This window comes from Asterias amurensis, chromosome 4 (genome assembly GCF_032118995.1).
Source record: "Asterias amurensis chromosome 4, ASM3211899v1".
Taxonomy (NCBI): Eukaryota; Metazoa; Echinodermata; class Asteroidea; order Forcipulatida; family Asteriidae; genus Asterias; species Asterias amurensis.
In genome coordinates, this window is record NC_092651.1 from 21,619,501 (window position 1) to 22,760,860 (window position 1,141,360).

Consider the following 1,141,360-nt stretch of genomic DNA (forward strand, 5'->3'; position numbering starts at 1 on the left):
AAATGTCAAAATGTACGTTCACGCTAGAATGTTTGGTGCAACCACAGGATGTGTTATCATGGAGCTGTGTTACATGGGTGTGTGTGAAAGTTATTCAATAAGTTGCCGTTTTAAAGATATCCTTGAATATATCAATTTATAATAAAGTTGATGTCAATTATAAATGTTCAAAAAAATATATTATTTCTATTTAATGCAACTTGAATACTGTGTTTTGCATTTAAAGGCAGTGGACACTATTGGTATTTAATCAAAATAATTGTTAACATAAAACCTTTCTTGGTAACGAGTACTGAGGAGCTGTTAATAGTATAACACATTGTGAGAAAAGGCTCCCTCTGAGATGATATAGTTTTCGAGAAAGAAGTAATTTTCCACGAATTTGATTTCGAGACCTCAGATTTAGAATTTGAGGTCTCGAAATCAAGCATCTGAAAGCACACAACTTCGTGTGACAAGGGTGTTTTTTTATCCATTATTATCTCGCAACTTCTACGACCGATGGAGCTCAAATTTTCACAGGTTTGTTGTTTTATGCATATGTTGAGATACACCAAGTGAGAAGACTGGTCTTTGACAATTACCAAGAGTGTCCAGTGTCTTTAACCAAGCTCAGATAAAGGCATCAGGGCTTAGTTTGTCTGATTTCTTAACGGGTCTGTAATACGTTTGCTTTGTGTAACTCTTAAAATGTTTCAAGACTTTCAATAAAACCAACATAAAAATGGTTTTTTTTGTATAGATATCACCGAAAGAATGTCCACAAAGGAAGATTTCCTATATATATAGGAACAAGGGCTGACACATAATCTTAGAAGCGTTACCGATAACGCTTGTTATATTTAAAATCTGGGGATAAAACGTGATAATTTTTTTTCATACCCTCAGTATTTCGAAGTAAAAAGTCTCTGAAAAAGCATTAATATATTATCAAAGATGCTTAGACTTCTTACCAAGATGTTTTTTATTGACATTAAATCTCAAAGTAATAACCAAACGTTATTTATTTATTTAGAGTTAATCATTGTGTTGAAGTGACATGTCACATGTCACTAATCAGATCAGTTTAACCTCGGCTTTATCCCAGTAGATGGATTTGTGCCCATATCGGTTCACACTCGCCACTCGAATCCAGAATAACAATATTAATTTGAGCAGAGGGAGAGGAGGCGGGTTGGGGGGGGGGGGGGGTAGGGGGGGCAGACACAGTTCTACACTTTTGTTAAGGTATCTGCCTATCTTGCAAAATGTCCCCGTTCGAAAATATTTACAACAATCAAATCGAATATCCAATGGTAAACAGTTTCCGAAATGTTTGAATGAACAAGAAAAAGTAGATTGTTCGTTTACTTGGAGCGTGTTTACGACGTTGGACTGTTATGACTTCCTGTTGAATTGCATTTCATCCGTAAAACACGGCATTAAACCCTCACAATTTAACCTTAATTGGTATTTTAAGTGAAGCGATACGACTAAAAATGGCCCCCTTATTCTCCCGCCGAATAAATGGGCGAATCTGTCCCGTCAAACAAAGCGGTTGCCCGTCATTAACTTTCTTGAAGGGGACAAGCGACTCTTTAAAGTAACACCCAGGTAATTGGCCCTTCATACACGTGGATTAGGCTGAAGATGATTCCATGTGCTCACAATAGAGGGCCAATTGTCATGCAACTACCCCAGCCCTCGTTATAATGTTCTTTTCTCCCTTTACGAAGACAGCAAAATGAGCAACGGGGTTTAGGGGAGTGTGTAGTCGTCCCGACGCGCCGGGCCACCCAGTGCTTTCTCCCCGCTCTGTCTTTTCACCCTGCCGCCCAGTGACTAGCGGAATTCTTTTCATCATGAAGCGATAGATCCCTCCAAAACATGCCATTAATCCCGGATTTGATGCCCACACGGTGAAAGCAACGCTTTGTTCGCGTCTGTATCGCCCGTAAACAAATTTGATAACAAAAACGGAAAACAGCGATTTAAAAGCTTCAAAAGGAGTAACGCTAAACTATTACAAAAACTGACACGGGGAAAACTGGCCCGTCAGTATACACAGTATTCAATACGGGGAGACTGAGCTAAAAGAGCGGCCGGGAGGTTTAGACGTGGGTTTAATGAAAACGGAGTCCGTTAGATCAAACGTTTTTCGAAGAAGTAATCTTTTGATCCGACCATGATAAATAAGCCTAGATTTGGCTCATTAGATTCACTGGAGTAAAGTAGAATTTAGTTGTGCATCAGGCTCCAATCAGTTAAAACAGGTTTATAGTAACTCTGTGTCTATGGGCAGAATTGAGATATCAGCAAACGGTTAAATGCATGCACTGGACACTATTGGTAATAGTCAAAGACCAGTATTCTCACTTGGTGTATCCAAACATAATTTTGAATAACAAATCTGTACAAATTTTGACCCGGGGTCATCAAAGTTGCAAGAGAAAAATGAAAGAAAAACGCCCTTGTTGCCCAAATTAACTTTGTGTGCTTTAGTATTCTGTTATTTGAGTGAGAAATTACCTCCGATCTCAAGAACCATATGTTACTTCAGAGGGAGCCGTTTCTCGCAATGTTTTATAATATCAACAGCTCTCCATTGCTCGTTACCAAGTAACTTTTTGGCCACCAATTAATTTGAATAGTGTCCATACCTTCAAAGACTACCGTACCAACTAACACACTCACGCATAGAAACTCATAATAGACTGGGTCTGGGTCCCAGAGGCCGTGACCATTTCTGGGTCACTGTGACCCGGAACTTCTAACATTGATCCTCGGTTGGGAAACCATGCCACATTTTTTGTATTCGTACTGACATAATTTCCCCAAAAGGGAGGGGTTACACTTTAGTGTACGGCCATAATATTGTTATTTGTCAACGTAATGCTGAGTTACAGGGAGACATATAAAGAAATAACAATAACAGTCACTGTGAAGGTTTTAGCTGTTGGTGTCTAGTTGTTGAGAAAACAGCAACACACTGTCTCAGTATTTCCATCAAGATCAAAATCCACGTTTAGCTGCTCTCTAAATGTAAAAAGAGTGAAAAAACAACTCTTTACATTTCGAGCTGTCCCTCATACGGCTATTCAAAAAGAGTGGTGGGTGTATTCACTCTTTTAGAGGGGTTTCACTCCAGGACAGAGTGAGAAATCACTCAAAAAGATGCAAACTTCAATCTAAAAGAGTGGAAGACCACTCGAAAAAGAGTTGTCCTTCATTAATATGGCTCTTCAAATAGTGCTGTTTCACCTAAACCTAAATCGTTGAATTATTGAAAACATTTCAGGATTGTTTCCACGTTTTTTTTCTTGAGACTTTAATTCACAGGTTTGTTATTTGATGTACATGTCGAGTCACATTATAAAGTGTGGATGCTTGTCTTTAGCAATTGCCAATGTGACACATGTGAAGAGTGAGGGGGTATGGGAAAGATTTTTAGGCAACCGCAAGACCCCCCTCCTCACCCGTTCAACTAAAATACTCTGTACTTGCAAATAACAAACTTTCAGTCAGCAATCGTGCACTTGCGGCTCGGTGCTATTTGTTTCCATCAGAGTGTTCGTAATAACCCAGATTACAGCAAAAGTGTCCCTCTAGGTCAAGCCGCATCACTTTATACTTCAGTCGGCTTAATTATTATCACAACCAAGACTTTGATAAAGCCACATTTTCAAGAGTTTTTCAAATCCCGTCTCCGATCAAACGGCCCAAGGGTGGGGATTATTGGACAAAATATCCATATACTCCTTTCGGCCTAGTCCCAATTTGTTTTCCACCAAATTGAGCAACACACGAGCAATTAAGCGCGCTTTCAAATCCTTCAAATCGCTTATTTGGTCGGCCTTGCATTGTTTGTTGGTGATCTTTTAGGGTAGCCGTCTGCGCCTTCCAGACACCGCGGCGAAGCCGAAGAGTGGTCGGGAGATAAAGTTGTCAAACCCCGGCTCTTTGTGGATGGTCGTGAGGAGCGACCGGGGTTTACCGTACGGGTTGTAAGAGGCGAGTTGGGCACTCCCTGAGAATCCTCCTCCTTTGGTTGGAGGAGATTAATTTCATCCGTTCCACGAAATACTTAGTGCTAGGTCAAATAAATAAGTAGGGTTTGAAACTTTGCATGGTGGAACCATTTTTTTTTCATGGAGCTGCTCAATCTGCCTGATTTAGGATAACCCAATTGTCTTTTAAAATTTAATTGAATGGAGGGCCAATTATTAATAATATATTAACATTTGACGATTTGAAACAAAAATATATTGTATGCCTACGATTACAATAGCCTTGATCATTGGTTATTGGCCAACATTGGTAATTGGCCAGTAATTGGCCAACATTGGTAATTGGCCAACATTGGTAATTGGCCAACATTGGTAATTGTCAACATTTGTAATTTATATTCGGACAACACTGTTAATTGTCAACTTTGGTAATTGGTAATTGGCCACCATTGTTAATTGGTCAACGTTGGTAATTGTCAAAGACCAGCTCCCTGATCGGGTAGTCTGACACATTCACATGAACACGCCTAGTAACAAACCGATGAAAATTTTACCTCAATCAGTCAATGGAGTCACGAGAAAATAGTGAAAATGTCATCACTGTTTTTACTATTTTAAAACTTACTGTGAGAGCAAAACTGTGACTCATTTCTAATAAACTATGTCATTTCAGGCAAAGATATTTCAAGAGGAGTTTTTCACCATGAGCACCTATACACCATGGACGTTTTCAGTAAATCTAAGGTAAACGTTTGTATTTTCAATCGTACCAATATTGTGAACATTTGAACGTTTCAAGTTTGTTGGGTGTTTAAACGGTGAAACGTCTCTCGGTTATCTGAAAGACAACGAGACTATAGAAGAGATAACTCGACCTATTCTCAAAAACGCTCCTTTTCTGATTTTGGTTTTCTCGTCACGGTCGAAATGTTTTGTTAAATTGATTTCTCGAAATCAATTACCAATTAGACCACCAAGATTAGAGGCAGTTTGAATCCTATATTTGGAGATCGATAAGCGTGGACGTACAGGAGAAATAGTGGAAATTTTTTCAATACGAGTGTAAGACTCGTTTCAGAGCCACTCATATACGCCTGCAACTGCAACAGTGGACCTCAAATTGTTGTCCATCCTTTGTTTATATTCTTACCTTTTTTGCAACAGCTCCAACTGGTTTTGTACATGTTTTCCAACTGTGGACCTTTCCAGAATCGTGGACTCTATTGCTCTCTTTTGTTATAGGTCCCCGGTTTGATTGTGTATACCTACTCACCTTTACCCAAGTACGACATGAAGTAACGAGAGTGTTTCTAATAATGTTGCCCAACTTCTCAATTGCTTTACTTAAAGGCAGTGGACACCATTTGTAATTACTCAAAATAACTATTAGCATAAAACCTTTCTTGGTGACAAGTAATGGGGAGAGGTTGGTGGTATAAAACATTGTGAGAAACGGCTCCCTCTGAAGTGCCATAGTTTTGGAGAAAGAAGTAATTTTCCACGAATTTGATTTCGAGACCTCAAGTTTAGAACTTGAGGTCTCGAAATCAACCATCTTAACGCACACAACTTCGTGTGACAAGGGTGTTTTCTTCTTTCATTATTATCTCGCAACTTTGATGACCGATTGAGCTCAAATTTTCACAGGTTTGTTATTTTATGCATATGTTGAGATACACCAACTGTGAAGGCTAGTGTTTGACAATTACCAATAGTGTCCACTGCCTTTAAAGGGAAGGTATACGTTTGGCAATAACTCGTAACATGAATGGCAATAACAACTATTCGATAAAAGCCCACAGCAGTTTTCGATAGTGTAAATCATTTTGAGGATCATTACACTTCGAAGTTATGTGGTTATGTTTTTATGTCCCGAAATTTGATTCTTTTCGCAGAAGCGTTATCGCCAGTTGTTTATTCCTATCAGGGATTATTGTTCTTGCATTGAGTTGACATAATATTTTTTCAATCCGGATCTTCAGTGATATCTATGCGACCACCTTTTGAAATGTAATGTTCACATATTAGTTTTATTGTATACATCTACACTTTGTTTTGTGTATGATTAAAACAATCGAATGGTTCGCTCGCCCAACCAGAAAGGTCTAGGCTTTAAGGTAATGTATTTAAGTCGGACGTGCCTTTTTCTTCTCTAATATGATGTCGTGGCCGAGCGGTTAAGAGCACTGAACTCAAACTCTGGTGTTTCTGATCACCAGAGTATGGGTTCGAATCCCCAGCCGTGACACTTGTGTCCTTAAGCAAAACACTTAACCATTGCTTCGTCCTTCGGATGGGACGTAAACCGTTGATCCCATGTGTTGTGTAACGCATGTAAAAGAACCCAGTGCACTTATCGAAAATACAAATGCAGTTGTATTTAAAAGAATAACCACATAATATTGTTTGCATTCTTTGGTTTACGTTGGAATTTGAAGGAGTAATCAGTCCCCAAACAAACACCCTGATTTCTGATTAAATAATCCGGTAAGGCGTCATTGTTTGGTGGTCCACAGCGATTCCAGTAATTTATATGATCCTACAAAATGACAAAAACACTTTCTTCGTTCCTCAGTTAAGTGGTTTGTCTTACTATTTCATGTCAAAACCAAACAAATCTCACCACCAATCAACTCAAAGAAACAGTTGCGCGTCTTACCAAGACAGCAAACTTGATGGCCCTCCATTTTTGTTACCCCCTAACTTTATGGGTGGGTTCCGGTATAGAGACGCGGTAAAGAGACATCGCTCAGGGTCATCCTTCGTTGGTTATAACTCCTCTGGGAATCCCGTTAGTGCTAAGTCCCGATTGGACGTGATGGTGCACCTGTTACTTAGCGAGCCGACACCGGGCGATGGGGCGCTTCGCCTACCCCCGCTCCAGCCCGTCGTCGCGTTGCTGGCCTCGTCGAGAGACCCGCCGCCGAGTGTCTCGCCGTGATGATCGCAGTTGGTGGTTTTGTTTTGTTTCTGTTGGTCAAAACAGCAATCCCTGGTATTGGCCAGATTTTATGGTCATTATTAAACTGATACTCATAATAGGTCCGATGAGTGAGATATGTCTGTATTTCGGTGATAGATGTGTTTACTTCTAATGTAGTTTCGGATCCTCATCAATTGCATTGCTTATCTTGAAGACGTTTAGAGCAAACTGATCGAAACGTTAAGTTGTCAACAACCTGTTTTTTTCAGAGCCAACACTACTCAAAAGAGATTTATACATGTTTCTACAGCAAACCTCGCCCGACTGCCTTTTTCTCGATAGAAGTAAAGGTCGTTCCTGTTTTACTGAAATCATATTGCAGATGAAAAGCGTCCAGTACTAGTGAAGACTATTGCAACACAGCCAGGAGCGTCATCGAAGTATTTTGCGGCGAGTTCAGTTTAAATATTTCGTCGTGATTTTGTTTTTGTTCATTAAAACAAACAAACAAAAAAGTCCTTAATAACACGGGAAATATCTTTCACTATTATTGTGCTGATTTATAGCACTGTTGGTGTATACACTGATAAAATCGAAACTGTTTTTATAATTAAACTAATACTTCGAGACAAATCCAAGTAGAAGTGGGAAATCACACTTTTGTTTTATACGTTGTGGTGTAAATTTGAGATAAATAACATGCAGTAAACCGCTCAGTGAAAAGTTATCAAATGAGTCATTCACACTTCGCAGCTTTAAGTACATTTTAACGATACATCGCAGACCGCGTGAGCGCAAAGTCCCAACGGGCAAATACTTAACATCTAACGGTTTGAACACTCGGCCGTTAGCTACGTTCAAAAGGCGGAACCCTAACATCCAAGAGTTTTCCTCTTGAATTATTCCTCTCTCTAAAATATTGGTTTATAATCCTCAATCCGTGTTTGAAAGAGGAAGTTTTTTTTTCTTCTACTAGTTCCATGACCTGGCCTGCTTGTTTTGCGAAGTGCCAAGTATGGGTCTGGACTTTCCCAACCTTAGCTGAACCCGTCGTGGGCTCTGAGTATCTACACACCCCGCCTCTAATCGTAAGTCTCGAGTAGTTGTCAGAATGACTCAACGAAGAACGAGGAGGAAAAACGAATCTATTGCAGCTCTAAAAAAGAAAGTGTATGGCTTTTTATAGTCAAACACAACTCACAGATATCGGATTTCTGCGAGGCAGACAGTAAGTCCTACAGTGAAGCTCAACAGATTGTTAGAACGGAAGAAATAGCAGTGATGTCAGGAGTCGAACGAAATCAATAAATGTTGGTGAAACTCAAGCTCGTCAAACAATTTCTTTTTTTTTACCCAACTGCATTATCGCGGCTCATGAACTTCGAACTTTATTGAAGGTAAGAAGTTATTTCAAAATGGATCTCCACTTCGTGGACTTGGAATAATGTCTTCGTGTTCACTTAAGGGTGGGACAGATAAATCGTTCACAGACTGAGTGTGAGTTTGAGTAATTTTTACTCGAATATCAAGCCGAGTACTATGGGTGGCTGAGTAGTACTCGAGGGGAGGAGTAGCTGATTTACCGAGAGGAGTATTTTGCTGGCCGAGTATACGAGTATGAGTACCATCACGTTACTTGTATACATGTAATAGGCCTATTTGAGTATACGATTCAAGTACGAGTACCATCAAAACTGTATTCGGGTAGTACTCAAGTATACGAGTACTAACAGTACCATCAAGTATGGGTACCGAGTGTGAGTATAGGCCTACCCTAAACATAAATACTTTAATAGTACTCGGAGTACGAGTACCAACAAAAACGGAACTCGACAAAACAGTACTCGAGTAGCACTCGAGTAACGAGAACGATACCATCAAAAAAGTAGTAAAGTATACGAGTAGGGCCTACTACACAGTTCAGTCGTGTTTCAGTCATGTAAGATCGCTGTAACTTGGGAAGGTTGATTTGGAATGGGCGGCATGTTCTCGCTGTAGGGCCTATACGCGTCTTAAACTTACTCATGTCTCCCCCTGATTTCAATATTGATTTGTAAAGTAACATGTTGAAATGTCATCAATTTGTAGTACACAGAAGCCTGTAAGCAGAGAAACACAATACATGATTTCCTGTTATTTGAATTCTTGGTGTAACATAATTGTTAACTTGAAGACTTCCTGAAATCATTGTTTTCCAATTTTTATTTATTAAGCTAGATATCAACAAAATAAAATAGGGCAATGTTGCTCAATTGGTAGAGCACCATGGTCCATCGAGTACAATATTATTTACGTTGGTTAATACACACTTTTTAATAGAATCCTATAGCAACTTATGATTGTATAAAGAAATGTGGGTATGATTTGAGGTTTAATGCTCTAAAATTTGAATTTGAGATTGGCATGTATTTCTAGTAGTAGGAATTTTTTTTCATGCGTGGATGTACTCGCTCCGGTTTTTCGGCATATCTTAAAAACCAAAATGAAATGATCACATATTAAAGGCATTGGTAAATACTCAAAATAATTATTAGCATAAAACCTTACTTGGTAATGAGTAATGGGGAAAGGTTGAGAGTATAAAACATTTTGAGAAACGGCTCCCTCTGAAGTAACGTAGTTTTCGAGAAAGAAGGAATTTTCAGCGAATTTGATTTCGAGGGCTCAGATTTAGAATTTGAGGTCTCGAAATGAAGCATCTGAAAGCACACAACTTCGTGTGACAAGGGTGTTTTTTCTGTCATTATTATCTCGCAACTTCGACCACCAATTGAGCTCAAAGGTGAGAAGACTGGTCTTTGACAATTACCAATAGTGTCCAGTGTCTTTAAGATTTATTGTACATGCATGTATTACAGGATGAAAACGTTGAACGGTTCCACAAAAAAACACGTATATGGCCTATACTTTGCCTTTACACAATAGGTTGCTGTTTTTGTTTATACGTTAATTGTTGAACCAGAACAGACAAAAACTCCCAAACCTTTTTTTTTGGTGGTAGTTGCACTTGGGTTCTGGAGTAGGCGATTCTGAATAAAATCAACAAACAAACATCCAACAAACTGGATATTGCATAAATACAAACCTTAAATCTTGTTTAAAAAGTATTAAAATAACACCACTTAAACCCAACAACTTAATCAGCCATTTTTACATTCTTCATTGTTCACTTACCGAAGACGTTATCGTGGTTTTACATCAAACGTCTCAATCAACGAAACAGTCCCAACTCGTCACTCGTCGGGTCAGCGATGAAAAACCCCAAAAGTCACTTTGGCGCGTCAACGTGATTTTTTGGCGGGAAATGCAGACAGTGGAATCGGGTTTCTGCTAAACGGTCTCATTTCAAGTGGTTTGGTTTGGATCTTTCACTGATCATGTGATATCTGTCATCAGTCAAGTAGATTGCGTCTCGAAATGAAGGCTACTTGTATTTCCAGTTGGGTGATTGTTTACTTGTTGATGATGGTTGGACACGAAACTAGCGTTTTTTTAATCTGAACTGAGAGAAGTTTTGATAGAAAGTTGCGCTTGTACCAACTGATTAACCGTTTAATACCGACTGGATATATTCCAATCTTTTATTAACTTTTGTTGAAGTAGATGATATACGAAGTGTGCCCTTCTATAAAGGCAAGATGAAAACCTGGTGGGATAGGAAAGTTGGTCCGTAATCGCGCTTTCGTCTGGGGTCTGAAGTTGTATTTATGTAAATATTGGAGCCGTCATCGCTGCCATCTGTGTGACACAAGTGTACACGGTCTTTATAATATTACTTAAGGCATGTGTTTGTGAACTTCATAAAATGTGAAGTTTGCTATCAAAGGGGCTATGATTTGGAAATGTGTGCGGTAACACCATGTAATGACTATCTCTAAATGAGTTGGGTGGTTCTGAAAAGAACCGTTGGTTTCAACTTTACGTTTCGATCAGTATGCTCTGATCGTCGTCTGGAGAAAGCTGGACTCTGATGCTGAAGACGATCATAGCATACTGATCAAAACGTCGAGTTGAAACCAACGGTTCTTTTCAGAACCACCCTAACTCATTTAGAGATAGTCATTACATGGTGTTACCGCAAACCTTTCCATATCGTATTTCCACCATGCAAAGTTTCAAATAATACTTAATGGCTATGACTTTGTCTCCTAACTCCATAACACACACTGCTGAGTTTCAGCCTAGCCGTAGCCACATCTCGCAAACAGTCGGACCAAGGTTTCAAGGTAAGAAAATATTAAGACCAAGCTAACCCCCCCGCCCCATGGTTGTCACCTAACTGATTCCTCTCTATACCGACAAATTAGTGTCACTCCCATGAAGGCTAAATAGTCAACAAGCGTGTATGGATAACACTTAAAATGGCCGTCATTATACACCGATGTCTAACCTGTCAGACTGTTAACATTATTTATCCAGCTGGAATCACAACTTTTTTGTTCGAAGGGAATGGATTTTGCATACCTTTGCACAAATACTGTGGATTCATCTAAGGACAATGCTAATTGGGCCCAGTGTTGGACCCATTGATGTTCTTGATGTGCTTTTCACGTCTTAAGACGCGCTCTTGTCTCGTCTTAAGATGCTCTTTTCTTGTCTTAAGATGCCTCTAGTGGTGGTTTCATGGATGAAATCATCAACAATCCATGACCGATCATTTATATTAAAGTGAAGGTATTGGCCTACGTTTGGTAATTACTCCTTAACTTAATGGCAAACAAAAAGTTTGTTTAAAAGCCTACAGCAATTTTTGATATTATAAAGCATTTTGAAAACAAACATTTCTCAAAATGCCCCTTTCTTATTTTGTCTTAAGATGCCGATAGTACAACAACATTTGAAGAACATTTCACTTCGAAGTAATGTGGTTATGATAAAATACATCATTTTTTTTTTGCAACACAATTTACATCTGAAAAGCGTTACTGCGCCGGGCCACGCTTCTCAGACTGTGTATTCCTAGGGATTATTCTTCTTGCGTTGACATTTTCACCCCGTCGGCGTTAAAGGCAGTGGACACTATTGGTAATTACTCAAAATAATTATCGTCATAAAACCTTTCTTGATTACGAGTAATGGGGAGAGGTTGATAGTATAAAACATTGTGAGAAACGGCTCCCTCTGAAGTGATGTAGTTTTCGAGAAAGAAGTAATTTTTCACGAATTTGATTTCGAGACCTCAAGTTTAGAATTTGAGGTCTCGAAATCAAGCATCAGAAAGCACACAACTTCGTGTAACAAGGGTGTTTTTTCTTTCATTATTATCTCGCAACTTCGACGACCGATTGAGCTCAAATTGTCACAGGTTTGTTATTTTATGCATATGTTGAGATACACTAACTGTGAAAACTAGTCTTTGACAATTACCAATAGTGTCCACTGTCATTAAATATCTCAAACCTGACACCACCTTTTGAAGCGAGTACGTTTTGTTGTATACTTCCACATTTTTAAAGGAATACTTTGCCTTAAACTGCTAAAGATAAATACAAGTAAAGCGAAATCATACGTGCTGCATGAAGTATAGGGTGACTCAAACACCGTCTGTGTTTAGCGACATTTTCTTTTGGAAAATACTGTGGATTAAAAAAATGTAATTGTCAAAAACTAGTCTTCACAGTTGGTGTATCTCAACATATGCATAAAATAACAAACCTGTGAAAATTTGAGCTCAATCGGTCGTCGAAGTTGAGAGATATTAATGAAAGAAAAAACACCCTTGTCGCACCATGGTCACACCACACGAAGTTGTGTGCGTTCAGATGCTTGGTTTCGAGACCTCAAATTCTAAACTTGAGGTCTTGAAATCAAATTTGTGGAAAATTACTTCTTTCTCTAAACCTACATCACTTCAGAGGGAGCCGTTTCTCACAATGTTTTATACTATCAACCTCTCCCCATTACTCGTTACCAAGTAAGGTTTTATGCTAATAATTATTTTGAGTAATTACCAATAGTGTCCACTGCCTTTAATTGGCCCTGTGTTTGGCCCATTGATCGTCTTGATGTGCTTACATTTGGTTGCAACATTTTCTTTTGGGAAACCATTTTCAGCTCACAGTCTTACCACAGTATTTATCAAAATCTCAAGTGCTCTTATTAATTTGAGTGGGTTATTTTTTGCTTACTAAGCAGTTCTCGGAACTGGCCGATACATTCGTGGTATACTAAGGGACGTGACTTGCCGGTAGTCTTTGTGGGTGTTCGACATGGCCCGACACACCAGCACTGCGCTGTGGAGCACGTTAGTAAATCTTTAGTTTGAAAGTTAACCGTTATTATGAAGTGTCGGGAGATTTGGGGCATGGCAGTCTTTGAGTGTCAAAGGTCAACATTGCGGCAGTCTTTGAGTGTCAAAGGTCAACATTGCGAGTAGGGCATTCACGCCTTCAACTGATCCTCTGCCCACGGGACTCATTATCCTGATCCCAAACACTATGTTTCACTTGAACATGAGTTATTACATCTCAGTGGTAACATTAATTTAAAAAAAGAAAAGAGGTTCTAAAAAAAAAGTTGTCTTGCTGGTGGAGGTTTCGTAAACGTCCCTCATGGGGGATGTTGGCCCCGGGAAGGAGATGCGATGAACGGTAGACCAGCAAGGTTACCCGTGTCCCGTGGGGGCACTATACACCATCGTAAACCGGTAAACACTCTGGTGATTTACGCTGCGAGCTTGCGATGGATTTTTCTCATGCTCGCTTCACGAAAATGTTTACGAGGCTCAAAGAACAATTCGGGAAAATGATATCAAAACTTGGGGTGAATTTATCCTCCGGTGGAACCGAGTTGGAAGTGTTGGTCTCCGATGGCCGATTGTTGAATAATTGAGTATTTCACGCGGTATTTTTGTACGGTAATTGCCCCTATGTTTTATGCCCGGTTTATTGACGATGAGTTATACGGTCGTTGCTGGCCACTTTGGTGTTAATGTTTAATGGTGACGGGTTGGGGTTAGAAGAGAGTTGCTTGAACTTGACCTTTGACCCACACTCTGCAGGAGCTTTCGAGGACTGTTGGTTTCGATGTTGATCGCGCGAGGTTAATGACGTTTCAATGTGTGGCCAACATTGGAGTCTGGAAAGCATGACGTCATGTGCAGAACTGTATTTGGTTCCCCCTTAAAAGTGTCCAGAGCCTTTAGGGGGGGGGGGGCGATTACAGTATTGGTAATTACTCAATAATAGTTAGCATAAAAACTAACTTGGTATCAAGCAATGGGGAGCTGTTGGTAGTATAAAACATTGTGAAAGCGGCTCCCTCTAAAGTAACGTAGTTTTAGAGAAGGAAGTAATTTCTCATTTAAATATTTCAATTGATTTCGAGACTTCATCTTGGGGTCTCGAATTCAAGCATCTGAAAGGACACAACTTGTGCGACGAGGGTGTTTTTCTTCCATTATTCTCTCGCAACTTCGACGACCAATTGAGCCCAAAATGCCATAGGTTTGTTATTGTGTGCATATGATGGGATACACCAAGTGGGAATTGTCTTTGACAATTACCAAATGTGACCAGTGCCATTAAAATGTAAAGGAACGGAATTGTCACTCTCTTGTCCGAGTGGTGTCAGTTTCGCTCTTTTGAGAGTGAAATTCATTCTGTGTCTCTCTTTTTGAGTAAAATTGGAACGAACAAGAGATGTCTGCCATGGCTCTTTGCAGTGGTATGGTAGACAAATCTCAGTTGGTGGCTAGGGGAGGGGTGTCAAAGGAGCGGGTGGCAAAAGGAGGGGGCAAGGGTTCTGAGCGTTAGGTCCCAGCGTGGTAACGCCACTGTGCGGCATGGAGCCGTATTTTCTTTGTAACACACGATCGTCATTAAACTTGACCAAATTTCACAAAGCCTGTAAGCACTAAACGTGCTTAGCACAGAAAAGTATGACATTGGTAATTGTGTATCTCAAGATATGCATAAATTAACATACCTGTGAAAATTTGAGCGCAACAGGTGGTCGAAGTTTCGAGATAATAATAGAAACAACACCCTTGTCACACGAAGTTATGTGCTTTTAGATGGTTGATTTCGAGACCTCATATTCTAAATCTGAGGTCTCGAAATCAAATTTGCGAAAAATTACTTCTTTCTCGAAACAACGTCACTTCAGAGGGAGCCGTTTCTCCCAATGTTTTATACTATCAAGCTCTCCCCATTACTATTACCAAGTAAGGTTTTATGCTAATAATTATTTTGAGTAATTACCAAGAGTGTCCACTGCCTTTAACAGAGTAACGTTACCATACCAAGGTGCTAAATTTCACACGTGACTATCGTTGAAACAGAAGGAACCACTTTGAGGCTTGATCATGAGATTTTATACACGAGACTGAGTTGTGGTCAAAACGAAGCTCAGACGCATCTGATCCCAAAACCCACGGTGTGCTGTAACAGCCATGGGAGGAGGTGCCTTCCTCAACGGTGCAACCATGAGAGTAATAAAACCCACCGTGCAGCAACAATCCCACCTTATCTCCTTACACCTCCTTCACATCTTCACCGCTTAAGATAACCAGTCGTAAAAAAACAGCAAGTCGCGAAAACGCAGTAAAAAATACCCGCCTTGCAACCCCTAATCACGTATCAATCACCCACTCGTCTGCTAATATGATTTCCTCCGATGGCTCTGGCCACCAACATTTCATTTAACAACCTGCCGAGTGACTGACCATCAGCCTCCCCCCTAACCAGCTCGTCCATGGCGCACCACATAAATTACATCAATTTTCACTTGTCCGGACGAGAGATAAAGAAATCCAACTGAAATTGAAAAATCCCGCAATAAAACTGAACACCTCTTACAAGGTTGGGATTTAATTATTGGTTGGAACAGGGAGCTGAGTGAAAGCGTGAGAGGAGAAACAATAAACGATAATGTGTAGTTCAGACAGTGCGTAAAGAGAGTGATTTCATGAGTCGGGGTTGAAGCCATATTCAATTACCCCTCCCTCTGCTCCGCCCCCTCTAAAGTCACAGACTCGTGTGGGAAAGTCCTTCTGGTCGATTTGCTGTAAAGGCACTGGACACCTTTGGTAATATTGTCAAAAAAAAACAAATCTGTCAACATTTGGACTCGTTTGATCATCAAAGTTGCAAGAGAATAATGAAAGAAGAACCCTTGTTCAGCAAATTTGTGTGCTTTCAGATGTCCGAGAAGGGCTTCAGGTCTGAAGTCTTTTAATATTTGAGTGGGGAAGTCTGACCCATAGATGTTTTGAAGAATGTCCTTGGGGGATTTCACAAAGGGTTAAGACTAGTCTTGTTTCGAGTTAGGTTACTAGTCCTAACTTAAGAGTTAGAACGAGTTATAACTTGGGACTAGCCTTACGTTTTTAATATCTCATAGAACTAGTCCTAGGCAAGGACTAATCCTAGGACTAGTCCCAACGTTCTTTGTAAAATCGACCCCTGGTATAGGACTAGTCCCAACGTTCTTTGTGAAATCGACCCCTGGTATTTGAAAGTGACAGATGTTGACCACGTGCTTTATCAATGTTACCTTGTTTCACGAGAGCCTTGGCTTGCCTTGGGATGATTTCTCCACATCCGAGCAGTTTTCCCCCCAAGAAATATTGGACAGATGTTACTCAGAGCACCGTGAAAAAGGTCTCATCAACAACTACATTAAACACGAGCGAACCATTCGTCACGTCTTACGGCTTAGAGACACTACGTGATTCACCTTTTAAATAGCTCCCACCGAGATGCAAACATGACGTCTACAAGTGGTTGATGAGGCGAGAACTGCCCCATAAAACAAAAAAGATGAGGACACGATAGAGTTGTCTCAAGGCTTCGAGATATTCACTGATCCTCATAAAACCACAGCGGGCTGCTTTTATGTTTAGACCCAATATGTAGATTGTCAACAAAGAGGAAAACACAAAATTATTTTGAATTCTTCTTACCGTGTTTCTCCTGAACGAAATGATACAGGATTGACGAGAACTGCCCGTAAAATAATAAGATGAGAACAATAAGAATTGTCTCAAGGTTTCGAGATATTCACTGATCCTCATAAAACCACTGCGGTCTGCTTTTAAGTTTAGACCCAATTTTTATGTATATTCTCGAAGAGGAAAACTCAATTAATGCGAGTTCTTCTCATTGTGTTTCTCCCGAACGAAATGATGCAGGGATTTACCATTTCATGTCTGGGCTCTGCAAGAGTTGGAAGAGAGTAACCAGACGTTTCGCTATACCCTTTTATATCAAGCTTTTGGCCATGACATGAATCCCTACTGTGATGAAGATGTACGTTATATTTTTTATCTGTATCAGTTGTCAAGTTTTTGAGGAAAAACACAGAGCAATGTTTTCAGGATGAGTCGAGCTAATCCGTTGTAGGCCTACATGCTAAAATAATGTTGGTATCACTGAGAGAATTTTTTTCTAGAAAATTGTTTTACTCATTTCTCGAATGTATACAGCACATCCACACCCATGATGAGTTTCCCCCCTCATCAAGTAATATTTTAAAGGGACACGTTGCCTTGGATCGGACGAGTTTGTCTATAAAAAGCGTTTGAAACCGTTTGTTATGAAATAGCAAGATGTTTTAAAAGTAGAATACAATGATCCACACAAGTATCACTCAAAATTTCACGGTTTTCATTCTACGTCGCGAACTAACACGGTTGACTCCCATAAATGGCCGACCGTGTTAGTCGACGAGGTAAAAAGAAAACCGTGCAATTTCGAGGCATATTTTTTGTAGATCATTGTATTCTACTTTTGCAACATCTTTCTAACCATATCGATTTTATAACAAACGGTTAAAGAACGCTATTCAAGGACCAACTCGACCGATCCAAGGCAACGTGTTCCTTTAACGGAAGCTTTCTATATCATCATTATCTTTAACTTTTAATTTTACTGTAAATCTAAGAACATTTTGTGTTTTTTTTGTTTTGTTTTTAATTCATAACAGCACATAGTGCGTGATTTAGCAGCATAAACTAAATTTTGACTCTACAAAGTGGCGGGCTGATATCCGCCGATTGTCCGTCAGATACCCCCTATCTCACAAATTACTGAACACTGTGTGTATTGCGAACGAACAACCTTTGACAAGGATAAAGAGTCAGAAATACATACCAAACAATAATATTTTTAAAGATTTGAATGCAAAGTGCCTTTCTAAACCCGAACTTTTTAAAGATCAACACTCTACAGCTTGGTTTTCGAATGGTTATCGTTTAGTTGCCATATTTCATCAGTTGCTCATAACTAGCTTGGTGTATACGCTATTGTCTGTGAAAAATAGATTCGCACCCAGTTATTAATATCTCTTGGGACTCATTGATTCAAGATATATTACAAGTACATATGATGGAGATGAAAGAAAATATACAGGTAGTTTTCCTACGTTGCGAGATTCAAATAAAATCATGGGGAGAACAGAGGAGCGATAGTTCAAGGCTCAGATTTTACATTGGACCACAGGCCCTGGGCTAGTGATTTTAGCGTCGGGCCAGTAAAAGTCAGAACTGAACAAATCGGGTGGTCTCGTATATTTCAATTCACTGTGTATAGTTGTAATAATAATATTTACTAAAAAGAAAAAGAGGTAACCAATTCCTGTCTTAAAATAGGCAACTATACGTTTTTTCCTTTTTGAAATAATCCTCCAATAGGGAACATGTGCTTAACTTCGTTATTGATAACGATGTTGCCATAAGGCACACTTATTGAATACGTTTTCGGAGTTGATTCCCGACACTATATTTCCCCTGGTTAATGTTTGATTGTGATGCTCATCTCAAGATCAAAATAGTCATGTTTGATGGAATAAATAGAATTTAGAGAAGACTCAAACATTGTGGAATTATTAAGTGTAATATGAACTTACGTATTTTGTATACGGTTTCAGAAATAGAATCGGAACCACACAAAATGAGCCAAATCCTCGAGTTATTTTTCCTTAAGATTCTTCGAGCCTTCACTTTCCAGTTTAAACAGTTATACATAATTTACATCTTCGCGTTCTTCAAACAAGTGTTTGTTGTATTTTCTTTATAATAAATTCATTCATGAGAACAAATCAGTGAAAGTTTGATATTTTGTTTTCTGTATTTATTTGCAAATATCGTGCCCAGGGTAAACTTCATATTTATCTTCCTCGGGTTTGAAATGTAACACACAACAACAAACGATTAAAGACAGTGGACACTATTGGTAATTGTCAAAGACTAGTTTTCACAGTTAGTGTATCTCAACATATGCATAAAATAACAAACCTGTGAAAATTTGAGCTCAATCGGTCGTCGAAGTTGCGAGATAATAATGACAGAAAAAACACCCTTGTCTCACGAAGTTGTGTGCTTTCTGATGCTTGATTTCGAGACCTCAAATTCTAAACTTGAGGTCTCGAAATCAAATTCGTGAAAAATTACTTCTTTCTCGAAAACTACATCACTTTAGAGGGAGCTGTTTCTCACAATGTTTCATACCATCAACCTCTCCCCATTACTCGCAATCAAGAAAGGTTATATGACGATTATTATTTTGAGTAATTACCAATAGTGTCCACTGCCTTTAAATTACAGTTTATGTGAAATTGATTCCAACTTGAAAGGTTTTCTTGTTCACATTCACTCATCGTTTTATTCAAGACTTTCTCATAAGTTATTGGCAGGTGCAAATTAATTGCCGATGACGTCTTAGCTATATAAGGCCTTGTCTCACGAGGCAACTTTTACAGGCAACTTGGAGGCAACTGTACGTTAGTGCATGCTGCATGACACGTTGGCCAAACTTTTCGAACAGTGTCTTACGATCAGCAAGAAACATGTATGAACATTGAAATTTGAATGCATTTTCTTCCTGGAGATTGACTGTTATTGGTTGGTTGCCTGTTTTTCGCCTCGTGTGGCACTTTGAGCGGTTTGTGTACTGGAAATACATAATAGGTACAGTTTGCAATATTATTGTGACCATACTCATAAGTTCATAACTATAATATACAATATTTACAAAGTATAATGATCTTCGGCAATGAGTAGTTGGAGCAAGATACCTGCAGACCAATCTTAACATTATAATTCACATACAACCCTGAACGAAAATATCTTAACACGTAATAATTTGGCACAAACATAAATCGAAAAGAATAAGTTAACTGTTCTTACATAATTTGTACAATCCCCATTAACTCGACAAGGCGGAAGGGTTCGCAATTATCATTTGAATATTAAGGGCAGCCATGTTGTCATGAAGCTTTAAATGGACGTAAACCAAAGTGAGGCTGAGTAGAAAAAATAGTCTGGTGCCATCCAATAGTATTGAGTTATTAAGACCGTGCATGCAGGGAACCGCACGGCGATGAAAGTGGCACGATATAAATTGACACTTTGGTTATATCTTGCTAAAAATTAATAACCGTTATCTCTTGAATCTGTGAAATTATAAGCTCGCTGTCACAAATTTACGCCAAGAACTTTCCTTTTAAACAAGCAAATGTTTTCCCAAATAAACACAGCTTGCAGGCATGTGTGCCTCGTATTTGGAAGGGCAAGGGCACCAAGGCGTTTTCTCCTCTATTAGAGGGCATGCCCTATACGAGGAAAATGTAAGTTTCTATACTGAAGCATTTCAAAAGCACCAAGGTAATGGATGACCAGGGGGCATTGAGGCAGTCGCATTCATTGGCTCCGTGGAGTACCTTTGGCCTGAGCTTGAGACGTATTGTAATATCTAGTACGAGAATCTCACTTGATACAATTGTTACGACTCGTTACCGAGAAACTTACTTAAGTTCAAAAATTGCAAATTAGCTGATACAAGTGATTCGTAATGGTCGAAAAAAAAAGAAAAAAGTCAATACAAAATAACAACTTAAAGACAGTTTTTGGAGTGCTGAAGTTAGGCGAGGGTAGCACCATGTGTAGGGGATATCTTGTCCTCTTCATTTGTATATTTCTTTATATAACTTCAATGGCGATCTGCGTCCATTATATCCACTGCGAATGATCATCACCAACAAAACAGTAGAACGAAGATGCGAATTTTCACCGATCCACTCCTCTAGTGTTGTGGCCGTAAGGTCGAGCAAAAACACCCACGACGTTGCCGGTCAATTCGCGGTGTAGTGTTACCGTGTCTAGTTCAACGGGGAAGCAATGACTATAAGTAGCGTGCGAAGCATAGAGCTATATAGCTCTATGGTGCGGAGTTATTTTTCTAGGCCGTGTTTAGCGTTGTAGTTCCAGGGCCCAGACGTGTTGTGGCCAGCCGGTTCTGCCCCGTGAACGCCTGGCTTCGATAGCGTGTTGTGGCTCGGTCTGAAAGAATAAATAAAGAGGATCATAAGTATAACATATTTCAAACAGAAATTTGGAAAACCTGCCATTAAACCGAGATTATCAATACAAATATACAATTAAAACCTTTAAATGGTTGTTTGTACCGAAATAAACACAACATGTCTCAAAAGATTTGTTGTACAAAACGATTGATCAGATTTTTTGCCGCTATAGTTATTATTAAGTCGCAAACTGGTACTATGTTACCCGCTGTGTTAGTGGGAAAACTGCTTATGCTTAGAAGAAGAAAAAATTCAGTGAAGCAGCTTCTATGAAACTTTGACCCCTGATTTGCAACAAGTTGCAAGATTCGACCCTAAACTGTACAATACATAAAAACATATGTCGTTTGTTGGAGAAGCGGGCTTAAAAATAATTTGTATGTTCTGTAGTGACATCTCAAGTTAAGTGAAAGACACTGGCCATCGACACCTAATTGGAAAGGACCAGTATTCTCAAATGGTGTGTCCCAACACATCACACCTATGAGTATTGTGGGTCAATTGGTCATCGAAGTTTTAACAAAATAAGAAAGACAAAAATACCCTTGTTTCACAAATTTGTGTGCTTCCATACAGATGCATGTAAAAAGGCTTCAGGCCTGAAGTTTTGTATAATTGAGCGAGAAATTACCCCTCTCTCAACACTACGTTTCTTCGGAGGGAGACGTTTCTCACAATGTTTTATACTATCAACAGCTCTCCATTGCTAGTTACCAAGTACGTTTTTATGCTAACAATTATTTTGTCCAGTGTCCAGTGCATTTAATGACAGACGTATTTCATGCAAAGTACACATCATAAGCTTAAATTAAGTCATTGTTATGGTTGATTCTTCTGTCAACATCTCCATAAAAGTTTTAATCCAAACCTTCCCTTTTCAAGACCAAGCCAGATAAACACAAACCACTCACATGTTCTGTTAATTAAACGTTTGATATAATTTGTGAAGCCAATTTAATTAGTCACATGCAAAAAGAGACACAATGACAAGTAAGAGGAACTCACAATACAAAATCCCATGCACACCGTATAACCATCCGTACATGTGAACGTGGGGAACAGAATGAAGCTATAGAGAGGGTGGGACTTTTACTTCAAGTTCGTGCAAAGACTATTACTTCATAGAGACCAACCTCCTTCCCCCAAATTTCCACTTATCAATTCTAATTTCCCGAGTTGTCACTTTCACAAACGTGCAAATATGAATTCATAACAAATGGAACATGCTATATCATTATGTACCTGTTTTCTTGTGATTTATAAAGGAGGATCTTGATGTGAATACGGAATGTTAAACATCCAGTTTTTGCAGTGTAATACACTGCAGAAACTTGTGTTAAAATTGACACCATGTATGGGCTTTGTCACATAATCATAGACACACAAGAGAGAATCAATATTAACATCACAGAGTGTTAAAATGTCCTGGGCCCAATTCAATAGAACTGCTTAAGCACATTGCTAAGCATGAAACTTCGGCATTGATAAAAACAGGATTACCAACCAAAGGTCCATGTGATATTCAGGACGAGCAAACAACAGCTGAATACCTATCACAAGCAATATGCAACACATGGAAATTTGGTCGGTAATCCTGTTTTCATGAAGGAAGAAAGGTCATGCTAAGCCAATTTGTGTGCTTAGCAGCTCTATGAAATTGTGCCCAATTGTGTTGACAGAAATAAGTGTTATTACAACATACTAGGGTGTATTATAATTAAAAATCCCTGAATAATGAAGTCAAAAATAAGCTGCATCTGAAATCATATACAAACGCAACAGCGGATTTCACTTTTTACAACCTGAAAATAGAAAAGGTCGTTCTTTACACAACATATTTAATGCTCAAATATTAATAGGTTTCTTATGTGTATTAGTTTTTGATCACACACAAACACTGTCTGTAGCCTGTGTCAGCTCTACCAACACGTACACCTTAAACTATTGGTGTTTTACTGGCGTTTGTTGTAAAGTATATTCATGAAGAAATATTCTTTGTAATTTAAAAGGATTTACGTAAATTATTGAAGTACAATCACTTGAAGGAAAACTGTTCGGTTTATGTTCTTGAAGTGTCTACAGATTGGTTTTCATGATTTTCAGAATCTGAATGTCGTCTGCAATACCGACCCGTACATAATTTGTATGTTGTTGACCAAACAAAATATGGAAATACATAGTAGGCCTTCTTGAAAGGTCGTTTTATAAGTTTGTGTTCGATACACGTCTCATGGTAGTTTTATTATCCTGGTTGTCAGACATTCTCTTCTTTCTTTCTAGACAGTCTCAAGAGTTGATGACGAAACATGTTTTTGTCTCCACTTCAGAAGTCCTCAGAGTGTTTATTATTCTAGTTGTATAACAGCGATCTTCAGACGAGAGGAAATTATTTCCCGCGTTATTATGAATTCACTCTATGCACGTAGCGAGGAAACACCGACAGAATGTTGTTGAGAGTTTATGGTTATGGTGTAAACATACCATTTACACCGATTATCCATCATACAACGATCAATCATAACAAAGATACAAGCCCAACCTTTCTGATATTAGCTGTTTAGGCCAATGTTTTTGAGAGGGAAATGGGCTATTATTAAAGGCAGTGGACACTATTGGTAATTACTCAAAATAATTATTAGCATAAAACCTTTCTTGGTGACAAGTAATGGGGAGAGGTTGGTGGTATAAAACATTGTGAGAAACAGCTCCCTCTGAAGTGCCATAGTTTTGGAGAAAGAAGTTGTTTTCCACGAATTTGATTTCGAGACCTCAAGTTTAGAACTTGTAAACTTGAGGTCTCGAAATCAACCATCTAAACGCACAGAACTTCGTATGAAAAAGGTGTTTGTTTCTTTCATTATTATCTCGCAAGTTCGACAACCGATTGAGCTCAAATTTTCACAGGTTTGTTATTTTATGCATATGTTGAGATACATTAACTCTGAAGGCTTGTCTTTGACAATTACCAATAGTGTCCACTACCGTTAAGTCAATAAAAGAAGATATCCCTTTTGGCTAGACTATTATGTCAATGCTCCACTGGCTGTGTTATGGCCGAGTCGGTTAGTACGAATACAGTCTCGTACCACCATAATTTGCATCAATGTATGCCGCTATATTTTATGTTCAGCCACATTAATATGAGATAAATGGATATTCGAGAGACAACTCGACCAATAATGGCCAATCACTACCAATGGCTGGCTATGTACTACAGTCTGGCTGTTGCAGTGCGCAAATGTTTCACTGTTGTTGGTCAATGACTGCGTTATGGCTGATGTCATTTAAAATGAATACAGCTTCGTTATAACTTTTGTTCAGCCACATTATAGTCAGATACCGGTAAATGGACATTCGAAAGACAACTCGACCAGTAATGGCCAATCACTAACAATGACTACGTCATCTGGCAAGACTGCAGTATGCCAATGCTCCACCGCTAATGAATTCTTAGCCAATCACTGCGTTTTGGCTGAGCTAGTTAATATGATTCTCAAAGCACCATATTCGAATGTACTAACAATAAATGAGATTATTCTTTTTGGAATAGAGGGACCAAAATCATCCAAAATGAGGTTTGTCAACATTCCATGATTGGCTCGACACCCCTCTTTCGGTTTTCATTCCTAAATTGATTTGTGTGCTTCTAACTCAAATATCTCTAGACCAACACAATATCGAGGTTTATTATTTTTGTCACTATCGTAACCACAATAGGCAATACCGGGCATGCCAATTCTAACCAAAAATACCAGCTGCAACTCTCCCCTTGCCTTTCGCTGACAGAAATACACCCTGAACTTGTACCCATTTTGCCAAGGTCTCTGTAAACACCATAAACAAAAGCAGCAGCAGAAGAATTAAAAGACGAACAGGTTCCGTTTACCGTCACCTCTGGTCGACCTCTTGTTTGTTATCCCGCGGCAGGTAAAAGAAGTCTCGGTCCAAGACAATAGTGTAAAAGACGGGACAAGACAAAGTCCCCCGCACACGGTAGCTGTATATAAGCTTAGGGTCAGACCTGTCAGTTTAGGTGCACAGGCCGGGGAAATTTAAAGGCAACATGTGCTTCCGAGTGGCCCTGCAATAAATATTATACCGTGGACTGGGAACACACCGGCTGTGTGTTTGGATACGACCGCGTGGTTTATCCTGCAACCCTGGAAGGTAAACTGTAAACATGCATCTTTTTTTTTTTACCGCTGCTAATGTTGTTTAACATCACATAGCAAGGCATGCAGGTTTCAGTAGGTGACAAATGAGAATATTTTGTCCGATACCAAATTTTACACACAAATTGAGCTCAAACTAACATGTTTACATAGTCGTCATTATATAGCTAATTTGTCATTCTGTAACTTACAATTCTGTAACGTATCAAACCGGATACATAACAAACCTTGTAACATTCGGTGCTTGGGCTGCTATATATAGAACTCGAGACTAATTAAATAATGGACGGACAAAAGATATTTGACAAAGATATTGCGACATCCATGGTCATAATTTCATCGAAACAAACGAAAGACTTCCTCTATCAAATAGAAGGGACAGTAGGGCCTACAAAAGAATCGGGATTGTTTAGAATGCAGGTGTACCCCACTACTTTTGATGATTCGGCTGTTCATGGAGGAAGAAATTCTTCCTCCATGGGCTGTTTAAGTTGTATTGATGTATGTTGTCATTGGGCTGTGACGATTGGGTTGTAACCGTGGTCCAGTGAATATACTTCAGGACGTGCAATCAAAAGGTTTCGGGTTCAAATCCAACCAAGCTAACATAATAAGTTTATCTAACAATAACAAACAAACATGTCAACTAAAAATAAGTAGAATATGTTCAAAATTGTTGTTGGTAAGTTGTTTGCAATTACGTATATCTGTTCGGCAGATAGGCGATGAGATTGTCTCTTTGTTGATAGAAGATCCACCATTGCAATTAGGAACATCTCAATATCAAAAGTCTAACATCAAATGAGGACACAATGGATCACACAAGCAGCCCATTGTGGAGTAGTCTTTTATATAAAGCGTACAGCATCTCACACAGCACGGACACATAAATACATGTACTTTACTTGGATCTTGCTTGCCATAAAAATTAACTGTTTGCTGAATCTGAGAATTTAATAGTTAACATCTTTAAGATCCAATAATCAGTCGCACTGGGGAAAAACAAAATCATAAAAAGTTTTCAACAAAATCAAATGAGCCGTTGATTTTAAATGATTTTTAAAAACCCAAGAGAATACTTTACATTTAAAGTATTCCTTACACATTATATTATCAAAGTTTAAAATTCAATGTTATTATTGACTTTATTGTTTTGTTCCGAACCGAATATATCAGGTTTTAAACCAAGCTTAATTATTGATCACGAGAGTAAAATGTTTCAACTAAACTTGGTCTTCATTTCTATACGTTTTCGAAGAAGAAAAAAATCGCATTATAGTTTGCGAGTTGTTTTTCAAGTCATTGGTCATGCTACGCGTTTCTACATGGGCTACATCTGACTCTGAGCCTTCCAAAATACCCGTCACTATTCGTCCATGGAAAGATTCCGTTGTTGTTGTTGGTTCTTTTGAAGAATAAGTGAAAGTTTGGGATTCTTTGAAACGTCATTTAAACCGTCACCGCCTCTCTTACTAGTTTCATTCTTCATTATGTAACACCAATAACAAATGGCGTGAGATGACGCATCTATATTCCATGAAGGGTGTCGTTGTAGAAACTGATGATGTCGAACAAAGATTGGCCAAGGATTCGTCAAGAAATCAATGCTAATTGGTCATCGAGCAAGGACTTGCTCTATGGTCTGAATGTGGAATGAGTTTGATAAAAAAATATTTGACAAAAGGGCCACCGCAGATATTGTCTATGATTGACTCTTTCGGTGTACCTCATTGTTGTGTTGTTGTTTTAATCTCATTCTTTGTAATTGTGTCGGCCTTATTGTAAAAATGTAATCTTGCTGTATTTTGCATATCTCTTATTTTAGCTTAATGTTTATATTTAATAAATATATAAACAAATCTGCACAGATGTTTTCGATTTTTTATTTTTATGTAAGACGCTTTTATTGAAAATTAAATGATTATTGTTATTATTGTTTTTATTATTATTATGACCCCTGAAAAAAGGTAGACTATTAAACAACGGCACCGCCATTTTGGAATTCAAAAATCTACCTCTTTTTGTGTCTTTGAAACTAAAATCTGAGACGATGCTATAGCAAAATATTTGTTTATCCTGAAAAGCTCATGACAATTGTGTGAGGTGTGACAATCTCCATGTATCATCAAAGGCACAGTTCCCCAAAATGTTCCCCGATAATCAGCCCTACTATCATAAAAAGACACTTAATTAGTAAATTAGTAAGTAGGTATAACTGATTATGAAAACATATTTCAAATACACTGGACACTATTGGTAATTGTCAAAGACCAGTCTTCTCACTTGGTGTATCTCAACATATGCCTAAAATAACAAACCTGTGAAAAATTGAGCTCAATTGGTCGTCGAAGTTGCGAGATAATAATGAAAGAAAAAACACCCTTGTCACACAAAATTGTGTTACTTAAGATGCTTGATTTAGATACCTCAAAATCTAAACTTGAGGTCTCGAAATCAAATTCGTGGAAAATTACTTCTTTCTAGAAAACTACGTTATTTCAGAGGGAGCCGTTTATCACAATTTTGTTAAACTATCCAAATACTACATTTCAAAATCGAACATTTATTAGATCTGTTCGATAGTTATTTTTGTGTGGTTTTCATTGTTTGTGCAAGGAGAAATTGTAGATCTTGTTATCAAAGTCAGCTTGCTATGATATACAAACCATGGCCAGTAAATTTATCTGAATATATTTTCTCTCTAGATAGGCCTACAGTTTAAAAGATCTATGATTAATTTTTATTTCATTTTGTTAAAGCTGTGTGAAGTCACCTGGTGAAGTGGAACCCAAATTTACTCGGTTTGTACAGTCGAGGGTGAAGGACAAGACACCCGGCGTCATATGTTCATAGGGGACACGAAAATTACGCAGTCTAATCCCGACATCTGGTTTGACTTCAAAATAGAAAACTCAAATTTCTTGAGACGTCTCTCTTTTCCTTCTTATCTGTTCTATGTCAAAATGATGATTTCTCCAGCACTAACTTGAACTCTGACTAGTCGAACTAGGACTTCCAGTGAGTTTGTAGATTTTTTAGAAGCATCTACAGAGACTTGGCAAAGGTTGATGTTTATCCTGATGTAGTATTTGGGAAAACGTGTTCAATACTTGCGGCTGTCTGTGTAATAATTAGCGTGATTTGCCACAACACCTCGTGGGTCATTGTCTCACCAAAGCACGGGTCTGGGTCTTCACCCGTCGCGGTGATAAAAAAAAGTACGGTCATGACTTCGTCATACGTCGCATCAACTCGTATGGTTTTAAGTAGTGTTGACAGATAATTATTCTGTTCTAATTTGTTCAATCATCTTTGTTCCCACTCAAGTCACTTGTGGGCGTCTGACGAATACAACATCTTTATCTGATTCTGCACATCTTTAATCAACTCACGAAAGTATTGCTCACAAGGAGAACACAATCTTCGTCTTGAACCTATCCCAGTTTAGCCAAATTTGTGCTGCAAAGGGATCCACTACTCAAGACTCAAGATAAGAAGTTAGAAATAACACCCATCATCGTGCTCATAGAAATAAAATTAGAAATCATCATCTTGCTTATTTGCATTTCCACTATCATGAGTACATTATTTTGTTTGTGCCGACTTAGCACTGGACACTATAGGTACCTGTTCAAAATAATTGTTAGCATAAAAACGTATTTGGTAAAAAGCAATGGAGAGCTGTTGGTAGTATAAAACATTTGTGAGAAACGGCTCCCTCTGAGCAACTTAGTTTGGGGGTAAGAGGCAATTTCTTACTGATTTTTTAAGAGGCTTAAGGCCTGAAGTCTTTTATATTGTTTTAAGGAATCTTAAAGCACACCAAATTGTGCAAAAATGAGGTTTTTCTTTCATTACTCTCTTGCAACTTTGATGACCAATTTAGTCCAAATGTTTAAAGAATTGTTATTATGTGCATTTGTTGGGATGTGTCTGGTGCCTTTAAATATTATTTATTGATTTTCTTTTTTGAATAGTTTTAGTTTCAAACAAGGCTACACTTACATGATGATAAATAGGCCCAAGATATTCTTGCTGATATTTAATTTTAATGATTGATACCGTCTCGAGATACCATTTCCAAAGCAAATTTCGAAAGGCAAAATGATAGTAAATTTTAAAGGAGTGGACACTATTGGTAATTACTCAAAACAATTTTGTGAAGTGACGTAGTTTCCGAGAAGGAATATTTTTCCGCGAATTTGATTTCGAGACCTCAAGTTTAGATCTTGAGGTCTCGAAATCAACCATCTAAACGCACACAACTTCGTGTGACAAGGGTGTTTTTTCTTTCATTATTATCTCGCCAGTTCGATGACCGATTGAGCTCGAGTTTTCACAGGTTTGTTATTTTTTGCATATTTTGAGATACACCAACTGTGAAGGCTAGTCTTTGACAATTACCAATAGTGTCCACTGCTTTTAATCTTTCAATACCACACACATCTTCGTTTATATTTGTTTAACTGGCGTTAGCTGTTCGTAAGTTTTCATTGGACCGAGCTCCTGCATGTCCCTTTTCAGTTATGGATACGTTACGCAAGGACAAAGTTGAGGTTTCAGTCGCCAGCTTTCTTGTTGTTATGACCACCATGCATTTACCGGAATTCAATATTGCTTTTTGCTCAGGGGCCAATTTCACTAATTTAGTCTTCCTAGGACTGTACCTAAGAATGATCTCAACTGCAAATCAATCGTATAATTATTAATATCGAAGTCTTATATAGCCAGGGGTCGAAATTAAGTGTATTTCCATGGTAGTCAGCAGGGCTAGTGACCAATAATTTTTAGTAGCCCTGATTAGATTTTGGTAGCCCGAAAGACACATTATGTCTCGCGTCACGGCTCAAACTTTACAATACACCAATAACATAGTTCTTTATTGTTTGTGATGATGATTTTTGCATTATTTTTCCACTAGCCCGTCGGGCTATCAAACTGGAAAAATGAGTAGCCCGGCTGTAAATCTGGTAGTCCCGGGCTAGCGGGCTAGTGGCAATTTCGACCCCTGTATAGCGCACGTATCTACCAAACAAGGTACTCAAGGCGCCGAGTATATACAAACTTTCAGAAAGATAGGTTATTACAATTGATGAATTTTGAGACCCAATTATTTAGTACATGTAAGTGTGATGTCACAATACACATATTTACGGTAATACTGAATTTGTGTTACGATGAGTTGTGTTGATTTGTGAAATCGAGACCAGGGCTGATGATATTATTGGTTGAAAGGGGACATTGGAAGTAGGGTTCGAAACTCGAGCACAGCTGGCGAGCGCTTCACTCAATCATGTTTACTTGTCATTTTTGAAGAAACCAAAAAAAGTACTCTCGTCTTGTTAATTAAACTTGGACATGGTTTTGCACATCTATCATGTCCATAGTGTATAAAGGCGAGTATAGATAATAATACATACTTAAATATTATTTGAACATAACTTTATCCTCTTTGTGCATGATTAACATCTAGTTAGAAAGAAGGTGCAACACACATAATAATTAAGAGCGAAAAATCGGAGCTAGAATGGCTATAGTTGCGATAACGAAACCCTACTCCCGACGGCCGCGAGCCCGGCCGTCGGGAGGAGGGTTACGTTTTCGCAACTAAAATGGCTGAGGCTTGCTTACCGTTTCACGGTCTACAGCTTTCTTCCTTCTTTCACGGTCCTCCATCTTCATAAGTTCTGCCTTGAAGTTGGCCGCGTCCACCGGTCCAATTCCATCGTCTTTGGAGAGGACCTCGGACAAGTATGCAATGTAACTCGTAGCTAGTCTCAGAGTCTTAATCTTGGACAGTTTGGTATCTGCCGGCACATTTGGAATACATTCTCGTAAATCAGAAAAGGCAGAGTTTATGCTAAGCGTCCGCCGTCGCTCCTTACGGTTGCTGTTGGTAGCGCACCGTCGCTTACCGAAGCGTCGCGGGCCAGGCATGCCTGGGGGAGTGCTCCGCTCGTCGCATGAGTTCCCGGGACCGGACTGGCAGTCCAAGTTAGGGCTGTTGCAATTACCCGTGATCTGTTCTTGGCACGTGTGTGAGCATGGCGAGTAAGACTGGACAGGACTACCGTACTCGTGCGGCATTTCACCGGTAGCTGCCACGGCAGGGCTGAGGAGGAGTCCGTGGAAGTACCCCTGGTCGTTCTCCGGGATGGACGGACATCTACCGTGCCCGTTATGACGGTACATGTTATGCTCGTCTTGCGACCGTTGCAAGCTCACAGGCACGGGTGGGTATTCACTCAGTATACTCATAGTTACGATGCTTTCCACAAACTCGGGCCAACTTCTCTCTTTTTATACTGAAGCAGTTACCTCGCCTTCTAAGAAGAGAAAAAAGTCCTCCTGATGACTTTCCCCAGAAATATGCTTTGCAGAATAGTAGTGAAATTTAATACTGTAGTGGCCACTCACACTCATAGATGAAAAAGTCACTCTTCAACAACTCACCTATAGTCGCAATCTGATACGCGTATAATACCAGCGCAGTCGTTGCGTCCAATTAAGCCAACCCGGCAAGTCGGCAATCTACAGAAGGGTCAAACAGCTTGTCTGTCTTGATTTGTGTGATGTTATGTGCAAACGATAACAAAAAACAAAGCCCTTGTCAGGTATAGAAATATCAAGAAGAGGCGAACAGGAGAGAGCTGCAACTTCTCCGTAAAAAGAGAACCCGGAGTAGCGAAACTTTCCGAACACCCTTGTGCGACGGAGGCACTGGAGGCTTTGATCAAGACGTTGGATTGTTATCAAGCTAAATTAAGTCCTCTCTGTGGTGGATGATGACACTTTGGTGTGTGGAGACAGAGTTGGTTAATTCCAGGTTTGATAATCTCAGTAATCAGTTCTGGTCATGTGACTTCGAAGAGTGCTCACCTGAGATGATGTGGTGCCTCATTTGGAATTAAACCCCTCCCCTTTAAGGGTCGGTGACGGGTTGGACCGCCCCAGGGAACCAGGGAACCCACGACTCGTCAGCAGTCGACTGCGATCCGTATGCCGAGTCATGTACATACCCCTCGCACTTCTGCTTACTCTAGTGCCGTATCTCCCATTACAGTCAATGTTATGGTAAGTTATGCACCCTTGTACAACCAACAACCATGGTACAAGCAAGTGTTTATAAACTTAACACGCACCAAGTGAGTCGCATGCAAAACGGAGTCCTATACGCTGGTGCTCTGCTGTCTCGTTTCGTGGCCGATAGCCCCGCCGTGAACCATGGACCGACCCTGGGCTTGAATGTGGATAGTAGTTGCATGCAAAAGTTTTGTTGTAATTGTTCAGATGCGAAAATACAACGAGAAACCATATTCTTTTGATCTTATTTCGATGGTATTGAACTATTTTTTTGCTAAATTAGGGCTAACTTCATGGACCCAAATAAAATGACCTCTTTTTGCGCTTCTTTGGGAAAACGGATCGAGTTTCGAAAGACGGTGTTTCTGGACTGCATCTTTGCTCAGTATTCCTACCTCCATGCTCAGACCGAGGACAAAACAAAAAGGGGAATCAAAAGGCCTCCATATGGGGAATTGTAAAGATGGGGATGACCCACAAGCAATAATGTGTACACAGTCAATGGGAGGAAGTTAAAACCTACAGTCTATGGTGTCCGCATGGTGCTTTATTTTGAGAATGTGTGCACCATTTAATGTCTGAAACTCAAATTTATTATAAAATTTGAAAGTTGTCAAACACATTTTTATGCATTTGTTTTACTGTATTAAAGGAAATCTTTCTTATACTCTACCTGTATCAGTAGGCCTAACCGGTGGTGAGGTTTGAAAGTTTACTTTTCATTGCTATATAAGGAGTTGGTGTTCTACAGAGCCTAGAGATGAATGGCTTTGAACAGAGCAATGCCGTAAGACTGGTCGGTTTCTTGGTTATAAGATAAAGACCCCGTCAAAATGTGTCCAAATTACTCGAAAGCCAAGGCCCCTAATTGTTATATAGAGCAATGGGTATTAAAGGCAGTGGACACTATTAGCTTAAAACCTTACTTGGTAACGAGTAATGGGGAAAGGTTGATAGTATAAAACATCGTGAGAAACGGCTCCCTCTGTAGTCTTGGTGCAAGACGTTTCTCGTTTCCTTTTCACGCACACCGCGGCCAATTCACCGACAGCGCGCGCGCCGGCTCACCTGACTTTAGTTCACTCACCGCCCCGCAGTGAGTGGACTATAAGTCAGGTGAGTCGGTGCGCGCGCTGTAGGTGAATTGGCCGCGGTGTGCGTGAAAAGGAAACGAGAAACGTCTTGCACCAAGACTACACCCTCTGAAGTGAAGTAGTTTTCACGAAAGAAGTAATTTCCACGAATTTGATTTCGAGACCTCAGATTTAGAATTTGACGTCTTGAAATCAAGCATCTGAAAGCACACAACTTCGTGTGACAAGGGTGTTTTTTCTTTCATAGTTATCTCGCAACTTCGACGACCAATTGAGCTCAAATTTTCACAGGTTTGTTATTTTATGCACATGTACACACCAAGTGAGAAGACTGGTCTTTGACAATTACCATTAGTGTCTATTGTCTTTAAAGAGATACCCAAATTCACTCGGCGAAGTAGTCCTGTTATGGGGCGATTTCATCCCTCCCCATCATAAGCATGCAGGACAGTTCTTTTCAGAACTAAGTAAGTCTCTTGAATTCAGAAGTCTACTCTAATCAAAATAGCAGGACAAGTTGTCGAAAAACAAATTTACACAAGTTACACATGTACTTACTCGGTTATCGCAAATTTAATATACAAGCACCAGATAAACACGAACCCCAGGCACCCCCCTCACGATGGACGCAACCACGGAGGGCAAAATACCAAGTATTCAGTACACGAGACCGCAAGCTGGCGACAGACAACAATTACGCTGTGTCCCAAAGGAGCAATTATGGCATCATCGCTTGTCTTTAAGACCGTCTTGTTTAGATAAACTGAAAGGTGTAGAGACAGAGAAAGTGAAGAGGGTTGCTGCTGGGAAAAGGAAGGGTCTAAAGACGACAGACTAACGGATGTTAAACCGTTAATGTCTTGTCTTTGTGTCTGAAGATCTTGATATCTTTATGTGGCTGGTTGTCCTTGTCGGGTTTCCTGGCCACATCAGTGGTCTTCATCATAGAGTATATAATATGGTTCCTGACTATTTTTGTCTTCTGCCCTCCTTTTCTTAACTACCAATGAGTGAATGATTAAAGTGTTAAACTTTATTAGAGCTGAACAGGTTTCATGCATAATACTCATAGACACCTATGTAGAAACTGTTTTGGTTTTGGGAAAAGTTACACTCATGTTATGGAATAGCAATTGAATTTCCGTTCAGTGAAAACAAAATTGTGTCGGTCTATGTCGTAACTCTGTGCACGTGCAAATATGTGTTATTTCGATCGCTGCAATAGAAATAATGCGACGGCAATTTGCAGTGGGTTTTCAAATGTCTTTTCCTCGAATTGTACAGGGACATTTTTGTCTGGAGGATTTGTAATAATTATGATGAAATTAAGAATCAGTGAGCTTTCAGATGGAAATATTTCTCAATTTGTTTTTTATTCGACATTAACTTTGCTTGGCTTTCTGTAAGTTGCTGTTTGGATACCGAAATTCTTCCCAGTGAATTTCAATGGCGTTTTGATGTTACAGTAGGTTGATTAAAATGAACATCAATCGGTACTATAACGATAGGCCCATTCGAGACCTATAGACCTTTATCATGCAGCCGCCATCTTGGTCATATTCCTCGTATCGAATAACAACAAGGAATGGTAGAATAATCTGCGCATCATCCAGCCATTGACTTGCAGCCACACATTGAACTTTGGCTGGTGACGTCTTTGTTGTGTTTGTGTGATTTCATCCTCCTACTTCTCATGGTCCAGTTTCATGAATCCAATTAGCAAGTACACATTTACTCGGCAGTAAAAGTCCACAAAGAAAGAATGGACGTACTGACGTCATTATATTGACGTCATCATGCCGCCATCTTAGATGCAAAACGAAGACAAAACGATGGAAAACGCTCGGTCGTGCAAATGTACATTACATGCTCGGCGCACAGAATAGGTCAACGAGCAGTTTTCGTTCGGCCTCCAGCCGACGGAGGGCGCCCTACTAGAAAGAATGACGTCATGTGAAATGTAATATATTTTACTGATATTTTCTGCGAGCAAGTCGTATTGACCCCAAAATTTCCGAGAATATTTTCGCCAGTAATTCCAATAAATGTCAAGACCGTTTGAGCCTCATGTGCAGAATTCGTGATATAGGCCTACGACAAAATTCCCGACGTGCGCGGAAGTTGTGAAATATAACGCCAATGTTCACGACCAACACGACTTGTGAAAAAAAAATCCGCAAACCTAACGAGACGTGAATTTGATGTGTATTATATCAACACAAGGCAATGATGTTGGGTTCAAATCCCACCCAGGTAATATGCCTGTGACATTTTCTCTCTCATAATTCTCTGGAAAGTACTGAGCAGTGCTCACACACATCGGTGTATTGGTATACCTAATAGTATTCTAGGTAAACCAAATAACATTCTTTTGTCCCTACGCAATTTTAACACTAGTTCAGTTTAGTTTATTACCTTTATTGCACAAAGTTACATCAAAATGTTGTACAAAAGGAAAACCCCGAACAGGCACGCAAAACAAACAGACAGAGGCAACAGCAAAATGCAAAAATAACTATAAGACATCAAACTGTAATTTATTCATGATATCGCCATTAACTCCAAGCACCCAAAACGTCCCACATGACCGTCATAATATAGAAGCGGGGATTCTGAGTGCCACGTCTGTCATCTGAATGACTGTCAAATGTCAGACATTTTGAAGGGACATAATGTAATACGTGGATAACCTTGTTGGGTATCCTGTAGCCCGGACGTGATTGGTTGTGGGTTTCTTCAACTAGCAATCATTCAGGATAATTTTTATCATAAATCTGTAAAGTTCCATTAGGCACAGCTTGGAGGAAGGGATACAGCGGGGGCTCGATACCCCGAGGTTAGAATACCGGCCACAAACCCCCTTGCCCCCGGGCTAGGGAGTTGAGATGTTTTGGCCCGTGGGTTTGGTAACATACTTTTGAGCTGTGTTAACAGGTTGTCGAGTACAAATAAAGTGATTTATAGTACAGATAAAGTCATTTATAAAGGATTAACACATTCGAACACTTCCCAAAACCAAATGTATACTTCCCCTTTAATATTGTTCGTCTTCACATGTTTCTTCAGGTTGCATGATGATTTCTTATAGTTTGATAAATGACGAGCTGCATTTCTTAATGCTTTCCCGAGGTGAAACGATGTCAAATTACATCACATTGTTTTATCGCCACCTTGATGAAAAGTAACTTGCAATTTTAGGAATCCTTTAGACCGTGGTCTGTGTTTCTAACATTCTTTATGTCTACCCCCCCCCCCCCAAAAAAAACATCCACAGTTAAAATTTCAATATAAAAGGTCGTCTTTTGCTGCGTTAAATTCAGCTTAAAGGAACACGTTGCCTTGGATCGGACGAGTTGGTCTATAAAAAGCGTTTGTAACCGTTTTTTTAATAAAATGCCTATTATGGTTGGAAAGATGTTTTAAAAGTAGAATACAATGATCCACACAAATTTGCCTCGAAATTGCGTGGTTTTCCTTTTACTGTGCGAACTAACACGGTCGGCCATTTATGGGAGTCAACAATTTGACTTCCATAAATGGACAAATTTGACTCCCATAAATGGCCGACCGTGTTAGTCGACGAGGTAAAAGGAAAACCGTGCAATTTCGAGACATGTTTGTGTGGATCATTGTATTATACGTTTACAACATCTTTCTACCCATATGCATTTTATAACAAACGGTTACAAATGCTTGTCAAAGACCAACTCGACCGATCCAAGGCAACGTGTTCATTTAATTGCTTGAATTTTCAACAAAAAATCGATTGTAAAGACAATTGGCATAATACTACTTTTTGTTATAATGTGTTTTTCTGCAGATTTTAAGGCCGCAGAAATCAAACTCGATTTGTAAAGTCATATGGAAATTCATCTGCAGCCAATCATCATTTGCGTCTGTCCCTTTTCTTGCTAGGTGACCGCCAACAAACATTGTACAAGAGCCAAGATCGTAAATCTTCAGATTATGACAAGTTGGCATGGCGGGTCAGACAGCACCAGACGATATGTAAGTCATCGTTTCCTCTTTATAGAGGCAGCCTACAAAACAAAAACCACCTCCCAATTTTCTCTCCTATAGTTTTTTTCCCTTAAGCCTTAATTCTTTTAAATATTTTGCTTAGTCAGGTCTTACTCCGTTGGTCAGTCTAACAAATATTTATTGGTGAATTTCGGATTGGAAATCTTGACAGAACCCAAGCGTATGGTTGTCGGCCCTCTATTGAGCAAGAAACGGGCACAATTTCATCACCTGGTGATATTGTCTCTAAAATTGTCAATCTTAAAAAGGCACTGGAAACTCTTGGTAAAGAAGTATCGTAGTTTTTGAGACAGGGGTTATTCTCATTTACAATAGATATTAAAAGACTTCAGGCCTGAATCCGTGTTTTACAGGCATCTGAAGCACGTACATTTTGTGCAACAAGCTTGTTTTTTTTTATAATAGATGTAAAATTTGCATCTGGGATAAAGAATATTAATTTTGGTTTTTACCCATACACCGATGTGTGTTGGCACTGTAAACTCAGTACTTTCCCGAGTCCTGTGAAAAAAATATCACAGGCATATTACTCGGGTGGGATTCGAACCCAGGTTGTTTTTTTCGTTCAGTATTCTCTTGCAAATTCGATGACCAATTGAGTAACAATTTGCACTTGTTATAAACTTGTATGATACAAACTATGTTGGGATGCACAAAGTAAGAAGACAGGTCTTTGTGTCCAGTGCCTTTAAATGAAATAAACCAATATTGAAGGGAATGGTACCGACAATATTGAGGCACAACTTTAAAGGGAAGGTATACACGTTTGGTTATTACTCAAAACAAACAAATATTAACTTAAAAACTGACTTGGTAATGAGCGTTGGAGAGCTGTTGATAGTTTAAAACATGTGAGAAACGGCTCCATCTGAAGTAACGTAGTTTTTGAGAAAGAGGTAATTTCTCACTAAAATATTAAAATATTTCTAGCTTGAAGTCTTTTATTCCTTTCTGAAATCATACAAATTCGTCCAACGAGGGTGTTTTTTCTTTCATCATTTTCAAATTCGTCCAACAAGTGTTTTTTTTCTCATCATTTTCTCGCAACTTCGATGACCAATTGAGCCCAAATTTTCACAGGCTTGTTATTTTATGCTTATGATGAGATACACCGAATGAGAACACTGGTATTTGACAATTACCAAACGTGTACAGTGTCTTTAAGAGGATGAAATGGTCGAAATATAAAAAAGTATTTTTTTGGTGTACTTTAAGCTTTAATCCCATCTACAGTAAAAGTGTGTTTTGTCTCACAGGTTAATCTACAAGTTTCCCTCAACGAGGTTTTTATGTGTCCGGTTTGATCTCTGGCTGGCTGACCCATGTAAAATAAAACAGACGCAAACTCCAGGATTCAGGACAGCTTTTCAGAATTAATTTGCTGAAAATTTGACACTTTTAACTGATGTGGTGCGAGTGGATAAATCCCCCAAGCAATGACGACAAGTAAGTCAGAGAATTAGATTTGTTTTACATAAGATCATAAGAAAAATTATAAAAAACATGTCTTTGTAAAGGGCATTCTAGTTTAGGTTTTCTGGTGCTTGTCTGTTTTATCTAAACATTCCCTTTTCACAGCCATAGGGGGGGGGGGGGGGGGGGGGCACGGGCACGGGCACATGGGCACGTGCCCCACACCCAATGATGTGTGTAACCCCCCCCCCCCCCCCGCCCAATCTAGGATCTACACTAATGAGACTTGTTTTAATTTCAGGCAGAGAGTGTTAATTTTGTTTTAAAATTCAGGTCAGAAATTTCGTCATCCTTTGATTTTTTTTCTTTCGTTAAACTGAACACTATCTAGAGCGCTAAAAGGGCTTGTGTAAAGGAACATTGCATACGAATTGGCGAAAAATGCCCCCCCCCCCCCATCCAGAAGAAAATGGCCCGCCCCTTGTGCCTCCTGAAATGTAAACGGTTTGACAGTTTCGGCAATGGCAAGGAGTCGGACCCTCGGTTATCAAAGGTTATTTCGATTTTTAAGGATGAAAAGGAAAATTATAATGAAGACAATCGTGTTCTAAAACAAATAACCCTTGATATTTTTCGCATTATACCAGCATTTTGAATGTGCGTACTTTGTTTCGCAAACAAACAGTTTTGATGGGCAAATACAAGGTTGCAACAACTTAACAGCTCAAGCTTCCTCAGCGTGGTTTTTCACAAATTTGTTAGACCAGCCCCACTGCAGCAGCACTACCGAAACTGCCCAAATAGGAATGTGAGGTTTTTTTTAACGATAGTGATTAACGATACAACGCGACCGACCTTTCCACCAAGTCTGAAGCTCGCCCTGGCTGGTCGCCGAGGCTCAAGGCCTCGTGGGTGTTTAGCTCGAAGCTCGCGGTGGGTACCGCACGCACGAGGCGCTCCAAGTCCCACGTCCATACCACGTTGAAATAATAGTAAAACAGTGGTTGGGGTGGATTTTGTTTACTGCGGCTCTTGGACCTTAATCCTTGACAATAATTCATCCAAAGTGAGACAAGTGATTCTCAGTGAGAGATACTTTAAGTTTTTATAGCTCCATGCTTTGAGGTGATAAGTCAAACAATGGCACTGGTCAACCAGGCCCCTTGTTCTTTGGTGGTCTTTTTGTACCCTTTCCCCAAATTCCTTGTTCTCTACGCCTACATATTGTTCAGTCATTTTCGGCTTTCCAGCTGTTGATTTGTTTACCAATGAACACATCTTGGACGGGGTTATTATTTTAGAAAGACTGTGAATATTTACTGGTACGTTGGCCTACCACGCATAATATACCACTTGAATTGTAACACGGCCGCATAGCAAGGTGGAACGTCGGTGGACCATGGGCGGACCAGGATTATTCCTCCATGGGTGGACTCACTTTGAGTTGCCCCGACCCCTTCCCACACCCTTCTCACCCTCCTACCCCCACCCATCAACTAACTACCCGCATGCATTGTAGGTTTACATAGATCTAAACCACCAAGTGTTGTCGTTCGAGTCTGGATTACGGACCTTCTTGGGCCAAACATTTCGTCTCGAGTTATTACGGAAAACTTCTTTCGGCGCCTTGAATTTTATAAAATATTTTTATTATTATATATTATAATATTGCTTCTTTTTTCAGACTTTTCTAATTTGTCAATCGGCGCATATGTATTCTTTACATTGATATGAAATAAAAATCTACCTAGTTTGGTTCAACAAATCCGATGTCACTTCTTTCATCCGTTTTGTCCCAAATCTCCATGATAAAATATGGATTGAACACCACCACCTTTTTAGCACAATAAGCGCATGCAATCAACATTAAAGGCCACGTAAGAAACTTAATTGAGATCGAAGATTACGTTTTGAATCATTTAATTTTTAAAACCAATAAAATCAAGAAATAGTTCACTTTACCCCTGGTATGCCTATACACATACATGCCATATTATTTGTCATGTGGATGTCATTCACAAACAAAAAATCAAATTATGTACTTGAAAGTTCATGGTCATTGGGTCAAATATTGTCCCATGAGTACCAATCGACACTCCATGTAGACTGGGACTCCCGGAGAACTCCAACACTCAACCAGTCCCCCGCCACACTTCGCCCGTCACCACCTCAAGGGAACGGTGGCTGGGGATGACCGAACTCCCAACATGTCAAGTTACTTCATTCCCGCGGCGGTTCGTGTCATGATTGGTCTTATTGTTAGAATAATTAATTGGTAAAGAAAAGAATCGAATATTGTCATTTTTTTTCAATTATACTTTCTGATTGGTGGATTTTTGAGGTGTTTTGCCACTCATTTCTACATGTCCAATAAATGTATTTATCCAAAGTACGCCAATAGAGGGCACTGTTCATAAAGCCCACAGATGAGAAGGTCGATGTCTCGCTTATTATCGCTTGTATAATCCTTCCTCGATGCTAATCATAGCTGCATGCTCGATGGCATGGCGTAATGCATGGAGGAATAAAATTAAACTGTATTCCTCCATGCGTAATGCAATACTTGATATGACGATGAAGAGTTTTGTTTTGAAGTTGTAGACAATTAAGAAAAATGTGTAGAACGAAAGCACCACAAAAAATTAGGAGGGCCCGTCCGGGAATTGAACCCGGGACCTCTCGCACCCGAAGCGAGAATCATACCGCTAGACCAACGAGCCAACATCTCCATTGAGGCATTTATTGCAATATAATTGCTGGCTTAAATATCGTCTGAGACTTTGGGTAAATTTGTGAATTTTGAGAGTTTGCTAGGCTATAGGGTCCTATAAAACTCCCTGGTGTATAATCACGCTTAAATCTCCGTATTTTCGTCACCAAACATACCTATCAGTCATTAAAATATAGTCAATCAATTATCGATTATGTTGACAAGGCAGTGTGTGTCCTAGCAACAGTACAGAGTGGTGACATGCCATGAATTGCTGCGCGCATTGTTATTATTGATGGCGTCCAATGTTTTCGTTTTTCAGTGACAACAACCAGCTAACGACGTTACAAAGTGTTCACGAAAAAAGGTATCGTTGAACAACACAGAAATTTCAACCTTAGTGATATACTATTACTTACTATAACTATATTGTATTTCGTTGCAGTGTATTATCTGTCTTTTGCTTTGTGTTTTTATCGTTAGTGAAAAAATAAAACATCGGTCGGTGCGACTCGTTTTTTAACGTTGCATGTCGGAAATAGACGGATAACAACTATACTGTACTGTACTCCATTTTTTCGAATTATTTTCATTATCGGTCGTTAATTAGTTGTACGACCGATACTGAGAAGAAAAAAAAAGAAGACAAAAGGAGAATGGAAAAGTTTCCGTATGGCGCCACTACTTTTTCATTCGATATGAAATAATATATCCTGGTGTCATGTGTTTTCAGTAGGATAACAGGAAAATTGTTCACAATCAAAAACTAAATATTTTTTTTTCAAATCATCTATCCAATTTTTTAACAATAACACTTTCACTTCATGGTGTGTTGAAATTTTTAAAGTTTTGGTTTTACGCTGCGAGAGACAGTCCGCCATTATTATTAACAGTGCCTTGTGCATGCACGACATTGGAGCAACGTCATATGTTTTCACACCTTTCATTGGTTGGTATTTTATTGAATATTCAGAAGCTAGTATGGCGGGCAAAGTAAATCAAAAATATTATTCAATTAGTACTTAACAAATTTAATTACATTTTTGTCCTAAGGCATTATGGCTACTATATTAGAATCCAGACCAGAGATATCATAAGGCATGAAAGTAAAACACCCCACCCCCCTTGATGCACTCACACTTCATAACAATCCGTTTTCCCCCATTTCAGACCAGTAATGTTTGGTTTCAGGAGATAAGAAACCAATCTATGATATTTTCTCTTAAATGTAGACTTAATATTTATTACGCTTATCGGAATTTATAACAGTTATGCAGTAAATAAATAAAAAAAATTGTTGTCATTTTCACTTAAAATATTTTAATATTTTCCCCACATTTGCGCACCATAGAATCCCAAATAGTAACCACCTCACGTGATCAATCTAGTGACTAAAGCAGAATGAAACTCAATCTAGCAGATAGTAATTTTGTTTTGAACTTTCGAGGTTGGATGATGTTTCTTTGACTCACTTGAATGTTGGCATAATAATGCACTAGTGATTAGTACCAAAAATCAATCATTTTATAAATGTTTGAGCATAACCAACGATTGGAAACTTTATTCTCAGCATGATTAAGCCTGATAAAAATACAGACCGTGAGTAAACTGCATAGCTTCTGTCACCGGTGCAGCTTGCACAATTTAGCGGTAAACGGGAATCAAAGTTGGGGACCGAAAACATATGAGGGTCGATAACATATGACGCTACGATAGTATCTAATTTACCTCAATGAGATATCCCTTTTTGTAAAAATGAGTGAAAAAGTGGTGGCGCCATACGGAAAGTTATCCAAGAGGATACCTACACTACAGCGACAGCACCACAGTTCCTGGGTCTAGATAACAACGTAATTTATGAATGGACTCGAATCCAAATATTGAAATATTAAAATTATTAAATTAATTAAAGGGTCTGGGTATTTTTTGTAGGACAAAAACACAATGTCCACAGATTTACATTACACTTACACAGTTTGAAGATAATGATGGTAGAAAGCTTCCATGAAATTATCACTTGATAAGGTGCTGTAGTATTTGAGAAATGAGTAAAATAATGTCATGAAAATAATTTTCGTCTCAGTAATCATGAGACGAAAATTATTTTAGCATGTAAAAACGTATTTTCATGATATTGTTCCAGAAACTACCCACAGGGGAGCCTTATACTTTTATAGTTTCTAGAAGTACCGGTAACCATAGTTAGGCCTAATATAAAGCTTGGGCCTGCGGTCCAGTGTTTATTTCAAGCCCTGTGAGCGATCAAGTGCACTGTCAAATGACTGTACTCAAGCTTTACTTTGTCATTGTTTCTTCATTATTTGGATATACTGTAAAACCAGAAGGTCCCGTTACATAACTTACAAGAAAAGCAATCTGTAAAAGTGTTACTCTCTTCACCTTGAGTGCTATACAAGACTGGAAAGTTGCTATGTTTATTATTTATTATTTTTCTCATTCTCTAGGCCTAAAACAATTTTTTTTTTTTTTAAACATCTAAAGCCTTTTTATCTTTTTCAGATAACCAACCATGAATAATGAGCCTTATCCTGAGTACGATGAAACGTATGGCGGCCAACCCCTGAAACTAAACAAACTGCCCTCGCTTGAGCAAAATGGTGTCGATGAACACAAGTCCAAGAAGCGAAAGAAGAAACGCAAGAAGTCACCGAGGAAAGCAGCTGCAGCAACTCAGACGATAATCCCCAAAAGGATTGACTATGTCTTGGTTTACGCCAAGGTAGGCATCAATAAAAAATTGTCCTATCCCCCCCCAAAAAAAAAAAAATGAAAATAAATAAATAAATAAAGAAAAAAAGAAAGAAAATATAACATTTAATCCGTTTATCTTTTTTTAACACATCCAACAGCACAAACAACTAGTACCAATCACAGGATGAAGAGAAACAATGAGAAGAAATAATAACTTTAAAATTATGACTTTTCATGTCATATTTGAGTTATCATTACCGCCAACAAATTTACCAGTGACCGCTTAATCACCCTTTTAGCCCCCAAACAACATGTCATATAAACTAAGGGAACCATTGATGGCAGTTCGGCTCTTCTATGGAAAAGCCCATTTCAATTTTGTTTAAATTTTTTTTTTTACAATACAACAATAAGATAATTATTTATGGGTAAAAACCAAAATTAATATTCTTTATCCTTGTAAATTTAACATCTGTTAAAGATAATTTCTTGGTAAATTGATGGCGCTTTCCACATTTCATAGTTTCAAAGGCAGACTATGCACAGATGTGAATATAACATCTCCTATCTTGGCCTTTTTTAACACTACTGTCACATTTTTTTGAGTTGGGCTCTTTTTGCTAAGGAAGGGGCGAGTAGCACTGACAAACATTGAGCATCTTCTTGTACTCTTCTTCTTGTTTACTAGAGTGCGACTCGAACCATCAACGACCTTCGGATCAGCGTGGTGGCACTCTGGCACCCCTGAACAAAGATATTGAGAAAGTAGGGAGATCGCTAACATAGGGCTATATAGCTCAGTTGTTTGAGCGCCGGCTGGTAAATTCGGAGGTCATTGGGTCGAGTCACGCTCTAGTCAATTTTCTTTGTTCAATCCCAAATCATTTAAAATTTACCTACTCAGTTTCCCTTGTATTTCATAATATTTCAGGCCTGTTTGCTTTGTTTTTGAAAGGGCAAGGGCACCAAGACATTTCTTCTTGGTAAAGGGCATCCTACAAGGAAATTGTAAAATTCTACTGGAGAATTTCAAGGGCACCAAGGCAATGACCAGGTGCATTGAAGCAATCACCTTTGTTGCCTTTGTGAAGAATCAGGCTTGATATTTGATATCTGTCTTTATTATTTTATAAAGGAGGATGATGCCGACTATGAAGATACAGATGATATTGAGGATTGCCAGAGAAGGGCGGAGTTAAGAAAGAGGTTCAATAAGGCAGCTAAGGAGACGGAGGGTCTTGAGATACGAGAGAAGGACATGGTAGATAAGGTGTACGTCCTCATCCACTGTCCGTTCTCAAGAATGTGTCATCAGGCTGAGTCGGTCAATTTGGAGATGCCACTGGAGGGAGTAAGTAAAAAACGAAAATCTTAGAAGTGAGGATATGTTAGACGAGGGATGAGATTTTGAACCAGTGTCTCAGACTTTTTCAGTGATTGCTCAATTAGGGTTCACTCACACACAAGCTAGAGGCAGGCAGATACACACAAATTGCTCATGGGATAAGCGCAAATTGCAGGCGATATGCAAAAACAAATTACGATTAAAAGTTTTATAGTTTATTACTTTCTGGTTGGTTTCAGATCAAATTAACAAAATTCAGCAAGATACAACCATTTATAATGCCTAGAATGGACATAAGGGCATTTAAAACCAAAGAAAAACACAAAGTAGAAAACATTATGAAGATCTTTTGCTAAACCTCAAATTTGGGGACAAAATGCCCCACAGTGTTTTATAATCCTGGTGAGAATGATAATAAATAACATAATATTGGATATAAATAGCGCCTTATTTATACATTGAAGTTGCCCTTTCAGGATTGATAAAGATCAAGAAATTTATTTGAAGAAGTGAGGTCTTGAAAGGGGCGTGAGATAAAAAATGGTTGTACATATCTTAATTTATTTGTGTTTGTCATTTCTTGTGTTATCTTTGTCTACACCAGGCTGCGATTCCCAAGAACCCACAGAAAGGATGTATGCATAAAATCAACTCCTTGTTTGTCACAGAAGATGAAGGTAAAACATTCAACTTTTTTTTGTGCAATCTGTTGCCAGAGAGCAAGGGAAGGTACACAGTGGGTAATTACTTAAAACAAATATTAACTTAAAACTGACTTGGTAACGAGCATTGGGGAGCTGTTGGTAGTATAAAACATTGTGGAAAACGACTCCCTCTGAAGTAACATAGTTTTTGAGAAAGAGGTAATTTCTCACTAAAATAATAAAAGACACTCTAGCTAGAAGTCTTTTATTTCTGTCGGAAAGCACACAAATTCGTCAAACAAGGGTGTTTTTTATTTCATCATTTTCTCGCAACTCTGATGACCAATTGAGCTCAAATTTTCACAGGCTTGTTATTTTATGCTTATGATGGAATACACCAAGTGAGGGCACTGGTTTTTGACAATTGCCAAACGTGTACCTTCCCTTTAATGTGGTTGGTTATTAATTGTTTGTATACGTCCAATAAATATTTACAAAAGGCAAAAAAGCATTGTGGACTTTTTTATGTCTTGGGGAAACAAGATGCTGTAATCTTCTCCTGATATGAAATCCTGCTCTTTGATCTACTTGTCTAGTGCTGAAGACACTGTTTCCAGTTCTTCTTTTTTAAAGTATACTCCACTCCAGGGTTTACCAAATGGTTGGAATACTATCATTTTGTTTTGACAGTGCAAAAAGGTTGTGAAATAGCACACTATAGGCACAAGTTTGAAAATTTCAAACATTGAATCTCGCATAAAGTAGCTCGGATGAACAAACACAACAAGTACGCACCAAGTTACAGCATTTTGTATGGAGCATTTTCATGCGAGGTATGAAGTTTTAGCCAAATCGAGTCCATTTTTGCACTGGTGCAACGATTTCAACACGTGTAATATAAGCGTCAAACTTCTTTCTTTACATAGATAACGGATATCTGCAAATAAATTGATTTTATTCAATCCAGGAACATTCATTACAGAATTGGTTTTTGCTAACAAAACAGTTGCTGGCAGTGTAAGCACTTTATGTAATCCAGCATATACATAAAATGACAAACCTTTAGGTTTGAGATCGATTGACCATCTGGGTCATGAGAGAATGGTGAAAAACCGATTACAAATTTTGCATTGCATCGATGCCAAATAAAAATGAATTAAACGCTCACTGAGCGATGAAATCCAAACGCGAAGTTAGGTTATTTATTTCTCATCAAATATGACATTTCAGACAGAAATGTTTCAAGGGATGTTTTCAACAATCATCATTAGACCGTGTAAGATTTATGTGAATCTGTGATCTTCACAATTTTTGTTTCTTACCAATTCTGTAACGTTCCTTTAACTGGTATTACTAGTCAACCACAGCAGGAACAAATTCTAAGCTTAAGCTTAAACCAGTAAACCCGGTTTGGATACTAATCACTATTGGTTTTATTTCTTCTTGATGTGTAGTGGATTTTATCAGCGCGCCTTTCTGCGTAGCAAAGAGGGCGGTATTCCAAGGTATTGATGAACCAGATAAATTCTTCTCTCCTGCGCTACGGTCACTCCTTGTAAGTAGCTGTGTAAAACTTTAATTTTAAATTTTCATGTCAAATTGGTCATAAATTAGAGTTGCTTCTGTGAAATTTTTCTTTTAAAATAACAAAATCTTCAAGTAGAATTGACAATTGTAAACTCCACCAATTGCAGATTCTTTCTGTGTGGGGAACTGATTTTTTTAATCAATTAATTCTACTTGTATATTCAGAATCTGGTAACACCATTTGTACATACATCTACTTTGCTGTGTAAAGTTGATCCTTGAGAGCTTGTCTCAATATATGTATTCTTCTGCCGTGGCATAGAATAAACAAAAGGGCAAGTTCTTAAAGAATGAATCTACACAGCTAAGTAGATAAATACACACATGGTTACCCTACTCTGAATATTCATTTATTCATTTATACCTCACTATACATACCTAAAAACCCGTATCTATTCTACTTCTTATTACACTTTCTTTGAGACTGTATTTTTCATGGACAGAGACATTTCATACAAAATGTTAGCGGCTACAGAATTCTTAAAAGTCAATTTCATCTGTTGGAATTATGAGACCCATATATTAATTTTGGTTTTTTACCCATACACCGATGTGTGTTAGCACTGTATACACAGTACTTTCCCGAATCCTGTGAAAAAATATAACAGGCATGTTACTCGGGTGGGATTCGAACCCACAACCCTTGCAATTCTAGAGCAGTGTCTTACCAACTAGACTACCGAAGTTGCCTGGTAGCTATCGGCAGTTCGAATCCTATGTTTCGGCAGCGGGTACCGCAACGATATAATAGACGTTAAATTTGCATCGGGTATAAAGAATATTAATTTTGGTTTTTACCCATACACCGATGTGTGTTAGCACTGTATACTCAGTACTTGAGACCCATATATTTACATAGCACTATCCAATGGTTTTCAAGGTGCTGCGGAACAATCTGCAGTCAAACAAATCCCTTCTCTTCATGATAAGTGTGAATGGATTCTTTTACATTCATTGCACAACTTACAGAAGGATGAAGCAATAATGGTTAAGTGTTGTTTAGTGTCAAGACCAGGGCCCAATTTCATAGCGCTGCTTAACGGTAAGCAAATTTGCGTGCTTACTGTAGCAGAAAAATTGGCTTAAGCCTTAGCGTATTTTACAGGTTAGCAGAAAAACTGGGCGGCCATATTGCGTGTTTACCGTGGATTTACATTGTGACGTCATTTATTTTCGTGCGATAAGCACCGGAAGGTTAGCATGCCTTTTCGTGCGCTTAATACGGTAAGCAGCGCTATGAAACAGAAATAGCACAGTAAGCACTAAATATGCCGCTAAGCAGCGCTATGAAATTGGGCCCAGTACTATTCTTAAAGCTTAAATTTGCATCGGGGATGAAGAATATCATTTGGTTTTACCTATACCCTGATATGAGTGAGTCCTGTGAAAACAATCCACAGGCATACCACTCAGGTGGGATTGGAAGCCTCGACCTTTGCCATCCTAGACCCCTAGACCACTTGTCTTTACCACCAGGGCCAATTACCAATTTGGTTGGTAATCCTGTTTTTATCAAGGAAGAAAATTTCATGCTAAGCAAATTTTTGTGCTTAGCAGCTCTATGAAATTGGGCCCTGACCAATGATTGAAATGTATATTTTAGCAACTGGTATTGCAATAATTTAGTGGATGTTAAATTTGCATTAGGGATAAATAATAAGACTTTTTATTTTACACAAACACCAATGTGTGTAAGTACTGGATGAGTTCGCAGTTACTGTCAGCACTAAGGTGTATGCATATTTATCACTAAGCTCTCTAATAATTTCGAGAGGACAGTTCAGCTCTTTCTGTTAATTCTTTTAGGCCTCTTGTTGCTGCTTGGCAGTAGTGCACAGCTAATAGAAACGCCACTATGACAAGTGTACTCAATGAATAAGAAAGTAGAGCATTGTATTTTCTTTGACACAAGAAGCCAAATTTCCATTGAATTTTTATTATTTTCATTTCAACTAAAGCAAAGGATACGCTACTCAATATTCAACACTTTCCCAACTCCTATGAGAAAAACCACATGAGTTGAAGTTTCTGATGAGGAGATACAGAGAGTGTGTTTCTAAACTTGTTTACAGATTATATTTATTTTGGTGGTATTTCTTGACTCGTTTCTATCCAGGTTCATAATATTTTGATCAACATTGATGTCAGGGAGAAGGGAGATACGGAAAAAGACTACAAAGATTCCATGAGGAGAAAGGGTAAGTTGATTCTTGATTATATTAACAATCTTCACCATCTTTCTTCATAATATGATGATAATAGTAACAGTAATAATGATTCACAGTTCTTATATAGCGCTTTATCACTCCCAAAGGCGTCTTGAGAAAGCGCTTATTTTTTGTGTGTACAGGGTATGCAGAGACTTTTTGTTCCAATCGTAAGACCCATTTTTGTACATAGCACCATGTAACAGTTTGCTAGGTGCTGTGCCAACCATACCAGAAAACACCAGAGCGAACTCATTATTTTTCCACTAAGTGCACGTGGGTTTTTCTATGTGCATTACACACACCGGCTTTACATTGCATCCAAAGAACACAGAAATAGTGTCATGCTTTAAGATTCACGTGTCAATTCTGGGACTCTGACTCAACCCTGTGTCTGTTTGAAAATTCTATACTGGATGTACACCTTTCCTGAACAAAAAAAAACGGTACATGTTTCTTCCTTTGGATCTACAAATATCTTCATCAAATTGAAGCCACTAAGTTTGAAAGAGAGAAAGTTTCCTTTTCTTAAAATACTGTTTTGTTTCTTACTTCCTTGGAGCTTGTCGTTAATAAATGCTCTTTCATCTCCTAGCTAATTTTATTGATCAGTCACGGTTAGAACATAAACAAGGTACACAACTTTTGTTTGTTTGTTCACCTGTTTATATCATTTTTAAATTTCGGTTAATTTTTTGAAGTTTTTATTATGAGTCTTTGAACAAGTTTCATTGAAAAAACTAGTTGTTATCATGTTATGTTGATGAAGAGAAGAATTAATAAATTTTCCCAATTTTTTTTATTCAAGAATGGCATTTCAGGTCTGATACTTCATGGAGTCTGTTGCCCCTGGTCGTCGCCATGGTGCCCCTTAAAATGTTTTAGAAATTTACCGTTTTCTCATAGAGGTGCCCTTTACTAAGAAGAAAATGCCTTGGTGCCCTCGCCTTTAAAAACAAATTATCAGGCCTTGAATTTCTTTGTTAAATTGAAATATAATAATAATCTTGTTAGTTGCCAAGTTGGCATAATCCTAATATAATTATTTTACCTAATTGTTGTTTTGCTATTTTTGTTGTTGTTTAACTCTAACCTATAATATGATTCTAGAAAAGATTCTAGATTCTTAAAATGAACCTTTGAAATAATAAATCCAAGTTTCTAAGCTCCAGAGTTTGTGGTGTGTTACACCCTCTACACTCTGAATATCTTGAGCAAGGTGTTTTTCTGATGTCAACTTACTCCTACCCAACTACTAAGCATCAGATTTTTCCCAAGTTTAGTTGCTTTGGTTTTGTATTTAAGTTGTTGTTGTTCTAGTTTCTTTATAACTGTTGTCTCTGAAGAAGCACAGTGTAGCAATCATTTTAAACAGCTCCTTGAGCTCCAATTTCCACGATATTTCTGTTGATGTTTTTACTGACAAGATTTGATTAAAAAAATGAATAATATTAGCACTTCTGTTATTATTTTTTTCGTAATTATCGAACCCAAACTTTGGCCCCAACTAATTTTTCTGTTTCATGTTATTTCTGTTGGCATTTTTACTGACAAAATTTTATTTAAAAATGAACAATTTTAGCAATAGCTTGGCGTTCTGTGATGCTTATATACAGAAATGAATGGTTTCTAAAGGGTTAAAGACCCTGGACACTATTGGTGATTGTCAAAGACTAGTCTTCTCACTAGGTGTATGCATAAAATAACAAACCTGCACCTATATGCATAAAATAACAAACCTGTGAAAATTTGAGTGTGAAAATTTGAGCTCAATTGCTCAATGAAGTTGCAAGAAAATGATGGAAGAAAAAGCACCCTTGTTTGTACAAAATAGTGTGCTTTCAGATATATTTTAGTGAGAAATTACCTCTTTCTCAAAAACTACGCTACTTCAGAGGGAGCCGTTTCTCACAATGTTTTATACTATCAACAGCTCTCCATTGATTGTTACCAAGTAAGGTTTTGTGCTAATATATATTTTGAGTAATTACCAAACCCGGACAGTGCCTTAATTTCTGATTCTTTTCTTGAAGGTCTCCCCTTCATGCTGATGAAGAAGGTGTTCACTGATGCCTTTATCATGCATGAAGAATCAGTGTACGAACTCGTTGAAGATGACGACACTAGAGAGATACAAAGATCACTCAGCAAAGAGAGAGGAGATTTTGATGCTAAAGCTGACCCAAGAGAGGTGAGATATGCTTTATTATGTGAGGCGGAATGTAGAAAGTCTTGGAGGGTTCGAACCTGCTACCGAGTACAGTGGACTCTCCTTAAAATTAGGTCAACCCATTACTCTACGTTCAACCGGACTGGCCCGGTTTCCTTGTATTATCCGAACCTCGTATTAAACACTACACACTATTGACTACTTGCACGCACGTCACACGCGGCGACTGTGCCACGCTCACCATTTTGGTGGTCGATAGGTTTACATGTAAACGCCTTGTCGTCTAAAATGTGCACTTCACTGTACAACGCTCAGTGACATTAACCACCAAAATGGCGCATCCAAGATTATTATGATGCTGACGTCAGGTGAATTGGGTCAATAAGATTCATTGATAAATGTCACCATAGTGCATGCACTGCTTATGTTTATAGGCTAGAAAGGAGCGGTTTACTTCCTCCACAGATCTTACGCGCATACTGTACACAAAAACATCAATCATATATTGTTGTTTTTTCCTTTCACAAATTAGTTTTAGAAATTTAGCATTATGTATAATTTGAAATGGAAATCATAGCAAAGTGATGTCAAACTTGCCAGTCATGTGACCATATGATGTGAGAAATTGGGTATGGCATAGCACCTGCCTTTACTTTTGGGTTGAACAAGTACAAATTTACTAGAGCGGAACTTGAAGCTGCAACCTCCGGATAAACAGGGCTTCGCTCTACCAACTGAGCTATTTAGCTTGATGTTGGCGATTTCCATATTTTTGGTAAATGCATTTGTTCGAGGGTGCCAGTGACAAAAGCCATTCAACCTGTCACTTCTGTTTAGAAAGTGATCAAACACAAAATTATGATTCGACCTGGGAAGCACTAAGAGGATGCACATTTTTTTTATATACCAAATGTCAAGTAATAAACCACAAGGGGTCTGACTGGATAAAGTTTTTAATAATTTGGTGCTGAACAAAAGAAAATTGAGAAGAGCATGACATGATCCTGCGACCTTTTTGTTTTTTATGCAAGTCGCCAGACACACAAGGCCTGCGGGCCACTTCAAGGTGTGGGCTATAACTACTTTTCCAGAGGCTGTTGCCATCTACTCCTGGGGCTGAAACAGGGTTACCCCCTTCACAGTCCATATACGGGGTAGGCTTTGGTATCATCCATCAGAAGCCTGGCTGATAAAGCAGAAAGTACGACCTCCCCAACTTCCGGAATTAACGCAATCTTGAATTTATTTACAGGCCTTGCACAGGACATGGTGTAAAAGTTTTAAATTCCAACCTCTATGGAAGATCAGAAACTACTTTGGGGAGAAGATTGCATTTTACTTTGCCTGGGCCGGTGAGATGGCGTCATTACTATGGTTACCGGTTCTCATGGGATTAGCGATATGGGGATACGGATTGTATCTGAGGTAAGATTAATTGAGGATTATAATGGTGGTCAAGAAATATGATGATTAACATGCATTCTATACTCAGTCTGACTCGAGGATCAGAAAATAAACAATTAATTACTGCCAACATCTTGGGGGCCATCTGATGCACCTAGCCAAGCTTATGGCAGTAAATTCATAAACCTTTTACATACCAATCAACTCTGTATAATCACACTACAACCATACATGGCTACTAGTATTGATTTTTGTGCTTTATTTTTTTCAGTAAAAAATGCCTGGAAAAATCCCAACGTGAAACAGGAGTTAAGTTTTGTTTTGCAAATGTATGTCAACATGAGACACGTTGAAAAATTTCCACTCTGGACATGACTTTCCCCACAACCACTTTTCTTTGAATGGAAGTAGATTAACTCTTGCGGCCATGTGCAGCCGCTACAGACATTTGGTTCAAGCCGCTTGTGGCTGCTATGTTCATTTTGGTACAAGCCGTTTTTGGCCGCTATGTTCATTTTGGTACAAGCTGTTTGTGGCCGCTATAGGCATTTTGGTCCAAGCAGCTACTGACCACTATGGGCGTTTTGGTTCAAGCCGCTTTTGGCCCCTATGTTCATTTTGATACAAGCAGTATTTGGCCGCTGTGGGCATTTGGGTCCAAGCTGTTTGTGTCCGCTATGGCCATTTTGGTACAAACTGCATGCGACCACATATGGCATTTCGGTACAAAACATGTGGCCACTATGGTCTCAAAAGGGTTAAATTTTATGAAATTACTGATATTGTAATGCTCACTTTGTCTTTTGACTTTCTGATCCATCCACCAGTATCACAGACTACATGGACGTTATTGAGAGACGAGATGAGATTACGCGGCAGATAGAACTCCTCATCGATGAACTCAGAGATAACATCACCCTGTACAATCGAACGGAGGACATCGCACTCTTTCAAAATCTCACCATGAAGCAGGAAGATTCGGTCTTTTCAAAGTAAGTATTGAAACAAGACGAAGACAGTTAGGGTGTGTCGTGGCTGAGCAATATAGTTTACCGGACCCAAACTCTGGTGTTGTCAACAGCGACAAAGAGCACCGAAATCATGCCCTGGTGTTTTTAGTCTGCAGAGTGTGGGTTTGAGTCCTGGTCATGACACTTGTGTCCCTGAACTATAATTGCTTCTCTCCACCCATGGGTTAATGGGTACCTACGAGGGCAGAGATGGTTCTTGTGATTGATTTAGCTTAGCAGCCCATACTTGTTGCACAGGCTGTATACTCCCAAGGGAGCTGAGATGGTTTAAGGAAGTAATTAAATGGCCCAGTGACAAGGGGTAATGATGTTGGAGCGCTTTGAGAAACCCTTCAGGTGTGAAAAGAGCGTAATAAAACTGACTTTTATTATGAAAGTCATAACCATGATTGCTGAAATGTTGGGAAAACTCCTAGTTGATGATACCCATGCCTACATCCTTACGTACTGTGAAGGGGGTAACCCTGTTTCACGCCCAGCAGTAGTTGGACGATAGAAATGTAAACATTCAATTTCACTTGAAGAACACTTCAGCAAGGTGCAATCAGTTGTATTTAATCGGTTTTCTACCAACTTAAAAGTAACTCTTGTTCAAGAGCAAGTAGTTGAAATAATTAATGTGAAGTTTTATTCAATGTTTAAAGGGAAGGTACACGTTTGGTCATTGTCAAAGACCAGTCTTCTCACTTGGTGAATCTCAACATAAGCCTAAAATAACAAGCCTGTGAAAATTTGAGCTAATTTGGTCATCGAAATTGAGAGAAAATTTTGAGAGAAAAAACACCCTTGTTGGACGAATTTGTGTGCTTTCAGATAGGAATAAAGACTTCTAGCTAGAAGTCTTTTATTATTTTAGTGAGAAATTACCTCTTTCTCAAAATCTATGCTACTTCAGAGGGAGCCATTTCTCACAATGTTTTATACTATCAACAGCTCTCCAATGATTGTTACCAAGTAAGATTTTAAGTTAACATTTGTTTTGAGTAATTACCAAACATGTACCTTCCCTTTAATGAAGTATCGATTGTAGTTTTGTTATTACCGTTTGATTGTTTTTTCTTCTCTTAGCATTGCTGATACATCCCTGGAGTTATTGAGTGTATTCCAGAATTCCTTTGACTCTGAAGTCACTCCTTACTTTGCTCTCATCATTTGTCTTTGGGGTAAGTGTCTGGTCTAAACCAGGTTTCCATTGGACTTTTTCTTACGCTGCCACGTCGAAAGTTAGTTTAGCTGGCTGTGGTGTAATTTTACAGTGCAATCCAACCTGGACTTATACTCCGCGACAATTGCATAGTGTTTTACAGAGTGTGGGTTCGAATCCCCAGCCGTGAAGCTTGTGTACTTAACCATTGCTTTGTCATTTGGATGGGATGTAAAGCAGTTGGTCCCATGTGTTGTGTAACGCATGTAAAAGAATCCAGTGCAATTATCGAAAAGAGAAGGGGTTCGCCCTGGTGTTCCTGGCTGTGGCTGCTGTATGCGCTGTGCTGTATGCGCCGTAGCACCTTGTAAACCCATATAAGGTGCTAAATAATTGGGTTTCAGAATTCATCACTGCAATGACCTATCTTTCTGAAAGTTTGTATATATTCCGCGCTTTGAGTACCTTGTTTGTTTGGTAGATATGTGTGCTGCATAAGACTTTGACATCATTATACTGCGTGGTTGCGGTAGGTTCACAGCCTGGAGCTGTTCCCACTGATCTTTTAAGCGGCTGTGATAAGTTACCGTGGCTGCGAACATGTCTAAGACGTTTATTTATCTCCTGACAGGTACACTGTTTCAGGAGTCTTGGAAGAGGAAGCATGCTCGTCTAGCCTATGAATGGGATGTGGACACCTATCATTTCTCAGAGCCTGATCGACCAGAATTCTACGGCACGAAAGAACGAGATGTAATTATACTGTTTTCAAATTCTATAAATTCTATAATTATATTCTTTACATCCTGTCTGTACTTGTTTATGCCTCTGAAGAAGGTCCGGTTTGGATCAAAAGCTAAGGCCATCTACCCCAATGACATGATATTTTTGCAACTCAGTATGGTTTCTGATTTTTTTAGAAAATTAAACAAAATCTGAAAATTTTGATTAAACAGCCTGTACTGTCTATTAAAGACTACCTGATGCGCATTATTATGTAGGTCCGCCCTTGTTCTCAATAACATCTTCCTACTGTTTCCCAAGGTCTAAATATCGTGCTTGTTAAAATATATTTCCGTCATTAAAGGTTTTGCAAAAAATAGTTTAAAGGTAGTGGACACTATAGGTAATTACTCAAAATAACTATTAGCATAAAACTTTTCTTGGTGACGGGTAATGGGGAGAGGTTGATGGTAAAAAACATTGTGAGAAACGGCTCCCTCTGAAGTGACCTAGTTTTCGAGAGAGAAGTAATTTTCCACGAATTTGATTTTGAGACCTCAAGTTTAGAATTTGAGGTCTCGAAATCAAGCATATGAAAGCACACAACTTCGTGTGACAAGGGTGTTCTTTTCTTTCATAGTTATCTTGCAACTCCAATGACCAATCAAGCTCAAATTTTCACAGGCTTGTTATTTTATGCATATGTTGAGATACACCAAGTGAGAAAACCAATAGTGTCCACTGTCTTTAAATGACTGAAGATCCGATTCTGTCAGAGTCTTTCTCTGTGGCTGAAATAAATGTTTACAGTTTTTGTTTTGAACATTCTTATGTTGTGAAACAATCGTATCATTCATCCGCCAAATAACTAAAAGCATAGTGGGGAAATGTCCTTTTCTTCATTGGCCCCAAAGCTCTGGAATGATCTGCCACAACATCTCAGGAACTCCATCTCCATTTCTCAGTTTCTTCTTAGTCGTACTTGCGCCTTGTATCCTTGGGGGAAAAGCCGCTTTAGCAAATTCTTTGTTATTATTAGTAGTAGTAAAGATAAGATGAACTATTTATTTAAGTTGTTTATGTTTAGCCAATTGATGTTTTGTTTTAGAGACAGATTTTATTCAATATTTAGAAAGCAGGAATGATCTAGAGAGAATGACATTTAATTTTCTTCCTGTATCTTCAAGTTATTTGACCAGTGTTACTATTTTCCCTCAGGATCCCGTGTCCTCCCTACCGGACTGGTACTATCCATTCCATAAACAATTCTTGAAGTTCATGGCATCTTTCGGCATCCTGGTGTTCATGGTAAGATACTTTTGGCTGGACTCACGTGACCTTCATATAGGGGTAAAGTGACAGAGTGGTGAAATCTCATTACATTCTATGGGAAGCGTATGTCATGAACTTTAATAAAGAGGCTATACAAGACCTTCAGATGACCCTACAGTGCACCTCATTGTGCTTAAAGACACTGGACACTTTCAGAACAGAAAAAAAGTTCACAGATTTACAAATAACCTACAGGGTTTGCAGAAGGTAATGGTGAAAGACTTCTCTTGAAAACCTATCTGAAAACCTTTCTGTTTGTTCAAGCGCCTCAGTACGTGGACTTTATAAAGCAATATATTATTGTTATATTATTTATAAAGTCGTTTGCTTTCTCACCAGGCCCTGTTGGTCATCAGTAGTGTGGTAGGTGTGATCGTCTACAGAGTAATCTCAGCAGCGTTACTATCAGAATCATCCAGTGTACTAAGATTACTGGTATCAACAGTTGTAGCGACACTGCTTAACTCCATCTCTATCATGATCCTAGGCAGAGTAAGTTTAGAGTTCTAAGTAGGATTTGAAACGTTGCATGGTGGAAATATGATATGGAAAGGTTTGCGATAACATCATGTCATGACTATTTCTAATGAGTCAGATATGCTCTGATCGTCTTCTGGAGAAAGCTTTAGAGTTTTAGTAGATGATAAATTTGCATCGGGGCCAAAGAATACTAGTTTTGTTCACCCTTACACCGAGGTGTGTTAGCACTGTATACTCACATGGACACAAAAACAGACATATTCACGGGAAAAGGGACTAGAAACAACAACACGCATACAAACAATCGGATGGTAACGAGTAAATATTGATGAGGTATATTTATTGAGGCAAAAAGTGGCCATCTGCTTTTCTGGTATCAGTATACTAAAAAGAATGCCTCTAGAAACCGGGCAATCTCGGGTGTCTACTTGGCAAGACACTGCTCTAGAATTGCAAAGGTCGTGGGTTAGAATCCCACCCTAGGTAAATATGTCGTGATTTTTTTCTTAGAACTTGGGAAAGCACCGAGTATACAGTGCTAACACACATTCTTTATAGTTTTACTTTGAAAAATCAGGCTGACGACTTGTGTTAAAATTCTTAACTTGTCTTGTACCTGTGTGAATGCGGGTTCAAATCCCACCACAGACCATCTCAACGTGATCACTGTGTAAGCTTGGGCGATATCGATTTATTTTATCCACGATATATCGCCGACAATATATCGCGATATTCGATATAATCGCGATTAATGAAATTTGACATCATCAGTCTTCAAACTCCAAGTGAAAGTTGTAGAAGAGACAGTCATAGCATAGGAGAGGTGTTCTAATGACCTATTCTTCTGGAGTGACTCCAAACCTATGGGGTGCAAGATGTCTCAGCAAGAAAATACATCGCGATATTTAATCGATATTGCGATATATCGATATTTCGATTAAAACCAAATCCATCCGATATGGAAATTGTTTCCAAATTAATATCGCGATATTCGATAATATCGTGATATCGCCCAAGCTTATCACTGTGTTCAAGTTTTAAGACTGCAGGACTTGCAATCACAAAGTTTTTGGTTCGAATCATACTAAACTATCCGCTGATTTTACAATGACTAGAATAAGTATTGTCTTGTAGGTTTTGAATCGGAATTTCTTGATGTGTGCAACTTATAATCATAGAAGGTTAACCAATGTTTGTATGAGAGTGATTGGCTGTTGTCAACTTGGTCTTTACATCCTATTGTGGGATTTTGCCAAGTTCCCTAGACGAGAAGATCATCTCAACAAATAAATAAACTTGTTGAGTGGTTTTTCATTCTGTGACGTTTCATTCTAAACACTGCTTTATTGTTGATAAACAAGTAACAAACAACAAGGGGAAACTGCTTTGCGTAAGTTTTAATGTTGAAGTTCTGTTGAGTTACCTGATAATATAAATTGTTTCATTGTATTTTTCAGATATATGACTTCATCGCCTATAAATTAACAGATTGGGGTGAGCTATAACCATTACCATTATTAATTATTTGTTCTTAAATTAATTTTAATATACTGTGCAAGTCTTGTGCAGGTTCAATCATTCGGGACCACTTTTGTCCCACTAAGATTGCTTGAATGCATGAGACTCGCACAGTCAATAAAGCGTCTCATTGTTTAAGGAAAAAGCGTCTTCCTGTAATTTTCTATGTGTTGACACAAGCGAACATGGTTAAAGCCATTATACACTTTCGGAACCGAAAAAAAATCAAAAAAATCACAGATTTACAAATAACTTACAGGGTTTGCAGAAGGTATTGCTTCATTCTGTCTTCAATTACTTTTTTATTGTTCACTTTCGTTAAATATGAAGATAATTTTGGCCTACTGTAGACACTTACATGGTGTGACACGATTCAGCCAAAACGGAACACACAGCTCCCGAATGAAAGCTGTCCTTAGTTACTTATTCTGGATTCACCTTCTTTAAAAATGAAGATAATCTTAGCCTTCTGTAGACACTTTCTCATTGATGATCAATCGTAATTTTCCATTTGATCATCGAGGAATTAACTTTTTATTTTTATTTTCAATATTTTGTTTCTTCCAGAGAACCATCGGACGCAGAGCCAGTATGACGACGCACTGATCATCAAGCTATTTGCCTTTCAGTTTGTCAATAGCTATGCATCTCTGTTCTATATTGCATTTTTCAGAGGCGTAAGTATATTCAATCTCACACTCACACTTATTTCCATACTTCATGAAAACAGTCAATTCAATTCAATTCAATTCAAAAAACTTTAATCATCCTTTGCAGGCAATTACAATAGCGGACCAGCTCCATATAAAAATACTAAGAGAAATATACAATTATACAATAATTTAAAAATATAAAGATTACTTGATAAAATGACAAGGCAGATTATGTACAAATGGTTGAAACCACAGCAATTTAAACAAAAGCCATAACAATAATTTATAAAGAAATAACCAATAAATAATGCTATTTTACAAGGCAGAGATTGTATTAATTAAGTATGGATGTATCATCTAGAAGTCGAGTCTTGTGTTGAGATGCCCGAGGACGGACAAACAATAAACAGGAACAAGAACATACGGACAGACAAGTAGAACAAATGCATTTATCTGGACCAACAGATGATTGTGATACCATGTCTTTTAATGTTTTTACCTAATGGATGTGCATTATTGTACTTTTTATCTACCCGAGAAATGAATTAAGTATAAATATAAAATATTAATCAAATCTAATTTGCAAAAGGCTTATTCACCCAAATTTAATAAGCCTCAGACTAGGAGATTTTAATATGCTAATCTTTCTTCGTGACCTTTGACCTTTGACAGTTGACCCTGGAGGGTGGTATCTTGTACATGGGTGAAGGATATGAAGATAGCTGTGGAGATAATAATAACTGCATGGCTCTACTCTCTCTGCAAGTCTTTGTTCTCATGATCATCAAACCGTTTCCCAAATTCCTCAAAGATGTTATCATACCGTAAGTAAACTGAGCTAAGATGTTATAAATCAAGGACTTGAACAAACTCAAGAAACTGTAGGACAAATAAATATAGTTCACTGTAAACAATCTAGGCATGGTGTCACAAAGCACTTAGATTCATCTTAAGATAAAGTGATTTATTTTGTGACATCACAAATTAATACACATCTTATGAACGAACCAAACTCTATGTGAAATTGAACGGTGGTTTATTTGGTTTAACATTCAGGTTGTATGACTGATGATAAAACATGAAGCAACATTTTTGTTGAGTCTGAATATTGATGTAACGGGCGTTAATTTCAAATAAAATTTAATGTGCCAGGGGTTAGATTGAATTACTTTTTGGTTGCAATTGGCGGGAATCCTATTTTTCTTGTAGGTTCCTTACTCGGTACTTCCTTAACCCAGTCCTGTAAATACCTGGGGTCTCCACCAAGTTTGCTTTTAGGAGACTCCCACCACTTCATACAGTGTATATAGAGTAGAGTACCATAATGTGTATCATTGGGTAAGCAAACTGATTGAGTGGAAATAAACCTACCTAAACTGAACTATATAAACATTATTTTGAGATAAGAAAACTCTGGATGTTGTCTTCTCCCAGGTGGCTGATGAAAAAATTCAAGAAGTGTTGTTGTTGTGGTAAGAACAAAGTGAGTGACATAGAAGCAAGTGAGCTGGAGAAAGCGGACTTCTTGAAGAGGGAAGGAGCTAAGCCACAGTTGGGTAACTTCACTCTGGGAGAGTTCACAGAGAAGACCATTCAGTATGGATTCCTTATGGTATGTATATGTTGAGTCTCAACATACATCAGGGTAGCCTGTTGTTAAAATGCATGATTTGTGTTCCTTTTTCGCACTAGAAAGCCAAGTCATGCCTAAAGCCAAGTGTTTAGGAGTCCAAAGTTCCCCAAATATGCTTGGTTGTTAGCAAGATTTGTATGGTTGATTTCTTTATGTAACGTCAGTGTGGTTCCCACTTTACTCTGGCAAAGTGTGTGGGAACCCAAGTTTCCCCCAAAATGAATGCTCGTGGGCGAGATGTACATTTGCCTATAGCTTTGTCTTCAGCCTGGCATCTACTTCTGAATTTTTTTTTAATATCTGAGGTGTAAGTTTCAAGATGCACATAATTTCTAAGCAGATATTTTCTCTTTTTGTCACAAGACAGTTCTCAGTTCTTTTGCATGAAGTGCAAGTTTCACCAAGTCAATCAGGAAGATTGTGCCATTTGAAATCCACTTTTATTAAAAACAAAGCATCATCACTTCGTCAAGTAATAAACAGTAGCCAGTAGGATTTGAATCTTTGCTTGGTGGGTGTATCGAGGAAACATTTGCGGTAGCAACATTTTAAAATCTCTTTTGAGTAGTGTTGGTTCCGAGAAGAACTGGTTGTTGACAACTCAGCGTTTGATCAATCCGCTCTAATTTTCTTCTGAAGCTGATCAAAGCATACTGAACGAAGCGTTGAGTTGTCAACCACTGGTTCCTTTCAGAACTAACACTACTCAAAAGGTTCACACAAAGTGCCACCGCAAACCTCATCTGAAAGAGTAACCATTCAACTTTGTATAAACTTATTATCTGTGTTTTATATCAAGCTCTTTCCTTCTCTGTCTCCAGCTGTTTTCATGTGCTCTACCCCTGGCTCCACTCATTGCTATCCTAGTACTGTTAGTGGATATCAGAGTGGATGCAAGACGTATGTTGTGGATGAACAGACGACCCATAGCATTTATATCGGGTGGAATCGGTGAGTATGTATACATATTCAAACCGGGGACCTTTTAAACAAAAGAGGACAATAGGGTCCACGGTTCAGGAAAGGTCCAGGTTTGCAAAACGTGTACAAGACCAATGGGACCTGTTGCAAAAAAGTTAAAGTATAAACAAAAGAGGGACTATAGCTATTTTATGAAGCATGTTAGTCTTATCCAATAAACTCTTTTGGGTCGTTCTTTTTCATATTTTCCAGGAATGTGGTACAGCATTCTAGACTTCCTCAACTTTGCTGGAGTCGTAACCAACGCTTTCCTGATTGCGTTTACTGCTCAGTGGTCCAAGGATTTCTCTATTTATGATAAACTCTGGGTAGTCATTGCCTTTGAGGTGAGTATTCAACAAAGCTATTTGTTTTCTTACTTTCTTAAAATGCCCTCAAGGTTCACCGGGCTTTGCCTTCAATATTATTATCAAGGCTACTGTTTCACTATTTTTCAAAAATGTCGTTTTATTCATTGTTAATATTTTCTCTCCTAAACCAATTATGTCTCAAGTTTAAAAGATTGTAATTTGTTCTTCTTTTTAAATTGTGTATTTTCTGTATATTTTCCTGTACGTCGACCTTTGGATGCCATGGAAAATTTGTTTTTTAAAACCATTAATGAATTAACAAAGATATGTAAAAAAAGCTGTGTGTGTTATGGTTAATAGGCTGTATCCAAAATGGTGGCCACAGCCACAGCTACTGCTGGACCGCTATGTCATGCATTAAATAATAGGATGTTCTTCGCAACATGCTAGAAAGTACCTGCTATTTCAGATACGGCCTTGTCCTGCTTTATTTTGGTTTACATACAAAACATTTCATGCGTATGATGACATGACACTGTGTTTGGGGCGCTCTCACACAGAGGTCAAAAGAAGGAAGCTCTCTGGCCGATCCAGTGTACAGCTTGTGAACATTTCCATTATTTTACTTCTTAGGCTATACGGTGGCATGATGCATCAGGGCCCATAGTCACATAGACCTGGAGTGCGTTTTGGCCACCCCAACCAAAGGCTGTTTCTGACGTCATAACCAAAACGGTAACCGAGCTCACAACTCGGTTATCGTTCAGTCTGAACAGCAGAACCAACGACCAACAACCGAAACAGTTTTTGGTTTGGGTCGCCAAAACGCACTTCTGCTACATATAGACCTACCTTTAAGAACAGTTTGGGGTTGGTGGTGTGTTATGTGGGATGTCATAAATCTAGTGATGATTTGTATCTGAAACTAAGATTCCTTTCTCTTTCCAGCATTTTGTGTTGTCAGTCAAGTTCTTTATTGCTTACGTCATACCTGATGTACCGTCTGATATATCACTATCAATGAGGAGGGTAAGTACAATCACTTTGTCATTCTATCATATCAGAAAAGCCATCCATTGAAAAGTGAGCCGACTGACGTGTGTTTTGAACTCACTAGGGACTTGCAATTTAATTAGTTGAGGTTTGCGGTATCTGAATGTGTAAATCTCTATTTTGAGTAGTGTTGGTTCTGAAAAAAAAAATGATGGTTGACAACTCATTGTTTCGATAATAACATGTATGCTCCAGTGTATCATCTTCAGGAGATGAGTTGTCAAACCACCAGTTTTTTTTCAGAGCCAACACTACTCAAAAGAGATTTACACATGGTGCTACCAGTTTCAAATCCTACTATGAGTTAAAGACAGTGGACACTATTGGTAATTGTCAAAGACTAGCCTTCACAGTTGGAGTATCTCAACATATGCATAAAATAACTAACCTGTGAAAATTTGAGCTCAATCGGTCGTCGAAGTTGCGAGATAATATTGAAAAAAAAACACCCTTGTCACACGAAGTTGTGTGCTTTTTGATGGTTGATTTCGAGACCTAAACTTGAGGTCTCAAAATCAAATCCGTGGAAAATTACTTCTTTCTCGAAAACTATGTCACTTCAGAGGGAGCCTTTTCTCACAATGTTTTATACTACCAATCTCTTCCCATTACTTGTTACCAAGTAAGGTTTTATGCTAATAATTATTTTGAGTAATTACCAATAGTGTCCACTGCCTTTAAGATAAAATGTTTAATTGTAGTGAGCTCTTGGGGATCTAGGCATCAGAGTGAATGTGTAAGATCTTAAAATTGACATAAACTCACCTGGGCTCAAAACCATGGCTCTACTTACCACCAAATTCTGTTTTTGCTTACTGGGCTGGCGCTGAATTTCTGCACTAGCATGTAAGCAAAGAATGCCAGAAGAATGCCGAAGAGTAGCGTGGAATACGCACGTGCACAAGCAAGAACTCCTTGCTTACCCGTGAGATTCACTTAAAGCCATTGGACACTTTCGGAACAGAAAAAAAATAAAAGTTCACAGATTTGCATATAACTTTCAGGGTTTACAGAAGGTAATGGTGAAAGACTTCCCTTGAAATATTATTCCATGAAATGCTTTATTGTTTGAGAAAACATTAAAACAATATCAATTCTCGCTATTGAGAATTTCAGATTTATTTTAAACACATGTCATGACACGGCGAAACATGCGGAAACAAGGGTGGGTTTTCCCGTTATGTTTTCCCGACTCCGATTGAGCCTAAATTTTCACAGGTTTGTTAGTTTATATATAAGTTGTGATACCCTAAGTATGGGCCTTGGATAATACTGTTTACCGAAAGCGTCCAATGGCTTTAAAGTAAGCACAGAATTCACTGCTTCTGATTCTTTGCTTACGGTAAACATAAAATAACACTGATATAAACACAAAAGAAGCATGCACTAAGTTAAAATGTTTTTGCACAAGTATTGAGTTGGAAATTTGTTTTTAGTGTAAACATGATTCAACCCTAGCAGAGACTTTCTCAAAGGCTAAATATATTCAAATAAAAAGTAGGAAATTATAGATGCTGTCTGAATGATTAATAACATTTTTTTTGTTTTTTCTCCCTTTTTCTCAAAATTAACAAACTCCACCTATTTTAATACACTCCTTGCCTACATTCCAAATACCCCATCTTCTTTTCCTCACCAATTCTCTTTCCTTTATACCCTTTAATGTCTCAATCTTTTCACATCTCTTCTATTTCCCATTTTTCTTCTTTTTGAAATCTCGGTTATCTTCCAATCTTTTCCTTCTGCTCTTGACTCTACCCTATCCCATCCCCCTATTTCCCCTATTTCCCCTACTCTGCCCACCCTTCCCGACCAACAGCAACGCTACCAAATCTCCCAGATCATGGAGAACGCATCAAACCAAGGACCCGTGAAAAGTAAGGACGGTACCCCAGTCAAACTGGCGCCCGATTTCAAAGCCTATAACTTTGTTGATTGTGATGTTGACAAGCAACTAGGGTGTGATAATAACTCGGCCGATAGTGGCCAACTAGGCAATGGCGTAGTGGAGAAGAAGCGTAGCCTGGAGGAACACAACTCTGACGACCAAGTCGCTCTGGACACCTATGTGCCAAAGTACGCAATCATTTTACTGGGAAAATAGAATTAGAATTAGCTGCTGCAAACTTAATTAATAAAAGGACCTATGGTATAAATGCAAACAATAGTTGGCCTGACGTTTTGAGACTGACTGGGTCCAGCGCAAACGTCAGGCCAGGCCATTTTTTGAAATATTTTCCTGTGAATAAAAACTGTTTGTGGGTGTACTTGTCTTGCAAGTAATAGAAAATCTAATTCATCAGAGAATTTTTAAAAAAATGTTCGTGCTCAATCCCGAGTTCAACTTCTTATTTGAAGAAAGTCACTTTTTCTCTTTGAGGAAATTAAAATACTGAAGAAAACAAATAACAGAATTTGTTGTTTATTTTTTAATTCAAAGTTTGTGTGCAAAAAATCTTCACGGCTTGATTTTGTTCATATGTATGATTTGCTGTGCAGTGATCTGTTTAAAAATCTTAGTATTGCAGTGATCATGATTAATAAACAGTTTATGGATAGTTTACTATTATGACTTTAACTTGGGGTGAAAAGGCAACTAACAGTGCTATCATTCTTATTTTGAAATGCATTGATCTTTGTAAGCCAAAGTTGAATTATGATAGAGTGAGAGCAGTTTGTACTTGAAGTATTTTGTTAATTGAGAACTGCTCATCTTTTTTGAGAACTTTGTGCAAAGGTGTTTTTTCCACTGACACCCCAACACTGTATTGAAATAGTGTGCTGTTTTTTGTATGTTCTCCTCATTTATATAACAGGATGACATACTTTGACTATATAGAAACATTTTGAATGATATTGACATTTGGTTATAATAGCCCTTGCATCGGCCACCATCGCTGAGGTCAAACAACAGAACGATATGTCGCTGTACCTGGCACTAAAAACTCTTAGTCGAAAAGAGATCTTCATTAGCCCTAACATCTGATGTTGATTTCAAGGCCCGTGAATAATGTCAGATACCCTGGCCCTTTGTACTTGTCGGTTGGTGCCAGATGTACATTTGACTTTGCATGACACAATACTACCACTGTGTTAAGCGACAGTCTGGAGTGCGTTTTGGCGACCCCAGCCTAATACTGTTTCGGTTGTTGGTCATTGGTTCTGATGTTCAGACTGAACGATAACTGAGTTGTGAGCTCGGTTACCGTTTTGGTTATGATGTCAGAAACAGTTTTTGGTTGGGGTCGCTAAATCGCTAAAAGAGCTTGTGGCCTGGAATGCAACTTAAGGGGTCTAGGTGCAGACAACATTATAGAATATCATAAAAACCTGGTAATCTTGCTTAGCAAAAAAACAGGTTACCGGCCAACATTCCATACATTTTACCTTGTTGCGACTGGTACCCTACTTGTTTTTTGCTTAGCAATAATATTTGCTAAGCAGCATTTTCTGCCAAACGGCTTTATGAAAATGAGCCCTGGTTGGGGTTTTCTGATATTTGTATTATTTTTATCCTAACTAATCCTCTCTAACTTCGTTTTACTTCCCAACAGATTAAGCTACGCACCGGATGGTAACACCTACTTAGATCAATCAACAAAATTTCCCGAAACCAAGAAGAAAAAGAAGAAGAAGTTGAAGAAACACTCATCAGAGGAGATCCCAGATGACAATATTGTATCACCTCACGCCCAATTAGTGTCCCCACCGGAACCAGACTACATGGCGTACAATAATAATGCAGGGAGTGGTTACGCGAATTACCCAAGTGCAGATGCTGTGTACCCACCTCTGTCGTATAGTTTAGATTACGCGCCGCAAGTCCCCAATCCAGTGTATCCACCTCCAACCAATAGCCACCAGAATGCATTCTTCTAAAGTCCCATTAACTGGAAACAATCCCTCTGCTGCCCCTTCCCAGGTTGTATTGTGAGTTGGGTGTGATCCCTGCGTATACACACAGCCATGTTTATGGAGCAGACCGAGGAATTCTCTTTGTTTTCCCATTGTTTGGACATTTTTTTCAAAATCTACCGAGGACTGTCCCTGGTGTGACTTTTTCCCGGATCCCTTTTGTTTAAGTCCTCGGATATCAATAGCAGACATGCCCACGTATACACAGTTTTATAACACATCAGTGTATGGGTAAATCCGATAAAATAACTACAACTTTAAACAAATATTGTCATACTTGTTGTTGTACAGCTAGCTGTTGTTTTAATTCCTCGACGTTCACTATTTTTTAAAGCGTTAGAATGGGAACGGAATAATTTTTGTTACAATCCCCCCCCCCCTTGATAGAAGTCAGACACGTTTGTCGAAATAACCATGTGTGGAAATTGAAATGTTTCACAAAATTTGTTATCATTCCGTTAGAAATGTCAAGACTACAAAATATTTAGAAACATGTCAATAAGGAAATTAAGAAATAATATGAAATATTTGTCATCGATGTGTTCTTTGATATTTAGTTTTTCTAAGTATGATTTTTATATTTTGATTTACAAATGAAGACGGGTATTTTCGAAACCTGTTACCTGTAGATTAATTAACTGTTCTCTTCTATTTATTTCTTTTGTATATACTAATTAATCATTGGTCTGTATTTGTACATTTTGTAGAGTTTTTAAAGATGTAAAGTTTAGAGGCTGAATTTAAGGACTTATAAGATGACTTTGAGATATCTTGGCAGTATGAAATAATGCCGTTTCAGGAACTTTAATCTATTTATTGATGTACTATCATAAAAGTTTCTTATAGTTTTGAGGTTTGGGTTTTGGGTTCCTCTTGCAGTACTTGTTTTAGGAATATATTACACTTTGATGACGTGCCTTTTAATTGTAAATAAAAGTTGTTAGATTGTATATGTAAATTAATGAGAAGATGATAGAATCTTTCAATCTTGTTAATTCTAGGGTTGTGTAGCATACTATCTAAAGTCAGTGTCATGTATACTTTTACATGCCCCCTAAAAAAACAAAAAACTAAAAACACAACTTGATGTTATGTACATGATGTACATACAGCCAGGCAGTGAGAACAATTTATATAAAGTTTACTCATATTTTGGCATTTCGGCAGAACATAACTGTTTTAGAACATAGGGGTGTCGAAAACATTTTGGTGTTGGAACATAGGGTATTTTGAACATAGGGGTGTCAGAACATGGGGTAGGTTGAACATAAGGTGATCGGAACATAGGGGTGTCGGAATATGAGGGTGTCGGAACATAGGGTAGTTTGAACTTTGGGTTATCGGAACATAGGGAAGTGTCGGAATATAGAGCTGTCCTCTTTGTCTTTAAGCTCCAAGATCTTCAGACATATCCTACTTGATCCTGACTAATCTTTAGTCATGTGTTAATAGTGCTGTGTGCAATATGTCTTTTTTAATATATTTCATTACATTTATGTGGCATTCTGTAAACAATTATCAAACTGTTTTGTATCTTTTTCTTCAGCTGATGCAAGACTTAAACTTGTGTGTGTGAAACTGTTAGAACAGTATTTAATACGGTCCTTTTGAAACTTAATTTTGTTATAATCATTTGTCTTAGAAATAGACAGGGGGTTGCTTGAAACCTTTTCATGCCTAGTGTCTAAAGGCCATGCCATACGAGGCAATTTACTGGCAACGAGTTCCAGGCAATCTCCAAGAAGAGAACCCATGCGCATTGGCATGTTCACATTCTCTGGGCTTGTAACGTATCGTTTGGAAAAAAGGCTTGTGCGTTACCAAAGTGATCCAGTAGTATGCACTGCAGTTGGTTGCCTCCAACAAGTTGCCTGTAAAAATTACCTCGAGTGACAAGGCCTTAAAGACACTGGACACTATTGGTAGTTGTCAAAGACCAGTCTTCTCACTTGGTGTATCTCAACATATGCATGAAACAACAAACCTGTGAAAATTTGAGGTGTATTGGTCGTTGAAGTTGCGAGATAATGAAAGACCCTTGTCACCTGAAGTTGTGTGCTTTCAGATGCTTGATTTTGAGATCTCAAAACCTAATTCTGAAGTCTCAAAATCCACTTCGTAGAAAATTGCTTCTTTCTCGAAAATTAAGTCACTTCAGAGGGAGCCGTTTCTCACAGTGTTTTATACAATTAACCTATCCCCATTACTCGTTACCAAGTAAGGTTTTATGCCAATAATTATTTTGAGTAATTACCAATAGTATCCACTGCCCTTAACTGCTTACATTTATATTACTGGTACTATTGTATTTTTAATGACAGTCACCCCACAATGTTCTAGAGACCCATAGTTTTGTTACCTTTGAAAGATAAATTCTAGATGTCCGTTGGTTAATTGTCATTCAAAGTTTTATTCATTCCAGTTTTATTTCTATGTTCTGTGTGCTACTGTTGTACAAATTTAATCTCTCAATATTTAATTTGACATCAATTTGGTTAACCTTGAAGAAAATTGTTATGAACTGGGCCCAAGTTCATAAAGCCTTTAAGCACAAATATGATAGCATGAAATTTCTTCCTCAGTAAAAACAGGATTACCAACCAAAGTTCCACGTGATTTTCAAAGCAAGCATTAGCTGGAATGCCAGTAATAAGCAACATGCAACACATTTTGGTTGTTATCTTGTTTTTATCAAGGAAGAAATTTCATGCTAAGCAAGTTATTGTTTAATGAAATTGGGCCCTGGGCCTAATTTCATGAAGCATGTAAGCACAAGAACTTGCTAAGCAGATACATAATAGTATTGCTTAGCAGAAACAAGTTACCAGCCAAAATTTTACAGCCACTCTTTTTTTGCTTAGCAAAGAAATTTGTCAAACAGAACTGTCACCTGCCACTACCCTATGTTATCTTTCAGAAGATACGTTAATATTTAACTTTATACCATGGCTTGATGATGATCAACCAAGTTACTTTGTTGTTTGTGTGCTCATGAGGTTGTAGCGTCCAGCAAGATGTATTCTTATTCCTTAATACCGGTACTTCAAGGTTGAAGACCTAAATATCTTTTTATATTGTTTCTAATGTAATACGTGTTTATTACATAAATTATTCTTGTACTAGCTGAAAATGAGCCAGAATAAAAGTTTTTATCAGATTAAGAACTCACTTATCGGTTTGGTTTCATGGCAAAGTGGGACAGATTAAAACTGCAGGAAGTTGTAGCGAAATTCCACTAACAGCTGTCAACATGCCTTAAAAAATTGGCGCTTTCATTAAAGGCAATGGACACTTTTCTTTTGGTAATTATTTGTACTCAAAATATATACAGTATAAGCGTAAAGACCAACTTGGTAGTAGTGAGCAATGGAGAGCTGTTAATAGTGTTAAACATTTTGAAAAACATCTCCCTCTGCAGTAACATAGTTTTTGAGAAAGGTCATTCCTCACTAAAATATTTGAAGCCTTTTGTCAGGCATCTAAAAGCACACACAATTGTGCAACAAGGTTTTTTCTTCTTTCATTATTCTCTTGCAACTTCAATGACCTAGAGTCCAAAATGTTCACAGATTTGTTCTTTTATGCACATGGTGAGATACACCATGGAGGAAAAAATTACACCAAGTGAGAGTCTTTGACCATTTACCAAAGGTGTCCAGGCCTTTAAGAGACTTGCTATTCCCCTTTGTGGTAGGTGGAATGTCAACTGTGAATAGCGACATTCTATTTACCTTTGTTAGGGCGAGTCAAAACCACCGAAGTGTAAGTTTAGTTAACTTCTTTTATGCACACCCAAGAGCACATTATTCATTTGCTGTATGTTCCTTCAACACGACCATATAAAACACATGGAGACAACAGATATTCTCTCACTCGTCTCCAGCTTGATAGATAGAAGACGCATCTAAGGGTCGTCCAACGTGCGCCGCCTGTGTATAGACAAAGGCCAAAGGAAAAACGGGGAAAGGATCTCCATATAGGTAAGGGAAACTTCGGCTTAGGAACCACCCCTTGGCCATAACCAAAAGTGAACATTTTTCAAATTACTGGCCAATCAGTAGGCTGGATAAAAAAAGGCCAGAAATTGGTCGCGAGGTCGTAATTTTTTACCAGTAGTCTACCACCGGCCACGCCCCCTATTTTATTAAAAACCGCTGCTGCAAGTATCCACGAAACTGTAAGATTAATAAATTTGCTGTTAGGTCCAACCATGTTTAATGTTTCGGGAAAAGATTTGTAGATTTTGTAGGAAGTTTTAACACCAGTGGATAGAATTTATTCAAAGATTTGAAGAGCATCCATGGCTCATCCCGATACGATACGATCCCACTAGTCGCGTGTTCTTAGTTGGCTATTGTTTACATCACGTGATCGATCACATGATCTTTCGTTTTCAACTTCAACTTTCTCAGTATGCTGTTTTGCTGCAGGGGACGTAATCCATGATAAGCTCTAAAGAAGGTAAAATACAACTTTGTGTGGTTGACAGGATTTATGATAAATTAGTTGAAAATATTGACAAGTTGATGGCATTTACGTCATGTCAGGAATAATTAAAGCTGTGTTTAGAGTAACAAACAAACAAAGGAGGCAGGATTAAATTTGAAACAAATTAAATTAGTTTTTATGCGCCCGGTAACCGGACACACATTGTTCCATTGTGCCATGGAGGAAGAACATGGATAACTTTCCGTATGGCGCCACCACTTTTTCACTCTTTTTTACAAAAAGGGATATCTCATTGAGGTAAATTAGGTACTATATTATTTCATATCGAATGAAAAAGTGGTGGCGCCATACGGAAACTTTTCCCATCGATCGTTAAACGGTTCTACTTCTAGCTCTATGTTTATTTAATCTTTAATATTTGATTAATAAGTTATTTTGTTTATTTATTTTTCACTTTTCTTGCATTCTGGATTTTCTCTTTATAGCTTCCTAGGGCTAGGCTTATGTTTCATGTTTAATGTTATTTGAGTTACATGTATGATGTTTGAATGTGGATTTGTGCAGCTTTATATGTTTTCAATAAAAGATGACAGAACAATTCAAGCAAAAGCGATACCAAATGGGCGGGTAAGAGGGTTTTAGAGGTGAATTGGATCGAATTACATATTAAAAATATGGTTTGACTGGTATTGTAATGGGCCATATTTTTGACCGCGCGAGGGCGCTCTCAATCACTTCCGGGGGTATATTCATTCATACCCAAAACAGTTATTAAAGATTGGAACACATTACCACCACAGACATCTAATCCGTCACGGACAATAAGACTGTTAAAGGAGCCGTTATAATCCACCTCTAAAGCAAATTGAAACTACGGCGCAACACTAGTGACAGAACGCCTATTAATCTGTGCAGGGCGAATCGCGTATACCCCCGGAAGTGATAAAAGTACTATTTATAGCGCCCTCGCGCGGTCAAAAATAAGGCGCATTAAGTCAAAGAAGGACTGCATTTACCAAGGTACAAATTCCCGCTTGAAATTGACTCATTTTTATTGACTTCCCCAGAATTAAACAAGAACAATGTTAGCGCTAGCATTGATGCTGTTGTGTGCAGTGAGTACGCAGGCATTGGACAATGGCCTAGCAAGGACACCTCCTATGGGATGGTTGATCTGGGAACGATTCAGATGCAATGTTGACTGTGATAAAGACCCCAAGAATTGTGTCAGGTAAGTGCCATCAGAAAACTTGAAGGTCGTAACTTGAAAAATTAAACTTGAGTGTGATCCCTGGCAACACGGTAGTCAACAGTTTGCATGGCTTCTTACTGGCACCCCTAACAAAGATAGTGACAAAATAGGAAGACCACCAACGTAGGGCCAGAAAGCTCAGTTGGTGGAGCACTGCTGCATTAATCAGGAGGTCGATGGTTCAAATCATGCTCAAATAAAAGTTTTCTTTTATCAACCCGAATCAAAACATGTGGATTACAGTTACACAATACATTATCTCAGGAGGACTTCCCACATATATTTTTGGCTTGGTAAGTGTTGTCTTTAAAGGCACTGGGCACTGTTGGTAATTACTCAAAACAATTTTTATCATAAAAAAACTGTTGATCTAGTATAAAACATTGTGAGAAACAGTAGTTTTTGAGAAAGAGGTAATTCCTCCTTCAAATATTAAAAGACTTCAGGCCTGAAGCCCTTTCATAAGCATCTGAAAGCACACTCATTTGTGCATCAAGGGTGTTTTTTCCCTTTCATTATTCTCTCACAACCTGGATGACCAACTGAGTCAAAATTTTCAGAGATTTATTACTTGATGCATAGTAAAGTAAAAAACTATGCATATGTTGAGATACACCAAGTTAGAAGACTGGTCTTTGATAATTACCAAAGGTGTCCAGTGCCCTCTAAACAATATAATATCTAGGAGGACTTCCCACTTAAATTTGTGGCTTGCTTAGTGTTTCTTTAAACCTTTGCACTCTTGTGAACATTTTATGGAACTATTTCTTTATTCTCAGTGAGACCCTGATGAAGGAAATGGCACAGCATATAATAACGGATGGGTACAAGGATGCTGGGTACGAGTACGTCAATTTGGATGATTGTTGGATGTCGAAAGAACGTGATTCTCAAGGAAGACTTCAAGGAGATCCAGTACGCTTCCCGAGTGGAATCAAAGCTTTGGCTGATTATGTAAGTCGAGATAGTCATATCTTCTTCAAAGGGTTTCAGTACTTTTTCTATGACACAAAACACAAACCTCTACAGATTTTTGTATTTAACTTTTTTTTATAGATAATTATAGTACAAGGTTTCCCTTAAAATATAACTTGCCTAGGTGCTGTTGTTTTTTTAGAAATGAGCAAAACAATTTCACAAAAACTATTTTTCGTTTCAGTCAGACGAAAATTATTTTAGCATATAAAATGGATTTACGCGGCTCTCCTAAAAACATTTCACCTTTTTTCTCAAAAACTTGACGACTTATGAAGCTAAAACTTCTGCAGGTAAATTATATTAAATACATCTTCATTCACAGGCAAAAAACTTAATCTACACAATCAAAACCCTCTGTACGGTGCAATTGACCAATGTTTTAAAAACCATTTATAAATACCTCGGACAGTTTCGCTATTCCTATTGGTGGAGAGCGCATCGCGTAGGTGTGTACAAACCTTTGTTTATGACCAGTAAAAAGTGTTAACTCATGGGCGTGACACGCGAGCTTGCACCTGTGACACCTGTTCTTTTGAGACAGTTGCTTCATTCCTATTGGTCGAGAGCAACGGCTAACAGTTGTGCCATATCACGCGATACGCGCGACGCGCACAGCATTCCCTTTATAAGGATTTGTTTACCCGAGCGCGGCGTAGGGCCTTACCATTTCATAGCTGGAGGGGTGTTGTGTTGAAAGAAATCATTGAATAATTATAGTTTTTGCATTTATTTTACATTTTGACCAAAAAGTGTTGATGTTTTTGACCGAAAAGGTAATGAATGGGAATCAAAGTGTGGTGAATCTGTTTTCAACTAGTGGTTTAAACCCGCCGAGGCCTGGTTTTTGATAATTTACCTCGACTTAATCTCGGTAAAATTATCAAGAACCAGGCCTCATTGGGATTAAACCACTAGTTGAAAACCTCTTCACCACACATTGATTCCCTTAATCAATGCGTATTTCTTGACCCCTCTAAGTTTGTCTCTCAGAGTAGATTTTTAGACATTAGATATTTCTTTCTGCTCAATCTGACTTTTTGTTTTGAAATACTTCACAGATGCACAGCGGAGGTTTGAAGCTTGGAATCTATGAAGATTACGGAACTCAGACCTGTGGTTTATACCCAGGGAGTCTTGGTTACTTGGAGCTAGATGCAAAGACGTTTGCAGAGTGGGGTATTGATATGTTGAAGATGGATGGATGCCATTCAAATGTCTCAACCATGAAGAAAGGTACCTTACCCATACATTGATGATTTATGTATCTAGCATCTCAGCCCTTCCATGTTTCCATTTTATATACCTGGGTTGAGAGAAGCAATTATGGTTAATAATGATAATAATAACGACCAGTTTTTATATAGCGCTTTTCACACCCTAAGGGTGCTCAAAGCGCTTCCAACATTATTACCCCTGGTCACTGAGCCTTATTCATTCCTTAAACCATCTCAGCTCCCTGGGGAGTATATAGCCTGTGCAACTAATATGTGCTATTCGGCTAAAACAATCACAAGAACCATCTCTGCCCTCACTGGTACCCATTTACCCATGGGTGGACAGAGGCAAATTATAGTTAAGTGCCTTGCTCTGAAAGACGCGAGTTCCATGACTGGGAATTAAACCCACATTCTGATTATTTAGCCTTCAATGGTATGATATCTTCCTATACTTTAGTCGGATTTCCGATTTTTACACCATGAATACTATTTGAACAAGTATGTCAGCCCTCGTCGAACAACAAATGTTCCTACTTTTTTCCAAGGAAAAATTATCATGCCTGTCTGCATCAGAATTTAAGTTTATGAATTTGAGTAAAGATACATTACCAACAACTCAAAGTTTGATCAGTAGGCCTATGCTCTGATCGTTGTTTTCAGGAGGATGCTTGACTCTATTGCTGGATGATGCTTTTAAAGGAACACGTTGCCTTGGATGGGACGAGTTGGTCTATAATAAGCATTTGTAACCGTTTTTTACAAATGCATATGGTTGGAAAGATGTCTTAAAAGTATAATACAATATACCACACAAGTTTGCCTCGAAATAGCGTGGTTTTTCTTTTACTGTGCGAACTAACACGGTCGGCCATTTATGGGAGTCAAAAATTTGACTCCCATAAATGGCCGACCGTGTTAGTCGACAAGGTAAAAGGAAAACCGTGCAATTTCGAGGCATGTTTGTGTGGATCATTGTATTCTACTTTTACAACATCTTTCTACCCATATGCATTTTATAACAAACAGGTAAAAAAACTTTTCAAAGACCAACTCGACCTGATCCAAGGCAACGTGTTCCTTTAAGTACTGTCTTGGAGATTAACTGGTAGTTTAATCATTGAATCTATAAAAAGAGCTGTTCCAAATTTTTTGGTCAAATTGGCAAAAGTTTTGCCCTAGCATCTTTAAGACATTACTGATGTGACTGGTTGCTACTGCAGGTTATCCTGAGATGACAAAATACCTTAACGCTACCGGCCGACCAATCCTCTTCTCCTGCAGCTGGCCTGACTATGAACGCGGACGTGGAATTAAGGTATGAACAATAATTATTTTATTATAATAATAAAGACAGTGGCTTATAAACCTCTCAAATCCGCTACTCTGCGATGTTCATGGCACTCAAACATTCAGTATTTATTCTGCAAAGTAATGATTTACAAGGTGTTGTGGCCCAGTAAGCAGCAGATGAAACAAGGAACACCGGCGCAAAATAATTTGTGCTTGTTTGGTGCTTAGTGAACGTTTTGTGCTTAAAGGCAGTGGATACTATTGGTAATTACTCAAAATAATTGTTTGCACAACAACTTACTTGGTAACGAGCAATTGAGAGCTGTTGATAGTATAAAACATTCTGAGAAAAGGCTCCCTCTGAAGAAACATAGTTTTGAGAAAGAAGTAATTTTCCACGAATTTGATTTTGAGACCTCAGAATTAGATTTTGAGGTCTCGAAATCAAGCATCTGAAAGCACACTTGGAAATAAATGTACTGAACTGAACTGAACACAACTTCGTGTGACAAGGGTGTTTTTTCTTTCCTTATTATCTCGTATCTTTGACAACCAATTTAATTCAAATTTTCACAGGTTTGTTATTTTGTGCATATATTGAGATACACAAAGTGGGAAGACTGGTCTTTTTTTACCAATGGTGTCCAGTGTCTTTAAGCAGCTTTATGAAATTGGACGTAGGTCTTATCAGTCTGTGTCATTCAATATCTTAGATAAACTACACTCTTGTAGCTGAGAATTGTAACATCTGGAGAAACTACAACGATATTCAAGATTCTTGGACTTCCATTCTCGGAATCATTGATTATTACGCATCACAACAAGACGTATTGGTCAAAGCTGCAGGACCGGGTCACTTCAATGATCCTGATATGGTAGGAAAATGTCTTTGTTAACATCTTAAAAAAATCTGTCATGGTTTTAACAGTGTTGCCAGTCCTGCTACTATTTCTTTGTAACATTTTCCCCCCGTTTTGTTGTTATTTAAAACTTGTTGCCTCCTCCATTACTTTTTATCCTGAGTTATAAAAGTACTGTCAATGACTGGGAAACTTCTTTTTTAAATTAAAAAAAAAAACCTTTCTACCATACAATTCAGTTTCATTACTGCGCCACCCTGTACTCTATTTTATGTCTACATGCAACTCATTAGGAGGCACCAAGTTACCCCATCCATCCAGTTGGATTGATTCTCATGTGTCCAACAACCCTTTCCAACTGACATGGAAAACTTTAACATACTTGATTGTTATACCTCGGTAACAAATTGTGAAGTTTGATTGGTCGAGTACCAATAACGTGCTGTGCAGTGCAACAAATCGCATGTACCACGGCTGCACAGCGCAGCGGGTAACATGAGTGATGTTAACGGGTGTACATCACCTTGATCGTTCTCAGCGTTGGTGGATTTCCAGCGCTTAGTACGAAAGGGCCGCGTATTCATGGGAACAGTAAAGAATGGTTTCTTATTTGAACAACTGTTCGTCTGCTTTTGCATATTCGTCGTAATTAATGTTTGAAGATGACCACAGACATTTGAGAAGAGGAATAATCATGTTACCAAGGTATAACAAAACAATTGTTGCACGCTGTGATTTGGGTTCCATGGGTTTTGTACACCCTCGGGAAAAAATGGCACCCTCGGCTTTGCCTCGGGTGCCATTTTCCCCCTCAGGTGTACAAAATGCCATGGACCCCGTCACAGCGTGCAACAATTATATAATGACAGGCAGGTTCAAGAGTCAATGTAACAACAAGTTTTATGTTTTCAAGAAAAAAATTGATCAATGGATTAAGCCAGAAATTGCTCAGATAGCACCACAGAGCATCTAGAATCAAACATAATTTCTGGCCCAGTGTATGTATCTTTGTACATTTAAGTAATTTATCTAGCAATAGTTTTGATTAATGTGGTCTTTTCATTCCTCAGCTGATTGTAGGTGACTTCTCATTGAGCATAGATCAAGCTAAAACACAGTTTGCCATGTGGGCTATCATGGCTGCTCCACTGCTCATGTCTAATGACCTTCGAACTATTGATCCCGGTTACCGTGCCATCCTACAAAATAAAGAAGTCATTAAGGTCAACCAAGATCCTCTGGGGATGATGGGAAAGCGTGTCTTAAAGGTAAGTGCCATGTCATCATTTAAGGGGTTTGGGTTCTTTGTGTGCATCACAAAACAGAAATGATGGTAGAAAGGCTTCCCTTTATATATTTCTTGCTGAGGTTCTGTAGTTTTTGAGAAAGGAGTAAACAGTTTCCAAAATATACTTTTCTTTTCAGTGAGACGAAATATATTTTAGCATGTACAACAGATTATTGCTATAAGATTGTCACATTTCTTCTCAAAAACTTGATGACTAATGAGGCCGAAAGACTTACAGGCAAATTATATTACATACGTCTTCATTTACAGTGAGTAGGGATTCATGTCATGGCCAAAATCTACAAAAGGTTTCATAAAACCCTTTAAGGGCCTTGTCTCATGAGGCAATTTTTACAGGCAACCTGGACGCAACCAACTTCAGCGCATGCTGCAGGACCACTTTGGTAGCACAGTAGTAATTTTTCAAACAACATCTTATGATCCAAAGAAAAATATTTGAACATTTATAAGTGCATGCCTGAAACTGGTTGCCTGTAAATTGCCTCATGTGATCTGAGGAAACTTTGAGGCAACCTTGATGAAGAAAAGTCTTATATTTCAATTTTGCCTTATTTTCTCAACCGGTAGTAAGGCACTGTCTTGTGTTAACTAAGTTAGGGGAAATGCCACTTACTCTTGGGCTGAAACAGTATTGCCCCCTTCACAGTTCATAAGATGGAGACATGGGTATCATCCACTTGGAGCCTGGCTGTTAGAGCAGAATGCACTACCTTCCAAACTTTTTATGAAGCAATTTTGGTTAAGTGCCTTGCTCAAATTATTTTGCAACTGTTAAATCCTATTATTAATGGATACTATTGGCCAAATGACCAGGGGTCGATTTCACAAAGAGTTAGGACTCGTCTTATCTCGAGTTAGGGCGAGTAACTCGTCCTAACTTAGGATTAATCTTAAGGTCTGCATGCTACAGTGCAGGGTTGGGACTCGTCCTAAGTCCTAAGATTAGTCCCAAGTTAGGAAGAGCTTGGTGAAATCGACCGCAGGGCACTGATGTAAAGGGCATTGAGACGTTGTGAAATGTGCTACATAAGAACTGCCCTACAGTTCATACCTATTCGTTTAGCCTTTGCGATGATTCGATAACCTTCTTTTCAGTTGGCAGATGGTCTGGAGGTCTGGACACGGCCTCTGCAAGACAAATCGTACGCCATGGTGATAATGAGTCGAAGCACCCGGCAACCAGTCCATTTGAACACCACCCTAGCTGTACTTGGATTCACGCAGAGTGCAGGTTTTAATATAACAGAGTTATGGGAAGGTAAAGCACTGGGACATTTCAATCCAAATGACTTGTTACCTTTTGTTATCAATCCGAATGGAGCTGAAATCGTTCGATTGACGCCATGATTTCAGTCATTAGTAATGACAGTTAGTTAATAATAATACTGGAGTCTTTCTTTCTAATGGTCGTATAACACAGGCATGGAACTTTTCAGCTAATCAGCTCCTTTTCTTTTCAAAACAGTGCCATAGAAAATTGAAAAACACTGTACAAAATTTAAGTGTGATCGGCCATTTCCTTTTTTTTTATAGAAAGTTTAATGTCTCATGATAACACATGTGTCTACCAATACGGTACCCATGGTGCTTGAACTAAAACAAACATTTTAACACAGGTTTTTATCAAATTTTTGAATTATGCAACTAATTTCTGAAGCATCTTATAAAGGTTTACAAGTTGCTGTGGTGGATTTAGCAGCCACTGCCAGAATTATTGGGGCAAACCCTTCTGTTAACGATAAGTGTAACTGAGTTCTTTTATCCTACAGCGGAACGTTCCAAAGACAGAGCAATAATGGTTTAAAGTGCTTGCTTACTGACACAAGGTGTCAAAGCTGGGAATAAAACCCAAACTCTGCTGATAAGTCTTGTTTGGGCAACAGTATTTAATTAATGCCTGACTGCTGCTAAAAACCTGCTATCAGTCCATGAATACTTCCATCAATAAATCAGTCATTTGAAAATTAATGAACAATGTTAAATCAAAGGTGTATTCTAAGAATAATTTGGTTATTTGGTATTTCGAGCAGGGGAGGCCAATAATTCAAACTTTGAGATCAAAAAATAAAAATAAAAATAATAATTTGAATCAAACCATTCACTTAGTTATTTGATTTTATTATTTACTTTGATTACAAGGTAAAACTTATCCAGTCATTTCAGTAGAAACCTTTTGTAAAATTGTTTACAATTTTTACTTTTATAAGTGTGTTTTTCAATAATGAAATTGAACTTCAAGTTTCATAAAATTAAGCACAATATTAGTTTTACTCTTATTTCATTTACTTCTGGAAACAAATTGAAATAACTGGGAAAAAATGATTGGTAATCACAATCAATGAATTGTTGTTTTGGGGATAAAAAAAAAAACCCGGTTGTAACAACGCAAAAGAACCTAGTATTTTGGTTAAGTTTTTTTTTATGATGAGTGAATCACTGAAAAAAAAATGAAACCTAACTTGTTTTTGAGATGAGCTGAGGCCTTAAAACCTTTCCAATTGTATAATTCACAACAAACAAAGAGAGAAGTCTCTGGAATTACAATACAATCTACTCTGCGGCAGTGGAATATTAAGTAAAACAAGTTCTCTGTACACATGGTGTTACTGCAAACCAAATATTGATGGAGTAGGTATTAAGTTTACACTAATACCGGAATTCTGCAATCTTTCAGATATTTGACAACTTTTGGATTGTTTTCTTTATGTTTTATAAATAATTTTCTTTACTAAAAAAAGTTGTATAAACTATAAACAAATCAAAGAGATTTAACTTTAACTAAGTAGATACCAACTTTATTATGAGAGAATGTTCTTATGTTTCAATGAACATGTGTGAACTAGTTAATTGATTAAGTGCCTGAAAATAAACACTTTTGTACTATTGGATAAACTAGTTTGAAAATCAGTGTTTTTCTTTTAATATTTCAATTTAAAAATTACATAACAAAAAAAACCTTTATTTATCTATCTTTAAGTTCGTCTCTCAAAGTTGTCTTGACATTTGCCACGACCATCAAGAAACAACCGGTATTTTATAGTCATCAACAAAATCACTTTGGGTAGAAAGAAAAACATTGTTTTGAAACCATACATGAGATAAAAACCACAATAAACGTTTTTCAAGTTAACTATGGTTTGGATAAAATTATATAAAAAAATTAACAAAACTGAATAAATGCAAAACATTAGCAAACTAGCGAAATTTAAGTCAAATTCAGGCTCGACCTAAATTACTTCAACTACTGACATACAAGTTATACAACAAAACTCCGCTTTCTGGTACAGCAAAATTATTAAACTATGTTTTTGAATTAAATTTGCTTGTCGTATTTTTACAAAATTCAAAACTTATCAAATGCAAAATTACAAAAATTTAGTCAAATTCAAACTTAAATTACTTTAACTACTGAAGTACAAATTATACAACAAAACCCCACTTTCTGGTACAGTAAAATTATAATATTTGATTGTATCAAATACTCCAATAAATTTACCATGATCTAATGCGTCCTCAAACTCAAATCCAGGGTCAAAGGTAAAACCCAGCTCTTTCAGAGAAATGTTAACCGTTTTAGGTTTGGATCCTTTATTTAGAAACAGCAGGGCGTATTCTTCATAGCCAGCTAGTGTCCGAACCCATATTTCAACCGTAGAGTTGCGCTGGATGTATAGAAAAATGAAAGAAGGTAAGTGGATCTAATAGTTGTGGATAAGACACTGCTCTAGAACTGCAAAGGTTGCGGGTTCGAATCCCACCTGAGTAATATGCCTGTGATTGGCTTTAGCTGTGTCTGGATTGAGGAGCTTGGCTATGGCTGTGTCTGGATTGGATAGCTTTTGGCTATGGCCATGATGGCTGTGTCTGGATTGAGGAGCTTGGCTATGGCTGTGTCTGGATTGGATAGCTTTTGGCACTGGCTGTGTGTAGTTTGAGTGGTTTTGATAACCACTACTGTAATGGTGTCCATAATGGCTATATGCCCAGGTTAAAAAAAAAATTATTAAATATTTCCAGAGCAGCCAACAGTAACATTAATAGCCCTGCACAGGCAAGGCTTCACGCAATAGCAGCTGTAGCCAGAGCCATAAGCCATTGATCCCAACATTTTTAGCAGTGTCCATGTTGATGCTGCACATGATCACCATTAATATGGATTGAAAACAGGGCACCAGTGAATTAAAGCAATGAAAGTATCAGTTTCTTACAGCACAGTGAATGATCAAGATGGCTGCTGGGGAAAATCTTTGAGAGTCAACTTGGAGACAAAGTGGAGTCAGTATTGTCACGAGAGTACTTTCTTTGAATCACAGGTAAAATGCTCATCTTAAATCCGCATGAAATGTGTTTTGATTTAGTTTTGATCAACTTCCTTTCAAAGATTTGTTTAATTCTTTAACGGCAACAAGCAGCTTATACCCAAACGCCCATAGTGGCCGCACCAAGGTTTGACCTAATTCCATTCACATAAAGATGTCAAAGTAAAGGTGGTGTCCAGGTGTCCTTTCTCTTTGGTCCAATGTAGTTTGTTAACATTATAAGTATCCCAATTTCTAAACACAAAACTAAGTTTTCTGTTTCAAGTTATTTATGTTTACATTTTTACTGACAAAATTTGGTTAACAGTAGTTGTAAGCATTGTCTAGGCATTTTGTGATAGTTATACATAAATGAATGGTCTCCATAAAGGGTTTAAGGAACTCCTTTGAAATTTCTCATCTCGATCTTTAGGTTGCCAATTAAAGAGCATAAAACTACAAAAGTAACAGTGCTAACATCACTGGCTAACACAAATCGGTGGTTGGGTAAAAACCAAATTTAATGTTCTTTATCCCCGATGCAAAATTTAACATCTCTTAATCTTTATTAGATCCCGAAAAGGGTTATTCAAAATTCAATTCATAAGCTGTGACTTGTAGTTCCAAAAATACGGTACTTTATTTTATTTTCTGATCCTCATTTGTTTGTAGATAAACCAAAGTCAGGACCTTCCATGGAGCTTTGTTTAACTACTGTCGTATAAATACAGCATGAGAGCTCCAGTCGCAGGTGCGGTGAAGTTGTAGACCTGGTAAGGACCTATATGACCAATCTCCTTATGATTTAAGACGTCTCGTAACTCGTACCCAATGTACGTTAGTCCGAGATCTTTGAATCTTAGCGAAATAGTTTGAGGTTTTGTGTCGGTGTTGAGGATCACCACGGCCCATTCTCCGTTCTGGAAATTAAGTGCCCTCAGCCAGACTTGGACGAACTTTCCAAACTGTAAACACCAAGAAACAAATGAAGGGCCTGGTAAGTCAACTTCCTCTGCAAGATTGGGGATTCGGATTTGAGAATCGCTGTAAGATGCTCGATAAGACAATAAGGAGTTGAGAGTGGGGAAGGTCATAAGTGAACTCTCCTATACAATTATTTTTCATTCTGTTTTATTTTTCATAACAAGCTTTGCAACAAAATAAATTTATTCCCAGTGTTCAAACATCATAAACATCAGAAACTTAAGAAATCACAATTATGAATCAATAAAAAAAACAGTCTTTACAACTTTAATTTATTTTTAATGTTTTATCCATACACTGATGTATGTAAAATCACTTTCCCAATTCCTGTGAAGAAATTACACAGGTATTTTATCGGGTGGTATTCAAACTTTGCCATTAAAGAGCAGATGTAATACCACTAGACCACTGAGTTTAAATCCTATATTGTAATTTTGATAGCTCATGTTGTATTGCTCATTGTTTGAAAAAAAGATTAGTGTTTTTTTTCTTCAAATATTGTTTATTCTAGTGGTAAGTAAGTGCCTTGAGGCTAATTGGCATAAGGCACTATATAAATTCTCTTTTATTATTATTATTATCTACATGATCTATTTTTATATTTATTTTTTCCCAGGGAACCGTGTGGTCATCAATCACTTCACAAAGTCCATTGGTTTTAGACTCAATTAAGTTGCAAAAACCAGAAGTTCCAGTAACTGATCTATCAATTAGTCTTATTACCGTCTACTGGATAATTATACCAATATGAGATTCTACATAATTCTTCTAAAGTGTCATGAGTTAATAGGTAGGATAAGCGTAGAACATGAGTGCCCCATTGGCAGGGGCTGTGAAGTTGTATGATAACCGAATCCCAAGTTGCCCAATGTCCGTGTGGGTCAAGACCTCTCGTATGAAGTACCCCATATTGAAGGTGAACCCCAGATCACTGAATTTGAGAGACACCGTTTGGGGCTTTGTGTCTCGGTTGAGAATGACAACTCCCCATTCTTGCCAAAGAGTTAGAGGCCGAAGCCAGACGTCAACGGTTGTTCCAAACTGTGTGCAAATCAAGCAAGAGGCAGGTTTACCTACTTATTCAATCCGCTTCAAGGACAACTGGAATTTTGAACCTAGTTGGGAAACCGGCTCAGCCAACTGAGCATAGTCAAAAGTAATTAAGCCCAGTTTATGTTTTAACTGGTTTCAACAAAAGGAAAACTGGAACTTCAAACCTATTTGGTGAACCTGAGCTTAATCCAGTTGAACATCAGAACATTATCAAAAGTAGTTTTTCAACTTTGACCCCAAAAAATTTCTACGGAAAAGGGAAGAATAGAACACTGGCAGGACCCCACAGACCCGATCCTTAAGGTTGTGCGTGTGCAGGATTTGGTGTGTGTGTGTTTTGGTGAATGAAAGATGAGTGACAAGATTTTGAATGCAGCTAGCTTGAATTGTAGTACCTTCCAAAAAGATTAAAATAAACATTTTCCCAATCCATCGTTCTCACCATACGCGTGTGACCTAGGGGGAAGTGACAACTGACTTGCCAAATTTGGGCAAACCAGCGGAGGAAAATCGAGCACAGCAAGAAGAAAACAAAATGTGCAGAGAAAGCATAACAGACTCTTGACTCGATATTATAAATTTGTACTTATTTTTTAATTATTACTTTTATCTGTGAACAATTTCGGGTAAAACAATCCCTCTGCCCAAAAGAAATCCCCATACCCTCATATACACCTCATGTTCTGTTGGTATACCATGACTAAGCACCCCAGGTATGCAAATTATTCAAAATAATCGTAAAATCTGATGATTAAAATGTAAAAATTTTCTTCATTCTCTTTCTTGGACGTCTTCCTTTATAGGGAGAAGATTCACGACGATGAATTTAACTACTGTTATAAGCGTGATACATGAGCGCCCCCAACGCAGGCACAGTGAAATTCAGCTCTTGATGCCTGTCCACATGACCGACTTCCTTATGAGTCAATATCTCCCGTAGTTCGTAACCCATCATGTAAGAAAAACCTAACTGGCTCAGCTTAAGAGTGACTGTTTGGATCTTGGTGTCCTGGTTGAGGAACACAATCGCCCAGTCTTCAGAATATTGAAGAGGTCGCAGCCAGACTTCTACACTCCCGAACTGTGGGGGGAAACCAAGGAGTTGAAGCCGGTGGTAAGTGTGATAACAAGTCGCTTGTGTAACTTTTTGTTGTTGGTTCAGTTTCTATTTTGAAATGCTGGAAGCAATGTCCATTTATAATGCTGGAAGTAGTGTCAATCTAGAAAATACTGTCTAGCAAATTTCTTTGCTAAGCAAAAAATGAGTGGGGCACCATGACAGTTGCATTAATGTAAACTTTACACATAATTTTGGCCAGACCAGTGTCTGTTTAGCAAGATTTGTCTGTGCTCAGCAAGTTGTTATGCTTACAGACTTTATAAAATTGGGCCCTGGTCATTTTTGGTAGCCGATAGACCCCTGGCATTGGCTGCCATCACTAATTTCACACATGGAAACATGCACATGTGTACGCACGGTGCACATTTCTCAGCCATTAATTGGTCTTTATTTACCCCAGGGTGCTGGTTGGGTCTTGTGATTTCATATGGTTTATTTCTTGGCCCTGGTGGTTTATATGCAAGCTGCCAAGTATGACGGCTTTGTTTATAAACCTCCCATGAAACTAACATGATACTATCATGGGATCATGGCGGGATTTAGAACGGGTTGTTTAGAGTGGTTTGCGTAATGTCTTTATCTGATACTTGACCACCCTGCTTCCACGATGGTTAGTCAAACTGGGTGCTTTCAAAGAGTAAACCAGAAAATAGACCTTGGTACCTCAACACTGTTATTTAAAATTTGAAGAAAAAACCCACTTCGCTTACAGAATGATAGTTGATTTACAAATATATTTCTGACACTATTCTATCTCTTGATAGAATTTGAACTGCCTCTAGCTATACTGAGCAATCTCAAGAGTCTAGTTGGTTTGACACTGCTCTAGGTTTGTTATTTTGTTATTTTGTGCATATGTTGAGATACACCAAGTGAGAAGACTGGTCTTTTACAATTACCGAAGGTGTCCAGTGTCTTTAAGGTTGTGCGTGTGCAGGATTTGGTGTGTGTGTGTTTTGTGAGTGGAAAATGCATGACAAGATTTGGAATGCTTGAGTTGAACCAAAAAAAGGAAAGGTGGAATTTCTGAGTTACACTTCGAACCCAATTCGAGGTCCAATTTTATCTTTCCACTTACAAGGTACAAGTACTTTCAAAAATTTCCAATGGAGGGGAGAGTGATTGGGTCAACTGCCCTCTCAAATTTAGGCAAAACAGTGGAGAAACTTGGACTCGGCAAGAAGAAAACGAAATGGACAGAGAAACAAGCATTTATTTTTACTGGATATTAGAAATGTGTTTGTGTGTTTTAACCACAGAGCTATATAATGGTTTTAACCTATGTATATTTCAGGCAAATCGACCCCCCCCCCTTATCCAAGAGATTTACCTACGCCCAATTGCTTCTAATGTTGTGTAAATATACTGAGACCACAAGCACCACAGATATGTAAATTATTTATGATAATCGTAAATTCTGACGATTAATAATAAATTGTCTTCATTCTCTTTCTTGGACGTCTTCCTTTATAGGGAGAAGATTCTCGATGATGAATTTAACTACTGTCATAAGCGTAATACATGAGCGCCCCCAACGCAGGCACAGTGAAATTCAGCTCTTGATGCCTGTCCACATGACCGACTTCCTTATGAGTCAAGATCTCTCGTAGTTCGTATCCCATCATGTAAGAAAAACCCAACTGGCTCAGCTTAAGAGTGACTGTTTGGATCTTGGTGTCCTGGTTGAGGAACACTATCGCCCACTCTTCATAATATTGAAGAGGTCGCAGCCAGACTTCTACACTCCCGAACTGTGGATGGAAAATCAAGGAGACGAAGCCGGTGGTAAGTGTGATAACAAGTCGCTCATGTAACTTTTTGTTGTTCAGTTCCTATTTTGACATGTTGGAAGCAAGTCGCTTGTGTAACTTTTTGTTGTTGTTCAGTTTCTATTTTGAAATGCTGGAAGCAATGTCCATCTAGAATGCTGGAAGTAGTGTCAATCTAGAAAATACTGTCTAGCAAATTTCTTTGCTAAGCAAAAAATGAGTGGGGCACCATGACAGTTATAGCAAGATTTTTCTGTGCTCAGCAAGTTTCTATGCTTACAGACTTTACAAATTGGGTGCTTTCACAGAGTAAACATGAGAATAGACCTTGGTACCTCTTTGCTTACATACTGATAGTTGATTTAAAGGAACACGTTGCCTTGGATTGGACGAGTTGGTCAAAACAAAAGCGTTTGTAACCGTTTTTTATAAAATGCATATGGTTGGAAAGATGTTTTAAAAGTAGAATACAATGATCCACACAAGTTTGCCTCGAAATTGCGTGGTTTTCCTTCTACTGTGCGAACTAACATGGTCGGCCATTTATGGGAGTCAAAATTTTGACCCCCATAAATGGCCGACGTGTTAGTCGACAAGGTAAAAGGAAAACCACGCAATTTTGAGGCATGTTTGTGTGGATCATTGTATTCTACTTTTACAACATCTTTCTACCCATATGCATTTTATAAAAAACGGTTACAAACGCTTTTCAAAGACCAACTCGACCGATCCAAGGCAACGTGTTCCTTTAAATATACATTTCTGACACTTATTCTCTTGATAGAATTTGAACTGCCTCTAGCTACCGCGCAATCTCAGTGGTCTAGTTAGTATGACACTGCTCTAGAATTGCAAAGGTCGTGAGTTTGAATCCCACCCGAGTAATATACCTGTGATTTTTTTTCACAGAACTCTGATAAAAACCAAAATAAATATTCTTTATCCCCGATGCAAATTGAATATCTTTTAATCTTTTGTTATTTCTCAACAGGAAGTTAATTCACAAGATAAGCATAAAGCTGGATAGCTCACGGTGCAGGGGCTGTGAAGTTGTACGGTAATTCAACTCCAAGTTGCCCAATGTCCATGTTGATCAAGACCTCTCTAATGATCAAGTACCCCATCCCAAACGTGAACCCAAGACCTCTGAGTTTGAGAGACACCGTTCTATGCTTTGTGTCTTGGTTGAGAATGACAACGCCCCATTATTGCAAATAATGAGACAGAGGCTTAAAGCCAAACATCAACAGAAGTACTAAACTGTGATCAAACCAGGGGAGAATCTATTGGTAAGTTGACATCTGTTTCTCAGAATCCTAGAGAAGACTTTTTATTCTCTCTCTCCCCCCCCCCCCCCCCCCCCCTTAGTCATCATAACCATGGCCTTCCTAACATCCATTGAGCTCAAGTCAAAATGATTTTTGTTGGCTATTCATCTTGGCTATTCATGGTTTATTTTGTCAAAAAAGAAACAACAAATCCTGGTGATTCAAAGAGACTCTTTGTTCTCTTGGCTTTGTTAAGAGACTCTTTGTTCTCTTGGCTTTGTTAAGAGACTCTTTGTTCTCTTGGCTTTGTTAAGACATGGTTTTCTTAGTGCCTCTCAAAAACAAAATAATTCCAGCTATTCCGAGAATGATAATCTCATCAGTGAGAAAGGGAAAAATGTAAGATCTCTGGCATTTAATTGGCTACATGTAACTGCTTATCATAATTGAAATGACAGTTGCATGCATTTGTGCCTTGTTAAAGTTGGCAATACTTTTGTGACATAAACAAATTAAATTTTTCTCAACAAATATTCTTGTCAATTGTACAAATGAGTTACGCTGCAAAATGAGTTGCTGATGAGTGCTTTGATGAGAAGTGGCATGAGTTATGAAAGATGAGAAGTTTGATGTAAAATGAAAATTAGTAGTTTGAATTTATCAGGAGGGACTGACAGACGCTTGGTAGTGACAAAGAAAACATGTTAGAAAGAACTGGCTGCTGGCATTGGGCATTGGCAGCAATATTGAATAAGTCTAACTTAGTTTGTTATTAAGGTTCGTCGATAACGTTATGGATATTTAAACTGGTTCCAACATGTAGATGTGGTAGACAGTGGGAAGACAAAGTAAATGGTGAAATCAAAAAATAAAGACTTGACTATCAAATTAGCATGGGTGTATTAAGTCAAACTCAGTTTAACTTGGTTTTCGATGTCGTCATTCAAGATGCAAAAATTTCAGAGATACAAGATCCTTGATCCAAAGATACAAGATCTTTGATCCCTGATCCATAGTTACAAGATCATTGATCCTTGATTTCGGAAAAAGATTTTTGAACCACAAATACAAAATCCTTGATCCCGAGATTCAAGATCCTTGATCCAAAGATCAAAGATGCATACAAAAACACAACTTCAAGTCATCATAAATTAAAAAGTACATTTTTTATTACTGAACCAACACCAAATTTAAAGGCATTTATCAAATTGGAATGTGACAGAAGGAATGAACACTCACTAAACCTAGACTGACGGAATGAAAACTAACCAATCTAAAAATTAAACATATAATAGACCACTGTACTGCTGGTATTACAGTTTGCTTACTGCAAGAATAAGTACTGTAACTGTGTACTGAATTTCAGACAATTGAGCAGAGACACACAATGGCCTCCCATTTTTCTGCAAAATGGTAAACAACCTGTGACGTCATCAGTACTAAGATCTATGAAGAGTAATACTCTAAAATAAAACCTGTACATAAACAAGATTTACATAGTTACTGGTATAAAACTTAGATAATTCTATTGTTGGTTTTTTGTTAATATTTTCCCCAGATACAGACAACAACAGAAATGTTGTTTACCATTTTCTTAGATGTGGGATCCGTGGTAATCGAGCCATTTTGAATTCCAAACAATCTCTCATTTTGAAAAAAGATGATGAGAGGAAAGAAAGCTTAACATCTAAGATGTGTGCTTTTATTATCTGATCTCATTCGATATCAGACTTTCCTCCATTTTTGAAGCTTTGGATCCCGTGGATAATAATAAACACGGGAGTACACCCATGTTAACTGTTTAACAATACGTGGTTGTACCTGCAAGTTTACAAGCTATACATTTTGTAGTGTTCCCATATCTGTCACTAAGGATATTGAAGGATTTCATTCAGCACTTTTGCATCTAGCAAATATTTTGACTGAATGTCAATATTGGGTAGCATATGATGATTTTTGAATAGCAACTAATATAATTTACGTAGCAATTTTCTATGCTACAAGAGAACTGTTGTTACCTGAATTGTATGTGTAGTGTATGTGGTTTTATTCCTTGAAGGAACATCATAAGTCACATCATTTTTATTTCATTCTTCTTTCAAAGATAATCATTAATTTTTGAGCAGTTTTCTTTCTAAATTAAGGCACTTCTGGATTATATAACGCCCAATGGGAACAGCTTAGTGCCATGTGGGCCTATGAGCATCCCATGTCCTGATAAAAATCTCCCAAATCTACTGTTTAACAAATATTTGTCTAAACATTAACGATAGCGTAAACTATTATTTCCAAAAATCTCCAAAAAGGAGCTAGTAAAAAACAGATTTTAAAGTCATCATGTTGATGACGACTCGCCTTTCAACAACATGGCAGCACCCAAAACTATTCTTTATTAATTGTAATTAAACTTTAATTAAAAGAAATAAAAACATTTCATTTAGTAGACAAATCTGTTGCTGCTTAGTCTCCAAATGTGTATTAATTCTATAGTATTTGAGGGAAACTTAATTCTAGTTCTTCTGATGGTTGCTCAAAGAGCCCCCGAACAGACTTTCCTCCACATACTGCATGTCTTTAAAACACGCATTCTATTTTTATTTGCTATTTCTTTCCTTTCTCTTTGTGGCGTGTCATGGCCGAGTGGTTTAGAGCACACGTAAAATTGGGGAGGTAGTGCTTTCTGCTCTACCGGCCAGGTTTCGGACTGATGATACCCAAGCCTACATCCGTATGGACTGTAAAAGGGGTAACCCTGTTTCAGCCCTAGGAGTAGCTGGCAACGGCCTCTGGAAAAAAATAATTGTAGCCCACACCTTGAAGTGGCCTTCAGGCCTTGTGTGTCTGGCGACGTGCATAAAAAAGAGAGAAAAAAAGGTTTAAAACCTCCCAAAGACTTTGTACACACATTCCTTCACCGTCTTTAGAATCCTTTTTTCCTGTTCCTTTCTCAGTAGGTAGTGAATATCACATCACAATGGTCAACAGGCAACAATGAAATAATACATATTCTATAAAAACTGATATATTTTTCTAAATAACCACATTATTTTGAAGTGAAATACTTCTCAAAATGCTTTATACTATCGAAACCTGATGTACTTTTAACCCATAGAGCTATATATGTTGACTAGAGCGCTAACTTGCTCTGCACTTTGAAGCCACCCTGGGCGCAGACATGTTTGATGTGTTGCGTGAATTCGGAATTTTAAGAGAAAAAAGTAAACGCGCCCTTTAATCATGGCGCACAGGGTGCTCGCAGTTTGTGCGCTGATCAGCAGATTGTGCGTTTACATTTGCTGCATTCTTTGCTTCGATGACACACAAAAAAGAACAAACGCACTATCATGCAAATAGCCGTACAATTGCCGTACAAAATTTCAAGCTTTTGTATTGGTTTGTACATAAACATGGATGCGCCCACACGGCTTCAAAACCTTGGTGCGTGTATAACGGGGTGTTAGCGCTCTAGTCAATATATATAGCTCTATGTTTTAACCAAAGTGTTTTATTGCTACCCTTAACTTTAACAGTGATTACCAATCATATACCTTCCCTTAAAAAAACTAATTAACTAATTAAATTAATTAGCTTTTGCCGAGTTGTTTAAGTAGATTCAGAGAGTTGTGAGAATTGACTTATTGACTCGGGTATGCATAGTACATAAGAACTCCAACTGCAGGCACATTGTAGTTGTAGCTAGTGCTGATGTTGCGATGTCCAATCTGTGTGTTGGTCAGTACTTCTCGCATCTCATACCCAGTCGAAGACTGGAACATTAGTTGTTTTAGTGACATTGGAACTGTAACTGGTTTGGTGGCGCTGTTTAGGAGCACAAAGGCCCACTCATCTGACACAGCTAGGGGTCGTACCCACACTGCAACTGTCGTTCCGAGCTAGTTGTAGGAAGTAAAATGGAATGGGAAGCCCAGGCTAGTTTTGTTGCTTAGTTGAGACTGGGCCAAATTTCAAAGAGCTTTTTGTAAAGCACAAAAAGTAGCTAAGCACAACTAAGTCATGCTTACCAGAATAAGGTTACCAGCCAAAATAATGCCACATGTACAATCTGTGACTGGTTCCCTGTGTATTTGTGCCAAGCAAATGGCTGGTAAACCAGTTTCTGTTTTAAAAGTGAGATTTTTCTGTGCATAGCATATTTTTATGCTCACAGGCTTTATGAAATCGGGCCCAGATTGGTCAAGTTTATTGACGCAACACCACATAGTTAATTCTTACTTTCTAAAAAAAGAAATTGAAAACATTTTTCAAATAATTTGTGCCTTTGCAATTTTCACCATAATGGTAATAAATTCATCTTGTCTAATTTAAAAATAACCAAAAATAATATTTATTTTATTTAGGAGGTTCTAACAGTATTATTTCTCTCATTACTTCTCCAAGTTCTGACTCACTTTAATTCCAAAGGCGAGACACCCTGAAATTTTTTCAAAACCTTCCTTTATTTTTAAAAATTTCACAGCAACTATTATATTGGCATGCATTTTTTAAAGCAGTGTTAAAGCAGTGTTAGAGAGCTTCATTAATGCATTTAAGTTAAGTTCAGTTTCTGCAGAACAGATGCATTTGCCAGGCACAGCAAAACTTTGTAGTGTTTTTTCCCCCTTCAATTTCTATGCAACAGCTGAGAAAACACTTAACCAAGGAAATCAGCTGATCATCTGAAAGTGTCATGTGTCCGATTGTAACAATATTTTGTTTGTAATTCACAGCTGTTTTATAAGAATAATTTCCATACAATAATAATTTAAAATGCCAAGGATGTTTGTTCCATTGTGTTCAAATTGGAGCATCGATAGGTATCTTTAATAACAAAGTAATTTTCAAAATTAACCGAGTGTGTGTTTGAGTAATTTGCAGAATTAACCATTAATTTGTTTGTGTGTGAATCTGTGAAACTTACTTCCATTTTATAAAGTGATCTGTTAAATTCTGGCTTGTATGTAAATCGTGCTTAGACTTTGTATTTAAAAGGGGCATTGTTATTGTTATATGTTTATCTCATGTTTTATCACTTAATGTCGTAAGAATCAGAATTTACTTCAATTATGTGATACCCCCTCTGTTTCAATCCTTACCAATCTATGCTCTGACCTAATCAAAGTTGCAATAGAAATCATTTCTGACACAATTTTGTCCAGGTCAAACCTTAAATTTACACAGATTGAATAGAGTACTCATCTGTTGTCTAACCTTCCCACCCCACTTCTGTCCCTCTGCTTCATTATACATATCTGTTTTATAACTCAGTATACGAATTTTGTATTAATATATCAAGGAAATTATAATACAAACCACAGCCATTATTGAAACCACATCTTAGGCTTCAACTTGTGGGGTGTCGTGGCCGAGCGGTTAAGAGCTCCGAATTCAAGCTCTGCTGATTCTGTTCAGCAGAGTTTGAGTTTGAATCCCGGTCGTGACACTTGTGTCCCTGAGCAAGACACTTAACTATTATTGCTTCTCTCCACCCAGGGGTAAATGGGTACCTGTGAGGGCAGAGTTGGTCCTTGTGATTGATTTAGCCGAGTAGCGCATTTGTTGCACGAGGCTGTATACTCCCCAGGGAGCTGAGATGGTTTAAGGAGTGAATTAAGTCCCAGTGACCAGGGGTAATATCTTGAAGCGCTTTGAGACACCCGTTCAGGAGTGAAAAAGCGCTATATCAAAACTCAATATTGATATTATTATATTAACTCCAGCATCATCATCCTGTTTTTAAAAAGTGGTATCCCTTATTAGATTAAAATTACGGGGCATAAAAAACTGTTTAACTTTTTACTTAATCATATTACTTTGAAATGAAATATTTCTCAAAATGCTTTATACTATTGAAAGCTGCTCTAGCTTTGTCTAGGCTTCTAACCAACGTGTTAGCTAGCGAGCCGTGCACGCCGTGTTAGCACGGCCAGTTGGGCTGAAAACACGGGCAAAAATTTGATGCACGGCTTGGGTGAAGCCGTGCTGTCTAATAATTTCAGTGAAAATTACTGAACTTCTTTTATTATTTTGTTGTTGTTGAACAGTTTAAAAACAGCAGTGAGTAAAATTAGATTTGGTTTTACCAGATTTCCTTCTTCTTTTTGAATCAAAATTTCAACGACGCAACCATAAAACAATCGCTCGAAGTTGCCTCGAAAACGCTGACCACATTGCGACCACACAAAACACAAGGCACAAACCACACATTACACAACGCACGTGCAAATTACATTACACAACGCAAGCGAGACACGCAGACTTCGTTTCAACAGTCAGTCGTCGTCATCGACCGTCATCAGCAGGCAACATGAACTCCATGCACGCGTGGTATGATAGAGGCAAATTCACACGCGTTTTCGTTCAGATTATTTTAGGTACCAATCTCATCTCCACGATCCTACAAACCATCGCGCACTGGACTTTTCTACTATGACGTCAGTATCAGTAACTGAGTGACACGCGGCGCAGTAAACCTTTTACCGCATACATTCTGCAGTTGCTTTGTAGATTGGTTCCGCAGTTTTTCCCAACTCGACGGCGGCAAACATGACGATCTTTTTTCCTTCTAGAAATTCAAGGGCACATCGTGTGTTCGTTGTAGAGTTTGTTTGAAACATCGAGACTTTTTTGGATTTCAATGTTTGCATCTCTTGGGTGTTAATGCAGTTGACAAAACGATGTTTATTTTCCGCTCAAAAGATTAAAAACTGGTTCATGTTTCTTTACAAATCTCAAATCGGTTTTGCTGTAGACCTCCCAAATTTATTTTTCAATCCATGGTACGTTTTTTGCCCAGTGGAACTACTTAAATGGCACTGTCTTTCGTAACTGTTTGTTCTTTATTCTCCGCAGACTGTTTACAAATTGCCTTTGACCCAGTTTCAACAATTAAACAACCTATAAGACTTAAACTTTATGAAATTTAAACAAATACTAAGGAAAATATTAATTACCATAATCAGTCAGTTTAAATTAAGCAAACAATTATGGTACATGTAAATCACTCTTGGCATTTTGATTGGCTGCAAATACTTGTGTGAATCATTATTTTACATTAACTAATTGATTTGTTTAAAATAAATACAAAAACTATTATCAGCTTCTTGACCTTAGGCCTATAGTTCTGAAATCGAATGGACAAGAATGGATAGAAAATTTACATTAGTAAATGATAACTCTTAATTTCTTCAATACCTCTTCATTTTTTTTAGTCTTTAAGCAAAAATTTGTATCAAGAGTAACACATGCCCAAAAATATTTTGTTGACAGCAAACTTGTACTGCATTATTTGTATCGCTTTTAAATCATTTCAGGCTAAATGGGTCCAAGCTCCATGGTCCAAGTAACTTAGCAGTGCTTTGAACTTGCCTAAATATTGACCCACAGAAACATTTTATACAGTTTAATAATGTATAGTGGACGTTGATCACGTTTACAATTTTCGAGTTGAAAACAAAACAAAAATTAAGTCAATATAGTTTACTTGTAACAGAAATAGATACCACAAATGCATCAGAAACCACCAGAGAGCACCTTCAGTAGCCAGAGCTTCCAGGGCCCTTAAGGGGGGGGGGGGAGAGACAGACTTGGCGCTGCGCGCTCGTGTTGTGTGCTACGCACAATGTTTTTATTTTTTGTAGTGATTTTAGGTTGCACTCCCACTTTTTCAGTTTGCACTCCCACTTTCCAAATTCCTGGCTAAGACACTGCTTCTAACCAAGGGTTGTTATTTCCATTAATTGCACGAGTGATTACCAAAGGTAAACCTTCCCTTTAAGCTGCCCGTAGATAAAGCGCTGTATACACATTATAAGTTATCACACAAGCGCGAGTGGAATACGGAAAAATATAGCGCTTCTGCGTCCCATATCCAACGAGGCCGAGTTGGATATGGAACGCAGACGCGCTATATTTTTTCGTATTTCCACGAGCGCGCGTGTGATAACGTATTTATCTTCAAGCAAACTTGGTGCGTGACATAGAACACACAAGACGCATGTAGTGATATTAGCTGTGCAATATAGGTTTTTATCACCACTCCATTCTGCGAATCTGATTGGAGGATTAGCGTGTACTTGAAGATAATGGTGTCATATTGTATATAGATACATGTATTCAGAACAAATTTACAGACATTTAGAGGTCAATAAAATTAATTTACTGCATTTCATTACTTTCATTTATTTCAACAAGCACAGCTCATTAATTGCCTGTATAAATATCCATTTACTATTGTATTTAAAGATATTCAGAACAAATTTCCAGACATTTAGAGGTCAAATAATTGTATTTATTCATTTCCATAGACATAGATCATTATTTACTCATGGAGAAAGGGCTGTATAAGGGCTGTATGCATAACGGCTGTACTTGTCCCGATGCAAATTTCCATCTATAAAGGCTGTATAAGTATTAATCTATTATTGTATTGAGATGTTCAGAACAAATTTCCAGACATTCAGAGGTCGACAATCAATTGTATTTATTCGTTTCCATAAGCATAGATCATTAACACCCCATCGGCTGGCATTGTGTAATTATGAACTTCACCCGGAGTCCAATATCCGATAAACTTATGATTGATGATATCTCTCATCTGATACCCATAACCATACATCAAGCCAAGTTGTTCCAATTTGAGGGAGACGGTCTGAGATTGTGAATCTTGGTTCAGGAATAAGATTGCATAGCCCTCCCAGAAGTCAAGATGTTTTAACCACACCTCTGTCTTAGGTTTCAACTGTTTGGAAATAAAAGGACAAAGGTGGGGCCTAAATGACTAGTACTAAGAGATAAAGGAACTATTGGTGGGGCCCAAATGACTTAATTTTAGAGGTACAGTGTAAGGGGCCTAATAAAGGACTGCTTTTGGAGGTAAAATGGCTAAACATTTTTGAGGACTTTAGAAAGGTATAAGTGAACTCATGAGACATTTAAGCAGTGTTGGATTTTAAAATATTATTCCAAGCATGACTTCTTAAAGTGATTGTGTCTCCAGCTCATTTGTCTTTTTTTGTTTCATTTTTAGCAGCTCAATTTTGCAATGGGGGCAATTTTGAAATTGGAATTGAATTCAAACAGATTTGTTAAACTTTTGTGTCGTGAGGGGTTTACTATTTTTACAATAACTGTATAATTTATTTTACAGCAATGTTTAAAGATTGACAAGGATTTTTTTGTTTGGGGTTTAAGGGGGTGTTTAAGCAGGAAAACTTTATGAATGGAGTACGAGACTTTAATGTGAAAGGGTTTAATTGCTGGATGTGAACTTGTGTGGATGTGGATGAAAAACCAATCATTTTTTAATGATGTGTGGTGTGCGGTTTGCGGTTAAATGTATGATTAAGATTTTATGATGTGAAATGAATGATTTGATTTGATTTGACGGATTTTGTATATTGACAATGTTGAGTCTCTGGCCAGTTTGTTGCTGCTGGCTTTTGCGTTTTCCCCATATTTCTACTAACTTTGTTGTTCCGAGATTGCCCGGTAGCTAGAGGCAGTTCAAATCCTATGTTTTAGCAGCAGGTCTTGCACTGATATAAAAGATGTTAAATTTGCATTTGGGATAAAGAATTTTTAATTTTTTTTTTTTTTTTTGCAAGTTAACCATCTGTTGTAATTTTGTACTGTATTGATTCCATAAAACTGAATCCTGTAAAATAGTTAACCATTTTAGATTGAATAACTCATTTTAAATTTAAGGAGTTTATAATGGACCGTCTTAAAAGAGTTTAGCACTAGATGTTTATCAAGTAATGGGAAAATGCAGATGCAAGGCACAAAGTTTTGAAGCATTTCTAAAAATGAGTCAAAGGTCATACACTATGAGACCCTCCAATGTTCATCTTGCTACACTTAAATCAAATATTTAAAAAAAATCCCTTTTTGAATGTTAAAAAGCAAACTCAAAACAACAAACTATACAGAGAAATGAGAATATGATTGAAGTGACAATCTGGAATGACCCATGATAAAAAAAAATTAAAAAAATTAACTTACCTCCAACATTTTCTTTCCCATCTTGCCAGCTGGATCTTGGTTAATCCGGATGACTTCCTTGTTCAGTAAGATGTCTCTGTAGACAGGTTGGATATTGCGTAGATCGTTGGACATCAAGAGAGGAGCGGCGAAGATGGCCCACATAGCCATCTGAGCGTTAGACTGGTTCACATTCAACCCTTTGTTGCCAATAATTAACTGTAAGTAACATCAGTAAATATACTTTGTTTGTAAAATCAAAGAATAGAGATATGTTGCATTTAACTACTTGAGGTTGAGGCTACTTGAGGTTGAGGCTTAGGCTACTTGAGGTACGACTTGAGGGACTGGTTGAGGTACGATTGCAGGTTGAGGCCTAGCCTACTTGAGGTACTACTTGAGTTTGAGGCTTAGGCTACTTGAGGTACGACTTGAGGGACTGGTTGAGGTACGACTGCAGGTTGAGGCCTAGCCTACTTGAGGTACTACTTGAGTTTGAGGCTTAGGCTACTTGAGGTCTGACTTGAGGGACTGGTTGAGGTACGACTTCAGGTTGAGGCCTAACCTACTTGAGGTACTACTTGAGGTTGAGGCTTAGAAAGTTGAAACTTGCTGGTCACTGCACCAGGAGGGAATTTTGAAACTTTTTTTTGTCGGAAAATTTCAAACATGAAGCCGTCACTTGGAAAAACCTACAAATTACTGGTAAATGCCAATGATAAGGCTCTAATTTGTTTTCAGTTACTGATGTACTAAAACCTGAACCTTGTTTTCCAGGGAAAATGCTGTAAGGTTTTAAGGCTACATAGCACATTAATCTGGAGGTCACATGTTAAAAACCTGTGCTATCATCTCTTTGTTCACCCCAAAATTTCATTATAAATGTACCCAGTTAGTTTTCCCTCGTGGTTTATGACTTGTGAGATTTAAAGGATTTGGGTACCTTTACAAAATGTCCATAGATTTACATTAAACTTACAGGGTTTGAAGATAATGATAGTGGAAAGCTTCCCTTCAAATTTTACTTACTGAGGTGCTGTAGTTTTTGAGAAATGAGTAAAACAATGTCATGAAAATACGTTTGTAAATTATTAAAATAATTTTCGTCTCATGAGACGAAAACTATTTTCATGACATTGTTTTACTCATTTCCCAAAAACTACAGCACCTCAGCACGCAATATTTTCAGGGAAGCTTTCTACTATCATCATCTTCAAACTGGGTAAGTTTAGTGTAAATCTGCGGACATTGTGTTTTTTGTCCTACAAAAGTTACATAGACCCTTTAATACTCACCATATCTGGATCGTTGAAGTGTCCAGGACCAGCCACCGGGACAAGTGTCTTCTGATTGTCACCATAATACTTAATGATGCCTGTTACTGAATCCCAAGAGTCCTGAATGTCGTCGTAGTTACGCCAGATGTTACAGTTATCAGCCACTGAAGTGTAATTGATCTGAAATAAACCAATCAATCAAAACAATTTATATAGCTAAGTAGGATTTTTAACTAGACAAAGAATCTATTGCATAGAAAATGCTCTTGACTTGAGTACAAATGGGTTTTCAGTCTCTTTTTGAAAATTTTCACTTTTGGTGAAGTTTTAATGTCCATAGAGAGATCATATAAACATCAAAGAATCAAAGAAATTGAAATCAAAGAATTTTCCAGGACTCGAATTTCAGGGGGAAATGTACAAGACCACAGGGTCTGTAGCTCAAAATGTTTACAGAAACAACTTTCTTTTCACAAGCTCAGAATCAAAATGAGAAACAAAATAATCAATCACAAACTGTTTTGGTTTGAACAAACACTTGAGAAGATCAATCTCATTTGTCTTATGGGTAAGTATTCTTTGATATTCAACAGAATTAAAAGATATTTATCAAATTTTAGGTAAAACTTTTATCACAAAATCGTCAGATTTGTCCAGTTGTGAGTGAGTTTAGCAGCTTTATGAAATTTGGGTCAGGGCTTTCTTCCTTACAGGTATATGTGAAGCTCGTTCATAGTCTGGCCAGCTGCAGGAAAAGAGAATTGGACGGCCGGTAGCGTTCAAGTATTTAGTCATCTCTGGGTATCCTGGAGGAATTACAAAGAATTGGTTGAAATTTAAAAAAGGGAAGAAAAAGTTGTGATTGCTAACTGACGAAAAATTATCTGTGGTACAGACGATGGTAGAAAAAAAAAGTAAAACTTACAAAATAAACCCACACATTTTTGAGAATGACTCCGCTAACGTCAAATCATGAGACAATCAAGTTTTTTGTTTTTTTTGCCCTCATACCAATGTGTACTAAGTCCTGAATTACATGTATGAAAAAGCTAGTGCCATACGGCAGCTCAGGACTGTATTATACTTGCAAGGGAGCTGAGAAAGATTAAAGGAATGTTTTTGGCCCAAGGTCCAGGGTACTAATTATGTAATGTGCATTGAGACCTTATTATGAATTGCGCTACATAAGAACTAACTAGTTATTATTATAATTATTCAGATACAACACTACCCAAAGGAGATTTACACCAAGTGCATCCGCAAACCTCACCTCAAGATTTGAAAAACTATCGGATAATTTTGAATCTCCAAGGAAAGTGTTACCTGTCTTCATGGTTGATACATTAGAATAACATCCATCGAGTTTCAGACTGTCCACACCCCAGCTGGCAAACGTCTGGGCATCAAGCTCAAGATGATTCAAGCTGCCTGGGTATCCACCACATGTCTTGGTTCCGTAATCACCGTAGATACCAAACTTAAGACCTCTGCTGTGGACCTGAACAAGATGAAGAGGAAATGATTAAGAATTCTCTTGGCCTGATACTTCAAGGAGGCAACGCAGGCGATTGCTTCCATGCCCCTTGGTCATTGCCTTGGTGCCCTTGAAAGCTTCAGGAGAAATTTACAATTTCCTCAAAGGGTACCCTTTACCAAGAAGAAAATGCCTTGGTTTCCTTGCACTTTAAAGAACAAAGCATAGAGACCTTATATAGATACTTTGAATCCTTTAAAATCCATCTCTTACATTGACTACTGATCCAAATCTGGAGGCATCCTTAACAAGAATTTTACTCGGACTCTGATGGAATTAGTTTGCCTAACCTTAAAATGTAAACTCAGTTCTTGGTAATAACAGTGTCAATATATCTACTTTGCTGTGAAGATATGTTCCTAGAGAACTTGTCTTGCTATTTATTCTACTGTCGCAGAGTAACTCTTGTAGTTTGGGAGACTAAATGTTCAGAAAAGAACCGCCTGCTTATGGGGTGAGTTTTTGATTGGTCTCAACCTTTTGCCAGCTTCAGTCATTGTTCTTTGTCTTCTCCCCATTGAGTTCTTGCCTAGTACAGTGACTAGTACAGTGATTAAGTTCGCTATTCTGAGAGTCCTTGGCTTCAACAACTGGAAATACTCAATGAAATTATCTACATCTGTTGACTTACATAATCAGCCAGAGCTTTGATTCCACTCGGGAAGCGTACTGGGTCTGACTGAAGTCTTCCTTGAGCATCACGTTGTTTATTACTCCAGCAGTCATCTATGTTGATGTACTCATATCCAGCATCTTTGTAACCATCTTCAACCAAACGATCTGCCATTTGCTTCACAAGCTTTTCACTGTCAAATATTTAAGAAAAAAGATAAACAAAGTGAAGTCTCTACTTTAAAAATAAAAAAACATTTTTTCTTAAAGCAGAACTTTTTTTTTATCAACTCATGACTAGCAAAATGACATTGAAATGTCAAAACAAAATTAAAGTAATGAAAAATCCTGAGAATAAAATTACTGGAATTTTATAAACTATTAGTTAAAAACTTAAAATTGGTTTACACATTATATGTTATTATTTCGATAGACCGTTTTCTTACTCCTATAAAATGTACTTTAAAATGTTCTTGAAGGTTTTGTTTGTTCTATGCAATTTTTATGGCAATATTAACCCCGGTAACTAGAGTGCTGCTCTCCTTTTTTCTTTATTTATTAATTTGGTGTTACTTGTATGACCCAAAACATTTTTTTTAAAGGAGTACATGTCTGAATAAACAATAAAAGGAACTGATGGAGGCATTCCTTTGGAAAATAAATAAATAAAAAGCTGGTCAAATCAAGGGGTGGGTAGATTCTATTTTATTTACATGAAAGATTTAAGCAGGTGTTATAATGGTAAATCAAAGTTAGGTTTAGATTGTGCTCCCATTTGTTGTTGGAATAACATATTGATATGAAGTACAAAGTCCAGGCAGATTAGTTATCTTATCTTTTAGTTGATGCACTTCTAGATCTTGATAACCAGTAAGCAGATAAGGTAGCACGAAGGGAGGATATACCTCTGGTAATTACTAAAAAAAATTATGACCATCAAACTTTACTTATTACTTGGTATTACAGAAGCACTGCAGCTGTTGATAATGTAACATTTTGGGGAAAAAATTCCCTTCAAAGGAACGTGGTTTCGGAGAGAGGGATTAAAATCGATCCAAGCACAGATTTTTCGCCTGCGTGGACATAAACAGCTCCAGATTTCCATGTGAAATTGGTCCATAATTATAGGTAATTTATATTGGAATTGTGGGAAGGGTAGGAGGTTTGTAAACCACCCTTTTCCTTCCTACCGTGCCCTATGGTAGTTCAGCAAAATCAGTCACGGGGTAATCGAGTTAAGGTCTTTGGATGTAATGAAAGAGAGACAAGAAATATAAAAAAATGACACAACAAATGTGGTTGTAAAATAACTACCTGACACAATTGTAGGGATCATTCTTGCAGTCGGTATTGCAACGGAATCGTTCCCATGTCATCCATCCCATAGGAGGCGTCCTTCCGAGGCCATTGTCCAATGCCTGGGTACTCACTGCACACAACATCAACAGAGCAACTGCCAACATGTTGACTTGTATCTGTAAACAAAAGAAAGTGTCAAAATGCATTCTCCTGAAGACGAGCAGAGTATACTGTTCGAAACGTCGAGACCCAACTGGCTCTTTTCAGAGCCAACACTCGCCCTACTAAGAGATTTACACATGGTTGTACCCGCAAGTTAACTATTTATTCATAGTTTCTTCTTATTTCTCCACACCATGCAAAGCTTCAAACACATACTGTCAAAATGATGTTGGCAGGCTAGGTTGTGCCTACATACAGCTAAGGACTTTGGTTTATTTTTGACAAAAATCAACAAGAAGCAAAGCAAGTTACAATTGTAAACAACCTATATATTTATAATTACAAATTACAAAACTCAATTTCCTTCAAAAATACAAATGCGAGCAATGCAGTCTGCAATAACACACTTCCCAAATTAGGAAGGGTTAAAATCATACAGCTTTTTATTTTATTTTATTTTTTAGCACTCATGTTTTGATGTGTAAACCAACCGAAAACAAACAAAACAAACAATCGTACACCGAACAGAGGCGGGACACAAAAAAACGAGTTCAGTAAATAAAACGGCAGTAAACACCGAAAATCAAATCGAATCAAATCAATCATAAATAAATACCGTTTGTTTGCCGACGCAATACTGAAAATATCAAGCCACACATATATATACTTGCTTTCCCCTGGCTGAGCAAATGGAGGCAATTCCCTTCAGTAGAGAAGTAAATTTCCCGTCAAAATACTTGCCTTTTATGTACCCCCGTCTGCTTGTTGTGAAGATCGCAGCTATAGCTAGCTAGCTCTCGAGAGGTCATGGACAAACTATTCAGCTAGCAGTAACACGTGACTTTGGTCTTGTGTTTATCACGTGGTCAGTCATATGACACAAACCCAGTACTCTTTAACGGACAGACTCCCAGACGTATGTAACGCATAATTAATGTACCCAATGATGGCAATCTGTCCATCTACCAGAAAATCAACATGACAACGCGGGCATTGAAGCGTGCACTTACTGCGATGAACCATCCTTTCTCCATGGATGAACGGATAAGGCTGAAAACATCAAGTTTCAGTTTCTTTTTATGAGATGTGTTTATTAACCAGCTTTATAAACAGCCAAGGCAAGTTACAGTCTGACACTGTGTGTGAGACTGTGAGTCACTGAGCTGAGACTGAGAGTGAGAGTGTCATGTTTTTGCTAACTTTTGTCCATGAACATGATGGAGCTCTATGGTTTTATTAACCTAATGGCATGCACTGCAAGTTCCTAATTTTATTTGATTGCACTGCGATTTGCAGTCGCACTGCTGCACATGATGCACAATGACAAATGCATTACAAAAACACCGTCTGTCATTTGTATTGTATTGTATGCATGGGTTTTGTTGTAAGATGAGTGCCCGTCTGTATCCTTGCCGATTAGTTGCGATAACAGAACCCTCCGCCCGACTGCCGAGGAGGCTGGAGGGTTACGAACATGATCTTAGAATTGGTGGTAAAAATGGGGCAAATCTGGTGATAGTTGCGAAGCCGGAGGGGTTATATGAGCTATTTTTTAATCGTACAGGGTGAAATGGTCAAACACGTACAATTTCGACAGCTAGTCAACAGATTTGCTCCATTTTTACCACTTTCAAAAATCCTGACGCAAATTCTAGGCACACAAACTTAATCATCAATGTCTACTGAATCCTTTCATCTCAAAACACCATTGAGAAAACAATTTGAAGAAAAAGGACAAAAACTTACCAGATCCCGGAGCAAAACAGTCAGGAGGGTTATTTTAATCGCAACTACTTGCCGATAGGACAGGGGAACACCAAGAATCCAAGGTTTTTTAAAATGCTATACTGATTTTCTTATATATTTATGTAAATACTTAGATATTTATGCATCTAGTTAAAATCCTGCCACCATGTTTGCATTCTTTATGAAATAAATTAACAAAATTGTTGTGATATAATTTGGAATTTAATTAACGATTTACTCAAAAAAGAGAAATTTCTTATATTAATTAGAATAAGTGAAAAAGTGGTGGCAGGATATGGAAATCTTTCCGAAAATATTGATGTGAATATTCAAGATTTGTGAATACTACAGGAATATATATGTCCGATGCTGCTAGACCCAGTAACTTTGACGCTGTCTCCCTTTTTGCTTTGGTCTTACTACTACTAGTACTGGTCAATGATCTCGAACTGGTCGAATGACTTTACTAACCAATAGTTTAAAGATAAAATTTTTTAAAAAGGACAACTGCATGCGGTTGTTAAAATTTTGAGACAAAATTAGCTGCAGATGTCAAAAAGGACTCGAGTACAGTGCCCCTTAAAAACACTGGAACTATTGGTAATTGTCAAAGACTAGTCCTCCACTTGGTGTATCTCAACATATGCATAAAATAACAAACCTGTAAAAGTTTGAGCTCAATTGGTTGTCGAAGTTGCGAGATAATAATGAAAGAAAAAACACCCTTGTCACACAAAGTTGTATGCTTTCAGATGCTTGATTCAAAATCAAATTACTTCTTTCTCAAAAACTACTTCTTTCTCAAAAACTACATTACTTCAGAGGGAGCCGTTTCTCACAATGTTTTAGAATTATCAACCTCTCCCCATTACTCAATACAAATAAGGTTTCATGCTAATAATTATTTTGAGTATTACCAATAGTGTCCACTGCCTTTAACCCAGTTACTGGGTCTAGTTCAATGCCGCCATATAAAACATATCATTTAAGTGTTCAAAAAGTCAAACACTAACAAAGACAACAACAGGCCCCCACACTTGTCTTGCTTTTATTAATTAAGACCAGAATCTTTTTGTGAGCAATTGAGACTCGTCTTGAATTGACAAATAACCGATTCACTTTTTGCCTTCCAGATCGAATATGTTTCAGGAACCACTTCTGATGTTTGTAGCTTTTGCTTTGCTCTGCACCAGCATCAGTAACGCATTGGACAATGGACTTGCAAGAACACCACCTATGGGCTGGCTGACGTGGGAACGATTTCACTGCAATCAAAATTGTAAAAAGAATCCAAAGACTTGTATCAGGTAGTTATAATTTAAACTATGTGCAATATTCATTTTGTTTCACTGTATTTAAAGGTAAAATATTTTGATTGACCTAGAAAACTCTACTGTAAGGACAGTGGAAAAACAGCAATGCTAACATTTCCTTTCTGATTTCCTTTTCCCAAAAATGAAATTGGTGGACAAGAGGTGAAGGGCATCAAACTCGAGCTCTGTTGTTTCTGAACAGAGTGTGGGTTGAGTCCCAGCCGTGGCACTTATTATCCAGATATTCTAGTAAGATTGTAGTAGGATTGGAAGTGCAGGTAAAAGAACCCAGAACACTTATCGAGGAAGAGTATGGGTTCACCCCTGCGTTTCTGGTTCACATAGCAAGCCCCTTGTTTCCAGGTTTCCTCCGGCTTGCAAGTTACAGTGATTAAGTTCACTTATGAGGCTTTCTTGGTTTCTTCATTTTATCACTTGCTGATAAATACATAATTTAATGAATGGACACTCACAGCCGTTGTGGTGCCACCTTGGCTAGTTTTGTCATGTTGGGTGGGCTTTTCAAATCATGTCCAGTTGGTCTCTTTGTGACCATGCACATTTCCCAGGTCGAGTCTGGGGACCTTTTTTATGCAAATTGGCAAGGCACCTTTCCTCAACCAACCAGGTGCAGTTATGTAAAACAAAATAATCAGCACGCTGCATCTGAGCTTGAACCTCACTTTGTTTCAGCTTTCAACCGCGTCAACAGCAAGTGACCAGTAATACAGTAATAATGTAGTAATACAATATTACAAGTTTTCTTTTTCACTTTTTTACTGAATTTCATTATAAATCTCCATTGTTATACAGCGAGATACGGATACCGATGTAGGCATGAGTATCATCCACTTGGAGCCTGGCTAGTAGAACAGAATGCACTACCTTCCCAACTGTTTACGAAGCAATTATGGTTAATTAACACAAGTGACAACCAGGGAACCATTATAAACCTCCATTTTTATACGTTGAGAATTTAATGATGGAGATGGATGGCTGATCGGATTAAAAATTCTCTTTTTAACTTGTTTACTGAATTTCATTATAAAATCTCTGTTTTTAAACAGTGAGAATTTAATGATGGACATGGCAGATCGGATGGCAGCGGATGGATACAGGGATGCTGGGTACGAGTACGTCAATCTGGATGATTGTTGGAGCGCTAAGGAACGTGACACAGAGGGCAGGCTTCAAGGAGATCTAGAACGCTTCCCCAGTGGAATGAAAGCTCTCGCTGATTATGTAAGATTATGTCAAGCGTGTGATTTTGCAGGGTTTTCACAAAATCTTTTTGAACCTCTCCGAATCCCTGGTTGGCACTTGTGTCACTGAACCATAATTGTTTCGTAAAAAGTTGGGAAGGTAGTGCATTCTGCTTTACCAACTAGGCTCCAAGTGGCTGATACCCATGCCTACATTCTTACGAACTGTGAAGGGGGTAACCCGGTTTCAGCCCCAGGAGTAGGCAGCAACATGCCCTTGGTGACAGTGGGCTTCTGGGTCAACAGCCCATATCAGTTAAGTGTAGCCCTCACCTTGAAGTCGCCATCAGGGCCCAACTTCATGGCTCTGCTTACTGTAAGCACAGAATCTGCGCTTACGGAAGCAGGGAATTCTGTGCTTACGGCAAGCGTATTTCACGGGTGAGCGGCGAATTTGGGCTTCTGCGCGTGCGTACTCCACATTACTAGGCATTCTACGCTTACAAGGCTAGCGCAGAAATTCGGCGCTTGCACGTGAGCGGGGGAATCACAGAACTAAGTGTACAGTGCTAATTTGTTTAAGGGTAAACACAAGTTATGTTGTTTATCCCAAATGCTAAAAAAACAAATAACATCTATTTAATTTAGACTTTGAAATAAATGTAAATGCTTTTCTTGACTTTCAGATCCACAGCAGAGGTTTGAAGTTTGGTATCTATGGTGATTACGGGACCAAGACTTGTTCTGGTTTTCCAGGAAGTTGGGGTCATTTTGAGCTGGATGCGCAGACATTTGCTGACTGGGGCGTGGACATGCTCAAGTTAGACAGCTGCAGCTCTAATATAACTACATATAGTAAAGGTAAAAACAACAGTTGATCACATCTTAATGTTATTCATTGCTCTAAATTTGGATAAAACATGTGTAGGAAAGAAACAATAAACAAAAAGTAGTATCGCACCAAAATCACATGGAACCTACAGCTTTACTTCTCATTCTTCCGAAGGATGAAGCACTAATGGTTAAATTTCTAGCTTAAGAAAGACGGGTACTCAAACCCACACTCTGCTGATCAGAAACATCAGAGCTTGAATCCAGTGCACTTTGCTGTTCGGCCACAACACGCCAGAATAGAACGATATACTTTGCCTCAATAATGCTTAAAGGCAGTGGACACTATTGGTAATTACTCAACATAATTATTAGCGTAAAACCTTTCTTGGTAACGAGTAATGGGGAGAGGTTGATAGTATAAAACATTGTGAGAAACAGCTCCCTCTGAAGTAGCGTAGTTTTTGAGAAAGAAGTAATTTTCCATGAATTTGATTTCAAGACCTCAGATTTAGAATTTGAGGTCTCGAAATAAAGCATCTGAAAGCACACAACTTCGTGTGACAAGGGTGTTTTTTCTTTTATTGTTATCTCGCAACCTCAACGACCGATTGAGCTCAAATTTTCACAGGTTTGTTATTTTATGCATACGTTGAGATACACCAACTGTGAAGGCTAGTCTTTGACAACTAACAATAGTGTCCAGTGTCTTTAAGGCTGTGTTGATTATTATTACAAAGATTGAATATTTGATTTTGGTGTGCTTTGTTTCTATACAGGCTACCCAGAGATGACCAGAGCATTGAATGCGACTGGTAGACCCATTCTATTCAACTGTAAATGGCCAAATGAATTACGACACTACGGCATGAAGGTAACGAGAACTAACAGAATTTTATTACTAAACATGATGAAAATGCATTAAGTTAATTTTTTTGTTAAAGGGAAGGTACACGTTTGGTAATAACTCAAAACAAATATTAACTTAAAAACTGACTTGGTAACAAGCATTGTAGAGCTGTTGATCGTATAAAACATCGTGAGAAAGGGCTCCCTCTGAAATTTTGAGAAAGGGGTAATTTCTCATTAAAATAATAAAAGACTTCTAGCCAGGTAAGTCTTTTATTCCTATCTGAAAGCACACAAATTCGTCCAGTTGGGGCGTTTTTTCTCTCATCATTTTCTCGCAACTTCGATGACCAATTTATTCTCAAATTTTCACAGGTTTGTTATTTTATGCTTATGTTGGGATACACCAAGTAAGAAGACTGGTCTTTGACAATTACAAAACGTGTACCTTCCCTTAAAGTATTCAAGTTACTTATCTCCTAAAATTGATTTAAACTTCTTAGACAGAGTGGTACGGTACTTTTTTTAAAACTGAATAGAACAATTTAACAATCACTCCTTATGTCTCACACTCTTCAGTCTCCTGACAATGACTAGAGCAAGCTAGTCCAAATGTTGACAGCAAATAAGAAGTCACTTCGCACAGTGAAGTTAGCAGCGAAATGTCCCCTCCATCCACTTAGCGAAAGTGGTAGTCCCAGCTGATTCCTGCTGTCGCCCAGGTAGTAGTTAATAAGTATGAAATTTCTTTTTTAGTACTTAGTAGCCTTCTGAATTTTGAAATCTACTCCGCGGAAAAGGAATTTTAAAAAAAGACCTTGTTCTCAAAGAACCAAATCTACACAGTAGAAAGTAGATATTTCACGGAGAAACAATTAGAATCTAACTTTTGCTCCATGGATACACCCATGGTTTTAACGCAAACCAAATATATATTTGTATATGTACTATATGTACATTGATACCACACCATGCAATGCTTCAAAAACTATACGCTCTTTTTTTGAAACTACAGATAAACTACACTCTGATTGCCGAGTACTGTAACACATGGAGAGCTTATATGGATATACACGAGACGTGGGCGTCCGTTCTTTCTATAATTGATTACTTTATACTGAGTCAAGATGCAATGATACCTGTTTCAAGACCAGGCAGTTTCAATGACCCAGACATGGTAAGTCAATATAAGAAAGCTTCATCAATAAAATATTTGCCATACTTCATTGTTTTCATCAAAAGGCTTCAATTTTTTTTTAAAGCAATTCTATAAAAAAAATTAAGAAAGCATAAAGGATCTTAAGAAGTCAACATTTACTGTTTTCTAGCATGTGTGGCGGCATTAAGTGTGCGCCACAGCACTTTGTAAACAGTTACAAGGTGCTGCAAGTGTAAACATAAATGTACAATGGTTCTTGTAATTCCAAACACAGCTCCTCTGCATACATGTAGAATTTATTTTGAGCACTTCGAGATGCCATTCCAGTGTGAAAAGTGCTATATAAATGCTTTATAAGAACTGCGTATAATTACTACTATTATAATAATTAATTGATTTGTTGTTCACAGCTTGTTGTTGGAGACAATGGTCTGACAGTCAACCAGTCCCAGGCCCATTTTGCAATGTGGTCAATCTTGGCTGCTCCGCTGTTAATGGCAAATGATCTTCGGAATATCTCGACTCAGTCTCGAGAGATTTTACTCAACAAGGAAGTGATAGCTGTCAATCAAGACCCTCTTGGTGCAATGGGAAAACTTGTACTCAGGGTAAGAAAATCAAACATTAATTTCTATATGCATCTTCTGATCAGCAAATATTTTCTTTCAACGGATTAAAAAAAAAACATTATTTGAGTTTACTTAGGGCAAAGTTCAATGATGTTTGATATATTACACATGAGTTTGTACCCTCAGTTGTTTTGATCTCGCTAAATTTGTGTACAAAATTGTGAATTGACTGAATTGATGTTTAGTATCGGGATACAAAGTATTATTTGCTTTTACCCATTCTATGATGTGTGTAAAACACTATTTACTCCACTTCCTGATTCCTGTGGAAAAAAATCCAAAGCCATATAACTCGTGTGGGATTCTAACTGTTATCGTTGCCATTCTAGCGCTTCTGTCTTGCCAATAAACCACTGAGCTTGTCAGAAATAGTTAGCGATATGTGTAGTTTGAATCCTTTATTCTAGCAGTGTTAAGGCCGAGTCACACTGCAGCGATAACGAAAATGATAACGATCACGACGCAAAGAGAACGCATTTTATTGGTTGAATTGCTCCACGCAGAATATGCACACACTCATTCAACCAATAGAATGTGTTCTCTTTGCATCGTGATCGTTTTGGTTTTGTTATCGCTGCAGTGTGACTCTGCCTTAAGCACCTTCCTGAGTTCTGGGAAAGAAAATCTCAAGGCATTTGATTGAATTACATCACGTTCAAAATCACAAAAAATCACAAAAATTATTTTGAAATTCTATCTGCAGAACTTTTTAATCAATATGTAAGGTTGACAGATGAAAATGTAAAATTTCTAAATGAATAATTCAGAAGAGGGTTCCTTTTTAAAGTAAAATTTGAATATAAGAATAATGCTGACACAAATTTAAATGAGGTACAATTATTTCCTTTTCATTCATTTCACAGTTGATAAATAAATGTTTTGAAGTTCTATCTTCTTTAGAACTAAAAAGAAGTTAGACAGATAAATCATTGCAAAACTGTAAAATTTCTAATTGAAAAGTTCAGAGGAGGGTACATTTCTAAAGTTTGATTTGATTGTGAAGAATCCTGTGGACACAAATGTAAATTAGCTCCAATTATTTCCTTTTCGTTCATTCCACTTCAGATTGGATCAGCAGTTGATGTGTGGGTGAAGCCGCTCTCTGAGAAACAACAATCAGCCATTGTGTTTCTAAACCGGTTACCATCACCTACAACGGTGTCCGTCTCTTTACAACAACTGGCTGTGAAATGCTTTGATAAGTGCTTCCTGCGGGATATTATACAACACACTGATATCGGTTACAGGGAGACAGGGAAACCGTATGACTACTGGATACCGGGTACTGGGGCTTTGATGTTTCATGTGCAACCTTGATATCACTGATAGAAATCGACGAGACCCAAACCTATCAAAATTTGGGATATTTCTATCCTTGCTATTAAAGATGTGTAGAGATGGCAAAACTGATACACCTTCCAAGTGTAGAGAGGTGTGCGGATTTATCAGTGTGAATTGCCCCCCCCCTTTTTTCGGAACATGAATCATAGCCTACTCTAACCATGTTGCATCCAAAAACATTACAGGTACATGTTTATAAATAGTTACGGCAAGGAAGAGTAGATCCCCATATCTTCTAAAAGCCAACTTTTCAAGTTGCTTTTAAGGGAATTGTAGATTTGTGTGTGTCCCTCTGCAAAAAAAACCAAAAATAATACATTTTCTCTCAAGTTTGATCGTCTTGTGTAAAGATGAATCAGGTAAAAAGATTATAAAGTGCAGACAGATCTAACTTGGAATGTGTATCAGTTTTGCCATCTCTACAGATGTTCATTTCATCATTCAATTCAGAAACTGTATTAGAGTTAAAGGCTTGAACTGAGCCTTTTTGTTGTTCAAACATTTTCCAGTCTATGAGAGGGGTGGGAGGGCATCCCTCATCAGACTCCCCCCCCCCCCACCCCCTGCATCACTGCGTGACAGGCGGCACTAACAGGCCACTGACATTATTTCTTTCATATTCATCCCCCCAAGAATGAAATCAAAACTTTCCTGGCTACCTCAACCCAATTTCAAAAAGCTTGTAAAGCATAAAAACTTGCTAAGCACATCAAAATCTGGTCTAACAGAAACTGGTCCCCTGCTAAAATCCCATAAAAAATTACACTGTTGCAACTGGTGCCCCACTCATTTTTTGCTCAGCAAAGAAAATTTGCTTAGCATTCTTTTCTGCTTAACAACTTTATGAAATTGGGCCATAAACGATATACATTCCAGGATCTTTCATCAACATTCTTTTATTAGAGTAAATAAATTGTATGTCTATAAATGATCACTGATGTTTTTTAACAGGGTACTTCTATGCAAGTCACTTTTTAGAGTTGTATTCCAGTGGCTTTCCAAACTTACCAAATCGTCTAGATAAATTGTTAAAGTGTAAATTTCTTTTTTTGGTAAGTAAGAATGCTTGTTATTTTTGTTAAGAAAAATAAATAGTTAGAGCCTAGAGAGCGGCAGATAAATTTGGAGGTATCATAGAGATCCAATGCAGTGAAGCACTTTGGATTAAACAAAATATTACAAAGCTTTTTTGGGGGCACATTTCAATAAAAATGTTGAACTTAAAACCTATGTATATTTTGGCGAGAAATAAATAATTATTTTATAAGTGTATTTTAAATTATTTCTGTGTGTGTAAGATGTGATTGATTGACTCTGTTTTTGAAGTGCATTCCGCATCTTCATCTGAATTTTCTTATTAATCTTTGCAAAGCGCAAATCCTGACCCTAACCTAGCCCTATATAGGACTCTTCATTGTGATGTTCACTACAAAAGGCTGCCAGGGCTAACCCTACTCCTAGAACTATGCGGTTTCGTTACGGGAGACGATAGCGGAACGAAACCGCATAGTTCTAGGAGTAGGCTAACCCTAACCCAGTCCTGACCCTAACCCCAACCCTATATGACCCTATAGGCTATTGCTCTATAGGCCTAAGCCCCAAGCCTAATTCCAAGCCAATTCCAGGCCTGTATGCCGAGTTTTAGAAAAGGCAAGGGCACCTATTGTAGATTTCTACTATGGAGCATTTCAACACCAAGGCAATGAACAGGGGGCACGGAGGTAATCGCCTCTGTTGGTTGCATCTGGATCTAGATCGATACTGCAATCAATCTCACAATGTAGGGATGTATAGGTTGCAGGTGTGTGGTGGTGAGGACTCTAATTATTATAATGCGCTCTACTTTTGATATTTAACAGGTTTGTGATGAATCGGGCCTGCAATTCTACAATGTTCAAAAGAAAAATTTGCAATATAATAGGAGAGGCGTTGAAGTTGAACTTATGATATACCCCGCCTCAAGTGTTGATAAAAAAAGACAGCGCAATCTCCAGGAAATAACTTTTAAGTTCATTGCCCCTTTTCAAAGTTCGTTGCTCCTCCTGTATAAACTTTGTTTTCATTGAGGTAAACTTGGCCAAAAGGTGGCGCCCTTCCTATATTTTTTTAGACAATATACATGGCGGAGTTCGTACATACGGTAACTTTGTTGAGGATCGTTGGAAAAAACAGGTTAGCAAACATAGAAGATGATTTTATTTCAGGTATTGCTGTGCAGGGGTCGTTAGGAAAAACATTGCTATCGACTCAAATATTTTGTTTAGTAACTTTATGCCACACAAGTCTGAATGTTTTGAGAAATAGTCGAGTCCGGTTGCCTGTCCATGCCCATGATGATGCCACTCACACTGTCAGTGTCACCATGCCACTGGGGCACTGGTCATACACTCAGATCAGGTGCTCAGTGTCCAGTGACACTAGTAGACACAGACTGCACTGATGACATGACTGACTACTGCCGAGTCGAGTGCTGGTGTCGTGCCAAAAAGTGCCTGCTACTACACTAAAAGGATAACTTTCCGTATGGCGCCACCACTTTTTTACTCATTTTTACAAAAAAAAAAGCAAAAGGGATTGAGGTAAATTAGATACTATATTATTATTTCATATCGTATGAAAAAGTGGTGGCGCTATACCGAAATTTTTCCGTGGTGACTGCTCACAAGCAGCAATGATGAGTCTTTTTTACTTGCACTTTGTTTGTACAAACGTACTCCTAGAACTATGTGGTTTCGTTCCGCTATCGTCTCCCGTAACCTCAAATAGGTTTACATCCCTCACGCCAATAACGAGTCTGCTTTTTTTCTGATTCTTTTATAAAGTTTTAATTTTGTTAACGCAAATCTCTTTTCTTTTTTAATCTCGCCAAAATTAGGCTCAATGTGACGATTTTATTTTTTAGCAGTGGACACTTTATGACATGACACCGGTGTCAAAGAGGTCCTAGGGAATTTGTCCTCCGGAGATTCAGTTACCATACAGGAAATTAGGGAGCTTTCGATTCGGGACAGGAGGAGGGAGGGAACTGTAAGGAAGCGGAAAAATCGACTTCCCACAATGTTTACTGATCTGAGCATGGCCATTTTGGATTGACCCCGATCATGCATATTAAATCATCACGACCTCTTTGGTTGGCCCTATGTTGGCCAATAAGAGGCTTCCAATGCAATGGTCAATTTATGTATCTGCTCCACCCACATCCCGGCCAAAGTTCAACAATTTACAAACTCTATTATTTCCTTGAATCCTTGAAGATTTCATTTTAGAACATAAATATGAAAACCTAACATTTGTCTTACTTTCTTAATTGAATTTTCAAGCGAAAAGTCATCAACTGTAAGGTGGATCACTGTTGACCCTTCCGGCTGCTGAATTGAAAGATTGAAATGAAAGACTCTGGGAGTGATGTGTCTCCGTGTGGGAAGCAGAAGGTTGTCAACATCGCCCGTGTGTCTGCTCCCACTAAGGAAGAGTTCCTTACCAACTACTTCCAGAAAGGTATAAACATGTTAATAAATAAAGTGGCCTTGAAATAACCCGTGGCACGCATTAAAGGAACACGTTGCCTTGGATCGGTCGAGTTGGTCTTTGTGTAACCGTTTGTTATGAAATGCACATGGGTAAAAAGATGTTGTAAAAGTAGAATACAATGATCCACACAAACATGCCTCGAAATTGCACAGTTTTCCTTTTACCTCGTCGACTAACACGGTCGGCCATTTATGGGAGTCAAAATTTTGACTCCCATAATTGGCCGACCGACTTGGTTCGCACAGTAAAAGGCAAACCTCGCAATTTCGAGGCAAACTTGTGTGGATCATTGTATTCTACTTTTAAAACATCTTTCTAACCATATGCATTTTATAAAAAATGGTTACAAACGTTTTTTATAGACCAACTCGTCCGATCCAGGGCAACGTGTTGCTTTATCTTAGCACCCACAGCAATTGCAGTGGTGCCCTGTGTTTTTTCTGTGGGGCCCTGTGCAAGGTTCCTATACACATTTTCATTTACCTCATAGTGGTGCACCTTACCAGAGGGAAATTGCTGTGCCGTCTCAAAAGTGAAGGTTCATGGCCTTGAGGATGATCTGAACATACTTCACAAATCTTTTCTCTTGAAATCTTAACCATGATTTACCAACATTTTTTTTTTTAAAGAGTTTGCTGTTTAGTTCAGCTGAAAGTGTGACAAAGTTCTTCCCTATTTTTTAATTTCTTTCTCCAATAACAAAAAACAGGCCTGGAATCACACAGGCCTAGAATCACACAGAGGCTACTGTGCTGTTGCCCCGATGCCTATTCATAAAGTTCGAATAGACCTTACAGGCATTACACTTTTCCTACATTAGTCTGATTTTCGCTTCTTCTAGTGTTCTAAAGCTTTCACCATGTACATGTAGGTCAGCCCTTCTACTCAATAAAATCATCGTTCTTTTTTTTCCAAGGGCTAAATATTATGCCTGACCTTAAAATTTGTCAATAGAAAAGGCTTGGCTCGGCTTGGTCATATTTAGATCATCAAGCGGGTTGTTTGGGTACCATGATGGATGCCTCTGCTGTCGGGGATCGCCACTGTTCTCTGTCCTCTGTCCTACGTGCAGGACAGCAATGTTTTGACCTGTCCAGTCTCGGATGCCAGACCAAGACTTCCTTTGTCCTCCTCTCCCTCACTTGCCCCTTAAAGGCAGTGGACACTATTGGTAATTACTCAAAATAATTATTAGCATAAAACCTTAATTGGTAAGTAGTAGTAGAGAGAGGTTGATAGTATAAAACCTTGTGAGAAACGGCTCCCTCTGAAGTGATGTAGTTTTCGATAAAGAAGTAATTTTCCGCGAATTTGATTTCGAGACCTCAAGTTTAGAACTTGAGGTCTCGAAATCAAGCATCTGAAAGTAAACAACTTCGTGTGACAAGGGTGTTTTTTTCTTTCATAGTTATCTCGCAACTTCGACAACCAATTGAGCTCAAATTTTAACAGGTTTGTTATGTTATGTACATGTTGAGATACACCAAATGAGAAGACTGGATTTTGACAATTACCAATAGTGTCCACTGCCTTTAAATAAAAAGACTCTGCTCTTTCTCAAAGACGAACTTCCTGGCCTAAAAACGCCTAATACATGTTTTGTGCTTGACAGATACTCCAGTGATAATCACTGATGTTGCAAGCGATTGGCCAGCGGCGTCCTGGAGCCTTGAGTCCATCAAAGAGAGAGCTGGTCATAATAAAGCTTTCATCAGACAGAACACCAGTAAACAGGATTATAAGGTAACAGACAATAAGCCATTTGCGAGTTAGATTTTAATAATGTCCGGTACAATGACTTGATTAGTTAGTTACAATGCACCGCTTACATTTGAATACCTCAGACTATCGAGATAGTTGCTACGCCACGTAGTTTCGTAAGAGATGGTGAAAACCCATACACAGTTCTGATAGGATGTGTATTGCACAATGGTACCAGGGTTTACTTATCCTGGAGGTTGCTATACAAAAGCTAGCCCCTAATTACGTGGCGTAGCAACTGTCTCGATAGTCTGAGGATTTCAAATGTAAGCGTTGCATTGTAACCAAGCGAGTCATTGTACCAGACATTATTCAAATCTGACTCGCAACTGGCTTATTAGTATAAATGGTTTATTGCTTTAATTGCAACTGGAATAATGGTCAAGTGTCTTGTTGGAGGACACAAGTGTCACGACTTGAGCTCAAACCCACACTTGCTGAACAGAAACACGAGAGCTTGAGTCTGGTACTCTTATCCGCTCGACCATGACACCCCTTAATAAATGGTTTTTTATTTTTGCTAAAACAAAATGGGCATTTCTGTTATTTTTTTCCCCCATTCCCATGGAGAATTTAACTCACCTATAGGTAAAGAATTTCAGAAAACCTATCAAACTTTCACGCTGAGTTTGATTTGGAACGACCTTGATAAAGGGCAAAAGTTTCAGCCCCTCAAAAAAATAGTAAAATAAATAATATATGCCGTGACTTTTTGTTATCAGCCCTCACTTAAAATGGTTTTTATTAACGAATGATGTTTGATACAAGTCTTTAATTCAAATACAGATCGGCAAAGCATACAACATACGGGAGAGTTCATTAGGAGATTACATCAGTGATTTGGAAGTAGGAAACGCCCGATCCCGGAATTCTTACCTGGCTGTGCAGAACATCAAGAGTACATTCCCAGAGCTGGAGGTTGTTCATTTATTCATTTTTCATTTTCTATTTAAAGACACTGGACACTATTGGTAATTGTCAAAGACCAGTCATCTCACATGCTGTATCTCATTATATGCATAAAGTAACAAACCTGTGGAAGTTTGAGCTCAATTGGTTGTCGAAGTTGCGAGATAATAATGAGAGAAAAAACACCCTTGTCACACAAAGTTGTGTGCTTTCAGATGCTTGATTTCGAGACCTCAAAATCTAATTTTGAGGTCTTGAAATCAAATTTGTGGAAAATTACTTCTTTCTCGAAAACTATGTCATTTCAGAGGGAGCCATTTCTCACAATGTTTTATACTAACAACAGCTCCCCTTTACTCGTTACCAAGTAAGGTTTTATGCTAATAATTATTTTGAGTAATTACCAATAGTGTCCACTGCCTTTAAAGGGTTTGGTACCTTTTTTAGATCAACTTTTAGGCCAAGAAATAAATCCTTACTCACTGCATGAAGATGTATATAATTATAATTTACCTGTAGAAGTTTCAGCTTCATTAGTTTTCACTAGGTTTTTTTAGAAAATAAGATTAAATCACCGTTTTTTCAGGAGAGTCGCGTAAAAAAAAGAGTGTACATTTTGGTCTCAAAAATCTTTTAGTGAATATGCATGAAAGCAGATAATGCGCCTATAATTAAGGTCTGCAATTATATACCCTTTCAAATTATAAATCACATACACCATGTCCATGACCAGATAACTTGTCGATTCACGAATCCATCACCTTTTTCACTGGTCAATATTTCAAATGAAATAGGGATGTTTTTCAACACTGGAGTAGCCAGTCTGACCACTTTGAGTGAATTTTGACTTGTCCCCTCTGATGTTTTAACTGTTGGCCAGCAGACCGGTGTTAAGAGAGATGGCTGAAATGTTGTACATGCCAGCTTCTGAGCCGGAAGTAGCCAAACCTTGTGGAGACAGCGGATATGCATGTATGTGACATATACTGACTTACCAACAGAATTAGGACTGTTGGTTGCTCTACTCTAAGCACACTCTCAAGTATGGCAGCCGGCCAAAAAGGCATGCCTCATAGAGCAACTGGTCCCCTATCTGTCTTCATTTAGCTTGTAACAAGTTTAACTGGGTGACTGCAGAAAATAATTCTAAAGATTATTTGAAGGGATTCACATCAAAATAGTTGCAGTTGTAGATTACTGATAAAGACTGTTTGACCCCCTACCCACATTCTTTCCCCAGGATGATGTTCCAATGCCAGACTACATCGGCAAGATACACATGGGCCCTTACTTATGGATAGCAGTCAATGGACACTATGGTAAGACACAGCCAAGACTTCATGAGTTATTTAAAAAACTTAGGCTAGTTCTAAGTTAGGACGAGTAACTCGAGATAAGACTAGTCCACCTTTTGTGAAACCACCCCAGAACGCCCCTATAAATAGACCAACATGTCTCACATTTTTGGTTCAATTATGAACTCAGTCTGCAGCAGTGAAGTTAAAGGCAGTGGATACTATTGGTAATTGTCAAAGACTAGCCTTCACAGTTAGTGTATCTCAACATATGCATAATATAACAAACCTGTGAAAATTTGAGCTCAATCGGTCATCGAACTTGCGAGATAATAATGAAAGAAAAAAACACCCTTGTCACACGAAGTTGTGTGCGTTTAGATGGTTGATTTCGAGACCTCAAGTTCTAAATCTGAGGTCTCGAAATCAAATTCATGGAAAATTACTTCTTTCTCGAAAACTATGGCACTTCAGAGGGAGCCGTTTCTCACAATGTTTTATACCATCAACCTCTCCCCATTACCGGTCACCAAGAAATGTTTTATGCTAATAATTATTTTGAGTAATTACTAATAGTGTCCACTGTCTTTAATAGCAGGAAGTCCCCTTGATCCACTAAAATTATAATCTACACAGTAATACACATGTTGTTACTGCAAACCAAATAATGCATTATTTCTATTTGTGTTCAGAATATTGCCACTTCGATCCAGACGATGGACTCTTGGTGATCCTGACCGGGCACAAGAGAGTCCGTCTGTATGGGTGCAGCCCCGCTCCCCTCTACCCTAACCCACTGGGGTCAAAGGGGCGTACCATACAGGCCCAGGTCAACTGTAATGAACCGGACCTGGAGGAGCATCCATGTTTTGAGGTGTCGACGTGTCACTGTGGAGAGGTTAACCCTGGAGAAATGTGAGTGAAATCTTGTGACTTTGGGGTTGAACAAAGATAAATTGACTAGAGTGGGACTCGAACCAACGACCTCCGGATTAATGTACCAGCTGAGCCATCTAGCCCTATGTTGACAGTCTCCCCCTTTTTTTGTCTAAACCTTTCCTTTGTGCACTGTGACGTTAACTACTGTTTATATGCCAATAGGCTAGATTCCAATCCGACACTTAAACCAACATTCGCAATATGGCATACACGTTTATTGTGTGCAATTCTTATTTATCCAAATTAATACGTCCCACATACATTGTAGGTGGCTTGTTTACTCATTAATTTCAAAACATAGTATTATCAGATCAATTTACATTTTATAAAATATAACCCCTTGCACAATGCTGAATGCAAGGGGGGGGGCTCTCATTTTTTGTTTGAACATTTTGACTCCCAAAATGGGGTCCCCTTGTCAGTGCGCTGCACATTGTAAAATGGGTCAACAACGCCATCTATGGGTTTTTGATACATGTCTTAATTTCAGGTTATATATTCCTGCTTTCTGGTGGCATCAAGTGACATCAGTTGAAACATCTATTTCTGTGAACTTCTTCTTTGGTGATGCCGGTGAGAACAACTTCATCACAAAAGCCATGGTAAGAAACAAAAATTTCTATCTTTGATGTGGCATAAAGGAACGCGTTGCCTTTGGAGTCTACATGTACTTCTAAAACATCTTTCAAGCATATTCATTTTCATATTAATTTTGGTGATGTGCAGTGAGTTTTGTCTCCGTCTTTTTTTTTAATGTTTTTTATTTTATTGTGTACTTTGAAACTGCTTTATTGTACCTAAGTTGCATTATTTTTTACAGTATTATGGCGTTCATGCACCTTTTTTGTCAATAAGGCTTTGATTTCTATTTTGCTTATTTTCACTAGTGGACTTTTTCTTTTAAAACTATTTTTTACTATTATGCGCCCTCAAACAGGTTGGTCAATATATTCAATAAATTATTACTAGTATTTATTTATAACAAAAATACCTTTTATAGCCCAAAGTGCCCAACTCGAGGACAATGTGTATTTGGGGGTAATGGGTCTTTGACGTTGCACAGTCAGAGTATGTTATGGGAAATGTACTTGGCTAAGTATAGGGCTATAGATTTGAACTGTAGTTTTGAAAGTACAAATCAGCGATGGCCCTACAATCCAATATCTTTCTCATGACATAGTCTGTCTGTGTGCCAAATGACATGCTTGTATCCCCAAAGGTGCAGTCCCATCACTTTACTCATTACTGAATACCAAACACATTTTGTTTTCATCGTATCTTCAAAACCCAGTTTGAGTTTGAGTTATATTTAACACCGTATTAATAAACCCTCTTTTCGCCATTCTTTGGCCCGTTTCAGATGCTCTTCACACAAGCTACTTATTGAAATAGGAAGATATATTGGGTTAGAGTCAAGCCAAAGAATTTACCCGCATTGTCACCATGATGTTGAAACAGAAATCCATTTTCTGCTAGATTGCCCAATATACAAAGACCTTAGGAATAATGTTGGTTTATGTTATTAATCAAGACAACAACTTTGAAATTCTTGGTAGGGAAGATAGATTCAAGTTTTTTAAAGACCATCCTGATGAAGCTATCATTAATGAATTGCAAAATATGTCTTTTTATTTACCGTTTTAAAAGGAAATCTAACGGTGTGATTAGGCTTTACCAATATATGTTTTTGTTCAAAGTTAACACTCCGTTCCGTATGACTTCTTCATTAATTGTTATTTATTATTATACTGATGCTACCCTCCCCAGGGTTATGGGGTCTGTTCCAGTTTTGGAACAAAGTGAAATACAATACAAAACAATGATCTTATAGTTCTAAGCAAACTTCTATGTTCTACTCTTCTTTCTTTTTCACTTAAGAGCATCACAAAGTGGGATGCCTTCTCCCACTGGCTCTTCAACATCAGTGAGCAGAACTGGGGCAATAACACCCTTTTTTGGTTTCACTCTTTAGACAATGCCATTACTCAATGTATCCCGAAAGTAACATCAAAACGACCTTCATTTTCTGTTCTTTTTTAAATTTTTTATTTTAAGAGCATCTCAAAGTGGGATTCCTTCTCTCACTTGCTCCTCGACATCATTGAGCATAACCAGGTCTATGACAACATTTGTTCGTTTCACTTTTTACACCATGCCATTACTTGATGTCCTTTAAGTCCTTTAAAGTGCCTTTAAGTGCTACAACAACATTCCTTGTTTCAAAGTACTCATCTTAAGTTACATCAGAACTACCTTCATACTCTGTTTTTTTGTTCTTCTCTTTTTCTCTCAAGAGCATCACAAAGTGGGATGCCTTCTCCCACTGGCTCCTCAACATCATTGAGCAGAACCGAAGCTTTGACAGCCTCCAATTAGTCCTCGCCCATCTCCCCGATTCCTTAGCCTCGTTCCTCTTCAAGGAATGGAAGGACAAAGCCTCCCGGGAACAGATCGAGATCCTCGTCCAACTCGTTATGGACTACCTCCAGTTGGACTCCTTACCCACGGATGAAGACAGGACGAGTAAAAATCCACCTCCGATTAAGATCAGGGGACTGCTGTGGAGGAAGTAGTGCTGAATATGCATGAATGGACTCATGAATATGAATGAGATAAATTTTGTGACCGCCTCCTCTTAAGATCAGGGGGTTGCTGTGGAGGAAGTAAAGATGAATAATGCAAGAATGGACTCGTGCATTTTAATGAGATCAGTTTTGTGACCGCCTCCTCTTAAGATCAGGGGCTTGCTGTGGAGGAAGTAAAGATGAATAATGCATTGAACATAGTCATGATTATGAATGAGGAGAAGATGAGAGACACAGGGATTTGTCTTACAGGCCTAATGATTTTATCGGATAAAAAAGGTGTGACGAAAGCTTTTCTTTTTATCTGTGTTTTATGATTAGTCTGAGCTGATGTACTGTCAGCCTGCATTTTTGATCATTTGCATGCAGCATACATGGGCATAATGTTGTGTACATCATGAAGCGTTGTTTATTCATGTTAATGTACATTGACTGCAAATCATTGTGTAAAATTAATGCAACGTCAACCAAGTCAACCAACGTACATCTGGCCATATCCGGCCTAGCTGGTATCTGGCGTTGTTCGCGAGCCTCGAGGTGTGAAATCAGATGTTCTGGCTAGGTCGATGCATGGTGGACAAGGTTGGTAATGGTGTCTGCATGGAGGGATTATAAGGAGCTGCGCCCTACACCTTGTGATTATGCTATCCGATAATTATTCATATTTCACTCAAATGCCTCCAATATTTGTATAAAAAGGAACCTATTGATGACTTGAAATTAGAGCTACAGTCTTGCAACTTTAAACTTGTTTTTGAAAGTCAAAGACAAATTTTACTGTAAAGTTTGATATACAATTCTCATAATTGAAAATGTCTCCGTTTTGTGAGATAGAACTCCTCGAGAGTAAACAGTTAAAAAGGAAGTAAAAGTGAGGAGCAGCAAGCATACATTGTGTTGCAGTTTGTTTATATTTTTACCAAGTGTGGTTGAGCTAATAAGTGATACATTTGGGGTACCTAGCTTTATTCATATTGTCATAGTTTTCACTTTAACTAACCACACAGGAGAAAACAGACACTTTTTAAAACGGCAGTTTTAAAATTATTTTATTGTTGAAAATCAAAACTGGTAACATTGTTGGACAGCTGAAATCTGAAATTACATGTAAGTTTGTGGATTTGTTTATTTAGTATCCTGTGCATTGCCATATTGAGTTTACATGTTCATCAGTTTTACTTGTATCATAGTATTGTATACTTCCTATTTTTAAGTGGAGACCTACTTCAATCTTTATGAGTTAACTCATGCGGCCTTTCCAGACTCTCTTTGTTCTCTAGTCTTGGTGCAAGAAGTTTTTGTTGAGTTAGTAAAACCATAAAACCATTTGCTGCACACATTGCAACTTGTTTGATGTGCAGTGTGGAGCAGGGAATCGTGATAATTGAGTGATAATGAACAACAACGTCTTGCACCAAGACTACTTAGTATCCAGCCTGTAGCCTGACCAGTGTGACCAATTGTAAACAATATAGCAACAAAGAAGCAAAATTTTACAATTTTGTATGGGAAATGCAATAAAGTGGCCTTTGTCTTCAAAAGTAAGCCAAAATAAACTGAAACTGAGTAATTTGAAAACAAAAGGGTAAATTTAAAGTTCCGCTACAAACCATCTCTTCAACAACCCATGGTTCCCAGATTTTTCAAACCAGCAACAGTAAAAACAATATTTTGTCTGGGGAAAAAAATGTTAATAAATCAGCCCTTCTGTGAATGATATTTTGCAACAAAAATCGACAGAAGCTCGTGTAAATTAGAAGTTTAAGATCATGTAAATTATATAAATTCCCTGCAATTATTATACTTGTTTTAAAGTTATTCCAGAACGAAATAAAACGTACATTATTAATACATAAAAAAAAAGTCTGAAGTTGTGGAATATTATTTTGTGAGTATATTTTTGGGGCTCTGAAACAATTAAATTTTAATTTACATTGTAAAAGCTCTGGAAGTAATTCAGAACTATCCTGATTGCCTCGCACCCGTACTGCCGCAAATAATCCTAAAGACAACAATAAACCGCAGACCGGTGTCAGATGCATGCACCAAACCTACGTAAATGCAGCATGAATATTCACGTATTTTATGATTGCAGCGAATACGCAACGGCCGAACATTTCCCATGTCATTCATGACATGCACTTAGCTTGTAAAGAATGGCGAACGTGTTTTGTCAACCAAGGGTGTTTAATTTACTGCAAGAACGGTTTTGCACGGGGCGGACACAACTGCATGTGCAAATATGTCCGCCCGGACACATTTGCATCATGCAGCAGCGTCCGGGCGGACACGATTGCGTATGCAAAACCGTCCGGCGGACATTATTGCATACGCAATAATGCACTCCGCATAGTATTACATAAAGGACATAATTGCACGCGACACCGGCTACCTCAGTGGCTACGACTGTTGCTGGGGTGTTGCTGAGGACATCCCATACTTCAACACACAATGATGCAGCGAACCAGATGTAGCCACAGACAGTGTCTGTCAGACACTAACTCAGACACGGCTTTACAATTTTACAATTCCACCACAAAACACAAAAGCCTTTGATTATACATTGTTATGCAGATTCGGTCTAGGAAACCAAGCAACCAGACTATCACCATTAAGAAATCGTACGTAAAACGCAACTGCGTACAGAGTAATTGAATAACGGGATTCAAGATGGAACCTGGGCATTCCTGCAAGAAGCACAACTTCTACCTCCATGATCCGACCGACTACTTCTAAGCCGGGACTGTTTAATCTGCTGAATGTATGTACACTTTTCATAACATTCCTCTCAAGAAAATTAGTAGCTAAAACAATGTTTATTGACAGTTTAAAAAGAAAACCAGACCAACGCATGGCGGGAACTCAAGTGCACTCTTGCCCAAAAGGAACAGAAGTCACTAGGCCTAAAGCGTTGTCAGGATCTTCTTCCGGTTTCTGCGCCGAATTTTAAAACAACTAAAATTGACCTATTTGTTGGCTTGTTTTTTCATGACATTAGTACTTTGTGTTCTTTAAGTTCAAATGTCCCGGTCATACTTTCCTCCAATCTATTCCGGACTGATTAGGATATAGGCTCTGTAATTAGAATTTAAAGGGACATAAAGTGGCAGTCAGATATGGTTGGGAATCACGTCACTACATCCAAGATACTGGTACACATGCTACCCAGACTCCTTCTATGACTTGCCTTTAAGATGCAACTCAGATGCATTTGCGACGTGCTTATTAATAGACGATTCTTTAGGAGCTGTTTGTTCACAACATTACTAATTACAGCCCTAGATGATTATTTTTCACGGGGCTCGCGGGAGGGTCGGTGTATAAAAACGAATGCTTTATCCCCGTTTATATGTATGCTTTATCCCCGATGCAAACGTTCCACTTGATTCGAGATATTAATTTTAAAACTTATTGTTGAATAAGCAAAACATTTGGCACTTTTAAGGCTTGGTACAAATTTTTAACACCCTGCAAATTATTATAATAACCACACCATACCATAAAAACCACGCTGGAGTAGTCGGTCCAGTTTTTAACTTGGAAACCCTGCCTTCCTATCCTTTCTATCTATCACTTGAAACTTGTGGAAGCATTATATATATACACTGGGGACGCTGGTTTTATTTTGTAAGCAGAAGTGGGCCAAAAAAACAAACTGCTAGTTTCAACTCAATAAAATTAGTATAATGTTGTTTCTTCTTAAAAGATAGGCCCTACCGGGTACTAATTAATTCTTATAAATATATTTTTTAAATATTTGAGTTATGACACAACTTTATTTCCCAATTCTCATATTTGTGCAAACTTATAATTTAAACAGCTAGAGTCCGAAGATGACTTCTTGTGACAGCAGTATACTTTCAGAGTGTTACTCAATAAGGTGTTGAGACATTACACATATACTACTCATTATAAGGCTTTACTAATTGAGGCCTTACTCAATATATATTTGGATATATTTCTCATAAGTTGCTTAGAAGCATCCTGTTTTATTTTAAGCTTCACCGATGAGAGAAAATTACTTGTGATTTTTAAAAAACTATTGACTTTATAAACTTTGGCTATGTTTGGCTGTAGTTCCCAACTTCCAATACCCACACTCGGAACTCTTTGTTTTATTGCGGTCTATAAGCACAAAGCGGCTTCTTATAATGAATGCGTTTCTGAATCAAAACACACGGTAAATGCCGGATAAGTTTCGCGCGTAAAAAGGTCCCCCCCTTTCACTACTATTGGTCAGGTCATGTTTCTGACCCAACCAGATTGGTTGAATATTTGCCCTCAGTATGGACATCGCGTGCCGGACCAACGGGTCTGACAAAAGTCTTAGCTGGACACGTTTGGTAATTATTACTCAAACTTATATAGCGAGCAACGAGGAGCTGTTGATTTTAAAACATTGTGTGAGAAACGACTTCTTCTGAGATTATTTAGTTTTCTAGAAAGAGGCATGTTCTCACTAAAATGAATCTGAGAAAGACTGCAAGCCTGAAGCCTTTTTTCAGACATCTGAAAGCACACATGGTGTGCAACAAATGCGTTTTTTCTTTCATTATTTTCTTGCAACTTTGATGACCAATTGAGCCCAAAATGTTCACAGATTTGTTTCTGTATCCATTGTTGAGATACATAGAACTAAAATACTGGTTTTTGACATTACCAAACGTGTCCAGTGCCTTTAACAGCATTTTTACCATTGATATGGCGGGTGCCATTTTAACAAACATGTTTTTTTGCCATTGTGATTACTTATAATTTTTATTATTGATTGGACAAAACAAAAACAACGTGACTGTGTAAATAACATTAATTTTTCATTGGTATGATTAAATTTTTTAATTGGTAATCTGAATATTTTGTTGTTGAAATATTTGTTGCTGTATTAATATTCTCCAAAAATACTAAATTATCAGAGTTTAAATAAGACTCCTTGCAATGTTTCATATTTTAGATTTGTATGTTTTTATATTTAATGTAATTTTCTTCTTGTGCCTTGGAGTTGCCATGTTAACCATCTTAAAATTATGTAATTTTGTATGTAAAATTTGATGCAATTTTGGCTATAGCAAAACGTTTTTCATTAAGTTGTCAAGTCATAAAGGCATGGTATACTTTTGGTAACTTTTGGTGTATCCATATCCCATTACATAAAAAAACACAAAAAAACACACACTGTGTTGGCTAAATTAGTCATCGAATTTTAAAGAAAATATTGAGAAAAACACCCTTGTTTGCATAAAAATTATCTGCTGCTAGATACCTGAGAGAGGTGTCTTCATCACTGATGCCTTATACAAAAGCTTATTCTCAACTTTTTTGTGACAAAAATACTGCAATACTTCAAAAGGTTTCGTTAAACAATGTTTTTTAATGTTAACATCTCTTCACCAGTGCTCTTTTAGTTTATAACCAAAGTTATACCATCCCTTTAAGTTTCTGAACTAATACATGTTGATGGGCAAGATATAATGGCACGGGGGCCGATTCCGCAAAGATCTAAAATTGATCGTGACTGCAAATCAATCGTAGTTGCTTAGTAAAGTGTGATGTCACAATACAAATCACTCTGGTGATACTGAAAATTGGTCTTGCGATGAACTTTATTGCTTTGTGAAATCGGCCCCAGGACTCAAGTTTTGATGGCCGAGTCACAGAATGTGGGTCCAGTTTACTATTGTAATGGTGAGGACTGAAGCAAACTCTATAGTCAGCAGGCCCACAACCAGGAATTATTGTTTGAGGGGTATGACATTTTTTGGGGCGGCGGAAGGGAGTAGATTTTTTTTAAATTCAAGCAATTTTGCACCATTTTATGTTATGTTTTGTGTTTACTTATTTAAGTACTATTATTTTTCGGAGGGGGGGGGGGAGGTTGGACAGACCCCAGTTATGGGTCTGGTTGACAGAATGTAAAGAAGCGGTTGTGTAATCGGCCAATCATCTTGTCACTTGACTCAAGTTCTGATGGTCGATTCACAGATTTCGCAAAGACTTAGGACTACATGTAGTCCCAACTTAGGACTAGTCACAGGAGATATACAAAAGGCAGTGGACACTATTGGTAATTACTCAAAATAATTATCAGTATAAAACCTCACTTGGTAACGAGTAATGGTGCGAGGTTGATAGTATAAAACATTGTGAGAAACGGCTTCCTCTAAAGTGACGTAGTTTTCGAGAAAAAAAAGTCATTTTTCACGAATTTGATTTCGAGACATCAAGTTTAGAATTTGAGGTCTCGAATTCAAGCATCTGAAAGCACACAACTTCGTGTGACAAGGATGTTGTTTTTTTCTTTCAAAGTTATCTCGCAAATTCGACAACCAATTTAGCTCAAATTTCACCGGTTTGTTATTTATGCATATGTTGAGATACATCAAGTGAGAAGACTGGTCTTTGACAATTACCAATAGTATCCAGTGTCTTTAAGGCTATTCCTAAGTTAGGGCGACTAACGCGTCCCAACTCGAAAACAGACTATTGTCTTAACACTCTGCGAAATCCACCCCAGATCCATTTTCATTTTAAGCAAATATTGACACTGTGGACTCAAGTTCTGATGTCAGAGTCATAGAATGTGGGTCCAGATTCATTGTCATAAGTATGTGGTAAACTTTCACGACACCAATCTTAAAGGCGTTGGTGGCCAAGTTATCTTTGCACTAGACTCAAGTTCTGATGGCTGAGTCATAGAATGTGGGTCCAGAATGTGGGTTCGGATCCATTTTGGATAGTTAGGCCTTGAGCAAACTTATGATTACATAAACGCGTTGTTGGTCAAGTTATCTTGGCACTGGACTCAAGTTCTTATGGCCGAGTCATAGAATGTGGATCCAGAATGTGTGGGTCCAGATCCATTGCCATCGTTCTCTTGTGAACTTTCACGACATAAATCTCAAAGGCGTTATTGGTCAAGTTGTCTTGGCACTGGACTCAAGTTCTGATGGCAGAGTCATAGAATGTGGGTCCAGAATGTGTGGGTCCAGATCCATTTTCATAGTTAGGCCTGTGGTAAACTTTGATGACATAATTCTTAAAAACGGATTGTAATATTACTTGCCAAGTTATTTTGGCTCAAGGTGGTACAAAGAGTTACAAAGGGTTAATAAAGACACTGGACACTATTGGTAATATTGTCAAAGACCAGTCTTCTCAATTGGTGTATCTCAACATATGCATAAAATAACAAAACTGTGAAAATTTGAGCTCAATTGGTCGTCGAAGTTGCGAGTAAAAATGATAGAAAAAACACCCTTGTCACACGAAGTTGTGTGCGTTCAGGTGCTTGATTTCGAGACCTCAAATTCTAAACCTGAGGTCTCGAAATCAAATTCGTGGAAAATTACTTCTTTCTCTAAAACTACGTTACTTCAGTGGGAGCCGTTTCTTACAATGTTTTATACTATCAACAGCTCCCCATTACTCGTTACCAAGTAAGGTTTTATGCTAATAATTATTTTGAGTAGTTACCAATAGTGTCCACTACCTTTAAAACTAGCGTTAAGTTTTTAGTAACTACTAAAGAGTTATAGGACTAGTCCTAGGTTAGGACTGCACTTATTTAAAAAAAAAAAGTTAAACCTATTTTACACTGTCAAAGATAACATAAAATGTTGTTACTCCTTTTTAATCAGATGACTTTACTTTTCAAAGACTTGTCACTCACCGCACTATTTTAATGAGTCGACATTAAAACTTGTTTGTTTTTTAGGAGCAACAAGTGGAAGCAGGCTGTTAAGTTGGTTATGCGTAAACGGGTTATATTTTTTGTTTTGTTTTAAAGGCAATGGATACTATTGGTAATTGTCAAAGACTAGCCTTCATAGTTGGTGTATTTCAACATATACATTAAATAACAAACCTGTGAAAATTTGAGCTCAATCGGTCATCGAGTTTGCGAGATATGAATGAAAGAAAAAACACCCTTGTCACACGAAGGTGTATGCGTTTAGATGGTTGATTTCGAGACCTCAAGTTCTAAATCTGAGGTCTCGAAATCAAATTCGTGGAAAATTACTTATAATGTATATCGGAAACTATGGCACTTCAGAGGGTGCCGTTTCTCACAATGTTTTATACCATCAACCTCTCCCTTTTACTTGTCACCAAGAAAGGTTTTATGCTAATAACTATTTTGAGTAATTACCAATAGTGTCCACTGCCTTTAATATGCCATTACTTAGTAAGTAAACTGCAAGTTGGCACACTAAGTCCAAGATCTGCAGGTCTGCTTGTTGTTGTCAATTTGCCTCATCACCGGCACCCTATGGCGTTTCCATCGTGTTTGCTTATGCTACATTGGACTTATGTTTAAGTACATCGTCGCCACGCTGATGATTATTATAAGTCTTCATAATGAATAACTGATGCCTTATCATATTTACTATCAATTCCAAGTCATATACTCCCCATCACACCAACTCCTGCAGTGAATGATGTTAACCACAATGGATATCCATGCAGAAGTTCAATTTGGACTCACAAATGACTCTATATCATGTTCAGTCGTCTTTTTGGACAACACACTCTTTCGAGGACAACATTGATGTATAATAATTATGAGCTTCTTCATCTAAGGAGATTTGAATGAGGCAATGGTGCTTGTGAATCAATACCCACTGTGTGGGGAAACAGCACTGTCTCTCCCAAGCTCCTCTACTTGCCTGGTTTGCTGCTCATAAGGCTACCTCTTTCTTCTGATGACGCTATACCGCTCATAAGATGCTACATCTATCTTCATGATCATGATAAAAATGATGATTGTGCAATGGTGCTCACGGTGAAAATATAGAACACCAAGATTGCCCGGCCAGAGGTTAATTGAATCCTATAATTTCGCAGTGAGTAGGCCTATACCGCAATAATTAATAATGAAATATTTTGTGCTATTAAATGCCATACATTTGGCAACCTAAATCCTCAAAAATTCTTTATAATTAATGTTACATGGAAATTTGAAGATTTGGAAAGGTGAGAGTTTTTAAATTTATTAAAGCTATATGCCTCTTTTATAAATTCGAATAATATTATTGTAATACTATTAAATATAGTTTCCAAAATTTTATTTTTTAAAAATGTTTTTGTGGTTGAGATTTTAAGGATAATTTTTACATGAGGAGGCCTCTCTTTTTCAATGATAAAATGCTATTCACTTTAGGGCGTTCATATTGAGTGGCGTAAAAATAATCCCCTACCGTCGTCGTCGTCGTGATCGTCGTCGTCGTCGCTATAATGCTCCAGTTTTTGCGCCAATTTGTATTAGCCAGGGCTGCGTTCATATTGATGCCAGGTCATCTTTTCGCTTTATACTTGTTTTACATCATTTTTGTAGATCCGTGCGCAGTAGAACAAATTAATGAGTGCTATCTCAAGTTGAGACTAGAACACTGCTCACTCACGTTACACTGCTGGTTGATAAGACACTTAGGTATAGGAACACAGCCAACATTAGTTGATGGATACTTGGTCACTCTTTTTCACCAACTATGATTGTTTAGTTAAAGGCAGTGGACACTATTGGTAATTACTCAAAATAATTATTGGCATAAAACCATACTTGGTATAGGAGTACTCAGTAATGGGGAGAGGTTGATGGTATAAAACATTGTGAGAAACGGCTCCCTCTGAAGTGACGTAGTTTTGGAGAAAGAAGTAATTTTCCACGAAATTGATTTGGAGACCTCAAGTTTAGAACTTGAGGTCTTGAAATCAAGCATCTGAAAGCACACAACTTCGTGTGACAAGGGTGTTTTTTTTCTTTCCTAGTTATCTCGCAACTCCGACGACCGATCGCTCTCAAATTTTCACAGGTTTGTTATTTTATGCATATGTTGAGATACAACAAGTGAGAAGACTGGATTTTGACCATTACCAATAGTGTCACTGTCTTTAAGATAGATCTGCTGTTACAAGAAGTCATGTTATACCTTCACTTCTTCCCCCCATGTTCATATCTTGTTATAGTTGTTTGATATGTTTATACCAAACTTTCCCCCACTTACTCCGGAGAAGTAGACCTACATGCCCAGTGTATCAACCTGTTTCAAAGCTACTCACACCCCTGTTTATTGGCAAACATTAAAACCATCTCAGGAATATCTTCGGAGTCCAGGTATTTAAGATCCACAATAACAAAGATTAATTGAATCAAATGTAACCAATTGCATCTGGGATATTAAAAACAGTGTGTACATTTTGAGACGCAACCTTGAAATTAGCCTAAAAACTTGTAATAAGTCCATGGTTAATTTACTAGCAAGTTTATTTTGGATCGGATCCTACAAATACAGTTTTAAATTTGTAATTGTCTAAACTACAGTCCAGAAACCCATCTTACCAAAAATTATCATCATCATCGTAAAACACAAACCAATATACCCATCGATCGCACAAAATATTTTGTTTGTTTTGAAAGTTCCCATATAGTTTCATTTTTAGAAAGTTTCCCAAATTGGTGAATCCGCTTCGAACATTTTTCTCTTGCCTTTTTTTCATAGCTTTTTTTAAAAGAACCCCCAGAACTGTTCGTTTCTTTTCTGAATTTTGAATTAAATTGTTGTCGGCGGTGGCAGTGTTCCCCCCTGCCTGTGCTCTTTTATGAGCAATGCCTAACCTCCATGACCCTGCAAATATTACACACCCATGTTCCTACTATTGCTTCAAACACAACTTCCAAACAATGCCTTTTAAATATTTTATGTTATCCATTGATATCGAGTTGTTGACTGTCCCATTCAAATGTCTGATAGGATGAAAGGCTCACAAGGCGTTACACACATTAAACATGTTACGCACCAATAAACACAGGAGGGCGTTTGTTATGTTTATACCCGCCGGAAAATCAACAGCTTTAGATGGTAATCAACAAGATTAAAAAGAATAGTACACAATTGTTGTTAATATAAAAATTATGCTTTATATTTTACCGTATAAAATATATTTTAATCAAACAACAGAAATATTATTTGTATTGTATGTCAATTTGTTTCAACCACGTTTAAATGAATGTTGTTAAAATAGTAGTTTACTGAACAAGGCATACGAGCACACGTTAATTGATTGGTTGAATTTGTGTACCAAAGTACTAGGCAACTAGACAGTGCATGACAACAGTTGTAATATCTGTCACAAAATACAAGCGATATCGTCAAAAATATTACAATAACATCAATTTGACTTGAGAGTTTACGCTTTCATCATGACGAACGTATCCTTTAGGACTATTTTATTGGAGTAAATGGACTGTGAGATGTTGGTGAATTGAGATTTTAGACTGAACGAGCTGGGTGAAATACCCGGTTTATTTTTCATTTCCCACCTGTTCTACAGCACACGACGAGTGAGGATCGTACGGGGGGCATAGCGCCACAGACAAGCCGTGTTGTCAACGTTGTGTGCGGGGGTTGTCCTTTCATTCATGTGTGTGGAGCCGTCCATGTGATGTGCAACAAGTGTTTTCAAGATGTATGAGATAAATACCGCAAATGTGCGGTCATCAACAGAAATGGAGAGTAAGTTTACATTAAATAATTATTATTATTATATTTATAAATAATAGTAAACATTTGATTTTGAAACAAGTCTAGCTTGCTAGACTCTCGACCGTCTTTTTTTATCTTTTCTTTGCCCATTTTACAAAATTTGACATTTGCATAATTTAAAAAATGAGGAAAGAGCTCCTGCCACTATATAAAACTCATCAAGTTTTGATTTTATTTAGTTTATAACTATGTATTTATCTGCTGACAATTATTTGCATCCATTGATGATGTCAATAAAAATTGGTTCTATTTGTTCTGTTTAGTACTTGCTTTAAATAACTGCATGCCTCGAAATATTCCATTACGCCCTGTAGAATTATAAGGTTAGTTTCACTATTGTCCCCCAGGTGCATACAAATATGAAGGGCAAAAAATTTAATATTATTAGGGTTTTGATGACGAGCAACTAGCCAGCTTGGGTTAGGTGACTTGGAATTGGTGACTTGACCGTTTACTACACATGTCAATGTCACTGGCGCATGATGTCTAATGCATGCATTTCATCTTGAACTTTCTCTTCATCGACTGGAAATGTCCGGCTGCTGTCTACTGCAAGACAATCCTAATCTCTTCGTCTGCTGCAGTTTGCTGGAGGCCTTAAAGACTGTTTTCCAGTGGCTGCATTTTGGAGGGGCAATTGCCTGTTCTAAAATCTCTTTCAACTGCCATCAAAGTAGATGAATCTCTCAGTATCGAACTGTGTCTCCGGACATAGATGTGTTGGACAATTGTACACCAACATGCATCTTAAAACTGGACTTGTTGCTGGCAGCCCTACAAGGAAGGAAGCCTGCCAAAGTTGTTCACGTGTTGGTGGATATTTGTCTACCTGGACAATCCAAGCAACAGCCACTGTTATTGATACACCAGTCATCTTGAACATCTATCCGCCAATACATGCGATAGCAGATGTGTGTGTGAGAATCTTAAACGCAACATTCAATCAAAAAGTGGTTTGCGCCATGGAGCTATTACAGCTCCGTGTTCGCACAAAGGCCCTGTACTACATCATGTGGACAGCAAAGCACCTCTCGTTTGCTTAGTCTGCTGGCACCTGGACTCCAAATCACTTCGTTCCCCACTGCGAAAAGTTGAAGTAATTACCGAGTACAGACATTCACGGAAGTTGTGGCGTCAACTCCTAAACCTCGCGAAGAGCACAAAGCAACTGAAGCCCCTGTTCTATCATTGCACCACTCACACATTCCTACTGTAACCGCTGACATCTTTCCTGTCAAACTCTCCCCTGATAATCAACCTGGACTATGTTTTGATGAGGAGGGTTCTACTGTACTAACCTCTACGCCAAAGCTTCCTTCACAAGTACCGGCACCATTTGTTGTCCTCTCCCCTAAACTCTCACATGGCCACTGAAACCTCTTGCATCTCTCTCGTCGATCTCTCTCCTGATCAACCTGAACCATTCACCCTAAGTGGTCTGGCTGACAAGTTAGGGTGTTGAAAAACTTCCCTATTTAATTTGATCGTTAGCTGGTGAAAAAGCTAATAGAGTCTGAGGAGGGAAATGGCAAGGAGCTGTGAGGGGTCGGAGCTCCGCTAGCCCCCACGACACTCTCCTACAAAGTCCTTTGACTCTTTGCTGTACTCGAGGAAGACCTAGGCCCCAACCCAGGTGGGAAAGGGCCCTGCCGCCCCTTTCGTTCATGCTTTTTATAATTGGCCAAGTCTTCCGAGCAAGGTGGGGACTGGTCCTGCAGGCCAGTCACTTAACACTTTAAGAGTAAACCTATCATTCTAGGCTTATACCTAAGTATCCTTTTGTGTAGCATTTAATTTATTGTTTTGTGTATTCTTTACGCAGATCCCAAATTTGACTTGGGCCCACGCAAAACAAACAACAACCATCCGTCGGTCAGCATTAGTAAAGAGGACATAGCGTCCGTCATTAAGCTCAAACCTCCAGCCAAGAAAACATGGGAACCAGACGTGAAGACGATGATCTCAACAAAGAAGTGGCTCAGCACCTACGGGTTGAAGAAGAACCGCTTGACGATGGATCAGATCTTGGCTACCATTGGTTTCAAACACAGTGATGGTAAGTCAAGGACCTACGTGTATTTTCATAGGCCCCTGTACCTGCTGAAGCAGAAAATACTGCTTTAATATCAAAAGTTGTTGTGTAGATACCCCGTCACAGAATGTCAATACATATTCTAATCTAACTCGCACATGCATAAAATGTGCTAGTTAGATTTGAAGAATGTATGGGTACATTGGCTTGCTTAGTCACAAGTTACTGTTTACATTTGAATTCCTCAGACTACAGAGACAGTTGCTATGTGACATGATACAGGGCTAGCTTTGGTATAGCAACCTCCAGATGAGCAGACACTGGTACCATTGTGCCGCATAATGTACATCCATTCAGAATTTGGTATGGGTGTTCACCGTCTCATACGTAACTACGCAAAAGCTTGCCCTGATCACGTGACACGGCAACTGTCTCCGTAGTCTGAGGAATTCAAACTTAAGTGGTGACTTGTGATCAAGCACGTCATTGTACCAGACAACATTCAAATCTGAAACGCAAATGACTTCTTAGCTTGCAATGGGTTTGCAAGTAGTTTGCCATACCATTTTCTTCTAGGCGGTTTCGACTGAGGCCCCATAGGACTCCTTGCAGCTGCCAGGTCATGTTTAGGAATCAGGCGGGCATTGAGGTTTCTTTCTTTTATCTCAAGCTAAAACCTGGTGACAGCGTTTCGCATCATCAATTGATCTCAAATAAATTCGCGTTGATGCCTGGCCAGTGTCCGGCAGGGAGTCACACACATCAAGTTTAAACACAGTTTATCACACATAGGTCCAGTGCCTACCAGACACCGGCTGATAAATGGGCCAAGAGTTTAATTTCCATCAGTCACAGCAGCGTGCTTGACACCTTTAATTGCCTATCGCGCCATCTTTCCCCACCTGATCTCTGCTTTGATGATGATTTAGGTATAAGATGGGGGTTGGGGTCTGAGGACTTACTTGTAATTGAAGGGATCCAAAGACAGCTATTGAAAGTTTAAAGGAACACGTTGCCCTGGATCGGTCAAGTTGGTCTTTGGAAAGCGCTATGTAACCGTTTATTATAAAATCGGTATGGTTAGAAAGATGTTGTAAAAGTAGAATACAATGATAATAATAATAATAATAATAATAATAATAATAATAATAATAATAATAATAATAATAAGACTTGTAATGCGCACATATCCACCCTGCTGGGTGTTCAAGGCGCATGATCTACACAAATATGCCTCGAAATTGTACGGTTTTCGTTTTACCCTGTCGACAAACACGGTCGGCCATTTATGGGGGTCAAAAATTTGACTCCCATAAATGGCCAACCGTGTTCGTTGGCGACGTAAAATGAAAACCGTGCAATTTTGAGTGATACTTGTGCGGATCATTATATTCTACTTTTAAAACATCTTTCTAACAATATGCATTTCATAACAAAATGGTTTTAAACACTTTTCATAGACCAACTCGTCCGATCCAAGGCAACGTGTTCCTTTAATGTACCATAGGATCTATCTTCTCTCCGTGAATGTTGATGTTTTATTTGAAACCTCTGACCTAACCTGCACAATTAATCTGATGGAGATTGTGCAGGCGATAATGATTACAGAAAACTACATTAGAACCAGGAAATACAGCCATACACAACATAGCCTACAATGCCAACCATTGCATTCTTAAAGCGTCACTCCAAAATCAGTACCCCAGACAAGTTTTCTTGTCTTTTCTCAAAATATGTATTTATAAATTTTATTATGAATTGAAAAACCCATTAAAAAACGTGGGATTCGACCAGGTAGGCCTATCGGGTTTGCTTTACTAGTCCCTATCCTACAACCATGTTCCACATTCCCAAACACAAATATATTCATAAATAATAACCCAACGGCTGACTACTGACAATGCAGATTTTAAGCTCTCTCCGGGCAATACATGTCATGAGTTCATGCATTCAAAAAAGATGTGATCAAATATCAAAGCATTTAAAAGGACTGGTAGCCCCGGGTGAATTTGTACAGATCACATTACATTGAAAGAAACTCTCAATTCAAACTTTTGAAAGAAGAACCTCCACCACCACACACCCTGTGTGGTAATACATTCTGCAGAGTATAAAGAAAATCCAAACATTACATCAGGGGTAAGCACTAAATTACAATTGAGTGCTGAATGTTCGCCAGACCGACTCCGTTTAATGGCCTGGGCCCAATTTTTTATAAAGCCTGTATAGCTTAAAATCTTGCTAAGGGACCCTTGCTAAATTTTTCTTGTGTGAAAGAGGCTATAGGTTTTGTAATGTCTGGTGACACATTGTCCGATTGTCTGCAACCAGCAATCTTGCACTGTCATTACAACAAGACCCCACTGTGGATTCTCAGGATTAATGTATACATGTACATGGGAATCCGATCCCGTATTAACTAAACTGATTAAGCGCCATGGTAACGGTGTACACAGGTCCAGTCTGCTCTGCTGTGAATGGCTGAACAAAAATACTATGTTCACCCGTATACTGTGTTTTTTAAACAAAAATAATGTATATTTTATAACCAGCTGAATGCACTGGACACTGTTGATAATCACTCAAAATAAATGTTAGTATAGAAACTTACTTGGTAATGAGCAATGGAGAGCTGTTGATAGTATAAAACATTGTCTTCCAACGTTGATGACCAATTGAGTTAAAATTTTCACAGGTTTGTTATTTTGTGCATAATGTTGAGATACACCAAAGGTGTCCAGTGTCTTTAATTCAGTACTTTCTTGGGTTTTGAATTTAAAAAAGCTGCTCCAATAATTTCGGTCCAACTAAAGTGCTAGTACAATTCATTTTCCTTTCTGGAATTACATGACTAACACGGCTACCCACCTTCTTTTAAATACCAATAATATTTTGTAAATTTGTGCTCCTTTAAACGTTGACTTCACCAGAGAATTTTTTTCCACGACTATAAACAATTTAATGACAGGCATCCACATTTGTTTTTTTGGATAAACATTGTGCAAGTTTCAGTTCTACAGCAAGCTTTATCGGTGTGAAGTTAAGCATAATAATTCCTAGCTGAATGTTTGTGAAACACCTAAGCTGTTACTGTAGCAACCATGCCCTTCTACCAGGGCGGCGGTAAATCAGAGGTGATAAGATACAATACATTCACCCAATGGCGTCATCTAAGTATTGAATTGTTACATCAATAATCAGTCGTTACCAGGTGCACGCTACAATGTCTGCACTTGTGTCCCTTTGTGTCAATACAGTGTTCAATTACGCCAACTTCCCTCTTTGGAAGGTTGATATGTCATGATTTATTAACCCGACTCATTCATCAGTGATTAAACGACGATTGTTGATGATTGTTGTTGACAAAGTCAACAAGTAGTAGTTACATGTAAAGCCATTGGACACTTTCGGTAACAGTGTTGTTCAAAGGCCCACACTTCGTGTATAACAACTAATATATAAAATAACAAACCTGTTAAGATTTAGGCTTTCGCCATTACCTTCTGTAAACCCTGTAAGTTATTTGTAAATCTGTGAACTTTTGTTTTGTTTTCTGTTCCGAAAGGGTATACTGGCTTGAACATGAACTTTATATTTTAGAATAATCTAACCAATTTACAAATAGGCCTATTGAATGATGTGGTTGCATTATCACAGAATTTAATCATGAGGTGAAATTTTGGCTATTTTATGATTTGGTAATCCGAATTTCACTATGCTTTATTTGGCGACCACAAAAAAAATGTTTACAATCCTCTTCAACAGTCATGTTCCTACTCAGCAAAAGTTTCATGCAGGTGAACCAATAAACGAGGCGTTAAAGAAAAAAATAAAATAACAATTATGCGAGACAAGTAGCCCTGGTTTTGCTAACAAAACAGTTGCTGGCAGTGTAAAGCACTTTATGTAATCCACCATATATACATAAACTGACAAACCTGTAGAAGTTTGAGATCGATCGGCCGTCTGGGTCACGAGAGAATTAGTGAAAAACTGATAACAAATTTTGCCATGCATCGATGCCAAAATAAAAATGAATAAAACGCTCACTGAGCGATAAACTCCAAACACGAAGTTAGATTATTTATTTCTCATCAAATATGACATTTCAGACAGACATATTTCGAGGGATGTTTTCTACTATCATCATCATTAGACCGTGTAAGTTTTATGTAAATCTGTTATCTTCACGATTTTTGTTTCTTACCAATTCTGTAACGTTCCTTTAAATGATCACAAGAAATGCAGACTGTAAGAAAATGCTGAGCCCTGCGTATTACAGTATAAAAAAAAACCCATAGATTATTATTCTTCTATTTCATATTATATTTATAATGAGGAAAATCTGTTTCCCAGATGTTTCACATCAGGTACACTACTAATAATAATTAGGCTTAGAGAGCAGAGTAAACAGTAACCACACAAGCACAGAGTGCTTTACAAGAAAGAAATGGAAACAAATTGAAATTTATCTTACAATAAGAATGTCAAGTTGTTTTTTATGCACTTTCTGTAAAAGTGAAGTAATTTTTAAAATTTAGTTTAATGCATTTTTATAAAATGCAAGGGTCCCAATGGTTGAAATTCCTTGTAGAATCCAGTAAATTATTTACTAGAAATTCAGTGCGCTGAGCTTTGCATATTACACAGTAATACAAATACAAATCACAACCATAGATTACTTTCTATTTTCATAATGAGGAAATTTGTTTCCCAAATATGTCACCTCATTTAGTACGACCAATAATTATAATAGAGCAGAGATAACGAAATACACTACGCATGTAACAAAATTACGCTTACCAGAACAAGGTTACCAGCCAAACTACCATTTCACACGTACAATTTCTGAGTGGTATCCTGCTCATTTCTGCTTAGCAACAAATATTTGTTTGGCAATATTTTGTGCTTAAAATCTTCTTTATGAAATTGGTTCTGGATAAGGATTATAAATAATGATGTTAATTGTAATTATTTGTTTCAGATTATGACAGAGCTTTGAAGAAACCAGTGTGTTCAAGATACGGTGAAGGACTGTTCACAAGATATCCCACAAGGAATGGAAAAGTTTACAATGTCAATGTGAGTGATTTGTTTTGAATTTTATCACTGTGGCACAGGTTATGTTTACAAAAACTTTCCTAGACAAAATATTTTATAAAAAATAAACAAACAAAATTAAGTTTGGAGATATCGTCTAATATCACAAGGCAGGACGGCACTTCAAGGTGTATTTTTAAAAATTATTTGGGCTGTTCACCCAAACCAGCTGTCACCAGACACATTGCAACCTACTGCTTGGGTTTAAACCTTACACAGCTCGTAAGAAAGTACATGTTAACATGGGTTTCATCCACTAGCAGCTTGGCTGGTAGAGCAGAATCCCAACTTTTTATGAATTAATTATGGTCGGGTGCCTTGCTCAAGGACAAAAGTGTCACGACCAGGATTTGAACCCACACTCTGCTGCTGTCAAACACCAGTGCTTGGGTCCGGTGAACAAGACCACTCGACCATGACACACCACCGTCAAAAAAAGACACCCGCGAGACATTTATAGGCGTATAAAAAAACATTACGCTAATGAAGCTTCAAGACTGAGTATCCTATAAATTAAAGGAACACGTTGCCTTGGTTCGGTCGTGTTGGTCTTTGAAAAGCATTTGTAACCATTTGTTATATAATGCATGATTAGAAAGATATTTTAAAAGTAGAATATAAAGATCCACACAAGTATCACTCGAAATTGCGTGGTTTTCCTTCTACCTCGTCGACTAACACGGTCGGCCATTTATGGGACTCAAATTTTTGACTCCCATAAATAGCCGACCGTGTTAGTTCACAAAGTAAAAGGAAAACCACGCAATTTCGAGGCAAACTTGTGTGGATCATTGTATTCTACTTTTACAACATCTTTCTAACCATGCATTTCATAACAAACGGTTACAAACGCTTTTGAAAGACCAATTTGACCGATCTAAGGCAACGTGTTCCTTTTAATCCACTCAACATTATCAATTCAGCTTCATGCATTATGTTTCACTTGCTATAATAAGCTGATTATTAAGGAATAGGAGTTGTCATGGTAACATTTTTAAGGGGATGCTTCATTAAGAGCACTTTCCTTCATAAATTGGAGGACAGCAGTCACAACAGTGTTAAAAATACCCCCACAGAGAGAAATTCACAAAAATGTACATGTCGGGATTAAATGACCAGGGCCCAATTTAATAGAGCTCCTTTTGCAGAAAATATTGCTAAAAATTGTATGCTTATTAGCAGAAATGAGCAGGATGCCAGTCAAAAATTGTTCATGTGACATGGTATTTTGCCTATAACCCTGTTCTGGTAAGCATGTTGTACTTTACTTAGCTACAATGTACCTGTAGTGCTTTTTAAAATAACAGCTATAAAATTAGGCCCTGTCTTTCTAAAACACAGTGAAAGCTTAAATTGTTTATTACAATATGTTACGTAAAAGAAGAGTAATTGCAAAAAACTGTGAACATATTTTTGTTTGTTACAACTGCAGTACAATTAGTTAATTGTAACAACAAAAGAAAGACCTCACAAATGTGTTTTTTCTTTTTTCATGTTGTACAATGAAATGTTCAAACATATCAATTACAATGTCTTAAAAACAAAATATTGTGCTTAATTTCACTCTTTCACAATTTCTTGTTTAATTATTTTTATTTTAGTCCTTGTGGAACATCCCTCTCTATAGAATTTAAAACACCATTCTGAAAATTAAAAGACTCAGCTAGCGTCAAAACATCAGACCATTTACTGTTTTTTTTTAGTTTGGACTAACGCCCCCCAATAATCAGATCTGAAGTTCTTTTGCTCTAAGCCCACTTATTTTTTTGTTTTGTCTCTCATCCAAATAGGTAAAAGTCGGAAAGGAGAAAATCAAGCAACTCGAGAACAGTCTTCTAGCGGCCATCAATCTGTACAAACGTCGTATAGAATGGTTGACTAGTGAAGCAAGGAGGTTGTTTGGTGTCATTGAGGACCACTGTGTGACCATAGTACTGGACATCAAGACAACGTCTCCGATGTTATTTGACCATTGTCGTAACGCTATCATCAGGGTACTAGATGAGCAGGTGTCTCAGATTGCCAAGTTTAATTTGATCAGGTGAGATGTTTGAGTTTGCTAGAATGTACTCGGCCCTTCCCATGGCAAAACGGCCTGAAGCCTGCAGTTAATAATACGTCCTGCAAATGCGAATCAAATATTGACGTCACATATTTTCAAAGAGTAATTCGTAGCCGTTGAAATGTACCCAACTCTTGGGAACCATGTGCTGCGAAAACGTTCTTACTGTTCTTACATTCCTAGAAAGTAAGAAACCAAGCTTAACTAAAAAAACTTCATATTGAGAAAAGCAAGTACAGAGATTTAGCTGTTTTGCAATGAAAAAAACATTTTTTTTTTTTTATTCAGAAATGATCAACAACATTTGTAAGTCAGGCTGTTTTACCATGGAAGGGCCGCACTGTGATAACAGTTACAACCTACAGTTGCATAACATGGTGTGCCTCGGAAAAAGGGCATAACGTTCTATGTATTCCCTTCATTCAAGTACACAAAGCTCTTCTTGTCCCATTAAAGGGAGGGTACACGTTTGGTAATTGTCAAAGACTAGTCTTCTCACTTGGTGTATCCCATCATAACCATAAAATAACAAGCCTGTGAAAATTTGGGCTCAATTGGTCATCAAAGTTGCGAGAAAATGATGACAGAAAAAACACCCTTGTTGGACGAATTTGTGTGCTTTCAGATAAGAATAAAAAAACTTCTAGCTAGAAGTCTTTTATTATTTTAGTGAGAAAAATTACCTCTTTCTCAAAAACTCATCCTAACCTAAGACTAATCTTAGGACTTAAGACGAGTCCCAACCCTGCACTGTAATATGCAGACCTTAAGATTAATCCTAAGTTAGGAAGAGTTACTCGTCCTAACTCGAGATAAGACGAGTCCTAACTCTTTGTGAAATCGACAGCTGCTTAACAGATTTATGAAACTGGGGTCTGACTAAAATTTTTACATTTTTTCCCCAGGGCTGCACAAGACATGGTGATGTTCCAACCTCACGCCGTACCAGTGTCTAGAGACAGTCTACAGAATGCAATGGACTGGTTACGAAACCTAGACAGTGTAGCAGCTACCACAAAGACCAGCGCATGTGAAGGTGTCAGAAAAGCATTCGAAGATAAAAATGTAAGCATCGTGAGCTTTTATAAAGGTTTCCCAAAACGACACTCTCCCCATGCACGTAAGCTAGCGTGTCAGGCTGTTATGCGCGAACTGTGTGTGGATACGCCCAAATTTCGACCAAAAATAAAAAATTATAAATGCGAGAAAAAACCAATAGATTTCTCCAAAGTGCAAAATAGTAGAGCTTTTAAAACCAAGATAAACGCCCATTAATTGTATTGTTGTAAAATCAGATTTATTCAAGTCATTTCTCAACCTTCAAGTCATTTTTGCACAAGTCAAGTCAAGTTGCAAATCTTTTCCCCTCATGTCAAGTCAAGTCACAAGTAGTTTTTCCCAAGTGAAGTCAAGTCGCAAGTCAGCGAAATTGGTGAAAACTTGAGTTTGACTCGAGTCCAAGTCACCGACTCAAATCAGCGCCTGCGTCAAACATGCTGGAATGCATATTGGGAATTAAAAATTTGCGGCTAGTGTTGAAGTTGCATCTATTTGAGGCACGACTTGTCGAGTGGTAATTATTTCACTAGTCGCCCATGCCCAGATCAGAGCATACTACTTGAAAAAAAGAGTTAACAACTGCTTATTTATTTCAGAACCTGAACTGATTGTACTCCCACCATGCAAAGTTTCAAATCCTACTCAATGTTGCACTGATTCTGCACTATTGGGTACGGCCAGTACCTGTGATCTTCTATTTATTATTATTTTTTTAAATATTTTTTTATTTAGTTTTTTATTTGCAATGCTCAAGTTTACACAAACTGTATGCAACAATACAACATACAAGCACAAATGACATACCAAGGAAAAACAAAGAGGGGAAAAAAACAGACAATCCGGTAACCTGGGATCTTATTTAATTTTTTAAATTTATTTATTATTACTACTCAAGAATTCATTGTATCTTTACTACTTGTCTTCCCCTGCAGATAGAGGCAGTCTACCTGTTCTCTGAAGGAACTTCAGCTAACTGTAATATGGAATTGATGCTACAGAAAGTCAGAGATGCGCCGATCCCAATAAACGTTGTTGCTTTCAATAACACCGATTCCACAACTATTAAATTCCTGAAAGATGTATCAAGGCTGACTGGTGGAAGGTAATAATTACGTATTATTTTGCTTTGAATTTATATTCTAATGATATTGATTTTGAAATGTTTTTTCGCACAAATTAAAAGCATTTCATAGTGCCACATAAATACTTATTGTGTATGCTATTGGTACCGTAATGTACTTAAGTGATTAGAATTAAAAAACTTTCTTGTATTGAATAAGTAAACTTGACTCATGTTTTTGAAAATACCCCCCCCCCCCAAAAGAAGAAAAAAGCAAAATAAAAGCTTTTTATTGAAGACACTGGACACTATTGGTAATTGTCAAAGACTAGCCTTCACAGTTGGTTATCTCAACATATGCATAAAATAACAAACCTGTGAAAATTTGAGCTCAATCGGTCGTCGAAGTTGCGAGATAATAATGAAAGAAGAAAACACCCTTGTCACACGAAGTTGTGTGCTTTTAGATGCTCGATTTCGAGACCTCAAATTCTAAATCTGATGTCTTGAAATCAAATTCGTGGAAAATTACTTTTTTCTCGAAAACTACATTACTTCAGAGGGAGCTGTTTCTCACAATGTTTTCTACTATCAACCTCTCCCCATTACTCATTACCAAGTAAGGTTTTATGCTAATAATTATTTTGAGTAATTACCAATAGTGTCCACTGCCTTTAATTACTCAAAATAGTTGTTGGCATAAAAACTTACTTGGTAACAATTGCAGCGGAGAACTTTTTAAAGTATAAAACATTGTGAGAAACTGCTCCCCCTGAAGTAGCATGGTTTTGACAAGGCGATAATTTCTCACTCAAACTATAAAAAACTTCTAGCCTGAAGCCTTTTTTAGGCATCTGAATCCACACAAATTTCTTTCATCATTCTCTTGCAACAGTGATGACCAATTGACTCCAAATGTTCACAGATTTGTTACTATTATAAGTTATCACACAAGAGCGAGTGGAATACGGAAAAATATAGCGCTTCTGCATCCGGATATTGGACGCAGACGCGCTAAATTTTGTTCGTATTCCACGAGCGCGAGTGTTATAGCAAATTTATCTTCCAGTCTCACTCAACGCGCAAAGTTAAAAATTTCAGAACGTTATTTCGCGACGAACAGCATGCACGCACACAAAGTTTAGAATGTAATTTTTGCACTGTCCGTATACAGAGCGTGACGCATTGACACTCACAATACACACTGTGTAATAAAAACAGAGGAAGTAGGATATAAAACAGAGGAACTAGTATGTTTTTATCCCCCTAGTAGTTCGAGCATCTGATTGGTGGATTAGCGTGTACTGGAAGATAAATGCAATTATTAGGATACACCAAGTGAGAATACTGGTCTTTGACAGTTACCAAATGTGTCTAGTGTCTTTAAACAATCATCTACACTCATAAACTAATCTGAGTTGATGGCTTTGAATGACCCGTTATTTAGCTGTACCTCGTTATAGTTTACAACAATTAATTATCTTTTCACTCATCAAGGTTCCATGCGTTTGCATTCAACAAGCTTGATTCTGACGTCAGTGGTACAAGTGGCTTCTCCATGGACAATAAAATCTTGATGGGTGGCGTACCCCCAGGGGCGGGCGCCAGGGAAGACGTGGTGGCCATGTTTACTGAACTTGAAGATGCTCGACATGTTCTGTCCGACGTTCAAGTGCTGATGGATAACGCTATGCCTGATGGGAAAGCAGATACCGGTAATGAGATAGCAATTATTTTAAATGAGAATGTTGGTTTTAATTATCTGATTGCTGTTAAAGGGAAAGTATATGTTTGGTAATTGCTATTAAAATTAAAAACTTTTGGTTGACGCATACAGCAGCGTTCGATCACAAAGCATTTTGAAGAACATTTCACTTTGTAGTAACCTGTTATGTAAACAGATGTAAGTTTTCATAAACCAGAATTTACATCTAAGAAGCCTTACTGTCAGTAAGGCTTCTCAGATTGTGTGATCCAAATCGTGATTATTTTTCATGCTTGGACATTTGCTCCGGATTTTCGGTGATGTCTCAAAATTATGATCACCTTTTGAAATGAAATGTTCACACGTTATAGTTTTATTGTATACTTAGGATTAAAACAATTGGACAGTTCTAAAAACCAAAGGTGTCCAGTGCCTTTAAAGAGGCGTCATTGGGTTGGGGGATTGAGGGAGTGAGTCCAATTTCAAGTGATGTGATTAACCTAGAAGTGGTGTGGGGATATTTATAATCAAACTTGGACTTTGTGGTGTACAGAACTATGTTGAACATTGCCGATAGATTCAATTACTTAGTATTGACTTACATCAAAGCATGAGTCTGTTCACCGTTCATGTCAGATAAGAAATACAATCAGAGTCAACTTTGACAAATGTTGAGGTTAAAGTCACCTGGAAGTGGTATTTTTTCAAAATAAAGCTTTTGCCACTTATATATGTGTTTTGATGAGTGGAATGTGAATAAACAGTTAACTAAGGTTTTAAAAAATCAGTTCTTATGTTATTTACAAATTTAAGAGTAGACCCCGACCCACAGGGCGCTGTTCGTGACGCCAATCGAGGCAGACTTTGCCTGTAATGCATAGAGTAAACACAATTGCAAAGTACATGTACGGACCAAGTCGTGAGTTTGTACGTTTCAAAAAAAGATTTTTTTGTTTTTTTTTCCGGCAATGCCGACCAGGTGTATTGCTGCTGAATGCAGAAAAACACTTTTTGAAACGTACCAACTCACGACTTGGGCGTACATGTACTTTGCACGTGTGTTTACTATAAGCATTGCAGGCAAAGTCTGCCTCGATTGACGTCACAAAAGGGGTAGGCGGAGTCAGCCCCCCAAACAACTTTATATATTTTTTAAACATATAAATCGTGACAAACAATTACTAAAAAAATTGTTTTATTGTTCGTAAGCATATACTCTTATGTTTGAAAGAAAAAAAATTTGTATTTCCAGGTGACTTTAAGTTTTGAGCTTAAGCTCCATGGCTGCTCAATTGAACTTGTTTGTGTTTTTTCCCCATGAATTAAAGTTTTGCTACCACACACTATTTTTTGCCCGTTTTGAAATTTTTATATAATAAAAAGAATGTATGCTTTGCCATACTTACAAATTTATAGCTGAGGATTTTTCCTTACGATCTAGCCAATCTAATGTGCAATTTAGTAGATTGAAAGTTACTTTGATGTCAATACTAAGTATTTGAATCTATCGATAATGTTCAATGTAGTTCTCTTCACCATAAAGTCCAACATTGACTCTGAAAGTTGTTGTTAGTAAACATAAGCTAGAGTGAATACTCTCTTTAACTGTTTCTCTTACTTTTTATCTTGTCTGATCACAAATCATCAACTCATATACAGACTGAGGAAGCTGCAGAAACTTAAGATGTTTTTTGGTCTTTACCTTTACTCTAACTTTCTTTTCTGATCGCAGCGCGTCAATCCATACAGAATGGCGAAGTAGCAGAAACTGGAGAGCGCAGTGAGCAGTACATGAGCTCAAAGGAGTGGATATACAAGCATGGATTGAGATCTCGTAAGCTGGATTTGTATGATGCGCTAAGCGTCTGTGCCTTCAAGCATTGTGATGGAGTCGTAGATGTGAAGAGACCACCTGACGATGAGTATACTGATGCGGTAAGATGGTCCAGAATGTCTTAAATTTCTTTTAAGGAGAATGGATGAGAAAGTGTAGATTCGTGGATAGAATGTGCATGCCAAAGCAAGTACATTGTAGTCACAAATCTACACTTTAACTCTATTTTGTGACTAAAACTAATTCCCCCAAAATTTGTTCTTTGCCAAATGACGCTTGGCCACATTTCTGTTGCGCAAAATTTATAGCATATTTATAGCGTTTTGATAAGTTTACAATTATGTTTTTAGTTTAGTAAGTTATTTAACTGGAACTTGTTTTTGGTAATTGAAAGATAACATGTTTTTAGCTGTGTTCCGTACATCATGTTATCTTTCAGTTTGGAAAGACAGTCATTTCAAGTTGAACTTTCACTTTGTGACAGAACACCATCTACTATTTTGTAGAACCAAATTTTTGACTCCACAAAATGGTGGGCCGTATGTTTTGCGGGTTGCATTTCAGAAGGAAAATTTGGGGCATAAAGTTGTTCAATAATTACAAATCAAAGTATGGTGGATGTGGGTGGGTCAGACAATTTCAACAAATTAATTTTGTTTTAACATTGACTTTTCTGAATGGCCCCTAAGTGTACAAAACAGTTCCCATAGTAGTACGTTTCAAAACTCACTCTGTTTTTCTTGACTTCTTTTAGGCATCAAGGAACAAGTTGGTGAATGCCAAGTATTGTGATAAGTTCTGCCATGTTAACTGGAAGGATGGATCCCTGAAGCATGTTCACGTCACTGCCGATATCCATCGTAATTATGAGAGGAAAATGAACGTAGCTCTACAAGATTTTCAGAGAAGGTAAGCTGTTAATTAACAGCTAAGGTTGGGACTAAGTTCTGTAGCCATGGCCCAATTTCATAAAGCCTGTAAGCACAAAAACATGCTAAGCACAGAAAGGTATTGCTTAAGAGAAAATTTATATTGTTGTGCCTGGTGCCCTGCTTGATTTTTGCGACACTTTCTCCAGCTTCAAAACTAACTTGAAATCTCACTTGTTCAGAACCGACAATTTCCTTTAAGGTGGCCAGACTTGCACTTTGTGAGAAAGGCACATCAACAGTCATCATGAAGCTTGGTTCATATTTCATGCAAATGCAAAGCCAATCTGACGTCACAGGGCTGCTTTAGCAGCAAATGTTTTGCAGGAGTTGAGAACAAGTCAACTGATGCAAATTATTCAGTGCAAACTTGTGGCGTAAAAATTTGTATCACATTCGCATTCACTGAAAGTATGAACCAGGCTTAACAGGAAGCTGCCTCTTCACTCTAAAGCAATTATTCTTTGAAGTAAAAAGAAATTAAGACTGTTATGAAGGGTGTCTCATGAATTTCTTAATCATTACGAATGTGAAACTGCAGTTAAGGAACTTATAGCACTGAGCTGACGACATATTTTGTATGTTTTGGTCAGCATCCTCTTGAAGAAAGTCCGAGCATACTGATCAAAACATTGAGTTGTCAACCACTTGTTCTCTTCAGAACCAACACTACTAGAACCAACACTACTCAGAAGAGATTTACACATGGTGCTACTGTTGAAGTGTTCTGGCCGAGCGGTTAAGAGCACCGAATTCAAACTCTGGTGTTTCTGATCAGCAGAGTGTGAGTTCGAATCCCCAGCCGTGACACTTGTGTCCTTAAGAAAGACACTTAACCATTGCTTCGTCCTTCGGATGGGACGTAAAGCCGTTGGTCCCATGTGCTGTGTAACGCATGTAAAAGAACCCAGTGCACTTATCGAAAAGAGAAGGGGTTCGCCCCGGTGTTCCTGGCTGTGGCTGCTGTATGCGCTGTAGCACCTTGTAAACCCTTATAAGGTGCTAAATAATTGGGTCTCGGAATTCATCACTGCAATTACCTATCTTTCTGAAAGTTTGTATATACTCAGCGCCTTGGTACCTTGTTTGGTAGAAACGTGCGCTATATAAGACTTCGATAGTATTATATTATTTATTTACTGCAAACCTCACCTGATTATACTCCACCATGCAAGTTTCAAATTCTACTGCTCAAAACTTAGTTGGATTGTGAGTAACCTTTGACATTGTATGTTTGTTTTGTATTTAGAGTGGACTGGCTGCAACAAGGTAGTAGAGAATTATTCGGAACCATCATCGAGAATGAAGTCTATATTCTGATTGATACGTCAAACTCTATGGAGAATCATCTGGGACTCGTTAAAGAGAAACTTTTCAAACTGATGCAGGTTTGTAGAGATATGTTTGGGGTTAAAAGCATTTTACAAAAATGCTTCTAAGAATGTTTTCTCTTGTGTATTTCTTTGTTGATTTTATCAAGTTGTTTTTATGAGCTTGCATTCATATACAAAATTCCCATTTTATGAAAAAAATCAATGGGATTTCATGGGATCCGATTGAAAATTTGAATGGGATTAATGGGATTCAATGGGATTGGTGTGAAATTTGGGACATATTCAATGGGATCCAATGGGATTGACAGGGGATCCCATTGAACCACATTGAATCCTATTAAAACAATGGGATCCCATTGAATCCCATACAAAAAATCAATGGGACTCAATGGGATTCCATGGGATTGGTATGGAATATGGGACATGTTCAATGGGATCGACAGGGGATCCCATTGAACCACATTGAATCCCATTGAATCCCATTAAAACAATGGGATCCCATTGAATCCCATTAAAACAGTGGGATCCCATTGAATCCCATTCAAACAATGGGATCCCGTTGAATCCCATTCAAACAATGGGATCCCGTTGAATCCCATTCAAACAATGGGATTCCATTGAATCCCATTCAAAATATCAATGGGACTCAGTGGGATTCAATGGGATTGGTATGGAATATGGGACATGTTCAATGGGATCGACAGGGGATCCCATTGAACCCAATTGAATCCCATTGAATCCCATTAAAACAATGGGATCCCATTGAATCCCATTCTAAATATCAATGGGACTCAGTGGGATTCTATGGGATTGGTATGGAATATGGGACATATTCAATGGGATTCAGTGGGATTGACAGGGGATCCCATTGAACCACATTGAATCCCATTAAAACAATGGGATCCCATTAAATTCCATACAAAATATCAATGGGACTCAATGGGATTCTATGGGATTGGTATGGAATTTGGGACATATTCAATGGGATTCAATGGGATCGACAGGGAATCCCATTGAATCCCATTAAAACAATGGGATCCCATCGAATCCCGTTCAAAATATCAATGGGACTCAGTGGGATTCCATGGGATTGGTATGGAATTTGGGACATATTCAATGGGACCAATGGGATCGACAGGGGATCCCATTGAACCCAATTGAATCCCATTGAATCCTATTAAAACAATGGGATCCCATTGAATTCCATACAAAATATCAATGGGACTCAATTGGATTCAATGGGAATTTTTTCCTGGGAAGACACTTCAGATGGGATATAAGGCTGTTGGTTTTGTGTGTTGTGTATAAAGCATGCAAAAGAACCCAGTTAAACTTCTCTAAAAGAGAAGGGGTTTCTGGCAGTAGCTGCTACATGCACTGCATTACAAGGTGGGACATAAATGGGTCTCATTCAAAATTTTCAAAAAGCTGTCTTAAAACAATGATAATCAGCACTATGCTATCGCTTTGGTATCCCATTGAAATACTCAAATTTTGTTTGCTCTTTGTTAACTTTGTTCCAAAGTTAGGAATATTGATCAGGGCCCAATTTTATCAGTCTGACTCTGCTTACTGTAAGCAAATAATTGGCGCTTGCGGAAGCAGGGAGCGCTTTGTTACTAGACATTAATTGCTGAAAAAGCTAGCACAGAAATTTGGCGCTTGCCCTGCAAGCAGAGAATGGTGATCGTAAGCATAAAATTTGGCGGTAAGCAGAGCCATGAAATTGGGCCCTGATAAAATATTGTTGTGTAGATTTTCTTTTTGACATCATTCATGGAAAGGAAATTATTGGGGAGAATCAAACAAGAATTTAAACAATTTTGACTCAAGTTTGTTTTGATGAATTTATCTTCCTCTTCAGGAACAACTTCGTCATAAGTCCCGCTTCAACCTGGTTAAGTTCGGAAGTCGCAGTACATCGTGGAGAGACCGTATGGTAGAAGTGACTGAGAATAGCTTACAGAGTGCATGGCAATGGGTCCGAAACCTGACCATTAGTGGATCCACTAATACATTAGCTGCTCTCAAGGCTGCATTGGGTGATGTCAACACACAGGCTGTGTATCTGCTTACTGATGGTAGACCGGATCATGTGAGTAAAGTTATTCCAAAAAGCAATATCTTTGGTTTTATTAAACGGACTTGTGCCTTGGATCGGGGGAGTTTGTCTATGAAAAGCAATTGAAACTGTTTGACATTAAATGCATTATATGGTTAGAAAGATGTTTTAAAAGTAAGATATACTGATCCACACAAATATGCCTCGAAATTGCACGGTTTTCCTTTTACTTTGCGAACTAATACTGTCGGCCTATTTATGGAGTCAAGTTTTTGACTCCACAAAATGGCGTGCCGTGTTAGTTCACAACGTAAAAGGAAAACTGAGGCATATTTTGTGTGGATCATTTTATTCTACTTTTATAACATCTTTCTAACCATATGCATTTAATAACAAACAGTTCCAAACGCTGTTTATAGACCAACGCGCCCGCTCCAAGGCAATGTGTCCCTTTAATCTTGAACTGCAAATACCATGAGTGCCATTAGAAACTGGGACTGCACTAAACCATTTGCAAGATACATTTGATTATTGTCTGGCAAAATAACTTACTTTAGTCACAAGAAGTAAGACACAGTATGCTTGTGTACAGTGCAATGTCCACGGTTCTGTTTTGAAAGTTTCCAGAGAACCAATGCTCTAGATAGAATCGTTAGTTTATTCTAGAGAACAGGTCCAATGTAAAAAGGCCATAGCGTACTGTCCTGAACCTAGGAACAACCAGGAGGTTTGAGGAGCCAGAATGAAGCGGGTAGTTGCCCTGTTTTATCCTGAGCAAATCCTTCATGTAATCAGGTGCTAGGTCACGAAGTGATATGTACATGTATACTAAAGTCATTATCTTAAAATCAAGCCTCCTTTGGACTGGAAGCCAGTGGCCAAACGTGAGAGTTCAGGTTGTGTTCATATACTTCTTAACATTTCCAAGAACCCTTGCTGCATCAGTCAATACCCTCTGCAAATGTAGTATGGACACATCCAATAAACCAAACTCCATTTAACAGTGGTTTACAAATTACAAAAAGTAAAGATGTTCATTTTACCAATTTCAATATGGATGAAAAATGGAGAACAAACTCATAAATTGTTCAGAGACGTCTCACCACTAACGGTTCCATCAGACTGCCAACGTGTCACATATGGTTTTCTACTGGAAAATTTCTTAGTTACTGCAATGAACATCTTTACTGAAGTTTTAATGGACATTTCTAACAAGTTAATTCAAAAATGTGGAGCTTGACACTCTCACTAAAATGTTACTGCAATTTATAGTGTGCTCTAACCTTAAAGATCATTGCAAATGTATATTTTTTTGATGGTTTTATTTTTATCTAAATTTTTGTATAACTATATATTCATTCCATTTTCTTCTTGATACCATTACAGCCACCAAAAACCATCCTAGCCCAAGTGCAGTTACAGAAAGCCATTCCAATTCACACCATCTCATTCAACTGTAACGACCGCGAGGCCAATGACTTTCTCGCGCATCTTGCGTCAGACTCCGGAGGGCGCTATCACTACTACTCAGACGATCTCTTAGGGGTGTCAACGGAGTCTGCGGGCCCTCAGCCGTACCAGAGTGAAGATGTGAGGTTACTGAAGGAAGAGATGAAGAAAGGGCAGGATGATATTAAGAAGTTGGCCGACCTGAGGGCTCAGTGTGCCCTGCTGGACTGGGGGAACTCTAGGAGTGGCGATATTGGTTGCGGACGTGATCACGGAATTAGGTAAAGATACGGGCTCCAATTTGAGGATTTTAATCAAATCTATCAGACTTCAGGACTTGTAGCTCAGAATCTGTCAGATATAATATTTAGGATTATCGGTGCTAGCCTGCCATCACTTGAATCAATCTATTGTGACAGAATGTGTAAACGCACTAGGTCTATAATGCGGGACGAATTTCACCCAGCAGCTGATTATTTCAGATTCCTCCCTTCTAACTGTCGTCTTAAGCATTTTAAAGGTAGTAAGCGGTTCATAGATAGTTTTTATCCTCATGCTGTTCATGCTTTTAATGATAACTATATTATATTTGTATATATTTTTATTTTTGTATTTTCTTCGTAATGTTTTTAAATGTATTTTGTGATTGTTAAATCTAGAGAGCGCGAGGTACACTACAATTTCCGCTGTTTTAGGTTTTTAACTTTTTAACGTTGGCTGAATAAATAATTTTAATTCTAATTCTAATTCTTCTATTTTTCATACGTTAGTCTGTTTTCCGAATACGTTTTGAAAAAATCTGAAAAATTGCAATTAAATAGCCTGAAATGTATATTACGCCATGTGTACATGTAGGTCAGCCCCTCCAAGGACCCACTATCATGCCTAATCTTTACTGGAATAGGATTTTATCTACTAGACCAAAATCAAAATGAAAAGAGACTAGAACCAAAATGAGCACCAGTTTTATCATCTAAACTGTTTCATTTGAACAAAACAATAAGACAAAGTTTATCTCTTCTGGTTTTGGGTAATACTGAGCAGGATTGAAAACATTTGTGAGACTGAAACTCAACATTTGAACATAATTCCTTTGAGACAAAGATCTTGATTTGAAAAAACTCAAAATCACTGGACTTTTCTTATCTTGAGCTTACTTTGAAAAAAATCGCTGCTAACCGGTGAAATACACTCGGTTTGTAATGGGCCATATTTTGGACACTGTGAGGGCGCTCTCAATCACTTCCAAGGGGATATTCATTCATACCCAAAACAGTTAAACACTGGAACACATTACCACCAAAGACATCTAATCCATCATGGACAATAAGACTTCTAAAGCAACTTCAAACTACGGCGCAACTAAAGTAACAGAACGCTGAGTAAAACTGTGCAGGACTTATTGCGTTTACCCCCAGAAGTGATAAAAAATACTATTGAGAGCGCCCTCACTCGGTCAAAAATTTGGCGCATTGTCCCTGTGACTTTTCTTTTCTAATGAGATAATGACATGCAAGGTGTCTTTTGTGATAATTTGGGATTCTATTTGAAATTGATTTTTTTTCACAGTAAGCGTCCTTCATCAGCTACAGGTCTACGTTCCGCCTCTCAGATCTTAAGCCGCGATTCGGTAAGCCCCGCCCCACCGCGTAACACCAGACCAATGAGTGCCCACGCATTCCACACCCCGTCTGTGCGACGCCCGATGTCATCACTGAGTATGAGTTCAACTACTCATGAGAGGTGCAAACCGAGGTCTAGGACATCTACCTATCCACCACGTCCAGTCTCGGCAAACTCCAGGAAAAATAAACCCAATGTAACATGTAAGTCAAGTGCAAATAAAAATTACTGCCATTTTGAAATTCAGTTATTTTTTTAGACATCTCTGTTGTGTAATGGCACTGCCGTCGATTTCACAAAACTCTTCCTAACTTAAGACTAATCTTAGGACTTAGGACGAGTCCCAACCCTGCACTGTAGCATGCAGACCTTAATATTAATAGGACAAGTTACTCATCCTATCTCGAGGTAAGACAAGTCCTAACTCTTTGTGAAATCGACCCCTGGACACATTTGGTAAATACTCAAAATGTGAATTGCCATAAAATCTTACTTGGTAATATGCAATGCTGAGCTTTTGATAGTAAAAAAATTGTGACAAACAACTCCCACTGAAGAAAAGTAGTTTTGAGAAAGAGGAAATTTCTCACTAAAATATTTGAATCTTATAAAGACTTCAGGCTTGGAAAGCCTTTCTCAGGATTCAAAACATAACAAGTTTTTTTTTTTTTTTCATTATAAAGTTTGATAACAAATTGAGCCCCAAATTACCAAGTTTGGATACACCAAGTGAGAATACTGGTCTTTGACAATTACCAAATAGTGTCCAGTGTCTTTAAACAATGCTGGCTATTCGTTGTTCTCATGTAATTGTACTCATCTGTCCTGTCCAATGTTTGTCTAGTCTTTTGTCTCAATGGCGTCTGTCTTGCCCTAGGGCGGGCAATCTTACAAGAAACTTTAGAAACACTTTCATCATCTTATATCTAACTAAGAAAGGTTTGCGATAATGCTATGTGAAAATCTCTTTTTGAGAAGGGTTGGTTCTGAAAAGAACCGGTGGTTAGGGACTCTTTTTCAGAATCAACAACCAGAGATTTTCACACGGTGTTACCACAAACCTCTCTTAGTTATATTTCCACCATCCAAAGTTTCAAATCCATCTTATATCTATAATGATGTTCTTTTACTGTGTTTCCTTCAGATCACAATAAGACAAGTTGGTTAAGATTGAAAGGAAGTCTGGATGGATGGGTTGTTCCAGAGACGAGGAGTATGCTTCAAAAACAACAACAGAGGTTCAATATGGCACTTAATGGTAAGAACAATTACAACAAGTAATGTCACTTTAACCACTAAGTACAGAAAAGTATTGCTTAACAGGGACAGGTTACCAGCAAAAATGTTAAAACATTTTTGTGACATGGTGCTCCACTTAATTTTTGCTTAGAAAAGAATTTGTCAAGTGGTATTTTCTGATTAATAGCTTTATGAAATTGGGCCTTGTTTTTCTGAAATGTTTCTGTTCCTAGAGGCAGGATTATATTGTTCTGGAGAATATCGTTTTCAGATGCTTTTTTTTGTGAAAATTTGAGATGGTATGCTTGAATTTTGGACTTGCCTCCCATATGCCGAATAAAATTATGAACAATGGTGGCAGCCTATCGATCTCTTGTAGTCCTCCTTAGTATAAAAAAGGGACAGAGGTTTGGAATAGAAAATGACTTAAGAACCCCAGCGAAAAAAGAAATTTCTACTCTTGAGTTTAAGTGTGTGCAGGTGTGTTATTATTCTGGTGTTTCTGAGGGTACAATGTGTACAAAAGTGCAAAAAAAAGTTGTCCATGCATATACATCATCCAGAAACAACTGCTTAATTTTTTGTTTTTATACCGAAAGGTTTGTCCTAGCTCAAATTCAAATTTGGAGGCTCTTAGTTGGAAATGTATAAATAGTACATGAGCACTTTCTTTCTTTATTGATTTGGAGTTCAAACAACAATAGACCCTTCCCATGAAATATGTAAATTGCACATAGCGCTTGCGCACTAACGTTTTGGTTGGCAAAATGAGGGTTTTGTACACGGCTAATGGGTGCGTGACGCAGACGCGATTGCGCGTCTGCTTAGTGCACAACTCTTTGGTGTTTGCCAACCAACAGGGTCTGTACGCATGCATTAATGTAATTAGCATGTTTTCATGGGAAGGGTTCATTGACTGGAGTGGGTTTTGAACCATGCAATGATCTCTGGATTAACATCCTGGTGCTCCACCAACTGAGCTGTATAGTGCTATGTTGGAGGCCTCCCTATGTTGTCAGTATATTGTTCTGGGGTGCCAGTCAGAATTAGCCACGCAATTGTAAACTGCCAGGGATCACACCCAAGTTTATGATACAACCTTGGAAGTGGCAGCCAGGGGATCATGTTAAGGGGATGCAACTTTTAGTTAACTTTCTTTATTGTTTATCAACAGGTATGGAAAAAGAGTCGCAGAGGGCAAAATCACCCAAAAAGAAGAAGATTGTTGAGTAAGTTAACTATCAAGTTGGATCTTCCTAAAAAAACGAGGGGGAAAGCAAATTAATTTTTTACATTTTTAGTGAGGATACCAACTTTTGAACCTAATTTTGTTTTATTTAGGATATTACACAGTGAGGTATTATTATTCAATTGAACATTTTTGGACTTTTCAGGTCCTGAGTTTGCTAGCTCGATTTGTAAACTACTTGCCATGGGCCTGTGGTCCAGTGTTAAAATCGAACCCTGAATTACATGTTGTAAAATAAGGGAATCAATGTGTGGTGAAGAGGTTTTCAACTAGTGGTTTAATCCCAACGAGGCCTGGTTCTTGATAACTTTACCGAGACAAAGTCGAGGTAAATTATCAAGAACCAGGCCTCGGCGGGTTTAAACCATTAGTTGAAAACCGATTCAACACACTTTGATTCCCATTCATAAATACCTTTTCGGTCAAAAAACATAAACACTTTTGGTCAAAAAGTAAAATAAATACAAATAAATAATCATTGTTCAATGATCACAACACCCCTCCAGCTATGAAATGGTAAGGCCCAGTCAAGGCCCTCGGTTAAACAACTCCTTTTAAGGGAATGCTGTGCGCGTCGCGCGTATCGGGTGATGTGGCACAACTGTCCCGCCCGTTGCTCTCGACCAATAGGAATGAAGAAACTGTCTTATAAGCACAGGTGCAAGCTCGCGTAACACGCCCATGTTTCAACACTTTTTACTGGTCATAAACAAAGGTTTATACACACCCACGTGACGTGCTCTCCACCAATAGGAATAGCGAAACTGTCTGAGGTATTTATGAATGTGCTTTATAAGATCTAGTTGTTATCATGATCAGTTATTATCTAAACAGTGTCAAACCCTCTCAGCTAAATGGCATCATTTAAACAACTCCCATTAGACATTAGTGCCACCAGTCTTTTATAATTCCAGTGATTGTTGAGTAAAAAATGATTCCCCCCTCCTTCTTTTTCAGTCCCAAGACGATGTCATCAAAACGTTGGTTACAGAAACATGGTCTGAAAGCTTGTAAACTGACTATCTATGATGCCCTTGGTAAGACTGCCGTGAAACAACGCTCCAAGTATGTCCCGATCCTAGACAAGCACGTCATCTCACAGGTCTTCAATGATGTAAGTTGTCACTAGGACTAGTTGTTACTATTTGGTTTTAAATCACGCACAATCAGATCCTTGTCATTTGATTGCTGGAGCATTTGTTTGGTGGAGCATCAATTCAATTGAACATATATTTGGTTGGCATGAGTACCATGTGTGTACCTACTTGCTTGGTAGATTATGTTCTTTTGAGAACTTGTCTTACTTTATATTCTACTACCACAAAAGCAGGAAAGTTCTTTTCAGAACTAAAAAGTCTCCTGAATTCTGAAAAACCTACTCGTACATGTAGTAGAGTATAAAACAAGACAAGTTCTCAAAAGAACATAATCTACCTAGCAAGTAGACACACTCCGCGGTAGTACGGTTAATTCAGTCCTATATTAAGCTAAAGTAGTAGTCCCAGCCTATTTTCTATACCATCCGCCTGGGTAGTAGTTAATATGCAGGACAGTTCTTTTCAGAACTGAGAAGTCTCCCGAACCCCCGAACTATCTACCCAGTGGTAGTAGAATATAGAAAGACAGTTCTCTAAGAACAAACTCTACCTGGCAAGTAAATACACACATGGTGTTACCGTAAACAAAATATATATTAATACCTCACCATGCAATGTCTCAAATCCCATAAATTCAATTCAAGTTTCAAATCACTTTGACATTTACTTCTATAATGCAAAATATACATACTAGTACTATTGAAGAAACACGTTGCCTTGGATCGGTCGAGTTGGTCTTTGAAAAGCGTTCTGTTACCGTTTGTTGTAAAATGTATATGGGTAGAAAGATGTTGTAAAAGTAGAATACAATGATCTACACAAATATGCCTCGAAATTGCGTGGTTTTCTTTTTACCTCGTCGACTAACACGGTCGGCCATTTATGGGAGTCAAATTTTTTACTCCCATAAATGGCCGACCGTGTTAGTCGACGAGGTAGAAGGAAAACCACGCAATTTTGAGGCATGTTTGTGTGGATCATTGTATTCTACTTTTACAACATCTTTCTACCCATATGCATTTCATAACAAACGTTTTCAAATGCTTTTTATAGACCAACTCGTCCGATCCCAGGCAACGTGTTCCTTTAAAAAGGTATATTGAACAAAGATGTATACAGAGCTGCTGAAATTTTTTATGAGACACAACGAAATAGAGGCAAAAATGGAGGCATATTCAAAATACCAAGTCTTGTATAAAAACGCCTTAACAAAGAACATAGAGGACTTCTGAACAGAACTAAATTTACAGCAAAAATGTACAGACAGGTGCAAAACAGGACAAAGCAAACAAAGCAAATGCTACGGAAAGGGTATTTCACAGGTTGGTAGGGAATTTTGGCTTGTGAGCTTGCGTACTTCACATTACTAGGCATTCTTTCGCTTTAACAGCTAGCGCAAAAATTGTGTGCTTGCCCTGCAAGTGGAGAATGGTGATCGTAAACACACAATTCAGCGGTAAGCAGAGCCATGAAATGGACCCTTCCCATGAAATATGCTAATTACATTCACGCATGCGTACAGACCCTGTTGGTTGGCAAACGCCATAGAGTTGTGCACTAAGCAGACGCGCAATCGCGCGTCTGCGTCGCGCAATCGCGTCTGCGTCACGCACCCATTAGCCGTGTACAAAACAGCGCGATGTTCCCTCATTTTGCCAACCAAAACGTTAGTGCGCACGCGCTATGTGCAATTTACATATTTCATGGGGAGGGTCTATTGGGCTCAGGGCAGCAGAGACCAAAACCTCCTTGAGAGCGTGGCCTTGGTGTAATTCCGGGCTGATTGTGAAATATTAAAAAAAAGTTTGATCTACCCTATAAAGAGTTTACTATTTTGTTCTTCCTACAGATTCTACCTTTAGCCCACGTAACAGACAACAGACAAGAGATCAGTCTAGTCAATCCTACTGGTATCGATCTAGAGTCCTATGATGAGAAACTGCAAGAGGCTATTCAGAAATACACAAGAAGACTTAATAGGATCGTATGGGAAGCTTTAACACCAGAGGAGCAGGAGCAGTAAGTCACTTTAAAGGGTTTTGATACCTTCTGTATATCAATTGTTTGGCCATGACATGAATCCCCACTCACTGTGAATGAAGATGTATGTAATACAATTTATCTGAAGAAGTTTCGGCTTCATTAGTCGTCAAGTTTTTAAGGAAAAAGTAAAAAAGCGATGTTTTCAGAAGATTTGCATTAATACCAGTACTGATATATACGTTGTAGATGCTAAAATAACTTTCGTCTCCTGAGACTTGGCTAGTTTGCTTTTCTGAGAGTCCTTGGCTTCACAACCAGAGGAACAGGAGCAGTAAGTCTCTTTATCACTTTGACGTCAGACAATATTTTTGAGAAAATGGAATTAGGTGTTGCAAACTGCTTACCAACCAAAAGGACCTATGGTATAAATGCAAAAAAATAGTTAATGGCCTGACGTTTCGACCTAAGCAGGGTCTTAGCAGAATTTGAGATAGACTCCGCTACTGTAGGGTCAAAATATCAGGCCATTTTTGAAACATAATGTGCACAATATTTTTTGCGTCAGGCACTTCTTTGATGCAAGATCTTTTTTATAAACTGTAGACATTTAATACATTTCCACACAGTTTCAAAATGTCCTCTTTTGGTTTGGTCGGTTAATGTTTATATGTGCTCGCCATGAAACGATTCATTTCTCCTGTGCAGAAAGGGACAGAGGATATTGGAATTTATGTTTCAAGTCTCCCATTTTTCTTGGATTATTGTGTAATCCCGATTAATTCTTGATGGTTTTCCTCCTACATCTAATACTGAAATTTCCTTCCTTGTATTCTTTCCATTGGGTTCTTGGCTAGTACAGTGATTAAGTTCACTTTTCTGAGAGTCCTTGGCTTCACAACCAGAGTAAATGAAATAAAATGGAGCAAAATAAATAAAAGTGATCAGTAGTATTCAGTTCCAACTCAAAGTATTGCAGCTGAAAAAAGCGGTGATATTCTTTTTGTTGAAAAATGTTCAACTCTTGCGTTTGAACTTTCAGATTTGACTCTCATGGACCAATCTCCTTCCTTGACAATCGTAAAGACTGCTTGGACGTGTTGGACCGGCTCGGTTGGCCGATCTCTCAAAAGGACATTATCCTCCTGGAGGACGAGATCGAGACGGGCAACAGATACCTGAGACACAGTCATGCCATCCAAAGAGCAGTGCGTCAGAAGATATCAGAATCTGGAGCATCTACTGCGAGGAGTCTTGGGGATGAGGAACCAACCCCAAGGAAGGAATACATCAAGCCATCCAGACGCAAGGTGTCCTACGAGGATACGTCAGAGCGGAGTAAGAGCGAGCGGAGTGAAGATGAAGATGATGATAGTAGGAGGTCTGAAGATGGAGGAGAGTCTAGTGGGAATGAGGAGGACGAGGATGAGGAGGAGGAGCTGAGGAATGTACGAGAAGACACTGATGAAGATGGAGACGATTACTCCAGTGATCATGAGGTAGATTATGAAACACGCATGAGGGACTTAATCATTTGAAATAAAAAATGTCTCATTTGGGATGCGTTTTGGCGGTCGTAACCAATAGCTGTTACAGTTGAACTTGCCATCTGGCCAACTGGCCAGTGACCAAAACAGTTATTGGTTACGGCCGCCTAAACGCAACCCTGGTTGGGGTCATGGTTGTATGTTTTAAAGAGAAGGGGTACGGTTGGTTATCACTTTTAAAACTAACAGCAATAAAAACTATTCGTTAGAAGCCTACTGCAGCTTTTAATAGTGTCAAGCATTTTGAAAAACATTTCACATTGAGGTAATGTTGAAGGTAATGATAATCGTTTTTTGTTTAATTTTAAAGGAGCATGTACTAACAGGTGTGGTTTTCTTCCTACTAAAGGCCAAGATATAGTCGGTCGCGCGATGGTCGCGCGATGGTCGTGCGATGGTCGTGCGATGGTCGTGCGATGGTCGGCTGATGGAAATCTTGCCGCTCAATCATAAAAAGACAAAGCTTTAGGCCTCAGCGATGACTATAAACTGTTTTTTTTAGGATTGCGTGTCAAGATTTCCATCACGTGACCGACTATAAACCAGCCTTAAGAGGGAGGGTATACTGTCGGTAATTACTTACGAAAATTAGTGCATTATTGATTTAGCATCAGGGAGGATATACCTTTGACCATAAATACTCCAAAAATTAGTGACCATAAAAACTTACTTGGTAGGAAGCACTGCAGCTGTTTTTTTTTATATGTTAAGAAACAATTCCTTTCAAAGGAACGTGGTTTGAGAGAGAGGGATTTTTAAACATTTCAACCTGAGAAATATTTTTGCATGAAATCTTTCTCAGGTTATGTAATCCAAGGACATCAAGAAGGCACATTGTATAAAAACAATTGTCATTAACATAAGTTGTGTAAAAAAAGTTGACCCAGTCTTTCAAATGGATCCTAAACAATCAAAGCAATTCAGATACGTTTATAAATACGTTCAATTCACCATGCTTTCTCTTTTGTAAATGGATCAACAGCAGGTAGAAACAAGGAACGTCGCAGCGACACGTATAAAAACAATTGTCATTAACATAAGTTGTGTAAAAAAAGTTGACCTCGCCTTTCAAATGGATCATAAAACGATCAAATAAATTCAGATACGTTTATAAACACGTTCAATTCACCATGCTTTCTCTTTTGTAAATGGGTCAACAGCAGGTAGAAACAAGGAACGTCGCAGCGACACGTTGTATAAAAACAATTGTCATTGGCATAAGTTGTGTACAAAAAGTTGACCCAGTCTTTCAAATGGATCCTAAACGATCAAAGCAATTCAGATACGTTTATAAATATGTTCAATTCACCATGCTTTCTATTTTGTGAATGGGTCAACAGCAGGTAGAAACAAGGAACGTCGCAGCGACACGTTGTATAAAAACAATTGTCATTGGCATAAGTTGTGTACAAAAAGTTGACCCAGTCTTTCAAATGGATCCTAAACAATCAAAGCAATTCAGATACGTTTATAAATACGTTCAATTCACCATGCTTTCTCTTTTGTAAATGGGTCAACAGCAGGTAGAAACAAGGAACGTCGCAGCGACACGCTGTATAAAAACAATTGTCATTGGCATAAGGTGTGTACAAAAAGTTGACCCAGTCTTTCAAATGGATCTAAACAATCAAAGCAATTCAGATACGTTTATAAATACGTTCAATTCACCATGCTTTCTCTTTTGTAAATGGGTCAACAGCAGGTAGAAACAAGGAACGTCGCAGCGACACGTATAAAAACAATTGTCATTAACATAAGTTGTGTAAAAAAAGTTGACCTCGTCTTTCAAATGGATCATAAAACGATCAAATAAATTCAGATACGTTTATAAATACGTTCAATTCACCATGCTTTCTCTTTTGTAAATGGGTCAACAGCAGGTAGAAACAAGGAACGTCGCAGCGACACGTTGTATAAAAACAATTGTCATTGGCATAAGTTGTGTACAAAAAGTTGACCCAGTCTTTCAAATGGATCTAAACAATCAAAGCAATTCAGATACGTTTATAAATATGTTCAATTCACCATGTTTTCTATTTTGTAAATGGGTCAACAGCAGGTAGAGACAAGGAACGTCACAAGGACTCATTGTATGCAAAAAATCATCATTAACATTAACGAGTGTTTAAATAATAAGGCAAATTCCAACTAAGAGAATAGCTATTTGACATTGGAATGTAAATATAGAGCCATTTTCGCTGGACTGTCTGCTTTGTGCTTGGTTGACTTATAAACTCCATGTAAAAGGAGGGTGAAACATAGCAGTTACATAGGGACTCATCTATATTAAAATGAAGTGACTTGGTTTGTCGCGTGAATGACCAACAGAAGTTAAACACATAATATAAATGCAATAAACTTGAAGGAAAAGCATATGCCGCAAATTGATGAATTGCTGAAAACTAATTCCTTTAGAGGTTTTCTTGGAAGGTCTTTAGCAAAGCGGTTAGCGATCGTTCTGGATCATTAAACGAACGAAATGAATCTACCATGAGACTATACCTGCATTAATGAAGTCACACTTAATCCTTTTTGGATTTTGAATATTATCTTGAGTTAGACAGCCAGGTGCCTGCAACGGGTTGTCTACTTTTTTATAAAAACTGAGAGTCAACTTGACGTCTCCTCAGAAGAATTTGAAGTCTTTGTGACTGAAGAATTCAAATAAGCTGTTTTGAGATAGGGTGGACAGAATATTTTCACTGAAGTCTTAACAGATAACTTGCTTCCAGGCAGGTGGCTTTAGCCTTAAAGGAACACGTTGCCTTGGATCGGACGAGTTGGTCTATTAAAAGCGTTTGAAACTGTTTGTTATGAAATGCATATGGTTAGAAAGATGTTTTAAAAGTAGAATATAATGATCCACACAAGTATCACTCGAAATTGCATGATTTTCCTTTTACGTCGCGAACTATCACGGTCGGCCATTTATGGGAGTCAAAATTTTGACTCCCATAAATGGTCGACCGTGTTAGTCGACAGGGTAAAAAAGAAAACCGTGCAATTTCGAGGCATATTTGTGTAGATCATCGTATTCTACTTTTACAATATCTTTCTAACCATATACATTTTATAACAAACGGTTACAGAACGATTTTCAAAGACCAACTCGACAGATCCAAGGCAACGTGTTCCTTTAAGGAAAGTACATTTTTCAAGATGGAGGTGTTAAACAACACAGTGATGACTGTTTGTAAAGGATTAATATATAATGGGTCTTCAGTAAATTGGAACTTTTAACAGAAGCTTTTTTCTTTTTCAATATGTTTAATCTTATTAAAAAGTAACTTTTTAGGTTCCAGCAAAGTTTTATGTGTTATAGAGTATTAATATCGTAAGTTTTCTTAGAGCATTTTTTTTTAAAGTGGTGAACTGCGCAATAATTAAGAGTTTTTCAGATAAATATAGTGTGGTGGTAATGTACATTTTTGTCTTAAAGGAAAACGTTGCCTTGGATCGGTCGAGTTGGTCTTTGAAAATCGTTCTGTAACCGTTTGTTGTAAAATTTATATGGTTAGAAAGATATTGTAAAAGTAGAATACAATGATCTACACATATATGCCTCGAAATTGCGTGGTTTTCTTTTTACCCTGTCGACTAACACGGTCGGCCATTTATGGGAGTCAAAATTTTGACTCCCATAAATGGCCGACCGTGATAGTTCGCGACGTAAAAGGAAAACCGTGCAGTTTCGAGTGATACTTGTGTGGATCATTATATTCTACTTTTAAAACATCTTTCTAACCATATGCATTTTATAACAAACGGTTTCAAACGCTTTTAATAGACCAACTCGTCCGATCCAAGGCAACGTGTTCCTTTAACACTAAAGAGGCTTTCATTCTGTTTGGCAAAGCTTCAGTCTTTTTTGCAATAATCTACATTTTGAGGCAGCATTTTAACATTTTTTTTTCTCAGCATTAGTGTTAATGTTTGTTCTTCTTCATTTTTCATTTCAATTTCTATGCAATATTTTTATCGCTTCAGCACAATGATGTAAAGTTTGTATTTTCTTTTTTAAATAACATCGCATAACTTCAAAGTAAGCTGACTGTATTAAACTTATCGAAATACCATCGTTGTAGATATTTTGCCCACCTAGTATTCACACTATGATGATGTTTAAAAAAAAAAAAAAATATAGAATATTTGTATCAGATGTTATCAGTAGATAATAACTATTTTGTAATCAGTTTAAACAATATCGGCAATTTTGAAACTAAGCAAAAACGAGCTAGATAGCAGTCTAAAACTATGTGGAATTTGGGCTGTTAATCTTTTTGCATGGTATGCAGAACATTGTAGGCAGAAATTCATTTCTGATTTGATATAAATCTTTGGCTGAATTTTCATGTTTATGTTTCTCACAAGGTTTTCTTTTGTAAAAAGTTGCAATAACTTTATTTATGTTTTAAATTATGTTCAAAATACTAGATTTGTTTGTGTTTTTGTGCTTTGTTTTGTGGCAATAAATCCCCAAATATGCAACAAAACTTTTGTTCCTGTGATTATTCAAATTAAAAAGTGGTTGTAGCCTACTCAAAAGACCTTTCAGCAAAAGCCAAAAGTCGACACTCTATCACCTTTGGTTTATTTTAAACCATTCCTTCATGATTTACAACAATTTCCACCTTCGATTTATTGAAATGGTTCGGCACGATCTGGAAAGAAAAAACAAATTCTGAGCGAGAAGCATCAAATCCTGAAACTTATCTTTGAAGACAGAGTTTCTTCTGGATTTGTGTCAAGTTTTCCTTTGTTGTTGCCCACCGCTAAACCACTTTTTAATTTGATTCTAAAATTGGAACAATTGAATAAATTTGTTCAGTATCTGTAACAGTAACATGAGCCTATCTGTCTGATTACAGATCATAAAACCTAAAGTGGTCGTGAAAGGTGGATCAAGCACAAAGGCAAAACAGAAGCACAAATCACCAACGAGAACGACATCGTCGAAGATTGGGCAACAATTCAAAGTTAGATTAGCTGTCAGGTCAAAGGTCATCGCCAGAAGTAGCGTGAATGGGCTATTTTACCCAGGTAAGTTTATCCTTATACTCTGATATTACAGTTTACTTATTGAATCTCATGAATTTGTGGGTCGTTTTTGAGGAAGAAAGTAATGTTTTACTTTTGGAAAGATGTTTCCAAAGTCGAATAAAATAATCCACACAAATATACCTTGAAACTGTCTGGTTTTCTTTTTACTACTTTGTAAAATTTGCACAATCCGCTACACCGCCCTCGTGTAGAACCAAATGTTTCTCCACAAAATGTAAAAGGTAAACCACTCGATTTTAAGGTATACTTAAAATTTGTTATTTAATTCAAAACTTATTCATTTCATAACAAACATTTATAGTCCATAGCCCCCAGTCCAACCACAACGCTTCCCTTTAAAGGCAGTGGACACTATTGGTAATTGTCAAAGACGCCTTCACAGTTGGAGTATCTCAACATTACGCATAAAATAAACCTGTGAAAATTTGAGCTCAATCAGTTGTCGAAGTTGCGAGATAATAATGAAAGAAAAAACACCCTTGTCATACAAAGTTGTGTGCTTTTTGATGCTTGATTTCGGGACCTCAAGTTCTAAACTTGAGGTCTCGAAATCAAATCCGTGGAAAATTACTTCTTTCTCGAAAACTACGCCACTTCAGAGAGAGCCTTTTCTCACAGTGTTTTATACTACCAATCTCTCCCCATTACTTGTTACCAAGTAAGGTTTTATGTTAATAATTATTTTGAGTAATTACCAACAGTGTCCACTGCCTTTAAGTTTATACTCTGTTGTTGCTGACAGTAAAAAATGGAAAAAAAATTTGTGCTTCTTGAGATAAATGCGGATAGTAATTGTTCAGCAACTACAATGAGACATTTTATCACACTGCAGCCATGTGCCGTTACTTTAAACACTGCAATACTTGGGAATTTTTGTCATGTAAGGGCCCCAGGTTATTTCATCAGTCACTACACATGCTCTGAATGGCAAAGAACAACGAGTGATAGCAAAGAAAACAAGTGATAGCAAAGAAAACGTTGTGGAACTTCCCCCATGCTTGAAAGCAAATCTTTCAGGTATAATTACGGTGTAAATACGTCTTAATGGAACTGGGTCCCACCATTGACAGCTATTACAAAAAGCACTGTGTACCTTTGACATGTGGAGTCCTTGTTTAAAACCCAGGTGTGTTTTAATGCCTTGGGAGCATCCTGCCTCTGTGCGGGAACCATTAATATTTAACCTGTAGAGGGAGTATTGGGACGTGTTGATGATTGGCAACCCAAAAAACGGACTCTGTAGAGAGATTGAAAAATCTTCTGTGTTCTTCTGTATCTTGCCCTGGAAATATTCTTTAAAGGCACAGTACACCTTTGGTAAATATCAAAGACCAGTTTTCTCACTTGGTGAATCCCAACATCTATTTGTGCATAAAATAAAATAAAAAATCAGTGCAAATTTGGACTCAATTAGTTATCAAATTTACATGAGAACAATGAAGAAATAACAACACCCTTGTGCTTTCAGATGCCTGTTAAAGGCAGTGGACACTATTGGTAATTACTCAAAATAATTATTAGCATAAAACCTTACTTGGTAACGAGTAATGGGGAGAGGTTGATAGTATAAAACATTGTGAAAAACGGTTCCCTCTGAAGTAACGTAGTTTTCGAGAAAGAAGTAACTTTCAACGAATTTGATTTCGAGATGTCAGATTCAAAATTTGAGGTCCCGAAATCAAGCATCTGAGCACACAACCTCGTGTGACAAGGGTGTTTTTTCTTCCACTAATATCTCGCAACTTCAACGACCAATTAAGCTCAAATTTTCACAGGTTTGTTATTTTATGCATATGTTGAGATACACCAACTGTGAAGACTAGTCTTTGACAATTACCAATAGTGTCCACTGTCTTTAAGGCTTCTTTGAATTTTTGAGTGAGAAAATAATTACCTCTTTCTCGAAAACTCAATTACTTCAGAGGGAGCCGTTTCTCTCAATGTTCTTTATAATTTTAACAGCTCTCCATTGCTCAATACCAAGTTAGTTTTTATGCTAATTAATTATTTTGAGTAATAACCAATTGTGTCCATGGGCCGATTTCACGAAACTTTACGCAACTGTGTAAGTCCACTTGCGCAATGCTTATGGTGTAAGTTGCGCCATAAACGTTGTGCAAGTGGACTTACGCAGTTGTGTAAAGTTTCGTGAAATCGGCTGCAGACCCTTTAAGGTTTGGTAAAGGGGTGAGGGGAAATAAAGTAGTGAGGATAAAATTTCCTGGGATGGGAAGAGATGAGTTGAGCAAACATGTTGAGTAGTTTGGGCTTTGCTGCACTTTTATTGACTAATGACCTGCATTTGGAGGTGGCGTGTGACGTGTATGGGAAGTGGGCAATGACGAAGTGCACTATTGTGAATAGTAGACAGGGATGGAAAGGGTGGGGGGGGGGAGGGGTTGAGAAATGCATCAGGGTCTTTGATGAATGGGGTGAAGGAGCTGGAACTGTGTGGTTATTCTTGCACGAAGCATGCTGTAGAATTTAAAGAGGAGGGGGGGGGGGAGAGGATTATTTCATGGTGCACCTGTGGTGTAGGAAAGTTTACTGCCTTCCAGGTTTTGGTTACTATTCGGTTTAAGTTTAAGTTTACTCAATATTGTTATTTGTTTGCTTAGAACTGCTACTGGCTGGTCCAGGTTTGGGGGATGGACTTTTTAGTGTTTTTGTATAATTGTATTGCTGTTTTTGAATTTCTTAGGTTTGTTAATGATTAATTACTTAGATTAGTGTTTTTTATCCTTTGCTTTTTAAATTGTTTCTCTGTGAAGCGCTTTGAGCGTCTATTAGGCGGACTTTGGCGCTATATAGACGATGTGACCTATGTTTACATTCAAACCGCCCTCTGTTGACAAAACACTATATACGTCATGTTTCGCCGGGCACTGAGTTGCGTAGTCGTTGTAAGATTGCGTACACTTTCTAGCTGGCTGCCAAAACACAAAGGTTTTGCCCGGCGGTGTGCGTGCGATTCATGTCATGGTTTTCGTGTGACGTCAGAGGTCACATCGTCTATAAGTTTTCGTTATTATTATTATTATTTTGAAGGTGTTTGTTCTTTTCATTTATAAATGACACACATTAAAGGTGATGGGATCCAGGTTTCAGCCAGGGTTTGATGAAAGGGCGTCTGACATTTGCTGGAAATAAAAAAAACTGGGTTTCCAAATTGTTCACTTTCAATACAATGAAATGTAAGTGACAGATATAACACGGTGTGAAAATTAAACACCCAGGCACCCCTCTGGCTAACACATGGATGGGATTTGGATGGTGATATAAGAGTATGACAGGAATGGCCGTTACAAGTTTTTTTAAAGGCAATTTATAAGCATAGTGTATGATGAGTTATTTTATAATTTGTGTTTACCAACATTGATTAGCAGTGAGTTCTCGGTACTTTTTAGAATTCTGAGGGAAAAAATCCTCAGGTAAATCACTCGGGCGAGATTCAAACCCAGGACTTTAGCGTTTCTAGAACAGATGTCGCTTTGCAATGAAAAGGTTGTGGGTTCAAATCCCAACTCAGTTGTTTTCCTTGGGATTTTGTTTCACAAAACTCTGGAAAGTACCGAGTGTACAGTGCTTGCTCACATCAGAGGGATGGGTAAAAACAAATTATGTTCTTTATCCCGATGCAAAACGACCATCTATCAAATCGTCACAGTACCCACTGCTAACATATAGGAATTGAACTGCCTCTAGACTCGGCTAGCTCTGCGGTCTAGTGGTAAGACATCTGCTGCTGCAATGCAAAGGTCGTGGGTTCCAATCCCATCCAAGTGATTTGCCTGTGGTTTTCTGTCACAGAACTTGGGAAAGTACCGAGTACATGTATACAATGATTAACACACATCGGTGTAACAAACACCAGTTTAGGGGTAAAAACAAATGGTGTTCTTTATCCCCGATGCAAAAATAATATCTATTAAATGAATTTATTTTGATGCTTTGTTTTTGATACCAGGTACAGTAGTAAAGACAACGGATGCCCGCCATGTTGAGATCCGCTTCTCATCTGATAATAGTAAAGAAGTCATCCCAAGTCGTTTTGTAATTGAGACTCAGGGTGCCAGACCATCTCCTTTGTTGAGGGTAAGATTCACAATCATTTTTAGAATAATTTTATACTTCAAAAACTATGAAACATTTCATTTGAACAGCCAAGTCTTTGTTTTCTTGAAAGTTTGAGCTGAGATTATGTTGTTTGACTTGTGTTTTAAATATAAACAGCAATGCAGGGCAATTTTTCCTTTTTGTAAGAAATAAACCTTTCTGCAAATTTTTTCTTCATATTGGTTCAGAGTCTGTCAACAAAAAGTGCAAAAAGTTCATCTCATTTCAGAGTGACTGTAGAGTCAAACAGACTGCGTGGGAAACCTTTCGGTCAAATTTTAGTTTTTTATTTTAATTGGTACTTTAACTCAGGGGTTACCGAAAACCAATTCGACGGGGACAATTTGGATTGATCAATCGGTTTATTTCGGTTCAGGCCGCAGGGTTGTTCCAGAAAACGTGTTTTTGTTAGCCGTATTTTTCACCCCCTCAGGTATGCAAAGTGCAAAGTTGCGCAGATTGCTAATTATCTCGGACCCTATTATATCCTGGAAAGTTGAGTTTGTAATTGAATGGTCAATCTCAATCCAGTGTTTTTCTCTGTGGGTCTCCCCGGAAACACCTTAAATGTTTCGTATAGAATTTCTGCACTAAACAGAAATTGTTAACAGACCTGTGAGAGTTTGACCCGAGGTGTATATTACAGATGGAGTAATGTCATTTCATTTTCTATAGAGTATATAGACTACCCTGAAACCATTATACGGGGCCGCAATGTTGCTGCCCTTTTATGCAACAAAAGATATATGCAGAGGGTAAAAACTGCTTTTGTACTGTCCACCGACAACAAGGAAATCCTCCCTGAGGAGGAAAGAGAAAAATATCAGGACTTCCTGTAAGTTGGTCGTCCAGAGTCCAAAATAGGAACTGCTTTTGATGGTTGTTTGTACGCTGAGGTGATTGCCTGCGTACAATCGCAACAATCCCCTCTGAAAGTCCACTCCCAAAGATGACGTCCCGCCAAACCACGTCAACACTCAGAGTGCGTTGAGCTTGTATTTTGTTAAGAGAGTCGTGTTACAGTTGCTGCCCTATTGATTGGCTATTGATGGTTTTGGGGGGGCGGACAGTGGGCCCGCTATTGTACACAGCTTTTATCGCCACTCCGTTAAATACTTCTGCAAAGAACCATCTATAGGAAATATGGCCGTAGATGGAAAGAAAAAGAAAAAAAGCTGCACCGGGTAAAGTGTCAATATGTACCTTCTTCCCCGAGCGCCTAATCCAAAGAAGTTTGACATTTGTGCAGTGGCGAGACAGAGTGTGTTTTAAACAGTTGGCGTTGGTTTACTTGTTCTAGGAGGGAATGCTCTTTGGTCCACGATATTTCTGACCTGAAGAATTGAAAGTAGGATTTTTTTTTTTTTTTCCATTATGGAATTTGATACTTGGCACTTAACTGATGTCTGAGAGGGTAGAGTGGTTTGGCTGCCAGCTTGACATGTGTGGGGAATTTAAAGTTGAGAACAACTCATTTAAAAAGAAAAACTAGGCCAGAGATACTTTTTCTTCAAATTGCAAGATAAACACCAACTGGCCATTGTTTGCTTTCTATTTTGAGGCTGAAGTGGCCTTTACAAATCAGAAATCTAGAGATACCCTTTCATCAAATCAAACAAAAACTGTTTGTATTTTAAAAAGGGAAACTTTTTTTTACAAGGCATGTTACAGAGAGTGGTACGAAATCTAATTTTTTCTGGGAATTGTAAAAATATCCAGAGGTAAATTTGTCTTTCAGAAAGGGAAGGTATATGTTTGGTAACACTCCTCAAATTAGTGGCATTACAAACTTACTTTGTTAGAAGCCTACAGCAGGTTTCGACAGTAACAGTATTTTGAGAATCATTTCACTTTGAAGTTATGTGGTTATGGAAATTGAATTTAAGAATCACTGCATCCTGCCTGGACTAAACCGCTGCTGATTTAAAGGAGACAATTCTAAAAAAAGCAACAACACTTTGTTATAAAGAAAAAGTGTGCAAAACAAGTCAAACTAGACATGATTGCATTTGTGCACAAATGCAGAGCTGTTTCGTTAATAAAATTTTCAAATTGTCCCTCTCAATTTGAAATTCTCTTTGCATCAAAGCAGTTATGACAGTCCAGCCTATTTAAAAATTTTTGATTATACCAAGTTCAGATAGCAATTTATGACTAAAAGGTGCAAAAATTTAAAAAATCATAAAAAATTATGTGATGACGTCATCATGACGTCGTTTCACAATTCACAAGAACTTGTCAATATCCAACAACCTACCAAGTTTCAACATAATCGCATAATTACTTCGGGAGTTATATTAGTTCAAAAAGTGCACCTTTAAGGCCGCGTCACGTGACCCCCAATGACGTCATTGATCTGAAACTTCACACATATGATGGCTGCCTGACAGTTAACATGTGTGTAAAATTTGAAGTGATTACAAAAACTTTCACCACACACATCTTCAAAAAGTCCATTTTGACGAGTTTTCAACCTGCCGCTAGAGGGCGCCGTTGCATTTTGTGACGTCATTGGTATTTTTTTGAACTGCCCACCCTTGCCACGCACAAACATCGTTCAAAGCAACTTCATATCTTTTGCCAATTTTGAATTAGAGGGCCACTTCCGGTTTCGACCGGAAGTAGAGGTCATATGAGGTCACGCACACGAAACAAAATGAAGACCTTATTTATTCCTCCCCAATCCCGCAAACAGAAACCTACGGTCTCTTGTGGCTGATTTGTTATAAATTTTCAAACATTTAAAATACAACACCTTTAAGATGACGTCACGTGACTTCTGATTATGTCATAATGACATCCTTGTTTCGCAATGATCATTGCACCAATACCTTTCATCCCTGAAAATTTCATTGCAATTGCTCTTTGGGAACATTGCAAATCAGCACTTATATGAAATTTTTCTGAAGATGACAAATAAAAAAAATAAAAATAATAATAATAATAAAAAAAACTTTAACAAAAACAAGAGCTGTTTCGCTGCGCTTCGCTACGAAACAGCTAATTAATAATAATAATAATAAGACTTGTAATGCCCACATATCCACCCTGCTGGGTGTTCAAGGCGCAGTAAAACTAAAAACAAAACACAAACAAAACACAACACAAAGAAAAACACACACAACAAAATTAGTCATTGAAAACCTGTGACATAAGATAAGTTTTGAGAAGAAACTTGAATTTTGCGGTACAAAGACAAGATCGAAGATTAAGTGGTAGAGAGTTCCAGATGCGTGGCGCGGCTGAAGAAAAAGACCTGTCACCCCATGAGTGTCGAGACTTGGGTTCAATGAGGAGAAGCATAGAACTTGATCGAAGATTCCTTGATGGAGTGTAAACTTGAAGCAGTTCAGAAATATAGTGGGGAGCCTTGCCATTTAGAGCTTTGTGGACAATGAGCATCAGCTTGAAGATGATTCGTTGAGAGATAGGGAGCCAGTGTACATGTAGTTGTTTCAGAATGGGGGTGAAAGAACAGGATTTTCTAGACAGTGTCACAATGCGGGCAGCAGTATTTTGGAGCTGTTGAAGTCGGGAAATCTGGTTGTTAGGAAGACTGTAGAGAAGAGCATTGGCGTTGTCAAGACCAGAAGTAACAAATGCGTGAATGACCTTTTCAGTGGCACTTTCGTCCAAGTACTTGTGAATCTTACCTATATTCCTGATGTGATATGATGATAAACGAACAATGTTGTTGATGTGGGGCTGAAATGTCATCGATAAATCAAAAATATACCCCTAAGTTCCGAGCTTTCAGCGAGGGAGCTATCAAATAGATCAAATAGTTGATCAAATAGTAAACATAAAAAATTAAAAAATAAAACCCTGAAGTTGCACAAGTTTTTAATCAAAAGATTTCTATCAAATGGAAACATAACAGAATACCTTATGTTGGCAGACTCCCTGTTTTATCAGTATCTTTGATTGGGTGGTGGGGTGGGGGGGGGGGGTACTGTCGGATGCCAGAACCTAAGCTGCCTTATAGCCATGGATAACACCCAGGTTACAATACACCTTATAAGTTATCTTTGTCAAAAAAAAACTGGAAATATAAAAAGAGATTTGTAGAATTATGACTCACTATTTCTTATTATATTTTTAGACTGGTGATTTTGTCTTGGTGTGTTGCGTTGCTGCTGGCCATGAGGTCTGGATGCCCGGTATCCTTCAATTCGGACCCAAAGATGAAAGCAGACAAGCCAAATACTACACAGTTATAACTTATGATCATAGAACGGTGAGTACCAGCTACATCAGGGACCTTTTTGGAACCTTAGCTTGTGCTCTGGCTCCTGCTCGAACTCCATCATCAATTTTGGAGAAATGTGCATTTTGCACAGTGTTTCCAACATCACACAAGGCCTGGCGACGGAGCCAAAGTAGAGGTTTCGGAAAAAGTCCCTTACTCCATAATACATGTAACTGTTGTTATTCTTTCATGAGAGTATGGAAATTAATATGTTCTTGAATTGAATTGACTTTGCAGCCCCAAAAAGAAAGAAGTCTTTCAAATTCTGGCTTCTTTTTCAGACATGTCATTTAAAGGAACATTACAGAATTGGTTTTGCTACAAAACATTTGCTGGCAGTGTAAGCACTTAATGTAATCCACCACATACATAAACTGACAAACCTGGAGAAGTTAAAGAGCGATCAGCCAACTGGGTCACGAGAAAATAGTGAAAAACTGATTACACATTTTGCACGACATCATCAAATGAATAAAACGCATACACTCCAAATGCGAAACTAGATAAGTTATTTCTCATCAAATATGACAATTCAGACAGAAATATTTCGAGGGATGTGTTCTTCTCTCATCATCATTAGACCGTGTAAGTTTTATGTAAATCTGCGATCTTCACGATTTGTGGTTCTTACCAATTCTGTAACGTTTCTTTAAAAGAAATATCAATGTTTCCCTTAATTTGCAGTGCTGTATAAGGTGGCTTTAATTGCATGCTTTATTGAAATGTTTGCCTATAAATAAACGTAACATTGACAAAAACTAATCAAGGACCCTACCTTTAAGGAAAGGTTAAAATCAAGCTTGGTCGTAATATTTTAGATCAAGGTTACAAGGATAAAACTTGCTGTGAAGAGATATAAATCAACGATATAAATCAACGTTACATTGACAAAAACTAATCTAGGACCCTACCTTTAAAGGCAGTGGACACTATTGATAATTACTCAAAATAATTATCATCATTAAAACCTTTCTTGATTACGAGTAATGGGGAGAGGTTGATAGTATAAAACATTGTGAGAAACAGCTCCCTCTGAAGTGACGTAGTTTTTGAGAAAGAAGTAATTTTCCACAAATTTGATTTTGAGACGTCAAGTTTAGAATTTGAGGTCTCGAAATCAAGCATCAGTAAGCACACAACTTCGTGTGACAAGGGTGTTTTTCTTTCATTATTATCTCGCAAATTCGACGACCGATTGAGCTCAAATTTTCACAGGTTTGTGATTTTATGCATATGTTGAGATACACTAAGTGAGAAGACTGGTCTTTGACAAATATACAAATAGTGACTGCTTCGAGTGCTATGGTTAAAACTAAGACTCCCAAGGTGATCCCCGGAGCGTTTCTATTTTCCCGAGGCGAAGCCGAGGGAAAATAGAACGCTCCGGGGATCACCGAGGGAGTCATAGTTTTTAACCATTGCATGAGTAAAAGCAGTCAATATTTGTTTTATAACACCCCAAACATTTCTAAATACTGTACTATTATTATTAAGTTACAGACCTGAATGCTATAATCCACGGACGACGCGAATACAGATTGCAAACACTTTTACTTACTGTGTTGCATGTAGGGTTGTGCAATCCGAAATGGTTACAGACTATTAATTTATCATCCTCGTACACGCAACGGACGTCTGGGTACTGCACGCCGTGTGCTAGTCTGTCGGACTAGCGCACGGCGCCGTGTGCTAGTCTTCGGACTAGCGCATGGCAAACCAACGCACTATCACACGGCCGTCGACTAGCAAAACTATGACATGTCATGTGACGCGCTCTAAACCAATGAGCAGGCAGAATACTTGCAAGGGGTGTTATAATTACCAATAGTGTCCACTGTCTTTAAAGAAGGTTAAAATCAAGCTTGGTCATAAAAGTTTAGATCAAGGTTACAAGGATAAACCTTGTTGTGAAGAGATTTACTGAAAAAAAATGTCTTTCTTTGTTTCAGATGAATGTTCCAAGGAAAGGGTTACTGAAGATTGCTAATGCTCGTTATAACTTCATGGTGCGTTATATCTGGTCACTACGCAAATCAGCAAGAGTTCCTAGTGCAGTTTGGTTGGTGTCTGGGTAAGATAGCAAATGTCTTATATATTAACTTAAAAACTGACTTGGTAACAAGCATTGGAGAGCTGTTTATAGTATTAAACATTGTTGGAAACGACTCCCTCTGAAGTAAAGTAGTTTTTGAGAAAGAGGTAATTTCTCACTAAAATAATAAAAGACTTCTAGCTAGAAGTATTTTATTTCTATCTGATAGCACACAAATTCGTCCAACAAGGGTGTTTTTCCTTTCATAATTTTCTCTCAATTTTGATGACCGATTGAGCCAAAATGTTCACAGGTTTGTTATTTTGTGCATATGTTGAGATACACCAAGTGAGAACACTGGTCTTTGACAATTACCAAACGTGTACAGTGCCTTTAAAGACACTAAACACTATTGATCTGGAGTGGGAATGTCCACTCAGGAATAATAATCTGTTTGGAATACACAATCTGAGAATGGTTTCACGCAGAAACGTTTCTCAGATTGAAATGTTTTTTTCTTTCTGGAACCTCTAAAACCACATTCCTTTTGAAGGGAATTATTTCTCAAAATACTACACATTATCAACAGGTGCAGTGCTTCTTACCAAGTAAGTTTGTATGGTCATTATTTTTTGTAGTAATTACCTTCCCTTTAAACAATGATAATACATCCATCCAAACCCCCCCCCCCCCCCCCAAACCCAGGAAACACACTTTGTTGTTTAGTAAAATGGGAATCCACTTTTTCACAAGATTTTTCTTTGATATCTTGCAGTAAAAATGAAGACACGGAGCAGGTTGTCGAGGACCTGGAAGATGATTCTAGTTTACAACTCTCCTTGCTGCAAAGGGCTCCCTCTTGTGAGCAGGAAGCACAGACCTATGTACCAGACACCGTCAGCACGGAAGTGGTAAGTAATCAGAGTTTTTAATTTCTAATCAACTAAAATGAGTAAATCATTTTCAACAGCAACAGTTTGGTGTTAGGCCAAAGCGGTATAGAGCATCAAATATAAGTTCTGGTGGTTAAGTCATCATTGAGCGTGGGTTCAGGTCCCAGTCAGGACACTTGTGCCCTTGAGCAAGATTTTTTTATATATATATATATTTTTTTATGCAAGTCGCCAGACACACAGAGGCCGTTGCCACCTACTCCTAGGGCTTAAACAGGGTTTCCCCTTTTACAGTCCATACGGATGTAGGCTTGGGTATCATCAGTCGAAAGCCTGGCCGGTAGAGCAGAAAGCACTACCTCCCCAATTTTACAAAGCAAGTGTCACGACCGGGATTCGAACCCACACTCTGCTGATCAAACACCAGAGCTTGAATCTGGTGCTCTTAACCGCTCGGCCATGACACGCCAGATGCTTTACTATAATTATTTGTTAACTATTGGCTTGGAAATAAGAAATAGACAAATGCGGAAAGACAGTTGGATGTATTTTAGTATCATCTGTGTTTGTGATTTTATTTGGTCATGCTTTCTGTCAACCAACGGAGTTCAGAAAATACATTTTTGTTTGACCACCTTGTAAAACCTTTAACTTACAATTACTCGTATAGGCCTATCCCAAACCATTCTGATACACATTTTAAAATATGAATTCAAAGACAAAATAAGCGGACGCAAACTGAGCATACCAACATTTTACACACCAACATACTTGCTTATGGGTCGGTCTGTACATTCAAATGTGATCAGTCTTTGACCAATCAAAAGGCACAGAATCTATGAGGTATTTATTAGTTTCCGATCCAGTTGTAGCCAAAGCCGCCAATTAAGACATGGCCTTACTCTAGATGCAACTCATTAAAAACAGAAATTGATACCATTATCCATAAGAAATTTAAGGAGACTATTTTAACGGAAGGGATTTCTTTTCAGTATCTTTCCTTCATTCTTGTCAATGACAAGGTTGAAGTGTTGAAATTCCAGCCCAGATTACCTTCTCTAAAGTGCCATTTGTAGATCTGCTGTCACCATATCTCATTTTATAACTGCTCTCTCCTTGATGCGCCACCTGAAACTAAAATTTCTGGTTCACTCGTACTATCCATGTATCAAGTATTCATATAACCATCTAACCTCATTTACCAAAATGATAGGAAATTACTTCCAAATTCAGCAATCAAGATAAATTTTCATCTCGTCGCAGTTTCGGCCTAAGGAGATAAGAAAAGCCTGTTCTGATAAATACTTAAATAAATCTGAAACATTCAGCATTAAAGCCTTTGACGATAATACCTCATAAATCCCCATATGGTCAGACTGAACAGGGAAAGCCATCCTCTGTAAAACCCCTTCTTGTATTGCGTGATGTCCCATGTGATCAAGGAGGTACAATAAGATGTTAGTGCGTCGTTGACTGTATCATGTTAACCACCTCTGGGAGTAGACCAGGATTGGTTTTCATCTCTCAGATCTTTATCTTTTAAGTCTGTCTTGAGCTTTGAATGAATGCCAGAAATAGAGGAGTCCGGGTGTGGTTCTTGTTATGCAGTGACAAGACTTGGTTTCTGTGCTTGCATTTTGATCTCTCTGGAGAAACTTGTTCTCCGGGATGGCTGAGACGATTGTTAAGTTTCATCTCAACTTAAGAATAAAAACCTCAACCATACAGCTTAACTAAAACTAAAAAACACAGATTAACTTACAATTGAAAATTCATAAGCACAACTCCACTTACAAATGAAAGCTCATAAACGCAGCTAAACTTACAAATAAAAAGCTCATAATTATAAACAACAAAACTTGAAAAGGAAACTCATAAACACAACTAAACCTTAAGGAAAATTACATAATTCTTTTTTGCTAACAAAACAGTTGGTGACAGTGTGAGCAATTGTTGTAATCCCTGATATACATAAACTAAAAAGAAGAAGTTTGAGATAGATTGGCCATCTGGCTAATGAGAATAAGAATGAAAAACTTACATTTTGCATGACATTGATTTAATTTTCTTTTTTAAATAAAGCGCTCACTGAGCGATAAACTCCAAATGGGAAATTAGTTTTATTTATTTCTCATCAAATATGACATTTCAGACAGAAATATTTCAAAGGATGTTTTCTACTCTCATCATCATTAGACAGTGTAAGTTTTATGTAAATCTGTTATCTTAGACAATTTTTATTCTTACCAATTCTCTAATTCCTTTAAAGACCCTGAAAGAAAACTAAAAAACACAACTAAACTTTGAATAAAAATTCAAAATACAACTTACCTTTTAGGCACTAAATGAAAACTAACTCAAAAACACAACTTAACGTACACATGAAAACTCATAAACACATGTTATCTCCGCATGAAAACGAAACATAGTACAAATGAAACTCAAGAAAATGTTATGTCGAGATTTGTTCTGGGTGAGGCCATCAACGTAATTGGGTCAACACATCTAAGTATGTACAATTTTTTTTAAAATTTCATCATACTTTTGGGGTACCTGTGAGGAAAGAGTTTGTTCCTGTTATAACTTGGTGTACTGCCCATTTGGCAACATAAGCTGTGTAATCCTTAAAGGAACTGTACACGTTTGGTAATTGTCAAAGACCAGTGTTCTCACTTGGTGTATCCCATCATAAGCATAAAATAACAAACCTGTGAAAATTTGGGCTCAATAGGTCATCGAAGTTGCGAGAACATTATGAAAGAAAAAACACCCTTGTTGGACGAATTTATGTGCTTTCAGATAGGAATAAAAGAGTTCTAGCTAGAGAAGTCTTTTATTATTTTAGTGAGAAATAACCTCTTTCTCAAAAACTACGTTACTTCAGAGGGAGTTGTTTCCCACAATGTTTGATACTACCAACAGCTCCCCAATGCTCGTTACCAAGTAATTTTTTAAGTTAATATTTGTTTTGAGTAATTACCAAACGTGTACCTTCCCTTTAAGGAGCTGAAATGGTTTTAACAATGTTTAATGGAAGGAAGATAATGGCCAAGTAACCATGTAAGAGGGTAATAATAACTCAAGCGAAATGGTCAATTCTGACATAATAGTCGCTATTATTATTATTTATGATCATTCAGAGTCGTCTCTAAAAGGAAGGTTTACGTTTGGTCATTAGCCTACTCTTAAAATGAATGGCAATAGTGACCAATAGTTAGAAGCCTAAGCAGCAGCTTTCGATAGTATAAAGCAATCTGAGAAATATTTTACTTCAAAGTAAATGTGGTTTTGTAAAAATATAACAGTTTTCACACTTCTAGCTAGAAGTCTTTTATTATTTTAGTGAGAAATTACCTCTTTCTCATAAACTACGTTACTTCAGAGGGAGTCGTTTCTCATAATGTTTTATACTACCAACAGCTCCCCAATGCTCGTTACCAAGTCATTTTTTACGTTAATATTTGTTTTGAGTAATTACCAAACGTGTACCTTCCCTTTAAGAAGATGAACCGATATATATATATATATTTGTTGCACAAGGCTGTATGGTCCCCAGGGAGCATGCGATGTATAAAAACTTAATATAATATAGTATAATAAACTATGTTCTTATAAGTAAACAATAACATTAAAACACAAACTTTTAGCAAAAACACATGATTTTGTGCAAAAACAAGTTCATGCCTCACCGTCATCCATTTGTTTGGAGTGAGTTTTGCAAGAATGTTTTTTATTTTTTATTTTTATGTTTTACTTTCTTTACCTGAACTTTTGTCACTTTTTTAATATGTACTTGAGCACCTCTCAGCCGCACAGCGTTTATTATACCTTCTAGCATCTACTCCAGGGATAATAAGTCTGTTACTTGAGATTAATGTTTCTTATTTTTTTATATCAACAGCAAGCCGACGACACGGCCCCAGAAGATCTTGGTGAGAAGTTGAGCTCTCTACAAGAACAGATTGCTCACCATCACGATGAGCATCTTAAGACACAACAGGTAAGGATCGGAAACCCCCAAGGGACGTCCCTTTACAAGTTCACCTCAAAGACTTACAGATGTTTGGTCAAAATATAGCATCTTATCTTACATTTAAAGCCATTGGACCCTTTCGGTACAGAAAAAAAACAAAAGTTCACAGATTTACGAATAACTTACAGGGTTTACAGAAGGTAATGGGGAAAGACTTCTCTTGAAATATTAGTCCATGAAATGCTTTACTTTTTGAGAAAACGGTAAAACAATATAAATTCTCGTTAACGAGAATTACAGATTTGTTATAAACACATGTCATGACACGGCGAAACACGCGAAAACAGGATGGGTTTTCCAGTTATTTTCTCCCGACTCCGTTGTCCGATTGAGCCTAAATTTCCACAGGATTGTTATTTTATATATAAGTTGTGATACACGAAGTGTGGGACTTGGACAATACTGTTTACCGAAAGTGTATAATGGCTTTAAATGAGAAGGGAAACAAACCGAGGGGAGAAAATGTCAAGTGAAATGAATCGGGAATGGAAGGGTGAAGGGTGGTAAACTAATATTCAGAGTTGTTTAAATTACACATTTTTGTCAAAATATTTTTTTTTGTAGGGGAGGTTGTTGTTCAGCGGTATTTTTACAGAATTGTTTGGTAGGGCTGCAGTGTTCATGTTTTGTTTGATCAACCATAATACATGAAATAACAAGTCTGTTCACATTTCGGCTTGACCAATTGTGGAGTCAGGAGAAAATTGTATACAAATATTGAGTGGCTCAGAGTGGAATGGGGGATATTATCGCAAGGTAAAATTTGGACAATTCCATTTCACGAGACAAGGCCGAGTGAAATGGAAAAGTCAAAATTTTACCGAGCGATAATATTCCTCATACCACAAATTAAAGCCATTCGATATTTGTTTTATATAACTGACATAAAGATCCTTGTCATTTGATGTATTTTAAAAGTATAACATTATGAAAAATCACACAAATTACTGACAACAAAAAATCATATAGCGCCGTACACCACGAATTAAAGCCACTCAATATTTGTTTTTTATAACTGACATAAAGATCCTTGTCATTTGATGTATTTTAAAAGTATAACATTATAAAAAATCACACAAATTACTGCAACCAAAAATCATATAGCGCCGCGTAGCGGCAACAATGCACAAATCGGATCACAACCTTTTGCACAGGTGCTCCTTGGTTTTAGCAGCAGTGGGCAGGGCTGTACTGCTCAAAAACATTATTGGAAACAAGGATGATCCTAACTGTTGAATGGGAAATGCTATTCCCCATGGGCGAATAGGTCTTTTTGATCGTCGGTGCGGATGGGAGTAGTAGTGAATGTCACCTGAAGTAAGTTCCACCAATCAAATGAAGGATCTATGTGTCAGTTATATAATAACAAATAAACACCACATTTTCCAGCTTTAAACGCATTGTCCTCAAGTTGCGTTTTAATTCCGGGTTGTTAAAACCAAAATTGGCTGTTGCGTTTTTATACAGGATTGGCAGAGCTGATAAAAAAGTCACAGACAGTGTTCATGTTTCTTGTGATCAACCGTAACACATAGAAAAACAAACCTTTGAAAATTTGGTCTTAATCCATTGTGGAGTTGAGACAACATTGCGCAATACATTGTCTTTAATTTTGGTTGTTAAAACCAAGTTGAGCTCTTCCACATTTTTCTTTAGGTTTTCAGATACAGTTTTCTAATTTTTACATTACATAATCAGGAAGCGTTCAGACTAACATAAAATAAAATAATAGTACCTTCCATTTACCATTGAGCTTTTACATTTTTCTTGAATTTGACTTTTAATTTCACAGAATTTTTTTTTTTTAAATAACAAATGGTTCTACTTTGCACTTTCATAATCAGTGAGCTTACCGTCTGAACTTTAATATTTGTCATCCTTACCAATCCTGTATAACACTTTATAGATTCGGTCCATAGTTTGCAAAATAACAAAAAAATAATGAAAGAGAGAGAGAGAGAGAGAGAGAGAGAGAGAGAGAGAGAGATGAAACTTGACCTGTCAACTGATATATTTAGTAAATTATCTGGTTGATGTTCAATTTGTGACATCTTTTGATTTACATTCTCAAACTCATGAAGAATTGAGAAACCTGGATACTGATTTACTCCCTGCCCTAGAAACTGTCAATTTTATCATTGATCATTCATGCTGACTTCATTATTGGAATAATGTAGCGCAAAATGTGGGTTGATGGTTAAGAGGAAACCTATTTTGGTCTAGACATTGACTACTACAATTCCAATTCTTTGTGCTATATTATGTTCAGATGTTAAGTGTCATTACGGGTTTTTGCTTGCAATGCAGGTTTTTTCATACTGAAGTATAAAACTTTGGGGAGACTGACTGGGTAATTTTTAAAATTCAATTTGAGGTAATCAAAGTTCTATGTTGCATCCACTTTCCCTGTAATGCCCCTTCCCAGGTTGTATCGTAAACTTGGGTGTGATCCCTGGCTACATGGCAATTACAGGTTAAATGGCTTCTGACTGGCCCCTCAAAGAAAATAAGGAGACTGCCAACGTTAGGGCTAGATGGCTCAGTTGGTATAGCGCTGGCGTTGTGAGCTGGAGGCCACATGTCCAAATCTCATTCTTGTAATGTTTTCAACTTAAGTCGCCGATAAAGTCGTATGGACTCAGCTAATTTCTTACTGTTCCATATCAACGTTTTTGTTTTATTGGTACAAAATATAAAAATAACCAGTTTTTATATAGCACTTTTTACACCTGAAGGGCGTCTCAAAGCGCTTCTTACATTTTTACCCCGGGTCACTGGGCCTTAATTCATTCTTTTAACCATCTCAGCTCCCTGGGGAGTATACAGCCTGTGCAATTTTAGTATGCTCTGAATCAATCATAAGAACCATCTCTGCCCTCACTACCCATTTACCCCTGGGTGGAGAGAAGTAATTATAGTTAAGTGTCTTGCTCAGGGACACAAGTGTCACGACCGGGATTCGAACCCGTTATCAGGGTAGCTACTGATTTTGCTTGTATGGCTGCAGGTTCTGTTTTGCAATACCTTTATTGAAAATCACATGGACTTGATTACACTGCATGCACACCAAACTCCCTGAGTAGGCTTGGATTGTTTATGAGGCTCGTTGGCTCTTATTAGACACTTGTACAGCAGTCCCATTTTCTCATTTCAGCTGAGATGACCTAACTGTCACGCTAAGTTACAACACTTAACAAAATCAATCTAGTTAGACTTCTCATAGATCCTTTGTTTTTCCCCAATGCAAACTTTTATTTTTATTTTATATAAATAGAAACGTCTTATCTTTAGGGTAACTCGAGAAGCTCTCGGCTGCATTTGTTTTTTTCCCGCTGAAAGGCCGTAAATTGGTTTCCCTGACAAGACTGTTTATCTTTCAACGCTATCTTAACTACATGAACATGGAAGTGTTACCTTTGTCATTTGATACCTCCTCCTTGTTAAGATTGAAAGACAACGAAAAGTGTCCAAACTCAGACAGGAGAAGACCTGTCATCTTTTGGTAAGGGATACCCAAACCTTTATCAAAAGTCCAGAAATCGGGATTGATGAATCATCGCGGAGTAAAAAATCTCGTCTTAATGTACACAAATAACAGATAGGATGTATTCCCTGGTTGGCATTGTAGAGTTGGCAGAGTGTCCAAATTGTAGCAAGTGTTAAAGCCATTATACACTTTCGGTACAGAAAAAAAAAAAAAAAGTTCACAGATTTACAAATAATTTACAGGGTGTACAGAAGGTTATGGTGAAAGACTTCTCTTGAAATATTAGTCCATGACATGCTTTACTTTTTGAGAAAACATTAAAACAATATCAATTCTCGATAGCAAGAATTACAAATTTATTTTAAACACATGTCATGACACGGCGAAACGTGCGGAAACAAGGGAGGGTTTTCCCGTTATTTTCTCCCGACTCCGATGACCGATTGAGCCTAAATTTTCACAGGTTTGTTATTTTATATATAAGTTGTGATACACGAAGTGTGGGCCTTGGACAATACTTTTTACCGAAAGTGTCCAATGGCTTTAACGCAAGATTTTTTTATTAAAGGAACACGTTGCCTTGGATCGGACGAGTTGGTCTATAAAAAAGCGTTTGTAACTGTTTGTTATAAAATGCATATGATTGGAAAGATAATTTAAAAGTAGAATACAATGATCCACACAAGTTTGCCTCGAAATTGCGTGGTTTTCCTTTTACTGTGCGAACTGACACAGTCGGCCATTTATGGGAGTCAAAAATTTGACTCCCATAAATGGCCGACCGTGTTAGTCGACGAGGTAAAAGGAAAACTGTGCAATTTCGAGACATGTTTGTGTGGATCATTGTATTCTACTTTTACAGCATCTTTCTACCCATATGCATATTATAACAAACGCTTTTCAAAGACCAACTCGACCGATCCAAGGCAACGTGTTCCTTTAAGGCTATGTCAGCCTCCATCTTCCCGATGGACAGCCATCGGTATTCAGTACAGATCAACAACAACCCATATCAGATGTGCCCCTTTTCATCAGCTGTTTACCCTATATCATATCGGTTCTTGAAACTAACTCTAAACCAGGAGTCAAAGCTGGTAATTGTGGATGGATTAGAACTAGTGTGGAAGCACTTTAGTCTGTTTGGGTGAAATCGTCGTTCAAGGATGAGCTTGGCACTGTTATGAATCTTTGGTCTCCATCTATCAAATCGCCGCTCATAACTACAAGGTCCTTATCCATGTAGCAATGTATGGATTTTGTAAAACTGCTTTTGTATACTATTTTAGCTCTTGGTAGATGGGGTTTTATTGATCAAGAGTGGTTGGCAAAGAATTTGTTTTGCAAAAAGAAACATTATTTTTTTCAAGTAAAACATAACTGTTGCTATTGATTCATTTTTGTCCTTCAAATTAATTCAAATTTTTCATGTAAGGGCCTTTTGATAGTATGAAAATGCCATTACATGTAGTGACCTTATAGTTATGAGCAGACAAAAAGATTGAAAAACATTGCAAACTGAGTGAGGTATCTGAGTTTTTCTGTTCATTTAGATTCACTAATTATTGTAGTTGTGATAAGCAAAGAGTGTTACGAGATGATCTTAATGTCCGAGTAGGGGAATACTGGTGAACCAGTTTAGTTGGCAATGGGAGCCAATGCAATTTCATTAGTACTGGGGTCGATTTCACAAAGAGTTAGGACGAGTAACTGGTCCTAACTCAAGATAAGACTAGTCCTAACTCTTTGTGAAATCCACCCCAGGTATACTAATTTCCATTAGTACTGGTGTACTAATGACAGATTGTTAAAATTACTAAGATTTGACTTGTTTTGTTTTAAATCAAGCCCTGCTGTAGCAAAACAATGTTTAAGAACATAATCCATGCATTCATTACCTGGGAAATGTTATTCCTGTTGAACTTAAGCCAAGTTTTCTAGGTTGGTTCTAGTCATAACATGTATTCCCTTGAGGTTGTTAGCAGACCATGGATTCCAATCATTTATTTGAATAGCTATAGTCAATAAGTTGTAAAACCAACAGGGACATATCTGTATTCCACTATAATCTGGCATGCATCATTTAACAGACTGGGAAAAACATTGCTACATACATTGTTTATAAGATGTTAAATTTGCATCGGGATAAAGAATACTCATTCTAGTTTTACCCATAAACACCGATGTGTCAGCACTGTATACTCAGTACTTTCCCGAGTTCTGTGAACCATACAAAGTCACAGGCATATTGGGTTCGCATCCCACCCAAGTAAAATGCCTGCGATTCTGTCCACAGAGCTTGAGAAACTTTTGAGTATGTGCATTGTAGTGGTGTAAAACCAATGATAATAATAATGATTATAATAAAAAGGTTTTTTTCTGTATAAATCACAGCACTGTGACAAGCTTAAAACCTGATTATATACATAGAACATTTCTGAAAAAGAATTATCTAACATAAAAAAAAATGCAAAGTTGAAAATAAGTTTGTCTTTAAAGGGAAGGCATACGTTTGGTAATCACTCTTAAAGTTGTAAAAGCCTACAGCAACTTACTTTCTGTCCCTTTCCCTTTAAGTTACTTTTCTCTTCCTTTTTTATAGCACCTTGAGCACCTTTGGTTGATTTGTTCTCTTGTTATAATTATTATTATTTACAAATTAAATCATGCTCCACTCCTTGAATAACCGAGATGTTTAAATTCTCCTTCAGGGATTACGAGAGGAACTTAAAGAGAGTTTCCATCAGCAGAAGCTTCTCGACGAACATCAAAACGAGCTCTTGAAGAAACACGACGATCTCCTCACCAAGCACACTGAGCTCCAACGAGAGCATGATGAAGTGTCAAGAAAGCACGGTAAACTACAGAAGAAACACGCTAAGCTGAAAGGCAAGCACGGACAGCTGAAAGATGATCACGGAACCTTGGAGAGTCAACGGAAAGAACTGGATGAGAGGTAAGACCTCCTATAATAATAGTATATAAAAATGTTATTTAAACTGAGTTCTTATAAAGCGCTTTAACACACTCGATGGGCGTTTCAAAACACTAAGTGTTTTCTTAAAGACATTGGACACTATTGGTAATTGTCAAAAAATAGTCTTCACAGTTGGTGTATCTCAACATATGCATAAAATAACAAAGCTGTGAAAATTTGAGCTCAATCGGTCATCAAAACTGCGAGATATTAATGAAAGAAAAAACACCCTTGTCGCACCATGGTCACCCAAGTTGTGTGCTTTCAGATGCTTGATTTCGAGACCTCAAATTCTAAACTTGAGGTCTCAAAATCAAATTTGTGGAAAATTACTTCTTTCTCGAAAACTATGTCACTTCAGAGGGAGCTGTTTCGCACAATGTTTTATACTATCAACCTCTCCCCATTACTCATTACCAAGTAAAGTTTTATGCTTATAAATAATTGTTTGAGTAGTTACTTATAGTGTCCACTGCCTTTAATAATACTAGGTTATACTACTTCTTATATAGCGCTATATCACACCCCAAGGGGGCAGATCAAAGCACTAACAAAACAGTTGCTGGCAGTGTAAAGCACTTTATGTAATCCACCATATACATAAACTGACAAACCTGTAGAAGTTTGAGATCGATCGGCCATCTGGGTCACGAGTGAATAGTGAAAAACCGATTACAAATTTTGCATTGCATCGGTGCCAAAACAAAAATTAATAAAACGCTCACTGAGCGATAAACTCCAAACGCGAAGTTAGATTATTTATACTCTCATCATCATTAGACCGTGTAAGTTTTATGTAAATCTGTGATCTTCACGATTTTAGTTTCTTACCAATTCTGTAACGTTCCTTTACAACATACGTAGAACCATGTTATGGTGTACAATGTGCTGTGGTGCAAAATGGCGCCAATAAAACCAGGAACACATGGGCCTTTAGCCCTCTTCTCTTTATGATAAGTGCATTGGGTTCTTTCATGTCCATGAATTGAACAACATTCACATGACCTACAGCATTAAGTCCAACCTGAAGAACACAGCAATTATGGTTCAGTGTCTTGCTTAGGGACACGGCCAGGACTCGAACCCACACTCTATCAATCGCAAACACCAGAGCTTGAGTTTGGTGTTCTTATCCCCCCTAAGCCACCACACGCAACAGATCTAGTCATCTAAAAGGAATTTGTTATCGAATGGGTTGGGGTTACATGTGGTTAAATGGCACTTGATAGCATTGATTGATGTCAGTCAATTTCCTTTGATAAAGGAGGATGATCGTGGTCAATGATGCCTTTTATTAGTATCTGCAGGCAATAAGAAACTATTCCATTGGGACAATGAATTATTCTGTAAACCTTCTAAATGCATCGTTCATCTTTACTCGGTCGTCATCATTGATCATTCCCATTTTGTTACTTCGCTGTGACTTTACTTTAGATCCAGTAAGTTAACTTTAAGCATACCGGATCCAGTCCACCCTATCTCACAAAGGCCATTGAAAATAAGTCTGATACAAATGTGGAAAAGATCTTTTTTTGTTTTTGCCACCGTCTTTAAAACATAAACTATGAATGTGATAATATTTTCACATTGTTAGTTAATAATACCAAAATTTATCCGAGTAGGATACAATCTGGGAATTGAAAGCTAGACAAAAGGAAAACAAACAACATTTAAAAATTTCATCTTAAATTTTTTCTTCTTGTAGCCTCTTACCAAGAGTGGCTTTAAGCCTTTTTCAGGGCGTACTTGCATGAAAAAAAAAAACCCCTAAAATCATAAAATAATCATAAAATATGAAAATTTTTCATGAATATGAATATGAAAATTTTTCTAAAGGTATAAATGTGTACCTATTTGCAGAAGTATTAAGCCACCAATTTTTTTGTATTATATAGATTATATACAATAAAACTACCCTGTGAAAAATTCATTTTAAATGGTGGCTTCATTGTTGAGATGTTGCTGAAAAATCCTACATATAGCAGTGTGTCCACACAGAAAGAATACACATTCTAAGAAACGTTTCATCTATCAAATTGAAGAAATGTTTTTCAATCCCTCCCTCTAAAACCACATACCTTATTCCAGTTTCTGCTGTTTCTTCCCACTTTTAATTGTCATTTTTTGTTATCATACACTTCTCACTCAGCGCTTAGAAAGCTGGTTAGGGTTAGGGTTAAGGTTTCTTGACTGACCACCTTTGTCGTGTACTTGTTGAACATTATCCTTCATCTATGAGATGTATAATGTCGTCCTCATTAACGCATGCCTTGATTATCAAACAAAGATTTCGTGTTCAGACACACGCATGACAGATTAACCATCTTAGACTTCGGCAGGAGATCAAACCATCTTAGACGTCGGCAGGAGTTACACGTATATCATCCTCATTATAAAACATCCACCTGCCTCGTTATAGACTTGACACGGGCCCTAATTTCATGGCACTACTAATCGTAGAATGCTGTGCTTCCATCGTCCCCCAAAGCACGTACTTGAACGGACCATAAGCGTAAAATTCCACAGTAAACCGAGCTCTGACATGTGACCTTATCAGGTGATAATACCAATGGAAACACCTTCTCAATCCCCTCACACGTTCCACACACTCCCCCTACCCTGTACTCTTTTCTTTTGCAAATCTATTTGGGTTAATTAATCAACAAGCTCTAGACCAAAATTAAAAATTATGTATAGCGTGCCCGCCTGCTTTTTTTTCAGAGGCTGCCGCTTTCTTTGTTCTTTTCTCTCTATATACTTATTATTTTGGGTTATGAAAAAAGGATTTATTTTAACGATGTCAGCAATTTTGTTTTTTAAATAGCCCGGCCGTTTGTATTTAAAAATGTGTTGGGCGGCCACTTAAAAGAAGAAGAAGAAAAAAAAAAACCAAAAACTTGTTCCTTAAAAAAAAAAAAAAAGGGAGGACGCTTAACGTGTTTATTTTATTTGGGGGCTTAGTGTCATTGATGGTAGTGGAAACGCTGCCCATTTGAGATGGGAAGTTGGTATTTTGCAAACCTCTAAGGAGACTACACTTCTCTGCTACTACTGAATTGGACGATCATTTTTAATTCATGAAGATAGTGTTAATGTTTGCTGAAGTGCTAAGAGAGGGTTAAGATGGGTTGATAAACGAAAATGCAATTAAGGGGGCCGCTGCGCATCTGTCATGTTAGCAGTTTTTTCCAGTGGTTGTAATTTTGTTAAAGTACCTGGCACCCGTCTTATTTTGGCTCACAAGAATTCATCAGTCAAAAATCTCAATTCAACTTATTTATCCATTATGTGAAACTATTTATAAAAACCTTCACACAAATATGTCACAATTAGGCATTTATTTACACAAAAGTAAAGGAGAAAGCCATAAAAAATGGACGAGTTTATAAGTTCAAACAATTATCTGATAAACACCACTTGTAAAACTATGGAGGGCACTGGATTGGAAGGAGGTTTTTAAACCTGTTTATTTCAAGGCCTAGTTGTCAACAGCATTTTAAACCAAAGAACCTGTCTCTTAGCTTCACTACCAAAACATGTACAGAGAAATATGGGAAGACGAAGCTCAAGCTACATGTATATAGATACAATATGGAAAGGTTTGCGGTAACACCATGTAAATGAGTTGGGGTGGTTCTAAAAATAACCGTTGGTTCCAATCTATTGAAACCAACAGTCTTTTCAGAACCACCCCAAACAACTCATTTACAGATAGTCCTTACATGGTGTTATCGAAAATCTTTCCATATCGTATTTCCACCATGCAAAGTTTCAAATCCTACTATTACATGTAGATGTAATTGCTAGGGACATTGGGGTGCTTCCAGCTGATCTCCCCTAACTTAATGAGGGATAGACAAGGATGGGCATTTCTCAACATGATTCCGACATCGGTCGACTAGAGAGAGAGAGAGAGTTGTCAAATCCTACCTGGGCCAAATTTCTTGGAGCTGCTTAAGAACAAAAAGTACTTCAGCATAACAAAATTGTGCTTACCAAAATACTTTTACCAGCCAAACTGCAAAGTCACAATTTGTGACTGGTACTTATACATGTATTGTGCTTATTTCTGCTAAAGCAGCAAGTTCCTTTACAGCACAAATTTCTGGCTAAGCAGCTCTATGAAATTGGGCCCTGATCAATTTTGGGTTACAATTAAAGTAGTATAGTGGGTGTGTGCTGTTGGCAATAATACAATAAATAACTTCAATAACTTTTATTTTCATCTATTCTTTGTAGGTTGCTTGATGTTTCAAGTAAACACGGAACCTTAGAAAGTGAATTCGGTACACTGAAAGTGAAACAAGATGAGCTGGAAAAACAGCTTGAAGAAAAGATGAGACAGGAGGAATTGGGGAAACTTCAAGATCAGACTAAAGGTAAGGAAACAAAAGAAGAATACATCTGAAAGAGAAATAGATATAAATAAAGGGAGGGTATACTCCCTGTTGTTAACTGTTGTTAACTACTCCAACAATTATGACATTAGAAACTTACTTGGTAAAGAGCAATGGAGAGCTGTTGATATTATAAAACATTGTTAGAAATGACCCCCGTTTTTAAGAAATGTAGTTTTTACCAAAAATATTAATAATAATAACAAAAATATTGAAGTCTTATATAGCGCACGTATCTACCAAACAAGGTACTCAAGGCGCTGAGTATATACAAACTTTCAGAAAGATAGGTTATTGCAGTGATAAATTTTGAGACCCGATTATTTAGCACCTTATAAGGGTTTACAAGTTGCTACAGCTCATACAGCAGCCACAGCCAGGAACACCGGGGGAACCCCTTCTCTTTTCGAAAAGTGCACTGGGTTCTGTCACATGCGTTACACAACACATTGGACCAACGGCTTTATGTCCCATCCGAAAGACGAAGCAATGGTTTAGTGTCTTGCTTAAGGACACGAGTGTCACGGCTGGGGATTCGAACCCACACTCTGCTGATCAGAAACACCAGAGTTTGAATTCGATGCTCTTAACCGCTCGGCCACGACACTTCCAAAATATTGAATCTGAGGAAGGCTTCATTTATAACAAAGCACCCAATTCTATGCAACAAGGTTTTTTTTCTTCTTTTATTATTTTCTTGCAAATTTGATGACCAATTTAGCCTCAATTTTCACATGCTTGTTATTTCATGCATAAGTTTGGACACACCGAGTGAGGTTTGCGGGTATACACATGAATATCTCTTTTTGAGTAGATTTGGTTCTGAAAAGAACCAGTGGTTAATCAGTCCATCAGTCTGCTCTCATCTTCTTCATCAGGAGAAGTATACATTGCCTTATCTACTTTATAACACAGGTGTTCAAAGTAATTTATTGCATGACAAAAATCCTTTACATTTCAAAATCATCAATGAGTACAAATAAATCATATAAACTGACTGATGTGGAATTTTCCCCTTCAACAGATACAGTGGATGGCACAGTACAAGATGGAGACAGTGAAGGAAATGAAGATGCCCAAGACATAGTGGAGGAACGCGAGGAGGAAATCGTCTCGGAAGAAGCAGACGAAGATAAACCAGATAATGACGAGGGCAGTCTTAAGGAGGATGAAGAGGAGATTGAAGAGGATGAAGTTAATCTTGGGAGGAGAATTGATATAGGAGATGAAGTCATCGCTCAGTCACCGGAGGATGGTTGGTTTTATAGAGGTAAGTAGAAATAAGAGTAACTTGGACAATAAACTGAAATTCTGTTGCAACAGTTCAAAGGAAATATACGTTTGGTAATCACTCATTAAAATTAACGGCAATAAAAACATTTGGTTTATAAGAGCCTACAGCAGCTTTTGAAAGTAAAAAGCTTTTTTGTTGTTATAAAACATTTTGAGAATCGTTTCACTCAATAGTATCAGGTTGTATGCCCCAAAATTTGAATCTGAAAAGCATTACTAGATAGCAAGAGAATAAGGCGACCAGCTTTGCGCGTTCACAAGTCATAGATTTCCATACAGTAAGCACCGAAAGGTTAGCATACCTTGTCATCTGCTTATGGTGAGTAGTGCTATGAAATGGAAACTCGCTGATGAGTAATCACAGTATTGGCCTCACCCCAATAAACTTGACTTAAAAAAATAAATGTTGCATCATGTGCACAGCCGTTAATTTCACCAAACTCTTCCTAACTTAGGATTAATCTTAGGACTTGAGACGAGTTAAGTTCCGTACCAATAGACATTAGGACGTATTGAACCCATCCTAAGTTAGGATGTGTTACTCATCCTAATGATCGAGACAGGATCAATCCTAGCGTTTCGTGAAATTGGCCAATGGTCATTTATTAAAACGACTTGGATTACTTTTCGTAAAACAGTTAACATTTATCATCATCATTTGGCATAAACTTAAGTTCGTGGCCGCCTCATTCTCAAGTTGTAATGGGGGCACACTCCTTGAGTCGCCGCCATAACCTGGTCTCTTTCAATCACTGCCCTTCTCATCAGCTCTCCTACACTTCTACCACTCCTCTTTATCACATTGTCTATCTAGCGTGGCTGAGGGCGACCTCTGCCTCTAATATTTAATTATTTAGTCCCATAAGGTTTTTGAAAAAAACTTCTGCTATTTTTAAATTTTATTTATTGTATCGGTCTTCGGAGACCAATTTTACAAAGGCTCAAGTTGAAAGAGTTAGGCAGGTCTATGATTGTGATTATTGTCATGCACCCTTCGTAACTGTCGCCAGTGTTCATTTGAAGAGCTGTAGGCACTCCCTCTTTGTCTCCTCTGACAACTCATTACCTGCTTTGAACTTCTCGCTTCATCAAATATTGAAAAACTGAATAATTAGTTGTCATATTAGAAACTTAGTCGGCGTAACAACTCCCAAAGGGATAGAACTTGTGATAATTTGATTAGGATTCCTATGAAAGAAAGTGCTTAAATATAATGCAGTGAATTATTTACTTGAAATAACAAGTAATAAACTACAAGGGAGACCACAGATAGTTCGATTGAGAACTTTTCACACTGTATCAAGTGAAGTTCCCTCACAAATGCAGCATGGCGACGCTGTTGTTTTACGTAACTGCATTTGATTGGTTGAATAAGGGAGCCCCACCCATTGCAAAAGGACACCCAGGGAAAACCCTGAAAAAAATGTGCAAGGTCATAAAAAGACTAACTGGACAGGGTTTAGCAAGCCCACCCAACATGACAGAACTAGCCAACAAGGCACCACAACAGTTGTACATGTAGGTGTCCAAGTCCAATGAATATTGTATTTTATCTGTGAGTGATAAAATGACAAATACAGACCTGGGGAGGGGGGCAAGTTTTTTACCCCACGTTCACCCCAGCACAGGTCCCTACTCCAAGCGATCCCGGCTGAACATTTCAAGATTACCCCAGGGTTTTACCCTTAGCCCAGAGCAGGGGTGGCTATTCCCCGATGTATGCTCATTTGCAGGGATAGATTAGTGGTAAAGGGATCCAAGTGTAAAAGGGCCGGCCGATTGCCCCCAGGGTTTGCCCAGGGGAATGGAGTAGTGTGAAAAGGGCTGGCCTGTTTTATCCTGAGGTCATTGCTTCAAGTCCTACTCTTGTTCAACCTAAATTGGTTATTTATTTTGAAAATCAGAGCACGTTTGCATCTTAAGAAGCTAAGTGGTAGAAGAGACAAGGGCATGTTTTTTGGCCTAGATATTTCCTCGGAAATTGAGATTAAATTTTTAAATTGCAATTTTTACGGCTTTAAGAAAGTTACAAGCTCTCAAATTCACACCATAGGTTGAAGTTAATATGCTTTTCAATTTACTCTGTACAAAATTTGAATTTTTCTGTGAAGGTGTTATTCGCAGCACGCTTTCCTTTTACATCTCAGGCTAGTCAGTCTTTTCACACACGGTTTCAAATTTTGCAAGTTTGTGGCGTGACAAAACAATATTTGCCCTCCAGCCTAAAACGCCAACAAGGAATTATTTCGTTCTTAAACTCTTATTTCGTTCTTAGACTCTGAAAAATGTTTGCCATTTAGCATTCATGACAGGCTATTCCGTCAGGACTCAAAGCGCCGTCCAAGCGTGAATAAACTCTCCGACCAATGCAATCTAACGGCTCGGGGATTTTGTTGATAACGGACACGTTAGAGAGTGACTGACTTCTTCACCCTCCCGTTAGTCACTTTGCTCCCCGATGATTTCGTCGCTAGACACTTTCGGATCTCAGTCTTGTTATTTTATTTAAACCCCACAAACGATGTCATGAAATATTAATGTCATTCTCACACGTTGCTGACAGTTTTGCCTTTAAAGTTAAACCGTCCTTATTATCGCACGTTCAATTATTGATTTGGTCCGGTGAGTTGGGAACAAATTAGTAATTTTCTAACATAACGCAAAACTTAGAGGTCGCCTGGTTTTAGACAGGCAGCCGCTTGTGCCACAAATAAACCAACACAAACCCAAGAATTGTGTATGTCTGTTTTAATGGTGTCCTAATAGGGAAGAAGTTCAATTATTGATTTGGTTCGGTGAGTTAGGAACAAATTAGCAATTTTCTAACATAAGGCACAACTTAGAGATGCTGTACATGGTACTTTTTTGCAAGGAAATATTCTGCGCAGAATTGTAAGAGATATTGTGTGGATAGAACAGAGGCTAATGTTCTCTTTATCTGTACCAAAACATTTATGATCAGAATTTCATTCAATCAAATTGTTTTAAAACAAAATTTGAGAAGATGAGATGAGAGTCACTGCTGACAAAAAGTCGTAAACTGGATTTAGGTTTTAAACTATGACTTTTTCACATTTTGATCACCCTTGGACAAGTAGATCAAAGAGTCTGACTCTTTTAGTTTTGAGAAAACTAAAGCAAATTGATAGATATTAAAAAAAATCAATTCAGATAAAAGACTGAAATATTTCATCTCTGATAGATGCAGCTAGAAAAGAATTGAGCTCTATGACTAAACCAGTTAACAAGGTCAATTTAATGAACCTGTTTTCGCCAATAGACTATGAAACTTTTGTTTACAAAAACAGCAACCTGATTCATTCCAGTGCCTTTTTGGCAGGCATGATACTACACTGGTCATACGGGACATTATTTTCACTACCTGTCAAACTTTCCACACAAATTCAAGAATTATAAAAATAAGAGCCAAATATTTACCCCCCTTTCTTCATATTAAAAGTCGATACAAAATCAATCTCCATTTAAGATTTGATATTTTTTGTTCATTGAGATTTGTAAAAATCCTGCCTGCAGGAAACTCAGTCTCTGTGGGTCTATTGTAAACATGTGATGTCGCAAGATACATAGTCTATAGACCATTCAACTCCTGGAATCAGGGCCCAAGTCTGCGCTAACAGCTCACAGAATTGTGTGCCTTACATGGTGCCATAAGCGCTGATTTCCGCGGTAAGCAGCGCCATGAAATCGGGTCCACATGTTTACAGAAGAGCCACTAAGCCTGGAGTTAGTTTTGCAGAGCTGTAACCAATAACTGTTTCGGTCACTGACCAGTTTGGGCAATTCAACCGGAAAAATTATTTTTCACAACTGCGACAACACACCCCTGGACTATCTGCAAGCACACTGTACAAAGCCCAATGAAACAAAAACATCAAATCTTGCTTGGTTTGATTTTTTATTACATTTTTGAAACATAACTTTTTCGGCAGTAATTTTGTCACAAAATCTTAAGCAAAACAGATTTGTAGACTTGTTTTACATTGCTTGGTGTGTATTTTAACATTGTTACACATTGGGCACCACACATTAAAGAGCAAAGTATATCTTTGGTTTTTTTAACCGTTCCATGTTTTAATCCTATATAAATTTAGATGTATACAGTTATTTTAGCATGTGAACATTTCATTTCAAAAGGTGGTCCAGTTTTTGAGATAACTCCGAAGATCTTGAGCAAATAGTGTGTCCACTCAATAAGAACTATCCATAATGGGAATACGCAATCTGAGAAACATTACCCAACAGTAACGTTCTTCAGATTCAAATTGTTGGGTATAAAAACTGATATCTTTTTACATAGCAATATTACTTTGAAGTGAAATATTTCTTGATACTTTCTTCAAAAGCCTCTAGGCTTCTGAACAAAAGTTTTTATTGTCATTAACTTGAAGAGTGATTACCATCACTAGTGGTCAAGTGGTTTTCCGACCTAAGTCTTGTAACAGTACCACAAGGATTGTGATTTTATTTTGTGTTAGTTTATTTTTCATTAACTCCCTAATCACCTCATTATGGTAAGATCATATTGAATTGAATCTATTGCAATTTTCATTGACCAGGTACTGTTGAATCGAAGAGCGAAGATTCTGAATACTACGTAGCGGATAGTAACAACACTCTACAGAAGGTTTCTAATAAATATATCTTGACTGACAAAGACGATGGGAACAGAGCCATAAAGGTATGCACAACAAGTTGTTTCTTTTTTTTTCTTTCTCTATTTTATTAATTTCATTTATTAATTATGGTTGTGAACTTAATCAATGAACTAACCAAGAACCCAATAGAGAGAAGACAAGGGCCCAATTTCATAGAGCTGCTAAGCACAAACATTTGCTTAGCATGAAATTTCTTCCTTTATAAAAACAGGTTTACCAACCAAATTTCCATGTGATTTTCAGGATAAGCAAACAAAAGCTGAATACCAGTAACAAGCACTATGCAACAAACATAAATTTGGCTAGTAATCCTGTTTTTATTGAGGAAGAAATTTCATGCTTAGACAATTTTTGTGCTAAGCAGCTCTATGAAATTGGGCCAAGGAAGGAAGTTTCAGTTGTTTTAAAGATGTAGGAGTAAACCATAGGTTATTAATATTATTATTATTATTATTATTGTTATTACTATTATTAAATCTCAAAAGTCGAGTCCCATAGTTTTATGACTCTGTGCTTGCGATCACCTTCTCAAACAGGGCTTATTTTCATAGAGCTGTTAAGCAGAAGATACTGATTAGCAATATTCTTTGCTTAGCAAAAAATGATTGGGGCACCAGTTGCAACAATGTTAAACATACTGAAATTCTGCTGGTAACGAAGTTTCTGTTAAAGGAACATTACTGAGTTGGTTTGCTACAAAACTCTTGCTGGCAGTGTAAGCACTTAATGTAATCCACCACATGAATGAACTGACAAACCTGGAGAAGTTTGAGAGCGATCAGCCAACTGGGTCACGCGAAAATAGTGAAAAAATGATTACACATTTGCATGACATTGATGGGAAAAAGAAAGAAAAGAAAAAACGCTCACTGAGTGATAAACTCCAAACACGAAACTAGATAAGTTATTTCTCATCAAATATGACATTTCAGACAGAAATGTTTCAAGGGATGTTCTCTTCTATCATCATAAATAGGCCGTGTAAGTTTGATGTAAATCTGTGATCTTCACGATTTTGTTTCTCACCAATTCTGTAACGTTCCTTTAGAGCAAGACTTTTCTGTGCTTGGCAAGTTTTCATGCTCATGTCTTTATGAAACTGGGCCCAGGGCATGCTCCTAATTTCTTGGTTATCTGTACAAGCGAAGATTACTTGTAATGTGGAGTAGGCCTACGCACGCGCTCAAGCATAAATGTCCATGTTCTGTGAAATACATTTGATGCAAGCTCGGATTTTTCAGTTTCTGTTAGCACCAATTCTTTGCCTATCAGATATGCATTATTGGGCCCCCAGCTAGCAACTGAAAACCCATACGACACAGGGCCCCCTGCATGTGCTCCCATGTAAAACACCAGGGCCCAATTTCATAGAGCTGCTAAGCACAAACAATTTGCTTAGCATGAAATTTCTTCTCTGATGAAAACAATCTTCATTTGTTGCATAGTGCTTGTTACTGGCATTCACCTGTTGTTTGCTAATATCCAGAAAGTCACGTGGAAAATTGGCTGGTAATCCTGTTTTTATCAAGGCAAAGATTTCGTGCTAAGCAAATTTTTGTGCTTAGCAGCTCTATGAAATTGGGCCCTGTTTTGCCCCTCAACACAGGAAAAACATGCATAGGGAAAAAATCCTGGTTTGACCACTTCAATTACCCATTGTTTAAGATTCTTTACTTGATATTTGATTAAAACCAAATAAAAAAATCACAGCCCACCGGCCAAGTTAGATACAAGTTAGATTCTTACAAACATATTACTTGAAGGAACTGCTAGTTCTGGCCAGGCGAGAGAGACAGGTCTGCTCTGCCCATCTTCTTTTGCCAACTTGATTCTACCACACACAGCCAGACTCTTTTTAAAGGGTGTATGTTACTTTTGTAGGACAAACAAACACAATGTCCACAGATTTACACTAAACTTACACAGTTTGAAGATAATGATAGTAGAAAGCTTCCCTGAAAATATTACTTGCTGAGGTGCTGTAGTTTTTGGGAAATGAGTAAAACAATGTCATTAAAATAATTTTAAGCATTTACAAACGTATTTCACATTGTTTTACTCATTTCTCAAAAACTACAGCACCTAAGTAAGTAAGATTTGAAGGGAAGCTTTCCACTATCATTATCTTCAAACCCTGTAAGTTTAATGTAAATCTATGGACATTTTGAAAAGGTACACTGTACCCAAATCCTTTAAGACAAGCAGAGCTCAATATCCAAAAATAAAGCCTTGTCTCAGACCCCAACACCCACAACCCCTCTCCCCCTCCAATATATTTAAATAAATAAAAAAGGGTAAAATGAAAGTTCTTCCCCCAATGTAAATTTAAATTCTATTATATAGGTGTAGAGACCAGTGTTGGTATGGACAAAATGGCGTTGTAGACAGGATTGAGTATTCGATATTTTACTATTTATATACAATGTTGATATTTTTAAACTGTCCATGCCGTGTCTCAACATAGGTAATACAATGTTATCATCAATTTCACTTATTCCATTTGAACCATTCTAACTGTTTCAGGCTGGTAACAATGTCATCGCTCTTCATCCCAGTCAACCCTACCGTTACGGCCCGGCCACCGTCTCCAAGAATCTTCAAGATCTATGGTGCCAGGTAGAATTCTATGATGAGGAGGTTGCCGATATACCAAGGGAGGAGATGTACTTCATTACCCCAGAGTGTCATGCGGAGGTGAAGGAAGCCATCTTAGTGGGAGAGGATCGATGGGTGGGGCATGCTGCCGTTACCCGCAATGATAACGATGGGGTCTATTACTTAGGTAAGAGAACATCCTTCGTCAGGACATTACAAACCCAATTTATTAATTGACTGCTTCACCTTTTACCCATACAATTTCTTTTAACACTTCGATCTTAGTTATTAAAATGCACCTGTTTTATATATTATATATTATGTTTATTGACCAAACCAACAGCGGAGGAGCCGCCAATTACAGGAAAGGATAAAAAACAATTGGAAATAGTCATAAAGCCTATATAAAAACAATCTGATATGTACAAAGTTAACAAGTAAAATAGAATCATCTTAGGAAAGAAAATTAGAGCATACATTGAAGATTAAATAAAATAAAATAGGGAACAGAAACAGACCACCGTGATTGACTGTGAAAATATATTAAAAATATATTTTAAAAGCAAAAGCCTACATTTAATTATAAAATAGAATAAACAATAAAAGACAAAGGAAATAAATTTAAAAACAAATAAAAATATAAACAAATCGATGTAAACAATACCGAATAAAATAAAACAAAACACTGTAAATATACATTACTTACTGGAAGAGGATATGGCGCGCAAAACCTGACCACGAAAGGAATTAAGAGAAGTGGCTCCGAACACATCACAAGAACCATGGATACTATTATTTGTGGAGGAAATCCTTGTATGAGGGCACCCAGGCAATAGCACCAAGGCAATAGCCAAGGGTCACCGAGGCAATAGCGCAGGGGCACAGAGGCAATAGCTAAGGGGCACCGAGGCAGTATCCAATGGTCAATCATGCAAATGAGCACTGATTAGCCAAGGGGCAGTAAGGCAATAGCAAAGGGGCAGCAAGGCAACAATCATGACGCACTAAGGCAATAGAGCCAAGGGCAGCAAGGCAATAGCCAAGGGGCTCAGTGGCAGCCAAGGATCACCTAGGCAACAACCAATGCAGTAGCCTAGGGGCACAGAGGCAATTACCATTAGCCAAGGGGTATCAAAGCAATAACCAAAGGGCAGCGAGGCAATTAGCCAAGAGGCATGACTGCAATCGGAGTTCATTGCCCCATGAAGTACAAGGCCTGTTTAATGTGTTGGTCGGTATGGTGCAATGTCGGTGAAATTTAACTATCATTTTAGTGGTTACATCATTCATTTGTTAATGAGACAAACAGCTAATTATCACAATAAGGTTTGTTGACATTCACGACCACATGCTGTGAATCACTAGCATGAGTGCACTGAACTTTTCATTTTATTCTGTATTTGTTTGTCGGTATGTGATTATTTAAAACACAAATATTCAAATGGACTTGATTTAAAAACAACAAGAAAGATATGAGCTTCACTAACACTAACGTGATATCGTACTATAAGATGTAAACTTTAAAAGCACTGGACACTTTTGTTAATTAGTCCAAATTATTGTTAGCATAAAAACTTACTTGTTAGCGATCAATGGAGAGCTGTTGATTGAATAAAGCATTTTGAAAAACAGCTCCCTGTGAAGAAATGTGATTTTTGAGAAAAGTGGTAGTTTCTCACGTAAATATCAAAAGACTTTTGGCCTGGAGCACTTTTCAGGCATCTGAAAGCACACAAATTTGTGCATCGAGGGTGTTTTTTCTTTCATTATTCTCTTGCAACTTCAATGAACAATTGAGCAGAAGTTTGCACAGACCCTTTGCTTTGTATGCTTACAGTATGTTGGGATACACTAAGTGATAAGACTGGTCTTTGATAGTTACCAACTGGTCCAGTGCCCAGTGAGAAACAAACACAATAAATATAAGCAAGGTTAAAAAGCTTTTGCCTAGAAAAATATTTGCTAAAGTGGCTTTTAAAATTACCTTAAAGGATGTTTGTGCCATCCTTACTACATCTTAGTTTGAAAACAGAGGTCTTAAATGTATGCAAGATTCCTTCAAAACAAAAAATATTCCCAAAGGTGGGGAGAATCTCCACAGGGACAAATTAAAATGTAGGCCAATTCTATTTTAATAAAAGAAAAATTTTCCAAATTGGATAATTAAATTTGACACCAGGTTTGAAAAATTGCTTCCAATTGATTAAATTTTGTGGCAGATTTGATTTGGGGTAATTTTTAAAACGGGGGTTTGTAGTTGAGTTTTTTTTTTATAGATCGGATGAGCTAAATCTTGAAGATTGAATTGGTGTAATTGGCATGAGACCACTGGCTTTTTTAATTTGAGTCATTTATGGACTAGAGCCAGCGGGTTCGGCTGTATAAATATGTTTTACATAATGGTGTACTATCACTATCATCAGTTTCCCCCGCCCACCCCTAACGCCCACCCCTAACGCCCCCTGACTTGGGAAAGGAGAAGGCAGACAACTAAAAGTACATGTACGTCTGCTGAATTTGGTACAAAGAGTTTGTAGGATTGAGATCTAGGGCTAGATATTCAATCAATATTTCAACTTGTTACCGAAGGAGGTCAAGGTTGTTTTGTATTCTTCCAGTGAAATGCAACAAATGTAAAGAGGGTTTTAATTTTCATGCAAATTGCGAAAGGTGAAGCGAATTTCCTTTGGGTCACAATAAACCTTATCCATGGCATCATTTGAGTTGGGCACCCTTGGCCAGACGGGGTCAAAGAAGGCAACTCATTGGCTGATCCTGTGTAGCGCGCAAACTTAGCTGCGCATGTTTCTTATTTTGTTGTCATAGTTATACCTCTAAAGATGGTGGCTTGATAACCCCATCGCATAAGGTCTTTAGGAACCTCAGTGGTTACTGTTTGTTTGCCTGAGGCGATTTGCTTTCTATTTGCTTTCATGTGCAGTATGAAGCGGGTTTATTGCAAAAAAAATTTCAATCAAAAAGGTCAATAACAAACTTTGTAACTAAAAACTAGTGACAGAAATAAAGGGCGTGAAAAAGGACAACACAATAGTAACAAATAGAGTTTACTTTCAAGAATGAAAGGGACTTTGATGCTTGTTTTAATACGTCTTAAAACTGACTGTGGCCGGACTATGTTGTGTGCAATGCGATGTGCACAATGCAAATTACAAGCCAAGCAAATGACATATGTACCTAATACTGCATTACCAGTAAAACTAATGCTATCTGCTCAGCCTGTCTTTTCATTTTAAAGAATTGCGCACTACGCACTCATATAACAAGCACATTTATATTTATTTAATATTTGATGTAATCCTTTAAATCTAAACTTTTCAATTTTCTTTCTTATAGCCACTATTAAGAGTCGCATCAACCAAGGGCGTTACTTCGTTGTTGAGTGGCCGGATGACAGAGTAAGTCAACAGCATTGTAAACACATCTTTGGAGCTTTCTCAAGACGTCAACGTTTTGCTCTTGGAGACCACGTCTTGGCCATGGCAAGCGTCGCTAAAATGACTTACTTACCGGGAAAGATCTCTGGAGTCGACAGCAATCATTTGGTGGTAGAGTTCTCTGATGGAACAAGGTAAACACAAAAATCATTCATTACCATGGTAATCAATCAATTCATTTTATTTATTCTAGTTGTGAAGCCAAGGACTCTCAGAAAAAGTGAACTTAATCACTGCACTAGCCGAGATATTCTCCCTAGTTAAGTCTATTTGTTGGGCCTTGAAAAAACTGAAAAGTTGTGAAAAAAAATGCCTGAAAAGTATAAGACTTTTTGGGGTTGAACAAATAATTGACTAGAGTGGGATTCGAACCAACGACCTCCGGATTAACGTGCCGGCGCTTCACCAACTGAGCTATCTAGCCCTATATTGGCAGTGTCCCTATTTTGTCAAAATCTTTGTTCGGGGAGTGCCAGTCAGAAGCCATACAACCGTTAACTGCCATGTAGCCAGGGATCACACCCAAATTACGATACAACCTGGGAAGCGGCAGCCAGGGGATCACCTTAAGGGGATGCAAATTTTTGTTTCAGTTAACAATACAAACCACAAAGGAAACTGACTGGGTAAATTTTTAAATGATTTTTTGGGGTTGAACAAATAATTGACTAGAGTGGGATTCGAACCAATGACCTTTCGGATTAATGTACGGTTATAATACCCTACAAAATGTGTATGTAGGTCATTCCTATTTCTACTTTTGCGCAAATACCAAATATCATGCCTGAGAGAAGACAAAGAGGGAAGTTTCAGTTTTAGATGCGGGAGGAAAAACCCAAGAGAATTATTGCAGATAAGGCACACGCAGTCAGGTAGGGACTCAAAACCCAATCCACATAATGTAGTGGCCCCTGTGGCTACGAAAGATACCACTACGCCAACCTGACAGCCCCCAAATCAGATTTCTAGCATGAGGAATAAACTGTGGTATGAAGCAGGGGTCGATTTCACAAAGAGTAAGGACTCGTCTTATCTCGAGTTAGGACGAGTAACTCGTCCTAGCTTAGGATTTATCCAAAGGTCTACATGCTACAGTGCAGGGTTGGGAGTCGTCCTAAGTCCTCAAATTAGTCTTAAGTTAGGAAGAGTTTTGTGAAATCGACAGACGGTCTTGTTTTATTAATTTGAGAGTTTACCCACCCTTCAAGAAAGTCAAATTTGACAAGCAGCTGAGAAATTTTCCAATGTTTGTCCATCATTGCTGATAAAGTTTTTTTCACAAACTCTAGGATTAATCCTTTAACTCAGCATGGGTTCAATGGGTCCTACTGTCTATAAGTATTGAAATTAACTTGTCCTAAGATTAATCTTAAGTTAGGAAGAGTTTGGTGAAATCGGCGGCTGGTGTTTTTATAGTCACTGTTTTCAACACTTGCTATTGAATCTCAAGATGTAAATCGTACTGCCATGCCGGCTCACTTGTTTGCTCAAGAAAAATTACAAAAAGTTATCCACCATATTCTGTCAACAGCAATTTACTTCAGTAAATATAAGTAAATAATATTTTCCATTTCTGCATTTATCGCTGTATGCTTATCCTAGGCCTGTATAAATATCAAGTCAGACTGTAGTAACAAGTTGAACAAAGTAAGACCATCATTGAGCAAGTAAAATCAAATCATTACTTTTCATTACAAGTAAATTCTTATGAGCTTTTAAAACATAGGGAAGCAGCACTAATTTTTTGTCTATCAGTACACTTCAAATACGCTAAAAAATTATGTGTGTTCTATAGTCCCATTTTTGGGGGACCGATTACAATCAACCCCTTTTTTGAACTGTGTACTTGCAGAATCAATCAAGGCAAACTATCAAAATCCTTTTATATGAAGATATACTATAGTAGTAAACTTGTGGGTACAAGAGGCCGTCCGAATCCTTTGCAGGCCTGATACTTCACAAAGGCAACGAAGGAATTGCCCCTTGCCCCTTGCCCCCTGGTCATTGCCTTGGTACCCTTGAAATGCTCAAGTAGAAATTTAGAATTTCATCCTAGGACGCCCTTTATCAAGGAGAAAATGCTTTGGTACCCTTGCCCTTTCAAAAAGGAAGTAAAACAGGCATGCCTAAGTAGTAGCAGCGGGGAACCACACTGATTTGATGTTAGTTTTGCATCGGGGATACAAAAAATAATTTGTTGTTACCCTTGTTCTGATTGTTCTTATTCAGCTCGAACGACGTGGACCCCGTGCAATGCTTCTGGTTGTCTGAAGTCTACTACGAAAGCAGCCGGCTCTATCACATTCAGAAAAACCCAGAGTTAGCACCCGACCAACCACAGTTACTACAGCCAGTACCCCCAAGATCAAGACCAACATCAGGATCTAGCTCTGGCTCAAGGTCATCCTTGGGGTCAAAGGTTAAGAAAAGGTCAAGTTCGCCATCAGCAAGTGTTTCGAGCAGAGCATCAAGCAAGGTAAAGTCGGTCTTTTCGGATGATGACGGATGGTAGTGTCCTTCTAAGTGGTCTTTCAATCACAGCGTGCCTGCAAGGTAACAATCCGAGTTCTTAAAAAGGGGCTCCAAGGTAAAATTCAGTTTGGTGATGCACTTCTCACCGTAGAAGGGAAAAATATAAGTCCTTTACCTCAAGTAAAAACAGTAAAATGTCATTTTATTTGATACTCATCCATAAAGAAAGTTGCAATGCTATGGAACGCCACATAGAGTCTGTACATTGAAAAAAAAATTCTGTGGTAGTCAAAAAAACAAAATCACCTTCTGTTTTGAATGAATATCGTCACAATTCAGGAATGTAGGCCTACTATGAAGTAGGCCTATTCTTTACAAAATTTACAGACCATAAAATATTTGAAATGTGACATCATCAAATGTTTTATTGATATTGACGTGGCATTTTACACCATTTAATCATAAAGTAAGAGACTTCAATTTTGTTTTCATCTTCATAAAGACTCTCTCTGCTGTCAAAAAAATTGATCACAAAATTGAATTTGACATAGGAATTGGCTAGAAACCAGTGGTGTATAAGGGCAATGTCACACGAGGCAATTATCAAGCAACCAAGAAGAAAAGGCAGTCACATTTTGAAGTTTCAAAGCTTGAAAAAAAAACACTCCAAAATTGTCCCATAGCACCCACTGCAGTTGGTTACCTTCAAGTTGCCTGCACAAATTGCCTTGTGTGACACAGCCGTAATTCTTTATTTTTATAGTTTTTTTATCATGATATGATCTTTAAAGAAATCTTTGGTTTGTTTTCCTGTCTGATGTGCTAGGCATTATTTTAAGTACCAATAAACAGGGTATGTTAATTCAATCTTGGATGATTCTGAACATTCTATTTGTGTGGATCTTTGGCAACATAGACTGAGAAATTTTCAAAGGAAACCTTTGTGACTTAGAAAATAGAAAATACTTTTGTTTGAACAGCAAAAAAAGAAAGAAGGCTTGCCAAGTATTATTTGCTACTTAATTGGCAACCTGTAGCTGCCAGTCAACCTTGTAACGATTTTTTTGAGTGAAATTGAAGATGCAGCTTTCTCGATTCCAATGATTGATTCAGAAGATTTGTGTAACCGTTAAGTGTCAATTCTAGAATTATTAATAGTTAATTCCACAGACTGACTGCAGAACTCTCTCTACGCAAACTGTAATAAGAGTTCTGGGAGAAAATTAGGTTTAATATTTATGGAATATTCACACAATATATCTTTAGTAATGATTAGAATGTGTAGGTAAGGAAACTCAATATCTGTGGCTGACAGATCGATCTTCATTTGCAAGCTGGAAAGAAACTCTGATTAGGAATAACTTTAAAATGGATTGAAACTGAATCTTGAAATGTGTCTGAATGGTTGATGAGCTTATAATGCAATAAGTCCACACAGCTACGAAACACTTTTTTCAGTGTCAACTTTATGCAATGTGTATATATATATAAAGAAAATTAATTTTTCATCTGTTACATGTGTAAAATATTGATCTAAGGCCATGTCTGAACTAACGGCTGTGGCTACGTCTGGATTGCTGCATGCATTGTGGTGTAGGACGCCTAAGCAACAGCCGCGAGCCAAGTTAGTTTTTCTAATGACTCTTCTTACAATTGATGGCAGTAAAAACTTTTTGGTAAGAAGACTACACCAGCTTTTGATAGTATAAAGCATTTTCACTTTGAAGTTTTTTGGTTGTGTAAAAAGTAAATATTAGTTTTCAAGCCCCAAAATTTGAATCTAAGAAGCCTTACCGCCATAATGCTACAAAGATTGTGAACTCCTGTTACGAGTAGATCTTGTGTCATTCCCCTCCCCAACCCAATATCATGTTTGTGGTGATAGATTGTAAATATTTATTCAGTACTTGATTTGTAAAGTTTGTATGATAGAATTGATGAAAGTTTTGAATTGCGATATTTTGAGAAGGTATAACTTTTGTATATTAACGTGAAAAAGGGCTTTCATGTTAACTTAAAAGAAAATGAGTTTGATGTTATGTATAGAATGTCTTGACGACTAGGTAAATAGTTTTACATGCATCAAGATGCAACTTGTTGTCTTGTAGAAAGGATGGAATTTGAGAGAGTATTTCCAAAGCACGGCGATGGATTTTAAAAAAATCAATTCCTCCAGATAACTGGGAATGTATGATTTAAGAAGTGAACAGAGGCGTGCTTTATGACGATTGAATATACATCTTTGAGGGCTTTCAGAAACCAAGCACTGTCCCAGGTGAGGTGACATTTTAGAGTCAAGATTGAAATTTGACTTGCAGCTCCACGTCCTGATCGGTATATCTCATGATAATGTCCTGTTGCAAGTCTCGTCCTTCTAGTGTAGAGTTGCAACTTAAAGGCACTGGACACTATTGGTTATAAATCAAAATAAATTGTTAGCACAAAAACTGAGTTGGTTGCGAGCAATGGAGAGCTGTTGATACATGTAGTTTAAAGCATTGGGAGAAATGGCTCCCTCTGAAGTAATGTCGTTTTTGAGAAAGAAGTAATTTCTCACCCAAATAATGAAAGACTTCAGCTGAAGCCTTTCATTATAGGCAACTGGAAGTACACACATTTGTGAAACAATGTATCTTGCAACTTCGATGACCATTGAGTCCAAATTTACACAGCTTTGTTATTTTATACATATGTTGGGATATACCAAGTGAGAAAACTGGTCTTTGACAATATTACCAAATGTGTCCATTGCCTTTAAAAGTGGAAATATCGCTGTGTTACAGCAAATGTGTGTTTGACTTGTATTTGATTTCATACAATTTAACATATGGTGTTTTGCTTGCAATTGTAGATGAATTGAATCATTGATGAGCAACAGAAGCCAGTGGCAGTTGAGTAACCATGCTTTTTGTGTTTGGTGGATTTTTAAAATTGTTTATTTATCAACCTATTCAGCTGTTTCAGCAGAAAAAAAAATTGCTTAAATATGTGCTACTACGTTGCAAAGATAACCAGGGGTGGATTTCACAAAGAGTTAGGACTAGTCTTATCTTGACTTAGGACGAGTTACTCGTCCTAACTTAAGACTAGCTGTGCGTTTTTGATTTCTCTTAGGACTAGTCCTAAGTTAGGACTAGTCCTAACTCTTTGTGAAATCGACCCCAGGCTACCAGTCACAGATTGTTCTTGTGACATGGCATTTTGTCTTGAAACAATAATAAGTATTATTTTGTGTATATTGTTTCTCATTTGTGGGGGCAAGAAAGATAAAGACAAATCAAGGAGTTCAGTTGTATACACTCTATGAACAGATAAGTCATTCAGTATGTTTTGTAGAAATGCTAAGCATGTCAGTGGGTTGTAAGCGTGTCACAGGGTTGGTCACATTCGTCAGTGTTGAACGCATCTTTGACAGTGATTTTGGGTGTCACAATGGATTTGTATTATTGCGTCACTCATCGGGTTACAGAAACAAGGTTACTTACGTTTTGCTTTGCTTACAGTTTGCAGCGTTTTTGAAATAGAAATTGCACATCAACTTTACATGATTTATAAAATAGGGCCCCTGCGTAACATGCCAGTGGTAACAGTGAAACATGACTCATAATGTGTCTGTTTAAGGGAAAAGGGAAATAGTTATGTTTTGATGTTTGCTCTCATTCTATGGTCACCGTATAAGTAACAGTAAGTCTGTTGTGGTGTAAATATGTACATGAAGATTGCTGTGAAACCATAGCGCAATGCAATAAATATTGGCTGTTCCAAGTGCCTATAAGAAATACTCCTATTTGTAGCTTCTGTTTTTTGTCAGCCTTTTGGTTTTAACAACTGCATTTAAATAAAACCTTACATTTTTACAAAATGTCCTAAGTAGATGTAGTTGTAGCTACAGCCTCGTATACTTTCCAAATTTTGCTTAAAAATATGTACCAAGGCTATAACTTTGTATACTTTCCAAATTTTGCTTGAAAATGTGTACAAGGCTATAACCTTGTATACTTTCCAAATTTTGCCTGAAAATGTGTACAAGGCTATTACCTTGTATACTTATCAAATTTTGCATGAAAATGTGTACAAGGCTATAACCTTGTATACTTATCATATTTTGCTTGACAATGTGTACAAGGCTATAACCTTGTATACTTATCAAATTTTGCTTGAAAATGTGTACAAGGCTATAACCTTGTATACTTTCCAAATTTTGCCTGAAAATGTGTACAAGGCTATAACCTTGTATACTTATCATATTTTGCTTGACAATGTGTACAAGGCTATAACCTTGTATACTTAACAAAGTTTGCTTGAAAATGTGTACAAGGCTATAATCTTGTATACTTTACAAATTTTGCCTGCAAATGTGTACAAGGCTATAACCTTGTAAACTTATCAAATTTTGCCTGAAAATGTGTACAAGGCTATAACCTTGTATACTTATCAAATGTTGCTTGAAAATGTGTACAAGGCTATATAACCTTGTATACTTTCCAAATTTTGCCTGAAAATGTGTACAAGGCTATAACCTTGTATACTTTCCAAATTTTGCCTGAAAATGTGTACAAGGCTATAACCTTGTATACTTTCCAAATTTTGCCTGAAAATGTGTACAAGGCTATAACCTTGTATACTTTCCAAATTTTGCCTGAAAATGTGTACAAGGCTATAACCTTGTATACTTTCCAAATTTTGCCTGAAAATGTGTACAAGGCTATAACCTTGTATACTTTCCAAATTTTGCCTGAAAATGTGTACAAGGCTATAACCTTGTATACTTTCCAAATTTTGCCTGAAAATGTGTACAAGGCTATATAACCTTGTATACTTTCCAAATTTTGCCTGAAAATGTGTACAAGGCTTTAACCTTGTATACTTTCCAAATTTTGCCTGAAAATGTGTACAAGGCTATAACCTTGTATACTTTCCAAATTTTGCTTGCAAATGTGTACAAGGCTATTACCTTGAATACTTTCCAAATTTTTCCTGCAAATGTGTACAAGGCTATAACCTTGTATACTTATCAAATTTTGCCTGAAAATGTGTACAAGGCTATAACCTTGTATACTTATCAAATTTTGCTTGAAAATGTGTACAAGGCTATAACCTTGTATACTTTCCAAACTTTGCCTGAAAATGTGTACAAGGCTATTACCTTGAATACTTTCCAAATTTTGCCTGAAAATGTGTACAAGGCTTTAACCTTGTATACTTTCCAAATTTTGCCTGAAAATGTGTACAAGGCTATAACCTTGTATACTTTCCAAATTTTGCTTGCAAATGTGTACAAGGCTATTACCTTGAATACTTTCCAAATTTTTCCTGAAAATGTGTACAAGGCTATAACCTTGTATACTTTCCAAATTTTGCCTGAAAATGTGTACAAGGCTATAACCTTGTATACTTTCCAAATTTTGCCTGAAAATGTGTACAAGGCTTTAACCTTGTATACTTTCCAAATTTTGCCTGAAAATGTGTACAAGGCTATAACCTTGTATACTTTCCAAATTTTGCTTGCAAATGTGTACAAGGCTATTACCTTGAATACTTTCCAAATTTTTCCTGCAAATGTGTACAAGGCTATAACCTTGTATACTTATCAAATTTTGCCTGAAAATGTGTACAAGGCTATAACCTTGTATACTTTACAAATTTTGCCTGAAAATGTGTACAAGGCTATAACCTTGTATACTTTCCAAATTTTGCCTGAAAATGTGTACAAGGCTATAACCTTGTATACTTTCCAAATTTTGCCTGAAAATGTGTACAAGGCTATTACCTTGAATACTTTCCAAATTTTTCCTGCAAATGTGTACAAGGCTATAACCTTGTATACTTATCAAATTTTGCCTGAAAATGTGTACAAGGCTATAACCTTGTATACTTATCAAATTTTGCTTGAAAATGTGTACAAGGCTATAACCTTGTATACTTTCTAAATTTTGCCTGAAAATGTGTACAAGGCTATAACCTTGTATACTTTCCAAATTTTGCCTGCAAATGTGTACAAGGCTATTACCTTGAATACTTTCCAAATTTTTCCTGCAAATGTGTACAAGGCTATAACCTTGTATACTTAACAAAGTTTGCTTGAAAATGTGTACAAGGCTATAACCTTGTATACTTATCATATTTTGCTTGACAATGTGTACAAGGCTATAGCCTTGTATACTTTACAAATTTGGCTTGAAAATGGTACAAGGCTATAACCTTGTAAACTTGGCAAATTTTGCCTGCAAATGTGTACAAGGCTATAACCTTGTATACTTTCCAAATTTTGCCTGAAAATTTGTACAAGGCTATAGCCTTGTATACTTTACAAATTTTGCTTGAAAATGGTACAAGGCTATAACCTTGTAAACTTATCAAATTTTGCCTGCAAATGTGTACAAGGCTATAACCTTGTATACTTATCAAATTTTGCCTGCAAATGTGTACAAGGCTATAACCTTGTATACTTTCCAAATTTTGCCTGAAAATGTGTACAAGGCTATAACCTTGTATACTTTCCAAATTTTGCCTGAAAATGTGTACAAGGCTATAACCTTGTATACTTTCCAAATTTTGCCTGAAAATGTGTACAAGGCTATAACCTTGTATACTTTCCAAATTTTGCCTGAAAATGTGTACAAGGCTATAACCTTGTATACTTTCCAAATTTTGCCTGAAAATGTGTACAAGGCTATAACCTTGTATACTTTACAAATTTTGTCTGAAAATGTGTACAAGGCTATAACCTTGTATACTTTCCAAATTTTGCCTGAAAATGTGTACAAGGCTATAACCTTGTATACTTTCCAAATTTTGCCTGAAAATGTGTACAAGGCTATAACCTTGTATACTTTCCAAATTTTGCTTGCAAATGTGTACAAGGCTATTACCTTGAATACTTTCCAAATTTTTCCTGCAAATGTGTACAAGGCTATAACCTTGTATACTTATCAAATTTTGCTTGAAAATGTGTACAAGGCTATAAACCTTGTATACTTTCCAAATTTTGCCTGAAAATGTGTACAAGGCTATAACCTTGTATACTTTCCAAATTTTGCCTGCAAATGTGTACAAGGCTATTACCTTGAATACTTTCCAAATTTTTCCTGCAAATGTGTACAAGGCTATAACCTTGTATACTTTCCAAATTTTGCCTGAAAATGTGTACAAGGCTATAACCTTGTATACTTTCCAAATTTTGCTTGCAAATGTGTACAAGGCTATTACCTTGAATACTTTCCAAATTTTTCCTGAAAATGTGTACAAGGCTATAACCTTGTATACTTATCAAATTTTGCTTGACAATGTGTACAAGGCCTATAACCTTGTATACTTAACAAAGTTTGCTTGAAAATGTGTACAAGGCTATAACCTTGTATACTTATCATATTTTGCTTGACAATGTGTACAAGGCTATAGCCTTGTATACTTTACAAATTTGGCTTGAAAATGGTACAAGGCTATAACCTTGTAAACTTGGCAAATTTTGCCTGCAAATGTGTACAAGGCTATAACCTTGTATACTTATCAAATTTTGCTTGAAAATGTGTACAAGGCTATAACCTTGTATACTTTCCAAACTTTGCCTGAAAATGTGTACAAGGCTATAACCTTGTATACTTTCCAAATTTTGCCTGAAAATGTGTACAAGGCTATAACCTTGTATACTTTCCAAATTTTGCCTGAAAATGTGTACAAGGCTATAACCTTGTATACTTTCCAAATTTTGCCTGAAAATGTGTACAAGGCTATAACCTTGTATACTTTCCAAATTTTGCCTGAAAATGTGTACAAGGCTATAACCTTGTATACTTTCCAAATTTTGCCTGAAAATGTGTACAAGGCTTTAACCTTGTATACTTTCCAAATTTTGCCTGAAAATGTGTACAAGGCTATAACCTTGTATACTTTCCAAATTTTGCTTGCAAATGTGTACAAGGCTATTACCTTGAATACTTTCCAAATTTTTCCTGCAAATGTGTACAAGGCTATAACCTTGTATACTTATCAAATTTTGCCTGAAAATGTGTACAAGGCTATAACCTTGTATACTTATCAAATTTTGCTTGAAAATGTGTACAAGGCTATAACCTTGTATACTTTCCAAACTTTGCCTGAAAATGTGTACAAGGCTATAACCTTGTATACTTTCCAAATTTTGCCTGAAAATGTGTACAAGGCTATAACCTTGTATACTTTCCAAATTTTGCCTGCAAATGTGTACAAGGCTATTACCTTGAATACTTTCCAAATTTTTCCTGCAAATGTGTACAAGGCTATAACCTTGTATACTTATCAAATTTTGCCTGAAAATGTGTACAAGGCTATAACCTTGTATACTTTCCAAATTTTGCCTGAAAATGCGTACAAGGCTATAACCTTGTATACTTATCAAATTTTGCCTGAAAATGTGTACAAGGCTATAAACCTTGTATACTTTCCAAATTTTGCCTGAAAATGTGTACAAGGCTATAACCTTGTATACTTTCCAAATTTTGCTTGACAATGTGTACAAGGCCTATAACCTTGTATACTTAACAAAGTTTGCTTGAAAATGTGTACAAGGCTATAACCTTGTATACTTTCCAAATTTTGCCTGAAAATGTGTACAAGGCTATAACCTTGTATACTTATCATATTTTGCTTGACAATGTGTACAAGGCTATAGCCTTGTATACTTTACAAATTTTGCTTGAAAATGGTACAAGGCTATAACCTTGTAAACTTATCAAATTTTGCCTGCAAATGTGTACAAGGCTATAACCTTGTATACTTATCAAATTTTGCCTGAAAATGTGTACAAGGCTATAACCTTGTATACTTAACAAAATTTGCCTGCAAATGTGTACAAGGCTATAACCTTGTATACTTTCCAAATTTTGCCTAAAAATGTGTACAAGGCTATAACCTTGTATACTTTCCAAATTTTGCCTGAAAATGTGTACAAGGCTATAACCTTGTATACTTTTTAAATTTTGCCTGAAAATGTGTACAAGGCTATAACCTTGTATACTTTCCAAATTTTGCCTGAAAATGTGTACAAGGCTATAACCTTGTATACTTTCCAAATTTTGCCTGAAAATGTGTACAAGGCTATAACCTTGTATACTTTACAAATTTTGCCTGAAAATGTGTACAAGGCTATAACCTTGTATACTTTCCAAATTTTGCCTGAAAATGTGTACAAGGCTATAACCTTGTATACTTTCCAAATTTTGCCTGAAAATGTGTACAAGGCTATAACCTTGTATACTTTCCAAATTTTGCTTGCAAATGTGTACAAGGCTATTACCTTGAATACTTTCCAAATTTTTCCTGCAAATGTGTACAAGGCTATAACCTTGTATACTTATCAAATTTTGCCTGAAAATGTGTACAAGGCTATAACCTTGTATACTTATCAAATTTTGCTTGAAAATGTGTACAAGGCTATAACCTTGTATACTTTCCAAATTTTGCCTGAAAATGTGTACAAGGCTATAACCTTGTATACTTTCCAAATTTTGCCTGCAAATGTGTACAAGGCTATTACCTTGAATACTTTCCAAATTTTTCCTGCAAATGTGTACAAGGCTATAACCTTGTATACTTATCAAATTTTGCTTGACAATGTGTACAAGGCCTATAACCTTGTATACTTAACAAAGTTTGCTTGAAAATGTGTACAAGGCTATAACCTTGTATACTTATCATATTTTGCTTGACAATGTGTACAAGGCTATAGCCTTGTATACTTTACAAATTTGGCTTGAAAATGGTACAAGGCTATAACCTTGTAAACTTATCATATTTTGCTTGACAATGTGTACAAGGCTATAACCTTGTATACTTAACAAAGTTTGCTTGAAAATGTGTACAAGGCTATAATCTTGTATACTTTACAAATTTTGCCTGCAAATGTGTACAAGGCTATAACCTTGTAAACTTATCAAATTTTGCCTGAAAATGTGTACAAGGCTATAACCTTGTATACTTTCCAAATGTTGCTTGAAAATGTGTACAAGGCTATATAACCTTGTATACTTTCCAAATTTTGCCTGAAAATGTGTACAAGGCTATAACCTTGTATACTTTCCAAATTTTGCCTGAAAATGTGTACAAGGCTATAACCTTGTATACTTTCCAAATTTTGCCTGAAAATGTGTACAAGGCTATAACCTTGTATACTTTCCAAATTTTGCCTGAAAATGTGTACAAGGCTATAACCTTGTATACTTTCCAAATTTTGCCTGAAAATGTGTACAAGGCTATAACCTTGTATACTTTCCAAATTTTGCCTGAAAATGTGTACAAGGCTATAACCTTGTATACTTTCCAAATTTTGCCTGAAAATGTGTACAAGGCTATAACCTTGTATACTTTCCAAATTTTGCCTGAAAATGTGTACAAGGCTTTAACCTTGTATACTTTCCAAATTTTGCCTGAAAATGTGTACAAGGCTATAACCTTGTATACTTTCCAAATTTTGCTTGCAAATGTGTACAAGGCTATTACCTTGAATACTTTCCAAATTTTTCCTGCAAATGTGTACAAGGCTATAACCTTGTATACTTATCAAATTTTGCCTGAAAATGTGTACAAGGCTATAACCTTGTATACTTATCAAATTTTGCTTGAAAATGTGTACAAGGCTATAACCTTGTATACTTTCCAAATTGTGCCTGCAAATGTGTACAAGGCTATTACCTTGAATACTTTCCAAATTTTTCCTGCAAATGTGTACAAGGCTATGACCTTGTATACTTATCAAATTTTGCTTGACAATGTGTACAAGGCTATAACCTTGTATACTTATCAAATTTTGCCTGAAAATGTGTACAAGTCTATAACCTTGTATACTTATCAAATTTTGCTTGAAAATGTGTACAAGGCTATAACCTTGTATACTTTCCAAATTGTGCCTGCAAATGTGTACAAGGCTATTACCTTGAATACTTTCCAAATTTTTCCTGCAAATGTGTACAAGGCTATGACCTTGTATACTTATCAAATTTTGCCTGCAAATGTGTACAAGGCTATAACCTTGTATACTTATCAAATTTTGCCTGAAAATGTGTACAAGGCTATAACCTTGTATACTTAACAAAATTTGCCTGCAAATGTGTACAAGGCTATAACCTTGTATACTTTCCAAATTTTGCCTGAAAATGTGTACAAGGCTATAACCTTGTATACTTTCCAAATTTTGCCTGAAAATGTGTACAAGGCTATAACCTTGTATACTTTCCAAATTTTGCCTGAAAATGTGTACAAGGCTATAACCTTGTATACTTTCCAAATTTTGCCTGAAAATGTGTACAAGGCTATAACCTTGTATACTTTCCAAATTTTGCCTGAAAATGTGTACAAGGCTATAACCTTGTATACTTTACAAATTTTGTCTGAAAATGTGTACAAGGCTATAACCTTGTATACTTTCCAAATTTTGCCTGAAAATGTGTACAAGGCTATAACCTTGTATACTTTCCAAATTTTGCCTGAAAATGTGTACAAGGCTATAACCTTGTATACTTTCCAAATTTTGCTTGCAAATGTGTACAAGGCTATTACCTTGAATACTTTCCAAATTTTTCCTGCAAATGTGTACAAGGCTATAACCTTGTATACTTATCAAATTTTGCCTGAAAATGTGTACAAGGCTATAACCTTGTATACTTATCAAATTTTGCTTGAAAATGTGTACAAGGCTATAAACCTTGTATACTTTCCAAATTTTGCCTGAAAATGTGTACAAGGCTATAACCTTGTATACTTTCCAAATTTTGCCTGCAAATGTGTACAAGGCTATAACCTTGTATACTTTCCAAATTTTGCCTGAAAATGTGTACAAGGCTATAACCTTGTATACTTTCCAAATTTTGCCTGAAAATGTGTACAAGGCTATAACCTTGTATACTTTCCAAATTTTGCCTGAAAATGTGTACAAGGCTATAACCTTGTATACTTTACAAATTTTGTCTGAAAATGTGTACAAGGCTATAACCTTGTATACTTTCCAAATTTTGCCTGAAAATGTGTACAAGGCTATAACCTTGTATACTTTCCAAATTTTGCCTGAAAATGTGTACAAGGCTATAACCTTGTATACTTTCCAAATTTTGCTTGCAAATGTGTACAAGGCTATTACCTTGAATACTTTCCAAATTTTTCCTGCAAATGTGTACAAGGCTATAACCTTGTATACTTATCAAATTTTGCCTGAAAATGTGTACAAGGCTATAACCTTGTATACTTATCAAATTTTGCTTGAAAATGTGTACAAGGCTATAAACCTTGTATACTTTCCAAATTTTGCCTGAAAATGTGTACAAGGCTATAACCTTGTATACTTTCCAAATTTTGCCTGCAAATGTGTACAAGGCTATTACCTTGAATACTTTCCAAATTTTTCCTGCAAATGTGTACAAGGCTATAACCTTGTATACTTATCAAATTTTGCCTGAAAATGTGTACAAGGCTATAACCTTGTATACTTATCAAATTTTGCTTGAAAATGTGTACAAGGCTATAAACCTTGTATACTTTCCAAATTTTGCCTGAAAATGTGTACAAGGCTATAACCTTGTATACTTTCCAAATTTTGCCTGCAAATGTGTACAAGGCTATAACCTTGTATACTTTCCAAATTTTGCCTGCAAATGTGTACAAGGATTATTACCTTGAATACTTTCCAAATTTTTCCTGCAAATGTGTACAAGGCTATAACCTTGTATACTTATCAAATTTTGCTTGACAATGTGTACAAGGCCTATAACCTTGTATACTTAACAAAGTTTGCTTGAAAATGTGTACAAGGCTATAACCTTGTATACTTATCATATTTTGCTTGACAATGTGTACAAGGCTATAAGCCTTGTATACTTTACAAATTTGGCTTGAAAATGGTACAAGGCTATAACCTTGTAAACTTGGCAAATTTTGCCTGCAAATGTGTACAAGGCTATAACCTTGTATACTTATCAAATTTTGCTTGAAAATGTGTACAAGGCTATATAACCTTGTATACTTTCCAAATTTTGCCTGAAATTTTGTACAAGGCCTTGTATGCTTATCAAATGTTGCTTGAAAATGTGTACAAGGCTATATAACCTTGTATACTTTCCAAATTTTGCTTGAAAATGTGACAAGGCTATAGCCTTGTATGCTTATCAAATTTTGCCTGAAAATTTGTACAAGGCTATTACCTTGTATACTTTCCAAATTTTGCCTGCAAATGTGTACAAGGCTATTACCTTGTATACTTTCCAAATTTTGCTTGAAAATGTGTACAACGCTATAGCCTTGTATACTTATCAAGTTTTGCTTGAAAGTGTGTACAAGGCTATAACCTTGTATAATCCCAAATTTTGCCTGAAAATGTGTACACCTTGTATACTTAACAAAGTTTGCCTGAAATTGTGCCTTGTATACTCAGATAAAATGACACAGGTAAGCCTTGCTCACTCACTCAACCACTCACTCACCCACTAGGTCACCCAGTACATGCTGACTGGATTGTGGCTTTTCCAAGTAAGTTGGTCTTGCATGGGGGTGGCCGGTTCGTCTGTTGATTCTACACTTGTGTCCTTTTGCAGCATCCACGTGATGTGCTGTGCGACATTGATCTTCCATGTCTCCTGTGTTCTTGAGTTGGTTTCCAGTGAATGACCCCCAGGTGTGTCTCAAACTCTGGGTGCCTGTAACCATGGCATGCTGTAACAGTGGCCTGCTGTTTTGTCCAGAATGGGCTGAATTGGATAAAATGACAAAGAGTTAGCCTCCTGTTAAAAATAGGCTGAAATTTGATAAAATGACAAGGGCTAAGCTTTGCTGATATGTCAGGAATGAGCTGAAATTAGATAAAATGACAAGGGCTAAGCCTTGCTGTTTTGTCAAGAAAGGGCTGAAATTGGATAAGGGCTGAAGAAAGGGCTGAAATTGGATTTGATATGTCAGGAATGAGCTGAAATTAGATAAAATGACAAGGGCTAAGCCTTGCTGATATGTCAGGAATGAGCTGAAATTGGATAAAATGACAAGGGCTAAGCCTTGCTGACGTGTCCAGAATGAGCTGAAACTAGATAAAATGACAAGGGCTAAGCCTTGCTGATGTGTCTAGAATGAGCTGAAATTTGATAAAATGACAAGGGCTAAGCCTTGCTGTTTTGTCAGGAATGGGCTGAATTGGATAAAATAACAAGGGTTAAGCCTTGCTGATATGTCAGGAATGAGCTAAAATTGGATAAAATGACAAGGGCTAAGCCTTGCTGTTTTGTCAAGAATGAGCTGAAATTAGATAAAATGACAAGGGCTATAAGCCTTGCTGTTTTGTCAAGAATGAGCTGAAATTAGATAAAATGACAAGGGCTATAAGCCTTGCTGTTTTGTCAAGAATGAGCTGAAATTAGATAAAATGACAAGGGCTAAGCCTTGCTGTTTTGTCAAGAATGAGCTTAAATTAGATAAAATAACAAGGGTTAAGCCTTGCTGATATGTCAGGAATGAGCTGAAATTGGATAAAATGACAAGGGCTAAGCCTTGTTGTTTTGTCAAGAATGGGCTGAAATTAGATAAAATGACAAGGGCTAAGCCTTGCTGTTTTGTCAAGAATGAGCTGAAATTAGATAAATGACAAGGGCTAAGCCTTGCTGATGTGTCCAGAATGAGCTGAAATTAGATAAATGACAAGGGCTAAGCCTTGCTGTTTTGTCAAGAATGAGCTGAAATTAGATAAAACTACAAGGGCTAAGCTTTGCTGCTATGTCAGGAATGAGCTATAATTGGATGAAATGACAAGGGCTAAGCCTTGCTGATATGTCAGGAATGAGCTGAAATTAGATAAATGACAAGGGCTAAGCCTTGCTGATGTGTCCAGAATGAGCTGAAATTAGATAAATGACAAGGGCTAAGCCTTGCTGTTTTGTCAAGAATGAGCTGAAATTAGATAAAACTTTAAGGGCTAAGCCTTGCTGCTATGTCAGGAATGAGCTGAAATTGAATGAAATGACAAGGGCTAAGCCTTGCTGATATGTCAGGAATGAGCTGAAACTAGATAAATGAAAAGGGCTAAGCCTTGCTGATGTGTCCAGAATGAGCTGAAATTAGATGACAAGGGCTAAGCCTTGCTGTTTTGTCAAGAATGAGCTGGAATTAGATAAAACTACAAGGGCTAAGCCTTGCTGCTATGTCAGGAATGAGCTGAAATTGGATGAAATGACAAGGGCTAAGCCTTGCTGATTTGTCAGGAATGAGCTGAAATTAGATAAAATGACAAGGGCTATAAGCCTTGCTGATGTGTCTAGAATGAGCTGAAATTTGATAAAATAACAAGGGCTAAGCCTTGCTGATATGTCAAGAATGAGCTGAAATTTGATAAAATGACAAGGGCTAAGCCTTGCTGATGTGTCTAGAATGAGCTGAAATTTGATAAAATGACAAGGGCTAAGCCTTGCTGATGTGTCTAGAATGAGCTGAAATTTGATAAAATGACAAGGGCTAAGCCTTGCTGATATGTCAAGAATGAGCTGAAATTTGATAAAATGACAAGGGCTAAACCTTGCTGATGTGTCAAGAATGAGCTGAAATTGGATAAAAAGACAAGGGCTAAGCCTTGCTGATTTGTCAAGAATGGGTTAAAATTTGATAAAAATGACAAGTGGTAAGCCTTGCTGTTTTGTCAAAATGGGCTGAAATTTGATAAAAATGACAAGGGGTAAGCCATTGCTGTTAGGTGAAAAAAAAGCTGAATGGAATCTATTTAAATGACAAGGGGTTAGCCTGGCTGTTTTTTTTAAATGGGCTAAAATTTACAAGGGGATAAAATAACAAGAGTTAAGCTTGCCTTTTTAAAAAAAATGGGCTGTACAAGAACATTAATGACAAGGGCTAAGCCTTGCTCACTCACTCACCCACTAGGTCGCCCAGTACATGCCGGCTTGAGTATGGCTTTTCCAAGTTGGTCTAGCATAAGGGTGGCCAGTTCGTCTGTTGATTCTGTACTGGTGTCCATTTGCAGTCCCCTGGTGTAAGAAATGTTGTATCTTTCTTGTCTCCTTGCTGTTTTGTAAAAAATGGGCTGAAATTTTATAAAATCACAAGCCCTGCTGATTTGTTAAGAATGAGCTAAAATAAGAATGAGATAAAATAACAAGTTGAATGCCTTGTTGTTTTGTAAAAAATGGAACTGGAAATTGATCAAATCACAAGGGGTAAGCCCTCCTGTTTTGTCAAAAACTTGTTTTTAAATTGAATAAAATGACGAGGGGTATATAAGCATGGCTGTTTTGAACAAAATGGGCTGAAATTGGATTAGGGCTTGCCACTTACCGCCCCCCCTTTCAAGGAACAAACAATACAATCTAATCATTTAACTATGAGTGTTACTTTTCTTTGAATTCTTATGAAATTGAGGAAAAATTAAGGGAAATCATTCATTAAAATTAAAACAAACTTCTCAGCATAAAAAAGGTCATCATACCTAAGTTTGACTCTGACGACATTTAATCCACAATGAAGTTACAACAGGTATGCCTTGACTTTCATCAGTAGTTGACGGCGAGTTCGTTTCTGCATTGAAATGAAAAGAAAACAAACAAAAAACATGTTTACATCAGTACCAAGAAATAGGTTCACAGAGATAATAACATTGTAATACTCATTTTATCTCTCAGTCTTAAAGACACTGGACGCTGGACACTATTGGTAATTGTCAAAGACTAGTCTTCACAGTTGGTGTATCTCAACATAATGCATAAAATAACAAACCTGTGAAAATTTGAGCTCAATCGGTCGTCGAAGTTGCGAGATATTAATGAAAGAAAAAACACCCTTGTCGCACCATGGTCACACGAAGTTTTGTGCTTTCAGTTGCTTGATTTTGAGAGCTCAAATTCCAAGTCTAAGGTCTCGAAATCAAATTCGTGGAAAATTACTTTTTTTCTCGAAAACTACGTCACTTCAGAGGGAGCTGTTTCTCACAATGTTTTATACTATCAACCTCTCCCCATTACTCGTAATCAAAACAGGTTTTATGATAATAATTGTTTTGAGTAATTACCAATAGTGACCACTGCCTTTAAGACTTATTTTTTTGGGACAATAATCTTGACAACTATGTTAACTCTTAATACTCTTAACTTACTTAAAACCTTGGCCATGCCGACCCAAGGAAAAAAACGTTTAAAGTGTGATTATTAACTCGGATTTCGCGTCAGTTGACCCTTTTCTGGGTTATTTTGACGCATTTCCTGGACCTATCTCCACGAAATGAGTAATATCCCAATCAGAATCAGGTGAAAGCTGTCAGCTTGTGTAAAGTCTTTTCAAAGAATCGGTACATTATGTGCTCTTGAAAATTCATAAGAATCAAGGTAGTTAAAAGCATAACACTTTAGCAAAAAGCACTGATAATACACATTGGGGCTTCATTTTCCCCAAAGTATTAATTATATTTAACAGGTTGATCACAGTTTAAAAATACCAAAGGGGTTCGACTGGTACAGCCCCTTTTGGCTAAGATGAAAACATTGTCATTCATGGAGCACCCTCCGCGTCAACCATTGGTCGATATCTGCGCATGCACAGTAACAATCTAGTGAGAAAGCGGCGAGTTCATAGTCAGCGTCTGAACTTTTGTCGGTAACTTTTGGTCAGAGACGTATAAAACTATTAACAATTCAATTCACTTTGACACTAAGAAGATGAGAACAAAATTGGGCGGTCACATTGGGCGTTAACCATGGATTTGCATTGTGACGTCATCTATTTTCGTGCTGTAAAATCACCGGAAGGTCAGCATGTCTTTTCGTGTGCTTATACAGTTAGCAGCGCTATGAAATAGAAATCGCACATCGGCCGGAAGCAGCGCTATAAAATTGGGCCAAGATCATTAAATTTCGTTTCAAATGATTGGTTTTTTTTTCAACCGTCATGGAGGTAGAAAAGAGAGTAATTATATTGCAACATGTTAGAATTCACTTCTCAAGTTAATAAGATCAAAGATCATTCAAATTCATTTAAGGGCTCAAAACAAATATTAACTTTAAAACTGACTTGGTAACGAGTATTGAAGAAAGTAAAAGATTAGGGACTTTCAACTCTACTTTGAGTAAAGTTTGTACTAATGTCAATCAAAGAGAGTGACCAAAAAGTAACTTTCACTCACAAAAGAGCGAAACTGACACCACTCGGACCAGAGAGTGAAGTTTCTTTACATTAAGTACAACCAACATCTGTGCTTCTCACCAAGTAATTATTTTAGTTTCGGTCATTAATTTTGTTTGTAGTAACTACCGATCTATGGTCGTACCTAATAAGATCATTAATACGTAATGTAATATTAAACATGCATCAGAACATGAAGTGTGGCCACACTGTTTCCATTCCAGAACCTTAGACCGATAAGAGAAGAAGTAAAACAAGATTCTGATAAGTTGATCTGGGGCGGGGGGGGGGGGGGGGGCAACTCAACGACACCTTGATGGTTCGAAGGAATGGAAATGAGCTAATAACAGATCAGACCAGGTTGCAATAACCCTCATTAAACTATTTATGTGACGTCACTCTATTGTTGAAAGTGTAGATTATTTCTACGAATCTAACACTTAACTGTAGATTCGTAACATAATCTACAGTTGGGTGTATTTTCATTACAATAGTTCAACTTGAAAATTACTGGCTTTCCAAACTGAAAGATAGGATGAAGTGCAACAAAATATTTGCTAGCTAAATATATGTTATCTTTCAATTTACAAAAACTTGTTCCAGTTTAAAAAAATCACTTTAGTAACACAATGTATTGTTAGCTGAGCAAACGTTGCAAGCACTAAAGAATGCCTCTATATGTTGTAAAATATTTATAAAATGTGACCAACCGTCGTTTGTTCACGTATACGAAATTAGATTGACTAACTAGTGTTGTTACTATTGATAAACCCAATTCATTGAAACTGTTATATAACCAATGGGGAAATAGTTTAAAGCCATTGGACACTTTCGGTAAACAGTATTGTCCAAAGGCCCACACAACTTATATATAAAATAACAAACCTGTGAGAATTTAGGCTCAATCGGTCATCGGAGTCAGGAGTAAATAACCGGGAAAACCCACCCTTGTTTCCGCACGTGTCGCCGTGTCATGACATGTGTTTACTATAAATCCGTAAATCTCGATGTCGAGAATTGATACTGTTTTAATGTTTTCTCAAAAAGTAAAGCATTTCATGAAATAATATTTCAAGAGAAGTCTTTTACCAATACCTTCTTTAAACCCTGTAAGTTATTTGTAAATCTGTGAACTTTTATTTGTTTGTCTGTTCCGAAAGTGTATAATGGCTTTAAGTCAGAGAATAGACTCTAAAGTGTAGATTCGTGATAACAATGTACTCGCCTTCGGCTCGTACACTCTATTCACGAATCTACACTTTCTCGTCTATTCTCCTCAACCTAACACCACAAGAGACTAAAGACAATCCGAACACAATCCTCATGCATGAATCATCCCTCAGACTCAAAGAAGCTAGATGAAAATAAACCCAAGACCATACTACTTCGGAGGGAATCATTTCTTAAAATAGTTTAAACCATCAACAGCTGCGCTTCTCACCAACAAGTTTGTTTCGGTCATTAACTTTTGGAGTAATTACCGCTCATTATCTAAAGATCATAAAATATAACATAAGATTAAAAATGTATTGCAACTTGAAGTGTGACCACACTGTTTCTCTTTCAGAATCTTAGACCGATAATGGAAGAAGTAAAACAAGATGCTAGTAAGGTGATCAGGGTGTACTCGATTGCACTTTGATGGTTCCAAGGAACGGAAATGAGCTAATAACAGATCGGACCAGGTTGCAATAACCCTCACTAACACCATGAGATACTAAACACAATCCTAATGACCCCCTCATCAAAAACCGATTTATATCAACTCAATCATTACGGCCGAGAGTGTTAAAGGCACCGGACACCTTTATGAAATTGTCACTTGGTGTATCCCAACATATGCAAAATATAACAAACCTGTGAACATCTGGACTCAATTGGTCACCGAAAATGTACGAGAATAATGACATAAAAACACCCTTGTTTCACAAGTATGTGTGCTTTCAGAACTCTTTTATTATTTGAGTGAGAAATTATTTCTTTTTCAAAAACTATGTTACTTCAGAGGGAGCCGTTTCTCTCAACATTTTATACTATCAACAGTTATCCATTTTATGCTAACAATGATTACCAACAGTGTGCAGTGCCTTAAACATCTATATGAATGATTTACCACTATAATGAGAACATGAGATTTCAAAGCTAATCAAGTTTTGATGACATGCGTCTCTCTCTCAATCTCTTTAACACGATATCAATTATTTATAGGAACAAAGTAACCATGACGGCCTCACAGTGCGAAACTTCCTTCAGAAAATGCAATAAATTTGTTCGTCAACCTCAGGGGTCCCACCAACCTGTTTTTTCCCCACTTTTGTAGTTCAGAAAATCAATGCAGCTACAAACCACAGCTCGTCCTTGGCTCAGTGTTATTGCTATACCATACTCTTGATGGTCAAAAGGTGCTTCTTCAAATTGATACACATTTTTAATTTGAAGGCATTGGACCCATTTGTTTTCAAAAACCAGCATTCTCACTTGATGTATCCTAACATGCATAAAATACCAACATTGTGAACATTTGGACCCAACTGCTAACAATAACGTAGAGTAATAATTAGAAGAACAAAATCCAATCAACACATAAATGTTTTACTTAAAGCTCATGCAGTTCTTCCTTTTTTTTAAAAGTTAGTCTTTATAGGGGACACTATTGGTAATTATTCAAAACAATTATTAGCATAAAACCTCACTTGGTAAAGAGTAATGGGGAGCTGTTGATAGTATAAAAACATTGTGAGAAATGGCTCCCTATGAAGTTACGTAGTTTTCGAGAAAGAGGTAATTTTCCACGAATTTGATTTCGAGATCTCAGAATTAGATTTTGAGGTCTCGAAATCAAGCATCTAAAAGCACACAACTTCGTGAGAGAATTGTTTTTTTTTTTTTTTTTTCATTTATTATCTTGCAACTTCGACGAACAAATTGAGCTCAACACAGGTTTCTTATTGTATGCATATGTTGAGATACTCCAAGTGAGAAGACGGGTCTTTGACAATTACCAATAGTGTCTAGCTTCTTTAAGTGCTATCATTAAGTTTTTTCTGTCCATCTATTACTACGAGACTTACACGGCCATCCTTATTATATATATATATATTTGAAAGAAATGTATTTCGTTTTTGCCAAACAAAATGCTACGATCAATGAACTCCACTTTCCAGGAACTCCCAAAATATGTAAAAGTAATTTAATGAAATCCTAACAATTTGCACTAATGACAAAATAGTCCCAAGCAGACCAATTATGACGCGTTCTTTTTCTTATTATATTAAGGCTTGTGAACATACAATAGGATACCTAATAAAACATTAAATATAATTAGTTTGTTTTTACTTTGACACCGATGTGTAATAAGCACTGTACAGTCGGGGGATTTGAACCCACGACCTTTGAAATAAATTAAAGGCACTGGACACTTTGGATAATTACTCAAAGTAATTTTTAGCATAAAAGCTAACTTGACAACGAGCAATGGAGAGCTGTTGATAGTATACAAAATTTTGTGAGACACGGCTCCCTCTGAAGTAACGTGGTTTTAAAAAAGAAAGAGGTAATTTCTCACTCAAAAAAACAAAAATTACTTCAGGCCCGAAGCCTTTTATTAGGCATCTGAAAGCACACAAACTTGTGCCAACAAGGGTGTTTTTCTTTCATTAATCTTTTGCAACTTCGATGACCGATTGAGCCCAATCTAGTGAATATGTTGGGATACACCAAGTGAGAAGACTGGTCTTTGAAAACACAGACACAAGAAAACTTGCAGTGTTTGAAGTTAACTGGATCCCACTTTAGATTTCTCCTAAGGTCTTACTTTTACTTATTCAAAGCATCAAGAAAAACCCCAAAACAAAACAAAACAATTAGAACAATTTGATATCAGCTTGTCAAGAATGTTTATTTTAACCACAGACTGGCCAATAACGAAAAGAAGGTCAACAATATTAACTGCATTGATAACTTTCCAATTTTACATTTTTCTACAACAAACAAACAGTTTCACACAAAATATATTGTAATTTCGAAATCGATGAATGTTGTTGTATAGGCCTAACAGTAACTTTCCTGTACAACATGTTGCTTAAAAAAAAGGTACGGCGAATTTTTGATTAAAAAAAAAGATTAATGCATATAGTGGTATTTTAAACTTGCTTATTTTACAATTTGTCGCGACAAAACCCAACTTAACACAAACATTTTGTAAATAATGCATTTAGCCTACTGGGCTACTATAGTAAAGTTCTCATTTTGTATTTTGTCACACAAAAAACCAACCTATCAGGAACTATTTTGGTACTTAATTTTTCAATGAAGTTACAGTACCCCTGTTTCATCAATACATCATAGAACTGCATTTAAAAACATGTCTAGTATTTCTTCTTGGCACGCATTCCGAAGACATTAGAGGAATAAAATAATGAAACAGATGTGGCACACCATGCTGTGAAGTTGAAAACCCACGCGGGATGTTACCTCAAACACCACGGTCAACTGTTTCTCTCATTCAATGAACTCAAAACCGAAGTCTATGGGTTCAGGGATTTCTTGGCCATGTTGTAAATTGTGTCTCCTCGATTAGGAAGCAGATGCGAGAGGCCGCTTGCTGGGGAGTTTTAAAAACAATCAATTCAGAGAAGGAGGAGGGGGAATATAAATTGACTATTGTCATCTTCATTTAATATTCGTATAGCGTTTGTAGTGAGAGCATCATTGCATATGTCAGTAAGATTTGTAACTTTGCACGGTAAAATGACGATATAGAAAGGTTTGCAGAACACCATGTAATGAAAATCTCTAAATGAGTTGGGGGTGATTCTTCAGATGTCAATACTCTCCTTTGAATCAAATTATGGTTAAGAATTAAAATCAATACAGATTGTTGTTTTTTTTTGACTGGGGAGGGACACTTTTTGAAGTCGTCAAACTTAAACTGTCGTCACATTCCCTGATCCTGTTAATGTAGTTTTAATGATAGTGTTAAGAGGAGTCAGGCTAATTGTATACAAACTTCGTGCTCAAAGAAGTAACTTCTTAATCATAACTACTTTAACCTAAATACCAGAACTGTTTGTGTGTGAATAATTAAATACTAAACATTTCGAGATGGTATGCACAGCTTATGTTGTAACAGCATTAAGCTGTCTATGTTGTTTAAATCATGTACAGACTTGCTTAGTGTAAGGTAGACGGATTTAACAGGTGCTGATTATACGCTGTACTTTAAGGCGTGGTTTGACCGAAGAGCAAGTTGAACGATCTGCTATATTATGATGTGCCTTTAGGGCGTGGTCGGACGAAGAGCAAGTGCAACGTTCTATACACTGCAGAACTGCTAACATTTGCATCATATGCAATCAGGAAGAGTTTGTACAACAACCAGGAAGATAATTAAAATTACAATCAACGTGAACAATACAAACAAGTTATGATTGTTAAATTTGTTCCCCAGAACATTGACAGATTGGTTTATTCCCAAGGAACGCTTCGCAGAGTCAGGGAGAGTTGGCAGAGAAAGTAAAATATTATATACGCTGTACTTTAGGGCGTTGTTTAACCGAAGAAAAATATCAATGTTCTTTACGCTGTTCAGGGCGTGGCCTAACCAAAAAGAAAGTTCAAGTGTTCTATACACTGTATCTAAGGGCGTGGTCTGACAAAAGAGAAAGTTCAATATTCCTATACGCTGTACTTTAGGGGAGGTCTATAGCCAAAGAGAAAAATACACAGTTATCAAGGGCGTGGTCTAACCAAAGAGCAAGTTCAACTCTCTATGGTCTGTCACCAAAAGGTGGCATGATTGCCTGACACCACCACGCTCAGATTTCACGACGATCTACGTCAGTAACGTGAAACTCTTGCGCACAGTACAGGTTGAGGCTAGACATCTACTATTTCAATGATTTGAAAGACACAATAAAACACTGAGTTATTCAGTGCGGTGCTCATGCTTTGGGTTGAAAGCCCGGTCACACAGGCCTCGATAACGAGAACAAAAACGAGAACGAAAACGAGAACGAAAACGAGCACCATAACGAAAACCATTAACAATGCATGCCATCGATTGGTTGAACAAGCGTGCGCGTATTCTGCGTGGAACAATTCAACCAATAGATTGCATTCTCTTTGCGGCGTCGGGGTCGTTATCGTTTTCGTTGCCACTACAGTGTGACTCGGCCTTTAAACACTCGACTGTTAACTTCCACCACTAAGCACACTGAAGGTTAAATCATTCCATCATTACCACTTCAATTCTGAAATGCATAACAGGCTGAACATCCTTAAACAAAAACAACCCTCTGTCTCCATCAGTAACTGTACAAAGTGATCAAAATAATTCCACTCGTAGAAGCACGCGACGAAAATCGATAGTTTTATTATAAGACAAGGGGAGGGGGTGGGGGTTACTTATCAAAGTATGGCCAATTAAAACAACGTTTGCCCTTGCATTCCTCTTAAACAAACCCCTTGTCAGCGTTCTTGTTAGTGTCTGCCTATAAAGATTATCAGACGAGTGGAGGCAAAAACAAACACATCTGCGTGTAGGTAAAAAGAAAATAGTTTTCAAAACAATTTAAGTGACTACATTAAAAGCTTGTACAATGTAACATTTTATTCAATATGTTATTTCATTTTATTTAATTTGCAACTAAATTATCAAACTTTGATAAGTCCAGAGTGCAAATAGGAACACAACGGGTATGAACGTGCCCCCGTAGGCCCCCTTCCAAGGTACACCACATAGACAAAACTATATTGCTGCGAATAATCGGGATACATTTAAGAAATGCCTTTTGCATTCTCCCAGTTTTTTGCTCATAATAAACTACTCGATCCTATTAAAAGCGAATCAACCTAAAGTGCAAACACATAACTTAAAGGCAGTGGACACTATTGGTAATTACTCAAAATAATTATTAGCAAAAAACCTCACTTGGTAACAAGTTAAAACATTGTGAGAAACGGCTCCCTCTTAAGTGGAGAAGTTTTCGAGAAAGAAGTAATTTTCCACCAATTTGATTTCGAGACCTCAAGTTTAGCATTTGAGGTCTCGAAATCAAGCATCTGAGCACACAACTTCGTGTGACAAAGGTGTTTTTTTCTTTCATAGTTATCTCGCAACTCCGACAACCACTCAAGCTCAATTTTCACAGGTTTGTTATTTTATGCATATGTTGAGATACACCAAGTGAGAAGACTGGTCTTTGACATTTACCAATAGTGTCCACTGGCTTTAACAAAAGAATATTGAGAATAATCCACATTGCAATTAAGCAGATCATGCAAAATTGCAGCTTATCTTTAACAATCTAGCTGGACACAAACAAACGAGCGTTGACCCCCCCCCCCCCCCCCCTCCAGTATATGACAGAATAAAACAGGTGATATCCGAGACTAAAAATGCTCACGAAGATGTCATCATTTTTGAAGCCATACCCCACCCGTCCGCAAACTCTCATCGCCCCGTTGAATTCCTTGCAGCTGGCCCAGTCGCGTTGCATCGACACCGTACAAATAAAGAATTCAAACTGCGCGTGGGACGGGCGTGTGGGTAGGTGGACAGTTTTTAATTGAAGGAGTCTGGCTTGAGCGCAACTGTAATTTATTGTTTTAAATTCTTCCGCTCCAGAATATTGTAACTTTATCTACTGAATGGTGATAGGGCTGGTTGTATACGTGTCCTTCTTCTCTGACAACTTAATTAGCTGCACGGAAGGAGATGTTCTTGTTTTATTTTATGGCATTGATGAATGCGACGTCACTAAAATATTTATGCAGCAAGAAGAGCCCGGCAGCCGATTTCACGAAACGTTTGGATTAATCCTATATCGAGTTAGGACGAGTAACTCGCCCTAACTTATAGTGGGTTCAAGGCGTTATACGCCTTTTGATACGGAATTTCACTCGTCCTAAGTTAGGAAATTAATCGTAGGTTAGGAAGAGTTTGGTGAAATCGACGGCAGAATGGGATGGAGATATTTGTTCCATTGGCCTCATGGATATAAGACATATGAAGCTCTACAGGCGGGAACAAGATTACAAGTCTCTAACCTTACATTGAAATGGTATAACATGCCATTGGGTGACAGCAAACCAAATACATGTTGATAACTAACCACGCAATGCCTCAAATCCCATGCACACTATAGACTGAACTACGAGAGAGCGAGTTTTACCAAACACATTCTCCTCGCATTCGCTATCCACACCTCTGACCTTCCAGGTTTGAGATATCCAATTTTGAATTTTCCCGGTACACCCCAATTCACCATCTCTTATAAATTGTGATTCATATTTTGTTCACAGTTTTATGTTCCCTACTTAACCTGTTAAGGTTGTAAGGTCTACTAATAATGCACTTGACCATGTTTTACTGAACATATCAATTCTTTCCTTTGTGAGATCAAATGATTTCATTTTGTTACTTAAGTTGACTTGTAATCTGACCACTTAAAGAGTTCTCCAAATGAATCAAACTCCCTCTTACTCAATAATTTAAACCAACTGGTTACTGGTGGTTTCGAGTATCGATACTCCTTAAAGGTATGGTAATATATTGTTTTTTTGTCAGCGTAATGCTGATTTTATAGGCAAGAAATTCACCTGTAAAAGTTTCAGCTCTAAACAGAAAAACAGTTCACAGGAGCGTATAATCCGTTCGCGTTTTACAGCGACTATGAGAGGTACAACCGACACTATGGCCGCACCACAAACGTACACCAAGGACATTTGTTGACATGCATTTAATGATTTCTAAGCAACAGGGGAATTTCAATAATTTTGCAGGATATTTGGCAGGGAACAATTATTTCGCATTTCAGATGAAACAATTTCGCAGGATGCTTATACTAACATCACCATCATTATAACGAGGGTTGCTTTCGAAGAGAAGTTACATTTCCCACCACAAAGTATCACCCTAACTGCAATTGCATTGACACATTAAATAATAGCTCACATCTATTTTAATACCAAAAGTAGAATATAAAAAAAACAAAAGCAACGATAGGAAGAGAAAACACGGAGAAAACATGAAGCGTGTGGAACACAATACCTTTCACACCATGAAAAAGAATTGCATGCACTTTTAAACATTTATCACGACTTATAAACATATTTAATCGAATTGAATTGTAAAAACGAGAGAGAGAGAGAACAAATATGATGCCCAAAATCTAGAGATGAAAGCTTCTCTAATGTGTAATTCTATAAACTCGACTCACAAAGGTTATAGTTTCCATCGTCGCCTCTAGTCTGCCTCAGGTTCGATTCTGTCCTTACGGTAAATGTCAACAAACAAAGCCCTCGAACAAATATTCCCGCCTTTTTTACATTGCAAAATATCGATTCTGGCCACCTTAAAACAATGTTTTGCCAAATACTTCTCCACCTGCAAGGTATTTAAATACTGTTGATACACCAAACATTTGTTCATTTTTGTGTTTGTTTTGAGAAGTGCTTCGGTAGGAGGACAATTCAAATAGACAAGTTCAAGATAACTTGAAAGTCGTCAGACATTGTAGGTTGTTCAACTTGACTTAATGAAATTTACTTAAATGCACTGGATACCTTATGACAACTCTTTGAAATTTGTTGCTAAATCGGGAATCGAAGTTGCAAGCACATAATGAAGGAAAAATACACTTGTTGCATATTGTTTGCTTTGAGACGACTCAGAAAGGCTTCAGACGACCTGAACCACTTTAGTGAGAAATTACATCTTTCTCAAAACTGCGTTACTTTCAACAACTCTACATTGCTTGATGCATGGAGCATTTCAAAACTTGCCCTACGCCTTTAATGATACCAAGCAGTCTTCAAGACAAACGCGTTCCTCGATAAGTTATGCTGGTTCAACAAGTCTAGATTTTATTCACAAATTGTGAAACCTGTGAAAATGTCATCGGACATCTTTTGAATAACATTAAATGATCACAATTGTTTTAGGAGATGAGACTAATAAGAAGTCGGCACTGCCGGCACTGTTGATGCGTTCTTGCTTAAGGCCTACCGCATAAAACACCTTCGCACAAATCCAGTTAATCTGAACCTAAATCTGAATTATATAGTCGGCAAAACATCCCAAATGGAAACATCACACCATTTTGTGTGTGTAGAGAAGACAATGTAGAAAAATCAGTGTTAGGCGTGGGAGGAGAACCGCTGTATAGGGAAAACCCTAGACTTGATTCAAGTCCCATCGTGTGAGAGGTCCAGCATATCACCCCAACTTACTATAAAACAGCACGTAGCATACAGTACAGTGCGCGCTCGCTGTTAAAGGCAGTGGACACTATTGGTAATTGTCATAGACTAGCCCTCACAGTTAGTGTATCTCAACATATGCATAAAATAACAAACCTGTGAAAATTTGAGCTCAATTGGTCGTCGAACTTGCGAGATAATAATGAAGAAAAAACACCCTTGTCACACGAAGTTGTGTGCGTTTAGATGGTTGATTTCGAGACCTCAAGTTCTAAACTTGAGGTCTTGAAATCAAGTTCGTGGAAAATTACTTCTTTCTCGAAAACTATGGTACTTCACAGGGAGCCGTTTCTCACAATGTTTTATACCATCAACCTCTCCCATTACTCGTTACCAAGGAAGGTTTTGTGCTAATAATTATTTTGAGTAATTACCAATAGTGTCCACTGCCTTTAAAATGTGGTATCGAGAATGCGGAACAGGTTGTGGAACAGGTTGGGGAATGCAGAGCATCACAAAACAGTAGTTTCCTGTGGGGATGGCACGGGATCGGGACTTGAGTCAAGTCTAGGAAAACCCACGCAGTCAGATAGGGACTGAACAACCCAATCAACATGCAAGGCTCCAGTCCGGGCTCGAACCGTGGTCCACAGAGATGAAAGATAGGGACAGAATCCACTGAACAAACCCGACGGCCCCTGTTCATTTTTAAAATGTATTAGACGCAACAAAGAGAGGATTTCAAAAGTGAATTTCGGATCGCCCGGTCTCTAATCATACTTCCTGCGAATACGGAGCAAGACGTCACATGGATGCTTCCGCAGTGAATGTTTTGCATGAGTTGAACACAGTTCAACTGTTTGGAATCATTCGTTGCAAGTTTGTGACGTCGCAAGAAGTATGAACCCGGGCTTTTAGAGCTCATGATGTACATCCATTTCCCGAGAATCGATATATACGTGCAACCTGGGAATTGGCTTCGAACTGCGTCATAGACCTTTCCATAAACACCCATTGCGCTAGCGCTAACTGTTGATTGAGGTGCATGCTGGTTTGGATAGGGTTCAAACTTGAGTGCTTTACCTAGACAAGCGCGCGAGGTCTGTGTTTTTTTTGCGCAATATTGAAAGTGGTTCATTGACCAACCATGTAAGGAATTTGATGAAAACTCCCGCGTGCAGCACGCGATATTTAAGCGTCATGCACAGTTGTGCGTTTGGAAAGAGGAAGATTTATTAGCCCGTCAATATGATCGACTTAACATTGTGTGACGTCAAGTAAGAACTCTGTCACGTGACTTTGCAGACACCAGGTACGTCAGGGATGCACCCTGACGTACCTCAATAATCCATGTATTTTTTTAACCTACTATTAATGCTTGCAATGTGTAACAATGTTTTGTATTTGAGATTTAATTTCTCTTTTAATACTTCAAGTCACCTGGAAGTGGTATTTTTTCAAAATAAAGCTTTTGTCACTAATATATGTGTTTTGATGAGTGGAATGTGAATAAACAGTTAACTAAGGTTTTAAAAAATCAGTTCTTATGTTATTTACAAATTTAAGAGTAGACCCCGACCCGAGAGGGCGCTGTTCGTGACGTCAATCGAGGCAGACTTTGCCTGTAATGCGTAGAGTAAACACAATTGCAAAGTACATGTGCGGACCAAGTCGTGAGTTTGTACGTTTCAAAAACATTTTTTTTTGTTTTTTTTTCCGGTAATGCCGACCAGGTGTATTGCTGCTGAATGCAGAAAAACACTTTTTGAAATGTACCAACTCACGACTTGGCCGTACATGTACTTTGCACGTCTGTTTACTATACGCATTGCAGGCAAAGTCTGCCTCGATTGACGTCACAAAAGGGGTAGGCGGAGTCAGCCCCCCAAACAACTTTATATATTTTTTAAACACATAAATCGTGACAAACAATTACTAAAAAAATTGTTTTATTGTTCGTAAGCATATACTCTTATGTTTCAAAGAAAAAAAAATCTATTTCCAGGTGACTTTCAGGATTTCTATTGATTAAGTTTGTTGTTGAATGTTTTTAAGAATGTTTACTCCCGTTGTTATAATTCCGTATTTTTTTATGTTTTAGTTTGTCTATTTTTCCATGTTCAGCGCCCTAGAGCATGTTTACACATGATTAGGGCGCTATACAAGTTTTGGTATTATTATTATTATTACCCCACTAAATAGGAAGAAAACAGAGCGTCTGCCTCATTGAGATTTTGTAGGACCTCAAAATAATCTATTCCAACCAGATTTGAGAGAGAGCCCAAGAAACGGGATACAGTTTAACAAAAATATTTGTGCCCGATTGTGACATGGGGGTTGTTGACTTCCAACTTGAGGTATTTTAGATGACAGAGGCCCCTCTAATAAATGGTCCTATTTGCCAAGAGGTGATAGGGACACTTTTCAAGATTGATGCTCTGACGTTCAGAAAGGAGAATAATTCGACGGGCCCTGGTGAACTCCCGATTTTAAATTGAACAGAGGATAACAGTTCAAGAGTCAATGACCCACCTCCCCTTTTATTCTTAAAGCTGTGAGACTTCCAAGTATTTGTTGTGTATTACATACATATTTAAGCATTTCGCACTGTATACAATGCGAGTTTTACTTAGTTGATGGGGTGGACCCTTAGCGATATTGACGACTTTTTTTCCTGCTTTTCTTGCGCGGCAATTTTGTTTCTGCACTACGACATTGCCACTGTCGTAGTGCTTTTTAATGTGAATTTGTTTTCTTCTAAACCGATTCAAACAGGGGAATCCTTAAAAACAAAATCAGAATTTTTTTTAGGATGGCATTTCAAAGAATAAAAATTCATGCGGGCGACGAGCCCGATCAGCATTCAGCATTTTCACTGTATGCTATAAGAGTTTATTTAGTGTGGATGGAAGACCCTTGGCGATATTGACGACTTATTCCTAAACTTTTCTAGCAGTTCAGGCATGCAGGCGAGCCCCTCTCAGCGTCTTAGAGACACAAGTTGAGTATCCTTCCTTTCAACTGATACAAAGCGGGTCCTTTCAACTTATATTATCTTGAATCTGTCCTTGCCTAAGGAGACCCCGGATGCCGAGATGCTACTCCCCGGATGCGGGCCGAGTACATCAGTCGACCCTCCCTGGATGCATCAAATCTCTCCCCGCCAATTTGCCGCTTTGTATCACTCAGTAAATCTTCGAGGGATAGAATAATGTCTGCGTGATCATCCCAGTTACTCCCTCCAGGGGGTATACGTCTTGTCTTTGTGGAGTTATTCACCTCCTTCAGGCCACCTTGTCTTTGGACGGACTTAAAGGAATCTGTAATTGAGGGTTACTGACCTTTTTCTGAGAATATATATATTTGTTATCTCCACCCAGAGGGACTGGTGTATAGTTTTGTCAGCTTCCTATTATCTGTTTAAAAACTTGTCACGCATGAAATAAGACTTTTCTTTGTTTAACTTCATGTAATGTCTTGTTGAATCAGCAAGAGATGTCGCATACAAGCTCTCTCTGTCAACACATCACTTGTTTAAACTGTTTACATTGCATCAACCGCCTGTCTAAACTGTACATAATCAAATTCTCCGAATTGTACCAATCTTCCTTAAAGACGTTGACATGCATTTCAAGACATCTTTTCTAGATTGTGGATATTTTTATGCTTGATCAAGAGGCACTTTTTATAGCTTTGTCAGCTTCGTGTTAGCCTTTTTGTGGTGGTGGTCCGTATTGTGGGTCTTGTCCTTTGTTGGTTTAATTGTTTGTTTGTTTGCTTGTTTGTTTGGATAGTTTTTAGGTATCTGAAATCTCACAAATTTGTGCAACAAGGGTGTTTTTGCTTTCACTTTTCTCTTGCAACTTCTATGACCTAATAGAGCACATATTTCAACAAATTTGTTATTTTATGCAAATACGTCAAGTGAGAATACTGCTGTCGATTTCACAAAGAGTTAGGACTCGTCTTATCTCGAGTTAGGACGAGTAACTCGTCCTAACTTAGGATTAATCTTAAGGTCTGCATGCTACAGTGCAGGGTTGGGACTCGTCCTAAGTCCTAAGATTAGTCTTAAGTTAGGAAGAGTTTTGTGAAATCGACGGCTGGTCTTTGACAATTACCAAATAAAAGGTGTCCAGTGCCTTCACAAGCTGACGAGTACATGTCGGAAATGAACGACGAGACAGTGACCTGTCCTGTGCGTGGGCTATATAGTCTAATCGATACACTACGACCATGATCGGGTACAGGTGTGCTAAAGCACGATCCTCCAGGGTCAATCTATTGCATAAAACCCCACCAATGTTTCATGCAAAACCCATGTAATAAATCCACACTTACACATCATCATCATATATTAAGTGCAAAGTTAGCCATTTTGGTTTTACACCGGGGTGTGTCAGCGCTGTATACTCAGTACTTTTCCGAGTCAAGTGAACAACAAATATCACAGGCATATTACTCGGGTGGGATCCGAACCCATGACCATTGCAATTCTAGTGTCTTACCATTTAAGACTTCCGGGATTTCCCGGTAGCCAGAGGCAGAACGAATCCTAAAAGGGGAAAATTGTGTGGTTTTCTACCTAAGTAGTCAGACCAGAAAGGTTCTGGGAAGGGAAGGTATATATACGTTTGGAAATCACTTAAATTATCACTTAATCAAATGAATGACACTATAAACTGTTGAGTGGAAGCCTACAACAGCCTCCGAGAGTTATGATAAAGCATTAAAGGCAGTGGACACTATTGGTAATTACTCAAATAATTATTAGCATAAAACCTTACTTGGTGACAAGTAATAGGGAGAGGTTGATGGTATAATCAATTTTTTTTTAAAAATGTTTCCTCTGAAGTGATATATAGTTTTCGAGAAAGAAGTAATTTTCTACGAATTTGATTTCGAGACCTCAAGTTTAGAATTTGAGGTCTCAAAATCAACCGTCTAAACGCACACAACTTCGTGAGACGAGGGTATTTTTTCTTCCATAATTATCTCGCAAGTTCGATGACCGATTGAGCTCAAATTCTCACAGGTTTGTTATTTTATGCATATGTTGAGCTACACCAACTGTGATGGCTAGTCTTTGACAATTACCAATAGTGTCCACTGCCTTTAAATGAGAACCATTTCACTTCAGAGTAATGTGGTTACGTAAAAATATATAGGTTTTAAGTCACACAAGCTGAATGTGAGAAGCGTTCCTTCTCTGGATGTCAACCCCCCCCCCCCCCATTTTTTGTTGTCCTGTTTTGTTGTCTTCTCTCCAGAAGACGATCAGAGCATACTGATCGAAACGTCGAGTTAAACCAACGGTTCTTTTCAGAACCACCTCAACTCATTTAGAGATCATTACATGGTGTTACCGCAAACTCTTCTATATATTGTCCTGCACTGTTTCACAATTTTTGATACTTTTATGAGTTGATCATCAATCATTATTTATCGTTACATATGAAAGTATCATCGATAGTTACCTATAAGAGTTTTATTCATTTTTTATTAACTTATTATATATTAATTTGTTAAGCCAATCATTACGTTGTACAGAGGACAACTCCTTATTGTATTTAGTGTCCTGTCTTTGTCCGTTTGATATTGTTTTGAAGTAATCCAGTTTTCTAGAGAAATGTACCAATGCTATGCTTCACCTTGTTTCCTACATGTTGACATAAAAGTGTTTTTGTTTACAGTCAAGTTTGGCCTTCAACAAAACTAATTATAATCGTACTAACTGTAAACATGTTGTATTGATTTTGTGCCAACTGTTTAAAATTGTCCTCATACAACATATATTTACTGTCATTGACGATGTCAATATGAAATAAATGTCTCATTGAATTGAATTGAAGTATTTATGGAAATATAAACTAAACAAATAAATTAACAAACTCTTGATGTCAAAGCAGAAACTTCAATTTGACGAGCACGTTTATTTCATTCAACCGCTCCTACAATGTATAAACACATTAGCTACAGCCGTTGCAGAAATATAAATCACGGGGTAAAATATTAAAATAATGCTATCAAGCACGTTGACAGCTTTTGCAAAGTGTTTTCTGCAAATTACTGACATCATAAATTTAAGCTGCTTTCCCAGGGCTGAGGCCGAGCTATTGTAATTTTTCACTCAGGTTGTTTTAATGACTGCTTATACGTCATAGCTTAGTGTCCTTTAATTTGATGTTATTTTACTGGACTAGAATACTTTTATATAGGATTTGAGGCAACGCTTAGTGAGGTATCAATATATATATTTGAACAATATTTATTTGATATATCAATTATAATAGTTTTGCGTTTAGGCGCTTTAGAGTTATTAACATCCACAATATATCGACACAAAATACAGACGACAGTAGAACAGAAGGCCTTCGAACTCAATGTGAATTATTTTGAAAGAAAGCCATAAACGAGTTATATATGTGAACTAATTATTGTTTTTCTTCTTCTGAAGACGAGCAGAGTTTATAGTTTATTCTTAGACGTTATCAATATTATTTGAGATGTTCGTTTGATTTATAATAAAGAGTGACTTGTAATAATTTTGTATCTGTGTCGATTTCCACCGTTTTATTGTTTTGAATATTTCTTTTATGTCAACATCGAAAAAAGGTTCCCGCATCCTTCGTTATATGCCTAAAACAAATTCGCTCTGAAAACTGAACTACAGTATTTTTGTACCATTGCACTTTAAAAAACGTTGCGGGGTAAAATGTACATACGATCAATTTAATAACCTGCATGGACTGCACGGTCCTCGACCGCTAAAATGCTTTTTAAATGCAGTGTTTACTTGCGGCGAGAACGTAAAAAAAAAAGATATACTTGAACAAGGTTGCTTGATTCCGAGCTTGATTTCTACTTCAATATGCTGTAATTGGTAACAATGTGACATGGTCCGTGATGTAAAGAGGCACGTAAAGAGGCACTTAAAGGCACATAGACACTATGGTAATTACTCAAAATAATTGTAGATATAAATCTTGCACAAGTAATGGAGAGCTGTTTATAGTATAAAAACTTTGTGAGGAACGGCTCCCCCTGAAGTAACGTAGTTTTTCAGAAAGTGGTAATTTCTCACTTAAAAATTAAAAGACTTCAGCCCTAGAGCCTTTTAGACATCTGAGAGCACACAAATTTGTGCAACAATGTTTTTTTTTCCATTATTCTTTTGCAACTTCGATCACCAATTGGGTCAAAATTTTCACAGATTTTTCTATAACAAGTGAGAATACTGGTCCAGTGCCTTTAACGTATGCCAAACAACAAATAGCAGTTAACTATTTATTAAGAGCCTTCATGACTGACTTGGGATTTCAATTTACCAAATTTGATGTGATTATTGAGCAAAAAATCTGAACCTCGCAGATGAAGTTCTTTGAAAACAAAACTGAAAGGGGTTTCTTCCCCATTCAATTAATATAAAGTACAAAAGGGCTTCATATTTCATTTTAGCTAAAGTCACGAAGTCTTATTGCTGACAGTGGTTTACCGAACACAAGTAAGTCGCTTGGGATCTTTTGAAAAAAAATGTTTCAATTTTCCGTCCAAAGAGTTTTTAAGTGTCCATCATTAAAAGTGGCTTCTTGAATCGGGACAAATATACAACTTGCCTTTTTGAGATAATGATGGAACCTATTGACGTGTACTCTTTGGTTTGGGTTTTGACAAAGACACTTATCAAATGATAGTAGTGTGTGGTTTTTGTGTATAGTTCTAATTTAGTTTTCAAATAGTTAAAGCATTGGTGTCCTCGTGTTAAAGTCCCCACTTCCTTCCAGTAGGCATTGAGATATGGTTGACGCTCTTGTAGTGCACTGTTTGGTTTAAATGTATACAGACAACTTTAATACCCAAATCTAACAGTGCCATTGTAATGGATCTATATTTTGAAATTGACTATTGGAAGTTAATGAAAATAGGTTGCTCGTATTAAAAATACATAAAAGTTAAGAAAGTATGATCGCAAATGCTCCTTTCTCGAAGAACGGAGAAATAGCAATACGTACATAGCATCTCATTTAGAAGGATTTGTCTCACCAGATTTGTAATACGCCACAGTACATTAATTTGAGTCGGTTGGTGAATGACACTAATACAGTACATCTATCAGCCGCTCATCAATATATCTCACAGCTAGCTACGCGATCATTGGTCGGTCCTTCCCTCTAGTTCAGAGACGGAAAAGGCCCTCTCTTGGTGAGAAAGAGCCAGTCGTGTTTATCCCGTACGTTTTTTCCCTCTTGCTTAACGCGGCCTTGGGATGAGCGGGGGATGTTGCCGGCTTGCGATAGATGGAAATTTGCCGTGTGGAATGCATCCTTCGACTGTGCTTGCAGCGGGACACCGAGCTACTAAATGACATGGCGGATAAGCCAACAGATTAGCACCACTCTAGGGGGATGGAATAAGAGTTACTACTGGCGTATCAAGACTCCTTAGCTCGTGCATAATTCCGACCCATTTACCGGAGACATATCTCTTCGTATTCTTCCTACTCAGTGTGTATATGACTTCAGGAGGATTGTTCACCCGTGTGTGTTTTCTTGGGGGCTGTATGCTGATTGCAGTACTATACGGACAGGTATACATTAGATACCAACAAAACAGTAAGACTATATATCGCTGTATATAAAACAGTGGAGTCAAATTGCACTTGTATATTGCACCTGTGTTTGATAGCATTCAACATTGATGGTATGCATGTATTGACATCAGTTTTAATATTACCGGTCTACATGTCGGAACGATGGGAGCGCAATGATGTTGTGGTGTACGTGTAAAACCATTGCCCGCTAGCATTACACTGTCTAACTGTGTATAGCCAGTCAATGCCACTATAACCGTCGTTGTATAACTAACATCAAACAAGGCGTTGATCCGTCACTCCACAAATAAGCCAGCGCAATCGACTAATCAGCCGAACCAAGTTGGACCTCGCTATATATATATCTAAAAAGTTAGCTTCACTACACGCCAGTTCAACCCACATGGGAACAGTGTCCTCCTGTCATGGCGTTGTATCAAGCTCAGTCCTGACTTCCATCAAGCGAACAACCATGAGATCCGAATGGATGTGACACGGCAACTCGTGACTCTTACAATTCAATTAAAGATTTCGTTTAATCTCATCATCGCGTGGTTGAACTAAAGGTAGTGTATCCACACAACGCTAACAAACTTCATATCATATACCGGTAGTGCACTCCACGGAACCAGACTATAAGTTGATACCTTTTCGACACCTTGGTCTCATCGCTCCTGATTTTGTTTCAGCGGAGAAAAGGAAAAACACAAATTTCTTGATTTGAAAACAAAAACCCAAACAACATTCGAAAATGTGTAGCTATATGAGAGGTAAGTCCACCCCGAAGGAGATTTCACCTGAGGATGATGAAAGCCAGGGGTTTCACCTCTCACCATCGATGCTCACAGCACCAAATGAGGTATCAACAGCCTCAATGGTGTCTGTTGCTGGTGAGGCTGAGTCGGACGAGCCTTTAAGAAGGAGATTAGATCTGAGGAGTCTCAGTGAAGGAGTTGCAGCACTCGTCTTCCCATCGGTAGGTAACACATTTTCGTTTTTATTCAAATTGACTTTTTATTAACAGAACTTAACAGTAAACCTTTCCAAGTGTAAAGCATTATATTATTATAATCCTGCATTGTGGAGGGGTCATGACCTAGTGTCTTTGCATTATTGATTATTGGTATTATCGACTATTACAAAATATCCATTATTGATTACTGTGGTTGCCTCTTTCGTACAATTGTGTCCACTTGTGTTTAAATTATCTCAAGTCTTCCCAGGGGTAAAATAAAAGGGGTATATCATACTCCCTACAGTGTGGCGGAGTCACGACCGAGTGTTATTTGACATTATTGAATAGATGTTATCGATAATTACTCTATATCTCATTGATTATTGACTGTTACTAAATCCCTCACTGACTACTGTACGATATTGTCCATCATTGTTATGTTTAAATTATTTCAAGTAGGGTTACACATTTCACAGCGTGGTACCTCTTGAATCCGCTTCGTATTGAGCTGTTCTAGGGAACACTGACCTCTTTGAGGTCATACCCAGCTGGGACATCTTTATATCATTACAGCAGGTCATATGTGGCATACACCACTATGACATCACCGTGCAACCCACTGTGACCTCATATTATGTGTACCCGACTATGATATCTTAATTTCATACCAGGTCATTTGTACCATACTATGACCTCTTCATCTTACCCCACCATGACCTATTCATATCAAGGGATTTAGTGAACCCTACTATGACCTCCTCATATCATACCAGTAGTTCATAATGTGCACCCAAGTATGACCTCTTTATATCAAGTGTACCCCACCATGACCTCTTCATATCATACTATTAGGTCATAGTGTACCTCACCATGACCTCTTGAAATAATACTGGTATGTACATAAAGTATGACCACTTCATGACCTCTTGAAATAATACTGGTATGTACCTAAAGTATGACCACTTCATACTGGTAGGTCATATCTGTACCTTATAAGGTCATATCTGTACCTTATAAGTATGATCTCTCTGTATCATGTGTATTCACACTACGACCTCGTCATATTTCATAGAAGTAGGTCATATAATCATGTGTCCCACTACGACCTCTTCAAACCATTATGACCTCTTCACATCATACCGGTAGATCAAGTATGACCTCATCATATCACGGGGCTCATTTCACTCGACGTCAAACCCTGTCTGATAATGATTAATTCATTGCAAACTAATTTCTTATGCAACTTTCATATTTTTTTTGAACGACTCTAGGTCGATAAAATTACTTTCCTCAGGGGTCAGGTTGATCCGAAGATCGTGTAAATCTCAACCCTTTAACCTTTCGCAGATCCTATGAAGCCTTCCTTTTCATGTTGTAGTTAAAACCACTTTGTTAAATTAATAATACAATGGTATAATTTCTAACACTCATCTAACACTCATAATGTATGCATACATTATGAGTGTTAATAATTATAGCATGTACATGTACCAGTTCTTTCTCATAGACAAAAGGTCGGTGTTTACCTGCAATCATCCCAAGGTTTTCTTGCCTGCCCATATCTTCTTGTTACTGTTTTGTTATGTTTGTCCTTCCTGGGGCATCTCAACACGAGCCTCGGCTTCTAGATGAAGCCTCCATACTTAATTTATATATTCTCTGTCGTGTTAAAGGCAGTGGACACTATTGGTAATTACTCAAAATAATTATTAGCGTATAACCTTACTTGGTAACGAGTAATGGGGAGCTGTTGATAGTATACAACATTGTGAGAAACGGCTCCCTCTGAAGTAACGTAGTTTTCAAGAGAGAAGTAATTTCCACAAATTTTCAGATTTAGAATTTGAGGTCTCGAAATCAAGCATCTGAAAGCACACAATACAACTTCGAGTGACAAGGGTGTTTTTCTTTCTTTCATTATTATCTCGCAACTTCGACGACCGATTGAGCTCAAATTTGCACAGGTTTATTATATTATGCATATGTTGAGATACACAAAGTGAAAAGACTGGTCTTTGACAATTACCAATAGTGTCCAGTGTCTTAAACCATCAGGCATCTCAACACAAGCTCTGGCTTCTAGATGATGCCTCCATACTTAATTTTTGAATTGAAAAAAAAGAAAGAAGGTTCCTTGGTTAGTTAGTCGGTCGGATTACGCTCGGACTCTTCAATTCAATACAGTGACCGCACACAGCGTATAGTAGAATTTATAGATGGTGCTGGAAAATACACCCGTGCCCCAAGGGTAGGCACAGCATGTTTGGTCCGCTGTTAATTATGTCATATTTTCGGCATGACAATTGCCGGTGAAGCACGTAGCTCAGGCTGAACGGGTAGTACATTGACAGACAGACGAAAAAAGTGATTTCTCTGTTTGGGTAAATAATGCGGTGTTAAGATGTTCAGGCATTGGACACGTTTGGTAATTTGTCAAAGACCAGTATTCTCACTTGGTGTATCCCGACATATGCATAAAACAACAGATCTGTAAAAAAAAATTGCTCAATTAGTCATTGGAGTTGCAAAGGAATAATGCATTACTTTGTGTGCTTTCAGATGCACAATAAAAGGCTTCGGCTGCAGTCTTTTATTAGTTGAGTGAGAAATTACCTCTTTTCCAAAAACTACGTTTCTTCCGAGGGAGCCGTTTCTCACAATGTGTTGTACTATCACCATCTCTCATTGCTTGTTACAAAGCACATTATGCTAACAATTTTTTTAAGTAATTACAAATAGTGTCCCTTTTTAAGATGTCAAATAACAAGTTGTAGAATGTCAGATGGGTATATTAAGATAGGGTTCACTACACACGCGACGTAAAAGCCTATAACCTCGTTCACCTTCATAGCCCATCGCGTGGCCGGCTACTATAATAAAGATTATTATTAAAATATCATTGGAAGGCTGTCGCTGCAGCGGTGTACGCTCTTTGTCAGCATAACTGTAAATGGCCGCACGTCAAAATCACCGTCTACGTGTCACAATGCACTTTGGACGGAAAACCTCACCGTAATAACGCATTTTAAGGGTACACTCTGACTTGCCTAATTCGTTATGGAATTGCACTTACGAGACATGTGGCATCATTTTACAACACACAGCTTAAAATACAAATAATGTGGGAAAGATGGTAGTAACGCGCTGAGCGTGAATTCGTAATGAAGTTTGGCCCGGGCCAGACGGTGTGGCTATTTACCATATAAAGCAATGAAGCCCAGTTTTGTGGTATGGCGGACCCTTAACTCGTCTAATTCTTAGCGTATTCCGAGTATTCGGCCCCTCACCATCACGCAACAAAAAAAAAGGCGGGAATTCACCCGCACGGCGCGGGAAATAAAAAAGAAGCGAAAAGTAGACAGGATGCCTCGAGGAAATGGCTACATAGAGTGTGACTATACTATCGGGTTACACCAGTCATCCGGGTTACAACGTGTGTAACCTGTAATCACCACCCTTTCATTTATCTCGGGCAAAGCACACCGGCTCAAGTCGGCTTGTTTACCCACAATTTCCACCTTTCTTCACTTCTGCATCCTCAAAAGAAAGAAAAAATACAGACGAAGTCCTTCCTGTATTTACTCTGAGACGCTCATTCCTGTGTATACCTTCTTTGCTATCCAGCACGCATATCGATGCCTCTTGCATATTTACTCGCCGTCGTGAAATGCCAGACGGTTCAGGTACTCAGACCTTTCTCTCAACATTGGCCCGACTGGAGAGTCTCAAATACGGGGCTTGAATTCTAAAACTTGCCTGTTAAATTCTTGAATTTGATATAGTTTCTCTCCCATTTGGAACAAAGTATCATCAATTATACCGTGAATTATAGGTACTTTGTGCTCGTATTTCCAGGCTAATTTTCTTGTTTAAATAATTCTTGAGTTAAAAAGCTGATCAGTTCTCTATTTTGGTGGTTGTGCATGCTTATTTTAAAGAGTGGTTCTTAAACCGCCATAATGAACCCTTCTGCAGATGCAAATCTCCTCCAAACACTGTGTAGAAGTACAGGCCCACACCGTTGATATGACACACCGGCTGGTTTGAAAACCGCAATGCAACTTTCTGCAGATGCAAATCTCTTCAAAACACTGTATTATATTACACCAATGGTATGACAATATTTACTGATGAAATTAGTATTGTTTAAATCATTATTGATTTCTATAGCCGACCAGTTCTCTATTTTGGCGATGGTGCAACTTTCTGCCGATACAAATCTCTTCAAAACACTGCATTATACACTATTGATATGACAACTGATGAAAAATGTAGACTGAAATTAATGAATGTGGGTCAAGTGCAAAGCAGGCATACATAATGTGAGTTAAAACTGTTGGACTGCCCTCTCTCCTACAGTCAAGTAGGTCAATAGAGGGGCTTTAATGCAGTAATTCTTAACACGAGCTTAAGAACACATCAATAACAAGGCAATAATGAATGCAATACACAAACGCTGCAGCTTTAAAGGGAAGGTACACGTTTGGCAATTACTCACAACAAATAATAACTTTAAAACTGACTTGGTAACGAGAATTGGAGGGCTGTTGATAGTATACAACATCGTGAGAAACGGCTCCCTTTAAGTAGCATAGATTTTGAGAAAGAGGTTATTTCTCACTAAAATAATAAAAGACTTCTAGCCATAAGTCTTTTATTCCTGTCTGAAAGCACACACCTGGGTGTGACGAGGGTGTTGTTTCTCTCATCATTTTCTCGTAACTTCGATGACCAATTTAGCTCAAATTTCCACAGGCTTGTTATTTCATGCTTATGTTGGGATACATCAAGTGAGAAGACTGGTCTTTGCTTGACAATTACCAAACGTGTACCTTTCCTTTAAAGGGTATATGTAATATGGTAGTGCTGAGAAAATAGTCGCAGACAGTGCTCATGTTCTGTGATATTATCCATACCAACCCGTGAACATTTGTCCTTAAAGGCAGTGGACACTATTGGTAATTACTCAAAATAATTATTAGCATAAAACCTTTCTTGGTAACGAGTTATGGGGAGAGATTGATGGTATAAAACATTGTGAGAAACGGCTTCCTATGAAGTGCCATAGTTTTCGAGAAAGAAGTAATTTTCAACGAATTTGATTTCAAGACCTCAAGTTTAGAACGTGAGGTCTCGAAATCAAGCATCTGAAAGGACACAACTTCGTGTAACAAGGGTGTATTTTTCCATTAGTATCTCGCAACTTCGACGACCGATTGAGCTCAAATTTTCACAGGAGTGTTATTTTATGCACATGTTGAGATACGCCAAGTGAGAAGACTGGTCTTTGACAATTACCAATAATGTCCATTGTCTTTAATCCATCGTGTGAGTCAGAAGAAAATTGTGAAAAACCATGCACAATATTTTCAGCGTGAAAATACATTGTCCTTCATTTTTGGCTCTAACAACATATAATCAACGTTTAGGGTTTTCAGATACATTTTTCTTGACTATGACTTCATTCCAGAGAGAGTTAACACACCCTAAAATGGTTCTAGTATGATCTTCATGATCAGTCAACTTTCGAAGTTAAATTTTAAATGAAGATGTTTGTTACACCATCCTTTCCTTCGTTTAAAGACCAACACATGTCACCGTTGCAAGTCTCGCGCGTATTCGAACACATTTATGCGTCACTTTGGTGCCATGTGCATTGGTGCAACGTGTTCCTTTAATCGGGTCGCTCAATGTTCGAATAGGCGCGACACTTGCACATTCTATTGCCATCAAGTCCAAATGTTCTGACTCTCTTCAGCTATTTCCACCCCAGAGAAGAAAAATACTCATGTGTTACAACAAGGAGTGACAATCAAACCAATAACCATAGCGAAACATGTCGCTTGTAACTAATCGAATTATCCATCAATCACACGAGTCAAGGCAATAACGCAACTGCCAAAAGAAAATAACACACACGTGCTTTTAAAATTAACGGAAATTATATTGGCAATTGGAGCAAATACACAACGCCTAATCCTTAACGAGCAAACCATACGGTCTTTTAAATAACTCTAATCTTTACCAAAAAATATTCGAGGACTTCGTGATAGGCTTGTTATGCACTGAGTGTGTATTGGGTACTTATCTAATAATTCAAAGTGTGTGGAAAAAAGACAGACATGGCTTACAGACAATCATGATATAAAGTGTAAAAACAAAACAAAAAACTTTGACTTACTTGATTTAAGGGTTAATGTTTGAATCGGACAGGAACTAAAAATAAAATACGCAAATTGACATAGGGAAGATTCCTTCATCAACACATCAGTCTAGATCAACAAAACAAAAATCATTTTTGTTGTTTTCTCACGTTTTTGAGGGAAACAATCCAAACGTTGCCTTGTTAAGCGCCTACTAAGAATAAGCAACACTTTGAATGGTGCTAAAATTTACAGACAGAATACACATTGTCTAGTTCTGCATATTCGGTCTAAATGGTTATAATTACATTGATGGATCATTTTTTGTTATATCCAACGCAAAACCACTATTGTACATTTTGACGTAGTATTTAGTTTCAAACGGTATACAGTATCTTTGATAAGAGTGTTTTAAAGCTACGTAATGAAGTTTACTGATAACATAAGAGGTCCACATAACGTAGGGACTTAAAACACTCTATGGACTGACACATATCCACACAGTGTTTTTTGAGGAATGCTTTTTCCTTAAGTGTACCGAACAAAGGGAATGTCCACAGAGTTACGGCAACACAGAGATTTGTTTGTGTGTGCGAGGGGTGGGGGCGAGGGTAAGGATACGAGGTTCTTATCTTTACCCAAGCGACCCTAGCACGATTGTTGACTAGATACCAGCGAAATTCAAACTCCTTCCCAGGACACTAAGCTACCCACTAAAGAGCCCCCGGGCCGTCCTCAAACTTTTTGTTGTGGAAGATGAAGACATAGATATAACGCTGAAGATGCTCGTGATTACCTCGGTGTGTTACTTGCGACCCCATCTGTGGCTGCCAAAGAATAATGGATGGGGCATTTTTTTTTCTCTTCTTGTGTAGGTTCAAGTCATCGGGCGTGGGATGGAATTTAGTTGAGGATTTTGTTGGTTGGAGGGAACGCTGGAGGCCGTAGTCCTCATAATGTGAAGGGGTCAAGGGGATAAATCTCTAGAGAGAAAACGAGTGGGGGAGATGGCAACTCGCTTTAATGAGCTCAGAGGTTGTTGTTATTTCTGAATCAATGAAGAACTGCAAAACGTGTACATGTTTACACCTTTAAAGATGATGCAGTAATTTGTCAAACAAGATTATTGAAATAAGTTTTCGATATTCAGTACATCTTCAAATATGGCTTAGAGGTAAACATTCATAGAGTCCTTTATAAACAGAAAATGGTGCTTCAAAATATTGTGCTTAGCAAGTAAGCAGGATGCAGGTAAAATATTCCATACATGACACATTCTATTTTGGCTGGTAACCTTTTTTTCTGGTAGGCATAGTGTTGTTCTGCTTAGCTTTTTTGTGCTTAACCATCGGCTCTGAAATAAGGCACTGGTCGATTAATTGATTGATTGGTTGATTGAATTTATTCGGATACAAATATACAGAAAGCTCATGGCAAAAAAACCTAAAGTCAGTGTTAGCCTTCTTTATGTGTTTCCCTGGTTGGTAAATAACCTTTTTGAAAATTATTTAATTATCAATTATAAAGTATTCAACATTAATCAGATGCTTCTTGTTAAAAGACTAAACACCTAAACCATCGACAACAAAAATGTAAATTCTGGTAAATTAAAATTCGTGTCAATAGGTGTTGATCCAGAATCTCTTATTTGAAGCTCTCTGAGTTTTTTCTTTTAATCGCATAAGGCACGCCGATAAAAAAGAAAATCTTATTTGGTACCAAATCGGTTTCGGTATCTTCAGAGACCAAGGATTACTAGGGCCTGTGATGGAAATCTTCACAGCCGCAGCTAACCGTTCCACAGAAAACGAAATGTGATTGGACACCCAATGTAAACATATGACGTCAGGGCGAAAGTAAGCCAATTATAGCATGGCTTTGATTTCTCCCGAGAAAAGGCCAATCGATGGGATAGAAATAGAAGAATAATTCCTGCAGGTTTTGAGTAAACTTTTTGTCTTCTTCATTTGACAAAGGTCTTTGACCGCCACAACAGAAAGAGTTTGTACTCGTAGACCATCAGCCTCCCAGTCAGAAAGAAGAAGCTTGCCAAGTTTTTCAGGTTCATAACCTCGCGCAATACGAAGATCTAATAATATTAAAAGATAAACACTCAAATTGGGTCACCGAAATGCCCTGCCTGCAGAACTGAACAATGATTTGAACTTGTGCCCCGGGCACGGTGGTTTGGTACATAACGCTGACCCTGTATAAGCAATTTGCAAGCCCCTCCAATCAGAAAGATGTTGTCTTTAGCGGACTTTCTTATTCCGAGGTGGAAAATATTCACGACAATCAGTATACGAGAGCCTTAAAGTGGTAGTCGATAGCACGTAGGGAGATAGAGTCAAGTCAAGTTTCGCTCTTCTCTGTTCAGCAGATAAGAAATGTATCAAATATTCAACTGTATGAATAGAGGATATCACATCAGGCTGTTGAAGTACGTATGAATGAACTACTAGGTTAATAATGTGCATCAAACCCGCGCTTTAAAAGCTTCAAGTTCCTGTCAAAATAGTTGGTACGGTGTTTTTTTAGAATGCGAAATAACAAGTTATTGATAACAACGCGGGTTCATTATTCAGAAAAAGCAGGACAGTTTTTTCTCACCAGCCCTGGGTTTTGGTCACAAATGGATAACACATATATCTGCAAGATGGGTGTACTATTTTAAAGATGGACTGAATTACCGAAGTAATTACAGAACAGATGTAAACAATATAATGATAATGGTGTGGGATGGTGTTGTCAATTTGTGCTGATGTAGCTAATCTAACACATACATTCTAAAACAAGGGACAGTGAAACGGGGACGAGGTGGTATGGTAGGGGATTGACCACTGTAGACATTGACCCGATTTATCAAAAAGACAAACTCCACTAAAGGTTGACAATATGACGTCAACACTCCGCTCTCACACCCAAGTAACACCAACACAAACTGTCTATCTTGACGCGCAGTGGCGCGGCGATACCATGGAACTCCCTTTGGTATACAAATGCACTTTGCCGGAACTGGGAGAACAAACTTGTAAAGTGCGCACCTGGCCCATACGGTTGCTCCAATTGCATCTACACGAATTCTCAAACCTCAGTGTGTTTATTTGCAAGTTTGGAATTCTCAAAGGCCGACATACAAAAAAAAACCTTGCACCTGCTAGCCGTCATGTGGGACCGTCGGCAGGCGACGGGGTAGCTCATACCGGGGGTTTAAAGTCGTTTCACCGGCCTGGGAAAGAGGCAGATGGTCCGGGGACCGAAACCTCGTCGATTGGGGGGGGGGATGTCAGTAATGGGATGGTTTAGAAACTGAAGTTTAATTAATACGTGCTTTGAGATCTAACTGACATCCTCAGCTGATGATGGAGCTGTCTCCAATCCCATTTTAGACGAGAAGGGGGATCGTTTGTCACGTTTTGATGTCGGCAGTTTTTGACAATCACGCCACGCTAAGGGGCGTGTGGTTGACTTAAAGACAAAGCATAGACGAGAACTACCACAATCAACAGTTATTGTAATCAAGAAAAATTAAATTGATTTACGGATTTGATGCTCCAGTCAGAACAAGCATCCTTCACTATGTCCAAAGTCATTCTGTGTTTGTTGAAAAAATAAGACGAATTTACAGATATAATTGCTCTTAAACTGCTACCTATAAATTCGAAACCTAACACAGCAGCACTTGCTTCATAACAACTGCAGTTCAAGTCAGAATCTTAAACGCAACGGTGAAAAACATTTTGGCCACGCAGCAAGGCTATATTGCAACGATATTTATTTCTAAGTGGTGTGTGACGTCACGTCCACTCTTTTCGGCACCAGCACAAACCCTTCAGGGGTTAGAAAATTTGGTCCCCCATCAGAAAAAAAAGTAAGATTTCACAGTCTCGATAAGAATAAAGGAACCATGCCTCCGGTCATTCCAATACAGCGTGTACTCAGAATATTGCTTCGTGTATTAATTTTCGAGATGACTTGTTACAATAAACACTTATACCACAGGGGCTGTGCGCGGGACATTCCTCCCTTGTGTGTTATGGCGATTGGGCTATTTACTTTTTCCCGCGTAAAAAAAAATGTGAATAAAATGAGCGTTGTCGTCTGCGAGGTTTGGTTCACTGTAACCTCTACGCGATATCTTTCCAATCAAACATTATTGCGAATGTGTATAGTCAGCTCATTTTGAGGTGAACATTTCTACATCTGTTTTTCTTGGGGTGTCCCATTAAATCAAACTAATGAAACGCCACGCGACAACGAGGCGCCATCTACCAATATGAAGTCAGTTTGGGTTATTGGGTGCTCTCCATAAAAATTAGTTTCCTCATCGTAAAAAAATGTATACAATTTGTTGAAAAGTTAATACCGCCGTAACAATTTGGTGTGGGGTGATTGCGTCATTGATGGCTGTAAACATTTTGGCGTTTGGATTAAAATTCATGTGACGTAACACTTTGAATGAAATGTTTGTATGGATTGACGTCATGAATGCAGTAATATTTCACTCAACGACATGCCATTATTCAATTAGATTTATAAAAATTGTATTGTAGTTCTATAAAGTGGGTTAAACAGTAGGACGTAAAGATGATCGTTCCAAATTTTCAAAAACTTTTTGAGAACATTTGGAAGGCACAATTCTGTAAGGTCAAGATTTGATTAATATATAATTAATTGTACTTCGAGGCTGAAGTGTCCTTTTAAAGCCATTGGACACATTCTGATTAGAACAACAATTAAAAGTTCACAGATTTACAAATAACTTACAGGGTTTACAGAAAGTAATGGTGAAAGACTTCCCTTAAAATATTATTCCACGAAATGCTTTACTTTTTTGAGAAAGCATTAAAACAATTATAAATTCTCGATATCGAGAATGATGGATTTATTTTAAACATATGTAATGACACGGCGAAACATGCGCAAACAAGGGTGGGTTTTCCCGTTATTTTCTCCTGACTCCGATGACCGATTGAGCCTAAATTTTCCCAGGTTTGTTATTTTATATATAAGTTGTGATACACGAAGTGCATGTGGACCTTTGGACAATACTGTTTACCGTTATTGTGCGATTACTTTAAAGGCGTGGTATACATTTTTTTTTCTGAACCGTGTGATTGGCTTATCGATACGGGTGTAGATACATACAAAAACTGTAACATTTTCATTCCAAAAAGTGGCAGCTTTTTTGAGATATCGCCGAAACTCTTGAATACACATCTGAGAAATTTGTCTGCAAGAAACTGTTCTCAGACTGTCTCTCAAAATGCTATACATTATAAACAGCTGCAGTGCTTCTTACCAAGTAAGTTTTTATGGTAATTTATTTTTGAAGTAATTACCAAAGGTAACCCCCCCTTTAAGAACAAGACAAATGAAAGGATACACTCTTTTCCCAGGTCATGTTGTATTTCACACAGTCGTCTACAAAGATGTTTTTCCTTCTCGAACCTAAACGATTCTCCGGTTTATTTACCGGACAACTCACGCAGTCTTTTCCAGCGTCATTGACAAAAGGAGTCAAGGTACTAGACCTCGGGCCAAAGTAATGAATTTCTGTGCAGCAGAGATGGGTGTCTATAGCGTAATAATAATAATGAAAACAGCTAACGGGGGATTGGAGTAAACAGCATGAAATACAACCAAAGCATTGCTGCCCTGCAACCGGTACATTTAATTAACAGCTTGACTCTCGATCAAGATGGGCTTCGTATAAGTACTATTTATAGCGGTATATTAAGTTTAACGAGGCGTGGAGGATGGAAATGAACCATATTAAAGGAAAGGTACACGTTTGGTAATTGCCAAAGACCAGTCTTCTCACTAGGTGTATCCCAACATAAGCATAAAATACAAGCCTGTGAACATTTGAGCTAAATTGGTCATCGAAGTTGCGAGAAAATGATGAAAGAAAAAACACCCTTGTTGGACGAAGTTGTGTGCTTTCAAGTCTTTTATTATTTTAGTGAGAAATTACCCCTTTCTCAAAATCCATGCTACTTCAGAGGGAGCCGTTTCTCACAATGTTTTATCCTATCAACAGCTCTCCAATGCTCGTTACCAAGTCAATTTTTAAGTTTTTGAGTAATTACCAAACGTGTACCTTCCCTTTAAAGACTGTTTTTTTTTTTTTTTTGAAAATAAAATGTTAATTATCTAATTAATGTTCGTTACTGTTTCCTGTGTTGATTATTGGAACGAGGAATAACCCTCAGCAACCGTCTTGATCATAAACTTAAGACAGTCAGAGTGCTGTCTTTATAGTTTCACCACAAGAAAAATGATGAATTTTTAGTACTCATTTTGAAGTAAACATTTACACAGTGGGAAGCACAACCATTTTGAACCTGCACAGCTATACATAGAGCAGTTAGAAGTAAATTAAGAATTAATAAAATGTCTGACTTCAATAAACAAACATTAAACTTACTCTGAATGGATGTAGAGAATAATATAAACTAAATGTTTTATTGATGACGTCAGAGAATAACCTCATTACGACAAAATATAAATATACTCTAAGTAATATTTCTATATCTTGAGTTCCTTTTATTTTGCCCTCTTTCCTCCTTTGTAACCCTAACCTTGAGTAACTTTTTCTAGAGCCATGTTATTAGCAACTCGCCATTAAAACCAAAAACGAAAATTCCTGAAGAAAAACCCTCACATTTCAACGAAGACTCTAGACTACCTTCAATAACGGCACAAACACACGCACATTATTGGTTATGTTGTTAAATGCAAACGACTGTAAATCACATTCGAGAGGTTAGGAATGCCCACATAGATCCAACTGAATGTCATGGTATGTCTCAAAGAGACATTATTGATAACATTTCATTTCAAATATACTTCCTCGAGGTACACGTAGTCTCTATTGGGATATGTCTCATTTAAATCTCAGACAGTAACCCCACCCATAAAGTCTCTTTTTGAAACTTCTTCAACATGCATCAAGATGCTTCAATTTGGTTTCTCTTATTTTGTTTTACTCGGAAGCTAATTAATTAAGTTGGTGCACAATTTGTCTTCAAAGAAATTGAGAATTCCATTCAGTTTTGCCAACAATAGCAATGTTGTTCCTGGTGTTACCTTGAGGACCAAAGAGAGACCGTTGATACTCTCAAGACAAGGGGTGACCTCACCCTAACTGACCATCTCCACTGAGACTGGTCATCCATCCATCCCTCTGGACTTTAGGAGTCAGGTGTGCCTGGCAGTCTTTCCTTAATTACCAAAAGAGAGACCGTTTTAACGGTCTAAATACTTTTAAGACAGAGGATGAATTCACTCTAACTGACCATCTCCACTGAGACTGGTCATCCATCCATCCCCTGGACTTTAGGAACCAGGTGTTACTGGCAGTCAACCCTTGATGACCAAAGAGAGACCGTCAATACTCTCAAGACAAGGGGATGACTTCAACCTAACTAACCATCTCCTCTGAGATCTTTCATCCATCCATCCTTGGCCCTCCGGACTTTAGGAACCAGGTGTTTCTGGAAGTCATCCCTTGATGACCAAAGAGAGACCGTCAATACTCTCAAGACAGAGGATGAATTCAACCTAACTAACCATCTCCACTGAGACTGGTCATCTATCCATTCTCCGGACTTCAGGAACCAGGTGCTACTGGCAGTCATCCCAGGATGACCAAAGAGAGACCGTCAATACTCTCAAGACAAGGGGATGACTTCAACCTAACTAACCATCTCCACTGAGACTGGTCATCTATCCATCCCTCTGGACTTTAGAAACCAGATGTTACTGGCAGTGAACCCTTGATGACCAAAGAGAGACCATTAATACTCCCCAGACAGGAGATGATCTCAACCTAACTGACCATCTCCTTTCAATCCCTCTGGCCTCCAGGAACCTGGTGTTGAGGGCAGTCACCTCTGGGTGACTGGACCGTGACATATTCACCAGTCTCTCGTTCATGGTCGGGACACTCCAATCAAGAACACCAATCAGGCAATTACATGGATCACTCCACAATGTAAAAAAACACTTGACTTGATTCAATCCTAATTAATAAGACTATAAATTGTTTTTTGTTTGTGTGGACATTCCGTATTTGTGTGTATGTTTTCTCCACACGGTCAGTACTTTTTGTATGGTATTACAAATGCAAATAAGTGGTAATTAATAGTGGTCAGCTTCTTTTTAATAAGTTGCGTGCGATGATATGATAGTTAGAAATTTTAATATGGGATTCCGTTTTGATTATTAATTTGCAAGATTTATTAGTTTCACTTCATATCACGCGATTATTGCGTTTCTTAATGATTAATCACAGTCTACGTGTAGTCAGGGAATCTTAAAGAAATACATTAAGGCGTGAAAACTTTGTTTAAAATTTCACTACAGTTTTAGAGTGTGTAATGTATAGTATATAAATGTTTACCTTTTTATGAGCTAGGTCTTGAAGGGCACATCCTTTTTTGATGACATTTTTATTGCCTTTGCCCTTCCCTGGATGACCTGTGTCTGTTGTTATTGTATTGTCCGTAGAATAAAAATAAATAAATAAATAAATAAAAATAAGTAAACTTAAAATGTGATTATTAAAATGAAATTAACACAACAATAAAACATAAAAATATAGGCCTATACGACAAGATTAAAATGAATAAAGAACCAAAGCCCTTCTTGTCTGCCCTAATCAATGGCTCATGAGTAATATTATGAAGGAAAAAAAATGAGGGGAAAAAAGAAGATGGCGAATTTTTCTTTGTAAAGTGATCACAGTAGCACCAGCCATCCCGGAACAAAACTCACAATTGTCAAAAGAATTACGACCTAGAATTTAATTAAATTATGCAACTTGATATGCAGGCAGTGCATCTATATAAACCTCGGATCGATAGTTACAAAAATAGCACTATTCCCGCCGGTTTTTCCCGCCAAAGAAATTTGACCTGTCATCGTGAATCATGTAACAAAGTCATAATGTAATTTACTTTTTTATGGGGAACGTTTGTTTATCAAGTTCATAAATTGGATTTCCAATGTTGTTATTGGTTTGTTTGTTTGTCACCCACTTCGTCGCATGATTTAGCGTGTTTTTTTTTTTTTTTTTCGCAGTTACTCCCACACCAATAAAAACATTGGAAATCCCATTTAGGAATTTGAAAAAATAAATGCATACCTAATAAGAAAAGCTCAATTACACTATGATACTTGCGATAGATGCAAAGTTTGTTTTGATGATTAAATAAATAAATAATTGGATTGTGAATGGTTAATTTGATTGAATTAGGGAAACCTGAACGCCTTCCCTGTACGTTAACCCTATTTTGACTACAGTAAATTAATCAATTTTCAGTCTGATTAAATCTATCTGACTCGGTTGGCAAGATTCAAAATTTATAACTATAAATAACTTACCTGTACAAGTAAAGAGAAAACTAATACACAATAGTTTGCGGTAGGCAAATATATGTCAGTTTTGTCTTTTTCGTCATCTTTTAAATGAGGTTAGAGGTTTTGTAATGTGTTAAAAATCAGGTTGATTTTCTTACGATGCAAAAACTATTGCAACGAATTTTTACATTTACTGAACTCATTTTTCATATGACATCTAGGTTACTCTAATTCATGTTCAGGTCGGACTACTTCATTACGTCATCAACGCATTAGTTTTCAAGTAATTGTTTAAAAAAAAAACGTTGTAGGGGAGATGGCCTCAGCTTTTGATCCAAACTATACCTTCTTCAAAGGAATTCAAACATGTTAAATATATTATATAGATAATTCATTATTCACGAAGTTATTTTCTTTTATGAAAAAGTATATAGTTATTTATATGATATGCAAAGTAAATTTTTCACGAAGTGAACCATTTTTAGAATGAACAGGAAGCAATAACTTACTCTTTTTGTGGGTGGACAGAGTAGAGTTTATAGACTGGATCAATTACAACCCAATAGAACGCCAACTCAATAAAGCTTTATTGCTAAACATAAAAACTTTGATAGCCAAACTAATAAACAATCATAAACATTCCTCGCCAGGTCTTCTCTTAATCCTTTGAAAGTCAAAACCAATAAAATAAAACCACAAACAAACAAATGCTTTCACTGAATTATAAATAAACAAGTATTTTCCACCGAGCTTTAACCGCAAGTTTTTTCTCCCCCTATAATCTTTTGAAAGTCCACCGAGCCACGAGGAAAACATAAATATTTTCACCGAGCTATATTCCTCTTTGTAATGGCAAATAAATCATAATAATATCATGATTTATAACAACAGGTGCAAGTGAATGTAATGAGCACCAGACGTTTTGAGATATATCTGACTATGTAAATGGTATTAGTTATCATATCTGTATGAGACTGGTAACCTTTACGTCTAAGCTGCTGTTATAATTGGTTTCATGGGTTTCTATGCTCAACACCTATAGCTGCTAAGATAATATATATAGGGAGCCACTCACATGGCGTGTTCACCCGTGGGCCACTTTTCACATATTTTGTGCTTGAAAACACAAAACATTGTTTACTGTTAGTGTCCTTTCTTTTATTCATTAGAGTGTTTGTAGATGTGGCTGTATGTATATGTGTATGCTCTGAAATGGTTCCCCTGGAGCAATTTAAGTACATAACCATCTATGCTTTTGTAAGTGTGATGTATTCCTAACTTATTGTTGTAAAGGCCGAAATGAATTTCCCGTTTTGTAAAACGTGAATTTGAAATTCAATCTGACTTTAACAACTACCTGCTAAGCAAAACTGAGTAGGATACCGTACACAGATGTTACATGTGACATAAAAGGTTTTGCTTGTAACCTTATTCTGGTAAGCAGGCTTTGTCCTGCTTTGCTGCCTTTGTTATGCTCTATGAACTTGGCCCAAGGTGGCGTCGTTTTGGCCGGGAACAGTTTCTTCTCGGAAAACTAGAAACTAAGTCAAGCGACAGTATCCTGAGTGTCATTGGCTCAATATCAATTTCTACAAGAGACTAAGGTGTAACTGTTTCTGCATTTCAAGATACAAGAAACTATCCCAGAACAAAACCTCCCCATATGACATCTGGCACTGGCGCGGCACAGCTGACTTGTCACAGTCAGCCAACAACAGAGTGTGATGGTGTATGTGTATGTTTAACAGTTTTATAAAGTTGACCCCAGACGTGATGAAACTTTAAAAATGTCAACTACTTCCATGTGCGTGATAACTACGCTCCAATATAGGGGCCACTGGTCTGGATGGATGGTATGTTGATATCATCGACACCGTTACCAACATGGCCACCAGACTAAGACTGCTGGTGTCTGGTAACACTTGTCCATATTTGATGGCCAACATTATAAATTTGTAAATGGTATATCGGGTGATGTATTACTTCATCAGCAGGTGCATGTGACACCAGACTAAAGAGTGATACAGGGTACTAGAGTTTTTTGTCTGTGTATGGTGCTAGCCGCTATTTCTAGTCCTAACTTAGTCCTATTTGCTGTGATTTACTCTCTATGAGGTTACTCTCTATGATTCAAGAAATATTTTTAATACACAACTTATGAATCGAAGTAGTTTTGTAGCCTACAAAAAAGAAAGAGTTTGTTCTACACCGCTACAGCGATTAATGCATTCGTTGTACATTTAAATACATTAAAGTGCTGTTTGAAGCTTTGCATGGTTAGGATAAAATGAGCTGTAAAACTAGCAAATTAACGAGAACAACCGTGTGTAGATGTGCTTGGGGAAGAGTGTTGTCTCTGAAAAGAGCCGTTGTTGTCTTATAAGATAAGATTTCTTCAAATTTAAAACTGTGAGCTGTTATTTTAAAGCCATTGGACACTTTCTGAACAGAACAAAAACTAAAAGTTCACAGATTTACAAATAACTTACAGGGTTTACAGAAAGTAATGGTGAAAGACTTCCCTTTCAATATTATTCCATGAAATGCTTTACTTTTTGAAAACATATTAAAACAATTATCGATTCTCGATGTCGAGAATAACATATTTATTTTAAACACATGTCATGACACGGCGAAACGTGCGGAAACAAGGGTGGGTTTTCCCGTTATTTTCTCCCGACTCTGATGACACGAAGTGTGGGCCTTTGGACAATACTGTTTACCGATGTTGTGCGGTTGTTTTAAAAAAGGAAAACTACAAGAAAAAAGTTAAACACCACCAAAAACAAGTAATATCTGTTAAAAGTGAGTAACACTGATCCTTGCATCGACCGCCATCTCCGAGGTCAAACGAGCACACGTGAACAACGGTAGCCAATGGTATGCCTTCATTTACCTCGGTAAGGGCACTGTTTTGGGGCTTGTGACGTCACAAGATGGTTTATTGGGAGGGAGGCTGGAATATCGAAAGAAGATTTATTTTGAGTATAGAATTTTTGTCAAACTTATCTTGCAAATAACAATATTTGCTCAAGACTCTGCTAGGTCGAAACATCAGGGCCCAACTTCATGAAGCCTGTGAGCACAAAATCTTGCTTAGCATGAAATTTCTTCCTTGATAAAAACAAGATAACCAACCAAATTGCCACGTGATTTTCAGGATAAGCAAACAGTAGCTGAATACCAGTATCAAGCAATTTGCAACAAATGGAAATCTGATTGGTAATCCTGTATTATGGAGGAAGAAAGTTCATGCTAAGCAAATGTTTTTTGTGCTTTCTACAGGCTTTATGAAATTATGCCCAGGGCATTAAATTATGTTTGCATTGGTAACATTATGTCATTTTTGATGGTATAGATTGCAACAGCTAATTATATTTTCTCTTTTGTAAACTTGCACACGAGTTACGCCTAAGATACGAAAGAAAGGAATCTCCTAATCAACAAGGGAACTTAATTTGTGCTTAAAAGAACAAGACAAAGGAAGATGTGTACGTCAGGATTGCGGTTTGCTCGTATGTACGATACCTTAATTTTCCACAAGCAGTCAATACTCACTGCGCGACAAGAATCTGCAGGGAAAAGTACTATTGATTTTCCCTTGAACAGTGGGAAGTATGTCATTGCACAAAGCGGGTTAGATTTCACACACCCGCCTATATTTAGTTACTGGAGGTGTTTCTGTGAAGGGAAAAAGAAGATTTAAAAGGGTTCAGATGAGGCCAACCTGAGCAAGGGGGTTTCATTGTGAGGCGTTTATTCCCCCAAATCGTTATTTTGGTTGGGGCTGTGTACTCTTGGTACTATCTAAATGTCGTTAGGTTAAAGGTCTGAATGCTATAGCTTCGCTACGCGGCAGCTGTATCTCAAACAAGGTATATTAGAGTAAATGTGAATAATCGGAAGTGACACTGTATATAATTTGATTTTGTTTTCTTCTGGGAATATATTTTTTATGTGATCAATCAGGAACAAATGTACACGGGGTAGACAAGAAATGGAGATGCCGCTGAGGTAACTTCATCGCGAGTGTTGTTTTTGTTTTGTTTTTAAAATGGGACACTTATTTGATATCCTTCTTGGAACAAGTCCAGCCGGGAATGATTTTCAACAACTAATTTGGGTAGGGATCTACATCTGTCGGCATCCTTTTCATCTGAAGGAAGCTTTCCAGAGTATACTTCTCCGTTTCTGATGTACTCATCACAAGCTTGGATTAGGAACCCCATCAATCATTCCATTCATCCTAAATCCCCCAAGCGAATTCATAGAACTGCGTGAGCGTCGAAATTCAAAATGGCCGCCGTGTTATACAGTAATGCCCTTTGGGTGTTCCATGTAATAGGTTGGGTCCGTGTTCGGGTGGACTATAAATATACTGAAGAATTGGCTAGTTCAAGTTTCGCTGTCAGTTCAGTTTAACAACTCTAATCTTATTCTGCAATTATCTTATCGTATAATGATGACGACAATACACATCTAGAGAGTGAACACTGATTTAAACTTTTATGATTTACGATTTTTCCTATAACTAGACGACAGGCTTCCAATAACCAAATGAATAACTCAAAGTAATGCACCTCCACGACATTGTTTTTTGAGTGGTCTCTTATACTTTAAACCAGCAAACTCTGAAAGTATAGTCGAAGTCCAACTCACAAGACAATAGAAGACGTGTCTCGCTAGCACGGTAGACAACTGTACTGCGGATCTATACTAATTCGAAAGACTACATTAAAGTACTAAAAGTGCATATGACAAAAAAGTAGACAAGATTAAGTGAGGTGAGACGGATGTGACATGGAGCATCTTGGCTTTTTGAAATGTGCCTCTCCATCTCATTTGAATAGCTAGACCTCCTTTTTGTTTGACCCCATCAGTGCAACCTTCCAAAGGCTAATTTATGACGTCAATTATAAAAGGTGCGTTTATAGGCAGTGAGGTGCCCCAAAATTGCAACAGTGTATACAGTAAGAGAAGAAAGTTGAATCAATCTCCCCTATCCCTATCCATTACTTGGTCAAGTTGTATCCGTGCAACGTGCTTGATCATCGTAAGTAAGGATTATCGTTAGGGGAGGATGGTCAGATTGATGAACGGATTAGGGTTGGATTCTGTAGGATAATGGAGCGGTCTCTACGAACATGCATTTGTTGTTTACATTCTCCCTTTTATTAGGGGTTGAGTAGTACAGTAGCCCTAAAAATATGTCACTATTTGGCATTGCCACTCTTTAAACTGGTAAAATTCAAAATATAGACGGTGTAATCGTCACAAGGAAGAGTAAGTTTTACTTTAAGTTACTGCCATGATGGTTACTATCTCTAGGAACATGCATTTGTTGTTTACATTCTCCCTTTTATTAGGGGTTGTGAATAGTACGGTAGCCTTGAAATCGGCCACTCTTTCACCATGTATCGTTCAAGACGGTACGAAGAAAGAACAAGTTTTATCTGATATCAGTTACTGTCATGATGGAGTGGTCTCAACGAACATGCATTTGTTGTTTACATTCTCTCTTTTATTAGGGGTTGTGTATAGTACGGTAGCCCTTAATTCTGTCACTTTTGGGCATAAATGCCACTATTTGACCTGATAGTTCAAATTACATACGTTACATTAATCTACCAAGGAAGAATAAGTTTTATATCAGATAAGTTACTTCGTAACTTTCTCTACGAACATGCAGTCGTTGTTTCCCTTCTCCATTTTATTATGGTTTGTGCATAGTCAGTAGCCCTGAAAATCAGCCACTCTTTGGCCATGTATCGTTCGAGACGGTACGAAAAAATAACAGGTTTATCTGAAGTTACTTTCAAAATGGTACCTTCCCATACATGCATTTGTTGTTTACCTTTCTCTTTTATTCGGGTTTGCTTATAGTACGGTAACACTGAAATTTTGTCACTCTATGACTTGGAATCGTTCAAAATATAGATGGTCATTCACACCAGAAAGAAGAATAAGTTTTTATCTAAAATAAGTTACTGATGGTTACTCATTAATGATCAAATTATTAGAGGGTACCGTAATCCACGAATGAAGACAGAAAAATGTGTCTGAGATAATTTACTGCGTTGATGGCTTTCTCTGAGATAAGTTACTGCCATGATGGAAACTTGAGAGGAGTTAAGACATCAAGAGTATTAGCCATACTTATTGAAAAGGTGTAATTAGAAACTCTATATAGAAGTTCTCTTAAAATAGCCCGGGGCTTTGTTATCTTTTGACAAAATACCTGAATGTTTTTTTGTATTTAGGGACAAGGAGTAACTTCAGTGGAGACGCTTTGACGTATACAATGTCACGTTCACTTCATTTTCTTGCGAATCAACCGCCAAAAAAGGCAACTTAGGAATAAGTGACTGTTTCTGTTTGGTCGATGTGTGACACTTATTTGATTAAAGGTCGGTGACTTCCAATGAAGGCACGTTTTTATTCCTGCTAGTCGAGATAGCTGATTGGTCGATAGCGTTTGGTCGGTCGAACTTTTGATTGGATTATCAACTTATTTTTATTCGAAAGGCGACCTTTTGATTAGTAGATGGATAACTTTGATTTGTCCAATGAGTGACACTAATTTGATCGAAGGTGGGTGACTTCAGGTGAAGGCAAGTTTTCATTCCTGCTGATCAAGTAAGCTGATTGGTTGATAGCTTTGGGTCAGTCGAACGGCAACTTTTGATTGGATTATTAACTAAGTACATTCAAAATGCGACCTTTTCATTGGTACATGGATGACTTTGGTTTGTCCAATGGTCAAGTTCGGAACGATCGAATGATGATTTGAGGTTTAGCTTTCCAAAAAATAAAAATAAAGTTACCTCGGAATGGCCGAGGGGCGACTTTGAATTGATGGGGAAGACGATCTTTAATTGACCGCTGAGTTGAGGGCTTTCCTTACGGTGTGGTTCAACTCGACTGTCATGGGTCCTGCTATAATTGAACGGTCAGTACACTCGGTTATAAGGGTCAAGGGAAAAGCTTTTAGGAAACCATTCAAAGGACGCAGCGAGGAATTTGGCTATTCTTACTTATGAAACTCAACCAGAAGAAGGTAAACACTCCAGCCATGATAGATATTTTTAGAGAATCATCATCGGTTTGGTTGGACCTTGCTCTGACTCCAAAGTCGCCTCGAAAAGGTATTTGAAAACTTCTTTACATCAAATAACAAAAAGACGAAAATAGAACCAGTGAGAAAAGTCGATAAATTTAATTGGTTGGACCCATGAACCCCATTTTGTCATCTAAAAAAAAAGGAGAAATACAAATGTTGTTTGATCTTTCATGTCCTGTTCATTTCAAATTCCTGTTCAGGTCAGAGGCTCGTATTTCATGGCTATACTCAAAATACAAATTTGTAGCCATCTTATTTGTTTTCGGTCTTGATCCCATCTATCCAAATCAAGCCAATCAAATTAAGGTGGAATGGTACATAGCCAGGTCCCATTTTGGGATGACCAGTATGTATAAATTTTCATTTTGGTCATTGGATATCCACATAAGCTTGTACAGCGAATTTCAATGTTTATTTTTCGATATAGTTGACTTGGACATTGACATAGGTTTATACAGTGAATGTCTATATTGTGCATCGACATTAGAAATTAGATATGCACTGTACAAACCTATGTGAATGTCAAATGTCCAATACAAACTAACTTAATACTGTCATCTTTTTGGGTAAGGTTTCTAGCTTGCACAAACAAGAACAAAATATGAAAATGTCACATTCCGAAATGTCCACAAAGTGATACTTTATAACACAAACGACAACAAAGATCACAACTTGAAGTTAGGTCGTCCTTCTTGACGGTAAAATCCATCTACACTGGAGGTATTTTATCTTAATACGTAAGAAAACATTGGCAATCTTAGACAGTAAAGCAATGTTCAACCTCGTCCAACTCTTCTTACCAGAAAATAATGACCACTATCTTGCTCTAACTTCCACACGTGCACCCAGCATGGGTTTAGGACACCCAGCTGCGCATCCCGCGTTTATTTTCAAGTCTCGCAAATTAAAGCGGTAAAATGCATGACCCTGCGATGACCTCTTGGTGTCATCACGCGAGGTGCATGTTGTCAATATAGAAGTTATTTTATGGATATAGCACAGCCTTCAACTCAGGTACTAAAAACATCTTTACGAGTGGAGAACCTTCATGAGTATTTCGAAGCGATGGTTTCGAAGTGGAACTGAGAACATGAGGATGTTTAATTTTAATCAACTGAACCATGGAACAAAGATACACTGTTACTGATTAAAGTTGATGGTCTCAAAGTTTAATCTCTAACATTTTTCTTAAAATGAGCATCATCCAAGTAAACATTTCGTATGCTCAGAACTACAAGGCGATTAATGGCAAATTCATATCAGTAATGATAAACAGTTCTTTAAATGAAAAATGCATTAAAATTTGGGGGAAAAAAAGAAGTCAAAAATCAAAACTTAGAAAACGAAAACAAATAATTTGATGACCACTCTTGATCATTGAACCCCGTTGACCAGGAACTTCAAAATATCTACAAGCAGTTTGACAAAAAAACAATACAAATTGCACGGAGAACCTATACTTCTAAGAAGACGATTTATCCTAACTTTCTCTACATTACAACTTAACCTACGATTTCTACTTCCACGAATATGTTCTCACTTTCCCTTCGTATACACAACTTAAATTACACTTTAAAATCCCCAAATGATCGTAAACATCAAAGAAATCTATGTCAAAATCACGAAGTACTATTTTGGCATGAGGCAATTGACGTGAAGTAGCCTGCTACCGGTCATTACACCTCGTTCGAGGGTAACCCAATCCACGTGGCAGCTGACCATTTTCAAAAGCAACCGCTTTTATCCAACCCGCGCATTTAACCCGGGGTGGGTCCCTGTTTTTGCGGAAAACCAACAACCCACTCAAGCGCGTAACCGAAAACTTTCCGATTTAGCAAGATCGTGATCAAACTCGTAGTTTCTCGTCAGGCGGACCAACGCGTTTCACGGTCTCCCTGTTAAATAGAGCTTACCACTGGGATGGGAAGTGCCTACAGGGAGCTTTTAACCATCATCCCGTGCTCAGGGGGTAAGCGATACTGTGTGCTACACTACACTCAGAGACTGGCAAGAAAAGACGAAGAAGAAGAAAAAAATAGACTCTGAAAAAATTCTCGAGCGAACCCGAGAGAATGTCAACACTACGCATGAGTCCAAGGGCGTCTCACTTTCCAAAGTTAAGGGCCTCTCTATGTGGGTGGAGAGTACAGTCGGGTACGGAATCATCTTCTTAAGAGTTTGATGAAGACAGCTGTAAGAGCTGAGGTAGAGGAGTTCCTTGATTCTTCTCATCCTTGATCACTCAGGATGTAAGAAGCCCATTACAGCAATGGGTGGTGGGGGGGGGGGGGGGTTGAGTGAGTGAACAATTTTGATTGAATTGTGGTTTAAAGGAAAACGTTGCCTTGGATCGGACGAGTTGGTCTATAAAGAGCGTTTGTAACCGTTTGTTGTGAAATGCATATGGTTGGAAAGATGCTTTAAAAGTAGAACACAATGATTCACGCGAATTTGCCTCGAAATTGCGTGGTTTTTCTTTTACTTTGCGAACTAACATTTATGGAAGTCAAAATATTGCCTCCCATAAATGGCGACCGTGTCAGTCGACGAGGTAAAAGGAAAACCGTGTAATTTCGAGGCATGTTTGTGTGGATCATTGTATTCTACTTTTAAAACATATTTCTACCCATATGCATTTGATAACAAACGGTTACAAACGCTTCCCAAAGACCAACTCGACCGATCCAAGGCAACGTGTTCCTTTAATGTAAAGCAGGATGAAACAACAGCATGCTTCAGCTTTGTGCTGTATACACCAACGTCGTTTTGTGTAGCATAATTTACTTTTTGTATTTCTTTTGCTAATTTGCATAAACATCAAAAGAAAGCTTATACATGTCTTTGTTTAAGATGTTTACTGTCCCGTTCAGGGGCTCCAATCTTCGCGCCTTCGAACATCCTCAGACGGAGATTGAGCACAAGAAATTATGCAAAAGAGAAACCCCAAACAAACAAACAAACAAACAAACAAACAAACAAACAAACAAACAAACAAAGTTCACTAAATGGGGACATTTGTGATTTTTGAGAACGAATTAATTGATAAAGTACCTGAAAATAAACATTTTGAAAACAAAACAATGTGTTGACTAACAAAGCTTGATACCGTTTGATTTCATTAGCATTTATCCAAGTTATTTTACAACGTGTAGTTTACGTCACATCCAGACAAGACAATGAATTTACTACTTGGGACAGATTAATGCTCTATTATTCGTACATTCTTTCATTCAATGTCACGTCGATCATTGTTTACTTCAATTCAGTCTCGCCAAGTTGTCATATAAAATCGACCCATGATCAACTGAAACAAAGTGACCACTCGGACAACATATCCAGAATGAGGATCATCCACAAAGTACTTTATAACGGGTAGGGGCCAGTGGGGTAACATAGGGGCGGGGCTAAGAGCCATTTCCCCAGACAAATGAGGTTGAAAAATAAATCTCAAGTGAATGGTCCCAAACATCAACAATACCTACCAGTTAAAGTGTGTCTCAGCCCCCGCTAGGTCCTCCCAAATGAAGATGTGTGGTTAGGACACTGATTAAGGTCATGAATGTCAAAATGTGTTCATGCTTATTTCTTTGGCTGGTGAGTTACCCGTCATCAGAGCTGTTTAGATACCCATTATACATTGTAGCTATCATACATTGTAGCTCTTCTGGGCCCAATTTCATAGAGCTGCTAAGCAAAAAAATTTGCTTAGCATGAAATTTCTTCCTTGATAAAAACAGGATTACCAACCAAATTTCCATTTGTGGCATATTGCTTGTTACTGGTATTCAGGTGTTGTTTGCTTAATATCCTGAAAATCAAGTGGAAATTTGGTTGGTAATCTTGTTTTTATCAAGGAAGAAAATGTCATGCTAAGCAAGTTTGTGTGCTTAGCAGCTCTATATAATTGGGCCCTGAAGCTAAACAAGTTCTCAAACCGGACACAATCTACCTGGCAAGTAGACACACCCCTTTAAACGCAAACCAAATATAAAGCTCTTATACGGTTACCGTTTCATGTATAGAAATGTGAAGTCGATCCGTTATATTCAGTGGTTTCTCAAAGGTGAATGATTCATGTGAGACCTTTCCATTTCCTAAAACCACCGACAAAAAAAAAAGGGAATCGATGCCCTTAAGCGAGATCATTAGCCACTTCGGAGTATCACAGCGACAGGAAATCATGTGCACAGATTTGCCAACAACTCGACAGGAAAAAACAGGGGGGAGAATGTGACAGAAATCGTGGCGATCACACATTAGTCACATACAAGTTAAAACACAAAATCCTGAAAGACATTCTGACGCTTATCAGAAAAAAATAAACTCTGATTGCTTGGTGGGGTAACGATGTATGCATTAGTGTTAGACAGATGGCCAGATAATTACAGCGTTTGTATGTATCGTCTTATGAAACGCAATTAGTGTGGTGGACAGAAGCGCCACTGAACCAGCACCCCAGGTGAAGCGATAAAGGCACAATCCGCCGACATCCTTAAAAAGGCAAGTGCCAAAGTGAATCCTCTCATCTCAACACGTGACTATGTTTACGTCTTAGTGGCGATTCTTAAAGTGGTACACCTTAAAGACACCGGACACGTCTTGTAAATTGTCAAAGACCATTTTTTTCACTTAGTGTATCCCAACATATGCATAAAATAGCAAACCTGTGAAAACTTGAACTCAATTGGTCACCGAAGTTGCAAAAGAGTAATGGAAGAAAAAAACACCCTTGTCGCACAAAGCTGTGTGCTTTCAGCTGAATTCAATTCAATTCAATTCAAATATTTTAGTGAGAAATTACTTCTTTCTCAGAAATACGTTACTACAGATGGAGCCGTTTCTCGCAATGTTTTGTTTAAATATCCTATCAACAGCTCTCCAGTAAGCTGTTGAGTAAGCTTTTACGCTAGCAATTATTTTGAGTAATCACCAATAGTGTCCAGTGCCTTTAAGCGAACCGATTTTGGGTTTAAATAGAAACAATGTCCTACCTTATTTGATTGGATGAGACAACTCTCTTTAACATGGCGGAGGAAAGTGACCTGCTCTTTACGTTCCCAAGAATTTGACGCCATTGCTGACGTTCATTGTATGTAACGCCCTGTGAAAAATAAAAGTAAATGTGTTTCGTCAACAAATGTTTACGTGTCTCTAATGGGTCACAATTAAAATTATTTGGTACATTTAAACTTAGTGGTTTGTGGTTTAATAGACCTTATCGCAAAGTACTCGAGACACGCGCTTGAAGCGGTGAATGAGGTGCATGCTGGTACATCTAGCGGTCAAGTTTGATCGTTAGCTAGACCAGCATGCACCTCATTAAATGTTTGCGCTTGCGCAACTTGCGAAAAGGTGAATGAGACATGAGATAAAGATGATATCTACGGTTAATAGGTTTGACTTATTCTTCACCAATAGTTGGTGCGTTCGTTTAGCTTCCCTGGGTCGACCCCGGTGTATGACGGTTTTTTTCCCCATGACGTTCGTCCTGGAAAAAGAAAACGCCACACACCGGGGTCGACCCAGGGAAGCTTAACGAACGCACCCAGTATAAACAGAAGTATGTATAGCTGAGGTCAGCTCCGGTAGCTCTATTTATCTTCACCAAAGAGTTGTTAACTTGGCGTTGTTGTTACTGTTTTTGTCGTTGTTGTATTTGTTGTTGTTTTTTTCGTTGCTGTTGTTTTTAACCTTGGCGCTGTTTTTGTCGTTGTTGTTTTTGACGTTGCTATGTTGTTGTTTATGTTGTTGTTTTTTTCGTTGCTGTTGTTTTTAACCTTGGCGCTGTTTTTTGTCGTTGTTGTTTTTGACGTTGCTATGTTGTTGTTTATGTTGTTGTTTATGTTGTTGTTGTTGTTGTTGTTGTTGTTGTTGTTGTTGTCGTTGCTGCTGCTGTTAATGTTGTTGTTGTTGTTGTTGTTGTTGTTGTTGTTGTTGTTGTTGTTTTTGTTTTTGTTGTTGTTTATGAAAGATTAGTACAAATGTGAGAAACCTGTATTGAAGCAAGGCGAGGATTACATATTGTTGTTTAATATTTTCTTAGGACGACAGTGGTTTTATTAATACTTTCAGGAAGCAAAACGGTTTCAATAAATCCCCATTCTTAAATATAAGGTGTTAAGCGGGCACTGTAATTAATAAACAGCAACAGCAGTATATATCAGCAGTAGCAAAAAACAATAAAAACAACATCAACAACAACAACAACGACAACAACAACAACGACATCAACAACAGCATCATTAAAAACATCAACAACAACAACAACAACATAACCAGAAGGCAATCTAGACCCTTCTTATAGGAGCTCTTGATGATAGTCTTCAAGAGTCTTCAATATACCCAAGAAGATAAGGTCGATGTCGTCTGTATTCAAGTTCGAAGCACTTTGGGCTGTTCCATCGATCTTACACATTGTGTGTTGCCCATCAGGGGAAGGAAAGCTACAGCTAGCAGCCAGAGTAGGAATTCAACCGACTAGCAATTCAATCTGAAGGTGGTATCACACCGATCGTCACTTACCCGCCAAACTAGACGAACCAAATCGTATTATAACGTGTGGCGTAGCAATATCTGCGAATATTGTGATAACCGATTTAAAGATTGGGGAGTTTTTTTGCGACCAGTAAAGTTAACGGGGTATGATTAAAGCTACATCGCCGTGGTAATGGTCAGGAACTGTAAAAATAAAATATCTGTGATTGGCGGGTGAGGTCTGGGGTTTGCATATATAGCTGTGGTCACAGGGACTGAAGTGTCTAAAATTGACAGGAAGCAAACAAAGTGGATGGTCAGAGTCCACCAAAAATTGCTAGTGACAGTAGGGTGTGAAAAGTAAGAGAACTGTAAAAAGGTCTGTATGTGTCAAGTTGTGCTGTTTGTGGGGGTACAGATTCTTTCGTGTTAGTTTAAGTTACTCATGTGCATTTTTAGCTTATGGAAGGAATAAGCAAGATTGATAACACAACCAACCAGATCGGTTATTGGTCAATGATGTACTGGGCCCAATTTCATAAAGCCTGCTAAGTACAAGTATTGCTTAACAGAAATAGGTTATCAACCAAAATTATATTATGTTTACATTGTCGTGAGCGGATACCGATTTTTGGATACAATGACAAGAAAGTGCGCCATAACAATTTAAGACTGCATTAAACTTAATGTGAACAGCAGAGAAATGATGTCTTTAACAAGAGGGGATTACACTTGTTTTTTTTTTGCATCGACAACCCCCCCATCTTCTTTACCCCACGCCCCTTCCCTCTCGCGAGATTGAGAGGGCCAGATACCTACACACAGTTACATTTATATGTTTTTTAGCGTACTGTTATTGGTTGGGCATAACTTGATTAGGTGTTTGCTTTTTAACCGGTTGTATTTTTTTCCCAACAAATCTCACGGGACTGTCTTGTGTCAATCCATTTTTTTTCCTTTTTGGTTTTGTGTTCACTTTTGTCACGATCGCCTTAAGGGTATTATAAAGAAATTACTAAATGGTTGTTGATACTAGGCAAGCTGTTTTAGCTATTCAAGGAGAAGTTACTGCCAGTCAAATGCCGAGAGGAGAAACATATATTTTCCCAGCTGAACATTAATCAAATTCTCCCTTCAGGACTTTGTCTTACTCCTTTAGAGTCTTGAATCATTTCTCTCGTTCTAATGCAATATTTCAGATGTAGGTTCACTGGAAATGGGGCTCCTTAATCACCACCCAACGATATTAAGGGCATTATAACTTGACACCGACTGACTAAAAATATCGCTCAGCACTTTAACATTACTGGAAATCATCAGGCAATAACTTCGCGCCAAAAATATAACTTCCCGCCAAATATATCTGTAAGAGCTTCTAGGTCGATAGATAAGTTAAGGTCGTCCTGTGATTGGTTGATGCGTTGCATTCCTGCTGGTGAACGCACGTTGGTTCATCATTCAGGGTTCGACGTAAGTTCTGATTATCCCCCACTACGGTGACGGCGGGAAATGGACAAATTATCTCAAACAAATGGCGCCAAATTGAAGATAGAAATCGCCGAGTGTAATCATCAAGAGTGGACTTCCAAACAAACAGAGAAACAGAAAACTGTCGAACAAAAGGACATCTCAAGGATTACTGATTTCATAATTGAATCGATTTCTAAAATTGATCTACACGAGGGGAGCTTGGGATCACCATAAGACCGTTAAACCAATCAGCGTTTATATTTGTAACAGAAGATTACCACGTGACGGTCAGTCAATATACAGTCTCCTGTTGAAGGCCTGTTGACGTAATCACGATGACGTCATTCAATTTTCTTACAATCTTCCCTGAATAAGCAAACACATAAATACCGTATACTTTTTAATTGTATTCCCAAGATTGGTTTATTGGCGGGTATTGACTGGGGACCGAGTTGACTGTACATTTAACGGTATACACTCCCCCGCAAAATGTGAATGACTGGAACTGGATCTCAAAGATCATGGAGAAGACAGGAAAAAAATCACAAAACAAACACAGAATGAATCTTAGCTTCATCTGGTGTAAAAAACCTTGCATTAAGTGTTTCAGCTTCATTCGTCACTCTTGTATTTCACAAATTTCGATGGGCGAAGAAAGTTTATCCAACGGAGAATGATCGCAACCGCCCTACATTCAAACGGAGCCAACAGCATTGCGCACGCCAGATACCTTCTCTATAAACACTATAGTTTAAACTTTTCCCACAAGCTTTTTCCTTATCTTCACCAAGTAAGAGCAACTATAAATATAAATATTAACAGTAAACTTGCGGGTACAACCATGGGTAAAAACATGGGTTTCGAACAGTATACTCTGCAGGAGAATACTGTTCGGAACGTCGGGACCAAACCGGCTCTTTTCAGAGCCACCACTCCTTCAAAAGAGTTTTTAACATGGGTTTCGAACAGTATACTCTGCAGGAGAATACTGTTCGGAACGTCGGGACCAAACCGGCTCTTTTCAGAGCCACCACTCCTTCAAAAGAGTTTTTACCCATGGTTGTACCCGCAAGTTTACTATCTATATTGATATTTATAGTCGCTCTTATTCTCCACACCATGCAAAGCTTCCAACACCATCTTCACCAAGTGGTATTTCATCCGTTTACTCCATATAAAAAAATAGTCCATCTGATCTAAAGAAACATCGCCGGCATGTTGCTAAAGCACATGTAACACCTGCGACGTAATGTGATTGTGCGGGGAATATCTAAGAAACATAAAGGGTGTGAACTGGGGATACCAAGATTCAAATAGAGTTGGTTTACTAAAGATATCAACGCTGGAGCCCCTGTATGCATGCACACCTAATTCCCCATGGGATGACCTTGTTTAAACAGCTTCTTTTTCTCCCTCCTTTCCCTTAAATTAAACCATTGATCGAGGGCTGCATTTTGCTTACAAGTTAAGACAAAATTAAAGATCACGTGACTACAGAAAGAAGTGGCAGTGTGGATTTGGTGGGATGAGAGGAAAAAAACCTAATTAAGATGAAACAGAAATGTTATTATTATATTTATATCTAATGAGTAAGGTAGATGGCCTTAGTTTTCGATCCAAATCGGACCCTCTTCAGAGGCATAAAACAAGTACAAACAAATACATATCCATTTATAGAAAAACGAGGGGAAAGGGATTAAGGGAAGGGTCCCGAAAGAAGCGGGAAAATTACAGCCAATCAAAGTCTCTATTTCAGAAACAATTGGTGAATATGAGCCAATAGGAGTAAACGAAAGGATGGATTACTGGACCATAAAAGTGGTAAATGCATTGTTCGATAACAATGCCGGGAAATATGAAAGGGTAGGATTAGAGAGCAAGTTGCATCATGACGCAACTAACAATGGTCAATTAATGAATAGCATATTTATATATATATATATGTATTTTTTCTACTGTGTTTAAAACTAGTAGGGAGATGGCCAATAGCTTTAGATCCAAAACGGACATTCGTCAGAGGCAAAATCAATTACGAACATAAACATATATATTTGTATTTATTAGAGGAGCAAAGCATTAAACGGATATATAATTATAATAAAATTAACAGGGGAGAGTGCCTTTCAGGCCTTAGCTTTCGATCCAAACCGGACCTTCGTCAGAGGCAATTATATAGATATATATTATTTGAGCTGGATTTATACATATTGTTGGACACAATCCTCCTTTGCAGTATTTGATTCAATGTCAAAGTTAAAGCATATTTAGGATTTGAGACATTGCATGGTGAGGTATCATAATATTTGGTTTGTGGTAACACCATGTGTGTATCTACTTGCCAGGTAGAGTTTGTTCTTAAGAGAACTGCCTTGCTATATTCTACTACCGCGGAGTAGATTTATCGGATTGTTCGGGAGTCCACTCAGTTCTGAAAAAACACCCATATTGAAACTACTATTAAACTATGTTGGGTTTTATAAGAGATGGGTTATATAGGTTGGGTTTATCACAAACCAAGCAACTTATAAAGGAGCACTGACAGGAGTTTATGAATGTTGATGCCTCATCTCAAGGGAGAGGCGTGGAATCGGGGAGGTTTTTTTCTTAGGGCCGCTGGAAATTGCTTGCCGAGTTTTGAATGCTTTATAATGATGTATTCTGTCAGATATATTTGTGACACAGGAATCTTGGGTGAAAGGGAACTCTGATACCGGGCTGGAAGGTACAGCTATTTTTAAGAAACTGGAGAATTCAGAAATGCATTTTAGTTCACTGCCCACGTTCTTGAGATGTTTTTGATTGTTTGTTAGCATGTTTTCCATGCTCTATCTATTGACTCAAACAGTTCTTCAAACCCTGGAAACCTTTTCTGAGGTATTCGTTCCTTTGTGTGTGTTGGCGGTGGATATTAATTTCAATGTTACAAAAATCAAGATTTTGTTTTCTTCTTGCGATTTATATTGATTTTGTTCCCCGGCTTTTCACTAACGGTCAGTTAAACTTTAAACACAAGCAGCGAAAACACGAGGTTTAGTGAAAGAAAAGATGATACCGTTGACTGAAAACAACCAAAATAGATACCGTTCAAGAATACGTTGGAAATGTCATGTTTTAACAGCCAGCAAAACCGCAAACCTACGTTCTACAAACATTTCTTGAAAACGCATTGTTGACATAAATCTTGACTTTCTCGCGTTCTAGGGGTGTGTGGCACGATGATCCACAGTTCCAAATGCTATAATATATTTTCGAAAAAGAAACAAAAATCCGGCAGAGACAAAAAGAAACACCGTAAAGCACAGCTCGTCTATCGTTTTCCCGGGTATCACATTTCGGAGGGAATTGGTGAGGTATCTTTCTGAATCTTGAATCAGCGTTCGATTTAAGGCGGGGTAGAGTTTCAGATAACTTGCGCAGGGCTGCGTACTTCTTGTTCAAATCACATGTTAAGCCCTACTGTATAGCATACGTCATACGAGCCCGCCTTGTCCCGTATTATAAATGGCACATCTTTCTTGATGACTGCATATCTGGGCTATGCAAAGTTCTTAGTGCGGGAAGTCAACAATTGTTCATTGAATTTCGTCTAGGGCGAATCTTTTCGACAAAAGAGCAAGATGGAAAAGATACCGTTTGAACATGATCCCTGTCTGTGCGTTTCATTGATACGATTATAGCTGCAGTATAAGAGTGCATAACTCGCATGGCAGAAACGGTAGATGCTGACTATATAAAACGCACCAGCAGCCATACACTATCAGAATGGTTGTTTTATTCACCAAGTTTCTTCCTTTAAGATTTGTCCATCTCAAAAATCCAGGGTTCATTAATTGATTATATTTATGTCTGCTCAAATGCACACCATTAAACGGTCAAACATAATAAGAATGTTTTCAGAACAAGTCTCTTACTCTAAGATTTGTCCATCTCAAAAATGTTAAGGTTGATTAATTTATAATATTTTAAAATAAAGACTGAGCTTTTTCGTCTAACTCCTATGCACACCGTTAAACAGTCATACATTATCAGAATGTTTGCTTTTACCAAGTCTCTTGCTTTAAGATTTGTCAATCTCAAAATTCAAAGATTAATAAATTGATTAGATTTACAGTCAAAGGCAAAGCTTTTATGTCTACTCCAATGCACACAAATAAACAGTCAAACATTATCAGAATGTTTTGTGTTACCAAGTCTCCCCTTTAAGATTTGTGCATCTCAAAAAATCAAAGGTTGATTAATTTACAATATTTATAAATTAAACATGAGCTTTTATGTACTCCTCAATGCACACCATTAAACAGTCAAACATTTTTAGTATGTTTTTAGAACAAGTTTACAATATTTTCTAAATAAATACTGAGCTTTTATGTCAACTCAAATGAACTCCATTAAACAGTCAAACGTTATCAGAATGCCTTTTTTACCGAGTCTCTCCCTTTAAGATTTCTTCATCTCAAAAAATCAAAGGTTGATTAATTTACAATATTTATAAATAAAACATGAGCTTTTATGTCCTCCTCAATGCACACCATTAAACAGTCAAACATTTTTAGTATGTTTTTAGAGCAAGTTTCTCACTCAAAAATCAAAGGTTGATTAATTTACAATATTTTCTAAATAAATACTGAGCTTTTATGTCGACTCAAATGAACTCCATTAAACAGTCAAACATTATCAGAATGTTTTTAGAACAAGTTTCTTATCCTCAAAAATCAAAGGTTGATGAATTGACAATATTTATAAATAAATAAGCTTTTATGTCTATTTCAATGCACACCAATAAATATTCAAACATCAGAATGTTTTCCTTGAAGATTTGTCCATTAAAAAAAAAAAAAAAAGGTTTATTAATTTACAATATTTATAAATAAAGACTGAGTATTTATGTCTACTCCAAAACGCACCATTAAACAGTCAAACATTATCATGTTTTTGTTTTAAACCAAGTCTCCTCCTTTATGATTTGTCCAACTAAAAAAATCAAAGGTTGATTAAGTGATTTCATGTATAACTACAGACAGAGCTTCAATGTCTACTCCAATGCACACCATGAAACTGTTATACATTATCAGAATGCTCCTTTAAAAAAGAGTCTCTTCCTATTAGATTTTCCCCTCTCAAAAATCAAAGGTTGATTATTAATTTACAATATTATGTCTACTCCAATGCACACAATTAAACAGTAAAACATTATTTAGAACGTTTTTAGAACAAGTCTCTCCCTTTAAGATTTGTGATAAAAAAACAAAAACAAAGGTTGATTAAGTGAAAACATTTATATTTAAAGACAGAGTTTCTATGTCTACTCAAACGCACACAATTAAATTGATAAAATTATAGATTTTACGGTAAACATTTACCTCCATGATAAATTGTGACTGACAATTCCAGTTAATTGATTTCCCCACTCTTCTGATATCATTTTCTGATAATAACAACACCACATGACCAAACACTTCCTATACAAACGTCAAGCTAAGAATTACTTTCTTTGGTTAAAAGCTATTGTGGCCGGCAACACGATCCCGGTGGCAAATTCAGTTACAGATAAGTACACGATATGTCAATTTACAAAGTCTTGTATCCCTCCAGTAAAACTTGCCTCTTGTTCTTATCACTGCTAAAGGCCCCTGGCCTGTCAAAACCCTTAGCGTTTCTCCCTCCTTAAGGAGTACCTCTGGATCCGAACCGTAAGTAACGCTCGTCAAATTAGATTACACACCGGCAAATTCACCGTCAAGTTTCAAAAGATCTCTCCCCCTCCTCAGATTTGTTCACGGTTTGCCTGAGCTGCAAACGTCACATGGGTCAGGTGGTTTTTCTTTTCCTTATCCGACTCAAACGCAGGGTGTTAATTCATTAGAATCAAGTGGCCGGTCAGGCGAATGGGGAATCTGGTCCCAAAGGAAAACTGACCGTTAAAATGGAAAAAAAAAATAGAAGAAGCTACAGCTCCCTCACTGACTCATCACAATCAGCGAGGGGTAGGAAAGGATTTAGTCAGTAACACCAATACCCAATAGCTTGATGAAGGGAAGAAACCTCCATTACTTCTAAACCTTAATTGTTTTTTCCCCTAAGGCTGGTGATATTATTAACACACAATTACGTATAAGAAAATGTTACGGGCCACCAAAGACCAAGGCTCTACATACACCAATATTGAGCATGGAGATAGTTACAGTTAAAATGTAGTTCACCGAGAAAATCACCAACTTAAAAGAATTTGTCGCTGAGAGTTTTAATCAAAGGATAGATCTCTGAAGAAGGATTTGCCAAGTTTGGTTTTTCAAACCAAGAATAGGGCAGAAAAATTCAATCTTGTGTGTCCGTACCATTTAATCACACTCGGTGTTGCACTCGGCACAATGTCATCATCCAATACGAATATAACATCTTCAGACATTATTTCTTTAAGAAACTGGAATATTGTTTAAATGCTGCGTGGTTTACCCCTTAGCCCCACTCTTTAATGTTTTAGATACAAGACCCATTTTAAGTTTACGATTAAACACACTATCGTGTATCTCAACACAATGCATAAAAATACACATTTGCGGAAATGTTGGCTCAAAATTGATTATCGAAGTCTTTTTAAATATTTCGGGGAGAAATTACCGTTTCATCAACATAGCTCTCCTTTGCTCGTTACCAAATAAGTGTTTTTGAACAATATATGTTGTGTGTAAATACCAAAAATGTCTTTAAAATTCATAAATTTTGTTCGATATAATCACCACATCCGAAATGTTCTTCATTATAGTCTTTTTAACAGCTCAATCCTATAGACCTTATACATTGACGTCATACAGCCGCCATCTTAGATTTAAACCAATGATGAAACAAAGGGAAAATGCACAGGTGTGTAACTCGCGGCGCACAGTATCGGCAAACGAGCAACTAACCTTTTGACCTCTAAGCGAGGGCGCCAAACTCAAATGACGTCATGCGCACCATGTCTATATATTACAGAAGCTTTCTTACCAAAATCTAGATGGACCTCCCTCATCTGATGATGTGAAAGATGAAAGCACTTTTCACATCATTCCGTGTGAATGGTTCGCTTCATGTAACGATGCCATGTCTGATTTAAATTCAAATAAACATCTGCCCTGGGAGAACTTAAACTATTGACAAAGAACCGTTGAAATGTGCACCTTTACATTATTCAAGGCTAATATTAATTTTAATTTTAATGCAGTTAGGTCAGTTACTCATGCAATGACGAAGAAGAAGAACAGAGAATTTTGTTTATGCACTTAGGCCTACAGTCACTTTAATTGCAAAGTGGGGCGGCTTAAGTTAGACAGGTACAATGCAATAAATGAAATTGTATTTATTAATCTTTTAATTGAATTTCAGAAGAGGTTTTTTCAAGATCAGAGCATTTCTTTTTAGTTTCGGTATTTGAAGAGTGAAGAAAGGTATAGAATTGTTTGTGTGTGACATCCCATCATTGAAGCCATTGGACACTTTCGGTAAACAGTATTGTCCAAGGCCCACACTTCGTGTATCACAACTTATATATAAAATAACAAACCTGTGAAAATTTAGGCTCAATCGGTCATCGGAGTCGGGAGAAAATAACGGGAAAACCCACTCTTGTTTCCGCACGTTTCGCCGTGTAATGACATGTGTTTAAAATAAATCCGTAATTCTTGCTAACGAGAATATATATTGTTTTACCGTTTTCTCAAAAAGTAAAGCATTTCATGAAATAATATTTCAAGAGAAGTCTTCCACCATTAGCTTCTGTAAACCCTGTAAGTTATTTGTAAATCTGTGAACTTTTTTTTTCTGTACCGAAAGTGTCCAATGGCTGTAAGGCTGCGTTCTGTGCCGCAAAATTAAAAACTATACTTTTAAAACATAAGTCTTCTCTAGGTACACTTTCAATTTGTACGCTCAAAAGGAGCCTTCTGATCAATATGGCCTTTTGTTTTAAGAGACATTTTTGAAAAGAAAGGCTCTCATCGTTTAGCTTACTTTTCATCGCTCATGGATATTCCGTCTAATGATTTTCAAGTAAGATCAACATTGGATACTTTGTGGTTAATGGTTGGATTTTAACCCATGCTCTAGTTACATGTACTGCAGAAACAATTGAATGATGGGTTTGACAAAGGGTAGGATTACAGAGTAATACAGAGTCTAACACTAAGTGCTAAAGTTGATCTTGATTATTCTTTAGACTGTGGTTTCAGTCCACTTTCCGTAAGTATACAGGAATTTTTAAGAAGCACATCTATCGACTTTCGATATTAAGAATCGAAAAATAAATTAGGCTGGCCCATTGTTTGCATCATCTCAGTTATAATGAAAGCGCTTAGGGAACCTGACTATATTGTCATGGTGGATTGCAACCCTCCCTGTAGTCTTTCTTCGTGTCGTATTCACAGCCTACCAAGTGTTCTTCATCGATCCTAACGCACTTTTTATCTTATGGCGCATTCTGTTTTTTTTATTAAAATCTTACTATTTGTTGAAATAAGTCGGTGCCCAGACGAGCTATACTGCCTTACTATTAGATGAAATGAGTCAGTGCATAGACGACCACTGGGGTAAAGATACTGGGTATGTTTGGCAATTGTCAAAGACCAGTATTACAAACAAAATGGGAACTTTGGGCTAAATTGGTCATCGAAGCTGCAAGAGAATAATTCAAGAAAAAACACCCTTGTTGCATTTCTTTGGGTGCTTTCAGATGCATAATAAAAGGCTTCAGTTGAAGCCTTTTAATATTTGAGTGAGAAACTACCTCCTTCTAAAAAAAACCTGTTTTACTTCAGAGGTAGCCGTTTCTCAAAATACTTTATATCAACAGCTCTCTATCGCTCGTTACCAAGTCATTTTTTATGCTAACCATTATTTTGAGTAATGACAGATTAGTGTCCAATGCCTTTAAATAAACACAAAACTACAAACTAATTCAACAACCAATGAAGAAAGCAATATCAAAAACAAACACATAGTCTTGTTAACAACACACTGCAACAAATATTGACCACAGTCTTCTGTAATATAACTATGCACGGACTGTTTCAAATGCAAGTACCAGCATTTGAGTCAAATCTTGTCTTTTTATAAGGGGAAATGACGTAATTGGTGATTTTTGTTTGTTTGTTTGTTTGTCGAGGTGTTTGGGATTGATTTCTTATTTAGAAAAGGATGACGATTGCAACCTATCAATCAGACAGACCTTGTTGTATTAGAAGTCACACATTTCCAACAATGGTTGGCCGACCAAAATGGTTGCGATTTCACTGTGGATACTTAGGAATAATGTGTACTTCCAGTCAAGTAAGGTTTTTAAATTTGGAAGCGTACTTTTTGTTTATGATGTAATCAACCTGAAGTTAAAACATATCACAGTACAATCGTGGCCTTGTGTACATATGGACCACTCGAGGCTTTACCTTTGACTTTCATATTAAAGACACCGGACACTATCGGTAATTTTCAAAGACCAGTCTTCTCACTTGGTGTATCTCAACATACACATACACTAAAAAACCTGTGAAAATTTGAGCTCCACCGGTCGTCGAAGTTGCGAGATAGTAATGTAAGAAAAAAAACCCATTGTCACACGAAGTTGTGTGCTTTCAGATGCTTGATTTCGAGACCTCAAATTCTAAATCTAAGGTCTCGAAATCATTTCTCACAATGTTTTATACTATCAACAGCTCCCCATTACTCGTTACCAAGTAAGGTTTTATGCTAATAATTATTTTGAGTAATTATCAATATTGTCCAGTGCCTTTAAAGGGAAGGTACACGTTTGGTAATTACTCAAAACAAATATTAACTTAAAAACTGGCTCGGTAACGAGCATTGGAGAGCTGTTGATAATATAAAACATTGTAGGAAACCTCTGAAGTAACGTAGTTTTTGAGAAAGAGGTAATTTCTCACTAAAATAATAAAAAGACTTCTAGCTAGAAGTCTTTTATTTTTATCTGAAAGCACACAAATTCGTCCAACAAGGGTGTTTTTTCATCATTTTCTCGCAACTTCGATGACCAACGAGCCTAAATTTTCACAGGCTTGTTATTTTATGGTTATGATGGGATACACCAAGTGAGAAGACTGGTCTTTGACAATTACCAAACGTGTACCCTCCCTTTAAACATCGATTGATTTATAAATTCATTTTGATCCAAAGGTGTTTCCTACTAGGAGCAGAATGTCACATCATTCCAATAACAAGATCAAGGGATGCTGAGAAACCTCAACATCGAGGCCAGACCACAATTATTTCTCTGAGGCTAAATTTAAGTGTTTCCTCTGACTGCTACAAGGTTGCATTCAATTTACTGTAAAAAAGTAATCTATGTGATGGTGGGAGGAGAAAATGTAATCGGTTTTTTGTTTGTTTTGCAGATGTCCCTTGTCCGCCAAACATTACGGCGAGTGGTATGTACGCAAGGTAGACCGGACACCGATGCATTAGTGTAAGTTCAAATTATTTGTCAATAATGGTGTTTTTTCCCCTCCTTCTTATGAAGAATGTTTTAACACCATGCACTGCAACAACTGGGGTGTTAACATTGACACCGTGTGTGTTGTAACAATAGATACTGAACAGAGAGTCGAAGTTAACATCATTAGGGTGTTAAAAAATAACACAAATGTATACAAAGAAGTTTGTGCTATTTTAATAACCAATGGTGTACATGTATTCTTTTGTTGGTATCTATAGTGTAACAACAACCATGTTTTTAATTTAACACCCCAGTTTTTGCAGTGTGTCGTCTTAATAACTTTAGACCAAAACTTGAAGTTATTAAGACCTTTGCAAAAACAGAAAAAGAGGAGGAAGACGAAGGAGAAGAAGAAGAAAAAAAAAAAAGGAAAAAAAAAAATCTTGCGTCAGTTAATAGACAAAGTTTCGGGATCATTTTGACACGTAATCAAGTTCATAATGACCCAGAAATAAGTCGGGCCCCTGTGACCTGGATCCGGGTCAAATCAAAGTGATATAATTTCCCAAAACCGCAGTACTTCGAAGTGAAAAGTTTTTTTCAATTCGCATTATATGCTAACCAAATCTGCTGAACACAGCACATTGTAAACAATTACACCGTGCTTTATAAAAAGATTATGTCTCATAATTCAAACGTAGTTCAGCATAAGTCTTGCAAAAAATACTAATCTTGCCCCCGCCTCTGGAACTCTCTGCCTCAAAGTCTAAGAGAAACACATGACATTTCTCACTTCCAAAACTCCCTTAAAACACATCTTTTCAGACTGGCCTTTGAACACTTCAGAGATTTTCTTTTATTGACCTGGACCGGCGCCTTTGAATGTTTTTTACAGAGAAAGTGCGCCTTACAAATGCTGTGTTTTATTATTATTGATATTTATTAAATGTTGGAGCGCCTTGAGCGTTACCGAGTGACGAATAAGAGGCCACTATTATTACCATAACTAATTTCCAGAGTCATTACCATAAATGATAAAGACCCTTTTCATTCTATAACTGATTTGATATAGAAAGGTTTGCGGTAACATCATGTAATGACTATCTCTTATGAGTTGGGGTGGTTCTGAAAAGAAACCGTTGGTTTCAACTCGACGTTTCGATCAGTATGCTCTGATCGTCTTCTGGAGAAAGAGCATACTGATCGAAACGTCGAGTTGAATCCAACGGTTTCTTTTCAGAACCACCCCAACTCATGAGAGATAGTCATTAAGTGGTGTTACCTTAAACCTTTCTATATCGTATTTCCACCATGCACAGTTTCAAATCCTACATATAACTGATTTGAATTGGTTTCTCTTTACAGAAGATCCTTAGGATTACACGACTTCTTAGTAGGTGATGATGAGGAAGAGTATGAACCATTTGATGAAGGTTATGTTTGCAAGATGTCACATAGAGCAGCTTCAATGTTAGGTGAGAGACCAACATCTTAAAGATTAACTTCTCAACCTTCTTGAGATATTTGTGGTAGTGTGCATGCTATTTTTTAAATTTATTTATTTTGTTGGTTTTCCCCAGGGATAAAACTGTCTTGCTATGTCAAACATACATTATCATAGAAATACAAGTGTTTCTCATGGCAAAATGTTAAACATGTTAAACTGAGTTAAAGGCAGTGGACACTATTGGTAACTACTCAAAATAATTATACGCTTAAAACCTTACTTGGTTACGAGTAATGTGGAGAGGTTGATAGTATAAACTTCAAGTCTTGTATTTTAACGTGATATTATCTCGGCCATTTTAAGACTTAAATAAATTACTTCCAATCTTGGTTTCTCTCTTTAACACAACTTAAAGAAAGGTTTTTGACATTACAGATGCTATTGGTATTGCGTGAGTTCAACTTGACATGAAAGATGCCATGTGAATTCATCAACAGTTGAACATTTGTGGCGTGGTATACATTACATTACACCATTAAAGGCATTTGACACTATTGAAAATTACTCAAAATAAGTGTTAGCACAAAAAAAATTACTTGAAAGGAGAAACGGAGAGCTGTTGATAGTATACATCATTGTGAGAAACGGCTCCCTCCGAAGTGACGTAGTTTCTGAGAAAGAGGTAAACTCTCACTCAAATATTAAAAGCCTTCAGGCCTGAAGCCTTTTATTTGTGCAATAATGGTGTGCAACAATGGTATTTTTTCTTCTTTAAGTATTCTCTTGCAACTTCAAATTGGGTCAAACTTTACACAGATTTGTTTTTCTATGCGTATGTTGCGATACACCAAGTGAAAATACCGGTCTTTGACAATTACCAAAGGTGTCCAGTGACTTTTAAAGAAACACACTATATAGCTTTGAATACTTCGATGACCAATTGAGTCAACATTTTCACAGACTTGTTATTTTATGCAAATGTTGCAAAACACCAAGTGAGAATACCGGTCTTTGACAATGACCGAAGGTGTCCACTGCCTTTAAAGAAACACACTGTAGTCAGACAGAGTTTTGAATTCTTGTGCCAACCAGCGTTGGTCTTTGCCACTCAGTCTTTGGACTCTACCACAAAAAAAAAAAAAATACGCATGAATCCGTGTTGTCAGTTTTACAACGCGTACGACCAGCCGTGGGCAGCATGGTGTCGCACTGCCCCGTATAATTTGGCGCCTACGCGGTGTGGGGAAGACTTCTCGTAGAGTTCCCAAAGAACGTACGGAATGTATCACCACTGAGATGGCACGAGCGAAGGAGATTTTATAACATATAAGATTTGTTGGTATTTTTTAGTACAAAGATGCTGAGGGCAGACATCGTGAAGATATCAAGGTCAATTACTCGTGACTATAGCGACCAGTAAATATTGTGACTCTTTCAAAGAATGACCTCATATATCAAACTCATTTGATAACTTTGTTTTTATATAAATTTTGAGGACTAGTTCGCTCCGGACATCTTTGAAAATCATTATTTTGCTCAAATTTCCTTTCGGGTATAAAGAAAAACAAGGGTCATAACTGGATAAATTTTCTCGTGATTTAAATAAAACAAACTATCTTACTGCGTTCAACGAAACTCTATCTTACACATTCGTCCTTAGGTAAGCATATCAAAGGAACACGTTGCCTTGGATCGGTCGAGTTGGTCTTTGAAAAGCGTTTGTAACCGTTTGTTATAAAATGCATATGGGTAGAAAGATGTTGTAAAAGTAGAATACAATGATCCACACAAACATGCCTCGAAATGCACGGTTTTCCTTTGACCTCGTCGACTAACACGGTCGGCCATTTATGGGAGTCAAATTTGTGACTCCCATAAATGGCCGACCGTGTAGTTCGCACAGTAAAAAAAAAAACACGCAATTTCGAGGCAAATTTGTGTGGATCATTGTATTCTACCTTTAAAACATCTTTCCAGCCATATGCATTTTATAAAAAAACGGTTACACACGCGTTTTATAGACCAACTCGTCCGATCCAAGGCAACGTGTTCCTTTAAGCTGTTGCAAACTTCCAATCAAAATGAACTATGGTATAAACTAAATAAGTAATAAATGGCTTGACGTTTCGACCCCAGCAGAGTCTTCCTCTGAGGCATTAATCTTTACTAAACGAGATGGAAACATAGAAACCATCCCCTACCGTTGCGTTACACCTAAACATTTGAAACTTCCAAATACTTCAACTCTTTTCAAAATGAGATCAGAAATATTTCTCCGAAATCCGGATGAGAAACATGTATGAAAAAAGTAATACTTCTAAGTGACCCTTATGAATATGTCTTGGAAAGCGTGCAGTTTAGCTCCGAACCCCATCCCAGGAGAATCGCAAAATATAGATCACTCTGAAATCTGACCTCAAATCGTTAAAAAAAAAGACCGCGAAAAAGGGGCGGACATATCAATTTGATCGAATTAGACAACGCCAGTGGAGACCTGCAAATCTCATCTTCCTTTTTCATTGTATAAATCATAACTCGAGCATTTCTAGCATCTAGTGACGTCAGAGCGAGGAGAAATTGGAGCCTACGGATTCTTTGCATTTAAAATAAACTCGTGTCCGTAACTCTATGTGTGCTATTTACAGTCGTTGTAAACCCAAGCCTTACCTTCTTCTTAGTATCGATCGAGGAATGTATGTTAATATGATTTAAAACCAGGACCGATGGAATCGTAACCCGAACAGTTATCGGAATCTCTCCTTTTATACGATGGGGTTTTCCTGCATTCGATCGAGTTAGCACACTTCATTTAGTCTGCCCCAAACCCGGAACATACCGGCATAGCCTATGGTAAAATCCCACTTTGTTTGCCATTAGCCCATTGAATAGTTTTCATTCAAGTGATAAAATGCCAGAGGGTGATGATTTCAATATTGCCTGACAGACTTTTTTTGCATGGGCTTCAACGCCCTATCTATGGTTTATCATCTTTCGGTTGCACGCGTGACAGGACGGTTAAACTGCACCGGTGAAAGGCGAAATCATCTCACGTGCAAAGTTCTAAAAAAAACGCGGGAAAGTGTCTTTTCTTTTCGTGCGGGGAGGCACGCGTTCAACATGAATGCGTTTGCATTTGATTCTCGAGTTAGTTTGAAAACCTTAAGCTGTATATGGACTGAATATAGATTGGTTTGTCCAAACACTTAGGCTATTGCTTTTTAGACTGCTGAAGCAATAACATGCCTTTGCATAATTTGTTGATTTGTGGTCAGAGTGTCACCGTGGAAACTGGTTTTCGGTGGAGATAATGGCGTGCATTTTATACAAAAAGTAATCCCAATAAATCTCCTGGTAGACGTTGTTACGTGTCTGTAAGTATCAGCTAGAAATATACAGCAACATTTTACTCTTGAAGTTTTTTTGCAACCTCTTTCAAGACATTTAGAATCCAAATTATTATCGTGGCATAGTGACGATAATAGTTATTATGTAAAACAATGTGTGATGGGGGAAGGCTCAACTACCTTAACACAACGCCTACACCTGGAATTGTAAAGTGTCACAATTTACACTACGGGGTATCAAGTCATCTACCACGGTGTTTATAATGTTGATATAGATGACCGAGAAAATAAGACCTTTTATTTTTAAAGGCAAGGGACACTAATGATAATTGTTTGCATACAAACGTATTTAGTTACGAGCAAGAAAGCTTTTTGATAATTTAAACCATTGTGAGAAACGGCTCCCTCTGCAGTAATGTAGTTTTTGAGAAAGAGTTAATTTCTTACTCAAATATTAAAAAGACTTCAGGCTGAAGCCTTTTTAGTAATCTGAAAGATTACAAATCTGTGCACCAAGGATGTTTTTTTCTTTTATTATTCCCATGCAACACTGCGCTGACCAATCGAGTTAAAATTTTCACAGATTTGTTATTTTATGCATACGTCTGGATCGTGAGTAGACTGGTCTTTGACAATTACCAAATGTGTCCAGTTCCTTTAAGACACTGACTCTTATTATCCCACTTCTCAATCAATACTACCCCGACCCATGAAGATGGGTAGACTAAGGACACGATAATGAACATAAGACTAAGAGCATTATCTCGCTCTTTTTATAACGCCATGGGGATAAGAAAAGCAGCGACTTTTAGAATTCAATTAAACGCCCAGGCTTGACTGAAAATGATTTTCTCTTTCCTCAGTCATTTTCTCTTTTCGATCGAAACAATTCCTCAGATGGAGCATCAAGGACGTGGGAGACGTGACCGGATGAGGGAGCAATGTGTATTGAGTTTGGGACCCTAATCTTAAGACGTCTCTAAACTAAGACGTCTTAAATCAGACATTTCTATTGAAACTTGAAGGTGCACGGAGCGCGAAGACCACTTGAGCAAAGAAGTTCAACTCATTTGGGGTGTTTTGAACTTGGTCTATATGTGATTTCCGTTAAGGTTGCATTTTGAACGGCAGTGGAAGTCCGTGAAGTAGTATATGAACACTTTCGTCTGCATTGAGCAACAAGCAACGCGATGTGTCATAGCAAAGGAAGAATGTATGTTTGGTGGTTATTTTGTAAACATGTGACGTCACAGGTCACATCGTCTATATACACGTCACAGGTCACATCGTCTATATACACGTCGCAGGTCACATCGTCTATATACACGTCACAGGTCACATCGTCTATATACACGCATTGACATTTCCACTGTTTGATTTCAAAGGCTTGTTGGTTCTTCCTTAATACATTTGTGGATACAGTAATACAGTGGATTGGTCTCTATTGAAGAAAACTAATTTTTCTAATTTCTTTTAGAGTAATTTCAGTATCCCCAAACTCGTATCTACACAATTCCTAAAAAAGTTAATCACAAAATGCGATATAGTCCGAATTGAATTAAGGCTCCACTTCACATCTAGCCTTGGGTTTTAATCAAGAGAGAATCTCCAATCACTCAAAAACAGAACCTAATATTATCTGCCTTTACGATCTAGACCTCCATGAGATATCCCCAACAGACATCGCAATAAATGTGTCTAGTCATCTAAATTATTAATTACAATTTTTTGTAACATTGATGATTGTGTTCTAACAGCAGAGAAACTCAGACCCGAAACGATTAACTTGAGCTCGGGCATTAGTGCAGATATACGCAAGCATAAAGTACAATGCAATTAGTGGGGTTCTTGGGCAAGGCTATTTTAATCAGGCTTGTTGTGAATGATTAAAAGCAGTCAGTGTTTTTTTTTTGCTTTGTGTATATGCAACATTCTGGATTAAAGCCCGGTTCATATACTTCCTGCGATTGCAAATGCGATACGAGTTCTGACGTCACCAATTTGCAACGAAGAATGCACATAAGTTGAAATGTGCTCAACTCCTGCGAAACATTCGCAGGGAAAGCAGGGCTGTGACGTCAAAAATTCGTCGCATTCACAGGAAGTATGAACCGGGCTTTGTCGTGATAGAACTGCACCTCATCCAAACATTCCAACTTTAACATCATTGAAGGTCAGTATTGTCTGAAGCTCTGAAGACGAGCAGGGCCCAATTTCATAGAGCTGCTTAAGCACTAGAACTGCTAACCCTGGCAAACCCCTGGGAAATTGATATTTCCTTTTGGCTACCCCTGCTTGGGAGGAGGATTCAGTGAAGTAAAACCCCGGGGTAAGCATCAATCTGAAACGAACTTTGGCGGTCTTACACACATGCCAACTTACGGGGTACTTTTAACACAAGAACAATGCCACACCACAATATGTTGTTGTTCTAGTGGTAGGCTACCCCACAGAGAATTTCTTCAGAAGAGGGAGGAAATAGTTACAATGGAAGTACGCCACTTACCTGATCCGTGTATTGGGTGTGCACAGGGCTTACAAGTCTACATGAGCTTCCTAGGAAGTGGCTCTGTAAAGCGAGAAAGGTCTGCAATAAATGAATAAAGAGCAAAAATTGCTTAACAATATAAAGTTGTAATAAATAACCCAAGAAGTTTCGGGTGAAATTTAAAGATGTAAATGACTGCATGTTTCTAACCCAGCTGTAAGCCTTTAATGTACGCATACTAAATATTTCAAGGATTTGTCTATTTACGTCTCTTGTCTAAAACATGTTTTTACAATAAAGTAACCCAGAGGGTCTAAAATATTAAAAAATGAATCTTAATTATTGTTTAATTTGTCTGAATGACCATACCCTTATTCAGAAAAGAAAGCCCGAAGGGTACTACAAATCAGAACGATTAGATTTAATTCTTCAGAACTTCTTTGTACAACTTCAAAGGAAAGGGGTCATGAAAATGCATGGCTTATTAAAGCTCTTCCCGTTTGTGATCGATGGTATAGAATGCTCAAGGACACAATATCCATCGTCTATTTTAATTAAAACAGCAATATTTTCAGGACGAAATGTAAAATATCGAAAAACTGTAACATTATTAGATGAAGCATGGGCTAAAGGAGGTTGGTGGGTCAATACGAAACACCTGTGTTGAAGGTGGGGGCATCTTTTGTTTCATCCACAAGGACAAAGTGTGTCAGAAGTTTGCTTTTGACTTCTCGGCACAGTGCCAACCGGCAAGGGTAATCGACTAAATGGCTATATTCTTGCCTTTCAAATGATCAAAGTCAACGTATCCAGACCGAGGCCAGGAGGGCAAAAGTGTGGTATCTTTTTTGGTGACACATTGACAGTTATCACTCTTGCCTACAGGAACCTGACAAACATTTATCACTTAGAATTGTTTTAAGAGCTAAGGGTAATGTCAACCTCTCGTATCTGAGTCGTCAGCAGCTGCTTTAGCAAAATGTGCTTCAGGAAACATAAATGTGTCAATCATAAAACTAGTCCTCTTGAAGTTCACTGACTGTTCATCTTTCTCTTTGTGAAATTAATACAAATTAACAGGTGCTTGGAAACTGAAATACAAAAATGAACAAAGTAATAACAGGCAATGGACACTTGGTAATTTTCAAAGACCAGTTTTCCTACTTGGTGTATCCCACCTTATGCATTACATACCAAATCTGTGAAAAGTTGGACTCAAAAGTTTATATCGAAATTTCAAGAGAATGCCCTTGTTGCACAAATTTGTTTGCTTTGGGATGCCTATAAAAAAGGCCCGCATCTGTTTTATCATTGTGTGAAACATTACCTCTTTCTCAAAAATTACGTTACTTCAGAGGGAGCCGTTTCTCGCAATGTCTTATACTATCAACAGCTCTCCACTGCTCGCTACCAAATAAGTTTTTATGCTGAAGTTTAGTTTGAGAAATAACAAATAGTGTCCAGTACATTTAAACCATGATATGTTTCTTTTATTTGCTATAGGTTTAGAATACCGGAAATTGATGGACAGTTATGGGGAGGAGTTTTTCTGTCTTTGTTTCGAGCGGTACGGGGCTGTCGTTGGAGCTTTAGGTGGGACTTTGGCGGAATTCTACGGCAACATTGACGGGTTTTATGAACATATTTTAGGTCAAGGAGTTATCAATGAAGAACAGTTACAGGTATGTAATCAATCTACACAATGCATTTTCACTTTATTTTGTTGTTACATTTATACAAAAACACATTTCAAATTGAGTCATAAAAGTGGCTTTTTATAAAGCGCTCATTTCCGCCACTCAATAGTGAATTTCAACATTCAGAGTTCTCCTGTAAGGTTTGTGGATCTTGAACCATTTTCTTCACATAGAACCATGAAGTGTTTTACAAGGTGCTTAGGCACAATTTGCAGCTATTAATCCGACCAGGAAAACTGGGACGAACCCATTCTCTTTAAGACTGATCTTTTACGTGCATTAAAACATGGAACCAACGGCCTAACGTCCCATCCGAAGGACACAGTCATAATGGTTGAGTGTCTGGCTTTTTAGGACACCAGTGTCACGACCGGGACTCAAACCCACACTTTGCTCACCAGAAACATCAGGGGCCAATTTCATAGAGCTGCTAAGCACCAAAATTTGCTTAGCATGACATTTTTGCCTTGATAAAAACAGGATTACCAACCAATTTTCCACGTGGTTTTCAGGATAAGCAAACAACAGCCGAAAATCAGTAACAAGCAATATGCAACAAATGAAACATTTGGTTGGTAATCCTGTTTTCATCAAGGAAAATTGTTCATGCTCAGCAATTTTTTTGTGCTTAGCAGCTCTATGAAATTGGGCTCAGATCGTGAGTCCGGTCCTGTTATCCGCTCGGCTGCGACACACCACAAGTAATTTTAACAAGTTCTTTAACGCAATGTAGAAGAACCGTCTCAATGCGCTTTATAAACAAAATAAAAAGATTACAACAAGAAAGTTCCCTGTAAATAAAAGACACAGGCAACTTGAGTGGCAGTATGCCATGGATGGAATTGATGATGCGGGTTCATTGAGTTTGCCAATAGAAGTGCATGACCCATGTGGCATTCAGAGCAGTTGTCATCCATTCAGAACGATGGAGGCACAGAGAACCAAATCCGTCAACTTCAGGTTGAGTGAAGAGACGAGATGGTTTAAATCATCTTAAGACGTGACTAGAAAAGTCTGACAAGATCACGCGAGACTGGCGTCCCGTTAAACTGCTTTTTATTAAATTTGTATTTAACAAGAGATTTTGAAAGACACACAGAAGACAGTTATAACCAGAGTCTTTCAATGAATTAATGTTAAAGCTTTGATTCACAATTATCTGCTTTAGTAACAGAACGGTCTTAGAAGTTGTACTTTTTTTAAGTGTAGTTGGTTTTGTTGCTTTTGTTTGGTGATGTTAGGTAGGAACTGTACTTGTGGGGTGTTTTGACATTGTGGGTTGCAATGTTTTGAACAGGAAATATTAAAGAAAATTGAAAATATCTGGATAATGGACAACATCTGTGGAAAGCCCCTAATATCACTCTACTAAACATGTCTGGGTAGGTTTCACAAATAAAAGAGATATCACTAGTCTTATCTCGAGATAGGACGAGTTACTCGGACGAGTTACTCGGACGAGTTACTCGTCCGAGTTACTCTAGGACTATAGCCTTAACCTTTTGAATAATTACTAAATAGTCCTAGGACGAGTCCTATGTTATGACTATCTTTGTGCAATTGATCCCAGGTCTTATATGATGTGTCTATTTTGATTGTGCTGATATTTTCCCGTCATTTTGTCTTAAAGGGGCAAACTCCTTCCTATCGATGTTCAATCGAAGCGGATGGTAAATTGTTATTACACTACTACACCAGCAGCCATAGCCTGGAGCTAAGCATGTTGGGACAGATTCGTATGGCCTCAATCCTGCTCTTTAATACATTCGTTGAAGTTGAACTCGTAAAACAACGAGGCCACGGTTGCGACCATTGCGTCTACGGGATTCAACCCCTGTTGGAAGACCAGAAGAACGGCACCAAACACCTCCAAAATGGAACAATGGACAGGATGCTCTCGTCGAAACATATAGACTCTAAGATCACCGTATCCGTCTTCTGTGCTGCTTTTCCGTTTCATATAATGTTTAATCGACAGTTAGTGATCCTTCAACTTGGAGATACAGTCATGAGAATGATGTCATCACGTGCCTCGAACAATGGGCTCAACTTTAACTCGTATTTTACGGTACTAGCCCCTCTTATTGAGCCAGTTAACTTTGATGGGATGCTGGGCCAAATAAACAAATCCTTCATATTGCAACCAACGGGGATTGGCATGACCGCAAAAGCATCTAAAGATGGAAAAACATTGGTAAGTTTTTGTGTTATTAATTTGTGTTCCATGTCTACTCTGGTCTTTTCAAATATCAATGAAACGTTCAATCAAGGCTACCTCCTAATGAAAAGAAACGGCGATGTAAGAGAGACATAAGAAAGGAAAACAAAAAATGCCCGACATGATGTCTGTCTCACGACAATGAGAAATGTACGAAGAATCTAAAGATGATTGACGTATGTCAACCGCGTTTAATTCAAGAGTGCTGGGGAAAGTTCTTGCAAAAAAATACTTCCAACTAATTTCTAGCTCTCTGCTGTATTTCTTTAACATGACCTGCCGTTTCAGATTAAGCAAAAATATACAACATAGTAAAGAATCATAATTAACAATAGTTAATGGCCTGGCGTTTCGACACTAGCAGAGTCTTTCTCTGCTTGGGTCGAAACGTCAGGCCTTGAACGTTTTTTTTGCATTTATACCATCGGTCCATTTGGTTGGAGTAGATTTGTTTGCAACAGCTAATTCTATTTTCTTATGCACTGTTAAGTTAACTTTAACGTATTGTTCATGATATGATATACCAACAAATTGCTAAGCAACATTCTCCCTCACTGCTCAAAGGCATACTTTATCTTCTTCATGATGACATCATTGGTGAGGATGCAACCGCTAGAAACAAGGGTAACGTTCTTCCGTATTGCGGAAGAAGCTAATCCACAATCACTCAATGCCACATAATTGTAAAGTTTTCTTGGGACTAATCTTTAAGGAGCTTGTGATGACAGACCGGTGAGGGGGATAAGTCTTGAGGGTACACTGCATACTTAACATTGTAGGGTGACCCTGTTATCAGTCACACAAATAACAACTTGATCTTGGGATGGGAATAATCAGTGATTATCTATAATTGTACGGTTTATGCTAAAGGTAGGGTCATTGGCAAGCACTCCAAAATTAATAACCATAAATAGTAATTTCGATTAAGCCTTAGACTGATGTGTGTTGGCACTGTATACTCAGTACTTTCCCGAGTTCTGTGGAAACAAACCACAGGCATAATTACTGGGATTCGAACCCACGACCTTTACAATTCTAGAGCAGTGTCTTACCAGCTAGACCACCGAGATTGCCCGGTTGCTCTGACAAGTATAAGTTGGCGAGAAGCACTGCAGCTGTTGATAGCATACATTTCAAAGGACTACCTTCAAAGTAATATGGTTTGGACTATTTTTTTTACTATTTTGTTTAAACCCCAAACGCTTGAATCTGAGAAACGATTCAAACATTATTTGTTCTATTTAAAAAAAAATCTTGAAGATTTATGAGTTAGGAGGAGGTTTTTTGGATGATTGTCAAAAGTGGGGTTTGTGGAACAACGGTCTTGGGCAGTGGACTTAATTTCTGCAATTAACAGAATGTGGGTTTGAATCCTGACCTGGTCTGTCGCATCACTTTTGTTCTTGAGCAAGGCACTTTATCATGATTGCTTCTCTCCACATAGGAGTAAAACTAGGAACCGTCCAGAAATGGGGAGTAACCTGCGATGGACTGCCTCTCCAGGGGGGAAGTAGAAATATTCTCTGTCGTTTAATGCCAAGGAAACTGGATATAAACACCGGACCGGTGAGCCATACTGGCTCGGGACAGACATTTCTTCTGGCCATTTTCTTTTTAAATTGTGGTTACTCTATCGAAGAGTGTAGAGTAATTCACAGAGGAGGTTTAAGCTGATAATCAAAAAGTCAATAAAGACAGGTGTGTGTTATTGACTTGCAAAACAGTAAGAATGCAAAAAGATCGAGGCCATCTAGATGCATATTAGTACACGGTTTACCTGTCTAGTTTGTAAGTCAAGGCTAGAGCTTTAGTGGAAAAGCAAAACCGTAAATAAAGTGTTTCCGAAGTTGTAATACGATCACAAGGTTTGAGCCAAATGCATTCAGTGTGAGTGCAAGACAGTGGATGATTCGGCCGCCGCTGATGCGTTTTTCTCTCTCCATAAAATGCAAAGTAAACGACGTTGCTGAACAATAATTGGTCGATATGTTGAGAAAACACTTGCAAGTCAAACCTATATAGACTTGAACAAACTCAAGCTTGTACAGGTCCGTAGTTTAATAGCCTATAGGTTGTTTAAGGCCCCTTTCGTCAATAGAGCTTGTAGGCCTATAGCATTTGTACTCAATGTACTTATATGCATTTTACATTTTAGGCCATGCAAGAACATCATTTGATTTACCAGCTTACAGCCACAACCTCTTTGAAAAGCTGATGTCAATTTCGACGCTGCTAGACCCTGGATTGTTAAATTTGAATAGCTATATATTTATTTTAATCGCATGACGCAAATGAACACCTTCTTACATAAAGTGAAACTAAGGAGCTTTCAATTTCGCGCAAAATAGAACAACGCGACGTTTAAATCGGGGCCACTTAGGCCATTTGCCGAAAAATTACCAGAAAACCCCCCATAAAAAGCCAAGTTTGTCATGATCACAAAATGCAAGTTTTACAGATATAAGTTTACAGACATAAGCCTGGGCTAGATAACACAAAGCATACAATAAGATTCATCTTTTAAGATGAATCTTATTGTATGTTTTGTGCTATCTTAACTTTCCAATATCACCAGCGATTTGCATTATGAAGTCACACTTTGCTAAGCAATGAAGATTGATCGCTCGTCAACTCTTTGTGACATTGACCATGGATGGTTAATGAAGAATTCCTTTAAAATATTCTTATACCCTTTTCACACGACAACATATTTAGCAAGGGCCCCAGTGCTTCATTTTAGCATGGTTGCGAAATTACCTTTCGTGTGAAAGGACAGCATGGATGAAGGATGGCAAATTTGAGAAGATTTCACAAGGGACCTTGGCCATCCAAACATTGCTGTCCTTTCCCAAGAAATGAAATTTGTACATCTTCACAACTCTGCTGAAATTAAGCAATGGACCCCCGCTAAATAACTGTCGTGTGAAACGGGGTGAGGTCTACATAAGTTTGCACAATTTATCAAGGAGGTTTGTCAACATGAAAGTTAATCCGAACCGTTGCAATGTTTACACCCCAAGAGGATAAAGTTGGACCTTATTAACTTTTCAAAACTTATTTGTTTGAATTTCCTTAAACGCCCGAAGCGACAAAATGAAATGACTCAAAGCAGTGTCTTATTATGGCAAGTATTAAAGTCAATAGGTAGTGTGTGTGATATCTCCACCTAGTGTTGACTTTAATATACCGTATTAAATCAAGTATCACTTTATATGAGGACCTAGTCGTTCACTGAACTTTGCGCTGTTGATGGGGGATAAAAATTCACTAAGATGACATAACATGTCTGTATGGAATTCTAGCCTATTATATCCTTGACTTGCAAAGCGTTTTTGTTTTACTTCTACATTTGTCCGTGTATCTATATTTTGTTTGAGAATCCATAAACTTGTCACAAGTTAATAAGGAATGAACAGTAATTAGTCGTAGTGGATGCTAAGTTATTTAGGGATTAAAACCTAACATGTTGAGATACAGCCCATGTAAGATTTGCGGTAAAACCAAAACATAGGTGTCGTTGTGCTCTCGTAAAAGCCGGGTCAGAAATGGCCCGGATTCCTGGTCTCATGTGCCTGACCCGTTTGTGAGTCAAGTTGACCCGGGAACTGGTTGAAACACTGGTATTTGTAGTTCGCAATTATACGTCGGTTCAACTCCATGTCTTGGTCACTTTGACACAGGATTCCGGGTCACACTGAACTGAGCTAAGCTCTCCAGGACCCGGAGCCCGGAACGTGGGTAAATTCTTACCCGAGAGTGTTGTTCTTTAGAGTGTATGGCTTATATGGATTGTAGTGGCTCTGAAATTACCATTGGTTGAACTACACGACGTTTCGATTAGATTGCTCTGGTCATCTTCAGGAGAACTCCTTAAACTGATGACAGCATCAAAACGTTAAATAGCAGGTCCTACACCACCAGTTCTTTCTAGCACCGAAAACTAATAATGATGTATTTTTTCCTGCATATGGTGTTACCACAAACCGCACTAACGGGTGTTTTTATAGGCGATGCTTTTGTCAATCGAGGCGACAAACTTCCATAACTTTCTTGTATCTACACACCTCACCGTTCCTTTCTCAACACCAAAGAAACACATCGAATCTACGAGATAGAAATCCACCAACACATCCAAACAATTCCTTCCATTTCAAAATTCCTCATCTGTGTTTGGAAGTTCAAGGTCTAGACTGGAATGGTCTAGGGTCCACTATCATATTTCATGTATCTATATGCCAGGTATACACACGCACACACTGAGGGAAATCTACGTCAGGGAATTTTTCATTTAATGTGGTGGAGCTCGGAGTCTCAGTGTGAAATCAGACGGCTATCGCCAGGTGCAATGCTCGTGAGAACGATACCAGTTAAAATTGAGCGGGAAAAAGTAAATTACATTTTCACTGCACGTGGTTTTATTACCGTGCTTCAAAACCAATACTTAGACTGTGTGAGTCTTGCTAATGTTGAAGTTTAGGTTATACTCGTGCCTTTCCAAAAAAGCAATATCTGAAAGTTTGACCTTGACAAAGTCCAGGGAGATCAGGGTGGTTTCGATAAAAAGCTTCGCTAGCTTATTGTATAGGAATTAATTTTGCAAACCAAACGAATGCCTTGGATGTTTACTCCTATCTACCCTTTTTGTAGAGTTGTGTTCCTTTGGTTTAAATGCAAGTACATCTTCGGTTCTTGGAACCGCCCGATTGTTTAAATCTCATATATAAACAACAAAACTATTACCTTTCACAATTTCATTTGAAAAGATTGTAGCGTTAGTTGAGATATACCCAAAAGTCCTGAGCGGTTATGTCCACGCATGAACACTATAACCCTACAAAAATTGAGAAACATTTTATGCAGATGTCAACCATCGATTCTTTTCAGAACCAACACAAAAGAAAAGAGGTCTTACACCCAACTAAAACCACACACTGGACACTATTGGTAACTGTCAAAGACCAGTCTTCTCACTTAGTGTATCTCAGCATATGCATAAAATAACAAACCTGTGAAAATTTGAGCTCAATTGGTCGTCGAAGTTGCGAGATTCACACTATCCACAAACAATTTCTTCTCTACAATCTCCTGAATGTCCTATCAATGTTTAAGATGTAACTTGAATTCTAAGCTCAACCTCCCAACCCAATCTAACAAAAAGAATAAGGATGAGCTATCCAGCTCACTGCCAATTTTGTGGCATAGATGGATGGTCATAGCCCGAGATACCGCTATATCTTCAGCTACCTCAAGTGTTCAAACGCTTATGTGGTGTAGCCTTGCACGGATCGCCTGAAGGCACGGTATCGTCATTCATTACCAAGGCCATATAATAACTCATATCACCCCGGGCATGACTGACTTAAATAGCGGGCATTCTTCTAACGCCATGTTAGTTAAATGTGTTTTGTGTTACTCTCCCATGATGGAGTTGAAATGGTTTATTAGGTTGGTGGATGGAAGTAGGTGGATAGTATTTGAATAATTGTTTTAGGTATGTATTTTTTTGAGAACAGTTTTTTTTATTAATTTTAAAGTTACAAGGATTCTCTTTCGGTAAAATATGTGGATGGTGCCATGTTGGTTAAATGTATTTTGTGCTACTCGTCTATAATATATTGAAAATGGTTTATTAGGTTGTTGTATGGAAGTTTTTGGCTTGTAGTGTTTTCAGTGTGCCCTTGTTGGAAACAGTTTTGACATTAACTAAACATTTTTTTATGATTCTTTCGGCATAATGGGTGGATATTGAAATTAAAGGTTGGTGAATGGAAATATTATGTGGCTATAGGTCTTCGTTTGAAGTATTTTCTGTCAGCATGTGCTGGTTTGAAAACAGTTTTGATAATAAGTTGACAGTTTAGAGGATTCAACAGTTGACGGTAGAAACCCGTCAAAATTAGATTTGACTGGGGTAATTTTTTATAGAGCTGCTTAAGCAAAAAATATTGCTAAACACTATTAAGCTAAGCAGAAATCAGCAGTAAACCAGCCACAAAATGTACATGTGACAAGGTAGTTTGGCTGGTAACCCTATACTGGGAACCGTAAAGTTGTTGTGCTTAACTACTTTGTGTGCATAAGCGACTCAGTGAAACGTGGGCAAAGGCAATAAAGGAATAACACCTTTCGCTTTTGGGGCACTAACCAGTAACACAAACCGCCTAAGCTGATTATAGTATAAGTCTCAATGTATGTTAATAAATAGTTATTTTCATAAGCTTGGATGGGTGGGGGAGATGAGAGTGACAATGACCTTGGATTTAATAATCACTTTACGTCAGTCACTTATCTCCTCTCATCATAAAGGGTATATAAGATTGCCGTTCATAAGATGTATGATACCTCTACCTGGTAGGGCGTATGTGTATATGTCTAAAGAAGACGCATCCAACGATATATTAAAATCTCGTAATCACAAGTGAGCGATATTCGAGACGATCGGTTTAAGGGGGAAATTATAACGTGTATCTATGTTTTTACTTCCGTCTCAGTTTACATCTTGAAATTCACCCCTCTCTGATTTCCATCTTTAAGATCCAAACTGGGCTCTTATAATACTTTCTTCAAGATGTTATTGTTGACCATGCATTGGAATGAACTGTGTATGTTCTTTCTTCCTCCATGGTTCAGCCAACAATGCACTAGACGGACGGGTCTAATCTTGGGGTCGAATTTCACTCAAACAGGCTATCTCGTTTTGGTGGGAAAAACTTTTGGAATATTGAATTGTTTACGAGTGTTTGTATAAGGTTGCGTTGCTTTATGATAAAAAAAAATTCTCAGGGTCTGCAGGTTGATAATTAGGTTGGCTCAGTAGTTTCTTCTCTGCCATCGAACTCTGTGGACCCCGGTTCAAATTCCTGGGCTCGATTTCACAAAGAGTTAACATTGATCTTAACTGTGAATCACTCTTAATTGCTAAAGCAAGGTGTGATGTCACAAAACAACTCACTCATGATAGTGACAACTCATCTTAAAGATGCTATGTCAGATTTTTGGCCGATTTGAGCCAACAATTTTGATTCAAAATTCAATAGGTATTTTGATGGGGGTCGAGAAAGTTACAAGCTTTCATTTGAGCCATTGCTCGAAAAAGTCCGCCAGTTGTTAGTAGCAGTGAAATAAAGTGCTCAAATTAGTTTTTGTCGGAATCCCGACAATATATCACGTGACCAATTCTTATGTGTTTTATAAGAAACGTTTTAAATTGTTGTCATGGTTCCTGACCATTAAAAGTAAAAGTTAAACTTTTTTTCGTTAGAGCGGGTGATACTCTTTGAAATGCCATTCACTCAAACAAATCTATTTTTTAAATGTTTGGGGCCAAAAATCTGACATAGCATCTTTAAGATGAGTCTTATTGCTTTCTGAAATAGAGCCCTGCTAGACTAAGCTTCCTATCTGAATTGGGTTTTCAATCCATGACCGACTGCGTGGGTTTTCCCTCTTTGAGGTTTTCATCCCACGTCTAAAACTAAAACGTCTGGATTGTATTCTTTAAACAAGCTGTTGTGATGTTTCAATAGGATGGTTTACCGACTGTTCCTGTTCAGATTCACATTCAACGGGAATCTATTCCTTGGGTGGGCGGGATCTGAGTGGAATCAGTTCTTATTTATGACACTGCACAAAGACTAGTTTTCTCACTTGGTGTATCTGATCAATTATGCACAAAATAACAAACCAGTGGAAATTTGAGCTCAATTGGTCGTCGAAGTTGCGAGGTAATAATGGAAGAAAACACCCTTGTCACTCGAAGCTGTGTGCTTTCAGACGCGTGAGGTCTCGAAATCAATTCAAATATTTTACTGGGAAATGACTTCAGAGGGAGCCGTTTCTCATAATGTTTTATACTATCAACAGCTCTCCATTGCTCGCTACCAAGTAAGGTTTTATGCTAACAATTATTTTGAGTAATTACCAATAGTGTCCAATGCACTTAATGGCATAGGATCCCTTTAAATTCTTCGATAAGCCCACGAGATGTTGTAAAATCACCCTAACAATCATAACTGACAACCTTTGATATTGAGAGTAATTACTTAATGCATTTACAGGGAAATATAATTAGAAACATCATTCTCCGTCTTGACTCTGACTAACGAAACGCAATCACTTTAATCATCCACTGGTGGGTATTACGATAATTAAATGAGAGGGATTTGTCAAAGTCAAAACGGGATGAGGGCAAGAGCTTGATAATAAATCATGTTTTGTGTTGATGTCATTGGACACTGTTTGTATTTGTCAAAGATCAGCCTTCCCACTTGGTGTATCACAACATGTGCATAAAATAAAAAACCTGCGACAACTTTAAAATACAAGAGAAAAAGGAAAGAAAAACACCAGTGTTGCACAAACAAAAGGCTTCGGGCCTTAAGTCTTTATTAATTTAAGTGATAGATTACCTCTTCCACAAAAACTACTACTTTCTCGAAAACTGTGTTACTTCAAAAGGAGCCGTTTCTCACGATGTTTTATACTATCAACAGCTCTCCATTGCTCATTACTAAGTATGTTTTTATACTAACTATTACTTTGAGTAATTACCAAATAGTGCATTTAAATCGCAACTAATATGTTGACTAGAGATATTTACATTTATTGACGATTATAGATGTCCTAGCCAAGGTTTTCTCGATTGATACAATAATGATTAATGCACGAGGTTGAAGAGGGTCAAGGGTGTGTATAAATGCATCGGAATTTAATAACAAAAAAACTCATCTTGACATTTACAGAAACCTAGATTTTGACATTTCAAGGATCGAACATAATTTCAATTTCGGTCTAGATTGTTATAATAGTTATTAGAAGACGCCAGGTTCCTCTGCAAGATCTTTCTGCAGCAATAAGGAGCACTTCAGATGCAGACAGTTTGCACTGAAGTATCATTTTCTTTAAAAAGCTCATCTTAATACTATTGGGTCAGACTTGACCTAGATTACGGGTCGTGAAAGGCCTATTCAATTTATGTAGCTCAATGTTTGCCCGGATTCTGTGTTAAACTGATCGAAACTGTGTCAAACTTACCCTAAATGTGTCAAGCTTACCCAAATTGTGTCAAATTGTGTCAATGACCCTTATTGTGTCGAACTGACCCAAACCGTGTCAAGACGAAACGGATCTCATGAGATAAAGCTGTTAAGCAGAAAATACCGGCTTGCAAATATATTTGCTAAGCCAAAAATTGAGTCGGGCACCAGCAACAACAACGAACCCTGATTCTGCTATAAAGCAAACTAGTCTGTATATATTAAGTTTTTTTGTGTTATGTTCACAATGTTCGCAATTGCCTCTGTATTTATCATTGGAAGTAAAAAATAAAGTTTATTTGTAGATGACATGCCGTTCCAAAAAAATAAAATTAAATTAATCTAGGCCAAGTGCACTGTGTTGAGATCACAGGAATGAAAAGTAGTCGGGCAGGAAGGGAGAGGTACATAAATAAGATGGTGTTGCATCAGAAGAATCCAATGCTACGTGAAGGCAGGGAATTCTGCAGAGTTAGTTTGGCTGTCCCGTTGAATGAATTCCTGAAAGAATGGAAAGAATTTTTCAGTTTTGATCGAGGTACGTTATCACCACGTGCCGCATACTGTCAAGGATTTCAAACCCTAGGAGACCACAACGGGTCAAAGCATCCGGTTTAAGACGCTGCTATACAGAAGCTCGTCTTCAACTTTGACTTTTAAAATACATCCTTGTTCTCATGTTGCAACGTTTCCACTCAGTATAAATGCTTGATTGTAACAAGTTGCATTGTGTATTTGTGTTCATTGTCAATATTTGTCAGTTAGGCTAGGGTTTCTATTTTGAATATTTTTATTTACCAGGCGTGTCATCACAAACCTCGACTCTCTCTGGCAAGTTTGGACAGACCAAACATCATTTTTTTCTCTTTAAAGAATGGTTATGATTATCTTGAAGAGAAATCTCTTGAAGAGATAAGAGCTTGTTAAATAGGTTCAGTTGTCTTATTGTGTATCACTAAGAAGTCGGCAAATAATCTGAACATTAAGTTTAACATTGAGTTGCGTGTGGGTGTGCCGCTAGAGACACAATGTCTTTGAGACAACGCGCTTGTATTAACTTCGTGCATCCTGTTGTCTTAAGACGATTGGGGACGATCTTTATAAGAAGCTTGCAGATTAAATTAACCAGAACTTATTTAAAGTGTGTCTCTATAAATAATATTTAAGATGGATAAAACAATATTCGATAATGTTAAAAATAACACCTTATTATTTCTAAGTATTCAATTGTTTCTGGAGATACTTCTGTTTCGATTTGTTGCTTGGTTTACTATGCTTGGTGTTCATAGTGATTTAAGGCCCAGTCCCACTGCAGCGATAACGAGAACGATAACGATAACGACGCCAAGAGAATGCATTCTATTGGTTGAATGAGCGTGTGCGTCTTCTGCGTAGAGCAATTCAACCAATAGAACGCGTTCTCTTTGCGTCATGATCGTTATCTTTCTCGTTATCGCTGCAGTGTGACCGGGCATTAAGATTACCTTTGTTGCTCATGTTGCTAATGGGGTTTGTTCTTCTATGTTTTCTCTCTCAATTTTCTGTTGTATTTTTTTTTTATACAGGGCCCCCAGACAGAACAGTGTTTTTTTTTGTATTAATAATACTAAATAATAATATATAGAAGAGTTTGCGGTAACACCATGTAATAACTATCTCTAAATGAGTTGGGGTGGTTCTGAAAAGAACCGTAGGTTTAACTCGACGTTTCGATCAGTATGCTCTGATCGTCTTCAGAAGACGATCAGAGCATACTGATCGAAAGTTAAACCTACGGTTCTTTTCAGGACCACCCCAACTCATTTAGAGATAGTTATTACATGGTGTTACCGCAAACTCTTCTATATCTTATTTCCACCATGCAAAGTTTCAAATCCTACTTAAATAATAATAATAATAATAGTTGGTATGACACTGCTCTGGAATTACAAGGGTCGTGCGTTCGGAACCCACCAGAGTAATATGCCAGTGATTTCCCCCCACAGAACCCGTTTGAAAGTACCGAGTACAGTGCTAACACACATCGGTGTATATGGGTGAAACAAAAATGAATATTCTTTATCCCCGATGAAAATTCAACATCTAACAGTTATACCAAAAGGTAGTTTACTTGAACAGGAGTATTATATTTTCAGTTGTACATTCAAATTATTCACAGGATGGTCTGAGGGGCAAAAAAATCTAGATCAGTTGACAAAAGCTGAATGTCAGAAATAGTAACCTTGTTCTTTGTTTGATTTATTAATACCTCTCCACAGGCAAACACAGTCAGGGGCCAGATGATCCACATACCCGAAAGTGACACAATCTTATTCCTCGGATCACCCAAAGTAGGCAACCTAGAAGAGCTGACAGGAAGGGGATTATATCTCTCAGACATCCCAATTCACGATGCTACCCGAGACCTCATCCTCGTCGGAGAACAAAACAAAGCCCAAGACGGCCTTAAGAAACGCATGGACAAACTCAATGCTAAGATCTTGCAGGCTAGCAACCAGGTTGCCGTGGAGAAGAAGAAGAATGTGGACCTGTTAAACCTGATCTTCCCCGCGGAGGTGGCTGCCAAACTATGGGCGGGAGAGGTACTGGCACCAAGCACAATGGACCATGTCACCATGCTGTTTTCTGACATTGTTGGCTTTACGGCTATCTGCTCGAACTGCACGCCATTTACCGTTATCAATATGCTGAACAGTCTATATACGCAGTTTGATGATTTCTGTGGGATCTTGGACATTTACAAGGTATATATCTAATACTCGACTGACTTCTGACGGATAACTCTGTCTTTTTAAAGTAGCCATTTATCACAAAATCAAAATTAATCTCTTCCTGGTGTATATACAGAACCAAAGGGTTGATACAATTTACCCTTTTGTCCATGATTATAGACCCTGCAACCTATGGCATCACACGTACAAAATGGTTACAGAGCCCGGACTTCCTGAAGGCACAATTTGTACACAGCCAAAAAGAAAAAAACATCAAACCTTGCCTTTCATTGGTTTTGCACTGGAAAAAAAGGGATCAGATCTCAAGTCTTGTACAACTGTAAAAATGTATAACTCTTCAATTTAATGTAAAACCGAATTTTGGCCAAACGAAAAGAGAAGTATCTTTCCTGCTATGAAATGTCCTGAATATACAAGGTCATTCTTTCCGTAAAAAATAAGAGAGACTTTAAAATGGTCGGTAATGGTTGGATTTAACAATTAGTTAAGTTTCCATTTAGGTTTGATATTCCTTGATAACCTTATCACGACATCTTCCTTAATACAAAGTGACAGAAACGAAGTCGCTAGAGTGGCATAGTACAGGGTCTAAATAATTAACTCTATCGTGCATCTGGTATATGATGAATATTACATGCTGCGCATCACAAACTAGTTGTGCGTTTCAAAAACAACTGAAACTGTTTGCCTGTCATCACAAGTCTTTCACATGTCCATCTCAATTCGGTGCCTTGCTGTTCTGACGCACAGAATAAACACGTCTTTGTCATATTGTGATTTACTGGTAAAGCTAGATCAGTATTTACACTACATTTGTATCAACAATTCCCGGGGAGACGAGTTCATATACATCTAGGTATCTTGAGAGATACAGAGCGTAACTATACCGTCTTCAATCACGCATCCTCGGTACCAAAGGCCTCCCTTGAACCATTGCCCTCTTTTGTTTTGAACTTTGGGAAAATCATGATTGCAAAGGATGGTGATCATTATCGATTTACTTCTCTTTGTATTTGATCTATTTAACCGAATTAGCAACCTGATAAAGTTTTTAGTTCCTTGCGGCGTCGCTTTGATTAAAAATTTCAGCCGAAGTATCTTAAACCTGAGCAGCCGTAGAATTAAGGGCAAATTAAAAAACGCGGGAAAAAAACAACGTGGACGAAGACGATTCCCTGCCAGCGAAAACAAATCATTTAACTGTTAATATTATCCCAGCCGAAGGGGGGTTGTCGTAGGTCGATAGGACTGACTTAGGATGCCACAGAAGAAGAGAGGGAAATAAAATAAAGCTAAAGGCAAAGCGGGGTTGGTATTATATATCAAGGGACACCTGTATCTATTAAGATCCAGTGCGTTGCGATGTACAGTGGGGACTTTGCGCGGGAAACAACATTTTGAGCGGGGGAAAAAAACCTTTGCGAGGCTAAAGGCTGTAGCATTGATTTTCGTTGCACGACGGATGGTAACTCGGCACCGCGCCGTGTTACAACAGCTGTCACGCCTGCAGCCGTTAGGGGGAAAAAAAAGACAGTGAAAATCCCATATACCCTATCTCAGATTGACTATGTCTCAATATCACAAGCGTTGACAGAGAACGAGATTTTGGTTTTGGGGCTGGAAGTCGAACGCCTCACGCGCTTGCTTCTTTAATAATGACATGACTCTGACTGTCTTATTGCATTGCGAGATGTAAGTCTGGTCCTCCTGCTGCCATGATAAGTGTTTACTGTGACTGATGTTTTACTGCGCAACAATCTTAAAGATTGTTTTCATTGAGCGTGTAGAGAGAGATGTCAAATGGAAATTAAGGACAGGTTGACAGGTCAGAAGAATGTACAGGATAACAATATCAACACGAAGACTGATGAGTCAATATTTAGAATTGCACAAGATTTATCTAATTCCCGAGGCTAATGGGACGTTAAGTTGACAGTGACCCATCAGATGGAGATACCAAATATTTAGAAGTAATTTCTTTAAGTACGTGATATTAAATAGACGCACGATCGATCACAGGATAACCAAACGACAGATGTTTGTGCGTACACAATGGGTAGAGATAAATTGATATGATTAATATGATACTATTCTTTCGCTAAACACTTGACGAGTTACCCTTATCCTAAACTCTCCATGCGAGATCAGGAGTTAAACCGTATTTTTATAAACTGCACGACAGCCGAACATACGGGAAGGAGGTTGCAAATCGTCGCGTGAACGGAAGAAGAGCTTAAAGGCTCTACACTCTAAAAACTTAAGAGTTGAATCCAACACTTGCATTGGTTCGGTGAGTGACTACACTTTGAAAGTGTTGGATCCAGCGTTGTGTATGTTAAAATCTAGCATTTTAAATGTTTGATCCAACGCAAAAAGGGTTAATTCAACAATTTAAGTGTTACGTCAACCTGATCCAACAATTCAAAGGAAAAAGGTTGAAGTAACACTTAAATTGTTGAATTAACCCTTTTTGCGTTGGATCAAACATTTAAAATGCTAGATTTAACATACACAACGCTGGATCCAACACTTTCAAAGTGTAGTCACTCACCGAACTAATGCAAGTGTTGGATTCAACTCTTTAGTTTTTAGAGTGTACCCCTTTCCAAACACACATTAAATACTTGTTTCATTAATAACGGATTCAAAGCAATTTACACAGAGGCTCCTTACACGAAAAATACTGTTACAGTTTTTTGGCAAGATTTACCCCAAAGACACAATTTCCATTTCTCATGCTGAATAAAATCACCTTTAATGACTTATGATTGGCAGAAAACAAATCAAACTTTCACTTTTATCCTTCATAATTTGGCACAAAACTTGTTCTTTCTTTTGTAACTTTTGTTCTCACTTCATTCTATACGGCCACACGACGAATATATATCTGCTATTCAAGTTAGAAGAACAAAGCTCAAGCCATTTTTTGTTAACTACTTTAAGTTTTTGATCCAACTTTTTAATAGGTGGAAACCATAGGCGACGCCTATTGCGTCGCTGGTGGTCTGAACCAAGTCTCGGATACACACGCACAACGGGTTTCCAAAATGGCGCTGAAAATGATGGAAGCGGCTAGAACTGTGATGTCACATGACGGAACTCCACTTAAGGTACTTATAATGTTTTTCATCTCGACCTATTTATTTTATATCCCACGATGAAGTAGTTTTCTTCACTCAAGAGTTATATTTATTACATGTAATAATTATTTGCAAACCTTTAACTGGATTCGGATTTAGTAACTCAAGAAGTTGGACCTTTTTTTCTTTTTTAATGATACCTCATTTTCCGTGAGTGAGTTTGGTTAGCTCTTAGAACATGTAGTTTTATCCACTCAAGGGTTCTCATTTTTACATGAAGTGTTGACAAAAACCTTAGCTATGGATTTGGATTTAGTGTGTCAAGAAGTTTGAAGTTTTCAAACTGATACCTCATTTTCCTTTCTTGAGTTTGGTTACTTCTTTCAATACGTAGTTTTTTTACTCAAGTGGATTCTAAAACTATTGACAAACCTTTAACTATGGATTCGGATGTAGTGTTCGTATTTCAAGAGGTTTGAAGTTTTCAAAATTATACCCCATTTCCTTTGGTGAGTTTGCTAAAGTTCCTTCAACTAGTGTTTTCACTCAAGTGGATTCTTTATTACATAAAGTATTGACAAACCTTTAACTATGGATTCTAATGTAGTACACGTATCTCAAGAGGTTTTGAAGGTGTTTTTTTCTCAAAATGATACCCCATTTCCCGTTGGTGAGTTTGGTCAGTTCTTTCAACACGCCGCTACAAATGTTAACAACCAAATGACAACATACCTCGGGGGCTATTTACTAACGAGGGATACCATTACGTCCTTATTGACAGACAATAAGATATTAAACTCGTCTCGTTTTCCGTTGTTTTTGTCCGTTCACAGTAAAAGTCAAGTCCAAAATGAGATCCTGTATTTCAACAAGAGAACTCATGGTAAAGCACGCGCGCTGATCGGTTGTGCGTCTCCATCCATTATGAAAATGGAAAATTGAATAGAGAGACAACCGCCGCCGAGATACGACACTCGTGCATTTAAAGGCAGTGGACACTTTTGGTAATTGTCAAAGACCAGTCTTCTCACTTGGTCAATCTCAACATATGCATAAAATAACAAACCTGTGAAAATTTGAGCTCAATTGGTCGTCGAAGTTGCGAGATTATAATGAAAGAAGCAAAAACCCTTGTCACACGAAATTGTGTGTTTATAGATGGTTGATTTCGAGACCTCAAGTTCTAAATCTGAGGTCTCGAAATCAAATTCTTGGAAAATTACTTCTTTCTCAAAAAGTATGTCACTTCAGAGGGAGCCGTTTCTCACAATGTTTTATACCATCAACCTCTCCCCATTACTCGTCACCAAGTAAGGTTTTATGATGATAATAATTTTGAGTAATTACCAATAGTGTCCACTGCCTTTAAGACCCTTTCTATACCCGCCAAGTAGCGTGTAAGTGGCGGACGGAAACACACAATCCCCTATCGGCGACTCTGCTATTTAATTAGCGTATCATCGGTGAGATACTGCCGTGAAATGCTTTCCACTTCAACGTCGTACTTGATATCCCGAATTAACCTGTTGGAGATCCTCATCCCGTGTCGAGTTGTTGTAGAACAACTTGAGAAAAATATAACCCAAAACCGTCCGTCAAGTACCCAGTCAGACAATTAGTGCGGATGCGTTTACAAGTGTTGGCAAAGTTGATTACATTTACGGTCCTACTTGATTTCGTTAATGTCTGTTAGAGTCTGTCCGAATAATATCTAAATTACATTAGGCTTTCTGTTCCTGGCGTGGAATACAGGAGGTAATTAGGATCTGATTTGTGATCTTTGGGAATAAGTGATCATGGGAGCTTGTTCATTTAATTGATTATTCACTGTGATCGATAAAACGCCACCGGCCTATGTAATGATGTTGAAGTCAGTATCACACCACGTCTGAGTCTACCATATCCATTAAAGACGTTTTGATCATGCAAGGTTTGAGATAACACCATGTGAACATCTCTTATGAATAGTAAATGGTGTTTGAAGCTTTGCATGGTGTGGAGAATACGAGTAACTATAAACAAACATGTGAATAGAAAAATTGAGGGTACAACCATGAGTAAAATCTCTTTTGAGGGAGTGGTGGCTCTGAAAAGAGCCGGTTTGGTCTCGACGTTTCGAACAGTATACTTAGCAGTATACTCTCCCGATGACAGTATACTCTGCTCGTCTTCAGCAGAGCACTGTTCGAAACGTTGAGACCACACCCGCTCTTTTCAGCGAGCCACCACTCCTTCAAAAGAGTTTTTACCCGTGGTTGTACCCGCAAGTCTACTATTCATATTTATTATTATAGTTACTCTTTTGAATAGTGTTAGTTCTACTGAAAAGAACCAGTGATTGACAATTCACCACTCAGAACTCAGAACCAACTTTACTCAAAAGAGATTTACAAATGGTGCATACCGCAAACCTCAACTGATCACCGTGCAACGTGGTTTTAACGTCACTGCCATCCGAGCACCAGCCTAAACTCAGTATCAGACCAAAACACAATGTTCGATTGATTCAAACATAGTTTTAAATAAAATGTCACGGTGTGGCCATCATGATTTTACTCCGTTCCAACTCATTGTAACCAAACTGAGGCTGGACGAAATAATAGTCTGGTGCCATGTTTGCGTATTGAATGTTAGCATTCATTACTGTTGGAAACAGAGAACATAATCATACCATACCATCATGGTATAGATAATTTCTTGATCGTGTTTTCTTTCTTTTTTACTCTTTCTACTTTCAGATGAGAATAGGATTACATACGGGGGCAATCGTAGCTGGTATTGTTGGCAAGCAGATGCCTCGATATTGTCTCTTCGGTAACAATGTGACATTAGCGAACAAATTCGAATCACACAGCGAGCCTCTCAAAATCAACATCAGTCCTACAACACACGAGTATGTATTTAATCAATTACTACCTGAATATGTCATTAAAAGCAGTGGACAATGTTGGTGATTACTCAAAATAATTATTAGCATAAAACCTCACTTGGTAACGAGTAATGGGGAGAGGTTGGTGGTATAAAACATTGTGAGAAACGGCTTCCTCTGAAGTGGAGTAGTTTTCGAGAAAGAGGTAATTTTACACGAATTTGATTTCGAGACCTCAGATTTAGAATTTGAGGTCTCGAAATCAAGCATCTGAAAGCACACAACTTCGTGTGGCAAGGGTGTTTTTTCTTTCATTATTATCTTACAACTTCGATGACCAATTGAGTTCAAATTTTCACAGGTTTGTTATTTTATGCATATGTTGAGATACAGCAAGTGGGAAGACTGGTCTTTGACAATTACCAATAGTGTCCAATGTCTTTAAGATAATATTAACGAGCATTGGTAATTCACTGCTGTTTGTGAGAGATTAAGTTGCAGGTATAATATACAGGATTAAAAAGGTTGAAGGATTTTTTTGTAATTTTTTTATCTTTAAGCTTATTGATTATAAAGTTCGTACTAGAACCAGTTATACTGTGCAATATTACCCTCTGAAATGAAGTCAAATCCTTAAAAAGCTGTATCTGAATACAAATAATGTTTTGCAATACTTCTGCTATAAATAACAAAGAAAGAACAATGCGAGCAGACTGTACTGCGAACGCGAAGGCAGTGTGTGCTTTTGGTAATTTCTAAAGACCAGTATCGTCAATTGGTGTATTTCAAGTATGCATGAAATAACTATTAAGTAAAAATTTGGGCTCAATCGGTCATCAAAGTTGCAAGAAAATCTGAACAGAAAACACCCTTGTTGCACAGAATTGTATGCTCTCAGATGCCTGAGAAAGGCTTCATCATCCCTGACGCCTTCCTAAGAAAAATTGTTTTAAAAAAATTACTTCTTTCACTACATTCCCTCAAAGGATGTCGTTTTTAACATTGTTAAGTTATCAACCACTCCCCTTCTAAGAAACTTATGTTATGTAATTTATGTTCGGGGAGTATATACCAAAGGTTTAATCTCCCTTTAAAATACGTCAAGTGCCGTCATACAATATTCAAAGGAAACATTGGAGATCAGATTGCTTTCCACATTATTGCAAAAACGCAAATCGGATAGTTTGATAGTTTGACATTTAAGATAACATGATATCGTCAAACTGACAAAATACATATCTTGTTAAAAAAGCACATCTCAATGCACGAGAGATTAATTCTAAAATTGTTAGAAACTTGATATTCACTCACATAATTTATAAGCACAATAAAGAGGGTCACATATCACACTCCAAATGTGAAAACAACTTGCAGTACCATCAAATTAAATTGCCCCTCAAGCTTGACAAAATCTCATGCATTTTCATCGTCTGCACAACGTGGGACCAGTGTACATATACAGCATTATAGCAAATGGTCCTTTGTGTATTATTCCTAGGGCATATTTCACACACTCCACACTGTGTGTCAGTAATCACTGACAGCTATGGGGTCGAAATGAAGAATACAAGAAACTACTCCTGTGGATTGGTTGTGGTTCCTTCAAATGCAATAGTTCCAGCTGATCGGGAAGAGTGTTTCTTAAAGTGTGCTGAACAAATTGACCGGCCCGGGGGTTATTATTGTAAAAGGATTACCAAATACTCTAACTAAGGGCACTGTATATTGATGGTTCTAAATCAAGAAAATCCTTAAGGTATAACTGGTGGTCAGAAGGGGTGAAAATAGGAACTTGGTCAAAATAAAGCATTGTCGTGAATGGATGTATTTGATTAGTTTATACATTGGTTCACCATTGGCTGTCAATGTATATTTCTGTGTCTGCCTTTTCATAATCTGCATCTGCATCTGCATCTATTAAGTACTGTACACACGCCTGGTATACCGTACAGATAAATGTCATAATTTCCATAATGTAATATCCAAAGAACTTGCAACAACTAATTTCTCCAGAAGACGATCAGAGCATACTGATCGAAACGTCGAGTTGAAACCTAATTTTTGTTTTAGAACCGTTCAAACTCATATAGAGATTATCATTACATGGTGGTACCGCAAAGCTTACTATATAAAACCCAACTGATCAATAAGTCAACACTTTAGTTTTAATGTTTTCAAATGAATTCTAATGAATATATATTGTTTTTCTTTTTGTCCAGACTCCTTGAGAAATCGGGAAGATTTTCTTTCATTCCGAGGGCCCGAGAGACGCTTCCAGCGGGCTTCCCGGAGACTACTCCCGGGACGTGTTACTTCCTAGACGGCTACTCACCCGACCCCGAGAGCGAGATTGACCAGAAACTTTGGTGATCGCGCAATTGCTTAAAACAAAAAAAAATGTAAAAACTAAAAAAGAAATTAAGAATAAAAAAAAAATAAAAAAAATACAAGTAATATTTAATCAATTGGAATCTTTGAGATAAGGCACAACATTATGTTCCAAGCTTAATGAAGTTATACCCTGTATATACCTTTATCATGGTGTGGCCATATTGATTTTACTCCATTTCAACCCATTGTAACCAAACTGAGGCTGGACGAAATAATAGTATGGTGCCATGTTTGCGCAATGAATGTAAGCATTCATTACTATTTTTTGAAACAGGGAACATGACTTAGATGGTGCCAGCGTTTAAAATGTCCACTGGCTTCCATAATTAGTTCTAGCTTCTTATGAGACAGTTCGTTCTGAAAGCGCCGCAAGAAAAATTTCAATAAATATAAAAAAAAAACACTCTCAATTTGGTCAAAGGGTGCCCTCATTGTACTTAATTGTGCAAACCCATTGTTACAAACCTTATTATTTCAAATACAGAAGCAGAAATCCAGAGTTGTGCATTGGAAACTAATGCTGTGCTTTATCCTAAAGCTATTCCACTGTACTTCACGCTCCTTTAGGTAGAAATTATAGTTTCAGAACATTTCCAGTGAATAAAGAGGATTAAAACATGTTTGATGGCCTGATCAAAGTATCGACAAAGGGGAATAATACGTTCTTTACTTTAATATTTTCAAGATAAACATTTACACAGTTCAAACTAATTATAAGTGTGACGGGGAAAAAGGGTTCCTAGGTTATGACCGCGTCCGCAATGAAAGATTGAATTATATGATATTTCTGTATATAATTTTCATCAAGTATAAAATTAAAAACACGGACATGCGAAATTGAACGACAGACATAACTGACATTACCTGACTTGATGACGTCAACTCGACCTGACAATTGGACATACTATCTCCTCACTGACCTTCAAAAGCTGTTATAACAATAACGTGAATGTCATTCATGTCACTTGAAAAAAGACTTCAATATATGATTCATGATCACGTGCTAGCTTTATGGCAGCCGTCAATTTTACCAAACTCTTCCTAACTAAGGATTAATCTTAAGATTTAGGACGAGTTAAGTTCCGTGTCCATAGACGTTTGGACGCATTGAACCAATAGGACGAGTTACTCGTCCTAACTCGATATAGGATTCATCCATAAGGTTCGTGCAATCGGCTGCAGTGTACACAAAAGAACGTGCCTCATCAGTTTAGCTCAAAGCGAACCCGGAAGATTAATATTATCTCTGAAAATACTGTGTTGATTTAAAATAGATTAATTTTCATTTGGATAAAAGGAAGAGTTATACTCCATTAGGTTTCCCACAACAGACGCAAACTTAATAATAGATGAGTCTATATCAGGCTTGACGTGAAGATACATTTTGAAGTTTATTATATCAATACAAATCCATCAATTTCGTTTTATTTAAATTGCTTTGAATGTTAGTATCATCATTTTTAAGAGATTGAGCAGTTTAGTAGCGTTTAAACACAAATCTGTCATGTTGAAAACGGAACTCCAAATTATGGTTTAAAAACCGAGCATTTTCAGTTTTGTACAGCCGTCTGTCTAGACGAAACCATGAATGTATTCCTCTTTAATGCAATGACACCTGAAAACAGGTGCTATGTACATAAATAGGCTCGTAAATGTTCACAAAATATGTAATAGACCTTGAAGAACGTTGCATGCCTTTACCATGCAGTCTCACCACACGAAGCTATTATGGATCTTATTGGCCGCCAAAGGAGACGAAACTAAATCAAATTTGATGTTTATCAGCTACACACACATCCAACTTAAAGGCCTTGGATGAATTTAACTTGGAAACCTTCACAATAATTTGATCAGAAGAAGATTATCTTCCACGAATTCTCAGACACACAATTCGATTTTCAATTTTGGGAACACTCAACTGACATAATTACATAAGGACAAGTTAACGGTGTGTGCGTAAAAGCACCGTAAAGAGAGAGTAGCATTGCTGCACAGGCTAATCGTAAAACTATCAAAAAGTGGATTAAATTCATTTATTTTCCATTTTCTTCAATTGGCTAGCCTTACAAGTTGGTCAAGACAGATTTCCACTCAAGCCCTGTGTCTTAAAATAAAATATAAAAAACTATACAAAAATGTGTTAACAATAATTACTCTATTATCATCTGATACACATTTCCAACTGCAAGTTGTCTTGTGAGAAATTGATGTAATTTATGTGCATTTTTCTTAAGTGTCTGCACGTTTTTTTAGTAGGAACAATCCCATGATGGCACATATTTATTTGAACAATTCTCTTTAAATATGATGCTAGACACTCCCTTTAAACTTCTTCCTTCGATATGAAGCTGACGGCTTTTCCTTTAAGCCTTTTGGACAGCAATTATTCAATAAAGAGTCTCAAATTTCCACAATGCCCCGAAGTTCTTGCGAGTTGACTAAGGTTAATTACCGCCATTTTGAATTTTCTGCGTTTTTTTTCGCAAGAGCGAACAACTTGGTTAAGACAGGCCACAAACGAGGTCAACAACTATTAGCAGACGATAATTGCACATGGCTCTTAAAAACGCTTTTCCCATTGTCATATTTTGATTTCAATTGATCCCTTTATGTGGTCTGATTCACAAGGTTTTCCTTTCTTTCTTAAACTAAATTGATGACGCCATCGCCTCACAGCGAGAAGTGTTGTCAATCACAACTAATAACCATCAATAATTGATTTAGTTTCATAGAGATAAACCTCAAACACTCATTAAAACTCACAATGTAATCGTAAAATGGTGTTAATGCTCGCGTTTCTCAGAATAAAATTAATTGACGGTCTTTACTCCAGAGGCAATATCGCATTATTACAAATCGTGAAATAATCTGCGCTTTTACCGAAAACATACTTTTATCATTTATTTATGTGATTTTTTTATTTAAGGGTTTGCTTGATTTTGTTTGACATACCCTAAAGAAAGAACCATCATTTGGTTTTGAGGCCGTGTGTATCAAATAAGAAAAGATAGCGACAAACAATAGTGACATACACATACAAAAATACAGACAAGAAACCAACCATGAGACAGCAACTACTTCATACTGACAAGACGCACGCCACACAGATAGACAAAAACAAACAAACGGACCGACAAATAGTGTAGTGGTGTTTGGGGTGGCGTTTTACCATGAGGCGATTTTAAATATATTAGTCAATAATGAGGGAGTAAATGTTTACAGTGTTTAAAACAGGCATGATATTCGACCATTGGGAAAAAAGAGAAATATTTTATCGAGTACAAGTTCTGATCTACACACCAAGGTTGGCTTGACTTTTCATGCCATTCAATCACATTTTTTTCTGACTTTCCAAGGCGAAAAAAAAAAAAAACAAAAAAAAACAAATAGCAAATCGGAAATCAGACTGAGTTAGGGAAGAATATCACCCTGTTTTAAAGAAAACACGTATACTGGAATTAAATAAATATTGCCATGGTCATGAAACACAATCAATGTGCAACCATAAGATCGAACTAATTCTTCATCGGGTATTGTGATGACTTTGACAACATGACAACGGAGACAACTCCCTGACGAACAAGGAGCATCTTACACCTTTAGCAGATAAACAAATTTAAACCCAATTCTAGAACATCAACAGCAACGAAACAAAAGGTTCACATTGAAGTTATGACGTCAAAACAAAGCAGTCAACAAACCTCAGAATTCTTTTCAACCTGAACGACTTTGATTGAAGGTCTGCGAGGCGAATATTGAGGGACAGAATTTTGAATTTGATTGAAAAGAAGAACGTGCTTAATTGGCTTTTTATAAACGAAAAAGAGGAGACTAGTCTAATCCTTTACGCCTGGAGTTCCTTCATACCTGTGAATTTATAAAATGATAAATGGCTGGGAGACCATCTTTGCCAGTAGGATGAAAGACAAAATGCTGATTGAATTAACCGAATGTACTGTTATTAAGAATGGATTCCAGAGTGCGTTTTTTGTTTCTTGTTGCAAAAAGGCGGTTTCTTTGAGAAGGTTATTGTCGCTACCTTATGGAAACCAAGGACAAACCAAAAAGGGAAATTAAAATCACCCCATATGGGAATTATAAAGACTGGTTGCCCAATAAGGAAGTTTGTGTACAAAGTCTATGGGAACTGTTAAATGCAGGGACAAAGGAAAGAACAAAAGAAATGCTCCACAAGGATGCATTTTTTTTATGTATGAATAATGAAGTATAAACAATTTTGAGACTAGCTGGTTATGCCGTGGAGTGGACTTTTTACAATGATGTTGGTTATCATATTATAGTATTAAACAAAAGTAACATCTGTATCATTTTAGATGATTGTAGACAGAGTTAAAGATGTGCAAAATTTGTTCTGATCGAAGAGTGTTTATTTCCTTGAGAATTTCCGTGAGAAGCTTTGAAGGAATAGCAGGAAGGACCAAAATGTAAAAGACTGACGATTTTAGGACTTCATTGACAAAACAACTCCCCAACATAAAATGAAACAGAGCACACAAGTAGAAACATTTCTACCTCCTTGTTTGTTTCTGTATTGGCAAATAGAGGTACATTGACTGACTCATTCTCAGATGAGGCTTTGCATGCCGTATGGTAAAAGAGCAACAGAATAAACGAAGCGAAAAGAGACATTATACATCATTGATGATTGATTGTCAGCAAATGTGAATGCATTCAATGGTCTGGGAAACACTAAATTAGTATTATGGAATCAAAAAAAGTAAAATTTGAAGTTGATCAAATTGGTAATTGTCACATGCTTTAATAATGATCCTCAATCTACAAAACACCGATAGCAAATGGTCAAATTTTATGGAAATTATTCGAATGTTGTCGCCTCAAACATCCCCAAACAATTATTTTAGAAACCATTTCATCAGAATTTACCCAGAGAGGGTCACGTGGACCTGTACGCCAAAAGGTCAAAGTTGACTTCCGGTTTTCCGTTTTTGTGATCGCCTGGCATTATCAAACGGTACCACTGACTCAATCTGGGTCAGTTCTGATGCGGTTTTGTTTAGTTCTCTCTCCAATAATGTATAAGAAGTCAGCCTATAAATGTAAATATATAGCTTCTATATTTGTAAATGAATGCCAGGATATAATGGTGATTATGTATGGAAATATAAACATTACTCCTCCTCAAGTTATGACGTAGTTAGACACTCAGATTATAGCTCGTGTATTTAAATTGTACAGATTGAGAATGCCCAATTAGTGTTTAAAGGGACACGTTGCCTTGGATCGGGCGAGTTGGTCTATAAAAAGTGTTTGTGGGTGCGTTCGTTTAGCTTCCCTGGGTCGACCCCGGTGTGTGGTTTTTTTTTCACAGGACGAAGGCAGATAATTACCCACGTTCGTCCGAGAAAAAAACCCGCCACACACCGCGGTCGACCCAGGGAAGCTAAACGAACGCACCCATCATAAACCGTTTGTTATAAAATGCATATAGGTAGAAAGATGTTTGAAAAGTATACTGATCCACACAAACATGCCTCGGAATCGCACTGTTTTCCTTTTTACGTCGGGCACTCTAATTTTGGTGGCCGACCGTTATAGTTTGCAAAGTAAAAGAAAAACTAAGCAATGTCGAGCCATATTTGTGTGGATCGTTATATTCTGAAATTTAAAACATCTTTCTAACCATATGCGTGCTGTTACAAACGGTTATCTGTCCATATACCAACTTTTCCCGATCTAAGGCAACCGGTCCCTTTAAATAACGGGCATTTTATGGACGACTTATGTTCTTTGTAAATTTGATCTTCGCCTATGCAAGACTGTAACAAAGTTTGATGTGGTATATTTATTATAGAGTGGAATCAATTTATCCAAAGTGTTATCCAGACACCAAAGCTCACCGATATTTCGCTGTTGAAGACAATTTCATTAGTGTTTGTTATTTTTCTCTCAGTATAGTCTGAATTGACATTTTGGAGTTCCAAATTATAACACTCTGAAGAAAAAAAAACCCGCGTCGGAATAGACCCCGGATTTCAGGTCTCAGGAGGCCTGACGCTTTCTGGGTCAGTATCACGCAGAACTGCGTCAAATAGATCCGGAAATGGGTCAAACGGAGGCAGAATTCGAGTCTGCCAGACCCAGAACTTATAATTCAAACCAGGTTGTGCAAGAATGTGCCAGGACACCGTTTGAGAACAAACCCAATTAATTTGTCAGTCATAGACTTTAGATTTGCGGTCAAGGTACAAACACTTTGCATACAGATATTTGAAATCTTGAAGTTGGTTCTTAATGGTTTATTCACATCAAACATTCTGGGGTACTTTAAAAACACAAATTGTTCTTAAAATTGCTATACTGTGAATATTTTCATGAAAATGTTGATACTCCCTGGCCAATATTAACCAGGACCCCGGGTCAGAAATGAACCGGTCCTAGGTCAGAAATTACCCGGATGCTGGGTACCACGGGCCTAACAAGGGCTTGCCATTTCCAAGTGTGGCTGAACTGGACAGTGGTTTTCAAACACATGGAATTTTAATTCTGACACAGACTCTTGTTCAAACTGACCAAGAAAAATACCAAGCTCAGTTTGGATAACGATCCGGTTCAATTCTGACCCGGAAGTTTTTAGAGTGTTCTTGTGACTTGAAAAGTTCAGAGGTCAGAAGTTATTTCACAAATTGTGTTAAGGAATGTGAAACAAAGGTTGTCCCTTTAACACATCGAGAGTCACACTTTAGATTTCGGTGACATGAAAGAAACACTTGATATCTCCAACTTAATTTCCAAGGATTGTTTTATTCAATGGAGAAAGCATTTATTGGACCGACCCACAGTAGACCGAACGGACAAAAGGACAATGGGATATCTTTTTAACTTTATACCAAAATTGTATAACTTTGTCTTCCCCTTTTAACTCTTATGGTAGCTTTTAGTTTATAAAATAATGTTAAAGTGTATTAGACAACGAAAAAAATAGTAGCAGTTTTTATCAATATTGTATTGTCAAAGGGGTTGTAGTGGCTTTTTATCTAAAGAGGTTTTGTTTTTTTACTTCACACTCGATATCGTGTTCATTTTAATGAGTTCATTTATGGTATTTTCTTTGCATTCGAAGGGTTTTGAAATTCCTTACATTTTGACATAGAACCACACTTTCGGAAGTGACTAACAAGGCTTTTTTACATTCTTGATTTGCATGCTTTTAAATTACATTCCTGAACCACTAGATCTTTTATCGGCCATTTTGGGTGAATTTTGGGCTACATGATAATGGTTGGAGAAAAGAAAATTACATTAACAATTAAATTTAGTTTTGATCAAAAGCTTTGCTAAGTGCTGTTCTGTTCCCTAAATGAATTATCTTGCTCATAACAGGTCTGATATACACGTCAAACCGGAGAAGCTTTTTTGTGATGTAATTGCATTGATCAAATAGTTATCAATCAGTTAAATAATAGAACAAAAGGTTATGGGCGTGGGAATGATGAATGGGCGGGAGAACCGAATGCATTAATAGTACTGATGAAAACCAAGGCTGTTTTCGAATTTGCGGCTACGGCTCTACGTCTATGGCTAAGGCTACGAAGCGCACGCTGCCGCAGCGATCAAGCCGTAGACGATAGCCAAAGCCACTAATTCTAACACGGCACTACCATACAACGGTTTCAACTAACAACGTTATGGTGTTCGAAAGAAAAGAAGAAAAAAGATCAGTGTTAAGCCTGGTTCATCTGACGTCCTAAATGAGGTCCGGGCTACATCTAGGTACACGTTTGGGGCTACATTTAGGTCAGGCTACATTTAGGTGCCGCACATACGTCACAGGGCTGTTTTTGTAGCGAATGTTAAGGAGGAGTTCAAGTGAACTGAAGCTACTTATTAATAGGTGAAAAAGAAACGAGAACAACCAGTTTTGTCTGAAGGAATTAATGGGTAAGAAGTGTATCTGAATGAGATCTTTTAAGATAAAACTCTTAGAAACAAAACATCCAAGACTTTTACCGATAAAATCAATCAGTGATGGGTCTCAGTTTCCACTCTCACATGCAACACTTAACTGAAAAGTGCAACCACTTAATGATTTCTTTCGGACGTAATAACTTCTGTTCTACATATCCAGATGTGTTACTGAATGCAATTGAGTTGTGTTTTTTTCAATAGATATCCTAAGCCTTTCTTATAACGCCGTATTACCCCCCAACCATTCTGAGATATTTGGATTGATCGTAAATATTATAAGATTTTCTGCGTCCTTAAGCGTGTACTTACAAGCTTTAGATTACAACTGCTACAGAAATCCACATCAAGACTTGATGCTGTGTATTAAATCCTAAGTCAGACTGTAAATAGGTATGCGTTGAAGCCATTAGGATGCTGACAACACTTTAAGGGTATAAAAATATGTACTATTTCCTAACAAAAAACACAATGTCCACAGATATACATTAAACTTACACAGTTTGAAGACTATGATAGTAGAAAGCTTCCCTTGAAATTTTACTAACCGAGGTGCTGTAGTTTTTGAGAAATGAGTAAAAGAAATAATTTTCGTCTCAGTTTTAGCATGTAAAAACGTATTAACCAGTTATGCTATGGTTTTGATATAATATCAAAAATGGTTAAGGGGATTTTACATGCTAAAATCATTTTGGTTTCATGAGACGAAAATGATTTTGTGACTTGTTTTACTCATTTCTCAAAAACTACACAACCTTAGTTAGTAATATTTAAAGGAAAGCTTTCCACTATCATTCTCTTCAAACCCTGTAAGTTTAATGTAAATCTGTGGACATTTTGAAAAAGTAAAAGACTTTAAAGACAGTGGATTCGATATAGAAAGGTGTAACCGGGTGAAACCAGGAATTATTTCATAATTATTATTAATACTTAGATTATACCTCTTACCCCTTTAAAGATGACTTCATTTATTATAATGTAAAGTCAAATTGTAATAAACATTGAACGAATGCAAAAAAAACAAAAGGGAAATAGCGTCTTCGTTTTGTGTTAATGAATTACGCTTGCCTTACGGCGCATTAAGCGTGTACAGTCAAAATGTTTATACGTTAAGCTTATGGCATGGTAAAAAGGAAGCATTCATATTTGCGTGGTTGGCAGTTGTTATGAGACGCGCGGAAGCCTCTAATTTAATAACAGGTCGCCTGTCAGAGAAAACTATACTAGAAATCATCTATAGACGCAACGGAATTGAACAGAATGCAGGGCCACACTAGCAAGGTGATTCAAGGTCATGAAGAACCAAAATTGACATTTCAGTAAAGAGTCGCTTTTAGGTGTGCATTGCAGCAGAGATAATTCTAATACCAAGTTATTTTCTGTACTAAAATACTGTATCATACCACTGCTCGGGATCCCAGGTACGAATAACATTTTTGAATGGATGTTACGTTTTCTGTGTTTTAGTTATTGGGTTTATACAATACAGCTCAATAAAGACGCTAGTTTATTTGAGTTGCTTTACCATTACGTTAATATTAACACTGTGTGGAAAATGATGGTAGCACAATAAATGACCACGAGTGAGCATTGTAGAAGATGCCCTGCTACAACATTAAACACTCTAAGACACTCTGGGTCTTTCAATATCCACGGCTCAGAGTTGACCAGGACTCAGGTTATCATAACACCTGATCCATTTCCGGTCAGCCTAATCCATTACCGGGTCAGCTTGAGCCATTTCTGTGTCAGGCTGGGTCAGAAGCTGATTAAGACTCATTCAAATATAGTATTTGCAAACCTTACATCAAAATTTGAGACCTGACCACAGTTGCATGTATGTTACAACTGAACAGAGCTGCCAACATTTTCAATTTGCACTTGGGGATATTTTGTACACCAATCAGGGAGACATTTTGTTCATCAGAGCTTGGAAATATTTGTTTATTTTCAGGGAACTTTCTGCAGAATCGGGAAGAGTTGGTAGCACTGACTGGAGCTAGCTATATGAACTTAACTGTGAATGAAAAATTAAAAAACCCAAAATGCATTCACTGTGTAAATGCCAACAGCTTAAATGCTCATAGTTTTAACCACGACATTTTACAAATACGGGAGAAAAACAATAAGACTAAAAATAGAAGAAGAAAAATCAAAGCCAAGTACAAGGCCATCTTTTATGAAACAACGTAAACACGTCTCAGTTAAAAATCCCAGACCATTAGCCACTCCGATTGAGTAAGCTTTATTCCCTACTTTTTATTTTCTTTTTTACATCAGGTTAAACAAAAAAGAAAATTGTTTCCCAGCGGTCATTACAATTAAATAATAAAATACAGAAAATGGTAATCACGGAAGAAACTTAGCAAAGGGATTAAAAGAATTAACGCCGTTTTTACATTCAAACGTTAGAACAGGCAACAAAAGAACAGTCACGGCATAGTAAAATATAACAAAACAGGACTGTATCTATTGGCTTATCCGTCTGTATTTATTTTTCATTTTTATAGAAATGTCTGAAAGTTTCTTTACATTTTGATGGGATCATAAAATATCAATCTTGGCTTGAAGGGAAATGATTATTATCTAAGACAAAACGATATGAAGCTTTTTTGAATCTTAAATGCCTCAGAAGATTTCAAATTATTGTAAGTGTCATAACGATATTTCTCGGAGCGATCCAGATCAAAATAGGTTTTGATTCACAGGTAACAAAATATTTTATTCATTTATTTATAATTGCTTGGCTTACTTGAGAAATAAGATTTTCACAGCCTTAAGGAGGTTTAGAATTGAGTTACATTTTTTTTACAATACTAAGAAGGGTTAAAGCCAGTGGACACTTTTGATAAATGTCAAAGACCAGTCTTCTCACTTGGTGAATCTCAACATATGCATAAAATAACAAATCTGTGAAAATTTGAGCTCGATTGGTCATCGGATTTGCGATCACTATGAAAGAAAAAAAAACACCATTGTCACACGAAGTTGTGTGCGTTAAGATGGTTGATTTCGAGACCTCAAATTCTAAACTTGAGGTCTCAAAATCAAATTCCCGGAAAATTACTTCTTTCTCGAAAACTACTCCACTTCAGAGGGAGCCGTTTCTCACAATGTTTTATACTACCAACCTCTCCCCATTACTCGCCACCAAGTAAGGTTTTATGCTAATAATTATTTTGAGTAATTACCAATAGTGTCTACTGCCTTTAAAGATGTATATTTAAAAATAGACAAAATGAAGACATTTAAAAAATACGCCGTTACAGTAATTTCGATGGATCTTTGTCGCCAACAGAAGATCATGGAAAGATTACACGACAAAATATAAATGAATAATTTGAAATCTGATAATATTTTGCCGCAAGGGATCGGCTGATTTACAAGTCATTTGAAATAAAGGCACTGGACACCTTCGGTAATCGCTCAAAATATATATGAGCATAAAAACTTACTTGGTAACGAGCAATGGAGATCTGTTGATAGTATAAAACATTGTGAGAAACGGCTCCCTCTGAAGTAACGTAGCGAAAGAGGTAGTGTCGCACTTAAATATTGGAAGCCGAGGGAGGTTTCAGGCCTGAAGTCTTTCTAAGGCGTCTGAAAGCACACCAACTTTTGCAAAAAGGGTGATTTTTTCCCCCAACATAAACATCATATTCTTGCAACTTCGATGACCAATTGAGTCAAAATCTTCACGGATATGTTAATAATGCATGGGATAAACCAAGTGAGAACACAGGCCTTTATTATTATTATTATTTATTATTATAATTATTATTATTATTATTATTATTATTATTATTATTATTATTATTATTATTATTATTATTGTTATTGTTATTGTTATTGTTATTGTTATTGTTATTGTTATTGTTATTGTTATTGTTATTGTTATTGTTATTGTTGCTGCTGCTGCTGCTGCTGCTGCTGCTGCTGCTGCTGCTGTTGTTGTTATTATTATTATTATTTATTCGGCCAAGATTTCAACAAACAGTACAAGATACAATATTACCGTACTAAAGAAATTTAACAGTATAAGAAACAACGAATGTAAACTTTAAAAAAACATGTGACACCTAGAACAATTGTAAACCAATAATGAATTGAAACAGAACACTGGCAAATCAAGCAAGACAATTACACAGACAGAACAAGTCCATTCTAAGATGGCCAGGGGTGGATTTCACAAAGGTAGTCCTACCTTAGGACTAGTCCTAGGCGATGCTAAGAGATAGCACCAGTCCTAAGTTAGGACCAGTAACTCTTCATCCTAACTTAGGACCAGTCCTTTCTCTTAGTATTGTCTTGGACTAGTCCTAAGTTAGGACTTCCTTTGTGAAATCCACCCCAGGATTAATAAAAGTGAACCTAACCACTGTGACCTAAAAGCCTTTGACATTAACTTAGGTGTCCACTGCCTTTAAGGAAGGTAAGGATGCGAATCGTATGTCATTCTTCTGATTTGTTGGAATAGTATAAGAGATAGCATTACATCAGATATTCAAAGCATGCAGATGCAACACTTCTGCAATTCATTTCCTAGCACTCCGTCACATAACAAATCTAATATCGTTACTCCACATGTATGTTTCTTTTTTAAATCTAGGCATCGTGATTTAATTTGATTTGAATGACGTCAGAAGACGTTCTGTCGTCACTGACCAATCACGTTATGACAACCAGAAGACCGGTTTCACTCAACACGTTATTTCTAAAACACTTTAAGTTTCTGGACTCTAAATCATCGCTCTGTACAATTTACAACTCGTGTGACAGCGGGCAAATTGAAAAACCACAAATTGTATGTCTGTATTTTATTGAACCAGTTGCTAAAGATGACAAGAAGTCAAGTCGGGTTATACTTTGTGGAAACTATGTTACTAGGCCGTGGGAAAAACCATCTGGTAAGTCTGTCCAATGATTTCAGTTTGTCTTGACAGACGAGGTAAAGAAAAACAAGTGTCGCTTTGTATTTCTTTGGATTAGTGACAATCTGTAAAAAGTACAGCTACAATTCACCACGTGGAATGAACAAAGTTCTTACAGATATCCAAACCTTACAAAGTACTGTATCAGATACATATTTCAAAGTAAAACACCACTATAGGTATTTGTCTCCTTTCATTATATCTAGTATGATTTATGGTCAGTCGAAAATTATAGATATTTCATAGTAAAAAATATTCGATCGGTTGAAAATGAAGCATGGAGATTAACTAAACCATGAAAAGTATTGCTATCTAGGCTGCTGCCTTCATTGCTATGCAGGGGACGATAACAGAGTAGCCAAGACACAATTTAAGACAGTACACTCGACGACAATCAACCGTCTTGAGAGGCCTCTAAGGACCCCGAGGAGTGGTTCATAATTGTAGCCTTAATATGGGCGCCAAACTGCTCCATATACCCCTGGTCTTTTAAGACTTATAAGTCGCAGCCAAAGACAATCTTCTTGTGGTTGAACATTTTTTTCATTAATGTTACGTTTTTGAATCGTTCGGGATTATGTTGGGATCACTAGCTAAGGTATGTGTCCGCCATGTTGGCTCTTGCTGACGTCATGTATAAAGACCTATTGATGGAGTGGTATAGATATGAAATTATTTCATAGTACGCACCAGTAGTTTTGTAATATTCTCCCAGGAACATGTGGTAAAGAATTAGGTTTTCAAGGTTTATAGGAATGACTCATTTCAACATAGGAAAAACTCCGCACTGTAGTTTTTTGGTGATAAGAAAAACAGAAACTTAGTACTAACATACACTGCAAAAACCGGGGTGTTAAATTCGACACCAGGGGTGTTGTCAGTGTCACATATAGATTACAAAAGAAACATCCAAATGAACATCTAATGTTATTAAAATAACACTAAGGTAATTGTGTTTGGGAAATAAGTGAAATGTTTGAATTGAATTTGAAATGTTGATTCTATTCGGTATAGCCATATTGCGGGATTGTTTAAAATCTAAAAGCTGACAGCGCTCTAATGAAGGAGTGATCTTACACAAACATGAAGGACAAGAGTTTTAAAAACTGCCGGTTGAAATTTTAAAGACAATCTATTACAGGGTTTTCAAATGTCCAAAAAACTTCAGCTTTAATCGGTCTCTTGTGACCCGTACATTACGCCCATAATGATACACCACACCAGCACACAAGGCAAATATTTCATTATTACAACGGTAGATTGGGATCAGTAATTTTCTTATCAGTGTTCAAGAAAATATCAATTTAATCTTCACGCATGACCGATCACACCATGAACCGAGTTCAAGAAAAAACCGCATTTACAAGTTTGCAATGGAATTTAAAATAGCACAACATGAATTCCTTATTGGAAGATGCATGCTTGCTTACGTTTTAAATCTGAGAATTGTTCACCAGAAATATAAAACGTCTATTATCTACGGCTGAGTGAGCACACATTAAATAAACACCCATTACGTGTCAATGAACCGTGAACTCATGAGCTGCAACATTTACTCTGCATCAATCTATCAATGTTATTGCGCAAAATACTAATAGCCAATGACTTCATGTAACATATAATCATCGTGAATAAAAAACACATTTTGGTTTCACGATGGGTGTTCTGACAGCCAGTGTACTGCACTGGGCCTATGGGAAAGTTGACATTTTGTGTCGTAATTTCCACATAAAACCAAGAGTAATGGAAGTAAAAGCTGAGATGTGCTCCCTTTCAACTTATCAAAAGTTGATAGGAATTAGACAGTGCTATCTCCATAAAGTATAAGATTTTATGTTTTCTTCCATTAGGCAGTGTAACAAATCGTGCCTGCAAAAAAGTCCAGGCTCTGTGACTCTTTTGTAAACATGTGATGGCACAGGTCACATCGTCTATAAAAAATACTGATCTGAAAAAGCATCCCGTCAAACTGATAGCATCAGAGAGCATGTGTAACCATCTTCTTGTTGATCAAGTCAGAGTTTGTTACAAGCGGAAGTTACACAGTGCAATCACAACATCCATTCCACATTTATTCCTCATACATGTTTGAACACGCTGATAACACAAGACGTGCACCGGAAATATATTCAGATTTTGTGAATTCAACCTCGTCCCCACAAGTCAAAGACTAACAAACTTGATTGTTGATTCGAGCGGAATTCACTTCACACCGATTTCACCTTTCATTTTTGGCGCCAAACAAACATATTCCATTTGATTCATGGTCAGCGATGCAGTCAAGATGAAACAAAAAACCCAAGCCTCGTTCAAACAAATTTATGTCTTGTGTCAAATGCTTTGATAGGTATTTATCTTCACCCTTAAAGACACTGTCAAAATCATTCAAATACCTGCAGGCATGACACGACACCGTCAACTAAACTAAAGGAATGTAACACGTAAATATGTGCACACATTTTGTACACGTGTATGAAGTATGAATGTCAAAACAGAACCGTTTGAATTTCAATTCTGCGGCGGCGAGGCTGGGCTAGACGTCTTTGAGACAGATGCAGGGTTTTGATCTGTGTTCACTGTGTATTATTTAAGTGTTAGAGAGCATTTTACTCTTCGTGTAACTTCCTATTGACAACGTCCCTAGAGAAAAGAAAAAAACAAGTGACCTATATTTTGGGGTCATTTGTGAAGCATCTGGATGGTCAAAACTAGTTTAAGGCACTGGTCATGTTTGGTAATTGTCGAAGCCCTTTATTCTCACTTGGTGTATCCCAACATATGCATAAAATAACTAATCTGTGAAAATTTTGACTCAATTAGTAATCAAAGTTGAAGAGAATAATTAATGAATAACAACCTTTTTGCACAACGGGTGTGCGCTCTCAGATTCCTAAAAGGGGCCTCAAACCTTAAGTTTTAATTATTTCGTGAAAAATACCTCTTTCTCAATAACTATAATACTGCTTCCGAGGGAGCCGTTTTTTCACAATGGTGTAAACTATCAATAGCTCTCCCCTGCTCGTACCAAGTAAGTTTTTTTTGTTACAATTATTTTTTAGTAATTACCAAAACCGCCAGTGCCTTTAATGAAATTAATGTTATTTCCCCCCTTCACAGTTCACTTGTAATTACACAATCATGTAAATATAATTATCACGCAAATGATGAAGCAATTTTGTAGCTCCTGCTAAAAGTACAGGGTCGTTTGTTACCAAACAATGACTTCTTCTGTCATTGTGACGATACCGTCAAAAACTAATGACATAGCTATTGATCGGTACGAGCATTTAATGGCAGGTAGAAGGGCTTCCAACACTACTTTGTTTATTTTAACATTTATGAAAAAAAAATGTTACCGGTAGCCATTAACGATCGGAACTTATTGTTCAATTTCACCTTGAAGTAAATATTTAATTTAATTACATTACGAAAAACATATAATTAGCCTTGGGTGTCTTTTGAATTTTCAGCAACGCTTTCGACAATTTATTGTAAGAGTCTTGACAACTAACCATCGTTTCAGAAAACTCGGGAAGGCAAGGGACTAAAGGGTTAACGGAAATATATTTTAGTAGTTTTCTGTTTCAAACGAGCATGTTTAAAGGGTTTTGGTACCTTTTGTGGATCAATTTTCACAATTGAAATGTTTTCACTGGTTTCAAACATTTTGACTCAAAACTCAAAATGTATAGTTTCACTCATTTCTTAAGTTAAGAACTATCGCTTCAAGCAAAAGTACTTCAAGGGACACCGTGACGTCTTTATACCAATCAAAACCATGTGCACATTTTGTGATACTTTGTATCTTCAATCTCGCCAATGTTGTACACAAGACGTAACGTACTTCTGGTTATTTTACAGTCTAGTGCACTCGTTTGAACCTCATTTGAGCGCCAAAGTTCGTCACAATTACAAAGGGAGAATCGGATTGAAGTCCATTTAGCCCTATCGCTTTCAGTTTCTTGTCAATCCAAGGCGGAGAGAAGCACTTAATGAACACTAATGATTCCACTGATCGTTTCTACGTCTGATCTGCATGACATTTGATACATCATTCTGTATTTTAGACAATAATGACATTTGGGTGTTCATTATCAATATAAAGTTATTGGACAAATTTGAATAACCCATTGAACATGATTCCTCTCGAATGACATTGATGAATACTCACAGGGAGCGCGCCTAGAACCAAGAACTGCGTCATTCTGACAAACACAAATGTTGATTTTCGTCAGTCAATTAATCTCAAAGACCTTGCATATAAAGTGACCACTTCGGATAACCACACACGGACAAATTGACACCAAATGATCACTTAATTCAAAGTAGTTTACAATGAAACCCCTTCTGGAACATCTTTCAACGAGACCTTTAATCGTCAGACAAGTACTGAACAGAATAAAGGGAGTCTTGAAGACATCTTACTTTTCCTGGAAATCATAATAGGATGCTATTTCTTTTTTAAATACTCTCCTAGGGTTTTGGTTTGTTTCACGTCTTTTATGACATCACTCAACGAGACATTCAAACAGACGAGGAGGGCCGGGGAGGGCAAGGGGCAAATTACTGAACAGAAACAGAGACTCTTGCAGATATTTCTACCTTTCTTGGAAATCATGATGGGATGGTTGGATGCTTATCCCTTTTGAATATCAATTGTATACAGCCAACTTCTAAAAATTTGTTTATCTTTCTTCTTTCCCAAGTAAGAGTTACTTAACAGAAGGAAATATAGGATTTCAAAGCTTCTTGAAGGCATCTACTTTTCCTAGAAACCATCATGTGATGGTTGAACACGACTAGTGAATCTTGACAAGGCGTCAAAATGGTTGGCAAACACCACACAACTGATGTTTATCCCTGCTGAATATCAATAGTAGCCACTTTATATTACTTTGTTTTATTTATCTTTTTTGCCTGAATAAATAAAAAACACCTTTTCTTAAAACCACAAGTTTGTTGGCATGCTTCAATTTTTGTCAGCAAGCAAATCGTCAAGCGCATCTATATTTATACCTAAGCATATATTCAGCCAGATGGTCCTACCGCACTGCCATCAAACACCCTCTGGTATTATAAGGCTGACTTTAGAGATGTTTTTTTCCCTTCTCCTCCTTCAAACCTAGAGGAATGTTTGCGATGGAAGATAAAAAAATGATTTTGACTTGATATCCATTTTCCATCAGGCGCAAGAATCTTGGGATGACGAGAGAGTGACGGTACTGTGGGGGATATTTCAATTGACCGCGGGAGACTGATGGGGGAAATAACCGCTGTTCGTTTTTTTTTTTTTTGTGTTTTTGTTTTTTTGATCACAACTTCTATCACATTTAATGTGATTGAGCGCCTTGTGCAAACACGGGATGGGAGTCAAGACAAAAATCGCATCGCAGCTGACTTGTCATTAAAGGCACAACAGCCGATTTCACGAAACGCTAGGATTAATCCTATCTCGAGTTAAGACGAGTAACTCGTCCTAACTGAGGATTGGTTCATTGCGTCCTAACGTCTTCGGATACGGAACTTAAATCGTCCTTAGCCCTAAATTAATCCCAAGTTTAGGAAGAGTTTGGTGAAATCGAAGGCTTGACAAGTTTGGTAAATGTTTAAGACCAGTATTCTCACTTGGTGTATCTTTATGCACAAAATAACAACTAGGTCATCGAAGCTAAAAGAAAATAATCAAAGAAAAAAACACCCTTCTCGCACAACTTTGTATGCGTGCGTGCTCTCAGATGCCCAATAAAAGGCTTCAGGACAGAAGTATTTTATTATTTGAGTGAGAAATTACCTCTTTCGCAAGGGAACCGTTTCTCAAAATAGCGTGTTAAATCAACATCCCTCCATTGCTCGTTACCAGTTATAAGTATGTGTATGCTAACTTCCCCTTTGAGTATTCACCAAACGTGTCCAGTGTTTTTAAGGATGTTGTGTTATTGAATAAAGTGTGACGCCCCCAAGGTTGTCTTTTCAATAATTGAAATCACCATAAACTCATCATATCGACAAACACGCAATCAGCCAGACACAAAAACATAACGAGATTCGATTTCATTTCGCGAAACAAACACAACAACACAAACCATCATGTTTTGACATTACTGCTCCGTTGCTCATATTCCTACTTCCAAAGTTGTTTTAAGGATTTACCATCCCAACCTTCTTCTAATAAGGTGACCGATAATCAGAAGAAACAAAATTAAAGAGTCCAAAATCGTTGACGACATTTTCATAGTTGACGGAGCAGTCATAACTTCTCTCTTGTTGCGAGGCATCGGCCAAGGTTGGTATGATACAAAACTCAGTAGGGCATTATGTGTTGGCCATTGATGCACGCAGTAACAGCATGAAGTCATTACGTAGTGTGCAACCAAACAGATCAAAGTTATATTAATATTGGTATCACATAGTGACACGTAATCCAATCCATACTTCTTTCCATTTCTAAAAATAAAAATCTCAAAAGGTGGAGCACATTTATCAATTTTGTTTTCGAATTTGTCAAAATTCCATGATTAGTTCACTCAACTGGATCTAGAGAATGAACTATTTTGTTGTGTATCTCTAAGTATGCCAAAATTATATGTTTAAATAATATGTGTGTAATGTATAGTAGTACTTAGCCTTAATACACACCAATATGTTGCAAATTAAAAAAAAAATCTTTCTAAAATAACACAAATCTTTATTTTGCACGTAAGCTTGGTACGTGCGTTCATTATGGGACTTAGGCTCCGTATTTCAGTTTCAGGAAATGGCAACAGTTAAGTTCCCGCTCAAATCTGTCAACATATTTATGACAAACTTCGACCTCGTGTACTTGTCCTATGTGATCGATCCCCAAAATGACATTTTTGAAAAGTGTGTGATCTGTGACTCGCTTATGATGCCTCAAAATCTATATAAAACTTATTCCTTCACCTTTCCTTTGACGTCAACAAAGTGCCGCCCTTAAAGTTCAGTGTGAAATTTACAGGAAGAATTCTAGAAGACCCGTGAACTGATGACGGTATTAACAGAAACAAGAGTGTGAAGTCGGACTAGTTAAGAGGAAGTGCATTTTAGTCTTGATGCTTGACAGTCTGACCTAACGTGAGCGTATTGCTTGATGAGCCACACGGTCTGGTTTCAGCCGCGTCATTGGCCTTTCATGCTCCACATACCGTAGGTATTAAGATAGGAGGAAAGCTGATGTACACATAATGAACGCGTTATGCACCGATGGTCATGTATGGATCGGATGAGTGGGTTGATGTACGGACAAGGTGTACCACGCTATTTATGTGATTACCAGCCGTGGTTTACAGGAATCTTAGAATGTGCGAAATTGATGAGTGTTCTGTGATGCTTTTCAAATTAAAGTTAACACGGCTGTTTTTTTTTTTTTTTTTTTTTTTTTGGGGGGGGGGGGGGGGGGCGGACTATAACTAAAACTAATTAGCGCTTAATTCATGCTTAACAGAAACAAAATGTATTGTTAACTTTGTTAGATACAAAATAGGGCCTACCAGTATTCAACAATCAATCAAACAATCAATTAATCGACTAATCAAAGGTCATTTGTAGTGCGCCAAAATCAAAAGCTTTTTTCTAAGTTCTAAGTACTACATTTGTTTTAATAAAAAACAAATAAAAATACACCTGCAACACATTCTTTTAAAATCTTTCCCAAATCTGCACTCTGCATAACTCCCCAACAATTCCACCTCCCATCCCCACCATATACAGTTGCTTCAAGGTCTAACACAAGATCCTCTATAAACACAGTTTTCTGCACATTTCTCGTTGTTTTTGTCTTTCAACCTTTGTGTACAACCAGTCAGTGTCAACAGTCAACTAGGGCGATTTAACAATGACCTGCCTCGTAAATCCAAGGATTTCTATCGAACAGCCAGTGGCCACCAGAATGACAACAAAGTGGAAGTGCAAGCTTTATAAAACATGGTACAAAACAAAAGACAAAGAAAAAGTACGACTTGTGACTGGCGTTTGAATCAATCAAACTGACGAGATGTTAAAGGGACACGTTGCCTTGGATCGGGCGAGTTGGTCAATAAAAATTGTTTGAAATCGTTTGTTATGAAGTTGCCTTGGATCGGGCGAGTTGGTCTATGAAAAGTGTTTGAAATCGTTTGTTATGAAATGCATGTGGTTAGAAAAATGTTATAAAAGTTTATATAATGATCCACAAAAATATGCCTCGTAATTGCGTGTTTTTTCTATTATTTTGCGAACTAGCACGGTCGGCCATTTTGTGGAGTCAATGACTCCACAAAATGACGTGCTGTGTTAGTTCAAGACGTATAACGAAAATCGTGCAATTTCGAGGCATTGTCTGGATCATTATATTCTACTTTTAAAACATCTTTCCAACCATATGCATTTCATAGCAAACAGTTTCAAACACCTTTCATCGACCAACTCACCCGATCCAAGGCAACGTTTCCCTTTAACCATGCTTTAACATGTCTATAGATGAAATGAATTTGAATGTAGCAAACTATAGAACACTAGCACGAGAGAACACTGTACATTATCCAGTATTAAAGGAACACGTTGCCTTGGATCGGTCGAGTTGGTATCTGAAAAGCGTTTGTAACCGTTTTTATAAAATGCATATGGGTAGAAAGATGTTGTAAAAGTAGAATACAATGATCCACACAAACATGCCTCTAAATTGCACAGTTTTCCTTTTACCTCGTCGACTAACACGGTCGGCCATTTATGGGAGTAAAATTTTTGACTCCCATAAATGGCCGACCGTGTTAGTTCGCACAGTAGAAGGAAAACCACGCAATTTCGAGGCAAACTTGTGTGGATCGTTGTATTCTACTTTTAAAACATCTTTCCAACCATATGCATTTTATAAAAAAAAGGTTACAGACGCTTTTTATAGACCAACTCGTCCGATCCAAGGCAACGTGTTCCTTTAAGTGATAAACATGTACCACAGCTGCAGTTCGAACAAAAAAGGTCTCTGACACAAAACAATACAATAACACACTGACTGACAAGCTGAGTGTCTATTGTTGCTATGGTTATCAACAACTTTTTACCCGGACACAAAATAAACATGTCTTACAATCGATAGAGTGACACAGTTAATCACTGGGGACCGATGCATCAAAGTACCAGTCTACGAAACACCCCTCAACTCTTCATTGTAAGTTGCACCTGATAGCCGCTAACGCTGAGAGACTATTGACTGATGCTGGGAATCCTTTCTTGCTAAAAAGTTCCTTTCAGTTTATTTTAGCAAACTTTGCCGGAGGGATGGAATAATGAAAATAGTCAGTTTTGTATCAGAATGCACTGATGGCTAGTCACCTCTGGAAGTTTGTAAAAGCGTTCACTGGAACATTTGGGAAAAATTGCAAATATCGTTTCGATTCGGAGAGAATCATCTGATACAAACGACAGCCTCGAGGGTCAATTTAAAACATAATCAAGAAATATTGAGGACACGGCTAAAATTGTTACCTTTGGATAATGTTCTGATTACAAAAAGGAAAAACATAGCAATATTAAAATAGGGTCTGAATATATTGTTACTGTTTTTTTTTTTTTTGAAAACAGTTGGCGATTTCCGCATATGCAAATAAGTTGCACTGACCTTATTTGTTTTAATAGAATATATGTAGAAAACTCTTGCCAAAATGCTTGCCTATACATACAATTATTAGATTATGCACAACTAGATTTAAGATGGTGAAACGTGTCAATTAAGATACATTGATTAGATAGGTACTACGTCATAATTATGAGATGTCAGTCATCTTTGGGACTTTAACACTCTTTCTCTCTCAGTATCCCTTTAACGCCTCGACAGATGTACATCTTCTTTTTGGGATTATGAAAGTAGCCTTCAGAAATAGAGCAGTTAGATCACCTAACACTGAATGATTCACTGAAATCAGCAACCCTACCACATTATGCCCAATGTGTCGGATTTACAGATTCAAGAGGATTTAAGGCGCGAAATGCCGGTGGAGGAAACCACTAATTTGAACGACACTAATATCAGTTTCCGTCATTGAGGCTCGTAGCCTCCTACTCGTGGCGGTAGCGCAGGTTAGACTTTGAAGTCGGAGGGAAATTGTTGGAATAATTTCGGAGGGGAAATGTTCAAAATGTATTTGTTTGCCTTGTCGGAACGTTGTGTCGTGCACCAAAGATACCACAAGTGGCGTAGCAACGTTTCTTCAAATGCACAGCTACACGCGACTAATACAGCACAACAAATTATTAAAACAGTCAACATTTGTCTTAGGAACAACATTGAGATGATTGGCACTCCTTGACTTCAATCTGTGCCTGTCAAAATAAATTTCAATTTTGTCACAAATAAGATCACGTGTTGTTAAAACTCATCAAATAAAATCATCTGCCAGACAAGTTCGAATATGAAAACATGATCAAGGTAGACTAAAAAAACACGGTTAACAAAAGCAGTATGTTAAAGTTGTCCTCAAAGCTACATGTCAAAAATATTCAATAAAGGTTGACAATGAGTAGGCGTTTTGAATGACACCCACTAATTAAATTCAACAAATTGGAAACCTCCAATCGCCTGTGACCTACTGATCTATTTGTGTAATCCTCCAACGATCCAGCCATCCATCACACTACAACATCCGCCTTTCCACTAATAAGCTTCAGACATTATTTGAACTTGAGAAGTGACATATTTTCCCTGTCCACATTTTCCCAACCCAGCCGAGCTCGACGTGAGTAAGAGCACCATGCCCTTGACGTAGTAACCCTGACGTCGTATTGAGTGAGCTTGAGTCATAATAGGATATACAAATGTAGACCTAGAATTTCAATGCTACTTCAATGCTAACCGTTGTGCAACAGAAAATAATATATACAAATCTTATAGAAAATCACATCTTTGGAATTGAATTCAAAGCTGTTTGGAGGAATTCGACCGTGAGACAATTCAGTCGCTTGTTCTATATATAGACAAAGTATGAGCCCATGTTGAATATCCACACACTAGATGTTTTTTCAATATTTAGCACCAAATGGAATAACCAGTTGAAATTCAACCAAAGTGATGATTGGGATTCATTGGAATGGGTTCTGTTACTCGAGGTTTACTTATTGAGAAAACGGCACCAAGAAATCAAGGTAATTTCCATTAAGATTACTGATTGAATCCATCTAGCGAGGTGACAGCGGGTACCAACTCCATCTCTGGCCGTACTGAGGACAGGAAGTTTAAAAAAAAACCTATCTGCAGGTGATTTACAGACATTTAAATTTGTAGACATACTTTTTTGAATGTTACTCAACGTGGGCAAGGCCCAATTTCATAGAGCTGCTTAAGCACAAAAGTTTGCTTAAGCCCAAAAATCCTTGCTTAGTAAAATCAGATTACCGGCCAAGAATTCACTCAATTGTTATTCTAAGTAAACAACAGCTAAATACCAGTCACAAGCAATGTATATGTCATGACATTTTGGCCATTAACGTGTCTATAAAATATGCGAGCTATGTTTGTGCTTAAGCAAATTGTTTGCTTAAGCAGCTCTATGAAATTGGCCCCTGTTCAGACAACAAATGTCAAAGGATGCTTACTACCATTGCCATGTTTATGACAAGTAGGCTTTCGGTGGTCAGTTGTAGAGGTCTCGTTCAATCTCTAGGACCCCGGTTCACATTACACACTATAGGAGGGTACTGTATACATTGATTGATGTTTAGTCCCTACCTCTGGCTCGTGGAGTTTCCCTGGAGGGAGTAATTCTATAGGGGTTCACTCCCCACATCTAAAACTGGAACTTCCTTCTTTGTCTTCTCTCATATGGCTATTGGAAATGTACAGCGATTGAGTTCGCTTTTTGTGAGTCCTTGGCTTCACAACCAGAATAAATGTCATGAAGTTAAGTCAAAATTACACAATTCGGGGTCACTGAAAGTGTCAGACCCTATCCCTTTAACCACAAGACTCGAAGGTGGACATTCCCCACGCATAGTGGCACATTAATAACCATGGTTGTATATTTATACTTGCATATTCACTGCCAGTTAACCACGTCATTTCCCATTGATGTTAACAGTGACATTTTCCACTCCCACCGAGATACAACACACTTATCGCTATTTCCAAACACGAGTAGATGGGTTAGAGTTTTAATATAACCAGCAATAATTACAACTTACTCCAATCCACTTCAATCCAGGAATATCTCTTCGTGACACAACAATTCCAAATTAGACTCTGTCCTGAAGGGTTTCAACTATTCCCTAAATCAATGTTTCACGTGGCCTTATTTACCACTTAAATCATGTTGTATAAAGAGTTGATGGAATGCCAATATAGAAATGAGCTCGTGACATTTGAAAAGCTCTTGTGAAAATGCAACCCTTAAAGGAACACGTTGCCTTGGATCGGACGAGTTGGTCAAAACAAAAGCGTTTGTAACCGTTTTTTATATACTGCATATGGTTGGAAAGATGTTTTAAAAGTAGAATACAATGATCCACACAAGTTTGCCTCGAAATTGCGTGGTTTTCCTTCTACTGTGCGAACTAACACGGTCGGCCATTTATGGGAGTCAAAATTTTGACCCCCTTAAATGGCCGACGTGTTAGTCGACGAGGTAAAAGGAAAACCACGCAATTTTGAGGCATGTTTGTGTAGATCATTGTATTCTACTTTTACAACATCTTTCTACCCATATGCATTTTATAAAAAACGGTTACAAACGCTTTTCAAAGACCAACTCGACCGATCCAAGGCAACGTGTTCCTTTAAGTGCTCCGCATAGTATCAATAGGTGTATAAGTCTAGTAAAAATAGAGTTCTCGATTAACAGTTAAGCTATTATTTAAGATCTACAATACAAACATTATTCACTTAACGTGTTTATCAGCGTCTTCAGTTTTTTTCCAAATTGATATCCCGAAAAAACATGGGCTGAGCCATCTACCAATTACATTAAATTTCTAATAGGAATAGAATCCTTATAAAGAACTAGTAATCAATTAAACCTTACAATTGAACTGTTGTGATCTACACTACACAAACATGATTCACCTAACGTTTTCATCAATGTGTTTAAACTCACTCCAAATTGACATCTCGAAAAATATTGTGGAGATATGCAGTCAAATTTATTTCTTCTGAAAGGAAGCTGTACAAGAAAAAAAGGATTTGGGATGGAAATAACCAAAGTGTATAGAATCCTAAAACAACTACACAATTTATTCTTCTAACGTCTTCATCAACGTCTTTTTTTATTTTTTTTCAAATTGATATTCCGGAAAAAAGGGATTTGAAATGGAAATGTCACAGAGAGCGATGGATAGTTTGACTGATAAACGTGTGGGATGCAAGACGGCGTACGACGTTAAGACGATCGACTACTAAACCATGGAGATATGCAGTAATGATACCTTGGCATTGGAGTAGGTATTTAGGGGTAGGATTATCGCAGCCCTCCCTTGGCATGTTAAACTCCCCCCCCCCCCCCCTAGTCTCAGCCGGGACTCAGGCGGGGATGGAAATACCTCTTGGCTCCATCGAGGAGATGAACAAAACCATGGCGCCCAGGAATATCCATCTCAATGCAGAATCAAATCGATTCCCTAGTTCTATTCCTAGATTATACTGCAGTCCAGAGACCTCCTTATTCTACCCTTTTCATATAAACCTACTTTCCCGTCGATGAACTCCTCAAGAATCTGGGGACTGTTGTCTCTAGATTTTTCTCTCTCAAAACGTTGTTAAAGGAAAAATCTTACCTTGTTTCAGCATATCCGCTTTGATTGATATTATTTTATATCTCCCCAGAAACTGCACATCTATTGAACAAAGGTAAAACAATAATCAAAAAGTGCAAAGAAAATACTACAAAATGTTGTTACAGAGATGGAGAAGGCTATATACTGAAGAAGAAATTGATAAACAATATTCTGCTAGTTGATGCATGCAAGCTGCTATTCTCCCGGATAACGTGAATAGGACACTTTAAATACTGCTGGGTCAAGAATTAACCCGGATTCTTGACTCATTATTCTAAGTCAGTAATCTGTGTCAACAATTTCCAAGACGTGTGAAAAACTAATGCAGAATACAATTTGTTCAACTAGTTTCGGGTCAGCCTGACACACAAACGGGTCAGGGTTCTGGCAGCCGAGTGTCTTTAGAGAGCTTATATAGGATCTTTAAAATTACTGGAAGGTTTCACAACAGCCTCCAATAAATTCGAAGAGTGTCTTGACCATGGGATTATACTGTATTCACTGTATATACTCAGACAAAGGGACTTTATCTTTTTGTGATTATTTGGGTCGATTCAACCTCTGAAATAAAGTTTCCCGCACCGGTAAACCATTCAGTGTAACATGAAATATAAACTATACAGAACACCATTTACTGAGTTATCAGATACATTATCAAAACCTGCACAATTTCAATAAATATTTAAAGATGCTATTTAAGATTTTTTGGCCGATTTGACCCAAAAATTGTGATTTAAAATTCAATAGGCATTTTGATGGGGGTCGAGAAAGTTACAAGCTTTCATTTGAGCCAATGCTCGAAAAAGTCCGCCAATTATTAGTAGCAGTGAAACAAAGTGCTCAAAATTAGTTTTTGAGTCGGGATCCCGACAAAATATCACGTGACCAATTCTCATGTGTTTTATAAGAAACGTTTTAAATTTTTTGTCATGGTTCCTGACCATTAAAAGTAAAAGTTAAACTTGTTTTCGTTAGAGCGGGTGATACTCTTTGAAATACCATTCACTCAAAAAAACATATTTTTTAATGTTTGGGGCCAAAAATCTGACATAGCATCTTTAAATGTTTATATTCATGTTGTAGTTTATTCTTAACAGGCCAAGATTTACGTCTTTAAGTTCTCGCTTCAGGACAAGATTTGTTGGTGTACATGTGCGAACAAAGTATTCAAATGGCCAGAATAAAACATATTCACAACCCTGCGTGCCTGGTTCTTCTCAAATTGCAGAATGTTGACTCATTTATGCCAAACCTATGGGGGACATGACATTGCTAAATAGCATTCAATTTTACGGAGTTTATGAACTACTTTTTACCAGCTTTAAAACACGTTAAAATAACTGACTTTATTAGGGATTATTTGTTTTTCACAAATTTGAAATTCGCTCAAGTTCACTTCAAGGAAGTCATCCTGCAAATCTCGTTTATAATATAATCAAATTATTTTCAAGTAGCATCAAAGACTCTCTTGCTTCAGATTGAGTTTGTCTCTTTTGCTTATAATATTGTGAGCGGCTCGAAATTCCAGAAATATTTGGGTTTTTCTGACAAATATATACACATGTTCACACGCACGTGACCAGTACATCTGTTACTGCAATCTAGAAATTCAGGCAAACCGTCTTGTCATTGACCGTGTCTCAGACCCATCTAAGATGACATTGGTTTATTATTGTATACGGCGGACTGAGACAGTATACACTCCGACAGCTAGATCATCCTAGACTATAAAGCAGTGTGTAGAAAGAACGTTCTAAGGACGTCTTGAAACAACATTTGTTTCTATTGCAAATTCTTCTCTACGTCCAAACTGACCTTCGTCTCATGCCAAGGTGTCCAATTCAAATCTCAAGAATTGCTCCATTATTATTTTCAAGACCAAGGTGTTCAATTTAAATCTTTAAAAGGTTGCTTTATTATAATGTAATCTGCTGTAGTAGAATACAAAGCAAGATAGTAAATCTACCTGGCAAGTAGATACACACATGGTGTTACCGTCAACCAAATTATATCGATACCTCATCATGCAATGCCTCAAATTTTCCTTTGAGTTAACTTTGAATGCATGTGTGGACACTCAAAGCTTTATTTTAAGGGGTTGTTTTGACTTTTTGTTTTGTCTATATTTTTTTGGCGGGAATGGCGAAGCTTGGTGAATTCAAACTTCTTAAGGACAGTCTGTAATGGTTTCTCTTAGATCACATCACTCGTCAATCTCATAGCAGGCGTGTTTTGCATCCCCTTGTACCATCCCTATGATATGGTCTTCCACAGTGCTAGAATTCTTGCCGGTAATTTCATCTTTTTATGGATGGCGGCAACTGCCTCGCGTGTAATGTCCAGGAGCAATTGCAGCGCCTATCTCATCCAATCCGAACCCAGTGCTATTTTTAGCCTGCTGCGACATCAAACGAAAGACAGCACGGCCGTGTGCACTTTTCCCATCCACGGCTTGATACGAAAGTTAAGGAGAGAGAGTCTTTTCATCACCGAATACGGTCACGAGAGGGAGCCCTAGCCCATTTGTAACATCACCAACCCAACACAGCGGTATAGTCGTAAGTGAAGGCAGCGAATTACTGCTTTGCTCATTCCCGTGTTTAATACAGGGACAGCTTCCCGCCGAAATAAGTTTCGGTAAGAAAACAGGATTTGGCTTCGATTTCGGGGGGATATTGCGAGAAAGAAAAGCCTTCGCGTAAAGCTCGCTTGATTGAAGGCATTGGTTTCTTGGCCGTGAATGCGTCTCTCAGCCCGCTCGAAAAATCGAGGAAAAAAAAGGTGATCCTTGGAGAAATTGTTTGCGATTATTGCCTGATAAAGCCGCAGTGACGGAGTGATCGAATTGTGACGACGTAAGACTAAAGATAGAGCCATGGTAAGTTTGTGTTTAATTTCATGTAAAGGAGTGTCATTTATCTGTGTAATGTGTTACCAATTTTATCAAAATATGCAATCACCTCATTTTAAGAATCGCACTGCCAGTATGTATATAGCAACTTGATTATTTCGGCCCAGAAACATAACAGTATAAGTGGTAACCTATACACCTCATAGTACCTAATGAAAAGACATGGATTATCTCGAATAATACATGAAAATGGAACAGACAATTGCTTTCGAGTGTGTATATCTGTTGACCGTAACACACGAGGCTGGGTTTAGAGCACGAACTACATGCTATTGATACCCGACATGTTCCGGGCATCTCCAGAACGGACTTAATGTATGGGGCCGTTGACGTGTGTCAGCTATACGGCATGTAAAATAGCTTTCAGCCCGCCGAACCACTATGGTACATCAACTCTTATGAGCTAAACTCCCAGGTTGGAGTGTGCTCCCCGCGAATAACAAACGAATAGCTATCTCTACCCTCTCTCTCTCTTTCCATGGAAGATAAAAAACATCAAAGGAAAAAGGAGAGTTGAGGGTATACGGTAATTGTAGTCGCGGGTAAACTGTTGAAAAAGGCGCAATCCGCCGACTCCTTGAGTATATATTGAAGAGTCAAATCATTTTTGCACGCTTTTTAGCTTCAAGTTTCGGCGGTATTTCCGAACGTCCTTGTGGTGCTCTGAGAGGTAGCAATGCTTGATTTCATTTTTGAGTCACACGACTAAAAATAGACCACTTTGTGTGGATGGATAAAGGGCCGCTGGGATAGCAAAATGATGGTGTATATGTAGCATAAATGTATATGTTAATTAATAGAAGTATTCTCTAGTATATCATTGTGTATAAATTATTCGACCCTTTCTGCAAGAAGAAAACAAAAAATCTTCGAGCTATTCAAATGTTTACATTGTCTGATTCATTCACTTAAAACTCCGTGTTTACATAAAGATATCTTTTTTGATGGTTCGTTATACCAATCTAAAACTCAGGAAAAGTTTCCTTCCCAACAGCTTCATTCTGTGTGGTAAAATAATCATCAGTGTCAACAACAAAAAATAGTTAATTTCACTTTCTAAAAATCGTCAAACAGTTCGAAAAGCATTGACCCCTTGTTCTGTTTTTGTTATTCCTCCACACCCCTCTTTACTGCACAGTATGGTTTCGTCAACCATGCCTTGGAGCTACTGGTGCTTCGCAAGTTCGGTCAGGAACAGTGGGAGGCCATTAAGTAAGTCTCGGTTCCATTCCTTCCATATTATATTCCCTGTTTTTGAATACCAGCTCCCCGTGATGTAGTACACTGACATTTTCATGTCCTTTTTATAAAGCTTGCGGACCGGGCCACATCAAACTAGAAGTTTATGCTAATTTGTGAAGTAGGCATGATGCGGATTAGCATAATTTTACGCATGGGTGTTGCTTCTTAGCTTCTCGATGACAGGTAAAAATGGCCGCTCTTAAAGTACTTGAGGCGTATGACCAAGGAGTCGTATACTAGAAATAAGTACAGCGACCTTAGCAGTATTGGTAAAAGCAAGAGATGCTGATAAGAAAATGGTTCGATTTGTAATTTATCTTCACGCATTAGAGAAGGGACTGTGTGCTACTTGGTATTTCCTTCCCATCGTATCTTACTTTGTCTTTATATCTGTATTTGAATAAATCAAATTTAGATCAACAGAAATTGTCATAATGTTAGCATTGACACGATCCATTGGTTTAGACCTTTCTTGATCGCGATAAATAACTGCTGTTAACTGCAAACATCCAGACGCTGAAATTTTTGTTTGAGCTGCTACTGCTGGGCTGCATGATAATGCTGGTGTTGATATTTTTGCTGCTGCTTCGGGCTGATTTTGCTCATTGATGCTGTTTGTGCTGCTGCTGTGATGTTCGACTTCTCATGTTGCTGATGTTGCTGCTGTTTAATAGGCTGCATTGCTATTTGCTGCCTGGTTATTACTGCACATGTTGCTGCTTCTGCTGCTTCTGAGCTGCGATTCTTCATGTTGCTACTCGTGCTGCTGCAGTAGTATTCGTGCCCTTACATGCTGTTTGTGGTGCTGCTGAGTTGCAATTGATCATGTTGCTGTTGTTGCTGACGGGCTGCTATTGATCCTGCTGCTGCTACCGTGATGCTATTTGTCACATTGCTTTTGGTGCTGCTGCTGTCTGGCTGCTAATTGAACATTTTCGTGCCTAGTGTTGCTTCTGCCGCACTGCTGTTGCAAAGCTATTTGCTGACGTGTTGCTGTTGCTCCTGGTGTTGCTGCCGCGCTGATGCGCTTCTGTTGTTGATTTCGTGTTCGTTGTTGCTGCTGTCTCACTGCTGCCGAAATGCTGTTGCTGGTAATCAACCAATCAATACAACATGCCGTCGTGCTACAGTTGCTCCTGTTTTGCTGTTGCTGCTGCCGACAATACTGTCAGGAGTTTTTTCTTATGGCAGTTACATTGTTCAGTACTATAATGTATGGTCTTAAGCTGTGTAAGAAACATTATTATGAGTTGATATTAATAAAACGTACTCGCCATAGTACTTCTCCACTCCCTATAGGTTTTAAACTGAGCAATAAACAGGCTTTTTTCAAACGCATGACTGAGCTCATTTCATTAAGTAGCACAAACCCATTAAACTGTTTCAGTACTTCCCTTATTGATCACAGCGGATATGAAATATAATATTGCGTTCTTTATGACCCCCTCGAGATTCAATGTAACTCGACATTTCGTTTTCATTATGCGAAATATTTAGATAAAGATATCAAATTATTTGAATAATCATTTTATGAGACGCAATGAAATAGACGCAAATATGGAGACATATCCACAATACAAAGTCTTTACACCAACACAGAAATAAAGGGTGCGTTCAATTAGCTTCCCACGGTCGACCCCGCTGTGCGGCGTTTTTTTTTTCCAGGACTAACGTGGGTAATTATCTGCACACGTTCGTCCTAGGAAAAAAAAAACCGTCACACCGGGGTCGACCTAGGGAAGCTAAACGAACGCAGGGACGAAACAGAGCACCTGATAAACAAAGCAATTGCTACCAAAACAAGCTAGGGCGGAGCAAGAATGTTCATCATATTGACTAGGAACTCAAAAAGGATGAACAAGAGAAGAAGCTACTCAAGACAATAAGAGACAAGATATTTCTTTTAAGAGTTCTTAAAGCAACCCACAGACGACCCTGCCCTTTGATACTATTCCAAAGACGAGGTCCGCAGAATCCCAGGGTGTTCAGAGAGTAGGTGGTGCGTATAAATGGAAGAAAAACATTGAGGTTTGATCTGATGTTATGACTTAAATGAATGATTGCAGAAAAATAGGAGGAAAAAACTGTACAAATAGAATGATAACCCATTATTACTTGAATTGAAATGTTGCACATAACATGACGTCACTTAGAATGTTTGAAATCGAAAAGAGAATTGATCTATGACATTGGATTTAAATTCAATCTTGTGGCTAGAAACTAGAAAGTCAATAGGTGAAAGATAAAAAACTATATATCCCATTTTGAATAGATTTGATGATGCACTTTACATGACGTCATTCAGAACATTTTAAATTTAAAAGAGCATTGAGCCATGATATTGAGTTTTAGATTCACCTTGCGTCTAGAAACTCACAGAGGTGAAGGTTTTGCACTTTACATGAGGTCACTCATAAATAAACGCTTACATTATTTATAATGTTTGAAATCGAAAAGAGCATTGAACCACATGACATTAAATTTAATGTAAATTTAAATCCATGTTGTGGCTAGAAACTCGAAAAAGCTACTCAACATTTAGGCCTAACCCATTAGGGACCTATATTACATTAATTAGATGTTGCGCATTACGTGACGTCATTTACAATATTTAAAATCGAAAGAAGCATTGAACCGTGCCACTGCATTTAACAGATTTATCTCGTGGCTTCCAAAGGAATAGCCAAGAAAAAAAAAAGACAAGAATGAGAAAATGATGAAGACACCAAGCCACGTTTCCGCTTATTACATACAGTCATGTAAGCGAGCAAATCATACACGGTCTAATAGAGTTCCAGCGTACATGTGCATAGTTCATTGAAGGTTCTTTAGTCTGTAATTGCAATGGGCATGTTGCCCCGGGCCGGCCTAGAACACCACACACACTAGCGAGTCCCTCGGGCACAAACTGCCATGAATTGAATGATTCATTTAGGGGGAAATAAAAAAATAAAATTGAAGGGGAGATGTTATTGGCGTATGGAAGTGGAAACGGTGTCTGGTTTCCGTGAGATATTTTAAACCACAGGATTGGTTTTTCTTGACATGGAATGCCATGAAGAAATTGCATTACCTATAGTTGAGGGAAATACATTCCATCGATTTAGGAAGATGATGTTAAAGATGATGTTTAAGACGATGTTAGATTCCTGTGAGATAGTCAAACCCATTTACCAGAATAACATTGATGTAGGATCAATAACTAGGAGTACGTACTTGATCGATTGATGTAAATCACACAGGAAACGTCCTGCCAAGTAATGATTACTGAAATAAGGAAATCTAACCATAAACCGTGCATCTCGTTTACAGTGACAGAGGTACCCTCTTAGCACTTTATCAAAGGACTGGACACTAATCAGATGTTCACTAGACACTACTCAGATGTTACCATAAAACCTGGTTACGAGGAACGTAGAATTTGTAAATAGTTTAAAACATGGTGAGTAACGGCTTCGTCTGAAGTCACGTTGTTTTCCAGAAAGATATATAACTTTTCATTTTAATAATATTAAAAAAAAACAATTATCAGGCAGCTGAAAACACTCACATTTGTGAAACAAGGGTGTTTTGGGTGTCGTAATTTTCTTGCAACTTCGATAATACCAATTCAATCAAAATGTACACATGTTTGTTAGTTTATACATATGTTGGGATACAACTTGTGTGAGAATACTAGTGTTTGAAACATACCAAAGGTGTCAAGGGATGGGTTTCACAAAGAGTTAAGACTAGTCTTATCTCGAGTTAGGATGATTTACTCGTTCTAACTTAGGACTAGCTATATGTTTTTAATATCTCCTATCGGACTAGTCCTAAGTTATAGGACTAGTTTGAACTCTTTGTGAAATCGACCCCTGTGCCTTTAACATCATCTCTTTGATTGAACATGCACATCCATAAATGCACGACACAAAAAAACCCAGATACACCAAAAGGTATCTCACTTCACACACAGCATACCTCCATAATAAGGGCACCCAGCAGTTTGAAGTATTTTTTCAACAGCATCGCCAGAAATTGACATGTTTTGCTAACATTCAACGGGGGGTCAATAATGTGGGACAGTGTGTTATCACCAGAACACTCAGTCGACCCATATTCACCGCTGGGGGCACAGTTCGTGTGTAATGTACGACACCTCCAGCTTTAGTGAAACATATAATAAAAAATTAATTACAACTCAAAGGACCCAATTCAAAAACATGCCTTTCTTCATATTTTTCAAGGGTAACTTTTATTTACACTGACCCGATTCTGCCTACGTCAAAGGTCTATTGTGGCAATATGTAAACCCCCATAATTATATTTATTTATGCCCAGTCATAAGTCAGTTTTCCTATTACTGTCTGTATCTATATTGTATCTACACATTTATTTATTCTACCAAAGAGTCGGTGCGCCGCGGTGCAACACACTCATTGATCAACGTCATATAGCCGCATTGTGTTTGGGTTTGTAATGTAATTTCGATTGAGAAATAAACAGGCCATGAATATAGTATTTTATACAACATTATTCAATTATGCATACGCTTGACAGAAATGGAACAAAAAAAAAAGCTCTTTAAGTTCGCATCTGGAAAAATATTTACTTCCCTGGTAAAGTGTGCCAGCGTCCGACAAGCTCATTTATAGCGATTACTGACTTTCGTTTCCCTAAAAACACAGTCTTATTCTCCACAATTGCACCTGGCAAACAATTTTCTAATGTTTCAATGGCGGCCAAGTGACGCACACAAGAAGAGAGCGTAGAGAGAGAGAGATAGATAGCCCGCTGGAGGGAACAGTTGCCCATGCCGGGGCATTTAACTCTTCGAAATTAAACACACACTCAAGATGGCCCGCGGCTTTAAAGAGTTGTAAATTGTGGCGGCTAGCGAGCATTGGAAATCGCGTTCAAGTCACCGGTAAAAAAAAGAAAAACTTGTTTTTTTCCCCGGCTGCTGGAGATGAAGAGCCTGATTGCTGTATTGCAATTTACGTGGGCAGGTTAAAGACACTGGACAGTATTGGTAATTGTCAAAGACCAGTCTTCTCACTTGGTGTATCACAACATATGCACAAAATAACAAACCTGAAAAAGTTTGAGCTCAATCGGTCATCGAAGTTGCGAGATATTAATGAAAGAAAAAAACACCTTTGTCGATTTCAAGACCTCAAATTCTAAATCGGAGGTTTTTGAAATCAAATTTGTGAAAATTTACTTCTTTCTCGAAAACTAGGTCACTTCAGAGGGAGCCGATTCTCACAATGTTGTATACTACCAACCTCTCCCCATTACTCGTTACCAAGTAAGGTTGTATGCTAATACTTACTTTGAGTAATTACCAATAGTGTCCACTGCCTTTAAGACAGGCTGAAAGCAGTAAATGCAGCTTGGGAAATAAATCGATCGATTCTACGGAGGATCGGGTTCATCTTTCAAGAGGATTCCAACATGGAATACAGTTTAAGTGAATAGAGAGAGATCTAGGGACGCGCATGGGGAAACAGGACAGGTAGATGTGGAAAACCAGTCAAGGACGAGTAACATAATAAAATGTGTCTGTGTTATTCTTGATTTTAAGGGTTGGATTTTTAAATGTGCATGGTGGATGTATAGAAAGGTCTGCGGTAGCAACATGTGAATATCTCTTTTAGGTATAGTGTACTGGAAGAGTCGTTAAAGGCGTGGACAATATTACTCAAAATAATTGTTAGCATAACAATCTACTTGGTTACGAGCAGTTGGGAGCTGTTGATAGTATAATATATTGGGAGAAACGGCTCCCTCTGAAATAACGTAGGTTTTGCGAAAGAGGTTATTTGTCACTAAAATATGAAAAGATTTAAGGTCTGAAGCCCTTTTTGGAGATCTGAAAGTACACCATTTTGAGCAACCAGGTTTTTTGTCTCTTCTTTCATTATATTCTTGCAACTTGGATAGCCAATTTAGTCCAAATTTTCACGAGCTTGTTATTTAATACATGTGTTGGGATACAGCAAGTGAGAATACTGGTCTTCGACAATTACAAAACGTGTCCAGTACCTTAAACCAGCGTGTTTTTTTTTAACCAACACTACTCAAGAGAGATATCCACACGCTGTTATCGTAAACCTCTCTTAGCCTTGATATCACCATTTCTAGATTGAAAAACATAAATTATCCGTGGTTAAATGTAAACAGACCATAAAGGTAACAGTGAACGACTCATTACTCAATGTTAAGTAAACAAACGAGGAACATTCGATCAGAGGTTACGTGTGTCTGTTCACGTGCGCCTGGAGTATGCACTTAGAAGCAGTCAGTCAGTCATAAAAAGGCATTGGACACCTTTGGTAATTGTCAACAACCATCATTCTCACTTGGTGTATCTCAACTTTGGCATAAAACAAAAAACAATGAAATTTTGGGTTCAATTGGTCATCGAAGATGAAAGAGAACAATGCAAGAAAAAAAAACCTTGTTGCACACATTTCTATCCTTTCAGATGTAAAACAAGGCTTCAGGCCTGAAGTATTTTAATATTGAGTGAGAAATTACCTCTTTCTCAAAAACTACTTTATTTCAAAGGGAGCCGTTTCTCACAAAGTTTTATATTGTCAAAAGAAACCATGTAGGTTTCTATGCAACATTTATCTGGATTATTTACCAATAGTGTCCAGTGCCTTTAACGGCTCTTTTAGAAATATAATCACAGGGAGAGTACAAGTCAGTTAAAGGCAGTGGACACTATTGGTAATGGTCAAAGACTAGCCTTCACAGTTGGTGTATCTCAACATATGAATAAAATAACTAACCTGTGAAAATGTGAGCTCAATCGGTCATCAAAGTTGCGAGATAATAATGAAAGAAGAAAACACCCCAGTCACATGAAGTTGTGTGCGTTTAGATGGTTGATTTCGAGACCTCAAGTTCTAAACTTGAGGTCTCGAAATCAAATTAGTGGAAAGCTACTTCTATCTCGAAAACTACTCCACTTCAGAGGGAGCCGTTTCTCATAATGTTTTATACCACCAACCTCTCCCCATTACTCTTTACCAAGTGAGGTTTAATGCTAATAATTATTTTGAGTAATTACCAATAGTGTCCACTGCCTTTAAGTCCTTGGTGCATGTGCATAGCTACTGGCATATCCCATACCAATCACTTATACCTTTAAGCAATGGATGTGATGATATATCATTATAATGGCAATGAAACTGCTACTTATGGTCTTATTGGATCGATACCTGCCATGACATATCTAACCTCTTTCACTAACAAAGTACGGTAGCATTAAAGTCTACAATCATTCTTCGGTTAGTCAACCTTCTCCTTGTAGAAGAATTTGAAACAAGCTCAGCTCAACATTAAAGGGTTTGGGTATTTTTGTACGAAAAAAGACACACAGCCCAAAGATTTTAATTAAGCTTACACGGTTTTAATTTAAAGATGGTAGAAAGCTTCCCTTAAATACTGAGGTGCTATAGTTTTTAAGCACTGTCACGAACAAAGTTCGTCTCAGGAAACGAAAACTATTTTAGCCTGTAAAACCTGTTAACGCGACTCTCCTGAGCATTGCTTTGTGATTTCACCTTTTTCTCAAAGACTTGACGACTAATGAAGCTGAAACTTCTACAGTCATTAAACAAAAATACATCTTCCTCCATTCAGAGTGAAAATGGATTCATGTCATTCACCAACGTGATCTACAAAAGGTATCAAAACCCTTTACAGGGAAGGTGAACGTTTAGTTACCACTCTTAAAATTAATGACAATAAAACTTACTTGGTTTAGAAGTATAGCAAAATCCGACGGTACAAAAAACATACGTCATACTATGTTTCTCCAAGTGTACGTTCCAACTACGGGTTATTATTCCTGCGTGGACATAACCGCTCCGGATTTTCGGTGATATCTCGCGACAACCTTAAGAAACGAAATTTTCACAGGTTAGTTTATTGTATCAGTTAGAGAACAATCGAATGGTATAAACAATTAAATGTATACTTGCACTCTAAGGCTTAAAGGAACACGTTGCCTTGGTTGGAAAGATGTCTTAAAAGTAGAATACAATGATACACACAGGTTTGCGTGATTTTCCTTTTACTGTGCGAACTAACACGGTCGGCCATTTATGGGAGTCAAACAATTTGACTACCATAAATGGCCGACCGTGTTAGTCGACGAGGTAAGAGGAAAACCGTGCAATTGCGAGGCATGTTTGTGTGGACAATTGTATTCTACTTTTACAACATCTTTCTACCCATATGCATTTTATAACAAACGGTTACAAACGCTTTTCAAAGACCAACTCGACCGATTCAAGGCAACGTGTTCCTTTAGAGATGGGAAACAGACGAAACCAGAAGAGATTGAAAAATGATTTCTTTACAGTTCAACATTGGGGGGTGTGCTTTGATTAAGTTAACCTTCTGCTACACTAAAGTCTGAAAAAGCTATTTGCTAATAAAGGGACAAGCTTATATTACTACAACCATTTCCACATCCACAGTACTTATTAAGCAGCATGCAGCTTTAGACTCCAGCTTCTCCAGAAGACGATCAGAGCATGCTAATCGGAACGTCGAGTTGAAACTGACGTTTTTTTTCAGAACCACCTCAACTCATTTAGAGAAAGTCATTACATGGTGTTACCGCAAACCTTTCCATATCGTATTTCCACCATGAAAAGTTTAAAATCATACTGATACATTACAGTTAGTTAATTTGTCGATTAAAAATGTTACATGACTTATCTCTGTTCACGGGTTTATTTATTTGTTAATTTTTGCCCACTGAGTGTTCAAAGAAACGTACACATTCCCTTAAAATGTACAATTTTTTCATGTTTAACACATTTTATTTTATGTTGCGAATCATACAATATTCATCGACGTTGGAAAAGTTCGACTGTAATATCAAAATACGCGAACCGTCAAAGTCCACATACTCATTCTCAATTCGTTCTCTCTATACAGCACAAACAAACCATAAATCCAAGCAAACATGTATTATTGCCCGGCAGATTTTGTAGGATTTGGAAAGTTATCAAGTCTGTATTCCTTCGTGATCCTGTGTAAATAAGTCTGAGAAATGAATCGCCTTAAAGCCTTCAATCACAGAGCAAGCAGTCTAAGGAAGAAAGAGTAAAATAGTCCGCGGTAAATCAAGAGGATGCTTCATAAATTCCCGAGCGTTCAACTTCAGAAGATACTTTCCTTAACGTGAACAAAATTCTGAAGCGTGATGTTGGCACAGTTTGATGAGCAAAAGTTCCAAGGCCCTCAAGGCCTTCTTGTGAGAAGTTTCAGCTTTAATTTCTTGTCTCTAGTTATCTGGACTAGCTTCTTCTCGTTTTCATCCTTCACCTTCTTGAGTTTCTTGTTGGCAATTGGAGGGGAACAAATTATTGTCGATCAGAATAAAAGAGATACGAGGCTGTCAGATTAAGCCCATGTTTGGAGAAGACAGCATAGACGGACAGACTACTATATCACAGTAAAGCAAAACAAAAACACAGACTGACTTAAAGTGATTTAGTTCAATTGATTGCTTGGTTGATGATTGACTTATTGATTGACTGACTGACTGATATTGTTCAATATGTATTGTAATGTCTCTCTGTGTTTGATAATTAATTCGTCGTGAAATACCATCTGAATGTATTATTTGTTCAAGGGAAACGCAACATATTACTTAGCAGTCGATCATAAGTCTATAAAGAAATTTTCCTTTCTTCAATTATTATCTGATATAAATTCCCTTTGACCATTTGCACCACGCTACAAATTTCACTAGATTAAGGCAATAGAACCATCCAAAGCAACGTCAATACCATACATGAATCTGTAATACGATGGGAGGGGTCAGCTGTTATGGCAATTAGAGCAGTAATGATCACATCCGTCCAGAGAGAGAGTTAATCTTGAAAACTCTGGAGGGATGAAGCTTTCCTTGCTCATTATTTACCAAGATGAGAAAAAGAGTCTCAGATCAAGAAAATCATCGGCTGTATTGAGAGTTTGATATGCTACCTACTGACCTCAGTGGTGTCTAAATATAGGCTGATTCTAACACTGAGATGATTGCCATATGGTACGGTAATGTTCGGATGTTTTCCTCCTCTGCATTTTTTTTTTTTTTCATTAACAAATAATCGCAGGCGGAAGATCCTTCCAACGGAAGGGTGAGCGAGGTAATCGGCAATAAATAACACAATGGCTGAAAACAATTCGCACGGATACAAAACAGAGTGTCCATAGATTTTTTTTTTTTTTAAGTCAACAGAACATCATCTTGGTTCAATAAATCCAAACAACGGCAGCCTTCGCTCTGAATAAAAGAAGCAAATTGTTGTTTACTTCTTCCATGAGAGTCTGATAATTTCCCACACAACGTCAAAACAAACTATTTTCGTAAACAACAGACCACTTTACCTTTCGTACAAAATCAATCAGCTACGTATTTTGACAACCTCAGTAGTATACGTTACCACATTATTGAGAACACAATCCTTGCTTTCTAATAAATAAAACTCAATCCTCTTTTTTCTCCTCGAAATTGTTCCTCTATTGCACTGAATCGATAAGTATCAGGTGGCATTTTTATATATCCTCTTCACCGCATGACCCAATGTAAATATTAAAAAGGAGAAACAATCTCCCTTCCATCTGCCAAAGGGAAACCGATCCTGCGATTTCTGATTTGATAGCAATCATGAATAACTTCTCTGCGTTACATTTTAGTGTTCTAGACCCCATGATGTTGATACCATCATGGCAGGCGGTAGGAACTGCATAGCATTAAAGGGTGGCTGCAGTTTTTTTTGTATTCATTTAAACGATTAAACATGACTTTTTAAATCTGAAATATATATATATATATTTTTGTTGTAATAAATGCGCAAGTATTTTAAAAATAGTTTTAGGGGAACCCACCCCGCCCCTAAAAGGGAGCCTTCATTTGCCTAAACGTGACGTCATGTCGGTAACTCGAGCCGCCGGGCCCCCTGGCTGGGTGCATACAGAGACGTGTGCACTGTGTGGCCTGGTACCTAGGCGTGTGTAGTTAGGGACCAGACTCTTTTTGCCGACGATCATTATGTTTGAATTCCCGACGTGACGTCGATGGTAGGGGGCGGTAACAATCCACAAAGGGGGGGCATGACTTATTCGCTAATAACGCATGTCAGATATGTCGGGAATAAACAAAACACATTTTATTGATGTTCAATACATTATCAGAAATAAATGACAGCAAAGTTAACTGTTTTATTTGAATTCACTGCAGCATCCCTTTAAAGACACTGAACACCTTTGTAATTGTCAAACACCAAATTCTCATTTGGTTTATCCTAACATATGGGATACAATTTGGACTCAAAAAACAGAACCCTTGCTGCACAAATTGGTGTGCTTTTATGTGCCTTAAAAGGCAACAGGACCGAAGTATTTTATCAGATTCAAATATTTCAATGAAAAATTGCCTCTTTCTCTAAAAAACTAAGTTACTTCAGAGGGAGCAGTTTCTCACCAAGTTTTATACTATCAACAGCTCTCCGTTGCTCGTTCAAAAATAATGCCAATATTTGTTTTGTAGTAATTACCAGTTGTGTCCAGTGTCTTTAAACAGCATCGTTATAGCCGACAAAATAGTCGTATACAATGTTGTGCGATCAACCATAATATTCATGAAATAAACCTGTGAAAAAATGGGCTGAAACCATTCCGTGGGTCAGAAGCGAAAACCATTGAAGTTTTCATCATCAACAAATAACGTTAATAACGTTAATAACCTTGGTTGTAACAATCACGTGTTGCGTTTGTTTCTCCCGGATGCGATTTCGTTTTAGAGAGAAATCTGTCACTTATAATAGTTCTAGTATGAGCTTCATAATCAGTAAGCTTTCAGACTCAAATTAAACAAAGACGTGTTTTACCCTTACCAAATAATTATGAATAAATACCTTTAATGTATTCACATGTCCCTATTCATTCAATGGTTTATTAAAATTCTATTCAATTCGCTGCCAGCAGCAGAACTACATGAACAGTTACATAGTTAAAAATTTGGAGTAAAACATTACATTACTATTTAAAATTGCCTAAATCTTACACAGAAAAACTGAGAGGGAGAAGTACTGTACACTCCTATAGGGAGGAGAACAGCAACTTAAAATTAATTAATTAAACATATGAGTAAAACATTACAATCAAAACTAAAATGGTTTTAGTGAATGGTATCAATGTTTGGATGGTTTCTATGTTTACCTTAAACCCACATTCCTGACTTGCCCATCAACCCACTTAGCCTATCCAAATACATCTCAATACAATAAGCTCAACAATCTAGACGGAACTTTCACTGGCTCTCCTTGGCCTTAAATTGATTTCATGTATGCATTTTCTATGTAAAATAAAGGTTCAGATTTCTAATTGTTTCAACAATCTACAAGTTTGCTCATTGGAGTACAAGCTGACCAAGTTCAGTTGGGTTTCAACGTGTGTTCGTTTGCTGAGCAACAAATTTATTAAAACGTAAAACACTATTACGTCACAATTTAATAATTTTGTGAATATCTTGAAGCGTGTGAATTTTCAGGTTGAATTAATTTTGAAAGTTGGAATTTCCACAGTTATTTTTTTTTTAACGAAATGTTTTTTGTTTATCTACAGCATATTGTAATGTCGTTGTTAATTTTGTCTGTCTTGTCCTTGTTTCTTCTTCGCTGTTTGTTTGTCTGTATAATATGCTAAATTATACACGCCTCGGCTTACTCCAAGCCTCGGCTTACTCCAAGCGTCGGCTTACCCTAACAGCATCATGCTCTCTCCTCTCTTTCACATATTTAATTCTTATTTTTAATCGTTTATTATTTGCTCTAACATAATTGCGTATACTTATATAATGCGCTTTAGATTTTGTATGTACTGATCAGTTCTCATTGATAATTGACTTGAATTGAATTAAGTGGAATTGAATCACATTGAATCAAATTGAATATCTCTAGTTTATACATTTTTTAGAGACACCGAAATGTTACTGGTCGTATTTGTTGTTCTGCCACTTTGTTCTTCCTCCGTGCTAATCAATTGTTCAATCAAACTACTCAAGAAAAAAAAACAGTCGGGTCACAAATCAGAATCCCAAAACACACTAATTTCAGCAGTCAGGGTACGAGACAGGATGCTCCAGCTTGAATCACAAGCCCTCTCAAAACGTCGGCATTTAGCTTATGCAGGCTCTACCTGACCGTTGAAACTCACATGAAATCACACGTTTTCATTGAACTGATGTATCCAAAAGCCAGAGCCCATCAAGCCAAAGCCCGCAGTTTCGATAAGCGCCACAATGCGACTAATTACCCCAAATAAACCGCCACCGTAAACTTTGCTATGGTAATTCCCGACTGCAGACAAAAACAAATACCGTGTGATAAGAAGCCATTGATGAGTGTTTATTTCCTATGGATGACTTATTTATGGCGATGGTATTTCAGATGTAAATACTTGACGGCCCAACACCATATTCATTTCTAGACAGTGGCTCCTCTAAGATGAATAACAGACATACTCAATAATTTAGTCTGTGTATAGTAAGCTGAATATATCTAAGTTGTCTGGACAAGTATTGAGGTGTTACATGTAAATCTATCTAATCATGAACCCTGCTTTGTTTGATTGAATTTATCAATGTGTGAAACTACTTGCAAATCTTGCTCAAATTGACCTTTAACTGAGTTTGAAACTAAAACTTGGTGTGGAATATTGTCACTGTTAAAACGGATTACATAGACGTTGAGGTCACTGTTACTATATCGTTAATACATACATTACTGTCACAGTTCTAAGCGTTAACACACAAACGTTACTAGTCATTAGCATCTAAACACACCTTACCGTCAGTGTCATTAGCGTTCAGTAATTAGCGCTGACAAAGAAGTTGTTTGTCATTCGTTATTGTCACTGTCATTAGCGCTTACACAATTGACACAGCTTACACGTTACAAACAGTAATAAGCGTTGGCACAACGTAATATTGTCACAGTTTTAACTGTCGACACAGACGTTATTGTCATATCTATTAGCGTTGACACATCCGACACTGTCATTGGCATTTACGAAAAAGGTGACACAGACGTTATTGTCAATGTCATTAGCGCTAACGTAAAAGCAGAAGGTGTTTAAACTCGAGTTTAATCTGTTATACAGACAACGTGATAATTTTCTCGTGATAATAATACGTGATAATACAGTTCTCGGTAGTTAAAAACACTATTGACATTAGACAGGAACTGAACTTGTTCTAGACTTGTGGACAAGTCGTTAAATCGGCCCCCACGCGCTGAGATAGTGCTCTCGCGAGATCACTGCTCTCGCGCGAACTGTCTAATCGTGTTCCAATGTTGATCCACACGTAGATAACGCGTGTTAATGCAACAAAACAAACCATTATCTGTAGTGTAAAATGTAGAATTTGTTATTGGCTTCACGTTTGACCATAGCAGCAGATTTTTTCCTATTCAACAACACAACACAAACTTACAAGAAAATTTGTGCAAACAGAAGCAGTCGGGTGGAATAAAAGTAAATGGGAAAGGCACAGCTAGAACACATTGTGATTTGAACCTGAATACCCCATTAACGTTTACGTATAACAGCCGGCATTGACTGTGTAGTTGTCAATTTTCATTGTCTTTTTCACGCACAAAAAAGAAGGCCACAGATTTATACTCGTGTAAATTATGATTGTTTCAATCTAAATTATTTTCCCTTGTAAAGTCCTGATTACTTTCTCCCGAGCATTTAATTACATCAAGTACAAGGTCACCACGCGCCATTCCAGCCTAAATAAATAAAACGACTTTTAACGAAGTTACCGTTGTATTCATTTCCTTCGCGTAGTTGTTCAATCGATCCCTTCATAATCACGGACATCAGGTCCCACCGTCCAAGAATATATCCCTTAATCAAAAAAGCAAGCCCCAGTGAGAAATCCCGGACGCGGCCAGCCAAGCCAGCCACATGCCAGACCCATCAATGGAAATTGATGACACCGGGATTTCAATCTGTCATCATAAGATAGTTTAAGGTCAGAAGTAAAAAGAAGCGAATTCCTGGGTTTCTGTTTATGTTTTTGTGTTTCAAACTGGAACCCGGCTCTAATGTACGTCAAAGCTCGACGGTAGATGGTAGTGCGGACTGAGATCATCTTTCGTTCCGTTACCAGCAATGGGGGACCTAGTTTTGTTTGGGTGGATATTGACGTTTGTGCACACGTCATGATGAAGTTGAGAGGGTTGGAGACATTGAAGGAGATTGAACGTGTATGATCGCACTCTTTATCATTTGTGTGTTCTATTTCCACATGATCGGATGAGCTCATATTGACTGGTTCTTCTTCATTGCTATTTGGTATACCATTTTCCTCGCCTGACAGCAATGGAAGCATCTCTGTTGGCTTAAAGGTACTGGACACCTTTGGTAATTGTAAAAGACCAGTGTTCTCACTTGGTGTATCCAAACATAACATCCATGAAACAACAAATCTGTGAACATTTTGACTCAATTGGTAACCGAAGTTGCAAGAGATTAATGAAAGAAAAATTATTTGAGAGAGAAATTACCCCTGTCTCAAAAACTATAGTTACTTCAGAGGTACCCGTTTCTCAAAATGTTTTATACAGCTCTCCATTGCTTGTTACCAAGTAAGTTTAGTATGCTAACACTTAAAGACCAGTATTCTCACTTGGTGTATCCCAACATCACACGCATAAAATAACAAATCTGTGAACATTTTTACGTAAATGGTCATCGAGGTTGGAAAAGAATAACGAAAGAAAATTAGTTTAGTGAGAAATTACCTCTTTCTCAAAAACTATGCTACATCAGAGGGAGCCGTTTCTCACAATGTTTTTTACCATCAACAACTCTCCATTGCTCGTTACCAAGTAAGTTTTCAAGATGACACTTATTGTGAGTAACTACCAATAGTGTCTAGTGCCTTTAAATTTTATAGGGGATGACTTGTGGCACTCGTATCTTCTTTACATCCACTACTCAATCTTATTTGACAGCGAGGAAAATGAGGTGCTGTGGATGATTTAGCAGAGTGTGGTGTGTTTTCATTAGGTGGCATGTAGTGTTCAGTATAAACGTGACATGTGCTGAAAATAGGTTTGAATAAATTGGAACTACAAACGAGGCACATTCCATGTATAAATCTAAACCATTGGAACATCTCTTAAAATAACTTTTTTGTTTTAAAGCCGTGTCGTCTGTCAATAAGTGAGACTGGACACCGCGATGGAATTTGTCAGTTTGAGTCCTCCCTAAACCTCATTCGGGTGTTGAATTTCATTGGTTAACTAAGATAGTTTTGTGGTAACACCATGTGAATATCTTATTTGAGAAAGGTTGGTTCTGAAAAAGAACCAGTTATTAACGTCTCAACGTTTAGCATCATGCAGTACGTTCTGAAGTTTATTGGCAAAAATGTTGAAGAGTGGTCCGTTATCAATTAAATGTTTTCAGTAGAGTGATTTAATTTCAAGATAAAACAAATGTATTTTTCTTGTTGATAATTATTGACCAATGGCTTCATAAAATGTGCTTTGTATATAGTGTGCTCATTCAAAATTGGAAGTCAAAAGGGCAAGAGTATGTACTCATCCCACGTTTACAACACTGCAAAGTCTTTTTGTTTGTTTGTTTGTTTGTTTGTTTGTTTGTTTGTTTGTTTGTTTGTTTGTTTATTCATTTATTTATTTGATTGCCATACATACATATTTATGCACCGTTTCTTGAATCGAAACTTATCAATACATGGTTAAAGGCAGTGGACACTATTGGTAATTACTCAAAATAATTATTATCATAAAACCTTTCTTGATTATACGTATATGGGGAGAGGTTGATAGTGTACAACATTCTGAAGTGCCATAGTTTTCGAGAAAGAAGTATTTTTCCACGAATTTGATTTCGAGACCTCAGATTTAGAATTTGAGGTTTCGAAATCAAGCATCTGAAAGCACACAACTTATTGTGACCAAAGTGCGCCAAGGGTGTTTTTTCTTTCATTAATATCTCGCAACTTCGACGACCGATTGAGCTCAAATTTTCACAGGTTTGTTATTTTATGCATATGTTGATGATACACCTTGTTAGAAGACTGGTCTTTGACAAGATAGTGTCCAGTGTCTTAACTAAAAAATACGAAGAGCAAGTTTGTCATATAATAATAACAGCGTGAATGAGGGTGTCATCATGTGAGGAATGGCCTCCTGTAATGGAACATCCAGAATTGCTTAAATGTGATAAACTAGTTAGTCAGATGTGATATACATTATTAGCTGTATTTAATTTCAAACATGTTTTGAATAGCGATGGATATCCTTTCCACATGGTTGGGATTGAAATTAGTTTACAAAAGGTTGAAATGGCGCTGCGAACATTAATGTCAGTCAGTGATGTTTGAAGCTTTGCATGTTGTAAAGGAACATAATAAACTATGAGTAATACAGTAGACTTGCGGGTATACAACCAGGTAAAATTTATCTCTTTTGATGGAGTGTTGGCTGTGAAAAGCCAGGGATGCAAACTGCCGCAGAATCCGAATAAATTCACATCTTTACTTCTTTTGTGAGTCAAGCTGACCCATTTCTGGGTCAACACGACACTTTTCCGGGTCAGGTTAATCCGGAAACGGGTCAGGCCCGAAATCCAGGTCACTTCTGACCTGGTTGTGACCTGGTTGCTTTTAGAGTGAACAGATAATGCTGGAGAGTATGTTGAACTGGTTATAGCAGTCCAATGCATTGCCACTGTGATCCGTTCACCGATGCGTCGCAAGCAATCACCATCTTTAGTAGGGTCATTCCTCATAAGAGTCACAATATCCACGATTGGTATTCAGTTTGCTCGTGTGATTACCAACGGTTCAGTGAAGAGATCAAAGGGACTCATACGGTACCCGGAAACCTTTGTATTAATAATACACGAAGAAGGAGGTCAGACTTCATCGTGCCTGAATCAATCACAGAGAGGCCCATGTTGATGCCGACAGAGTAACTAGTCAAACTAGAGTACTGGAATACATGAATAACGCCCCTTTTGAAACGGTAAAGACAGTTACACAATGACTTCATAACTTTCACATCCTTTGCATAAGACCAGTTACAAATTTTAGATCACAATGGTGTTATAACCGCACTTATACAAAGTTAAAGGGGATGCACCCATAAGATAAACGTGGATTCTGACATGAGGCCAAAGAGCTTACTAAACACACATAACCTTTAAAGGCAGTGGACACTATTGGTAATTTCTCAAAATAATTATTAGCATAAAACCTTACTTGGTAACGAGTAATGGGGAGCTGTTGTTAGTATAAAACAGAAACGGCTGCCTCTGAAGTAACGTAGTTTTTGAAAAAGGAGTAATTTTCCACGAATTTGATTTCGATACCTCAGATTTAGAATTTGAGGTATCGAAATCAATCATCTGAACGCACACAACTTCGTGAGACAAGGGTGTTTTTTTCTTTCATTATTATCTCGCAACTTCGACGACCAATTGAGCTCAAATTTTCACAGGTTTGTTATTTTATGAATATGTTGAGATACACCGCGTCCATTCCTTTAAGGAACTAAACACAATTTGTGATTTTCAAAGACTATTATTCTCACATGGTGTATCCCAACATATACATAACATAACAACTTTGTGAAAATTTGGTCCCAGTTGGTCATCGAGGTAGCAAGAAAATAATAAAGAAAAAGTACCCTTATTTCACTTCAGGGGGAGCCGTTTCTTACAAAATGTTAAACTATCAACAGCTCTCCATTGCTTCTTACCAAGTTAGACTTAAAGCTAACAATCATTTGGAGTAATTACCAATACCACACATGACCTTAAATGCCAGTCTCACTTATTTAATTTCCACATTTCTGCAGTATGGGAAACTTCATAAAAGGCAGTAAAAAAATTGCTTATAAAATGAGGTCTCCCATCCCCTGTATCGATTTGATACAAATAGCTGCAGGCATTTCAGCTATGGCATATAAAGCACAAAGAGATAAAATATTATATCTTCAGCTGTCACGTGACCTTGATGACGCGCCAACCTTCACCTGACTTGAAAAGGTCAGCACACTTCTCGACAGGGAGACTACCAGCTGAGAGGTATCAACGTGCCATGCATCAACTTCTTGAGATGCCACCACGCATCTTAAGACTGTTACACGCGTAGTAACGAAATTGACAACATACCTGGGCGGTTGCCAAAATAGCATCACACTGCTAATAACAGAAGCTGCATTTAAAGGGGAAGTGTAATCCGAGTTTATACAAATCATTTACACAACTTTGTTTATTCTCTTTCTGAATAAGGTTATTATTCTCCCCCCCCCCCAAAAAAAAAAAAAAAAAAAAAAAACATCCCACAACACGTTTCGTCAAAGAGGAGATGGTACTAATTTTACCTTCACATTTGAAATTAAAAACTGGTTGAAGCTAAAACTGTTTACGACTCTCCTCTTAAACAGCCTTAAACAGCTACATATTGATAGTAATCGAAAAGTTGACTCCATGAAAAAACGGAGTCGATGGTGGCGTATCACCTACATGGTGAGGACAGATACTTAGCATTTTTATGGGGCACACAGGATCGTGTATTGTTTGGTTATGGTGTATACAGAAACATTTACCCAAACCTAATAGTGTCATTATAATTGTGCCCACCATTACCTAAAATTAGCTTATGATGTAGTGATATCACAGCATTGGGAACCAGAAAGTTTCCAATGTTCTGCACTATTTTATGACAAGTATCCTAAAGATGTTTTGTTACAAAATGTCAACTCGCTGACAGCTTCTTGTTTTATAATATTTGTAATATTAAATCTCTGTCCCCTCGGTGTTTTTCTGACATTACGTGACAAACGACTTCTTCGTCAATTTTCCAGCTCAACAAACGTACACAAAACACCACTTAGAGAATTCTCAGGTTGCATTAAAAAACTTCAAATGTTCAAATTTTTATTGAAGTATATGTGCACTTATCTTACGATTTTTTTGTTTGTGTTCGCCCTACACTTGTGTCTCTAGCGCAGAATCTTGCCGTAAAAGGTAAACCCCCCGCTGTTTATGAATGTGTAAGTTTAAGTAAATCGTAGGAAAGAGCCGCGAGGATTCTGAACGTGCTGAACTGCGGCATACCAGCGGTGAGTGCTACACGCCCCTCGGGGCACCTCCCCATCAAGGGACTCATCCTCAGTGGGGTGCAGAGCGCTCCTAGTACTCTACGGGGTCGGCACAAAACCCATTTGAGATTGATACTTGTATATATATGGTCATCCGACGGGAGCTTCTATTTTTACACAAATTTACATCTTTAAGAGGAAGTATTTTTTTAGTTTTACTTTGTCTCAGATGGTCTAAGGGGCTGATGGGGAAATGCTTTCAATATTATACAAGGTTTGGATAAAGGAGTTGCATTGAAGCAGAGGAATCGATTTGCGAATACGTTTTTTTGTTATTATAGAGCGTTGAGACAAACTGGTGTTCCCACACACTAACGAATTAACCTAGAACCGTCTCATTTAGCTATGACTTATGTAATATTACATCCTGAATTTCATGAATGTTTTGGGTCTACATACATCTTTTTGTGCTTTCTCCTTCCTTATGCATATTTCCTCTTAAAACAATATATATTTTGGCTAACGCTGATCACTTTGCCTGCCTATATCTGTCTCTTCCTTTTATCGCGACAGACAAATCACCATCCATCCATCACAAAGTCAAATAAACTATTCCACACTGCGACTGATGTTTTAATACCCATTAACCAATGCACTGAATGTCCAGGCAAATGTAAGGTTACAAAATAACTACATTACAAGGAGAGAAAAAAAATAATGGCCTATCGCACCGCTACACCGCAGGTCATCTCAAGAAAGTAAACCCAAATGATCATCTTCGCTATCCGTGATTTGTTTTTGCTCGATTCTCAGAGACACCAAACATATAAATTAATTTTCTTAATGCCCGTCGTCTTTCTTAATGCTGTGCCTTCAGGGGGGCTAGCGAACTGGTTTGTCCAGTAATATGCCGTGGAGAATTCTCAAAGCTACTCGCCGAGCTAGAGAGAGAGAGAGCGAGTAGGGGAGAAGCGGAAACCGAGAGAGCATGAGCTACGCCGCGTAAGACTTAGCTTTTACCCGGTAATTATTAACAAACCCCCGGGTACTCTTAGCATGGTCTTAGCTACAAATACCTGCCCCCCCCCCCCCGTCTCAGTGATGTGTAATGTATCCTCAGCAATAAATCTACATGTATTGCCGATAGGAGAGCTTCGTATAGCAAAAGGCATGCAGCGGTGTGTAATTAATATGAACCATTTTTAAAGGCTGCAGGAATTTTGATTTGTTATTAACATACTAATTTGTTGCTGTGGTGTTTTCGTTCATAAAAGGAGCAAACGGGACTTTGCCAGAAATGCTATGTTATTGAATGATACGGTTGGTGCCTGGTGAAATATCGAATAGCAACTTACAGAGTGGGCAATCAATACACATGTTTCAAGTGGTCAAATTGGTATGTAAATTGTATAACAAGGATGTTAGAGTATGCTAGAGAGCTTCCCCGAAGTACAGGACCGGGGACAGATCTGGTCAACTGCTTCCTTACTTAACAAGCTGTGTCACCAGGGCACCTTTAAAGGCAGTGGACACTATTGGTAATCACTAAAAATAATTATAATCATAAAACCTTACTTGGTGACGAGTAATGGGGAGAGGTTGATAGTATAAAACATTGTGAGAAACAGCCCATCTGAAGTGACTTATTTTTTGAGAAAGAAGTAACTTTCCACGAATTTGATTTCGAGACCTCCGATTTAGAATATGAGGTCTCGAAATTAAGCATCTGAAAGCACACAACTTCGTGTGACAATGGTGCGACAAGGGTCTTTTTTTTCTTTCGTTAATATTCTCGCAACTTCGACGACCGATTGAGCTCAAATTTGGTATGCATATATTATGTTGAGATACACCAAATGACTCGTCTTTGACAATTATCAATAGTGTCCAATGTCTTTAAAGGGGTGTGCAAGAAATCAACCATCAAAACATCGTCTTCGGGAAAGTCGTGTAAAACAAAAACTAGCGGGCCACCAATGTAAGCTTTTGATGCACATTCCAAGGATCATGCATATTCATTAGCATATTTGTGGCGTCATATTAGAGCAATTATTATTAGATGTATCCTTAGTTTATATTGTCTGCAAACATTGTAGATAGAGCAGCAATTAGAAGTCACGGGTGCCATATCAAGTACCCCCTGGAGGGGGAATATGCTAATTCAAGACAAATTTACAAGAAACTCTCTCCAGCCAACTGGAAGAATGGTCTTCCGTTCGGAAGCAATCATCCGTTGTGATATGAAGTGCAAACGTAAGAAACCCATGACAAGCAAAACTGAACAGAATGAACATAATCAGAAGGTGGGTGCTTATTGAATGGTGCTTTACACGGAATCCCTAAATAAAACCTAAATCAACTAAAATCATACTATGCTACCGCGTCTGCTAACCTGCTTCGAGAAAACATTTCTGTGACTATGGAGCAGAGCTGAAAACATTAGCAGTTTGCAGTCAGCGAGCGATATTTTGGCATAACGATTTCGGAGATTTTGCAAAACAATTAAGGAGATACCGCAAAGACAATCATGGAGATAATGTACAACAATCAATGGATATCTAGAGTTGCATCAACACAACGGGAAACACCTGTCCATTATCACTGAGAGAGGTCTGTGGTAGTATAACACACAATTTTAATATCTCTTTATGAATAGTGATGGTTCTGAAAAGAACTGGTGGAGAACGACTCGACATTTCGATCAGTATGCTCTTGTGGTCTTCAGGAGAATGCCATAATCTGGGATATTTTCAATAGTTCTCAATAGATCATATAAAGATTGTTTGATTTTCTTCTGCAAATCCAGAGAAAGAGACAGTTGGCATGCTCTTTAGAGATTTGTGTGCAAAGCGCAGTAGCCTCTGGGCTACCCGAACCATGACATGACGCGTATTCACAGCCCGTCGCACTGAGTCACGCCGCGGCGTTTCCCCATCATCACAACTCCACAGTGAGTTCTTTATCGATGAGCACATCCATCCATCATACACACCTGAAGATTTGCACCACAGGAAGAAGAAGACGAAGAAGAAGAGGAAGAAGAAGTCCCCGTCCCCTTCTCTCTATAAGACTCCCGGGGTTTTCAATCAATGCCAAGATATTACCCAAGGAGAGCGTCATCATAGATGCGGACTAATCAAGTCTACCTCAATCACCAGACGCTGTGCTATGCTATAGACTGGACTGGCATTCATAACAGCTCAACCAAGATGCACTACTGGAATAATGTGTAAACAGAGCGCCAGACTGCTGCAATTATAATTAGAGCTCTTGGGGGAAGGGGGGGGGGTCGAGTAGAGTACAAAACAAAGTTCATCTACATTTACAATCACACCACGAGATATTGGAATGACCTTTTATTAGGAAAGAGGGTCAAGTGATTAAACCGGGGGTTTATTCTGGCCTATACTCGTTTGAATTCCAATTTGCCTTTCAGCAATTTTGTTGGGTTACATCGGGTCAGGAACAAACATCTAAACCCTGCACCTTTCACGATATCTCCTTGACTATATTACAAAATCTTACTCTTGTATTTTTTGTATAAAAACTGCATATTTTAAATTACACACAAACATCAACATTTTAAACTTGTATTAATATAAATACATAACATAATAACAATTCCATGGCAGTCAGTTTTAAGTTACTAGTGCAGACAATCGTCACTTGACAGTGCAAACATTTGAGTCCGTGAGGTTCAGACGCACGGCAGTAATTTAATGCCCTTGACATTTCACTTCATTATTCGGTGCTTAAGAAACGACTTGAATAGAGTCTAAATTTATGACGATGCCTTGATATCATGATCCTCGCATTGTGTTTATAAAAGATCAGTATTTACACGCCTGACTACTACTTTTAGGCCTTTGAAGAGAGCGCTGAGTAGATTATTGTACAGAATTGAATGGGGTCCTTGATTGAACACTTAATCAATGCAGAGACCACCATTGAACTGCTAAGTCAACATTGTTACCAAAATACATGTATGATTCACTAATAGAAAAACTGCCAGTCAAAAATAGTTCAACCTTCTGCCCTGCTTTCTTGCCCGTTCTCACCTTGCGAGACGCATGCGCATAGCAAAGGTAATGTTTGACCCAATCCAGTGATTGTTTTAAATCATCAGGTCACTATGATCCATCGACAAACGAGCTGTATCAAAATATGATATTAGCGAGGTTTAGCTGCACGTTACGCGAGTAACGTGAACGTTAACGTCAACAAATTGTGTTTTTTCTGGGTGACGTCGCCACTTTCGGCTTATTGCATGCTCATGTAATATGACGTCTGCAGGCACGTACGTACCTGACGTGAAAAATGGTAACTTCACGTATGCTAAAAACGTGAGATTTTAACGCCAACATTTTCTGACGTTCACGTTCACGTTCACGTTCACGTTCACGCGGAACGTGCAACTAAACCTCCCTATAAGTAGTTTACAACCAAATGTGAAAAGGTTTAAAGATTTATCCACGGACTTACACAATCACATGACGTCATCACACAAATGTCAGTGGAGTAGAAATAAAAACAGTCTGGTCCCCATAACATCAACAAAATAGTGCATTAACTTTACTGGCATAGCTTTGAATCTGATGGATTACAAGTACGTGTGTCTCAATCGAACCTTTCTTATATCTACTTCGTACCTTACAGGAAAGAGGCAGCTGTGGAGGTAGATGGCCATTTCCTAACTCGTATGGTGTACGATGACATGAAGACGTATGACTTGGTGACCGCTGCTGTTAATGTCCTAGGTAATGTATATTTAATGCCCATTTTGAATCACCATGCGGTTGGCAGACCATCATGCGCTGTACATACACCAACTAAGTTTCTTTTTGTTAAAGGATTTGGGTACCTTTTCAAAATGTCCATAGATTTACATTAAACTTACAGGGTTTGAAGATAATGATAGTGGAAAGCTTCCCTTCAAATATTACTTACCGAGGTGCTGTACTTTTTGAGAAATGAGTAAAACAATGTAATGAAAATACGTTTGTAAATGATTAAAATAATTTTCGTCTCATGAGACGAAAATTATTTTCATGACATTGTTTTACTCATTTCCCAAAAACTACAGCACCTCAGCAGGTAATATTTTCAGGGAAGCTTTCTACTATCATTATCTTCAAACTGTGTAAGTTTAGTGTAAATCTGTTGACATTGGTTTTTTGTCCTACCAAAATTACATAGACCCTTTAAGGTCGTGCAGAGAGTATAGTGTTTTTGAGGTTACCCCCCCCCCCCACCCGAAAAAATAATAGATTTGATCCACATTTTCCTTTCGAAATATATGCACATTATTTAAATATCAAAATTTAAAGGTCGTACTTGGCTACTAATCCCTGCAAGTGTTGTAGCCATTGTGGGCGGTGCTGGCCTGCCCAGAACTAACACGTTTCGCCCAGCACTCTGAGCAAAATACACTGTGATTCCCCAAGATTGCACAGGTTTCAGCAATGATGACGCCATATCTAAACATAAATAATTTTGCTGCTTGCAGTTTATGGACTAATAAATTTGATTTAGAGCGCACCACTAAATTTGGTGTATGCTTCAACACGAGTCCCTGACCAACCCCCTCCCCGCGCTACTCACCGTGTGAACGCAACACGCCGGACACACTGGATATCTCCTGTATTTTCTCAACAGATGATTTTATTACATTTAAATGGTTTATCTGTCCCTCGGGTTGCACGAAGGAGATATTACAATTGACTGGCGCAGTTGCTTCATTGGCATTTGAAAGATATGATGTGCACAACTCGCTTAAAGACACTGGGCACTAATGGTTATTGTCAAACACCAGTCTCCTCACTTGGTGTATCTCAACATATTATGCATAAAATAACAAACCTGTGGAAATTTGAGCTCAATTGGTCGTCAAAGTTGCGAGATAATATTGAAAGAAAGAAAAAGTCATGTCACACGAAGTTGTGTGCTTTCAGATGCTTGATTTCGAGACCTCAAAACCTAATTTGGAGGTCTCGAAATCAAAATCTTGGAAAATTACTTGTTTCTCGAAAACTATACGCTACTTCAGAGAGAGCCGTTTCTCCTAATTTTTTATACTATCAACAGCTTCCCATTACTTCTTACCAAGTAAGGTTTCATGCTTATACATACTCTGAGTAATTACCAATAGTGCCACTGGCTTTAAACAAACAACGATCACAACAATATTCTGAGTATGCAGGTTTCTTAAATTCATAACCCATATAATGGGGATCGCGGTAAATGTCAACCCGCTAATTGATTTGTATCACAAATAACTTTTAGATCACTATTTAAATAAAACCCTTTTTCAAACATGATGTATTTTCCTTGCATGATCTTGCTCTATATTTTCCCTCACCGCCTCAAGCATGGGCAAAATTTCTTAAAGCCTGGACGTAAGCATAACAATTTGTTAAGAACAGAAAGTGCTTGCTTAACAGAAACTGGTTGGCAGCCACAACTCCGTTAAGTTTATATTATTGCAACTGGTGCCCCTCTCAGTAGGTTAATGACATTGGATGGGTCTAATTTAATGCATCTCCTTTAAAGGCAGTGGACACTATTGGTAATTGTCAAACACTAGCCTTCACAGTTGGTGTATCTCAACATATGCATAAAATAACAAACCTGTGAAAATTTGAGCTCAATCGGTCATCGAAGTTGCGAGATAATAATGAAAGAAAAATAACCCTTGTCACACGAAGTTGTGTGCGTTTAGATGGTTGATTTCGAGACCTCAAGTTCTAAATCTGAGGTCTCGAAATCAAATTCGTGGAAAATTACTTCCTTCTCGAAAACTACATTTCTTCAGAGGGAGCCGTTTCTCACAATGTTTTATACCATCAACCTCTCTCCTTTACTTGTTACCAAATAAGGTTTTATGCCAATAATTATTTTGAGTAATTACCAATAGTGTCCACTGCCTTTAAACTGTGGAATGATGTGCTTCCTGCGTCCGGTAAAACACATAATTCTATGGATCGTAAGAACAGATTTCCATAGCAAGCAGTGCCATAAAATTGGGTTTACATAAATCTGTTATGCAGAAAATTCTGCTTAGCAATTCTTTTTTACTAAGCAAGAAATGACCGGGCACCTGTCGAAATAATGGTAACTGTATAGTTTTTTTCTGGCTGGTAACCTACTTTTTTTTACTTTTTTTCTTTCTTTTTCTTTCTTTTTAGAAGGATATAGGTTGAATGTTTGAAGTGGGTTTCTTTTGTTTGCTGGACCATTTTGGTCTACTGGTTGAGGTTTGGCTTATAAAGTGGCTGTACACAATACTGTATCATTTAAAACCTTATAGAGCAGTCTGCTTAGCAATTTTGTTTTACTAAGCACGAAATGACCGGGTACAAGTAATGGTATCTGTGTGGTTTTCTCACTTGTAATCAAACCTGTTTTGGCAAGTTTTTGCTCTTTGCACTAGAAAATTAGGCCATGGTCACTTAATTGTGTTTGTTTGTTAATGATGTAGGTTGGATGTTTTAAATGGGTTTCTTTTGTTTGCTGGACCATTTTGACTTACTGGTTGAAGCCTGGCTTTTAAAGTGGCTGTACACAATACTGTGCCGTTTTAACCCTTGAGTGGGTAAATATTGGAGGCTGGATCGCCATCTTTATCAACACAATTGTTCACATGGGTTGTTTGCTTCGGTTCTTGCCTTGCTTTATAAATAGTAGGGAGGCTGAGTGAGACTAAACTCAGACTTATATTAATATGACTCGAACCGGACTCGAACCGACCCAAGGGTTTGTTACGATCAATCAATAAACACATTTATTTCTGTTGTATCAATAAAAAGCAAATACTGGATTATTTCTCTGATAATATTATGTCAAGAAATAACGTTTAAATGGTCAATTGGAAGGAAATACAAGTCAGTTTTACACGCCCGATGCTTCGCACTAGGTGATTGATATTACCTTTCCATACATTTTGTAGACCTTAGTAATGTGACATCAAGCAACGGACATTTATTTAATGACAATAACAAACATTATAATTTTTTTATTTTGTTTTACATGTTTATTTATTTATCGCAATTCTCTTAAAATTTTTGTTTAAAATTTTACTTAGGTCCAATTGTTTTGTTTCATTAGCTATTATTTTCATAGGGTGTAATTATTAAATTGATATTCAAACAAATCGGGGGATGAAAACAGTATAGCCAAAGTTTCCCAAGGATCAAAGGGATATGACAAAAAACCTTTCTTCAATTTACAATTTTAGGGAAAAGCCAAGTCAGCAGGTCTTGATCATTCTTTGGTCAAAACAAGGAATGTACATACATAGGAAATGCATTGAGAATTCCGTGCTTATACAAAATACCGGCATTATAGAAGTCTTAAAACCCTTCAGTCCATAAACAAAAATCAAATTCCTCCAGAAAAAAATAGATTGACACGTACGGAGTATAGATTCTAGAACACACTGACAGACAAATCCATTAAACATGCTTAAATAATACCACTCTTCATAAGCCAATTGAAGACCAAATTGGATCAAAAATGGTTCTTCTCCAATCCTCTAGGCCGCAGTGACCCGGATAAAAATGGATTGAATACTTCGCCCAAGGATACAGGAAAAAATAACCTATTGTGACCATTTTGAACCACGGCAATTCGGTTAAATATGACCCGGGGATGAAGGGTGTTCACACGTGCAGTTAAAAGTGTACTTTGTGGTCAAAGTTCACAAATCTTCACCCAAAACAATTTAAAAGTAGAACAAAGTTGTATAGGATATTTATAAACCTGAGTATTTATAATTCCTTTTCCTTATAAACAGAAAATTGAGCCACGCAGTCTGTGAGATTAAATCGCGCTATCGAAGCTATAATGCTCGCTGACTTGAGCAGGTTATCTCATTGCTGTTTTTTTATTTATTTCACTGAACATGTAACGCAAGAAATGGCTCGAAAATAATTAAATTTATTCATTAGTCGGATTCCTAAAAGGCGAACTGTATAGATTAAATCAGTTAAAAGTTCATCGTAGCAAAAGCCTCTTAAATCATGACTGAATTCCCCTGACCATCGAGTAGTTTGTTGATGTGCTTAAGACTCAACACTTGTCCGGTTTGGTCCTATTCCAATGACCAAGTCAATGTAACGACGGGCCCTAACGGACCTGTCCACGTTTTTATGGGGGAGTTTCAAAGTAGCCAGGTAATACAACACGTCTAGGTACCACACTGCCCACCTTTATCTAATACCATACATGCATTATTGCGTTTAGTAAGGAGGTCCAATTTTATAAACATTAGTGTCATTAGGGAGTTCCAAGGGGGGGGGGGGGTGGGAGCAACACGTCTAGGTACCCGATCCCCACCAAAGTCACGTACATTTTAATGCGTTTTAGTACATAATCCCACAAGAACCAATACATACAACATATCCAGGTACCACACTGCCCACCTTCATGACATTAATATTTATACCCGAACTCCACAAAAAACGAATCTAAATTTAAACTAAGTCATTACCAAACGTCAATTAAAAACACGAACCACTTCTAACTCGACCCAGAAATCACCGCATTTTGCCAGATAGATTTTCAGGTGACGTGATGATGCAATTTCCCCGTTCATTTGACACGTAAAGAAACTATTCCTAAGTGTACGGTCTTTCTTCGGTTGCTTCAACCTTCAAACTTAACTCACATCGAAACACTGAAGATTCTGACTCTATACGAAGACACACTTTTGCTGCTCATCAAGTTATATGGTAATATATATTTAAACTTTTTCTGTGACGTCACTCAAATTCAGGGTATGTGAATGCGTGACCGACTGCAATACTGAGAGCTATGCTGATGGCTTCTCTATGTCCGCATGTTGTGCTCTTCAAGATCGTACACCAAATAAATGATAAGTTTAGTATAGTTTAGCATTATGAATATTGCTCACATGAGTCATGCTACGAATCGACACTTTTTATTGAGGAATCCTATGAGTTGAAACTGTTACATAACCAATGGCTTTGATGGGGGAAAGTTCAAGTCCGAGATTATACTCAAAAGTATAGATTCGTTACTACAATGTAATCGCCTTCGGTTAGTCGCACATTCTTCCCACGAATCTACACTTCCAAGTCCATCTACCTTACCTTAACGTAAACATACACCCTCAATGACTGTCACTTTCATCGCCTAATTTTAATTTACAATCCAACCAGACGTGTCTTACGTTTTGTCGCGGTATACCTTTCTGTATCACTCAACTTACTGTTGCTTATCTCGTACCTATCAAGGACAGCACTAATTCAGTGACTGTTTCATCCAATGACTATATGCCTGATTTAACTATACGATTGAAAAGAGGAAGGGTATACCGGTAGGGAAACACAAACATAAACTAATGACAAGAGGATGGTTCGGGGCTAAGTGCACTTTCAACTTTTAGATGACCTATGGATGGAAATGTCTAGTTCTCCTCCTGAGCACTGAGATATTTCGTACGGTACGAAAATCACTGGAGATTTCCAGTACCAACTTTTAATGACAAATGCCATACAACCCTCCGTAAACAACGCAATACAATTGTGAGTATTGTAATATAATGTAAAAACAAAAAATACATTACTCGAGACAAGATGCTGGTTCGGCGCTGCACTATCAACTCTATGACCTCCCCTTGTTGATATCACTAGTGGAGATATCTACCCCCCCCCCCCCCGTGCATTCTGAGGTCCCCTACATTCGGTATAAAAATCAGTGCTGAACTAACAAACAGATTTCTAGTGTCCAATACTCATAACAAATGCTGTATGCCCCTCCCTTCACAACGCAATAAAAATGATAAGTTATTGTAATATGCCAGGATTTAAAAAGAAAACTTGAGTTTTGCGAAACAGAATCTTGTTTTACGTAATCCTACCTCCCAACCTCTTGTTGAGGCACACAGCCATCTGAACTACGGTAATTGAGAAGAATACTACTAAATCTAGACATGGAGACAGAGTACATGAAACGTCAAGTCTGATATTCGAGCATGTATGGCTATACGGATGACCCAAAGCTTTTTAATACGAACAAATCTGGAAGGCATGCACTGAGTATATGAAACGCCAAGTCTGATATTGGCGCGTGTGTGGCTACACCAATAAATCCAACACTATACAAATCTAAATGCAACATCTTTATGCAACATTTTATTCAGCAAAATCAAACTGTCCATACACCTTTCCAGCTAGAGCCAACAACTACCAACAGCTGTATACATGACAAACTAATGACATACTGAACCAATAGTTGGCGGGTTTTGTGTTACTGTCGTGTTCACGTACAAAGGATACCATAACGTGAACGGTCCCTTTCCTTGTCAGTAGAGTGATAGTTCGTAATAATAATGGGCACTTATTCGTCAAAGTCATAGTGTGCAATATGTAATCATTACGTATCACCGTGTGCAATAAGCAATCAATATGTAATCATTACGTAGCACAGAGGCACACCTGCATGTCATTTGTCACTTAAGCATTCCTTACATTTATGGTAACTCGAATGTGACTTTGATCTTTAATAACACATGTCTTATACTGCCTTCGTGTCAGGGTTTTATGTAAGACACTGGACACTTTTGGTAATTGTCAAAGACCGATCTTCTCACTTGCTGTACCTCAACATATGCATAAAATAACAAACCTGTGCAAATTTGAGCTCAATCGGTCATCGATTCGAAGTTGCGAGATAAAATGAAAGAAGAAAACACCCTTGTCACACGAAGTTGTGTGCTTTCAGATGCTTGATTTCGACACCTCAAGTTCTAAATCTGAGGTCTCGAAATCAAGTTAGGGAAAATTACTTCTTTCTCGAAAAGTACTCCACTTCAGAGGGAGCCGTTTCTTACAATGTTTTATACTACAAACCTCTCCCCATTACTAGTTACCAAGTAAGGTTTATGCTAATTATTATTTTGAGTAATTACCAATAGTGTCCAATGCCTTTAAGCCAATCCGATCTAACCAATGCTACCAAAACAAAGCTGTTTTTGTTTTGTAAACATTCCATTTTGTGTGCACAATGTTCAACCTACATGATATCAATCGTCCAATACAATTATAGTTAAAAATAATGTCCAGAAAAATACTTTAAGTTCTCCCTTGTCTGTCTTATCTGTTTGGCGCCCAATTCAGCATATATATTTCAATGGTCGTCTGCTGAAGTGTTACAGTTGGGATAATAAATTATGCACAATATTGCCCCCACTGGAACAGTTCATTCATATCACTCAAATAAAGGAGTTGCACCATCTCATTCCCTCGTGCTGCAAACGATTTCGGGCATCATCTGACAGTTCCTCATTTATATACCCGTCTTCAAGACGTGTTCTAAGGAGGAGGTATTGGGAGGGAGGAGGATAAATATAGCAGGCGTTGATTGAGAGCGACGTGGGGGTCGATCTCGGGTCTTACCCAGGCGTGATGCTAAACTCTCTTGTGCCTGTCACTTCTTTCCCCCTCATGATTTTTGTATGTCCCTCACGGGGATGCGTCGCCGCTCTTATGGACTTCAAACGTTCGCTAAAGTGCTTGGTGTAAAGTGCACTATTGAAATAAGACAAGTTTTTTTTATATCCTGTATGCGAGCTTATGGCCTTGGGTTGTTTTATTAGTGTTTTGGAGGGATAATTTACAGTATGAATTCTTAAGGCGTGTTGGTGCGGGGAGTTTTAAAGATGTCTTCTCACCAAATAGTGAGTTGTTCAAGTATTGTGTCACACTACTCGATTATCTATGGCAATTATTAAGTGTATACTGACTATTGTTACAAAATGCTGACAGATGGGGTTAATTCACGACCCCAATTAAACACTGTTGTACACACCCCTTGCATAACTATGAATCACACTCTCAAACACGGCTGCACTTAGGCAAAATGGGGCGGACTATTGAACTTTATGCACATGACGTCATTTGAGTAGGGCGCCCTCGCCGTGAGATCGAAAGAAGGTTGCTCATTGACCCATTCTGTGCGCCGTCCGGACGCGGCTGCGCGTGTCTATTGACTCACCTCTAAATATAGAAGTGTGTTGACGTCAGTGCATAAGAGTCATTGATCTCTAATACAATAGATATAAAAGATAAGGTCCAGTTGTATTGTTACAACTTAAACAACCTCTAAGGATTACACATATGACATTGGACGCCGTCTTTGATGACAAAATAAATGGAAAGTTGCACGCGTTAACACGCTGCACCTATCTCTCAGCAAATGCTAGCCTTTACGTTTGCACGTTCCACCATGGATGGCGGCCAATTGAAGGGGTCTGTATCGTTCGCATTGTTTTGGGAATCCTTGCGAGAAATACTAAGGTCAAGACAAATTATTAGTCTGATCACAATCCCACGGAAACCTAGACTTGACTCAAGTCCCAATCCCGTGCCATCCCCAGAAAACTAGTGTTTTGTGTTGCTCTGCATTTCTCTCATAGGGACCTCTCACACGAGAATGGGACTTGAATCAAGTCTAATGGAAACTTGAAGGTGGTTTATTTGTCGATGCAGGAATCAAGTGCCTCGGCACTTCATACGTTTTCCCGCTAGTATGAACTATTATTAATACATCTGGATACAACAGCTTGCCTAGCTCGAAATAAAGTACTAGACATTATTGTTGATAATTACAACAGCGCTATTTTGGAGTCACGCCATGCTAAAAGCATACACGGAAAACATCTAGTATGCGGTACAACAAGAATGTCCCAAACAGTAACCTAGTTATTTTGACCCTTTAACGACACCATAAACACCTTCAGTAATTGTCAAAGGCCAGTATACTCTCACTTAGGTGTATGCCAACATATGCATAAAATAACAAACCTGTGAAATCTTGCAAGAGAATAATGAAAGATAAAACACCACTGTTGCATTACGTTATGTGCTTGCAGATGCATAATAAAAGGCTTCAGCTAAAGTATTTTATAAGTTGAGTAAGAATACATCTTTCTCAAAAACTACGTTACTTCAGAGAGAGAGCAGTTTCTCACAATGTTTTGTACTTTCAACTACTCTCCAATGCTCGTTTCAATGCTAACAATTATTTTGAGTAATAACCAGTGTCTAGTGCCTTTACATCTTTGTGGCTTAATTATTACCACTTGTCAACTGACTCTCTTCCAGGAAGATGAGCCGCTGATGACGTAGATATATCGGTAAGGGATTTCCGTGAACAAACATGGCGACTGTTTCTGCCGCTGTTTCTTAAGTGTCCTATTCTCTCCAGGGGAAGGAGAATGTGATCAGTATGCGAGCGAGTCTTTACCGGTGTCTACTGCCGGTGGTTAAGCAGCTGGATGCATCGCTAGCAACCTGAACAAGTAATGGCAGGAGTCTAAGATATGCACTGTTGTCATAAATATCATTTTCAGTTTGAAGATGATGTTCTTGCATGACTTTCCTTCAAGGTGTAAAGCATGCCGTTTTAGTTCATGTGTGCAGTGGAAATGAACCAGTCTTCGATTTCACCAAACTCTTCCTTACTTAGGATCAATCTTAGGACTTTAGGAGGAGTTAAGTTTCGTGGCAAAAGACGTAAGGACGAATTGAGCCCATCCTAGAGTTAGGACGGGTTACTCATCCTAACTCGAAATAGGATTAATCCTAGCGATTCATGAAATCACCTGCAGGGTCGATTTTACAAAGACAGTCCTAACTTAGGACTAGTCCTAGGAGTTATAAAAACGCAGGGCTCGTCCTAACTCCAGATTAAACTAGTCTTAACTCTTTGAGATATCCACCCATTATGCAAGATTCGTGCAGTTTATACTCGTCTATAAAGGACGTGTTCAGTAAACAAAATACCTATATTTCATGAAAAAGGCTTGTACCATCAACAGGTTATATAAATACCTTGGGTCGGGTTGACAATTTGTTCCACTCTTGAAATAACGCAGGTCAAAGAGAAACTGTTTTAAAAGTTACTTTCATTTCCCCTAACTAAAAGTATTCTGGAGAATATGTAAACAGTTATTGACAGAACGTCTTACTGTTTGAACTTAAGACCACGCAAGCTATTGAATCAATTCCAAGCAAAGCAATGTTTACACCTTCACTTTAACAATATTAACATATTATTCAGCTTCTTTACGTGTAACACAACCCAAAAGATGGACATTTCCCGAGTGCAACTGGAAAAACTGCCTTTGGATTAGAAAGTAACGTCGATATCAATCAAAGAAGGGTACACGATGCAGAACAGGCAACTAAAAAAAAAGGTGAACGGACGATCGAGGGACAAAGACTGTCAGCAAACACTTGTCCGGGAGTCTCACACACACACCAAAGCCCTCGTTTTACATCGCGGTAGTGTAAACTAGGCCGTGCCCCACAAACATTCCACACGAAACATAATGCCAACCAATATTGATCAGGCTCGGGAGATGATGTGCTATTTGGCCAAGAGGTGTTTTATCGATGACAGAAAAAATCAAACAAGGGTGATGATAGACTTAGATGGAAATGTATGCGTAGAGGTGTCCCATTTCAGAAAGAAAGGAGTTAATACACGAAGGAAGACTATCTTTCAGGTTAATTAACCGGCAGTCTTCTCAGCTAATCTGAAAGGTAGTTCTCAGAAAACCGCGCAAGTGTATCCTACAGCCCGTCCCACCGTTTTACATAATCGATGATTGTCTACTAGCATAACCAGAGAACCGTGTTGCCCCCTTTGTCTGTGACAGATCGTTTTACACCATTTCAAAAAGATACGATTGAAACTGAAGATTTTTCCCCGTGAGCCCTAAACAGGTCAATCGTTACAAAGGTCTTGATCCCACATCGATCCTAAAATTGCAGCGGTCACTTTGATGAAAAATCCAAAACGTGCCTTTACAAGGTCGGGAGAAAGAGAGTCTGCTTAAAATTTTGGAATTTTGACCAAATCCACAAGTCATACACAATTTCCTGCGGTATTAAATTTACTTATTTAGTTGCAAGGATTGATATAATGCAAACAAAAAGCTATAATGGCCTGCAGTTTCGACCCTAGCAGCGTTTTTCTCGCAGACTAAAACATGACAACATAACAAACATGGTCAGGTTAAAAAGTGTAACACTTAACACACAACTACCATTGTAATTACTATTTTACTCTTTTTATTCTATTCTTTTTAACACTATTTGTTAATGACAGGATAGAGAGGGCAAATCTTTTTGGATCAAAATTGTTTTAATTCTTTTTTTTTTATGACAGTTTTTTTCATATTTTCATTTTTACCTGTCTCGCGTACGGCGTCTGCTTAATGTATTTTTGTATATTTGCTAATTTTTGTAATGTCCGAGGAAGGAAAATGAAATAACTAACTGAGAGGACCTAACCTTCTATACTTTTTACCTGTTCATGGTTGTCGTGTTGTCATTTAGCCTTCAAGAAAGACTCTGCTAGGGTCGAAACGTCGCGACGTTTCGACCCGGGCCATTAACTATTTACTGCATTTATGCCATCGTTCCATTCGGTTGGAAAGTTGTTTGCAGCAGCCAATTATATTTTTCTCAGGATGGAATTAAAAATATTAAATTTAATATTTAATTGTTCTCAACGCCCACGGGAAGCCAAGACAGAGGGTGTAATAATACGGAATATGCAATAAATCTTCCGGATGTGTTAATGACTGTAGATGAATGTTCAGACCTCGATATAGAGGAGGAAGTCACCATCGAGTTGACGACTTACCGTCTCAAGTAAATGGACTCGATTTCCTCCATGACTTATACCTAACCTCCTCAACACCTGCTGACCAGTTAAGAAACAATAATACAAGAATAACCGAGCTCTACATCTTGGCTTAATAGGACACTTCTACATGTAATCTGCTTCCTTCCTTGGGAAATATCTCATTCCTAGAAACCATGATAACCCATTCTTCAAAAAGCAATGCTATCTTCTCTGTAGGCAGGTGGTATCTCCATTTGAACCATTTCTATTGAGTGAACGCGCACAAGTTAACCTGTTTCCGACGCTGTGTTATACAATGCGTCTCCATTCTATGAATTCAGCTGCGGCTGTATTAGTGGAACTGTTAGCGTTTTCTAATTCCCATGTGGCCTTCTTTGAGTAGCTGAATACAGTGAAGCAAAACCCCTCAGAAACCATTAATATGAATAGTTAAGGCCATTAACGCGAGACCAAGGTACGGGGCTTTTCAAAATTGATCAAGCAAGGATAAATTGTTATTTAGATACTTGCAATTGGCGCCTGTACCAATGGCAGGGCTGCAAACCTTTTGCAGCTTGCAATCAGGGAGACTTTAAACAGCAGTCACTGAGATATTTAGAATTGCTTTCACTTTAAGAGGGGAAAAGTTTCTACAATCAGAGAGATTTCCAATTGGGTTAATCAGAACAGGGAAAGATTGGTTTACTTTCAGGGAACTCTTTCTGCAGAATCAGGGAGAGTTTGCAGCTGTGTAATGTAGGCCCAATTGGTGCTTCTTTGTAAACTAGGGGGAAAAACAACGTCTGGTACCCAAAGTTCACTAAGGTGATGAACAACATCACAGACCGGTACGCTACCAAAATGATTTGTCCATAGACGCAAATACAAATCTGGTTTTCAATTGGATGGTACTGCTAAATAAGTTGACTAGCATTCTGAGCAGATCAACGAAGTTTTTTTTTGTCGAACATTTCTCTCTAAAAAGATACCGGGAAAATTTAAACCATTACCGACTACCAAGTGCCATGGGCCTGACCAGTTTCCGGGTCTGACCCGTTGAATCCGGGTAAATTCTTACCCTGGATTGTTTAGAATGTTACTGGGCTGTTCAGTGTCTCACAACTGCATCTGTAACATAAATACCATTTTTTTTTCTCGGTTATCCAAGTAAACTTGAAAACTGAAGCTCGGCTCTAGGATGAATTCTCCTATCCTTGTACATTCGACCCCCAGGAATACAATAAGAAGTATAGCAAACTCTAACGTAAAGTGGGACACTTTTCACTGCAAAAATAAAATAGACCCTCACCATCTCTCAACACAATACGACTTAGTAAATAAAATATTACAATCTCGACATCTTTCTCTGTAACCGAAGTCAGTATTTGGAGTACGGTTTAAGGTTAAATTTCCAAAGGGACCGCGGTAGCTCTTGCGAGCAACCGTAAATTTACTCAAGTACACGGTCCTGTTATGGGCCGTTGCTGATGTTTGCCAGGTGAAGATGCCTTCAACATGATCAGCAAACAAACATCAGAGGGTACAAGAAAATTAAAAACCTAAGTTGTTTCTTTCTTGGGGGAGCGTACATTAACCTAATTTAAATGTAAAGCTACGTGACTTTTGGTTGATTTGGCGTGCCACGTGACCGACATGGTAAGGGATAACTGGAATGAAAGAGTCAAAAACGTGTGCAAATGGGTTTTTTTATCTAGCCGGTAATACCTGATCGTGCCGGGTTCAAACCACTAGAGCCGGCCTGGACCGAAAATTGTTTCTAGTTCCTGGACGTTAAAAAACCTTCGAATACACCGAACAATGGCGAAGAGGAATCACGGCAAAGAAAAAGACAGGAAGCACAGCGAAGAAGAACAAAAAGTGTGAAAGAAACTGCGTCTCAATGACAAAACTTCAAATAGATATATCTTATTCTAAAGCTAGGGAAAGGTATCCTGAAATCTGGGTCGAATACATTTGCATGGGTTGAATGCAGGTAAGATAACACTGGATAAATGTAACTTGCAAGTTTCTAGTCAGGCATTCTCATGAAGACGATCAGAGCATACTGATCGAAACGTCGAGTTAAAAACCACCTCAACGTGTACAGGGGTGGATTTCACAAAGGTCGAAAAGGTAGTCCTAAACTTAGGACTAGTCCTAGTCAATGCTAGGACCAGTCCTAAGTTAGGATGGGTTACTGGTCCTAACTTAGGACCAGTCCTATCTCTTAGCATTGCTTAGGACTAGTCCTAAGTTAGGACTACCTTTGTGAAATCCACTTCGGGCAACTTAGAGGCAACCAACTGCAGTGCATGCATGCTGCAGGACCACTTGGGTAGCACAAGATTAATTCTTCGAACAATGTCTTACGATCCCTCAGAACAATTGTGTGAATAAACAAATGTGAATGCATTTTCTTCTTGGAGATTGGATAAAACTAGTAACCTGAAAATTAAATTGACGCGTGTGGCATGGGCCTTAGTGCTCACATAAAAATTGCACTACTAAACGAAATATTATCTTACGACTCTGACATCAATTTTGAACTTTCTGTAGCAGAAACAAGTCAGCTCACTACTTCCCAAACCAATCATGATACATCCTTGATGTCTGGATAGGTAAACAAAATCTTCTTGGATTTATTCCAAGGGTCCATTAACTAATTGTTGGGAGTATTTTACAAAATGTTGAGTTGGATACCGCATGTAATTTGGTATTTCGTGGTAAATAAATTGTAACTTGAGCACCTCATCACCGTCTTCTTTCCCAACAGCTTTCTTCAGGCACGAGAGTATTTTAAAGACATTGGACACTTTCGGTAAACAGTATTGTCCAAGGCCCACACTTCGTGTATCACATTTTCTTTATACAATAACAAACACCTGAAAATTAAGGCTCAATCGGTCATCGGAGTCGGGAGAAATGAACGGGAACACCCACCCTTGTTTCCGCACGTTTCACCGTGTTCCGACATGTGTTTAAAATAAATCCGTAATTCTCGATATCGAGAATGTTTTAATGTTTTCTCAACAGTATTTCAAGAGAAGTATAATAATATTTCAAGAGAAGTCTTTCACTATTACCTTCTGTAAACCCTGTAAGTTATTTGTAAATCTGTGAACTTTTAAATTTGTCTCTGTACCGAAAGTGTCCCATGGCTTTAATAACATTATTATTATATATTTAATAATGAAATCAAGGATGCTTCATAAAGTGAGCTTAATCACTTTACCTCGCAGGCCTGAGAAAACCTGGACACAATGGTGCTGGCTACGTGGACCAGAAAACCCGGGTATAACCCCCATACTCCCTCAAAGTGTTATGGGTTATTTTAAGTTATGGTTAAGTTTCTTGCTCGAAGACACACATGGCACGAACGGGACTCGAACCCACTGATTCTGCTGATCAGAAACACCTAGAGCTTGAGTCTATGTGCTCTTAAAGCTCGAAAACGTCACACATTTTCTTTAGTCACTGCTTCGGATTTTCCGATATATTGAAATTTAGAGTAGAATAATAAACTACGTTTATTGCAAATTGGAATACATGGTGCTTGTATTGTATTTTGATTTTTGGGGTTGAACAAAGAATTGACTAGAGTGGGATTCGAACCAACGATACTTATGTCCTTTTTTTTCGTCCATTTGTGTTTTGACAGGAGTCAGTGCAACTGATTTGTTGGAGGCATTCGGGCGGATGTTCTTCGACTTCTGCCAAGAATCAGGCTACGATACTATCTTGACGGTTCTCGGTTCCAACACCCGGGACTTTCTGCAGAATCTGGATGCTCTCCACGATCACTTGGCGTCCATCTATCCCGGGATGAGGGCTCCTTCATTCAGGTGCAGTAAGCGAGAGAGCGACGGTGCCCTCGTGCTTCATTACTACTCAGAGAGACCAGGACTAGAGAGGATCGTAGTGGGTCTGGTCAAGTCAGTTTCAGAGAAGCTCCACAAGGGTGAGGTTGACGTGGAGATCATCAAGACCAAAGGAGATGACTGCGACCACGTGCAGTTTGCCATCATTGAAAAGAGCGAGGCTGAAGATGAGTCAGCCGTTCGCCAGGACTATGGTCACATGGGACTACTGTCCAAAGAACCTAGCATAAGTCCAGCAACTTTCTGCCGTATCTTCCCCTTTCATATAATGTTTGATGAGAACATGGTGATCCATCAGTGTGGAAACTCGGTTGTCCGTTTGATACCCACGTTAGGGTCAGACCGTTGCGTCATCACGAACGCCTTCAACCTCGTACGCCCTCACATGGACTTTGCGTTCAAGTCGATCCTCAGTCATCTCAACACCATCTTTGTCCTCCGGAGTAAGCAGGGGCTAGAGGGTGTGAGTGACGCGGTGGCACACCACAGACTCAAGCTTAAAGGACAAATGCTTTACGTCTCGGGCTCCAACGAGATCCTCTTCCTCTGCTCGCCCAATGTGGTCAATCTTGACGATCTGCGCAGGCGTGAGATGTTCCTGAGTGACATACCGCTTCACGACGCAACGCGAGATCTCGTACTGGAGTCTGAGAAGTTTGAAGCTGAGTACAAGTTGACACAGAAGCTCGAGATCCTAACGGACAAGCTTCAGATGACATACAGAGAGTTGGAGTTGGAGAAGAGTAAGACAGACAGGTAGGGAGTAGAAACTAGAACCAGAATGCTTTATTATTAAGCTAATGACAAAGAAAGACAGGTAGGGAGTAGAAGCTAGAACCAGAATGCTTTATTATTAAGCTAATGACAAAGAAAGACAGGTAGGGAGTAGAAGCTAGAACCAGAATGCTTTATTATTAAGCTAATGACAAAGAAAGACAGGTAGGGAGTAGAAGCTAGAACCAGAATGCATTTATTAATGCCAAAGTAACCAATACAGAGATGTAGAGAGTGGATCCTAAAAACCTAGAAGTATCCTAATTACCAATTCAAATTGCCCTGTCTGACATTGCCCTTATACGCTCTGTCTCCGTATTGCAAGTATTCGAATGGAGGAAAGGCAAGAAGAGACAAAACTGTTAAGGTCCTTGAAATTACTTCACCTGACAGATGCGAATCAATAAATACAACACTAAAAAACAGTATCCTCCAAATTAACCTGCATACAGGAAGAGACTTTATAGGGCCATGTCACACGAGTCAATTTACAGGCGACCAGTTCCAGGCAATCTCCAAGAAGAAAAGGCATGCACATTTGTATGTTCACTTTTTTTGTCCTGGCCATCGTAAGACATTGTTTGGAAAATGAAGCATGTGCTACCATAGTGGTCCTGTAGCATGCAGTTGGTTGCCTCCAAGTTGCACGCATACGTTGCATGGCCCTTTAAAGCTATGGTGACTTTATCACTTTCAAACAAAGGGATTCGTTAACACCTTTTCCCTGAAAGAAACAGCATTTCCAATTAAAATGTTTCCTTATGTAAGAACTGATCTAAAGGCAGCCTTCTTAATTCGCAGATTACTCTATTCAGTTCTCCCGCCATCGGTCGCCCAGGAATTGCGCCACCGACGGCCAGTCCCAGCCAAGAAACACGAGAAGGTGACCATTATGTTCAGTGGAATCGCGGGATTTGCTGATTTCTGTCATCGCAAGTCCGGGGACGCCATGAAGATTGTCAACCTGCTGAATATGGTGTACACCAAGTATGACACACTGACTGATAAAAACCCAAATGTATACAAGGTAAAACATTATATTGATCGTTGTTTAAAATCAACACCTTTTTTTATAGGTCAATGGCGAAGGCTGAATGAGTGCAAATAAGTGGCTGCTGTAGCGGCTGTGGCTTGCTCGTAACGTCATCACGTGTTCAAGCATAGAATACCCACAGCAACACCTTTAGCAACAGCCGTAGCCGCAGTCTTTGTGGCTTGATCATGACGTCATTATGCGTTGAGCCTAATGATGGCCAAAGCAATACACTTAGCACCAGCCGTAGCCGTAGTCTTTGTGGCTTAATCGTGACGTAATGTGTTGATCCTTTGGATACCCGAAGTAACACCATTAGCAACAGCCGTAGCCGCAGTCGCTGTGGCTTGATTGAGACGTCAACATGTGTCGAGCCTTAGTATACCCACAGCAATACTCTTCGCAACAGCTGGACCCGCACCCATTACGGCTTGGTAGTGACGTAATCGTGCGTTTAGGCTTTGGATGCACACGAAAAGCACCCTTAACAACAGCCGTAGTCATAGCCGCGAAATTGCTGCATTTTCTCAGCGCTTCTCTTAATTCATGTGTAAACCACACAGTTCTCGAAGTTCCCTCTCACCAGTTACGACAAACCAAAATAATCTTAAGAGGCCGATCAAAATAGGATTAATTTGCAACCCAGTTACCAAATAAAGTCACAGTTTTAAAATGCACGTAATTGTGTCAGCTGGCTGTTGGTATCCCATGGTCTCGAATCCACATGTTACCATTTCGGATTTAAGGCACCAGTCTATAAAGACATTCTAAAAACTAAAGAACATTCTATATATTTCCCGCCTTCGTGCACCACCAAGCTAATCTGCCGCCCAGTACTTAAGAAGCATGCAGCATCAGAGTCCAGCATTCTCCAGAAGACGATCAGAGCATACTGATCGAAACGTCGAGTAAAACCAATGGTTCTTTTCAGAACCACCCCAACTCATTTAGAGATAGTCATTACATGGTGTTACCGCAATTTCTTCTATATAAAGAACATTCCTCAGGGACAAACTTGATTCGAAAAATCCGAGTTGAATTGAAGGCTATTTCACTTATCAACAACTAATGCCACTAGCGTTTTATTCCAGGATATTTACCTTTATCATCACAAACACACACAAAAAACATTTGTTATTTTCAAAATACACCGAGCTCAAAATCTCATAAAAATGCTTTATGCTCGCCGTTTTTTCTATCCATTTTGATCTCCATTAAGTGTTCGTTTTGACCGTCAAGCTTTCAATATTAAGTCAATACCTTTATGCCACTATACAGTCAACCCTGTATAGAACCCAAGTCATTGACACTGTAATATAAGCACGCTGAACAGAAAGGCTTGAACAAATAGCAAGGGATTGTTCTCAAGCTGCGAAGAAGACACATCCAAAACAAAAAAGGAGTAAGTCCCATTGATTGAAATCAGTGTTGTCCTGATGGTATAAAACACCATGTGTATTGAGAGAACCCGTAAAGCTGCCTAGAGCGATACTGCAGTTCAGCCCGGCGCATGCAAGATACAATCCTTTTTAGATATATTTGAATCGCTCCGGGGTCATCGTCCTCAGAAGTTAGTTGAAGATTGATAACAAACTGAGATATTGCTTTAATCATTGGTTCATTGCCCTGAATCCCCTGTGGTTTTAATGGCAAAGATATGACAGGGTATCCACCAGCAACAATCCGCAAGGCACTGCGGGGGGAGAAATACACCCGTTAACCCCTAACTACGGGACCCGTGCTGACACGGCTCTGATAGGGCTTATTTCTTGCAGTCAAGCGAGATGTATTTATAAAGTCCCTCCACGTCCAACCGAGAAAACATGACTTCTCTCATCATAGGTCGCTACATGAAATTACTCCTGCACTGGTGGGTTCCTCTGTCTCAAGGATGTTTTCATGCTGTCCTATTCTTAATGCACAAATAATTGGACATTCGGAGTTCGCAATTGACAGGGGGAGACAGTTTTCCACACTCGACATGACAGGGAAATTAGAACACTGCCTAAAGCAAACAACCAATTAAAAAAAAGAGAAGACTGCTTGACATTTTAAAAACAAAAGAGATAATGAGCTTGATCACCTGAGGAGAACGAGGAGATAGTCTTCGGTCATACTTCGTAAAATCAATATTAATTACATGAGGTATGGATTGAAGTTTGAGAAGGGAGAAAATAATTAATATAAGAAAAATAATAAAATTTGACATCAAATTATACGAGAGAAACTATGGAGACATTGTGTCAAAGTCCCTAGATACGTTTGTTGTTTTCCCAAGTGTATGCTTAAAACCTCATCTTAAGTTTCTTGTGTAATCTTAACTACCACTCAAACCCATGCTTGCATTTTAAGCTTCACCTTCGTGATTCTACACAAAACACAGTGGGGAGTGAATGTTGTGAAGGGGGGGTTCTTTTGTGGTTTTCAGTTTTCGTTTCCGAACAATTTATTTACAAACAAATAACGACGGGGTTCTTTTGGGGTTTTCAGTTTTCGTTTCCGAACAATTTATTTACAAACAAATAACGACTTAATAAATAAATTTTCTAAGAAACACAGCCAAATACTCACGTAATTTTGTTTACGTTTCGTCTAGTTTCACTAGTCATCCTCAGAACGAGGCACCACCAGTCGGCAAAAATATTGAACGCGAAATGCGACTATGACCACGCAGGAATAATGATCCATTACAAAACACAACCTGAGAAGCGTTTATGCAGTAATGCTTTCGAGATTCAATTTTGCGGCATAACAGCTTGTTTGTTTGTGTACATAACCAAATAATATCAAAGTGAACTGTTTCTAAAAAATACCTTATCCTATCAAAAGCTGCTGTTTGCTTCCAACCAAAAATTCAGTAATTTGTTTAAGAGTGATTGCCAAACGTGAAATCTGTTTAACCATTTGACACTAAACTTACATGCACTAGGAAGAAAACTATAAAAAAATATCACACTTGCGGGTACAACCATAGCTAAATCTCTTTTGTGTGAGTGTTGGCTCTGAGGAAAGCCTGTGGGATCTCGACGTTTCGAACAATAAACCCTTCTCGTCTTTCTCCTAAACTTTACTATTTGTGTATAGTTTCTTCCTGTTGTTCTCCACGCTATGCAAAGCTTCAAATGATATGCACTAAAATTAAAGATCATCTCTCACAAACAACTCTGCACGCTTAGATTACTACCTAATACTAGGTAAAGTCTACCACCAGCATGGATGGCACTTGGACACCTTTGGTAATTGTCAAAGACCAGTCCTCTTACTTGGTGTATCTCAACATATGCAAAAAAACAAACAAACCTGTATGTGAACGTTTGAACTCAATTTGGTCGTCGATGTTGTATACTATCAACCTATCCCCATTACTCGTTACCAAGTAAGGTTTTATGCTAACAATTATTTTGAGTAATTACCAATAGTGTCCAGTGCTTTTAAACATATCTGGGATTAAAAGGTTATACTTCCATCAACTGCATCCAACCCAGCAACGAAACACATTGAACGTGTTTGTAGAAATTCATTTGCATGTACTGCCCGTGGCTGCTATTAGTCTAACCAAACCCAAAGGCCGATTGTATAACCTTCCTTTCTCTGCCTTCAAGCTCAGAGCGATAGAAAAAACACCAAATCTAGGTCAAAAAGATTACAGGTCCTTGGACATTTTCTTGCCGTGGAATTAATTTCATTTCAGCATCACGAGAATTCTCTTTTCTTTATCCGATTTTTCTAAACGGATGGCGCTTTTAACCGGAGCCGTGAAAAGTCTCACCCGGCGATGGTTATTGTTTGTGTTATTAGTCTTTTGTTGAAGCCGTCCAAGCCAAAAACCTTTTTTTTCCCAATTTTAACAGAAGTTTATTTATTGTGAGTGATAGATCTGTGACGGAAAGACTCTCTTATTGTCCAAGGAGAGCAGCTTGATAATAAACGTTAGACAAAATGAAAATTTCTTCACCAAAAAAGAAAGAAATTATTCCAATTTGCGAAGGACAATATTGAGCATCTGAGGTAATGCACTTTTTAAAATGTATCATTAATTTAAAGGCAGTGGACACTATTGGTAACTACTCATAATAATTATTAGCATAAAACCTTACTTGGTAACGAGTAATGGGGAGAGGTTGATGGTATGAAACATTGTGAGAAACAGCTCCCTCTGAAGTGACCTAGTTTTGGACGAATTTGATTTCGAGACCTCAAGTTTAGAACTTGAGGTCTCGAAATCAAGCACCTGAAAGCACACAACTTCGTGTGACAAGGGTGTTTTTTTCTTTCATAGTTATCTCGCAACTCCGACGACCGATCGCGCTCAAATTTTCGCAGGTTTGTTATTGTATGCATATGTTGAGATACACCAAGTGAGAAGACTGGTCTTTGACAAATACCATTTGTGTCCACTGGCTTTAAAGGGTATAGAAAAAAATGGATGCGTGTCATTTTGTCTGCACATTTTATCAAAATAATGACGGTTTTAAAAACTGTTTAATTCTATGCTGTTTTAAGAGTGCATTAAGTCTTTAGCGTTTTGTTTTGTGACCGACAGCCGACCTTGAAATGGGTAAAACAGGCAGGTGCTTGGCAAACACTTAACATGGCCCCTTGGAATTGACGTTGACCACAACATTATGGAGTCTGGTAGCCATACTTTTGTTTACACCACCCATTATGCAAGTTGCATGTGCAGATATATTGATTTCAGTTATAAATTGATGACGTCACTTTATTTACATATGTTACACCAATGATTGCAGTTATCAATTGATGACGTCACTTTAAAAAAAATACATATGTTACACCAATGATTGCAGTTATTAATTGATGACGTCACTCATTTTATACATATTTTGACATTTTGACATACAGGTAGAAACGGTTGGAGACAAGTACATGGCTGTGAGTGGCTTACCCGAACCATGTGACACGCATGCGGGTTGCATTGCCAGAATGGCTTTACAGATGATGAAATTAGCTCTGGAGATCGAAGTGGACGGACAGAATATAGTGGTGAGATATAAAAACCAATCGATATATCGATGACAAGGCAAACTATTCGTCAAATCAATTTATTTGTAGTTGGGAATATTTATTGACTCCTAATATAAAAAAAAAATGATAAGACAACAACTTACTTCTAGAAAAGAAACTTCTGAAGGCCCCCGAAAGACTTCTTTTTTTCTTATTGATATATCGTTGAAACCTACTTGATTAATCCAAACCAATGCATTTATTGATCTATCCTTTTAGATATCATAATGTTTCAGTTATCATTTCTTTGATGTTTATCATATTTATTGGAAGAAATTATTAAACGCTTTATTTGGGAAGATTGATTGGCTGTATGTATATTATTAAAACAAATTATAAAAAAAAAAAACGATTTGTGGGGCAACTAGAAAGACTGACTTGTTTTGTCTCAATGGCTAATTCCAGAATAAACACATAGTCTGTTTTTAGAACCAAATGAATAAATCATATGGACTCTCGTTGCATTTGCAGCACTTTTAAACTTAATAACAAAATATACTAATATTTAGACTGGGTGTACACACTAAAACGGGTTGTCCCTCGTGAGATCTTTTCTCTCCTCTTCAGAATTGTAAATATCAAATTTCCTCGTTTCTTACTCTGAAATATGATAATTTCGCTAAATCGAAAAAAGGTTGGAGTAACAGTGCAAACAATGGTCGGTATGGACTCCAACTCCTAAGGGATTGAGTTTCATTTATCATATCACTGCCTGATACTCAACACACGGCTACAATCAATAATGGTCCAAAGCAAGATGTAGGCTGGTGTGTTTTCATTCAACACAGCCATTCCCTGGCAATATTTTTCTTTCCGAAAAAGGCAAGCTATGAGCTTGGTAAGACGTTATTATTGTCTCTTTTTTTAGCGAGGGGAAAGCTGCTTCGAAATGGATCAATATTTTGGATGGAAAAAAGGGTGGTGTACCTTTTTAGAAGATTTGTAGAAGTATTTGAACGTTTTTTTTGCAATTTAGTAAGATTGCAATGTTGGCAGCCATCTTTGTTTTTCGGTTAACGCTAAAGTAACTTCTATGGGTTAATGTCATGCTAAGAACGCGTTGTTTGCTATGCGCTATACAATCTCTTGCACACAATGCCATTTGTTGACCTCAGCATCGGCTCCAATTGCAATAAGTGATTTTTTACAGCAGAAAACAAGTTGATCGCGAGTGTTTTCACCATTACACTTTCAAACATAAGGTGGAACAAAACTTCAAGTTTGTATAAGCCCTCAAGGGAAACTTATATTGGTAACTCTATTTCATTATTGTAAAATTAGCAATGAAACAATTATTAGAGCAGGATTCGAACGTGCGACCACAAGGTGAAAGTGGGGCGCGCTACGATCATACCCTAGCTAGCCCTATGGCGGCAGTCTTAAATATATATCTTTGTTTTAAACACAACTTGTGCATTCTGTACGTGTATTTGGTGATCCTAATTCCCTGGTACCCCTCTCTCCACAGATCACTATTGGTATCCATAGCGGCGAGGTCGTGACGGGTGTCATTGGTACCCGAATGCCAAGGTACTGCCTGTTTGGAAACACGGTTAACTTGACCAGCAGGACGGAGACAACAGGCAAAACTGGAACAATCAATGTCTCTGAGTTCGCATACAGGTTAGAGCAATTGAATGTTACTTTTTACTTCAATTAAATGCACTGCCACTGGACACTGGTGATTGTCAAAGACCAGTGTTCTCACTCAGTAACCCAACATGCATAACATAACAAATCTGGGAAGATTTTGACTCAACTGTTCGTCGAAGTTGCAAGAGAACAATGTATAAACACCCTTCTTGCACAAATTAGTGTGCTTTCAGATACCAAATATAAGGCTTCAGGCCTGAATTCTTTTAATATTTTAGAAAGAAAATACCTCTTTACGTTACTTCAGAGGGAGCTGTTTCTAACAAATTTGTTTACTATCAACATCTCTTCATTGCTCGTTTTAAGTAAGTTTTTATGCTAACAATTATATTACCAATAGTGTTCGGTGCCTTTAAAGTCATTGGACACTTTCGGTAAACAGTTTTGTCCAAGGCCCACACTTCGTGTACCACAACTTATCAAATAACAAACCTGTGAAAATTTAGGCTCAATCGGTCATCGGAGTCGGGAGAAAATAACGGGAAAACCAACCCTTGTTTCCCCACGTTTCGCCGTGTCATGACATGTGTTTAAAATAAATCCGTAATTCTCGCTATCAATAATTGATATTGTTTTAATGTTTTCTCAAAGAGTAAAGCATTTCATGGAATAATATTTCAAGTCTTTCACCATTACCTTCTGTAAACCCTGTAAATTATTTGTAAATCTGTGAACTTTTAGTTTTTTGTCTGTACCGAAAGTGTATGATGGCTTTACTGAGCCCACATGTACATTTCAGGATATTTAATCATAATTTCCACATTTTCAAAGGGCATAACAAATCGGAAATCAGACTAAAGAATGAAGAATAATATGTTGTCATGAATGATCTTATTCATTCATGTAGTCAAGGTTCGCAAACAATCGGCAGCCTATGGAAATTCAAATTAGCTATTTCTACAATCACACAACTTTTGATTTGCAAACAGAGCAACACATTAAACGCAACCTATGCCCATCGTTTCACGGATGAGAGTTGGCTCCGTTGCCCTTTGGTCATTGCCTCGGTGCCCCTCTTAATGTTCCAATATAAATTTACACTTTCTTCTTTTAGGGTGCTGTTTACCAAAGTGAAAACGTCATTGTCCTTGTCCGGAAGCACCAGGCTTGCAAAGAACCTGACGCATTGTTGATTGATTCCATCCAATACAATGTTTGTTTGTGTATTTTTTTATATTTTTTATACCTATATATGGGTGTTCGTTTCTTTGAGGAAAAAGCAGGCTCATAATATTTCGATATGTTATAAACGAATGATTATTTTCACTTTTAAATACGCAACATTCTATACATGTTTTGCAGTTAGAATACCTCAAACACTAGAAACTATTATGCATGGAACTGCGTGTGACGAACGGCGGCATTCAAATAAATAAAAAAAAAATATTCAAGAAATGGATCAAATTTCGCTACAGAGATCGATTGAGCATTAAGTTTCATCTCAGTGCGAAAAAAACAAAAACAAGATTCCGCGATTTCTGCGTGTCGTATTCTGTGAGCAAACACCTTGATTTTAAACCCTCTCATACCGTCCACGCTCAACCTGTTCCATTCATTCCTCTGAGGTAAAAATAGTGCTCTTTTGAAGTCTGGAGCACAGTGTTTGGTAAGACTTTCTCGCCCACGGCGTGCAGGGTTAAAAAACATAATTTTATAAAGACTTGTGGATCGGGTATCACTGCAGCGATTGATCATTTAATAAGCATAGAATTCAATGAACTTTTTTTCAATAGCGGATGTGGCGATGCTCAAGTACGTGACAACGCTACCTCTCTAGAGCGCGAAGGCATTGATGCAGTGAAGCTCCATTTGCTCGCCATATATCAACACAGTGTCAAAAGATGTTTTGCTCACGATGGTTTTTTAGGTCTGTGGCATTGAAGCCAAAGAAAATGCTGCAAAAGTTTTGTTAAACCTGTCGTGAGACACCCACTTTTTCTTCTCCCACCATACAACGAATCAAAACAACAGAGGGTGACCATAAACACTAAACAAAACCAATTCAAATTGCAGTCACTGCGGTGTAAACAATCCACAATGAGAAAAATATAGACCTGCAATGATGGAAATTGTGTTGCCAAATAGAAGAAAAAGCTAAATGTTTTTAAATTTGTATTAAGGATCAGGAACAGTCATCCTCTTAAAGTAAATTTAAGTCTGCTTAGACCAACAATCCAAATACTTAAGACAATGAAACAAGTATTTGTATACTGGCGGCCAGAGTACTCATGTCATACTGTAGAAAAGTGGCGCGCACTTCTTCGTCAAACCCTATAACCATGTCTGCATAAAATAACGCTGAAACTCCACCCAAATCTTTTTCAATTGAGTCTCTTCACACCGACTTCATCCATCCATTTGCTTGATTTAGACCAGACTTAATCTCAACTTGCCCCGGGTGCTTTCACAACGAGACACGCTGAAGGACTCCAACCAGCCGTGGTCTTCAACCGCTTTCACACCACGTGGGATTGTTTCTGCATGGTTGGAAATTCCCGCCAATCTGGTTTTACTGCGGGAGGTTCGCGCCAAAATTATATATGCCCTCACCGCACGGAGCTAACCTGAATGACGTTTTTGTACATTGTTTTAGCGACTGTGGTTGACTGAATGAGAACTGAGAGTCCTAAGGTCCCAGAGGGGACAGTTTGTATTGCCAGACAATGATCTGAGAGTAGTTTTTATATTCCGTTCTTACAAGACTAAGGTAAGGAGGGGTGTTTTGTACACGGAGGTAAATACACAAACAGCGAGGTTCGTCAATATTTACGGTAGTGTTACCTGTCTAGTCAATTTGTCAGGGATCTATCTGATGAGGATTTAAAACTTTCAATATCCAAGAGGAAAGTATAATCAGCATTACACATAGAGAGAGAGACTTTCCTTGTTTTGATCTCCGACGTGTGTGAAATCCAGATTGCAGATTATTACGCAGACTCCGTGATATTCAAAATTACAATTTAGATTAAGAGATAAGTTATTCTATAAAGGTTATGTCGGTATGAAGGCTGTGTGCTAGCTACCCACGTTGTCAGAAATACCAGAAGTAAACAAGTCATAAATTATTTAATCGAATATTGGAATCGAATATACTTCGAGTTGAAGTGGTTTCAATTTATTTGAACAGCCCTACCAAGTTCTGATTAAAAAAAAAAAAAAAAAAAAAAAAAAAAAAAATTATCATTTATTGGCCTGTTATGATTAAAACTGGATGATTTTCAAGGTTGTTTTGGTAATTCATTTGAGTCTAAATTGAATCTACACGAGATTTGACTTTACTTTAGAGGAAAGAAAAGCAATGATGTATCAGATTGATTTAGCGCTGGATAAATTATCATCAAGTCCCGACCACAAACTACTCAGATCTAACAGGCAGTGCGTTAAGATCACTGCATGTAACTCTACACTATAGGGTACTTATGTCCCAAGATCTCACTCATGCTAAGTGACAAGTAGAAGACGTAAAATCCATCTCAAAAGAAAAAAGCAAAAATCGCTAGCTTAAGAGTTGTAGAAAAATCACACGGACTTTGCATTAAAGGGTCATCCATCATTGAATTCGAGAATCATATCATTCTTTAAGAAAACAAAACAAAAAACAACAACATCGTTAGCTTAAGGATTGTAGAAAAATCACACGGGGTTTGCTCTAAAGGGCCATTCATTCTTGAATTCGGGAATTGTATTCTTCATCTTTCATAAAGAAACAATGTGTATTTACATCACAGTGGGTGTAGGCCTTTTTTTTTTTGGAAGATTTATTTCACATTGGATTGTTTTTTATTGGCAATTTACACTTAGCTTTGAATAAGATTTTGTTGACTTAAAGTGAAGTTCCTTTTAAAAACGGCGTTGACGTTTAAAAAATGCATGAACATGTTTTGATGCGAAGAATAGCAAAAATAAAAAATTGTTTGTTCTTAATACGAGAGTTTTTTTTTTAGCACAGTTCCAAAAAACAACTAGCCTACGCAAATCTAAAACAATATTTACTTTTCAGCTATAACATCTTGGTATTCTTTAACCGCACATCTCCTTTAATCCAAAAAATGGGCATAGGCATATTTACTCAATTTCTGGATATAATTATAACATGCACGCAAAACACTTAGTGATTTACTAATTAAATTATATTCACATTGCGGGTATGCCAGACGGATGCTGAACTAAACATAATTATTGCTACATGGGATTTCCTCTCGCAGGCCTATACCTTGTGGCTAGAATTTATTCCACAGTGTAGAACCAATCGCATGGTAGAGTTATCATTTACATACACTTATAGTTCATTAGAAATACACATAGAGACCCAAGTGCATGTTGACAAATTGACATGGGGGGGAGGCTCTGGATCTGCATATAAGTATACTCAACACTCTAATATAAATAAGAGCCAAACGAGATCAGAGAACGTATACACGGTTTGCGGTAACACCATGTGGGTATCTACTTGCCAGGTAGAGTTTGTTCTTAAAGTTTGTTCTTAAATAACTGTCTTGCTTTATTCTACTACCGCGGAGTAGATGTTCGGGGGTTCGGGAGACTTCTCGGTTCTGAAAAGAACTGTCCTGCTAATTTTTATTACCTGGGCGGATGGTACAGAAAATAGGATGAGACAACTACTTTAGCTTATAGGATCATGATTAAATTGTACTACCGCGGAGCCAGTTCTTAAATTGTTTCAGTTTTAGATGTGATGGGAGGAATACCCCAGCGAATGATTACAGTGAAAACCCACGCAGTCAGGTAGGGACTGAAAACCCAATCCACATAGTGCCCCTGGTGGGATTCGAACCGGGATCCAAGACGAGGAAGGCGAGGAAAGGTACCACTACACCAACCTGACCGCTTACTCGGACCCTGACCGGGAGGGGGCCCTGACCGGGATGGGGCCGGACTTGACTTAATTTCTTAGAGGGCAAGGCCATTTCGTTTTGCAAAGGGCACTTCCAGTTCACAGGGCACCAAGGCCAGAACCAGGGGCAATGAATTTCACGCTTTGGACGTTCTTGAATTCAATCTTACATGATACCATGACTGGTCTCGAATGCCATGACTTGGTTAGGGACAAAGGCTTGAATTAAGGAATAGGCTTTTTACAATGGATTCTCGAAACAACTCAAACTCATTTGTAAACATGTTCATGTGACATCGCCTATTACATCACATTGCCGGACGTGCACTCCAAGGCAAGCGCATTGCTTCAAATCAACTGATAATAGGGGCACGTTGCCACCTACCCTTGGGCTGAAACAGGGTTACCCCCTCCACAGTCAGTAAAGAGGCATGGGTATCCACTAGAAACTTGGCTGGTAGAGCAGAATGCACTACCTTCCCAAGTTTAGCAAATCATTCCAATTATTATATAGAAATGTTTGCGGTAACACTATGTAATGACTATCTCTAATGAGTTGGGGTGGTTCTGAAAAGAACCGTTGGTTTCAACTCGACGTTTCGATCAGTATGCTCTGATCGTATTTCCACAATGCAAAGTTTCAAATCCTACTTATTCCAATTATTGTTACGGAACAGAGTCATGACACACCAGGCATGTTTGCCAACAATGTCAGCACACTACATTCTGGTGTGAGCGATCAGTTTTACGGAGAGTAGAGTATCCTAAATGGATTTACATTTCCTATTATAGAGTCTCCGAAACGGCAACGATGCTTATCGCTTTCAAAGCTCCTCAAAATTAATTTAAAATCTTGTTTCGCTTTGAGAGGGTGCAATGTCCGGCACTATATGGGTTGGTGACATGTAATGACATTTTTCTTCCCCCAGTTTTTACACCGATGAATGTGCATTCGAAGCAACTGTTTCCCTTCATTGCATTCATGTTATAGCAATGTAATAATGTAACAGCGGCTACAGTGACCTTCATTTGATAATGGTTTCTTGACATATTAAGGAGTGCGGACGTCCTGAATGATAAACTATTGATTTTGGTATCTAGTACGAATCCAACACTTGGACATTACTCAGTGAGATGCAACACTGAGTAAAAACAAACACATCTTAATCAAAATGCTACTATTTTAGTGAGATGCTAGATTGAATACAAATTTGGACTCAATTGGTCATTGAAGTTGCAAGATAACAATGACAGAAAATGCACATCACTGCACAATAAAAGGCTTCAGACTTGAAGTCTTTTAATATTTGTGTGAGAAATCACCCCTTTCCATGATACTTCAGAGGGAGCCGTTTCTCAAAATGTGTTATGCTATCAACAAATCTCCATTGCTCATTACAAAATAAGTTTTGAAACTTACAATTATTTTGAGTAATTACCATTATTGTCCAGCGCCTTTAAAGCCATTATCCACTTTTGGTACAGAAAGAAGAAAAAAGTTCACAGATTTACAAATAATTTACAGGGTTTACAGAAGGTAATGGTGAAAGACTTATCTTGAGATATTATTCCATGAAATGCTTTACTTTTTGAGAAAACATTCAAACAATTATCAATTCTCGATAGTGAGAATTACGGATTTATTTTAAACACATGTCACGACACGGCGAAACGTGCGGAAACAAGGGTGGGTTTTCCCGTTATTTTCTCCCGACTCCGATGACCGATTGAGCCTAAATTTGAACAGGTTTGTTATTCTTTATATAAGTTGTGGTACACGAAGTGTGAGCCTTGGGCAATATTGTTTACCGAAAGTGTCCAATGGCTTTAACGTTCAATAACAGTTGCTGCTCTCATACACAATAACTGAATAACTGAATTGAAAACTGTTTGTACACGTACTGTACAGCTACATTGATTGACCATGACCTTGAGTTTACTATCAATTGACGCCTATAGTTCTGAAAATAGAACGGGCCAGGATAAGTGCACTTGGGAAAACGCTGACCAATGCAGTGAAGGGAAATAATGACATCATTGCCATAACAAACATTTAATTGTGCATGCATGAAGACATCAACTTACTCACATGTACAAGCAACGTTTCTTAAAGCGAGACCCCAAGCTTTAATCGCCACAAATCGTGCACACATCCTTTTTACTTTCTTGTGTATAATGTGAACTGTATATAATGTGAAAAACGATCAGTTTTGGCTTTAGAGAAGGGAATCTACCCTAAAAGATTCAAGTACTTGAGCGAATTCGTTATTGACGACAATGCTATTTAAAGGAACACGTTGCCTTGGAACGGAATACTCCCATAAATAACCGATCGTGTTAGTTCGCGACGTAAATGGAAAACCACTTGTGTGGATCATTATATTCTACTTTTAAAACATTTTTCTAACCATATGCATTTTCATAACAAACGGTTTCAAACGCTTTTTATAGACCAACTCGTCCGATCCAAGGCAACGTGTTCCTTTAACTCTCTCCCTTTTCTATGTCACTGAAACAAAAATGAAGTTGTAGTTTTTATCATCACTTGTACTTGTCACAAGAATCAAGCGAGCGAAATTGTATATCTACAATATTTGTCTGTCAGGGACCGGTAAATAATGTATGGTGCCTCCGAAATGGTACCCGAGGGAACGGTGATAAAAGGTAGCCAATTCGGCTACGGAAATCATTGTGTTATATCCAGACGTGTTTTGATTGTTAAGTTCATCTTATGGGTTTGGAAATGAGTCGAGCGATCATATTTTCCAGGAAGAATTCTGTACGACACAACGGTATGATTGATATGATTAGTGTAATACGCGTCACATGTCATCCGTTATTTCACCATGTATATCTATGGCCGCAACGCTCCAAAATTCTAATACATGGCAACAATAGGCCCGTCCAATATGGATCACAATGGACGCCTCGCAGCGTCGTTTCCAAAACAATCGTTCCCCGTCCGTTTGTAAAAATGAGACGTCTTATTACAGCGGACAAGGTTGGTGTTTACATGGAGTCATCACGTTGTGCAGAAGTTATTCATTTTGATTTTGGGATGGGCGCGAGTTTCCCTGTTTATTTGTTTTATTGTGAACAAGATTCAAATAACAGGGATTTATGTGTGAGCGACATTTTAACTGCGATGATACTTTGCTATGTTCAGCAGCCTGAGCTGACCACACCACACCAGTCGCCCCTTTTAATTAACTTGATAAATGTACTTTTATCCAACAGCCTGATACAACCACACCCAATACGCCCTACTGGATGGGTGCCATATTTGTTTTGTAACAAGGGTTATTTTCTTTGACCCTAATACTCAGGTGACTGGTGGAACCACACCAAGTACTCCATATTGAATGGTTTCCACCCTTTGATTAAAACTGTATTTATTTACTCTTCCACCCTACTCAGGTGCCTGATGGAGCCACAGAACCACGACCCGACGTTTCATTTTGAATACAGGGGGCCAATCGTCATGAAGGGCAAGAAGGAACCAATGCAGTGCTGGTACCTGACGGAGGCAACCGACGGGGAGATCCAATCAGAACAATAGAGGCTTTTCTTTGAAGGAGAGAACAATAGGGGATCATTCTTTGAAGGAGAGAACAGTACAGGTTTATATTACTTTAAGGAGAACCAAAACCAAAAGCCTAAAACCCAACACTAAAGCAACCCTTCAATAATGCTCAGGGAGTGGTCTTACAAAGGGAGTGGCCTCACAAGAGAGTGGTCTTGGAGGGGAGTGGCCTTACAATACATTACATAATGATCACCATTTTAATCATTACAACCGCAACCATCTCCATATCAACCATCACCATCCTACAATCACCACCATAATCATAACCATCTTTACCATCATCATTATCTAAATCATCACAATCTTAATCATCACCATCTTATCATCACCATCTTAACCATCATCATCAACATCTTAATCATCACCATCTTATCATCGCCATCTTAACCATCATCATCAACATCTTAATCATCACCATCTCAATCATCACCATCTTAATCATCACCATCTTAACAACCACCACGATCTTAATCATAACCATCATCACCATCACCACCATCTTTACCATCATCACCATCTTAATCATCACCATCTTAATAATCACCATCTTATCATCACCATCCTAATCATCACCATCACCATCTTTACCATCATCCCCATCTTAATCATCACCATCTTAACAACCATCACGATCTTAATCATATTACCATCATCACCATCACCACCATCTTTACCATCATCACCATCTTAATCATCACCATCTTAAACATCATCACCATCTTAATCATCACCATCTTAATCATCACCATCTTAACCATCGCCATCTTAATCATCACCGTCTCAAACATCATCATCTTAATCATCACCATCCAAGCCTACATCCGTATGGACTGTAAAAGGGGTAACCCTGTTTCAGCCCGAGGAGTAGGTGGCAACGGCCTCTGGAATAAAACAATTGTAGCCCAAACCTTGAAGTGGCCTTCAGGCCTTGTGTGTCTGGCGACTTGCATAAAAAAAAACATCACCATCTTAATCATCACCATCTCAATCATCATCACCATCACCACCATCTTAACAACCATCACCATCTTAATCGTAACCATCATCACCATCTTAATCACCAGCGCTTAAAAACCTTGTATCAAGCGATGAATAAATGCATGTTATTACATTATTGTTAATCATCACCATCTTAAAGGCAGTGGACACTATTGGTAATTGTTAAAGACTTGCCTTCATAGTTGGTGTATCTCAACATAAACATAAAATAACAAACCTGTGAAAAATTGAGCTCAATCGGTCATCGAACTTGCGAGATATGAATGAAATGAAAAAAACACCCTTGTCACACGAAGGTGTGTGCGTTTAGATGGTTGATTTCGAGAGCTCAAGTTCTAAATCTGAGGTCTCGAAATCAAATTCGTGGAAAATTACTTCTTTCTCGAAAACTATGTCACTTCAGAGAGTGCCGTTTCTCACAATGTTTTATACCATCAACCTCTCCCCATTACTCATCACCAAGAAAGGTTTTATGCTAATAATTATTTTGAGTAATTACCAATAGTGTCCACTGCCTTTAATCATCACCATCTCAATCATCATCATCTTAATAATCACCACCTTAACAACAATCACCATCTTAATCATAACCATCATCACCATCTTAATCATCAGCGCTTAGAAACCTTGTATTTAGCGCTATATAAATGCATGTTATTACTATTATTGTTAATCATCACCATCTTAACCATCATAACCATCTTAGTCATCACCATCACCATCATTACCATCATCACAATCATAATTATCACTATCTTAATCATCACCATCTTATCATCACCATCTTCATCATCACCATCGCCATCTTTACCATCACCCCCATCTTAATCATCACAATTATCATCACCATCTTAACCATCATCACCATAAACCCTTTCATCATCACCACCATCATTTCTCTTCATCACCATCATACTGATGTCAATTGTCAACAATGAGAAACACTTTTGCCTTAATCAAATTTAAGAAGGACATGTTAGATTTCGGAGACCTTGCACTTCTCCATCAATACAAATTCCGATACAAACACAAATAATTATTTATATTTAAAGAAATGATATTCTCAAACGACGGTAATCAATTCATTGGTCTGGTTTCGAATCTCTATCAATGGTACCATTACCAAACCTCATAATTGAAATCAACACCAAAAAGGGCCAGTCTACTTCGCTGTTAGCATCCAATACGTTAAAATTATACATGCACAGCTGTGTTACTTCATCACAAAGTTGTTTGGCTTTAAGGCATTGGACACATGTGGTAATTGTCAAAGACCTGTACTCTCACTTGGTGTATTCCAATGCAAAACATAACAAATCTGTAAAAAATTGGGCTCTTTTTGTCATCGAAAGTGTAATTGATAGTAGTGAAAGTGTTGCACAAATCTGTGTGCTGCCCAGATGCCTGCTTCAGGCTCAAAATTACGTTATTTTAGAGGGAACCGTTTCTAACAATGTATTTACTATCAACAGCTCCCCATTTGTATGCTAAAATCTATTTTGGGTAATTACCAATAGTGTCCAATACGGTATAAAGTAGCATATATCTATACTGTGTGGTATCCCATGTTGTTATTCAAGTGAGTGGTCTATGGCGATACAAGCAACATGCAAGAAACTCCCAGATCAAATTACGGCATTTCATACTTGAAGAGTCATTCCCTTGTCGAGTTTATCTAACAGCCTTTATCAAAGCCAATTGTAAGTCTAACACCTACGTATGGTGAACGTGATTCAGAAGCAATAGCACAGAGTCAGTGTGAGCCTACATAGGCACAGGCGTCACGCTAGAAGACAAAACGTATCCGTGCGTATGAAATTCATTTTTTTTTTTCACAATCCCATCAGGGGAGAAAATGAGATGAGTGCCCGTCAAATGTCAATGGAATCCCCCAGGGCGAGTCTTGGTGATGAGGCCAGCCTCGATGGATGATGGCTTGTTAATCAGAATTATAAGATTTAGAGGGACGAGTGACGAGTTGGCTCTATTGGAGATTAATGGCAGGTGGTTTGTTATGGTTGGGAAGCCGTCGGGATGTCAGTTGTAAGGAGTGGTCTTACAAGGGAGGGGTCTTACTCAAAGGGGAGTGGTCTTACAAGGGAGTGGTCTTACAAGGGAGACTTCTAGGAAGTGGTCAAAGGAGTGGTCTTACAAGGGGATTGGTCTTCAAAGGGTCCGTCTTACAAGGGGAGTGGTCTTACCAAGGGGAGTGGTCTTACAAGAGAGTGGTCTTACAAGGGAGTGGTCTTACAAGGGAGACTTCCAGGGAGTGGTCAAGGGAGTGGTCTTACAAGGGGATTGGTCTTCAAAGGGTCCGTCTTACAAGGGGAGTGGTCTTACCAAGGGGAGTGGTCTTACAAGAGAGTGGTCTTACAAGGGAGTGGTCATACAAGGGAGACTTCCAGGGAGTGGTCAAGGGAGTGGTCTTACAAGGGGATTGGTCTTCAAAGGGTCCGTCTTACAAGGGGAGTGGTCTTACCAAGGGGAGTGGTCTTACAAGAGAGTGGTCTTACAAGGGAGTGGTCTTACAAGGGAGACTTCCAGGGAGTGGTCAAGGGAGTGGTCTTACAAGGGAGTGGTTTTAATACAATGAAGACTTCTAGGGAGTGGTCAAGGGAGTTGTTTTATAAGGAGAGTGGTCTTACGATGAAGTGGTCTTACGAGGGAGTGGTCTTACAAGGGAGTGGTCTTACAAGAGAGTGGTCTTACCAGAGAGTGGTCTTACCAGGGAGTGGTCTTACAAGAGAGTGGTCTAACAAGGGAGTGGTCTTACAATAAAAGTGGTTTAATAGAGAGAAGGAGTAGGAGTGTTCTTGCAGGGGTAGTGGGCTTTTGCAAACCAATTTACAAGTACTTTACACAATAGAGAATAATACAAGGTTGCTTTTGTTCTAGTGGTACCCCAAATCAGACTTCTTCAGAAAACAAACATCAGATCAGCACTGGCAGAACCCCATAGCTGTTTCCTTTAAGGGTGTGTGATTTTCGAACAAAGTGGTCCTAGAATAGACTGCGAGGGGTGTATTCTCATGGGGGTTTGTCTTACAGAGATAGCGGTCTTTATAGAAGGGGTGGTCTTGGTGAGTGGTTTTGCAAGGAGAATCAACTTGCACACGGAGTGGTCTTAAAATGGGAGTGTTTTTTTTAAGAAAGTGGATCAGTTCATATAAAGAACAAAAAACTACTTCCAGTTATAAAACGAGTATATTTAGTTTGTTCGAAAGATAATTATTTGTTAAGGTTAATTTCATGAGAACAAAAATAGGTATGTACGGGGGAATATTTATGAATTATATTTTGGGTTTATTCTCAAGTTGAGGTGCAAAGACATCATCAAAATATCATGAGGTAACGTTATGGTCCTGTTAAAGCGGCTGAAGTTGTCATGGAATAAACAAAACTAACAAATGAAATATTGCTGAGGATGATCAGTTGGCTTTTTAATTTGTTAAATTTAATTAACATTGAATCATGTAACATCAAAATGAGTGGGGACTAACCCTGACTCCGAATAAAACTAAATTAAAGTTGACAAATAAAAATATATATATAAAAGTGTACAGTCTAACGATTTGATAATAACTTTGAAAATACATTATTAAAGGATGTTCCCAGAAAGAGGTTCAACTATTGGAAAAGAAATACTGTTTTATATTTTAATTATACAATAATAATAATGTTCGCTTTAACAAAGGCTTTGAGTAAAACAAACAAAAACTTCAAGTACTTAAAGTACTAATGTACAAAAATGTGAACTATTTATTATAAATGTAAAAAGTGTATGAATTTTCCAAAATATTGTCACAATAGAACAGAGTATATTGTTAAAATCAATAAATGTAGTCAGAAAATAGCATATTATAATGTTAATAACAATGAAAATACATTCACTGTTTTATATTACAAGGGAGATTGTATCATAAGAGAAATGACGCACGAAATGTGTTTAGTTCTGGTGGGTGTTTGCTAACCCAAAATGACACCTTGCCAAACTACCGACTAGCACATACACTAAACAGTTTCCAGGCAAATTGCTTAAAGACAGTGGACACTATTAGTAGTTTTCAGTCTTCCTACTTGGGGTATGTCATGTATAAGATAAGAAACCTGTGAAAATTTGAGCTCAATCGGTCATCGAAGTTGCGAGATAATAATGAAAGAAAAAACCCTTGTCACACGAAGTTGTGTGCTTTCAGGTGCTTGATTTCGAGCACCCACATTCTAAATATGAGGTTATCGAAATCAAATTCGTGGAAAATTACTTCTTTCTCGAAAACTACGCTAATTCAGAGAAGCCGTTTCTCACAATGTTTTGTACCATCAACAGCTCTCCCTTACCTACATTTTATACTAACACTTGTTTTGAGTAATTACCAATAGTGTCCACTGCCTTTATAACCAAATTAGCGGTAAGCAATCTGCTTAGCAGCTAGACTTCATTTAGTCTCTCATGTGTTGAATGTATGCATCTCTGGAGGGAGCCGGACAGTATTTTTTGACGAGAGTGTATGAATTCATATCTTAACATTATAGAGAATATCTTGTATATATATATAACACAGTGACCGATTGTTATTTATTGTAAAAAATAAAATACTATCTCAGCGGTATGTACTTTGATTGTTACAGAAATCCTTTTGTAAATAATAAAGACTCTTCAAATTTATTTATTAATTATCGGAATAGTTTTTCTTCACATATAAAAGAAAATAAAAACCCAGAAACCTAATTTCCTTGACCTCGTTTTCAATTTATCTGTTTGTCCCATCTCCAAAGTGTTTACGTTTGTAATAAAGATGCCTCGAAAAATATCTGCATAACCTCTGCTATTTGCTAACAAATGCACGGAGGTATAGGAAGAGTCTTAGATTAATTGGAGACGTTGAAATGATATGTCCCCATCTTAGAGGTACGAGACATAGGGGTACGTGGTGGCGATTGATGGGTAACAGACAAAAATCTTGCTTAATTTCAACAAAGACTCATAAAAAACCCAAATGAATACAATTATGGTAACTAGGCCCCCCTACCTATCAGGCCTTGAAATAATCCACGGAACCCACATCAACAGGGGCCAATTTCATAGAGCTGCTTAAGCAAAGAATTTGCTTAAGCGCGAAAATATCTTGCTTATTTTACACATGTTACTGGCCAAAAATTCATGCCATATACATTGCTTGTGACTGGTATTTAGCTGTTGTTTACTTAGCATAACAATTGAGTGGAGTCTTGGCTGGTAGTCTGATTTTACTAAGCAAGGATTTTTTTGCTTAAGCAAAATTATTTGCTTAAGCAGCTCTATGAAATTGGGCCCAGACCACCATTGATATCAATATAACCATTCCAAGGCTGGAAGAAGAAAATAGTCTGGTTCCTATTTGCATAATGACTATTAGCATTCGTTATTGACAAGGAACAAGACCAAGATGGAGGCAGCATGATAAAGATCTTTTACCGTGGTGCCCTGTGCTCTTGCCGCGGTGCCCTTTGTTTGCAAAGTTCCAATATATTGGTGCACGTAGACATTTTCCTAATAGAAGGGCCCCTTATGAGAGGAACATTGCTGTGCCCCTGAGAGCGAAGGTCTAGGCCTGATGAATTGAACCTAAGGGGTGTGGGTCTTTGACTTAGAGGAACCACGAATTTAAGATAACAATAGTCCTGAAAACCCCCCACATATACTACATTGGAAGTTGCAGAATGAAAGCTCTTACGCAATGAGTTTCATGCATGTTAAACTGTGGGAGCTGCACTTAAAACAGGAAAGGGAACTTCAAGAAAGTTTAAAATAATTACTTCAACTTCTGTAATTGTGTTGTTATTATGTCGTCGTGTACAAAAGTTTGTTTTGTTTGGTTTGCTGTATTTTCTTTTCTTTTTCTTAGTCCGCCGCCCCCCCACCTTTTCTGGTAGGGGTGAGAAGTCATCCAGTATAAAAAAAAACCCTCAAAATAATAACTTGTTTGATGTTCACGGTGGATAATTATTTTCAAGTGCCATCCAGGATGGCAAGTCATCACTTTCTATTCCGTGTCAAAATTAATTCCACTGTCAGAGATAAGCTATCAACAGAAAGGGGGAAGTCCTTACACATTGTTTATAATCATCGAATTTAAAGTCCATTAAAGTCAGACTCAGACCTTGACACTTTGGGGGAGATGTTATCATTACATTTATTTCTTAACGAGACCCTTTGGTCTTTCCTCCTTCTTATTAAACGTCTCCCAGTACGAAGCATCTTCTGGCAATAACGGCTCCGCTGAGGAAACCAGTTCCGGGAACTTTAACTCCTTAAAGACAGTCGGAGGAACAGTGATGTCATCCGACACCTGTAACGAATTGGAAATAAATAAATGATGTCAGAGAGTCGGAAGACGGTGTTGGTCCAGAGGAAGAAACGCATGCAGGAAGTGTTTCCACCACGAAGGATGTGATAGCGATTATAGAATCAGGCATAGCATGTTTGCTTTGTTTTTGAAAGGACGAGGAAACCAAGGAAACTGTAAATTCCTACAGGAGCATTTCAAGGGCACCGAGGCAATGAACCTTGGGCATGGAGGCAATCGCCGTCGTTGCCTCCGCGGAGCATCGGGCAGGCAAACCTTAAAGCTAAGCCAAGGCCTGTATGCTTCGTTTTTGAAAGGGCGAGGGCACCAAGACATTTTGTCCTAGGCAAAGGGCACTCTATGAGAAAATTGTAAACTTCTACTGGAGCTTTTCATGGGCACCAAGGCAAAGACCAGGGGGCATGGAGGTTAAGTTAAAGTTTCCTCTGTGAAGTATCAGGTCTGTAGAATGTTAGAATGTAGAATGTTAGCGAGGAGGGGACTAAATCTGTTATACAGGCTAAAGAATTTAGCATGCAGAACGGCCTTTCCTATGATAGGTCAGAGACAATATTTAACGAAGATGGAAAATTATGACTGTGTTATTTAGTGTTATGTTTTGGAGATGTTATCAATGTTTTAACATGTAAATTAATTTTCCATTTTATCTTTTTTAAATGGACAATAAACTAATTGAATTGAGTTGAATTGAGAAGTAAAATACGTTCAGGAGGGGATATAGAAGTAGAACGATATTCAGAATGTGATGGCGGAGTGGTTAAGAGCATCGAATTCAGGTTTTTTGGTCAAATATTTGGTCAACTGAATGTCATTGGAGTGCTTGGGTCATTGGAGTGTGGGTTCGGGTCCTCGTCTTGACAATTGTGTCCTTGAGCAAGATCCTTTACTATAATTGCTTCTCTTCACCCATAGGGTTACATACGAGGGTAGAGGTTGTAGAGGTTGATCTGTTTTATCAAGGAAGACATTTAATGCTAAGGAAATTGTTGTGCTTAGCAGCTCTATGAAATGGGGCCCAGGGCACTAATGTAAAGCGCAATGAGACGTTATTATTACAATTATTATGAGCAGAGTTTGATTCTCAGGAAGGAAGCGTTGGTAGATTACCATCTAATTATTTTTGACATGGAATACAAATGCATCAGGTTACAGAATGAAGACGTTACAATTAGGGAATTCGGTATGAGAAAAATAACCTCCAAAGAGAAAATTGGAAAAGATAGCATCTCACCAAGATGAGGAAAAGATAAACCAGGATGCTGAAGACGAAGGGTGAGGAAAGAGAGGCATTTGGATCTCAATAATTTATGAGGGTGTGTCGTTAGATATTCAGGAAATGGGAGAAGGCGGCTATGGAAATACTCCAGATAGGACATGATAATTAGTAAACGGTAATCAAGACTGTAAGGTTCTGAGAAGAAGGGAAGATTTGACGTCAAACTTAGACAGAATGATGTGGCGGTGTTTTTAAGAAAGGCTGAGCAATCATCAAGAAATGTATGAAGCCCGTACAGTGTATTGTTATTGGGAGCAGATGAAATAGAGACCTCAGTAACTAAACAAAATTATTTGAAGAAGACAATTCTTCAATCCGGGTCACGTGGAGCCTGACCCATTTCAGATATGGGTAAAGACTTAAAGCGAGTTTGTAGAGTGTTTTGGCGTACAGAGACGCGTGACATATAATGTAAATCGGTCAATCTGTCAAGCGTGAAGCCTTTCTCAGATTCAAATCTAGGTTTGAAATTACCCCCTTAATATCTTAAACTACAATACTTCAAATGTTGTCGTTTATAACAACGTTTTAAAATATCAACAGCTCAGGAGCGCTTCTTTACCAAAGTAAGTTTTGTTTATGGTCATCACTTTATTGATCACCAAAGGTACAAACCCCCTTTGAGGACAAGCAACGACGATGTGTTTAAAACTAAGAAGCTTACGTCCACGTGAAACAAAAAATAAGTCTACAGAACTGAAATCTGATCAGTTAAAGAGTTTGACGACACCTAATCCATGTATCGGCCTCAGCCCTAGTGGGGTTGGAACCGAAGTCCCTCGGGGTTGGGGCTAAGTCACATAGTGGAGAGTACAAACATTCAAACTTGTAAGGACCAGCCGGTGGCTTTGTTGGAAAGATACATGGGAAAGCCGAACTTGTGGAGAATTTAGACTGAGACGTGACATGTAAATCAGTTTATTTTAAAGTAGTGAAGTTGACTCCACCAATTTTGAGTCCGTCTTTGTGTTGAATCTGATCTTACGAAAATCCTTTTTTTTTAAAACATATATAAACAGTTTCACGAACAAAAATTCGAAATGTTTTAAAAAGGGTACAGTGCTGTTTTCTTTTACAAAATCAGAGCTGCATATTCACTTGGGCATGGAAATAACTAATATTCCATGCCGTTTCCCTCAACAAAACAAACCCGTATAGACAATCTTAAAACCAGTATCATGGAGAAAATGAAGCTAAGGAGAATTGAGTGTTGCTCTGTAGGACACAATGTGCAACTCAGAATGATAAAAAGTGCACCAGATACATCCAAAGTATGATCAAGCCACACAAGCACACGGGCAATTAAAATGTTCTTACCCATCAGCATTGGCCCAATTTGATAGAGCATAAAAGCAGCAAATACTGCTAGTAGACACATTTCTGCTAAAAGCATAAACGAACAGGATACCAGTCACATATTTAGCATGCAACACGGTAGTTTGTCTAGTAACCTAATTCTGGTAAGCATAATTTTGTTATGCTGAGCTGCTTTTTGTGCTGAAATTGTGAAATTGGGCCCATCCATCTAAAGTTTGATTATACATGATGAATTTTAAGTCAAGAGTTTTATTCCCGGAGTGTAATATCTTGCAAAGTCAAGACTGACTGATCTAGAAATACAAATCTTGTACAAGACGTTACTCCAGATTTGGTCCAATCTTGTGCAACGGGTACTTAAAATCCCTTCCAGCTTGGGACCACTGGGCACACTTTCTTTAAAATCGAACAGCAGGACACCAACCTCTTTAAAAAGTTGATTGAAAATCTCACTGGCACCAAGAAGACCTAGATTCACCCAAATTCCCACATCCTGTTACAAGACATTTTCGTAATATTTCTGATTAAATGGGGGCGACAAAGGATGGGGCGATATGTCCACTTGGTGCCTCCTTCATCACTTGCTTCTTTAACATGCCTAGCATGTAAGCCTCGAGGTGCCCGTTTGGTTTTGACAGTACACGTAAATCCAAATCTTTGCCAACAGACAATATCTGGAGATAATGGCAACCTTAAAAGCATTGTACCCTTAGTTTTGGGGAGCCTTTCGATTGTTTAACCTATACATTAACTAACCTGTGTGAAAATCTCATTTCAAAAAGTGGTCATCAAAATTTCTGATATATCGCCGAAAATCCGGAGCGAGTATGCCCACAAGGGAGGAATTATCCTTACGTTGGGGCAAAAACACTGATATCTTTTTACATAACCAAACTCTTTCGAAGTGAAATGTTTCTCAACATGATTCATACTATCGGAAGCTTGCTGTAGGCTTCTAAATAAACCAAGAGTTTGTAATTGACAATAAGAGTGATTGCCAAACGTTATACATTCCCTTTAAAGGCAGTGGACACTGTTGGTAATTACTCAAAATAATAATTGGCATAAAACCTTTCTTGGTGACGAGTAATGGGGAGAGGTTAATGGTAAAAAACATTGTGAGAAACGGCTCCCTCTGAAGTGCCATAGTTTTCGAGAAAGAATTTTCCACGACTTTGATTTCGAGACCTCAGATTTAGAACTTGAGGTCTCGAAATCAACCATCTAAATGCACACAACTTCGTGTGACAAGGGTGGTTTTTTCTTTCATTATTATCTCGCAAGTTCGATGACCGAGTTAGCTCAAATGTTCACAGGTTTGTTATTTTATGCATATGTTGAGATACACCGACTGTGAAGGCTATTCTTTGACAATTACCAATAGTGTCCACTGCCTTTAAATGCACTGTCTACGTTTGGTAATTACGAAAGAATACATATTAGCTGACAAACGTATTTGGGAACGAGCACAGAGCTGTTGATAACACATTGTGAGAAACGGTTCCCTCTGAAGTAATGTAGTGTTTGAGAAAGAGGTAATTTGTCACTCCAAAATTAGACTTCAAGCGAAGCCTTTGATTTTGACCTACTGAAAGCACACAAATTTGTACAACAAATGTGTTTTTTCTTTCGTCATTTTCTTGCAACTTCGATGACCAATTTAGTAACAATTTTCACAGGTTTGTTATTTTTTGGATATGTTGGGATACACCAATAAAGAATACTGGTCTATGACGATTACTGAGAACGAATATCTTCCCTTTAAGTTAATCTGATTCCAAGACAAAGATCACGACGAGACATATAAAGAGATTAAAGCCATTATACACTTTCGGTAAACAGTATTGTCCAAGTCCCACACTTCGTGTATCACAACTTATATATAAAATAACAATCCTGTGGAAATTTAGGCTCAATCGGACATCGGAGTCGGGAGAAAATAACGGGAAAACCCACTCCTGTTTTCGCGCGTTTCGCCGTGTCATGACATGTGTTTATAACAAATCCGTAATTCTCGTTAACGAGAATTTATATTGTTTTACCGTTTTCTCAAAAAGTGAAGCATTTCATGGACTAATATTTCAAGAGATGTCTTTCACCATTACCTTCTGTAAACCCTGTAAATTATTTGTAAATCTGTGAACTTTTTTTTTTTTTTTCTGTACCGAAAGGGTCCAATGGCTTTAAAACATGAATTATCTTAAAACTCAATTTGAAGACGGGTTTTATACTTGGGATATCCCCCTTGTGGTGGGATATTTTAAGCATTGCTTCAGGATGCTTGTGGTTATTGCCAGATTTTGTTGAGAGGATGAGCTTCTTAGAGCAGCGGTTGATAAAGTAAACCGTCTTAAAGTTGAGGCACTGGTGAAGTACGGTTTGTTTTTGCCTGTTTACTTCAAAGTAGAAAGTATAATACCGGTCAGTCCCGTTGGTCTTGTTGGTTTACTGGGCCCAACTTCATGGCTCTGCTTACCGTAAGCACATAACCGGCGCTTACGGAAGCAGGGAGTTCTGTGCTTACGACAAGCGTATTACACGGGTTAGCGGCGAATTTTGGCTTCTGTGCGTGCGTACTCCACGTTTTGTTACTAGGCATTCTACGCTTACAAGGCTAGCGTAGAAATTCGGCGCTTGCACGTAAGCGGGGAATCGTGATCGTAAGCGCAGAATTCGGCGGTAAGCAGAGCCATGAAATTCGGCCCGGCTCTTGATTGGCAAATGTCGTGGGTTTGAACCCCAGCCGAGTTATATGCCTGGGATTTTTTTCTCATTCATGCGCACATTGGTGTAAATGTTGGTAAAACAAAATAATAAATGTTCATCCGGTAAACTATCGGGAATAACACTTTCAAAACAAATCGCGTCAGAAATGATCAAAATCCGGATCGTGTAATAGTCCCGCCCTGACCTACTACAGGGTCACTGTGACCAGGATTCTGTGTAAAATTGACCTAGAAATGAGTCAGACTGACGTAGAGTCCGAGTAAAAATTCCATTGTTTTAGCCACTTTCTGTGTCCACCTAGTTGCAGCATATATTTTGCAGCTTATGCGTGACAAAGTCCTATGACACGCAATACAGTTCACCAGACAGGATAGTCTCATTACCTCGTTACAATCAACCTTGTACCCCTTCTTATTATCAGCGAAATTTGATCATATATAATAATATTTACATCTGAAAACAATCGGGAATACTAAGTCATCCGTAATGAAACATACCCTCATTAAAGGATCATAATTACACAATATTAATTAGTGGCTGCTCTATCTCTAATTAAGAATACTAACAGGTCTATTAAAAAAGATACTCTAATACGTTCTATTGTTTTGGAGGAAAAACAACTTTGGTAATGGGGTAATTAATTAAATATTCACAAATTGCATTTGCAGACTTCTGACGTCGGAACCTCTTGCTGAAAAACAGCCTCAAGGAATGACAACAAAAGACAAAATTCCATTAACCCAGACAAAAGGGATATTAAAATAAAATAATAAAAGGACGTAAAATTTCAGCAAAGTGAACAGTTTATGGCGTCATAATAAATTTGCAGCTAATGGGTTTGTATGTAGGAGTGCTTCTTTTGGGCAAATGAATAGCGACAAAAATAAATATATCAAACCAAGAATTGTGTGTGTTGCTGCTGCTATTAATAATGTTGGTATTTTATTGTTGTTGCTATTTCTGTTGTTGTTGTTGTTGTTGTTGTTGTTGTTGTAGTTGTTGTTTCATTTTTCTTACCTTTTTGTTTTTATAACCCCTTTAAAGATCAAACTGTTTCAAAAGTAATGATTTTGGGGTTGAACAAAGAATTGACTAGAGTGGGAATTGACTAGAGTTCGAATCCCACTCTAGTCAATTCTTTGTTCAACCCCAAAATCATTTCAAAATTTACCCAGTCAGTTTCCCTTGTGGTTTATATTGATGTTTCAAAAGTAATCTACGAAAACAAAGTTATCTTTAATAAATACAAATCCTAATGAAAACCATTCAAAGTTGTTCATGAATAGAGCCTCTTACAAATGCCCACACAAACATAATACACAGGCCAAGTGCAATAAAACAAATAAACAAATTTACAGCCTTGACAATAAAAGTAATTCACAATGCGACTGCTGGAGCTACTGTTTGTTGCCAACAGTCGGAGCATCTTGGAACACAACAACGAACATTCATTCCCTCTCGAATGGGAGTATTCATGACCTTCAGAGAATACTACATACTTTTCCTCTACATTTAATTAATGTAAAATGTAAAATTAAATTACACTATGATAATGAAGCTGTGGCTGTTCCCCGTGACATTCATTCACACTATAATTAAGAACTTGATAGACACAATCGGAGGGAAGTGGTTCATGCATTTTGCCTATTGGTGGACAATGGGACAAATAAGCCTTTTGCTTTTAAGCTCAATTCGTACATCCAGCTCAGATAAATGAAAAGATTTCATTTACAAAACAGGCTTTGTTTTTGAAATTTTTCAAAAATGGTTTGTCTGTTTGTTGGATTTGGAGTATAGCTTTTGGATAGTCTATCTTAAAATTATCGTAAACATTTATGTTTGACCTAGTCGAAAGATCATTTGTTTGCATAAAGCATCTACTTTTCTCTCAAAAACACAAAAATGAGGCGACACAAAATAACTGTCTTATGATTAAGAGATATCATGATATTAATTTGATACAACGACAGAAAGTGTCTGGCACACTATATTACACAGACCTGCATATTTTCTTTTTGAATATTTTTCATTATCGAGTGATTCATTAAACATTCACGTCATGGTCGCGTATTTATGATATTTATTGGTTACTTTTTAATTTTCTTATTGTTACCATTATTTGGGACGTATGGCACTCAGCTACTCCGCTCATACAAGAGGTTTCAGGTTTATAGGATTTGAGGCATTGCATGGTGAGGTATCAATATATATTTGGTTTGCAGTAACACCATGTGTGTGTATCTACTTGCCAGGTAGAGTTTGTTCTTTAGAGAACTGTCTTTCTTTATTCTTCTATACCGTAGAGTAGCTTTATCGGATGTTCGGGAGACTTCTAAGTTCTGAAAAGAACTGTCCTGCTTTTTAACTACTACACGGACAAGGTTATCGAACATTGGCTGGGACTACTACTTTAGCTTATAGGATCGTAATTATCTATACTGCCGCAGAGTCAGTTATTGAATTGGTCTCAACGTTTCGACTAGCTCCCCCTAGTCATCGTCAAGAGAATTGGGCATAGGTTTATTACAATCAAGGTCGTTACCATTACCTCTGATTGCTACAGTGTTCTACCTCCCTAATTTGAAGTAACTATTAATTTGTCTCTTTGAGTTTACATCCACACTAATGTTAATTGCAATTACTACTAAGCGAAGCTTCCTGTGTAATACAATCAACCTTACTTGGGTCCAAATTTGAAAAGGGGACAATTAATGACAAAACTCCCGGTCGGTTTATGTCATATTACATTTCCATTAGTTTCGACAACGAAGAACACATTGTCAGCCAAAAGGCAGCCAAGACTGAGTTTATAATGAACATGGGTTCAAAAATGGATGTTACTTTCCGGTAAGTGCAAATTCAACAAAATCTACCCGTAAATCTACCCGTAAATATTAAATACTAATAATAGTGGCTTCTTGTAGAGCGCCCAGGCATGGCGCTCATGGCGAAGTGTCAAATAGAATGAACATTAATAGATATGAGCACATAACATATTGATATGTTAAAATAGATATACTGCTCGTATACAGTTGGTCTATTGTGAATCAACTGAAATAATGATGAGGTAAAACCCACTCGATTCATCCAAACGGGATGTTGTTTGACAGTGGAAAAAAAAAAAGGACGAAGACCCCAAGAAGGTCTAGGAGCAGGCCTGGAATTGAACCTTTGAGAGGGCAAGGCCATTTTCAATTTGCATATAGGACCTTTTGGTAAAGGGAACCCTGTGAGGATATTGTTTCAAGGGCACCAAGGCATTTAGAAAACTGGGGGCAGGAAGCAATCGCCTTCGTTTCCTTCGTGAAGTACCAGGCCTCACGGTTCCATTACTAGAGGAAATCTTAAAGTATGTGGGAAACTTTTGAAGGGGCACCAAGGCCAAGACCAGTGGCAACATAGGCCATGCCCCACCTCCCACGTGTTCTCTTTGTAATTCCAGGCCAATGGGGGCCACGTACCTAAGATCAAGTGACTAACTCTGCCTGTGTGCCAAATTTCATATAACTGCTTAGCAGAAAATACTGCTTAACAAATTAATTTGCTGAGCAACAAATATGTGGGACATCAGTCACAACAATGCTATCTTTATGGAATGATACCTGGTAACTTGTTTTTGCTAAGTATCATTTTCCTGTGCTTAGCAGGTTTTTGGCTATTTTTGTATTTTTGCCCCGAACAATCCAGGGTGCTTACGTGGCCGAGCGGTCAAGAGCACCGAATTCAAACTCTGGTGTTTCCGATCAGCAGAGTGTGGGTTCGAATCCCCAGCCGTGACCCTTGTGTCCTGAAGCAAGACACTTAGCCATTGCTTCGTCCTTCGAACCGGACGTAAAGCCGTTCGGGTCCCATGTGTTGTGTAACGCATTGCACTTATCGAAAAGAGAAGGGGTTCGCCCCGGTGTTCCTGGCTGTGGCTGCTGTATGCGTCGTAGCAACTTGTAAAGCCTTATAAGGTGCTACATAATTGGGTCTCAGAATTCATCACTGCAATAACCTATCTGTCTGAGAGTTTGTATAATACTCAGCGCTTTGAGTACCTTGTTTGGTGGATACGTGCGCTATAAGACTTCGATATTATTATGTTATTACATTCTGTGAACTTACTCCCTCGATCATGAATTACCACAACTAATAAAAACGGAGGTTGGAATAAATTGATAATGAATATTCCAGATGAAGGTAGGGAGCATTGGTCTTTCTCAAAGTCGGCATTGGCTGACTGATCGATCATATCTTAATGACTTTTCTGAATTAGTTTTTAGATACAATTCAGTTGATTTTGTTCCATTGTCACTTCCGGGTAAATTATCATCTTCACCTCCCATGGCAGCTGTGTAGTCCCCTTGCGAACACAATTAAAAACCATCCCCCTTGAGACGGGCGGGTGTTAATAATGTCATCAAGATCGTTAATTGTTAAAGTAACATTGTATCTTGTATCAACAGCTTGAAATGTGTTATTAACAAAAACACAACAGGACATGAAACTCATCAATACACGACACCTGCCGGAACATCAGAAGACATGTCGACCTTTGACCTCCCCCACGAGGGCATTGTCATCATCATTTATCATCTTTGCACCAATTACAATCCCAAATCTTATCTATTGTCCGACCACATTTTGTTGTGTTGTGTTAATGAATAGATGTCATTTACAGATTGTTAAATCCACCTGCGACCACCATCATCACTGTATAAAGATGACATTGACAAGACGACCATGCCCGGGGAATATTATGTATAGCGGTCTGAACTGATCAAGAGCAATATAAGCCTGCTACCTCGGTATATACACAGCAATCCATAACGATGCCAGTATCTAATTGCCCATAAAAAAACAGCTGGTTTTCAAAGAGGGGCACTTCCAAAGGAATTTCATAATGCAGTGTTTTGTCAATCTCATCGGTGACGCCACATATGTTTCAATGATTAAAAATAGTATAGCCTTTAACTAAGCTTGTATATTAACGGTGGGGAGATATTACAAATTTGGCGTTGGTTTTCTCGACCAGCAGCAGGACGAGTGACTATTTTTTTTTTTTCTATTCCAAAGGCACTTGACACTATTGGTATTTACCCAAAACAATTAATACATAAACACTTAATTGGTAACGAGCAACGGGGACGGTATAACACATTGTGAGAAACGGCTCCCTCTGAAGCAAAGCGTACTTTTAGAGAAAAGTGTAATATTTCTCACTCAAATATTAAAAAACTTCAGGCCTGCCTGCAGCCTTTTTTGTGTCTGAAAGTACACAAATTTGTGCACCAATGGTGTTTCTTTCTCTAGTATTTAAATGACCAATAATGAGTTCAAATTTCCACAGATGTTACTGTATGCATATGTTACTGTATGCATATGTTGAGATACACCAAGTGAGAATACTGGTCTTTGACAACAACCAAACGTGTACAGTGCCTCGAAGTGTAGATAGGCAGAGAGAGGTAGCCCGACCTTGACAAATTAAGAGCGCTTTTTAACTCCCCCTCCCCCTCTCTCTCTCTTCCCATCCTAACTAAAGGACTAATTAAAAAAGAGGAGGTCATCCTCTGTGCACATTATTGCCGCATATAATTGCTGAAATCAAAAAGCTTTTAAGATTGGACATTTTCAAGCTATTGTTGTTTAGAGATGCACTCATCTCAGACACGCGATTCATTAAAGCCGTTACATTCAAACAACAAATTGCCAGACAGAAATGACATTGTGCATGGTAGGTAATGTTTTGTTTTTGTTCTGCGTCATTTAATTTTATTTCATATAAGACAATGTATAAGACGACTTTGAAAATTCTCCGGGCGTCTACCCTCCGGAACTTGATAATATCTGCTGGTATCTTTCCTTTTCGAGTCTAATGAAACTGGCAAAAAAGATTGAAATATAAGCGACGACTTTTAACAACCTCAAAGAAAGACTTAAGATGATAGTACATTAATTGCATTAATTCAAGGACAGAGTTGCAAATGCTATTGGTTGTAAAATCAGCATCAGTGTTTCCTTCACACTGCAAACAATCCGTTGAAAACAATATATCTCAACAAAACAACATGGTTAACTCAATCTCCCGTCCACCCCCCCCCCTCCAACACACAAACAAACAATCTTAATAAAGTATTTGGTGGGTTGGTTAACTCCACCCCCTCCCTCCCAGAACCAATGCATGTTACTTGATGGTTCCTGCGCACCCTTTCCAGAATCAGTGCATTATAGATTTAATGTTGACTGTTTACGCCTACCCCCCCCCCCCCCAGAAGTGCATTTGATGGTTCACATCCCCTCCCTCCCAGAACCAATGCATGTTACTTGATGGTTCCTGCGCACACCTTCCAGAATCAGCGCATTATGTATTTGATGTTGACTGTTTACGCCCACCCCCCCCCTCCCCCCAAGAAATGCATTTTGTGGTTCACATCCCCTCCCTCCAAGAACCAATGCATGTTACTTGATGGTTCCTGCGCACACTTCAGTGCATTATGTATTTGATGTTGACTGTTTACGCCCATCCCCCCTCCCCCCAAAGAAATGCATTTGATGGTTCACATCCCCTCCAAGGTATTTATTTGATTGTTCAAGACCATCCCTCAAAGAATCAATTAACTTTGGATTTAATGGTGTCCCCCCCCCCCTCTATATCAGAGTCAATGTTATGTATTGGATGGTTCACACCCACATTCTCCCAGAATCGAAGCATTATGTACTTGATAGCTACCCCTCCCACAGTCAATCAATATGTGTTTTATGAATCTCCAAGAAACATACTGAAGGTAGTCCAAAGATATCTCTAACTGGTAAACAACAAACATAGAGCACCAACCATGGTCTAACACTGCCAAACAAAGTCTCCTTACGCTCATCAATCTCCAAGCATACCAGCATAGTTTTATAACACAAAATCAAGATTATAACCACAGAGTACAACCACAGAGAACAGTTCAACTATCTATTGCCCATTAATTGGATGTTCAGTATGAATACAATATATTTTGTGGTGAAGGTAAAGTGCGCCCTCAGTGTTATTGACTTCAGCACTTCTTTAATCTCAACCACTGAGGGCAGCAGATCTAAGTAGAGGATGGATGAAATTACAGATATATGCACGAAGATAACATTACTGTTGAGCCTAGGTTTCGAAAAGAGCCACAGGCTAATCATGATTGCATCACTATTTAATATAAAAGAAAAGCGATCATTTTAAAGTATATTAAAATCTTACTTTTCCCACTTTCCCAAACTCTAGTGCGATTACCAGGGCAAATGGTAAACATTATGATACGATAGGTTTTTTTTGTAAACAATATGATAGCATTATAAGATCAAAAGTATCATGGATGATGAATACAATCTTTAGAGTTGGGAAAAACGGCTATTAAGCAGATTTAAAGGCATCAGATATTACGCAATCATAGGCAGGCAAAATAATTTAAACACAACTTTAACGCAACAGTCCTAAGTTCTGCTGTAAAGCTCAGAAAGATGCCCAACTCTGTCCGGTTTGGGACTGCTGTTACAAAAAACAATTGCTTATCACTGAAACAGACTCATACCAATCGTACCCAAGTCCAAACACTTGGGGTAGGCTTTGGCGGTCGTAACCAATAACTATTTCAGTTGAGTTGGTCATTGGTTAATCGCTGGCCAACTGACCGGAAAAGTTATTGGTCACAACCATCAAATCGCACCCTTGGTTTATCATAGAGTGGAGCATTTTGGAGGATTATGGGAGGGTCTCTCGACAAAGACACTCAGGGGTTAGGGTTAATCATTAGTGTATCCCCTTTGGCTAAAGGGGGAAGCGGGGTTAATTTGCCAAACACTGTACACAGATAAAACCATTTAATCTTATTTCCAAAACAAGGTAAAACAAACTTTTTTGCTGTCTCTTTCAAACTTTATTTTTTCATGCTGTACACAAACTTGTTGTGCTCTATTTTATCCAAATACGGGAGAGCAGTTGCCCCCTGCCCCCCTGGAACCCTTGGGTGATACCACTATAGACGGTATGCACATGACCTCATTAACCATCATCTTTGATGAAATGTGCACGCGTGCAAGGCTGTTATTGGCTGAGAGGTATACCCGAGCACATTTCCATTTTTAATCACCAAATAAGAACATGGAAAAATGTAATCCAGAGGGCCCTCTCCAGACTGGGCACTGGGTGGTCTGTGGAGGAGGCAGAAGTGGCAGCTCAAGACCGGTCTATTTGGAAGCTTCTCACCAGACAGGCAGCCGGTGCAGAAATGCTTTGTGCAATCCATGTAAAGGGCAAACAAAAAATTCAGGACTCACCCCATGTGGTTTCTTGAGGGCGACACAAACAAAATGAAGATCGTCCAACTTAGATTCGTGATAAGCCCATGTGGTATCGAGTTTGCCGTCAAGATAAAACTCTGTATCCGTTGTGACAACTCCTTGCTGTAGAGCGAGTGTCTTTGGATGGAATTCAATCCTCTGCAGATTAAACCCTAAACCGATTCCGATGGCTTTGATGTAACTTTCTTTCAAGCACTGAAATGATAAAAATAAAATGATACAAATAATTTGGGCATTTATCACAACTATTAAAGACACTGGACACTATTGGTAATTGTCAAAGACCACTCTTCTCAAAATAACAAACCTGTGAAAATTTGAACCCAATCGGTCATCGAAGTTGCAAGAGAATAGTGGAAGAAGAAAAAAACCTTGTCGCACAAGTTGTGTGCTTTCAAGATGTTTGATCTCCAGACCTCAAAATCTAATTCTGAGGTCTCGAATTCAACCTCAAAAATTTTAGTGAGAAAATACTTCTTTTTTAAAAACTATGTGATTTTAGAGGGAGCCGCTTTTTACAATGTATTCAACAGCTCTCCAATGATCGTTAACAAGTAAGTTTTTATGCTAACATTTATTTTGAGTAATTACCAATAGTATCCACTGCTCAGTTCCTTGAATCATACAATTGGTGTAATGTGACCCATACAGTGCCCAATTCTCTAGAACTCCTTAAAGCCCTTGGACACTTTCGGTAAACAGTATTGTCCAAGGCCCACACTTTGTGTATGACAACTTATATGTAAAATATCAAACCTGTGAAAATTTAGGCTCAATTGGTCATCGGAGTCAGGAGAAAATATCAAGAACCCACCCTTGTTTCCGCACGTTTCGCCGTGTCATGACATGTGTTTAAAGTAAATCCGTAATTCTCGAAGACGAGAATTGATTTTTTTTTTTTAATGTTTTCTCAAAAAGTAGAGCATTTCATGGAATAATATTTCAAGAGAAGTCTTTCACCATTACCTTCTGTAAACCCTGTAAGTTATTTGTAAATCTGTGAACTTTTAATTTGTTTTCTGTTCCGAAAGTGTCTAATGGCTTTAAAGCAGAAACTATAACTAAACACATTTCTGCATGCACGCAGCATGTAATTGTGCATTCATATTGGCCAAAAACTAATCACGCTCATGCATTACATTTCCCCTAAAAAAAGGGCTAAGCAACAAGTTGCTCGAAACTAGTCAAAAATGGTACATTATGATTTGTAATTTTGACTGGTAACCCATTTCTGGTAAGCACAATTGTTTTGTACTCTAATGTTTTTGCTACTCTAGCTTTTTAAAATTGGGTCTAACCTCGCAAGTCACAACTCTAATCACTTACCCAGAATCTGTAAAACATTTCTAGTTGTTTCCACTCTGTGCCTTCTGCCTTCACAACGGTCCATTCATGGGGAGTAAACTGCTTTGTCATGATACGGAAAAACTCTGGAATATCTGGTGTTCCTTTGGATGTATAAAATAAAAAGTAAATCAAGATATTTTGTTAGAAAGGTGCAGAAGTGACGATTAAACAATGAAATCTCTGTACTTGCTCTTTAGGCCTAATAATTTTAGGACTTTTTTTTCAATTTCGAGGCATGTTAGTTGATCATTGTACTCTACTTTCAAATTATCTATCTAACCATTATGCATTTCATAACAAACGGTTTCAAACAATTTCAAAGAATGTTTTCCTTTAAAATCCTGCTTCTGTACTCACCTCTGCTTTCAACCTTCATAACATCAATGCCACATGAGAACTCTGGCTCGGCAGCCAACACAGTAAAGTCTCCCTGGTGTGATGCATTGAAGTTAAAATTAGGGAAGAATTCTGGATCTGCAATGAATTCATTGCACAGGTAAGGTTTGCCTTTCTCGGTCCGGGCTAGACTGATGTCTTTCCATGGGAAATTTAGGGTATCTGTAATCACTTTCCGTAACAACAGTCTCCCAGCCTAGAAAAAAATCAAACAATTTAAAACAACATTTTGAATAAGAGGGTAACATTTTGTAAGGTATGGTTCCCCACAGTTGGATAACTTTCCGTATGGAGCCACCACTTTTCCACTCTTTTTTTAACAAAAAGGGATATATCTCATTGAGGTAAATTAGATACTATATTATTTCATATCAAATGAAAAAGTGGTGGCGCCATACGGAAACTTTTCCACACAGTTTAATGAGCAGAAAGTGTTCAATCCATCGGCCAGACACACTTTTCCCAAAACGCACTCATGCGCACGTATTAATGTGTATATCGTGCAAGATACAGTTGATACGTCACGAAAATATTTACAACTGTGCTTATAAATCATAAATGACATTTAATCTCACCATGGAAGCTTTTCCATCTTTTGTGAATACAAACTGTCCAATCCTTTCCTTTTCTTCCTGTTGAATACACCTTGATGCGAGAGTCCATTCAGCCTGGGTTGGATTCCAGGCACCGAATCGGAAGGCCCAACGTACACTCCCCATTTTATGAATTAATTAATACTTAAAAAGAAGAAGCAGAAGCAGAATTCTCCGTGGATCCTTGTCCGTTTGTTTTGCTTTTAAGCTAGAAGACCAGAGGGTGTCACTGTCAGCATGGTCAGGGGACCAGGAAGCTAATTAGGCCAAATGTGTGCCGTTGAAGATGAATCCCCACTTGAGGGTTGTGACTGGAATGTCAACTATCACGCAGTCCGTTCGATGAATTTAAGTCCCGCCACGCCCACACCGTCCGAATACACCAAAACAGTTTTACGGCAACAACGCACACTTGTCCTTGACACTGTTGCCAACAGTGTTGGTTTCCTTTCTCTGCCCAACGTAAATTTGAGTCTGTGCAATGCAGTCTGAGAACAACTTGCTGCCTGGACTAGGCTTGGGGACACTATACACCGTTGTAGGAGACACTCACATACTAGTTCTAGGAATGTGACAACAAAACGATTTGACTAATCTAAAAATCCGGTTCAGAGCACACAAACATCCGTGTTTGTTTCGACGGGCGCAGACATCTTTGTTATTAGAAAACAGCGCCACCTGTTGAATTGAAAGGGATTGAGGTCAGTTAGCAATTGAGGGCGCTCTTTAGGTCTTCGGTAAAAATTGTAGTAAAAACAAAAATTATTTTAGTCATAGCCGTTGTGTTTATTAAGTAAGAATACTTTTGTTGGTGAGGATTACTGGGTCATCATTGAGCAAAATTGAGCCAGATAATTGTCAAGTGAAATTAGTAAAAGATATTCATCCAGAAAATATTTATGGTTCCTAGACTTATGATTTTTGTTATACTGTACGTGACTTTAGTTGAATGAGTCGTCATTTCCTTGGAGATAGTAGGCCTTCTATGTTGGATATGTACCTTTTATTTATTAATTTAGTTATTTATTTATTCATTTCCAGTACATACAAAGCAAACAGTACATACAAAGAATAGGCAATGAAAATATGACTATACAGAGAACAAGCCTGCGGATAACCAAAAAGCGAAAAATAATCACTATCTAAAGGCGATCCAGACAATAAAAATAACAAAGGCACAAAAGGGCACAAGGACAAAACGACAAAATAATTGCACATCAAATATCATATCAAATATAAATATATATAAAAACTACAGAAAATTCATGAAATTTTGTATTAAATAATAAAATAATATAGATCAACCAGAAGACCACGCATCCTCGCTCCTTTCAAAAAAGTGATTGTCTTTCTAGACAATTAAAGACTAAAACCAAACCCCAACGAGGACAAAGGAGAAATTTAAAAAACCTGCCTGCTCCAACGGAATTTTGGGTATTTCTACTGCATGGAAAGTGTAGGGACGAATATAAAAAAAACAAAATAACATTGTTTAGGTTTTCTCGGTCAAATTCGGCAAATTAGCCTTCAATTTCATTTTCATAAGTTCGAATTAAAGCGGTTTTGCCTCTCCAGTTGGTACTGCGTTTCAAATTCAGAATTCGGCCATTCAATTTCGTTTTGAGTTGAGACAAATTCCTTTAGCACTCTTTTCAATTAATAGCGTATCGTCATTCTTCTTCGAGACACACACGCCTCAAGATGCGACTGCGAATTTTAATGCTGCTTTGATGATTGTAATTATTGAATGATTATTTTGTTAAATCGAATGACGCAACATTACATTTGACTAATCTTAAAGGGTCTATGTAACTTTTGTAGGACAAAAAACACAATATCCACAGATTTTCACTTAACTTACACAGTTTGAAGATAATGATAGCAGAAAGCTTCCCTGAAAATATTACGTGCTGAGGTGCTGTAGTTTTGGAGAAATGAGTAAAACAATTTATTTATTTTACAAACGTATTTTCATGACATTGTTTTACTCATTTCTCAAAAACTACAGCACCTCAGTAAGTATTATTTGAAGGGAAGCTTTCCACTATCATTATCTTCAAACCCTGTAAGTTTAATGTAAATCTATGGACATTTTGAAAAGGTACCCAAATCCTTTCAGTAGCAATTGATTTCGCGCGAAATAGAATAACTTGACGGCTAAATTGGCTGCTCATTTTGCGAAATTGGCCGAGAAAACCTATATTGTACGGTTGTATTTTGAGGATATGTTTACTATGCCTCGGATTAATCTGACAGCGTCATACTCTCTTTAACATATGTTGGTTTGCATAGATTAACTGTTTTCCCTTCATCATATTAGTTTGGCTAACTTGATGAGTTGCATCAAACTTCAGTCAGCTGTGGGATAACGTGACTGGTATGCAAAAATGTTGATTTGAGTCGAAGATTTGAATAGTTTTTCTCGGCCACCTCCTTTTATATATACTGGTTGCTTTATTGATTGGGAGGTTGGGAAACTCACACCTGTGTATCGCTGAGTAAGTATTGAACAAAGGGTCAAATTGACTGAAGACTTTCAGGTAAATCGATCACGCAACATGGTCAGTGGTGATCTCAGTGTTAATTTAGCACAAGACGTGATGAAACACAAACAATGGAAAACACTATGGGTGGACTGACGTAGGTCAAACCAAATAGAGCAAGTAAAAAGTAAGCTACGCGATCACAAAATTGAACTTTTCAATAGCATAGTTTTGCCTTAGAACGGCCATAGAAATATTACCTTTTATAGGCACTGGAGTTGACGTAAATACTCGAAATAATGTTAGCATAAAAACTTCTTTGTAGCGAGCAATGGAGAGCTGTTGGAGGTAGAAAACGAGTGGAGAAACGGTTCCCTAAGTATCGTACTTGAAAAGAGTTCATTTCTCAAGTATTGTTTGAAGCTTTGCGTGCGGTGTGGAGAAATAAGAAGAAACTATAAATAAATAATGAACTTGCGGGTACAACCATGTGTAAATCTCTTGGCGTGTTGGCTCTGAAAAGAGCCAGTTTGGTCTCAACGTTTTGAACAGTACACTTTACTCGTCTTTGGTAAATTCTGACTCAAAATAATGATACTTCGGGCTTGCAGTCTTTATTTATCTGAAAGCACAACAGATTGTGCACCAATGCTGTTTGTTCTTCTATTATTCTTTTGCATGACCAAACTTTGATGACCAAGAGAGTCCAAACATTTCAAAGATTAATGCATAACATGTTGGGATACACCAAGTGAGAATACTCGTCTCCGACATTTATCAGTGGTGTCGAGCCGTCGATTTCACCAAACTCTTCCTTTTATAACTTAGGATTCATCTTAAAGGCAGTGGACACTATTGGTAATTACTCAAAATAACTATTGTCATAAAACCTTTCTTGATTACGTAATGGGGAGATATTGATGGTATAAAACATTGTGAGAAACGGCTTCCTCTGAAGTGCCATAGTTTTCGAGAAAGAAGTAATTTTCCACTTGATTTCGAGACCTCAGATTTAGAACTTGAGGTCTCGAAATCAACCATCTAAACGCACAGAACTTCGTGTGACAAGGGTTATTTTTATTTCATTATTATCTCGCAACTTCGATGACCGATTGAGCTCATTTCACAGGTTTGTTATTTTATGCATATGCTGAGATACACCAACTGTGAAGGCTAGTCTTTGACAATTACCAATAGTGTCCACTGCCTTTAAGACTTCGGACGAGTTCAGTTCCGAAGTCGAAGTCGCATGACGCATTGAACCAATACTAAGTTAGAACGGGTTACTCGTTCTTACTCGAGATAGAATCAATCCTAGCGTTTCGTAAAACCAGCTGCAGTGCCTTGAAGAGCCCTGGCGTTTTATAGATACAACCGTTTGCCGCAATGACACACAATGTCGTCATGGCCATTGCATAGATGCACATTAACTCTGGTCATAAAACAATGCAATGCCAATACACAGTTGTTTTCATTTCGTATGCCCAACTGGCTGAGAAAAATAGAACAGTAAGTACCCTTTTCATGAACGAGATACTTTTCTGTTCTCCTTTAATTCTCCATTATTCTCTCGAAGGACCAACAAAGGAAATAAATCACACACATCGTTGATTTTTATAAGAATTCCTCCCACGTATAGGCTTAACATCTTTCCGCTGGATGTTCATCCTTTATTACGCGGAAGGATAAAATTAAATTATGCTGGTTTTGCGGCGGCATAACAAAAGCCTCTTCCTCCCTATGGATGTGCAGTTACCAATGCACGAGGGGGCTCAAAAGAACATCTTGAAGGTAGGTCTGAAGACCTTTATCATGTTGTCTCCATCTTGGTCGTGTTCCTTGTATCGAATAACCATAATGAATGCTAATAATCATTATGCAAATAGGAACCAGACTATTTTTGTTCCTCCATCCTCGGTTTGGTTAAATTGACACTAATGGAAATGGGCTTTTGAAAAATCCTCCAAAATCCTCCGAAACCCTCAAAAATTCGTTCAGCAAAGTCTTGGGGAATGTTTAGGGAGAGATATCAAAAACGTATACAGCTAGTCTAAGTTAGGACTAGTATTAGTAACTCGTCCTAACTCGAGATAAGATTAGTCCTAACTCTTTGTGAAATCCACCCAGGGCCCAATAAAGCATGTAAGCATAACAAAATCGCTAAGCTTAGAAATATATTGCTCATCAGAATACCAGCCAACATACTGATTCAGTTTACAATGCTGCGACTGAAAGGCCTACCCCACTCATTTCTTGCTTAGCCAAAGTATGGGAAAAATTATCAAATGGACACATTTATTTCCACAAATCTGTGGACATTTTGGACTCAATTGGTCATCGAAGTTAGAGATCATTGAAAAAAAGGCGACCTTCTTGTTGCACAAAATAATGTGTGTGCTTTCAGATGTCAATATGAAGGCTGCAGGCCTGAAGTATTTTAATATTTGAGTGTCGTGAGAAGTTACTTCTTTCTCCAAAACTATGTTACAAAGAGAGAGGCCGTTTCTCACAATATTTTGTACTTTCAACAGTACCATTGCTTGTTACAAAGTAAACACATTTTGCTATCAATTATTTTGGGTCTAACAAGTGTCCAGTGCCTGCAACAGCTTTATGAAGATCTCAGGTGCTACCTAAGATCTAGACTTGGTGAGCAGATCGAACTACAACAAGACAGGTTCTTGGTAATACATCTGCTCGGATCAGTGTTGCAAGATAAAAAGAAGAAGAAAAAAAAATACTTAAGTTCTCTGCCAAGGGCTTTCTCATCATCCAGCCATCCTTGAAAGAATTTATGTCTCGGAATTATTGCCATTTTGATGTGGATTTTTCAGGAAATGACTAGGAGCTAGTTTCCTGACCGGGGCCCTTCCTCCCTGCCGTGGATCGGGAGGCTGGAGCGGCTAATAACAGCGCCGTCTATACCCCTCGAGTTTCCGCACTTCGTTATTATTACTCCTTCAGGTGGGCTCGGTAAAACCATAGAACGCACCGATAATGCGGACTTAATTCTATTTTTATGGGGCTAGGCTTTTAAATTACTGAATAATCTCATTTATCATTGCGCGGTACAACATTATATAGAAATATAGATAACCAGTGTATATTGGTGTATACATTTATATAGTGATTTGCATTCCCTTGAAGCATGGAGGTAGAACTTGAAGCTAGTATTTTTTTCTTGTGTGGCGAAGAAGGCATGTTCCTTAAAGCCACTGGACACTATTAGTAGTTGTCAAAGACTAGTCTTTACAGTTGGCAGGTGTATCTCAACATATGCATACAATAACAAACATGTGAAAATTTGAGCTTAATTGGTCGCAAAAGTTGGGAGATAATAATGAAAGAAGAAAAAAAAACCCTTGTCACACGAAGTTGTGTGCTTTCAGATGCTTGATTAAAATAAATTTCGTTGAAAATTACTTCTTTCTCGAAAACTACATTACTTCAGAGGGAGCCGTTTGTCACAATGCTTAATACTGGCAACCTCTCCCCATTACACGTAACCAAGTCATGTTTTAGGCTAATAGTTATTTTGAGTAACTACCAATAGTGTCCACTGCCTTGGAAGACACTGGACACCTATGTAACATTGTGAAACACTAATGATCGTGTTCCGAAAAGGAACCAGACATGTACGTTTACTCGGTTGTTTAACTTCATTTAGGCTGGCTATATACCGTGTGAACTTTGTTAAAGTGTGACCTTGTGCATTCTTTGAGTATTCTGGCAGGCACAATACTGCACAGATCTGGGAAAGTTGAACATTTGTGTCATAATTTCCACATAAATCCACGAATTATGAAAGTAAAATCTGGACAAGTTTTTAGATGTGCCCCCTTTCATCATATCAAAAGTTGATAAGAATTAGACAGTTCAATCTCCGTAAAATAAAAGATTTTATGTTTTCTTCCATTAGGCTGTGTACAAATCGTGCCTGCAGTAACTCCAGGCTCTGTGGCTCTTTTGTAAACATGTGATGTCACAGGTCACATCGTCTAAACGCAGATGCAAAAGATGACAATTATACGAGCTTTGCCTACAAGTACGTTTATAATCCATCCTATATATGAAGCTGAATACGGAGTTCACAAATTGAAGAATGAAGATTGAAGATTGACAGATATAAATGATAAACTTTAAAGCCATTGGACACTTTCGGTAAACACTGTTGTCCAAGGCCCACACTTTGTGTACCACAACTTATATATAAAATAACAAACCTGTGAAAACCAATTTAGGGTCAATCGGTCATCGGAGTCGGGAGAAAATAACGGGAAAACCAACCCTTGTTTCCCCACGTTTCGCCGTGTGTTTAAAATAAATCCGTAATTCTGGCTATCGAGAATTGATATTGTTTTAATGTTTTCTCAAAAAGTAAAGCATTTCATGGAATAATATTTCAAGAGAAGTCTTTCACCATTACTTTCTGTAAACCATGTAAATTATTTGTAAATCTGTGAACTAATATTTTGTTCTGTACCGAAAAGTGTATAATGGCTTTAAACACAATGGCAACATCTTGGTCCGGAATAAAGCAACAGCCTTTGTTCCCCAGCCTATGGAAAGACATGTAAAATGACAGACATACACAAAAAACAAGACGGGTGTATATAAGACAGAAAATAAGGCCGTTGTTATACTATTCCCATTCTGTACACAATTACATCCAGGAAGGCTACGAGCATGTCGATACCATGGCGACCAAAATAACGATTAATTGTGTTCTGAAAGGAATCTAATTATATGGTAAGATCTCTTAGAGTGACTGGTTTCTTGTGATCACCTGTTACTTAGAACTAGTCTTAACAATTGGACCATCCTAGGGGAAATGTAAAAAAACAAAAACAAAAACAAAAAAACCCGTGATGAATGAAAAGATAGGAGCAAACAAGCAGAAGTTATTCCTTTAAAGACAGTGGACACCTTTCGTAATATTGTCAAAGACCATGCTTCTCACTTGGTGTTTCTCAATATAAAGTACAGTTTTGCATGAAATAAAAATAAGCAAATTAACGACTACAACAGTAAAATATTAAATTAATTATGCCTTAATAATAAAAAATAATAAAAAATGTCAACCAATAAACAACATAAAACATAGCTTAGGCCCTAGTTTGAAAGAAAAAGAACAAAAAAATGCAACAGAAACCAAACCTAAATTAAATTGCATTACAATAAAACATCTATCACAATAAAGTGCAGCTCATGAAATGTACAATATAACGACCCCCAAAAAAGTCATTAAACAAAACTTGTGAACAAAAAACAAGATGAAACTTGAAATAAATAAAATAAATTACTAAATAAAACATTAACTAACTACACTAAAATGGACTAGTATTTTACATACTAGTAGAGTAAAACAAAAATGAATAAAAAAGTCTAATGAATAAAATTAATAAAAAAATTTTAAACGACAGTGATGAATACAAATGGCCCTAAATAAAACTAAACTGAAATAAAAACACCATACAGTAAAATAAAATGACAAATCAGTATATTTTGAAAATTAGTCTAAAAAATGTCTGCTTGATTAGGAACGAATGACCCCCATCTGCACCCGTCGACCCTTCTACAAAAAAACGGCTGTTTAAATAGTCGATAATATTTGTTACATTCTTTTTAATAAAATATTCAAGGGTGCACCCCGCTAAGGGAGAGAAAATGGAGCCTCCAACTTTTTTAATTCTGAATTTGAGAGCCACTACATGAAAAGGGTACAAGAGTGTAAAACATTTCCCCCAAATTTGACCTGGGGTTATTGAGTTCAAACTCGAAATATGCCTTTAAAAACCTTGGCCCTAAAATTGGTCGTATAGCCGACAGGTGTGGGCCATAAACTTCAAGACAGAAGTGGTCAATTCCACCCCCTCCCCCCATACATACACACACCGGATCCCCTTTTGTTAAAGTCCTTGGTTTGATTGCGTAGACATGCCCACACACTCTAACAACAGGTACATCAGTAAGCCATTGTTTTGTTTTCTAAATTGTAGTATTTTTTTTGGAACTGTAGTCGGATTTGTGTTTTTTAATCGAAATTATGTTAATAATACCTCTCTCTCAACTTTATAGAAAAGGAATGTATATAGATCCACCGCCAAGCATTTGTTGTGATTATCTTTTTGTCTGCATTGTGTATTTACTTTCTCTCCCATTCTCTCTTTATCTTTTGTTCTCTTGTGTTTTGATTTGAAAATGAAGGTCAGTCATTACCTCTTCATCAAACATCATAATGAGGTCAACTCTTGACCCCTAAAGGAAGGTCAGCGTTTGGTTATCTCTTAAAATGAATGGTAAACAAATTATTGGATACCTACAACAGATATAAAATATAATGTTAATACAAAAAGCGTTACTCTAATTATACTTCTGAGAGGCGTTAGTGACAGTAATACTTCTCGGATCCGATTTGTTAAGCCATAAAAACTGACACCTTTGTCCAAAACTTTGAAGTGAAAGGATTGTCAAAATTCCTTAGTTAATTAACCTAGTTGATGTTTATTGCTATTGATGTAGTGATTACCAACCTCCCTTTAAGTTATTGAAGCTAAATATTGTGTGCAGTTGTTACCCTTATGATTATCAACAAGTCAAATGTATATAGGATTTGAGGCATTGCATGGTGAGGTATCAATATATAATATTTTGTTTGCGGTAACACCATGTGTGTATCTACTTGCAAGGTAGAGTTTGTTCTTAGAGAACTGTCTTGCTTTAATTCTGCTACCGCGGAGTAGATTGTTCGGGTGTTCGGGAGACTTCTCAGTTCTGAAAAGAACTGTCCTGCTATATAACTATCACTTTAACCCTAGTCTTGGTGCAAGACGTTTCTCGTTTCCTTTTCACACACACCGCGGCCAATTCACCGACAGCGCGCGCAACGACTCACCTGAGTGGACTTATAAGTCAGGTGAGTCGTTGCGCGCGGTGTCGGTGAATTGGCCGCGGTGTGCGTGATATAAGGAAAAGAGAAACGTCTTGCACCAAGACTACTATAACCCGGGCGGATGGTATAGAAAAGGGCTGGGAAGTTTAGCTTATTATGATCGGAATACACTTTCGGAACAGAAAAAAAAAAAGTTCACAGATTTACAAATAACTTACAGTGTTTTAAGAAGGTAATGATAAAAGACTTCTCTTGAAATATTGTTCCATGAAATGCTTTACTTTTTGAGAAAACATTGAAACAATTACCAATTCTCGACATCGAGAATTACGGATTTATAGTAAACACCTGTCATGACACGGCGAAACGTGCGGAAACAAGAGTGGGTTTTCCCGTTATTTTCTCCAGACTCTGATGACCGATTGGGCCTAAATTTTCACAGTTTTGTTATTTTATGTATAAGTTGTGACACGAAGTGTGGGCCTTTGGACAATACTGTTTACCGAAAGTGTTCAATGGCTTTAACTGTACTACCACGGGAGTCAGTTCTTAAATATTGGTCTCTGATTGTCAAAATGCTTTATACTATAATCGAAAGCTGATGTACTTCTAACCTAGTTGATGTTTATTGTCATTGATTTTAGGAGTGATTACAAAATGAATACATTCACTTTAAGTTCCCGAGCTCAAAATTGTGTGTAGTGAGTGTTACCCTAGCCTTGCTCAAGGCAGTCGCATTATTCGCTCCGAAAAGACGCAGCTGTAAACCCACCCGCCGTATACCCTGTGCATGGTGTGTGCGATCACACCGAATGACCCACCCGTATACACACTGTCACATCGCACGAATACTGTTCACACAAGTCATCGCACTCGTACACCACTAACCGCATGCGGAGGCCGTCAGGCCGACAGCTGTCGGCCTGACGGCCTCCGCATGCGGATAGTGTACGGGGGCATCGTGTCGTGCGATGTTACGCACAGTGAATACGGGTGGGTTTTACGCACAGTGAATACGGTGGGTTTTTATACAGCGGCGGTCTTTTTTCGGAGTGAATAATTCGACTGCCTTGAGCAAGGCTAGGGTTACCCAGGCCTATATGATGACCAACAACTGCCTATAATAGAAGTAGGGCCTTATAATAAAAACCACTGTAATCAAAAAAATGTCATATCGATCACTTTGTGCATGTTTTGTCCATTGTTTATATTCGACTGTACACTGCAAGTCAGTTTGTATGTGTTGTCTTTACAGTAAAGAACAATGATAGTTTCTGCTGAAATCTCCACATACTGACATGAACATAATCTGTAGGGAAAACAAATCTCAATTCAAGATTTCTAAATTACAATTTTTGTGACTGTACAAAGAATCACAAAAAAATATTGTCCACTGCAATTGAAGTGTCAATAGACCTTGTTACTGTTCTTGACATAAGAGTAACCTTGTACTTTGAAGGCAGTGAACACTATTGGTAATTACTCAAACTAATTATCATCATACAACCTCATTTGGTAACCAGTAATGGGGAAAGGTTGATAGTATAAAACATTGTGAGAAACGGCTCCCTCTGAAGTGACGCAGTTTTCGAGAAAGAAGTAATTTTCCACGAATTTGATTTCGAGACCTCAAGTTTAGAATTTGAGGTCTCGAAATCAAGCATCTGAACACACAACTTCGTGTGACAAGTGTGTTCTTTTCTTCCATAGTTATCTCGCAACTTCGACGACCAATCAAGCTCAAATTTTCACAAGTTTGTTATTTTATGCATATGTTGAGATACATCAAGTAAGAAGACTGGTCTTTGACAATTACCAATAGTGTCCATTGTCTTTAAAGGGCCTGTCTGTCAGGCAAGATACATAAACTCAAGAGTTATAAAATTCAACGCACTGAAAACTATGGTAATTACACAAAATAATTGTTAGCATTAAACTTACTTAGTAACAAGCAATGGAGAGCTGTTAATAGTATAATAAATTCTGAGAAACGGAATGGGTAATTTTCCACTAAAATATTTGAATTGATTTCGAGACCTTATAACTTGATTATGAGGGTCTTAAAATCAAGCATCTGAAAGCTCACAACTTCGTGCGACAAGGGTGTTTTTTCTTCCATTCTCGCAGCTTCGACGACCAATTGAGTGCAAATTTTCACAGTTTTGTTATTTTCTGCATTTTGACAATATCAAAGGTGCCCTGTGTCTTTAATAGCTGAAAAGGTCATCAAAATATTTTTACGTATTTATTTGAACTTATTTCCTCATCTGAGGATCTGAATATATAAAAAAAAACTAAAGAAATCTTTGACTCATATGTTAAAAAAATATATATTATTGAGAAGCTAGCTGTTTTTGCAGTATATGACCCCGGGGAATTGTACACAAAGCTATTGGGTGCAGTGTTCACACAGCTGAACAGGTTGGTCGGAGTTTCCCAAATAACTGGAAGATGTACTGATGGTGTGCATTGGTATGATGATGGATTTACACAAAAAGGGCGAAGATATTTTTGATTAACAAATAGTTCAATAGATGGAAATTTGCATCGGGGATAACGAATATTTATTTTGGTTTTAACCATTTACACCGATGTGCGTGCACTGTTTATTTATAGTACTTTCCCGAGCTCTGTGAAAACAAATCACAGACATAATTACTTGAGTGGGCTCAAACCCACGACCGTTGCAATTCTAGGGCAGTGTCATACAAACTGAATAAAATATTAAATTAGCTAATATGTGATTTGTGGCAATGAGCCGCAGCTAGGGCTGTCTATCCGAAGTTTGTGGAGTTCTTTAGATAAATTTAGACATGAATTTTCAAAATTGGGTGGGCAAGGCCTTTTTTTTCATTTTGCATTGGAAATAATGTTTAAAATCTTAAAGTCTGTCCGGATCTTCTGAAGGGGGCAGGGCACCAAGGCCAAGAACAGGGGCAAAAGAGGCTTCCATGGCATTCGTGTTATTTTATTAGGGCTTATTTATTTATTCTTGGTTCTATCAATGACCTTCGGTCCAACGTTCAACCCTTCATCAGTCAATGAATTTATACAGAATCTGCTCAACCCCACGTTCGCTAGTGCTATTACATTGGAGTCTATTCAAGTGCACTCATATTGAGTAGAACACTTGACTTTGAGATTAAAGGCACTTGACACGTTTGGTAATTGTCAAAAACATGTATTGTATCTTGGTGTATCCCATCATAAGCATAAAATAACAAACTTGTAAAAATGGGGACTCAATTGATCATCGAAGTTGCACGAGAGTAATGAAAAAGGACCCCGTTGGACAAATTGGTGTGATATTTTCAGATGCCTACACTCAGCGTTACGAGCAACTATAAATATAAATGTTAATAGTAAACTTGTAGGTACAATCAGTTGTGGGTACAACCATGGGTAAAAACTCTTTTGAAGGAGTGGTGGCTCTGAAAAGAGCCGGTTGGGTCTCGACGTTTCGAACAGTATACTCTGCTCGTCTTCAGGAGAAAGAGTAGAACGAGCAGAGTATACTGTTCGAAACGTCGAGACGAAACCGGCTCTTTTCAGAGCCACCACTCCTTCAAAAGAGTTTTTACCCATGGTTGTACCCGCAAGTTTACTATTAATATTTATGTTTATAGTTGCTCTTATTCTCCACACCATGCAAAGCTTCAAACACCATTTACTCAGCGTTACTTCAGAGGGAGCCGTTTCCCTCAACTCAATGTTTTATACTATGACCAACTCCCCATTGCTCGTTGTCAAGTAAGATGTATGCTAGCATAATTTTTTAGAAATGCCCAATTGTGTCCAGTGTCTTTAACCTTCCCTCGATTTCGAATATATGTGTTTGCTTTGTTATACATAAACTTGGCAGTAGTATTTTGTATAAATGACCTTCCAAAATGGCACAATAAGTCACAAACACTTAATCATTACTCAATGATTGTGTATGATAAATTTTCTAGCCCAATTGGTAAACGTTTTGTCAAAATAGTGTTCTTGTGTTCTCAATTTGGGCAACCCGTTCACCGGCTTGGTCGACACCAGGCCACCCCCATCCCTCCTCCCCGCCCCACGGCACGCAACCCCCGGGGTTAAACCAACATGTCATGATGGAACACAAACACATCTTTTTTAATAAACTGTACACGTGCGTAAACGCACACCTGTTGGTTTATGCATGGTTCATGATGGTCTTCTGTTGATATTTGCTTTTCCACTGCAATAATATTATAGTAAAGTAATTCCCATGGTAGTAATAATTGGCGATATTTCCTGCGTTTAACAACCACGTGCTACGGTGGTTGTCCAATTTATCATCCCCTAACCCTTTCCCGCTCCTTTTTCATCACAACAACCCAAAACGAAACACGCCAAATTGCACAATTATGATAACGAAACGTCAAAAAAACATTGGCCACAGAACTCCACAACGCCAGCGATGTGCAGCAATTGATTACGTTGCTTTCAATATGTCAGTCCCGGTCTGACCAATCATCGATCGCCTCGTCCTGACAAATAAACGTAGCCTACTCATTCATGAACGCCTAATAATAAAAAAAGAGCGCAAGTGACTTTCCACTTTCCAATCGCTGTCGTCTGCTACTACTGAACTTCAAACCAAAAGTGTATCCTCTCCCGTCGCCTACTCGACACGATTAAGCCATGGTCTTCATTGATAAGAAAGAGTGCTCGAGTTAGGCTGCGCCTCCATCAAGTTGGCAATAAGGCGACGGTAGGTTCGCATCGGTTCTATATGCCTGCAGGGACTTTGACGTGTTTTTTTCCCCTTCTAGACAGAGTGCGACGTAATCGATGGTGGGGTGCCTTACCAACTGGAGTTAGTTCACGTGAAATCTCATCTACGTTTTGCACATGAGTCTGTTTGCGTTCTCTCTCACGTTCACATCGTATAGACAGAATTGTATTTTTAGTAAACGAGACTTCATGATCTATCCACGTGGGCTGTGGCACTGACAGCGTGGTCGAAACCAAACCGTTTGACGGTAATTATTGTGATATTGCACGGGGGCGAAGTGCTGGCTGATTTACTCGACAGTTTTAACTCACTGTAGTGTAGTGGTTGGTCACGGGTGGCTGTGCTAAAGAACATCGTGTCGTAAACTCATCGAGCAAAAGTTTCACAGGAAATAAATGTTAAACTCTGAACGACATCTTAACGGTAAGTCACTCTAACATTGTATTAACCCTCACCATCAATCGAAAGCCATTGTATCTTTATCTTGCTGTAAGAAATTTAAATTCATCGGCAACAAAAGGATGCTTTTTAAGAAATCAATAGAGTATTATTCCTTCATTTAATAGACTCGTTGTACTGCATTGTACTTCGTATACATCTCCCTGCCCATTCACATCGATGGTCACTTTGTCCGTCAAAGAAATGATCGTACAGTGAATATTACTACATAAACAATAACTGACATACATACTGAGGGATATACTGACTACATAAACACATTGTATATCGTTCAAGCAATAGAATTAAACGATCAAAATTATGGTAAAAAAAAATTGCTCGCTTATTTAGTTGATGGGAAAGTCACAAGACTGCATAGAACAAGACTGCATAGAACTTGTCACGCTACGCTACGGAGCCAATTCACATGAAATAAAACCCCAGGAAAAGTCATGGTGATTTTTAACCCCACCCACCACCGACCTCACACCATTTTTTTTCTTCTTCATTTTGATTCAATTTTCCTGGAGATAATTACCACTCAATATGCTATTACCCACGGGTTAATCTGGCTTTTAATAATACCCTTAAACATAGCTATTGGAGGCTTCGACCATGCCCGTACTCATTGCAATTTACATGCAACAATCAATGTTGCCATTTACAATTTTTAACAACGCAATGCGACTTAAGCTGATCTTTTCAGAATTTCGACAAAATGTATCTCATTTATAGTCCTTGAGACAAAGCCCGAAACAAATACATCTTTGTCATTTACTCATTGTATTTGATTTGAGGCAAATTCTTCGAGCTTCAAATAGCTTATTATCAGTAGACAGCTTGCAGTTTGCCCTGGGCATAGGGAATAGTTTTCCGTGGCCGGATGTGGGTGCAACCATGTGCAACCATGTGCAACTGCCCCATGTTGGAACAATGAACTGCCCATTGGTCTTAACAGTTGTTCGTTTTACGGCTTTTACGGGCAGCGCCCCCCCCCCCCCTCCTGGTTAGATCCGTCGCCCACATGGCGAAGGCACTTCACCTTTGTATGATTTGAGCATGGAGGCTCCATGGTTTGAGCACTATAGAGCGAGTAATGGTTTGAGCATTCTACCCCCATGGTTCAAGCAATATCTTTCCCTTCTTGGTATTTCCAACTAAATCTTGCAACAATTTGCTCAGCAATGCATCATACTTGTTTGCCGATTGTCAAAATGACGCCACAGTGGGGTCTGGTTCAGATGACAGATTTTCAAAGTGACTTCACTACAGATTAATAGATATAATATTATCTCATTATTAGAGATTCCGTTCAATAACATCACGGCCTGTTCGTATTATTTTTAGGTTAGGGCCCATTTGACTGTAAGGGCTTCTAGAATCTACAAATGTTTTTTCGAAGATTTCAAAAATAAACTTGCTCAGCATGCGGTCGTTGTGAGTTATGAAGTATGAGGCACCTGTTGAAACGCATTAGAGTAGGTTAGGGAGGTGACAACAACTAAACAAATAAATCAATTAAAATTGAGAAATCTCAACTGACGGATAAATAAAGTTTAACGAAACTTGCAGATAGCTTGTCGATTAAGTTTAGTTGAATAAGCGAGTGGTCAAATTGGCTGTCCATTACTTTGACGGTGAATGACTTGAATTTATGACTAACTCAATAGTGATAGCATGTATGGGATATCATGATGTATATAGACAATCGATACATTGAGGCTCTCTGCTTGCAGTCAGTGCTTGCGGATATTTTTCTTTATTTAAAATACTATGTTATACATTGAACTGTGTGGAATGTCTATGATTTAAACTTAAAGGGTAATTTGTGGCAGTGTATTTAGGACAGGGTAATTTCGTCAGTCATTCGGAAGTACAAGTATAGACTAGCTGTCTGTGCAGTTTTATCTCTGTTGAAAATGCTATTTTAGACTGAGTGGAAATGCTATGACAAACTTAAAGAGACATAAATATGGCAAAATATTTAGGACATGATAAAACACACTATTCTGTACGAACGAATTACGTACGAATTACACATTCGTACGTTACGGTTTCCTAATGCGTATTTCCGGAACACTACGTTGTAATCATTGGCAGTCAGTAATCCGCACTGATAACTAATCAGTACGTACGAATACGTTACGTATGCCTAATTCACGTTTGTAATAGTAATCCGTACGTATATGAAATAATATCCGTACGTACGATTAACTCAGTTCGTACGGACGGAAAAGGTTTATTTTGTTCCCATGTCATAATACACTTTCATTATAAATTACCTCATCGGTATTATATTATTGTCATTCCTTTTGAACATGTGGGTTCGTTCGTTTACATATTCCGCGTCCCGTAAATGCCGTAAACGAATGGTGAAGATTTTAAGCTGTCGATCAAACAAACCTTTGTATATAGGATTTGAGGCAGTGCATGTTGAGGTATCAATAATTTTGGCTTTCGGCATGGAGGAAGCAACACCATGTGTGTGTCAATATATACTTGCCAGGTAGATTTTGTTCTGATATAGAACTGTGTCTTGATGCTACCGCGGAGTAGATTTTCGGATTTTGGGGAGACTTCTCATTTTTTAACTACATACCTTATTGCATAAAAATGCACACCGTTGCTTCAAAATAACACAACATTTAATCTTTAAAGTTACATAACAGCTGTGTCGAAACGATTTCATATAACATATTGTACTCAGTCAACTAAGTTATTTTGTAGTAGTAACTTTGACGTACATATTTGCATGCCTTCAAAGCATGATGTGTTCTACCTTTACAGGAACACGTTGCCTTGGATCGGGTGAGTTGGTCCATGAAAAGTGTCTGTAACCGTTTGTTATAAAATGCATACGGTTAGAAAGATGTTTTAAAAGATGAATATAATGATCCACGCAATTTACTGCGTGGTTTTCCTTTTATCTTGCGAACTAAAACGGTAAGCCATGTGGAAAATGGCGTGCGTGTTAGTTCACGTATAATATAAGGAAAACCGTGCAATGTCGAGGCATTTTTGTGTGGCTCATTATATTCTACTTTTAAAACAACTTTCCAACTATATGCTTTTTATAACAAACGGTTTTCAAACACTTTTCATAGATTAACTCGCCCGATCCAAGGCAACGTGTCCCACTAATATCATTGGAAGTTCTCTGTATTAAAGACACTGGACACTATTGGTAATTGTCAAAGACCAGTCTTCTCACTTGGTCAATTTCAACATGCATAAAATAACAATTGGTCGTCGAAGTTGCGAGATAACTATGAAAGAAAAAAACACCCTTGTCACACGAAGTTGTGTGCTTTCAGATGCTTGATTTCGGTGAGGTCTTGAAATCAAACTCGTGGAAAATTACTTCTTTCTCGCAAACTACGTCACATCAGAGGGAGCCGTTTCTCACAATGTTTTATACCATCAACCTCTCCCCATTACTCGTTACCAAGTAAGGTTTTATGCTAACAATTATTTTGAGTAATTACCAATAGTGTCCACTGCCTTTAAGCGAGTACCATGCCTTTAAGCGAAGCTTGAATGTTTCCATAAACATCAGGTCATTACGTAGTTTTTGCATTTATGGTTCGTTTGCTTTGTAAGCAGTTTGCATCAGGTGTTTCTATGGTGGTTTGTTTTTCATGAAGGGGGAAAGTCTGTTTTTCCATGAAAACGTGTATTCTTTCGGCTGTGCGCAACACAACATGCACGCTAGCTCCAAAATATTATCTTAACAATTTATACATTTAAATCCAACTTTTCAAAGTCAACCCCACATAATAGAACCAGGACTGAATGATTTCATGGCATTGTACAAGTTCAACCATGGGGACAAGGACATGTCTTCCATTGTTATACAACCTACCACTACCATTTAAGACATCGTGCAAAATGAGTGGTTGCGTTTGTAAGCAAAACATATATAACGTTTTGTGTGAACAACAACATTGATCTCATTGCAGCTTATCTTAAAAACATGGAACTCAAAGAAGAACTGACTTTTGACGGATGACTTATTATTTCCTTTTTACACGAATATTACCCAGTGATTTTGTTTAATCGTTTATCAATATTGTGACAGAAGTATTAGGAAAACAAAAAGGGGGGTTAATTTTGTGCTCCCGGTCGTAAACATGTACCCCTGACCTTTCAAATCTACTGGACGTTTTCTCCGGAGACACAAAAGGAATTAGACAATCAGAACCAATTGTTAGGAATATTTGTTAAGAAAGATTCCATGAAAATATGTCTCGACCGATATCAAAATTTCCTGAAGAGGTAAAAGATGCAGATATTTATCGCAAGTCATTCACCCAGTTTGGCACCTCTTGCCTAAGATAAATAAACGGTCGAGCACAGGGGAAATAAACGCTATCCGCTTCTATCAGACTTTGATTGATTGGTATATATATGTACCCACAATGTGGATTTGGACATTTTTTTTTGCAAAATATTGAGACAAACTCTTCAAGAAAGCAGGACCTTGACCCGATCGGAGCCTTACTGTTTTGGGCACATGTTTCCTACTCAACAACATTGACCCTACTAACCCTGTTCGCCATACCCCTCAGCTCCAAACACAAAACCCAGCACAGCTTGACTCCAGTTCGGTTTACTCAAATTTCATTACACACAAACATGATAGTATATAAAAGGTTTTGGTCCCTGTAGACTGCTAAGAGACCTTTCCACGAGTCTCGGTGAAATTATGACAATGATATCAACTCTGAAATATGGTAGTTTGGATGGTGCCACGGGGGCATTGCTCAGCGGTGTACGTCGGGTAATATTCTACACCAGATTGTCCACATCGTTAGTTGACATGGAAGTATAAACCCTATGGTATGACCCGTGTATCTCACCCAAACCTAGAGGTGAAATCTTACCCTTGCATACTGTGCGACCATCAAATCATTGGGGAGCTTCGTGAAGCCAAGTTGGTTAGAATAACAGACGTTAATATTACAGGCGGGTAAATCAATATTTTTATCAAATCTGAAAAAAATCATGTTTGCCTTCAGTGCGTGTATCTTGAATTACTCAGGGAATGAAATAATAGTAGAACATGTGGTTACAGACGGCTTGAAACATAGATTTCTATGCTGCTTCGATCATTCAGCCAACGGATGCAACAAACAAACGAACAGATTTACTCTTCAAAACGTCAGGACTACGCTGGTGTCAGATGCAATTGTGTCCGCCATGCAATACTGTCCGCTCCGTAATCCCCTGCATGCAATCGTGACCGGGGCTATGCAAAAACCGCCCGGTGGACCACATGTCTGTACATCGTATGTGCGCGCGTAAGCGAGCGTGCATGCGCTTAAACCTACGTATTACGCAGCATGAATATTCACGTATTTTATGATTGCAGCGAACACCCAACGGCCGAACATTTCCCATGTCATTCATGACATGCACTTAGCTTGTAACAAAAAAAAGGCACATGTGTTCCGTCGACCAAGGGCGTTTAATTTACTGCAAGGACGGTTTTGCACGGGGGCGGACACAACTGCATATGCATGAATATGCATGAATCCCAAGTTAAATGTTGTTAACAAATATATCATTAGGGTCATGCTACACCAGACAATTTGCAGTAGTACCAGTTCCAAGCAAATATCAAAGGCGATAATTCCATTTGATTGTTCACATATTTATTATTATTTTAGCAGGCACTGCAAGTGTAGTTTCTTGCCTCGTGTGACAAGGCCGTTTCAAACTCCGCAATCAACACGTGTGCAACGCACCATTAAGGGTCCAGGCTCTGTTTAAGCCTTTTTCCTGGTGCCCTCCTCGTATCACCCTTTGTTCTTTTTTCTTGTACGTTTTATGATTATTTATTGTGATATTTGGAAATAAAAAGCAAATAAACAAACCACTTTCGTAAGATTCGAGGCTTGAGTCGAGAGCATGTCAGCGATATTTCCGGGACAAAATGTGCTCCCCCAGGTGATTGGTATCATCGTCCGGTGGACCACATGCCTGCTCCCCCAGGTGATTGGTATCATCGTTTTATCTTGTGGTGCGAGTGTCGTCGTGTGGAATTCACCAACCACCTCACCTCAAAATATTATCAACACAGTCATATTACAGGATGAAATAAACACCGACATTTAATCATCATCATTATTGGGTTAAGGTATGCTGACTGAAGCATGAAGTTTCTACCTCAATAATAATAACGAAGTCTTATATAGCGCACGTATCTATCAAACAAGGTACTCAATGCGCTGAGTATATACAAACGTTCAGAAAGATTATTGCATTGATAAATTTTGAGACCCTACTAGTTAGCACCTTATAATGGTTTACAAGGTGCTACGGCGCATACAGCAGCCACAGCCAGGAACACCGGGGCGAACCCCGTCTCTTTTCGATATGTGCACTGGGTTCTTTTACATGCGTTACACAACACATGGGACCAACGGCTTTACGTCCCATCCGAAGGACGAAGCAATGGTTAAGTGTCTTGCTTAAGGACACAAGTGTCACGGCTTGGGATTCGAACCCACACTCTGCTGATCAGAAACACCAGAGTTTGAATTCGGTGATCTTAACCGCTCGGCCACGTCACTTTCAATGACTGGAGAAACATCGGCAGTTTCATCCTTAAAAAGTGTGCATAAATTTGCATTTGATTAATGAGCAAACAAGCTTATAATGCCACTGTCATTGAAGACGTTAAGAGCATACTGATCGAAACGTTGTGTCGTTAACCACAATGGCCCAAAATGATCTACTTAGCAAGGAATCTGCGCTTGCGGAAGCAGGGAATTCTGTGCTTACGCAAGCGTATTTCACGGGTTAGCGGCGAGTTTTGGCGTGTGCACTTGAGCACTCCTAGATATTCTACGCTAGACATTACACAGCTAGCGCAGAAATTCGGCGATTGCACGTAAGCGGAGAATGGTGATCATAAGCGAAGAATTTAGCGGTAAGCAGAGCCATAAAATTGGGCCCTTTTCTTTTTTAAAGCAAACATTACTCAAAAAGAGACATTCATATGGCTCTTGTATAGTAACTGTCTTGTAGATAAACAGGGGGAGAGGTTGGCGGAGCTTTTTTTTGGGGGGGGGGGGGTGCAGAATGTGTAGCCTAACTCTCCTTTTGGGTATCTGTAATCTGTCCTTACTCTATGCTGTAATTAGGCAAGGTTTGCGGTAGCACCATGTGAATATCTCTTTTGAGTATTGTAGTTTCTGAAAAACACCAGATCTTGCGAAATAACCACCGGTTCTTTCCAGAACCAAAGCAACTCACAATAGATATAAAGCTAAACCCATTAACACTATTCAAAGTAATTAGTTTTCAATTAGTTTTTAGATGTATATTGTTGTTAAGACGTGTACGAGCCTTGTGTGTTACACAACTAGATCAGAAGTCCGTGTTGTACGTTTTTATTTTACATAAAGACAAAAATGACAGATGTAGAATTAGAATTGAATAATTTGATTCCCCATAAAGAAACCACAGTATGACTTGTTTACGCCAAACAAGAAGACTTCATATGATTTCCTGTATTCCTCCTAATGATTGACTCGCCGTATCTCGCTACTATTTATATCAATATTGCTTACTATATTGAACAATAAAGCAACCTTGTGATGAATTACATAAATCTATAATTGTATACGACTTCTTTTAATGTATTGAAGCACGCAAATTAGGGCCCTGAGTTTTCATGGAAACTGAGCAACGAATCCTCTGTTTAAGTAGTCTGTCCGACCCAAAGTCTGAAAACATCTGTGTCGTACTTCCTTTTTAAAAAACAGCTGACCAACTTCCACCAACTTACCCTGGAGCTTTTCCCCTCTTTGTCATCTGTTTTTTTTTTTTTTCGTAACAAAGATGCAACGCAGTTGTAGACACACCCCTCTCCCAGTTGTTTTGTTTCGTTCAATACCATGCCTGATCCCCGTGTATTACATGTAACTCTTAAAATTAATAGCAATACAAATAAGACTCCCTGAGCTCCTCCTTGAGACACTGCGCTCCTTCTCATGCATGCTGGATCGGAACATTTGGACAAAAATCACTCGGGCATGCTCGAGCTTCTATCATGGCGCTCGACTTGATGAAAACAACAGAAGTGCAATAGCTTTTGAGAGTAAAAAGCATGCTTACAGATATTCGAAATGAGTGTGGTTTACGGAAAATACTTCAGTTGTTATCCCTAAAGTTTAAAACTGAGAAACGTACTGCCAGATACGTTTCTCATAATGTGTAGGCCTACTCTGATCACGAAGTAATCTTCCTTGGTGGAAATAACCACTCTAGAAATCCATCCTTTGAAATTAATTTGTCATCAAGTTAGTATTATTGTATATTATTTATCTTTTATTATCATAATCGGCTGGCTAAATAAACTCAAATGTTCACTTTCATTTGAAGCATGCTACCGTCGACCCAAGTCCGTGATACTTCCAAGGTTTGTGTACTTTTCAGAAGTCAATCTAAAAATGAAAGCGTGTCAAGCGGTAAAACATTTCCAGCTGTTTCCAACCATTATTTGTTTCACGTGAACTTAAAAGGCAGTGGACACTATTGGTAATTACTCAAACTAATTATGAGCATAAAAGCTTATTTGGTAACGAGTAATCGAGAGCTGTTGATAGCATAAAACATTGTGTGAAACGGCTCCCTATGAAGTGACGTAGTTTTCGAGAAAGAAGTAATTTTCCACGAATTTAATTTCGAGCACTACAACTTCGTGTGACAATGGGGTTTTTCCTCCATTATTATCTACAACTTCGATGACTATTTGTGCTCAGATTTTCACAGGTTTGTTATTTTGTGCCAATAGTATTAAGTGTCTTTAAGATATCAACCTCGTTCCCTCCAATGGTTTACATTAGAACCACATGGAGTATCGACATTGTAATATTTGTCTTTCCAGCCGAGCTTAACGATATGCTTTATTTATTATTAATAGTGTCCAGTGTCGTTAACATATCAACCTCGTTCCCTCCAATGGTTTACATTAGAACCACATGGAGTACCGACATTTTAATATTTGTCTTTCCAGCCGAGCGGAACGATATGCTTTATTTATTACCAATAGTGTCCAGTGTCTTTAAGATATCAACCTCGTTCCCTCCAATGGTTTACATTAGAACCACATGGAATATTTATCTATCCAGCCAAGCGTAACGATATGCTTTATTTAGCAATATCAAACACCACTTTGGTTGGAATAGTACCGTGTAATATGCAGTAATAGATCTCATGAGAGTTCCGATTTGCACAGGGGAACGCACTTTTAAGGTTAAGGTTTTTTTATTTGATTAACAAAAATAATATGAGGAGTAAAGGTTGAACATGAGTTGACAATTATCCATTCATGTGGTTTGCGATCGATGCCTGGCATCAATGAATTTCTCTTACGAAAACAACACACCACACGTGTCATAGATCAATAGTCACGAACGGTACGAGTCACAATAGTCTAGGCAAAGTGAAAATGTCCTTATATCCTATCCTAACTATTTTTGCTGGAATTAATTTGTTAAAAAAATTATATTTTTGTAACATGTGAATTTATGTGTTATTTTAATCACAGATAAAGATAATTATTTATTTGTTTACACATTGGTGCATGGATAAACATCATAATAGTACAAATGTACAACTCCGAAATTATACATTTACAAAAAAATTCCATGAAAATAGACTATTTCTGATCCACTGTGATAAATGTAACGCGAGACACATTTGAACCATCTTAATGTGGTTTTTTACACTAACAAGATACCCGATTATATGGTAGTCTTTGACTGCAAGTCAGCCAAGAAGATCCACTGTGATAAATGTAACGCGAGACACATTTGAACCATCTTAATGTGGTTTTTACACAAACAAGGTACCCGATTCTATGGTAGTCTTTGACTGCAAGTCAGCTAAGAAGATCCACTGTGATAAATGTAACGCGAGACACATTTGAACCATCTTAATGTGGTTTTTTACACTAACAAGATACCCGATTATATGGTAGTCTTTGACTGCAAGTCATCCAAGAAGATCCACTGTGATAAATGTAACGCGAGACACATTTGAACCATCTTAATGTGGTTTTTACACAAACAAGGTACCCGATTCTATGGTAGTCTTTGACTGCAAGTCAGCCAAGAAGATCCACTGTGATAAATGTAACGCGAGACACATTTGAACCATCTTAATGTGGTTTTTACACAAACAAGGTACCCGATTCTATGGTAGTCTTTGACTGCAAGTCAGCCAAGAAGATCCACTGTGATAAATGTAACGCGAGACACATTTGAACCATCTTAATGTGGTTTTTTACACTAACAAGGTACCCGATTCATGGTAGTCTTTGACTGCAAGTCAGCCAAGAAGATCCACTGTGATAAATGTAACGCGAGACACATTTGAACCATCTTAATGTGGTTTTTACACAAACAAGGTACCCGATTATATGGTAGTCTTTGACTGCAAGTCAGCCAAGAAGATCCACTGTGATAAATGTAACGCGAGACACATTTGAACCATCTTAATGTGTTTTTTTACACTAACAAGATACCCGATTCTATGGTAGTCTTTGACTGCAAGTCAGCCAAGAAGAGAAAAATGATGTGTTAGGAAATATCCGATAATCTGCGACTCATATAGGCACAGCTGTCGTGCAGAGGATCGGAAATACAATTATATGTCAGCTGAGATGGCATAAGATCAATCGCTCAATAAAATCAGTTAAAGTTACATCTCGGCAAAATACATATTATGTTTGAAATTTGCATTGCAGTGTCGAGTCTCTTGTGCATTTAGTAAATAGTTTGATGTTGTAGCTAATATTTTTATGTTATTAATGTGTATATTATATACGTTGCTATTATGATTAAAGGCAGTGGACACCTTTTGTAATTGTCAAAGACCATTCTCATTCTTAACATGTGCATACAATAACACATCTTAGAAAATTTGGACTAAATTGGTCATAAAAGTTGCAAGAGAATAATGAAAGAAACAACAACAAAGTTGCACAAGTTGGTGTGCTTTCAGATGCCTGCTACTGGACACTTTTGGTTAAATTGTCAAAAACCTTTCTCATTTGGTGAATCCTTACATGTGCATAAAATAACAAACCTGGGAAAAGTTGGACTGAATTTGTCATTAAAGTTGCAAGAGAATAATGAAAGAAAAAACAACAAAGTTACACACATTGGTGTGCTTTAAGATGCCTAATAAAGGCTTTGGATCTAAAGCATATGTAAAGATACAGCAAGTGAGAAGACTGGTCTTTAACAATTACCAATAGTGTCCAGTGTCTTAAAGGCCCACACAGTTATGGTAAAAACAAGTAACTTATTTACATAAGACTGTCACTCCAACCAAACTTTCTCTTTACAATGATTGTAAAAGGCTGAACACAATTTGTGTCACAACGATAAAACTGCTCGTAAAGACAAATACAATCGTACATCAACTTAAAAATACACAAATCATCATTATTATAATGTATTGATGTGTTTTAAAAAATTATTATAATTTATGCATATATATTGCGGTCATTCCATTGAGTGTACACAAGCGAAAAACAATCATGAAATAAAAACAATACAATTAAAGAAACATGTGATATTGACAAGAAGAAAAAGATCATGCTGCTCCAATAAGCAGCTCATACATGTAGAAATAGTCAATGGCTGTCAATCATTTCAATATATCATGACAAACCCTACGGGGGTAATACTCATAAAAATGATATTTCCCCCCTTCTCTCTACTTCTAAATGACGATCAATTACTGCCCCCACGGCCGTCTACTTGGCCATGATGACCACACAAAAATCCATCTTCTGTGCTATAAAAACTTAAACATGTCAGAACATGGTTTATATATTGAATAAATATCCAATTCGCGGCTGCTCATTGCTATATTGACACCTTGTGAGACCTTGCTCTATCCCCCTTTGATAAATAGAAGAACCTTGCATAATTAATTTCTGTGGCACGATGCTAAATAATATACTGGTATGATCGCTGTGTGAGGCGCATGTATGAAAAGCCAGCACGCTAGGCGTCAAACAGTTATTGATATGAAAATTGCTCGACTGAACATTTTGTTGGGTAAAATGTTCAAATATACACACGGTGTGTTTCAGATTATTCGTGAGAAAATCAGATCGTTAAATGTCGTCATGATAGCATTGACAATAATGTCACAAGTGACGTCATATGATTACGATACTGTCACAGAGCCTAGATGATCCTTCAGGCAAGATGTTTGTAAACATATCAACGGAAAAACATTCAATCTTTGGAGATTACTCTGTCTGATTTATATCAGTTTTTATGAAGAAAGAGTGGGGGGTGGGGTAGGCCTACATATAACACCTTGTTCAGCAGTTACATTTGTAACGCTTGAATTGGTGTGGACATTATATCACGAAAAGTTGAAATTTCCCCAATGACAAGTGTGGCTACTTGCCTGCCTGAAAAAGTCATGGAATGTACAAGGCCGACATTTTTGTAACTAGGGTGTTACAGAGTGTAGTGGGTGGGGGGGGGGGGGGGGGGGGGGTCAGTCATGTATGACATGCACTTTCCCCGGTTTAATTATCCGTAAAGATATTAAACAAACACTTAGCTTGTATCGTATAAGGATGGGAAAGTGGTTGCAGATGACTTTGTTCCCCTCTCAGTCATGGAATATTAAATCGTCATGATGGTATTGAAAAAGGGGGTGGGGCTTGGAGCACATTTATTGTATGCACTCTTGCCGGTCAATTATGTTGAAAATGATGAATACCGCATGGTGGGAAAGTGGATTTATACAGGAAGTGTTTCAGTAAAACTCGTCCACTTTAAAAAGTCCAGGATCACAGTTGACCAAGGTTCAACTTCCCGGGTCCGGGTAATTTCTGACCTGGGTCTTTTGAAAGTGAAAAAATTACACATGTTTCATCACAGCAAATATCGGCGTCCTCCCAAAGTATTCCGCTGGCCAAATGCCAGTTAAAATACATTATGAGACCAGTCAGAATTCACTCCGAGTGGTCCAGTTAGCTAGTTTGGTGTTGACAAGAATCCCGTCTATATAAAATAAAGACTTCAATGCACAGGACACCTTTGGTAATTGTCAAAGACCAGTCTTTTCAGTTGGTGTATCCCAACATATGCATTAAAAAACTGTGCAAATTTGAACTCAATTGGTCGTCGAAGTTGTGGAAGAAAAAACACCTTTGTCACACAAGTTGTGTGCTTTTCAGATGCTTGAATTTGAGACCTCAGTTGAGGCCTCGAATTAAACTTAAATATTTTAGTGACAAACTTATTCTTTCTCAAACACTTCGTTGGGCCTACTTCAGAGGGAGCCGTTTCCAACAATGTTTTATAACAACTCTCTATTGCTCGTTACCAATTAAGTTTCTAAGCTAACAATCATTTTGAGTAATTACCAATTATGCGCAGTACCTTTAATGGAAAAGCTAGTTGAACAGTTAAATGAATATCAAATAGTCCCGATGACCAGTCACTACAACACGTGCAGTGCAAACCGTAAATATATTTAGCAAATGATGTGTTTTGTTATTACGGTTTAACAGTCATTTAAATAAAACAGGCAGTCGATTACCAATGAATATTTGATCTGGCTAAAACCCACCTGTAATTTCTCACCACTCCCTTTGTCATAGCTAACTCATTACCTAGATTAATAATTATGCCTGACATAATCTCAGATCAATGCCCAATTTCATATCGTCGCTTAAGCGGAAAATATTAATAAATAATTGCCCGCTAAGCACGAATTTGCACGATACCAGTCACAGTTTGTATGACACGATAGTTCGGCTGGTAATTTAATTCTGGTAAGCATAATTTGTTCGTATTGGGCTACGTTTTGTCATCAAAGACACTGGACACCTTTGGTGATTGTCGAAGACCAGTCTTTCCCTCGGTGTATCTCAACAAATGTATAAAATAACAAAGCTGTACAAGCTTGAGCCCAATTGGTCGTCGAAGTTGCGAGATAATAATGGAAGAAAAACACCCTTGTCACACGAAGTCGTGTGCTTTCAGATGCTTGATTTCGAGACCTCAAAATCTAATTTTACTCATTACTCGTTACCAATATATTAAGGTTTTATGCTAATAATTATTTTGAGTAATTACCAATAGTGTCCACTGCCTTTAAGAGGAAAATGTTGCTTAACAATTGCCTGCTAAGAAAACATTTGCAGGATACCGGTCACAAGTTGTACATGTGACATGAAACGTTGGCTGTCTACCTAATTATGGTAAAAGAATGATTTTGTTGTGATAGGCTACTTTGTTTGCTTATGCAGCTGTATGATACCGGGCCCTGGATCCCACTTCATAAGACTGCTTAAAGCGCAAAAAAACATGCTTAGCACAGCACAATTATGCAGAATAATTACCAGCCAAAGTGCAATGTCACGAGTAAAGTTGACTGGTGTCCTGCTTTTCGTTGCTGAGCAGAAACATGTTCAGCACAATAGTCTGCTTAAGCAGCAGCTCTACGAAACCCGGCCCAGGTCTTATAGCTACTTCAAGACAACCGTCGTCGGCTTCTACAGTCAAATCAATATGCTTAAATATTTGAACATTCGGTGTTTGCTGTGCTGATCGCTCTGACATTATTCAAATGGTATAACTAATGCATAGTCATGGCTGTAAACTTCTTAAGTCTATACAAGTGACTGTGGATCGAAAGTGATTAAGACGAATTGTCAGGAACTATTGAAGGTAGAGTTCATGTTAGGAGGAAGCCCTCTATAATTCTATAGTGATTGAAAGCGAACAATCGGTCCAATCTTCGAGCATAAACGAGAACGTAGACTTTAATCAAAGTCATTTAATATAAACTTCTTCTATTCAATTAAAAAAAAAACTATTATGAAGGGTATCGTGGAATCATACATAACACTGCTCTTGAATGGTGTCTGAAGATTGGGAACAAGATCAAAACGATCAACTTCATGTAATTCTCTTGAACCCAAATTTGAATCTCTCCTAGAGCTAAAACATGAAACATAGACGGGTACCTTTTCTCATACGATCTAAAACTTCTGGGTCAAAGTTGACAATGATGCCGGGTCACAGGGGTCATTGCTGAGTCAGGTTGTCCCGGAAACTGGTTTGATTTTTTTTTGCATTTTGACTCTTTTCTGCGTCAGTTTGACTCATGAATGATTCAGGCCCTTAGGAATAAAGAAATACACAGGGTTAGGTAGGACCGGTTGTTGTTGTTGTTGTTGTTGTTGTTGTTGTTGTTGTTGTTGTTGTTGTTGTTGTTGTTGTTGTTGTTGTTGTTGTTGTTGTTGTTGTTGTTGTTGTTGTTGTTGTTAGAGTGTGCTACCTGAATATTTCGCCTTTGATTTTGAATGTATCTTCACACAGGTTTCTTTTATCGTTTTAGTTTTCGTACTGCTTTTAGTACAATAGCGGAAGAGTATTATTAACTTAAAGTTGCAGTCCAAAAAAACATATTTTATCTGGGATACTGATCCCCTTCCAATTTCAAATGGAGGTGGGGCTTCGGAATCATCAAGTGGTAGTTGTTTATTAGCACATTGCCATAGTAGCAGTTTCCTTTTGTATCGAAAATCGGGTAAATGACCAGCAACAGTGCGTGTAACGCTTTGCAATAATGGAAAGCCATTGACAAGCCATAACTGTCAAGCGAATAACTAAACGTCGTCCAATCTTAACACCCTCCCCCTCCCCGCCCAAGCCAGATTCGCAACGATTTTGTTCTCGTTCATTCGATTTAAAGTGAATGAGAGAGACTACATCTCGTTGTAGAATGTATGCAAATTAATAGTCCCTCTATTTAAGGAGCGAAAATAACCCCTTTTCGTGTTGGAAGCTGCCCAGAATTGGTTATTTTGTGTGTGCACAAACTCAAGGTCAAGGTGACGCGTAATTAAGGTATGGGGCATGAACGTGCTCCGAAACACTGTTAAACCAACACATTGCTTGTCACTCTATATCAGTTCACAAATCGTTTTTCATACCTTTTGGTGAAAGACTGTTTTGGATGATGAAGACGTGTGACATATCGCGTATCCATTTATCATTTATCACTTCGTTTGAGCTCCTGTTTTTGTACGTTGGTTTCGATCAATTATATGAATAGTTCACAGACGAGCAAAACAGGAACATAGGCCACATGTAATACTAAGCTGTGTGCATTCTCACTTTCTCTAAAGTGATTCGAAATATTAGTCTTGTTTTTATGATAAGGAAAAATGAGAAGGAAATTATTTTATATGCTGTAATTTTGTTCGCATCAGTTTTTATCAAAGTATCTGACACAATAAATACGTGAGTAAAATCTGCATTGAAAACAAAAACGAAAAAACGACAACCCGCTTCATAAGTCAATAAAGAAACCAACGAAACAATCAATTAAAAATGTCCTTCAAATAGCCGAACGCATAATTCTGTTTTTTGTATATATTATGTTAAACAAAACCTCTTGTTTTTTAATTTTGACCGCAAGAAATTTACTTTAATCACAATACAGCTGACCCGAACAACAAAAGAATACCAAATTGTTCCCTGTCCGTTAATTGGTGGTGAAATAATAATAATTAAGGCGACAACACACGAAGTATTTTCTGTGTCACTTCTCCGTGTGTTGTTTGCCTGTACTCGATGCCTCCTCGAATACATCAAAAATCATCGCTCGTCATGCATCTTCTTGTTTGGCGCCAAATTAAATTCCGGCGCGAAACGGGGAAAAAAAGAAAGAAACTGATCAAGTTATTAAAGGCCACCCGTTCCACCTAATGCAATATTGCTGCGATCAAGGATAGAAGCAAACATGTCTTCGGTCGTGTTTGGTGTGATGATGCGTTTACATAAGCACTGCATCCCCGTTGGTGTTTGGCTGCGACTGTGACAATGTTACACTTCTCAATATCAAACTCGCAGCAGACATGTTCATGGACAAGTTGAATTGTTTGGAGGCGAGAAACGCCCTTAAGAAAATAATGCGTTTTTTCCTGTTTCATGTATCAGGTGTTGTACATACACGTGAACCCAAATGGTGAGGTTTAACCTTCAAATCAATCAATAATTTGTTTTTTGTCCGCAAACTTTACCGAGGGTCATAGAATTATAAGACATATTCACGAGCACTTTAGAGGGTCTGCGTGACAAAGTTAAGTTTGCTGATGCACTTGGAATCTAATATAGATATTGCCATTGTGAAAGTAAATTTTCAAAGTCTCTATCTAGACCTCAAGTTAAAATGGAGTAAAATGTAATTTTATTTTATACTCTTTGTAAATGAGTGAAATTTGAATCATGGCGGCACTGGATATCAACAAAATATGGGTGTGTACCATATTTTTGTGTAGTCACTAAAGGTACCAGTATACAATTGTTGCACGCTGTGACGGGGTCCATGGCGTTTTGCGTCCCGATGGGAAATTGCACCCGATGCGACGCCGAGGGTGCCATTTCCCCTTGAGGGTGTACAAAACCCATGGACCCCAGTCACAGCGTGCAACAATTGTTTTGTTATACCTTTGTTTGATTGTTATTCCTCTTCTCGAAGTTCTGTTGTCATCTTCAAACATTATTACGACGGACTATTCATTGTTTAATAAGCAGACGAACTAGAAACAATTCACTCGAACCCGCGGTTGTTTCCTACACAGCGCTGGAAATCGACCAACGCTGGGAACGATCAAGATGATGTACACCGGTGTACATCACTTTTCATATTACCCGGCCCGTCGAGCCATGTAAGACGCGTTTTTGTTGCGCGTCACATGATTGGTTCTCGACCAATCAAACTTCACTGTTTGTTACGGAGGTATAACAATTTAGGCTGTTTTAATTAAATATTATCAACATTCCGAAATGAACTAGAACATTGTATTTCCTGTACAGTATAATAATAACAACGAAGTCTTATTTATAGTACACGTATCTACCAAACACGGTACTCAATGCGTTGAGTATGTGCAAACTTTCAGAAAGATAGGTTATTGCAGTGATGAATTCTGAGACCCAATTATGTAGCACCTTATAAGGGTTTACAAGGTGTACGCGCATACAGCAGCCACAGCCAGGAACACCGGGGCCAACGGCTCTGCGTCCCATCCGAAGGATGACATGAACCTTGGTGTTTTTGTTTTATGTTGACAAAACTCGCACTGAAAGGGTATAAAAGAAAAAGGACTAAACTAATGGCATTAACACCATTTTAACGCGGGGTTGGGACACTAATTAATTTTCCGCTTTCAGAAGTATTCTATCTAATGGAGAGAGGGAGTACATCATACAACTGAATTTAACCTTGGATCTTCTCTTTAAAAAATGATCTAGAAAATCTTCAGAAACCTCAAAACACCTAACTGGTAAAAGAAATATAATTCTCTTATAATTACGTAGGCGTAGGGGGGAGAGTTTTATGCCACACTTGCCGCCTAACGACGTTGGCGTGGGGAAAACAAAGGACAAACAATGGCCCAAACTGTCGTTCTCATATTTTATCGAATTAACATGATTTTTTTTTTTACATTAATAATAAAATTGACCTAGATGTACCCACGTCGGTTTTAAGGCACAACTTCACACTTCCCACCCACCTGGATTTGGTACCGTTGTTTTGCTTCGCTTAACTGGGCCTTGCCCCTGTTCTTAAGTGGTATTACGGAAATTATTATTCCGCTTATTTGCATATTAGTGACGTGGACATAAGAGCTATCAACCCACGCTCAGGGAAGTCGGGTAAAAAAAACGTCAAAAGCATAGAAAATTAATAAAATAAAACTCAGGTAAAGTAATAACTGTTTCATATTTCAACATCTGTAAATTAGTTAACGCAATGTTTACCTCGGTCAGTCGTCGTTGTGGTGCTCTGTTTCCATGGTTATGTTAAATCAAGAAGACAACAAATATAATTAAAATGTAAAAACATGAATGAGAATGGGGCCTTCCCTTTTTTGATTACTTTTATTAGAGTCTGTTTGTTTTCCTGAAAAAAGTGAAATGTCACACAGACAACATTGACATAAAAAATTGATAAAAGTCATATGCATTAAGGCATTGAGGCATTGAATGATTCTGTATTTTAATGGATTTTGCTTGAAGCACGGGTGTACATTTTGTGTATGTTTAACAATTGGGAAGAAGTCTTATTGCAAGATTGCAATATTGAATAAAGTTCGCCTACTTAAAGGCAGTGGACACGTTTTACTCAAAATAATTATAAGCATAAAACCTCACTTGGTGACGAGTAATGGGGAGAGGTATGATGGTATAAAACATTGTGAGAAACGGCTCCCTCTGAAGTGACATAGTTTTCGAGAAAGAAGTAATTTTCCACGAATTTGATTTCGAGACCTCAGATTTAGAATTTGAGGACTCGAAATCAACCATCTAAACGCATACAACTGCGTGTGACAGTTTTTTTTCCTTCTTCTTTCATTATTATCTCGCAACTTCGACGACCAATTGAGCTCAAATTTTCACAGGTTTGTTATTTTATGCATATGTTGAGATACACCAAGTGAGAACACTGGGCTTTGACAATTACCAATAGTGTCCAGTGTCTTTTAACATTGTTTTATATGTCATTATGAATAAACCATTTAAACTTTGGTTAATATTTCCTCTGCCGACTCGGGTACTCCCTGGCACTTTTTGTTAGCATTGACTATCGATTCATGGTAAAGTTACTGACGTTCAGATTCTAGGCAAACTCTTTTCGTACACCCGAGCTCACAGTGTAAACACATGTCGGCTTCTGATTGGCTGAAAGACTTATGAGTCAAGCCAATTAAAGTTGGAGCTGTTTAATTTAGTTGCATTACATTGGTGATTATTTGAGACTAAGTCATTCATGCGTCGGCAACAAGTTGAGATTATGGCTTGATTTCTGAATGGAAATTAATCTAAGGGCCGCGGGCGATTGTTTTATTGGTTTTTTTATCCGCGACATGAAGTGTATAGTACATTTACCGTGACGCCATAGAAAAGTACATATCAACCTTCATTGGGTTTTCTTAACAATTATATATAATTACAGATTGCAAGTTGAATAATACTAGAGTTGCTTCAATCGGTGCTTCGAAACATGTACAGTGAGATATACTGCCTTAAGGCGAGATGGTTGAGGTTATCAAATGTTGGTTATTGCGCACTTGTTGATGAGGTATATCACTGTATATCACTGTATATCATGGCCAACTCAAACACACGCAATCTGTTAGGACTAATAACTGTGGTTGTCATACTCGTATTACTGGAATTCAATACGCCTATAGTCTACAGAAGTCATTAAACTCAATACTATACAACTTGGTATTGTTGTAAATGCGAAGATGGAGATGAACGTAAGTAAAAAAAAAAGTGACAACAAAAATGGTTAATTACAAATATAATACGATGAGAAGGAGGTTGAAATGATGCCCTTTTCAAGTTAGTTGGCTCAGCTGGGGTAAACAATTAAACTGTTGAGTTTAAAACAAAACTCGTTCTCAAAGCGTTCGCTCCCGCCACAGTGGTCACACTGGCCAATCATTGGTAGCAAGGGATAATTTTTACTCCGTAATAAAGTGTCTTGCACCAAAAACTGGACACAATAAACTTTAATCGATTGATGAATTATAAAGGCAGTAACGTGTCAACTCAAAATCCTTTATGTTTGTACTAAGAAATGGATTGTAAAAATAATAATGGTAAATTTAATATTAATCTTTTTCCATTATATTGTAATTTTTGTTAAATGTACATCAAGAGAAATATTATTTCCTTTTTTAAATTAAAATCACCCAGCATTTTTCGGCAAACCAAAACAGCCTATATCATTTGTCATGTATATTAGAATAAATGCGAAAGCGATTTTGCATCTTCCATTGGAACAATTATTCAAATTTCCTTTTAAAGACATGCACAATCTCGATTTGATTTAGCAGAGTAGGCGTAACTAAAGACGAAAAGCTGCTGAGAATTTAAAATGCTGTTTAAGATGTGTGTTCAATCGAATGGTGTGTTTTTAATCGCAATACACAAAAGAACAATTTTGCTTCATTGAACGTGTGTTTTGAGAAGCTCTCAATTTCGCGCGAAATACAATAACGTGGCGTTTTAATTGGCCATTTGTTTGGCGAAAATGACCTTGGGAAAAAAAACATATAAGGGAAACACATTTGAAGAGTTGGATAGGAAAAAGGTTAGGGATATGTTTTTTGTTGTCAGGGATTTTGTCGGTGTCATTTCGAATCCAACATTTTTGAGCAACGGTGAATTTATTATTATTATTATTTTTTTTTATGGGGTGGGGGAGGAGTGGGGCGATGTGAGATGTTATCAAATTTTCTGAGGTTAATTAATTATTGTATTTTTACTTTTATAGATTCACGGTAAGACAAAACTTGACGACAGCCGTAAAGTTGATGTCCCAAATGTTGACGAAAGATTGTTTTTATAAAGAGTCTTTTTTCTCTGATCGAATTCTGGCAGATGATGCAGTTACAAACCGAAAAACATTCAAAAAAAGTTCCATATGCGCCAGACAATCGGCAACATATTGTATGTATTATGCAAAAGTGTTTGTTTATGTCTTATGGACGTGAAACAGTGGCGGGATCCAGACAAACAGTAAATTTGTAGTTTTAATTGATTAACTAGACTTATCAAATGCAGATTGTTTCGCGTGCAACACCTTAAAAGAAAGCTTACTGTCTCGATTCCATAACAACATATATATTTGAAAATTAAATTTACAACTTTGATGTCAAATTGAAAAGAAAAAAAGGGATTATATAAACACAAGCACAATCTAAACCTGGTAATATTTCAACACTGGGAAAGGGTATTTGACTTTGCATCGTGGTGAGTAGACAACGAAAACTGTTGTGCCTCTCCATAATTCTACAAACAAACATGTTAGGAACCGTTCGTGGCTGTAGGCCACATTTTTTCACTACAAACTCTCTCATTATTCTGGGGTACAAAAACAGCCCTTAACTCGCCGTTTCGGTTATTTAATAATAGCAGTGTTCATAAACGGGAATGTTATAAGGCAAAAGTGTGCCGAGCAATTGTATTGCTTGGGGTATTTTTGCTTCATTTTGGACTTTTTTCTAAACATTTATTTACTAGCCGTACCCTGACGGATACGGACGGAAGCTTATTGCTGCCATCCATATGCAAAATAATAATGTCTGTCGTATCTTGTACGTACACGACACGTTGCGATTTATCGTGTACTTCATGTGTGCACACGAAAAGACAGAGTTGTTATTTTATAAATTTGGCAGCAATTACGTAGCAATGACCCTCTGGAATAAACTTGATTTTTATTAAACCGGGAAAATAACTGCCGTCTTCATTTTACTTGTTAAAGACAGTGGACACTATTGGTAATTGTCAAAGACCAGTCTTCTCACTTGCTGTATCTCAACATGCATAAACTAACAAACCTGTGAAAATTTGAACTCAATCGGTCATTGAAGTTGCGAGATACATTGTGTAATAATGAAAGAAAATAATACCCTTGTTGTGTGCTTTCAGATGCTTGATTTTGAGACCTCAAATTCTAAATCTGAGGTCTCGAAATCAAATTCGTGGAAAATTACTTCTTTCTCGAAAACTACGTCACTTCAGAGGGAGCTGGTTTTCACAATGTTTTATACTATCAACCTCTCTCCATTACTCGTAACCACGTAAGGTTTTATTATAAAAATTACTTTATTAAGTAATTACCAATAGTGTCCACTGCCTTTAAACACGTTTTTACTCATCAGCTCCATATTCAAATTTGCTCATGAATATTCAACAACTGACTGTCTCATACCTTTGTTGGCACGATTTAAACAATGTTTAGGCCCACACATTCCTAAATAAAGTATTTGACACCTTTTTTTGCTTGTATTGTATGGTTTCACCTCTTTGGACCCCAGTTCGAAACCCACCTCAGACCCGCAGAGCCTTGCATGTGGGTTGGTTTTTATTTTAAGTCCCTACCTGACTGCGTGGGTTTTTGACCATTAATTTGTGAATTTCCACCCACATCTAAAACTGAATACTTCTTCACGTTTCTTAAAAAAAAAAATCACCATCCCGTTATAATATCATATTGAAGAGCAGGAAACAAGTAGTCATATTGTCACAGTGGGTGGTTATAACGCAGTCACACCTCCATTGAAGGTAAACCTTGGTTATTTTGACACTGTTAGACAATACATCTTTAGCTTGAACGATTCGTCGCATCTTTATTGGCTTTATAAACCGAGGGCACTTCTGGCCCTGTTTTGTATTTTCTCTGTAATTGAATCAAATCTTGATGTTCCACGTGGGACGCGAAATTGCTTCTTTTGTTTGTGGGTGGAAGGTGGGGGAGGGTGGGGGGGGGGTGGATATTCACGAAGGGTCAAGGTGGGGTTAAGGTATTCCCATTACAATCTTAACAAGGTTGGCCTATGTCACATCAATCAATAAACTCATGGATATGGCAATTTTCCAAAACAATCAGGCAGAGATAGCCAGAACAACTCAGTCAAATGTTGTATATGTCGATTCATTTTCCAAATATTCTAGTTATAAAACAGTCAATTTAAATTCAATATTAGTTGTATAATATTTTCGCAATAGTAAGTTCAGGTGTTCTTTTCGTAAATTTAAGTGCATTACAAATGCACCTAATTTAGTAAATTTTTCTTCTTTTTTTCCCATTTGTTTCCCTTTCTTTTTTCTTAAATTAATTTTGTATACATTTTTGTAATTTCATTTTAACATAATTTATATCAGGTATCCTATAGAGTCAGCAAAAATGTTTTTCAGTGAGCCTGGCATCACGAATACATCTCAAAACTGAAACACAATAACATAAGACATACAGTCATCGTTTTTAATCGAATCTGTCTCAACATACTACCGAAAAAGTCTCAGTCAATCCAATCCTGAACCTGTTTTTTAATTCGCCAGATTCTTCAATTATAGAAACTTGGTCAAACTTCCTATTAAGAAGCTATGAAGAAGGATGTTTTGATTTCCAGTTAAGCTGGCTTTAAGACGTAAGAAGATACTTTATGTGCCAAAGTTTCGTTAAGGGTATATGTACTTTTTCCTAACAAAAAACACAACGTCCACAGATTTACATTAAACTTACACAGTTTGGAGATTATGATAGTAGAAGGCTTCCCTTGAAGTTTTACTTACTGGGGTGCTGTAGTTTTTGAGAAATGAGTAAAAGTAATAATTTTCGTCTCAGTTTTAGCATGTAAAAACGTATTAACCAGTTATGCTATGGTTTTGGTATAATATCATAACTGGTTAAGGGGATTTTACATGCTAAAATAATTTTGGTCTCATGAGACCAAAATTATTTTGTGACTTGTTTTACTCATTTCTCAAAAACTACACAACCTTAGTTGGTAATATTTGAAGGAAAGCTTTCCACTATCATTATCTTCAAACCCTGTAAGTTTAATGTAAATCTATGGACATTTTTTCCGGAGGCACATCAATGCTAGAATCAGACGCGGCGATTTTGTTGTGCATTCAAAATTATTCAAACCTTTTGCAAGTGTCTGGGAGGCTGAGGCATTGACGGATGAAACTTCCCGTTCAGTTTGTCAGGGGAAATTGGAGGGTCCTTCTATTGAAGCTCAAACATGAAAAGAAAGCTAGACGTATCATCAGTACTATATCAAAACTTGTTTTTCATTGATCTAATTTTTAAGACACAAGACCATAATATTGTAAAACAGCTGTTGATGTCTGTATTCTGTTTAAAGATCTTTATATAAAATAAATAAACCACAATAGATATACAAGTTCAGGTGGAAGGAATGAAGAGTTGCCTGTAAGACAGAATTGTGTAGAGGGCCATCTCGGAAGAGAAGTATTTTGAAAACTGAATATGAATCTGAATAATATAGTCGGCAAAGCATCCTCATGAAAACATCACATCAACTTTTTTGGAAAAAGAAGACAACTTTGACATTTCAATTTAAGACGTGGGAGTTAAACCTAAAGGAGGGAAAACCCACGCAGTCAGGTAGGGACTGAAAACATCCTTATCCTTCATGCAAGGCTTCGGTCCAGGTATTAAACCAGGCCGTCGATTTCACAAAGAGTTAGGACTCGTGTTGTCTCGAGTTGGGACGAGTAACTCTTCCTAACTTAGGATTAATCTTAAGGTCTGCATGCTACAGTGCAGGGTTGGGACTCGTCTTAAGTCCTAAGATTAGTCTTACATTTGGAAGAGTTTTGTGAAAGGCAGGGACCAAAACCACTGAGCCAACCTATTTGCACCGAGTCCAACTTCTTATGAATGTTTCTCAAGAATGTTTTTTTTAAGAAACTGTTATTTCCTGATGTATATTGAGTAGGCTAGGCCTTCAGACAGAATCAAAACAAAGTAAGACAATTAAACTACATGACCGTATATAAACAATATTCCAGATGCGTTGAGGTTCGGAATACATAACATAAAGCACTTAACTCTCTTTGAAAGTGGACGCGTAAAGATACACGTTTGGTAATTACTCAAAAGAAGTATTACCTTAAAACCTTACTTGGTAGCGAGTAATGGAAAGCTGTTGATAGTATAAAACATTGTGAGAAACGGCTCCCTCTGAAGTAGCATAGATCTCTGAAGTAGCATAGATTTTAAGAAAGAGGTTATTTCTCACTAAAATAACAAAAGACTTCTTTTCTGAAAGCACAACAATTCGTGCAACAAGGGTGTTTTTTCTTTCATAATTGTTTTCTCGCAACTTCGATGACCAATTGAGCTCAAATTTTAACATGCTCGTTATTTTATGCTTATGTTGGGATACACCAAGTAAGAAGACTGGTCTTTGACATTTTACCAAACGTGTTGAGTGCCTTTAATTGACAAGGCATGACATTTTCATCATTTAATTTAACGCGCTCGTCAAAAACCACATCACTCCCGTGTTATTCAGCCGGTATAAAATGACGTCACTTCCGCTTTATTATAACGTAATTTCAATCACTTCAAGTGTCCACTACTCAATCTTGCGAACCGGAAGAGTCCTTTAATTTTCTCCCTTGGATTGTTGAGAACAAGGTTGAGAAAAAAAAGGTTGAGTCTACTTTTAGCTCCGTCCCTGACTTTTCGTCTCTCTCTCCTCGACCGCGGTGGATAATTGATTCGTTGAATTAGCCGAGACAAACGAGATTGTCAGCTTTGATTGTGTGGTTTTGCGTCTTCTTTGATTACTGGCAAGTTGTGCGTTCACGGTCATAGCGTAATATTTGATCTGAGTGTTGTTCTGCGTACCTCTGGTGGGAGGGTTATGCAATCTTGTTGGTGTTTATTGCGAAAGCGGCTGATTGAGATTTGTATAATCGTGGAAGGAGGAATTTTACTTCCTCCGTGGTTTGATTGAGTGTTGTTTTTTTCCCGATGAATGTTCCCCCTTTCCTGTGGCCATAATTTGTGTCCACTTTCAAAAAATGGTGCATCACAAAACAGAATTTGGCATTGAAACGGTATATGTTTATAAAGGCAATAAATTGGTTTCAAAATCTAACTTTTACAATCCAAAGCCCTTTGAGAGCAATTTAGCAAGCGTCCCTTGCTAGTATGAAGCATGGTTGTAAAAGTTAACCTCGTGTGAAAGGAAAAACTATTATTTTACTTTTCAGGTTCCATTGTAAAATATTGTCAAACATAGCACCATTTTACAACCATGTTAAAAATAAGCAAGCAGATAAAGTGCTGTCGTGTGAATATGGCTCAACAGTTCCAGCATCCCGATGTATACACGCTCCCTTTAAGTACAATCTGCGGAGACTGCAGGATCAACAAGATGGGTTTATTTTTGTCTCGCATGATGTAGGGGTCAGTTAACTTCACGGGACTTCATTTTGTGACAGCTTCAAACAAACTCGGTTCTCAGTCAAAGGCTAAGGACAATCTTCTCCTGTAATTTGTAACCTTGGGTTCAATTCCGTAATGCTTCGGTTAGCTGTGGTTTACCTAGGGTCATGAACCCGTTGAGTTAAAGGGTGTTCGTATGTAGTCGTACCTAGTGTAGATCAAGTTTTTGACCATAACATGAATCCCTACTTACTGTGAATGAAGATGTAATATACTTTACCCGTAAAAGTTTCAGCTTCAGGTTTTTGAGAAGAAAAAAAAAGTGAAAATCACAGAGAATCGCGTACGCCGTTTTGTACATGCTAACAATATTCATGAAATTGTTTGCTTTCTACAATCATTTTCTAAAAAAAAAAAACGTGTAAGTTTAATGTAAACATGTGGACGTTTGTGTTTTGTGTACTACAAAAAGTACCCAAACCTCTTTAAAGGCAGTGGACACTATTGGTAATTGTCAAAGACTAGCCTTCACAGTTGGTGTATCTCAACATATGCATAAAATAACAAACCTGTGAAAATTTGAGCTCAATCGGTCATCATAATGAAAGAAGAAAACACCCTTGTCACACGAAGTTGTGTGCGTTTAGACGGTTGATTTCGATACCTGAGGTCTCGAAATCAAATTCGTGGAAAATTACTTCTTTCGCGAAAACTATGTTACTTCAGAGGGAGCCGTTTCTCACAATGTTTTATACCATCAACCTCTCCCCATTACTCGTCACCAAGAAAGGTTTTATGCGAATAATCATTGTGAGTAAATACCAATAGTGTTCACTGCCTTTAAGGGAAGCTGAAGCATCATTGACCGCTGAAGAAGTCGGGGGGGGGGTAGGTTGCCCTCAGCCCCTAAACTAGGTGAACCAACTCACAGGTGCAACTGGTTATCATAACTTGATATTGTAACGCGGAGAAATATGAGCTTTATAGTTTCACTTTATAAAAAACACTGCAAAGACGCCCGCTGTCAGCACATACCGACATGTTTATATGGTCATTGTCATCAACAACTTGTTCATTATCGTAAACCACATCGTACACACAGGTCAGGTCATATGCCATAGTACCCTATGCTGGACCATACCACACGTCTCAGTGGGGGTTTCAATCAACAGGAGTCAGTGGTTTTGGTTAAATAAAAGGGACAGAAACTCTGCAAGCATTATTTGCGTCAAACTAGGCATGTGTCAAAATTATGGTATATTCCACATGACAAGTTAACACACTAAAGCAAACCATATATAGATTTAACCAATTTAAAACTTAAAATTAAGCAAACAAACAATCCTAATTTAACCAAGGATATTCCGAGATTGGGCAGATGTTGTTGGGTATTCTAAACGATTTTACAACCTTATGGGAGGTTCTGCAGTTCATGGAATATAATTACAACAAACTGTGCCGAATTTAGAAACCTTTCTTCTTTCAACTCAAACACTGATAAAACAGTATTCCTGAATTGAGATTCACACACAAATCAACACAGTCAGATATTCGACAATTCCAGTTCGGTAGAGCGGGTATTTTAATCAACGAGTCAAAATCTTTCTTGTTCTGTTGCGGTTTTAACAAGAAGGAGTTAAAGAGTTTTGAAGAGCAAAGCCATTCCGTTGTGGATCCGAAGGTATAGAGGTGGAAATGATTTGGTAGGAAGGGATAATTGATGGATTGGGTGAGTGTAAGTGCATCAGGTTGAAGGAGACGACATGGATGGATGGATGACTGGCCTTAAGGAATCAAAGAGGCGGTATAGTGTAAAAAGGGAACTGATGCACCGGTGGGTTTCTGGCTAAGAGATATAGTCCACTATGAGTCAATGAAACGGCTGTGTAGTCTGTTGTTGACAACAAAATGTTAGTATTTTTGTGCACAGCCCAGTTATGGATACCATGTTTTGTTGGTTTCAATTTTAAAAAACGTAGTCCAATATTATTGTCTAATAACGTCACACTTCAAATGTCGTATGTTTTGTACGTTGAAGTGAAGCTCCATCCTGAACGCGACACATCTGATTAAAAAGGCATTGAATTTGAATTTTTAACAGACGCGCAGAATACCCCTTTTGAATGTACAGACCTAATTGCTGCGTGATATCCATTGATAGAATATTGAAATTTCGCCCTAAAAAACGGTATTAAAACATACAATGGCATTACATAGGGTTAGAGCATTTTAATAATTTTCTCATTGAAAAATTGGCGCGTCGTAAAGCTGAACTTGACCTTGAAGATCTTCATTGAGAAATAAATTTGTTATTTAATTATTAACTCATTTACACGAAGAACACAAGTTGAAATGGGGCTGTCAAGGTTATGCAAAAGTATATAAATAACAGCTGACATCGAAGTTTGTGTATACCCAGACCCCTGCCAACGATAGAAAAATATGATTATATAATTATTAGAAAAAGAAACCTTGCCCTTCAGAATATTGTTTGTTCTTTCTTACGCAAGAAACAGAAACAATCAAGTGTTTTCAATGACGCTGTTCAACCATGCAGTGAAAAGAATTCAAATAACACAAATTAACAATTCGGCTCTCCCCGTATCAATCAAGTATATAGCAAGCGGGAGAGTTTACCTTACGGCATATATTATATCGTCAGTTCCAATGCTCCCCAACGCAAGAACATCATGAAGCCTTGGGGCGTCGATAACGCTCAAGCACAAATATCATTCTGGTATAATTTGCCTTGTTTTATTTGTAGCCTCGAGTAGTTGATATTCAGGAGAGGTCGCGCATGGATATGTTAGGTTTTTCCAGACAGAAATGGAGCCCGAAGGCCTCGCCATAACCCCCCCCCCTTTAAGGTATTTTTGATTTTGAGCACTGATGTAGGAAAGAGGAGGACATTCGACAAGTGAAGCCAGAAACTTGATTATATAAAACCTCCTGGAACTGAGGCGTAGACGTAGTGCATCTTGCAAGTCAAACACCCACACAAAACAATTTTCTTTAATCAAAATCAGTTTGGTCTAAAAGCCTCCCTGTATGCCATGAACTATTAATGTTCTGGGATGATTTACTCTATACAGCATGGCGGCAATAGTCGCGCCAAGAAGAGGCGCAAGTGAACATCCACCATTATGCCAACTTCTGCCCTGTCGTCTGTAAAATCAATTCCCGACTTTTCCTCAAGTCTTCACCTTTTTTTTATTTCTCCTCCTGCCGCTTCATTGGCAACAAGATGGTGACGTCATCGTTAATGAAGTTAGACGTTGGGGCTAGTCATTTTTTCATATGATCGGGCCTGAGGGGGACGCACGATCAAAGGACAAGCCAAGAGCCACTGCGAAGATGGTGGTAATTCTTAACGGTTGCAGGATCAAAAAGTTAAGAAAAAAACGTTGACACAAAACTAAGACGCTCGATGTGATGAGGGTAGAGAGAAGAATGAAGATGATGAGTTTATCTTAAGATTGACAAATCATGCAGTTAATATGACCGTGGATAATTTAGATCTTTTAATGTGATTACAGTTTTAAATCGCTATAGGCGTAAGTCAGCGTGTGTATACTCAGCACCATCAACAGGAAGCGATAAAACCATATTTGTCATGTAATACATCTGCCGAGTGGATCGTGTGGTGAAGGTGGATTGTGGAAGTTCTTTAAAGGCATTTGACACTATTGGTAATTACTCAAAATAAATGTTGGCATAAAAACTTACTCGGTAACGAGCAATTGAGAGCTGTTGGTAGAATGAAACATTGTGAGAAACAGCTACCTTAGTTTTTGAGAAAGAGAACATTTTTTTACTCAAAGTTAAAAGACGTCAGGCCTGAAGCCCTTTTTAGGCAGCATCTGAAGGCACACTGCACTTTGCCGTACTCCCAGAACACTGTCTTTCCACCAAGTCGGGGCCACGTGCCGGGCCCCCACTGCAGCCGGACGAGAGCCACGCAGCCCTCCTCGGTCGTACTTTAATATTTCAACACGAATTTATGTGCAACAAGGGTGTTTATTCGTTCACTGTTCATTCTTGATTCTCTTTGTTATATAGTTCTCTTGCAACTTCAACGAGCAATTGAGTCCAAATTTTCGCGGATTTTTTATTTCAATTCATAGATTAGTGAGAATACCAAAGGTATCCAGTGCCTTTAAGGGGAAAAGGTTAAGGGTCACAATCATTATAATTGAGAGGAAGGCACTACTTTCTGTTTGAATTATGTTTTGTTTACATATACTATAGAGTGCGTGTTTGTTAATTTTAAAGTGCTCTCCCTTATCAGTGGTTCGTTGGCATAATGCCAAATCAAATACAAGAAGACAAATCAAAATTCTGTCCAACACGTCCTGCTGGCTATAGTTCTATTCCTGAAGTCTCATCGCTACGTTGAGTCCTTTATACTCGCTTCAAGCCCAAAGCTTATGCCAACGTTGAAAGAAAATCTTATACTGACAGACTATAAAAAAATATAAAAATAAAAATTGCCTTGTTTGATATGTCACCGAAGGGCACATTCTTATCTGGACCCCCCTCCCACCACCTGTGAGGTCACAAAATCAAATCATAAAACGCGTGATTCCATAGTAGAATTCACATAAAATCACTGTAAACAAATCATTCAGCATACGCATTATTGTTAGTTATTCCAGTTGTGCCAGTTATTCCATTTTCCCAATAAATTACCAATAAATACAGTTATTTTCTCATTGTGATGCCATGATTCGCTTCACTTGTTTTCTAAAACTTAGGCCTACATTTTCCCGGAGTTTCGCTGTCAACTGTATAGGCCTAATGTTATCCAGCTTTACCAACTGAAACAAGTGAACGTGCCAAAAAGTCACATTGCGAGATCACTGACCTCGTCAGGGAAAATCTGCCGAAGAAAAGACGAGTTTGACGGCATCTGACTAATTGTAACGTCTACGGCTACACAGCGATGACTAACCCATAGCCATAGCCCCAAGAAGCAAATGCTCTTTGATATTGAGTCGTTGCTTAGTTTTACTTCGATCTTGTACCATGTTCTCCAACCGGGTTTAATAAGGTGATGAATTGAAAGGGGAGCGGCGGAAATGCCACGAGCGTCTTGTCTACTGAGACTAACCATGTACTAACCATGTGACTTATTCACCTTCTGTACTGGCAAAGTGAAAACCAAGTAACATTGTGGATTCTGAGTGTACAAAGCTGCCGGGCTCTTTCGTTTGGTTTTGTACTCCTCAAAGTAATACTTTATCAATTTGATGATTGACAATGATTTTCAGCAGGGGTAAGAAATGACTAAAGTGTTTTGCTTTTCAGCCACTGTGGAACATTTTATTCTGCGTCTTGTGTCTACTGAGACTAACCATGACCTCTTCACTTTCTATTGTTTAGTGAAAAGGATGTTGGCAAAGTGAATTCCGGGTAACACTGCGGATTGAGAGGTATACACTTCTGCCGGGATTCTTTCGTTTGTTTTTGCCCTCCGATTTCTCAAAATAATACTTTAGTCTTCAAGGTTTGCAATAAGTTACAAAACGAACCGAGCTGCTAGGTATGGATGGCCGAATGTTAACAAAACATCCAATCGTGTTCACAGAAGTTTTAACCAAATACAACACTTTTTGAAAACTGTCCATTATTAAATAGAGTATCTCCCTCGATTGGTTCATTATTACAAACTTTGGCTATCTGCTCTGCATTGATGGCTTTCCATAGTTTTCCAACCTCAGTTGACAAAAAGTCGGGCTGTGACGTCGTAATAGAAAAGGAATATGAACTTGTGGTATTCCATGACTACGTGTGTAATTATGTCTGCCTTTGTCGTAACTGTAGAGGGTTTATTTAGTGTGTAGTATCATGTTTACAAAAGACAAGCGAAAAGCAAAGAGCCAGAGATTGCGTCCGGCAGCCGATTTCACGAAACGCACGATTAATCTTATCTCAAGTTAGGACGATTATGGGTCAATGCATCCTATAACGCCCATGTACACTGAACTTTTAAGTTAAAACTCGTCCTAACTCCTACTCCTAAGTTTTGGAAGAGTTAGTTGAAATCGACGGATGGACGTTCACATCAGGACTCCCTTCGTTTGAAAGCGTTCACCTTTGCAGTCGACCACGAAAATCATTCTTTGCATTTTGGTAAATCATTGATCTAAACGACCGAAGGAAATGTAAACCGCTTAGTTTGACCGTTCCAGCTTGATGTTAGCATAACGTACAACTCGATATACCTCAGCTAAGAACCGGAGTGTGTTCTGGCTTATTCTTGAAGCAGTGTGTAACGATGGGTATAGCATACGATACGAAGAGTGTGCCCTAGTACAAAGGAGCCATGTAATAAGGCCAGGGTTTTGCAACACTAGTGAGAAGACTGGTCTTTGACAATTACCAAGGGTGTCCAGTGCCTTTAAGGCAAGAAAATAAGCTGAACACATGAAAACGTGCTAACTAGAATAGGGTTACTAGCCAAACAAACAATTCCACATAGATCATCTGTGACTGGCATAACGTAGGAAGTGTGGACATGAGAACAAAATACGTCATCATAAGGCAGGGTTTTGCAACACTATGTGGACTAAAACACATCCACACAATGTTTTCCTCAGAGTTAAAGGGAAGGTACACGTTTGGTAATTGTCAAAGACCAGTCTTCTCACTTGGTGCATCCCATCATAACCATAAAATAACAAACCTGTGGAAATTTGGGCTCAATTAGTCATCGAAGTTGCAAGAAAATGATGAAAGAAAAAACACCCTTGTTGGTGTGCTTTTAGATAAGAATAAAAGACTTCTTGCTGGATGGAAGTCTTTTATTATTTTAGTGAGAAATTACCTCTTTCTCAATAACTACGTTACTTCAGAGGGAGTCGTTTCCCACAATGTTTTATACTATCAACAGCTTTCCAATGCTTGTTACCAAGACAGTTTTTAAGTTAATAATTGTTTTGAGTAATACCCAAACGTGTACCTTCCCTTTAAAGAATATGATTTTCAAAGTCTACAGAATAAAATAACAGCCTATATCCACAAAGTATATATGCAACACAGAGTTGTGTGTGGTTATACGAAGTGTGGACCCGAAAACAAAAGTGGTCCACATTAGGCAGGGTTTTAAACACTTTGTGGACTTTCATGCCCACACAATGTTCTCACCAGTGTTGAAGAGTTATTAATGTCCTTCTGATATACATAATAAAGGAATATCCACAGAGGGCATGAACCACAGAGTTGTGTGTTTTTGTCACGTCTACATTGGGCTGGATACCCAGACTCTTGGAGGGGTCCACATTGGACGTGAAGTTAGACTGTTGGGAGGCATTTCAAGACTGAGTATTATGACCTTCGCTCACCCTGTGATGCCATACTTGGGTCAGCTGTCTGGTTGTAAAAAAAAAAAAAAAAAAAAATAACGTACATTTTAATATTGATGGGGTGTGGTTGATTGGTAATACATGTACTTGTTGCACAGGCGTACACTTCTCAGCGAGGTGCCGTTTTGGGGTGGCTTAACAAAAGACCTTTGGATTGTTGTTGAGGTGATGTATTGGTCTCCATCGTGGCTCAACAATTTAGTCAACTAACAAACACCCAAATCAATAAACTGACACCAACTTCTATCACCAAGGTGGCCTCGACAGGTATTAAGTGATCAATCGAATGGTAAATCATTGATTTCCCGTGTGTTTTCTATAACAAAATCGTTTCCCGAAAGGGGCCGTTCTCTGTGTCCTGTGTTTGTTAACCGTGCTTGGCTGTTAGTGTCAATGAGAGAATAAATATATTTGCCAACAACTCGGACAACATCGATGATCGAGCGTGGGAAGCCACTTCACAGCAGTTGATGGTCGATGTAGAATTGAGACGGTCGTGTGTGTAAAAACAAACCAACAAGATACCTTCAAGATGGGTGAAGTAATTGATGATATCAAGCTGGTTGGCGAAGAAGATGAGGATGCGGTCCCGATCAAAGATGGATACCAATCGGAGAAATCGAGCGGGATTTCCGAAGGAACCGACCAAGATGAGCTTGCGATGGACGGGGCAATCAACGAAGCCTTCAGCGAGGTGTTCGGGGAGGAGACGGCTATACCAGACCCGAGAGATTCACCTGAAATAACGGTGGATTTAGAGCCTCTTCAACCCCTTAGAAAGTCCACTCTGAACGGGTCTGTTGAGAGTCTGTTGGAGAAGTCTGGATTGGGCGAGCACGCGGAGAAGTTTGAATCTAACGGGTACGAGAGCATGCGAACCTTGAGTCTGGCTAGCAAAGAAGACCTGATTGAGAGCGGTTTGAAACGGGGACATGCTAGCCTCGTGGTCCATATGACGGCTGGGAGGAAGATGAGGATGGATCACGAGAATTCAGAGGAGTGAGTATTGAATTAAATCACCAGTTGGGAAGAACTTTTAGCGAACTTAAAAGCGAACAGAAGGCACTTTGCAGTCTAACTTGGAGTTACCAACCAAACATTACTAAAACAAAATCATTAACACTGCGCTGCATTCAGTACACAGTAGAAGAGGTAGACAGAAATTTTATAAACAGTGCAGCAATTTGATCGAAATGTTAGTGATGTGTGACATATTTCTTCATGAAGGAAAGTACGGGTGAATGTTGTTTGGAAACTTCCTAAATGTTTACAATTTATCAGTTTATTATAGTCTCACATACTTTTGGTTGTTTACGATTCTGTTTTGTTTGTGTGTGTAAACAAAATTGGCTTTTAGAAAGACTCAGTTTGGGTCACATTTGAGCTAATTTTCTGGAAAGTGTTGACATTTTGAATAGTGATAATAATATTACTGTTGGCAAGCAAAACTACCCTGTTTCAGGCAAAACAAAAGTGAAATCAAACATCACCAAATATTCTGTGGTTATTAAAGGGTATATGTACTTTTCCTAACACAAAACACAATGTCCACAGATTTACATTAAACTTATACACAGTTTGAAGATTATGATAGTAGAAAGCTTCCCTTGAAATTTTACATACTGAGGTGCTGTGGTTTTTGAGAAATGAGTAAAAGTAATAATTTTCGTCTCAGTTTTAGCATGTAAAAACTAATTAACCAGTTATGCTATGGTTTTGGTATAATATCATAACTGGTTAAGGGGATTTTACATGCTGAAATAATTTTGGTCTCATGAGACCAAAATTATTTTGTGACTTGTTTTACTCATTTCTCAAAAACTACACAGCCTTAGTAACATTTGAAGGGAAGCTTTCCACTATCATTATCTTCAAACCCTGTGAGTTTAATGTAAATCTGTGGACATTTTGAAAAAGTACCCAAATCCTTTAAGTAAGCTTTACAGGTATATTTTCCCTAATAATGCAAGTACAACCAATAATAATAACGGAATACAACAGTCTTTAAATAGGGCATTCACCTATCAATAAGGTTCTCCAGTCGCTGGAACAAACATAAAGGAGCACTCGAGGGAGTTAATAAAAAGGAATTACTATGGGAGAACGTCATCATAGCACCCACCAGGGAATGCACAGTGAAGTAATTTGCTGGCAAATCATACCACAAACACCGTGGTGTAGAGAGGGGAAAAATACTAAAAATCGCAAAATATAAGATTTGAAAATCACGGGGGTGCTAATTCCTTTAACTGATAATTTCAAAGAACTTGATTCAAATGTTGACAAGAACAAATATTATTTCCTTAAAGATAAAAACACAACTGTTAAACTGACTAAAAGTGGAATATTCCTTTCATCTCATAGAATATAGGCTACCTGTTAAATCTCAGTGGAATCATCTTTGTAGGAGTATTTAATATCATGACCGTTGCAGAGTGGTTTAGAGCACCGGATTCAAGCTCTGGTGTTTTTGATCAGCAGACTGTTGGTTCGAGTCCTGGTCGTGACACCTGTGTCAAGACGCGTTACATGATTGCTTCTTCCTTCGGACGGGACTCTAAGCCGTTGGTCCCGTTTGTTGTGTATCGCACGTATACGAACCCAGTGCACTTATCGCAAAGAGAAGGGGTTCGCCCCGGTATTACTGGTTTGATTTGCTGCATATTGCGCCACAACACCTTGTAAACATCACATGGTGCTATGTCAAAGGAGTAGGTAGGAGTAGGTATACTCAAACGTATAGCCACACATACCTGCGCCACAACACCTTGTAAACATCACATGGTACTATAATAATAATAAGACTTGTAATGCGCACATATCCACCCTGCTGGGTGTTCAAGGCGCAGTAAAACCAAAAACAAAACAAAAACAAAACACAACACAAAGAAAAACAGACACAACAAAATTAGTCATTGAAAACCTGTGACATAAGATAAGTTTTGAGAAGAGACTTGAATTTTGCAGTACAAAGACAAGATCGAAGATTAAGTGGTAGAGAGTTCCAGATGCGTGGCGCGGCTGAAAAAAAGACCTGTCACCCCATGAGTGTCGAGACTTGGGTTCAATGAGGAGAAGCATAGAACTTGATCGAAGATTCCTTGATGGAGTGTAAACTTGAAGCAGTTCAGAAATATAGTGGGGAGCCTTGCCATTAAGAGCTTGGTGGACAATGAGCATCAGCTTGAAGATGATTCGTTGAGAGATAGGGAGCCAGTGTAGTTGTTTCAGAATGGGGGTGATAGAACAGGATTTTCTAGACAGTGTCACAATGCGGGCAGCAGTATTTTGGAGCCGTTGAAGTCGGGAAATCTGGTCAAAGGAGTAGATAGGAGTAGGTATACTCAAACGTATAGCTACACATACCTGCGCCACAACACCTTGTAAACATCACATGGTGCTATGTCAAAGGAGTAGGTAGGAGTAGGTATACTCAAACGTATAGCTACACATACCTGCGCCACAACACCTTGTAAACATCACATGGTGCTATGTCAAAGGAGTAGGTAGGAGTAGGTATACTCAAACGTATAGCCACACATACCTGCGCCACAACACCTTGTAAACATCACATGGTGCTATGTCAAAGGAGTAGGTAGGAGTAGGTATACTCAAACGTATAGCCACACATACCTGCGCCACAACACCTTGTAAACATCACATGGTGCTATGTCAAAGGAGTAGGTAGGAGTAGGTATACTCAAACGTATAGCCACACATACCTGCGCCACAACACCTTGTAAACATCACATGGTGCTATGTCAAAGGAGTAGGTAGGAGTAGGTATACTCAAACGTATAGCCACACATACCTGCGCCACAACACCTTGTAAACATCACATGGTGCTATGTCAAAGGAGTAGGTAGGAGTAGGTATACTCAAACGTATAGCCACACATACCTGCGCCACAACACCTTGTAAACATCACATGGTGCTATGTCAAAGGAGTAGGTAGGAGTAGGTATACTCAAACGTATAGCCAAACATACCTTCGCTAATAAATAGTGAATATGATAGGAGTAGGTATACTCAAACGTACAGCCAAACATACCTTCGCTAATAAATAGTGAATACTGAAGCGCCTTCAGCGTCACTGAGTTACAGATGTAAGCGCTATATAAACCAATATTATTTATATAATATCAAAATCTGTTTTACTTAATGGTTAAAAACAGTCGCCTGTAAGATGGCCAGATGAGCTAGGGAGCAGTTTGACCCGACCTGCTTTAAATCCCGACCTGCCTCCCACGATGTCAACACAAAGACCTGGATACCTGACTTTCACTTTAGCCCATCTTCAACCTTTAAATATATTTTTTTTTCAGGGAAGAAAAAATATAGATCATCAAATTAATGAAGCTTTATTAAAAGCAAATCTCGGGTAGTCAAAGGAAAGCTTTCTAGTGTAAAAACTCAGCAGTCGTCAAGCCTTAACCTTCAACATTTAGAATCGGAATAGGTAGACACTTAACAGACGAAATTACTACATATTTTTGTTTTGAAATCAACAACTGCGGATAAAATGGATATAAATCATACAGCATTTTCCAATTCGCAGCTACAACGGAGCATGTCACGGAAAACATTTAAAAATAATTTCAGAAAAAAGGAATGTTGTGAAAATGAGCTGAGAGGGACTCCACTAAAAATTAAATTAACTCATGAAGACCATCGGATAATACAAATCGAAACGTCGAGAAATGAACCATCTGGCCCTTTTTACAGCACTACAGCTCGTGAGTCAGCGCAAAAAAAAACCTTACAGATTCAATGTTGTTTTCCATAAAGTTTCAAATCAAACTTAATAAGAATTTTTAAATAATTTACAGTTATGTATAGATATCGCGTGGGCGACACGCTAATATACATTACCGGTTTCATAGAAAAAAATGAAGGACTTACTAGTTAATTCCTTAAAATTGTGAAACTTTCGCCGCCACGCTGGTGCGCGACAACACAGGTTCCTATAATTGCACCCAGTTACAATTAATTAACAACATTTTGCCATAAGAAAGTACAGTTACTTGCCCAATGGCATACGTCATTGATTTTTTCTCTAGCCAACAAGTGTGTAAGTATGAGTTCCGACGTCAATGAATTTGGGACTAAAACTAAATCGATAATGAACTGTTTGTGGCGTGGCCACGTAGGTGTTCCGTTGGCGTCACAGGCCTTGACGCCATTTTGTTTATTAAGTGTTGTAAATAAAGTCACTAACACACGGAGTGATGTCTGGGCAACCAATAAGGGAAGCGGGCTGGTTTAAAGGCAGCGTATACTTTTGGTAACTGCCAAACACTATTATTTTTTACATGGTGTAGTCCTATAATATACAATTTTGTGAATATATTATTTGTTCTCAGTTGGTCATCGAGGTTTCAAAAGATATTGAAAGAAAAGAAAACACTCAGCTGAGGTTACCTGGAATGTTGTGCTTTCAGATGCCTGAAAGACTTCAGGCATGAAACCCTCAACATTTTAGGGTGGAAAGTTAATCATTTTCTCTAAAACTCAACACTTCCAATGGGTTGTTTCTAGCAATGGTTTACGGCCACAGATCCACACAGTCAACACCCCAAAGCTGGGTACACGGACATCACTTAAACATTCCTTAACCAATTCATCTCTGACATGATTTTACATGTTATTGAGGCACTAGGATAACACAGGGAGACTGTTCGTCGGAGAATAGGGATAAACTCTGTATAAGGCACAGTTATACCTATCTATCTTGTCTTTGCCTTCTACTTTTCTCACATAACCTCCTTTTTGTTAGGCCTGCCTCATTTATTACCATTTCTCCTACTTCCCACACTTGATCTTGTCCTTTAGCCGCTTCCTAGATTGGGCCCAGGTCTTTTATCAACAATGATTCAGACAGATACCTGCCACTCAGATCCAGTGATTCCATTGGGTACAATGATATCATTGGATAAACGTGCAGTGACATGAGCTTTCCATAGATGCCCAAACAGTTCACTCCTGTCACGTCCGCCATGGAAGTTTACTGCGTACCTCTATAAAGTGAAATGAATGTAGGTCAAAGGTGCATGTACACGCCTGCTGGAGGCCGGTCTCTGGCACTATTAAAGAGCTTCGAAGTGTGATGTTAGATGTTCAGGCAAGCCCCTTCCCTCCACTCCACCACGCTTTCAAAATATCTTGCTCTATTCATTGTATTTCCACTCGACTGTCTATACTCTTGCCCATGCGGGTTGCGTTGTCATTAGACTTCGAAAAAAAGACTCTAATAGGTTCGAAACGTCAGGCCATTACTATTATTTTTGCAATGTTCTATTATATCAACATTTCCCCAGTGCCCGTTACCATGTAAGTTTCAACTTGTGGAGTAGTTACATAAAGTAGGGCAATGGCGGGCTACACCATGCATTTAACAGTACTTGTCTTAAATATCATCTGTGTATGGCACGGTTCGAATCCCCACCTTGGTGGCTTGGTGCGTCATTCATACCTGGGTATTCGGGTTGGCTTCTAGTTTTGAATAGTACAGCCAGATAAAACAAATGAGTGAATGAATGTTAATTAAGTCAACAGGAAATCAAACAGGGTTTCTTGGGTTTATTTGACGTCATGACGTAAGTTTTTACGTCACTACTATGTCAAGAGGGACTAGGCTTTGGGAAACAAGGTAGTAACACGAATATTGTTAGGTAGTGGTTTGTTCGTCACTACTGTGACGTCACATGTGACGTAGCGCAGTATGTTGTTTATGATCTTCCCGCCAATGGATCTCGGCACAGCTCCCACAAGTTTTTATTTACACCAAGCTGGCAACAGCCGATCTCTCTCACCCAAACATTGGTTTAACGTCTATGATTATGAATTGTACACATCAATAAATTGTGATTCAGTTACCTAGACGACAATACCTGTTCCAGTCATTGTGAAACCACTTGAGTACATGACGTAATTCACCTTCCCTATGCAGTGATTTTGTTCCCGTCAATGAAACTTGTCAAATTCTTACAAAGGGATATAAACACCAAGTTGGCATTAGTATTGTATTGCCTATGAATTGTACAAATCAAGAAATTATGATTCAGTATGCTATATAGACGACAATACTCATTCTATGTATTGTACGGTCAAATCAGCGTTTAGCTTTGGGGGATTCGAACTCACAACCTTGTGATTGGAAGTCATGAAGTCCAACCACTGGATCACTGTGACAATAAAGGTTCTTACACGGTGCGTAGAATGACAAAATACAACCCGAAGTGTATTTTTTGTATTTGAATATTCATAAGCAAAATTTGCATTTAAACTTCTGGGTCAATTAAACGAAGCCCATTAGAGGGGTTAGTTAAGCTACAAGTTTTCTCTAAAAGCAAGACGTGTTCCGAAACATGAAATAGCAACCGACTTCAAAACTTTCCTTCCAATCAGTCATCGGACATGAAACAGCCGCTGGCTTAACAGATTTTGAAAGTTTCCGGTTGTTCGGGTTCTAGGCACGTGGGACCATCCAGCCAGGGTCGTCAGAAATGGGGGAGGGGTGGCAGCAGAGTGACGCATGAGCAGACGTGCCCCTTTAGATTGAACCCCAGTCATCGCGCGCCAAATCGTTCCGACGGCTTGTATACACTTTGCCTTTTTGTTTTACCGTTAATATAAACTATTGTTGTAATGCGCCTTTTGTGTTAATATTTGCTTGACAATAATATCACTGCAATATTTCACAGATAAAGCGGGAATAAACATGGTCAGTCGTAATCTGATGTAGTATTTGTTCCTGAATCAAAGTCCAATGTCATCATGGCGTTTGGGGGCAATAACCAAGTACTGTGCGATGGTGTTGCTATTTAGCACTATTTAATCTGGCTCTGTGGTTTATGACTGAGCAAGTCAGTCCTCAACACTTCACTGGAGAGGATTTTGTGAAGTTTACAGAATTTCAAACTTGTTCTTCCAATATTCCAGGACCTCTAATCAGACCGGTGACATTGTGGAAGATAACTCTGCAGATGATTTAGACATGGACAAATCAAAGAAGGTAACACTTAAACTTTGTTTAATGATTGCAAAACTTTATTGCACAAACTGTTTTTCTTTTGCACTAACTGATGAGGGTGACACAAAGCTGGTCGATGAAGATACAAAAATAAATCTATTACATTTGTTTTCTGTTTGGGATAAGGTAATGATAGGGGATTATTTTCACAACTGTAGCATGTAATTGCTACACAGAGAGGACTTGACAAAACGTCCTCGCGGTCGAGTATCTCCTAAAAATTCATCGTAAACAGAGCGCTATGATCATGTTTATTTGGAACAGCGCTACACAAGCACTGTATATGAATATTAACAACCCATGTCGACCTGTCAGACCATAGACCTATAAAACTTGCAAAACATTATTTTACAGTTGTGTGTAAATCTAAAGTCAATAAGGATGGGGCGTGAATGACTTTGACAGCACCATCATTAATTTATCCTAACCCATCTCTGAACTATAGAAGTGTTTACAATAAACACATGAGGATTTTATTACCTAAAGGGTTTGAGTACTTTTTTGTACCGTAACGACACAAAACAAACACAAAGTCCACCGATTCACATTAATCTTACACGGTTTGAAGGTAATAATAATATTAAAATGCAGGGTAGACATTCACGGTTGAATGTCCGTATCTAATACCAAAAAGGCAACATTTATATTCGCTGTACAAACATAGTGTGAATGTCCAATATCGAATATCCATGTACAAGTTGGACATTCACTGTACAACCCGGTTGAATGTCCGACATCCAAAACCGAAAAAGCAATATTGATATTCGCTGTACAAACCTATGGGAATGTCCAATATACAATACCGAAAAAGGCATCATTGATATTTTGCTGTACAAACCTATGGCAATGTCCAATATCCAATATCGATGTACAGGGTAGACATTCATTGTACAATCCTATTTGAACGTCCAATAACCATCATCTAAATACCAAAGTAGACATTCACTGTACAAACCTTTGCGAATGTCCAATGTCCAATATCAAACTAACTTAACCGTCATTCCTATAAGTAACTACCAATCCGGTTCCTTTTTCGTTAACAGCTTAATGGGAATGGATATGAGGTGGTTGGTGTTGAAACAGTAACTACCAGTAATCCAGCTGTAGAAAGAGGGAACTGGGGTCGTCAACTTGATTACATTTTATCCTGTATTGGATATGCTGTTGGACTTGGAAATATTTGGCGCTTCCCCTATCTCTGTTACAGAAATGGTGGTGGTAAGTTTGAGTTCTTTGAACTTTGTACTCTTCATTTCATTCCTTGAGGTTTTTCATCAGAATTAAGAAAGAGGTAAACAAAAAATTCAAAATTTGGCGACCCGTACCTCTGTTATCAGACATGGTGGTTGTAAGTTTGTATTTGTTGAACTACCTCTTTATGTCTTCCCAAGTTGTATAATTGTAAACCATCTATTTATTACTTGAAATTTCTCAACATAACAATCAACCCGGCCCTCACTCAGAACCAACACTCACTCAAAAGACAATTGTTACATGGTTGTACCCGCAAGTTTACTGTTGTTAAAAGTATATTCTTATTCTTCACATAATGGAAAGCTTCAAAAGTCACATTCTCAAGAGAAGTGAAAACTTGTATAAAGGGAAGAGTGGAATCATGCATGTTGCCGCTGGCAAGTAAATCATGATATGGGATGATGTGTGATCACGAACAACTTTTTTATTGTATTCGATATAAGTTATGCGTAATCATGTAGTGACATTGTCAACTTATGGCCTGACAATTTACGTGCACAGAATTTTGAAGTTCATTCTCGAAGTTTGATGCTGTTAAATCGAAACAGCATTCTTAACTCGCACAATGAACGGGAATCAAACAAAATGGGATTTACACCATTTCAACGTGAGGTTTAGATACTTGTAACTTTACCATACTGCCATGAGGACTCTGTTATGGTTTTCAAGACTCCGGAGGTCACATTATACATTCGTATTATCCCTCAATGTTTTAAAAGGAAGGTACACGTTTGGTAATTGTCAAAGACCAGTCTTCTCATTTGGTGTTTCCCATCATAACCATAAAATAACAAGCCTGTGAAAATTTGGGCTCAATTGGTCATCGAAGTTGCGAGAAAATGATGAAAGAAAAAACACCATAGTGATGGACGAATTGGTGTGCTTTCAGATAAGAATAAAAGACGTCTTTATTTATTTTAGTGAAAAATTACCTATTTTTCAAAACACCATAGTGATGGACGAATTGGTGTGCTTTCAGATACGACAAAATACGTCTTTATTTATTTTAGTGAAAAAATTGCCTATTTCTCAAAAACTACGTTTCTTCAGAGGGAGTCGTTTCCCATAATGTTCTATACTATCAACAGCTTTTCAATGTTCATTACCAAGTCAGTTTTTAAGTTACAATTTGTTTTGAGTATTAATTACCAAACGTCAACATTCCCTTTAAATAGATTTATCAGGAGAACCCATTAAAACTTTAGTGTCAGTTGAAGCCGCTATTTTACGTATAGTGGTGAAATATCGCTGAAAAATATTGTTTCATCCACAAATTGAAATTATAATAGTGAACATCTTTACTGAATACTCAGTTTATTGGAAATAGAACGGATCACAAAACTAAACTTGACATTGAAGCGCCCCTATAAAGTGTTGTTCTCAAATAGTATTTTTTTTCTCTACAGGCGTGTTTCTTATCCCCTTTATAAATATGCTGTTCTTGGCTTGGATACCAACTAAAAAGTACTGTTCTTATATATCATTATTTGTTGATGTGTTTTTCTACAGGTGTGTTTCTCATCCCGTATATAATTATGCTGTTCTTGGCTGGCATGCCACTGTTCTTCCTCGAGACGGCGTTTGGCCAGTATGCCAGCCAGGGTCCAGTCACAATATGGAAAGCTTGTCCGCTCTTCACAGGTAAACACTTGTTTCCCCTCAGTGGACTTATTTTTTTTTCTTCTATTCATTCATTATTGTTGCTCATCTAGTTGCCCTCCTGATCATGTTCTGTTAGTTGTTTTTGTCAAATTACTGTTTTTTTATTCAATACTTACTGTGTTCAATATTATCTTGATTGGTTCTTTGCGATATTGCTGTTTGATGTACTAGTATTTGGTGAGATAAATAACAATAATAAACGAACAAATATTTCAGTTCACTCCTGCATTTTGACTGACGCACACATTCTTCTTCGAAATGTATAGACCCAATTGATATTCATTGATGTCATTATTTCAAATTTCGCTCTATGAAATAAAATGGCATTTTACGCTATTTTCACGCGAGGCTGAGTGAGGTAATTATCAACACAAACAAGTTCATAAGGACCCTCTATAGCAAAAAATGATCGCATCACAAAACTAAATTTGACCTTGGAGTCCCTCTTTAAAGGGAAGGTATACGTTTGAAAATGGCTCTTGCAATTTATTAGTGACATTAAAATGTTACTTGGTTAGAAGAACAGCAGCTTTTGATAGTATAAAGCATTTTGAGAATTTGTTCACATCAAAGAATTGTGGTTCTGGACACATTTCATTTTCCCCCCTAAAACTTAAAAGTGAGAAACGTCCCTGTCAGGTACGTTTCTCAGCGTGTGTGTTCCATTTGCGTTAAATTTTTCCTGCGTTGACATACCGGCTCCAGATTTTCGGTAATATCTCAAAAACGAGACCCATTTGAAAGAAATTGTTGCTGATTATTGTAAATACTTACAAATTAATATAAGGTTAAAAAACGAACGTTTTCAAAAACAACGGTATGCTTTGCTCCCAAATCAACCTGCATTAATGATAATGGCAATGATATTTGCGTCTTTAATCTCCAGCCCCACAAAAAAAAAATAATAATAATAAATAAACAAATAAATACACAAGTGAACAATTAATTTGAATAAAGAAAGAACATTTCTTCATGATAATAAAGTAAACCGATTAAAAATCGTGTACACATTTGTTGTTAAAAAAAAGTCATTAATTTTAAAGGAGAAAGCCTACATAATATCGATCGAAGCTATGAGCGACAGGTAAACCAAACAGCAAAGCGACTACAATGAAACCATACAAAATTAATTATGCAGTCTACACCCGCTACCGCTATTGAAAATTACATTACTCACACTCCACGATTCCTTTTTATTCCTTCCATATTTAATGACCTTTAATTTACACCAAACCCGTGTCCTTTTAGTCATTTTTTTTATATATACTATGTTTGGACACCGCTGCTAGATCTATTTTTAACTCCTTGCTTATGATAATACAATTTGATGATCTCACGTTATTGTTGTTTTCACGTCAAGCTTTCTTACAAAATTATGGCATTTGATGTATAGATTTAAAGGTATTGTACACGGTTGGTAATGATAACAAAAACATATTGTTTGAAAGCTTAGGGATTTTTAAGTTCATAAAAGAACCAATTTATGTGAAATACCTCCCTCGGAAATTAAGTCTTAGTCTAAAAAACAAAATGCAACAGCTGATTTCGGTTGTAACAATGCTGAAAATTTTGCAGAAACGTTTCTCAGATTGAATGTTTGAATCTCTCTCTCTCTCTCTCAACCAGATTCCTTTGTAGGGAATTGTTTCTAAAAAAATGTTGCGGCTGCAGTGCAGTTCCTCTTCCCAAGTTAGTTTTTATGGTCATTAATTTTTGGAGTAATTTAACCAAAAGGTATGCCCTTTAAAAATTGATTTTAAACTATGTCACTGTACTCCTTATGCCCTGTGTCACATATGATACATATCTGACATATCCTATTATCTATCGGTGTGTAGCTATGCAGAAAATGATTTGACTTCCACCAAATAGTATAATTATTAATTTGAATCCTTCTCTAGAATGTTTCCGCTTGCTAGAGGCCCCTAACAATGACCCGCTATTTTATCTAAAAGGTTTCCCACTTTCATCTCAGTGTAATTGGACATTTTTTTCCTTAACTTGTCTTGTTTTGTCTTTTTCTCTAAAGCACGTAATTTTCTAATAAACATCTTTTATCACATCTGTATTACTTCAGGCAATGAAGTAATAAATTGGGTGCAATTTATTATGAATGCTTTTTGTATCATAATTAGATTTAGTGACGGGGGTTCATTGTGTGTTTCACAATGAGAATGTTTTTAGAAATGTATAACAGCTGGCCTTGATCTAAAATAGTACAACTCACATTAGTTATTGGAATTAGACATATAAGTTTGAGATTTAATATCTTTGTTTAAAGAACGCCATACAATTAAACTGCAATTTATTATGAATGTTTGTTTCATACTTAGATTTAGTGACGGAGGTTCATTGTGTGTTTCACAATGAGAATGTTCCTAGAAATGTATAACAGCTGGCCTTGATCTAAAATAGTACAACTCACATTAGTTATTGGAATTAGACATATAAGTTTGAGATTTAATATCTTTGTTTAAAGAACGCCATACAATTAAACTGCAATTTATTATGAATGTTTGTTTCATACTTAGATTTAGTGACGGAGGTTCATTGTGTGTTTCACAATGAGAATGTTCCTAGAAATGTATAACAGCTGGCCTTGATCTAAAATAGTACAACTCACATTAGTTATTGGAATTAGACATATAAGTTTGAGATTTAATATCTTTGTTTAAAGAACGCCATACAATTAAACTGAATGTTATTTGAGTTTTGCCCTTTCAAACCCTTACAGCTTCTAGTCCTTTTGCTATCAGGTGACCCCAATCCACCAATATCCTCCTCTAATATGTCACACTTCACCAAAGGTTTGCATGCTTAAAGGCAGTGGACACTATTAGTAATTACTCAAAATAATTATTATCATAAAACCTTACTTGGTATTACGAGTTATGGGGAGTTGTTTTCTAGTATAAAACATTGTGAGAAACGGCTTCCTCTGAAGTGACGTAGTTTTCGAGAAAGAAGTAATATTTCATGAATTTGATTTCGAGACCTCAGATTTAGATTTTGAGGTCTCGAAATCAAGCATCAAAAAGCACACAACTTCGTGTGACAAGGATGTTTTTTCTTTCATTATTATCTCGCAACTTCGATGACCGATTGAGCTCAAATTTTCACAGGTTTGTTGTTTTATGTGCGAAGGCTGGTCTTTGACAACTACCAATAGTGTCCAGTGTCTTTAACCCAGTGCTAAACAATTGTTATATTGGGCCTTAAACCAATCAGAGGTAATAATTGTTCATACATTGGGCCTACCCCTTGCTGAATCATTCACTTCGATAACGAAGAGTACAAGATTTGGGAGGGGTCAAAGTTACCTACTCTATTGCTCCTTGCTTTCAATTCCTCATCAAGTGGGATTCGAACCTGAGACCCGCGCATTATAGACCAGTTGTCTCAACCCGTATAGCGTTCTCACACAAAGAAGCAAGACATTACTAGAGTCTAGCTCTGAGTTAAGTTCATAACTGTGGACTGAGTTTTGCGTTATTCCTAAAGCCCGGTTCATACTTCCTGCGAATGGGAATGCGAAGCGAATTTGACGTGAATGTGACGTCACAACTATCCTTTCGCAGAGATATTCGCAAGTGAGTTGCCCAGAGCTGAACTGCTTCGAATATTCGTTGCGATTTTTGTGACGTCAACATTCGCTTCGCATTCGCATTCGCAGGAAGTATGAACTGGGCTTAACGCAGCCAACAAACGTCTCAAATTGATCCTATCCAGTGTCCATCTAGATAATACCGCTTAAAAGAATTCTGCTAAGCAAAAGTTAGCAGGATACCTGTCAAAAATGGTACACATTTGAAACGTATTTTTAGTTGGTAACCTTACTCTGGTAAGTATGATTTATCTTCTACTGAGCTGCTTTCTCCTGCTGAAGCAGCTCTTTGAAATCGGGCCCATAAGACCTTTCTTTTCTTTGTCTTATCTAGTGCTCTTTTTAAAACAAAACCGAAGAATGGAATCCGATCTTCATGATATCCCTGATACACATTTTCAATAAAGGCCATCTATTCATGTTTCCCTTCACTAGGAATCGGCTGGGCCATGGTCATCATTTCAGGAATGGTAGTCGTCTATTACAACATCATCATGGCGTGGACAGCTTTCTTCATATTCAACTCTTTCACCCTGGAGTTACCTTGGAAGACATGCGACAATGAGTGGAACTCAGACGACTGTGGCTATGCATTGCCGCCAAATGGTACTATGATGAATGGCACGTGGATCAATCAGACGATGGTGGGAGTCATGAATATTAGTGTGCCAGAAATCAAGAGAATAACACCGGCACAGGAATACTGGAGGTGAAGTTTCTTTTCTGTTTCTAAAGAGTTTGGATACTACTACACAACATTAGAATGCCACAGATTTACATTAAAGACAGCAAAGATCCGTCTTCTCACATGGTGTATCTCAACATATGCACAAAGTAACAAACCTGTTTAAATTTGAACCCAATTGGTCGTCAAAGTTGCGAGATAATAATGGAAGCAAAAAAATACACTTGTCACACTAAGATGTGTGCTTTCAGATGTTGATTTCGAGACCTCACGCAAGAGGTCTCGAAATCAATTCAAATATTTTACTGAGGAATAACTTATTAATTCTCAAAAACTATACGTTTCTTTAGAGGAAGCCGTTTCTCACAATGTTTAACACTCCAACATCTCCCATTGCTCGTTACCAAGTAAGTTTTTATGCTAACAATTATTTTGAGTACTTGCCAGTAGTGTCTAGTGCATTTTATTGAGGGTGTACACTCTAAGTAAATACTCAAATTAATTACTATTCAAACTTCCTTGGTAAAGAGCTCTGGAAACTGTTGATATTATAGATAATTATTAGAAACGACACCCTTTGAATTAGTGTGGTTTTAGAGCAGGTGATAATTTTTCACTGACAAATTTGAATCTGAGAAAGGCTGCAGGCATAAAACCTTTTTTTTAGGCTTAGGAAAGCACACGTGCAACAATGGGTTTTGTTTTCTTTCATTATTCTCTTGCAACTTTTGTGACCAATTTATCCCAAATGTTCACAGGTTTGTTATTTTATAATTATGTTGGGAAACACCAAGTGAGGATACTGGGCTTTGTCAGTTACCAAAAATATCCCCTGCCTTTAAAGCACTTAACAATCAGTATTTCCCCGAATCCTGCGATTACAAAACCACAGGTGGAATTTTTATGTCAATAGATTATGTCTCTCCCAATGTTTTATTTGTCTTCATTTAGCATCTGTGCTTCGAGCTAAAAAGAAACCAATTAAAATCACAAAGCACATCATCAGTTTGCTGTTATCTGAGTCAACTGATGTTACATGTCAACATCTGGGCCCAATTTTAAAGAGCTGCTAAGCACAACAATTTGCTCAGCACAAAATTTGTGCCTTGATAAAACTAGGATTACCAACCAAATTTCCACGTGATTTTCAGGATAAGCAAACAACAGCTGAATGCCAGTAACAAGCAATATGCAACAAATGGAAATTTAGTTGGTAATCCTGTTTTTATCAAGGAAGAAATATCGTGCTAAGCTAATTCCCGTGCTTAGCAGCTCTATGAAATTGGGCCCAGTTGTGACTTTATAGTCGAACTGAAGCAAGTCGCAGACAGTGTCAACAACTCTTAGATGATATCAACCACGGACAAATAATATGGGCTCACAGATTGAAGGACAAATTTAATGCTCACGTTCATCGGTGCATAGGTGGATTGTGAGTCAAGGGAAAGATGGACAATAATTCAATTTATGTATTCATGTATGATGACTCTAAAAAAAAAAAAAGGGCTCATGAATAGCGTTCGTGATATTATTGTCAAAGACCAGCGTCCGCACCTGATGTGACCGCATATATACAATTAAATTACAAAACATGCGAATCTAGCTCACTCCGGTTTTGAATGCTCTTCATTGGCCTCCCTGCTCAATATCGCATTGAATTTAAATTACTTTTGCGTGATGTTTTCATACTTGACAAGGCTCCGCTCCTCAGTATAATTGTCAACTAATCACCCGTAACATTCCTTTAAGATGTATTAATATCATCCACTTTTACGTTACTTGTTGTTCCTCAAGCTCAAAACTCTTGGGTAACAATCTGCTTCTTAAAATCCGCAATAGTTTAAACTCAAGCACTCGTCGGGATCACGACAAAAAATAGTTAAGAAAAATCAAACATTTCTCATTGTTTTTAAACATCGAGTTTGATTCTCGCGAGATCAAAATCATTTTCTTTTAGTCATTTCTCAGGGAAATGGGTAAATCATTTTAGGGAAGTTTGAAAAAGGGAAACTGAGAAACCCAATAAAACGTGAGAACCCAACCCAACGTGGGATTTGAACCAGGGTTCACTGAGGTGAAGTTTGAATGAACCCATAGATAGGAACTAAGAACAGGCACAAAGCGTGCGAACCAAAGCTAAGGTGAGATTTGAGCCAAGAATCACTATTAAGGTGAAATTTGAATAGGGAAAGTTGAATAGGGAAACTTGAATAGGGAAATTTAAATAGGGAAATTTGAATAGGGAAATTTGAATAGGGAAATTTGAATAGGGAACTTTGAATAGGGAAATTTGAATAGGGAAATTTGAATAGGAAAATTTGAAAAGGGAAATTTGAATAGGGAAATTTGAATAGGGAAATTTGAATAGGGAAACTTAGAATCAATTAAAACGTACACGAGAACCCAGCCCAAGGTGGGAATCAAACCAGGGCTCACTGAGGTGAAATTTAAACAGGGAACCGAGCAATTAGACAGGAAAAGGAAACCCAATTAAAACGTGAACCCAGTCTGATGAGGTGGGATTCGATTCAGGGATGAATGTGAACCCCCGCCCCCCCCCCGAAAAAAACCTTGGTTCACTGATAAGAACTAATCCACCTGTTTGCAGATGAATTTTACCAGGTAAAGACATAGATAGTGGCAGCAATACAATCGTTCAGACACCACATTTATCAATTAAACAAATATAGTTTTAGTTGTAACTTGCAGATATCAAAGTGGCGCCCTCAATGAAACCGGGATTTCTCGTAATGTCTCAAGGCCATCAGAATTTGTTAAATTGATCAGCATATCTGACTGTATTTGTGTAACAGAATTCCAAGACACAGAACACACAATCCAACGAAGGTCCAAAATCCAATATCGATGAATACGGTGGATATTCAGTGTACAAACCTACGGGAATGTCCAATATCCAATACCTATGTACAAGGTAGACATTCACTGTACAAACCTACGGGAACGTCCAATATCCAATATCGATGTGCAAGGTAGACATTTACTGTACAAACCTACGGGAGTTACCAAAATCCAATATCGAGGTTTTAGGATAGACATTCACAGTACAAACCTACGGGAATGTCCAATATCCAATATCGATGTACAAGGTATACATTCACTGTAAAAACCTACGGTAATTACCAATATCCAATATCGATGTGCAAGGTAGATATTCACTGTACAAACCTATGGGAATGTCCAATATCTAAAATCCAATATCGATATACAAAGGTAGACATTCATTGTACAAACATACGGGAATGTCCAATATCCAGTAGGGGCCTATCCAATATTGATGTACGGGGTAGACAATCCCAGTACAAACCTACGAGAATGTTCAATATCCAATATCGATGTACATGGTACAAACCTACAGAAATGTCTATTATCAAATATGGATGAACAAGAGAGACATTCACTGTATAAGAACACGGAGATGTCCAATATGCAATATTGATGTACACGGTAGACATTCACTGTATTTGTACAAACCTACGGAAATGTTAGATATGGATGTACAATATAGACATTCACTGTACAAGAACACGGAGATGTCCAATATGCAATATTGATGTACAAGTAGACGAGTATCGATGTACAAGTAAAATCTAAAAAGCAACATCGATATTTGCTGTACAAGCCTTTATGTGAAAGTCTATGAGGTTACATGTAGTTTTGGGATCAGCTGATAGAGTTGTGACAGTTTTGTAGTAATACAACATTGATTGACAAAACACATGTGTATTGGCTTTGCTAATTGATTAAGTGCCTTCATGCCTTTACTCATATTTCCTCTCGCTTGACAACTTGATTGGTTCCGATCGTTCAGTGCGTGGTACTGCAATTAGAGAAACAGTGAAAAAACACTATTCATCAATGTGGATTGGGTTTTTTATTGTTTTTATATAAAGAATAAACACTACAACAGGAATGTTTACCAACAACAGCATTAAAGAGTGGCTGAATACGACCTGGGAACCAAAATGTTGACTTAAATATTATGTTTAATTGAAACAAAGCAAGTCCATGGGTGCAATTCTTGGAATTAAAGAACCCAATCGAAATCGTCCCCAGTCGACAATCTACTGAATTTGCCTAAATACCATGATGAGGATCTTTTCAGAACCAACCCAACTCAAAAGATATTCAATTTCACACATGGTGATACCGCAAACCTCACCTTTACTCCCACTTTGTAAAGTTTCAAATTCTACATGATAAGCTGTAAACCCAGCATCATTACTGAATACATAGCTAAATACCTGACCTATGTCATTTTGGGTTTTGTAATCAAGGAGAGCCTGTTATTATTTGAACAAATATTTCAGCAAATTGCTTGATATAAAATGTACCACTTGTTACCACTTCAACAAGGGAGGTGGGTCAAGGGTTTTACGTGGGGCTACCGTCCCTAAGTAGACTTGTGGACAAGTCGTTAAATCGGCCCCACGCGCTGAGATAGTGCTCTCGCGAGATCACTGTCTCGCGCGAACTGATGATGGCTCCCCGATTTCGACTCCTCGTTAATGAGGAGTCGAAATCGGGGAGCCATCAGTTCGCGAGAGCAGTGATCTCGCGAGAGCACTATCTCAGCGCGTGGGGCCGATTTAACGACTTGTCCACAAGTCTATCCCAAAGCTGCCAGGCTTACCCACCACACAACACCAAACCCTGGTTATGCCACTTAGCTGGACTTAAATAATGATACGCGTTAAATTTTAGAATCTTATCCTGATTTCTCAAAAATATTGTGGAGAAAATGTTATGGGTTAAAACTCAAATTTGGGTCTTACTTTCTTCATGGTCAAAATATTCCAACGAGTAATCTAAAATATTTGATATTGTTTACTTCTATATGAATACTTTAATATGTTAATCTTTGTGCATTGTTGTTGAATATTCCTCATAGTATAATTATTTTGTTTTGATCTTTCAGTAAAGTTGTTTTGGACGAGAGTGACGGTATTCATAACTTGGGACCAATCAGATGGGAAATGGCATTGTGCCTCCTCCTAGCCTGGTTTGTTGTCTTCCTCTGTATCTGCAAAGGTGTCAAGTCATCAGGAAAGGTACAGGCTATTTAAACTTCGGTTCTAACAATGTCATAGTATTCGTGTCCTAATTTTAATGAGCTGTATACAGATAAGCACAAAAATAAGCGAAACACAACACGATTGTGCTTACCAAAAAGGGTGTTTTTTCTTCCATTATTCACTCGCAAATTCGACGATCAGTTGAGTTCAAATTTTGTTATTGCATGCATGTTGGGATACACCGAGTGAGAAGACTGGGCTATGACAAATACCAAAGGTGTCCTGTGCCTTTAAGTGCTCTCACCAAGGGGTCATTTGTCAGTTTTAGCTAAAACAGACATTTCTGAAACATTCAGAACCCATAGGCCTATACGTAATGTTTGCCGGTCTCCGAATACAGAGACCAATTGGAACAAAACAAATATTAGCAGACTACGACTCTAACACAACACAACCCTAAAATGATTTGTTAAATATTAACGAAGAGTATTGGATTCAGGGCAGATTTACTCATCTTTTCTTGAAACATTAGACTCGGGGAAAATACCCTGTTATCGGTTTTCGGTTACTTCACAATGACTGCAGAGGTATACTTTGTAGTCTAGTATCCTTCTTTTTTTGTTGACTCTAAGGGCCCCAATTCCACTCGGTAATTCTCTAGTTCAATAGTTATGCACTCGAATATTTAGGGTAGGATGAGGTTAATGGTATTAGAAGCTTGGAAACCTTTTGTAGGTCAGTATTCTCTTTTGGTGTATCCCAACATGCATAAGATAACAAACCTGTGAAAAAAATAGGACTCATTTGGAAAGAGATTAATGGAAGAAGAAAAAATTCCTTGTCATTCTCGAAATCAAATTTGTGGAAAATTACTTTTTTTTTCTTCTCGAAAACTATACGGTACTTCAAAGGGAGCTGTTTCTCACAATGTTTTACCAACAGCTCTCTTTGCTCGTTACCAAGTAAATTATGCTTACAACCAATAGTGCCCAGTACCTTTAAGTTAAACACTGTGCATCACAATGTAAAAACAACCCATATTATGGTTTAAATAGCAACAAAATGCAACCATTCAGAAAATATTCAAATTTTGTTTTACAACTCTGCTTCGGCCAATAATTCTGTCATTCTATGACATTCTGACTGCGTGCCACACTCCAAGCTGGTTTCATCAAGGGACAATTTCCCCAAATAATCCCCTATATCTGCCCTACTATTTTTAGCTCGGCATCTATGCTGTAATAAAACTACACTCGACGCCAGTGTCGATCTTATTCGCTCTTAATGCTGCACTTTGAAAATGGGCATAATTTGATTTTGTTCAAAATCAGTTACATGTATGCTACCAAGCAGATGTTTGACACTGTTTTGTCGCCAATCTATCACCTATTTGAATAATAGTATCACACCGTGGCAATTTCAGTGATGTGTTGACGCTTTCATGATTGACTGACTGTGCTATGATGTTTTAAAGGGGCACGGTGCCCAGCATTGGTGCCCTTTTGGCGCATTTTTGTATGAAGTTAAAGATGGTTGGAAAGATGTATTTAAAGAAGATTAAAATGATCCACACGAATATGCCTAACAATTGAGGGGGTTTTCCTTTTTTTTTTCTTTTTTTTTTTTTAACTAAACACGGTCGGCCATTTTGTGGAGTAGCATTTATGATCGGGATTTCGTGTTACAGGTTATTTCTCTAAAGCTTAAATAATTTACTTAGATCAAACTTTAATATTTCTAGATTTTGCATTTATACCAGAGTTTGTTGTTAAAGTTATTCTTATTTGTTTATTCACTATTATTATTTTTTTATTTTTTTTATTTATAATTTTGCCATAATTGTCAACATGTTTTTACAGGAGTGTTTTTCCAATATTTGTTACGTAACAAAATGAGGAGATTCCCTCTTTGTTACCCTAATGGCCTACAAAAAAAAGGCAGAATGTTTTGACGATTGTGTTTTTTTCTTGTTTTACAAAGCTGTTTACGTGTAATAATTTATTGTACAAAAGAGACATTATCATCTACATTGTGGAATATACTGATGACATTTATGAATCACATTTTAATCGAATCATAAGGAGTCAACAACAAAAAAACTATTAAGATTCCGTCAAGATAGTCACGGAGCGATAATCATCAACAAACCATGAGATGAAAACACATCACTCAGAAAAAACACATCAGGCAACAAAACAAAAACAAGCTATCCCGTTGTAATTTCTCTCGCAAGTCAAAATGTGCCCAACCAGGCGTTTTTCAGGGTGATCTGAGCAGGAATATTTGCTCACTTGTTTCTCAAACGATAGAGCAGGGGTAATTTAATCAACTAGCAGGTCCCCTCTCATCTTAAGACTATTTGTTGGGAAGCTGGAGAGAAGAAATAAGGAGGAGGAGGGAAAACATGTTCATCACGTCTAGCGTGATGTTGACACGGTTCAGTGTCCTTAGATATAGAGAGACGCAAGAATTGTTGTCTCAAGTGACTGGAAAACATTTCTCAGACAAGATAGACAAAGGGGGTTGTAGTGAACAGGAAGAGCTCTGGAAGGAGGGGGTGGCTAGGTACTGAGGTGGAAGACTCTTATAGAGACAAAGATAGAGTTGAAGAGTGGAACTTAGATTTGGAATGAAAGAGAAGGAGGTTCCTTCAGTGGGATGAGGTATTATTAGTTATTTAATTCGCAGGGAATAAGATTTGAGGGTGTAAAGAGGATCAAATAATGACAGTTCTTGGTCAGATTAGGGATGCGGATGGATTTTGATTCAGTAAAAAATAGAAATGCCTTGATCCGGAAATACCTCAGCTTTTAGTAATCCTTACTGGTTCACCATTTAAAGTTGTATTGTACGAGGTTCGCGGAAAGAGTTGCTTGTCGTTTTTCGGTTGTTTTTCTTTGAACGAGGAAGACTTGACAGATCATGTTAAAAATTTAATTAAAAATTTTACATACGGGACGCGATGAAATAAGAAAGTTATAATTAACTTATCATGTTGTTAATGTTAAAGTCATTACTGTAATTAACATGAATGAGCGTAGATCATAATAATGACTTGTGCTCAATTTAAAAGTAATGTCTATGAGCTAAATGACATGTATTTCCCCCCAAACAAATGCGATATTTAAATAGTATCTTTCTCATAATCATAAGATCTGTGTAAATTATGACTTGTAGAACCTACTGAGTCATGGTTAGAAGCAACAATGTTGCCTGGTGTGTTCGTTTGTGAACTTCGCCAAGGTGACTCGGCAAACTTTGACAAGGGAATATAAACGCCAAGCTGGCAACAGCCAATCTTTCTCATAACACATATTAACGTGTATTATAGTTATGAATTGTACAAATCAAGAAACTGGTTCAGTAACTTGTTGACAATACTTGTTCTAGTCATTGTGAAAGCAGTGGTCAGCTTGGGGATTCGAACCCACAACCTTGTGATTGTAAGTTCTGCAGTCTTACCACTGGACACGGTGACCATGTTTCTCTTCAACGCACCTTTAACCTTTAGTGTCATTTCGTTTTCAACAGGAGTAAAGTGGGATGTGTCCTACAATTTCAATAAATGATGTGCTCTCTTTATTTTCAGGTTGTTTATTTCACAGCAACATTTCCGTACATCATTCTGGTGTGCTTACTTGTCCGCGGACTTACGCTAGAGGGCGCTAGTAAGGGAATTGGTTACTATATGAATGCTGACTGGGAACGCTTGAAAACTTCGAAGGTAAATATATCATTATCAAGATGAAAAGTATGTCACACAAAGTTTTTTTTTTTGCGCATCCATGTTAACTTGTCTTTACTTTCTTTTTTTCATTGTAAAGACACTGTCTGTTCTCTTAACGTCCCTTCTCTTTCCATTTGATAGTACTGTTGTCTCCACTTTTTGCCAACCTTTTTTTATAATGAGCTTGGCCTTACGTCCTCACTTAAGGATTCTGCCGAGTAACCAACGTAAACGTAAACGTAAACGAGATGTTTTTTTATGAGACGTGTAACTTGGTGGCACAATTAAAAAAAAAACTATTAACATTACGGAGGAAACATTAATTGAATTGAATAACGACCGAGATTCACAGTGACGTGACCCTGCGGTAGACGGAACATCTTTGACCATTAAGGAGTTGTAGAGCGTGAGAGAGTATAGAGTCGAGGACTTCAGGAAAGTGTGTCTCACACCTACGCGCAATAGTGGAAAGATTGCACCTCTCAAATAAGTCACGGTGGAAGATTTCATACCTTAAGGCAACTATCTCCATCACTCTCTACTCAAATAAACACGATTGGACACGTTAGAGTGTGTTAAGTAGGCTCGAAATATGTTGACATAATCTCAGTTCAAAATTGATATGTCCATTAAATCTTCTCTTTTTTTTCCCTTCTTCTTTTTTGGGATGTTTTTGTTCAGATATGGAATGACGCTGCATCCCAGATCTTCTATTCGTTGGGCCCGGCGTGGGGAGGAATTCTGACCTTCTCGAGTTATAATAAATTTCATCATAATTGTTTCAGGTATGTACCTAGAGGAAAAGTTCATTTATTGAATTGAATTGAATTGAATTGAATGGTTTATTCGTCAAGTATATAAAAATACATGAAATTTACAATCTTATTGTACAGCAACATATAAAATATTAAAATGTAAAATTGCACAAGAATTACCACAATACTACATAAAACAATAACCTTAATGTAAGTAAAAATCATTAAAGTTAATATAAAAAACAAAAAAAACAAAACAAAAAACAAACAAACAAACAAACAAACAAACAAACAAACAAACAAACAAACAAACAAACAAATAAACAAACTAACAAACAGTCAAACGCTAAAGCATGATTGGGTAGTGGACCCCCTCCCCAAATTAAAGAGGCCAAATTGCACAGGAGATGCCAGAAAATCAAATAAAACAATAATAAACAATTAAGGCAGTACATAGGGCTGGATGCATTGCAGTTATCTAATAAAATCACAGTTCAAATTATGGATAGCAATAGGTAAAAATGAGTTCTTGGACCTGTTAGTCTTAAGGCTTAGTTGACGGATCCTACCAGATTTGTTGTGAACAATCAGTGGGTAAAGGGAATGTGTGTTGTCAGACAAAATACAGTGGAACTTACTCATAAGTCTATTCTTAACTAATTCCTGAAGACCGTCATTATCTGAACCAATAATCCTACTGGCTTGTTTGGTAATGCGAACTAGTTTTTGCCTATTAAAAACTGAAAGTGAATTAAACCAAGTGATTGCACAAAAGGTCAACAAGGATAAAATAGTACTCTGATAAAATAGATTAAGAGTAAAGTGTAATGTCAATGGAAAGGAATATAGACTGTGTCAATAGTTTACCTCTTGGCTGATTTGTTCAATTGAATAGTCCAATTTTAAAAAAAGTACATGAAAGTGTAGGTGCAGACTTGTAGGAATTTTTTTTTTTTTTTCAAATTAGAACATTTTTGTTTTTAATACTTTTCAAGACCTTTTAGGGCAACTGAATTTGTATCACCAGGGCCCAATTTCATAGAGCTGCTAAACACAAAAAAATAATTGCTTAACATGATTTTGTTTTGCCTTGATAAAGACATATTACCAACCAAATTTCCATGTGATTTTCAGGTATAGGCAAACAACAGCTGAATACCAGTAATAAGCAATAAGCAACAAATGGAAATTTGGTTGGTAATCATGTTTTTATCAAGGAAGAGGCTTCAAACTAAGCAAACTTTTTTACTTATATAGCAGCTCTATGAAATTGGGCCCTGCAAACCAAAGTTAGGTTATCTCTCTGATTTCAGATAATTTTACTATGAATTTTGCATTTTTACCCTTGCTAGGGATGCAATAATGGTTCCACTCATCAACTGCAGCACCAGCATCTTTGCTGGTTTTGTTGTTTTTGCAACACTTGGCTTCATGTCGGAAAAGACGGGGATGGATATTGAAGATGTGGCAATACAAGGTAAGAATTTACACTTAATTATAATTTGGGTTGTAATTACAATTTGCAAAAAAAATGGTGTTTTAAGTGCTTGGCTGTCCAATTTAATTTGGGTCAGTTGGTGGTTTCAGAAGAGCTGACACAAAAAGTCAATGTAGTTTTAGCTTAAAAAAGAAAATTACGATTATTCAGGACAATCAACTTGTGGTTGATTTAAATATTGTTTGCTCTTTTAAAGTAAATTACAGATGTTTTTTTTTGCTGGCAGTGTAAGCACTTTATGTAATCCACCATATACATTAGCTGACAAACCTGTAGAAGTTTGAGATCGATCAGCCATCTGGGTCACGAGAAAATAGAGAAACAAGATACACATTTTGCATTATATCAATGCAAAACAAAAAATTATATAAACACTCACTGAGCGATAAACTCCAAACAGGAACATAGTTTTATTAATTTCTCATCAAATATGACATTTCAGACAAATATTTCAAGGGATGTTTTATACTATCATCATCATTAGACCATGTTAGTTTGATGTAAATCTGTGATCTTCACGATTGTTTTCTTATCAATTATGTAATGTTCCTTTTACACAAATATGTTTGCTTGTTTGTTTGTTTATTAAGGTCCTGGCCTAGTATTCGTCACATACCCAGAAGCCATTGCACAAATGCCATTGGCTCCTCTCTGGTCCGTCCTCTTCTTCTTCATGCTCTTCCTAGTTGGATTGGATACACAGGTAAGCCAATCAGAATACAGGATATGCATCACATGGTCTTTATGGATCAATGAAATAAGCTTCAACTTTTTTTTTGAAATGATAGCATTCCATTGGCCAGAAGATTTAACCAATCGTTGGATTGGATACACATGTAAGCCAATCAGAATACAGGATATGCATCACATGGTCTTTATGGACCAATGAAATAAGCTTTTATTTTGTGTGTGCGATGATAGCGTTCCATTGGCCAGAAGATTTAACCAATCGTTTGATTGGATACACATGTAAGCCAATCAGAATAGAGAATATGCATCATGAGGTCTTTTTCATTGACCAATGAAATAGTTATAAACTTATTATTTGCGATGAAAGCGTTCTAATGGCCAAAAGTTATAACTATGGCAATGATTGAGTTTTGCACACACAAAGTCTAAAACCTGTCAACTATGGGTATAGGCATACCCAGAGTTTTTGGAGACTTTTACAGAGTGGAAAGAAAAGTTTCACTACAATTCTCATTGTGGATCACCACAATGTGATTCTTCTTTAGAGAAGACAATACTATGACAACAATAGGAAGTCCCTATAGACGATGTGACCTGTGACATCACATGTTTACAAAAGAGCCACCAAGCCTGGGACTTCTTGCAGGCATGATTTGTACACAGCCTAATGGAAGAAAACATAAAATCTTACTTGTTATGGAGATTGCAATGTCCAATTTTTTCAAATTTTGATATGATGAAAGGGGCCACATCTCAAAACTTTTCCAGCTTTTACTTTACCAACTCTTGGATTTATGTGGAAAGTATGATACAAAATGTCAACTTTCTCATAAGACCAGTGCAGTATCTTGCCTGCCAGACTAGCCAAAGAATGTACAAGGTTACACTTATTGTAAACAAAGTTCACATGGTCTACTCTTAATGCAAAAGTGGGGGTGTTTCTTTGTTCACCCCAAAAGTAAATCCAATTTGTTTATTACTTGATATTGTAAAAACCACCCAACATTCACTCTAATAATAAATAAATCCAAGGTATTTCAAAGACACTCAATCTTATTGCCTCTCACGTCATAACCTTGGTTTCATTAAGTTACTGTGGAATGGAAGTGCATCAATTTTAATGCTCTTTCATATTTTACATGAACTCAATCTGACAAACCTTTACACGCATCTGAAGCCAAGCATAATGTTCATGCCGCTAATCAAGTGAACAGAGGGAGATGCTAGATGGTTTACAATAAATATTTAAACACCGTCTCCGTAGATAGATCCTTGATAAATTACACTAAAGCCAAATGTGACTCCATTCATGGTTGTAGCACAAAGTCAAACCTCTACAATAGCTGAATTGAGCACAGGTAAAACTGGGTTAATAAAATATGGTCTGTCCTTAGGAGAGTGAAATAAAATTAGAAGTTTGGGAAATTATGGATAAAGAACAATATGGAGAGAGAGATTCCTCCTCAGATACTTCAGAATTAGAGTAATTTATTCTTGGATTGCTGTTTTTACTTTAAAAGGATCTCAGACTATACAGTGAATTAGGTTGAATGAATGTTTTTCCTGATGAAGAATTTGAAGCTTTGCATGGTGTTTGTTAAATATTATCATAATTCGATCAGGTGATATACTATTTATCTTCCTATACAAGTAATTGATAATTTGCTAACCCCAAGCAACTATAAATTTAACATCTTCTTGAATTTTTTTTAACATCTTCTTAAAACGTTTAGCGATCCACTTCATCATTTATCTCGAATTAAAGGCAGTGGACACTATTGGTAATTACTCAAAATAATTATCATCATAAAAGCTTTCTTGATTACAAGTAATGGGGAGAGGTTGATAGTATAAAAAATTGTTAGAAACAGCTCCCTCTGAAGTGACGTAGTTTTCGAGACCTCAAGTTTAGAATTTGAGGTCTCGAAATCAAGCATCTGAAAGCACACAACTTTGTGTGACAAGGGTGTTTTTTCTTTCATTATTGTCTCGCAAACTCGACGACCGATTGAGCTCAAATTTTCACAGGTTTGTTATTTTATGCATATGTTGAGATGCACCAACTGTGAAGACTAATCTTTGACAATTACCAATAGTGTCCACTGTCTTTAAAGTCAGGCTGAGATAACGATCCAAGCTGACATGAAGTGGTCATGGGTTTAGTTCATTAAGACTTATAGTGAGCTGTCCTTGTTATCTTCCTCTGTCCACAAAACATCATTTTTTTATCACCTGTAATGGACTTTGTTTACAGTCAGAATTTCATCACCTGCAATGGCTCCTGACAACCCTTTCTCCCCTGCTGAAGAATTTATTTTCCTACAAATGAATTCCAATTCTCACCTACCGCAGGGACGAGCAGTTAATTAAAGCAGCATTCTGAATTTGATTGTTTATTTATCCACCGTTTTGGTTCTGACATTGTGCAATCTATAATTTCCTCCTTGCTCCCCTGTTCCAACAAAGAAAGAATTTGCCCACATGTCCACTGACACTATGCTGATATACTCTTCCCGTGTTCTAATTCGGTATGACTGAAATAACACCTTACTGATTTGCCCACATTTCCTCTGACACTAGTATTTTCTTTCTTGTTCTAGTTTGGTATGACTGAAATAACACCTTACTGATTTTCCCACCGTGTCCACTGACACTAGTATTTTCTTTCTTGTTCTAGTTTGGTATGACTGAAATAACACCTTACTGATTTTCCCACCGTGTCCACTGACACTAGTATTTTCTTTCTTGTTCTAGTTTGGTATGACAGAGACCGTCATCAGTGGAATTATTGACCAGTTTCCAGACAAGTTGCGTAAAAGGAAAACACTTTTTTCTTTTTGCGTGTGTTGTCTGTTCTTCCTCCTTGGTCTACCTCTTGTCACGAGGGTAAGATTTATTTTGTAGTTTTATACAAAGCATTCAGTGATCTTGTGTAAAAAAAACTATCTTGCCTTCTAAGGTGGAATTGATTTAAGGAGGGGATAAATTGCAATCTATATAACAAACTATTCAGTTCAGTTTTTAAATCTTGTCTAAAAGTCTAAAATGATAAATCTGGTTTCAGATTTCAATTGAAAAGAAAATGTAATAGATTCCCAGCACTCACACGTAAGGAAATATCATTGGTTGTTTTGATTACTTACAATGAATTTTCCTGGTAAGTTTGCTGCCACCTAGTGTCCCAAAGGTCCCCCATTGTAAAAATTTTGAATAAGTTTACCTGAAAGTAATTTGAAAGTTTGCACACGATTTTATATATCAACTTGTTTTGCTTTGCTTTGTAGGGTGGTATTTATGTGTTTGAGTTAATCAACTGGTACAGTGCTTGGTTATCTTTGATGATTGTCGGCATGACGGAGTGTATCGCAATCGCATACTTCTATGGTAAGTCTATCAAAAATGCATTAAAGGCAGTGGACACTATTGGTAATTACTCAAAATAATTATTGGCATAAAACCTTACGTGGTGACGAGTAATGGGGAGATATTGATGGTATAAAACATTGTGAGAAACGGCTCCCTCTGAAGTGACATAGTTTTCGAGAAAGAAGTAATTTTCCACGAATTTGATTTTGAGACCTCAGATTTAGAATTTGAGGTCTCGAAATCAAGCATCTGAAAGCACACAACTTCGTGTGACAAGGGTGTTTTTTCTTTCATCTCGCAACTCCAACAACAAATCAAGCTCAAATTTTCACAGGTTTGTTATTTTATGCATGAGTTGAGATACACCAAGTGAAAAGACTGGTCTTTGACAATTACCAAGAGTGTCCAGTGTCTTTAAAGGCACTGGACACTATTGGTGATTACTCAAAATAATTATTAGCATAAAACCTTACTACTTGGTAAAAAGCAATGGAGAGCTGCTGTTAGTATATCACTTTGTGAGAAATGGCCCCCCTCTGAACATAGAGAAAGAAATCTGAAGTAACGTACTTTTTGAGAAAGAAGTCATACTTGAAAAAAAATGAATTAATTTCGAGACCTCGTCTCGAAATCAAGCATCTGAAAGTGTGACAAGGGTATTTATCTTCCAATGTATTTTGTGTTATGTTTTATTACAAACTGGAACACATCCCTTTTTTTTTGTTATGCTTACAATTGTTTTGAGTAATTACCAATAGTGTCCACTGCCTTTAATAGTCTGATATGTAACTAGATTGAAGCCCTGAACCCACCTCAATTACTTTCTCCGTAATTTTTCTTGAAATAACTGCCCCTGGTCTATTTTCTTGATTTGTCTTTGTCGATTTTACTTTTTGGTTTTGGCTTTCTCGATTTCACTTTCCTGATTTGGTGATCTCAATTTAACTTTTACAAATTTTAGAAACTTGATTTGAATCGTTCTCTCAATGTTATTTCCTTGAGTTGGATGTCTCTATTTTTCTTTTTTTGATTTGAGTTGCAGTTCTTGATTTTGCTTTCTCAATTTTAATTTCTTCAATTGACTGTCCAATTTTACTTTTTTTTATACAGGTGTAAAACGGTTCTTAGCTGATATCAACCAAATGCTTGGTTATGACATCATTATTTGGTGGTGGTATTGCTTCTGTTGGCTCTTTATGACGCCAGCCATCATTATTGTAAGTAATTGAGCATGTCTGCTGAGCGAAATTGTGTTATGCTTAGATGAGGTACTTGTTGTACTTATCATACTTAAAAAGGTTTTGGGGTCGATTTCACAAAGAGTTAGAACTAGTCCTAACTTAGGACTAGTCCCATGATTATTAAAAACCTAAGGCATAGTCCTAAGTTAAACTCATCCTAACTCGAATTAAGATAAGTCCTAACTCGAATTAAGATAAGTCTTAACTCTTTGTGAACCCCGCCACTGAACACATTTGGTAATTGTCAAAGACCTGTATTGTCACTTGGTGTATCTCAACATTATGCATATAAAATAACAAATCTGTTCGTTCATTCATTCATTCATTCATTCATTCATTCAATGTTGACTCAGTTTGTCATCAAATATGCAAGAGAATAATGGAAAAAACACCCTTATTGTACAATTTTTTGTGCTTTCATAAAAAGGCTTTAGCTCATTCCCCCATTAATACATCTGGGTGAAGAGAAGCAGTTATGGTTAAGAGCCAAGTACATAGTTATCATGATACTGGGAATTGACACAAACTCCATTATACACTCCCTAAAGAAGATATTGTCTTTAAATTGCTGAAAAATAATGAACAAAAGAATATTTGGTAACCCCCCCTATTGTTTGTCTTTCCCTCCCCCTCCACCCCCACTCTCGTGATAAGGTCCAGTTACGTCTGGCTATATATCTCTCTTTACTTATATAGAACACAGAGATGATTTCATGTTTAACATTCTTAATTTCTCATCCACAGTTCATCATAGTGTTTGGCATCTGGGAGTATGTCCCGGTATTCTACGGCACATACAAATACCCAGCGTGGGCTGAAGCAATAGGTTGGCTCATGGCCTTCATTGCACCGGCCATGATACCACTCTTTATGGTCTTCAATTACTTCTTCATGTCAGAGGGAGACACCGTTCCACAGGTAAGCCTTCTACAGAGGGTAGTGTTTAAAACCCCGCGATGCCCCACCCATGTCAGATTTACACGAATGTCCTCCTAATAGTCTGCAGCCAGTATAGACAGTTGTTCCGGAAACGTGGATAGCTCATTTGTTACATGTTCATTATTTCACACTTTTTAACCTTCCAACCTTCCAAGCAGTTAAGAAACACATCTTTGAATTTTTGTTTACAAATATTAAATCTCATTATATCACTCTCTGGCAGACAGGAGGCAGGAAAGTACAGCAGGCCGAACCTATTTTAAGTCAAATCAAGGAAGTATTACAGGGGGTTATTTAAACTACTATTCCACTAATCCTATACCGTGGGAATAGGCCTATATATTGGTCCTCTGTTGGGGAAACTTTGACACATACTACTGTACACCCTAAATTATCACCGACTTGATGAGCATGCATTTAAGTTACACACTGCCCTCTATAGACAGTTTGCTGTCTATAGAGGGACAGTTTGCTGTCTATTAATCTACCTACCTGCAATGGCCCTATAAATTGCCATATAAATACCTGTCTGCCCAAATTCCATGCTTGTTTCATCCAAGACACAATCCCATCACATGATAGTAATAGATAGCTGTCCCTGACTGATTTAATTCACAAACTTCTTAAAGGCACTTGGCACTATTATTGGTAAATATATGCTGGCATAACAAATTCCTTGGTAACGAGCAATTGTGAGTTGTTGATAGTATAAAACATTGTGAGAAACTGCTCCCTCTGTGTTAACATAGTTGTTGAGAAAGAGGTAATTTCTCACTCAAATCAGTAAAAGACTTTTCAGACAGCTGGGAGCACAGACATTTTTTTTGTGCAACAAAGGTGTTTATTTAATTAGTTATTCTCTTGCAACGTTGATGACCAATTGAGTCCAAAATTCCACAGATTTATTATTTTATGCATGATGTGGAATACACCAAGTGAGAATACTGGTCTTTGACAATTACCAAAGGTTTCCATTGCTTTTAAGTCAAGCTTATTTTGTTGTCATCCATTCCTTTCTTGGTTCCAAATCATTGATAACACTTCAATTGCTTTCTCCTTTTCTCTTTGCCCTCAACAGAGACTTTCCTCTTTAATCAGACCGACGAGTGAATGGGAGTCCATCCGCGCCCACAACGAGAGCCCAGAAAACAACGACGGTCATCTCGCATTGACCAAGATTGAATCAAATCTCACAATGAATGGAAATACTAAACCAGGTCAAGCGGTATGAAAACTGATCAATGGTCATAAAGGGTCACGACAGTGGAACAAGTAAAAGAGGAGTAGTTTAACTTGCAGTTGTTTATAACCGGGCCTCAAATTCATAAAACTGTTCAGCAGAAAATTCTGCTAAGCAAATTGTCTAACTAAGCAAGAAATGATCGAGGTACCAGTTGAGGCGATGGTAGCTGTCTGGTTTTCAGGCTGGTAACCCTTTGTTTACTAAGCAAACGTTTTTCTTTTATGCTAAACAAGTTTGAAATGGAGTTTGAAATGGTTTGGGGGTTTATTTGTTTGATTTATGGTTTGAAGGATTGGTTTTATAAACTAAAAACACATGCATTATACCGTTAGGTGTGTGTTGTTGTCTTTTTGGTTGTTTTTGTCTCTTTTGAAAGTTTGTTGACCTGCAATACTCCAAGACATTATTTGTAAAATACTTTTGTGTACATTGGAAGGAGCTGCAAGGAACTGACAATGGTCTTAAGAATATAATTGTGACAGTATAAAGGAATACAAGAAAACTGAAATAAGCAGTGCCAAGTTCATGCAAAGATGGTATATAAGATGTCTGTACCAGAAGTCTTAAGTTTCAATAATTTATCAGAGTGTAAGAGGAGACACAATATATTCTATTTAAAGGAACACGTTGCCTTGGATCGGACGAGTTGGTCTTTGAAAAGCGTTTGTAACTGTTTGTCGGGAAATGCAAATGGTTAGATAGATAACTTAAAAGTAGAATTATAATGATCCATGCAAGTATTACTAGAAATTGCATGGTTTTCCTTTTACCTCGTTGACTCACACGGTCGGCCATTTATGATTTTTGACTACCATAAATGGCCAATCGTGTTAGTTCACAAAGTAAAGGGATAACCACGCAATTTCGGGGCAAATTTGTGTGGATCATTGAATTGTACTTTTAAAACATCTTTCTAACCATATGCATTTTTATAACAAAGACCAACTCCACTGATCCAAGGCATTGTGTTCCTTTAAGACAAGCTTGAATGAAAACTGCAACAAGTGAACATTTCTGAAACTCATTTAAACAAGTTCAATCAATAAGGAAATTGAATCGACATGAGTGTAGAAAACAAACCAATTTTAGCGAAAATCACTGTCCAAAAACCCTTCTCCTGTGCTTTTCATAACGATTTGCGACAAGAACTTCAATGTTTAAATTTGGTGTAAACCACCAAGTTACATTTTAAAAGTTTGTTTATTTTAAATGCAGCACCTACATGTGTTTACTCTACAAATAATTAAACGTGTAACAAAAGTTTTCAAGGGACTTGGAAGTTGTACATTTTAAATTGATACAGTTCTGTTTTATGTTCTCTCTCCAAAAGCTAAGTAAAATTACACACAAAAGAGTTATAAAATAGATACGGAGAAGGCTAGACTGGGAAAAAAAATTTACCCAAAGGTTCAGGATAAAAATATTTCTAAAAGGCACAGACACCCAATACATTTTTCGTAGATAGGTTCACTTCCATATTTTCCCACTCATTAAGTCTTTTAAAACATAACTGCATTCTGGATTGTCCAGATGCACATCCCAATCTATGCATACGATACATTGCAGCTGATATTTGACATGGTGTTACCATGGTGACTGTATCTAAAACAATGGTTTTGATAAATCCAGATGGCAGGTTTGTCTATGATAACTGCGTTGCTTCCAAAACCCTTAACTGTAGCTGTGGCTACTGTTGCTGTGTTTATAATCAGGACCCACAAAATTTGTAGATCTGAATTGAAGAAAATTTGTGTGTGAAATAAGCAATTGTGCCAAAACATCATCGACACAATAGTTAACTAATATGAGTCAGTTTCTCACAATGAATGTGTAACACCCAAGTATTATACACTAAGTGTAAGACTAAAGTGTTACATGACTCAAGTATTAAACACTAAGTGTAGCACTCAAGTGTTAAACAACAAGTGTTGGACACTGTGTAAGACTCGAGTGTTAAACACCAAGTACAAGACCCAAGTGTTTAACACTAAATGTAACACCATTGGTGTTAGACACTCAGTGTTACACTCAAGTGTAACACTCGAGTGTTATACACTGAGTGTAAGACCCAAGTGTAACACTCGAGTGTTAGACACCGAGTGTAAGACTCAAGTGTAACACTCGAGTGTTGGACACTGAGTGTAAGACCCAAGTGTAACACTCGAGTGTTAGACACCAAGTGTAAGACTCAAGTGTTAGACACAAATTACAAAAACCAAGTTTTTTAGACAACGAAATGTAAGACTCATATTAGACACCAAGTGCTAGTCCGATAATAAGCAAGTCAATCATTCAAATCACTATCATTACCACAGACTACTCTCTAAATAATGTAAAGGAGTGAAAAACACAAATTTCTACACGTTGAGTTGTCCCTCATATGGCTCTTTGAAAAGAGTGGTGGTTATTTCACTCTTTTAGAGGGGTTTCACTCCAGGACAGAGTGAAAAATCACTCAAAAGGATGCAAACTTCAATCTTAAAGAGTGGAAGACCACTCAAAAAATAGTTGTCCCTCATATGGCTCTTCAAAGAGTGCTTTTTTACTTTTTTGCATTTAGAGAGTAGTTTCATAACTCACTCAGGTCAGGTTACAACCTGGACAATATAGAAACCATTTTCTCTGGCATTGGGTATCAGGTTTATCAAATAGATTTATAAATGGAAACATTTTATTGCTTTCACAATATTGTGGGTTCAACTATCACTCCATTGACATGCTGCTATTTATACCCGTCCCTTTTATAAAACAAGACGATGATTAGAGGAAAAGCTTTATTGGTATGGAGTGACTACAACAGCTTAAGTTATTTTATAAAACCAGGGTCTTCATTTTTATGAGGGTTGCAAAGTAGGTAGGCCTAAAACAATGACATAAAAAACATGTCATCACTTTGAACTCTTGTAGAGTCTTTGTTCCTGATCCTGAACGATTGTTGAATGAATTTGATAGAAGGTGCGGACTTACTCATCACAATACAACATTTAGAAAAATGGCACTTTCCAGTAAAAAAGAAAAACAAGAATGAACATCAACATTATGTTTAATATTTGTATCTGAAATGGATTTTCTCTGAACAAACCTAACATTTAACAACAGTTTTTATAAGTCTCTGAAATTGACCAAGAATTCAGGTAAATAGTTGTTCTGCATCTGAAAATTAATAATCCAGTCGACTTCAGGAAAAAAAATAATAATATTGTACTAATATGTTCTAAACATTTCTGCTAAAGAAAAACATTAAACAGAAAGAAATGTGTAAGGGAGTCAAAAGTATTTATGAATCTATGTAAAGGATTCAATTGTACAAAGCAATAGTTACATTTTGAAAATAAAGGGTGTATAAATGTCTTGTGTGTATGGTAGTGCGCTGTAAAGAATATTACATTATGGTAAACAAATTCTTTTTAATAACAATTAATTACTGCCGCCATTATGCAGGTTGGCATAAATATGACCATTTAATCCCGATTTGAATAATACTGTTTCGAACTGGTCAGTAAACCCTGAATGATAAGTGATTAGATTCAAACAATCAGGATGGGTTGTGATATTTTGTATTTTTCTTTTTTTAGAATAAGATTCAAATCATTATGGGCATAGGATTCGAACTGCCTCTACCTACCGGGCAATCTCGGTAGTCTAGTTGGTAAGGATTGTGGGTTCGAATCCCACGCGAGTAATCCTGTGATATTTGTTCACAGGACTTGGGAAAGTACTGAGTAGGCCTACACAGTGCTAACACACATCAGTGTACGAGTAAAAAAATAAAATTAATCATGGACTTTATTCTTCTAATAAGGGATATGCTCATCAGATTGTGATCTAATTTCAAGAAGTCTTAAGAAAATCCCAGATGCATTCCTCAATAAACAGAGTTTAAAGCGAATACAAACATTTGGTCAAAAGCCTACAGCAGCTTTTGATGTACAAAACCTAATGAGAAACCTGGGATGAGAGTCTTTACTCACAAAACGGTCTGAAACTGCACATGTAGGATACAATGTATATTGAAATTATGGCTTGATCACCTTTTGGTTACCCCTGGAGTTATAGATTCCACTGAGCTTTTACGATTCTCAGCATTAGAGAAGTAGATCAAAGAGCATGATTTTGTTATAATATGGAAAAAGTAAAGGCTGAATTTCTTCACCAGGCTGACTTAAAAAGTCTGAATTCAGATAAAAGTCTGACAAATCTCATCCCTGGAAACCTTTCACTTCAAAGTAGTGTGTTTAAAATATCAAAAAAAGAAGATAAGTTGTTATTACCCAAAACCTGAGAAGAGTTACTGTCAGTAAGTTGGTTCTCCAAGGTATGCAATATTTTTCTACTAGATTTATTCCCCGTTTATATAACTGGAATACGTATGTGTGTGTGGGTATGGGTGGTTTGTGTGAGAACATGTTATGGTGTATGTGCCAGGTAGGTTGTTCTCGTAATCAGATAATTATAAGAGATTTGTGTAATGGTAGATATAGTGTAATTGTGTGTCCAGGAGTGGGGAAGAATTCATTTTAGTTGCTATTTAAGGTTGGGCAGAAAAAAACTCAACATCGAGTCGTTATGATAAAAAGACCTACACCCTTGGATGATCCCAACATTTAAAAATATTTGTGTATGATGAAATGAGAAGTTCACTTTGTGTTGCGTTGAATTCAATGAAACACTGAAATGCATCTGAAATGCGTCTGTCACCATCTTGGTCATGTTCCCTGTTTCCATAACAGTAATGAATGCTAACTTCATTGCGCAAACATGGCACCATACTATTTTTACGCCCGGCCTCAGTTTGGTTACAATGAGTTGAAATGAAGTAAAATCAAGATGGCCACACCGTAATAAAGGACTATCGGCAGATTCAGTTTAACTCCCCTTCATGACAAATTTGACTGTCTGTGTAAAAAGCAAAAGTGTCAGAAATCACAAAACAACAGGATTGAATTTCAATAATGCCTTCATTTCAAAAAGAATATTCTTTAAAGCGAGGGGAAAAATACTGATTCTTTGGATACAATAAAACAAGTCTCATTCAGCTAACAAAACTTTGTAAGAAATTAATAAAATCCTTGTGACTTTCTGAAATGAATTCTTTCCTCACAGAATTGACCTAAATCAGATAATAATGTAAAATAATGTACATTAACAAATATATTATTGCTTTTGTTTCATGACAACAATCATGTTAAACAAAGATGAGAAATAATGGTAACTGTGTAAAAAAAAAAGTCACACCTTGAATGAGTTGTAGTTCCTTAAATAATGAGTTATCTTATTTCATGTAGGTAGAGACAGTTTGTTTACAGAACTACTAAATAATAAATAATTTAAGTAATGGTTTGACTCACTATATATAGCCACCTTGGTTTAAACTGCAAGCAAACACATTTTATGTAGTCTATGTGTATATAAACAAATAAATCTATGCCATATATGAACATGAAATTTGTGTGTTTTTGTGAGTTTATTAAGAGTATTATTTGTGAATTATCAAATATTGTTCCACGAGGCCTTCTTCAGGCAACTTACACCCTCAATTATAATATGGTCACTCATCACCAAACTATTTGGTCTCAGATAGGCCCAGGTAGGCCTAGCCCACTTTTAAAGAGGGCCAACAGTCTAACAAGGCGGGCGATAGGCCAAAGCGGCTGTTGTTGGTCCTGTGTACAGTCGACTATGAAACTATGGTCAACAATAATGGGGGGGGGGGGGGGCAAACCGCGGCACCAATTTTTTTTTTACAGAGGGCACTGCTGGAAAATTGAAACTGCAAGAACTTCCATTCAAGTCTCATGAAAATCGTGACTAACTCAAACTCTTAATCAGTTATTCAAACAAATGAAATCTCATCTGCAATAATTCTTCATTAAATACCAGAGACAATTGTTCAACACGTCTTTAGATTGAGGCATACATCACATCTTTTTAAGGACTTAAGAGATGGTGTCAAGTACCACACCCAAAACCGACATGGCAGACCTTCTAGTTGTAATCCAAGATGGCACTGGTTCAAATGCCACATCATTCACTCATTCTTCACATCAATTTAAGATTACAAGCATGTTATTTGGCCCTTGGAAAATACATGTACATGTAGTAGGGTATTTGTTGTTAAGTACTAAGACTGACCTACATGTACATGTGATACGCTTTTGTATTATTAGACTTGTCCCAGGCTGTTTATAGCCTCCTCTCTGAGCTGTTAATGGCTGTTTTAACATCGGTCTCATCAGTCACCATGGTCTCATCACAGTCAGTAATGCGACTGTGATGAGGCCGATGTTAAAAGAGGGCCATTTCAGCTCAACAAGGTGGGCTAGGATGTTTACTAACAATGTTGCTGGGATTTTTTCGAAGGAAAGAAACATCGGTTATAGGTATCAGATAAAATTTTGAAGAATATCAAGTATTTAAGAACCACAGGCAAAGAATTCATGTTTGAAATTCTACAACACGTTTTTTTTTATTAATCAAGGAATGTAATTTCTTTACAAAATCTTATACAAAATGTTCAATTTTAAACATTCAAAGACCTCTGCAAAGCTACCCTGTGATTAAGCTTTGTCCTCATAATTTTCATTATGAATGAAATTAATAAATAAACCTTTCCTATTGAGATCCCAAAACCTTCTGGATCCATACAGAGAGAATTGCGAAATGGGCACCATTTAAACAAGCATGTAAACACAGAGAAGCTTTCATTGCTGAATTAAAAAAACAAAACAAAAAACAGGTTACCAGCCAAAATTAAATAGTTTAATTAAGTTGACATTGTTGTGACTGGTGTGTCCCACATAATTCAAATGGCTCACCAAAGAAGTTTTTCAAGCAGTATTTTCTGTTTAACAGCTTTATGAACTTGAGGTATTGAGGGACCACTTCTCTTTGGCCACTGGAAAAAAATTTTTATCAAAAATTAGCCCAACCCATCTTACAGTCTAGTCTAGCACCCAGACACTATGTGCGCACACCATAGAGTTAAAACTCTATGGCACACACGCAGTCATAAGGACCGAAACTGGCTTATAACAGTAAGTTGTCGGAACTCTCTGACTGGCTCAGAATAGTGTGGTACCTTTTCCAAATCTGTGTTCTGTCATGGTTGTGCTCATTTGAAAGTCTGGGTTTTAGATAAACACAAATGTACAGAACTTTTGATGAATCAACTGCAAAAAGCACAGCTCGGTTACCAAAAACTCTTGATCAATTGAAATGCCTTCATGCAACTACAGTTCATTAGAAGAAAAGACACCCAGACAGTTCCCCAAAACATCCAGCCAAGTCAATACACTGTGTTTTCCCTTGTTCAAGTTCCGCAAAGTTTCACGCCTGGTTTTGAGGGTCACACAAATTTCACTTTTCAACCACATCTTCACACTCTGTTTACAAAATGTGACATAAAACTCAGAGTAACTTTATGTACAAGCACCAAGTACATGTATGTATCCTAATAATAACATACACTTCAAAGTTGTCACCTTAAAAAAAAAAAAGTTCAATCTGATTGCTTATTTTAAAGCTCCTTTACATCATAAGGTATTTTTGCGATAAATATGTATGGTCACTGCAAGGATGTGGAATCGAATAAACTAAATGAACTGCATTTCACTATTCCAACTCTAATTTCAATCACTACCAAAATAACATTAAGATACAATTTGTTTCTCGGAGCACCACAAACCATGTTACTTTATCATCTTGCTCTGTATACCATGCAATATAACAATTGTTTAAATACACCAAAAGCTGATAACATTTCTGACAATCTTCCGAAACCTTTCTCCAATCTTTAAGATTCCATGTATTCCTTATACAATAAACTCTATAGGAAGAACCATTCAAAGATTCTGTATATTAATCTCAGTAAATAAATCAAGTAGAATGCAACTTGTAATCTAGCCTCACTATTTTCAAAATTTTACACAGAAGTAGTTGAGAAAGTTTTTTTTTTTATTACAGCTTAAAGGAAGTTTTTTTTTATTTCTATACAAAAAAAAGAAGAAGACAATACCAAGAGTCTTTAGAACAAGAGACAGCAAAAGAAACTATACAATTAAGCAGTTAAATTTACAACATATATGATAAGGGACGGCCAATGTGCTTTATGAACCATGGATAAGGAGTCAAATAAAATATGCAAACTAGATAACCTATTTGGTTAGGGGATTATAGCTCAAAAACCATAAACAATTTGAAACCACAAGAACAACTTTTAGTTGCTGTCACACCAAGGATGACTGTCAACTGATGACAGAATCTGTCAAAAAAAAAAAATGCATGGCTGTCCGCAAAAGCAAATAAGGCAACCATGTAGGTAAAAATTGTGAGAAACTCATAAGATGAAATTTCTGTAGTTTAATGCATTTCTTGAAAAGAGAATCCTTTCAAATTTCACTTGAAAGTTTAAAGCAAAGACAGATGCTTAATAAAACTTTAATTTTCTGTAGCTGACTCAATATCCAGTGGTTCAATGCACTTTCTGATTGTCTTTTTTCTTCTTCAATATTTGTATCGATGGCAGGACGGTTTAAAAAAGTTGATCTCTCAGACATGAATCACATCCCAAATAGAGTTTCTCCGAAACTAGAAACTGGATGTTTGATTTCAGACAGAATGAGAGTCGTTGGTTAATCTGTGCGATTACACAGGAAGAACCAGATGGTGGTTGCTTAGTTGCCATCGATTGTTAACGAGGGGACGGTAGGCCTGCAAGGCTGCGACTTAAGACATCTATCTGTCTTGTCGCAGAAAATGCCTGTTTCCAGAACATAATATCAATTTATATACAAACATTGATACACACACAAAAAAACACAACGAACAAACCCTCAATGAAATAGCTTTTACACTGTGTTGATACATAATTCAAAAATAATTCTCAAATTAATTCTGATATAATGGATTCATATATTTGGTAACTTTGATTTTGTGAATTACAGAATCTTTGTTAGGTATTCTGAGATTGTTCACAATATTTTTAAAATTGTCTATAATTGTAATTCAAATCGACCTCCGGCCAGACTGCCTTTGTAAATGAGTTCAAAATTATTGGATAATGTCACCAACACAAATACAGGAATTTCATGAGGAACCCTGTACACAAGTGTAAATACAGCTACTATAAAAGCCCTTACTCTATTGGGGGATCTAAGCCTGATTATTTACCAAATACTGCATATATTTTACTCCAAGTAACATCCAATTACTCATAAGATAGATGAACAATAGGAATAGCCCATACCCACGTCACAATGCGCATGATCGACACGCAAAAGATTCTGGTTGGAAACCGAGTTCAAGCAAAGGGTGTGTTCGTTTAGCTTCCCTGGGTCGACTCCGGTCTGCCCCCGGTGTGTTCGAATAGCTTTGACGTCAGTCCAGGGGCTCACCCGGGTCAGCCCCCAGTGCCCTGCTTGTGGAGTGGGTCACTTTGGGGCTGGCCCCAGCTGCATGACCTCAATACGAGAGCAGTGCGTGATCGTTCGATTAGCTCTTGTCAGGGGCTCGCCCGAGTGAGCACTGCGGGGTCGACCCAGGGAAGCTTATCGAACGCACCCAAAGTGGTTCCCAAGATGTATTGATGTGTAATTCTAACAGGGCGCTTGTGCATATATGGGCTACTGATTAGGGACAACAAGTAAACAGGTAGTAAACAAGTAAACAAGTATTTCAGTATCTTCAAAATGACGAATATACTCAACAAGGAATTATACGTATAAAGTCATTCTGAAGTTTGTGAATTTTGTAAGCTGCAATAAATCTGAGATATAAAAAATATAATTGTTATAACCTTTTAACATCTACATCTTACAACTAGAAATTGAGAAGAAAAAAGTTACTAAAGATCTGAGGTAAAATTACATCTTTCCAAAACCTGTACACATTCCAATAAATCCAACCCTTACCCAACTCTTCCTCCAATGGCAGGCAAGTTGCGCAAAATGTTTCAACTTTTACGGCCACAGAGATAAACATCTTTCAAATTCACCAACTTACAATTTCAGGTCATTTCCAACTCCATGTTGCTTTTTGAGATAATTTTCTTCTTTTTTAGAGCATTTTTATATAATTGAATGAATTCAACCATTTAACACAGAGCATTTCATGCAAGCTTTATAAAGTTGTCAAGTAAATTTGTTTACTTATGAATATGTAAATAGCAATATGAGTAAAACCAAAATGAATATTCATTCTTTATCACCGATGCAAATTTCCATCTATTAAAGCAATATTCTTGGCACTCAATTTCAAGATGTTCTTCAAACCAGAATTCATGGCACATGTTTAAACAAAAGCAAAATGTTTTCAGTCAAAACCCTGAAACACAATGATTTTTTTTTGCAAAATTGTAAATTAATATAAAACAACTAATCCATCTTAAAAGTTATAAAGCTATGAATATTAATGCACATGCTTCTATTTTAAATAAATTTATTAACCAAGCTTTTTTAAAGCCAAAAATCATACTTGTAAAACCAAATTTCACTTAGTAAGCTGCCCATTCACTTTCAATATACTGCAGCATGCAAAGAATAATATTCAAATGTGATAAGAGCTCCGAGTTCTGTGCGCATTGATATTGAACTGTTATAAAGAGGTGGCTAGTCCAGGCGATCTTTTTCTAAAGAGAGTCGACTTGACTTCAAAACGAGGGGAGCTCTTCAAAAAGAGCTGGGAATCGAACTGTAATTGCTTCTGTACATGTATGCTGAAAGCATAATAAGAACTACAACTTATTGGCTATTGGATATTATTGGCTATGTGACACAGCAACCAAAAGTATTTCTAATAAAACTTCAAAACTACTTTAAATATATTCTTCTAGAAATAAAATATACATACTTTTTTTTCCAACTACTTTCGTGCGAAGATTCTAAAAACAAACTTAAAAAGATGAACTACCAGCATTCAACTACATTTCAGGTTTTCTCAAGATAAATCTAATAACTTAGAAATTGTGGAGATAAAACAAACTGTACCATTTGGTACTTTAAACAAATATTCACAGCAATCAAAACTTAAACACATATTCAACAATTGCAGCTCAGCTTACTAACAAAATAGTCTTTAAAGGTGATTGTAGAAAAAGTAAAACACAAAATGCATAATTTATAATTTAACCATAATAATTATTGGGTTTTTGGGTTCTGATTTGCTTGTTTCAATATTCAACACAAGTTGATGCAGCATTCGCACACAAATCATAATACATTTAAGACTTTCAAATTGAAACAAACGTAGCTCAAACAAAAGTAGAAATCAGAGTACCTGTTTAACAGCACCATACATAAAATTGAAATTTACTTTGCAGGGGAATAAAAACTAAAGGGTAAGGTTGCCACATCTCATGTTATAGTTATCACTTTTCTTTGATTGACCCTCAAATGAAGTTCACACTTCAAGAAGTTGCATATTGTGATGCAAATAATAACGCCACTTCTTGCGAGATTCATAAAGAAACCTTTCCAAACTGTTACCATGAATTAAAATCACAACGTTTAGCATGAACCATACTTATTCTGTCAAGTTTTTTTAGAATCAGTTTCATCAATACCGTTGTAAATTAAAGTCGAGGCCTAGAAAGTAATAATGAACTTATTCAGTCAAGAACGAAAGGGAAAAACAACTGAATATCAGCTTTTCACTGTCTAATTATCTTCCTTGGCAATATGGACTGATTATTCCAAGACCATTGAAGCTCCTAAACGCTTTTAATAAAATACGAACAACCATCATTGCTCAATTTCACCAATTCCTTCCAAGTCATTTATCAATCTTTCCGCACGTCAACTTCACTGTTCCAAGGTTCTCCTTTTCAAACAGATCAAAACTCTTTCATGATGTGTTGCTTGGTTACCAGGTTGCCGTAGCAACCACACTGCCAGCCAAGTATCTAGGTAACGAGATATTTAGAACCTCTGGCTATAAATAAAAACACATTCGGATGTTGATCTTGGGGATCAAAAGAAATGGCAGTAGTTGACGGTGGTGTAAATTGAATCACAGAGTCTATTATAGTCTACTTCCTGGTTGATTGTGGCGTTGTGTTCGAGCTCACTCCCAGAGTGCTCTCTTTGTCCGTTAACACCGCTAAGATGACCTGATAGGTCAATCTTATTTGACTGACCGTTCTCTTGACCGTTATCCGTTTCCATTCTAGAACTTTGATCGTGCTCACACTCCATCGGTCTTAAATCGTGCAAAGAGACAATCTCACTTGCCTGTAATGTCCTAGGGGTGGTTTCTTGTGGGCGGGGTAGTAGGTTCATGCAAGGAGTGGGCGTGTCTTGGGTGCCATTGCTGCAGTTGGGATGATGTTGTGGGGCGGGGAAATCTACAGATAAACCGTTGTGAGATGGAGAATCTGTAAGGAGAGCCAATAAAGACGTGTGATGAGAATGTTGTGTTGTAAGACTGAATGTCATGTAGCATTCTAACAATTATGAAAGTGTTTGTTTTGTACAGGGATCATTTCATCCAAGCACAGGCTTGATTCAGCTAGAGCGGAAAAACAAATCAATTAATATAGTTATATGAAAGGTGCATGAGATGAGGTGCATGAAAGGACAGGTATTTCAATAGTCAATACAAGAAGGACTACACAGCCAATATCATTTGCTACAGTGAACATTATGACCAGACATTTGCTAGTTACCTCAGTTAGGACAATTGCAATGATAAACAAAGTCGTAAACAGAGGTGGTTGGATGAAAAACCTCAACATTTTACGCGAGGGGAACTCCAACTGCAGCAATGTATACCGACACAACAATTACAACTCCCTTCAGATGATTGAGTGCTGCAAAAAGAAAGAGAGAGGGAGACTTTCCATCTTTAGGGATCATGAAGAAATCCATGGCAATTTTTAACCCTGTGCAGCAGAAGTACCACTGATCATCATTCTTTTGTCAAGGCTTTCGTGGCTTGGACAGCTTCGTAGAGCCGCAGTCTCAAGCGACTGGAAGGGAAGACCACACAACGAGCGGCGAAGCCAAGATGGCTCTTTTCCAACTTGTTTGCAGTTTCTTATGTGTTTCTTTAAATCTTGACTTATGCTACCTTAGGCATGCAACTGTAACTTCACCAAAAAAGAGGAAACTACCAAATGTCAATGATTTTGTATACTATTTTTCAATTTTGAATGGTAAAACTGAGATTAAAAAAAGAGGAAATCAGCTGATCCGAGGAAAAGTTGCATGCCTGCTACCTAGAAGGGTAGCTAAATGCCAAACCAATCAGAAGCGAAAGGGGTCAGCGGGTTAGCGTACATTAACGCACATTTCATAATATGAATTATTCATCGACAAAACTGCAAAACAAGTTAGGACAGGCCATCGTGTCTTTGCCACTCGCGTTGGTGGTCTCCCGTTCCAGTTGCTTGGGACTGCAGCTCTACGAAGCTGTCCAATCCACGAAGGCCTTGACAAAAAGGCTACTGACCATTGGCCCAAGTACACACCTGACCCTTGCAATAAAACATGTGACCGTTGACTCTGACAACCATTGACATGATGACCATTGAATTGACTATGATGACCATTGAGTTGACTATGATGACCATTGAGTTGACTGTGATGACCATTGACTCCGATGACCATTGACTCTGCTGACCATTGAACAGACAAGGCTGATCCTCTGATCCTCTTAGAGGTAATGTCCCATAAGAGCTCGACACTTCGCAGATTTCAGCTGCTTGGGAATGTAACAATGAGTGAGATAGTCCCCTGATTCTGACCTCGCTTGACCTTTGCTAGGACCACTTCTAGCCATATTAGGAGGATCCAAAGACCCCTGCTGACCAATATAAGACTGTTGACCATTGCTAGATTGGCTAGATTGATGGCTAATGTTGGCTTCTTGACCATTAGTGAGTTGTTGATCCATGCAAGACTGCTGGCCGTTCTGAGACTGTTGACCATTGCTACCATTGTGGGACTGTTGACCATTGCTACCATTGTGGAACTGTTGACCATTGTATGGCTGTTGTTGACCATTGTTGGACTGTTCACCAAATCCTAGTTGTTGACCAACACACAGTTCTTGACCAGAGCGGGATACTTGACCAAAGCTTGACTGTTGACCACTACTCCAGGACTCTTGACCACAGGGGGCTTTGTAACTTTCTTCAACAGAGCCGAGATTCATTTCCATGTCTGGTGGCAAAGACGATGTGATAAAAATTTACAGATAAAATTCAGGATTTGATGCACGAAAACAAACTTTCCTCATATTATGTGTCTTCGAAAAGAATCCGCCTTAACATTTGATAATTAATTTTACTGACATTCAATACTGTGTACTTGTCCTGCTACTTTGAAAACCAAGGATCGTCTCAGCATGTCTTTATAAACGTAACTTTCTTTAAAAACCTGTGAACTTCTCTCCAATTGCCCAACAGTTTGCCCTTACAAAACAAAGGGCATCCTGTGCTAACGATCAAATTCTCTTTAAGGTTATGTATAGGGGCAGAGAGGATACCCAAAAGGCAAGGAGGCGATTAAGTGTACTTCTGATATAAAGTACATCCCCTGAAACAACTTCATAAAAGTAGAATACAAATCTCTCTACTCTCTTACTTTTAAATTCATACCATTTCTAACAAGGCTGTGCTAAAGAGTAAATTTAAGGCATTATATTTTCTTTAAATTTCATTGTTACCTGAATCAATGAATAGTTTTTTAAACAATTATTTAATCTAATAAGGTTTGTAGTAAGTAATATACATGTAGTAACCTACATAAACTTCTTTGAAAATAAAACAAGGCTTCTGAAGATGAACAGAGCATTTTTAAAGACGCTGGACACCTTTGGTTATTGTCAAAGACCAGTCTTCTCACTTGGTGTGTCTCAACATATATCCACAAAATGACAAACCTGTGAAAATTTGAACTCAATTGGTTGTCAAAGTTGCGAGATAATAATGGAGGAAAAAACACCCTTGTAACACAACGTTATGTGCTTTCAGATGCTTGATTTCGCGACCTCAATATCTAATTCTGAGGTCTCAAAATCAAATTCAAATATTTTCGTGGAAAATTACTTCTTTCTTGAAAACTACGATGCTTCAGAAGGAGCCGTTTCTCACATTGATTTATACTATCAACAGCTCTTGATTGCTTGTTACCACGTAAGTTGTTATACTAACAGTTACTTTAAGTAATTACCAATACATAGTGTCCAGTGCCTTAAAGGTTTGCCCTTAACAATTTCAGTGACTAGTCAGCAAAACCAGTTGTCTTGTTATTTCAGTGATCCATCAGCTTGTTCCCTATTCCATATTTCAAATTAATTATTGAGGCTTCAGAATACCGAACTTTCAGCTGCATTACTTGGGGAACAATGTTACTGGTCTTGTGTTTTTTTTTAAACTCAAACTAACCAGCGAACCACTGATTTTGTGCTCATGAATCGAGACTAAAGTGGAGTTGAATCAACACTTGTTCTTTTCAGAACCACCACGATTCTTAAGAGAAAATTACGCACAATATGCATCTGCAGACCTTACGAATTCAATTTCCATCAAGCAAAGTTTCAAATCCATCTTTACAGGTATTAATTTCACAATTTGTATTCATCATTATTTTTAGATAGACCATACATAATATGTCACAAATCACAGCCAAACGCCATCATTTAACACATAAGGAAGATACCCTTTAAGTTCAAGGGACATCAAGGGTTATTTTGTTCACTCAGCGTTTCGACAACACCAACACTTGTTTTTGGTTAGTGCCAAACTTCTTCAATCATGTATCAGTTAATCACAGAGTATTTGGCTGTCAGAGCTGGTGTTGCCAAGAGTCGACACAAATGTATCCAATTGTCATTTAATAACAAGTGTTTATTATCACTCAATAAAATTTGTTGAGTTGGTGTGCCAAGAGTCGACACAAATGTATCCAATTGTCATTTAATAACAAGTGTTTATTATCACTCAATAAAATTTGTTTTATTTTCTCAGCTCCCTGGGGAGCATACATGTACATAACCACTACCCTCACACAGGTACCCATTTATACCTCTGGGTGAGGCGAAGCAATTATGGTAAATCACAGTGGTTAAGACCCATAGGACACTAGTGTCATGACTGGAGTTCGGACACACAACCTGGGCTCAATTTACGGAAGCATGGAATTCTGTGCTTACGACAAGCGTATTTCTTGGGTAAGCAGCAATTTTTGGCTTCTGTGCATGCATACTCCATGTTACTAGGCATTCTACGCTTACAAGGCTAGCGCAGAAATTTTGCGCTGGCACGTTAGCGGGGAATCGTGATCGTAAAATTCGGCGGAAGCAGAGCCATGAAATTGGGCCCTGATGACTAACCCACCAAAACTTTTATTCAATACGCACCCCTCAATCATGACAACCTACATGTACAATGATGACCTACATGCAAAAAGCTACAATATATGACTAGAGTACACTCCTTTCATTAACCAACCAGAGATCATAGGTTTGAACAAGCACTTTTGTTCCGTCATGCAGGCTAAAAAAAAACCTTATTGCACATACGTAGATTGAGATACATGTACATGTAAGATGAAACAACTTGACAACGTTTGGGCACTAGATGGCAGCAGCAAACACACCAGGGCTTGATTTCACAAACTGGTCTGGAAATTACAGACTTGTGGCACAGCGAACATTGAAGTCCAGTGAGACGAGAAGATGTCCATCACTAGATTGGATTGTCACAGGTGACTTCCTGCAGTGCATCCAAGTATAAGACCTTAGTATTCCTCAATCATGCTTCGTTTTTAAAAGGTCAAAGGGCACCAAGGCCCTTTCTCCTTGGTTAAAGGCACCCTATGAGGAAATTTTAATGTCTACGGGAGCATTTCAAGGGCATGAAGGTATTGGCCAGGGGGCATGGAGGAAATCACCTTCATTGCCTCCAAAAAGTATCAGGCCTGCATCATCCTTAAGTCAGTATCGACGTCCAAGTATTCAGTTAAACCAAACTGATGCATTTTGCATCAAATGTTTAAAAAAACAATGGATATCGCCACCCATCCTCAAGCGAAGACGCATTTGCCGTGTCAGCCGTTGAACATTTCCCCTCCATTTGATGATCTTCCTCTTTTCCGTCTCTTGAATCTTTCCCATTGTTAATGTCTTCCATTTCTATGGCAACGCTATCCTCAATGTCCATTTTATCAGCTGCGGTGGTTGCTACCAACTCTTTCATTGGGGTTATATCCTTCGGAACAGTCCATCGGCGAGCTTGTTTGGATTAAAAGTCGAGTGTAAAGGCTGTTTGACTTTCTTTTTTTAAAGGTTTCAATGACACAACATGCACCATACCAAAAAGTGTCGCACAGCAAACTCGGATTGTTATTATTAACAAACACACAAGCAAACAGAAAAAAGGGAAAAAGGGTGAAAAAAATGGAGCTACGTAACTGTTGCATTTAAAACTGCAAGTAACTGATACAATCAGTAATCAGTAGCCTCCATTTTTCAAATAAAAGAAAACAAGTTTTTAGCTGAGGAAATTAAATTAAGGAAGCATGTATTGTCAGTGAACAAAGAGAGAGTTCATGAAAGTTTGGTTTACTTTGCACTAAGAGATTTTCCAGAGTTCCGTTCAAACGTATTACGGGCAGATGCACGTGGAAACAATGCTGCGTGTGTTTACACCCAAACTAAACAGTACACTCCTATCAAATCTGCCATACCTCGAAAAAGCTTATTGCATTGGATATTATAAAGCAAAAACAAAACAAACAAAACTTAGTTTAGTCAGCTTTAGATCACACAGCAATAAGAAAATAAAACCATTTTCAATTCGAAACTTCCAAAATCAAGTTCAGAATGCCCACCAGTTTAAACAAAATTCTGGTAAAAAAAACCTGTTTTCCATGGATTGAACGGGCATACAAGTCTGCAGTGTAGTTAAAAAAGCACCAAGGCGACAAGTTTTTGGCCTAAGGCGCTCCTGTTGCCTCTATGAAGAAACGAGGATAGGGTAAGCAGCTCCTGGCCTCATTCTTAAAGAGGCTTATTCTTAAAGAGGTCCTCATATCACTCATTCAGTGACGCTCAAGGCACTTCAACATTCAGTATTTTCCAGCAAGGTATTGTAGAGCAATGTTTTGAAGTTGGAGACTACTCCACCACCATGTTATCGTGTACGATGTGCTGTAGCTCAATATGCAGCCAATAAAACCAGGGCAGATCCCTTCTCTTTTCAATAAGCGCACTGGGGGTTCTTTTACATGCACTGCACAACACACAGGACCAGCGGTTTTATGTCCCACCAAAAGGATGCAGCATTAATGGTTATTGGTTTCTTGCCATAAGGACACAAGTACTGTATCTTTTTGCCAGAGTGTCTGGTTTACCACAAGGCACAATACAACATTATTACCCAAAAGCCTCATTCGAAATTAACATTTTACAGTAAAGTTAGGGGTACATTGAAGTACTTAGGGGTACAATGACGTACTTAGGGGTACATTACAGACTTGAAAAGTCTCAAACATGCAAGAAAAATCTTGGAACCTTACTCTCTGTTCCGTTGAGGTCTTCTTGAAACGCAGATGCACCATTTTCCGTCCTGGCTTTTTTCAAGTCCCCATTGGTAGAATCCTCTGTGCCTCGTTTCCTACCTAGATGACCGGATGAGAACCCATTAGTGGAGCGTGGGACGCCATCTACCTGCTGGATGTAATGGGCGCATAGCTCATGACTACAGGATAAGGCAAGATCCTTCGGCAGATGTCCATTGTTGTTAGTTGTTCTATTGAGTGAATAACACAAATTTGTTTGATACTTTAACTGTAATTATAATATTATTATTACAAATTTTGCTTCCGTAAAATTTTCAGGTTTTCTTTTGTTGATGAACTTTGTCAGATAACAATAACAGTGACCAGATGTTGCCTGACTGGTTTGGCCAGGTTATCCGAATGCCATCCTACAGGCTACCCAATGCCAGCAAGGATGCCCACCATTGCGCTGGAAGGCGCCAATTCAGGACGATGCCAACATTCCATTTCACAAGGCAGAGCATTTTAGCTAGAAATAGACATGAAAGGGGACGAAGGAGGCCAAGGGACACCCAGTCCTAAGCATCAAAATAAGTAAGTAAAAACTTGTTAGCATAAAAATGCCTTTTCAATAGAAATCCTTTTCTGTAAAGGAGTTCTGGTGTTAATTAAGACGGGATACTTAGGCCGCGTTCGAATTGATAGCTACAGATACAGCTACAGCTATGATTCCATATCATTATGCCTGGAAGTGTAGAAGGCTTTTTAAGTTCTAGCGACACACTTTAGTGATAGCTATGTTCGTAGCCGTAGCTCAGCTGTAGTCGACGCTCCGGATCCGCGATAAAATACCCACTGGTTGTTTGCAGTTCAGCAACATAAGCTAAACCCAAGAGAAAGTAGCTGTCATGGTTTGTATGACAGCCTTTATAACATGCCTGGAAAAACACAGAGTACAAGACCTCTGTTGCCCCTGGTCTTGGCCTTGGTGCCCCTTCAAAAGTTTCCCATACACTTTAAGATGTTCCAACGGAAATTTGTGCCTTTTGCAAAAGAAATATGACCCAGGCATCTTAAAGATGAACATCCATGCCTGTCATGGTCAACATTGCCAAAAAAACCACTCAATCAGACAAACTAGCCAAAGAACATTTTTTATTATCAGATCTAACACAACAGTTCTTGCATGAAATTAAAGATCTTATGGCACACTTACAATCAAAAGCAACTAAAATGAGATGTTACCTGAAAATTGCCCCATTAGCTTTGAGTATCCCGAGGCATTCTATGCCCCCACACCTGGCCGCTTTGTGAGTTGGTGTTTCACCAAGGTAATCCTGAAACAATAGATCATTAAGACACAATAGTCAATTGTTTGAAGTGGTAATAATTATAAAACAATAGAAATATATACAGCACTGACCTTACTTTAAAATAACCTCAAGCACTTTAAATTTATAAATTTACCTAAGAATAGACTAGAATACAAAAATACTAGTACAAACAACTTAAACGTCGGTTATACGTCGCCTATAACCTAAATCAAAGCATAAATTCAAAAGTAGGGCTAGGCCTATCAAAGAATGACATAAAGTGATACCTATTTTTATAATACATAGAACTTTACAAAAGCAAAGTAAGCTTAAATATATATTTCAAATATCTAAAATTGTAAAACTGCAGTGAAAGTGAAGTAAGTGCAATTATATAGTTCTAGAGAAAAACTACTAAAATTTAAAAACTGTAGTGAAAGTGGATGGCATGAAACAATTATACACTTTATGTTTGAACTTTAACCCAGCAGTGGGGATGACACACTTGATTGATCATAGGAGATAAATCACCATCACCACAAAACCATCACCGATCTCTCTGCACCTGTACCTACTTGATGACTACTAAAGACTTAACGTTCAAAAGTGCAACAAATGGTTGGGAGTTATAAAAGGGGAGTAAGATCACTAATCAAGGACATCCCCACCCCAAGAGAGACGATGACAGACTGCTATAACGGAATCTGCTCTCATTCAGTGTGTCACTGCAACATCAGAAAATACATAAACAATGACAGAGGTGTGTAGGGGAAGTTGTCAATTCATGGGATTAAACAAAGTATGCACACCGCACAGGATACACACGCAGGGGTCGAAATTAAGTGTATTTCCATGGTAGTCAGCAGGGCTAGTGACCAATAATTTTTAGTAGCCCTGATTAGATTTTGGTAGCCCGAAAGACACATTATGTCTCGCGTCACGGCTCAAACTTTACAGTACACCAATAACATAGTTCTTTATTGTTTGTGATGATGATTTTTGCATTATTTTTCCACTAGCCCGTCGGGCTATCAAACTGGAAAAATCAGTAGCCCGGCTGTAAATCTGGTAGTCCCGGGCTAGCGGCAATTTCGACCCCTGACACGGCGTCCATGCCAGGCGAGTGTGAATGCTGAAATCATCATTATGAGTAATCACACAAGAACAGGGCTACATTTCGTAGAAAAAGCACAAAAAGTAGCTAAGCATAACACAATCAAGCTTAGCAGCCAAACTACCATGTAACAAGTACAACTTGAGACCGATTGGGCCTCTATGAGATTGGGCCTTGGAGTGTTACGCAATAAGAAAGCACAGGGTTTTAAACACTGAAAAAGATGTGTCAATTAAATGTAAACAGGAGAAAGAAAAGGCATTCAAAAGTAGATGACAACAACAAAACAAGAAAATAATGATCAGTTAATTCTGTGACTAGTACAAATGTAACTCAATAGAAATCAACAAGCCATTGTCTTTGATAAACAATCTCTAAATTATCACACAAATAAGTCAGAATTATAGTGAATGTTTACAAGAAATAAATGGGGATAGTGATAATGACAGCGTCCTACGCACCGATCCTGTTTACAATTTTGGGAGCAAAAACGTACACAAAATAATTTACCTCCATTCCAAAATGGCAAAAATGGTTAGCGATCGCATACATTCCATGTCTTGTCAATAACAGTCAACATAATCCCCTGCTGTTCTCCTTACCTGAGCGTTTACACTGGCCCCTGATCGGATTAACCACATCAGGCAATGCGGCTGATTACCAAAAGCAGCAACATGAGCTGGAGTTTGATGGAAACGTTGGGTTGCAACATCAAAGTTCACTCCAGCAGTGACCAGCAACTGCAAGCATCCCAACTGTTGGAGAAACAAACACAAAAAACTAAACTTTAATATGGAACAACATAAAATGAAGGATAAAGCAAAAAAGATGTGATAAGTTGCCCCAGTCTGATGCAAAGCCACTGGCACTAGTGTAGTTGTGCAACGTTACTGAGTTTGTTTCTCCATTTTTCATCCATACATTGTTGGTTAAATGAACATCTTTACTGGAATAACAAATGTAATCATACCTAGAATCTAGAAAGAAAGTAACCTGCTGGACAACCACTACTACCAGTGCCTACCACTGGTAGTAGTGAAATAAAGCAAATCATACCCAAAGTCTAGAAAGAAAGTAACCTGCTGGACAACCACTACTACCAGTGCCTACCACTGGTAGTAGTGAAATAAAGCAAATCATACCCAAAGTCTAGAAAGAAAGTAACCTGCTGGACAACCACTACTACCAGTGCCTACCACTGGCATGGCGTGTCGTGGCCAGGCGCTTTGAAAGTGCACTGAACTTCAAGCTCTGATGTTTCTGATCAGCAGAGTGTTGTTTTTGTTTTGGTCATGGTTTTGACACTTTGTTGCAAAAGCACCATAAAATAGGTCATATAGTTCACAACCTCTGCTTCAAGCCTGGTTAGCAATCGGGCCAGCAAAGATTTTTGGCCATCATTACCAACAAATTGATTAGAGTTAATATATAAGTCTAAACTTTTATTGAACTACAAGAAGTGCCTTGTAATTTACTCTGATGTTGCCATGATGATTATCAAAATTTGTATTTTCGTCATGACAACAAATAAAATTAAAAGTAAGAATTTCTTACACAAAATTAAATACTGATTTAATTATTGTTGTTTCTTTTTCCCCCCAAGCTATTTAGCACCTTTTAGAGCTGCGGAGATTCTGTCCCCCCCTGACTTCTTCTCTGATGATAATGATAGCGCCCTCGTTTGAATCATCGATTCCCCCATCATGGCATATTATGTATTAAATAAAGTGATGGAATCGGATTTCCCAAAGATACCGGCTTTATAGCGTAATACTTAAAACCAGCAGAGGGAAAATGTCTGTACAGGAATGCAACTTTTTCACTTACCAAGTTGTGAAAAAAGCTATGTCTCACTGGCCCTTTATTTATTTGTACTTTCATTCAGTTTCACTTTATGAAAAGTTAGTGTATGGCGCCCCTTTTTCATTTGATATGAAATAATATAAGTATCATATTAATTACCTCAAACTCAGTGAGATATCCCTTTTTGTAAAAATGAGTGAAAAAGTGGTGGCGCCATACGGAAATTTATCCTGACCTAACTAACTTCAAGTTCAGTTAAATTTCAATTCAGTTTCAGTTCAATTTCAATTAAAATTAAAAGTCCGAGTAGGGTACTGTAACTGTACTTCATGAATGAATCATTGAATTGATTTGAATGAAAAAGCAGTCAGATTATCAGAACCACAAAAATGTTGCAAAAATTAAAGTTACTTATACTTTTCCAATTATATTAGCATGATTAGGCCTACATTTGATTCTACACTGGTCTAAAAATAAAATAACAAAAACAGAGTGGATGAACAGGACGAAGTAAAACATAAAAATAAATACAAATTCTCACATGGATATGCCTGACAATTATTGACATGACTCAGTCAGTCTGTGCACATGGTGCAGTCTCACTCTCTCACTCTCTCAGCCCTTCATTTATGGAAATTTGAAAGCTTCTTTGTTTTGTTGGTCTTATTAATTAAGTTGATTGATTGGTTGGTTGTATTAACTTCGGACATATTGTATTACCTTGCCGTGATACGCCGACCAGTGTGCCGGAGTCCAACCGTAGAATTGGTCTTCCGTGTACAGATCATACTCCCCATGCGCAAGCAATGCAGACAAAGCACCCGTGTCACCGTCACGACATGCACGGTGAACAGGAAACCGAATTCGGAGATGGTCTTCACTAGATTTGTCCCAAAATCCCAGGGCTGGAGACTGCTCCATCATTCGTCTAATGCCCTCCAAGGCAAGCTTCTGGAATTTAGAGAGATTCGTTAACGAAATGGAATCATTTTGAGCCTCCAGCTTGACGGGGAATATACAAACAGAGACAACAAAGTCGCAGTCACATTTTCGGCCGTGCAACTAACTTTGGAGAGGGGACACAATGGCGCCTTTTCCCCATTCAATTCATTTAGTCTGGTTCTGCTTATGACGTCAATGAAATTATTTTTGTTCAGGTCCTTACAAAGTCTGGGTACCATACTGAGGGACCGTGAAAAAAAAAATATCAATACAAACAAAACAAAACAAACAGATGCATGCGTTTTACCTCCATGGTTATTCTGAGTATAGTCTACTAAATAAAAACAAGTTCATTGTAAATAACGGACAAAGGGAAAAATGCAGTTCCTTATCGTGTTATCAGTAATTCAAAGCGTGTGTGGGTTTCAAAGAGTGTAACGGTTTATTGTTGTTTATAACTGTGGCTATCACTATCACTATCACTATCAGCATATAACTGTTCTTTGTGCATGCACTGCATAGTACTAGTAGGCCTAATAAAACTGTCAATTAAGTTTCTGGTAAAATTGTATCATTGTCTGAGGCGCACACATGATTTCATGCGTGGCGGCAAAATCGGGGGCGGGGGCAAAGACGTATATTATAGGGATTCATATTATAATGGGGAAATTTTGATGTATGGAAGGCATTATTTCACTGTTTTTCTGAATTTGTTTCCACATCCTCTCGTGAGGAATCTAGCAGATGTATGATCACAGCCGGCCGCACACGCACACTGACGGTCGAGCAAGGCATGCTGGGAAGAAAACAATGTTGAGCTAGCTGCATTATTAACTGCATGCATGCATAAATCATGAAATGCATGATTGCTGTATCAGCTGGCTTCATATAAAACACAAACAAAAGGAAGACCACAATGACAGCGATTTTGAGGTGGTTGATTGTTGGTTGCTTTTGTTTAATTGACGGAAAGGGTAAGTATGTTATTGACGAGGAAAGTCTAAGTATGAGCTAGATTTATATAAACATTTGATCGATCCTTAATCATGTTAATTTCAGGAAGACTGCACTTCAACAAGAGGCGACTTGTGCAGACAAACAAATTCAATTCAAGGTCATCAAGATGGCATTCATTGTTTGCAAGTTTGCAAAAGTTGCTCATTGATGATGACAGTGCATCAGCATACACTCAGCGGTCATGTCATTATTATAGAGGGCGCCTTTTCACAAGAAATTCAACAGTTCCCCTCTGGATGAAACCCTGGCACTGGGGAGCTGTACTTTTTTCTCGAAATTTTGACATTATCGGTCAAAAGACCGATAATTTCGACATTTTGACATTATTGGTTGAATGTCAAAATTTTGAAAAAAGGAGTACAGCGCCCCAGTTACTGGGCCTAGGTGGTTTGTGCAGGATATAGGTCCCTCATGCTTCGTCAAAATAAACCAGTTTATGGGTACGACTAAGAGACAATCAATGAGCCACCCGCCTTAAAATACAAATCTGTGTCCAACTAAATACAGTTACTATAGTAGTGCCCTCGGCCCCCCTTACATATATTGGAGTAGTCAGCAGGATTCGAACCTGCGCGGGGAAACCCCAATAGATTGGAACCGCGGTTTGGAACTCAAGATATCCCCACTGTTTTAACTCTTGGTACCAGCTTATCGTTTGACTTTGACTAAATTTGTATATCTTCTTGCAGGGGACCATGATAACAGCCGACCCAACGTTCTATTTCTAGTTGTTGATGACTTGGCTCCAGTCCTTAGTTCTTATGATGGTAGAGCACTTACTCCTAATATTGACCAACTAGCGAGTCAGTCAATTAGGTTCACTCATGCCTACTCACAGGTAGGTCATTGTTGAGTTCCACTTTAGATTTTTTGCTAGTACATTGATTAAGTTCGCTTTTCTGGGAGTCCTTTTAGCATCACAACCAATTAAGGAATGAAATTAAATGAAGGAACTCATCTTTAAGATTAGTTTTTTCCTTGGCGTTATATCCTGACTTACGGACATTGTCGAGTATTACGTAGAAGTAGAAACCCCAATGGTGTTCTTAATCAGTGCTATCTACTAGGTAGGTATATTTTTTGTTTGTAAAAATGATTCTTGTTACTAACCTATGATTGGATGAACAGGCTTTTAGTGTTTTCTCTTTTGTTCATCCTAGCCATGTTATATAGATTGGATCGTCTTTACTGTGCTTGTTTAATTCCCTCCTTCCTCTCTTCCCCAATCCTCTCTCGTTCTACATATTCCTCATCCCTCGTCCCACCTCATAATTGTCTACTGTACCGTATCTCTATAGGCCTACTCTATGTCCAGATTATTTTTTGTTGGCATTTGTTATTTTATTTATTTATTTATTTATTTATTTATTTATTTATTATTTTTTTTCCTCAAAACCTCAAAAAAATGGGGAAGATAAAAAGATTTATAAACATATTACATCAAGTATACAGTAATGCAATATAAGGGACATAAACACGTAAATAAAGAAACAGGATAACCCTGATACTCTCACATGACCCCTAGACCATATTGAAAAAGTATGACACAAAAGGAATGTCAGACCGATCTGAGTAGCCGACCGAGAGTGTCAAGATCATCATATTCAAGAAACTTTGTTATACAAAGAATCTTTCATATTGACTGTCCTGGATGTTCAACATTTCTTACTTTGTGTCATGTTTGTTATTAGAATGTTTTGGTCGAATAAATAATAATAACAATCATCATTGCTCTGAATTGCAGCAACCGGTATGTGCTCCATCCAGAGTTTCATTTCTGACGGGTCGACGCCCTGATTCAACCAAGGTATACTACAATCATGGGTTGTATTGGCGTACTAATGTAGGTAACTTCACAACGTTGCCGCAGTACATGAAAGAAGCTGGGTACTTCACAGCCAGCATTGGCAAGGTGTTTCATAATGGTTAGTATAGCATCAAAGGCACTGGGGTCAACATCACAAATGATTAGGACTAGGCCTAACTACAAGGACTAGTCCTAAGAGATATTAAAAACCTAAGGCTAGTCCTAACTCGAGATAAAGCCTGCTTCCCTAATTTAAACTTGTGTCAAATTTAAAACCCAAGTGGATCAGATCTTCACTGATAAAAACTTGGACAATACTTTGCATTTATTCATGTGTCTTTATATTTTTATTTAATCTCAGGACCTGTCTGTGGTAAGCATAATGATTCTCCTTACAGTTGGTCTGTACTGCCGTACCATGCACCAACTTTAAAGTTTGATTACGATCCGGTAAGTTTCTCACTCGATCTTGACCTTTTTATATACATCGTGACCACATCAGTTCTTTTCAGAGCCAACACAGCAAGTTTACTATTATACACATACTGACTGGCAATAAGGAAACTAGTGTACATCTATTCTCCCTCTTCTGGTCACACACCTCGGTCTTAAATGTGAAATAAGAACAGAAATCTGGAAAAGATAGGAAGTTCTGTAGTTGCTGTTCACGGTTCACCGTCAAGAGAGGGCTGAAACCAGGCACTATTCATGCTATTCCCGCAAAACATGCGCGTGCGATCACTAGAATATACTAGTTCACCCCACGTGAAAGTGTTTCAGCCAACCAGAATACAGAACAAAGCAAGAGGTGCGTTATAATTATTTATAGTTGATTCTAATTATTCACAACATGCAAAGCTTTCATTTTCTGTCTTTTTGTTGTATAGGTTTGTCCAGGCTCGGATGGGAAGTTACATTTCAACCTGTTGTGTCCAGTGAACATCTCCACTCAACCTCTAGGCTCCTTACCCGATATTCAGAATACGGATCACATCTTAGAGATCCTTCAGAACATCTCAAGGAAGAATGACATATCATCTTCGGATGATCAACCGTTCTTTCTTGCAATGGGTTTTCATAAACCGCACATCTCACTGAGGTTATTTACATTGCTGTAATAGTGCAAGTGACTTGTCAAACTTTATAATTGTATCAAGCTTGAAGGCACTGGATACCTTTGGTAAATGTTGAAGACCAATATTCTTATTTGGTGTACCGCAAGATATGCATAAAATAACAAATCTTTGAAAATTTGAACTCGGTTGGTCATTGAAGTTGCGAGAGAATAATGAAAGAAAAAACACCACCCTTGTACAGTATTCCTCTAACTAGCCTTTTTTAAAAGCCTTTCTCAGACTAAAATATTTTGGTAAGAATTGTAATGCTTTCTTAAGAAGTAGAGGGAGTCTTTTTTCAAAATGTATAATACTATCAACCGCTCTGTGATCTTTTACAAAGTAAGTTTTTATGCCAATATATATTTTGAATTTAATTCAAATTACAGCAAGTGTCGAGTCAGCTGAAAACAGTGTTCATGTCTGATCTTTGATTCTCTCCTTCTTAGGTACCCAGAAGAATACCTAGGATTGTACCCACTAGAGTCTATCAACATCGCTCCCAATGCCTTCTACTCCAAGACGCAACCTCCAGTAGCTTGGAATCCTTTCATGGATATAAGAAGAAGAGAAGACATAGCTGCCCTACAGATGTCATTCCCATACGGCCCCGTCCCTGAGAAGTACCATGTAAGTTGTGTAACATTCAAACAAGCGTAAACAATTGCGTAACCTCGTTCCCAGTGGTGTATGATCTTGCCGCGCCATTTTCTTATTGTTCCCAGAATGCATTGCTCGATCATTACTTGAAAGTATCCAAATGTATGGGATATTTAAATTAGACTTGTGGTTGCGCACCTCCATTCCGTACTTACCAACTGAAAGTACGGAGTATACATCAGTGTATGGGTAAAATCAAATAATATTCTTTATCCTCGATGCAAATTTAACATGTTATAAAAAGTTTGTTTGTTATTATTGCATGTTTTCAACAGCGGTTGCCAAACAGTTGTCAAGAAAAGTTACAACGTTCTCTCCCCTCCCAAGTCGCACCCCCTCCTCAACAAGGTATACTGATTTACATTTTCTAATGACAATTTCTGCTTGGATTCTTGACTGTTCACAGTATCTCATCAGGCAATCCTACTACGCAGCCACTACGTTTATGGACTATGAACTCGGACGTGTACTTGCAGGATTAGAGGAAGCTGGATTTGCTGAAAATACGATTATTACTTTCATTTCAGATCACGGTGAGTCTACTTTCTATTCTTTTGCATGTAAAAATAATTTAAGGAAGTGTAACTTTTTTTAAAGTATTATGTAAACTGAAGTTCGTCACTTTAAATGTAAAAAGAAATTGGGGAGTTTTTATGAACAAACCACGTTGATTTCCAAGCTCAAAACATGAAACTGTTAGTAACTCATCCAACACCCGGTTAAGTGTGGTAGGCACATACATGTATTCATCCATTCATACATTTAGGTTAGGTTGTAGTCATTATTCATCTAATCCCAGTTAAGTGACTATAGGCACATATTTCCAAAGTACAAACCAAAAAAGCATTAGAAATATTCATTATATTATATAAACACGGGATAAGAGAAAAATCAAAAGGTCCTCATTGGGATTTGAACCCAAGAAGACCTTGACACTAAGGGCAGATGCTTTTACCAACTTACATCATTTGTCAGACATGACGTGCAAAACACTAATTCAGGAACATTTCTGATAAATCTATCAAAATACATGTTGAATTTGTTTGCTTTGGTTTATTCTTGGTGTGTAGGATGGCAACTTGGTGAACATCAAGAGTGGTCGAAGTTCAGTAACTATGCCACAGCAACCAATGTCCCCGTGATGATTCACATCCCAGGAGTGACCGACCCAGTCAGAAATAACGGTCAGCGGTCAATCAAGTTTGCTCTAAAAGATCCCTTCCAGTTGGTCAAGAAACATCCCAGCATTAAGGACAAGCCTGTGAGCAAGGGGCTAGTGAACGATGCTTTAGTAGAACTTGTTGACTTATTTCCAACTGTGGTCGACTTAGTGGGTCTACCTGTTCCGCCCCTATGCCCGAAGGGGATTACGCTGGATACATGCGTGGAGGGCGTCAGTCTTTCCCCACTCATTACGGACTCTGTTAAGGGTCCCAAGAACGGGAGACCAGGGATTGGAACTTGGAAGAAAGCAGCGTTCACTCAGTACCCTCGACCTTCGGATAACCCCCGTGCCGACAGTGATCAACCTGCATTAGTTAATATCACCATTATGGGGTATTCCATGATCAACCACATTTATCACTACACAGAATGGATTGGCTTTAATAACGTTACGTGTGAAGGGAATTGGTCCGATGTCCATGCTAGGGAACTCTATGTTCTACTATCGGATCCATTGGAGGATAACAACGTGGCGGATGTACCAAGTTATAGCACTATTGTGCAGGTGCTGTCCAAGTTATTGCAAAATGGATGGAGATATGCTTTACCTGCGTACATTAAACAATAGTATTGGTTTATTTTCAGATGCTATCTAAAAATACTTTATTTTTAGGTGTTATATTGTGCAAGTGCTATCCAAGGAATTGCAAAATGGATGGAGATATACTTTACCTGCGTATGTTAAACAATAGTATTGGTTTATTTTTGTTCGTGCAAACTCTAGACAAAATCCATTTTAAAGCCATTGGACCCTTTCGGTACAGAAAAAAAAAAAAGGTCACAGATTTACAAATAACTTACAGGGTTTACAGAAGGTAGTGGTGAAAGACATCTCTTGAAATATTCTTCCATGAAACGCTTTACTTTTTGAGAAAACAGTAAAACAATATCAATTCTCGATAGCGAGAATTACGGATTTTAATTCAAACACATGTCATGACACGGCGAAACGCGCGGATACAAGGGTGGGTTTTCCCGTTAGTTTCTCCCGACTCCGATGACCGATTGAGCCTAAATTTTCACAGGTTTGTTGTTTGATATAGAAGTTGTGATACACGAAGTGTGGGCCTTGGACAATACTGTTTACCGAAAGGGTCCAATGGCTTTAAGACAAGTAATTGCATGATATGTATTGTAATACAAGTTATGTGTAAATGCTACACAAGTCAATAAGTTTGAATGTGGACGAAAGGTGCATTAATTAAAAGCCAACTGTAAAATTTGTTTTAAAGCTAGTTATAAATTCCCTTGTTTTTGAATATACTATTGGTTAACAGGCCTGTATGCTTCGTTTTTGAAAGGGCAAGGGCACCCTATGAGGAAATTGTAAATGTCTACTGGAGCATTTTAAGGGCACCAAGGCAATGGCAAGGGGCAACGGAGGCAATCCCCTCCGTTACCTCCGTGAAGTATCAGGCCTGGGTTAATTTCTATTTGTGCGCACAACTCTTGACAAAAGTTTAAGAAAAGTACAGTCTTTGCAAGATATGTAATGTACTCTAAAGTTTTTTTGTTTTGTTATACAAGTCAAATGGTTTTAATTTTACTGTGGACAAAAGGTGCATCAATAGTAGGCCAACATTTAAAAATTACGATTTTGTATTGGGTTGGTTTTTTTTTCTAGTTATTGAATATTTATCATGAAGGATGTGTTTTTGTAATATTTTTTATACAATAAAGGCCTTACAAATAGTTAAAGGTACATTGTACATGTAGGGTCATCAATTGATTTCTGTCAACGCAATGCTAACTTATAGGCGAAACTATGCAATTAAAGTTACTTGTTGAAACAACAGAAAATAACTTGTATCGTTATTGTGAACAAATCCACCCGTGTTTGGAATGGTAACAGCGGCAACGAATCATGTTCATGTTGAGGGCAGCATTCAAATATGAAGGCTTTCTTAAAGGCACTGGACATTATTGGTAAATACTCATAACAATGTTAGCATAAAAACTTACTTGATAACAAACAATGGAGAGCTGGTGATAGTATAAAACATTGTGAGAAACAGCTCCCTCTAAAAAGTAACATAACATTTGAGAAAGATAATAAAATACTTAAAGCCTTTTATTTGGCCTCTGAAAACACACAGATTTTTACAACACAGGTTTAAATGATTTGGCTTTCATTATTCTAAATTGCAAATTTTCACAGGTTTATTTTTCGCATTAGGTTGGGATACACCAAGTTAAAATATTGCGTCTTTGACATTCACTGAGTAAAGGTGTCCAGTGCCTTTAAAACACACACGTACCAATCTCCAAAGGTTGCCTCATAAAATTACCCTGGTTTAGTGTTTGTTGGTAAAGGCTGCAGCCAGGGATGACAGCAGGGCCAATCTCACAAAGCCTGGAAACAAACTAAGCTGCTAAGCAAAATATTATCTTGCTTAGCAAACGCAGATTATCAGCCAACACTCCATAAAGTTTACATTGTTGCGACTGGTGCCCCACTCGTTTTTTGCATAGCAAAGAGATTCGTTAAGCATTGTTTTCTGCTAAAACAGCTTCATGAAATTGGGCCCAGGTACCTACCAACTGTATCACTGGCTGCAACATTTACAAACAGACACCAAATAAGTCTCAAACAATCGTGTAACAACTTGACAGGGATTTATTTAAATTAATCAGAAACTCTGGAGATGCAGACAAAATGAACCTTTAACAAAACTGATTGTTTTGTAGAGTATGAAGAGTAAAATAAATAATCAATTGCCACATTTTGTGAGGAAGTCTTTAGTTTTCAAATCAAACCGTATTGTTTATTTATACCTATTCACATTATAAATTTTGATTATTCCCATACACGTATGTGTGTAAGCACTGTACACTCAGTATTTACCCGAGGACTGTGAAAACAATAACAGGCATATTACTCATGGGGGGGGGGATTCGAATCCACAACCTTTGCAAATCATATTATGTTGACCTTCCTGGTCCCCCTTCAAAACTATCTTGTATAATAAGAAAACAAGAAGTAGGATTTGAAACTTTGAATGGTGGGAGCATAGTCAGATGAGGTTTGTGTTGGCACCATGTGTAGTAAATCTCCTTTGAGTAGAGTTAGTTCTGACATCATGATGGGTGGTTAACAACTCATCATTTCGATCAGTATGAGACGATCAGAGCAAACAACAAAACAATAAGAGTCTACAGAGCACCATGTATGGTTGTGTTTTGACTTGGCAGATAACAGTGAGAAAACAAAGACCAAGAACTTGGGACATTTGTTGGTCGATCATTTTTGGATTTTACAAATAAATAGGACATTTTGCATTCTAATTTTGCAGTACAACAAGATCTTCAAGGTGTGTGTTGAATTGAAACCCATGACCTTTGTAATTCTAGAGCTGGAACAGATGTCTTTACCACTAGGCCACCAAAATTGCATGGTAGCTAGAGGAAGTTACAATTCTATACTTCAACATCTAACAATCTTCTGCTTTTAATGGCAAGCGGGTAGTAATATGCTATCAATAAATTGGGTTGCTGTTCCAAAGCTACATTGTAGAATAGGGATGGAAAGTTATAGCACCATCCAGACTTCATGATCAATAAAGTGTACACAAGAGAAAATAAAGAAAGTTTGCAGATGTTTCAAACTTTCAGATTAAACAATTTCAAATGTCCCCAAAAAACTAAGTTCATGTGAAATGGTTCGAGAAAGTTTGCAGATGTTTCAAACTTTCAGATTTAACAATTTTAAATGTTCCAAAACAACCAAGGACCAAGTTCATGTGAAATGACGGTTCTCAATACATGTACATCAGAATCAGTACACAACTTACTGACCAAAACTGTAAACACATTTAAAAGTAAGATTGAAGCTACATTCCAGAGGTCTCAGCTCTACCATCAGACAGTGCCAAAGGACTGGAGCTGTCAACCCACTGATGTTGGAAAGTGAAAAAACACATTTCAGCTAGCAAATGTTTTGTCATCATTGATAGCGATTGTCATTATCTGCACTTGTCTCTTGTTGCATCAAAGGAGTTGCTGAAAAGGCGGCTTGTGCCCACCTCACAGTCAGCCTGAGTTACCCATCTTACGCCTTCAGCGTTCTATAATGTGTGATTGATCACCACCCATCTACACCCTGGGTTTACCTAGCCATCTGCTTGTGTCATCATCTTGTTTTTGGAACTTCATCTGGCTTGAGGGTTTGATCGATTCCTTGTCTTGGTGTGTCATCAAGTGGAGATTGGGTGTAGCCGTTCTGGAAGAGGAAGCTCTTCTTACAGGCTTCAAATGTCATGAACATCAACCCTGCATAGGGAACAACCTATGGAGAAAATAAGACAAAATTAATGATTAATTTGCTTCGATAAGTTTAGCAAACATTTGGTGAAAACTAGTTTGAGAAGGATATCAGAAACAACACTCCATCCTGTGCTTTTTACTGATTATGTAATATCCACTTTCTGCAAAACCCTTGTCTTTTAAATAATAATTCTAGCTTAAACTGGAAACTCATAACCACATGAGACAAAACTTTTTCTAACTTTTAAGGATTGTGATAAAGAAATATCACACAGTTTGTCAAATCTTTGTCAAGGTTGATAAATGCATTTTACAAATTACTTTAGTTAGAACTATATCAATAAACATTAGCGCCAAAATCCACCTAAAAAATGCGCTCACAGCTTAACAGAGTAATGTAAAACAAGAAGAAGCCAATTATTGACGCTAAATATAAAACAATTGTAAACATAAACAGGAATTTAATTAAACCCTAAAAATATATTAAATTGAAACTACTACAGACAGATGTCAGAAAGTTAAACTTTCATTATCAGACGAAAATTCAATCATCATTTTAAGTCGTCAATTTTTATTAATACAATAAAAATGCAAACAAATATATTCCACTTAAAGTTAAATTTAAACGAAATTACTTTGCAATAAAAAAGTACATTACAATAAATTATTTATTTTAATATAATTATCTTTATAGAAGCCAAAACCAGTTTTGGCCTAGGTTGTCTACCTTTTTGCCATAATGGTGTGCCCCTGCAAGATCAGCATTGGCCGAGTAAAGGTTTTCTATACCATTGAAATGGTGTGCAGCTACAAAGCCAGTACTGACCTAATAATAGAACTTTCAAAAAAAGTGTTGGCCCAGAAAGGATTTTTTTTTACAATTTTGTTTTTGCCAAAATGGTGTGCAGCAGCCACAAAACCAGTATTGACGTCGATTACACCCGGCCTGCAACTGTTGCGCACAATGTATACCGGGTCAAACTTTTCAGGCATTTTGCGAAGTAGATAGACATTCAAAAACAATGACCACTTCAGATTCTGTTAAAGGCATTATTAGTCAAACGTTAAGTGGTATTTTGCATTCATATCTTAAAAGAAACCACCCACTGTAATCAAACTCAAGTTCATACATGGAGGTAGAAATAACTTATGACCCGTGCTGTCACGTAAAGTAATCGCGCAAGCATGCATGTGCTATCGCTATCGATTCTACAAAATGATTATTACCCCTGTCCCTCCGGATACCACCCTAACCAGTGACCCCACATTACATTTAGCAACATTTTGTAAAATACTAGAATTATCCTCATCTAGCGGGGTGTCGCGCGAAGCGCCGCATCCTGCTAGATAGGACTAGAACCATGAAAGATAAGCAACAGAAGTTTGAAAGTAATATGAGATTCGACTGGTAGCCAGTGTAGTGACTTCAGTACTGGTGTAATGTGAGTGTGTTTCCTGGTAACTGAGACAATACGAGCAATTTGCATTTAGTATTTTTTGTAGTTTAGATAGTTGAGTTTGAGGTAAGTGAAAAAGAAGACCATTACCAACATCCAATCTTGTACAGTATACTTTGAGAAAATACAAAAACAAAATAGTAAAAATTTTAAATAGAAAACATTCATGTACCTTACAAAGATTTGCTGTGTTACCCCTCCATAGCCCTTTGTTACCATACATATCAGTCGTCTTGCGAAAAGCTTGTACCATCCCCCTGAACGGATGGATGTCCACGCCCCCTCCATTCTTCATCACAGCACTTTGGGCCTGAAAATTAATAAGGAAAAACAAAACATATATAATTTTAAAACAAAACTTTGAATTTGCTTCTTTAGTAGTGGAGTCTCATGTTGTGTTCAGGCCTTGTTGTCACATGAGAGAGTTTTACCAGCAAATTGGAAACAACCAACTGCAAGGAACACGGTGTGGAGTTTTTACAGTGTCTGTTCGTGGTAAGCCTAGCACCACAAACAGAACAGTAGTACAACATACATTTTTTCTACATCACTACAGCCCACAAGCCTGAGCAAACATGCATACAAGGTTGTTATAAACACAAGGTTTAACCGTTACTCTTCCACGATAAGTTTTCCCGAGTTTTTTTACGAGCACTAAAAATCCCAGAAAAGGGGACTACGTTGTAATGTCCAATCCTAAAGACAAAGTGATTTTAAATGATAAAGTACCTTGCTGAAGGACGCAAGTGCCACGCCCAGGACTCGAACCCACACTCTACTGCAGATCAGGAACACCAGAATCTGGCACGAACTCTACACAATACTTTTGTGGAAATTTACATGTGAATATTTGTACTTCTTGGAACTGGGTCATAGCATCTAGTGCTTTTTTGAGACAGCCTTTCAATCGATTGAAAATAAATGCACTGCCAGACACACTGGGCAAACACCTTCTCAAGAGCGATATTAGTGTGCACTGGGGTCTTTAACAGGCATTGATTGTACACACAGGACCTTGGGTTTTGCGTCCCGTCCGAAAGTTGAAGCAATAAAATGTTGAAGTGTCTTGCTTAGGAACACAACACGACCAGGACTCGAACCCACAACCAGCCAACCAGAGCTTGAGTTCAGTGCTCTTAGTCGCTTGGTCACGACACACTGATGTAAATTGACAAACTTGTGTTTATAATTTACACAAAAAATAAAAATAAAAATAATGGTCTTTCTTGATGCCTTCGAGAAAGACCCTGCTGGGGACCAAATGTCAGGCCCTTAATTTTTTTTCCACAGTTATACCATAGGACCTTTTGGTTGGTAGACGTTGTATGCAACAGCTAAATCTGTTTCATCGTTAACACTTTACCTGAAGCTTTTTCCTGATGGTGTCAAATGGGAAGGATAACGTCTGTGCAAATGCTGCTGCTAGGCAACCGGTACAGAAATGATGCAGAGGGCTCAGCATGTAACGTGGTGTTTCCCATAAGGAGTCAATAATCTCGTAAAATAAGAAAGTACCTGCACTGAAAGGTACAGCACCTGAGGAGGAATTGAAAAAAAATTCTATTCTTAAAAGATCATCATCTATTTACCTATATCATGGTAACTTATCATTAATAATTGATATGACCATTATAGAATACAAGTTATATTTACATTGCAGCCCTATGCTTTTATAATTCTGAAATCTTGTTCATCCCCTTTTCATCAATTGCAATCATTGTAACCCTCAATACTCTTTGCAGTTTGAGTAAGCAGTGATAATTTTCATTATGGGGGGGGGGGGGGGGGGCAGAGCAAAAACATAACTTAGAAAGGCCCATTCCATTAGGCACTAATGCACAAGACACATTTGGTAAACACTTAAAATATACAATGCATACTGTACATAGGCCTATAACAAGCAATGGAGAGACGTTAATAGTAATAAGATTGTTAGAAACCTCTTCCCAAGTCTGAAGTAATGTTATTTTTGAGAAAGAGTTAGTTTCTCACTGAAGTGATTGAATCTGAAAGCTTCAGGCCTGAAGCCCTTCTAATGGCATTTGTGCGAAAAGGTTTTTTTTCCTCTCAATATCGCTCAACTTCGATGACCATTTGAAATCAAATTTTCCCAGCTTCGTCATTTTATGCATTGTAGGATACGCCAAGTGAGAAGACTTTTCTTTGACAACAACCAAACTAGTTAAGTGCCTTTAATGTTCGAAACCATTCATTTGTCTACTTAAAGAAAGAAAATCTCTTTTGAGGGCAAGAATTCCAGGGGTGGGTCCTGCCCCCTTCTGGTTATTCCAAGAACCAGGGTGTTATCATATCAACTAAGGTTATAAATACTAGGCCTATACAACTTTTTTCAATTAATTTAACAAAGGTTTTATGTTGTTTGAGAACTAAATATTGTGAATAAACTCCATCAAAGACCATCAAGCAATACAGTACCATTATAAACAAAATATAAAAAACTCAACAATTTAAATAACACAAGCAGAAATTTTCTATCGCAACAAGCAACACATCCCTTACACAACGCGAAACACATCTCCGACCAATCAATGCGCGTCTACCAGTTCCATCATTTTGAGAGTCAAATATCGTGGGCCTGTTTGAGCACGATTTTGACTCCCAAGATCATGATGAATGGGCAGAATAGCCTATAGGCGCTGCCTACTTCTTCAGAACTTTGAAAAAAATATGAGGATCATTCCACTATCGTCGTCTCTTACGGGAGACGATAGCGGAACGAACGTCATAGATCTAGAACTACAGGAGATTTGTTCCGCTATCGTCCCTATAGGAGTAGGTGATTCTTGTTGTTCAACAAGCAAGAAGGGGTCTGTAAATGACAGATTTGAGGATGAAGAAGAAGAACCCAACCTAGGAGTGAAACGAAGAGACCCTTGTAGAAAGCTAGCAGTCCTTCCTCCTTCAAGATTAACCTAAACGCGTGCAGGATTCCTTTATATCGCCTCCTCCTTCTATCTGTAGTCTGCACAATCATTCGTGTTTTAACCATGTCTGTTGGGTACGTCACTACAGTTGCAACCATTCCACCAAGACTCCCGGCTAGCAATGCCTTTGGTGGATTCATTCGCCCATCCTTATCTGCAAGCTTTGTTTTAATTTTATAAAATGCAGAATACTGTATCGTGCTGAACGGTGAAAGTCGAAGACATCCTAGAACGTTCCCCTTCCAGAATGCTCTCAAACCCTGGGTCTTGTATAAGTTCACAAAGGTCTTGAAGAGACCTTGCTGGGTTTCCTGAACTCCGACTTGCGAGAGGATTTTCACCACATCGAGGGGCGCCGTGAGGGTTCGGCTGGTCACGCCCGCTACGGTTGTGCAGGAGAATGTCTGCAGGTATGTGAGCCTGTTGTCCCTTGTGGCACTTCCCATGTCAACACACTATTGTTGGAAGAACTTACACAGTTATATACAAAGAAGTAAACACTTTAATCGGTGAAGACAAAAGGAGTTTTGGTTCAAGTTTTCGGCGAGCTACGAGTGGCCATGTTTTAGACGTCTGCTGTCATGCTTGGTTTTTGCTATAATGACCGCACTACACTGCGGATTAATATAATGCTACAAGTAGGCTTATTGTAACCCATGTTTGCTAAAATAATTCAAAAAAGAAAAGCATCATGGAATTTATGAACATTTTTTATAGATCGAAAAGGTCAAAAATAGATCAAAAAATTCTAAATGTCTGTGTTTTTCAAGGAAATTCCGAACTATTTAACTTTGCATAATATCTTGTTAACCGCCGGAACAGTAATGCACTCTGGGAAATTCGAGCCATAGATTCAAGATGGCGGCGCCCACTGTGTCAGTTTCGCAAGGAGGCGTAGTGAAGGTAAGCATGATCATTTGGTATCTGTTCTTGATTAAAGTAATTGTGCATGTTAAACATTACTTCGTTTGAAAAAGGACGTGACGGTGAAAATTTACATGCACACATCACAGTGCAGGCTGCAGTATTTATGGTGGCTGGAGTGTGATCTCATGATTGGGGGAGGAGGAAGTGATACATACTGACAGTGACACTGACAGCTGTTTCTTGTTTGTTTTTGTTTCTGGGGTGCGGTTAGCATAGCCAGTAGTTAGCTGTTGTTGTTTGTTGGATAACTTTCCGTATGGCGCCACCACTTTTGGCAACAACACAGTCAACATATCATTTAAACCACACCGTGACCCTGTCCTGTACCCTAATTCTAAATTTGGTTGACTTGTGTTTTTTGGGGGTCATATTCATAAAATAAATAAAATTATTGCGCTTTTTCAACTCTGCGTATCCATTGGGCTATTTAAAGTTGTGCTTTAATTTAAGTTTGCTAGATCTAGAAAGAAATAGCACATCCACATCGCCACATCCAACTTGGCCATGTCCTTCTCGTTGGCTGGGATGCATGTTGCCCATATGACATGAGTTGCAGTTCTAACCTGAAGTTATAAAGCAATTATCATGAATCCCCATGATCACATTTGTATGTATTCCACTCCCACTTGTGTTATAAGTTACTAGTTTAAATAAATGTACTCAATAGTTTATAATGAGTGAGTAGTTCAACACACATTTTATGATTTTAGTATGTCCTGTTTTATCAATCAGTATTGGTTAATGTCAGCTGCAAATTTGATTTTATAAAAATAAAAATAAATCATTTTTATATATATTTAATATTTTTGTTTTATAGCCACTTAATCGTCTTCTTCAAGATCCATCAAAGCAGTACGTTGGATTCCTATTGGGGACAGTCAAGGAGGGACTGACAACCATACTTCAGTGCTCGGCTATTGATAACAACTTTCCAGACAACGGTGATAGGATAGGACCAGCAGAAACAAACATTCAACTGAAATCACTGCAATGTCAACTTCCTGTTGGTAAGTTGGTTAATTCCAAAAGAACCATTTTTAGGCTATTAACTACAGTTAAGAATTCTGTAAAATTTCTGGTTATAAAACCAATGATGCCTCGTTATATCAGTTAACTTAAAACTCACTGCAGCTCACAAGATGCTGAGGATACTCGTTAACAAGGGTGCTTGCTATGTGAACCAAATACATCAGGATTAACCTCTACTCTTCCATTATGAGCGTTCCAGGCTCTTTTATGAACTGCCAACCCTAATTCTTACCATAATTATTTTATGGAACTTACAGAGCTATCAAGGTCACATCCGAAGGCTATAGGAACTTCTGATAATTAACAAGTTTTAACCCAATTTGTTGTTTCTCTTTTAAAGGACTCAGTGTGATTGGACTTTATTTTGTGTCAGATGATGAACCATCCAACTCAAACACTGCCTCTAAAGATTCTCACCAAATAATAGATGAAGCAGTGAAGGTGAATATTATAGATTGTGAATTAATAGCTCGGGCCTGGAATTACATCTTTGATGAAGCAAGGTCATTTTTATTGTGCATTTTAAAGGAACACGCTGCCTTGGATCGGTCGTGTTGGTCTTTGAAAAGCGTTTGTAACCATTTGTTATAAAATGCATATGGGTAGAAAGATGTTGTACAAGTAGAATACAATGATCCACACAAACATGCCTCGAAATTGCACGGTTTACATTTTACTTCGTCAACTAACACGGTCGGCCATTTATGGGAGTCAGTTTTTTAGTTGGCAAAGTACAAGGAAAACCACGCGATTTCGAGGCAAATTTGTGTGGATCATTGTGTTCTACTTTTAAAACATCTTTCCAACCATGCATTTTATAAGAAATGGTTATAAACACTTTTCATAGACCAACTCGTCCGATCCAAGGCAACGTGTTCCTATAAGGTACTTCACTGGTTAACATAATAAAGTTCATAGGAAGGTTTTGAAGGAGAACAAAGACCAAGACCAGGGCTGGCAACAAAAGCCATGGCCTCTGTGCACTCAGTGCAATGTTACAGGCACACTGGCTGGAGAGTGGCCGAATGATCCAACAGTAAACCACAAGAGAAATTGTCTTGGTGAATGTTATTTTTTGGTTTTGGTTGAACAAAGAAAACTTGACTGGAGTTGCACTTAAAGGCACTGGACACTATTGGTAATTACTCAAAATAATCGTTAGAATAAAAACTTACTTGGTAACAAGCAATGGAGAGCTGTTGATTGTACAAAACATTGTGAGAAACGGCTCCCTCTGTAGTAACAAAGTTTACGAGAAATAAGTACTTTTCCACTAAAGTTTTTTTTCTTACATTATTATTTCGCAACTTCGATGACCAATTGAGTTCAAATTTTCACAGGTTTGTAGTGTTGTGCATAATGATGAGATACACCAAGTGAGAAGGCTGGTCTTAGACAATTACCAAAGTTGTCCGGTGTCTTTAAAACCTGCAACCTCCAGATTAAAGTGCTGAGGCTCTGCCAACTGAGCTATGTAGCCTAATGTTGATGGTTACTCTGCTTTATCAATGTCTCTCCTCATGGCCTAGGGGTACAAGTTAGAAGCCATATATAACAATCTATTAACTTGTCTTATTTTTCACAGACTACCTTGGGCGTGGACAGTTTGATTATTGCTCATATCCACAATGGAGATTCAGCTTTAACTGAAGATCATTTCTATCTCTACAATGTGAACTCTTCCAAAGCTGCACAATGTGATGTGAAGGTTGACAGCGACTCTGCAACGCAGGAAATGGACTTGATTACATTTAGAGTGCAGGCAAACTTGGACCTGAACATCACATACTATGATGATCATGGTAAATGTAATCAGCTATTTTTATGACTTTTGGGGGTTGAACAAAGAATTGACTACATGTAGAGTGGGATTCGAACCAACCCGATTAACGTGCAGGTGCGCTACCAACTGAGCTATCTAGCCCTATATTGGCGGTCTCCCTATTTTGTCAATACCTTTGTTCGGGGTGCAAGTAAGAAGCCATCAACCGTTACAACCGTGCAACTGAGTAGCCAGGGGTCACACACAAATTACAATACAACCTGGGAAGCGGCGTAAAATAGGGAGACCGCCAATATAGGGCTAGATAGCTCAGTTGGTAGAGCGCAGGCACCTTAATCCAGAGGGTGTGGTTCGAATTTAACTCTACTCAATTCCTTGTTCAACCCAGAAAAATCATTCAAAATATTACCCAGTCAGTTTCCCTTGTGGTTTATTGATTTGCTGTGAAATAAAATCCTTTATTTGTTAATTTTAAGGGGATGCTTCATGGTCAAATTCAGTTTTGTGATGCACTCATTTTCCAACAGATAATAGTACTTATGAAATTAAAAGTCTCCAACCTCACCCTAACATGGTCTAACACGCCATTTTATTTGATTATCTTTTAGACCAGACTTTTAAACAAATTGGTTTGGTACATTCCAAAAAGGAATTCAAGAACACACTAAAATCATTCTCTGCAAAAAATGTATTATACAAACCATAATATTTAATGAGGGTAGGGTAGATGGCCTTAGCTTTCGATCCAAACTGGACCCTCTTCAGAGGCATAAACAAGTACAAACAAATACATATCCATTTATAGAAAAGGAAGAGGGGAAAGGGATTAAGGGAAGGATCCAGAAAAAACAAGGCAAAATTATAGCCAATCAAAGTTTCTATTTTAGAAACAATTAGTGGCTATGAACCAATAGGAGTAAAGTGGTGAGGACAAAGGATGTTTAGTATGAAAGGATGGATTACTGGACCATAAAAGTGGTAAATGCCTTGTATGTATAACAATAGACTGTGCAAGTCTAGCGCGCACCGGAGCGAGAAAACACGACAACTGAAGAACTTTATTTTTTTAATGAATCAAATCTTTGCTTTAATTTATTCTTAATGCTGAATCTCAACAACAAAAATACCCTATAGAGCTTGTTTAAATTAGTTTTAGCTTTTTAAACAAACACACAAATATCGGTTAAAGTCTATGTATAGACAAAAGTAAAACTCTGGGACAAGGATGTTTGTTTGATCTTAAATTTTTTGAAATCCCTTTTGTAAATGTACGCCCGAATGTGAAATCTACTCACACCTGGTTTATACGCGGACGCACGATGGTCGTAAGGGCGTTAGATAAACGCGTGACGCATTTTAAAGAGGAAGCCGATGCCTAAGCGACCAATGAAAAGGCTTTCCACCCCGCGCGGCCAAAACAAGCGTCTCGTAAGTTTCGTGATCGGAGATGGGCACAAATTCCTAATTTTTTACAAGTAACCTGACCTGAGGTCAAGTTTAAATATCGGTTTTTCTTCGTTATTATGTTGACCTTATTTTTACTTTTATATATGTTGTTAATTAGTATTACATTTTTAACAACATATGTCATTTTTATGGTCATAAACTATATTAAACTAAAGTAATGGACGAAACAAAATCTCCCCAACGTAAAACTCCATAAGGTTGGGACCACAATGGTCCCGGAAGTTCAAATCTGCGCGAGACTTGCACAGTCTGTATATAGATACTTGACTTCGTCAAACATTTTTTTATACAAAAAATTTGAAGGGTATGAAACACTGCCATTTTATACAATTTTTTAGCGGTAAGAGACTTTCCCATTTTCCCCCATTTACATAAGGACTCTAACAACTGGAAATTAAGTTGACCAAAAACATAAACTTACATCAGAGACCCTCTTTGAAAAAGTGTTGGATGATGTGCTAATTGTTTTTTTCTATATTTGTCACCTTGGATTTTTACTTCACAAATGTAGCCATTTGTATTACTTTTTTTTCATCTTCCTTTCTACATTAAAATTGTAACAAAATTTTAAGGATTTGTCCCATTTGACCATTTTACATCTCTTTAAACAAATGTGACACGTTTTATTTTTCTAGGAGTGCAAGAATCTTTAACTCAGAAGTTCAACAGTCTCAACAACAAGGTCCAATCATTTACAACCTTATATCATGTCCAAAAGAGCAATGTTCTGATTGGTCAGGGCGACAGTGACATCACACCAGGGCCCCTGAACAGGGATAGTGAAGCAGACGATATTAGTCAGCATATCAAAGAGGAGGACGATGGATTTAGCACTCTACCAGTCAAAGGAGGGAAGAAACCGAAAAAGGACAACAAGAATTCTAATGAGGTTGGATATACTTGTCTCTTTAAAGCCATTTTAAACTGTATCATGATCCTTGTGAAATACAGCCCAGGGGAGGCCATTCACATCAACCAATATTGACCCCTTGCATGCATGTCACACGCGGCGACTGTGCCACCCTTACAATTTTGGTGGTCAATAGATTTACGTGTACGGTAAACACTGGGTCGCCTAAAATGCGCACTTCACTGAATAACGCACAGTTACATTGCCCACCAGTATGGCGGTTCCAAGACTTTCTGATGATGGCGTCATGTGAATTGGGTCAATATGACCAAAGAGCATCGCTAGAGATACAATGTCTTTTTTTTGGGGGGGGGGCAATCTTGGGGATTAGAGAAGTGTGAAAAGGGTTTCTAGACTCCTTGTCAGGTTTAAATGATCAAAGTACAAATACAGGGGAGCAATGATTGTTGAACTCTGAGTAACTAATTGAATATTGTTTTATTCTTGTATTTGAACAAGGTTGTAGATGTGCAGGTGTTGTTCAGACTCAGCATTGATGAAGACAAAGAAGACTCACTTGGATTGGTTCCTGTTTTACATTATCAGTTATGTGAGTTGACTTTTAATAATAATAACAATAACTAAGGGAATAAAAGGGTAGCGACGAGTTCTTACACGGCAGTTTAAAGCCGGCAGGGTCGAATTGCCGTGTGATAAAGTGACCGGCAACGACACTGCAAGGTTTTAAACGGACGTTTATTCCCATTTATAAATGCCCTTTTATTAAAAAACGTTAAAAAAATACAATTACAGACACTTTGACAGTTGAAAATTTGAGGTTTTAAATATTTTTTGAAAAAATTTTGTGAAGAGTCTGAAATAGATTACACGCTTGCGCTTAGAAGTAGATTACGCGCTGTTACTAATAGCTATGAATTGCGTTTCGCGTGATAATCTTGCGCGCCTGACACGCGGAATCTAGCCGGTTATAAACAGCTCCAGCTGGTCATTATCAACCATTAAAACACACCCACGTGACGCGCTCTCCACCAATAGGAGTAGCGAAACTGTCTGGGGTATTTATGAATGTTCTATATAACACTATATGTTTTTTTAAAGTTTTGATTACACTAAAAACTTCAAAAGATGTAGTGGTTCCTCCTCATTTCTTTTTGATGATTAACAAAAATACCAAACTGCTTTTTCTCTCATGTAGTTGATGATGGTTGTAAACGTTCCAGTATGAGGCTTCCCATTGATGTTCCGGTAATGGTTCATAAAAACACACCAACTAAAACCCTAGGGAAGGTCTTCTCTGATGCAATATGCCGCCAACTGCGTGCAATGGAACAATGCTTGAAGGAGTATTATAAGGTACAAGTATAATAGATGTAAAATTTGCATCAGGGATAAAGAATATTAATCTTGGTTTGACCCTTGCACCGATGTGTGTTAGAACCCTATACTCAGTACTTTTCCGAGATCTGGGAAAGAAATCACAGGCATATTACTCGGGTGGGATTCGAACCTGCGACCTTTGCAATTCTAGAGCAGTGTCTTACAAACTAGACCACCGAAACTTTCTAACCCACATTGGTGCTCGGTGCAAAGGTAAAACCAAAATTAATAATGTACAAGTAGTTGGTGCTCCTGCATGAGATGCATGAGAGTCTTATTATATTCATTTCTGTATATTATTTGCATAGTCCTGAAGACTGTGTTGTCCAATGTATAGCAAGCTTTTCTGAGCGATTTTGGACATCCACTGAGAAATTTCAGAAGTTATTCTTGAGGGCTTGGAACTTTGAAATTCCAAACAAGTTGCCACAAAACAAGGCATTGCTCAATGTCTCATGCTTGTATCATTTTTATGTCTCATTGATATTTGTTGCTTTTTATTTTCAGGAAATTGGTTTGAGTGTCCCAAGGCCATACCACTTTAAGTTGCCTCACGTTCCGTATCTCTTTACCATTGTTTATCCAGTAGACTTGCCAGACGATAAACTAGGTAAGTTCACTGTACTCTGAATAAATACATGTAACATGTCACACGAGGCATAGATCGAGGCTTTCTCTAAGGATGGGACTTAAAGCCATGTGTTGTGTATTGATGTAAAAGAACCCAGTGCACTTATCGAAAAGAGAAGGGGTTCACCCCGGTGTTCCTGGCTGTTGCTGCTGTATGCGCCGTAGCACCTTGTAAACCCTTATAAGGTGCTACATACGTAATTGGGTCTTAGAACCTATCTTTCTGAAAATTTGTATATTTACTCAGCGCCTTGAGTACCTTGTTTGGTAGATACGTACATATGCTATATAAGACTTTGATACTATTAGTATTATTATAAGGAGAGAATCCATTCACATTTCAATGTTTACATACTGTTCTCAGGGATTGCAAGATGTTGTTCTTAGAATTACTCATGTGCTACGAAAGTGGTCCTGTAGCATGCACTGCAGTTGGTTGCCTCCATGCAAAGTTGCCTCTTGTGATAAAGGACCAAATAGTACACAAGCCTGTTGCCAGTGTTTTATGTACTTATGATTTTAACATTGAAAGTATCTGTGTCCATTCTGATATACAAATTGTATGTGACTTGCTTCTCATTTTGGAGTGAGCAAAGACAAAAGTACTTGAGTGGGATTTGCACCTGCAACCTACAGGTTAATGTGCCAGCGCTCTACCAATCTGGCCTGAATTTTTGCATTTTTGGTTGTCAAACTGTTTGTATCTTAATGACCCTGGACACTATTGGCAATTGTCTTCTCACTTGGTGTATCTCAACATATGCATAAAATAACCAACCTGTGAAAATTTCAGCTCAATTGGTCGTCCAAGTTGCGAGATAACTATGAAAGAAAAGAACACCCTTGTCACACGAAGTTGTGTGCTTTCAGATGCGTGGTTTTGAGACCTTAAACTCTAAATCTGAGGTCTCAAATTCAAATTCGTGGAAAATTACTTCTTTCTCGAAAAACTACTTCACTTCAGAGGGAGCCGTTTCTCACAATGTTTTATACTATCATCCTCTCCCCATTACTTGTTACCAAGTTAGGTTTTATGCTAATAATTATTCTGAGTAAATACCAATAGTGTCCACTGCCTTTAATCTAGACAGCAATGATACCTTAGATTTAATGTTACTATATTTTCATAATTTCTTCATTTTAGAAAATGTCATCTAAACTGACAATTATTTGGGTCAAAATCAATCATTGTCTGTTGGTAACGTTACCTTAACTTAAATAAATTTCTTCTTTTATTACAGAAACCAAGAGGAGAGAGCTCCACAGTCAATTCCTTCTTCCATTGGACAGGCCGATATTCAGGAGAGCTAATGCATATTCATATCCTGGGAGCGGGAAAGACGGTGGTTATCTTATCAATACACACATTGGTCTGGCGCCCTCGGGAGGTAGGTCTTATCTAGCCCAAATGTCATAGAGTTGAGTAGGAATTGAAATTTTGCCTGGTGACAGTATGAATAAGAGAGTTTTGCAGTAACACCTTGGGAAAGTCTCTTTTGAGTACTGTTGGTTCTGAAAAGAGCATACGTGTACTAATCAAAACGTTAAGTTAACAACTACCGGTTCTTTTAAGAACCATCACTACTCAAAAGAAATGTTCACATGGTGTTACCACAAACCTCTTCTATTCATGCTAAAAAAAATTATGCTAAGCAAACCAATTAAATGGATTATAGTTACATATGCTACATGAGAAATGTATTTAAGAAGGTAACCCTTTTATAGTACAAATAGTTTTGTTTCTGCATAGCTGGTTTTTGTGGTTAAGCATGTTAATCAGCTCTAACAAAAATTAGTCCCTGTTCTTTGGTTAAAGGTTGGTTTATAGATTGGTAAATTTTTCAAAAATTATTATCATAAAAACTTACTTGGTGAGAAGCACTGCAGCGAATGATAGTATAAACTATTTTGAGAAAGGATTCCCTTGAAAGTAATATGGTTAGGATGACTTTTCGCCCCAAAACTATTGAATCTGAGAATGAACAGTTTGATATGTATGTGAAAATACTTTGGTAGTTCTTTTGCTGTTTGTCAGTAAGTTGACACTGTATTCAGCTTTTAGTGGAGGTACATGTAGGTCAGATCTCCTGACGATGACTAGAGCAAGCTAGTCGAAACATTGAGACCAATTTCAAGAACTGACTCTGCGGTAGTGCAGTTAACTACGATCCTATAAGCTAAAGTAGTAGTCCCAGCCAAGTTTCCATACCTTCCGCCTAGGTAGTAGTTGATAACAAGCAGGACAGTTCTTTTCAGAACTGAGAAGTCTCCCGAACATCCGATAAACTACTCCGCGGTAGTAGAATAAAGAAAGACAGTTCTCTAAAGAACAAACTCTACCTGGCAAGTAGATACACATATTGTGTTGCCACAAATCAAATATGTATTGATACATGTACCTCACCATGCAATGCCTCAAATCCTATATAGGTCAGATCTTGCAGTCATTTACGGCCACTATGCGCATATTGGTACATGTACGTGCCTTTTTCGCCAAAGGGCTTAATCTGATCTCCAAAGGGCTTAATCTTTACTATGAATGGTATAATTACTCTGTGGTAAGCACTGCCAATTATTCATAATCAAAAATACGGATGGTTGTACGTTGGCTACAACAACCATGGTTATACATACGTACGTAGGCCTACTCAACACCAAGATACTTATTATGTCATCAGACAAACGTCAGTTTTGAACAATAGAGGGCACTATTTACACTATCGTTTTTTGTTTATAGTTGAGAACGGTCACCCATCCCTCGTTCAAGGGAGCTACACGTACCACCACTACATGCAAGATCACTTCAACGATGATAAATGGGGATGTGCGTACCGTTCCCTCCAGACCTTGAGCTCATGGTTCAGGCATCAAGGCTACACCCAGACTCCTGTACCCACCCATCGAGAAATTCAACAGGCTTTGGTGGATGTTGGGGATAAGAAATCCTCATTTGTTGGATCAAAGCAGTGGATCGGATCATTTGAAGTCAGCACGGTGTTGAATCAACTGTTTGGGGTGTGTAGGATTTTAAACTTGGGAGTAAATTAAGAAGAGGTTTGCGGTAGCACCATGTGAAAATCTCTTTTGAATAATGATGGTTCTGAAAAGAATTGATTTTGGGCAAGCAACCTTTTTGGGGCCTGTGGCGTCATATACCAGGGGGTCCATAGACACAAAGTAACCCTTCACATGAAAAATTCATGATTCATGACAACCCAACATTATTTTGCAGGTCACATGTAAACTGATGTATGTGAGTTCAGGAGCAGACATGGCAGAGAAAGGAAGGGAGTTGTCGATTCATTTCCAGACACAAGGCACACCTGTCATGATAGGTAAGAGGATTCCACATCAACATTGTCTTTGTATTAACTCTCGGTTCTTAAACTGTATAATTGCTTCTCTCCTACCAGGGGTTACAATGAGGGCAGAAATGGTTAATTGGGTTTAATTTAGCTCAGTAACGCATATTTGTTGCACAGTCCCTACACTCCCAGGGGAGCTGAGATGGTTTAAGGAATGAATTATAGACACTGGACACCTTTGGTAATTACCAAAGACGTCTCACTTGGTATATCTCAACATATGCACAAAAAACCTGCAAAATTTCTAACTCGATTGGTCGTCAAAGTTGCGAGATGATAATGGAAGAAAAAACACCCATGTCACACAAAGTTGTGTGCTTTCAGATTCTTGATTTCGAGACCTCCAAATCTAATTCTGAGGGTCTCAAGATCAAATTCAAATATTTTAGTGGAAAATTACTTCTTTCTCAAAAACTATGTTACTTCAAAAGGGAGCCGTTTCTCACGATGTTTTATACTATCAACAGCTCTCCATTGCTTGTTACTAAGTTATTTTTGCAGCAACAACTATTTTGAGTAATTACCAATTGTGTCCAACGGGTGCCTTAAATGGCCCAGTGACCAGCCCCCGATTTCACGAAGCGTTGCGACGCGTCTTAAGTGCAAGTTGCGACCGGTTACACGTCGTAAGTTGCGAACTCGACGCAGCCGCGACGTGTCTTATAGGTCTGCGACGCATCGCAAACCCTACGATGCGTCACTACTTGCGATGAGTTTCGTGAAATCGGGGGCAGGTGTAATAATGTTGGAAGCACTTTGAGACACTCTTCGGGTGTGTAAAGCGCTATTAAATGTGCATGTAAGTAACCGATTGTTAGTGTTTATAAAAGTGATTTCTTTATCTCATTCTTGTTTTTGATTTGCAGGAGGCGGTGTGTTGGCTCATACCATCCTTGGAGTTGACTTCAGTGAGTCTTCTGGGGCTGTCAAGTTTCTTATTTTAGATCCTCATTATACCGGCAGTGAAGACTTGAAAGTCATTCAAGACAAGGTGAGGTCTTCTAAGGTTTTTAATAATCAAATTGCCAACTGAATTTGAACAATGAACAATGATTTGATCACAAAGGCGATGCTAATGAACATTGGGTTTTCAACTTGGTTTTGTAGACATTTCAAAGGTACAGCCAATCAAATTGCTGGTGTTAAAAAAAAAATCGATTCATTTGAAATGGAAATGCGTCAAAATACTTTTAATTTTCACACGCGCATACTAAGCGCCATACAAGCACCCTCAACAGTTAGGGTCACCCTTGGTAGCCAATCAGCCAATCATTGTTTCTCAGGTCATCCCTACCAGGGATTAGTGACGATAGGTTTCGATACAGCGCCCTGCCCGTGGTAGCAAGGCTGGTGCATCAGAATAGTAGCCTTACATACATAACATATGGGTTTCTCCAACACCAATATGCCGGCCAATGCAAGAGTTCAATTGCGTCCTTTAACAAGATTATTGGGTTTTTTTTTTACAGGGCTGGTGTGGATGGAAAGGAGTTGACTTCTGGGACCAGACTGCATACTATAACATGTGCTTACCTCAAAGATCGAACGAGATTTGATTTGTCTGGACGGCGCCTCAGTCAGACTTGAGTTTTTATTTCCGAGACACTCTCAAAATGTCTAGTTTATTTAGACTTAAGGTTGTGTTATAGATTGGTTATTGTCAATGTAATATGCAAAGTTATACAAAATTACAATGCAATTATTTAGCGAGGGGACTGCGTATACCAATTGTTACTTTGACCGCAGCATTTGAGAAAAAAACTCCAACCCTCAAATCTGAGAAATCTGAGACACGATTCATGCATGAATTCCGTTGTCAGATTCTAATGTTTTGGAGTAAAAAACTATGCATAGTCACTTTTTGAAGGGAATCTTTTTCTGAAATTAATGTATACTATCAACAGCAATAGGTGGCTTCTTAATAATTAAGTTTGTACGGCCATTAATAAGGGGACAAAACGGACATTAATTGCTTGTATTACCAGTCTATGACTCTTCCTTTAAAGACACTGGACACTATTGGTAATTGTCAAAGACCAGTCTTTTCACTTGGTGGATCTCAACATATGCATAAAATAACAAAGCTGTGAAAATTTGAACTCAATTGGTTGATGAAGTTGGGAGTTAATAATGGAAGAAAAAACACCCTTGTCGCGTGAAGTTTGTGCTCTCAGCTGCTTGATTTTGGGACCTCAAAATCTAGAATTTAAAATCAGATTTAAACTTTTTAGTGGTAAATTACTTCATTCTCAAAAACTACTTTACTTCAGATGGAGCAGTTTCTCACAATGTTTTATACTATCAACAGCTCTCCATTGCTTGTTACCGCGGAAGTTTTTATGCTAACAATTATTTTGAGTAATTAACAATAGTGTCCAGTCATTGCCTTTAAATAGAATATCAATAAAAGCCAAAAAAACTTTGGACAGATGTAGAAGGAACTAAAATTTTAACTTGCCATCAGTATAATCTTATTAAGTAAAAATCAAGAAAATTGGTTTGTTATTTGAGAGGATGGTCATAGAGATTGTGATACGTAAGCCAAAAAGAATGCCAATTAAATGAGCAGAAATGTGCAGGATACCAGTCAACAATTGTACACGTGACATGGTAGCTTGGGTGATAACTTTATTCTGGTAAGCAATTTTTTGTTTGTGCTAAGCTACTTTTTGTGCTTAAGAAGCTCCTATGAAATTGGGGCTCATTTGTTAAAGATGTAGATGCTTGTCTGTTAAATTGTATTAAAAATTATGCTTAAAATTTTGTTAAGCCGAATTTGCAGAATATACTGTATAGCCTTTTTATTTGCAAAGTAACCATTTTCTGCTAAGCCACATATCTCTGTGCTTAGCAAGATGTGCTAATGTAGACGTCATGATATTGGGTCCCACACTTAAAGGAACGTTACAGAATTGGTAAGAAACAAAAACCGTGAAGATCACAGATTTACATAAAACTTACACGGTCTAACGATGATGATAGTTGAAAATAGGACTAGTTGAAAATATCCCTTGAAATTTTGCTGTCTGAAATGTCATATTTAATGAGAAATAAATAATTTAACTTAGCTTGGAGTTTATCGCTCAGTGACTGTTTTATTCATTTTGATTTTGGCAGCGATGCAATGCAAAACTTGTAATCGGTTTTTCACTATTCTCTTGTGACCCAGATGGCCGATCGATCTCATATTTCTACAGGTTGGTCAGTTTATGTATATGGTGGATTACATAAAGCGCTTAACACTGTCAGCAAATGTTTTGTTAGCAAAACCCAATTCGGTAATGTTCCTTTAAGACTGACAAATAAAGCCTCAAAACCAACCACTCATTTTTTACATGTTACAGTTTTGTTGAAATGTTTATTTCATAATTACAAGTTGATGCCTACATACATGAGATAGTATAGATATTTAATCGTCTATAAAACCTCCTTCACATACACTGGGATAAATACCTTCAAACACTCTCCACTTATTTGTTAAGATGATCTTCCCAACAAGGGAACTCGACACAGCTCCCAAAAGGGGATATAAACGCCAAGCTGGCAACAGCCAATCTCTCTCACCCAAACATTAGTTTTATGTCTATGATTATGAATTGCACAAATCGAGATATTGTGATTCAGTAACTAGACAATACTCATGGCTAGTCATTTTGAAATCTGTGGTTAGCCTAGCCGATTTCGAACCCACAACCTTGTGATTGGAAGTCGTGCTGTCTAACCACTTGAACACATTGAAGGTCTCATCAGTGGAATCAAAGAAAAAATTACTTTACAAAAAATGTTTTACTTTTTACACAGATGCTTCACCAAATCAAATACTGATTGAATCCTTCAACTGAATTAAAATAAAATAATACAAAAAGTTTGATTTTTATGTGATCTGGGTAGCTCTCTCTCCCTATTAAATACATAAATTTCAAATGGGTTAATTTCTAGGGCCCGATATTACAAAGCAATAAAATACATCGTAAGACAAATTGTCAGTATCACCATAGTGATTTGTATTGTGACATGACACTTAACTAAAGCAACTACGATTGATTTGCAGTTAAGATCAATTTTCTCCTGACGATGACTAGAGCAAGCTAGTCGAATTGTTGAGACCAATTCAGAACTGACACCGCGGCAGTACAGTTAAGTACGATCCTATAAGCTCAAGTAGTAGTCCAGTCTAATTTCTATACCATCCGCCCTGGTAATAGTTAAAAAGCAGGACAGGTCTTTTCAGAACTGAGAAGTCTCCCGAACCTCCGTTTATCTACGCCGCGGCAGTAGAATAAAGCAAGACAGTTCCCTAAGAACAACTCTACCTGGGAAGTAGATACACACATGGTGTTACCGCAATCCAAATAAACATCAATCTTAGGTCTTCATGAAATCAGACCCAGCTAAAAAATCTGCACTAATCCAATTCACCTGCACCCAAACTACCACAGATTTCTGCACTTATAGCGCTTTGTAAAGTGTGTGATTCTTGGGTTGCAGGTCGAAGATGAGATTTGACATTAATGTAAACTTTCTTGAAAATGATCTGCAGGCATGACTTTCTCCTTGTTTACAGACCTTAAATCTCATAGTTGTTACAATTCAGGAGGTTTACACTCTACACATCAACAGAAATACAAAGCAACTGGTTGGGACACAATGTGGACAATTTCTTGCTCCTTTTGGTAACGGTTTCACTTCTTCCATAAAAACTTGGAAGGCTCAAAAGATTTTGTAACAAAATCCTGAAATCAGAACACATTCTGAGAGATCACAAGCCTGGCAAGTGCAGAAATCTGTGTTGGCAGTAAATGGGCCCTTGCAATAATCTCTTGCACATTTGGGTCCCTAGATGGTATGTAGTGTATTATTTGACTCCCAAAATGGCAGGCAGGGCGGGCAGTAGCGGCAGGTGAAGTTGGTGCAATGGATCACTTAAAAGTATTGAGAAAAACTGAAGGCAACAAATGCATTAATTCCACACAATGTAGTCATTTAGAATTGAGATAAAGCGTTAATGGTTACTAGCTTTGCAAGTTAAGAAACCATGCTTCATAGACTACTTCCAAATTTCTTGGTATGTGTGCGTCGGCCATGGATTGAGTACAGCTGGACTATTTCATGACAAATTAGGTCGCTAAATAGACTAGCATGCACCCCGACCCACGGCTACAAACACATTCGCGCCGAGTGTTTGCCAAGAAGTCTATGTTGACAGACAAATAGATGAAAGTCTTAAGTTTGCTAAAATATGAAAGCATAAGGGAAAAACAAGTCTCAAATAAAGTATGTCGCTTAAACTTAACAAAAAATGTAGTTCAACCCAAATTTATTTATTGTTTACCCAGTCAGTTTCCCTTGTGGTTTATTACTTGAAATTTGATACCAAAAAAGGCCAATCCCCTTGAGTCCCATCACCCTGGCTGCTGCTTCCCCTTTTGTATCGTAAACTTAAGTGTCTTCCTGGCAACATGGCACTTAACAGTTGTATAGGTTCTGCCTGGCACCCCAAATAAAGGTATTGACAAAATAGGGAGACCACCAACATGTAGAACTACTCAGTTGGTTGAGCGCCAGCACTTTAAACCAGTGGTTATTGGTTAAAATCCCACTCTATATTTTTATACATTTCAACTGAATTTTAAATTGGATTTCTCCATCATGATGTTGAAACAAAACTGTGGCAGTATCAAAAGCAGTAACTGCAGCTTGGAGACGAAACAAAAACAGAAAACAAAATCAGTAATCAAGCAAAGCAGTAAAAAAAACTTTAAAACGACTAGAAGAAAATTTATGCAGTGATTTAGACAATCACAATGCTTACAAAGATGCTACACAAACTTGTACAGATTCCCTCTTCATATACACTGAACCCGGTTTGGAAATCCTCCCTCCTGACCTCTGACCTCATTGAGTGTTGTTCCTAATAAGTAGCTGTTCAATATTTTAATCAAGATCAAGATCATTAATTTTTGCTCAAATTATCTCAAAATGAATGTCATTTCATTTTCATGGCAAAACTTTGCAGCAATGTCGTAATATTGGCAAAAATGTTTACAAAAGACAGATAGATCGGTCGCAGTCCTGTTGCTTTCACATGTCCGATTCTGAACTTTCTGGAATTCATTCTATCGCTTCAGGCCTCAAATCAAATCTTGACTTTCAAGTAAAAGCGAGGGTATAGACGATGTGACCTATGTTTACATTCAACCCGCCCTCTGTTGACAAAACACTGTATGTATATGTCATGTTTCACCAGGCAAAAAGATGCGTAGTCATGGTAAGATTGCATACACTTTTTAGCTGGCTGCCAAAACACAAAGATTTTGTCCGGCGGTATGCGCGAGAATCATGTTATGGTTTTTCGAGTGACGTCAGAGGTCACATCGTCTATATTTTTGGTAATTACTTCAAAAGTTAATGACGTAAACACTTTGTTTGGTAAGAAGCACTGCAGCTATTCATAATGTACATCATTGAGAAACAATTCCCTTCCATTCTCAGTATTCCAGAAACTTATTCTTCTTCCCGCATGGACATAATCCACTCCAGATTTTCAGGGATACATGTACACATTAAACTAAGACAAAAACAAAAGGTATAACCTCCAAACTTTGATGATTTTTTGCCCTTTCAAATATTATAAATTAAATAAGGCAACAAAAAACCATTGCCTTAAAAAAACTTCCTCCAATACGCTTTCCTTTAGTTTTTTTTTCAAGTATCTGTGGACGTGGACATTATTCTCTGCAGCTAAATCTTGCGCACTATCAACGCGCACTGTTTCAATACTACACGGTGATAAACTCCCACACATAAATAAAACACAAGGCTTTATATAATACATAATAAAACAGTTCTTTTTGAAAAACGAGGACCATACATCAAAAGTACCCCCTTGGATAGTAAGTGACTAGCGCCCTCCTTGTTCAACCACTGACTGACCTCCGACATGTGGACCGTAGAAAATATTGATTCTCACCATTATGGTGACTAGGGTCTAACCCTAGTGCATCAATAAGAAAGAGGTCGTTTCTCCTTTTTGAGCGACACAAACTCTCTTGAGATGAGACTAAGACATTCTCTTGATGATACTAAGAATGTCTTTTTTACTCCTTGTGTAAAGGAAGATGTGCTGACTTTCAGGACAGGGTTAATGAAGTGGTCTAAGGAGCGAGGCGGGCGAGTTAGAGACCAATCTCTTATACTTTTATGGGGATGATTATGAGACGGGTCAAAGGTCGTTTAACCAGCTTTGTTCAACTATCGCCGAGACTTTCTTCTCATATTCTCGTCTGTTCTCTTGATAGAGTTGAGCTGCCAGGCTGTTTGCGGGACTATTAGGGTTGGGCTCGTCGAGTAGCGACTGGGGAGGAAAAAAATTCAACAGATGTCAGACAAAATTTGTCTATAAGAGTAATAAACATCAACTACTGAACTGGGCCTAACTTCATAGATGCTTTAAGCACGAGTAACATATCCAACACTAAACTGGGCCTAATTTCATAAAGCCTATGAGCACAACAACTTGCTCAGCACAGAAAAATGCCTACCAGTTTCAAAATACCAGCCAACATTCCACAAAGTTTAAATTGTTTCAACTGGTGCCCCACTTGTTTTTTCTTAGCAAAGAAATTTGTTAAGCAGTTATTTCTGTTAGAAAGCTTATGAAATTGGGCCCATGTTTAACAGCAAGGAACTAGCAATACCAACCAATTCTGTCCAAACCATCATTGAGGAAAGTTTGCAACTAATTCTGTCCCCAGTTAAGCCCAGTTCATGCGAATGCGAAACGAATGCTAACGTCACAAAATGGCAACAAATAATTCACAGCAGTTGAGTTGTGTTCAAAACAGCCATGTGACGTCAAAATACACTTCGCATTCGCAGGAAGTATGTATGAACCAGGTTTTAAAACACAAATAAATACATTTTAAATTTGAGTAGAAAGCTTACCTGTATAGAGGTTAATATTGCAGACACATCATACGTAGGACTCCAGCGATTCTGTAGAATATCCAGACAGATTCCACCATCGGCATATACTGCAATAGAATCAAGTAAAATCAGTCATAAAGAGATTCGATTCTCAAATTTATCAAAATCTATGGCCAAACGGCTAGTGTCCAATATTAGAGGACAATAACTTGACAGACACTTTGCATCTTGAGTGTGTTTTGCATTTTGGGGTATTCTGTGGCTTATTTTTCAGTATAGCAAAATAGTACATGAATCAACGGATTTGGAAGAGACATCTGGTCTACACTGTAGTCTATTTTGATGAAAAACATACCCAGGGGTGCGTTTTTATGATCGTAACCATAAACTGTTTTGGTTGAACTTGCCTTTTGTTGATGACTGGCCATTAACCAAAACAGTAACTGGTTAAGACATGTAAGACGCAAAAATGCAAAAATGCGAAAACACAACCCTGGTCTACCAAGACGAGGCTACCATTTTAACAGATTACATTTGGGATTTTAGAGCAAGAAAGTAAACTGTACTACCTAGGTTGTGCTAACTTCTGGGACACTGCGAGTTTGTGTTCCTAAAACTACACACAAAATCTTAATTTGTCACTACAATGTACATGTGTTTGTCTTGTGGTTAAGAAATGCAATGAGTCTTACCATTTGGGTGAAACATCCTCGACACAAATCTGACTGTTGGAGGTTTGTTGGGGTATTCTTCTGTGAATTCAATCGTCAACTTAAAAGTACCTGCAAATAATCAACAATACCAAACAGATTTGGGTTAACAATCGCATTACCCACAACTGCAAATCACCAAGCTATAAAAACATTAGGCCTACCACAACATGTTTTAAAAGTATAATACATAAAGAGCAAAATGAAAACATTTGAAAAACAGTCAAATTAACAATATATGTTTTTTCCCTAAAAGTAATTGAACATGTAATATAAGGAGTAGCAATAGTACATGTAGGCCTAATACTATATATACATATTTGAATACATCCAATCCTAAATTGTAAAACTCAAGTCCAATTATGGAAGGGTATTTTATAAGGAACTAGGCAGAACTAAAAAAAAAATATTTATAACTTTGTATCTATTCATGGTTGTGAAACACATACAAATCACTACAATTGCCAAAAGTCAAATGGAGAGAAAACAAAGAACTTCCTTCTTTGTATTTAGTTTTAGATGTGGGAGGAAAACCCAGATAATTATTCCAGGGGAAACTCCCACAATTGAGTGGAGACTGAAAACCCAATCCAAAGTGCCTTTGGCAGGATTCGAACCAAGGTCCTAGAGGTGGAAGGAGAGGACTAGCCAAATGGATGGCATTGGAAATTAGGGGGAAAGAGTAGAAAGGAAAGTACAAAAACAAAACAAAAACATGATGACAAAAAGTACTAAATGCAGGAAGTTGCCTTGCTCGATTTTTGCAGGAAGCACTAAGGGCTTATTTTCAAAGACTGCTTTTCTCTAAACAAACTTTGACAGACGATTGTTTAAAGACGAAAAACACAAGATTATCAAACCTTTCACATATGCCACGGATAATGCATTAAAAATTTACATGCAAAAACGTGGCTGAGGGGTTGGGGTGGGGGTATATTTGGAAACTGTTAACGTGTAAAAAGTGGGAGAGGAGGATTCCTTAATATGATACAGGAGTGTACCACATTATGTTACAACACCATACACAAACAAACAGGAGTCTGGGAAAAGTATACAATGTGTGTCACAAAAATTACCAACACCACATGAATACCAAAGACATGAAAGATGGCAATGCACTCAATTCTGGCTTTATATTACCAGCAGCAAGTGCTACTAAATTTTAGAGGTTATTACATGTGTACATGTAATTTGTATACCAACTTCAAATAAACTGAATAGAGTCAACCTTGTTATAAAAAGCACTGTTATAAAGAGGGTATAATGTATAATAAGCATAAGTCCTGAATCTTATTTCCGTTTCTTTGTTTTGCTGTCCTCTTATAACAATGTTCCTGTTATAAACAGGTAATTTGACCAGTCCTAGCGATCTTATATAGTCCTAGCGATCTTTGTACTGAGAGTTGATATCGGAATATGATATGATTAAAACAACACTCATGAATTGAATCAGACTTGAAACAAGAAAAACCTTAAGTTACTTACCATCTTCGAAGGGTGTTTCTGCTGGCCTGTTAACAAAACACAAAATTTAAAAAAACTATGTCACAAGTTGTCAATTGATGAAAGCCACAGTTATAAATAGGCAAGCAAGCCTTTACAGATAATCAAACAAATGGCAGAATGACAACCATTGTACACACAAAACCATTGAGATACAAATTTTAGACAGAACTTACAATATATTTAACTTAAAATAAAACTGTAGTTTTTCCGCTACAAGTTACAACTCAATCTAGCCTTTGATTACAAGTAAATGTACATGTCGCAGGGACTTGAACAATGCCTTTTCAATGATCTGGGCATTTCAGAATCAGACAAACAAATAGGGGTACAAAAAAAAACAGAAGCATAAACAAATGTAAAAATGGTTCAAAGGCTCATTTTACACACAAATTAAAATACACATTGAGAATGCACATAAAGGATTAAGAACATTCTTTTCAAGTTGATAGTAACAGAGACAAATTTGAGGGAGGAAATCAACAAGGCTACATGTCGTGAACATTATGTAGCTCAAAACATTCATTTAAAACCCTTTATTTTTACAAGACCAGAATCAAAAAGAGATTAAACTTACTACACATTTTTATTCAGTGTATACAGTTTTCATTTGAATATGACATATTACAGACGGTTTGGGAAAGTGTTCTCCTACATGGTATACTGAACAGAGTTTACACCTTTTTGTCAGATTAAAAACCAAACATTTCAAGTTTTACTTAGCCAATACACAATGAGGTATTATTGACATTAAATTGAAACACATAAGACACACAAGACCGCAGGACTTGTTTTGGTCGTGACATGACTCATGAGTTTACTGGCCCGACACTAAAATCACTGGCGTCGGACCTGCGGTCCAGTATAAATTGCAAGCCCTGCTGTGAAACTAACAAGTTAGAAAAGTCGCCAAAACAGTCTAAGAGACTACAAAAACAAATCAGTATTAATTATTGCAGACATAACATACCAGATATGAGGCAGAGGGTATGTGTGTCCCCCCCCCACCCCACAAAAAAAGATTTTCAAAGCTTTACACACTTCTTCATCTTTTGAACTACCCCCACTCCCTCCTTAAAATCAAATCAATCCTCTTAAGAATTCCCAAGTTTCTAAGAACACAATGAAGAAACATGAGATAGAGGGTACACCATGCCACATATTGAGCATTTAATTGCAGGCCCGGTACTTCAAGGAGGCAACGGAGGTGATTGCCTCCATGTCCCCTGGTCATTGCCTTGGTGCCCTTGAAATGCTCCAGTACAAATTTGCAGTTTCATCATAGGGTGCCCTTTACCAAGACGAAAATGTCTTGGTACCCTTGCCCTTTCAAAAACGAAGCATACAGCCCTGTAATAGAAAGGCTTTACTAATGTTAGGCTGTACAAATAAAACCATGCAACCAGTTGTACTCTAAGTTAGAGTTGTGCTCTATCTTGATTTGAAAAGGCACTCATTTTGAACTTACCCAAATATGACAGCATTCCATAACATGATATTATTTTCTGAGGGAGCTCCACTCACACCCGCCGGAGGATCTTCTTGTAATCTAAAATGAAAAAATAAATTATACAAACAAAACAGGCATTAGACCAAAAGAAGAGCTGATAGGATGATTGGAGTTCAAGTCAGCACGAGTACGAATTGACCTATTCGAGCAAGAGTACAAGAAGTCGGAATAAGCGTGTCATGCATGTCGGACACTTGTAGGCATTGAGAAAGGAAGAGAAGGAGTTTGAATGAACTGGTTATTAAAGACCCTCTTGCCACGGTCGTAAAACAGCTGTGGATAAACAGCATCTAGATGCAGTCTTAATCTTATTCCACAGAGACCGACCGCAAGACACTTGTGGCAGTGCATTGTGGGTAAAAGAGCACTGCGCGGTTTAACAATAACACCTGTGTCAAAATTGCCGCGTATAACATAGAAGATTTCTTTATGGTTCGGATTTGAGTGATTTTTTTTTTTAAACGATTTATCTGAAGAGGATTTGAATGCAAGTTTAGTTGGCAACCATAAGTAGCGTTTCCTAAGACGAAGGATGTCATTACTGTGTTTGTAACAAAGCGACAATGGCACAAACAATCACTTGCGACGACAACCATATTTACAAATAACTTACAGGGTTTACAGAAGGTAATGGTGAAAGACTCCCCTTGAAATATTATTCCATGAAATGCTTTACTTTTTGAGAAAACATTAAAACAATTATCAATTCTCGATACCAAGAATTACGGATTTATTTTAAACACATGTCATGACACTGCGAAATATGCAGAAACAAGGGTGGGTTTCCCGTTACTTTCTCTCGACTTTGATGCGATGACCGATTGAGCCTAAATTTTCACAGGTTTGTTATTTTATATTTTGTGATACACGGAGTGTGGGCCTTGGACAATACTGTTTACCGGAAGGGTCCAATGGCTTCAATGGACATTATTTTCCTCCTTTGCCTTGGATGTTTTCCCCCTTTACAAGTCAATAACAGGTTTGTTATTTTATGTAAGTTGTGATACAAGAAGTGTGGGGCCTTTGGACAATACTGTTTACCGATGTTCTGCAATTGCTTTGAAGGGGTACAGTTAATAAAATAAACTAATTTGTAAAACAAATTGTACAAAATCAAAAGGCAACTCCAGTGCAGTTGCCAGTTGGTTGTGATGGTTGATTCATGGTATGATGGTTGGATTGGAGAGGTAGTTCATTTTTCTTTTATTATTAAATACAAATTTGTTTATTGATTAACTCAGCCTTATCTTGGTAAATTACCCTTCAATAAATTATGTTTCTTACTCTTAGTATTATAATTACACATTGAAAACGTATCATCTAAATTCCTAAAATAGTGGGTGGATAAAACTGCACACTCATTGAAATGACGGTCTGACGCCATGTTGAACACATATCAATGACATAAATAATGTAGGTCAACAAAAAGTCCCATGCATTTACATGCGAAGGGAAATTCCGGCGAGTTCTCGGAATAAAACTTGGCACACTTACTTTCTGAAGTCTCTCATTAAACGTCTCCTAGCCGGAGTAGACATACTGTTGGTATACTAACACTAACAATGAACTAATTCTTTACTCACAAATAATTTCAATTCAACATAAAAACGTAGAAATTGTCGGGATATTCAAGGTGAATCTGCCAATATCCCGACGTGAACTGCACTTGTGTTGTCAAAGCTGACGTCACATGATTTATCAGCGACGTCATAGTTTTGCACTGCGCCCTCTCTTGTTCGATTTTTTTTTTATAATAGTAAAAGTCCTCTCGCGCAGTGCTAGGCTACTATACTCCAACGTGTATCTTCTACCACTCTCTGTTTGAAAGTTGTTAGACAAGCTTAAAGAAGTTGATATCTTGGTTCTTACTAATTTCAGGCTTTCTCCGTTAGTTTAGATTTATCAGATATTGTTTAAGATTTCTGTATATCTTTTTTTTTTTTTTCGTTTTTTTAACCAGAGGGGTCTCCACATCGTCATAATGCTGTCGGGATACTTTAGCCTGCATTTGCTTTATTTTGTATAATAATAATCATGTTTTGGTGTGGTGGAAAACATTAATTGGATAAGCATGTGATCTCGTGGCGCAATGGTAGCGCGTCTGACTCCAGATCAGAAGGTTGCGTGTTCGAATCACGTTGGGATCAATCAATAAATTATTGTTAACTTTAGTAAGAAATAAATCCATGAGAAACTTAATTTGAAAAAGTTGAATTCGGTTTTCATTGGTCTCGTGGCGCAATGGTAGCGCGTCTGGATCAATAAATTAATTATTATTAACTTTAGTAGAGACCAACATAATGTTAAATTTAACAAGTTGAGTTTGGTTGTCATTGGTCCCGTGGCGCAATGGTAGCGCGTCTGACTCCAGATCAGAAGGTTACGTGTTCGAACCACGTCGGGATCAATCAATAAATTGTTGTTAAGTTTAGTAAGAAATCAATTCATGAGAAACTTAATTTGAAAAAGTTGAATTCTGTTTTCATTGATCCCTTGGCGCAATGGTAGCGCGTCTGACTCCAGATCAGAAGGTTGCGTGTTCGAATCACGTTGGGATCAATAAATTAATTATTATTAACTTTAGTAGAGACCAACATAATGTTAAATTTAACAAGTTGAATTTGGTTTTCATTGGTCCCGTGGCGCGATGGTAGCGCGTCTGACTCCAGATCAGAAGGTTACGTGTTCGAATCACGTCGGGATCAATAAATTATTATTAACTTTAGTAGAGACCAACATAATGTTAAATTTAACAAGTTGAATTTGGTTTTCATTGGTCCTGTGGCGCAATGGTAGCGCGTCTGACTCCAGATCAGAAGGTTACGTGTTCGAATCACGTCGGGATCAATAAATTAATTATTATTAACTTTAGTAGAGACCAACATAATGTTAAATTTAACAAGTTGAATTTGGTTTTCATTGGTCCTGTGGCGCAATGGTAGCGCGTCTGACTCCAGATCAGAAGGTTACGTGTTCGAATCACGTCGGGATCAATAAATTAATTATTATTAACTTTAGTAGAGACCAACATAATGTTAAATTTAACAAGTTGAATTTGGTTTTCATTGGTCTTGTGGCGCAATGGTAGCGCGTCTGACTCCAGATCAGAAGGTTACGTGTTCGAATCACGTCGGGATCAATAAATTAATTATTATTAACTAGCAGAGACCAACATAATGTTAAATTTAACAAGTTGAATTTGGTTTTCATTGGTCCTTTGGCGCAATGGTAGCGCGTCTGACTCCAGATCAGAAGGTTGCGTGTTCGAATCACGTCGGGATCAATAAATTATTATTAAATTTAGTAGAGAGCAACAGAATGTTAAATTACAAAAATTGGATTTGGTTTTCATTGATCCCGTGGCGCAATGGTAGCGCGTCTGACTCCAGATCAGAAGGTTGCGTGTTCGAATCACGTTGGGATCAATAAATTAATTATTATTAACTTTAGTAGAGACCAACATAATGTTAAATTTAACAAGTTGAATTTGGTTTTCATTGGTCCCGTGGCGCGATGGTAGCGCGTCTGACTCCAGATCAGAAGGTTACGTGTTCGAATCACGTCGGGATCAATAAATTATTATTAACTTTAGTAGAGACCAACATAATGTTAAATTTAACAAGTTGAATTTGGTTTTCATTGGTCCTGTGGCGCAATGGTAGCGCGTCTGACTCCAGATCAGAAGGTTACGTGTTCGAATCACGTCGGGATCAATAAATTCATTATTATTAACTTTAGTAGAGACCAACATAATGTTAAATTTAACAAGTTGAATTTGGTTTTCATTGGTCCTGTGGCGCAATGGTAGCGCGTCTGACTCCAGATCAGAAGGTTACGTGTTCGAATCACGTCGGGATCAATAAATTAATTATTATTAACTTTAGTAGAGACCAACATAATGTTAAATTTAACAAGTGAATTTGGTTTTCATTGGTCTTGTGGCGCAATGGTAGCGCGTCTGACTCCAGATCAGAAGGTTACGTGTTCGAATCACGTCGGGATCAATAAATTAATTATTATTAACTTTAGTAGAGACCAACATAATGTTAAATTTAACAAGTTGAATTTGGTTTTCATTGGTCCTGTGGCGCAATGGTAGCGCGTCTGACTCCAGATCAGAAGGTTGCGTGTTCGAATCACGTCGGGATCAATAAATTAATTATTATTAACTTTAGTAGAGACCAACATAATGTTAAATTTAACAAGTTGAATTTGGTTTTCATTGGTCCTGTGGCGCAATGGTAGCGCGTCTGACTCCAGATCAGAAGGTTACGTGTTCGAATCACGTCGGGATCAATAAATTAATTATTATTAACTTTAGTAGAGACCAACATAATGTTAAATTTAACAAGTGAATTTGGTTTTCATTGGTCTTGTGGCGCAATGGTAGCGCGTCTGACTCCAGATCAGAAGGTTACGTGTTCGAATCACGTCGGGATCAATAAATTAATTATTATTAACTTTAGTAGAGACCAACATAATGTTAAATTTAACAAGTTGAATTTGGTTTTCATTGGTCCTGTGGCGCAATGGTAGCGCGTCTGACTCCAGATCAGAAGGTTGCGTGTTCGAATCACGTCGGGATCAATAAATTATTATTAAATTTAGTAGAGAGCAACAGAATGTTAAATTACAAAAATTGGATTTGGTTTTCATTGATCCCGTGGCGCAATGGTAGCGCGTCTGACTCCAGATCAGAAGGTTACGTGTTCGAATCACGTCGGGATCGAAGCATGTGAAGTAAGTTTTTTTCAGCTTTTCAGCTTAAAGATGCCACTTTGTTTTTGTTTTTTGAGATGACATTTTAGATGTTTTTTTTTGTGGGATAATTATTGACTTGTTAAAGGGGGAAAACATCCAAGACAAAGCGAAAGATTATGTCGATTGAAGCTGGATTAAGAATATTGGCGAATGACTGAACATTTTTTATTATTTTGTTTGAAAAAGAAAACAAACATACATTAAATAATGACAAAAGAAAGCAATTTACAACAGCACTATTACAGCAGGTCCCGTGGCGCAATGGTAGCGCGTCTGACTCCAGATCAGAAGGTTACGTGTTCGAATCACGTCGGGATCAAGTGCATGAATGTTTATTTTTCCAACTAATACAATAGATTCCATGGAAGATTATCTTTTTGTGGACATTATTTTGATAGGGCTCCTCACTGACTTGTCAAAGGAAACAAATCCTCGGCATTTGACTTGTCAAAGGGAACAAATCCTCGATTGAAGCTGGCTTAAGACCGTCCTGGGCAAGATTAGTGTTGATTGACTGAAATCGAGAAAAATATCTGTTGTTTTTTGCATAATAGAAAAATAAAGTAAAGAAAAAAAAGATATGGAAAACAAAAAAATAATTGGCCTAGTAATAAAGACTTCATAAAACAGGTCCCGTGGCGCAATGGTAGCGCGTCTGACTCCAGATCAGAAGGTTACGTGTTCGAATCACGTCGGGATCAACCTTTTCTAGCTCTCAATAAGGGAGCATTTTTGTATTTGTTATTAAAAACAATAGGACACGGTTGAATACAAATAGTTCCAATCATAACAGACAGCTTGAGACGATTTCAAAGAGCTGCTTAAAGCCAAAAAGGTGTCATAGTCTAGACCAGATTAAAAAAAAACCAACTTCGAGCGGCATTTTTGAGTAAAAGTTGGTAACATACCCGATTTAACTAATTTGGGGGTGCTGAATCCGAAAATGATGGATACCAAGGCTAATTTTTAGTCCTTCACCCTGAAAAATCAAATTTAAAACAATACAGAAAACCTAGCAGACGACGGACTTCTCACGTGAAAAATAGTCAGGTTCTGCTGTGGTTCCATATTGATGCTGTCGGGATACCATACAGGGCAGGTACCCGGGTGTTGGTCAGATATTCGTAACAAGCTTTTGATTGTACTGGGTAGATCTGCAATCAAATTGCACTTTCAGAGGGACCAACAAGTGCTTTCAATGTCATTTTGAAAGTATTTGAGTTAGTGTTGTTTCTAATAAAGAGTTATTTATTATTTGAACATAATTTCTCTGTTGTTAAAAGCACAAACCGTTGATTATTTTCTCTTATAATGTAGACCTATATACACTACTTAAACAGGTAGGCCTACCAGGTGTAGTCTATACTCAACAATGATACTTCATGGCTTGAAATTATCTTACCAGTCCAAGAAAAAGAAAAAAAAAATCGATTACAATTCTCCCTCGTTTTAAAAAGTATTCTCCACAATCTAACTGTTGTAGGCTAACAATTTAAAAAAAATCCAGTTTGTTTGTTTGTTGGCAGTTTAACGCATTGTTCGTGTTTGTACACATGGACAAATTTCACACAAGAAGACGATAGTAAGATTCAGAAACAAAGGACAACAAAATATGTGTCCCCTCCATGTATATAAATTATAAACAAATATTTGGGCTCCCATCCCTGTCCTAAGAGACATTTCTATAAAAGAAAATACAGAATTAATAGTACACAACACATTGCAATTCGATTGAATAATGACTTGCTAAAAAACACAAATCATCATGCAGATGGACTAGCATTCAGGAAACTGATAAGCAAACATATAGTTTTACAAACATGTTATTTCCTTTGGGGAGATACAGTTACATGACATTACAAAAAATGCCTCTATGGAATCGACGCTTCAAAGCATTCTATTCAATCTGATATTTCCCAAAATCCAATTGTGTTTTTCCTAAAGTTAACCTGATTTTATGTTAGATTATGACAGAAGTATACCGGAGAAGGTATCCTTGTAGTACTGAAACATTACTGAAACACAAACAATAGCTTGGTGCAAGGAGGCATCTTCTTTTCAGTGTATGTCATCCTTTCCAGCATCCACTTAAACCCTATACTATAAAACATGTACAGAGTCATCGAAATCAAAAATTGCAAATCACATTGCAAAGAAGTCCACTGGGTATTAGACATTTTTACGATTAGGTCCATTTCTAACTTACTATTTTCCTTTCTGGGGGGTTTAAGACTTTTCTTGAAGTTAGTTTTAAAAGTTTAAACTCCTGTTGTTCTTCCCAAATAAAATATTGCTGGAAAAGCAAAGTAAGAGTCTGGTGTACTTGCCCAAAATTAAAACAGTCTTTTGACTTAAGCTTTTTTGTTTAGCAAAACAATTTGCCTCAGTTTGTACTCCAAACTATGATTGCTAATATCGAAGATACGCACACCTTTCATGAATGATTCATTGCTGGGAACCGTCCTAGCTGACATACAAAAATAAAGTATGAGTCTATACTTGTGGATTGAGCGGTAATAATGAATACAGAGATATTTGTTTTCTCCTTGTTCTTCACAGCCAGCTGAAAAGAGAGGGGTGGATTGTTTTATCAATGGAGGGGGTACATATTTTGTTGTCGTTTGTTTCGGAATCTTACTATCGTCTTAATTCTTTTGTGCAATTTGTCCGTGTGTACAAACACGACTAACAATGCGTTATACTGCCAACAAACAAACAAACTGGAATTTATTTTTTCAATTGTTAGCCTACAACAGTTAGATTGGTTCGTCAACTGTGGAGAATACTTTCTAAAACGGGGGAGGATTTTAATCGAAAAATGAGTTACTTTAAAATCCTCTCAAATCAAATTTTTTGACTGGTAAGATAATTTCAAGTTCAAGCCATGAGTGTGAACACTAAAAGCTAACCTATTCAAAAACAGGGAGCACTGAAAAGTTGATATACAATACAATTTTCTGTATGATTGTTGAGTCTAGACTACACCTGGTAGGCCTGCCTGTTTAAGTAGTGTAGGCCTACATAATAAGAGACAATAATCAACGGTTTGTGCTTTTAACAACAGAGAAATTATGTTCAAATAATAAATAACTCTTTATTAGAAAAAACACGAACTCAAATACTTTCAAAATGACATTGGAAGCACCTGTTGGTCCCTCTGAAAGTGCAATTTGGTTGTATATCTATCCAGAGTACAATCAAAAGTTTGTTACGGATACCTGACCTGCACCCGGGTACCTGCCCTGTATGGTATCCTGACAACATCAATATGGAACCACAGCAGAACCTGACTATTTTTTTCACGTGAGAAGTCCGTCGTCTGCTAGGTTTTCTGTATTGTTTTAAATTTGATTTTTCAGGGTGAAGGACTAAAAATTAGCCTTGGTATCCACCATTTTCGGATTCAGCACCCCCAAATTAGTTAAATCAGGTATGTTACCAACTTTTACTAAAAAATGCCGCTCACTTCCTTAACTAGAGCCCTTTTTGGTCTAGACTATCACAAATAGCACAGAAGGCATGGCATTTTGGCTGTAAACCTTGTAAACAATAGTTTTGTATTTATAGCTAATTTCACGCATTTTTCTAATGTTAAAGGAACACGTTGCCTTGGATCGGTCGAGTTGGTCTTTGAAAAGCGTTTGTATCCGTTTTTTATAAAATGCATATGGGTAGAAAGATGTTGTAAAAGTAGAATACAATGATCCACACAAACATGCCTCGAAATTGCGTGGTTTTCCTTTTACCTCGTCGACTAACACGTCGGCCATTTATGGGGGTCAAAATTTTGACTCCCATAAATGGCCGACCATGTTAGTTCGCACAGTAGAAGGAAAACCACGCAATTTCGAGGCAAACTTGTGTTGATCATTGTATTCTACTTTTAAAACACCTTTCCAACCATATGCATTTTATAAAAAACGGTTACAAACGCTTTTGTTTTGACCAACTCGTCCGATCCAAGGCAACGTGTTCCTTTAACCTTCATCGCAAAATGACACCAAGGCCCAATTTGGGGGTTCGAATCACATCTGGAAGAGCAACAAAAATCGATTTGCTTGCTCCAAGTATTTCTGCAATGTATTTTTTTCCAACCTTACACCGAACCTTAAAATTCTCTACCGCAAACCAACTGCACTGAACGTTAGTTAAAGCCAAGTCGCTTGCCGGTGTGGCAGGAGACTCTGTCGTATAGGTTCTGTTCCCCTAACGGGAAAGAATTGGGCTGAGGTAGATGATTCAATAGAGGGCGCTATAAGAAGAAGTTTGTACACAGTTTGCCATAAAGGGGGACCGAATCTCGGGGGGTACAGAATCTCCTGCCACACACCGGTGCCGGAGATTATGTCCACCTTTACGGAGAACTGTGTACAAACTATTTCTGATATCGCCCTCTTTTGAAACGTCGTCCTTCAGCCAACGTTAAAGACACTGGACACTATTGGTAATTGTCAATGGATCTCAACATATGCATAAAATAACACACCTGTGAAAATTTGAGCTCAATCGATCGTCGAAGTTGCGAGATATTAATGAAAAAAAAAAAAAAACCTTGTCGCACCATTTTCCCATGAAGGTGTGTGCTTTCAGCAGATGCTTGATTTCGAGACCTCAAGTTCTAAATCTGAGGTCTCGAAATCAAATTCGTGGAAAATTACTTATTTTTCGAAAACTACGTCACTTCAGAGGGAGCTGTTTCTCACAATGTTTTATACTATCAACTTCTCCCCATTACTCGTAATCAAGAAAGGTTTTATGATAATAATTATTTTGAGTGATTACCAATAGTGTCCAGTGCCTGTAAGCCAACGAGACAGACTCTCCGGAGGACACCAGCGGAAAATGACATACCGAAAAAGGTTACAAGAGAAAGAGGGTTAGGCAATGAACATTATTTTGTTTCAAGAAAACTGAGCGTGGAAGTTTGATTCTTTTCTGTCAGTAAGTCATTCCACGAATTTTGCTTCAATCTAGCAACACAAATGTAATAGCTATGCCAAACATTTTGCGAACGTTAGGAGCCATTTTTTGAATACGGTAAATATTAGTAACTGGAAATTCAAAGCACCTGTGTTGAAAAAGCACCTGTGTGTGTCTGATGGTAGAAGGGAGAAAAGCTTAATAGTAGTGTAAGGGCCTGCGCTCTTCTCCCGAGCACTCGATAAAGACCTGGAATCGTTTCGAATGCGATTACACTTTAATCGGTACTATAGCCCCCAGGGCTGCAGCTAAAACAGTGTGTGGAATGTTCGATTGAAAGTAGCTACTTTATTGGCGGGAATTAAGGTTACATCTGAGTCTAATGTAATATTCACATCACTTCTGCCTTCGCCATCGGGTTAGTTGGTATTACGTGCACAGCGTTTGCTTATTAGTAGCACAGCACTCAATGGGAGAGAGGTTAATTCATTATTCAATAACAAAATATTGACTGTTTCGAGAGCTGTGGTTAAAACAACGACTCCTGAGGTGATCCCCTGGCGCGTTTTTCCCCCCAGAGGCGAACTATGGCCTAGTGAGTTAAGTTGTAAACCTTTGTTTTCTATAGACGTCTAAAAATGTGTTGTTGCTTTGGGTACAGTATAATGGTTGCTACGGGTATGTATACTACATGGGTTGCTATGAGTGTGGTAGGCCTACATTAGTTGCTAGTGGTACTACATAGGTTGCTATGGGTGTGGTACATTGGTTGCTATGGGTATATACTACCTTAGTTGCTATGGGCTATATTGGTTGCTTCACGGGTACCATGGGTATGGTACATTGGTTGCTACGGGTATGTATACTACATGGGTTGCTATGAGTGTGGTAGGCCTACATTAGTTGCTAGTGGTACTACATTGGTTGCTATGGGTGTGGTACATTGGTTGCTATGGGTATATACTACATTAGTTGCTATGGGCTATATTGGTTGCTTCACGGGTACCATGGGTATGGTACATTGGTTGCTACGGGTATGTATACTACATGGGTTGCTATGAGTGTGGTAGGCCTACATTAGTTGCTGGTGGTACTACATTGGTTGCTATGGGTATGGTACATTGGTTGCTACGGTATGTATTATACATTGGTTACTATGGGTATGGTACATTGCTTGGGACGATAATAGTTATTGGCTCATCGGTTGCTTCATTTGTATGTACTCTGGTTGATACTCTACTATTATATACTAAGCTTTTATAAAGATAGTACATCATGTTACGCGCTCTAAACCAATCAAAAGGCAGAACAGTGGAAGGGGTGTTTCACTCATCTCTGTTAACAAACTTTCAAATGCACCTCACCACGCCTATACACGGCGTGAGTAACAAAGGTTGAGACTTGTGATTATTTTTGTATGTTCAAATAGTTCTTGATCAGTGTAATTATACCTGCATGCTTTGTTATCCGTAGATATAGTAAATTTTGAATGAATGAATTAAAATGATTTTAAAATGTCAACTTTGTTGTCTTTAACCACCGACACAACGCGCAGTATGCTACTCCACCATAAAGTGTCACATAAGCCTATAGTCCTTGTGTTTTTAATATGCTGAAGTTCGCACAAACTCCCTTGGCCATTTTCCCGTCAGCTCCATCCAGCCACTCCCTATCGCTTTTGTATGAAAAAATTCTGTTAAATATTAATATTCAGCATATTTTTTCGATCATGCAATCCGATCTTGTCGATTTGTCCAACTACGCTGGTTTGCAGTTTTCTGATATTATAGTTTCTTGAATATTTTGACACTGAACAAAATTTCACAGCACTATAAAAATGCCACCCTAATTTTGTCCGTGGTTAAAGGCACTGGACACGTTTTGCAGTTACTCAAAATATATTTCGGCATAAAAACCTACTTGGCAACGACCAACATATAGAGCTGTTGATGAGTATACAACATTGTGAGAAACGACTTCATCTGAAGTATCGTAGTTTTTGAGAAAGAGGTAACTTCTCACTAAAATGTTTTAAAACTGAGAAAGACTTAAGGCCTGAAACCTTTTTCGGGCATCTGAAAGCACACTGCATAGGCAAGGGTGTGTTTTCCCCGTTATTTTTTTGCAACTTCGATGACCAATTGGGCCCAAGTTTTTACAGATTTGGGATACACCAAGTGAGAATAATGGGCCCAATTTCATATAGCTCTGCTTACCGTAAGCACAGAATCGGCGCTTACGGATGCATGGAATTCTGTGCTTACGGCAAGCGTATATATGTCACGGGTTAGCGGCGAATTTTGGCTTCTGCGCGTGCGTACTCCACGTTACTAGGCATTCTACGCTTACAAGGCTAGCGCAGAAATTCGGCGCTTGCACGTAAGCGGGGAATCGTGATCGTAAGCGTATAATTTGGCGCTAAGCAGAGTCATGAAATTGGGCCCTGGTCTAAGGTGTCCACAGTGCCTTTAAAGAAAATTAACATACACTGAATTATTATACAAAGCAGAGCCAGCGATCCGTATCCCATTAGTATTTTAACGGTTTTGACTATGATTAGAAATGTGGGTAATGGACCGTATCTGTCGCTCATTAAACCCAAATGACGTACGAGAAGTACACAACGTGAATACTGCTGAGACTACGAATCCAGCCGTTACGTAGTCTTGGTGCAAGGCGTTTTTGTTAACGGCACTGCTGGACACCTTTGTGTAACTGCAAAGACCAGTATTCTCACTTGGATGTGTTCCAACATAATTATGCATGCAAAGCCAAATTTGTGACAATTTGGACTAAATTGGTCATCGAAGTTGCACGAGAACAACGAAAGAAAAAACACCCTTGTTGCACAATGTGTATGCTTTTAGATGCATAATAAAAGGCTTCATCAGTCATGAATTCTGTTTTTTTTTTTACTTGAGTGAGAAACTATCTCTTTCTCGAAAACTACGTCTTCAAAGCATGTTCAGAGGGAGCCGTTTCTCAAAATATTTTATATTCTGAGCCGCTCTTCATTGCTCGTAATACCGAGTAAGTTTTTATGCTAACAATTATTTGGTATAATTACCAATACATGTATACATGTAGTGTCCAGTGCCTTTAAGTTGGTAAAGCCATTTTGCCATTACGCGCAGCGCGGAGCGGGGCGGTTGCGATAGTTGAGTAATAATGGAAAACGTCTTGCACCAAGACTACTAACCATTATGTGGCACGTGGTTATGGCTTATGGCTCATTAAGCCGTAGCCAGATTAAATGGGAAGTCTCTCAGACAACCTTGGCTAATTTGAAAGGTCAATACTGTACATCAATGTATAAATTAATAAATGAAAAAAAATGTATATTGGCCTTAGTGGATTTTGGTTCGGCGTGAGTCAGGAGAGTTCTTGGCTAGATATATCAGGCCCCTATAGTGTTCATCACCTGGTGTATGGTTGCGAAAAAAAGGAAAACAAAAAACATGATATGAAATTACAAATTAGATACGTTATTCTTTTCATGTTCACTGCTTGCGAAATAAGGTTCTGTTAGTTACATGATTACAAGCCAAAGAAATCAATAATAATACGTACAATATATTTGCATGGAAGTTTGGTAAATAATCACAAAACAGGACAACATTTTGGCATAGAGAGCTTTTGTTTCGTACTTATATAAACATACACTACAACAAACAGACACACAAATAGAATACAAAAACACTGACCAACATATAATCATGTAGAAACTAAAGACAACACATAATCTAGAATTAGGCCTATGTTATAAATTTCATTTTATTACTAAGAATTATGGAACTGAGCTTTACAATTCTACATTAGTGTGTAATAGAAAGAGCTTTCTTGATTTTCCTCTTCTAACCTCTTTTTTTCATACCATCCGGAATACCTCTAATAACAAAGAGTCGGTCGAGCTCACTTTATAACTTGTTGTTTTTGTTCTTTCCGAACGCCCCAATTCGTAATTGGGCGGTTGCTCTTGTTTTTCTTACTCCTAGGCCAACTACATGTACATCCTTCGACTCTACTTCTATAAGTTATTATAATGCTATGCTGCTTTGTTTGTATTCTTGTGTATGTTTTTGTATGCATTCAGCGGCCCTCAGGAAGAGCAGTTCATTGAAAACTGATGGGGGCTACCCTGGATATATAATAGCAAATAAATAAATAAATAAATAAATAAATAAATAACATCAAATAAATAGGCCGTAAATAAACAAAAGAACACAACACCGTACGTGACTAAAGATATCAAATAACTAGAATGAGGTAAATAAATGGATTATAAAACGACATTTCTTTTCACTATACCTCATTTCTTGTCTACTTCATTTTTCAGTACACTAAATTATTCCAATTGACATGTTCCGTAAGGCACAGAGTAAAAAATGTTAACATAATCAGCCAAAATCACATGCCCTCGGTGTGTTGACCATTCCCTTCTCAAACAGTGATTGAGGAATCTTGCCATATGTAGTCCCCACAGTTTAGCCGTGACACTTTGGGTCGATTCTCTAGGTTTGTGTGATGTGCAGTAACTGAAGCAGTCCTCTAACTGACAGTTTATCCTGCCTCTCGTTGCCATGGGGACCTGGGATGTGCTCCTAGAGCGTCTCTGAGACTGTTTTCAAGGTGTGCCGTGTAGATCACGATCCAAAGGTCAGGTGCATTGTTTCTCAGGTCATTATTAGATTAGACTTGTGGACAAGTCGTTAAATGCTCGTCGCGGCGACAGCTTATCGGCAAATGGTAACTGGGTGCGGGGTGGGCAGGTGGGGTTGCAGGAGAGGAAACCTCCACACTCAGAACCCTCACCCAACCCTCTCTTACGGCCCTTCCCCCTCACAAGTGAGATCGACAAAAAGCACACAAAGAATGTTTTGGTACATTAAGCCTCCCTAAGTATGTATTTGTCCCTCGCCGACCCCCCCCCCCCCCAATAAAAAAGGGGAACAAATGTATTAATCTGCCACAGCTTATTGGCTCAGCTACGACTATACTCTCGCAAGATTGTTGTTCTCGAGATACTACTGCTCCCGCGAGACTTTCGCGGCTACACATTTGACATGGACATGCAAGCTTAACGTGATATGCAGCCTTCGTTTCGACAGCTTTCAAGAATTAATTCCCCAACCTTTTTGCTTTACTGCAATTGGTTAGTGCACAGAGCAACAAGTAATTGCGATTTATGCGTTTCATAAAACTCCGTACATTAGCACAACCCTCTCCAGAAACGAAGATCCAAAGGGCAGAACAAAAAAGCTTTCCGTCTTCTCCGATCTCTTGGCATGGCGAATTGAATACAAAGATTTCTACCAATTGCCTGTTCTCATGATAGCTCTATAGCATTCAGACGTAGACCTATAAGTCTTATTACAATGGATAGTAACAGTTAAAGAATCGAGTAATAGAAAAGGATAGTTATGTCTAACCGACGTAACTATCATAATGCATCTCTAAGTAACTCCGTCTTGAAGATTTAGAATTATCTAATACTCCTTTATGGTGTCAAGACATGAATTATTATATCTTATCATAATGGATACGAAAGTTACAGTTAAAGAAGGGGATGCTAGAAAACCAATTATTATGTCTTGTTTATCATAAAGGATACAAAAGTTATTAATAAAAATGAATAATAGAAACTATGTCTAATCATGGTCTAATAGACGAACTTATCATAATGCATTTCTGAGTACTCTTCGAAGACCGATAATTATTTAACTTTACTCCTCTCAGACACAATGTCTTGTCATAATGGATACAAAATTTACAATTAAAGAAAGGAATAATAGAAAATGACAGTTAAAGCTAATCGAAGCACTTATCATAATGCATTTCTAAGTATCTCCGTCTTGAAGATTGTGAATTATGTAATACTCCTCGTACCAGGTCAGGTAAGACTAATAGGCACTGCCCTAGACAGGCCTGGATGGTGATTATCACACACAGTAAGTGTCAAGTCATTAGCATAAACAGATAACAAAATTCGTCTTCTCCAAGGGCCGCTCAGATCATCGTTGATGACTGACTCTCACATTTTTTAGTCACGAATAAATTAATCTTAGCACCGAAAAATTTAATCTAAAGCACGACCAGACAACATTCCAAGGTCGAAACCATTTCCCGCCCATTGTAAAAGAGAAACTTATCTGAGGGTCGAACTCCCGCGTCTCCGCTAACGCCTGTGTTTAAAGCAAGTGGACACTATTGGTAATTGTCAAAGACCAGTCTTCTCACTTGCTGTATCTCAACATAATTTGTATGCATTGATAACAAACCTGTGAAAATATGAGCTCGATTGGTCGTCGGAGTTGCGAGATAACTATGAAAGAAAAAAACACCATTGTCACACGAAGTTGTGTGCTTTCAGATGCTTGATTTCGGGACCTCAAATTCTAAACTTGAGGTCTCGAAATCAAATTCGTGGAAAACTACTTTTTTCTCGAAAACTACTCCACTTCAGAGGGAGCCGTTTCTCACAATGTTTTATACTATACCAACCTCTCCCCATTAATCGTTACCAAGTAAGGTTTTATGCTAATAATTATTTTGAGTAATTACCAATAGTGCCCACTGCCTTTAATTTGAGACGTTGTGTATCTTTTCTCTATTGACATCATAAGTCACATGTATGATAAGTTGATATAAAATAAATGACGACATGACAAGTGACATGTCTAGTTATATCTTGCAAATCTTACAGCACCACTAACGGCTGGGTTTAACTTAAGATTTTGTGTATATTTTCCATTGACAAAAGTCACAGTAATGATCAGTTGAAAAACATGACGACAGGACTTGTGGCATGTCTACTGATCCCTTGTAATTAATTCTTACAGCAACTTGGGTGAAGTCATTCCTCAACGTTCAGCGTGAGACAATTTCCACCAAAGATATAGTTTCAAAATAATCCACTATCATTTTTTTTACAAATCCTCCACGATATAAGTGATGTCAGGACTTGAGGCATGTCTAATACTGCCTTGTAATTCATACAGCAACTTGAATTAAAGTTATTCCTCAACATCCATTGCGAGTCAATTCCACTAATGAACATTTTCAAAATAATCCACAATCACACAAGCATTTTCAAAATAATCCACACTCGTTTTCGCTTTCCACGATATAAATGATGTCAGGACTTGTGGCATGTCTAATGATGCCTTTAATAATTATTACAGCAACTTGAGTACATTTATTCCTAAGCGTTCATTATAAGTCATTTCTCACCAATTAAATGTTCAATTTTCAAAATGATCCACAATCGTTTTACAAATCCTCCACGATATAAATGATGTCAGGACTTGTGGCATGTCTAATGATGCCTTGTTATTCTTACAGCAACTTGAGTTAAAGTTATTCCTCAGCATCCATTGCGAGTCAATTCCACTAATGAAAAATTCTTTAAATATTCCAAAATCTTTTTACAAAAAGCTTCCACGACTGAAATCTTACTTCATTATAAGATGCTGCTCATCGATTTCTACTTCTCCATCTCGATCAAATTAAAGAGTATCAGGTTCCAGTTTTTCCCTCATTTGCATTTTTTATTTGTATCCTCTCGGTTTACGAGAAAACTGACCTCCGTAATATTCCCGAGTTGAAAATCAAACGAGGGTCCCTTATTAGCTCTACAAGAAGAGGGGACATAAATAATATTGAAATTCACCTTCTAGCCTGTGCTGCAGTAGTGTAGCTCTACTATCTTAGCTCTCGACAAAATGCAGAACTCACTACTTCACGATGTAGACCCCCATCCATAATGCAAATCACGCGCGCATGGCCTCGGCGCATTGATGCATGTGTTATGTACCATCTCGGATTGGGTGTGACCAGCGCGGCGGCACTGTACGAAACGGCGACTCACACGCAAACACGACGCTCGGGCCATCATCGCTTGAAAATAATGTTCCAATAAATACCGCTCTCTATATATGTGTTTTAATAATAAACATATAACGTTGACTGATTGTAAACGTGTAGGGAGTTCATGCTGTTGTGAGTAAGGTTCCACCGGAGGGATTTTTCCTGTGTGTGTGATTTTGGTTTTCTGTGACTGTGAAGACTGATCGTCTATTCTAAGGGACCACTGTGAGGAAATTCTCTCTACACTATGGCAGGTATGAAAATTCGCATATTATTATCATAGTCTGAATCACCTTTAGTATATACTACAAAAGCTGTGATAATTCCATGGTCGGTTGAGCTTTTATTATAATGCTTTTATGATGCGGGTGGGTTTGTGCATTCGGCAGCAGAGCTCTGTGTTTTGTTGGTTTCCCTGTTTAATCCCTATCTGACCCCTGGGTTTTGTTGTTGTTCAGACACGTTTGAGGGTTAACTTTGATCGATAAACAAACCATGAACAAACCAACCCGTGTATGATTGTCCCAATATCAATGAATGGATAATGTTTATGTCTGTATATAGTGCACCAGACATGCACAAAAGAATCACCTTTGATCGGTCCAACGCAAGCTTGCTAGACCTAGACCTACAGAATTATTAAGATTTCTGGTAAGGTATTTAACTCTATCCACACACAAATCTTATTGACATTTGTACCTGCCATGACGTAGGCCTACATAATGCATTATGCTACCCGAACAGGCTGTCTAGATGTCATTTATGAACTGACATGAGTTCTCCGTTTATTATACCTCAAATATTTTGAATAATATAATAAAGAGGTAACCCAACAAGTTAACACATGTTTCTAGAAATAAGCCCCCAAAACAACGACAGGTACTTGCTTGGTAATTGGTCGTCTTCACGGATATTTTTTACATCAATTATGTGGCTCGCTTTCCTGTGGACGAACCCTCATTTTCCACGGCTCTAATTCTATCAATACATTTTACAGTGAATGCGTCTTATTAGTTTCTCATCTAATCTATTTGTACTACCTCACTACTTAATTTATATACAATTATCGTCTGCGAGGAAATATTCCTTGCCCTGAGGCCATGAAGATGTTTGAGGTATGGGAGCTGGCGATGGGACATGCCTCCTCGCAAGATAAGGGCTTGGATGTAGGGAAAAGAACGTCGATGGTTGTAGGGTTGGCCTGCTAAAATATTTAGTACTTTATTATAATTGTGTAGAGATGGAGGACGCGATGTACATGTATTTCTAAGGTCGCATATCGTATAGACAATCATTTGGAGAAAATTCACCAACATGTTTATTGCTGACCAAGCAATTCAGGTTGTGTTATTTGAGCTATTTTAAAATTAAGATGGCGTACCTTGTGATAAGTCAATACAGCTGAGAATTCATTCATGTGACTTGAAGGCGGATGTCCGGAAGCCGGAAAGAGAGAAGTGAACATAAACAATAAATGTCTAGTTTAGGATTCCATTGGGACACTCCCTTTGGGACAAATTTACTCAAGCAATTAATATTGAAATGTCAATCCAAAAATAGGCTTGTCCTGAGGGGGAATCGAACCAGGGCCCAATTTCATAGAGCTGCTTAAGAAAATACTGCTTAAGCCTTGCTTAGCAATAATGAGCCTGTCACAATTGTACATGTGGCATGGTATTCCAGAGGAAAACTCCATTGGAGAATTTTACTCGAGCAATCAATGGAGCTGTTAAACCAAAATGGCTGGTCTCCGGAGGGAATCGAACCAGGGCCCAATTTAATAGAGCTGCTTTAGAAAATACTGCTTAAACAATCCCTGCTAATGAACAACGAGCCTGTCACAAATTGCACATGACATGGTATTCCAGAGGGAAACCCCTACCTACATGGAAGAACTTTACTCAATCAATGAATTGAAATGTCAATACACACATTGGGAGGGAATCCACACATAAGGAGGGAATCGAACCAGGGACCAATTCCATATATAGAGCTGCCAAGCAGATATACTGCTTAATAACGCCTTGCTTAGCAATAATGAGCCTGACACAAATTGAACATGTGGCATGGTATTCCAGAGGAAAACCCCTACGGCAATTAATTGAAATGTCAATTGGTTGGTCCTTTAGAGGGAACCGAACCAGGGCCCAACTTCATAGAGTTGCTTTAGCAGAAAACACTGCTAAAAAATCCTTGCTTAGCAATTATGAGCAGGACGCCTGTCACAAATTGTGCATGTGACATGGTATTTTGGCTGGTAACCTTATTCTGGTTAATAGCATAATTTAGTTTTGCTTAGCGTTGTGATTAGACTCATAATGTTATGCATATAAACCAAAGGACACACTTTGGATGCTGAGTTTACTAACAAGAAATACCGTAATAAAATATATATTAAGTTGTTGGTATAACAATAAGGAATTTTTGATTTGATGCAAACAACCGATAACCTGCCGCGAACCTTTAGACCCATGGTGTTTGCCAATTTTGCTTATTCTTTTTGGATGTATTAATGACATTGATTAGTCCTTCAAGTCGAACATAATGGTTAGATTAGTCAGGTGTCAGTATCCTCAGTGTAATCGAACTAACCTACTTACTAAAATAACAAATAAGTTGACTGAAAGACATGAACACTATTGGTAATTGTCAAAGACCAGTCTTCTCACTTGGTGTATCTCAACATAATATGCACAAAGCAACAAATCTGTGAACATTTGAACTCAGTTGGTTGTAGTTGCGAAATAATGATGGCAGAAAAAAAAAAACAGGAAGTAGTGTGCTTTCAGGTTGATTTCGAGACCTCACGTGTTTTTTCAACTATCAACAACTCTCCATTGCTCGTTACCAAGTAAGTTTTTATGCGAACAATTATTTTGAGTAATTACCAATGGTGTCCTTTGTCTTTTAAATGGATGGCATTTTATACGATTGGCAATAACAAACAATATAGGCCTAGATAGTGGCAACTTTCGGTCGTATAAAGCATTATGCGAATCACTTCACTTTGAAGTGATATGGTTTTTGATATGGTGATAAAAGTTTTTATTCCCCACAATTTGAATCTGAGAAGCGTTACCGGCAGTAACGTGCAGGTTTTGTATTCCAGTCACGGGTTATTCTTCCTATACGTGTACATAATTGGTCAGAATTTTCTGCGATACCTAAACAAAAATGCGACCTCAAAAATTAGTCAACCCTGTACATTCACAAGTGTTCTTTTTTATTACGGATAAAAACAATCAAACGGCCCCCAAAAACAAAGGTTTAATTTGCAAACCTTTCCTTCGGTAACAATTATGAATGTATAGACCTGCGCCAGGAGGATATTTTTGGAGTAAATGTTGATCAAATCAAGTGGAGCCATTTGCTGAATGACTTGCTTTCGTAGCACATTGAGTATTCTAAGTCGAGGTCAGTGTTCAGTATTTTGTTCGCCAATGGGTTGTGCATAAGAGGTTACTTTGGCGACAAAAAACCCTTTCTAACATGTAAGTTGCTAAATCATGAAATGTATAACGCCTTCATCAGGAGGAAAATTTGAGAAAATGTTGATCAAATCAAGAGAGTATTTCACAAACAGAAATGCATTTGCAGCGCGTTGAGGTTTCTAAGTCGAGGTCAGTTATTCAGTATTTGATCCCAAGGGTTGTGCGTAAAAAGGTTACATAGCGCAAAATACAACTTTAAATGTAAGTTGTTACTTCGAGTGTGTCTGTTTTCAAAACCCACGGAGTAGTGAGGTGTAGTTCGGGGGTGGGGGTGGGGTGTGTGGGAGGGTGTTTCCTTGTTCCTCTGTGAAGGTGCGGGTTGGGGGTTGGGAGGGGGGGGGGCTCCACTAGGCCCAGCCTTCATCCATGCTTCATATAACATGAAGGCCAGGTCATCTCTTACCGTAAAGTACTGGTATTCAACATAAACAGATGAGAAATATCTGATTATGATTCACCATTACCTTGTTTAGTTTAATGGCCGGGTGAGCCATTAGGCGAGACAGAGTAATGGACATATTTGCATAAAGATAAGAAAGATTACCTTATATGGAATTACAGTTGTTTTGCAATGGACGTCACTGGTTAAGTGTATGATTAATCCTTTGTTTTCTGAAAATATCATCTTAAGATAAAACTTCCATGTTGAAGAAATATTTATATTATTTTTTGAAAATACTCATCACCAATTAACTTATATGGAGTTACATTTTTGTTTTGCAATGGTTTGTCATTGGTTAAAGTGTAGGATTAAGTCCATTATTTTCTTAAAATATCATATTTGATAACTCTGCAATGTTGAACAAATATTTACACATGTTTTACTAAAAACTTGTTCACTATCCCATGTAGGCATGCATAGATAATGACAATTAACTTACATGGAATTACATCTTCTTTTTTGGTACGTCTTTGGTTTAAGTGTATGATTATTCATTTTCTGATGACTCTCGATGACTTTTCAATGTTGAACAAATATTTACACAAGTTTTAGAAAACGTTTTTCACTTACCCTTGTTTTATAAGCATACAAACAAGAACATTTAACTTATATGGACATACAGCAGCTTCTTTCAGCAATGGTGACGTCATTGGTTTAAGTGTAGGATTAATTTTTTTTTTTTTTTTTTTAAAACACATTTTCACTATCCCGTGTAGGCATACAGATTAGAACAATTGACTTGTATGGAATTATAGTCTTTTTGGAAACAGTACTTGGTTTAAGGACAGGATTCATTCTTATTTTCTGAAAATATTTGATAACTCTTCAACATTATACAAATAGGCCTAGTTACACAAGTTTTAGAAAAACATTTTTTTTTGAGCCCATGTATGCCCACTGATGCGACATTATCACAATTCTTAATCAAATTGCTCAGCCACTGGCGATTTTGATAAAAGCTGATTTAATCATAATTTTCTCCAAAAGTGACAGCTTTTCTGATGGGAACATTGATCTAGTAATTGGTCAGGTATCAGCTTTACAAGTGGTTACTTTCCGATCGAGTTGGCAGTTTGTATTTCACTTAAACATGTCTTGGCATTTTCTTCAGAAACATCACCTGAAATTTGTCCTCCAGAGGAAATACATAAAGGCTAAGGCTTGGAACGTTTCGATTAGAACGTTTCTCAAACTCAAATTTGGGGCATACAGAGTGATGTCTTTACACCTCATTACTTCGAATGAAATGTTCCTCGAAACGAAAATGGATGTTGTTCTATTTTTGTTTGTTTTATTTTATTTTTATTTATTTATTTTTATTTATTTATTTATTTATTTATTTATTTTTTTTTTTTTTGGGGGGGGGTCGTCTTTCAATGCTTTTTGATAGTGACCTGCAGCTTATCCCACAAACCGCTAGGATTTATCCTATCTCGAGTTAGGACGAGCAACTCGTCCTAACTTAGAATGGGTTCAATGCGTTTTAACGTCTATGAATACAGAACTGAACTCGTCCGGGTCCTAAGATTAATCGTAGGCTAGGAAGAGTTTGGTGAAATATGTGAAATCGACGGCAGTGTCACGAAGTCTTGTTTTCTTCCACTTTCAATTAAATTTGTAGATTTATTGTACATAATATTTATAGGATTAAACCAATATAATCGTACGGTTTCAAAAACCAAAAAAAGAAAACGAAAAAAGAAGAAGTTTGCCTAACCATTGGTCCAGTGTATGATTGTTAGTGCACGTAAATGAACCAAGAACACTTATTATGGAAGAGAAGGGGGGGGGGGGTTAAACCCCGGTGGTTCTTGTTCACACAGCAAGCACCCTTGTTTACAGGTTTACTCAGACTTGCTGACTATACAGTGATTAAGTTCACTTATGAGACATCCTTGGTTTTATTATCAGAAATATATAATAATTTAGGAATTTGACATCTAATGAGCTTTCCAGGCAGGCACTAATATTGTCACTTTGAGCCGAGTTGTTACCATCACGTCTGGTTACCATGGTGTTTCTATTTCAACCAATCACAGATCGGGTATCATCGTCCATTGAGATGCCTCATTGAATTGGAATTCATCGGGCAAAATGCCAAGTTTAAATGCCATCCACAATTTTGTGTGAGACGCTATTTACCGGCGAATTCGTGTCATGAAATGCAAGATTCTTTCCTAATAGTATTATTTGAAAAGTACAATACACATTCCATTCCCTTAGTCCCCCAGTCGATCAGCTGTTACATATTCATCTTTTTGCTTCCCCACAGTCTCTCCCGAAAATTCAGCCCCGTGATGGTAAAGCAATTATTAATAAAGTAAGGGTCACATGGCATCAGGTCATAGGTCAATGCATCTGCCAGATAGACTGTGTCATCTTTAGCAATCCAAGGGGAAGGAAATCAACTGATCAACATAATACTGTATAACAATCTTGATCAACTTGTACCTGCCATACTTTCTTAAACATGTATTTTTTATCTTTGAAGGCACTGGACACGTTTAGTAATTACTAAAAAATAATTACCATAACAACTTGATAACGAGCAACGGAGAGCTGTTGATTTGAAACATTGTGAGAATTTATGACTCCCCCTGAAGTAATGTAGTTTTTGAAAAATAAATTTCTCACTAAATTCTTGAACTTAGAAAGACTTCAGGCCTGAAGCATTTCTAAGGCATCTGAAAGCACACCAAATTTGTGCAATAGGTTTTTTTCTTTTCTTACAATTTCTTTGACCAATTGAGCCAAAATTTCCACTGCTTTGTTTTTAGATTGTTACTTTATTACAAAACGTGTCGTCGCCTTTAATTTGACAGGCCACTAGTAAAAGCTGAACATCAATTCGGCCTTAAAAAGGTTGCCATAGTAACCAAGGATATCAATATCGAATAAATGATGTTTGATCGTCTGCATCAATAAATAAATGATTTACATTTTGTATCTCTCGTGGATAGACTGTGTGTTCTTTCGGAGTGCTTTATTTAAAGGCCCTGGACACGTTTGTTATTTCCAAAGACCAGTAATCTCACTTGTTGTATCCCAACATAATGCATAAAATAACAAAACATTTTGGTCATCGAAATTTCAAGAGAATAATTAAAGAAAAAACACCCTTGTTGCATTGCTTTGGTGCTTTCAGATGCATAATAAAAGGCTTCAGCTGAAGTCTTTTAATATTTGAGTGAGAAATCACCTCTTTCTCAAAAACTACGTTACTTCAAAGGGAGCCGTTTCCCACAATGTTTATACTAACAACAGCTCTTTACCAAGTAAATTTTTATGCTAACAATCATTTTTAGGATTTACCAATAGTGTCCTGTGCCTTTAAAGACTATCCCCATGAATGCAAAGAATATCCCCATGAGGGCAACAGGGATAAACAACACTCCATCGCATCTATCCACACAGCTCGACTTGATCTGTGATTATTTATAAACAGTTACTGGTAAATGTCGAGGTTGAGACAATTATGGTTTCAGATTTTGCCGTGGCAAAAACAGCACCCTGTATAATATTGTTATTCACTTTTCCAAGGCTGTTATTAAATATCAACGTGTCCATAATATTATTATGGGTCGAGACAGTATCTATAGCGTTTGAGACATAAGCCCCCAGGGCTGGATTTCATGAAGTGCTAAGATTCATCTCAAGATGCGTTGTCAGTATATCACCATAGTGACCTGTAATGTGTCATCACACTCAGCTCAGCAGTTAGCATTGATTCGCAATTGAAATCAATCTTAGCTCTTTAGTGAAATCGAGCTAACAGAAGCCGAGATAAATGTTTATTGAATTGAGTTCAATTGAGCTGATGCTTATGAAGAACGTCTTAGCACAATGGGTCACACACACAGGTTGGTCATGTCAATATTCAACATGTCTAGCCCAGTTCAATATGAATAATGGGTACGCAGATATTGTGCTTTGGACACTCAGTCTATTATTTTTTACATCCCTGTTGTGGATCTACTTTTGTTGTCTCAACATCCTCCTTGACACTTTGTAGGCTACGCACAATTCCTCGTGGAGCAATTTCCCCTGGATACCTCTTGTTTCTCTTTTTTTACGAATGTGTGAAAGAAGATATTGTGTTTGAGCACACAAATTCTATTTATTGTTTTATACATGCCTTTGGAGACATATTAATTTGTATCTCCCTTTCCCCGTATTAACATCCTCCCGTATACTTTGTATGCTTTGTACACACGATTCAACATGTCAAACCAAATTCAAAAGCACCCGAATTGTTGTTGGTTATCTCCCTGTGAATACATCTGTTGTTATCTTCTTTTCCCTGTACATTCTCCTTTATACTTTTGTAGGTTACGCACAATTCCTTGTTGAGCAATTTCCCCTTATGAATACCTTTTTGTTTTCCCGGTTTTTTTTAAATTAATTTGTGGAAGCAGTTATTGTGTTTAGCATTCTTTGTTTACATCCATGTGCGAGACATCGTTTGTTATCTCCTTTTCATCCGTATAGAACATGCTCCCAATTTATACACAAAATTCCCTGCGAGGCAATTTTTTCCTTTTTGTTTGTCCTTGGTCTACATCGCAAATATTAAAACACAGTACCTAAAAACATTGAAAGGGGTTCACTCACACAAAATACATGTTAAAATGAAGCTTGTAACATGCACTAGAGTAAAAAAATCACTCTTTGAAGAGCCATTATGAGGGGCAACTCTTTGGTCTTCCACTCTTTTTGATTGACGTTTGCATCCTTTTTTTTCACTCTGTCCTGGAGTGAAACCCCTCTAAAAGAGTGAAATGACCACCACTCTTTTTAAAGAGCCATTTGAGGGACCACTCGAAATGTAAAGAGTGGTGTTTTCACTCTTTTACATTAGAAAGTAAGCCCCTATACCTGCGCTTGCCAAATTTCCGTGTGCATCAGATCTGTCCTTTGTCTCAACCGTGCAATATTCAGCCTGCAGATAGGCATGACAATAAACCCATTAACTCTACCATTTCAAGGTTTTTCGTTTTGTGTACAATAAACATAAATTTTCTACTCAAATACCCTGTTTACACATACCCTGTTTATCCTTCCACAATATCAGTACTACCCAATGAAAAGAAGCACTTGCCAGCAGAAAGTTATTGAGATAGTAAAACATAAAAATACACATTAAGCCATGGAGGTGAGTAATAGACCAGACTTTAAAGAGCGGACGTAGAGTATTTCTAACAAATACTGTGAAATTACAATTATATGTCAATAACAACCGATTATGCAACTGTTTAAATGAAAAAAGAAAAAAAAACAAAACAGCTAGTGGCCTGAACGTTTCTACCCTTTAGCAGAGTTTTTATGGAAGGCTAAATGCCAACAGTAGCCTTCGAGAAAGATTCTGCTAAGGTCGTAAGGCCTTATAAATGTTTGTGCATTTAATATACGATAGGGCCCTTTTGTTTGTAAGCAGTTTGCAATCTAATTGTAATTTTAATTTTTTTAAATGATGACACGCTATTGGTAATTACTCAAAATAATTATTAGCGTAAAACCTTACTTGGTAACGAGTGATGGGGAGAGGTTGATAGTATAACAAACTGTGAGAAACGGCTCCTTCTAAAGTAACGTAGTTTTTGAGAAAGAAGTAATTTTCCACGAATTTGATTTTTGAGACCTCGGATTTAGAATTTGAGGTCTCGAAATCAAGCATCTGAAAGCACACAATTGCGTTTGTGACAAGGGTGTTTTTTCTTCCATTATTATCTCGCAACTTCGACGACCGAATGAGCTCAAATTTTCCCAATTTGTTATGTTATGCATATCGTTGAGATACACCGAGTGGGAAGACTGGTCTTTGACAATTACCAAATTGTGTCCAGTGTCTTAAACACCCGCGCCGTCGTCATCAGTACAAATCATCTGATAATTCACCTTTGATTGGACAGTCTTGTAACAATTACATGATTGGACAATTGTGGTTACATAACAGATGCTGCCCCTTTCACAAAACTATGACCCCCCTTCAACAGGATACATTATAGATAGTGGCTATTCGTGATATTATTTGTTGATGAATGAACCTGATTTGATAAACATAATATATTATTCGATTCAACCCTCTACAATTTTCAAAGAGAAAACCGGGTTAAAAAGGGGGGAAGGGGGGGGGGCGGGTTAGCTAACAACAATTGCCTTTGAAATTGTCTTTTGTACGGGGTTTCTTATTTTATTACATTTAAGCAGTTACAATATTTTACAGTTTCTCAAAAATGGTAACAAATTTGTTAAATAGGAATATGCCCCTGTCCTGTGTGTGATTTATAAGTATATAATTTGACAACTAATTAGTTGATAATTACAATAATTATCTTCTTGGCTTACATTGAATAAGAGCTAAGAAACATATTAAAATCATTGTAGATAGTATTCCAGCAACGAATATTCATAATACAAGAACTATTAACATGTAACGGCAAAAAAACTCCAATTTCGCTCAACAAATTTGCTAGCCTGCCCGAGTGCAAACAACTGTTGGCCAAAAGCTAACTCAAAAAGTCTCATTCTCGACGTACACAGTCTGTATAGATACAAATCTATAGCCTCCAATGATTATCAATGCGTGTAAGATGAACTCTTCCCAACCCCTTCACTCAGTGGCTCATCCTCTATTTTCTACTTGAGCATTTCCCAGTCCCCTGACCAAAACAAAAAAATCCACACGACTCAGTTTTGTATTCCGCATAAATAGAGAGAGGGGTGATGCATGTGTGCATAAAACAAACGGCATTATGCGAACACGAGCAACAAATGATCGCCGCATAATATCGGTGCGTAACGGCAAAAGGTGACTAATGGAGCAGACTGCGTTGCTGTAAGCCCGCAGCTAGCAGGGCACGTCTTGGAGTTATATATTGACATTCGCATTATTTTTTTCCCCTCTCTTTCTTGCTTGAGTTAAAGACTACGTCAATCAGAATTCTACCGACAGAGGGCGGTTTGTGAGCTCCTTGTCGGCGCAGCACGCTGCTCCTTGTTTTGTCCAGACTCACCCATCTTCGCCCCCTTGCAATGTTTGTGTGTGTCATGATGTAAAGTGAACGTGTGCCGTTTTCGAACCGTCCGATTGTTATAACCCTCCATATAATTTAAAGATAAAATACAATTAACCTGTGCAAAATGTCTTTATGGTCGCATTGAGATATCGGCGAAACTCCGGAGTGGTTATGTCCAAGCAGGAAGAATAATCCGTGGACAAAATCTGAGAACAGTTTCTACAGTAAAGCTTCTCAGATTCAATTTTTGGGGATAATAACTGAAAAATTTATTTGTGTCCATAACCATATAACTTCGATTTGCGGTGGTGAACACCAATTGCAGATTTTACTTCGCCCCACACCTTTTAGTTTTTTTTGTTTTTTTGTTTTTTTTATATTTTAAATAATGTAAAAGTAGGCCTACTTAGCCCAATATTGTAGAATCTAAACCCCCTTTAATACAATGTTTCCGTCCTTGACTGACGTGTTTCTTAAAAATAATGAGTGTAATAAACAAAACATCTTATACGCAGATGTTTTGCTCGTACCTTATCTGTTTTATTTTGCATCATTCAACAATTTTAAACATTGCGTGGTATAGAACACTTAACTTTAAACCTTAAAGCGACTGTTTGTCTTGTAAGAGATGTATTAATGCAAGACATTTGATTGTTACTTATTTATTTCATTATGCGTCTGTTTTAATGTGTTTTTATGGGGGAAGGGCGGCAAATTTATAAAGAACATGAATAACACTAACACATTGAAGTGTCAAGTTATATAAGGGTTTAAAGGAAAGTTTACGTCATTGGTATACTAGCTGTATTATTCGCGGAGATGTGGGTATGTTTGGTAGGATTTAATATCAAAGCCTTTACCGTGCCGAAAAAAAACGAGATCAAATTATAGAGTAAGCTGTCAGCTAGACCCTGTGAAAGCTCACACGTTCGACCGACTATCGCTTCAAAATTATAATTGCATTTTTTATTCACAAAATAATACATGGCAAAACGACTTTTCAATGGATACTTAGAATGTACCTTCAGTTAAAGGCAGTGGACACTATTGGTAATTGTCAAACACTAGCCTTCACAGTTGGTGTATCTCAACATATGCATAAAAAACAAACCTGTGAAAATTTGAGCTCAATCGGTCATCGAAGTTGCGAGATAATACTGAAAGAAGAAAACACCCTTGTCACACGAAGTTGTGTACGTTTAGATGGTTGATTTCGAGACCTCAAGTTCTAAATTTGAGGTCTCGAAATCAAATTCGTGGAAAATTACTTCTTTCTCGAAAACTATGGCACCTCAGAGGGAGCTGTTTCTCACAAGGTTTCATACGACCAACCTCCCCCCATTACTCGTCACCAAGAAATGTTTTATGCTAATAATTATTTTGAGTAATATACCAATAGTGTCTACTGCCTTTAACAACTTTTGTTGTAACTAGAAGTATGTTCTATCTGTATACGCATGATGTATTCTACCTTTTTAAAGTAAGTTTTGAAATGGGTTTCTTTCTACTTCCTGCTGTAACTTCACAGAAAGAGAAATCAAACTGGATTTGTCTACTTGTTGTTATTGTTAGTTTCCAGGAGATGGTGCTGGGAACGGTTGATTTTATGTGACAATTTTCCCCTTTTTTAAGTAAAAAAAAATCCTCATCAGAACCACGACCCTAAATTATGTAGCCTACTTTTAAATGTATTGACAAACTACAAATATCCTTGTTTCTATAAAATAAAACAACATTTTGAAAGGGGGTCACGAAAGACACTTGCCAAAGTCGTACACCGATACATGGGTCAAAACCTTTAATACCCCATGCATTATTTACAGGGTGTGTATCAACACTGGCACACGAAGCTGCAGATAAAAACAGGATGACATCACATTAATTAATAAAGATTATTTTTAACCCTCTTGTTTTGCAAACAATTTTGTAAACCAAAAATAATGTGCGCATCCCTTGATAATGGCATGTCAATGTTAATGATGACATTGGTTGATAAAGATGAGTGATGAACATTATTATTGCAATTTGAGTTCTATCCCCACTGCTCACTATAATTATACACTTGGCCTTTGATAACGCATTGGAGCATTGAAAACTACGAAGGAATCTGACGCCTTCACACTGCTGGGCTCAATTTCATGGAGCTATTGCTTAACATTTCGCTCTGCATAAAAAATAAGCAAGATACCAATAACAGATAGTACACGCGGCATGGTATTTTTAACTGGTAACCTTATTATCTGGTAAGCAAGATGTTATGGAAAGGTTTGCGGTAACACCATGTGATAACTATCTCAAATCACCAAAGCAAATCTTAAAAGGAACACGTTGCCTTGGATCGGTCGAGTTGGTCTTTGAAAAGCGTTCTGTAACCGTTTGTTATAAAATGCATATGGGTAGATAGATGTTGTAAAAGTAGAATACAATGATCCACACAAATATGCCTCGAAATTGCGTGGTTTTCTTTTTACCTCGTCGACTAACACGGTCGGCCATTTATGAGAGTCAAATTTTTGACTCCCATAAATGGCCGACCGTGTTAGTTCGCGACGTAAAAGGAAAACCGTGCAATTTTGAGTGATACTTGTTTGGATCATTGTATTCTACTTTTAAAACATCTTTCCAGCCATATGCATTTTATAAAAAAGGGTTACAGACGCTTTTTATAGACCAAATCGTCCGATCCAAGGCAACGTGTTCCTTTAAACGCCTCATCGGTATTCAGAACGAGGCTGTCAAACTTGTTCTCACTGTTAACTGTTGGAGAGCTCATGGATCTCCCTTACTCGCTAAACTACACTGGCTTCCCATGGAGAAACGATTCAAAACTGTAATATATGTTTTTTAATGTTTGAATGGCATTGCTCCACCTTTAACTCACACTCTGCTGCTGAACTTTGGAACAATCTACCAATTAATGTCCGTAAATATTCTTGTGTTGTTACTTTTAAGTAAAAACTTAAAACTTATCTCTTTCCTAAATAGTAGATTAATGATTTGATTCTTGTTAGTTTTATTTTATCCTTTTCTTTGTTATGCGCTTGGATCATGTTTTGGAAAAGCGCAATATAAATACCTTTTATTATTATGTTATTAAAACAAGTTGGGTGGTTCTGTAAAGAACCGTTGGTTTCAACTCGACGTTTCGATCAGACGCTCTGACATTGTTGTGCTTCAGCGCCTTTGAAATTTGGCTGTGAGCTTGGAAGGTCTAATAAATAAAGTCAACTAGGAAATTCCACCCCATGCTTAGAAACTCAGTAAGCGTACTAACATGTCTAATTAAAATTCATGTGGCATAGTTCTTTGACCTTAATAACAGAGTATATTCATGGTACATGCTGGGAATGCAAGGTGGCGAATCTTCGCATTTATTTTTCATTAGTAGTCTAATCACGCAACGAAATAAACCCTGACTCGACCACAAGAGGGCGCTATTAGACTCGGTGTCAAGATAGACTTCAAGAAAAGATGTTGTTGTAGTTGCATGCCTGAGGTGATAACTTTGTGACTTTCATAGTTTCTGAAAATACAACCACAACACTAAAAGGTAAAAGCTCACAATTGGCGACATTTTCCACATTATGTGTTCTTAGTGTAAACTTAAATAACTTTTGTACTTAGATAAATATGTTTATATCTTAAAGATGCTATGTCAGATTTTTGGCCGATTTGACTCAAAAATCTTGATTTAAAATTCAACAGGTATTTTGATGGGGGTCAAGAAAGTTAAAAGCTTTCATTTGAGCCATTGCTCGAAAAAGTCCGCCAATTATTTTAGTAGCAGTGAAATATTGCTCAAAATTAGTTTTTTGTAGGGATCACGTGACCAATCATTATGTGTTTTATAAGAAACTTTTTAAATTTTTGTCATGGTTCCTGACCATTAAAAGTAAAAGTTTTTTCGTTAGAGCGAGTGATACTCTTTGAAATACCATTCACTAAAAAAAAAATCTATTTTTTAATGTTTGGGGGCCAAAAATCTGACATAGCATCTTTAATGCTTAACAGTTCTAACAATTAGTGTAAATCATGTTCACACAGGGTTCGATTTCACAGCCTAAGTTGTTAGTTTAACCATGATGGTTAGTGAATGACATCACACTTTACTTAGCAACTACGATTGATCTGCAATTTGCAATTGCAAATCAATCTTAGCGAAATTGTTGATATTTTTCTTAATTATCTCCTCTTGCCGGCCCAGTTTTTTGTTTTGTGTTTAATTCGTCCATGGTTTTGTTCCGTAAGGTATTTTATATTGTCTGTTAAAAATGTTTACACGTGTTGTCTCATAGAATTTTCTATTTGTTTTATTATAATGAATGTTTTGTAACTGCAGGGCATCTTTGAAAGACAGTAATCCGCTGAAAGGTTTCCCCCCAGGAAACCAATACATAAGTAAATCATAAATAAATATATCAAATCAATGGCATAACCGCCGGCAACTTTACCTCAACAGGTGTCAAAGTAAGGAAGGCAAAAAAAACGTGAACATTGCATAAAACTTGCAAATTGTTTTGTGTACGATATTAAATACTCCAAAGACAATGCACAGTTAAAATTAATAGTTACGCTAAACCTTTTGCAAAACGCACACCGACAATGAAACAAAATGGCCGACGCAATGAAAATCCATAATGATCAGCCATCACTTCTGTACACCACTATTAGTCTAGCTCCTTAAACACAGCAATGATTAACGGTGATACTTTTGAGGGAACCAGTCTATAACCCTTGGTTTGGAGATGTGCGTTTTGCTGCATGAATCGTGTAAAAAGGTCTTCAAATGAAAATGTTAACTTATAAAGCATAGTAAAAATGCCTCTTAGAGTATATAGAGAAAAAAGCAATTCCCATTAAACAATGTATTATGAATCATTACAGTTTCAGCCTCAATAAGATTTGACCTTTGACCGGAAAGGAACCATTGATTATCTCAATCCACCTCGACTATGAGAGACAATTATTAAAGTCGGAAATCAGTCCTTTCCGCTCTTGTATTAGACAAGTACGCAAGATAGGTGGACTATATATTTCTAGTTTGGAACTATACCCAAAAGGGACCGCCGATAATGAGTGCAAACTATCACCAAATACAACATACAGCAAGGCCCAAGAAGTGGCTTCCATTTGGAAATGTTGTGGTACAGATACCAAAGATAATGGAATATATGCGGATATTTACTGTCAAACATTTTCGGATACTTAGAGGCAAAACAGGTGAGTACCGCTAACAGTATTTATTTGTATTGACTTGTAAACAAAAATCTTCATAAGATAAGAGGATATACAACAAAGAGTATGCCCTTTGATTAGTACCCAATTTCAAAGAGCTGCTTAAAGACAATGGACACTATTGGTAATTGTCAAATACCAGTCTTTTCACTTGCTGTATCTCAGCATGCATAAAATAACAAACCTGTGAAAATTTCAGCTCAATTGGTCGTCTAAGTTGCGAGATAATAATAAAAGAAGAAAAAAACCTTGTCACACGAATTTGTGTGCTTTCTGATGCTTGATTTCGAGCCCTCAAGTTCTAAATCTGAGGTACCGAAATCAAATTCGTGGAAAATAACTTCTTTCTCGAAAACTACGTTACTTCAAAGGGAGCCGTTTCTCACAATGATTGTATTATCAACCTCTTCCCATTACTCGTCACCAAGAAAGGTTTTATGCTTTAAATTATTTTGGGTAATTACCAATAGTGTCCACTGCCTTTAAGAAATAAAAACGTCTTGAGTCTATCACAAATACCATGGTTGACATAGTCTACATAAGTTCTTAAAGGTACTGATAAATGTTCGTATAAAGGGAGGTGATACTTTTGAAGGAACCAGTCTATAACCCTTGGTTTGGAAATGTACGTTTTGCTGCATGAATCGTGTAAAAATGTCATAAAATGAAAATATGTTAACTAGGGGGTTTGACAATGGTTCTGAAGGTAGAAGTCATTTTGGACGCTAAATCCCCTTTCACACGAGAACAATTTTACAAGGGTTCCTTGCTAAATTGTAGCATGGTTGTAAGATTTTACAAAATGCACCTCGTGTGAAAGGAAAATAATTTTTGGAGTGTCCAGGGTCCCTTGTCAAATTTTGTCCAACATTGCTACATTTTGTCGGAAGTCCGGACCTACGAAAAGCTTGATTTTACCAATGAAGTATTTAAAAATCCCCATTTGTCTCACTATTCAAGAGATGGGCATGGAAAGATCTGAAGTTTTCCTGAAGACAATCAGAGCATACTAATCGAAACGTAGAGTTGTCAAGAGAAATTCACATAATGCTACTGCAAACCTCACCTTATTATACTCTCACCATGCAACGTTTCAAGTCCTACTTTAAAGGTTTGTAAACCTGAAGAAGTATGACATTTCACTTATTTCCACTTAATATACGTTTAAACCTATATCGAGAATAACGGATTTATTTAAACACATGTCATGACACGGCGAAACGTGCGGAAACAAGGGTGGGTTTTCCCGTTATTTTTTCCCGACTCCGATGACCGATTGAGCCTAAATTTTCACAGGTTTGTTATTTTATATATAATTTGTGATACACTAAGTGTGGGCCTTTGGACAATACTGTTCACCGATGTTGTGCGATTGCTTTAAGCTGCGCGTAACACTAATAGTTTGTTCATAGAAACACAATTTACATCACAAGGACTACTTCCCACCACGTAATATCCATTTTCCATCCTATCCCCTCACCCTCTTGTCCATTATCCAACCGCAATTCAAACTCAGAGTCAATTTAATGTTTTCCACTTTGTGAATATTCTTGTTTTTCTTGGCCATCCCTTCTCCCTCTTTGTTTACATCTCACCTATGAGCGGTCTATTTATAGGACCAGGTGCCTGAAGATCCTCCATCTGAAACAACGCACCAGAAAGTGTGGTCAGAATACATTATGTCAGGTATAGCAAGTTTAGGCAGTATCCCAATTGGCGGCTGTAGATACGGCTATGAATTTGGCTAAGGGTGTGACAATAAGGATGTACTATAATTCAACACGTGGTGACGTAGAAATTTAGCCGTAGCCGTAGCAAGCAGCCATTTCAGACAAGGTTTTGGACACATGGAAGTGCCAGAGCTGAGTTCTTGGGCCTTATCCAAATTAGCGGCTACGGTTACAGCTACGACTGTTTCTAAGGACAATGCATGATAACTTAGGAAGTCTAGCCGTAGCCGTAGCCGTAGTTGTAGCTGTAGCCGCCAATTCAGACCAGGCCTTTCTTTTATTCACAAAGGCCTAATTATGAGAACTTGTCCGGTTGTGCTATGATTAATCATACTGCTGGTGGGGAAGAGATACCAGGCTGACAGGAACGTCTGTAACCCTACCTCTAACTGAAAATTAACCGGTAAAACCGAAAATTAGTCGTAGCCATAGGGGAGCCGTAGCCGTAGCTGTAGCCGCCAATTCAGACACAGAACTTTGAATTAATCATACTGCTGGGAAAGGAGATACCTGGTTGGATAGGGATGTCTGGGACTTTGCTTCAAAACAGTAAATTTATTAACCGGTACTGTTAGTAACTGTTTGCCAATCAAGTCAACTTGTAGGTGTTAATCTAACGGGACAGATTTCATCTAATTGCCATTGAGTGTGTCTTTACTGGCCGGACTCTCTCATTAAAATCAAATCACTCACGACATGTTATTTACATCATGTGTTATCGCAACTCGTCTATCCACACGACCCAAAGACTCCCTCGACCATACACTGGGGTTAAAGACATTGTGTGGTTTAGACATTAATTTAGCAATAAATAAATAAATAAATAAATAAATAAATAAATAAATAAATACAATACAATAACATCCACTGCATTCACGACAAATAAAATATGGTGATTTAAGGTTTTTAAATCAATACTATTAGTTTTGGAACCGTTCGTTTGTTTTAGTCATACATAAATGTAGATATATACATAAATACTTACCAGTGGAAACTTACTTTCAAAAGTCAGTAGCTATTTTGAGATTGCCGAAAATCTTGAACTGTAACGTCCTCGCAAGAATAATAATCCGTAAATGGAATACACAATTTGCTGAGAAGCATTTCATGCAGAGATAACCAAAGGTATCACATACATTTCTCTTGAATCCTCAGCAATGTCCGGTCAAACCTTGAGTAGACATAGTGAACGTTTATACCACAAAACGCCACTTTGATTTTTCTATAGAAAATGTGATCTATTTCAACAGTTATTTTTCAACAATGTTTCCTGAAAACCATCATTTTTTAAATTCTGCCTTTCCAAAGAGCACTGTAGTCCTACTCCTTTAAACACCACACCTATGAGCTAGGATCCTTGACTATACCTCATCAGACTTTGATCTAAATTACTCTCGACAAAATGCTTAACCAAATAAACAATTTCACGAATCTTGAACAGACCGCCGCCTCAAAGCCTGTGTATTCAGCGGTTACAGCTGCAACAACCCATAGTCAGTATTTCTAGAGGTCGTTGGTTCAAATCCCTTGCTCATAAACATGTCTTTTTTCGCCCACATAGTCTGTAGAGATTATAATTGGATAACAAAAAAGTCTGGTAGTCTACCTCTGCTGTTATTTTGACAAAGACATGTTTCTGCTCGCGGCAACTCATAACTCGGCATCCTAGGCCAGGCTCACACCTAAGGAGTGCGTAGAGCTGTCAAAAGATTGGCTGAAACTAATTAACTTACGATTACTTTTACCCCAAAAATGCCTCAAAACACATCGCAGTCATCATGCAACATGCAAGCATGTCTTCAATGTTAGTTTTGGAATTCAAGTTCTTTCATGTCAAAAGCGTGAATCTAATTAATCAAACTTGTATTACTTTGAATGAACACAACAGCCTCAAAACCTATTGCATTCATCGTGCAACATAAAAGCATTTCGCCCAAGTCAGTTTTAGTGTCCGAGTTCATTCATGTCAGCAAATGCTTGAATAAAATTAATTAACAACGATTACGATTATTACTTTGAACAAATAAGCCTCTAAACCAATTGAAGTCATCGTGCATCTTTAAAGCATTTCCCCGAAGTCGTTTTTGGAAATCCAAGTTCCTTTATGTCAAACACATGAGTTAATTAGTGGAGAAGACAGCTTTTTTATCTTGCAACGTTTGTCTATAAATTAACATGTTCCTATGCTTTTCACCTGGTGCGGTAATCCGGTGGCGTTCGCATACGAGTTTACCACAGGGGAAATTACTTGCAGCCGTCATATTATGAATTGAAAATGTTCTCATAATTGAAGTGTAGATATCAGGCAATTCACCCAGATCAAATCGAGCAGAAAACTACGACCAAAATCATCGGGAGTAATAAACACCTCTCCTCCCCTCTGCTGACGGAGAGTCGAGAGCGAACGCCGAGATCGCAAGATGCGATTTGCCTTCCCTTCCTCAAATATAAAGCAGTAATATAATTTCCCATTTCCTAAGCCAAGTGAAGCAATCTTTAATTGTAATTCGTGCACTGATGTCTAGCCGCTGGGATGGGGCGAACTGACGTGGACGCACAGCGTGCTGGCTGTATGGTTGGTCTGATTTTGAGTGTGTGGTGAATGCTGCGGTTGGTATCTCCGGTAGCTAGTCAACCAATACACATCAGTTTAACTGCGTATATTCATGGAGCTATAACTGGATTGATCGTGCAATATCCTCCCTACGACAACTAAACTCAAGAAGGGATACCATTACAGCACCATCACCATCCCAAATCGGAACAAAAATGTTTCTGTCTCATCGTTACTTCACATCTGGTGGTGTTTTTCTCAATCCGTGTCCGTCGCTGGCCCAATCGAGGAATAACGACACAAGGGAATCTGACGGCAGTTTGGATTCATACGAAGCCGTAACGATAGAAGAGAAAAGACGGCCGAAGGATAGAGACAAGGGCGTTAAGAGACGGGAGCTTGAGGCGCAAGAGGATAGCAGAAGACACAAACAAGGCATGGAGGAGGTTTTATATGAAGATGTTTTTAAAGACGATGATGGATGGGCATGATAAGGAGAATGGTAATGGAGTATCGTAAGAATGAGGAGAGTGATGACAGATGCTGACGAGAGGATGCAAATGTCATGGATGGGGATATTATTTCCATGACAACCTAATGTTACCGTTGATTTAGTTGTCATGGCAGCCATGGTCACAACAATGGTGTGGCCCTGATGAATGTTGCGATGGTGATGTAACGATCAAAGTTGTATATTGATCTCGACGCGCTAATGTGATGTCGATTAGTGATGTTTGTCTTATTATGGCGATTGTCGACATGCAAACAATGTCGATCATAATGATGAATATGATGATGATGATGATGATTTCATTTATTAGAATATATGACAAAGCATGTCGACTTTAAAGCCACCGTAACAACATTGGACTTGGTGTTCATGGTAACTACAGTGAAGAATATGTGGATCACATTGCTGTTAATGATGAAAATTTCGAATTATTGTCGATCAAAATGATAATCACCGTTAAAGAAATGAAAAGCAAGTTCGGTAACAATAGTGCTGTCTTTAATATTAATTATAGGTGCGATGCTAATAGGTATTAATAATCTACGCATGACGGAGCTGACTCGGTGTCGACCATTATGGCATCGATCATAATGAGTAACATTTTGATCGTGTCGACTACTACAAGTCAAGAAAAATAACTGTCAAAAACCAGCCTATTTTACATCCATTCAAAACCATTGCATTCTGTTTTGTCACCTAAAGGCAGTGGTAATTACTCAAAATAACTATTAGCATAAAACCTTACTTGGTAACTATAAATCATTTGTGAGAAACGGCTCCCCTGAAGTGCCATAGTTTTCGAGAAAGAAGTAATTTTTCACGAATTTGATTTCGAGACCTCAAATTTAGAAATTGAGGTCTCAAATTTAGAATTTGAGGTCTCGAAATCAAGCATCTAAACGCACACAACTTCGTGTGACAAGGTTGTTTTTTCTTTCATTATTTTCTCGCAACTTCGACGACCAATTGAGCTCAAATTTTCACAGGTTTGTTATTTTATGCAATGGTTAAAAAACACCAAGTAAAACGACTGGTATTTGACAATTACCAATAGTGTCCAGTGTCCTTTTTAAAACCATTGCATTACTAATTGTCACTTAAAGGCAAAGTATAGCTTTGGTTTTCGGAATCGTTCGATGGTTTTAATTCTATATGATGATATATAACATTAAACTAACTTGTGAAAGTTTCATTTCAAATCGTGGAGGCGTTTTTGAGATATCGCCGAAATATAGAGCTGTTTTATCCATGTAGGAAGAATAATCCCTAAATAAGAACAGACACACACAATCTGAGAAGCGTTACTGACAGTTATGCTTCCCAGCTTCAATTTTTGGGGCTTACAAAATGATATCATTTTCCTCTAACCACATAACATCAAGGTGAAATAATTCTCAAAATGCTTTTTACAATCGAAAGCTGCTCTAGTCTTCTAAACCAGATATTATTTTTTGTAATTTAAAATTTTAAGTGTGTGATGACTACTAAAGGTATACCTTCCCTTTACTGTTTGTGTAGTATTAAAACTTGAACAGGACATTCACCAGAAACCATTAAATAAAACACACCAGTCTACTTCACCGCGATCAATATTCGCGCACGTTGAAAGTCAAGAGCAGAATGTTGTTTCTTTAAAGGAACACATTGCCTTGGATCGGACGAGTTGGTCTATAAAAAGCATTTGTAACCGTTTGTTATCAAATGCATGTGGTTAGAAAGATGTTTTAAAAGTAGAATACAATGATCCACACAAATTTGCCTCGAAATTGCGTGGTTTTCCTTTTACTTTGCGATCTAACGCATTTTTGGGAGTCAAACAATTTGACTACCATAAATGGCTGACCGTGTAAGTCGACGAGGTAAAAGGAAAACTGTGCAATTTCGAGGCATGTTTGTGTAGATCATTGTATTCTACTTTTACAACATCTTTGTACTCATATGCATTTCATAACAAACGGTTACAAACGCTTTTCGACCAACTCGAACCGATCCAAGGCAACGTGTTCCTTTAATACCAGTTTTCAATCAACATTAATTTTATCTCGGGTAATATGCAATACCCGGGGATGCATCACTGGGTTCCGTATTTTAATTTTCTCATGTCGGTTATGAATGTTTACACTTGACTCGTTACAGCATACTTTGTTGTCAGTATCTACGCAGGGCGTCCCTTTCATTACCTAGTGGCAGTCTGAGCCATGATCTTGATAGAGTTTTATTGCAAACAGAAAATCCCCAATTCGTGACTGAGAAAAATAGAGATCGTGTTATATCCGGTTTTGTTGTTATATCTTAATGCATGTCCACCAGCGCCAGTGGCAATAAAGGTTGTTTAACAAAACACAGAAGTATACAATAAAACTTGTAGTATATTAAAAGGGAAGTTGTTCTACGTAAATAAATTATTTAAAGTATAGAATATATTTAGGTTACAAGCGAAGGTGTGCAATAATCTGACATCTCCAGTGATTCGGAAACACATAATCAACTCTATAGTATTTGACAGCACAGTAAATTATTAGAATTGTAGGTCTGTCGTAATTTAAAATTATACTGATGTTCTGTTTGTTAACTTTGAGCAACAGTTTGTTGTTAGTGGGTCGACCATCTTGTATGTTATTCTTATGTATATCGTGGCAAGACTGTGGCTTGTAGCATTCAGTCTGGTCCCTTAATTTAGCTGAGAACAGTATCGTTGTATTACCGATTCCAGGTTATCAGACAATTACAAGCGTATGATTCGGTGAGTTTGGGGGGGCGTTACCAGACTTGTTTTCGATGGGGGGGGGGAGCAAGTGGGGGAAAAGAGATTGTTTGGTGCAGCCATGTATCAAACCATGCACCCGTTACTTTGTGTAGTTTCGGTCGCATTTGGGGAAAGGGCGAGGGACAAGAATTCTCATCGGGGGGGGGGGGGGGCTGCTGCATGCCCGCCCCTCTATTTACGCCATTTCCATTGAATGAGATATTTCCTTGGTGTGTGCAAAATCCCATGTTTGTATCATCATAGGAACACTCCAATCACAAAACAGGGCCCAATTTTATACAGATGCTTAGCACAAAAATTTGCTTAGCATGAAATTTCTTCCTTGTTAAAAACAGGATAATCAACCAAATTTCTAGTTGTTGCATATTGCTTGTTACTGGTATTCAGCTGTTGTTTGCTTATCCTGAAAATCACATTAAAATTTGGTTGGTAATCCTGTTTTTATCATAGGAGGAAATTGCATGCTTGTGCTAAGCAGCTCTGTGAAATTCGGCCCTGCCATACACACATTTCGATTATTACTTTGTTTGTAATAAAATGTTGTATTGTTATTTGTATTTTTTTTTACAGAAGGAGGATGTTGCGACTGTGCATTATGCCGTTGTCTGAAGCGAGTACCGTATGGGACCTTATTCGCCATCTTGCTACTAGCTGGTGGTTTGGCTCTACTGACTTACGAGACGCTAACTATTCGATATGTTGCTCAAGAGATGTTCATTAAAGCTCAAGTTAATGTAAATAGCGTTCTCTACGAAGGGTAAGGAATCAAATCTCTTTTGAAAGTATGTTACGTTATTGTTGAAGAAAATATTCGTTTCCACTGTGGCTTTCTGGTTTTGTTGTTTACTTTTAATTCCGATGTAAATAGCTGTTAACATTTTGTTTAGACCAGGGGCTTGTTTAGATGACATAAACAAATGGATGACTCACGTCAAGATTTACTGTCTGAAAATTTAAAATAAAAAATGACAACAATTATCAATAAAATCTTTACATATTCGCTTTGTCTTTTGACTTTTCCATAAATTTTGTTTGAAAGATAATAGGACAATTTATGAACCCTAGATATTTATGACGTAATTAAGTTCTGTCTTCGTGTTAGTCATGCTTCGTATAGCAGTAACACATTATTGAGTGTAGAAGAACAAGTATCTTTTAAATGCAAAACGCTGTTGAATAATTGATCTTGTTTTATTTCGTTCGGGAACATTAATTTAAACTTTCGAAAACTCTTGAGAATTTAAAATCACAAGGATTAGGCCTATACTGCACCACAAAGTTAAGGGATACACAAATGGAAACTCAATCAATAGCATTATGTACTATTTAGACATAGCCATTTGCGTTGGGTATTAACCAGGTCAGCCCAACAACTTTGTTTACCAACTAAATACTAAACAGACTTGCAAACGGAAGACAATACTTCAAATACGTGCTGAAAGTGCTGGACGCTCGCGAGAATATTGAAGTCTCATGAGAAGACTTCGGGTTTCAAAAGTTGTCCCGGGTAATTTGACGAGAGCTCTCGGCCTCTCAAGCTCAGGAAGTGATTCATGGTAAAATTTCCTTTTTAATTCTGGGTTTAAGAGCAAGTTGCATAAAATGATATATAAATAAATAACAACCATATCAGTATTCTTTTAAAGGAACCTAACAGATTGGTTTTTGCTAACAAAACAGTTGCTTCCTGTGTAATATCCACGTACATAACTTACAAACCTGTCGGAGTTTGAGACCGATCGGCCACTTTGGCCACAAGAAAAAAAGGGAAAAAACGATTACGCATTTTGCTTGACATCGATTCATCAAAAATTACATTTTAGACAGAAATGTTTCAAGGGATGTGTTCTACTATCATCATCATTAGACCGTGTAAGTTTTATGGAAATCTGTGATCTTAGACGATTTTTTTTCTTATGAACATTGTAATGTTTCTGTAACGATGTAAAACCGCCTGAGGGATTTGCTTCTGAAACGTGTGTGTTGAAATGTCAAAACAAAAAAGGAATATTTTATAATTCTATAAAATTAAAATGTACGGAAATAATTGCATTGTCTGAAAATGCTCTGATTGTTAGAAGGTCTGACGTGACATCATGGACAAGGTCATGCAGGTCGAGATTTTCACCTCAATTTAAATAAATAAAATCAAGTTGAAAGGCTGAGATCTATTTTAGTATTTTGCTTTTGAAGGAAATTATTATAAGTAAAAACCTTCATGTTGGGTTTTGTCGAAAAAGAATGATATTCTAGTTGTGAGAAGAGTGGCATAAACATTGCAGTTGCAGTGTGTGCCAACCTAGTCAAATATTACACATTTTATTTAGTTGCATAGACTATGGCGAATGTCCAATATTGAAGCAGAAAGTAGGCGTTCACTGCACAAACCTATTATGGGAACGTCCAATGTCCAATCGAAATATAAATTATACAATCACTTCACAAACCCATGGCAATGTGCAATATCGAAATTATTATATCAAAATATTTGCTTTACAAACCTATGTGAATGTCAAATGTCTTATATCCAATATCGAAATAAAAAACAGCCATTCGCTTTAAAAACCTACAATGTAGTTGAATGTTGAATGTCCAATATCAAAATAGAAGCTATAATAGGCCTATCGTTCACTGCACAAACCTATGTAACTGTCCAATGTCGAATATCAAACTAACTACTCTCATAGCGTAATATTACGGTAACTCAATGTTGGTAAAGAGAAACACTTGATATACATATATTCAGCCAGGGTCTTGTGTAGTATGATAATTCAATTGCTTTAGAAATGTGAGCAGTCTAAGGACAAGAGAGGAGCGAAAGCATGAGGCTGTTTATGAGTAAGACGAGGCTTGTAGAAAACAGTCTCTATGACATGATGCTATACGATATACGTAAAAACTACAGTACACATTGTTGAGCTAAACTCTAATAGGTTATTGGATCAATGTCCGGTGAAATCCTTTCCTCTCTTCTTTTGGATATCTACCCATGAAATTGGATTAACGGAATCTCGTTATGGGATTAGCTTTACGGTGGCCATTTGCTCTCGTCGTGTCTTTTGGCGTCAAAGAATCTGAAGGGGCTATCGGAACAATCTTGTTGGGAAATAGTATATGCGAAAATGGCGGGAAATTATTATCAAAATAGCGAGAGTATATTGAATGAAATCCAAGCGCTATGCCAGCATTTGTGATAAAAATGTTTCAGAAATTAGAATCAAATGTTTGTTTGAGAATTCAGGTGCTGTTCTAAGGATTTGATGGCGACATTTGCGAAATAAACTAGGTTCTGAAGGGGCTATCGCGGAACAATCTTGTTGGCAAATAGTAAGCGAAAAATGGCGGGAAATTATTATCAAATTAGTGAGAGTATATTGAATGGAGTCCAAGCTCTATATGCCAGCATTTCTAATCAAAATGTCCGAGATACTAGTAACAAATGTTTGTTTGAGATAGGCTGGAATTCAAGTGCTGTTCTTGGGTTTTTGATCGAGATAATTTGCGAAATAGGCTTGATTTTTGTAAAGGAGCTATCGGAACAATCTTGTTGGGAAATAGTATGCGACATATATGGCGGGGAATTATTATCAAAATAGCGAGACTAGATTGAATGGAATCCAAGAGCTATGCCAGCATTCGTGATCAAAGCATTTGGGACATTAGGCCTAAACTATTAGAGGAAATTTGTTTGTGACTGACTGAAATTCAAGTGCTGTTCTAAGATTTTTGAGTGAAACATTTATTGGAACGTCTTATGGAAAACAAAAATAATTATTGCATTCTTATTAGAAAAACAACCTAGCTAAGACGTTCATTAGGTCTTAAAACATTTAAAATAAAGAAGATTTTAATGGTGTTTTATCATTTGTACTAATTGATGACAAGATATTATAATAATAATTTATATTGTAAACATTATGTTTACAATAGCTTAAACAAAATTCCGGAAAAGCTTATACATCAACATTTTACATTTTGTCTGACTTTATGCTGACCAACTTTCTTTGCCTATAGTGTAAGCAACTCTTGGACCCTGTTCTCACCCCGTCCGTCTTAGCTCTCTGACTCTCAATGTTTACTATAAATATTTCTCATCATTTTCCTGCCCAGGACTGGAACTTTATTCTGGGTGCTGATCTCAGCTGTAGCCGTCATGGGTATATTTGGGTTTCTACTCCTGGTCTTTGCGTGTCTCACTAGTGGACCATCTGGCCAGAATACATGTGGACAAGAACGCACCAGGTGCATTGGCATGTGCAGCACCGATATTGTAAGTTTGCACCATTTTCAAAAGATCATTTTGTGAATACCTTTTCCCCTAGTCTGTATCTGGTCGACAGCGTCTTTGCACTGTATTGTTTTCCCTTTTCGTTTGGCGTCTTGTATCCTTTGGCAATTTGGTGATTTATAATTACAGTTATAATTATTGTTTGTTTGTTAGCTTATCAATAGTTTTGTTGAAGGTCTTTAAATGGGACCCGATTTGATGGCCACTTTCAATTATATAACTTGTAACCTCTGGTATACAAAATACAGTGACCATTCCAGCGCCTTTCTGACGGGCAAGATACTACAGTGGTGGTCATATGGGAAATTTAACATTTTGTGTCATAAATTCCACATAAATTCTCGAGTTCATAAAAACAACTGCTTAGTTTTAAGATGTGCCCCTTTCTTTGTATGACAAATATTATCCCTGGCGGCCTTACACTTTCGTATCATACTACAGTGTACAGCAGAGGAAGAGTCCTATATAGGGCTACACAAACCAGATTTTAAGTTTTATTCCATTGAGCTGTTGTACAAATTGTTCCTGCAGGAAGTCCAAACTCCCTGTTGCTGTTTTGTAAACATGTGATGTCACAGATAACTTGGTCTATAAGTATAAGGCTGTCAGGCTTTAACGCATCACTCTATAAACCTCCCATAATACCTTTAAATCCGCCCTAAATCCGACGCGCTTATTAAGAGTGGATGCTCTACCAGTTGTGCTCTATCATGCTGGCATGATTGCTTCATGGACGTTTTATAATCGAGTTGGAAGTGACGGAAGATGGTCGGATCAGATAAACATGATAGCAAACGACAAAGAGGTATAGGGCCTACTGCAAAAACCTGCCTATAAAAAAACTGTTTTTTTTAATACTGACCAAAAACTCGAACCCACATGGAATCACCAGGGCATCACAAGATGATGGGAACGAGGTTTAAGTGAGACATTGCTGAACCGTTTTGGCACTTTTCAAAAACCTTTGCAAAACTGAATTTGCAGTTTGTCTCTTTGAGTATCTCCTTGACGATTATTCCATGACAGAAAAGCCCAAACAATACTCGTAATAGAATTATACTGGCCCTACAACATGTTAAGGAGCTGCGTCAATGACATGTACTGCAAAATATCACCTAGCCACCTTTGACAGACTTGAACGCCCAAAGCTTTGGTAAATGTCAAAGACCAGTATACTCACTTCATGGTGCATGGAGGAAGAAAATGTGTTTTTTCCCCCTCCATACTTGGTGTATCCAACTTATACGTAAAATATTACAAATCTGTGAAAATTGGGACTCAATTGGTCACCGAAGGGATTGGGCAATAAATAACTTCAAGAAAAAACTCCCATGATGGAATTGTGACTGAAAAATGACACATCATGTGTAGGTGAAAAATTACCTCTTTCTTGAAAAATTACATTATACTTGAAAGCTGTCGTTTATGTAAAGTATCAGCAGATCTCCAATGCTTTTCTACCAAGTAAAGTTATATGGTAATTATTTTGACGAGACAAAGTATACATTGCAGTACCTTACTCATGTGTTACCATAAACCGTTAATTGTTTTTATTAGAACTGCACTTTACGAGTTCACAGAGCCAGACGGAATATATAAATCCACGATATGTTTATTGTTACAAGTAACTGTCATCATTCTAATAATAAACCCTTATGACATAATATGCCATTAATATTATGCCATAATGTAGGTTATCACGCAAGAAAAAAATCATAATTTTGCAGAATATATAATTTTTTTTTTCGAAGAATCAATAGGGAGCGATCCCACAATGAGTAAAACAATAATAAGCCAAAGGGGGAAATCACGGAGTCATGACGGCACACTGGCGGGGTGCCAATCGCACCAAGGCCCGGCGGTCTGGTCTGGAAAGATCACGGTCACAGATGCTGCTCTAGGCAGGAGTAGGTTGGGGGATCGTGATCGTGTCTAGGAAATGATTATACCCTGCTAAAAGACATCAGTTTGTAGAAGCATGGAGTGAATTCAGCTTGTAGAAATGAGCATTTATGACGTGCCTGGATAGTGTACAATAGAATAGAGAGACCTTCGTGACCTATATCTAAAAGGATTTAATGAATTACTGACAACAAGATTTATTTGATTTTTTTCGTAAAATGGTATCCCTCCAAGGGTGTTTCAGTAACAAACTTAAAAAGAGAAGAGTGTTCTTTAAGACACTGTTCAGTATTGGTTATTGTCAAAGACCAGTCATCTCACTTGGTGTATCTCAACATATTCATAAAATAACAAACATGTGCAAATTTGAGCTCAATTGATCGTCGGAGTTGCGAGATAAAGAAAAAAAAAAAAAAAAAAAAAAAAAAACATTGTCTCACGAAGTTGCGTGCGTTTAGATGGTTGATTTCGAGACCTCAAGTTCTAAATCTGAGGTCTCAAAATCAAACTCGGGAAAAATTACTTCTTTCTCGAAAACTGTGGAACTTCAGAGGGAGCCGTTTCTCACAATGTTTTATACTATAATACTCTCCCCATTACTCGTCACCAAGTAAGGTTTTATGCCAATAACTACTTGGAGTAGTTACTAAATAGTGTCCACTGCCTTTAAAGGGCAGGTAACTATGTGTTTGGTAATCACTTCTAAAATGTATGGCTTTACACATTTTTTTTGCTAGGAACCTACAACATCATTCGGAATTATAGTCTAAAGCATTTTGATGCCCCGAAATTTGAATCTGAGAAGCGGTACTGCAGTGACGCTTTTCAGATCGTGTATTCCTATTATTATTGTTTATTATTATTATTATTTATTCGGCATAAAAACACATACAGAGTACAAACATATAAAGAACAAAACAAAAGCCAGTGACATATGCCTGGAATTAAAAACTGTAGCCCGAAGGCCATCAATTCCAATATCCTTGGCCATATATTAAAAATCTAAAATTATTTACAATAAATCTATAAAGACATTAAGAACATTAAGAGAAAAACAGAAAGAAAATTAAAAGCAGGGACGCAGAATGAGTAAAAATGCAAAATACCCCCAATTAGGGATTGTTTTCCTGCAGAGAGCCAAGCTTTGCTCCAGATTGTTTGGTGATTATCTCAAAAACTCGACCACACCTTTTGAAATAAATGTTTCATAGATTAGTTTTATGATAGGCCTATACTATAGAATTAAAACAACCGAACGGTTTCAAAAACCAAATGTATACTTTACCTTTAAGGTAGGGTTATCACTGTGATTTAAATTAAAACGATTTAAATTCAATACAAATTGTACATTATGTTGCAAAACTGTGTGTGTGACTTTGTAAATTTCATCTACTCGTGCCGCTTCTGAAATTCTGTAATTCTGCTGATACTTGTGTTTAAATAAAATGATATGTATTTTTTCAATAATGACCTGTCCCAGTTTGCCTGATTTAAATAGAATTAGCACCACATTTTTGTACACTGCCATGCCACTCCTTTCATATCATCTTCATTTGACACATGCCTCAAACTTTCCATTCCTCTCATTATCGTGTTCATATTTCACCTTTCAATGGTTCCATTTTCTCTATCTGTATGTAGTTAATCATGGTCACCTATGGAGTGTGTGCAATCTGGATCGCACTGACTGTGGTGCTTGCCATGCCATTTACATTCATGCTGATGGTACGTTCATACTGCAAGACTGTCACACCTACGTCATGTATCGATCTCTCTCATTATGGTGAGTATAAAACCTCTTTTCACACGACAGCAAGTTAGCAGGGGTCGCCTGCTTAATTTTTGCATGGGTGTGAAATTGTATAAGATGCACTTCGTTTGAAAGGACAAAAATGTTTGGACTGTCCAAGGTCCCTCGTGAACTTCTTTTCAAGTAGTCCATACTTCATGGACAGTATAAACATTATTGTCCTTTTCACACGAGGTGCATTGGTAAAAATTCGCAACTAGGTCAAATTAAAAACAAGGGGCTGTTGTGAAATTGCTGTCGTGTGAGGTCTTTAAGATGTGTATTCAGATAGTTTCTACAACTTGTGATTAGAATACATGTGCATATCCACAGACCTCGAACGACACCCCCAGCAATTGCTGAGGTGCCCTAGTGCTTCTGCTGTCGGGTGCCCTGTGCAAGGTTCCGATGTAAAATTAAATTTTCCTCATATAAGTGCCCCTTTACCAGAGTAACATTACTGTGCCGCTTCAAGAGCGAGGTTCAAGGCCCGTACTCAGGGTGCCAGACCAGAACGAAGATATGGTCGTGCTACACTCGGAACAAAAATGGCGCCCAGCAACCACGTGGCCGAAGCACCCCCCCCCCCCCCAAAAAAAAAAATACACCGCTCTGGTTCGAGGCTTGGTACATGCGCACATCATTATGTTTCTCACACATTCACATTGGTGTTTAAAACCAAAACTCGAAGGGTAATTTATAGTCTGATGCCCCTTTTGTTAAAACATGAGAATCGTTAAATTTTTCTATGGTTTCAGTGAGAACATTTCCCTTCACAGGCTGATTATGAGTCTCGTCTGACTTCTCTAGTTTATGCCAAACGGTTGAGGTTGAAAAATACACACATCACTAGACGACTGTTTGATGTGTGATATATTATTAAACGTTTATCTAAACTAATCGCCTTCCTTTTAAACAATGTTATAACCTTGTTTAATGAACAAGATATGGTTAGTTCAGGATGTATGACGTATGAGCACACTTAACTTGACTTCCGTTTCAATCGATTTGTATTAAGCTGGAACATTACACTACTCAGAGAAGTGATGTTGAATTAATCGAAACCACTCAATCTTTATTCGAAAACACTCAATCTCTATTTGCTTCAGCCAACTTGAATATACCTCAGTCGATCCAACTGGAAAATCATTCTTGACATCCGTGTCTTAGAAATCGAGACAACCGGCCTACATCTCTCGCAGCGTCTTGAGACGTTTCCAATCGATCGCCAAGGAATTTCCAAAAGATTCTTCAAGAGAGAAGAACCCGGGATAAGAACGAGGTTAACTGAGGTTGAGGACATATTCCCCATCCTCTTCCTCCTCTCAAACTAAATATATAACCGAGATGCAATCCAGCACACTGGTATTTACACATAAAACACACCAGCGATCCATGCAGCACACTATAATCTGATTTTCATCGTCATTGTAACTCTTCAATTTCCCCAAGGATGTTCTCTCTCCCCCCCCCAATCCAACTGGCCTGAAGTCAAATTGAGGAAGATTCATGGTGTATATGACAGAGCATCTTGAAGATGTGATAGATATATCTGTTCATTATCTTGACCCTGTGGTCGTGATGTTCTCCCGAGGTAACTGTGATCAGTCGGGCTGAGATGTCTTGACTTAACACAGTCTGCTTTGACTGTACGAGAAAACACCCCATCGATTAAAGGATTCGGGTACTTTTTCAAAATGTCCACAGATTTACATTAAACTTACAGGGTTTGAAGATAATGATAGTGGAAAGCTTCCCCTCGAATACTACTAACAAGGTTGGGTAGTTTTTGAGAAAAGAGTAAAACAAGTCACAAAATCATTTTGATCTCATGAGACCAAAATTATTTTAGCATGTAAAATCCCCTTAACCAGTTATGATATTATACCATAACCATAGCATAACTGGTTAACACGTTTTTACATGCTAAAACGGAGACGAAAATTATTACTTTTACTCATTTCTCAAAACTACAGCACCTCAGTAAGTAACATTTCAAGGGAAGCTTTCTACTATTATAATCTTCAAACTGTGTAAGTTTAATTTAAATCTGTGGACATTGTGTTTTTTGTTAGGAAAAAGTACACACTACCCTTTAATGTGAGGTGCGACAATTTTCTATAAAAAAACATTGTCTAACAGATGTTAAATTTGCACCTATAAAACCCTTACATCTAAGGTACTTAGTATACAGTGCTAACACACATCGGTGTAAGGGCAAAACCAATACTTCAAAACACTGTCTTTATTATTTCAAACGCAGACGTTCGCAAGCAGCAGCTATAGCAATGCCAGCGGTCAGAAAAAAAACCTGTAAAAATATTGCTCTAATGTAATTTTCAAAGGTATTATACAGTATTGTAGAGCTGCCAAAATAGTTGCAGGCAGGGTTAATGTTTAGTGTGATCAAACATAAAGATGATATAACAAACTTGTGAAAATTTGGGCTCACACAGGGGAAATTACTGATAGACCATGAATTAAAGGCAGTGGACACTATTGGTAATTACTCAAAATATTTACTAGCATAAAACCGTACTTGGTTACGAGTAATGGGGAGAGGTTGATAGTATAAAACATGGTGAGAAACGGCTCCCTCTGAAGTAACGTAGTTTTTGAGAAAGAAGTAATTTTTCACGAATTTGATTTTGAGACCTCAGGTTAAGAACTTGAGGTCTCGAAATCAACCATCTAAACGCACACAACTTCGTGTGACAAGGGTGTTTTTGTCTTTCATTATTACCAAGTTCGATGACTGATTGAGCTTAAATTTTCACAGGTTTGTTATTTTATGCATATGTTGAGATACACCAACTTTGAAGGCTAGTCTTTGACAATTGCTAATAGTGTCCACTGCCTTTAATGTTCAGCATCCACGTTTTTCTTAAATTTGGTTTAACAACCAAACTCAGCTGTTGCATTTGTTGAGGTTCATGGTACAGTTTTGTCGAATATGACTTTATTTCAGAGGGAAATATTTCTCAGGAATAGTGGCTGTAAATGAACTTCATCTCAAGCATTTTTTTCCCTACAAATCGTGTATAAAACTTTTGACTTGTAATTTGATTGTTTGTTGGATTGATCGATTGATTGATTGATTGACTGATTGATTAATTGTGCGTGTTGGACTGTTTTGAATCTTCAAAGCAAACACTTTATTCTTACACAAAATATACATAATTAACAAAAAATTAAAAACTAACAAATTACATTAATAGATTGATTGATTGTTTGATTGATTGATTGATTGATTGATTTTATTTGATTGGCACTCAGGTTTGACAGCTAAGGTGGCGAAGACTTCCGCTACCAGCAATGTTACCGACCTGAGTGTCTGCGGAGCCAGTCTGACGGGCTTTTGCGACAAGGTAAGACGGTGTACTGTTTTAATAGTGACTTGGGGGTTAAAGGCATTGGAAACACTTGATAATTGTCAAAGACCAGTCACTTGGTGTATTTCAACATATGCTTAAAATAACAGTTCTGTGAAAGTTTGAGCTCAATTAGTCCTCGAAGTTGCGAGAGAACAATGAAAGAAGAAAAAGCTTTGTTCACACAAGTTTTGCTTTCAGATGCTTTGAATTCGACACCTCAGCTAAGGTCTCGAATTCGAATTCAATTAAATAATTTTAGTGAGAAATAACAGCTCTCCATTTCTCGAACCAAGTATGTTTTATGCTAACATTTATTTTGAGTAAGTCCCTTTTAAAAGGCCTGTTAACGTTCGGCATTGAAATTGAAGCTTTGTAATGCATTTAAGAAACATTTTACTTCGAAGTACTGAGGTTATGAAAAAATATATCAGTGTCTATTCACGATAATTCGAATATAAGAAGCGTTACCGCGTTCGGTGATACCTAAATTAGGTTAATTAAATTGTATACTCAACTACGTTTTGTATGGATTAAAACAATCGAGCGGCCCAACAAACCAAAGATGCAATGCTTTTAACACACAGGTGACATAATCCATTCAAGAAACAGATTGTGCTTAGAATGCAGCTGGCCAAACATTGTGTGCTTTACGTAATTATTGGTAGCGTTGTATGGAATGCATTGATCGAATACTGATCACTTCCTAGAAAGGTGTGGATTATCGATAATGGTATCGATTCAGTCTGATAACCAAATGCATGTATCAATATCATTGATCGCAAGAGCGCTTTACAAATCCATTGTCTTCTCATCATTTTGACACCTCTCGTATAAAAAGCATTGGACACTATTGGTAATTACTCAAAATAATAGTTTACAGACTTACTTGGTAACGAGTAATGGAAAGCTGTTAAAACATAGTATAAAACATTGTGAGAAACGGCTCCCTCTGAAGTAACGTAGTTTTTGAGAAAGAGGTAGTTTCCCACTCAAATATTAGTACAGGCAACATTTATTTAAATACTGACTCAACAATATTAATAGACTTGATTCAAGTCCCATTCTCGTGTGAGAGGTCCCTAAGCTATTACCTCAACTTACTATATAACAACACGTAGCATACACAGTACAGTGCGCACTCGCCGTCAAAATGTGGTCCCGAGAATGCGGAACAGGTTTTTTTTCTGGGGATGGCACGGGATTGGGACTTGAGTCAAGTCTACAATATTAAAGGACTTCAGGCATTAAGCTATTTTAAGCATCTGAAAGCACACAAATTTGTGGCTCTTTTTAGTCATCTGAAAGCGCACATATTTGTGCAACAAGAGTGTTTTTACTTTCATTAATATCTCGCAACTTCGATGACCAATTGAGTACAAAATGTTCACAGATTTGTTATTTTATACATTTGTTGGGATACACCATGCCAAATGAGAATACTGGTCTTTGACAATAACCGAAGGTGTCCATGCCTTTAAAAGACAGACGGTAAAAAAAACGTGATTTAATAAAAGGAATTAAACAGTCCAGCCTCGAACTGTCTGTAGTATCGCAGTGGTTGCTGTGGCAACCGTATAGTCTGAATGTAATTGTATTTCTAAGAGTGTTATTTATACGCCAGGTGAGGTATCTACGATGCATGACACCTCAAAATACTAACATGAATTTAAAATTTATAGTATGGCAGGTTGTATTTCTGATTTAGATTTAAAGCATTCCTGATGGCTGTGATGTTATTTCAAACAACAATTTATTTTGTTTAAAGACAGTGGACACTATTGGTAATTATCAAAGACCAGTTTTCTCACTTGCTGTATCTAAACAAATGCATACAATAACAAACCGAGTTAATAACAGTTCCGAGATAATAATCAAAGAAAAAAACACCCTTGTCACACGAAGTTGTGTTCTTTCAGATGCTTGATTTCGAGACCTCAATTTCTAAATCTTAGCTCTCGAAATCAAATTCGTGGAAAATGCCTTCCTCCTCGAAAAGTACTCAACTTCAGAGGGAGCCGTTTCTCACAATGTTTTATACCATCAACAGCTCCCCATTACTCATTACCAAGTAAGGTTTTATGCTAATAATTACCAATAGTGTCCACTGCCTTTAAATAAAAGAAGTAGGCGTGCAAGTCGGGTTTGAAAATGTGCATGGTGGAGATACCATCTGCAGAGCACAATGTAGGCATTATGATAACACTTCAGCAAGGTTTGCACATGAGTAGGATTTGAAGTAATATCGTGTAGGCTACATAATTTGAAACTTCACATGTTGAAGATAAAATCTAGTGCTCACTCTCGCAGGTGTTTCAAAAACGAAGTATAAAGAACTTCATTTCCTCATTTTGGTATAATTAAAATTATGAAAATTTGTACAAAACGATGTCGTCAGAAATAATGTGAGGCCTACTTACAGATTAATGCTCAATAACAAACGAATTTAATAACTTTTGAAAACTGCTTACCAATCAAGATTATCTATGATTTAATTGGAAAAAAAAATGGATAAAAAACATATAAATATACATGTATTTGGTCAAGCAAAGCCTTTCTTAAAGGAACACGTTGCCTTGGATCGGACGAGTTGGTCAAAACAAAAGCGTTTGTAACCGTTTTTTATATAATGCATATGGTTGGAAAGATGTTTTAAAAGTAGAATACAATGATCCACACAAGTTTGCCTCGAAATTGCGTGGTTTTCCTTCTACTGTGCGAACTAACACCGTCGGCCATTTATGGGAGTCAAAATTTTGACCCCCATAAATGGCCGACGTGTTAGTCGACGAGGTAAAAGGAAAACCACGCAATTTCGAGGCATGTTTGTGTGGATCATTGTATTCTACTTTTACAACATCTTTCTACCCATATGCATTTTATAAAAAACGGTTACAAACGCTTTTCAAAGACCAACTCGACCGATCCAAGGCAACGTGTTCCTTTAAAAGGCAGTGGACATATTGGTAATTACTCAAAACAATTGTTAGCATAAAACCTTTCTTGGTGACGAGTAATGGGGAGAGGTTGATGGTATAAAACATCGTGAGAAACAGCTCCCTCTGAAGTGTCATAGTTTCCGAGAAAGAAGTAATTTTCCACGAATTTGAATTCGAGACCTCAGGTTTAGAACTTGAGGTCATGAAATCAACCATCTCAACGCACACAACTTCGTGTGACAAGGGTGTTTTTCTTTCATTATTATCTCGGAACTTTGCGACCGACTGAGCTCAAATTTTCACAGGTTTGTTATTTTATGCATATGTTGAGATACACCAACTGTGCAGGCTAGTCTTTGACAATTACCAATAGTGTCCACTGCCTTTAAACGCCCTTTTAGCCGCTGAGAAAGACTCTCATATTATGGTCGAAAAACGAGGCTATTAACAATTATTATTTTTGCAAATAATAATTTATGTACATATAAATGTCATCGACAAAAATGATGTACAATAATTTGTAAACACATTTCCCCCACTGATGACGTACAACTCCTTTAAGCATTCGTATCAAACCAGAACATTAAATAATCTCTCTGCATATTGTTATTCTTTCCGGTATATAATATTTTCCTTTACACATTCCAGATTCAATCAAGTCAAAATTCTTCCCATCTCTCCATCTGGTTATTCAATGTCGTCATGTAGACTTAAGCATGCTGGTAAACCGGATTCAATATAAATGAAAATCCTATTTGAAAAGCGAACTGGAAACCAGCAATGTTGATTCAGTCCCTCGTCCTTTTGAAAGCCCCCAACCATCTTGGCATCTGAAATTAATTTCAGGCCGACTCGTGTATCTCTGGGATGAGAATTTTTGTTTGGAGTCATACTTATTGTGCACGATTTACTTGTTCACCATTCGTCACTTTATTTAGCAAGGATGCTCAGCACATAAACTACAGATTGGGGTTGGGAGATATACAGGTGTATAATATATTATTCAGTGTTTACTTGTTCACTATTTGTCAGTATTTAGCAATGTTTGACATGCCCAGCACATAAACTACGAATTGAGGTGTGGTTATATACAGGTGTATAATTTAATAATTGTGTTTCTCTTCCCTGTTTGAAGGATGTTGAAACGGAAATTCAATTTGTACATGGTTTAATGTACCAAGAAAAACATTATTATTGTAGGATTGCTCAAGGTTGCACACCTTTTAGCATCTTATCTGAGGACCAATTTATTTTCCTTATGAGTTCTCTTGATAAATTAATTGTGAATTGCGTTGCCAAGTAAATATTCTCTGCTTAGGTTAAAGGGAAAAAACAAGTACGGTTTGAAATTTGTTCATGCTAACCCCTATCTAGCCTCCGAGGAAGACTATTCTAGGATCGAAACACGTCCGATCATCGACTGTTATTTTGCATTTATACCTGGCCATCGACTGTTATTTTGCATTTATACCCGGCCATCGACTGTTATTTTGCATTTATACCATTGGTCATTTTGGTTGGTGAGCAATTTGCAACATATACTTTCATTATCTCAGTTTTTGTAAATTGCTTGTTGTAACCATTCCCCAATGATTTGGGGTTTGTTTCATTTTGGGAACAAAATAAATACAATACCAATTAAGTCAAATTCTTCTTATATTTTGAATTCAGAATGGCTCTATTTGGCTGTCGTCTTTCCTCGCCATGACTGCATGTATTCTCATTGTCATTGCCTTGGTAAGTACATTATATCAAATATACTATAATGTTCTGCAAAATGTCAAACTTAGTATGAGTGCATTCACTCGGAAAGAACACTATTATTAAATATTAATGTTTTTTCTTGCAAAACAAAATAATCAAAGGGAGATAAGATCTTTTAATGGTGATAAACCAAAGCAAATAATCGTCACTTAAAGTTGCGTGATAACGAGGTGTAGAATTGATTATAAGCCATTTTATGATATAGTTAAAAAACGTTTAAAGATTATTTCAGCTAAACTGAAACAGACACAACAGCACATACAAACACCAAAAGAAAAAAAAAAAAAGAAAAAAAAGGCTTAAAAACAATTTTGAGCCCAAAACAAAATCCCTGAAATTCTGTTTTTAAATAACGATTTTTGGTATGTATAGTAAAGGAAATATATAAAAATAACATCAAAACTACTACTTATCATTTTTTTTTAACACTAATATTTGATTTGGTTTGCAGATTCACTTCTTGATGGCCCTATCCGCCAACCACACATACCAGAAGATGCTGTCCGGTGACCAACCCACTCGCACCAAGTACGGCAACGACTACCGCCGAGCTTACGGCGATGCCGACATACCCCTCCAAGAACCCCTCAACATTCACGACGAAAGCACACGATTCTGAAGCGAGGCTTGGAGACAAAGAATTGACGTGGTTCGCATGGCAACTGTCTCGTCTGGATCTGACAACTATTAGAAAAAGATACCTGGGTTCAATTAAAGTCAAGGTACCAGACTGAAGTAAAAGGGGAAATGTGTGTGAATGAAATTTAAGTGAGTTATTGATCAACGGGTTTTTAGACACTGAGCTCTGAAGTCAAAACTTTTATGGTGGGGTAGTTTTGATGGACGAGATGCCGTGAAGTTTTAAACTGTCGTGACAAGACGAATTGCCCAAAACCATCGCATCTAAGCCTTATAAAGATCTTTGATCTACTCCTTCATTTAGTAGTTTTGACGAGTTTTTCTCAATATTTTGAGAGAAACGGTCAAACATCGTCGTTCAATTTTTGGAGATGTAGTCTGGTCGATATAGGTATCATAGTAGAGAGTAGGATATAGTTGTACACAGAATGGTTAGTCAGTTAGATTTGATACTAAAGGTAAACATGCCATGTCAAATTTTGGTCTCCATACAAAAATAAACATCACTGAAAACATCACAAGTGAAAAAGAAAAAAGTAAAAAAAAAATAAACCGCCATGGCATTAGCGAAAAAGAAAAAATGCACAAGAGCTTTCAGTTTATAATTATAATTGATTAATGTTGTGTGTAGTTATATTGGAATATATGTATATTGGAATACTGTGTATGTTGGGACATAAGTCGCACAAAAAAAGTAAAAAGTAAAACAACAAATCAAGTGCCCTTTTATACGTCGATAAAATTCAGAAACAGGACAACTTGTACACGTGGAGCTAATGGGTAAATTGCCAAGCGTGCATCATGTTCAAAAAATAAAACAACAACACAAATTAAGCGATATTGCCTTAAATTACAGGCTACTGCAGAAAACATACGCTTGTAAACATACGCTACGAAGAAATCTTCAGTCAGTCATTGTTGTTGGATAGTTTCAGTATGCTGTCAATGAAAATGGTAATTATTGTGCACTCGTGTAGTCGGTTTTTACCTGAGATTTTCTAAGCTCTTTCACACATTATGGTAACAAAATGTTCAATGATAATATGTACACGTTGTCGTAGATGCATTTAACGTTTGCGTGTTGACTGCTTTTTTGGTTCTGTGCAATATGAAGTAGGGCCTAACCCTAAAACTAGCGGTGATGTTCTGTGAAAATAGCCGATATTTTCATGTTTTCGAAGTTTGTAAATTTTACCTATAATAGTTGTAGATAATGTAACCAAAGTATAGCGTATCGTGATATATAGCTCAGGTAGTGTTATAGTAAAGTATACCCGTAGTATATTTAAAGGTAATTTTGCAACGAAGTTCACGTACCATTCGCTTGTGCGTCATTTCATTCTTTGTACAGAATAATAACCACGGGTGTTTTCAAAACCGCGGAGTAAAACTCAGGTTCTTCATTTTAAAACGGCAGTTATTTTTGAATCCGTGTGCGCTTACCCACGTGGCTGATGATACTGCGGCATGGCGCCCCGAAACGGCGGTTTCGAAAACGCCCTTTTAGATGTTTAACGATTATTATTATTATAATGAGTGTCGTGCAATGATGGTGCTTGATCTATGTGTTGTTTAGTGGTGGTTTAAACAGTAGAGAATGGTTTGAAAATGTGGAATTTTACACTCTTTAAAAACTTCCGGGTCACTGAATTCTGGGCTGTGGGACCTGACCCATTCTGAATCAGGCTGACCCGCATGTGAATCAGGCTAACCTGCCAACAGAGTTTACAAAATCAGTACCCAACTCAGATTTTGGGGTCAGTCCCGAGTCATTTTGACACATATTTCAGGGTCATATTGACCCAGATATTGGTCAGGTCCTACGGGACCCGGGTCCGGTATCCCTGGTCAACTATTTTGACACGGGAGTTTTATTTTTCAGAGTGCAATCGCAGATAACAGAAGGGCTTGTTTGTTTACACCATCAAAAACGTGTAGGCATTCACAATTATTCAGACATTTTTATAAATTGTCACGTTTTTTATTTGTACTATTTCACACTCTTTCTTTGAATCAATTATTTATTAATAAGAGATACATTTATGATTTTCTTATACAACTATTGGGAAGGTTGTTTTTGTTCATGGGCCAAAACCTTTCCAAATTTTTCACAAGTATAAAACAAACCCAAATCATAATTCAAAGACCCCCCCCCCTACAAAACACATAAAAGGAGACCCCCTCCCCCAACAAACAGCCAAACAAAGGAATACAAAAAAGACAAGGAAAAAAGACAAGCTCTCGACACGTTTTATCAACAATTCAATTCGTAGATTTTGTACAAAAAGTGGGCTTATAACAACTTTGCTAAATTTCGTCTTTTCAATCACCTTTAAAAAAGTTCAGGCTTAAAACATAAATATTGGTCATCTTTGACAGCTGCAACACTGTCTATGAGTGCCTTCGAAGACCGGAAGTTGCAAAAATACACACACTTTTGTAGGTATATTTTTCGGTTTTCTACGGCACTGAATTTTAGAGGGGAAGGGGTGAAAATCGGCTGAGAAGTTGTACTTCTGATGACTCTATTTTGTTCAATTTAAATTAACTATAGACTCATTCATTGAAATTAAATACAAACAACCGTTTCAAATATCAAACCCCCTTCGGCTGCACCCTTTAAAAACGTAAAAATTTTATGACATAAACGCTGCATAATCAAATAAATCTGTCATAAATGGTTTGTTTTTGTCGATGTTTAATTCTTTTTAACTTAGTTTATTTATTTTATAATTATGTATGAACTTGTATATTTTTGTTTAACTGAAATAGACAATTCGTGCCAGAATGTTTTAAAGCCAATAAAGGGAAGGAACATCATTCATCAATTATATATATTTAAAAAAAAAAATGTTTTGTCAGAAAATCATTATAAATGATTTGTCTGATGTGGTCAACAAACACAGAATGTGCCATGTGCCAAGGTTTTTATTTTTGAAGCGTACAAAACAAAAATTGTATTTGTTTTATTTTCCTCTCACTGTTATGTAATGAGTAAATCGAAAATAAAATTAGGAAAGTCACGCAATGTTCATTATTCAAGCTGTAAGAGTATAATGGTCTTTATTAAGACACAGTAATGCTGTTCCTTCCCTTAAAATATTGAAACAAAAATCATCTCTTCTACCATAGACTTACTCTATGCTTCTACCAAGTGGTGTAGCCAGACGGGTGTCGGGGATCGCTCTCCGGTCGGGTGGAGGGGTGGGTGGGGATATGGTTTTTACGACACTATACTTTGTAAGATAAGGTGGGATGCATCTAGGGGACACTGCAAATTAGGAGTGGGGCACAAACCCCCAAGCCCAAGGGTGCATCTGGGGGGGGGGGGGGCACTTGGGAACTGTTGGTGGGGTTGAGGGTGGGGCACACAACACAAGGCTCCTACATGGCAACGCCCCCCCCCACCGCTGCTGCTGCTGGTGGAAGAGTTTGAACACAACCTACATCGAAACCTTTCAGTTAAAACGAGGCCAATTGTAATTTATTTCACTGTACATTATAATATGACAAAGCATGTCAGAGTTATGTTTATACTAAATTATACCTTGCTTTTTATATAATTTACATTTATACTTGAACAAACAAAACATGTTTCCTTATCTCTGTATATGTACAATTAAATGTAATAAATAAGAGGAAAAGATTACAAGTTTGTCTCTTGAAATGTGAACACGTGAGTCATGTGACATCCCTAAACTTAAAAGCACTGGACACTTTTTGGTAACGACTCAAAACAAATAGTTAGCATAAACATTTACTTGGAGACAAGCTATGGATAGCTGTTGATGTATAGTATAAAATATTTTGAGAAACGGCTCTCTCTGGAGTACATAGTTTTTGGGAAAGAGATACATAATAGTACATGTAAAGTTCGAATTCAAATATTTGAATTTGAAAAAAACTTCATGCCTAATGTCTTTTTCAAGCATCTGAAAGCACACAGTTTGTGCAACAAGGGTGTTTTTTCTTTCATTATTTATTTACTTGATTTTCTTTAAATTTTCACAGATTTGTTATTTTATGCATATATGTTGGGATACACCAAGTAAGAAGACTGGTTGACAGTTACCAAAGGTGTCCACTGCCTATACAAACAACCCCAATTTAGAGGCTTCATTAGCTGCTGTTCCAAGGACAGCTACAGAAATACAACAGAAAATTGGAGTTACCGACAGCATAGGGACGGCAAAACAGGCTGAATGGAGGTGGGCTGGACTTACTTCCCAAGAACACACACAGATGAAAATTAAGACTAATGGAGTGGCAACCAAGGACGGGTAACAAGAGAAGAGGCAAACAAAGAAGACGGAGGGATGATATTAGATCTTATGAAGGAACAGTAGGGACAAGGAACATCAAGGAATAGAGAGATGAATGAGGTTTTATGAGGTCTACATCTTGAGTAAACACAGCCCCGAAGGCACTGGACATGTTTTGTAACTACTCAAAGTATTCGTAAGCATAAACATGTACCTGGTAACAGGCAATAGAGAGCTGTTGATAGTATAAAACATTGTGAGAAACGGCTCCCTCTGAAAAAAACGTAGTTTTTGAGAAAGAGGTAATTTCTCACAAAAATATTTGTGAATCTGCTTCAGTCCTGAAGCCTCTCTCAGGTATCTAAACATTATGGATTTCTTTTATTATGTACAACACGATGACCAAGTGAGTAAAAAGGTTCACAGATGTCACAGATTTGTTGTTTTATGCATATTCTGGAAACACCAAATGTGTCCAGTGCCTTTAATAATGATAAAGACTATAAAGCGAGGTACAATGCAACAACACTAAATACTGATAACATCAACAAATTTACAAATAAATAGTTACAAGTGGAAAGGACAGACAAACAGACCATTTTTGTCGTAAAAGTGAACATTTTTGACAAAATGACAGAGTGGGTAAAAATAGTATAGGTTTTTCTCGGTCAATTTCCAATTTAATTTTCATGCAGTCGAATTAAAGCTATTTTGCCCCAAAATGAAATTGAATGACTAAACGCACGCCTCAAAAAAACTCCTGCAAATTATTATGCAGCTTCAATGAATTGTTTAATTGAATGATTATTTTGTTAAATCGAATGACGTAAAAGTACATTTTGACAAGTCTTAAAAAGAAATTGAATGACCCTTTTCAGTAGCATTCGATTTCGTGCAAAATAGAACAGGCTGGTGGTTAAATTGGCTGCGCATTTTCCGAAATTGACCGAAAAAACCTATAATAAATGAATAAATAGTTGTATTAAATATTCTCGGGAAAAACACATCAAATTCTTATATCACACACAAAAGATATTCAACACGCTGGCAATAGCAACAGTCAAAATTGGCAACTAAAGAGGGTACATGTTGTAGAAGCACCAATTTTCCAGGTGGAATTATATCTACATATACAATATGTAATAGTTGTACACTTGTTTTTTAAAAACAAAGTCAACAGATTAGATTTTGCCAAGTCTACCAGTCATCAAATGGATCCTCAGTATTGTCAGAAACTTGTCCCAAACTGGAAATAGAAAGAACAAAAAAATAGATAAATGAAAACAATAAAATAAAAAAAATATATAAATAAATAAATAAATAAATAAATGTCAAGGTCAAAATCACCGATGTTCTCTAATAATCTTCAAGTTTTCTGAAGATAAATTATTTCTAAAACGTAAAAGGTGATGCATGGTCAAATGCAAAAAAAAAAAGTAGTAATAAAAATATAAAAAAATAATAATAATAAAAAAATAAATATATATATATAATATATATCAAATTTTGCTCACCTGTTGGGTTCAACTTCAGCTTCTATTTCAAAAGCAAAGTTAGATCCACTTTCTGACTTCGGGCTGTGGTATGAAACCTAAAATATAAAAATCAACATATCTTTTAGGAGCCGGTCAAAGTTGTCCATATTTTCCCAGTTGTCATACCTTAAGTACCACAAGGATAAATGTAAGAAAAATGATTGATATATTATATACAGTATTATTATTTGTTACTTCAAAACATAGTTAGTGGCCTGACGTTTTGACCCAAGCAGAGGACACCTGTTTGTGTTGACATTTAGCCTTCGAGACAGACTCTGCTGGGGTCGAAACGTCAGGTAAATACCTTGGTTTTTTGCATCCTTTTGGTTGTCATTTTGCACTCAGAAAATTTTACATATTTGTTATTTTCTTCTAATCCACTTCTTAAAAAAACATTATACTAAGAAGATGACAAAAGCAAAAATGTTGAGAGACCAATGTTGGGGAGAGAAACAGGTTTATACGGAAGCGTTAAAAAGAAGTCATAATAATAATTATGAATTAGCATAAGTAATAACTATGACTTAAATATCAAAATTAAGAATCAGCATACATCACAACATCATAACATGTGCTGTTTTCCCATGAAGTAGACATTTTAGTCAGTTGAAACTCTCACTAGAGACTTTTATCATATCTTTGTTGATAATTCTGCCTACAAATCAGTATTAAGTTGAAAAAAAAACAATCTATGACCCAGATCGCAATTTCATGAAAATTTAGAATCAGCATACATCATAACATCATAACATGTGCTGTTTTCCCATGAAGTAGACATTTTAGTCAGTTGAAACTCTCACTAGTGACTTTTATCATATCTTTCTTGATAATTCTGCCTACAAATCAGCATTAAGTTGACAAAAAACAATCTATGACCCAGATCGCAATTTCATGAAGGGAACAAACAAGCCAAACAAGTTACTTACCGGTTTCTGTGGAGTGTCTTGTTTCTGTTTCTTTTCTTGAACCATCTTCATATATTTCTGCATCACTGGATCAATAGTAACACTCTCATCTTTGCTTTCTTCAACTGGAGGTTCTTCTTTCTCAGGAGCTTGTTTCTCTTCTTCTTTGACATTGGGCGGTTCTTGTTGGTCTTGCTGTTTTTGGAACACAAAATAGCAGCAACAGAAAGGAAGATATTAGTAAATTGTCACAACTTACAACACCAAGTAGTAAACCTACTACATGTAGATAGCTCAGTTGGTAGAGCACCAGGGGCCAATTTCATAGAGCTGATTGAGCTGAACAAAATGCTTTAAACATTTGCTGATAAGCAAAAACAAGCAGGATACCAGCCACAGATAAGGCTGGTAACCTTAATCTTGGGAGCATAATTTTGTTAAATGCTTAGCTAATTGTTGTGCCTAAGCAGCCTTATGAAAATGGGCCATGGTTGAAGGATCATATATTACTTTGCTTATAAAATAAATACAACATCATCAAACTAAAGATCACATTAAACTTTTAAAACACCAAACAAATTATTCCTGGTCATCTTACTACTTGCTATTCTAAAACAACTTGTTTCTTATAATATGTACTTAACACATAATTGCACAGAATAAAATGTCACATAAAATATTATGATTTATCACAGAATTTCAAATAATGCTAAACAAAATTAGTTTTGGCTATCATGTGCTTTGTGGAAAATAAAGTAAAACATTTAATTTCTCAAATGATCCAACAAATAGTGTTCAGGTAGTACACATACAATATAAAGAGAAAACCACAGAAAAGTTCTAAAACTATTTCGTTGACGATCACAACCACTTAAAATATAAATATCAAACAATATATTGCAGGGAAAAATAAATATATATATTACACACAATATCACATCAAACGTTCAGCAAAACAAAGGCTCTTACATGAACATCAAAAACAAATAAATAATGTGGAAATTAATACATCACTTATAGGAATTATGAAGAAATCAGAAATCTGTGTGCAGAAAAACCTAAAACTGTACAGGTTCACTTAAAAACACCAGTGAAACTGTAAACAGATTCAGCCATAATGAAACCATTACAAAGTAATGAATATATTCGGAAGAAAAACATCATCACGTTAAGCTCAGCAAAAGACTTAACCCTGCGACTAGTAAGGCGGCAGTAGCGGAAGGCACATCTCTGTGTTATTATCATAGCTCGGTCAAATACGGTCATACTACCAAGTAATCATATGTAGAACCCCCCGACCCCCCCCTCCCTTCCCCTTTGAGATAGTTTAGTCATCCATGGGGTTGACGTCACTGACAGGTCACCAAGACCCTTTGAAGTTTGCAACGACTGACAAACAGGTTTTATATGAAACCCCAAAGTCACGTTTTAAGGCACTGGGCACTAACGGTAATCACTCAAAAATAATTTTTAGCATAAAACTTACTGGTAATGGTATTAACAATTAATGGAGAGCTGTTGATGGTATGAAACATTGTGAGAAATGGCTCAGATGAAGTACATGTAACATAGTTTTTGAAAAAGAAGTAATTTCTCACTAAAGTATTTGAATTTGATTTTGAGACCCCAGAATTAGATTTTGAGGTTTCGAAAGCAAGCATCTGAAAGCACACAACTTCGTGTAACAAGGGTGTTTTTTCTTTCATTATTATCTCGCAACTTCAAAGACCAATTGAGTTCAAATTTTCACAGGTTTGTTTTTGTGTGTATATGTTCAGATACACCAAGTGAGAAGACTGGTCTTTGACATTTACCAAAGGTGTCACGTGTCTTTTAAAAGCAATGACTGACAACCGGGTTTTGAATGGTACCCCTATCTCATATTTAAGATGTCCTTACCTGTTTCTGTAATTGCATCAACATTGCATTTTCTCTTTCCCTAGCTTCGTCTTCCTTTTTCTGGCGTTCTTCGTTTTGTTTCCTTCGTTTTTCTTCCCACTCCCTCTGTAACCTATCCTCTTCTTCATTCTGTAGCCTTTCCTCTTCTGCCTTCTGTAGCCTAGCCTTCTCTTCATTCTGCAGCCTTTGGTCTTCTGCCTTCTGTAGCCTAGCCTTCTCTTCATTCTGTAGCCTTACATCTTCTTCTCTCTGTTGCCTTGCCTTCCCTTCCTTCTGTTGCCTCTCTCCCACTTCCTTCTGAAGCCTTTCTGTTTCTTCCTTCTGCAGTCTATCCCTCCCTTCCTTCTGTTGCCTAGCCTTATCTTCATTCTGTATCCTTTCCTTCTCGTCCTGCTGTTGTCTAAAATCTTCTTCCATCTGTTGTCTGGCCGTCTCTTCATTCTGCAGCCTAGCATTCTCTTCCATCCTCATCATATATTCCTCCTCACTTAAGTCTTGCTCAGCTCCTTGTGCAAAAAAATATTATTTACTTGAACAGTTGAATATAGTACTGCTTGAATAGGAGGTACACCTTAGGTAATTAATCCAAAATTGACTGACCATAAAAACTTACTTAGTAAGAAGCACTGTGGCTGTTGATTATATATTTATTTCTCATTTCTTTGTATTGTTCATTTTTGATTGCTTGTAGTTATTGTTGTAAAGCGTTGTGGTACCTTTTTTGTGTAAGAACGCTATATAAATGCTTAGATTATTATTATTATTATAATTTGCTTAAAAAACAATGCCCTTCAAAGGGATATCGTTTACAAGAGGGGGATTCAAAAACATTTCAATCTGAGCTCAGATTGTGTGTTCCAATTACGGATTGTACTTCCTATGTAGACATAACCGCTCCAGATTTTCAGCGACATTTGGATCAGGGGGAACCACACTCTCGATGAAAAACATGGGCCATACAAGCTCCAAAAATGCCCATGACCAACTAGCCTAAACCACGCATACAACACCCTCAAGATAACCAAGCATGGGTTTAAAAGGCAGTTGAGCATTGGATATAGTTGCCAGTCTAACAAAGCTCCTAGCTCAGGAGTGAAACCAAACTCACACAATGTGTCAGTAACATCTACATGTTTTTTGGATTGAAAAAAAAAAAACACCCTGACAAAATTGACAAGAGCGGGAATTGAACCTGTTTCCTATGTATAAAATGTACGATGCTCTGCCAACTGAGATGCCTAGCCATTATGTTGATTATATCTCCCTAACAATTGTTGTTAGTATCTATGTTTGGGGTGCCAGTAAGAAGCCATTCAGCCTGTAACAGTTTTGTGGTTTATTGATTGACAATTTGATCTTTATTCACAAATCAAAGATTTACTTCTAAACTTCTCACCATAAATTCATCAGGGACCAAAAACTGTAGGTCCGTCGTGTTGTGCAATGAATAGTTATAGTCGGTGGCAGGATGGTCGGGTGATGGAAATCTTGATGCATGATCATAAAAAGACACAGGTTTTAAGCCTCAGCGATGATTATAAACTGCGTTTTTTTTAAATATCAAACGTCAAGATTTCCATCTCCCGACCATCGTGTGTCTGACTATAAACCCGCCTTTAGAAGAGCCGGTTTGGTCTCTATACTTCTTCCTCTTCTTCTTATATTTCTTCTCCTTCTTATTGTTATACATACCTTCTTGGACAGCATCCGCAGGCTTATCAATCAACTGAGTTATACTCTCGCTATCAGCGAATCTTTCTTTAGTTGTAAAGACATAGTTAGTCGCTGGCGGTAGGATGGAGGCGAGGGTCTCACTGCGCCGCGGTCGCCGATTCGAGACCATCGTCGGCGATTCAAAATGATTTGAGAGGTCCATGGTTTGATGAGGGGAACTTCTCCTTGAACTTGAACCTGCCGGAGAATAATTCCCCTTCAGACCCCTGTTGAAAAATAAAATATGTTCAGACACTAATTACAAGGGCCTAATTTTACAGAATTGCTTACAGGGACACGTTGCCTTGGATTGGGCAGGTTGGTCAGTGTGAACTAACACGGCACGCCAAAAATGGCAGACCGTGTTAGTTTGCAAAGTAAAAATGAAAACCACACAATTTCGAGGCATATTTTGTGTGGATCTTTATAGTACTTTGAAAACATCTTTCTAACCATATGCACTTTATAATACTTTAATGAAACTTAAACTTAAATAACCTGCCAGATCCAAGGCATCGTGTCCCTTTAATCACAAAAAGTAGCTAAGCATAACATAAACGTAAAATGAGTAGGCCTCATAATTCAAACGTAGTCCAACATACCTTGCAGGAAAATACTGTATGAGCGCTATATAAGAAGCAACTTTTATTATTATTTATGAATCTTACAGATATAACCTACATCCTCAAGGGGTCGGTTTCTTCATGTCCGCCTTGACCATCTGTTGAATTAGTCTGTATCGATAACCTCTGGAATTCAGCCAGCTCATCCACTGGACGAAAGTTCCTCTGGCTCTTAGTTCCATCAATAATAGGTGACGGCTGCACGTCTTGGTTTTTGATTGATCCCTTGTCGGTACTCACTGTAAATCACAACATGGGATATTTAGAATCAAGTAAGACAATATTTCCTTCATGAAGGTTAATTTTTATTTATACACACATACTAATCTTTTCCATGTTATCTTCATTGATATTTAAGTAGGATTTGAAACTTTGCATGGTGGAAATACGATATGGAAAGGTTTTGCGGTAACACCATGGAAGGACTATCTCTAAATGAGTTGGGGTGGTTCTGAAAAGAACCGTTGGTTTCAACTTGACGTTTCAGTCAGTATGCTCTAATCCTCTTCTGGAGAAAAATTAATAAATTCTCCAGAAATTTGAGAAATAGTTTTTCTCCAGAAGATAACGTCGAGTTGAAACCAACGGTTCTTTTCAGAACCACCCAAACCCTCAGGCATGCAATTCTTCTGCCTTTCCGCGGATTTCCGCGTTAAAAACAAAAATGATCTGCCCAAAAAATAAAAAACCGTGGTGAATCCGCTGTTTTATTGTTTTTTCAACAACCTCAAAAACAATCACGCGATCTCAAATACAATGCATTGTGTAACGCATTGTAGATCTGGCCTATGCCCACTGCATTAATAGCTTAGTGTACGGTCGAAAAAACAGTGGAACGCACCCAGTATTGAGTGGTATGGTTTGCAAGAAGAAAATCAACTACATGTACAGCGCGCAGGCAAGGACAAGTTACACTCACTGACCATTGAAAGGTGTCAAAGCATCAGGAATTGGTTAAGTTGAGAAAAACTAACTTTCATTTCCCAAGTAAGTAAGAAATTTGCATAAAATTATTCCCCCCCCCCACCAAAAAAAAAAAAATAAAAATAAAATCTGATTTAAATAACGGTAATATTGTTTTCATCGGGGCGCAGTTGCATTTTCTAGGGTACCATTATGGATCTCTCTCATGTCCCTGGCGTTTTGGCTGCCTTGCTCTGCGCATGCATTGTTTTTTTGTGCCTTCGAAAATCTCCCCCCTTTTTTTTCTCATCGGGAAATTGCATGCCTGATTAATATATAGTGTTCACAATCGAAATCCCATTCACAACATCACGCAAGGAGTCTATATTGTTTAAATCCTACAAAAAAATAGAAATACAATAAAACCAAGCTATTAAAAATTTAAACCAAAATGTGGTAGCGTTTTTGAAATATCGCCAAAAATTGGGAGCGGTTATGTACATGCAGGAAGAATAATCCATAATTGAAAACACACAATCTGAGGAATACTGTTTGGGAATGAAATGTTTCTTACTTTGAATTGTTCTTTAATCTCTCTCTAAAACCATGATCCTTTGAAGGGAATTTCACAACAAGCTGTGTATTATCAACAGCTAACCAAGTAAAATTTTACGGTCATTAATTTGTTGAGTAATTACCAAAGGTACATCCTCCCACCAAGTTTGAAGTAAGATTTAGTTTTTGGTTAAAAAAAAAAAAAATTCCAAACCCAAACCTATACTATATTTTGAAAAAAAAAAACCAAAAATTATAATGCAGAAGTCAAAATGTTTTGCAACAACAACAAAAACCAAATATCTCTGTGGGCACTAACGCAGCGAAACAAAAAAAAGAAACATGTCACCAACTACATGTAATCAAAATTTTCATTACAAGAGATGAGACACAGACTCAAATAGTCCTCATTGGAATTTGAAGACGTTTGCCAATCCGGGCAGATGGTCTACCAGAAGAACTATGAGGCACAGCGGTATACTCCCCTAGGTTTCCCTAAGAGCCACATTTTCATTACCATAATTAAAGACGCTGGACACTATTGGTAATTGTCAAAGACTAGTCTTCTCTCTTAGTGTATCTCAACATACATAAAATAACAAACCTGTAAAAATTTGAGCTCAGTCGGTCGCGAAGTTCCGAGATAATAATGAAAGAAAAAACACCCTTGTCACACGCAATTGTGTGCTTTCATCAGATGCTTGATTTCGAAACCTCAAATTCTAAATCTGAGGTCTCGAAATCAAATTCGTGGAAAATTACTTCAGAGGGAGCCGTTTCTCACAGTGTATTATACTATCAACAGCTCCCCATTACTCGTTACCAAGTAGGGTTTTATGCTAATAATCCATTTGAGTAAATGACCAATAGTGTACACTGCCTTTAATTACCATAATACATTAGAAACAGGCGACACTAAGAAGCCAAAGCGCCTACCTTGTTTACTGAGCATAGAAAGACTTGCCGACTCCCTTGCAGCGGGTTTCCTGTCTGCTCTATATTGGCTGGATCTTTTGACGGGGCTTACAGGTAAGGCTGACATGTCGCTTGTACGGAGCTGGAAATTCTGATAGTTATGCTCAAGAGACTAACAACAAGAAAGAAAAAAAAGGAATAAAATTACAATTTTGCACAAACAGAATTTGAAATTGAGGACCTTCTATGAGGGATAAACACTCCTGCTGAGTGTTTTCGCGACCCTAACCAAAAACAAGAGTTTTGAGTTGTTTATAAATAATAATAATAATATTCAAAACTTATATTGCGCCACTTACATACAAAATGATCAAAGGCGCAGAACACATGTTAAAAAGCACAGAGTGGAAGAAAAAAGACAAAGAAAAAAGACTGGTCACCAGGCCACTGCCCTTTTTTTTAACTTAACCATACCTCCGCCTCTCTCTCAAGCTGTTGAAATCTCGCCTTTGTTTCCTCCAGAAACGCTAATGAGGTATTCGGGGACACCTTAGACTGATCATCATCGGCGATCATGATTGGTTGACTGCCTCTCTCATCAGCCAATAGTATCTGTTGTTCTAAATCTGCTTGGTGAAGCAGACTGTCATTGTAAGCACCGTCTGGTTCAAGAGCATCATAAGGTCTGGAAAGAGACAATGAAAATAAGAGTCGGAGATAACAAGCTTGGCGCAGATTTGTCAGAGGAATCCATAGCCACAATTATAAGGAAAGATACCATAAGAGTCACCTGTGAAAGCAACAACAGTCACTGTATTTTCATTATGAACATAACATCCACCCATAGCGAGGTGACAGAGAGTACATGTACCAATATTAATAAAATTAATAATTTGAGGGGCTAATCATCCTTACTGGCAGTTAAGAGCTCAATTGCAAAGGACGCAGCTACAACAAGTTCGAGAAGCAGGCATGCAAGGGAACCTTTGGCTGCCAGCCACATTAACCCATTATGACCACGGAGCACAGACAAGATCGAAAGTGTTTGATTTTTCCCGAGGGAGGAAAACCGGATGGTCTGGAAAACCCTCGTGGCACAGCAGAAAACCAAAGCACAACTCAACTCACATATGGCCCTGGCAGGAATCGAACTGGGGTCACCTTGGTGAGAGGCGGGCGCTTTACGCACAAGCCAACCATGCCACTCACAATGGCATCCCTAGTTACCAAATAAGTACCCCACCTTTAAGTATCTGGACTAGGTACTTTTATATTACACGCGGTAGAGTGGAAAAAAAGTCAAAAACATCATGAGTATTTTTTTACTGCAAGGTATGCGGAGCTATGCTTACGTCAAACGTAATTCACAAGATGGCAGCGATTTTGGCTTGTGCGCATGCGTACTCCACGTTACTAGGCATTCTACGCTTACATGTACGCAGCTAGTGCAGAAATTCAGCGCTGCACTTGCACGTAAGCGAAGAATGGTGATCGTAAGCGCAGAATTTGGCGGTAAGCAGAGCCATGAAATTGGGCCCTGGTCTTTTACATTGCAGGAAAATAGTTTTAAAAAAACACTGGCACAGTAATTACCTTTGAGGACTTGTCCTTGGAGCTGGTTTACGGTATATCTCATTACTCAAAGCCATTTGAGTCTGTCTCAAGATGTTTCTAAGATCAGCAATCTGATTGTTCATTTCCTTCATCTGATTTCCTTGCTCTTCTAATCTTCTCCTAAGTTCAGTGCTTCGTTCCACCTGTAACCCAAAGAGTTTTTCAAACGTTATTTGATTTCACAAATGCTTTTGTCATGAGATGACCTCAGTCTTCTCGGTCATCTAAGATCCCAAGCGGAAGTCTCAGTTACTGCTTTTCTTGGGTTATCCTTGGTTATCTTGAGAAAGTGTTCTTTTGGTTTATTCTACTAAGTTTATGATTTCCAATACATTCCAGTCTCGTCTGCGTTGCAACTCTTCTCAATCTCAGTCGTACAGGGCCATTTGTTCACTTTCAATTGCTTTTTTTTTAAACATACAAAAATTATCTGAAAAATAAAATTGTCTGTCGGGAAGTTATGTCCTGTGGCAAACAGTCGTCTTATATAAAAGTAATAATAATAATAGCAATAATTTGGGAGGCTAATCATCCTTACTCACAGCTAAGAGCTTAATTGTGAAGGACGCTGCTACAACGTGTTCGAGAAGCAGACATGTAAGGGCGCCTTTGGCAGCCAGCCACATCACTCCATTATGACCACGGAGCACAGCCAGAGATCAAAGGTGTTAGATTTTTCCCGAGGGAAGAAAACCGGATGGTCTGGAAAACCCTCGTGGCACAGCAGAGAACCAACGCACAACTCAACTCACATACGGCCCTGGTATCCAACCAGGGTCACTTTGGTGAGAGGCGAGCGCTTTAAGCACAAGCCAACCATGCCCCCCACCCCCCCCCCCCCCCCTCTCGTTTTGGGTACAATAATTTTGAAGCCAGAGGTCGTGTTCGGTATAGCCAGTTGCTCAGTATTGTGGTGTTCTACTGTACCTCTTCCTTTGCCGTTGACCGGTACTGCGCCTCCTTGTGCTGGAATAAGTTCCTCTCCTGCTCCAGTTGGTTTTGAACTCGATGAAGCTCTGCTTGTAGCGTCACAACCTGGGGAGAAGGTTGTGTCATCTTTTCTGACACACCTCTTATTGTTTCCTCGTAACCTGAAATGATGCAAGGCAGCCAACTTGGTTAATGATTTTCAAGAATACTAAAAAAAAAATATAAAAAAAATGAATGGAATTTTAATAATAAAAATAAAAATAAAAATAATATAACATCAAAGTCTTATACAGCGCACGTATCTGCCAACAAAGTATATACAAACTTTAAAAAAAGATGGGTTATTGCAATGATGAATTCTGAGACCCTAGGGTTTACAAGTTGCTATGGCGCATTTTAGCAGCAACAGCCAGGAACACCAAGGCGAACCCCTTCTCTTTTTGATAAGTGCAATGGGTTCTTTTACATGCGTTACACAACACATGGGACCAACGGCTTTACGTCCCATCCGAAGGATAAAGCAATGGTTAAAGACAGTGGACACTATTGGTAATTGTCAAAGACTGGTCTTCACAGTTGGTGTATCTCAACATATGCATAAAATAAAAAACCTGTGAAAATTTGAGCTCAATCGGTTGTCGAAGTTGAGAGATAATAATGAACAAATAAAAACCACCCTTGTCACACAAAGTTGTGTGCTTTCTGATGCTTGATTTTGAGACCTCAAATTCTAAACTTGAGGTCTTGAAATCAAATTCGTGGAAAATTACTTCTTTCTCGAAAACTTAGTCACTTCAGAGGGAGCTGTTTATCAACCTCTAACCATTACTCGTAATCAAGGTTTTATGATGATAATTATTTTGAGTAATTACCAATAGTGTCCACTGCCTTTAAGTGTTTTGCTGAAGGACACAAGTGTCACAGCTGGGGATTCAAACCCACACTCTGCTGATCAGAAACACCAGAGTTTGAATTTGGAACTCTTAACCGCTCGGCCACGACACTTCCACAGCGAAATCAAAAATAGGGGCCATCAAGAATAGTCAATGGTAATTTGACCCACCCACCTACCCCACATTTTGATATTTAATTAATATTGCATGGCTTCATAATATAATATTTACACTGAAGAACAAAGTAATGCCTCAAATGAATCAGATATTTCAGATCAAAATCTCCAGCGTCAGTAGTTTTCAATGGCCTTTCCTGGCTCAGACAAACAACTTTGTAGTTTAGTCAGGAATGTTGAAAATTTTGCCAGCCTGGCCAGCTTTTGAAAGCATTGACTATTCTGAACGCCCTAACTTTCAAATTATACACTTCTAAAATTAGACATCCTGGGCAACTTCTGATTCATCTGAGGCATTGCTTTGGTCTTCAGTGTATAGATTATGAAGCAATTTAAAACAATTTTGGAAAAAGGAAACAAACAAAAAACGTTAATAAATGTTAATGTGGACTATTTTGAATGACCCCTTATGGAGCTCTGTAGAGTGCCTATTTCTATTGACTGCAGCATGGCGTAAAGTAAACACAGACTACCATGGTAAGCAGAGCCATGAAATTGGCACATGCTCAAGAACATGGGGGGGGGGTCGAGGGTTTGAATCCCACCAGAGTTGCAGGCCTGTGGTTTTTTCCCCCACAGCAATCAGCAAGCAGTGAATATACAGTGTTAATGATTGGCGGCATATTGCGCCACGGCACCTTGTAAACCATAACCTGGTGCTATGTAAAGGAATAAATTGGTCTCATACTTCAATAAAGTAGACCTCGTAGGAAAACACTGAATGCTATAAAGCGCCTTCAGCATTACTGAGATACAGATATGACCCCAATATAAGAAGCCACGATTATTATTTTGTATCAAACATCAGTAAAAAAACAAAATAATACTCCTGCACATCAAATATGTTTAAATCAGATAATATAATAGCCACTAAATTCAGCCACTAAACCTACCTGTATTTCACTGAATGAATTCCAAATGAACAGGAGCCACACCTAAGATTGTGCCAACTTATCTCAACACACACTTCAACTAACCAGCACAAACGCTACTGTAAGGTAGCATATTGCAGTTACATATTCGCATCTTACTGCGTAACCTTCAAAATGATTTGCAAATTGTCATCCAACCAGCCCAACTGTTTCCCAGCCCAACCACTCAAACTCAATGGTTTCTTGGTGCAGTGCATGTAGTGTTTCTTTGGCTTGCCTACTTCAATAACCAAATTACAGCGTTTGATAATGAGATGAAATCTCTTCTTTTTTCCCGAGATGAAGTAAAATAACGTTAAATAACTAATGAGACACAGGAGTCTCATGAAATGAAAAACATCAAACTCAACTGAGAAACCTTTCATCTAAACGGGGAAAAAAAGTAATACGTGCTTATCAAGGCAAAATCTACCTTTTCTTTTTAAAAGACAATAAACACCTTTGGTAATTGTCTTCTCACTCGGTGTATTTCAACATTATGCACAAATTAACAAACCTGTGAAAATTTGAACTCAATTGGTCGTCAAAGTTGCGAGATAATAATAAAAAAACTCCCTTGTCACACGAAGTTGTGTGCTTTAAGGTGCTTGGTATGATTTACTGAGAAATAACTTTTTTTCTCAAAAACTACGTTACTTCAGAGGGAGCCGTTTCTCACAATGTTTTTTTATACTATCGACAGCTCCCCATTACTTGTTATCAAGGAAGTTTTTATGCTAACAATCACATGAGGCATTTTTTACTGGAATCTTGGAGGCAACCAACTGCAGTGCATACTGCAGGACCACTTTGGTAGCTCATTTAGTAACTTTCCAAACAATGTCTTACAATCCCCAAGAAAAATAGGTGAACCTTCAAATGTGAATGTCTTTCCTTCTTGGAGATTGCCTGGACCAGTTCGTCTGTAAATTGCCTCGTATGACATGGGCCTTGAATCGCTCAACAGTCTACATCCTATATAAATGTAGATCTATACAAAACAACTAACCTACATGTATGGACATTTTGGTAGTAAGGTGGTACTGGTCGTGTTTTTGAGATTTTGAAACAGATGAAACAGATGTACTTACGTGTTCGTTCTTTCTTCTGCTCATGAAGTAGCTCATTGAGTCTCCTGTAAAAATGAAAGCAAAAATCTCTTTAAGATTTTTTATTTTCTCAAAATTCCAAACCGAGATTTCATCCTTGGTTTTAGCCATGGACCCCAACTGTTGGGTTGTCTCACGGGCCAAGGTTTTATGATTCAGGGAGCATGATTATGGTAATTTCTCAAAAGAGAAAAACGAATTCAGTTGCTTTGTTTTTCTGGCTTTGTTAAGTCATGGTTTCTTTGTGCCAGCGATACTCTCAAAAACAAAATAGTTCCAGCAAACTCATGAAAATATTCCTGTCCAGGTGGAAGTGAAAAAAATGGAAAAGTGTCAGGGGGGAAGGTTGGAGACCAAGTATTCTGATGATCTGTACCTTTTATCCCTATCCAGATCATGTTTAAGTACAGCATTGTCTTCTTTGATTGACTGATAGTCAACCATATCCCTCAGTCGTTCCGTTAATACTTCATTCCTTTTACTGACAGCTACGGACTCAAACCTAGCCTGCTGGTATAAAACCTGAAGAAGAAAAAATATCTTCTTTAACCATTAATCATCATCATTCATTCATTTTTTCATTTTTTCATTCATTTTTATTAAAAAACCAACTGGCAGCACGAAGCTGAATAATGTGGCATTACAAGATAACTATATTGATAAAAATAGCACCACCGCGGGGTACAAAGGAACATTATATAAGAAGACGACAATAAGTAAAAATAAATATTAGATAAACCACTAAAAGACACTTAAAAAAATGCACAGGGTGTTGGGGGGAACCCTCTTATACACTGAAACCCCACTATGGAATAAACCAGCTAAAAAAGAGAAACCCTGGCAGTTAAAAACTGAACATATGACAAAAACAATGATAGCAAAAAAGGGAAAAACAAATTTGATAAAACAGTAAAGATTTACAAACAATTACAAGATGTGGGAGACCCTTATTTATGAGGGCATACTAAAGCATTGAAAATAAAATTTACAGCCCACAAGCACACCAATAATAATAATTACACCAATAGTAATAATAACAATAATAATAATAACAATAATAATAATAATAATAATAATAATAATAATAATAATAATAGTAATAAAACAGCACTTCTGGATCATAGATCCCTCGATGCACTGTGAAGAAAAAAAACAACCTATTTTTACAAAGAAACTACATAAAAAAAAGCAGGTCAGTTGTATACCAAGATTATAAATGTACTAAAACACTAACTAAAACACTAAAACTTACTGAAGAAAAAATGGCTCAAAGAGTAAGAACCACATTAATAAGACATGACTTATATCATCCAGAACGGTTGCCATGATTAGGGCTTCGGGGCAGGATTTATTTGTCCCTCATGCATGTTTCGTAACAACAACACACATTTCTTATACAACGCTCTATATCGCCTGAGGGCATCTCAAAGGGCTCATTAAATTTTCTACAAGGTTTACAAAGTGGATTTATGTTCGAAATGTAAGACCAATTTACTTACGTAGCACCAATGTAATGGTTTACAAGGTGCGTAGTGCACAACACGTTAAAATGTACACGCCAAGTACCACTGCCATGTTTCTGTCTACTGCCCTATCGCTAGATTACGTGCCATGCTTGGCGTGCTTTTTATTTTTTTACGCATTGCAGACACTGCATTACGCGTGATGAACACATTGATTTATGGCAATTAATTTGAAGGATTTGTACCCCAAGCATAGACGTCATCACTCTTTGCAAAGAGCCAAGATTCCAGTTGTTGCTTCCTACTAGTATTTAGGTTAGGGTTAGGGTTAGGATAAGGGATGCCTTGTTATTTACTTTAATTAAAAGAGTACGAGAGGCCATTATTTTTTTTTATTAAAGGAACTGGACGCCTTTGGTAATTGTCAAAGACAAGTATTCACGCTTGTTGTAAACATATGCATAAAATAACAAATCTGTGAAAAGATGGCATCAACTGGTTGTCGAAGTTGCAAGAGAATAGTGACATTTAAACATCTTTGTTGCACAAGTTGTGTGCTTTCAGATGCCAAATACAATGCTTCAGGTCTGAAGTCTTTTGATTATTCAAGCGACAAATTACCTCTTTCTCAAATACTACGTAACTTCAGAGGAGAGAGCGTTTTTCACAATGTTTTATACTATCAAACTCTCCATTGCTCATTACCAAGTAAGTTTTTAATGCTTAACAACTATTTTGAGTAATTATCAATAGTGTCTAGTGCCTTTTAAAAGTTACACAAATATTGAAAATCAATCTGGAAAAAAAAATTAAAAATAAATTTTGTAAAGAATTAATGAGTGTACCTCAAGCTCTGCAACTCTGCTCTTTCTTTCTTGTAACTCTTCTTTGAGACTACTCTGTAACTCACTCTCACGTTCTAAGTGACTTTTTCCCTCTGAAAAAATATTAACAAGTGCAATGATCCCATCATGGTTTTTGTTAAAAACAATTAACCTAGAGGTGCACATAAACAAGTGCAGCCGTGCAAACAAAATAAAGTAGGAACATCTGATTGAGAACAACGGCTGACCTACATGTACACATGAAATAGGCTTTAGCCGTGTTCGCACTGGATTAATATTTTGGGTAACTTAACCATGACGCTGGGTAACATTCCGATGGGTTAACTTTCCCACCGTCCGCACTTGGATTTATTTGACTCGGGTAAACTAACTGAGACCGTGGGTAAACTAACCGAGCTGGCCCCCTGCGTAACATTGAGTAGTTTGATAATCACGAAAATCGTATTCTTCCATGACAAAACATGTCAGCTTCTTCGGGTCACGGACGGATGGGAGATTTAACCGAGTCGTCGCGTTCGCATTGGACTTTCTGGCTCAGTTGAACTGACCTGGTCAATCTTCCTGGGCACTTTCGGCTCGGTTACACTACCCATTTGAGTCGGGTAAACTACCTGGGAGGAAAAATTCCTGGGCTGTTCGCATTGGACTTAAAATGGGTAAGTTACCCATTGGCTCGGTTAGTTTATCCAAATTAAGTCCAATGCGAACAGGGCTTTTGATAGACTTTTCAGGCTCTTTAGTCACGATGTTTCTGATCATGCCTGGCTGTCATGCAGGCTCATTGGTTTATTGGCCAAGACATCTGTTCTAAAATGCAGAAATTGTGGGTTCAAATTTGAGCAGTTTGTCAGATTCCCTCACATCCCCCCCCCCTCCCAACGCCATATGACTTAGAATGTGTCAACGCTTTTATATTGTCATGATTACACAATAAGTGAACAAACCGGTTTAACCATCACGTTGGCAACTGTATACAAATAAAATGTCCTCATTAATTTAAGAGCCTAATTCCAAACTCTATTTCCAATCTCTTTCTAAAAGTTTAAGAATGATAAAAAGATGTATACCTCTTAGTCTAGCCTCTCTTCTCTCAATGTCTTGTAACCTCTCGGAGAGTTTCACCTGTTGTTCTGCATCGTTTCTGCAACAGATTAAAACAAGAAAATGTAACTTTCATAATTCATCAGTCACGCCACAAACTGACATAATGGTGCACCACAGCCAAATTTTTTTTTATTTGTAAAAAACTCAGTTGAAGTTGAAATTTATCAAATTGCTGTTTTGGAAACCCTATTTTATAACAAGAGATTTACTAATGGAAATGAAACTGACTTCTTCATCAGTACAGAACTTTCAGAAATGTTATCAATCTTGCTACTGTTTTGATAAGTTGTTAAATCCTAAACACATTATGTCACATACGTCAATGCTAGTAGACGTTACCTACGGCTTAATGTCTCATCTGAAAAAGTTATATTAGCAAAGTATCTTACTCAAGGACACAAGTGCCTCAGACTCAAACCCACACTCAGCTGATCAGAAATACCAGGGGCCAATTTCATAGAGCTGCTTAAGCAAAAAAATTGCTTAAGCACGAAAATAGCTCACTTATTTTACACATGTTACTGGCCAAAATGTCATGCCATACACATTGCTTGTGATTGGTATTTAGCTGTTGTTTACTTAGCATAACAATTGAGGGGAGTCTTTGCCGGTAATCTGATTTTACTAGGCAAGGATTTTCTTGCTTAAGCAAAATTTTGTGCTTCAGCTCTATGACATTGGGCCCAGAGCTTGAGATTGGTGTTCTTAACCATTTGGCCATGACACATCACAAGTAGCAACTTGGACAACTTTTAATTTCAGTGACCAGCACAGACTACTCATCGATCTTATAACAACTTACTGTCTAATTTGTGTCTTGTATTTCTTCTCATACGTCTCTTCAATCGTCGCCAACGATGCCTCTCTAATCTTCAGACTTTCCTCAATATCTTTCCTCCGTCCTTCCTCAAGCATCATAGCTCTAAAAGAAATGAGTAAGTTCCGAGTTTTACAATAAATGAGCTAGATGTTTAGCCTTCGCTAGACTAGGGTCAAAACATCAGGCCATTAACTAGTTTTTGCATCGATACCATAGGTCATTTTGATTGGTAAGCAGTTTTTCTCAGAAAACAAAAAAGAAGAAAAAAAAACAACAACCAAATAACATGAAAGTTAAAAACAAACCACTAACCTTATATTTTTTTTTACTAGATTGAGGTTTGAACCTGTGACCTCCAAATTAACATGCACCTGATGCTGGTGCTTTCCCAACTAAGCTATCTGGGGTGGATTTCACAAAGAGTTAGGACTAGTCTTATCTCGAGTTAGGACGAGTTACTCATCCTAACTTAAGACTATCCATGCAATTTGTATGTCTCCTATTAGGACAAGTCCTAACTCTTTGTGAAATCGACCCCAGTCCCGATGATGGATAGCTCAGTTGATGGAGCACCAGGAACATTAATCCGAAAGTTGTAGGTACAAATGACATTTCGGAAGACTTACTTGTTCGCCCCCAAAATTTAATATAGTTTACCGTACAGTTCCCCCCAGTGATTTATTACCTGTTATTTAATTCAATTGTTAATTCTACCACTGTTTCCTATTTCTTTATTTACCTCTTGTTCAGATCAGCTTCTCGTTTCAACTCAGCTTCTTTCTTCTTCAACGTCTGCAACTCATCCAGAAGACTCTGTCTCTGAGAATACGTCTCTCGCTCCACCATCTGAAGAGAAAATCATCAGAGTAATACGCTTGTGATGTTTGTCACAGAACTCGGGAAAGTACTTGAGCAAAAAGTTCTTAGTCACGTCAGTGTAAGAGGGCGTGCGCTTAAATTATCCTTCTCGTTTTCGTTTTCGGGGCCTGTGTGACTGGGCCTTTAACCAGTTAACACCAGGACCCTTTAGCAGTTTTTCCCCCTTACAGCCCGACAGGATTATTTTAGTAAAATTGCTGCAATCATTTTTCTTCGAAATTACCGTTATTACAACTGAAGAAACCATGACTTTTAAAACATGGCCACGGAAACAAAAGGTTCAGTATGAAGCACCGAGATTTGTCGCTCTCTTTGAAGCACATTAAACAGCCAAAACCTTGACCGTAAGACATGACTGCCAATAAGGCCCATGGCTACGAACCAAGGCTGGAATCTCAGTCAACTCGAACCCCAGGACAATGGCAGAATTTCACATTTTTCCCCCACCACCATCTGTCCTGTTTGTTTGGGTGAAACAAAGGCCTGAAGGGTGGTGGTTGGAAAAACGGGTTAAATTCAGGTGAATTTTATCAAGTAATTCCCATCCCACTAACCTCCTGATGTTTTTGAAGTCTCTCTACAGTGCTTCTTTCTCTCTCTTGGAGTGCTTCTCCTTTGGCTTGATACGTCTTCTCCATCTAACATATTTATTATCAGACAATAAAATAATCTCAATGAACATTTGATAACCTTGTTTTGTAATGGAATTTGATGCATTGCATGGTGAAGTATCAATGTAAACTTGGTTTGTGGTAACATCATCCTGACGATGACGGGAGCAAGCTAGTCAAAACGTTGAGACCAATTCAAGAACTGACTCTGCGGTAGTGCAGTTAATTGCGATCCTATAAGCTAAAGTAGTAGTCCCAGCCAATTTCCTACACCTTCCGCCCTGGTAATAGGTATAAAGTACTGTAGGACAGTTCTTTTCAGAACTGAGAAGTCTCCCGAAACAATCCGATAAATCTACTCCACGATAGGAGAATAAAAAAAGACAGTTCTATAAGAACAAACTCTACCTGGCAAGTAGAAACACACATAGTATTACTGCAAACCAAATAATATATCATCTATTTTCTAGGTAGATTTATTTTCTAGGTAGAGGTTTTCCCAAGTGTGTTTAGAATGAGAGACCTTTGCACCTTTATATGTGAGCTTCATACACAAAAAAGTTGCTTTCTCTTATCTATTTCTATTAAGGTCTAATTGAATTGAAGAACTTGTTGATCACAAACCTCTTTTCTTTCCTTTGCCATTTCCCGTTGATATTTCTCTCGTTCTTGAAGCTCGATTCGTTTCCCCTCACTCTCCTTAAAGCGAATAATCTACAAAGAACATTCACAAAGTGAAAATGTAAAAAATAAAGACAGAAACAACTTCAAGCTGATCAATCTACAATAAATGGAAACAATTAGGGCTTTGTTTCTACTTCACTTGAATTTTATCCAGAGGAAAGTCTTGTTACTATTTCTGGTTTGATTGAAGGACAATTCTCACACCTTTTCATATTGGGTTGAACAATGACAAAATTGACTGTAATGGATTTGAACCTGTGACCACCAAACTAACATGCAAGCGCTCTACCACCTGAGCTATGCTGTCCTAATGTAGCCAGTCTGCCTATTTTATCAATATCTTCGTTCAGGATGCCAGTCAGAAGCCATTCAACCTGTTACTGCTGTAAAGCCACAGATTACACCCAGGGAAGCAGCAGAAGAGGGATCACCTTGAGGTCAGTTTCCTGTGTTGTTTATTACATCAGAAAATAGAATTAGCTGCTGCAAACTGCTAACCAACCAAAAGGATGTTTTGACCCAAGCAGAGTCTTCTCGAAGGGTAAATGACAACACAACAAACATCGACAGGTATGTAAGTGTAACAGAAGCAGTCAAATGGAAATACATGAATAGGGAGTGAGTGGCAGAAAGCACCAGAAAAGCAAGAACGTCAGGCCACTAACTATTTTTTATTTTTGTTTACTTGACAATGAAATTTACTCACTTCAGTTGTTACGTCCAGTTTGGCTTGAGCTTCCATCTTACGTTGTAGTGATAACAGTTTAGCTTGAAGACCGTGAGTAGTACCCTCATGATATCCATCCGCATTGTCAAATAGTTCATCTACCGCAGTTAGTTTCTTCTCTGTCAAAATCAATCACATTCAGCATGTATTACTCTTTGAAGCCCTTTTCACATTACTCTGTTCTCTGGGGTTGCCCCCCTGGGGAATAACAGCTTACCATTTCACACTATGGTTGCTTTACTATGCCAAAGGACCATACTGGGCATCCATTGGTCAAGCACATTGCAAATGCAGAGGTTGCCCAAAGAACCAATCTTGCCACCATTGAACACCTAGTTCACCACCGCAGCAAAGAGAGCACTAAATATGGTTTTATACTGCAGAGGCAAACCCCCTGGCACCTGGTTGGTCAAGATCTAGAGACTGCAAGAGGACATCTTGGGATCGTGCAACTGGCACCAAGCCAGGTTGATAGACTCTGGACCCTAGCTACAAACCGTGGACATAGGTGGCGTGTCATGGCCGAGCGGTTAAGAGCAGTTAAGAGCATCGGATTCAAGCTCTGGTGTTTGATCAGCAGAGTGTGGGTTCGAAAAATCGGTCGTGACACTTGCTACGTAAAATAGGGAAGGCAGTGCTTTCTGCTCTGCCGGCCAGACTTCAGATTGATGATACCCAAGCCAACATCCGTATGGACTGTAAAAGGGGTAACCCTGTTTCAGCCCTAGGAGTAGGTGGCAACGGCCTCTGGAAAAAAAAAAATTGTAGCCCACACCTTGAAGTGGCCTTCAGGCCTTGTGTGTCTGGCAAATTGCATAAAAAAAAAGAAAAAAAAAAGAAAAAGAAAAAAAGGAGATCAGCGCAGCGGACCCCAGCTGTCTATGCGGTATGAGAGTGAGTGAGTTGGTGAAAATATTTCATCATAATCAAAGTTACTTGTTTGAATGAGATTAACACAGAGGCATTTTGTGTCATCTTACTCTTTGATGGAATTAAGAATAATTATTATTATTTTATTTTTTTTAAATAAAATGCTAGATAATTTTGTTTACCAATAGAGTTGACATGTGATGGCGCATTATCAACTTGGATGCCAACATCATGTGATCGTCCTTGAGTAGAAATCAGCTCACACAAAAGCTGCCACAGAAGACCTGGCAAGAAAGACCATTAATAAAGAATGTTACTCAAGAAAATGAAGGATAAAAAATGGATTTCTCTTATAGCTCATACTGACATCCGAACATAAGTATCAGAAGAAAGACCACCGATATGGAAAGTTTCTCTAAAAACCAGACATATTTCCAAAATGTGTAAAATAAATAATAAATAAATACAAAAATTAACATGCGATTTTCTAATCAGACAAACAAAACACAAAGATTTGTAGTTTTTTAAAGTTTCACCACAGTTTTCAATGAGAAATTAAAAAGTATCATGTGCAGCATTACCTTTGGGTTGATATCCACGCATATTCTCAGTCTGCCAACAAAATTGGAAAAATAAAAAAAGATTACAAAATTTAGCATGCAATGTTTTATAGCACCAGAAAAAATCATGGTCGATTGAATGCTTCTTGTGATTCTTTTCATTGTCGAGTCATGTGTGTTGGTGAGTCAGCCACAAAACTGAGAACTCTCCACTTTCAGAATCAAATGTTGCTCAACTCCTTTTATTTTCTTATATTTACATGTGGAAGTGTCATGGCCGAGGGGTCACCAGAGTGGTGGTTTGAATCCCCAGCCGTGACACTTGGGTCCTTAAGCAAGACACTTAACCATTGCTTCATCCTTCGGATGGGACGTAAAGCCGTTGGTCCCATGTGTTGTGTAACGCATGTAAAAGAACCCAGTGCACTTATCGAAAAGAGAAGGGGATCGCCCCGGTGTTCCTGGCTGTGGCTGCTGTATGCGCAGTAGCATCTTGTAAACCAATACATGGTGTGCTAAGGATTAGGTCTCATAATTGCAAAATCTTCGTCCCATTCGATCCACTTGCAGTTAAAATAATTAGCGCTTTGTATCCTTTGGAAAAGGCGCGTTATAAATACGTTTATTATTATTATTATTATTATTTATTATTATTATTTGCTATGGAAACTTACCACATTTCTAAATAACTTGGATTCTGGATAAATTCCCAACATCTGAAGTAACTCTCTGACAGTAAACATCTGAAAGAAGAGAATTGGTTTCAGTTACAGCAAAAATGTTCAATTCGTGTATAAATCTTCATCAACACATTTTAAATTGTATTTGGCCAGTGGAAGTCAAGTTTCTATGTTTTTAACGTGGACAAATAAATAAATCTAATCTAATCTAAATAAACCTCTACAAGTTTCCCCAAATTGTAAGTGTTATTCTGTGTCTAATGCAAATGCATGTCTTTAGGGACCATTGCCTACAAGCTCTGCTTCTAAAATGGATTCCTCTGCTGTATCATATTTATTTTCATCTTGATATATCTTTACTGTATTGTATTCTTTAAACTGATCGCTCTTGAGTGATAATGTCTTTTATTTGTTGATACTGTGGAAAATAAAATGAACCTTGAACCTTGACTGGGAACAAAACTTTATTCTGACCACACCCAAACATGCCTGTGGTGCACTAAACCACTTGGCCTCAAGCATGACAAGTCCTGCCACACTTCAAATGACCTCTGAATTGAATGAACCTTAGGTAACTACAGTGAAAACTGTAACACTACAGACGGCTAGACCGCCGGTATAGGCAATCGCCAGTGAGTTCAACAAACTGTGTGAAGAAACTTCCTTTGTATTGTATTGTATTGTATTGTTGTGCATGATCTAGCAGACCAAATGCCGAGTTCAGTGAGTGAGCACTGAATAAGTCGACTCTTGGAGATTGAATAAATCAGTCTGTTTATATTGAATTGTTTATTTCCTGTCTGTGTTTGGCTGCAGAGCAAGCAAGGACCCGTTGGCAGTACATTACAATACCTTATCTTTAGATGTTTCACTTTCGGGTAAAAACACAGCCAGACTGTACTCATATTGACAGCGTCTGAGATGGTCAGCTACTAGACTATTAGACGCTCGTTGCATCAACGATCCTTCCTCATCTTTTGGTGAATCTGATGCTAAGGCAGATGATGGTGGTTTTTGGCTCAGACTGGAGAACCGGAGTTGACTCACAAGCTGTGTCCTCAGTTGAGACTAAAAAATAATGGAAGAAATAATTGTTGGGCTCAGTTTCTATGTAAACAACAGCAATTTGTCAAATGTGAAAATTCCTGAAATTGGCTTACAGGCCTTGGTCCCCCCCCCCCCACTTATTCTCAAAATGGAACCTCCCAGACATTCACATTCAATCTTGGGGTTTTAGGACTACAGACTCTGTGCATCACCAGAAATACAAAACTACAGGTTTGGATACAGTGTGGACTATCTCTTTCTCCCTTTAGTGACTTATTTCCTTCTTTAAACAATTTTGCGAAAATCCTCTGAAAAATCACAATTTGCCTGAGCAGGGCTTGAACTTGGGGGAAAAATCCTCCTGCAGGGCTTTGTAGCTCAAAACTTTAACTGGACCAGAGAAATTGTTATGAGACTGGATTCAAGATGAGAGCACTATCTACACAGTTTCACATTAGAGCAGTTTTTGGAAAAAGCACTTAAAGGATTTGGGTACCTTTTCAAAATGTCCATAGATTTACATTAAACTTACAGGGTTTGAAGATAATGATAGTGGAAAGCATCCTTCAAATATAACTTACTGAGGTACTGTAGTGTTTGAGAAATGAGTAAAACAATGTCATGAAAATACGTTTGTAATGCTTAAAATAATTTTCGTCTCATGAGACAAAAATTATTTTCATGACATTGTTTTACTCATTTCCCCCAAACTACAGCACCTCAGCACGTAATATTTTCAGGGAAGCTTTCTACTATCATTATCTTCAAACTGTGTAAGTTTAGTGTAAGTCTGTGGACATTGTGTTTTTTGTCCTACAAAAGTTACACACACCCTTTAATAAAAAACAAATCTCATTTATCTTTAACTGGGTACTAGTAATACATTAATTATTGAAAAACACAAGACCATCAGACTTGTACTGTCGTTGTTGCATGGTCAGAAGTTTACTTTTCTGATGCCGTCCCATATACCGAGCCCTGCTGAACAACGAAAGGAGAACTTCAAATACTGATAGATTGAATAATTGATGAGTTTGTTTTCGATACCTTGAGGGAGTCCACCAGACCTTTTTGTCGGAATGAATGATACAATTTGGCTTTCAATTCATCGGCCGTCATACTGCTTCGTTCCTCTTGAAGCTCAGCCATCGCTCACTGCCTGCAAAAAATGGATGAACTTACAATGAAAATAAGAAGCTGCAGTAGGGCATACACAAAAATTATATAAAACAAATTAGACCCAGTAACTGGGGTGCTGTACTCCATTTTTTTTTTTTTTCATTATCGGTCATACCTTTTTTTCTTCTTCAAAGATTTGACATTGTCAGTCATATTATTAGTACTATCGATAGGCCTAATGACAAAAGTTCGAAAAAAGGAGTTGACAACACCCCAGTTACTGGGTCTAAGAAAATATCAATGTTGTTGCCATCATGGCCATGGTCTCAGTTGCCCTTGGGAAGAATTTTGGTGTCCTGCACCGCTTTTGTATTCGTTATGAAATAAAATACTATAATCTAATAAATCCTTTTATTACACAACTCAATCCTTTTTGTAAAAAGTCTGTGAAAAAGTAGTGGCGGGATAAGGCAACTGGAAGATTAAAGCATTGAGCATACGGTGTATTGAGAAGTAAAAAAAACGTGCGATGTGGCAGAAAAACAACAGTGAGTACCAAGCAGAAAATGTCCTTTTTTAACGATGTTTTTTAATTTCACTCAACAAAAAGGCCATACAATCATCATGAATGTATATTGAGTGTGTGGTGAAAGTTTTTTGGAGGTGACGTACAAAGGAAATTTTAGTTAATGATGGCGAACGGTCGTAAAACCTTTATCTATCAACGCCGATTTTAAAAACGTATATCGTTAAGGAGGTCCAAAATATTAGACCCCTATAAGGCTTACGGGGGAGGCTTTAGTTTCTAGAAGAACCTACGATCTCGCCACCAACACCAACAGTTCTGGCCTGTTTTTTTTTTCTGGATGTATGTACATGTTATTGTATGGGGTAACCCTTCTTCTCAGGTAAGACAGAAATTAAGTGGTTTTGGAGTTAATTAACTGCGGATAAATTGGTGGCGACGTGCTGAAGATTATCCGAACCTTGCCCTGTCCTTGTCAAAATAAAATTCAAAATCAAATTAAGCCCTATATTATTTATGTAACTTACTAATCAGATTGAAAATGAAAAAAAATTGAAAGATAAAATTTCAGGGATGTTGTTATGTATTAATTGTAGATTGACATCAGAATAAACGGCAATAAACAAAGCAAGGTTAATTTGTAGATACCTATGAATAAACATAACTATGTAGTAATACAATTTGTCTTACAATTGATACAGTTTTTACATACCTTCTTGCGAACGCTTTCCTTTTTAGTTCTTTGCGCGTGTGTTTTCAAAAAAAATTGTGTTTATCAACATGTGGTATAGTAACCATTTTATCATACAATAGTCGATAGCACATTAAATGTTAGTAAAGGAGACCAATCTATACAGTTCATCCAGCTAAACTGCAGAGGGCGCTGTTTACAACTTTGATTCGTGGCTAGCTAGCTGGAAATGAAGAAGCCGGTAAGTTGACGATGGTGGGTGGGTTCGGAAAACATGTTTATTTCATCGAGAAATCAGCTCATGAAAAGTTATGATGGAGAATAGAAAGATATAATCATAAAAAAGTTTTTAAAATTATGAAACTTGTGCTTTTAAATTAGATTTTACATGTTGATGATCACTTGAAAAGTTGAGTTCGCCAGCTGCACTCCTGCAGGGGGAGTGCAGTCAACACCTCATCTCCATCTCCATCTCTCATCTCCATTGGTTCAGTCAGCAAAATATCCTGCCGGATACATCTACGCTAACTTGCGCACTGCGTGTGGAAATAGACTACTACATATATTTGTTGTTGCTTACATGTCCCTTGAATTTAGCTAGAGTTGCGCTGTTCACAGCAGCCGACGAGAGTGAGTTCCAGAGTTTAACAGTTGATACGAAGAATGAATCTTTGAAGGCCCGGGCTTTATGGCTGACTTGAGTGAATTTTTGGTTGTTTCCCCTTGTATCCCTGGTGTTGGGCTGAACATAGTTGTGAAGTGGAATGTCAACCAAACCATTTTTCATCTTGTAGAGCATACATAATTTCTGTTGATTTCTTCTGTTCTGTAGTGTGTCCCATCCCAGTTTAGTAACAGTTCCCGTATCCCTTTTGTAGTTTCCTGTGCAAAACCTCGCTGCTTGGCGCTGGACTCTTTCAATTGAGTTTATGTTCTCTTCACACAGCAGACCACTGACTCATTATCAGTGACTGATTCTGGCTCTGGGTGGCACCATGGCATGGGCCATGGGGATAACTTTCTGTATGGCGCCACCACTTTTAGGTAGAAATCTATTTCTGAAACGTCTGAGGGGAGACTGCAGATTAAGAAGATTGTTCTCAAAATCTACGGTTCTGATATTAAGGCTCATTTTTTGGTCTAATTTGCAATGACCCTACACATCCTCTCGCTGCTGTGGACCGTGGGGAGAATGGAGGGTTACGATTTCAACCGTAGAGTCTAGTAGTCTAGCCTAGAGAGGATGAAGGGTCATGATTATTGCAACTAGTTTGATCTCTATTCACATCCTTTACCTACTTCACATATTGACAAATCCCTTTTTTTTCCTTCATTTCAGCAGTTCGTTTGTAGGACCATGACTTGGACTGACTCGTGAGCCTTCCCAGGCAGTAGGCCTAAGTAAAACAGTATGTCTAACAAACAGTCGACCCCGTCTAACCGGCCTGCTGGCCGGGGGCGAGGCGGCAAGGGACGAGGCAGAGGTGCAGGTAACTCCTCCGGCAATCACGTCAACCAATGGACTCAAGGGGATCCAAGCACGAGGGCGTGGGGTAAACCGGGACAGGGACGGGGAGGTAACCAAGGTAACGCAACTGGTTCTCAAGGTAACCAGTGGATGCAAGGCGATGCGGGAAAGAGAGCATGGGATAAACCAGGAGAACAAGCACGAAAGAAAAAGGCTGCAGCGGAACAAGGTTTGATTCCATTTACATTATTTACTTGTGTTTATGTAAGCAATTTGTTATCCCTCCACACCCCTTCCCTTCGCTGGTACCTACACATCCTTGTTCCAACCCATGAGATGATGAATCTCATTGATGACATTTTTTTTTATACCCGGGTCGTGTTCACAAAGAGTTCGAAGAGAGAGAAAAAGTAAATAATTAGTGAATAAAATTAGAATTAATACAGGGATATCTGTGGAAAAAGGGAGAAGGCAAAGACTAAAAGTTGTTTAGTCATTTCCTTCTTGGATGTTTAGACATTGGGGTTGAATGGTCTGGAGGCGCCTTATCCACAGTTTCTCCCAACTCAGACGAAAAGTCTCTCTGTGGTTAGCACCTCAATGCTCTGTCTTTTATTTTTAGATAATAATAAGAACAATTAAAGACATTTGTAAAGCATCTTGTTACGCAAAAGCCTCTAGGCACAAAGAGAACAATGAAATATATACAACGAGTGAAAGATAGATTATAAGTAAGCAGATTACAGATAAGCAGCTTCAAACAAATGAGTTTTATTTAACAGAGACTTAAAACAGTGTAAAGAACTAGCCAAGATTCTTCTCATACACCATTTTATCCGTCTGTGTAATCTTCCTCTCATTTTGATCAGCCAAACCAACCAAACCAGCGCCGACAGCTGAAGAACGATTCCGCGAAGCATCTTCCCAGATCCACGATTCCGTTCAGCGACACATGGATCAAGGAGACCTTGAGATGGAGGAGTCCTCATCAGAAGATGAGATGGATGACACTGAGATTCTTCAGAGCACCTTCAGGATGTACACAAACCAATATGGTAAGACTCACGTATCCGATGATTTCATATTCACTACCTACATGTACTGATAGACACACAAGGCTTGTAGGCCACTTCAAGGTGTGGCCTACAATCACTTTTTTTCCAGGGGTCGTTCCCACATCTACTCCTGGGGCTGAAACAGGGTTACCCTCTTGGCAGTCCATAATGGATGTAGCCTTGGGAATCATCTAGAAGCCTGGCTGGTCCTGGCAGAGCAGAAAGCACTACCTCCCCAACTTATGGGAAAACAAAAGGTCTCCATAGGGGAGGGAATAAAGACTGGGGTTGTTCCACAAGCAATTTTGTGTACAAAGTATAGGGGAGGTTCTTAACCACAGGGACAAATGAAATAACAAAATTTGTCTCTGCTGGGATGGAACAAATTCATTGTGTGCACCCTCCAAGCTGTGTTCCACAAAATTCTACAAAAATGCCTACCACTTTTGGTCCTGTATTTCATCTTTGAGAGGGTTGGGCTATTTTCAGTTTTCAAAGGGCACTACATTTATAATCTTAATGTCCATGGGAAAATTCTGAAGGGGGAAAACTGCTATTTACATCCGTGCAACAATTACATGATTTCCACAAACTGTTGCATGAGTAGTGCACAAATACAACAAAGATCCACTGCGTTATTAAACTAAACCCAATACACTGAAATGTTGCACATAATACTGAAGTACAATGTATGTGGAACGTTAAAGTTAACTTAAACTGTTTTGTTGTATTACATTGTAACTGTAGCATTGATCATTAGTGACCACAATTCAGTATTTTTACTGCAAGTGTCTTTTAATCACTAATGATGAAGTAAATAAACAAATCATAAACTTAGCTGCTATGCTCACCAAGAGTAGAGAGGGTTTTATTGTAACACTGACCAATCAACAATTCCCTTCTGGCTTTTGTTTTCTTGTCCCATTTTACAGGTGATAATTCCACTGAGTTAGAGAAGACAAGTCAATACTTGGTTGAGTCTTGTCGGTCAGGAGCTAATGTCTGCCTCGTCTGTATTGGCAAAGTCAAACGGCTGGATGCGGTGAGCACTCTGCCTTGTTTTATTTTTATTTTATTTGTTAAGTTTATTTCTTGCAAGGTGTTTATTTTAGCCCAAGTGTTTGTAATGTCATGCAGTCGTAAATTGAAAGTGGCATATGAATTTAATCACTTTGAAAGACACAAAGGTAGTCAGATCATATACTGACCACCTCTGTTACTATTGGTCCGCTGGCCAAATGCATGTTAAAACACTTGAGGACTTTTCCAATTGTACGTGATGCCTAGTTCAGTGTTGAAAAGCATCCTTATCTCCTGAATTATGGACCAGTGAAACAGCTGATGGACAAGTAAAACAACAAGCTAATTGGTCCTCCTGGCCAGTTACTGAAAACTTTAAGGGCAAACACTGTAAACCACAAAACGACTAAAGTGTTTGGTTTCCTACCATGCCTACACTTACAGATCTGGACTTGCAGCAAATGCTATTGCGTACTTCACTTACCATGTGTCCAGAAATGGGCCAAAGAGGGCGCTTTACAGATGCAGAATGACGATACTTCAACTAAAAAGAGTTCAGTGTGGTCATGGTAAGTCAGATTCAAGGATTACTTCTTGTTATTTTAACTTAAAGGAACATTACAGAATTGGTTTTACTTGCAAAAAAGTTGCTGGCAGTGTAATCACTTTATGTAATCTACCAAATACATAAACTGACAAACCTGTAGAAGTTTGAGATTGATCAGCCATCTGGATGGGTCACCAACCAGAGAATAGTGAAAAACCGATTACACATTTTACATTGCATCGATGGCAAACCAAAAATGAATAAAACGCTCACTGAGTGATTAACTCCAAACACGAAATAGGATTATTTATTTCTCATCAAATATGAAATTTCAGACAGAAATATTTCAAAGGATGTTTTCTACTATCATCATCATTAGACAGTTTAAGTTTAATGTAAATCTGTGATCTTCATGATTTTTGTTCCTTACCAATTCTGTATATTTCCTTTAAGGTAGGGTCATACTTTGGTAATGACTCTGACCCGTGGTGCTTGGGGTAAGCATCTGAATGGCTAACAAAAGTATGTCTACAAGTTTGATTCTCCAAATTTCAATTTTCCGTGTCTGTCTGTGAACGCCCCAGCCAGAAATACAGTTGTTACTCACACCACTTTGATATACGTGGATGGGTTTGACGCTGTTTTCTCAACAAGTAAACACTGTAATCAGCTGAAGCTTTCACAGGTGACTCTTGGAATCACCCCTAACTTCTCTTCATCTGTGGATTCTTCTACTTGTTTCTTTTTACCAGAATTCCCCTGAAGACGATCAGAGCATACTAATCGAAACATTGAGTTATCAACTACCAAAAAGAGATTTGCTACCGCAAACTGCACCTAAGTATTTGTTTCTCATAAAAACTTTGTTTACCGTAATTTTCGGATTATAAACCGCGCGGCGTATAAACCGCACTTCCTCAAAATATATAAAAAAATATTTAGGTGTCGGCGTATATGCCGCGCGGCGTATAAACCGCGACCAAAATAAAAATAAAAAACATGAAAAAACTAACCTCAAAACACGGAAGTGAAGTACGCAAACCTGCCGCGCGTTACGGGTGATTTTTTTATCTCACACTATCAGTCCTGAGTTATACTTTGTTTCCATCAACAACCCTTTTCAAGAATTTGCGATTTGATGATCGGTTGTGTTTACCATGTTTTGTGAACTTCTTTAGGAACAAACTGTCCGTGAATCAAAGATCGGTCGACAACGCACATCGAGAAATAGTTGAACTTTGCCCTGCATCGCATCGCCCTCTGTAGACAAAAGTTGTCCACGTTTGATTAGACTGGGCCCCGAGCCTCGAAGCGTGGGTCAGACGTTCCAGCTATTTGTTGTACAATGGGCAGCCGCTCTACTCGATCCGTCCGAAGTCGAGCCAAGATTTTATGAATTGAACTATCACCGGCCAATCAACAACGGCCAATCATCAAACGGCCAATCACCGCATGCGTACACACAAAGGGGCCGTGCTTGTTTGCGGTCCTCTTTGTGGCGATGTGCAGTGACAGGCGTTCGGCACATCAGTCAGTCTTAGTTGCCGCAATGTGGGAGTTGCGTCGTAATTGCGTAGAAATGTATTGAAGTTTACACTATTGATCGTAATTGAAATGATCTATTATAGGATAGTATTCTTTTTGTAAGCTGGCAGCACCCCCTTTGCGGGACCACATTATTGTTTGTGTTGGATAATTATTGATGAAAGTTACAACTGAAAATACGTTTATTATTGTGATACTGAAAAAACCCAATAACAGTTTTAAAAATTGACAAAGTTAAATCCTACTTTATTTGTAGGTAAGTGAGATCGTGTTGCAATAAAAATTAACTTCAGACAGTGCGTTGACTATCGTTTCAACATAGGATTCGTCTGCAGAAACAGTGATAAAGAAACAGTGCGAAGATTTATATCCAAGGAATCCTTTGCCTTCCGTTTTGTTTAAATAGAAAATAGACAAACCAAAACCAAACAGTCCTTTTCAGGGCTACATGTACCACAACACAAACGAGAGTTGTCTATGACTGTTGTTTCTGTTTACAATGTTTAAAGGAACATTTTTTAAACATGTAAACAGCTCCTAAAAAAATTCCTTTATAAAATATAAACGAAATAATAATGGGGACGGCTAAAGTTGTTCCCTCACTTTTATTGTATAGCGGTTGAAACAAAATACGCTACCTTATTGTTTGCGTAATCATAAGGACAGGGGATTCACTTTTATTAAAGATCGGAGTAGACGGGAAATAAGGTTGAAATGGGTCTTTCAATAAGAAAAGTGGTTGTTTCTCCCTCCCTTTTATTGTAGTCCCACAACGAGGATCCACAACAGATATTGCAACGACGGACGGGCGGACGGATGTAGCGTGTGTGTAGTAATGTATCCTGCAGCGTGCACATTATGCACATGTACACATGCGAGTTCGTAAAGCTAGCAATCTGTTAATTGCGCTGCTCAATCTCGAAATTGCACAACCGATGTTGGGGGGCACCGTATTGAGCGATGTTCGCCGACGGGTTGCGCTACGCCATCATATTTGCGCCGCCTGGAAATAAAATTCCCAATGTTACTGGACTCAACAATCAGGCGGTTTGAAAACGTTTTGTTTGACCCCCGGCGCGGCATAGTTCTTTGCGTACGTCCATTCACCATTCTGTTGTTGAGGTGTGCGTGGTTGACCTGAAGAAACCGCTGGCCGGCTGACACGACGAGTGTAGCCTGGATGTCTGACGTCAGTATATAAAGATCGTGGGATAAATAGACAGGGGACGAGTCTATTTCGCTGAGACACGAGTATAGCTTGAATGTCTGACGTCAGCATGTAGAGATCGCTAGGATAAATAGACGGGCACCAGTCTAGTCTAACCCGAGTTGCGCTGAGAGGGGGAGCTGAGGGCGGTTGATAAACGTTTTACAAAGGAAACACGGATCGGAATACAATTGTGGTGGGATTTTCAACAGGATTTTGTCATCACACAGGCAGGTTTTTGTTCTCGTTGAAGAAAAAAAACATTATTATTAAAATAGTTTACGAACGATCTTTCTTTTAAAAAATGCCGTTTTTTCTCTTAAATATTTATACGTCGGCTTACAAGCCGCCCGGAGAATAAACCGCAGGAGTTCAAAAAAATGTCAAAATCAACATATAAACCGCGGTTTATAATCCGAAAATTACGGTATTTCTGATCCACCCCCACAGTCCGAAGTGTCGTTACGAGCAACCCATCTTTGCGATTCCCAAGCGATATTCCTGTTTCTGTGCTAAGGTCATCGACCCTCCATTCCACCCGTGGCTGAGTCCGCACACTTGTGGTCAAACATGTGAGCGCCCTCTCAGACCGGAATGCGGACATAAATGTCTCCTACTTTGTCATCCTGGTAAGTGATTCAAGTCCACTCTCAAATAAAAACAAAGAAGTGTTCTCAATTAATTTTGAAATGATAGATGATGGTGTGGAGACATGTATAGTAAGATGTATAGTAAATAGTTGTTCCATTTTTGGGGTTGAGCAAAGAAAACATGACTATTAGCAGATTTAAACCTGGTACTTCTCCATATTGTTGTTTCAAACTTATCTCAGCTGCCCAGGTTTCAATTCATTTAATGTCTGCTGTTGGAGCCAAGGACTCTCTTGAAAGTAAATTTAATAACTTTACTAGCCAAGGACCTAATGGAGAGAAGACAAGGAAGGAAGTTTCAGTTTTAGATGTTGAAGGAAAACCCTAGAGAATTATTCCAGGGAACACCCATGCTATTAGGTAGGGACTGAAATCTAACCCACATAGTGCCCCCAGTGGTATTCGAATCGGGGTCCCAGAGTTTGAAAGTGAGGACAGATACCACCGCACCAACCTTACCGCCACAAAATTCTGATTGTATGGCTCAACATATTGTGTATCTTGCTCAGTTTCTTATTACATTATTTCTGTTTGTCATCAGGGCCGTGTCCCCCTTGTCCGAAGATGGTACGTTCAGCGTGCCACTGTCAGCGTCAACAGCCACAGCCGAGACGTTGTAGCAGTAAGACGTGGTCATGTGGTCAAACATGCGGCAAGGTATTGTCATGTGGACAACATTCATGTCAACAACCGTGCCATGAAGGTAAATAGCTGATGTGGCTCAACCTGCCTATATCCGTACTATAAGAAAACTTTCTAAATCTTTCAAAATTCCATGCTATACAATTTAAAAAAGATAATTTCTGTTTGAATAAAGGTAATTTAATCATACTTTTTAAAATCTAAATATAAAAGGGATGTTTTTACAAAGTGGCAACTGTGTGAAAAATTTAAAGTACTAAAACCTTAGACTGGTCCATTGTCTTTATCCTTAAAGGATAAGGACAGGCACTGGCCGTACAAACCAAATGGTTTCATTGGATGAACATAATGGTACATCTATCAGACTGATACTACACAATTTACACACAAAAACAATGTTTCAACCAAGGACTTTATAACAACAGGGTTCTAGTAAAATGACAAAGAGAGTCCTTGCTTCGCCACAACCAATGGGGACGGCTCTTACGAAAACAATAGTACAACATGGCTTTTCTTGATTTCAGGATTTTCTCAAAATTGCTTTTCAAGAGTCTTCCAACTTTCTTGACAAAAGTAAAGCAGGACAGTTCTTTTCAGAACTGAGAAGTCTCCCGAACCTCCGATTTTCTACTCCACGGCAGTAGAATAAAGCAAGACAGTTCCCTAAGAACAACTCTACCTGGCAAGTAGATACACACATGGTGTTACCGCAAACCAAATATATATTGATACCCCACCATGCAATGCCTCAAATCCTATAAAAGTAGAGCAGTCACCAAAATGAGAAAGAAATACTCTACATTGTGTCAAAACCTGTAGTTTTGTTTTTCAGGTGATGCACAGACTCTGTGTACATCCTAGAGTGTAACCTCTGGGAAGGGGGAAGGGGGAATCCACTTCTGGATCCATTTTCAGAAGTTATTATAAAGCTAATAGGTGGTCCTCGTGCGTGTCATGATGTGGAAAAATCATATCAATCTTGTCATGACTAGCACACAACCAAATATTGATATCGTCACTTTTTTTCATATGCAAGTTCTACATATTCGCATTTTCATTAGGTGTATGTAAGCCGTGCCTAAGAACGAGTAAACAACCATGTCATTGCGGTAAGCTTCGATCAGTGCGTCCGTGTGCCACGCCCCAATGGCAGTGTGATAGCGTCTGTAATAAACAACTATCATGTGGACATCATAGGTGTGAGGTCGTGTGTCACTCGGGACTTTGTGGAGACTGTCCAAGATCTGGGAAGAGATTCTGTCCGTGTGGTAAAACAAGTAAGTAATCAATCTTCTGACGATGACTAGATTCCTTTCTTCCCCACAAGTAGTAGTTCAAAAGCAGGACAGCTCTATTCAGAGCTGAGAATCTCACGCATTCCTTAAAAGAACTACTCCATGGTAGTAAAGCAAGACAAGTTCTCAAAATAACATAATTTACCCAACAAGCAAATTATGCACATGGTGTTACCGCAAACCAAATAATACATTCTAAATTATGATCTTGTAATAACAAATGGTAACTGAACTGGCAAAACTATTGTGATTATAGATCTTTCTATTGTTGATAAAAAAAACGTTGTTTGGCTGGCATGGGCGGCCGAATGTTAGCAAAACATTCAACTGTGTTAACAGGGCCCGGTTTTACGGCTCCGCTTATTGCCGAGTGCTTTGCTAGCGATCACCATTCTTCGCTTCCATTCTTCGCTAACAGGGCAAGTTCAAAATTTGTTTACTAGCTGTGTAAGCAAGAATGGCTTGCCTAGTAACGTGGAGTCAAGCAAACATTCTCTGCAAACCAGTGAAAAAGCTGCCGAAGTAAGGGCCGAATTCCCTTACTTCTGTAAGCACCGGTTATTTGCTTATTGTAAGCAGAGCCTTGAAATTTAGCCTCGATGTTGTGACCAAATTCAACACTAAATAAAATGAAATGGCCACATTTTATATTGGCAGGTTTTCAGATTCCATGCACTGAGAATATTCCAACCTGTGGTGATACATGCGACAAACTTCTAGAATGTGGACTTCATAAATGTACAAGAAGATGCCACTCAGGACCATGTGAAACAGTAAGAACTAAATGTTTTTAAGTATCTGTAGGGTTGTTTGGCCGACTTGTGAATTTGTCTGTCTGTCTGTTGGGGTGCCTATCTGGTTGTCTGTAGAGCTGGTTGGTTGTCCATATTGCTTGTGAATTTGTGTATCTTAAAAGGTTTGATGCCTGTCACAAAGCATACAAATTACTTGCTAAGCACAGAAAAATCTTGCTTAAAAACAGAAACTGGCCAAAATTCCATAAAGTGTACACTGTTGCAACTGGTGCCCCATTTATGTTTTGCTTACCAAAAACATTTGCTAAGCAGTATTTTCCGTTTAAGAGCTTTAGGAAATTGGGCCCTGACGTCATCATCATCGATAAATCTTGGAAGTATGATTTCTGTGTGGTAATGTTTTAGGCGAACAAGCGGTTAGTTACGCAATATACTTTCACATGCCTCTGTATTTGAACGACCTGTAAAAGTTTTTTTGTCCTGGAGCGTTTAAAGGGAAGGTACACGTTTGGTAATTACTCAAAACAAATATTAACTTAAAAACTGACTTGGTAACGAGCATTGGAGAGCTGTTGATAGTATAAAACATTGTGAGAAACAGCTCCCTCTGAAGTAGCATAGATTTTGAAATAGAGGTAATTTCTCACTAAAATAATGAAAGACTTCTAGCTAGAAGTCTTTTATTCCTATCCGAAAGCACACACATTCGTCCAACAAGGGTGTTTTTTCTTTCATCATTTTCTCCGACGACCAATTGAGCTCAAATTTTCACAGGTTGGTTATTTTATGCATATGTTGAGATACACCAAGTGAGAACACTGGTCTTTGACAGTTACCAATAGTGTACCTTCCCTGTAAGCATTGTACATGGGACCAAAGTGGTCCAAACAACTTTTGAACATTTGCAAGACTTGCACGGTCTATAATAGCAGAGAAGACTGTGTCTAGGCAGTAGCCGTATGTTACCCCAGTACAATGGATCCATACCTTGGATATTATGACTTATTATGATTTTATATTTTACTCGTAGTGTCGGCAGCTGAGTGTTAAGAAATGTCGCTGTGGACAGAGAGAGAAGTCAATACTATGCTGTAAGGAGTATCTGTGTGATACGAAATGTCAACAGATGAAAGATTGTCAACGTCATCAATGCAAGAGGAAGGTAAATTTACTCTACTGAAATAAATTAGTTTGTCTACTTCCACAGGTTCGAAGGTCGAAAATCAAGTTCACAGCACTTAAGTTTCTCCATGTAGTGTGTACAATGCATTTCATGAACAATAATGTATACAGCGATGGCAAACATAACTTTCACTGTGCTTTCGCCATGTTTTTTACACATTATTGGAAGGAAATTATCATTGCAAAGGAGTTCATTAGTAGTGTAGACATTATTGGTAATTTACAAAGGTATGATCTGATTTATTCAGTCACTTGTTAACATTTTGTTTTGGTTTGAAGTAATGATGCAGTTGAACAAGTTGTGCTCACAACTTTCCAGGCAACACAAATGCAATCTTTGTACAAAAAAGTTTTCAAATTTAGTCGATATGTCTTTTAATACATGTACAAGCCCAAAGCTTCAATTTAGTCACAGCAATTAAACAAATGTGTAAATAGATCAAAAGATGGTTTCATCCTCAACATAATAAACCACAATTGTAACACAAACAAATCATGACAATGAAAGTTATATCATTTTGATTTCTAGAAACTTCAATAGTCTGGTACTTTTTTCCCTGTGCTGTGAGTAAATACCTTTTGTGTAGTTGTGCCAAGGGCTAATGGGGTGATGAATGCAGAACTTCCAAAAGATTTGTTTTTTCAATTTCTAGTGTTGTGATGGTTCCTGTCCAGCCTGTGAGCAACTCTGCAACCGACCTCTTCCATGCAAGAACCACAGGTGCCCTTCTCAGTGTCATACAGGTCAGTTGGTAATTAACCTACATGACATGACTGGACCATTCTCCCTCATCAAATTCGTTCTGTAGAATCACTTGAAGTTTTCAAGAAACATATTGATTCTTTCCTGTTCAATCGCCGATTGCTAAGGACCAACTGGCTTTCCGTTATTGGTGCCTTTGTTTATTCCTTTTGTAAGAGCGCTCTAATGGCTGTTTACTATGATTGAACATGAATAAGCAGATTATGTTTTCATGGTTTAGCAAGAATCGTCATCTTTATTTGACTTTGGTTCAATCCTGCGTTGGTGTAACTTTCTGTAGAGAGCTTGATACTTTTGTAGTATCATGTCTCTATAGCCTTGGGTAATATTTTATTGGAAAGTGCGCTTTATACGTTTGTATCATCATATTATTAAAGGAACACGTTGCCTTGGATTGGACGATTTGGTCTATAAAAAGCGTTTGAAACCGTTTGTTATGAAATGCATATGTTTAGAAAGATGTTTTTAAAGTAGAATATGATGATCCACACAGTATCACTCAAAATTGCACGGTTTTCCTTTTACGTCGCGAACTAACACGGTCAGCAATTTATGGGAGTCCAAAATTTGACTCCCATGAATGGCCGACCGTGTTAGTCGACGAGGTAAAAAGAAAACCATGCAATTTCGAGGCATATTTGTGTAGATCATTGTATTCTACTTTTACAACATCTTTCTACCCCTATGCATTTTATAACAAACGGTTACAGAACGCTTTTCAAAGACCAACTCGACCGATCCAAGGCAACGTGTTCCTTTAATACAATTGTTATCATGTTACAGTCACTTCCTTGTTCTCATTGTTGTAGGTTTGTGTTATCCATGTCAAGAAACCATTGATGTCAAATGTTTCTGTGAATCCACGTGTAATACTGTGCCTTGTGGTCGTGAGAAATTCACCAAACCACCAAGATGTAATCAACCTTGCAAGTAAGTGGACAATTTCATAATCACTTCCTTAATGTTAATTTTTGCATCACGGATAAAGAATATAATTTGTTTGTTTACCCTTGCACCATTACACAGTTGTGTCGATTAAGCACTGACTCAGTAATTTTCCCAAGTTCTGTGAAAAAAAAATCCACTGGCAAATCATTTCGGTAGGATTTGAACCCATGACTTTTGACTTTTGTATTTTTTCGGATTTAGAATCCCTCCTAATTGTCACCATGCTGCACGTGATCGTCATCGATGTCACTTCAACCGATGTCAACCATGTCAACAAGCATGTGACAAGCCACTACCTCAATGCAGTCACCGCTGTCCATGGCAGTGTCATACTGCAGTCCTTATCAAACAGGTCGAGAACAAGGTTAGACCAGAACACAACTTCATAATCTTCTCGGAACTACCACTGCTCAAAAGAGATTTACAAAATGGTGCAACTGCAAACCTCTCTTGATAATACTCTCAACATGCCGAGTTTCAAATCCTACTCATTCTAATCACTGGCAAGAGAGGAAATATTGAATAAGCCCAATGGAATTTTAAAACTTAATAGAAAAAATCCACAGGCAAACCCGACCTAGCCAGGTCCCTAGAAGCAGTTCAAATCCTGTGTGATAGCAGCGAAACTTTTTTCCCTATTACGTTGAATGTATTTTTAAATATCTCTCTGATTGTTGTACAAAATATTCCTGATGGCCAGATGCAAATGTTGGCAGCTCTGTATATGATGAAATATTTGACGGTGTAGTAGTAGTGTTCACTTAAACAGTCAAAAGAAACTGATTATGAAATGGTTTTTATATGCATGTATGGTTGTACCCGCAGGTTTACTATTTATAGTTAGTTCTTATCTTCTGAAATGGTTTGCTTTATACCACAGGGAGCTAGAGCTGCCCCGTGGGAGCCCAAACCACAGGCACATTTAACACTGGTTGATAAGCCATGTCCACCCTGCCAGGTTCCTATACCAACAATGTGTGTTGGGAAACATGAGGTAAGTCAATCGCATAATGAAACAAGATGTAATAGTAATGATACTGTGTCGGCATACCCAGAGCTGTGGGGACTGCTACACAATGAAATGAAGGTCCTTTCAACATTTTCTTTGTAAAACTTGGTTCACACAATGTGATTCTTTAGAAAAGGGAATTATAGAACAACAACTGGAAGTCCCCAAATCTTTGTATGTTTGTGTGCAAAAGAATGTGTGTACACTTATAATGCGCTATGTCTGTCCTCAAAGACACATCATACTTAGTGAACACTCTTCGTTTTCATGGACCTCGTCTATGGAATGGACTCAGGCAGTGTGTGAAATCAAAGTCCTTTGTTGGCCAACTTAAAGCCGCTTTCAAGAATCATCTTTTATTAACCGTGTGGTTGTATCACTAGTATAATGTTTCATATGTCCTTCTGATGTCTACTACAGTTTATGTCCACTCCGTTTGTTTGTTCATTTTTGGTTTCATTGTTTCGTTTTGTTTTGTCTTTTGTATTTTGTCTTCCTTGTTCAATATTGTTTACTTAAGTATATTTTTTGTTTGTGTTTAAGGCATTCCGTTTATAAGCTTCGGCTTCCTGTGTAATGCCTCCACATATAAGTTTTGTATCAAGTGGTTTTTATTCTTTTCTAAAGTGATTATCCTTGGTGGAAATAAATGTTGATGAATTGATATTGAATTGAATTGAAAGATGCTCCTGGCTTCAAATTTGACGGAGCTTGTTAAGAATGATTTTATGAGACTAGGCAACCATCCACCTTGCAATGAGTTCAAGGTGAGGTAGTACACATTGCTGTCAGACCATTGAAGAAACACCGAGGCATTACGATGAACGTACTCGGTTCTTTTTCTTGTATTACATGGGACCAACAGCTTTACATCCCAATCAAAGGACAAAGTAACAATAGTCAAGTGTCTTGCCTAAGGACACATGACTAGGACTTGAACCCACACTCTGCTGATTAGAAATGCAAAAGCATTTTTTATTTTTTTATTTCAATCAAGCTTGTGTTATATCTTGTAAAGTTTTAATATCTCGATTTAGAAGTGCTCTGGATTTACTAAGCAAAAGTAGTAGTCCCGGATGATTGTTTACCCTTTGCCTGGGTAGTACATGCAGTTAACAAACAGGACAGTTCTTTTAAGAACTGAGAAGTCTCCCGCATTCCCAAAAAATCCTCTGCGATAGTAGATTATGTAGATATGTACATGGTGTTAAAGCCATTATACACTTTCGGTACAGAAAGAAGAAAAACAATTCACAGATTTACAAATAATTTACAGGGTTTACAGAAGGTAACGGTGAAAGACTTCTCTTGAAATATTGTTCCATGCAATGCTTTGCTTTTTGAGAAAACATTAAAACAATATAAATTCTCGATAGCGAGAATTACGGATTTATTTTAAACACATGTCATGACACAGCGAAACGCGCGGAAACAAGAGTGGGTTTTCCCGTTATTTTCTCCCGACTCTGATGACCAATTGAGTCTGAATTTTCACAGGTTTGTTATGTTATATATAAAATGTGATACACGAAGTGTGGGACTTGGACAATACTGTTTACCAAAAGTGTATAATGACTTTAAGCCAAACCGTTAATATTTGATGATTGTTTTAACTCGTTTTCAGACTCATACTTTAAGATTCAGTTAGTTCCTTTCACTCATCTCATGTGCTACAAGTACAAGAATCGATGCATTTACTTGTCTCCAAGTGTTTATCAGTTTCTTCATCTAACTAGATATGATGGTCTTTTTGTTATTTAGATGCAAGATGTCCCCTGTGCCTTGATAGGACCATTCTCCTGTAAGAAGCAATGCGGACGTATGTTAGCATGTACAAATCATCACTGTACGCTAGAATGTCATCTGGTGACTGGTGCTGCAGATGACTCTATGGTAAGATACAGCACGGCTACCAACAAACCCTGGCTGTGGCTTGAGAACTTTATTGTGGTAGCGACCATCTCCTTTATCTCTCGTTTGAATCACCTGCCCTTTTTGAGACAACAGCTCGGACGTAGGCTCCGGTTTGGGCTTTGTCCATCAGATTGAAGACTGTAAAGAAAGCAAACATCTTCTAAATAACTTATGGAGCCTAAGACTAAGCCCAAGCCGGAAGTTCAAAGAAAAGATCCACATTAACCGAACCAACACTTTAAGGCGAAAAAGTTGGACCCCTGACGGTAGAAGTGAATCATTAGTCCTTGTAGTCTGGGAATATGATGGCAATTATGATAGTATGATTGAAAGTCTATTTTTGCACAAGTTTGGAACCAAACAATGAAAAGGTTTTCTGATTTTATAAGCACTCACTCACAAACTTGAAAACATTTTCTTGTTGTAGTTCGGGAAGGAATGTGAGCCGTGTGATAAAGAATGCAGTAAACCAAGACCCAAAGGATGTGTACATTCATGTATCAGGCCGTGCCACACCGGATCCTGTCCTGCATGTAAGAAGAGTATACGTCAACGATGCCATTGTAAGATAATGATGTTACATATTGACTGCCGGTAAGTATGATGAAGTTGAACTATCTTGCTTACTGACGTAGGTTTAGTGCTGGACGTTTAACCCCCATGTTTTGATATCTAGTTAACAGATTTAGAGTATCATCGCAATGGCGAAACTAATTGGGGCATGTGTCCACCAATTGATGTCCATTCTGTGAACAAAATCCACAGGCATATTACTCGGGGTGGGATTCAAACCCACAAACTTTGCCATTCTAGAGCCAGGTTCAAGCACCTCCACAGTGATTTGCATGGTGAAATCACACTTTGCTGGGCATTTAAGAGTGATTTACAGCTCATTTAAGATCGGTCTTAGCTTTTTCTGAAACTGGCCGTAAATGTCTTATACCAGTAATAATAATATTTAAAATTTATATTGCTCCCCTTACAAACAAAATGATCAAAGGCTCAGAACACATTTTAAAAAGCACAGAGTAGAAGAAAAAGACAAGAAAAAGACTGGTAACCAGGCCAGTGCCGAATAGTCCTAGACCAACGAATGATAATTATTTGTTATTCTCTATCAGTCAATGGACGTCTGCTAACGATGATGAGAAAGCTGACTTAGTGTCATGTAAAGGACCATGTACCAAACAACTACCATGTTCTCATCTATGTAACAAGAGCTGCCATCCTGGAGACTGCTCAAAATCTGAAGATTGTATTCACAAAGTCTCCATCAGATGCTCATGTAGGAGGAGGAAGAAGGTAATGAAGGGATCACTATGGTAGCACATAAGTAATTTTTTTTTTTTTTTTCTCGAATAATGTCATATCATCAACAAGATAAATGCCCGAACATTGAAATGTGAATGGCTTTTCTTCTTGGAGATTGCCTGGAATCGGTTGTCTGTAATTTGCCTTGTGTGACATGACCCTAAGACTTTCAGTCATTGTTTTTTGTTTGTTTTGTGTAGGATTTCCCCTGTAAAGATGTGCGAGAAGGCAATGCTAAGGTGAAGTGTGATACATCTTGTAAGCAAGCTATGGAGAAACAGGAGCAGAGAAAGGAAGAGGAGAAACTGAAGAAAGAAGAGGAAGATAAAGCTCAGCAACAGGTGATTTACTTTTAAGTCATACTCCTGGGAAAAGTAAAATTATCCGCCCCTTCCTCTTATCATCCTCTAAATTAGGAAATAGTATTACGTGTACAGTAGCTCTTGCAAATTGCTAACCAACCAAAATTAACTACTCCAGCCTCTATAATGCTCTCTAAAACTGAAACTTCCTTCCTTGTATTCTATCCATTGGGTTCTTGGCTAGTACAGTGATTAAATTTGCTTTGCCGAGAGTCCTTGGCATCACAACAAGAATAAATGAAATAAAATTAAATGAAAAGTCACATTGTATGCCAACTCTTGGGAACACATACACACACACTATACGTTATATAGTTTTGGCTGCCAATTCCTAGGTTGTATTGTAAGCTTTGGTGTGATTGCAGGCTATTCGGGGCTTCGGACTGGCACCCCGTATACAAGTATTGAAAAAATAAGGCGACTGCCGACAGAGGGCTAGATGTTGGTTCAAATCCCACTTTCGGCAATATTTCATTGCTCAATCCAAACCATCAAATAATTTTAGTCATTTTTTTATTGTGTTATGACAGCCGTAATTTATCAAAACTTGGAGTTAGTGAGTCAGTTTAAGATAAAAAACAAATCTTTAATACTTCAAATTATTTTTGTTGCTCGTTTTTTTTTTTTCAACAGCGGGACCAGGACGAGTACGAGCGCCTGATGAACGCAAAGGGGAAAAAGCGTCGAGGGCGACGTAAAACGGACGAAGTTGTTGAACTTCGCTTCTGGCAGGAAAAGAAATTCCAGATCATCTTATTGTCTGCTGCCATTGTTCTAGCTGCTCTGTCATACGTAATTTTCTTTGCTTAATTACATTCCAGAGAACAATTCATGCAGTTATGTAAATTTCATTTTATCTTTATCTAATAGTAAAATATGGATAAGGGACCCAGAAATAATTTGTTCTTTGTAAGAATTATATGTTAATGCCATAAAAACAATGGCGCTTCATCCTGTTTTGGTTTATGGGTTTTTGGTGGGGGTTAATCAACTTAAAGATGAAGATGGAAAATGTTGGTTCCTTTTTTTTTGGGGGGGGGGGGGTGGCAGTGTCCTTTTGTCAGTACCTTGTAATGGTATATTAAAATATAAAAATAAAATAGGCATGAATGGAGCATCTCAACAGTCCGGAGAGTAGAAACATTCAAATTGGATTAATTAACTCTTTCATTCACTGACCAGTCGCTAGCGACCAGTTTAAAGCCATTGGACCCTTTCGGTACAGGGAAAGAAAAAAAAAGTTCACAGATATACAAATAATAAAGAAAAAAAAAAAAAAAATTCACAGGTTTGTGATTTATATAAAAGTTGTGATACACGAAGTGTGGGCCTTGGACAATACTGTTTACCGAAAGGGTCCAATGGCTTTAAACCCTTCAGACAAACAGTTGTAAAACAAAATAGAAAGATTATACATGTATGACTACATGTACAGTTCTCAAAATGGGAAAGAGGACTCTTGAAAGTGCTATTGTGGCAAATTTTTGGGGAGGTCGCCGTTCGCAAACAAAACCGAGTAAACAATATATTTGTCCATAATATGGATCATATTATGATCAATTTATTACAAAAAAAATGGAAGGCTCAAGTGTTCCAGCATCTGTACAAGGACCAGTTCATTGGACTGCGGGAGCATTTAAGATGCCAACCCACTTAGTCTATAGTGTTGAAATGTTCCCATGGTTCGGCACAATGTCACAGTCCAGCAGAGTTGGGGTCCACTGGATTTCAGGCTATGCTTTGGTTAACATTCCTGTGCCCAAACATGCCTGACATTTAAGATGCTCACAACTTATCACAAGTGTTTTCTGACAAAAACTAGAACAGGATAAAAGTCAAATTCTTAAGATTGTCACTTATTTATTAAGTGTTTTCTAAACACAATTTTGGAAACCTTGGCCCTTGTCCACCTTAACCACAATCTTATGTCACCCTAATCCTAACTGTTAAGACTTCTCAATTCTCCACAATCAGGCCCTTTGATATGAGGATTTATTAGGGTTAGGGATACATGTACGTGTAATTTACCACAATAACTCCACTCACACAATCATTAAACAAACACATCTAACTTTTCATATTGTTCAATTTTTTATTGTTTTTTTTCTTTCTCTTTGGACAAAAACATGTCACAAGGAATCTTTGTCAATTTATAAAAAAGTAAGACAAACGTCTCAGGACTATGTACAACTTTTACTTTAAAAACAAAATGTTGTATGAAATGAGAACTAAGGTCCCATTAATAAGTTTCTTAAAATAATTTGGTAATGGTTTGTAGTATGTAGCCAGATAGGTCATTCAATTCAATATATTGTCAAGTATAACCAAGTTCACACTTTTAACCCCTTACAGATTATTTGTTTCTGTACAATAATCACCATACACACAGACATTGCTTATATTGTTTGAGTTTTGTTCGACACATCGTTGTCTTTTAAAAGTGTCTGAATAAATAATATACAGAACAGAATTTTCGTTTTGTTTTAGAAGCATACTATGAACATGGAAAATATCAATGTAGGTCACGACCTTTAATTTGACGTTTTTGGTTAGTTGGAAGTAGGTGTGGCCCTTTGCAGCCGCTACGGGCCTCTAAAGGTTTAAGGAATGGGCAAGTTTTTAGACGATGGTAGGCTCACAAATCACTGATCCTTTTCTTTAGTTCTCAATAATGAGAAACAATTTACAAGCACCGGTGAGTTGGATTCCAACAATCCTCTCAAAAGTCTTCCTAGTGAAAATGTGCACTGTACTCTTCCAAATGGTTTTTGAAGGAACAAAACATTTTTAAAAATGACAATAAATGGCTGCACAATAGCAATACAGAGGTCGATTTCACAGAGTCCTAGGAGATATTAAAAACCTAAGTCTAGTCCCAAGTTAGGACGAGTAACTCATCCTCTAACTCAAGATAAGACTAGTCCTAACTCTTTGTGAAATCCACCCAGGTCCTCTTGAAACCCTCGTGATAAATGGTGATAAAATTTCATAGAATCAAACAACTTTTACAATAATTCCTTTCCTTTTTCTGATATGAACAAATTTTGGAAGGACTATTCCACGTTGATATTTCCAAACTACCACAAGCAAAGGATTTCTTGGTAAAAGCACCATGTCAGGTTTTCAATTGTATTACAAACTGGGACCAAGTGACGGTTTTATGTCAGTGAAACCAACATGACCAATAACATGAGTTACACAAGGTCTATAAAAAGTCAATACAACAAAACTGGAAGTGTTTTGTGTTTGTTTTAATGGTGAAACAAAAACACTATACAAGGGAATGCCATAAACAATTATGTATTGTTACAAATTTACTGTTGCAATAAAAAAGCAGTGTTCCTGATGTTTTGTAAAATAGTCAAATTCACATGGAAGTGTAGTTCACAAAGATACTGATGTCAATGTGAAAACGTTTTTCATAAGATGGAATTGATTCTTTTTAGATCCCTGTTTAAGATTTAGTTTAAGATGTAAACCCATATTTGTTTTGTCCAGTCTCAAACATCAATGGCAGTTTTAATGCAAGAATAAGAGATAGAATATGTATTATGGAGTTAGGCAAAGAATAAGTATGGACAAAATGGCTGATACTAAGGGTCCAGAATGAAGCAATGCTTCTAAAGGTATGGGTCCCCGACTCCTAAACATCTACATGTATTGAGCCGAGCTGTATTGGCAAAACTTTGAAATTGCACCAAGGCATATTTGAAATTTCAATAAACACTAGGAAAATGTGATTGATATCAGGGGCCGACTTTCACATTCATGGTGTAGACTTATTATTATTTATAGAATTTTCAGGCTTGTTAAAAAACAATTTTGCTGAGGGCAAACAAATCGGAGAGCAGATTAAACAGAACTGAACAGCATGCCTGGTGATTTTAACAAAGAGGAAATTAAAGTTGATCGATCTGTTGGATGTGGAGTACAATACCATTAGACATTACCTTAAAAAAAAACATCCTATAAAATATCACCCTATAAAAGGTCAAACACTGTACCCCTTGTATATATTTTCTTTAATTGTTTAAACTAAGTTCTTTTATATTTACAAGTTCTCCAGAAATAACCTCAGTTCAAGTTTTCTGATAATACTGTACATTAGGTTGATTTTCCTTCCAAGTAAGAAAGACCCATTTTAATAGCTACCTTAATGAAGTACAAGACACTTTGAATATATCGTTAAATTATTATGAGGAATTCATAGTATTCAGTTATAAAAGGTATTATTCAGGATTGGTGGGGATGACAAAATAAATGCAGACAGTGTTCATGTTTTGTTAGCCCACCTTGTCCACCTGTTGTGGCTCTCTTTTAATATTGGTCTTATCCGATGTTAAAAGAGATCCTTAACAGCACACCAAGGTGTGATCAACCGTTGACATGATAGACCAAAACTATGGAAATTTAGTCTTAATCCCTTGTGTGACTCGGAGGGGAAAATGAAAAAAAAAACTATATACCATGTTTTAGCATTAAAACAACATTGTCCCCAACTTAAGTTGTAACAACCGAAACCAGCTGTTACAATTTTAAAAAAAGTTTTCAGATATATCCCAGAGTATGACCTCGTTTCAGAGGGAAATATTTCACAGAAAAAGATTGGATCTTGTTTGAACTTCATAATCAGGGCCCAATTTCACGGCTCTGCTTAACGTAAGCACAGAATTGGCGCTTACGGCAAGCGTATTTCACAGGTTAGCGGCGAATTTTTGCTTCTGCGCGTGCCTACTCCACGTTACTAGGCATTCTACGCTTACAAGGCTAGCGCAGAAATTCGGCGCTTGCGCGTAAGCGGGGAATCGTGATCGTAAGTGCAGAATTTGGCGGTAAGCAGAGCCATGAAATTGGGCCCAGTAAGCTTACCGAACATAACTAAACACTCATCCTTACCAATCATGTATAATACCTTTAACCCAACAATATTCTCATTGACTCCTACACAGGAGTTTGTCACAAATTTACATGGTGGATTTCATTGACCATTTTCAATTATTTGCATTGTACAAAGTCATTTGACACCAAAGGGTTTCTGGCGATGTCAGCCTCAGTTTTATTTTAAGATTTATTTGAACTACGATTTTACCATATGTTTTTACAAATGGCATGGTTAGAAATTTATTTAAGATGTCTCGGGGGTCTTCCAGTTCATAGGTGGCTGAGATCATTACCAAGATTGTCAGGGAATTCATAACATTGTTTATCAATCGGAGGTAAAGTTTCTTACAGCTTGTTAAAATTTAATTATTTATCATGAAAGTCCTATGTTGAAATTAAAACGTAAATTGATTTAACATTCTATGAATGTCATGTTTAGTCATTTTGTTGAAGTCATTTTAGTCACTACAGCATCTTGCGAATTTATTCAATAATAGCCCCCAAAAAGTGATTGATATTGATTTCAAAATAGTTTGTTCAGTTTAGAAGACTCAACTACACACATCCAAAAGGGTGGATTGCAGTTTAACCATGGATTATCCAATATGGTTAAGTAAATCACACAAATAATAAAATGCAACAAAACTAAATCAAAGAAAACAGGTGTCGAAAACGTCTTGAAAATAGCATGACATCTTTGCATTTGTGTTGGATTGCGACGAACTGGGAGTCAACCGAAATATAGTGCTATTTGGTCAGATTTAAATAAACTCCTGGCTTATTAAACACTAACCAGTCAATATAAACAATTCAACTAACACACATATAATAATATAATAAATCAAGTCAACGTTGAATGGTTATGTAACTTGAAAATCCTCTCATTTGTCCGTAGTGGAATAAATATTTACACATAAAAACAAAGTCAAGTAATGAGTCTTTAAAAAGAAAAGACGAAAAAAAAGCTTCACTTATTTATACAGATCCCACATATCGAACTCGGTCATTTCATATCTATGCATTCACTCTATTTCCCACAGCTATAGTTCCCCTTGCTTCAAAATAGTCGTCACCAGATACAAGATAAAAATAAATTTGATTTCCCGCAATCTTTTATCGATATAACCTCACACTCTCGCGCTCTACCTCAAATCTTAAATCGTAATGTTTTAATATATACAAATGGAATTAATTTGGCAGCAAAGTTTGTCATCTTCAAAATACTTCGGCACAACTTCATAAAGCAGCTTACTGGAAGAAATGTTTCCAGCTATACCCCGTTCACACATAGACGCCACTTCTACTACCATGGAAAAGTGGATGAGAGCATGACCAATCGCGGACCAATGGTGGGCCAAACGTGGGCGGATCTTCATGGACGTGGTTTGGTCAGGTGGGATTTCCTAGGTCAGGAAGCTGCAAGCTCTTCCCATGCTTATTTTGAACATGTTCAAAATAAGCGTAGCTAGCTCGTGGTCACGTAAAGCCGGGCAAAGTCGTAATGGGAATGGCATTTGCATACAAGTTGCGTGGTAGCATCATGGCGAGATATCTGTGGTTGTAGTAAAAACGCAGCACCGTCGGCAACCATTTCGAAGTAGAAAACCGCTTGGTCGGCATTGGTCTTCGTGTTATCGCCAATAATCGTAGTGGCAGTGAGTCAGAAACACTTTTTACGCAGTAAAGTTGGGCGGAGTCTTCAGTTTGCCAAATTGCTGGATCTTCATAAGGTCGTAGTGCTGTGTGAACGGGGTATTAGCAAACATCAGCATGGAGTCGGAAACAATAGTGTGCTGTTTTTTTCTTCAATAGATTAGACTTACGCTAAGCAACTCTATGAAATTGGGCCAAGTGGACTACACTGTGCTTAATAAACAACCTACTAAAGAGGTCCCCAGGAAGAACCAAGTTATGAAATGTGCAAATCCCTAACCCTTAAACCCAACCTCCTTGGAAACTATAAAAGAAACAAAGTCTTATAATTAACTATCAATAATTACTAATATTATCATAGGTCAAATAATGAAACATAATTTCAGTTTCCGGTTGGCCTCTTAACTTCCTAAAATTGTCCTAATTAATCAAAAGAAGGTAGGAAGTGAATCGAGAACAAACACTCCACTTTATCAAGTCCATATTTATATGTTTATTTGCATAGAATGGTGTTCAGAAGAGGTCTCGGTTTTCGATGGGGATTTATATGAATCAAGGGTAGTATTCTATGCACCGTTTGCTCAGCAAGCACCACCCTACACAGCTTCCTATTGGTATGTCAAGAACCCGTCCAAATACTTTGTTGGCACCATTTCTCATTGCAAGGGAAGATCCCTTATTGGTTAGAAGTGTCCAAGTTTTGTCCTTCATAATCCACAGAAAAATATCCTGTGCATATTTAAATAAAACTCTGAAGTTAAAAATAAAAAAGAAGACAACTTATTTCATCTATCGTATCCTTATTTTCTCAAGATACTAATAAGTTAAGATCCTCACTTAAAAAGGAAGAAGAATAGAACATAGTTCTTCAAACTTGTTCTTGTCTCACATTTAGACCACATGGGCTTTTGAATAGATGATTTCTATTCAGTCATCTTGCATTCCTCCAAATCAATGTACAAGTAAATAATAAACAGATGCTGGAAGGTCAAATGGTCAGTGCCCATTTTGTATAAAACGCCATAACAGCTTATCATTGTTTGTGTAGACAGGACACAAGTCAAACTAGGCCCCCCAACAACTACAAATTGACAGCGATAATGTAGCCTTCCCTTAAAGACAGTACGTTTGAATGCAATACTTTGTTATAATATCCCTGATAGCAGCTTGGTTTTGTGAATGGTGCTCAACTACATCCAACCACCTCAACGATATTCTTGGGTATTTCACAGAATTTGTAGACGAGTCTCTGTCCGTCCACCTTAGCCAGGATGCCTCTCTGGTAGTAGTACCTGTAACAAGTAGACAAACCATCACATATCAATGGAAATCACAATGTATTCCGATGCAATGGCAGTAGTAAACAAAAAAAGTAGAGTCTGTCCCAGCCATCAGGCTAGTGTTGTTTCGTTCCTATTTTACAATCCAGTTTTTGTTGGCATTAAACAACTGAAAATGGATTGTCAATATTGCCATAAAGATTTGTATTGTATAAAGACTTTGCCAGCAAATTATACTGGTTCACACTGGAGACAACTACAAACACTGCATGCAAAAAGGAACTCTTTAAAGTACAACAGACATTTTTCTTACACTATCTCAGGCCTTGAGGTACACTCAAACATCCGCCTCTGTTGCCCCTTCAAAAAGTTTCCACAGATTTTAAGATTTAACTAGGAGTGCCCTTTTCAAAATGAAAATGGCATTGCACTCTCAAAGCTGAAAATCCAGGCCTGCCTTCTTACTGTCCTAGGGATTATTTGGAAATTTAGATGTGAATACTTGGTCTTCTTGGAGATTGCCTGGAACTGGTTGCCTGTAAAATTGCCTCATGTGACATTACCCTAAGATCAATCTGAACTCTTTGTGAAATTGTCCCTCTGGATGCTGGAATATTTGAAAAGACTCACCTCAAAGCCCTTCCCATCGTTTCGTAGTTCATATCGGGCTTGTTCTTGTGTTGACCCCACAGCTTAGACACAGCCTTGGAGTCTACTAACTTAAAGATGCCATCTTCCCTGTTGGTCCATTTGATAAACTTTGGACATGTGTCTGAGTTTTGAAGAAGGTCCAGAAGGAATTCCCACAAGTAGGTTGTGTGACCTAAAAAAATAAATCATCAGACATTACAAAAAGTATTTTAACATTTGACATGCCCAAACTTACCCAAGCAAACATTATAAAAGCTAAAAGAGAAAAAGAAAAAGTCTTTTGGACGTGTTTTCATTTTTCTACGCACATCTAAGATAACCAGGTGGTAAGATTTGTGGTAGCACCATGTGTAAATCTCTTTTGAGTAGTGTTTAAGACGCCAAGTGTCAAATATAAAAACTTAATTTGATCGAATACTTACTATCTCTTGATTTTCTTTTTGAACTTGATGTCTGATCATCTGGAGTTCTTGACTTTGATTTACGACCTTGAATAACAAATAAAATATCAAAATTAATGCAAGGGTTACGAAAGAGTTGCTTCAAAAATTAGTATAGTGAAGCAACAAATTTAAAAGAAATATCTGATAACATTATTTGCATGTTTTGTCAGATAGCTGCATTGGATTGCTGTTTTTTCAGTCCTTATACATTTCAACTTTATTTACTTTCAACCTAAGTCATTTGTCTTTAACTTTCAATAAATAATTAGTATTCATAGTTCTATTTAACATTCACTATCTGTGGCTAAATTACAATAACATAAAGAATTCATAGAAATGACTAGAACTTGCACACATTATACTAAATAAAGTGATGATAAGAGTTGGGTTTCACAATCAAATTTTACAAACCCCCAAATGAAGCATTCACACATCATTATTTACATTTATAAACATACTCAATATGAAAGCACAGGGACAAAATAGCAAAATTGCACAAATAGCAGTTACATAAAAACACACTAAAGATTGTTAAAATGCCACTTGACATCCATCTCCTCAAAATGAAAAAAAAAAAAAAAAAATTCTCATAAAGAAAGACAGGATTGTTCCACTCTGTAATACAACACACGTTGCCTCTGATACCATCGAATCAATAACAAGCATTTATAGATTGTCTAATGATAATATTCATACATGAACATGGCTACAATAGGAGCAGACTAAAGAGACGATTGCTGGTGGCCCGCTCACCAGTTCTCACTTTCCATGCTCATAGCTGAGAAGAGAAAAGGAGCAAAGAGTGCAGCCATTCCATTGCAAAACATCCTAACTCGAAAAATGATGTTTAGAGAAAAAGCAAACCCCCCAGAGATGAGCTGCTTTGTTATAAAATGGGATAAAGTGTTTAAAAAAAAAAAGACAGAGATAGGACATGATCAAAACAGTAGGCCCCTATTTCTTACAAACTATTACTTTAAAATGAGACAAGGTAAAATTATATTGCAATACCAGCTACATATACAATGTAAAATAATGCACAATGAACACAAAACTAACAAGAATCTATAGTAAATGGTTAATTTAGAAATGAACGTAAAAATGTTTTAATGAATTGCACCTCATTACGACTTACTTTTGGGACTTGTCTTTTTGCTATAATTATGTACGTTGTCCGGATTGTATGGTGCCTGGAAGTCACCCATGGAATCACTCTCAAGCTCAATCTCATAGTCGGGTTCTGGGCTGACCATTATTGAGGGATCATCTTTGGGAAGATGGACAAAACAAAACAAAGTTTTAAAATTGAAAATGTTTGAATTTATTTTTAATGAGCAAACTAAAAGCTTTCTGTTAGTTCAAAACCATTACCAGCAAATGTACATTTTCAAAAGTACATCATAAATGTTAATAGAAATCAGTCCCCAGGGCTCAAATTTTACACTGGACCACCGGCCTGGGGTCAATGATTTCAGTGTCGGGCAAGTAAACTGGTAAACTCAAGAGAGGATAAGTTTGGCGGTCTTGTTTTTTCCCTTTCGATTCAACATTTTGTATTAAAAGATTATGTTCAAGTGTTGAGTTTGAGTCTCACAATTGTTTGTTTATCCTGCTAAGTATCATCCATAAAACAGAACAGATACATCTTCATTTTAATAGTGTTTTGTTCAAATAAAACTGTGTTTTAATTTTTTTTTATTTTAGTCTTTTCTCATTTTGATTATTGTCTTGTAAATAAAATACCGGTCCAGTAAAGATTCACCAAGTTCAGCAGGCTTGTGGATCCCCCCACCTGAACTTGAGCTCTGAATCCCGATGGACCATTTCATAAAAAAATTAGTTCATAGAATATTTACCTGTAGGTTGGAAGGAACTGGCAAGAATGGAATAACTCTCGTGAGCATCTGGAAAAATAATCAAGATTCCCACTTGTTAAAAGTTCACATCAATTCTTTTAACCCCAACGTCCCTTGGGTGTTCTAGGATTTTTCCTTCCTTTACTTAAAAGTCCAACACTTTATGGTAACTCAACACTGGGACTGTCTGACTCTTGGTTATGGTGGAGTACCTAGGGATAAGATTCTGAATAAATGAAGAAGTCTGAAACTTGTTTGTCATGAAAGGTGAAGTACATCAACAGGATTTTTCCTTCCCTGCAAGTTATGTTCACTAGCCCACATGTAATAATGCACACAAATTTCAAACAGTAAACAAAAACACAAAAATTTTTTTTATTTCTTCAATTCAAGCAATCATGTAGATTTTGATGGGTTTGGGGTTGTAACAGGCTTCACAACAACATGGAACATTGCCCTAGTGTTGAATTCTTAACTTTGTTTGCCGTTGTGTTTCTAGTCGCTTGGGGGTACTTGTTGAGGTGGGGTTTTTTTTAGGGGGGGGGGGGGATGGATGGAAAGGGGAGTGAATGGATAATATGGGGTTACCTGTGTGTATTAATTCAGCCTCTTTGTCTGATGCTACCCCACTATCAGCTGGACTTGGTGGAAGGGAACCTTTAATGGAACGGAACATAAAGAAATAAATTCAGTGAGATGAATGATAAATATTAAAATTAGTTTTTACCCATACACTGAGTGTTAGCAGCTGTATACCGGTACTCAGTACTTTTTTGAGTCCTGTGAAAACTTTTACAGGCATGTTACTCGGGTGAGTATTGAACCCATGACCCTTGCAATTCTAGATCAATATTTTAATTAGTTTTTAGCCATACACCGATGTGTAATTAAGCACTTTATATACTTTCCGGATTGTGTAAAAAAAAAAAAAATCAGTATTGTTCTGTGGTTTGAATCAAAGAAAGAGCGTCAAACAGCACTCAGCAACTTGTGGTTTTTACAAATTACAACATGACAAACGTTGTATCACATCTTGATAGAAATGTGTACAATATACATGTAGTGGCTACCAACAGATTAGTAACAGTAGCAGTAGATTAGCAATTAATGATTTCTCCAGCTGTAGCCTAAATCCTATCTTTATAATAAAAGCAATAACAAGCAGACATGAAACAAACCAAACTAATAATGACATGGGGTTAGACTACAAAAATACTCGGATATCAAACAGTTATGAGCTTTGATAAGTTATGGCGCGTAAAGGGTGATTTACTGGGATCCTTCCTCACTTTTTAATAACAAAATGGAAGGAGGAAGATACTCAGTTTAACAGAATCGAACAAAATCTATTAGATCATGTATGGCTGTATGGTACATGGATTTTGATGGGTTTACATGTTTAGGATGTGAGAGTTAATAATGAAACTTCTAAATAAAATATTTGTATAGTCATTTACCTGTACTGGAGCATCTTTGTGTCCTTGTGGATTTACTCTGCAAAATAAACGTTTTCTCTTCTCCACTCGTTGTTGGTGAAATATCGAGGAGAGCGTGGGCAGCCATCATGTCCCTTCCGCTGCCTGAACTTTCTGTGTCACACGCATGAGCTAAACACACAAACAGAAAAAGACCTTCAATTTCCACATTTCATTTTCAAGATACTGGTTTGTAATCAAATTATCATATTTAGACTCTTTGACAAAATAAATGCTTAAGTAGACCGAATGCTTCTTCAACATTTTCACAGTACTAACTTTTTGTAGCACCAAAATAAAAATACTTTCAACTGTATGTTTACATTTCGCTCGATAATGATTTTAACTAGTAACTTTTTATCAGGGGTCGAAATTAAGTGTATTTCCATGGTAGTCAGCAGGGCTAGTGACCAATAATTTTTAGTAGCCCTGATTAGATTTTGGTAGCCCGAAAGACACATTATGTCTCGCGTCACGGCTCAAACTTTACAATACACCAATAACATAGTTCTTTATTGTTTGTGATGATGATCTTTGCATTATTTTTCCACTAGCCCGTCGGGCTATCAAACTGGAAAAATGAGTAGCCCGGCTGTAAATCTGGTAGTCCCGGGCTAGCGGGCTAGTGGCAATTTCGACCCCTGCTTTTTATGCAAGCTCTTTGCTCTGTTAACTGACAAGTTGGTCAACATTTTTTTCAACAAAAATATGTTTCCCAATTTCTAGAATCGACTGTACATTCATTTCGGCACATCCTGTTCATTTTTTTTTTTTTTTTTTTTTTTTTCACACTGAGATGTTAACGCGGAAGGATACGACTTTATGTTTTCTATAAACAATCAATCTAAGTCACCAGAAGCCGCTACCATCAAAACAACCAGTAAGCTATGCTCAGGAAGTTATACAGCATGCCAATTGAGGTGCCTTAAATCACATCCTGTATGGCTAGGATATACTGCTGCTTTCACAAAACGTCATCCACTAACCAAACAATAACAGACAACCTTGCTAAAATACAAATGCCATGGCCCTGAATATTAGGTCTTTAAAAAGAGAACAAAAATTAATTATTCAAGAAATAATCTCCATCTACGTGTCCGTCAGACCTCGTCTCTTGAATCCTTAAATGTCAGCCATGTCAAAAACCCATTTCGTTTGTAATTTACATTTCTACTATTGTTCTTCATCTTCTGTTCAATATTTTATTCATTCTTTACCTTTTGTAAATCAGTTAATCAAGATGTTAGTGTACAGTGCTTTGTACGCTTTACTAAATGTTAATTTTGTTAAATTATTATCATGCCGTATCAAATATTCAGATTTACACAAATTATTTAAAGGCAGTGGACACTATTGGTAATTACCCAAAATAATTATTACCATAAAACCTTTCTTAGTGACGAGTAATGAGGAGAGGCTGATGGTATAAAACATTGTGAGAAACGGCTCCCTCTGAAGTGCCATAGTTTTCGAGAAAGAAGTAATTTTCCACGAATTTGATTTCGAGACCTCAAGTTTAGAACTTGAGGTCTCGAAATCAACCATCTAAACGTACAGAACTTCGTGTGACAAGGGTGTTTTTTCTTTCATTATTATCTCGCAAGTTCGATGACCGATTGAGCTCAAATTTTCACAGGTTTGTTATTGTATGCATATGTTGAGATACACCAACTGTGAAGGCTAGTCTTTGACAATTACCAATAGTGTCCACTGGCTTTAACTGCATGAACACACCATGAAGGGTTCACACCAGGTCCACACAATTTGTTTTAAGTCCATGCCAAAGCACACTGAATAGTAACAGGGTCTTCATTCAGAATGGTTTCTACTTGGTGTTAATCTTGGTTTTAAAGTCAGAATGTGCAATCTGGAACATTCATAGTTTTCTCTTGATACACATGTAGACCTTTATCACGCCGTCACCATCGTGAACATTGTTCCCTGTTTCCAATAACAGTATTGAATGCTAACATTCATTGCACAAACATGGTACCAGACTATTATTTCGTTCAGCCTCAGTTTGGTAACAATGAGTTGGAATGGAGTAAAATCAAGATGACCACACCATGATAAAATGGGGGGGGGGGGGGGGGGCTACCAACTGAGATGTGCACATAATCTGCACTTCAAACACACCCGACAGCCCAATGAGTTAGCCATGGGGAGAAACCCTGACATGTATGTTCTCAATTATTAAAATACAATGTAGCTATAAATTTCAACTTAGAATGTTGATCAAGTGCAGTACCGTAAATTTGATATGTAGACCAATGTAGATTACCCTGTACTACAGATCTGTTTTTAATAAACCCTATGTAGTGTACAATGAAGTGTAGATGTACCATTCACCATTCAAATTTATGAGGCATGATAATATGATTATAATGAACTACACTAAATGGATGTTCCTAGCATTGCAACACATGATGTTGCGCTAGTTTTGAAGAATCAAGTTCAGTTTGGAGAAATAATTCTCCTGCCAGTGTATTATGTTTATTGATTTCCACTTTATCCACTTGAAATTAAAACTAACAACGTAGAGGCCTTTGCAGTACTATTCCTTACAAAACAAAACACATGTACATGAGAAACAGTGAGCAGAGCAGGTGAAATCAATACACACAGCATCTTCAAGTAGACCATTACTGTAATGAAAGGCCATTGCATCTATAGGCCATTGCATAGGCCTTTAGAACTAATAGGATATCCTGTATGCCTTACAGCAGGGTGATTATTGACCCGAAAATTGGTCAATATAAGGTCCCTTTATATTGCCTTGTTGACACTCACTTCTCACTGCATGGCCTCATACATGAATACCAGGCCTTATTGATGAATACCAATATCAACAGTCCATTGATGAGGTATTTGGACATGACCTTAATAGTCCAATTGGCTAACACTGCATTATCCAGTGGTTTTTGAATTAACATAACAATGAATAATTCATGTATTGAAAAAAAAATCACTCTTAAAAAGTGCAAGAAGCTTTCCCTTGTTAAAATTTAAATATTAGGCTAAGAGCTACATGTATCTTTAGAGGGGGTATTCAAAGTTCATGGAACAAAAGTTTTAGGTGCAACTGTGTGCAATTCTCTTTCTTCAAATTCTCTAGGTTTTAACAAAGTTTATGGTAGTTAAAATCATCAATAAGGAAAATAAATTTTGCCATAAAATATTATCATTTTGCAAAAAAATAAAAAAAAAAGTGGACAGGATTGACAAAAAAATGTTTCTACAAAATGCATTCTCATCTCATCCCAAGATTTAACAAAATATTTTAACTTTATATTATTAAAATCGTTTTTTATTTTTATTAAAAAAGTTTTTATTTTCAAGAACTTGTTATTTCAAAATCCAAAAATTGTAAAAAATTAAATTTTAATGATTTGAATTGAAGAAAAAGAAAACAACAACCAGAAAAAGATAGAAATTGTCGTCTAACGAGTAGGTCTACGACTACTGAGATTGAGAAGTTAAAGTCCACATTATTATAGACCATGGACAACACGGTGTTTTAACTGTAAAATTTTTAGTTAAGTTTTGCTGCAAAACATGTTCTCTAGGTTTTATTTGTAAGTGATTAAGGGCCTATTGCCATTGAAGATAAAAGTCAACTTATTAAAATGTGTAGTCTTAATGTTTTTGACAGTGGTTAAAATGTGAAATATCTTGTCACAAGTCTGACGACAATGGAAGAAATTTGATACTGATTATGGTGACTTGCTTTAGAACCCTCAGCCGGACTGCTACCATCAGGAAGATGGAGGGTCATGATTATCACAGCTGACATAAAATGTATTTTTGTAAATGACTGGTACAAAACGAAATCAGGAAAAATTACGGTACATCCAATCTCTGTTTTTTAACGTCGCTTTTGCCATCCACCTCTAGGAGAACGATTGCCTAGTGCGAGTGATTGAGTTTGAATCTGAATGTTAATCATTCAGTCGGCAACACATCCTATGGAAAAGTTTTCGTATCACGCCAACTACTTTTCATTCAGTATGAAATAATACAGTATTCTAATTTACCTCAATGAGACACCCCTTTTTGTAAAAATGAGTGAGAAGGTGGTGGCAGGATACGGAAAGTTATCCCATCTTATTCCTCGAAGGCAGTGAATGAAATATCACGTCGCACTAACTTGAAGATATTCCTTATTTTTTTAACTGTCTCAAGTTGAGAAGAAAACAGAAAGTGTAATGAAAGCAAGACATGCAGCAGTCGGGTTCAACTCAAGATTCCATCAGTCCAGAAAATGAAACGGGTGAATGAAAGACAGAGAAGAAAACATTGACTGAAACCGACTGCCCAATCATCAAATCAAGCATGGTCTGTTGTTTTGTTTTGCCAGCTAGGGGTACGATACGAATTGCACATGAGAGGGACACTCGTGCAAAAAAACAAACACTCAACAGATAGACGACTTCGCAATTCCGCAATTGAACCGCAGCAGTTTATTTGTTAACGAGTATCCGACCAAACACCATAATCATGTCAAGAATTGAAGCGCAGACGTCCACGTTACCAACATAACTGGGATACATAACTGTAAACAACTCAAGAAAGGATACAAAGAGGACTATCGTTTCCAAATTTGCAACCCACACAAAAATCCAGGCCACGCACTTTCAACTGTTTTGTTGTTCGTGTATGTAACGTACATGACTACGAACGGCTTGTCCGTGCGTACATACGACACCCACACATCCACTTCCTGGTTTTCCAGTCCGGAAGAGAATTGCTTCGCGGGTAATTCAACACGGTAGCGATTTTCAAACTGGACAAAAATCCCCCAAATCACGGTTTGAGGAGAGTATACAAGTGACACAACAGCACTGCACCATTACGGTTTCTTACCAGCTTGAAGGAGCAAGTCTAGATCCTTTCTTACGTCTGAAGCCATCGTGTAAAAATTCACAACATTGAGGTTTTTTAACGCGCTGTATAAATCTCCGTATGGTTAGCGCACACACTGTAGATACCCTAAAAACATGCGGCGATCCTAACAACTAGATTAGATATCACTACGCGCTGTGATCTGCCCGGAAGTGAAGGACTACTTGCATCGATTTAGCAGCGGCGCGCGGTCGTATCGTTGTAGTAAGCGGCATTTCGGATAGGTGTCGATAAACATTGCACTACTTACAAACGGGATGTTATGGAGGTAGAAAAGTCTGCACGAGTTCACAGTGCGGAAAAGGGATCCCACTATTCCCCTGATAATGGAAAACGATGAATGTATTACCGCTAGGCCTTCATTCAATGTTTTTTTTCTTCTAGCGACCCAGCTAGAAACCGTGTAGCCATTGAGTTCAATGCGCGTTGGGTTCAACCGCGGCGGGCGGCGCAGCATGCTGTCGACCAAACCGCGAGTTGAAGACTTATTTACAAGACGGCGGTCTACAAACTCACCGCAAATGTAGACAAAATGAAAATCTAGTACGTAGTACGAGGTGGTACGACTATATATAAAAAAAGAAGGAAAGGAAAAAAAAACAAAAAAACAAAAAAACAAAAAATCCTCTTATTTTGAGAACCTTTTAGCCAAGAAAGACGGCCGAAACTTCACGGGCCTTTAACTATTAATTTAGCTTTTGTGTAAGGTTACCTCAAGAGATCTTTTTCTGGCCGACCCACTATCCTAGCTCTCAAAATTTGCAGGGCCCTGATTTGTTTCGGGTAACGAATTTTACGACTGAAGATTCTGCTCCATCGGTCGTCAACAAATGCTTCATTTTTTTCCCAAGTAATCAGTCCTTAATTTATGTGGGAGAAAAGGCAAAGGAGAGTAGGACTAATATCAGGAAGAAACGGCCAAGCAACGGCTACATTAATTTAAGAAATTCTGTCATGTTTTGTTTTTCCACAAGAAAAGTGGTTGTTAATGTTGAGATCGATGCGTAAACTTGTTCTCACACACACTAAATTTGAATTGTGATTTATTTACGACGGTCTACGACTCGCACATTAATTCACTGACGTATTTCTGATTCAGTTGAGATCCGCAAGTTGTACAAATTTTGTTTAGCAATGACCTGAATCGGTCGCAAATAATAATATCCATTCAATATGACACACATTCCATGACTAAGGCCGTGTCCGAAACGGCGACTTTTGCTACAGCTACGGCTAGATCGGGCGCGTCTGCCTATTCTTCAACACTGGAAGACGCGCTGATCTAGACGTAGCTATAGCCGAAGTCGTCGTTTCGGACACACTCATACCATAGAGTAAGGACAGAGTACTCTATGCTCATACTCAGAAAGATGGGGCCAGTGACCTTATACACATCCGGTATTCTCCGATTCCCGCATCAGGTGCCTTTGTGGCCCGGATATATGGCGGGGAAAACAATTGTGGAAGTTTCCACTTTTCATGTTTATCCATGGGTTCACAGATCGGAATGCCAAAACATATACCTGGAGAAACACCTAAACCGGAGTCTGTCACGTCATCACTAAATATTACGTACGTGCGAGTGCAACTGCAGACCCCTTCACTTTTCGCTCGCACCGGGAATTACCCCCTTGATTCTGTAACAATCATATAGTTGGGTCAGTAACAGTAAGATAAGAGTAGAATAATGTAAAACTAAACCGACCACGGACGTGTGATTAAAATGATATATTTTTTGTACTTGGGGGGGGGGGGTGTATTTGTCTCGTCGATGGGCACTGAAAAGTGAAAAGAGTTGTCCCGGGGCGGCCGCCCCGGTAACGCACCCAAAGCAGCACTTACGGCTCCGAGTGTAATACCATGAGTGTTACACACTAACAGCGCCCTCTCTTGATTGATTCGTTAAATAAAAACACCCAATCGCTTGAAGGACAGGCAAAACAAAACAAGAAATGTACATCGTTATTGAATTTGTTATCAAAGTGTTCTGAATGAAGAGTCCAAGGTTTTTTATACAAATAAGTTTCTTCACAAACAAAATACCTTTAAAACCTTTTATGTTCACAATAAATGTAGTATAAGTAATGCATGCAAAGTCATCAGAACATAAAACTCCCTCCCTTGATGAAGCATAAGCTACTGATATTAGCTCTCTTGAGTTTGCAAATGACTCTGATGCAACAAAGTGAACTGAAAAAATGCAAAATATGAGTTTGATTCTGATGAAGAAAAATTAATAAGTAAACATATAGAAGAGTTATTTCAAAATGGTTCACCATTGGTTCTTTACCACAACCAGTACCGCAGCAAAATAGACAAAAAAAAAAACATTACCGGTATTTTTTGCTGAGTAGTGTCATGAGCGCCGCTTGAGGCAGATACTGTGCTTTAAAGTTTGCATTTATTGTGCTACATGAATGAGCCTATTATTTGTCCTTGTACATTCAGCCCCATGGACCTGGGACATTGCAAAACTCTGTTTGCGATTATTTGGTCATGGTCCCGTGAATCTGTTGTCAAACCATAGCTACTGGGAAGCAAATAAACTCCAGTGCATGACGTTCAGTCGTCCTTTGTGAATTAACAATACAACATATTCGTGTTTACGATCAACAGGTCCTGTCGAGAAAAACCTCATAACTTTTAAACGACTCTACCTCAGCAATGCATGGTTTGCAGAGGCGGTTTGCAGTGTCAAAACAAGCCATTTCCATTTGGGGGATGGGCTAGGTGCGGGCAAATACACACACAAAAATAAATAAATAAAAAGCAATTGTTTTATTTTTAATAGATGCTAAATAATATTTATTTTGGTTTCACCCTAACACCACGGTGTTGTGTGTTAGCGCTGTATATTCAATACTTTCTTGAGTTCTGTGAAAAATAAAAGCACAGGCAAATTACTCCGTTGGGACTCTAACCCACGACCATTACATTTCTAGACCAACTAGACCACCAAGATTACTCTAGGTAGCTAGATGCTATGTTTGTGCATGTGTGTGTATTGAATCACCCATTTGTGTGCCTTTAAGAATCTCATTCAGAGCGGGAGGGGGGGGGGGGTGTCTGAGCTAGCTTAGTCTGAGCATGGTCTGAGCGTGGGAAAATGGGGTGGGCTCCCCCGTCCCCAAGTTAGGCCAATGATGATTTCTCCCCTTCTCTCAACTCAACTCAACTCAACATTTAATTCAATTTTTTTTTTACGAGACTCTATCAGACGAAACAGTAAAGTAAATGATGTTGTTTGGTGTATATCTTGGTTCATGAAGCAGGCCTATAGGTTGAGAATAACACGCAGCAAATAAGCCATAACCCATAAACCTTCCACTCAACAGCACACAGTGGCAATGTTTGCTGGTCCTGAGAAAAAAATACATTCCTTAGAAAGTCAGAGTTAACTTTTCCATATGAATGGAGTTCAAAGAATGGACACAATGCAACATGTTTGGCTATTGTGTTTTTCCAGTAGACTGTATCTTAGTGCTTGCCCAGTGTAAACCTCTACATGTTCTTAATGGTGAAATGGGTACCCTGAATAGGCTCATAGGATCAGCTAGTTGCTCGGTCTGAGGTCTGAGCACTAAACAGCACTGGCAAGCCCTATGCTGCACATGGAATTTTGTATAGATCATAAATCTATATTCTTTTACAATATTCATTTTACTGAGAAAAAAAGGAGGAATCACTACTATGGTGAAGTCATATCTGCTGTATTTCTTTCTTTAAAACTATTAAGGTACATGTAGTGTCTTGGTTAAGAAAATTATTTTTAAAAAGTTAGTGACTTGACTTTTTGACCCTAACAGAGCCTTTCTGGAAGGCTTTTAATTTAAAACATGAATTCATGAAAACAGAAAGTACATTATAATCAACATGTTTCTGTTTCCCCACTTTTCCCCAAGTTGATGCTTGTTCTTGTTGATGAGCAACCAGAAATCACCTTTCACCTCTTGGTCATACATGTATGAACACAGGGACCAATTATGAAGTAAAATGCAAAAAAAACAATAAATGCATTTCCTTTTATGAACATAAAATAATCAGAAAAATTACAGTTCCGAAAATTTGTGCTTGAAGTTGATGGGCGAGATCACTCGCCATGAGAAACATATGAAAAGCAGAATGGTAACAGTCTATCTCAAAAGCAGAATGCCTATGAGCCAAACATTTATTTTTGTTAGCATGAATGCCACATTGAAGAGAAGGTCAACTTCGAGGCAGTGGCCTCCAGCAAGACGTCTATGAATCATGAGGGGCAGGACCAGGGTACAAGGAGAGAGGTGCAGCCCCTTTAATCTTTGAATAGGTAGATATTTGTACCTTCTCAAGGTCAAATGCTATCCCATGGGTGTGAAACATCACAAATACTGTTCATATTATATTCCTGGAATTACAAGTTTTCCTTTAAAGCTTTTAAGTGGCTATTTATTTCTCATCGTCCATCACCATACAATCCAGACATATTCTGTTGAATTTATAAATCAAGCATCAATGTCTGGGAAAATAATGTCTGGGCAGAAGAGAACTTTGTTTTGGTTTAGAAATTGAGGTACTATGTTGACTTGTGGAATATCAACAACATTTGCAACAAAAAAACAGGACATTCAAATTGAGCTTTTTGCTTGAGTTTAAGTATAAGCTAAATCTTGTGGCCATTCGCAGATTTTGTCACCATTTTTTATTTTAAAGTTACTACACAGTTATAAATGTACAATAACCCCCAGGTATTGAGTTTACTGGCCTGACATTGAAATCACAAGCCTCAGGCCTGCAGTCTGTTTTAAACTTTAAGCCCTGGACTATCATTTAATTTAAATTGAGCGAGGTTAGGCTATTGTCTTGAAAGTCTCCAATTGAAAATCATGAAGTGTGAACAGAAGAATTTAAGTATCCCAACAAGATACCAGTATTTGCATGAGTTATTAGTTTATTATATAGACAGTGGACACTTTTTGGAATTGTCAAAGACCAGTCTTCTCACTTGGTGTATCTCAACATATGCATAAAATAAAAAACCTGTGAAAATTTGAACTCAATTGTTCATCGAAGTTCTGAGATAATAATGGAAGAAAAACACCCTTGTCACACGAAGTTGTGTGCTTTCAGATGCTTGATTTCAGGACCTCAAATCTAATTCTGAAGTCTCGATATCAAACTCATGGGAAATGACTTCTTTCTCGAAAACTACGTTACTTCAGAGGGAGCCGTTTCTCACAATGTTTTATACTATCAACAGCTCACCATCGCTTGTTACCGTGTAAGTTTTTATGCTAACAATTGTTTTGAGAATTACAAATAGTGTCCACTGCTTTGATATTTCTTTATGCAGGTGTTTTGCCCAAGCGAAATCAAACGTAAACCGAACAATCATGTCTGTCAAGCAATTTATTTGTTTGCTTGTTTTATTTACCCAACAAGCATGAGGAAGATTTGAAAAAGAAATACATTTTCTGATGTAGGAACAGAGGAAGAAACAGAAGAATAAGTACCCCAACACGTTACCAGTATTTGCATGAAATATTACTTACGCTTTGATATTTCTTTATGCGTTGTGATCTGGTTGACTTCACTGTCACATAAACTGTCCTGTACACACAGTACATCGGTGTCTAAGTATTCAAGTGCTGTGGGGTTGCCAAATGTTCCCGGTGTGAGGGGCATGTTGTATAAAGACTGAACGATGACTGACGGGCCATCGTAAATGACGTTTGGCTTCCTCTGAAACACGACAGAGAATAGACACAGGAATATTAAACCAGTTATTCGGATCAACTTTCAATTTTAAAGATGTTATAAGTTATCACACAAGCGCGAGTGAAATACGGAAAAGTTATAACGCTTCTACGTCCCATATCCAACAAGGCCGAATTTCAGAACGAACAGCATGCACACGCACAAAGTTTAGAATGTAATTTTTGCACAGTCCATTTGCGAAGCGTGACCCATTGACCAACTCACAATACGCAGTGTGCAATATAAAAACTGGGAGTAAGTTTACATGTATCTAGGTTTGTATACCACCCTCCACTTTGAGCATCTGATTGGTGGATTAGCACGTACTGGAAGATAATGCTTTTTATAGAAGACCCTGCCAAAGCTATCTATGTATGGATTGGCCTATACTTTGCAATGTTGAACCATTATTTACCCATATTATACATTTTGACTTTTCACTCTGAGTTTTTTGTTTGATGAAAAGAAGTTGAGAAAAACAGTTAATTTCAAAAAATATGCTCAGTCTTTACAATTCCTGCAAAGCATCCATGCAAAAAATAATATCATTTGTATATTTAAAAATACTCAACACTAACTTCACAAAACTCAGTTTTTTCAGATTCCAGGTAAAAGTGAACAAATTAATTGTATAAATCTATGAATTTTAAAACACAAAGAGCTAAATTCAAAGTGCTAAGTTTTTACAAAGTTTGTACAGGTACGTGCAAAGCATGCAAAGTTCAAGCTTTGAGCTTTGAAACACCCAAAAGGAACTTTGAAATGATCCGATTCAAAAAATATTCTTGCAAAAGTATTTTCTATGACCTTTAAAATGCACAACTATAGTTCAAAATACTCAGATTTGACAGACATTTTAAGTGCAAAGCATGCACAAAATATGCCATGAATTAAAAACACACAAGGCTAATGGTTCAAATTGTCACCACATGGCCATATGTTTGAAAAATCAGCAGAAGGTAATGGATTCTTTACAAGGGAAGTGGGATACACTCATAGAAGAGTGTATAATCATGGAGGTAGAAATGATCAGTTTGTGAACCCAATTCCAATTTACATTAAAAATCTGTTGATTTGGATGACAATTTCTTGATTTAACTACATTTCTGACAGCAAAAACAACAAAAACAAAACAACAACAAACCTGGTGTTATCCTAGTTCACTCCATATTAACATTGATTATCAATAATCTACAATGCTGTGTTTATTTCTATAACTAATCAATATAAAAATGCAAATGACAGTGATTTGCGGAGACTGAATACTGACAACAAGATCTTAGTTAAAACAACATGCCTGTCATAGAACTGTCTCTCATTTAAAGACACTGCACACCATTGGTAATTGTCAAAGACCAGTCTTCTTACTTGGTGTATCTTGCAACATATGCACAAAATAACAAACCTGTGAAAATTTGAACATAATTGGTTGTCGAAGTTGCGAGATAATAATGGAAGAAAATCAACCCTTGTGACACGAAGTTGTGTGCTTTAAGATGCTTGATTTCGGGACCTCAAAATCTACTTCGAAGGTCTCAAAATCGAATTCAAATATTTTAGTGGAAAATTACTTCTTTCTCAAAAAATAAGTCACTTCAGAGGGATCCGTTTCTCACAATGTTTTATACTATCAACAGCTCTCCATTGCCAGTTACCAAGTAAGGTTCAACATAGGACTAATAGACTTACCTCAACAAATTTATAATCTGCAAGTGACGACAGATCTAACCGCAGACATGGCGCTTTTTTAAACTCTGGTTTTATATCGTTGCTGAAGGCTTCTTCGTTATATTCTTTTTCTGTGTTGATGAATTCCTGTTTTATTGATGCGCCATCCTCTGCCTTGATTGTGCAAGCCATCATGAAGTTTCACATAATATAATGACAGACATCTAAAACATAATTCTATAATAAGGCAAAACGGGTGATGAGTTGGACGCAATAATCTGGAGAAAAATGAACAAAAGAGCAAAAAATAATAAGCTTTTGAGTACAGAATATGCTAAAATCAACTGAACATGTACAAAAAAGATGGTATATTCTCTAACAATGTAATGGTACAATGTACATGTACAATGAAATGAAAACTGAAACAGTAACTCAACGTGATCCAGTTTCAGTTCCTGTTTTATAATCTGACTAAAGATCACTCACAGCACAGTAAGTGCCACTGGCTCTACAATCACTACACTAAACTGTGTTTGCAGACAGAAGCAATGGACGCAGGCGATAGGCTCTGTGAGCATACTACCTACTGGCATGAAACATTCAAATTGATTTAGACTGTGGTTGTGCCATTGGGAATATCAAGTTTTGGGTTACATTTCTTGAAAATACATGCAGTAAATTATTACTGTCACATTCTGGTTCCACTGTTTTGAGTACATTGATAATGGTTTGTTTGTTCAATGGTAAAGATTTAAAGTAATTTTATGGCTATAGGAGGACTGGAGCTTCATAAAATGTCACCTTAAAGGTGCTACACATAGGTCTTTTTTTATGGCCGAATTTGCCCCAATTTTGGTTTTCAAATACACAGCAATATTTTCAAAATATGTTTGAGAAAGCCTTACAATTAAGGTATTTTATGATACAAAAATTTATGGCACAAATGATGAGTGATAAATAACAATAACAAATTATTTCTTATCGGGATCCAAGATAATCTCACATCAATCAGCCAGGTAAACAAATTTAGCACATGTTGTATCTTACGTTTGAGCATTGTGCAATGGAACTATGCAAAAGGTATTATAACAATTATATTTAACAGTAGGCCTATCATTTATACGTCAAACTTGTTCAGAGAAAAAAAATAACTCTTTAGAAAATATCTCTTTAACGACAATCAGGCCAAGCAACTTTAAAGACAGGGACTCGTTGTTTAATAACAAACCATGTCACCATGGCAACATACTGATGTGTAATAGGTTGATTAAGCTTTTAAGGATGATCAGTCAACATTTTAGCAAAATTATCAATCATCCATTGCAAGTCACCTTCTAAATCTCAGTGTGTATGTAGGCCTATACGTTGACCTTTTCATTAATAAAGGCGGTTTCGAGGCTCAGACTTTTTTTCCCAGCTGATAGGCCTTTTTCTTGAGCAACCACAAATCACATTCCACTTTCCTAGCCATGCAAACAATACATTCCTGATACACAAAACAGCAAACAGAAAACAGGAACTTTTAAAGATGGAACCATTCATACTGAATGCAGAGACAATTTTGGTTAGAATTAGTAAGGTACTAAAAGAACGTTCAATTCAAACTGTTAATGCCTAAGGTCTGACACTTGGAAGAAAAGTAATGGTTAAATCAGAGTACAGGTGGGCAAGGCCACTTCTACAGATACTTCATGGTGATTTGATGCCAATGGCAATTAGTACACATCAAAACCACAACTCCCTATTCTGACAACACCAATATCACAACGCAATATGCTTCATGGAAGTGTCATTAGAATGACCTCAGTTCAGCATGCATCTCTTTGCATTCATATTACATGGAACTGGTAAGGTACTAAAACACACTGTTGATCAAACTGTATGCCTTACATTAGCTCTCACTAGGAAGAAGTAATGATTATTGATTAAAGCCATTGGACACTATATATCGGTATTTAAAAAAAAATTTGTACAGATTTACAAATAACTTACAGGGTTTACAGATTGTAATGGTGAAAGACTTCTCTTGAAATATTATTCCATGAAGTGCTTTTTTTAATACTTTTCGAGAAAACATTAAAACAAGCCTAAATTTTGACAGGTTTGTTATTTTATATAAGTTGTGATACACGAAGTGTGGGCCTTGGACAAAACTGTTTACCGAAAGAGTCCAATGGCTTTAAATCAGAGTACAGGTGGCCAAGGCCAGGCCTAACAGATCTTTAATGTCCTATCCCGATACGGGCGTATGCAGAAGTATGCATCGAACTAAAGAATTATTTGCCCAACTTCAATCTGGAACTAACTCCAATGTAATTCTAATCATGACAAAACGTCTTTTTAAAAAAACACAAGTCACAACAACCGAATAGCTTGCATGCATTAGTATTTAAGTGTCACACAATTGACTTAAAAAAGTGACTACACCACAAAATATTTCATGATGTTGATTCAATCATATCACATTATGCTAATGGTAAGACCACATCAAAACCACAACTCCCTATGACAACACCAATATCAGTTTATCTCACGCTACATGCTTTGTGGAAGTGTCATTTACAATGACCTCAGTCCATACAACTCTTTGTATTCATTTTCCACATTTAGCCTGACAGTGGATCTTGCTCGTTTGAGCACACTTTGCTACACAGGAAGATCACCAGGGCATTGATTGCAAAAATCACAAGGTCGCTCAAAGGCTACAGCTCAAACAAAAACATAAACATGCAAAACAGAAAACTTTTTGATGGAAATGGCAAAACGGAACTTCGGTATATTTTTTTAATGGCAACATAGCTCTGGGCCACATCCTGTACCAGTGTAATTCCCGCTGTCTGTGTACACTACTGCTCCTATCTCTACAATCAGCTTAATACATAGGCTTGGTAATGCCATAAGAGGTAAATGCTAACACAAATACCACATTGGGCAGCCATTGTTGAGTGGAATTATTGGTCATTATTGGGTATAATGGCGTAAATATCCTAGTGGCTTGATCAAGGCCCTTTGTAATCACTATTAGTATTATCTTTCTCCCGGAGACACGATCAGGCCATACAGATCAAAACGTTGAGTTGAAACCTACGGTTCTATTTAGAATCACCCCCAACCCATTTAGAGATAATCATTACATGGTATTTACGTTGTACTGCGAACCTTACATCATATTTGTACCATGCAAAGTTTCAATCATGAGGCATACTTGGATCATGGAGCAAACCTTCTCAACGCTCTTGGGAAGCACCAACCATAAACTGCTTGAATTTGTGCTAAGGGGTTTATCCAACAATACCATCTCACAGGGGTCGAAATTAAGTGTATTTCCATGGTAGTCAGCAGGGCTAGTGACCAATAATTTTTAGTAACCCTGATTAGATTTTGGTAGCCCGAAAGACACATTATGTCTCGCGTCACAGCTCAAACTTTACAATACACCAATAACATAGTTCTTTATTGTTTGTGATGATGATTTTTGCATTATTTTTCCACTAGCCCGTCGGGCTATCAAACTGGAAAAATCAGTAGCCCGGCTGTAAATCTGGTAGTCCCGGGCTAGCGGGCTAGTAGCAATTTCGACCCTAGATCTCAGCCCTGTTAGTGTTAGATTCCCATTTATACACCTGGGTTAAGAGAAGCAATTATGGTTAACTGCCTTGCTCAGGGACTCAAGTCTCATGACTGGGAATTGAACCCACACACTATATGAGTCAACCATTAATACAAACTCAAGTCAGGTGCAGTAGACTGCTTGGTCACAACAAGCCACACAAATAAAATAGAATTTATTTATCAAGGTCATAATAAATAGGGCCTATTAGTCATCATTTAAAGAATGCGTACTTTCGGTAAAAGAATTCAAGTGTGCAAAAAGAGTGAAAGGTAAAGTCACTGAATTGGAACAGAAAATAATATGTTGTTTGTGATTGTTGTTTACAAGAAATAACTTCAGGTACCTTCATGGTTTAAAGCCATTATACACTTTCGGTAAACAGTATTGTCCAAGTCCCACACTTCGTGTATCACAACTTATATATAAAATAACAATCCTGTGGAAATTTAGGCTCAATCGGACATCGGAGTCGGGAGAAAATAACGGGAAAACCCACTCCTGTTTTCGCGCGTTTCGCCGTGTCATGACATGTGTTTATAACAAATCCGTAATTCTCGTTAACGAGAATTTATATTGTTTTACCGTTTTCTCAAAAAGTAAAGCATTTCATGGACTAATATTTCAAGAGAAGTCTTTCACCATAACCTTCTGTAAACCCTGTAAATTATTTGTAAATCTGTGAACTTTTTTTTTTTTTCTGTACCGAAAGGGTCCAATGGCTTTAATGGGGAATGAATCCAATACTTTTTCCCCCGCAACTGAGCTACCCGCAACAACAATGATCTTTAGAGGCAATGTCATCAATGCACATTGCTCAACACAGATCTGGGATTTTATCCAAAATCCTATAACCATTTTGATGAAGTTTTTATTAAAATTTAAAGCAAATAGGAAATTATTAATCGCTCAACAATTTTTACAAGACCACAAACGGAACAACATTAGCAACTTTGGAATTCCAGACCCTAGTGAGTCGATCTGATTATTCATGATCCTGATAACTCTGATATAATCCGTGATTCTAGTATTTAAAGGGGACTGTCAATATATGATAATAGCTGACGTTCTCCCTTAACAATGGGTTGCTGGCCTAAAGCTAGTTGTAAAAACCTCTGAGGACCTGGCAAAATTGCCTCAAAGTGGTCCGGCCGGTGGCTAGTACGCTACAGTGTAGTTAAGTTACGTATTTAACAAGCATCCTTATTTTAAAATATAAAATATGAAATAGTAAAACTGCTTGGTGTGACTGTGAAATGACAACCTAAACTAGTCAATTAGTCACTGAACAAATTAAGGGCAAACCCTGATAGCAGGCCTGCTGGACAAAAAGATGCATACAATTAGGCCAAGTAAAAAAAGAAACATGTTTAGCGTCCGGGTTTCTCAGAAAAAGGAAGGAGAAGGGGCTTTTTATTTTTTATTTCAAGATGGCTGCCATTCTTTTTAAAAAGTCAAAATCCATTGTTTTTTCAACTGCTCAATAAACACACAATCGTAAACGAAACATATGGGACAAGACATTCAGGTCATTGAGGTCATTTAAAATATATCCCTTTTTTCATTAGAAAAAAAAGAATAAAAAAAAAAAAAAAAGGAGGAGGCGACCTCCAAAAAGGAAGCGGGTGGAGACGCTTAACAAGGTTTTTTTTCCTGGGCAACATGGGCACTTACATATTATACTTCAGATGAAATCATTCACAGGATACTTATTACTAATCTTCACAAGTACATGTAAGTGCTCAGAAAAAAAAAAAATTTATTTTCAGAGTCATTTTAAAATAATAACACCAAAAGATGACTCCTGACATTAATTTACAACTCAATTTCAAACCATCCAGACAACAATAACATAATTCATCATGAAGCAGTACAAAATCACAATGATCCATTCACACTCTGTCTGACCTGAAATAACTGGCTATAAAATTCTTGGAAACTGACAATGCCATGCTGATATTCGATAAAGCAACACTTCTATCTTGAACTGACAACACACTCTGCACTACGCACAGAGTCTACAGCCAAATTCCAATCTTGAACACACACACGCACGTGTTATAACAGTAGGCCTATTAAAAACTTACCAATTCACACAATGAAAACACTCATTACATTTGATGCCCGTCTTTGTCAAATTAGCTTGCTAAATATCACACTTCGGTTTCACACTTGTATTAAAATCCATGTACTAATAATTAAAAAGCAGACATGAGATGGTCGGACAATCTTTCTCAGCGAACCCTTCCCAAAGAAAGAATCGTAGAGAATGTTGATGTGGCCTGATGTGGGATATTCCTTGCAGACACTCATGACCTCATCTCGGTTGTAGAATAACTGTATCACAGTGACAGTCAATGAGTCATCGTACACCATGACTGTACTGTGATGAATGGTGCATATTGCTCCTTGTGTGTACATACAATAAAGGAACTGGTCATCTCAGATGACCATGGTGACTGGTGATGATAATAATGGGTTGAAAACCTGGGAATATGAGGCAAATCATATTAATGGAAACTCCATCTGGCTCAATGTGTTTGAGAGAAGTGCACTCGAGTGTGAAGCAGAACTCAAGTGTAGACGATCATAAAAAACACCATGTGGATTTTAGCTGGTGACTAGCCTGTCGCACAAGTTCTGTATCCCTTAATCAGACATTCAATATCACCATGCCCAGTATGTGGCAGAGGGTGTGCCCCCCCCCCCAACCACGTTCCCATAAAATATTATTACTTTTCTCATACAAAAGTACCCTTCCCTAAAATCCTCTCTAGGCCTATGCCCTATAGAATTCCTGAGATTCCCAGAATACATTTAAGACACAATAAAAGGGAGGTAATCATTGTCACATCTGGAGTGCAATGATTCTCAGTGTGTAGAATCAATAGACGGATCCATTAGGCTCCGCCCACGTGAGCAAGAACACGTGAGCCTCTCCAATGCCTTTCTGCACAATCTGCCGCGCGCTAAGCATACGCGCAGGCATGTCGGACTTAATTTGTCGGACCTTCATTGCGTTGTGATTGGTCAATACGCAATGGGGCGGAGCTTAATGGATCGGTCTATTGGACATTCACTGAACTGCATACTACATTAAGTTGTTACTGCATATTATGTGGAATTAGTGTACAATTTAAGGTTATCAAAGGGATAGGGCGCATTCAGGGTTGTCACTGTCATTAAAATCTATCCTAATTGAGGTGTACCTTTACCCCCAAAGGGACCTTCTACCTAGTTCTCCCTATATCAAGATATCATTATTAGATCCCCAATTACAAAGCAATGGTGTCGATCACACACACCTTCCTCAAAGATCACACAAATGTCAAAGCTGAAGGGGTCAACAGTTTAATGTTAGAATAGTAAAAATTATACCACAGTTCTACATAATTTCAACATAATTTTCAAAAATGTTTGCAATTTTTTGTATAAAGCCATGCAGTCTGCTGTATGGTCTGGCAGAGAGATAGGGCGGCAATGTGATAGTGACTCATGAGAGTATTATCAACTTAAAAAAAATAAATAACAAAACTCCTCCATGTTGGCATTATAATTACAAGGCCATGGGAATTGACTACAACTAAAATAGGTCAAACTTTAAATCACTCAAAGGCAATCCTGTATTCTGAAGAAATAATTAAATTTAACAAAATATCAGAAAAGAATTTGCCAGAATTAAACGGTCTTATTACAGTACAATGTAAAGGGACATCATCAATAATGCTTACTTTTCAACATTTTGTACTCAGCAAAAACCTGCACTAAAACTGCATAATGTGATACTCATTCAATGATTGAACTGTCACATCAAATCATTCAAAAAAAAACCGCAAAGTTATGTCACATTGAAACTAAATTATGGAAAAATAGCTTGTTAGATGCGTTTTTTTCTAATACACCTAGGGCCCAATTTCACAAAGAGCTATAAAATTGATATTAACTGCAAATTAATCGTAGATGCTAAGCAAAGTGTGATGTCACAATACAAAACACTATGGCAATACTGATAATTTGTCTTGTGATGAATTTTATTGCTTTGAAATTGGCCCCAGAATCCCCAGATCAATTTAAAAGTCTGATGGTCAGATCTTACAGAATATCAATCCCTGTCTGAAGCTTCGGTCGGTGACACAGGGCTCACCCCCAACAGTCTAGCCTTGCGTATGCGTCTAATGGTACATTGTCTAGTAAAAACTGCTACGGGCAAAGTAAATACCACTTATCAACTTGCCATGTGGGCTACTGAAAACAGTGCAACCTACTTGTGTAGCCCTGTAAAAATTTCTTAAAAGTTTTAACTTATTTTTGAGTGTACACTGTGCAAGTATCTTCATATATGACCTAGCCCAGGTTGGACTCCACTGTTGCACGACGTCCTACCAGCAGGGCTACATATGACCCTGTGTGTTGTGATCGCTACATCAGAAAGCTAGTACTACAATGTCATCATGTATAAAATCTGCCGTCGATTTCACAGAGAGTTAGGACTCGTCTTACCTCGAGTTAGGACGAGTAATTCTTCCTAACTAAGGATTAATCTTAAGGTCTGCATGCTACAGTGCAGGGTTGGGACTCGTCCTAAGTCCTAAGATTAGTCTTAAGTTAGGAAGAGTTTTGTGAAATCGACGGCAGGACTCTTTATTAAAATTAAAGTTTCTGGGGCAAATTCACAGATTACTAGCAAATACTAAAACTATTATAGCACAGGGATAATTTTCCGCACCTCGCCACCAATTAATCCGCCCTAAATTAGCTCCAATTCCACTGAATTGTTTTCTTACTTTAGAAGAAGGGTTATCGCATATATCATCGAGAGAAAAGAGAGAGGAAAAAATAAAATAAAACGTCCAGAAATTGGTGGCAGGGTCGTAAAATTTGTCCCACCACAATCTCAATGTCATAAATAAAACCATGTGTTGTTGAAATTGCAGACCTATGATTCATACATTAATATTATGTACATAAATTAAGTCATGGGGATTCCACCATCTGACCATCTGGTTTTTCATTGGTATGAAAAATTGAGATCATGATCAAAGGTTTTTTCTATCGTGCTAGATAGTTTTAATTTTGTAGTTTAGATTACAATTAATTACTTTTTATAAGTATTTTGTTTTATTTAATGTTTCGCTGGTCTCATTATCATCAAATCATTGTATGTACCAAGAATCAAGATCAGTGAGTTAGTGTTGTAAATGCCATCTTCAAGTTAGTTCTAATTTTGGTTCACTTTTTCAATTATTATAATTATTTATATTGCATGGCACACTATCTTCAACCACTGCCATTGTCAACAACACCGGCACAACACCACTCAACAACAATACACATTTCAGATATTATAAATGACACACCCCATTCATTTCGACTACACTCGACTCCACAGGATACACAGGCAAGCACTTGAGTACATGGAGTATGGGCGTTTGACGAGCAGTACCAACTCGTACCAACAAACTTTAATAAATATCCTGCGTACACACACATTGGAAAAAAACACCCTTAACTTGTCTTACCTTCATATGAACAATGCCCACATAAAGACGTGTGAACTTCAGTCAAAGCATGAGCAGCGAAGAGATTCCATTTTGCTTCCAAACTCTACATTCCAACGCCAGATTTGAGAGGCATAGCTACTCTGCCAAACTTTCTTAGTCATAACACCCAATTCTGAAGATCTGTGACCTAGCTAGAGTGTACCCCTACACACTACGTCACACAAATAATACACAATCTGGCGCTGCCGGTCTCACAACACAGAAGTACATTGGTTAAATGCCTCGCCTACCTGTTTCCAATGTTTATGGTAGGTTATTACATATGTAAATTTCTATTGTCATCGCCAGTATTTCATTGGCCAATTCTTACATCACCTGTTTCCATATAAGGTAATGATTCGTGTTGAATGTGATTCCCAATCATAAATGAAATAGGTTCCATGCAGATAAGTCATAAAAGTAAACTCTTGAGCTTGCATTCACAAAACACCCATGAAAAATGATCAAGAAATGAAAATGAAAGATTTTCAGATGGCTAATTTATTGTGACAATATAAACCTATTATTTATAATGTATGATAGATCACCTATATTCGTGAACGGCCCCATGGTGTAACGGTTAGCACTCGAGACTCTGAATCTCGCGATCCGAGTTCAAATCTCGGTGGGACCTCATTTTTGTTATTTTCTTAAAGTTAATTTTTTTTTATTGTTTACTAGTTGTATTTCATTATTTATACAGGAACAGAGTTTAAAATAATACTTAACATACTTTAGTAGTATTTTAGATTATCTTTCTTTCTAGAAATTTGGATACAAACTTGCAATACTACATCAAAATAACAACAATTTTACAACAAGGCGGCCCCATAACCCCTGTGCCTAGAGTTTGAGTATAAAACTCTTCAATTTATTTAGTTATTTGTTTATTTTTCCTTCAATTTGAATAACCATGAAGAGGTTTTAACATTTCTGAGTTAAAGTTTAATAAACTTTCTACCTCACAAAGTTCCTTCATCAGTAAAATTTACACATGGGAAAAAAAGGCTTTCGCAATAATATATGAACAGCGCCCTCTATGTGTACCATGTGTCGACGAGATAAAATAATTTTGTGAAAGTTGCATGATTCGTCCTCTGCTCTGTGATTCTGTCGTGTCTGTGTCGTATTGATTGTTATGTGAAAGTGTGTGTCCTCCATGGTTTCACCTGATGAATATTTACAGAAGGCCTTGCCAGGGTCGTCCAGTTTTTATAAGGTCGCTTGTGTGATTCGTCTCTTTCATGATTGAACCGTTGACGGTGGTGTGGCAACTGGACTTTAGCTGAGTTCTAAATTGAAACGGTAGGTAATCACGAAAAGTATTTGCTCGCGCAAGTTCGGAACTTGCCCGCTCAGTTTAAGATGAGCTCAGTTTTGCTTCCAAAAAATATTAATCATTCAAAAATAATGCGCATTTATAAACATATTTGTGCGCAATTTTCAAACCATTGCGCAGGTTTAATACTTTGTGCCTAATTTTTGTAAAGTATTAATTATTGAATTTTATTATATTGAGAATTACGATGTTATCATTAGTCATTAGTCATTAGTTGTTTTACACTTTCGTCGTTAAAGAAAACACTCTACATCATAACTATGCACAGCCGGGCCGGCCAGACGGCCTCCAGTCCATGGGCGGACACAGGCTTTTCCCATTCTATCCTCAGTCAGATCCTGCACCCGGCCCCTTCCTTACTAATCATATAATTCTATTTCAGTAGTTGCGATATCGTAACCCTCCTCTCCAGAGAATTCGGGTCATCTCGTACCCAAGTCAACTCGTACCTAAGTCAACTCGTACCCAAGTCAACTCGTACCCAAGTCAACTCGTACCTAAGTCAACTCGTACCCGAGTCAACTCGTACCTGAGTCAACTCGTACTCAAGTCAACTCGCACCCAATTAAATGTTTACAATTTTTTTTTTACTCGTACTGATAAATATTGTAGTTTAATTTATTTATATTGTTAGTCATACATTTAGCTATTCATTGTTGCAATGATTTTTGTTTTCTTGTTTTTTTTTCATGTTGCAGTTTTTTTTACTTAGGCCTTACGGTGGGGAAAATTAATCAGAGAACTTTTTTTTTAATATAGGCTTGTTAGAATGAATTTTTCGGAAAAAGATAATCAGAACTTACGCAAAGTGTTTTGGTTGAAAAAAGTGGAACAGTATATTTGTTCAAATTTACTTGTTTGATTCGGAAAACGATAATCAGAACATAACGCAAATGATGGTAGAACATTATTTTTATTTCCTATCGCTTACAAAATCACGCCGCACCGAAATTCTCCGTTTCGGCATACAACGTACGTTGTACGGTACGAGTTGACTTGGGTACGAGTTGACCTGGGTACGAGTTGACCTAGGTACGAGTTGACTTTGGTACGAGTTGACTTGGGTACAATATTTTGGGTACGAGTTGACTTGGGTACGAGTTGACTTGGGTACGAGTTGACCAGGGGGAGGAGGATTACAAATACATTATCGCAACTACTGCACCCCATCAATAAAGGCATCATGCATTATCTGATTATTGATTGGTTTAGACATAACATTATCGCTTTTTAAAAACTTCAGTCATCTAAAATAGAATAGTTAGAGAAATAATGTCCAACAAAAGTTTTTTTTTTAATTTCTCTATCTGTGGGGCCACCAATTTAATATATGAGTATGATGTTCCCAAGATCTATAGAACTTGATTTAAAGTACGAGTAGAGGCGGTGCTAACAAACACATCGCTGGGTGTATGGGTAAAACCCAAATTAATGTTCTTTATCACGATGCAAATTTAAAATCTCTTAAATAAAGTTTGAATTGATGATTATTAATTGATTTCTTCTGGCAGATCTCAATACGACAAAATAGAAACAGACCTTGAATAAGTCACTGAGTGAAATAAGCCCTTATTCGAATCCAGCATGGAGACGTCCAAAGAGCAACACTTGCCTGTACTACAAGAAGGAGCCAAGTCATTAGGCAGTGACCTTCGACCTTTAACCTCTAGTAGTAGATTGGCTGCAACGTACCAGGCTACAGTAGATTTCACCGCTGGTGCTTTAGGTAAAAGGACTCAACAGGGGTGATCCATTTCTCTATTATGTGTTGGCTAATTTGGCTCTCTTTAAAAAAAATGAAACACTAAACCTAAGTTTCGTTACAACAATAAACAGGGTGTTCGACAAGTTAGTTCAAAAATTTGTTTGTAAAATGCCAAAGTTAGATCAACGACAATACTTAGCTCACTAGGTTATGTTTGTGTAGATATGAAGCATTGACTATTGACCTGTAAAATTTGTGCTCTACTGAGGGTGGATTTGGTTCTCTGCAGTACAAATTCAATATGAACATCGTAGGGCCTACCCTCCCTGCTTGGTATTTAAAGACACTGGATACTATTGGTAAACGTCAAGGACTAGTCTTCTCACTTGGTGTATCTCAACATATGCATAAAATAACAAACCTGTGAAAATTTGAGCTCAATCGGTCATCAAAGTTAGGAGATAATGAAAGAAAAAAACACCCTTGTCACACCGAGTTGTGCGCTTTCAGATGCTTGATTTTGAGACCTCAAATTCTAAATCTGAGGTCTCGAAATCAAATTCGATGAAAATTACTTCTACAATGTTTATACTATCAACCTCTCCCCATTACCCAATGAAAGTTTTGTGCTAATAATTATTTTGACTAACTACCAATAGTGTCCACTGCCTTTAAAGACAACTATTTACATATGACATCCTTCTTGTTAATTCCGCAGGTGGAGTAGCATGTGTTTTAGTCGGCCAGCCGTTCGATACAGTCAAAGTGAAACTCCAGACGTATCCACAGCTCTACCCAAGCGCCATCAAATGCTGTAAACAGATCCTAAAGAATGAAGGGATACCTGGTTTATTCCGTGGAACTATGCCTGCCATGGCAGCTAATGTAGGGGAGACGTCAGTATTATTCCTATGCTATGGTCTATGTCAGAAGTTTGTCTGCCGAGTGTCGGGAACGGACAGTATAGAAAAATTAAGCACTTTCCAGAATGCGTCGTCGGGTTTTGTGGCAGGTTTCTTCTCGTCGTTAGTCCTTTGCCCGACGGAGCTCGTCAAATGCCGTCTTCAGGCTATGACTGAGACAATGCAGACGTCTGAGAAACATAAACAGAGAGTGTAAGTTGTGTCTGTTTTAAACTTGTGAAAATCTGGGCCAAAGTTCATGGCTCTGCTTACCATCATCATTCTCCACTTATACCTGTGCAAGCGCTGAATTTCTGCACTAACTGTGTAAGCGAAGAATGCCTAGTAGTGTGGAGTATGCACGCACACAAAGTTCTGCTAACCCTGTGAAATATGCTTGACATAAGCGCGGATGTCCCTGCTTGTGCTAAGTTAAGCAGGTCTATGAAACCAGGCCCTGGTAGCCTCCCCCCTCCCAATTTTTTTTTCACTTGAACAATTTCCCTACTAATCTCAAGTTTACACACTGTTTTTCTTCACAGAGGCCCGTGGCAAATCACCAAAAGTATTATACGAAATGATGGTTTTAGGGGAATGTTCCAAGGACTAGGGAGTACATGGCTGCGTGAGATGCCGGGATATTTCTTCTTCTTTGGAGCTTATGAGATTTCTAGAACAATGTTAACACCGAAAGGAACCAGTAAAGATGATCTCGGTAGGTACTCTAGTTTAGGTTTGATTGGACAGGGGTAGATTTCACAAAGAGTTAGGACTAGTCCTAACTTAGGACTAGTCCTAGGAGATATTAAAAACGTATGGCTAGTCCTAAGTTAGGATGAGTAACTCGTTCTTACTTGAGATAAGACTAGTCTTAACTCTTTGTGATAGATATCTTCAACTCTGGTTGTGGAAAAAATTTTATGTAAACGAGTCCCAATGGGAGACTTTTGTGGACTACAGGTGGCAGCAGACTTACAAAGTAAATCCATTGTTCTTGGAAATGTGCAGATGCTCCAAACGACTTTAACAATAGACCTTTTCACAATTACTCGAGCGGGGGCGTAAAGCTGGGAATTAGTTGCATTGTGGTCTAGCTGGTAATCAAATTTGAACCATAGCTATCCCACAATGCACCTCGTTCATTAGTTTGCGCTTGAGCAATGGTATTTGCGAAAAGGTCTAGGGAAACTACTGGTATTAAGTCTGCTGCCACCTAGCGTTTCAAAGTCTCTCATTTCATTGAGCTGCTTCAGAACAAAAAGAAGCACACACAAATTTTACCAGAATATGGTTACCAGCCAAACTGCTATGTCTTTCGTACAATCTGTGACTGGATGATCCTTCTCGTTTCTGCTAAGCAGAAGTTTGTTAAGCAATATTTCGCAGCTGATTGAAATTGGGCCCAAGGCTGAATGTTTCAACTCTTGTTATAAAAAAAGTCTTCATTAAAAAGTTTAGCGGTTTTCAACACTGGTTATGATGGGAGGGGTGGTGGTATGCAACAGCATATCAAAAGTGTATGCCTACAAAATGTTCCTTCGCACCTAGAATGTGCTAGTTTTCTTGAGATGCTCTATAAATTTCTTCAGGCACTATTCACAATAAACTCCTTTACGTATTTTTTAATTAAGGTCCATTTCGTCTGATGATCTGTGGTGGAATGGCAGGAGCCGGACTATGGACAGCAATATATCCTATTGATTTAGTCAAATCAAGAATACAAGTCGGGTCTGCAACAGAGAAAATGCCGGGCTTCTTCAGAGTTACCATGGATATCATTAGAAAAGAAGGTAAAATCAATTTGAATTGACCAATAATCTACCATTCATTCAAACTGTCTTGCGTTAAATAGATCCCCGAGAAAAAAAAAGGTGTAATTTTAATTCGAAAAATTGGGGTTTTTTGAACGAAGAAAAATTTACTTTTGAGTGGAACTTGAACCAAGGAGCTGTCCAGCCCTATGTTGGCGGTCTCCCTATAAGGCAATATCTTTGTTCAGGTTGCCAGTCAGAAGCTATATAACCGTTAACTGCCATTTGGCCAGGGTTCAAAACCAAGTTTACGATACAACCTGAAAGGTTGCTTATTATGAAGATGGTTTTATGGTAGTAAGCATCCTGTCAAAAAAAAGTGATTGATGAGAAATTGAAAGTATGACAAAGGGGGTAATAAACACAAAGTAATTGCAATCTAGTGGTTTCAACTTCGTTAGATAACAAACTTCCTCACACTTGAGCCATATTTTCTAGAAAAGGATCAAGACCCAAGAGTCTTTAGAGTGTAGGGGAGATGAGGTGTTCGGACAAGGTATAGGGGCAGTCGGATACCCTAAGCATTGTCAATAGGCACTTACCAAGGAGAAGATTGCCACTGTGCCCCTTCAAGTGTTCCAGGAGAAATGTTACTCTCCTCCAATCAAGGAGGTGCCTCTTATTTCGGAGAAGTACTAGTAGAAGATTGCTTAGAAGTGACTTTTAGAAATTCAACTTTCCATGGTGTCCATTTTGTGAAGGCTTGGGGCCAGAAGTTGTACCCACTGTGACCCTTCCTAAACGTAGATTATAATTATTTTTATTTCAGGTATTTTGAAACTCTACAGCGGTCTGGCTCCCTGCGTTCTACGGTCGTTCCCCGCCAATGCAGCATTGTTCTTGATGTATGAGTGGAGCAGGAAACAAATGATGTTGCACCGACCAGAATGGGCGTTATGAGAGCAACATTAAGGGCAATCTAATAGGGAACTATAGTAGGTTTGATGGTAGTCTTGGCCTAAAGATGTTAGTGATCAATAGTGGATAGTGTACTGCGCTCGGCTGTAAATCTTATAGCACGCCCTCTTACATTATGATTTCAACAACTTGACTTGCTATCACCAACAAGAGGGCGCGCTATACTGATTAAAAACCAATGGCAGGACACTATCCACTATAGAAGTAATGTGGTTAAGTAAAAGAATTTACTTTTTACCCCCCCCCCCCCCAAATTTGAATCTGACCCACTTGATTTTAATGATGGTAGGAAAAGTATTTTTATTCTAGTCTATTCTTTCCTTCTGAATATATTTTGGTTTAATTTTATCGCACAAATTATTGAGACATATGGTTTTATTTTTTACTGCACAATTGAGACATGAAGTTTTATGTATTTTATTATGTGACCTCAGTCCTTATGCGATTTTCACAATTATATTTTTCTGTGGTTGAACATGGAACATTGACCATAGCAGGAGTTGTACCTGTAACCTCCAGAGAAAAAATGTAGCTGTGCTCTACCATCTGAGCTATGTAGCCCTAATGAGGGTTGTCTCCCTATTTTGTCAATGTCGTTGTTCTGTGGTGAACATTGATGTTTAATTGAGAATAACATTTTGTTTACAATCTTAAAAAAAAAAAAAAAAAAGAGTTGTATCAAGTATAACAGTTACTGTGGAGCTAATGTCTGATGCCAAAACCAGGTTATTTCTGCCAAAATTCAAAACTGGGTTTATTTACTCATCAAATAATACCTAGTTTAGGCATGTTACTTAATCAACATTTATCAACTACTTTTTTCCTCAACAGCTTAAGACACAACATCGCTAAGTTGTCATGGTACTATGTTTAAGATGTCCACACTAACATTTTGAATGCTGTTTTTTTTTTTCTATATATTTATTGTCTAAAAACAATCATGCTCTACTTTTACCTGAAATTCTGATTTGCTCCCCTCGGAGAAAAATCAGCAATATTGTCTTAATAGCCTGAAATGCATATCAAAGCCTATGCCTTGAGTAGGGCAGCCCTTGTATCAGTCAACATTTTCCTGCCTTTATCCAAATGGCCAGTCATTCATGTAAAACAGAATAACACTTGTGCCAATACTGATTCAGTTTGCAGGTATACTGCAAAGCTTATAACAATGACTTCTCTGAAAACTTAAACAAGTTCACAGGTATGTGAAAGAATGACCCACCACCACCAAATTGATTAAATATTGATAATCACATTTTAAGCAGAATTTTAGCTGATAATACACTTCTGCTAACCAAAATTATTTTGTGCTTAGCTGCTTTTGTGCTTAAGCAGCAGCTCTATGAAATTGAGCCTTGATGCTAAATGGAAATGCTAGACATCTATCCAATTTGTATAATGATCATGTTACTAAGGTGGTTTAATTTGTACCACACTTCATGCAATAATGGAAGTTTAACAATAAGAACTAAAAACACGCTTGCATTTCTTTATTTTTATTCCTAGTGGGACATTTTAATGTAAGACATTTTTTAATGTTTAAACATAATTTGAAGAATGGCACAAAATAAATCTCATCACCATTTTCATAGTTGGCATAAAAACATCTATTTACGTACCATGGTAAATATATTATTCTCGTCCCATGCCATTGTTTGAATAAAAACAGAGAAATTAAATTTCTATTGTTTTGAGGCTTATTTTGCTTGTATGTGTCGTGAGGGATTTTTCCTCCTGTTTGTAAGCCGCCCTCCCCCGCGCCTTTCCTCCTTCGGTAAATGTGCTAAGTGTTGGCCTAGCCTGGAAGGAAGTAGAGTCAGCAGAGGGCGCTCTTCGAGGAATTTTCTATACAATAATTAAGTAGGATTTGAAACTTTGCATGGTGGAAATACGATAGGTTTGCGGTAACACCATGTAATGACTATCTCTAATGAGTTGGGGTGGTTCTGAAAAGAACCGTTGGTTTCAACTCGACGTTTCGATCAGTTTACTCTGATCGTCTTCTGGGAAAAAAAATAAATAAAAAATAAAAACGTCGAGTTGAAACCAACGGTTCTTTTCAGAACCACCCCAACTCATAGTCATTACATGGTGTTACCGCAAACCTTTCTATATCTATACAACATTATTAGCCGAATGGGACCCAGAATCTCTTAGTGCTATTTATTTTATTATTTCAATGATGAGCAGTCATAGTATTGCGACCCAAAACAATACCATTAGGATCAATGGAAACGGGTGCATGACTTGACAAACAAACGATAGTTTCTATGGTGGCCCTGAAGGGACACAGCCAGTCGTGAATATTTTCGCGACGTCGTATATTTATTCACGACAAGTCGCGAATATTTTCGCGACGTCGCGAATATTTTCACGACTAGTCGCAAATATTTTCGCGACGTCGTATATTTATTCACGACAAGTCGCGAATATTTTCGCGACGTCGCGAATATTTTCACGACTAGTCGCAAATATTTTCGCGACGTCGTATATTTATTCACGACAAGTCGCGAATATTTTCGCGACGTCGCGAATATTTTCACGACTAGTCGCAAATATTTTCACGACTAGTTGCAAATATTTTTTACGACGTCGTGAATAATTCTGCGACTAGTCGTGAATAAATTCGCGACTAGTCGTAAATATTTTTTCAGTAGCTTGAGTGTGTAATTCTTACACGGCACGCGTAGAGAGCCAAGCTATGAAGATTGTAGCCACTCAGCTATGTGTATGGGGCCCATGTTTTATCCAGTAGAATTGTTATCGAAGTTCGAAAAAACAGTGTCTGACTTTCATCAATATTTCGGGGGTTTTCAAGGTTGAAATACTCCAAACCCAAATAATTCTGAATGCCAAAGGATTAATCTTTCAGTCAAACTTGGTGGGGGATTACGTGATGCGTTGCACCCTGCCGTGACGGAACGAACTCGCGTTTCAAAGTTGGAAATAACAACGCAAATTGCTCTAACATTTCAGGTAAAAATTGTCAAATTTATTTGCTGAAATTGTCAACACATTATAATTAAACTTATCATTGGGTTGTTTGTAAAATTTACCTCGGGTGACATATGACGTTATGTTTTATCTGAAGAGTGAAAGTGCCAACGTTTATTGCCTAGCATAGGATAGCCTACTACTAAAGTACTAGTAAAACTATAACGTCAGGCCTCGTAGGCCTACCGTAAGGGCCATACGTCAACGTTAGTTTTGTTTAAATAACCCACCATCGATTTGCAAGAGTCGGAATTCTCCTCCGGATCCATCATCGTACGGGACAGCTTTCAGCTTAGTCTTACTAAGCCGTCAACGTGAATACAGTAATTACACACTCAAGCTACTGAAAAAATATTCGCGACTAGTCGCAGAAATATTCACGACGTCATGAAAATGTTCGCGACTAGTCGTGAAAAAATTCGCGACTAGTCGTAAAAAAATTCGCGACTTGTCGTGAAAAAATTCGCGACTAGTCGTGAAAAAATTCGCGACTTGTCGTGAATAAATTCACGACGTCGCAAAAATATTCACGACGTTGCAAAAATATTCGCGACTTGTCGTGAATAAATTCACGACGTCGCAAAAATATTCACGACGTCGCAAAAATATTCACGACTGGCTGTGTCCCGTCAGGGCCACCATAAGTTTCAATAGTGTATGCATAGTGTATGACGAATGCTCAAAGTCTAAAAACTAATTCCAACAGTATTTGCCACCTGTAACAAGAGCCTATTAGGCCAAATTAAAAGAAAAAAAAAACAGTTACCCGTCCCCTCCCTCATCCATTTTTTTGATGCCGCATTCTTTTACTTTTTCTTTAAAAAAACAACAATAATTGTTGGTGTATTTTTTCGCATTACTTTTTTTTTAAGTAAACGGTGACAGCAAAGTAAACAATTAGTGGCCAGGGGTCGATTTCACAAAGAGTTAGGACTAGTCCTAACTTATGACTAGTCCTAGGAGACACATTGCATGGATAGTCCTAAGTTAGGACAAGTAACTGGTCCTAACTCGAGATAAGACTAGTCCTAACACTTTGTGAAATCCACCCCAGTTCTACTTATGCTTGAAGGCCAATACAACTTACTAGGCCCTTTTTTGGAGAAACACGGACGATTTTTTTTTTTTTTTTACTGCCCTTACCCGAGCTTATTATACAATATACCTACAGCTACAGCAGGAGGTAGTCAACTTGTTTTATGACGTCTGACCTCTAAATTAAAGGAGTTAACTGGTCGACTTCAATAATGCGCACTGTTGCAGCAACATGCATCTGTTTAGTGTGCTACTCAGCCTGAGGCTCATTCACCTCTGTAAAAAACGGTCGATATAAAATTTTGGATGGACATGTTAAAATTGTAATTTTTTGCTTGGGTAAATCTGCCTATAGACCAACTATGGATGGTAGGAACATATGCTCCATGGACCAACCAGTGTATTTCTGGGGTGATCTCCATAATATTTGTAGAGGCTATTGACGTTTTCCATTCATGCGTTTGTCGTTCGACGCACACGTAGACTTAATTCAAGTCCCTATCTCGTGCGAAAGCACATCTTTCCAACTAGCAGCTAGTGTGCATCCTCACCGTAAACGACGTGGTCCCCCGAGAGTGGTCCCGCTGCGCAGCACAGGTTGGGGTTGCCGGCTGCCCAAAAGTGTTGCTAAAGTTAGACGTTGGGACTGAAAATAAAAGGACTTTCACGGGATTGGGACTTGAGTCAAGTCTATGGCACACGTGGCTCATACACAAATCACGCACAGACCTATGGACTTTCCACTTGCGCAATTATTCAAAAGATAACATAATTTTCCTGCCGAATGATCACCCCTGGAATCCAACCCCGCCATAGATGTCTTGTTATCTCCACACTAATGTAATCTTCTTTGTATATAGACAAGTTATTCCAAGGACTATTTGGTTTCTGCCCAGTTGTATACACGGCGGTATTAATTTGCGTTTGAATACACGACCATCATACACACAGTCAGTTCGAGCCCTGTGCTGCAGCAGCCGTAGTGATAAATCACCTCGTACACTATAAAGTCAGTTACTGTAACCGTGCCCGTGATCATTCTGCTCGCAACTCAACCTGCGAACATACTACACTAGACACGCTGCATCCAAACTAACTCAAGATGGACTACGAGAAACTGGGATGCCTTCACGACATCTTCAGGAGGCAGGCTAAGAGCTCCCCGGATAACGTCGCTATAGTAACGGATGATGGGAAGACGTTGACATACAAGGAGCTGGATAATGTAACGGACGTCTTAGCGACCCATCTTAGTGGGAAGGGCGTTGTGGGTGACTCGATGGTGGGGATTTATCTGGAGAAGTGTATTGAGTATCCAGTTGCTTACATAGCGATTCTCAAAGCAGGTAAAATTTTCATGATTGAATGATATGATTTTTTTTTGCTTCAGGGAAAACGAGAGTGCAATCCTTTTGCCTCTAAATTTTTGTTCACAGAACTCAGGAAAGTAGACTACTAAGTAGGCCTAATACACAATAATACACATCGGTGTAATGGTAAAAAAAAAGTATTGACAAATATTGATGCATTAATTCTCTGTTCAATAGTTGTTTATTTTCGGTATGGGAAAAGACTTATGTCTTGACTTTGTGTCTTGACCTTGGTCTTGGACTTCAGTGTGATTTTAGGCAATTTGAAAGTGTTTCCATTATTGGTATGAGATTGCATCATGTCTTTGTCTTTTTTTCTCCAAGCATGGGCTGAGCTTAAAGGCATTGTACACGTTTGGTAATTGTCAAAGACAGGTGTTCTCACTTGGTGTATCTCAACATATGCAAAAAAATTCGAGACCTCAAATTCTAAACTTGAGGTCTTGATATTAAATTCGTGGAAAATTACTTCTTTCTCGAAAATTATATCACTTCAGAGGGAGCCGTTTCTCACAATGTTTTATACTATCAACCTCTCCCCATTACTCGTTACCAAGTGAGGTTTTATGCTGATAACTATTTTGAGTAATAATTTACAATACATGGTCCACTGCCTTTAATGTCAGAAATTATGTGCGTTGCCTTCCTGCCCCCTTTTTGAACGATTGTCACCATCTTTTAACTTTATTTATTATTCGATTTAAAGATCCAAAAGGGTCATTTTTAACGCTACTTACAAACAGAAAAAATGCACAATACACGACTAAACCAATGGTTCATGTTTGTTTACGAACTCTGTCTAATTACTGGTTGCAAAAACATTATATATTGTGTAGTTCTTTTGAACGGTGGACTTTAGAAGGCTGACTGTCAACAATCAAACCAGACCTGCGGACTTTATCCTGTGCATTACATCAAAGCTTTCAGAATGAAACAACATTTACAATGTTTTTATCCTCGAAAGTGAAACCATCCTCTTCAGAAAAATTCAACATCATTTTAAGAATGATTTGAATTGCACTGTGGAAGTAATTACTATAGGAGATTTTCCGTTACACCAATTTATGTGAAATCTCTTTTGAGTAGTATTGGTTCTGAAAAGAACCGGTGGTTGGCGACTCATTAGTTTCGATTTAAGTATGCTCTGATCGTCTTCAGGAGAATGAAAACAAAAAAAAACACAATCTTGTATGAGCAAAATTACCCACAGTTTCCTCAGCATTGATTTTTTTTATTGCATTTATTTGACCAAACAGGAGGAGCGTACTTGCCTCTTGACATCTCCTATCCCCAGGCTCTACTTGAGGACATCTTAGAAGATGCTAAACCAGTCTCTGTTATCAGCTTCAAGGAGCTTCAACCAAGACTTCATGGTATTCAAGACATTCCTCACAATTATTTAAACAATATTTTGCCTGTGGAAATGGTTTTATGGTTCCCTTCGGGAAAGTTTACAAATATTGTTATTTATTCTTGTGTTACACTTTGCACTTTACACTTTGCTAAACCACTCTGCATACGATAAGCTGACAATAGGCATGCCCACGCAAAATATAAACATGACAGTATGAAAAGTTAAAACACATAAACACACCAAAACAAAAACAAACATGTTTTGGTATCATGGAAAACAACCGTTGTGTACACACTGAAACGTGTACGCTTTGGTCAAATTGAAACTATACCTCCCCATTTTTTTTATCTTGAAACATATACAGGAAGTTTGGTGTAGAAGGGTGGAACTTTACTTTGGAAATTTTTCTGCTAGAGCAATTACATTTACTACATGTTATACTAGATAAACTTCGATTATACTAGATTAATTCCACCTGGTTGAGTCCTTAGTCAGAATAACTCCCTTGCCCTCTACTTTGATTCGTTCACTAAGAACAATCACACCAACTTTTAAACTGCCATCAATATGACTCGTATTGAAAACTTAAATAATTGTTGCAGGAGCAAGAGACGTGACGATACTAGATGGAGATTGGTACGAGAGACTCAAAGCAGACAATGCTACTCGAGGTCTTGAGGTCTCAATGTGTGCCAAGGTCAATCTGGATAGTTTAGCATTCGTAGCTTACTCATCTGGAACCACTGGGAAACCAAAAGGTGTGTGGCGGTATTCCGTTCCGTAAAGTCATAGGTCAGTTGACCTGGTTCCTGGTGTCCTAGTGAAATCTATTTCCCGGAAATTCTGTCCCCCGTTTCCGACATTAACGAGGGCTGGTGAAAGAAGAATTATTCGAAAGAGGGTATACGTTCAGTGTACAACAAATCACAGTATGTGTGAACTTCGTGTGTGACATTTTTGACACGCAAGGTGTGGCTCTTTCTCTTGTGGCATTTCAAAGGAAATTCAGGGTCAGAACAAATTTTTTAGAGTACGGGGGCGTGGTCAATGCAATCAAACATTCCTTCCGTAATGTACTGAATGGAGAAACCACAGAAATCGCTCGCCCTTTTTTACCATTTAATTTTGAGACTTTGTTGATGGATATAAAGGGCTCCACCCGTCTGTACAGTGTTTTCACCTCCAGCAAAAAAGTTGTGCACAAGTTTATTGTTAAATGGGAAGAAAAAATTGGCGTGATTTTTCCGATTCCTCAATGGCACATTTTCTGTGGTTTACCCTTTAACTGTACATGTGACACCAAGTTACGTTGGTTCCAGTTTAGATTGGTGCATAGAATTCTGGGTGTAAATTCCTTTCTTTCTAAAATTGGTCGGAAGAATTTTAATCTGTGTACTTTTTGTAAAAGGGAAGAAGAGACACTAGTCCACTTGTTTTGTAATTGCAAGGTGTCTCTGTATTTTTGGCGTCAGATAAAACACTGGTTGACTAATACACTGAACATTGACATTAATTTTGACAACACGACTAAGCTGTTTGGTGTCCTAAATAGAAAATGGTCTGCTCTCAATTTAATTCTCATTCTTTGCCGTTTTCATATTTATCGGATGAAGATGAACGACAGAAAGCCTTCATTTGTTCTTATCAAAAAGGAAATAAATCATTATTTTGTAATGGAAAAAATGATCTTTGTTAAGAATAACAACTTAGATAAGTTCAATACCAAATGGGAGCCTTTTGTATTGCTATGTACCAACTAAATGCCTTGCATGCATAATCATCAAACTTCCTGTTTTTGCAATTGGCCATTTCTCTCTTAGTATCGTTCTATAAGTAGTTGGTTTTACCAGTAGTTTGTGTAGCTTTGTACATTGAAGAAACTTGAATAAATTTCCCCCTCCAGGGAAAAAAAAAAAAAAAAAAAAAAAAAAATCACAGTATGGGGGGGGGGGGGATCTACTGCCCCACCGGAGCACAGGGTCTTGACCCATTTGTGGATCAGTGTGACCCGGAATGTGTCAAATCAACTTGACTCCAAAATTTGTCATGCCAGTGATCTATAAAATGCTTCATGGTGAAGCCAGTGAACTAAAACCCAAAACTTTTAACTAGTTTTGGGGGCCAGCCTTACCCCGAATAGGTCCATCACTGCCCACTGGGACTTGGGAACAGGGTCATTATATAGTTGTGAAACATTGGAGGCTTTAGAATGAACCGGAAGTAATATGTGTACGACCGTTGGACGGAGAGTTCTCTCGAAAAGGGATACATTCGAAGGACCAAACTGTTTATAGTTGGAGTTACAGCAAGCATGGAGGAATAAATTCCTCCATGCAGCAAGCAACTCAAGAGGGATCTAGCCTTGATGTTCATGAGCTCCTACCAAGATAACCTAGCTGCACCTGCAACTGGTGCGACCTTTCCCTAAACTTTAAACAAACATTACACAGAGTAACTGTACACCTTGAAGCAAGACTACCAAGAAAAACGTATAGACTAATGGGATAATGGTGTGTGTGTGTGTGTGTATGACAACCACATAGCCTATAATCTTTTAAGCAAACTGTGTTGTCTGTAATTTACTGTATGTATTCTCTAATGTTTTTATGAACACAAAGAATAAAACAAATATTGATGTATTCGGTTCCAGGAATTATGTGTCTCCACCGTGCAGCGGTATTCTCTTATCACTGGCGTCATGTCAATTACCCATTCCAAGATGGAGACAGGATTGCCTGTCACGTGTTCTTCGTCTGGGAAATGATGAGACCATTGCTTAAAGGTAACGTTTGAAAGATCCATCAGTAATAAGCATGGAGGAAGAATGGTACATAAGGAATCCTTGAAACATCTCACGTAAACACCCCATCTCATCCATCCCGAAGCCGCGTCCCACCCAGGTGGGTCTCCACTCGTCTCGAGCATTAAATCCCATTACCACTATAGTTCGCTATCTGTCCATGCACCCGATCCCCTCCCATCCGCATTATAGTAAAAAACAAACACCCATTTGTGGATTCAAATCCCCTCCACCTCGATCTCAGCCCTTCTGCCCTTTAGGCTCAACCCCTCCCCTATACCTCGAGACATTCACCTGTCGATTGATCACACTATGATCACACAGACAAGTGCATCCGTTGTACGCCCAAAGTTGTGGTTACTTTCGGGCCAAAACATTGGCGCGATTTCATATAGAGCTAGCTCCTACTTTGGCTCAAAAACTATTGCCAAAAGCACACCAAAGTGTTACCAGTCAAAGCACCGTGTCACATGTAAATGATTCTGCTTTTATTAAATTTAAATTTCGCGCTCAGCAGAACTTTTGAGTCATCTTTTTTTGCTCTGTGGGAAGATGTTCGGGTCAAAGGAAAGAACAATAGAATATGCTGCACATGGATTTATATTTGAGCATACTTTGCTCCCTCTGTGTGTGTGAGATTGTACAAAATATTTTAATTTACTTCTTTTCATATATATCTTCAGGATATCCAATGTACATCATCCCTGATCACGTGATCTACGACCCCGCCCTTCTTCTCTCGTTTCTGGAGAGACATTCTATAACCAGAATGTTGTTCACGCCCTCTCTGTTGGATACCGTGTTTGAGACTGAAGACTTGGACATCGCAAAAGCCCTGAAAGCCTTCAGGTGAATGGACAGAATAATGGTGCAATAATAGTACCCAATAATGGTCACCTTATATAGACGAAGGATAAAACACAGATGGGAAAATGAAAGGTCTAAGTAGTTCTAAATGAGGAGTACTTCAAGACAATTCTAAGTAATTACGTTTGACAATTGCAATAATTCGACAGCAAATCGAACTCATGTGCCATTAGTCACAAGGAGGCGTGGCCAAGCGCCGCTCGATCTATACGTGTGATCTATCGTGGAAGTGTCCTAAAGCGTCAGAGTTTACACGCCCCTTTTTTCACGGGTGAACATTAAACATGAACATGTCTTGTTACATCCACTGATGGTGTTACAAGAAAGAAACCCGTCTTCTAAGAGAGACACATGACACATTGCATAGTTAGCCTAAGCATCTTTCTCCTGAAGACGATAAGAGCATCTGATCGAAACGTTGAGTATTCAACCACCGGTTCTTTTCAGAACCAACATGCTTAAAAAAGGAAAGTCTTTTCACATTGTGTTACTGCAAACCTCAACTAACTAATAACCACTGTATCTTTTTACAGGCTGATCATTTTGTGTGGTGAGGTAGTAACAGTCAGTTTAATGGATAGAATCGCCAAGACGCTACCTGAGGTAACAGTCATGAATCTGTACAGCGTGTCTGAGACCCATGATGTTGCAGTCGCTAACCTTAACCAAGAGATGAAGAAAATCAAGGTATGTTTAGACTATAATAACGCTACTTTCACCTTACAAGTCTATAATAGAAGTAATTTATAATTCCACAAAAAAAACTTAAAAGGTTCAGTTTTATTTTCAGCGGGAGAAAAATTTGAAGTCGTAACAGCACACAACCATTATAAAAACAACGTTATGGAATACAAAATCAAAAAGTATTGTGCAAACATGGTCAACAGTATACCAATAGTTACATAAATTCAAATCGAAGTAGGCTAAAGAAGTTTTAACCGACCAGTTTATGCAAATACACGTCGTGATCACTTTTGTAGTGATACCACACTGACATAACACAAAGTAGTCTGCAATTATTTGTTTTACTGTTTAACGTTTTTCTTCACATTCTAGGAATCGGGGACAAAGGGAAAGACTCAGAAGTTTTGTCCCGTCGGTAAACTTCTACCTGGTATGCACGTCATCATACTGAATGACGATATGGAAGTTCAGCCAGTTGGTTCACCAGGCGAGGTAGGTATTTGAGACGGTTTTTTTTAAACAAACGTACAGCAAACAGTTTGTACAAATTAATGTTGGTCTATGTTTGTCTATTCTTTAACGGACGACTCTTTCTGCACGGTCTCCCTCGTTGTATTTCAAAATTTCCTCGACTTATCTTTGGCAGCAATAATTTTAATGTTGGGCAAGACCATGTGGAAAATACTCAATAATCTAATGCAATAAGTTGTGGTATTTTAGGGGATGTAGTCTTGTCTTGATGGTATTGCCAAACATGCCAGAGACCCCGAAGCAAACCCATACGTAACTTCGATTTGTTACCAACAGTAATTAACCGACGTTTCGTTCAGTATGTTCTGATTGTCTTCATGAGAACCGCTTAACTAACAATCTCTCTAATTTTCCTGAGCGCAGATATATGTTGGAGGTGCTGGTCTAGCCCGTGGTTATCTCAACCGGCCAGAGATGAATGCTAAGAGATTTATACCACGACCAGCCAATGTACCCGAGTATGTGGGAACGAGGTTGTACCGATCAGGTGATTGGGGATATCTCTTGTCTGATGGGAACTTGGAGATATGTGGACGATGTGATACTATGGTGAAGATCAGAGGATACAGCATAGAGATACAGGTACAGCTCAAATCAGAAGAGAAGAGAGCCTTGCGCTCATCTGGCGCTCTTTTTTTGCTATGCAAGTTCACCCAAATCAAAACCACTCTATAGTAAGGGGCCACAACAATAAATAATCAGGATTAAATTAACACAAATTTCCCAAAGATGCAGAGTAGACCTACGTTTAAACATTTGCTCTCATTGCTCCTTATTCTACGTCTCAGCAAAACAAGAAACACCGTAAAACACTAAATACGAAGTGTACTTTAAAAAGAAGAGTTGTGAAAGTTTGAATATAAAATCTCCTCATCAAATCCAAACCAATTATACAAACCCTCCAGAAATATGCCCGCCTGTAAAACTGTCACAACGTTGTATGACCAATAAATTGAGATGCGTAAAATCACCTTTTGCAGTTATATTTCGATGAAAAAAAAAACCTTGTGTGAACGTTAAAAAGATTTCCCCACCAAAATCTTAACCGCATTCCTTTAGTTAACCGAAACGGGGTTCGTTGATAAACCGTTCACATTCGTGGGCTGGATGGTGCGTTTATTTAAAAGTGGAGGAATAAAATGAATGTACTCTCCAAAAAAACCCAAGTGCGGTTTAAAAGGAAGTAATTGTCAAAGACCAGTCTTCTCACTTGGTGTATCCCAACATAAGCATAGTGAACATTTGAGCTAAATTGGTCATCAAAGTTGCGAGAAAATGATGGACGAATTTGTGTGCTTTCACATAGGAATAAAAGACTTCTGGCTAGAAGTCTTTTATATTTTTTAGTGAGAAATTACCTCTTTCTCTAAATCTATGCTATTTCAGAAGGAGCCGTTTTATAATATCAAGTAGTTTTTAAGTTAATATTTGTTTTGAGTAATAACCAAACATGTACCTTCCCTTTAAAGAAATTGTGAATCTTAAAAGTTGATGTTACCCCCTAGGCCGTCGAAGCAGCTCTTTTAGCCCTACCCCTCGTCAATGCCTGTGCAGTCTTAGTCAAAGGAGCAGAGGGTGATGATAAATATCTCGTTGCCTACATCGTACCAGCGGAACAAGCCCTCACCAAGAAAGACATACGGGCAGCATTGAAGACAAGGATACCAGGGTTTATGGTACCCGCTCATATGGTGTTCCTAGCAAGGTATTACACCGTGTGTGATAGGGGGCAGAGGGTCCCCTAATGTCCCCTACTTGAACCCCTACCCGGGTGTTCCTAATGGTAATGTATTGTACCATGCACGCTATGGGGCAGAGCTAAGAATTTCCCCAAATTCCAACCGCCAATGAAAATACATTTTTAAGGGCACATGGTACACACTGTACCATATCATGCACCAAATGCAACTTTTCAGCTGGTGTAAGATTGTTTCATTGTTTTATCAAAAAAAAAAAAAAACCCAAAAAACTATGCATAAAGCGCGTGGTTGACCAATATTTTTTCTCTATTTACAAAAAAAAAGTATCTGAAACGGGCAGTCGCTTCCACGAGTAATGTTAGTGCTTATACGGTCAGGTTTTCGCTGTCCCTACCCCCTTTAATGGAACATCAGTCCTTAACAGGTTAGCCTCATCCCAACACTCCCAAATAATGACAAATTGAGATTGGCTGACAAAGTATAAACCCTTTTTCAATACTTTTAATATTATAAGACAAGATCAAACTTGTTAAAACGTTGAAACTGCAAACTCAATCACAATGGTAATACATTAACTTTATTTCCTATAATACGTCTAAACTATTCTCCCTATTGCAGCATGCCACTCTTACCTGCCTCCGGTAAACTAGACAAGAAAGCTCTTCCTGAGTATGACCCAAGCAGTGACAATACTGGGCCGTTGAATGGGGATCAAGGCAAGCCATCTACCGAGACAGAGGTCAAGATTGCCGGCATGTGGAGAGAGATGCTAAGACTGGAGTATGTGGATGCTCAAGAAAGCTTCTTCGATCTTGGAGGGTGAGTGGTATTTGAGAAACAGTGATTCATGCTATGATAAGTCTTCTGCTTTTCTGTTTCAAAACACTGTGTCGTGGCGTGGCGGAGCATTTAAGAGCATCGGCCCCAGCTCTGGTGTTTCTTCTGTTCAGCAGAGTGTGCACGGGTTCTTGACGCTTATGTCCTCATTAGCAGGAACTTTTAAGTGATAACCGTTACTGCTGCGTCCTTCGGATGGGACGTAAGCCAGTTGGTTCCGTGTGTTGTGTAACGCACGTAAAAGAACCAGTGCACTTATCGAACAGAGAAAGGATTCCGACTTGGTTGTTCCTATTCGTTTTTCCCTTCATGAAATTTTCTTCCTATTTATTTCTGCAGTCACTCCTTGCTGGCAGCTCGTCTTCTAACCCAAATCAAAGAAGGTTTCGGTGTCGAGATGACCGTTCGAGAGTTATTCATTCACTCTACAGTAACTCAGATGTCATCTCTCATTGATTCAAAGGCCAGAGGAAACGAAACAGACAAAAGGTATGGTCGGCGTTCTCAGTTCACCAGTGGTCCGCTAGCCAAACAAAAGTTAAAACACAAGAGAACCTTAACGGCAAACCATTCACATTAAAACATTCAGGGTGTGGTAGAAACCTGGAAACTAGCCTCTTTTCAAAGTAGACAGTTATGTGCAACCGTCTTGTTCACCTATTGGAACTGTTTAAAAGTCGGCGCACAAGAAATATTGATTGGCCCTTTTCGTATCAATTTATAGGCAGCAGTACTGTTATTGCAAAAGAGAATACAATAATGCCATTCTAACAAAGATAATTGACAACATAGGGAGACCGCCAACATAGGGCCAGATATAGATTATTGGTAGAGTGCTGGCACATTAATCCGGAGGTCGATGGTTTAAATCCCGCTCTAGTCAATTTCTTTGTTATTTAACCCCAACACGATTTGACATTCTCTTACAGTTCACAACTTGTATTGGATCTTCACCAGGAAGTGGAGCAACACGATCAAGGTATCGTGAGCATCGATATGCAATTACGAGCCTTTTGGCGCTCCATAACTTATGGTGATCGATGGCGCGCCGGTAGGGTCCTGCTAACAGGCGCCACAGGTTTCCTTGGCGTTTATATATTGAGAGAGATCTTGAGCAGCACACAAGTGAGTATCAACGGAAATATTTCTTTTTTATTTCGATTTTAAACAATATTTCATTTACTTATTGGTTTATAATATCATCTTCATTGTGACGGGTAAAGCGTTAAGGGGGACTTTCGCCACGGATCATAGAGGGCCCATCAAAAGTGGTTGGGGTACTCTATGATCTCTTACCAACTAATGCACGCGTGCGCACTGAACGGCACAAAGGGCCGTATAATTTTATCATGACAACATTCCAAATCTAAACATTACAGCACATGACCTTGATTTCCGTGTAGAACCACGTGTACTGTCTCGTGAAAGAAGCCCCGGATCAGAGTGGCAAAGAACGACTGCTTCAAACGATGAAACAGTACGGAATGGTTGACAGTACAGGTGGTGGACCTGACGAAACCACACAGGAGTGTGATTTACTCGGCGAGTTTAACAAGAGAGTTACGGCGATAACAGGTAGGATCCGACACAAGGCTGCTAGGTCAGATTTGACCCGGATTCCGGGTCATGAAATAATGGGGCATGACCCATTTCTGGTCTTGGCTGACCCACAACTGGTTAAGAAATGGGATTTTGACTCTCAGTCTGCGTCAGTTTTAAACAGTATTGCGTTAGTTTGAAATATACACTAGACCGTATTGACCCTTTAATTGGTGATAATCGGGTCAATTATATATGCCAGTGTTGGAGTTTTCCGCACTATAATTTTTTTAACAATTTGTCTGTAAACACTTCCACTTTTAATGTTTTTATTATGTATTTTCTTGTTATCTTTTAAACCCAACTCAGCCCTCGGGCTGCGATGTTTGAATTTTTATTAAACCAATAATAATAATAAAAACCTATGCAAGTTTACGTACTTCTGCTATTCAAGGAGTGTGCCCAGGGAGTCATGCAAGACCGGTTTCTTGAAACGAAGTTGGTTTCATGTCAATTTAGGAATTGTAAGGATGACGCGTTGTCTCTTCCTTGCAGGTGATGTGTCTCTGATCAAGCTCGGCATGATGGAAGAAGATTACACTTATCTTTCGTTTGAGGTAAGTATGAAAAGAAAGGGTAAAGCAAGGAGCACTAAATTGATCTACATCCACGTCGTACGCAAGAATAAACCAATGTGCAGAAAACAACATTGCACATTATTGTAATGAACAAAACGATATCAATGTTGGTAAATTCTGATAACCTTGTTTTATTTATAGGTTGATAGCGTAATCCACGCCGCTGCTTATGTGAATTTAGTCTACCCGTATGAGGCGCTGAGAGGAGCCAATGTGATTGGTACGCAGAATGTCGTCCTCTTCGCATGCACCAATAAAATCAAACCATTGCATTACGTCAGGTAAGACATTGGAATTCAAATTTATCCAAATCCCGAGTCAAGTTCAACCTTTCCATAGCAATCACTGTTCGCTAAAATTAACTACTAAACAAGACTGTTGTGTTGCAATGACTCATGAAGTTTTAACATACGTTGTAACTTGTATTATATAATAATATAAGGTGAAGTGAACTCGCTTAAATTGCATTCCCTCACGGTGCACATGGTTAGTCACAGGAATTCGAAGTAGACACTGGACGTCATGTCAGTAAGCAACTCTTTTTATTGCAACAATATATCAGTGCAAACCATGACCGTTGCTTTCAATGTGTAAAGGGTCTATTTACTTTTTGTAGGACAAATGTCCACAGATTTACATTAAACTTACACAGTTTGAAGATAATGATAGTAGAAAGCTTCCCTGAAAATATCACTTGATGAGGTGCTGTAGTTTTTGAGAAATGGGTAAAACAATGTCATGAAAATAATGTTCGTCTCAGTGATCATGAGACGAAAAATATTTTCGCATGTAAAAACGTGTTTTCATATTTTAAAGTACGCTTTCTACTACCATTATCTTCAAACGGTGTAAGGTTAATGTAAATCTTTGGATATTGTGTTTTGTGCTACAAAAAATACACACATCCATTTATACATATGATAACCGAATGACGCCTGCCGTTATTCACGTTCTAACAATAGACCTTATGAAGTGACGTCATCAAACTGCCATCTTTGAGGTAAACCGCTAATAAAACAATTGAAACGCACAGGTGTGTACGCGCAGTGCCATGTTTTGGCCTATGAGCAACCTCCTTTTGACCTCTATGTATAGGCGAGGTCCCCATACTCAGATGACGTCATATGAAGGAGAAATAGAGCTTAATATACTAATGAGCTCTATCGAATTTTGTTGACCCATCTTGTGGCTTTCGGCCCTAAACGAACGTATAATTATTACACGACATTTTCTAAACCAATGCATATTCTTATGAACCCACGAATGAGTTTAACTATTTTCTTGTCCGTCTGTACAGCACAAACTCAGTCTTTCCAGTTGATGTCAAGCAATGTAGCGAAAATGCTGATATGTCTACACACAGTGATCAACTTAGCGACGGGTACAGCCAGAGTAAATGGGTCAGTGAGCAGCTGGTTCAACGAGCTAAGTCAAGGGGCTTACCAGTCGTCATATACCGCCTTGGTAAATACAAATTTTACCTGATCTATGTTTCGTTTTGAAACATCAAGATGACCAATGAGTAATCAACTTTATTAACTTGTTGCTTAATTACAAACAAAAAAACGAGCAAGGGAACTGTTTGGTTACAACGCCTCTTGTCAGCACTTGATGACAAGCCTTTCCCCGTAGATTAATTTGATACTGTCCACCAAGTTTCTCAGATTGTGTTTTACAATTACGGATTATTATTCCCCTGCGTGGAACCAGACTATTTTGTTCTTCCACCCTCGGTTTGATAACATTGATATCAATGGGAGACATTCAAGATGGCTGCACCGTGATCAAGATCTACAGCCCCTTATGTTAACCTAATTTACGGTTCTCTTTAGGTAACCTTTCTGGTGACTCTAAGACATCCAGTTGGAATCCATCGGACTCCAATCTCCTGACTCTACAAGGGTGTTTCCGGACCCTCTCAGCACCCGATGTCAACTGGATGGTAGAGATGACACCGGTGGACTTCTCCAGTCAGATCATTGTCAAAGTCAGCCAGAATCTAATGCTTGGGGTCGGGAAGGTCTTCCACCTTGTACATCCACAACCTCTACACTGCAGGTGGGTCCAGTCAATCAATCACAAATCATTCATTCTAAAAGCTCCAAAAGCTTTAAAGCCATTAGACACTTTCTGAACAGAACATAAATTAAAAGTTCACAGATTTACAAATAACTTACAGGTTTTACAGAAGGTAATGATGAAAGACTTCCCTTGAAATATTATTCCATGAAATGCTTTACTTTTTGAGAAAACATTAAAAAAAAATTCAATTCTCGATATCGAAAATAACGGATTTATTTAGCAAAAGTGAGGGACGCTGAAAGAAATCTCCGAATGATGTCCAATTCAGGTTTGCGGATCTTGATAAGTGATTTATGATTTATGAGGTCTCGTGGCCGCGCGGATAAGAGCACACCGAACTCAAACTCTGGTGTTTCTTTTCAGCAGAGTGTGGGTTCGAATCCCAGTCATGACACTGGTGTTGCTAAGCAAAAAACTAACAACTTCTCTCCACCCAGGGGTAAATGGGTACCTATGAGGGCAGAGATGGCTCTTGTGATTAATTAAGCTTAGTAGCGCATACAAATTTGTTGTAGGCTGAGGTGAGATTGTGAAGCTGAGATGGTTTAAGCAACTAGTCAAGGCCCAGTGACCAGTTTGTCGTATGTACACGTTGTATGGTTGGGGGGCACTACACTAAATCTTGGTAGACTTGATTCAAGCCCCGTTCTCGTGCCAGAGGTCCCTTATAATATCCGACGTCAAATTGTAGTGTGGTCCCGAGAATGGCCAGGCAAAGGTTTCGGCGATTGGACTGGACATAAAAGGACCCTACGGGAACAGGACTTGAGTCAATTCTATGTCACCGGGCGGTCCACAACATACAGAACGGGAGCACTCGAACGTGAGCATCCAGACTGCCGTGTTGTGCTACCTTCCGTCGTGTGTGCCTACCGTCGCGTTTACGAAAGCTCCCTACAATAGCGAAAAGACGGGAGGCAATGGAAGGCTGAATACCGCGGTACCAAACGAGTCGTTCGAGTGAGTGCTTCACTCCGCTTGACGTTGCTGGTCAGTAGTCGACTAACAAGTGCGCTCTAAAGTGTGCCGTCAAATGTTTGAGGCTAATACAGTCGACTTAATACGAGGTCCGCCGGACTGGCCCGTTTTGCTCGTTTCATCCGAAGCTCGTAATACCCGATCACGGTTATAACAGAATGTTCTTCTGCAACTAGTGCTGGAAAACTATGGGAACCCATACATGCAAAACAAAAAACAACAACTGATGTTTGTAAACAGTTGTAAAAAAGAAATATACTCAAACACAGTCTCGGGTGTTGGAACAAAGCAGGTAAATTATGGAGGGTGTATTGAAAAGATGTAGGGAAAAAATTGAGTTTTGTTAAAGTATATTATATTAACACGATTAAGGATGAAGTGTTTTACTAACATTCGCCCGTCACTGCCAACAGCTCAGTTTGTTTATCAACAATGAAAATGTCTATACATACAAAGATATATTTTATTTTAAGTTAGTGTTGACGTTATAACCACATCATGAGGTATCGTATCGTATTAACTTTGAGGTATTTTTTCTAGATTAATATAAAGTTTACAAATTTTTGTTAATTACAAAAGCCACAGACTCAGGTTAAAGTATGATTTCTTATCAAAAATTTCGAACTTTGAAAGCCATGTGCAATCTGTACAGTAGGCGAATAAATAAACTCAGCTTTCTTTACATAAATACCATGACATCAACATTGCAAAAAGTTATACGTTTGGTAGCTTTGTTTTTAAGAAAAGAAACAATAATCGTGAAGATCACAGATTTACATAAAACTTACACGGTCTAAGGATGATGATAGTAGAAAACATCCCTTGAAATATTTCTGTCTGAAATGTCATATTTGATGAGGATCTAATTTCGCGTTTGGAGTCGCTCAGTGAGCGTTTTATTCATTTTTGTTTGCCATCGATGCAATGCAACATTTGTAATCGGGTTTTCATTATTCTCTCGTGACCCAGATGGCCGATCGATCTCGAACTTCTACAGGTTTGTCAGTTTATGTATATGGTGGATTACATAAAGTGCTTGCACTGCCAGCAACTTTTTTTTTTGCTAACAAAACCAATTCTGTAATGTTCCTTTAACGAATGCATTGAGAAAAATAAAAAATTTAATTACTTTGCGTAATAATTAGTTGGAAAGCATTGACTCTCGCCTTTTGAACGACTGTTGTTTTCGTTAGCATGGCAACGGAGGTCTATTTTTAAACACAAATTTCCATAATCACACTCAGTGGGAGAAGATTGTTCGGCAACTCACCAAGCCAGAGTGATAAAATGGTCGTCTTGAGTAGTTTGATTTTCCTCTTGTCTGAGGTGTTTCTTATGGTTTCAGCATCTTATAGTGTGAGGTCTTTACCGAGGGGTATGGTACCAGCCGGTAGAGCCCCCTGGCTACACTGCTGCTTTATCCATTTAGCCACTGGACCGCCCAGCCACCTTAAGTGATACACTGTCCAATGCGGTATAGGAGGAAACCTCGCTACAGCTTTTGTTTGTAGAAAAAAAAGAAACATCAAAATAAAACAAGATAGTCATTAGTAGGTCTAGCATTGGTGAATCCATCTAGTTCTAATAGATCATTATTGATTCATCCCTTCACAGTTGACTTGTCGAAGCTAATGATGATGAAATAATTTTAGCTCCTACCCAACAAAACACCCATTAGTAAACACAAAGGAAACTGTATTTTTATCATTTATGGTGATATTGTCGAAAACTAACGCCTTCGCAAATAATCAGCATTGAGCCAGATAAAAGCCTTGAAAAGCTATTGTGTCCATTTTATCATTATACAAAAATAATCGCCATAAATATTACCGCAGGCGTTTAACGAGGGGGTTTATTGTCCCCCCCCCCCCCATTGAGGACTTGTACAAATATCACCGAAAGTGTCACAAATTGTGCATTTATTTATAAATAATCAGCCTTGGAAAATGTTGAACTATGATTCCAGTAGTTTACTGCAAGAATCTTGAAAAATCATTTCGGCAAACTCGGGCGGTGCAGGGACTAGAGGGTTAAAGCACCGTCGTGTTTACATTATGTTGGTCCAGACGATTTTACAATTTTTACTGCTCGTTAGGGGTAACTCTCTAATTGAGTGGAACGATCAAGGCCAATTTTTTTTTGTTTAGCATTCAATAATCGCATGAATAAGTGCTCTGTCAAGGCGAATGGTTATTGCTAAGGAGTCAAGTCATTAGGGAAACTTACCTATAATTACGGTATTAGGTATAGCATTGTTTATTTTTTACCATGGCAACTTATGTAGTATTATTAATTCAACACTTTTTCGTTTTTTTTTAACTCACTGAGTTGGAGTAGATTACGCCCCATTATATATATAGGGACCGGCAACACAGCATTCGAAGCATTAGTGCGAACATGGCCGTCTTGAGTTGTCTGATGTTCCTCTTGCTTGAGTTGTGTCTTGAGGTTTCAGCGTCTTATAGTGTGAGTGGTCTTTACCAAGGTGTCTGGTACAAACCAGTAGAGCACTACGCCCTACTAGGCCAGTCATTCATGAATATCTCGGGCATCTCTGCCGTCAGATGTTCAGTTCGATGTCTCAGCCATCGTGGATGTTTTTCTTTCAACTACGAGCGCATTAATCAAGCCTGTCAGATGAACAACGTCAGTGCAGAGCACGTCTGTGACAACCTTCAAGGAATGCCGTATTTCTCATATTACGACGCAACTGCGACACCATTGACTTGCCAGGTAGTTGTAAAATTTGTTCGTCTGTTGTTTTCAAATGTATTGCTCGTGTTCAATCTATTTAATTCACGACCGACGTAATTCAAAGCATTTTCCTATTTTGTAAGAACGAAACTAAAATTTATTCTTACTTTAATAAAACAAATGAAATATTCGGCGATTACCATTTGTATTTGTTCCTTTCTTGCTTAACAGAACACTTACGTTTCTGGTCATGGAAAGAGCGTTCCGGAATTTTTGAGTTTTGGTAAGTAATCAAAATTACTTACCGCTTTGAGGTTAACGAATTTAACATTAATTGGTGTTAAAAATAAAAAAATAAACTGTTTTTATTCGAGTCTTTTCAGCAATGTTGGTATGTGTACTAGCAATTATTATCTTTCTGTTCCCGACCCAGAAAAACTCGGTCTTGAAGACGGTTCAATCCCCGATGAGAGCCTCTCCGCATCAAGTAACTATATATCATCACATTCGTCAACGCCGGCTGGTGGCCGTCTCAACAAGCTACCCGGAGAAAGTGCCATAGGAGGATGGCATCCAAGCGTAGCGGATACCAACCAGTGGATAGAGGTTGATTTAGGCAACTCGACCTACGTCACTGGGGTACTTACACAGGGGCGCAGTGGTGGCCCTGCTGGGCAGTGGGTGACAATGTACAAAGTGCAGTATGAACCGCCCTCACCGACATGTCTTGTTGACGTGAAAGACCAACTTGGTCAAACTCAGGTATGCTGATTTAGCGTCATTTGATTTCAGATATTTTTTCAAAGGATTAAAACACGTTTTGATGCAACTGACAATTATTGCGCTACTTTTTATCCCCCTTCTAGATGTTCAATGGCAACATCGATAGGAACAGCATCGTGGAGAGGCGCTTCTTCAAGCCCGTCTTGGCGGTCAAGATTCGCATCGTGCCCGTTGGGTGGCGTGACTTCATCTGCCTGCGTTTTGAGCTGCTTGGCTGTAAATAAGTTAGGTGCAGTAAACGATCACCCGTCACTTTTATTTCGAAATTGGGACATATCTCACTTAACATCAGATTTTAGGCGTTAATGATCATTCTGTGATGTAGTACTACATCCTCGATCTTTTATCATCAATATCGTGAACTATTTGCTTGACAGTGTTAAAGGATTCGGGTACTTTTTCAATATGTCCACAGATTTAAATTAAACTTACACGGTTTGAAGATAATGAAAGTAGAAACTTCCCTTCAAATAATATGACTTACAGTTTTGAGGAAATGAATGAAAATTAAGTCACAAAATATTTCTCGTCTCAGTGAGGTGAGAATTATTTTAGCATGTAAAACGCATTAACCAGTTATGTATTATACCATACCATATCATAACTGGTTCATACGTTTTTAATTTTTCTTAACTCTCTGTGAGTATTGCCTGATAATTTCGGGTCAGTGGTTGTGTTTATATTTAGAGGAAGCTTTAAGAAACTGAGAAAGTTTTTCATCACTCGCTGTGAGTATTGCTTGATAATCTCGGGTTAGTGAAATATTGTATTTTAGAGGAAGTTTAAGGAAACTGAGATAGTTTTTCATCACTCGCTGTGAGTATTGCTTGATCATCTCGGGTTAGTGAAATATTGTATTTTAGAGAAGGAAGTTTTAGGAAACTGAGATAGTTTTTCATAACTCTCTGTGAGTATGCTTGATAATCTTTTGGTCAGTGAAATATTGTATTTTAGAGAAGAAAGTTGTAGGAAACTGAGATAGTTTTTCATCATTCGCTGTGAGTATGCTTGATAATCTTTTGGTCAGTGAAATATTGTATTTTAGAGGAAGTTTTAGGAAACTGAGATAGTGTTTCATAACTCTCTGTGAGTATTGCTTGATCATCTCGGGTTAGTGAAATATTGTATTTTAGAGGAAGATTTAGGAAACTGAGACAGTTTTTCATAACTCGCTGTGAGTACTACTTGAGAATCTTTTGGTCGGTGAAATATTGTTTTTTTTAGAGGAAGTCTTATAGGAAACTGCAATAGTTTTTCATAACTCGCTGTGACTCTGTGAGTATTATTACTTGGCAATCTTTTGGTCAGTGAAATATTGTATTTTAGAGGAAGAATTTAATTGTGCGTATTGACAATTTGAATCGGCGTAGCCAACCAAGTTTTGACCCTTGACCTTAAAGGCACTTGACACTATTGGTAATTACTCAAAATAATTGTTAGTATGAAAACTTACTTGGTACGAGTAGAGCTGTTGATATTATAAAACAGGCTCCCTCTAAGTAACGCAGTTTTTTAAGGAAGAGGTCATTTCTCACCCCCCAAAAACCCAAAAAACTTTAGCCGAAGTATTTTATTATGCATGTCTAAAAGCACGCAAAGTAATGCAACAAGGGTGTTTTTTTCATTTTTCTCCTGCAAATTCGATGACCAATTGAGTCCAACATTTTACAGGCTTTGACTTACCAAACGTGTCCTGTGCCTTTAAACATTGTAGTTGTGAATTTGTAGTTTTACTGTGACTGTATTGTGCTTTTATAGTGTACTGCTATACTTTCTTGTAAAGAATAAATACAGCTAAATGTTGATAAAACGGAGTATTTTTTTGTTTAATATACTTGAATGAGCAGTGTTCCACAACGCGTGTATTGAAACTCAAGATGTATATACAGACGCAGAATCATGATAAATGCATTATTAAGACATTGGTCTTAAAGCAGACGTTTTATAACATGTTGTGAGGAAGTGGCTAATGTTATTATTCACAAACAAGAAAGAAAGAAGGGCAAGTGCTTACCCATGCTTACCCATGCATTCAATACACCAGGGGGACCATCAAAATCACCAATGGTCAACTTAAGTGCCTCGCTCGAACTTGCCCACAATTGTAACTGCTGTCTAGCTTGTGATTAAGTTTGATCGCTAGCTAGACCAGCATGCACCTTATTCCACGACTACATGTCCACCGGATGGTTTTAGCATAGCCCCGGACACGATTGCATATGCAAAAGTGTCCGGAGCGGACAGTATTGCACGGCGGACACAATTGCATCTGACACCGGCCTCAGGTCGACCTACGATTTTCTTGCCTCCGCAACAAACCGTCGGCAACGCGCAGACAAAATAATATGCTCAGGTCACAACATCTGAGAAATCGTGCGCCTGCGATTGGTTCCCGACCGTCGGGACCACGTCGTACAAGTTGAAAATGTTCTACTCTTGCGACTGTTAATGTTTTTTGAGCGGCGACTGTAACGGATTGTCTTCAAATCATCGCAATTACGTTCAGGTCGTAAATAATCGCCGACTGAAAAGTTCCCGATGGTCTTAGTTCAGGCGCAGTGTGATCCTGAAAAGTCAGTCGCCGTCTGTTTTTTGTTGACGCAAGGTCGACCTGGGGACGGCTTAACGCGCACGTACCGAGTATTTGCAATAATGGTAAAGGAGTGGTCAATGGGACTTTTGATATCTTCTAAAAAGTCTCAAATTGCCTGATGCTGTTGAACCCTTTGACTGTATACTCTTTATCTTTTATAGGACTTTGTTTCAGTGGGCAAGAGACTTGGGCTACCCATTTCGAATGATGCCCTTTTATGAGTGGAGTAATGAGCTGAGAGAATTGCAACGTGGTACAGACGAAGGGGATTCGCTATTGGCCAGCAAGCTCGAGAATATCGTCAGGTTAATAACATTATTTATACATTTAGTGCTTCCTTTATTTACCCAGGGTGAGCCGAATCAGTAAAACTCAACTGGTTTCCATTTTGGCATAATTTCATTTTCAAGAACAAACAAATAAACATAATATTATAAAACAAACAGACATAATCACATTATCAAACTAACGATATAAACATTTTTAACTAAGCGTAAAAATGTAAGGATGTTAACGGACAATTTAAATAAATTTAGACAAAAAAGAAGAGTAAACTAAAAATAATTAGTACAGAGATATAATTAACTAAAGTTTTTTGGAGGGTTTGATGTGCTCTTTTTAAAAACATATTTATTGAAGAATGTTTTTAATCATAGCCGAGTTAGGTCTAGGAGTTTCTTATTACACCAGGTTACTGTTTAGTAATAATGCTGTCCACATTAAACTTGACGGCAAGGTGTACATTTTGGTTTGGGGAACCGCTCAATATTGTTTTAATCCTATATATAAAACGTATAAATGTGGTCTGGTTTTTGAGATATAGGTTTGTCAAAGAAATCCCTAATAATCCCTAATAGGAATACATAATTCGAGAAGGGTTTCCGTGGTAACGCTTCTCAGATTGACATTTTGGGGAATAGAAACTGATATATATTTTTACCTATATCCACATTATTTCGAAGTGCAATTTCTCTCAAAACGCCTCGAACTTTAATTATGATGTAGGCTTTTAACCACGTTTGTAAAGTGCCTACAGTTTTAAGCGTGCGATCACCAAACTGACATCCTTTATAAATAATAATAATAATAATAATAATAATAATAATAATAATAATAATAATAATAATAATAATAATAATAATAATAATAATAATAATAATAATAATAATAATAATAATAATAATAATAATAATAATAATAATAATAATAATAATAATAATAATAATAATAATAATAATAATAATAATAATAATAATAATAATAATAATAATAATAATAATAATAATAATAATAATAATAATAATAATAATAATAATAATAATAATAATAATAGTAATAGTAATAGTAATAGTAATAGTAATAGTAATAGTAATAGTAATAGTAATAGTAATAGTAATAGTAATAGTAATAGTAATAGTAATAGTAATAGTAATAGTAATAGTAATAGTAATAGTAATAGTAATAGTAATAGTAATAGTAATAGTAATAGTAATAGTAATAGTAATAGTAATAGTAATAGTAATAGTAATAGTAATAGTAATAGTAATAGTAATAGTAATAGTAATAGTAATAGTAATAGTAATAGTAATAGTAATAGTAATAGTAATAGTAATAGTAATAGTAATAGTAATAGTAATAGTAATAGTAATAGTAATAGTAATAGTAATAGTAATAGTAATAGTAATAGTAATAGTAATAGTAATAGTAATAGTAATAGTAATAGTAATAGTAATAGTAATAGTAATAGTAATAGTAATAGTAATAGTAATAGTAATAGTAATAGTAATAGTAATAGTAATAGTAATAGTAATAGTAATAGTAATAATAATAATAATAATAATAATAATAATAATAATAATAATAATAATAATAATAATAATAAAAATAAGGGTTTACAAGGTGCTACGGCGCATTAAGCAGCCACAACCAGGAACACTGGGGCGAACCCCTTCTCTTTTCGATAAGTGCACTGGGTTCTTTTACATGCGTTACACAACACATGGGACCAACGGCTTTACGTCCCATCCGAAGGACGATAACTCTCTTATTGGGATAACTCTTACGTGGCGTGCAATCTGTATATTTTCTTCCAGAAACGAGTCCTTTTTCTTGGAGCATTCTTCCTTCAGTCAAGATAACCTGAAGACCTTACTTCAAAATATCAACTTGTCATACCCGCCACTTAACAAACATCTTATCAGTGGTTATCTCTTACAACTTCTTGAGAAGAAGATCTTGAAACCGCCCAAGATCGCAGCTTCACTTTGTCAAGGTAAGACGGTATCAAGTAGTTGTCACCAAAGACCAGTCTTCTCACTTAGTGTATCTCAACAAACGCACAACATAACAAACCTGTGAAATAATTTGAACTCAGTTGGTCGTCGAAGTTGCGAGATAATAATGGAAGAAAAACACCATTGTCACATGAAGTTGTGTGTTTTCAGATGATTCAGATGATTGATTTGGGGGCCTTAAATCTAGTTCTCAGGTCGAAATCAAATTCAAATATTTTATTGGAAAATTGCTTCTTTCTCGAAAACTACGCTACTTCAGAGGGAGCTGTTTTTTACAATGTTTTATACCATCAACTTCTCCCCATTACTCGTCACCAAGTAAGGTTTTTTGCTAATAATTATTTTGAGTAATTACCAATAGTGTCCAATGCCTCTAACACGATTGATTGATTTAATTTATTCGGATAAAAACATGCACAAAACCCAAACGTACACGGGAGAAAAGACAATGAAATAAGATCAACCCTAGAAGAACACAAGAAAACAACTGCACAAAAATACCCCCCAAAAAGCCAGTATCTTTGGCTTATTCCATTTGGGGTCCTTACAAAAAACGGCAAGAAACATCAACAAGAAATGAAGTTATAAAAACAGACAAAGACAAGAGCAAAAGGAAGCAACGTTTGATGACCAATTGATTCCAAATTTTCACAGGTGTGTTATTCTGTGCACATGTTGAGATAGGCCTACACCAAGTGAGAAGACTGGTATTTTACAACTACGAATAGTGCAGTGCCTTTAAAATTAATAATCATATAATACGCCTATACAATCCATATCTGACGGCATTTGTTTGTTTAGACCGGAGATAATTTTATAAACCAAGTCCACCATGTCGATGAGATTGTGGACCCGTCGCACACACTTCATGCGCATGCACCCAAATACGTCACGCATGGGGGATCAATGGGTGCGTTCGTTTAGCTTCCCTGGGTCGACCCCGGTGTGTATGGTGGCTTTCTTTTTCCAGGACGAACATGTGCAGATAATTACCCACGTTCGTCCTAGAAAAGAAAAGACCTAGGAAAGCTAAACGAACGCAACCTTTGTCTGTTCGAGGCCTGTTCGAGGCCTGTTCGAGGTCTGGAGGCCTTGACATAATCGTATAAAAATCGCACACGCGGGCCACCTCATATTGTTCAGATCAGCACTGGTTCACATGTTCCATTGAAACCTGGTCACAGTGAATTGCTGCCTTAGCTGTAAGGTGTGGCATTACTCGGCGTGCTGCACACTGTACAAGCACATGTGTAATAAGACAGCTGGAAGCTGAGAACTCAACAATGGGTGAGAACATTACGTGTGCTATGCATTGTTTGTGCTTTGTGTGTAGTTATTAATATTAATAATATTCATACTGGTGGTAGTAGGTTTGTAGCTTAGAACATTATTTACATTACCAGGACTCTCCGAACTACACGTGTGTGTTCACGTCGCAAAGTATAGGCTATTGCCGTGGTGATATAGTGCATTGTATAATCGTGGTATAACTGAGCTGATCGAGCTGACCTATATTATACAAATATTGACTGCTTCAAGTGCTATGGTTAAAACTATGACTCCCGAGGTGATCCCCGGAACATTTCAAAACACTGTACTATTAAGTTACAGACCCGAATGCTACAATCCACGGACGACGCGAATACATATTGCGAAAACTGTTACTGTGCTGCATGAAGTGTCATGTAATCCGAAATGGTTACAGACTATTAGTATTAGATTATTATCCTCTTACTATCAACGGACGTTTGGGTACTGCATGCCGTGTGATAGTCTTCGGACTAGCGCACGGCAAACCGATGCACTATCACACGGCAAACCGATGCACTATCCCACGGCCGTCGTCTAGTAAAACTAAGACATATCATGTGACGCGCAGTAAAGGGGTGTTATAAAATAGGATCGACCATGCAGGAACTGACTGATATTTTGTGGTCTGATGGTTCGATCATGGAGGAAGGAAGGAGCTCGAACGGGACTTCAAAAGTCGAACCCGTGGTACCGCGGTCAAACGACACCTCCATAAGGTAGGCGGGTGATTGCGATCGTAATCACCCACATACCTTATACCATATACAAACAATGGGCGACCTACGGCCGATTTCACGAAAAGCTAGGATTAATCCTAACTCGAGTTAGGACGAGTAACCCGTCCTAACTTAGGATGGGTTTAATGCGTCCTACGTATTTGGATACGGAACTGAACCCGTCCTAAGTCCTCAGATTGATCCCTAAGTTAGGAAGATTTTGGTGAACTCGACGGCAGGAGTATGTGAGTTTGCGAGTGCGCACTTAGTTCTTCACTCAACTATGGTGTCGTATGTCGTATGGATATAATACAAAATACCAACCACCCTCGTGTGCTGATACCCAAATTTTGAACCACCGCTAGTGACAGGAAAGTCACAAAAACTGTAAAAATATGCCGTGATATTTCCGTTAAACGCCACAAACGGTAAATGAAAACGTGTATATTATTCACAATTCTTGTCTCCAATGATTCAACTTTACACGAAGGCAACGGCGCAGACTGGCGGTACCACACCTTCTGTACTGCTCGTTAATCAGCCGCCCAGCAGGAGGTCTCCTATCTTTTTTCCACTGGTCAGACAGGGGCATTGAGTTTTCTTTTGTTACTCTGCGGTTTTGCGGGTCGTTAGAGCTCCTTCTCTTCCTTCCTCCATGGTTCGATGAACAACCCATCTGAAGAACAACTATTGGTCTATAAAAAGCGTTTGTAACCTTTTGTTATAAAATGCATTCGGATAGAAAGATCTTTTAAAAGTAGAATACAATGATCCACACAAACTTGCCTCCAAATTGCGTGGTTTTCCTTTTACTTTGCGAACTAACACGGTCGGCCATTTATGGGAGTCAAAAATTTGACTCCCATAAATGGCCGACCGTGTTGGTCGACGAGGTAAAAGGAAAACCGTGCAATTTCGAGGCATGTTTGCGTGGATCATTGTATTCTACTTTTACAACATCTTTCTTATCATATGCATTTTATACCAAGCGGTTACAAACGCTTTTCAAAGACCAACTCGACCGATCCAAGGCAACGTGTTCCTTTAATACTATAACATTGAATCAAAGTTGAAAGACATCCAATATCGGTCGACCTCCTGTGTTATGCCATTTAATCAAAACTCATAACGCTATTGCTTTGGTAGCACACCATACAGGTAGCACTAGGCACATCTTTTCATGGTTTACAAAGCTTCGGCACTCGATACCGAGTACCCCCCCCCCCACCCCTCCCCCCAGCTGGGTAAAGGATTACGATATTTGACATATAAAGGGGTGAAAGGGGTAACCCTATAAAGGGGTGAAAGGGGTAACCCTGTTTCCGCCCTAGGAGTAGGTGGCCAACGGCCTCTGGAAAATATAATTGTAGTCCACACCTTTGAAGTGGCCTTCAGGCCTTGTGTGTCAGGCGACTTGCATAAAAAAAAAATGCACGACACTTTTCGTTTGGGCCTTTGCATACATCATTTGATCTATTAATCCTGATCAACCACACGGGAAACCGACTGAGTACATTCTTATGAGTTGGAAGCGACTGGTGTGGCAGGAGATTCTGGTTCCCCTGGAGATTCTGTGCGCTGGAGATTCTTTTGTCAAGGCCATTGTGGGGTGGCCTTGACAGCTTCGAAGAGCCCCATTGAAGGGAGGCTAATTGCGCGGGTCGAGTGGTGAAGCCACGAGAGCTTTTTATACAACCTGTTTCCGCCTTTGGAAATAATATATTCAAGCAAAGTGCTGAACGATTGATCAATAAACAAGAGGCTATCCCCAAACGCTTCGGACAGGATTAAAGGGGGACAATTCTTTAGCCACGGTCATCAGGAGGCCGCGGCCGGCCGGTTCAAATTCCGTTTTGGTCAAGTTTTCTTCGTTCCCTCAAAAATGCTTTTTAACGAATATCCTTTTTGGATTGTGTGTATTATTGTGTATATCTCTGCTTGTTTGCCTTTTATAGTCGTTTAGTGATTTTTATTATCTTCTGTGCTTTTTTATATGCCTTAATGTATTTTTGGGGATTTAGGAGACATACGCCTTTTGGCGCTAGTTATTTTTTGTTGTTTTACTTTTATGCTCTCCTGGGCACCCCACTGTTGTTTTACTTTGTTTTCTTAAATATGTTTAATGTATGTACATGTGCTTATAAATGTAATTGCCCGAATAAATATTATTAAATATTATAAAGGAACATTACAGAATAGGTTTTTGTAACAAAGCAGTTACTGGCGGTGTAAGCACTTTATACGTAATCTACAATATATAAAATGACAAACCTGTAGTAGTTTGAGATCGATCGGCCATCTGGGTCACGAGAAAACGGTGAAAAACCGATCACACATTTTTGCAAGACATCGATAAAAAAACAAAAATGAATAAAACGCGAGCGATAAACTCTAACGTGAAGTTTTAATTTGTTCTCATTAAGTATGACATTTCAGACAGAAATGTATCAATACAGGGATGTTTCTACTATTATCATCATTAGAACAAGTAAGTTTTATGCAAATCTGTGATCTTCACGATTTTTGTTTAATTCTTAAAAATTCTTTAACTACTCCCATCTCCCTGATTATACAGACAAACCTCTACAGGGCAAAGTGGCGATTATTACCGGCGGATCAAATGGCATCGGACTCGGTATCGCCAAGTGTCTGGTTCAAGCCGGGGCATCGGTCGCCCTGGCCGCAAGACGGCAAGATAAACTCGATGAAGCTAAAGGAACGATCGAAGCGATTGGCGGTAGGGTGATAACCGTCAAAACAGATGTGTGCGTTCGGCAACAGGTAAGGGCAAGGCATGTCTACTGATATATTCGTTAACCTTATTACAATAAGTATTTTTGTTTTGTTTACACCTTTGTGTAAAACACCAACCGGAATGATTTGCCTGTTGATTTTTTTCACAGAACTCTGGAATCTACTGACTATACGCGCTTTATAACAAAACACATCGGTGCGATGATAAAAACTAAAAAAAAATTATTTATCCCCGCTGCGAAAATTAGCACCCATATTTAGATGTATTTTGTTTACATATTATTTTGTTCAACAAATTAAGAAGCTTTCATTCCTAGATCATGAAGATAAGAGAGTCAAACCAATAATTACGAACAGCAGTATGGCAGATGGGCGATGAGATTTAGCCTCTGATGATACAAGATAAGAAAAAAATATGAAAGCTGACGGTTGTGTAACAAAAACAATAGGCCCATGCCCTGTATGCTGTGGCAAGAGGTTCTCCAAACGGCCTTGCAGTACACGACAGAGAAAAATTGTTTGTAACATTTTCAACTTTCATTTTAAGTAATTTACTTTAAAGACAGTGGACACTATTGGTAATTGTCAAAGACTAGCCTTCACAGTTGGTGTATCTCAACATATGCATAAAATAACAAACCTGTGAAAATTTGAGCTCAATCGGTCATCGAACTTGCGAGATAATAATGAAAGAAAAAAACACCCTTGTCACACGTATTTGTGTGTGTTTAGATGGTTGATTTAGAGACCTCAAGTTCTAAACTTGAGGTCTCGAAATCAAATCCATGGAAAATTACTTCTTTCTCGAAAACTATGGCACTTCAGAGGGAGCCGTTTCTCAAAGTGTTCCCACATTGCTCTTAATCAAGAGAGGTTTTATGATAATAATTATTTTTTAGTAATTAACAATAGTGTCCACTGCCTTTAAGTAAACTTGCTTGAATGGATACGTTTTGGGAGAGGGAGGTAAGAATTGAAAGTAAGTTCTTGTACAATATTTGTTTTCATTAACCATTTTGTTGTCAAAGGTTAAAGATCTTGTAGCGAAGACCGAGGCAGAATTGGGTCCAGTGGATATTCTAGTGAATAATGCAGGTGTCATGTACTACACGTCAATGATAAGCTTATTGGAAGATGAATGGGAGAGAACGGTTGATGTCAACTGCAAGGTAGTCCTACACATTTTACTTTTACAAAATATTAATGTCCTTGATATTATTTTTGTGCTTCGTGGCTAAACTCTTAAGCACGAAGAAATCTCACTTTTTCTGGTGGAACTGAGTGAATGTTGGGCGCACTCTTTTGATTTTACTGAACTTTTAGTAATCGTTTCTCAGATTCAATATTTTGAGGTGAATAATTCCAAACCAAATTACTTCGAAGAGAATCCTTTCTCAAAATAGTTTATACTATCAACAGCTGCAGTGCTTCTCACCAAGTAAGTTTTTTCCATATAGTTTTGGAGCATTTATTTATGTTCCAATCAATGTATATATGTCTTTTGTTCATTTTTTTGTGTTTTTTTACACTTTCTAGGGAGTTCTCAACGGTATTGGTGCCGTTCTGAAAGGAATGGTCGCAAGGGGCAAAGGTCATATTGTCAATACAACATCAGATGCCGGTCGAGCTGTAAGTAATGACGTTAATAGTTCTTCTTCACTTTTCATTCATGAGTGTTTTACATGGTTGACCTGTAACATCATGTTTAAGAAGAGTGACGCAGCATTGACTTCCTGCAGGCACGATTTGTCCACAGCCAAAATGAAGAAAACTCAAACTTAGATATCTTATACTCTGAACTAAGTGTCCAATGGCTTTAAGCACTATGTACTCGGCACATTACAGAGTTGTGTGAACAAAATCACAGACATGGTGGGATTCCCATAACGTTATTTTACTCAGTTAAAAATAAATTACCACTTTTTCTTTAAGGCCTTTCCAGGAATTGCCGTGTACAGTGGATCTAAATTCTTTGTAGAAGGTATGACGTCAGCTCTTAGAAAGGAGATCATTGGAACAGGCGTAAGAGTGACTAACGTACAACCGGGAGATGTGACGTCACATATTGGGGTCGTTGACGTTGATCCGGAGGTAAGGGAACGGAGGAAATTAAAAACGTAACAATTTTAAAGACACTTGACACTATTGGTCATTGTCAAAGACCAGTATTCTCACTTGGTGTATCCCAACATAATATGCATAAAATAACAACCAGTCATGTGAAAATGTGTCCGTCGGGGCTGTCTTCTACAAGCTTTGTTTTTGTTCTTCCAGTCTCATACCTTATTAAGTTCTGCTGTTTTATAAATAAAGCAAACTCCCCTCCTTCATTTGCCTTATATTTCATCTGTTTTGTATTGTTGTTTTTCTCTTAAAAAATAGAAGTAGGCCAAATGTTAAATATTCAGTTAATGGCCTGGCGATCTCGACCCTTGCAGAGTATTTCTCGAAGGCTACAGGGCAACACAACATACGCGCCATATGTTGTATAATGGATTTAATAATTTGCGAATTTAAAATTAACAATACAAATCTGTCTTCTATCTGTTCATCTTTCTTTTAGGCGACGAAGAAATATAAGAACCCGGAAGCAGAGAAGTATCTCTCTCCAGACGACATTGGGAGAGCAGTGGTCTACGCTGTAACTCAACCTATTGGTGTATCAGTCAATGAGATTCTAATTCAACCAACGGACTATCCGATATAAATCTAACAAACATTCTACATGAATCAAGGTTGTTCGATTCCCACCTGAGTAATATGCCTATCTGTGATTGGGTTCACAGAACTCAGGGAAAGTACTGAGTATACAGTGCCAACTAACATCGGTGAAAGGTAAAACTAAAATTAATTATAATTCTACATGAGTCATGTCTCATTTGAATTGTTTACTTGTGGGAATCTTGTATTATGATTTTTTACATATTTTAAACCCAGAACTCCCTTGAACTCGGTCAGCTTCTTATTCAGTCCATTTGGCCATAGTTTCTATAGTGTTTCTTTTACGGTTATGACTTATGCATGTACTAACAATTCCAAAAAAACATCCGATCCCAAAACCCTTCAAATTCCAACAGCATAGTGGATTGAGGACTGTCCATATAAACTTATTATGATTTTGTGAACAAAAAACTGCCGTTAGACTCGGCCAGTCTCTTATTCAGTCCATCTGGACCTGGTTTTTACAGTAGTTTTATTTTACGATATTGACTTGTGAAGGTATTAACTCCAATTTCACAACCCTTTAAAGTCCAACAGCGTCACGATGGATTGAGAACTGTACTAGTAACTAGTTCACTGACGATGGTTTACATGGGGTTAAGTGTATACCACCAGAGTCAGTGTACAACAGTTTGGTTGTTGAATTATTCTGAATGGTGTTGGACTGGGGACTGCACTAGTAAACTGATCATGCTTTACATGGGATCAGGCATACCACCATAATCGGAGTCCTTCAATTTGGGTGTTAAATAATCATGAATGGTAATGGACTGGGTCTGTTCCAGTAAACTGATAATGCTTTACATGGGATCAGGCATGCCACCATAGTCCAAAAGTTTAGGTATTCAGTGGCCATTATATTATGCTAGGTTTATTTTAAGTGAGGGGAGGACAAATGCGAGCAACTTAAGATTAGAAACAGCTTTAACTCAAATAACAGCCACTGTCGGCACTCACTGACAAAAATTATATTCTTCCCATTCTCTTCAACATTTTGTCCACACCGCCAGCTCATACGCGATGATATCGATATCCTAAGCTGGACAATGCCACACATCTTAGAGGGGTGTGCCGATGAACAAAATCAGTAATTCGGAGGAGGGGAGGGAGATGCAGGGAAAAAACTCAAGCATCATTTTTTTTAAAGTCGGTATCCCGTCATTTGCAATGGTAGAGGTTTACCAAATGATATGTCAACACAGAAAGAATAATTCGCAATTGGAATACACAATCTGAGAATTCTTTTTAGACATAACAGTAACGTTTCTCAGATTCAAATGTTGGGGGATAAAAACTTATGTATTTTTCCATAACCACATTACTTTGAAATGAATCCCAAAATGCATTATACTATGGAAAGTCATTGTACTTCTAACTAGGTAAGTTTGTATTGCCATTAATTTTAAAGACACTGGGGTCGATTTCACAAAGAGTTAGGACTAGTCCTAACTTAGGACTAGTCCTAGGAGATATACAAATTGCATGGATGGTCCTAAGTTAGGACAAGTAACTGGTCCTAACTCGAGATAAGACTAGTCCTAACTCTTTGTGAAATCCACCCCTGGACACTATTGGTAATTGTCAAAGACCAGTCTTCTCACTTGGTGTATCTCAACATAATACGCATACAATAACAAACCTGTGAAAATTTGAGTTTGATTGGTCGTCTGAGAGGATGAGTTGCGAGATAACTATGCAAGAAAAAAACACCTTTGTCACACGAAGTTGTGTGCTTTCAGATGCTTGATTTCGAGACCTCAAATTCTAAACTTGAGGTCTCGAAATCAAATACGTGGAAACTTACTTCTTTCTCAAAAACTACGTCACTTCAGAGGGAGCCGTTTCTCACAATGTTTTGTACTATCAACCTCTCCCCATTACTCGTTATCAAGTGAGATTTTATGGTAATAATTATTTTGAGTAATTACCAATATAATTAAACGTACACATTCCTTTTAACGCACACTTAATGAGACAATTTGGATAATGGTTGCGCCATTAACACTTTCCTCTGATTTATTGCAATATTAAGCTTTGGTTAATTTCGATATTCCAAGTTTCCTCTATATTTGCCAGCTGAATTCTGTGTATTGTTTGTAAACATTAACATATATTCATACAAACTTGAAAAGTTGTTTAAGACATTAAAGTGTAGTCAACTCAAACAAGTAACATATAGTCTTTGAAGTCTGTTTTTCTGCAGTTACTAATTGAGCTTATGAAGAGGTATTGGGTAATTAATCAGCCGGATCTGAAACGTTCAATCAATCAATCAATCAGCAGCACACTGAAATAAATTCCTTTCCTTTTATCTGAAAACTATTCATTGTTTTTTTTTTTCGTGCGTGACTCCTCTTTGTGAATATTTAATTATCCCAAAGGGCTTCTGACTGGACTAGCTACGATCCGGTCTCGTTTGTAACATTTCGGGGAAGACTATTAAATGATCTATCCATTGGGGACTGTTACCGCCATTCATAACGGGAAAATTTTCCGAGGTTTTGGGACTTGTTTTCTTTCTTTTTTGAAGTCGTCTTTTACGAGTTGCACCGATTTTTTCATATATAACGACATATATCCTCTTCATTTCAATTTACTAGTACATTATTTTGGTTGAGACTTTTCACAAAAGGCCGGAACTTATTAAATATTCACACAGAGGTCACGCATGGAATACCACGCAAAAGACTTCTGATAAAACCTCAAATTTAGGCTTATTAACGTATGGGGTGCGATTGATTGTTATAGCCGAAAAGTTACAACTGCCAGGTTTCGATTTTGGTAATTGTCAAAGACTAGTCTTCTCACTCGGTGTATCTCAACGTATGCACAAAATAACAAGCCTGTGAAAATTTGGGCTAAAGTGCTCATCGATTTTGCAAGAGAATAATGAAAGAAAAACACCCTTGTTGCACTACTATATGTGTGCATTCAGATGCACAGTAAAAGGCTTTATAGCTGAAGTTTTTCATTATTTCAATGAGAAATTATCTCTTTCTCAAAAACTACCTTACTCCAGAGGGAGCCGTTTCTCAAAATGTTTCATAATATCAACAGGTATCTATTGCTCGTTATGTTGAGTACCAATAAATGTGTTCAATATGCACGCACCATACAATAAAACAAAACCACACTCAAATATAAAAATGTAAAATATTTAATTAAGAAAACAAACTAAACTTGAAATTACTTTCAAATTTAATAAAATTACATTTATAAAAAACAACAGTTAAATACAATTGTAAAATATTTAATTGAGCAAACAAACTGATCTTGAAATTATCTCTAATTGAATAAGAGTACATTCATAAGTGTAAAATACAATTAAAAATAGTATCAAAAATATATTTTTATAGGTTTTAAATACAGTCATTATGCCTATGTTTTGAGCCAGGATTCTTTACAAAAGAACACAGAAAAACACAGTCCACAAAAGTCTCGAGTTTATACATTATTTAGAGGAATACACTTTGTCCAGTAAGCAGTTTCTATAGAGGTACATCAGCAGCAATAATTTATTAAAATCTTTAAAAAAAGAAAAATGTTGTTTGCGTTGGTGACCGATATCATGTGCGTATAACAAAATTGCCGTTTTTCTACGAGATATACAGCATAATGTTTGATATTTTACAAACATGACAGTCATGCAGTTTTAATGCAGTTTGCCACAAACGAGGCTCAATGACCGCTCTTTGAACATGTATAAAGGGAATGGGATACAGTAAGAAAACAATTGAGACAAAAGTAATTCAGGGGAGTTAACTCCCCTGAACTATTTTAACTCGAGTTGAAGGTAGGAATTGATATTCCTCTTAAAACAGCCTAGATGGTAGGATGGGGAGGGAAACATATGAGGCAAGGAGTTCCAAAGAGATGCAGTACGTGGTATACAACTTAGAAAGGCTCTTTGTTCTACAAGTTACAGCTCAGCAATGAAAGAGTGTTTGATGTGAACAAGCAGAATAGCCTGGTACTATAACCAAGAATATTATACCAAATTTATAATGATGAAACCCCCCCCCAAAAAAAAAGAGAAAAAAAAGAACGAAAATATAATTGGCAAAACAAAATCATTGACCGTCACAGTTCCTAACCCTTACCATGATTATTATACCAATATTAAAAAGAAAAACAACCAACAAACCAAAACCTAAAACATACTGTTTCAAAAAATAATCCTATATTTGGCAAAAAAAAAACCATTGACAGTCACACTTCATATCCCCTACCAAGATGATTATTCAAATATAAGCTCTAAATTTATACTGTTAAAAAAATAAAACACTTTAAATTGACGTTTCGTGGTATACAAATCCGTCTTGTATATTTGGGAAGGTATAAGCGTAGGACGGTGGGGGCTTGTGAGGTGTGAATGTACTTGGTGAGAAGTTACCTGGTACCTGGTGCACGACTCCTGATTGATTACTTTCACCTAGGGGTGGGTAACCAGCTAACTTACGATGTCTATTTGCAGCGGGTCCCCATTCGGGACTTGGTCGAGCTGAAAACTTCACACGCTGTTGAGAGTAAACATATTAATTAACATTATTGTAAAAAAAAAAAAAATACCAAAATCATGAGTCGGTTAGTGTCAGTATTTTAATTGAAAATAACTGATTTCGAAAATAAAAAATTACTGCTCTTGAAACTAGAAATTACTTTGCGTCTGAAAATAACCCTTTTGAAAAATGGTTAAAACTGCTGCTTATGAAAAAAAAAAAATAATAAAAAAAAAATAATTGAAAATATGATAACTGCTTTCGAAAATAACCCCTTTGAAAATAGCCAAAACTGTTTTTGAAAAATAAAATTAACTGCTTTTGGAAAGAAAAAAAACAGCTGCTTTTGAAAAAAAAAATCTTATTTCGAAATAAAAAATAACTGCTTTGAAAATGAAAACATTTTCTTCTGTAATTACACCTTTTGAAAATGAACAAAACTGTTTTTGGAAATAAAATACATGGGTTACTGCTTTTGAACATAAAAAATGTGATGTGAAAATAACAATTACTACTTTTGAATATAAAATTACTGCTTTTGAAAATGAAATAGAAATTTCACCAATGGGCTTGTCACAAAATTCAAATTATTATACTAACGTGAACAGACCAGAAACAACACCTTTTAGGACTTCAAGACCTCTAATTATAACACTAGAATTTGTGTTAAGGGCTTTGATGTCCACAGATTTATATTAAACTTACATCGTTTGAAGATAATGATAGTAGAAAGCGTACCTTAAAATATTAGTTGCTGAGGTGTTGTAGTTTTTGAGAAATGAGTAAAACAATGTCATGAAAATACACTTTTACATGTTAAAATAAATTTCGTCTGATGATCACTGAGACGAAAACTATTTTCATGACATACTCATTTCTCAAAAAATACAGCACCTCATCTGCAAGTAATATTTGCAGGGAAGCTTTCTACTATCATTGTCTTCAAACTGTGTAAAGTTTAGTGTAAATCTTTGAAAATTGTGTTTTTTGGCCTACAAATAGTACCTTTAATGAACTTCAAAACTTACCTCCCATAAAGTATCCCCTTCCGCTTTGGTGATGACGAAAAAGATAGCGTAGGCTGGTACCGCTAGAACTGCGAATAGAACCATCAACCAACCTAACGCTTCACCTAAACCAGTGTATGTATACTCATTATACTCTAGCTTGGTGTATGTTATGCAAAAGAAGATGAAGATAAACTGCAGAAAAAGAAGAATCAGAAATATTTCTTAACTTGTTAGATGCTTTCTAAATACACACAAGGCAAGAAACGTCTTATCATAATATTAAAGCATACTTGTTTCTTCCTGTTTAGTGCCCCAAGAAAAGTGACAGAACATTGAGTTCATAGACAGTTTGCTGTTTTGTTTACCAGTTAGCAAGTTGCATATATAATTGTGATATACGCATGGTCATATCATCCTCTTGGCTTGATAACTCGGGTTAATGCGGAGAGAGAAATACCATGATTCAAAACTTTACACAATCTTAAAGGTAGGTTCATAGATTGGTAAATATTCAAGAAAGTAATGGATATAAACACTTTCTTGGCGGGAAGCACTGCAGCTATGTTCGTATCATTCTTGATGACAGAGGCTAAGCCGGAGCCAGAGTAGTAGTGTATGTTTGGAAAAGGTTAAAAGGCGTACGCAACTTAGGGAGATTGTTTTCCCAACTCTTGCTTTTACCACCTGTGTTTTTGCCTTTAATCAGCAATACGTAGATAAAAACCAATCTATGATGATCATACCTCTAGATCTGAACTCACATAAAATCGCATAGTAAAATATTTGAATATGGACATGAACGCAATATTATCAAGTGGAGTGTGTATCGAATAGGATGGGGTTGACACCACTATCAGTTACGGCTCTGACTTAGGACCCGTAGCCGTAGCCAAAATGAAGACCGACCATGACTTTTTTTCTTCAAAATGGCGGGTGTGGACGTAGCTAGAGTCAGTGTCATGGAAGTCTTAAGTCTATTTTGGATCGGTCTCGAAACTCACCAGCAGTACAAGAGGCGAAAGGAAGGAAAGACAAATCTTCCAATAGATCCCCATTCCAGACGGGACCATCACTTCCATGTCATCAATGAACCTGTTTATACCTGAGGTATCAAATAACAATCAAAACAATCAACACAAAAATCAAAACAATACCTGTATTTGGACAAGATATTTTCATGGAGAAAGACATATTTTCACTCTATAACATCGTATAGATTTAAAACTGTTGTACTTCAACAGTAGCCTCAAATGGAGACATTGGGCACATATTAGACTTTATTAGAGTTTGACTCAAGGGTTAGTATGATTGCGAGACGAATCGGTTGTTTTGACTTGCAGGGTACATGAAGGTGCTTTTTCTCGGACTTAAAGTTTTGCAATTAATATTTTCTGCGAAGAGATTCCTTTGACAAAAATTGAAAACTTATAGACCGCAATGAATCTTTCTGAGAATGACATTCAGTTGTTTTAGGTCTAAAGACCGTCTCCGCCTCGGACCCTTAAGGCTCTCCAGAGGGAAGGTCTTGGCCTAATTTCACAGAGCTATATACTTAACCCCAAAATATTGCCTAATACATTTCTGCTAAACAGAAATGAGTGGGATACCAGTCGTCACAATTTTTACATATGACATGGTATTTTTGTACTGCTTTTTTGCACTGCTTATCTAACAGTTCATCAAACAATAATGTTAAAAATGACATGATATTTCTATGGAGCTATGATGATGTAATATTTAAGATGCTAACCATAAACGTAGGAGATTGCTAAGCACTCTGTTAGTGCGACAAGTAGGAGGGAGAACCCCGCAGAGTAATTATCCATCAACGTCAAGATGTAGATACCACCCTAAGTAGAGAAATAGTAAGAGTATTTCATCAACACATAATGAAACAAAATATTCATCATAACGTAGGCCTACATTGATAAATCAACTTATTAAAAACTTATCATCCTTAACTTATAACAGTTAAACTGTATACTTATACACATTAATAAATCAACTTATTAAAAACTTATCATCCTTAACTTATAACAGTTAAACTGTATACATATACACATTAATAAATCAACTTATTAAAAACTTATCATCCTTAACTTATAACAGTTAAACTGTATACATATTAAACAAATCTTAATATTAACTTAAAAGCAATATAGAAATACAACAAATAACAATAAAATACATTTAAATTTGAGTCTCATAAGAAAACACCCATAAAAACCTGAACGCCTCACAATAAAAACTATTAAACTTAAGACAAAGTTACTTGAAATGTACAGAAAGCAACCATGTGGAAGTATATCAAGCTAATGAATGAAGTAACAAGTAGGCCTACTTGAAGAGGTAAGACAAAACAACTACATAGCATTGAAACCAAAGCATTGAAAAGGAACACATCATTGTAAAAATTGCAATAATGCAAACTGCAACAAAGCAGAACAATTCCTAATAAAAATAATTGCTCAAATACCTGCAAATCAAACAAAATAGAGAAATAATACAGCTGTATAGAATACTTGGAAAAAATATATCAATGGTATCAAATAATAAAACCAAGAGTTCAATTACAGAAATCACCGTTCAAAGAAAACATGACTGGGGCTATACAACACCAATGTTTAAACAATAATATAGCAACTTATAAACACACTTGTGTTAACGATGATAATAACATATAGGCATATTATAAGATAGCCATATAACATATGACATTATTTTCAACGGGCCTCCATTTGTAAGCTAACACCTCCACTACACACATGGAAAAGGGAATATAAATCACTGTTCATAAAAAACACATAGTGGGATAGTTATACGAAACACTATCTAACAAATAGAAAACAGCTGTGTCAGTTGCCAGTGTGATAATCACAATATTAATGAAGCTGCAACTTAAATGCGTAGAATTGAACTAATGACAATTGGGTTACACTTGGTTAGATACAGTCAGTCCTCGTTATAAAGGCACTGTTAAAAAGAAGTTCAGTGTACATTCTGAAGTCCCGAATCTCATTTCTGCTCTGTTTTTTTTCTTTCGCTGTCCTCTTATAACAATATTCTATGTTATACTGAGGCAATTTGTCATGTCGAAGTGTTCTTGTTATAACGAGAGTGGACTGTATACAGAAAAATATAGTCACAGGATCTCGTGATATTATTATGGAAACTACAATAAAAGTGGATGAACTATGAATAGTTGAATAACTATCTACTCAAGAGGACTCGTTGCTGGTGAACGCAAAATAAGAGCACAAGATTCAGAATAGTCGTTCTACACTTAAAAGGATATCATGGAAATAATATCTCATACTCACATTTGTAGTCATGGGTAGACCCAGAAGAAAGAACGAGAAACACACGAGGAAAGTCACCAATGCTTTGCGTTTACGGATGTTCTTAAAATATTCAAAGTCGCTCAGTTCATCAATTAGTGCCGTGATAAGGGTTTCCATGGTGACAAACTAAATTGATATAAGAAATTTACTTAGTTATTTCGAAAGTTTTTTAATGGAATATTTTTGGAAGGAAGCGAGTCAAACGTCCTTGTTGGTTTCATTAAAACAGTCAACACCTATTTTATGTTTATGTTTAAACTCTCAAAGAGTTATGAAAATGTACAGCATAGTATAGTCAATGAGCCTGTCTTAGGTTGGACTCCTACAATGCATTGGCATCCAACCAGGAAACAAAACTGCAGTTCTTGGTTATGAAGAATTATATTAATGGTTTATTTAAAGAAAGTAAAACCATCTGCGTGGTTTTGGCGTTGTCTGAACCGACTCTACAGTGAGATCTATTCCTAAACCCACTCTTTTGCTGATTGACCGTTTAAACCAGTCAAAAACCATCCCTCCAAACTTGCCGTTTTCTTTCAATCAAAAGGTATACATCCGTGAAATTTGAGCGAAATTTGAAAACATGAATCTTCATGAAGTGTCGTGCGTTTTTCAGAACATTTTAGTTCACATTGACAGTCTCAGTCTCTGATAATTAATAAAGCGTTTATGTTGTTTTATGTATGGAAATAAATGTTGCAAAAATCAGACGTTTCGACCCTAACAGAGTCTTTCTCAAAGGTTTAATGACAGCCCTCGAGATAGACCCAGCTAGGGTCGAAACAGCTGGTCATTAACTTTGTAAAATACATTTTTACCGTAGATCATTTTGGTTGGTAAAATGTGTTTTGCAACAGCTAATTATATTTTTTATGAAATAATTGTTGATTGATTGTTTGATCGATTGATTAATTATTTACTTTGAAGTGAATGAGAGAAAATAGCCCTCATTGAACAAGCAAAGCTTATGGTTGGCTTAAGCACGAGACTTTACTGTGTCCTATATAACAAAAGAAGAAGTATTTACCTCACTGTCAAGGCCAAGGGTGAACAGCATGAAGAAGAACAAGATGGACCATAAAGGAGCGACGGGCATTCTTGCTAAGGCCTCCGGGTAAGCAACGAAAGCAAGACCTGGACCTGTAAATCGATTAATAAAAAAAAATAAGAAACAGTCATCAAAATATTAACCCATTGTGAGCTTATTGAGGTCAGATGTTAGCAAAATATTTGTAGTTATTTTTCGTTTCCCAGAAAACCCCCCAGCTCTAAAACACAAATAGCATCGTGTAATTTGGAATCAACTATTGAGTCAAACTGACTCAGGTGACATGTCGCACGTCTTATGTGACTGACATGACACAATGTGCCATTTTAAATGGTCTTTTTGCCGTATTTTTTTTCTTTTTTTCTTTCATATTTCTTAATGATGTAAACATAAAATTCAATTCAGCCTTATTTTAAAGGCTGTGAAGCTTATTTATGAAAAGAAAACCAAACAATTATACTATTAATAATACATAAGGCTGATGTGTAACCTGCTCCAGACATTCATGGTCCCATAGTTTGAGGTACCTTATTAATAGTTGCATGATAGTTATCTTTCTTAGCCAGAAATCAGTAATAATAATTTCAGCTTTTAATTTAGCTCTATACCAGCATCTGTGAAGCACCGCCCTTGTATTTAATCAAATCTTAATCTGCCATTTAATTGACTCTAAGCCAGACTCCCTGTATTTTACTGAAATACAATTACCAAAAGATGACCACCATAATTAAATCAAATTGTTTGCATAAATTTATCAAACCTGTATCAGCAACCCTTTCGATAGACAGTCCTGAATCGTAAGCCATGAAACCAATAACAGAGAAGATGACGAATCCGGCAAACACGCTGGTGCAACAGTTGGTGAACGCAATGATCATACCATCCCTGAAAATAATTATGAAAACAGTTGGGAAACTTTTAGAACGAAAGGGTACAGATTTTTTTGGCTTGAGGTTTACATTGTCTTGCTCCTAAAAGATGGCTATTGTGCTCGACTTCACAAAGATAACTTTTACTGGAATCAAACTAAATTGCCAGCAAAGTGTGATGTCACAAAACATAAAAATGGCGCTTTCTAAATGTAAAAGAGAGAAAAACACCACTCTTTACATTTCGAGTTGTCCCTCGTATGGTTCTTTAAAACGGTGGTAGTTATTTCACTCTTTTAGAGCGGTTTCACTCCAGGACAGAGTGAGAAATCACGCAAAAATGTGCAAACTTCAATCTGAAAGAGTGGAAGACCACTCGAAAAGGAGTTGTCCCTCACATTGGCTCCTCAAAGACTGCTTTTTCACTCTGTTGCATTTAGAGACTGATATTCACAACTTATCTTAAAATTTATCAAAAAAGTTCTTTGGGAAACCAATCTCAGATCACCTGGTATCTAAAAACAAAACAATAATATTTTTTGAAACCTGGCATGGAGTGACTCGTTTGCGGTGACACCATGTAAAGCATGCCTCGTTTCACCACCGGCTCTTACCAGTAAAAATTCTGAGATGAACCATTACTTAACAACTCAAGACTAACTGTCAACCACTATTTTTCTCTCAGAAACAAGGCCCTTCTTATAACCACCACAAGGCAACTTGTACGACTATATACATGGTGTCTCTTAAAACTTCACTTGATAATTATTATTTTACAAAGTTAGAACACAAAGTCCATAATATACATAGCCTACCTTTTAAAGTTGTTATTGAACTTATTGTAGCTGGCCAGGGTATGAAGACCACCCCAAGCTGAACCGAGAGAGTAAAAGATCTGCACAGCAGCATCTTTCCAGACCTAAAGCAAAGAAAACAGAGACGCAGAGAGTGAGCTTTGCATAATGCCCAAAAGAAGTAAACATTATTTTCAATATTATTTGCACTGGACACTATTGTCAATTTCTCAAAATACTATTAATAGCAAAAATGCTGACTTGGTAACGAGCACTGGGGAGCTATTGATAGTATAAAACATTGTCAGAAACAGCTCCCTCTGAAGTTACGTACTAGTTGGACAAGAAGTAATTTCTTACTAAAATATTTGAAATTAATAAGAGACCCCTGTTGAGGTCACGATTTCAAGGCATCTGAAAGCACACAACCTTCGTTCCTTTCAACTTCGACGACCAATATTGAGTCCAAAATTTCACGTTTTTTTTATTTGACAACAAATTTGACTCAAGTTTTTTATTATTTGAATAAGAAACTACCCTTTTTCTAAAAAGTTACATTAATTCAAAGGGAGCCGTTTATCAAAATGTATTATACTATTAACAGCTCTCCATTGCTCGTTACAAAGTAAATTGTTTAGCCTCGAAATTATTTTGAGTAATAACCCATGGTGTCCACTGCCTTTAAAACTAATAGATTGACGAAGACAACGTATTGTTTACATCAAAATGCTTACCTTTGCGTCAAGGAGTCTGCTGAACTCAGGTCTGATGTAAAAGAGGACACCTTGTGCCGATCCTGGAAGTGTAGCTCCTCGTATGAGCAGGATGAAGAGGACAACATAAGGAAAGGTAGCGGTGAAATAAACCACCTGAGAGGAGAAGAAATGAAAGTAAATGTTCCAATAAATTAAGATGTTCAATTAAGGTGCGACCCTCTCAAATACTTAAAGAGTCGGATAAGGATACAGGCTACGGCAGTTTTTTTTCTTTGACACTCGGTGCATAGTGACCATTTGATTCCTGTAACAGACGAAGACAAAATATGTGTTGTCAGGTCTTCACTGGAAATCAGTATATTAATTAACTTATAAAACAAATAATCACAAAACAGTATTTATGTACAAACAACCCATCCAGGTAAGCGAGTCATGGCAGATGCCTTCGTAGCTCAACTAACTTCACACAGCTCCGTGTCAGAACCAATCGTTTCCAAAATAACCAAAATTCTTTATTTATTAATTTACCTCATGAATTGTGGATGGTTTGTACTGTTTCTCATGTTTCGTTCTGTATTCCATGTTTTTACAATTGTTGTTTGTTGGTAGTTTTATTGATTGTATAACACTTAATACATAATAATAATAATAAACAGCATTTATAAAGTGCATTACGAATCAAAGTTTCATCAATGCGCCTAACAGTTAAAAACTAAAAGGCAAAAAAAAAAAACCCAAAAAACCCACAAAACACAAGACCAATTAAAATATATGCTTATTACTACTAAATCGAAAAATAAACGACATAAAAAACGATTCAACAATGCAAACAAAAGTTGATACAAATTTAAAACATTAGAAACAACAGATCTAGATATAATGTATAGAGCTTAAACCCGTAAAATGGAAATATTAAAAATACAAGAAATTAATCCATCAAAATACATTGAACCATGAGCAGTCAGCAAATGTGTTTCGTGAATAAACAGATTCAAGAATGCACACAAAACTATATACAAATTTAAAACATTAGAAACAACAGACCCAGATAACAGCAAATGTGTTTCGTGAATAAAAAGATTCAACAATGCACACAAAACTAGATACAACTTTAAAACATTAGAAACAACAGACCCAGATATTGTCATTACTAGAGTTAATCTTGACACAATAATTTGAAGGTCCCAATTTTCAAATCCTACATCTTATATAGAGACCAACCTTTCCAGAAGACTGGACACCCCGCACGATGCACAGGAAGACAACAGTCCACGCGAAGAGGAGACACAGAGCAAGCTGCCAGCGTATGGGACCCAAGTCTTCCAAACCAGACGATCGACCAAGTACATGTCGACTGAAAATTCCACAAGAAAATAAGAAGTTATATAATCAGTAAGTGTGAACTGGGACCAAGGTCTTCCAGACCAGACGAACGACCAAGAACATGTCGACTGAAAATTCCACAAGAAAATAAGAAGTTATATAATCATTAAGTGAACTCACAGATCTTTACTGAACGTTTTAAGTCAGTCCTTCCAGAAGGAAACTTACTACTTGCGACTTTCATAAAAAAAAACCGGGAATCTAAATGTCTCCCCAAATCAACACAAATCAAATCAAATCAAGGCCAACACACTGACTTTCTTGGGATTTTGTCATTTTCAGGTAACTTTGACAGTCAACTTGGAGGCAACCAACTGCATGCTACAGGACCACTTTGGTAGCACATGAGTCATTTTCAAACAATGTATTACTATCCAAAACAAATAATAGGCCTATGTGAACATTCAAATGTGAACGTCTTTTTCTTATTGGAGATTGCCTAGAGCTGATTGCCTGTAAACTATCTTGTGTGATACAACCCTAAAGCTTTAAGTTTCATGTAGAACAAAACCAAAAATGTACTGGATGCTGTGCGGATTATGGACTTAATTTGAGAGGCCGACTACATTACAATTTGGCGCCAAATTGGTTCCCCTTTGTACAAAACGATCTGGCTTTAATCTGCAGATAAAAATGATGTTGTTTTGCACACTAGAGGACCCACTTTGACAGCAAATGTGTTTTATGAGTTTCTTTATTGGAGGAATTTGTGACTTACTCCCAGTACTCCAGTGACGGTCTGGTCGACGTGTTGAGATATTCTGTCAAAAAGGTCGAGTTAGTCCCATTTGCTTTTCTGACCACGCAGTTCACAGTGTTCCAAGCTTGACTGCAGTCACTCCACGGCAACTCGGACGTGAATGAAGCAAAGAAGTAGAACACCGTGTAAGTAATGACCACATTGTAGTAGATAGCAACCAAGGCGGACAGTATACACATGGCGTATCCCAAACCTATCAAAAAAGAAGAAGAGAGAAACGAAAAAAAAAAAATGAAGTCAACGGCCAACTCATCACAGCCTAGCCGGAAATGAAACTCACCGGGATCAGGTCCTGGTGACCGAGTCATCACAATTTGAGCCTTCGATCTATATCCAAAATTCACATACAACTCTCCAATGGTCCACGCACGAATACCCGATATGGCCATAGCGCATTCTTAGCTGCACCATCTTACTGGAACAAGCTCCTTCGTCCTCAATCAGCTCATTCAAGTCTCACTTAAAGACACATCTCATCAGACATTACTTAAGCGCTTGAAACGCCTGTGAAAAGTGCTATACAAATGTTATTTATTAATAGTATTAGTATTCTGCCTGTTTCCAGCTAAGGTGGTTCTTGAGGAAGAATATGCTTTTCAATTGCCTCTTTCCTCCTCGGAGTTGTTTGATGTGAAGCCAGAGTATTAATCATTTGTTATAATGGAGGAGAACCATGGACGTGCACCCGGGCAAGTCTTTAAAAAGACTAAGTACACGATTGATACAATCATCGAATCAAATTGATATGTTTTAATCTGAAAGCTCAGCGTGTTCCTATTGTTTTGATTCATTTAATGTTTTTGTTGCTGTGTGATTTTGATATGTTTAAAGACACTGTACACTATTGGTAATTGTCAAAGACTAGTCTTCACAGTTCGTGTATCTCAACATATGCATAAAATAGCCAACCTGTGAAAATTTGAGTTCAATCGGTCGTCAAAATTGCGAGATATTAATGGAAAAAAAACCCCACCCTTGTCGCACCATGGTCACACGAAGTTGTGTGCTTTCAGATGCTTGATTTCGAAACCTCAAATTCTCGAAATCAAAATAAATTCGTGGAAAACTACTTCTTTCTCGAAAACTACGTCACTTCAGAGGGAGTTGTTTCTCAAAATGTTTTATACTGTCAACCTCTCCCCAGTACTCGTCACCAAGAAAGGTTTTATGCTAACAATTTTTTTGAGTAATTACCAATAGTGTCCACTGCCTTTAAAGCCTGAACGATTAAATAAATAAATTAAGAAAGAAAGAAACATTCCACATACCTTTAAAGAGTGGCGACATGGACCAGACAGAAACGCAGCCTCGGCTGGCAAACTGTCCAAAACCCATCTCGATCACGAATATTGGCAGACCAGCAATAAGCAACATGATGACGTAGGGAATCAGGAAAGCACCTGGAGAGAGAGAGAGAGAGAGAGAGAGAGAGAGAGAGAGAGAGAGAGAGAGAGAGAGAGAGAGAGAGAGAGAGAGAGAGAGAGGGTAAACCAAACAGTGGGAACGGAAATATTTGCTAATATGGATTCGTGGAACAATACCTCAACATTTAAGATTGATGTAGAATTAATAATAATATTGCATTTGTAAAAACGAATAGGTTTATGGCACCAGTCTTCAAACATACCTAAAACTTTTGCAAAGTGAATACTAAGTCTATTGCTAGGAAATTGCTATTGCTATTGTGAAGGATGTGAATGTGTAACAATGAAGTTTGTTCTGGAAACAAATATATTTATCACATGAGTGAAATAGCAGCAGTATTTACTAAGATTATGTAAAAAAAAAAAACATCTGAAAGTAATAAGAAATCCCCACCTGAAGAATGTCTGGCATAAAAAGTTTATGTTTTTTTTTTGCTGTTATGTGTTTTAACTAGATTATCGTTCTGAAACGACGAAATGAACAGATAAGTATATCACATTGAATGAAAATTCAGCCCTTTTTTTATTTATAAGAATTCTTCAAAAAAACGAAAACGAAAATAATCACTAATTCTCACCTCCTCCGTTGCTGTAGCAGAGATAAGGGAAACGCCACACGTTCCCCAGCCCAACTGCGTACCCAATTGATGATAACATGAAGTCCATCTTATTACCCCAGTTGCCTCTAGGTTCTCCTTCTTCAACATCTTCATCATAGACTGCTTCGGCTAACTCCTGATTGGAGCTTGTAGTTGAAGATGATTTCATCAGTCCTCTTGGTAACTTGGGAAACTTTACCTTGTGGCCGTTGATCTGTTAGTAAAATAATTAGCAAGTATACATCGAAATAGAGTTTCCACTGCATTAGAGATTACTGATTAAAATGTGCCCCCAAAATGTAGACCTGGTCGTTACAAAAATAGTTGCATTCCATCCCTTTTCCAAGCACTCAACAATTAGCTCTTGATTTTTGTTCACTCATGGCTTGCCTTTTGTCGACAACCCTTCGCCTTGTTACTTTAAGGTGACTTGCTGTGCAATTTTTTGTTTTATCTAATTTGTTACTGGCACTAGCCAGTTTGTAGCTGCAAGGTTTAAATGTGTTTTAATAAACCAACAATAATTATAGATCGTGCAAGTCTATAATGGCACGTCTGCTCATAACGTTATAAATGGCAGTTCCACAGTTCGTAGCGATCAAACGGTTATTAAATGAAAAATACATATAAATAAAACAAAATCAACAAATGAACGTTTTACTTCGAAAATAATTGTCTCATTTTGCTTAACCCTACTTTGAAGACCACTCTGGATCAACAGCCTCATTTACTTGGATCTCCAAAATATGCAAAAGCTGTTGTAGGAAACCCCCAACAATTGAAACAATGCCCTTATATAGTTCTGAACAGTACGATTTGCTCATGTAATTGAGTCTGTACTTACACGAAAGAAGAAGAAGAAGAAGGAGAGAAGAACAGACGAGGAGATACTAGTGGTCAATACATCTAGTCTGTTGGTCTTTGGTTCGATGCTTACCCGAAGTGAGTATAAAATTATTCCAAGAAAACGTGGGTGTACCCGAAAAACCTCTTCCTGTATTTCGATTCAGATTACTTGTTCAACCTTCAGCTTAACTGAAGTGAGGCCGGCAGCACTATCGCCATGCCCTTTGTTTATTTCATAAGAACCAGTAGGCTCTAACCACTAGGCTATATCCAACTCTGAAAAGTATTGACTATTGTTTTATCTGTGTAAGGGTAAAATCAAATTATAAAGTCTTTATCCTCGATGCATGGAGCAATTCAACCAGTAGATTGTATTCTCTTTGCGTTGTGATCGTGATAGTTTTCGTTATCGCTGCAGCGTGACTCCGCCTTTAGTGGGGAGGTCCTTCCCGGTCACACAGGCCTCGATAACGAGAACGAAAACCAGAACGATAAAAAAATGCACGCCCTCGATTGGTGGAATGAGCGTGGGCGTATTCTGCTTGGAGCATTTCAACCAATCGAGGGCGTGCACTTTTGTCGTTCTCGTTTTCATTCTCGTTAGCGGGGCCTGTGTGATCTGCAGCCGATTTCACGAAACGCTGGGATTAATCCTTTCAGGATTAACCAGTCCTAACTTAGGATGGGTTCAATGTGTCCAACGCCTTTGGTTACGGAACTTACCTCATCCTAAGTCCTAAGATTAAATCCTAAGTTAGAAAGAGTTTGGTGAAATCGACGGCAGGCTGTTATGCAGGGACCACGACGAAGCATAGCAGTGGAGGTACATTCCTTACGAGGTAAAACTGAAATCGCTTTGTCGTTATTACCTTTTCATCATCTGTATGTTTTACTATTGTTATGCGCATCTGGACATATTTGGTTATCAAAATTGCACATAACACATTATTATGAGTTGTTATCAAGACTTCCTTGTTAAAAAAAAATAAAAATAAAAATAAGAATATGGATGGAGAAACCTTTTAATTATAATGGAGTTTCAAGACTGTGCTTACCGTAAATGGCTTTTTAGTGTAGCCATTTCCTTTAACGTCACCGTTTGATTTGACGTCACCATTTTCCGCCATACTGCTGATTTAAGGTCTGGTTAAAAGGAATGAGTTATAATGTAAATTAATACACGAATTGTTGAAAGACGTGTCTAACCATGCATGACGAATTTCAAAACACGGAGGTATGCGACATTGACTGAGTTTTTGTATTCAAGACAATATGATACACTTAAATTCCAGTCAAGAGTTAAAGTCATTTCACGAATGGTCGGTCACTTCGTACCCAAGTAAATTCGTACCCAAGTCACTTTGCACACAGGTCACTTCGTACCCAAGTCACTTCGTACCCAAGTCACTTTATACTCAAGTCACTTAATACCCAAGTCACTTCGTACCCAAGTAAATTCGTACCCAAGTCACTTCGCACCCAAGTCACTTCGCACCCAAGTCACTTCGTAACGAAGTCACTTCGTACCCAGGTCACGTCGTACGCAGATCACTTCGTACCCAAGTCAATTCGTCCCGAGTCACCTCACATCCCAAGTCACTTCGTACCCAAGTCACTTCGTACTCAAGTCACTTTCTACCCAAGTCACTCCGTACCAAGTCACTTCGTACCCAAGTCACTTCGTACCCACGTCACTTCGTACCCAAGTCACTTCGTACCCAAGTCACTTCATACCCAAGTCACTTCGTACCCAAGTTACAGGTTCGAAACCCGTTTTTTGTCTTCGCTCAGCACGACAGTTAAATTTAAAAATGGTCACTTTGGAAAGTTCTTGCCTGTAGGGAATAATAAGTCAACATTTACAGACATTTTCTAGACGCGAATGCAGTAATCTACCTACTGAAACAGTACTAAAATTTGGGGAAAATACAGTTTCATGTATTACAATTTATAGAATACCCATTTTCATTCATCACATCGCCTGAAAACAGTCCCCAAAACGGCATCAAATGATTTCTCTTAACCCCAGTTTCGTCTTGTTTTGTTTGTTTAAAGGATTTGTTTCAAACAAGTTTCATGTACACTAATCATAAACATAACACTCTTCGTTTTTCATTGAATCATTGACCAGTTTCAAGTACGGGTACAAAATCAAGAAACCACAAAGCTGGACGAGTTGACTATTAGACATATGAAATACATAACAGCAAAGAATTACAAATACTGTATCATCATGACAAAAACTTACGGTTGAATTTGAATAACAAAACTCAATGGAGAACAGCTGATGTATAACCCTTCTACACTAGTACAGTGGCGTGCCGATCCACCCCACCAACCGAAATCAAAAAGTATATCTCCGGACCAATATCTATACTATGGAGGGATTTCCTCCATGGGTATATTAGACAAACTGAACAGGTTATGATAAGATTTAACTGTGTCCAATGCGGGTTATCAAACTCGAGGAAGGGGAAAAAGAACGTCCACGTCTGGGTTGCAGTCGGCTTCACGTTCATCCAGGCGTGGATGAATTCAACCCAGTTGTTATTACAGTGAATGCTTTAGGATCAATTACTGCACAACATGTACTGCCAGCCAGCAACAGTCCTGCCATGTCGACCCAACAAAAGACCTGAATACATTTTGTGGACAGATATTACCATTTCAATAGCACTTCAAATCCTCCTCTCCATAGAAAACTGAAATCGGGTAAACAGAGCTGTTGGGTGAATCATGGGTCAAGGCAGTATAAATAGGGTTGGAGTCGAGAACCCTCACAGGACTGAGTCCCGGGGAGATAGAGTCCGAAAGTCCCTTTCGACCGAGAGGGAGGGGAACCATCAACTATTTCGAGACCATAAAACCGGCGAGGCCTGGACAATGTTATATTCGAGGGAGAGATTGAGAGTTCTAACACTGCAATGCTGTCGACTTCAAAATAATGGACATTTACTGTCTAGACAAGTTCGACAACTGTATTATTTGCAGTACATGAGCAAAACATTCCAACCATAGAATAAATATAGGAATAAATTTTAAATAGATAGTAAACCGGCAGGTACAACCGTGTGTAAATCTCGAGTGTGTGAGTGCTTTGATCTGAAAGAAGCCGGTACTTGTGGTCTCGACGTTTCGCACAGTATACTCTGCTCGTCTTCATGAGAAGTTTCTTCCCATTTATCTACACCAGGCAAAGCTTCAAACAAAACTTACAGAATACATAATTTTAACCATATCTCATCCAGCAGATACATAATTTGGTTTTCAATACCCCACCCCGGCTTTGCCGTTTTGTTATACCCCAAGTACGGCGGGAATACTCGGAAGCTACCAGCATATCCCTGCCGTTGTTGACACGGATGGACACGGCAGCGATATCTGCTGGTAGCTTCGACGACTGTTCGTATTGTTTTGAACTGTGTAACTCTGGAAGGAACATCACACCCGTTTTGAGACAGCTTTATACATCTTCAAGTTACGTAACAATGGCTTTATTATTTAATAAACAGACGCAACAACATTATAATGGATACATACTATTGTTCAGTTCAGGAGTAATTGACAAAATTAGTTTCTTGACAAAACTATAGTTTCAAAACTTGACAAAACTAGTTTCATCCACAAAATTAGTTTCCGATTGAATACTAATACCATGCCCGAGTGACGTCATGAATGTTCCCGTTATTTCTACCTACATGTTTTAACACACCATTTTCCTCGTGTAAAGTACATAAGCACCCCCCTAAAATCCTGTAAAGAATTCCGGAGATTCCAATAACACAATGGAAACAAAACGGGGGGGGGGGGGGGGGGGAGCATGAGTCTATGGTGGCCCATAAACGCCAACTCATCATGTTTTTATGGCGTTGAATAGTAAAACAACACTAAAGGGAATGTACACGTTTGGTTATTACTCAAATATTAACTTAAAAATTGACTTGGTAACAAGCATTGGAGAGCTGTTGATAATATAAAGCATTGTGGGAAACGACTCCCTCTGAGGTAACGTAGTTTTTGAGAAAGGTAATTTCTCACTAAAATAATAAAAGACTTCTAGCTAGAAGTCTTGTATTCCTATCTAAAAGCACACACATTCGTCCAACAAGGGTGTTTTTTCTCTCATCATTTTCTCCCAACTCCGATGACCAATTGAGCTCATACTTACACAAGATTGTTATTTTATGCATATGTTGAGATACACCAAGTGCAAACACCGGTCTTTGACAACGACCAATAGTGTACTATACATTCCCTTTAACGTAAATACAACACTGGAATTTGATTGCAGATAATAAAACAGCGCTCATCACAAGAGTACGGCGATATATCGCAATACGACGGCGATATCGCGTTTTATTGTTGTTAAAACATGAGTTCTCTAGAAACTGACACATATGAGTCACCGTAGGACCCATCCTACTTAAAGCACCGAATAATAGCAGTTCAAACCGCGTAGAACAACCTTGGAATTTAACAATGGTTTATATGTCACCTGGATCGTACGATGGAACATTTCGACAGACGAATTTCCCAATTTTTCAAAAAAGGCAAACAAAGCAGGCCGAACAATAAGCTTCAAGGCAGTGGACACTTTCGATAATTCATCAAAATAGTTGTTAGCATACGTACTGGGTAACGAGCAATGGAGAGCTGTTGATAGTATAAAACATTGCGAGAAACGGCTCCCTCTGAAGTAACGTATATTTCGAGAGACAAAAGATTTTTTCCAGTAAAACATTTTAAATTGATTTCGAGACCTCAGAATAAGATTTTGAGGTCCCGAAATCAAGCATCTGAAAGCACACATCTTCGTGTGACAAGGGTGTTTTTTCTTTGATTATTATCTCGCAACTTCGACGACCGATTGAGTTCAAGTTTCACATGTTTGCATTTGTTGAGATCCACCAAGTGAGAAGCTTGGTCTACTTTGACAATTATTTCCAACAATGTCCACTGTCTTTAATATTAAATGTGAATCATTTTGTGGTTTTCTTTCTTTTACAACCGTGTTCATTTCAAATCGAAGTATATGTTTTCGCCGAAATCTTTCACACGTTCTTTTCTGGGTATGATATGAAAACATGTTTAGCCTGTAATAGTCCATGTCGAAATGTAATTATGTTTAGACTTGTTTCAAGCCCGTTCTTGTGTGAGAGGTCCCTAAGCGTATAGCGCCCCTAGCAAACAAGCCACAGTGCGGACTCGTCGTCAAAATGTGGTCCCGAGAAAGGTTTGGGAATGCTGCAGAGCATCCGAGGTTGGCACGGGATTGGGATTTGAGTCAAGTCTAATGTTCACACGATGTTCGGCCCGCTCCGGGGACCATGAAAAACACTTTTGAAACGACATTCATTCATGAGCCCGTCTGGATTAACTTTTTGAACTAAAGAAATGTGAACGTTTTGGTATGTTTCTCGAAACAAATTGTGTGTGCCAGAGGTTTTCTTTTTTGAAAACGAACAAAATAGTTTTCATTTAGAGTTGGAGAGTATTGCAACCGTGAAAGTACTTTTAGAGAATAAAGAATGGGCAAAAACAGCGTCTGCATTTCAAAAGCATTTCATCAATAACTTTAAAGTTTTTGGCTACGTGCTAAATACTGAATGGGTTTATAATATTATCTTTTACTGAAAAACAAAGCTACGCCTCAAATAAACCATCTATTTTATATCAAACGTCTCCAACACCAGTGGTTTCCAACGACCTTTCATGGCTTAAACAACTTTGTAGTAGTCAGCAAGGATGACGATATTGGCCATCGGGGTATTTTGATCCTATTTTTTCGGTTGTTAATAAACTATATATTATTTTTAAATAAAACCTTGTCAGTTATTTCTTTTGACCTACAGACCCACAAATCCGAGGAAAAACATCAAGGTACCGTTTTATACATGACACGTTCATGCCTCAGTTGGGCGTACGTGCGAGAAATATTAATAGGGAATTTATCAAATATCACATGCTGAAAGGCAGTGGACACTATTGGTAATATACTCAAAATAATCATCAGCATAAAACCTCATTTGGTAACGAGTAATGGTGAGCTGTTGATAGTATAAAACATTGTGAGAAACGACTCCCTCTGAAGAGACATAGTTTTCGAGAAAAAAAGTAATTTTCCACGAATTTGATTTCGAGACCTCAAGTTTAGAACTTGGGGTCTCAAAATTAAGCATCTGAAAGCACACAACTTCGTGTGACAATGGTGTCTTTTTCTTTCATAGTTATCTCGCAACTCCGACGACCAATTGAGCTCAAATTTTCACAGGTTTGTTATTTTTTTGCATAATTTGTATGTTGAGATGCACCAAGTGAGAAGACAGTCTTAGACTGGTCTGTGACAATTACCAATATTGTCACTGTCTTTAATGATCATACCCAATGGTAATACAAATAATATTTATTTAGCAAAACTCTTTATTTTAAAATCTCAAGAGACAACTGACACAGTTGTTTTTATAGAACATCTTATTTATTTTAGTAAAGTCTCTCTTTTTAAAAACTGACAAGTAGTTAACTTAAGTTTACTATTCACCAGCACACTATTTTAACACCTTATTAAATGAATTACTAAATCTGATTACTAAAATAAACACACAAATATGATTGATTAAGATCACAATTTTACTTTGATTTGAAATAGAAACTTCGCCAATTTGAAAAGAAAAATAAATTTATCTATTGCTTGAATAAAAAGGGAATCATCACACCAATATAGTCACGAATCATACTTTAAATCCAACTACATCATTATTAAACAAAATAATATTTACAATTATGCGGTTCATATATTGCGCTTTTCACACACGAAAGTTTGTCTCAAGGCGCTCAGTACTGTCTTTTTAAAGGATTTGGGTACTTTTTCAAAATTTCCATAGATTTACATTACACTTACAGGGTTTAAAGATAATGATAGTGGAAAGCTTCCCTTCAAATATTACTTACTGAGGTACTGTAGTGTTTGAGAAATGAGTAAAACAATGTCATGAAAATACGTTTGTAAAATGATTAAAATAATTTTCGTCTCACGAGACGAAAATTATTTTCATGACATTGTTTTACTCATTTCCCAAAAACTACAACACCTCAGTACGTAATATTTTCAGGGAAGCTTTCTACTATCATTATCTTCAAACTGTGTAAGTTTAGTGTAAATCTGTGGACATCGTGTTTTTTGTCCTACAAAAATTACATAGACCCTTTAAAAAGGTTTTCAGGAATAGAGCTGTCATGTATTTTCCAATAAGATGACTGTATAGGTAAAAACTGTTACGACTATATTATCACGTTTTGTCTTGCATGCTACAGGTAAGATTTTTTATAAGGTCTCATAAATTGACATGATATATTAGAGTTTATAATTACCGAAAGGGTTTTAATTGTCTATTGTCCTTAACAACTCTAACCAGTAAATGCATATGGTTTCGATACATTTAATCTTTTCAGGCAGGCATTGCAAAAAAAACCTTTACAGATTTTTTTTTCTAGCGGGTTTTAACTGGCATTCCGACGTTATTCCATTAAATAAAAAGATCTGAAAAACGAGCTCCTCCCGGATTTCGTACTCTAAAAGTCATTGCGTTTGGTGACGATACCTTGAATCTTCCGGGCTGGTATTAGAACAAAAACACTTAAAGACATTTTCTTCCTACGGGTTTTAACTGACAATCTGAAGCGTTATTCATTAAGAAAAAATGATAGACAATCGATCCCCTCCAGGATTTCGTACTGAAACAAGTTATTGCGTGTGATTAGACATCTTAAATATTTTGGGCAGGTATTAATTACAAAAACCTTTACATACCAATTTCTGTCAAAGTTGGTTATAACTGACAATCTGAATATTCATTTTAAAAAAATATTCAAAGATCGATTCCAAGCCGGTCTTGCACGTGGAAGTTTTCCTTTTACAGTGCCACCGATAGTACACCGACATCAGTTAAATCTTACAATTAACAGTATCACGTTCTCAAGTATCTGATTATACAGTATAAATATACATTTCAAAAAGTTACTCTAAAGTTTCAGCCTTTGTATACGAGTATTTAAAACTAGTTTTCCCGCGTACCTTACATCATTTGAAACTGTAATCATGCGTTTTACAGCTCAGTTGGAAGAATGGTTAAATTCCGAATTATAAACACACAATTAATTTCACAAACATATCCAGATAGTTGTTAAAAGTCACCCATGCATTAATGCAGACATAAGTCCAGTGGATACCACTGCTCTGTCTTAAAAATAGATATCAAGGAACACATCGAATTAATCCAACAATATCATGCACCAAACGATTTTTATCATGATGCCCCCATCTTGGTCATGTTCCTTGTATCGAATAACAATAATGGACGCCAAAATCATTTTGCAATAAGGGACCAAACTATTTTGTTCTTCGTCTCGGTTTGGTAACATTGATATCAATCTGAATATTCATTTTAAAAAATATTCAAAGATCGATTCCAAGCCGGTCTTGCACGTGGAAGTTTTCCTTTCACAGTGCCACCGATAGTACACCGACATCAGTAAAATCTTACAATTAACAGTAGCACGTTCTGAAGTATCTGATTATACAGTATAAATAAACATTTAAAAAAAGTTACTCTAAAGTTTCAGCCTTTGTATACGAGTATTTAAAACTAGTTTTCCCGCGTATCTTACATCACTTGAAACTGTAATCATGCGTTTTACAGCTCAGTTGGAAGAATGGTCCAATTCCGAATTATAAACACACAATTAATTTCACAAACATATCCAGATAGTTTTTAAAAGTCACCCATTAATGCAGACATAAATCCAGTGGATACCACTGCTCTGTCTTAAAAATACATATCAAGGAACACATCGAATTAATCCACAAAATATCAAGCACCAAACGACCTTGATCATGATGCCTCCATCTTGGTCGTGTTCCTCGTATCGAATAACAATAATAAATGCCAAAAATCATTTTGCAGTAAGGGACCAGACTATTTTGTTCTTCCAGCCTCGGTTTGGTAACATTGATATCAATTGAAGAAATTCAAGATGGCTGCACCGGGATGGAAAGGTCTATTAGTGGTTTTGCTGCGACAGCGACAGGACACGTAGTTCAGCCGTTGGTTCAGCTTGTCTTTTTTATGTTTATAAAATACTATACTATGTACAACGTATTATAGTTTAAACCACCAAGTTAGTAGTTAAAAATACCACGTTGTTTTGTTTTTGGAAGATATAAATGAAACTTTGAAAGTTTCAGCAGCATAATAAGGCCTACATCTAAAAGGTTGGTGAATGTTGCAAGAGGTTTAATATCCATTTAGAGTAACTGACCCAACTTCCAGTGGACCGTTATAGATGCTCGTGTACGTTGGTGGTTGTTCGAGTCCCAACTCCAGATTGCCTGTTTTACCGCTGGTACCCGGTAGTGGGTTGTAGCCTGCCAAGAGACGGTTTTCATTCAAAGCTGGTCCCCACTCCTCAGCTGGCTCAATACCAGACTTCAGATACTGATGGCAACAACGAGACAAATATTGTTAAGTAGTTGAAAGACTTCTGAATTCAGTTCAATTACATTCTTATTATTGTTAAATATAGATTTGACCAGGGATATTGAAGTTGAAGGCCTTCTGGCTACAGTTTTTGGTAAACTTGTCTAATTCCAGGCATAATGTTCATGGCTTTTGTTTCGTTTTGTTTATGTTTGTATTTTGTATGTGTTTTCATGCCGAATAAATAACAATAATAGCTCGCATATATTCCATACTTGAAGAAAACTGTACAATGCCATGGCAATAATAATTTACGAAGAAGTAGCCAGTTAAAGCCATTGGACACTTTCGGAACAGAAAAAAAAAAATATAAATCACAGATTTACAAATAACTTACAGGGTTTACAGAAGGTAATAGTTAAAGACTTCTCTTGAAATATTATTTCATGAAATGCTTTACTTTTTGCGAAAACATTAAAACAATATCAATTCTCGATATCGAGACTTACGGATTTATTTTAAACACATGTCATGACATGGCGAAACGTGCGGAAACAAGGGTGGGTTTTCCCTGTTATTTTTACCCGACTCCGATGACCGATTGAGCCTAAATTTTCACAGGTTTGTTATTTGATATATAAGTTGTGACACACGAAGTGTGGGCGTTGGACAATACTGTTTCTTGAAAGTGTTCAATGGCTTTAACAAAACTGTAAAACCTTAATTAAGTATGGAGGCATCATCGAAAACCTGAGGCTTGTGTTGAGATGTCTGACAGACAAACATAACATAACAGTATTAAGAACATCCCTCCGATCTTTTAAGAAATTCTTGTTACTTCTTATTGTTCATTTATATGTAAAGCAAGTTACATTGGACAGAGAGCAGTCCAGGCCCTCACCATTGGGTCATAAGTAGTACATTTTAAGTTAGTACATTTTATGTACTAGAGAAAAGAGAAAAGAAAAAGATGTCAATAACGTTCTACTGAATGTAGACATGAGTGAAGCTACACAAAGAAATCACAAAATTAAGAAACTATAAATATGTATGTAGAATCAACCCTACCTCGAGAGCGGTGTTGCCATAGCCGTGTTTAATGTAAAAGAAGAGCGCATAGACTGGAACTGGCACTATTGCAGCGACGACCATCAACCAACCTAGCGCCTCTCCAAACTCAGGGTATGTATATGCACCGTATGTCAGATTAGCATACGTCAAACAGAAGAAGACGAAGATGAACTGAGAAAACAAATTCAAATTGACAATCATAATGTAGTCAGGAATCAAATAAGTCGTAGTTGGCCCCTACCTGTTTGACACAAAACCAAGAGTTAAGAAGTATGCACTCTTTGAAAAGGATTGAATTTAAACAAGTAAACACTTCTCGCGAAGGCAACAAACTAATTTCGGTATCCTGTATACACACGCTATACAAAAAAAACCTTTCATTTTCTGCAATATAGTTCAAAAGAAGCCAATCTCCCAGTGTGTCATAATGATTTTCAAAACAGTAAAGACAAACCCTCATCCATGCTAAGACAAGAGTCCGAAAGAGATGCATGACAGTGGACCAATAAAGATACCAGAGTGGCATGTCTTTCTACATCCCAGTAAAACAAGAGTGCTCGGTGAGAACAAGCAGAAACAGGAAGAACCGCAGCCAGGTTTCATTTAGCAGCTTAACCATAAAATATTTCTTAACACATTTCTGCTAAGCAGAACTGAGCAGGATTCCAATCACATAGTGTGTTTGATATGGTATTTTGACTGGTATTATGGTATTCAAGAAAGAGGTTATTTTTCAAGAATTTGATTTCGAGACCTCAGAAGATTTTGAGGTCCCGAAATCAAGCATATGAAAGCACACAACTTCGTGTGACAAGTGTGTTTTTCTGCCATTATTATCTCGCAACTTCAACGACCATTGAGTTCAAATTTTCACAGGTTTATTATTTTATGCTTACGTTGAGACACACCAAGTGAGAAGATTGGTCTTTGACAATTGGCACGAGGCTAAAACGAAGACAATCTTATTACTTACTCCGAGGACCAGTGGAGCCAAAAACATGAGACAGATCTTCCAGTACAATTCGAGACCTGAACGCACCATGGTCTTCATATCCTTGTCAAACCTGTTGATACCTAAACAATAGTAAAAAGAAACTGCTAATAATATCGTGTGGAAAGCATAATAACTTGTACAAATGAAAAACCTGATCCAGTTAAAGGAACACGTTGCCTTGGATCAGACGAGTTGGTCTATAAAAAGCGTTTGTAAATTGTGTGGATCATTATATTCAACTTTTAAAATATCTTTCTAATCATATGCATTTTATAACAAACGGTTACAAACGCTTTTCAAAGACCACTCGACCGATCCAAGGCAACGTGTTCCTTTAATGAACAATAACTAGACAATAATGTGACATTAACAAGTAGGAAAAGGGAGGAAAGGGAGACATTCTTTTAGTTCCCCTTCCCTTAAGACAATAGTGGAGCTTTCTTGTACTTGTGTGCTTCCTGGGGTTAGAACTCCGAGGCGACATGAAGAAAACTATAGTGCTTACCATAAGCGTACGATATGACCAGACATTCCAACATGGCGATCAGAAGCAGAGAAAATCCGGCAGAATAGTTATCCATTAAAGTCAGCAGGTAAATCCCGCCCTGTTACGATCAGAAAACATGAAGTTATTAAATCAGACAAAAAACAAAAACAATAAAAAGTTGACCATAGTTATTGAAAAATCCAAAATTAGTTTGATTTAAAAAAACCATTTCGGGTGTAATAGTCAACTCTCTGGCTAGAATTGACCTTGTGACCTGAACCCGTCTTGGAGTCAAAATAGCCCTGAATCGGTCTAAATTTGATCAAAATGTGGGTCAAACTGATCCCAATTCGATCCCCGAGTTGAATACAAATTTTTGACACAGACTAAAACCACTGAGCGTAACTCAGTGACGAAAAGACAGTCGAAACCAGGGACCAAGTTTATAGGGCCGCTTTTATAGCACAACAAAACCTTGCTGAGAAGAAGAAGGTTACTGTCCAAAATACCATTTTAGGTGTACCATTTATGAATGGCATCCTGGGCCCATTGAAGCCTTCATGCACAAAAATTTCCTTAGCACATAATAGTTTTGTTTTACAGAAACAGGTTGCCAGTCAAAATTACTTATGTTTGATTTGTTGTGGCTTGTGTATACCCGACTCAATTTTTGCTTAGCAAAGACAATTTGTTATGCAGTATTTTCTGCCTAACAGCTTAAAGCCATTGGACCCTTTCGGTAAACAGTGTTGTCCAAGGCCCACACTTTGTGTACCACACCTTCTATATCAAATAACAAACCTGTGAAAATTTAGGCTCAATCGGTCATCGGAGTCGGGAGAAAATAACGGGAAAACCCACCCTTGTTTCCGCGCGGTTCGCCGTGTCATGACACGTGTCTTAAAAAAAATCCGTAATTCTTGTTAACGAGAATTTATATTATAGATGTTATATTAATATTGTGTTGCTGTTTTCTCAAAAAGTACAGCATTTCATGGAATAATATTTCAAGAGAAGTCTTTCACCATTGCCTTCTGTAAACCCTGTAAGTTATTTGTAAATCTGTGAATTTTTTTTTTCTGAACCGAAAGGGTCCAATGGCTTTAATGGAATATTAAGTGGGCGCTGCTCACAACGCTTAGCAGCACATTTTTAACCAGTATTTTCTGCTAAAGAAGCTCTACTAAATTGGACTCTGAACGTTAATTTCTCATCAATCAATGGAACAAGATGTGAATAATTACCCGTGTTGTCATCGGCAAACCAAGAAGGAAGAATGTCACACACACGGTGAGAGTGATCAACGTCTTCCACTTGGCGATGTTCTTGAAGTAACCTTTCAACTCGTCAGTCACGGCAGTGATCAGAGTTTCGGTCATCACAAACTGCAATAAAAAAAAAGGTATAAAAATCAATTAATTTTTGTTTTCAATTAAATTGTATTTATTTCATCACAGTTTCACAAGGTAAAAGCGAATAATTGTTTTTCCCCTGCAGTCTGCACTAAAACACATTCAAGTTTGAGGTACCTATTACAAAAACATTCGGATTTGAAATTAACTTCACGGATAGGTGGATGCCGAAAAAGTATTAGTGTCCTATACTATATAGCTACTCCTACGAAAATCTTTTTCACAAGATACTCTGTGTCAGTGGTTGTATCATTGGCTGAAGGCGGCGCTATCAAAAGAAGTTCGTATACAGTTCGAAGGCGTTGGTGGGGGGGGGGGGGGGGAATTACACCGGAATCTCCGGCCACATCGGCATAAGTATGTGCTTTGTGGTCTCGTAACACACCACATGATCACTATCAAAAAGGTCTTGTGTTTTCAGCTTTTGGTGCATAACAATAAATTTTAGAGATAGTGTTTTAATTTGTTGGAAGCTGTTCGAGGATGCCCCCCAGGAGAGGGGACACAAGAGGGCGACAAACTGACCTGACTGTCCAGCCCCAGCGTGAAGAGCATAAAGAAGAACAGGATAGACCAAAGAGGAGCGGCGGGCATCCGAGCTAAGGCTTCTGGGTAAGCCACAAAAGCAAGACCAGGACCTGTCATGAAAATTATAACATCAAATTAAAAATGGTTTAAAGTTGGTGCCATGATATTGGGAATCGACATCTAAGAAAGAGAAGAAGAAATTGTAAGGGTGGTTAAACACAAACAAATTTGAAGCTGACTGAATAAGAAGCCAGTTGGAAAACACATTGACCCAACTGGAAACCAATTGACCCAACTTGCATTCAACTGCAAACCACGTTGACCCAAAACTGGTAACCACGAAAACCAGTCGACTAACTCTGCTGACCCAATTGGTATCCAGCTTACCCAACCAAACCCAATAGTGAACACTACCTGAATCAGCAACTGTTTCAATCGGCAATCCGGAATCATGAGCCATGAAACCAATAACGGAGAAGATGGCGAATCCCGCAAATACGCTGGTGCCACAATTGGTGAACGCGATGATGATACCGTCACTACAACAAATATTAATAACCAAGTTAAGGTCACAGAGAAAAAAAAAAATGTTAACTTTTTTTATTAAAGAACTTTCTACACCGTTTCTTATAGCGCTTCCAACATTGAGCCTGATCACTCTGGGCAGGGCCATTTCGTTCATTAAACCATCTCAGCTCCCTGGGGGTATACACCATGTGTCACCAGAGCACTAAAGCTAAACCAACCCAGACCACACGAACCATCTCTGCCCTCACATGTACCCATTTACACCTGGGTGGAGAGAAGCAATTATAGTAAAGTGTCGAAAGATTCGTATACCCACACTCTGCTGAACAGAAACACCAGAGCTTGCGTTCGGTGCTCGCAATCAAACACAAATATTATTTCTTATTTATCAAATCTCGCTTTGATAAAACAACACACTCAATTGAGAATAGTTGTTAAATAGAAGAAGAAACAAATTCTTGTATAGTTACCGTTTAAAGTTGTTGTCAAACTTGTTGTAGCTGGCCAGGGTATGAAGACCACCCCAGGCTGGGCCAAGTGAGTAGAAGATCTGCACGGCAGCATCCTTCCACACCTGATAGAAAGTTCAATCAAAACAGCTTCAATAATAGTGAAATAATGATAACTAATATCTAGGCACTTAAAGGAGTAAGGAGTATGTATAACATTGGTAAGAGTAAAACATCAATGTTCGCACACAACGTTCATTGAATAGTTAAAAAAAAATTAACTGTCATGGTGGGAAACTCCCTTTGAGATATATTTGCTTGAATTGCAATAGCTTTTGGGAAATTAGTAAAAGAAATAGTTTTGGTTTTCTAATTCAAAGCTCAATCTTTGAAAATAGCGTAAACATTGACGATAATACCAATGTGACACATTTGGTCTAAGGCACGGGGTGTTATTCAAACTGTTAATGTATGCTTTCATGAAGTATGGAAATAAATATAAGTTTGAAAGTTTGAAAGTTTGAAGTTTGAAAGAATTTTACAGTAATAAGTGATCACTCAAAATACAAATAGAGTAGGTGAGATTTTACGGAGACAATGCACATAATAAGGTTACAGAAAACAAAATCTTGTTCACACAAGTAATTGATTATCGTAGGCAACCAAACTCACAAGGAGTGATTGGTAATTTTTTTGAGAAAATATCTGAAGAATTCACGGTCTCACCTTAGCACTGAGGAGTTTGTCAAACTCAGGTTTGATGTAGAAGATGACCCCTTGAAGTGACCCCGGAAGTGTAGCTCCTCGAACCAGCAGAATACACAGAACAATGTATGGGAAGGTTGCTGTGAAGTACACCACCTATAAAGCAGAAATCAAACCATTATTATAGCTTTGATGAAAGGTAGGAAAACAAAATCATTCTTACTGCATAGTCTTTTGTTTGTATTTATTTGAACTCCTTGCTTGGTCCAAGATTTCCTCCAAACTACAAACTATATATACTGTGTAAAATTATTATTTCCTACACCTCCAATTTCGCCAAGTTTTCATCTTAAATGCTTACATCCATGTAGCCTCTTTAACCAATAAATTGCTTTTAGCCTTTTGTATAGGGGTGAACACAAAATTCAAAATACAGGGGCGTATGGGAACATGGGCGGCCCAACAATTGGGGTTGACGGTAATTGTTTAGGTACCTGCTGCTGTCTGCAAGAGTCAAGTTGCGTTGATAGGGGGGGGGGGGGGGTTATTACCTTTCCTGATGATTTGACACCTTTGACGATGCAAAGGAACACCACAGTCCAAGCAAGAAGCAGACAGAGGGCCATCTGCCAACGGATTGGACCCATGTCTTCAAGACCTTCACTTCGGTCCAGCACATAGTTACTGTAAATAAAAACACACAACTGCAACTTTATTGTCAGTTTTGGGTTAAACGGTCCATTGCTAGACAAACAAGAACGGACAAAAACATCAACAATACGGATTTTTGACTCATTGTTTGTTTGTTGCTGCTCTGAGCCGGGACCACTTCTTTAACAAACAAGACAAAAAGTAACATCCCATAAAAACCAACGAACAATCAGCTTTGTTACATGAGCCTATAAAAACAACCCAACCCCAACCTAATTCATCATTTTACAAAGGTACGGAATTACTTTGCAAATGAGCGTCATCCGAGCCCAAACGTTGTTAGGGCATACACTTTTGGTGGTCGGTATGTTCCCCTAATAGTCTATATCACTTGTGTGGCTTGGAATCTCAAAAAATATCTATAAGGGGGGTTGGGGTCAAGTACTTTCGTACTGAAGAACGTAGTGTGTGTTAGTTTGGGATTTTTTTTTTTTTTTTTTTTTTGGGGGGGGGGATATTCTCTGTCTATGTCATAATAAAAAAAAAAAATTAAAAAAAAAACATGTTCGATGTTAACCAACCTCTGGTCACATTGTGCCATATTTTTACACTATTTCCTTTAGTATTTAGCTCTGAAATCGGTCTAATATAGAACATTTTGAGGCCCTTGCAAAATATCAATATATGGCCGACGCTCTGTGGGCGTTTTTCTCCTCAAGTTAATTGGAGTGCCCCACATCGGGTGTTACATAGGAAAAATTTACTCACTCCCAAAACTCCAAGGCGGGTCTTGTTGAAGTGTTGAGATACACTGTGCCGTTGGTATCGTTACCAGATAAAACAACACAGTTAGCTGTATTCCACGATCTGTTACAATCGCTCCACGGTAAGACAGTAGTGAAGGATGCGAACAGGTAGAATAGCGTATAGGAGATGACCACGTTGTAGTAAATGGCAACCAGGGCTGTGATGATACACATGGCATATCCCAAACCTAGAAATACAGTTGGAGAAAATTGAAAATGTTGGTGGTCAATTTTCTAAAAAGTTATTCCAAGTTATATTTTAATCTGTTCATTTTGGTTTTTACTTATTTTAACAAAGATGCGATACCACTGTATACTCTCGGTTCTTTCCAGAGTTCTGTGAAATAAAAAAATCACAGGTATATAACTCGGGTGAGGTTCAACCCGCGATGTTTATTACTATGTTTTTATAATATAAAAAAAATAAGAGAAGTGGCATAAGCCTACTATACTGGTAAGACACTGCTTTGGTTGTGGTTTCGAATCCCACCCGAGTAATGTGCCTGTGGTTTGTTTTTCACACAACTCGGGAAAGTACTGATTATACAGTGCTGTGTAATTGTGTTTATGTGTTGGGCCAAAATGAATATTCTTATAGCCTCGATATAAATTTAACATCTATTACAATTTAGCACCCACTAATTCTCATTTTACAAAAAGGTTCCACACTTGCTCTTCAGTTAGCCAGGTTTGATAAAGGTCTTTGAGGGCCGGCAATATCCAATATTTTTTAAATTATTGTATATAATCACTTTCTAGCCCCAATACTTACTGTTTTTATATGAAGCTGGCCGACTAATGTATTTGCTTATTAAGGAATACAGTTTTTTAATTGAATTGAATGAATTGTTTTTCCTGGGCACCTGTATAAGGCCCCTATTAGACAAGTGGATTGGTCCAAGGACATAGGGTATCAAGGACATTGACTGCCCCAGTAAGCTGTTCAAGGAAACTCACTCACGAGTGCACATTCCAACACCCCTATTCTGAATGAAAAATAGTTATAGTTAAAAAAAAACATACAAAGAGCCAACCAAGAAAGGCTCACGAAAACTATGGAGGTTGTGACATTTAAAAAGTGTTTTTCGTGGCCCCTTAGATCTTGCCGAACATCGTGTGAACATCGGCTTTGACAACAAAGAAAAAAAACGTGTCTAAATTTCAACACGGAAATAGGCTATTCATGAGAAACGTTTTCATAACATGTAAAGAAGAACGTGTGAAAAAAATTGGCGAAAAATAAACAAAATTTGATTTGAATTGAACACGGTTGCAAAGGAAAGAAAACGGGAAATAATTCACATACAGTATCCCTTGAACTGCTGTGCGGTCCATGACAGAACTATTTTTGGGTAATAAAATGTTTGCCTCCACAAAATGGGCGGACCATAATTGTTGAGCTGGTTGTATTTCCGGATGTAAGCTTATTTTATGTTTTGTATCACAACTCACTAAGTGCAATGACAAAAATGATATGGAATAAAACAGCAATGGAACGATTTGATAGACAATGTGCCCCTCTATTGTCAGCTGTACACCTATTATTTGACGATCATAAAGTTTAGATTCATGCATTGGAGGGAGAGTTTACTTCTAGTTACATGTTCATGTCTGTTGTGTAGTCATTTAGCCTTCGAGAAAGACGATAGGGTCTAAACTTCAGACCATTAAATATTTTGTGCACTTATACCATAGGTCCTTTTGGTTGGTTAGCAGTTTGCAAACAGCTAATTCCATTTAATTTTAATGACGTAATAACAGTCAGTGACTGTTTCTATACCTTTGAAGACGGGCGAGATGGTCCAAATCGTAATGCAGCCCCTGCTTGCGAACTGGCCAAAGCCCAACTCCATGACGAACATTGGGAGTCCAGCGATCAGCAACATGATGCAGTACGGTACTAGAAATGCACCTGGTGGCGAGAAAGTGGAAAAAATGGAGAAACTGTTTTACGAACATTTTGCAAAAACAATACATGTTTGAAGGGAGTGAAGTATCAAGTTCAAGGCAAGATACTACACTGGCCCTATGGGATAGTTGACATTTCGTGTCATAATTTCCACATAAAACCAAGAGTTATGAAAGTCAAAGCTGGCCAAGTTTTGAAATGTGCCCCCTTTCATCATACCAAAAGTTGATAAGAATTAGACAGTGCACTCTCCATAAAATATAATATTTTATGTTTTCTTCCATTGAGCTGTGTACAAATCATGCCTGCAGGAAGTCCAGGCTCTGTGGCTCTTTTGTAAACAAAAGTAAGTTCTCCCCGTGTTTTGGGTAAAGGCAAGCTTGAAGTGTCTGTGTTGTCTTCACCCAACATGAAACGATCTTTTTTATATTAATACTTTCCTTAAGTCATACTAGAAAATTAATTTATATGTCCATTATTTGATGTGAAATTACCTCCACCGTTGATGTAGCACAGATAGGGAAATCGCCACACATTGCCGAGTCCCACAGCAAACCCGATGCAGGATAACATGAAATCAAACTTATGACCCCAGTTACCCCTGGCGATTTCCTCCTCGTCATCCCCTGTCGTTGTGAGGTTGGCCCTAGAAGACATATCAGAGGGCGGGTCACCCTTGCTTCCATTGTTCATTGAAGCAACCTGAAATTTGAGAATTGGTATAATAGCAATGCAAAAATAGAAGTAGAAAAATAGCGAGCATATTACGTATGCACACAATAACCAGCCTGTGATTTCTTTTACTGAATTTGTCATCGAAGTACTAAGTAAAAAAAAAGAAAGAAAACAAATACCCTTGCGTCACAGAATTGTGTGGTTTCGATACATGAGAAAGTCTACATTACTGATTGAAGCCTTTCTCAGACTCGAGTTTTCTGGTTCAAAATAAACTCTTTCTCTAAAACTGTGTAAGCTTTTTTGAGGTGTGGCGGACACAATGCTACAACACTGTCTGTAAAGTTGTGGTAAATTTGTGCGTATTGCTTGACCATAGAAATAGAACGTATGTTATTCAGTGAAGTGCGCATTTTAGGCGACGCGGCGTTTACACGTAAACCTAATGACCACCAACATGGTGAGCGCATAGATATAGAATAGAATAACTAGATCGGCCGCGCGTACATACCCGGGTTCTGGGCAAGGGTGCCGCCATTGCCTATCTCCCGTGTACATTTTCTGTGAGTTGCCGTCAGCACGTGATTTTGTGCCGTCAGCACGTGACATTTAGCGCGTCAAAGGCCTATCTCCCGTGTTCATTTTCGCGCGCAACCTTTCGAACATGATTTTTTTACCGCGTCCATGGCGAACCAAAACTTTTTCTACACGGGCAATGCGGCCGATCTAGTTATTATAATTCTATAGCGATGGTTGAGCGTGGCATCAGCATAGATATAGAATTAAATATTCTATTTTATATCTATGGGCATCAGTCGCGGCGTGTGACACGCGCGTATCACGTCCGTCATACTTCAACAAGGCTTATTGCTTCTTACGGATGCAGTTTCTAACAATGTTTTATCAACCGTCAGCTCTCCAGTCACTGCTCTTTACCAAGTACCTTTATGGCCATTAATTTATGGAGTCAAAGGTGTACCCAGATATTTATTCGTTTGGTAATCAGAAGCAGTATTATGTAATAACAGTACACGGTTCTTTTGAAAGCACTCATAGGTGTGCCGAGCTATAGGCGTATTGTTTGTTTATTTTAACACCTTGCTACACTGTAAAGGTTTACAAGGTGGTCGTCAGCGTATTTCTGCTGCGTACCAACAACACCTGGGGCAATTTTCATAAAGGGTTTTAAGCAGAAAATTGTGCTCAGCAAAATCTTCTACTTCTCAGCTAAAATTAGCATGGAACCAGATTCAAACAATATACATAAATTGGAATTCATGATAGTAACCTGATTCTTCTAAGCAAAATTTTGTTTTTCTGGGAAAAAGCTCATTGTTTTATGCTTCACAGCTTTATGAAATTTGGCAAAGGGCAAACCCCTTCCCATAGCAATAAAGTGTAACTTACTTACAGGGTTCCTTTGAATACTTGTTATTATACACATGGGACTTCCAGCTTAATGTCACAAAATGTCGAATCATTGTTAAGCAATTTGCTTATTAGTGTAACGGTTACAGGGTTCTTTTGAATACAGACCTGCTTGAACGAAAATGTCAAGTCGTGAACTTTGCTGAATTCCACTTAAAATGTTTTCGATGAATAAGGAAATCGAGTCATGATTATAAATAGTTTTCAATTGTGTAAAAAAAAACCAATCATTTTGTATGCCCTTGTCCAGAGCTTTTCTGCGAGATTTGCGAAAAGCCCCGTTACGTAATCACTCTCAAAACGTCATAAGTAGATAAAGCCGCTTTGTTGCAGCGTGGATGTATAACAAAGCAAACTCCCACAAAAGACGTCAGCGGCATTGTCCTTTGACGCCCGCTCTCAACGGCAGAAGTGTTTTTAGTTTTTCAAAAAACCTTTAGGTAGGGGCCTGATTTTTTACTCGATAATTACGAAAAGTTCAGAAGTGTACACATATCAAAATGACATTAAAATGGTGAACAAGTGCATTATATATAAACAAGTAAAAATACAATTTCTGTTGAAAACATTCCGCCCAGGTAGCTGTTTAATAATTACACACCACATGAGAGTTTCAGCATGGTGTCTCGGAAGGTCGAATCATTGTTAAGAAAAGTTACTAACCGAGTTCTTTTAAATACTTAATATTGCCATAGAGCAAGGAAGACCCATCATATGAGAGTCTCAGCATGGTGTCTCGGAAGGTCGAATCATTGTTTAAGCGTTTACAAGGACGCTTGACTCCTGAGTGCCTTGACCTGAACGTGAACCAACACTATGACAACACCAGGGCCCAATTTCATGGAGCTGCTTAGCACACCAATTTGCTTAGCGTAAAATGTCTTCCTTGATTTGTTGCATATTCCTTGTGACTGGTATTCAGCTGACTGTTTGCTTACCTTGAAAATCACGTGGAAATTTGGTTGGTAACCTTGTTTTTGTCAAGGAAGAAATTTCATGCAAAGCAAATTTTTGTGCTTAGCAGCTCTATGAAATTAGGCCCTGGGCCCATGACAATGTCATAAAACACGTAAGCAGCCGTTTTGTGCTTACGAGGCGTCCCTTGGCAGAATTTCTACGTCATATAGTTGTTTACCGGAAATGCTGGCTAATGCGCGGTAAGCTCACGAGTGGCGTAACAATGCAAATGAACGTGTACTTGCATGCGCGCCTAGAATTTAACTGAGAAATCATGGTGAAACACGTTTGTGCCTGCGCACATTTTTCTCTTACAGTATATAAGCACACAAATTTGCTTACTGTTAAAAAGCTTTAATAAATTGAGCCCATGGCCTCATTTCATAGAGCTGCAAAGCACAACAAGTAAGTAACAAAATTACGCTTACCAGAATAAGGTCACCAGCCAAACTACCATGTCACATGAACAATCTGTGACTAATATAATGCTCATCTCGGCTTAGCAGAAATTTGTTAAGCAGCTCAATGGAATTAGGCACATAGGTGAAGTACAGTTTCATTCCCTTAATTGGCATTGGTTTGTTGATACCCCACCAATATGTTGCCATTGTAACGCGCCCCATTCGCTCGTCTCCAGCGCCTTGCTTTAACCAAAGGCGCTGGGATGGGCAAACGCATCATGCACTGTCATTGGTTTAATAATGCGCAGTCCCATCATGCATCACACTCAACACTGCACCATATTTCTATGCACTGCATACGTGACGTACTTCCTGAACAAGAATCTGTTCAAGCGATTAGCCCATCCCAGCGGTCCTGGATAGATAGACTGGCCACTGGGGCCGAGCGAAAGCGCCCCAATGTTCAATTATACGAATTTCTAAACGTAAAGAATACTCTGTCAGATGCAAAAGAAGGAAATATTTGAAAAAGATTGTACAGGTAAAATGATCAAGAATTGTAAGTTTGTGTTAGTCAAGAATCTTAAGTAACTTTACCGCTTCCAGGTCTTTGTCTCCTCCGTCAGGCATCTTTAACCTTTAAGTTCAGCTTCTGTTATAAAAGGTGCAATTATAAATAGTTAAAAATGATTTTAGATCAAAAGGAAAAAAATACACTTCAAAACTGTAAACGTTTCATGCATTTGTGCCTGTGTTCAAGTGCGTGGATTTTTATTTCGATGGAACTCCCGAAAACCACACTGTTGATTTTAGCGGTAAAAGCTGTTTAAAAACAAATCTTAACAATAACATACTTTTTTTCTCATAATATTGTCTGTTTTGTTTCATAAAGGCGGATTTTAAACTGCGAAAAGTGTCCACTGGTTTATCTGAAATACGAAAACTAAAACACATCAAACAATTTACTCGACAAAAACTCTAAAAAAAACCAAGTATCTTTATCGTGGGAAACAGTACAGACGTATTTTAGGAAGATTTGTTTGCTCCCAGATATTGTAGACCAAGGGACAGATTATGACCAGCAATCGCATTTTTCCCATACTAACTATTTTTCTGCTGTTCATAATTTTCCCTCTAAAAACACTAACAAAAGGTTATGGGATTCCAAGTTTATCAAGACACAATGATTTGCTGTTTTTTTTCGGGGGGGGGGGGGGTGCTGTTAATGCACCGATTATTTACAAGGTCCCGGTCAGTGAATTTACCCCTTAGGAGCTCGTCCGTGACCAAAGCCTTTGGTAAAAAAACACGTCGTAGGCTAGAAAAATTCAGGAACACTAAAGGGCGACTATTGGTGGGCGAGAATCAAAGAAATTCATGGAATTCAAGTCGCCCCGGGGGAACACACACACAGCAACTCAAAGGAAAGAGACCCTAGTGACGTCTTTTCTCAACTCTGGAAATCTAAAGAGCGACCCCAGATAGCATCACAACATAGAACCAACGTTGGGCCAACGGAACACTTTCAATGGACCAACATTGGCTGTCAACATTGGCCCAACGTACTATGTTAAAATTGGGCCAACGTTGGCCCAACGCAAACATTGGCCAACGTATAGATCCAATAAAAATGTTTATGTTTGGCCAATGTTGATTACCAATATTGGCCCAATGTACTTTTGCTCATCGGCATAACGTTGGGCCAATGTTAAAGTTGGCCCAACATTGACCCCACTAATAATCTTTATGTTGGCTAAACATTGAGCCAACGTATCATTATTCAAAAATATTGACTTTGAGTTTATACTTCTGTTCATGAACTGAATAATCTTCATGATTACTTCAAGTAGGCCTAGTTAGGTTCTGTGAACAGCTACTTATCAGTTATATTATTTACTTGTAATTTACGATACCAATAACTAAAAACTTTCTAAACTGACTACAATCTATAATACATGCCTATGCATCCTTCTGCACTGTATGTTTTGTATTTATAGTCCAGGATCCATAGACTTTCCATTCATGGTTTGTTGTTAATTCAAATTTATTCATTGCTGCTGTTTTTATTGTAATGGACTTTTTTTATTGCAAAGTAATTTCATTTAAATTTAATATATTTGATATACTTTTTCCTTTTATAAAATGCTGGTTGAATTTTCGTCTGATAATGAAACTTTTACTTTCTGACATCTGTTTACTGTTTTTTTTAGCGCCAAGCCATTTTGGCAAAATGGTATAGAAAACTTTTTCTGGGCCAACACTGGTTTCCAAGTGGCACACCATTTTGGCAAATAATGGTATAAAAAACTGTTCTGTGCCAATAGGCCTACTGATTTTGTAACGGCGCACCATTGGGCCGGCATTGAACCGACATTGGTCATAATATGCAATTTTATTTATTTATTTATTTATTTCTTGTTTATCCAGGGAAATCCATTCAGTGAGAAAAACTCACTGATCTCCCATGGATCCCAGCTTATAACAATCTACAGAATTTTCAAGGCCGGGTGACAAAGCTGTGCCACAAGATGGCTTAAGATTGTGAAAACAATTACAAACTGACAAAGTAATGTAATTTGTTGGAATTTTTTACACTTTATTGTAATGGACTTTTTTATTGCAAAGTAATTTCAGTTAAATTTAATATATTTGATATACTATTTGCATTTTTTAAAATGCTGGTTGAATTTTCGTCTGATTATGAAAATTTTACTTTCTGACATCTGTTTACTGTTTTTTTTAGCGCCAAGCCATTTTGGCAAAATGGTAAAGAAAACTTGTTCTGGGCCAACACTGGTTTCCAAGTGGTAAACCATTTTGGCAAATAATGGTATAAAAAAACTGTTCTGTGCCAATAGGCCTACTGATTTTGAAACGGCGCACCATTGGGCCGGCATTGAACCGACATTAGTCATAATATGCAATTTTATTTATTTATTTCTTGTTTATCCATGGAAATCCATTCAGTGAGAAAAACTCACTGATGCCGACCTAGAGCCAACATTGGTCCTACGTCAGAAACCACCACAATGCCGATATTGATGTTCCACTTATAACCAACGTCGGCTCAACATTAAGTGCCAACGTAAAACCAATGTGGTAATGCCGACCTAGAGCCAACATTGGTTCTACGTCGGATACCAACACAATGCCGAATATTGTTTAATTACTAAAAACCAACGTTGGCTCAACATTGATCTCCAGTGTAAAACCAACGTGATTCTGCCGACTTACAGCCAAGGTTGGCCCAATGTCAGAACCAAACATAGTGCCAATGCCGATCGTGGCGACTTAGTGCCAACATGGGGCCAACGCCAAAAGCTGACACAATACCAACGTCAACGGTGCCGATCAAACACCAACGTTGGCCCAATGTATGAATGTTATCTGGGGACCATGTTGGTGGGCGAGTTGACTATATCCACGTAATCAACACGTATAGAACTCTAATCGGGTGCGTGGTTAAAGCCTACACACTTTCGGTACAGACAACAAATTAAAAGTTCACAGATTTACAAATAATTTACAGGGTTTACAGAAGGTAGTGGTGAAAGACTTCCCTTGAAATATTATTCCATGAAATGCTTTACTTTTTGAGAAAGCAGTAAAACAATATCAATTCTCGTTAACGAGAATTACGGTTTATTTTAAACACATGTCATGACACGGCGAAACGCGCGGATACACGGGTGGGTTTTCCCGTTATTTTCTCCAGACTCCGATGACCGATTGAGCCTAAATTTTCACAGGTTTGTTATTTGATATAGAAGTTGTGATACACAAAGTGTGGGCCTTGGACAATAGTGTTTACCGAAAGGGTCCAATGGCTTTAATGCTTTATAGTCACACACTCACACGCAGCAACACAAAGGACACAGACCCTAGTGGTGTCTTTTCTCAAGTACAAAGGGAGGCCAACAAATTAAAATTGCGCTTCAATGATTTCAAATTGCTTTTAGTTGTAAACAAAGGAGGTCAAGAACCCAATCTTTCATGAATAATTTAATATCGAATAACAAGAATTGAAGAGTATCATTGTTGCATGGACCTAGTTGGCCGCGCCGCGGTGTGTGTTTGCGCGTAGCCTATACAGACAATATCGGCCCCAAATTTCATAAAGCTGTCAAGCAGAAAGACCTGCTTAGCAAATTGTCTTGGCTAAGCAAGAAAAGACGGGAGTACCGGTCGCAGCAATGGTATGGTATTCTGGCTGGTAAGCAAGTTTGTGCCTACAGGCTTTTGTGCCTACAGGGGTGGATTTCACAAAGGTAGTCCTAACTTAGGACTAGTCCGTCCTAGGCAATGCTGAGAGATAGGACCAGTCCTAAGTTAGGATGAGTTACTGGTCCTAACTTAGGACTAGTCCTAGGCAATGCTGAGAGATAGGACCAGTCCTAAGTTAGGATGAGTTACTGGTCCTAACTTAGGACTGGTCCTATCTCTTAGCATTGCTTAGGACTAGTCCTATGTTAGGACTACCTTTGTGAAATCCACCCCAGGGCCTACATGCTTGATAATGGTGAGCGCCCGTTAGGTTCCTTTGTAAAAGTATAAAAAAAACATGCGACTTTTTAGCCAAAGCATCCGTGAAAATGTACATTCTTAAGCCATAATGTTATAATACCTTACTAGCAAGTCCGTGAAAAAGGAACAACAAACTAAAGAAGGAATGAACATTCACAGAGTCCCACGGTCTCAATCTCTCAACAGGACGACTATTTCCACACAGGAAGAATATTTCTTAGATCTAAATTTAGGGGAATAAAAAGTGATCTATTGGTTCTATAACCGGAGAACTTCGAGGTTAAACGTTTCACAAAATGCATATCCCAAAACGCATTAAAGCTGCTAAACTTCTGACACTACAGTTGTTGTTTATTGCCTTGAATTTGAAGAGTCGTTGCCAAACGTATACAGACCATTTAACTGTAAATCTCCAACTTTGCCATTTTTATTATACAACGCATTTTGAGTTATTTATAACCATGCTTTAAAGTTTTGCTGTCTTTTCTATGAAATGATTTGTATTTAATTAAAAATGTTAAGAGAGCCAAAAGCACTTTTGGTATGCATGTGTCTTGATTTTTTGTGATAAATTTACATTTATTAAAAGCATTTAATAACGTTTTTATAACGTTGGGTTTTTCCTGTTAAAGACGTTATATAAATACGTCACAATGACGTTTAGAAATACTTTATCAGAACGTTTTAATGTTTTCACAAAGTTATTATATTCGTCATGACGCGACGTTGTCTAGACGTTGACAAAACTCCACACTTATCCGTCCGTACAACGTTAAATAGAAACGTTCTCCGAACATTCGAATAACGTCGTAGCGACGTTCAGGGCACGTTATTATGTTTGCTGGGTGTATTCAAAGGGGGCAAGGGATAAAAGTGAAACGTGAAAAAAAAAATCAGAAAGAAATTGACACGATATCCAAGCTTTGCCTTCGTTTCCCGAAAACATTCCCGAAAACATCCAAGTTAACGTTGATGTATCCGGCAGGATATTTTGCTGACTTAACCAATGGAGATGGAGATCACTAGGAAAAGTTAACCCCAAACGTGCGGTACAAGAATAAAGTAAAACTTACTCAGAAATTGTAGACTTGTTGAAGATCCAGAGAAAGCCACCGTTACCGTCACTGGGCAAACAAGAGCGATGAGCTTGCACGTTTGTGTAGTGTACTGAGCGGTGACTGCTGAAACAGTGCTACCTGTAGCGAAAAAGCACCACCCATTTATCAGTTACCTTACTTATTCAAATGAACCCGTTCATGCCGAACAAACAAAATATGAGTTTGGTTTTATGCAAATGATTTAAAACAGTTGTTATTCAAAACTTTGGCAAATGTTTGGAGCTTATACAACCGGAGGATTTGAAGGCAAACGCAACCAAGCCAAAACCAATTGACATAATCCCAACCTGGCCCTGAGGTATTTACTCTTCAGTAATTGCAAACAGGGGTGCAATTGTTAACAATAAAACACATTACCATAATCACGAAGAGCGCAGCAACAGAATTCAGTAAACCCGAGAGGGAATAATACCTTTTCAAAGTTGGTGAATAAAGATGACTTCCAATATAAGTCACTTTCCTTCTGGGCAAAATATTCAGTCAATCGACCCAGTCACCGTAGTACACGGTCGTACCTCTATCTAACGCAGGAGAAAGACGCTTTGTATGAAACTATGAACTTCTCTCAAGTCTCTTTTATTTGGATTTTATTCCACCCCAAACCCCCGCATAAAAAAAAAAAAAAAATGAACATTGCCATACCATACGTGATCAGCAATCCGGAGGGGCCAAGGTTGGCTGCGTAACGAGGGGGGGGGGGGGGGGGGGGGGGGGGTGATCAGCAATCCCGGAGGGGCCAAGGTTGGCTGCGTACGTGGGGGGGGGGGGTAGGGGCGTTCGTGCGAGCTTTTACAGTGAGAACCCAAACTTAGTGACGATGTTTCAAAGAAAAGCGGATATGCAACTTGTGATGTGAAGTTAACTGTGAACTTCACCCCCCTCAAAAGCGCCCTACATAAATCACTTAGTGTTAAGTAAATGGCACTGTTTCACAACTTACGACTAGTGCCAGGAGTGCGTGGAATAGATACCGGACTTTGTAACGAGACCCATGTCATATTATTGTAGTTGTCTTATCGTGATGGGTAGGCGGTTGGCCAGCGGGGTTGTGATGGGTGGTTTTTGGGGCTCTCCCTGCATAGTACCGGTAACTCCATCCTTGTACCGAAGAATCAAAACAACAAATCACATTTTTAAACGTCCCCCCCCCCAAAAAAAAAAAAACAACAATTAAGTAAAAGGTTGACAAACAATTAAATAAGTATAAGAAATGAAAAATAAATAGGTAAACTTATGCATCTCACCAAAGATTTGTATTTCTTTTAATATTTAAACAGGTTTGTATTACCATTAATTTTTTATGAGTGATTAATAATCGTATCCTTCCCTTTAAAGGAACACGTTGCCTTGGATCGGACGAGTTGGTCAAAACAAAAGCATTTGTAACCGTTTTTTATAACATGCATATGGTTGGAAAGATGTTTTAAAAGAATACAATGATCCACACAAGTTTGCCTCGAAATTGCGTGGTTTTCCTTCTACTTTTCGAACTAACATGGTCGGCCATTTATGGGAGTCAAAATTTTGACCCCCATAAATGGCCGACGTGTTAGTCGACGAGGTAAAAGGAAAACCACGCAATTTCGAGGCATGTTTGTGTGGATCATTGTATTCTACTTTTACAACATCTTTCTACCAATATGCATTTTATAAAAAACGGTTACAAACGCTTTTCAAAGACCAACTCGACCGATCCAAGGCAACGTGTTCCTTTAAGGGTGCGCTTCTAATGTTTCAGGATTTACAAACAATTTTGATGATGATTTTTTTTTGGCCTTTCCCTTTTTGAAGACACCCTGTAAGATCACAAACATTTCTTGGAATCCAGGTGTAATGACGAAAGTCCGTGGGGTTTAGGTTGTTTTTGTTTTTTCTTCGGTAGTCTTTAAAGGTTATATGAAAAGTTTGATTTTATATTGTGGTTTTTCAGGTCAAGGCAACTGTACTATTCGTTTTTTTCTGGTTGACCTCACTTACAAAATGTACTGGTTTTGTGTGAATTAAATGGAAGCAGCGGGTTCTTGAATTGTTATTTATGCAAGGAATTTCTTTTTTAACATTACACAGTTTGAAAATGTTTTTTGGGGTCTTAGTTTTTGCATGTAAAACGTAACCAGTTATGGTATAACTAACTGGTTAATACGTTTTAAATGTAGGCCTACATGCTAATAATATAATGTGAGACGAACATTATTTCTCGACTTGTTTTACTAATCTTCTCAAAAACTACAGAAACTCACAGGAAAGCTTTCTATCGTCGTTATCTTCAAACCGTGTAAATGTAATGTAAATCTGTGGACATTGTGTTTGTGTCCTACGAAAAGTACCAAAACCCTTTTCGTATTTTGAATACCTGCATTACGTGGAAGTGTCGTGGCCGAGCGGTGAAGAGCACCGAATTCAAACTCTGGTGTTTCTGATCAGCTGAGTGTGGGTTCGAATCCCCAGCCGTGACACTGTGTCCTTGAGCAAGACACTTAACCATTGCTTTGTCCTTCGGATGGGACGTAAAGCCGTTGGTCCCATGTGTTGTATTATCAATCCCCGGAATTCCGGTAGGTTATTCAATATAAATATTAGTTGGTTACTATAAGTTTTGTTTCCGTTAAATTAATGTTGAAATGAGGTTGACATGTCAATAATTTTCTCGGGGAAAGCATGCTAGACTGTTTTCAAACGACCTCACTGAGTCGTATACCGTCTATTGGCATATACTTCATGTTGTCTTATTGACAGTGTTTTCACAAGGTTTCATACTTATTGTTGACAATGGAAATGTCGCCCTCTCCTACATTTTACGAACTAATAAGTCTTATGTGAGGTTGACATGTCAATCATTTTTGTTGGGAAAGCATTGGTCAACACAGACTTGTGCTTGTTTGAAATTGTCTCACTCGTACCGTTTTATTGTAGTATTATTTTATTTATCTTGCGATTGCACAAAGGACAGTAACAATAAAACTTCAAACAAAAGTGTCGCAACATGAACACAAAAACGAAATTAACATGGTTAACAGAAAGCACTGGTCATGAATGAAGATCATGTGAATAATAGATGAGAGATGGGGGTAGATTGGGTGCGGACAGGACATGGGGTGGGAGAGGGAACAGCTGGGAATTACGGACACATACAACCCATTTTGAGCTAGCCAGGTTTAACAAAACTGTACCTAAACAATGTGACCCAAAAGTCTGTAAACTTGTATAATTAGTTTTGCTTAGTGACAGTATTTTACAATGTTTCATATTCCGCGAACACAGCATGCAGCATCAGAGTCCAGCTTTCTCCAGAAGACGATCAGAGCATACTGATCGAAACGTCAAATTGGAACCAACGGTTCTTTTCAGAACCACCCCAACTCATTAGAGATAGTCATTACATGGTGTTACCGCAAACCTTTATAGATCGTATTTCCACCATGCAAAGTTTCAAATCCTACTTATGTTTCACCCCGAAATAATTGAAATCTCAACCCTACTTTACAAATGCTGAAAGTAAAACACTTAAAAAACCTTAATTAGTTTCTGAATCGTGTTCTTTAAGTCATAATTAACTATCCTATAACTAACAAACCATTTCAACTGTCCATTGTTCAACAAATGCATAATGCTGGTATGGAGCCTTATCTCGGTGTACATTTTTATGTATGTTTAAAACCTTTTCAGAAAGAAAAAAAAATCACTGATTTTGTTGCAGTTACCTGTTCATGTTTGTTGTGTTGTCATTATTATAGCCTTCGAGAAAGACTCTGCTTTAGGGACGAAACGTCAGGCTTAATTAAAAAGTTGTTTGCATTTAAAACCTCGGTCCGGTTGTTTTGTAAGTTCTTTGCATCAGCTAATTATGTTTTCTCATTTTGTGTTTTTCCACTCTCATAAGGTCTGCATTTAAAAAGGATGTCAACCACGAACATAAAAATAAACCAAAAGAGAATGTACAAGTTTGGAGCTACAATAAAGTCAGATGCCACTTAGGTAGAAGTATACAATTCTTTAAAGGCAGTGGACACTATTGGTAATTACTCAAAATAATTATTATCATAAAACCTTACTTGGTAACGAGTAATGGGGAGAGGTTGATGGTATAAAACATTGTGAGAATGGCTCCCTCTGAAGTGACGTAGTTTTCGTGAAAAAAGAGTAGTTTTCCGCGAATTAGATTTCGAGACCTTAGATTTAAAAGGTCTCGATATCAAGCATCTGCAAGAAAGCACACAAATTCGTGTGACAAGATTTTTTTTCTTTCATTATTATCGCGCAACTTTGACGACCAACTGAGCTCGAATTTTCACAGGTTTATTACCTTATGCACACGTTGAGATAAACCAAGTAAGAAAACTGGTCTTTGCAATTAACAATAGTGTCCAGTGTCTTTAACCCTCGAGTTTGAAGAATTTTTTATTGTTTTTAAAATTAAGCCTTCGTGATGCAACAACAACTTTTAAACTCTCATGGAAGAGTCTGTGTCTCGATGGCTAAAATAACAACAACACGCAATACAAACAGGTATAAAAGTGCCAATAGGCCACATAAAAAAATACAATTGTTGATCGTCCTTTTTTTTTGCGGATGGGGGAGGGAGGGAGTTTTTTATTTTTATTTTTTTAAATATTTTTTTTGGGATGCCAAATATGAAATCAAGAATAAAGACATCATCACAATCACATAAAACAGAGGGTTTGTGTGTTTTTGATGTTTTCAATAGTTTTTTCAAACAAATTTAACTCCTAGATGACATTTTCTGTAATATGTTTTAAACAACTAAGCACAGTGTAGCCCAAGTAAATATTTGAAGAATTGTGCTTGCTTTGCCAACATGAAAAAAAAAACCTTCTTTAAACAACATCTTTGCAAACCTATACATTTTGAAAATAATATCAGCTGAAAAATCTGGGCAGTAAAAGTTTAAATAGATATTCAGACATGGGAAAAAGAAAAGAAAACATTTGGGTCGGGGTGGGGTTTGAACGGTCGGGCGGGGACGATCAACAATTTTGTTTTTTTTATGTGGCCATAGTGAATAATCATTTTATGTTTTTGATATTCTATTTGTTTACTCTATTATTACCAGGGGGATTGCTCTTGACTTTTAGACTGTGATTTAGGTCTCTTTTGGGGGAAGTCCCGTACTATTTTTGTTTTGTTTTTCGTCTTTCCATGTAATCTTTTGTTTACGTGGTTTGTGTCAGACGTGTATGTTCCAAAGTGCGCCTCACATAAAATATTTGCAATTAATTTCCAAAAATGTATAATGCGCGCATAATATTGCTATGCAATATTCCGTCGGGTCTACCATTACGGTTCAAGCAAACACGTTATTAGGTTTGTTCTACAAATTGCTGCATTAAAGATGCTATGTCAGATTTTTGGCCGATTTGACCCAAAATGTTTGATTTAAAATTCAATAGTTATTTTGATGGAGGTCGAGAAAGTTACAAGCTTTCATTTGAGCCATTGCTCGAAAAAATCCGCCAATTATTAGTAGCAGTGAAATAAAGTGCTCAAAATTAGTTTTTGTCGGGATCCCGACAATATATCACGTGACCAATTCTTATGTGTTTTATAAGAAACGTTTTAAATTTGTGTCATGTTTCCTGACCATTAAAAGTAAAGTTAAACTTTTTTTTTCGTTAGAGCGGGTGATACTCTTTGAAATACCATTCACTCAAACAAATCTATTTTTTAATGTTTGGGGCCAAAAATCTGACATAGCATCTTTAATATTTTTTTTAAAAGGGACTAGCAAGCTACATCCCCAGCCGGATCTCAAGTTCCCCCGCACAGCATGAGGGTTTACAGCTAAGATTACAAAAGGTGCACAGTTCAGCTATAAACCATGACGTCATGGAAACTTACCCGTGTTGGAATTTGATTCGGGAAAACGTTGAGAACTTTGTTTACTATAATATTCAGTGTGTTACTAAACTGCGCCAATAAAGTATCTAAACACTTACAAATGGTCAGATTTATCGGAACCTAAAATAGTATACAACAAAATAATTATTCATTTTTATTCACCGTTAATTTCTGCACATGTTGACACCTATTGTGTTCCGCTACGATGTTGTTTGGTGGTTTTATGGGCACTTGAGTGGCTGGAGGTCGAATTTCAAAAGTTGCAAAAGCCCCTATTCATCCCAATTCCAGAAGGGAACTCTCGTAAGCATCACACAGAGACAAAATCAAGACAGAAGACACACACTCGTTTTGTTTGTTTGACCATGAAATTTATTGCCGTATCTTTAACTCTAAAACTGCTGATATACTGTCCTCCATTCTTGGTGTGTCCTCCATCACTGTCCTGAACGGCAAGGAGTCGTCTTCTCATACTCCCAATGAGACCTCTGGTCTGTCCCTGGTCATTCCCTTGCCATTTTCTGATCAGGATGCGTCGCAATCCCTCGAGAGTGGCGTCAGGCTAGATGGACTTGTTCACTTTCTTCTTCGCAGAAGTCACCCTTTGGACGGCTACTCCTTGGCAGGTCGTCCACATTTCCCTGTGTTTGGTAGCGATTCCACCATTTACTGACCGTCGCTGATAACGTTCCAACTTGATGAGCTGCAGCTCGAATCGACATACTGGCTTCTATCAAACCAACGATCCGTCCCCTTTCCCGTTTGGTCAGTTGAGCCATCTTTCCTGTTATCTTGAAACACCTTTCTCTGTCTTACCTAATCGGGGAATCTGGCTCTTAACCCATATGATGTATGCCTCCCATCTTTGGCCCCTTTGCTTGGTGACTGACAATTAATGCTGTATGTTCATCGCAACCGATTTATCCAACATGCGACAAAAACAAATCATTTATAAAAGGCGGGCAAAAGAAACGCTGATCTTACTCGTCACAATACAACGATTTAGCTTGAATAGGAGCTTTTGCAACTTTTTAAATTCGACCTTAAGCCACTCAAGTGCCCATGAATCCACCAAACAACATCGTAGCGCAACACAAGAAGTGTCAAAATGTGCAGAAATTAACGGTGACTCGAAATGAATAATTATTTTTTGGCATACTATTTCAGGTTCCGAAATATCTGACCATTTGTAAGTGTTTAGATACTTTATTGGCGCAGTTTATTTGCTTATGAAGAATCGAGGGTTTTGGTATATTGATCTTTTCCAACTGTCCACCACCACCGTTTTAAATGTCAACTCGTTTGATTTTTTGTGTGCATGTCTTGTGAGATTGAACTGTTTTATAATCCCCCTCATGTTTCTTGTTTGGTCTTGTATTTGTATATGAAAACAAACCAATATTGAATTGAATTGAATTGAATTGAATTGAATTGAATTGAATTGAAAGCAGTCACGATGACGAGGCATTACATGCAGAAAGCTAATAATGTAAGTTGAGTTCTTTGCCGACAGATGCACCAAGAATACTATGACATATAATTATTGTGGATTGTTGGCGTTCCACACAAATCATTTCTCTGAAGCCAGTACATTCCACGAGCATAGAGAAAATCAAACAATTGGGTCCTTTCTCTATAGTATCAATGCGTTTACGTAATAGTTTTGTTACAAGTGAACATAACTACATTTGTCAAAGATCTATAATCCCCACTTGGTGTATCCCAATATATAAAACACCAAAGTCTGTGAACATTTGGACTCATTGGTCATCAAAGATGCTAGAGAATAATGAAAGAAAAAACACCCTTGTTGCACATGTGTGCTTTCAGATCTAATTTTCTATATTAAAGGCAGTGGACACTATTGGTAATTACTCAAAATAATTATTAGCGTAAAACCGTTATTGGTGACGAGTAATGGGGAGAGGTTGATGGTATAAAACATTGTGAGAAATGGCTCCCTCTGAAGTGCCATAGTTTTCGAGAAAGAAGTAATTTTCCACGAATTAAATCTAAACGCACACAACGTGACAAGGGTATTCTTTCTTTCATTATCATCTCGCAAGTTCGATGACCGATTGAGCTCAAATTTTCACAGGTTTGTTATTTTATGCATTTGTTGAGATACACCAACTGTGAAGGCTAGTCTTTGACAATTACCAATAATGTCCACTGCCTTTAATACTTGAGTGATAAATTACCGCTTAAAAAAAACAAAAAACCTCCCTGTCCTTTCTCTATGCTCAGACAAGCCGTCTCTCACTTTGTTTATGCTAACATTAATTTTGAAGTGAAATTCTAATTACCATCAGCAATGACACCTTAATGACGCATGTGCATATATAAGCATGAAGAATCAGTAACAGTGTTGTACATGTATGTGCGCCACTGAAATGGCTTTTGATGAATCAGTTGAAAACAACACACTCAGAACAGCACAGTGATATCCGTTGGGGGCGTGGTAAGTGTCCTTGCGTAACAAAGGGGTGACCTCAAGTTGGCCCTCTCAAGCACCCTCTTCAGTATTTGCCCTTGAAGGTCGTCTGATTTGTGTTTGTTTGCCTGTTTGCTATCTCAATGATCCTAATTTATTCATCTTCTATTCTTGTCACAACCTTCATCCGTGCTCAAACAAGCCTTGTCTATCCAAGGAATGTGAAAGTGAGGCTTAATTTATTCGCCAGGTAAAAACAAGCGTTGGACCGAGTTGACTCAGCCTTTTTTTTCTCCCAATACATTCGTGGTTGGACAATTTCGTAGAGTTACGGTCTCAAAATATAATATGTTAGCATAAAAACATAATAGTACTAACTTGTTGCGGTGTTAAACATTTTGAGAAACGGCTCCTCTGCTACGCTCTGAAGTAACGTAGTTTTTGAGAAAGAGGTAATTTCTCACTAAATAATACTACTGCTGAAGCCTTTTGTTATACATCTGAAATTGTTTAACAAATGTGTGTTTTCGTTCATTATTCTCTTGCAACCTCCATGACCAATGGAGCCCAAATTTCTACAGGTTTATTATTGGATGCATATCTTGGAATACACTAAGTAGAAGTACTGCTTTTTAAAGGGACAAGTTATATATGTCGCTTCGCCGTTTACGAAGCTGTCCAAGCCACGTAGGCCTCGACAAAAGGCTGAGTTGACTTGGGACCGACCGCATACAAGGGCCGTGTCCGACTTGATGGCTATGCTACGGCTACTGGCTACGGGTTGATCGTAGTGTCATCGCGCGTGTAGGATGTCCTTAGCAACACCCTTATATAGCAACAGTCGAAGCCATAGTTGTTGCTGCCAGTTCGGTTACCGGTGTCAGATGCAATTGTGTCCGCCATTCAATGCTGTCGCTCCGGACACTTTTGCATATGCAATCGTGTCCGGTGCTATGCAAAAACCGTCCGGCGGACATGTACATGACTGTACATGTGCGCGCGTAAGCGAGTGTGCATGCACTGAACTTTGTTGCAGCATGAATAGTCAACGTGTTAATTTTATGATTGCAGCGAATACCTAACGGCCGAACACTCCCATGTCGTTCATAACATGCACTTAGCCCGTAAACAAAATAAATGGCGAACGTGTTCCGTCGACCAATGGCGTTTAATTTACTGCAAGGACGGTTTTGCACGGGGGCGGATACAACTGCATATGCAAAACCGTCAGGCGGACGTTATTGCATATGCAATACTGTCATCCGGATAGTATTGCATAGAGAACATAATTGCATGCGACACCGGCCAAACGTCCGGGTTCAAAGCGCATAGTCGCTTTTGGTGATCAATGGTTACTTTTAAAAGTAACATAATGAAATCATGCTCACGACGAGGCTCTCAGCTCTGTATTCTTATTGGCTCTTGTGAATGGTGAACAATGATTCGAGGTTACCGGGTTTATTCGCGTTGGTATTTGCTAAGTTTTACATGAAGCCTTGTACTATTAATGTTCAAGGTTATATACAGGATTGGAAAAAAAGGAATGTTCAACTTAGTCTGAAAGCTTGAATTTTGAAGACTATCAGGAAGAGGTGTTTTTCATGTGAAATGTATACCTCCGAAATGAAGTAATAATAATTGGAGAAACCTATATCTGAAAACCTAAGAAAAAAAAAGAAAAAAAAACACCTTTAAACAAAAGGCCGCTTCATTGGGACCCTCAAAATTTGAAAGAATAGAACACAATGTTCTTAAAAACTTAATATTTTATCTTGACACATAGTTGTTTCAATACAAATACATGCTATATAACTTTTTTATTCAACCAGTGCATAACCCGATGAAATACAATCATCGGCCTGAGGTTTATCACGTGAATGGTTCATGTACACTCTGAGGAAAGTTGTTGTTTCACGACTTCTCTTTTTACTGGACAATGTGCGCGCCACGGTAAATAATATCGAAGTCTTATATAGCGCACGTATCTCCAAAACAAGGTACTCAAGGCGCTGAGTATATACAAACTTTCAGAAAGGTTATTGCAGTGATGAATTCTGAGACCCAATTATTTAGCACCCTATAAGGGTTTACAAGGTGCTAAGGCTCATTAAGCAGCCACAGCCAGGAACACCGGGGCGAACCCCTTCTCTTTTCGATAAGTGCACTGGGTTCTTTTACATGCGTTACACAACATATGGGACCAACGGCTTTACGTCCCATCCGAAGGACGAAGCAATGGTTAAGTGTCTTGTTCAGGGACACAGTGTCACGGCTGGGGATTCGAACCCACACTCTGCTGATCAGAAACACCAGAGTTTGAATTCTGTAAAGGCCTCTGTTTAGGTATGTTCTACAATGGAATAAGAGAAAATTCTTCAAATTGATTCTCCTACATACTGGGGGTCGCAAAGAGGCGTTTTGTTGTGAGTCAGCATGGTGTCGATAACTTTGGAGCTCGCTTTGATGCATGCCACGCTTTATTGAAAATACCACCTCTCAGTTTCTATTTTAATGGACCAACTACCTCACAACCCAAAATAGTAAACCAACATTGATTACCCACAGGCTCAAGTTTCTGGTCCATTGTTGGTTTCTTCTTGGGCAGTGGGAGCCAATACACTATGTATATTTACTTACACATTGAAAATGAACAAATAAATCCAGGGTCTGCATGAATGCTAATATTTACGGGACCGGAAGATATTTACAAATGCCTAAGTCAATAATGTTATGAACTGGGCCCAAGCTGCTTCATGCAAAAAGAAGCTGAAAACATTGCCTATACAATTAGAATATGCGTTATCAGCCAAAATAAACGACCACATGAAACATTTGTTGACGGGTAAAGTCTACTTATATTTTTGGGGATTAGAACTTTAGCGGTAACATTTTGGCAATGGTTTCTGCTTAAAGGAACAGATTTGGTCAGAAAAAAATCGTGAAGAAAACAGATTTACATCAAACTTAAACACGGTCTAATGATGATGATAGTTGAAATATTTCTGCCTGAAATGTCATATTGATGAGAAATAAATAATTTAACTTTGCGTTTTGGATTTTTTTTAGCCCGTAGATGCTCTCTGGTGCAATCTAGTGAATCTGAGGGGTGATGTTCCCTCCTCTCAGATGTTGGAATTTAATGCCTATTTCAAGCTATGATGCACCTATTCTTGCGTTCATGGTTATTGTACCTAAAAAGCAACTCAATTATAGCTTCGTTATATCCATACTGTTTCTGCATTCTAATGCTCAGACGGCGTTTCATCCCTATCATCACCAGACCCAAGACACAAGCTTTATGGGGGCAAATCTGTACTGTCAGAACGGAACAGAACATCCTGTAAAATGTGAAAAGCAGTAGAACCTTTTGGGTTGACAGCATCTTCAAGTGCGGATCTATGAACCATGTTTTAGGGGTCATCTGTCGGAGAGTGAGCTCACGGGTGCAAAACCTTTACGGCATGGGTCCGGGCCCGCTTAAGGGCCCGGGAAAATTTGCATTCTAGATGCTCTGTGGTGCAATCTTAGGCCAATACGAGGCATACAGAAAGGAACAGATCATCTGTAAAATGTGAGCAGCAGTAGAACCTTTTGGGGTGATTTTTTTTTGTATTTTTAGATGCTCTGTGGTGCAATATTTAGGCCATTTAGCGGCCAAATGGCAAACGAAACAGAACAATGTGCTGTTAAATTGCGTTCCAGTGCTCCACAGTTCCACAGTGCAAAACACGATTTTCATGATAAAGGTGGTCAAACGACATTGGGAACATTTTATACTGTGTCCCCCACCCTTCGAAAATGGGGTGGAGTACGTGAGTGGGGTACACGTCCCTTCCACTCTCTCAAGGGGGAGGTGCAAATCTGTCAACGATGGAGCATGCGTGTGAGAAGCCTTTACGGCTCGGGGTGCGGGCCCGATTAAGGGCCCGGGAAATTTTGCATTTTAGATGCTCTGTGATGCAATCTCGGGCCAATTTGGAGGGGGGGGGGTATTGTGTCATTGCCCACAAGATTAATGCCCAATAGGGACACACGGATTCGTCTTACACAGTGCAAAACTTGGGCTTCAAGATAAAGGTGGTCAAAAAGGTGGGGGACATTTGATATTGTGTCCCCCACCCTCCAAAAGGTGGGGAGGGGGGGAGGGGGGACATGTCCCCCTGTTCCCTCCCCCTGATTGACGCCCATGGCATAACTTTAAGTGTCTGTCTTCGCCTTTCAATCGAAAGGTGCATTACCTGTGATTGGATGAAATGAATAACGTTGTTGTGTCTGTTTGTCTTTTGTTTTATTGTTAACTGCGCCTCAAACACACAGCATGGTGGATATGTGCGCACTACAAGTCTTTATTATTGTTCTACTATTATTATTATTATTATTATTAAAAACACTGTCTTGGGTGAACAAGTTAAGGACTTTGTGTAGCCGAAAGAAAGACCAAACAAATCAGACATACTACATGTATATCGTGCATGGAGCTAAGGTAATTGTAACCTGCCCAGTCCTAGTCTTATCAAAATGGCTATATTTTTAGGTTGAGTGCACAGTGTTTACAAACATATCGTTTAGAACATAGTGATGGCAACATCGATTGTTTGTTTGTTTGTTAGTTTTATGTCCATTTGTACAACAACAAAATTACAGGAATAATGGTAACAAGTATTAAATAAATAAAGATATGTACCGATGGGGGTTGCACCAGAGGAGGCAACCCTCCTATATTGCAGCACCCAAACTGTTGTATAATATAATTGTATAATAAATTTTATAATAGTCACAGACCGACCCAGGAACTCAGAACTGTTATCTACTTTTCAATTATTCATTTCACTTTTCAGAACACCAGGATTCACACAAGCCTCCCGACGCTAAGCCCTATGGAATAACACGGATACATTTTAATGAGTAAATTATAAAACCAGCGAATTAATAACCGGCTGTTAAATGCCCTTGACAAGTATCATGTTGGTGATTAAAATAATGATGCACAAAAAGGAGACAACTTTGAAATCATGACGAATAATAATTAACATTTCCTTCGAACATTTTGCGTAAGAAGCCGTACTTTGATGTGTAAATTTGTAATCACTTGGCCCAATATGTCATTTAAAGGCAGTGGACACTATTGGCAATTACTCAAAATAATTATTGGCATAAAACCTTACTTGGTGACAAGTAATGGGGAGAGGTTGATGGTATAAAACATTGTGACAAACGGCTACCTCTGAAGTGCCTTAGTTTTAGAGAAAGACGTAATATTCCACGAATTTGATTTCGAGACCTCAGATTTAGAACTTGAGGCCTCGAAATCAACAACGCACAGAACTTCGTGTGACAAGGGTGTTTTTCCCTTTATTATTATAGTCTCGCAACTTCGATGACCGATTGAGCTCAAATTTTCACAGTTTTGTTATTTTATGCTTATGTTGAGATACACCAAATGTGAAGGCTAGTCTTTGACAATTACCAATAGTGTCCACTGCCTTTAAGGCAACTCTTGTAAGTTAAAGGCATTGGACACAATTGGTAATTACTCAAAATAACGGTTAGCACAACATATTACTTGGGAACGAGCAACGGCGAGCTGTTGATAGTATAAAACAATGTGAAAAGCGGTTCCCTCTGAAGTAACGTAGTTTTCGAGAAAGAAGTAATGTTCCACTTACATTATTTGAATTTAATTTCGAGACCTTAGAATTAGTTTTTCATCTGAAAGCACACAACTTTGTGTGCCAATGGTGTTTTTCTTTCATTATTATCTCGCAACTTCGACGACCTATTGAGCTCAAATTTTCAAAGGTTTGTTATCTGATGCACATGTTGAGATACACCAAGTGAGAAGACTGGTCTTTGAGAAAGAATTAATTTCTGACTAAAATATTAAAATACTTTAGGCCTGAAAGAACACAAATATTTGCAACAATGGTGTTGTTTTCTTGCATTGTCCTGTTGCAACTTTGATGACCAATTGGGTCCAACAGGTATGTTATTGTATGGGTTTGGATATAGCACATGAGAATACTGGTTCTTGACAATTACCAAAGGTGTCTAGTGCCCTTAACATCAACGTCAACTCTATTGGTCCACTGTTAAAATTACTCCATTAGGGCATAGTGAGTCAGTGCTATAAACCTGAGCGAATCAAAACGAGGATTCAAGTATTAGGACAGCGTCCTACTGATCTTCACCTACCCCCCTAAAAATACACAATAAAAACAAAAAATCTTACAATAAAAAACCAACAGAACCTAATAGGAAAGACTGTTATATGAGGACTTCATAACTTTTCCCGTTTATTGTGTCACTGCGCCATGAGCATCTTAAAGATGGATATCGGCACATTAGAAATGCCCATACTATAATTACTTGTGGTTTTAAAAATATGTATAAACAAATCAATTTGTGAGTATATTTGAATTCTCATGTCGTCTGGTTTTTGTAAATGTTAAATCTTTTTACTCTTACTGTTTGTATTTTTTCTTTTCTTTTTTAATTTAAAGTTATGTTTTTTTTTTTTTTTTATTATACTTTTTACATAGGACTATAATGTAAAACAGCTGTTGTGCTGGTTTTTGTATCCTGTATGAAGATATTTAAATAAATAAATAATAAATGAATAAATAACACCGTGTAGTTAACTCTACCTATGATGATATTCGTATCAACATCGTCTGTTACTAAATTTACACCTTCATGTGGAACACACGTCACAATCTTTACTGTAAATCATCACTATCTTCTTTACACAAATTCACCAGACAACAACGAAGTTTTTAACATGCCTTTAGAATAGATAATGCAAAACATGATTATTTACAATATTTATGAATTTTTATGGATTTCCTATTTAATCACTAATAGCTATTTTGCGTCGACTTAAGATGTTGTTTCTCCGACAGTATTCGATCAAGTTGACGATCAAGAAGTCCACAAACTCTAAGAATGTGATTAAACTCGCTCCGACCATCAACCCCATGTAACCTCCTACGTCACCTGAGAACAACATCAAAGAAAAGTGGACCAACAATAAAAGCTGAATCGTATAAAATTGTTAATAAAAAATAGTTTATGGCCCGACGTTTCGATTCTTGCAAAGTCTTTCCCGAAAGCTAAAATGACAACACAACAAACATGGGCAGTTGTGTTGCCATGTTTGTTGTGTTTTCATTTAGCTTGGTTTATGTTTTAACTGTACCAGTGTGGATTTCACAAAGAGTTAGGACTAGTCTTATTTCGAGTTAGGACCAGTTACTCGTCCTAACTTAGGACTACCAAAAGTACCAGGGGTGGATTTCACAAAGGTAGTCATAACTTAGGACTAGTCCTAGGCAATACTAACAAATAGGACCAGTCCTAAGTTAGGATGAGTTACTGGTCCTAACTTAGGACTGGTCCTATCTCTTAGCATTGCCTATAGGACTAGTCCTAAGTTAGGACTACCTTTGTGAAATCCACTCCAGTGCAATTTGTACATCTCCTAGGACTAGTCTTAAGTTAGGACTAGTCCTAACTCTTGGTGAAATCGACCCCAGTGTCCACTGTACCAGTGTCCAAAGGAAATCTATCCGCTGGATGTTCTATCCTCCACAATGGGAAACTAACGTGGGCTACCTGGAGGAGGAGGACTCAAAAGAGGGCGCTATCGGAAGACGTTTGTACATAGTTTGCCGAAGTAGAGGACAGAATCTCAGGGGTACTCGGTGAATCCTGGAAAACCATTTCACATAATTTGTTTTCATTTTTCATGGGGAAAATTGGCAATTCCCAATGACCAAGGTTATGGAAGCAAAGAAATGTACTCAATATTGTGAAGTTTGTTTTGCATGTAAAGAGAAAGAACCAATGTAAACTTACTTAGAAGATCGGTAATAGTATAGTCGGGTACCTGACGAATTTCTTCATAGTTCAGTTCCTCGAAAAATATCACAAGGTCGATTATATTTCTCCTAGATAAAAAACAAATTGTTTTTTATTAAAAAATATATTTCTGTTTGTCTTGGTAAACAAAGTAAAAACTCAGCAGACATAGACAGGTGTAGACAGTTGCAAGTATGAGTAACAATGCATGAATCCTGAATATTGAATTTAAGGTTTAAGTAACTAGACTTAATAATTAAATAAATAAATAGATAAATAAACTAGACAATAATTGTTTGTTTGAACAAGCCTTGCGTGCTGTCTGGTAAAAAAGGCCTATAACAATTTTGCCTTTATAAAGGCTGTGGACACTATTGGTAGTTGTCAAAGACCAGTCTTCTCACTTGCTGTCTCAACATATCATGCACAAAATAACAAACCTGTGAAAATTTGAGCTCAATCGGTCATCGAAATTGCGAGATAATAATGAAAGAAAAAAAAACCCTTGTCACACGAAGTTGTGTACTTTCAGATGCTTGATTTCGAGACCTCAAATTCTAAATCAAATTCGAGGGAAACTAATTATTCTCCACTTCAGAGGGAGCTGTTTCTCACAATGTTTTAAACCATCAATCTCTCCCCATTACTCGTAACCAAGACAGGTTTTATGCTAATAATTATTTTTTACTAACTACCAATAGTGTCCACAGCTTTTAAGTTCAGCAATTTTTTTGTCAATGTGTACAAAGAGAGTCAAGGAGACTACTGTACGCCCACAATTTTGTTTCTCTACAATACACACAAACCTTCAAACAAACTGATGTTTATAAATTAATGATACACCGTTATTACGCTAAACAAAATAAGTTTCCATAGTCGCACTTTACTAAATTATTATTTAGTGAAGTGTAACGAATTTTACGAAAATAGCATCAATCTAGTAGGGAGCCAGTGTAAGGAAATGCAACACACAAACAAAATATCAACAATATTTCGTTCCTCATTATGTTATTTCGTCCCCTGAGATACTATTCGTCACGTGAAATATTATTTCGTTCTCGAAATAATAGTTTTTCGAGGAAACAAAATGACATTTATAGGGCGGAACTCATTTAAAGGAACGAAATTATATGTTGTTGTTGTGCTTTTTTTTTTAAGTTTATTTTTATTCCTTTCCGTTCAATGTTGTGATGAATGAATAAACGAGAAAAGCAGATACGTGTTTAGAAAGGTAAGCCAGACAGACATGGTTGAATCGAATGCAGCAGTCTATGTATGGGCGCTTGCGTTGCTTCAATAATGTTCTGTTCTGAAAGCAACACTTCGCTTCTCCAACAACAATCGTTCATTCATTTGTGTGGCGTACACAACTTTCGCTGATGAATAGGTCAGATTCAGTCTTGCGAAGAGATTTTTTCAAAGCAGTGAAATTAAGTGTACAAACTTCGCAAGGTTCGCATTGTACTTAAGAGTATTAACCTCAATGACAATTTACACCTTTTTAATGGAACACGTTGCCTTGGATCGGTCGAGTTGGTCTTTTGAAAAGCGTTTTTAACCTTCTGTTGTAAAATGCGTATGGGTAGAAAGATGTTGTAAGAGTAGAATACAATGATCCACACAAACATGCCTCGAGGCAAATTAGTGTAGATCATTGTATTCTACTTTTACAACACCTTTCTACCCATATGTGTTTTATAACAAATGGATAAAAACGCTTTTTATAGACCAACTCGTCCGATTCAAGGCGTTCCTTTAACATGTGAAGTTTCAGACTTGTGTTAGTCCCCCGACTCAACAGAATGGAAAATGAGTTCGTCGCAGAGTAAAGTTGACCATAGATCCCCATGCAAGTGATCGTGAAGGTAGAGTGAACGTGCAGGTGATAATGATGTCGTGTCAAATTAAAAATGGAAATCGCAAAAAACACTTCCGAGACCTGAAACAATAGCAAGGTTTTCTCGGATCTGGTGCTTTCCCTACACTCCCGTGAAGTACAGGGCTGCCTTTGATAGACTTTGCTTGATACCGCCCTCTACGACACGCAAACCCTTCATTTCTCTCGAACCTCTAAACATAAGATACATGTAAATGTGTGTATGCTTTTGGATAGGCCTATAGCGATTTTTTAAAAATACTTATTAAGTACAGACGCGTTCTGAATAGCTAATGTAAAAATTTGTTTCAAAATGAAAAACCTGTTGAACTATTTATATTCGGTGGTAAAGGGAAGTTAGAGCAGTAAAGTGTAAGATGCATATATAACAAGAAACAGAAACAATGAACAAAGTAATAAGACTGTTCCTTTTTAATTATTTGAGATATTTGAGGCATTGCTTTGTGCTGCGACTGATCATCTTAATCGAACTCGTACAACTCTTTTGCGTTTTCGAAACGTTGGGCGATTAATAATTGTATGCATACGCTAATGAACATTGTTTTTGAATGGCTTACGCTTCCATTGCTCTTTTTTGAATGGGGAGGTGTAAACTGAACGAGAAAACGAGTCAAAAGATTTAGAAAATGTTGTTGCCATTTTGGACCGCCTTAAAAAAAGGGATATTTTATTCCCACTTGGGATTTATTTATCACTGTTTAAACTTTGTTAAATTCTTACATCTGTAAAGTTTGTAATACTAGCCGGTATAGTCGCTGAGTGTCTTTACTGATAAAACAATTTATGGAACTTTTATTAGTTTTCAACGTTCTCTCATTCAAACATTGTAACTTTTGTTCAGTTTTTCCAAGATATCAAGGGTCAACATTGGAGGTACGGAAAGCACCCTACCTGAGGAAACTTTCACTGCTGTTAAAAGCCTCTTGTAGCGCCTTGGAGATGTGCTCAGCCGGCCAGAACACTTCTGAGATGCGTGGAGTAAATACTTGACGATGACAGGGTAGACTGCAGTTACAATGGTCAACCACATTTGATATGAAGTGCCCTGGAAGAAAACAATATTGTTCAAAATTATATCAAATCAATTATTATAAAGTTTTTTTGTTACCATGCCCATATACACTGATGTGTATTAACACTGGATATCATTACTTTTCCGACCTCTGTGAACAAACTTCTCAGGCATATTTACTGGGGTGGAATTCGAACCCACGACCGTTGCAATTATAGAGCAATGTCTTAATAAGCAACTAGACCACAAAGATTACCCGTTGATTTTCCATCCTCTTAAAGGTGAGAGTTTATTTTTTTTGAGAGCGCCCAAGTACACGCAGATCGACGTGGTCACATGGTTAGCGGACAACCCAATGTGCAGTCTATTTTTCGCAACCTGCTGGTGCACATTTTGTTTAGACCGAAACTGGCTTCTAATCACCCAACTGTCTCGTAACACAACGCCGATCAAAGGAGTTTAAAGCACCCCCTCTATAATAAATGTTTCCTCTGCAGCTCAGTCAATAAGCTTTCCATTAATTTGATTGGTCCGATCGAGGTGATGTTTGTCACATGCACCCCAATCGAATCACAGATATGGAAAGCTTTAAAGTCATTGCACGTCTATCCAATGATATATGATTGCATCCAATGATCTCATTGGTTCTGAAAAGCAAGTACGTGTTCATGTCTTTATCCTCGCGGACTAGTCTAAGTCTGTTGTGAATACTTTTCGCTATTCAATGGGTACTGAATTTGTAGTGTCATCAAGTAAAAATTCAAACAGGACGCAGATGTAATTGATCCATGTTCATGTCATGTCATCGTCCAAGATGGCGCAATCCCAATCTAACAGTATAACACTAGAGGGCGGACTTTTATTTCACAAAGGACACAACTACAAACTTTACCCACACGCGACTGTTATACATCCTATGTTAAAGCCATTATACACTTTCGGTAAACAGTATTGTCCAAGTCCCACACTTCGTGTATCACAACTTATATATAAAATAACAACCTGTGAAAATTCAGGCTCAATCGGTCATCGGAGTCGGGAGAAAATAACCGGAAACCCACTCTTGTTTCCGCACGTTTCGCCGTGTCATGACATGTGTTTAAAATAAATCCGTAATTCTCGCTATCGAGAATTGATATTGTTTAATGTTTTCTCTAAAAGTAAAACATTTCATGGAACAATATTTCAAGAGAAGTCTTTCACCGTTACCTTCTGTAAACCCTGTAAATTATCTGTGAATTTTCATTTTGTTTCTGTACCGAAAGTGTATAATGGCTTTAAAGGATTTGGGTACTTTTTCAAAATGTCCATAGATTTACATTAAACTTACAGGGTTTGAAGATAATGATAGTGGAAAGCTTCCCTTCAAATATTACTTACTGAGGTGCTGCAGTTTTTGAGAAACGAGTAAAACAATGTCATGAGACCAAATTATTTTCATGACATTGTTTTACTCATTTCCCAGAAACTACAGCACCTCAGCACGTAGTATTTTCAGGGAAGCTTTCTACTATCATCATCTTCAAACTGTGCAAGTTTAGTGTAAATCTGTGGACATTGTGTTTTTTTGTCCTACAAAAAGTACAAACACCCTTTAAAACCCTGCAGAAATGGACCTGTTTTGGTTGAAACGCCGCCAAGGTTCGTTGTCATGCTGACAAGCTTGAGTCCAAAGATTAACAGGTATTTGCACCTTTTCGTCGATTACAGTAAAAACAAAATTATTTAATTGTTAACAAGTCGAGGTATGCCCTGAGTTAACTTTAACCTTTCGAGCATTCAAGGGGAAATCAAATTTACATATTAAGCTTGACCAACAGTGTGCGCGATCGGAAGGCAAATTGTGTTAAGGGTTAGTAATTGTGTTTGAGTAGTTGAGGGGCACAATTCTTGTTTTATTGGTCCGAACAATTGAATAGATGTTCCCTTGACCCACACATTTCAGATTGAATCACTCTAAAAATGTGCTAATTTGTTCTCCACAAAAGTAGGGTAATTCGAAGGATAACGTTTGCGTGAACACAGTAGGATTTTTATGTGCACTTTATAATGGGTGCATAATATAGACGTATCCGTTATCCTGCACTATTTTGTCAACCTCAGAGTTTACCCATCCAAAAATCACTACATTGTGTGAAAGAGTAACGTCAAAGGTTGTTCCGAGGTTTAAGTTTTTGTCTAGCTTTAAATAACTTGTATAATTCACCTATCAATACAAATATTGACCAAAAAACTTCCCCCCTCGGTTTTTTGCAACATTGAATGTCATACGAACGCTAAAATAAACCTTGAATTATACATAAATGATTTCTATTTTCTTACTAAAACAAACAACAAAAACAACTGACTGCAAAAAAATGCGGTTGTTTTACAATTTCAATAGTAAACCATTTTGTTTTCCTTTTTTATTTGGGCAAGTGGAGCATTGTTTAAAAACATCGTCCCGCAGTTTTGGCAACATTGAACGTCATGTCCACAACATTTGTTTTAAGTGGCAATCCACTAAACCAACATCCATAGAAAACTGCAACGAAGGCCACGTGGTAGGACCTGTAATTAATATGAACATTATGGAAACACAACAATAAACAAATAAAACAAACCAATGCAAAATATTTGAAATCAGGTAAAATAAATAGCAAACAGACTTTGTGACTCACACTTACGTAGTTCCGGCTGAACACAACGTTCAAGTTCACCATAAGTGCAAAACCTGACTGTATCTAAATCTGCAAAAAGAAAAGTTAAATAAACCAGTCAGGATCGGCGATAAAAGCTTTGATGATCATCAATTAAAACAAAAACTATCTGTGGGGAACTTTTGGAACGCTTAATGGAAGCAGTTTTACCAGGTATATCATTTTTTCGGCAATGTGTGCATGCTCAGAACTACGTGAACAATGGAAATTTACCAAAGCGTTCCAGAGTATCCCATCATTCAATTCAATATTCTGGATGGGTTTGATAAGACTGAAATGCGTAGGTAATTTGGGTTGGGGATTTTGTTTTTTGACAATTTTCTAAATGTCTACCTAGCTTGGAGACCCTCACGGATATTATGGTCAATGAGCATCTAGTTTTAGTCGCGAAGTACATAGGTTAACAACATGACCATTGAGCAATGGAATACCCTGGATAGCTGGGTGGCAGCAGACTGAATTGATAAATTTCCATTGTTTAGGTAGTGCTAAGAATTCGCACATTACCGATACAAACGGATTTACCTGGTAGTATTTTTTGTTATACCACACGCTGGCCATCGCATACACCCATAAGGTATGGGCGCTTCACTGTTGACCCAGTGGCCAGCGTGTGGTACGTCAAAAAGAATTGCTACCTGGTAAGTCTACTGCCACAAAGCGTCCAAAAAAGTTCCCATTAAGTTTTGAAAATAATTAAGGCGTGACCTCTGACCTGGACTAGCCGGGAGGTCACTCGTTTTACACCCGCATCTGTTGACGATATGCGTCATCTTGCACAGTGCTTGACAGGTTTCCACCGTGTACTTGAAGCCTTCTATGAAGTTCTCTTCCACACATTGCGACACGTAGGGTTTTTCCAGATTCACCAACTGCACGGAATAACATATACCCATAATAAGTTATTTATAGAGATCAGAGTGGAACCAATTTCACAGGGCTGCTTGAACCAGCTATTAAGCTTTAAAAACATGTTGCTTAAAGGAACACGTTGCCTTGGATCGGATGAGTTGGTCTTTGAAAAGCGATCTGTAACCGTTTGTTATGAAATGCACATGGGTAGAAAGATGTTGTAAACGTATAATACAGTGATCTACTTTTAAAACCTCTTTCCAACCATATGCATTGCATTACAAACGGTTTCAAACGCTAGACCAACTTGTCCGATTCAAGGTAACGTGTTCCTTTAACAGAGTAAGGTAGGACCATGGATCCGGACATCCTCTAAGGCTGGCGAAAAACCTCCGAGCCACAAAGTGCAACGTCAGAACTGATGATCAAGATAACCTCTTATTGGCCCAGAGTTGTGTGGCATGTGTACATAATTGCACGTTTCCATTGTTTGACCCTATGACCTCAGGGAGGGCCCATGGGTTTGATTGCAAGTGAACAGCTTGATTAAAGGTACATTGTGATAAGACACCATTAGTTTTCTGTTAGGAACGAAGAGGAGGAATGTCAAATGGCGAGTAGGGGGGAGTACTCGATGGGGTGTTTGATTGTTTTCTTATACTAACCTGGGTTGATTTTAGAGTCACAAGAGTTTCAAAGCCGGGCGAGACAGCGAATCCTAGTTGTTTCACAAAGGGATATTCGCCTTGCTTGTGGAGCATCACCTGAGTAGAAGGATCGCGAGAGATACAAAAAGTTGTACACATTATTAAAACAAGTCAAACTATAGACATATTATTAATATAAGGCGAATAACATGAACTTCGTAATCGGATGTGCCAAGACTTCAAAGAAGGCCGTTTGAATTATCAGCGTATCATTTTGCAGTAACACGTAAAACAATTGTGTCTGAAAATTATGATGTCATAATACTCCCAACATTTATGAGGGAAAATTTATGATGGTGTCTTTTATTATAATAAATAGAAATGCTTTTAGACAGTTGCCATCTGTGTCTGACACCCAGGTTAATATTATCCACAACGATATTCATGACATTGGTGCATACACATACTGACCAGACTATGATCGACATCCCGCCTCAGTTTCGTGGTATTGGATTTTAGAAATCCATCCGCCCGAGATATTAGGGACTTTTCGTTTTCGACGACGGATGGGTCTGCCACGGTTGTTCAGCTTAACGTTGTCGTTTTCAGCACAACGAAGACTCATCCAAAGTACTGTCGTAGAAAATGAGGGACGACCGTCCTCAAAGCCGACGCATGCGCAGATGACGCCAAATGTCATCTTTACCGTTGCAGAACCATCCGTCGTCGAAAACGAAAAGTCCTATGTCCCATGATGGAAAATCGACGTGCGCTGAAGGAGGATGATTCAAAAGAGGGCGCTTTCAGAAGAAAATTGGGTACGTTCGTTTAGCTTCCCCGGGTCGACCACGGTGTGTGGCGTTTTTTCTTCTTTCCAGGACGAACGTGTGCAGATAATTACCCACGTTCGTCCTGGAAAAAACCGTCACACACCGGGGTCGACCCAGGGAAGCTAAACGAACGCACCCATCGTACACGGTTCATCGTATTGGGGGACAGAAACTCCTGCCACAACGGAACATCAACATGGCTACACAGCTACTGATATTAATAAAAAATTACCTTGAACCCAGCCCCCTTGCTCGTTCCGAAGAAATAATCATACTGCTCAAGGTTTAGTCTCAGATACAAACCGCTGTCATAGCCAGTCTCCTGTACTCGCAATGCCGATGAAATGTCTGCCGGATTGTTAAACGTATAGCACACCCCGAAATCAGTCAACACTTGAGTGAAGTTTTGGAACGTACAGTTGACGCTCGATCGCCATTTACACTCGACAACCATTGATTCTTTTTGATGCGCTCCTCTAATCAAATCGTCTGTTATATTCCAGTCTTCCAAACTGGATCTATTGGCTTCAGGGATTGGACGAAAGAGAGAGGCAGAATCCAATACGGTGTCTCCAAATAATTCCCGGGCGTAAGATTTTCTGAGTAGGTTGTAGTTACAGATTGTAACGGCTGGAAATATCAAGTCATTTACATATTTGACAGTTACAATGCTAGAGACGTTGAAATCGAAGTAACGACGTGTGCTGTCCACAACGACAAAGACGAGTGTACTCATGAATCCGATGACAAAACAGGCCCAGATGATTCTGTGAAAAGATAAAGAAGACAAACAGAAAACCAAATAAACAAACATGCATACAAACAAACAACTAATTATTTTTTCCATTCTGCTACGACTTTTGCAGAGTAGGTATTTATTTGATTTGTTTTATCCACTCATTTCGATTCACTTAAAATGTTGTCAAAAGTAGGCAAGAATAGCCTCTCCATTGTTTGTAAACAAAATTTAGGATTTAATTTCTGTATTTGGCTGACCAAGAAGCTTTTAACAAAATGGGATTTTAATTGATTCTAAGTCAGTTTAATCAATGTATGCGTCTTTTAAAAAAAAAACATGTTCCGGGTCATTATCGCACGAAATTGGGTCAAGCCCAACCTCGACCCCAACGGTGAACGTTACCGCCGCGTCATTTTTCTGCCTGCCGTATCTACACAAACATGAGGCCATCCATCACTCGTCTTAATTGAAAGACCATCCAAACTGACTCATTCCAACAATAACAACTTTTTTCTTTAATAATAAACCCCCTATAAACTCATCTCCTTACAAGACACGCACCGAGAGGGTTCAAAAATAATCAAAACAGTTCAACCCCCTGCACGTTTAACCATTTTTCTAAGCAGTTTACATGTCACACATGTTTTGTTTTGAGTTTCTATCATTACAAATCGTGTGAATCTTGAATTTCTTATACTGTGTGAAATAAATATTCAATATTGCCTTCTGGTTTTAATATTTCAATTGTAGATGATGGTCACGAACAGCTGACTTGTTCATGACCTTTTGAGTTAAATTTTGCCAGTCCAATTGACTTTAAATTTGACAGGGATGTCGTTGATATACGTTTGTGTGTTGTGGTCGAATTATTTGTACGTTCAATAAAATAATACTTAATTGAAAGTTGAAAAGGTTTTCCATTTATCGATCAGCTAAACAAAATCTTTGATTCCTTGTTGTACTCATTTTACTCTACAGCGTTGTTGCTTTCCTAAAACATTACACTTGTCAATTTTGCAGTGTGTTCTGTTTCAGAGTTATTGTCTTAAAGGCACTGGACACTATTGACTCAAAATAAATGTTAATTGAACAAACCTGGATGAGAAAATATAATACGCTGTTGCAAACAACTTACCAACCAAATGGACCGAATAAATGCAAAAAACAGTTAGTATTGACTTACTTGGTCTTTTTTTTTTATAACGGCCAATTATATAGTAGGTGTATATATCTATACTATTAAAAGCGTAACCTGCGCCATCTTGGATTGAAAATTAGAAGGTCCAGTGGTATGGCATCCTTGTGGAATCCAACACGGTTGTTTGTGTGGAATTCAATACGTTTGTGTGGTTTCAGACGTCGGGTTGCAAGTCTGCAAAACCCGGATCCAAACTCGCACTTACAAGTCATGTGATTGGAGGAAGTTTGGGCGGCGACCGTGCGTCAACCACTGGTCGATGTTGTTACCAGACTTCCTAGAAATCTTTCTGACAGGCGACTCATTGGACAGTGTTTCGCAGATGGTGCTCCGGATTGGTTCATTCATTGTCCCTAGCGGCATCCCGCTAGTATATATTAAAACATTGTGAGAAACGGCTGCTCCATCTGAATAACGTAGAGGTTATTTCTCAATCAAAATATAAAATACTTCAGGCCTGAAGCCCACACATTTATACAACAAGGGTGTTTTTCTTTCATTGTTCCCTTACAACTTCGATTCATGACCAGTTGAGTAAAGATTTTAACGGAATTGTCATTTTGTTTATGAATATTATGTCCATATATAATGTATATTTATAAATATTTTTAATTGGTTGTATCCTTACCTGTAATTGGTTTGGTCAACAAACGTATATAATATATAAATATATTGCATATGTGAGAATGCTGTTCTTTGACAATTACCAATGGTGTCCATGCCTTTAACCAGTAACAAGCAATTCATTTGTCAAGTAAGACAGCAAACACTGACACCCCGGGATGGGAAAAAGGTAACATCTATACATTTCGAGGAAAGTGGCACGCAGAGGAAGATGACACTCTGATTGTCAAATGGGAGACACAAATCGATAATGTCATCTCTGATCCCGATTTTAGTTTTGCTGATCTAGTTTGCAAATAAACCATTCACAGTCGACGTAGACTTGATTCAAGTCCCGTTCTCGTGTGAGAGGTCCCTATATTCGCCGTCAAAATGTAGCTAATGCGGCACAGAATGGGAGAGTTTCCTGAAGTTATGCGATGGGACTGACTATAAAATGACTCTCACGGGATTGGGACCTGAGTCAAGTCTATGGGCGATGAGAAACATCGCGCAATGAGTAGACATATTGTACGATCCAACCAAAGGCTTTGATTAAATAAATAAGATGAACAGTTTGATTTGGTTATTGGCTTGTTGGTTGCTGTCTTGATGGCTAGAGTTAGACAAACACAAAACAGATTGTGTCATCTTTAACGAACCAGTTTTTAGTTTTGCTGATCTAGCTTGTGATATTGACCACTCTAGGCGACGACAAACATGGTGTGCAGAGGATACAAGACTGAACAATCCAACAAATGGCTTTGATGAAATAAAAAAAGAAGAACAGTTTGGTTTGGTTCTTGTCTTGTTGATTGCTTTCTTGATTGTTAGGGGTCGAGAGTAAGTCAAGCATGTCTAGTTTGTTGATCAAATAAAGAGGAGGGGAAGAAGACTTAATATACTCCGGAGCTCGATGGATATCGTCTGTCAGATCTTGATGGAGTACAAGACATCATCGAGACGACGCGGGAAGAGCGTTCTTGAGATGTTGAGATCAAACAGGGAGGACATTATAACACCAACTAATTTAGTTCGAGGAGCTAGTCCTGTTTGCAAGTGAGGTGAGGTTAATGATATTCTAACGAGAGATGTCTTAACTAGATTGTGGTTCTTCCATCTATCAGGGGTCAGCCAACATGAGAGATAAGAAAACACGTTCAAACACAACAACTCCGTGTTCATCTCTTTGTATTTTGCTTCAATTTTTCAAAATCTTTCAGACTTTGGCATGTCGTGGCTGAGCGGATTAGAGCACTTGACTCACGCTCCAGTGTTTCTAGTCGGCAGAGTGTGGGGTCGACTCCTGGTCGGGATACTTGTGTCCATAGGCAAGACACTTTACCATGTTTGCTTTGGCCTTCGGATGGGACGTAAAGCCGTTGGCCCCGGGTGTTGTGTAACGCACGTAAAATAACCCATGGCACTTATCGAAAAAAAAGGGGTTTCCCCAGTGTTCCTGGTGTGATTGAGTGCATATTGCAGACCCGCAGTACATTGCAAACCATTACATGCCAAGTAAAACGAGTAGGTAACCCCATACCTTGCAGAAAAATACTGAAATTAAAGCTCATTGAGCGTCATTGAGTGACGCGATATGGCGTGCTATAAGAAGACACTATTTAATTTACAATGGTTGCTAAAATCTCCAACTCGTAATGCTTACCGGTAACACACAAACAGTGAGCAAGGTTTCATGGCGACTTCCAAAACATACCCCTGGACTAGACGGACCACGATGGTGGGTAGCCACAGTGAAGAACCTTGTCTGGTTTAATGGCTTTGGCAGTGACTATGGTTAGAACGTTGAGAGGGCTATAACACCAAGGTTGTCGATGCAGCCGCTTGGTTATGGAGATGGCCTTGTACATCGAGAACGTATTCAATCATCCCATAAAATATTCCAATTAAACCATGGGAGATTCGGCATATATTACAATAATAATATAATTCAATAAAAGCTTATACTAACAAACCACATGGTAAACTCTAACCAACTAATGGTTTTGGGTTGAACAAAGACAAACTTTGAGTTAATCCAACGCTTCTTTTCAGAACCACCCCAACTCATTTAGAGATTGTCGTTACATGGTGTTACCGCAAACTCTTCTATATAAAGACAAACTGACTAGAGCGGGATTTGAATCAACAACCAAATCAAGTTTAAAGTGTCGGCGCTCCACCAACTTAATGGCTATTATTGCCCCATGTTGGCGGTCTCCATGATCGTTTCGAGGTGCCAGTCGTGATACAACCGTTAGCCAGGAATCACACCCAAGTCTAGTAGACTGCGATACAAAGTAGCAGCAAGGGGATCACATTAAGGGCATGTTTTTGTTATGTCAGACATCAAACTAGACATTAGGCTTTTGTGAAGAAAACAAAACAAAGCTGTTCCGTGTTTTTGATTTGATGAAACGCTCTAGACCTTTAAAGTGAGCTTGACTTCTAAATAGAAGGAACTTCACTTTTGACACGCCCTTATTCTTAATTCCACTTTACCTCTAATCAAACTTAACACGATCTTCATTTTATCCTCACTCTAAAATTTCACTTAGGAAAATAATTGGTTTAACACTCACTTCAACTCATTCAGGAACTGCAGTTTTTGTTTAGTATAACTTCCTGTTTGGACCGGAAGAAAGGTAAATTTGGGGTCACGTTTTCAATTTTTTTTAAAGGTGTCATAAGGTACAATATTGAATAAAGATGACTTAAAGCCATGTGTTTCAGAAAGTGTTTGTCTATATGGATTTGAGATCTCGTTAATCTGCTTTACACCGTGTGCTCTGCTGTTGCACGCGATACCCCGACATTAAATAATGATTGATTTGTACTTTTCAGATGGATCATTGCCCAGATTACCCATGTGATTGCGACGTTCCTCGATGGCATGGCTCGTTTATTTATGAAAACCGATTTTAGATAATTAATTTGTGTGATAGCAATGTTTGTGACGACACAAAAAATATGTGTATTTGGTTTGCGGTAACATGGGTATATCTACTTGCCAGGTAGAGTTTCTTCGTAGAGAACTGTCTTGCTTATTCTACTCCCAATATGTATTGACCTCACCATGCAATGCCTCAAATCAAATAGACAAACAATTAGTTGTTAGCTAAAAAATTACAATACAATCCATCCAAAACAGCTGCTTGAACTATTGAACATGAATATTTCTCAGATATACAACCTTTTTATGAACACCGTTTTAGATACCAAAATTGTGAGTTAGTATTGTTTATTATGACATCAAATAATACACCAACAGTTGTTAACTAATAAATTACCACATAATCCGAACCAGCCATTTGAGCGATTCATCTTGAATATTTCACTGACACAAACTAAAGACACAAATGTACAATATGAGATGGTGAAGACATAGTCAAACAAAAATATTTTTCCACAACTTGACTGTAAAAACATAACTACCTTTTGAAAAACTGAAATATTACAACGTTGTCGCAACATGGTATTGCAGTTAAAACGTTGAGGCTACATAGCTGTCACAACTTGAACATCACAGTGATTACAATACCAAATCTTCCGGTGAAAGCTTAGTAACCAGCACTATAATTAAATAAAAGGCATGATGTGTTTTCAACACTATAAGCTTTTCCGTGTTGTTTTGATTTGATTTATCATTCCATACCTTTAAAGTCATTCTTGACTTTGGGATAGAAATCACTTAACCTTTGAGAGGCTCTATTTTTACTTTAAATGTAACAGCAGCACTTCAAAATAATATCAATAATAACAGCTTTTATATATGATGCGAGGCATTGCATGGTGAGGTATCAATTATTTGGTTTGCGGTAACACCATGTGTGTAGCTACTTGCCAGGTAGAGTTTGTTCTTATAGAGAACTGTCTTGCTTTATTCTACTATTGCGGAGTATATTGTTCGGGAGACTTATCAGTTCTGAAAAGAACTGTCCTGCTTTTTAACTATTACCCGGGCGGATGGTTTAGAAAACAGGGCAATTCCATAAATTGATCATTGCGCTTCACAATATAACAATATAAAATAGCAATATTAACACACCAGAATAAACATGTTTCGAGATTGCGTTTGAAATGCATTATACTATCCTAAGCTGCTCTGTTTACCACGTAAGGTTATATTGACATACATTTTTAGTTCAAGCGACCTTGGGACCCTTTGAAAAACACATGTTTAAAAAAAACAAAAAAACATTCATGTTTACGTGTTTACAAAACAGCCACAGCCTGGGTATCCTGCAGGCAATTTGTTCAGCTCAATGGACGAAAACAATAAATCATTTGTTATGGTGATTGCACTTTCTAAAGTTTTTAATCAACTTTTGGTATGAGCACATTTCAAAACTTGTGCAGCTGTTATATTTTATAAATTCAGAAACTATGTTGAAATTATCATGACACAAATGCATATTTTCCCAATAATGCCCGGTGCAGTATCTTGCCTGCCAGAAAGCCACTGTGATGTACAAGGTCACTAAATTTAAATGAAAGTCAGACTTGCACAATTCGAATTAAGAGAACACTACTACAGCATTGGTAAACAAAATCGTCTGAGATCACATACTGGCATTGAGCTGTTTGCTTTTGGGTGGTTATCCGGTTTTTATCAAGGCAAATATTTCGTGCTAAGCAAATTTTGGTGCTTAGCAGTTCTATGAAATTGGGCTCTGTTCAAAGAACCGATTCTTGTTACAGTCTCCCCAGTCTCTCCTATCAGAACCGCATCCTAAATCTTCCTACCGAGGTGAGAGCGATGGTTTTCATTTCGTCAATAAGGACTGGGATGTGACAAATCCAATACAGTCAACTGATTAAAATCCACTGCATGACTGTCAATGACGCTCTCTGACAACATTGTGGTGACGTTCTTTTATTTACACAACACTGTTGTAGTTGTCTAAATATTGACCGTTATATGTGTCATTGAGGGAAGAACATTTTGTGTGCTCCTCTGTCAATGCCGTGCGTTTCAATTGATTAAATAAACGACTTAATAGAAAACGGCTCGGCAGTGGCAAAACAGTGATTTTTAGAAGTTGCCAAAGCTCTACTGTGGAATACGGTGCCTCTAAACGGACAAGTTAAAACAAAATTGAAAAGGTAAACAAAAAAAAAGTAAATATAATTTCGTACCCTCGTCGTTCCCTCAAAATCGTGTCATGACCTCGTACAGTGTTCAAATGTATTTCGATGGAGAGTCATCATCATACCGCTCGAACGGAGAAAGTTATTTCAGTGGGAACGTAATATAATTTTAAGGGAACGAAATAATATTTCGCCGGAACAAATAAATAATGTTATTTCCAGTCAACTAACCTTTTAGATGGAACGAATTCATACATTATATCGTGGGGTCGAAACAACATTTCTTGGAAATGAACTGGAACGAAATAATTTCATTATTTTGTTTATCCATTTTCAATATTTTGTTTGCCTCCTTTCAATATGTTGTTTACCTGCCCCTTTTAAGGGCTCCGTAGTGGAATGTGCATTGACAAAAAATATAACATCATAAAAGAACAAAATCACGGCATGGCCTGTGCTTTATTGATGTTGTTTCACCTTACGATGGCAAATATTGCATTAAGTGGTTTATGTTTTGTCAGCTGACGCGGCTATTTGTATTTCCCCAGTATCGCTGAGAGCTAGCCTTCTCTACTTTTGTTTTTAAGCTAACACGTTTTATTGGTTAAATAAACACGCACTCGTCTGGTAAAACTGATGCCATTTAATGAGTTTGTGACTGAGTGCGTGTTCTTAATTGTCTTTTAAATAATATAATGGTGCAGAAACTCTAATGGTCCTATAATTAATATCAATATAAACCACAAGGGAAACTGACTGGGTTGTTTTCGTTTTTAAATGATTTTGGGTTGAGCAAAGAACCAACGACCTCCGGATTAACGTGCCGTTGCTCTACAACTCAGCTATAGCTAGCCCTATATATTGCCGTCTCCCTATTTAATATTGTAACATTATGAAAGACGTTGTTTTTTCAACTTGAAAGTCTCAAACTTAAGCTTCAAATATCATCTCCATTGTTTGAAGCCCATGGTTTCATTCATTTCACTAATTCATTCATTCATTCATTAATGGTTTACTCTTAAAAAACAAATTCACATGGCGATCGGAGGTAAAATTACAGGAAAATATACAAAGATTAAACGTAGAAAAAAATCACACCGTTACAAATTAATTAAGAATTAATCGGTTAAATGGAGACAAGATTTTACACCGTAAAAATCAAATTGTTTAAAAAATCGCGAAACAGTAACCTGAACCATAATATGCAAATTTATCAAACTAACATGACCTTTTATTTTTTTGAAGAATTATTTGAAGGTAAGAGTTAAGCTTATAGTACCGTGTTTATAAAAAAAAAAAAAAAAAAAAAAAAAAAAAAATCGGTAGTCAAGTAAAGAAACATGCTCTAGCAATGCAAAGGTCGTGGGTTTGAACCCCACCAAGTGATTTGCCTGTGGTTTTTCACAGAACTTAAAGGCAGTGGACACTATTGTTAGTTACTCCAAATAATTTTTAGCATAAAACCTTTCTTGGTGACGAGTAATGGGGAGAGGTTGTTGGTATAAAACATTGCGAGAAACAGCTCCCTCTGAAGTGCCATAGTTTTCGAGAAAGAAGTAATTTTCTATGAATTTGATTTTGAGACCTCAAGTTTAGAACTTGAGGTCTCAAAATCTAGCATCTGGAAGCACACAACTTCGTGTGACAAGGGTGTTTTTCTGTCATAGTTATCTCGCCACTCTGACGACCGATCGAGCTCAAATTTTCACAGGTTTGTTATTTTATGCATATGTTGAGATACACCAAGTGAGAAGACTGCACCTTGACAACCACCAATAGTGTCCACTGTCTTTAACTGGAGATTTTACAACAACGTAAAAATCAAGTTGTTTTAAAAATTGCGAAACAGTAACCTGAACCAAAATATGCATATTTATGAAATTAACATGACCTCTCATTTTTTTTGAAGAGGTATTCGAACGTAAGACTCTTCACAGCAGTCTAGCTTATACAGGCTTGTGTTTTAGATATAAAACATTGGTCTGTTCAGAATGATCTCAAACTTAATGCAGATAAAACCGAGGTTCTTCACTCTACCAGTAAATTCAGACAGAGTCATCAACTCGAGTCTTTCATCCTTGATGACATGGCTGTCATTACAGTGGCAGATTCTGCCAGAAATCTTGGCGTCAAACTTGATAACCATCTTACAATGCATGCTCATGTAAATGAAACCTGTAGAGATGCTTCATTTGCTCTTCATAAGATTGGTACAATACGGTCATTCTTAAACAAGAAATCAACAGAAAGACTCGTCCATGCACATGTAATGTCTCGCATTGATATTTGGAACAGCATTTTGTATGGTCTTCCTGATGTACATATTAACAAGCTTCAGAGAATCCAAAACTCTGCTGCTAGATTGGTGACACGTACTCAAAAGCGTGAACACATTTCTCCTTTTTTGTATGACTTACATTGGCTTCCGATAAAACACCGTATTCAGTATAAGATACTTTCATTAACTTTCTTATGTTTGCAAGGTTTAGGCCCAACTTATCTCCAGGAACTCATCCAAAAATATCATCCAGTTCGTAATCTCCGCTCTAAATCCAGGTCTCTCTTCGTTTGTCCCTCGACTTTTACTAAATTTTATGGGGCCAGAGCTTTTGCAGCAGCAGCAGCAGAATTATGGAATAGTCTTCCGGACACCATAAAACAAGCTCAAACAGTGAATTTATTTAAGACAAAGTTAAAAACGCATTTATTTTTTCAGAAACGCCTTCAGTACTTCTTTCTGTATCAACTTAATTTTGCTTTTGTATTTACTTCACATGTCTATTAACTTTTACTTCTCTTTTGTTCTCATCTCTAAGCGCATAGGGACTTCTCTGTGATTGTGATATGCGCTCTACAAAAATGGTTCATTATTATTATTATTATTATTATAATATTACCGTGTTTTATATACACAAATAATCGGTGGTCAAGTGAAGAGACATTATGCTCTATAGCAATGCATTGGTCGAGGGTTTGAATCCAACCCACGTGATTTGCCTGTGGTTTTTTTCACAGAACTTAAAACAAAAAACGGTGCGTAGTACACATCAGTGTGAGGGTAAATGTCAACTGATATTCTTTATCCCTGATTCAAAGCTGACATTTTTAAAATTATTTTGATAGGGATTAGGCCAAACAATGGTGAATTAAACCTCTGTTGCAGAAGTTTTTAATAAAATGTAAAGGGGTTCTATAAGTTTGGACTTTTTGACGCTGTGCTCTGCTCATCCTTTAGTCAAAACTAATCTCAGGTCATTCGGAGAATTTTCAAAACGTAGATGTAAGAGATGTTAAATTTGCATCGGGGATAAAGAATATTAACTTTGGTTTTTACCCATACACTGATGGGTGTTAGCACTGTGCTGAGTAGACAGTGCTAACACACATTGGTGTATGGGTAAAAAACCAAGTTAACAAAACGTAGATGATTAAAAAACAAACAATTAAAAACCACTTTCCTATAGCGATCGCTGCTAATTAAATTTCTAAACAGCTTATAGAAAAATGTTCAAGGAAATGAGAAATACAAGATATTGACAAAATACTTATTTTTTTTAAACTTACTTTCTGACAATGTTATGACGCGGGTTAGTTATAAACCGCATTCCATGCAGTGTGGTGGTGTTCCCAAACTCTTCCCATTTCCTTCTGTCGAACATCCCGCAACAATGATCGACATCGGACGTCATCACTCCTTCATCTGTCTGACTGTGAACAGATCGTTTGCGATTGACGCCATTGTCGACTTCCTCGTCGATATTCCTGTCGTCCATCCTCAAGGATTCTGTCGACTTGGATTCCTGTGGTGGTTTGTATTCGATGTGTTTATCGTCCCTTACTGTCCACACGTTCATGGTGGTTCCGAGGATATCCGAGTGACTGAAGTTGAACTTGTCCGGCCAGATTCTCGGATCTTATATAGCGCTTTATATCACATCCCTAACGGGCGTCTCAAAGCGCTCAGTATTTTGCGATGTATGTTGAGCTACGTTTTTGACGTATGAGACCTATTACATTAAAGCACCATATGCGATGGTTTACAAGGTGCTGTGGCACAATATGCTGCCGATCAGACCAGGAACACTGTGGGGTGAACCCGGCCTTCTCTTTAACTTGGCCAGACAAAGTAAGAGAACAAACTGTGACCAGAAGTCGAACCAGAGACACCTGGTTATCTTACAAGGTCGACGTAAAATGTTCTTGTCAATAGACGGTTCACTTCCTTCCAACCACCATTGATGGTTAACACAAAGATGATGTTCAACTGACTGCACCATCGGCCGTCAACAAAATGCAACAGACGGCACCGCCGTAACGGAACGCGTGGAGGTGTGTACACTGTCAGTTACTCGATACCATTCCAATGTATGATATAACGAGTTACCATAGTGATGAGCCGTGTCTGGTGCTGAACTAAAACTGCAGTATGGTGTACCGCACACCAAAGTCAAATCAAACACAAACGAGCAGTGGTCATTAAAGATCAAGCACTAACGGAAAACCTCACTGGAAACCTCTACCGTTGAAATGACAGCGTTTTGTGTCAAGCTCCATCCTATGTATACACCATCAGAAAGAAACACGTTTCGATAAAAGCTAATCGTACAACCGATTCTCCTAGAGTCCTAAGTACGTGTGTGATAAAGCCGTAGACAATTAAATGCAATCTAAGAATCAGTATTAACTTTAGGAGACAACTTTCCAGCAATCGGCGCCTAGTTGTATTTGTTGTGTCTTATCAAACACCTCTGTCTTACAAGGTGATAACAATCTTCTCATATTGCACGAACACTTGGTCAATCACCTGCTCAGGTTTAATCGACAGTCAGCCAGGTTGAATTATTTATTCACGTGACCGATGACGCGTCTTGCTGCTGTGCCTTAAACTTGATCAAGCGTCAGAATTGCTCTAGCACTCGTACTCATACTAGAGGTCGCCGTGTTCTGATGACTGCAGAACTTGCAATCACAAGGTTGTAGGTTCGAATCCCACCAAGCGGTTAGCTGATTTTAAAATGACTATAGAATACTACACCTTGGTCACTGTGGTCCAGTGGTTAGATTGCAGGACTTGCAATCGCTGGGTTGTTGGTTCAAATCCTACAAAGCTAACCACTGATTTCACAATGACTGGAATAAGTATTGTCGTCTAGTTACTGAACCACACATTTTTTATTTGTGTCTTTCATACATAATCAAAGACCATAAACCAATGTTTGTATGAGAGAGGTTGGCTGTTGCCATCTTGGTGCTTGTATCCTTTCTTTCTTTTTCCTTTTTCCCCCTTTTTTTGTGGGGGGGGGATGGTTGCCGAGTTTCCTGGACGGGAAGACAATCTGAACAAACAACCACAGTTTTTTTATTGGACACTTTCGGAACAGAAAACAAAAATTTAAAGTTCACAGATTTACAAATAACCTACAGGGTTTACAGAAGGTAATGGGGAAAGACTTCACTTGAAATGTTATTCCATGAAATGCTTTACTTTTTGAGAAAACACTAACACACAAATTATCAATTCCCGGTATCGAGAATTACGGATTTATTTTAAGCACATGTCGTGACACGGCGAAACGTGCAGAAACAAGGGTGGGTTTTCCCCATTATTTTCTCCCGACTCCGATGACCGATTGAGCCTGAATTTTCACAGGTTTGTTATTTTATTTACTAAGTTGTGATACACGAAGTGTGGGTCTTTGGACAATACTGTTTACCGAAAGTGTCCAATGGCTACTCTGGACACTATTGGTAATTGCCAAAGATCAGTCTTCTCTCTTGGTGTATCTCAACATATGCATAAAATAACAGACTTGTGAAAATGTCAGCTCAATTGGTCATTGAAGTTGCGAGATAACTATGAAAGAAAAAAACACCCTTGCCACACAAAGGTGTGTGCTTTCAGATGCTTGAATTCAAGACCTCAAATTCTAAAACTGAGGTCTCGAAATCAAATTCGTGAAACAAATAATTATTTCTCGAAAACTATACTTCACTTCAGAGGGAGCCGTTTCTCAAAATGTTTTCCACCAACCTCTTCCCATTACTCGATACCAAGTAGGGTTTTATGCTAAACAATACTTTGAGTAATTACCAATAGTGTCTACTGCCTTTAAGTACCTGTATTCGAAGTCAAAACTCGAAATTTGACTGAAAAATAACTTCCTGTACTTGAAGTAACCTCGATACTCAGCACAATCTGTATGACTCATGATTAACTGTTTACTGTTATATCAAATCCGATTACTCATAATTTTCATTATCCACGAAACCTACAGAAATACAATTTTGTTAGATTTTATGTTAGATTTTATGTGTTTTATAATTAGGAAAAGGCATCATTACAAGCCGACAATGTCTTCGAGAAACTAGTACAATAAATGAGAAAAGAACTGTAAATACAAGTGTGTGTTTATGTTCTTTTAATACCCGCACTCTTTCCCATAGATCCAAATACTTGGTACACTTTTGTATGTACTCGGTACTCGGATATCAAAATACTCGGTACTCGAAGACCCGAGTACTCGTACTTGAGTATTACCTGACGCCTTCAGTAATTGACACTTGACACTTAATACTAGACCGATAAGTAATTTTATGACAAATCAACCCGTGCATTAAGTATATCAACCACTGGTTAGCAAAATTCCTTTTCATTTCTGAATATTGAACTTCACTTCGCATTCCGAGCCAGAACAGACGGCACTTAAAGTGACTCCGACATTTGCGAAAACATCAGAGTTTCTCGATAAGGCTTCAACTTCAGCTGTATCTGAAGGCATGACGGATTTCTTTTCACGAAAGTAGCTGACACAGAGGAAGTTGCGTGGACAAGATATCGAGACTAACGCTATTATTTTGCATTGGATCCTTGGTTTGAATAACTCTTAATGCTCCGGTAGAACCATAACGAGTTTTTTAAAACCGTATTTTTAAGTTGAGATTGTCAATGTCCGTCACGCTTGAACGTGTTGTTTTCTTCGATGAATTACCGAATGATCTATTTTTATAGTTGTTAGTTTGACTCTGTTCATGATGCGCAGCATACTTAAATGCTTAATTCCTGCCATAAGACATAAGAAACTTTATTACTCTCGACTCCAAAAAGTAGAAATTACCTTGCTCGCACAAGTTCAAAAGCACTATCAAAAACTTAAAGGGTACAAAAGGCAGATCATAGACACAGATAGGTCGTCAGCTTTGGTAGAAAAATTAACGTGAAGGAAACAATATAAGTAGAGAGCATTGGAAGGAACTGACTCCCGATTGGTGTACACGCGCAACAGTCGAGTTTGGCATAGTGCGCCCTCTGTCGAATGCAATTGGCTGTGATTGTACTTCGACCAGACACCCACGTAGTCTCACCCTAGACTGGTTCCCTAAGAAAAGTACTTGCTTTTCCGAATCAGCGTTTTCATTCCGTAACGACCATTTCATTGGATAAACGTGCAGTGACGTAAGCATTCTGTATCCGTGTTTTGATTGGTCAGAGGTGACGTTTGCAGTTGCACTTGCAGCGGTCGTCTGCATATGAATCTAGGTAAAAGGTGAACACGGACGGCGATTGACATACGCTACAGGGACCACTATCTAGCGCCATTGAGATTGACATTCATTATTTGCATAACAAATATTATTATTGTTAGTCAATTCTTCGTAAGCAGGAAGGGAAGACCTGGGGGTTGATCGGCCCATCCCAGCTCATTTTGGATACGAGGCACTAGCTCGGACCGAGCGAATGATGAATGCAGCCTATGGTGTGACGTCTACGTAAAAGGAATTAATATTGCTTAATGGACAGCCAAACATCATTATCCCATTTGTTATTGTGACACGTTATTATGGCAACGGTAATGGATGCCTCGCTGGTTTCAATATTCTCTGGAACAGCGACTTAATGGACCGCCGTGGTTGGACACTGGTCACTTTATTCGCCACTGAACAACGAGACTGTACTCCCCCTTCATCACGACATAAGGGAAGACTTGATACCGGTGAGGGACGGAACCAAGATGGACGCGTGGAGGGAGAATGTCAGTAACGCGATGCCCCTCGAAGACAAGCGGCCGATTGTTACACCCACCCAAGACTACCCAGTTCGGACTACCTTCATCGATATGGGAAGAAGTGATGTTACAGAGCAAAGCAGAAGCAGATTCAGCGAGGGATTACAGGGCGACTTCATTGATGATCGTACTTTCGCTGATCGGTTTCGGGAATTTGGAAGAAACACAACTTTCCATGGATTGGGTTATGTGACCAACAATAAGTATAATTATATGAGAAGGTGAGTCTCTTCTTTTGGGTAAATTAGAGGATTTTATAGAATAGTTGTTGAGTTTAAAGACACTCGACACTATTTTGTAATTTTAAAAGACTAGTCTTCACAGTCGTTGTATCTCACCTATGCATAAAATAACAAACTTGTGAAAATTTGAGCTCAATCGGTGGTCGAAGTTGTGAGCTATAGATGAAAGAAAACACCCTTGTTGCACCATGGTCACACGAAGTTGTACGCTTTCAGATGATTGATTTCGAAATCAAATTCGTTGAAAATTACTTCTTTCTCGAAAACTACGTCACTTCAGAGGGAGCTTCCCAACAAACACAGAAGCTTGAATACATCATGCTACAAGAAAAACAATTCGAGTACCATCTTGGCATGGAAAAACAAGTCATTATTACTAGTCGAGCTCTTTGAGGTTTTGACACAAAAAAGAGTCTAATTAGTTTTTATTTCTTTAATTACGGAGCTCTCATACATTTTAAATAGACTATTAAATAGATCGTAAGCAAATACAATCGGAACATAGTGTTAAGTACAGACTTGAAATTTTACAAATATTTTCTGATAATTTTAAAAACAGGTTCCTCAAAATAAATGCAAACAAGTTAATTAGGTCTATTGTGCAAGAGATAAGTCGGGTGCCACACAACAGTTACGCCCGAGGAATGAGTATAAGAACGCTTTAAACGTGACAGCAAAAAATAAAACAAAAATCGTTAATATCATAGAAATAATAGTGTAATGACCCGTCATCAATGCGTTTGGTAATTACCCTAAAGTTTGGTGGCTAGCATCTGTTATTGGGCGCCTTAGGCGTTGTACGGTCCATAAACAGCGACCAACCACTAACCCACCTGGTCGACCACGCTGTAAAGTACAGCTCCTCACACTGCCTGTGCCTAATTCATTTTTGCTGAAATTAATTAATTAATAGATGTCAAATGTACTCTGTGGATAAAGAATATCCTTTTTTTGTTTTTACCTTCACACCGATGCATTTGATGCAGAATAACGCGACGTTTAAGTTGTCGGCGTATTGCAGAAACTGATCAGGAAAAACCCCTGTTATAAAAAAAATATAATACCAAAAATAAATTTTAAGTGTGATCATTAACTCTGGATGAGACCATCCTCTTACTTCTTCTTTCGTGTGATCTTCGGAACAAGGTGAACATTGAATGTAATTAAATTGAAAACTTAGTTTCTTCAAGCCATTTGACGGTCTATAAGTACTGACCCCTTAAATGATTTGGGTACTTTTTCAAATGTCCATAGATGTACAAAACAATTACAGGGTTTGAAGATAATGATAGTGAAAAGCTTCCCTTCAAATATTTCTTACTGAGGTGCTGTAGTTTTTGAGAAATGAGTAAAACAATGTGATGAAGATGCGTTTGTAAATGCTTAAAAAAAATGTTGGTCTCATGAGACGAAAATTATTTTCATGACATTGTTTTACTCATAACCCCACACATACATCACCTCAGCACGTAAAATTTTCAAGGAAGCTTTCTACCATCATTATCTTCAAACTGTGTTAATTTAGTGTAAATATGTGGACTTTGTGTTTTTGTCCTACAAAAAGTACATACACCCTTCAAGGGACAGTTTAACAAAAGGGTAAACCAAACAATTGTGTTCCCACGAATTATTTATTCGGTCCCTCGAAATCTTAGATAGAACGAAATAACATTCCAGTTCTGAGTTTACAGTTGTAATATTGTTATACCTTTGTGGCAGTGTCATAGCCGAGCGGTTGAGAGCACCGGGTTCAAGCACTGGTGTTTGATCAGCGGGTCGTGGGTTCGGATCCCGGTCGTGACACTTGCTACATAAAATTGGGCAGGTAGTGCTTTCTGTTCTACCGGCCAGGCTTCGAATTGATGATACCCAAGCCTACATTCGTATGGACTGTGTAAGGGGTAACCCTGTTTCAGCCCTAGGAGTAGGTTGGCAACGGCCTCTGGAAAATATAATTGTAGCCCACACCTTGAAGTTGCCTTCAGGCCTTGTGTGTCAGGCGACTTGCATAACAAAAATATAAAACAATACCTGTCCGTTTAGGGGCTTCAATTATGAGTCTCTGCTAAATGTACAAACCACTGGAGTAATTGGGTAATAATTTTTACCATCATTTATAGGTATCTTCGGATGGCATAAACCTCATAACGTTTTGTTTAACCGGCAAAACTTATTAAAGTTTTAATATTAAGCGCACACTCGTCACCTCTGATGTATCACTGTCATTTAATTTAGTTATTTTAATAAATTTTTAATGGGTTTTCCTTTGTAAGTTTAACAACGGAGAGCGAAATTGCCTCTGCGGTTATCATAACAAACCAACGCTTATTTATGCACAGTTTTATAAGAAAATGTCATAAATATTAATAAAGGATCAAAACTGGGCAGAAATATTCAAAGAATGATTAAAGGCCCCGTGGGCCTACAAATTCAAGAAGAACAAATAAAAATTCATCTAAAGAAATGTTTGCCCTTTTTGTTTACGGCTATAGGGTATTTTACTATATAAGCTTCAACCATTATTTCAGGCATTCAATTGCATATTTCGCAAACCTATTAGCTGCCTATCTGCACTAAATCGGATCATTATAGAATATCTAACTTAGCAGAATTGGGTGAGCGGCCAAAATACCTTGTAGTTTAACTCTCTTGCGACTTGTAAATTCAGGCTTAATACATGTTTTAAAAAGGAACTCTTTAGGGTAAAGTTCTTTCTTTGTTATGTTCCCATTCTCAAATAGGGAGAGTTGTCATATTTTTATAAGTTTGAAACAAAATGTACGTATATAAATATCTAGCATCACGTTAAAACGGTGTACAATGCAACTGAGTTCGTTATAGTACCCTTCAAGTATGAAATTCGTCAATACCCCCAAAAAGGAATATTTTGAAAACAGTTTCTGCTGACGGCTTCAAGACAATGGGCAAGGTAAATTGTGAGAGGGAGAGGGCCGACAGAGCTGTCTTAAAGTCACCTGGAAGTGGTATTTTTTCAAAATAAAGCTTGTGTCACTAATATATGTTTTTTGATGAGTGGAATGTGAATAAACAGTTAACTAAGGTTTTAAAAAAATCAGTTCTTTTGTTATTTACAAATTTAAGAGTAGACCCCGACCCCAGAGGGCGCTTTTCGTGACGTCAATCGAGGCAGACTTTGCCTGTAATGCGTAGAGTAAACACAATTGCAAAGTACATGTACGGACCAAGTCGTGAGTTTGTACGTTTCAAAAAAAAAAAAAAAAAAAAATGAAATGTACCAACTCACGACTTGGACGTACATGTACTTTGCACGTGTGTTTACTATACGCATTGCAGGCAAAGTCTGCCTCGATTGACGTCACAAAAGGGGTAGGCGGAGTCAGCCCCCCAAACACCTTTATATATTTTTTAAACATATAAATCGTGACAAACAATTACTAAAAAAATTGTTTTATTGTTCGTAAGCATTTTACTCTTATGTTTGAAAGAAAAAAAATATATATATTTCCAGGTGACTTTAAGCATTACTTTCAAATAATGAAATCGATGTCCTAACTTGGGAAAGCCATAAATGCAACATAATTTATGTGTATTCATAGATCATTGATACCCTGATCACTAGGCCATTTCATTCCTTAAACCATCTCAGCTCCCTGGGGAGTATACAGCCTGTGCCTCTAAAGATGTAGCGCACAATATAAGCTAAACCAATCGATATAAGCAATTATAGTGAAGTGTCTTGCTCAAGGACACTTTAATGTTATGACCGGGATTCGAGCCCATCACCAGAGCTTGAGCTCAATGCTCTTATCCGCTCGGCCACGACACCCCCACAGAGGGTACATCCCACACTGGATTAATATAGCCCAAATGAAACAAGAAAGGAAAGGTATACACCTTCACAATCCACACCAATAAAGCAACATTGCGTGACATCAAAGTAGACGGAAGTGTAAAGCAGTAGCCTTACCCATAGCAACGTGTTTGCACAACATAATAACCACAATATTAATTGCATTTAACTAATGGGCTGGCTCACCAGTTGCTTTTAAGCCCCTACGCAATCAAGGACATTATTCTTGTTTGTGGAGAAAAGAGTAATTAAAAAATAGAGAGCACGTAGCCAGTATTTATTTTGACCTTAGCATAGTCGCTCTCACAGCCCATTAAAGGAAGGGAAAACCTTTCGTAATTACTTCTAAATCTTATGACCATGTAAACATGCTTGGTATGAAACACTTAAAGGCACTGGATACCATTGGTCATTGCCACGACCAGTCCTCTCACTTCGTGTATCTCAAAACATGCATAAAATAACAAACCATGTTGAGATACACCAAGTGAGAAGACTGGTCTTTGACAATTACCAAAAGTGTCCAATGTATTTAATGGAACTAAACCAGACAACGCTTTTACCATGCAGCAGAATTAGCTTGGGGTGAGTCTTTGAACTTTACAGTCACCATTAACCTCGAAGCCCCATAGATATAACCGCAATTTTGTTTTCTTCTTTTCTATAGGGACTGAGTGTACTACACATATTGCACACATCACTGTTTTGGTTTATAAATTTATATGGATTCAGTGAACCTTTCAGAGTTTATGTACGCCTATACCATGCTAGAAAAGTTTGTGAACAGCCAGTTCTACACGCAAATAATTTATAAGCAGTAGGCCTACAGTCGAGAACTGTGCGACCATGCATTGTTGTGAATGTTATTGGCATTATGCTATAGCGTCCACGGGTTAATCGTTGCATTTTATTAACGCATTTATAACTTGCTGGGAGCAATTCCACTCGAAACATTCAACTAAAAAACACAAGTTTGCCTCCCGAAAAAAAAAGATAAAAAATAAAAATAAAAAATCACAGGCATATTACTGGGCTAGTTTTCACTGCTTTTTTGTTTATTTCGTTGCTTTAGTCTTTTTTATTCTCTTTTTATTTAGGTTGGGATGGTCTGCAGTTGTGCTGACTGTATATGTGGTATACTTAATCTTTTTTCTCTCTTTTAATTTAGGTTGGGATGGTCTGCAGTTGTGCTGACTGTAAGTGGTGAACTTAATCATTTTTTTCTCTTTTTATTTAGGTTGGGATGGTCTGCAGTTGTGCTGACTGTAAGTGGTGTACTTAATCATTTTTTTTTCTCTTTTTATTTAAGTTGGGATGGTCTGCAGTTGTGCTGACTGTAAGTGGTGAACTTAATCATTTTTTTCTCTTTTTATTTAGGTTGGGATGGTCTGCAGTTGTGCTGACTGTAAGTGGTGTACTTAATCATTTTTTTTCTCTTTTTATTTAGGTTGGGATGGTCTGCAGTTGTGCTGACTGTAAGTAGTGTATTTAATCATTTTTTCCCTCTTTGTATTTAGGTTGGGATGGTCTGCAGTTGTGCTGACTGTAAGTGTTGTATTTAATCATTTTTTTCTCTCTTTTTATTTAGGTTGGGATGGTCTGCAGTTGTGCTGACTGTAAGTGGTGAACTTAATCATTTTTGTTCTCTTTTTATTTAGGTTGGGATGGTCTGCAGTTGTGCTGACTGTAAGTGGTGTATTTAATAATTTTTTCCCTCTTTTTATTTAGGTTGGGATGGTCTGCAGTTGTGCTGACTGTAAGTGGTGTATTTAATCACTTTTTTTCTTTTTTTATTTAGGTTGGGATGGTCTGCAGTTGTGCTGACTGTAAGTGGTGTATTTAATTTTTTTGTTCTCTCTTCTTATTTAGGTTGGGATGGTCTGCAGTTGTGCTGACTGTATATGTGGTGTACTTAATCATTTTTTTCCCTTTTTATTTAGGTTGGGATGGTCTGCAGTTGTGCTGACTGTAAGTGGTGTACTTAATAATTTTTTTTCTCTTTTTATTTAAGTTGGGATGGTCTGCAGTTGTGCTGACTGTAAGTGGTGAACTTAATCATTTTTTTCTCTTTTTATTTAGGTTGAGATGGTCTGCAGTTGTGCTGACTGTAAGTGGTGTATTTAATCATTTTTTTTCTCTTTTTATTTAGGTTGGGATGGTCTGCAGTTGTGCTGACTGTAAGTGGTGTATTTAATCATTTTTTTCTTTTTATTTAAGTTGGGATGGTCTGCAGTTGTGCTGACTGTAAGTGGTGAACTTAATCATTTTTTTCTCTTTTTATTTAGGTTGAGATGGTCTGCAGTTGTGCTGACTGTAAGTGGTGAACTTAATCATTTTTTTCTCTTTTTATTTAGGTTGGGATGGTCTGCAGTTGTGCTGACTGTAAGTGGTGAACTTAATCATTTTTTTCTCTTTTTATTTAGGTTGAGATGGTCTGCAGTTGTGCTGACTGTAAGTGGTGAACTTAATCATTTTTTTCTCTTTTTATTTAGGTTGAGATGGTCTGCAGTTGTGCTGACTGTAAGTGGTGTATTTAATCATTTTTTTCTCTTTTTATTTAGGTTGGGATGGTCTGCAGTTGTGCTGACTGAAAGTGGTGAACTTAATCATTTTTTTCTCTCTTTTTATTTAGGTTGGGATGGTCTGCAGTTGTGCTGACTGTAAGTGGTGTATTTAATCATTTTTTCCCTCTTTGTATTTAGGTTGGGATGGTCTGCAGTTGTGCTGACTGTAAGTGTTGTATTTAATCATTTTTTTTCTCTTTTTATTTAGGTTGGGATGGTCTGCAGTTGTGCTGACTGTAAGTGGTGTGCTTATAAGTCAGATTGTGACTCTCATCCTTCACTTTTACACCTACCCAATGACGAGCACAATTTCTATTAACTACGTGGAAACTATGACATTTCCAGCGGTGACATTATGCAACTTCAACCAGTTCAAGAAATCCCAGCTCGATCAAACGGATCTGGATTTTATGAAAAAGTTATACGGACCTCTTGGGCGAGACGTAAACTCCATCGATTTCGATTCTATAGCGACAAAGGAGTCCGCGTTCGGAGATGACGATGATGTTAACACATATCTTTTTTCGGCATCACACACCCTGGAAGATATGCTAATTGATTGTAAATGGAGATCGTCTCATAATTGCACAGCTAAAAACTTCACACGTCGATTCACAGACCATGGGGTCTGTTTTACGTTCAACGAGCCCGCCAATAAAGCTGAGCGGCCGTTAAGTGTGCGGAACGCTGGAAGTCGAGACGGGCTGTATATGCGGCTGTACGCCGAGCATGACGAGTACACGTTCGGGGAGAGCACCGCGGCTGGATTCAGGGTGGGTTCACATTTTGCCAAGATTCTCATCAAATCCTTCTGTTTTGTATACTATTGGTCAAACATTTGCTCAAGAAACCTGACTGAGATAACAACTATCCGCTTCATACAGTGCTTGCCAGCTAGCTGATTCTATGCGAGTGCCATAATTATGCCAAGTAATAATAACAAAACACCCTTTTTTAGTGCATAATTAAAATGATGCCTCAAAGCGCTTTTAGAAAGTAAAAAAGTCAAAACCAAGAACAACTTACAGAAAATACAGAAAGAACTTTAAAATGCTGCGTCAAACAGATATACCCATCCTCATATATCCCAAATGCAATATGAAATCACAGTCCTACTTTCAAATTTTAATAACATTATTGTCATCCAGACTCCAGGTATTTTCTAGCGTAAATGCTTATCCCCTGTTATTAACTGAATGGTTTTCCTGTAAATATATGTATAGCCCAAGAACTGTTTTTAATGTTTTAAGCGAGCATTTAAATTACCTTTTGCAGATCTAATAAAGATTGATTTAATTCAACTGAATTGAATCCACTTAATAATTCAGTCATTCTCAACCGAAGAATGACATAGGCCTTTTGTTCACAGTAGTTCGTTGAGTTTAGCAGTACACTTGATGTTCATTACGTACGTCCACAGCAGTAGCCCTAACCATAGCAACGTGTTTGTAGGGTAATTAACCCACAACTTATTGATTTAACTAATGGGACGGCTCACCAGTTGCTTTTAAGCCCTACACGCAATCCAAGGGAATTAAAGTTATGCAATTTTGTGTCAAAGGAGTGGCTTTAAGTGAAAAACAAAAAGAACTAGACGTGGCCTCTATTTGTTTACAGAGTCTTTTCAAAGCTAAGGGGAGAGGGGGAGCTATAATACATTTGTCAAATACTTCTAAGATCAATGGAGGCAAACCTGGGAAGAAGCACTTCAGCTGTTGATTTCATTTTTGAGAAACGAATACATTGTGATTTAGGTTTAGGGACTTGATCTTTATTTATAATTATCTTGCAGGTTTTGCTGCATCCGCAAGGTGTGTTACCGCTTGTGAAGGAATTGGGCTTCTCTCTATCGCCTGGTTTTGAATCATCAGTGACCGTCAGACAGAATAAAGTAATTTTAATTATCAATCGTTTAATTGTCAATTAAAATGATTCAAAACACTTGTTTAAAAACTTATCGAAACACGTATTATTGTTTTGCCATTTATTTATTGTGAACAATTTGTTCAAGGCACTGGACAGTATTGGTGATTACTCAAAATAATTGCTAGCATAAAAACTGACTTTGAAATGAGCAATGGAGAGCGGTTGGATATTATAAAACATTGTGAGAAATGGCTCCCTTTGAAGCTTTTTTTTTGTTTTTTGTTTTTTTGCTCACTGATTATAAAGTTCATAAGTATACCAATCCCCTGGATCGATATTTCCATCTGAAAGCTCACTGATTATAAAGTTCATATAAGTATACCAATCCCCTGGATCGAAATTTCCATCTGAAAGCTCACTGATTATAAAGTTTATACCAGTACCAATACTCCAGAGAAAACGTTTCCACCGAACCTCACTGATAATTGTAAAGTACACACCACAAGCAATCCGCAAGAGGGAAAAAAATCCCTCTGAAGAAAGTTCAATGATTATAAGTTCATACCAATACCAATCCTCGAGAGAAATATTTCTATCTGAAAGCTCACTGATTAAAAAGTTGCCACACTCATCCTCCAGAGCAACATTTTCACCTGAAACACTATTAAAAACCAAAGACATGTTGGCCTTTGAAGATTTGGGGGTGTGACGTAGTTGTTACGAAAAAGACAATTTCTCACTCAGAATAAGTGCATCAAGTGTGTTTTATTTATTTTTCTCTTGCAACTTTGATAACCAATTAAGTCTCATTTTTGGGGGGGTTAAAATACTGATTATTACCAATATGTCCAGTGCATTCAAGACGGATGTTTTGCACACAAGACGTGAATGTGGCATAAATGTAGTCTCGACGCTGTATCACAATAATATCCGCCCATAAAATGCACCTAAACTAAGCTCAGGCTACGTTTAGGTTCGGCCTATATAAAAACACTGCAGGGCAGTCACACTAAATAGCCCAATGATTTGGGCTATACTGAGGTTTGGGCTACATTAAAATACAGGATTTGGCCACATTAAAATCTGAGCTATATCAGGTACAATATCTTGATAAATGACATTTTAAGCTACAAATAAAGTACTGTATTTGAATACATGGACGTTTAAGCTACATTTGCATTCCAGGTACTGTGCGATGTTGCCATGGAAGTGTTTGATTTTATATAACAAAGCCAATTGAAACCGTTTAAAAGCGTTTGTAACCGTTTGTTACAAAATGCATAATTATGATTAGAAAGATAATTTAAAAGTATAATATAATTGTTTGACTCTCATAAACGGCCGACCGTCTTATAGTTCGCAAAGTAAAAGGAAAACAACGCAATTTCGAGGCAAATATGTGTGGATCTATGCAGTATACTTTTATAGAACATCCTTCCAAACATGTGCATTTTATAACAAACGATTACAAACGCTTTTCAAAGACCAACTCGACCGATCCAAGGCAATGTGCTCCTGTATGAAATCAGACTTAGATTTATTGCGGTAAACTTATCGTGTTATTGTGATGCATTGCCTCAACAAAGTTTTAAACATCTTTATTCCCTATAGATCAAAACTCTGAAAGCGCCATTCAAATCCAATTGCACCGAGTCCAGACTAGCCCATTCTGAAGTATACACAGTGCCAACTTGTCGATTTGAGTGCAAGGTGACATTTGCTGTGGAGCGATGCGGTTGCCGTGACTACAGATGGCCAGGTAAACAAATAAAGAAATAACTAAACATAATTTTTGTGCCAACTCTTCACTCGTTTATTTCACTCTTATAATACACGTATGTATTTTCTTCTCTTAAAAGCAGTGGACACTATTGGTAATTGTGTAAGACTAGCCTTCACAGTTGGTGTATCTCAACATAGGCATAAAATAAACCTAGGCATAAAATTTGAGCTCAATCGGTCGTCGAACTTGCGAGATAATGAAAGAAAAAAAAACACCCTTGCCACAGAAAGTTGTGTGCGTTAATATGGTTGATTTCGAGACCTCAACTTCTATACCTGGGGTCTCGAAATCAATCTCGTGGAAAATTACTTCTTTCTCAAAATCTATGGCACTTCAGAGGGAGCTGTTTCACATAATGTTTTATACCATCAACCTCTCCCCATTGCTCGTCACCAAGAAACATTTTATGCTAATAATTGTTTTGAGAAATTACCAATAGTGTCCCAAAACAACCTTAAAGGCAGTGGACACTATTAGTAATTATTCAAAATAGTTATTAGCATAAAACCTTACTTGTTAACGACTAATGGGGAGAGGTAAAACATTGTGAGAAACGGCTCCCTTTTAAGTGTAGTACTTTTCAAGAAAGAAGTCATTTTCCACGAATCTGATTTCGAGACCTCAGATTTAGAGTTTGGGTCTCAAAATCGAGCATCCTAAAGCACACAATTGCGTGTGACAAAGGTGTGTTTTTATTTCATTATCATCTCGCATCTTCGAAGACCGATTGAGCTCAAATTTTCCGACGGGTTTGTTATTTTACTAGCGGGATTTTGTTCATTCCCTACCCCAGCCCTGTTCATTTTCCCCCGACATTTCTATTTTTGCCGTCCCCCCGTCCCCCGTTCTAGATATAGATGTATATAATGAGATACAGCAAGTGAGAAGACTGGTATTTGACAATTACCAATAGTGTCCACTGCCTTTAACTTATACAACTTTTTTTGTGATGAATCAAGCCTCGATATTTTGTGGCGCATCTTTCGTTTCAAAAAGACGCTATAAAGTACATGTTTGATTTGTGTTTCGTTTTCTAAACAAGTTATTATTATTTTTACGCAGGCAACGAACCAATCTGTCTTCCAGAGATACAGATTAAATGTATCTACCCAGTGGAAGGTAATTACAGAGAAACCAATCATGATCAGGGAGAAAGCGGTTTACTCTCTCAAGTCATAAGCCCGAATTAAATCCTTATTTATTTTACATTCTTAAACTCCCGGAACAGAATTGACCCAGTTCCGGGTTCCAGGCAGACGGCGCATCTATTTCCGGGTCAAAAGCCTCTGTCCGGAACGTGGTAACAAAATATGAGATTTTAACCCGGATTTTGATTAAAATGGAACTATTTCTGGGTCATGTTGACGCAGATTCCGGGTTGTACTGATTCATGAACGGGATAGGCCCAATGGTACCCGGATCCCGAGAAATTCTGACCCCGTAATATTTTATGTCAAGGCTAAACTTTGTATTTATTGCTTAAAATACCTTTCCGTTTTTTGTTAACCCAGAACCAGAACATCGCACAATTAAATATCTGATTTAAATGTTTTAATTGATGTTAGATTTGCTTCGGGGATAAACAAAATGTGGTTGTTTAACTCGGTGTTCTCGGGACTTTCCCGAGTCCTGTGAAAAGAAGGTTTTTTTCACAGGACTCGGAAAATTACTGAGTATAAACTCCTAACACACATCGGTATCAGGGTTAAAACCAATAAGATTTTAATGTTGCTTTTCTCTTATTCACAGAAGAGTTCCAGAATACTGACGTGGGGTGTAATTGTCCGGATTCGTGCGACCTTACAACATACGAGAGTCGGATCTCAATGGGTTACTGGCCGGCGGATCACATAAGCAATTTACACTCAACAAGGGGAAACATAAACGTTTCCAATATCAGGTATAACAATTTATTGTTTCAATATTTTTGTGTAGATGAATCAATTTCACCAATGTTATAATATTAATAAGATATGCTTTTTTATATAGCGCGCGTTTCCGTCACTCAGTGACGCTACTGGGGCTGTAAAGGCCCGGTCACACAGGCCCCGATAACGAGAACGATAACGAGAACGATAAAAATGCACGCCCTCGATTGGTTGAAATGCTCCACGCAGAATACGCCCACGCTCATTCAACCAATCGAGGGCGTGCATTTTTATCGTTCTCGTTTTCGTTATCGTTATCGGGGCCTGTGTGACCGGTCCTTAACACACAGTATTGCAAGGGGTGTGAGAGGACGCTTTAATTATGAGATCTACTTTAACATAGCACCATGTAATGGTTTACAAAGTGCTGTGGCGCATTATCTGTCAAACAAACCAGTAATACCGGGGCGAACCCCTCTCTGTTCAATACGTGCACTGTGTTATTTTACCTGTGGTACACTACAGACGGGACCAACGGCTTCACGTCCCAACCGAAGGACAAAGCATTATGACTCAGGTGTCACGACTGTGGTACTCGAACCCACGAACTGCTGGATAGAAAACACCAGAGTTTGAATCCGGTGCCCTTGAACCGATTGCCCATTACATTCGTTCATATGCTGTTTCATTGACAGGAAAAACTACTTAGATGTCTACATCTACTTCGAGGAGTTGATGTATATTCAGATTGAACAGACGGAGGCCTTCAGCAAATCATCATTGCAGAGTATGTCAAGAGTTCTCGAGACAAATCCTTCTTTTATGAAATTTTCTTCTCCTATCTGATAGCGTTTCTGTCTTGCATTACTGTTGTATCGTTATTTTCCTTGTCCAACTCAACATTTCATACATTTGATGAGGCTAGACATTGGGCCTAATAAATAAAAACTAGCATTTGCTGTTACTAGTCTTTTACTTAAATCCTTATAAATAAAAGTAAGCCTTAATATTGCTAGTAATTGGTTGAACTAGTAGGTAAAATCAATGCTTGAGGGACTCTTCTTATTGAGATGTAAATAAAACCGACATTTTACTATTACCTGTATAGTTTCACAAGACAGCGTATTTCGCCAAAATTGTCATTCGTCTGCATACGCTGACTAAAACGTCAAGGTGTGACAGTACCTTCTATAGGACCAGCCGTCGATTTCACAAAACTCTTCTTAACTTAAGACTAATCTTAGGACTAAGGACGAGTCCCAATCCTGCACTGAGCATGCAGACCTTAAGATTAATTCTAAGTTAAGACGAGTTACTCGCCCTAACTCGAGATTAGACGAGTCCTAACTCTTGTAAAATCTACGGCTGCGTGTCCTAACTCGAGCGTTTCGTGAAATCTATTTTCTGACATCTACTTGCAGGTAATATTGGCGGCTACATGGGACTGTTTTGTGGAATGAGTATCATCACAGTCATTGAGTGGCTAGACTTCCTTTCAGTCACCCTGATTCGGAAATTTCGCCATAAGAAGGATTAATCTCTCAAAGACATCGGTGGGTCGTAGACGCCATCAAACAAATCGATGAAGGGTGGTTAGGATCATTTCGTACACTGTAACAACTGATTCTTCCTGGTTTCTATCAAATGTGACAACGCCAACTTGGTGTTATTTATCCCCACTACTTTATCGATGGTGAATTAACACCGTGTTGTTGTGTTGTCACATAAAGATACCAAGATAATCAATTTAACACCCCAATGTTTGCAGTGTACATACAGCACTAACAAGCCGTTAACAAAGCGGCACTTCATCAAAAACGAAGTGCAATAGATAAGGTGTAAAACATTGTTAAAGGAACGTTACAGAATTGGTAAAAAACAAAAATCGTGAAGATCACAGATTTACATAAAACTAAAACGGTCCAATGATGAAGATAGTAAAGAAAACATCCTTTGAAATGTTTGCGTCCGAAATTTCATATTTGAAGAGAAATAAATAATATAATTTCGCGATTGGAGTTTAATTAGCGCTCACTAAGTGTTGTATTCATTTCTATTTGGCATCAATGCAATTTTTTTTCACTATTCTCTCGTGACCCAGAGCCCAGAGACGATCGATCTCAAACTTCTACAGGTTTGTCAGTTTATGTTGTGGTGGTAGTTTACATAAAGTGTTACCACTGCCAGCAACTTTTTTGCTAGCAAAATCAATTATGCAATGTTCATTTAATTTGCAAAAAGGGTCGGATTCTCCATGTATAAGGAGCAAAAAGGGACTTGGTACATCTTGAAAAGCAATGGCGAAATTGGTTTTCAATTAGACGAGAAAAGTGTCAGATGCGGAGCGAAGGCTGGATCGACCAGGCTGATGGGGAGACATGCAAGATGAGAACGACCCAGGCCCGGTGATGTGATGTTTAGGTATTCAAGTTAAGGAAAGCAGCAAAAAAGACCTTTCCGTAGATTTCATTTTGAAGGGAGAAATTAAAAAAGACCGTCGCCTTTAAACATAATAAAGTAAATCGCAAAAATCTTTTGAAATTTATTTAGATTCTAGCATTGGTGATTAGTTATAATGTAAGTTTCTTAATAGAGGGATTTATATCTTTTCAAACAGTTAAAAAAAAATTCATCTTTACCATCTCTGTGCCTTTTCTTAAAGGAACACGTTGCCTTGGATCGGACGAGTTGGTCATAATTTAGCGTCTGTAACCGTTTTTAATAAAATGCATATGGTTGAAAAGATATTTTAAAAGTAGAATATAATGATCCACACAAGTTTGCCTCGAAATTGCGTGGTTTTCCTTTTACTGCGCGAACTGCACGGTCGGCCATTTAAGGGAGTCAAAAATTTGACTCCCATAAATGGCCGACCGTGTTAGTCGACGAGGTAAAAGGAAAACCGTACAATTTCGAGGCAAGTTTGTGTGGATCATTGTATTCTACTTTTACATCTTTCTACCCATATGCATTTTATAAAAAAAACAGTTACAAACGCTTTTCAAAGACCAACTCGTCCGATCCAAGGCAACGTGTTCCTTTAACAAATTTTTGTAGTGAATGTAGTGCGGAGGTTTCTAATCTGAAGAAGGAAAAACACCACCCGAAGAAACCCTGCATAACTGCAACGATGGTTTCTTGAACTATTAATTAGTTGTTGTCAAATGCATGCAATAGAGGTATGTAAAAATTAATATATATATATTTTTTTCTGGTCTATTTGAGCAAACTCATCCACTTGAACAGCCAGCTCATTCAAATTGGTTTGAAAATGATTGCTCTGCTGCATCAGTATTCAGCAGTCACAATGAGTTTTTCAGCATCAACAAATTTGCAGCCATTCTTCAAATGAGACCATTTTAAAATCCATAAGATTGTAAAGATAATTGAATTTTACAAAGGCCATCATAAAAGGCTCGTCAAAAAATTTGGATTGAGAAGAACGAAATTTGTGTGTGCTCGAAAAACTTGAGAACAGTTGCGAATTTTAGGGAAAGCTGTAACCTTGAAGAAGACTTTTTTTTATAGTTATATGTGGAAATTTGCGTTTAGTGAGGAAACGGAATAAAATGGTTGAGTTTACCTATGTACACCGATGTTTGTATACTCAGTACGATCCTGAGCTGTTTAGAAACAAAATCCACAGGCAGATTACGAAGGTGGGATTCGAACTCACGACTTTGTATTACTAGAGCAGCAACTAGTCTTAACCAACTATACGATGCTTGACACTAAGTATATAAACTCTTAATAATACTGTAGAGTGTCTTATATAAATAACATCTATTATAAATAGGTTGTGTATAATTATACATACAGAACACACATTGTTTTAACAAACTCCTAAAGCCATTGGACACTTTCGGTAAACAGTATTGTCAAAGGCCCACACTTCGTGTATCACAACTTATACATAAATAACAAACCTGTGAAAATTTAGACTCAATCAGTCACCGGAGTCGGGAGAAAATAACGGGAAAACCCACCCCGTGTTTCCACATGTTTCGCAGTGTCATAACATGTGTTAAAAATAATCGACAATTGATATTGTTTTAATGTTTTCTCAAAAAGTAAAGTATCTATTGAAATAATATTTCAAAAGAAGTCTTTCACCATTACTTTCTGTAAACCCTGTAAGTTATTTGTAAATCTGTGAATTTTGTTTTATCTGTTCCGAAATGGTCCAATGGCTTTAACTGCAAACATTTTCTTTAAGAACAAGTAAATTACACATTTTGTACGTAGTAAAATTAAACGTTTTAATTACCTCTGAAGAAGGTCTGGTTTGATCGAAAGCTAAGGCCGTCTCCATACTTTAGTATTATTTAATTGATGTACGTGTGCATTGTTGTTTGCAAATAGAGATGTTTCATTGTGTTAAATTTATTGAGACATATAAAGTTATATTCCTTATACGGTTTAACAATTACAAATCAGGAAAAGAAGAAAAGGGAGGAGAAAAACCAAACATCTATTTGTTTTATCACATAATATACATTTACGTTATACAGGTTCATCATAAAAATAGTAATAACAATAACTAAATTTTATACAGCGCTTTTCACACCCGATGGGTGTGAAAAGCGCTTCCAACATACCCCTGCCACTGGGCTTTAATTAATTCCTTAAACCATTTCGGCTCCCTTGGTGTATAACAGCCTTTTCAACAAATTTATATGCGCGGCTCGGCTAAATCAATCACAAGAACCAACTCTGCCCTCAAAGGTACCCATTTACCCCTGGGTGGAGAAAAGCAATCACGGTTAAGTGTCTTTTTCAGGGGCACAAGTGTCATGACCGGGATTCGAACAGACTCTGCCCATATAATCAGCAATGTTAGATTATTTGCTGCTGGTGTTTAATTTATGACAAGTTTCAAAAGCAATGTAGATTAGAGGGAACTGTTAATAGCCACTATTAATTGACACACTTGTTACTGAAAGAAGCTGCCCGGGTGAAGATAAAAACAGTCTATGTGCTTGTATTAAAACAATATTTGCTAAGCCTCGTTGAGCCTTTAGAGAATGCAAACACGAGAGTTTTGCACAACTACGATGGACCTGAGCTTCTTTCTAAATTAGTAATGAATAAAGGCACTGTACACTATTTACTAACTTAAGTAACGATCAATGGATAGTTGTTGAAAGTATAAAACATTGCGAGAAACGGCTTTTTTTATAGGTAATTTATCACTCAAATATTAGCAGGGCTAAAGCCGTTTTTAAGCGAATGAAAGCACACCCAATTTGTGCAATATATATATATATATTTTTTTTTTTTCATTATTATCTACCAACTTCGATGACAAATTGAGTCAAAATTGTCAAAGGATACACCAAGTAAGAATACTGGTCTTTGACAAAAAACAAACGTGTATCAGTGCCTTTAAATCAAAATTTACAGAGAGAAAAATCGCGACTGTCGCTTCCCCGGTCGTTCTTTCACTCCGTTTTTAATTCCTTGTCAAGATAGAAGTTTTAAAAAAAGGTCGACTGGCTTCTGACTCATTGGCACCCCGGACAAAGATATTGTACAAATAGGGATATCGTAAACTCTGTTTTAAAGTGTGTGTTTCAATGTTTGTTTTTTTTTCAAAGCCATTGGACACTTTCGGCTCAATCGGTCATCGGAGTCGGGAGAAAATAACGGGAAAACCCACCCTTGTTTCCGCACGTTTCGCCGTGTCATGACATGTGTTTAAAATAAATCAGTAATTCTCGATTTGGAGAATTGATATTGTTTTAATGTTTTCTCAAAAAGTAAAGTCTTTCACCATTACCTTCTGTAAACCCTGTAAGTTATTTGTAAATCTGTGAACTTTTAATTTGTTTTCTGTTCCGAAAGTGTCCAGTGGCTTAAACACAAATTAATACCAAAATGAGTGTCACTGTATAAATGTGTGTTTATTATATTTACAAACGACATTTAAATAAATTATATAGATTGTAGACTTAAATCTAGTAGTCTGTAAACGATCTCAATTTGTCTACTATTAATTATAAGACTTATATATTTACAGCAAAGAAAAAATATATTGTAAAAAATAAAATAAATAAATTATCCACGCAGAGCATTATTGTATTTAGATCTTTAAAAGGCAGTGGACACTATTGGTAATTACTCAAAAGATAATTATCAGCATAAAACCTTACTAACTTGGTAACGAGTAACTGGGAGAGGTTGATGGTATAAAACATTGTGAGAAACGGATCCCTCTGAAGTGACTTGGTTTTCGAGAAAATCTCCACGAATTTGATTTCGAGACCTCAGATTTAGAATTTGAGGTCTCGAACTCAAGCATCTGAAAGCACACAACTTGACAAAGGTGTTTTTTCTTCCATAGTTATATCGCAACTCCGACGACCAATCGAGCTTAATTTTTACAGGTTTGTTATGTTATGCATATGTTGAGACTGGTTTTTGACAATAACCAAAAGGGTCCAATGTCTTTAAAGGCAGTGGACACTATTGGTAAATACTCAAAATAATTATCATCATAAAACCTTTCTTGAGTACGAGTAATGGGGAGAGGTTGATGGTATAAAACATTGTGGGAAACAGCTCCCTCTGAAGTGACGTAGTTTTCGAGAAATCAGTAATTTTCCACGGATTTGATTTCGAGACCTCAAGTTTAGAACTTGAGGTCTCGAAATCAAACATCAGAAAGCACAAAAATTCGTGTTACAGAGGGTGTTTTTTCTTTCATTGTTATCTCGCAACTTCGACGACCGATTGAGCTCAAATTTTCACAGGTTTGTTATTTTATGCATATGTTGAGATACGCCCTGTGAAGGCTAGTCTTTGACAATTACCAATAGTGTCCACTGTCTTTAAACTGTTCAAATTCAAAGAGGTGATTATAAGCTGATAAAAAGACACTGACACCGATTTTCACATAAGTGTACAAAAACCCTTGTAAGAAATTTGACCAAAAATATTTGGATATATACGACCAACAAGTGGTCTACGTGTAGCTTGATTTATCCTCGTTTCCAATTTTGTTTGCATATTCATTAAAAAGAGAAATAGCTGTCGTGACTAGGGTACGTTTCATGTGTAGCTGTCATTGCGTTTTAGCGGTAGGGGGTGTTTTGTCTCAACGGTCATGCTATTTCTACTAATGAATTGTTAAGGATTGTTAATTAAGAATTTTTAATTGTAAAGGAACAGGTTGCCTTGGATCGGGCGAGTTGGTCTTTGAAAAGCGTTTAAAACCGTTTGTTATGAAATGCAGATGGCTAGATAGATAATTTAAAAGTAGAAGATAATGATCCACACAAACATGCCTCGCAATTGCAAGGTTTTCCTTTTACGGCCATTTTGTGTTATTACAATTTTGACCTCTCAAAATGCCCGACCGTGTTAGTTCGCGACGTAAAAGGAAAACTGTGCAATTTCGAGTGATACTTTTGTGGATCAATATGTTCTACTTCTAAAATATCTATCTAACTATTTGCATTTATTAACAAACGGTTTCAAACGCTTTTCAAAGACCAACTCGTCCGATGCAATGCAACGAGTTCCTTTTAAGGTAAACTCCTTTACTCTTTACGACGCGGTGATTGACACCCACGGATATTAAATCTGAAACCCTCCGTAAAGGCCCCCGTTGTCAAACCCTTTGAGAGGTCCACCTGCATGCTAGCGACAGTCAATTAATCACACTCTCTTAAAGACAGTGGACACTATTGGTAATTGTCAAAGACTAGCCTTCACAGTTCGTGTATATCAACATATGCATAAAATAACAAAGCTGTGAAAATTTGAGCTCAATCGGTCGTCGAATTTGTGAGATAATAATGAATGAATAAAACACCCTTGTCACACGAAGTTGTGTGCTTTCTGACGCTTGATTTCAAGACCTCAAATTCTAAACTTGAGGTCTCGAAATCAAATTCGTGGAAAATTACTTCTTTCTCGAAAACTATGTCACTTCAGAGGGTGCCGTTTCTCACAATGTTTTATACATCAACCTCTCCCCAATACTCGTAATCAAGAAAGGTTTTATGATGATAATTTGTTTGAGTAATTCCCAATAGTGTCCACTGCCTTTAATGTAGACGCGTGAAAACACACTTGTTTTGTACGCCATATCTTTTTTGCACAGACCCATTATGGCGGACACCTCTTTTTAGATTGAAAGACGGGTACTTTCAACTCGATTAAGAATGATGTTCGTTTCAATTTCACTCACAGAGAGTGACACAAATTGACTTTCACTCTCAAAATAGCGCGAAACTGACTTCAGTCGGACAAGAAGAGAGTGTCATTATTTTAATATTCTTGGTTGGGTTTGGGTCCTTCTTCCTCACGTACGTGCGGAGTAGTAGTAAGTTAATCGGGAGGGCTTGAAGTTGACGTTGAATAATTAAAGTTCACCACAGAACAAACAAATGACACAAGGTGAACTCGAAAGTAAGTTGATGTCACGATAAACGATTTTATTAAGAGTTCTCTTCTCGAACTCTCCTGTTCTCCAGTCTAGCTCAAATTACCTTCTTCTTACGTTCCTTTACTTTATTCCAATCCTTGTTATTAATTATCTTCTAAATCACAATATTCTTAATTCCAAACCAACCGCGCACACGCGTAATTTTTACATTAAGCTGTAGTATGTGGTTTCCTACGTCAAGTTTTTCTTCGTTTGCTATGCATTGTTCAGTGTATTGTTTGGGATCGAGTCCGTGCTGTTACGTAACAGTGCTGTGTTGCTTCATGAGTGCTTGTTTTTTCTTGTGAAATTTAGCATTCTTGCCCAGCGTGACGTCACTGATCAAAATGTGCTTTTAGTTAAACTAAACCATTTTGTTATTGAGCGTGAATCAATTGCACAAAATTAGTCTTACCCTTGCATCAAGGAAATATTCCGACAAGTTTAAATTCAGAGGGCAGTGAACCAAATGACTGAACATTTCCAGGATTCAGTTTTCCTTTAATTATCGTCGGTTGTTTCTTCAAGACGTAAAATCTCAATCTCAATCAATGTAAAAGCTTTTTCATTAATTACAATCCGTGCTCTTAGAGTCACCATGGTGTAGGCCTAATGGACGCAAATCATCATGACTAATTCCACATCATGTCTGCATGTAAATAGAACATTATTGATGCTTCGGTGGTAAGGTAAAACCATATCCGCTGCATAACCAATGGGAGCTCTATCCAGTGAAGTACCGACTGCCACAAGTTTCCGATTGATGTCAACTTCAATTAAGCCGATCGGCATCAACGGACAGTACTTCACGGCCCAGTTTCATAAAGCCTGTAAGCATAACAACTTGCTAGAACCATAGAGCTAGGACCTAACTCTATGCTAGATTATATAAATCTTGCTTAACATAAACTGGTTACCAGAAACTCATTATTTGCTCAGCAATTATACTTGCTTAGCAGTATTTCGTGCTCAACAGCTTAAAAGACCTGCTTGAACGAAAATGTCAAGTCGTGAACTTTGCTGAATTCCACTTAAAATGTTTTCGATGAATAAGAAAATCGAGTCATATGATTATAAAAAGGTTTCAATTGTGTAAAAAAACAATCATTTTGTATGCCCTTGTCCAGAGTTTTTCTGCGAGATTTGCGAAAAGCCCCGTTACGTCATAAGTAGATAAAGCCGCTTTGTTGCAGCGTGGATGTATAACAAAGCAAACTCCCACAAATGACGTCAGCGGCATTGTCCTTTGACGCCCGCTCTCAACGGCAGAAGTGGTTTTAGTTTTTCAAAAAACCTTTAGGTATGGGCCTGATATTTTAATCGATAATTACGAAAAGTTCAGAATTGTACACATATCAAAATTACATTAAAATGGTGAACAAGTGCATTATAAACAAGTAAAAATACCATTTCTGTTGAAACCATTCCGCTCAGATTAGGAAGATAGAGTTTGAGTTTGAGGTCATCCATAACACTCTGTCTGTTAGTAAAACGTACACGGTACTGGTTCATAGCATGTCACCACTGAACTGACATAACGAATGAGAGCATCCAAGGACATTATTGTCAGTGATTGATTAAAACCACTCCGGGATTAGCATCAGTTTCCATGGAGTGTGATTTATGCGATAAAATGACGGATATAAAACAATATGTAAAATGTGAGAAACAGGATATGTTTACATAAATTTGTTAGAAAACAAAACATGAACGTCTTCGTGGAAATTAGCACAACTGTTGCCACTGGCGTGTATTCGCTTGGATAAAGTACATGTCTGTCTCAGTTTTGCTCATTCAAATTAATCAGTACAGAATTACCATAGTTTAGCCCACTTATTTGAAATAAAGTGCAGAGCTGTACCAGCCATGAGTTTCGACCGCTTTGAGTCAATACATGGAAGATGGTAATTCTTTGTTTAAGAAATCTAGACAATATTACTGTTTACCTGTGTCAATCTGGTGTTACATACTATTGGCATTCTTCTTTCTGTCATCTCTTTTTAGAATAGTTTAGACTTCGGTGCTTTCACGTCACATTTTCAGCGGCTATTTTATGCATCTCCAACGAGTTCAGACGTTCTATATATTCTCTATAGCTAGACATTGAAGCTGATCAGTCAAAACAAACTATTTCCCTAACTCTCCGCTAGAATTAGGCCCGATCAGAAACAATGCACCTTTAGAAGCAGAAGATTTAACCTTAATAAGGAAAAAAAAAACCCAAATGTATTCGGGCCCAGACCCCGTTGATCGTTTGGAAACGTGTGCTTTTAGCATACAGGGCTTCAAACAGGAGCCCTAGTAGGACCCAAAACCAGGGTGCAAGACGGGGGCCCAAGCCTTAAAGGAACACGTTGCCTTGGATCGGTCGAGTTGGTCTTTGAAAAACGTTTTAACCGTTTTTTATAAAATGCATATGGGTAGAAAGATGTTGTAAAAGTAGAATACAATGATCCACACAAACATGCCTCGAAATTGCGTGGTTTTCCTTTTACCTCGTCGACTAACACGTCGGCCATTTATGGGGGTCAAAATCTTGACTCCCATAAATGGCCGACCATGTTAGTTCGCACAGAAGAAGGAAAACCACGCAATTTCGAGGCATTTTATAAAAAACGGTTACAAACGCTTTTGTTTTGACCAACTCGTCCGATCCAAGGCAACGTGTTCCTTGGTCAAAACAAAAGCGTTTGTAACCGTTTTGTATATATTGCATATGGTTGGAAAGATGTGTTAAAAGTAGAATACAATGATCCACACAAGTTTGCCTCGAAATTGCGTGGTTTTCATTCTACTGTGAGAACTAACACGGTCGGCCATTTATGGGAGTCAAAATTTTGACCCCCATAAATGGCCGACGTGTTAGTCGACGAGGTAAAAGGAAAACCACGCAATTTCGAGGCATGTTTGTGTGGATCATTGTATTCTACTTTTACAACATCTTTCTACCCATATGCATTTTATAAAAAACGGTTACAAACGCTTTTCAAAGACCAACTCGACCGATCCAAGGCAACGTGTTCCTTTAACAATGGTTTCAATTTATCAAGTGAATTTTACCAATAGAGAGGAGTGTTGTTTTTTCAAAATTTCTTCCGGTAAATTTATTGCCCATCCCACCCAGAGATATGTATAAAGTTTGCACGTTTTGTTCACAGCTGCTTTACTTCCCTAAGGTAACTAATAAATAAAAAAAAGAACACTTACTATCCGGAGGACATTATTGCATATGCAATAATGTCCGCCGGATGGTTTTGCATATGCAATCGTGTCCGCCCGGACGCTGCTGCATAATGCAATTGTGTCCGCCCGGACACATTTGCATATGCAGTTGTGTCCGCCTCCGTGCAAAATCGTTCTTGCAGTATTAAACGCCCTTGGTCGACGGAACACGTTCGCCATTTTTTTAGTAAAGCTCAGTACATGTCATGAATGACATTGGAAATGTTCGGCCGTTGGGTATTCGCTGCAATTATAAAAAATACGTGAATATTCATGCCGCATATGTATGTAGTGCATGCACGCTCTCTTATACGCGCGCACATACAGTCATGTACATGTCCACCGGACGGTTTTTTTCATAGCCCCGGACACGATTGCTTATGCAAAAGTGTCCGGAGCGGACAGTATTGCATGGCGGACACAATTGCATCTGGCACCGGTATCCGCCTAAACAAGTCGTCCATGACGCTTGAGGAGAGAAAGACAAATTAGGACTGAGGATTGTGTGAGTATGCTCGTTTGAACAGATGAGATTTTAAGTTTGTCTTGAATGTTGTGAAGGATGGATGGATATGAAAGTCAGCGGGAGTTGGTTCCACACCGGGGCTGATGCTACAGAAAAAGACCTGTTGCCCCAAAAAGTGGATGTTCTGAGCGGATGAAGCACCATGAGCTCCTCAGAACGCAGTCCGTTGCAAGATACCAGCGTGTCGTCCGTTTCTGTCATACAGAGTAATTTAAGTAATCAATCAACGGGAGTAATTCAAGGATTGTAGATTGCACTCAAGAGTATGATTGGACCGAGAGTGACAGCAGCGGTCCTTATAGCAATTAAATCTACTGCGCAGTGACGGTGTTTTATGGCGCACGAAGGTTTTGAAAATTACATGCGTTTTTTTTTTTTTAGGGCTTACGCTTACATATTATATTATTTTTGTAGCACAAAACACAATGTCAAGAGATTTACATTAAACTTACACCGTTTGAAGATAGTGATATTAGAAAGCATCCCTGAAAATATTACTTGCTAAGGTGCTAATTTATTTTCATGACATTGTTTTACTCATTTCTCAAAAACTACAGCACCTCGGCAAGTAATATTTTCAGGGAAGCTTTCTACTATCATTACCTTCAAACTGTTGAAGTTTAATGGAAATCTGTGGACATTGTGTATTTTGTCCTACAAAAAAATACATATACCCTTTAAAGGCACTGGACACTTTTATTATTGGTCAAAGATACTATTAACTGGTGAACCTCTCATCATGAATTTGTCATCGAAGTTGCGAGCGATTAATGAAAAGAAAAAACTAACAAAACAAAACGACCAATTGTTGCACAAATGTATGTGCTTTCCAGATGCCTAAAGTATTTTAATATTTGAGTCAGTGAGAAAAACTGTATTGATGATTGCCAGAAGGCTACTGGTAGCGAAATGTGTGTACATAGTCGCTAATCACTCACACAAACAATATTTTCACCAATGGGTACATTAACTATTTACTCAGCAAGTGTGGTGAGAAACAATTACAGTTAATTAACGGAAGTGCCGTGTTGGATTAATAAATCCATATTATGATCAACTCCGCCATACACACTGTGATACACCCTCTGTCAAGATTTTTGTTTAGGAACAAATTAACGCCATCAAGACAAACCCAACTGCAGAAAAACTTATTTTAACAATTCAGAAGTACGTTATCAAAATTACAATTAAAGACTGGAAGACAAAATAGTCTGGTGCCTTTGTTGAGAAACGGTACCAGTGATTGACATTGCACACAGGGAACATTACAACATGGCAACAGTTTCATTACAATCTTAAATTAGGTTTACATTTAGGTGTGCAGTGTCGTGACTAACATTATACATAGTTGCCTTGGGGTATTAAATATCGATTAAAGTCATCAGAGTCGGGAGAAAATAACGGGAAAACCCTTTCTTGTTTCCGCACGTTTCGCCGTGTCATGAAATGTGTTTAAAATAAATCCGTAGTTCTCGCTATCGAGAATTGATATTGTTTTAATGTTTTCTCAAAAAGTAAAGCATTTCATGGAATAATATTTCAAGAAAAGTCTTTCACCATTACCTTCTGTAAACCCTGTAAGTTATTCGTAAATCTGTGAACTTGTTTTTCTTTTGTGTACCGAAAGTGTATAATGGCTTTATTGTAAAATATAGATTGGGGTCGGTTTTGTTTGCAAACTTTGAATTTTGCGAAGTGCAATTCAACGATTTATGATACCAACACCCCCTTCCTTGCCTGCTAATAATGAGTTTGTCTGCCCCACGCGCGCGCCGCGTCTAGACGCGCGTGCCCACTGTGATGTCACAGAGTATGATGAATAATAAATTTTACCGGCGGGGCAGTGCAGCTTCCACGCTCCCATTGGTTTTGTACATCTCCCCATTTGGGGAGATTTTCCAATAACAACGTGCAGAGTAGGAAACGACCTCGTCAAGTCCCATTCGTCAAGTCTCGGGACCACATTTTGACGGCGAGTGCGCATTGTAATGTATGCTACGGGTTGTTTATAAGTAGGCGTGGTATGCTTAGGGACCTCTCACACGATAATGGGACTTCAATCAAGTCTATCATTTACCATGCGCTAAATCCCATGATGGGTTTGCAACTTGGTTGAGAAGACTCTTTTATTGTCAATTCAAACCCTCACAATGGTATTACACTGACTTAACAAAACACATTAATACTATGTATTACTTCACACTTCTGTACCTCGTGAACGACCGCATCATAAACTGAGATTTTGCGAGTTAGAAGAAAATAATTACCCAAAGTGGTTTTAAGTGCAATCGTTACCGATAGTGGTTAAAGTGATACAGAAATACAGAAATATATCTTACTTTCTGACCCTGAAGATTTGATATGAGACACGGGCCTGGATTTGAAGTGTGATAATTTGTGTGTAAAAACTATAATGTCCTGTCAGACCTACTTCACAATGATTTCTCGTAATTCATTTAAAATACTGAAGCGTTCGCCTCAGGTGCTTTTGCGGAACTTCCATAGAGCTATATAAAAGAGGGGTTTTCCCACAATCAAAAGAAATGTACAGAAGAAGATGTGACGAGTCGCCTGTTTACCAGAAAAAAATGACCCCCCCCCCCCCCACCCACCTAAAAAAAGAAAAAGAAAAAAGGGGGAAACAAAAAACAGTATTTTATAATAATATTAATCGACACAAAAAAAAGAACCCCAAAAGGTGAAGTCGACACCAAAACATAAAAACATGCTTGAGACAAGCACAAATAAAATGTGGCGCAAGAAATATGAAATAAAAAAGGAGCGCCCCCCCCCCTCCCCAAAAGAGACTGAACATAAAATCCCACAGAAAAACGATTCAACAATATTGGCGATGAAAATGCGACTCATCAAACATACTACGAGGAGAAAGAGTGCAATGAATCAACAAGACGCCATCCAAAAATGTTATGCAAATAATCTCAAATAAGCCCCGAAGCGATACACCCAAAAAGAAAAAAAATGCAATTGCGAGGATTGACACAGTTTAATACACAAGAAATACGACTTAATGTTATAAAGTCAGTCCTTATCACACGACACAATTTACAGGCAACCAGTTTTATGTAATCTCCAGAATTAAAATCCATTAATAGACAGCTTTAATATCGTTTTCTCGGCTAACAAATAGGTATTTCTTTCTCGAGTGCACTTAATCCAGTTCTATTTTTATTATCAGGTAGAGAGTCGTTTCGTAGTGCAGTTGATAGATGATGTGTGTTCTATGAAATGTAATATTATCCTCGTAAAGTTAGTGCATTTTGACCGATTTAAGAAAATATTGTTCTGTATTTAGGTGAACACATCAATAATGGATTCATGCCAGTCTTTTTGTCGTACATCTTTTTTGTAACATAACATTTGTTGTTACGTTGCTTTTCTTTTTTCCACTGTAATATTTTTCAGTGTGAGTTTTTTTTCCAGTTTACATTTCCCTATTTTCAGCTCCGAATTTTGTTCAGCTTCCATTTTTCTTCAGTTCACTTTGATTATCACGTTGCTTTTGATTTTCCCTCTTTTTCAGTTCCAATTTTTCCAGTTCCCATTTTTGCTCAGTTCCCATTTTTTTTCCAGTTCAAATTTCTTTGCAGTTCGCATTTTGTTTATGACGTTGCTTTATATTCCCCAATTTTTCAGTTTCCTTTTTTTCCCTTTCTGTTTCCTCTTTTTTCAGTTTGCCTTTATTTACGTATCTTCCCCCCCATATTTTTGTGCCGCATTTGTTTTTACGCTAGCTTTGATTTTCCCATTTTTTTCCAGTTCGTACCTTTTTCATATCGCATTGGTGTATTCCTTTGCTTCTAATTTCCCCCATTCTGTTCAGTTCCCATTTTTTATTCCACCTCCTATTTTTCTTCAGTTCCAATTTTTCTTCAGTTCGTTTTTTTTTAGTTCGCATTTTGTTTACCACGTTGCTTTTAATGGTTCCCATTGTTTTTGGTTGGCATTTTTCGTCGAATTTGTTTCTTATGCAGCTTTTAAATTTTCTAATTTATTTTTTGTTTTCAGTACGCATTATTTTTTCAGTTCAGTATGTTTATTATGGTGGTTAAGTTTTTCCCACTTTTTGTTTGTTACGTGCGTATTTCTTTAATACGGTGATTTTTCGGTTTCTTGTTAGTTCGCATGTTCGTCAGCATTCTCCATCAGTTGAATTTTTTTTTCAGTTCGCAATTGTTTATCACGTTTCTTCTGTGTTGTTATGGTCTTCACCCCCAAGAATTTTATACAGCTTTCAATTATCTTAATCGGATCGGGAAGAGAAAAAGACCCCCCCCTAAATACCAACTCTACAAAACGACCAAGCAACAAACACCCAACAAATAAAGAAGCACAACAAAATCAAGCAAACGACTACCCCCCCCCCCCCCCCTCCCCAACCCCATAACAACAACAACCACTCGGGGGTTTGGGTTTAATAGAACCCCGTCAGATGAAAAGACAAGCCCAAGCAGCTCAATAACAACAACCAATGCAAAGAAAATACATGGCTAAAACAGACACGTCTTGTGAGTTATTTTCTTCATAGGCCTATTGCTACTATTTCTATTCTCGCACTGGAATAATTAAAGGAAGCTGTAATGGATTGATGCAGTTATATAACAAGTTCATTCAGTTCATTCCTTTGTGCTGGGTGGGGTTTACTGTGGAATGTGGCCACCTGTAAAGATCTCCATTGTTCGTATATTATCAGCAACCCCCCCCCCCCCCAGGTTTTTACCCCAGCAATATAGCCTTTTAAATTATTTTGGCTATGACTCAAGAACTCATTGTGGATTTGTTTTGTCAGGCAAAAGGGAGAAAGGGGGAAAAAACCGAAACTACCTCTACAACAGAAACCAACACATCAACACCAAACAACAATTATGTTACATTATATTCATCTTAGTTTTACCTATATATACCGCTGTATTATAATATACACCGCTGTGTGTTTTACATATACTCGTTACCCGCAGCTCATGTGAAAAATAAAATCATAGACATTATTTATTACTCAAGTGGGATTCGAACTACATTTACAAATTTGCGCATGTATTTTTGTTTGGTTCTTGTGTGTTTTAACTTCAATATTTCTGTATTTGTTAGTGTTCTGTTTTGAAGGTTTTTATCAGTGTTTTAACGTGTAAATTTCACCTTTTTTTCTTTCTTCTTTTTAAGTAAATTATTAAAATGAATTAAATTGAACAGTGTTGTTGGTTTACAACAGGGTTGTTGGTTTACTACCAGGGCCCGATTTCATGGTGCTACTTAGCACACAAATGTGCTTAGCGCGACATTTCTTACTTGATAAAAACAGGATTATCAAATAAATTTCCACGTGATTTTCAGGGTAAGAAAACAACAGCTGAATACCAGTAACAAGCGATATGCAACAAACAACAATTTGGTCGGTAATCATGTTTTTTTGTTCAATTTAGAAGGAAGAAATAACATGCTAATCAAATTGTTGTGCTTAGCAGCTCAATTAAATTGGGCCTTGAGCTCCGTCGCAAAAAATGCAAACCAAAAAAGAGCACATTGATTTTCGGCATATACTGTCCATATAAAGGCATAATAACTTGAATCTATCTCTAGCCGTGCACGCGACCAACAAAGCAGTCTGGGATTACTGTTAAATTAACTACTTCTTTCAGTAAACTCCTTTGTGCTGGGGTGGGGCTTACTGTGGAATGCGGTCACCTGTATTTAGGATCTTCATTGTTCAGCCAATAGGTGGCTCTCTTCTTATGCCACTCGTCATTCAGTTTGGACGAGTCGCGTGCATCATGGCGGACCTCTGGACCTCTGGACTCCAGCGTGGGACTTTGACGTCGCTTTTTCGGATGAACTTGACTTGATAATTTATCGCAATTCTTTAAGAATTGTGATAAATTATACACGGCCATGCCATGTGCATTCAGACATATTGTTGTTGGGTACAAACTTGTCTGAGGATTGAACAATATTTGAAGGACAAGAACTGTGTCAAACTTGTTCATTTTTGTTTTAGTCACTGGCCAGACACTTTTTTTTATCGAAAACCACAGGTCAAAATTACATTTATGGCTGAGACCTGTATTGCTCGAATTGATCCGTTAGATTCACCAAGTTATCTTTTTCCAAACTATGAACTTTGAAAGTAAACGTTATTCGGTATTGTTGGTGATTGGCAGAGCGTTGGTGAACTGCCGTGGACTGCATGCTTCACGACGAAAGCCGAACACATTGTTCCCTCGACATTTTGGAGGTAAGAATCTGGACTTAAACTCAACCAATTTTGTTAAAATAGTTGTTTTATAATGTGCTCAGGTTATTGATTGAACAGAATGGTCTATTTCACATACACAGGTTAACATCACAAAGCTTCCACAAAGGAATGCCGTTTAAAAATGGAATATATTTATAAACCTCGTACCTCAAAAGTTATACCATTCATACAATTTAATTCCCCCCCCCCAGTCGGTCATGGAAGGGGATTTTGCTCAGCACCGAGACTAGGTGGCCCTTCTTGCAAATTAAACTCAATGTCGTTTCTGGTTGCATTCCTCTTCAACCCCCCCCCCCCCTGTTCAGAATCTCGTATTGGGATATAAAACCCTTTTTTCAAACAAGTTTGAAAACAAATTGCTTTTACGTGTTATTGGCATAGTTTATAATACATAGAATAACATAGAAATAGCAAAATAAAAATTCTCCAGTGTCTCCATGTTTGTTTTCGAAGTCTTTCTTCTTGAAAAAAAGAAATGATTTTTTTTTTTTTACTTCATTATATTTAGCTCATTTCGTGCACAGATTTTAGCAAAGTGTTGTACAAGTCATTTTCCTCTGACCCAGACCGGAAGAGATATTTTTTTTTTTATATGGTTCAGATTTTGAACATAGTTTCTGTGTACTGTGGTATGCTAACATCAATTAACCTAGATTAGCATTTTGTGTTTGAACCAGCCATTACTACAAGATTCAACCCAAAGATTTTATTCTTTAGAAAGACTTTTCCCTCCAAGAACTCACTAATCCCTTCAGAATGTCATTCATGCCTAATGCTTGCCACTTATTCAACTCCAAATTCAAAAGATAATCCACTGCTTTGTGTTACTCTTCCCTTTTGTTCCTGTTATCCACTCATGATTGGTTTTAGCCTCCTCTGTTCTTGTGTTTGTAACTCTTCAATACACTCGATGATGTTTCTTTAGCTGGTCATCATCCTTGTTAGTTCTACAATTGTAAAGAAACCCTGTCTCTGTAATTTTGACCAATTTTTTTTGTGACCTATATATTTGGGGGCCTAATTCAAGATTTGTTATGTTCCCGTGTTTGTTACTGTTCAATTGCAACCGATGTTTTTTTATTTGTTGGCCATCCCCATTTTTTGTGTAATAGAGGGCCTACTCCATATATTTTACTTAGGATAACTTTCCGTATGGCGCCACCACTTTTTCACTCATTTTTACAAAAAGTGATATATCAATCAGGTAAATTAGATACTATATTATTTTATTTCGAATGAAAAAGTGGTGGCGCCATACGGAAACTTTTCCTTTACTTATTACATTGTCATTGTGAGACGCACATTTGAGAAAAAACTTTATTTAACTGAATTGAAACATTTGGTTGCCATGATAACAGCTGACCCAAAATAAAAATTTTGTTAACACAATATGACGCAAAAGGCATACACTGGGGGGGGGGGGTGGAGATGTGGTGCAGAGTTAAATTTGCTTGATCATGATTCGTTTCTCCCGAACCTTTAAAAGGACTAAAATATTTCCACAATTTCTCCCATTTCGGCTGTTGCTTTATCATGGATGTTGTTTGTTGTTTTTCTCAGGTAGGACCAAGATGGGGGAACGGCTTTGCGGCAGAACCAACACTCAGCTCACAGTTCCTAACACCCAGCAAGCACCCAACACCCAGCTCACACCGCCCAACTCAAAGCACCCGTCCAGCAGCGAGCTGATGGGTGAGATGGGGGCTGTGAGCCGGTTTCTACGAGGCGACTGGTAGCAGTTTATCTATGGATATGTGGTTTGTGGACGTTCATTGGAGTTCGCCAAAGGACCAAGGTAAAAACAACTTTGCAACATATCCGACCTCCACACTATGACAGCAAGATACAATTTGTTTGATGGCATTCTCCCCTTTTATAAATGGACTTCATTTCCATTTCTGGGGTGTTTTGTTATCTCTCAAACAATAGCGCACATAGAATTTTATCTAGAATTTTCATTGGTTCAAGCAAGATACAATTTGTTTGATGGCATTCTCCCCTTTTATAAATGGACTTCATTTCCATTTCTGGGGTGTTTTTTTATCTCTCAAACAATAGCGCAAATAGAATTTTATCTAATTTTTATTGGTTCAATCAGTTGATAAAGTTTCCCCAAACTGATATATGAATGTAAGTCTCAATGGGAAAAGGACTGTATGTCTCCCAACTGAAGTATATTTGTAAGTAGTCAAATGGGAAGAGGACTGTATGTCTCCCAACTGAAGTAGAACTGTAAGTAGTCAAATGGGAAGAGGACTGTATGTCTCCCAACTGAAGTAGAACTGTAAGTAGTCCAATGGGAAGAGGACTGTATGTCTCCCAACTGAAGTAGAACTGTAAGTAGTCCAATGGGAAGAGGACTGTATGTCCCCCAACTGAAGTAGAACTGTAAGTAGTCCAATGGGAAGAGGACTGTATGTCTCCCAACTGAAGTAGAACTGTTAGTCATAACGGGAACAGGACTGTATGTCTCCCAACTGAAGTAACACTGTAAGTAGTCCAATGGGAAGAGGACTGTATGTCCCACAACTGAAGTAGAACTGTAAGTAGTCCAATGGGAAGAGGACTGTATGTCCCCCAACTGAAGTAGAACTGTAAGTAGTCCAATGGGAAGAGGACTGTATGTCCCCCAACTGAAGTAGAACTGTAAGTAGTCAAATGGGAAGAGGACTGTATGTCCCCCAACTGAAGTAGAACTGTAAGTAGTCCAATGGGAAGAGGACTGTATGTCCCCCAACTGAAGTAGAACTATAAGTAGTCCAATGGGAAAAGGACTGTATGTCTCCCAACTGAAGTAGAACTGTAAATATTCCAATGGGAAAAGGACTGTATGTCTCCCAACTAAAGTAGAACTGTTAGTCATAACGGGAAGAGGACTGTATGTCTCCCAACTGAAGTAGGACTGTAAGTATTCCAATGGGAAGAGGACTGTATGTCTCCCAACTGAAGTAGAACTGTAAGTAGTCCAATGGGAAGAGGACTGTATGTCCCCCAACTGAAGTAGAACTGTAAGTAGTCCAATGGGAAGAGGACTGTATGTCTCCCAACTGAAGTAGAACTGTAAGTAGTCGAATGGGAAGAGGACTGTATGTCTCCCAACTGAAGTAGAAATGTAAGTAGTCCAATGGGAAGAGGACTGTATGTCTCCCAACTGAAGTAGAACTGTAAGTAGTCCAATGGGAAGAGGACTGTATGTCTCCCAACTGAAGTAGAACTGTAAGTAGTCCAATGGGAAGAGGACTGTATGTCTCCCAAGTGAAGTAGAACTGTAAGTATTCCAATGGGAAAAGGACTGTATGTCTCCCAACTGAAGTAGAACTGTAAGTAGTCCAATGGGAAGAGGACTGTATGTCTCCCAACTGAAGTAGAACTGTAAGTAGTCCAATGGGAAGAGGACTGTATGTCTCCCAACTGAAGTAGAACTGTAAGTAGTCCAATGGGAAGAAGACTGTGTGTCCCCCAACTGAAGTAGAACTGTAATTAGTCCATTGGGAAAAGGACTGTATGTCCCCCAACTGAAGTAGAACTGTAAGTAGTCCAATGGGAAGGGGACTGTATGTCTCCCAACTGAAGTAGAACTGTAAGTAGTCCAATGGGAAAAGGACTGTATGTCTCCCAACTGAAGTAGAACTATAAGTAGTCCAATGGGAAGAGGACTGTATGTCTCCCAACTGAAGTAGAACTATAAGTAGTCCAATGGGAAGAGGACTGTATGTCTCCCAACTGAAGTAGAAATGTAAGTAGTCCAATGGGAAGAGGACTGTATGTCTCCCAACTGAAGTAGAACTATAAGTAGTCCAATGGGAAGAGGACTGTATGTCTCCCAACTGAAGTAGAAATGTAAGTAGTCCAATGGGAAGAGGACTGTATGTCTCCCAACTGAAGTAGAACTGTAAGTAGTCCAATGGGAAAAGGACTGTATGTCTCCCAACTGAAGTAGAACTGTAAGTAGTCGAATGGGAAGAGGACTGTATGTCTCCCAACTGAAGTAGAACTATAAGTAGTCCAATGGGAAGAGGACTGTATGTCTCCCAACTGAAGTAGAAATGTAAGTAGTCCAATGGGAAGAGGACTGTATGTCTCCCAACTGAAGTAGAAATGTAAGTATTCCAATGGGAAAAGGACTGTATGTCTCCCAACTGAAGTAGAACTGTAAGTAGTCCAATGGGAAAAGGACTGTATGTCTCCCAACTGAAGTAGAACTGTAAGTATTCCAATGGGAAAAGGACTGTATGTCTCCCAACTGAAGTAGAACTGTAAGTATTCCAATGGGAAAAGGACTGTATGTCTCCCAACTGAAGTATAACTGTAAGTAGTCCAATGGGAAGAGGACTGTATGTCTCCCAACTGAAGTAGAACTGTAAGTAGTCCCATGGGAAGAGGACTATATGTCTCCCAACTGAAGTAGAAATGTAAGTAGTCCAATGGGAAAAGGACTGTATGTCTCCCAACTGAAGTAGAACTGTAAGTATTCCAATGGGAAAAGGACTGTATGTCTCCCAACTGAAGTAGAACTGTAAGTAGTCCAATGGGAAGAGGACTGTATGTCTCCCAACTGAAGTAGAACTGTAAGTATTCCAATGGGAAGAGGACTGTATGTCTCCCAACTGAAGTAGAACTGTAAGTAGTCCAATGGGAAGAGGGCTGTATGTCTCCCATCTGAAGTAGAACTGTAAGTAGTCGAATGGGAAGAGGACTGTATGTCTCCCAACTGAAGTAGAACTGTAAGTAGTCCAATGGGAAGAGGACTGTATGTCTCCCAACTGAAGTAGAACTATAAGTAGTCCAATGGGAAGAGGACTGTATGTCTCCCAACTGAAGTAGAACTGTAAGTATTCCAATTGGAAAAGGACTGTATGTCTCCCAACTGAAGTAGAACTGCTAAGTCGAAATGGGAAAAGGACTTATGAAATAAAATGGCCTTTATTTACAATAAATATTTTACAATAAGATTTTGACCTTATGAAAAAAGAAGAAAAAACAAATCAGATTATTGATGGATTTAAAAGGCAGTGGATACTATTGGTGATTACTCAAAATAATTACTAGCATAAAACTTGACCTGGGTCAAGTAAAAGGGGAGCAGTTGATGGTATAAAACACTGTGAGAAACGGCTCTCCTGGAAGTAACCTAGTTTTCAAGAAAGAAGTAATTTTCAACGAATTTGGTTTTGAGACCTACGAATTTGAATTGAAGGTCTCGGAATCAAGCATCTGTTTTATCTTTCATCATTGTTTCACAACTGAGACGACCAATTGAGCGTAAATGTTCACAGGTTCATTATTTTTTGCACATGTTGAGATGAACAAAGTGAAAAAACTGTTGTTTTTTTACAATTACCAATGGTGTCCATGTCTTTAAGTGGAGGTCGGATAACGCAAGTTGATCCTCAAGATCAAGATCAAGAAAAGATCAAGACAAGACGAAGACTTCGAAGTGTAAGGGAAGATCTAACCCGTTCTCTTGCAGAGTCCCACCCCTCGTACCGCCCCTTCCCCTCCAAACATGTTCCTCGATCTTGTTGATGTTGTCCTTGGTTGTGCCGCTGTCCAGGTGACGTCACACTGTCTTGGCCTTTCTTGATAGGCATATTGGTCGAAGCCAGAGATGCTATCTAATTAGAAGACTTGTCTTACTGGAAATTTCTGCCAGGGTTGATACTTCAAGTCATCAGTTGCCATGATTATTTAACATTGTCATGATTTCATTGAGAACAAATTAATTAATGTAATGGTTATAATGAGGAAAAATACAACATTAAGTTTAAACAAATCGATGAAAGTAATGGTTTTCTATGATAAGAGTTTTGGTGTGTTTGGTTTAAGCAAAACGAAGGGATGATTAAAAACTACTATGTCATTGATTAAAGGGAACAAGATAACTATTTTTTTTATTTTAACATGGCTCTTTATCAGTATGTCACTATAATTTATGTTTATGTTAATAATACTTTAAACTGTGTTTGTAGTTGCTTGCCACCTCTGAAAACAGTGTTTCACCGACAGGTTTCCCCAGGGTAAATAAGGAATAAATAGGTAAATCAATAAAATATGTCTCCTTTGTGCTACGCTTTTATGATTGACTAGTTGACTATAAAAACCCTCCACCATTTTAAGTGTTTTTAAAAAAAGTAACCACACAGTAAATTACTTCAGTCCAAAGATTCATTCGATGATAAATGTTTGATGTAGGAGGGAGTGTTTAATATATAATTTAGACCATCGAGCTAAATTTATATTTACATATTCCTATCATCAGCATTACATCGATTCTGAATGGGGGGCGGTTTTTAGCTAGGCATGAATGGCCTAAATTCTTTGATGACACAACTATTATAACAAATCATACCTGTAATATTTTTTACTAATGTAGATCAACATTAAGTGAAACGAACAGTAAGTCGATATTTTTGCGTCTGTGCCTTGCACTCTCCTAGGCCCAAGACCAACAACTGTATTATTTTAGGACTAATTGTGTAGTCTGTATAAATGTCAGATCACTATTCACTTGATGATTTATGTTTGATTTAGAAGTGATAAATAAATAATTTAGACCAGCTAAATTAATATTTACATTTTCCTAAAAATCAGCATTACATCAATTCTGAATGTGTGCCATTTCAACTGAGAGTCATTAAAATAAAGTCTTTGTAAAAATTGTACGGCAATAAAATAGCGCTGCAACCTTTGCTGAAATCTAAACGAGACAAAAGAGGAGGTTAGGCCCTGTATCAATAAAGCGTAATGTTTTTAAACTTAAGACCCAAGGTGGTCCGTTGTCGTCACTTGACCGCTTCATCGCGAGCGCTGCGACGAAAAAAAGAACGAACTCTTAAAAAATAAATAATGGCATGGGAGAAGAAGAAAGAAGAACAGACATAAGAAGAAGAGAGAGAGAGAGAGAGCAGGATGGATGAAGAAAGGGGCAGACCATCAGTAGGGGAAAGATGTCAATGGTACTTTGGTATGTATGGAGGGTGGGACAGTAAAGGCTTAGAGTAGTATTCAGGGATGATATTCGCAGCCTACCTGGTTAAAAGCCTGCTGTACCTTTTACAAATTAAATAAGACATGCTCATTTATCAACTTCTTTAGCAATGAGGACACTGTTCCCAAAAGCTCTTTGGAATCTAGAACTCCAACGGGTGATTAAAAGGTTGAAATGCCATCATTTCAAATCCCCTAAGATTTGCATCCCAGTTTCAGGCTTTTTTGTCGGGCACGACTCTCATCCCTGACTAGTGTTGGCCTAGAGATAAAGACTAACTCTCTATTTGTTCAGCAGATTCACTGGCAACAGGTTAAGTATTAGGTGTGACTGGCGTAGTACTTAGTCTTGGTTCTAAAATTTTTAGTCATGTAGTACATTTACACTATGTTTAAGTATAGTAAAACAAGTCCCTTCAAGAATAACAGATAGTGTCTTGAACCAAAACTAAGAACTACACCGTCACAAGTAAACACCAAGTAGACGTGAAGACGTGTAACATGAGGACCCTCTATCTGATGTCCCTGATGGGTGACTGGAGGTCAGTGAGGTCAACTGCTTGCATCAAAGGTCAAGTATAATAGGTCAAGTATTGGTTTAAAGACACAGTCAAACATGCACGCCCTCGATTGGTTGAAATGCCCCACGCAAAATACACCATAACTTACTTAACCCATCGAGTTCGTGCATTTTTTATTGTTGTCGTTTTCGTTCTCGGTATTGGGGGGCCTATGTGACTGGGCCTTATAAGTGTCAAAGACCACTAACACTCGCTTTTCTCAACAGTTTCTAACCAACGTTTTTTTGCAGCTTCTAACCATCGTTTTATCCCACGATTACCCATTTCCATAAAAGTGTTTAACCAGGCCTTCATTGGCAACAAACTTCTTTTTTTTTTTCACAGTTGTGGTGCAGTTCTGGGACTCCGCAGAAGGCATTTGCTCTGGTAAAGTATTGAGATCTCCCCAGGTTTTGTGCATTGTGAACCAGACTCCGTCTATTGATGTGACCAAAAATGCTAACATTTCTCAGATAATTTTTCCTTCCAAAATGCAGGTCTTGTTTTCTTCTAAGAGACAATGACGTAGTTTGTGTGCTGATTCCCTAAGCTGGGGATGATGCCTACCATCAGTAATCAGGTCATGCAGACGAATTGGTAATGTATCAGTTTTAAAATTGCAAGGAAATGGCAAATAAACTACCAAATGAGATAACAGCTCAATGCTGAAACCTTGAATGCAAGGGACAAATAATATTTTATCCCTTATTCAAGGTTTCAGCATTAAGCTGTTGTCTCAATGCTTAAATCTTGAATATAAGGAACAAATAATATTGTCCCTTATATTCAAGATTTCAGCATTGAGCTGTTGTCTCATTAGCAGATAATTTTGGAAGGAGGAAAAAAAAAAAAAAACTTCTAAAACAATCAGAATTTAGTTTGAATCTCTAAACAGTTTTAAAAAAAGATTAACTTTGAAAACAAACGTGGACCCTACAGCAAAATCATGAACTATAGCTAAACAACCCTGGCATATTTTGAATCAGTTAAATTGCTTTCACAGAAAGATGTCTGAGCACAATTCAAACAAATTCAAATAATCCCTGTAACAAAAGAGGTGTGCTTGTAATTTTAACCAAATTTATACAACAATGCAAAGAAATAATTGTTAGTCTAACTTTCTTCCTTTGAAAAGTCTCTTGTGGAGTGGCGACTACAACCAGTTGTGGTAACACCATGTGAATATCTCTTCTGATTAGTGTTGGCTATTTTCAGGACCAACAGTACTCAAAAGTAATATTTGCCTGGTTTTTGTTATACTGCTGATCTATATTAACATTTGATAGTTCAAATGCTTCTTTATACAGGCGTATCTGTTTGGACAAGCATCGTTGAAGAATACATGGAGTGGTGACTCTACATCTGGACCTGTTTGGATGAGCATTGCCGCAATTTGAGGAAAGTGTCATTCTCGCCGGGATGCTGAAACTAACCATGCTCTGTGGATTGTATCACCTGATGAAGTGGAACCGATTGTCATCAATTGAAGTAGAAATGTATGTCCAAATGGGAAAAGGACTGTATGTCCCCCAACTGAAGTAGAACTGTTAGTCATAACGGGAACAGGACTGTATGTCTCCCAACGGAAGTAGGACTGTAAGTATTCCAATGGGAAGAGGACTGTATGTCTCCCAACTGAAGTAGAACTGTAAGTAGTCCAATGGGAAGAGGACTGTATGTCTCCCAACTGAAGTAGAACTGTAAGTAGTCCAATGGGAAGAGGACTGTATGTCTCCCAACTAAAGTAGAACTGAAAGTAGTCCAATGGGAAGAGAACTGTAAGTAGTCCAATGGGAAGAGGACTGTATGTCCCCCAACTGAAGTAGAACTGTAAGTAGTCCAATGGGAAGAGGACTGTATGTCTCCCAACTAAAGTAGAACTGTAATTAGTCAAATGGGAAGAGGACTGTATGTCTCCCAACTGAAGTAACACTGTAAGTAGTCCAATGGGAAGAGGACTGTATGTCCCCCAACTGAAGTAGAACTGTAAGTAGTCCAATGGGAAGAGGACTGTATGTCCCCCAACTGAAGTAGAACTGTAAGTAGTCCAATGGGAAGAGGACTGTATGTCCCCCAACTGAAGTAGAACTGTAAGTAGTCAAATGGGAAGAGGACTGTATGTCCACCAACTGAAGTAGAACTGTAAGTAGTCCAATGGGAAGAGGACTGTATGTCCCCCAACTGAAGTAGAACTATAAGTAGTCCAATGGGAAAAGGACTGTATGTCTCCCAACTGAAGTAGAACTGTAAATATTCCAATGGGAAAAGGACTGTATGTCTCCCAACTAAAGTAGAACTGTTAGTCATAACGGGAAGAGGACTGTATGTCTCCCAACTGAAGTAGGACTGTAAGTATTCCAATGGGAAGAGGACTGTATGTCTCCCAACTGAAGTAGAACTGTAAGTAGTCCAATGGGAAGAGGACTGTATGTCCCCCAACTGAAGTAGAACTGTAAGTAGTCCAATGGGAAGAGGACTGTATGTCTCCCAACTGAAGTAGAACTGTAAGTAGTCCAATGGGAAAAGGACTGTATGTCTCCCAACTGAAGTAGAACTGTAAGTAGTCCAATGGGAAGAGGATGGTATGTCTCCCAACTGAAGTAGAACCGTAAGTCCAAATGGGAAGAGGACTGTATGTCTCCCAACTGAAGTAGAAATGTAAGTCCAAATGGGAAGAGGACTGTATGTCTCCCAACTGAAGTAGATTTGTAAGTAGTCAAATGGGAAGAGGACTGTATGTCCCCCAACTGAAGTAGAACTGTTAGTCATAACGGGAACAGGACTGTATGTCTCCCAACGGAAGTAGGACTGTAAGTATTCCAATGGGAAGAGGACTGTATGTCTCCCAACTGAAGTAGAACTGTAAGTAGTCCAATGGGAAGAGGACTGTATGTCTCCCAACTGAAGTAGAACTGTAAGTAGTCCAATGGGAAGAGGACTGTATGTCTCCCAACTAAAGTAGAACTGAAAGTAGTCCAATGGGAAGAAAACTGTAAGTAGTCCAATGGGAAGAGGACTGTATGTCCCCCAACTGAAGTAGAACTGTAAGTAGTCCAATGGGAAGAGGACTGTATGTCTCCCAACTGAAGTAGAACTGTAATTAGTCAAATGGGAAGAGGACTGTATGTCTCCCAACTGAAGTAACACTGTAAGTAGTCCAATGGGAAGAGGACTGTATGTCCCCCAACTGAAGTAGAACTGTAGGTAGTCCAATGGGAAGAGGACTGTATGTCCCCCAACTGAAGTAGAACTGTAAGTAGTCCAATGGGAAGAGGACTGTATGTCCCCCAACTGAAGTAGAACTGTAAGTAGTCAAATGGGAAGAGGACTGTATGTCCCCCAACTGAAGTAGAACTGTAAGTAGTCCAATGGGAAGAGGACTGTATGTCCCCCAACTGAAGTAGAACTATAAGTAGTCCAATGGGAAAAGGACTGTATGTCTCCCAACTAAAGTAGAACTGTAAATATTCCAATGGGAAAAGGACTGTATGTCTCCCAACTAAAGTAGAACTGTTAGTCATAACAGGAAGAGGACTGTATGTCTCCCAACTGAAGTAGGACTGTAAGTATTCCAATGGGAAGAGGACTGTATGTCTCCCAACTGAAGTAGAACTGTAAGTAGTCCAATGGGAAGAGGACTGTATGTCCCCCAACTGAAGTAGAACTGTAAGTAGTCCAATGGGAAGAGGACTGTATGTCTCCCAACTGAAGTAGAACTGTAAGTAGTCCAATGGGAAAAGGACTGTATGTCTCCCAACTGAAGTAGAACTGTAAGTAGTCCAATGGGAAGAGGATGGTATGTCTCCCAACTGAAGTAGAACCGCAAGTCCAAATGGGAAGAGGACTGTATGTCTCCCAACTGAAGTAGAAATGTAAGTCCAAATGGGAAGAGGACTGTATGTCTCCCAACTGAAGTAGATTTGTAAGTAGTCAAATGGGAAGAGGACTGTATGTCTCCCAACTGAAGTAGAACTGTAAGTAGTCCAATGGGAAGAGGACTGTATGTCCCCCAACTGAAGTAGAACTGTAACTAGTCCAATGGGAAGAGGACTGTATGTCCCCCAACTAAAGTAGAACTGTAACTAGTCCATTGGGAAAAGGACTGTATGTCCCCAACTAAAGTAGAACTGTAAGTATTCCAATGGGAAAAGGACTGTATGTCTCCCAACTGAAGTAGAACTGTAAGTAGTCCAATGGGAAGAGGATGGTATGTCTCCCAACTGAAGTAGAACTGTAAGTAGTCCGATGGGAAGAGGACTGTATGTCTCCCAACTGAAGTATATTTGTAAGTAGTCAAATGGGAAGAGGACTGTATGTCTCCCAACTGAAGTAGAACTGTAAGTAGTCAAATGGGAAGAGGACTGTATGTCTCCCAACTGAAGTAGAACTGTAAGTAGTCCAATGGGAAGAGGACTGTATGTCTCCCAACTGAAGTAGAACTGTAAGTAGTCCAATGGGAAGAGGACTGTATGTCCCCCAACTGAAGTAGAACTGTAAGTAGTCCAATGGGAAGAGGACTGTATGTCTCCCAACTGAAGTAGAACTGTAATTAGTCAAATGGGAAGAGGACTGTATGTCTCCCAACTGAAGTAACACTGTAAGTAGTCCAATGGGAAGAGGACTGTATGTCCCCCAACTGAAGTAGAACTGTAAGTAGTCCAATGGGAAGAGGACTGTATGTCCCCCAACTGAAGTAGAACTGTAAGTAGTCCAATGGGAAGAGGACTGTATGTCCCTCAACTGAAGTAGAACTGTAAGTAGTCAAATGGGAAGAGGACTGTATGTCCCCCAACTGTAGTAGAACTGTAAGTAGTCCAATGGGAAGAGGACTGTATGTCCCCCAACTGAAGTAGAACTATAAGTAGTCCAATGGGAAAAGGACTGTATGTCTCCCAACTGAAGTAGAACTGTAAATATTCCAATGGGAAAAGGACTGTATGTCTCCCAACTAAAGTAGAACTGTTAGTCATAACGGGAAGAGGACTGTATGTCTCCCAACTGAAGTAGGACTGTAAGTATTCCAATGGGAAGAGGACTGTATGTCTCCCAACTGAAGTAGAACTGTAAGTAGTCCAATGGGAAGAGGAATGTATGTCCCCCAACTGAAGTAGAACTGTAAGTAGTCCAATGGGAAGAGGACTGTATGTCTCCCAACTGAAGTAGAACTGTAAGTAGTCGAATGGGAAGAGGACTGTATGTCTCCCAACTGAAGTAGAAATGTAAGTAGTCCAATGGGAAGAGGACTGTATGTCTCCCAAGTGAAGTAGAACTGTAAGTATTCCAATGGGAAAAGGACTGTATGTCTCCCAACTGAAGTAGAACTGTAAGTAGTCCAATGGGAAGAGGACTGTATGTCTCCCAACTGAAGTAGAACTGTAAATATTCCAATGGGAAAAGGACTGTATGTCTCCCAACTAAAGTAGAACTGTTAGTCATAACGGGAAGAGGACTGTATGTCTCCCAACTGAAGTAGAACTGTAAGTAGTCCAATGGGAAGAGGACTGTATGTCTACCAACTGAAGTAGAACTGTAAATATTCCAATGGGAAAAGGACTGTATGTCTCCCAACTAAAGTAGAACTGTTAGTCATAACGGGAAGAGGACTGTATGTCTCCCAACTGAAGTAGGACTGTAAGTATTCCAATGGGAAGAGGACTGTATGTCTCCCAACTGAAGTAGAACTGTAAGTAGTCCAATGGGAAGAGGCCTGTATGTCTCCCAACTGAAGTAGAACTGTAAGTAGTCGAATGGGAAGAGGACTGTATGTCTCCCAACTGAAGTAGAAATGTAAGTAGTCCAATGGGAAGAGGACTGTATGTCTCCCAAGTGAAGTAGAACTGTAAGTAGTCCAATGGGAAGAGGACTGTATGTCTCCCAAGTGAAGTAGAACTGTAAGTATTCCAATGGGAAAAGGACTGTATGTCTCCCAACTGAAGTAGAACTGTAAGTAGTCCAATGGGAAGAGGACTGTATGTCTCCCAACTGAAGTAGAACTGTAAGTAGTCCAATGGGAAGAGGACTGTATGTCTACCAACTGAAGTAGAACTGTAAGTAGTCCAATGGGAAGAGGACTGTGTGTCCCCCAACTGAAGTAGAACTGTAATTAGTCCATTGGGAAAAGGACTGTATGTCCCCCAACTGAAGTAGAACTGTAAGTAGTCCAATGGGAAGAGGACTGTATGTCTCCCAACTGAAGTAGAACTGTAAGTAGTCAAATGGGAAGAGGACTGTATGTCTTCCAACTGAAGTAGAACTGTAAGTAGTCCAATGGGAAGAGGACTCTATGTCCCCCAACTGAAGTAGAACTGTAAGTAGTCCAATGGGAAGAGGACTGTATGTCCCCCAACTGAAGTAGAACTGTAAGTAGTCCAATGGGAAGAGGACTGTATGTCTCCCAACTAAATTAGAACTGTAAGTAGTCCAATGGGAAGAGGACTGTATGTCTCCCAACTAAAGTAGAACTGTAAGTAGTCCAATGCGAAGAGGACTGTATGTCTCCCAACTAAAGTAGAACCGTAAGTAGTACAATGGGAAGAGGACTGTATGTCTCCCAACTGAAGTAGAAATGTAAGTAGTGCAATGGGAAGAGGACTGTATGTCTCCCATCTGAAGTAGAACTATAAGTAGTCCAATGGGAAGAGGACTGTATGTCTCCCAACTGAAGTAGAACTGTAAGTAGTCCAATGCGAAGAGGACTGTATGTCTCCCAACTGAAGTAGAACCGTAAGTCCAAATGGGAAGAGGACTGTATGTCTCCCAACTGAAGTAGAACTGTAAGTAGTCCAATGGGAAGAGGACTGTATGTCTCCCAACTGAAGTAGAAATGTAAGTAGTCCAATGGAAAAAGGACTGTATGTCTCCCAACTGAAGTAGATTTGTAAGTAGTCCAATGGGAAGAGGACTGTATGTCCCCCAACTGAAGTAGAACTGTAAGTAGTCCAATGGGAAGAGGACTGTGTGTCCCCCAACTGAAGTAGAACTGTAACTAGTCCATTTGGAAAAGGACTGTATGTCCCCCAACTGAAGTAGAACTGTAAGTAGTCCAATGGGAAGAGGACTGTATGTCTCCCAACTGAAGTAGAACTGTAAGTAGTCCAATGGGAAGAGGACTCTATGTCCCCCAACTGAAGTAGAACTGTAAGTAGTCCAATGGGAAGAGGACTGTATGTCTCCCAACTGAAGTAGAACTGTAAGTAGTCCAATGGGAAGAGGACTGTATGTCCCCCAACTGAAGTAGAACTGTAAGTAGTCCAATGGGAAGAGGACTGTATGTCTCCCAACTGAAGTAGAACTGTAAGTAGTCCAATGGGAAGAGGACTGTATGTCTCCCAACTGAAGTAGAACTGTAAGTAGTCCAATGGGAAGAGGACTGTATGTCTACCAACTGAAGTAGAACTGTAAATATTCCAATGGGAAAAGGACTGTATGTCTCCCAACTAAAGTGGAACTGTTAGTCATAACGGGAAGAGGACTGTATGTCTCCCAACTAAAGTAGGACTGTAAGTATTCCAATGGGAAGAGGACTGTATGTCTCCCAACTGAAGTAGAACTGTAAGTAGTCCAATGGGAAGAGGACTGTATGTCCCCCAACTGAAGTAGAACTGTAAGTAGTCCAATGGGAAGAGGACTGTATGTCTCCCAACTGAAGTAGAACTGTAAGTAGTCGAATGGGAAGAGGACTGTATGTCTCCCAACTGAAGTAGAAATGTAAGTAGTCCAATGGGAAGAGGACTGTATGTCTCCCAAGTGAAGTAGAACTGTAAGTAGTCCAATGGGAAGAGGACTGTATGTCTCCCAAGTGAAGTAGAACTGTAAGTATTCCAATGGGAAAAGGACTGTATGTCTCCCAACTGAAGTAGAACTGTAAGTAGTCCAATGGGAAGAGGACTGTATGTCTCCCAACTGAAGTAGAACTGTAAGTAGTCCAATGGGAAGAGGACTGTATGTCTACCAACTGAAGTAGAACTGTAAGTAGTCCAATGGGAAGAGGACTGTGTGTCCCCCAACTGAAGTAGAACTGTAATTAGTCCATTGTGAAAAGGACTGTATGTCCCCCAACTGAAGTAGAACTGTAAGTAGTCCAATGGGAAGAGGACTGTTTGTCTCCCAACTGAAGTAGAACTGTAAGTAGTCAAATGGGAAGAGGACTGTATGTCTTCCAACTGAAGTAGAACTGTAAGTAGTCCAATGGGAAGAGGACTCTATGTCCCCCAACTGAAGTAGAACTGTAAGTAGTCCAATGGGAAGAGGACTGTATGTCCCCCAACTGAAGTAGAACTGTAAGTAGTCCAATGGGAAGAGGACTGTATGTCTCCCAACTAAATTAGAACTGTAAGTAGTCCAATGGGAAGAGGACTGTATGTCTCCCAACTAAAGTAGAACTGTAAGTAGTCCAATGCGAAGAGGACTGTATGTCTCCCAACTAAAGTAGAACCGTAAGTAGTCCAATGGGAAGAGGACTGTATGTCTCCCAACTGAAGTAGAAATGTAAGTAGTGCAATGGGAAGAGGACTGTATGTCTCCCATCTGAAGTAGAACTATAAGTAGTCCAATGGGAAGAGGACTGTATGTCTCCCAACTGAAGTAGAACTGTAAGTAGTCCAATGCGAAGAGGACTGTATGTCTCCCAACTGAAGTAGAACCGTAAGTCCAAATGGGAAGAGGACTGTATGTCTCCCAACTGAAGTAGAACTGTAAGTAGTCCAATGGGAAGAGGACTGTATGTCTCCCAACTGAAGTAGAAATGTAAGTAGTCCAATGGAAAAAGGACTGTATGTCTCCCAACTGAAGTAGATTTGTAAGTAGTCCAATGGGAAGAGGACTGTATGTCCCCCAACTGAAGTAGAACTGTAAGTAGTCCAATGGGAAGAGGACTGTGTGTCCCCCAACTGAAGTAGAACTGTAACTAGTCCATTTGGAAAAGGACTGTATGTCCCCCAACTGAAGTAGAACTGTAAGTAGTCCAATGGGAAGAGGACTGTATGTCTCCCAACTGAAGTAGAACTGTAAGTAGTCCAATGGGAAGAGGACTCTATGTCCCCCAACTGAAGTAGAACTGTATGTAGTCCAATGGGAAGAGGACTGTATGTCTCCCAACTAAAGTAGAACTGTAAGTAGTCCAATGGGAAGAGGACTGTATGTCTCCCAACTGAAGTAGAACTGTAAGTAGTCCAATGGGAAGAGGCCTCTATGTCCCCCAACTGAAGTAGAAATGTAAGTAGTGCAATGGGAAGAGGACTGTTTGTCTCCCATTTGAAGTAGAACTATAAGTAGTCCAATGGGAAGAGGACTGTATGTCTCCCAACTGAAGTAGAACTGTAAGTAGTCCAATGGGAAGAGGACTCTATGTCCCCCAACTGAAGTAGAACTGTAAGTAGTCCAATGGGAAGATGACTGTATGTCTCCCAACTAAAGTAGAACTATAAGTAGTCCAATGGGAAGAGGACTGTATGTCTCCCAACTGAAGTAGAACTGTAAGTAGTCCAATGGGAAGAGGACTGTATGTCCCCCAACTGAAGTAGAACTGTAAGTAGTCCAATGGGAAGAGGACTGTATGTCTCCCAACTGAAGTAGAACTGTAAGTAGTCCAATGGGTAAAGGACTGTATGTCTCCCAACTGAAGTAGAAATGTAAGTAGTCCAATGGGAAGAGGACTGTATGTCTCCCAACTGAAGTAGAACTGTAAGTACTCCAATGGGAAAAGGACTGTATGTCTCCCAACTGAAGTAGAACTGTTGGTCATAATAGGAAAAGGACTGTATGTCCCCCAACTGAAGTAGAACTGTAAGTAGTCCAATGGGAAGAGGACTGTATGTCCCCCAACTGAAGTAGAACTGTAAGTACTCCAATGGGAAAATGACTGTGTGTCCCCCAACTGAAGTAGAACTGTAAGTAGTCCAATGGGAAGAGGACTCTATGTCCCCCAACTGAAGTAGAACTGTAAGTACTCCAATGGGAAAAGGACTGTATGTCCCCCAACTGAAGTAGAACTGTAAGTATTCCAATGGGAAAAGGACTGTATGTCTCCCAACTGAAGTAGAACTGTAAGTACTCCAATGGGAAAAGGACTCTATGTCCCCCAACTGAAGTAGAACTGAAAGTAGGACTATATGTCTCCCAACTGAAGTAGATATATAAGTGCCAATGGGAAGAGGACTGTATGTCTCCTAACTGAAGTAGAACTGTAAGTAGTCCAATGGGAAAAGGACTGTATGTCTCCCAACTGAAGTAGAACTGTAAGTATTCTAATGGGAAAAGGACTGTATGTCTCCCAACTGAAGTAGAACTGTAAGTAGTCCAATGGGAAGAGGACTGTATGTCTCCCAACTGAAGTAGAACTGTAAGTAGTCCAATGGGAAGAGGACTGTATGTCTCCCAACTGAAGTAGAACTGTAAGAATTCTAATGGGAAAAGGACTGTATGTCTCCCAAGTGAAGTAGAACTGTATGTCCCCCAATTAGAGCAGGACTTTATGTCCCCCAACTGCTGTATCTGTCACCAACTGAAGAAGAACGGTTTACCACCAACTGAAGGACTGCATGTCACCAACTGATGACGAGGAACTTGCCAGTCGATGGTCCATTACAAATTGCAACTGCATGAAGTGTGGCTGTTGAGGTAATTACAAATTGTTAGTCTGAGCGTCACCAACTAAGGGAGGACTGTATCAAGTCTAGTGATGTGTTTTCAGCCATTAAAAAATTAGATAAACTTTTTAACAAAATGTTACGATTGTTAACAAATCTAAATCCTGTATACCTAAAACAATGGAAGTGGGCTGTTTCAATTCGAACACAAAGATGATGTAAATGCCTTGGGCTAATTTTGTCTTGGCTACTCTATTTCCATTCAGTTTGGGCAGTCTTTTATAAAGTGTCGACATACAGCAGGAAACATCAAGGTCATCAACAAACCTCTTGGTAAGTTCGGAAAACATCATTGTCAATTCTTTCTTTAAGACACTGGAAACTATTGCTAATTGTCTTATCACTTGCTGTATCACAACATATGCATCAAATAACCTTTGCAGGTTTGAGCTAAATTGGCCATCGAACTTGCGAGATCATAATGTAAGAAAATAAACCATTGTCACACGACGTTGTGTGCTTTCAGGTGCTTGATTTTGAGACCTAAAATTTTAAATCTGAGGTCTCGAAATCAAATTCGTGGAAAAGTACTTCTTTCTCGAAAACCTGTGGTCACTTCAGAGGGAGCTATTTCTCGAAATGTTTTTTACTATCAACTTCTCCCAATAACTTGTTACCAAATAAGGTTTCATTCTTGTACTTATTATGGTTGATTAGACAAATTTAGCAAATGAGTCTTATGTTTAAAAAATTTCAAATCTTCAATTTGGTCGAGTTCATAAATTCCAATCTTTTAGTTTGCAATAAACATACCATACGAAAACCTGGAGGAAACAGAGTTGGGAAAAATCGGGTGTGATGTTTCATGATGATGTTTGTGCATGTTCTTCGCAGCTCTATAAAATTGTCCTAGTTCTGAAACAAGTTGAAATCGTCTCGAAAACAATGCAAGTGGGCTGTTTCACTTTTTTTGTTTTAAAGAATGCGCTAATGTAAATATACAAATTCGTGTATATGTTTCTACTTCAGATGGAAGAACATACCCACCATCTGAAGAATGTACACATCGCTGGGCTGCTGTGAGGCCAACAACACTTTTTGGACTGTATGTCACCAAATGAAGAACGACTGTCCCAGTCAAGCAAGATGACTCTCCACTACAGGTTCAACTGTTGAAGTGAGGTAGGAATGCTACTTATTTTACTGTGTGTCACCAACCGGGGAAGGACTGTATCAAGTCTAGCGATGTGCTTTTGTATCTGAAAAACAACCTCAGAAGGGATAAAGACAGTTTTAGCCAGTTAATACTGGCGTCATTTTGATATCATACAGCAGCTAGCATAAACAACCAGTCAAGCCAAATTAAAAGGCAGTGGACACTATTGGTAATTACTCAAAATAATAATTGGCTTAAAACCTGACTTGGTACTTAGTAATGGGGAGCTGTTGATAGTATAAAACACTGTGATAAACGGCTCCCTTCGAAGGAACGTAGTTTCAAGAAAGAAGTAATTTTCAACGAATTTGATTTTGAGACCTCAGAATTAGAATCTGAGGTCTCAAAATCAAGCACACAACTTCGTGTGACAAGGGTTTTTTTCTTTCATTATTATCTCGAAACTTTGAGGACCAATTGAGTTCAAATTTTTTTTTTTTATGCATACGTTGGGATACAACAAGTGAGAAGACTGGTCTTTAAAAATGACCAATAGTGTCCAGTGTCTTTAAATCATCAAAACAACAATAACAAGTAGGCTTTTCAATTTTAGATTAAGTAGATTTACTGAAATAATGATTTCTTTGTCTACTCTATTTCCCCTCAGTTTTGGCAGTCTTCGATTAAGTGGTGAATATACAGCAATGCCTGTTTTGGGACGCATCACAGTCAACGACAGGCCACTTGGTAAGTGTGCAAAACATCATTCTCAACTATCTTTGAAGTCACTGGACACCTTTGGTAATTTGGACTCCATTTGGACTCAATTGTCCGCAAAAGTTTCAAGAGAATAATGTTAGAAAAACACCCTTGTTGCACAAGTTATGTGCTTTCAGATTCGTTGAAAAAACGTGAGTTTGAATTTAATTGAATTAAAAAACTTGTGCCTGTGTTCAACATCAAATCACATTTAGTTAAATCATGACATTTATTTCCCTCTTCAGATTTAGACTACAACCTTCAAAATGGCATGCACTCATCAGCGGTAAAAGGTTCCAACCATCTAAAGAAGGACTGGTGTCAAGTCTATTCAGATGACTCCCAGCTACATGTTTAACTTTTGAAGTGACATCAAACCCTTGAGTGATGTAAGAAATAATACTTTTTGGACTACGGTACCACAAGTCAGAGGACTCTGTCAAGTTTAGCCAAATAACTCTCTGCTGCAATTTCAACTGCTCATGTGATGAAGTTGTGTAGATGCTACAATTGTGACTAATACTTCTTGGAGTGTCACCAGATGAAGAAGGACTTTGTCAAGTCTAGCCAGACTCTTAGCTACAGGTTCGATTGTTCGAGTGATAAGGTGGTGTTAATGCTACATCTCAAAATTACTCACGCTTTTGGAACGATCACCAACTGAAGAAAGACTGATTCAAGTCTAGCCAGAAGAAAGTTTCTGATTTAAGTTCAACTGTTTTAAGTGAAGAAGTTGTGTTGATGCAACAATTGTAATTAAACGCGCTTTGTGGACTGCCACTAACTAGAGAAAGACTGAATCAAGTCTAGTCAGATGACTCTGTGCTACAGGTTCGACTGTTCGATGCTAAAATTTAAAACTGACGCTTTTTGGACTGTCACAAACACCAATATTGAAGATAGACTGTGTCAAGTCTAGCCAGATGATACCCTCATTAATGTTCAACTTTAACGAGGTGGCAATGACGACGCCCTTTTGTAGGAAGACACTCGAAGAGGGAACCATCTTGGGCTAATTCCGAGTTTGTGTCTGCGGCTATGGCTATGAATAATGCTATAATATGTGCCTCTTTAACCAATAACGCATGCCCATCGAGCCATGTCCCCAGCCACTCAATCAGAAACACCCTCAGTGTTATGTTTAATCAGGAGACTCTTTGTGAATCAATCAAATTCCAATATCATATTGTACAATGTATAGTTTGGTATCACACATAGTTGTTTTGACCAAATTGGCCAGGTGGCCTCATGGCAAGCATTGTTGGTTTACCATAAAAAACAAAATTCATTATAACTTTAGGGAGAGTGTAATACCCTTTGGATTTTGATGGAGTCGAAGCAGTTAGGAATACAGATTTAAAGACAGAGGACACGATGTTGGTAATTACTCAAAATAATGAGCATAAAACCTTAAATGGTGACGAGTAATGGGGAGAGGTTGATAGTATGAAACATTGCGAGAATCGGCTCCCTTTGAAGTGACATAGTTTTCGAGAGAGAAGTAATTTTCCATGAATTTGAATTCGAGACCTCAGATTTAGAATTTGAGGTCTCGAAATAAAACCTCTAAACGCACACACCTTCGTGTGACAACGGTGGTTTTTCTTTCATTGTTATCTCCCAACTTTGACGACCAATTCAGCTCAAATTTTCACAGGTTTTTTATTTTATGCATATGTTGAGATACACCACGTGAGAAGACTGGTCTTTGACATGATAGTGTCCAGTGTCTTTAAAGAGGGAATAATTAATCCACTCAATTAAAGCATCAGAAGTTTTATGTATTAGTCGCCCTTTTATATTGATGTTAATTGATGTTTTTTGTGTACAAAGATGCTATAATTGTAAAAAGAAAAGTAAAACTCGGTGGTACAGGCATAATATTGTTATGGAATAATTTTTGTAAAATTATGTATTTGATGAAGTCAAAACGAAAATTGACAAGTCTGTTGACAAAAATAGCCAATATGTTTCCCTACAACTTTTACTAAGGTGGACTTCACACATTGCTCAAATATTATTGGAATTGAAAGATTTTTGGAAGTGTAAACTGCAGCATAAATATAGACAGAATGCATAGTTTAAAGAAGTGCGCAAGCAGCATTTAGCTGCAATTACAAACACAAATAGTCACATAACTCACAACACTGGGTTCGGTTTCACAATTAAAAAGCTAAGATTGATCATATAAACCACTTGACAAAGTGTGATGCTATAATAAATCTAAGTTTTTTTTTGTGTGAAACCGAGCTCAATTCTTTTAACCCTAAAACTGAACTTAAACTTAATGCTTTAACCTCACTTTTGCACTATAGCCATCTAATATCACTAACTGCACTTCATTACTAATGCCTTAACTCCACCATCTAATCATTCACTTAGATCCGCCCATTAAACAGCAAAACAATAAATCTTCCGTTTAAAACATGCATTATGTCTATACTACTAGCGCTCAAAACAGCTTCAACTATTAGTAGATAACTATGAAATTATTGGGTTTGTTTATGGTTTTTTTTATAGCCCAACTGTGGGTTACACTCAGTAATAAATGATACTGTATCAACACTTATGTAATCATTACGTATTTATTTCTATTGGCTAGTTTTTTTTTTTTATTGTTTTTATTAAGATTTTTTTTACTTAAAGACCATTCCTAATCTTACATGTAAATGACTTGCATTAAAGGAACTTGACACTCTTGGTTATTACTCAAAATGATTCTCAGCATAAACACTTAGTTGGTAACAAAGCAATGGAGAGCTGTTGATAGTATACAACATTGTGAGAAACGGCTCCCTCTGAAGTAATTTAGTTTTCGAAAAAGAAGTAACTTTCCACTAAAATATTTGAATTTGTTTTCGAGACCTCAGAATATATTTTTAGGTCCCGAAATCAAGCGTCTGAAAGCACACAACTTTGTGTGACAGTGGCGTTTTTTCCTCCATTTTCTCGCAACTCCGACGACCAGTTGAGTTGAAATTTTCACAGGATTGTTATTTTATGCGTTTGTTAAGATACACCAAGTGACAAGACCGACCAAGGTGTCCAGTGTCTTGTACACTTATTTAAGAAAATAAAAGACTGACCTCAATATTTTCTGACATAATTATGTGCTGGTATCAGAATGTGTTATTACTTATAGGCGTGCAGAGTCTGATGATGTGATATGTTTTCTTCTAATGTTATTTTGTTTGTCTTTTGAGTCGCTTTGCTCATTGTAGAGCACCATAGAAATGTTTACTATTATTAAATTATTTTTTATGATGTTTGGGGATGTCATCATCTCAATTTGTACACCTGTGGATAAAGGTGTCTATGTTTTGTGATGACCTTTGATAAAGCACTATGTAAAACAATGTTTCTATCGTAAATCATCTAGAATTACAAAATGTTTACCTTTAAGTGTTCTTTAATGTTTCATGGCAAGTTGACATGTAAGGTAGTTTTAAATTGTGATAATGTTTGTTCTTTGTCAGACACATTAAGTGATCTTCATTATTTCATGGCATTTGATGTACACATTAGCCACACAACCAGTAAAAGGTTAACACATTTTACATGTAAACTTAGTTTCAAAAACTGTGATGAAAATGTGTCTTTGCTAGTTAGACTTACTATAAAAATAATGTGCAGTTGAACGCCCTCGGTGAACTAGCACTTGGTTTCGCCACTTTGCGTAGTCAAACATGGGTTTAGTATGAGGGTGTGACGTAAGGATGTCACTTTACTTTGGTTCGCACTCCAATCAAGACGGTTTAAACACACAAATAATAAGTACAATTTGATTAAACCATATTAATTTTGGTTTTTAACCATACACCGATGTGTGTTAGCACTGTATACTTTGTACTTTCCCGAGTCCTGTGACAACATATCACAGGCATACTACTCGGGTGGGATTCGAACCCACGACCTTTGCAATTCTAGAGCAGTGTCATACCAACTAAATTAAACCATATTAGTATGTATCGATTCCAATCATTATGTTGGCATGAGATAGCAAACATGGGGCCAAACTACGTTCTCAATTTCCCCATGGGTTTTCGAGTTAGCGTAGCCGGCGGCTATCACGACTAGATCACCAGGGTAAAGATTGACTAAACAAATAATAATTATATAATATTTAGAAATAAATAATTTAGTAATAAAAACATTAAATGTTTTTGTTTTATATATCCTTGTTGTTAATTTCTATTATCTATTTGATGTATTTTGTCAACATGCTATGTGTAATTCAGTTTTTAACTGCGTTGACATGTTTTAATAAACCATTAATTTTTGAATTGAATTGAATTGAATTGAATAAACAATACTATTCTTAACGGTTAATAGGGAGAAAATCGCTGTCACACAAGAGCCTGTCATTTTGGAAAAGTGGCAAACTATTAACTGCTGTAATATTTAGTATTAAACAGTTGTTATGTTTATGATAGATATAATATTATGGGATGTACATGTCAAATGTTTTGTATTTATTTTTTATTTATGTGAGAAACCAAGTTGCGAAATAAGACCAACAGTAACAGTCAAACTATCTTGAACAATGTTAATTGTTGTAATTAAAAGTAGTGTTTATTTTCATGGATTTAGTAGGGAACAGTAAAATATTTTGTACTTTCGAGTTTTTGTACCCCAACTCGGTAATTTTCTAGAGCTCTCCGGTAATCATTTCATTCGGAAATGGCCTAACATTTTTTTTTTAAATACAGATCAAGGCGCCGCTCCATTATGAAAAAGGTTTCTAGCAATGTCAGTGATTAATTTCAACCTGATGGATTTATGAGCACGATGTATCGAGATATTAATGATACTGTACAAGTAGATGTAGGCTAATGAATTAAAGTTATCCCGCAGAGAACAGTGTACTCTGGAAAAACTTGCACCAAAATGAGACGGATTTTGTTCTTTGCATCCTGAAATGCCGATGTAATAAACAGTTATTATTTCAAAAGCAAATGGTAAATATTGTGTAGTATATAGAAGGGAAATCGTCACTGTGGCGTGTAAGGGCATACTTTCTCTCGAGTTGTGGCCCATTGGTCTAACAGCATAAAACCTAGAACCCACTTTTACACACAACTATATCACAATCGGAAAAATGTGCTTACAAATTCTGCTAAGCAAAACTGATTGTAAAACTGGCCAGTCAAAGATGGTACATGAGCAGTATAACCAAACTAAATGGCTAGTTGTATTTGGGCTTTAGCCGATTTCACGAATCGCAGGATTAATCCTATCTCGAGTTAGGAAGAGTAACCGGTGTCGCATGCAAAAATGTCCTCTATGCAATACTATCCGGAGGACATTATTGCATATGCAATAATGTCCGCCGGATGCAAACGTGTCCGCCCGGACGCTGCTGCATAATGCAATTTTGTCCGCCCGGACACATTTTCATATGCAGTTGTGTCCGCCCCCGTGCAAAATCGTCCTTGCAGTAATTAAACGCCGGTCGACGGAACACGTTCGGTTTTTTTTTTACAAGCTAAGTGCATGTCATGGATGACATGGGAAATGTTCGGCCGTTGGGTATTCGCTGCAATAATAAAATACGTGAATATTCATGCTGCACATACGTAGGTTCAGTGCATGCACGCTGGCTCACGCGCGCACATACATGTACATTCATATACATGTCTGCCGGACGGTTTTTGCATAGCTCCGGACACGATTGCATATGCAAAAGTGTCCAGGGTGGATTTCACAAAGGTAGTCCTAACTTAGGACTAGTCCTAGGCAATGCTAAGAGATAGGACTGGTCCTAAGTTAGGACCAGTAACCCATCCTAACTTAGGACTGGTCCTATCTCTTAGCATTGCCTATAGGACCAGTCCTAAGTTAATAGTCCTGTGAAATCCACCCCGGAGCGGACAGTATTGCATGGCGGACACAATTGCATCTGACCCCGGTCCTAACTGAGGATAGGTTCAATGTGTCCCTACGTGTAATGACACGGAACTTTAATCGTCCGAAGTCTTATGATTAATCCTAAGCTAGGATGAGTTTGGTGAAATCGACGGCTGGTACCTTATCCCTAGAAACAATATTTGGTTTGCTTTATGCTTTTAATAAAATAATAAATAATAATAATAACAACATTTATAGAGCGCTAAATGCGGATGTTTCTAAGCGCTATAACCACATTGACAAAACAGATGGGTTTTAAGTTGAGATTTGAAAGTGTCCAATGAAGGAGCTGCTTGAATGTGGGTGGGTAGCTTGTTCCAAAGTGTTGGAGCTATGACTGAAAAGGCCAGATAGCGTGTCATGGTGCGGGGTCCCGGGGAAAGCTGGAAATGAGCTATTGAAGAAGAGCGAAGGCGTCGGGTAGCTGATGAAAGTGAAGAAGAACGAAGGGCTATGAGGTCTTGGAGATATACCGGGGCCAAGTTATGAACAGCTTTATACACAAAAAGAAGAACTTTGAAGTGGATGCGTTATATAAGCAGCTCTAAAGTTGGCGGTTGCAAAACGTTACTGTGTACATTGATTTATGAGGTGACTTAGCATAAAATATGGCTTCTCCACGTTACGTAATATTCATAATGGGTTGAGTATTGGGAATGACTATAGCGAGCTTACTTCAATCTGGTTTGCTCCAGTGTGCAATTTTATAAGAGTGTATAATGTGCTACGGCGCATTCAGCAGCCACAGCCAGGAACACCCCCTTCTCTTTTCGATAAGTGCACTTGGTTCTTTTACGCGCCTGTACACAGTACACAGGACCAACGGCTTTACGTCCCGTACACTGTTTGCCACGAGTGTAGTAAATAGTACATCGGTTGTTACGGGTAAAGTACATTGCTTGCACTCTCGTTCGTGTCACGTTCGCACAGCTTCAATTAGTCTTGGTGCAAGACGTTTCTCGTTTCCCTTTCACACACACCGCCGCCAATTCACCGACAGCGCCCGAACCTACTCACCTGACTAATAGTCCACTCACCGCCCCGGAGTTTCCGGGGCGGTGAGTAGACTAAGTCAGGTGATTGAGTCGGTGCGGGCGCTGTTTGTGAATTGGACGCGGTGTGCGTGAAAGGGAAACGAGAAACGTCTTGCACCAAGACTAAGCTTCAATGTGCATCTTAATTCTCGCTGAGGGGTTTATGTCTTAAATAAAACACGAGCAACGTCAACAACCTCCAGACTTCGTAGTAATGTAACAAGGGTCATTATTTATATTTTGTATAATTGTACGGGTACCCACTTCTTAAGTGAATTTGTGATATATCCCTAGAAAGGATCAGTTTGCGGCAGGTTTATAGATTCTTGTTGACCACGCAGTCTGATAAACTGATAAGACCTGTCAGTGGTGTTATCTTTTCAATCTAATTTTTCTTTCGAGATTTTCAATACCGATAAAGTGTATTTGGGGGCAGTTTGACTTCACTCAATACGGTATCGGTACCTTCTATGTCACCGTGTGTGTGTCTATTTGCCAGGGAACTGTCTTGCTTTAAACTCTACTACCGCGGATTTGACTGTTTAATTTCTGGAGACTTCTCAGTTCTAAAAAGAACTATCATGCGTTTTAACTTCTACCGGGTCCGAAGGTAGAAACTCGGCTTGGACTTATACTTTTACTTAAGCTTATAGAGGATACTCATTAACTTAACTACAGCGGATCGAGTTCTTTGTTTGTCTCAACGTTTCGACTTACGTGCTTGCTCTAGTCATCGTTTCCTTTGGTTGAGTCCGTGATTAATCCGTCGCGTTTTCATCAACTCCTCAGTGTGGATAAGTGATATAAAACTAATATAATATGGAGTTCACTAAAAGTCAGTGGGCTCTCGAGGAATATGAGGTTCCGTCTGGTCGTGTAACGGGCTTGAAGACTGTCTCTGAACGCATCAAGATGGAAGTAGCAGACGTGAAACAAGACGAGCGGGAATTTAAGGAGGTGTTTCAGGAGTTCGGAGATGCTACAACATTCCACGGCATTCGTTACATTACCAATAGTTCCAACCATATTGTTAGAAGGTAAGGTTAGAGTTTTGGTCGGACATTGGTAAGCATTTATAGAGCTTTCAAAGATACATTATACCATGCATAGGTTTCGGGGAACAAGGGGGAAAAGGGGTTTCGTTTGAACGAAACATATCTTTGTCTGAACGAAGTTTGTTTTCTTCTAATTAACTTTGGTGCGCTGATTGGAGTCCTTCCGAAACCTCCAGATCCAAAATGTTACGTAATCGGTAAAAACATGGGTTAGCGAACTTTTATTTGGACAATCATATATCAAAAAGTAATGCACCTACATGAATAACAAATACATCATTTTAAATCTCTTGAAATGGCCCACATTTGATAAAACGACTCTCACAGAACCCTTTAAAAAATAAAATTAAAAATAATCAATAAATAAATATAGAAATATTTCTGCGATATGCATCGCACTGACAAGATTCGATTATCGAAGCTTTAACTTTAAAGTCCCGGCCCAAACGCCTAATTCTCTCTAGCCTTGACTCAAGGCTGTTGGCGTAGTGTGCCCCGGCCCGGCGCGGCACAATTCGGCAGTCTGCACGCTGTACATACACGAACAACGTACTTGTATACAGTACCTTGTACAGTAAATAGTACAGCGAGAACAGTATAGCGAAGTCGTGAGTACGGTCGTGTCTTTCTACTTTCAACCTCGCACACGTGGCTCAAACAACAGCCTTGATGGGTCTGTAACAGCTTTATCGGAATTCCGATAAAAGGGCGTGCATGATCTGGGCATGTCATTCTAAACATTGGCCAATTACAGGCGCGATTGAGAATGACGTATTACTGCTAGCAATCATGCCACGTCCGTGTGCGTGGTTGAGTAGTTTCCCATTGACTTGTGTATGGTTGTGTAGTTTCCCATTGACTTGTGTATGGTTGTATAGTTTCCCATTGACTGGCGTATGGTTGTGTCAATTCCCATTGACTTGTGTATGGTTGTGTAGTTTCCCATTGACTTGTGTATGGTTGTGTAGTTTCCCATTGACTTGTGTATGGTTGTGTAGTTTCCCATTGACTTGTGTATGGTTGTGTAGTTTCCAATTGACTTGTGTATGGTTGTGTAGTGTCCCATTGACTTGTGTATGGTTGTGTAGTTTCCCATTGACTGGTGTATTGTTGTGTAGTTTCCCATTGACATGTGTATGGTTGTGTAGTTTCCCATTGACTGGTGTATTGTTGTGTAGTTTCCCATTGGCTTGTGTATGGTTGTGTAGTTTCCCATTGACTTGTGTATGGTTGTGTCAATTCCCATTGACTTGTGTATGGTTGTGTAGTTTCCCATTGACTTGTGTATGGTTGTGTAGTTTCCCATTGACATGTGTATGGTTGTGTAGTTTCCCATTGATTGGTGTATTGTTGTGTAGTTTCCCATTGACTTGTGTATGGTTGTGTAGTTTCCCATTGACTTGTGTATGGTTGTGTAGTTTCCCATTGACATGTGTATGGTTGTAAAGTGTCTGTCCTACTGACTTGTGTATGGTTGTGTAGTTTACCATTGACTTGTGTATGGTTGTGTAGTTTCACATTGACTTGTGAATGGTTTTGTAGTTTCCCATTGACTTGCGTATGGTTGTGTAGTTTCCCATTACATACATACATACATACATATAGGGGATTTATATAGCGCCACTACGTCAAGAACGCAGCGCATTAGATAGGATATAGAGAATGTTTAATACACTTCTTAAATGTTCGAAGAGAGTCGGAATTCCTAATTGAGGGGGAGAGTGCATTCCAGGTGTGTGGAGCAAAATGTGAGAATGTGCGACTTGAGGCCGACTTAAGAAGCGTTATTGAGTTAGGTTCCATGAGGCGAGTAGTGTCGGATGCTGAGCGTAGACTTGAGCACCCAGGCCGATGGAGAGACAGGCAAGAGGATAAATAGCCAGGAGCTGTGTTGTTGAGGCATTTATACACATAAACCAAGATCTTGAAGGTTATCCTCTCCCTTATCGGCAGCCAGTGAAGATCTTGTAAGTATGGTGTGGCGTGGTCATGCTTTTGGGCACGACAGACAAGTTTAGCAGCCCAGTTTTGTAGCCGTTGGAGTCGCTGTATGTCTGTTGAGTTGGACCCAAACAACAAGGCATTATCATAGTCAAGCCTGGTAAGAATCAGAAGACGGACAACAAGATGACAGGTGTCCTTATCGAGGAATCTTCTGATTCTAGAGATATTGCGCATCTGGTAGTTGAGACCTTTGCACAGAGATGTTACTTGAGCATTCATACTCAAGGAAGTGTCAAACACAATACCGAGATTGCGCACACTCTCAGAGGGCTGGATGATCTTGGTACCGATACGGAGAGTCACTGCAGGCAGGAGGTGCTTAAGGTGATCAGAGATTACCACAAGGAACTCGGTCTTCTCCTCGTTGAGCTTGAGCCTGTTGACAATCATCCAAGACATGATCTCATCAATGCATGTCGACATCTGTGAGAGTGCAGATATCATGGAATTGTGGTTGCCGGGGTCGAAAGAAGAATACACTTGTATATCATCTGCGTAGATGTGAAACTGAAGGTTGTACTTACGCAGGATGTTGCCAATTGGAGTGGTGTAGATGTTGAACTGTTGGGGGCCCACTATCGATCCTTGTGGTATGCCATATTTCAAGTCAAGACGTTGAGAAAACGAGCCGTCAATACATACACTGGTTGTTCTTCCAGAAAGGTAGGACCCAATCCATTTGAGCACATTACCCTCCAATCCCATTTCATCCGCGAGCCTGTTTAGCAAGATGCGGTGGTTAACGGTGTCAAATGCCGCACTGAGGTCTAACAGGGCCAAAAACACACCTTTGCGCCTAGAAACAAGTTCCATGGTGTCATTTTTGACTTTCAGCAATGCAGACTCGGTGGAATGTGCAGGCCTATATGCTGATTGTAATGGCTCTCCGAGGTTGTTAACAGTCAAGTATCTAGCAATGTTGTCAACGGCATGTTTCTCAATGATTTTAGACAGGTAAGTGATGTTGGATACTGGCCGATGGTTCTTTAGCTCATTTGGATCAAGAGATTGTTTCTTGATGACAGGAGTGATGATGGCATGCTTCAGAGAGTCTGGGAAGGTGCCGGAGTTGAGAGAGCAGTTGACAATCTGAGTTATGACGGGAACGAACATGCGCACATTCTGCTTGATGAACCATGTAGGTATTGGGTCCAGCGGACATGATTTAGCTGGAGTCTTCATGATGTATTTCTAAATGTCAACCGCGGTAACATGATCAAACTCGGACATTGTGCAGGCAAGTTCATGAGTTCGAGGTTGCTGTGGTTCAGGGATCGAATGAGAATAAGCCAGTTCTATTTCTATTTCAATGCCATCATAAATTTTGGCAACTTTACCCGCGAAGAATGTAGCAAATCCGTTGCTAAGTACCTGAGCAGAATCGTAGGTAGGTAAAGTCTTGACAGGTTTGTTCAAAAGAGTATTTACCTTCTTGAAGACTGTCTTGGTGTCAGCCCCCTCGAGCTCTTTCCTGTAGTGATCTTGTTTGGCCTGGTCCATCATGTCATTTACACGTTTGCGCTGATCCACATAGAGCTGTCGATGAACCTGAAATTGACATGTGTATGGTTGTAAAGTGTCCTACTGACTTGTGTATGGTTGAGTAGTTTCCCATTGACCTGTGTATGGTGGTGTAGTTTCCCATTGACTTGTGTATGGTTGTGTAGTTTCCCATTGACTTGTGTATGGTTGTGTAGTTTCCCATTGACTTGTGTATGGTTGTGTAGTTTCCCATTGACTTGTGTATGGTTGTGTAGTTTCCCATTGACTTGTGTATGGTTGTATAGTTTCCCATTGACCGGTGTATGGTTGTGTCAGTTCCCGTTGACTTGTGTATGGTTGTGTAGTTTCCCATTGACTTGTGTATGGTTGTGTGGTTTCCCATTGACTTGTGTATGGTTGTGTAGTTTCCTATCGACTTGTGTATGGTTGTATAGTTTCCCATTGACCGGTGTATGGTTGTGTCAATTCCCGTTGACTTGTGTATGGTTGTGAAGTGTCCCATTGACTTGTGTATGGTTGTGTAGTTTCCCATTGACTTGTGTATGGTTGTGAAGTGTCCCATTGACTTGTGTATGGTTGTGTAGTTTCCCATTGACTTGTGTATGGTTGTGAAGTGTCCCATTGACTTGTGTATGGTTGTGTAGTTTCCCATTGTCATGTGTATGGTTGTAAAGTGTCCTACTGACTTGTGTATGGTTGTGTAGTTTCCCATTGACTTGTGTATGGTTGTATAGTTTCCCATTGACCGGTGTATGGTTGTGTCAATTCCCATTGACTTGTGTATGGTTGTGTAGTTTCCCATTGACTTGTGTATGGTTGTGTAGTTTCCTATTGTCATGTGTATGGTTGTAAAGTGTCCTACTGACTTGTGTATGGTTGTGTAGTTTCCCATTGACTTGTGTATGGTTGTGTAGTTTCCCATTGACTTGTGTATGGTTGTATAGTTTCCCATTGACCGGTGTATGGTTGTGTCAATTCCCATTGACTTGTGTATGGTTGTGAAGTGTCCCATTGACTTGTGTATGGTTGTGTAGTTTCCCATTGACTTGTGTATGGTTGTGTAGTTTCCCATTGACTTGTGTATGGTTGTGTAGTTTCCCATTGACTTGTGTATGGTTGTGTAGTTTCCCATTGACATGTGTATGGTTGTGTAGTTTCCCACTGACTTGCGTTTGGTTGTGTAGTTTCCCATTGACTTGCGTATGGTTGTGTAGTTTCCCATTGACTTGTGTATGGTTGTGTAGTTTCCCATTGACTTGTGTATGGTTGTGTAGTTTCCCATTGACTTGTGTATGGTTGTGTAGTTTCCCATTGACTTGTGTATGGTTGTGTAGTTTCCCATTGACATGTGTATGGTTGTGTAGTTTCCCTTTGACTTGCGTATGGTTGTGTAGTTTCCCATTGACTTGCGTATGGCTGTGTAGTTTCCCATTGACTTGTGTATGGTTGTGTAGTTTTCCATTGACTTGTGTATTGTTGTGTAGTTTCCCATTGACTTGTGTATGGTTGTGTAGTTTCCCATTGACTTGTGTATGGTTGTGTCAATTCCCATTGACTTGTGTATGGTTGTGTAGTTTCCCATTGACTTGTGTATGGTTGTGTAGTTTCCCATTGATGTATGTACAGTAGGTATAGGAGTGTACATACGCTGTACACGTATTATGCACTGTGTTATGTATGGGGGTGCGCTGGTGGAATTCAGTGATTGGGACTGGGATTTTGCGGGTCGCGGCTGGCTGTAGCGCCTTGATCAAGGCTAAATTCTCTCAAAACAAATTCTGCTTTATTTGCAGATTGATTTGGCTTATGGCTGTGGCTGGGATGATAGTATGGCTTACAATTTCCTTGATGGAATCAGTGACCTTACTCCGGCAGCATGATGAAATCACATCAATATCAATTAACTATCTCACTGACGTCAAGTTCCCAGCCGTTACTCTATGTAATTACAACCAGTTCCGGGATGGGTCGCTGCCCAAAGCTGCCATCGAGACCCTGGCCTTAGTGTACGGTGGGGCCTCCGCTCACTCTGCTGACACGCTCATAGACACAACACCCCTACAAGACGTTTTCGAAAACAAAACAGATATCGAAAACATTGAAATTTTGAAAGATGCATCTCATCAAATTGAAGACATGATCATCGAGTGCAAATGGAGGAGTAAACCGTGTTCTCATCTCAACTTTACCCAACGTGTTCTTGACCAAGGCGTGTGTTATACATTCAATGATCCTGTGGATGAGAAAGATATACTGACGGTCCATAATCCGGGTAGCAAAAATGGACTTTTCCTGCGTCTAAATATTCAACAAAACCTGTATACATTTGGTGAGACCACTGCTGCAGGAATGAAAGTAAGATAATCAGTCATAATTACGAGTGATAGAACATGAAGCAGACATTTTTGCTTAACAATTTCCTGCTTAGTAGAAATGAGCAAGATACCAGTCACAAATTGTACATGTGACTTGGTATTTTAGCAGGTAACGTTGATGTTAAGCATAGAATTGCTGTGCTTTGCAACTTTTATGTGTTTAAGCAGCTTCATGAAATTGGGGTCTGGGCGAGAATATTCGTCTGGTTGTGTGACACAAACCATACCACTTTCAACCACGCTATCAATGCGATAATCATTGCTGTTTCTTTCTCTTCATTCAAAAGTGTTAATTTTGGTTTTAAGGATTAGTTTTGGTAAACCGTTTTTGTACATTGGGGTCGATTTCACAAAGAACTATGATTGATCTAAACTTCAGTGCAACTCAATCATAGCTGCTTAGTAACAATATTATGTGGTGACACAATGCAAGTTTGCCCTAAACAAGGCTAGAGGCAACTATTGCACACTGCGAGGAATTTAGTATAACTGTAAGACGTTCGTCTTTATCTTTTCTATTTCAGGTCTTACTGCACCCACAAGGCGAGTTACCAATCATCAAAGAACTTGCTTTTTCGATATCACCAGGATTTGAAACGTCCGTTGCAGTGAGACAGAAAGTGGTATATCATAATTTCATCTTTTATTTTCTTACTTCCCCAGTTGTTCAAAATTACTTTTCTGTGAGCGGAAATTGCGACAATCAATTCGTTTACATAACCCCCTGTAGCTCCGTACAAGGGGTATACAGCCTGGGGTGGATTTCACAAAGGTAGTCCTAACTTAGGACCAGTCCTAGGCAATGCTAAGAGATAGGACCAGTCCTAAGTTAGGATGAGTTACTGGTCCTAACTTAGGACCAGTCCTATCTCTTAGCATTGCTTAGGACTAGTCCTAAGTTAGGAATACCTTTGTGAAATCGACCCCAGTGCTTCCAAATATGTAGTCCACTAAGCTAAATCAATCACAAGAACCATCTTTTGCTCAGGGACACAAGTGTCGACCGAACCCAAACTCTGCTCAACAGAGACACCAGGGCCTGATTTCAGTTATCTTATCCGCTCAGCCACGACTCCCAGTAATCTAGCCGTATTATGTTGGCGGTCTCCCACGGCGGTCGATGGTTCAAATCCTGCTCTGGTAGGGTTCTTCTCTCCTAAACCCAAAATATGATTTCATGCGACCTGTTTCTGTTCTTCCATCAGATAAGCAGTCTTCCGGCGCCTTTTAAAGATAATTGCACCAACACCAAATTCACAGATTACTCATTTAATTATTCAGTACCAGCATGCAATTTTCTCTGCAAGGTCCGTTACGTTGTAGATAAATGTGGTTGCCGTGACTACAAATGGCCTGGTAGGTTACATTTTGTTTCCTGGAAAGTCATGGGGGATGGGACAGTTTAAACGAAATGGAAGGTCTCATTTAGGCGATGGAGAGAAACAAAGTTGTCTATATCTCAAAGAGGGCGCTGCAAGTAGTTTTAACGTAGACTGGTTCGGGTGTGCTCAAATTCGGTAATTTTTGGAGAACAAGGAGAAAGAAGAAGAACAAAAAGTAAAAAGTCTCCAAAAAAGGGAAGTTCTAAGACCGAGAGGCTCCATAAGAATTTTTTTGGTGCAACGTCTTTAAGGGAAAATCTTAAGAACGGGGACAATGGAAGGCAGCAAAAGACGTCTCCACATGGATGTTGAGAATGTGTGAGGGTGGGTGTATGAGGATGACGGTGAAGTGTTTTATCCACAATGCATTTTCAATGGATTAAATGTGTTTAAAACGTCAGGAAAACGTTCTTTTTGAAATGTTTGTTACAATACAAGATGTAGATGTGAGGAGTGGTGCGAGGAAGTTTAAATTCGTATACGTTCGGAGGTCAACTAACATAGTCTGATGGGATGGTGACGTACATTTGTGTCAAATATTGCACAATTTATAAAAATGTACTTTGAAGGTTCGAGTGATCCACTTTTTGTAATTGTTTGTTTTCTTTTTCTTTTTTTCTCACATCTTTATCCATTTGTCTGAATTCACTCAGGAAACGAGCCATTTTGCAATGTTTATCAACAGGTGTACTGCATCTACCGCTATGAAGGTACGATTTAAGTAGCCTTCAAAGGATTTGTGTAATTTTTTAACACAAAACAAACGTATGGTAAATTACCATAACTGGTAAAACACGTTTTTACATGCCTTATAACTGAGACTAAAATAATTTTCGTGACTGATTTCTCAAAAACTACAGCACTTCAACGAGTAATATTTAAAGGAAAGCTTTCTACTGTCACTATCTTCAAACTGTTTAAAGCCAGTGGACACTTTCAGTAAACAGTGCTGTCCAAGGCCAACACTTCGTGTATCACAACTTCTATATAAAATAACAAGCCTGTGAAAATTTAGGCTCAATCGGTCATCGGAGTCGGGAGAAAATAACGGGAAAACCCACCCTCGTTTTCGCACGTTTCGCCGTGTCATGACATGTTTTTACTTTAAATCCGTAATTCTCGTTGTCGAGAATTGATAGTTGTTTTAATGTTTTCTCAAAAAGTAAAGCACTTCATGGAATAAGATTTGAAGAGAAGTCTTTTACCATTACCTTCTGTAAACCCTGTAAGTTATTTTTAAATCTGTGAACCTTTTTTTTTCTGTTCCGAAAGTGTATAAAGGCTTTAAAGGGTCTATGTAACTTTTGTAGGACAACAAACACAATGTCCACAGATTTACACTAAACTTACACAGTTTGAAGATAATGATAGTAGAAAGCTTCCCTGAAAATATTACGTGCTGAGGTGCTGTAGTCTTGGGGAAATGAGTAAAACAATGTCATGAAGAAAAAAAATCGTCTCATGAGACGAAAATTATTTCAATCATTTACAAACGTATTTTCATGACATTGTTTTACTCATTTCTCAAAAACTACAGCACCTCGGTAAGTAATATTTGAAGGGAAGCTTTCCACTATCATTATCTTCAAGCCCTGTAAGTTTAATGTAAATCTATGGAACATTTTGGAAAAGTACCCAAATCCTTTAATGTAAATCTTTGGATATTGTGTTCTGTGTTACCAAAAGTACCCAGACTCTGGTGGGTTCGACTCCATACAAATTATTGTGTTTTTTGAAATTGGAAACGTTATCATTACAACTTGTTTCCCTGTGATCTGGTGATCATCCATCTTCATTCTAACTTGAGTGTATTAGCAAAACAATTGAACGATAATTTGTTGTCCCGGGTCTTTGTTAACCATGTACTCTTTGCTTTGTCTTACTGTATTGTGTTATCTCAACTGTAATTGTGTTTGTATGGGCACTCCCCATACCACAAGCTGAACCCACTTGGCTATGCCCCCAATTCCTAGAATATTTTATCACTTTGTTTACATTTGAGGGATTGTTAGAGGGATTTTAAAATAATTGTTGTATTGAGTTGATTGAATTTAATTGAATAGAATAACTAAACGAAGTTATTGTGGAAGAAACTGTTCGGCATAAAACAACATGTTTATTTGTTGACGGTTATATCGGTTATTGCCAGTTATTGCCGGTTATACCCTATGGGCTTCGTTGCGGTGATATGAGCCGTCAGAAAAATTGCTGCCTGCATTTTTATCACATCAGTGTATTTAATCCCAAACTTTCACTTTAATTAATTAATGGTTTGGGGGTTGAACAGACTCCACCCAGTCAGTTTCCCTTGTGATTCATAATTTTAAATTAATGAATTTACATTACAATTTTGTATATTTATGTTCTCTATGTTTTCCTAAAAAGAACAATATTTAGAAGACGAGATTAAATGCGACTGTCCAATTGCCTGTGAAACAACACAATATGAAAGCAAGATCTCGACGGCTTACTGGCCGAACACCAACCTTCTATCCTCAAAGAATTTGTCTTCAGAACTGTTCAGGTAAAGTAAAACAACGCACTTTTCATAAATTAACCTTGTAGAAGGTGAAGTCATGGTATTTGTTTTTTTGTTACACAATTTTCAGAGGAATGATCATTATGTATTCAATAAGATTTGTAATCACCAAAAAGTGAGACACCTTCACAACAAGGGTTATGTTTTATTGTCTTGTTAATTTGCCAGATTGAACTTCCTTGACGTCTACTTTTTCTGTGAGGAGATATTAACAACGAAGATAGAGCAGCATGAAGCTTACACATGGACAAGCTTTCAAGGTATTGTAAAATCATGGCGAAAAAAACATGTTTTGATATATAATGGTTGCTTCTTGCATGGCGCATATCTGTCACTCAGTGACGCTCAATGCGTTTAACATGATTATTTCTTGCAAGGTAGGCCTATGTGGTACTACGTTTCAATTAAGAGACCTAATCCACTGCACCATGTACTGGTTAACAATGTGATGTGGCGCAATATGCTGCCGATGGGAAACCGGCAGTGTCGGGGTGAACCCCTTCTCTTTTTCGATAAGTGCACTGGCTTCTTTCACGGGCGTTACACAACATACGGGACCAACGGCTTTTTCGCACCATCCGAAGGACGAAGCATCATGAAAGTGTCTTGCTTAAGGACACTGGGGTGTCAGGACTGCGAATCGAACCCACACTAGGCCATGATTCGCCACAATAGAAATAGATGATTTTACACTTAACGTGCTCCCCTCCCGACCTAAGGTCTTCATACCTAAAGCCGCTCAAATGTGGGCACTACTCTCCTCACTCCCCCTTCCAGTTGCCTGTTGCCCACTCTTCTCAACCACCCTAGCCAGACAGGCATCTTCGGTTCACCGCATAAGCCCCATAGTCCCAGTTTGGAAATACAGTCTCCTGACTAGACTTGGTACAATAGTTTTTTGGTTTTTTGGTTTTTTTTTTTTTAAACTCCACTCCACTTCTTTTTCCTCGCAGCGCACATTACTATCGAGCGTTAGCGGGCGCTGTTTAACAACTTACAGATCACCCTCTACACCACAAATCTATGCGCTTGTACGTAACGTAGGGCCTATGGTTTTAAAAACCATATTTTCTACCAACTCAAGAAGAACGTATTGCATCTAGACTATATCCTGTCGGGTATACTGTCCGAATCGTTGAGTCCATCGCCGTTCTTATCAAAACCAATAATCACTCAAAAGAGCATAATCTACCAAGGTGTTATTGCAAATTTTCTTAGGCCCCTTTTCGAAACAACTGTTTTATCTTGATGTCACAAATTCGCAACGAACAATTCGCAGCAGTTGCACTCTGCTCTACTCCCTTGCGAATAATCGCTGCGAAAGGAGGGTGTGAGTCATATTCACGTCAAATTCGCGTTCGCACAACTATTGTGCGTGCTTTGCGTACGTGCCCATGGCTTCAGACGAGTAGAGAGAACGGAGCCTGAAGCCGAAGCCATGGGTTCGAAAAGGGCCTTATATAATGTTTATCAATATCTTCTACAGGTGATGTTGGTGGCTACATGGGTTTACTTTGTGGGATGAGTCTACTGACGGTGCTGGAATGGGCAGACTTCTTCTTCATCACCCTCTTGAACAAGTTTCGGTTCATCAAGAAAGCCAAATGAGTGTGGAGCTGTGCTTCATTTATAGGCAATAAACAAAATCGAAATTTATTTCAAGCACTGGTTTTACTTGTCAGTAACTAACTGAAGTTCTAGGTTGAGGTAATTGTTACGAATTTCTTTCAATCTTGTGTGTAAGTTGGGCTCACACAACAGTACAAGATAAACGATTTGTTGTTGTTATTGTTTTCCTCGAATTGTGCTCTTTGGCTGCTTTCGTCGTGATAGGTGGACACCCCCCCCCCCCACAAAGCTTTTGTAAATAATTTATGAATATGAATGTGTTGTGCAAAAGAAACAAACTAATGTCTGTAAATATTTTATATTTATTTTTTCAATAATAACAGCAACTCTTGAAACTTCAATATAAACAAAAATATATGTTTAAAAATATAATTTGGTTATGTAAATAGTTTTTACAGATATTTGGTATAATTATTTGACACCAAGTGTGTGTCTGCTTGTCAGGTAATTTGTTTTTGTTGTTGTTTTGTTGTTGCTATAATTATGATTCTACTACCTTGGACTTGGAGCAGATTTTCAGATTTCGGGAGACTTCTCGGTTCTGAACAGAACTGTTTTGCTTTTTAACTCCTACCTGGGCGGAAGGTAAAATATCGACTGGGACTACTATTTTACTATTTTAAATTGTAAAAAATTTAATAATTTAATACTAATGACTGAACATCAATATATAAAACAAACAAACATGAAACGGTACCCATTTGGGAATGTTTGCTTGCTGATTGTCTCTTCTCAAGGAAAACATGTGACGCAAGAGCCCATCTGTGACGTTATAATAAAACTTTCCCATTGGACAACTGGCACTGCTTATCTCAAATTTACTAGTCATTAGGGATAAACTAACTTATCTGGATCTCACAGTTTACAGATGGTATAAAAGTTGTATTTTACAATTCCAGGGGCGGATCTACACGATTTGGCGTGATGTGTAAAAACTCCGAACTGCCCGCGTCGCGAGAGTCAAATGAGACTATTCCGAACGTTGCTGGCGCTTTGGCAGTTACTACCCCCCCCGCCCCGCCCCTTTGTTTCATTTAGTATTACTGCACGACAGACTGTAGGCTCGTTTGTGTAAGGTTCGTTCGGAATTCCCTTGCGACAGCGGACCAGTCTATGTTGAAAAAAATCCAGCAGTTAAACGACTTTGCCACAGAGAAATGCTTAATTTTAAGCCAGTTGCTAACTGTTTACGCACTATTAAAGAGTTAAGGTGTTAGTAAAACAAATAATTTTTGTGTTTTGCTTTTCATTAAAGTTTTATTAATTTAGTTGAACTTGGTACGTTTGTTGGATGAAAACAAAGCTGCCAATAAAAGCATGTGTTGACAGAATTATAGTCTAGAGTATACTTTCCCCCTGACTCTTGTTAAAAATTACCAGGTGTTGTAGATTGATTATACAAAACAGGACCTTTGAGCCCGCGCGATCTCTAATACCTTTAGTCAATTTATATTGTTAATGGTCAGCTTGAATTGTTATTGTTTCAATTGCTGGGTGTGTCTAATTGACATTATGCATTGATGTCACCTAGCCATCATCTTAGGGCCATGTCATACGTACAAAAAACAACAAGTTTCAGGCAATCTCCAAGTAGAAACGTCCATTCACTTAACATAGTTTCATTAAAAAAATTCTTGGGAATTGTAGGACCTTGTTTGAGAATTTACTCATGTGCTACCAAAGTTGTTCTTGGGCATGCGCTGCAGTTGGTTGCTTCCAAAATGCCTGAAAAAGTTGCCTCTTTTGACAAGAGACCCTACACAGGGAAACCGATTTGGTGCAACAATGAAGAGCACCTACAGCTAGGTAAACCAATCTGATGTAACAATGAATATGCTCAGGTTTGTACGCGCGGCGCAGGATTGGCCATTGAACATTCTCCTTAGGATTGGGTGAGGGCGTTTTTCACAATCTTCCACACCTGATAATAGCACGTACAACCCTCACCTTTGTGTAGGCTAATTTAACTTGTCGTAACTGCTCCAGATATTCGGCGATTTGGGAAAAAAAGGAAAACCACTACAACCATATCGAATGAAATGTTTACATGTTAGTTTTATTTACTGTGTCTACATTATACACAAGTCTAAAACAATCGAGCTGTTAATAAACCAAATGTATATTTTGCCTTTAAAAACAGTGGACACTATTGGTAATTGTCAAAGACCAGACTTCTCACTTGGTGTATCTCAACATATGCATAGAATAACAAACCTGTGACAATTTGAGCTCGATAGGGCGTCGAAGTTGCGAGATAATAATGAAAAGAAAAAAAATCATTGTCACACGAAGTTGTGTGCTTTCAGAGGCTTGATTTTGAGACCTCAAATTCTAAACTTGAGGTTTCGAAATCAAATTCTTTGAAAATTACTTCTTTGTCGAAAACTACGTCACTTCAGAGGGAGCCGTTTCTCACAATGTTTTATACTATCAACCTCTCCCCATTATTCGTTACCAAGTGAGATTTTGTGCTGATAATTTTGTTTGAGTAATTACCAATAGTGTCCACTGCCTTTAAGAACATACAGGGTAGTTCAAGCATGCGATTCCCGCTATTTACCTAACCTCTAAATTGAACGTGTAGATTTACCACATTTTAATAATGAGTATTTGAGAACAGGCAGCTGTGCGCAGATTCGCTAATCACAACGCACCTACAGTGTGCAATGTTGCACCTACACGAAATCTCTTCAGTGTCACATTGTCTCAGTCGTTAAAGCTGCTTGAATGCTAGACTTGATCCAAGTCCCAATCTCTTTTTATTTTCAGTCTACGCCCAGCGTCAGAAAACTCTCCCAACCTGTGCCGCGCCGCTGGATGGTCCATTCTCAGGACCATAATAGCTACATTTTGACGGTAGATACGATGTTTGGGAACCTCTCGCGCGAGAACGTGACTTGAATCAAGTCTACTTGAATTATTTGGCAGATGTAAATGACTTGCACAATTTGAAATAGATGAGCTACAAAAGGTTTGGTCAGAACGACTCGGAGCCTAAGACTATGAATCACAACCTAGGTCGAACCTGTGGAAACGAGGTTGTGGAGAGGCAAGTGATTTTTGCCGGTGGAGTACAATCGTTATGTGGCATACAGGACTATAGTCTCACGTCAGGTCAGCAGCATGCATCGATGTGTGTTAACATTATTAATACCATGGTTTGACTTTTTGTCATGTGATGATATTTGCTGTTATGCGGGTCGGTTGGATAAAGTGACTGGTAGGGACAGCAACTGACTGTCTGGCTGCAGCTTGCTGTCTGGCTGCATCGGGGAATACGCATGTTGCTGGGAAAACAAGTCTCTGTGGAATTGAATACCACACTGTGATAATACGATGAACGGGCAGCCCTCTATCGTATTCGAAAACAAGAACATCATCTCTTCTGATGGAGACAGCATGGAGGCACGTTTTCAAGCCAAACACGAGCGGCCATTTCGAGAGGTTTTTAATGAGTTTGGAGATACCACTACATTCCACGGACTTCGTTACGTCACTAACAATTCCAACCATTATTTCCGAAGGTTAGTCTCCAATAAAAAACACAACAATGAATAATGTGTTTATATGGCTGCGTCTTTAGCAGCCCTTTTTAGTGTTACTACTGATTTGAACTGTGACATTTGCAGTCAAGATATTTGCAAAATCGGCCCCTGGTCCGCGACATTGCCAAATTCGACAAATTGAACACTCGTGTTTTCGTTATCTTGTACAATTATTATAAGTGTTGTGTTTAAAGGGAAGGCATATGTAGGCCTACGTTTAGTTACCATTCTTAAAATTAAGGCCAAGAAAACCTTTAGTTGGAAGCCAACAACAGCAACATTAAGAGAAACACGTCAGTTCGAAGTAATGTGGTTATGACAATATTGTATGCCCTAACATTTCTGAGAAGCGTTACCGCTTCCAGTTCCAGACAATCCCGCTAACGTTTAGTCACCAAAAGCCTAAAGTCACTTTACTGTGTTTAATTTGCAGGTTGATTTGGACTGTGGTTGTCCTTACGATGACAACATGGCTCATAGTGAACATCATAGATGCTGTGATAATAATGAACAAGCACGAACAGACAAGCACAATCTCTATAAACTACGTCACAGACATGAAATTTCCTGCGGTGACCCTATGTAACTACAACCAGTTTAGGAATGGGTTGTTGTCCGAAGAGGCCATTGCGACCTTAGGCTTGGTGTACAGTACCTCAGCCACAAGACTCATTAACAGAGACGTTGACCTGACTCCACTTCAGGATGAGTTTGATAACTACACTGGTACGACTATAGACCTCGTTAAGAACCTATCCCATCAGATCGAAGACATGGTTGAAGATTGCTCGTGGAGGGGCCGACCATGCTCTCATCTCAACTTTACCCAGCATGTTCTTGACCATGGGGTATGTTACACCTTCAATAACCCCGTGGATGAAGATGATATTTTGACGGTGAAGAATCCTGGCAGTAGAAATGGTCTTTATTTACGTCTTAACATCCAACATGATTTATATACATTTGGGGAAAACACTGGCGCTGGGATAAAGGTGAGACATTTTTGACATCTGGCAAGACTATATACCATTTGTTTTTCAACGGTTTTATTACTATGGTTTAATTAAGGTTTAACGACTTTCACACCTGTAGATTTGTGATATAAAAAACTTATTGCTTTGTGCCTAATCAACTTACAGCATGTTAGTTATGGGGAAAACAAAATCAAACGTTATCAATAGATCAGTTCAAGTGCTTACACATCAATTGAATTTCGTAAAGGCTTTCACATACTATTGAAATGAACAATGAGTGCAACATCTTATTCAAAGAAAAAGGTCCCTTAAACAATTTCTTAATACATACTTAATAACTAAACGTCCTAAATGGGGTTTCTGTTGGTGCCAAAGGTTTAGCAAGTCTCTTTTCCTAATTATGAATGTGTATGTTATTTAAAGACACTGGACACTCTTGTTATTTTGCAAAGACCAGTATTCTCCCATATCTCAACATATGCATAAAATAACAAACCTGTGAAAATTTGAGCTCAATATTGGTCGTCGAAGTTGTGAGATAATACTGAAAGAAAAACCCCCCTAGTCATAAGTTGTGCTTTAAGGTGCTTGATTTCGAGACCTCAAACCTAATTCTGAGGTCTCGAAATCAAATTCGTGAAAATTTACTTCTTTCTCGAAAACTACATTACTTCAGGGGGAGCCGTTTCTCACAGTGTTTGATACTTAATCAACCTCTCCCCATTACTCATTACCAAGTTACCAATAGTATCCACTGCCTTTAATACTTAACGTAATACACTGTGATGATTTATGATCGCTTGAGAAATTTATCTTCATGTTTTTTTAACTAGGTGTCATTGCACCCGCAAGGTACGTTACCTATCATTAAGGAACTTGCGTTTTCGCTAGCACCGGGATTTGAAACTCTTGTTGCGGTGCGGGAGAAAGTGGTATGTGACATTTCACCATATATTTTCTGTTATTTATCAAATTATACTTGATTAAAAAAGTGTTTTAATATTAACTGCTTCGAAAGCTATGCAACTAACTCTCGAAATGATCCTCGTTGGGTTCTGCTGTCCCTATTAGGCCAAGTTATAACAACAACAAAAATCAGTTATTCGTCCGGGGTTTTTTTTCCAAAAAGAGGAGGATTAGGGCCTTCTTTTTCTTTCAAATTGGCCACCGAGCATTTTAATTCAAACGTGCCACCAATTCTTAAATTTAAAAAGTAGCCACTTACGTTATGTAGTCACAAGTTCTTAAAAAATGTGAAAGTTTAGAAACACACAGACAATTTGTAAAAAAAAATGTAAAAAAATGTAGAAAAAGAAAGAACAAAAACAGGATGCGGCCCGGAAAAATGGCTGAGAGAGATTACAATCAACTGCTTTTTTTTTGCCTTAGGTTACACCGAGGCATGTACAATATACCACTCCAGAATCACTGAGGTAGTCGCAATATTAATCAAAAGTGTCGATTCTTGTTTTACAGCATTCAATTATTATTGCTGTTGATATCCAAGCTGCTAGTAACGGGTTTGGGTTTGGGTTGGTATGGGTTTATGTGCGTTGGGTTTAGTGCATCGGTTGTACCGACCCCTTGGACGACGCGAAACGCAGTTCCGCTATTAGTTTGTTGGTTCAGTAATCACTTTTGGGCTGAGCCAACAATAGGGGGATGGGGGGGGGGGGTAATGAAAGTGGGCTTAGTATACGACGAACTGCCCGTAAAATTGAGGCTGAGTATTGGTAGTTTTTGAAAGTCTGGTTCCGGAATTAATGCATAAAAATCACTCTAGCCCCGAATAAGTAAATACAATTCAGAATGTGAACTATGTTTGGTGCCATGCATTGTATGGTAAGTCATACTCATGTCTAACTGACAAATTGCTCAAAAGGTGTCGTTGGCGGTGGTGTGCTACAATACACTGGACACTATTGGTAATTGTCAAAAAACAGTCTTCTCACTTGGTGTATCTCAACATATACATTAAAATAACAACTGTGAAAATTTGAGCTCAATTGGTCGTCGAAGTTGCGAGATAACTATGAAAGAAAAAAACCATTGTCACAAGAAGTTGTGTGCTTTTAGATGGTTGAATTCGGGACCTCGAAATCTTATTCTGAGGTCTCGAAATCAAATTCGTGAAAAATTACTTCTTTCTCGAAAACTACGTCACAATATTTTATAACATCAATCTCTCCCCATTATTCGTTACCAAGTAAGGTTTTATGCTAGTAATTATTTTTGAGTAATTACCAATAGTGTCCACTGCCTGTAAGTCCAATGAACTGGAAACATATACGATACATACCTGCATGTCTATCAAAACATGCAAGTCAGTTACTTTGGTAAAAATTATTTTATTTAAATGTCATATTTTCAACGTGTTAGTCATCCTTGTAGTGTTCATCTTTTCCTTGTCTTTCATTTGCTTGAATAATGTATGTTAATGTCTAATAAAGGCTTTAATGACTGATTGGGGACCCTAAAGTGTGTTGCACTAGGTGCACATGACGCACGACGACAAGGGTCGTGAAAGATCAACAGTTACTGGTTCGTGATTCGCAATGATTATAAAGTAAACATAATTCATCGCCGTACGTGGTTTATCTGTCTTGCGCTCATTTTGCAAGGAGCTGCGCTCACTGTGAACCAAGCGACAAATTGAATATTTTTATAACAAAATAATGAATTGGGGCTTACTTTAAAGCAATCGCACAACATCGGTAAACAGTATTGTCCAAAGTCCCACACTTCGTGTATCACAACTTACATATACTAACAAACCTGTGAAAATTTAGGCTCAATCGGTCATTGGAGTCGGGAGAGAATAACGAGATAACCCACCTTTGTTTCCGCACGTTTCGCCGTGTCGTGACATGTGTTTAAAATAAATCCGTGATTCTCGATATCGAGAATTGATAATTGTTTTAATGTTTTTTTTCAAAAAGTAAAGCATTTCATGTGATAATATCTTCAGGGAAGTCTTTCAGCATTACCTTCTGTAAACCCTGTAAAAAAAATTATTTGTAAATCTGTTAACTTTTAATTTTTGTTCTGTTCAGAAAGTGTCAAAATGGCTTTAATTAAATTTCATCCATCAATTTTCCCGTTCAGATCAACAGTCTCCCGACACCTTTCAGAGATAACTGTACCAACACCAACTTCACGGATTACCCGTTTAAATATTCCGTACCAGCATGCAATTTCCTCTGCAAGGTCCGGTACGTCATAGAACAATGTGGTTGTCGTGACTATAGATGGCCCGGTAGGTAAAAAAAGAATGATTGATGATGTCCAGGATAGAGGAGTGTTCCGGGGCTCGAATTCACAACGACTTGTACTTGATGATTAGTGTGAATCAATCTTAATTACTAAGTGTGATTGATTATAGCCTCAAAGCTCTCACTTCTCTATTGTACCATTGTACATATAGGTCATTCCTATTTATTTATTATTGGCTGAACGCTATTGTATGCTGTTATGCATTTTTTATTGTGTAACCTTTCTATGTACACTGCAAAACCTGGGGTGTTAAAATTGACACCATGGGTGTCGTCAAATATAGATACCTAAGAGAGAATCAAAATTAACACCAATGTAATTATTAATAAAGAATTTGGTGTTGTTTTAACATTCTCTGCAGTACATTTTGATTATTATGTTGGTATCTATTTGTGACAACACCCATGGTGTTAATTTAACACCCCAGTTTTTGCAGTGTACTGATATTTAAATATCAAATTATTTTCCAAAAAGAGTATTGAATAAACGTGATATTGAACTGTCACAGTGGTAATATTAACAGTTCATACCAAACCAAGGAATTAGAGACAGCACTCAAAGACTATCACATAAACTGTAACTGGAAAAGCTTCCGTAGCAACGCATGCATCTGAGTTGCATATGATGCAGTAGTTTTTGCTACGAAAGCCCATGCAGTAAGTATGCAATTAGTCTTTAAAGGCAGTGGACACTATTGGTAATTACTCAAAATAATTATTAGCATAAAACCTTACTTGGTAACGAGTAATGGGGAGAGGTTGATAGTATAAAACCTTGTGATAAACTGCTCCCTCTGACATGACGTAGTTTTTGAGGAAGAAGTAATTTTCCGCGAATTTGATTTCGAGACCTCAGATTTAAAATTTAAGGTCTCGAAATCAAGCATCTGAAAGCACACAACTTCGTGTGACAAGGGTGTTTTTTTCTTTCATAAAGCATCTTTATGAAATTTAGCGTCTGTTCTCAAATTAATGTCATAATTATCTTTGAACTACACCACACATCCTTTACTTCGTACCATAGTTTTACTAAATTGTTTTTGGCAACAGCGTTACTCGCCAAATTTGAGTCATCATGTTCCCATGGGCTTTTTAGAAAGCTACAATTAAAACCTGAATCAAAACAGCTTGGTGTGAAGCTCCCCGGTCGCAGCGAAGTTTCAGCTTCCTACTCCATTTGTTTATTAAAGTTATGATCTCAAGACTGGTCAATTAAATGAATTTTTACTCCCTCAGTTGTCTGTATCTGGTTAGTCCTGCAGAGTTATAAAAAGGATTTGTATACAATCCTTCATGTTATTGCGTGGATGTTTGTAGTAATTTTCAGTAGTTTTGAATATTGTGTTTGCTCACTCTGCTGAAACTATTTAATAAATAACATGGGAAAACATTTTCTAAAAACAGTCATTTTAAATTATCGTCCTAAATTTGTTCCGAATCACTGAAAAAATGAGGAAGAAGTAGAAGCAGAGGTAGATGAGTATAAATTAATTACAAAAAGGAAACAAAAACATGCTTAAAAGCACTATGTCGTGGTTGATTATAACTCGCTGACTGTTTGCCGCTCACGGAGAGTTAAGGGAGAAACAACTGCAATGTATTGATTAAAAACTGACAATAAGTCAACCCAGATTTGTATGCTCCATTTGACTTTGTCCATTATTTTTTTTTTCCTGATATTATTGTAGCAGGACCTGAGCCGATCTGTTCCGTGGAAGATCAAGTGTATTGCATTTATAAAAATGAAGGTAAGATACGAGGAGAAAATTATTAAAGGGATTGGACACCTTTGGTATTTTGTAAAAAGATTAAAGGAACATGTTGCCTTGGATCGGTCGAGTTGGTCTTTGAATAGCGTTTGTAACCGTTTGCTATAAAATGCATATGGGTAGAAAGATGTAGTAAAAGTAGAATACAATGATCCACACAAACATGTCTTTAAATTGCACGGTTTTCCTTTTAATAATAATAATTACCTCGTCGGCGAACACGGTCGGTCATTTATGGGAGTCAAATTTTTGACTCGCATAAATGGCCGACTGTGTTAGTTCGCACAGTAAAAGGAAAACCACGCAATTTGGAGGCAAATTTGAGTGGATCATTGTATTCTACTTTTAAGACATCTTTCCAACACATAAATTTTATAAAAAACGGTTTCTAGCTCGTCCGATCCAACGCAACGTGTTCCTTTAAATATTCTCACTTAGTGTATCCCAACATGCACAAAATAACAAACCTGTTGAAATTTGGGCTCAACTGGTCATCAAGTTTGCAAGAGAATAATGAAAGAAAAACACGCTTGTTGCACAACTGTGTGTGTTTTCACTTGTCTTCAGGCATGAAATATTTTAATATTTGAGTGAGAAATAGAAATTACCTCTTCTCAAAACCTACGTCACTTCAGAGAGAGCCGTTTCTCACAATGTTTTTGTTACTATCAAAAGCTATCCGTTGCTCGTTACAAAGTAAGTGTCTGTGCTAATACTTGTTTTAAGTAACTACCAATAGTGTCTAGTACCTTTAAGTGAAAACAAACCTCTTAATGGATAAACATGACGGACAGCGTAAATCGATAGGGTGTAATGAGTGTTGTCTTAACCCACTTAAGATGACTTGTAAAACAAAAATAGAGACTGCACAAATCTCGTTGGTTACCTTTGTTTATACCCCTACTGGAATACCCCATTAGTGAATGTTTGTCTTTACTTTAACATTTCAAACGGAAGAAGCAACCAGTTTAATGGGTTGTCTGATCTTTAGTTGCGACAGGTCTCATTAAAAACAATAGCGGAATATCTTATTGAAGGTTTGTTAATGGACGGAAAACTAGTAAGTTTATCCCTGAGAGCGGCGTATTTTGGAAATTGCAGCTTTAAAGGGAAGGTATACATTTCGGTAATTACTCTTAAAATTAATTGCAATACAAACAAGCCTTCAACGGTAATGTAAAGCACTGTGAGAAACGTTTCACTTCAAAATGTGGTTTGGAAAAACAATATTTAAGTTTTTATGCTCAAATTTTGACAGTAACGTTTCTTAGATTTTATCACTAATAGTTATTCTTTCTCGCGTAGAAATTGAGTTCCAGATTCTCAGCATTATCTCGATAAGTCGACCACCTATAGAAATTGAATTTTCACGGGTAGTTTTATTGAAAACACCAGGGCCCAATTTCATGGCTCTGCTTACCGCCGAATTCTGCGCTTACGATCGCGATTCCCCGCTTACATGCAAGCGCCGAATTTCTACGCTAGCCTTGTAAGCGTAGAATGCCTAGTAACGTGAAGTACGCACGCGCAGAAGCCCAAATTCGCCGATAACCCGTGAAATACGCTTGCCGTAAGCACATAATGGACCGTTTCGGCTTTCCACTAAGCTCCGCCCACCGCGCACGCGAGCAAGACACGTGTACGAGCACTCCCAATGCCCACTGACATTCTGCACGATTCTGCCGCGCGTGCCAAATATACGCGCACGCATGACCGAGTTTGTCAGACCACAATCATTGCTGTGATAAGTCAAATGGGTGAACGCGTACAGTTTGATTGACAGGCCGGATCGGTTCATTCCCTGCTTACGTAAGCGCCGGTAAGCAGAGCCATGAAATTGGGCCCAGATTCAAAACAATCGATCGATTCCAAAAACAAACGGCATACTTTGCCTTAATACAGGGGAGGGGGGGGGGAGGAAATATTTAGGAAAATTCAAGGAATTTGATTATCAACTTGGCTGTATGAGTTTTTGTCAAGAGGTGAGATGTGTGACATTTCTTTTAATTAGAGAGCCCCGTCGTGTCTGCCGGAGAATGCAGTTACAAAATTGTCCCGTAGTTGATTGATTTTGCTTACTGCGGCATTCTGTGCTTACATCCTTATAGAACGTTGTGCTTTGCATGGCCTTGTGTAAGCGCAGAATTCCATGGTGAGCAGAGTCATAAAATTGGGTCCTGTTTGGTTGCAACGCTCCTTTGGAATTGTTTTCAGCACATGATGACAACTTTTTCCGGTATTGTGAAATGCTGCTGGCGGAATTTTTCCAGCCCCTTTCTAATCACTGGCAATGTTGATTGACTCCCCCTTTTTAGGACGTGTTGCATGCATGGTCCAGCGTAGGATAGAATGGCATTTTGCACCGACTAGTGTGTACAATAAGCATAGATGGTTAAAGACACTGGACACCTTTGGTAATTGTCAAAGACCAGTCTTCTCACTTGGTGTATCTCAACATATGTATAAAATAACTAACCTGTAAAAATTTGAACTCATTTTGTCGTCGCAGTTGCGAGAGAATAATGGAAGAAAAAACACCCTTGTCGCACAAGTTGTGTGCTTTCAGATGCCTTGAATTCCAGACCTCAGCTGAGGTCTCGAATTCAGTTCAAATATTTTAGTGAGAAATTTACTCTTTCTCAAGAACTATGTTACTTAAGAGGGAGCCGTTTCTAACAATGTTTTGTACTATCAACAGCTCTCCGTAGCCCGTTACCAAGTATAAGTTGTTATCCTAACAATTTAGTTGAGTAATAACCAATAGTGTACAGTGCCTTTTAGACATTGAAATAGATACAAAGTAAGAAATAAGTTATTGTTTCATTATACTCTATAAGGTCTATTACTTGAGGAAACAAGTATTTTTATTGCCGACTTTTGGATCTTTTTTTTTTTTTTTTAACCTTTTATAATACCATTACATTACAGGTGAATTTTATGAGAGGGGCATTTCGTGTGACTGTCCAATCGGTTGTACTACTAGGCAATATGAGAGTAAGACTTCGCAAGCTTACTGGCCTAACGCCAACTTATTGGCAACATATAATCTATCGGAGCAGGAAGTCAGGCAAGTATTCAGTCACTTCTAATTCTGCATGCCAATAATATTACAAAACAATAATGTATTCACAAACTCCGACGTTGGTGGCCTGCGTCAGCGAGTCAAAACAACACTGCCATACAGAACATAGCCTTGCTCAAAGACGCCGCTGTAAATCACACCGCATGACCCACCCGTATACCCGTCACATCGTATACGACTACTGTGCGCACACTCATCCGCACTCGTACCACTAACCGCATGCGTCCTAACGGCCGACGCATGCGGATAGTGTACGGGGGCATCGTGTCGTGCGATGTTACGCACAGTGAATACGGGTGGGTTTTTATACAGCGGCGGTCTTTTTTCGGAGTGAATAATTCGACTGCCTTGAGCAAGGCTGCTATACAGAACATGATTTGACTAATTTACATCAAAGTCATGTTTCATAATAATTACTAATTAGTGTTTTAACTAATAAATTTGTACAGTGCTGGGATTTTGTTTTGAGAAAAAATAAATACAAAATAATTCATGTTGTCTACGGCATTAATTGGGTGCGTTGGATGGCGTAGTTATATCTTTCTTCGCCTTCCGCCTCAACGGACCCGGTTCGAATCACGCCGGGTCGTCGGGGCACTACATGGATTGGGTTTTCAGTCCCTACACATGAATGCAGTTGGTTTTACTCCCACATCTAACACTGAAACTTTTTTTTCATTGTCTTCTCTCCGTGTGGATATGGGAAACGTGTATAGTGATTAAGTTCTCTGAGAGTCATTTGCTTCACAGCCAGAATTAATCATTCAATGCATGCAAAAAATTAAAGTTGGACTATTCAAAATTCACGCAAGGCGATTGCATTTTTAACATTTTTTTTATACCCGCATTTGCAGCTGATTATACGTCGCACTTATATTTTACATTCAAAGCGGGATTTTTGAAAAAAAAGTAAAGTCGAACAATAATATTATTATGAATATTGATTATTTGATTTGATATTCAAGGAGAACCTCAGGAAAACTGAGCATTTTTGCGTGAATTTTAGGAAACTAACAACTACCATTCCCTTGAAGATGAACACCGCCCTCTATATGTTGTAACATCCTTTTCTGTATAACCGATATTTGACAGAGTGGGCGCACACAAAAATGTTGTAAATAGTTATCACACCATTATTTTTTCCTGGTACACACAAATGTCCCACCAAAATCCTGAAAGAGTTTATGAAATTAAGTTACCAGAAGCCCCCATATCGATCGTTAAAGTGGCAATCAATTTTGTTATGTTTTTCGTGATATTAACTGTATTAAAAGTTGATGTTTAATTTCTTTATTTCAAAGGCGAAACTATTTAGATGTGTACATCTTTTTTGAGGAGATTATGTATACGATGGTGACACAGAGCGAGGCATACACACTAGCCAACTTACAAGGTGAGATCAAAGTTATTGGAAAATATTTGAAAGTTTCTTGAAATGTGAACAAATTCAACTTGAATAACTAGTAAGTTAACATCCTGTAAGAAAATCTTATACGCTGACAAAACAACTGATAAAAAAAAAATAACTGTATAAATCGGCTTTCCCGTCGCGTTACTCTATTTTGAAAGCTAAAGAATACCAAATATCAACCAATTATTCTTTTGCGTCTTTTTTTCTTCTTTTTTTCTTCTTTTTTTATTTTGTTGTTTTTTTGGTTGGGTGTGGGTACACAGTTAACCATGTTATTGAAGACAAAGCACAACGTATAAATTGCAATTTGATGAACATAAAGCGTTTATGAATGATGATTTATTTTGTGTTGCAGGTGATGTTGGTGGCTACATGGGTCTCCTTTGTGGTATGAGTCTTATCACATTATTTGAATGGGCAGACTTCGTCTTGATCAGCCTCTGGAAGAGGTTTCGGGGGAATAAGAAGGCCTATGTTTTCAGAAAATCTGGCTCTGTAAAGAATATAGAAAGTGAAGCGTTATAAACTTGTGATTTTGTAAATAACAGCAGTTTATTTTATTTTAAATCAGAATGGTGAAAAGATTGATGTGATCGAACTCTTATTTTTGTCCTTATACTTTCATAATTGATGTTGTTTCATTACAAGCGTTGCTTACTCAACTGTACTGTGTAGTCTACATGGGTTATAACTGTATTATTTGGAACATGTATACATTATTACCTGTTTTTACATTGTTACTGTGTATGAACAATAAACCTTGAAAAACCTAGTGTAGTGACCACAACTTAAGAAAAAAATATGTTTAAAACCCGCGAACACTTCAGAAACAATTATTGTCTACCATGTTTTACTAACGATTGTCAACGTTGACGGCGCACATCTCTCTCCACTAGAACTTGTTTGCAAACGCCCATGTGACAAGAGATAACACCGGAGATTGAGTTGTGCAGAAATTTTGTCTGATAGCGCCCTCTTTGGAGCATCTTCCTTTAGTCAATTTATTTGGATCTCTTCGGCGGACACAAATATCCCTCATCCGCCAACCACTTTTTGCTATTTACTGTGATTAACTCCGAAATAATGTGGAAGTTTGACTCCTGACGACATAAAGGTACATAATGTAACATATGTCGATAATTAAATGAAGCAAGGAAGGTTTCATCCCAAGGGAAATAATCATGTGTTTTTGTTCAGGATAACACTGCCCCATCCTTGTTGATGAAAGCTGCAAGTCTGAAAATTAATAATAATAATTAAGCGTCCCAAAGCGCTTCACGTTATTACCCCCTGGTCCACTGGGCCTTTATTCACTCCTCAAACCACCTCAGCTCCCCGGTGGGGAGTATGCAGCCTGTGCAACATTAATATGCGCTACTCGGCTAAATCAATCACAAGAACCATATCTGCCCTCACAGGTACCCATTTACTCCTGGGTGGAGTGAAGCAATTATAGTTAAGTGTCTTGCTCCGGGACACAAGTGTCACGACCGGGATTCGAACCCACACTCTGCTGAACAGAAGCACCAGAGCTTGAATTCGGTGCAAGCTACCCTAACGAGCACTTGTGTAAAGCACAACGTGATGCAGTGGTTAGAGGGGTTATAAACCCTTCCCTTTCTGCATTCGATTATTTGCATCCCCGTCGAGACATGATTTTGTTCTTTTGTTTTTACTGAGAAGTTAAGAACCTCACACGTTCCCACATGCACAACAATCTTTTTAGAGTGCCCAGTCTTTAAAATTCCCAAATGGAGACCTTTTGTGTTTCCTTTTCTGTTTTGTTTCTTGTTCACCATTAAACCTTCTTCCCGCACCATACTTTTGTAGTTTTTAACATTGTAAACACGCCAATAATATAATTCTTTTTAACTTCTGTTGTGTAATTTTTAAGATGTTTATAATAAACCCAATTGAATTGATTTGAACTGATGTATTGCTTTTATAAAACAGAAATTTGAGACTTTGCCAAAATACAAAACTCTCTAGGGTGTTAGACTCAAAAATGTTCTATTAAATTTTCTGTTCGGGACGTCGTTGCCTCATTGGCATAATTTTGATTGAATGTCTTCTTTGCAAAGGTGGTTGTGATGCCTCTGTTCTTTAGGATGCTCAGATGCTGACCATTATAATCAGATTTAAATTTGGCAAATTATTTGACGAATCAATCAACTAAAGAGTGACAAACACAGACACCGCATGGCTAATTTAAAAGGCAAATTGATTAAAGGTCAGTAACCAGATTTTCTCATTAGGAAGGTCCATGGGGTCTTGGATGCGACTGGTGGAGCTGAACCAATAGAGTGGCATGGTTCTCGTATGGTTACCATCGTCCATCATGACATGCCATTCGCACGTTTACCAGTTATTATCCTATGTGTTAGAAACCACAAAGACGCAGTGATGTTCAGAGCAATTCGCCAATCAGGTGCACGTGTTTCTATAAATCAACCGAAAACCACTGCAGCAAACTTCATTGAGCCCAGCTAAAGCAGAGAAAGCAGACGCAAGCTAACTATACCTCAATAAAACGAAAATCTAATTTAGATGTTGATGAAAACCATCATGACAATTTGATAAGACTTTAAACGAATCTGGAAGCCATGTTCATGGTTGGATTGACATCAACGGCGGTCAATCATGCCACATCATAATTTAATACCCAACGGATGTTACTACTGATGCATGAATATGAAGGAATCAAATTCCTTTGAACCGGTCATTTTCCAAGGTAAGATGTCTATATTATTTTTCCTGTACTTTTATGAGGTTGATCTTGAATGCAGAATAATCGTAGTTGCTAAGTATTGTGTGATGCCACAATACAAATCACAATTACCAACAATTTGTCTTGAGATGAAATGTAGCGCGTTCTTGTGAAATTGGCCACAGGTGTCAAAATTAGTCCCTGAAAAAATAAGAACATTTTCAGTGAAATTAAATTCTAACGATTTCTACTCTAAATAGTTTCTACTCCAAATTTACTAAGTGGGAATTGAACCAAAGACAACGTACAAGCGCTCCATCAATATTTATTTAAATTTTTAGTGAGACCACAATTTATTGGATTTTGGAATATCTGTTGGTGTCAAATATTGTACGGTCGAGATTCGAAACACTTTCTATGTAATGTGTTTAAATGTTAAATTCTGGGATAAAGATTATTCATTTCAGGGATGTGCTTGATTGTCTTTAAAAAAAAAACTAAAAATCAGGACAGTCTGGAGATGCGAGTCCCATCCTTGCAAGATATAGCGCTCTGCGTGGGGTTCGGGGCCCTTGTTCGGGGCCCGCGCGCTCAAGGGCCCCGGGGAAATTTTGAAGTCTAGATACTCTGTAGTGTATTCTAAGCTTCCTGAGAACACCCTTTTTTTAGGTAAAACCAAACTGACATTTTGGTTTTACCCTATACAGCGGTATGTGTGTTAGCACTGAAATTATACTCAGTACTTTCCCGAGCCCTGTGAACAATTTACAGGCATATTACTCGGGCAGGGTTGTATTGAGTTTGAAACACTTTCTAAAGTACACCTCATAGTGATTTACCTACACAGGTGTGACCGGTTTTAGCAGAAAATGTTAATTAAGATAATCAAATGTTCATTAGAGAATGTTGCAAGCTAATATATTTTGCGGTATTGTCAATAATTAGTGGTAGTTTAAAGCCATTGGACCCTTTCGGTAAACACTATTGTCCAAGGCCCAGCCTTCGTGTATCATAACTTATATATAAAATAACAAACCTGTGAAAATTTAGGCTCAATCGGTCATCGGAGTCTGGAGAAAATAACGGGAAAACCCACCCGTGTATCCGCGCGTTTCGCCGTGTCATGACATGTGTTTAAAATAAATCCGTAATTCTCGCTAACGAGAATTGATATTGTTTTACTGTTTTCTCAAAAAGTAAAGCATTTCATGGAATAATATTTCAAGGGAAGTCTTTCACCACTACCTTCTGTAAATCCTGTAAGTTATTTGTAAATCTGTGAACTTTGTTTTTTCTGTACCGAAAGGGTCCAATGGCTTTAAGTAAACATTAAATTGCAAGCGTCCCAACATCATTAAGTCGGTTTGGCACGCACAGCGTTGCATGTTGCATGTATGTGTTCATTGTCCATGGCATGTGAAAGGTCTGTAATGTTTTTCTTTTTAAAACACTGTGCGTGTAAAAAACAAAAAGGGAGAAAAAAACGTTCAGACAGAAAGTTCGAAAGGTTTGTTCAGGAAATTAAATGTCAACGTTTACTGATGCTGTAATAGCAATCTATGTTGGTTTTTAACTAACGATAAAACACAAACTAATCGAGCAAGTAAACACATGTAACATAGTACTTCGTGGAAAGTACATGTCGGAGATGTCATTGTATTGTCTTAAAGGGTGTATATAACTTTTGTAGGACAAAAAAACACAATGTCCACAGATTTACACTAAACTTACACAGTTTGAAGATAATGATAGTAGAAAGCTTCCCTGAAAAAATTATGTGCTGAGGTGCTGTAGTTTTTGAGAAATGAGTAAAACAATGTCATGAAAATAATTGTCGTCTCATGAGACGAAAATTATTTTAGGCATTTACAAACGTATTTTTATGAAATTGTTTTACTCATTTCTCAAAAACTACAACACGTTGGTAAGTAATATTTAAAGGGAAGATTTCCACTATCATTATCTTCAAACCCTTTAATTTGTTTTTGAAATCTATGAACATTTTGAAAAGGTACCCAAATCCTTTAACAGGCAGCTGTGTACACACTATGCTAATGGTAAATGCTGATATTGACCGTCAATGTGGATATGACGTAGAACCACAGTAAGTTTTCATATTCATGCTTTCATATTGAACAACTTGTTCCTGACATTGCTATACCCAGAGAGCAGTTCAAATCCCCCACAATGTTTTCGTGTAAGCCACAAACGAAACATCATTAAACCCGCCAGACATTCCGGTCGAGGCTGGGTCGTCACAATATAGTCCGTGATTTTGTAATTCTATACCCGTAGTTTTCAAAATGCACTGGACCGGAAAGCTCCAATGTGTAAGGGTTGTGATTTAAAAAGTCTTCTATACGGGAAGATGTTGTTTAACTGCGTATTAACTGCAAGTTAGCAGAAAATAAATTGTGAAACAAAAAAGGGGCCGAGCGTGTCGGCCGTCAAAACACGCTTACAAATAGACGCGTATAGACAAGTCGTTAAATGTCTGTCGCGGTGAAACTATAACGTTCTCTCGTAAGTACACTGCAAGACTTCTGCTCTGCGCGAGACTGCTGCGTTATCACGACTACGGTTAATTAATTGGACCGTCGCTAGTCGTGAGAGCAACAGTCTCGCCCAGTGCAGCCCTCGCTCGCGGGATAGTTACGAGGATGCCGTTTCACCGCGACAGACATTTAACGACTAGTCCAAAGTCTACAGCTATAGGTGAGTTTGCATTGATAGTTCGATTAATTGTGATTGAAAAAGATTGAGTTTCTAATGAGTGCCTGTACAAAATATTTCAAAGGGAACGTATTAGCACTCTTAAAATAAATGGATATGATAACTATCGGCTAGAAGCCGACAACAGCTTTTGATATATCAAGAATTTTGAAAAACATTTCACTCTGAAGTAATATGGTTTTGGGAAAATTTATCAGGGTTTTTTATGCTCCAAAATTTTGAATCGCAGTAAAGCTTCTTATAATGTGTATTTCTAGCAGTGATTATTCTTCCTGCAAAGACAGAAAGTCACATGTTAGTTTGATTGTAATCATCTACATTTATATAGGATTAAAACAATTGAACGGTTAAAAAACCGAAGGTATACTTTGCTTTGTGGTAGGAGATCTGCTACAACGAGTACAAATTGATTATTAAGGGCTTAAAGACACCGGACATGTCAGTTGGTGTATCTCAACACATGCATAAAATAACAAACCTGTGAAAATTTGAGCTCAATCGGTTGTCGAAGTTGAGAGATAATATGAAAGAATAAACACCCTTGTCGCACGAAGTTGTGCGCGTTTAGAAGGGTGATTTCGAGACCTCAAATTCTGAGGTCTCAAAATCAAATTCGTGGAAAATTACTTCTTTCTCGAAAACTATAGCACTTCAGAGGGAGCCGTTCGTTACAACGTTTTTATACCATCAACCTCTCCCCATTACTTGTCACCAAGTAAGGTTTTATGCAAATTATTACTTTGAGTAATTACTAATAGTGTCCACTGCCTTTAAGTCATGAAATTTGCAATAAATGTGGGCGTCAATATTCATGATTTTTATGGCATAAGTCGTGATTAGTTCATAAATATTGACGTCAATATATTGTGTTCGGTGTCCATCATATGGTTATACAATAAATCATTGATTACCATTCGGTCAGTTAGAGATTAAATTCTTAGTGAGATTGAAATTATTTGGTGAAGATTCTTACACATTGAAATGGAAAAATTTTCGACAAATTTAAGCAATGTTCGGTGTCATTCATGTAGTATAATAAACCAGTACTATTCGGAGCTTCAATTCTCAAGGAGATGAACAATACCTTCCCTTTTTAAGAATATCAGTGCAGTTTGTGACACATTGAATATGGGAATTCTAGGAAACTTGTTATGTATTATGTATTCTAGATGATAACAGACGCAACTGATGGTCTACTGTCATGAGTCTGTGGAAACAATGCCCCCTTTCAGCCCCTCGTTATATATCACAACAATTTTAAAATGATCAACTCGGACACACTTTCATCTAATCAGTGAATACGTTAGGCTGGAAATGGGATTGTGACACAAACATGGAATTTTACACGTCTACGTCAAAAGCTGTGTATGAGAGTGGTTGTGACAATGAGGCTATTTTTTTTATTCTGGACATTTTTGTTGCCGGACAACGGATCCCCAAAAGGGATAGGTAACACAAAACATTGAAAAGGTAAAACAAAAAAACTGCAAAATTTCGGTCGCTCGAAATATTATTTCGTTCCCTCGAAATCATTTCGTTACTAAGGAATAACATTTCGAGGTAATCAACCAAATATTTTGCGGGAACGAAACAATTTCAGTATATTTTGTACCCTTTAATGTTGTTTTAGCTGTACCTGTAGGGGCTCCGTACTGGACGCTACTTCGGTCCATATTTGCTTGCCGTACCTGTACTTATGTTGAGTTTTGACATTATGGGGTGCACCCAACAATATATTTTTAACAGGAAATTATAAGGAGAAGTGGTCATGCACAGACAACACCTGGGGATAGCCTACAATGTCGCTGAAGACTGCCCATCCCAATGCGCAGTCCAATTTGCCAGACTGCATTTTCCCATGCATTGTTTTTGTTTTGACACAATGACTTCTCAAATCGCAAGTTTTCGTAACTCTCTCAATTTACAGCTCTGGTCTACGTCACTCTAGCGGTACATAATGAAAAATAGTTACCGAGGTTCATTCCTGCAAGTCTTGTACACAGCAAGTTGCTTCAAGTAAAATCCAAGTGCGTATAGGCCTACTTAAAGACAATTATTACGCTCCTAATTGGTAACTCATCAACCTGAGGCCACATATGCGGCAAATTGCATACAGGCTTCAAATGAACTGCTCATCTAAATCCTAGTCTCATGTTGAGAGAGTCTTCCCCAAAGAGGATTTCTCCGCAGTAGGTTACTAATCGGGTAGGCAAACATTGCATTACATGTTGGAGCATTGATGATGAAGGCTCCGTGCACAAACAAAGACATATACTTTCCTCACATTCACTTTGATTTTAATTTGTGATTGAACCATAATGAGAGCATAATTGACTAATAATTACAATACATTAGCCCAGTTGTCCGTTTTGATGACGCAGAAGATGCTGACGATTAGGCAAAATTAGCAGTAAACGTAGTTTTGCACTCGATGGTGGGACTTGTAGAATCTGGATCCCTTTTGTTAAAGTCCTCGGTTTGGTTTTAACGAGAAGACACGCTTAATCCAACTGGTCTAGTTCCTGGTGTCTCCTGTTGTTGTTCTTTTTTAATTTTTATTGTGGTGTTGCCCCAGTTGGTATTTTTGAAACTGTTTTTTGTTTCTCAAATCATAATGATATAATGAACTAAAGCGCAAGAATCAAAATGCTCGTGGAGCTGCCCAAACTTTTGTAGTTGCTTGAATCTGGGATAACTACAGTTTTCTGAATTGAATTTCAGTTGATTTATCCATTTCTAAACAATTATCTTGTGATGAGGTCCAGGTTGAAAATAGAATTTTCTTGTGGGGGTCCATTGTACAATGTGCTCTTTTCGAAAACACAGCTTGGGTTTCGGCGTATAGCTCAGGCTCCGTCCCCCTGTTTGAAGCCCCGCAGAGAAAGCACACCCTTAATAACTGATGAAACTTTACCCAAGGCTGCCGGCATGTGCTGTGGTTTCGAAAATGCTCACAATATAGTGATTGATATTCAAACTGTACATGACAACGTCGGCATTGCCGGGTAGTACTAAAATCCGAGAACTGACGACAATTACTGACGACACCTGTCAAAAACAAATTTTGAGGGGCACTGAGGTGCCTTTTTGTGAACGAGTCATAAATGAATATCAAATTTAAGTTCAGTTTGTTATAAAATTTACCTGATTTAACTGATGAATAATGTATTTAAGTAAAACTAATAATTATTGTTCGCTATGTTGCCAGCTGGCCCGGATCATCATCATTCATTCTTAACCAAACTGTATTGAAAACGAATGAAGTCGGAAACCTTTGATTTTAAATAAATGGTTCGATTGAGGTATTATTATTTTGTTCTTCAATAATTATTAGTATCACTCACGAGTCCAGATTAACATGTGGCAAACACGTCTTCTCACACTCTGCTGCTGAACTTTGGGGAACAGTCTGCAAACTAATGTCCGCAATACTTCTTGAGTTGTTAATACTGAAAACGTGTCTCTTTCCTAAATAGTAAATTTATGATTATTTTGTTCTAGCTTGTTTTAATTTACCCTTTTCTTAGTTACGCGCTTTGATCATGTTTTTGAAAAGTGCAGTATAAATACTTTTTATTTGTTTTATTTATTCAAGAGTATGAAGACATTCAATATTTTGATAAAATTTTGTTTGAAAGAAGCTTTTTACGACCTCACCATTAATGCTGGATGACCTTGATGGGGGTACAATGTAGAAGTAATCACCGACCTTAGGCCTAAGTAAAAGCTTTTAAATGGTCTTAAAGTAATTACGCCACGAGTTTGGAATCCTGCACACAGGGGAAATCTTTAAATCCGGTCGGGCAGACAATCAAACCGGACGTACAGAATGGTGAATATCATCTAAATCCAACTCCGTTTTGCTATGTTTATCCAGGAGGAAATTAAAGACAAATTTATGAAATCAATTTGTCGAAAGTCGAAACACACACTGGGGACAATCTATAAGAGTTAGGACTAGTCCTAACTTAGGACTTGACCTAGGATATACTAAAAACTTAAGGCTAGTCTCTAAGTAAGGAACTCGTCCTAACTCGAGATAAGACTCTAGAAAGTTGTGAAATCCACCCCTCGAAAATAATAAAAGAAAAACCTTTGTTGCACAAATTGATGTGTTTTCAGATGCCTGAGAAAGGCTTCGGGCTCTAAGTCTTTATCAGTTTCAAATATTTTAGCGAGAAATTACATCTTCCTTAAAAACTACGATACTTTAGAGGGAGCCATTTTTTATATATCAACTGCAGCTCTACGTTGCTCGTCACCTAAGAAAAGTAAGGTTGAGTAAAAAGTGGCCGGTGCTTTTAAGTTGCCGACATACTATAAGCGTATCAGGCGCCACATTTTATTTTCTCTTGCTATGTGTAAGGTACACATTATGTCCAGTCTATGTTCGTGACATTTTAAAATTAATATTGCCGGCGGTAGATCAGTTTGTAGATGTCAAACAAATTCGCTGCGTCAATTTGCAGAAGTCTTCTTTAATTATCCACGGAATCTCAAGAAGTCGGCAAAATTTTTTCGATAATTGTCAAATATGACAACTACATTGTCCAGTCTTGTAAATCACGTATACATCCACCGGCAGTGTGAACTGTTTAATAACTGTAAATTTTTGACTGTGTTGGGTGTTGCACGATTAGCTATGGGATTGTTTTTTTAGTACGATTGTCAACTCGTTAGTAATTTCTAAGAGGAATGTTTGATGATCATTCATAGCAATGAAAAATTAGTTGGTTAGAAGTGCATCAGATTTCGATAGTCTACTGAAGCATTTTGAGAAATAGAAATCTCTTTGAAGTCACGAGTTTATGAGAGAAAAATTATTTTGTATTTTTTATTTTTTTTTTTATTTTATTCTTTTATCCCCAAAAATTTGAATCTGAGAAGAACTCCTATTGGTTATTATTTATGCGTGGAAATATCGCGGTGGATTTTCAGCAGTATCTCAAAAACGCACCACCTTTGAAAACAAAATGACAGTTTGGTTTATTGTATTGTAGTTAAAACATTCTAATGGTTCCCAAAACCAAAGGTACACTTTCTTCAATGAAGAAAAACCCGGAAACTTATTGCAAAATGTCACCGCATGCCCAAAAGTTTCAAGTTCGTACAACATGTACATTTTTTATAACCCCAAAGCATTTCGTTTTAAGATCGTGTCAAGGAAATGCAGATACTGCTCTGCAATTTGACTGATCCAGCATTATTTATTACAGAGTTGTTCTTCCCATGTCGAGAATATTACCTAGCCTAAGATAGGTATTGGCTGACAAAGATGTTTTTTCAGTATACAATCGTATAACCCTGGTAGTTTGAAACAAAAATGTTTTGGACGAAAAATGAAATTTTATCCCAGGGTTTATATGTAGCTTTGAAACAAATTGAAATTGCCATTTGAGATCAAGCAATCAACAAATCAAAGGTCATGTGTAGAGCGCCAAAATCAAGAGTTTAAGATCTGTAATTGAATTGTTGTTTCAAAATAATTGCCGTGAGATATAATTTGAATGTGATTTGAAGATGTTGTAATTGGCCTATCTTATTGGCGTAACTAAGACAGGTGGACTGGGTCACGTGCACAATTATAGTCAATGAGTGACTCATCAATTTATTTGAGGAAAAAAAAGGCGAAAAGTAAACGTGACCATTTAAGGCCATGCCATGTCGATATTATAGAACCATCTAATTGAGGACAAAGTATCATCCGGTTAAAATGTGGATTGTTCTGTCCTCGCATTCAGCAGAATTTTAATTTGATTAGCGCAGTAATTGGCAATACGACCTTTTAACGGGGTGATAAATTGCTTACAACTCAGTTTAATTGTTGCAATTTGGTTCTTTCCCACCCAATTGTTATTTTGGTTATTCCCCCAGGAGTCGACTGCAAGAGGTCGTCCCTAACTCCCATTAAAAGTCACCAGACCAAACTGTTGTTGTTAAGCACAAACACGATCATTAAAACGTAACGAATAAAATAAGAGGTGCGCGGTTAAAGATCATGAAAGGAAGAAATTGTCTAAGCTGCACGGCAAAGTAACATTGGATGAGATTGTGCAAATGTGAAATCTCTTCTTGGTGTTGTTGGTTCTGAAAGGAACCGTTGATTTATACAAAACCTTTTGCGATCAATATGCTCTAATTTTTCTTCGTAAAATGAATTTATTTGTAATTATGCGTTTATTGGTCCTGTGCGAATTCATAGTTCACGCCATTTAATTATACAATTCCAATGTTTTAATAGATGTTCACTTGCAATGGGGATAACGAATATTATTATTATATATATATATTTTTTTACCCATTAGACCGATGTGTATTAGCACTGTTTACTCAATACTTACCCAAGTTCTATGAACAAAAAGTATATTACTCGGTGGGATTCGAATTAAAATAGTGATAATAATAATAAACAGCAATTATAAGGCGCATTATGAATCAAAGACTCCTAAATGCGCCTAACAATAAAAAATAAAAGGCAAAAATCAAGACCAATTAAAATAATATTTAGGCTGTATACTTTTAAACCGAAAAATAACCGACATAAAAAAGATACAAAAATGCAGACAAAAGTAGATACAAATTTAAAACATTAGAAACAGCAGACCTAGAAATTGTATATAGGGCCTAAACACATAAAATGGAAAATTTATCGAAACCACGACCTTCGCAACTCTAGAGCAGTGTCATACCAACTAGACAAACGAGATTGCCCGGTTACTATATGTTGTCCTCCACTTTATACTATATTTAGCATCGTTATCCTAATTTCATTGTGCTAATTTGTTGAGCAATTAAACTACAGGCCTACCTTAGATTGGTTGGAATGTGTTAAACGTGACTTCACGTTGAGTTAGCCTTGTGCTTAGCATCCAGCCCTAGTTTTACTGCAAGACAAATTGTTAACAGTGGTCCAATTTGACAACAACTCCCTTGAGATAGTCAATGCTTGTTTTGTGTAAAAAATAAAACATAAATAAAAAGAAAAAACTTTACTCTTTGTTATTTAGTTTCACATTACTAAAAACATGCATTGTATTTATAAGTTGTTGTGTATGCAAGTCGCCAGACACATAAAAAGGCCCGAAGGCCACTTAAAGGACACTTCAATTGACATTGTCGTTGACATTGGCAGAAAAAGACCTTAATTAAATAGAGGATTGTTTGGTTGTTGAATGTTGTAGTAATGTTTGAGATATTCAAGACTCAATGCTTGTTTTTTGGCAAAGCAAACAGAAGAACTTGGCTCTTTGTTATACAGTTTCACTTTGGTGAATAACATGCATTAGTCGTTGACATTGACAGAAAAGACCTACTTTAAACAGTGTTGAATACTGTATGCTGTAAAACATGTTTACCATCCTCCCTGGCCCTAGTGTAATCCATGTGAACTGTACGATTGTTTATAAATTAATAATGCCATGAAGTACTAAGAGACAGAGAATTTACATTCGGCCCAAAATATAATTTTGTAGGTTTTGCCTAAACCACCTTGATTTAGCCTCTTGCTAAAAATCCATACCTAGCCCCCTTTCGAAACCACGGTTTCGGCTTCGGATTCGGCTGTGGCCCCGTCCTCTCGTCCGAAGCCCTGAGCGCGGTACGCAAAACACAAGCAATGTCAAAACAACCGCGGGGCCAACCTAGCCTGAGCCAAATCCAAAGCCAAAGCCATGGTTTCGAAAAGGACCATAACTTGAATAAAAGACAAATTGAAAGTGGTCCAGATAGACTACATCTATCGTAGACCTTCAAGCTTCAATACTCGGCTTTTTTTTGCAGAGCTAACGGAAGAACTTTGCTCTGTGTTATTCACTTTCACATTGACGAATAACATTCATTGTATTAATATTAGTCGTTGACATTGACTGGAGGTTTGTTTGACTGATGAATGTTGTGGTAATGTTTGCCGTCCACCCTGGGCCTTTTGCAATTCATGTGAACTGTACAAATATTTATAAGTTAATAATGAAAGTCTAGACATAGCAACTACGGTTTTTTGATTGTGGGTGCTGCCCGTCACTTTGTTGAAGACGGTTATCATGTTATCTGGGGCAAAATTATACAAAGACGTACTATAGGCTTTATAAAAATCGGTTGCTACAGCTATGTATAAACCTCTAATGATGCCATAAGGACTTCAACGAATTGTGAGCCAGCGATCAAGCCTTAACCATAGCCGCAGCCGTAGCCATGAATGTGGCTGTAGCCGCTATAACATAAGACATGGCCTGACACCAAAAGGGGTCTATTTAAGCACAAAATATAGCTGTTTAAAGAACAAAAATTGTTTTGTGCTGAGAATATTAAAAGTATGCTTGCCAGCCAAAAGACCATGTCTGGATGGGGCGCAGTTGTGAGTGGTATATTGAAAAACAAAATCAAAAGTTATCAATAGGTCAGTTCAATTGGTAATTGTCAAAGACCAGTCTTCTCACTTGATGTATCTCCACATACGCATAAATAAAAAACGTGTGAAAGTTTGAGCTCAATTGGTCGCCGTGGTGCGAGATAATAACGTAAGAAAAAAAAAACATTGTCACACGAAGTTCTGTGCTTTCAAATGCTTGATTTCGATACATCAAATTCTAAATCTGAGGTATCGAAATCAAATTCGCGGGAAATTACTTCTTTCTTGAAAACTTTGTCACTTCAGAGGAAGCCGTTTCTCACAATGTTTAAAACTATCAGCCTTTCCCTGTCTACTCGATACCAAGTAAGGTTTTATGCTAATAACTATTTTGAGTAATTACCAATTTAGTGTCCTCTGCCTTAAACTATTATTTAAGTTGTAATATAATTGTGTTTTATGTTTGCAGAATCTTGTTTGTTTGCAAGTATAGTTAAAGTTTGCCTAGTCTTGTTTTTTGCGAGCATTTTTGCCCAATTTCGTTTTTCTTGCGATCAAAAGTTTGAAGAATTATGTACTTATTATTATTTTGTATGTTATTTGTTCGGCGAATTTCGGGCTTTTTTGGCAAGTAGGCCCCTGTTTGGCTGCCGAATCTTGTTTTCTTGCATCAAATGTTTGGCGAATCTTGTTTTCTTGCAGTCAAATGTTTGGCGAATCTTGTTTTCTTGCAGTCAAATTTTGGTGAATCTTGTTTTTGGCGAGTAGACATAAATGTTGGCCGAATCTTGTTAACTTGTTGCGAGTATGTTTGCCGAAGCTTGTAATTTTGATCAAAAGTGTGGAGATTCTTTTTTGATCAATTATTTGTGTGGCGAATCTAGTGGATTTTTTTTTTTTTTTTTTTGCAAGTAGGCCTTTATTATGTTTGCCGAATCTTTTATTAGCGAGAACGTTTGTCGAATTTCGCTTGTTTGGCGAACCTTTGGTGGTTATTTTGTGAGTACGTTTTTAAAGGTATATGTTTGCCAAATATTGTTTATTTGCATTTACATGTTTGACGAACCTTGTTTGCTGGAAGTATATGTTTGCCGAATCTTGTTTTATTTCGGGTATGTTTGCGCCGAATCTTGGCTTTTTTGAGCATTTTATGTCTGGCGAATCTTGTATTGTTTTGTTGTGTATTAGATTTTGGGAGTCTGGTTTTATTGCAAGTATTTATTCGTGCACCCTAGCACCGCGCCGTCGAGCGCACGACATTGGGCTGCATTGGACAAGACTCGTAAAAATATACTTAAAAAAACCAAGATTTGCTAAACAATAGAATGACCTACAAAAGACCTTGTTCTGTAGTTCACTGTGCTTAAATAATTGGTTGTACTGCTGCCACCTTTGGTCCACGCCGCCTGAATAATGTCCACTGAAATAATTAACTTGAATAATTATATAATAGAATTAAAAATAAAAACCACTTGTAAAAACCGCAGGAGATTAGTGGGAAGTGTTTGTAAAGCAACACTATTGAAAACTGTTCTACGCAGTCATGACCTCGAAATATTAATTTTGACTAGATCTGTCATGCCTGCAAAGCTTGGTGTTACCATTAAAGTTGTGTATCTTATAAGAACAGGTTATCAAGTTAATTAATTATCAAACACCAAGAGCAATCAATTGATTTATCGATTGCCAATCATCATCGATCACGGGAGACCCACTTCAGACTGAGTTATTAAATTAAGACAATAATAAATAACATGTGGTTGCTATGACAACTGATTTGTTTCTGCTTCGTTTTTAGGGCAAGACACTTTGAGTTTCACGAGGAAATTATACAGAACTGGTTATGCAGAAACCAGCACATCAAGTTTCGCTTCGTTAAATTTAAAGTCATTTTGGGTAGTTGATGCACTGTTGAGTTAAAAAGGCCTTACCTTTAAAAGGCAGTGGACACTATTGGTAATTTCTCATAATAGTTATTGGCATAAAACCTTTCTTGGTGACGAGTAATAGGGAGATGTTGATGGTATAAAACATTGTCAGGCTCCCTCTGAAGTGCCATAGTTTTCGAGAAAGACGTAATTTTCCACGGATTTGATTTCGAGACCTCAGATTTAGAACTTGAGGTCTCGACATCAACCATATAAACGCACACAACTTCGTGTGACAAGGGTGTTTTTTCTTTCATTATTATCTTGCAAGTTCGATGACCGATTGAACACAATTGTTCACAGGTTTGTTATATTATGTGTATGTTGAGATACACTAACTGTGAAGGTTAGTCTTTGACAATTACCAATAGTGTCCACCGCCTTTTAACACAAATACAGAAATACAGAAATACGATAATAGCCTTGAAAGTATATGGAAGCATATGAAATGTATATATGATGTTTTCGTTGTTGATTTTTGCTATAATTGGTTCATGATGACATATGCAACAAGAGCGACTGTTGTCGGTACTGTTGTTGTTTTTGCTGCTCCTGTTATTCTTGTTTTTCTGTCTTCTGCGTCCAGCTAGCTGTTGCCATTACTACTTTAATCTGTAATCTTTGCATCCTTTTGCTTTCCTTTAGTCTGTTTTTTTTTACGTCTGGTCCCTGGCAACCGCTCACACAGCCAAGAACATAAATTGCAATGTCGCTAGAGCGATGACGATCAGCGAGACGGCGACTGGTTCCCATGTTTGCTGATCCAATAAACCAGTCAAGAAACAAACACTCAGTGAGAAAACGTTGTCAGGATAAATCAGTTTGTTGCACTTTCATTCATTTTACCATTTTCTATTTCCCAATAGGTCAATCGGCCGAGTCTACGCCCTTGTTTTCATGAAGCTGCAATGCGCCGGTTTCCCTGGCAATGATACCAGACTAGTAGGAGTTTAATGATTAAATGACTGCATCCTAGCTCCAAGTACTTAGTGTGCTCCCTCGAGTAGTGAGACACGGCTGTGCAATGACTAAGTACCATGCTCGATTACCACAACCCTATCACCGAAATGCTTCGCACCGTGCATAGATACAAACACCTATCCTCCATCCATTCTCTCTTCATTAATGTCAGTTAACGCCGTGTGATAGAAGTTTATTCACCCTCCCTTATACCATCGGTCTGCTCTGACTGCTTTTTACAATCTATACATCACGCCAATGGGAGCTGTGTGAATCGATGAGCTGGCTCCAGGACGTGAAAACATCAGATGTGCAACCTTGGGACGTGGTCAAGTGTCGTTCGTTAAAAGAAAAAAAAACTTCCATGTACACCATAAACGTCTTTAGAAGACGGGACAAGACCAACTCTTTGTGGTAGGAAGGAAAGAATAAATAGAAATCTTCCTATACACCTTATGAATCCGTCTTCAATACGTCTTTAGGAGATGGGTATTGCTGGTACATCTCTTTGAAGTTGAAGCTTGCACAAACAAACAAAGGTGTGCATTTTTGATTGGTCAAGTGTCGTTTGTTTAGTTCAAAGAAACCTTCAATACACACCCACAGCTGCCTTCAAGGTGTCTTTAGAAGATGGGTTGCCAATACAACTTTTAGTTAGATGTTGAAACAAAGAAAGACGTATACAACTTTGAGTGTTAAAGTGTCTTCCGATAAAGGACTATGAGGAACCTGCCATATACACCTTAAACTGTCTTCAAGCCTTATTTGGGAGACGAGTCTTGCTAATGCAAACTATTGAAGTTTTCGGTCGAATGAAAGAGAGGCGCGCAACTTGAGTGGTCACGTATCTTTCTTTAAAAATCTTCCCCTTGAACAAAAACTTTAGATAAATCTTCCTACACACCTTTAACCGTCTTCGTTAACATCTCTTGAAAGTTGAAGAATGTTGAAAGTCGAAGGATGAAGATGTGCAACCTTGAGTTGTCAAGTGTATTTCAATAAAGGGCAGATACAATGTCCCTAACACACCTTAAAAGGTCTACAAGATGTCTTTAAGAGACGGGTCTGGCTAATGAAACACTTGGAAGCTAAAGATCGATAAGAAAGATTGTTTTCAGTTATGCGTGACAGGAATGAAACAACAAACCACTCCATCAAAAGAGCAAGTCCCGCTGATGCGTTTTTTTTTAAAGGAGTACTCCTCACCGGTGATTGCCGTAACTGCCCATCAAGCAATTCTTCAAAGGAAACTTGAGATCCAATAACATTGAGTGCAAGGAAATTTCGAAACGTGTAACCCGTGTCATGTTACTTCCCCTTACATGGGATGGATGGGGATTATTTGAGTCTGAACTACGTTTACGGAACGTGGAGAAAATGTTTCCATGTTCGCTTTCTTGAAACTCCTTGTTACTTTTATTGACCGCAGTTTGACTCTTTTTTCTGGATTGTGTTTTCTACAGTGTGGAATTTGTCTCTCGTGCCTCAAACTGAATTTCTTCAGCGTTTTTACTTCACATGATTCTTTAAATCTGCGGGGAAAAAAAGGTTCATATGAGAAGTATGTGTTATATTCTAAAAAAGATGTCATAAACAAATTACCATGACTACCAGTAGCTGGCTCGAATATTATTCAATTAAAGATACCACACTATAAATCGAAAGCCAGCGATGTGTGCAAACATGTATGGTAACCTGACGTGTTACGAGGACGCATGGTCCAGATACATACAAGCTGTTTTCATCAGCGTGAACACATTCCTCATGATTTTCGGGAATATAATCGCTCTACTTATCGTGTATAGAACAAAAGCGCTACACGACTCTGCATTCTGTTTCCTGATGAACCTGGCTTTGTGTGATCTGCTCTTAGGCGTGGTCAGTCAACCTCCTTCCCTGTACTACGCTATTACGTGCCACTGGCCAGGTGGGCAGGAGAGCATCTACTGTCAATTTGTTGGATTCTCGATATGTCTACTGTGCTCTGTGTCTTTGATATCACTGGGGTTGGTGAGTTACGAGAGGTACAGCTACACGGTGCACCCCTTCAACCACGTCACTAAGTTTACATTTCAGCGATCACTATACGTATGTGGTGTTGTTTGGGTGTACTGCGTCGTCGCATCGCTGTTTCCTGTGGTTGGTCTATGGAAAGGGATAGGGTTACAACCTTACAATGCTCTGTGTAATATCCAATGGGAAGTCGAACCTCTATACTTGATCGGTATGATACTGGGCGTGTTGCTTCCATCAGGAGCACTCATTACATTCTCATATTTTCAAATTATGAAAGTGGCGCGAAAAGCCCGTAAGATTGACGCAGTTCGACACGTGATGACCGTGAGTGCAGTGTCGCGGGGTGACTGCAGCATTCAACCGGCTGAGGAAAGCGCGCCAATAAGCACCACCACGCAGACAACAAAACGACATTTGAAGAAACTAACCAACTTAAAGAAGACTATGAGAACCAGCAAGTGTACTATAACAGTTGCTCTACTCGTTGGCACCTTCGCTGTGTGTTGGACTCCCTACGTCATCGTTAATGCAGTTCAAGCACTGCGATGTGCCCCCAATAACTTTTGGGTCACTGCGTTTGCGCAGTGGATGTGTATGTTCAACAGCGCATGTAACCCCTTGATTTACGGGATCACGAATAAGACGTTCAGGGAGGGGCTTGTAAAGATGTTCCGTGGGTTCAGATGCTGGGATAGGGGATTCTGACAATCGTTATAAAACTCCAGATGAGTTGGTAAAAAAAGTATGCCACTGATTTCATGAAACTTTACGCAACTTGTCAAGTCCAATTGGCACTTGGGAGTGAGCGACATTTATTGCTTTGTGTGCATTAGGCCTACGGCAGGAAATCTTGCGCGAGTAAACTTGTTATGCAGTTGCGTAAGGTTTCGTAAAAACAGCGGCTGCCCACTGTAAAGATAAAGCAACCGTTCCGAGTTGTGAGGAAAACAATTGACAGCGAGGGATTAAGGATCCTGTGTAGATTTATATGCTCTGACAATCATTACAAAACTCATGATGAGTTGGCTTTTGTAGTCTTACAAGTAGCCTATCTTATCCACGCACAAAATACCGATTTCAAGATACCGATTTCTGAATGTCCACTTGTGCAACAGTGTTTAAGTAGTTCACGACACAGGAAATCTTGCACGAGTTGACGTGAAATTAGCGGCTGCACTGTCTACAAAAGTGCACCGGTAGAAACTACGGAAGCAAATTTTCGCAAAAACATTTCTAGAATAGCTTAACTGATCCGTGTTACGGATCCTTTAGACTTACAAAAAGATTGAATATACTCTTTCCGTATAATTATTTACAAACTTAAAACAACATATTCCATAAAATGATTCTGTGAAATAACGGTATATAAAAACAAAGTTCTGGAATTATTTGCTGCAAGAATTTTCTTTTATCTGTATTTTTACGAATCCGCCTTCAAAAAAAATAAATTTGGTGATTACAACTAGAGAACCTAATACTGAGGTTTTTCTAAGGACACGTGTATAATTTTCTCATGAACGAAGAGCACTTATCGTGAAAGAGTACGGGTTAACCCCCGGTGTTCTGATCATAGCAATCACCATGTTTTATATGCGAGCAACAGTGATTAAGTTCACTTATGATGCATCATGATGGGTCATTCCTAGAAATATTTATTAAATAACATTAATACCGAGTTGTAAAAATGTCATCTTACAGACTGACATGCATGATGTAATTCGACCCTTGATCGCAATGGGAAATCTATTTTTAAGGAATAAACTCAGAGTGGATGAATGAATGATTGGATGATGAACTAATGAATGAATGAGTGAATTTGATGACCACATCAGAGGAGTTTTCTATGAGCTTACGCCAAGTTATTCGCAATTCTTGGTATAGCGGATTGGCATTACAAAGACTGGGGTTATTTGGGTGAACATGGACGCCAACCTTGAAATCATCGTACTTACAAGTTTTAAATGGGAGACTTTGGAACGCTAGGTGGCAGCAGATATACCAGGTAAATTTCTATTGTTTACGTAGTTCTGAGCATGCGCACATTACCAAGAACAATGGATTTTACCTGGTAAGTCTGCTGCCACCAAGCGTCCCAAAAGTCTCCCGTTGCTACCCTTTAATTTATTTCCCTATCGGTGAAAAGGAGAATAATAAATAAACTAAGTAACGTTATGTAAGTCACAGACAGTTGAGAAATGTTCAAGAAATTGAACGTGAAATTATACGAAGCAATATGGGAGCATTTTACAGAAGTCAGAAAGGCAGCAAATGCTTGTGAAAAATGATGCTACAGGCGCCAATTTTGTTATACGACGGTAGTTTTTTTAAGAGCAACTTAGCATATCGTTATGCCTTCTAATTTTGTTTTATATCCAAAAGCGAAAAATGCAGAAAATAGCATCAGACAATGTTTGCCTACCTAACGGACATTGGCTTAAAATGCAGAAAATAGTGACCTAGCGTTTCAACCAAAGCAAAATCTTTCTCGACACCTTCGAGAAAGGCTCTATATAAATAATTATGTTCGATACTTCAGGCCACTTAATACAAAAAATTGCTGTGAGAAATATTGTGTAATTGCACAATTTAAAGTGTTAGCAATTACATGCCGGCTGGCCAATCACTACGATATACGAATCTCTTTCTTGGTGTAGGGGATCTTGTTTGTTTTCGTCGTCATATCTTGCTAGTGTCTAGACAAAAATTATAATGTCACTACTGTTTTGTTTTCTGCACAAGAGCTGGTAAAATGTGGTAATTGGTTGTTTGGTTGATTGCAAGCACTTTTGTAATTATTTTAGAGGGGCCAGACCCATGAATTTTTATTTATTTTTATTTGTTTATTAATTGGTGTGCCATTGTTGGTGCGCGACAATAAGGGAATAACAGTGCGAGGACCCGGTGTGGCGGTTTCAACTTTCCGCCGTGTTCAGTTTTCCGAATGACCAAATACGGTAACATTACGTCATGGGACGCCTGCGCACAGCAAGCGAACGAAGTCAATTGTTATAAAAAATTATGCTTTACTGAGTCCCGGAAAACTGAACACGGCGGAAAACTGAAACCGCCACACCGGTTTTATTGGTTTTATTGGTTTTATTGAAAAACAACAACCTTATTTGTATCAATATTATTTCTGCATAATATTTAACGCTCAGACGGCGTAAGCCATGCCATTGCTACCTCTTTTAAAAAACTGTGTATGTGTTATTATTTGATGTTATAAAAGTCATTTACCGATAATAAACAAACAAGGTACAAACGTTGTGTTTGGTGTGTTCTTCATTTGTAATAAAACTGCGGACTGTTATTTTCCATTGCCATTTCTTTTGGGGGTTTCACATTTGATGCTCAAGCCCCACCCACATCGAACCACTGCCTGGTTGATTGGTTGATAGATTGATCGATTGATTGATTAATTAAATAACTTATTGACTTTTGACTTTTCGAAACAAGCACTGTATTCATTCACAAAATAAACAGAATTTATAAAAACAGCGAAAGCTAAAATGAAAACTTACATTTTTCACGAAATGCTAGGGTTAATCCTAACTCGAGTCCTAACTAACTTAGGATGGGTTCAATGCGTCCTAACGTCTTTTTATACGAAACTGAACTCATCCCAAGTCCTAAGATTAATCCTAAAATTAAGAAGAGTTTGGTGAAATCGACGGCTGGTCACCTTTGGTAATACTTGTCAAAGAGTATAGAAAATTCTCAACATGCATAAAATAAAAGAAACTGTGAAAACTTGAACTCCTGGTAGTCGAGGTGGCGAGATGATAATCGAAGAAAAAAACACCCTTGTCACACAAGTTTTGTGCTTTCAGATGCTTGAATTCCAGACCTCAGCTGAGGCCTCGAATTCGATACAAATATTTTAGTCAGAAATTACTGGTGCAATCTCGGTGGTCTAGTATGTATAACATTGCTCTTGTGATTGCAGCCTTGGGGTCGTTGGTTCGGGTACCGCCTGAGTAATTTGCCTATGATTTTCTGTACAGAATTCGGGCAAGTACTGAGTGCTAACACACATCGGTGTATATGGGTAAACACCAAAATTAATATTCTCTTATCCCCGATGCATATTGATAAATGACTGATTGATTGATTGCATGATTGATTGGTCGATTAATTAAATTATTACAAGTGTATTCGAGTCCGGTGGCGAAAGATATGGACACTATTGGTATTGGTAATTGCCAAAGACCAGTCATCTCACTTGGTGTATTTCAACAAATGCATTGAAATAACAAACCTGTGAATATTTGAGCTCAATCGGTCATCGAGTTTGCGAGATAATAATGAAAGAAAAAAACACCCTTGTCACACGAAGTTGTGTGCTTTCAGACGCTTGATTTTGAGACCTCAAGTTCTAAATCTGAGGTCTCGAAATCAAATTCGTGGAAAATTACTTTTTTTCTCGAAAACTACATTACTTCAGAGGGAGCCGTTTCTCACAATGTTTTATACTACCAACAGCTCCCCATTACTCGTTACCAAGTAAGGTTTTATGCTTATAATTGTTTTGAGTAATTACCAATAGTGTCAAACATTAGAGTATTATGTTTCTGAACAATAAAATATTTTTTGAGTAATATTGAGTAAATAAAAATAAATAAAAAAAGTTATGCGGGGGGTGACTCCGCCTACCCCTTTTGTGACGTCAATCGAGGCAGACTCTGCCTCGATCGAACATCGAACACAAGTCTTTTCTTGCATTTTTCCGGCAATGTCGACCAGGTGTATTGCTGTTGGATGCAGCAAAACAACTAAAGATTGGGTCAGTTTACAAGTCTTTTCCAGCGCTGTGCAGCAAACACTTCGAGCCGTCGTGCTTCGAGAATCTGGAATACACCACACATTTTGACATGAAGAGAAAAGTTCTTTACTAAAACATGACGCCATCCCAACAATTTTTCCAGCTAATGGGGAAGTCGAAGAAGGTACCTGAAAGACGTAACGAACCTATAAAGGGGCATTTGCCTAACGTGAACAAAATCAGGTATTGTTTCAACTTTGAGGGCATGTTTTTAGCTTGCGCCAAGCGTCACTGTCTGGTGTTGGCACTGCATGCGATTAATCGCGCCTCGATTGACGTCACGAACAGCGCCTTCTCGGTCGGGCTTATTTTCAAATTTGTAAATATAATGGGTTTTTTTTTGTAACCTTAGTTGTTTATTCATAATACACTCATCAAAACACATATTTTAGTGACAAAAGCTTTATTTTGACAAAATACCACTTCCAGGTGACTTTAAGGGACTCTCCCAAGGTGGCGTGTATAGACTATAGGTCCTGCAACCTTTCAGCAGGAAGATACCCGGAGTAGACTGTGAATAAATGCCCAATTTAGTTTGGATTATTGAGCACTTAAGTTAATTAAATTGTGTCCTATACAGTGCGTGACGAGGATAAATACAATACAAAAAGTACATCAAGTTTACTAATAACGGCCATGGAAATTTAATGAACTGTAAAAAAGCTTAATATTAAACATCTTCGTTGACTCCCCGTGGAGCATTTTTTGCGATGGTATGATGCAGGGAACAACGGGGAAAAGGCGGCAGGGTGCATTTTTTTATGTACATCACAATTGCCACTGCCTATAGTGCTTTTCAATGGGGAACTTGTGTCTTTCTAAATCGATTCAAAAGGGGGAATCCTCAAACAACAAAAATTATGAAATTTTTGAGGATGGCAATTTTGATTGCCCCTGGGGAAGGACCCATGGAATTAAGCGGGAGTGTCCGCTTGTTATAAAAGTCCTTGCCGTGCGTCATTAAGAAATAAGTGGATTTTAATATTTCCCTGCATGATATTATTATCCCAAAATTTGGATAAAGCTCAAGATAAACTCATCCGGTGAGTGCTGCATCCGGTGCTTTCCTGTTTTTCGTGCCACGGTCGTACTTGAACAATGTTTTTATATAATGATTATTATTCCCAAAGCCCCATTATAGAACATGTATAATAGGCCTATTCATTTTGATTTTTACCCATAATAGTACAACCGATATGTGTTAGCAACTTACTCAGTACTTTCCCGAGTTGTGAACAAAATCCCAGGCATATTACTCTGGTATGATTCGAACCCATGACCTTTGAATTTCTAGAGCAGTGTCTTACCAACTAGGCTACCGAGATTGCCATAGAGGCAGTTCGAATCCTACATTTTAGCAGCGGGTAGGTCCTACTGCAACAGTTGATTAGATGGGTGAGACCAAAATGAACAATTATTTTATCCCCGATGCAAAATTAACATGTTAAATGTACTAGGCCTATTTACTGAGAAAGTACATGACCCATTCATCTTTTTGCATATTATCACGAGAGAGCATTATCACTCTAGCGAGAAAAAAAAATACTATTGACGTTGGAAAGTACCAAGCACGGCAACACAAGTCAGCAAAAATAAGGACGAGCTACGAGTTAGTTTGGCTAATGAGCCGCACGACGAAGAGACAAAGTAAATTGCTCCTAATTTACATTTTTCTGCAAAAATAACGGAGCGGAGATTTTTGTTTGCATTACCGTGAGTCAGCCCTATACCGTCTACCGAAAACCGCTACATAGTATTGTCTCTCTGTTTATGAGAAATGAAATTAAATTAGCGCATAGAAAACATACAAGATGGTATTGTATGTAACAAATAGTTGGTGGCTTGAATGTGTTAGCATAGTCTTTCTCGAAATACTTTGTCCTATTTTGCAGTGACCGTTAATTTGGTGGTAGGGAGAATAGACCTTTATCACGGTGCAGCCATCTTGAATTTCCCCCATTGATATCAATGTTACCCAAACAGAGGCTGGAAGAACCAAGTAGTCTGGTTCATATTTTCAAAATGATTATTAGCATTCATTATCGTTATTCGATACGAGGAACATGACCAAGATGGAGGCAGCATGATAAAGGTATATATGGGTTGGTGGAAACCACAGAGCTGCCCCTAGAGTGCCTGTCAGCGGCACTAGGCAAACAACATAATTCTAGATACCCTTACAATTTACTGTCATTATTGAGCTCCTCCAAGTTTCTTCGATCTAGCTTTCAGTGTAGCTGGTCCAAAATGACTTTGAAAAACCTTTCTCCAGAATAATTATGGTCAGAGCACAGATAAAAACGTCATGCAGAGCCACCACTCTCACAAAAGAGATGTTTACATGGGGCCCACAGTGTCACCTTAAACCTTAACTTATACCTAATCTTCATCACGTGTCGTCAGAGAACCTGCTTTGAGTCACAGGGAAAAACAATTAATTAAAGAACTTAAAGCTTCAGACCTTGAGAAGGTCGAGACAATGTGTCACAGGAATTTCAAATGCAAAATGTGTCAACATGGTGTCACGCAAACATAAGCCTCTTTACATAATCTTCCTTCTCCGTCATTAGAGAAGACGAAGCTGTTTTAAGTCACAAGGGGGAAAACATTATTTAAAAAACCAACAGCTTTCAGACCATGAGAAGGCACACAAAATGGAACAGAAATTTCAAATGCAAAATTGTCAACACGGTGTCACCCACTAACCTAATCATCCTCCTCCTCTGTTATCAGAAAACCGGTTTTGAGTCACATGGGGGGAGGGGGGGGGGAACAAATTAATTAAAATCTAACAGCTTTCAGACCTTGGGAAGGCACACAAAATGTCGCAGAAATTTCAAGTGTAAATTTGGGTTGAAATCTTCTTATCCGGTGGTGAAAAAGTCCGTCTTTTGAAAATATAATTCAGTTATATTGAACTTGTGGCGCCAGTCTTTGAGATTTCCATTACTTATTAAAAGGCTGAAAAGGGGGGCCTTGCGAGCAGATTGGAGGTTGTGTCTGAGTGTAGATGCATTTTTGTAGTTTGTCTTTCTTTTTTTGTGTTTGACTTTTGAGGTATTTCAGGAAGGAAATCACTATGGGGGAAAAGTGTCCCGAATATAATCTGGTTTAAAAGAAAAATGCCAAAAACAGTAGCCTACTTGTCAGATTCCGTTGCCTCTTACTTCGTTTTCAATGTACACAATACGTATTAACATTCAAGATCTATTCAGTAATGTAATCTCTTTTTGACAATACTTAGGCCTACCCATAATTCTGAAAGTAAATTTTCTGTTTTGTTCTGCTCTTCTTAAAATAGAGGAAGGCCCCCTACCAATCTTATTTGTTTTTAAGAGGAAAATCGGTTTCACCTTCACAAAGACAAAAACAAAACCATTAAAACCGACGAAACACTTGGGTGGGATGACGTTTCCAATTTCTATGGGGCATGGCCTAAATAGTCGCAGGCCAACAATGAAGAATTTAGATATTTAGCGAGATATGGGTTTTCTCTTACAAAAGGAACAAGATTGCAAAATGGAGAAATCAGAATGATGGTTTTTAAAAGGTTTTCCGGCCAATTCGACTAATCCATGGGATCTGCACTTATTCTACACACAGGCTCTATTCAGTTAAAGACTGAGCATGACATATTACTTTGCTTCGGGCATTGCAACTGCGAATACAATGAAATAGAAAATAATTGCGACCATAGGGCAGTCGATCTTGCAAATGAGCTAAAAGGTCTAACACGGTACGGGTGACCGGGCATTTTAATTTGCCGCCGCCGTCCTTCGTTTTGTGTCGTTTGTGATGAAACAAACTTCCCAACGCAGTGAAGACATGTTGGACTGATGTGATAGCTTCGACACTAAACCGAAAACACGGCTCATGGCACCCCATTTGTAATCGATGTTCTTCTTTTTAGCGCCTTGAAGCACCCCTTGGGTGGATATGTTTTTGCACATTATAAATGTTTTTATTATTATTATTTAAAAAAAGTACTATCATACAATCAAATAAATCTACCGGTGAACATTTTATTTCAAAAGATAGTCGCGTTTTTGAGATATCGCTGAAACTCTGCAGCGATTGTCCTCGCAGGAAAAATAATACTTAGCAGAAAACCCAATCTGTGAAGCGTTACCGCGGAAAACGTTTCTCATAATAACCCTTTTTCCATCATCCGTTTGAAGCGTCCAGAAGCTGCTGCCTGTATGCATTACTTCTTACAACGTACATGTTTATTACCATCGTTTCCAAACATACATTATAGACCATTAATTAGGTAATATTATTGCTGAACTTCCGAACTGTAATGTGAAGAGAAACCTGAATGAACATAATGCCTACGGCAGCAACCCTTTTTCCTCAAGCAGCTAGCCGACAACAGCAGTCGCGACCAGTGCAAAAAGGTCATACGGCCCTCTGTTGAAAGGTATTTGTGAACGCAAGCCTCGTCCCCAAAATTACTCGGTACTCCTGTAGCTGCAATACTACCGGATATAGGGGACGAGAGAAGAATAAAGTGGTATTCAACTGAAATGAACGAGGTTGTATGTGTAAATGTTTGTGTACAATTTGTATGCTTCGCTGATGCTGGATTGCTGGTTTCTTTCCATTCCATTATGTATTCAGTCATAAATGATAACGTCAGTCAAAGGTAAGTTTCTTCCTTCAGGGTTAATTTAATCTTTATTATCCATGAGGGATAGTATGTCCTTGGTCAGTTTTCCGGTGTGTTTGTTATGGTTAAAATTATTATTCAATTCATGTTAATTGTTATTGAATTGACATTGATGATAAGTTATTTTTTTATTGACATTGTTTTTTGTATTTGTACTTACTTGTAGGTTGTGAGAAAATAGAAATAGCTGTTGCAAACAACTTACCAACCAAATGGATTGAGAGTATAAATGCAAACAATAGTTAATGGCCTTGGTTTCGACCCTAGCAGAGTCTTTCTCGAAGGCCATTTTAGCCTTCGAGAAAGACTCTGCTAGGGTCGAAACGTCAGGCCATTAACTATTTTTTGTAATTAATTTGTATTAAAATTAAATACAGTAAAGTATTGTATTTTTTTGTAATTTGTATTTTGTACGTAAACTAGAATTAGTAATTTTTATTGTGGTGTTTTGTCATGATTGTTTTCTACTACTACTACTACTAGCAAATTATGGCCAATCAATCAAAACAAAATTCTTCAGCAAGGGGTGGGAGTGTCTTCGATCATGGAGGAAGAACTCCTCCAGAGTCCATGCTTCGATAATGTTGAAGCAGCACTAGTAGAAGAAAGGAAGAAGAAGAAGAAAGATTGTAATGTAGTTTGTACCAATAAATATGCTAGCCTCACCACAGATTTTTCTCAATTGTCAAATTGACGAAAGGCATTGCCATTGTGATTGTGCTGTGGGAAGGAAAAGGGGGCATTATTATTGTAATAAAACAAGCCCCCTTTTCCTTCCCACAATGCCCTTCGACTATCAAGAAAAAATCAGCCAGGCAGGTCTAGCTAGTAGGAGTAGTGACGCCATGCTCAGGATGCTATTGGCTGCGACGTGTACAAATCGAGGAAATTCGAGATTTTGTTCATGAAATTACCAAACAGAAACAAAACAAGCACACCAATTTTTGCGCTATGTGCTCTCCATTAACAAAGAGCTCTGCAGCTGATTTCGCAAAACGCAAGGATTAATCCTATCTCAAGTCAAGGAGTCAAGTTAACTTTAGGATGGATTCAATGTGTCCTACTGTCTATGGATACAGAAATTAACTCGTTTTAAGCAATAAGATTAATCCTAAGTTAGGAAAAGTTTGGTGAAATCGACGGCTGGATGTGACAACTTGGGAGCATCACGCTCAGTCATACACAAACTATTTTTAGCTCTAGCGTGAATAAGATTGGGGAGATAAATGTCACAGTCATTGCATAATGAAATGCTTGAGAATTAACTTCTTTGCTTTTTCAAATCTTCCATTAATTTGTTAGTTGATGAATCTGATGCAGCCTGTATAACGAATGATACAAGCAAGATGTCCCAGACTGTGACTATGACGGAGACAGGTGTCAGGTAAGTTTGCTAGTTCAAACCAGATTGTTGAGGTATTTAGAATTAGATCCATACTAAAAAATGTGTTTTTAAAAGTACCAAAATCCCACCGACAATTTTGTCTTTCATTTATCTGACCAATGTAGCGATAACATCGTAAAACATAATTGTATTTGGATTTTGCACCTTTTCGGTTGTTTGTTAAATTACTATCACTTTGATATTATTATTATTTCACATTTACAAAGGAGCACTGTCGATGGGATCACAGCGAGACATTAAAAAGGACATAGAAGCCATTTTCATTGAAGCCATTTTCATAGAAGCCATTTTCATAGAAGCCATTTTCATTTTGCAACGGCCAAAGTTTCCATTTGTATCCGTTTTAAATAAAGTCGGTGAGAATTTGTTTTTTGGTGCTCCAAGTCCCAAACCAGGGGCAACAGAGGCAATTGCCTCCCTGGCCTGCTTGTTACTCAAGGCCTGCAAGGAAAGTAAACAGGTGAAGGCTGCACAGTCAGTAATTCTGTATTTTGTTTACTTTTTTTTTTTGACAGTGCCCTCGAGGGGTCACCAAGACATAGTAAACACATGGGTGATACGGAGACAGTTGTGTTCAGTAACTGCAAGTCTGGACTCGGTGAGTAGTCTTACTCCTTGGTAGGAGACTAGTCTGTTCCAATATTAAGGTATTCCTTGAGAATAGTCTAAATATTCAGGATTTCCACTGGAAAATCTTAAGGTCTGTTGGAAACTATTTTACTTGTTGCAATGGAACAGATTTTGTGTTTGCTGAAGGCCTGATATACACTGAAGCAATGGAGGCTAATGCTTTTATGACACCCAGTTATTTTTCCCAGGTCAGCGCCCGACGTGTGAATTATTACTCTTAAAGATTACATTTTATTTCACTTAGATCTTTCACAACTACAGTGTCAATTGTCATAATATTTTGGGTGTTGTGGCTAAGCGGTCTATTTCACCGGACTCAAGCTCTGGTGTTGTCAGTAGTAGAGTGAGGGTTTAAAATACCAGTCATTACACTTGTGCCCATTAGCAAGACACTTGAGCCCGGTTCATACTTCCTGCGAATGCAAATGCGAATGTGAATTTGACGTCACACCCTCCTTTCACAGCGATTATTCGCAAGGGAGTTGAACAGAGTTAAACAAAGTTCAACTGCTGCGAATTGTACGATACGAATTTGTGACGTCAAGATTTGCTTCGCATTCGCATTCGCAGGAAGTATGATCCGGGCTTAAAACATAATTCTTTTGTTAACAACTGGGAAGTGGTCAGGTGAATGCCTTCTGCTCTACCAACCAGGCTCCTAAAGTGTTTCAGCCCAAGGGGTATATGGCAATGTGGCCCTGGTGGCATTTGATTTGGGTTGACGGCTCAAATCAGTTTATTGTAAGGCCTCACCTTGAAGTGGCCATCTGGGGCCAATTTCATAGAGCTGCTTAAGAAAAAAAATTGCTTTTCTAAGCATTAAATAGCTTGCTTATTTTACACTTTTAGTTACTGGCAGAAATTTCCTTCCATATACATTGCTTTTGAGTGGTATTTAGCTGTTGTTTACTTTAGCATAACAATTGAGTGGAGTTTTGGCCTGTAACCTGGTTTTACTAAGCAAGGATTTTTTTGCAAGCAGCTCTATGAAATTGGGCCCAGGGGCCGATTTCACAAAGCAATACAAGTCATCGCAAGACAAATTTTCAGTATCACCATAGTGATTTGTATTGTGACATCACACTTTACTAAGCAACTGCGATTGATTTGCAGTTACGATTAATTTTAGATCTTTGTGAAATCGGCCCCAGGCCTTGTAAATTAGGTGATACCTCATAAAAACAAAACTGTACAAAGATTTCTAAATTCTCAATCCATCTATTTTGTAAAATTACAATGTAGGTACATGACAAAGTAAATATTGATAAGTCATCCATGGTTTCACTTTCTCGTAATCCTCCAGGAATTAAGATTATCGGAGGTAAGAGTGAGATTGAAGAAGGAAGGGATTATGGCATCTTCATTAGACGGATTATCCCTAGAGGACTAGCTGAACAAAGCGGTAAGTAGTTTAAATTGTCAAACCACTCGGCCATTTTTCTTAAGGCAGCGAATACATATTGATTAGTTGTTCTGCTACACTTAGGTATTATCTTCAAAACTATACATTGCTTTGTTTCAGGACGTCTTTGTGAAGGGGACCAGATTCTCAGTGTGAATGGTGAAAGCTTACTGCGGGTTTCCAATGAACAGTAAGTAAACCACGATACTATCAGACAACAAGAAACAACAATTTTACAGTAACTGTGTTTAGTCTCTGAGCTGAGGTCCTATCTTTGATCAAGTTTCCCTGTTCCGCCGGGAGGAGAATATTTTGAAGAAAGTTAAAGGTTGAAGGACATTGGAAAGCTCCTGGCCTAAACATGAATAAATTGTCTAATTATCTTTTTTATTTCAGGGCAGTCCAGTATCTTCGTAATGCATCGGCGACCAATAACGTCACTATGGTGATAACAAGGAATGCGTCTGCAACGTGAGTACCACAGCTAATCTTACAAACCATCTTATATAGATCTTATATAGACTTGTCACTCTCCTGAGTGTCATTTTGGGTGTCAAAATCGTATACAACCATGCACAAAAAAGAGTTGACACCCAAAAATGCGCGCATTGTTCGGCGGCACGTTCTGTATTGTGTGAGAAGTCAATAGCTCCTCCCCCTTGCATAACGCGAAACGCCACAGGTACGCTGAGGTTATGCGCATGTTTTGTCTGATGATCTGCCTCCTTTTTGAGAGTGTGACGTCATATGCAATGGGTCTATTGCCTTGAAGTCGCAAGCTGCTGCTAAATCAAGCTCAAGGAGATCCACTCAACTCATGTCTTGTTATCTCCGTTTTTTCTTGACAGACACAAATTTTCATTGCTGTTAGAAAGTCAACTTGCCAACACGAGAAACACTTTCAACTTGGATTCACAGTCGGTTTCATCAGATCAAGCGTCAGATAGCAATGATGGAGGTGAGTTAATGATTTAAAGAGAATGTGTAGATTTGGTAATCACTCTTAAGCCGGCCTCGGGTTGACCTTGCGTCAACAAAAAACAGTCGGCGACTGACTTTTCAGGATCACACTGCGCCTGGGAACTTTTCAGTTGTCGATTATTTACGACCTGAGCGTAACTGCGGTGATTTTAAGACAATCTTAAACAGTCGCAGCTTGACAAAATTAACAGTTCCAGAGTAGAACAATTTCAACTTGTACGATGTGATCCCGACGGTCGGGAACCAATTGCAGGCGCACGATTTCTCAGTAATTGTGACCTGAGCATATTTTGTCTGCGCATTGCCGACGGTTTGTTGCGGGCACAAGAAAATCGTAGGTCGACCTGAGGCCGGCTTTAAAGTTAATGGAAATACAAACCTTTGGTGAGAAACCTACAGCAGCTTTCGAAGCTATAAAGTATTTTTAAAAAACATTTCACTTTGAAGAGCTGTTGAAGGAAACAGTTTTTATGCCCCAAATATTGAATCTGAGATTGTGTATTCTTATTGGGGATTTGTTTTCCTGCTTGGACATTCACTCTGGTGATATCTCAAAAACAGATGTTATTTTGATTGTGTATATCTACATTTCTATAGGGTTACACAAATCAAACGGTTCTTAAAACCAAAGTTATTCTTTGCCTTAAAGTGGCGTTGGCTGAACTAAGTAATCTGTTTGTAGTACATCATTAAAAGCAAACAGCCACAGCCACTGATGCTATATTTGGCTGCAATTTGCAATTATTGAAGCCCCCTTTATAATAAGACCTTCGTTAATATCTTTGTCCTATATCTCGTTAGCGAACTAATGACCACACGCACTTTTGTTAATTTAAATAGATTTTTTTTTTATATGATTCATCATTAAAAGTATTTGAATCTCAGCACAGTCAAGGACACAAACAAGTTATGCAAATCCTGTCTTGGGCCCATTTGTTTATATATGTTCTCTCAAATTTAGACTTTCAAACAGCTATTTTTGTAGATTGAGTTAGTTAATGGGCTTTCTGGTGAGGGAATTGCATGAAAACATCTGCCAATTTTAATTGGTTGTTTACCAAAAGAAATTATTATCTGGATGCTGATCTTATTTCATGTCTATCAGACATGTACAAACGATTTTCCATGTTACATAAATTTTCTGCATTGTTAGTGGTATGTGCTTTTTTTATTTTTTTTAATCGGCATTATAAAAACAGAAATCCTTACATAAATTTCTTTCACCTAAAATCAGTCCAAGACAACAAAAAAATACATTTGTTGAAACAAATTATTGCTTAAGCAGAAAATATTGGTTAACTTAATAATCGGGTACTTTCCTTTGGAAATGAGCCCAATACCAGTCAAGGATGGTACATGTGACATTGCATTTGGCTGGTAATCTGATTCTAGGCCCCTAGAATTTTAACTATTTTTTATTAAAAGCACCATCCAACCAGCATGTAAATAGATAATTCAGTAGTAAAATCCTTGAGACTTTAAACTTTCTTTTAACTTCTTAGCTCCAAGACGTTGGTCATCCCAGAGAGAAAGAAACTCAACCCAGTCTCCATCTCCAAGTGTAATTTCCTCTTCAGGACCTGGAGATCTCAGTCCTGAGTATGCTAATATCAGGTAAGAAAAATCTTATAGTTTTGTCAATGGGGTTTTCCTTCCCTTTTTAGCTTAAAGCCATTATACACTTTCGGCACAGAAAAAAAAAAAATCACAGATTTTACAGAAGGTAATGGTGAAAGACTTCTCTTGAAATATTATTCCATGAAATGCTTTACTTTCCGAGAAAACATTAAAACAATTATCAATTCTCGTTGTTGAGAATTTCCGATTTATTTTACACATGTCATGACATGGCGAAACGTGCGGAAACAAGGGGTTGGGTTTTCCCCGTTATTTTCTCCCGACGCCGATGACCGATTGAGCCTAAATTTTCACAGGTTTGTTATTTTTATACCAGTTGTGATACACGAAGTGTGGGCCTTTGGACAATACTGTTTACCGAAAGTGTCCAATGGCTTTAAGATAGTTGAATGACTGAAGTAATAACTACATTTATAATACAAATAATGAATGTTTTTGTGTGCAATGGTGAGACTAGTTAATAAAGGGTAGAATGAAAGTGCCGCGGTACAGTCCTAAAATGCATGGCTTGCAGGAAACAATTTCGTCCAGCAAGTTTACAGGCAGTGGACATTATTGGTAATTACTCATAATAATTATTAGCATAAAACCGTTCTCGGTGACAAGTAATGGGGAGAGGTTGATGGCATAAAACATTGTGAGAAACGGCTCCCTCTGAAGTGCCATGGTTTTCGAGAAAGAAGTAATTTTCTACGAATTTGATTTTGAGACCTCAGATTTAGAATTTGAGGTCTCGAAATCAACCATCTAAACGCACACAACTTCGTGTGACTAGGGTGTTTTTTTCTTTCATTATTATCTCGCAAGTTCGATGACCGATCGAGCTCAAATTTTCACAGGTTCGTTATTTTATGCATATGTTGAGATACACTAACTGTGAGGGCTGGTCTTTGACAATTACCAATAGTGTCCAGTGTCTTTAAGTACATAATAAATGTGCACACGTGAATGCTAATACTGAGTAGCAAATGATGATTTTTGAGGAGCAACTGATACAGTGTGTGGCATCATGCTATGCCGTACATGGGAAATCATTTACTGGCTTCTGACATTGCGCCATGTAAATGTTTGATTAATGAATGCTGTGTGACAAAATAACTCTCTAATCAGATGATCTACTCTCCTACTCAAGGTGTTGTTCTATAGGCAGTTGTTAAAAGAGTGAAGCAAAGAGTGCAGGGGTGGATTTTACAAAGAGTTAGGACTAGTCTTATCTTGAGTTAGGACCAGTTACTCGTCCTAACTGAGGACTATCCATGCAATTTGTATATATCTCCTAGGACTAGTCCTAAGTTAGTCCTAACTCTTTGTGAAATCGACCCCAGTACAGTTAAAAAAAAATCAAAAATCTGAACTTGTGGTATTTTAGCTGGTTACCTATTTGTGCTGTATCAAAAGTTTATTATTGTATTTTTTATCAGAGTACCAAACGCACGTGAGATTGTTATAAATAAGCTGAGTGGTCTAGGGCTGAGTATAGCGGGAGGTATCGATCGCTCTGATGGGCCATCGATATACATCCAAAATGTTCATCAAGACGGAGATTGTTACAGGGTAAGTTGTAGTTTATTGCACAAGGGTGAGTAGAATACAGGTTACACACAAGTACTTCTGTGTCCCATTTGCCACAAGGCCATACGCACAGGCGCTTTATTTGTTTGTATTATTCCATGAGTGTGGTTGGAGAAAAATTTATCTTCAAGCAAACTTCCTGTACAGCTAAAAAATACCGCAATACGCAGAGTTAGAGCTGCGCATTACACAGGATGGTACAATGTATATGGATCATCACACTGTTGTTGCCATGGATCATCCAATCAGAATCAAGGATTTATGTTTGCTTATTCTGCTTGGCTTGTTGATGACGTTCAATCAAATTAGCATTTAATTTGACCTTTTGACTGGCACAAAATTCCTCTTTGGAATGTACAGACGCGTGTAATTTTGCTGTTCGATAATGTCATCAAATGAAATTTTATTTTACACCATTTTAACAAAAGGTTTAGAAACTTGTAGAACCTTTTTGATTGAAAACCATTGAGAGGATGAGTTTCAATGTTCCAAATCTTGATTTCAGGATGGGCGATTGAGAGTTGGTGATCGTCTGTTGTCCGTTAACGGAGAATCCTTGACAGGTCTGACTAATGAAGTAGCTGTGAGGATCCTAACCCGAGAATCACTCAGGTAATGCATACATCTAAAGTATAATCTGTCATACAGCTATCTTATCTTCCACTTTGGTGTGTATTATTTGTCTTTTACCCTCCACCAATATGTATGAAAGAGAAGGTTACATTTGGTTTTCAATCTTTAAGTTAATGCCAATAGACTGTGCAAGTCTCGCACGTAGCGAAAACGAGAACTTAATTCAAAAAAAAGTATATTTTTGTACAAAACCAAATTGTATTGAAATTGTTATTTGTTAAAAAATTCTTAAAGATTATTATTTTTAACGTACTTTTTGTATAATTATTATTTTAATTCATGTACATAGTAATTGTTTTGTTTAAATTAACGTAAATATTATACATTTATCGGGACGAGGATCGCTGTTCGACATCGACTTGGATGGTTTTTTTAACAAACCCCGTTTGTGAATCACGTCCAATTGGTGCGATCATCACATAGGTTCAGCGATAATGGGAACGTCAATTGGGTAATATTCTTAATTGTTTAGAGTAAACCGGAAACTGGAGGTCAAGTTTTTTTCTTTAGTTTTCTTCGTTAATTTGTTGAATTGATTTTACTTTTCTGTTTTTAATCGCTTATTTTTACATTCCCAAGAACATATTCACTTTTTAGAGTCATAACTTATGTTAAATTAAAATTACTGACAGAACAAAATCTCCCCAACGTAAAACTCCATTAGGTTGGGACCACAATGGTCCCGGAAGTTCAATTTCTCGCGAGACTTGCACAGTCTATAACAACTTTTGGTTAGTAGCCTACAGCAGCTTTCAATAGTATGAAGCATGTTGAGAAACATTTCACTTCAAAGTAATTTGGTTAGGTTTTTGTGCTCCAAAATTTGAATCTGAGAAGCAATACTGTCAGTAACTTTTTAAATAGCGCTTTATACACCTAAAGGGCGTCTCAAAGTGCTTCCAACATTAGTACCCCTGGTCACTGGGCCATTTAATTAACTCCTTTAACCATCTCAGATCCCTGGGCAGCCAGTGCTGCCAAATTTTTAGCACACTAATCTAAATCAATCACAAGAACCATCTCTGCCCTTACAGTAACCCATTCACCCCTGGGTGGAGAGAAGCAATTACAGTTAAGTGTCTCAGGGACACAAGTGTCAAGACCAGGATTCGAACCCACACCCTGCTGAACAGATAAACCAGAGCTTGAGTTTGGTGCTCTTATCTGCTCGGCCACGACACCCCATGACGTACTCTGTGTTTATTCTTTGCAGAAGTGACATCAGTACCCTTCGTCTTGTCTACATTCCTGGTGGTTCTCCCATGATGCATCACGGTCATCCGTCTCGACAAACACCTAGTTCCAGCTACGCCTCTTCCCCGAGCTCAAACCCATCACCTCAACGATACCTATCTGAGCCCGGTAACCAACAACCGCAAGGGTTACCACACACTGGGACAAGCCACCCGCAACCCAGTAGACAGTCCCCCTATGGGGGTGTAGGGTTTCCCCCTTCACCCCAGATGGGAATGTCGCCAATGAATGGTCATGACCAAGGCAATGGATTAGTCTCTTCACAAGCAGTTAATCAGTCCACTTCACCACCATTGTATGGACAGGCAATGATCAACGGTTACCCATTATCAAGTAAGACTTGTGATTGACCCATCCTTTACTTTCGTAACTCGTGGAAAAACTATAACCTCTTTTTGCACACCTAAAAATCTGACATACACGAATGAAATCACTAACAAAATGTAAACAATGTATTATTATTATTATTACTATTACTCCATGTTACTAGGCATTCTTTGCTTACACAGCTAGCACAGACATTCAGCACATCGTACGTAGTAAGCGAAGGATGGTAAGCGTAAGCGAAGAATTCAAAAGAAGAAAATAATTTAATAGATGTTAAATTTGCATCGGGGATAAAGAATATTAATTTTGGTTTTTAACCAAACACCGATGTGTGTTAGCACTGTATACTCGGTACTTTCCCTAGTCCTGTGAAAAAATATCACAGGCATGTTACTCGGGTGGGATTCGAACCCACGACCCTTGCAATTCTAGAGCAGTGTCTTACCAACTAGACTACCGAGGTTGCCCGGTAGCTAGAGGCAGTTCGAATCCTATGTTTTGGCAGCGGATACCGCAACGATATAAAAGATGTTAAATTTGCATCGGGGATAAAGAATATTAATTTTGGTTTTTACCCATACACCGATGTGTGTTAATAATCATTCCTTTTTATTTAGCAGAAAGATGCTGAACATTTTTACACTACAAAAAAAAACAATTTGGGCCACCAAATTTTGTGACAGCTCAGTACATTTTTTCAACTTTAACTGCTGCCTAGGAGACATTTAAACTAATTCTGACCCCTGCACAGTTGACTTAAGTTACCATTGAGGCTGAAAGGATTAACATGCACAGTTTATTGTGTGTGCTCACTAGTGAAATGTCATTATTTGTTTTTATTTCCCAAATAGCTCTTACCCAACCAGCTCCCTCCCATCTTGCTATGCCATTACATCTTCAACAACGTCTTCACATTCAACCAGCTCTGTCTTCAACTCCACAAACTGAAAACATTAACGGTAAATGCTTGTCTTTTTCAATGTTGTACTCTAGGCCTACGTAGCTTTGTATAATATAAAGTTGTTAGTTTGTTCATCTGCCTGTGGGAATCTAATTTCTATGTTTTGTAAAATGTGGAAAAAAATAATTGAAATTTATTGAAAAGAAGTGTGCATTTTGGTTGTTGTTTTTTGTTTTGTTTTTTGAGCTTGTAAACTTAAGGTTTTACCAAAGACCTAAGAAACTGATGTACACTTGTTTTTCTTCATAAAAATCAGGCATGAAATTCTTCCTACTTAAAAGTCTGATTTCCTATTTTGGTTTGCCCTAAGAGAAGTCAGCAAAACGGTTATTAAATAGAGCATGAAAAGTATGTAAAGTAAGACTTGAAGGTCTGCATGGTAGAAGGATAGTAAGAAAATTTTCGCAGTGACACCATGCAGGAGTGCGTTTTGGCAACCCCAACCAAAGCCCAACCAACTTAGCAAGTCAGTTACCGGTTGTTTTGAACAGCATCGTCACCGCGCTCAACCGAACGCGCGAAAACGCTCAACCGATCATCAACGTTTCTGGTTGGGGTCGCCAAAACGCACTCCAGGTAAATCTCTTTTGAGTGATGATGGTTCCGAGAAGAGGACTTCAAAGACTCAAGTTTCCTGACACTACACCGAGTATACTGTCCGAACTGTTGACTCCTCTTTTTTTTTTCTTTTTTTTTTTTTTCTTACAATGTTCAAGTGTACACTAAGGCCAGTTCATACTCGCTGTATTTCCACTGAGTACACAGCGCACAGACCCCATGCTGGAGACGGAGCCCAAGTCGGGGTTTGATAATGCCCCAACCCTGATCATATTATTAATTTTCTAATTTTGTATCATCAGGACATCACAACCGTGTACCCCAACCACACAGCACACAGCCTGAGCCGTCTCCAGTCCTGCCTCCTAACAGTATTACCATGGCAACCCAAAATCATGGCCAATCAGCATCTTCATTAGCCACTCCCACTATCGCTACATCATCACCAAGCCCCGCCCGTCCAAGGGGGATGTCTCGAAGTAGACGATTGTCCCTTGATCCTCATGTGAGATTAAGGGTCGACAAACTGGAAGTGGTAAGTCCAACTAGATTACAGGCTAATAAACCATACGGTGCGTGTTAGATTAGAATTCATATTGTTTGCTAAAAATTGTTCATGGCCTGACGTTACGTCCCTAGCACAGTCTTTCCCGAAGGTTAAATGACAACACAATAAACTCTAACAGGATTGGTGTTTTGTCATTTAGCCTTCAAGAAAGACTCTGCTAGGTCAGGGCCCAATTTCATAGAACTGCTCAAGCACAAAATTTTGCTTAAGCCAAATAATCCTTGCTTAGTAACATCAGATTACCGGCCAAGACTCCACTCAATTGTTATGCTAAGGGAACAACAGCTAATTACCAGTCACAATCAATGTATATGGCATAACATTTTGGCCAGTAACATGTGTAAAATAAGCGAGCTGTTTTCGTGCTTAAGCAAAATTTTTGCTTAAGCAGCTCTATGAAATTGGCCCCTGGTCATAAATATCTGTTTGCATTTATACCACAGGTCCTTTTAGTTGGTAAGCAGTTTGCAACAGCTTATTCTATTTTCACTTAAATATAGCTATGTACAATGACGTGCTTGATAAAAAACTACCGTTTAAATTTGAAATCCTCAGACTATCGAGGCATTTGCTATGTCACATGATTTGGGCAAGCTTTTGCCTAGTTACATTAGAGACGGTGAACACCCCTACACAGTTCTGAATGAACGTGCATGGCAAAATGGTACAAGGGTTTGCTCATCTGGAGTTCACAGATTTTTTGATGGAAACTGAATAAAAACTCTCTTTTGAGTAGTGTAAGTTCTGGAAAGAACTGGTGGTTGACATCTCAACGTTTCGATTAGTATGCTCGGATCGTCTTCAGAAGAACAGCATTCTACGCAAAAGAGAGATTTCCACATGGCGTTACTACAGACCTCACCTAATTATACTCCCACCATGCCAAGTTTAAAATCCTACCTACGTATCACTTGTACTTTCCACATTTATACTGACAAGTCAACCTGCAAGTCATTCTTTATCTGTATACTCAAGTTTCGTAAAAAGTTTTGTAATGTATCAAAATTTGTGATGGCTGTGCATTGAATAAACAAACCTACTCTAATTTTAACATCCCACTTAGGCTTTGAAATATCTTGGGATAGATCCATCTGAAGAGGAAAAGATGGAACTGAGAAGACGACTGCAAGTGGACCAATCTGGAATGGTGCCATATGGAGGTGATATATTTGTTATATCTGTGCTCGTAATAAACAGGGTTTGCATGCAATTCACTTTCAAGTACATCTCTATGTAGAATAGTGTGAAGAGAAAACAAATTCTTACATTTTTAGGGGGGAGGGAGGGGGTATTGACAAAGTGTGCAGTTTGACTGCTTGTAAAAATAGGAATAATTGTGAAGAGCCTCCTTAGTATACCTTCTAATACACCCGTTTTATTTCCATCTACTTCAGTCTTTGTTGCAGTCTCCAGAGAGTTATTCAAGATGCAGCTTGATGAAAGTGTTCTAGGAGCGGGGTCATTGACCTTTGCAGCCCATGACGTCACTGACTTTGCAGAGCCGCCACCATTCCAACAACAGGTAAAATACTTGTGATTCAAACATGAGCCCAAGTTCAGAGACCTGCCTAAGTACAGAAATATGTTGCTTACTAGAATAGGTTACCAGCCAAAATACCATGAAATGTGTACTGTTTGTGACTGGTTACCTGCACAGATTTCCACATAGCTGTCATTTTCTGCTAAGCTGGTATATGAAGAAGTTTATTACACCACTGGTATTAAACAACTTGACCCATCGTTTGTTGTAAGGATCAGACAAGTACTTTAGGACCAATGAGTTCGATATTTCAACTCGCTATGTGTATGCTTTCATGTTAGATTCTTACATCTAACATCAACAGTATTACATGCATAGAGGATATTACAGATGTTTCTCTGACAGTCATTCTACAAAAAATCCTAAGTTCGGAATTCCATGTTTTCCTTGTGCATAATGAGTCTTGCACAACTCTTTAAAATGAAAATTTATGCCAAGCAGTGCACGCAACACGGATACATGAAACTTTATGCATTGCTTGGCGTGTATGTTAATTTTACGTGTTACGCATTATGCATTAAAAAAAAAACAGACGCATGGATTTCCGGCGTAACAAAGTACAATGTTTTTATTATTAATTTTGTTTTTTTACCTGTACACCGATGTGTGTTAGCACTGTATACTCAGTACTTTCCCGAGTCCTGTGAAAAAATATCACAGGCATGTTACTCGGGTGGGATTCGAACCCACGACCCTTGCACTTTTAGAGCAGTGTCTTTACCAACTAGACTACCGAGGTTGCCTGTTAGCTAGAGGCAGTTCGAATCCTATGTTTTGGCAGCCGGTACCGCAACGATAATATAATTTTGTTTTTGTTTTAGCCACAGCGCGCAAGTCTAGACACAGTACCGAGTGGTGAGTTAGAAACGATGAGGAGACAACGAGATGAAGCACTCAGAGAAGTGGAAAGATTAAAAGTAAGTCACTCGCAATCTATCAGTTTAGGGTTTATGGTCAATCTATAACTACTAGGCAGAATTGACCCTGCTTTGATGAAAAATCACAAATTTAAAACTAAAAGAAATTGAAACTAACCCTGCTACTATATATCTTCACAGGGATGCAGACATGGAAATTTGTGCTTTTGTAATATTTTGTATGCGTCTGAAATGTTTTCCAGAAATGTTTTGTACGCATCCATCGACTTTTTAAATATTTTTTAATTTGTTAAAGGTACAACTTCAAGAGAAAGATCGATCCTTCAATTTAGCCGAGGAAGAGTTACTCAGAATTCGCAAGGTTTGTGTCACTCCGATATTATTAACAAAAGTAAAGTTCAAAGTTGGTGTTTTTTGTTTGAAAAAAATCGTAGCTCCTGAACCAAACTGGATTTTAACAAAACATTTTGAAACCATTTTTAAACCATCAAAAATTTCTTCCAAAAACCTTTGAAATGCTACACAGAGTGTGACCCCAATCGACCTTGACTTTTAGTATAAACCAGAAAGTGAAGTTTTATACTGAAAACAGTTTAAACTTAGTTGGATTTGAAACTTTGCATGGTGGAATTAGATTTAGGTGAAGTTTTACAGTAACACTATGTGAACATCTCTTTTGAGTAGAGTTGGTTCTGAATAAAACTGGTGTTTGAATTTTTTTCAGAACAAACACTAATCAAAAAAGATTTTCACATGTTGTTTTTGCAAGACTCACCTTATTAACGCCAAAAGTCTGAACCCGACATTGGATTGATAATGTTAAAATGTCGTCACCAATTCATTCAATCGTAATTTGAAGACATCACTCACGAACACCTTGTTTTGTTATGAGCAAAAGGTAGAATTTTATTTCAATCTTATTTTGGAATTCCTTGGTTTTCTTCAGGAGGCTCAAGGGGCCATCCATGAGAGTAGAGCCTTGAAGAGTCGAGTCCATCTCGCTGAAGCTGCCCAACACGAGGCTCGTAATATTGAGATAGACTACGAAGAGGTTGTTCATCTATTGGAAGCTGAAGTTGAAAGGTTACAACGGAGGAGTAATAAGACACCACCAAAGGTAGAATACTTCTCACTTTTATTTTCAGAAAGTAATGACTGAGCAAATTTACTCGTTGAAACAAATATTTTTTGTTACAAACCTTTTAAACGATTTTGATTTTTGTTTCTTAGTCTGTTCTGTTTTGAAATTTAGCAAATTGACAGAACAGCAAATGTTCAGAAAGCCGTGAACTAAATAAATGGTGTAAAAAAAAGAATTGTCTTTAAACTTTTGAGTTTGTTTCAAACTATCAATTGTGTCATATATGGGTTTGAGTCCCAGTCGTTAAACTTGTGTCCTTGAGCAAGATACTTAAATACAACCTTTTTTCCCTTTGGATGGGAAATTAAGCTGTAGGTCCATTTTATGTTAATGGTTGTGCACATAAGAGAACCCAGAACACTTTATCATGGAAGAATAGGGGTAAACTTTTGCTTACAGGTTTCCTTTAAGGAATGATTTAAGGCCCAGTGACCAGGGGTAATAATGTCGGAAGCGCTTTGAGACACCCCTCGGGCGTGAAAAGCGCTATATAAAAACGGTCTATTATTATTACTATATACATTCATATTGATATCAAACCATGTTTTATATTGTGCTATTTTAAATACAGCATCAAGTTTGCTTGAAGATAAACTCATAATCGCACCCAGCCTTTGGAAAAAGACATGGCGCATCTGCTTCCCATATCCAACTTGGCCTTCTGACTCAATGGAAATAGGATGCAGAAGTGCTATAGTTTTACTGTACTCCACAAGTGCTTGTATGATAACTAATATTATGTACATGTATTTCTTTATGTTCAAGTCAAATCCAGTTGATATCGAGAACCTGCAGAAGAGATTGGCAATTCTGAGCTGTGAGCTGAGGAAAGCTGCTATCAGCAAGAGAACATATGAAGTAGCAACAGAGAACTTACTCCAGTTTGCTGAGGTAGGTATTAATGGAATGGTAACAGGTGTTGAATAGTGAGGGATTGGGTAGGGGCATCATTGACCTCCGTCAGGCTGAGGTTGATGAGAGAACATATGAAGTAGCAGCAGAGAATTTACTGCAGTTTGCTGAGGTAGGTATTAACAGAATGAAAACAGGTGTTAAATAGGGGCGGAATGGGTAGGGGCATCATTGGCCTTCGTCAGGCTGAGGTAGGAAAAGTAATGAGACCAATTCAGAACTGACTCCGCGGTACAGTTAATTACGAATACGATCCTATAAGCTAAAGTAGTAGTCCAAGTCTATTTTCTATACCATCTGCCCTGGTAATAGTTAAAAAGCAGGACAGTTCTTTTCAGAACTGAGAAGTCTCCCGAACCCCCAATTATCTACTCCGCGACAGTAAAATAAAGCAAGACATTTCTCTAAGAGCAAACTCTACCTGGAAAGTAGATACACACATGGTGTTACCGCAAACCAAATATACATAACCATTCATAATTGTTGTCATGTCTGTCTAAATGACACTGCTGACTACAAAGACAGTGGACACTATTGGTAATTATCAAAGACCAGTCTTCTCACTTGGTGTATCTCAACATATGCATAAAATAACATGTGAACATTTGAGCTCAATTGGTCGTCGAAGTTGGGAGATAATAATAACAGAAGAAAAAACCTTGTCACACGAAGTTGTGTGTGTTTAGATGGTTGATTTCGAGACCTCAAGTTCTAAATCTGAGGTCTCGAAATCAAATTCGTGAAAATTACTTCTTTCTCAAAAACTATGTCACTTCAGAGGGAGCCGTTTCTCACAATGTTTTGTACCATCAACCTCTCCCCATTACTCGTTACCAAGTAAGGGTTTATGCTATTGATTATTTTGAGTAATTACCAATAGTGTCCTCTGCCTTTAAGCACAGTTTTAAAAGAAAAGATACGATCGAGTACCAAGAAAAAAATGATATCTGTTTTCTGAGGTTGGGTTGGGCGACCTTGCCTTTCCTTCAAGCTTAGGTTGATAACAGTTGATAGGAAGTACACAGAGAAAACTTAAACCCCTTTTAGCTGAGACAGGGTTGGGGTTAAGTATGGTCAGAGAATGATAATGGGTGTAAGATAGGGGTGGGATGGGCATTGGCATCCTTCCCCTTTTCTTAAAAGTGAGTTTTATAACAGTAGATATGAAGTAGACAAAAAATAAAATGAACACTTTTTGCTGGGGTAGGGTTTGGTCAGAGAATGATAACGATTGTAAAGTATAGGTGTCCTTGCCCTTCCAGTTAAAGTTGTTACTGGGCCCAATTGGATAGAGCTGCTTAAGTACAAAATTTGATCAAGCTTAACAAATCCTTGCTCAGTAAAATTAGATTACCTGACAAGACTCCACTCATTTGTTATGCTAAGTAAACAACAGTTAAATACAAAGCAATGTATATGGCATGAATTTTTTGCCAGTATGTGCAAAATAAGCAAGCTATTTTTGTACCTAAGCAAAATGTGTGCTCAAGCAACTCTATGAAATTTGCCCCTGGTTAAAAATACCTTTAGCATCAATTTAACAGATTTTGAGCCGTACACGTAAAAGATTTGTGTTATTATTATTAATCTTTTATTGATTATTTTAATTACCATAATCGATATATCCCTGCTATCATACACATCCAGTCTGCAACTTGCATGCAATGCATCATCAAATCAAGATAAATCACTACCTGTCACAATGTCATAATTAATCATAGAGAATTAATAATAATAATAATAATAATAATAATAATAATAACTTTCGCTTTATATAGCGCCTAATAATTAACACTTAATTCTCTAAGCGCTTTACAAAGAAGTACACTATAAATCAACAACAACATAAATATAAGGGGACAAATAACACCACTACAAGCATAACGATACAACAATACAAAATCCCACATTTCCTCTAGATTTATCTCCGTCTTATCAACCATTAATTTCTCCACGCAGGTTGTTCATGAGTACTCCAGTAACGGGCCTAATTCCATGAGTAGCGGCCCCAGGGGGCGTGGGGAGAGTGCCAGACGGGGTAATACTGGCTTCATTCCCCCTGGGTATCTGGCTAAACATAGCAAGCATGGTCCCTTTAATCTCGCCACTGAGGCTAAGGAAACTGTGAAGGCTGTCAAGAAACTGCTGGAAGTTGAGCGTAAGTTTTTTTTTCTGTTTGTGTTTTTTTGCAGCAGTATTTTCATTCTGAATTGTTGTGAGGTTTTGGAACAATAACTTTTCTTTGAAAATATCATTGTTTTCTTTATTTTCCAAGGTTGGGCCAAATCAGTTTAACTTGGTTTCCGTGGCCTCTGCATCGTAAAATTTATTTAAAAAAATAAAAATAAATATAGGTTCATTTATTAAACATTAGAAAACTCCAAATAAACAGGGAAATGCTAAAAGGACTAAAGGCTAATAAACAAAATATACATCAAAAACCAAAATTAAAAGTTACTGGTTGTATGGCTTTTGACTGGCATCCCTGAATAAAGATAAAACAATATTGGGAGACCACAATTTTACCACAATGACATGAGTGAAGATTTTATAATTTTTTTTTTTTTTTTTTAACCCATGAGAAGACTAGGGACTAAACTTTTTTGTTGAACAACATAAAATAAAAAATAAAAAGTAGAATTACATTGACAACTAAAAATATCGTTTTGTTTTCATTTTGTAGCTTTGCCTTATGGTTGGGAGGAAGCCTACACAGCGGACGGTATGAAGTACTTCTTAAAGTAAGTACATCAATCTAAAGGAATAATAAAAAATTTCAAATCTAGAGGATGAAAACCTATACTTGTTGATTACGTTATCCAATTTAACTGTGACGTCATAAGACATTGTCAAGAATATGTCCCACATTAGAATGTATGGTTTCTATACCATCTTTTTCTGTGCATTGACCATCTTTTGAATCTGTACTGACCTTAACTATGTCTCAAGAATCTCTGGTCTTCGTTCTTGAATTAAGGGTAATAGTGAGGGTCACTTGTACGAGGAAAATGTAAATTTCTAGTGGAACTTTTTCTCCCGGTTTGACTAGCCACTGGAGTTTATTAACGGGATGGTCAAGTATCAAGATAACATTCATGATAACTTTGTTATAACCCATTCTAAATCCACCTGGCTTATAAGAATATAATGCTCTATCATGATACCATGATAGTATCTTGGGAGGAAGCTAAGTGGTCAAGTATCAAGAGGTTTGTAAGCTAAGTGGTCAAGTTTCGAGATAACATTCATGATACCCTTATTATAACCTGTTCTAAATCTGCCTCACTGAGAGTTGATGCTCTATTATGATACCATAATAGTATAGAGTAAGGTTTGTAAGCGAAGTGGTCAAGTATCAAGATAGTATTTGTGATACCCTTCTTTTATTTTTTTCTAAATCTGCCTTTCTTATAAGAGGAGATGCTCTTTTATGATACCATGGTAGTATCTTGGGAGGTTTGTTAGCGAAGCGGTCAAGTGAAAAGATAACGTGCTTGATACCCTTGTTATAACCTGTTCCAAATCCAGAGTAGATGCTCTATTATGATACTGTGACAGTACCATTGGATGTTTATAAACAAAATGGTCATTTCTAGCAGCTTGCTTATATACAACTGGGAATTATTTAGTATTTTAAGGGGCTTCCGTCAGTGCCTTCATAAATTCTCAGGCATGGGATCAAATGTTTGGTGCATTTAAAAACTTATTTGAGTGCTGATTTCATTGATTGATGTGTTTGGGGTTTTTTTGCCTCCACGATTTTGATTTTTCTTTATATTCCTGTATTGATGTTATTTATTTTTTTATTTTTTTTACAGTCATGTGACCCAGGGTACAACATGGATTCACCCGATCTCAAACGTCAATCATCTGCCGAATATCGAAGAGAATGCCCAAGAACTGCCCGAAACAAGAGCATAAAGCGCAATATATAAACCATTTATCATCGTTATTATTATAATAATGTCTCTAGCCAGTCACAATGTGCCTGGAGGTCATAAGTCAAAAGTTACAGAATTTAAATTCAAGACACAAAGAGTATCAGATAAAACCTGAATCAACAGCGAGAATGATCTAGCCAATCACAAAGGTGCCTGAAGGTCAGATGTCACAGTTATCCCCATTGAACAGTACTGGAGTAAGAGTGTTTAAAAACAATAGATCAGATGAAGGAGGTGTCACCAGCCAATCACAAAGCTGTCAAATGTCACATGTACCATACTTGAACAGTAGCAAAGCAAGAGTGTTAAATAATAAGCCTGTATTTAAAAGTGCTGTCACTGGCCAATCGCAGAGGAAATTACTTAACAGTATTTTCTGTTTAACAGCTTCATGAAGTTGGCCTCTGATGTATTTTTATTTGTAGAGTGAAGTTAAACTTGAAGTGTACTTCTTTTTCAAATATTGTACTATTTTTTTGTACATAGGTGTACTTGAGTGGTTGTGTGTCCAACTGGCTGTCTTAAACTGAAGCAAATTTTGTATATTTGTAATTATAATACTTCCAATAATTTATCTAATGTTAATAAGAACAAGTCTCAAAAAAGTACAAAAATATTATTTGAAAATGCTCTTTTCTACACATAGCACATAATGTACTTATCGTTTTACAATATTTTTGTGCCGTGGCCATTTCATCATAATGTAATCGAATTGTCAGCTATGGCTGTTTCTAAGAGTGTTACCAAGGACGTCCTATACTTCAATGCATACTCTGTTTGATCCAGCCTTAGCCGTAGCCGCTAATTCAGACACAGCCCTAATGAGTGCTGGAAGGGAATTTAGCTGGTTCTTTTTTTATATTATTATTCATTATCATTCCATATGACATATTAGTATTCCTTACTAGAACTAGCATATTGTATTCTCTTATGCAAACATCTTATCAACACATTTAATTTATGTAAATGCAAAAGCAAACAATAATGAAATGGTTGAAGGGGCCATGACCAAACCAGGTTTGTGGTTGTATATGGATTTATGAACTCTAACCCAGTTACAGATTGTATACGAGGCAGGGGGCGGCAGGGCTGCTTGTAGTAACTGTGGCAATAAAATTATTTAATGTTAAATTTATATACAGTGGTACACCTTTGTATTGCAGCATTAAATTTCGGGATCAGAACAGGTTTGTGTCTGGCTGTGCCTGGCTGTAAATTGAATTATGAACTCTCACCCAGTTACAGATAATATTCAGAGGGAGTGCATGCTTGTAGTAACTGGGTGGGAGTTAGTATTATCATAGAGTAATGGTATTATGCAGCTACATACATTGCATGCATTGATCATGACAACACAACCCCTTTAATTACTTCACGTTTCGACCCCGCAGAAGTATTTGATAAAAGTTCTTGATTTGAACGTGGAATGGTGAATTGAAACCCTTGTGTCATTGTTGTTTGTTTGTTTGTTTGTTTGTTTGTTTGTTTGTTTGTTTGTTTGTTTGTTTGTTTGTTTGTTTGTTTGTTTGTTTGTTTGTTTGTTTGTTTGTTTGTTTGTTTGTTTGTTTGTTTGTTTGTTTGTTTGTTTGTTTGTTTGTTTGTTTGTTTGTTTGTTTGTTTGTTTGTTTGTTTGTTTGTTTGTTTGTTTGTTTGTTTGTTTGTTTGTTTGTTTGTTTGTTTGTTTGTTTGTTTGTTTGTTTGTTTGTTTGTTTGTTTGTTTGTTTGTTTGTTTGTTTGTTTGTTTGTTTGTTTGTTTGTTTGTTTGTTTGTTTTTTTGTTTGTTTGTTTGTTTGTTTGTTTGTTTGTTTGTTTGTTTGTTTGTTTGTTTTTTTTGTTTTTTTTTGTTTGTTTGTTTGTTTGCCTTGACATTGCGTGGTTTTCCTTTTGCGTCGGCCTTTTATGGGAGTCAAAATCCATAAATGGCCGACCGTGTTAGTCGACGAGGTAAAAGGAAAACCACACAATTTCGAGGCATGTTTGTGTGGATCATTGTATTCTACTTTTAAACGTCTTTCCAATTATGTGCATTTCATAACAAACGGTTACAAACGCTTTTTATATACCAACTCGACCAATCCAAGGCAACGTGTTCCTTTAACAGGGCTGTGGCGCAATGCTGCCCTCAACCAGGAACGCTAGGCGAATCATCTCTTTTCGATAAGTGTACTGTATGGGTTCTTTGTGCGTTACAGATAATATAGCGCAAATAACAGGATAGAGATGTCAAGAAGAAAATAACGTTCAGTTTACTTTTAGTTGTGACGGAAAAACCATAAAGGGGAACCCCACGCAATCAGGGAGGACTGAAAACCTAATTCACTTGTGAAGGCTCCGGTCTGAGGTGGGACTCGAACTGGGGTTCACAGAAAATGATTACTTTGCATTCATTATTCGATACGAGGAACACGACCAAGATGGAGGCAGCGTGGTAAAGGTATCAGGGACACGGTCTCACGTGGTGTATCCCAACATGCATACACAAAACATAGCAGATCTGTGAACATTTTGACTCAATATTGACGCATCGAAGCAAGTTGCAAGAAAATAATGAAAAGAAAAAAAACATGTTGCACAAATTTGTGTGGACAGGACACTATTGGTGATTATCAAAGACCAGTATTCTCATTATAAAGCAACAAACCTGTGAAAATTTTTGCTCCGTTGGTCGTCGAAGTTGTGAGAACTGAATTAAACTAATTGAAAAACATCATTGTCACACTAAGTTGTGTGCTTTCAGACGCTTGGTTCGAGACCCAAAAATCTAATTCTGAGGTCCCGAAATCAATTTCGTGGAAAATTACTTTCTTTTTGGAAAACTTCGTTTCTTCAGAGGGAGCCGGTTCTCACAATGTTTTATACTATCAATAGCTCCCCATAACTCGTTACCAAGTAATTTTCTATGCTAATAATTATTTTGAGTAGCGTTCCATGCCTTAAAAAATGCTTCAAGAGGTCTGAAGTGAGAAACTACATCTTTCAAAAGAAATAGTAAACGCTTCAGAAAGAGCCGTTTCTCACAACGTTTTATACATCAACAGCTCTTGATGCGCGATACGAGTTTTGTGCTGGCAATTATTTTGAGTAATCAAACCAATAGTGCTTGAAACGAAACAATATTAATATAAAGCGTTCATATTAAGGCAATGGCGATTATTTTTGTTTGTACATGGCTGAAAGAAAATGAGCTATGTTTTCCATTTGTTTTCTTCTTTTTTTCTCTTAAGTTTTTAGTTTACTAATGGCTACCGCCTGCAGCAGATTTATTTTGAAATGTCGTGCAAATGATCAAAACGAAATCTTAAAACTCACTCTCGAATCCATAAAGATATAGCTAAAACCTTAAACATTTTAAACTAAATTTCCGGATCAAATCAGCAAATAAATCAAACCTATGGGCTATCCTCTTAGAATTAATATATTGAGATAAATTCTACACAAGGATTACCGATAAGTTTTTCTACGATCGACTGGAAAGGTCAGCAAACGCCAGAGGCGTGCAGGCTAAAGTGTCGCGTAAAGGAATAATTAATGCGGTCTTTCATTTTAGTATCCCCTTAATTTGTATTCAGTAGGCTTCTTCTACATTAGGCCCGTGAGAGACAATTCTGAATAATTATTGCAGCGCAAAGAATATGAATAGATATAGAATGTTTTAAATAACTTTTAGTTAATAAAGCTTTCCGTAAAATGCATAAATAAAACTAAAGGCAGACGGGGGTGCCGGTGTCAGACGCAATTATGTCCGCCATGCAGTATTGTACGCTCCGGACACTTTTGCACATGCAATCGTGTCCGGGGTTAATTATGCAAAAACCGTCCGGCGGACGTGTGATGACTGTACATAGATAGATGTGCGCGCGTAGCGAGCGTGCATGCACTGAATCTACATAATATGCAGCATGAATATTCACGTTAATTGCAGCGAATACCCACTCGGCTGAACATTTCCCATGCCATTCATGACAAGCACTTATACTTATAGCTTGTAACAAATGGCGAACGTGTTCCGTCGACCAAGGGCGTTTAATTTACTGCAAGGACGGATTTGGTGCAGACACAATTGCATATGCAAATGTGTCCGGGCGGACACAATTGCATTATGCAGCAGCGTCCGGGCGGACACGATTGCATATGCAAAACCGTCCGGCAGACATTATTGCATATGCACTAATGTCCTCCGGATAGAATTGCACAGAGGAAAAATTGCATGTGACACCGATGTTTTCTCTGCACCCATATTCGTTGAAAATTACTTCTTTCTCGAAAACCACGTCACTTCAGAGGGAGCCGTTTTGTTTTATAATATCAACCTCTCCCCATCAAGTAAGTTTTTATGCTAATAATTGTTTTGAGTAATTACCAGTAGTGTCCACTGTCTTTAACCTCGCGATGCAATTCGTCTTCACTGCAAAAACTTGGTGATAATGTGACACTAAACCCGTGTGCAAAACGGTCATTGACGTCACTCTGCGGCCCGCGTGAATATTATTAAGGTAAAACAAGCTTTCTTTGGTCAATTTCGGAAAATGAGCAGCCAATTTAATTTTCAGGCGATCAAATTAAAGCTAATTTGCCTCTCCGGTTTTTTCTGCGTTTCAAATTCAGAATTAGGTCATTCAATTTCGTTTTGAGGTATTCAAATTCCTAGCACACTCATTATTTTGTTAATGACACACAATCATCATTCATATTATTAGCAAAGCTGGTTTGGCTATATTGGCTGATTTAATCACTTTCAATTTCGTAAAGAGGCAATCAATTTCGCTAAATGAGGATTCAAATAAGTATACGACTAAAGAAATACGAATAAACAGATAACATGTAAAAGGCAACTGTTTCGTACCTTCACATTTAAATCAAGCGAACCTTATAATGGTTCCAGTAGACTTTACTTGGGGCCCCATAAGTTTTTTTGTTTTGGGGTTTTTTGTTTTTTTCGGGAGAGATTATGAGCAAGACCTGATTTGAATGTGTTTGAATGTTGTTTTTTATGGTAATGTTTTTTTTTTGTAAATTATTGCGAACCATCAATCTGTTGGCGTGCCAGACATCTTGGCATTTATGTTCAAGAGTGCCAAAATAATGAACAGCATGCCTTTAACATTCGTATAAGGAAACAACAAGTTAACCAAGCGTTTTTAAGAATGCACAAATTCCAGAATTGACTGCCCCAAAATGAAATTGAACGACTCAATGCACGCCTCAAAAAAATCCTGCGAATTTGAATGCAGCTTCGATGAAATTGACCGAGAAAACCTATATTAAAATAAATAAACGAATAAAATATTCACGCGTATAAAAAAAAAAAGGGAAACATTTTTTTTCTACTCGGGCACTACCCGGTTTCCAAAACGAATGCGTTTTGTTAAATTGTTTTAAGCCTTTTATTTGGCGAAGTTGACATTTTATTTTGTTCTTTACTGATGACAAAATGAAGTGTCTGAATCGTGTGTTTGTTCGTTTATATATATATATATATATATTTTTTACGGTCAGGATGAACTTGTTTTCACTATTCCACATTGGCTCCCAGGTTATTTCACCTTGAGCCATCTTGGGATCCGGCATTGATGACAGTTTTCGCGACACCATTTTGATATAACAATTATTTGAGGTCACTGAAGCATTATATCCCTATGGGTTTGGCTTGTAATCATTGAACCGTTCCCAAAACAATCAATCTTCACATTGTCTGCAAAGTCGATGACGTCAATCAAAAGTACATTTTCCCCACAATGCATCAGGATTATTCTCATAACTGGTTCCCTCTTCACCTCCGTCAGGTTTTCGTGAAAACCGGACGGATACCAGTCGTAGATTTCGCTATGTCCGCCATGATGAATTCAGCCGTGTAGTTTTGTTGTTTATTTATCGACGATGTTACGACGCAAAGTGGTTGATTGATCGTGAATTTCTTTTAATTTCGAGTTGTCATGTAGTCGTGAGTAAAAGTTACTATAGTTTATCCTGATTATCGTTTGGACAGGTGTGTTTCAGCGGGCTTAAGTCCGTCATTACGACGGGATAGTGTCGTCGCCGTCCGTGTTTGTTCCCGGTCCCGTCACCGCCAATGCACGGCACTATGCACTGACTTTTTTTTCCGGAATTCAACAACGCAATGAATTTACTTCGGGCTATTGGCGGTCCAAACAATCCCGTTCACCCTTCTTATTCACCGATTTGTACTCATTCCATGTCAGTTGGATGTAGAAGGATGCAGTCAAGTTGAATTGCAGGACAGAACCGTCACTGCTGCATTGCCTCTCGATCCCGAGAAAACGTCGTTAATTAATCAATCAACAACCAAAGTTTACCCCAACTTAATTCAATTCAATTTAGTCTTGACAAAACATAAATTAGTCCCTTACATTAACAATAATTCAGTCAAGTGCTGTCTTAAACTGTTAAACTTTTGAACATTGAAAGTGGGACGGAATCAGGATGTCCAGCAATTCATCAAAAAAGAATGACAAGGTAATTTATTTATTTTTAACCTAGCTTTAGCAATTGTTTTTGCTGTTGAATAGCAAATATTGTGAAACTTTTTGTTTACATAATTATCAGCATCAGTGACAATGCATTTTTCTTGAGTTGAAACTAAGGAAGACACTCCTGTGTTCCGTATGTTTTTAACTATTCTGTACTTATTTGTTTCACTTTCCTCGCAATTTAAGGATTTCTTCTAAGTTCTAGTTTCATTTTTAAGGTGAAAACTATTGAACACAAAATAATCCAATTCATTTGTGTTTATAAATATGATAACATTCACACACACACACCCGTGTTGGTCAGTTGTATTGTACAGCAATGTGACTTTTCTATAGAAACTAATCACTTCATTTATTGTCATACTTGTATTGTACTACAGTACAAGTTTGTAGCTATTTTTTAGGACAGATTGCGGAAGCCAACCTCGTTTTTCTGTTGTCAAGAGTTGACACCAAATTCATTATCAACACATTAAGCAGATCGGTCACTACGTACGGATGTCGGACACTTTGTACCCTGGACACTTCGTACCTTCGGGACACTTCGTACCGTAACCAAATTGGTCACTTCGTATTAGGACTATTTCGTACCGTGGGCGGGGTACGAAGTGACCATCAGCTGAGTCACTTCGTACCTTCAGCCGAGGCACTTCGTACCTTCATTAAAATGTGTATTCCTCAATAATTTAATGTTCGTTGAGATAAAAAATTGATAATAGGCTACTTAATGAATTATAATTTTTGTTTGAATATGTGAATGTCATTTTTTATGTGAAATTAGTAGTTTGTATAAGTTAATTACCGCCAAGGACAACATCTTCCGCCAATATTTTTTACAGATATTTTAAAGTCAAACAATCATGCAATCGTCAAAAAGGCTCCTTGGTGTCCCAACAATATAGTAACAGTTGGTTTGATTTGCTTTTATTTAATAATCATCCGATCACAAAGCACAAAAAAATCATAAACGATGAAGAAATCCCGAATTAGTATGAAGGTAGGAAGTGCGTGAGAAGGTACGAAGTGACTCGTGAGAAGGTACGAAGTGTCCAAAGTCACTTCGTACCTTGAAAAGGTACGAAGTGTCAAGGGTACGAAGTGTCCTGACACCCTACGTACTACTAAAAGTCGACAACACGCCGACGTACAATTTTCAACATTAAATTTCAACAGCAAATAAACCAATGGTTTTATAAGAGCCATTACAGAAATGCAATGACATCTTCACGAAAAGTCTGAAATTAAAAAAACAATTTTTTATTATTTATAAATACACAGAGTGCGGATGGACGCCGACTTGGCTGTTGATCATTCCTTTACTGGTAGATGAAGTGCTTACAACACAAAGGAGGGTGGGTGTCATACGTGTAGACTTTCTCTACACTGTGTGCGCAAGTGAACGTCTTTACATGACGCCCGCCCTCTATTGTGCTGTAAGCGCTAAATCCATCTTACCCATATCTGTATCATAATGAAATTGTAAAAACACGGTTTTTAAGCCAAGATGGCATCCAAACGCACTCTGTGTAAGTTCAAGTTTTTTTAGGTTAAAAATTCGGACTTTCCGTAAAGATGCCATTGCATTTCTGTCAATCAGTGAAACACACATCGTTCTATTATGTCTTTGGTTCTATTGCTGTTTTTGAGGTATTTGTTGAAACTCGTTGTCACAGTGTTGTCGGCTTTTAGTGGAACCCCATGTTGTTTTGTTAAAAGTCAGTGACTTAAAACATGACCAAAAACATTAATTTGTCATTACCAGAAGGGGTGGCCAGTTTTGCCCTATCCCAATTACTGGCAATGACCACGGCCTCCTTTTTGTCAGTTCTCCAGAGACTTATAGAACTGGTTGTGGAAAATTTGACCAAGTGATTGGGTTAGTTTGGCAATGATTATTAAGATTTACCCCCCCCCCCCCGACAAAGTTTCGCAACTCTGTCGCGGGGAGTCATAGACTATTGGGTGACTTTGTACTGAAGAAATGTGGGCCACCAAGGTCAAAACAGGGCATCAGTAGCTCTAGGCCAGCAGCCAGTTTCACAAAACTTTACGCAATCTTGCGTAAGTCCACTTGCGCAATGTTAATGGCACAACTTACACTATAAACGTTGCGCAAGTGGACTTACGCAGTTGCGTTACGTTTTTTGAAATCAGCTGCTGGTACATCAGTGTATATAACATCAGGAGTCTAGGATTCAAATTCTGTTTGACCGAGTAGCTAGGTTGACGAGTCTTTCCTGGACCACCAGGATTTGAATCGTAAATTTGTCAGTCACAATGTTGACCAGTGTACATGGGCAATGCTTTAAACCGTAATTCATATAAATACCCCAGACAGTTTCTCTACTCCTTTTGGTGGTCACGTGGGGGTATGGAAACGGTTGATAATGACCAGTGTTTATAACCAGCTGGCTTCTGCGTGTCAGGCCGCAAGAGTATCATGCGTAACGCAATTCATAGCTGTTAGTAACAGCGCGTAATTTACTTCTAAGCGAATGCGCGTAATCTATTTATAAGCGCATGCGCGTACACACAACCCACACGCAATCAGACTCTTCACAAAGTTTTTGAAAAAAATATTTAAAACCTCGACTTTTTAACTGTCAAAGTGTCTGTAATTGTATTTTTGTAACGTTTTTTAATAAAAGGGCATTTATGAATGGGAATGAAAGAGTAGTGACTCATCTGAAACGTCCGTTTAAAACCTTGCAGGGTCGTTGCCGTGCGCTAAAAGGCCCTTGCCCGACACGGCATATCTACCCTGCCAGCTTTAAGTGGCCGTGTAAGAACTCATCGCTACCCTTTTATTCCCTTATTATACTAATGGGTAATTATATGTACGCAAGTTGAATCACCACACAAGCTACATCATGTATCTGAAACTAGTTTAGTGGTTCACAGTTGAGTTCAGTATAATCCATTATACAATGTGCTGTGGCCTTGATAACCAGGAATGGCTGTTCAAGTATGGCTTAAGTGTACTCGGTAACCATGGGTACTAATGAGTGTATCCCAATCAATCTGGTGCTGGTGAATGTACCTATTGGGTACATGTATGCTGCGCTATTTGGTTTGACTAATTGAACTGGTAATGGCAGACTGACTTCAAAGCCAATTTTGGTCATATGTTGACAGTTAGTCTGTCTTCCATCTAGGCGAACTTTTAGAATGAATAGCCTGATAATTGATTACAATGATGTAACTTCAATCTCATATCTACTTTTAGTAGAAAATAATGTTAATGTCATTTTAAAGACCAACACAAATGACACAAGTAAACATTTCCAATAGTATACTTTGATTGCACCAAGCTACATTGATGTTTGGCTAGAAACATTATACAAAAACTGTTATAACTCAACTGCTTCTAGTTTCACTTGAATGAATTGGAATAGAAAATGCTACCCTACATGTACTAGAAAAGGGTTTTGACTGTGGCATTCATGTGTATCCACTGGATCAGCCAAATAATTGACTCAATTCTACAACCAGACTGGCTGACTTGGGAGAATCACGTAGGGTTCCCTACTTTTTCCATCCGTTTGCATCGATGTGATTGAAAACAAAACCTTTTGTAAATTTACACTCATTACCTTTATGGCACCTTTCTAATTAAAATGAATGCTGGTCAACTTCCGTGTATCATCCTCCATGCAGAGTATAGGATATGATAATAAAGAACAATTTCGCTTTTGGCACTAAGTTTTTTTGGCACCCTTTGACTGGGTAAATAAGAGATAAAAAGTTAACTATGGAGCGAACAGTTCCCTGTTTGAGATTGAGATGACTGAGTAATTTTATTGCCAAGAATTGTTTGCGTTTCAAAAGTAGACATCACTTTATTACTGAGTCACCTGTCATTGCAGACAGTTCGATGAAAGACGATGTCACAATTTAATTCTGATTATGATAACGTTATGTAGGAGTCTACATGTTTGTTGTTCCTTGTATTGTACATGTAGCATTTACGGTGTATTGCGACTGTAATTTTGCTGTGGGTTAGTTAAACTGATTTATTGAAAGGCCAGTTACATGTAGGCTGTAATCCTATTTTTCAATGATAAACAGCGAAGTAAGATGACGCAGTTGTATTTTGTGTATGATTACGTCCAATGCATGTATCCAATCAGATAGACAATGGAAGGTCATGTCTGAGTTAGGGACTGTGGCTAAGGCTATGACTGTCGCTAAGGGTGTTGCTATGCATGTCTGATACTTCAGTGCATGATGACATTGATCAAGCTGTAGCCACAACCGCCAATTCAAACGATTTAGTTTCAGCAGTTATTGCGATAGTCAAAAAGTGTTCGTTCTAATTTTTCCTCCATGATTTGTCATGCAGAAATAGAACTGTTTTTAACACTGCACTCTACCAGGGAATGAGTTTGTCCATTAATTTTGCATTAGGCATAATTAAAAAAATGTTATGTGGCGTAACCCGACCTACCCTAAAACTACGGCTGACCCTGGATACTTTTATTTTTTCATAGCAATAATTTTAGACTGAACTTATTGTTTGGATACTATAAAATGAAGCGCCAATTTGCCAAAGGATAGGCCTACAAGGTGCTGAAGAAAAAGGAATAACAAGACAGAACAAAGATGAAGTCGACCAGCTAAATACGACATTCTCAATGCTAATTTAGTTGCAAATCCTGCGTTTTGAGCAGTAATTGAAACGTTTTCAGTGTAGCATTTTGCTCTACTGTACAAGGGAAGTGAACGCCACAGTACATCGAAGCATTGAGAGAACAATGTTGTGCTGCTCATGAATGGTGTTATTGCATGGATCAGTGCATAGAGCGAGGAAGAGTGCTATTCACTTAATTAGCACTGACCCAATTCACAGTATCATAGAATGTCTAAAGGTACCTCAGTAAAACTTGTGACATTTAACAGAGTTTACAAAAGGGCCAAAGTGCCCGAACTTCATGCAGGCACAGCTTGTACACAAATGGAAGAATATAAATACTGAGGACTGTTAAGTTCGTTCTTAAAAACCGTTATACACATTTTTAACACTCATAAACTTTAGGGTTATGTCCTACGTACTAAAATGCCCATAGCGGCCGAAAAGCGGCTGCAAGATCTGACGTACTTGTACACCATACACATTGTACATACACCCTGATGTACATATAATGTACAATGTAACACTCAACCACAAAGGTCAAAGTAAATGTCAGTATCCTCAACAATTGACATTTTCAAATGTTTATCATGTTAAAATGTCTATGTTTCTAAAAACATGGCCTTACAAAGAAAAACAAAATATTTAAAATACATGTATCAGCAATGTGACTTACTATGTAAGTCAAAGTCTTGGTGTTCGATAATGATTCACAAAAGTGAATGAGTCTGTTATGGTCTGTAATGGGTTAACGTTAAAAATACTACATAGTGTATGCATAGAATACTGGTTATGGTACATGTAGGATTCACTTCCAGGTCTTATTGAGAGATTATTAGTCACTCATAGTCAACATTTGAACACATGTTTTTTGTCCGTTCGTTAGGTCTGAGACGTGTATGCAATAATACATAAATTACGACTAAGTATGCACCCGTATGCAATTCAATTGAAAATTATCAAACTTATCCAGTCATGAATTTAGGCCTACTGTACTGGCTGGTTGCTTTTAAAAACACTGGCCTCGGGCAGAAATGTTTCAATATGAAATATTTATTTTAACGGACCAAGTTGTGACATTTATGAAGGCCTACCAGTCTGTCATTTCATAATTGATTCCAAAGTATGAAAAGCAATAGATGAGGTTCTAAGTAGACTAGATTCCACAAAATGCCCGTCAATCATGAGAAGATCTATCGTTCAAATAAGGCCACTTCTTATCGTATGCAGGTTAGATAGTGTTGATGGCATCCCATATGGAGTCAAGCAGACTATATTGCATGAATATAGGCCTACATGATGAGATGCACAAGCTATAAGTGTTTAGGAAGGGTGTGCGTTATTAGAACATACACTTGGCCCCTAGCGAACTTGACACCTGTAACTATGAGTAGAAAACAATTAAAAGACAAGCTGCTTGGATCAATACATGTACTTGCGTCATACTGTACTTCCTCTGATACATTATGTACATTAATCAAACAATCGTGTGCAGCTACCAGTGAATTGTTGATTCCAGTTAAAGCTGGAAATTAATGTAGGGGCTATAGTGTTGCCAATGCCATGTCAATGTACATGTACATTACAATGTAATATAAATGTAGTATAAATGTAGTATCCTGTATACATGTACGTGTGTACTGTACACTGTCTGTACTGTACAATTTCCATTTCATAGCACTGCTTAACCGTAATCACAAGAAACGGCATGCTAACATTCCAGTGCTTACTGTCTGAAACTTAATTAATGATGTAACAATTACAAATACATGGAGAACGCACAAGATTTTCCTGCTGAGCTGTGAAACATGTTTACACCAACATAAAATTTATTACATGTAGCAAATTTTTCTGCTTCAGTAAGCACAACAATTTGCTATCATTAAAAGCGCTTTGAAAATGGGCACAGGATGGATGTTATTCCTACTTGAGTCGGTTTGTCTGATTAGCTTACCCTTGAAAAATCCAACAAATTGTGGTTAATTAGCATGAAAATTGTATTAAACCTTACCAATGAATAGCTTAGCCCTGGTACTAATTCCTTCATTTTTCTAAGGCCAATTAGTGTGCCTGATACACACAGTTGCTACAAAAATGTTGCTTTGCCCAAGACTGCATGCAGTATTACACACTGCTCTCTGAATACCCTTACATGTGTGGCCATTGGTCACTGTTAAACACATTGATACTCTGGTCCAGACCCAATACAACTCAGCATGTTGTCTTTATGAGTCATTCAACACCTAAGGCCAAGGTCCAGTTACAGGTATTGATTTGTCTTGCCACATTCTTTGTTCTTCATGTACACAAGGAACTATTGGGTCTTTTTCATTCATGGTTTACCATAGTTTTACCCTTACTCTATGGTTTCACATCCTTTTGAAGAGTTGGATGTATTTAGTGACTTAAATTGGTTTAAATTCCAAACAAAGCAGTCTTTGACAAGGTATACTTGTAAGCCTTTCTGAAGTTCTGTCAGTTTCTTTTTAAAACCACATCCTGTGTACATTTACAATATGTAGTAAAAGTAATTTATCATGACCAGACACAACCATGACTTGAATAATGTGCATCCGACCAAGGCCAATGCCAAATTTCATTTATAACAAACACTTACTGAGCACAGAATATTGCTTAGTAGAAACAGGTTACCAGCCAAAACTATATGAGTTTGTGCTGTTGTTGTTGGTGCCCCACTCAATTTTCACTTTGGAATAGCAGATAAATTTGTCAAGCAGTATTTTCTGCTTAACACAGCTTTATGAAATTGGGCCCAGGGGTCGATTGCACAAAGACGTTAAAGATTGATCTTAACTGCAAATCGATCGTAGTTGCTAAGTAAAGTGTGATGTCACAATACAAACAATGGTAATACTGGCAATTTGTCTTACGATGAATTTTATTTCTTTGTGAAATCGGCCCCTGGACTTTCATCTTTTAGAGGGCGAGCCTCCCTGTGGCCTCCATGTGAGCTTTATTCATGGATCAAGAATTAAATCATGCTCTAGATAACTTCCACCTTATCACATTAATAACATTTTAATGTCCATGTTATGGATAATAATAGAAGTACACTGTAGGCATACATGTACAGTACATGTATGTGAAAAATATAAACCATCATTGGCTAGTTGGATACTAAAAAATTGATAAGCTTGAACAAGGTTGAAACACGGCGGACCACCATTGTTTAATTTATAGTTGAATAAGGTCAGTACAAGTTTCTTCATTGAAGATGTGAAGGAGAGCTACTGTCCTTAAAATTTTGAGTTTAGGAGAGTTGCAGTCCTCGGAACCAAACTGCATACATTAGTCTAAAAATGTTAATTGATATACAAAAATTTATTATCTGTTCACTGTTTAAAACTGATTGAGCAAGTAAGTTCAGATGTTGATACTTGCTTGTACCGGTAGCACATTTTAGGGTTACATTTGGCAAATTCAATCCCCATTAGTTTCCTGATGGCCACGGTTGGCGAACAATGGCATTGGCAACCTTAAGCAGACACACTTCTGAGGTGTTGGCGAGTGGTTTTTAAAATGGCGGACAAGCATAATGTACTATTTTTTGGTCACAACTATAATTCAGTGTCTCTTCGGTGGTTGATAATAATGCAGATTTGAAATAACAATGTTAGGTAGTTGATGACATGATGTACAGAACCAGACTACATATACAGCAAAAGCAAAGTTTTTTGAAAAACTACGTACGGTGTCGCCGTCTTCATTTTAGGGCGCCGCCATATATTAAAGGGACACACCGGCTCACCGTTTACGCAATTTAGGGGTGTAGAATCATAAATAATGTTTTATAGATGGTTGCTGTAAAAAAAAATCATCAAAATGTCACGTATTTAGCGAAAAATGATTTAAAAAAACCAAAGCGGCCATAAAAGCTTCCGTTACACGGACTCTTTGAATGTGAATCTTACGTTAGATTTTTCACCATTATTTTGTAGCGATAATTTGAATACATGATCTTTTTCGTCAATTATTCGTAAATAATTTTGTAAAAAAAAGATTTAAATTTGGTTAAGTAAGATACTTTTAGACGGCTGAAAGTAAAACTAGCCCGGAAGGTCACGCGATTGTTTGTACTACTTTTTGGTTAGAACAATCACGCGACCTGCGTTTGTGTCTTAAAATGCTCAAAAACGGCTAAATTTGATTATTTTTTTTAAGGACTGTTCTTCTTCATTCCTGGAAGACTGTTAAAGTCATATCTTAGTCTATTTTGTAGCCCAAATAGCCCAATTCGGCCGGTGTGTCCCTTTAACAACCCGTAGTGCGTTCCAATAAGATAAATCAAGATAAACAATGTTTGCGTGAACAGTTGTGATTGAGCAAGTAAGTTCAGATGATGATACTTGCTCGTAGCACATTTCAGGGTTACATTTTGCAAATTCAACCCCCATTAGTTTCCTGATGACCAAAGCAAATAAACGGCATAGGCCTATCGATAGTTCTAATTTCCTGTCATGGTTACAATTTTTTCCAAGAGTTCTACTTTTCGCACTCCTTGGACAATGTTGAGGAATGCGCGGAGTTCATTGTACACTCACACTCCTTAAAATTGCAGGTGTATATTTGACACGCCTTTTAATGTCGCATGTTTATGCCTACGGAACATTACGTATTTTTATTCTGACATTGTTATTCACAGAATTTCAAGGCAATTGCCTCCATGCCCCCTGGACCGGGCCTTTGTGGCCATATAGAATTTCTTAAGTCCTATTGCATTCCCCTCATCTGTAAGAGGTGTGCCCTTTACCCATATAAAAATGCTCATTTCCTTACAAAAACAAAGAATCAGGCTTGAGCAATGTTGACTTAGTTCTTGCATTTCTTACACTACAAGGAGCATGGAGGTGACCTCCTTTGCCTTCTTGACCTTTTCTTCTCTACACCTGTCCCCTTGAGAGTATTCTGGACACATGTAATGTACATGCCACCATCATCAGTCTTTTTATGTAGTTCTTGCTCCTTTAAAATTTAAAGACAGTGGACACTCTAGTACTTCATTGAAATGTTAATGAAATGGAGGACAGTGTCTCCTCTTCTTAAGTAGATTTAGTCTGATTCTAATCAGTTTGGCATCTATTTGATTCAAATGTTTAGTTTATAAGTAAGTTTGAACTGTTTGAATTGTCGAGACCCCTAAAGCTCTTCTCAGAGCCAACACTATGTACAGAGATTTGCACATGGTCATGGTTGTACCCGCAAGTTTGTATTTTTTTTTTAGTTCGAACAAGTTAGTTATGTCGTGACTGTAGTAACGTTAGACTGTAGGATATAAATGAGGTTTAAACTTTGTTTTGCTGTGAGCAGTTATTTTGCCATCATATTACATGTTATGTACATGAACTGTCCAGTTGCATTTTGAAGTTCATGCACCCAAAGGATTAAAATTAATGTGAACTTTGTTGATCAAATTTGCTGTGCTTAAAAATTGGCAAACCAGGTGCGCTTATACAATATATGTTAACTTGTTTCATGACGAAAGTAGGAAGTCAAAATTGTAAAATGGTGTGAAAAATACACCCACACCCAGGTACAAATAATATGCTGTTTGGATGACATGCTATTATTAATCATGCCCTGTCAAGCATGTCAACGCGCATTGAATTGCATTTTCTGTTTTGACAATTCCTATAACATTGTTTATCTCGCTTACTTCCTCAAATATTGGCCATTAGTGGACATGATGATACTGAAAGGTGTGCAGTGAGTGTATAAAGCCTTGCACTCTGGTGATGCAAGTACATCAATGTATGGTACATTTTGGAAGTTCAATGCCTCTGGGCTGGGTACTGTATTGTAAAATGCAAGTCATTGTTACAACAATAAGTATTGTGTTATTCAGTGTGTTTACTTCGTTAGTGACAATATTGTCCAGGGTTCCCCCTAGTCACCAGGTATTTTCAAAGCTGTCTGGCACAGTGGCAGTCTGTAAATTTGTCATTATGTTTGTCAATGGGAGACTTTTGTGACACCTGGTTTTGCTATGCTTTAGCTTTATTCATTGTTCTCCTCTTGCTCAGCACTACATGTACATGTAATGTAAACAATGGAAATTAACCTGGTCTGAGTCTGCTGCCACCTAATGTAGCGTTTCAAAGTCTCCCATTGAAACAAGGTCTTCGGAAGACTCTTTGGTTTTGAAAGCGCCATAGTGCAATCTGAGACATTTTAAATGGATTTATTTTGTAAATAGACTGATCCATTAGGCTCCGCCCACGACGCACGTGTGAGCAAGAACACGTGAGCCTCTCCAATGCCATTCTACACAACTCTGCCGCGCGCACCAAGCAAATGCGCACGCATGTCGGACCTTATTTTGTCGGACTTTTGGTTGCTGAATGAGTTGTGATTGGTCAACACGCAATGGGGCGGCCAGAGCTTAATGGATCAGTCTATTCAGGGATGCCAGTTTTCCGGCTATTGCCGGAAATCCGCTTTTTCAAATTTCCCCCGATTTTTTCCAGCACTCTGTGTTTCATCTGGCCGGAAAAAGAAAAAAAGAAAAAAACTTTTCCGGCGCTCCGTATTTCATCTGGCCGGAGAAAATAATTACATTTTATTGAAGGAAAGAGCCACTGGCATCCCTGTCTATTGTATCTGAAGCCCGCCCCTCCCCCTTACTTTTTTTCTCTCCTCTTTTTTGGCGTATTGGCCACAATTTGGTAACATTGATATCAAGGGGGGTGGGGAATTCAAGATGGCCGCACCGTAATAAAGGTCTATACCCTACAATGTACACTGGCATTGGCTACAGTCTTTCATATGTTGCATGCCTGTATCTACGGGCAAATCCAGAAACGAAGAACTATATGTGTCAGTATAGGATTTGAGGCATTGCATGGTGAGGTATCAATGCGGTAACATCATGTGTGTATCTACTTGCCAGATAGAGTTTGTTCTGTAGAGAACTGTCCTGCTAAATATTCTACTGCCGCGGAGTAGATTTATCGAAATGTTCGAGAGACTTCTCAGTTCTGAAAAGAACTGTCCTGCTTCTTAACTACTACCCGGGCCAAAGGTATAGAAAATTGGCTACTACTAACGTGTCAGGGAATGATATCAGTTTTGCTTAAATGCATAGCAAATATTGTAGACTGAATGCGTTTAGAGCACATTGAATGCTAATTGGTAAAATTTAGTGATAATTTTTTATTAGCAACAGATTTTGTTGTTGCAGCATTTGTACATTATATATTGTATTTGTGCTTTATAAGAGAAATAAAATCACTGTGTGTTTTTGGGATACACTCTTCAGTGAACAAGCCTGGGATTTCATCTACGTGTGGGCAAGGCAATTGTAATTTGGCGAAGGGCACATAAATTGCCAAATCTGAAATTCTTTCCATAGAGAACTTTTGAAGGGGCCCCCAAGACCAAACCTAGGGCAATAGAGGCTGGGTAAAGAAATATCAGGCCTGAGTGTTTTGAAACATCAAACTCGTCTAATTAGGCCCTTTTTGAAATAAGAGCTTGGGCTCGGCCGCCATCAGTTATTTTGAAAATATACACCTACTGGGCATAAAACAACAGGTGGAAGAAGCCTTAAAGTTTAAATAAGCCCATACAAAAGCTGTGGTATCAAAAAGGGTTTAAGACAATTAAGTTTTGACAGCACTCAGAAACTCCTGCTGAAACGAAACAGGTTATCAGGCAAACTGCCAGGTAGTAAACATAATTGTCTGTGCCTCTGGTTGCCAACTAGAATCTGCTTTGAAAAACAATGATAGAGGATTCAGGAAGTCTCCTACTCCATGGTTTATTAATGTTTCCAGAGCTCTTAATGTGTTCTACATATGTACAACCTTTGTGGAATAACAACTAATTTGTATGTTATAATGTTTATGTTATCATCATACACATCTCCTAGGCATTGCATAGGCTAACTGAAATAATAACGAACTTAAGTAATTTGCATGCTTTTGCGCTTGCACTCAGAGTTCAGTTTTTTTTTTCTTCTCAACAGCCTATCACATCCCTGTCATCTATGATCTAAATAATATCTTTGACCTGTTTTGAATTTGCAGATCATTCTACGATTGATCCATCCTATGAATGGCAACAGCAAGGAGTTTATGTTCACTCCAAACGATTCAGCCTCCGATGTAGCGCAATTTGTCTTTGAGAACTGGCCACAAGGTAATAAAAGGATTGGATAATAAAAAATAATAATCATGTCTTCATTTTTCATGAAAATTATAGTGTAAATTCCATAAAACAAATTTAAATGGGCAGTACAGAATAATAAAAAAATACACAAACCAGGGGTTAATGGGAATTGCATTGGTTAAAGGGAAGGGGCAGAGGGTTAGTTTGCCAGAAATTCTAAACAAACAAATTTCTTACATTGGGTAAAAAATATTGTTTGCTTTCTCTGTACATTTTTTTTCTCTTGCTGTGCCCAAATTTCCCCAACTACTTTGCCCAAATTTGGGTGGGCAGTTTGAATTCGCGCAAGATGTTGATTGCAGGCCTGAATTTCTTCTTAAAAAGGGCAAGGCCACTTTCATTTTGCAAAGGGCACTTCCATTGGAAATCTTTAAAATCTTTGGGGAAATTTCGAAGGGGCACCATGCCAGGACAAGAGCAACGAAGGAAACGGCCTCGTGTAATTCCAGGCCTAGATTTAATGAAGCCACTTCATGAATACATTCATGTACATGTACCGGGGGAGTTTCCTTCATGATCACCAGATGGTGACATAAACCAATTAGGACATTTTGAGAGCGTGTTCATGCGATTTAGTTTTTGGAGGTACAATGTATGTCTTCTCAGTTGTATACATGTACATTAGCCCTGGCGGCCTTACACTTTCGTTTTTTGTACTACAGTGACGTCCTGGACATCCGGGTACATTTCTGGGGCGGAAAATTTTCACAGCTTCATAACTCAAATCTTACCTGCAAGAAAGCACCAATTTCAACAGATTCACATTCCATGGCAGCATATGTTTTTCTGCGGTGGGTTTTGATCGTCATATATTCTTCACAAATCTGTCATTTTCATGAAATAATGCAGCTCCCAACGTTAAGGAATTCCCATTTTTGTTCGTACTCTCCCAGTATGCCGTGTGTACGCAAGACGCCGACACGCAAAATTTGAATTGTGTTGTTAACGCTGTGCAGTCAAGATACGGTGACCAAGAATTCATGTGTCTAAGCTTGCATCATGCGTCTTGCACGCGAATGTATACACGTACGCACATCAACAGACAACACTGTGAGAAAACGATCGAAACAGGAATTTTTTAACGTTGGAAGCTGCATTATTTCACAAAAATGACGGATTTGTGAGGAAAATATTAGGACCAAAACCCACCGCAGAAAAATGTATGCCGCCATGGAATGTGAATCTGTTGAAATTAGTGGTTTGTTGCAGGTAAGATTTAAGTTATGAAGCTGTGAAAACGGGCCTCAATAGTTAGGACTCTGTTCCTGTGTACAGAGAAAGAGTCTTCTATATAGGGCTACATGTACATGTACCTGGTACTCGAGTACTCACATTACATGTAACAAAAATTGATTTCAGGCCTGGAGTTTCATCATTGAGAGGGCATCTTGACCATTTAAATGTTTGTGAAATTAAAACAAAACAAAATAAAATTATAATACAAATTTGATATTATTTTTATTTGCAACTCGCGCATATCAGCCTGATACACTAGCTTGAGCATCATTGGGAGAACCCTGAACAGATATATTGGAAAGCGTGATGGACTGTCATAGAATGACAGGATTTACTGTCAAAAAAGAAAGAAAGAAAGACATGAAAAAAAGGGAATTAAGAGCTTGTGAAGACAGCGTTATTGCATGTTGGTTGTTTACTATCAGCTTTGACAGGTGTGTGTTAAAAACATGTGCTTGGAAGCACACAGCTACAATGTACATCGTATACAGCTATTGATTATTACAAACTCTCCCCTAAGATAGACTTAATGTCTCCCTGTCACTTCAGCCACCATTACATGGATGTCTTTGTAGCTTGGGGTACTTTCTGTTTTTTTTTTAATAGTCACAGTATGTGCCCCCTCCCTCCCCCCCTCTTTAAAACAAGCCACTTTGGATGTGTAAAAACAAACTTTTATACACATCAAATGAAATTATAAACACTGTTGTTCTTGAATTTTTTGTTTACCAATTGTTCATGTGAAAGAAACATCAACAAAGTTTGTTGACCTTTGTACAAAACATTGTAATGTATGTAGTTTGTACAATACAATTCACAATAATCTTTATCAGATCCCAGTTCAGTTCTGTAGTTCAGAGCATGTTTCAAAACATCAAATGAAATTATAAACCATGTTCTTGCAATCGTTTTTGTGTTTACCAATTGGCCATGTGACAAAGCATCTTAAAAGTTTGTTTACCTTTGTACAATATTGCAGTTCAAAGTACAGTAGTATGGGGATTGTCAACTGTGTGTGTACATCATTGAGTACTTGTTACTCAGTACTGTTAATTGAGTACTTGTTACTCAGTACTGTTCATTGAGTACTTGTTACTCAGTACTGTTCATTGTACATGTTCTTGTTACTCAGTACTGTTCATTGAGTACTTGTTACTCAGTACTGTTAATTGAGTACTTGTTACTCAGTACTGTTCATTGTACATGTACTTGTTACTCAGTACTGTTCATTGAGTACTTGTTACTCAGTACTGTTCATTGAGTACTTGTTACTCAGTACTGTTAATTGAGTACTTGTTACTCAGTACTGTTCATTGAGTACTTGTTACTCAGTACTGTTCATTGAGTACTTGTTACTCAGAATAAAGATATTGACAAAATAGGGACACCGCCAATATAGGGCTAGATAGCTCAGTTGGTAGAGCGCCGGCATGTTAATCCGGAGGTCGTTGGTTCGAATCCCACTCTAGTCAATTCTTTGTTCAACCCCAGATATAAAGTTCATGTACGTTATCAGTGTTGTAAACACAACTTACTGTGTCATGAACACTATTTGAGTCAATAAAAAATTATTTCGTTGTACAGTACTTGCGATATGCACAACACATCATGTTGTATTACTTAATACATTGGGAGTAAGGATCCCCCTGTGTACTCATTCATCATGAAACTATTGTTTTTTTATTTCATTTTTCTCTCCTTTAGAGTGGGAAAGTGATCGCGTATCGTCATCAACTATTCTACGCCTCATTTATCAAGGAAGGTTTATTCATGGAAACGTCACCTTAGGAGGTAAATGATGTCTATGTTATAAAAACATGCATTTCTCAGTGTTTGTGTCTGCATGACTTCATGTGCATTTGTATGAACCTCTCCCTAACCCAGGGCAGAAATGAGTGAATACATTTATTAGGCTTGCCAACTTCACGTCTGTTTTTTTTTTATTTATTTTTTTTTATGTATACTCTTCAAAAACTTTGTTCATTCTGGGTGTGGGCTAGTGAAAAAAACTTGCAGGCAATCCACAGTTTTTGTTGACGTGTCCTGTCAACGAATGAAAAAAAGTTAAAAGAGAAATCCCAGATAACCTCTGGCTGACTGACAGTTAGGCGGTGTCTGAAATGGCAACTTCAGCTACAGATACGGCTAGATCGCACACATACACATATGCCTATTCTTCAATGCTGGCAGACATGTTGATTTTGCCGTAGCTGTAGCAGAAGTCACGTTTCGGACACAGCCTTACATGTATATTACTGTCATCTTGGTCATGTTCGTTTTAAAGGAACACGTTGCCTTGGATCGAACGAGTTGGTCTATAAAAAGCTTTTGAAACCGTTTGTTATGAAATGCATATATGGTTAGAAAGATATTTTAAAAGTAGAATATAATGATCCACACAAGTATTACTCAAAGTTGCACGGTTTCCTTTTACATCGCGACTAACACGGTCGCCCATTAATGGGAGTCAAAAATTTGACTGGGATTGATAAATGGCCGACCGTGTTAGTCGACGAGGTAAAAAGAAAACCACGCAATTTTGAGGCATATTTGTGTACATCATTGTGTTCTACTTTTACAACATCTTTCTACCCATATAATGCATTTTAAAACAAATGGTTACAGAACGCTTTTGAAAGACCAATCCATCGACCGATCCAAGGTAACTTGTTCCTTTAACTTTTCTGCACTATTACTGAATATACTTCCTTTCTATTATACCATTAAGGTACCAGAATAATTGTTATTTCATTCTCACTTTGGTAATTTAAGCCCTTTTTGAAACCATAGCTTGTAGTTTGGGCTCTGCACACCTGTTTGAAGCTACGTATGGAAAGAGCATGGGGGAGGAAACTTCAGATAAATTGTTTACAAATCATGAACAAACCATTAACATTGCGAAGTAGGATTAACATTGCGAAGTAGGATTTTTTTTTTACCAAAAATAAAACATTCTTGCGAAATTTGGTTCAAGAATGTCCTGGTTTAGTTTAAAAAAAAACCTATGGAGCACCCTGATTCTCTGTCAGTATGACCTTATCAATACTCTGACACTACGAGATTGAGAAATGTAGCTGTTGCAAACCACTTACCAACCATGGTACACATGTAAATGCAAAAAGTAGATCATTGCCTGATGTTTTGACCCTAGTAAAGCCTGGTTCATACTTCCTGCGAATGCGAATGCGATGCGAATGTTGACGTCACAAAAATTCGCAACGAATAATTCGCAGCAGTTCAACTTTGTTCAACTCACTTGCGAATATCGGTGCGAAAGGAGGGTTGTGACGCCAAATTCAGGTCAAATTCGCTTCGCATTCGCAGGAAGTATGAACCGGGCTTAAGAGTCTTTCTCAAAGGCTAACAAAACTTGGAAGGCTAATAAAAGAAAAAAAGAAGAGAAATAGACTCTGCTGAGATCGAAACGTCAGGCTAGGATATTAATTTTGTTTGCACTACAACAGTATTACATGATTGAATCACTCTGTCTGTACTCCATTCATTTGTTCACTAATCCTTCCCTCGTATACTTTATGTCTAGACCGTGAAATAACTTTTCACTAAGATAGGTATTTTGGGTCACGTTCAAAGACATGATACATTGGGTTAGGCCTTAGTTAGTTACGCATGGGAAACCAATGAATTTAAGCTGAGTTGGTATACTAAATGTTTGTGTTTGTTATTCTGCTACCAGGATGTTTTTTTTCTTCGAAACTTTAATTTCATTTTTCAAAGTTTATGGCTCATATGTATTGGATTGTAGTACACATGTAGTAGTTATTTTGTACAAATTAAGTTTGAACATTCTTTACATGTTTCGCCTTTTGTTCATTCTTTTACTTATCCATTATAAAAAAAATTTACTTCGGTTTTAACATGTACTGTCTATTTTCCTTTTTTTTATGCCATGATGTTTTTGTGTGTGTTTTGTGTTGTCTTGTGCATCCGTTTCTTGCCATAATAATGGCTTTAATAATTGAGTTGGAGCTTAATAGTACCCTTTTATTTATCAATTTCTTTGTTGATATTTTCTTGTATTTGTAAAACTGGACTGCTTTTACATGTTCATTGTAAAGCGTGTGGGATTGGGGTTTTAGAAACGTATTATTATTAATTTGTTTTTATTAGTAGTATTATTATTGTAATTATCGAGGCCTGGTGTTGATTATATTCATACGCGTACACTGTTAGTACCGAACCGTATTACTAATTAATCAGTGTAGTGTATACAGTATTGGTTTTTTCCTTTCAGTCTGTTAGTACCAAACCATATTTTATTTACTATTTAATTAGATAGGACCAGAAATTCCTATAAATAAATGGTTAACGTGCGGATACAACCATGTATTTAATCTCTTTTGTAATTGTGGAAATGTTGGCTCTGAAAAATGTTCTCACTCCTGAAGACGACCAGATTGTACTATTTGAAATGTCGAGACAAAAGCGGCTCCTTTCAGGGCCAACACTCCCATGAAACAGATCTAAAACATAATTAAACCTGCAAGTTTACTATTCCTACGCGTACATGTAGTTATTTCCTATTATTCATAATTATATGCAAAGCTTCAAGCTTCACTTTAGATAGGACAGCTTATTGTTTTTCATTTTCATCCAGTCATTAATCAGTTTGATCTTCACTTAATACTACAAAATGTGTGGCTAAATGTACACCATTTTCTCTCCAGTTTAATTGTTTTTTTGTTTTTTCATTTGTTCATTTCAGCCTTGCAGCTACCGGCAGGAAAGATAACCGTGATGCATCTTATGGCCAGGGAGACACTCCCAGAGCCCAATTCACAAGGTTTGTGTGAAACTATTATCAAAACCTGTCGACCGGGGGTCGATTTCACAAAGAGCTTAGATTGATCTTAACTGCAAATCAAATGTAGTTGCTAAGTAAAATGTGATGTCACGATACATCAATCACTATGGTAATACCGACAATTTATCTTAAAGGCAGTGGACACTACTGGTAATTACTCAAAATAATTTTAGCATAAAACCTTACTTGGTAATGAGTAATGGGGAGAGGTTGGTAGTATAGAACATTGTGAGAAACGACTTCCTCTGAAGTAACATAGTTTTTGAGAAGGAAATTATTTTTCTCGAATTTGATTTCGAGCTACAAATCTAGAATCCGAAAGCCGTAACTTCGTATGACATGGGTGTTTTTTCTTTCATTATTATCTCGCAACTTCAACGACCGATTGAGCTCAAATTTTCACAGTCTTAATATTTATGTATATATGTTGAGATACACCAAGTGAGAAGACTAGTCTTTGACAATTACCAAAAGTATCCATTGTCTTTAATGCTTTGTGAAATGGAGCCCAGGGCCCAATTTCATAGAGCTGCTTATAAATGCATAATTAAAAAGTAGCCAAGTACAACAAAATTATGCTCACTAGAATAAGGTTGCCAGCCAAAGTATCAAATATTACGTTTTGAGTGGCTTTCTCTAAAACCACATTTTCTTAGTTCTTAGGAAATATAGTTTCTCAAAGTGTTAAAATACATTATCAGCAGGTGCTGGTCATTTTTTTTCTTTCTTATTACCAAAGGTTTACCCGCCCTATGTGTCTTGAGAGAGCAGAAGTTCAATGCAGATTACCTTGTCTAGTTGCAACATACCAATTAAAATCAAATGTAGTTTACTGTACATACGTGTACATGCATATAGGGCATTTATATAGTGCCACTACGTCAATAACGCAGCGCATTAGATAGGGTATAGAGAATGTTTGATACACTTCTTAAATGTTCGAAGAGAGTCGGATTTCCTGACTGAGGTGGACAGTGCATTCCAGGTGTGGGGAGCAAAATGTGAGAATGTGCGACTTGAGGCCGACTTAAGAAGCTTGATTGAGTTAGGTTCCATGAGGCGAGTAGTGTCGGCGAGTACTGTACTGTACATGTACATGCAGACTGTGTACATGTACAGGTACTTGCAAAAAAGTGGAAATCACCTCACATTATGACTCTCACGAGAGTCTTACTCCAAGGCCTTAGACATTTCATTAACCACGGAAGATATTATTAGAAAAGTCTCCCCTATGAAACGTGAGGCAATTAACACATTGGAATTTGTCCATATCGATCTTCTCTGCATCCTTTTTCCATCCAAATCTTGATGCTGTCGTCACAAGTTATACAACCAAACCACTATGTCGGCGCCCTCGCTTGTCAAATGCAAGCCAGTGAAACTAAAAAGTCAATGTAATTCATCTGCACAAAAATGTTCAGAGGCTTTTTTTTTTCAACTTCAGAGAAACACGCATTTCCATAGATGAAACGACCTTGCCTCGTTTGAACAAATGGGCGAGGGAAGATTATTTTGGAAACGACACTGCAAAGCGTCCCATGTCCATATAGGACTCCTGTATTAAAACATTTGGAGCGTCGCAGATGTATTCATGGCAAAATAAAGGATGACATAATGTGATGCATGTTTCACAGATCATGACAAGGATCTGTGTGTGGGCGATATAGGCCTAACAGTTGCTTTGTGACATCAATACATAAGGGTCTTAAAGGCAGTGGACACTATTGGTAATTGTCAAAGACTAGCCTTCATAGTTGGTGTATCTCAACATATACATAAAATGACAAACCTGTGAAAATTTGAGCTCAATCGGTCATCAAACTTGTGAGGTATGGATGAAAAATAAAAACACCCTTGTCACACAAAGGTCTGTGCGTTTAGATGGTTTATTCGAGACCTCAAGTTTTAATCTGAGGTCTCGAAATCAAATTCGTGGTAAATTACTTCTTTCTTGGAAACTATGGCACTTCAGAAGGTGCTGATTCTCACAATGTTTTATACCACCAACCTCTCCCTATTACTTGTCACCAAAACAATACAATACAATAAATTGGGTTTTTATATAGCGCCATTTCATTTAGACCACAGCGCTTTAAACGAACAATAGCAATGCAGATAATACAACAAATGAACAATAAAGCAATAAACAGACACTAAGGGAAAAGGTTTTATGCTAATAATTATTTTGAGTAATTACCAATAGTGTCCACTGCCTTAAAAAGCACTGTACACGTTTGGTAATTGTCAACGACCAGTGTTCTCAATTGGTGTATCCCATCATAAGCATAAAATAACAAGCCTGTGAAAATTTGGGCTCACTTGGTCATCGAAGTTGCGAGAAATGATGAAAGAAAAAACACTCTAAGTTGGACGAATTTGTGTGCTTTCAGATAGGAAAAAAATACTTCTAGCTAGAAGTCTTTTATTATTTTAGTGAGAAATAACCTCTATCTCAAAAACTATGTTGCTCCAGAGGGAGTCGTTTCCCACAATGTTTGATACTATCAACAGCTCTCCAATGCTCATTACCAAGTCAATTTTAAGTATTTGTTTGAGTATCTACCAAACGTGTACCTTCCCATCAAAGGGAAGGCATACGTTTTGTAATCGCTTTTAAAATTAATGGCAATAATAACTGTAGAACTGTTATCCGAGACCTTTAAGTTTTCCAACTTATTTATAGTGATACATACATACACCAAGCAAAACACTGTCGCACACCAGAGTTGTATACTGTACTTCTGTTCTGTTTTATTCTGTTCTCTCGTGGGGGTATGGTTGCCTGGTTTATGACAACAAGTCAGGCTGTACATATATGTATTGCAAGCTGTATCAAATATTAATAGCAGTCCCTCCCTTTGAGCAACCCTCCCTGGCTGCAGTTGAACTTTAGGCTGCATAGGAACAATATGAAAAGGGAACATGAACATTAACAAGTAGTGAAACAATAAACTTTAACGAACGGGCTATCGATATTAACCAAGGGTCGATGAGTTTACCTGAACACAATATCCCCAGAAATAACCCTCAAACTCCCAATTTTATGCCACATAAAATACACTTTGCATGCACAACATGAGAGAAAGTATGTTTGCTTTACTCACCCAATAATGATCGATTTTGAACCCTAAAAACCTGCAATTCTGTGCAGCGTTGAGATTATCGTCTACATCAAAACGTTTGTCATGTGCTTGTAAACAAGGGCTCCGAAAGCGCAGTATTGGGCTCTTATCGCGCACGCGAAGCACGCCCTAAAACAATAACTTTTGGTAAGAAGCATACAGCAGCTTTCGATAGTATGGTATACAGCATTTTAAGCGACGTTTCACTCCAAAGTAATTTTGAGACGTCAAATTCTAAATCTTGGGTCTCGAAAATCAAATTCGTTGATAAACATGCATGTTGGGAACATGTGTAGTAAGCTTAATGTGTAGCAGCCATCCTGTTTTCTTCTTTTTAGTTGTGGCTGTCAATAAGTGTGATGCGGTACATACTGATTACATTGACTCTCATTAGCAACTATTATATCTTACCACCAATCAGTGCCTCGAAGCCACAGGGCAATTAGCCTTTCTTTCATTGAAAATGTGCATCTTGTGATGTTACCACGGTAACCTATGTACGGAAGCTGCGACAATAAGACCTTGCAACGTGTTTGGGGAATGCAAACAACATTGAGAACCGGACAGAGAGGAGTCTCTTGAATCTTGTGTTCACTGCGTTGTTTTGCATCTTATGTAACATAATTTTGCCCAAACAAATAGTTAAAAGGCCTGACGTTTCTACCCTAGCAGCGTCTTTCTCGAAGGCAAAAATTACAACATAACAAACATGAGCAGGTAACTAACTAACGGAAACAAAAGCATTGAAGTTACATAATTTTGTCATAAAGTTGGCGATGACAACCCAACCTTAATTCAGTTGATGTCCATCTTATGTAAATAGTGCAACCAAAGCAATTGTCATCAAATTTCATGGCCCACAGGCCAAAGTGGTCGTTGAATTACACTTAGTAAAAGTGAAAAATTGCACACAAAAAAACATTTCAAACAGAATAAATAATCTTCAATCAAAATATAAAAAGACGTTAAACATTATATATTTTGGGTGGATTATTGTTCATTGACAAAAACTGCTTCACATACATTTAATAAGAATATACAATACCTATTGAAAATAGCAAATTAATTAATTTGAAAGGCGAGTTGGTGGCTGTATAAGGGAGACCTGGTAATTTTCCAATGTTTGCATAGTTTGAGCAGGGTTTGAGGACAATGAGTTTACCTAGATCTTATCATCCTAAATGGTCTCCTAGAGTCAACATTAGTTTTGTGGCGTGTCCGGGTGGTTAAGAGCACCAGACTCAAGCTCTTGTGTTTACTGATCGATTGACAGTGTGTGGGTTTCAATCCGGTCGGAGCACTTGTGTCCTTTGACTTGGGCAAGGTACATATAGGTACTTTACCACAATTTGCTTGTCCTTTGGATGGGACATTAAGCTGTACACTTATGTACAGTAAAATAGATGTTAAATTTGCATCGGGGATAAAGAATTATTAATTTTGGTTTTTACCCATACACCGTAGTGTATACTCAGTAGTTTTCTACCAAATTTTTGCATTTGTCTGCACATTATAAGCAAAGAATGCCTAGTGTCCCTTGGGAGTATACAGCCCTGAGCTGCCTGTAAGGCGCTTGTGTTTTTTTCATACAGAGTATCAACCTCTACCCTCGCATGTACCCATTTATACCACTGGGTGAAGAGAAGCTACTATAGTAAAGTATCTTGCTCAAGGACACAAGTGTCACGACCGGGATTTGAACCCACACCCAGATAGTTTTTGTTGCATCTGGTACTAATCAAAAGAGTAACACCTGTGAAATGCAACAAATTTGTTTAAATTAATTTCTGTCAAAGGTAAACAAGTACAAAGCTTGCTTGTTAAGCCTCCATCATGTTCATGGAATCGGTTCGTAGTAGTAATTGAACATGAATAGTTGGAGCAGATAAACACAATTATTGTGAAAATGACCTCAAGTTTGATTGTATTATGAAGTCTTACACGGGACATGTCGTTACAAAAGCTCTTTTATAACAAGTAAGTTTTCAGATTAATGAGGTTCGCCCCAAGCTTAATGAGGCACTTCATGAAAGATGGCCTCCCGTTTCTGTTGTCAACATTCATGCAAAGCATGATATCTGAGGTTACGCCTCACAGGAACACACAAAGTGTGGACGTATTTGTATGTATCCTTAACCTTTCTTAGAATGTTTAGAAATACTTACCAACTATTTCTATAGCAAGATTATTTAAAGACCCAGACACTATTGGTAATTGTCAAAGACTAATCTTTACAGTTGGTGTATCTCAACATATGCATAAAATAACAAACCTGTGAAAATTTGAGCTCAATCGGTCGTCAAAGTTGCGAGATGATAATGAAAGAAAAAAACACCCTTGTCACACGAAGTTGTGTGCTTTCAGATGTTCGATTTCCAGACCACAAATTCTAAATCTGAGGTTTCAATATCAAATTTGTGGAAAATTACTTCTTTCTTGAAAACTAGGTCACTTTAGAGGGAGCTGTTTCTCACAGTATTATACTATATCAACCTCTTCCCATTACTCTTAATCAAGAAGGGTTTTATGGAAATAATTATTTTGAGTAATTACCAATAGTGTCCACTGCCTTTAAATCTTTGCGTTGAAACGTAGTATCGAACCTGGAATTTCACGCAGGCCATGGCCTCTGGTGCGCTGGTCTTGACCTTGGTGCCCCTTCAAAAGTTGCATATTTTTTTTATAGACTTTAAGATTTTCCACTGGAAGTGCCCTTTGCAAAATGAAATTGACATTACCCTCTCAAGGATGAAGTTCCAGGCTTTGGTATCTTTTGATAAAATAAAAAAAAGAAACCCATTGAGTCACAGGAAACTTTGAGTGACAGTCTTTTGTTATTAACTTCTAATTCTCCATTTTCATTTTTGTTTTTTTCTCCCTCGCTACAGGACAGAGAAACCGAGGAAAAACAGAAGAAAGTAACTGCTGTGTACTTGTGTGATGAAGCTAGGGTCTCCTCGTAATGTTTGTCTCAGTTTGTTCTCTTCTTGTTCACCCCGCCCCCCCCTACTCTCCGACTCTCTCTGTCTTTAACGACCAAGTCGACTGACCCTCAATCTCCAAAAAAAAACGGCAAAAACAACTTCTCTTGTGTCAACAGGATGTCTCCCACTGGATGGCTTGTCAAATAAAGTAAATTTTTTTAACGGCACTGTTGAGTTTAGTTACCATTTTATTGAAGCGCCTACGGCTTAGATCCTGGTTAATCTTCACGATTGTGATCAAAACAACCTCATCTATGGATTGAACTCCACAGAGAGGACAGGTCTTACAGATATTTGAAACAGAACATTAGCAGAAACATGTTCTCTATTTGACTTAGGTAATCTATGAATCAGGTGAATTTATTCCGATACATGTAAATGATGTTATGAATCTGCATTTTATCTGCAGACACCCCCGGCCCTCGTTTATACCTACAGAATTGTTCACTGAATTGATATGTGAACTAAAACCAATTAGCGTTCTGGTAACAAAAAGGACAAAATTACACACAAATCTGTGCCATGTATAAAAAAAGCCTTTTAGTGTCTGACAAAATTGGTGTGAATAATTTTTTTGCAAACATGCAGACCTCACTTTTAGCGCCTTTGGTGTTTTTGTCAAAATGTCCGGTGCGTTTCTGCCTTCAGTTTTTCTGTAAGTATTTTTATTTAAGAAACCAGTTATTTTTTAGCGAAGTGATTGTACAAAAATTCAAATTGGTTCTTTGGTCGAGATAAAAGATAAATTTACAGCATTGGATAATTTGAATGACTCGTAACTTAAAATGTGCAGTGATAATATTGGCCATGTCATCTACATTGTACATGTCAACTGAAATCAAGTGAAACATTAGTATATTTAGAAGAGAAACAAATAATGGACAGGTATCCTGAACTAAATTTCTGTTTGGATTGGAAACGAAAATTTCAAATTGCATTGCATTCTTTTTTCCCCAAACAGACAAACCAATTTAAAGACCAGTACCTGGCAATATTCTGGATACTTGAAGTGGGAACTCTGGTGCGTTTTCAAGTTTGTGACGAATCGTTTCTGTTGAATTGGCCATTGGTTATTAACTGGCCAATGACTTAAAAAAGTTATTGGCTAAAGTAGCGAAAAAGAGCCATACGTGCATCTTGATGTTAGTTGAGTTAACATAAAGTTCCACTATAATAAGTTTAACCATCGTCACCTATGCGGTACACTATCTTCAAATTAGTTCTCATTTTCAGGTTTCATCTGTAAAAAAAAAATGTAGTAGGGCCGTATCCGAATTGGTGTCTACAGTAACGGCTACGGCTGTTGCTATGTACATATGTTGCTAATGACGCCCTATACCTCAATGCATGATGAAGTGGCAATCTAGCTGTAGCCGTCGATTCGGACACGGCTGCAGTATTTCCTATGAGGCTATAATATAAATGTACGATGTCAAGAGAGATAAATAGTAGTCAGATACACATCTTCGAAGATCTTTTGTGAAAAATTGTAAATAATGACAAATATTCCAAATCGCCATGTTGTGAAAACACAATTCCAGGCACAAACAAAGTCATCAACATTTCTCATGAATTCCAGACTTGATTGTTATCAAGAGCTTGAGTTCATGTTTTTATTTACTGCATACTGCGCGAGTTTCTGATGGTTGTTTACAGTATGTTGTACTTTGTTGTTGTGCATTTAACAGAGTTTCAGTATCCTGAACAGACTGTGCTAGGTTTGTTTGCACAATGTTTGCACAAGTTTTGTTCCACAATGGGCTTAGTTGACATGCGCAGCTTTTGTTTTCTTCACAAGTTTGAGGAATGTATGTGGAACTGTGATCACCTTAGGTCCCCCAAGATGTTGAAATACACTCAAGATTTGCACACTCTATACCTGTTGGTCATACAAAGTTGTATAACACCCAATGGGAGACGTTGGAATGCTAGGTGGCAGCAGACTTACCAGGTACTTTTCCATTGTTTACGTAGTTTTGCGTATACATGTACATTCATTACTGAGAACAATGGGTTGACCTGTCTGCTGCCACCTAGAGCCTCTAAAGTCCCGCATTAAATCCTTGTCATTTGACTGGAGGATTGTTGTCAGGTTCTATACACCATGCGTGTTTTCAATGCCATCGTTCCGGATGCCAGGAAAACATTTTACAAATTGTTTGTTTTTACAATTTTATCCTTCAACCAAATGTTTAAGATCTACTTGGATGTTATGTCAAACAATGATGAATAATTTCCCGCTTTGCATTTGGGAGAATTACAGTAAGAGATGGAGTGTTCCAGTCACTTTTGCCTCGTTGAATCGAACATCCCATGTTTCAACTCCTTAAAATATTCTCATTGTTGCACCCATAAAACATTCATTCTTTGTCTAGTATTCAGCATTAAGTTGTTTTGTTGGGTCTTTGCTTGTGCCTGGGTGCATATGGTGTAGTTGTGTATATGTTGCACTTTATTGCACTGTATATTATAACTATATTTAAGAAGATAAAACCAGATATGCATTTGTGAATTGGTCAGTACACTTTGATGTTGATGTATAGTGACTGTTTCATGTGTGAAACCAAATTATGTATCCATAGATTTGTTGGATACACGTCATTAAAGAGGCGCTGATTGTATCATGTGATTGCTACACACACTTACACACACACGAAAAGAAAGCTTACTGAATGAACAAAAAGACGATGCGTTTACGATTGGTTGTTTTTATTTTGGAATTTTGATGTTTGTTTAACGGACCTTATTTTCTACAAGTAGACATCAGTATGGAGTGGATATTTTGAATCAATCATTTAATTTCCTGTATATATACTCAATGTCGACTATCCGGACATCAGTGTACAGCCAGTTTAAAAAACAGAGTGTTGCAGCTATGTACATTACACAACATTTACAGCAATGCACCATAGCCAGTAGTCTAGTCTGTCATGGTTTGTGTGTAGGAAGTCAATTTTGGACTTAAAGTGAAGCATATTTACTAAAGAAATTTCTAACGCTCCGCACATTCTCCAGAGTTACGGTTAGAATATGAAAAAATACATACTCAAGATTCAAAACACGATATGAAAGTCTCAAGACTGTTGGTGAGAGTGTATCATACTTCCTGGGCATGCAAATGCGATGCAAATTTGGTGTGATTTTGACGTCACAATCCTCCTTTTGCTGCGATGTTCGAAGAGAGTTGAGCACAACTCAACTCAGTGCGAATTTCGTTGGAAATTTGTGATGTCAACATTTGTATCGCATCCGCAGGAAGTACATGTATGAACTGGGGGTAATCTATTTCGAGGACAAATAACTCATCCTAACTTAAGATGGGTCCAATGCAGAACCTTACTTGTCCTAAGTCCTGAGATAAATCCTAAGTTAGGAAGAGTTTGGTGAAATCAACGGCAGATACGCAGCCTGTTTGGAGAGTTTGACCTTTGACCTGGCAGAGTGGTATTACGCTCAGCATGTCACACTCATGATTTGGAACACAGTACTCCAGAACAAAATCCTTTGACTGGTACCTAGTGCCTTTCATCATCTTCTTCATGATGTTGGGGGTAGGGTACCAGTCCTGTAAATATGCAGCCCTTAAATGTCTTTAATAATGTCCTCTGTACATCAATAACATTCCCCTTTCAGAACAATTCCACCGAGAGGCAAAACATGAAGCCAAAACGTGAAAACGTGTTTGAGCAGAGTTGCTTAACGAATTTGAAGCTGAGAAGAATTTGAAGTTAAGCAGAATTTGAAAGCTAAGCAGAATTTGAAAGCTAAGCAGGATACCAGTCAAGACAGTGTTTTGATTGGTAACCTTTTAGTTGGTAAGCTTGTTTGTTAGGTGGGCCGACGGTTGATGCAGAGAGAAAGGACAGGTGTCCTGCGAAAAAGACCTCTTGCATTAGAGCTATCGCAAAGGTCATGGGCGTGTGTCGTTTCACAAGCTAATCTCAGCTAATTATTGGTCTTCATTGACCTCAGTGACCTAATTTCATTATTGGGTAAGCACAGAAAAGTCAGGACTGCACCGAAACGGCTTACCAACCAAAGTAGTATGTGATGTGCATTGTTTGTGACTGGTTCCCTCAACAAGTGCTTAGCTATATTACAAGCTTTAAGCATTTATTTTCTGCTTAAAATTTTGTTGTAGCTTGGCTGTAATAGTCAACATTACAAGAACAGTCATTCATTAAATATCTTACAGTTATTATGAGTAACATTTATACCCCGAATAGGAGTAACATTTATACCCTGATATAGGAGTAACTTTAATTCCCTGATATACGCAACATTAACTTAATACTTTTTACTTAACCATTATTGATACTTCTAAAGCAGGATTTTTGTTTTTGCTTAGCCCTCGATTTTGTAACATTACAATAATACTGTGTGTGCGTTTTCATGGAGCGAAAATCTTCTTCACAAGACGGTTTTCCATTTTTAGAAATGTTGTGTGTTTTTTCATCCCTAATTATTTTCGGGAGAGTAGAGATATTTGGTGTTTTTAACTTCAATGAAACTATACACAGATTTGTATTGAAGTTCCTTAATCTTATTTATTGACGCTATTTTGGGTCAGCATTTACATATCCATCCGACTTTATGCTCAGGTTAAAACATTACAGACATTTGGTTCACAAAATGAATTTTACCCATGACGATTGCCCGGCTTTATTCGATACATTGGTTAGTGACGCAGTTGATGTATTGCTTTGTCTTCTTCATCCTTGACTATACTTGAATTCTACTGTTTATATTTGTTAGGGCTAACTTGCATGAGATGTAGCTGCATCTTCCTCATGTTCGCTTTTTGTTTTCTTCTTAAAACTGTCTGCCTCTGTTCTTCATGAATAATGCAAGACTTGGTTCTGCATATGATTAGTATTCGTATAGTGTGCTGATGCATATTCATAAAGCACTACATACACAGAATTGCTGAAGACCTGCGATCAATGCGTAGCAGAATTAGGTTACCAAGCAGGACTCAACACAATTTACATTGCTGTTGATTGGTGCCAAGGGCCCAATTTCATAGAGCTGCTTAAGCACAAGACATTGCTTAGCAGAACATAACTATGCTTACCAGAACAGGGTTACCAGACAATACCACAATGCATGTACAATTTGTGACTGGTATCCTGCTCATTTCTGCTAAGCAATATTATCTGCTTAAGTTCTATGAAATTTAGCCCTGGAAATACTTGCTTGCCAGAGCAATGTCTTCAGCTTAGTTTTGTCAGAGTGCATCCTGAAGTTGTGTTGTTGTCAACTTACTACATTTTGTTTTTTAAAATTTCTTTAAGGTTGGCCTTCTTAAGGCTCGGTTGAGGGTTTACATAAAAAGAAATGAGTAATTAATGGAAAAGCTTTGTACAGGTTGAAACCCAGTGTAATCAAGACCCGTTTTTAAAAATTGCTGTAAATTTATTTTTGTAAGGAATTAATTGTATGGATAAAATTTGTTTGTGTATTTATTCTTGTTTAAGTCTTTAACAATTTGAGCGGACACTCTGGGTGTTTTAAGGTGGGGGAGGAGTGACAGGTATTTTATGAGGACACCACTCCCCTGACCTTTCACCCGCATTTCTTGGATCGGGCGAGTTGGTCTATGAAAAGCATTTTGAACCAATTGTTATGAAATGCATATGGTTAGAAAGAAGTTTTATCCACACAAGTATGCCTCAAAATGGCACCGTTTTTTCTTATACATGTACGTTGTGAACTAACACGGCACTATTTTGTACCATTCAAATTTTTGACCATATTGATTTCAGAACACACGGTTTCATACTTTTTTGGGGACCAACTCGACCGAACAACGGCAACGTGTCCCTTTAAACAGGCCACCACTCCCTTGACCTTTCACCCCTGTAATTATTCTTAATGGCTAGGGTTATTTAAAAGAGCACCTAACTACAGTTTATACATAATTTACTAATGAAGAGGTAAACGCAAATGGATCGAAGGTACATGTTTCATAATTAATAAGTAATAATCAATGTGTGCACAGCACAGATCAACCATTTTTTTTTTTTTTTTTTTTTGGTAATGCATTGTTTTGTTTTGTTCATGTGAGTCAATGGAAATGCACCCATTCATAAATCAATTATAAGAAAAGATGTGGATATATTGTATGTAGTTCCATGATGGCCACTTTCTAAAACCATATCCTGGGCTTGTACGATAGCCATAGCCCTGTAAGGAAAGCTCCTTAATAACTGGTGGAACCTAAGGCGAAGCCTCGTCACGGTTTTGCAAAGGACCTATATCTTTAACTTGAAACATTATCGAAAATTCCTACAATTCAATCAGCGTTGGCATGTTGAATCTAAAAGGTTTTGTATTGTTAAGTTTTAAAATGTTTGTCACATTTTGTATTGCAGTTGTTTGTGTTCAAATCGGGTTGCAGTCATGGGTTATGTAATATTTCTGGGTAATCTCTGGTTTATTTGTACAGTTATATAACAATCATCTGTTACTGTTTGTCACATTTCGTATTGTATTTGTTTGTGTTTCAAATTGGGTTTGCAGCCATGGGTTATGTAATATTTCTGGGTAATCTCTAGGTTATTTGTACAATTATATAACAAATCTCTATAACTGGTCTTTAAAGGTAGTGAGCACTATTGGTAATTGTCTAAGACTAGCCTTCACAGTTGGTGTATCTCAACATATGCATAAAATAACCAACCTGTGAAAATTTCAGCTCAATCGGTCCTCAAACTTGCGAGATAATAATGAAAGGAAAAAACACCCTATAGTCACACGTAGTTGCTTGCGTTTAGATGGTTGATTAAGATACCTCAAGTTCTAAATCTGAGGTCCCGAAATCAAATTCGTGGAAATTACTTCTTTCTCAAAAACTATGGCACTTCAGAGGGCTGTTTCTCACAATGTTTTATGCCATCAACCTCTCTCCATTACTCGTCACCAAGAAAGGTTTCATGCTAATAATTATTTTGAGTAATTACCAATAGTGTCCACTGCCTTCAAGGCCATGTTTGTTATAGCTACTGCTAGACTATGGCTGGTAATGGCAACTCAGAAATGGCCTTGTGACTGAAACAAGTACTTTGATAATGGCTGTATTAAGAAGGTAACGACTTCTAAATGTTTGAGGCTAGTCGAGAATAAAGTTTGACTAGCCCCAAACATTTACACTGGGGTCGGTCTGCTAATGGCATACTGCTACAGTGGCAATAACTATTCATTGTGAATGGTTATATCATTAATGTGGCTGTTGAATCCAATGACTTCACCCATAACCAAAGTCACACAAGTGCATGGCTATTGTTCAGCTGTTTCCAAAGTTCATTTACGGCTATTGCTGTGGCCCTTCTATGCTTCAACAAAAGGCAATGTCCAAGAGTCAAGCGACTTAACCCATTGGCTGCGGCAACAACATTGGAGAATAGCAGTTTTTGGTGTTCCAGTTGTAGCCACTGTCAAAGCCATTAATTCAGACACAGGCTTAATGTGGAGATTAAGCCACAGCCACACTGCAAATACAGATATTGTATAGCCTGGTGCCTGTGGTTGGCTCCACTTTCAATTCTGAGACAAGCTTGCAACAAGACCATTTCTTTTGAATCAGAAATAATTGTTCACCTGTGATGTGTATTTAGTTACATGCTGGGTCTATCTACACATAAATCCCTTAGATGAAATAGTTGAAACATGTAATTTGCAAAGGTACCCAATGATCTCAGACTTTTTATCATTCCATTGAATCAAGTATTAATACAGACGGTGACTGTTTGCTTGTTATAGACTTTTATATCACACTGCAGCCATCATTGTCTAATTCCCTGTATACACATTGACTCTGATAGTTTGAATTCTCAATTTATAAAAAGGGGTTCGTACTATTTTACCTGTTAGCCTCACTTTGGTGACATTGGTTTGAATTGAAGGAAAGAACAAGATGACTGCATTGTGATAAAGGTTTATATCGTCAACACATTGATTGAAATGACGGGTTTGTTTTGGAATGAATAGCTTCATGTTTTATTAGTTGTAACTAGGCTTGCAGAGGTTTAAAGTAGTTAGAGTGAGTTAGGTTTATGGGGATGCATTGGACACTGTTGTAACGTTAAAGATGGTCTTGCTGTTTGCAATCTCACTTGGCCAACTTTCGACCTACTTTAAGTAAAGCCTTTCTGAGATATGGTCGATACTTAATGAGTGCACTGTTTGAATTGGATGTACATTAGACATATTTACCCCAACTCTAATAGTGTTGTATTATTGTGTCTGCCATTTCTCAAATGGCTCGTGGTGGTAGAATTTCTTTTTAAAAGCTTGTGGCTAAGGGTTCTAAAAACACATGGTTGTACATATCTGATTAATTAGGAATCTTTATAGGTATACAGTGGGTTGGTCAGTAAGGTCTGGCTGCATTGAAATTGAACCAATGTGGAAAATGTATTGAGATGGTAGCTTTTAACGCAAGGTCCCAATACTCATATAAGCAGATTACGTTAGTTAACAACTTTCTGCTTAGCAATTTTTGGGGTATTTTACAGTCCGTAAAGCAGCTCAATGAGTTTGGGTGCTGATGTGGTGTTCAAGTGAAATTCTTGATAGATTAAAACAGTCAACCAGTTTATTCCCCTCGGCCCTCTCCTTTGAATAAAAATTAAGGAAGTTCATTTTGTATATCCCTTTTTTAATGAAATGCTATTGAGATTTGGTAGTTCGATTGAGCCGACATGTTTCTCCAGACTTGAGAAAAAAAAAAATCAGAACAATTTCCTTAGTTTGTATTTTATAGTCTTGAGAGATTGAATTGTGTGTGAATCGGATACAATTAAGTTTTCTGTACTGTGGGGATTGGAGGAAATACCGGTTACAAGATTGGAAAAGAAGTTCAGCGATTTGCGAAAGTTTATATTTATGTAAATGGATAGGATTTGGATCAATCTAAAGTCAGTGTAGAGAAAATTTATTGAGAAGTATTATATTAGTCAACATTTGATACTTTAGGGGTATTGCAAATCCAAGATGTTATTGTCAAAATGTTGTTGAATTTGTAAAGATTTTTTTTAAGAACATAACTCTTCGTAATGTAAATTCAATGCTTTGATTTGATTTTCTTTTAAAGGTAATAAGAGGTAATTCTTCAATTGTCAAGTGTGTATTATTATTATTGAGGTCCTAATTATTCAGAACTTGACAGGTCAAATTAAAGTTGTGTTATTTTTTAGTTAATTTTTGTATACAGGAATATGAACACGAAATCCAACAACATTACAACAAAGTAGATGTTTGTCATTGCTAGTGTAATGTAGTCATGTATATATATCTGTTAACTAATTATTTTTTGTTTTGAATTGATTATTTAGTAGAAATTAAAAACAATGGAATGGCAACACATTTTATTTTCTCATGTGTGACTGATTATTTATTGTGCAGTGGAGCAAGATCCAGATGTTTTTTGTTTGTATGTAATAATCATATTATTTTTTATTTTTTCATTTTAAGAGTCCATTTGAACCTGAATTTAATATAGAAAAGCAAGATAGGAACCCATCGAGTGATTGCCATTTTTAATAATTTGATGATGGGCGCAAAAGTTTTAGTAAACTTGGATGCAATGCATGTAGCCTGTCTGTTGTTGTGTTTGAAAATACTAACATCTTCCATAAAAGCCTGTAAGAAAGACCATGCCAGGATCGAAACGTCGCCAAATCAATTTGGTTTTTTTTGCAGTAGTGTTACCATGGGTCATTTCGGCTGGATGGCACAGTGATGCAGTTACACTTTGCAATAGTCATATGACATTATCCTGCCGTTGGATGCCATTTGAGTAGGGCGCCCTCGACCAAAGGTCAAAATAAGGTTTCTCGTTAATCCATCCTTGCCAGTGTCGCCCACGTGCAGATGAGCGTTTTCCTTTATTATCTTAACTTAAAAAGTCTGAATTCAGATACAAGTCTGAAATCATCTCATCCCTGCGGAACTATGCCACTTTGGATATATACCATACAAACCATGTCGGCCTTCATGGTTACCATAGGGAGCACATTGAACGATGTGTGATGTAAGGATTGCGGTAGATGCTATTGATTTATCATTAAGATAAAATGTCAGATTCCGTCAATATATTTTCGGTCATAAAAAAAGTATAATTTTGGCATAAATAAAGAATCGAAAAATGTTATTTGGGTTACTGTCTTGAAAACAATCCGTCACCGTTTATCCATGTCCGACCTATGACTTAAGTTGAATAGTGATGTAGTCAATAAAATAAAGACGACCAAAGCATGCAGAGCATACTACCGGTCAAAACGTTGAGTTGTCAACCAACACCGCGGTGCACGGCCGCTGTCAGATACAAATGTGTCCGCCATGCAATTGTCCACTCCGGACACTTTTGCATATGCAAGCGTGTCCGGGGCTATGCAAAAAGCGGACATAAGCGAGCGTGCATGCACTGAACCTACTTATATGCATCATGAATGTTCACGTATTTTATGATTGCAGCGAATACCCAACGGCCGAACATTTCCTGTCATTTCGACATGCACTTATAGCTTGTACAAAAACATGGCGAACATGTTCTGTCGACCAAAGGTGTTTAATTTACTGCAAGGACGGTTTTGCACGGGGCGGACACAACTGTATATGCAAATGTGTCCGGGCGGGCATTTGCATATGCAAAATTATTGCTCCTCTCTGGATTGTATTGCATAGAGGACGTATATATTGCATGCGACACCGTTTCCTCCAAGAGAGATTTTCACATGGTGTACATAAACCTCACCTGAAAAAAAATTCTCACATTGTGCAAAGTTTATACAATGATTGCATCATATAGCTTGGTTCAATTATTGTCGCCAGGTAGATCCATTTGCATTTGCTTCAAATCCCATGGGCCTTTGTGGTCCTGTGGATGGTATTAATGGGTGGATATTGGAAGCCGAACTTGGTGTTGACATTGTTATAGGAATAAACTTTAGATAATGGCAGCTACTGGTCTCTTTTAAATAGATCTTTTAGCCTTCGAGAAAGACTTCGCTAGGATCAAAACGTCTGGCCATTTACAACTATTTTTTTATTTACACTGATCTCAGTGTGAAAAGGATCTGCCTGGAAACAGTCGCGAATCATTGATGCGCACATTCTTTCAATTTATTTTGAGCCGGCCCGTACCAATATTCCATACGAATCATTCATCATGGATCTGAATGCGTATAAGATTGTAAGATTGGCTTTGACTGCGCCACAGCAGATTACAGTATGGGTACCATTCACTGATCTCTAGTCTTTATTCAGAGATCAGTGGTAACAGTCTGAACCAGGCTCAGAGCCACTGAAGCATGACACACAAAGGAGCAGAGGGGATCGATGGGATATGGGGTTGGGGTTGGGTTTGGGGGAAAGCTCCAATCGACTTTGGTTTTTGTGAGACCCCAAGTTGATACCTAGGCCCATGATTGCAAGTCAATGTTATCACTGGTATCAGTCCGTACCAGGCACAGAGCCACCGAAGCATGGATACAATCTATTTTGGTTTTTGTGAGACCCCCCAAGTTGATACAAGGCCTATGAATATTACAAGTCCATGTTATCAGTGGTATACCGAAGCGTGGATCGGAATACAATACAAAGGAGGAGAACGTCTTGATGGTCATCCAGTTGCAATCCTACCTCCATGGTTACAAGTGAAGAATCAAGTGGAGATTCATCCGTGGGTCCCGTTTGTGAATTTTACCTCTTTCAAAGAGTGTCATTTCTAACAATGTTTTATAATTACTCTCCAGTGCTGTTAAATTTTACCAAGTTTAATAATTGTTCTTAAAGGAACACGTTGCCTTGGATCGGTCGAGTTGGTCTTTGAAAAGCGTTTTTTGACCGTTTATTATAAAATGCATATGGTTAGAAAGATGATGTAAAAGTAGAATACAATGATCTACACAAATATGCCTCGAAATTGCGTGGTTTTCTTTTTACCTCGTCCAAAAACACGGTCGGCCATTTATGGGAGTCAAAATTTTGACCCCCATAAATGGCCGACCGTGATAGTTCGCGACGTAAAAAGAAAACCGTGCAATTTTGAGAGATACTTGTGTGGATCATTATATTCTACTTTTAAAACATCTTTCTAACCATATACATTTCATAACAAACGGTTTCAAACGCTTTTTATAGACCAACTCGTCCGATCCAAGGCAACGTGTTCCTTTAAGGGTTTAACATTATAGCCCGTCTGCTATATTTCAGACTTGAATTTTAAAAGAAATGACAACACCAAACAACTTGTGTATCGAATAACCTGATTTATTTTGTACAACTCCTCCAACAGTCAAGACATACATAGCCTACGTATTATGGTGAGTAAAAACTTCACTTTGAAACACAAGGTGCAGAAAATTACAAATGGAAAAAAATAAAATAGAATTCAAAAATAACATGTGAGGAGGACAGTAGTCTTGTAGTTGAGTAGAAGTTTACAGTTTTTTCTTGGTGCCTTTTATACGGAGAAAAGGCGTTGGTGCCCTTGCCCTTTCAAAAATGAAATGTACATAGGTCTGCTAACACCAAATGAAATATGATGCAACAGTGAAGTAAAGTAATTAGATGATTGATGGAAAGCGTCGTGATGAAATTAAGTTCAAAAGGAATTTACAAATTCTGCTTCTCCCTAGCATAAACGAACCAGTGGCACCTATTATTACAATTGACGCATTTTAAAGAAAATACTTGTTGGTGTTTTATGGGTCAATTCCATTGACAGAAAATATTTCGTCATAATGTAGCTAATACTAATGTTTGTGAGCGAACATAAATAATATTATGCTCTATATGCGTAAGTAGATCATGTTATGAATTATTATTATACACACTATGTACAACTTCACTTTAAAGATCAATTCACACGGTTAGTTTAATAGACCAATAACAAACCTCAGGATAAGCCGTAAGCCTGTTAAATTATTCATGACATAGCCCTGATGAATAAACCAGAACACAAACACACACTGGCAGTGTTAAGTTATGAATTACTCGAAAAGGTAATGCATTTTAGAAAGTTCAATAATACTGCAAGGTCTGTGGCTTTTATACAATGGAAATAAAACACAGACCCTTTTTCAATTTTAGTAAAGGCTTATTTTGATCAATACATCAACCTTGTACACATGTATACACCACTGAACTGATGATATCACGGTTTATTTACTTCATTGCATAAGTTGCAACTTGGTATAGTAACTACAATTCCGACAGTGGGGCAGAGACGCCATTGTTCTTCTGCAAAGCGGTAAACAAATTGTGACGTCATCAGAGCTTAAGACCCATTAAATCATGCCTTAATTCGTCATTGGAGGAAACCACCTTGAACTTTAAGTAATAATACCTTTATCCGAGTGCAGTACAGTTATTGGTCAGTGATGGAAGACTCCACAATTCACACACAAAATGGCTGAACGTTTTGTTCTCCGTCGCCATGATTTGGCAAGACTATTATTTAAGAACGGAGGGCAAACCTCTTCGAGATAACAGAACCTTGATTAAGATGCACTAGGTTCTTCTTTTATTCAAGCATTTATTTTTAAAGAGTAGATGGTTCAACAGGATATATTTTGTCTCATTATTGGCAGCTCAAAAATCACTAGGAATTGCCCCTTTTAAATTTGCCTCACATTTGATACAAAGACGACGTCGTATAAACCAAATTATCCAAACATAAAACAAATTGATGCATTGTACTCTTCGATAAGAAAACAGGCGAATACTGAAATTTGCTCGTCTAAAAACTAATTGTGTAGGCCCAGCTTTATACCACCCCCGATTTGACTTAATTTGAGCAATGATTGCAGGCAACTATAGTTGTTATCCATTTTATATACTCTTCATGAATAAAGACATCCTAATAATGTTGTGGGTCACCACTGGCACTGACCGGTCATAGCTATCCCCGGAGTACTTGAGGCTAATGCCAAAAATGCATGAGATGAACAAAAGTTCAACCACAACAAGCATTACACTGATTTTGGTTGTTATTTATACTTCTTATTTTCCATTTTCCCACACCTTTAATTTATTCAGTAAATTATTCAAAACCAATCTCACTCCATTTCCGAGGGATTAAAAAAATACAAGAAACTATTCGGCCTTTCAGAAAAACGATTAATAACAGTATTGTCTGATTAAAGTTAATAACATGTAGGCGTACATTGTACATGTGTATCGAAGTTTTTGAGAATAATTTTATTTTAAATGCTGAATTTGTGTGATTTTTCTGTAGCCTTTATTTGAATCATAGAGCAAGGAACAATTTTGTTCCTTGCTTTATGTTTGAATGGAGGCAATTTCGAAGTATTTTATTAACATTCGCGTTTTGTTCACCAAATTGGCTACAAATGATTTATTCGTTGATTTGCCTAAATTTAAGAATAAATTACCCGGCAGATAAAACAAGATATTAAACTCTGTTTTCCTTTGACTGACCAAGGGGTAGCGCAATAGTCTCTGACCACGAAGGAAGATCCATGAAGGGCTAAATATCAATTTACATGTATTCATCCCTGGAAGAACCAATACAATGGAGTAAGAAGGTTTCAGGCCCTTGAGCAAGCCCTTGCTCTATATGGGAAGTAGCTCCATGGTAAGGGATTGCAAAGGAAGTCCGGTTCAACAAATTAATGGTCACTAATTTTAGACATGGAAAGTAGAATTTTTGTTAACTGATGTACATGTACACATGTTCATTAATTCACGCATAAAGCACCGGTGCGAAGCACGGGAACAACTACATTTTACAATGTATCTGCAACAAAGTCCCCACCACCACAAGGTCACTGCAATCCCTTTTAATGAGATGAACCCCCTTCATTATCAAATTGTGATGTTAAAGGTCACGGCTAAATAGTACCACTGCATTGTAGCTGAACAGTGTAATGTAAACGTTGGTATAGTGTACACAGCGTATAAAATATACGGGTGATGTTATGTAATACATGGTAACACCATAGAGAATATATTCTCTATGGTAACACGTACGTACATTTACTTGTTACGAAACATTCAATGTACATGTAGTGGGTGGGATATGCAGGCGGCGGCTGGCAACTTTCCAATCACCGATAGAACCTATTTTAATTGATATATCTCTGAGTGTTTCCTGTCGTGTACGTACATTCTATGTATATATAACATAACCATAACTGATACAGTGGACAAGTAGCAATTAATTGTTCAGTTTGCCTTTGCCTTCCATACCAGCATATAATGAACCAAACGAACATTCTGCTATCTTCTGATGTTTCTTTGAAACGAAGTGTGGGTTAGGTACATTTCCTTCCTCCATGGCATCAGTGATTGATAACCATTTTGTTTTTATATGTATGGCTATTTATTCGGTTCGTGATAACGTCCTTAACACCAATGGTGTTGAAAGTCATGAACAAAAACTCATTACATGTAACTGTTTGGTTGAAAAAGTCATCATTTGCCAAACACCAACACAATTATTTGTGGCAGCCGCTCAAACACACCACGTCTGTACTTCTTGTGGTACTACATGTACTTTACTTTGTAGATTGCTGTTCTTTGGGAACTATTGGTCGCGCATTATACTGATTATGAATAACACAAATCAAGCAATTGTGATTCATTAACTAAACGACAATATTTATTCTAGTCATTGTGAAATCAGCAGTTAGCTGGGGGATTCGAACCCACAACCTTGTGATTACTGTCGCGAAGTGGATTTCGGAATACTAATTTAACTAATAAGAATATACATTGATACCTCACCATGCCATGCCTCAACAAAGTTCAACTCGTAATGTACATCACTTCTCCATGGTCAACAGTCTGGGGACATGGAGCTCCATGGTCTGAAACACTACCAATAAAATCGAGGAGAGCAAATTATCCCAACTCAATGTTTCTTTGTTCTACGCTGCAATCAAAATTAGGCCACCCTAAAATGATAATGATTAAAATCTCTGACAAAGGATTGATTGTTTTTCTGGGTTTTAATCAAACTTGAACAAAGGTTGGTCGTTAAGTGTTTATTGAAAACTGGATGAAAGTTTGGTAATCTCTCAAAAAGAAGAAAAACTTAACAAACACAACGATGTACATTCTTGTCTGCTTTGACTGAAATCCCCTTTATATATCACTGAAGATGTTTGCATCTAATTAATCATAGCATGTACTTTTTACTAATAATTCCAATCAGTTCAAAGACATATGGCACACAGAATTTGCTGATACCATGCTTTCATGACAGCAATGAATTGCAAAAAATTGTTATTTTTTGTTTAATGAATTGCATTGCAGATGAGAAATATGCACAAGTTTAAATCGTCAAATTCACATTCAAACCAGACAGTATGGGGCATTTTAAAGATTGGTTGACTGTCTAGCAAAATGGCACCAATGGTGGGAGGGTTAATGTAAATGTAATTTAATAGTATATACAATAATGAGTGACTCACCAGACCTGTGGTGGGGGTAAAACAAGTAATTGTCTACAAAGGCCAAACCCAAGCAAAAAGGTTTACACACACCAAAAAGTCTGAGGAAACCCCAAATCTTACCAAGTCCTTCTCCCAAACAATAACTAAGAATAATATGTACTAACATGAAGCGTATATGTTTTCTATTAAAATATTTACAATGTGAAGGCAAAACCAAGTTCAAATAATGTTTTAAACAAGAGGAAGAGCCCACAGACCTGTTTTTTGCTCTTTTTTTTGCAATGAATTTTCAGAAAAACATTTTCCAAGAGTCTTAACATCTCTTGAAGCATGCTTGAAGATCATTTCTAGATTTTTTTTTTTTTTTTTTTTTTTACAGAAATATACATTTTTATTATCCAAACATTAACGTGACCACGCCAACTACAACACCAAATATTGTTCCTACTGTAAAAAATGTCCTCAAGTTTCAGGTGAAAATTTTCCCACCTTGTATAATTATTTTAGAGCTGAATCAAAAGATAAGGTCACATTCCTAAATGACAGCTTGGCACAGAGCCACAACAACTTTAGGCAAACACTTTACCAAGTCCATCATTGATTAGGGGGCCATACTATGACATTTTTTGTGTAGTGTTAACACCCCCCCCCCCCCCCGTTGCTTTTCACCAGTACCCAACAACATGATGGCTGTTGCAATATTAACCTAGAGAAGTTTATGACTTAGCAATACCTTCAATCATTGATAAGAACCTGTACAAATTTGCAATAAAACTTACATAGACGTACAGTGATCTGTGTGCAATGCTCAGTAACAAAAAAACATCTTTACTACAGCCAGACAATAAAAAAAAAAAAAAAATTAAAAGATGAAATTTAGAGGAGTTTGGGTAGGGGGAGAAAAGAGGAGGGAGTAATACTGGCATTTTTTCTTCTTCTGAAACCTGAACAAAACATGCCAAGCAACCACTTTATCAATCCGACAAGTTCTTCTGGGTAGAAATGAGGTACATGTAAGTCACTCTTAAATTCACGAAGAGTCATGTCTACTCTTTCAAGATAAAAACTCCCAAGTCCTGCTGCACTAAGATCTCCTCTTGACATTTTTTTGCAACTTTTTGTTTTCCTGATCACTGTATTCCAAGCTTTCTTTCATAGCTCTTGACGATTCCTTTAAGGTTGACATTATCTTTCTTGACTGCCAATAGCTCCTTCCGCAAGACATTGTTCTCTTTCTCCAAGAACGCTGCTCTCATACTGATCTGATTCTCCTTGATACGCCTGGCGTCCCGTGAGCGCTTGGCAGCAATGTTGTTCTTTCTACGTCTGTCCCAATATTTGTCATCCTTTTGGTCCGGAAGAACGTACACCTTTATGAAATAATCATTCAAATAGGGGGAAAAAATATTAATACATAAATTCTGAAAGCAGTTGCTTTGAAAGAGAAACCTTAGAGTTCTATACAGGTAGATAAAGTTGAAAGGCCAAGAAGAAAACCAAAGGATAAGGACGAGCAATTAGCCTGAAACCTTTTTTTTTAATGACGCAGAAAAACATGCAACAACAAAGTGATTATGATGAATGACATTGCGCCAAGTCACCAAATCCCCCCCCCAACCTCCATCCCGCAAATCTAACAAAACCTTGAACTTCCTATTGTGTGTGCCAACAAGTGACCTTAATCTTCCTCTGCTTCAAACTACATGTAAAATGATTGTACTTGGATAAGATTGGAATGCCTTTCCAATACCATTGATAAGGAATCGTTATTTGGGGCAACAACTCTCAGTCCTGAATCCTTTATTTTTAGCAAAGAGGACATAGAGGAATTTGGGAGGAACACAGAACTAAATGTTTTGTGGCAATTCTTTTTTTTACAATTATCAAGGAAGGATTACAACATAAAACAAGTTGGTAACTCGAGCTTATTTGTACAGGCCTGAAACTTCACGGAGACAACTATGGCAATGCCTCCATGCCCCCTGGTCTTTGCCTTGGTGCCCTTGAAATGCTCCAGTACAAAATATACAATTCCCTCATACATGTATGGTACCCTTTACCAAGGAGTAAATACAGGTGCCCTAGCCCATTCAAAAACAAAGCCTACAGTCCTGAGGTTTTTAAAAATAGGTTTTCTGTTCCGGGGTTATTTGAGGTTCAACCCCAGAGTTACCTCGAGTTCTGGTTTGTTTCATTGTGCATTTCTCACCAAGAGAAACTATATCAATACCTTGCGAGATTTCTTGATCATGGGTTGAGGCTTCAGTTCCTCTTCTGAGAAGGTTCTAGTACGAGGATCATAGACGTCTTGACCCGGGACTGTTGCTAGGGCAGCATCAGTAGCATCCATGTCAAAGTTAACATCCACATTAATCGGGCTTGGTGTACCAGCGGCATGGTGCGAATTAGATGGTTCTAAAGATTCTGGTAAAAGCACAAAGAAACGGCTATTAATATCAAGATTTAAAAAATATTTACGACATGGATTGCTTTGTCCCTTTAGGTGGACTCAGAAAAGGAAAATGAACATTACATAGCAAATTTTCAGACAACTTTTGTTTTCAGCAGAAAATCTTTTAATATGATTTTTTCTAAACTTACTGACTAGCCAGTGTGATTTGAGGAAATTTCCATCAGGTAAAATGGTTGGTTCATACTTGCACAGTAGCTAGACCAAGGCACTTTACAACACTATATTGTAAATCTGTTTATCTGGCAAACATGTATTTCCAAATTTCTTGACAGCCTGGGGAACATACAGTACAGCCCCCAAGCTGCCCATCCAGCCCCATACTGTCCTGCCCTCTCAGGTGCCCATTTATACACCTTGGTTCAGAGAAGCAATTATGGTTAAGTGCCTTGCTTAAGGACACAAATGTCACGACCGGGATTCAAACCCACACTCTGATGATTCAACCATCAGAACTTGAGTCTGAATGCAGAAGACTGCTTGGCCACGACACACCACTGAAACAAAAAGATTTCCGACCAGGTTTTTTTTTTCCTTTTTTTTTTAATCCCTTACCTGGAATTTCAGAATCACTTTGATAGTTCACATCAGAGACATTAGAATCTACTTCCTCGCAGTCCTTCTTAGAAATGTCCTCTTCCTTTTGTTGCTCGTTTGTCAACACATTATCCACAGAGCTCATTGGTAGGCCGTTCTCAGATAGAAACTCATCTAACTCCATGTATTCCAGTTTGAAGTTAAAATCATCATCACCGTACGTCTTGTCCCATAAGTTGGGTCCCAAGAAAGCTGCTCCAAAATCTGTCGGTACAAAGAAGTCGCCTTCGACTTCCTTTACTTTTTTCTCAAGAACTGTATTTTGGGAGAAAAGTAAAACATAACCTGATTTATAAGTCAGAGCAACCTTTTCCACTCTTATTTCGAATTATCAGCTTGTCTTGATACTTGTAAACACAAATGATTCATTTCATCTCGTAATAAAGTAGAGCCTCTCGCTTTTTATAACATCATGTCTGTAAAACGATAGTGTAGTGTCTAAATTTTCAGTTATTGATGTGTTGATAAAATGCCATAGCTTTTATTAACCCTTGAGATTTCTTGCAAGAAGTTGAACATTCAATATACGTTTTGATGATTATTTGCGATTAGTTTATTTTTCATGTTTGATAATAAATCCTACTTCTAAAATCTATAATCCCCCCCCCCCCTTAATTTTGAACTGCTGCATGGTGGTGCTCAACTCAACTCAAACTTTCATCCAACTCATGATAATAAACTTAAAAACTCAAACAAATTGGAGGAAACATTAAGGATAAGACAATTTGAAAGCAAAACTTTTAAGTAAAAGTACAACAGGCGTGTATTAGTAACTATTATTTTTCTTCTTCTCATTTTCGTTTTGTGCCCCACTGGTCCGGCCCCGCCCCCACCCCCACCAGCTATTGTACAAATGAAATGCCCAAAAATGTTTTTAGATCATGTGATCTCTCCGATCTGTTCAACCATGGCTGTCCTTCCTCTATGGTTCAACTAAATCACATTTAAGTTTAAAGAGGGGAAAATGAGATAAAATGGCCGTAAAACTTACGTTCTTTAGCGGTCATGCTGCTGGTAATGCGTTCTTTTTCCTTAGTGGCGTTGTCAGCAGCGACACTTTCAAGGGTGGCTGCAGCAGCCATGGCAGCGGCAGGTAGTCCGTCATCGAGGTGGAGGGGAGCCAACTGAGAAGGCTGCAAAAGACTCGGATTCTCCAGTAGAGATTTCAGTGTCACTCCGCTAAGGTTCTTTAGAAGATTGTCCATTTTTGTTCTTTGGTTATTCGTGGAGGGAAATGATGAGGAAATGACAGTGATTATAGTCACATGAGGATTGTAGAATATGGACTGATTGTCATATTATTTGTTTGTCATCCGTCAATTCTAGCCCTGGATGCGGCTAGCTGCTGCGTGATCGATGTGTGCGTGTACAATTACAATTACACTGCTGTTGTGTGAGAGTTGTTGCCGCGGTACACCTGTACCCGTCCGTAACCGCGCGCACGACACAACATGGTCTTCAAAAATATATCGACAACTACCGTCAAGTACTGACAACACAATAACCATGGCAGTAAACAAGCAATTATGGCCTAACCTTCAAACCACTCGCTCTAAATTTTTAAAATGAACTAGACATTAACGTCAGCCGACAGTAAAATGGCTACGAGGTCCACAAAAATTCAGAAAGTGGTCTTAATACGAGTCAAAACAAAAGCGTACTCCACTCTCAGCACGTTGCGTGTATACTTGCAAGGTGTTCTTCTATTAGAGAACTGCCTTGCCACCGTGGAGTAGATTTTCTGATTTTGTAGGGAGACTTCTCAGTTACCAAAAAGTACTGCCCTGCATGTTAACTACCCGGGCAGAAGGTAGAAAATCGGCTACTACTTTAAACGTTTCGATCTAGTCATCTTCATTGGGTGTGTCATGTTTTTGCAAGATGTCAAATTAAATAAAAATCAACAGCAATTTGTTTAAACAAAAACCTAGAGAGAATGTTTTACTTTTGAAGTCTCATTTCTGCGTCCAATCTTATTTGAAATAATTATACCCTAAACATATATCGTTTTTTTCCAAAAAGCAACGGCACTAATTTAGTAGCCCCCCCCCCCCCCCTTCAATTATTCTTGAAGCCTTTTTTGCACCAAAAAAACCATAGTATTTATAGAAGATTTATTTTGTAATGTCTTTTTTTAAGGGGGCATATACATTTTTCTCATTTTAACTTTGGGGATTTTCTCTTTTTGTCACTACAAATGAACAAGAAACAACACTTCATAAATTAGATTCCTTTCTTCAATCAACCAAGATAACTATTAGAAACATTCCTGAGGGAGGGGAGTACTATTGCAAGTGCCTTTTGGTTTTGTCACAAAAATCACGTTTTTTTCTCCTTTTTTCGAACCATGGAGAAAGACCCCGCAGTCACCTAGTGCATATCGGAACAACTCAAAGTTTTAGGCTGCTAACCGCATCGGTGAAAATTACACATTTTTTTTCCCGTCATTTCTTGTGAGATTTTTAGAGGACCTTCTGGATTTTAAAGCATAATACAAAACAATTAATAGTGTCGGTCGGGTGATTGTGTACGGTGTTTTTGCTTCTGCTTGTGTTGTCGCTACTTGTCGGTAGTTATCGGTAACTAGTACAACCCGTACACGGTGGTACGGTGGTGCACTGAATCTATAGATTTTTCAATCAGCAAATCTCAAAAACGCTCGTTGTGTACAAAAGCAAACGTTTCTTGTAAAAAACAAGCCTCAAGGTCTTTATGCGGATGCATGCGCAGATCCATCCCGCGTGCATCTTGAAGCTGCGCAGTACACAGAATTAAGATTTGCCATCAGGGAGTTATATCATTCTTGACCCGACGTAGTTTTGCTCAAGGTCCTGGATACTGACTCTACGGCTTATATTATGAGTGGCCATCTATGACGGCTATCTCAACATATACTTTCCTCTTTAAACCGTTTCATCGAACTCTTGTGGGTCATGCTGTTACGTGTCCAGTTCTCTCATGATCGACATTATGCAACGATTGAATAACAGACTGATTAATATACTCGCGGACACCGCTGACTACGTTTCAAAGGGATGGCACAAAATACAAGTTGTTATAACAAATGTTATCATTTTATTTTGAAAAAAAATTACTTGACAAAATAATTTCATTTTAACATGTTCTTTCAATCGGCCTTTTCTATATAAAATCGTTTTTAAAATTAGTTGTCACATGCTTGCTTTTTTTAAACCTTTTTTTTTATGATGACCGGGGATTCAGATGCGACAAAAGAATTGAATGCGTATGTATGGCTGCATAGATTGATTGATTTAATTTTTTATTTATTGTCTCATTTATTGAATTTTATTTTTATTTATTTATTTAATTTAATTTATTTTTCCGTTAATATGTGGTGGTGGGGGGGGGGGGGGCTTAATTTACTAAGCCTATAAAGAGCACCAAACGTGTTTGACAAGAGATTATTACAATTATTTTGATGTATAATTTTGAAAAGTCTATAAGGAGCACGTAGCTAGCTCAAAAGTACATAATTATTTTGTTATATTGTTCAGGGTATACGAAAAAAACATGGAGGTAGAAATACTAAACAGAAACCATATTAATTGTGTTACTTAAGTTACTGCTTATTCCTCCATGCTGTACTAATAATTTCGGTTTGCGGTAGCACCATGCGATGGCCTGCCAGGTATAGGTGATACTCAAGCTATGGCTTACTGTCACAATCCTGATTGACGGGTTCGAATATTCTGCAGAAGTCGGTACAGGACTGAAATGCGGAGCTGTGATTCATATTTTTCAAGAAGGGGGAAACTACCCCCAAGCTGCACTACCCCATTAGTTGGATAGTGTTTTCGAAATTCAATTCCATTGTTTTCGAGGTTGCACCCATCTCAATTACACCCAAGTGCGCAAAACAGCACTCTGCGCAAAAACACTTGGCAGTGAAGTCATTGCGCACGCGGCACAGTGAATTTCGAATACATGACATGTACAAGTTTAGTATCCTTTCTGATCACGTTCCACTCAACGTGACAATTTCAATGGCTCTGTGTATTTTTATCACTAATCGCACACCCATGCCCTGTCGACCGACATGTAGCGACCTTTTTTAATTGTATGCTAGGTCTATTGGTCTGGTCTAATGGTCTAGTGGGCACACGTGCTAACTACGCACGAATACTACCAAGGCAGGCAGGATCATCAAACTTCGGCAACATGACGCACTTTCCTGCATCATGGAGCTCGCGTCATCTTTCGCCATATTTAAAACAAATCAACGAGATGTGACTACAGGCTCTGTCTTGGCCTTGCCCTTCGATGTAACCATAGAAAACCTTTATGATGTGACGTACGAAACAATGCTTGATTTGACTTTGACTGTAAAAGGGGGTCAGTGGTTTCGGCCCCTCCGACCATAGAACGCATCTAGCTTTGCCAAAAGATGCACGTCCACCGTTTCCGCCATTTGGGTGGTCGATTTCTTGAGCGTCTCGAAACAAAATGGGTGGGTCCTTTTATGATAAGACTGAGCCCCTATTGCTTGCTTGTTACCAAGTAAGTTTTTATGCTAACAATTGTTTTGAGTATTCACCATGTCCAACAGAGCCTGTAAACACTGATGTAACTTAAAGACACTGGACACTTTATTGTCAAAGACCAGTCTTCTCACTTGGTGTATCTCAACATTATGCTCAAAATAACAATTAAACCTGTGGACATTTTGAACTCAATTTGGTCGTCGAAGTTGCGAGATGAAAGAAGCACACTGCTCCGAAACTGATGACGAGGCTCACGCTAAGACGGTTTCATAGACCTTTATCACGCTGTCACCGTCTTGGTCATGTGATAAAGTTCTACAGGGAAATCTGTCCACCGGAGGATTTTGTCCCTAATAATGGGAAGTTAACGTAAAGATTCTGTCCTCAATAACGGGAAATGAACGTGAGCTGCTGATGAAGGAGGTTCAAAAGAGGGCGCTCTACACAGTTGGGGACAGAATCTCCCGGTTGACAGTCTCGAAATCACACCCACCGGAAACCCAAACATTATAATTAAAATTTTGAAAAATTATTTGAGAATGCCATAGAAGTAATCACGAGGGGCCTAGAATGATTGTTAGTGAACATTGTGAAAATTAAAGTCATTTGACCGACGACGAGGATTCATCTTCTGTTGGATGAACAGCCGTCGTAAACACAGCGCGACTTTTTTTCCTGTATATGAAACAGTCGTCGTGACGACCCACAATGCTTTGAACTTCCTCTTTTAATGCCGATCCGTGTACGAGGTATTTACCGATCAGAAACATCTTTTAAAATCTATGAACATCAACTTGTTGTTAACTATTTTGCCATGTTTTTAGCAATTTTCATAAATTGAAGAATTTTCCCCATCATATTTTGCTGAAATTTTCGACAATTATTGATTTTGTGAAGTCGATTAAAGCGAAACAAACTGGACACAAATTCAGCAACAGCAACATAATAATATTGTACGTACTCGACATAAATTTGTACGTACATGTGTGTGTTGCCGCTGGAAGCCACTAACTAAAATTACATTAATCCCCTACTTTTACAACAAATAAAACTAGAGGTACATTCCCAGTAACTGTAGAATTAAATAAATAGTGGAAACCGTTTTTATTTTTTCTGAAGCAGCCATGTATGTAACAATTTGCAACAACTTACATTTACAACAAGAGCAAAGATAGAAACGGAACAACCCAATCCATCCAACCTACTAAAAACATGAGATGAGAAAGAGACTGAGAGTGAGATATGGACATGACCCTCAGAGCCCAATTTCATGGCTCAATTTCATGGCTCTGTTAACCCCATTATTCTGCCCTTGCATTACAAGTTGCATTGTCATACAGCTCATATTGGGTACTTAAAATTTTGTGTCGTATACACTGATTGCCAGGGTAAGCAGCGCCATGAAATTGGGCCCAGATGACGGATTGAGATTCATTCAGTTGAGAAGATTCAGACTAGAAATAGAATTGAACATTAAAAGTACAGAACTTAGAAACATGATTAGAGACTGAAAACTTACCATTTCTGATCCTGAGCAAGAGAAGAATTGGTAAGAATAGCTAATTTCTAAAAATAGCACTCCGCACACATAAAAAATAAAAATAAAATACACACTCGATACTCATTGGAATCAGATTCTAGTCTTACTCTCTGTTTTCATATCATTGTCATTGTCAAAATTCTCTAATTGGTTTGTGCACGCTTAATACTAATAGTTGCATGTCTGAGCTATTATTTATATTCTATGTTTACTCGTTCGGACTGTTAAACGCGGTGGCAGTGCGTTGATCATGTGAGAGCTAGAAAGTGGAATGCTTGTCTGACACACAAATATTTTCAATTTGAGCAAAGATGACGTCGTTTAGAGTGGTGGAGTGTTATTGTGTAAACCTGATATTTGTTTGTCAATTCACTCACAGTTTCTAAATTTGTTATTGTTTCAGATGGCCAAGAAAACGGACAAGAAGAAAAGTCGCTCCGCCCTGAACGAGGTGGTGACCAGGGAGTACACGATCCATCTCCATAAACGCATTCATGGAATGTAAGTCAGTCGTCAACTATCATCAAACCCTGGGGGTCATGTCACACATGCCAATTTACAGGCAACCAATTCAAGGCAGAGAATTCACTGACATCTGAATGTTCACATAGTGTTGTTATTTGGGATCGTAAGACGTTATTCGTATAGTACTAGGGCCTTAATATTTACTTCTTTTTTTTTCAAAACTTATTTAAACCTACTAGTTTTTTTGTTTTGTTTTTTTTTTGGGGGGGGGGGGGTTTACTACAAAAAAAATGGTAAAATAGTATTTTAAAAAAGGGTGCGGGCGGGGACGATCAACTGGTATTTTTTTTTTTTTGCATTAAGCCTGGTTCATATTTCCTGCAAATTAGAAGCGAATTTTGATGTCACATGGCTGTTTTATCAGCAAATGTTTAGAAGGATTTGACTGCTGCGAATTATTTGTGATGATTTTGTGCAACAAAATTCATTTCGGATTCGCAAGAAGTACGAACTGTGCTCCCAAAGTGTTCCTGTAGCATGTACTGCAGCTAGTTGCCCCCAAGTTGCCTCCTGTGATAAGTTCCCAACAGCTGAAATGTCATGCCTGTAAGAATGAGATGAACCTTCTCTGAAGGTAGAAGAACTACGTAAATTCTAATAAGAATTTTTGTTGTTTTCCAGTTCCTTCAAGAAGCGTGCCCCAAGGGCCATCAAGGAGATCCGCAAATTCGCCAAGAAGATGATGGGAACAGAGGATGTGCGAGTAGACACAAGACTCAACAAGCACGTCTGGTCCAGAGGAGTCAGGTCAGGCCAATTAATGTTTTGTACAGGCTCGTTTAACTTTGCTAAAATGTATTAAAAAAAATGACTGCGGATAATTACAGTTGAATGTTACTGTAGATAATGTCACGATCAGCTTCTAGTACATGTTTATTAAGGAACATGGTGTGAGCTAGAGGGTTGTATGGGTGTCGTTTGGATAGTGACACCCAATTTTAAATTTGGACACCCTGTCTTATAGGCATGCGCAAATAATTTGAATATCCGGTTAATGGCGAATAGGTTTTCCTATCCATAACCGCGAATGCCTTTTTGTTCTTAAGCAGATATCCGCAAGGAGTGCGATTACCGATTTATAAACCAGATAGTCCTGTAATTACAACCGAGTAACCGGATATTCCTCGATCATCGGCACACAACTGATAGGAAAGTGTTGTCTGAATCCTTATGAAACTTCTATTCCGATAGCATAAATAAAGTATTTAACTATGCTCACCTTCGTGAAGAGTTAAAAAAAAAAGACATTTCTAAGCAGATATCCGCAAGGAGTGCGATTACCGATTTATAAACCAGATAGTCCTGTAATTACAACCAAGTAACCGGATATTCCTCGATCATCGGCACACAACTGATAGGAAAGTGTTGTCTGAATCCTTATGAAACTTCTATTCAGATAGCATAAATAAAGTATTTAACTATGCTCACCTTCGTGAAGAGTTAAAAAAAAAAGACATTTCTGACAAAATTTGTTCAAAGATTGCAAAAGTTTTCCTTCATCTAGTGTCAGGCATGATCTAAAGAAAAAGGAATTCACCATCTTAAAATTAGATCCGTTTATTTTTATGAATCAACCGAGTAACACTGTCTACTGTAATACCAATCCGCCCATAACATCTCAATTTTTTTTTGTTTAATAGCGCCCTCAGACCGCGGTAAAAAATATATTTGAATATCCGGTTAATTTCGGATAGTTGGCCAGCGGTTAACCGAATACCAGATTTCACTATTCGCCCAGCACTACTGTCTTATCTGTCATATTACATGGAAATGTGTTTTAAGTGAATAATGTGGACACCCAGTTTTTCAAATTTCGAGCAAAGTAGGACACCCTTTTACCAAATCCTGGTTTAAACCTTTTTATTAGAATTATGCATCAGGGATAAATAATCTTATTTGTTTTCACCCAACACACCGATGTACATGTATACTCCTCTGTTTCCTGAAGCTCTGTGGTAAAAACCCAGAAGCAAATCCCTCACCAATGTCACATCCATTAAATTGTTGCGGTCTAGCTGCGAACATGCTTCAAATTGCCTCTAGCCACCGGGCTAGCTCGCTGGTCCAGTGGTGAGACATCTGCACAAGCAATGCAAGGATCGAGGGTTAAAACCGATTCAGCGTGTTTTGCTTGTGTTGTTGTTTTTGTTTTTTGTTTTTTTACTGAACTTTGTGAAAGTATAGAGAACATAGTGTAGTGGGAAAACAATTTTTGTTGTTTTTCCCAATTGATGCAAATTTAACATTGTATCTGTCCGTAACAGTATTCTGTTGACAAAACCAAATAAAGACCCTACCTTTATTTAAGACGGGTTGTCACTATTGGGAGATTAGTATTGTGACACCATAAGTGCTGGGCGAATAGTGAAGTTTTGATATTCGTATACCGCCGGCCAACTATCCGAAATTAACCGGATATTCGAATAGTTTTTTTTGCCGCTAGAAGGCGCTGTTCATTTGTGAATGAGGCTGATCGTATGGGCGGATTGATATTAGTTTTAGACAGTGTCACTCGGTTCATTCATAAAAATAACCGGATCTAATTTAAAGATGGCGATTTGCTTTTTCATTTGATCGTGATTGACTCTACGTGAAGGAAAACTTTCGTAATCTTTGAACAAATTACGTCAGAAATATCATTGTTTTAACACTTCACGGAGGTGAGCATAGTTAAATACTTAATTTATGCTGTTTTATGCTGTTTTAATAGAAGTTTCATAAGGATTCAGACAAAACATTCCTATCAGTTGTCGCCCAATATCGCGGACATTCGGATATTAAAAGAATATCAGGTTACTTGGTTGTAATTACAGAACTTTCCGGTTTATAAATAGGTATTCGCGCCCTATGCTGATATCCGGTTAGGAAAAAAAAGTCATTTGTGGTTACGGATAGGAAAACCTTTGCCATTAACGGGATATTCGAATAATTCGCCCAGGCCTAAACACCACACTTGCTTGATAATTATCATTGATACGTCTTAAGATCAATCTTAGCTCTTTGTGAAATCGAATTCCAATAGATTGGTTTGTGTTTAAATTATTACAATGTCTATCAATACTTCTGGCCTGTGTTGACATGCTGGTGAAATTTGTTTGACCTTTGACAGGAGTGTACCATTCAGAGTAAGGGTACGTCTGGCCAGAAAGAGAAATGAGGATGAAGACTCTCCCAACAAGCTTTACACGTTAGTCACCCACGTCGATGTTGTAACATTCAAGGGTATGTAAACTTCTTGTTGTTGTTGTTGTTGTTGTTGTTGTTGTTGTTGTTGTGTTTTATATTTTATTTTTTTTTTGGGGGGGGGATTGTTGTACATCAACCAAATAAGTCTTATTCCCTCCTGCAATCTCAAGTTTCTGATTTTTTTCAACAAGCGTTTAATTTGTTTCTGTCTTGTAAATAGGTGAAATCTGTTGCCATTTTACATGTTTTTTTTTTCAATGTAACTGTATTGTGTTCAGCTTGCATGGTATGCCATCTACCGACTGATTTTCATGGTTGTTTTCCCTTTGAAAAAAAGCAAAAATACAAATTGAGATTGAATAACCTTAAAGTGTATTTATTTATTAGCACATACCACATGTAGGGCAGCCTTTTTACTGAATGAAACTTTCCTCTTTTAAAATGTTTCCAAATGACCAAGTATCATGCCTGGTTTCTGTACTTTTAAATTTCCATGTGTTCTTTGCTTGTGGTACAATGAAAATTGTGTTTCATCTATTTTTACTAAGACCAGTGTTGTAGCTGGACCAAGTTGAGTGGAGGGCGCTAAATCCAATTCGGTCCACCAGGGGGCGCGCATTTCAGCAAAATGATTCATTTTTAGATGTAGGGCTATCATTGCTGAAGTGCAATCTGGGGCAAATTTATTCTGGGCAGTACAGTGTATTTTGCTCAGTGCTCAGAGTGCTGGGAGAAATTTGTTAGTTCAGGGGCTGGCACCGCCCGCACGCCCTTTGGCTACAACATTGACATCAGAATTTGATTGACCGTTTGTTTGTTTGAATTTGAATGACTTATTTGACTACAGTGTACATATGTATGATGGCTTTTCAAAATTGATACTTTGTACTATGTACTTTTTCCCCAACACAAAACTCGATGTCCCCAGATTTACATAAAACTTACATGGTTTGAAGATAATGATAGTAGAAAGCTTCCCGTGAAGTTTTACCCACTGAGGTGCTGTACTTTTTGAGAAATAAGTAAAGCAAGTAATTTTCGTCTCAGATTTTGCATTTAAAAGCAGTAAACAGTTATGTTATGTTTATAGTATAATATCATAACTGGTTAATGGGTTTTTACATGTTAAAATTATTTTGTGACTTGTCTGACTCGTTTCTCAAAAACTGCAGAACTTTATTTAGTAATGTTCGAAGGGAAGCTTTCCACTATCACTATGTGGAAGTGTCATGGCCGAGCTGTTAAGAGCACCGAATTCAAACTCTGGTGTTTCTGATCACCAGAGTGGGGGTTCGAATCCCCAGCCGTGACACTTGTGTGCTTAAGCAAGACACTTAACCATTGCCTCGTCCTTCAGATGAGACGTAAAGGCGTTGGTCCCATGTGTTGTGTAACGCATGTAAAAGAACCCAGTGCACTTATCGAAAAGAGAAGGGGTTCGCCCCGGTGTTCCTGGTTGTGGCTGCTTAATGTTTGGTAGATACGTGCGCTATATAAGACTTCGATATTATCTTCAAACCATGTAATAGGTAAATCTGTTGACATTTTTGAAAAGTACCCAAATCCTTTAATTCAATAACAACATCTACAGAATTGTCAAAACTAATCAAGCTTTTCGTGTTTGCTATGAGTTAGGGACAAATAAAAAGACGTGGGGACTGCTTAGGCCAACAAAACTTTACAAACTCTGATTTGACTATAAGGTTAAATTGTGTTGTACTTGTACTTACAATATGAAACCAGCCTAGTAGAACTCAAAAGGTACTACACATATTTGATCTTCAGTTTCTCATACTTTTTCTTCCTTTGTTTTTTTCTACCACAGGATTACAGACAGTTAACGTAGACAGCGAGGACTAGATGCTTAAAAAGATATTGGGGGTTTGTGGACAACTTTTTGATGCTTTTGATGAATGTAGTGTTCCGACGTGACCTGGTACTTGGTGATCTGATGGAATGTAGAGATTTGAAGTGTCTCAACACTACATGAATCTGTGGCGTGTACAGATTCAGGGCTGACTTTATTCATGTTGGGAATCATGGGGTTTAAGATGTTTTCTGGAAAATAAAATAGCATCACGCTACCGGAAGATTATAATTATGTCTTATTGTCTCCTTATTTGTTGTTGAGTTACAATGCCCATTTTGCATAGGTGCCATCTTAAAGACACTGGCCACTATTGATAACTGTCCAATAGTCTTATCAGTTGGTGTATCTTAACATATGTACATGTATAAAATAACAAACCTGTGAAAATTTGAGCTCAATCGGTCATCGAACTTGCGAGATATTAATGAAAAAAGAACACGCTTGTCCACCATGGTCGCAAGAAGTTTAGAGACCTCAAATTCTGAATCGGAGGTCTCTTATCAAAATTACTTAGTTCTCGAAAACTATGTCACTTCAGAGGGAGCTGTTTATCGCAATGTTGTATACTTTCAACCTCTCCCCGTAACTCGTTATCAAGAAAGGTTTATGATAATAATTATTTTGGGTAATTACCAATAGTGTCCACTGCCTTAAAAACAGTATACATGTACATGTAAATAAGTCAAGGTGGATGCTATGCTGTAGTTAATGTCTATAAATTAGTGTATTATGCCAGCTTTTATACGTGTAATGTAAACTGTACTGTTCAAATTGGTGTGCCATGATGGTTTTGACTGTACCCCGAATCCTGTCAATTTGAATCCTGTACTCCCTGTTGGTGTTGATCATGGGCGTTGGATTTGCATGTCGTTATAAGGAACACGGCCATAGTATAATAGTTGATATATTGTACTTGTGAGTGCACAAGGCTCGAGGTCGGGGATACGAGAATGGCACCCTAAGGTTACCCAAATGTTGATGAATCTTGAGTGCGAATTGGATTTTCGGGTTTCGATAATAAATAGCACAAAATACAGGCGTGGTCATTATGACTTCAAGGGTAAACGAGGGGTCGATGTGCACCTTGTGGTCTGTAGGATCAGTGGGCACGTTAGGGGGTTCCGGTTCGAATTAGCTTCCCTTGGTCGACCCGGCGGTGCTCATTCCGGTGAGCCCCTGACAAAGAGTTAATCGAACGATCACACTCGCCCTCTCGTATTTCATTACAACTATCAAAGTATTTTTCATCTGCAAAATATTTTGAATTTGCCAGACGAGGATGAGAGGATGGGACCGAGCGAACTTCGAAATGTCCCTGACGCGAAAGTCGAGTGAGAGAATTGTCAACGTTGGCGGCGTTATCCTCCCCACGACCCATGGTCACAGAATTCGGGATTGACTAGCAATTATTTTAATGGGTTGTCTAAAAAACAGGTGTCCCAGGTTTTCGACTTGTTCCTCTGTTTAATATTGACAGATTTAAATGTAAAATACACAACAAATAAGTTAAATTTACAGCAGGTCGAATTTTTTTCAAGAATTTTGTAGCATAGCCTTATTTTCAAAGAGCACCTGTTTTCATTGAATCTCAGTTCGAGTTGATCGAGTTGTTTATGATGGACGACCAAACTTCCATTACATTGATACCTTTTTCAGGAAGATTAAAGTAGTTTAAATATTTTTTTAACAAAGTCCTGAATTACGTTAACTAAAATGCCCTTTAGGCCAACATCGAATTATTATGTTCTCTGCCCATTTTCGAGGATTTGAACATGGTTAGGGTGGGATAGGAATAGTACCATTATTTATTTTGTCCTAGTGATTTTGTAGACTTGTGGACAAGTCGTTAAATCGGCCCCACGCGCTAAAATAGTGGTCTCGCGAGATCACTGCTCTCGCGCGAACTGATGGCTCCCCGATTTCGACTCGTTAATGAGGAGTCGAAATCAGTTCGCCCGAGAGCACTATCTCAGCGCGTGGGGCCGATTTAACGACTTGTCCACAAGTCTAGTGATTTTGTTGTGTTTATCACCTTTTACCAAATGGATTATGGTTGCTCACATTAGGTTCCCCGCTCCCTTTTTGTACACAATTTATTTACATGCACTGTCATGGATATAACAACCCCACCCATAATGTTAATTGCTTTTCGGAGTCGGCTACATAAAAGAATGACCTACGACCTGAGTCTGGTACTGTTTACCTAATTACACAGATAGCAACAATGCTGACACTCGAATAAGTTTGCAGTTCATGAATGTTGTATGTCCAATACGTGCAATGTTGGTTTGCAGTTTTTACAATGTTAAAAAATGTAATAGGTCTGTTAGGGCAAAAATATATTTATATGACTGTTATTTATACTACTCTTGTACTTTGATCGCGTCCAGATACAAATGTTGCGTCGCAACAGGTGACAACGCAGTGATAAGACGAGTGCAGGTCTAAAGACGAGCCGGGGAATGAGGGCAGGGAACGGTCTAATTAATTTTGACATAGAACACGCACCAGCGTTGCCCCGTAAACTGAGTTTCCTGCAAGTTGCTCTGCGCTGTCAGAACGAATTTCTAGCTTTTGATTACATTCATTTAAATAGAGGAAATGTCTCAATAGATTGCCATCTATGCATAGGAAATCACTTCTCAGTAATCGATGCGCTGAACTTTGATTATTTCCTCAAATTAGAGAAGGTATCAGGTGAAGTTACGGCGGGGAGTAGAACGGTTTCTTTGTGCCGAGAATAAGAGGTCGGATATCGAATGTCAGATTCCATCATTGAGTAAGTTCTTCAGATCCTTTGCAGTTTGACTGTATTTTGTAATAAAACACTTTATTTGTATATATTTGGCGTCTATTGCTGGCTTAAAGCCATTGGACCCTTTCGGTTCAGAAAAAAAAATAAAAGTTCACAGATTTACAAATAACTTAAAGGGTGTACAGAAGGCAATGGTAAAAGACTTCTCTTGAAATATTATTCCATGAAATGCTTTACTTTTTGAGAAAACACCAAAACAATATAAGTTCTCGTTAACGAGAATTACGGATTTATTTTAAACACATGTCATGACACGGCGAAACGCGCGGAAACAAGGGTGGGTTTTTCCGTTGTTTTCTCCCGACTCCGACGACCGATTGAGCCTAAATTTTCACAGGTTTGTTATTTGATATAGAAGTTGTGGTACACAAAGTGTGGGTCTGGACAACACTGTTTACCGAAAGGGTCCAATGGCTTTAAAGGGAAAGGCATTGGACACGTTTGGTAATGATCAAAGACCAGTGTTCTCAGTTAGTGTATCCCAAAATATGCATACCATAACAACTCTGTGAAAATTAAGACCCAATTGGTCGTCGAAGTTGCAAAAGAATAATGGAAGAAAAAACACCCTTTGCACAACTTTATGTGCTTGCAGATGCATACTAGAAGGCTTTAGCTGGGGTCTTTTATTATTTGAGTACGAAACGTCTTTCTCAAAAAATACGTTTCCGTTTCTCACAACGTTTTATACCACCAGAAGCTCTCAATTTCTCGTTACAAAGTAAGTTTTTATGCTAACAATTTTGAGTAATTACCAATAGTGTCCGGTGCCTTTAAAGCATGTCTGTAATGTAATGGATATTGTACAACACAAGGTTCTCAGTAAATTACATTCCAGCTCGTCTGCTAATGAGGCTTACCGTACAATTTAGTGGCAAATACTTATACCTGTTGGACTTGACTTGAGTAAATTCCGCAAGAGAGTTGAAAACATAGGCCCATCTGATCCGTGCACGGACTTGATTTGTTGGTTGGTTCCTCAGGTTGACTTTGTTTTGTCTCGTCGAGAATTGTGAGTTCCTTGCTCTATGTTTTGACGACAAGTTATTCATCTTCAACAACGTCAATACTCCATAATAGAATGAAAGAATACAACATGTTGGACTGCTGTATTTGTGATCAAACTTGTTTTTACAAGAGAACGGGTTTGCTATAAGTAGTTTGGGAAAATAGTTTATTTGAAACAAAAAACTTGCATACTCTACCTGAGTGTATAGAGCTATGGAAGAAAATAACTTATTGCATTATCAACAAGGTTGATGTTTGTCTCTCATCGCCAACCATTCGTATTAAGTAGATTTTGTATAGAGCACACACACATTTTAACATCTTAATTTTGAATCATTCAAATAGTTAAATAACCGAGTGAGATCAAACCACCCGGGGACGAGTTCGTCCTTAAAACTGCTGAGATGGATTCGTACGCAGCTCAACCGCCACTGGCTCCAGGAGGAACATCTTCAACTTCAAGAAGTCATGGAGGATTGGGAGATTCAGGAATGTACAAAGCCCAGTTTCTTAGATGGTGGGAGGAGAGAGGCAAGGAGGAAAAGCAAAGAGGTAAGCATCGTACGGCACTTTAAAAAACTCCTATAGGGCTCTATTTCATAAAGCTGTTAAGCAGAACTTACTGCTTAGCAATTTGTTTTGCTGAGCAAAACATGGGCCCGGGTGTGTTACCAGCTCCAACAATGTAAACTTTATAGAATTTTGACTGGTACCCCGTTTCTGCTGAGCAGGATTTTGTTTGTGCTTAGCACACTTTCATGGGTACTAATTTACAGGCTTTATGAAATTGATCCCATACATGTCAGACTTGAGATTCCTGGTCCCTTGGGGTCTGATGGGTCAGGCTTGAACCGCAACTGGTCAAGGATTTCAACCCAGATTCTCTCGTACTGATTACCAATTTCTGAGCTATTTCGATACAGAATCTGGGTAATACTGATCCCGAAAAGAGTCAGACCCAACAACCTCTTGACCCGGATCTGAGTCAATTCTGACCGGGAGTTTATTTTTGTTGCTATAGGTGACCCCTCTGTTATCAACTTTAAACCGAACATTTTTTGATTTAGAAGACTTCTTAATCTGAAGCACCAGCTTAGTATTTCATACGAGTTTAAACTATTTATCATCATAAGCTGTAATGAATCTGCAATTAAATATTGACAACTGTCTCTTGCCGATAACAAAATATTATCAGCCAAGGTTGAATCTTCACAATTGTCCTGGACCGTTTCAGAAAAAGGTTGGTTAACAGTATACCTATATCTGAAATCCGATTAAGATAAATACAAAACCCATCAATAAAAAAACATCAGTAATTGTTCCCAGAGTCCTTTTGGCACATGCATGGTTCAAAGGAGCAGCAAATTTTTGGCCTCACGATCATATAGAACAGCAAACGGTAAGGTCAATTATATTAAATTTTAAATTTTAGATACACAGACACGTTTACCAACCATAATATTATGTCTTTATATATTTTGCGATGTACTAATTTTCCAATATATATATAGTCATGGGTTCTGGTTCTGGTTCTGGTTCTGGGTCGATTTCACAAAGAGTTAGGACTCGTCTTATCTCGAGCTAGGACGAGTAACTCGTCCTAACTTAGGATTAATATTAATGTCTGCATGCTACAGTGCAGGATTGGGACTCGTCCTAAGTCCTAAGATTAGTCTTAAGTTAGGAAGAGTTTTGTGAAATCGACGTCAGGTGAATTACTGCACAGTCTCCACATATCGGGATGTACACGTGCAGGTGACTAAGCAGCAATGATTTACAAGAAGTGAGCCCCCCTGATGATGTTTTGAAGTTTACTCTTAAAAATACCAATAGCTGGTACTTTCCGAATTTATTGTGGTATATAGTTTGTTCCATTCTGCAAAATGATCTGGGGATGAAGGAGAACTTGTAGCAGTCTTTGTTTGCAGGAGGCTCCTCATGTGAGTTTCTAGCTTCACGTTAAAATGGTGTAAATTGCCACTGTATATGCGATATCATTTCATTGCAAAATTAGTCAATATCTAAAATATCTGATGACATCATTTTGAGAAAAATAAAATAAAAACGGGTCTCTTCATTTGTATAAATCGGGCAATGCAACTTAAAGGTTTGCCAATGATGTGTTACAAACAATAGTTTCAAACCAAACAATTCAACAAATCTCAGCGACCTCATTGGATTAATTTCTCACCAAATAAAATTCAAGTAAATCTATTTATTAGTCGATGTTTGTACAATTCCGCCCCACAGAGAGCGATTTCAATGCGACAAAAATAAAATGTTTTGTTGGTGCCACAATAGTTGACCTCTGATGTTTTATTTGTTGCCTACCCGAGCCTGGCATGGCAACGTTTGTAAAGACGGAAGTTGTGAACTAGGCTCAATCATAGTTTTTGTGTTTAGTACATATTATATGTGCAGTAAGAAAAAGACACATACAACACTGCTTTAGCAACAGAACAGCTTGTTGTTCAAAGCTGTTATCAGGATTTCTCGATTGATTTATTATACTTGCCTATTATGTGATAATCAACAAGGGGTTAAACAACATGGCTACACACCGCGATGGTGAAATGCAAGGTAAAATGTTTACTGTGTTAATAATCGAAGTGTTCAGATAATATGATGCAGTTTCATTATTGTAGTCTGGATCTGCACACAGCTAGTTTGTGAGTTTGGACAAAAGCAACACGTTCAAATGTGCTGAGATAATCATGGATGTATAGCAATATGCTATATAATCTGATTTATTTTTACGATGGAATTGTCGGTCAAATGTGTTTTATTGCACGAAAGGTTGCTACAGCACTGATAAATGAAAGAGCATTCATAAACGTGTCGGCCATAAGTATTTACAAAATTGCATTTTTTTTTATAGAGTAGTCTCTGCCACTGAGGCATATTATGACATCAAATTTCAGAGTCCAACATGTCAGAGTCCAATTCCATATACCAGCCTTGTACCACCGTTCCACCTTGTCTGTACTCCCATCAAACTCCCTTTACCAAATCACGAAACCAGTTACCGATTCCATGTTATAAAATGTTACCGTATCCATAGAGAAAGGACACCCACCAAAACCCGTGTCCTAATCTACGATCAAATCCGTTACCAATTTCCCGTCGAACCCGTAACCAACTCCATTCAAACATGAAAAACTATGCTACTGCCATTAAAGGCACTGGACACTATTGGTAATCACTCAAGATAGTTGCTAGCATGAAAACTTACTTGGTATCGAGAAATGGATAGTATAAAGCATTGTAAAAAACGGCTCCCTTTGAAGTTACGTAGTTTCTGGGAAAGATGTGATTTCTCACTAAAATAATGTGAATTGAATTCGATACCTCAGCTGAGAACTCGATTTCAAGCATCTGAAAGCAGACAACTTGTGCGACAAGATTGTTTTTTTTCTGTCATTGTTCTCTGCCATCTTCGACGACCAAACGAGTTCAAATTTTCACAGGTTTATTATTTTATGCATATGTTGAGATACACCAAGTAAGAAGACTGGTCTTTGACATTTACCAATAGTGTCCAGTGCCTTTATTAAAGAACCCAGTTTAAACACCGGCGAACTTTTAATTAGTGAGCATTGTTTACAACCCCATCATTCAGTTCACCAACGAGGACTACGGTCTGCATCCATATATGCTAGCCTTTACGTCAACCATGTGGACACTATACAAAAACCTCTTAGGACGAGCGTCAATCTGTTTTGATCATATTCAAGATAATTAACCCAATGTGTTGATATAAACTAAATTCAGATTAATAACTGCAGATCTCATGCAGTAGCGGTCGCTTAAGTGTACAGCTTTCCATTTATATTGAATTTGTGCTGGTCGTTTATATGTTGATGGCTGCGTTGTTATTTTGTTATTTAAATTTCCTAATTATGGTTCTTGTTCTATATGTTAATTCCCACAATAGATCAGCTGCATTTTGGTGTTCAATTTCTCAAGAGACTGATGGAGCTAACTTTGAACAATCCTAAAATGCGTCATGATAAACAATTCCATGTTATTATGCTTCATCTATTAGTTGCCTTAGTTGGTCAGATAGGGGCAATTATGCCACGATCAGAGTATGCAATGAGGCAGAGAATCGGCTATGGGCTGTGAACATCGCAAATTTGAAAGCACATTTGGTAGAATAGCAAGCAACTTTCTAAGTTTTCAAAATGGCTGCCATTGCTTGTTATCTCTCTACCTGTATCGCAAATCTGTGATGGCAATATAGAAGTATCTTTATCATGGCATACTCTCACCATCCTACCTCCATAATACTCTGACTGTGTAAACAAATTCAAACTTCTATCACCAAAATGCAAAAACCCATAACACAAATTCTGCCGTAATCAAAACTAAAACAACTTGTCTTATAGTAACTAAAAGCTTACGGTTGAATACCGATAGGCCTACCGCCTAGTGCTATAATGTAAAAGGCGTCGACGAAAATTTGATGACTGTAGACTCAAGTGTATATCTGTAGATCAAGTGGCAGCTACCGACGAGTTAATTATTGGAAGTGCTCTTGTTTTAATTTATTGAAAGAACTTAATGAAGTAGACTTTACGACGCGGGTTGTTTTTGCTTGTGCTGTGCGTTTACTTGGTGTTTGATGAATGCAAAACGGTTGTTTATTTTTTGTAAATGTTTGAATCAGTGTAGGCTGAGCCCACACCGTTGTCAGTGTTGGCAAAACTGCTGTTCTGGTTAAAGCTCATCGGATAGTCTCTTTGAATCAAGATAATGTACAGAATCAGACACGCCACCAAAACTGTTGTAAGAACTCATGATACTGGTTAAATTTATACCTCTCTTTAAATTGAGATATAATTTGGCACGTCAGTAAATTTATTATAACCAGTGTCGATATTTGTCTCTAGGCCAACGAGTTTATTGCTTCGTGAGCCAACTGATTTCCACTCTCATCAGAACATATCGTGGGAAGGGTATTTGTAAGCTCCCATGAAATAATTCTGGGAATAATGTGAACCCCATTAGCAGTGACTATTTTTATACCTTTTTGCAATTATACTGTACTGTTGTGCGATGTCAGCAATGCTCATCTTGATCATTTGTTTGCAGAGGAAGATCCAATGGAGACGATAAAGAGACGTCTTAAGGAGGTCGGAGGAATGTCCCATACTGCAGACCCTCCAAGGGTTGTAGACAATGCTGTAGCCAGACTAAACACACCACTTCGACGTCATGTACAGGTATATGGAGAAATAATTATAACCTCCAGACCGCTATAGAAGATCAGCATTGTATGATCCTCTTCAATAATTCACTCTCAGATGTTGCGTCACATTTCTTGAAGACTCGTTCGTTAAAAGCAGTGGACACTATTGATATTTACTCAGCATAACTTTTTAGCATACAAACTGACTTGGTGACGAGCATTGCAGAGCTGTTGATAGGATGAAACATTGTGAGAAACAGGCTCCCTCTGAAAAACGTAGTTTTTTAGAAAGATGTAATTTCTCACTCAAAAATAAAACACTTCAGTTGAAGCCTTTTGTTATGCATCTGAAACCAGACAAAGTATTGTAACAATGGTGTTTTTTTATTTCACTATTCTCTTGCACATGCGATGACCAATAGGTGAGCCCAAATTTCCATAGGTTTGTTATTTTATGCATATGTTGGAATACACGAAGTGAGAATACATGTCTTTGACAATTACCGAACGTGTTCAGTGCCTCTAATTACATTAGCATCATGTAATCCTGTTTATGGCTCAGGTGTTTTGTTTTGTTGCCTTGGGCACTGATTTGTCAATAAGAACCTAAGTTTATCATTGAGTCTACGCAAATTGTTGACGAAAGACAAAGCTAAATTAAACTACAAGTCACGGCTCTGGGCCCAATTTCATAGAGCTGCTTAAGAGCAAAAATTTGTCAACAAACCCAACAAAATATGCTTACCAGATTAACATTACCATAAAAAATACCGTTCCATGTGTATCATCTGAAACTGTATCCTGCTCATTTTTGCTTCGAAGAAAATTGTTAAGCACCAATTGCTGCCTAAGCAGCTTTATGGAAGTAGGCCCTGTTTTCCCTACTTATTCTTTTTCATAATGTGATTTTCTTGCTTGTTTTCTCATCAGCGACTGACGGTAATGACACCGCGAACTTATCGAAGACAGAGACAAAAAGAAAGAGGTTTGAAGGTCGGTATAGCTGATCGTGATCCCACATAATAATATTCGAATATGAATTAATTATTGTTTGATAGGTTGTGAATAATGGGTTAATTAATTTATAAAATATAATTTTAAGAAAACTTTCCGATCTATATGCCTCTTTAAAAGATCCGTGAGTATTTTTTTTTAAACAAAATCCTTGTCTTTGAAGTTTTGAGATGATGTAAACAGATGAAATGTATTGTTATATATCTTTAGACTGATCAACTCTTAGATCTAGCCCGAGAAGAAAGTCTTTAGACAGAAACTTTGTTTCTTGTCATCAATCCATCTAGCTCCGTTTTGTATGCCGTTTTATTTTTTATTTTATTTTTTATTAATTTTCTCCAGAAGACGATCAGAGCACACTGATTGAAACGTCGAGTTTAAACGAACTGTTCTTTTCAGAACCACCCTAACTCATTAGAGACAGTCATTACACGCTGTAACCGCAAACCTTTCTATTGATATTAATTTTATTCACAGAGTCATGCAATTCAAAGGTTCCGATATGCTGCGACTATGGTCCTTATCTTGGTACGAGGTTGTCGGAAGGGGAGGAAGTAAGACTGAATGTTTTGTTGTTTTAAAAATACTCATTTTTTTCTTTTTATAAATATTTTTTTACACATTTTTACAAATTATACGTGCTCAAAATTATCACAATTGGGGAGTATATTATTTGCTGTGATATAAAACATCAAAGACAATACACTTTCGGAAGGTAGCACCACACCCTAAAAGCTGCACATTTGGACACCAGATTATCGACTTTGTACACAAACTGCCTTGTGGTGCAATCCAGTTTTTATAATTTCCCATAATGGAGTCATTTTATTTTCCCTGTTTTCATTTTGTCCATGGTATCGACAGTGAGAGCATTGTGTGGAATACTCTTTTGTTCTCAAGTCCACTATTTTAGGCACCGACAATTCTTTGTTCTGATACTTATACACCGCACTGTATTGTTTAACTATTTTAAGATAATGAACATTGTGTGCAATCAATAAGCATGTTATGGTGCATTGATGAGTGTCGTTAATTTCGGAATATACTACTTTGATAGACTCACTTCACGTGCCATTCACACAACACTATATCCTTGTGTTACTTCAAATCAATGTATATTTACACTGTTTACCCTTTGCACTTCGCACTTGTTGGTTGTTCGTTTGAGTTATTGAACTTGCATGTACTTTATGTAAACAGGTACGCGCAGCCGGAAAACGTTTTTGAGAATCTATCTGGTTCCCGAACGGGCTCAGCATCTCTGGAGGAGACAACAGGTACTCACGAGTCGGAACTCAGACATCTAAACTCAGGGCCTTCAGCAACAAGAGCAAGTGTAAGTCTCGAGTCAAATATTCCTTGACAATTTTCAAACAATCTGAAAATTCCCGGGTCAGAACTGATCCAGATTCCACGGGAACCTGACCCATTTCGGGGTCAAGCTGATTCATAAGTGTCAAGCTAAACCATTTCTGGGCCAAACTGACCAATTTCGGTGTCAGTGGTTTACAGCAACGGAATTTTAAACTCGGATTGAACCAATTATGGATCATTTTGACACAGATTCGGGTCATACTGACACCAAAGAATAATACGGGACCCGGATCTGGGCCATTTCTAAACCGGCAAACCTTCATTCCAATCATTATTGTTTTTTGAACTTTTCATAAGTTGCTCATACGTATCTTTATTTTCTGTTCTTCAATTTGCATTTTCCATTTATACATTTTACTCTACACTTCCAATAAGTTGACCAAAGTGATAAACTTTATTTTTCTTAATATTGTACTGACCATTTTTTGTTTTACTTGTTTCTATAGATCGGTTGGGATTTACAGATGAATCTCATTACGCAGCCGCAGTACCGAACTCCTGATCACTTGAAACACGTAGGTCATCCACTACATTCTTACTTTACTACATTATATTCTATACATACACTATTTTACAATTGAACAGATTTATAATTTAAATACTTTATGACACCAATGTTCTAAGTAACATTTTATCAGAAATGCTAGCAAACTTTTGGGACTTGCCGGAGGTTGCAGGTCCGATTTTGCCTTTTTTCAACCCTAAGTTATTGTTTAGATTACCCAGTCGAATCCCTTGTTTTGATTACTTGATATGCTCATTTACGTGCATCTTATTGCTACAGATTTTATACATGATTCGAGCAAACAAAGCCTTCAAGATGTTTCCAAGTGACTCCGAGTTGGAGTTAGCTCGTCGTATCTCCTACGAGCGATATGACGCCGATAGAATCATCGCTCACCAGGGCAGACCTCCAGAGAGATTTTACTACATTCTGTCCGGAAAAGGTAAATTGTGTACTTCTTTACGTTGACAAAAAGCAATGAGTAGAATTTGAAACGTTGCATGGTGGAATACGATATGCGACCTATACTTTTATGGGATGTAAGCCATTGCATGGTGTGGTATCAATACACATTTGAGATGATCGAAGCTTTTTTGTATATAGGGCAGAAATAGTTTGTTTCTATTGACCGGGTACCATTTGTATTTGTTCTTTTTTTTTTAGTTAATCTTCAGCGAGAATATGAGCTTCAAACCGGTAAAGTGACGAAGTCTCTCGGGTATCTTAAAAAGGGCACCTTTACGGATGTGAGTATACGACCAAAGAATACAAACACTTTTGTCACCTAATCGTTACATTGAACCAATGAGCAAAAAGATCAAGTATGGGAGGGACCTGGGCTTGATTTTATATTAAGATGAGTTGTAAATTTTACCAAAAGAGATTTGTGTTAAGACATTACACTATGCATAGCAGTTAATATGTTTTTCCACTTAAGGCCTTTTTCCACTTCGGGGCCTTAACACCAGCCTTGAGTTTTGGTTTGTTTGCTGTCATGTTCCAATCTGGTTTTCCTGTTGTACTCAGCCTGAAGAGTTGGAGAAACAGTGGAATCGCCAATCTAGTCTCATATGCGAAGGATCAGTAGAGGTTCTTCTCTTGAACAAAGAGGTGAGAACCCCCCCCCCCCCCCCCCCGCGTATCATTGGGCATGACGTCGTTTCAGTTGGGTGCCCTCGCCTAGAGGTCAAAAAAGTTGTTCATAGACCAACCCTGTGCGTAATTGGCCAACCCTGTGCGTAAATGGCCAACCCATGTGCGTCCCGCTACTGCAAATCTGTGAGTTTTCCATTTTTTTCGTCATTGGTCTACCTTTAAGATGGCCGCTTGGTGACGTCAAAGCATCATGTGTACTGTCCCTAGAATCCCGAATGACCGGTGGACTGAGGGAGACACAGAAAAGTGGTGCATGGTGCCAACTTGTTGGATACACCTGCCCACCTAATAACCTGTTATTTCGTAATGGAAGGACTAGAGCTGAGATGTGTTATATATCCTGTTATACTCCTGTTCAGAACAAACAGTTCATGATGTAAACGATACTAACCAATAATTTAAAGTGCTTTCTGGAGCATGTGGTTAAGACTCTTCGAATTTATTTGTTTGCTTGATGTTGGTTTGTATTGCTGTACTTTTCAGGATTTCTTTCATCTCCATAACTCCCACGCAGGACCGCCGATAGATTTCTTAAGGTGAGCAAAACTTTCATAACAATGCTGACATCATAATGACGCTTTAACCTCATTAATGTCTACACTTGTTTACGGCGTCTTTTCGGAGTGAATGATGCGACTGCCTTGAGCAAGGCTACCTCTACAGTCGTTGATCACCGACCAGACAAACTGGCTTCATTTATAAAATTATTATGAAGGCTGCTGTTTGATTAAATTAGTATTTTGTGAAACGGTTTTGAAAAATAACATTAGGCCTATAGCTCTTACCTCTCATTATAATTGTGACGTCAGCGCACCTGCTTAATTCTAATCACTATGGCTACAACTAAGGCTAAATCTGTTCATCTACTGTTATCAAACTAAGGACATTAGCCAAAGATGATATCTAATCGAGACACAGTGAGAATGTCTTTATGACCATAGACTGACCAATAGACCAATCTTCCTTACCGGCTTTGGCTACGACTACGGCTTGAGTCTCTCGATTCCTCAACATTGGTGTTGACTCCTCTAGCCAATAATATGTCCTTTCAGAAGATGATCAATTTGTTAATCTCGGTAATCGAATAATTGTTTTTTCATCAATTTATTTTGTTGCAGATCGCAATATTTATTCATGGAGTTTCCCTGTCAGCTCTTCGTCAACCATCCTGAGGCAATAGAATACAAATTTTATGAGTGAGCAATAAATGTGTAGTAAGCAAACATGTATTAGTTTTAAATACTTTACTTGGCCTATTCTTCTCATTGTACATTGTTTCCATCCATCTTTCATCAAAATGGTAAATTAATAATAATAATATTTTTCTCTCTCGAAATGTTGAATTTCCAACACTTTAAAGGCATTGGACACTTTTGGTAATTGTCAAAGACCAGTCTTCTCATCACTTGGTGTATCCCTACACAAGCATAAAATAACAAACCTGTCAAAATTTCAACTCAATTGGTCATAAAACTTGTGAGAGAATAAGGGAAGAAAAACACCCTTGTCGCAGAAGTTGTGTGCTTTCAGATGCCTTGGAATCCGAGACTTCAGCTGAGGTATCGAATTCATTTCAAATATTTTAGTGAGAGATTTTCTTCTTTCTCTCAAAAAACTACGTTACTTCAGAGGGAGCCGTTTCTCACAATGTTTTATACCATCAACAACAGCTCTCAATTGCTCGCTACCAAATAAGTTTTTTTGCTAACAATTATTTTGAGTAACCAATGTAGTGTCCAGTGCCTTTGAAATGGAGTCTTTATACCAAAAGTAACTCGCACTGCCACCGTTAAACGTGGCTTGTTTTTGTTTGTTCTCAATTTTACCATTCAATGTTCAACAAGTTTTAAGCTTTGCTATTACATTGTTGTTCTTTACAGACCCGAACGGCTTGTAACGAAGGATACGAACAACACGCGGTGGATGTACGTCATCAAATCTGTGAGTTAATTCAACGTTGAAATTTCACATATAACTCTGGTTGTATAATTTTTCATCACAATTTTAAATTAAAATTACCTCTGCAAAGATAGCATTCGCTGTGGTTAAGGTTAAATTAATTCATTGTATAGTTTGCACAATTTTTTTTCAGACCGTTTTAAATGTTTGTAATGTTTCAATTTTGTTTTATGTAAATGTGAGCATTTTGATTACCCCTTTTATGATCTAAAAAATGATTATTTGAATGCAATTATTTTTAACTACGACACCATGTATTAACAAACTCACAAATGTTTTCTTCCAGGGTAAATGTAAATGTATACGACGGCAGTTAGTTGCAGATATCAAAGGTGATACCAAATTTAGTGAGGTAAAGGGGATAGACAAACTTGGATACGTCAAACAGCCGTCGCATGCAGACGGTAAGTACACACATTTACCATCGAAACTATATTCACAGTAATGTTTTAAAGGAACTGGACGCCTTTGTTTACAGCCAAAGACCAGTAGTGCTTGGTATATCCCAGCATGCATAAAATAACAACTTTGTAAAAATTTTGACTAAATTAGTCATCAAGAGTGCAAGAGAATAGTGTACGTAAATAAATACCCTTGTCGCACACATGTGTGTGTTTTTAGATGCCCCAAAAGGGGCTTCAAGCCTGAAGTCGTTTAATGTTTAAGTGAGAAATTACCCCTTTCTCAAAAACTACATTACTTCAGAGCCGTTTTTCTCACAATGTTTTATACTACCAAAAGGTTCTAATTGCTCGTTACCGAGTACGTTTTTATGCTAAAAAAATAGTTTGTGTAATTACCAAAAGTGTTCAGTGCCTTTAATCACCTGTATTCACTGTAATTGAAATTAACATGTTGTTGCAAATGACACAGCAATCACGTTAAGTACAATCAAAATATTTCAAAATGAATGTTGATTTTAAAAAGTCTAATTTCCCAAACTTATTATTTTGTTTTTATTTTACTGTGTATAGCTATGCTTGGAGCTGGATTGAAGAAACTTGTAAAAGAAGGCCAGAGAGTACTTGGCCATGATAATGAGGTATGTACAAACGAAAACTGTTTTTTATATTTTTTATTCTCAGGCCTCAAAATATCCCTCGGCACGCCCACAGCAATAATTAACAACAACATGAACAGTTACAAAGCTCTTGCAGTTTATTGTTTTTTATTATTACAAAAATTGTCAAAGGTTTTAGTTTATGCTTCATCAGGTAAAACATTCACGCTCTGCTGAATTCTGAACAATTATTTTAATTATATTTATGCTTGGTAACAAAAATTGTTCTCTTGTTTTGTAGATGAGTCAAATTTTGGAAGTGGAGAAAGCTAACAGTGTTGGTAACCCGTACGTCAGTACCCTTGGTATTAGCATCAGAGAAACACCAGCGGTAATTACAATGTTTTATTCATACGTAAATATGTAATAAGATTTTTGATTCTCGCTTTTTGTTTGGGTTTATTTGCTTTAGTTCCTGGTAATTGCTGTTTTCTTTTATAAATTATGTGATTTTGTTTTGTCACATAATGCTCCATAATTGTAAGTTAATATTTTTCCTTTTTTTTTGTCACGTCATTGTAAGCTAATATATTGAAGTTGTGCATTATAGTGTGCTTTAAACTTTATTTACTGCTACTATGTTGACATTTTTTAACACTATTTTTGTTGTTTTTCCCCCTGTATGTTTGTTTGTATGTTTGTTTTTACAGACACCGGGATTACCCAGTCACATGACGTCACGATTACGTCTAAGATCTTCTATAGTATCGCCACCGGACTCCGAGTTTCTTGACTGTAGGTTTAAGGAAGCCATGCAGGGATCGAGTCAAAAATAGTTTTAATTTCAAGTTTGGTTTGTAATAACGTAGTGTTCTAAAGAATACGTTTTCTAAACTAAAACCCACAACATAGTTATTCAAAGTCAAAAGCATGTTTGGTAATTTTCAAAGACCACTATTCTCGCTGGTGTATCCCAACAAATCTGTGAATATTTGGCTCAATTGGTCATCGAAGTTGCACGAAATAATGAAAGAAAAACATCCTTGTTGCACACACGCTGTGTGCATTTGGCTGTCTGAGAAACGCTTCAGACCTGAAGTATTTTCATATCGAAATGTTTTAGTGAGCAAATCATTATTTCAGAATTTTGTATACGATCAACATCTCTCCGTTGCTCGTTGCCAAGGCATTTTTTAGGCTAATAAATATTTTAAGTATATCTATACCAAACTTGTCCAATGCTTTTGAGGTGTTTTGGTGTATTTTATTTCCGATAAATATTTTGTTATGTTTATCAACAGCACTAATTGGACGTACTCCAGGTGACGAGGCGTTCAATAGTCAGGATTCTCTGATTGTTAAGGTAAGACTTGGATGGGGAGACGTCTTGGTTTCCTTGTTGTTGCTCTTAAAGACACTGCACACTATTGGTAATTGTCAAAGACCAGTCTTCTCACTTGCTGTATCTCAACATGCATAACATAACAAACCTGTGAAAATGTGGGCTCGATTGGTCGTCGGGGTTGCGAGATAACTATGAAAGAAAAAACACCTTTTGTCACACGGAGTTGTGTGCTTTCAGATGCTTGATTTCGAGACCTCAAATTCTAAATCTGAGGTTTAGAAATCGAATTCGTGGAAAACTACTTCTTTCTCGGAAACTACGTCATTTCAGAGGGAGCCGTTTCACACATTGTTTTATACTATCAACCTCTCCCCATTACTCGTTACCAAATGAGGTTTTATGCTAATAATTAATTTGAGTAATTACCGATAGTGTCCACTTCCTTTAAAATGCTGTTTATGTCCCCGCGTCTTTAGTTGGTTGGTTCTTGACCACATAAGTCCACTATCTCTGTTGCAACTTTTTTTTTACAATTTAAAGGGAAAGTATACCTTTGAAAAAAAAATGTATGGATTCTGTTTGGTAACACTATACGGCAGCCGTGGCTACGGTTACGCATGTTGCTATGGGATTATCCCTTAGTCACAGTCACTAATTTGGCTACGGCCTACTTTCAATTGGGGAACAAACAAGATGATAGTTTAGTTATAAAAACTTTTTGTTTCACAATATTATATATGCATTTATCTGAAGATAAACTGTTAATTTGGAACAGCCCAATTTCAATTAGGGGCAAACAAACAAGGTGGCATCTTACTTTTAGCAACTTTGATTCTCAACATTATTGTTAAATTATCTAAGATAATAATAACAATGATCATAATAACATTGAACAATTAATTTTTCTCTCTAAGGATTTCGGAACGAAGAGACGTCTCAGCACAAACTCCTTAAAATCCCGCCACAATGCGAAGCCACGCCTACCTCCCCTCTCCTTCATGGATCAGAATGAACCAAACCAACCAGACGGCTGTTTCATGAAGCATCGAGACGGGCCAAGTAGAAGGAGACTTGCACGGCATGTTGAGGTTGATGTCGGGAAGCCCTCCGCACAAAGAAGAGCTTACATCCAACTCGATGGGATGACAACTGGGGATATATTTGTAAGTCATAGTTAATGTTCTCTGTATATTGTTCCCATGATAACCTCTTAAAGTCGAGAACAACCAGTGTCTTATAATTGTACCCACCAAATCTAATGGTGTAACGACATTTAGGCTTGTTGTGTTAAGTTGCTTGATGGCAGAAAGTGTTATAAATATTTGAGTTTTATACGAATTACCGGTTTCCGTTTCTTGCAGGGTTTAAATGACGTAGCTAGTACTGCTGGCAGTGAACCATCGGGTGTTAGTGTGGTAAGAACAATAATCGCATAAAATTGAGTCCGTTGATATCTTATGATGCACCCACCACACTATAAAACTCCCGACTCAGAAACAACTTGATGCCGAGTCCCGGGAGGTCTTACCCATTTTTATTTTTTTTATTTTAACAAATTGAATTGGTAGCTCAGATTCTGTGTCACTTTGACACATGATCAATTTCTGTGTCACTCTGCTTCAGGTAAGGGTCTGCCCCCCCCCCCCTTTGATCCAGATCTGGGCCAATTATGACACGGGATGTAATTTTAGTGTATATAAACAGACAACATATGCATGCAAACTTAAATTATTAGTGAGATTGAAAACTACCTAAAAGGAAATGCCTTCTAGTGTTTATTATAAATGCAATTTTTTTTTGATGTGATCTTCCCTCTTCTAGGTGAGTGAAGGAGCTGAAATCATCAAGATAAATAAGAGATTCTTCCGAACCCACGCTGGAACAGTCACCACACTCAAACTGGACACCCTGGTATGTACACAAAGACATTCTGTTCCAACATTCTTTTTATATAATGCACATGTTTTGCACTTTCTGTGAAAGGAATCAGTGGCTAAAGCAGAGTTGCTCAACTTTGTGAGTTGACCAAACTTTTTGAACCAATTAGAGATGTTACCCAGTCCGTCTGCTACATCTTCATTTATTAAACTCTATGAATAAGTGTATTTTCGATAAGTTAGATTTGGTCGTTATTAGTGGCAGCCTGATTGGCATTTTTATTTTATTTTATTATTTTTTTCTTTCTGGTACACTGCTGTTCAGAGTAAAAATGTGAAGCTTCTAGGTAGAAGTCATATATTCGCTGAAATACTACAAATGGATTAATTGTGCCAAGGATAACTGTGCAGGGAATACATGAAATACAAGTATTATATAAAATCAGCTCATGCGGACACAAATTCAAGAGGAAAATCAAATTACAGTGATTTCTTAGAAATAATTTTACGATTAATTCCACTCTGCTGTAAATGAGTTACACGAAATTTGTCCTCTCTAACTTGATTTGTTTTCACCAGGTTCGTGAGTTTATGTCCGAGGAGGATGCGAGCGAGAACTTAGAGAGGCAAGAAACGTGGTTAAGGTACAAGACTACGTTAATGGATCGGATTGCTCTGAAGAAATATAAGGGCAAGAAACGATGGAACAGGACGCTCAAACCACTTAGCTTCTCGATTTGATAATATAATACGAGACGATATACTTTTTATATATGGAAAGGTTTGCGGCAACACCATGTAATGACTATCTCTAATGAGTTGGGGTGGTTCTGAAAAGGACCGTTGGTTTCAACTCGACGTTTCGATCATGATCTGATCGTCTTCTGGAGAAAGTTGATACTTTTTGCTAATTTATTGAAAGTGTATGGAATGCATTTTGAATGGTTTGGAACCTGGGTCGATTTCACAAAGATAGTCCTAACTTATAGTATACATATTTTCAATACATTGTGATGAACCACTTGAATTTTTCGGAACGTCGAAGTTTGGTACGTTGATTAAAACCATATCTAACACGAGTTCATTTGAATTACAAAAATTCACATGAAATTATATAAAACAATGTTTGATCATAAATAATTATATGATAAAAGGACAATATTTGTGGGGTATTTTTTAAAGATAAGAAATAATAGCTGGTGCCCAACGAAACTTTGCTCATTGTAAAAGTTCATACTGTATATATTTATTTATATTTTTTAGTATTTCTATTTACATGTACATGACATTAATTTAATACAGTGCATTTTTTGTGTGTTAGTGTGAGGCCCCAAACATGCTGAAACCAGCTGCTATTACCACAGTTTACGTTGTTAATTATCATTAAGTTAGTATTATAGTAAGTATAAAGAATTTCACCACATCTTTTTAGAAGTAGCAAGATCAGACTAATACTTACATACTTTGTTTATTTGATGACTTTTGACCATCAGTCCATGTTTAAATCAAATAAGGGCCAACAATGAAAGTATGTACACGAAAGGGTGCTGAACGCCTATCTAAGCAACTTGTTTATGACTTATGTGATTTTTAGTATCGATTTAGTCATTCGACCTTCAGCTGAAAATAATATTGTTTTGATTGAATTAAAAAGAGAATATTATGCCAGTTACTATTTGAAACACCAGACATGAGTCAGTCTGAACCCATGCTTCGCCTCTCTGCACCTCAGTGGCGAAACCAAACGGGCCAGGGTTCTTTAGCCCCCCCCCCCCCTCGAAGAGAAATAACACTATATTTGTACACTTTGTTAACCTTGCAATGCTCTAGATGGTCGTGGGTTCCAACCCCCACCCGAGTAATATATGCCTGGTTTTTGTTCACAGAGCTCGGGAAAGTACAGTGCTAAACACACATCGGTGTAAAACCAAAATTAATATTTTTGCTAACCCCCGACGCAACAAGTTTTTGTTTGTTCAACGTTGTACCTTAAGGTCAAATATCTTATGTACTATCCCGAGGCAGATTCTGTTCCCACCGATTCAATATTATTCATCTGGAGCGAGTTTTCATTGTAATAATAAATAAAATAGCTCTTGTGTGACAACCCACTCAAATATGTATTATGATAAGGTTAGTTCAGTGGCAATAAATGGCTATGATGCGTGAAGTTGTTAAATATGACGGCTTCCCTCCGAATACCTTGAGCTATTTTGGTGTTGTGTTTTTCTGAAACCATGACCACGCTGTTTGACCGCTCACTTTGAAAGCATTTTTTAGTATATTATGTGTGTATTCCACTCCGCGAAGTTTGAAGTTTGTCCAAACTCAGATCATGTGGATGTTCATTTCGAGTCAAATCTCGAGTCGAAGCCGACTGTTTTGGGGAAGTTTAATTTTGGACGTCAAGCCAAGAAATTGTTCACTGGACTTATATCTGGAAAAAGTTATATACGACACCGTGAATCGCATTCCTTTTTGATTGTGTGTATTCCGTGACCAGCACTCAGTGAAGTTTGTAACAATTGTCAAAACTCGGATCACGTTGATGCTCCACGCACGTCAACTATCGAGTCGAAGCCGCTTTTTTTGTGACGAGAAGGTTGGGAAGTCAACCCAAGAAATAGTTTAAACGACTGCAATCTAGAAACAGTTACGACAACTTTGATCACATTCCTTTGTATGTGTGTGTATTTCGTGAGTACCACTCGGCAAATTTTGTAAACATTTTCAAAACTCGGATCATGTGGTTTTCCAAGTGCGTCAAATCCCGAGTCGAAGCCGCTGTTTTTTGTGGGGAAGTTTTGAAGTTTTAAAGTCAACCCAGGAAATGGTTCATTCGACTTACTGTATTCTGGAAACAGTAACGACAACTGCAGCTGAAGGTTCAGATTAAAGGCACTGGACACTATTGGTAATTATTGAAATAATTTTTAACGTAAAAAATTACTTGGTAACGAGCAAAGGAGAGCTGTCGATAGTATACAACATTGTGAGAAAGAACTCCCTCTGGAGTAAAGTAGTTTTTGAGAAAGAGGTTATTTCTCACTCAAATATTTTGAATCTGAAAAATACTTCAGGTCTGAGCCCTTTCCAGGCATCTAAAAACAATTTTTTTTTTCATTCTCGCAACTTATAGATGACCTTTTTTTAGAACAAACTTTCACATGCATATGTTGAGATGCACCAAGTGAGAATACTGGCCTTTTTGAACAATTAATTACCAAACTTGTCAAGTGCCTTTAATAATACAAGAAACAACGAATTACCAGTTCAATGGACCGTCTCCATCGTATTACATTAACTGATTGACATGGGGGAACAAATCAAGAAATGGATACTGGATTCAGCTTCACACAACCGTTCAAGGTTTCGAAATTTATATTGGATGTGGATCCTGGTGTGATGAATTGATTTTCCAATCATTAGATCGATTCCTACAGAGTGCCGGGTGTGAATCAGTGATACATTTTAAACAGATCCGGGAGATGTATTTTATCAACAGATAACTAATCTGTATATCATACTACTTAATTGCTCTCAACTATTCACCAAGATAAACGAACACAACAACTGGAAACCTGTATGATGTATTTGGAACTAACCATTGAAGAGACAATGTACACTGAAGCTATACCCATCAATTTCAAATTAAGTCGAAGTTATCGAGCCGTTAAATCCCAACCAATCGATGACTCTGCAATCTCTGTTAATATTAACACCATAGATGATTATTTAATGCCAGTGTGTAAACTATTTGAAGTTCAACTTGACAACGATGCGGGTTATTGCAAAGTCTACACCAGGAACAAGCCAACATTAACCCTTCGGTTCCCCTCTTGAGATTTCACCCGTAAATAAACAACCTGTAACCCGTCATGACAACTACTGATAAGAGCCTTTATAGTCAGTGTTATCGGTGCATTCAGATGATTTACGTTTCGTTAGCATCACCTTTTTTGTTATTTATCTGTAGGAGTTTTATTGTTAAGCTGTGATATTGTTGATTAGTGGTTCTAGACGATTCCGGATGTGCACAACACGGATCGGTATGGAAAACTGAAGCAGTGGATGTTACCATCTGATATCTCCAGTGGCTATATTATGATATGATAACAGTCTATCGCAGTCGTCTGTCTGGTTGTGGAAAGATATTTTGAAGAATATTCTGAGCTCTTTCTATCACAGATTGCCCGAGTCTCGACGAGTGAGCAAGCTGGAATTCGTTCAACCTTTTTACAATCTACATTTTGGTTAAATACAAATGTGTGCCTCAGTCGTCTCGGTGAGAAGGTATTTTGAAGAATATTCTGAGCTTGCATCTCAGATTGCTTGAGTCTCAACGATTGGCCAAGCTTGACTTCAATTACAAAGTTCAATTCTCTTGGTAATCTACATTTCGGTTATAAACACAAAAGCCAGACACAATTTCGAATGTAAAACACAAAAGCCAGACATAGTAATGGTTCTCCAGGGAGTTCGTCCTCATGCCTGAATGGCTCAAACTGACACTCCTTGCTTTGAACTTCATGGAGATTGATGACTTAACTAATTTGCTATCATTATCATGTCTAAGTCTAATCACAAGCGGCGATCGGCTTTGGTTGGTGGGGAGCTACCGACCTACGCCCGGCCAACAAGGGCTTCGATAACTCGCATGAATTGCGTCGCCGGTGGACCACACCAAAAATGTCGGCACAAGTCTTGCAGTTGCACCGATGCCGTATTAGCAACTCCCAAACCTCCACCAAAGACTCGACCGGTAGCCGCTGCCATGCTCGGGAATCATCCACATGATCGTGCGAGAAGATGTGCATCACGGGGAAGAGGGAGGGGTTACAGGGCGGGGAAAATAGGGGCTCAAGCTGGCCCATCACAGCTTCTACAACACCGTATCAAACAGCTAGCACGCGGTATCAAGGATAAACACACCGGACAGTCTGACGAGACAGACCCACCTGCTAGTAGTAACTGCGTCAGTGAACAGGTGCGAACAACTGTGACTGAAAATGACGCTCCTGAGCCTGACAAGTTCCAAGTTGAAACCAATGGGATGGGCCAGAATAAGTCCCAAAGGTCGAATCTCGGTTCCTTAAGGATGCAGAAGAGAAACAAAAGTGCAATATATGATAATTCATCTGTAATTTGGGAGAGCGAAGAATCGGAAGATTCTGAACAGCTACCTGATTCAAGACAAGTTACCTCAAAAGAAAACACTGTGGGCAGTACAATGAGCTCGACAACATCTGTTCCAGGCTCGAGACAACCACCCCCTCAACTGAAAACACGTCGATCAGCTGTGTTTGAGCCTCCTCAAATCGTACTAGATGACAATCCACCCCATAAACCTTTTTATGGGAAGTTGAATGATACCAAAGTCAATACAACACCATCACCTCAACTTCCTCTTCGGAAAAGATCTCCGTCACCCGTAAGAATCCATGATCATTCAGAAAATCATAGTCATCTCTCGGACTTATCACTGACCATTATAGAAGAAGTTGAACCGTTAGAAGTGGAGTATCCAGCAGACCTACCGGCTCGATATAGATCTCAGCCGATTCAGGTTATCCCGGAACCTCCTCGTCGTCGTCCCAACAAGCCCGTCTCTGCAGTCATTGAAGAAGAACCGACTACACCTCTGGTCATTGAGTACCCGCCTGATCTGCCCACACGGTATCGAACACAGCCCACCCCACCACCAGTCATTATTGAGCCTGCTGCATCACCTCCTCTTCATCGACCAAAAAAGCCAATCTCTGCAGTCATTGAAGAAGACCCAGCAACACCTCTGACCATAGAATACCCGCCTGATCTGCCGGCACGGTATCGCTCGCAGCCTACCCCGCCAGTCATCATTGAGCCTGCATCACCATCTTTAGTTGTCGATTCTCATCCTATCTTTCCCGTTAAATACCGCAGCAGGAAGCTATCGAGGACAAGCCTAGAATCACATGCAGAAACACTGCCAACTGACATCCCAAATCGGTCTAGGACACCGTCCCTTGTACCCGGCGCTGCACCCGCTCTAGGCTGGTCGACACCCGTCACCGGTACAAGTCGAGCTCGTTGTAACAGCGTCATTAATATTTCTAGCTCCTACCGGGCTCGAAGAAGCTCAGTGTTTGGTCTCGGTTCGATGTCATCGTATGACGGAGATTCAGACAGTTCTGGCAATCTCACACCTCAGACACAATCTCGTCGATCCAGTGTTGTCGAACTGTTCAGACGCAGCAAGCAATCAAGACACAGGAGGCTCTCTGTTTATTTACAGGTGGGTGTTACAGTCTTTAAAAAGTACCTTAATTATTATTATCATTCATGAGGATTTTTCCAAATAGACCACTTACACTACACGCAGCACACTTTCGGCCATTATTTTTCGAAGTCAAAATGTACACAAAGGAATTGGGCTTAAATTGAAGGGGGTAGGCTATAGGAGAAGCCAAAGTGTGGCTTGGCGGACATAACATTTATAAACCCTTACATTGGCTGCCATCTTGGATGACAAACAGTGGAAACATGCACGCGTGTACACGCTGGGCACGACTCTCATCCAATGGTATGTCTTCATTGACACCAGCGAAAGCACTGTTAGGTCCGTGACGTCATGCAAGGGGTATATTTGAAGGTGAGAGTTGCCTTGTAGGCATTTGACACAGACTTGGTTCTGGTTCTTTGCATTACATGAGACAAATGGGACTGATTCGGGAAATGATGATTGGGTTATTTGTACCAAAGAAATCCAGCGGACCAATTTAGGAAACCATAAACCCATTGATGTTTGGACAATGTCTCGCTATTATTTTAACCAAGCCAATGAATAATGAGGTAAAATTATACAGTTTTCGCATCAGCCTGTTTCGTTAAAGATTGTTGTCCCATCTATTCAAAATTCAAACCCTGCGTCATAGACCCATGGGATTGTGTCCATGACAGTCTGTTGAGATCACATGTCCGCAACGTCATGGATTCGCATCCGGGTCGTCCTGCTGATGAAGACCAGAGTGTCTGTTGAAAATTACAGGGATTGTTGACAAGTTTTCCCAGTGTTCTGATCAAAAGTTTTCACCTTCAATGTATCAACCCAAACAGGCTAATTTTCATGATAGAATTTTAATATTAGTTATTTTTTATTTTACAGACTTTTGACAACAAGAAAGAAAGCGTGAGTACCTTACATTATCTCGTTGGTTTCTTATATTATTTGTTGTGTTGCATACTACTTTTATGCACCCCTTTCTTCGTAGTCCGCAGTCGTACTTGTGAGGAGTTTATGTGTTTATGATATATGGAAGATTGCTATAGATCGTTTAAGATTTTGTATATTTTTGGGGTTAAAGGGAAGACACACGTTTGGTAAACTCAGAACAATTATTAACTTAAAAACTTACTTGGTAACGGGCATTGGAGAGCTGTTGGTAGTATAAAACTCTGTGAGCAACGACTACCTCTGAAGTAACGTAGTTTTTGAGATCGAGGTTAATTTCTCACTAAAATATTAAAAGACTTCTAGCTAGAAGTATTTTATTCCTATCCGAAAGCACACAAATTCGTCCAACCAGGGTGCTTTTTCTTTCATAATTTTCTCGCAACTTTGATTAGCCATTGAGCCAACATTTTCACAGGCTTGTTATTTGATGTTTATGATGGGATACGCCAAGTGAGAACACTGGTGTTTGGCAATCACCAAGTATTTGGCAATCACCAAACGTGTACCGTGCCTTTCACTCATGAACAAGTAGAAAAATGTTATAATATTGTAGAACCAAAATCTGTAGTATCAGTTTAAAGGTGGACATTGAGACTTTTTGTCTCACAATTTTGACTCAACCCATCAATCGTCTGCTCAGTTCATAGTGTTATTTGCAAAATTGTATCTAAAAAAATTTGGGAACCTAAATTTTAAAAGTAATAATTCATATGTTGATTTTGATTTTTTACGCATTTTTTTTTTGTATTGAACGATCTGTTGATCGTAACGAGATGAAATTGCATTTAATCTTACAGCACTGATCCGACAAAAAACTGTGACTTGGACAGGTCACAGTTGTGACTTATATCTCATAGTTATGACTTTACATTATTATTTCTAATAATAATAATATTTCTTTGTAAGTGATAACTATAACTAACGCGAATTAAAGATGCTAGGGCAGAGTTTTGGCCCCAAACATTAATTATTTTTTTTAGTGAATTTAGTGAAAGGTATTTCAAAGAGTATCACCCGCTCTAACGAAAACAAGTTTAACTTTTACTTTTAATGGTCAGGAACCATGACAAAAAGTTAAAACGTTTCTTATAAAACACATAAGAATTGGTCACGTGATATATTGTCGGGATCCCGACAAAAACTAATTTTGAGCACTTTATTTCACTGCTACTAATAATTGGCGGCCTTTTTCTAACAATGGCTCAAATGAAAGCTTGTAACTTTCTCGACCCCCATCAAAATACCTATTGAATTTTAAATCAAAATTGTTGGGTCAAATCGGTCAAAAATCTGACATAGCATCTTTAAGTGATAGGTATGAGATATTCTGATAAATATGACTTTGTATGTATTCCTGCAAATATCCCTTAATATAGTGCTCCCCTAATAAAACAAAATATATTGCACTCTTCCATTTAAGAACTGTGCAATACTCAATCGGATATTGTGTACTTGTTTATCTAAAGCAAGGAATACCTAACGGAATTCTACAGTTCAGAAGAAACCTGTGAAGAGAAACCAATTAAGGCATAACAGACTTTACCTATTAGGGCTTCATTGTCTGAGAGGATTTTACACGATTTAGTTTTATTGATTGAACATTGTACCGTTAGTCGCTCTTGAATGAGAGTATTTTGACGCACATTAAACAGTTTTCCCGATTCATTATCTCTCAATGAACCAAACGTGACTTTTAATCCTTGTCTTGACGTCACACAATTCAAGCACGCCCCGTTGCACCAAGCAACACAAAAGGTCTTTAATCGTCACCAATATATCTGCCATTCAGACAAGAAATGTAGCAAGTTAACCGTTAAATCATCACGCCCTGTCAATCAACTATAGAATCTTTCTTGGAAAGAAATACAAACCATAGAGTACACAAACCATGGCCTCATGTTGAGCGTGTCCAAGGCATGTCAATGGATTATACAAACTAAGGAATGAGGGCAAACACAAAAAGGCATTGCATCACTACAAACTCATTAACAATGTTGATTCATCTTAGATAGGATGTCGTTTCATGAAAGAGCTTTGCTAATCTAAATTCTCGTGTTTTGATTGGTTGGTTGAAAGCCCAAAGCAGGTGGATTAGTTCTTAATGGCAGCAATCGTTTCCCTTGTTGAGTTTTGTCAATTCTATTGTTGGGCTTGACTTCTTACAGTGTAGACCTGCTTGCCTGCTGATTCTGTCTCTGTGCTGAAAATAGATGAGTTTTAATTCTATTGGAGGTTTAATGTCAGGCTGCACTTCTTACAATAAAGAGCTGCCTGCCTGCATGGTTATTCTGTCTTCGTGCTGGCAATGGACGAGTTTTAGAATGGCTATATAGCAGGGGTCATTCCTCTTGTTGGTTTTTGTCAAGTCTGTTGAAGGGTTATTTTTAGGCTGGACTTCTTACAGGAGAGCACTGATTGCGTGGTGATGTTGTCTTCGTGTTAGGAGAGGAGGATTTTTTTAATGGTTTCAAAGGAGTCGTTCCTCATTATACATTTTTTTTTTTCAATTTTTTTGAACTTATTTTTACGCTGGACTTCTTACACCGGAGAACTGCTTGCATGGTGATTCTTTCTTCACTGGAAATGGATGATTTTTAGTTCATGAATGCAGTATTGAATGAGTTGGTTTACATTTATAAAATCAAGTTCTTGCATTTGACGAGGACTCCAGCTGAATAAATTCAACATAGAGGGCTAGTGTCTGATCCATGCCGAAATATCAACCATGTCTAAAGCATCACCTAAACCAACCCTGCCCAGCATTCTCGGCAACCCTACTGCTAGACGAAAAGTTTCCCGCCGTGCTGCTAGGTTATCCATGCTTCAGAAGGAATATTTACTCTGGAAGAAGTCATTTCGAATGGAAAAGGTAAAAGTGTGGAAGAGAGATGGATATCAATTCTCTGAGAATTTCTAGACTTGATTTATTTAATTGTCAATGGTTAATTGTAATTCTTAATGTTTTTTTGTAATTTTTAAACATTTCGATTTTTTATGAGTCTCTGTATTTTAAACTCAATTTAGCTTGTAGCTGCGATGTTTGAATGTGTTTTAATAGACCAATAATAATAAAATGGTGTGGTTGAGCTCTTTAAGGGCACTGGACACTATTGGTAATTACTCAACATAATTGTTAGCAAATAAACATTACTTGGTAACAAGCAATGGGGAGCTGTTGATAGTATAACACATTGTGAGGAACGGCTTCCTCTGAAGTAACGTAGATTTCGAGAAAGAAGTAGTTTTCCACTAAAATGTTTAAATATGATTTCGAGACCATTTTGATTTTGAGGTTCCGAATTCAAACATCTCAAAGCACACAACTTCGTGTGACATGGGTGTTTTTTCTTTCATTATTATCTCACAACTTCGACGACCAATTGAGTTCAAATTTTCACAGGTTTGTTATTTTGTGCATATGAGGAGATGCACCAAGTGAGAAGACTTGTCTTCGACAGTTACCAATTATGTTCCAGTGTCTATAAAGAGAATGTCGAGAGCGATCTTATAAACTGCACCTTTACTCTCACTTTTACAGAATACTATTTTATTTCAAAACGAATGAACTTTTCCCTTGGATTAATTCTCAAGATTCAAGTAAGTTGTCTAAAAATTATGTTCATATTTACCAATAGCAATATTGGCCAAACACTGTATGTTTTAATGAAATGTTAACGATAGGTTCCGGTTTTCGACCGGAATTCTTGACCGGAGTTCCTGACCAGAGTTCTTGTCTGGACACTTTACTAATGTTGGACTGATTATCAAGATTCACTCAATTGTTCTGAAATATATATTCATGTTTGTCACCCACTGTATTGATTTAATTTAATGTTAACAATAGAGTTAGGTTCAAGTTCTTAACTGGACACTTTACTTATCTTGGACTAATTCTTGAGATTTACCCATGCAATGCAATTCTGAAAGCTATTTCTGTTAAGATATTTCTTCATATGAATAACGATGTTGGCAACAGACAGCATTGACTTAATGAAATGTTAACTAAAGAGTATAAGGGTCAGTTTCCTGACAGGACTTTTCACAAGAAGTTGTGACTAGTTCTCAAGATTGATCAATGCAATGCAAATCAGAAAGTCGTTGTATTGGTGTCAAGTATAATTTCCAGTGTGGGTAACAATACTGGTCAAAATCTGTAAATGAAATGTTTTAAGTAGAGTAAGGTTTCCGCTCTTGACTGGACACTTTACCTATTTTGGACTAATTCTCAAGTTTTACCCTTACAAATGCCAAATGTCAAGTATAATGTTAGGTGTGGATGGCATTATAACACATTGCATTGGTTTAAAGACACTGGACACTATTTGTAATTCTCACTTGGTGTATCTCAACATATGCATAACATAACAAACCTGTGAATTTCTTTTAGCTCAATTGGTCGTCGCAGTTGCGAGATAATAATGAAAGAAAAAAGATCCTTGTCACACGAAGTTGTGTGCTTTCATCAGATGCTTGATTTCGAGACCTCAAAATCTAATTTTCTTTCTCGAAAACTACATCACTTCAGAGGGAGCCTTTTCTCACAATGTGTTATACTATCAACCTCTCCCCATTACTCGTTACCATGTAAGGTTCTATGCTAATAATTATTTTGAGTGATTACCAATAGTGCCCACTGCCTTTAATGAAATCAAATGTAACTAAAGACCAAGGTTTTGGTTCTTGACCTGACCAACTCCGTCTTGAACTGATTCTCAAGTGCCTTGAAGTGTTACCCGGAATTACCACCCGATCATAACATAGAGACGTGAAGAGGTTGATAATGGCTTCTTGTTGACTCCTCCTTGATGTCTGTTTGCTGCTAAGACTTTCTCCTCATCCAATCCTTATTGACTTTTCGTCTTGTCGAAGGGATCACATCGCCTGCAGCGTCTTAGGAAGCGTCTTACTTCTAGCCTAAGATGTATTTGTTTAAACGGACCCACAGAATGAAAATACTTCCTACTCAAATATTACTTATTTATTCTAGCTAAAGTCTCTCATTAGATACAATAAATTTGCACTTAGTCAGCACAAAAAAATCCCCCTTTGTTTGAGGTATTCAGATATATGGCGCCGCTTAATGATTTGATACGTTAGGATACTCTTTACATCTAAGGGTTTTTTTGTACTGGAAGATGTCTATACTTTTCGTCGTATAAGAGATATTTTAGGGTGAAATTCTGTTATCTTCAAGGAAAACTGTTTTAATTTTTATACAGTTTGTTGTTGAATAAAGTGGCATCCATCTTTTCATATTTATACTAATTGTTATTTGTTTTCAACTGTATGTTTCATTGTCATTGTCAACATGAACAGTAAACTAATATGCACTGAATTGAATTAAATTGTTCATAAACTTGAGGAGATTAAACCAATCTTCATTTTCATGTCTGATGATCATAGTTCTAAACATCGGACCTTTTTTATTTGTCTTTCTCCCTCAGGCGATTGAGCGACTAAAGAGGATTTCTAAAACGGTGAAGATTATTGCTGGAATATGTCTTAATCTCAAAAGGTGACAGACAACTTGATTTCAAAAATGTACGCATATCTTAGGCCTTTTTAATTCTACCAAAAAGCCTCAAATTTGTCTATCTCATATGTGTTTTTAAGTGAAGGCTAACAGAAAATCGTTTTGGTGGCTTTTAAAATGTCAGTCTTCCTAGATGAAACTTTAGAACTGATCAAAGTTTAAACCCAAGTTGACGGTTCACCTTTTCTCTGAGTAATCACTTTCAGTTACTGTAACTCACACGTGTACTTGTTCACATAATGCATGGTCTCACAATTTAAAAGTGTTTTATTTTACACGCACAACTCTTAAAGGAACACGTTGCCTTGGATCGGTCGAGTTGGTCTTTGAAAAGCGTTCTGTAACCGTTTGTTGTAAAATGTATATGGTTAGAAAGATATTGTAAAAGTAGAATACAATGATCTACACAAATATGCCTCGAAGTTGCGTGTTTTTCTTTTTACCCTGTCGACTAACACGGTCGGCCATTTATGGGAGTCAAAATTTTGACTCCCATAAATGGCCGACCGTGATAGTTCGCGACGTAAAAGGAAAACCGTGCAATTTCGAGTGATACTTGTGTGGATCATTATATTCTACTTTTACAACATCTTTCTAACATTATGCATTTCATAACAAACGGTTTCAAACGCTTTTAATAGACCAACTCATCCGATCCAAGGCAACGTGTTCCTTTAACTCATAATGCTTGTTTCCTTGGTTGCTTGTTTTCATAACCCAGTCCGTGTTCTAAAAAAAAAAATCCCTTCGTACTCGACACATTGATTAATTTTTGACTTTATTTCCAGGTATGTGAAGAAGGGTGAAACCCAGCAGTGGTCCCTGATTGAGATGCATCTCAATCTCAAAGCAGAAATGGAGAAAAATGTAGCATTTGATCCCGTCATGTTCTCCAAACTACGAGTAGTAAGTACACTCGTGTATTCTTTATAAGTTTTGTTTTTTTCCTTTACACCGATGTGTGTTAGCGCTGTATATCACGGGCATATTACTCGGGTGGGATACGAACCCACGACCTTTGACTTTCCATAGCAGTGTTTTACCAACTTGTGTCTTTGTTGTAGATGTCTCGTGCTTGCTTCGATATGTTCTTCAATATTAGAGATTTCTGCACTGCTCTGCACGTGTCTTTATTGTGTTTTTCGATTTAGTGCCCACGGCCCCATATTTCATCTTTTCTCTTTGCCACTGTACTCTTAATTTATTCATGAGGGTCAATTGTTTCGTATAGGGCATTCTCATAATGCCATGTTGATGTAAGGTTGTTCATGCTCATCCTATAATTGTTTTGATTGTACCTGCTCCAAGTACGTGATTTGAAATACTTGGTTCAAATGAATGAAATGTGCTATGTGTTTGCTGCATGCAGCATTGCTATATGTGGTGTTTTTGCAGATGTGGTCAGAAAATGTTCTACCCTTCACATTTCGATCTATATTTAGTGTTATTTATGTTGTGCAACCAAATCAGTGTAGGCCTACTGTGACTTTGAGTCATTAACTGTTTTTGTTTCGTTGATTATTGTTTTATAATTTGCATATTAAGTTATTAAGTTAGTTACATTTTTTTGCAATTTGGGAAATGAGTGTCATAACCAGTCACTTGAAACACAATCATTGTCGCATTGTGTGTTTTTCACTCTGACTAATTCCTATTAAAGCAATATTTCCAAAATATAGCTCCATATATACTTGCATTTTGTTCCATTGATCATAATTGTATTTATCAAACACAGACACGTGGTTCAGAGAAGCTACGAAGCATTCTGTCTGAGAAGGCAACCGAAAGAACCAGCGGAGATGTTGATGTGGTAAGCATGTAAAGAGTTACCCTTAAAGGCAGTGGAAACTATTGGTAATTGTGAGAAACGCTCCCTCTGAAGTGATGTAGTTTTCGAGAAAGAAGTAATTTTTCACGAATTTGATTTCGAGACATCAGAACTAGATTTTGAGGTCTCGAAATCAAGCATCTGAAAGCACTCAACTTCGAATGACAAGGGTGTTTTTGTTTCATTATTATCTCGCAACTCCGACGACCAATTGAGCTCAAATTTTCACATGTTTGTTATTTTATGCATGTGTTGAGATGCACCAAGTGAGAAGACTGGTGTTTGACAATTACTCTTAGTGTCCAGTGTCTTTAAAGGCAGTGAATACTTCTTGTAATTGTCAAAGACCATTGGTGTATCCCAACATATGCATAAAGTAACAAACCTGTAAAAATTTGGGCTTAATTAGTCATAAAAGGTGCACAAAAATAATGAAAGAAGTTCACCCTTGTTGTATGACATTGTGTGTTTTCAGATGCCTGAGAAAGGCGTGGTCAATGCATAAAGCCTTACTCAAATTGAAACTTCGGGGTGAAACATTACCTCTTCCTGTAAAACTGCATACTTCAAAGGGTTCGTTTCTAACAATGTTTTATAATAACGACAGCTCTCCAGCGCTCTTTACCAAGTAAGATTTTATTTGGAGTAATTACCAAAGGAATACCCTCACTGTAAAACGTATTTGTTAGCTACCATGAACATACTTGAAATTACTTTTCGTTTGTTTCTCGATAGATGGAAGATTTTTAAAACCAACTCTCGTTTTCTGAGCTTGCAGGTTGAAATTCTATTCAGATAATGGAACAGTGTCGCTAGAAGAAAACAAATCCATCAATCTTTGTTGTATACTCCAAACCTGCTGTACCTTCCACTTATTCATGATAAGCTCGATGTTGTTTTCTAAGTTTCCTCGTTTATGAGACTGATGTATATCGATGGTATCGACAATCCAATCAATCAATTAATACTCTGATCCATCAATTAATACTTAACAGGTGTTAGCTTTGCTCCGCAAGAACAAGACATTTACCGATTACAACAGAGAGACTCAGAAAGCACTCGCGAAGGTGATGGAATATCTCAGGTGAGTTTATAGCCAATCTCTCAAATAAAGCCAATAGGAAATAAAGTACTGTTCCATTATTTACCATACCTTTGGTGTAATATTTGGATTAGGATTGGATTCTGCACCTGGAATTGTTTAGTTATAGGGAAAATGGAAGAAATTTTGAAAATAGAACCAAAGAAAGAGAGGCTCATTTCTCATTGCATTTCTTCCGTTGACAATCCCGCCCAACCCGTTGACCAACCTTGGCTGAGCCCCTTTAATGGGGTTATCTCAACATTATCTACTCAAGGTATTAGGTCATTTCGACATTTTGATATTGGGGTCATCTCGACATTGTCCAATCAAGGTATTGGGGTCATCTCGACACCCACTCAAGGTATAGGGTCATATATTGGGGTCATCTCGACATTGTCCACTCAAGGTATTGGTTCGTCTCGACTCAAGGTATTGGGTCATCTCGACATCCACTCAATCAGGGAAATAGGTCATCTCGACATTTTCCATTCAATGTGTTGGGTCATCTCGACATGTTGATATTGGGGTCATCTCGACATTGTCCACTCAAGGTATTGGGTCATCTCGACATCCACTCAATCACTGCATTGGGTCATCTCGACATTATCCACTCAATGTATTGGGACATCTCGACATTATCCACTCATGGTCTTTGGTACTTTAGCTTGTGGCATAACCGGGGACAGGGGAGCCCCTCCCGATCAGAACCCAGCTCCCCACTCACCCCCCTCCCCCCCCACGGGATCAAACAAATAAAATCAACAGCATATAGTCCAAAACTATGAATTTGTATGCCATTGACTATACATTCTAGTCTGAGTAGGGGAGGGGTTTGAAAAAGGAGGGAGTAGGTAGAGATGTGCTGTCAGACTAACTTTTCATGATCTTGACAGGTACGAACCTCGTCGCATCATCTTGAAGGAAGGTCATCTTGCTTCAGGATTCTACATCATCCTCTCAGGGACGTGTCTTATTAATCAGAAGGAGATTGATCCAAGAAACAATGAGACATTCGTCAGAACTATTGATGAGATTCACAGTGGAGATTCATTCGGGGTAAGTACAAAGATGGAACTAAACCTTTATCATTAGAACATTTTAAATGAGCGTTTCAGAATTGGTGAGAAAAAGAATCGTCTAAGATCACAGATTTACACGGTCTAATGATGATAATATAAAGTATACGGAAAACATCCTTGAAATATTTCTGTCTGAAATGTAATAATTCCTTTTTGGAGTTTATTACCTTTAGAGCGTTTTATTTATTAATGTTGTATTCGATTCATGCAAAATTAATGTGTAATCGGTTTTCACTATTTTCTCGTGACCCAGATGGCCGATCGATCCCACACTTCTACAGGTTTGTCAGTTTATGTAAATGGTGGATTATATAAAGTGCTTACACTGCCAGCAACTGTTTTGTTAGCAAAAACCAACTCTTTGATGTTTCTTTAATGTAATTTTTTTTATTTTAAATCCTTCTCGTTGTTGGATAATTTTAAAATTCAAGCTCTAATGTTTCTGATCAGCAGAGTGTGGGTTCGATTCCCAGTCGTGCCACTGGTGTCCTTATAAGCACTGATACAGGATATAACAAAAATAAAGCTATTGACCGGGTGATATTTTAGTTTGCACATTAAATTGGCCGCTTATCTATACCGAAAATCTGGGGAAAGGAGCAATAACATCTTTTTACCATTGTATTTTTGTTTTTATTTAGAGCATTGAGCTGCTAAACAACTGCATGAGAACAGTAAGCGTGGTTTGTAAAGACGAGTGCGAAGTTCTACTTGTTAACAAGGAGGTAGGTTGGAAATTCAAGACTTCTTCAAAGTTTGTTCCTCTTACAACAGGGCCCATTTTAATTTGTTGATATTTGTTTGCTTGTTGCTTTGTTTTTTTCTGTGAATTGTGTGTGTATTTTTCAGTATAGGCATTTCTACGAAAGCCTAATTTTTCTGAAAACGCCCCAATCTTGGTTGCTCCTATTCCATTCCATCGTTAAAAAAATATCAATCAGGTCTCTATTTTATTTATTTCAAAACATTTTTGTTCATTTACTTTTATCTTCACCAAATAATTTGGAAATAAATCTGGAATCGAATTGAATCGAATTGAACATTTTATTTGTAGTAAGTCACCACGATTTTTACGTCAGCTGGATCCACTTAGCGTTAAAGGTGCATCGAAAGATACTTTGAACTAATACCGCGCTCTTCTTTATATATTTTCATTTGTCATAACAAATTCTTGACTATTATATTTAATAAAAAGCAGTTATTATAAATAAGGCCCTTTAACCGTTTAGCCACTGGACCGCCCAGCCGCCTATCGATATACTGTATGTGGTAGGAGGAAACCTTGCTAGCTTGTGTTTGTAGAAAAAAGGGAACATCAAAAGAATCCTCGATAGTCATTATTAAGCTAATGAAGCTAATGATGGTGAAATAATTTAGCTCTTACCCCAACAAGACGCTCATTAGTAAACACAAAGGAAACTGTATTTATTCATCATTCATGATAATATCGTTGAACACTCACGCCTTCGCATTTAATCAGTATAATCATTGAGTCAGATAAAAGCCTTGAAAAGCTATTGTGTCCATTTTATTCATCATGATAATATCCTAACAAACAAATATTCGCCATAAAAATTACCGTAGCCGTTTAACGAGAGACATTTGTTGTTCTCATGCGAACTTGTACTTTTATACAAATATCAAGGTTCAAATTGTGCATAAAAATTAAGCTGTGGCTATCTTTTAAAATTTGAACTACGATTCCAGTAATTAACTGCAATAATCTTGAAGTATTAGATTTCAGCAAACTCGGGCGGTGCAGGGACTAGAGGGTTAAAGACACTGGATACTAATGGTAACCAGTCTTCCCACTTGCTGTATCTCAACATGTGCATAAAGTAACAAACCTGTGAACATTTGAGCTCAATCGGTCATCAAAGTTGGGAGACAATAAAGAAAGAAAAAACACCATTGCCACACGGAGTTATGCGCTTTCAGATGCTTGATTTCGAGACCTCAAATTCTAAAACTGAGGTCTCGAAATCAAAGTCGATGAAAAATACTTCTTCCTCGAAAACTACATTACTTCAGATGGAGCCGTTTCTCACAATGTGTTAGACTATCAACAGCTCCCCACTACTCGTTACCAAGTTTATGCTAATAATTATTTTTAGTAATTACCAATAGTGTCCACTGCCTTTAATTTGAGTAATAACATTTAACTTTACTAACAGGATTTTGACACGATTATCCGAGAGCCACTGGAGATGGAACGGCAGCATCTGATTGAATTTTGTAACAATCAAAACGTCTTTGAGAAACTCCCAACAAACTTCAACTTCGCTGGAAATCATTATGCGATCTCAGCAAAGAATTACAAGTAAGTTGTTATTCTACAAGTCATACTTACTTCACTTAATTTTTTAGTCATTGTTGGGGAGTTCACTTTCCCTTTTATAGAGTCGGGAATTGGCAGACGGGCAGATAGGGACTTGAATAAATATATATAATTATGTGTGTTTATTGCTGACCTAACGGCAACTGTTTTTTAATTGCGATTCGCAGGTGACTGTATATTATGTTCTTTTGTTTTCCCTTTTAGGCCAGGTGTAGTCATTACGAGAGACATCAACGAAAGTGATTTCATCTACGTAATCAAATCAGTAAGTAGGCTGACTTGTACCAAGTCTATTGTTGGTAAGGGTGGGGGGGGGGGAGTCGTGAAGAACCATAACATTCGGATTTTATGGTGCAAACATTTATTATTTTTTCGCCGATTGGAGTAAGGCTCTTGTTGTACTTTGTTGATTTTAAAGGCTCGCTCTGTAGTCCAAACTTAAAAATGAATTTTACTAGTCATCTCTCAAGATTCGAATTAATTTAAATTTTTGATTTTCTCAAAGGGAAAATGTCGAGTGATATCAGAAGTTAAGGAGATCAAAGGAAGGCCAAAGCCAGTAACCAAAGCAACGGATAAATCTTTCAACGATGAGGTATGGAAGAAAGATGCTCTTCTCAAACGAAGCGGTAAGTTAATCAAACAATGATTTCTTTCTCTTGATTCTCATCTCTCGTTGGGCTTGGAAGGGAAACAATCCTTTTGTGGCGCCATTTGTTTTGACACGATTCATCAAGATTTGTAAGTATTGCGTAAAAGCATTTTAATAAGCAAAACACCCAGGATATATCAGTCATATTATGGTTCATGTGACTTTATTCTGGTTATAAATGCAATTTTATTGTGCTAAGTTTTGTGTGTGTGTTTTTTGTGAGTGTTGAAGCATCTCTATGAAATTGGGCACAGGTGCCATATCCATGGTTTGGGATTACTTGGGGTTTTTTCCAGTGCATTTTCAGATGAAAGAAAGGCCTTTTCGTCCTTCATTTTCTTTGCACTTACTGTGTTACTGTAATTTGTCATCTGAACAATTATCACCTCTTACATTGTCGCTGGAAAACTTTAATATGATACTGTAAATCTATTTATTATTGAAAATAAAAACAACCTTAAAAACTGAAACTTCTTTCTGTTTTCTAAACAGTGACTGTAATTGAATCGATGGGCAACAAACGGAAGTGGGCTTCTGAACCAAAAAGCAGACTCTTCCAACGAGGACGGCAGAAAACTTTCTTCAATCTGACGGGAATCAAAGTAAGTCACTTGGGCTATTCAAAAGCTCTCTGTAGTGGTAGCAATGTATACCGTTTATCATACTTATATTACTTTGATGTGTCTCATCTGCCCCACAATCTTACAAAACCATTGGGTGACTTTTAGTGGACCGCTAGTTGGCAGCAGACTTACCCGATAAATCGATTTTCTCGGTAATGTGGGCATGTTCAGAAATCACTGCTTAAACAATGTAAATTTACCTGGTAAGTCTGCCACCACCTAACGTTCCAAAGTTTCCGATTGCCATGCCATCAAACCAACTTTGACCAGACTATTTTTGCTTAGTCTTGGAACTGAAATTCACTCATGTGACTATCGCCTTTTCGAAATCATGGTTTGAACTTGGGCTGTGGCTTAATGTTTGTAAGTACTTAAATATGCACCTTTAGTACGGGTCTCAAACAGACGCACGGAGTATATAGCCAGTATAACCTGAACCAAACTCCATGATTTCGAAAAGGACCATTGAAGAAAATGTAAATGACTGATCATTTTAGAGTCTACTTTATTCAACATTGACAAAGAAACGAAATTAGCATTACAATAGTAAAAATGAGTCAATTTGTTTAATTATTTATATTATTATTTGATCAGGAAAGTAAAGCAATACACCATCAAGGCCCTCCATATTTTCATCGTGATTCCATCAATCCAGTCATGTTACCTCAACTGAAGGCGGCAGGTCGACAGCTTAACATGATCGTATGCTACATTCATTTCATTTCATATCAATCTAATAACAAAACTCTCATTTTCAGCTTTCTATTTTAACATAAAGTCTTGTCTTAATATTTTGCTATTTTGTTAACAGTTGTTTGTGCATGTATTTCCTTTGGAATTTTTCATTACTAATGATGTGTATACCATGCTTTTAACGTTTGCTGTTTATAAACCCATTAATTTTGCTCTTATAATAACAAGCTTACATGAGATATCTCTTTCATGATAAACTCACCTTTTTAGGAGTGAGACATTACAATGCCTCTCAGAGTCAACATTGTCAACCTTTTACTTATTTATGAGAATGATTTTCATTATGTCAACTCTTACTAGTCTACTTTATTACTTTCATAATTTATCACTTAACAAATGTTAAAATTTTTGTTGGTAAAGTCTCGTGCTGCCTTGATTAAATGTTAAGTTCTAATTATTTATGTGTCTTTGGATTGTTAACCTTGTGTTTGCAGTGCAGCGTGGTCTCCTCTTTCATTTTTTTTTTCCTTTCACAAACTCATAACATCATTTCCAAATAAAAACAAACAAAAACTGTATGATAACACTTTACTTCTTTATTTCTTGATTCCAGAAATCTTTAGATTTTAGCGAGGAGGATGAAAAGAAAGATACTTCTCCAGCGATTCCTAAGACATTGTTTGATGAGCAAGATATCCTTCAGACTAGACCACAAACTCAAGGTATTCTGGAGCAATTGTCTTCCGAACTTTCTAATCTTTGAAATAAATGCTTTTGAGGCAACTCTTACAAGTTAGTGTGTTTTACGTGTTATAGATTTGAACCTACTCCAGTGATTTGTGTAGTATTGAGTATTAAATACACTGGACACCTTAGTTTGATAATTGTCAAATGTATCCCAACATGCATAACATAACAAACCTTTGAAAATTTAGGCTCAATTAGTCATCGAAGTTCCGAAGTTGAAAGTGGTGTTTCTTTTTTTATGCAGAACGGCCTTGGTCAGGAATGTCTACAACATGGCGCCGAATGAGCATGGCGGCAAGTGCTTCCTCTGAAAAAGAGGTAGGTTCGAATCCCCCACCATTTGTTATTCGCCTAAAAAGGAAGTTCTAAAAAGACGTTCATCACTGTCTAGCCCAGTCTAACAATTAATAACCAAATGTGAAGATAAGAAGAACTGCTGATGAGTTATAAAATAACTGAGCAGCTGGATGGACATGTTTTCATCGATTGTTCACCATTTTTCAGCACTTCAATTGTTTTGGCGGTTCAGACCTTCATACTGATTTCTGATTGAAAAATGGTTGCTACTTGTAAATAAATGGTACTGTCTTCATTCACAAAGCCCATTATTATGACATTTTGTTATAAAGCATGTTAAGGCTAATTTTGTTTTAAATAGGATTTGAAACTTTGCATGGTGGAGATAAGATATAGAAGAGTTTGCGGTAACACCATGTAATAATCTCTAAATGAGTTGGGGTGGTTCTGAAAAGAACCGTTGGTTTAACTCGACGTTTCGATCAGTATGCTCTGATCGTCTTCTGGATTCTTCTAATTTTGTTTTAGATTTTTTTACTTTGTTTGACTTTTACCTTAATTTGGTTGTAATCATCTTTTTATAGTTTATGTTTATGTACTTGATCTGCTTTTTTCCCCTTTTTGTTTTGTAATGTTTGTTTGTAGCTGCTGTATATACCTCCGAAAAACTGAATTTGACTGAGAGGTCTCCCAAAGGTTAGAGATAAATGACTTATACTAAAATATATATATGTATTTCTTGTTTAACAGAGACGACGAAATCCTTTGCTATATCTAAAACCAAGTCGATTAAAGTCTACGTATGCTGAGGTTGCAATTCTCAAGGAAGGAGATGTCTTTGTGAGTATTTGTTTGAGCTTTTCTTCTTTCTTTGATTTGTTTTCGGTTATTTAAAGGCACTGGACACTTTTTTTTTATTACTCGACACATTTGTTATCGTAACAACTTGAGCAATGTAGAGCTGTTGGTAGTATAAAACATTGAGAGAAACCGCTCCCTCTGAATCGACGTGGTTTTTGAGAAAGAGGCTTATTTCTCACTCAAATATGAAAACACTTTTATGAAAAAGCCTTTTTATTATGCATTTGAGTCCGAATCAATAAAACATTTGTTTTTATGCGTGTCTTTGACAACTATTATCAAAGGTGTCTAGTGCCTTCAGAGCAATTTTCGGGAAGGGTTGGAAGATTTGTGCTTCGACAAAAGTTTAAAGTTTGCACTATTTACTCAGTTTGGACAATATCATGTTTTATGAAACCTGACAAATGTAATTAAAAACCTTAAAATTATCTTATGTTTCATTTGTTCTTCGCTGCCAGGGTATTGAGACGCTAGTAAAAGTCAACCAATCAGAGACTCGCCTAAGTCTGTTGAGTGAGGGCGCAGATTGTATTGTAATATCTAAGAAGTTTTTTGCAACTCAGGCTACAATGAAAACCATTCAGAACTCAACGAAAAGTGTAAGTTAACACAATTAATAGTCTTAAGATAAGAATTAAATGAATAGTAAACCAGCGGGTACATCCATTTAACAAATCTCTTTTGGGTAAGAGTTGGCTCTGAAAAGAACCGGTTTAGTCTGGACGTTTCGAACAGTAAAATCTGCTAGTCTTCACGAGAGGGCACACCGGCTCTTTTCAGGGACAACACTCCCTAAGAGATACCGTATCATGGTTGTACCTGAAAGTTTACTATTTCTAGTTAATTCTCAGCAAATTTTTCCGCAACATGCAAAGCTTTAAAACACCACAAACTTTAGTACACGGCCCATTGTGTTTATATTTATCAAAGATTGTTCATTGATGTTTGAAGCTTCAATTGAAAGATGCAACTTTTTGATTATATTGTTTGGTTACTTGTTGATTTATTTGCATTGCATTATTGATGTTGTGTTTGTTTTCATATTGTATTTATGTAATGTTTTTTACAGCCTAACACTGGAAGAAAACATCACCTGTCCTCTTTCTCATTTCGTTCTGCTGCTAGATTGTTCTTGATATTATTGACATGTGCTTCTTTCATTGATATCGATACTGTTATTGAAAATCAACAATGAATTATGATGTGTTATCAATGTATTTCTCTCATGTAATGATCTTTAGTTATCTCATATAATACTTTCGATTGTTTTTAGTGAATGTTTTTAAATGTTTTGTGTGTACACTTGGAGAAAAATGTTCATGCATTTTAACTGCATGGAATAAATTCTTTGAATGTCAATTTTGCTTATTTGACTTCGAGACAATTAAGTCTTGTAATGAATTAATCTTCACCAGAAAATGTCTCAAAGGAAAGGTTTATATTAGGAGACATTCGTATAAGTGAAACTTTATTCCGTAGGAAACAGTCGAAAGGCACAGGGAAACATTTCCTATAGGAAATAATCATTAAAACAGTATTTAATCTTGTTTTGCCTCAAGTATGAATTAAATTTAAGCAATTTAGTAGTTAATTCTGGACATATACATGAGTATTATTTAGACTTCTAGCTAGAAACTTGTTTATTACAACTCCATTTTGTTTTGTTTGTTTGCTTGGGTTTTGTCTTTTTAGATATAAAGATTATTATTATGTGTAAACTTTCAAGGAGACTGTTTTTGTATTGAACTAAACAATGTGTCTAAGTTTGTTTTCATGATATGATTTGTATTAGTTGTTAACAATTTACATTATTTTTTCTCACAGGCAATTGAATACCCATCAGCAGAATTCACACTAAACCAAATTCGTCAAGCGAGGGCGTGGTCATCATATAAAGACTCCCTCGTTAAAGACGTCTATAGAAAGAAAGCCAAGGCTGAGCTATGTAGGTGATGACGTCATAAAGATACCAAAGCAAGAAAGTGGACATATTTGGTTATTTAGGATTGTCCAGAGAGGTTTCAGTTAACCATTATTTATACGTATATGTCGCAGTGCAATGCTCCAAAAATAAAAGAATAATCAAGACCAAACGTGAACATTATGTTAAGAAATAATAATGTTAACAACAAAAAATGGTGTTGTCTATATAGGGGAAGCCAGTTTTTCTTCTTCTTGACGTTTCGACTTGTGGTTTCTTAGTGATATATAATTAAGTTGCAAAGGACATAATTAAGAATACTCAGGAATAAATTTGTCGTTTGTCGTGTATAAAATTGAATAATTTCGACACGAGCATACACCAAACACTTCTGATAGCAACATTGTTTTACTAAAAATTTATTAATCAAAATATATACATACATTTTTCATTTTGTAAAATTACCGTTCTTTGGTATAGCATTATACAAACATTAAACTGATTAGAAATAAAACAAATACCTTATTAATGTTAGCACAAAATGGGCACATTTTCAACGCCCAGAACTGTTTGTACATAATATTTCAATTCTTGAATTTGCCAAATTATAATTTTTACAAATCTTATAATTGTATAATTGATCCCAATAAAAAGACAACACTAAAGTTAAAATAATATGGTTGCAATTCAGTGAGTTTAATTGAAGTAACACTATGGTTTTTGCTGACATAAACAAAATAATCAGAAGCTAACGTCAACTCTAAACTCTAAAACATCTGGCAAGCGTTTTTGTACCTAAAAATGATGCTTAAAAGAGAAAATGTCTAGAGAAAATGTAAAAGGTCTTTGGTAAAAGTGCACACATGGCTAATAAGCTGGAAAGCTAAAAGATAATTACACGTAACAATGCCTGTGAACAACAAAATGCATGGAGGTTGAACTAAATTGGTGCATGTTTTAAATGCAAAAGTATATATAATTCTGTTTATTGTAAAGCTACTATACAAAGCAGTGGGTAAATTTTGTAATTTTAAATATCATGATACTTTACGAAATGCAGATAAACGATGGCTGGTAATAGGTCTACATGTAAACTTGACTGGTCCGATTTTCGCCGACGGAACGATTTGGTACTTGTTCCACTGAATGGATTTTTACAGAATAAACGAACGAACTTTCGCATTCGTTGCGGCATACACTAACGTGAAACATGCACACAATTTTGTATAGACCCTTCTATCGCAACGTCACAGCCCGAGTTTTTGACAACCGAGGTTGGAAAACTATGGAAAGCCATAAATGCAAATCAAAAACAGATAGCCATAGCTTGTAGAAATGTTACACAAAAAATATTCAAATTATTTTGAACTTATTGGAAACAAAATCAACACATCATAAGACATATTTCAGCCTATGAACTGCTACAGAAAAATTAATGTTGAATTTGGTCACACTTTTTTTTAACACGATTGATTGTTTTGCTATCATTCGGCTTGGCTGATGGTTGAAAAGTTAACAATAGTGTCTTGTGCCTTTAAATCTAAATTTGTGGTAAAAGCGGCTTAAAAAAATCAGACCTGGCACTTTGAATTGAAGGAAAACAAACATAAAATCAGTACACGGGGTTTAGATATCATACTCGTCATATCTATCATAACGATGACTAAAATCAATCGGCTCAGCAGAGCGACTGAAACCCTTGCCCCTCTGAAGTTGCAGTCTGTTTGAGTATTCATCATAATTCAGCGGGTCATACGACCTAGCACGGTGCTGGAGATTACTGAGGGGCTCCCTGGTTGACGGCACATAAGGAGGAGGCAATGGGGGCGGAACCTCCTGCCTAGACATCGAGGCCATCTCGACCGCCGAACCATAGGGTTCTGGTTCCACGTCCGCGTATTTGTCCGCACCGTCGTAGAGGCCGTTGCCCGCGGTGCGAACCAGTGCGGCGTTGCTGGCACCGCCCGCGTAGGGACGGCGGCTGTTGCCCGTACCTCGTTTACTGCCGCGCATGAATTCTTGGACGCCGGTCCGCATGTTGTAGGAACCGGCGTTGTCTGTCATGTAGGCTCGTTTGTAGCGGTCCAGGAGTTGGGCGAAGTTGGCGGACATGTTGATTGTGAATTGCACCTGGAGAGGCGAAGTTATGTGATGAGGTTTAAAGCCATTATACACTTTCAGTAAACAGTATTGTCCAAGTCCCACACTTCGTGTATCACAACTTATATATAAAACAACAAACCTGTGAACATTTAGGCTCAATCGGTCATCGGAGTCGGGAGAAAATAATGGGAAAACCCACCCTTGTTTCCGCACGTTTCGCCGTGTCATGACATGTGTTTAAAATAAATCCGTAATTCTCGCTAACGAGAATTAATATTGTTTTACTGTTTTCTCAAAAAGTAAAGCATTTCATGGACTAATATTTCAAGAGAAGTCTTTCACCATTACCTTCTGTAAACCCTGTAAATTATTTGTAAATCTGTGAACTCTTTTTTTTTCTGTACCGAAAGGGTCCAATGGCTTCAAACAAAACAAGCATTTGTGTATAGAATGGTTTACAAAACGTAAGCAGCATCGCGCTGATTTGCAAAAAGAAAAAATACATTGAAAGGGTTAACAGTACAGAAGTCAAAACTTTAGTTCAACTGGCAGTCACAATAGCATAAAGATTTTATTGTTATTTTGTTTGCAGACAAATCTATGGCAAATTTTCTGTCATGAAATTGCTAAATAGGTTCTCTATTTAGATTTATTATTTACCTTTGAAAATGCAAATTGAAATGTTCATTTATCATCATAATACTATGTGACTGTTTAACTTCCAAATGCCTTTCAATGATGCACGATATTCTAGGCTGCAATCATCGATGTACTGTGAATGCATCCATGCCGTTCAAACTAGAAGATGATAATCACTTATTTAGCCAATGTTTCAAAACATAAAAAGTCAAAAACCAAAACAATGTTGTACAGTACTAAACATGTCTGTTCATAGTTATTCTAACTAAACGACCCACAGATGTGAATGTTTTCGAGGGGTTTAGTTAATTCACGGACCAATTACATGTAAAGTAACAAATTTTATTTCTGATTGAGTATTAAATTGAAAGTACTTACTGAAGCAAGAACCATCAGCAGACAACCCAGAAATGCCATGCTGAAGAAAAACATGAGGTTCTGAAAAGAACAAAATAAAGGTTTGCAAATTAAACGATGTGACATCACACTTAATATTAACGACATCTCACAGGGTAAAAGGTCAAAGTGTTTATAGCACAAACAAAAATAACTTCTGTAGTTTGTGGATATGCAAAGAATAGGCTTACATATTGTATATGTATATTGAAGAAATGCAGCTTTTGATTAATGTTATTTGAACTGAGAAATCAACAAAATCATACAACAGAAGAGTTTGTTTTTTCTAGGAACTCCTTCCATCATCATGTTTGGTGTAAGTGGTGTTTTGTTGTTGTTGATTGTTGTTCCCATCACTGTTCTAAATCTCAACCGACACATTCTTCCCGCTATTATATTGAATAGATGATTGTAAGAAACAGACACGGTTTATTTCACTTACACTGTTGCAGATCTTTCTCATTTGTTCGTCACAGACGAATTCTTTATTGTTGCCAACTGAGTCTTCATTTGGTACCAACAAGCCTAAAAAAGATAAGATGACGTCATGTTAAGATATACTCATTTACAAAAACATCGTGTGCACAGAAGGGAGGGGGTCGTCACACTTCAAAGCAGAAAAACAAAAGTGGGAAGGTTACTAGTCACGAAGCAAGACAAAGTTTATTCACTATTTTGCTTAAAATGTCATTGTTTTCGAAAGTACAACTTTTGATCGAAACGAATCTACGTGCTTAATATACCGACAACTGAAGATTCTTGAAGCGTTGACATGCCAACAGAGGGCGCTGTACACAATATAAACAAAGATATTGACAAAATAGGGAGACCCACGGGTGTGATAGCACAGTTGATAGACTCGCATGTACGTTAATCCGGAGTTCCTTGGTTCAAATCCTGCTCTAGTCAATTTGTTTTTGATTAACCCCATATCACAATGGACCCTTCCCATGAAACTATGCTAATTACATTCACGCATGCGTACAGACCCTGTTGGTTGGCAAACACCATAGAGTTGTGCACTAAGCAGACGCGCATTTGCGTGTGCGTCACGCACCCATTAGCCGTGCACAAAACAGCGCGATTTTCCCTCATTTTGCCAACCAAAACTTTAGTGCGCACGCGCTATTTGCAATGTGCTTATTTCATGGGAAAAGTCTATTGCTTAACTTTATGAAAAACACTTACCCCACTGCACCAGACTCAGACAGGTTTGCTGTTCGAGATCGACTCCCATGCATACCCCATGATTCATGACGAACATGAAGAATACAGGAACCACTGCAAAACACGTAGCAGTTAGCCAGCACAGGAACAGGAAGTAAGATGCGACCATAAACTGTAGCAAAAAAAAACCAAAAAAACATTCAAAATGATTATATAAAAAAATATGTAGGCCTCAAATATAAAAGGACTCGTACAGCTTTTGAAATAATTAGATGAAGGGAACATGTGCATTCAAACTTGGTGACGTGGCCGAACGGTCTCGCGGTTGACAATGTCAGTTGCAGTCTTGGCCTTGGTCGATTTCCACTTCGGACTAGTCCTAGGAGATACTAACAACTTTAGGCTGGCCCTAAGTTAGAACAGGTAACTCGTCCTAACTCGAGATAACACTAGCCTTAACTCTTTTTTAAATCCAACCCTGGTCAGTTGCGACACTTGTGTCATTGAGCAAGGCACTTTACCATAATTGTTTCTCTCCTGTAGGAGTGGAAATGGTGGGCGCTGCGTTGGACTGGCAACATGTTAGGGGAAATATAACCATTCTTAGTTGTCTTGTGGGGCATATGGCCAGTTAATATTGGCACATTTTTATATTTCCAAAGTACATTGTCATGAGGGAGGGGGGCTCAAATTCCTTGATATCCTAGAATGAACCGATCCATAAGAGGGGGTCGGTTCCCTGCATTTAATAATACACACTATGAGAGTTGGTCTTACCAGTCCTGTTTGCCATCTGCCGCTACTTCTAGTCTTGAATCTGCAGATATACACAGAGCGAGTTGCACCGGTGCCCAAACAGCTGATGGCCAGTAGAAGGATTGCAAGGAATGCCATTAACACAGACAGGCAGTAAATGACGACCTGTACGTTGGTGAACCTGAGCAGTCGGAAAAGATGTGGAAAACAATTTGTAACAAAAACTCATAAACTTTTACATTTTACCAATAGTAGCACGTGCTTTAAAAACAGCTTTGAAGTATTATATTTGAGTTGTCTGGTACATTGACGTTCTTGATCACAATCTTACCACTTGGATATGAATTCATCCGAGTAAATCAAGTCACATGATTCAGGGCAAGCTTTTGCATATTAAGAGGAGTCAGTTGCATTATTGTGGTAGAGTTGAAGCAAAATGGAAACGCAAGGATCTCCTTGATAATATTTAATATAATTCTCTGACAAATTAAAATCAATGGAAGAGACAGGAGCAAAGTCTTACCAGATATTGAAATCTTTCGAGACTGGAGTCCCTGTGAAAAGGACTTGTGTTTCTTCCGCTCCAAGATGGAAGCCTGCAAGGAGGAGAGCGTCTCCGAATAGCATCGCCAAGCACGCCAAGATGGACGGACATGGGAACTTCAGACAACACTCACCGCATGGTCCCGGTACTGGAATTAATAGTCAAGAAACAGAACGTTGATTCAGGATAAATTGGGTGTTTATGGGTTGTTGTGCCAGCATAATATGAAGTCAAATGAGGATCAATTGGGTGTTTGTGGGTTGAGTTGGTCCAGCTTGGAGGGCTTCTCTCACTATATACGCATCGTCAAGCAGGCTAAGACGGAGGACATGGGAACTTCAGATAATACTCACTACATGGGCCCGGTACAATTAACAGTCAAGAAATTGACATTGATTCAGGATCCTTTCGGTGTTTTGGGGTTGATGTGCCAACGGAGGAACGATTTGGTGTTTAGGGGTTTAGTTGGGTCAGCAAGATGAGGTCAATGGGTGAGGTCAAGGTTGCATTCTGACTCGGCAGGAGTCAGAGTGATTCATTAATGACTATATTCGGGCTGGCCACGGACAGCATCACATCAGCGAACATGCCATTAGGCTACCGTGTGATTCAACCTTCGCAAGCAAAATCTAACACAATTTCTGTAATAATAATAATGATATTGTACATGAACATTCCGGGTTCTTGTTGGTAGGCGAGTCTGGTCATATGCCTATGTATGCGATATTTCACACTTCATAATTTCCTCATAAATGCACGTGTTAAAAAAGTGACAGTTACTATTGAACAAATGTTGAGATATGTCCCTTTTCCCCATAATTAAAAGTTCATAGAAATCAGACGATGGAATACCCGTAAAATATCAGATTTAATGTTTTCTTTGATTGAGCTGTGTGCTGGTGAGTTAATCATAGCTGCAGGGAGTCCGTGTTTCTGGTCTCTTTTGTAAACATGTGATGTCACGGGTCACAGGGTCCATAAATTGAAACAAACATTCAACATTTTCTCTGACCTTTTGTTATATACAGCGAAGGAACACATTAGAAACGAAACACAGTTTGTTCTGTTTTTAAGCAATAAATCTGTCTAAATGTTATTTGGAATTCTCCCATGGGTGACTGATGGTGGATTTATTACGTGCGGTGTGTAGCAGTCGTTGGGAGGTACCACAAAATAGTTTAGGAAAGTCTCGATGAATTATTACAACTTTCAACTTTGACTTTCTGTCTTTAGGTTTTTGGACGATTTGACCTTAAGAATAATTGGAGTCTTGCCCACCCATAAGTCATTGAAAAACATTGTATTTGCTGTTAAGTCATGGACAGGTGTAAGTGTACATTTAACTTTATTCCTAAACAATAACTCTTCTGACATACATCAGTCAGATTATGTCATAACATAACATGACAAACAATAATTTAAGCTTCTTGGTTAAAAAAAATTTGAACTGACGTATTCACTTCACTATAATATATTTAAGTTTTTTTGTTTTATTACAATATAGATTCCCCACTAAAAGTCTCCGAAAGAGAATAGGCCAATTTTGATATTACATTCGTCTAATGAAACAAGCACATTAATACTATTTCTTGTCGCACTACAGGAACTTATTTTCTATCTTCTCAACTATTTGGATACCAACCGTTTCCCTTCTTAGTTTTTTCCTCATGCAAAGTTTCAGATTCTTTTTATCTGAAGTGGTGAATGTTCATCGATGTTTTTATGTTGTTTCTATAACTGGAATGTAGTAAGCAATCACTATTGCCTTGAGCATTCGGTCTATATTATTTCCTGGAGTTTGATTTACAGTAATTTTGTACGTCAGAGTAACACAAACCCGTACATTGACCTACACACAACGTCAATTACAATCACAGTGTGGGGTATGATTCTTTATGCTGACTATCATGAAACGGATATAGGCGAGGTGTAAAGTAAGCCGGCCTCACCAATTTAGGTTTACTTGCGGGGTCAGCAAATCTGAAATCAGGTTGACTTTATTATCAAGCTCACTATATTCAGTACAAAATTTCGCAAAGCCTAAAATTTCACTACCATTTTGGATTTCGGTGAAGGCTCTATACAACTTATTTTATTTAAAATGAGCAGGGCATATCTTTTTGATGAACGTTATTTGACATTTGCCTTTCCCTTAACGGCCTCTGCTCGAAAAATGAACAAGTGAAAAAACCTGTGGGCACAGAAAAACCTCGCTAAGCAGAAACGGGTTACCAGACAACATACACATACATTTTGCGACTGGTGCCCGTACTCTTTTTTGTCAAGCATAACGTGTTAAAGAAAAAAGGCCTCCTCGCAGAAAATTACACCTACAATTATTTACCGAGTATGGAAGATTGATTGAGTCACTTAGTGAGGTGTTAAAATTATTGCAAGTTGTACATCGCCTAACACCTCATGTTAAGCACTTTTTGGTCTGACATGTTTGCAATTAAGTTCATGGTTTGACAAGTACCTGTTTGATTTGTTTGTCATCTTGCAACTGAGGTCGACATCAATGTGTTGACAGGTGCATTGAGGTGCCAATATCGCATATCGTGGAGGGAGCTTGTCTACCTCAATGCAACAGTAATTCATCAACATACATGTTTAAGAACTCACTTTACAACTTTACGTTCAAACAAGCAAATTTATTCTCCGAAAAGGGATATCACTACGATAAATAGGATTACAATTGCGAGGTGATGACGGACGACTTCTTACCAAAACAGCCTTTTACTTACATCTATTGTAATAATCCTTTATTACATCCTGTTTACCCTCGTTTGATGACTGCATCTTGCTGTCTGGAAGAACAAGTCAAAATGGCCGTCGGAAAAGTCCAAAATGGCTACCCTAAATTGTCTAGATTCCTACCGTCGATGGGAGAAAACAAATAGAAAAAAATGCTATGGATAGAGGGTAGATGCCAAGAAAATGCTACAGTATGGACGGGTGTCAGCCATATACATGTATCTACATGTTAAGTTGAACATTCGGTTGTACACAGATCATCGTACATTCGCAGCTATTTTTTCCTTTTCAAATTTTGACAAAATGGCGAGGTCCAAACTGTCATTTTCCCCCGCATTAAAAAAAGTTAATAATAAACCGAGACTCTACAAAAAACATGTTGGCTGTATCGACATCATCAGGGATCAAAGTACAATCCCTCAACGATATCGCTGAATTGTACCGTTGAGTATTGTATAAAACCATCTATATTTATTATTGTGGATGAACCCGGCAGCTTGTGTGCATATTTAATGATGTTTACTATGTATGTAAATTGAATGGGTTCTAGCCAGTGAGCAGACAATGAAAGGTCATTTTGATGACCTGGCGAGCTGATTATTTTACGACCCAAATAAGAAAGAAAATTTGAGTATTTTCCTGCAATATATTTCATGGTTATTTAAATGTACATTTTAGTATATTATGATTTTTTATCGGAATACAGATAAGTCTTATTCGGTTGCATTTTGTTTCAATTCATGAAAGTTACAATTAATATTATAAATATTTGTGGTCAAAAAGCAATCATTAATTATTCCAATCTCTAGTAAACAAAACACTTGTAGTTGTATCAGAGGGGGTTTAACACTTGATGGCACAGCTGTACATGTACTTACAAATCTATATTATGATTAATGACTCGCACAGTATGTTGTGTTAATTTGGGGGTTTTTTCGAAGTGCTTTAAAAAAAAAGCTGCTTCTGAGGCGATCTGTAAAATTCGAGGCCTTTGATAAAGTAAGTAGGCTAATAGCGCAAACTTCCCTACGGTGTTGAGAGCTTGTCTTCTTGCACCCAAACTTTATTTTATTGTCGGCAGTTGATGGGAACAGAAAATCAACTGCACCTCATTACTCGGGGCGAAATATAAAAAAAAAGGTTCAATGACTTTACAACTCCTTTTATTGTTTTAGATTATTTGAAAATACTTTTCATTTGGATTTAGAAGGGGAGAATTAAAACTAAAAAGTTCAATGACTTTACAACTCTTTTTAGTGTTAAAGATTATTTTAAAAACTGTTGGTTTTTTTTCTTTTTTTTTTTTTTTTGACTCAATCAATGATCCCGCTTGCTGTTTCAAAAAAAAAATGAAACGTGTACGTCTTGTTGAAAATACTGGAATAATGGAATGTTTACTTTGAAAACACACAACAAAAGTTCAAGTATCCATTCAATAGAAAGGATATTGTGTAAACAGAAAGCGTTCCCCTTTGTTGTTTTTATTTTGTGTAGAGAATACAGAAAGAAAAACATTTTGGAAGTGTCAGGGCTTTGTTTATTTTGCCCTCGCGTGTCCCAAGAATAATATGCAAACAATTCGAGAAAGACTCTGCTAGGGTCGAAACGTCAGGTCATTTAACTATTTTTTGCAAAAAGTCAACCTGTAACATAGTGACAACGTGCATTCTGGTTTAGATACATACATTCAATTTAACCTATGTTTTTTTTACTAGTAAACTACTAGTCGTATTATTGTTATCAACAATAAAGAAAAACACACAATGTCATAAGGTGTTAAAAAAATCTTGTGTTTTATTTTAAAATTGTAAACGGACATGTACACGACATACGTAAGCAAAAACCATATGAAACCTTAATCAGTGATGGGGTTAAAATGCCTTGCATGGATCCATCATTGTTCTACATCAAGAACCAGTTAACCTCCCAGGATTCATGACACAACGTGAAAAAGTTCTTTATACTCTCTAGTGGTGACTGTTTCACTTCTTTCGAGAACATTTGAAGGATATTATCCACAAATCCCGAGAAATCAAACATCCCTGCCAAACGGTTATTAAGTAAAACAAACATCGCATTTGGAAACAAAGTCAATCAAAACTGAAAATGCATTTCAATCGCGTTTTGTTATCGACACATCCTGTCTGGAAGTTATTTGATATAAACACCACTGGTTTAGTATTTTGATTATCGTCATCTGTTTAACACTCCAAGACTCAACGAAATATCTACAAGCTTTTCTATCTTGGTCAAATATTCACAAATTTTCAACAATTTAAGTGCATTTATTGCTTCTACTATTTTTTTCAGTATTTTAAAAAAGCATTTGTTTGTTGTCTTAAAACATGAACAGTCAGTCAGTCATGACTAATGCAAAAGCTGACTTTTAATACTTACAAAATACTCCAATCAATACAAAAAATCCCTTCATTGTTAGTCACATACAAAAATATACAAATCTTGCGTCCTTACAATCATGGGCAACTTTATGTACACAACCTCAGTCTTATAGGAACATCAAATAATGGAATACATGAACATGAATTTGTGTCAAGATATGGAATTCTTTATGTGGGATCGTCCTCAGAGAAAAGAAAATCAATCGTGAATTCGACACAATAAAAAATCCATCAACGAAATTTACAGACGGTGACCAAATGCTGTTAAAAACAACCATAGATCAGGAGCAGTTATTTTCGATTCACAATTACAATTCACCTCTCTATTATGTTTAAAAATGCGACTCTGCGGTCAACATGAGGTCATCTTGATCACAGATGTAGTTTGTACAACAACCACACTCCTATGAGGCACACCGGTGTCAAACACGCCAGACTTCAGTCACTTCAAGCCTTCAACAATGGGCTTTATCCATGTAAAATTAACCACAAACAATGAGCATGTAACTAGGTACGCTCATCTGAATACTAGTAATAGGCATACAGTTGTGAAATTATTTATAAATGCCTAAAATATTGGCCAGTGCACCAAAACGAGTGTGCCAAACACAAACGAATTTAAACCGTAAACAAACAAATTGAACAGCGGGAGCTACACGTGCTTATCATATCCGCCATTTTGGAAATCAATATGTACACAGGAAATGACTCCCAAAAACTGTGCAGATGTGCGTCCCGTGTTATGCAAAGGGTCAAGAGGTCAGAACTGTACATGTAGGACCTCCTTGGAAGATCTTTGTCTTTGGATTTTGGTTCTAAAATGAATTTAGAATGCATTTATAATGCTTGCTGAATGCTGACATGTTTGCAGGGTTGATATGTTGGTGTAGGAATCATGGAGATGTTTGGACTAAGGGTCATCTCACACGAGGCAATGTACAGGCAAACAGTTCCAGGCAATCTCAAAGAAGAGAAGCCATTCACATTCAAATGTTCTTATAATTTTCTTGGAAATTATAAGACATTGCTTGAAAGAGTTCTCATGTGCTTACCGAATAAGTCCTGCAGCATGCACTGCAGTTGGTTGCCTCAAAGTTGCCTTGTATAAGTTGCCTCGTCTGACAACTTAAAAAAAAAGACTCAATCGGCTCTAATAAATTTACGTCGTGTGAATTTTGATGACGGTGGTCAGTGTAAGTGTCTTCTTTACTGAAGTCTACAAACTATTCAAGGGAGTGGATTTGATTGACAGTCCAGTTGTCAACAGTTTCTTGGTTTTAGAATTGCACCGTTTATATGAAGTGCTCGCTATAGCCTCGTGGTGCAGGGTGTGAACCAGCTGAGGTCATAGACGGCGCTGGTTCCGGCTCACTGAAACTGGTAAGCGGCCGACCATTCCTCTCGTATCCTCCAGAGTAGTTGTTACCCCAACGTCCGCCACCGAACACCCCGTCGCTGTTTTCACCACTGCCTTGTTGGTTACTCCCGTGTACGCTTCCACTGCCATCGCCAGCATCTCGGTCGTAGTATAAACTGTTACTTGGCTTCGAGTTACCAGGATAATGGTCCTCGCCTCCATAGTTCATGGGCCTACTGTTCACTGGGTAGTTACCATTTGCCTGTCCACCACTGGTGCTACTTGAATAACTTGGTGCCCAGCCGTTCGGGTGTCCAGCCCCGTAACTTGGTGGGGGTCCAATGTCTGTTCCAGCGACACTCATCGCAGCTTCATCCGTACCGTGTCGGCTTCCCATGCTTGGCGGTACCATAACGTCTGGGGACGGGTGCAGCGGTCGCTCAGCGTAGTGGTTCTGCAGAGCGCCAACCGGCTCCCTGTCGTAATTCAAGTTTAAATTGTTCATGGCGTAGATCTCGTCACCGCTCAGAGCTTCATTGTTGTAGGCTGTCATCCGCAGGGTGGACGCCGTGCTGTTAGCACCGACGTGGTTGTTACCACCGCGAACACTGACTGATTTCAAAGATCCTTGCGACCCTCGGAGGACATTGTTTCGGCTACCCCTCAATGAGCTTCGTGCGCGCATGGAATGACGACCACTTGCCCGTACCGATCCCGTCCGGACGAGGTAGGCACCAGACTTCCTGTTGACGTACCCATCCTTAAAACGATCCCGGAGTTTGGCAAAGTTGGCGGCGTAGTTTATCAGGAAATGCAACTGTAGTGAAAAAGATAATAATTAGCTCATTAAAACCAATTCTGCCTGAACTTTCAGTTTTAAGCCCTTTTCACATAAGAGCAACTGAGTAGGGTTCCCTTTCTTTATTTTAGCTTTATTTTATCAATTTTTTACAAATAAATCTTCATGTGAAAGGACAACAATACTTGGACTGTCAATATTGAAAGCACGTTCTAATATATGTAATTATCTTTGGTGTAACATGAACTTTTTAATTCAAATTGGTAGAGTTTTCTTTTAAAAATTGCACAGAAATACTTCAAATATATCGAATTGATGATTGTATTTATTGACTTCTTACCATTGATAATGTGACGAGAACCGCTGCAAAGAATGCCAGTGAATACCATAAGAGAACAGGCTGCAAAAGAAATAACAACAATATTTAGTTATTTTTCACTTTGAAACTTCACACAAAACATCTTCACAGGAGTAGTCCAAGGAAGTCCATCACAAAAAGCCCCCCCCCCCCAAAAAAAAAAAAAAAATACATCTTCCACGAGCCTCTGGTCTATATTAAATAAACCCAAACAATTGCCAATATTATGATCAAACGAACTTTATTGTTTTACTGAAAGGCAGTGGACACTATTGGTAATTGTCAAAGACCAGTCTTCTCACTTGGTGTATCTCAACATATGCATAACGTAACAAACCTGTGAAAATTTGAGCTCAATCGGTTGTATAAGTTGCGAGATAATAATGACAGAAAAAACACCCTTGTCACACGAAGTTGTGTGCTTTCTGATGCTTGACTTCGAGACCTCAAGTTCTTAACTTAAATTCGTGGAAAACTACTTCTTTCTCGAAAACTACTTCACTTCAGAGGGAGCTGTTTCTCACAATGTCTTATACTATCAACCTCTCCCCGTTACTGGTAATAACTGGTAATAAAGAAAGGATTATTTGTGATGATTATTATTTTGAGTAATTACCAATAGTGTCCACTGCCTTTAACAATGTTACACAACTTTCTTCTTTAAATATTCAGACAATAAATACATCTTGACCAGGTGTAGTCCAAGGAAGTACACATCACAACAACAACAAATCTTTCACAATCTCTGGTATATAAATAAACCAAACTTAGCTACCTGACAATGACTTTTCTCAACTTTCAAACGAATTTATTGTTCTACTTACACTTGTACACAATTGGTCGAGTTCCGTATCGCAGATTTTGTCCCTGTTCTGTCCGTCTGTATCTTGGTAAGTTGCATCAACCAGAGCTGAAAACACCAATAAGAGATATTCAAATTAAGATCATATTGAGGTGTTAATGAAGTCGAGTGTTCTGTTTCCATATTATAAGAAATCGGCTGAAGTCATTTTGCTCGTCTGTTCCAGATGACAACTTGTACTTTCAGTGTATCCGTTATCCAATCCATGGAAAACGCAGACGAGGTCAACCTAGGTCAACATGGAAACATGAACAGAGGGACCTCTCCAGACTGGGCACTGGGTGGTCTGTGGAGGGTGGAGGAGGCAGAAGTGGCAGCTCAAGACCGGTCTATTTAGAAGCTTCTCACCAGTCAGTCAGCCAGTGCAAAAATGCATGATGCTAACTGATGATGATGATAATGATGATGATGTCCAATTTGCGGACAAGTGACGTCATACATGCTATATACATTGTAAAAAGAGTTCAGTTCCATCCGTCAAACTTTTGCTTCAACCTCGTTGCCATAACCAACATCACCAATAGTCAGGGCCAAAGCTATAATTAAATGGTTTTGATACCTTTTGTAGATCAACTTTTTGGCCAATACATGAATCCAAATTCAATGTGAATATAACCACCTGTTGAAGTTTCAGGTTATTAGTCGTCAAGCTTTTGACATTAAAAAACGGACAAATCACAGAGCGATGTTTCAGTACTTACAGGTAAATACGTTCTATCTCCATGGTTTCATATTCTTAAATAATGTTCATGGCATTGTTTTACCAAAATAAAAAAAAACGGGAAAACTAAAAAACAAAATGGGAAAATCACAGAGCGATGTTTCAGTACTCGCTGGTAAATACGTTCCATCTCCATGGTTTCATATGCTTATAAATAATTTTCGAGGCATTGTTTTACAAAAAAATGAAAAATACAGCAACTCTTTAATGGATTTTTTTTACCACCATTATCTTCAAATGGACGGTGTAAATGGGGAGAGGTTGATAGCAAAAACATTGTGAGAAACGGCTCCCTCTGAAGTCACGTGTTCGAGAAAGAAGTAATTTTCCACAAATTTGATTTCGAGACCTCAAGTTTAGAATTTGAGGTCTCGAATTAAGCATCTGAAAGCACACAACTTCGTGCGACAAGGGTGTTTTTTTCTTTTATAGTTAATCTAGCAACTCCGACGACCAATTGAGCTCAAATTTTCACAGGTTTGTTTTATGGATATGTTGAGATACACCAAGTAAGAACACTGGTCTCTGACAATTACCAATAGTGTCTATGTGTCTTTAATGTAAATCTGTGGTTATTGCGTTTTGTGTCTGCAAAAGGTACCCGAACCCTTTAATCCGAATAAATCTGATGGTTTACATACCACGTTGTTTCAAGAGCCATTATAAAGCTTTACAGGTACTTGGCGCTTTGCTTACCCCATTGTTTGAGCTCAATGCAAAGCGCATCTTGTCCATCGACTGGTGGGTAGAGCCGGGCTTCGCAGACACCACGTCTCTGGATATAGAAGAAGATGACGGGTACCAGCGAAACGAAACTCAGTGCTAGCCATATGAGGAACAGTACATACACGATGATCATGAACTGCAAGTTAAAAAAATATTTGTATATATTATTTTCCAGAGAGAACAAAAATAGCATGCGAAGTTTTGTTACCACTTGTATTGGTATTGTGCCCTGTTAAACCTATCAATCCTGCCTGAGTTTTAAGTTGAAGCCCTTTTCACAAAAAAACAATATTATTTAACAGGAACCCCCTTGCTTTATTTGAGTACGGTTGTAAAATGTTACAAATAGTAATTCGTGTGAAATGACAACAATGTTTGAACTGTCCAAAATCCCTTGTGAGTGAAATTTTAAAATAACTTTTTGAAAAGACTCTCTTTGGTTTTACTAGAGCTCTTGTTTTTATGTAACATAATACTATTGACGTCTTAGATAGTGCACGTATCTACCAAATAAGGTACTCAAGGCGCTGAGTATATACAAACTTTCAGAAAGATAGGTTATTGCAGTTGATGAATTTTGAGACCCAATTTTTAGCACCTTATAAGGATTTACAAGGTGCTACATGGACTATATCAATTAAATTGATAGAGCAATTTTGTAGGTTTTACAGAAACACTTCAGATTTACAATCAAACATATAGATTTGATTGCAAAATATATTACGCATAACATCATGGTTGTGTTCCACAATTCTGTATCCTCAAAGGCACAATCCACTCAGCTCTGCCGAACATTTGGGTTCAAACAAAATTCAAACTGAAGAGTCTTACCAGCCCAGTTTGGCATCTTCCTTTGGCCCTTGTGTTGAATCTTGACATGAACTCTTTCCTCACAGCTCCAGTACCGAGGCATGATATCCCAAATAATGCTATGGCAATCAGAGCCATGATTGGACATTCCACGTAGCAGGCTATTGCAATATATCCAATCCTGTAGCAAAGAAACAAGTAACACAACATAAAACACTTATAGACTACCGGGTCATCTCGATGCTCCAGAATTGCAAGGGTCGTGGGTTCGAATCACAGGACTCGAGAAAGTACTGAGTACACTCTAAGAAAAACATACCCAATGTTGCGTAAAATTTTACTCTTTGTGGTGTTCAAAAGGGAACATGGTCGTTTGGAGGGTAAAACGGTACGCAACAGGGGTTGCGTCGTAATTTACTCAATTTCTGTGTAAAACGGCTACCCAACTATGCGTCAAATTTCTTACCCAACTTTGTTGTGTCAAAATGTACCCAACAACCGACTACCCATTTACTCAGTAGTTGAGCACCATTACCCCAAGTGTTGAGTAAAAAAGAAGTAGTGCATTTTGGCAGCAAAACGGACACTACTAAAAAATTAAAAAAGCCATATATACATTGAATTGGACTGGATAGTATAATTTCCGATTAATATGGTGATCACAACCCTATAACCAACTTGCATAAAACGACCGGAGTGTTTGTGTACATTCAGGGGTGAAAACGAAAACAAAGTTCTCGCGAGCAGACTATAAGTAACAATCTCTTTTTAGAAGCGGTGTTGGCTCTCAAAAGAGCCGTTTGGTTTTGCCAAACCTGTTATTGACGAAATTGAAGCTGCTATCCGCGTATTTCCTGGTGATGCATTTCTCACTTCAACAGACTGTTGTACCTCAAACATAATGCCAAAATTCTCTCAACTGTGGTTAAATGAACATCAGAACATCAACGACCTGCAACATCAGAACTATGTCCACCCCATCAACCTTTGATTGTGACTTGTTGTGCCTGCGACTTGTATACGTCCGTGTGTAATGTGCACGTTGCATTATGGGTAAAATGGTTTCCACGAGGAGCAGTTTACCCAATTACGTGCAACATTTTACCACAAAAAAGAGCATGTCCTGCTTTTTTTAGTACGTCGCAAGGTAAACTTGACCCTGTGGCGAGGAAAATGTGTTTTTGTACCCATAAGTTGCTTCCACTGGCGAATTTTTTTATGCAACTTAAAAAGGTACAAATTACCTTCTCGAGAGTACAAGCCAAAAAGCCACATAGCCCAACATTGCGTAAGAAGTTACTCAACTTTCGTACCCAGCACATTTACTCAGCAAGTTTTTACACTTCTTTTTTAGAGTGTAGACAGTGCTAACACACATCGGTGAATGGGCAAAAATAATAATAGTCTTTAACATCTCGTATATCGTTGCGGTACCCGCTGCCAAAACAAAGGATTCGAACTGCCTCGGTAGTCTAGTTGGTAAGACACTGCTCTAGAATTGCAAGGGTCGTGGGTTCGTATCCCACCCGAGTAAAATGCTTATGATATTTTTTTTCACAGGACTCGGGAAAGTACTGAGTATACAGCGCTAACACACATCGGTGTATGGGTAAAAAAATTAAAAAATAATAATACTTGGAATAAGACTTGGAAAACAGTTAAGAAGTAAATATCAATGTTGAAAGTGCCGGAGATTCGAATTTTGGGAGTCTTTCCAAAAGACTTAATAAACAAATTTAGTGAGTTTAATAGTAGCGCAACAAAATTCCATTTCATTTAGTCTGTTTGTGAAGCCATGAACTCTCATGAAAGAAAACTTAAGCACTGTTCTAGACAATCAAATGGACGGAAGACAAAGAGGGAAGATTGTAATGTTATGAAGTTATTCAAAAAACTATTTAGGGTTTAAAATGTTCACTTTTGAATTCTCTAAGAGGCTGACTCTTGTATTACTGTTGCCATTTGGAGTTATAGTCAAGAGATCCATCCTTAACCCTTATTCTACAACACATTTTATAGTGAGGAAAACTTAACTGCACATACGAATATTTTTGCCCTAGCCATAAAACGTGTAATGGATTGGACAGGGGAAATAGCTTTGCAAGTTATTGTGCCTTTGATTATCCGAGCAATTGACACTCCATATGTATATCATGGGGTGTTTTGTGCCATAGTATATGGCTATCGCAAATTTGAATTTAAAAAACAAATGTAAACAATTTAAAAAGAAAGTGTTTTTAAATGGCTGTCATTCCTTGTCAATACCTTTATGTTTTCAAAGGAAAACCTGGGATGCCCCTTTAGTCAACTATCTTCTTTTTGCTTCATAAACTCTGACGGTGCGCCAGTTCTATGTTTGTCTCTCTAAGACACAGACCTGTTTGACAATTGTTTCCTAATTTAAAGTTTTTTTTGTCTGAGTAAAATCTTACCAATCATCCATTGAATCGCTGATCAGCGTCTTTCGAAAGAGTTCCGATGTTTGTTGCCCAGCGATTACGGCTGCGATGCAGAATAGAACTGCCCCTCCAAGGAACGCAAACACTGATAAGAGGCTCGGGCACGGGCATCGGATGCAACAGGTCCGACAAGGACCGGGAACTGAAAATAAAAATAATTTATGCAAATGCAGAGTGATCAAGGAGTTAAAACTAAATTACGTCTCGAGGAATAGACCAACAAAAAGGGGATCATGAAAACGAACTGGGCTGCAAAATGTATAACATCACGCCGTCAGGTTGGTCAGTTGTTTTGGCCGATTTGACCAAAACATTATAGAGTAAAATTGTAAACAACAATAGTTGTTTTTATAGATTTGAGAATAGAAAGATATAGGCCCAAAGCTTTCATTGTGATTGTTAAATGTACACACACTTTTGCATTTGTAACCAACATCCTCTGTCAAAATTTGTTCGAAGATAAACAATCTATTACATTGGGCATTCTAGTTTTGGAGCATCTAACCGAAGACAATTAACGGTCCTCCACCGTGACAGAGCTGATTATCGACCTAATAAAATTAACAAAGTCACAATACACACATGGAAACATGGAATCTGTCTGGTCCCACAGTCTGATCCTACAGTCTGGTCCCTCATAAGAGATGAAAGTTGAGGTTAATTATTACCAATGTTTGTACAGGAAACCAGACAAAAAATACCACTATGTAAAAACCCAGATGCAGGTCTTATTTTATTTTACTATAATAAAGGCTTAAAGGGTATACATGTATGTACTTTTTCCTAACAAAAAACACAATGTCCACAGATATACTTTAAACTTACACAGTTTGAAGATTATGTTAGTAGAAAGCTTCCTTTGAAATTTTACTTACTGAGGTGCTGTAGTTTTTGAGAAATGAGTAAAAGTAATAATTTGTGTCTCAGTTTTAGCATGTAAAAACGTATTAACCAGTTATGCTATGGTTTTGGTATAATATCATAACTGGTTAAGGGGATTTTACATGCTAAAATAGTTTTGGTCTTATGAGACCAAAACTATTTTGTGACTTGTTTTACTCATTTCTCAAAAACTACACAACCTTAGTAAGTAATATTTGAAGGGAAGCTTTCCACTATCATTATCTTCAAACCCTGTAAGTTTAATGTAAATCTGTGGACATTTTGGAAAAGTACCCTAATCCTTTAAGACCAATTTGCATATTTTCACGACATGAATGGTCTCCATGCACATTCTCCAGTCTGCCATCTTGGGAGTCAAAATGTAAACAAGCGTCTCTAATTGTCTGCTCATAAAAAAAAAAACATTTATTTATACACAAAACACACCAACACAGTGAGCCAGTCTTATGGGAAATTGTAAACATGTGTTTATGCATTTCTACCAAGTCAAGGGTGATTCCCCCTTGGTTCCACTGGGGAACATTAAGAATGTTCCAGCAGCCCGGAAAGACATACATCCTAGAAGGGTGTAATATCATCCATATACCAAGAATTCATGTCAATGGAACTCGTTTTTAACTCAACAGGCGTACACTACTTGCCCAGTGTCCTCCCATTTAAAGGCACTGGACACTGTTGGTAATTACTCAAATAATTTCCTTGGTAACGAGCAATGGAGAGCGGTTGATAGTATAAAACATTGTGAGAAATGGCTCCCTCTGAAGTAACGTGTTTTTTTGAGGCGGTGAATTAGATCTCACTCGCAGGCCTGAAGCCTTTTTGTAATTTATTATGCACCAAAGCACACAAATACTTTATTATTTTCTTGCAACTTACTTCGATGATCAATTGAGTCAAACTTTTCACAGGTTTGTTATTTTACGCATTTGTTGGGTTGGGATGCACCAAGTGAGAATACTGGTCTTTGACAATTATTACCAAATGTGTATTACACATATAAAGTGTTCGCTCCACAATCAAACCCCTTTGTCAATAATTGTGTCAATATCAAATAATTTGTTTATAATTTTTGTAACGAAGTGTGTATAATTTTAAACCGGAATTGTCTGACATATTATAGTGTCAAAAGGACTGAGTATTGCTACCAGCGGGGTTTGACACGCCAGCTGTTCAATTCCTACAACATTTTAACCGCACAGTAAATCAAATTGCGGCTCCCATAGGGATGCCATTATTGCAGGGTGACATCGTGACCCTTTGAAAGAGGTTTGGCTGTGGATTATTAAAAACATAACTCAGAATCGAACACAGCCTTCATGTTTGTTGATGATTTGGTTTTCGAAAAAACTTCTGAAAATCGGGTATCGTGTGAACTGCTGAATAAATGCCACGAATTATGGACGATTTGGGGAACAATCGTTGGATAGATGAATGCCAATGATAGAGCGTTTTCAGGGGTCGAAATTAAGTGTATTTCCATGGTAGTCAGCAGGGATAGTGACCAATAATTTTTAGTAGCCCTGATTAGATTTTGGTAGCCCGAAAGACACATTATGTCTCGCGTCACGGCTCAAACTTTACAATACACCAATAACATAGTTCTTTATTGTTTGTAATGATGATTTTTGCATTATTTTTCCACTAGCCCGTCGGGCTATCAAACTGGAAAAATGAGTAGCCCGGCTTTAAATCTGGTAGTCCCGGGCTAGCGGGCTAGTGGCAATTTCGACCCCTGGTTTTCTCCCTTAACAGTTGTCCGCTAGCAAAGTGCCAGTGAAAACACACGAGGACCAGTCACTCTGAGTGTAGTACAGACGAGCTAGGTCTTTGTTTAAAATCGTTCCTGAATTGCCACTGAATAAAATATGGACTTGAGTGAAAATGCTTGTGGAGTCATGAAATGACGAGCCCAATGTAATCCTGCTGGTTTGTCACTGAACACCCCAATTGGCACACCGACATGCCTGCGCCTGGAAGATGTAGCTCAATGTGAATACACTTTTTGACACGATGTAGCCCTGTATACAGTGAACGATTTCCCTTGTACTAGTATGGCAGAGCAAAATGCTGTAAAATGTTTCAATTGGTACTTTAAAGGCAGTTGACACTATTGGTAATTGTCAAAGACTAGCCTTCACATGACGTATCTCAACATATGCATAAAATAACAAACCTGTGAAAATTTGAGCTCAATCGGTCATCGAACTTGCGAGATAATAATGAAAGAAAAAAACACCCTTGTCACACGAAGTTGTGTGCGTTTAGATGGTTGATTTCGAGACCTCAAGTTCTAAATCTGAGGTCTCGAAATCAATATTGTTGAAAATTACTTCTTTCTCGAAAACTATGGCACTTCAGAGGGAGCCGTTTCTCACAATGTTTTATACCATCAACCTCTCCCCATTACTCGTCACCATGAAAGGCTTTATGCTAATAATTATTTTGAGTAATTACCAATAGTGTCCACTGCCTTAAAAAAAAACAGGGTTTGCCACTCATTAGCATTTAAAGGAACACGTTGCCTTGGATCGGACGAGTTGGTCAAAACAAAAGCGTTTGTAACCGTTTTTTATAAAATGCATATGGTTGGAAAGATGTTTTAAAAGTAGAATACAATGATCCACACAAGTTTGCCTCGAAATTGCGAGGTTTTCCTTCTACTGTGCGAACTAACATGGTCGGCCATTTATGGGAGTCAAAATTTTGACCCCCATAAATGGCCGACGTGTTAGTCGACAAGGTAAAAGGAAAACCACGCAATTTCGAGGCATGTTTGTGTGGATCATTGTATTCTACTTTTACAACATCTTTCTACCCATATGCATTTTATAAAAAACGGTTACAAACGCTTTTTAAAGACCAACTCGACCGATCCAAGGCAACGTGTTCCTTTAATGTGCACACACTAAGTTCAGTCTAAGTTTCTTGCTATGCAAACTTGCAGGACGAAATCGTTCCCTCCATGGCAATTTTTGTAGAGGTCATGACCTGACGAGGTCATGTCGTGACCTGAAGAGGTCATGGTCTTTTCTGTCCCGGTCTTGGCACAGTGTCTCCTTTATTATGGTGCTGTGCAGTCTTAGAATTTACTTTGACCATACTCGAGTCATAGTCTTTTTTTCGTTGCTTTAGATGTCCAGCTATTTTGAAAGATTAGTGAATATTTTCTGTCGTTGTAGTAGGAAATTAATTACCATGCAAACTGTCAAATTCCACTGAAAGTCATACCGCAGCCATACAAGGAATTTGCCCCCACTCAAGTCATGTCGTTGGTATTTCTTGTTACTTTCAAATGTCTCACTATCTCTAATGATTAGTGAATGTTTTCTGTCACGTACAGCAGTAGAAATTCACGAACATACAGACTGTCGAATTCCAACACGCACTGATTGGAAGTCCCTGAAGGTACAATGGCGCAATAAAAACACTGGCACGTGGTGTTCATGTCGCGAACCACTCTCAGGAAAACACAACACTACTTATGTTGGGATCAACATTGTGATGACAACAAAGAATGTTACTGATAAACTTGTCTTGACTCAGGGTTAGACCTGCCTTAAAAAATGTAACATTTATACTGTGTGTTGTTGGCTGGATTCGTACAGTTTTGTGATTTGATGTGCAGTTCGCATTCTTTCTTGAACCATGCAGGCAGGAAATACCAAATTGTAACTTTTACAAAAATGTACATGTAACAGACGGTGGATAGTGTGCAGATAAATAAGCAGAATTTGTGTTTTGTTGTTCATAATACGTTTTTTTATCACGCCTCAGAATAACCCACGCCACCCATCACAGCAATTGCCGTGGTGCCCTGTGCGCTTGCTTGTGTCATTTGCAAAGTTCCAAAACAAATTTACATTTTCCTCATAGAAGTGCCCATTATCAGTGGGAAATTGCTGTGTCTCTCATGAACGAAGTTCAAGGCATGTTAACGTTATTCACTGTTCACTAAAAATCTTATTTTGAAAGAGCATTAATTTTTCATTTGGAAATTAAAAACAATAGATGCAACCAAACAAAGTGACGTCAACATGAATCACCGTTTGGGTTCACCCCAAAATTAACACAGAACATGAAACAAAACTGGGCTGTTCAGGACAATTGCCACCAGGATGTTTTTCCCAAGGTTAAGTTTACTCTAATCGCCATGGGCGAGTCACACAATGTCACTACGACGTCATGAAAAAGGTCATGGTCGTGAAAAAACGAATGACAGTTGGCTGGTACCCAGCAGGACGGCAGGCACCATGCAGCTCTATAATCACTGACTGACTGTTGGGTACCCATGATGGTCATTGATAGCGTAGAGAAATTTGATTGTAAATGATCCAGACAATTTCATTGAGAAATTTCGAGCAACTTTTCATCAATTTACAACCATTAAACATGAAGGGAATAACATGACAGCATGACGTACCAGGATGTACATGTATACAAAACAGCAAAACACTGTGTAACATACATGCACATACATGTACAATGTATGATGTAGGCCTCCCGACTTTGTAATTGAAAAACAAAATCTAAAAATAATAATAATATCAATCATAAAATAACCAACAATGGTTATATAATCTACCCACATTTCCCAAAACGTTTATTATATTAACATGCTTTACAATAATCTGCAATCAACCATGAATGTTTTTACCCCTAAAAATCAACAAAGATGGCGGGGCAGATGGCTGTTCTGCCGGCGCACAAACCATGTATGATTGTAGTGTATGACCACATTTGAAATAATAAAGAATATTTTCTGACATTAATGTTAACCGATATAACACCTACCCGAATATGGTTCCTCATAATAGACAGATTCACCAGCGAGACTTCCAGCAATCGACATGACGAAGTAGTTTTTAAAAACAGAAAACTAAACAGGAGCAAAAATAACTGTTTCACTGCATCTGCGAAATGATAAATTCCGTTTATGGAAGATGCGTGCACAACAAAACGCAATGTAGTTTAAGATGAAGGAGTTCTACTGTTGATACAGATGTCAGACATCTTTCAATTCAACCATACTCAATCCCAGAGGATGCTGAACTGGATCTTGGAAAAAAAATAATGGGTTAATTTGGTGCAGTCAATCACTCCTCTTTCTATATTCCAAGGGTTAATTTGATGGCAGAGTGCTGGGTGATGATGATGACATGGAATGCACGTTCAGTAGTACGACACGAAACGACTGTACGAACTGTGTATTCTCCCCACGCTGTGAATTTATCACTCACTCGTCGGTATGCTGATGATGATGATGGCGGTTGAATTGAAGTATCACAAAATATTTGTGTAAACTCGTCAGGCCGTCGGTTCTGCTACAAAGTACGGGTCGTTATTTGAGCGTGTGAACCACCTGACTCGTCCAGTCAACCCTCAAGGAGATTTCAAGCAATTGAATACGGGACAAAAAGAAACCGTTGGTGCACAGAGTGATATTGGTTTACACTGCCTATAGAATTACTGTGTGTGTATTATGCGTTGCGTACAATGCAACGGTTGGAGTCTGTGAATAGGGTTTATGTGACGTCATGTGTTGTTATTGCGAAAGGCAAACAATGCATTGGGTTCTCTACTTGGTCATTGGAGCGGTACGGAATACCTGTTGGGTGAATCAACATGAGGGGAGGGTGAGATGTGAATGTGGAAGTGGAGTTATTTCTGGCTGGCTTATTATGGATGAATAATTGGAAAATTATGTTGAGCTGTTGTGTATAATGATGAGTATTTCTTTTTTCTGTGTATCCCAATATGGACCTATTGTGTTTGTGTTTGTGTTGGTATAATGGCGGCTGTGATAGGCCTATGCCAGGTACAACTCGCCAACACTAAACAACTTTCAATTGTGGATTCCAGAGATATCTTCAAGTTGGCATTCATGTAATGTTCTTTGTGGTGGACTAAGTTGTTCTAGAAGTCTGGCAACTTTTGTCAGGGGCACAATCATTTGTACTCTCAAATAAACTAAAACTAACATTTTACATAACTGTTGCGAAACAAAATTTCATTTACATATTAACTGAATCTTAATTTCAAAGTAACCCCATATTCCTGTCAAGAAAGGTTGAAACAGATTTCATTTTACATTAAGTAAAGTTTATTACACTAAGAATTCGTAACAACTCAAACTTGAGAGTCAATTAATAAATAAAACAACTTACAGGCAATTGTTCATCTTCTCTATCACCAATTTCTTGTGAAGAAGATCCTTACTCTTTGAGAAGATCAAAGCTTTCGAAAAGTTGAATCGTTACCATCGGTTCTTCTCAGAACCAGACACTATTCAAAAAGAGATCATTTGGTGGTTACACAAACCTCTCTTATTAGATATCGCCTAACTAGCAGTTGCAGGCCTCTTTCAAATCTTCATAAAAACTCCTGTTCAAGATTTGAAATGCATGAATGGGGGTCGTTTTGAAAGGTTATGTTCCAGTCTTGCCTCAAGCGATTCGACACAAGATCCTGTAACAACAAAGTTTGAGAAACTCTATTTCATGTGGAAGGTTACCGGGGTTCATGAAAAGAGAAGTGATATCTAACCTGGGTCCTACTTCGTAGAGCTGCTAAGCTGTTGATTAGCATGAAATTTCTGCCTACAGATAAAAACAGGTTTACCAACCCGATTTGCATCTGTTACACTTTGCTTTGTTACTGGTATTCAGCTATTGTTTGCTTATCCCGAAAATCACGTGGAAATTGGGGTTGTATCCTGTTTTTATCAAGGCAAAATTTCATGTTAACAAAATTTCTGTGCTTAGCAGCTCTATTGAATAGGGCCCTGGTTTTTAGTCTTAGATATTTTACCAGATGGCCCCTTTCGTTGTTGGTGTTGAGTTATTTTGATCAGTTAGTTTCTGATGCATCCGAGTCATATTTTCCTGTGTGTATTTTGAACATCTCGAACAAATAATTAAGTGCTTTCTATGGCCGATCTTTTGCAGTGTTTGGAATTTGTTGAACTTGGTTGCTAATACATTACTGCAATGCATGTTTCACTCCTTCTTGAGACATTGGTGGTTTGTTATCCTTACTACCCCTTTTCATGTGGGATACGATACACCATGAGTCCTTCATTAGCGTTTTATATGCTGCTGTTCAGCACGAGGGGGCGCTATTCAACACAGGTATAGGGCTTTTACACAGTATAGTCCAATATATTCACAGTCGTAGTCTTTTCCATCGGTGCGATCCATAGACTTTGATGATTTTAAGTTCTAGATTCGCCAGCAGCATCGTGCATGCGTATAGTGTAGGCAAGCAGTAAAGAAACAATCTTTCAATTATGTGGTGATATTATACGAGTATGGTCATTATCAGAACATGGAGGTAGAAATGACAACTTCTTCAACCACACCCATTAGACGGAACACAATTTTTATCTATAGATGGCGCGATTTTAAAGTACACTCAACAATAAGTATCTCAACAATAAGACGATGTGACTTATGTTTACATTCAAACCGCCCTCTGTTGACAAAACACTATATACGGCGTGTTTCGCCGGGCACTGAGTTGCGTAGTCATAAATTAGTAAGATTGCGTACACTTTCTAGCTGGCTGCCAAAACACAGAGGTTTTGCCCGGCGGTATGCGCGCTAATCATGTTAGGTTTTTGTGTGACGTCAGAGGTCACATCGTCTATATCAAGGTTGATTTGAGCTTGGAGTAAAATATTGACCAGCATTTGAGGCAGCACATGAGCCGTGTTAGCGCTGACAAGAAAAGGATCATGAGTTAATAATTTGATATAAACAACTTGTTCGTGTTGAGCCACTCCGTACCTTAGGTTTTGATTTGTTTTAATACCTTAATATCAACAAAACTAAGCATAATATAAACTTAGTTTCAAAAGGAGTAGCCATATTTCCGTATGTATTGTCGACTATCTGTAGCAGTTATGTTTACGCAGGACGAATAATCCGTAAAGTGGAATACCAACCTGAAAACAAAAAAACCGTCTCACTCAGAACGTTTCTCAGATTGGATAGGTGGAGGTGGGCAAAGGGCAAGAACGGCCCCAGCGGCAAGTATCCAGGACTGCTCAGCTTGCACAGATTCTTATTCATGTATGCAGTGCATAGAAATATGGCGCAGTTTAAGTGTGATGCATGATGGGACTGCGCATAATTAAACCAATGAGCGTGCATGGTACGTCTGCCCATCCCAGCGCCGTTGGTTAAAGCATGGCGCTTGTGACGAGCGAAGCAAAGTGCAAGCACGGCGAAGAAGAGTTTAGGGATATATTGTTGCCCACACAAATTCTGTGCTTGTCCAGCACGCATCATCAGTGTATAGTCAAGGGATTCACACCCCGTAGGAGGACGGATTCCACTGTAGTCTCCAAATCATTGGTGGCATGGCATTGAAAACGTCCATGAGAAACAGTGGTTTCTAACGCAGAGGGCGTCTGTCTATTTGCCTGACTTGCTGGCTACGACTAGGGTGGATACAAGACAGGTCCCCGCTGTCATATCCAGTTATTCCATGGGGTACAATCATCGTTTGATAAAGGGTGCAGTGACATAATGCCCAAATAGTCACTGCTGTCACGTCCGCAATTGAAGTTGACAGCATATCTCTATGTGAAATAACCGAGGTCAGAGGTTAAACTACACGCCGGTTTTGCAATTGTTTGAGGCCGGTCTCTGGCGTTATTCACGAGCCTCGAAGTGTGACGTCAGATGTTCAGGCTACGGCAAGGGCTATCTGTATACAGCTAGATTTCCGCGTCCCCAAGCATTGAGTCCTCTGGGACAACCCTTAGCAGTAGCCGTAGCTGTTTACACCATTTCGGATACGACCTAATAAGTGACATCCGATAATTATTCGTCCCACCTCTTCTCTAACGAGAAGTGCTCCAAAGGTCTTTCCCCTTCTGGTTGCCGCTCTTCACGGTCAAGGTTTCAAAATTCAATTTGAAATGCTTTGCATCAAGTTTCGTCCCACACACCGCTTCATTTCGGACTTAACTTCCCTGCATCCTATTCTCCTAATGTATGTTCCAGTTCAAGCGTAATGTAAGTAGAATTCTTCTAACTTAATTCTCCACGCTTTCATGTTCTATTACTTGTGTGTAGCCCAGACTTTTAGTGACCTTTTGCGCCTTGTAACAGGCAACTTCCTAGAGAACTAGAGCAATCGACAATGAATCGAAATCAATTGAACTGAATTGAATTGAATACTGCTCAACAATTCTACCAGACACTCCGTTGAGATTGGGTCATGAAAACAGCTAGGACTATAGTTATACAGATTTTGAAGGGTGTCGTGTTTCTGTTCAGTAAAGTGTGGGTTCGAGTCCCGGTCGTTACGCCCATGGGTAAATGGGTACCTTGTACTTTATTATACTTGCCCTCAGGGAGCTGAATTGGTTTAACTACTGATGGAATTAAATTGCCTCGAGACAAAAGGTAATAAAGTTGGAATCACTTTCTAATTCTGAGGTCTCGAAATCAAATTCGTGGAAAATTACGTCTCGAAAACTACTCCACTTCAGAGGGAGCCGTTTCTCACAATGTTTTATACTCAACATCTCCCATTACTCTTACCAAGTAATGTTTTATCCCAATAATTATGTTGAGTATTTACCAATAGTGTCCACCGCCTTTAATAAGAGAAGTAACTGTTGTATATGTAACGATGTTGTACTCGTCTGAAAAATCGCCCGTGATTTTGTTTTGTTTTGTTAACACCGACTTTAAAGCCGCCGGTTCTCTGAATTACAGACGAGGAAAAAAAAGGGGAAACAAAACAGATAAGAGGAGTTTTAATAATTGAAGTGGAAAGCAAAAAAAAAACATTATCAAGCATTGTGAGTTTGAAGTGTAAGTGAAGTGTCGTGATGGAAATTACAAAACGCCCGACGGGGCTCTGATCACAAAAGGTGAGGCAGACAACAGAGACTGCAAATTTACAGTTAATTTCTACAAATTGATTTGTAAGTAACGGAGGCATGATAATTTGATTTTACGCTGAGTGTTTTGAAGGGAAGGACTAGGGCACAATTTCCGAGAGCTGCTTTTGAAGCACAAAAAACAGCTATAAGCACAAAATAACTGTGCTTACAAGAATAAGGTTACCAACTAAAATCAGAAGATGCATATAACTGTTACCCTGCTCATTTCTGCTAAGCGAGAAATTGCTAAGCAATGTTCCCTGCTTAAGCAACTCTATGAAATTGGGCCCAGGTTTGAGGCAAAATTGCTTGTTGAGTGTATTTGCCCATTGAAACATTCCTGTAGTCACTAGTTAGCTCAATTTTATAGGTTACATTCCATTACAGCTCCCCTTGGATTGACAGACTGTAGGGTCACAGGGTTTAAAGGAACACGTTGCCTTGGATCGGACGAGTTGGTCAAAACAAAAGCGTTTGTAACCGTTTTTTATATAATGCATATGGTTGGAAAGATGTTTTAAAAGTAGCATACAATGATCCACATAAGTTTGCCTTGAAATTGCGTGGTTTTCCTTCTACTGTGCGAACTATCACCGTCGGCCATTTATGGGAGTCAAAATTTTGACCCCCATAAATGGCCGACGTGTTAGTCGACGAGGTAAAAGGAAAACCACGCAATTTCGAGGCATGTTAGTGTGGATCATTGTATTCTACTTTTACAACATCTTTCTACCCATATGCATTTTATAAAAAACGGTTACAAACGTTTTTCAAAGACCAACTCGACCGATCCAAGGCAACGTGTTCCTTTAAGTACTCTTTTGTTAATCCCGGCCAGCTTGAAATGGGTTGTCTCTATTGTCCCAACTTGTAGTTCCCTGCTCTTCCCTCCCCCACCATGTCTTCCCGCCCTTTCCCAATCTACCATACTCTCTCAGCTATTCTTCACATGTTTCTTGTTGTATCCAAACCTTTATGTCAGTCTTCTTCATTCAGGACCAGTGCTTTAGTTGCCATTATTTAGCCTATATGCCTTTATGTAGTTCTGTTCAACATATTTTTACATTTTGTTTTCCTTTTACTATAATCGTATTTGCATTACATGTACATGTATCGTTTTTGATAAAACGGCCGAATAAATAATAATAATAATAAGAAGAAGAAGAAATTGTGTATCAATTTTCATAGCGAACCGTTTTAATGAAAACGTTTATTCAAAACTCGTCTTTTAAATGTCTTTAAAGGAACTGCAGCTGATTTCACGGTTTAATTATATCTCGAGTTAGAACGAGTATATTCGTCCTAACTTAGATTGGGTTCCATGCGTTCTATACGTCACGGTTACGGAACCTTAACTCGTCCTTAGTTTTAAAATTAAGAGTTTGGTGAAATCGACGGCTGGACACCTTTGGTAAAAGATGTCTCAAAGACCTATATTCTCACTTGGCGTATTACCCCATCAACATAATGCATACAATTACAAACCTGTGAAAATTTGGACTCCATTGCATGGTCGTCGAAGTTGGAAGAGAACAGTGAAGGAAAAACACCCTTGTTGCACAAATTTCTGTGCTTCAGATGCCTAAAATCGGCTTCAGTCATGAAGTCTTTTAACATATTGAGTGAGAAATTATATCTTCCTCAAAAACTACGTTACTTCAGAGGGAGCCGTTTCTCACAATGTTTTATACGATCAACAGCTCTCCATTGTTCGTTACCAAGTACGTTTTTACGCTAACAACTATTTCGAGTATTTACCGATAATGCCCAGTGCCTTTAAAATGCCGCAGTAAAACCTTCTTTCCATTCATGCTCAAAAGCTTTCATCGTAATTAAACTATCCAAATAAAAACCTGTTTACATCATTTTCCTGCAAGCCGTAACTTCCCCATTTTCTTCAACATTAAAAAGCCAGCGCAGTAGACGAACAAAGGGACCAAACCCATTACAAGGGGAACTTCTTTCCATCAGTGACAAAAGCTTTAAACGTGAAATATTGGTCCTTTCTCCCCCATCAGTGAAAAAACAAAGATTTAACGTAAAATTGGTTGGTAACTCGGACCCATTCGGGATATGAAATCAAATTTGTGTTGAATCATTTTTTTACTGTAAAATTAATTTGGTTTTTGGAGCATTCTGTCGTGTCGGAACATAAAATGGAAAATGGATTAACCTTTCTGCAAGAAGTTTTTTTTTTTGTTTTTACATATGAATGCTGTAATTTGCTTTGGGGAGAATGATTCAGTTTCGTGGTTATTGGGTTTCATTCTGAATCAATAACGGTAGTTTTCGTCTCGAATAAAGGGAAAGTTTAAACCAGTCTCCGAAGGCTTCGAGTACAGGCGAATTTCTTTTAAGAATTCTTTTTTGAAAATCTATACCATCAATATCATTTTAAGAAATGCTTTGTTTTGTTTCTGGTCTTTCGTTTTTGGTCCTTTGTTTTGTTTAGTTCATTAGTGTTGCTTCTTTGTGGTATCTTTTACAAGAAACTTAGCAAACTATTTACTCAGTCTCAGACCCGGCAAGCTACACGTGATCATATCCTGAATAGTATTTTGTCATTGTTGGTGGCTGTGCAGGGAACCATCGAAAGGCAATGCTGTGAACATTTAGGGCTGGAGACATAATGTTGCTTATTTTAAAAACAAATTTGGCGGGGTGGGGGGGGGGGGCGCTTTTGTTGTGTAGAACCATGTATGTGTCCACCCTTGTTGCTGGCTACGGCACTGTCGAAGAGGCGTGCCCAAAACAGCGGCTAATTTTGATAATGGCAAGTTCCAGCACAAACTTGGACAAAGTCCAATTCGGCTTCAGCTAGCAGTGGCTATTCAAAATCTAAAAAACTGTTCCCCAGCGTTTAGTCGCTTAAAGCCATTGGACACTTTTTGCACTGAACAAAAATTAAAAGTTCACAGATTTACAAATAACTTACAGCCACTAGCCCGCTAGCCCGGGACTACCAGATTTACAGCCGGGCTACTCATTTTTCCAGTTTGATAGCCCGACGGGCTAGTGGAAAAATAATGCAAAAATCATCATCACAAACAATAAAGAACTATGTTATTGGTGAATTGTAAAGTTTGAGCCGTGACGCGAGACATAATGTGTCTTTCGGGCTACCAAAATCTAATCAGGGCTACTAAAAATTATTGGTCACTAGCCCTGCTGACTACCATGGAAATACACTTAATTTCGACCCCTGTTACAGGGTTTACAGAAGGTAATGGTGAAAAACTTCTCTTGAATAATATTCCATGAAATGATTTATTTTTTGAGAAAACATTAAAACAATTAACAATTCTCGATATCGAAAATAACGGATTTATTTGAAACACATGTCATGACACGGCGAAACGCGCGGAAACAAGGGTGGGTTTTCCCGTTATTTTCTCCTGACTCCGATGACCGATAGAGCCTAAATTTTCACAGATTTGTTATTTATAAGTTGTGATACACGAAGTGTGGGCTTTATGACAATACTGTTTATCGATGTTGCGCGATTGCTTTAAACCAAAGGCCATTATTTATATCCGTAGCGAGATCCGTCTTACCGAAGTCAATATTAAGGTAAGGTCCCGTATTGAAATCTAGGTCGCCTTTGATTGAGGAAAGAAGTTTTCCCAAGGAAACAGTGCATCATGTTAGGCAAGACAAACACAGCATCATGAAGGTTGTTCTGTTCTGAATAATCAAACAATCGCACTCACCTACATCCTGATTTGATTAGTCACAGTATAAGCTGTGGGTTTTCAAAGGTTTTGCAATATTTTCTGTCTATGCGTTCTGACTGACTTATATATACAACATTTTCAATTATTTTAGTTCCATCTGTGTTAAGGTTGCATATGACGTCACAATCCCACACACCGCCCTCATTGGGGTCAATGGAAGACCCGAGACGCGAGCTTCATTTTATTTGTTTGCACCAGTGACACCACTGGAGAACACTTTTTGTATTACAAATTCTTAAATTCCTGTGCATTTTGCGTATCATGCTTCTCTGAAGATCATTCTACAGCCCGGTTCATACTTCCTGCGAATGCGAATGCGAAGCGAATCTTGACGTCACAAATTCGCAACGAACAATTCGCAGTAGTTGAACTCTGCTCTACTCGCTTGCGAATAATCGCTGCGAAAGGAGGGTGTGACGTCAAATTCACGTCAAATTCGCTTTGCAATCGCGTTCGCAGGAAGTATGAACCGGGCTTGAGGATTTATGGAAAGGTTTGCGGTTACACCACGTAATGACTATCTCTAATGAGTTGGGGTGGTTCTTTGAAGAACAGTTGGTTTCTACTCGACGTTTCGATCAGTATGCTCTGATCGTCTTCTGGAGAAAGCTGGACTCTGATGCTGCATGCTGCTTAAGTACTGTGGAAGCGGATTAGCTTGGTGATGCACGAAGGATGGAAGTAGAGGCGAGCCCATATCGTATTTGCACCATGCAAATTTTTGAATGATGTTGACGTCAGTTAAAGAAATCACAAGACTGGCCTCAACAATTTTGTTTTTGAATTCGAATAATTGCTTCAAAAAGACGGATTTCTTATTGACTTGTAACGACATTTCGAAACGCAACATTCTATTAAACATTTGCATCAGGGAGACTATCAAACACAAATTTGGACTCTTTTGAAATTGTGTGTATGTCCTTCTATAAAGAATATTCCAAGGTTTCAATTATGTTGAAATCAGCTGAAGGACATCGCAAGACTAACTTCACAAATTCAATTATTGAAATCGAATAATTGCTTTCAAAAGCCAGACTTCTTATTGACTTGGGATTACATTTAGAGATGAAGGTTGCTTTTCTGGAGAAGACACAAACTTGCATTTTTAATTCACTTGAAACTTTTAATTCCCTTGACATTTTATGTACGTCCTTCTCTGAAAACATGAAATCAGTTTATAAGACTGGCTTCACAAATCGAATTGCCTATAATCGTGAAACAAAATTTAGAGACGCTTTTTTCTCATGACACCCCTTGTGAAAACTATTATATCAAACATTTGCATTTTAAATTCATGTGACATTTTGTGTACGTGCTTCTCGAGAGATTATTCCAAGGTCTGATTTGTTTTATCAGTTTAAAACTGCCCTCGCAAAATTAAGTTTTTGAAAATCGAAGAAGTGCTTTCAAAAAATGAACTTCTTATTGACGTGTAACGAAATTAAAGAGACGCAATCTTCTTATATGTGTTTTAAATCAGGGAGATCACTCCTTTAAAGCCACTATACACTTTCGGTAAACAGTATTGTCCAAGTCCCACACTTCGTGTATCACAACTTATATATAAAATAACAATCCTGTGGAAATTTAGGCTCAATCGGACATCGGAGTCGGGAGAAAATAACGGGAAAACCCACTCCTGTTTTCGCGCGTTTCGCCGTGTCATGACATGTGTTTATAACAAATCCGTAATTCTCGTTAACGAGAATTTATATTGTTTTACCGTTTTCTCAAAAAGTAAAGCATTTCATGGACTAATATTTCAAGAGAAGTCGTTCACCATTACCTGTATTTGTAAATCTGTGAACTTTTTTTTTTTTTCTGTACCGAAAGGGTCCAATGGCTTTAACACATACAGTTTGCAGTTGAAATTCCCGTAAAATTTTGTGCTCGCCCCTCTAGATCATTCCAGTAAAAACAAAATCTCATTACTGGCTTTACAAGCTCAATTGAGGTCTCCAATTCGAGTCATCTGAAAGCAAAAAACTTGTGCGACAAGGGTGTTTTTCTTCCATTATTCTCTCACAACTTCGATGAACAATTGAGTTTAAATAATTGTTCACAGGTTTGTTGTTGTATGCATGTTGAGATACACCAATGGAGAAGATTTGTCTTTGATTCTAAAGGTGACCATTCCTTTAAAACAATCGAACGGCTCCGAAAGTTAAAGGACATGTCAGCTCGTTACCAAGTAATCTACTATAGTCACCCTCAAACCATGTTATATTTACTATCAACAGCTCTCCCAATGCTCGTTACCAAGTAAGTTTTTAAGGATGTAGTTATTTCTTTGTATTTACCAATAGTGCCCATCCCCCAGTGCCTTTAAAAATCATCTCCACCAAATCAAGACTAGCGGGAGCCTTCCCCCCCCCCTCCCCCTTAGGCAAGATTATACCACATCACTGCAAACGCACTAACCTTGTTTATATCTAACAGTGAATATTTTACGTCGATTACCCGATCTGATGGCCTCACGGATTTCCCGCCGATTTCAAAGAGTTAATATTCAATTTCACACACTTAACTCTTTCAATTTAGATTGAAATTGAAAAGAACCAATAAGATTGTCATTCAACAATAAGAAGAAAAGAAACACTAAATCAATGTAATACAACATTTTATCTCAATATAGCGGTAATACCGGTAGTCCCTGGTGTTGATAGGTTCGAAAAATAATAAGAAAGAAATTTCAATTTCGTCTGAGGTCTAGTGTCTCGAATGTTTGATCTTGTATTCATTTTCAATGAAATTGCAAAAACTCTTTCAATTTCAATTATATGTTTCGTCTAGTGCTGCGAGTAAGTATTTGTGAAGAAAAAAATATTCATACAAACAACTTAAGAAACAATAAACAAAGTAAAATATTAACAACCATACAAACAAAAAGATGTCCTGAGATAGATTTATATAAAAAGTTTTCAAAATTGTTCAGTACGTTTATAGAGATCACCAATGTAAATGAAAGTCTTAGCCTATCGCTTTCTATCAACTAGTTCGTGACCGAACTTTAATTAGTTTTGATTTGAAAAAATCACAGGTTCCATGAGAAAAAAGGGAAAACCATATGCTCGATTTGTACAAATTAAGAGAAAATCAATGGCCAACATTTTGTGTTTATCAAGAGAAGTTTGCGGTGACACCATGTAGATATTTCTTTTCGAGTAGTGTTGGTTCTGAAAAAGAACCGGTAATTAAAGACCCAATGTTTAGATCAGTATGCTCTGATTGTCTTTATAACAAAAACTCAGGGGAAATTGACCAGGAAAATCTATTTCCATTTTACTGTCGTTGCAATATTTATCTATTTGAGCTACTCCATGTAAATATTTGAATTTAAATCAATTTTCTTGGATAAAAATTTAATTAAAGTTGTTTTACAGGATTGGTACAGCTTACAAAATAGTCGGTGTGTTCATGTGAGCAGCCATATACATGCATTAACATATCTGTGAAAATGATGGCCTAATTCGTTGTGTGGGCCTGGTAAAAACAGTGAAAAACCATGCATATTGCTAGCGAGTAACAGAGTCATTGTCCCGAATTTATTTTGGGTGTAACAACCGAACAGCTGTTGCGCTTTTGAGTTTTTAGAAACATTTTTCTAAAGGTATATGACTTCATTTCAGATGGAATTACTTAACAGAAACAAACAGTATGAACTCTGTAATAAGCAAGCTGTAATAAGGCGCCGTACATAATTACTCAAAATTTATATTTGCATAAAAACTTACTTGGTAACAAGCAACGGAGAGCTGTTTAAAGTATCAAACAGTGTTTGAAAGACCTCATGCCTGAATCCTATTTTAAGGCATCTGAACGCAAACATATGCAACAAGGGTGTTGTTTTTATTTTCAGTATTACAACTTCGATGACCAGTTGAACCTCATTTTCCACAGATTTGTTGTTTTATGCATAAAATATGTTGGGTTACACCAAGTGGAATTTGACAATTTCAAAATGCGTCCAGTGCCTTACCGTCTCTAAAAAACACTTTGAAACACAGCTGTCATGAACCTTGGACTTGTTTTGTTTTCTCTCTTGAAAATCAATAAGATCAAACTGAAATGTTACCGTGTCGTGCTCAACACATTTCCATTAGACTATCGTCAAGTATTGATAGATAAACAAAAGAAGCTACTTGCATTCCCTTTATCTTCAGAAAATCTGTTATCTGTCTCCATTAAATGCCAGCTTACATTGAACGCCTCAAGGTGAGTAGGGATGTTATATTATGACTAATTTAAGTTTTTTTAGTCTGCGCTGGACAAAAGTTTCTTCCTGCGAGCGTTCAAAACCATAAAGGCACTGATGTATACTATTGGTAGTTACTCAAAACAATTGTTTGGCATAGCAACTTACCTTGTAACGAGCAATAGAGAGCTGTTGATAGTATAAAACATTGTGAGAAACGGCTCCCTCTGAAGTAGCATTATACAAAAAGCTCTCGCTCACCCATTAAACGACTTCAGACCTTCAATTTTTAGGCATCTGAAAGCAGACAACTTTGGGCAACGAGGGTTGCTAAAGGCATTAGTTTTTGACAATATCATCATGATGAAATACAGTTTCATTTTGTTTTTCTAGTGAGTGTCAAAAAGTCATCCCCGTTGGCGTCAACATGACTACAGTTTAACTGTGAAAGGGAAGTAATGATGGGCTACAAACAGCTAGATGTATTGACCTATGCGTATTCATGTCTATCTAGTTTTATTTCGATGTTACTATGTTTCTCTACAACCTCAAGCTAGCGAGGTTTTCTGCATTAGTCGGCTGAGTGGTCAAGTGGCTATAGTTGTCCGGTTGTCCTGACAGCGTCACTTTGCACACCCTAAACTCTCGCAATGCAGAACTGACCAAGATCTTGGTCCTGTGGGGGCTGAGCAATTACTTTCTTAGTCAAAATGACCTGGAATCAAAAAATGACAACATTAACGCAGAATCCGGAATAAGGTGAAATATAAGACCAGTTTCCGGTTCAGCCTCATACGGGGTCAGGCTTCACAGGATTCGTTTGTACAGAACGACAAAAATACAAAAAAATTCGTCCGTGGTTTTGTCCTTTCTTTTATTTTCTTCTGCTTCATGTTCAACCAAGCCTGTCGATTGGGTGGTGCTAAAAACAAGTCGAATTAATGTCTTGCTGACGTTTATGTAATTAAGTAGTGAAAACAAGAGCAGTATGTGCCACAAAATGTGCGGGTGCGGGTGACGCTACACACCAAATCTGATAAAAATATTGACAGTGGTTTTAGAGGTTAAACGCACTTTTTACCGCCTTGAAACACGTCTATGTGAACCACTATATCTTATACTTTATACACATATTTCATACTCCAAAACTTTCTGTGTACACCCTTCAATAATCTAAAAACTAAATATTTAGTTCGTGCTCAAGACAGTGTTGCAGATTAAACTCTTTTTAGTATACCCTTTAACATGTTCTGTGAAGCGGAATCACACCGTAAAAACAGCAAACAGTTTTCAACTTTGAATAACATAACACAAAAATCAACATATTTTTAAGTGTGGACCAGATGTTCTTGACGTCATTTGAGTATAGGGCGCCCTCAGCCAGATATCAAAATAAGGGTCTTTCATTGCCCATCCTGTGCGCAGCGTATACATTGTTCCATTGCTGCATGACCATTTTACTTCAAAGATGGCGGAATGATGACCTCAATGCATCATGTCTATTACAAAAAATACAATTAGTGAATGAACAACATCATTGAAGGCCGTGGACACTATTGGTAATTGTCAAAGACTAGCCTACACAGTTGGTGTATCTCAACATATGCATAAAATAACGAACCTGTGAAAATTTGAGCTCAATCGGTCTTTGAACTTGCGAGATATGAATGAAAGAAAAAAACACCCTTGTCACACAAAGGTGTGTGCGTTTAGGTGGTTGATTTCGAGACCTCAAGTTCTAAATCTGAGGTCTCGAAATCAAATTCGTGGAAAATTACTTCTTTCTCGAAAACTATGGCACTTCAGAGGGTGTCGTTTCTCACAATGTATTATTCGTCACTGAGAAAGGTTTTATGCTAATAATTATTTTGAGTTATTACCAATATTGTCCACTGCCTTTAAACAACTTTAACACTAAAACATAGGCCGTATCCGAATTGATGACGCATAAATCTAGAAGCAGCTCACCCTGCTGCATCCGGCAATTCGGACACGGTCTAAGCAACCACTACAGCGTGAACTGAATCGGGCCTACTTTTTATTAGACAACAATTCGCAGCCAGTCTCAAGATTTCCTTGCCCGAACAATGTAAACAGCTTGACCTTCCTTGTAAATAGTGACAGGAAGCCAATATCGATCAACCCTCTCGAAGAACACAAGTTTTGCGCACGTCAATGTTAAAGGAACACTACAGAGTTGGTTTTTGTTTGTTAACAAAATATTGGCTGGCAGTGTAAGCACTTTATGTTATCCACCATACTTTCAAACCTGTAGAAGTGATCGATTGGCCATCTGGGTCACGAGAAAATTGTGAAAAACCGTTTACATAATTTGCATGACATCGATTTAAAATAAAAACTTGAAACGAAACAAACTCACTGAGCGATAAACTCCAACGGGAAATCAGATTTGTTTTTTTATGACATTTCAGACGGAAATGTTTCAAGGGATGTTTTCTACTATCATCATCATTATACCGTATAAGTTTTATGTAAATCTGTGGTCTTAGACGAGGTTTTTTTTTGTAACGTTCCTTTAAAGTCACCTGGAAGTGGTATTTTGTCAAAATAAAGCTTTTGTCACTAAATTATGTGTTTTGATGAGTGGAATATGAATAAACAACTAACTAAGGTTTACATAAATTAGTTTCCATGTTATTTACAAATTGGGAAAAAAGCCCGACCCGAGAGGGCGCTGTTCGTGACGTCAATCGAGGCGCGATGAATCGTATGCAGTACCAACACAGCATAGTGACGCTTGGCGCAAGCTAAAAACATGCCCTCAAAGTTGAAACAATACCTGATTTTTTTCACATTAGACAAATGCTCCTTTAGGTTCGTTACGTCATTCAGGTACCTTCTTCGACTTCCCCACTAGCTGGAAAAATTGTTGGGATGGCGTAATGTTTTAGAAAAGAACTTTTCTCTTCATGTCAAAATGTGTAGTGTATTCCGTATTCTCGAAGCACGACGGCTCGAAGTGTTTGCCACACAGCGCTGGAAAAGACGTCGGACCGGACATTTTGGCAAACTGACACCATCTTTAGTTGTTTTGCTGTACCAGCAGCAATACACCTGGTTGACATTGTCGGAAAAGTGCAAGAAAAAAACTTTTTCAAACGTACAAACTCACGTCCAGGACATGAATGTACTTGCACGTACGTGTGTTCGATGTCCGATCGAGGCAAAGTCTCCCTCGATTGACGTCACAAAAGGGGTAGGCGGAGTCACCCCCACACAACTTTATTTAATTTGTTAAACATATAAATCGTCAAAAACAATTACTCAAAAATATATTTTATTGTTCAGGAACATACACTCTAATGTTTGAACGAAAAAAAAAATCTATTTCCAGGTGCCTTTAAGTGTACGATTTCGTTTCCTTCACACAGTAACACTGTACATTTCATGTGCTACCCCAAACACAAACTGCAACATGGTAAGCGTCTTCCGACTGACAAGAGCATCAGACTCAGGCTCTGGTGTATCTGCTTAGCAGAGTGTGGGTTCGAGTCCCGGTCGTGACACTTGACAAAATGTCTCCCGAAGCAAGGTGCTTTACCATTATTGTTTTGTCCTTTGGATGTGACAGCAGGTCCCGGTGCAATCTTTTTCTCCTTAGTGCAGAATTGCCATCCTTAAAATGTTGCTGATTTTTTATTTTTAAGGATTCCCTACTGTAAATCGATTTAGAAAAGAAAAGAAAAATTACCTATTTAATATCACTACGACAATGGCAATTTTGATGAAGCCTACAGAAAACAAAATCGTCCCGGGTATAGAAGGACTATACACATGAAATAACGTAGGTATCTCATCGTGTTAGAAAACAGTGAATACTTATGTTTCTGGATCCAATAGCGAGCAACCCTTGCTTACTAGTCTTCACGGGCTTATGAACTATACGTTCAATTATGAGGCATCTTTGGTTTCGTTACCAGAAATAATAGCGTTAACTATTATTCAATTTGCCTTCTAAATCACGCATGAGTGGTCTGCGTTTCACTCACACGCGATTAGTCAACTGGTATGCCATATAGTTATTAAAGTCACCTGGAAGTGGTATTTTTTCAAAATAAAGCTTTTGTCACTAATATATGTGTTTTGATGAGTGGAATGTGAATAAACAGTTAACTAAGGTTTAAAAAAATCAGTTCTTATGTTATTTACAAATTTAAGAGTAGACCCCGACCCGAGAGGGCGCTGTTCGTGACGTAAATCGAGGCAGACTTTGCCTGTAATGCGTAGAGTGAACACAATTGCAAAGTACATGTACGGACCAAGTCGTGAGTTTGTACGTTTCCAAAAAAATATTTTTTTTGTTTTTTTTCCGGCAATGCCGACCAGGTGTATTGCTGCTGAATGCAGAAAAACACTTTTTAAAACGTACCAACTCACGACTTGGACGTACATGTACTTTGCACGTGTGTTTACTATACGCATTGCAGGCAAAGTCTGCCTCGATTGAAAAGGGGTAGGCGGAGTCAGCCCCCCAAACAACTTTATATATTTTTTAAACATATAAATCGTGACAAACAATTACTAAAAAAAAAATGTGTTATTGTTCGTAAGCATTTACTCACAACAATTCTATTTCCAGGTGACTTTAGCAGGCAACATGGCGACGGCGTATCGAAGGAAAACGCTTAATTAATTGGCCTAAACGAAAATTACTCGCACAGTATCGTGCAATTTTAAAGGCAGTAGATACGATTGGTAAGTACTCAAAATAGTTATTATCATTATCCTTTCTTGATTACGAGTAATGGGGAGGGTTGATAGTAAAAAATATTGTGAGAAACGGCTCCCTCTAAAGAGACGTAGTTTTCGAGAAAGAACTAATTTTCCACGAATTTGATTTCGAAACCTCAGATTTAGAATTTGAAGTCTCGAAATCAAGCATCTGAGTGACATTTAGATCTACGATGGTTAAAGGCACTGTACACATTTGAAAACTGTCAATTACCAGTATTCTCACTTTATGTATTCCAACATATTCATACAATTATTAACAAAACTATGAAAGTTTTGACTCTATTGACTCTATTGGTCATCAAATTTCCAAGAGAATAATGAAGAAAAAAAACACCTTGTTGCACAAATTCGTGTGCTTTCAGATACATAATAAAGGGCAGTAAGCCTGAAAACTTTTGATATTTTTTGTTTAAATTACCTCTTTCTCAAAAACTACGTTACTTCAAAGGGAGCCGTTTCTCACAATGGTTTATTCTATCAACAGCTCTCCATTGCTCGTTACCAAGTGAGATTTTATGCTAATAATTATTTTGAGTAATAACAATGTCCATTGCTTTTTAAGTCTAATCAGATCATCCACCCGAACTTTACTCATAATAATTTTTTACATCAACGCTGGAGGTTCGCCATGCCGGATATACACCAACGGTTACTTTGTGCTATATGCGCGTCTTAAACTATTTATGTGACGTCACTCTTTGATGAAAGTGTAGATTATTTGTTACGAATCTACACTAGACTGTAGATTCATAACGAGTCTACACTCAACTGAATCTACACTTGATGACGGTCTTTCCAAAAAAAATAACATTATCTGAAAAACATGTTATGTTTCACCGCCAAAAAAACATTTTCCACTTAAATTCCTAGTTTACTACTGAATAAATTTAGTATTTTTATTAAATACATTTAATAAAAACATTGTACTGGATAATGTTGCAAGCACTACATTCTTATAAATTTTGCAAAATAGTTATCAAGTGTGACCGAACGTCGTTTGACAAAGTACAAAGACTGGGTGAAATAGTTTAATAGTTTCAGTCAGAGAAGATATTCTAAAGTGAAGATTCGTGACTACAATCTTTCAACGAATCTGCACTTTATCGTCCATTCTCCTTAAAGACAGTGGACACTATTGGTAATTATCAAAGACCAGTCTTCTCACTTGGTGTATCTACATATACTTTAAATTAAACCAACCTGTGAAAATTTTAGGTCGGTTTGTCGTCGGAGTTGCGAGATATGAATGAAATAAAAAACACCCTCGTCACAGGAAGTTGTGCTTGATTCCGAGACCTCAAATTCTAAACTTGAGGTCTCGAAATCAAACTCGTGGAAAATTACTTCTTTCTCGAAAACTACGTCACTTAAGAGGGAGCCGTTTCCCACAATGTGTTATACCATCAACCTTTCCCCATTACTCGTAATCAAGAAAGGTTTTATGATGATAATTATTATGAGTAATTACCAATAGTGCCCACTGCCTTTAACATAACAACACGTATAACGTAATTACTGATACCAAGAACATGAGCGATAAAATAATGATTTCCTTTGAGAATTATCTAAATTAAGATCGTTCATCAGTCTATTCATTAAATTGTATCAATAACTTAATTGCCACACAAACACAATTCAAAGGTAAACGCTTGCGGAACTCGCTTTGTATTTCTCACACGGTAAGTTTTCCAATCCGAACAGAGGGAACCAACTGCACTGAATGGGAATATTTTGGATAGCACGGAAGTTGTTTTTGTAACGATGTCTTTTCCCATCCTCATGACAATAATCAAGAGGACAGAAGTGAAATACTATTTGCTTTCTCCTTATGTTGTTTGGAAATGTTTTTCTGTATGAACACGTTTCTCAAAACGTGCAAATTACTTCAGCTGAGAATTTTTCCCTGTGATATTGTTCTAATAATTATAACAAAAGCTTTTTAAAATAATTTTTTTTTTGTACACTTGTTTTCAGTTCTTTGAAGTTATGTAAAGTAACTGTTGGTTTTGTAATTGGTTGAAGACAGTGGACAGTTTTGGTAATTACTCAAAGTAATTATTAACATAAAACCTTACTTGGTAACGAGTAATGGGGAGAGGTTAGTGGTACAAAACATTTTGATAAACGGCTCCCTCTGAAGTAAAGTAGTTTTGAAGATTTTCCACGAATTTGATTTCGAGACCTCAGAATTAGATTTTGATGTCTCGAAATCAAGCATCTTAAAGCACACAGCCTTGTGTGACAAGTGTGTTTTTATTTCATTATAATCTCGCAACTTCGACAACCAATTGAGCTCAAATTTTCACAGGTTTGTTATTTTATGCATATGTTTAGATATACAATAACTAATAGTGGCCAGTTTCGTTAAAGACACCTTTGGTAATTGTCAAAAACCAATCTATTCACTTGGTGTATCTCAGCCTATGCACAAAATAACAAACCTGTGAACATCTGAACTCAATTAGTCGTCGAGGTTGCGAGATAATAATGGAAAATCGCCCTTGTCACACAAAGTTGTGTTCTCTCAGATGCTTGATTTCGAGACCCTAAAAATCTAATTCTGAGGTCGCGAAATCAAATTCAAATATTTTAGTGGGAAATTACTTCTTTCTCAAAAACTACGTCACTTCAGAGTGAGCCGTTTCTCCCAATGTTTAATACTATACTCGTCACCACGTAAGGTTTTATGCTAACAATTTTTTTGAGTAATTACCATTGGTGTCCAGTGCTTAGATGCTCTACACTCTGAAACCTTCCGGGTCAGAATTGACCCGAATCCAGGTTCCGTGGGGCCTGACCCTTATTTGGGGCAGTATGACTCAGTATGTCAAGATTACTCAGAAATGGATCAATCTGACCGTAGCAATTGAGTTAAAACCCGATTTTTTAAATCATTTTTTCCCGGTCAGCCTTACACAGGTATAGAACTTAACACCATGTTGCTTCCATCTTCGTCATGTTCATCGTATCGAATAACAATAATGAATGCTTATAATCAACTTGCAATTAGGAACCATCTTGTTTTTCCAGCCTCGGTTTGGTAACATTGGTATCAATTGGAGAAGTTCAAGAGGCTTGCCCCGTGATAAGGTCTGTTGGATCAAGTCTCATATTCAGAATCTGGTTCTCACCAAGGAGTTTTAAAACTGTGTCATGACTACATACGGGCACCGTGACCGTTTTAAATCGTAAGCTATGCGGTAACATACCCGCCAGATTAGGCACATACCACAGAGATCTCCCTGAGACTGTGACTCAGCCCAATCGGTTTCAACCATCCTCAAAGACACTGGACACCTTTGAAACTCAATTGGTCGTCGAAGTTGGGAGATAGAAATAGAAGAAACAACACCCTTGTCACACGAAGTTGTGTGCTTTTAGGTGCTCGATTTTGAGACCTCAAGAGTGAGATCTGGAAATCAATTCAAATATTTTAGTGAGCACTTACTTCTTTCTCAAAAACTGCGTTACTTCGAAGAGGGAGCCGTTTCTCATAATGTTTTATACTGCCAACTACTCTCCATTACTCGTTACCAAGTAAGTTGTTATGCTAAACAATTATTTTGAGTAATTACCAATAGTGTCCAGTGCTTTTAATTCTGTATGTCACGAAAACGTTGAACATTTCGTTTCCTTTGTATAATCTTCACCAGACAACGGGCGAGCTTTATTGATTCAATCCCTGGTCGGTACCCGGGTACTCGTCCGTTAAATTCAATCGATCCTCCCTCCCGGCTGCTCGGTAAAACAGCCGCCGCATAGCCTGTTTGAACTTCTTGTATTTGATGGCATAAATGAAGGGATTGATGCAGGAATTCATGGATACCAACGCAACGGAGATGATGTAGGTTGTGGTATCGAATGATAACTTACGCCAATCCATATTGTGAAGGAAAAACAGCACTTGGTTGAGTGACCAGCACAGCACGAATGTAACGAACACGATGAGTAGAGCTTTGAATGTGTTACGTCTGGCCCGTAAGAGCGACTCCCCTCCCCCGTTGCGATTGTCTTGATCGGACACCGTAGGTACTATCCTTCGTGCACTTTTTGATATCGCCACAGCTATCCCAACGTACATGTACGACATCAGTGCAAGAGGAATAATGTATTGGAACATGAAGATAATAACGGCAAGTCCATGACCGTTTGGCTTTCCCACACAACTCCCGTCACTAACTGACCATTGGAACACAACATAGAGTCGAAAGGTCAAGACGAGTATCCAAAGACCGGCTAGAATCAAACCGATGGGTTTCTTACCGTGAAAGAGTCTCCCATAGCGGTATGGATGGACTATAGCAAAGTATCTCTCGAAGGTTATAGCTATGAGGCTGTATGTTGACGCAACGAAGAGCGTGAAGAGGAAGTACCGAGAGTTCCACAGGACGCAGCTCAGCACTCCAGCGATGCCTTGGGGTATCGGGTCAACTTTAGGGAGGTATGCGTGTGCGAGAATGAAGACTGATCCCAAGAAGTCTATGGTTGCCTGGTGGAGGATCAATGCGTTGGTGTTCGTGTGCATAGAGCGTTCGAAGATGATGACAAGACTCACAAGACCATTGCCGAGGATACCCAAGACACCAGATAAGGTGTTTATTATAAACAGAGATGTGTTAACTGAACCCATGGCCTAAAAATAGTTAGGGGCAATTAAGCGACGGTTCAGTCTCCTGGCGATGATTAGAGCAAGCTAGTCGAAACGTTGAGACAATAAACTCCCTCCGCAGTACTCAAGTTAATACCGATCCACTATTAGCTGGATAATAATAGTCCTAGCCGATTGTCTACCTTCCATCCGGTAAAAAAAAGGACATTTTTTTTCAGATCTGAGAAGTCTCCCGAGTTCCGAAAATTTGTTTCGCGGAAGAAGAAGAAGATAATATTGCCACACAGTTCTCTAAATAGCACAATCTACCTGGCAAAATAGTCACACTGTGTTTACTGCAAATGAAATATATCTTGAAACCTCACCATGCAATGCCTCAAATCCCACAGACGACGGTTATATTCAAATCTAGCATTGGTAAACGTGTCTCTAAGTGCATCTTGTTCTTGCTCTCTGATTAAACAATACGTTCGTCTGGGTTGTCATGCTCTCGATCCTGCGTTCGGCGAAGCAAGTGGTGTTTGCAGTTAAATACCACTTAATGTCCGCAGATTTATCGCGTGAGATGTTGCATTGCTGATGATGTTACGTATGCATGAGGAAGAGGCATGTTCAACCTCGAATCCGTAAAACCTAATGGTGTTTCAGATTGTGCTCACGATGGACCAATTGCATACGTGCGTTACTTCCCAGGGACCAATCAAATTGCTATCACGTGAACCGTGAACATTTCGGTCGCTCCTTGTTTTTTGCGTGCACCAGAGATGTGCGAAAGCCATTTCGAGATATGGTTGACATATTAATATTACACTGTATGGCTTGGGGGTAAATCTGTATGTATACACCCGAACCAAACATTGCACTCATGTATTGTGGCCACCATATCTAAAAAGGCTATTAAATTGAGAGAGTTGTGAGTTTGAGGGGACATGTTTCCTTTGGTCACGTTGATGTTGTACACCATTGTGCGCAACCCCCCCCCCCCCCAAAAAAAAAAAAAAAAAAAGTGCAGTTCTGGCTTTACTTCATTATATTTCGATTTGATGAAGTGCCGTTTGATGAATGTTTCAGTATAGGTGATTTGACCGACTTCGCCTCGTTTCTGTCCTTCAGCCATTCCATTATAAACTTTCATTGTGTCTGATAAGTTGCAAAGATCAACCTGTGCCGACAGATTGAGCAGTTGAGTATAATATTCTGATAATTTATGTTGAATGAAAGAGGCCTACCATTCCAACAGCTTCATCCCATGTACTGCATCTCTTTTGAACTCCTTGCCTGGTGCATGTTTCCCTCCATCCTACATTCTCTAAACTGTTTTAAGAAGAATATCAATTCCTACCTGCAGCTCCCCTGAGTTAAATAATGCATAAGAGGCGTTTTAAATCAACGATGCAAAAAATGACCTGGAATACCTATCAAATCAGTTCAATTACATTTGACTTTAACGTCATATTTAAAGGATTACACACGTTTTGGTAACTGTCAAAGACCAGTTTAAACGTGATATACCAACACATTGCAAAAATAAATCTGAAAGCATTTGAACTCAATTGCAAGGAAATGAATGAAGAAGAAAAAAGACCGCACAAATTAATGTGTGCTTTTAGGTGCCCTAAGTCTTTCTCAGAATTAAACATTAAGTGAGTTACGTTACCTCTTTCTCAAAAACAACGTTACTTCGGAGAGAGTCAGTCTCACAAAACTGTCTGATTGGGCTATTAGTCATGCGTTTTAACAGTAGCATTGAGCTTAAAGGCAGTGGACACTATTGGTAATTACTCAAAATAATGATAATCTTAAAACCTTTTTTGATTACGAGTAATGGGGAGAGGTTGATAGTATAAACATTGTGAGAAATAGCTCCCTCTGAAGTGACGTAGTTTTCGAGAAAGAAGTTATTTTCCACGAATTTGATTTCGAGACCTCAGATTGAGAATCTGTGGTCTCGAAATCAAACATCTGAAAGCACACAGCTTCGTGTGACCATGGTGCGACAAGGGTGTTTTTCTTTCATTAACATCTCGCAACTTCGACGACCGATTGAGCTCAAATTTTCACAGATTTGTAATTTTTTGCATATGTTGATTGTTGAGATACACAAAGTGAGAAGACTGAACTGTGGCAATTACCAATTGTGTCCAGTATGTTATGCATGCTAGCGTAATACTCGAAATTGCCTGATAGGGCCATTAAAGACATGCAATAGGTTTTGGTAATGAGTTTTTACAGTTCAATTCAATTCGTAAAGGTTATTCCATACTCTTTTTCAATAATAGTTCAGTACAAGAAATTACCACTTACACAGAAAGGTAACAAAATCAAAAGTGCATATTATCAGGTATACAAAAATAACATAATGTTACAGTCATTGAACTTATGCCTTCGCTGCGTACAACTCAAATAATAATATTGTCTGATTAAAAGTGATTGATCTTTGTCCGAATCGTGAGCCAATATCAATAACCATGTCACATCTAATTTGATATCACATTTATTTGTTCCCTATATAGACTCTGATAATACGCTTTATTTGAAACTGCTTAAGTGGATCCAGGAAGTGAAAGATGTGTTTTGTTTGATTCTGCTGAGGGTCAAACTTAGAATGTGGACAAAAATAATTACCAAAGTTCTTTGATTTCCAATGAATAAAAGTAATAAATCCTCACATTTGTTTTCAAATATATCATATGTGAAAACAAATATGAAAACAAAATCTTTGTTAGATTTAAAGGATTTGGACACTGTTAGTAATTACTCAAAATAATTATTCGATTAAAACCTTTCTTGGTAACGAGTAATAGGGAGAGGGTTGGTGGTATAAATAAATTGATTTAGAATTTGAGGTCTCGAAATCTAGCGTTTGAAAGCCACAACTTCGTGTGACAAGGGTGCTTTTTCTTGCATTGTTATCTCGCAACTTCGACAACCGATTGAGCTCATAGTTTCGCAGGTTTGTTATTTTATGCATATGTTGAGATACATCAAATGAGAAGACTGGTTCTTTGACAATTACTAATGTCCAGTGTCTTTAAGATTACACACAACAACTTAAACTTGATACACTGGGAGTAGTATTTACTTGGTTGATGGAATGGGATTACATATAGCTTAGAAATTGTAACTTTATATGTAGGATTAAAGAATCATGAAATGCACTTAGGGTTTTGTTTCCAAGGTTGAAGGGGAATGAAGGAATCATACTCTACCCATAAAATTAAAGGAATATTACAACCGAATATGTTGCTTGAAGACCAACATAATGGCACATCTTTGCCACTTAAGCCCGGTTCATACTTCCTGCGAATGCAAATGCGAAGCGAATGTGACGTGAACTTGACGTCACAACCCTCCTTTTGCAGCGATAAATTACTCGCAAGTGGGTTGAGCAAGGTTAAACTGCATGCTGCGAATAATTCGTTGTGAATTTGTGACGTCAACATTCGTATCGCATTCGCATTCGCAGGAAGTATGAAACGGGCTTCATGCGAAAGTTTTTAATCGATACAGACATTGGTAGCTGACGTGGTAAGAAGTATACGACAGCTTTGGATGGTATACTGCATTTTGAGAAACTTAATTATAAAATGAAACTAACATTTCGGGGGAAAGCACAAATACATTATGCAACTTTGCCATCATTTTTATGGTCCAGCCACATTATTTTATTAGCATCCACAATAGCGTATAACTCTTCTGGCGCTAGTTGTGAATATAAATCTGTTTCAGATATATTGCCTACTTGCGGGATAATGTACAATTTATTTGTTAAACGCTGGACGACGTCACCATGAAGTCATTTGTTTGGGCGTTTTGTAGTGTGTACAAAAACCATGGCTCTAATAAAAGCTAGACATTTATCCAGTTCATATATCTGTACAATTGGAAGTTTCACAGTCACCTTGACAAAATGTGCACTGGGTTACAGTTATTGTTTGGTTTGTAATGTTTGTTTCGAGCGCCTCGGGCGACTGGTAGGCGTGTTCTGCGTTATATAACGATAATAGGGAGGCTTAGCTGCACGTAACGTGGGCAAAAAACGTGAGAAATAATGAGATGTCGTTTCTAACTTAGTGACGTCGCCACTTTAGGCTTATTGCATGTTCACGTATGGCGTTGGCACGTTTCACGTACCTGACGTGAAAAGTGGTTACTTCACGTATTCATAAAACGTGAGATTTTTACAACAAAATATTTTACATGTTCACGTTTACGTTTTTCTCAAATAACGTGCAGCTTAAAGGAACACGTTGCCTTGGATCGGTCGAGTTGGTCTTTGAAAAGCGTTCTGTAACCGTTTGTTGTAAAATCGATATGGTTAGAAAGACGTTGTAAAAGTAGAATACAATGAGCTACACAAATATGCCTCGAAATTGCGTGGTTTTCTTTTTACTTCGTCGACAAACACGGTCGGCCATTTATGGGAGTCAAAGTTTTGACTCCCATAAATGGCCGACCGTGTTATTTCGCGACGTAAAATGAAAATCGTGCAATTTTGAGTGATACTTGTGTGGATCATTATATTCTACTTTTAAAACATCTTACTAACTATATGCATTTCATAACAAACGGTTTCAAACGCTTTTCATAGACCAACTCGTCCGATCCAAGGCAACGTGTTCCTTTAATCTCCCGCTTATTACTAAGATTTGTCGCATGACTGTCTGCAATGGTTTAATATTGTTCATGAATGAATGCACTTTCGGGGTCTACATACACTATTGAGTACATTTGGATTTTTGATAGCTGCCACAAGTACATGCCAAGGTCTTGTTTTCCTTAACAATTTGTGTGCGACATTGTAGTTCAACAGTTATTATGCGACAGAGAGCCTTATGTTAACTACTACAATTTATTTTGAACGAAAGGAAAACAAACCAAATTGCCTCTAGCGATGACGCAGGAATAAACATGGGAGCTCTGACCAGAACGGTAACAAACAAAAACCTTGAGATTTTATTTTTATTTCCTTTTATAAGGGTCCCCCTTTTTGGGGTGACACACACTTTCATTCTTTTGAATTAAAAACATCTTTTATAATATCCTGTTTCGAAGCCCAATAGAGGGCGCGTTTCTGAATTTCTGTTGATATCTCCCCCAGATAACATTCATACATTGGGCCAACGTTGGTGTTTGGTCGGCACCGTTGGCATTGGAATTGTGTCAGCTTTTTTGCGTTGGCCCCATGTTGGCACTACGTCGCCACGATCGACATTGGCACTATGTTTGGTTCTGACATTGGGCCAACGTTGGCTGTAGGTCGGCAGAATCACGTTGGTTTTACATTGGCAATCAATGTTGAGCCAACGTTGGTTTTTAGTAATTAAACAATATTCGGCATTGTGTTGGTATCCGAGGTCGGCATTACCACATTTGTTTTTTTCCTTTTGGCGATCAATGATGAGCCAACGTTGGTTAATAGTGCCAGGGACATCAATATCGGCATTGTGTTGGTTTCCGACGAAATACCAATGTTGGATCTAGGTCGGCACTACCACATTACCACACCGGTGTGGCGGTTTCAGTCTTTCGCCGTATTCAGTTTTCTGGGTGACTTTGCCGGACATTTCAGCACGTTGTTCGAACGGTTTTAGCTTTCCGGCGTGTTCAGTTTTCCGTGTGACGTAGTCCTGGCGAGTACTGTAGTTCTCTCAGTGACCCCAATTTGTTTCTATGTTACAGCATTACGATTCTTTTCTGTTTAGTCACATTCTCTTGCCCCATCTTTCGTATTCATGCGAACAACTTCAAGCATGTCACACTGCTTGTATAAAAAACAAACCCCATTTCCTATTTAAGATAATAAAGGTTTGTTTTACTACTTTCGCTTGCTGAGCGCAGGCATCGCGTGACGTAATGTTAGCGTATTTAGTCATTCGGAAAAGTGAACACGGCGGAAAGTTGAAACCGCCACACCGGCACTCGTTGCCGCGCCAACATAGGTTATTAGTGGGAAAGCAATAACGGCTTGTATTGGAGACGTAGGACCAGGGTTTGCTCTAGGTTGGCAACGTTTGGGTTCAGTGTTGAGAGAATGTTGGTAGCATTAAAGCTTATTCATTGGATCAACGATGGTTTAAAGTCCATTACATTGGCCTTGGCAACGATAGCAATTGACCAAAACTGTTGAGGTCGGCGTTATGCCAGTTTATAGCATTTTGTTTGCTATAATTTTTTTAATTAAATTATTGTTTAGTTATTTTAAAATGTCTTCGCAGCATACCGCTGAATTGCAACATAATTCAAAATATTTAAAAATATTACAATAACTATTAACTAGACACTCGGTGTTTGTGCACAAACACAAAGCTGTTTCGTGCTCTTTTGCTTCGATTGTAGTTGGTCTGGTTTCAAGAAATAACAGTTTTGGTCTTTGCCAAAAGAGTCTATAATAACTGAACAAAAGTTTGAAAATCGGTTGTATGTTCTTAAGTTATGGCCCCACTTCCGGTTGACCCGGAAGTTAGGGTCAACATAGGGTCAAAATTATCCAAGGCGAATCTCCAATGCCCAAGGAGTCTCCCAGCAAACTTTTATTTTTTGCTCGATACTGGCATTTACATTTAAAACATTGCGTTTAATCGGCCCAGTACAGTTACCATAACTCACCATGTATAGGCCCAATCATGCCGATGCTGACACATCTTTATTGGGCCATTACAGTCATGTAACTATTGACCCAGAATTGGCCCGTTATCTGGACAGATATGGCCCACTGCTGGCAGAAGAAGGTTGACCCAATACTCTTTGCACAGGCCCAATAACGCTCGCGCCGATGCCGGCACTGAATCTGTTTTTGGCCATTATAGCTTGGCAATATTTGGCCAGCTACTGGCCAGATAATGCCACAGCCGGCAGAAGGTTGGCCAAAATACTTTTTGCACAGTAACAGTGCCATAACTCACCCAGTAGGTCTAAAGGCCCAATAACGTTCATGATGATCCTGACACTTCTGTATTGGGCCAACACAGTATGCCACTATTGGCCCACAATTGGCCCGTTACTGGCCAGATTGTTCAGTGTGTAATTAATACGTTAATTAATTAAACCTTCTTCTAATTGCACTCTTAAACATATATATACACATGTGATTCTACTACTAGTAAAACACACAATACAAGCAGCCTACAGCCTAATATGCATCATACTAAGCACCGAGTGATATAAGTAGAATTAAACTTCCGTGGAATTTGTACCCATGGTTGTGATATTGATTATCAGTTATTCCAAATTATTACATTATTGCAATCAAGATTTATACAAATAAAAAAAGGCTCGTCAATTTTGGCAACAAAATCCCAAAAGTAGAATTAAACTGTCAGTTTTTATTTGTTTTCACAATTTTAAGCCTTCTTGTGGCACAGCTTTGACACCCTGCCTTGAAAATTGCATATTATGACCTATGTCGGTTCAATGCCGGCCCAAGGGTGCGTCGTTACAAAATCAGTATTGGCACAGAAATGGTTTTTTATACCATTATTTGCCAAAATGGTGTGCCGCTTCGAAACCAGTATTGGCCCAGAAAAAGTTGTTCATACCATTTTGCCAAAATGGCGTGGCGCTAAAACTAAAAACAAAGTATTGGCCCATAAAAGATGTTCTATAGTGCAACTACAAATCCAGTATTGGCCCAATAGATGGTTTATACAATTTTGCCAAAATGGTGTGCCACCAAAAAACAGTAGCCAGATGCCAGAAAGTTAAACTTTCATTATCAGACGAAAATTCAACCAGCATTTTAACTGGTCAGTTTTGAATAATCAATTAAAAATGCAAAAAAGTATATCCCCCAAATATATTAAATTTAAATGAAATTACTTTGCAAAAAAAAGTCCATTACAATAAAGGGTAGTTGTCCATGATAAAAACAATTACAATTCAAAAACAGTAGCAATGAATTAATTAATTTAAAAGTGCTATGTAAAACCAATCAGTATAATAAAGGAGGTATACTATTTAGCACAAAATATTTTTTTAAATAGAATTCGGTTTCTCGAAATGCCGGTACCATCAGGTGAAATAACTTGCATAGCCTAATTCCTATTTAAATATCAAGTTGGCGCAGTAATTAGGACATATTTTCTTTACCGTTTTGCCAAAACCAGTATTGGGATGATTGAAACAAGTTTTTTATATGATACCATTTTGACAAAAATGGTGTGCAGCTACAAAACCAGTATTGGCTCAATGAGAGGTTTTCTGCCTGTTTTCCCAAACGGTGTGCCGCAAAACCAGTATTGGACCACTGCAGATTTTCTACCACTTTCCCAAAATGGTGCACCGCTACAAAACCAGCATTGACCCATTAAATGTTCATCATTTTGCCAAAATTGTGTGCCAACACAAATCCAGTATTAGCCCAGAAAAAGTTGTCTACCATTTTGCCCGAAATGGTGTACCTTCCCAAGGCCAGTATTGCCCCAGTTTAGGTTTTCTATCACTTCGCCAAATTGGTGTGCCGCAACAAAACCAGTTTTGGCCAAGTACAGGCAAACCTCCGTCCTAAAAAACAGTTTGCCTCTATAACACCGACATTGGCCCAGTGCAGGCACCTTACTAGCAATGACATGGCGCTTGACCGGAAGAAGGCCAACACTAGCCCAGTTGTGGCTCATTATTATCATCATACTTCTTGAGATATGGCGCTGCTAAGAACTAATTAAATATGCAAATGAAGATCACATGGTTAATGAATTAAGAAAAAAAACTACATTAAGAGTAAAGCTTATATTTCAAACTTCATTTTTATATATGATAATTTAACTCTTTTATCTTACTTAAGGATATTAGGCTTAAAGACACTGGACACAATTGATAATAAAAATTGTAAAATACCAGTCATCCCACTTGGCGTTTCTCAACATATGCTTAAAAAACAAACCTGTGAAAACTTGAGCTCAATCGGTCGTCCAAGTTGCGAGATAATAATGAAAGAAAAAACACCCTTGTCACACGAAGTTGTGCGCTTTCAGATGCTCGATTTCGAGACCTCAAATTCTAAATCTGAGGTCTCGGAATCAAATTCGTGGAAAATTGCTTCTTTCTCGAAAAACTACATTACTTCAGAGGGAGCCGTTTCTCACAATGTTTTATACTATCCTGGCCTGCTTGAAATGGCCTTACCCAATTTACCCTCATCCCTCATCTATTCTTCACATGTTCCTTGTTGTATCCAAACTTTCTGTCAGTCATCTTCATTCAGAACCAGTGCTTTAGTTGCCATTATTTAGCATGTACATGTATGCCTTCATGTAGTTCTGTTCAACATATTTTTTTTCATTCTTCTGTTATCTTATTTGCAAATACATGTATTGTTATTGTTCTTTGTGAAATGACCGAATAAATAATAATAACAATAATAACTATCCGCAGCTCTCCATTGCTCGTTACCAAGTAAGGTTGTATGCTAATTATTATTTTAAGTAATTACCATAGT

At 37.9% G+C, this 1,141,360-nt stretch overlaps 39 protein-coding genes, 23 non-coding genes and 1 pseudogene across 83 annotated transcripts; 46 read left to right on the forward strand and 17 right to left on the reverse strand.

The window, feature by feature from the left end:
• Positions 1 to 18,832: 18,832 nt before the first annotated feature.
• On the reverse strand, positions 18,833 to 32,355 carry LOC139936685 (heart- and neural crest derivatives-expressed protein 2-like). The gene is made up of 2 exons (XM_071931552.1): positions 31,014 to 32,355; positions 18,833 to 21,187 (listed from the first exon to the last, which is right to left on the reverse strand). The coding sequence occupies exons 1-2, from the start codon at positions 31,638 to 31,640 to the stop codon at positions 21,098 to 21,100; spliced, it is 717 nt and encodes a 238-aa protein (XP_071787653.1). The 5' UTR covers positions 31,641 to 32,355; the 3' UTR covers positions 18,833 to 21,097.
• A 9,306-nt stretch (positions 32,356 to 41,661) lies between these two features.
• Positions 41,662 to 41,733, reverse strand: Trnap-cgg (transfer RNA proline (anticodon CGG)). The gene has a single exon. It is a non-coding gene; the product is annotated as a tRNA-Pro (tRNA).
• Positions 41,734 to 41,960: 227 nt separating this feature from the next.
• Positions 41,961 to 71,678, forward strand: LOC139935947 (anoctamin-4-like). Of its 3 annotated transcripts, none has more exons than XM_071930596.1 (23): positions 41,961 to 42,090; positions 44,244 to 44,463; positions 45,571 to 45,786; positions 46,385 to 46,457; positions 47,879 to 47,979; positions 50,128 to 50,209; positions 50,814 to 50,852; positions 52,252 to 52,409; positions 53,641 to 53,813; positions 54,620 to 54,784; positions 55,892 to 55,986; positions 56,599 to 56,720; positions 57,909 to 57,998; positions 58,362 to 58,514; positions 59,960 to 59,996; positions 60,588 to 60,697; positions 61,346 to 61,497; positions 62,108 to 62,285; positions 63,128 to 63,257; positions 63,480 to 63,613; positions 64,526 to 64,606; positions 66,450 to 66,706; positions 68,185 to 71,678. In XM_071930596.1, the coding sequence occupies exons 2-23, from the start codon at positions 44,254 to 44,256 to the stop codon at positions 68,507 to 68,509; spliced, it is 3,081 nt and encodes a 1,026-aa protein (XP_071786697.1). In that variant the 5' UTR covers positions 41,961 to 42,090; positions 44,244 to 44,253; the 3' UTR covers positions 68,510 to 71,678. The 3 variants fall into 3 exon arrangements, with proteins under 3 accessions (XP_071786697.1, XP_071786699.1, XP_071786698.1); XM_071930598.1 differs by having other exon boundaries at positions 66,450 to 66,507; positions 68,185 to 68,318; XM_071930597.1 differs by lacking the exon at positions 50,814 to 50,852.
• A 764-nt stretch (positions 71,679 to 72,442) lies between these two features.
• Positions 72,443 to 82,793, forward strand: LOC139935951 (alpha-N-acetylgalactosaminidase-like). Of its 2 annotated transcripts, none has more exons than XM_071930610.1 (8): positions 72,443 to 72,525; positions 74,062 to 74,225; positions 75,026 to 75,200; positions 76,283 to 76,457; positions 77,662 to 77,756; positions 78,445 to 78,606; positions 79,662 to 79,859; positions 80,996 to 82,793. In XM_071930610.1, the coding sequence occupies exons 2-8, from the start codon at positions 74,077 to 74,079 to the stop codon at positions 81,245 to 81,247; spliced, it is 1,206 nt and encodes a 401-aa protein (XP_071786711.1). In that variant the 5' UTR covers positions 72,443 to 72,525; positions 74,062 to 74,076; the 3' UTR covers positions 81,248 to 82,793. The 2 variants fall into 2 exon arrangements, with proteins under 2 accessions (XP_071786711.1, XP_071786710.1); XM_071930609.1 differs by lacking the exon at positions 72,443 to 72,525 and adding an exon at positions 72,882 to 73,006.
• Positions 82,794 to 82,941: 148 nt separating this feature from the next.
• LOC139935950 (alpha-N-acetylgalactosaminidase-like) lies at positions 82,942 to 106,116 on the reverse strand. 7 transcript variants are annotated; one of them, XM_071930601.1, is made up of 8 exons: positions 105,996 to 106,116; positions 105,108 to 105,268; positions 103,813 to 103,987; positions 102,971 to 103,145; positions 102,359 to 102,453; positions 101,666 to 101,827; positions 100,392 to 100,589; positions 82,942 to 83,562 (listed from the first exon to the last, which is right to left on the reverse strand). In XM_071930601.1, the coding sequence occupies exons 2-8, from the start codon at positions 105,254 to 105,256 to the stop codon at positions 83,302 to 83,304; spliced, it is 1,215 nt and encodes a 404-aa protein (XP_071786702.1). In that variant the 5' UTR covers positions 105,257 to 105,268; positions 105,996 to 106,116; the 3' UTR covers positions 82,942 to 83,301. The 7 variants fall into 7 exon arrangements, with proteins under 7 accessions (XP_071786702.1, XP_071786703.1, XP_071786707.1 ...); XM_071930602.1 differs by lacking the exon at positions 105,996 to 106,116 and adding an exon at positions 105,871 to 105,994; XM_071930606.1 differs by lacking the exon at positions 82,942 to 83,562 and adding an exon at positions 83,594 to 85,163.
• A 107-nt stretch (positions 106,117 to 106,223) lies between these two features.
• Positions 106,224 to 115,561, forward strand: LOC139935948 (alpha-N-acetylgalactosaminidase-like). Of its 2 annotated transcripts, none has more exons than XM_071930599.1 (8): positions 106,224 to 106,372; positions 108,134 to 108,307; positions 109,381 to 109,555; positions 110,202 to 110,376; positions 111,126 to 111,220; positions 112,211 to 112,372; positions 112,765 to 112,962; positions 114,049 to 115,561. In XM_071930599.1, the coding sequence occupies exons 2-8, from the start codon at positions 108,141 to 108,143 to the stop codon at positions 114,298 to 114,300; spliced, it is 1,224 nt and encodes a 407-aa protein (XP_071786700.1). In that variant the 5' UTR covers positions 106,224 to 106,372; positions 108,134 to 108,140; the 3' UTR covers positions 114,301 to 115,561. The 2 variants fall into 2 exon arrangements, with proteins under 2 accessions (XP_071786700.1, XP_071786701.1); XM_071930600.1 differs by lacking the exon at positions 106,224 to 106,372 and adding an exon at positions 106,874 to 107,083.
• Positions 115,562 to 116,446: 885 nt separating this feature from the next.
• LOC139936650 (bifunctional peptidase and arginyl-hydroxylase JMJD5-like) lies at positions 116,447 to 127,164 on the forward strand. Its single transcript, XM_071931506.1, has 8 exons — positions 116,447 to 116,496; positions 117,645 to 117,822; positions 119,468 to 119,598; positions 120,403 to 120,534; positions 121,766 to 121,844; positions 122,513 to 122,735; positions 123,250 to 123,361; positions 125,054 to 127,164. The coding sequence occupies exons 2-8, from the start codon at positions 117,711 to 117,713 to the stop codon at positions 125,330 to 125,332; spliced, it is 1,068 nt and encodes a 355-aa protein (XP_071787607.1). The 5' UTR covers positions 116,447 to 116,496; positions 117,645 to 117,710; the 3' UTR covers positions 125,333 to 127,164.
• A 9,267-nt stretch (positions 127,165 to 136,431) lies between these two features.
• Positions 136,432 to 215,745, forward strand: LOC139936651 (von Willebrand factor A domain-containing protein 3B-like). Of its 2 annotated transcripts, none has more exons than XM_071931507.1 (31): positions 136,432 to 136,854; positions 138,707 to 138,940; positions 143,901 to 143,998; positions 145,807 to 146,057; positions 146,984 to 147,143; positions 148,070 to 148,239; positions 149,695 to 149,912; positions 151,635 to 151,837; positions 152,491 to 152,645; positions 153,915 to 154,053; positions 155,864 to 156,094; positions 157,448 to 157,791; positions 159,080 to 159,336; positions 160,278 to 160,391; positions 161,547 to 161,601; positions 162,579 to 162,735; positions 164,568 to 164,737; positions 165,741 to 166,197; positions 171,114 to 171,285; positions 175,274 to 175,401; positions 179,525 to 179,659; positions 181,621 to 181,742; positions 182,479 to 182,614; positions 186,498 to 186,596; positions 192,825 to 193,069; positions 197,330 to 197,469; positions 198,512 to 198,757; positions 203,358 to 203,479; positions 205,980 to 206,238; positions 209,406 to 209,640; positions 211,736 to 215,745. In XM_071931507.1, exons 1-31 carry the CDS (start codon positions 136,806 to 136,808, stop codon positions 212,016 to 212,018), a joined length of 5,784 nt encoding a protein of 1,927 aa, XP_071787608.1. In that variant the 5' UTR covers positions 136,432 to 136,805; the 3' UTR covers positions 212,019 to 215,745. The 2 variants fall into 2 exon arrangements, with proteins under 2 accessions (XP_071787608.1, XP_071787609.1); XM_071931508.1 differs by having other exon boundaries at positions 198,518 to 198,757.
• Positions 215,746 to 225,429: 9,684 nt separating this feature from the next.
• On the reverse strand, positions 225,430 to 360,773 carry LOC139936015 (uncharacterized). Its single transcript, XM_071930713.1, has 7 exons — positions 360,677 to 360,773; positions 348,771 to 348,830; positions 298,140 to 298,220; positions 277,470 to 277,579; positions 228,417 to 228,505; positions 227,848 to 227,995; positions 225,430 to 225,687 (listed from the first exon to the last, which is right to left on the reverse strand). The coding sequence occupies exons 5-7, from the start codon at positions 228,436 to 228,438 to the stop codon at positions 225,513 to 225,515; spliced, it is 345 nt and encodes a 114-aa protein (XP_071786814.1). The 5' UTR covers positions 228,439 to 228,505; positions 277,470 to 277,579; positions 298,140 to 298,220; positions 348,771 to 348,830; positions 360,677 to 360,773; the 3' UTR covers positions 225,430 to 225,512.
• On the forward strand, positions 248,635 to 322,122 carry LOC139936012 (guanylate cyclase soluble subunit alpha-2-like). Its single transcript, XM_071930710.1, has 9 exons — positions 248,635 to 249,870; positions 290,802 to 290,872; positions 292,208 to 292,317; positions 299,625 to 299,803; positions 301,449 to 302,012; positions 313,330 to 313,815; positions 316,770 to 316,913; positions 319,622 to 319,776; positions 321,972 to 322,122. Exons 1-9 carry the CDS (start codon positions 249,646 to 249,648, stop codon positions 322,120 to 322,122), a joined length of 2,085 nt encoding a protein of 694 aa, XP_071786811.1. The 5' UTR covers positions 248,635 to 249,645.
• LOC139936013 (guanylate cyclase soluble subunit beta-1-like) lies at positions 351,389 to 413,702 on the forward strand. Its single transcript, XM_071930711.1, has 8 exons — positions 351,389 to 351,648; positions 352,820 to 352,893; positions 377,748 to 377,848; positions 393,406 to 394,381; positions 395,201 to 395,426; positions 400,296 to 400,436; positions 401,926 to 402,080; positions 410,383 to 413,702. Exons 1-8 carry the CDS (start codon positions 351,646 to 351,648, stop codon positions 410,522 to 410,524), a joined length of 1,818 nt encoding a protein of 605 aa, XP_071786812.1. The 5' UTR covers positions 351,389 to 351,645; the 3' UTR covers positions 410,525 to 413,702.
• Positions 413,703 to 414,963: 1,261 nt separating this feature from the next.
• Positions 414,964 to 434,517, reverse strand: LOC139936014 (L-aminoadipate-semialdehyde dehydrogenase-phosphopantetheinyl transferase-like). The gene is made up of 5 exons (XM_071930712.1): positions 433,855 to 434,517; positions 433,241 to 433,475; positions 432,863 to 432,984; positions 431,513 to 431,731; positions 414,964 to 417,879 (listed from the first exon to the last, which is right to left on the reverse strand). The coding sequence occupies exons 1-5, from the start codon at positions 433,996 to 433,998 to the stop codon at positions 417,724 to 417,726; spliced, it is 876 nt and encodes a 291-aa protein (XP_071786813.1). The 5' UTR covers positions 433,999 to 434,517; the 3' UTR covers positions 414,964 to 417,723.
• A 13,323-nt stretch (positions 434,518 to 447,840) lies between these two features.
• LOC139936114 (sodium- and chloride-dependent glycine transporter 1-like) lies at positions 447,841 to 521,744 on the forward strand. 2 transcript variants are annotated; one of them, XM_071930846.1, is made up of 15 exons: positions 447,841 to 448,417; positions 490,534 to 490,606; positions 491,668 to 491,842; positions 493,388 to 493,519; positions 497,580 to 497,853; positions 502,766 to 502,898; positions 506,452 to 506,586; positions 507,271 to 507,374; positions 508,697 to 508,821; positions 509,433 to 509,545; positions 512,287 to 512,418; positions 512,817 to 512,916; positions 514,009 to 514,115; positions 514,884 to 515,057; positions 516,157 to 521,744. In XM_071930846.1, the coding sequence occupies exons 2-15, from the start codon at positions 490,589 to 490,591 to the stop codon at positions 516,307 to 516,309; spliced, it is 1,875 nt and encodes a 624-aa protein (XP_071786947.1). In that variant the 5' UTR covers positions 447,841 to 448,417; positions 490,534 to 490,588; the 3' UTR covers positions 516,310 to 521,744. The 2 variants fall into 2 exon arrangements, with proteins under 2 accessions (XP_071786947.1, XP_071786946.1); XM_071930845.1 differs by lacking the exon at positions 447,841 to 448,417 and adding an exon at positions 483,032 to 483,591.
• A 1,017-nt stretch (positions 521,745 to 522,761) lies between these two features.
• Positions 522,762 to 540,114, reverse strand: LOC139935786 (uncharacterized). Of its 2 annotated transcripts, none has more exons than XM_071930370.1 (5): positions 539,769 to 540,114; positions 537,848 to 538,000; positions 536,064 to 536,155; positions 534,837 to 535,069; positions 522,762 to 528,688 (listed from the first exon to the last, which is right to left on the reverse strand). In XM_071930370.1, the coding sequence occupies exons 1-5, from the start codon at positions 539,970 to 539,972 to the stop codon at positions 528,285 to 528,287; spliced, it is 1,086 nt and encodes a 361-aa protein (XP_071786471.1). In that variant the 5' UTR covers positions 539,973 to 540,114; the 3' UTR covers positions 522,762 to 528,284. The 2 variants fall into 2 exon arrangements, with proteins under 2 accessions (XP_071786471.1, XP_071786470.1); XM_071930369.1 differs by lacking the exon at positions 522,762 to 528,688 and adding an exon at positions 528,751 to 530,477.
• Positions 540,115 to 540,583: 469 nt separating this feature from the next.
• LOC139936172 (iduronate 2-sulfatase-like) lies at positions 540,584 to 546,381 on the forward strand. Its single transcript, XM_071930935.1, has 8 exons — positions 540,584 to 540,964; positions 541,697 to 541,845; positions 542,752 to 542,932; positions 543,176 to 543,264; positions 543,702 to 543,913; positions 544,379 to 544,559; positions 544,996 to 545,122; positions 545,660 to 546,381. Exons 1-8 carry the CDS (start codon positions 540,907 to 540,909, stop codon positions 546,379 to 546,381), a joined length of 1,719 nt encoding a protein of 572 aa, XP_071787036.1. The 5' UTR covers positions 540,584 to 540,906.
• A 3,556-nt stretch (positions 546,382 to 549,937) lies between these two features.
• LOC139936173 (solute carrier family 25 member 43-like) lies at positions 549,938 to 555,055 on the reverse strand. Its single transcript, XM_071930936.1, has 4 exons — positions 554,405 to 555,055; positions 552,897 to 553,069; positions 551,706 to 551,843; positions 549,938 to 550,098 (listed from the first exon to the last, which is right to left on the reverse strand). Exons 1-4 carry the CDS (start codon positions 554,922 to 554,924, stop codon positions 549,943 to 549,945), a joined length of 987 nt encoding a protein of 328 aa, XP_071787037.1. The 5' UTR covers positions 554,925 to 555,055; the 3' UTR covers positions 549,938 to 549,942.
• A 271-nt stretch (positions 555,056 to 555,326) lies between these two features.
• LOC139935801 (ufm1-specific protease 2-like) lies at positions 555,327 to 569,490 on the forward strand. Its single transcript, XM_071930394.1, has 13 exons — positions 555,327 to 555,381; positions 556,223 to 556,412; positions 556,775 to 556,875; positions 558,020 to 558,236; positions 560,320 to 560,573; positions 561,054 to 561,144; positions 561,751 to 561,908; positions 562,440 to 562,542; positions 563,804 to 563,950; positions 565,300 to 565,577; positions 565,795 to 565,897; positions 566,794 to 566,918; positions 567,397 to 569,490. Exons 1-13 carry the CDS (start codon positions 555,337 to 555,339, stop codon positions 567,481 to 567,483), a joined length of 1,899 nt encoding a protein of 632 aa, XP_071786495.1. The 5' UTR covers positions 555,327 to 555,336; the 3' UTR covers positions 567,484 to 569,490.
• A 1,737-nt stretch (positions 569,491 to 571,227) lies between these two features.
• Positions 571,228 to 579,255, reverse strand: LOC139935803 (ubiquitin-conjugating enzyme E2 A). Its single transcript, XM_071930395.1, has 6 exons — positions 579,071 to 579,255; positions 577,535 to 577,615; positions 576,049 to 576,074; positions 574,546 to 574,635; positions 573,872 to 573,960; positions 571,228 to 573,281 (listed from the first exon to the last, which is right to left on the reverse strand). The coding sequence occupies exons 1-6, from the start codon at positions 579,112 to 579,114 to the stop codon at positions 573,150 to 573,152; spliced, it is 462 nt and encodes a 153-aa protein (XP_071786496.1). The 5' UTR covers positions 579,115 to 579,255; the 3' UTR covers positions 571,228 to 573,149.
• A 396-nt stretch (positions 579,256 to 579,651) lies between these two features.
• On the forward strand, positions 579,652 to 579,723 carry Trnaw-cca (transfer RNA tryptophan (anticodon CCA)). The gene has a single exon. It is a non-coding gene; the product is annotated as a tRNA-Trp (tRNA).
• Positions 579,724 to 579,911: 188 nt separating this feature from the next.
• On the forward strand, positions 579,912 to 579,983 carry Trnaw-cca (transfer RNA tryptophan (anticodon CCA)). Its single transcript has one exon. It is a non-coding gene; the product is annotated as a tRNA-Trp (tRNA).
• An 80-nt stretch (positions 579,984 to 580,063) lies between these two features.
• On the forward strand, positions 580,064 to 580,135 carry Trnaw-cca (transfer RNA tryptophan (anticodon CCA)). The gene has a single exon. It is a non-coding gene; the product is annotated as a tRNA-Trp (tRNA).
• A 74-nt stretch (positions 580,136 to 580,209) lies between these two features.
• Positions 580,210 to 580,281, forward strand: Trnaw-cca (transfer RNA tryptophan (anticodon CCA)). Its single transcript has one exon. It is a non-coding gene; the product is annotated as a tRNA-Trp (tRNA).
• Positions 580,282 to 580,351: 70 nt separating this feature from the next.
• Trnaw-cca (transfer RNA tryptophan (anticodon CCA)) lies at positions 580,352 to 580,423 on the forward strand. Its single transcript has one exon. It is a non-coding gene; the product is annotated as a tRNA-Trp (tRNA).
• Positions 580,424 to 580,497: 74 nt separating this feature from the next.
• Trnaw-cca (transfer RNA tryptophan (anticodon CCA)) lies at positions 580,498 to 580,569 on the forward strand. Its single transcript has one exon. It is a non-coding gene; the product is annotated as a tRNA-Trp (tRNA).
• Positions 580,570 to 580,643: 74 nt separating this feature from the next.
• On the forward strand, positions 580,644 to 580,715 carry Trnaw-cca (transfer RNA tryptophan (anticodon CCA)). The gene has a single exon. It is a non-coding gene; the product is annotated as a tRNA-Trp (tRNA).
• A 72-nt stretch (positions 580,716 to 580,787) lies between these two features.
• On the forward strand, positions 580,788 to 580,859 carry Trnaw-cca (transfer RNA tryptophan (anticodon CCA)). The gene has a single exon. It is a non-coding gene; the product is annotated as a tRNA-Trp (tRNA).
• Positions 580,860 to 580,929: 70 nt separating this feature from the next.
• Trnaw-cca (transfer RNA tryptophan (anticodon CCA)) lies at positions 580,930 to 581,001 on the forward strand. The gene has a single exon. It is a non-coding gene; the product is annotated as a tRNA-Trp (tRNA).
• Positions 581,002 to 581,075: 74 nt separating this feature from the next.
• Trnaw-cca (transfer RNA tryptophan (anticodon CCA)) lies at positions 581,076 to 581,147 on the forward strand. Its single transcript has one exon. It is a non-coding gene; the product is annotated as a tRNA-Trp (tRNA).
• Positions 581,148 to 581,217: 70 nt separating this feature from the next.
• Positions 581,218 to 581,289, forward strand: Trnaw-cca (transfer RNA tryptophan (anticodon CCA)). The gene has a single exon. It is a non-coding gene; the product is annotated as a tRNA-Trp (tRNA).
• Positions 581,290 to 581,363: 74 nt separating this feature from the next.
• Positions 581,364 to 581,435, forward strand: Trnaw-cca (transfer RNA tryptophan (anticodon CCA)). The gene has a single exon. It is a non-coding gene; the product is annotated as a tRNA-Trp (tRNA).
• A 73-nt stretch (positions 581,436 to 581,508) lies between these two features.
• Positions 581,509 to 581,580, forward strand: Trnaw-cca (transfer RNA tryptophan (anticodon CCA)). The gene has a single exon. It is a non-coding gene; the product is annotated as a tRNA-Trp (tRNA).
• Positions 581,581 to 581,654: 74 nt separating this feature from the next.
• Trnaw-cca (transfer RNA tryptophan (anticodon CCA)) lies at positions 581,655 to 581,726 on the forward strand. The gene has a single exon. It is a non-coding gene; the product is annotated as a tRNA-Trp (tRNA).
• Positions 581,727 to 581,800: 74 nt separating this feature from the next.
• On the forward strand, positions 581,801 to 581,872 carry Trnaw-cca (transfer RNA tryptophan (anticodon CCA)). Its single transcript has one exon. It is a non-coding gene; the product is annotated as a tRNA-Trp (tRNA).
• A 73-nt stretch (positions 581,873 to 581,945) lies between these two features.
• Positions 581,946 to 582,017, forward strand: Trnaw-cca (transfer RNA tryptophan (anticodon CCA)). Its single transcript has one exon. It is a non-coding gene; the product is annotated as a tRNA-Trp (tRNA).
• A 74-nt stretch (positions 582,018 to 582,091) lies between these two features.
• Trnaw-cca (transfer RNA tryptophan (anticodon CCA)) lies at positions 582,092 to 582,163 on the forward strand. The gene has a single exon. It is a non-coding gene; the product is annotated as a tRNA-Trp (tRNA).
• Positions 582,164 to 582,233: 70 nt separating this feature from the next.
• Positions 582,234 to 582,305, forward strand: Trnaw-cca (transfer RNA tryptophan (anticodon CCA)). The gene has a single exon. It is a non-coding gene; the product is annotated as a tRNA-Trp (tRNA).
• A 279-nt stretch (positions 582,306 to 582,584) lies between these two features.
• Positions 582,585 to 582,656, forward strand: Trnaw-cca (transfer RNA tryptophan (anticodon CCA)). The gene has a single exon. It is a non-coding gene; the product is annotated as a tRNA-Trp (tRNA).
• A 310-nt stretch (positions 582,657 to 582,966) lies between these two features.
• Trnaw-cca (transfer RNA tryptophan (anticodon CCA)) lies at positions 582,967 to 583,038 on the forward strand. The gene has a single exon. It is a non-coding gene; the product is annotated as a tRNA-Trp (tRNA).
• A 12,018-nt stretch (positions 583,039 to 595,056) lies between these two features.
• Positions 595,057 to 638,821, forward strand: LOC139935691 (neuronal membrane glycoprotein M6-b-like). The gene is made up of 7 exons (XM_071930224.1): positions 595,057 to 595,377; positions 619,440 to 619,626; positions 622,980 to 623,139; positions 626,701 to 626,842; positions 630,125 to 630,216; positions 634,830 to 634,895; positions 635,374 to 638,821. The coding sequence occupies exons 1-7, from the start codon at positions 595,371 to 595,373 to the stop codon at positions 635,539 to 635,541; spliced, it is 822 nt and encodes a 273-aa protein (XP_071786325.1). The 5' UTR covers positions 595,057 to 595,370; the 3' UTR covers positions 635,542 to 638,821.
• Positions 638,822 to 638,913: 92 nt separating this feature from the next.
• On the reverse strand, positions 638,914 to 667,235 carry LOC139935686 (centriole and centriolar satellite protein OFD1-like). Of its 2 annotated transcripts, none has more exons than XM_071930216.1 (25): positions 667,155 to 667,235; positions 665,845 to 665,956; positions 664,603 to 664,818; positions 663,745 to 663,813; positions 663,092 to 663,122; positions 662,693 to 662,794; positions 661,620 to 661,759; positions 660,854 to 660,943; positions 660,173 to 660,256; positions 659,479 to 659,585; positions 658,722 to 658,841; positions 657,883 to 657,956; positions 656,816 to 656,907; positions 654,884 to 655,029; positions 654,490 to 654,533; positions 651,416 to 651,579; positions 650,468 to 650,631; positions 649,349 to 649,559; positions 648,896 to 649,046; positions 646,560 to 646,740; positions 645,858 to 646,105; positions 644,166 to 644,671; positions 642,288 to 642,461; positions 641,338 to 641,414; positions 638,914 to 641,069 (listed from the first exon to the last, which is right to left on the reverse strand). In XM_071930216.1, exons 2-25 carry the CDS (start codon positions 665,944 to 665,946, stop codon positions 641,021 to 641,023), a joined length of 3,342 nt encoding a protein of 1,113 aa, XP_071786317.1. In that variant the 5' UTR covers positions 665,947 to 665,956; positions 667,155 to 667,235; the 3' UTR covers positions 638,914 to 641,020. The 2 variants fall into 2 exon arrangements, with proteins under 2 accessions (XP_071786317.1, XP_071786318.1); XM_071930217.1 differs by having other exon boundaries at positions 665,845 to 665,952; positions 667,155 to 667,204.
• A 49-nt stretch (positions 667,236 to 667,284) lies between these two features.
• LOC139935687 (NF-X1-type zinc finger protein NFXL1-like) lies at positions 667,285 to 690,114 on the forward strand. The gene is made up of 19 exons (XM_071930218.1): positions 667,285 to 667,374; positions 668,473 to 668,830; positions 669,471 to 669,656; positions 670,589 to 670,698; positions 671,121 to 671,245; positions 674,426 to 674,604; positions 675,167 to 675,328; positions 676,329 to 676,544; positions 677,220 to 677,335; positions 678,348 to 678,479; positions 679,153 to 679,243; positions 680,072 to 680,192; positions 680,412 to 680,574; positions 681,091 to 681,204; positions 682,981 to 683,112; positions 683,561 to 683,727; positions 684,255 to 684,435; positions 684,645 to 684,785; positions 685,440 to 690,114. The coding sequence occupies exons 2-19, from the start codon at positions 668,545 to 668,547 to the stop codon at positions 685,614 to 685,616; spliced, it is 2,799 nt and encodes a 932-aa protein (XP_071786319.1). The 5' UTR covers positions 667,285 to 667,374; positions 668,473 to 668,544; the 3' UTR covers positions 685,617 to 690,114.
• On the reverse strand, positions 685,842 to 718,715 carry LOC139935689 (uncharacterized). The gene is made up of 10 exons (XM_071930221.1): positions 718,478 to 718,715; positions 709,370 to 709,626; positions 707,476 to 707,665; positions 697,028 to 697,177; positions 696,159 to 696,227; positions 695,571 to 695,618; positions 694,850 to 694,981; positions 693,694 to 693,759; positions 693,251 to 693,443; positions 685,842 to 692,632 (listed from the first exon to the last, which is right to left on the reverse strand). The coding sequence occupies exons 2-10, from the start codon at positions 709,541 to 709,543 to the stop codon at positions 692,527 to 692,529; spliced, it is 1,128 nt and encodes a 375-aa protein (XP_071786322.1). The 5' UTR covers positions 709,544 to 709,626; positions 718,478 to 718,715; the 3' UTR covers positions 685,842 to 692,526.
• Positions 718,716 to 719,060: 345 nt separating this feature from the next.
• On the forward strand, positions 719,061 to 719,132 carry Trnaq-cug (transfer RNA glutamine (anticodon CUG)). The gene has a single exon. It is a non-coding gene; the product is annotated as a tRNA-Gln (tRNA).
• Positions 719,133 to 719,573: 441 nt separating this feature from the next.
• On the forward strand, positions 719,574 to 726,852 carry LOC139936574 (mitochondrial ornithine transporter 1-like). Its single transcript, XM_071931414.1, has 6 exons — positions 719,574 to 719,803; positions 721,349 to 721,563; positions 722,261 to 722,657; positions 722,987 to 723,159; positions 724,076 to 724,234; positions 725,025 to 726,852. Exons 2-6 carry the CDS (start codon positions 721,422 to 721,424, stop codon positions 725,153 to 725,155), a joined length of 1,002 nt encoding a protein of 333 aa, XP_071787515.1. The 5' UTR covers positions 719,574 to 719,803; positions 721,349 to 721,421; the 3' UTR covers positions 725,156 to 726,852.
• A 3,194-nt stretch (positions 726,853 to 730,046) lies between these two features.
• Positions 730,047 to 762,620, forward strand: LOC139935685 (uncharacterized). The gene is made up of 24 exons (XM_071930214.1): positions 730,047 to 730,548; positions 731,829 to 731,945; positions 732,529 to 732,684; positions 734,577 to 734,708; positions 735,410 to 735,575; positions 736,127 to 736,280; positions 736,650 to 736,769; positions 737,172 to 737,390; positions 738,314 to 738,513; positions 739,127 to 739,327; positions 739,685 to 739,834; positions 740,275 to 740,470; positions 740,749 to 740,920; positions 741,440 to 741,501; positions 741,664 to 741,803; positions 742,820 to 742,986; positions 743,355 to 743,580; positions 750,814 to 750,957; positions 752,746 to 752,924; positions 757,549 to 757,754; positions 758,756 to 758,896; positions 759,264 to 759,356; positions 759,660 to 759,818; positions 760,291 to 762,620. Exons 1-24 carry the CDS (start codon positions 730,305 to 730,307, stop codon positions 760,432 to 760,434), a joined length of 3,888 nt encoding a protein of 1,295 aa, XP_071786315.1. The 5' UTR covers positions 730,047 to 730,304; the 3' UTR covers positions 760,435 to 762,620.
• LOC139935690 (retinoschisin-like) lies at positions 745,286 to 750,792 on the forward strand. 2 transcript variants are annotated; one of them, XM_071930222.1, is made up of 4 exons: positions 745,286 to 747,318; positions 747,508 to 747,559; positions 747,710 to 748,038; positions 748,143 to 750,792. In XM_071930222.1, exons 1-4 carry the CDS (start codon positions 746,980 to 746,982, stop codon positions 748,281 to 748,283), a joined length of 861 nt encoding a protein of 286 aa, XP_071786323.1. In that variant the 5' UTR covers positions 745,286 to 746,979; the 3' UTR covers positions 748,284 to 750,792. The 2 variants fall into 2 exon arrangements, with proteins under 2 accessions (XP_071786323.1, XP_071786324.1); XM_071930223.1 differs by having other exon boundaries at positions 745,286 to 747,315.
• Positions 762,621 to 762,745: 125 nt separating the features above from the next.
• LOC139935688 (sodium- and chloride-dependent glycine transporter 1-like) lies at positions 762,746 to 780,571 on the reverse strand. The gene is made up of 15 exons (XM_071930219.1): positions 779,986 to 780,571; positions 778,793 to 778,880; positions 776,871 to 777,105; positions 776,137 to 776,268; positions 774,827 to 775,061; positions 773,947 to 774,079; positions 772,744 to 772,878; positions 772,031 to 772,134; positions 771,107 to 771,231; positions 770,326 to 770,438; positions 769,278 to 769,424; positions 767,708 to 767,807; positions 766,959 to 767,059; positions 765,976 to 766,149; positions 762,746 to 764,965 (listed from the first exon to the last, which is right to left on the reverse strand). Exons 2-15 carry the CDS (start codon positions 778,862 to 778,864, stop codon positions 764,735 to 764,737), a joined length of 2,037 nt encoding a protein of 678 aa, XP_071786320.1. The 5' UTR covers positions 778,865 to 778,880; positions 779,986 to 780,571; the 3' UTR covers positions 762,746 to 764,734.
• Positions 780,572 to 784,981: 4,410 nt separating this feature from the next.
• On the reverse strand, positions 784,982 to 806,407 carry LOC139935744 (sodium- and chloride-dependent glycine transporter 1-like). Of its 3 annotated transcripts, none has more exons than XM_071930301.1 (16): positions 806,266 to 806,407; positions 805,809 to 805,931; positions 800,809 to 800,863; positions 797,245 to 797,452; positions 796,622 to 796,753; positions 794,804 to 795,029; positions 793,936 to 794,068; positions 793,406 to 793,540; positions 792,701 to 792,804; positions 792,117 to 792,241; positions 791,700 to 791,812; positions 791,007 to 791,147; positions 789,781 to 789,880; positions 789,255 to 789,355; positions 788,279 to 788,452; positions 784,982 to 787,228 (listed from the first exon to the last, which is right to left on the reverse strand). In XM_071930301.1, the coding sequence occupies exons 3-16, from the start codon at positions 800,839 to 800,841 to the stop codon at positions 787,028 to 787,030; spliced, it is 1,926 nt and encodes a 641-aa protein (XP_071786402.1). In that variant the 5' UTR covers positions 800,842 to 800,863; positions 805,809 to 805,931; positions 806,266 to 806,407; the 3' UTR covers positions 784,982 to 787,027. The 3 variants fall into 3 exon arrangements, with proteins under 3 accessions (XP_071786402.1, XP_071786403.1, XP_071786405.1); XM_071930302.1 differs by lacking the exon at positions 806,266 to 806,407 and adding an exon at positions 806,211 to 806,229; XM_071930304.1 differs by lacking the exons at positions 800,809 to 800,863; positions 805,809 to 805,931; positions 806,266 to 806,407 and adding an exon at positions 797,605 to 797,766.
• Positions 806,408 to 820,713: 14,306 nt separating this feature from the next.
• On the reverse strand, positions 820,714 to 841,837 carry LOC139936182 (acid-sensing ion channel 2-like). Of its 2 annotated transcripts, none has more exons than XM_071930945.1 (8): positions 841,133 to 841,837; positions 830,170 to 830,704; positions 829,126 to 829,224; positions 828,324 to 828,480; positions 827,576 to 827,638; positions 824,789 to 824,942; positions 821,998 to 822,089; positions 820,714 to 821,136 (listed from the first exon to the last, which is right to left on the reverse strand). In XM_071930945.1, exons 1-8 carry the CDS (start codon positions 841,420 to 841,422, stop codon positions 820,991 to 820,993), a joined length of 1,536 nt encoding a protein of 511 aa, XP_071787046.1. In that variant the 5' UTR covers positions 841,423 to 841,837; the 3' UTR covers positions 820,714 to 820,990. The 2 variants fall into 2 exon arrangements, with proteins under 2 accessions (XP_071787046.1, XP_071787045.1); XM_071930944.1 differs by having other exon boundaries at positions 827,570 to 827,638.
• A 3,678-nt stretch (positions 841,838 to 845,515) lies between these two features.
• Positions 845,516 to 859,515, forward strand: LOC139936305 (acid-sensing ion channel 4-like). Its single transcript, XM_071931096.1, has 8 exons — positions 845,516 to 845,852; positions 852,478 to 853,042; positions 854,062 to 854,160; positions 855,747 to 855,894; positions 856,981 to 857,037; positions 857,668 to 857,818; positions 858,482 to 858,573; positions 859,208 to 859,515. The coding sequence occupies exons 1-8, from the start codon at positions 845,578 to 845,580 to the stop codon at positions 859,321 to 859,323; spliced, it is 1,503 nt and encodes a 500-aa protein (XP_071787197.1). The 5' UTR covers positions 845,516 to 845,577; the 3' UTR covers positions 859,324 to 859,515.
• A 44,070-nt stretch (positions 859,516 to 903,585) lies between these two features.
• LOC139936262 (acid-sensing ion channel 2-like) lies at positions 903,586 to 916,013 on the forward strand. Its single transcript, XM_071931052.1, has 8 exons — positions 903,586 to 904,259; positions 909,578 to 910,139; positions 910,684 to 910,782; positions 911,365 to 911,515; positions 912,195 to 912,251; positions 913,927 to 914,065; positions 914,249 to 914,340; positions 915,567 to 916,013. The coding sequence occupies exons 1-8, from the start codon at positions 904,042 to 904,044 to the stop codon at positions 915,686 to 915,688; spliced, it is 1,440 nt and encodes a 479-aa protein (XP_071787153.1). The 5' UTR covers positions 903,586 to 904,041; the 3' UTR covers positions 915,689 to 916,013.
• A 2,845-nt stretch (positions 916,014 to 918,858) lies between these two features.
• On the forward strand, positions 918,859 to 931,608 carry LOC139936203 (acid-sensing ion channel 2-like; annotated as a pseudogene).
• Positions 931,609 to 948,108: 16,500 nt separating this feature from the next.
• On the forward strand, positions 948,109 to 949,158 carry LOC139935671 (G-protein coupled receptor 161-like). Its single transcript, XM_071930181.1, has one exon. The coding sequence runs from the start codon at positions 948,109 to 948,111 to the stop codon at positions 949,156 to 949,158; it is 1,050 nt and encodes a 349-aa protein (XP_071786282.1).
• An 8,663-nt stretch (positions 949,159 to 957,821) lies between these two features.
• LOC139936491 (syntaxin-binding protein 4-like) lies at positions 957,822 to 979,469 on the forward strand. 2 transcript variants are annotated; one of them, XM_071931323.1, is made up of 22 exons: positions 957,822 to 957,909; positions 959,247 to 959,328; positions 959,865 to 959,947; positions 961,283 to 961,381; positions 961,502 to 961,571; positions 961,778 to 961,852; positions 962,230 to 962,339; positions 963,865 to 963,976; positions 965,422 to 965,554; positions 966,078 to 966,184; positions 967,419 to 967,792; positions 968,638 to 968,745; positions 969,608 to 969,840; positions 970,937 to 971,033; positions 971,268 to 971,395; positions 972,235 to 972,330; positions 972,587 to 972,652; positions 973,238 to 973,408; positions 974,198 to 974,323; positions 976,304 to 976,502; positions 977,028 to 977,085; positions 978,163 to 979,469. In XM_071931323.1, the coding sequence occupies exons 2-22, from the start codon at positions 959,291 to 959,293 to the stop codon at positions 978,263 to 978,265; spliced, it is 2,586 nt and encodes an 861-aa protein (XP_071787424.1). In that variant the 5' UTR covers positions 957,822 to 957,909; positions 959,247 to 959,290; the 3' UTR covers positions 978,266 to 979,469. The 2 variants fall into 2 exon arrangements, with proteins under 2 accessions (XP_071787424.1, XP_071787423.1); XM_071931322.1 differs by having other exon boundaries at positions 957,836 to 957,920.
• A 4,638-nt stretch (positions 979,470 to 984,107) lies between these two features.
• On the forward strand, positions 984,108 to 1,019,120 carry LOC139935722 (ubiquitin-like protein 3). The gene is made up of 5 exons (XM_071930269.1): positions 984,108 to 984,759; positions 997,449 to 997,560; positions 1,000,531 to 1,000,617; positions 1,003,550 to 1,003,627; positions 1,009,659 to 1,019,120. Exons 1-5 carry the CDS (start codon positions 984,727 to 984,729, stop codon positions 1,009,709 to 1,009,711), a joined length of 363 nt encoding a protein of 120 aa, XP_071786370.1. The 5' UTR covers positions 984,108 to 984,726; the 3' UTR covers positions 1,009,712 to 1,019,120.
• Positions 1,000,226 to 1,000,298, forward strand: Trnan-guu (transfer RNA asparagine (anticodon GUU)). Its single transcript has one exon. It is a non-coding gene; the product is annotated as a tRNA-Asn (tRNA).
• Positions 1,019,121 to 1,025,360: 6,240 nt separating the features above from the next.
• Positions 1,025,361 to 1,030,645, reverse strand: LOC139936044 (thyrotroph embryonic factor-like). The gene is made up of 4 exons (XM_071930756.1): positions 1,030,237 to 1,030,645; positions 1,029,204 to 1,029,500; positions 1,028,409 to 1,028,602; positions 1,025,361 to 1,027,548 (listed from the first exon to the last, which is right to left on the reverse strand). Exons 1-4 carry the CDS (start codon positions 1,030,448 to 1,030,450, stop codon positions 1,027,309 to 1,027,311), a joined length of 945 nt encoding a protein of 314 aa, XP_071786857.1. The 5' UTR covers positions 1,030,451 to 1,030,645; the 3' UTR covers positions 1,025,361 to 1,027,308.
• Positions 1,030,646 to 1,034,439: 3,794 nt separating this feature from the next.
• On the forward strand, positions 1,034,440 to 1,041,096 carry LOC139935986 (large ribosomal subunit protein eL31-like). Its single transcript, XM_071930659.1, has 5 exons — positions 1,034,440 to 1,034,496; positions 1,035,691 to 1,035,788; positions 1,036,434 to 1,036,559; positions 1,038,922 to 1,039,034; positions 1,040,824 to 1,041,096. Exons 2-5 carry the CDS (start codon positions 1,035,691 to 1,035,693, stop codon positions 1,040,856 to 1,040,858), a joined length of 372 nt encoding a protein of 123 aa, XP_071786760.1. The 5' UTR covers positions 1,034,440 to 1,034,496; the 3' UTR covers positions 1,040,859 to 1,041,096.
• Positions 1,041,097 to 1,043,322: 2,226 nt separating this feature from the next.
• Positions 1,043,323 to 1,062,262, forward strand: LOC139936024 (uncharacterized). 2 transcript variants are annotated; one of them, XM_071930725.1, is made up of 22 exons: positions 1,043,323 to 1,043,647; positions 1,045,037 to 1,045,243; positions 1,049,786 to 1,049,916; positions 1,050,813 to 1,050,875; positions 1,051,374 to 1,051,450; positions 1,052,097 to 1,052,232; positions 1,052,717 to 1,052,785; positions 1,053,055 to 1,053,217; positions 1,053,439 to 1,053,521; positions 1,053,802 to 1,053,885; positions 1,054,414 to 1,054,466; positions 1,055,049 to 1,055,126; positions 1,055,811 to 1,055,871; positions 1,056,176 to 1,056,293; positions 1,056,864 to 1,056,931; positions 1,057,191 to 1,057,280; positions 1,057,600 to 1,057,684; positions 1,058,191 to 1,058,252; positions 1,059,149 to 1,059,397; positions 1,059,596 to 1,059,649; positions 1,060,056 to 1,060,145; positions 1,060,691 to 1,062,262. In XM_071930725.1, the coding sequence occupies exons 2-22, from the start codon at positions 1,045,096 to 1,045,098 to the stop codon at positions 1,060,850 to 1,060,852; spliced, it is 2,124 nt and encodes a 707-aa protein (XP_071786826.1). In that variant the 5' UTR covers positions 1,043,323 to 1,043,647; positions 1,045,037 to 1,045,095; the 3' UTR covers positions 1,060,853 to 1,062,262. The 2 variants fall into 2 exon arrangements, with proteins under 2 accessions (XP_071786826.1, XP_071786827.1); XM_071930726.1 differs by lacking the exons at positions 1,043,323 to 1,043,647; positions 1,045,037 to 1,045,243 and adding an exon at positions 1,047,131 to 1,047,271.
• Positions 1,062,263 to 1,064,024: 1,762 nt separating this feature from the next.
• Positions 1,064,025 to 1,085,231, forward strand: LOC139936200 (uncharacterized). Of its 2 annotated transcripts, XM_071930965.1 has the most exons (18): positions 1,064,025 to 1,066,385; positions 1,067,256 to 1,067,279; positions 1,072,769 to 1,072,839; positions 1,073,646 to 1,073,763; positions 1,074,593 to 1,074,667; positions 1,075,681 to 1,075,769; positions 1,076,663 to 1,076,825; positions 1,077,490 to 1,077,573; positions 1,079,023 to 1,079,168; positions 1,079,391 to 1,079,451; positions 1,079,692 to 1,079,815; positions 1,080,331 to 1,080,440; positions 1,081,056 to 1,081,163; positions 1,081,768 to 1,081,876; positions 1,082,146 to 1,082,219; positions 1,082,949 to 1,083,038; positions 1,083,518 to 1,083,658; positions 1,084,884 to 1,085,231. In XM_071930965.1, exons 1-18 carry the CDS (start codon positions 1,064,679 to 1,064,681, stop codon positions 1,085,010 to 1,085,012), a joined length of 3,423 nt encoding a protein of 1,140 aa, XP_071787066.1. In that variant the 5' UTR covers positions 1,064,025 to 1,064,678; the 3' UTR covers positions 1,085,013 to 1,085,231. The 2 variants fall into 2 exon arrangements, with proteins under 2 accessions (XP_071787066.1, XP_071787067.1); XM_071930966.1 differs by lacking the exon at positions 1,081,056 to 1,081,163 and having other exon boundaries at positions 1,064,026 to 1,066,385.
• A 152-nt stretch (positions 1,085,232 to 1,085,383) lies between these two features.
• Positions 1,085,384 to 1,093,692, reverse strand: LOC139936201 (proteolipid protein DM beta-like). Its single transcript, XM_071930967.1, has 7 exons — positions 1,093,330 to 1,093,692; positions 1,090,565 to 1,090,733; positions 1,090,063 to 1,090,222; positions 1,089,307 to 1,089,457; positions 1,088,561 to 1,088,643; positions 1,088,101 to 1,088,160; positions 1,085,384 to 1,087,110 (listed from the first exon to the last, which is right to left on the reverse strand). The coding sequence occupies exons 1-7, from the start codon at positions 1,093,382 to 1,093,384 to the stop codon at positions 1,086,607 to 1,086,609; spliced, it is 1,182 nt and encodes a 393-aa protein (XP_071787068.1). The 5' UTR covers positions 1,093,385 to 1,093,692; the 3' UTR covers positions 1,085,384 to 1,086,606.
• Positions 1,093,693 to 1,095,115: 1,423 nt separating this feature from the next.
• LOC139936379 (uncharacterized) lies at positions 1,095,116 to 1,110,245 on the reverse strand. The gene is made up of 7 exons (XM_071931187.1): positions 1,109,525 to 1,110,245; positions 1,103,804 to 1,103,972; positions 1,101,393 to 1,101,552; positions 1,100,532 to 1,100,697; positions 1,099,077 to 1,099,162; positions 1,098,235 to 1,098,294; positions 1,095,116 to 1,097,912 (listed from the first exon to the last, which is right to left on the reverse strand). The coding sequence occupies exons 1-7, from the start codon at positions 1,109,580 to 1,109,582 to the stop codon at positions 1,097,031 to 1,097,033; spliced, it is 1,581 nt and encodes a 526-aa protein (XP_071787288.1). The 5' UTR covers positions 1,109,583 to 1,110,245; the 3' UTR covers positions 1,095,116 to 1,097,030.
• Positions 1,110,246 to 1,130,982: 20,737 nt separating this feature from the next.
• On the reverse strand, positions 1,130,983 to 1,131,945 carry LOC139936449 (allatostatin-A receptor-like). Its single transcript, XM_071931266.1, has one exon. It carries the CDS (start codon positions 1,131,943 to 1,131,945, stop codon positions 1,130,983 to 1,130,985), a length of 963 nt encoding a protein of 320 aa, XP_071787367.1.
• Positions 1,131,946 to 1,141,360: the final 9,415 nt, after the last annotated feature.

What these genes read in the sequence shown, in the direction of transcription:
- LOC139935744 (XM_071930301.1), bottom strand. Translation starts at nt 800,841, where the DNA reads ATGCCTGACGGAGGAGACAAAGACCTGGAAGCG. An exon ending in GTGCTACATCAACGGTGGAG is followed by an intron (nt 796,754 to 797,244) that starts GTAATTTCACAT and finishes TCTCGCCACCAG; the next exon opens with GTGCATTTCTAGTACCGTAC. An exon ending in CGCTGGGGCTGGACAGTCAG is followed by an intron (nt 791,148 to 791,699) that starts GTCAGTTTGTCG and finishes TTTTTATTGCAG; the next exon opens with TTTGTGATGACCGAAACTCT.
- LOC139936379 (XM_071931187.1), bottom strand. Translation starts at nt 1,109,582, where the DNA reads ATGTCGATTGCTGGAAGTCTCGCTGGTGAATCTGTCTATTATGAGGAA. An exon ending in GAAGATGCCAAACTGGGCTG is followed by an intron (nt 1,100,698 to 1,101,392) that starts GTAAGACTCTTC and finishes TTTAACTTGCAG; the next exon opens with TTCATGATCATCGTGTATGT. An exon ending in TCGACCAATTGTGTACAAGT is followed by an intron (nt 1,098,295 to 1,099,076) that starts GTAAGTAGAACA and finishes TTTCTTTTGCAG; the next exon opens with CCTGTTCTCTTATGGTATTC.
- LOC139935686 (XM_071930216.1), bottom strand. Translation starts at nt 665,946, where the DNA reads ATGGCTGAGCTTCAAGAGGAACGAAGCAGTATGACGGCCGATGAATTG. An exon ending in TACAAGACACAAATTAGACA is followed by an intron (nt 657,957 to 658,721) that starts GTAAGTTGTTAT and finishes AATCTGTTGCAG; the next exon opens with AAACGATGCAGAACAACAGG. An exon ending in AGCTTGAGAGAGAGGCGGAG is followed by an intron (nt 649,047 to 649,348) that starts GTATGGTTAAGT and finishes TCTTGTTGTTAG; the next exon opens with TCTCTTGAGCATAACTATCA.
- LOC139935685 (XM_071930214.1), top strand. Translation starts at nt 730,305, where the DNA reads ATGGACTACGAGAAACTGGGATGCCTTCACGACATCTTCAGGAGGCAG. An exon ending in GGAAACGAAACAGACAAAAG is followed by an intron (nt 739,835 to 740,274) that starts GTATGGTCGGCG and finishes ATTCTCTTACAG; the next exon opens with TTCACAACTTGTATTGGATC. An exon ending in AAGCTCGAGAATATCGTCAG is followed by an intron (nt 750,958 to 752,745) that starts GTTAATAACATT and finishes ATTTTCTTCCAG; the next exon opens with AAACGAGTCCTTTTTCTTGG.
- LOC139935948 (XM_071930599.1), top strand. Translation starts at nt 108,141, where the DNA reads ATGTTTCAGGAACCACTTCTGATGTTTGTAGCTTTTGCTTTGCTCTGC. An exon ending in TACGACACTACGGCATGAAG is followed by an intron (nt 111,221 to 112,210) that starts GTAACGAGAACT and finishes TTGAAACTACAG; the next exon opens with ATAAACTACACTCTGATTGC. An exon ending in TGGGAAAACTTGTACTCAGG is followed by an intron (nt 112,963 to 114,048) that starts GTAAGAAAATCA and finishes ATTCCACTTCAG; the next exon opens with ATTGGATCAGCAGTTGATGT.
- LOC139935689 (XM_071930221.1), bottom strand. Translation starts at nt 709,543, where the DNA reads ATGATGGCTTGCACAATCAAGGCAGAGGATGGCGCATCAATAAAACAG. An exon ending in ACAAAGATGCTCCAGTACAG is followed by an intron (nt 696,228 to 697,027) that starts GTAAATGACTAT and finishes GTTCCATTAAAG; the next exon opens with GTTCCCTTCCACCAAGTCCA. An exon ending in ACGATGGGAAGGGCTTTGAG is followed by an intron (nt 692,633 to 693,250) that starts GTGAGTCTTTTC and finishes TACTTGTTACAG; the next exon opens with GTACTACTACCAGAGAGGCA.
- LOC139935690 (XM_071930222.1), top strand. Translation starts at nt 746,980, where the DNA reads ATGGCCGTCTTGAGTTGTCTGATGTTCCTCTTGCTTGAGTTGTGTCTT. An exon ending in CACCATTGACTTGCCAGGTA is followed by an intron (nt 747,319 to 747,507) that starts GTTGTAAAATTT and finishes CTTGCTTAACAG; the next exon opens with AACACTTACGTTTCTGGTCA. An exon ending in ACCAACTTGGTCAAACTCAG is followed by an intron (nt 748,039 to 748,142) that starts GTATGCTGATTT and finishes TCCCCCTTCTAG; the next exon opens with ATGTTCAATGGCAACATCGA.
- LOC139936200 (XM_071930965.1), top strand. Translation starts at nt 1,064,679, where the DNA reads ATGTCTAAGTCTAATCACAAGCGGCGATCGGCTTTGGTTGGTGGGGAG. An exon ending in TTGACAACAAGAAAGAAAGC is followed by an intron (nt 1,067,280 to 1,072,768) that starts GTGAGTACCTTA and finishes TTTCTCCCTCAG; the next exon opens with GCGATTGAGCGACTAAAGAG. An exon ending in GTCGACAGCTTAACATGATC is followed by an intron (nt 1,081,164 to 1,081,767) that starts GTATGCTACATT and finishes TCTTGATTCCAG; the next exon opens with AAATCTTTAGATTTTAGCGA.
- LOC139935803 (XM_071930395.1), bottom strand. Translation starts at nt 579,114, where the DNA reads ATGTCTACTCCGGCTAGGAGACGTTTAATGAGAGACTTCAGAAA. An exon ending in TTAATGAGAGACTTCAGAAA is followed by an intron (nt 577,616 to 579,070) that starts GTAAGTGTGCCA and finishes TTTTCATTTTAG; the next exon opens with ATTACAAGAAGATCCTCCGG. An exon ending in CAATATTAACCTCTATACAG is followed by an intron (nt 573,282 to 573,871) that starts GTAAGCTTTCTA and finishes TTTCCTCCCCAG; the next exon opens with TCGCTACTCGACGAGCCCAA.
- LOC139935691 (XM_071930224.1), top strand. An exon ending in TATCGATCTCTCTCATTATG is followed by an intron (nt 626,843 to 630,124) that starts GTGAGTATAAAA and finishes ATTGGCACTCAG; the next exon opens with GTTTGACAGCTAAGGTGGCG. An exon ending in TGACGGGCTTTTGCGACAAG is followed by an intron (nt 630,217 to 634,829) that starts GTAAGACGGTGT and finishes TTTTGAATTCAG; the next exon opens with AATGGCTCTATTTGGCTGTC.
- LOC139936262 (XM_071931052.1), top strand. Translation starts at nt 904,042, where the DNA reads ATGGAGTTCACTAAAAGTCAGTGGGCTCTCGAGGAATATGAGGTTCCG. An exon ending in CCGTGACTACAAATGGCCTG is followed by an intron (nt 911,516 to 912,194) that starts GTAGGTTACATT and finishes GAATTCACTCAG; the next exon opens with GAAACGAGCCATTTTGCAAT. An exon ending in CACATGGACAAGCTTTCAAG is followed by an intron (nt 914,341 to 915,566) that starts GTATTGTAAAAT and finishes TATCTTCTACAG; the next exon opens with GTGATGTTGGTGGCTACATG.
- LOC139935950 (XM_071930601.1), bottom strand. Translation starts at nt 105,256, where the DNA reads ATGTTGGCAGTTGCTCTGTTGATGTTGTGTGCAGTGAGTACCCAGGCA. An exon ending in TGTATCAACCATGAAGACAG is followed by an intron (nt 102,454 to 102,970) that starts GTAACACTTTCC and finishes TAATTCCTCCAG; the next exon opens with GATACCCAGAGATGACTAAA. An exon ending in ACTTCAACGATCCAGATATG is followed by an intron (nt 100,590 to 101,665) that starts GTGAGTATTAAA and finishes TGTTACTTACAG; the next exon opens with TTAATTATTGGCAACAAAGG.
- LOC139935986 (XM_071930659.1), top strand. Translation starts at nt 1,035,691, where the DNA reads ATGGCCAAGAAAACGGACAAGAAGAAAAGTCGCTCCGCCCTGAACGAG. An exon ending in CATAAACGCATTCATGGAAT is followed by an intron (nt 1,035,789 to 1,036,433) that starts GTAAGTCAGTCG and finishes GTTGTTTTCCAG; the next exon opens with TTCCTTCAAGAAGCGTGCCC. An exon ending in CGATGTTGTAACATTCAAGG is followed by an intron (nt 1,039,035 to 1,040,823) that starts GTATGTAAACTT and finishes TTTCTACCACAG; the next exon opens with GATTACAGACAGTTAACGTA.
- LOC139936449 (XM_071931266.1), bottom strand. Translation starts at nt 1,131,945, where the DNA reads ATGGGTTCAGTTAACACATCTCTGTTTATAATAAACACCTTATCTGGT.
- LOC139935688 (XM_071930219.1), bottom strand. Translation starts at nt 778,864, where the DNA reads ATGGCGGAAAATGGTGACGTCAAATCAAACGGTGACGTTAAAGGAAAT. An exon ending in TTCAATAACAACTTTAAAAG is followed by an intron (nt 771,232 to 772,030) that starts GTAGGCTATGTA and finishes AATTATTTTCAG; the next exon opens with GGATGGTATGATCATTGCGT. An exon ending in AAGGGGATACTTTATGGGAG is followed by an intron (nt 764,966 to 765,975) that starts GTAAGTTTTGAA and finishes TACTCTCAACAG; the next exon opens with CGTGTGAAGTTTTCAGCTCG.
- LOC139936013 (XM_071930711.1), top strand. An exon ending in CGCTGCTGTTAATGTCCTAG is followed by an intron (nt 377,849 to 393,405) that starts GTAATGTATATT and finishes GTGTTTTGACAG; the next exon opens with GAGTCAGTGCAACTGATTTG. An exon ending in GAGAAGAGTAAGACAGACAG is followed by an intron (nt 394,382 to 395,200) that starts GTAGGGAGTAGA and finishes CTTAATTCGCAG; the next exon opens with ATTACTCTATTCAGTTCTCC.
- LOC139936305 (XM_071931096.1), top strand. Translation starts at nt 845,578, where the DNA reads ATGGACGCGTGGAGGGAGAATGTCAGTAACGCGATGCCCCTCGAAGAC. An exon ending in AAGTATAATTATATGAGAAG is followed by an intron (nt 845,853 to 852,477) that starts GTGAGTCTCTTC and finishes CTTTTTATTTAG; the next exon opens with GTTGGGATGGTCTGCAGTTG. An exon ending in ATGTATCTACCCAGTGGAAG is followed by an intron (nt 857,038 to 857,667) that starts GTAATTACAGAG and finishes TCTTATTCACAG; the next exon opens with AAGAGTTCCAGAATACTGAC.
- LOC139936201 (XM_071930967.1), bottom strand. Translation starts at nt 1,093,384, where the DNA reads ATGCAGTCATCAAACGAGGGTAAACAGGATGTAATAAAGGATTATTAC. An exon ending in GCAGATGGCAAACAGGACTG is followed by an intron (nt 1,089,458 to 1,090,062) that starts GTAAGACCAACT and finishes TTTTTGCTACAG; the next exon opens with TTTATGGTCGCATCTTACTT. An exon ending in TGAGAAAGATCTGCAACAGT is followed by an intron (nt 1,088,161 to 1,088,560) that starts GTAAGTGAAATA and finishes TGTTCTTTTCAG; the next exon opens with AACCTCATGTTTTTCTTCAG.
- LOC139936651 (XM_071931507.1), top strand. Translation starts at nt 136,806, where the DNA reads ATGTATGAGATAAATACCGCAAATGTGCGGTCATCAACAGAAATGGAG. An exon ending in CTGATGGTAGACCGGATCAT is followed by an intron (nt 156,095 to 157,447) that starts GTGAGTAAAGTT and finishes ATACCATTACAG; the next exon opens with CCACCAAAAACCATCCTAGC. An exon ending in ACACCAGAGGAGCAGGAGCA is followed by an intron (nt 164,738 to 165,740) that starts GTAAGTCACTTT and finishes TTGAACTTTCAG; the next exon opens with ATTTGACTCTCATGGACCAA.
- LOC139936012 (XM_071930710.1), top strand. Translation starts at nt 249,646, where the DNA reads ATGTGTAGCTATATGAGAGGTAAGTCCACCCCGAAGGAGATTTCACCT. An exon ending in CCGGACACCGATGCATTAGT is followed by an intron (nt 290,873 to 292,207) that starts GTAAGTTCAAAT and finishes TTCTCTTTACAG; the next exon opens with AAGATCCTTAGGATTACACG. An exon ending in GGATCTTGGACATTTACAAG is followed by an intron (nt 313,816 to 316,769) that starts GTATATATCTAA and finishes ACTTTTTAATAG; the next exon opens with GTGGAAACCATAGGCGACGC.
- LOC139936114 (XM_071930845.1), top strand. Translation starts at nt 483,125, where the DNA reads ATGGGTGAAGTAATTGATGATATCAAGCTGGTTGGCGAAGAAGATGAG. An exon ending in CCGGCACAGGAATACTGGAG is followed by an intron (nt 497,854 to 502,765) that starts GTGAAGTTTCTT and finishes TTGATCTTTCAG; the next exon opens with TAAAGTTGTTTTGGACGAGA. An exon ending in TGACGCCAGCCATCATTATT is followed by an intron (nt 514,116 to 514,883) that starts GTAAGTAATTGA and finishes TCTCATCCACAG; the next exon opens with TTCATCATAGTGTTTGGCAT.
- LOC139936172 (XM_071930935.1), top strand. Translation starts at nt 540,907, where the DNA reads ATGACAGCGATTTTGAGGTGGTTGATTGTTGGTTGCTTTTGTTTAATT. An exon ending in TTGTTTAATTGACGGAAAGG is followed by an intron (nt 540,965 to 541,696) that starts GTAAGTATGTTA and finishes ATCTTCTTGCAG; the next exon opens with GGGACCATGATAACAGCCGA. An exon ending in TAAAGTTTGATTACGATCCG is followed by an intron (nt 543,265 to 543,701) that starts GTAAGTTTCTCA and finishes TTTGTTGTATAG; the next exon opens with GTTTGTCCAGGCTCGGATGG.
- LOC139935801 (XM_071930394.1), top strand. Translation starts at nt 555,337, where the DNA reads ATGGCGGCGCCCACTGTGTCAGTTTCGCAAGGAGGCGTAGTGAAG. An exon ending in ACAACAAGAATTCTAATGAG is followed by an intron (nt 560,574 to 561,053) that starts GTTGGATATACT and finishes TATTTGAACAAG; the next exon opens with GTTGTAGATGTGCAGGTGTT. An exon ending in AGGCACACCTGTCATGATAG is followed by an intron (nt 565,898 to 566,793) that starts GTAAGAGGATTC and finishes TTTGATTTGCAG; the next exon opens with GAGGCGGTGTGTTGGCTCAT.
- LOC139936014 (XM_071930712.1), bottom strand. Translation starts at nt 433,998, where the DNA reads ATGGGGAGTGTACGTTGGGCCTTCCGATTCGGTGCCTGGAATCCAACC. An exon ending in AAATGTTTTACAGATTCTGG is followed by an intron (nt 431,732 to 432,862) that starts GTAAGTGATTAG and finishes TTATCATTTCAG; the next exon opens with TGCTTGAAAGAAAGTTACAT. An exon ending in CCCTCAAGAAACCACATGGG is followed by an intron (nt 417,880 to 431,512) that starts GTGAGTCCTGAA and finishes AATTCGTTACAG; the next exon opens with GTGTCGGATGACATCACTGT.
- LOC139936685 (XM_071931552.1), bottom strand. Translation starts at nt 31,640, where the DNA reads ATGAGTATACTGAGTGAATACCCACCCGTGCCTGTGAGCTTGCAACGG. An exon ending in AAGCTGTAGACCGTGAAACG is followed by an intron (nt 21,188 to 31,013) that starts GTAAGCAAGCCT and finishes TTATTCTTTCAG; the next exon opens with ACCGAGCCACAACACGCTAT.
- LOC139936015 (XM_071930713.1), bottom strand. Translation starts at nt 228,438, where the DNA reads ATGTCGTCAGAGTCAAACTTAG. An exon ending in GTCGTCAGAGTCAAACTTAG is followed by an intron (nt 227,996 to 228,416) that starts GTATGATGACCT and finishes TTTACAAAACAG; the next exon opens with CAAGGAGACAAGAAAGATAC. An exon ending in TGTACTGGGCGACCTAGTGG is followed by an intron (nt 225,688 to 227,847) that starts GTGAGTGAGTGA and finishes TATCCAATTCAG; the next exon opens with CCCATTCTGGACAAAACAGC.
- LOC139935951 (XM_071930610.1), top strand. Translation starts at nt 74,077, where the DNA reads ATGTTAGCGCTAGCATTGATGCTGTTGTGTGCAGTGAGTACGCAGGCA. An exon ending in TGTCTCAACCATGAAGAAAG is followed by an intron (nt 76,458 to 77,661) that starts GTACCTTACCCA and finishes TTGCTACTGCAG; the next exon opens with GTTATCCTGAGATGACAAAA. An exon ending in TGGGAAAGCGTGTCTTAAAG is followed by an intron (nt 79,860 to 80,995) that starts GTAAGTGCCATG and finishes CCTTCTTTTCAG; the next exon opens with TTGGCAGATGGTCTGGAGGT.
- LOC139936024 (XM_071930725.1), top strand. Translation starts at nt 1,045,096, where the DNA reads ATGGATTCGTACGCAGCTCAACCGCCACTGGCTCCAGGAGGAACATCT. An exon ending in CAAGGAGGAAAAGCAAAGAG is followed by an intron (nt 1,045,244 to 1,049,785) that starts GTAAGCATCGTA and finishes ATTTGTTTGCAG; the next exon opens with AGGAAGATCCAATGGAGACG. An exon ending in AAAAAGAAAGAGGTTTGAAG is followed by an intron (nt 1,050,876 to 1,051,373) that starts GTCGGTATAGCT and finishes TTTTATTCACAG; the next exon opens with AGTCATGCAATTCAAAGGTT.
- LOC139936650 (XM_071931506.1), top strand. Translation starts at nt 117,711, where the DNA reads ATGAAAGACTCTGGGAGTGATGTGTCTCCGTGTGGGAAGCAGAAGGTT. An exon ending in GTACATTCCCAGAGCTGGAG is followed by an intron (nt 120,535 to 121,765) that starts GTTGTTCATTTA and finishes TTCTTTCCCCAG; the next exon opens with GATGATGTTCCAATGCCAGA. An exon ending in ACTTCATCACAAAAGCCATG is followed by an intron (nt 123,362 to 125,053) that starts GTAAGAAACAAA and finishes TTTTCTCTCAAG; the next exon opens with AGCATCACAAAGTGGGATGC.
- LOC139936173 (XM_071930936.1), bottom strand. Translation starts at nt 554,924, where the DNA reads ATGGGAAGTGCCACAAGGGACAACAGGCTCACATACCTGCAGACATTC. An exon ending in TCTCTTCGTTTCACTCCTAG is followed by an intron (nt 553,070 to 554,404) that starts GTTGGGTTCTTC and finishes ATTCCTCCTCAG; the next exon opens with GTGCTGTACCTTTCAGTGCA. An exon ending in ACACAGCAAATCTTTGTAAG is followed by an intron (nt 550,099 to 551,705) that starts GTACATGAATGT and finishes TTTTCTCCATAG; the next exon opens with GTTGTTCCCTATGCAGGGTT.
- LOC139935947 (XM_071930596.1), top strand. Translation starts at nt 44,254, where the DNA reads ATGAATAATGAGCCTTATCCTGAGTACGATGAAACGTATGGCGGCCAA. An exon ending in ATGTCTTGGTTTACGCCAAG is followed by an intron (nt 44,464 to 45,570) that starts GTAGGCATCAAT and finishes TATTTTATAAAG; the next exon opens with GAGGATGATGCCGACTATGA. An exon ending in ATTTATATCGGGTGGAATCG is followed by an intron (nt 63,258 to 63,479) that starts GTGAGTATGTAT and finishes CATATTTTCCAG; the next exon opens with GAATGTGGTACAGCATTCTA.
- LOC139935671 (XM_071930181.1), top strand. Translation starts at nt 948,109, where the DNA reads ATGTGTGCAAACATGTATGGTAACCTGACGTGTTACGAGGACGCATGG.
- LOC139935786 (XM_071930369.1), bottom strand. Translation starts at nt 539,972, where the DNA reads ATGATGGAGCAGTCTCCAGCCCTGGGATTTTGGGACAAATCTAGTGAA. An exon ending in GGTCGGCGTATCACGGCAAG is followed by an intron (nt 538,001 to 539,768) that starts GTAATACAATAT and finishes TTTCTCCAACAG; the next exon opens with TTGGGATGCTTGCAGTTGCT. An exon ending in GCTAATGGGGCAATTTTCAG is followed by an intron (nt 535,070 to 536,063) that starts GTAACATCTCAT and finishes TTCACTCAATAG; the next exon opens with AACAACTAACAACAATGGAC.
- LOC139936574 (XM_071931414.1), top strand. Translation starts at nt 721,422, where the DNA reads ATGGAGACGTCCAAAGAGCAACACTTGCCTGTACTACAAGAAGGAGCC. An exon ending in GAGAAACATAAACAGAGAGT is followed by an intron (nt 722,658 to 722,986) that starts GTAAGTTGTGTC and finishes TTTTCTTCACAG; the next exon opens with AGGCCCGTGGCAAATCACCA. An exon ending in AACCAGTAAAGATGATCTCG is followed by an intron (nt 723,160 to 724,075) that starts GTAGGTACTCTA and finishes TTTTTAATTAAG; the next exon opens with GTCCATTTCGTCTGATGATC.
- LOC139936044 (XM_071930756.1), bottom strand. Translation starts at nt 1,030,450, where the DNA reads ATGGACAATCTTCTAAAGAACCTTAGCGGAGTGACACTGAAATCTCTA. An exon ending in CAGCATGACCGCTAAAGAAC is followed by an intron (nt 1,029,501 to 1,030,236) that starts GTAAGTTTTACG and finishes CCCAAAATACAG; the next exon opens with TTCTTGAGAAAAAAGTAAAG. An exon ending in AAGTGATTCTGAAATTCCAG is followed by an intron (nt 1,028,603 to 1,029,203) that starts GTAAGGGATTAA and finishes TGCTTTTACCAG; the next exon opens with AATCTTTAGAACCATCTAAT.
- LOC139936182 (XM_071930944.1), bottom strand. Translation starts at nt 841,422, where the DNA reads ATGAACGTGTGGACAGTAAGGGACGATAAACACATCGAATACAAACCA. An exon ending in TCAGCCGGAACTACGTAAGT is followed by an intron (nt 824,943 to 827,569) that starts GTGAGTCACAAA and finishes GTTTTCTTCCAG; the next exon opens with GGCACTTCATATCAAATGTG. An exon ending in TACTATTACCGATCTTCTAA is followed by an intron (nt 821,137 to 821,997) that starts GTAAGTTTACAT and finishes TGTTGTTCTCAG; the next exon opens with GTGACGTAGGAGGTTACATG.
- LOC139936491 (XM_071931322.1), top strand. An exon ending in CTGCGGGTTTCCAATGAACA is followed by an intron (nt 961,572 to 961,777) that starts GTAAGTAAACCA and finishes TTTTTATTTCAG; the next exon opens with GGCAGTCCAGTATCTTCGTA. An exon ending in GAAACTGCTGGAAGTTGAGC is followed by an intron (nt 976,503 to 977,027) that starts GTAAGTTTTTTT and finishes TTCATTTTGTAG; the next exon opens with CTTTGCCTTATGGTTGGGAG.
- LOC139935687 (XM_071930218.1), top strand. Translation starts at nt 668,545, where the DNA reads ATGTCTAACAAACAGTCGACCCCGTCTAACCGGCCTGCTGGCCGGGGG. An exon ending in GTCATCAATGCAAGAGGAAG is followed by an intron (nt 678,480 to 679,152) that starts GTAAATTTACTC and finishes TTCAATTTCTAG; the next exon opens with TGTTGTGATGGTTCCTGTCC. An exon ending in AGATGTAATCAACCTTGCAA is followed by an intron (nt 680,193 to 680,411) that starts GTAAGTGGACAA and finishes TTTCGGATTTAG; the next exon opens with AATCCCTCCTAATTGTCACC.
- LOC139935722 (XM_071930269.1), top strand. Translation starts at nt 984,727, where the DNA reads ATGTCCAGCAATTCATCAAAAAAGAATGACAAG. An exon ending in CTTTGAGAACTGGCCACAAG is followed by an intron (nt 997,561 to 1,000,530) that starts GTAATAAAAGGA and finishes TCTCTCCTTTAG; the next exon opens with AGTGGGAAAGTGATCGCGTA. An exon ending in CCCAGAGCCCAATTCACAAG is followed by an intron (nt 1,003,628 to 1,009,658) that starts GTTTGTGTGAAA and finishes CCCTCGCTACAG; the next exon opens with GACAGAGAAACCGAGGAAAA.